Source organism: Ammospiza nelsoni, chromosome 4 (genome assembly GCF_027579445.1).
Source record: "Ammospiza nelsoni isolate bAmmNel1 chromosome 4, bAmmNel1.pri, whole genome shotgun sequence".
In the NCBI taxonomy this organism is placed as follows: Eukaryota; Metazoa; Chordata; class Aves; order Passeriformes; family Passerellidae; genus Ammospiza; species Ammospiza nelsoni.
In genome coordinates this window covers 59,540,672-60,549,004 of record NC_080636.1, presented here as the reverse complement: position 1 = coordinate 60,549,004, position 1,008,333 = coordinate 59,540,672, and the positions used below count along the sequence as shown (strand labels likewise).

Below are 1,008,333 nucleotides of genomic sequence, written 5' to 3'. Positions count from 1 at the left end.
ATTTACAAGTATTCAAGGCAGAAATATTAGTCTCAAATCAGCTCACAGTGTCTTATGTTTTAGGTGTTCCTCTGTCTTTTACACAGAAGCAGCTGAATTCCACAGTGTTTCACATCCTCCCTGTGTCTCTGAGTCAGGGTCTCATTTCTATTCATTCCTGGAAAGTGGTCCTGACATAAATGCTCCATTTCTTGTAGCTTCTTCACCACTACCCTGTTGTCCAGTGCCAGCACAAGGCCCCAGAAGCTGCATTCACCTGCACTGTTTACCTGAGAGAAACTGCCTTAATCCACCCTGTCAGACCACTGAAAACCCCAAGTTTGTAAGCTGAGGTCAGGTGGAGGAAAGCCTCTTGGAGCAGGTATGTCCCCGTCCATGTGAGGAGCACACTGCAGTGCCTGAGTGCTGCCAGCCTGCCTTCAGGGGACACCAGCTCACATCCAGCCTCTGTCCTGACTCTCCAAGGGGCCTGGCATGCTTGGCATGTTGACTAGAGCCCTACCTACCATGTAGGAGTGACATGTCAGTAGTGGGAGGCAGGAACAGTGTAGTAAATGCCAGATGGGATGCACTGGAAAACAGTCTGAAAGAATTGGTCTTACTCTGAATACCTGAGGCTAGATAAGCCAATTTGGCATGTCCTTAGCTTCTGCAAGAGGAAAACTATTCTTCTGGAATGAGGATAAGTAAACATTTGGACTCACCAAATTACTGATAGCTTCCATTGAGTTTGGAGGGATTTTTAAAGTTCCTATTTTTTTTAATTTATGTGCTATTAGAAGAAATTTTTACTTAAATATCAATTTCCAATATTTCTCTGAGGCATAGAGGTCTAACATGGCTGGATTACTTACTCAGCACTGTCTTATCTCTTTGTTTGATCAATAGTTATCTCTAGAAACAAGTTAAAATGTTTCTTCTGCTAAATCTATTTACAACACCACTCTAATGAACTTTCATCAGGCTGAATATATACAGCACTCATAACCTGAGAATCACATTTCCTCATGTGTATCATCCATAATAATGTGAAACTTTGTTTCCAGGCTCCTGCCCTCACTATTTTGGAATCAAAGAGTGCTTCAGGACTCGCTAAATAACTCTCCCATCCTGTGACTGGGAAGACAGTCACCAATTTGAAACCAAGAAAAAAGGCCACTTTCAGGACTGTGCCTCAATAGGGAAGAGGAGGAAAAAAGTTGAGTCATAATGCCAGTGATTTTAACATTGATGAACTGTCCTCTCTATTTAATTTATGAAAAATTAACATCACCATTTGGCACTGCAAGGATGTAATGTAGGAATAAGTAGGTTAAATCCAACTTAATCATGACGAGGCCATATTGTTTCTACATTTCTGTTGTGTCGTATTTGAAAGTTTTATGCTCAATGCTGAGAGCTCATATCAAGCGCCACAGAAAAGGAGATTGTACAACACCTTCCTGGAATAAGTCCCACATTTGCATAATTTACTTAGGTATTACAACTCTGCCTAGAGAACAGCACAAGTCCACAAACAGTTTAAGATTGCTGCTTCCAGTGAGTGTGAGTGTACCTTCACCAGCTCCAGTCACAGTTCTGGGCAACCCAGTCTAAAGATGTGGAGTTACTCGAGTGGGACCAGCCCAAGGCTGTAAAGCATCTCAGGGACTGGAATATCTGTCATGTGTGGAGAGGAAGAAAGAGCTGGGACTGGTCAGCCTGGAGAAGAAACAGCTGCATAGACAGCAAAGCACATTAAATTCCATCTTCAGTATTCCATCAAGGATACACCATTTAAACTCTAAAGGTGGTAAAACACAGAAACAGGCTGTGAACCTATTAAAAATCCAACTGGACACAGGCCTGAGCTGCCCCTGCTTAAGCAGCCTGGCCTGGTTAGTAGATCTCAAGCGATCCCTTCCAACCTAAACTACTCTTATCATCAACACCATAACCTGCAGTAGCAACACTTTAAAGGCATTTTATTACCGCTATGTTTCTGCACAAGTAACACCATTTTTGGACAGTCTGTAGTTTTCATTGGGTACAAGTAACTCCAAATAGTTCCAATTGATTAGCCTCTAGTTGGGGATAACATGAGAAAATGAGGTCAAAGATAGCTTCAGCAATGGAACAAACATGTCATCTGCTTTAGTGGTCAGCCAAAGAGTTTGCAACCAAAGTCATACAAAGGGCAAATCCACTTTCCAGTAACTTGCTATGCTAAAAGAGATAATCCTTGCATTGCCTTGTGACTGCTTTCAGTTCATTTCTCTGCTTAGAAATTGAAGTATCTATGCAAAATAAATCTTGTGAGAAAGTGTAAACTGCGCTACACTTTGAGAATGTGAACTAAAATCCATTACCTTAATTTTTCCCCCTAAGAATGCAAATAAATGCATTCTGGAGCCACTGATTAACCAAATCAACAAACCAATTTCTGAAGGTGACAAAATTTTACCGTGCTTTCAAACACTAACATGCACATACAGCTACTTCCAGGTAAACTCTTGCTGTACTTTTACTCCAGAGCACTGCACTGTCTCTCAAGTTGGGTCCTTGAAGGCCTTTTAATCAGAAGCTAACTGATCTGTCTCGGGCTGGAAAGAGAAATGTCACTTTTTAGCTTATAATGGGGATAGAAACTTCCACAGATAACCCAGAAAATAGGGATCCTTACCTCACTAGCTGGATTTCATAATCTGTGGACTCTTCTTACCTCCTTTGTCGTCAGACTAATGTTCGATTATGGTAAGAGATCGGCTGTACAAGGTGTAGGCAGACAACAGAGTTCCTCTTGCTTTTATAGCATCTTTCTGAAACGAATTTATGTCTTTAATTTCAGCTACTTCCTCTACTTCAGCTACTAACTCATCACCTTTCAAAAATTTGCAAAGTATGATACATTAAGAACACAAAGCTACTTTAATTTCTTTACTATTGTGGTAAAAAAGTCAGAACTGTCCAGTGATTTTGCTATTTCTTTAGAGGGAAAACAGCAGTGTATTACTGGAAGCCTGTACACAGGCAGAGTTTTAAAAGTGAAAGGAACTTAGTAAGTTTAACAAAATCTTAGCAAAAGTAGAAAGTTCCAAACAGACAATACTCAGCAGGGAGTATTTTAGTACAGAGGAGGAGATGTACAGTGTGGTGAAGACATTATGCAATGTTTTCTGCACATATTTTGCAATGATAGAGAGTGTTCACCACTTGATGAGACTCCGCCCTTTTCACACAAGGCACAGAAGGAAGCGTGACAGCATCCTCTCCTGTTGGGAAACGCAGCAATGCGGAGAACAGGAAAAGGGCACAATGTCATCTGAAAGGAGACAGCAGTGCCTGAGCTCTGGGCCTCTCTCTCAGGCGTACACGAAGCCTACAACCCTGCCTGCACCCATGCCAGGGTCATCTCTCAAATGCCTCAGCTTTCACTCAGCCTCAGATGTAGACTGTAACTGCAACTCCAACCACCCTTCCAGCAGGGATCTGTCTGAGCTGCTGCCATTGCTCAGTGAGGGGAAAGCAGCAGCCCTCGCTATGCATAGATCAGCAGGGAGAGTGAGAGGGGTTTGTGAGACAAGGTTGTTGGAATCCTTAAAGTTAGAGGGTTTTTAGGAAATGGTTAAAAAAGTATAGGCCTCAGACTGAAGTTTTGTTAGCATTGCAAATACAGCAGAAAAGTTTCCCATGCAAGCAGAAAAGTTTCCCAAGCAGTAGACGTGACAAACCACAATAGGTCTTTGTGGAATTGGCTTTAGGATGGCAACAAGGTTATTTAATGTATATCTTTAGAAGGTTAGCATGAATAGAACTCTGTTCTTTGTCTCTTATGAACTAGTCTTTGTTTTAGCTACGATTACGTATGTTTTATAAGATTGGATAGAATGCTTGTCAATATGTGTTTTCTGTGTCTGATTGGCTGAATTCTAGTCTGAGATGATTTTATGTATTGCTGTACCAGCGCTGTTGGAAGAGACATTTTTGGTGTGGATCAGTGAGCTGTCATGTCTCCATTTTGTATTTTGAGACCGATGTGCTGGAAATAAAAGCAAAAATCTCTTCACTGGTCCGGTTACAATGTTATCCATATTTGGATATTTTGCCGCGGCCTAGTGGATTCCTTTTTTAAGGCGTGGGTTCCTCACATCATTGGACTTATACCTGCCCCGTCCCCCGCAAAGGTTGGCTTGGGTTAGTTCTAAGAAATTCAGAAGACTACCTGGAGGAGCAAACCCTCCCTGATCACTCATTCTGACAGGTCATGAGACTGGGAGAAAGGCAAGAAAGCTGCCTGCAGGCAACCTGTCAGACTGTAATGTTTGGGTTGCACCAACACCTCTGCTTTACCTTTAGGTACAAAACCAGGCTGATGCAGACCTACATCTGACATTCAACACCACCCCAACAACCCAGCCAGATCCTTCAGGCTGCTCCTCTCTTCCTGCACTCTGAATCAGTGGAAACAAAAGGGAGCAGGATCTGGACAAGTGAATCATTTCACAATGACTCCCAGAAAAGTTTCACAATGGAACAGAAAACATATGGATACATTATCTTGTCTCACCTTCTTGGCTCAGCTTACCTCTTATCAGATTCTCATTGCACCCTTGCAGAAGTGCAGTGATTACTTAACAGTATCTACTGGGGGGAACTCTCCATTGCTCATGGGCTGCTGTACACTCACAATTTTGATGCTTGGCATAAAGTGTGTCAAACGATGTGCCAGCAGTAAAATATCTCTACATAGGTCATCGAATCAGAACAGTTTGCAAGTAAGAAATAATCTTATTTATCAAACCAGTAAAATAAAAAATTATCATGGAGAAAATAACAACTTACATGGGTACTTAAAACTCTTGGAAAAAACATACCTATATTTGCTAAGAAAAACACTTACTGATAAAGATGATGTTGCAAAGGCCTTAAGATTACAGCAAGTATTTTGGATAAACACCAAAAATCTTCTAGTTCGAGCAACTTATTCTTCCTACAATTTTTGAGGATAAACAGAATAGTCCAAAGTATGTTCAAAACAAGAATTTTACTTTTAGCATCCAAAGATTTTTTTCCTTTCTGCATTAGACAATGACAAAAATATCAAAGCCTACAATAGGACAGAGCTTGGTCTTTTTACTCGGTGCACTTCCAATTTTTGTTCTGTTTTTCATTCTGCCAGCAAAGAACTTGCACCCAAACAGAGAAACTTTTCTGTTGAAATGCAGTTGTACTTCTCTCATCTTCTAAGTCATTTAATGCTACTTACAGCAAACAGGAAGAGGGAACTGCTCTGCAAATACTACTCAGTTTATCACTAAGACTTTCTGTATTTTGAAATCAACAACAAGAAGTCCTATAAACGTAATAACAAAATATGCGTAGACACTTCACAGTGTCACAGTCAGCATTTGCTGCATGGATGAAGTCAGTTATACGGCAGCATCTGCCAAAAGCTGGAGGCTCTCTACTACTTTTACCTCCTGAAAGTCTGCAGAAAAGGTACAAGAACATATAGTTAAAGGAAGAGTGGCTGTTTGAAAGTCTTAATATCTCTCAGAGACTGTTTTGCCATCTGTATCTCCTGAAAAGTACATTGGAAAGAGAAGGGCGGGTAGAAAGAAATGTTTTCACAATATCATGATTGACAGAGAACCAATAACTCAAAACCAGAAACATCTTAAGAACAACTCAGCAGACAGGAACCTTGATTATTTCAGGCTTCCCTTCACAAGGCAATAAAAGTACTGATATTGACCTCGAAAATCCCATCTCTGGAAAGCTGGAGACAGTTCACATTATTTTCTCTTATGCTGAAAAGAAAGGAAGGTAAATCCAGGAATCCTGACAGAGTAAGCTCTGGTCTCCATATGAATTAAATCACTGAAGTTGATGAATAATTTTGCTGTGGTAGAAAACAGAAATTCAACTAGTTTTATATTAGTTCATTTTACCCTGAAGAGACTTCCTCTAGCTATGACACTTTGCTCAGGGCCATCTCTGCCACTTTGGAAACTGCACCATTATGAGTAAATGCCTCTGGTTCTTGTTGCTGATGGACACATCTTGTCTACCCAATGTATCAGGCATCTTAATAACACCTCCAAATATGTCCCCAAAGCTAAAACGAGCACATTACTAGAAAATACAGTATTTATTTTCATTTTGCCTCTACAGAAGCAATGTGAAGAGACAATGCACTTTTGCTCTGCTCTTTCGTATTGACCTCCATGCCTGGTTATCAGAGTTGGAACATGGAGCACAACTGCTGCTGAGAACTGCATTTTGATCCAGATCACCCTTCCAGAACATGCTGCCATGGCTATTTTAGGCACTCTGGCACCTGAGAAAAAGCCAAAGGCAATCCCTGTTTCTCTCCCTGAAGAGCTTCCCCCAACTGATTCTTATTGTAATTGTGCGTGATTGTTGTTCATTTTTAATGAATTTCATAGTTTACATCTGCCTAACATCAACCAAATGTTAGCTCCCAACCCCTTCTGCTGTACTTTAAACCACGAAACAAAAGACATTGCTTTGTTCTCTAGGCCTGCAACTACTGTGGAGAAGCACAAGACAGAGATAAAAAAGTAAAATATTTATAACTAGAAATGGCCTCCAGGTCTCTGCCCCTAGCTTTGTGCTTCTTTGTTTTCTATGGGCAAACTAGGATTGCAGCTGCCTACCACACACAGTTACCTGGGGACTGCACCCTGAGCTTCAAGCCACTTGAAGCAAGCACCCTTAAAGACATGCCTGCAGGTCTGAACACTGCATGCCCCCAGAAAAGGAAAGGCTGAGGCCAAGGACTGCACTGTCAGTTTAAGGACTGCACTGTGGGGCAGGGCAGCACACGTCAGCTGAAGTCCCTGAGAGCCCCAGCCAGACAGAAGTGTCACCTCATGCTGCGTGTGGCTCACACACAGCACAGTCACATCCTCTGGCAGCACAGGGGTGGAGCTGCACTTGTGTAAGAGCTCCAGAAACCACCAGAGAGATGACAGGAGCAAGGAACAGAGGACACTAAACTGCCCTTACCTACCTTCTTGATTTTTTCTATTGCCAGTAGAAATTCAGACAAAGAACACCTAAGTAACTTCTGCTTGAGCATCTCAGACTATTGCTTGATTCAAGGAGGAGGAAGAACAGCTAGCAATCCAAATGCGAGACTATTTTTATTTTGAGAAGCTAAACATGCAAAGTTCCTTTCTCCTTAAGCACAAAAGAACAAGTAAATAATTTTCTTGCTCATAAATTCATGGCAATTTTCTATTCTACTAATCTTTTAATGACTTCTACACTACAGCTTCCCTGTTTTTTGAGTTCAAATTTGTTTCTGGTGCACAAAGATTTGCCCCTTCTTCCTCTTGTCTCTGCAATAAGTTCTGAGAACTACCTCAGTCTAGTGGCACTAATTCTTCCTGAAAATTTCTCCTTAGTGAACAGAATCCAGTGCTTAGGCTAGACAAGTTAATTTGTCATCTGGTATTTTAAATAGTTTTTAGAAATATCTATTATACTTCCTCTAACCTCCTTCACCATACTAATAGACTGGGGACACAGTGAGTATCAGAGGTGGGCTGGCTGTTGAACTGGCTACGTTCTGTCATCTGGACAAAAAATACAAGCATTCCCTTAGTGAATTTATGTTGGATTTACTGGTTTCCATTGTGATTAGAGCTGTTGGTGCTGCAAGGTCACTGCTGGAGACATAGGGCAACATTGATCCTTTTATCCTACTCACTTTGACAGATCAGCCTCACATATTTCTGGGAACAGAAGACTTCTCCTACAGCAATAATTCAGAAAAGAAAAGAAAAAAAAAACAAACAACCAACAGCAACAAACTCCCCCCAAAGATTCACCCCAAAAGAATGAAAAAAAAAAAATCACAAACAGATCCAAACCAACCAATCAACAACAACCAAACCCAACCAAGTTTTTAAATCGTGTTCTTCTTAATCCGCTTTAGTTTCCTTGAAAGCAATTGTGACATGTAATGATTCGTTTTGTGGAATCACAAAGGACAGCATGAAAGGATTGGGTTTTTTTTAAAAGAAGTCTCAAATTTCACATTGTTGAAGCGAATGTTTTCTCCTCCTTCATCCCTCCAAGTATGTATCTGTAAACAGGTCCTGTGCCTACTCAGGGCTCCCTGGGGGCTTCTGAGTGGGACTGTCCAGTACTTGTGCATGAGATGAAGGGACTTGATGTTTTTAGGAAGGCTTCCCTTTAAAAGCTTTCATTTGCTTGTTAAGTAACACATTTGTCTAACGTTATCCCTGCTGAAACTGATGAGGATGGAATCAGGCAGACAGCACATGTTACATTACATTATGAGTCTTAACATTTCACTAATTGCATTGACCTACTTCTGTGAATCACAGATTATTCTGCTGCTCACAAAGCACATCTGATTCCTTTACGTAGTTGTTCATGCAACGTGATACAATTGCAAGGGCCCACAAGGGGGTGAAATCTCATGATTTATCTATCCAAGTAAGCAGACAGCATCCCCAGCTTTCATCAATACTTTGACCACATGAACAAAATGAGGAACAAAGCTCTCTTATCTTCTGCAACTTGTACAGTTATTTATTACTTAACTTTTCCTTCCCTTTTAAACAGAGATAACAGAACCTTAATTGAAATTAGAAAAGCAGCTGATCGGCTCTGACCTGGACATGCGGTTTTTCATTTCCATGACAAATTTCTGCAGGATGTAATAGGAAACAAAGCTTCAGTATAGAGACCTCATATGGGTAGGGGTCAGGCATCAGCTGACATATCTCCATTCAGTGTCTCTGTGCTGAACTGCATCTTCTGAATAGATGAGTTCTCTGGCTATTCATCAAGAATTTTTACTTAATTGTCAGGTACGCATGTAACTCCCTATGAGCTGGGAAGAGGGTCCTCTGCTAAGGCAGAAAAGCTGCTGGGATAAATGCATTCTATAGAGTAAGTGGCTTTTTAAGCCTTGGCCAGTTTCACATAAATAGAAGCGCTAAGATCAAGCAAATAGTCTGCCAGCTAGCTCAGGACTGAGGCAAACACACTAGAAAAGGCAACTCCAAATGCTCCACCTAAATGAGTTATTATGATCCTGCCCAAATTCCCAATGGCAAAACCAGCCCCCGAGATGAAAGCTCACAAGTCCTTAGGCCAGCTTTACTGGACTTTGGAGCAAGGTCTTTCATATTAAAAAACCACCTGTAGCTATGAACCTTCCTACTTAGGAATAAATACAAGAGACCACTTCTGAACATAAAGAAGTGTGTCTAACAGACAGCTCCTTATGGCTCTCCATGTAGTAACCTGAAGATGAATCTTTCAGATGATGCTTTTCATTGTACACAAAAAAGCTCCCTGCTGCCAGGAGCAGAGGAAAAAGAAAGTTATCAGCTAAACTTCAAACCCCAAAATTGCAGGCTTGTCCGTAGTTGATTGCTTCTCTAAGCTGCCCTGCTTCAAAAGCAAATCTCATTATTGCTTGTGTAATGATCTCATTGATCATTAAGCATGGCCTTTTACTAGAGTTACAGTAACACTGGAAGGATATTTGATTAAGAATGGATAATTGCTTTTAAATGCATTTGTGACTCTTCTGCATATTTTTAACAAAATATCATAAAAATGTAATGGACTATGCATGAGCAAAGCAAGGTGCACATGTAGAAACATGCTTATATTGACACAGATGGTGTTTTCAAATACATTAACCTTTTTGTAAATATTTTAAATTAGAAAAAAAAAGGCAACAAAAACATTAATTCCCAATAAACTTTAAATGTGTCAACTTTTCAAAAAATAAATACCTGGTACTTTCAATATTCCCCCCAGCATTTCTTTGTTTAAAAGTGTTTGCAAACTTAAGCTGCAAAGGTCCAACACTAGATCTTTCTGAAGGTGTACTTTTCTGGTTGAATTTACTGCTTGCTAAAAGAGAATAGCAAGCTCAGCAAATTGCTGAGCTCTATTATGAATAAACATAAAGGACCAAGCGCCTTTGCTACATTTGTGAGTCTAGCTTTTTGCAGGCCTAATACCCCTCCTTAAGTGGCTTAAAAATGATGCAATTCACTTCCCATATCATATGCTAAATGCTAGTTTGTCAAGTCTGTGATAGCAGCATAGTACTGTAATTTAAAAAATAACAAAAACAAACAACCAAACAAGGCAAAGGTTGGTGAGGAAATTACAAAGGAAGTGAACGTGATGACTATATCTAAGTTTACAGCGAAACTTCTGACTTGAGTGGATTTATTCTCTTCAACACACAAGTAGGCGCACTAAGAGCAGGTTACCAGTCTTGATAAGATGGCTGTTGTTTTGTGCAGTGCAAAAGTTGACTCACCATAAAAAACAGTTGGAATTTCCTTCCCAGCAGGGAAAAAGCTGCACTGTGGCGATGTGCTAACTCCCCTTTCAGCTCTGGGGAGCTGGCCTCTTTCTGTTCCCAAAGCAAGATTTCAGCAATCGTGGCTGTTTTGCCTGGCACATGCAGTAAGCAAGTTATCTCACCACAGAGACCTGCAACACAACACAGGCAACTTCAGGAGATGCTACATTTTGTTTCAGACCTTCTGCTTAACTATCAGCTCCCAGGCACAAGGTGGAGCAGCAGCTGGGACAGAAGAGGTGGGGAAGTTCTGGCCATAAGTCAATAGGCAGAGGGATCCCTCAACACTTAGGAGTCACGGGGCAGGAGATCTGCCTGGAGTATACTCATCCTCTAATAGCCTGTGAATGCCCTGAAAGGGACATCTGCTGAACTAAATCTTGGATTTAAATTTAATCCATGTGAGTTCCTCTTCATTCATCTAGGGCTTTCAAACCACAGGGAGAGCCCCCACGCTGACCACGAAAGGAAATGCGTCATTGACTTAAATGTCCTCACTTCCCTGTATAAAACACAGAGAAAACATCCTTTCACTGACTAGTTACTCCACACAATTGGCAGGTATACGCCTACAGAGCTGTCCATGGGGCTCAGGTGACCATGAGAAACCTTTATGTTGCTCCATGACCAAAACACAAATGGGCAAGAGGTCAGCTGCTGAGTCCTGAGACAGCTGACTGCAGCTCCTGCTGCCATTCCCAGGAACTGTGTTGGACAGGAATGGATGTCTCCACACCCAGGTTTTATCCATGCTTCATTTATTACATCATCATCTTGACTGGTCTGCTCTCCCATCCCTGAAGTTTCCAGAAGTTGGGCAGAGGTGAGAGATGCTTTACGCAAAGAGCCTCACGTAACAGATGGATACAGTCCCGGCCTGGCTGCTTCGTTGAGCAGTTCAGCCAATTTTTCATGCCATCATCAGCAGTTGCAGGCCAAAGGGGCAACAGAAAGGGAGAGCTTAATCTGTAAGAAATCATCAGCAAATGAAAACAATGTAAGATCAGGGCAGCGCACTACCAACTTCATTATTTTGAAATTGTATGCACAAATCACTTCCCATTTTAGAAAGCAGAGGAATTTATTTGATAATCCACATGCATTGAGCCAAATCTGGCAGAAAGGAAGAATTACTTTTTCTTTAGGAGAGCCTACTTCCTGATCATGTAAAGAGTTGTACTTACCTTGAGTGATAGGTGCCCCTGTAAATCCCACTGTCTGACCCTGAGGTGCTCAGAGCAGCAGTGAGGGGAGGGAATAATGCCTGCCCCTGCAGGCAGCTTCCACTGGACAGGGACTCGGTTACCCATTCAAAACAGGAAGTGAAAAATGTGGTCCCAGCACACTCCTGTCACAGGTTGGAAAAGCAAAGGGAAAAAGAGGGTTTCAGTACCTTGTCAGTCATTGAAGGTATAATTGTAGCACAAAGGAGTATTTGTGTTTCATACCAACTCAATGAATGGAACTCTTGCAGTGAAGGTACAGTTTTAACTCTTTAAATGGCTCACAGAGAAAGTAAATGTTAGATTACCAGTGTGCTTACTAAGGCTTTACCATGTTTTTACTGGTAACTTTGCCAATCTGCTGTCTGTTGAAAACAATTCCTAGAGAAGAACACCTTCTGCTTCCCTTTGAGAAGGCTGAGAACCAGATCCCATAACATGCTGCTGTGTTTCACTCTCTCCTCCAAATTAAAATAAATAAAAGTTCCTAGTTGCTCAAAATTCGTGAATGTTTATAAAATAAGTTTGTTTCAAATTCCATTTGCTTTAGAACCCTAAAAATTCTTTCAGTTTTCTGCAAATTAAATGAGGAAAAAGTCTCAGACTGCTTCTCTGCAACTGAAGGAACTGTTTTACCCCATATAGCCTGCTTTATCAAAAGTCAACAATTAAAAACTGATGAAATATGGTATCAGAACACTTGAAACTTAACTTTTTGGTATCCACTCAGAACTACTGCCTCCAAGGAGACATTCTGAAGAAAAGGAATATTAAAGCATAAACCTGCAGCCAAGGCAAATCTGAAAGCATGGAAGTGCCACCACCAAGGTAAGCCTCAGCAATTTGGCTTATCACTCAGCATACATCAGTCCCAATAAGAAGACACTTTGGGGTTCTTTTTGTAAACTTTTTCTTAGCTGTAAAGGCTGTTGGTTTGTGAAAACTCAGCTGTTTACATCAGGGAAAAACATGTATTACATGAAAATGCAGCAAATGATTAAGAGTGTGATCTATCACCTCATTCCAGGAGAGAGTACTTTGGTTAGCACCACTCCCTGCACCTGCAGGGAACACACACACAATTTTTTATTGACACAAAGAAAGCCTCAGAGCAGATTTGTGTGGTACACTTTGCACGGTACTGTCAGAAAACTTTGCTCTAATTCTGCTGCATTCTGGTCCCCTGCTCAGAGGAGAGCAAAGCAGAGCAACAACGAATGGACTTTGCTAAGGCCGAAGTACAATGAAAAGGAGAAAGAAAAACAGAAAACACAACGTTCACTACACATGAGGAGCAGCAACGTGACAGCCATAACTACAAATGAGCATTATTCATAGACACAGCTTGCACCACAAATCCTTCTTCACTGATAACAAAAACCCCACCCACCAAAACCACCAACTTAAATCACACTTGGTTCTTTATGTAAAAGGTTTAGGAGCTGGCTTTTTTTGGTGCTGGTGGTGGAGCATTTTGGAGTGTTCTTGTTCTGGCTTTTTTTTGGTGCTGGTGATGGAGTGTTTTGGAGTGTCTCCATTTGCAGCTGTTTGAGGCATTCCTTTATAATTAGATCAAATAGTGTGGGCTTCACATAAGTTAGAAATAATCTACAAAAGACATTACTTGAGTTGTTCCACACATTTTACATTTAGAAAAAACACCTATCATCTGACTCAACTCCTCAGAGCCTGTCTTTACTATTATTACTATTATATATTATCAAATGGCACTTTATCACTTTAAATTTGCTTTGAACGAAATCCAAGAAATTCCACCAGCCAGTACGCTCTGCTAGCCCCATGTCAGCAAACTTGCTCGTTATCAGGATACCGTGTATGTGTGAGACGGGGGAGGAGGAGAGTCATGCAGGCGGTCATGGGAAGGGGGTGGTTTGCATATTTAACAGCCCGCGCCCGAGCGCCGCAGCCTTTTCGGGGTCGGCGCTGCGAGGGACTGCCGAGCACCGAGGAAGGGACGGCGTGCACCGCACCGGAGTGAGTTGTGTTCCAGCTGCGCTGCCGCTTCAGCCCCGCTCCGCTCTTTCCCCTTGCTGCTTCTGATCCTGCTCTGCCCTCCCTAGGCTACCGCGACAGTGCGTGCGAGGTCAGGCTGTCAAATTAGGCTGCGTGTAGAGCACGTCCTGAGAGTGTTTCATTTGTAGAGATTTGTTCGGTGTACTCAGCCTGACTGTCTGAGTGGTGCTGCCGGCAGAGAGTAGCTCCATGCGGTGGCTGCGAGTTTAACCCGAGCACGCCATCCATGCACCTTCTCTGCTGCTTCCAGGCATCCTTACACTGTGCCTGCTGCACTTAGGACATGTGTGCGACCACGTGCACCCCTAAAGCCAGACTTTGCTCAAAACTGTGAGCTGCTTTCTTGCGGCAAACAGGCACATCACTGGCATGGTGTAGAACCGGGCCGCTGCTCCTCATCAGTGCCGAGCTACTTGGATAACCACGCTGTGTGTCAGGGTACTTGCCAAGAAAAGACAGCCTCATCAGCCAAGAAATCAGTGTGAGGAGGCTCTGGGAATTCTGCAGGGAGATTTTAGTAAGTGAAAACCCATTTCAAACCAATATTCCATTAGATGTAAAGGCTGACTAAAATGCCTTCACTTACATAACCAAGCTAAATCTAGGCTAACGTCAGAGAAATTAGATTAATTTTAAGCAGCACCAACCAATTATTGCAGGTCATTTTTGTGCACTGTTCTGTTCATTTTTCAAATTCCTGTGTTCTAAAACAGCGGATTAACATACTTTGGTCCTAATTCCCACAGTCATTTTATAGAGTAAAAACCTCCTGCATCTGACTCCACTCACTCAATTTTTCTCCTTATCAAAGTCGAAGGTTTTTTTATTACTTGTCTTTTACTTCAAAATGATACTCTGAATAGCCATTGAGGATTTTTTTCTTTCCTTCTAACTGCTGTCATTTTGCTATATACATAATCCTCCCACACACATTTCCTCTGTTAAAAGCAGTCTCTTGTTCCCTGTTCATTTCAGACTATCCAAGCAAACAAACCAAAGTTATAAAAGTATCTTTCCTGGGCTTCTGTACTCCTTACAACTGTTCGTAAACACCAGTACTTTTATACTCAAAACTTGCAACGTTTGTAAAGAAACAAAGACACAACGGTCTTTTTTAAGTTTACTTTTGTTCATTCTTCTGTTTTATTTAATCCAAAATAGAATCCACCTCTCCCTAAAAATGTGCACATTGTGTAAATGATTGTGCTGCAGATGCACACATGCCCAGGAACACTGTCAAATCTGTTTGTATAGAAATGAGACAGAAGCTCTCCAAACTTTAAACTGAAAATATACACAAAATAATTCTTTAATGAGTTCTGGGTTCCTGCACGAGCAAGCAAGTTAGCCAGTGCAGCATGCTCCTGTGCCACTGCCCAACATGCTCTGCTGCCCTGAGGGTTTGCTCATTTCTCCTTGCTGTCTATCCCACCTTCTCCAGAGCAGCTGCAAAGCAGAAGGACCAACAGAAGTTGGTGCTCATTTTCAAAACATCCTTGATCAAAATCTCACCAGAAAGTAATTACACTGCCCAGGAACCACTGATGGGATTGGCCTTGGGCTGGCAGAGAGCACAAAAAGCTATGCTCATTCACACCTGCTGGAGACTTACCATATATGCTGCAAATTTCAAACAGGTGATTTTTTTTAAACCACTTTACAGTTAGTTCAAGAAGCATGAGAAAAAAGAAAGGAGGGGGAAAAAAATTAGCCAAATCCCACATATACATTTCAAAGTGCCACCACTTTGAAGAATCTTGTCTGACCTCGAGGCAATCTGCTAAAACTCCCAGAAAACAAACCACAACAAGGAACTGAGAAAAACTGAAACACCTACTTTTGAATCTCTTTGGAAGTAACTAAAAATATTGCTGGAATGACTTAGTAAAGAATAAGCATGAGACGGAAAAAGAGAGAAAACAAGGACATTCAGTGATACCAGGCAAATTGTACTATGCTTTGTATTTGTAGCAGATGCAAAGAGGGAAGGCAAAAAAGCTTTGTGCTGTCTGACAAGCTTAGTTTAGTTGATGTGTGACAAAAAAGAATGTGTGATGTGTAAATGCATGCCTCAGCCAAAGGGCCATTTTTCTGTGCCAGGCACACAGCAATTGGGACTGCCCCAGAGCCAGACTAGCTGCAGTTTCCATGAGAAACTGGCAGCATGCTGCCTCTCAAAGTATTTTCTACTTAAGTGTAGGAACACACAGGTTAGGGTTTTACATGCTGGGCAGTTTTTGACTGTAACTCAGGGGTCCTGCACATTTCTGACTTATGGCTAAATTTGGGTGGTCCCCAGGCTTCTGGCTGGGTGTTGCTCAGAGCGGTAGGGCCACATTTGGCACTGCTGGTGCTCTCAAGGAGACTGGCAATGCCTGAAGAACATTTCAGCAGGGTTCTGGGTCTCCTCAGGCTCACTCTGGCTAAGAAAAGAATTTCAAAATATTTGAAAATACCTGAGATCTGTGCCCCAGCCCAGTGTACTGATGCCTCCTGGGCACAGCGGTGTGTGTGCCATGTACTGCAGGGCAGAGCAGGAGGATAGCAAGAATTTGTGACCAGGACACATAGTGGAGGGTACTGGAGAACTCTGCAAAGTGAATAAAAACCTTTCCCAATCAAACCTGTGCCTGCTGCAGGGATGCTTAGAAGCCTAAGTCTTTCATGACTATAATTTTGGGGTGTTTCTAGCAAATTATACAGTAGGTTCATGATATACAACAAGTCGAGCAAAGTAGTTTAGACAAGCAGGGAGAAGGATTTGGTGCTTGTACTCCCCCTTGCACTTACACACACACTCACACCCACACATGGCTGGGATAGAAAAAAAGCCCACTTTTCCACATCCAATGAAAGATGTTAGGTGGCCAAGACAGTTACAAAATTTTTGTGCTGGACAGGCTTATGAGGTCGAAAATGGACATGATTCGTCCTGGCAAAAAGCAGCTGGCTTTGGAGAGCCAGCTAAACAACACAGAGCTCTGGTGCTCACAACTGAGCTCTGAGCTTAGTAGGAATATTGTTAGGTCATGCTGATTCATCTGAAGAGTCCAGAGAGAGATGCAAGGCCTGAATTTTACAGCAATGACATGGGGTTGGCAAGCATTAAGATTATTTAGGCTTTTGTTCTACCACAAAATGCTTCTGGGAATTCTTGGAACATCTGATGTGGATATAAAAGACTTAAGCAGTTTTTCCTGAGAAAGGATCCTAACCACTCCTTTGTCTGCATCTTTCCTGAGATCTCTTGCAATTTTATTTACCAGTATTTCACAGTCTTGGGTGTGAAATTTATTAATCTAAAAGAGGCTGCACAAAACAACTTCAAAAGTTGTCTACATAAAACTGGGACCAAGTAGATGCAAATCCAAGGTTTGAGGATCAGACAGAAAGCAAAGTCACCACAGATGCTCAGGCCCTAAAGGGAAGGGTGTGGCAAGCCAGGCAGACTGAGGACACACTGCTGAAGTGGCTGAGTAAAGCCCTGTCCATCACCACTTCCCTGCCTCCTTAATCTTGCTGACATGTGAGAGCTCCCTCATTCACTTCAGTTCAAACAGGGTGAACTTCAGATATCTGAATTAATTACCATCAGTTTGATTGCAGTTGCCTGGGGGGCAATCACAAACTCAGCTCAGGGAAACCCAGTAGGGTCTGGCATTCTCCTTCAACAAGTCTTGACAGTGGACACCCATTCACACTGGACTCCCACTTGAAAAAAAAACCCAAACTTTACATATCTTTCTTATCTTTCACTGCTACATTGTGGTTATTTTTCTAAAAATAATCAGCAAAAAACCAAGTGGTTTTTCTCCTGTGTTCTTGAAGGATTTTGAGTTCTGATTTTCCACATCAGCAAATCAAGCCTAAAGCGTCCTCAGAGAGATAATTGCTTTAAGGTCTCCTACAGCTCCTTTTTTTTTTTAAAGGCCACATATTGATAGATCAGGCTTTGCTCAGACAGTAGAGTTTACTCATCAGGTCACTTGAAATACTTATAACCATTAGGGCTACTCAATACTCTCACAGTACTGCCTTAAAACCTTTTCTCATTTTAGTATGTTGATTTCCCCCACAGGTCACAAATAAGCAGCACAGCAGGTGCATGCACATGCAAAATCCTTCTAAAAAAAGAATTTAAATCTATATTATGCTCTATGTTATCCAGGAATCTAACCTTGAAAATCATGCTAAGAAGTATCCATTACAGTTGGAATTTTTTATTTCAAAACTCAACCCTACATAAAATTCCATAAACATTTACTTCAGATGATTTGTGTACTAAACAGAAAAGGGTACACAGATTTTTTTTCACTTTTCTTTCCAAGGTCAAGATTGCTATCTAGCTTAGAAATATGAGATATCAATTCCATATATTTATTTTCTATAACTGGACCAGAGTGGAAAAATAGACCATCAAGTTTCAGAAAGAGAGCCTATGTCAGACTGAAAGCTGACAGCAAATAGAATTACTTAGAGTTTTTAATTTTATTTTCTGTCAAAACAGACTGCTGTGGAAATCTTCCACTGGAAGACTTGCAGCCTTCCATCAATCTGCCAATATTCTCTAATCCTTCTCCCCAAAAGGATGGACAGAAAATTTGTTGTTCTCTTTGCTTAAAAAAAGAACTAATAAAAACATCTTTTGCAGGGAAAAAAAAAACCCCAAACCACCATAACTATTAAGTCAGTACTATTCTTGGTTTTCAAAGGCTGAAAATATCTCTTAAATCTCTAATATTTTTTCACTCAAGGTAAAAAATTTGAAGACATTCCTGCAGCATCTAATTAGATCAGTAACCAGGAGGAGTGCAGCACCACACCCACAGGCAGGGCAAGGCTGCTCCTCACAGGGCTTCTGCCTTTTTTAGCATTGCTCAAATGGATAATGTAAACAATTAGCCTTTCCCCAAAACTTTCTGACTGTTATGTTGGTTAAATAAAAAAGGAAGAAATACTACACATGGATAGTTTTATCTTTCCTACATTTTGCAGTTTATAAAGTTACAGCTGTGGAAGTTTTGCTTTCCTTGCCTTCTACAGTAACTATTTTAGTCTTGTCTCTCTGGTTCCTTCCTCTGAAATTTGAAAATTTAAACGAAGGCAGAAAGGCTCACTTGGACAGGTAAAACATCATTTTAAAACTGAGGAGGGAGAAAGGTGCTTTAATGCTCAGCTCTCCAGTCACAGGGATTAAGAATTCACATATATGACAAGGACAATAAGCAAATAAGGGCAAAATTGAACTTACTATTCTTAATGTTTCTCAGATGAAACAAGACAGACTAAGTCTCTTTCCTGGTTAAAGATTTTTCTTTGTACTCCATGAGTAACACAACTCTCCCTAACCCCTAAGGAACAGAACCAAAAATCCATGCTTCATATTTGGAGAAGTCAAGTCACTCCTGAGATGACAGCCTAAGAAAGATTGCTCCTTTAATGAGCAAAGATAAGATTCTTTTGTCTGTATATGCAGAGACCCAGCCAGCTTCTCACCTTTCATTTTCTAATTTCAGTATCCTAGCTGACACGAGCACTACACTTGCCTATGGCCCTGTCACTAGTGTTGTCATATATTACAAGAGTTCTATTGTCATTGCATTGCAAGGGTTCCATATTGCTAGAGTTTCATACCTCCTCAATGTTTCTTGTAGGCTCCTCCTCTAGGCTCTGACTCTTCCTTGTCCTCAGAGCAGCCAACTGACTCCAGTTCCCCTCAGCCAACCAATCCACTCTTTTATAACACTCTTCTTATTGGCTACAGGTGTGGCCTGTTAACATCAGGCCTGCTCCCAATCTCTAATAATTCGCTCAGCTGCAACTCTTTAGGGGGTAAGATTACATTCTCTACCACCTTCTTTATCTATACTGTATGCTCTTACACACTGGGAGTGAGGAAGACAAGAAAGAGTCTTCCCTGAAATCCCAGTGTTACTATTAATGGAAGACATTTGGCTGACACTAATTTTAAGACTTCAGACTGTGTACATGGCAGAAATATATAAGTAAATATAAGAATTGGATGAAATTGCAGTGCCCCATCCACCCCTGTAGGACATCCAAATCAGGTTGTTGGACTTGCATCTGCTTCAAAAACTATTTGATTTTCAGGCTAACTTTGCAGAAAAACGTCATAAAGAAACAGCAAATGCTTTGAAAACAGCACTAGGAAAAAAACAAAAAAAAAAACAACAAAAAAAAATGTCCTCAAAGCTTCTCACCTTTGGATAGTGCTTATGGAGGACACAAACTTCAATTCATAAAGTAAGAGTCTTCTTGGCAGAGAGATACCTGTCGGCTTACGTGACTGAAAGCTGATTTGTTGTTATACTTTCATCCTGCAAAATAATGAAAATGAAATATATAATCTGCTCCAGCAACTCTGAATGGTTATAAAAGCTTAATCTTACAATAAAAGCACTCTGAATGGTTATAAAAGCCTAATCTTACAATAAAATTAAGAGGTATCCATTGACTGAATCATCTCTCCTGAATCATTGTCATGCTCTGGTTGGAATTCAAGAGAGGACAATGATACCTGGCAGACAAAGACCTGCAGCTTCCCCTTCTATGGCAGCATTGTGTCAGGCACTAATTGTGGCACTTTCCATAAGTGACTCCTAAATTAATGAAGAACCCTCATGCTGAATGAATAGAAATGCAGTGCAGTGCATCGTCTTTTCCAAGCATACAATTCAAGTCCCAACTTTTAGAAACACCCTGATGAACCTTACCTCAGTCCTACTGGTCTTGCTTCTTGGAGGGAACAGCTGGGCTCTTTTACATCCTCTAGTGTTAATGCAACCTTGAGGCTGGAAAACTCTTAATTTCTTGCAGCGCAAAGTACAGTTAAAGGGACTTTGCACCACAAGCCCTTTGTCAGACTTTGGGTGCATGTGAACACATAGCTCCATAGCTCAACTTAGCTGGTTTCCCCCTCCCCTTCACTCCCCTCTGTTTTTTTTTTCCTTTTTTCCCCCCTCTTTCACCCAGGGAGAGCTCTCTGCTGTCATCTCAAATACTAACAACCCTATATAGGAAAATGTAGTTATGTGCTGCCTTATTTCAAAATATTTTCTCTGAATTCACACACTGAGTACCTGCCATCTTCGCATTCCACTGTAAAGGAATCATGGAGGGATTCTTCTGAACAGATTTCTTGGTGTAAATAAAGAAATATTGTATCACCAAAGGTGGATTGAAAAGGGAACAGAGAGGCAGGAAAGACCACATGGCTGAGGCAGGACAAGCGGAACAGTGGGGCAGAATGAGCCAAACTTCCAGACGAGCCTCCTGCTCTGCTAGAAATGGAGCCAGCAGGCCCAGGTTATGGCGCACTTACCTGCGTTTATGTCCTAAGGCTCCTCCTGTAATTCCATCGAGCACTTTGAGATTAGGGTCTAGTCAGGGAGAGTTGTTCCCAGGCAGCAGGAGTTTCATCACCTGCAGCCCAGTGGTGGGAGCTTTCTCTCCCCTGACTGCCAGGCCAAGTCTCCCCACATCCAGAGCTTCCTGCCATTTTCTAAAGGCCTTGTCCATGTAGAGACCCTAAAATGGTGGTGGCCTCTGCCCCCCTCATGTGTCTCAGTTGCCTCCTGAACACAGCATGCATTAAAGCTCTGTAGTAATTTTCCACCCCACGTCAAAAAATGGATTTTTAGCATAAAAGCTGGACAATATTGAGGAATGTTGCCAGGCAAATCCCACTAGAGCTTACCACCATTTTCTGAGGGTGTTATCTGCTCAAAGACTCTAAAATGGCGGCGGTCTCTGTTGAGGCATAAATAAAAGTTAATACGTTCCTCACATGCACCCAGGTTTTGGTGGCTGTTACCCACCTAAAGAATGTTTTCTTGTCACTTGAGGGCAGGATTTTCCAAAAGAGAGGTGAAACACTGTTCCACTAGAGAGGCCAGCAGAGTTTTGGTGCTTAATTTTGCTGAGGCTGGGCACTCAGGACCAAACACTGGCAAGCAGATGCTGCATGCTCCAGGTACACACATGAAAATCAGCCTGAGCAGTGTCCAGTCTGCCAGTGCTTTTTCTCTTCTGTACTACTGCTATCTGAAACTCAGCATTTCAGTCCCCAAAAAGTGCTGGTTCCTTCCTGGGCTCCATTTTTAAACTCTAAACCTGCTTGAAGTTTTCAAATCGATTGTTCAGTTCTGCTTCAACTGGAATAAAAGCACCCCAAGTTCATCAGGAAATACAGTATCTCCATAGAGCCACAAACAGTTTTAAATAATTTGAAATGTCATAAAATTTTTAGACACTTGTAATTCCACCATTATTTTTTGACCCATGAGTATAATGGCGGATGCCAACTTTACACATATTTGGCATTCTCTCAGATTTCCTGTTTGATTTTGTCACTGAGTGGCTCCAAGTTTAATTTAATCATGAGATGCAATAATCTTCTGTTTAAAGGTATGTTAAAGCCAGTTAAGCTGGCTTTCACAAAGTCACAGAGGAAAGCTGGGAAATCAGCTAAGCAGGTCAACAACTTTAAAGTATTAAAGCTAATTTATTAGTAAATTTAAAGCTGTTGAGTTCATGGCTTTGAAAGCTGTATGCAGTGAAACTGGGACTGAAGTGTCAGGAAAATCCGCAAAAACTAAAGGTTTATGTCCAAAAAGGAGACACAAGAGTCCTGCAACTTTATTTGAATAAAGGGAGAGCTTCCACTGGGGCGCATGCCCATGGGGTTTTCTCTCTTGAGGTTTCAGAGTGTGCAGCCTCCTTTGATCCTAAACTCCTGGCCACATGTTGCCCTCTTCCTTTCCCCACTGGTTGAGGTACTAGGAAGGTACAGTCTTCCTGAACCACCTACCACATATCCCCCCTTGAGCCTACTATTTTAGCCCAAAGTTCAAAAACTCAGACTGTGTGTTTAAAAACCCTGACTGTTTCAGCAGCCAAGCTGTCTGGCTCAGCAACCAACTTGCAGCCCAGAGTAGGTAGACACATTTAGACCCATATGAAAGACTTTAATACCCACATCTTCATCAAATTGTTTGTAAAGACATCACCTTTCCTCTCAGAAGTGCTGTCAGTGTAGGACAGGACAGGTGTACAGGGCTGTCCCAGCCATGTATTCATCAGAATAAAAATTGGAAAAATACTGGTGAGGTGGCAGGTTTATTGGTGGAAAGTAAGTCACCCCCTTCTGATTTTATACACACCTGGCTTTGCAACGAACTCACCTGAACAGATTTAATAGCATTAAGAAGGTGGCTAAATGCCTGCAAGTCTGAGCACTGAAGTCCACCCACCATGACCATCTTTCAGTATTTTTAAGCCATGACTAACCTAAAAAAAGAGAAACAATTTTAGATAAAGATTTTCCTGCTCTCCACCTCCAAAAAAGTCCCCAACATCTTCACCCCAAAAATCAACTCAAAGACGCTAAACAGATATTTTTCCCCTAGAAATGACATTTTTCAATAATTCAGTAATTCTGGATGGTTTAAATGGTTTTAATTTGCTCCTCATGATCCTCTTTATAAAACACACTGGGGAAATGAGGGAGAGGAGGACAAGGGAAAAAAACCCTAAAACCCCAACAGCTTACTTTGTATGTTTGGCAAAAAGCTATTCTGAACACAACCATTTCTTTCATTTAGAAACTTATCTGTAATTGTTTAGGAAGCACTACTCCTGACATTTCACAGTAAATATAAATAAAAAATAAAACCTACAAATATTTACAAAAACATGTTTACAGTAAACCTATAAGGGCCTTTAAAACGTCACGTATTTTTGGTAAACTCCTTGTAGAGCTGGTTTTAGTTTTGTTTTTATTTTTTCTTATGGATGGAAAAAAAATCATAAGCTTAAGAGTGCATCATCACTACAAATACTTGATTAGTCCTTATGATGTGATCATTAGAAATTTGTTTAGCTTTGCTTTAGACAACTCAAACAATGGCTTCCGCTGCTTCCTTGACAGACCAAACTATTCCACTGTCTATCACAACAGGCAGAGATTTGCTAATCATCCGCCAAAATTCCCTGATCCTTTACATCACTTCACTGCTCTTGACTGGACATACCTTTGTGTACAGAAAGCTTCCAGGGTAAGAATTAGGCTCTTCCAACACACTCGCCTACCAGAATGTTCTGCCCTCAGCCATCTCCAGCCCTCTCTCTGTGTAGCTGTCTCGTCCCTCACGACTGCACCTTAAAAATCTGCTATTCTTATGCTTTTAATGCCCTCCAGCTGACAGCAACTATTTGCTAGCAGAGGGCTGAGTGGGCAGCCAAGAAACAGGAGCCATGTGTGAGTGGTGTAGCAAGTCCAGGGCACTGGGACTGCTAGGGGTGTTTATGGAAAAAATTCTATGGACACTTCTAAAGGAGGGAAACAGACAGTAAATCACTAAATCAGTAGCATTTGCTTGTCTCTAAAAACCTGAAAATTAAGACTCAAGGTTTGGGTTTTTTTTCCCTTTGGCTCCTGAATTGCTGTCAGGAATCTCAAATAACACATGCTCTTTTAAAAATGCCATTCCTAGCTCTTGAATGACAGCACCAAATCAGAAATAGGGAGAAAAGGGAAGAAAATCCTGCTATGATCTCATTCTCTCTTCTTACATTAACTTTCTAGATGCATAACCAAATTCATAGTATATAATAGTATATTGTATTATCCTATATAGAGCATACCAAGTAATAAATCTGGGTATGAAATTTGAAAATGGAGTAGCCAAGCTCTGCCACTTAAAACTTGCTTGAAAACGCTGGATTTGTCAAAATTTCTCTCCTTAGAGAAAGAAGCGGTTGCACCTGTAATCTGTGAGCTGCTTGGCAAAAGAGAAACATGTTTTCCCTTAATTAACACATTTAAAAAAACTAGTCACATCCTGATGCAACTCATTTCACCTGGAGCCTCTCTCTTTTATACTGTGGAAAAGAACACACTTGACTTAATTGTAATGAAATCTCTGTTTGGAAGCACTTGTAGATGTCTCCATTGGTAATTTTCCAGCAAATTCCTGCATTTCTGCTAGGCCATTTGACATGATAAGTTTCCATTCACTAATAATGTGAATCTCCATTCACTAATAATTCACTTCTGAGCCTGCTGCATGCTGTCGGGCAGCAGATAAATTTTACAATGAATTAAGCAGTCTCTAATGTGCTTATTTGCTGGTTTTTTTGTTTGTGTTTTCTTTTTGCTTTTGCTACTCTGAAGACAGAAGGTACGTGCTTTGACTTTAGAGGAACAAGTGGCAAAAGCAGTTTGCTCTTTTCAGAGCTTCACTGTCTACAGTGAAAAGCTCATTATGTATTTCCTCAAGCACATGTTTTCAAGGCAAGATGACTAAACAGGGAGTTGTTCTATTGTGAGATTATGTGGTAGCACTTACTCATGAAAAAAGGAAAAAAAAAGAGTTCCCTTTCTGTTCTAGTGCAGATGATCTGTTTTCCAGGCTTTGTTACAAGCATTCTGAATGTGATGCATATAAAAGAACGGTAAATGCAATGTCTACTTCAAAGCAAAAATGAGAAAGGGTTTTGCTTTGGGTGGGGAGGCAGATGGTTGTTTTACTATCCTTTCCTCAGCACATTCAAATCTCAGCTGAGCTCTCTTAATAAAGTGCTGTGTGTAAATTCTTACTTTTGATTTAAAGCAGCCTTATCTGTTTCACCTTTCCTGTACCATCCTTGCTACACAATCAAACCTTCAAATACTATCTTTTGTTGCCTGTTACCCTGGGAAACAAGTCCTGTAAAGTGACTCCGAACTAGAACCGAAAAGAAAAAAATAAATTACATGAAAACTTAATAAAGTAATTTCAAGATTTCTTTTGGCTTCTGTACAAAAACTGAAAATTCAAGGATGATTTTCTCAAAACAACACTGTAGCCTGGTTTCCATAGCAGATTTTTCTTCTAAAATAACTTTGGGCGATTGCTTGTACAACTTTGGTACTAAATGATGCAAAAAATCACAAGGGTTTGGTAATTCCCGTGATTTGGTCTTGGATGAAGGTCTCCATAAGCAGTAGGGGCTGAGCAGGGCAGGTCTGAACAAAATTGCTTCTCGAGATAACAACTGTCTTCTGATACAGAAGAATAATATATCTGGAAAAAAACCCCAACAAAATCAAAAAAAACAAATCAAAAATCACTTTATAGATGGCCTGAGTTTGGAGTCACAAGAGAAATAAATGAAAGCTGAAAGTTCCTATTACATCTGAATAAAAAAAAAAAAAAAAATCAAGTCAGCTTTCAGGAGTCACTCTAGGAGGAACTGCAGGTTCAGCTGTCTTTGTCCACTTTGTCTGTGGGTGCTGTGGCTGACAAATGGGGAACACAAAGGTGTGAGAGACGCAGCAATTGCAAAGCGCAGCGCACCAGGGCTTGGTGTAACATTTCCTCTGCATTGTACAAGCATGTCTGTCAAACCAAGCAGACAGTGTTTTTGTAGAAAAGGGAGTTGATTTAACCCTGTGTAAAGCAGCTCTGTCTCCCTTCCCTGCAGGGTCCAGCATGCCTCAGTACAAGCTCACCTACTTCAACCTGCGGGGACGAGCGGAGATCAGCCGATACCTCTTTGCCTATTCAGGCAAGAAGTATGAAGACCACAGGATAGAAGCAGCAGACTGGCCCAAAATCAAGCCAAGTGAGTAGCACTTAAAGCCAAAGCTCCACTAGAAATGCTGGCAAAAAGAAAAGCAGTTGAAGAGGTACCTGTATGTTTTGTGAGCCTAAGTACACATAACTTCTGGCTTTAGTTAAGCTTGTGCGAGTTTTAAGGTGAGATAGCCAAAATGTCATTGCTGATGCTCTCACAGGAGACTGGATCCAAATGTTCAGACCATCTGAAATACCTTACCTGCTGTCATCCAGCTGGACTTTTACTCCTTTTCAGTTCAGTACAGTGTGTGTGTACCTAAAGATAACCAAATGAGTGCTAATCTCAGCTTCTCTGCGTAATTTGATCTCAAAGACCACACCTCAGACTTCACCCTAGGTTTAGAAAGCCAAATTGGAAAGAAAGGTCAGGAAAGACACTCCTTTGCAACCTGAATGGTCTTCAGAGAGGAAAAGTGATGGGAAAACAAAGTCAGTTGCTATAGCAAAGAAAAAAACCAAAAGGATCAAAAGAGGTACTAGAAAAATAATTGTTCCTAAGAATTAGCCCTACCAACCCTTCCAGAAGTACCCTTCAGGCTATTGTACCCCATTCATTTTATGTCTTTTTGTTTAAATAACCTCTTTTCAGCTTTTAAAGGTATTTGTTATTTCTGTTCATTAAATTAGCCTTAGTTCAAGAGAAGCAGGTCCTGCATTTCAAGACTCTGGGTAGGAACTCAGTGTCTTCATTTCATGGATTAAGCTTGTGTTTGGCTACATGGGCTATGACTTTTCACATCCAGAATGAAAAATCACGGCTTTAGTTTGGGGAAAAGACACAACCAATTCACAAGGTGACTTCTATTAATGAAGCAATGTTTCCTGATAAGCTTTCACACCATTTAATAAGCTCAGCCTGCAAGCTACCAGATATTTCTAGGGTGCAAATTTTGTAGGTTTGGTCATTCCTGTTTGCAGTGACTAGAATGATAATCAGTCAAACACAACTGTAATCCAAGTGGCAATTGAAGCCTTCAGTGGTGGTCAAGTATAGAAAACACTGACAAAGATCCACAGAGAGGAATAAGAAGCAGTGGAACAGGGACACTTTCAGCTAGGGATGACTGACTTTGGAAACGTTTTTGTTATAAGAGCTTAAGCCAGTTAACCACGTGGCATAGCTTATTTCTCTTTCACTGCAGTTCTCAGGAAGCAGGGTAGAAACTGAAGGTGAGATTAAGAATTCAGATGACCTGGTGTAAGCTCTGCAAAGGCTTTTCATACTTAATTACACGCATATTCACACGTATGCACACTCACTTTTGTCCTGAAACAAAGTTGAGAGTATAAGTAAAGTATGTTTTAATGTGGCATTTTCTATACCAATGAATTAAGACAAACTAAAAAGACAAAGCATAATTAGTCACTTACAGGGTGCAGAGACATTCACATTCTAACAGCAGATTTACCATAAAAGGTAAAAGCATTGCATCACTCTTTGAATACTGTTGACGATCCCGATGTCTGAAGAGCGCAGGAAACAATGCAGGAAAGTTCCTCCTGTGCTTTTCTTCAGTGCTCACTCCACAAACCTCACAGTGGAGCTTTATTTATATAGGACATGTGTACAGTAAATGTGCAGCAGCAGCACCTAAGTGTTCTTCTTCCCTAAGTATTTTTTTATCTTGTTTCATCATATTTGAAGCTTTTAAAAAGAGGGACATCACATTCTATTTGCAGACTGCAGTCAAAATTGGTTCCAGATCTTTCATAGGCAAGTGGGTAAAGACAAATGTGATATATGCAAGTGTACACAGCAATTTGTCTGGTATGTCTTAATCTCACCTCAATATGTAATTATGTAATTAGTTCCATTAATTTGACAAATTTACTGGTTTTTTGAAGGCTACAAAATAAACTGCATACTAAATTGCCTTACTTTAACTGCTGTTACATCAAATGCTGCTGTAATTCCCTTTACCATCGCTTAACATTTACCACCCTTTGGTTTTCACCAGGATGAGACTGACTGGAATCTGCTAATTTATTTCTATGCTTTCTAAGGTAGACCCAGTTCAGAAAAAATAGAAGGAGGAAAAAAGCTTTATATGAAGGAACTGAATATTATAAATGAGCGTTGTGCAGAAGAATTCTCAGCAGAGTGAACTATGCCTGTGTATATGCAGTGGGTTGGATGGATCTCCTCATTTCACATTTACCCTTGAACACAGAAGTAGTTTAACTTTTTGGTCAAGAATCCTCTTACTTGGTGCTTTTTCCTCATCAATCTGTGTCTCTGTGGCGGGAGCTGAAGCACATTTTGAAAACTCAGGATAGCAGAGAATGCAAGGTTTGTTTTCCATAGGGCAGATGCTGTATGCAACACTTACAGTGTGAGGGCACACAAAGCCTGTGCAAACCTACTCCCTCTCCAGGAGACAGCGTTTCTTGTGTTGAGTCACAGCTTGCAAAGTCAGGGTTTGGGTGCCCTGGGGCAAATTGGAGCGCTGGCTATTGGTCTTGTTGAGCACTTAGGGCTGTTTGTTCCAAAGCCTTGTTGCTACCTTTGATTCAGTGTTTTTCTGAATGATTTGCCTGTGGGAGAACATTTTGTCTGGAAATACTGTGAGTAACCATGAGAAATGCCTCACAAAGGAGGAGGAGATAGTCATAAGGTGATCTCCAGACAATTTCCTTAAGCAGCATTAGATTTTTATGCATGAAAAAAACCCTTTTACTCTTTTTTTTTTACTAGCAAACCTCTTAATTGCTTGTTGTCTGCAATGTGTATGTCAGTGGTGGCAGATGGCACCATTACTTTGGTGCTAGAGCTGGGGTTCAGGGAGATGGGAAGAGCAAAGGTTTAGCCTGCTGCCATAAGATGTAAACAGCACTTTCAGATGGGCACCCAGCGATTTCTGTGTAGGTGTATGTTTTCCTGGTCAATTAGCAGATACATTCCTGTTCCTATCCACTGAGTGACTGGATGTCTACAGATGCCTGAAATTCAAAGAACTCTTCGACCAGTATGAATTTTGCACAGATGACTTCACAAATCTTAGAGCAGCAGCTCCCAAATTTTACTAAACTTCTTATCTGCCATGGAATTTCATCTAGGGCTCAGTTATAAAGGCTGCTGTGAAAAGCCATTATGCAGAGAAAATGAAAAAGTCCAATTAACCCTTGGTAACCCTGCCAGCAAACTTCTCAGAGTGCAGGAAGAGAAACAAAGTGCCCAAAGATTAATGACTTCTCCAGCATTTGTTAATGCAGCAGGTAGAGTTACAAAGTGTGTAGCTTAAGATTTCTAGGTTGTCTTTGCTCCCAGTGTTTTTGTGGTAATGGTTCTGCAGCTGCACATTTACTGTACACACGTCCTATATAAATAAAGCTCCACTGTGAGGTTTGTGGAGTGAGCACTGAAGAAAAGCACAGGAAGAACTTGCCTGCATTGTTTCCTGCGCTGCTCAGACATCGGGATCATCAACAATATTCCAAGAGTGATGCAAGGCTTTTACCTTGTGTGGCAGATCTGCTGTTAGAACATCTTGTTCTAGAATGTGAATGCCTCTGCACCCTGTAAGTGACTAATTATGCTTTGTCTTTTGGACAAGAGAACACTTCATGTTTCTTGAGCTAATAAGGAACAAATTCAAGAATTCAAGTTTGTCCAAGAGTACAAGGAGTCATGAATGAGATCTGAGAGGATAGGTTTGCTTCAGCAGTTTTCTCAAAATTGAAATAAGGTTTTGCAAGAAATACCAAGCTATCCAAAGCATCTTAACCTATAAACCAGGAAATATACTGACATTATTCTGAGGAAAAGACTTAGTTCTGTAAAAATGATGGGAAAACAGAAAACCTGTGCATAAAGATCAATGTGAAGGAAGCCCATTGAGACAGCAGATTGGCAGCTGCAGCAAGTTTTATTTTTCACCTGAACTGAAGACTGTGGTGGGTTTTGTTGGGTTTTTTGGGGCATTTTTCATGTGGCTGTCACCAATAGGCTGCAATCCTAATGTACCTTCAGGCAAATAAGTCCCTCCTGGAAAAACTGTCCTACTTGATTTTGTTTACACCTAATGGTGCTTTTGTTGTGTTTGAAAGGATGGCCTATTCTAAGACAAGAACTTCTGTTATTTGACTTACACACTCTGAAATTAACATTTCTATAACCCAACATTTGTTTTTTTCCCTTCTGACACTAATCAGATCATCTTTGGCAAATTTTACAGCTGATGATTTTGGGCAAGGGCTGCAGTTTAGAATATAAACAAAATTTTAAAAAGCCAGTGTACAAGTATTAAAGTATTAGCATTGTCCTGTCTTAGCACAGAATTTTAAAAATCAGACAAATATCAGCAGCAGCTTTCCCTAGTGCTTCACCATATGTAAGTCAATAATTATTTTAACAAGTAAACAAACTCAGTCTCAACAAACTCTGACTTGACAGTGCCCCCATTTAAAGGTCAGTCAATTCAAGATCTGCAACAGGCTCATACAAGATCTGTACTCCCACGCAGTGGACTGCTCACAGAAAGCGTCCTTGCACTGACATAAGTCATGATACAGCAGAAAATCCACTGTAATGGTGAACTAAGTTACCACCATCAGTAGTATTGGGCTGGCAGGCAGCAACAGCTTCTGGTCTGTGGCTCCTAAAGCAGTTTGAAGCAATGGCAATAGCAGACTTTATCATCATAGCAAGGGACGCTTCTCCTGCACTGATGGCCATAAACATCCCATAAACAGTTTAGGATGTGTAGAATGGTGCTTGGAAGGTTCTTAGGAAACCTGACAGACTAATGGCCCAAAAAATACTCCCAAGATAACATATAAATCTTGAGAAGCACCTGACACTAGACAAAAATTCCTCAGGGGAGCAGTTGCTTTGCTTCCTGAGTGACTTTCTGCTATGTAGCTCCACTAAAGTGTGTACATAGCTGTCTCTGGGTAAAAAGCAGGGCTTGGCAAGAACTTCCAAAGAGAATATGAGTTGTAATAAAACCAAACCTGGGGTGAGATTAAATCACAGCATCCTCCTCATCGTCCCTTTCTAGAAGATTCATATTCTAGGTACCTCCAGCTCTTGGCCTACCATTTCCCATGTGCCTGCTCCTCTGCTGCCATTAAAAAAATACGTATTTCATATATTTCTTATTGGAAGATGCGAAGTATCTATTTGTTTTTCATGATCCAATTTAAATATGAATGGATAGGAAAAGCAGTTATGGTCAGTTTTCAGGGCAAAAGAGAACTTATTTTGATACAGATATTGCAGTAAGAAGCAGGTCTGTGATATTTATTTGCCCCCACATTTAACTAATCCAGCTGCCTTATTATGGAGCCAATCTAAGCTTGATTACCAAATGATTAATTATTTAGCTTTTGAGCAATAATCAAGCACTTAAATACAGGCTGCATTGCATCAGAGCCACAGACAATTACAACATGGGCAGGATGAGTCATGGGCAGGTCAGCTCCGGAAAAATGGGGGAACATGTTGGAAGGACAGAACAGAAATGAGGAGAAGAGTAATGGAGAAGTTAAGATCAGTGAAAATGGAAGAAAGAGATGAGGGAAGGAGAAAGTGAAGAACTGTATCTGCACAGGGGAGAGAGCAATGAGAAGCACAGCACAGCACCAGCAGCTGACCAGCCTAGGTGCCAGGACTGGAGAAAACTGTGCTCAGCTCTGTTGTGTTTCCCCTCCCTGTCCCTGACAGAGGAACAGCCCCACAGGAGCACCCTCCACTGGGTCATGGCCAGGAGGATGAGTGAGGAGCTTGTGTTCCAAGGGAAGGCCTGAACACCAGTGAGAGCCTACAGGCATGGCAGGATGCCAGCAGTCATCACAGCCCTTAGGGGCTTGATGGAGTGGAAATTAATTAAAGGGATGGTCTTGCTTTTAATGCACACCACACTACTCAGCATCCAGCAGAGACCTGTATAAACACCGCAGTTCTTGTCACAAAAGCCAATGAAAACTAAAGTAGTATGAAAAGGAATTAATCCAATTCCTAAACACTGTACAGATACTTTAGTGAGATCTTCCTAAAATGAGAAGAGAGACTGCAGATCAGCCTGAAGACTTGTCTCCTGTCAAGGTTCTCTTCGCGGCAAGTATATGTGCAGATTTCATTCCAGCATGCAATGCAAAAAGCCAATAAATAACCAACATAATCTGAAAAGCAAGAACCTGCTGATAAAAGTTCAATTTAAAGAGGAGTACAGGTTTAGTTATTCAAAAAGGAGGCTTTTTAAAAACCCTTTTCCACCTTCAATCTAAATTTGGAACACCAGCATTCACCACCTTTGTACTTCAGATGAGAGGCAAAGTAAGCGGGAACCGAACAGGAAAGGTCATATTTTGTGCATGCCTGAGAAATGACACTGCTTGCATGGTGACAGCAATAGATTTTCCTGCTTTTCCTTCTCAAAATGCATTTACTCAAGTGGGAGTTGGAAATGTTGTTAAACAATATTGCTTTGAAAAACATGGAAAGCACATCTGTATGGATACACAAGGGTTTAAACTGACATAAGTACCAAGCAGCCCCCAAAACAACAAGGGTGAGAGAAAAGCCAGCAAAGTGACACTAACATCCTTTCAGCCTGCACTACCTTGGCTTTGCTGCTCTGTTTTATGGCTCCCCAATGGATGGTGTTTCATGCCTTGCCCCTGTGACCTTGGTTCTACCCAAACATCTCTCACACAGCAGCTTTTCACTTGCTCATCTGAAGTAGGGGCCTGGCAGGAGCCACCCTGCCTGCTCTGCTCATCTGCAGTCACACAAACCATGCCTTTCACCAAAACTCAGAAAGCTTCAGCAGGTTTAGTACCATACTTATGCACATGGGGATTTTGGGCATCTTCTCCAACAGGTCAATGAGCAGAATTGGGCCAAAAGCACCACAGGAAGTCAGAGCAATCCACAGAAGCCCATATTCCTGAGTCTAAGGGTAAGACAGCTTAAACCCAGAGGTTTCTGTTTTGTTTGGAGCCCCTGAGAACATGGCCTGGTTGTGGTTTCTGCAACTGGCAAAGTTTCTAGGGGCCACATCGAGGTCATGTGTCAAACCCCAACCTTACCTCCAGCAATCAAACAGTGTCCATCCAGTGTGAAGGCTCTTCTCATCCTCCCTTAGGATGAGCTGTGTAACATAAATCCACTCCTCTTCCAGCTGGAGAAGGAAGACGCCCAGGTTGCACAGAAAATGCATTCTTCCTCATAACAGCCAAACTCAGACATACAGTAACAAATCTTCTGGGAAAACTGTTATTCTAAATCACAAAAGGAAAAAGATACTTTACAGCAGGTTGAAAAAATTTTGGTCATTGCATGAATTTTAGACAATAACATTTCAAAGGCAAAGATTTTTTTTCCTAAATTTATCCAGACTGAAAACTCAGCTTTGTAAGCCATTATACCTTCTCCTCAGATATGGAGGAGATGTACTATAAATATTTTCTTCCCTCCTGACTACTTTTTGTTATTTTCTTCTGTTGTAAAACAGTCTGAATATTTGCTGTACTTTCTGGTTCTCCAGAATAGCCTGCCCTGCACCCAAGAAGAAACAACAGATTTTTTAAATTATCTGCACAGCACATGTGTACTTTCTTCAAACCTCTTAGAATTGCACTCATTTGTAGCTTATTAACTCTATAATCAACAAAATCAGTGTATAAATATATATGTGCACTCCATCAGCTGTAAAAAAAATCAATGTTTACATTAATCCAAATTTTCCCCTGTTGCTAAGAAAAAAATCAAATAGCATTTTGAATACACAAGAAAGGAAGGAACATCTACCATTTACCATCTGTTATCCTTTAAAGAGTCCAGAGTTCAGTAATGATAGCAATAGATTTGCTGCCTCCTAACAAACAAACCCCAAGTCTCATTATAAATCAAAGCATAAATCCTTTTAGATATTATGGGATAACAAAATAAAGTCTGCACTCATTTATTAATTCAAAATTGTATTAAGTCATGCAACTGTAGGTACACAAAACAAAGCTGTCTTTGTATATTTTAAATTGCAAACTCAGTTCTCTTTCAGAAAAGAATAACCAGGTCTTCAAGAAAGTCACTCAGCACTGAGGAGGATGATCTTTGCAGACATTACTCATGTTTTCAGGGAATTAACATCAATTCCCTTGAATTCAGAAATGACCAGATTCCTGACAAACAGAACATGAGAGCTGACTACCACTCTGCCTGAAAGTTGACTTTGACAACGTAATCTGTGTTCCTTAACTTTCAGAAAGATGCTTCCCTCCTTTAGTTGTAATCAAGGGTTTCTTAAAAAAAAAAAAAAAAAAAAAAAAAACAAAAAAACAAAAAAACAAAACCCATAATAACACACTGGCTTTAATTTTTCTTGTAGTGACCCACAAAGTGAAACATCAGTCAAAGCTGGGATTTACAGATGACTTCTCCTCTATGTAAACACAGCAGCAAAAATATCTGTGGGTTTCTAGATGAAGCAATCCCAGTCTCACAGTTTCCCAACCTGAGCAGTGAGTGACAGTGTGTTTTGACAGCTATTGCTACAGACTGCCTTAGTCATGTTGACCCTGCCAGAGCTGCATCACCCCAGAGCATTCCTACTGGGGCCTCCAAAAGAGGCCGCTGAACTCCTTCATGGGGAGAGCCCTTAGCCCTGCTCTGGCTGCACTTTTGCTGTTTCCTGTTGTCAGGCATTGCTGTACATCCCTGTGTGCTCTGGGGGGAAGTGGAACAGGCTGACCACACTGGCACATCCAGCAGTCACACCTGCTGTCATCCCCTCTGCTCGTGATGGCCTGAAAGATGTGCTTCACATAAGCAAACATTATTACACACCTCTGCAGCTTTGGAGCAGTGATGCTCAGGGCCCTGTGCACCACTTATCCAGAGTGCAGAACCAAGGCTCTTCTGATTTTCATAGCCAGAGAGCTTTCCTGTGAAACATTCAGGGGATACAGCTTGTCATCTCTCAGTGATTCTCAATGGAACAAAACATGGACTTGCCAGGACCTTGCTGCTCTCTGGATGATGAACATGGGAAGTCTTCTGTGCAACAAGTCTATTATTGCTTCAATAACAGCCAGCAGAGCCTGCTTTCTCCTGGGGTACAGCAGCTCATGCTCATTGAACTCTCTTGCTTCTGCTGTTCATCAGCATCCAAATTCATACTGAATTCCCAGTGTGCTGAAACTTAAGGAAAAAAACCCCAGTATCATGAGTACTATGTTCAGATGTGGGGAAAAAAAAAACAAACAAAAAAAGGCACAGAGGAGTTCTGGATGTCTTGTGCAACTGCAAAATTCATGTTGCAGGTCAGGACATAACATCTAGGACCTGGTACCTAATGTGATTCCCATACTACATGCTAAACCACACAGCAATGTTCGTCCTTTATGAAGCTGCCTTGTTAAACAGTTATGATTGCATAAGATTTCACCATTGGCCCCTTTTCATTAAGAACTAAAAATGCTCATGGAATAGATGTGTCATTCCAGCTGCCCTGTAAAGACATTTGTCCTGGATTTGAAAGCACTTTGCATGCTTCCAGTGGCCAATGTTCTCACTTTTCCACTACCACCTTTTTACATCACAAGATTCTCTTAAAATGGATATAAATCTTAATTATATAAAGTGTAATGCAGATGAAAATTGGGTACGAAGCATTTAGCTATGGTCAGCACTTGCAGTTATGTACTTGGGAACAGCACCTTGGGAATGCAGAGATGTACAGTTGCCTCAGTGAACGGCACCAGGTTCCCACAAGCAGATTGTCACTGCCCTAAACAGATCTGTTTTCCCCAGATCCAGCCTTTGCTCCAAGGCTCCAGTTCCATTTCATACCCCACAGGCAGCTTCTTCAAAACACAGAAAAACAGCAGTCCAAGCCTCCATGTAACTACGAAATTAGCAACAGGAAACTAAGACTGATTTCTTATCTCAAACTCCTTTACAGATATCCACGACACCTGCGTAGTTTGTCTACTCCTATACTTAAAATCTGGAGGCTTCTTCCTCATAACTGGCAGATTTTTTTTAAATGCAGGCCACGTCAGGTGAATTTGAATATCTTTTTAGGGTTTGTAGTGCAATGTGAAAGATATTTTGCCTCAGAGATGACTACCAAGTGAGATGCCTTATCATGATACAAGTTCTGAAATTAATCACTGCTTCTGGATTTGCCCAGTCTCTTGCTTCATGCCCCAGCTGCATCCTGCAGTATGAAATCTTCAGCAGTACGTCACTTAACCTTGGCAGTCACTTTCCTGGGGAGGAAAAAGTAGGATAGAGAAGGAAAAACTTATATTCCCCTGAATAGTTTCTCTATATAAAGAATTCTGGACATATAGGAGTGTATTCAGCTTCTAGCATGAAGCCAGAAAACAGGAAGTGCACCCCTGGTTTCTGTGCTGTAGCTGCCTTCATGCAGTGCACTCTGATTACATCCTTACCCTTTTTTATTTTTAGTCCTTGCATTTCTTCTCAGAAACAGTGTGAAACTGTTAAGTGCTATAACAATGCATATCCTCTGATTGGTAAAACTACAGCTGTCACAGACTCCCACTGTTAATGGCTATGATTTAACTTTTGGTTGTTTTTTTCTTTTTTACTTTCCCCTTCAAGCTATCCCATTTGGCAAACTCCCTATTCTGGAAGTAGATGGAGTTATCATTCACCAGAGCCTGGCCATGGCAAGATACCTTGCCAGAGAAGCAGGTAATGTATCTCTGACTATTTTCTTTCTCTCCTCTGAGCTCACATTTATTGTTCAGGTAAAAATCCATCCACAGTAAAAACAGAAACAAACCAACAGCCTGGCAAGCCTAACCATGCAGAAATCAACACTAGCATGGCAAAAATGAAACTAGTGCCTGGGATTTGGGCTGACTTCTCCAGCCAGTACACTTTATCCACCTGTCCCTGCATGAAAGAAAGCACATACCTGTGGTTTCCCTAGAGAAAACTGCCCTGGCAGCCTTAAAGCTCAACTTTGCCCTGCCAGGCTAACCAGAGAGATGACCAGGAGGAGGAGGTTTTTGGAAGCATTAGAGATTATCACAGCAGGCAAAGAACTCTGAAGCAGATTTAGACAACAATTCTGGGCTAGCAGAGAGATTAGAGATGTTGACATCACTTGCATCTTTAAATACTTACATGCTGTGGAAGTACACAACCAGTTAGATGAAATGATAGGAGACTTAGTGTTGCAAGTAATCAAAGAGAGTGGCCAGGCTTTGCTTCAGGTCAAAGAGCTGTCATTCAACACCATCTGCAAAACTGGTCTGGCTGAAGGCAGATGTGCCCATGCTGGGCATCAGCAAATTGAAAAGGGGGGCTGGGAAGCAAGTACCATTCTACTTTTTTTTACACTGTGAGCAAATGGATGTAGCCTGCCTTTCATAATATCTCCCATTTTCTAACTGAGGAAGGAAGCAGAAGTTCATAGCATTATTCTTCAAGGCACTAACACAACACATTTCAAGAGTGTCTGCAATACTCTGTCCCAGCCCATTTCCTTCAGCTTTGGTACAACCTACTCCTTGCAAGAGAGGAGAATGAGGAAAGCCCACCTGGTGATAAAAAACAGTGGGAAAACCTGCCTTCCACCCAAGATTCCTGCCTCCCTGGCTCCTGTAGGGAGGCTGATCTGGAACCATGCTCCTTTTTCCAGTCTGAAGTTCAGATTTTTTTTGATTGACTTGCACCAGTGACAATGGCTTGGGATCTGGAGCACATTTCGACCATGATGGGCTCTTCCCAGAATTAGTCATGCTGTCAGCTACAGGAGGAAAAAAAGCCATTCATGGAAGGGAAATGATATCTTTTCAACTTCATAGTGAAAACTTGCTAGTTCTGTCATTAAAATGAAGAAATGGCATTTTTAGGTGCCCGACACCAAGAGCTCATAGCTGAAGGATCACAGAACCTGAGGTCCAAGAGGACAGGCATAGCCCTCACCTTCAAAAGCACAAAGTTTCAGTGAGGGAGATGACCTGTCAGAGGTAGGGCATGCAGTCTGTGACCTGAACCTGCCTGGAGGTGAAAGCATAGGTCTGTGAAGTGACAGCTAGGGAGAAAAAGTAGAGACATTAAGAGAACTGCAGGAAAGCCAAGGAACTACAGGGGAGAAAAGCAGATTTGTAAACAAAACAAAGCTTGGCTGAGGTCCCTGATTACAACGAAAGAATAAAAAGTAGGCAGAATGTCATGAAAACTTTCTGAATGGGGCTGAGAATATAGGGAAAGAGAAAGCAGACTCTCACAAGTGCACTTTTGGAGAATGTGTTGACCAAAATGGAAAGACCATGAGATGGAGAAGGATGTGGAAAACTGGGATGGACAAAGATTAAAGGAAAGCAATTTGTGCTGACCCTTGCTGAATGTGTGGTGGAAAGCAGAGACGATACAGAAACAATGTTCAGGCTGGGGGCTCAGGTAATGGATAGAACAACTCAATACTTTGGGTGGCTGTACAAGGCTAGAACTGGAAAAATCAAAGGCAGATACAATTGCACCTAGATGCAAAGAGTGAAATCCACATTGTTAGCTTCAAAAAGACCTGGAGAAAATGTATGTTTATGAAAATATTCACAATTTACCTTTGGGGCATCAAATATTCCTTCTGCTACTGTCTCTAAGGTCCCTTCATGTGCTTGCTTCCCGCAGGTGTGGCAGGCCAGACGCCTGTGGAACAGGCTTTAGCTGATGCCATTGTGGACACCATCGATGATTTCATGACACTGTTCCCTTGGGCAGAGAAAAATCAGGACGTGAGAGTAAGCCAATCATTAATTAAACAAAGATGGCTTGTAAGCCAGAATCCTGTATCTGAGCATCTGCTCTGGAGACACTGATGGGGGTCAGCCACTGGGTTCATCACCTCAGCTCAGCAAGGCTGACTCAGTGGTTCTTCCTTGAGGCTGATCCCACCTCCTCCTTCAGCAGGTTGTTCTCACCCTTGTTAGAAACTCTGAGGCCATCAGCTTGAACCAAGGATGGGCCTACACCAAACTGCTCTTCAAAAGGGCAAAGACAGGACCCTTCCACCCCAGCTGGCACTGTGGAATTCCTCTCTCTTGTTGCAAGGAGCCTATGCTCAAATCTTTCTGCCAACTCAATAAGATAAATAGCCCTTTAGTGTTTCCGCATTTTGATTTCTTCTAGGTGTTCAGTAAGTATCAATGTTCAATAACATCACCTGCCAGGGATGACTGCTTGTCAGGACAGCAGGCACTGCTAATCAGGGCAGGGAGCACAGCCCTCACCGTGCTTTTCAGATGTCACAGCTCACCTTGGTCCTCTGCAGTGCTTCTGACACCAGGCTGTGGTGCCATGGCTACTTTAACACACAGTCACAGGCTTGTCCTACAGCATTTGGAGTTCCTTTGGCATCAGGCCAGTGCCTCTCACCAGAATCCCAAAAGCAAGCACACAGATCAGTTTGCTGGGAGACAAAGGTAATGGATGATTTCACTCCAGCATTACAAAGGCTCTGCACAGCTCTGCCCCTAGCAGACAACCTGACCCTCTTATGGAAATGGAGGTGTAACAACAGCTCTCACCATAAACTGCCAGTGAGCCACCTTCCATTTGTTCAAAGGCAACAATTCAGATCATTATCTGAAATGCTTAATATGGTATCTTATTAGGGTTATTATTGTTAGAGTATCTTATCATTAGGTAATGAGATACCCATTATTAGGGTATCTTATTGCAGAGAACACAGAGTAAAAAATGGTGCTCCAAACCCATAATGAATAAAGAAACAATATGAAAGTACTCTGAAGTCTTGCCGGGGAAAACCTGAAATTTGGAGGTTTAGTACTTAAAAGTGTGAATTACTTACATGTCCAAGTGATTTCCTTAAGTTTCCTTGTTTGGGGAGGGTAAGCTGACTCATGAGTTTTAATCATTTCAGAAGAGCCACATTCCACCACATGTGCTGGTGGCAGAGTCAGCTCTGCTGCCCTTCCATGGGGAAGCTCCTGTTGTAACTCCTGCGTGTACCCAAGCACTTCTCCAAAAAAGGACCCAGATCGTGTCACCAGTGATTAATTTAAACGGGAAGAGCTGGCAGCCAACCCAAATGTGCCAATCCGCACGTATGCATGCTAAATTATGTGCTGGGGCCAAGGATGGTCGGGAATCTCACTTTCCCACGCTCCCAACATTGTCCTTCCTCCCCCTCTCCTCCCGGATCCGCTGCCACCACCTTGTGGTCAAAAAGGCATCTCAGGTCGCACCAGGCCAGATTTAAGTTTTGATTTTTGTTTGAAGCCAAAACTCCTCCCCAGGCCTGACCAGTGCTCACAGGAACACACACCCAGGGAATGGTGAGAGGATGTGTTACCTCCATCTAGCCAGCAGCAAAGAGAAGTTTAAGCAAACCAGGGGAGCAGAGCTGGAAGCTGCCCGTGGAAGTTCCCTCCGTACCAGGCACAGACTCCCCCTTCACCCCACGTTCCCCAAAACACAGCTGGCATTGCAAAGCTTTGCACCCACCACTGCAGAGCTCCAGGGTTGAGAAGAGCAGGTTGTGCCACTCCAGAAGAGGGATCTTGGTTGTCCCCACCAGCTTCACATCTTGGCTCTGCACTCCTGTACTTGGGGAACGCTGTTACCATCACAATCACACAACAGCTTGGGGTTTTCTTTGCAGGGTAAAACGGTGGGGAGGGGATCAGTTACCTAAAAGAAAGGAAATACTACAACCCAGGGCACAGATATGAGATTTCTGGACTGCAAACTCCCAGCTGATACTTTCAGTCACCTCATCCAGTTACTAAGCTCTTAACGAAGCAAAAAATTACGTCAAATCTTTGATCATGCCTGTAGAAACACTGATTTTATTTCAGCCTGCATTTAGGTTTCTGCCTCATCTAATTTTCTTTTTTCACCTGTTAAAGCTGTAGAAATAATTCCATTCCTGTACACCAGTGCTTATTTACCCAAGCCTGAGCGTGTTCCTCCAAAATTAGGCCAAACACAGTAACTGCAAAAACTGTGCCATGTGAGTTGACCAGATGATCACAACAGTCTGCAGCCTTAATTATTTCCATGCAGGTGAGAAAAGAAAATCAGAAACCATTTTCCTCACCAAAGAAAACAGCTTAGCCTTTTAAAAGCAGCCTTAAGCCTTTCTGCTATGGGGAACAGCCTGTAGAGAACCACCGCCATAACCTCACTAAGGCCGGAGCCTTTAGCTCATCCTTTAAAAACAAGTTTTAGCCACCTTAAATCTTACTGCTGTAGGGACAAAAAAGCAAAATAACATGAACATTAAAGCTCAAAGATAAATCAACCCCACCAAAAGCTCAAAACCCAAGTTCCACATCTCCCATAAGAAAGGTTGATAAGCAAAGATAACTGACCAGCATCTGACTGACTGCGTGGAAAGACTGAGCACAAGGGATTCTGGAAATCTGAGAGTCTGCACACTAGAAAAGATGACATTCAAAAGAGTCGCTTAAAAATTGCTATGAGACATTAGCAATCTGTCTTGCAGCTGGATTCTTCCCAAACCTATGGCTGAGCTCCTGCCTTGCCATGGCTGCGTGCTTTTCTGTTAGCACATCACCACAAATATCATGTCAGCATCAAGGAGCACTCAGGTGTTCATTAAGGAATTGGCTTTAAGTCATGGCTCAGCAAGCCATGAATGCCATGTTTTGGTATCTAACCCTAATCTTTTTCATATTTCAGCTTTCATAAATAATAAAACCTAAAAAATTCAGTTTTGCTGACTGCTGTGCATCTATGTTTTGCTCTTCCACCAGAAAAAAGCATTTGATGATATCCTCACCAACAAAGCACCTGAGCTACTGAAAGATTTGGATACTTTCTTAGGGGATAAGCAGTGGCTGGTGGGGAATTCTGTAAGTATAATTTTTGTTTCTCCTATTCCCATCAGATGGCCAGAAAACTCAAGTAATGGCCTATTGCTGAATTTCTGGGTTTCATGTCAGGCCATGAAGGAACTCTCCCCACACTCTGAGCCCTTTATTCTTACCAATACACAACTGGTTGCTTAATTGCAAAGTGAAAATTGTTTTCCACAATATTAGAAAAGTGAGGCAAAACAGGACTAGGATCTGCATTTTCTAAAGCAGAAAATGCATGTTCATAAGTACGTTGACACAAAACATTTTAAATGCCCTTCTTTGAACTTGTGAACATAAATTCATGACTACACAGAACCCTGTTTATCATCACTGACTTATTTATAAGGTAATACAAAAAAACCTCTGTATAAACATTGTACCTTTTTTACCCCAAACTTCTTTCTGCAGCAGTTTCAGCAGGAAAGACTAATATTGTAACACAACTAATATTTGTAGCCAGGACTTGATTTGAACCAATATTTACTGAAGTCAAGCCTTGCCTTGGAACCTAACTACTAGCCCTGTAATAATGGGCTTTAAAAAAACCCCAACCCCAAAAGGAAAACTTTAAACAGATAAATTCAGTTTTTGGGAATTGGTCCTGGCTTTTGAGATTACCAACTAAAATTTACTGTTTTCTGTCCCATTTCCACTAGGTAACATGGGCTGATTTCTACTGGGATGTGTGCAGTACAACACTTCTGTCCTGTAAGCCTGACCTGGCAGACAAATACCCCAGGCTTTTGGCTCTCAAGGAGAGAGTGCAAGCACTGCCAGCAATTGCAGCCTGGATCCAGAAAAGGCCAAAGAGTGTAATGTAGATCAGCTGCTCAGAGAAACAAATGCTTCTTTAGTTTTCAGTGTGACAAACATCCTAAGTTATCAACTTCTAAATCATTTAAATTAACTTCAGATGGCTGTGCTGTATCAAATCAAAATCTACCACTTGTATCCACTTGCAAGAGAATCTAAAATACTGATTTAATAGAGAAATAAATATTGATTCACAGAAGTGTGGTTGCAATCACATTCTCCCTCTACTAACACAGTGCTTCATCAAACCAAATCATGTTTTGTGAACTCTTAAAAGGGAAAAAAATATTAATACCCCTTCATGGAGAAGTGCAATCTCAACAACATTTTGCCTACTGCAGTCTTCCAGTCTAGAGGAAATCAAGTTAAAAAGAGAGGGCACATGTGTGGAACACTAAGCAAAAAAAAAAAAAAAACGAAGAGCCACTTCATCAGTAAAATTCAATGGCCTAAAAAAAGTGCTTGAGAAGCTTGAGGTTTATGCTGTGCCCCTGAAAAAAACCAAATAAAAACCTCCAAAACAAGCCAAAAAGCAGTTGTCCAGCTGAGCTGGGGCCCACACCAGCAGCAGTTCTCCATAAACACACCAGCTGCAAAAACATTTAACAACTTGGTACCTATGCCAATAAGTAGGAGAGACAAACTGAGGGTCAGTGGTGGCAGCCAGGTTTAGAACTAATGAAGGGTTTGCTCTTCCAGGACTGGAGAAAAGGCAGGTGGAAATCTTGGCAATGTAGACTGCTGTGGATGAAAGTGATTTACACAAACTCAAGGGGAGACAAGTGCTTGTGAGAGGTCTCCATTGTGTGGTGTAAGCAGAAAAACCACAACAAACTTGGGCAACACTCCATGCTGGAAATCGCCACTTTGGGGAAGTGTTTCCCTTCACATTTACTTTCCCCTCCCACCTCAAGTATTATTTCATTGCATCATGAGTGATGCCAAACAACCCCTCAGAGAGACAACTCAGGTATTGTCAGAACAGAAAGAAACAACCTTTACTCATTCCCATCTTCACCTGCTTTGCAACTCCCTGTGTGCTTTGCTCTGGCCCTTCATACACTTTTCCTTCTTTAGCTCCCAAAACTCCTCTCTTCTTCAGCAACTGACTCCAGAGAGTGGCTCTGTGCTCTTTTCCCTCTGTACATCTTTCCCAATCAGAAAACCAGAACCACAGAATAGTTGAAGTGACCTCTGGAGGTCATCTGGTCCAAGCCCCTGCTCACACAGGGCCACCTAGAGCCAGCTGCCCAGGACTGCATCCAGTTAGTTCTTGGCTATCTCCAAGGATGGTGGCCCTGCCATCTCCTGAGACCCCAGCTACAAACCGTAGGAACAGTTACAAGGAGGAAGGGCAGAGTTCCACAGCACCTGCAGACAGATACTGACCCCAAGGGTAACCACTGCTCCTCCAGAGCTCAAAACAAAAATCCCAGACACATCCAGAACACCACACAACCCACCCTGAAGGGCAGGGATCTTGTTTCAATCCACACTGGAACTAAGCAAGTGAGAACACACAGGTACAACTGGATAAGATTTGGGTTAGCATCGTGCTCAACAGAAACACACACCCTAATAAGCTGTAGCATTAAACACCAGTGGTTCTCTGTTAAATCCCACTATTTAGCTCAGCAGAACCAGTGGAAATAAAGAAGCATGGAAAACTGTTTCTTACCCATATCCCTTCTCAAACAATAGACTACATCCTCACCTTGTTTCAGTTGTGCATTTTGGAACAGACAGCACAGCCACAGAACATTTCTAGGAAAAGCCAAGCAGTTGAGTCCAGACTTGGAAAACAAGTTTTGGAAAAGCTTTAATTTCCCCACCATTTTGAATTTGCCGAAATCATGTACAGTTGACCACAATACCCACAGACTTGACCAAACCATTTGGCAGGAGTTCTGTTTTTACAATCAATACCCTCACACTACTGTAATTAGAGTATAATGACACACTGGTAATTAACTACTGCTGGACAAAGCCAGGTCAGTTCAAATGGAACATTCCAGCTGGTTTGAGAGCTAATTGATTTTTAACATGCACATTATCATCCCTCACCTGCCCCAAACCACTGCAACCACAAAAACATTTTGTCAATCTATGGAATTTTATTGGAACAAGTTGATACAAAATCAGTACGTACATCAAATGAACCAAAACAAGCAGAAACAGACTCGAGCATTGTCAAATAAGGCACGTATAAAAAAATCTACACGCAGAATCCAGTGAAACAGACAGTTTATATATATATATATATATTTGGAGGTAGAAATAATTACAAAAATACTGACAAATCTTAAGCAGTAGCAGATTTGTTAAAACAATTACTACTTCGGTCCCCATTTTCAAAATTGATCTGTAAAACCTTTATTTAGCATCTGAGGTTGGCACATTTGGGTCATTTATGCTTTTAAGCATCAAAAGAATGCTATTGGTGTTAAAAATTTTCAATATCATGAGCAATAAAACAAAGAAACTACAAAAAGTTATAAATGTTCATAAAACTCCTGGTCAACAGTAATGTAAGAGTCCTTGGGATATCTCATCACATTTCTTCCTTGAATTTCACAACATATTTACATTTTAGAGACCCAATGAAGCTTTCAATAGCGTGGCTATATCTGCTGGAATGGTTCCTTCTTCTCCTGAGGAATAAAGAGAAGCATTAGTACAGCTTATAATATTTTACATAGATAAAAGCCTACATCCCCCAAACTAGTAAAAAAATCCTCTGCTTGTAGGACTTGGTTGCTGATTTCTGGGTCAGACTCAGAGGGCATCTCCTGTCAAATCAAAAACAGCCAGCAAAAATACATCTTTCTAGTTAAACATAAAAAGCCCCAAACAAAAAAAGGCTTGTCTGCATGAAGAACATTCTTTTTTTCAGAGTAACATATTGCAGCTTTAATTTATTTAAGTGGTCACCATTATGTGCAAGACACCCACCTGATTCTGCTGCAGTCATATCTTGTTCTAACTTCAATTTCTGTTGGCTGATTTTGAGCATGGTTTCTTCAATAGTCCCCTTACTGATGAGCTTTATGACTTGTACTTCTCTGAAAAACGACAAAAAAATCCATTTGACTGGTTTGGATTAATGTAAAAGAGAAGGATGCTATGACTTGGCCCAGCTGGCTGGGGTTTAAAGCAAGGATGGGGAAATGAATCAGAGGGCAATATAAAGAGCTTCTAGATTTTTCTCTGGAATAACTGTGCTCTGTATTGCCAGAAAATGCGTTTTCTCCAGCACTGCCAGCCACTGCAAATATCTGGACAGTCACAAAAATATCCATTAATATAAACAAGTCCAATTCCCCCTATTTCCCTTTTACTGTTGAATACAGTTGAAATTCCATACATTCTATGGTTTCACTCTCTAGGATAGGGTGACACTTAAAAGCTTAGAAGTCTCCTGAAGAGAACAAACAGCTTGGCCAGATAGTCCCAAAGAATTCAGATCTACCTTGGAATAGTTCTCAGCACCAGAAATTTAAGAATTATGCACAGTTTGAAAGTTATAGTGAACTAGGAAAAGGAAGAAAGTGTAAATAAAGGTTTGTTCTGCCAGCAAAATGGACTAAGACTATTATAGTTCCTAGCTCCCACACAACCCACAGCTGCTCTACACAAGTCTCTGCTCAGAACTTTTAATGATAAATATTGTCCTTTTAGCCTCCTTTGAGAGCTCTCCTCCAAGGAAAACCAAGCACTGTAATTTGAAGAAGTCTTACCGTGTCTGCCCCACTCTGTGGCACCGGTCTTCAGCCTGCTTATCGTTGTAAGGGTTGCAGTCAATGTCGTGAAGGATAACAACATTGGCCGAGGTCAGATTGATGCCCAGGCCCCCAGCTTTGGTGGACAGAAGGAATACAAATATACCCATGTCTGTATTGAACTCATCTATCAGATGTATCCTGCAGAACACAAGACACCATGCATCAGGCCTTGGAAAACACTCCACACCGGCTCCAGAGCTGAACACAGAAGTTGGGATGGTCTTTTGGAAGAGAGGGCAGTGGCACTGCACAGCAGCTCCAAAGTACAGATGTTATGCAGCAGGAAAAAGGTACCAACAGTCTTCTGCAGTGACCAGAGAAATACAGAGTGACAGATGGATAGCAAAGAGTGAAAAGAGGGTTTGAAAAAGATTTGTGATGATCACAGAACACAAAGAGTCAGTGAGAGGACAACGCAAGACTGAAATGAAATGAATGGAGAGGCAGGGGATGAATTTCGCTTCATGACAATCTCTTGTACTAAGTGCACATGCAAGGGCAGAAACAGGTATCAGCTCTACATGGGAAGTTACACCACAGCAAGAATGACAGTTTTTTTGAAATGAAGGAAAAAGCATCCAAAAAAAAGAAAAAAATCTTGAAAAATTCTGTCTTTTAAAAAGAAAGAAAACCAGTTCAGCTCAAACAAGAAAAGCATTGAAACATTTTCAGCTGCAGGGACAGACAGAATGGTTTGTCCTAGAGAAACAAAGGAATGTATCTGCCTATTGTGAAAGAGATACACTCTACTTCCAAGGAATAGCCACAGGAGTTATGACAGGCTGACACAGAAATCAAATACAACAGGAACTGCTGAAGACACATATTTTTCATTTCCATGGCTAAGACTGTTAACCCCACCACCTAAACATCATCTTTCAGCCTCAGCCTTACTAAGGTGATCTGAAATTCAACATTAAACACCTTCTGTGGTCAGTGTCCAGTGAGCACAGACTTCTGTACTGGAAAACAAAGGTAAGGATCCAAAGTCACCTCCCCTTCTCCAACACATTCTCTCATTTTTGCCAAGAGTCACATACCTCTCTGAAATTTGTGTTTTTCCATCCAGCCTAATGTATCTATGTTGCCAGTGTTTTAGAAAAACTTCCAAGATGTCCAGCATCATAGTGAACTGGCTGAACAACACAACTCTGTCACCCTGAAAAGGACAAAGCAAAGCAAAAATTTTGAAACGTGTCAACTATGAAGCATAAGAATTCTTTATTGATGCAAATATGTCATTTTACTGTCACAGAATCCCTGTTTTCCAAAATAAAAGACTAAGCTGAATATCATCAAGTCCGGATTGACTTGCAGTGCAGATTCCATATCCAGTAGTTCTGCTGCATTAATTCACCGTCTGCTATTGCAGTAATATTTTAATTACTTTGTACTTAGGTGGCTCAAACAAATCACATATCCAATGCATAAGCAACAGATCACTTAATGCATAAACATCAAAATACTTCATTCAAAACTTAAATTTAAATATTTCATGTAATACACAGAGTAGCCCTATTTTGTCTGAAATAGTCAGATCCACAGCACCCCCCTGCTCAAATTCAGGATACTCTGAAGCAATATGGGCACACAGTTATTTGCAAAATAAACCTATTTGAATCTCTGGGCAGGGCTTCAAGCAGGGACCTCCTCCTCCCTTTCCACGTAACACTCACATGATTATTCTAATGTAATACAGTTATTCAATTGCCAAGAGAACGTCCAAATCCAGGAGGTGTGAAAATTATGCAAGACCCCATATATTAATAGAGTAGTTAACTTGGGATGAATACTCTGAAACCTAGTAAATTGGGAAAATTTATTTCAGCTGTCTCTAAAGTGATGTGCATACTCAGGGCTGCACATTAAAAGCTGCAAGTGTTGCTTCTCAATTCTGCACATGCACTAAGTTACATTGTCAAACTCCACAGCAAAGCAACTGGGTTGCATAGAGAGCTGGCAGATATTAATTTAACCAGTTATTTAGAGACACTCTTTGGACACGAAAAAGCTTCAGCCATCTGTAATACCTTCTCTTTGAGGTCAGAGAGAATGTGTTCCAATGCTCTAAACTTTCCAGAGTCCAGGATCTGATCCACATCTAACATGAAGTCATTGATGTGAGAATATTGCTTACAAAGCACGTGCAGCTCAAAATCTGTCATTACTGCCATATCTTCAAAGATAAGGTCAGGGTTAGCATCACAATGTGTGGGTTCCTATTAGCAAAAACAAAGGGAAATAATGCAATACACAACCTCACCAGAGAACTAAAAACAAAACCACCACACAATAACATCCATAACCTCTGCAAGAAAAAAGTAGCACACCTAGACATGGACAAATGCTAGAGCTTGCCTCATGCAAGCAATGAAAGAGGAAATCTCAACTTCAGGTTTATAGGAGAGGATAATTACTTCACAGTTTAGCTCTCACAAGCACTTATACTGTCAAAAACTTGAGAAGAATATGCTAAACCTTCATAAAAATTACCTATTTCCCAAGCCCTATGACCTTTTACCCCTTTTATCAGACCTCTTCCCCTGAAGACACATTCCCTAAAAGGGAGGTCCAATCCTTGGATAGATGGTAGAAGACATGGAAAGCCCAGCCCAAGAGGTAGGGTGGGTAGAGGGATGCCATGCCTGGAAGAAAGAAGAAAAAAAAGCCACATCTGGACAGTATGATGGTAGGGGAGTAAAAAGGAATAAAAATCTTTCACTGGGTCACTTCTTGCTTCCCCAAGCTTGTCTGGGGGGGTTTCACTTTAAAACAAAGCTGAAGAATATTCAAAGCCAGCTGCAACATTTTTAGAACACCTGCTGCATGCTGAGATTTTTTTTTATATTTTAAACATTACCAACAATTTTCCCAAGCTCCTCAGCTATTAACCCCTTACAAATTAAAAAAAAAATCCTTAACAGATCAAACTTAGGCCTTCCCTATTTTACTTCTGTACTACTCAGTTCTTGCTACTTAAAAAGCTGCTAGACTCAAGTGCCCACCTAAAATTTTTTCCATAAACACTTCGGGTTCAAATTCTGGGGTGGAAGGAAGAGGTGCTAAAGCAGAGTTTATGAAAAGGAGATAATTGCAGACCCACAACGGTTCTCTCCATTCTGATGATACAAAAATCAGTGTTAAATACCTACAGAGCTTGATTAGAGCACTGAATAGATGCAGAGAAATAAAAAGCAGCAACAATGAATGAAGTATGGCAAAGACACATTTTTGACCAGAAGCCTGACAACAAAACACACAAAGAAACAAGTGTGCACTAGAAATTCTGAGCAATAAAGGATTGCTTCTGAATCTCATCCCCTTACCTTGAGCATGAGGGTGGACATTGTCCTGAGCTTTTCATTTGTGTAGTACTGACGATGCAAAAGTGGGTGATTGGCCATTTTTCTAAGTTGCATCATTGCATTTCCCATATCAGAGTTTTTCTCTGTAAACAAAGAAGGCATCTTTGAGCTACTATAGAAAAGAACCATCTGAAACACTTACTTTTCTCAGCAGAGCTTTGTTTGCAAGAACTCAGTTTGAAAATTCACCTATTACCTGAACTTCAAACAAATTCATAGAAGGGATATAGACAGTTCATGAGCATTAGACATTTCTACAAAGCAAAGACTGTAGTCATGTTCAACATATGTCTCAGCATGACAAAATCCACCGAAAGGAAACGAGGCCCTTACATACCATTACTGTTAATGGTTTTCTTGAGCTTGTTTAAAAGAGCCAAGTAGAGTTGTTCCTGTTTATCAGACATGGCACACAGTTCAATGAGATCTTTTTTGGGAGGTAGTTGTTTAAGGACCTGACAAAACAAAATGATACCAGATAAAATCTGTATTGTCCTGAACCATCAGTAATTCTGCACTGTCTTGTAGCTGTTATGAAACTCTGGTAATTCTCCTCATCCCAGCTCCTTTGACTGCTTGCAACTTCATTAATTCAGGCAGCAATTCAACCCAGGTTTGACCTAGATTATACATGAACGCCCCCATCAAGTAACATGGTCTGTACACTCCCGAACTGCGTGAAATAATATTTATTACATGCAGCACTGGGGATCTACTCTCCTGCTAATCAGTGTTACCCCCTTCAGGCCACCGAAGTCTGCAAGTGCCCATTAACATTTTCTAAGATCAGTAAGTAATTTCATTTCATATTATGGTGTTGGGTCTCAGAGATGATCAGGCTTTTTGGTAACTCAAACCCACCATTCTAAAGATAAAATGTTACCTCATCTTTTACTCTTCTCAAGATGAATGGCTTTATTATCTGCTTTGCATGTGCAATTCTCTCCTTCTCATATATGCTTTGTTCTTCAGCACTCTTCTAAGGAAAACATTGAAAGAATTCAATTGCAGAGTGAAGTTTTCAGCTGTAACACCACCATCTTAACTTCTCTAACTTGACGAAAACCCCAGCCAAAACAGACATACTTGACCTGACCATTAGTACTCCAAGATATCTTGTTTCAGGATATTTTAATTTAAAAGGCTTACTCAATTATTTAATTTTCTAGATTTTCATAATCACATTACCTTTTTCCATAAGATACCAGTAAAACAGAAGCTACACAGCAATAGCAGTCTTCTGGCAAAAAAGTTATTTTCAAGAAGAGAATTCATGGTACTCACTGTTTTTGAAGAGAACATTCTTCGAATTTCACTCGTGCTACTGCTGAACATATGGGGCATGACAAAATTCAGGAGGGACATCAATTCCAACAGATTATTTTGAACTGGAGTCCCCGTTAGCAGCAAGCGATTCTTGGCCTGTTTGTCCAAAGTGCAAAGACCAAGGAGAAACATTTGTCAAATGGGCTAGAAAATATTATTGGCAAAAAACCACAGCTATGGAGAAGTGAGAAAATAAACTTGGTTTAAATGATAACTATTAAAACTTATAATATATTTGGAACTCATGGAATAATTTCCTTGTTAAGTCAACAAAACTGTTTACAGATCTGTGGGGAACTGTGCACCAATTTAAGACAATTAAAAAAGCATTCCTGGATCTATTAGGCTTCTTCTTGATTGTTCTGTTTGGGCTTTGTTTTGGTTATTGTTGTTGGGTTTCTTTTGTTGTCTGGGGTATTTTTTTCTTCCTCCTGATGACTGTGCTAATTGCTGCTCCCATATCAAGTTTTCTAATGTCATACAGTACTTAAGCACAAGTTTTGAATTGCAAGTACAAGCACGTTTTATTGCTTAAAGATTAGCTTTTTAAAAAGGCTATTGATGAAAACATGAACTTGAAAAATAAGTTGCAGTAGTCCTATCAGAGCAGGTCCTGAAGTACAACAAGGTTTCAGCACAAGTAATCAGAACAGCATCTTTAAAATCTTCACTACTATGGGATGTAATGGGGAATTTGCTTAATACTGAAACTCAGGCACTACCATCATTGTAATGATGGTACAGGAAATTTATTACATTTCTTTGGGAGCTTTTGTCCCAGAAGTGATCACAGTGCAGGATCTACTCCTTAGACCACACCAACACTTAAATCCACTTGCATACTCTAGTTCCTCTAAAGTTAGGTGTATTTGAACATTACAGCTAATATTCCATTTTCCCCCTGCTTGTAACTACCAAAAAGAAAAGCCAGGAGCTGTCCCCTCTAAGCCAGCCATAACCAAACCTCTTACATTAATTGTCATGAGGTGCTGGTAGCGGATGGAGCTCATGTTCTTAAGCATGTGACCTTCATCAAAAATTGCATAGTTAAGCTTCAGCCTGCGGAACAGTCCTCGATCTTCTGAGCTGCTGATTGCAGAGTTGTATCTGTCAGAGACAAATATCACCTGCACTTAGTCTCTCTCTGAAAATGAATGCACTGTTATCACAATTAAATTAAATTCTCTAATATTGATAACAGTTATGGAGAAAGTAAATGAGGGGCAGTAGAACTGCCTGGAAGTAACCAATCACAACAGAGTTCATTACTGGCAAATTATTTCAGTTTACTTGATGAGCCAATGCTCTCAGTAACACTTCCTAAAAGTCTGCTGAAGTCTATTACAATGTAATATTATCTCTAATACACATGCTGACAGACAGATATCTAAAGCACCTATGACACAGTATCTCTTACATAATCCTAAAACCCTAGTTAACCATTATGCGAAACCCAGCTCCTAAAATTGTCTGGTTTCCTGTACCACTAGAGGTCAGCAGGCCCTCACTAAAGCTCCCTGTTTGTGGTGTTTTAACTGCACTTACGTAGTCACAATCACGTTGAAATCAACGACTTTATTGTGAATGTCCAACCTGAGATGTTTCCTATCTTCTTGGGATCCTAAAGAAGGACAAATCATAAATGATTACAATTAAATATATTTATATACGTTAATTGTTATATGTAACAATTAAAAACACTGCAGAGAAATCACTCATCAATAAATCTGTGTACTTCAACAACTGTCTTAAAACAACACTGCCATGAGCAATTCATCTTTTCTTACACTGGCCATGTAAGCAACTTCATTACTGGATTAAGTTCTTAACTAGATTCCTCACCATAGTAAAAGAGGACATTCAGTTCAGGACACCACAGATGAACTTCTCTTATCCAGTTATCTGTAAGACAACATTAAAACAAAACCCAAATAATTTATAATTTATTATGTCTTGCTGTTTCACACCTCAGCATCAACCCAAATATCTGATTTTAATGCAAATCCCTTTAAATTCTCCTGAAGGTTAAGACACATTCTGCCTTAAAACTGGAAAACTGCTAAGTAAGAAACTGAATCTGCTAAGTAAGAAGCTGCATCAACCCCAACTGGGCTTTAGTAGCTCAACCAGCTTGCACTTTAAACTCCTGCAGGAACAGGCCCTGCACGGTCTGTAACCACTGTGTGAAATAAATACAATGTGTAACTTGGCAGCTTGGTTTCTTCCCTAGACAGTTAAATCCCCAGAAAGCAAATCCCTTAATCTGTCAGTACTTGCCTGCAGAAGTATGTCACCAGGAGAGACAGTGCCTCTGGGAGCAGGCAGAGGCCTGACATCCCTGCTGTGCAGCTCCAGGTGTGCAGCAGCACAGCAGCCACAGGCAGCACTGCTGTGCCCAAGGGGAAGCTGCCTGACAGCCAACACAAGTGCTGACCCCAAACCCCAGTAGAAAGGGGATTCTGCTAAATGCCACTCGGGAAGGGGAGGGACCCAGCTCAGGGGTGAGAAGACACCTCTGGAATAGTGTCAGGAAAACTCCAGGAGATTGCACTGCCCAGGCATTTCCAACCTGTCTCTACAACAGGGACTCAGACTGACTTCACAAAAGCACCTTTGTTCAGGTACTACGTACACCTCAGGTTTTAAGTGATATATGCATTATTAAGAGTTGTTTTTAAAAGCAGGTTCCAGTGGAGTTTGAAAGCACACTAAAAATGAGGATTTCAAACTTAATCTGTACAACTGGGGACTTTTCTGATGCATCAAGAGCAATTTTTGAAGCCCAGGTAAGTATTTTATATTAAAAGCAGCATTTACTTTCTAAATACAACTTGTTACTTCCTTCATCATTCAATAAATCCAAATTTTACTCCATCAAGAACCATTTTCTGCTCAACCTCATCCACTTTGCTAACATTTGATTCCACCACACTCTCTCCAATTTCAACTGAGGCCATACAACCATCAGAACACACAAGTAAAAGACAGCTTCATCATTTCAGGATTTTCATCTGCTTTGACAGATGCTGTAAAGTAAAGACTAAAAAAAATAGTGAATATTTAAAATGTCATGAAACCTAACCCTAAGCACAGCCTGAAGACTAACAAGTTCAGCCAATATTCAATAAGTAAAAAGACTACTTTGCTACACAAGTTCAGATTGTAACAAGCAGCTTCATTTTTTTTGAAGCAGACAGATTGTCTAAAGTTCCATGCTAAGTCTAATTAATTCAGAACAAGCATGCCTGCAGTATGGTCTGCATTCCAATTCAAATCACTTAAGGAGCTGGGTACCATCATAAGAAAATCAAATTTTCTTTCATAAAATTATCTTTGCTTTACAAAATGTCCATGACTGGTTTGGTTCTTTTTCCCCTAACAAAACTATTTTTGAAGGTTGTAACTTACCTAACGTTGAAGCTGGCACAACTATCAAATGGGGACCTTTATTGCCCTCTTGGTAAAGATAAGCCAGAAATGCAATAGCTTGAATTGTTTTTCCTAAGCCCTAAGAGAAAATAAAACCATTTAAACAAAATTTACAATCCGCGTGACAAAATTGTTTTGAACTCATACAACAATTACAGTGTAGTGATGGCCCAGTAAAGATCAGAAACCTGATTAGAAAATAGTTCTGACTAAACAATTTTATAGAAGACAATTCCTTCGTAAGCTCAACCTCAGTCAAATTTCAATATCATTGCAGCTCAATATTTGAACAAAGATTCATCTTTTCAATTAATGAAGTCTTTCATCTTATTTCAAGTTCATCCCTCAAATTACCTCCAAAAACTTACCTTCCTGAGCCAATGGTGCAGAAAAATGATTATTGGGAAACTAAATGCTAATTTCCATTTGAGCCAGTTGTACAACTGGCTATTCCAGCTACTTCTGAAGTGGAATTTATTATTAATTAATATTAATTAATCAGATTAAAGATAAGCCTATATTTTCACCAACACTCACTTTTCCTGAATTAAAAAATTAAATTAATTAAAAAATTTTGTGTATTTACCACAAAACCCCCATATTTTTACTAATATGAAACGTAGAGAAGTTGAGAAACACTGCCTAAATAACAGCAAAGCAAAGCAGTGCTTTCATTCATGGTTCATCAGAAGAGAAACAACAGCCAGGATTAAAAACAACAGACCACAAATTCAGAAGCTGCATCACTAAGTTTTTCCTTTGTACAACTATGGGTGGTGTCAGCATTTAACAAAACCTCAGTTCAGTGTTGATGAGGAGCGCCATGACAAGAGATGGCGGAAATGCTGCTTCTGGAGAAGCAGAGTTTCTACCCACTTGGTTTTCCTGTATTGTCATCTGCCTGTTTTGAAACTGGTGAAGAAATTAAGAAGAAGGGGGGGTCACTACACTAAATGCTGTAGAATTAATTATATTTTTGGGCAAGGAGCTGTTAAACTCAATGGTTTGAAAATGAACTGTTGTGGTAGAAACTGGTTCCATTGCAACAGAAGATACTATGTGATTTGGAAGTGTCCATCAATCTTAGGCTACCTTTGATTTCCAAATGGAAAGGAATTCAGCAGCTTCTAAGATCTTGGAGAACTGTTTGCAATTTAGGATTACTTATAATCTCCTGGAGGTTTCTAGGCAGGGATTTAACAAAGTCTTTTTTGCAAAATTTTAACAATTCTTAGATAAGCAGTTTCACACTTACCATTTCATCAGCCAAGATGCCATTCAATCTGTGCTTATACAGCAGTGCCAACCAGTTCAAACCAATCTTCTGATATGGCTTCAGTTCCAAACTGTTAAAAACAAGCAAGCTTATTACCACCTTGTACTTGTTTCTCCTTGAAACACAACTTTACACTTATGGTAATCACAGACTGGCAGACTTAACACTGCCTTTATTTTAATGCACTCCTGACCTCTCTGTGTAGTGAAAAACACAAACTTATTTAATCAGTCACCTGTACACAAACTGAGCTACTTATCTCCATTTTCACAGACCTTAAATGATCAAAGAAATACTTCTCTTCTACAATCAGTGATACACAACCAGATAAAAGCAGTTACAGAACTACTTGTTTCTAAAATACACAATTAATTAAGTGGCATTTTGCAGCTGCATCCCTCATTTTGCTCTGTTGTACAATTACTGTTTGTGTCAGCACCAAAGAAAAACCCAAACACTCAACAGCAAGTCACCCAGTTCAGCACTTTTTCCAAAGAAGAAGCATCACTGATATCCTTCCTCCTAAGACTTCCTGCTTCGTCCCAGGCTTTATTTTCACACAGCTGAGAAGCTTATGCTTCTAGAACAGCATCCAACTGGAATTCAAGCTGCTACTTTAGCCTTTCCCACTACACCCCTACATTTTCTACCCCTTAGAATAATACCCTCCACCATATCCATATCCATATCCATGTCCATTTCCATTCCTCCTAATATCCATTTGGAGAGCCTTACTGATTTACCTCTCTGAAAGAAATCCTTCCCCACAACACATCCCAGCTGCCACTCTGACTGGATACAGAGTTCCAGATTGGTACACCTGCACTTCCTGACCAATGTCTTTCATTCATCTGATAAACCTGCCCAGTTTGCACAGATTTGTTCAAACTAAGCATTTTTGAAATCGAATCTGATTTGAAATCTGTCCCCCATTACAGACACAGGTTTTTTGGGTTTTTATTTGAAATAAGTTGACAACTCATGATTCCATTGCTTAAGGTTAGATGTTACATTCACCAGAAACTGGAGGAAATAAAACACTGTTACAATTTTTAATGCTCTTTTCCTGCCCTCCAGCTTTCCTGATACACTTAAAAAACATGTTAGATTCTCTCACTGAAGGCTACTAAGTATCAAAAATCTGCAACTCTACATTTAGAGACCACAGTTCTGAAAATCCCAGTCTTCAAGAACACCTTATTGTCCAACACCCTTCTAAAGGATAAAAGTGAGAGATACCTGCGATTCAGAATGGAGGGTTGCTCTATGTTCCATCCACATCCTCCATCTCTAGTAATCCTGGTTACCTGTTTTGTCAGCTTATTGGAAATGTCTTCACATTTATTCATGAGCTTCAGAACCACATCCCTCTCCTTCAGCAGAATCTTGCAGTTCCACACTATATCCTCTGACAAACCAGCAGTCTTTGTCATTTTTGTGAACTGCAAAATAATAATAATTAAAAATCTATGAACACTGGTAATAGCAATTGCAGTGAAAATCCACAGCTGCTGCAGGCAATAATTCAAGTAGTAGACAGCAACAGCATCCCCATCTTCTCTCAAAATTCCAAATACTCCTTACATTTGGCCTGCTGCAAACTGTAGGAATCCATACTGAAGGTCATCATTGCAGCTCCTCATAGTATGAAACTTGAAATCGTAAGTGATAAAAATTCTCTGAAGAGTTACTAACATAAAATACAAATGCTTTAAACTCAAAATCCTCAACAGGAGGCAACACAGTGCAAAGGCCAGCTTTGAAGGCCAGGCACCCTAACAGAACAAAACCCCAAAAGGAAGGAAAAAAAAGAACTGATTCTCATTAAGATGTCCTTTCAAACAAACCCTATTAGACACTAAAGGCAGAAGATGGAAGCATAATGTAGGCATCAGGGCAAGCAAATGAACCTATAATGAAGGTTGTTACATTTGGTTATGGGTCTGTCTGGGGCTCAGCATTACTTGGTTCCAGTTCTAACTCTACCACAAAGGTAGACAAAGGGACTTGGGCATTGTGCAGGTATTTTGTGGTCATCAAGCAGTGCCAGTACAAAGCAGCCTTACTTCCACCACTTGCTTCCTCAAGTCCACACTATAAATACACTGTATTTCCTTCCTCTACATTTCAGACCTTCATCACAGTATGAATATTTTACATGTCAGAGACAAGCAGCCTCAAGTTGTATCAAAGCAGGCCCCTCAGGCCCATCAATTCCTCCTAAATTCCATGTAGAGCCACCTGCAGAAAGTGTAAAATCTACCACTAAAAATATTTCTGCAGTAACTGGGGTCATATTTGTAATTATGGTATTTTCTCAAGTAGTTATGCATATTTCACTGTAAAGAATAGGCTTTTTTTTTGTTTAATAATGTATTTAAAGAATTGAAGAATACAAGTTGCTTTGGATTCACCATTCTTGTATTAAAACAGAAGTAGCTTTCACACAGATTTTTCTGGATTTTAGACCAGGCATCTGTTAAAATTTAGTGCAAGACTTCATATGTACTTATCCTCCAAGAATTCCTTCCATAAAAAAGGAGTCATATGAGCCAGCTATTATGTGTTAAGTAACTCACCAATATTGTCACATTGCAGAGTAAAAGCAAGTTTTGTTAAGGTGAAGACTATGACCAGATTACAAACAGAATTTAAAAAACAGCTTTCATTATAAACATATTTAAAAAATAACCAGAGTGAGGCAATTACAGTCCAGGGGTATGTTTTTGTTTGTGCTTTTTTAAATTTTAAACAAATTCCAGAAAGTATACCAACACTCCTAGGTTAGACCAGGCTAAGATACACATTTCAATACCTGTAAAGAAATTTTCTAAATAGACACCTCTATTTAGAAAAAAAAAAAAAGAACACAGTTTTTAATAGGTGCCTACAAAATTTCGACATTTGTTTTGATGACTAAAGCTTTGGCTGGCATGAATAGAAATCCTGTAATGCATAGATAAAGGTGTGGAGAATTGAGCCATCTGTTATTAACAGAAATTGTATTGTTTCATGTCAGCACATTAACATCCATGTCCAAGTTGCAACAAGCAATACTTTAGCCACTGGTTTGCATGTGAAACACAGGGTGTTACCCTGCTCAAAATACTGATCCACAGGTGGCCTTTGTTTTCTAGAGGTTCTGACATCCTCCCAAGTTCAGCTTTTCTCAAATGAGGCCAAAAATGTAAGGCCATCATGGAAACTGAAGCCATGAGCTTTCCCAGCACACCTGGAATTGCCACACCAGCACACTCTAACTGAGCTTACTCCACCTGCAAGATGATGAAGGCTTTCCCTTTAATGCCTAAGGGTGAAAGTCAGCCTCAATCAACAAACACCACTTCCACTGTAAGCAGTTTTCCATTGCTAATCTGATGCATTTGCTGCTTCCCTTCAGCTGGCTTTGGTGCAGTGTGGTTCTGGAGTTGGGTTTTTGGGGCAGTTTGTACATGTGCAGCCAAACAAAATAAGATAACAAAGATGGAGCTACTGTCCCTTGAGTCTGTACCTCCTAGCTCATACACTGCTGCAGTGCACAGAATAGGATGGACAAGTACAGCAACCTCTGACAGCTCAGCTCTCCCATTCCCCTCAAAGTGGTGCACTGTGTCAGCATTTCAATGTAACACTTTCCACTACATTTCCAGAATATGCACACTAACTTGTGTGTACTCTCTAAGAATTTCTGTAGACCACAAAGTCTTTAACTGCTAAGTAAAACAACTTATTTTGTGATAGAATAATTCTGTGAATGACAAAAATGAGAGGATATAGCAAGCCTTACACTGATACATATGTTTTTACACTAAAAGGAAATCCAAACAGGTAACAGTCATACACCTTCAAAAAAGAGAAAGAGAACAGGATTAAACCCTCTCCAGTTCCTCTCCCACATTTACCAGAAGAAGCAGAAAACTGCAAGACCACCAACCCAGACCTCAAAACCTCAGCTGAGCTCCTCTGGGAGCCAGTCTAGGCTCTGCTTTTTCTTCTTGGCATGTAGTGAAGGTAGGCAATCCCACAGTTGGGAAATGAGAATATATTAAAATATATTCAGCACCAACAAGTCATATAAAGGAGTTCTGATGAGGAGGAAGGGCAACTGGAGCCCAGAAGTGCTTTCATCAAGGAAAGAAACCATGCTGTCTGCTGGCCCACAATGTGTGCCAGTGGAGTATCATCAGGATCCCAAAGCAAACAGGAGAGAGAGGTGAGAAGCCAACACAGGAGACTGAGGGAAGATCTCACTGCAGTTACAACTTCCTCACAAGGGGAACCAGTAATGGAATCACAGATCTTTTCTCTGTGGTGACAGGGACAGGACGTGAGGAAATGGCCTGAATCTGTGTCAGGGAAAGTTGATGTTGGATATTAGAAAAAGATTCCAGGTTTCCTCCTGGAGAATGTGCTTGACCTACACTGTAGGCATTTCTAAACTGCCAAATGAATTATTCTTTGTAAGCAAGGACAATTTCAGCTCTGTCCCATTATTTTGAGAACCATGTCTCCTAAGTTTTTTATATGTGTTTTAAGCATTACTAGATCAAGTTAAACACTTGAAATATCTACTCCAAAGACTAAGTATTTCCAAGTGCTCTTATTAATCTTATGATCTTATGAAATTAATTCAAATCCTCTTGAAACACAATAGCTTAGTCCAACTTAAAAAAAAAACACATCTAGAATAAGAAAAGACATTCTCATTTATGTTTTCCTGGAATAAAACATTCAATTTACAAATAGGTAGGCTTTATTTTAAATCTCAGACTGAGAGTCTTAATATCCTCCTCAATTCTAGTAATGAACAAGTGGTAACAACTTGTAGTACTTCACATTGTGTTATACAAAATACCATTACAATAAAAAGAGACTTAAAACCAAGCCAATTTCTTTAATGCTCTAACTGAATCAGCTCTCCCCATTATTCTAACCACCCTTATTAATTGGTAGGGAAAACACTGGGTTACTGAGCTACTGGATCTTTATAAACAATTAAATCCACACTGATACAAAACATCTGCTGAAATCTGCTGCAAACCATTTCACCATTTCTACTCTGGGCAAGTATTCACAATACTACATAAACATGTGGCTGCTGACAGCAGCAATCTTCATGAAAGACAAAGTCTGAATGCAAACAGGCCCATGCAGTGTTTTTTTACTGTAAAATATTTAACACAGAAAAGGAGAAGAGCCCTGTAGCAAATACTTGTGCAAAGAATTAAGCTCAGACAAAATCCAACAAGTTTAGAAAGTAATAGCTGTATGACAGATGTTCTGTGAGAAGCCAAAGGCTTGGGGCAAAATGGATTTATTTTGCAGCATACCAGTAACTCATTTTTTTCACATAGAGTCCTTTTGTCTCCCCCCTTCCCTTACAACACAATACACAAAGATCACTTCGTTTCCCTTAAAATTCTGTTTAGTATCTATTATTCTTTCATGGTAATATATTTCACACACTAAATAATAAATATTATTGTTTTACACATATTGAAAAAGTTCTTGCATACATCAGCGGGGGGGCTCAGAATGCACACTGATGAAAAACAACAATTACTCTGTAAAAAGGCCTGTGCACAGTTACTGCTTTAAAATCCAAAGTACCAATAAATTAAATCAAGAAAATCTGCTGTAACAGATTGTAAGAATTCAAATTTCTTACCGGGACATTGCTCTTAGCAGGTCTGAGGTCTAGCAGTTAACTGAAACTGTATGAAATGTGAACTCTACAAACAAGCCATGGTAAACATCTGAAAGTAACAACAGAGCGACAGCAGATAATGTACTTACCTGCAGATACTGTTTTCCCTTCCGTGGTGGATTGTGGCTTAACCTTCTGACGCTTTACCTTTCATAATTAAAACAGCAGCTCATTCCACTGAAAATGGCTGCATTGCTTAGCTAGCAAAACTATGCTAGACACTAAGCTGCAGTAGAATAAAGGCACAAAAGAAAAAAAAAAAAAAAAAAGAGAACGACCATTTCTTGCCTGAAATTGAAAATATCCATGCTGGCTTCTTCAATCATGGAGCTACCCTGGAAGCTGCTGCTGTTGCTGCACAAGTGTCTGCAGTAAAGGTCCTGCCACATTCTTCCCTCCTGCATGGGTTTTCAGCTACAAGAGCTCAGAACAGGCTAGCAAACACCTCCTTCTCAAGTGAAAGCTCTAATTTCTCCTTCTGCAGTGAAATCAACCAACTTTCTGTGCTACAGAGTGAGTGACAGTAATGTCAGCCAATCAGCTTGAGTTTTCCAGAAAAATCACCCCTTAATTCATTCAAAATCAGGTCATATGACACTATTTGAAATGCTATTGGCTTAGGAGGAACATAGCATTTCAGCCTAATGAGGATAAGGCCACCCATCTAAGCCTCCCTAGGCTGAAGCCACCTTGACTCTAGGCAGGCTGGGGATAGGAAAGGAAGAATGCAGACCTACCAGAGCCTCCCAGCTGTTAAAGGGCCGGAGCGCTATTATCTTCTGAGCCTTTTTCTGAGAACACTGGGGAATCAGAGTCAGTTCACTCAGGGAAGCATCCTGCAGGAAGCTGAGGATTTTGGCTTTGTAGCCATCCTCCATCACTTCGTCGCCGCTGCTGTAGTCCTCATCCAGGGAGCTTCCGCCATCTTCGGAAGCGGACTCATCCTCCGTGTGCTCTGCTTCTCTCTCAGCACTCCAAATGCTCCTTTTGCCCTTGTCCTTTTTCTGAAAGCCATTCTGCTCTTTCTCAGAAGCCTTCTGCTTCATCTTATCTTTACTCTCCTCACTCTGGGTTTTAGTGGAGGCTTCGGTCCAGTCAGCGACTTTCCTTTTGGGAGGAAATTCCACACCTATGCATGCAACACAGAAGGCAACAAGTCAATGCATACTGGTATGGGGCTGATGAAAACACAAGTTGTTCTTCCAAAATAAAACCTACAGATGTGTAAAACACAGTTCTAGCATTTAATACACAAGAACTCAAAGCAGGTGATCCTAAGAGAACAGAAAAGCAAATCTGTATAAAATATACAAATAGCTCTAACTGTGAGTACAAAGTAAGTAAAGCTCATTTGTAGAATGGTCAAATAGCAGAAGGTTTAGTAGCTTAAAATACAGATGATCAACATAATGTAATATTTGTGAGGTGCAGCAGCTCTGATTCAGAGCAAACAGTCAAGAACTCTGATGTATTCTTAAGATGAGATACTGGTCGCACTGCACCTGACTGCAGAGATATTAATTCTGCTGACTTGAGAAAACAAGCTCTCTTTCACCAAGAAAATGACACATGTTTTCCATTTTAATGCACTCTAGTCCAGTATTGGGGTGGGACAATGAAAACACACTAAAAAACCTCAAATAATGAGGCATCTCCAACCAAAGTAACTCAGCTGCCTTAAAATAAGACAGAAGGTATTTATCTGAACACAAGAAAGTAATTTTCAGAAGCGTCTTGTAAGGGTTTTGATTCCTTCACTGTAAGAGAACGCTTGCAGCACAGAAGTTTCTCTTCTCTCCAATCCCAGCTTGCTGCTGACTCCAACCCTGACAGCTGCCTCCTCAGAGGCAGCAGCAAGGACACAACTTCCTGAGCACTGCTAGCTGTCTCCACTTGTAAAGAACCCAGTTAAGAACACTACCCTGTCCTAAGAACACTTAAATAGCTGATACAGCAAAACATGTACATATCTGACAGCTGTGTACCACACTGAAAAGTAATCAACTCATTAAATAAGACTTAAGTTATAACTTGCAGATTTACTTGCAATCACTGGGTTTGCTCCCTACTACATTTAAAGTACTGGGATTTACAGATGGGTTGCATAATTCAAGGCCTGCTTCTAGGATGTTCCTCTCCTAGAATACATTTTAAAATTGACAAAATAGCATATATTACTTGTTATCTATGCAGTTATTTGCAATTACAGGTTTGGAAACCAGTAATTTACAAATCGTGTAGTTAAAAAACAAAGCTTTTTTTTAAACAAGTAGGAAGGGAGCACGTTATCAGCTTTGACATGTACCAAAATATATTTTAAAAGATACCCATAGGTAATTACAACTTTTCATACCTATCTGTAAAGATATTTATCCCTAGTTAGAGAGCAAAAATAAAAATACAGAAAAATTGAGCCTCCTTCTTTTATCCTCCCTGTAACAATGATTTCAAGTATAAGTGCAAGTTTCTAGGCATGGTGTCAGGACTGTCATTGCTGAACATTGAAAAATATTTGCATCACAAGTCTGTTTCATGTTTGGATAAAATGAATTATGAATCTGTCTTTACCCTCCTCGTCGTCGGCAAATATTTTCAGGGCCTCCAGTGCATCATGAAACACCCAGTTATGTTCCTCAAGTACCTCTCTCAGCTCCTAGTAAAAAATAAGACATTTTGCATTGTGGTGAGATAAGCACAAGCTGAATTTCTGTGCCTAGTAACATCAGGCAAGGAAAACCCTTGTAAATCAGATGATTCAAAATAAAAGGAAATCAAAGTGAGAAAACCCTTCAGCTTCTTTGTACATTCAGTTTAGGCAGAGCTGCACTCCACTTTTCAAAAGTGTACGAACCCACATGAACAAGCTTGGCTTTCAACCATTTCAAGCACAGTACTGAAAGGGCTCAAATAGTTGCTGAGGACCATCAGGTACTGAAGTAATACAAAGTGCTAAATATATTTAGCAGTCTGGGGGAGAAGAAGAGAGAGGGAGGGATCATTTCCTCTTGCATTTTTACAGTAAGTCATCAAATATGACTATGCTAGTCCTGTCATAGGGTCAGAAATGTAGGAAGAGAAGGTCCCTGTAGTCCTAACTACATCCCATAGCTCTCACCTCAGGACAAGTTATATTGTAAAAGCAGGAATAGTAAAAACCTTCCTATCCTGGGCTCTTCCTGGAAGTGCTGTTGTAAAAGAACTGTTTCATATGGACTATCAACAGCTGCAGTTTTCTTAAGAACTCAAATCCTGATGTGCTATAGGGAGACATCAGCTCACCTCCTTATCCAATCCAGGGAATGTACTTTGCAACTTCTTCACAAGCATCTCTTGCCTCTCCCATTGTCTTTTGGGTTCTGAGTCATCCAGCTATGTTAAAAAAGGTACCTATTAGGTTTAATATTAATTACAACTACAGAAACAGAAGAAAACCTCATCAGCACTGTTCATCCTTAAAGAGCTACTCTAAATGACAAAAGCACTTTAGACAAACTCAAGCTTAAGTGATTCCTAGTCAACAGTCAATGATCAAAGACCAAAACTTTCATGAACATAGAAAATGTCTTCAGTCATGAAAAACTGGGACTTTTTACTTGATAAGCACACACAGTGCAAAATCATGTACCAAAATATAAATAATATAGAACTGTCTAGTTTATTTTGTTTAAAATCAAAAGTTCTTAGCAATTCTGGACGATACTTAAGGCAGAAGATGTCAGGATTGGTGATCAGATTAGCTTACTAAGCATGTGGTGTTTATCCCACCACAGCCTACAAAGATGTCAAATGCTGTGTTTATATTAAGACTTATGGGTAAAAAATTTCACAAATATTATGTGGAGTCAGCATCGTGGAGTCACATCAAAAACTGGTAAAACTTTTCATCAACAATAGCTTCACTAACAGCTACAACCAGACTGCAAAATGGAAGTTCACAAGTGCCAAAACTTCCACGGGCCACAAACTGCTGTGCTTTGCATTCACCACAAAGAACTACACCAGTTCCTTCCTGGAGCTCTGAATGCAAAGTGGTTACAGAGCTACTTGTCTACAGCAGATACCAACACTTACTTGGCTGAAGGAGCACAAACCACATCACCCAGAGGCACTCTGAGTAACAGAGGACATTATTCCTTTCCTCAGTGAGTGTTAGTGTCACTAAGAGAGCAGCTACAGTCCACAGAAGAGCTGCCCAAGTACATGCTGGTCTTAGGAACCACAAGGAAAAGCAAAACTAAGAAAAAAAAACCATGCAAGTTCTCACTGCAGTTCCCTAGAATGAGTTCCAAAAATCCATATTCCACATTTGGTTTTTTCTAAACCTTCCCCCTTTAATTGTAATGAAACTGTTAAGAACAGAAATCAAGTTGATATATAAAACCAGGTCCAGTGGAGCACTGTTTGCTAGCCTGGCTGGTTAATCATTAACTAAAGCCTCCTTTCATATCCAAACCCAGGGGATTGGTGAGGAGGAACAAACCCAGTTCACATCTCTCTTTCAGGAAGGAGGAGTTACAAATGAGTTGTAATATTTTTGCTTTAAGAGAAAACCATGTTTTCTTTAATTGGTTCTGTCTGAGGACAACAGTAGTCTAAATTTCAACACAGTCATCCTCCCTCATCCAGCCTCCAGTATTTATGTATAATTCTCTTTTTCTATGTAAGTGGCTTTCAAGGATGTCTCCTGGGATGCCTGGGAGATGGCCTCATGACAGCACTGCAGGACTGTGCAAAGCTGCCAAATACCATCCTGAATGCACCATGATCATGACATAGCTCCCATTTATTAGCAGAGGTCAAAGCAGTCATTCCTTTAAATGCAACCAAGTCATTATTTTTAAAGATTTCCCCAAGTCATAGTTTCAAATATATAAGCAACATCTATAACAAAGAAGAGCAGAAGATACAGCAAAATATGTTAACTTGATGTGCTTGAAGAAATACAAGGAATGACCCGAGGAGAAAAAGTGATCCAGAGCCTGTAATTCCCACTGCTGCTCATAAAAACTGAATAGTGCTCAGAGCCTCCCTGCTACCTGCCATCAACTGCTTGCACAAAAAGCAGTGAAGTGGCTGGTGTGATACAAAGCCACAAGCACTAAAGAGCAAAGCAGGTCATTCCATTCAGAAAGTCAACAATAAAAGAAATACAAAAATCTCATCCAAATGGCAAGATCTAATTTGACTTAATTTTCTGATAAAACACATCACTGTCACTGACCAAGTCAGGTAATTCCATTTATTTTACAATGCACAAAGAGAAAAGCACAGTACTTACATAACTGATTTTTGACTTTTTTGCAACTCGTTCATTTTTTGTTTTGCAATTTGTGGGAGAATCTCTTTGTTTCCTTTTACCAGAGGCAGCTTCCAAAAGAATTGAGATGAAAAAAAAAGAATTAGTTCATTTCCTTAAGTTCACTCCAAAACAGCAGGTTATTTTACTTACTACAACAATGCAGTAGCTACTTGTTACCTGCACAATGTTTAGCAGTCTCCATAAGTTTCCTGCTACAGAGCACAGATACATTGAAACTTGAAGCAAAGCAGCTGCTTGAAGGTACATGTTTATTTACCTCTAAGTTATTTTCAGCTGTCTGGCAATTAATTAATCAAGTAATTACTTCTCATATACAACAACCATTGTTGTATATGAGAAGAATAGCATTTTATTATTCTTTTTTTAATAGTTACCACATGTTATTACACACAAGTTGCATAAAGGTGTATCGGTGTCTGGTTTTATTCAAGCTGGTATTTCTCCCAGGCTGAAGCCCATATGTGTGCTGGAATATGTACATCACTGCCAATCTGGAATCACTGGTGACTGATTTCTGGCTCAGGTGCACACCAGAGCAGTTACCAAATGCTTTTCAACATTAAATCTACACATCTCAAAGAAAACTATGCATATTAAGTCTGTGATAACCTTATCACTTACAAACACTCCACATGAGCCATAACTTTCTGACTGTCTTTGGGCCCTGGTGATTATCAAGAGATTATCATCTCAGCATTGAGGCCTGCCCAGCCAGGTGCACTTCCAGACTGCTGCTGTGCGTGGCTCATGAAGGCCAGAAGACATTACCAGTATTTCTGCACACCAGCTTGGCTTGAAGCAGCATTACCAGAACAAATTATTGTGAAAAATCCTAGTCCACGATCTGAAATACTACTGGAAGTTAAATCTTCTCTGGAACAGCAAGTGCCTGCAGAGCTTTGGTGTCTGATACCAGCATCTCCCTCCCAGCCTGCCCTGGGAGACCAGTGAAAAAGAACACCCACACACTCACAAAAAGCACATTTGCTTTCCCATCCAGAAGCCTGTCTGGATGATCAAAATAGTTTTAACTCTACAACATTATGTAGCCAAATCTTCATACAAGAAGACACTTTGTGTGGAAATACTTCCAAATAAATTTTCTACTATAGTCATTCACTCTGACATCAGAGAAGTGGCATAAAAATATTGAAAAAAATATTAAAACACCCCCCAAAAAAGCAAAGTACTAGCAACTCTTCCTTAAAGTAAGGATCTAGTAAGAGATACCAGAAAACACTGTTAAGATTTTTTTCAACATCTATGTATTTATATATATTTAGATAAAAATATCATAGAATCATACATTTGGGTTGGAAGGGACACTAAAGATCACTTAGTTCCACACCTCTGCTCCAGTCAGGGACACATTCCACCAGATCAGGTTGCTCAGACCCCCATCCAACATGGCCTTGAACACTTCCAAAGATGAGGCATAATTTAAATAACTTAAACAATACTGCCAGGAAAATGCCTGCTACTAGCTGAAGTCTGAGGAATGGGTGGTTGTCTTGATATCCAAACTAGGAGCTGTGGGGCTGCTGCTGGGCCAAGCATTGGAGGCCTTGTGCTATTATTTCTTAAGCTCAATTCAGGATGGATAATTCTGAATGTGAACAGTGACCCTGCAAACCTCTTTGCCCTAAAAAAATAGATGGGCTGGATATAAGAATATTTCAAAGATTTTCCTGGTTTTGGGTCATGGGCTGAGCACTCCATAGCCTTTGAAGAAAGCCCCATTATGAGCAACTTTAGAGGCAATTGAACTGAAACAAAGGATCTGGAAATCCATGGTCTCAGGAATCTATAAACAGATTTATTTAAAAATCAACCTGTGGTCTTTGGAAACCCACCATATTTGCAAATGACAAAAAACCAGCCAACTTTCTGAAGACATCCACTTTACAAAGTACACTTAACTTTTTCTTCCTTTGCTAAGGGAGTATATGGCTGAAGGGATAAAGAAACTCTTACAGATAGAAATTGTCCTCAGAGTGCAAGCACAGCCTTCCAGAGGAATCCTTGCTCTCCCCAGAAATTTTGCAACTAATGAGCAATGAAAAAAGCAGCTCCAAGGTCTCAGACTTTAGAGGAGCACCTGTCATTATTTCCCCTGTTACTTGCTACTATCTCTAACACAAAAAAAAACCCCTTTTATTACTGTGACTTCCCTCATCATGATAAAAGAAACCAGTAATTTTTGACTGCTCAAAAAGCAGAGAATTCCAGACAGATTTACATCAGGCTTCAGCTCAGAAGCACATCCCCCACTTCTGATGTTTTCAAGAAAAGAACACCAGAAACAAATCACAAGCAAAAGGTATCACTACAACTTCACATCTTAGACACATCTTTTCAATGTGTCACATCTAATCTTCATACCTTTATAAAATCTGCACTGTTTCTTGTTTTAGCTCTACACCACTATTGAATTCAAGCTATAAAGACAAGCTTTTTGTCATTTTGACAGGACAGAAAAATTCAAGGATATCGTGGCTACACTTTTTTCACAAAGCCATGCTTAGCAAAACTGTATCTTGCCTTGACCTCTCACACAGCCAACATTTCACAACAAGTAAAGCATATCTGAAATTGACACAGTTCAAACAGATGTTCAGTAATGTCTCCATATTTAAAAAATGTGTCCAAAATGAGGTGATTTATACCATCACTGTCAGGCATGCTTACTGCTAACTAAATATTTTATACAACAGCAGTGATTAGTGAGAATTTTGCTGCCAAGAAGATTTTTCTGTGGCTCATATTTAAAAGATGTGAAACAACATTCTTAAATCAACACAAAAATGGCCAAAAGGCAGAGCCTACATACCAGAAATCAAAGTGATTTAGTTCAAACACTGTGAACTGCAGCAAAGTTTAAGGATAGATAGTAGCTTAAATTGGCTGAATATTATGAAAACCCTTGAAAAATAATCAGTCTTCCAGGAACAGCAGCACTAAGTGTATTTCTCAAAACATGCCAGCCTTGCTTCCCGTTGCCAATATCCAAGAATTTCCATCTACAGAATCTGACCATGCACACAGTGACAAATTCAAAGTGGTTTGGTGGTTGGTCAAAAAAACCTATCAAACAACCCAAAGCATAAAAGCATCCCTTTCACTCAAAGCAGCCTGGATGTTCTTAAAACTTTTTGGAGATTGTTAGAAATCTTTGCACTTTGATACGAAAATAAGAAAATTAAAATACATTAAGTACAAAGGGGAAATTAAATAAAAATTCTGTACTCTACAAACAGGAGTACAACAGTTCTCCCTCAGCCTATGCTTTCTCCTATACATATTGCTCCAAACCCATAGGTTCCTGCATGAAAAGATACATGAACTACTCAAAACAACTAAATCATCAAGAGTGATCAGAAATAGCTTTTTCCATAATTTCAATGAAGATCCCTCAGGAAAACCTTGGACAGCTGAACTGTAAACAGATGGTTGATCTGCTTTCTATAATATCAGAATTCCACTCTTCCCTGACCAACTCCAACACATCAAAAATACAAGACAAGACTTAACCCTGGACTTGGGTGATGTGAAGAAACAAACCCGAAGCCCAAGAACTATGACCCTTTAACACATATAACACTTAAAACACATTCCCACAAAATCTGCTAGGGTGTTTGTCTAGCTTTGTTTCTTTGTTTTGGTAACAGTATGAGACTGCATAAATTGAGGTGCAGAACAGACACCCCTAAATAAGCTCTGAGGGTCCAAAAACTTGGTTTGGGTGATGTTTTGCTAGAGAACCAGGGGGATCTGTCTAGTGTTTAAGACTAAGAGTTCCTATTCAGAATTACAAGCAGGTCTTGAAAACAACCAGAAGCAAAAACTGCAACTGACCTTGATATAAACAATATCTACTTATTAGTAACTACATACCCAGTGTATTTTTCTGTACTACCAGACTACTCCCCTAGAACATTTAGAATTACTTCTGCTAACCCTTTACTATTTGCCTCAAGTTCTGGACAAAGGAACCAGCAAGAATAGAATCACTTAAAAACCCACAAGCAAAGCAATCCTGAGCTTCACAGAAAAAAATTCTCCTTTCTGGTTTTATTTACAGATTTTGCTCCCCATTCTCTTTTCATTTTTGTCTCTGCAAATCTTGTAAATTCAGTTTTGTGTTATTACACTAAACAAACAATGCTCTAACTTTCAGCAGAAGCTTTACCACTTTTTAACACTTCCCAACCAATTTCACTGAATTAGCTACTAAAGTTTGGGTTCTAAACTACAGTTTCTAAAGTTTGGGTTTTGTTTTTGTTTTGTGGGGTTTTTTTGTTAAACATACCTTTGTCATTGAGCTTCAAACCAGCAGCTACTGCTTCATCCATTGTGCATGCTGATTCTATCAGCTGCAAAACAAAAAAAAGGCAACTGCTAAGTGGAGAAATTTAATCCAGTTGAACAGAGGAAGACAATGCTGGATCAGCTGTGACTGAAAAACACTTTTACACAAACCCTCCCCACCAATATATATGTATTATAAAATCCGAGAGCAAAACCAAGAGGTATCAAATTAACATTTTGAATACAATGTCACTTATTATCACTTTCTTCCCTACTTCACAAGCGTATTCCACATATTTACCTAGAAGCTTTTTTACAAACACTGTTCAATGTCACTATTACAAAACAAGATAATAAAACCCTCTGATTTATTAATTCATAAAGTGTCTGAATACTATTGTGATGCACTGGTCCATTTCCTGTAAGTGCATGCATGAAATGTTTATCAATACATCCTTGCTGTCCTAGATTGTTTGTCCATCCAAATGTAATCTCAACACAAATCTGTTTTACAAAGTGCATGTTGAGACTTCCAGAAGGCTTTCTGCAGGTGCAGTAACAGCAACAAAAGCAAATGGCTTAAATGTTATGAATATGGAAAAAAAAAAAACACAAAAAATGAAGATATGAGGAATCCTGATTCCCAAGTATCAGTCCACATTTGGAAACTGCATCTTACAATTTTGCTACATTGGCACAATTTCCTTTTCAAAAGACTTGTGATTTTTTTCCTTAATAGCATTCATCAGTTGTGCCAAGTTTGTCAGGACAGCCTGCTCCAGATCCTTCATGAAGGAACAACAGATTTGCCTGACACTCCTCTGCCCTCCTTAAAAATGTTCCCATGTAACTGTAGAAAAAAAATCTGCATAGTCTCCATTTTCTACAAAGTTCTGCTGATACAGGAGCTATCTTGCATTCTCCTGAAAACAAACACCATCAGCCTCACATGCTGTTCAGTAGCTAAGTCCCATAACAGCAGTGAGACACACCACATAGCATTTCTAGCAAGTTACTAAGCTACAATGAACTTTCATCACTCTTTGAATCAGACGAATTCTATGCAGCCAAAAACTGCAAAAGATACATTCTGGACATGCACAACAGATTTTAACTCTAATGTTCAGGAGAAAAATTCAGAAACTCCTACTTGAAAACCTTTTGCTCTTCCCAAAATAAAGGAAGTCTAAGCATAAAGCTTGATTCACTTGGAAACAAAATACCCAGCAAAGAACTTCAGTAAAATGTCTGTATTTCTTCAATGCCACTTCAAAAACCAGGAAACTTTACAGACTAATTTAAACACATTTGGCTTTATAAATGATGATAGCCTTGTATGGTACTAAAGATATTTTACTTTTACTGTAATGAACTACCATATCTCACTTGCAAGGAGTTACCTGTAGATTTGTATTGTACACTGGACAATGGCCAAAAGTCCCACATCAGCTTAATCAGAATACATTACAGTAAGTTCAAACCTACCCTTTGCCTCACTGGAATACTGAAATCTTTGCATGTTAAATGCCATCAATGTAAACTTGCACAGTGTTTCATCTACTGGAAGATGGCAGCGATTCCACTGCATTTCATCAGCTAGCTCATTCCAACAACAGCAGTTACCAACTGGGATAGCCATAATTAAGCTTAAACATCACAAGAAATACTTGAAAAATTTTCTATACACTGGAGTTCACTGTTGTTGAACTTACCTAAAGGTGTTTATTTGAAGTGTGTGTCTATATATTCACTTTTATAGATATCCAAGTTCCCATGCATGTGGAAATGTTACACAGTTGTACTTCCCCTAAAATGTTATTTTTACCCTTTGCTATTAACAAAACAATAATCAAAAGCTGCATGGTGTTTGCACGGCAAGGCTTGACAGCAGCAGGGGCTACAGAGGTGGCTCCTGTGAGAAGCCACCAGAAGCTTCTCTGGCATCCAAAAGTGCCAGTGGCAGTCAGATCCAGGACAGTCCTGCTGCTGACCAAGGCCAAGCCCATCAGGGACACTGGCAGCACCAGTAGATCACAGGTTAAGAAGGAAAGGGGGTAGGGAAATAGGAAGGATCAACACACCTGCAGCAGGAGAGAGGAAGGGGAATTCATGAGAGAGAAATGGCCCTGCAGACACTAAGGTCAGTGAAGGAAAGGCTAGAGGTGCTCTGCTGGAGCAGAGATTCCCTTGCAGCCTGTGGTGATGCCCATGGTGAGGCAGCTGTGTCCCTGCAGCCCATGGAGGCCAAGGTGGAGCAGAGATCCACCTGCAGCCCATGGAGAACAGCACAGCAGAGCAGGTGCACGTCCAAAGGAGGCTATGACTACATGGGAAGCCCCCTGAAAGCAGGATCCCAGCAGGACCCGTGGAGAGAAGGGCCCTGCTGGAGCCGTTTGCTGGCAGGACTGGGGACCCTATGGAAGGGACCCACAAGGGAGCAGCTTGTTCCTGAAGAACTGCATGCCATGGAAAGGGATCCAATCTGGAGCAAGGGAAGGGTGTGATGAGTCCTCCTGCTGAGGGAGGCTGATGAACTGACTGCAGCTCCCATATCCCATTCCCAGGCCTCACTAGTATGAGGGGGAAGGAGGCAGAGAAAATCACAAATACAGTTAAACCCCAATGTAAGGGAGGGGTGGGGGGAAGGTGTTTTAAGATTTGCATTCATTTCTCATTACCCTACTCTGATCTGATCAGTAACAAATTAAATCTTTTCCACAAGTTGAGTCTGTTTTGCCCATTACAGTAACTAGTGAGCAATCTCTCCATGTCTTTATCATGATCCACAAGTCTTTCATTCTATTGTCTTCCCTGTCCAGCTGAGAAGCAAAGTGACAGAGCAGCTTTAGTGGGTACCTAGCATTCAGACAACATTAACTCACCACAAGACTGTACCCTGTAATGAAGTCAGAAGCTTAGAAAAACTGCCTATAAAATCCTATAAAACAATCATCAAAATAAATCAAAGAACTTAGTATTATTACTTTTAATAATTCTTGGTCACTTCTTTGGGGAAAACGTTCCTTCATTGTTTGCAGCTTTGAGTCCCTGGCATCCTTCTCTAGATGCTCCTTCACAGCTGGCTGCTGCTCCTCACCATTTACAAGTGCCTGCTGGGCCATCTCCTCCTCAGGCCGGTCATCATCATCAGATGGTTCAGAGCTACAATGTACAGGGGAAGAAAAAATAATTAAAATTCTTTTTGCTTATGAATGTTCTACTCTACCAGAACATGACTGTAAACTAACCCACCAGGACTGCACTAAATGCACTGAGATGCATTCAGTAACACTGAATCAACTTGCATGCAAAGGGACACCTCTACTCAGGACAAAGTCAGGCATGTATCAAGTACAGTGTCCTCTTTGCACTAAACAATTTCAACTTGGCAAAGGAAAGAAGGGAAGAATGGACTAGCAAAATAACATCACTTACCCTCAAATTATCAAAGATTATTGATAATTTAATAACAACCATCTTAATAAAGTTTAGCTACTTGAACAGTTTCAGCTACCTGAATTACATCAGACTACCCCAAGTTTATTTTAAACAGCCTTGCTAGTGTTTATTTCCCCAACAGACAAACAGATGTAGATTAGGTTCTTTGTAAACACTTCCCAGGTGCAGTATTAACTCTGTCCTAGCTCTTGGCTCACTGAGAAAGAAAATTCAAAGCTCCTCGTGCAGCATCTTAAATGTATAAATGTGGCAAGAGCCTTTCTGAAAAAAAAGATAGTGTTCTGAATTTACTGAAAGACAGATTATTAACACTAATTTGCAGGAAAAGCAACCCCTATGTATCTTCCAGAATATTAGCTGCACAGATAAGACTGAACCCAAGCACCAGTCTCCCATCCTCCTTCCTCCCATAGACAATAAAACCTCCTTTTGGGAAGGCAAAATTAATGGAATGATATGGAGTTTGCCATTTAATAGGGACTTCACCATCAGAAAGGCTTGCCTGCACGTGCCTCTACATAAATATAGGTAAAAGACTAAAAATAAACCTGGTATTCCTCACTATATCTATTTTTAGCAGTTGCAACAGGCAGATTGCATTAGAATTCTGGAAAAAAAATTGATATGTATCACTTACATAGAAGATACACACAGGTAACTGTTCATCAAAGAACTATTTCCTCCCTTTTCAAAAGGCACACACAGCTACTAGGACTCTCTGGTTACTCTTAAGAGTAAGGAAGTAACAAGAGAGAATCCAAATTATTCTTCAGTCCATCAAGGCATTGAGTTGTAAGCCTCAAAACATGAATCCTCCTTCCACTTAAAAAAACCACTTCATTAAGTATCATATTAAAATCTATTGGCATTTTTCTGATCTTTTTACCTTGATAAGGAAGGTTTCTTGTAAAAAGTGCATATGAAAAAGAAAAAGTCAATCCAAATGAAAATGGTGACACTGCAATTATCCTATCCTTTCCTATCAGGGAATAACATCTAGACACTTTTCAACAAAGCCAGAGTTGCATACATCATAAATCTTGTCCTCTGTGTATAATCACATTCTTATCAAGCATAAAGAAACACTCATTTAACTGCTGAGCAACTCTGACCCAAAAAATCCTTGTGTTAGATTCTGCTTTTTTTTCCAGACAACAACCCTCTGGTAGCACAAGCCATGGCAAATTTTCTTTAGGAAAGATGTGTTTTCTACTCTAAACTTTCCACTTTCTGTTCTGTGCCTTGTTCAGAACAAGGGAAGCTAGGATACTCTGCAAAAATGAAGTAAAACCCCAAAAAACCCCACAAACTAAGTAACACATGCACTAAAATGCACAATGCAGACAATGAATTGAGTGATTCCATGCAAAGCCATAATTCAGCATGAGCCAGAGCTAAGCCTGGACAGATCCCAGCTAACTCCTGCCCCACTCTCCATTTGTTTGTTAGCTCGACCAGAACAGCCACTTGTGCCACAGCCCTGTGGGCTCTGTACACATCAATCTGCACCCGAGCTGGCATACTGGGACAAAGTGTCAGGCACTGAGGTGCCTGGTGGCTACACAGGAATACTGAGGAGCACAAGACGATGTAGTCTCATGGTCATCAACCCCACCAGGGAGTCACCTTGCTGTCCATCTCTCACTCCCAGCCACAGCAACACAGCATAGGAACAGGAAGCAATGGCTCTACAAGTTGCATCCTGTGTGGCTTATCAGCATCAGCTCTATATGACAGAAAACCCCTTGAGCTGCTTCCAGGTGGGATTGATCCCAGAAGCAGAGTAACTCCATTCACACAGCACTGCACACAAGCCAATTTGATGCATGCAACCAGCTGGCCACCTCTGTCTCCTTGCACAATCTAGAACTTAAATCACAGGCAGAAGCAGGAGCTCACTTGTAACTGCTAATACTTTTCTCCTTTTCAAGTAGCTCCCTTAAGTTGAAACTTTGGGGGGCAAACACTAAATAAAGAAAAACAGCACAACATCAGCATTTCAGGTAACAGCAGTACAAAAATGCATTATTTCACTTCTGCTGTAAACCCCTAATAACTCCAGGCTCTGTATAGGACTGAAAACCTGACAAAAAGCAACACCTGTTAAGGCTGCAATTCCCACACAAGTTTTCTGCCCATTAATTCAACTAGACTATCAAAAAAGCAGGTAAAGCCATCTTGTTTTGCTTAGCACAAGAACATCTAGAGGGCACAATCACCACACAGACATAACTAGCAGGGGTTCCTTTACACTGTTGCAAATGGCTGCAGATGCCTATCTACATCTTGTCTCACCTGCTCTCTCAACACTGTCTTTTCAGCACACACACAAGCGACTCCTCCACAGTGACTCTTCCCTCTCAGCACATTCAAAAACATAAATTTCCAAATCACTTAGGAAAGAAATAATTTTCACTGTGCATAGGAAACACACCATACAACTCATACTTAAGTTTACCTCAGGACTTGTACAACACACTGAAGTTCTATTTGCTTCCCTGTCAAATACAGCTGCATATACAAAAAAAACCCAATTCCAACAGTTGAAAATTAGTAAAGCAAGTGTTTTATGGTTACATTTTCAAGTTGCACTAAAAGGATTTCAGAAGGGCAAAGGCACAAATGCATAAATGAAAAAACACCACATGTTTCAACATCACAGAACTCCTCCCACTGAGAAAATGTTTTACCAGCATACTTCTTCCCTGGAAAACCAGTAAAGTTTAGTTAGGGGCAGCTGAATCCCAAAGGAGCAAACAAGAACTCAACCTAGGCTCTGATTTTCACTTCAGGGTTTCAACTGAGAACAGCCCCTGGGGGTGCAGAGACAGGACAGAAATGTGGCTCAAAGCGTACATTACGGCCACCTTTGCCCTCGGGGCCTGGGCTCCTTTTCTTCTTGGCTCCTCATCCTCGCTGTCAGACCCATCCAGGAACTGCACCCCTCGCTGGCGCTGCCGCTTGAAGTAAGACACTTTCCTTGTCCTCTGGGCTTCAGGAGTTTCTGGGATGGTGGAATACTCTGTGCAAGACATTTCAATGGGAGAAGAAAGAGGAGACAATGACTTACGACTTCAAATATTTATTTCTACTCAGAGCATCAGGTAGCTATGACTGTTTTCAGAGACGCAACAGTCAGTTAAACAGAACTCATTTTCTCATGCACACAAAATTCCTGTCAGCTGCATTTCTTAAAGTGGGAACTTACCTGGCAAAGGATCTTCAGCTCTCTTACATCAAACAATTTTTATATTACAACATTTAAGAGAACATATATTTCAGGTAAATAACTATTTATAAATGAACAAATAAATACTTGTTTTTAGATAAATGAATAATAAGCAAAGTCCTCTGAACTACTTCCAGGCTTATCAGAACATGGACAGAAACAAAAGCACATTTCTCTCTTTTCTCTATGAAGAGAGAAAAATTGATGTATAGAGCAGAGAACATGACAGCTGCAGAGAACATTTTCTGTATGAAAGAAATCTCGTGGAAAATAAATTTTAAATAACACACTGTGGCAGCACTGAATGAAAGGAGAAAAATGATAAATCCTAGAAGTACAAGATATTTGCTGACACAGGAAACTGCAAAGGCTTTGAAAGGCAAAGGCACCCAATAAACTAAAAATATATGGCACCAAATGTTACAGAGTACACTACAGAAATAGAAGAAAACAACTTTAAAATGGAGCTTCACAGTGGCTAAAAGGATGGAGGTGAGTGTAACTTAGTGTCTATAAGGAAACATCAACAAGGGTTCAGTGACAGTTCAAAAGAGCAATCATTGAAGGCTTAAGACTTCAGGTTGTTAAAAGCCTTCCTTGTCCAACAATCCAGGAGCCACTCTGGCAGCAGCATCTGAGCTGGGACCAAGACCCTTTTGCAGCTATAGATTCCACACTCACAGAGTCATACAAGGTTTTCCAGAGCACCCTCAGATGTCTAGATCCCCAATATCATTTAATCAAGGTACAGTAACAAAACCACAGCTCCAGCTGGTGCCTCTGAGGAAAAACCCCCCACAAAAAAATCCCGGGCTTTTACACGCTCACATTCTAAGTGCAGGCAAGTCTGGAGCCATCAGCTCCTGAGTGTCCTGTGCCTGGCAGGGCCATGGGCACCTGGGACCTCTGTGCAAGGGGTCAGCACTTCCCTGCCCCCTGGCTGGGGCTCTCCCCACCCACAGCTCAACCTGAGCCACTGAGCGACCTGCACTGAATGGATCCCTCTACAAGGTGACCTTAACCACACACAGGAAAAATCCAGGATAAGGGGCAGCAGAGTCAGCCACCAGCTTCTGGGAAAGCTGTGTTTTAGTGATACTACTGTCACAGGAAGTCCTCATGTAAAAAGATCTTTAATTCTCATAACAAAACAAAGTATCACAGGCATCCTCTCCCCCTAAACACACCCATCCTTTTTTAAAACCCATGTGCTTGTGAACCAAGCACCAGGGATGCTGCTAACTCTGGAACCACAGTTTTGGCTAGAAGTAAAGGTAGTTTCTTCTCTCTCCATTCAGTAATGTAGAAACTTGCTAAGTCAAATTACTAGAATGTAACATCAGTTTGCAAGGCTAATTTGCCAGCAGACAGTAGACACAGATGAAGCTAGAATAAATTAATCTGATAGTCAAATGCAGAAAGAAGCCACATGGTGTCTAATTCCATCATCTGGGATAAAAGACCTAGTTTTAGTAGAGTTAGCAAAATCTAAGTCTTTGCTATCACTTTCAAAACACAATATAGGATTATAGCAATGATTTTTACAAGAGGCAAAAGTCTCACTTGGCAAATTAATCTTATTTTGAAAAGCCTATACACATGCAAATTTAGGAATGCATAAAAATTATTAGTTCTGAAGTAGTAGTACACAGTTCCAAGACAGACCTCCCTGCATCCAAGATCAACATGCTGGCAATGGAAGCTTCCTGAGCAATACCTTCTTCTATCTGTCCATTTTAGCAAGGAGATGTGTTGTCCTTGATGCACTTGCTTCATCTGAAAACTGATTAAGTTTTTAGATGAATACAGGAGAGGAGCAAGAGAGACCTTTGGGAACATTATGAAGTTGGGTTATCAGGGCAAAGGCTACGACAGTAGGATAGAAATACAAAACACATTAAAATATGTGATTCAATATCAGACCAGGCCTATAAGAAACATGAGAATTTCAGATCTATACTGAATTAAGAGAACAGATCAAGGCAGTTTTCATGGATCTTTGCCTTGTAGATTAGACTAAATTTCAAACAAATTCTCCTTGTAAGCAGCGTGACACAGAATTGACAGGTGCTCATGACAACTTTGCTAAGAGGCTTCCTTACTGAATTTAAAGGAAAAACACAAGGAAATTTTACAAAAATATGACAGTCTTAAAAGTAGTTTTATTCTACAGTATAAACCTTAGACAAGATTTATATCTAAATAAAGAGTATTTACTGTTTCACTTAGTGATTTCTCATTTTATTTTTATTTAGCAATTACTGTCCAGTCTTCATGACAGCTCCTAACTTCCATATTTAAAAAATGCTGAGTTACCTGATGAAAAAAAAAAGCATTCTCCCTCTCAAAAAAAAGCCCAATCTTCTGCACTTCCTCCACCTATCCCACTGAACAGAGTACCCTACTAACTGGGGAGGAAGCAGAAATCACACATTTAATAAGGAATGCTCATATTTAGAGCAAACTGTAACTTTGTACAGTAGTAATAGATGAAAGTCATAGCAACAATATGTAATTGTTGGAGGCAGAATTTTCTGATTACAAGCAATTCAAAAGAACTATTAAGGAATGCCTGCAACCATAAGACCAGATTTTGACTCTGAGGCCAGAAATAGGAACACTCATAAATATCCCTGTATGCACACATTAACATCAAAACCCAACAACAACCACCAATTTTTGCTACCACAAAAAGAGAATCCACTGCCCTGTAATTCTAAACACAGCCTCCTACACAAATCATACACCTAACTCTGAGAAAGCCAGCTTCTCTCCCAAGTAAAAACAAAGGTAAAACCACAGCAAAAACTGAGGCAATACTTAAGAGGCTTACCACATTTACTAACATTGTCCAACAAGCATTGTCAAATAGAAAGTAACTTCCACCTAGTTTTGGAGAGCAGCATCAAGCACATGCTGCTCAAGCCTACATGGTAATAAGAATTCCCTTTTCAAAGAAAAGTCTTTTCCATTGGCTAAAATAATCCTAGATGTCAGTATTACTCTAAGGTACTTCTTAAAGCTGCCCTTTTAAAACAATGATTACTTCAACCTATCTTCTTATGAACCCTTAGAAAACTTCACTTGATACTGCAGTCATCACTTCTTTCCAGAAATACTCCAAGTAGAATTACACTCTATGAACTGAGAATAAGCAAAAAACAAGAACTTCCACAGATCCCAGAGAAAATGACAACAGAACAAAAAAGAGCAGTGCCAGTGCAAGTGAGCTCTGAGCATTACAATCTCAAAGTGTAGTCATTTAGGATACATATTCAAACAGTAGAGAGAGGACATCAACAAAATCAGCCATCAATAATGGGGTTATATATTGTAGTTTAATTTATTTTACAACTTCTATTTCAATTCTTTTTGGAAGCTTAGTAAGCATGGCTTTTTGAGACCTGAATAAAGGCCTCATTTTGAAATTCATGTTGGTAATTATTCTAATTTGTGCACTTCTGGTACAGTTCTGCTCCATTTCTACAACAGTGTAGACTAATCTCATTATCTTAGTATACTGAGCTATTTACAAAATTAAAAACATCTAAATGAAAATTAAGATGCTTGTTTCCTTAACAGATTAAGAGATTCAATAAATATTACTATTGAGTAAACAATACTCATCTGCATGAAAAACTGTAGTAAGCAACTCCAGTGTATTTTTCCAGCTCTTTTTAGAGATATCTACCATATATAATTTGGTGACTGTCCCCAGAATTGGTTTCTATCCCTCAGTAAATGCAGTGCAGAATTATTCCTTACAACCTGGCTGCAAAGTCACTGCAGGTCTGTGTAATTTTGAGCACAGACAAGTGTACAAAGATGAACAATTCTTGTGGCCATCACACCACAAACTGCTTATTAAAGCATAAAGGATGAATGTCCAACACAAAGGAATGAGAAGCACGACCTACAGACACAAAGGGGGTACAGAAGCATTTACCAATATTAGTTTGTTCTGGGAAAACAAAACTAAAGAAAATAGCTAAAAAGGTAATGATGGTTCATGACACAACAGACAACATCTGACTATACTTTTTGAAGATGGATGACATTTAGACAATCCTATACTTTGTTGGATTTCAGGGCATTTGATAAAACAGAAATATGAAGAAATCTCTTGGAAATTATACTAAACTATTTGTGCTACCAAGGATAAAGATTTTTAAATTCTTTTTAGATCCACACAGTGGTTGGACTATGTCAAAGTTGTCAGCAAAAGAAAACCAACCAAGTTATTAGGGATTTAGTAGCATTTTTGTTTGTATAAGTGATATAAAGATCACGCTCCTCTTCTTTCCCCGGTTTCTTGTATTTTACTTGTATCAGTATTTCGTCAATCACTTTGTCCTCAGAAGAAATCTGAGTAATTGCTGTCCTCACATGATTCACTGAGCATCAGGACAAGTCATTTTGGTGAGCCTGGTGTAAACTGCTCCTCACACAGAACAACTCCATAGCCTGACTTGTTGGTGCAGTTAACAGCAGAGAGTGACATAAACTCAGCTTTGGGCATTTCCATGACTACTCAGCAATAACAAACCCAACAAAAAAACCTGACTGTTTTATTTGACCCAAACCAAGAAAAATTTTGTCTTCATGACATTAATTAGGAAACAAGGAGGACAGGCATCTGCTCATCAAATCTAGTCTTCTCTATTACATTTAAGTGCCTCATATCACGCAGACAAAATCTGAGTGTTTAATTTTTTGTTATCTTCTGTAGACGCAGAAAATGTGATTTCATTTCTTAAAAGGTTATTAATTCTTTAAAGGGGTTACATAACATTCATGTGCAAATAAGTGGGAGAAAAAAAGTCAATAAACCACTTGATCTTCTTTAAACACTCAATATCTGTGAAAGATGAAGTATTATGTATTTGCAGAGCACTACTAATTACACCTCAATTTTAAATGTTAATTAGTGCCCCAGTTCTCCACCAGCATCTGTGCCCATGGATGTTTATTTCAATTGGACACCTGCTGCAGTTCTGCCTGTTCTTGCACTCTACCCTGTTTCACTGTTAGCTACCACCATCTCCCACCAGTTTTCCTCACAAGCACTCAGCCTGGCATTCCATATCTTTTAGGCTGGCCTTCACCTTTCTTTTTATTACCTTGTACCTGAACTAATGCCTCTAAATTGGGTGCCACACCCCTTCTCCACAGTCCTGCAGAACTGAAATAAAGGGAAACCAGCATTTTGAAAAACAAGCAATGAAATCTGTTGGTCCAGCTACATGCTTACACTGACAAAGTCCACAAGCAGATTAAAGGATGAAGCACAACACCAAAATAAAGTAAATCCCCAAACCACTAAGGCACAAAACAAGCAGCACCATGCATTACTGCACAACTACACTGAGAGCTCAAGAAGGGCCCCTGCACTCAGTAACTCCTCCAGAGCACAAGACAATGATTCACCACCATCAGGAAGGGAGCACCTGCTCCAAAGTGCACTTCCTCAGAGTGCCCATTGTGCCATACACGCATTGCAAAGACACATCAGCAGGAACCAGAACTAACAGCTGCTCACTTCTTCTGTAAAGTCTCCCTGTCACCAAAATTCTTTGCAACAGGTTACTAGTTCCAGACTGGCAACTTACATGTTTTACATATTTAACACAGAACACTGCTTGGTATTTACTAATGTAAACACAAGAGCACTCCAATCAACTGACAACAGTCAACCTGCACTAAAGCAAACTTTAGGGAAGAGTAAATATCCACCTTCTGTAATTCTGACTTCATTCAGTTTTAAAAGAGGAACTCCTTGTGCATGAATGGTTCTCTATTATTACCTAGATAAGGTGTTGTGAAAAACTGCCTTGCACCAAGAGAAAGTCACGTGCCAAAAAATGCAGTTAAACAACATCAAGAGACATTGTTTCATTTTTTGAATAAATGCACTTTCAAAGTCTGTCTGATCTCTCCTGTAACACCTGTAATTTGACAGCTATACCACAAGTCATATGCTATGTCTGAGAAATAATAAAATAATCAGCAGGAGATACTGTCTGCTTCTCAAATGCCTCAGTAACAGGAAAAACACACTGGTGAATGTGATTACACAGCCAACAGCAATTTCAGTCCTTAGTATTAACCAGCAAATCCAGACAGCAACAGCACATCCCTACTCAGTCTCAGCCAAAGGAAACTAACACACTATGACACAATCAAGGTTTTGACATTTCCATGAAAACCCCAAGCTTCTGCCCCAAGAGGACAAACACTACAACAAAACCAGTAACACAGTCAGCTTCTGAGAATCAGTACCAGGTCTCTCAGCTCTTTACAAAACCAGGCCCAAGTGAAAAGAAACTGTTCCCTATCGTTTCAATTCCATCTGTAATGCTGCATGATACATAAGACAAGGCCTCTACTGAGAAAATTAAGTCTACAGTGTTGCATCTATCAGGCAATTAAAAGTAAAAGCCATTTCTTCCTCAAAAACACTGAAACGCTAGCATAAAATAAGTATCAGTAAATAGAGTTTACAAATAGGAAAACACAACACTCTTTCAACATTTAATCTGAAACTTACTTAATCAATTGAAAAAAACAAGTTATTTCAGAAGGCTAACGACTTGCCCGTAAATGCACATGTTCAATGAGAGCACACACTGCTGCAAATGAGGACACTTGAGTGGAAATTGTTGTGAAAGGTTTGCACAGAACAACACATTTGTAAAAAAAAAAGGGGGCAAAACCCAAAATGACAAACACCAAAACAAAAGACAATTACTTCATTTGTAGAAATTAAGGACTTCCACTGCCCTTCATGCAAAACACGTGACTCACCAGTTCTCTCTGTCACGTCCGAAGCCGGAGTGCCCGGTCTCTTGTTGTCACCCGCACCTTCCTCCTCCTCCGCTCCGGGGGCCCGCACGGCAGCGCCAGGTGCCTCGGCGCAGGCGGCCGGCGGGGACGGCGACACCGACACCTGCTCCGCGCCCTTCGCCTTCCTCTCGAAGCGGAACCGGTCCAAATTGTAGAGGCTCATATTCCTAAGCTTCCTGAGGGAAGAGCCATGAAGGGGAGAGAGCCGGCAGGGCCGGTCTAATACAGACAGTAAAACGCTGCCAGAGGAACGCGCGGCCAGGGGCGCTGTCAGGCAGCGGGGAGGCTCCTGCCCAACCATCCATCCGCCCATCCACCCTCTCTCCCTCTCCCCCGCGCTCCCCCGGCGTCCCTCCTTATCTCAGGGCGGCGGGCCCCACACGCACCTGTGGCGCAGCGGGAAAGGCGGCAGGGAACGGGAACGGGAGCGGCGGGCAGGGCGGGCCCGGGCCGGCCCCCGGGGCAGCGGCGCGGACCGGCGGCAGGGCGGGATGGGGCCCGGGCAGCGGCGCGAGCACGGCGCGCTCCCCTCAGGAGCGGGGCGCGGGGCTGCTGCCGGCGCGCTGCGATGACGTCACGGCCGCTACCGCCAATCGCCGGGCCGGAGCGCGCGGGCGCGTGCGCCTCTCGTGTGGAGGGCGGCGGGAGGCGCTGCCCTGTGGGGCGGGAGGGACGGCGGGGCCGGGTCCTGCCTCTGTGGGTTCTGGGGCTGCCGCCGCGACCGAGCGGGTCCAACTCCACACCCCGCACCTGCCAGTGACGTTTGTGATTCCAGATCATCGCGTGGTCACACCCCGCCCCACAGTTCCAAGTTGAAAAGTTTGGGCGGAGAGCCGCGGAAAGACCATCATGGGAGATCCGGAGCCCTAAAATACGGGGTCATGCAATCGAAGAATGGTTGGGGTTGGAAGGGTCCTTAAAGACTCCTAGTTCCGAGCCTCTGCCATGGGCAGGGACTGCTTCCACTAAACCAGGCTAAAAAGCCATCCAACCTGGCCTTGAACACTTCAGGGATGGGGCATTCACAACTCCTCTGGGCAACCTGCTACAGTGCCTCACCAGGAGCACTGTAATGAATTTCTTCCGAATGTCTAATTTAAGCCTACTCCCTCTGACTTTGAAGCCATTCCCCCTTGCCCTGTCCACTGTCATGTAAAAGTCTCTCTCCATCTTCCTTGTAGGCTCCTTTTGGGTACTGGAAGGCCACCATTAGGTCTGCCCTAAGCCTTCTCCTTCACACCAAACAATTCCACTCTCTCAGCCTTCCCACCTGGGAGAGGTGCTCCATCCCTCTGATCATCTTGGTGACACCCCATCCATCAGGTCCGTGTTGTTCTTGTGCTGGGACCCCAGACCTGATGCAGCCCTGCGGGTGGGGTCTCACCAGAGCAGAATCCCCTCCCTCCCCTGCTGCCCACACTGCTCTGTGTGAGCCCAGGACACGTTTGGCTTTCTGGGCTGTGAATGCTCATTGCCAGATCACATCCAGCCTCTCATCCAGCTGCACCCCCGAGTCCTTCTGGGCAGGGCTGCTCTCAATCTGTCCCTCCCCCAGCCTGTATTGATACCAGGGTTGCCCCGACCCAGGTGCAGCACCAGCAGGTGCCTTGTCAAACTCCATGACGTTCCCATAGACCCACTTCTCAAGCTTGTCCAGGTCCCTCTGGATGGCACTGTAACAGCACACATCACAGTTGAGACAACCATATCACCATACAATTCCAGAAGGCTTCAACCCATACATACCACTGCAAGCATCTGCCTTTCTTGTTCTTCAGCCCAGCCTTCCTGTTGATGCCATGCCCCTGTGTGCCCTCTGTTCCCTTTGGTGATGGGTCAGTGCCCCTGGGCACTCCATGGCTCATTGCTGTCAGTGCTGCTCACCTGCTGCTCACAGCTGCACCCATGGGGATGAGGCTGGACACAGCCCCACCCCAATCACCACAATCTGTGTGTGCCTACATGGTACCCCATCCCCATCCTTCAGGTGTGGACTTAGGGCAGTTTTCAGCTTAGGTTCCTCGGCGTGTTTCCAGCATTGTGTTCCTTTGGCAGAATAGGTGGGAAAACTCCTCCTTTTGCTGTCTTGGGCCAGGACCTGCTGCCATGATGGGTTTCGGTGACTGTGTGGTCACAGAGCACGTGCAGCCAGGTGTGCAAAGGCACCTGAGGTTACCTGGTATTGCACAGAGAACCTTGCCAGGGCTGAAATGGTGACCTAAAATGGCAAAGAGGTACTGAAACTACCTTTACCCCTTTAACATACCAGCCAGCCATGAAATAAAGTGCTTAAAAGCCTGGCAAAAATGAATAAGCATTATACTGGCGAGCCAGGTGCAGCAGCTAACAAAGACATTCTGGAGAGATTAGGCTGGCTAACAGAAAACCAGAAAAGAAGCCACTTACCCATCCTTTGTACCAGCTCTGTAGTTCTGGGCTCACAGGATGTTCCTTCACCCTTGAAGTTATTTGACTTTTAAATTGCAGTAGTCAAACACCTGAGAAGCAAAATGATTTGGAGGAAATCAAGCCTCAGTGATGATGTCTTGCCTTCACATCAAATATTAATCTACAATTTGGATCATAGATGAGTTTAAATTTGTTGGAAACTGCCTTCTGCTAATCCCAAATACAAATAATTGACAGTGTAAATGGAGCAGAAGAGTGATTTCACCCCCAGAGGTGGATGCCAAGAGTCAGGTGGATTTGCAGACTGGCTGGTGTCTGAACAGTGCAGTTCAGAGATCATCTGAGGTTATCCCCTGAGGTTATCCTCTGAGGAGGGCTAAATTGTGCTGGAGAAGGAGTGCCTGGGCTAGACTCACTGTTGACATATAAAAAGGCAAGAGATCAAGGGCTTTCATGCACAGAACAGGTCAGTGTGAAATGGAAGAGAGTTTTGCCTGTCAGCACAAGCTCAGACACCTACCAACTTGAAATTCCACACACTTAAAAGGCAAGTAACCCCAAAAATGGGTATAAAGAAGCTTGTAGGTACATCAGAAGTAAAGCTGGGTGTGGATTAGAGGAGGAAAAAAGTATGGTCCATGAGGACACTTTTTACTTTAGCTCAGAGAATTTGGCTCTTTCTTAGGATTTGACAACCATGGCAAAGCTCATCAGCTTCTCTGCAAAGCATCAGTACTGCTGTTAGCACCTCTGGTGTGCTTGCCTCACACTGACTTATCACAACACGTTGAGCATCTAAAGGTTAAGGACTCTGACAAGACTTTGACCCCTTTTTCCATGAGGAAAGGATGACAAACTGTGCATGTGATAGATGTTGAGCCAAGTTGTTTGACTGACTTAGAGGACACAGCCAAACAATGCTGTTAAATGTGCAGAGAAAAATGGGCTGTGAGGCTGCAAAGCTGAACAAGCAATGTTGGAAAAGTTGAGAAAAGAAAGGTGAAACTAGGGAAAGTGTAAAGGGGAGCGCACACTCAGGTCAGTCTGTGTTTGTGACTCAACAAGGCAGTCAGGAACATTAGTCTTGGGAAAAAGTAATAAGAAAAAAAAAAAACAAATTCCAGAACTTGGGAGAAAAAGCAAGTTCAAGATAAGAAAACAGCGAAATTAAGAGGATTAAATAGAACACTCCAGAACATGCCAGTTTTAAAAGCATGTTTACAGGAATTAGCATGAACCTAGAAAATACTGCAGGAGATTACTTCAGTTTTTACAGTGCTTTGAAATTGGAAAGACTGGGTAATTGGTAGGTATTAATATTGTTAACAAGCTATTGTGAATTCCTGGCAAGCAAGGCAGGCAAAATGTCTTTTTTGAGGTGCTAATGACACTGGTTAGACAGCTCATGCTCACTGGAGAACTGACAGATTGCTGTCTGCTATTGTTTTGAAGGCTAATTTGTGAGATTTTTTTTTTTAAGAATGGCAGCAGAAATTTGCAAAGAATCTATTTATATACAGATTTGCTTTACATGCAACATTAGAGCTGTTACATTTGAGTTGTTTTTACTTAAGACACAGTTTTGTTGCTATGCCAGTGATAGAGGAGCCTACCAGATGGTATGTAGGCCTTCAGAGAACTTTATGAAGGTTTATAGATCAGTGAAATATAATAATGACCTGAACACTGAAAGAAGCAAAGAAAACAAAAATATCAATTTAAAATTGCTTATTTTGAAATTGATGTAAATTGAATTTACATTGTTCTTAGTAGAAGCAAATTCAATTTTAAGAGTTTGATAATACAAGTTAAAATCTGATGAGATACAAAGAGTCACATTCTGTGTTACATTTTACAAGCTGGCAAGGCAGTAAAATTGTTGTTCAGTAGTAAATAATCAGCCAAGACAAAATGTGTCTACAGCCCTTCCTGACAAGTTTCTCCTGTTTCAACTATTGCTTCTTATATTCATGCCCTTTTTGTGCCCTGTCACTTCATCAGCTTTATATTAAGGGAAGGTCTACCTCAGCTACCTCATGAGAACCTCTGAAGTTGTACTGTGGTGTAAAATCAACAGGGTCTGTGACAGGTAAAGCCTCACAGCACCTCTGTTGGGGTTTGCCCCCAAATATTGTAGAGGATTGGGGAAATTTTTTCTGCTTTGTGAGCAACAAAACCGGTTGTCAAATGCTGGTGGGTTTGTACCTGATTCTGTCAGTTTCTCGGCTGTGTAGGTGACCTGGAAAGGCCCGGGGTGGCCTTGGACAACCCGCGCTTCAAAGGACGAGAAGAGGCTCCAGATCTTGTCTCTGTCTCGGTGTTTATTAATTGTTTATCTAAAAGATTTTCTCTCGGCCCGACAGAGGTCTGCTCAGCAGCCAGCCATGAGCACACTCTGAGAGCCCCCGGGGCGGTCACCTATCTTTATACTCGAAGTTACGTATACAATATTTATCATTTTTCCCCAATACCTTTTACCCTTATTAATCAGTGCACTTTTAGTAATAACCAATCCCAAAGTGCCACCATCACCACAGAAGATGGAGGCCAAGAAGAAGAAGAAGAAGAAGAGGACAGGCCCCACTTCCTCCATCTTACTTCTTTAGACCCCCCTGTACAGAAATCCTAAACCCTGTGTCTCACACTCTAATTAACTTATCCCTTCACCATTTACCCCAGTGAAATCCTCCTATCCTCATACAGGTGTCGTCTCCTGTGTAGGATCGAAGTCCAGCCACCAGACACTTCTGGCAACATTCCAGGACTCCCGAGCCCCCCAAGGGTGGTCTCGGTGCCTCTGCACCTCCATCCTGAGGTGCTGAGATCCCACATCTCCCCCTTCTGTTTGCACCAAGAAGACCTCTTTTGCCATCTGATTCATGGCACGTTTTAAACATGCAATAATAATAATTAAAAAAGTCTAATAAAAATTTTAAATCTATTAAAATGTTAAAACTAATTCAGCTCCCACCAAAAAAGCAACTAGAGTTGAATGTAGCACATGGTGTTGCTGTAGCAACATCGCCATACCTAAATAATGAATATCCAAATTATTTTGTTGTGTGAGCTGCACAGTGATGGCAGAGTAAGACCTCAGATGGAAAATGTCTCTCCTCTCTTAGACAAGGCTTTTTTTTTCCTTTTTTCTGTCCATTGCATAGACAGGGATTTTTTTCTACTCAGCAAACAATAAAAAAGAACACTCTTTGGGAAAGAATAAGAGAATAAGACTGGTTTTGTAGTACAACAGGTTTTATCTTGGTATTACTTTATATCAGTACCATTTTTTTGTGTGCGTATGAAGATACTTTAAAGCTGTCTGTTGTGGTTCATGTTTTCTAGGAACATGAACCATTCTACTACTCTACTACCACTCTAGAACATTTCTATTTTTTCTTTTTTCTCACCTGAGGTTGTTTGAGGTAATTTGTTTCCAGTACTGTTATTTCAATATTGAGCTTATGATATATATATATTTATTTACATATATATGTATGTGTGCATGTATATATATGTGTGTGTGTATTTATATGTATATATATATAGTTTTACTTGTTAAAAAGTAAACACATTTTAGTTTATTTTTCTCTATTTCTCTAAAGTAGTTAGTTGCTCTTTTTTTGAGTTTATATGTATTTGATTAAGAAACATGAGAGAGAAAAACTTGAGTGTGGAATTTCAGACATTGTGCTTGCTAACCATTTCATTCATTTGGACAAATGCTCTCTCAGAAATCAAGCTAACCATAATCAAAGGTCTGGCTAGCTCTCAAAAGGCTGTGATTTATCAGAAACCATGCATCCATAATACTTCTGCTGAGGTTTTTGTTTTAACTCTCAGGTGAGTATTACTTACAAGCACCCGCTGAATTGTGGATGAATCTGCCTAAGGCTGGAACACCAGTTTCACAGGGACAATCGTGGAGTTTCCCATTTCATTCTGCTCCAACAGCACATCACCCATGCAGAGTTCACCACAGGACTGCAGGCTATCTTTAGATCCTTTAATCCATTCATGATAACATGTGGATCATCATTTGCTGCCCAATTTGCTCAACACCCCGATTTAATGGACACCATCTACTCAACACCCCTGATTTAATGGCGTCCTAAATATCCTGAGCGCTTCAAATCTGTATTGAGTCAGAAAATTATCCTATAAAGGAAAGCAGTAGCTGCTGTTTATTTAATACATAAGGAGTTAAAAATACTTGAAAAAATGCAGCTTCATCAGAACCAGGTTAGCCTGACATGCTGAATATATGACCTTTGGAACAAAAGAAGTGTCAGAACTGTGGAAACGTGCATCATTATCAAGGATTTTGGTTTGTCACCTGCGGCTGAGACCCCCCCATATTGTGTGCAAATCACAGACAAATCCCTTTTTTGCTTGAAGGAACCATTTTGAGAGAAGCATAACCACAAAAGTACAGGCCAAAAGGTATTTTAGTTCTTCTGAATCAATTGAAACAAATACATTTCCAGTGTGTACATTTCCATACTTACTTTTTTGCTTTCTTCTATCAAGCTACACTGCTGTAACTCTTCTATAGTGTTGCACTTTTGATGTCACATAGTACAGAAACTGACCGAGTAAAAATGAACAGGAAATTCAAGGTCTTTGGCCCAGCATTCATATAACTGTCCCCATAATTCACCAAAACAATGTCATGGGGCTTGTACAAATAAATACACAGGAGCAAATACATACTTTCACCAAACACTTTTACAGGGTTTTTTTTGTTTGGTTGTCTGGGGTTTTTTCCAAATTATATTTATAAAATCTGATGCAGCTATTTTTCCCCAGCTACTTTTGAGAGAGAGAAGGGCTGAACTGAACTTCTGAAATAGTGTCTTTCAAGAACAGAATTTGGCCTTAAGAAAATAAAATTTGTTCATTAGCATGTTATTAGTGCATAAGCAGTAGCAGAGTTTTGTCATGTACTGTTCTGAATCTCAAAGGAACTGGAGCAAGGCATATACACTCATTACATACATATATGTGTTATTTTATACCACTTTCTGTTTAATTCATGCTTTTAAATTATAAACCCTCATTTTACTGCAAATAGAGTGCTTAAAGAATCCATGTCTGCACTGGTTAATCTGATCCTAAAGAGACATAGACCAGTTATTTTTTTAAGAGGAAAAACTCAAATCCTCCTTTGAGCTGTCTTTATACTTTCTTTGGGTTTCTTTATAAACCACTATAATTTTTTACTTCACACCTTGATATTTAAAAGCTGGAGTAATGGTTTTTGTAAATGCACACAGAAAAAGATTAAGTACAGGTTCACTTCCACTCCTAGGATCAGAGTTCCTTCCTTCATATGTGTTTCTGCAATCAGAACAAATACACTTTGATCCATTTTATTTTGCATTCAAAGAAAATAAGCCTCATTCCTAAAAATATATCTTGATATTAGAGAAATATTTTTATCTCCTTGTTTCCAAACTTGAAAATCTCATTAAGAAGCTATCTTTAAAGCTTTGGGACTTAGAAAGGTCACACAGGTAAATTGGGATTTACATGACATTTTTTAACTGCTATTTAATTCAACACTGTCATATTATTATAAGCTTTGAAGGAAAGGATTACTGTTACTAGGCTCTATTTAACTATTTGCACACAGTAAAAGCTTCACACATTTGGGGAAAGGATGACAATTTCCTGTTCTATCTCTCTAGTGAGATTTTATATTTACTGTAAAGTGAAAGATAATTTTCAGGGCTGTGACACAACCAAGCTTGAAACACTTTTAAAGAGAGAGAACTGTTATGCCAATAAAATGCCAAGAAGCCATAATCACTTAATGCACACCCACATCCCTGCCCCCCACACACACCCAGGGAGCAACAGCCAGCATGGATTTGGGAAAATGTGCAATGTCAAAATTGTTTTGAGGCAGAGCAGGAAGGCTCATGAATATGGAGAAAACAGCAAATGTTTTCTATGTTGACTTCAGTAAGGCTTTTGGCAGTGTGTCATTATGACAGATGCATGACTTGGGGTACCCTATGGCATTCCCATTAGCCATAGAAACACAATCCAGATCAGTTTCCAGCACTGATTAATGGCCCAATAGTGAGAGGTCAGTATAGAAGAATTTATCTTATGGGGGCATGATCCTGTGGCTTTTGTCCAATTCTTTTATTTACTTTACAGATCACAGGATGCAAACTGCAGATGACACCAAACTGAGACAGGACTGTAAGCATGCTGGAAGTGCTGGGCTGAAATTAAGATTAAAATTCGAAGGGATCTTGGAAATTCAAGAAATTGTTAGAAAATAATTACATGTTCCTCAGCAGCAAAAACATCACTGTTCCATACAGGATCAAAAAGAAAAAAAAAAAAAAAGAGTGGCATAAATACAGATAAAACAGATAAGAAAAAAAATAACCTACATAGCCATTCTGGAGAAGCAGAACTGGGAGTGATAATAGGTCACATCACTATGAAAAATGGAAATGCCATGTTTTGTTGTACCCCCAAGACTGCCGCTTTCTTTGAGTAGGACTGTTATGCCCAATGCACAGTAAGACAAGAGCCTTGTGTCCAGTTTGGATACAGTTTGGGATGTATCACTTGTTTCATTGTGGCTGAATTGGAGATAGTGCAGAAACAACCTCTATTTATTCTCATTTCTTGAGATCATGGCCTTTAAGGAAAAGTTTAATGAATGGGATGTGCTGAATATGAAGCAGAGAATACCAAGGAACCATGTCTGCAAGTGCACATAGAAACACTGCAAGAGGTAGACAAACATCTGTCCCCTATTTTCATGAGAAACAGAACATGCAGAAATGGCATGAGGCTTAAGAAATTCTTTCAAACCGTAGACATAATTAAACACTGGAGTATAACATCTGGTGAGACTGTGAATTCGTCATCATTAGAAACTTTCTAGAACCAGTTAGGCAAACATCTGTCAAGGCTGACACAGTTATAGTTGATCCTGCCTTCAGGCAGAGAAAGAACTGGATGATCTCCTGCTGCCTCTTCCAACTACATTTTAAAAATCATTATTTCTCTCTCTACCTCTGTTTCCTTAGTGTGCTTTTCCCAGCTCCCTAATCTGTTTTCTTGCACCCAGTTATAACAAGAACAGCTTGGGACAACTCAGAAAGTCATGCAGACTTCATGGAAGCTTTCCTTAGTTAACCCTTTTAATTAATTTTTACCATATGAGACAGAAATATCACACGAACAAGCCCACGCAGTTGATTTTAACACATTTCAGTTTTCTTTGGTCAATAAGTACATATGTCAAATGAGAAAAAACAGTATTTGAGTATATTTACAATATAGGTTGTAATGAGACTATAAGCGATGTAATAACCCCCCCAAATTCCCAACTCCTTATTTTAAGGTAAGCAAAAGAAGAGGGAAGAGGCAAAGGCTGAATGAAGGACTGGATTTCAAGCTGTGACGAACCAACCTACAGGTTCTAGGATAGATGCTACTGCCTCTAGCTACATGCTGCTTCTGCCCCCATGGTCTCTGCCCCTCTGTAGCTCAGGGACAAAGCACAAGGCAGGCCATGGCTGCACAGACAGACTTCCCAGCCTCTGGCAGACACTGCAGCTGTTGCTGAGCTCAGGATCCACTGATCTGCCAAGGGTTGGGGCTGGCAGGGGTTCTCATCCTGCTGCCAACCTCACTTTGTGATGAACATCAAAAAGACAGACAGACAACCATGGCCAGCATGGAAATGGGCAACTTTCCTTCTCCTCCTGCAATCCCAGCAGAGCCAAGAGCAGAACACAGAGATCACCCAGCCAATGCATCTCCAGCCTCAGAGGTGGGGAAATCCAGCTGATAAGCAGTCCATAAAGCAGTTATCAACCAATGGAAATGACCCCATATAAATGCCACATTGTCCCTGGTTTGTTCCCATACAACATGTTCTTAAAGGTCCCTTATTTCACTGTGAGAGCCAGCACAAGAGGAGCTTGGCATCACACAAAATTAATCTCTTGAGTTTTTTCAATTTATAACTGATTATATTTGCTGCTTTTTGAAGGGCAGGGCAAGGGGAATGGTTAATGAGGGCTCCTGAAGACTTGCTTCACATTTTAAGACATTGTTGACATTTTCAATTAAAACCAAATAAACCTTTTGGGATGGAAACAAATGTGCCTTTTAACTGGCATGGCACATAAAGAACAAATAAATACAATATATATTGCCTGCATAGCATGAGCTATTTACTAAGTATTCCCTAACAAGTACTGTGGTGCCTTTTTTTCTAACTTTCTGTATGCTGACAGCTCAGTTTTCAAATACTTGTGAAGTCATGAACATTTGTATTCCTTCTGTCTGAGCTTTACAAACAAATTATTTTAGATTACGTTCTCTCCTTTAAAAAGACCAAAAATAATAAAATACATGTTCTTAGGCCTATCTCTTTTCTGGGACTGTTTGGTTAAACAATCTAATTTTGACAGAATTTTTTATGAGAGCAAGGCAGCTCCATCGTCTGCACGTCACAAGTTCAATTACTGCTCCAATGATGTCTTGAGTACCACTCTGAAGAATTCTCTCGCCACTTCTATCAATAACAAAGAATTACTTCTGTGCTAAATAATCGCCCACTACCGATTTTCATTTTGGGCAGAAATCTCCTTCTCAGGCTCGTAAGGAGGGAGAGCAGTAACAGGGATGTTGCTGATTTAGGAACGAAAGCAAGCTCATTCTCCTGGCCACCAGGGGGAGAGAGCTGCCACCAGCATTTATAAAGTGCTCAAAATCGACTTTAAAGATGCAGATTTTTTTGCTTACTGAGGCTTTTTCAGAGATTTAGGTCCATCAATTATCTTACTGAACTAATTATGAGGAAACAATTATTTTTAAGGGTTTTTTTCTAAAATACTGCAAACACCATAATGTAATGCAATTTAGATTAACAAATGTCAAATAGTTGCTATACAGATCGTGTTCTCTCCCTAGGTTAGTGTTGCATGCTACCTTATTTTAAAGCTAATCCTATTATTTCTAATACAGCTGATTGCATAGTAAGACACAACTTAGCATAAGTACAGAAAATACTGCCCTAAGTGAAAGGAACAAATTTGTTCAAAGCATGATGACACAGGATGACACACTCATCCCTTGGCCTAGTATGAACTCTGAATCAGAACAGAAAAATGAAGAAAAAGAAAGGTAATGCATTTAAATCTTGACATGGTACTCAAGGAGAGTAATATGCATTCAAATTACCTTCAGAATGTAAGGAAAGAAGTTTGAGGGGGTTGCATGTTGGTGGAACTAATAAAAATATTTAAGATTTAAGATATTAAAGGTTTAAGACTAAATGATAATGCAAGTCCTTCATGTAGGTACTTTTAAGGATATTGTGTCTTGCATCTCTCCTTCTGAGCAGGTATTTAGCACGATTCCCTCACATATCTTCTAATATTAGTTTTTTTCACATGTTCACATTCATTGTGGCAGAAAAACCCACAGAAAATAGGATTTGTATCACAGAAGCAAGTTCCATGAAGGAACTATTCATAATGGGCTCGACTTTCTAAGTGGCAGCTGACCAGATTTAAGAGTAGCCGTGAATTTTTAACCACAATTAGGACAAAAGCTGACTACAGCTTGCAGTCAGGCACATGAACTTGGGGTCAGGACGAGTTTTTGGGTGGTGCACAGGTAGCCTTGAGCCCTACTAACCAAAAGGCAGAAGTGATGCAACAGCTAGTGTCCACTAGATGCCAGGCTTCCTTTGCGGAGCAGAGCGCTGGCTCCGGCTTTCCGCAAGTTTTATCCCCATGGCCTCCGCAGTCCCCTTCTCTCCAGCACCGTGCAGAAGCTTTAATGTTTAGCACCAAACCCTGATCCCGTTCAAGCTGCCTCTGGTTTTAGCACTGTTATCCCTCACAAATTTACAAGAGAGGCAAAAGCCTTCCTTCCCAGAAGGACTAAAAATAGGAGTTGTCACTGAGAAGAATTGGGCGTTTTCTGAGTCTCTCCTTCTTGCACGAGCTTTCTGCCCAGTGAAGAGAATGGGATGAGTTCTGTGACTGACATAATCCATCTGCAAACAAACCTAGCTGAACAGTGGCAAGGGAGAATGCTGGCTGCCTCCTGTGCTCCTGCTGCCATCATCAACAGGTAGGTGACCTCCAACCTCTGGCTGTCATCAAATAGGCCAGGCAGCAGCTCAAAATATTGGGGCAATATTTGCTTTCTGATTGGTTCTGTAGCTGAGGGAGGCTTCCAGAGTGCAAGCATCCCTCTGTATGGGAGGAGAGGGGGATGGTGGGCCAGTAGCTCTCCATCAGTACCTGGGGCAGGGCACACTCCATCACTCATGATGGACCAGCCAGAGTGGCAGCAAGACTGCACACTCCTCCAGGAGGCCAACAGCTGCTGGCAGTGCTGCCCCCACCTGCTGGCACAAATCCAGGCGTTTCTGTTGGGATTTGTGTTCCTCAAAAAAAAATGGCAGGGCTATTTGGAAGCCCCCACCTGGTTCCAGTTTCTGAAGATAGCACAGGTGTGTGGTGCTTATGGTCTCACTAAATGGAATGGTCTTAGTAAACTCTAATTCATCTTTAGAATCACAGAGGCATTTAGGTTGTTGAGTCCAACCATTAACCCAGCACTGCCATAACCACCTCTAAACTATTCCCACAGGTGCTACATCTGCATGTCTTTTAAATAGCCCAGGGATGGTGACTCCAACACTTTCTATTATATAGGTAGCCTATTCCTGTTCTTACAGCTCTTTGTGGGTTTTTTTGTTTTTTTTTGTTTTTTTTTTTTTTTTTTTTTTTTTTTTTCCTAATATCCAATCTAAACCTCCCCGGTACAACTTGAGGCCATTTCCTCTGGTCCTATTGCTTATTACTTGGGACCAGAGACCAACCCCCACCTGGCTGCAGCCTCCTCTCAGGCAGTTGTGGAGAGTGATGAGGTCTCCCCCGAGCCTCCTTTTCTCCAGCTGCACACCCCCAGCTCCCTCAGCCACTCCTCACAGGACTTGTGCTCCAGACCCTCCCCCAGCTCCACTGCCCTTCTCTGGGCATACTCCAGCACTTTCTTGTATTAAGGGGCCCAGAACTGAACTCAGGATTTGAGGTGCAGCCTCAGCAGTGCTGAGTACAGGGGGAGGATTCCTTCTCTAGTCCTGCTGACCACACAGCTGCTGCTATCTTAGTTCAGATCAGTAGTCTGCTGTGAGTAGGCACCTTAGTTTTAAAGAGTTGACTGCAGGAGACAATACCTAATTTAAGTAAGACCTCTGGCAAGTTAGAAGCTACATTAGTTAAATTACCTATTGTTAGCTTAGAATATTTACTACTCAAAAATGACTAGCTATATTATTCAGAAATCCCTTTCTTCAATCCAAAATAGGATAATGGATATGAAATCTTTCTGGAAAACATAACAGACCAATTAATTTCTAAAAAATCACATTGAAAAATGATATTAAATGTATAACATACATCTCTGCAACTAATAGAGTTTCATAAAAATAAAGACAAAAAAGAGAAACTTTTTGATTCATTCATTAAATCAGCTTTGGTAAATGGACTGGCTTATAAGGTTTCAGCATTGATGTTTATTCTCTCTGCTCTCTGATTTTGTCTCTGTGGGCCCTGTGTGGCAGGATCTGCAGTGAGCATCCTGTGCAGCTCCTGCAGACTCTGAGCAGAGACCCAGGGGTTTGAGAAAACCACAGAGTGAAGCAGTTCTCTGCTCACCTACCAGCTCCTCCCAATAATCCTGCCCTACTCTACTTGCTGGAAACAATTAGGGGAGTAGAATAGGGCACTCTGCCACTTTGCCTGTCATCAGCTTCCCCATTGAGATCAAGTTGCATAAATGTTAATGGTCCTGCCCTCTCCTGCTTAGCACTGCCATCCCTAAATTCCCTAAAACTTGGGGTTTCAGTCAGAGTAATCAACATCTGTGGAAGGATTACTGTGGCGTTAAACTTTGTGAGCACCACGAGTTGGACATTTATTTTAGAACTCAATCTTCCTTATAGGCATAAAAGAAAAAGGATGAAAAGGGCTGCTAGCCCTTTTCCGTACAGGAGAAAATGTTATTCCCTACCCACTTTAGAGGAAGCAGCCATTTTACACTGTGCAGATCCTCGCAGATAGAGACATTTCTTTATTCATGTAACTCAGTGAGTGGTAAATGAGGCATGCTCACAGAAGTTATTTGGGATGGAAATGAGTCTAATTAGTCTGTCCAACTTAAGAATAGCACTGTGAAGCAAGTCCAGGGAAGTTGGGAGTTTAGCAACAGAAACAGCAGTGGAGAAACAGAGTTATGTGCTTTCCTCAGTTAAGCAGAATATTTATTTGAGGTTTCTTGTGACAGAATAAACAATAGATAAGAGGATAGTTCAGGCAGGCAAACCTTTCTAAGAAACTGGCTTTAAAACATTCTTATTTTAATTGCATTTTCTGTAAGTAGCCCCTTACATATTCCTGCCTTAGTTTTTGACTTCATAATTTGTTGTACAGTAAACAGTAAAAAGCTTCTCAGTTACTTCAGAGCTTTCTCAATGGGACAGATGTACTCCAAACTTAAGTTATAGCAACAAAAAAATTGGTGCCTTTTGAGGTTAGCAAGGGCATAACAGCTAGAATATGTACGTGTATTTTATGTACTGACAAATCTTTTAATGGGAGAGAATCACATCTAGCAATGAATCACATTCTTGGAGTGAATAATTCAGCCCTTGACGCCAACCTCTGAGGGAGAATATTGTGGTCATGGTGTCTGAACTGTGTGGTAGCTATGGCTACCTATATAATTCTTAGCAATGGAAAAAAAAGTGACAATGACATTAAATTTAATCAGGTTCCCCTTTTCTGTGGTTCCCACTGGGATGAGCCACTAGTCTCTTGCCTTAAATATTCAAAGCCTTCAAAGTTTGCATGTGTTCATATACTGGGACAATATCCTGCTAATACAGAACAATGGATCTGTCATGTATCATGGATCTGTGGGTAGCCATAAGTCTGAATTTAGTTAGTATAGGGTATTATGATTGCTGCTTCTTTAGTGATTGTCTTTACATTAGTCTTCACTTAGAAGGAAGAAGAGCAGTAATGAAATGTAGCAAAAATACAATGAACTTGGCTGTTTTGGTTTGGAAATATGGAGCAAAGGACTGTGTCTTCTTAAAAAGATCCAGCTTTATTTCCAGTCACACTTCATCTGATATGAATGAGCTGGTACTACATATCACATGGCTGAATACATTTGGGAAACATGACCTAACATATATTTAGCAAAGAGAGCTTAGAATCAAGCTAGAGAAGTTAAATGCACAAATTATTAGAATTCTCATTTCATAAAATTCACTAATTCTTTTTGTGTTTTGTTGGCAAAGCTGTGAAAATGTGACTTTTATTAATTAATATTTACTAGTACAGGAACTTTCCTTAATCTGCAGTAAAAGCTAGTAGTGAAAAAGTTTAAACTGGCTAAATATTTTTGAGTATTGATTTGAAGCAGATATTTTAAAACACGGTTCTTGGAAAACATTTGCTTTTTTAAATTTTAATTGGGAAAGAAAAAGTAAAGAAGGGTGTTTTTTTGCTGGTAATTTGGAGTTAAAGGCTTCACAGCAGGTAAATGGGCTACAGGAAAAGCTGGTGTCTGTACAGTTAAGCACATTTGACAGAAAATCTTTCCCTTACTTTGTATTTCTTTGAAGAGTTCCTGTAATCAGAAAATTACTGGATCTCTTGTGATTTAATATTTTCTCTTACTTTTTTGTAGTTTAATGGTGCTTATCTTTGTTTGTCCTGCATAGTAAACCAAAGCCTACTGTTAATACTTTCTCAGAGCATCAGAGCCACAAATTTGAAAGCATCCCTAGTAAGGTGTGTCTTGTCTCACACACATATCCATAAAGGAGTTAGGAATACTGGTGAGTGAGTGAACATGTTTCACCATTTCCACATGCAAGCCAAAAAAAACACAACAAACCCTTGATAAGAGGTGACTTCCTCTGTATGTCACATTCTTACAACTTGTATCTCATTAAATGATTGAAATGAAAACTAAAAAAATGCCACTCTCTCCTATGACATAGTACATCATAAAGGAAACAGGATGTCAGCCACCTTTATTTATTTTTCTGGGTTGTTATAGAGTCATATATGCTACTCATGATCCTGCTGCCAGAATGCTTCTCATAGTTACAATTTGCTCATGTGAAAGAAAAATAAGATAATCTCTCTTGCCCTTTCTTTGCTTTGCTCAGGACAGAGCAAGCACCCAGCCTTATGTTATTTGGTTTAGGCAATTTAACATTAAAGAGTTAGATGTCTGTTAAGCATGCAGCAAACACTATATACTTTTAGTTTTACATAATAAAATCCATTCTGTATAGGGGGAAAAAAAATACCAAAAGCTTGTTAGAGCCACGGTAGTCTGCATCCCAGCTAAAGAATCAAGCTCTATAGTTTGATCCAGGCCTCAGTCCCTGAAGGTGCAGCACACCAACTACAATCTAACAGTAGAACCGGACATTTAATTTTAGTTGAAAAAACAGCCTCTCTTCAGTCACAGTCTGTCACTAGGGGATCACAGAAATTCTTGCCCAAACAGTAGCAAGAGCAGGACTGCCCGTGTTTCCCAAACACACTTGTTTTCTCCACCTGGAGATTTTCTCCAGGTGGGATGCAGGGACTCTGGCCCCATGTCTAGTCTCTACAGGCTGCCCCACTTGCTCTGAATGCAAATTTCACACCAGTGACTTTTACACATGCACAGGCTGAGAACCCAGCTTGTGTGCCGCAGTTCCAGCTCTTACCCATTTTAACACACACATGAAGGTTGGGTATCTTGGGCTCTCCATGGATGTGTGCTGCAGAGCACGTGCTTCCATCCAGGAGATGTCGCATAAAAATGGAAAACCTGCCCAAGACTTCTGGGTGCATTCAAGGATGAACAGAGGAATGAATTCAGCTTGCATGAATTCTCTGTTCCTCTTTGCTCATTACCCAGATGCTCTTGGTCATTGTCCAGCCCTGTGTACAGATTTTGTGTTGAGATTCATCTACATTTTAATCCTGTGTTTGGTCCTGTTGTATGAACCCTCATTCAGACTCTGATGTATCTTTTCAAACATATAGAGGACTAGAAATCCAGTTCTATTTTTCTGTTTTACTTATGATTTTCCTTCAACCTCCCCTCACCAAAACCAACTTATCCCTCTCACTGCTGCTTCAAAAGCTTTGCTTTACAGATTGTATCACTGATATGATAATGCCAGAAGAAAAAGGGCTTAGGAGAATAGTCACCCCAAGCCTGCTGACACCAGAAAGTGATGTCTGCTCTAATTAAGGCCTAATAATGAGCTACATGTTAAGATATGAAACAATACAAGGCAAATTATGAAAACCAAGTTTTACCCCTTGCTGTGTCAGACTGTTAACTGTACAGTCAAGTGGAAGAAATGACACCTGCTTTGGTAAATTAACTTTATATCTCCAAAACAGTGGCAACCAAATGTAATCTACTTAAAGGAGTGCCAGATCTTTCTCTTAAACACAGCTGTAGCAAATACCTGACTAGTAGGTGACACATGAAAGAGGTCAGCAAATAAAGGGTCAGCTAGTCAGTTTAAAAATTTTATGCCCCCAAAACTGACCACAAGCTTCCAACCTCTGTTCTGCACCAGGGCTTCACTGAGAGCTTGGGGAGTGTAAGGGGAGTCAGCTCAGTTTTCTGATCTGACTGAGACCTGGGATAAAAAGAATAATTTCACATTTAATCTCAATCCAAACAGATATTGTGTTTTCCTTCATCTGTGTATTTTTATTGACACTTGGAAATATAACAGCTAGTCACTATTCTTTAAAGAAATATTTCTATTAGCATTTTCCTGGAATAAGTTCAAAATAAATTACTACCAACAAAACATTTCTTTACCCAACTGTGTAGCAAGTCTACAAACTGAGACACCTAAATGTGATAACTCCTCCTAGTCTGTATGTTTTTAGATGAACCCAAATGATGAAAAGTTGTTTTCCCACTGAAACTGCAGGAACTGCTTTAGGAGCAGATATCCCAGAGGCTGAGAGGAACAAGAGCCTTTCCAAGGAATTGATGACAACAGGAGGGTTCACCAACAGCCAGCAAGGTCTGAGCAGCACCTCTCACACCACAGGGATGCCAAGAGGAAATAGCATAATCACGAGACTATTTAATCAGAAAAACACTATTCTCTCTCGCTTGGATGGATCATATCACTCATGGCCAAAGCACCACTCTTGCCTGCCTGATGATCACTGATTGACACCCAGTTGTCACAACTATATATCTGAGGATAAATTTGTCATAAAAACTTGTCTTCCCTGCAATAATGTCTACTGAAGATAATACACACTGATAGGCTTAGCTGTCATTTTAAATTGAAGGATATACCACCAAGACCAGGCAAACAGCCAACCATAAAAAGAACAAAATTACTGTGAGAGAGAGCAGAAAAGCAGGTTGTGACAAAACGTTGTGCTCAACACAGAAATTCAAATATTGGCATTTCAGTTTGAATTTTGTCTGAGAATCCTACAGCAGTTAATAATAGGAAGCAAGAAAGCTACCATAATCAGATTTTTCTAAAAATTAGTAGTAGACCAAGACAAAAATGTCAGGAATTTTTATTCTTCCCTCTCCTCTTGAAAGCTAAGTAAGGACCTTAGCATTAATACAAAAATTATAATTGAGTTAAACTTTCTTTGTGCATGTAGGGAAATGATGCTGCCATCCTGCCTCTTCTTTCTGAGTCCACAGTTGATCCTACTCTAGGGCTGTACATATGTATTGCCCAAGTAAATACAAACTTTAGGGGTTGTTTAAAGAATACAGCTGTGAAAACATTCAAACTGTAAGTATGGAAAGTGGGATTCATTCTGCTATAACATGATACCTAAACTTAGGTTTGATGCACATTCAGTTTCCTGAGACTACAAGAAATGGGGCACATGGTTCACTTATCTTCAGTTGACTCTTAGAATTGCTTCACTGATTGTTTTATTATCATAGCTTTTAACTTCAAAGTCTTGTGTGGGTCTGAGACTGAAATGAACATCAGTATACATATATTTAAGCTCTAGAATCTGTGCATGTCTGCATCAGTATTCAGTCCCAGTATATCAACCTCACTCCTTGCATTTTCACAAGAGGCACAAAATGTTTTAGATTAAATACCATAAGTACTGAAACTGAAAAATGTGAGTCCCCAAGAGGTAAAAGCAAATGAGATGTACCCACAGTGACCACTTCCAAAGGACTGTAACAGAATTTAAAATAGTCACATCATCAGTAAAGCCATTTAAACCAGAGGGAAGACTGATCATCTCAAGATTAGGTGGAAGAGCTGTGTCACTAAATAACATTACCAATGAATGATAAAAAGCCTCAAACAAACAGGAAAAGCCCTTTGAATCAAAACAGGCAACAAGAGCAAGGGACTGCAGCTGTTCCACAGGATAAAAATCATGTTATGTATAATACAGATTTCAGATTGTATGCTTAATGGGCCACAAATTAACTTTTTTTTGCTTCAAATGCTAGTTCCTCCAAACCTGTTGCAAAAAACATGCACGTACCCATGCCCCAGCTATCTTAGTGTATTTTAGATGCAAACTCTATAAGGAAATTTTATCTGGATATGATTAAAGTAGCAGTTGGCCAAAATGAAAAGTTTTTCCTTGAACTTTCTGCATTGACCATAGGGAAACCACCTGCCTCCCTTTCTGGGGCAACTAACGATACTAGTTAGGTACTAAGTAAAAAAGATGCTGTTACAAAGTGAGGCCATGTGGGCTTAATGAAGGTGTGGCTTTTTATTGCTCCATTTTCTCGATCCCTGCGATAGCTCTCCAGAGGGGAGCAATATAATAAAAAGGGTAAGCTGATATGGCCCTTTGGAGTAACAATCTTCTTAATTGTTTTACTCATCTCTTGCACGGGCTGGCCTCAGGGGAGCACGCCCTGTTGTCAAACAGCAGGTTCTGTAGCACAGGTATTAAACGCTGATTCCAAAGGGCACCAACTTGTGTGTGCCCAGCAGAGCCCAGCTGATCATTCATCAGCTCAGCACAGGGGTGATAAGGTTAGTTATCATCCTGTGGCACAGCAAAGGTAGATGTAGATAATTCTACCACAAGTTCCTGCAAATCAGCATAATATATATATTATTGAGTGTCAGAACCATGTTAAGCTTGGGATGATGCCAGAGATGTCCTGAGCTAACAACACCCCTGACCTGGTGCTAGGTGTGTCCCTGTTTAATATCATATATCCCTTTCAAATGGGGAATAGCTCTCCTGGGGGAATGGGATGTTATTGTTGTCACAAACTTGAACGTACAGCGTGACGTCTGTGGAGCTCTCTTCTTGGGCAGGATTTGGTGACAAGCAAATATTCTACCTTTGTCATTATGACAAAGACTCACTGTTCTTCCCATTGCACTAAAATAAACCAGCCAAGTTGGCACAGTTGGGTTTCAGATTCCAGGGGACAGTGAGCCTCAGTTGGGAGAAACTTGTTTTTTATTTCACAGACAGAGGGACACAGACAGTATCAGTTGGAGACACAATGATTCTGTTTTGTTTTCCTGGTATTTGCAAGCTGGCCTGCAAACTCTGCTCACCTCACAAGCCAGTCATTCCAGAGCTTATGGGAGGTGCAGCTCCCTCCGTCTGATCAAGTACCAAAGCCCCAAGCTTGCCACTGTGATGTGAGGAACTTTTAGCTGCAGTGTTTGAATTAAAAGAATCCATGAGAAATCCAGGAACACCTAAATGAGTTATGGATAGCTAACACCACCAGATTAATGAAGGGTCAAAGGTGAAAGTTATTTACAATGTGGAGTGATTAGAAGAAATATTGCAGGCTAAGGATAACTTAATACAGTTGAAATTCTGCTTTACGCAGTTTGAACAGATGCCACAAACACAAGTAATTTACAAAACCCATCTTGCCAAATACAAACACCACTGTCCCTCAAGAGAGTAACCCCTGGCAAATTAAGATTCTCACATGTACTGTTCCCCAGGCAGCTGGCTGCAACCACCAACCTCCTTGATCTTGCACTAAATTCACTTTAAAGGGAAGGGAAAAAAAGTCTTTCCTTTTCATGATGGGTCCTTTTGAGACTCAACACAGCATCTCTGTTTTTTTTCTTTGAGACTAAGAAAGTATTCCATGGGTGCTTCTTTCTGGCCTTGGGAGAAAGTCTGCTTAAAATTGCATTTTAAGACAACCTGTTCAGGATTGGCGCCTGCACGGATGGCAGAAAAAGCTATTCCCAGTGCTCCTGGAAGCCAAAACTAATGCTTGCACTTTCCAATGAAGTAAGAGGGCAGAGCTGTGACTGAGTGATGACAGAACCCTTCCTTAATTCTTTTGAACAGACATTTTATGCCCCAGTGTGTATGTCAGTTAAAGTGTGAAACATTGTTTTCAGTTTTCTTAAATTGTTTCCGCACGCCATAGTTCAGTATCAAATGTTCATACACTCCTCGTTCCCAAATAGATTTTCCTTTTTTCATTCCTAATATACTTCCTAGTGTAAATTTCATTGAGGAACAGGAAAAAATTTTCTTGGTAAGGATAAATAGAGAAAAATATCTTTCTAAAAAGGGTGGGCTCTTAAAAACTCACCAAGGATTCACCAAAACCCATGAGGACTTTTTTTATGATCCCCTAATATCTTGCTGATTTGCAAGGACTTTCATTTTTCTTCCTTTATGTCACTGCACATTACCAAAGATATTTGTGGTTTTTCCTACATTTCTATGAGCTAATAAAAATTAGGAATGTTTAATCTATTCCTATATTGTGCTGATTGTGTGATAGAGCAGATACACATCAACAAACAGTGTGGCATTTCTCACATTCTGCCTATCACACCCTTTGAATTTGCAGCTTTGAAAAGCAGGGGTGATGAGGAGCACAGAGAACCTGTGTCAGGCAAAATTACCAGTCCAAGGAGTCTTGTTTCTTGTTAAAATGTATTGAGTCTTTCCTATGCAGGTTAGAGCTTTTGTATGATGACAGGGAAATTTCTCACAGTAAATAATAATTATTTAGTGAGACTCACACAGATTGGCTGCTTTGGTATTTAGGTGTTTAACATTTTGAAACAGAATAGGAGAGAAGGGGCTCTGTTTTGTGTTTCAAAGACAGCTTGCATCACCAAAACCAGTGAACACAGAGCCTGTGACTTTCCTGACAATCCTTCTGGTGGCTTTCACCCTTTCCCCGCTCTCTGGATTGTCCCAAAGCACAGAGATTAATGTGAGAAATCCCAGGCTGAGCAGCTCGGCTTGCGCACTCCCGGAGAAGCCGGGGCACCTGATCCAGCCCGTGGTGGCAGTGATGGATGGATGGATGGATGGATGGATGGATGGATGGATGGATGGATGGATGGATGGATGTGCCCTGGTTCCAGGGCCGGGATCCCCACGCTCCGACTGTGCCCCGCTCCCCTCGCCAGGGCCGCAGCGCCGGCTAAAGCGGCGGCACGGCGCGCCAATCCCCGAGGTTCCGTGTCTGCTACTTAGGCTCATTACAATTAGTCAACTTGATATATTGTTTACAATTTACACCAAACAAGCTTGGGGCTAATTATGACTTAGCTAGTTTGTCTCTTTGATGTCAAGATCCCCCGCAGGAGGCCCGGCTACTGAGCAGCAGCTACACTTGGTCTCAGACACAGGTACAGGGAAGGAGCAGGGCCCTCTAATGTGACTGCAGCCATGCAAAGTCCTCAGGCATTAAGAATTGTATTAGCACAGCTTATAAACTTAGCTGCAAATAGATTTGTTTCTGTGTCCTCTCAAAACACCTGCTATCCAGGAAAGCAGCAATTAAGGAAAGAAACCACAAAGCTATGAATTTCAGCCATTCCTTAAGGTACTCAGACCCAGCGAGACTTTGTCCACACAAAACGCAATAAAGAGACCAATATTCCTTCATCGCACTAGAATTTACGGATTGTTTTTCTGGTTTAAGTTGTATCATTATGAAAGCTGCAGCCAAAAAGACAGATGGTTTGACCCTTTCATGTAGAATTCTAGGCTTACTCTACCATTGTGTTGCTAAAATAATATTGTATAAATGAAAGCCACATGATCAGATGCACCAGGGTATTTCATGTATAATTTCAAGTGACAGAAATGTAAAGTTTTTAATGGAGAAAATATATCTAGTCAGAATTGGTACAAGAAGGAGGGTTTTCAACAGAACAGGGTGCTCCTTCCATCCACAGGAAGAGTGAGCCACAAAAGTCCCCTTTCCTCGGACACCACGATCACATCACTGACCTTGACTCTCACCCACACCTTTGGCACTGGGTGTGTAACTTGTGCTGGAGCCAATCATCCCATCAACGCATCCACAGAGGCAAGAAATGCTGTGGTTAGAAAAGTCTAGCATCAAATAGGCTTTCCTAACAACTCCTAGGTAAAATCTGTGCATTTCATAGCTCGATTGTGGGTTGTTTTTTTATTCTTAATTTTTTCAACTCAGTATAGGTAAAAAGCTTTGTACTTCTTAGAACTTAGTAGCAGCAGTAAAGGAGCTGCAGGTTGGTTTTAATCAACACTGTGGTGGTGAAGTGCCACCAGTGTGGAAGGTGAAGAGACTGAATTCAGTGGGAAAAGCCTCATATGTCTCCCCAAATTGTTAAGTGAAATGTAAAAATAATGACTTAGGATTTTCCAGTAAACTCCACCATGTTCCTGAACAGTAACTTTATCAATCAGTACATAAGTATTTTTTTAGAATGAAAGATGGGTGCAAATAAGTGTTAGAAACAAACTCTGTATAGTCTGATTTATGCAGTATGTTCCCAACAACTCGGCATTCTTTTATCTCGTTCTACATTTTTCTGTAATCACAGCAAAATTTGCTTAACTACTGAGGCAAAATGAGGTAATGGATGGGTTAAAAACTGGGATCAGGAAAACATTAAAATAGGAGTGGGTAATCAGACAAGATAATATCTGTAAACGCCATTTTCCTTGTCCACCTGTGAAAGTAACTACTTGGGAATAGCAAGGATTGAAGGACAATCACTGTATGAGTCCCTCTAAAAAAGTCACATGCCTAACAGAAATGAACACAGTCCTGCAGACCTTATTTTTAAAAGCCATTTCAGTTGTGGGTTTATCACTTCAAGAGTTGAGATATGCCTCAAACTTGCAGCCTGAAATTAGCTGCAAACTTACCCTGCCATTTTAGATAGCCAGTCAGCTTATCCACAGAGATGGACATGAACTGCAACGTTCAGACCCTTAACCCATCTCTGCTACACAGAGAAACCTGCAAACTGAAACACCAGCATCTGAGAGAGCCCTAACCAGCTTCCTCACAAGCACAAAAAAGAACTTTCTATTGGATCCTTTTAGGGAACCACGCAGGGAATCAAACTCTTCACAGAGCCCAAAGTCCTCCTGTATCCCCATGTGCATATTGAACATAACTGCTGTGATTGCAAAGAGCTGCAATGCAAAGTTTACCAGTTACAGATGGGATTTTCTGTTTCCTTTGAAGCTGAGGGACCATTGTGTGGCAGCGATGGCTGCTGTTATCTGCTATGCTTATGCCACTTGAAAATCTCTGACCTCTGCATTCCCTGTGTCATAAAAAGAACAAAGCAGTGAATATTGATTAATAAAAGTCTTTGACTCTACCAGCAAAGCAGTTACAAGCACTGGGAATTTGTTTGAGTTGAAGAGTATGTCCTCCAAGACTCAACACCTCTGGTTTTCACTCTTTTGACCCACAGCAACCTGTTTCTCTCTCCCTCCACTAAGTAAATTTACCTGGCTGGGCAGCAACAAAATTGTATTTCTGTTCCTCCTGTGACTGAAGGATAAAGTTAAGGAGATGCTATAATGCCTTTACAACATGAAAACCAGTGGTGAATCTGAACCACCTGAGTTCTGTCTCTGCAGGACAATGATAAATGTCCGCCTGAAGTGCAAAGATCAAGTGCTGGGAGAGCAAGGTCAGATGCTTTACATGACATCTAATGTGACTGTCATTTCTCAGGCTCGGTAGCCGATGGAAATGTGGCGACAGGATGAGCCAATCACTAAGGTACCATGTCTGGCATTTAAATAGAGTGCAGCAATTCCAGCAGTGCCAAATGATTAGAGATCTAATTGCCATTGTCTAATGAATTCCTCTGTGGTGTGGTGTGTGTGTTCAAAGAAAGCGTTAAGCTAAGTCCAGCAAGGTACTCCCAACCAAAAATGAATTTTTAAAAAATTAAATTCTGGCTTTCTACTCTTAAATAGCCTCATGAATTAATAAAAGGTTCCATACAGGCTTATCTATAAATAATGGACGACCATTTTGCTGTTTTATTGGGAATTACCTTTCTATATATTCCAGCATTTGGCTCTAGGGAAATACCACTGTCTGTATTAAATGCCCCTCCAAGATCATGAGAATTATACAATTCAATCTTTTGGGTTTAAAAATCATTATCAACTTCTTTTCTTTGAAGACTATGTTGCCTTATGATTGTTTCAAGGTACTAGTGGAGGATACAAGATATAAAATATCTATTAAAGGAGTGGAAAATATGATTTATTGGGAGACTGAAGACCTCCCAGTTTTCAGGTTAAGGTGATTTGGTTGCACCCTTGAGCACTTCTGGGGGAACAGGAATTTGGTGACAGATTGCTCTTCAGTTGATTTAACTCAGGCCATTACACCATCCTGTGGTGTCTTATAATGAGAGCAGCTTGGGTAAAATCAGATGTCCCTTTTTAAAATGGGAGAGCAGCTAACCAGTCACACAGTTCCCAAGGACTATCATCATCTTTGTGTTCCTGCTGATGTGTAAATACAGAGGGAATTGTTATTTTCCATGAAGCTATACTCTCTTTCATAGAATTACATCCAAAGTCAGGCAGTTCAATGGCCTGTGTAATACCAAGGAATCCCATGGGCTACAAGCACTGTGATTCCTGTCTGCTTGTGGAGCCTAAACATTCTCACTTGGATTCAGATTTTCATACTGGATTCAGATTTTATAATGGGACCACCTCCCATTATAAAAAAAATGTTTTTCACTAGATTTGTGATTTCGATTAATTCCTATTCCTTGAAAACTGTAAAAATCATGGAGATAACTAAAAGCCTTGTCAGCTGATTATCCACTGACAGGGGGCTTCTATCTACCACCAGAACCCACCTTTTTCATAAATGGGGATGTCTTTAAGTTCCTCTCCATGTCACTTTCTGATCTGCTCCTAAAGGTCAGATGGAAGTGAACAAATGTAGGCAGATAAAGTTGAATGTGAGGGGGTCTGAGGTTTTTTGCCCATCCTGTGATTGACAGCGAAGGCCTTGCACAGTGACAGTGTCACTTGAGAGACCCTACCCTTTTTTTCCCAGGTTTTCTGCAGTCTCTGGTGTCACAGGGGGACAGCCCCCTGTGGTAATGCCAGGCTCCTCACTGTCAGGGGGCTAAGACCTGGACTAATTCATTGCGGTGCAGTTTAATTAAACTGCACCGGAGTTGTTTCCCTGGTAAAATAAGTGTGGGAAGAGAATGTGTGTCAAAAGAGACATGCCTCTTACTGTGTGTGCTTTATTGTTACACCACAGCTAATATATTGTGGGAATTCCCATGGAGTCAATGATAAACTATATTATCAAGCTCCATAAAATAGGCATTCTACTAGTGAGGGTTACTGTAGCCCACAATTCCATTAATCCTCCTAATTTATTATATTATAGCTGTATGTGAGGTCTCATAAATTTATTATACCCCTTTCATCTTGATAAAAATGCTTGTTTCTCCTCTCAAATAAAAACCCTTATTATTTGTTGTGTCTCTCTCTAAAAAATAAATGTATCAGCCCCTTGCAAGAAAATATGATTATTGGCTGAGAAATGTAAACTGCACTTGACATGTCTTCTGCCATAAAATTAAAGAATTTTATTAAACCTTGCTTTCTGGCTACAAAAAACGGTATATGAAGGTCCATTGAATTTTTATTTGCTTTTGCTTTAGAGCATTGCATTGTCTTATATATATAAATATATATATATCTTTACAAGGTTTTGTAATTTAAAGCCACAGAACCTGCATCTGTCAGCTTTGCCTTTTATGAAGAAGGCAATTTTCTGAGACTCAACATTACATTTCTCTTGGAAATTCACCTGGGTGGCAAATAAAATCATTCCCTCTTTTAGGGCATTTCACATAAGTAAAATGTTTGTTAATAGGTTTTGTTGCAGTAATCTATACTGAAGCATTTTTCTATTTGCTAATAGATGTTGGGTAAGTATAGATGATGAAAACAGCAAACTTTTCCCTGGGAGCTTGTGTCCCTGGAGGGGGTCAGAGTGGCCTCTCTCTTTCACTGGGATTCAGCGGGTGGAATAGAAAGTTTGCTTCAGCCATGCTCTAAAGAGAAGAAGTCCTCTATCATGGTTCAAAGCAGAATACAAGCAATCAGTGGAGTCTCACAATGAGCAATATCAGGTTGGGCTGGGGAACACAGAAAAGGCTGTGCTGATTCAGTCCAAGGGCCCTTCTGGGCCATGTCTCTGAAGCAGGTGCCTGACTGAGAAAAGGGCGAGGCAAAGGACCCTCCCAGCTACTGTCTCGGGCTGCTTTCAGCTCAGATTTCTTGAGTGATGTGGTTTATCTTATTTGCTAATCCACCATGGAACTGTCGTTTGAACATTTCTTCATTCTCCTCTTGAACCCAAGCAAACTTTTTAAAATGCACAACATCCTTTACCAGGGAGATCCACGCACCTTCTTCAAACAGGGGTGAAGAAATGATCTCCCTGCGCTCAATTTACCCTGGTTCTTCCATGATCTCAGCACCCTAGATTTTATGTTAGATGAAACAACAAACAGCACACCCCTGTCCATTCTCTCCACACTGCTCCTGACTTTGTTGATCTCGACTGCCCTCCCACCACATCCCCTCTCTTGTGAGCCTGCTCAGTCAATCCTCATACAGAAGCCACTCCTTGAACACCTACATTTTAAGGACAGGATTCCCTCAGCCTCCTGTGTCTTCGCTCCTTTTTTGGATTTTACTTCCAGTTACCAAATTACAAGCTTTGTTATACCATGAAAATCCTCTAATCCAGCTCTCCTTCCAAGTCAAGTGCAAGAAAATCTGCAATGCTCATAGGAGTTCTTTTACCCTGGATACAGCTCACTGTCAGGAAACAGCCCCAAAATATGCTTCCAAATCCCAGTTCAAAAGCTTGAAGCACAAAGAAATGATGCTGGAATCCTACTGAATAGGAGACTAGGAATAGGGTAGTCTAAATTAATCAGCCAAATGTAAATTTCCCCCAGGCCACATTACAACAAGTGTTAAAACTAGCATGTCATGTGGATCTATAAGTCATGAAAAGTTGCTAGTGCTAAAGATTACTTTTAAACAAACAAAAAGGCTGAGTGAAAATTTTTGAAATTTTGTGATATGGTCTTAAAGGAGGAATGAGGGAAGGATAAGAAGATGAAGAAATCCTCTAGGTAAAAACTCTATTGTGAAAGAACATTCAGTGATACCTCAAAACCCACCTAATTTTCTCTTTCAACACATTTTCCTGTCCCATGCTAAAAAAAGTTTATTATTCAAAAAAAAGTTAGCTGTTAGAAGTGCCTGCTTTAGTATAAATAACTACAATTCAAGGAATGAACATGAAGCAAATGGTTTCTTTGGGGAACCAGGAAGAAAAAGGCATTGTTTTCCAAACAGCCTGAAAAATAACAACAGGAAGGTATTTCCCAAGAATGCCTGTTCTAAAATACTTGGGGAAGAAAATGCTAGATTTGAAACTGTACTAAGAGTTTAACATCACAAGTCTGGGTAATTAGTGACAACAGAAACGAGGCTGAGAGAGCAGGATCTGGTATCCATGCTGGTGCTTACTGGGCTCTGTGTGTGGGAGATGAGAAGAGCTCCTGTTCCTCAAAAGAACTGATAGGCTTTTGTAATTGTGGGGGAAAATCTCTTTTACCCTCAAACTGTTTAGAAGAGTCTGATGAGAGCTGCTTTCTATAAATCTTAATGAAAGGCCTCATGTGGAATGCGCAAATCCAAGGCAGGATTTGCACTCAATCGTTTCTCTGCCAATTTGCACTACAGAGCACGTTTGGACAACCCTACTAAAAGTATCAATTGTGGGACTTTCTTGGCAGTAACAGAAATAAAAATCTGCTCCATATCATAAAATTTACTTCTCTCCACAGCAGCCTCTTAACTGCACCAGGATGCAGTTAAGGCCTCTCAACTGCCTTGAAATTACATCATGTTTGGTAAGGAATGAGCTCCCAATTGGTGTCACTTCTGGCCACTTCCTCACTTCAGTGGCAAGACTGTGCTGTGTCTAAAAGTTTCTGATCTCATACCAGAAGAAAGAACTTTTACATATTAAACCAAGAACATGTCAGTAGACTTAAAGTCCTGGGCCACATTTCTGTCCTAGTTCTGAAACCACCATGAGATGCACCTTCCACAGCTGCCTTAGGCACCACAAGTGAGAGAAATAATTGTGGAAACCTGAAGCATGTCATAGGCTGGCTGTGCCATGATGTGATATCCTTTGCCTCAATTCAGCTCTGTTGTAAGAATTTCAACAAAAATTGTAAATCTAAATAAGACTGAGCTTTTAAGAACAAAGCTGGTATATCCTGGGACAGTGCTTTGTAGAGAAATCACTGTTCAAGTAGCAACATTTCATACACTCATCTGCCCCTTGACCCTTTCCTTTGTGTCAAAAGATGGTCTTTGTTCTTCCAATAAATACATTGCTTGTGATGATTTTATCGTGCTAAGCTGTTTTCTCAGTTAAGGAAATCCTCCTCCACGTTGGATATGGATTTCTACCTGCCAGCAGATTTGTTTCCTACCTAAAGATACCTGGTTTTTAAAATGCACATACCCATATCCTGCTTGTAGTGACCAAAAAAAAAAAATTCTCTATGAGCTGGCAATGTGAGACAGTCTCTCATGTCACACGTTCTGGACTGTAACAATGATTCTTTAGCACTGGACAGTCTTCAAAAGCTATTCCTTATGCAGAAGTCTTATATTTACAGTCAGTCCTATTTTCACTTAGTATTTCACTTAGTCACATTTAGGAGCCAGGTGCTAAAGACAACAGAAATCTTTAAACCTCTTTAAAACTGGTATCCTCAAACATGAGCAAATTTGTTTTGTACTGTATTAAAGTTATGCATTTCATGTACGAAATTGACCCACCAGAATTACAATATAGAAAGTGTGCTTTAAAATCAGCCTAGTGCAATAACCATTAATACAGCCACAGTTTATGACTATCCCCTTAACAGTCTTTTAAGCAGTAGATATTTGCCATCCAGTTGGAGGATGTGTCACTGCTTTCACAAGGAACATTTACCACGTGTGGTTTTTTTTCCTCATTTTTAAGCTGTGTGAAATTCAATTCTAGATTTTGACTAGACAAAGTCTGGTACTTGGGACTGAAGGAACATGGACCTGAATATGACATTTTATCCCACTTACCCTTTTAGCAAGATACTAATAAAATCAACACTGCCTGTTATTAATTGGCATTGCCTGATTTGTGTGATTTGCATTGCTCGAGTGCTTTGACACACCTGTGTGACCATCACTGGATAGTGGCAGAGGAAACGTGCTTCACATAAATTGAGGATTTGCATTTTCCTGCCGTAATACAAGAACATGATTCAGCAAATAGAGAATTGGCTGCTAAAGCCAAGCTGCACAGGTTGGAGGAGTATACATTCACTGACCTGCCTTGCCTAACACTCCATCAGTCACAGGAACAGGAGATGTGCTCAGGAGAGAGTTTAGCATGCACGTAATCCAGTGCAGAGACAGGAATCAGATTGAAAAAGGTGTTTTGGACCAAATGCCAATAGATATGAGGCACTGAGGTAGCACATGGATGTGGGTAGGAGAACTGTATTGAGATTAATGAGTATGAAATGGCAGCGGGAAAAACTCTACAGGACAGTTTTCTAGAGGTCTAATTAAGTAAGGAGCATAGTTTAGAGGGAGAGTAGAAGCAAGTGGAAACTGAACCTTTTTTTCCCAAGAAAGAGGAAAGAAAATTCAATAGGATTTACTATGCACAGCTACAAATGATAGTGATTTTCACACAGGTCAGAAATAGAAGGCAAACTCCACCCACATTTTTCACCAAGTGTTTATCTCAGCTCACTGAAACTTGTACATTATTTTTGTTCTCAGAACAGATCCTATTACTAGTAAAATAACTTAGGAAAATTCATTTTTTCATCACCCCTAAGTTTGTAGGCTCATGGGGCCCAAACTGAAATTAGGGAAATAAAGGAAGATAAATAAGATGTTCATCGAATTGATCCATTTTTATCACAGTAGGATGATTTGATGTAGTTGGTTAAAATTGGAATTAACCTGCTATAAAAGAAAATTTTCCTTAAATTCTAGTGGACAATTAAGGATGCACATGTGATGGAATCAATCTTATGGACACATTGGGAAACTACAACAGCTGCACCTCTTGTTCAAGAATGGAAATGCACCAACCAAATAATGAAGTTACCTCCAGTCCAGACAGCAATAGAAATCTCAAAGCTCACCTCACATGCAAATGTTTGCAAGAATTTGAATCATGGCCAGAGGGTTGACACTGGAAGGCACAGTGAGAAAAGTGGATGCTGACAAGGAGAGTATTTCAGGAAAACAAGCAAGGTTCCTTTTTCTGGAAATTAAAACTTCTGCACTGAACCTAACTTGGCTAAACCCAGTTGTAGTGTCAAGGGGTGAGAAGGGATGATGCAGGCTAATGGTACAACTTTTATATTGCTTTCTATTTGCAGTCCAAAAATGTAGTTGGGAAAAAGGATCAGAGCTTTACACCACTTGGAAAGGAAATGGAATGTGGGCAGAGAGGTGTGTGGGCAGGGAAAGAGTCCAAATATGAGTTACTCTAATAAAGTTAAGAAACACTTAATTCAAGGTTCTACCATGTTGATTGGCAGCACTCCTGTGTTTACAGCATGTGGTGATGCTTGAAATTAAATAGACTCCAATGACAGCAATTGGAAAAGGTTGTTCGAGCTTAAAACAAGAATAAAGCCATTACACTCTGTCTGGAGGAAAGTTCAAGGGGGGGAAAAGGGGGATGAGAAAGCAAGGTAAGGAGGAAATAAAATCACAGGCACAGTTTCTCAATCTGAGGAATTGTTTTCATTCTGCTTCTGTAGGGACTTTGTTGGACTTGGATTTTTTTGCAGCACTGCTATAACTTGCAAACACTATCGTCATGGCTCATACCTAGTTACCAGGTACCAGGTCTATCAGAGCTGCTTCTTACACTATTTTTCCTTATTTTCCCCTTTCTTAAATAAATTTTCCCAGAAGCACAGCTGTGCCCTGCAGTAGGTCCATTGGAGCTGTCTGGCAATACTGTGTCCAGTACAGCTCAGCCTCTGGCCTCACCCCACAGAGGGTGCAGCCCCTGCAGCCCCCCAATGGCAGTGCCTGGGCACCTGTGCCCAGTACTCATAAAATTTCAGTGATAAGGCCATAATTAGAACATTTGAAAAACCCCAAAACCAGAAAAACAAACCTACAGAGCTGTCAAACAACAACAGCTGAAGAGAGCATATGCCAAGGGACAGAAACCCATTTTTATATATGTGTGATATGTAACAAATAAAAATGAAAGATTAGCATATGCCAAAGGACAGAAACTCATTCATATATATATTTATATATATTTATGTGTTCTCCCTCCAGCACCTCCTGCTTTTCCCACGCATGACTGCTTACACTCAATATTCCTCCTAATAACTTTAAAAGGAAAATCTTAACACATTTGCCATTGATAACAGACCGAGGCAAAGCAATTAAAAATGATAACTGCAGGTGACAATCCTGCCTCCTGGCATTCAGGGAAACCTCTTCCAAAGGCTTTTTAAGCATCTCCCTGTGAGCCTCAGTCTCGGTGGGGGGAGGAAGGACTCGCTGCTGGCGCTTTCTGTGCTGGCCTCAGGCAGGATGCATTCCCATACTCAGTGCAAGCACAGCCTGCTCTGCAGTAACCCCAAACACACCCAAGTCCCTCCGGACATAAATTTTACTTTCACATCTCCAGCCTGCCGCCGGGGCTGGTAGGAGCCTTGTGTCTGCACTGAGGATGTGCTTCCAGGGGGTGGTGACAGCTCTCAGAAGAAAGCAGTGGCTGAAAGGGGAGCGTGTCAGGGGGCCCTGTCTGACATGGACCTTAGCAGCATGGGAGAGGTTGCAGGGACGGCGGAGGGAGTCAGCGCAGCCTGGCAGGGGATGGGGCAGCCAGCATTAATTCTCACCCTCAGACAGAGCCTTCTACCAGCAGCTCAAACCAAAAAGAAAAGTTTGCTTTTAAATCATAAGGAAAGTTGCATGGTGTTAAAAAATAAAAAAAAAATCTCCGCCATAAATAATGCAAATTACAATAAAGCAAGATTTGAAGTGGACTAAGTGTAATACACAATTCTGATCGAAACAAAAACTATTTACCCCAAACTGCTTACACATAAATAGGGATTTTTTGATACCAAGTTCACCTTCTGCCTTGACTGTTTATGTGTTTTATTGATTTGTTTGAAACTCTGTTTGGGGACTGTTAAGAAATTGCAGTAAAACAATGTTGTAGAGATCAGAAACACCACATGTGTTAAATAACCAAGAGCACCTCTTAAAGCCTCAGGAGCAGCCTAAGAAATAACATGAACACATTCAAATGTTAAGTTTCCTATTTCTATAACTAAGAAATGCAAATTGAAGTCAGAGATTGTGGCCAGTGTGTAGTTAGGAGCTGAAGCTCAGCTTTTACGCGTGGATTAACTTGCGTGATGGATCACCCACATCAGAGCAGTTTTGCTTCTGTCATGAGCCGGCTTCATCACTTACAGAATTCATCTCTGCTCCAGTGAGAAAAATGCCAGTGCACAGGTAACAGCTTAACCCAGCCACACACACTCTGGAAAGTGTTTTCTTTCAGTGTGATTGTGAAGGCAAGGGCAGCTTTCAGACAGGAGGACATGGATTCCCAGGATTTTGAATTGCTCTGAGTGATCTCACAGACAGAGCAGGCTGAGGAGCAGTGGCTGCAGAGGATACACACTGCCACGTTTGTCCCACAGACACTTGCTGGCTGAAGAGCAGCTAGCTTTATTAATGCAGCCTTGAATGGAGAAGTCTGCGTGCTGTCCCTTTGTCCTTTTTTTCCTGTAGTTTTTTTAATTTTTTTTTTTTTTTTTATTTTCAGGGAAAATACCAACACAGATCTAGCATTTGTAAATAAAAACTATAGTAATAAAACAGTAAAGGCTGGCGGTTTTCTGTGGTTTGGCCTGAGAATAGGGGGAGTTGGCAGTCATTTGAGACAATAACAGTATTCCTCAAGAGCATCTCTGAAAAAGATTATGAATTGGCCTCTGATGATTAATGAAGTACATCTAGGACTAAATTGTCTCTAAAGAGTAGCAGGACAAATTTCAGTAAGTTTTAAGGTCAGGGCATACTAGAAATACAGACTAGTTCTATTACAAAGTTCAATCAGAACAAACCAACAGTTACTCATAGAGCAAAACAACCAGTGTTTTTAAACACAAACTTAAGGAAAATTAATTGCAAAACAACTTCCAAAACACATATCATACTTTGCTCATATATGCAAATCAAGTGGTGAATTCTTCATTAAGTGAAGAAAGACTCTCAATAGGGAAACACTATTAGTGATACTGAATAAAAAACACACTAAGGAATATTTCAGAGACATAATGAAAGTGTAGATTTGAGTGTGGCTCACATTGCCACATGTAGAAAGCCAGACTGAGTCCCAGGCTACCAGACTGGTAAGATCTGAACAGGGCTTAGATAATATCTCAAGGTTGCAAGGGAAAAAAGCACATTACCTATCAGCTATCATCTTTAGACAGAATCTGAAATAAACCAAAACAGCTCTGTAAGGAGTTTCATATAAGCCTCCTCTGCCACAACAGTGTAAACACAGGAGAAAGGGCAGGAGAAATTGTACAACAATCTGGAAATCTGTGGGAAAATAAGCCATTAAGGGCAAGAAGCAGCTGTCAGTCACTGGTTGTGCCATCAGTTTTTTCCTGAGCATGCGTTAGAGATTTATGCATCATATCCAGCATCCCCAAGTGTTTTGCTTGGCTAGAGAGTTTTAAGGACAGAAATTCAACTATGAAAATAAAAATCATGTGAATAATAAAAACAATAATAAAAAGCACCCCTCAACCAATAAAGATTCACAATGCAGATTCACCAGTGTCTGGGCACTTTCCAGATGTTTTCTCTTGCAAACCAAAATGAAAGAGAGCTTTGAAAAATGTCATCAGGAAGAATTACAGGAGTGGTAATTCTGATCATTGGACACACCCTCTATGGACACACCCTCCTTTTAGGGGAGTAGGGGAAGGGCTAACTCAGAAGGGCTTTTCTTTGCTCTGCAAAACCTGGTGCAGGTAACTCCTTGCTGACTTCTGAATTTCTCACCATAGTGCCAACTGGACCTTGGTAACAGCAGCTTCTTTTTCAGGGAGGTTTGGGAGACACCTGTCAGAATCAGTCCTGCAGGCACGGATTGTGACACTCTATAAGGTGTCCCAGGTTCTCTAGCAGGTAAATTGCAACTGCAGTGCAGTTATTCTTAAAAGCAGGTAATTATTTAGCAATTTGTTGAAGGCAAAGAACAGATAATTGCTTGTTTTCCTTATAGACCATGTAATAGTGCTTTAGGCAAAAAGTTTGATTTGCTATTAATTTGTAGCTCAGTTGATGTGAAATATTTGCAGTACAAAGTGAATATGGACCCCTGTCAAAGTGCACTTTTTTCTCCTGTCTGTTTAAAGATATCAGAGAGGAGAGTGCAAAGGAGCAGTGCCCCTAAGGAAGGCCAGATAAACTCTGCTCACACAGAAAAGAGCCTGGACTGCAACGTGGTACCAGCCCTTGGAGCCAATCTCTGTGCAAGGAACTCGATGTTAAGGCTTGAAATGGGAAACTGAAAGAGGTCACTCTGCTTTTACTGAGCTTCTCCTTCATGTCAAACCAGCAGGTTGTGTGTTCTGCTGCTCACGGGTCACTGGGAGCCTATCACAAAGCCTCTCTGTTTGGATGCCATCCCCCAAACCTCACCAGCCAGCAGAGCAGAAACACTTAAGGTAGAGCTACGTTCCAAAAAGCTTCCCAGCACAATAGCTGCTGCTGTCATGGCAGGACAATTAAGTGGACTTTAAGCTGGTATATTTTTCTCATCATATGCATGACAGAAAGTCTAATGGGCCTTACTAGTTTCTTAGTGGCTTTTAAGGCCCTATAAAATAGCCTGATATCAGTTTGATCTGTGTTCTCAAGATGTCTGCCTGAACATCAGAGAACTCCAGCAGGAGCTGTGTTTTCATTCCCCCAACCTGCAGGGAAGAGATAAGCTAATTAGCTGAGAAATGAGAGAGGGAAACTATTAGCATCACAGAAGTAAAAACGATATATAGATATATAGATATATAGATATATAGATATATAGATATATAGATATATAGATATATAGATATATAGATATATAGATATATAGATGGGGAAGACCTACCCCACCTACTGCTCTCTGAGGTCTGGAGGGGTTTTGTTAACATAGCCTTTTTTTTCCAGGGGAAGGCAGTTCCTGCCAACAGTCCTGATGATAAGGGACTCTGTTAATGTTGGTAGAGAAACACTTTGCCCTTCAATAGTCTACTTGCAGTTGGCTCTCTGACTTTCTGTAGTTTCAAAAGGGGCCTAGTGCTAGAAACCCTTCTAAAAAGGTTGTGCTTCAAAATTACTGATGACAGAAGCTACAGACAGATTTAACAAGTGGAAGGGGAGATGTTTTTCTTCTGACCAATATATCATGTCTGGCTGCTGAAGTCATACCCCTTTTCTTTCTCAGCAGCCCAGGACTGTCCTACGTCAGTTCACTTGGTTCACTTCAGCTCCTTTTGGGGGACTGGTAAATCCTCACCATTTCCCTGTATCCATTGTTATCCTTGATTCAGGACAAAGTACAAAGCACATTAGTGTTTCTCTCTCTGTCTTTGTTATACTGGTCTGGCCAACTGCAGCAGAGTCCATAGAAATAGTACTTCAAGAACAGAGGACAGATGGATTGCATAATCTTTTTGCAGCATAACTTACAAACTTAATTCTTGGAAGACAAAGAAATTGAGTTCTGTTTTCAGTTCTGCACAGATCCAGATTCACTGTCTTGCTTCCACCCAATAAATAGTTTATTACTGAAAAGATGCAAATAGGCAAATGAGAACCATAGGATCTGAATAAGCCCACCCCATATTTCACACAAATCAATCACGTATTTACAAAATCAGCTACCAAACACTTCATTTTTAACTTCTTCCCTGAGAGTTATGGCTATCCTCAGGACATCTCCTGGAGAGACACCCTTGTCTTTAAACACTACAGAAGTCAAGGCTGAAGGTAAGAAGGAACAGAGAGATTGGAGCAGACCTTGTTCCCCTAAAGTAGTTTCTCTCAGAAGTTTTAGTCCTGGTTCTGACCAAGGAAATCACTTTTCCCATCACATGTCCTGATATATCTCTTTCCTGAGTTACTTTCCAGAAGGTCCCAGACCTCTAAAGATGGGAATACTGCCAGACCTACTCCAGACTTCTCTAACAGCACTTAGTTGTGACTATTCCCATGTTCCCTTCTTGCTGCTGAAGCAGTTTTCTTTGGTCCTCCTCATGTCACAGCAGATGCATTCCCATAAATAGGTAAGTACCAAACTTGCTCCTTTTAGGAATTTAAAGTAACTGCACTTCTGAATGAACAAATAAATCTTTTTTATTTCCTGAAGATACTTTTCTGGAAATTTATATGCATAACAACATAGATGTTCCCTTTCCACTAGATGTTCTTTTAAACACCTTCCCTTAGATAAGCTGAGCTTTCTCCAGGGCCTGTTCTTAGAATCCCTCTTGCCTTCACGTGGTCCCACAAGTGGAAGTGCCCATCCAGAGAGAGCCATGCTCCAGAAGCCAGTTCACACAGGCAAAGACACTGTTTTGCTGCAATAATGAATTCAACAACCAGCCTACAAACCCACCCCACTTGTGCTTCAGGCTGAGCACGTGTATGGGTGCTGTCAGTGTGCGTAAGGCTGCCAGCTCAGGGAGGCAATTCCAGGTTAATTTTGCACCTCCATGATGGGTACTCCCTGTGTTACTGTACACAACAAACCCCTGCAGCCGCTACCAGGGCTCTCCCTGCAGCCTGATGAGACAGGGCACAGGCACAGACATCTCTGTTTACCCAAGGTGCCCAGGTCAGGAGGGATGAATATGCATCACAGGCCGCCTTTCCTGGTGCACCCAGGCCATTTTCAGGACAGAAAACACTTGTTGTAGTACCCAAACATATGTATTACAGCAGTAGCTGGCTCTGTCACAGACATCTGGGAACAACCTGACTTCTTGCACTGCCCACCCCTGTCCTATGCATTGCAGTGTAAAGACACGGGATTATGTGGCCCAAAGTCCTACAATAGTCCCTTTGAAGAACATGGGAAAAAAGTAGAAGTTAATAAAGCTCTCTCAATACCCTCCTGAAAAGGCAAAGTTTTTCAGCAACTATTAAGGAAATGCTCCTTCTGTTAACTTGTACTTTCACTAAACAGATATATATTTACATAAACATTTTGTATATTTACTGTTGGCCTTGAGAGACATAATACACGTGTCACTGAGGTCAATAACATTTTCATTCTAAAGAATTTTTTTCCCCCCAAGGCCACCTGGGAATGGTTAAAACAGGATATGGGGCTTTTATTCCTGCCTGCCTTCACTGGGCAGCCCTATTCTGTGCTGTACACACGATAGTTGCTATGCATACTGATAGAGCCCCAACAATGCTATTCTGACATTCAAGCATTTCACGCTCTGTGCAGGACAGCCTGTTTGTGTTTTTGAGCTTGGCTCTTGGGCCAAATGCAAAGAGGCTACTGTGTGACTCTGAGCTTATCTTCTGTACTCCCATCTAAAAAGTTAATGCTTGGGTGTGTCAGGTATCACCTGGGGATTTAAGCAAGAGGCTTTCTGCAGTTAACCTAATCCTGTGACCTGCTCTGAATTACCTTTGATTTGAAGGCAGTTGCGTTAAGTACCCAACTGCCCCTTCCATTAATTGGAATCAAATTCTCCTGAAATGTGGGTGCACAATAATTCCTATTTTACCCCCTTAATGGCTCCATACATACTCTGTTACACCTTAGAGCAGAGGTATTGGTGAGACACAAGTGGAGAAGGATGTTTTTTTCTGCTCACCTTCTTGAATCTGATTTTCTTTACTGAGGGTTTGCAGAATATCAGCATCTGGTTAATCTGGCAGTTGCCTATATGGAGGTTATGGAGGTTAGTGCCTCCTTGATGATAGTGCTTTCTTATCAGCAGACAAACAGTTTGTTCATTACTGGTTTTTGTTTTACCAATATTATGATCACACTCATTTTTGCTCGTCTTGCAGCATCTGCAAAAGGAGGGTAATAGGCACTAGCTTTGTCTCATTTCTCATCATTACTGATTGAAAAAGTGGTATGCAATCAGTATAAAGAGTGGTGGCATGACTGCCTTGCAGGCTAAATAAAACCTAACATATGCCCTGAGTCAAGGGCTGCAGCAGGACCTTGCATTGATGCCCCAAAGGAACTTAGCAGGTAATAGAGGAGCACCACCTTAACAGCAAATTATACTCAATGGCATAGTCAGGGCTAAGCTATTAGCTGGGGTTTGGGCTCTGGAAGAGAGGATCTGAGGGGTTTTTTTCAGTAAGGATGACTGCTCCAGGGATGCTGTGAGCCAGGCTCATTCCATGCTGTCCCTGTGCTGGCCCACAGAAGGCACAGGCAGCTGTGGCTGCACTGTCACAATTCCTGCAGTGCCCTACTGCATCCATGAGGTCAGCCCTGCCACTGCAGCCAGGATCAGCTTCTCTTGCAGCTGAGATGAATCCATGCCTCTGCAGCAATGCCTCCTCAGCTGTGGCCATGAACTATTGCACTGTGCCCAACAGGCAGCTAGAGGAGGATCTGTGATGTTTAAGAAAAGAATGTACAGTTTGTATTTGATGCAACACCAGTGACAATTACTTTCCACAGTTCACCAAGTTGTAACTGCTTCATAAATCCTTAGTTATGATGGTGAGAGTAAATAGCAACTGAAAAAGGAGCATCAGATGGAATTGCGCCTGGGAAGCTGGTATGTTTCTGGTCTCCATGCTTCTCTGTACCTGCTGGTTTTGTCTCTGCTGTCATTACACTTCCAGAGACATGTGGCATGTAAGCCACCTCTCTCTTGTGCAGGCTGACTTACCCACTGAGGGAATGGTGTCTGTGATAGACCCCTAATGTCCTTCTTCCACAACTGCTGCAGATAGAGGCTTTACAACAGAATCCCTTATTTTGACCCAGGGGACATGAGGCCATGCATGTACACGGCAATTGTTATCATTTTGCCACTCCAATAATTCCTTTAGGACTGGTGCCTTTTGCTTGCTGTCCCTTAGGTTTTTAGAAGCAGACAGATTACTGGTTATGTTTAAAGATACACATTGGATACAACTTTTGGTAATTGAACAACACCTCTTGAAAATCCTGCTAGGAATTGTCCCCAGGGTGTTTCCTCTGGGACAACCTAACTCAATTTTTGTGATTTAAAGGTTCTGTCTAGTTCTTTTAAATATTCCTTTGACGTTGTAGTGCTCTGCTTGTAATAGATTGTTATTGCCCTATATTGAGTTTGCAGAGTGAAGGTAAATCTTTTGTGATGTGATTGTGCTACCCCAAACTCAATATTGTTCAGAGGTCCTTTATAACTCTCTGGTTTCACTGCAATGAGCGGGACAAATTTTCATTTTTACTCTTTTAGATTTCTATTCTCTGTTCTGAAACTCTAAGGGACAATATTTACAGGCAATGTCTAGTGCACTTTTCATGAACTGAGAACTCAAATGTCGTGGTGGGACTGTGGTTATTCCCCCATCTCAATCTACAATATATTTAGGGACAGAGGATGCAAGAGAGACCACATGTGAGTCCTGGCATTCTATAGTAGCATTTCTAATAGTGTAGAAAACAAAAAAGGCTTCCAGTTCTGATATCAAGTACATCATAGCAGCTCTTACTTTATAAATAGAGAATATACAAATTTTCATATAATATCACCAGCCTAATTCCTTATAATGGTACTATAGGTAAGGGAACCAGCTACACACCACAAAAGCCGGATAATCAGTACATTAATAATCAGCAATCAATGATTAGGTAATCACCCATCAGTACCCTACAAAATACATATCTGTGTTTTTCTACACTGCATCCATACATGCAAATGCATACACAAACTCACACAAAGTGGAAAACTTATTTACTTTTATGTCTGCCCAAGTGTTTTTTATGAGAACTCTTTCCAAATGGTTGAGTCAAATTTTGCAAGCTTGATGTCAGGTCACACAATACAGGTCAGGAAGCCTTTCCTGTTCAATGCTATGGGCACAAAATATCCCTGAGAGCACAAGGCTCTGGCTTGAGTCTCTTCCCAGGTTGCATGCATGCAGCCAGCAAGAACAAGTCCCCAGCTCCTGTCCCAGATTGCCAAGAACTGTCTGGGGCGAGGAGAGTAGCCCTGAGATCACTTTTGTAGCAGCCTTTGCAACTGCATTACAGCAAGTATGTGTGACAATCCCACAGCAAGGGCACCATCCCTGTGCTTACTCTTGCTCCTCACACACCTTGGGAAGGGAAGGCTCCCCTGCTGCCCAATTTCCTCACAGAGGTTTAAATATAACCAAGCAAAACCTTGCCTCATTTAAGAAATGGGATCTGCCTCCAATCAACTTCAAATTTCCCCTCACTTATTTTCAAATATTTGGTAATGACATTCCCTGTAGGATGGGGATTTAAAATTTTGTCAGAGAATCAGTATATTACTGCATGAGAATATTTTCATTTTGCATTCTATCAAGTAGCCTTCTAGTCCGAAAAATAAATTATAGACAACTCTCAGCTGACAGAAGGATTTATTCAAACATCAACTGTCCCCAAACCTTTATGTTTCCCTAAATGCTTTGACTGCTTTTTAGTGTTCAGGTTTAATGTGGAAAGCCCCTCAGACTGCAGAGACAGTGCTTCTTCTGAGGAAAAAAAAGGAACATTCTTTTTTCTCATCATTGTACTAGCAAAAAATATCTGTACTGCCTAGGGCTATTTAAGAGGGACTCAACATTTATGCTGGTTAATAAAGCAAAGCAAGAAAATGGTTTGTCACTATTGTGTAGCTCATCTCATTTCGGTTTTCATTTGGGGTCTCTTTTTTGTGTGCACACGTACTTCTGGGAAGGTAGGATTTCATTAGAAATGCTGAAGAAAACCAGCCTTAATTAGTCTGAAACACACCAGTAAACTCAGGCTTGCTGGCTCAGAGTCATGTAGTGTGAAAGGCCGATACACCGGGGACAGTCATGGTGAGTTAGTGGTTTAGTAAGACTCCCATGAGTCTACCTCTCCAAACTCCAAGTGGTCAGCAGGACAAAATAGCCTTGATCAGCATTCAAAGTCATGCCTCTCTGGACAGGATGGTTAGCTACAGTTTTCTGCCTACTAATGTTGCAATTATTTGTGGTGCCCTTTGTATCCTGGGTCTCTTATTCTAAAATGTTTGGCTCAAACCCTTTTCCCAGGTGAGCGCGCTCTGACTTTCTCTAAGTTAAAGGTCCTTTGTGAGATGTGCCTTTGACTCAGAGAACAGGATCTGCAACCATTTTATGAGACATTTTGGGCTAAAATCCACTCCAACATTCAGGCAGACACCCCATGCAGTGCAGGCAGGGCTGGCTGGGCCAACAGATGTACCTGCAGTGTACCAAAGAGCTTGGGGTGAGCTAAGCTAAATTTCATTGAGACCCTCAAAACATAAATAATAAATGCACAATTAAAAACTGTTGTTTTTTTCCATTGGGGTTTTTTGTTTGTTTGTTTTAACGTGCTGAGATGAAAAGATGAGATTTTGGACTTGGTGGGAGCACTCGTAGGAGAGTGGAGAATGACAGGCATCAGGAAAGGGAGAAGGGAAGCCCCAGGCTGAATGCACTGAGGGTCTCTGGTTTGTCACCGTGGGCCACTGATGCTACAGAAGGGGATATTGCCCTTACTAACACCAGTAAGTTCTCCATTTCAAATAATGGGATTCTATTCCAGCAACAACAAGGGATTTAAAAACAAAAGCATCTTGAGGGTACAGTTTCCCACTTGGTGACTTTCCTCTGGTCACAAAACTGAAGGTCTCTTGGGAAGGAGGATTAAGAGAGAGGGAGATTGCTAGGCATTTGGAGAAGAGGATTGAAAGTAGAAGTTTCAAGGCTATTCTCAAAAATTCTATGTTCTGCAATAATGTGAACTGAAATTCCTGGCATCAAATTTAAAAAAAAAAAAAAAAAAAATCAACATTGTGAGATAGAGCAGGACTGCAAAGCCTTGGCACCTACAGCCTAAACAGACCCATAAGCATCCACAAAATCCCAAATGTCTTCCAATCCTGCCTATGTCCTGAACAAGAAGCAACCCACTCAACAAGAAAAACCCCAAACCAAAATGTCCTTGCATTCTCAAGAGCTTCTGCTTCCCCTAAGAAGGCAAAGGAAGAGAGGGCATGTTCCAGTGTCCCTGCTGACCTGGCCAAAGAAACCACAGAAACAGCTTTGGAGGCACTTCAGGGGGATGCTTACTGGATTGTGAGAAGCTGCCCAAATTACTGCAGGGAACAGCGTGAAACTGCAAGGGGCTATTGGAGACAACCCCAGCACAGCCCAGGGAAGTCAGGCTCCTGGGCGGGCCAGGAGAAAAAGGGGCCTCAAGCCCAGTTTTGCCTATTTTGTTGTTTTGGTTTTTTTACATCTGTATCTGTGTGCAGATCTCTCTGGCTGATATTTAGCTTTCTTTGTAGCGATTTTATCGCTGCTACATAACACATCTCGAGGCAGTAACAAAGGAATAAAACTTCTGGGACAGCCCAGCTGATCACCAGGCTCTGATACGAAGAGGTGCCATCATCTGTCCTTTCACTGAGAGCCTGGGCTGAAAGGAGGCTGGAAATAGGAGGCGAGGAGCCAGTGCTCAGTGACATTTCAGGCACCACAGGAGGAAGATCACCTAACACATTTTGCTTTCTCATTGTTAGCTTTGTCTGATCCCGAGGTACAGGTGCTGGTAGGGGAATTTTCCTGGGGTCACTCCCCCTCTTCACACTCCATGTTAACTCCTTCGCTGCCCTGTGCTGACGGCTCTAAGACACCTGACCCACAGCACTTTGAGAAGTTATGTGGAAAATTGAGAAAGAATTTAAAGAAAATCTTCCAGTGGTAAAGCATTTGGAATGGAAAAAGCACACTGAAAACAAGGAAAATTGTACTCTCAGTCAAAGAGTCTCACTCTCAGCCTGGCTTCTTTGGGTCACAAATGCTCGCTAAAGTTTAGAGATGCCATCTCTTAAGGAAGATCGTAGTTTCATTTATACAAACTAGATTTCTGAAGCATGAAATTCTTTTTGCAATGAGTAGCAAAGAAATAAAATCAAACATCACCTTTCCCTCTCCCCCAGACTTTGCGATGCTTTTCCCAAAGAGTTAAACTGGGTGTTTCTCAGGGGTTTACAACAGGCGTAACTATTGCTGAAAAACAATCTGATACATTCAACTTAGCAAGGCCCTACTCTTTCTCTCTAATCTTTCAGCAGGGCCCAAGGGAGGCTGAAGCTGAGATCGCTCTATTCTCCCCTTGAACTTTGATTCGCTATTAAATTCCGCCTAATGACGATGACTCTGCCATCTCACGTTCATCAGCGGGCCCTGCAAGGAACAATGCTGGCCCAGCAGCGTATAGAGGGACATTGTTCCTGCCTCCTGCTTGCTCTGTCTGAGCAGCATCACGTGGGAAGCCTCACAGAGAAGGGACATGTAAAACCAGCACGGAGTATTACTCTCCAGGGTGCGACGGTAACCCAAGTCATAGCTTGTGCATGGGCGTTTGTATTTGTGTGATCTCCTGTTGAGTTTGGAAAAACAACAACAAAGCCTACAAAAGGATAATGTATAAGGAAATGCCAGAGCTTGGGGGAAGGTGACATGCAGTGCTGTGATGAAGGAGTCTTGTTCATGTCTGCTGCCCAGCTGACTTAATGATCGGTGCTAAAATCCTTTACTTCCACTTATCCAACTATGCACAACAGAAAACTACTTTTACAACCTTCTAAATCCCTGATTCCTTATCTGTTTATAAATAGCACAGCCTTCAGCAAGTCAGCACGTTCCCACCACTACTAAACACTACGCGAAAGTTCACATGCAGATTTCTATGCCATTTTACAGAAGTGTCCCAGCCAGGAGCAGCTCTTGTTACTCCTTGGTTTTCTGTCAGGGTACTAGTTATTGATGTTTGTTTTATGTTGGGCCCTTCTGGGGGCTCCTTGAATGGGGGAAACTCTCTTGTAGTAGTTTTGTGTCAGGAAAACTGGTCTTCAGCTTCTTGTTTATTGTTATCTTACCTAAAGTTATGCACGCTGTCTACACCAGGCTCAGCACGCTGGAAAAGCGCTGCAAAACAGCCCCCAAAATGCACAGTTTTAAGGTCTTGTAAAGTTGTCTCATCCAATTAACTCTTAAAATGTACATTATTTCTACTTATCTACTAATAATTCATCCTTTGATTGTCTGTGTAACCTCTGCACTGTGCTTTCATTGACCAATCGCCCTGTGCCACTAACATGGCAGAAAATGGAGTAGATGAAGAAGACAGGGACTACATTTAAATTCCTCCATCTTGCTTCCTATCTACACTATATTAAAAATCCCAAAACCTAAATTTCTCACCCAAGTGACAAACTGTAGTACTCTCTATTATCTATTTCACACTTTGGTAGATTTTAGTCTATCTCAAAGTCTTGCAGGTCCTCTCCATGGGCAAAGGCTAAAGGCAGTGTTTCCCTGGGGCTTAGAACCCTTCAGAGCAGACAGAGAAATATTCCCTGTGCCCTAAATTCCCACAGTTTTCTTTCCGGTCCATTTCTGAGATTTCCCAAGCAGACATGTGAGTGCATATCTGGTGTGATTTGCACAGGGTGCCACATGGATTGTGCTGTACACACGAGGTCAGCACACACAGCAGCACCATCCCTGGGGTTGGGGGACATACAGAAGGTCAGGACATGGCCAAAATGCTCTTCCCCACCTGCATTATTTCACTGGTTCTACCTTACTGTAATAAGCACAGCAGTTCTCAGTGACTGTCCTCTTGTTTTTTACATCCCTGCACAAGGCAAGAAAGCAACAAATGCCTTGCATTTGCTAGATTTGCTTTCCTTTTCCCACACTAACTCTTCCACTGCTCTGCTCCAATAAATGACATTACAAATACATTGTAAACTCTCTAGGAAAAACCCCATGACCAGAAAGATGTAGTCCAGGCGTGAAGAATTTTTGGTTTTAGAAATGACTAGAAAACAAGGATTCTGTTTCTTTCCATCATTCCCCTAATTGTCTCTTAAAACAACCCTAAAGCTCTATAAATTCAATTCCATTATTTCAAATAATTTTCTAAACTACTACAATTTTTTTCTAAAGTAGTTTTGCTTTTTCATTCACTGAAATATATACAGCTACTCAAACTAGGTGTTCTTTTGAGCTCATGCCTAAATATAGTAGTTCAACTTTTTCCAATCCAGCTTAAAGAGAACCCTCTGGAAACAGGACTCATGTGCCCTTTATTTATCTTTCTGCTTTTTTGCATTAGAAAACACATTTTTAATCAGTTTACACATTCAGTCCAATGGAGCAGTTCACTACCCACTGACAGCAGCAAAGTATGAAAAATACAACACTATGCCACATATCAAAAAGTGTTACAAGTTTCTCTGCAGCCTGACTCAAGAAAACAAGCTCTAAAGTCATGCTAGCATTGCTTAGGGTTAAACTAATCCATTCCCCAGTGCAAAACTTAATCAGATTTTCCTCACAAAGGCTACTACGAGGTTTTCACTTGAGTCAACAGAATAAATGGGTGTGGATATAAAATCTGGTACTTGACACAAATTTACTGAAAATCAGATATTAACAGGTTTGTGGAAGTTTGGTATACAGTAATTAATATCCAGAATAAATTATCACAAATAACTGGTGAAAATAGAAGTTTATCCATATCATTAGTACAGCCAAGTCTGAGGCTCCTTGCTCATTTAGGAAAGGACTTAACCTAGGCTCACATTGCATGAGGGCACTGACATTTGTGCCCACTAAAACACAAAATACTGTCATGATATTACCCTCACAGGGAAAAAGAAACTGAACTTCAGAAGCTGGCAGTTTCTTATTATTGACTAAAAGGTCTTTTAGTCCTTTTTCTGATTATACCAACAAAAGAACAAAGAAAGATCTGAGTACTGGCAAAGAATGTTTTAACCCATGTTCCTGTCAAAGGGAAACAAATTACTCTGCCCTTATCTCTGAAAGGAGATCCAGTCCCAGAATAACTTGGCCTCATGCAAGGATGTACCAAAAAGGAGAGTTTCAGAGTAAAAAGGAAAACTTTTTGGCTTTGTGATTATTCCTATTTACCTGCTACATTCTTTTCCATATCAGGCACTCATGTTAGGATTCATTGACCAAAGTGGTTACAATTTCTTTGCTTTTTTAAGACAGTGAAAAATATGCCTCAGCTCATTTTGTGTGCACCTCTCAGCCATTTTGAAATATAAGCCCCAGCCCTCCTGTGGGAATACCACTCAAGTTTGTCCCTTGGTTTATCAACCCCAGAATGGAGAGTATGTGGGCCACAGACTGCACTGAGAGCAGAGCTTCAGTACAGGCTGCTTGGGGGAGGAAAGTGAGAGCCTTGTGAAACACCTCTGCCTCTGTCCTTGCCATTTCACCCCTCAGTGTGGCTTTTCCTGCCTGGTTTCCCAACTCCTGCTTCTGTGAGCCTGTTCTGTGCTCTGCAGGGTGACTCTAGTATGCTGACCAGCCTACAAAACCTGTGGCCTTCCCATTTATAGCACTTTAAATTGGATACCAGGCAGCTCTAGTGGAGCCTTGGCTCTGCCAGCTTCTCAGAGATGAGCCCCTGCTGGCAGTGTGGGGAGTTTCTTCCCCATCTTCTCTGGAACAAGCAAGTGCCACCCTCATTCCCAAAACACCCTGAGTTCAACCCCACACACCTGACTCCCAACAATTTTATAGGCAGCCTGTGATGAGTTTCACATCAAAAATTAAATTCCAGTACATCTTGTATGGAAGCAGTGCCCCATCCTGACTTTCATTCAGCTCAAACCACCTTGAGCCATGGGAACACTTGGACTTGCTATTGTGACAGGGGCAGAAACTGGCATTTCTTTACTACATACAAATATTTATAAGAGCCACTTTTAATTAACAGATAAATCTTTCCTCAACTCCTAAAGCCAATCCACAATCTAAATTGCAGTCACACAATTATTCTGAAGCCAGGACAGGTAACAGACACAGGAAATCCTGTTGCTGGCCCATAGGAACCCATTTACATTTTAAGCATAGGCTGCTATTAAAAATTATCTGTGAACAAGATATAACTGCTTTAATCAAAAGTATTTTTACTCATTTCTTGTATTTTCTTTGTTGGCAGAAGTATTTGCAATCAATAATAATTTCATAAAGCAAATGCTATTTCACATAGGAGGCAAATTTCAAATCTCCAGCTGGCCTATCATAAAAACCTCAAAATCCTAAACTTTGGTCAATTGTTCACTGTGCAAGAGAAGCAGAAAGATTGCTGATATCATGTTTTCTTCCATCTTTCACTCATCTTTCAAAACTCGGATGTGAATGGATTTTTCCCCTCTCAAAGCCTCTCCCCTTTAAATGCTTGTTGTCTCTACCACTGATCAAGTTTCTGAGAAATGACTTTATGTAAGAGATTGAGCAAGATAAAGTTGCCACATTCCGTTTTATCTTTTTGGTTGAATTATTAGGACTTAAAGTTGTGGTGACAAGACTGCTACCTTCTAATAGGCCTTGTTGCCATGAGAGTGGGCTTTTTGAAAAGAACAAGACCCACGGCCACCAAGATCTTTTTTACTATTATTTCCATCCTTGGCCAATACAGAAATCCTTAGTCACAGACAGGAAAATGTGGTGTAGTATACCCAGTAACACTTGCTGACAGTGAAAAACAAAAGGAGTGGAAACCAATACTGCAGAAAGCTGAATTGCATCACAGCCTACAAGCAAAAGCATTTCTCTTCTGTAAAAGAAATGCTTTGTACATCCAAACAATTCCGTCTCTCTGGGACTCTTCAGAGATAAAAAGGAGAGAAGGCTGTCATCATACAAAATAGGCACTCCAGACCTGGCAGGAATTTGTTTTCCTCTGGAAGAAGGAATGAAGCAGAACCATGGAGCAGAAACAGGCAAACAAGCAAAAAGAATCTGCCAGTGGTCCACCAACTATGCCTGGGATTAGCCACATGGAGAGGATGAGCAGGGAAGGACTGCTGTGGGTGTGCAGACTGCTTCTGCCCCCCCATACAGGGAAAGGCCAGCATTCAGATACAGAGCAATTCAAGTCCAGCTGGGGAACTCAATCCAGAATCACCCACGGGAATACAAAGATCAGGAGCAGGTTGGAAAAATCTGGTGTCTTTCTCTAGGCAAAGGTTTCACAAGCTCGTTGTCTGCGCACACTTAAACCTTGAATTAAAGAGGTCTGTCAGGTAAAGCACTGCCTCAAACTAGATTTTTGTGGTTTAGCTCTATGTGGCTGAAAATCCTGAGATTTGTCTGTAGCTCAGCAAAGCACCCTGCAGAGTGCTGGTGAAAACTGAACAGTTTACCTGTGTGACAGGCATTCACTATTGTTTTCTGTTCACAGCTATTAAAAGAATAGTTTTATCAACACCTAAGAATTCTTTTTGAGGAAAATACTAATTTAGCTGCAGTCTGAGACAAAGAAAGAAAAATCAGAAAGATAGAAGGGATATCTCCATGGATCTGTGTAGAAGTGATATGTAGCAAGTCACCTCTGCCTCCCGTGTCTTCAAGCATGATTGTCTTGCCTAGAAATTCAAGCCCCACAGCTGTGGGAAATGCTGCTCCAGTTCTGCAGTGCATCTCCTGCATTTTCTACCAGGTCCTCACAAACTGAATTGTATACAATGCTGTTACTACAGTTTGCAGGTGAAGAGATTGCTTTGAATGTCTCCAAAGGGCAGAGTCCTGAAGAAGAGTTTAATTGGGTGAAATTACTGCTAGCTGGTAGTGTGCTATGGGAACTCAAATGCAGATCTGTAGGTAAATGAAGCTGTTCCTTTGCTACATCTGTGGGTCTCTGCTAGTTTAGTACTTTAGTACTCAGCCCTGAACAGACTTTATTTCCCATGAGTGAACTAGCAGCTGTGCTGACACGAGAGAATGCTTTTACTTGGAGAGAGAGGTGAGCAGCTGAGGGTACAGGTCAGGCTGGATCGCTCAAGACATCTCAGCAGCTCTGGAGAAAGGGCCAGAGATAGTCTCCTGGAGCGGTCAGGAGGTGGATATTGATGGTCCAAGGGAGGAATCTAGGGGTCTCTAGTCAAGGTGATTTCTTTTCCTTTCCCTCCCATTTCCCATTACTAATCTGCACTGTTCCTGCAACACCCTCCTCCTAATCTCACATGCAGAACACCCATCTTCAGTCAGTGTCTTTTATTCAAAGAGGTGCCTGTACTTTCACTTACACCACTACAAAATGCTCTCCTCATTCTCAGGCTCCAGTGCATCCCCCAGCCACCTGCACACATCTGCCAAGATTTTGGGAAAAGGGTTCCTGAAGGGCAAAATAACAGATACACTGTCAAGCAAAAGATTGGGACCAAGGAACTTCCTACTGCTGCAGCCATAGGAAAGTGGACACAGTAGCTGTTGATGTTTGGGATAAAATGTGAACTACTGTTGTTACTCTCAGATGTTATAAATATACACCTAATTCTTGCCATGAGTGTTAATAGGTAGTTCATAACGAAACAAGCTGTCTCTGAATGCCTGTATACTGTTTAATGTGTTTACACATTAAATTGCAACTGTAATTGTAAATCGTTTAATTTGAACTCTATGATCTCGAAGGTCTTTTCTAGACTAAATAATCCTATGATTCCTCTCTATGATTCTGTGAACGCAATGTTGAATCAAAAAGTGCAAACAAAAATAAGTTGAAATCATTCTGATGGCTCTCAGGACCTATTTTCAGAATACATTAAATATGCAAGGAAAATAAAGTTTCTGGGTAATGTCAAATAAAAAAGTTAAGGCCTAAAAAACATAGTAAGTCACTCAAAATGTATTAAAGGAGGATACACATCTTAAATATGAAAAAATTGTATAGGAAATTGAGACCTGGATGGACCAGTAAGATATTCATTTGCTGAAATATATCACAGTTCTGTACTTATTCTTCTACTACAAAGGGAAAAAAATCAAATTTCCTGGAACATCTATTCATATAATGTTATATCTTGTATACACAATGTTGCCCGTCCCACTATGCCATATTAGAAATACCAATATCAACAAAATGCCAGCACTTGTATTGAGAGGCACTGGGAGGTGCCTCTAATCCTGAACTGCATAGACATCACTTCAATTTAATTTATGTAGGAGAAATGTCAAGTGTCCATGAGAGTGGGCCTCCTGGGAAGCATTCAGAAATGTAGATGCAAGGCCCATGCCTGCTCCCATTTAACCACATACACCCTTAGAAGCACAGACTTGAAGCTGAGTTAGGGGTATGCTTTTGATCATCAGTTTTTTCCAGCATGTTATTTCAGAACTGGCTCCATTTTCAGTCTCAGCTTACACTGAGTGTCTGTCCCCTAAGGCAGTTTCATCAGGGTCTGCATACAGGGCTCTGTAAAGAGCATTGTAAAGCAGACATCTCTACAAGTATCACTGAAATAAGTCTCAGCAATGTTTCCAGCTACGCTCAGGTGTCTGAATATTTATATCAGACTCTTCCTCAGTGACCCCAAGCACCTCGTGTGCAAGTAAACAGCTAAAGAGATCCACATTTCCATCCTACCTCCTGCCTCCCCACCCCTACAAGCACGTGTTTTTTACACTGACTTTCTTCTTTTCTCTGAGGGGATGGTGTACTGGGGGGAAGCACAAATAAAAAGCCATGGTCTTTAAATTTGATTTGAAGGTGGCAAGTTTTGTGGTGGTTTTGATCTCCTCCAGGCATTCCATAATCGTGGGCCAAGTTGCCTAGAGATCTTTGTCTCCCACACTTCCAAGTCTCTCTGTTGTGGCTGACAGATCCATTGTTTTGGAAGCATGTAGCTGTCATGGGAGGTCATGATCTCCCAGGCGTGAGGCAGTCCCTTCCCTACTTTGGGTTGGGCTTTGAAGATAAAAATGGTAAATTTGAACTTGGGTGTGAGTGTGTTTGACAGAAAGCCTTCCCTTGCACTCCTTCAAGGCTTGTGCCAGCAGACAGTGGGCACTGCAACAGCAAACCTCAGATTACAGTGGTTTTTATTAAATATTAGGGTTTAATAGCTGAAGCCAGCTGGGTCAGGGCCCACAGTGCCCTGGATAATGCAGACACAGAGTTAGTGGCAGACACTTAGCCAGAGCTCTTACATTTGACCTTGTATTCCTTCCTCACTTGTCACCAAAACATGTCTGCAGTGACACCAGTGTAATGCTGATGCAGAATTGCCTTATAAATTTCATCTAAGAAAGTTCATGAAAGTGAATCCATATAAACACATAAGAAACATAGATCTGATGTTCATGCCTGCTCCTACACGACAAAATTAAAGAGAACCCACACCAAACATGTTTCTATTACAGCTCTGGTGTGGATTCTGTGTCCTCCTACAGTGTGTCTGTAACATACACCATTGCAGGGCATATCACCTCCCTCTGCAGAGGGGAGAGAACACAGATATAAATACAGGCAACATTTGCTACCACTGAGCTGACAGGCACATGCTCAGGTGGCCCTGGCTGAGCCTTTCCTTGCCATTTTCTCAGGAGCCAACCCTGCCGCGTGGTGTGTGACTTCAATTATCAGGGTTTTTTCCTTCCTGCACTGATGCTCTGTCATCTAATGGGTACCAGCAGAGTGGATTAGAAGTGCCTGTCAGCTTTCTGTGCCTGTGAGAGCTCACAGAATAGCCTGGGCTCGGCGTGCTGGCCCCGCTCCTCTTGGCAGAGAGCTGAGCTCGGGTTTCTGGCAGCGCATCCCCCTGGCACACCACAGATGTGGGGCTGCCCTCACCCCAGTGCAGCTGGGCAGCCTAACAACGGCACTGGCCCTGTGCTTGCCCAGCTTTTGCTGCTCTTACAGTGGGAGGGGAATAAAGAATATTTATGGAGATACATCAGCACCTATACGAAGGACTGTACAGCAAAATCACACTGGAGTAGAATAACGTAAAAAAAAAAAAAAATAAAATCAACACCCAAACAACAGAACAAAACAACACAAAATCTTCAGCGTTTAAGAAAAACACCTTTAAAAGCAACAGCTATGTTGCTCAAAACCTGGTTAACAATGCCTGTTCCCCAGCCTGCCTCAGCAGCTCAGGCTTCAGCTGAAGGCTGGTCATAAGAACAGAGCCAGGACTTGGGAAAGGAAAGCCAAGGGAAGCATTTGTGCTCCAGCATGCTCTCAGACACCTGAAGGAAGCTGCAAGACAATCCCTCTGCTGACCACTGTCACACCTGGGAGTTGCTGGATCTCTGCTTTCAAAATAGACTCCCCCAGCAGGTACCCTCTTGGATTAAGGGCCAGAGCTGGACATATTGATCAACAAACACTGCCTGAAATGTAGATACTGCTGGAAAGACAACCTGTGGCTGGCCTGCCAACCCAACAGGCAAATCCTGTGGGCCATGCTGGGGGTTGTGCAGGAGGCTGGGAGTCTGCTGGAATGTGACATCACTGCCCAGTGCCCCCATGGGCACACAGTGCGCCTGTGGCAGCTCTGCACCAGAGGGGTTTGGGAATGAGCTGGCCGCTGCAATCCCTGTGTCCTCAAGTGTGCCCTGAACAGCAGCATACAAAGATCACATTCCCCCTCAGACAGGTGGTGCTGCCTTATGAAGCCAGGCAGAGGAGAACATGAAATGGGTCAATGCAGTCATCTCAAAGGTCAGTTTGGATGAATCAGGTGGAGAGGAACCTTATTGGCATTGTCTGCCTCTTGTTCACCCATAAAAAGCCTAAATTAGATAAGATGCCAACCCCTACTTATTTGTATGGTTTACAAAATCCAAGCAAAAACATTGTTGTTTAGAGATGGAAGAATTCTATGTGGTAGATGCTGTTGGCAGCTCAAGGTACTAAAGGAGTCAAGCAGAGCCTCCTGGGAGGCGCACCTGCTAAGAATTCCAATATGAACCCTCATTCCTAACAAGGAGGTAGATGTTGTGCGGCTTCTCCTTGCTCAAGTGCATTTCTGCAGAGACAGAGTTGCTCTCACAAAAGCCAGAGCAGCCTTTGCCCTCACTGGGCAGCATTTTTAGGTCAGCATGTTTGGGATGGGGCAGCTCCAGCACTGCGAAAATCTCCAACAGGAACCCCAGGTACTGAAGCACCCCAGCCGCTGTAGTGGAGCAGGATGCTCTGGTTTGGAGGCAGACATTGAGAGTTTAGATTTTAATTTCACAGAATGCAATGAAAAATGCTATGAAGACATGAGACTTTATAAAAAACTAAATCATTAGCATTTCTTGCCAAGAGGAGGGGAATAACAGTGTGCCCAGCTTTACTTGCATCACTATCAGGTATGAACAGTACAACTTGTCTGCTTTTTTCCTTCTTTTTCTGCTTACACAGAAGAGAAGTGCTAGTACTTGCAAGTACATGAGAAATAAATAGCTGCTAGTAAAAGATTAATATCTTACAATGCTGAATTATCAGTGCAAAAATTGTCATTCCTGCTAGTAATGTAATAATTCTTTAATTTTAACTAAATCAGATTATTTTTTTTAAGTAAAAAAAAATTGGTACCAAGTAAAGGTTTTAAAAATTAAAATTCATCCATTATTCAAGTAATTAATTACTTTGATGAGTAATACTGCCTGGAGGCTACTTCACTGCGTTATCGTTGTTACTCTGTTATAATCATGCCTTCTCCTGCTGTTTTATGGCATAGGGAAATGAGGCACCTTTGGTTAGCCCAGGGCATGGAGTTTTCCAGGTATGGGAGAAAACAAGAATTACCATCCATGATGGAAAAGGAGCCTTATCACTGGGGAAGAGGATGGATCTGAGGGGTTGAAGAGCAGGGGTATCCGTAGTGGGGAAGGCAGGGAAAGAAACCTGATGCGGAGGAGACAACGCCTTTTGTGAGCTCCTCCTGTGGAACAAAGGGAAGGGGCAGCAGGGAGAGCTCTCAGCCGTAGCTCCTAGTGACCCACTTGCTCCAGCAGGGCCTGAATTTGTTGACCTTCAGTGCCTAATTCAAATGGTAACTAAACACTTAGGCTGTGTGCTTGAGGTAAGTTTTTGGGGAGCTGCATTCAATTTTTGTTTTGCTGGTTTATTTGGGTTGCCCTCTTTGGGTTTATAGAACAGGCACTACTGAAGATCACTACTGACAGTTTGCAGTGCAGAAAGAGAAAGTTAAAAAAAATCCTATTTTGGAGCAGAGACTGGGGAAAGGAAATCTTGGATACTACGGAAAAGGAGAAAGCAGAAAAAATAGCTTAAATCTCAACCATAACAGCAATAAAAACTCTCTTAGCCTTTAGTTTAAATGTACTTAAGTGCAAAAATAATTTTCATAGGTAAAGTCAAGAAAGGATGATTATTTGAGAATCAGGCTGGGACAAGAGGAAGTGAGCTCACCCAACAAAGTACAGCAGAGAAATTAAAAAACAAAATTAAAGGAAAAAAACCCAGAAGAGACAAATTGGGGAATGTCTTCCAGTAGGACCAGTATTCTGAACATCTGTCCCCTCAGTTGTTCTCTTTTATGTATCTTTCATATTTTTTAAACTAATTCTTTTATAGCCAAGAGGGCTTAGGGAGTTTTCATACCTGAAACTCAAGACAGACAAAATGCTTTCTCCCCTTTAAATGGAGGGGAAATAAATGCACAGGTGCAATCATTTGTTCAGTGTCCCCCAAGGAAGTCACTGACAAAGTCAATTAATGTCTTGCCCACTCAACCACAATGCTCTGCAGCGAAAGCTCTTCCATGTGATGTGGGCCAAATTCATTGCCAGAGCCATGCCTGCAGATACTTTGAGTTCATTTCACAAAAAGATGGATAAAGCACAGACAACTTATTTTTATAAGTGTTCTAAAACTCCATCCTAGCTCAGAGCTTCATCTTGCACCAGTGCTCCACGATCACATGTTACATTTATGTAGATGTATGTATCACTCCATAAAATATCCTGGTGATGCAATATTTCCATTGTTAAGCTGTCAGCAAAACCTTGACCTTTGCTCCTTCCAAAACAAACTTTCCTGTCAATCACTATCTTGTTATACATGGATATGACATTAGACCTGCGAATAACAATCTCGCTGATGGACAGCTCATCTGCCACGATTCTCTCTTCAAATTGCCCAGAGTTTAAAGCCTTGACCAGCCACCCCACCACACTTGCCTCCAACCTGAGAGCTATACTTGAAAAAACACAATTAATAACCAAACAGACTAATTTCCCCAAAGCAAACAAGCAAGTTGGAGAGTTGTAAGCATCCGAGGCTACACCTGAAAAGTAGGGGAAACAGAAAATGTGCAAGAAAGCAGCCAATTATTTGGTAGAGGCTTTTTCCCCCCCTCCCTAAGGGGGCTGATATTTAAACTGGGAGATTTTCAGCACATGGCTTTTAGCAGCTATCAGTATTGGGGGGGGGGGACTGAAACAAACAGTAAAACACAGATTTAAAAATAACTGATTTCTAACCCAATTGAGTCAGTGACAAAAGTCAGAGCTGTCTGGGAGCCACTGCAACTCCCACCAGCCTGGTGCAGTGGCTCTGTGGGAGACCTCACACCTTTGTCACAAAAGTGGTGGTAAGGAGCCAACACCATTGTTTCACTTTGCGTTTTACCACCCAGCAGCTGAGTGTGCTGTTACAGACAAATGCCTTGACTTCAGGTCACAGAGTAATTTGGGTTGAAAGGGAGAGCAAAAGGTGTCTCACCCACCCTCCTACTCAGATCAGGGTTGGCTAGATCATCAGACCAGGTTATTTACCCAATCAGGTATTGGAAACATACTCATTTTGGTTGAAAATTATCTCGAGTACTTTCGTGGAGTGTGACTTCCAAAGAACTCTACCACTCCTACCTTTTATCAAATAGGAACACCAGAAATTACCGTGATAGAGAGGAGGAAAAAAAAGATTCATTCATCAGGATAAATTATAGAGGATATGCTTTTTTGAGCCAATCATCCTAGCTTCCAAACAGAATAGCTTTTGTATCATTTTGTTCATTCTGCTGCCAAGAGGGCATCAAAAAAGCTTATCTATTTCTGTCTATACCATTCTTGTGCTCATTCTAACTATAAAAGCTTGAGATAACTAGTCAGCAATCATTCAGGCTTATCACCTTCCTTTAGAGGCTCCAGAAAAGCAAAGCCTTGCAGAAGTGCAGAATGACAGGGGTCTGTGCAGCAGAACCTGTTCACACCACAGCTCCCCAAAACTGAGCCACCTCCTGGCTGCTCCTGCCCAGCCAAAGGATCCTGCCCTCTCCCACACACCAGACACAGGCAAATGCAGCAGAAGAGAGAAGGCTCTTGCTGCCCTTTAGTGCACTGGAAGGGCTTTGGAGCAGAGCACTAAACACCAGAGGTGAGCAGAACACTGTGCTGCTGGCGCCTATGGGAGGTTTCTCAGCACCACTCAGTTTAACTCATGCCCTGGCCAACAGGATTCCAAGGAGAATAACTCTCAAAAGACACTATGGAGGAAAAGACCCACTGTGTCACATGCTGAATGATACAAAGCAGTTATTAAAGCACCCTATCAGGCACTCACATCAATATCATTTACGTGTGCCAGGACCATTTAACCTCACAGCTTCCTTTGAAGTGCTGAGGATTTCCTTCAGGTGCACTGGGATTAGGAAGTGGATTATCCCCCAAGGGGCCACAGTGTAGCTTTCCCTTCTGTTTTTGCATTGTCTCTCACACATGCTCCCTTAGCTCTGACTGCAGTCCATGCTCCAAAGCCAGGGAAAGGGAAAGCTTTGGACAGCAGAACATGACTTGCTGATTTGCTTTCCTGCCACTTCTGCCAGCTTTGCAAAAGTAACTGGTTATTTCTGTGGCAATGTGAATTCTCTAGGCACAGGGCAAAGACAACACTCGTCAGCTTTATATAGAAAGAATGAATGTCCTTGGGCTCTTTGAAGAATGAAGGATTTGGGTTTAGGGGAAGGCTGACCTACTACCATCCACCTCCCTGCACTGCAGAACTTGGTCAACACAAGGACATCACTGCCCTTGGTCAAATTCTGGAGTACAATGGCTGGGTATTCTGTCAAGTTTTGACTCGATACACACTTTGAGATAACTTTCTGAAACTGCTAAGAAACTGGATTAAGGGACAACAATTGTTATGTTAGTTTAGCTTTTGCTGTATGAAGTACTAAAAGTTGAAAGGTACTGGCTGCTCTTTGACATTACCAGACCCATTTCTGCTTCTGTGCAAGGCAACAAAAACCATGTTCCATCAGCTACAGCAGGAGCAGAATCAGATAGAGCCAGGTGCTTTGCAGGACAGGTTTTCACATATCTCCCCCAAGAGCCTAGCCACAGGGCTCCTCCAGTCACACCTCTTCCCTTTCTGCACACCTCTCAAACAAAAAAAAAAGTCTCATATCTCAGACAAAAGAGACTCTACATTATTCATCAGCACCACACCACAGGTCTGCATAGATCTGCATGGATCCCCTAATTTAGGAGAAGGCAGTGAACAGGGAGGGGACTGAAGATGGAATTAAGAAAGAAGGGAGCATTTTGCTAGTCTGCATTCAGTAACCATAATCCTGCAGACACACTACTGTAAGGAGCAGTATTTTGATGCCACATCAGAGAAGATGCACTCTTACTAAACAAAAAGTTTTGAATTAATGGAAGGTGATAATTACAAACTATACTCTGCAAGGAATCCAAAGTTAAAAAAAAAAAAAAAAAGCTGAACCCACTGAATGTCATACCTGAAATATTAGAGTCAAAGTTGTGTTGTTTTTCTGGGTGTCGCTTTCAGATTTGGGATATTACAGGCCCCGTGATAAATATTTCAGGCAGTTGATTACAATGAAAAGTAATTAACCCAGCTACAACAACAGGTGTTGTATGGGGAAATGCTGGCTTTTATCATGAAGTTGTGGGTGCATGTGCTAAATGCATTAGTCATTTTCTCCTTTCCTTTATTCAGAGAATGCCCTGGGGAAAGGATTCTTGTGCCAGCATTTATAGGATATAATGAAAACCCATTAAATATGTATATGACTGCTAACAACAGTGCAGAGAAGGAGTAACTTAACTGTGGTTATGTAAGGCTGCCTGCTCAGCTGGCTTTGGTGGTGGTGGTAGCTGCAGCAATCCCATTTGAACTCCTTCACCCTGTGCTTAGCTGCTGGCTTTGAGCTGAAGGGAGAACTGTTAATTTTGTGTCAGTTCATTTTCCAGTTAGCAAATGCTCACAACAGGATTCAAAGCTCAGCTTGCTTTAACAGAAAGATTCCAAAATACCCCTAAGTATGAACATGGCTGTCTGTGAATGATTAGGGAGTAAAGTTAAAAGTGGAGAAAACAGCTGTTCAGAAAACTGACACACAGCACACATGTGGGTTTGAATTATGTTGCACTTGCTCAGAGCCCTCTCCTGACAGCCAGGCTCAGGCACAGACTCAAGAAATTGGGAAGATGTTGCAGCCAGAATTGAATTCAGATTTTTGACTCTCTGCAACATGTCCCTTGGCATTTTCTGTGTAAAAATCTCCCTCCTCATTAATAACACAAAACAGATGCAGAATCTTCACTCTTCTGCTCCTCTCTGCATTTGGGAGATGAATGAGCTGTGAGTCTGCTTTTCCTTCTTTCCTCTAACCTGATATAACCTTCCCCATGCTCTGAGAGTCTCGAACAGGAGATGAAATGCAGGTAAAACCAGAGCACACAGGACAGGTGAGCTGCTTTGGTAGAATAGCAAGGGAAGAACAGCACTGATTTTACTGACTCAAGCTGTCTTCTCCTTCAGTGAACAAGAATCCCATCCTTTGCTTCTTTGCAAGAGATGTCTTGGGCTGCCTGTGATCAATTGGAAAAGGGTCAAGAGAAGCCGTTTAGCACAGGGCATCCTCTGTGCCTATCAACTCCCCACAGCCCTTGGGGAAAGGAAATCTCCCAAGTCTTACAGGAGCCAGCATTGGTGAGCTGCAAACTCTCTGATCTCAAGCACTTTGTGTTTCCTTTCCCCTTTATGAGTTATTTCTCATTTAGGATTACACAGCAACATGGAAAAGCAAAACATTAGTATAGATTGCTATCATTCTCCTCAGCAATGCTGCACGAATTCCCTAAAGAAAAGGGCAAAGGAAATAACATTTACAACAGCCCTTGTTATTTTTTCTCCAGAAGGAATAGATACGGGGGCTGTGTTTGCAAGGCAGGTTTGTTTGTCTAAAGATAAACAGGGTAGTCTCCCTTAAGCCAGCTCCATTATTTAAGAGGGAAGACTTCTCAGCCCCTAAAGAGCCTTAACAGCCCCTAAACATGCTCATAAAGTGTAATGTTCCTGCTGTCTGAGGCTGCGTGAGTTCAAAAGTCACCTCCCACTTGTGCAGAGATCGCCGCTGCCTCATAAACCCTGAATTTACGGGGAGCAGGTTACATCCACTGACCCCTGGAGACAAAAGCTGAACCTGACACTGATTATTTAATATCTTACTGACAAATGCAGCTCAGAACAAAAAAAAAAAAAAAAAAAACAAAAAAAAAAAAGAAAAAAATTTATTTAACTCTGGGCATTTTTAAGTCTGTGCCTTCGGGTTTGGGTTGAACTTGAAAATTGTGGCTGTTTTGGGGTTTTTTTGTGGTGCCTGCTGTGTTATTTCCCATGAGCAGATACACACAGAAGCATCTTGCTAGAGAAGGAAAAAAAAGGCATTTTCCTCATCACAAATGTAAGGTGGTTGAAAAATGCTTCCAGTCACATGAAATGAATGTAATGCTTGCTGTGGATTTGACAGAAGAGTGTGGCAAGTGGAAGAGGAGGCAGTGTGAGGCAGGTAGAAAATCTATTTGGGGGTAGAAGACCCTTTGCCTCTAGCAGCTTTGGGTTTCCATGTTAAGCACCTATCTCAAACCTGCCACAAGCAGCTTGCAATCCGAGTACAAACACATTTATCTGCCAGGTAAGGCTCCTTGGGAAGCCTGTGCCTTGACACCTGAAGATTGGCTGATAATTTTACTAGGGTCTGTTATCTGGCAGGGACTTGTTTGCCCCTGATATTCAGTAGCACCTTGTTGGTGTGTACATACACACTCACACCATGAGTGTGCTGGAAGCACAGCTGTCTTCAGAGACCAGGAGCATTCCCCTTGCAGGGATTTCAGCCCTGTGCTCACACTCCTGCCCTGCCATCAGCTCCCCAGAGCACCTGGAGCTGCCCCTGCTCTCCCAGCTCAGAGAGGCTCCCAGGAAGCTGCTCTCCAACCATGCAGTGAGAAACAGAACTGCAGGAGGGCAGCTCTCTGGTTAACCAACCCCAAATCCTCGATGGAGGCTTCCTGGGAAGGGCCTGGATGCCCACCACCTCCCACAGCTGAGCCTGTTCCTTGTCTGACCAAAGAAGGTCCCACCCACATCTCTGCCAGGGGGTTCTGCACATCACCACATAGAGCTGACAGACAGAAGAGCTGGTCAACATACTTGCTATACTTCTCTCAAAAACATAGATATATATATACATATATCTTGTATAAAATATATAGTATAATATATATTATATGTATTATATATTATATAATATATATATTATATATACTATATATTATATATACAATAGATTATATGTTATATATGTGTGTTTGCTATATAACAAAAACATATGTATATATTCGCTATATATACTTTACCTCTCTCAAAAACACAAACAGAAATTAACCCCAAAATTAAGCAAACTCAATTTCACTAAGAAAGCGAAATATCTGGAATGACAGGCAACAGGTAAATAAAGTGCATGTCTGAAACTAATAAAAACCAACCTATTTAATGGCTTTGGGGAGATCTTTCTCCTTGTGTTATAAATGAAAAAAATACGAGGATTTTACCAAGTGTCTGTTTCAGTATTGTGCATCACATAATTTTGTTCCTAGACCGTAAAAAATGCATTCCCTGTTAAATCTGGGCCTGACATTCATGGGCAAGGAACATGGCTAAATTCTTCACAAGCTCAGATGCCATTTCTCTCCCTCCTGGAAAATCCTGCTTCTGAAAAGCTCAGTGGCAACAGCTGGAGCTGTAGTAGTGATAGATGCCTGTATGTGCCTGCTACAGACACAAACATCTTGGACTGAACACCCCAAACTGGCCCAGACTTTAGGAATACCTCATTATTTATTTTCCTGCCTCCTCCTCTCAAAAAAGCCCCAATTTCACACACACCCTGCTGCTTTATCCCAAAGAGTGTCTTGGAGATAAACTGCTATCTGGAAAGCACTTGAGATAGTGAGGGAAAAGAAAAAAAAAAAAGCATTGTAGGAAACAGAGACTACAAACAAAATAATTGCTTTGTGTACGGAGTAAAATATAAACTGCAGGCATTAAGAGGCCAACTGAACCACGCATTCAGCAGGTCAGTACAATAGCAGCTACCCAAAAATCAAACTAATTAACCAGTAATAGCATCTTGCACTGAAGAATTGCACTCCATGATCATGTAATTAAAAAACAAACAAACAAACCTCAAGCATTTAAAAACAATAGAGTCTTAGGAAGTGTGTTTTCAGGACAAAAGTTAATCTGACACCCTGTAATTTCTGAAATCTTTGCTTTTCACCTTTTACATTGTTTATAAAATACTTAGGGTTAGTTTTTTTGTACATAACTGAGTGCAGAATGCCCTTCAGAGGGCTGCACCAGCTCAACTCCCATACACACGGAGTTATATTCCTTCTGGGAACCAACTGCTAGAAGACTGCAAAACTACAGTAGTTTTTTCCTGACTCTTTATTATAGTCAGCAGTTTTTATCTAAAGAGACCCCTCTAAGGTTACTTTTAACTAAAACCAAAATTTTAAAAATATTCACTTCCATTGGGATAAGTTTTGTTTTTTATTATTTAAAAAACCCCCAAGCCAATAAATGGACAAATAAACAATTCTTCTGTGTCACTGCCTCAAACCTCACTTTAGGGAGGCAGCAGGCACAGAATTTGTGGCACAAGCTGTCGAGAGATGCTGAAAGTGCAGTCCTGGCAAAATAAAGGTTTGAGGGAATCTATCTGGAGTATTATTTACAGACAGGACAGCTGTGCTGGTGACTGAAGTAAAACACCCTGACTAAATATAATCTGAAGCCAGAGATAAGTGAGTGTTTCAAAGCTGCGTCCCTACAAGAGGCACATGTTTAGCTTTTCATGCATCACAATGGATGTCCCACATGAACTTTTTGCTTCTTCAGGTTTCCTGCAGTCCCCGACTGTCCCTGTCACCCTGTGCCAGATGGGAAGTGAGAGCTGAGCCCAGCCACCTCTTTGTGGTGGAAACCCCCCGAGCTTCGGCTACAGGTTACTGAAGCCTTCATGAAAAATTCAGAGCTGGTATAACAAGCTTGCTGAAAGTAAAATGCCTGTCACATTATCCACCCTCCCTTTTTGCTAGCCCTGAGCTACCACTGCTGAGAGGTGGAAAAACGTGCCTGTAACAAACTTGTACAGGGATACAGATGCAAAAGTGAACATGAAACTCAGTGCTCTTTGCACATTTAATTTTAGCAGTAAAATTAATATGGTGTGAAAATTAAGGAGAATTAAAATAACACAGAAGATTGATTTATAGACACTCGAAGTAGACACTGAAAACTGCTATGTTGCTAAAAAGGTTGGGGTGTGGAAGCAATTTGTGCCTTTCTCAGTAGTTAAATCCCTGTTGTTTCTCATTAGATGTCATTTATGAGTGGTAGCATGCCATTTAATTTGTAAAACTATTTCAGAGGCAAATTTCGTGCCTATTAAAGGTGTTATATTTAAGAGATCAAGCAAAACAGTGGAAAGCAGAATCAGCTTTGTCATTTAGCCCAACCTTCCCCTATGTGCTTTTGCCCCCCAGGTGTGAGGGGACACAAACTCCCAGCAGTTACTGAGGGGCAGTGTGCAAGCTTGTCCCTGCTTTCCAACACCCAAAACCCTGGAGATGGCCATGGAAGCAATAAAAACAGCACGTGGCTCAGTGCAGTAAGGGATTGTGGGCTCAGGGAGGTGGGGAACAGCCTTCCCCTTTCAGCCAACCTCCTGCCCTGTCACCCACCCAAAACCTTTGCTTCTTGCCTCCATATTTGAAAATTTGGGTTGAAAATAAATAAATAATAAAAAAGAGTAATGTGAACCAACCAGAGAGAGGCTGTACAGGGATATAGGCAGATTTAACCAGAAAATGAAGGTCCAAGAAGGCTTAACCCCCCTATATGCAATGCTGGAAAACTGGGGGAAGGCTGAGATAATCTTTTTTGCCTGTCTTCAATGACTGCTTCTCTTCCCACAGCTCTTGAGTGGATGGACAGCAGGATGGGGATGTGGGGAGCAGAGTCTCTCCCCTTATATAAAAAGACCAGGTTCATGGCCACCTGGGGAGCCTGAATGAATGTATGTACATCTGCGGGACTCGATGGGATGAGCCCAGAGCCCTGGGGGATTTGGCTGATGCTCCTGCTATCTCCTCATGATATTTGGCAAGTCCTGACAGTCAGATGGAGCCACTAGTGACTGGGAAAAGGGAAAGATTGTACCCATCTCAAAACAGGATGGAAAGAGAGAGCCTGGGAACTGCCACCCTGTCAGCCTCACCTCTGTGCCTGGGGATAGCATGGCAGAGATCCTCCTAGGAGAACAGGGAGGTGATTTGGGACAGCCAGCACAGCTCCACCAAGCATAACTCTTGCCTGACCAACCTCATGGCCTTCCTCAGTGGAGAAATTACATCAATAGACAAGAGAAGGGCTACAGATGTCACTTATCTGGACTTCTGTAAAGCCTTTGACAGGGTCCCCCACAACATCCTTCTCTAAATTGGACACTGATGGGGTTAATGAGGGGATTGTTAGACGGATAATGAATTGGTAGAACAGTTTCATCCAGAGGGTAGTGGTGAATGGCCCAGGATCCTGATGGACATTAGGGACAAGTGGTGTTATTTAATATCTCAGTTAAGGACACAGAGGGGTCCAGTGCACCCTCAGCTAATTTCCAAGCTGGATGGTGCATTTGCCACACTTGAAGATGGGATGCTGTCCAGAGGGACCTGGTCTAGCTCCAGAAGTGGGTCCCTGGCAGTATCATGAGGTTAAACAAGACCAAGACCAAGGTGCTGCACCTGGGTCAGGGCAACCCCAAATACCAGCACAGGCTGAGGGATGAACAGCTCAAGAGCAGCCCTGCCCAGAAGGAGCTGGGGGTGCTGCTGGATGGGAGACCAGACAGGACCCTGCAGTGTGAGCTTGCAGCCCAGAAAGCCAAGCCCTCCTGGGAGGGAGAACAAGGTAAGTCTTCAAGTCATTTTATGTGCTGGCTCCCACAAAATCTCCCATTTGCCATCAGTACAGAAACAGAGCAGAGCCTTCCCCATGGGATGGTGGGAGCCAGGGTGGAAGGGACTCTTCCACCATTCCTTCCACACTAGCTCCTTGCAGAGGCCGACATGGGAGACAGGAGGGACCCAGGAAAAAGCATTTGCAGCTGCATGATGCCGGGGGGAAGCAGAATTCAGAGGCAAGAGGGTTGGGCACACAGCAGTGGATTTCAGTGACTGTATAAAACTCAGGACCTCAGCATGCTGCATGCAGCACTCCCCAACAGCAGGATAATCAGTATTGGCTCCCTTGCCCTAAACCTTTTTCTTGGGAAGCAAAGGTGGGTGCCCAGCTGGGGCTGGAGCTGAGAGCTCCCCTGCAGGCAGCAGCACTGCCAGGCTGGACTGCCCTTGAACTGCCTCAGCCAGGCCTGGACATCACATGCAAGAGCACCCTAAAAGGCACCCCGGATGTAATCTCCCTAATGGTTAAATTGTGCACAAGAAAGCAGATTCCTGGAAAGCACCTCACTTGTAGTGCATGCAGGCAACAAGTGCTGCTCCATGTCATTTATAGCAATTTCTCCTGCAAAACCAGACCTTTGCTTTTATTAAAGAGCACTTGGATTAGGGTATAATTGCATGCTTGCTTGGAGAGTTTAGATAAGAGGTTTTCGGCCATGAGTAGACTGTGCAGCTATAATGTTATTTCTAGTGTTTCTTGCTTTTCCAATTCCTTCTTTTCAAGAAAACTCCAACATAATAATTTCTGCATGAGTACTCACTGATAGAGTGTCACAGAAGACTGCTGTGTACACAAGCTACTGACAACATGTAAGTAGTCTCAGACACACTGGAGGGAAAGCACAAGGAATGGAAACTCATATGACCACATCTGTCTTTTAACTCACTACTTCCTCTTTTTGCCAAACTCAGACACTAAAAAGAAGAAAAGAAAAATACTGACGATTTTTGTCTTAACCGCCTCTGAGATTTATCACATGCTTTTTACTCAAAATCGAGGCTAAAAAAATGCTTGCAACTATTTAGCTAAGTTACATCTTTTCTACTGATATTTTGTAAAACTCTGGCTTTTGAAGTCACATCCATCAGATCCTGCTCTGTTGTCAAACACTGGCACAATTACGTTAATGGAAGTGATTAATAATTCACTGGTGTTTCTTTCATGGTATAGGAAGGCTTGTGGCAGTTATGAACAACATTCAGTTCTGTTTGCTCAGGATTTTTTCCTTATTTTCCCTTATCTTTGTTATCTTACAACATAATCGTCTCCCTACCTGCCCTGGCTGCTTTTACATACCCTCATTGTTTACAAAATGAATAATTAATGGCTGATAACCTGCAGCCAAATCCCTCCCACCCTATTTCTCCTGCTTGGTCTATGCCATTTTCTAGTTTATTCCAGCAGCTTGGTTTACAGAACTTGATATCACTTACTTGTTTGAAGAAGAGAAATGGGATCAAATAAAAGTGTAACAAGGTGAGAGTTCACATTAACCTGAGCTACAGTATTTACCTACTTGTATGTCATTTTTGTAGCATTTGTTATACAGCAAAATGAAATAGATCTAGACTTATTTTGTGAAGTAAATTAAAAATTCACAGCCCTACTAGAGCAGCAAGAAAATCACTGCAAATGCCTTGCCCACTTTCTGAAGCACTTCTCCCATTTTCCAGCACCAGCGTATGTCACCCCATGCATCTTCCTAGCACTCACAAATGCCAGTTGAATTCTCCAGCTCTCCTGGCTCAGCAAAACACTCACATCCTCTTATAGCTTATACTATCACATTTTGTCAGTCAGGGCACAAGCCTCAAACGTGATCTTTGCCCCAGGCAGGGAGGCACAGCTCCCCAGGTCCACGGAGCAGAGCCATCCCATGGGCACACACAGCCCTCCATGCAGGGATGGGCTTCCGCTTCCCTGCGCAGCCACAAGAGCTGGGTCAGGGGATGTTCCCTTTGGCTTTCCTGGGATAGCCCTGACTTCTGAAGACTCGTTTTTAATTTGATTTTCCAGCTCAGCATCTCAGCTGAGACCTGACTGTCTTCTTGCTTGCATTGCTTTAGCTCTAGCAGCATTTTGCTGGAGTCACACGTGGGCATCACGGTGCACACACTCGGCCAGCCCAGATGTGCCCTCAACACCTGCACAAGGAAGCTGAAGCTGTCCAAACTGCAGGTGAACAATAAACTAAAATAAATAATAATAAAACAAGAAGTTCACGTGATCTGGACTAGGCATGCCATGAAACTCAAATATTTGGCATCTGATTTTCCTTGTCAAGCTGAAGTTGCATGTACTTCTTTTGCCATCAGAGGCAGCCAAACTTTGTAACCAGGAGCACTCAGACACCTGTGCTAGCAAAGAGTGCACACCAGCCTAGTTCACACCTGCTGAAGGGGGCTTTGTTACATAGCAGTGCTGATGAGCTTCATATTTTTCAAAAAAAACCCCATTCAGCTGGGAGTTTATGAACCAGAAAAGTGAGCGTCACTGGTTTTGTTGGTGGGTCAAAAAGTTAAGACAACATATCTTTACAGTTCTCCCAATAATACCTTTCCTGAAAGCAACTACAAAGCCTATTAAAATTTTTAACATGTATATAATAAAATGCATCACTTACTGTAAACTCACTGACAAAAAGAGCATGATGAAATGAATTAAATGCAAAAAGCAAAGCTAAGAATTAATAAAATGCACATAAATTGTAATCTGGCAATTTAGAGCTTAATTTTTCATGGGAAAGCCAAATTAATGCCTGCTAACAAATAAAAAGGAAGGCTCTTGATTCCAATTAATTTGGGGCCTGATCATCTGTGATGGACTTAGAAGAGGGCAGAGTCAGATTTCTGGGCATTAGCAGCACTTTTATCAACACAGTGAGTTGGTGCTCAATCCTCTGCCTTCTGAGAGATGGAAATTAGTCAAGCTGGCTGGAAGATCATTGCTTTGAGACTTGATTTTGTTCCAGCATCCACTCACTGGAAAAACAGAAAGGGACATGGCTTTCAACCTGCCACCTTCAGATTTCTGAAATGAAATGTATTTTGCAGGATGCCTGTGCAATGAGAGAAATGAGTTTCTGACATCAGCTGCCTGCAAAGTCCCAGGCTCCAGGCACATCGTGCTGGGTCCAGACACTGCCACTGCTTCAAACCACTTTTTTTTCAGGCTCCCTCAAGATAATCCAAGAACCCCAGACTATTCCTATGGGATTTCAGGGACTTTCATTCCCCGGGTTAGTGATGATCCTGGCATTAGTGCCATCCTCCAGAACCATTCACACTGGAAGGTCCAAGTCTCTGTTTCTCACAGCTGAGTTCTGAAGGGCAGAAGACCTTCAAGCCTCAGAACCTTTGACAGAAAGACAGCCTACCTGCATCTCAAGGAATGGTACTTGAACCTGAGGTGTTTCCTGCAGAACACTTTGCAAGATGGACTACAAAGCAACGTTTTTACCCCCACCAAGTTATTTAATTAGAAAATTCTGAAAAGTTTACTTGTTTAAAATTAGATATTACACAGAGGGGCAGTTGAAGAGGTTATTGGGGAGGATGGTAGAAGATAAAGTAGTCAGTGGGACACATGAACAACTGGCACTATGTTCAGGTTATCACCAGCCAAAATACCATTGCTGGTGTCTCATTAGGAGGGAATATCAACTTGTGATACTTTCTGTTTTCAGAACCCAGCATGCAGTGGTAGGATGTTCAGCTATGAGCCAGGAGATGTTGGCTTATTCCTGACAGTATCACAGAGCTTTTAAGGCAGCACTGAATCAGATCTTCCACATCTAAAGCAGAAATGCCAATTCCAAACATAGCTCAGCCGGATACTTAGGCATTCTCCATCCAAGCACATCACAGGACTTGTAGTTTAGCATGACAAGTGCTATGAAATACAAGCAAACTTTAAAGCAATTTGGTGGGACTGTTGGGAGGGAAAGAGCAGGAAGAAGGTAGAAAGCTTCCTGCAGTCACAGGTAAATGAAAGGGGTCAATAAGAGATGGCCTAGGCTTACAGCAGATGAAGAGAGTCTGAACACTTTTGTAGGGAAGGTATAAAGAGACACATGAAAACTAACGATGAGATGTGAGGACATAAAAAATAGTTGGAATGAGGTAATTACAAAACTGCAACATGAAGTGAAGGACAGGGAAGGAAGCTTTTAGAAGGATTTCAGAGTAAACAACACCATTCTAGTCTAGTCCAAGCACTACTTGCCTGATCTAGTCCAGATGCTCAAGAAGAGTGTGGAGAATCAGGAGAGAGAGAAGCACTGGGGAAAAAGGAAGGAGTTATGGTATCATCATGGCTATATCTTCAATCAAAGAGCAATAAATTTCTTAACCTATCAAAGAATGAAAGTATTTCTGTAGGAAGATCTTGTACTAAGAAAATAAATGGCTCTCTAATCTCCAATTAAGTCCAAGAGCTAAATATTTTTGTCCTTAACATTAAAAAACTAAATATCTACAAAACGCCTTCTAAGAAATATAATACTCTAATCCTCAAGAGAGCCTTTTATAAAAGGATGCTTAGACTCAGCAGTTAAATATTTTCCACTAACAAGAAATATACAAAGACATTTTGAAAAATTATATCCGCCTCTGTGTTGCATGCAGGGTATAGGGCTTTTTTTTGTCGTCACACTATTGCTGAATTATCTGAGAAAAGAAAGAAACCTATCAAGGAATTAAGTAATTTTTATACTCTCTTTCTGTGACAAAAATTATGCACAAAGGTTCAAAAGGAAATTCTTCCTGTGTGTTTTATTCCAGCCATAAAATACACTTTATAGTAGCACTGACATGCTAGAAGACACTTTTATGCTGTGCTCACATGGCTTAATGCCACCTGGCCAGGAGACATTGGTAAGGCAGTCGAGCACACACCCTGTCGTGTGTGCTCAGCTTTTATTGCCCAGTCAGAAAGCCTTGCTTGCATCATTTTGAAAGGGAACAGAACTCACTCCTAGAAAACCCCAACCTGGGCAAAATTAGAGCCAAAACACAAAGGAACCCGAATGCCAACCCATGGTGGAAAAACAATTTAGCTGTTTCATTGAGTTTTGCACTTCCACACTCTACTCCCCTGTTACACGCAGAACTACACCTTTCAAACCTCTTGATACCACATGAAGCTGCTCTTCAGTCACTCAATTTAAAGCCTTTTCTTAGGAGATATTTAGTGCATCTTTGCAGGCTGGAAAGCAGCACACACACACATGTGCAGATACCTGCATTTTCAAAACAGGCCCAGGAATGGGCTGGGCTCAGCACCACATGCCAAGCTCTGCCTGCCCTCCTGCATCCCCATCTGCCAAGTGAATGGGTATTAATTCATGTAGGTGGTTTTTGGAACAGCCCTTCTGGCTGTGTAGGGGAGGGCAGACACCTGCTACAAGCACCATTGGTTTGGGGCCCTCTGGTAGGAGTTTCACACAGAGCTGGAGTAGCAGCCCTCTAAGTGGGCAGCTCCCTTGACAGAAGAAACTGCTGTGCTGACCATTTAACAGTTGGGTCTGCTACAGAAATGGGCATTAAATACATTTTTAAGGGAAGGAGGTGATTTTTCCTATTCGGTTTCCTTCATTTTTTTTTTTACAACAGGGATCTGTTCCACATGACCCAAACAACAGAAATGCTCCTGGAAATAAGTACTCTGATACTTCTGTAAGTATCTGGTAAGGGATCTACTTCATCTTGTGTCTTATGACTTAGAAGATCACCCAGTTTTCAAAGCCTAAATGGAAAATATTAGCTTTTACAAGGCTCTGTCAAGACACACCACAAGCTGGCTTCTGTGCAGTGTGGAAGAGAGCCTTGAGGCACTGATCCCATGGGTTTCACCTGCTCCAACTGCCTCGGGATACATCAATGCATGGAGTGCACAAATGACTGCCAGACATTCAAAGCCAGGGCTTAGCACCCTTATCTGAGTGATCACAGACTCCTAAATGAGACACCCACAGGCCTCCAGCTGTGTTTGTGTTAGAAGGGCTCTCCAGGCTCTAATGATGTCCATTTGAAACCACCAAAGCTGGAACCATACAGCAAATCAAGTGCCAACACAGAACACGCTAAGATTATTTTAATACTATTTTATAACATCAACAACAAGGGATTTTGCTTCATGCATGGGATCCTTGTTTAAATTGCACTACAGGGCCTGTTTTAGTTTTGTTTATGGGCACATCCTGTACACTCTTGCACAGTTGAGCAATCCCATCCAATTCTAAAGGTTTATTTATGAGCATAAAGATGACTTACAGTAATAAAGAGCTACACCCCTGTCGTTCCAGCACTCACCTGCTCGCTGAGGATCTTATCATAATACAAACAATGAAAAAATACACTCAGATTCCGTTTTGAGCCATGCCTGAGCAAAGCAGAGAAGGATAAACAAGGACCCTCCCACAGCTTCCAATTCCTGTAGTGGTTTGAGGCAAGAGGAGAACATTTCAACTATGGTTCTTAGAAGAATGAAATATTCTTGTTTCACAGTGGATTCAAGACTCACACTTCTGCCATTTTTCTTTCATAGAAATGAAACACCTGCTTTCAAATGCCATACTTCTGGGTTTTGTTTGGGAGTTTTTGCTGGGGTTTTGGCAGGCTTTTTGTTTATTTTGGTTGTTGCTGGTTGGGATTTTTTCACACTATGACTATTTCTTTCTATCATATCAAAACTAAACTCTTACGCAAAATAAAGTAATTTTCTCAACATAAAACCCAACTGCTCTGGAATGTAATTGCAATTTCAAGTGGATTATAGGGATGCAGGAACTGGGTTTGTCTATTTCCACCAGTGATAAGCCTCCATCCCACTTTTCCTGACCCAATTTTTTTTCTTTTCCCTACAGAAAGTACACCTGGCCTGTGAAGATTTTCACCCTGTTTGCTTCTTGTCTCTCTGGAATGGAGGCCCTGCTGCAGCAGAGGACAGATGAACATCCTAGGGGCAGAGCCAGCTCAGAAGGAAATGGATCTTTCCCGGCTAGTCACTTACTACTGGGATTCTCCCTACACATAGGCAATTCAGGGAGAGGCTCCTGCCAGTATAAATCTAACTGGGCTGTGTAAACACAGAGAAGGACCAGAGACTGTGAGCTCCAAAGAGAGATTGCTTCCTTGTGATAAACTAAGCTAATAAATAAGTTTTTAAAAGACCAAGATGTCTAATGTTGAGAGCTTTAAAGAAGGATCAGATTTTCACAAAAATTCTGGATGATATTCTGGAAAAAAGAATGTTACTTTGCACCAGCCAAATGCATCCTTTATTTATACTGACAGGAATAAAATCCTTTTAGGGAAAGAAGAAAGACAGCAAAGACCTTGCCTATAGTGCCACAGCTTAACCTGCCAGTGCAAGAGGCTACACTGTAATGCCAGAGCAGGAGACGCTGGGGACATCTGTGCCCCGACATGTGCCACCTGCCAATGTCCCCCAAGTGATGTTAGCTGACAGCAGAGAGCTGCTGGTCCATGTCTGTTCTGGGCCTTTCACCACAAGAAGAATTTGAGGGGCTGGAGGGTGTCCAGAGAAGGGCAGGGCCTGGGTTAAGTCATAGGAGGGAGCTGGGGATGGTCAGCCTGGAGAAAAGGAGAGAGGGGAGAGCTTATTGCTCTCTGCAGAAAGGAGGTTGCAGTGAGACCGGGGTCAGCAACAAGTGATGAGGGGAAATGACCTCGTTACATCAGGGGAGGTTTAGATATTAAGGAATAAAAATACAGAAAGAACTGTCAAGTATAGACTGCACAGGGAAGTGGCAGAGTCACCACCCCTGGAAGTGTTGAAAAAAATATGTGGATATAACATTTGAGAGCATATTTTAGTGGTGAACATGGTGGTGCTGTTAGGTTGACAGCTAGACTTAGTGACCTTAGAGGTCCTCTCCAAACTTAATGATTCTATGGCTGTATGACTTTAGATTGATTCTCAGCACAGCTTTGGCAAGAACTACTTACATTTCCTTATGAGCATTTTTAAAAATATCTCTTTGTCATATTAAACCTCATAAACTGAAATACAGACCAGCACAATACAGTCTGTTTTCACTTATGCCATAACAAAAAGCTGTAGACCCCAGAAAGAAATCACCAGTGCCACCTGTGTAAAAAGCCAAGCTTCTATAGTTCATACACCACTGCAGGTTTTGAGCTATGGATTATATACTAAAAACACACACTGCATTAAACAGGGGTGAAAAGGTTTGCGCTGTTTGATGGGGCTGGCTTTGCTTTTTTGGCTTTTTTTTTTAATAGTCTGCATTGACAGGAAGGGACTAAACTAAGGAGAGGGGAAGAGGAGGAGAGTGGAAAAAGGAAAAAAATTACAAAAATAATATGAAAAAGGACAGAAAAGGAGACAGGAAAAAGAGACGAGGAAGGAAGGAGGGGAAAAAAAGATGAGGAAGGAAAGAGGGAAAAAAAGACGAGGAAGTGTTAGCGTTCAAAAACACAATCACGTAGGGATTATATGCGGTGCTTTTTATTAAAGAGCTCTGGGAATAGGGGTATTACCCAAATCTGAGTCCGACCATACATCCAAAATGATCGTGTTTTTATACTCTATCGTTATATAACTTTCATGTTAATTATTAAACTTATATTGTTCTGTTGTACACATAAATTTAGCCCCTCTCTGAATTTCCGACATAGTTTCTCATTATTCTTCTTATGGTTATATAATAATTACATTTAATTACTAAACTATCATCACATCTAACAGCTATATAATTTATCATACTGCTTACGCAGGTGCGGTTGATCTGGGAAAGCACAAAGCCTAACATTTTAGATTCTGTCTTTAACTTTTTCCGTGGCTCCACTATCAGAAGGAAGGAGGGAAAAGAAGACGAGGAAAGAAGGAGGGGGGGAAAAAGACGAGGAAGGAAGGAAAAGAAAAAAAGGCGAAGGAAAAGGAAAAAAGGCGAAGGAAAAGCGCCCACCATCCCCGCGGGCCTCCGGCAGGGCCGGCAGCCGCCGGTACCATGGACAGAGCCCGGCCGCCCCGCCCGCAGCGCTCCCGGCCCCGGGGCAGCACCGCCCGCTCCGCGCCGGGAGCGGCTCGCACTCGGATTTAGGGCGCTGTCTGCCTGGGCTGGGCTGCCCTGTGTTGATCCAGGGCATCCTTCGGAACACCTGCCTCCCAGCGCCTGCCCGCGCAGTTCGGTTGCAATAAAAAGTTCATAAAAGAGTTTATGGCCGGGTGCGTAAACCTAAAATTTCAAATTAATCAAGGCAGCAGCTCATAGGCAACTTCAAAGGCTATTTTTTTTTTAAACACATCAGTGTCCTTCTACATGCAACACAAAAGCTTTGTGGCAAAATACGTTTTGGTTTAGACAAATTGCTTCCTGCAGAAGCAATTAAAACAAAAACCCTGATGGAAATATAAACCCTGATGGACTTTCCTCTCAGGTACACAGTATATTCAGCACAGGAGTTGTCCGTTCTAGATTTTGTAGCCCATTACCCCTGAAGGACGGTTATCAGTAACACCTATTTTTCCTGGGTAACGTCATGCAGGGAAATCTGAATTTGGACACACTGCAGTACATACAGGGAGAAGGCTGTGACTCCATGGTAAGTGCTTGAGAGGAGAGAAGAAACTCAGAAACAAGTTTAGAGAGCTAATAGAAAATATCCTAATTCCCTAGTTTGATCTAAAAGCCCAACTTCAATAAAAAAAGGAATTAAATTCCAAAATAAAAAATATTTTGAAATTATTATAACTGTTATATTCAGTTGTCATAAACCTGTGCTTAGTGAACACACTTGACACCAAGGGCATTGCTGAGGATGTTGTTTCATGACACTATTTACATCCTTCATAGAGTAAAAAATGCTGAATGTATTTTGCTAGATATGAGATATGATCATGTCTGTTAATCTTAAGTAGAGTTTCAATAACTTCTGAAATATTTTCTGAGAATTTCCCTAATTCCTTTGATGTGAATTCTTCTGGTTGAATGAATGGTGTTTGAATATCAAGAATGCATTGTTGATGGTGCTTGAATATCAAGAATACACTGTTGATGCTGTCAGAATTTTTGATAACGCTACTCCCTTTCTTCAGCATAGTGTGGAGCTTGTAATGCTTATAAAATGCCCTGAAAATACAACTGGTTCAATATTTATATTGTGGCTAAATGAGAGTTTATAGAAACACTAAGCTTTGTATGGAAAATTAAAAATAGTCTTCTAAATCTTGGTGACAGTATTGAATTGAATATTGAATGCCCACCAATTTTGTGGTCCTCCAAGTTGTGCTCAGTTCTGGCTGAGTATTGAGAGGGCTTCAAAATAGCCGTGCTCTTTGAAGAAGCATATCCACGCTCTGGAATGCAACATATTACTCAAGTTCACTTTTCTTAAGGCAAAAGTATGTATGGAGGTTTGGTTGTACAAAAACACATATTGGGCTGGATGACAGATGTGCCATTGCCTCTGCGGTGATAACCAGGAAACTATTCACGGTCATGGCTGCTGAAAAGCTACCTAAAGTAATGGTAAATAAGGGGTGAGGAAGGTAAATTTCAGCTCTGGATATACCTTTTTAAATAGTTATTTGCTTGATTTCACATGCACAAATAATTGTCCACATCAATGCAAGTTGACAGAACTCCATTGCATGTGTATTAAAAGACAGGCTTCACCACGAAAATCTGTGGCATCACAAAAGCATCCCACAAGAGCTGTGTTCTCAGTTTCAAAACCCCTAAAAATACTATTCTGCAAGCTAAAACAGCAGCTGCTGGCAATAACCCCAGATTTACTCTCCAGATCATTCTCTGGACACACTCCAGCACCTCAATGTTGTTCTTGCGGTGAGCGCCCAGAACTGAGCACAGCACTCCAGGAGTGGCCTCACCAGCACTGGGCACAGAGGGACAATGTGAAAACAAGCATTTTCATCTGCCCACAAAGCAAGCATTGGTGTCCCTATCTGGGTGAGGGGAGCTGGATGATCTTTAAAGGGTCTTCCCACTCAAACCACCCTGTGATTCCATGTTTGCCAGCCATTACCAGAGCAGACAGGAAGAGCTGCTGCAAAGAGAGCCTGTGTGCATTCAGAGGGGCAGCCCCTGCAAAGCAGGCCATGACATTTGCTGTTAGCACATCTCTTCACCTCTTACTCCATACCCACGAAATGTGGGCAATGGCCAGCGCAGGCAGATTTAAGCAATGCTCTCACATTTCTTTTGATGTCTCATCACATTTCCTGGTCTTTCCAAAGAAAAAAAGGGAAGCTGTTTCTCCCAAGCAACCTGTCCAGTTTTGTGCATGAAGTTAGCCCCAAATATATACACAATATGGTAATTAACTAACTATCTCCTGGCTTTGTTGTTTCTGTCATCTTTTCCATTTGGGAAACCTCTGGTCAGCTTTCCTTTGGTCTATCCTTTTGGTTAAACTGTTTCCATCATCCAACTTAGATCACATTTCACTTCATACCACAGTACTGAAGGTGGGAATGCTTTTCTCCAAAGACAGAAGAGGTGAGACCTTCCTGAATGCAGAGAAGGTTTATGCTGATGGAAATCTGCCACACTCCTCTCCAGTACTATGTTCAAAAACGTTAACATTAAACTGCCACTCAAAAACCTTCACCCATTGCATAATTTAAAAAAAATTACTATCCCTGTTTAAAAAATCAGAGGCCTGCAGTCATTTCCAGCAACATTTGATGAGAACTTTAAGATATTCTCTTCCAGTGAGAATATTAGAACTCATGGAATAATTCAGCCATTTGTTTTCACAGAATCACAGAAATTCAAGGCTGGAAGAGACCTATAAGATCATCAAGTCCAACCCATGTTCTAACAATTCAACTAGATCATGGCAGCAAGTGCCACATCCAGTCTTTTTTTGAACTCCTCGAGGGATGATGACTCCACCACCTCACTGGGTAGATGATTCCAGTGTCTGATCCCTCTTTCTGTAAAATACTTCCTTCTTAATTCTAACTTGCATCTCCCTTGGCGCAGCTTGAGACTGTGTCCTCTTGTTCTTCTGCCTGGTTTAAGAATACTTGAAATTATGACCACAGCATCTCTAAGGTAAGTTTAGACCCACTGCTTTCTGTTGGAAGATGCTCTTCTATTTACACGTCCCAGTTATTTAGAAAAAAAAAAAAAAAAAAAAGGGAAACCAAATATAGAAATATCAGGGATGGGGTAAACAATCACAGGCAACAGCAACATCCAAGTGAAGGAACCCCACTACTTTCTAAGCACAAAATTACAACCAGCATTGCTTCCAAGCTTTCACTCTCTTTCCCAACAGGAAAACCCAAGGAATCCAACAGCAATTCAGAGCCTTTCTTTCCCAGCTGCCATTCTCAGAGAACCAGCCTTCTGCTCTTCAAGCCTTTTTAAAGCAAAAGCTTTCAGGATATTCCACAATGAGAAGAAGCAGCCACCAAAGTGTAGAGCAGGAAAAAGGGTTAATTCAATGTCTTAACAGCCAAGTAATAGCAGCACAATTGATTTAATCCAGTAATCTTTCCACAACAAGAGATGAACCACACGAAAATTTGCTGTGAGTGTACTCTTGCAAAACATTCTGGTAAGCCATGAAACATAGCAATGCAATTCAGGCTGTATTCATCATATCTCCACCACAAACATTGCAGCACTGCTAACACCAGAAAAAAAATAAGAGACATTCTTCCTACCTGAGAGGCAACTGAGGCGGGTAGGTACTGCATGTTCTGCACATCAGACTGTGCCTTGGAGTCTCACATACCCTGGAATGCTACTTCACAACCATGTTCTCATCCACAGCACTGGGGAAGCTCCAGCAGGAGCAAATTAGGCAGATTCAAACTTAATGAGGGAACAATCAAGAGAACTGCTTGCAGAAGCCTGCATCCAATCACCATACCTCCCAAAATATGCTCAGCTTTATCCTATATCAGAAAATTTCACCTCTCCCTCCCTCTTAACCCACCCTAGCTAATCAGCTACAGCTGGGTTAGCACAAGCTGCTCTGCTTCCTGGGGCATCAGGAAGGGATGACCCCATCAAAAACCATGGTGAAATGTCCAGAGGTGTAAAGCCAGCCCCTGGCTGAACTTTCTTTGCTTTGAGCAAAGTCTTGCAACTGGAAATGTATTTGAAGCATCTGGAATAAAGTGTGTTGTGTGAGAAAGCCCTGGCACACATCCTGCACTCATGCCCCACCTTTGGCCCTGGGCTCCTGCTGTCCATAGCAAGTCATTTAACAAGTCTGGGCTTCATGTCCTTCTACATAGACAGGATAATTTCCCCTTGGCCAGAGGAGATCTGGGATTGAGAACTATGATAGTCCCTATATGAGCCCTAGCCAAGCTCTCAGCTGTACCATTTCTGAAGGATGGTTGCACAGTCCCACCAGAAATCATCACAGCTTGTTGACAGTCAGCATTTTGGGGGAACTTCATGTTACACTGGCCCTAAGTTCAGCATTGGTACTGGAATGAGGAAAATAAAATAATGTCATCTGTGGCAACTACAAAGCAAATTACATGCAGACCGTGGAATCCAGTAGCAACAAAGAAGGTTGAGCCATAGACTCTGTCGGCAATGGAAAAGGGTGCTTCATAGTGTTCTATGGCTTATAGGGTAGAGAAGCAGAATCCTAGGATTCTACTAGTGATACTTTTGCCCACAGCACCTGAAATCCAAAGCAGACAAGTTGTATGGAAGTGCTTAGCCCCCTTTCCACTGTTCTCCAAAATGGAGTACGGAGGAGCCCACTGCCCACTCTGACAGGGATCCCTGCTTCCCCCGCCTCCCCTCTTCACTCTGACCCTGTGCACAGCCCACTCCTGCTCCAGTGGAAACCAACAGCAAGGCTTCTCCCAGCCTGTCCACCCACAAAATGTTTAGGCAGAAGAGATATCTTTTCTGTGTTAAACCCCCCAATAAATAAATGTACCACCCTCCTCCTTTTTTGAAGTACGCTTTAGAGAAGAGATGTTGCAGGAGACATTGTCAGGCATTGCTCTTTCACTGCTGGTGAATTTAATAGATGAATAAATAAATAAAAACACTGATCTCCTCGCACTGCTCCCAGGATAAGTGGGGGCAGCCTCAGTTCGTGGGGAAGGAGAGGCAGTGTCCGCCGAGCGCCGGGGGAGCGGCGGGGCCCGGGCGTAGCTGCTGGTCGCGGATGCCGCCCCGGAGCCGGGAGCGAGCAGGAACCTTTCCGTGGCAGGATAAAAATGTTGACTGTAGATAAGCGAGGTGCAGGTGGGGACTGAGGGCTCTGCGGCGGCTCCGGCCGGTGCCCGGGGTTTGCTTTTGGGGTTTATGGGAAGCAGGTGATGCCGCCCAACGGCCTCGGCCTCATTCAACCTGTCCCCTGAACCGGAGTTCAGCCAGGGCACGTCGGCGGTGCCGGCATCTCCCGTCCTGGCAGAGCCCTTGCCCTGGGCGGAAGGGAACAGAGAAAGCAAATAAAAGCTCAGAAACTTGCAGAGTCAAACGCTTTGCCCTAGCCGGGGACGGAACTCGGAAAGCTCCGCGGGCACCCAGATGTGCCGGGGTGCCGGGTGCGGGCTCCGCATCCTCCCCGGGCTCCCCGGCCACCTCCCGGCGTGTCCCGCCCCGGCAGCGGTGACAGGCCCGGTCCCGCGCGCCCCCCACGCGTGCCGGGGTCCCGCAGGCCGGGGGCGACGTGGGGCGCGTCCCGTCCCGTCCCCCCGCCCCTGCCGCCCTCTGAGGCAGAGGACTCTGTAGGGCAGTGTCGCACCACAGCCCGTACGCCATGCGCTGCTCGCTCCCCATCCCGGCTCCTGCCTCTGGACAAAACTGCGTGTCTGACCATCGGATGGGAGCAAACAGAAAACCCCAAGAACGAGGATGTCGAGACACAAAAATAGCAGTGGGTGGTTGGAGCTGAAATGATACGAGCCGACCCGGCAGGGCCGAGGGATTTGCTTGTTCCGAACAGGTCTTTAAAACACCAATCTGACAAGGCGGAGCGGGGTTTGCCGCGCCGGTGGGCCGGGTGTCCTGTTTCAGCGAGTCACGTACCATTAAAGAGGCACTTTTACAAGTTTGTGGCGAGGCGCTGAGCCATTCAAAACTGCTCGCTCGGGAGGAAAACCCGCGGCGGCAGCTCTTGGGGAAAGGGTTAACCCGCTGCCCGCCCTGCCTGGGAAATGATGGTAAATTATCCGGCGCGTTCTCCCGGGGAAGAAATTAGACTTCAAAAGGGCTGGAGCCCTTCTGAATATATATCAAGCAGATGGGCTGATGCGCTGTCTCGCTGATGTGCCATTGATTAGCCGCCCCACAAAAGTGCTGCAGCCCCGCTCGCCCACGGCGGGTGCGCGCCGCCGCCCGCCGCTCTCCGGGGCAGCGCGCCTCGGGGCTGAGCGGGGAAAAGGGATGGCCGCCGCAAGACACCGGCAAAGAAAGATGGCATCAGTCTGGGGAGAGCAGGGGAAGAGGGGGAAGAGAAAACCCAAAACCAACAAAAACAACAACAAGAAAAAAAAAAAAAAAACCACAAAAAAACCACAAAAAGACCCCAAACAAACAAAAAACCGAGGAAAACCCTGGAAGAAATACAAAAAGAAATCTCCTCAGAAACGGAGGGGATTTGTTTTCCCACCCCCAAATCTCGCCTTCCCTGTCAGCCCCACAGAGAGCCCATCCCCGCGCTGCACGAGCTCCCATCCCGAGTCCCAGCTGCGCTCCGTGCTGCAGCGGGAGCGACGGGCGGCACCTCCCCACCCCGAGCAGCCTCGGTTAAACCGAGCCGGGAGCGAAGAGCTGCGGGAAGCGGCAGAGGACTGGAGCAGAGGCGGCCGCTCCGCCGCTGGCGCCCTGCGGGGAAGAGCACCAGGCTGGGGGTGTCGCATCCCGGCTGCGGCACCGGGCTGGGGGTCTGGGGGTGTCGCATCCAGCCCCGGAGGAGCTCAGCAGAAAGGCCTGTTCCCTCCTCCCGGGCCTAAGCAGGGAGAGAGAAAAGCACACGCCAGAAAGTCACCCATTGAAGCGTTTAAATGCTTCACCGCTCAAACCGCCTTTGACACGCCTTGGCTGGGCTCCCGAAGGCATCCCGAGCCATTCGATAGCGCTTCAGAGAGGCCTTTCTGTCTGCCCCGCTCGGGGCAGCCCGGAGATGGCCAGCGGCGGCAGTGGCAGCGCACCCATGGCACAGGTGCCGCCTGCCCGCGGAGCCGCGCTCCCATCCATCCATCCATCCATCCATCCATCCATCCATCCATCCATCCATCCATCCATCCATCCATCCATCCATCCATCCATCCATCCATCCACTCCCGGGGACTCCTCAGGGAGACTCCGCCTGAAGTTAACATGGGCTGGCGGCAGGACACCATGTGCCTTTCCTAGGCCCCAACCCAGCTCCGGGAGGGCAGCCGGCCGTGCGCCCCATCCCGGCGGGCACACAGCCCCGAGCAAAGCCCCTCCGTGTTGCAATGACTTGGCCAGGGGCGGAACACTTGACCCCTTGTCCCCTCGCTGCTCCAGCCTGGCCTGCCCGCAGAGAGGATGCTCCCCACGCGGGGCCGGCAGGGTCCCCGCCTCACCCACGCACCACCCGATCCGTGGCCACTGTCCCCGCAGTTTTCTCTCCTGGATAAGCATGCCACGGGCACATGCGACGGCAGGTGACCCGACACACGATCGGCTCCTGCCGCGTCCCGGCCCCGGTGCCCGTGGGTGGCAGTGTCAGAGCTGGGGCAGCGGGAGTCGGGCACACAGACAGACAGACAGACAGACACAAGCCGGGGGGTGTGCCTCTCGGGGACGGGGTTGTGGGGCACACAGCTAGCCGGGAGCGGGGGATTTCTGCGTGTCCATCGGTGCTGCAGCGGCCGGGACAGACCCCTGCGAGCGAGTGCACGTGTGTGCGTGCGGCCACGCGTGTGCGCGCCCGGGCGTGCGGGGCCCCGCGTGGGCTCGCCCGTCCCTCTGCGGGCGCCTGCCCCTCCGCGCTGTCGGAGCAGACACGCTGGGCCGTTCCTGCGTATCTTTTTCTCCTCCTTTGTCTCCCTTTCTTTGGCTTTGACTCTTTCAGGTGCCCCGGCGGTGCCCTCGCGTGCTGCTGGTTGCTGGGAGGTGGCGTGGCTGCCACTGCGCTGCTGTTGTGCGAGGGGCGGGAGGGAAGGGGGCTTGAATGCTGGCTGTTGTGCTCGGCTGGGGTGGGGGGCCGCCGAGGAGGAGGAGGCCGATGATGATGATGATGGAGGGGAGGGGGTGACGATGGAGCTCACCGCGGGCGCGCAGCTCCCTGGGGAGCCGCCTGAAAGGCCGCTGCGCTCACCAGCTGACAACGCGTGCTCCGCTCCAGACACGGCGCACCGCGGCCGGGAGCGGGGCCAGACCCCCCCTCCGCCCTCCAGCCCCCCTGTCCCCCCCATTGTCCGCCCCAAAGCATTGTCCGCCCCGCTCTAATTAAGAAACGCTGGCCCCACGGCCAACTCCCCTTCTAACCCCCCCCCCCCCCCGCCGTGGTCCCTGCGCTTTTCTGGTCTCCCCTCGCTGGGTTTAACCCTTTCTCCCCCTCCTCCTCCCTCCCCGAGGCCAGAGGTTGAGCAAACAGCAGCCGGAGAGCCGCGGGGCAGAGATGCGCCTCGGCCGCCGCGCCTGGCCCCGCTCCGTGCCCCGAAATGCCCGCGCCGGGACGGCGGGGCCGAGCCCCGCACCGGAGTTCGCGGCCGCGCTCCGTCCGGCTTTGATCCGCGCTCCAAAGCCGGCGGAGCCGCCGTGCGCCTCGCACAAAGGCGGCCGCCTCCCCGAGCCCCCCCGGCCCCCGCGCTCCTTTCGCACACCCCGGAGGACAGTCAGCGTTCAGCCAAAATTTAACGCTCGGATAGTGCGCTTCTGACTCGCCCTTTTCAAATAAAAGCCCGTTTAGGATGATAAAACCCCACGAAGCAAACCGGGCGAGACTGCTTCCAGGGGCTGGTGCGCGTCCCCGCTCTTGTTAAAAAACTTTGCGGTAGTCTATACAAAACAAACACTGTCGCAGGCTCAATAAAGCGATTTATCCATCTTCATTACTTAAAGAAATGTTGTCTCTTTGTTTGTTTGGGAGATATTAAGCATGCTTAGCTTGCAACACATAGTTGATTCCTTTGCTAGTATCTTGGATACTTGGATCTGACTTTGGAAGGTAGGAGCTAATTGCTAATAATGGAGAGAAAGGAACCAGCCAGCATAGCGGGAGTGGCCTGGCATATGGGGAATGAGCGGTCTGAAATACTCAATATTCAAGTTTCCAAAATATTAATGAGATTATAGCAACCTGCAGCTATACGTTACAGCTTGTTAACGGAGTGCGAGAGAGGGGGGCTGCCAAGCGGTTGTTATGCAAACTCTATAGCTGAACCTTAAAATGGGAATGCGGCTATGCGGCTGGGTATCTCTTTCAAAGAAGAGCTAAAAAAAAAAAAAACGAAGAGAGCCCCTCAGACGGCGAGTACTGCTGCGGCTGCGAGCACCAGCCGCGCCATGCCGTGCGCTCGTCTGTCGGGGGAAGGGACCCGACCGAGGGAGCGGGGAGGATTTTGATGCGCTCTTTTCCACCACCTCGCGTGTTCGCAGCCGCAGAGGCAGAGCCCGGTTCGGCGGGGCGGAGAGAGGCGGCACGCACCGATCTCACCCACGGCCGGCGCCGCCGGGACCCCTCCGCGGCTGCTGCCCCTCACCGCGCCGAGCGCATCCCCAAATTAAACCAAATAAACCAAACAACGCCCCCAAAGTTGGTGGTTTTTTGCTCCGCCGCATCACTCCCGTGATGGGACCCCTCGCGTGTCCCCCATGATGCGAGACGGGCTCCCACAGCACAGAAATCAGTGCCGGTAACCAAAGCTGACCTACCCCGACAAAGCAGGCATTTTATTTGGAAGGCAAATGACCCTCCCGATAAACTTTCCACCCTGCGGGACCGCAGCCCGCTTCGGCAGGTACGGGCGGCGAGCAGGGCAGGGCGGCAGCGCGGGGTTACCGGGGGGGCAGGTGCCCTGTTTCTGCGGGGGAAAGCGACACCCGCACGGGCTGCTGGCCCGCGGCCGCGCCTGGATAACTGATCCCCCTGCCAGCGTCACCTGCTGAACCCAGCGGGACCCCGCACCGCACGGCTCCGGTTTGGCCCCGGCTCTGGTGTCACGGGCAGACTGGGCTAAGCGTCAGCCAGTCCCCCATTCCCGTCCGGGTTTAAGCCGAGCCCAGGGGCCACATCCTGATCCTCGGCGACCCGCCGCGCTGCTCGCGTGTCCCCGAAACCCCGCCGGCTTCTCCGCCCCCTCCCAGCCCTTTCCTCTCGGCTTAAACCGAGGAGGCTCCGTGGGAAGATCCGCTCGTGTCCCCGAGAAGGAGCAGGGAAGAAGGGAATGATGTGATCTGAGCGGCGGTGCGGGGACAGGCGCTACAGAAGAGCGACAAGCTCCTTACCCTGCACTTGTTGCATTTACCCGGTTCCGCTGGGGACTGCGGGACGGGAACGGGACGGGGTCCCGGCGGCGCAGGGAGCGGAGGGAGCGCTGCTCCAGGCGGGACAGAGCCCGCCCCGCACTCCGGCCCCGGGGCGCCCCGATGGGAGCATCGCCCCCGGCTCTGTACCTCTCACCCCGCCGCGGAGTTTGACACCACCCCCGCTCAGGGAGGGCAAAGGGAAAGTTGAACCCGACCACGATTCGAGGCTTATTTTGTTTTGGTTGTTTTGTTGGTTTTTTTTCCCCACGTTTATTTGATCTCAAAAAAAATTCAAAATCAAAATACATAAAACAATGGCAGCTGGCGTTGCTAAAATCAAAATAAACGATTTACGTCGTAGAAAAGATTTTTTTTTTTAAAAAAAGAGAGAAGCAGAAATAATTGCAAACACTGCATAATAAATACGTTTCCTATTACCACAAAAGGAAAATAAAACTGACATAAAAGTTTGACACGACAAAACCGTTTTCGTTTTTAAGAGAGCGTTAGGATTAAGTGGCTTAATTAAACATTGGTCTCCAATTGGCAGTTAGTAGCTTTCCTCTTGAAACTGCATCTCCAGCCGCTGATAAAGTGCTTGCGCCAAGTTTCCCCCCAAAAGACGCCGGCATGGTGCTCTAAGGAAAATCCAAATTTTGTCCACTATTTACAAGTTAAGACGGTGCGCTATTGACTTTTGCATGTGTGTTTGTGTGCGTGTGTGTGTTTCCACAGCAATGCGACCCACGGCAGGATGGGTGTCCTGGAAGACGGGGGTGTCAGGGCGGGCTCACGGCTGGGTGGGGATGGATGGCGCCGGCGGCACCCCCGGCAGCGGGGCCAGGCTTTCTCCCTGCGCATCACCTGCTCGCCGACGGGGCGAGCCAGGCTAAGGCTGCGAGGTGGCGCGTTGGCAGGAGGGAACGGCAACGACTTCTAGGTGAAAGAAACTTTCGAAGTGTAAACTAAAAATTACAACAAACCAACCGCCCCTGACAGACAGGGCAGGTACAGTCACTCTCTAACAGCCATCCCCCCCTGGACAAACCAGGGGCTGCCGGGGGTGGGAGACGAAGGGGCGGATTTCAAAGCGACCGAGGGGAGCCGATGCCGTCCGTGGCGGCACCGCATCCGGCTGCTCACCCCGCGGCGGAGTCTGTGCTTCGAGGGGCGGCCTTGCGGGGTGCCGGGGACGACGCCCCTGCCTTAGCTGGCCTCGTCCGAATCGCTGTAGTGGGAGCGGGGCGAGAACTCCCCGTCGCTCCTGTGGGACCGGGGCGACGTCTTGCTCCTCTCCTGCGGCGGCTGCCCGGGCTGCGGCAGGAGGAGGGCGGGGGAAGGGGCTCTCTGTCCCATCAGGGCGCCCTCCGCAAAGGAGAAGTGCAGCGGGTCGAGCTGCACCGAGTAGCCCCCCGCGGCCGGCGCCGGGGGGAAGCGAGTCCGGCCGTGCCCGGGGGGCGACGCTCTGGGCGGCCCCGGCGGCGGCGCCGGCGGCCCCGGCGGAGCTCCGGCCCCGGCGGCGGCGCAGGGCGGCTCGAAGGGGGCCCCGCGGTGCTCGGCCTTGCCGGAGCCGTCGGAAGGGGCGGCGGGGCCGTGCAACAGCTCGGCCAGGGCGCTGATGTAGATCTGAGCCATCTGCAGCGTCTCGTACTTGGAGAGCTTCTTGTCGTTGTTGAAGGAGGGGATGACATTGCGCAGCTGGTCGAAGGCGTGGTTCAGCCCGTGCATCCGCCGCCGCTCCCGCGCGTTGGCCGCCAGCCGCCGCTGCTTCTGCACGCCGCTCACCTGCGCCCGCAGCCCGGGGCCGCCGCCGCCGCCCCGCGGCCGCCCGCCGCCCCGCGCCCCGCCGGGGCTGCTCCCGCCGCCCCGCGCCGCGCCGCCCTCCGCCGTCGCCGCCTCGTCGTCCTCGGCGGGCAGCAGGTAGCGCGGCGAGGCGGCGGCGGGCAGGCGGGCGGCGCAGCAGACGCCGAGCCAGGAGCCGGGCGCGAAGCCGCCGCAGCCGCCGTGCTCCGGGCCGGGCGTTGGCGGCTCTGAGGGCGGCTCGCGGGCGCGCTCTGCCCAGGGCAGGCTCATGGCTCTAGCGCCGCGCGCCCATCGGGCCGCGCGCAGCCCCCGCCTCGCGCGTGGCGCCCCGACGGCTCCGGTGTCGGCCGGGCTCGCGCCCCCCTTTAAGGAGCGGCACGCGCCGGGGTCCCCCCCGCCCCCGCTCCCCCTCCCCTCCGCTCCCTCGCGCCCCACCCCTCCCGCCGCACGCCCTCCACTCGCGCCGGTCGCGTGTCGGCGCGGCCAATGGCGCGCGCGCGCGCGGGGCCGGCGCGTGCGGGGAGCCAATGGCGCGCGGGGGGAGCGGAGCCCGCGGCCGGCGGCGGCGGACGGGAGCGGGGGGGGGGGGGGGGGGGGGGTTGGGGGGTGAGCCCGGGCCGGCGGCACGCGCTGTCCCGCCCCGCCCCGCCCCAGGCCGGCGCGCGCCGGGCGGCCTCCCCGCGCGCGGCGGGGCGGAACGGGGTGCGGGGGCCGGGAGCGCCCCGACGGCGCGTCCGCCCACAGAGGGAACCCACTCCCGGCCGCACCGGGATCTCCCAGCCGCTGCGTTCTCCGAGGACGCTCCGTCGCGCCCGCCTGGGGAAACATCCTTTTCCTTACAGCCAAACCTCGGAGGGCCCGGTAAATTGGCCTCCCCACGCCTGGCGGGAGTAGCCGTCGGTGCGCCCGGCCCTCGCTGCGACCGCAGCGACCCTGCCCGAGGTGTCGGTGCGGAGCGCTGCCCGCCCGGGATGGTGCGGACGGCGGGGCACGGAGCGCGGCGCTGCCGTGCAGAGGTTCGGCCGCGAAGCCGCCGAGGGAATGTCCTCGGTTTTAGAGCGGTAATCCCGGGGACACGCGGGAAGCCCACGCGGGACGCGGTAGGTGAGAAGCGGTGCCATTCGCAACCGGGACAGCACACTGCCCGCGGAGGTGCCACGTTTTCGGCAGGGTCCCGATCCCCCGCGAGCGAGCCCTTTTGTTGGCCAACAATAGCTGGCCAAAGGTGGTGGAGAGGGAAATAGCTCCGTGCACGCATCGTAACTTCCCTTCCGCGCTGCCTCCCCTCCCGCCACCGCCGCCTGCCTGGAAAGGAGAAGTGGAGGTTTGCCCGTGTGAATAGGCGTGTGGAGAACAAAGTGATGGGCACAGTATGAGGTAGATATGTTTTTTCAAAAGTGAATAACTCGCAAGCCAAGGAGGGAGCGAGGGAGCCCAGCAGCTCAAAGCCGAGCGGCAGTGACATGCAATGAGCAGCCTCGCTAGTTTAGGAAGCTGCCTGGGCACACTTGGCGCATGGCAGGCGCCTGGGGCCCGCCTTCCACAAACAACTGGATGGCACTGAGAAAGCGCAAAGCTGATGGTTTGCTTTCTTTAAAAATAAAAACAAAGGCAAACCTTCTCTATTCTCTATTCTTTTTTTTTTTTTTTTCTAGCTATTATGCTTCAAAGGCAAAAGCTGTTGTATCGCCCCAAAACAAGTTGTCAGTTTCTGAATAAAATGGAAGTGTTTACTCAGTAAGAAAGATGGTGAGGAGCAGAAGTCAATACCTTGTTTCTGTATAGTATCCATAAAGTTGCCAGACCATCTATCTGTATCTAGTAAAAACTTTTATACTCTCTGATTGTCTAACCCTCGCCCCTTCAATAAATGCTTGTATCGGTAACAGCAGAAAAAGCCCTCAGCACTGTGCTGCACGGTGCTGTTTGCTGGCTAAATTCCCACCCCCGGCTTCCCTTTCAGCCCGCAGGCACCACGTGCTCCCTCCCTGGTGCCCGTGGCACAGGTGTGCTTTGCCAGCAGCCCTGCTGGGCTCTCCTCCCCAGGGTTAATCCGTGCGCTCCCTGTTTGGGCAGCGGGTGCCGTGGCTGTGAGCTGTTCCATGCAAGGACCGTGGGCCAAACCTTGGAAATGAGTGGGAGCTTTGCTGAGCAGCAGCCACTGACACCCATTTCCAGCAAGTGCCCAGCATAGGGAGAGAGCCAGGCTGGTGCAGTGTTCAAGTTTTAAACATCTCCCTCCAGGCTGGTGGGATGTGTGGCTGTCAGGACTCCTTGACAGCAAGCCCAATCCTCCATCCCACAAACCATCCACTGGCCTCTGGGCACAGAGGGAAGCAGCATCCCATTAGCATCTCCTGTGGATGCAAGGTGGCTGATGTCCCGGAAGGACCCTGGGCTCTGGATACCCCAGGGCTGCTGTCAGGTGCTGGGGACCTCCCTCAGCAGTACCTCAGTGACTGCATGGAGCACTGGGGACACCAGCCGAACACCTCAGCATGCTCCTGGGACCTGGGACGGGAGAAGTTCCTGGCTGGGAAACAGTAACAGCTGCTTATTTTTCAAGTGCGTGTTTTGTGAGCGCATGCACGCTTTGAAACTGGAGGCATCTGAGACTCACTCCACAGTTTGCCTTTGACAGGACACAAAAAGCCATTTTCCCCACCAACACCACTGCTCAGAGGGGGAAAAATGTTTCATTGAAATCCAGTGGTCTCTGTATGCCTGTATCTGCTGTGTGTGCACACTCTCAGAGTCAAAGTCAAAGGCAAAGGGTGGTTTATGTCAGCACTGGGTATAGCTCTGCTCTCTCAGAATAAGATAAATGTAAGTGATGAAGAACTCCTGGGGCTGGCTGAACTCATTTTGTATTCAACACTGCCCGGCCCTTTTCACTTTCCTTTCTCCCTCTCTTTGTATGTTCAAGCCTACTTGAGTTTCTTTTTTTCTTTTGTAGAAGTTGGTTCTTTTGAAGCAGTTCGAGGCACGCCCTGCTGCAAAGGGGACTTCACGGGAGTCGGAAACACAGGCACACCGGTCTGAAACACTTACTGTACAATAGCAGCAGTGTAGGAAGCCTTGGAAATGAATCTGCTCTAAGCAAGTGTCAAAGCTTTCAGAGGAAAACAAACTGAACTTATCCCTGTATCTTTATGCATATTTTCCCCCCAGCCCTCCTTTCCTCTCCCCCTGCCCCCAGCCTGGTTAAGAGCCAGGCAGCAACTCGGGGTCAGGAACAGACTAGTGTTACAGAAAAGTGGGTTACAAAAGGGGGGACAGCACACTTGCAAAAAGCCTCCTCTATCATTACAGCCAGAGACATTTTGAAAGCACACAAAGCACATGGGTCAGTTCTCAGTTTGTACTCAACAGTCTAATTGCTCATTCAATGCCATTTCAAGATCAGCCAGCTTCTCTGCAGGAATCACCACTGGTCAGAAAGTATTTTACTCCTTCTCTTCCCTTTCCCCACATGTTCTCTCGTTTCCTCCTTTCCTTTTGAAAAGTATGTGGGGGGACACACAGCCCTCTTTGTACCTTCCCTGGTCTTCAGGCAGTAAAACCCACAAGTGGACAGAGACCAAGGTGTGAGTCTTGCTCACTGAGATCAGGTAATTCTTGCTGAATCTCAGCTACAACCAGCCCAGGCCTCCTGCAGGAGGAGGGAAGGGGGGTTTCTGCCCTCCCAGTGGCTGGCCTGCTCCCTGGGATGGCAAGCCCCAGCTAGGAGCTACTACAAACACAAAAAGACAATGTACAGCTGAATTATTTTCAGTCTCATGGAGTGCATCATCAGAATACTCACCCAAATAAAGCATTCATACTTTATTCAGAGCAAGATTGCTTAACAGAAGAGGGTCCAGCAGCAAATGTTTCTTAGGCTCCTCCTATGACCAGTGTCTAATGCTTTACTGTCACATGTGTTTTAAACACACATTAGAAGTGATGACTGCAAGGAATGCAAGAGCCCAGGTACTGGGGAAATCACTCTTCTGAACCCTGTCCCTTTCCACTCAGGACAACCAGGACCATGCTGCTGCTGAAGCAGATGTGCCCTCATTTCTGCAGAGCAATTTTCCTGGGCAGATCATTGCACTTACCCAATGCCATGTGCTTCAGCTCTTGGAGGGTTTGTAAAACTAATTCCCATTTCTTGGTGACACTTAGCTCCATAAATATCTATGCTCTGGGGCTAACCCTGTGGACACCTGCAGTTGTGTACAGTTAATTCTAGTGCAAGTACCTCCACTGCCTCCAAGAGAAATGCAAAGCACTGGCATAACAATACTTGCCTACCTCCTGGGGCCATTGTCAGGCATAATGAATTCAGCCTGGTGATACAGTTGGAAATCTTGTCTATGGAATTTGTATCTACATTCTGCCTGTTTATTTAAATCTATACAGCTGTTACCGAGATGTTAATTTATGCTTATACTTTAAAAATAAACCCCTTCATATTTAAGGAAGCATCACTCATAATAATTTTCCTTTGATAATTTTGTTTTAAACTCCTTTTTTTGTTTTGCACTCAGCTTGGCAAGGAGGTTCCACTAAAATTGCTAAATGCCTTCAGTCCCACCAAAGTCTTGCTCAACCGAGGCACTTCTCAGCTGTGGGACACTTTGAACAACAATGTTATTTCAGGAGTAGTTTGTTCACCCTTTGCAGCAGGAACAATTCTGCAGGGTCTGTGTGTGCTCACAGGCACCACCCACAGGTCCCTTGTTTTACTTTTGAAATGAGCAATAAGAGAACGCTAACGACCATCTCTGCTTTATGAAAAAGTGTTTTCTGACATGCTTTCATTAGGCTGCTAGTTGATATGTTTTACTAGTATAAATCACTTAAGCAACAGAATTACCACCATAATCAACAGTTTTACAGTATATGATCATTTAGTTTAAGTTCAGAGAATTAACATCAATCCATCCACAGAAACAATATATTTCCTTCAAATCACATCTGGTTACTTACTCTTGCTCTCAAGGTCTCTTGCACAAGAGCCCAGAGAATGTAAATACTCCAAATTTGCTGGCACTAGATTTATTTTTTTTAATTGATTGCCTCAGCATTCCCTTTTTCACTGTCACTTTAGCCACTGCACACAGTACAGTTATAAAGGTTTGCTCTGGGAAAAGAATCTAGGCATAGCTTGAGGTATGAATGAAAAATCTAGCTTGCAGGCTCTCTGTGGCATAGTAGTAACACATAAGTGAACAAGAGAGAGAAAAAATAACAGTTGACATGTAAGAAAGAGGGGGAAAAAAAAGAACATTTGAAATTCTGCCTTGCCTCTCAACAGCAGCATTACTTGAGCAGTAACCTGGGAGCACAGGGGGCTGCTTCAATTGTACTGGGCCTTCAATCTGCTGTTCTCACATCCATCACCCACACAGCTCTTGGCAATCAGGCAGCCCAGTCCCTGAAGGAGGTTTCTTAGCTGTGGAAATGCCAGCCTGGAATCTGAACCTTTGCAGGTCTCCCCCTGAGGAGGGAAGATTCCTAAAATGTGAAGAGTAAATATTTACTGTCACAGAAGCCAAAACAATGTGGAGAACAGTGGTTCCTCTAAGGGGAGAAAATCAAGTAAATGGACGTAGTCTGGTGCTGATCAACATCTCACATTGATACCTAAGAGCTGAGTATTTCCCCAAGAAAACCTTGTCAGCCAAGAAAAAAAAATAGTACCTTGCCATTCATGGGAAATCCTCTCATTTAAGGACTTCTAAGAAGAATCCATTTCCAACACAACACAGCACCAACAGAGCTTTCAGGAACTACCCCTGTGAAGGCTGTGAAAAGCCTTTCTGAAGGCATCTTCAGCTGGTCCACCACCTTGTAAATTAGGATGTTTTAAGAATTTCTACCTGTTAATAAAGCAGAACCACTTATTCCCCCCTGCCCCCTCCCCCGCCATGGGGTTCAAGAGAGAAAGACATACACAAAAATTAAGTATTAAAGAGAATTAAGTTTTAGGGGTACCTCAAAATTCCAAACAATGCAGAAGACTCTCCCCAGTCTATCAGACATCAGACAGCTTCAGCAGACCATTGCTTGCAGTGCCTGTGACAGTGTCCTCATAGGTTTTGTTCAAGCAGCAATGCTCAGCTGCAGTCCTGCAGCTCTTGGGAAGCAGCTCTCCTGTGGCAGTAGACTTGCAAAACCCTGACTGAAGCAAGACCTGCACCTCTGGCATAGCCCTGAGCTGATTAGTCTGGAGAGGGAGGGAGACTTACAAGCATTTCTATTTCTCAGGCATGCAGGATGATTTCACCTCCATAAAAGTTTTAGGAATTCCCAAAGGGTGAAGCCTAGTGTTCATCTGCAGTGAGCAGGAGCTCTGTTGGGGCAGAAGGTGAAGCCAGACACAGCTGATGGCCTCAGGTGCTCAAGAGCTTTCATCAGGAGCCCGCGGTCTGCAGCAGCCCGGGTGTGTGGCTCTCATGTCACAGGGGCAGAGATGAGCTCAGTGAGAAACCGAGTGGCTCAGTTTTGGTAGGAGGGATGGGCAGGAGTAACCAGCATCCCACCCTGCGTGGTTCATGAAGCAGAAATCCCCACCTCTCGCTTCAGCACAAATGTGGCTCCCATGCTAGGAGCAATTATCTGCGCCCTAGGCCTCTGTGCCTTCACACCCCAGTGAGAGCACGAGGTGACGGCCATGGCAAAGCAGCACACAAGCACTGTTCAGCCAAAGCTGCTTTGCTGAGCAAAACCCTGGTGCCTCCACGGGTCCTTGCGTGCCCTGCCACAGCCGCCCGGCATGGACACAAGGACATTCCTCTCCCACCTCTCCCGGCCACCCGGGCTCGGGGCTCCTGCTCTGGTGGTGCCCGGTGGGCACGGCCGGCCAGCCGGGCGGGCCGAGCCCTCATCGCGGCACTGAAGGTGCCCCCAAAAGCCTCGCCCTGGTGAGGCGGCGTTGAGGCCACCACCCGGTCCCCTCGGGTGGGGCGTGCGCCCCGGCGCTCCCCGCTGCCGGCAGCAGGTTGAATATTGTAGGTGTGGGCGATTAAAGTGTCGCCGGCACAATGGCGGTCTGTGTCCCATTCGCCACGCCCGGGCTCCTCTTTGGAAAGCGCACACAAGAGGTGACAGGGCGCTGGCCCCCGCCATTATCCCGGCGGCATAGCGGCGCGGCCCGCCCGGTTTCCCGGGAAATGGCGCTCCCCGGCCGCCGCGGGACCACCGCGGCCGCGCCCGGCTCCGCGCTGCCCCCTCCCCTGCCCCGGAACGGCGGCCCCGTGAGGGGGGATGGCGAGCGCCTGGCGAGGGGGAGCCGCAAGGCCACTGCCGGCGCCTCCAGGGCGCTTTTCGGGGACAAGAGCCGCCGGTCCCGTCGAGGCACCAGCGGCACCGAGCGCGGAGCGGCCGCCACCGCCGCGAGGGAGCCGGAGGCGGTGCCGCAGCGCCATCGCCCGGGCGGCGCCGGGCAGCGCAGGGCCCGGCCCGCCGCTACCGCCGCCCGGCACCGCCGGCTCCTCTGCTCTTCTGAACAGCGACAACACTTTCCCCCACCGTATTTCCCCTCGTTTCTTTTTTATTTTCTTTCTTTTTTTTTTTCTTTTGTTTTGTTTTTTTGCAAGAGCCCAGCATTAACTCGGGAGATGAAGTGCGTGGCAGGGGATGGAGATCTGCAAATGCACCACACCTGCGACTTCCTCACGTGGCTTCACCCCGTGAAAGAGAAATTCGTGTCTCTGCTCCGGGTTAATTTCTGTTTGTACGTTGCAGTGAATTACTGTGTGCCGTGGATAAGAAACACTCTGTCTGTAATGCCATGAGAAGTAATTCACTGGCTGTAAGTTTTGGAAGGAAAAGCTGTTCTTTTCTGTCAATACTTATGGAATAAATATTTAGGAATATTTATGGGTATGTTTTCTCTTTTCAAACAACTCATGTAAGACACAGAAGACTAAATATACATGGATAGATCTACATTTTTCAGACCACGTAGAAGGTCTTTAAAAGTGAAGACCACAGTGATATTTATTAAAGACAATAAATGTGTCTTTCAAAAGTCAGATTTCCAGGTGTATCCCCTCTACTTCTACCTATCTTTTATCTTGATGTAAGAAAAACAAGGCTCCCTGTGTCCCATATCAGCTCTACTTTCTGTATTGTATAGATGGGCTGACAGGATAATTTTTGAATCATATGAAGGGGTTTGTGGAATTCTGTTTTGTTGGCAGGGAGGAGGTAAGAAAACTACATCTGCAGTCTCCTAAACCTGGGGAGACATAAAACCAATCCAAACAACAGCAGATATGATTCAGAAAGGTCTGTAGAAGTTAGAGCAAGACAAACCATTCCAGTGTTGCCTGAGCACTATTTCATAAAGTAACTTGCTTTCCTGCTACACTGCATCAATTTCTTGCTGTGTTTGCTGTCACGCCACAGAGACCATTCCTTAAAAACGTGTCAGATAGAAGCAGTAGCAAGTAACCTCATTATTAGCTTTGTTCACAGTATTTGCTTTCTTCCTCCCGTTCCCCATGTGTAAGCAAAAGAATTAATTAGTAACAACATGGGTCAGCTGTGATTACTCTTACTGTGGCCCACGGTGAATATTCATATCCAGGGAATATTCAAAACCAAACAAGACCTCCCCACTGGGTGTGTGAAGAAGCATGTCCCTGGCCAGTGGGGGAGGAAGGCAAGCTTACCAGCGGTGGCAGGGCTACAATGCACTCACTGAGCTGCCTGCTCCTCCTTTTTTTTTTCCCTGGCATTTGACAGGGACATGAGCAAGACTGGCAGAGTGCAAATGTAAAACACAACCCACAAAAAAAGTGGTGGCTTTTTTTTTTTTTTCCAGCCATGCTTTTGAATTTCTAGCAGCTGTGTAATATTTACCAGCTTCTCACTCTCAGTAAAAATGCTTGTGTCAGGAACTTCTAGCTGTGCCGAGTGGAAGAAGAGGGTCCCTCTGCAATCTAGGGGAGTAAGTGACACCTCTGAGTCCTTCTTTGAGTGGCACCAACAATTAGATTCTCGTGGAGCATTTTCCTATATGTAGAAGGAGGGTATGATATTTCCAGTCCATGAGTACCAGTGTGGTGGACTGGGACACTGCACCCTGTGTATCAAAGCTGCTGCTGCTGCTGCAGCAGCCGCACAAGGAGGGAGAAGTCAGGCAGAGCTCAGCTGACCTATTATGCAACCAGGTGTGAAACCTCAAATCAGGCATGTGTGTGTCTGGAGAGATTTTTGCCATGAAATAAATCCTTGTTTCCTTTCTCCTCCTGTTCTCCATGGCCCACCAGGGCTCTGGTGCTGGCTCCCAGTGGAGGTGGAGGGGGGTGCACACAAAGAGCTGAAGCAGAGAGCAGTGGCTGAGAGCCTGGGGGCTCACCTGGGGGCTGCAACACGAGGCTCTTGTGGGGCTGTGAAAGCAAACCGGCCTGCTGCACCTCGCAGAGGCTGTACCTGCCTGGGTGCCCACCAAAACTGCTCCACCCCTCCTCTTCCTCAGCTGGACAGGGGAGAGAAAATATAATGAAAGGCTCATGGGTTAGGATAAGAACAGAAGAAATCACTCACACATTGCCATTGCTGGCAAAATAGGCTTGACTCAGGGGAAGATAAATATAATTTATGTCCAATCCGATCAAAGTAGGGTAATGAGAAGTAAACCCAGATCTTAAAATGTCTTCCCCCCGCCCCTCCTTTATTTCTGGGCTTAACTTTACTCCTGATTTTCCCTACCTTTCTGCCCCTCAGTAGCCCAGAGGGATCATGAATAGGGGTTGGGGTCAGTTCATGACACATTGTCTCTGCTGCTTCTTCCTCCTCAGGGCAAGACACCTCACACTCTTGGTGTACTCCAGGGTCCCCCCTATCTTCTTGAACTCCTCCAGCTGTGTTCCTTCTCTGGCATGCAGTCCCCCAGGAACAGACTGCTCCAGTGTGGCTCCCCCACAATGTCACAAGTCCTGCCAGCAAACCTGCTCCAGTGTGGGCTCCTCTCTCCTTACAGAACCTGCCAGGAGTCTGCTGCAGCACGTGCTTCCCACAGCATTCCTTTGGGCATTCACCTGCTGTGCTGTTCTTCACGGGCTGCAGGTGGATCTCTGCTCCACCTTGGAGCATTTTTCCCTTATTAACTCTGTTATCCCTGAGGTAGTAACACCATTAGTTGTCTTGTGCAGTGGCAGGTCCCTCTTGGCTGTCATGGGGTCTCTTGCACATGGAGGAAGCTTTGGGCCGCTTCTCACAGAAGCCATCCTTGCAGCACCACCCCCCCGGCCCAAAATCTGGCCACACAAACCCCAAACAGCTCTCATTTACTTTGCTGCCACATCAGGTGCTGCAGGGGCCAGAAGAGCAACCTAGGGAAGCACCTGCAGCTGGGTCATTACTTCAGGAGCTTGATGACCGTCTCATGCACCCCCAAAAGCTTTAATTAAGAAATGGGCTTGCCTTATAGCTCTTTATTTTGATTTGGAGGGCCAGCCTTTTAATGGATGATAGCTACAAATAAAGCTGTTAACTTTTGGTTTGGCACTGTGCAGCACTCCCTTATCCCATCTTGTGTTGGTGCATCACCCCCTTAGAACAAAGAAAGGGACACAAATATTTACTTTTTTTTTTTTAAGAAAGGGGAAAAATTATCATGCACGGAAAGAAATGTTGGCCTTACTAGTGCTGGTAGGAATAATCAGCCATAGAAGCACTGAGCTGTTATGTCATGGTGGAGAATTGTCCTGTGCTTGCTGCAGGTGGCTGTCTTTTTCCACTGGTGTGGCAGTTATTGATCCCAGAAAGATTTGTTTTTCCCCTTACAGCAGTGAACTGGTGTGACCCAGTAGTTAATGACTCAACAGTTTAGTTTTCCAGCTGTGATCTTTTTTTTCTTTTGACAAATCTTGCAGAAATAGACTCTGTAGTACGCACAGAGTATTACACCACTGTGATGAATGGGATTGGGGGGGGGGCACAGATTTTGCAAGTCTTGACAGATAGCATATTTAATTTTTATTACAACACCTCTTGAAAAGTATTTTCTTTCTAAATTAGGCTCTTGGTTCCTGAATTTTTGAGGCATTGGTAAAATTTTTATGTTTAGGAATTTGTTAAGCTGTGAATCACTTCTCCTGCTCTGACCTTCTTTTGGAGGCTTCTATTTCCGACCTCATGTCTTGGGTGAGATGTAACAAGCTGATAGATTGTGATGATGTCTTCACAGTAGCTCACTGCTGTTGATGTGACACTTGGATGCATGTGTTCATGCCCCAGTGTTTATCAAAAATTTTGTTTGTGACTCAGATTAAGGAAGAGAGCCTTGGTTTTGAAATTTATTTCAAAACAGCTCTGCAGAGTGAAGAGGAAACATTAATTAGTATTGAGAGAAAAATGGCTAAAGCAGGGCTGTGTTGGTGTGATGCCTTTGTTGTTTTGGAGAATATTTTTGTTTGGTTACTAAGCCATGAGCATGCACAAAGGTTTACTTTTCATGTCATCAGCTTTGAGCAGAATTAAGAAATTAAACTTTTTGGGGGCATTAACCTCCAGTAAGCTGCAATGACCCAGCAAGTGTTCACAGAAAGGATGTTCTCATCAATTCATAGCATCCTATGTAAGTAGGAAAGAAAGAGAAAAAGGTACTCTGAAAAATCGGATTTGTTCAGGGAAACAATCCTAGCACTTTTTTTGGTGAAGTCAAGAAAGAGACACAGGGGACTTTGGCACTGGTCGTGCTGCAGCTGTGTCCCTCAGGGCTGCAATCATTCACTTGGTTGGCTCAGCAGAACTATTTATCTCCAGGTATTCACTGCTGGTCAATAGAAACATCTTTCTAGGTGATTCTTTGAAATCAGATAAAAGTGTTTTCTTCCACTACTTCACTTTTTGTTTGTAGCTGGTATCTCAAAAAGGTCATAAAACTGCAGATACCATGCAAACAACTCATCTTTATAAACAGCTGGCTTGTATCTCCAGTGGAGCTACTGCAACACAAACTCTTGACAGTTTTTAACACTATCACTTCCCTGGAATTTGTTGTGAAGAAAGGGAAGTGTCACGTAGGGTTCACCATGATGTAGCCCATTATAGAGAGTACATCTGGCATATGTGCAAAACTACCTGGCTCTAGAGAGGTGTGTCTGTGAGTGTCAGCCCACTGACTCAGGGGAAGATAAATATAATTTATGTCCAATCAGATCAAAGTAGGGTAATGAGAAGTAAACCCAGATCTTAAAATGTCTTCCCTATTTGGGAGTATAATGTTGCCTCTGTTTAGGTGAATGAACCCCTGAATGCCTGCTAATCTTAACAGAAAATTGTAACAGGTCAGGAATATTATTAAAGTGAATAAAACACACTGAATGTAAAAAGGCAGGAGCTAAACTTTGGATGCTGCAAATTAAATTGTCATGGCTGATGTTATTGCAGCACAGCTTGCTAATGACTAGGTCATTAGTTTAAAATGTTATTGAAACTTAGAGAGAGACTGAGAAAGCCGTCATGAATGAAATATGGCCTACCTTCTCTCACCCTAAAACTTTTGTTTTAGGCAATATCTGCCCAGTACCACAGAAAATTAACCTCTATGCAAATAAAGATGGCAAAAAGGGATTCTATAAAAATAAAGGCCATGCTCCAAGAAAACTCCTACATTATACTAAAACAGATGAAGGTGGGATGCAGTATTTCTAAAAATGATGTCCCGTACATGTCAGTGCTAAGGAGCTCTAATCTTATTCTCCAAAATGCTGTTCATAAAAACTCTCTGAAATCTAAGCCTGTCATTGATAAACATGGTCAACCTTGGTGTTTTCCATAGATGTTCTTCACTGAGCTGACTCACAGCAGCCTGAGGAGCTCTTCCCCTCTCCATGGGCTAAAACCCTTCAGTAGCAGTGCAGCAAATCCACAAGTCCATTGCCTTGCCACAGGCTGAAAATCCCACAGCGCTCAGCAATTACACAGGAGGAAACGCAAGTTTAGAAAACAATTTTATTAGACAAATTATTTAGACAAATTATACACAGAAAGCTCTGCCACTTGTAACTGAGGCCTCCAAAAAATGTTTTGTGTATCTGTATAATAGGCAACACATCAAAATAGGCCTATTTTAAATATTGTACATGGTTAACAGGTTTTTTAATAGCTAAAATCACTGCAACATCTGGTATGTCCCTACGTAGCTTGTTGGAAAGAAATTTTCTTTTTTTTTTTTTCTTTTCTCTTTTTTCTTTATTCAGAAGTGTCGATGAGTTAATGAACGTTACAAGGGGGAAGCAAGTTGTGCATGCTTGTAGACACTTGCTACCCTGGAAACAAAATGGCCTTTTGCACGATAAGAATTCGTTCTGCCTTACACAGTAGACAATATTTGAAGATTTAGTACAAAAAACAGTGACAGTACAAGATGCTCCCCCAGAACAGAATTAGCATCAAAATAGAATAGATCTGAAGAATATACCTTTTAATTTATCCTAAAGCAAATCACATAGGCTGATTCCTATTAATCTTAGCCAAAGAATGAGTTAGATTAAAATAAGTGTATGGTTGCATTAAAAAGAAAACCAAACCAAAAATCTCACAGGATAAACTGCTTGCTTTCTACTTAACCGCATTTTTAGTTTAAGGATTACAAATTGAAAGCTCTTCCTACATTTCTAACAGGTAACAGTGTTACTTGAAAAAGCTGGTGCCGAAGTGGGCGCCGGTTTTGCTCTCACTGCTGTTCTTTTTCTTGCTTTATACAGTTGGCACTAATGTAAAAAGTACATAGCTCCTCTAAATCTAACTTAACATAGAAAGGGTTAAACTGGGTGCCTGTTCATATTTTTTCCCCTTAGAACAATACGTGATTATAATTAAGGCCACATCTGTGTATGTTGAGGGCTTTTGTTTTCCTCCACTCACGCCATTATTGTATTGATTAACTGTACTGACTTGGAAAAGGATTTATTGACCTTTGACCCATGTTTAACTGCTCTAGAGCTATATCAGTTGTTCATGAACATGGTATACCTAAGAGAGAATTCCATTTGTGTAATTAAGTAAAAGGAAAATTATCAAGATTAGCCTTATAGAATGCTCAAAAGCCAATGCAAAACCTAACCAAAGGAGTTACATCTAGGTACAAATGTTGAATTGCCCTGGATGCTCTAATAGAAAAGTATAAAATATGTTCTGTTGGCAAACGATGCAAGTCAGAATAATGTTAAACCAACCTGTCTTTTCTAAATGAAAAGACACCCTGCACTGTACATCTCTCTTGTATACAACACATTTTTACTAAAGCTTTATTAAATGAATTGCAATAGCAACGGCTGCCATTTTATAGCTATATATACATGTGTATATATATATATATATACACACATACATGTGTGTATATATGTATATATATGTGTGTGTATGAGATATTAATTTATTTAACACAACAGAGGCTTCTGCCATATGATACAGTTTACTGTACATAAGAAAAACTTTTAACACTGTACAATCACATAAAGGTCATATGCACTGTTGCAGTGCAAAAGTAGATTTAACTGTAGTCTTTACTGGCATAGTAATGGCTTTTTGTAATCCTACAAAATTGCATTCTGGTATTATGGGGCCTGAATGATCTTTAAACTTCATTTGTTTTCCTTTCTTTTTTTTTTTTCCTGTTTTTTTTTTGTCTTTTTGCCTTTTTTTTTTATTTTCCATTTTTCAAACTGCAGGGTTTGCCTTTGGTCCACAGTTAAAAGGACGCACAGCAGTGGAGCACTGACTGGATGCAGCAGAGTACATGAAAAATACTTCAGTTATTGCAATTATAGTAAAAAAAGGCGGTGGGGGAGGAGGAGCGAATGCCCTTCTGTAAAGTAATCCTCAGGGTTTTCCTATGCATGAATTGCTGCTTGCTTCCTATATTTAAAGTATATGAAAAGCCTGAAGTAACCAAAACCTAACATGGTGATAAACGGAAGAATAAGTGATTCAAGTAGTACAGAGAATAAGGGGAGGCAGAAGAGACCAAACTGTGAAAGCAGAGAAGAGGAGGAGGAAGAGTTGCTACTAATAGTTCTGATTCTTAAATAAAATAAAGAAAAAAACCCCAAAACAACCCCTGAAGAGAAAATAACCCTCAAAAAAATAATAATTAAAAAAACAAAACAAAAAACCAACTCAAACCACAACCCTCAAAACCAAAAAATAAGAAGAAAGGTTACATCCATGTTAGTCCCACAATATTACAGCTGCTCCTTGCAAAGGGAGTCCTAAATAAGAAACAGTGAAGAAACTCGTTCTGATGCTCAGATGGAGGTGCCTCGGTCTGGGTCGCTACCGATATTCAGGCCCAGGGTGGGAGTTGGTTGGTAGGGGATAGATGACATTGTTTTGATGGGGCTTCTGAAAAAGCCCCCGTTGGGTGCCCTGTGCCTGAAAGGGCCAGTTCGGTGCTCGGGCACGCTGCCGAAGGAGAATCCCGAGGCGGCTTTAGCAGACAGCGTGCGGCTCAGAGTCTGGATCTGCTCTGGTATGAAGGTGGTTGTGGTGATGTGAGTGTTCCTGAAGTCACTGATTTGCTCCAGTGCCTGACGTGTGGGTAAAGTGTCAATGTCCAGCGGGGTCAAGTCAATCGATGAGGTGGAGAACTGTTTATGGGGACTGTCGTCGTCTGTGCAGAGGCTGTTCACGCGCCTGTGGAGGTGCTCCAGGTCGATCTCCTTGTCGTCCTGGGGAATGAGAAAAACAAGAGGCACCACTCACCATCGCCATTTGTGCTGGGCTGACGTTTCACAGGGTGATCAGCACTGCTCGGGGAGCGCAAGGCACAACTGACTAGAGCTGGCTCTTGGCTGACGGTGTCCTGAGTGTCACCAGTGAGCTCCCCCACCGCCTGAAGCCAGGTGGGCAAAGCCAGACTGAGGCAGACCCTTACACCACAGCTACCTTCAAACCCTGGATCCAAACAACAAAACTCAAAGCACCGCTGGTAGATTTTCAGGAAAAGGCAAGCTCGGAGCTAGGTGGGTTAGACTAGCAACAGCTGAATAAAAGTAAACTGCATAATCTCAAATGCCTGGAATGATGCCAGTTCTTCAACTCCGCAATGAGAACTAAATTTGGATGTCAACATGGGAGGCTCTGAGGGATCAGGTTGCCATCTATGTCATCCTCTCAGGGTTTAAGGAAGGACTAGAAACTTCTCAGGTTTCTTTTTGCCTTTATAATGTAAATTGTGGTATAGAAAAGCTGAACATACAGAGAAAAAACCCCAAGCACTGGTGACTCATTGACATTGAACAGAAAGGAGTACACCAGGCAATTTTAAATTACAATGCCAACAGAGGGATTAATTATCTCCTCACCTACAAAGAAGCAATTCCATCTATTCTGATGGAATTATACTTTTGTGGGTGAGAAGAGAAGGCAGCCTGATGTATTTATTATAATATATCATTGCTTCTCTTACCTCTGCCCCTTTTCCTTCTTCCCAGAAAACTCATTTAAACGGGTTTGTTTGTCATAATTGAGAATTTAAATTCATAGAAGTTAAAAAAGAGGAGAAAGCCCTAGGTGACCCAATAAATCACCTGTGTTGTACATACATATTTCTGCTGAACTGCAAAACTTAATTCCAAGCAGCGTTAAGTACACACGGACAGGGATATTCCCTCAGTCTAAGTAGTGCAGCTCATTCAGAACAAAAATCAATTTCAACTAACCTTAAAATTTACCTTAATCTCTGTGAAATTTACTGGCTCTTCCAGGCCACTAGAAATATCTCACACTCTAGGACCTCACAGAGGATAATTAGGCAGCCGATAGATGTGCACTGATGACTTCCAGCCTTGATTACTGAAATTCATTGACTGGCTTGATCCAGAGCTCCCTGAATCAATGGCAAGACTCCTAGTATACCGAATGGGCTTGAGATCCCTCCTTTCTCTAGGAATGAAGTCAAACACTCAGTCCACACCTAGAACAAACTGCAGGAGTTCATCTACTTAGCAGAATGGATCACTGAACATTTGCGCTGGCACCACGCCGAACACAAAGCCCAACTGGAGGAAACTGAGAGGCCAGCTCCCCTCCAGGACTGCACCCTCCGAGGGCAGGGACCGGGAGACAAACCAGGGAAAAAGGGGAAGGGAACAGGGCATCAGGGATCTCCCAGGGACTGGATGATCACTGACCACAAGGGCTTTGGTTTGAGCTCATCACGGGAAGGAAAAAATGCAGTGCTCATTTCTCGGACTTAGCTTTCTGTCTATTGTTTATTCACAGGTGGACATAGACATGGATGCACATAACAACCACACAGGTGACATAAGATCCAAACGCATTCACCAAACGCTATCTCCTCAAAAAATTTGGAGCTGCATATGGATGCAGGAGAACTGGGGCCACATCAGAAGCTAAAGAAATATACAGAGGCTCAATTAGCGTGTGCAAGTCATGACTATGTCTCTGAGGGACAGTCCTAAATATTTTCCTTTTTTTTCTGGTTTTTTGTTTGTTTGTTTTTAATTTTGAAAAAAAACAAACATACAAATACTTTGTAATTTGAAGTGCCAATTGGGAAAAGATTGGAAATTCATAGTTTCTGAGCCTCTAAGATTAACTCAAAGAAGTCCTCTTTCTTTTACAGAGATGCATTTGGGGCTAGGGTCAGACCAGTGAAAAGATATAAGCGGTGATAATCTCCCATGCTTAGCCCACAACCCAATCTCCACCCAATCGATACACCAAAATGAGACCCACTCACAGTAAGATTGTGCATATCTCCATAATATGATCTTTCCTCTTCTCTCTTGTGTGATCAGTAGTGAAATATTCAGCAGTTTTCACATTTAAATTATCATCAGGCTTCAGAGTCAACATCCCATTGAGATTACTGGGGCGGTTCATACTTCTCTCAGAGCTACTGTTTAAGACTGTCTGCAGACTCAGGCAGACATCAGTGAATGGGTTACTTCTGGCACGCGACCGAAATGTTATCTTCGCAACCATTAGACAATTTTTTTTCAGTATAAATGCTTGCATTCTGGAGCACAAGATGGCAGCCACCAGGAAAAAGGGTTGGCTTGCTGACCACAAACTGGCCCAATCTGACCCCCGATTCTGGACTAGTGGCCTGGAAGAGCCAATGGATTTCATGGAAGCTAAAATGAATTTTAAGAAAGTTAGTTAAGATGTATTTCTTTGCTGAATGACCCCCACATCCAGGATAATGGGGACATTCAGCACGTACGTCCACGTTAAACTCAGTTTTGAGCCAAGCTTTTCAATTTAATGTTGAGATGAGTGTTTAAATGCTAAGCTAATGACCATATAATAAAGATCAAGGAGGCCAAATTATACCATTTGTGGAAAGTACACACTTGAATTTCTCAGCATTTGAAAATTGAAATAGAAAATTTTATACTTGTGTAAAATATCTGTGTTGGCATGTTTTTCTTTTCCTTTGTTATTGATTTTCATGTTTTGCACCAGATAAATATAAAGTGTTAAGTTCTGAATATATGGGTAAACAACAATCAAGTAAATTTTAGTGTTTTAAAATAAATAGTGTTTTACCAGATGAAACTACATGGTTTCCATTCCTGAGAAACCAAATTTAAATTCTAGAGATTCCTTTTTTTTTTTCCTTTTAATAATGGTCCGGTCCAGATCTTGAACAAAAAAGAAAAGAAAAAGAAACAAAGAAAAAAGAAAAAAAAAAGCTTGGGAATTAAAACAGGCAAGAAAAGATTAAATGTATTTTAACATCAGTGCCAATGTTGTCTAATTAGGTAGTGTAATTAATCCTGCCTGATTAGACAGCATTAGATTAGCAGGAATAAACACAATGGAGAAACTGCAGAGAAGGCAAGACCACTCCACACAAATTAACATCAATACCCCACAAGCTACACAGATGTGCCTGAGCTACAGAGACAAAAAAGCTGTTTTTGATAGTGCTACATTTATGCTCTTATTTAGGTTTTGGTTTGGATGTTGCTTCCAAGGATATTTTAATAAATCATTCTGTCCCTAATTTTCTTTTTAGCATTTTGTAGAGGTAAAAAGTTAATTATGAATAAAAGTAATTTGGTGCAAAGTTGCACAAGGCTCAGATGGCTAGTAGAGGGACAGGTAGATTACCATAGGAAGGAAAGCATCACACATGCAAGTGTAGAAGCAAACTCATCTCAGGTGTAAAATAACATATTTCTCTGTGGCATCTGTACAAGATTTTCTGAAACAAATCTGTACCAGGTTTCAAAAAAATGTCTGGCCTGAACCTGAAAAAGCTAATGTAGTCTTGCTTCCCTGGACTTCAGATGAAATCAAAAGAACTGAAGTTCATGGAAGTGTCAAGAGTTTAATGTTTCTGAAAATGGGCACAAGCTTATGCAAGAAGCTAACAGCTGATTTAAGGGGCAAATTTTGCAAATGTATTTTAAATGACTCAGCCACTGAACTTAGGGGACATATTTTTCAAGAAGAAGCCAAGACACCTAGTGAGAATTAGCTGTCACCAATGGGAACAATGAACTGAATATTGATGTATTAATAATGTACTATTCCACAAGTAACAATTGTGTTTTACTCAGAATAGTTGCATATTTATACATCATCAATATACATTTATTTTTATTCAAGCTTTTCTAGAAAGAATAGCTGGAAAGACTTTGAGGAACATCATTTACATTAAAAAATCAGGAAGCGAATGAAGTATCTCTGAATTTGATTCCCCACCCTCTCTAGTGCTATAAAGCCAAGGCAGCAATCTTTAGGGTGCATGAAAATTCCCCAGGAGAAATGGAGGGTCTAATACCTCTTTTGATGGAACCCGGGAGCCTTTCCTTTTATTCCACCACGTTTCCAACATTGCAATGAAACAGGATAGGACAATCCCTGCAGCGAGGATGCAGAAAACACCTGCAAAACTTTTTATGTCCAGGGCACCTCCTTTCTGTTTGGTATCCACAGATGAGTAAAGATCACACTGACCGTTCTTCGGCCACCACTTATGCTTCAACACGTCCATGTCGCCATTCTGCTGCAGCTCCAAAATCCTTAGGGAGAAAGCACAGAAACAAGGGTTACAGTGGGGCAGCAGCACCCAAGAGTGTGAGGGTGGAAATCTGACTGCCTGCAACCTCCCCATATGTCTTGGAAAGCCAAGCACCAAATGAACCTGCACAGACTGATTTAGGCAGAAAAGAAAGCTTGGGTGTGGGCTTGCCTTTTAGGCTGAGCATATGGGTATCTGTGTGCCACTCCAGATACAGCAAAGCACACTCAAATCTCTTTTTCCTTCTTTTAACAAACTCAATGAAAATGCTTTACTTCATATATTATATTTTCTCAATTGGCTTTTACTAGTCTAGGGCAACTGACTTTCATAGTCCATTATATATCTGACAATATTTTGCATCCTAATCATTGGAGGAGAGACATTTCAATTAAAAAAATCAGAAGGAATATACATTTCAGATTTACCACGCTACACAAGACATAGTTGCAAACTGATCTTTATCGTCTTAACTACATTGCTGCTTTGGAGAGAGAGCAAAGCCATCTTATTGCAGCCAGTGATGACCTAAAGCAGTCTTGCTTAATGTCAGAATGCAAGGTGATGATAAGTGGTTCCACAGGAAGGTTCCTTGCTGTGGAATTCACTTGTCCTTGGACCTACATACCCAGCCTCCTGCCAAATATTTCCTGGGCAGCTTGCAAGGACAACATATTTAACTAGACTTCCTGTGGGATGAAATGTTTGAGAAATGAGAATTGTGTTTGGAAGAATATTTTCATATTTACTCCATTTATTTCTGAGGAGATAGGGTTTTTTTTTAAAGCATTCAGAAATGACTAGAGTAACAGCTGGATACCCCTGGTTGTCCAAGATAAAAAATTCAATGATTACACCAAAAAAGAATAAAACAATGGAAAATTTTTTCGTTGTAATGAATGTGTATGAATTTGTTTCGATGTAATGAATTTGTTTTTTATTTCAGTGTTGGAAGGCAAACAATTACTACTGCAATCATTTGACACAGCATGCAAAAAAGTCCAAGTGCACACAAACCAACAGAGGTCTGGGATGTTGCTACCAGAGAGACTGCAGTGCACTGCAGGAGGAAGGAAAGCTGTCCCACTGTCCCAGGGCTACTACAACAGCTCAGTGCAGTGATCTCCATCAACCTCAAAAGGGAGCTTGAAAGTACCTGGGGCCCACAGGGCAGCTGTTCTGTGCACAGGTGACTCGGTCTCTGATGCTGCTTCAGCTGGTAGTTCTGTCCAGGAGGCCACTTAATTTGCTATGGCACATCCAAATGGCCACATACTTGTCCTGTGGGCTTGCCAGGAATGGGAGGCTTGGCACAGCCACCAGTGGCTGAAATCCCAGCACAGGTCTGGAGGGAGCTCCCACTTCCCACCTAGTACTATGTCTGGTGGCTGGGATCATGATCTGTTCAGAGGGGAGCAGCTTGCTCACCCCTGTGCTGTCCCAGAGGGAACAATGCCCTAAAAGGACAGATCACAGGTGACACACGAGTCCTTAGGGATGTCAGAACCACCTTGTTCATGTAGCTTTGAGTTTGTAAGAATGGGACAAATTCTGTGCAGTGCCTGCTGACAGTACATTGCTCAAGGTCCCACCCTGGAGAAAGGTATTCAAGGTCAGAGATGCCTGGAGTACATTCTGACTCTCCCAAACCCAGACACACCTTAGGGAAGCCTCATTCTGAAGCTTTCTGAGGGAGCAGGGATATCTCAAGGATGGGAGGATAATCTGGTTTGTTGTAAGAGACTAAATGAGCTGTTATGAGCCACCCATGTTGAGATGAGCTTTGGAGGGATGGCACTGCAGGCAGGACTGCTGCTATTGCTGCCTGCAGCTGCCTCTTGGGGGTGTGTAGAGACCCAGTGACAGGAGGAGATGCAACTGGGATAAACTGGAAGATAAGAAATTCCAACCAGATAAGAAGAGAATCAGAGAGGTCAAACAGTGGAACAGAGAATTTATGGCATCACCACCCCTGGTGAAATTCAAAGACCCAGAGGGAAAGACCCAGGGCAAATTGACCTGCTCTAAACAAAGGGCTGAACTGGAGACCAGATTATCGCTCTGCAACTGCAAACAGGGTCCATACCCCACCCTGGATCATGGCATACAGTCCTTATGGAAAGAACTCACCATAGTTCTGGTTCTCACTGCCCTGAAATCCTGTACTAGGATTTAGGTGAGTATTTTGGCCCAAATATTCCATTCTGAGAGGTCAGCAGGAGCAGACAGCCAGAATAAACAGAACTCTTTTGTATAAGTTCTTGTGGACTAATAGGAAATTAATTTTCAATGCCTAATCCAAACCTACATAGTTTTATATTTAGGAATTACTGTACTATCTTCCCAAGGCAGTAACAGAACAACATCCATGGGGTTTATTTCTTCCAGCAGTGGCTCTAATCCCTGAGCAGGGTGATTTTCTCTCTTTTATTCAGTCAGGAATAGAAAGAACCATCCAAATGATTGCTCTATTCTCATTAATTAAATGATTCTTCACTTGTCAGTATAATTCCTGATTACACAAGACATCTTTTTAACAAAAGGCATTTGCATAAAGACACTGAGCTTTGGCTTGTTCTTAACGAAGATTTATCCCTAATTGTACCCCTGGCAATTATTGGCAATTTTCTTTATGGGTGTAACATACAAGTTCAATTCTTTAAAGGAAAACATAAAACATGGAATTAGAAATTGGGGATAGTATTGGTATTATTACATGGGAGAGCTCAAGAAGTGGAAAGCTTATAATGAAGCCATGTAAAACTGTAGCTGCAAACAGATGTTGAGGGGATACAATATATACTGAGAGAAATGAAAAGAACACCAATATCTAACTATGTTAATGACATTCAGAGAAAGAGGGAGATTCTGCTTCTGTTAGGTTTCAGAAACACTCCATTTCAGAACTCACCTGTTTATGGAATCAAAAGAATAGTTAACATATTAAGGAGATTTAACGCTTCTAACCTGTCCCTAGTTATGAAAGTTCCTATCTTTGTGGCTCACTGTCAGAAACGAAAATAGCGCTTTTGTGGAAATTCCAGGGAAAACAAAGGAGGAAGGGAGGTTCCTTGCAAGAAGGCACGCCTGCACACGGGTTCTGCTATCCCTGCGTGCTGCAAGGAGGCTCCCACACGATGGCACTCTTTCCAAAAAAATACCGGGATTTGCAGCATGTCCTGGTGGCTTCCCCGATAGGCTAATCAGACGTACCTGTTGGGTGGCAGACACTACAATCTCTTCGTTATATGATTTTCAAATTTAATAAATGACTAAAGTAATAAGGCATTAACTAAATGCTCTGAATGATAATGATCTTCCAATGCTATAATTCCAGCCAAGTGCCTCTCCTTCCTAGTCCCAGATTTTTACAACTGAATTTTTTCCTCAATGGCTCTTTTGAACCTGCTTATTTGTACAGAGTAGTACTGTGAGCCATAAGCCAGTGGAAATTAATAAGCAGGGTGCATGAGTTCCTGATGTTTTGAAATACCATAGTCTTAAAAAGCTTACAAAAGAAGCCTGTATATTGAAATAATCTGATTTGTCCAAAAACCATGACCTTTAAAACTTGCTTATGGACAGAGTACAGGTCTTAAATATATTTTTCTTTAGCAAGCAAAGTGTTAGAGTTACATTTTTCAAGGCAATGACATAAATTTATTGAGCTGCACAAATGAAAGGGTCTGTGTGCGCTTTAACTGATTTGGCTCTGAATTCACAGTGCCCAGTGATGTCTCGTGGATATAAACACAGAAAACGAAGCTGCCTGTGGTTTCCAAATCTAACAGGGATGTGAACAAATCCTAATGAATCAATGGGAATAGGAGTGGATTCCAGTTAGTAAAATACTTTGCTGCTGGCAGTGAAATGAAATTGCTCTCGAAAATATCCACAGATAAAAAAACCCAACTTAATGTGATAGCATGGTGTCACAAATGGTCTGAAATTGAGACCTCTGTGACAACACATTTTTTGATCTAATTTCATTCTCAGCTATCAGTAGTGAGCATGAGATATGAGAGGCCATTTACAATGATATTGGAAATGCCAATGCATGTTCTGGGATGTCAAAGGTGACTGAATATCAGCCTCCTGCACCAGGAACATGTTGTCCAGAGGGATAACTTCCCCACTGGCACTGATAAGGAAGAGGATGTGCTAAGGATGAGGTGCTTGGCTCTAGTCAGCAGATCAGACAGCTACAGAGAGCAGATTTGCAGACCCAAGGTAACGAATGCTCACTGTTGAAGGCAGGGGGGGATGTAAATAATAAAAATAAAAATGCTTTAGTTGAGTACCTTTGGTGGGCTTTGCCTCAGGAGCCTGAGCCAAGGTCCCAGGACTTGTGCTGGCTCCCAGGGGGCTCACATGGGTCACCTTTGGGAGCACTCAGTGCTTGCAGATGGGATGGCAGCGACAAGACCTCTGGTAACTCCTGCAGTGGCTAGGCAAAAATCATTCCTCGGGCAAAACCTCCTCACTGGAGCTTTTCTGTCAGAAATCTGATACAAAGTCTTCAGAATTTGGTTCTCCTCTTCAAGCAAGATATAAAAGCTGGTTTGTAAGCATCCTTCAATCATCAAAGTAGACAGGTAGGGACCCACCAGGAGTGTTTGTGGACTTTTTACTTCAGTGAAGCAACTGCTTAAGTCTTTCACTGCAATAACTGGAGTGATGCCAGTTCCTGTTGCATCTCCCTGAGCGAGCTTTAGGTTTTGGCAAAGCAGGCTCCTCTCCTGGCAGCAGAGCAGCTCTCACTGGTGCCACCTGGAAGGCTGGCTCGGGGCTGTGGTGCCAGAGAGGGATGGCTGCTGCCTAGCCTGGCTGGCTTCCTCATGGGGAAGGAAGTGGGAAATAAGAATGGAGAGGGGCAAGTAGGAGACTCTTGGAGTCCTTTTCATCTCCTCTCCCCTCTCAGTGGTACCTCACTGTCTTGCTGAGACCTGGTGAGTTTTCATATTTCACCCTCATCTTGAGGCCTCGTGGGAGACACACTTTGGTGCTCAAAGCCTTGACTTTGATGTCATAAATCATATTTATAATACTTATAACATCAAATTTCAGCCATAAGAAGGATGTGTGGCAAGGTGTAGGGCAGAAGTCATTGCCCTGAGGTGAAAGAAAGAGGGGAGCACTGCCAGTGCCTGCTCCTGAGTGGATGAAGCGATGTTGGGAGAGCTTGCAAAATGAGCAAAACACCTGGAAGAAGAGATCATTATATCTACATAAATATATATACCAGACCTTCCTTGAGCTAGAGATCTTGATATCTGTGAGAATTTTTGGTTCTGAGGAGACTGTTTTCTGTTTTTCTCTGTGGATATTTTTTTAAGCCAGCTTTTTAATGAGCTGCCAATCATGGGCTCCATGAGAGGAAATGCTGTGTGGCAGCCAAATGCTGCCAGATTAGACGAAGCAGTGCTCCCTTTGCACCCATTCCCACCACTTAACCCAGCAAAAGAGTGCCCGTGGGTCCAGCTGCAAAGCCTGATTTGTGGCAGGGATTCCAGGCAGATTTCAGCCCAGATTTCAGCCGGGGAGGCCCAGGAGGGCAGGCAGGTGGCCGCCTTCTGATGTGCCCTTCAGCAGGGCTCGGCACCACACTGCTGTCAGCAGGAAGGCAGTGCACAGAAACAAGGATAAGCATCTTGCCTTCCAGAGATGACAGAAGCAGCAGTAGTAAACCAGAGCTGCTGTTCAGCATTAAGGATTTGCATATCAAACAATATTAAAAGAGAGAAAGCAGCTGACCTTCTGTTTTGTTCAGCAACAAACCATTACCCTCCAAAGATGTAGCAATCATCACTTGGATGCCATAAATTAGTATCACTTTGTTCAATTTAGAGAACAACTTTTTACTTAAATCTGTTGAACTTACATAGATACTCTCTCTCAAATGCAGAAGGGTAACCTTAAATGAAATGGCACCTACAGTTAAATGAGATATTACTCTATTTATTATATCACTGGTGGAATTTGATAAGGATGGCTCTACAATAGTTTTGTTCAAGCTGAACAGCTTTGCTGAGCACATACTAACAATTCAGAAACCTACATAAAGATAAAAATCAAGTTATTAAAGATCTTCTGCTTACTTTTTATACAGAAAAATAGAAGTGAGCTTTAATGGCCTTTCACTGTGAAGAACTTTCCTGCTCAGGAGAAAGCGGCGATAAAAGTATTAGTACTTATTTATGAATCCCAAATGACAAGAGAACATCTACAGACAGTTGCATAAATATGATGAGTTCATTAAGCTCAGTGCTGTTATGGTAAACACCAAATTAATTCATTATGGCGAGTCATGGTACACCGCCAGCCTTATTAAAACAAAGAAATGTACTTTCAAGGTACATTGGTTGCTGTGCACTACCCACATTCCAGCCCTCTTCTAGAAAATTACTTGAAAAATGACAGTTACTAAGCTTTATAAAAAATTCACTACTTCATGGCCCCATGAACACCCTGGACTTAATTTTCCTCTTGCTCTCATTGCCACAAGCCAAAAGCAAGAGCAGGGACAGCCCGTGGAGTCTGCAGAAGAAGTGAGCAGGATTTGGCCTGCTCCCTTCCACTGGGACAGCTCTGCCCTCCCCATCCTGGGAGATGTGTCTTTCTAACTGCCCGTGCTTCCAAAGTGCCTCCAAGATCAGCTGAGATGCATGGGACTGCCGCAGGACAGAGAGACAGTGCTCCTTCCTAAATTTACACTTTCTTCACACTGTCCCCTACAACACTGGAGGTGATATTGAGGCTTTATGAGCAGAATTTATGATTACATGCATACCACTTGAGGACTTGAGTTTCAGGTCCCAGTATGTAAATAAATCAGGAGCCCCTCTCGTATCTGAAATTAACCAATAATTTCACACAAAATCAGGAAACCCCAGTGTCCAAAGTCAGCAGAGTTTCATCATTAATTTTCAGACAGCAGAGCCCAACATAGAGCGCACCTGGGAGCCCCAACCTTTCTGGACAGGCTGTGACAAAAGTGGCATTTTTCTGAATCAAACCTCATTAATCAACAATGGAAAGCTTGGAACATGCCCTTTCAGCCACTGCACACTTCTTAGATGTCATCTCCCTCAACTCTCACCTCACTGAACATTTCCTCCAGTGTTACTTGTCAGCTGACCCCTGCCTGAGAAGCCCTGTGGATAACAAGCCCTGTGAATAACTGTTCTCCTGCTTAGCAGGAGAAAGAAAAAAAATGAACAAACACTTTAGCTTGACTTTGTTATTGTTTTTTTTTTCCCCAAGACTGAGATGCCAGCAGAGATTAGGCTTGATTACTATTTTCAAGTGCATTCTCAGACTTTTTGGACACAAAAAAATAAGACAAACACCAAAGTCTGCATTAAGAAAACATCAAAATTAAATACTAAAATATTTGTCTTTTTTATAAGGATTTTTTTTAATTAGATCATAAGGAATAGCTTTAACTAATCTGTTTAGACCCTCTGCTGATGTGCTGTGAGAAGAATAAATAAACTAGTTCACTGAACCTGACCTAGCACTGCATGAACACACAAGCCTTGTCTTCAGCTAAGAGTCAATTACGTTAAAAATAAAATTATTCACATCTTAAGATCTTAAGAATTGTGGTGACTAGTGAACGTCATTTTTCATATATTGTATATGTTCAGGCTACCTTTAGAAGTCAAGCCCTTATTCCAGCTATGACAATATGGTATTTGCTAGTATCAAAACTGGGCTCCAATGACTTCACAAGAGGCAGAATGAGAGCAAGGGGAAGAGACTCAAGAGAGCTGGAAAGGAAAAGAGAGAGAGTCCCATGAAGACCCAGAGCATATCTGTAGTCAGAAAGGCAACACCCTGGGTGGTCTTTGAAAATGTCAGCAGCATCCTTGAGCACACTGTGATATTTGGGTTATTGGGTGCAGGAAAAGATCTTTAATTTCACTGTAAGAACCTGGGCATGATCATGTTTGCTTGGGGTCATGCTTTGGGCAGTGCAAAGCCTCATTCTTAGCCAAACTACTTGCATCTATATTTTGAGAAACACAAGACACATCAGCTACACTAAGTCCCTTGAAGTGACAGTCTAGAACAGCTCTTTTTAAAAGTAAGAGATCTAGGTGGCCCTTGCATATTTGACATCTACCTGCTATTTACCTAAGCAAATATAACAAAAAAAATTGTTATATTTCTCATGTTTTAAACTGCTTGTACAGTGCTTTTTTAAAGCCCTTAAAAATTAAAAACAAAATAGTCAAAATTTCCTTTTGATAGTACTTAAATTAATGATTTACATGTCTTGACTTAAATATCATAATTTGGATTTTAGAGACCCTGAATCAATAGCTTATAGCTATCTCCAAGGTGAACAGAGTTGTTGATAAAATAGGAGAGGCTAGACAGATAAATACAGAGTCTGAAGATCAAATCACAGTAATACTCTTTGTGTCTGAAATCTGACGTTTAAAAATACCTCAAATGCTTTTATCTTCTTGGTACTTGGTTACAGCAGTGAAAGCTTCCCAGATTCGTTCCCATACAGGGTTTTAAAAACACTGAGGTCTGAAACCACTACTTGTGTACATGAACATGCAATAACCAACCTTGTACATTTAGAGATATACTGAGGAGCCTTTCCAGACAATCCTTTGGACAATGAAAGTAAAAAATGTTTAAGATTACTATACAGGATATATTATTACTCCAAAACTTAATTCATTACTTTGATTTGTTTTCCCAAGCAAAAGCATTTCATAGAGGAACCATTTCTAGAGATACCCTGAAATACATTGCTTCTTTAAAGCCTTTCCTCAGATCATACCAATGAACACTCTTCAAATACAAACAGCAGTATAGAGGCTATCCAGAAAAGCCTAAGGAAAAGCCACAATTCTGCCTATACATTGTAAGAGTCCCCGCTGAATTTACCAGAGGCACTAAAGAGTGGATTGGACTATACTTTAAAAAAATGGTATTTCTTATTCTAATATTTTATTATATTCTAAACCACCTTGAGGTTTGAGGGATTCTACTTGTGCTGTTAAAGCTGAGCGTGTATCAAACCACACTTTTGACACAAGCCTGGCCCAGGTTACAACCAGTCTGCCTGAGATGGACACCCTGGAAATATTGCTTAGGGCACCTTGGCTGGCTTGGGGCTTGCTCTGCCTACTCTTCCTTCCAACCAGCGTTAGGTAAGACTTCCTCAAAGACACGAGACCATCAATGTCTCTACCTCCAGGAGCATTCAGATCTTTTTCAGATGCCCCAAAGGAGGGTTTTAACCTCTCCTAAAAGAAGATTATGAAAGATAAAGCAGTACAACTTTGCAAGCAAGAAGCTGCCTGAGCACAGTGCTCTGCTTAATTTGTGTGCAGCACGATCCCATGGGCTGTGCTGCTGCTGCTGCTTTTTGCAACCCTGCTGCTCTTATGGATGGGGAGATAAGGTAGGAGGTAGGAAGCTGCTCTTCTTCACCAGATTGAGTGATTACTTTCGGAAGGCATCAGCATGCCAGGCTGTCACCTCTGTGTCTGTAGGTGTTCTGCCAACGAGAAAACTGCCTAGGGATTGAAATCCTTTCCTGTGCTCTCCCAGGGCCACCAGCAATGTGGAGAGGTGAAAAAGCCTGGCACAGAAAACCGGCTAGCTGCTGGTGTTTAGGAAAGTTATGAACTCATGGTGTATTGCCCACCTTCCACTGTTGTGTGTGTTCAGAGGGGCTGCAGGCTACTTTGCATGATCAGAACCAAGCTTTAAAGCAGCATGGTGTTTGCTTGAAGGATCACACTACCTGAGATTTCCATGTTTTGCAGAAGTGTCTTGATAAGAACCAAGTGCCATTCAATCTGGATAACAATCTGCAGGAGGACTGAGTGTTTATTCTGTTTATAAAAGCATCTCCCTGGTAATGTTGCCATTTTTCAGGAGCTTGGCCGTATTCTTGTCTCACAAAATTTGCCTAATCAGGTCCCCTGGTCCCCTCTGCATTTCAATAAGCAAGGGCTCTACCTGTTCATGTGTGTAATGTTAATTCTTTTTTTTTTTTTTTTGCCTCTGGATTTTAGTGCTTTGGAACAATGCAGAACAATCAAGACCTAGCATTACTTTTGCTGCTGGAGGAAGCAGAGCAGAAAAGAACTAACTAGCAGGAAGATCTGAAGTTTTGCATTTCACCTCATATCTTTTTTCCTCTGAAATGTAGGTCCATATTATTCACACACTGATTACTGACCTGAAGGTTACACTCTATTCAGCTCAGAATAGGAAAAAGAAAACATAAGCTTGCATAGCAATGACAGCACACATCACTTGCATCCTAAAAGTATTCTACAGCTTGACCAACCAAATCTTCAATTACAGCAGATGCCTTGGAGCAAAAGTCTTTCATAGCCAGCCAGACCAGATAATGGACTCGCTTGCCCTCCATTATTGTACCTACAGCCATGTCTTTCATGGAATTATTAATCCCACTTGCAGTTTTGCAATTTCCACCATGCCAACCTCAGAGGAGGAATCGTGGGAGCAAATAAATGAACCTTTGCCTCCTTCTCCCTTTTCTCCCTCTCCAGCGGACACAGCTCATGAAGCAGCTTCCCATGCAGCTTCCCACAGGGGCCACTAAGCTGCTCATTGTCCCATGACACAGCTGACTGGTATGGCTCACAGCTACAGAGAGAAGGCAATGCCAGGATTTCCTGTGTAATGTTACAAAACACATCCCATCATTTTCCTGTGCATTGTGCCAGATAAACTGTGGTTGAAAGAAATAACCCCAGAAATAAAATGCAAGTCATTCCCTGGTGTTATTCTATAATTTTCCCTGTGCAGAATGCCAATGGCTTTGTAGGAAATTTAACACTTTTATAGCATAGGTCAAAACCAAGAGACTTGGCACTGAGATTCAATTTGGATAAGTCCATGAGCCTGCTCAGTTGATCTGTGCATCTTTTTTCAAGATCAAGGGCATGAAGTCAAATTCTACAGCTCTTTTGTGGTAGCACAGAGAAGTGAGCTCCTTTCTGCAGGCAGAGGCAGACCTGAGAGGTCCTGGGTGGGGGCTCCTCTTGCTGCCACTGCAAGTTGTGCAGCTCAGAGCATGGGGCAAATTTGGTGACAAATTCATCAAAGAGTCTCCCTAGTAAGGGCAGTCAGACATAGAGCAGATGCAGTGAGATGTGGGGTTTGGAGGAGAAGCAAAAGAGGAGAACCTATATAAAAAAAGTTCACCCAATTTTAGAGGAAGAATCAAGACCATCCTGACTTCTCTTGAAAAAGTTTTCTGGCAGGAGAGATGGAAGCATGAATGTCAGGCTATTTGGAACCCTAATTTCCAAATTCCAGAAAGTAAAAGTTTATTTGTGGGAAGGCAAAGGAGGACACTAACAGGCTTTCATTTTTACCCAGCCAGTTCACCTCTCTCTACCTCTGTGTCAGCCTGAAAATCAGGATTCCACTGGATGTCCCTGTCACCGTGGTGCAAATTCACAGCTGCAGAAGATAGCACACAGTAAATCACTGTCCTCTCACTGAGAGCTGCCATAAATAATGCCACAGGAGCTCCTCCCCTGCAAACAGCAGCTGCCTGCAACTGCTGGGAGCAAAGCTGTAACGCAGCCCCCAGGTAGGGAACAGAGAGAAGGTAAACCAGAACAGTCTGGAAAATAAGATCCTGTGATTTATCATCACATTGTCTTGTAAGCCTCTCAAAATATTTGTCTCTTTTCTTCCACAGGAGAATTTCTACATGAATTTGTCATAACTTTTGACAAATTTCAGGAATGCCCTATGTTAATGCTCTAAAAGTATCTAGTCTTAAAAGTATTTTCATTAACAGCAAGTATTACCACTCTGGAGGTACAGAGCAGAAAGCTGAGTCAGAGGCTATGAAGCAAGAAGGGAAAGATCAAACCTCAGGTAAGTGGTGAAAGCAGAGGCTGAACCCAGTTCCTGTCTCTCTGTTTCTTTTTGCAGTTGGTCTATTTGTCTGATTTCCTAAGAGAAGTGTGGAGCAAAGAGAAGGCAAGGGAAAAGAGCACTTTGGCAGCCTACATGACAGGTGGAAAAGGCTGAAGACATGCAAGGGTATTAGCCATGACTTCCCCAGCAAGCAGCTGGCTGACTCTATTGCTCAGTCTCTGCATCACTGACAGCTCTGAAGGCTTGTGCTGCAGCACAGCCTCTCTCTTGCTCTCACAGGCATTTCCCAAACACAGGCAAAACCTTGGGGTCACCAGCAAGACCAAGCTGTGGGCAGGACTGGCCCAGAGGGGAGCTCCAAAGCAATGATCCGTAGGGACTGGAAGGGACACGGCCCTCATGGGCAGTACCACAGCCCCTCTCCAGCTGCAAAGGGATCAGCACCAGCAGCCAGGAATGTAAGTGAATGGTGGAAGACAGAACTGAGGTCCTTCACTACATTTCCAGCAAAGCTGCAGCATTTCCCAGCCCTTTACAGCCCCACTCGGCACCTTGAGCTCTGAACCATTCGCACCTTGGATCAATCAGCTGTCCTTAACTGCAATTTCTGCACCTAATTTGGGTCAGACAGGCTCCAGGGGATGCCTCACTCCCTGGCAGCACTTGACTGAAGAGACATCGAGGATATGCATGGCACAGCTCATGGACACAGCCTGCAGATGGGGCTAAATAGATAAAATCCTGAGGTAATGTCAGATTCATTCCTCTCCTGGCAAAAAAAAAGCAGGAGCAGGGGCTTTTTCCAGTTCTTTAAATAGCTTTTTTTGATAAAGATGTATTCAAACCCTGACAATTGGTTAAAAGAAAAAAAAAAAACCAAAAAAGAGATACTAGGTATAGCCATGATTGATTTTGGGGATTGTAACTGTAGAAGGAGATTTACATGGAGATTGCTCTGTGGATGTTTGAAATTGGGCAGATTTCAGTGAGTTTTTTTTTTTTTAAGACTAGTTTCTAATTCTGATTTAATGATAAACTAAGATGATCAGTGTTTTTTCCCCTTCCAATCTTCTCTTTTTGGTTGGGTTTCAGGTCAAACTGGATATTCTGACCAAATTTTTCGGAGAGCAAGATGCACATACAGGATGCAGGCACACTGGGCTCCTATCCTTCCTGCCTGTTCAAAGTAAGGACTGAAAGTGAGATCTCCTTTAAAATGGAGGTTATCAGGTAGAGAAGTCATGCCAGAGACAGAGATAAGAGTCTCTTGCCCCTGCAAGTAAATCTTTACTTTAGGAAGTTACTGCAGGGGGCAGGAAAATCAGATATAGGAATCTGCCTGCATTAAGGAAAGCTGTAAACCTCTGAAAAAAATCAGATACTGAAGCTTAGGCTTCTTCTTATTTTCCTCTCTTTGAAACAGAATGTTTGTTTTCCAGCCAGCTCTTTGAAAAACTGGAACTAAATCCCCAGCATAGCATTTCTCTGTTGGAGAGGGGCACCTTCAGCTGTAGCACTGCTGGACCAGAGCCTGCACCAGCCACTCATCACCCTCTCTGGCAAAGGTGGATGCAAAAAGTCAAAGCTCACCCACACTGCCTGCTCAAGAAAAGCTCTTTGTACCAGTTCAAAGATTCTGGAAGGCCAGCAGCAGCACTGCCTGCTCTGCAGAAGTCAGAGCAAACCTCTGACCCTCCCCTTGTCTCCACTCCTGTTGGAATCCAGGACATCCCTCTGGCTGCCCTGGATGGCTCAAGCCCCTGCCAGGGGGCTCAGAGACCTCGGCACAGAGCCCAAGACACCTGTGCCTTTGATTTTGACCCATGGAAAAAATCACCAACCTTATATGACGATCTACAAGCCACAAAAGTTTAAGAAGAATGATAGTTAGTTTGTCACAGGGTGAAAAGTAGAATTTTGGGGTTTCTAGAATGGGGGCTTGGGGTCCCAAAATGGAGGAATTTGGGTGTGCCTTGTCCTTCTTTCTCCTTCTTCCTGGCCACCATTTTCTGGGTGATGGTTTTGGATTGGTTTAGGGTACAGATGGACTGTCTAACATAGGTGAAAGTATTGGAAAATTGTAAATAAAGTATGTGTAGTTTTTAGTATAAAAAGACAACACCTCCCTGAAGGCGGGCAGTGTGCCACTGACTGACCTGCTGAAGAGGCCTCAGCAGGCCAGGGAAAGAATGTTACAAATAACAGAAAATAAACAACCTTGAAAACCAGAACAGAAGAATCCTGATTCCTTCCTTCAGTTGCCAGACTGAGAGAAAAGACTCTCTAACACATCTCAAGGTCATGCTGACCACAAAGACCCCCAGGACACTGCCATGCCTCCAGACGAGCAGAGACATCCCAGCCAGCCGTGTGTGGAGCACGAGGCCATGCTGGTGGTGACACCACCTCTGCTGCCCAAGGAGCCTCTGACCAGGGCCTGGGACTCCTGATGGTGTGCTACAGGTGAGAGGCACCACAGGAAGCTCAGCCATGTTGGGATTTTAGCTGACTAGAGACTGGAAAAGTACAAGGCTGTGGCTAATTCCAAGTCCTGAACCTGCAAGATAGCGTGTCCTTGGGCCTAGCTGTAGTATGATAACAAATAGTGAAAGAGACATGAGAAAAGAGAGATATAACCCCTAAGGAATGGGGAAGAGGTGGTGTTCTGGTGTGGCCAATGGACCATGTAAATTACAGAATATTCATGAGTTTATTACTTGCTGTATAAGTGTCTGATGCTCTCTTCAATAAGCGGAACTTGCTGTTGACTCACACTGAGCCCCGAATTTTCCCTGCAGACAAACAGCTCATCCCCAACAAACAGCCTGTTTCTGCAACACAGCCAGCTGCAGAATGGGGCACCAGAGTTTTCCCCCTTGCTGGAAACCCAAGGCAGCCACTCCTGTAACAGGGGTGGGAGGCTTGTTTTGTTTTATTGCCACTGCTGGCAGAGAGGGAAGCCAGGCCAGGCAGCCCAGCACAGAAAGTTTTGCAGGCAAAATGATAACTTATACTTATTTTCTTCCTATACTTGTTTTACTTTAGGGCAGTAATGCTGAGAAAACTGTTGGTTCTTTTCACATCTACAAGAGCATTCAGGTTTTATGTCTTGTCCAGGATAGATAAGCTCCTTAACACTCTGCACATATTTGCAAATTGAATTAATATTTAACATTGTAAACTTGATTTTTCCAAGCTTATTTTTAGTGCAAGCATTCAATCTAACCAGGTTTTAAGTGAAACCCTTTAGAGTGAAGAATGAAGTTCAAAATTACTGCTTTCTTTTTAAATCTCTTTCTTAAATAAAAAAAAAGAAAAGAATAAATGCCATGTGAAGACTCACGAGATGAGGGGGTTTAGTAGAAATAGAAATTCACATTTAATTTTAAAATAATTTTAGGACACTTTTAAGATCCTTCTTTTGTAATTTTCCTTCAGAGGACATGAACCTATTTTATATTTACCTCTGTTACCTGTCTTCCCAGTCCTGTGCATTTTTCTGTGGCTAGGAAGAGACTTTACTGGAAAAGTGACCACATTGCAGTGGCTTCTAGAATACCTAAGCTTTGTTTACCTACTTAGATTTTTAAACCAGGATGAGGGCTCTGCTTTGAAGACAGGGATTAAGGTCACACAGTTGCTTGAGGTCTGTTGTTCAAAAAACTCATGGAGAAAACTCCATGCTCCTAGGACACGCTGATCTTTTGCAGTGGCAGCATTTCCACCACTCCTAATGAAGTTTTTCCCCAAAGTATGTGCTGAGGAAGGCCAATGAAAACTTCAGGTTTGCATTTTTTCAGCTGTTCTCCTCATTGCTTACAGTGTGCATTGCTGTGGGTAGAACACCAGAGTTCAACCTCTGAGATGCTTGAAAGCCAGAGAGGTCTTCAAGAGAATGAAACCAGAGAATGAAAGATGCATTTCCTTTTCTCTAAATGTATCCCTTTTGAAAAGCAAATCTTTTATTTTGGGGGGCTCTGATTCACAGCTTGGGTGAAGACCATCACTGTTTCTTTCCAGCCTGCAAACATGGGGATGCAATACACTCCTGTTTACCTCCTAATACCAGCTGACTTTTGCTTTATAGATGGCAAGTTTAAGAGGAGGCAAAATATATCACACACAAAGGCAAGAAAGATTAGGAGATAAAGGGTTATGAGCTGAGGTCAAGATGAGCAATCACACACTAAGAAAAGAGAGGCAGAGATGGGTCATGAGTGGAGATAGGAAATACCTGACAGGAAGCCGTGATGTGATCAGGCTGGTAGGGATAATAGGGTGGCTGAGCTGAGACAGGATGTTTAACCCAGAAAATGGGAGGAAAAGTCTCCCTTAGCTGAGTGAGATGTCGCTGGGTTGGTGGGTGCACTAAGGCACGGTGCTGGCAGAGTCACCAGCGAATCTGTCCCTAACTAGGGCACGTGGCCCCACGGACATTCAGTGCCCAATTCTCTGTCAAGATTTTGACCTTCTGTGCCTTGCTGGAGCTGCTCTCCTCAACTAAAGGTTTAGTGGAGGAGATGGGGCTGTCAAGCTGATTGACCTCATTTGACTGGAGAGGGAGCAGTTGCAATGTGGGTAAGAGGCTGAGAGAAGTAAATGGACTAATTTTAGTCTCCCTGCCTTCTATTGCAGTCAATCTCAGATGAGGGCTTTTCTGACAGCCTGAAAAAAAATCAGAGTTACCTGGTAAATGGCACTGGAGAGCCAGGTGCTCATGTGCTCTGTAGAGACATGTAAAAATGGCACAAAACTTGCTAGTCACTGGGCCTTAAAATGCAATTAGTTTAATTTCTTTTCATATTGACACATAGTATGTAACAATAGTATATTATCTCATTATCAGATGAGAATTTCAGGCACTGTTTTCCAAATCGGCTAAATAAATGAGCATCTCAGGACTTTGCAAAAATACACCATAGGTTTGGGCAATTTTACCTTTCTTGATACATTATAAGGTGCACCAATCCACCCCTAACCACTATAGAACAAGTGCTGCCTGACACTGAATTCCTGACTATTTTGTACTCTTTTTTGCCGCAATATCCCAGGGGATTATGAGCACCACAAAAGGAGTGCAAAATTTGACCACAAGGAGCACATGTTACAACATTTCCTCATGTGGAGGTGTTGTTTAAAGAGAGGTGAACATTTCCTGCATGAGATCTCTTTGCTCTGGTACAATACAAGATCTCAGCACTGAGAGCACCAGGCACAGAGCCCTGTCAGAAGAGAGCAGCAGGCAAACCTCATCATCTTTATGGAGCATGCAACGACACACGTGGCAGCCAAGCAGCTGAGCTATTTTCCTCCTTGTAATTACTGAGACCAGCAGTTCTCAACCTGCACAGCGCTGCCCCCCTGAAATGCTGTGAGGTGTGAAGCCCTCACCTCAGGAGCCATCAAATATGATAAGGCACAAAAAGCTCTTAATTAGGCTGCCGTGGTTTAGAGGAAGAATTTAACACAGGTGAAGCTTTTGAGAGAGGTCCCTGTCTCATGGTGCTCATCCAACATGAGCTCCAGGACATTACTGATCCTGACAGAAAACACAGAATGACTCCCCAGCTCCCTCCTGGTTCCAAGGGGCAGGTGGGAAGAGCAGCCATGTGAAGCTGTACTGACAGAATCAGATTTTCCTCCAGCACACAGGACTTGCTGTGCAGAGATAAAAAGTAGCGCAGCCATAGCTTCCTTGCCTCGCTGGTGCCTTTATGGTTTGCATCTGATAAAAGCCTGGTTCAGAAGAGGTCCCCAGCACAGACACTTTGTTAGGAATGGAGACCACAGCCTTTAAGAAATGGAGCCTTTCTTATAAACCAGATTATTATCTGTTCCCACTGGACCAAGTTAAGCAAAAAACACCCCTCAGCTGACTCACTTCAGCAGCCAACAGTTGCTCAGTTTTTCTTATTAGCGACTTCTAAAAGATATCCCAAGTTAAAAAGCCCACAACTAGCTAGAAAAATAAGATAAAAGACATCAATTGAAAAAATAATTATCCTAATTATACCACAGCTTGGTCCTCCAAAGGGAAGGTAATTTTTCCACAAGACAGCATTGCTCTAATGGAGGATGCACTTTAAATAGGACTATGGTTTGCACACTGCAGTGAACTTCTAACCCCATACAACCTGTATTTACTGCATTTCAGAATTGTACTAGTGGATAAAAAACCATCTTCTCCCTCCCCCCATTTTTTCCCCCCCTGGAACTGCAGATCCATTTTGCCATGCTCTCCTATTGTGGGACTAAACAGCCCAACATGCCACGATATTCTACAAAACAAATCAATAGAAGTGATATTTCACTCAGTGGGTTTGTGGGGTTGTAGTTTGGTTTGTTGTTTGGTTTTTTTGCTCTCTCATTATTCTCTCCCATCCCCTATTATTCTGTCCATCTCCAAGGTAAAGCTGAATGCACTGAATTGCTGTGGATGCCTGCTCCACAGGAGACTGCTGGAAAGGAGTTATTGGCAAATAACCTTTTTTGTTTTTTTTCTGTGATGGCTCTTTTGCCTTTCTGCCTTCAGCAAAACAGAAAAAAAAAATCCCCCTTTTTGTAGGTAACCTTACCTTCCCTTTGCTAATATCAGGTATTGCACTGCACTCTCCTGTTGGCAACCAATCAAGATGTTAATTCTGAAAAATCACATCAGCTGCAGTCACAGAACTTAGAACAAAACGGTTGCTTTGCATGTACAGAAATCCACTAAGGGCATCTTAACAGGCTGGATGCTGAAGTATCTCTGGCCAAGATCTGTAGCAGATTCTGAAGATATAGTCCTATTTTACACAGCACTTATATTAACAGAAACAGCATTAAAAGAATTTATTTGCCTCATTCTTTTTTTCCTGGAGCGTTGCAAATACTCAAATTCACTATCAGGCTTATCCTTTTAGAAGAAGAACCTGTCCTTTTCAGATTTGGCATGAAACTGGCCTCTCCTGGGTGGGAGTCAAGACTTGGAGAGCATCAGATTAATTCTGAGACTTCAGGCCATCTCATAAAGCTTGCAGAGGAGGTATGGGATGGAAGATTCATGCAAGCCTTAAACTGAATTCTTTACACAGGAGAAGCTCCTGATCAACAGTTGCTCTTGAAAGGCACAAGGGCAGCGTCTTTTATAAAGACTGGAATGCACAACCACAGCTTTGAGGAACCTTTGTCGGTCAGGTGAGAAAATTCATATTTGTGATTAGCATGAGATGTGACAACCACAAAAATCCCTGAAGAAAACTGAAATTACTTTAAAATAGGAAGCTACTTGAAGATTCACTTCAAGATAGCTTCTTCACAGGTTTGAAAAGCTATCCTGTTGCCCATCAGTTTAGTCTGGTAATCAACATCACCATAAAGCTCTCAGCCTTCAGCAGACTTTAGCTGGCACAGAACATGTTTTATCTACTTGCTTGGATGTATATGGGAGAGATAGGAACACCAGTACTAAAGTACAGACCCACAACTTCCCAAGATTATCCCAGGAAGTTGGAGGATGTCACTCCTCCTTGCACCTGGGAAGTATTTCTTCTGAAGCCCCAAGAGCTCTGGAAAACTGTCTATCAAAACAAAGCACAGATTTGGTGTTCTGGGGCTATGCTGGTGGGGGGATGCTGGATGGATCATCCCAACATTGGTGCCAGAAGCTATTGTCAAGAAAGATCACTGGGACTCTTGGGAGCATCCTGGAAGCTTTCAGACTTGTGGAAGATCCAGGCAGGGTCACCTAGTTCAGGAAAGCATTTCTCAACAGGAACACATGAAAGGCACAAACATGGCACTGCCACGGGCAGACATCCCATATCAGAATCTCAGGTCACTCATCTCTGGCAGACCCTCAGAGATAACAGAAATGGGATTTCCACCCTCATCAGGAATAGACACAATTTGAAGAAGTGTTGGAAAAGTGCAGCTCCTGAATCCAACAAGGAAAGTTAGGCCCAAAGGCACTTTTCCAGTCAATTTTCATTAATTAGGTTTTTCTCTCAGTGGTCTACTTCGAGTTCACAAAACAACTTATGACAAAGACATTTCCTTTTCTGTCAAGAATGCATCACCCACCACGGACCCATTATTGATATGGACAAAGCATAACAGGATTTATTTTTATCTTAAGCACCACTTGGGAAACTAGTTGCAATTCTCTTAATTTATCTATGTAAAATCCCTCTATTAAATAACCTGCTCAACATCTGTTCAAGATCCTTTGTGATGAAAGTCATATGTAGTGCTAAATGAATAGGAAATTCAAATATTTCATGCAAATATCAAGACACACTAAATATTGTGGTCCTACACCATGCAGAGTGTCAACAGTGACAATGAAGGCACTGCTCATGGTCCAAATACACAAACCACCATTAATTCAAGTGCTGCCAGTAGCTGATCTACTTTATGTGGAAAAGTTACACTCAAATGTGAGTCCAAATTTGAGCTATGCAAGCTGAATTGTTAAAAAATACTTGAAAGTTAAATCTTGCAATAGTAAAATAACTTTAAAAAAATTATTGTATTTTCAGCACCCAGCTTATATAATTGCCCATTTCCAAGAAGGGAGTTTGGCTGAATTTTCGATAATTTTAATGCAATACCTTATTCATCGGGGTGGCCTGTAGAACATTATTTAAATGAGAATGCTCAAACTTGCAATTCCTTTTTTTAGTTGAAATAGAGTTGTTCAGACCTGCAATTCTCTTTTTTCTTCATGGATTTCCAGTGAACTTTTCTGTAACATTTTTTCCTAGGGATGGTTGTAATATTTTTGAGCATTACCATCCGTAGAAGAGCTGTCTCCTTCCTAAAGATTCAGAGGTAATAACCAACCAATACAGATTCAGTTCTTTTGCCAGGGAACAGCCACCCTCATACAGAGAACCTGATTTGCAACCTCGTTGCAGTGGAGACAAAATAATGCAAAGCAAAAATCGATCTTTTATTCTGTGCTGCCAGGGAAAAATGCATTTCCACTACAAAATCCAAATTCCTTTCAGGGTTTCTATGTCCTCATTCAGGTACAATGAACAACCACATGGGCTATATCTACTCTCCTGTCTTGATCCATAAATATCATTAAGGGAAGTGTTTCTGCAAGAAACCTTTGTCTAAGGGATACTGCAAAACCTGACACTCAATTCTAGAAATCTGGTTTCAAGCCATGGAAACTAAAATTAGGTCTGTATAAAGTTGATATAAATTACTTGCTTTCTTTCTGTTCTAGAATAACCTAAACCCACTCATTTCTCTCTCATTCTGATAAACTGAATAGCTTGAGCTTCTAGCATCATTCATGGTAATAATGTTTCTCATATTCCAGATTGCTTATGTAGCTCTGAATTTTTATGATGTATCTGTAGTAGAAATGAACTTAGTATTAATGACCAATAAAAATACCACCAGTGTTGCACACAGAAACAAAAAGTCCTTTTTTCCCCTGCACAGTAGCATCAAACTTCTGTATTCAATTTGCATTATTTCTCCTCAGGACTCTACAAATAATTAATTTTAGGGCCTGTTTGTAATAGAAAAAGATAATTTAATTTCTAACAAAATATTAAATCTGGCCTAGAGTAAAATGCTTTCTTATAGATTTAAGCACCAAAGGACTTTTGGTTTTTAAGGTGAAATAAAAAACAACTACGTTTAAAATTAATTTTAAATGGAAAGAAATTGTTATTAAACTTTTATATAAATATTTATCATTCCTTTCTTGGCCCAGTTTCTGAGTAAAAAAGAAGTTTATGTGACCATCCCAACTTTTTTTTTTTGTCTTCTTTTCCTGCCTGAAATCATCTCAACAATTTCTATGAGGGCAAATTTGGGTTAAGGCAAACTGCAAAATTCCAATGACTGCAAAGGTCTCATTTCTTCTATGCACTTTATCTGCTTCAGAGTGAACCAAGTCGAGTAAGAACACAAAACATTTTGAGAAATAATTTTTACACACACAGTTTATATGTTTAGATTTACACACACAGTTTAGATTGTAGCAACCTGAAAGCAGGGCCTCAGTAATGCCAAAAGAAAAGGAGGGTGCGGTGCACTGGGTCACTCAAGGCAAGTGCAGTTTGGAGAAAGTTTATTAATTGTGATGCTAAGCTAGCACTGAGCTGCAGCACCTGGCAGCTAGGGAAGCAAAGAAATGGATCTGTTTGAAATGTGAGTGACACTGATTTGAAAATTTGAAAACTATGAACTCTGGACCCAGGGGTGTCATTTCATAGCTAATTTTCAGAGAGCTAATACACAGCAGTCAGTGCTGGAATAAGCCAACACATCTCACTGAACTACTTATTGTCAGAACCACAGCTGTGATACACACGGTTACTATTCCACAAAACAGCCCTGGTATTACTTTTTAAAAGGGTAATGAATGCAATAAAAGGTTCTCAGCCACTGCAAGAGCAATAACAATATTAATGTAATTTGAAAAGATGGTCAAAACCCTTTGCTAATGCTCATGAATCATCAGCTGCTTTTGCAATGTAACTGCTGTGTTTGGAAATTGCATTTCCCCACTCATTCACATTATTCTGACCATTCTTCCAGTCTGTCTGTTTTATAAAGTCATCACATGTCCAAGAAACAGCAATCATGAACCTTGAATGTGCTTTTGTCCTGCTTTCATTACAGAGAAGGAAAATACACTTGCAGATGCCCCTTCTGAGCAAGAAAATTCATCCTTCCCAACAAGCAGCTCTGCAATGTGACCATGAGCTGCTGATGGAGTTTCTATCATTATAAAGAGGTCCTCTCTGGGAGACATCTTTGCTTGTGATTAGGTTTTGACAAAGGGATGCTTGATGTGGGAAGGAAGGATGGAAAGAGTTTCTGCCATTTTATCAGAAATGTGTGAAAGTAAAGTTAACATCTGAAGTATTTTTGGAGAAAGCCCAAACCTGGTTTCTGACACACAGTGGGTTTCTATACAGGCCAGAAGCAATAACCATACACAGAAATAAAACAAGCAGAGGTGGAGTTGGTCGTGACCTGTGGAGCTTCCTTCAATCTCATGCAAGAAAGAAGTCATTACACTCTCCACAGGGCAACAAGACTAAAAATAAACCTAATAGGTGATCAAAGGCCTGGATGTGGCAGGGCCTAACTGAGATTTTGTGTCCCTGCACCAGAAACACTAAAGGAAAAAAAGATTTAATCTTTTCTTGCAGGCTGCTTCCACTTTTGTTCCTGAAATTGCAGGAACAAAACATTACTTGTAGTAATGTAGGCTGCTAAGGAGGAGAAAAGCAGAGAGAAGCCAGGGAAGAGGGAGGTGGCCAAGCTAACCAGGGCAGAATTTCAAGGAGTAAAATGCTGAGCATGGGAATGCAGCACTTCCAGACTTCTGAGAAGCCCTCTTTCTTTCTGTCCTTTGGGATAAACCCCAGGTACAAAAGCTCTCCTCTCTTCCTGCACACTCCCTTCTATCCATCCTGCCAACTCCAGCTGAGTGGGCAGACTGTCTGACATGGCACAGGAAGGGCAGCTATGCTCCATGTTGGTGTTTATTAAATTATTTGCCTTGTTGTATAAAATTAATTCATTTTCTTCCTTCTCCCCACATCCTCATCTTAGATCTTCAGAGCAGACCTTTCCATGGGAGGATGGGGTGGGAGAACTACATTTGCTACAGAGAGAAAAACACCTTTGTAAAAAGCAAAAATGCACCAAAATCTCTTAAAGTACCAGGACAGCTGAAACACCAACAAGCAAAAATCATTCTGAATAAAGTTTTAGTGAAATAAAGAAGGCTGGCGGGCATGGTTCAGAGTGTGAAAAATTGTGCCTAATAAACAATATGAGTTCTGTTTTACTATAAAATCTCATCACATAAAAAAATCATTCCTGTGAATCATCCTTGGTGCTGGTGAGCAGACTGTTCAGAGCACAATGTCTGCACTGTCCATAAATATCACCATGGCCAGTAAACTCAAAGCAATGACAAGGGGACTGTAAAACCACGGAGGGTGCCATGCAGTGCAGTGGTTGTAAAAAATGCCATAAGAGAAAAATAATCTTTTATTAATTTTGTTTGGGAGGAACTTTGTATTTGTACAGGGCATTTAGCACCCAGGATAACTTTCCAAAAGCAGCAGTCTCTCTGCCCTTAAACTGCATTTGGAGTTCTGTAAAGTTCTAAAATTACTTCAGCCAAGAACATTCCTACATTTTCTACCTTCTCAGCTGAGACCAAACCTTCATTGTCTCACTCAAATATTTTCAACTGAAACATGCAGAAGTTCAGGGAAAAAAAGTTACTATTTTCTTCTAAAACCTCAACACACAACAGTAAAAGCTCAGTAGGAGAGTGCAAAGTCTGACGTCTGAAAAGCTACACACAAGCCAATTGTAACTAAACCCCATCCATTTTATTTATCTCATGTAGCCAAAGGTAGTGGCAGGGTAAAAAAGTTGTGTGGGGCCTGATGGGCTAAGTGTGCTGTGGTTTAGTACCACAGATGGCAACCAGGCTGTTATTGTTCTTTTCCTGCAAGGGCATACATCTGGAAGCACTCTGGGGTATCCATAAAAATCAGAATGGTAGAGGTTTCTGAAGAGCATCCATCTTCCAAGATAAAGGGAAAAATTGGTTTTGACCTCTAGACTGTTTCCTGGACTTAAGGCAAATACTAAAGGACCTTCAATGCCCTGGGCAGAGTGGAGACAGCTCACAGGAAGATGCAGATATTATAAAACTCAGTTAAACTGCCTTCAGTTCAGCTATCAGGACTGACAGGTTTATGACTGAAGCAAAGGAATTTTACTATTAAAAAGACAGACACAGCATTTTCTCAGACTCTACTGACAGATGCTGATTATTTCAATGATATAAAAATAAGTATACTGCTTACAAAATAAATCAATATTTTACAGGTTTGATAGCATTTGTCAAAATGTGCAATCTTAACAAATTACCATATGCTCTAGAGATTAAGTATGGCTCTTGTGTAATGCCAAATGAGTACTCTGGGAGTTGTTTTTGCATATTAGAGATTTAGAAGTTGTTCCTTAGAGCAGTAATATTTCCTTTGGAATAGCAGATTAGCAGCAAATCCAGCAAAACCCTTCACATTAAACTATAAAACAAATCTAAAACAAACTCTACTGTCATCCACAGAGAGAGTAGGATAATCTTAGGATAATTCAACATTTCTCATTCTTACTAAGAAAGACATAAATTCAATCTTTATCATCTTTTCTATTACAACACAGTCTCTTTCTGTTAGGACATGCAGACTCTAATCAAACACAAATGCTTACTTAAACCAGTCAAGCTCTGTGTATTTTGTACTAAAGCCAGCATATTGTACCTAATTAACCCTTCTGCTTTTCTGGCTGTGTTGCTCAGATGGCTCTGAACTGAGCACTAAACCCATGACAATGAAATTTTACTGAAGAGCTCATGAGGGAAAAATTGCACTCCATTCACCATAGCCTTTTGTGGCATAAACCTGTAGCATTTTTAATACGGCCTGTATTCCACCAAAATGCATCCCACAAATACTTCTGGAACAGAACTAAGGGGGAGGAGGGCAGCACTGCTTCCCCTCAAACAAGATTTGCAGAATCACACTATAGGATATAAGGGCAGTATTTGCTCCTGCAGGCAGAGTAACTCAATTTCCAGGCTATAATTGGATGATGTGGTTTGCACCATCTCCAGAACCCCTTGATGGAATTACATCTGCCTGATAAATTATATAGTTTTCGGAACGGTGTTTTACACAGGGCATGGAGCCCTGGGTCCTAATATCTTGATGGGTATCATCTACCTTCTGGTCCTGACATCCCAAGGGAGGCTTGAAATAACATGAGCTGCCCTTTGCTCGGAGGTGAGGCAGAATGGGAATACCCAGGGCAGAGCTCATGGAAGCCTTCTCCTTGCCAAGGGGTCTTTCCTTTCACAGTTCATTCTCCCTCTGTGGGGTAAGCAGAGAAACTGGAGGCAGGAGGAAAAGGGATGTCTGCTGCTGTCTGCAGCTCCTTTTCTTCCCACAGAAAAGCAGTACAAATCCACAAAGCATCAGCCACTGGGTTTTAATGTGCTTGGTAAACTGCAAGCATGAACAGCACCAGGGACAGGCTGCAGAGGCTGGGCTGACCCAGTATGTCTTTATTAAAGTATCTCAGTGCTCCTTTACACCTGAAATTTTGATGTGTTGAAACAAAGTAGGAGTTAAGCAGGATTACATTTAGGCTTCCTCTGATGCTTTTATACAGAAGACAGTATATACCAAGGGAGTGAATTTCAATCTCAGAATGTGGAAGGAATTGAAAAATAACCTATATATAACTGCAGTAGTCCTAATGGCAGCCTAAACCCCTGAGAACCAATGCAAAAAAGGGCCTGCCTTCCTCTATGTATCCCTTGACTAAAAGAGAATACACAATGAGGTTGGACAGAGAATAAATGAATGAGAAAACAGTCATTTAGTATACTTATTTAATTAGTTCTTTCTGCTTCTAATGGTAATGTGGCAGAATACGAGACTGAACAGAACAAGGTGGCTGCCTATGGCATAATTAGGCCTTTTAAGGAGGCAGAGAAAGACATCAGTCTGCACAGGCTGGTAAGGAAAGCAACTTCAGTGAGCACCCAATTTCCATATCTGGAAACACACAGCTTCTTTAATGAATGCCTAGGATAAAGCATTTAGGGGTTTTGTTATAATTTTTAAATAAAACACAACTGTTACCCATCTGCTGAAAAGCCTGGATTTTCTTTGCATTACTGGAGTCCCCAGACTTGGGGCTCTCTGGCCCTGAATATGTAAAAGATGACTTTAACATCTAAGTATTTTTTTTAAATAAGAGGTGAATAAGAATGCAACAGCAAGAATAGAAGTCCCCAGAAGGAAAAAGTGCCCAAAACTCTCCTCCTCCTTCTCCCCTTCCCCTTTAGAGCCCCAAACCACCACTTTGTATTTTGACTGAATGCCCTGGAGCTGAGCACTCTCACTTTTGTAATACACAGCAAGTGGCCTGAATGCACAGACACACACTCTGCACTGCCACCCACCATCCTGGGAGAAACCCATGGAGAAGCAGCACCTTTCCAGAAGTCATTCAGGCTGCTCAGGACACCACTGCTCAGGGACCCTCAGAAGATTTGGTTACCAGCAGCTTGTATAACAAAGGCAGGGCAGGATAAACAGCTGGCCTTGTAAAAGAGGGGTGGAAGATCTGCATGGTTTGACAAACACACCGTTGTGTCAGGACCAAACACACCCTTAAGAATTCTAGTTACAACAAGGAAGCAGCCTCAACTAAAATCCTTAATTGAAAAAACCCTATTTTGTGCAAAACTGTTTTTCTTGGGCCAAAATACATATGTATACTTATATATCCTCATCCCCAGGTGAAATGTAACCCAATTATGACCCTACCTCTGCAGCATTAAAGTCTAAAGACTCAGATGAATTAATTTTTAATGGACTTTTTAACCTCTTCAAAGAATCCAGCCCAAAATGTGTCTTTGCTGAGACTTTTCCTGATGTGCCCAGGCCCCAGACAGCTTCAGTATCCATCTGCAATGTACACTGGAGCTTGGCAGAACTCCTTCCCTTAAACTAATGAGTTTTGCTCCAACCTACACTCCTGTGAGATATAGGACAAGCATTATCTTAAGTGCATCTCTGTTTATTTAATAACCTCATTTAGGCTACAATAAATACACACAAGCAGCACTCAGGATCATGTCTGGTAAGAAGCTGCTGTGGCTGGAGTTGATAAATACCTAGCAACTGATTTTAGCTGAAATTGGATTGAGCTTCCCAAAAGGTCAGTAAAATTAGTATCTACCTGAAAATTACTGTAACCACTCCAAATTGTCACACAGAATTTCTAAAATTAACTCACAGGATAAAATGAGGAATTAATGCCAGGGCACCAACAGAAACCTAGAAAACACCATTAAAAATATGGTCTGATGGTGACAATACTTATTTTTTCCTGACCCAATGACAATAATGTTTATGTCTTCATTAATACTAATAAACTTCTATTTCCCTGCAATACATTGATCTTATTCTCAGGTAGATAAGCACTTCATCTTTTTTTTTTTTTTTTTTTTAAACTTAGCTATGCTTGGCTTGGCACTGCCCTTTAATCTCCTGCAAGCCTAATTATGCAATTAGGAGGTTTTTCTCCTTTTTTAAAAATTCGACTCAGCCTTGTATTTCGGCACATTATCTGGGGAGAGGAGTAACAGCTCTGCTTAACTTTTCTGGTTAGATTTTCAAAGTCTGATGCTGCTGAGGCCATTCCTGGCAGGTGTTTGGCACCAGGCTGGCTCCTGTAGGGCAGATACCTTCATGCAAACACAGGAGGTGTTGGATGGACACCCAGGGATCTGGCTGCATGCCAAAATCAGTCTCTGTGCATGTCATGGTGCTGCCCCTGTGCCTACATGGGGGTCAAGACCTAGAGTTGCACTGGTGGTGTTTTCCTTTGGGAAACCGGAGCTGAAAGAGGAGGTCAGGCCCCAGCAGGCAAGATTGCTTCTCTCCCTTTATTTTCAAGAACGCCTTTGTTTTTCTGCCAAAGGGGAAAAAATTACCAGCAAAGAAGCTGTAGGTGATGGGCAGTGTCTGCTAAAGTGTCTGCTAAGCCAGTGTCTGCTAAATTCCTGGGAAGGAATAATTGACTTTGGTGTGTTTTGAATCTCCCTCATTTTGCAAGGTTATTTTTTTACCTTATCCAAGCACTGCTTTATGTAAGCCTTGGTGCCACTTCCGCAAATACCCTGCCACATCTGATTTTGAAAATCTAGAGTAAACTATAATGTCTTTGGAGAAGAGAGAGTTGATATAAAAAAATATCAGTATCTGAAGTCACTGCCATTCCTTTAATCATAAGTTGGAAGAGAGATTTTGCAATTTCCTAAGCAAGATTTGCTCACTGCTAAGAACAAAAGTGAGCACAGCAAACATTAAACTGGGCAGTGCACCTCCTGAACATATTTGTAGGCTTCTTACTGGGTGAAAATAGTCACACATTTTCCCAGCCATGGTCCTTGGACAAGAAGCAGCTCTTTCTCCTTTCAGATGGGTTTTATTTGCAGTGACATATTTAGTGTTAGAGGTATCAAAGGGGACAAAATAATGAGTAGGTTTCCTTTATTTTTTTTTGTCAGGTTCAAAGAATCAATATAAAATTGCTGTGCCCAGTATCACTTTAAAAACAATAAGTGAACATAGTTGTATTGTTCCCAAGCTTTTATCTCAGTTACCAGAATGTGGGGGGGGTTATAAGCAGAATTTTAGTACCTCAGCATTATGTTAAAATATACAACATGAAAAAAAGTTTTAAAAAATTACATAAGAGTTCTTATTTGTTATCAGCAGAAATAACTGCTATCAGGGCTGGGCTCATGGAATTCAGTGCACAGTCATGTTCTGACCTGAATCAATAAGCCCTGATAACTGACAGACTCTTTCTGAATATGCAGCACTGATACCAAACCAGTGTGGAGGGACAGGCACCCTAAAACTATCCTTTGAAAGGATTTTGGCACATAGGTTTCACACAGTGTTGACATTTCTTCTGTCCTTCCTTCCATTTCCTGCTCTTGGTGCCTGCTAGAGCCTGGCACTGCATGTGATGTGGCTGTTCAATAGACCAAAGTGTGAAAAATACTTAATAATGCCTTTCCCCACCATGGTTAGCATGCATGAAATGAATGAAGCTTCCTGCACAAGGGATAAATCTATAACTAAATGTCAAAAACTATAACTCTCTCTGAAGGTAGCTTATTAACAATTTGCTATGGTTCATTTTACAGTGACACTTCCATATTCGGGAGTGTCAGAGTACAGAGGAGCAGCCTGGGATCAATTCATTCTGACATTAAAAAAAGAAGATTAAAAAAAAAAGGAAAGGAGGGGGAACAGAGCTGGTATCTAACAAAGCATCTGGACTCATTCAAAGATAAAGAAAATTCAAGATTCATTACTGAGCCCCCCAGTCCCAATCAGACAGGCTTTGTGACACAGTCAGGGTGATTACAGCTCACTGGAGGAACACTCAGCAGCCCTAAAGCCACATTTGCTTAAAGAGCATGATATGGTTCTTCCTCCCAAATCATGTATTAAAGCTCTGCAGAAAAACAGCCTGAGTGAAACACACTGTATGCATATGACAGAAAGACCAGCACCAAAGCTACTGAAAGGAAACTAATGAGCACGGTAAACCCAGGTTTCTGATACTATCAGTTTTTAAAACCTATACTAGAAGCAATGCAAGATTTTGCTTAAAGATAATGGGAAAAAGCAGCTCTGATTCTGCAGATTGAAAGAGAGTGAGAACATAGGTTTGGGGTTGACAATTAAAAAAAAATCAGTTTCAGGGGCTGGCTAAAAAACTGCAAGTGAGACCCTCGCTTGTAGGACAGGACATCTCTACAGCAGTGTGTCAACCTGGACACAACACCCTGGAGAAAGCTTCCACACCCTGGAAAGGGAAATGTCTGCCCACACTGCCTCTCCAACACACAAATATCATTACTGTTTGTCATCATCTTCTGGCTGGGAAATGAGGAATGGCCATTTCCCACCTTTAGAGAAGGTTTCAGACTTTTCCAGAGCAGAAAAAATGCAGTGGAGCCAGGCACAGCCCAAGGGAGCCCTGCTCAGCTCATTTGCTGCCTCTGAACTCTGCAGAGGAAAATGGGGAAAATGAGGGGGAAGTGTGAAAAGCCACAGTGTGTTCCTCCTGCTGGCTCTCAGGGACCCCTGGCAGTGTGTGGCAACAAATGGGTGGTCCTGAAGGCATTTTCCTATGAATTTGCTCTCACTATAGCTGAGATGGGGCAGGCACCAAACTACCTGCCTGGTTACTGGCAAAGTACTTAATAAAAGGGGGTAAGGTTTGTTTTGGCAGCTCTGTGATAGAACACTATTCCTGGAGCTGTCATCTCTTAATGATAAAAGTTTGAGGCCACTTAGTTTGCATTTCAGTGCAAACTTGTGGAGAAAGCCTGAACCAGAGATATCTGCAATCTACCTTGGCTTTGTTCAGCTCTCAGACTTCTCCAGTTCTGGGGCAATTTCCTCACATACATATTCTAGTTCCAAGTTTTCACATTGACCTTTACATCCTGGTAAATGCACTGGTAAATGATAATAAGATAAATAAACAGCCATCTCTTAATCACTTTTATCTTCTGGGGTAAATATTAATGTCACATCAGAAATGAACCTGATCTTCTAATGAACTGAAATCCCCAGCACTCCCAGACCTGTACATCTTTTATGGAAGTTGGTCTGTAAGAGACAGTTTATGTGAAAGAAAATTACTGCTTGGGCCAGAGCTTGGACTCTTAGGTGCTACCTGCCTATAAATTTGCAGACTATCCACAGGAAATAAAAGCCACAGGGAGAACAAACTGGAACACTCTTAAAGGCTCATAAAAGGAAGGGTAACTGTAGACCACCCAAGTTACCTTTATGTTCTTAGGTGGGAATACTGTTATCAGTAAAAAAGCAGAGGAATCTCTAACAGGATAGTAATTTTCTCTGGGGAGCCCCAAGAGAAATTCCCATTTGAAGTCTCTCACCTCCATTGCCCTAATCCCATTGGAAGTGTCTCACCTCCATAGTTCTGGATTTGGGGGTCAGCAAGACTGGATGTGGCTTGGAAAGGAGAGGGCTGGAAGAAGGCCCCAAAGAAATAAAACTGAGGAGAAAGTTAACAGTCAGGGTCTCTTCTCATCTCCTTTCCAAAAACTGTAAATAAATGTAAATGCAAGGAATAGAAAGTCTAGTCATGCCATGAGAAATTACCTGTGATTTCTAAGAGGCAGTTTTTTGCTCTCTGTATCAGAAAAGATGCCTCAAATGGATCACAATGGCATTACCTAGGCAAGAACAGCTCAAACACTGCTGATTTTTCCCTCCTTATGAAAATGAGCAGAATCTGATGTTAAAGAGTCACCTGACATTGCTGAGGTACTGCTGCTGCATCCAGTGCCAGTTTCCCATATGCTTTATTGACAGAGAGAAGAAGTTTAAATGGTTTGAGTATTTCAAACAATGGACAAGCCAACAACTTTCTACCACAAATAGATACAGCGAGATCAAGTGAAAACAGCAACAACAATTAAAACAAATTAGTATTTGAAAAAGCATGCTTACATCTGTTTCTAGGGATTTTCCCACCTGCAGGGGAAACTCACCAAGCCCTCATGGAAGATGCTGGCAGCTCTAGTGCCTGGAGACTGTTGTTCCTTGGGCCACACTGGAAAGCTCTCCGTGTTTTCTCTCCTGTGTAAGCACACTGACCTGCCTCCCCTCCGGGCACTGCCCTGCCCTGCCTGCTTGCTCTGGGTTCCCCGGGGGCTGCAGCTCACTGATGGGCCCCCAAAGGCCCTGGGAAGGGCAGGGCTGCCTAGGGACTGTCTCGAGCTCCCTGCTTTCTGCAAAACCCTCCCCAAGCCTGGTCAGGGCAGGGGCTGTGCCCATGCTCAGGTCCCGAGCCTGATGGAAATGAAGTGCTTGGAGAGGAACCATGGTGGTATAACTGATGGGAGTGTGAGCACTTCCAATGCCCTAATGCAGGAGAAGAGGTTTCCTTTATAGAAGAGTTCCTTGGTAACTCTGCTGGTGTTCAAGGATGATTCACATCAGAAAAGTTAATTACACAAACACATGCTTCAGGACAAAGCTGAAAAGTATTGGATAAATACTGCATTTGGAAACCACTTCCACCCATGTTTTTTCAAAGTCTATTATAGTACTTCTCTGTGTTTTTAATCACAGTTTTTGAGTAGAAACAGGATGTATAACTAAAATCTATTACCCATCGATTCAATTTTATATTAAAAAGATTAAAAAGGCAACTCTAATGCACATAGTGAAATATGGAATCTGTTCTCTCTTCAACAGACAAGGCAGGAGATTTATTCTGGAAATTTCTGGATGGGAAACAGTCACATTTGCAAAGGAACAAACTGACAATCTCCTCTTCTATCACCTGACATAATTTTCAGCCTGCTTTCTTCTGTTTTAGAAGAGCAGTTTTCTTGCTTGTATAGAGAAAATACCTCTTATCCAAAAAAGCTTCAATTTTAATTACATTAGCATTAATTAGCAGAAAAATTTGATATTCTAATGATGATACTAATTGCTTGCAGAGCTCTCAATACCTTCAAAGCATTGCATGAGAATGAACAGAGCAATGCATAACTGTGCATGCCTTTTATCAGCTCCAGTATTACTTGATGCTCATTAAGTATTTTCTGGAATTAAAATGCATGGCACTTGATAGCTGAAAGCCCAGTTGTTTAAAAAAATAGAAGCCACAGAAGTAGCTTTCCACGAGGGAAGAAAGTTTAATTTTCTCATCAGAGGAACAAAACATGTTTAGCTTAGCGTGTTTGCTGTTTATCTCATTATTCCAGGGAGCACTGTATATTGCAGTTGTGTGCCTGTTCTTCAGAGGGACTGTGGATAAGTACAGTTTATTAAACCCTGCTGAGGCAATCTGTTGTGTCTGTCTGTTTTAATGTTGTTATAAGTCAGTTAAGCATGTACCATACTTGTTAGCTGCATATATACTAATTTAATGTATTGATGGGCTGTCAGTACAAATACTTAATGAATATTAAAATACAAACTCAGATACAGAAATGCAAAGCAGAGCCAGCATGTGGTCAACATTTTGAGGGACAGGCAGAGAAAGGAAAAGACCAGAGTTCAGAGTAAATGACAGTAAACACTCATGAAATGAACCTGAAAACAAATCACTAGCGGCTTCCCAGGAAAGAGGAACGAAAATAATAATTAAGGGTCTCAAAAACACAGGCTCTAAATATACACTGTGAACTTTGTCTTCTGCCAGCTGATTTCAATATAAATGAAACAAAGGGTGGTTAGCAGACCACTATGCCAGTAAGACAAAGGGAACTAGAGAAAACAGAATAAAGACACTGTACCATGGGAGGGAGGGGAGGGGAGAAGGAAAAATCTCCCACTGTCTCTTCGGCAATGCAAATTTTCTGTTGAACAATGGCTCTAAAAATGGATAGCAGTCGATACTTTGCATGCTCTGCATAATGCAGTCTTTCAGCAAAGGCTTGTACGTACAAATCTCTCCTGCTCCAAGTGAATGTGGCAGGAGTTTGCTGTGCATGTTGCTCCCCATTAGATTATATTCAGCTCTGCAGCCAGCAGCTAGTTAGAGATTCAAAGGCTTGTGCACCATTCAGACCCAGCTCAGAGGCATGCTGTCTATCCTTCATGAGGTTTGAAGTGAACAGAGAATCACAAAGAGAAAACCCTTGGGCCAGAGAAGGAAATATCAAACGCCTGTGAGTGGGCAGGCAGCAGGGTGGAGACACGTGAGCAGCCTCAGGGCTGGTGAAACCAGGAGAAACAGCCCAAGAAATGCAGGATCTGTCTGGAGTTCAATTGCTGCCTCCTTCTTTCTCCCTGTCCCACCTCTCCAAAATCATAAATGTGTCTCGAGGGTGACAATGACCTGGCAAATCTACCAGCTGCAGAAAAGGGAAGAAGGAATGAGGAGTTAAATAGCAGGTGACCAGGAGGGAACTCATGATGGTTTACCATCAGGGGACACCTTGCCGGTGCAGAACTAACACCAAAATTGATCTGGTCCAAAAAGCTCCCTCTGGTGGCTCCTTCACAGGTGGGAAAGCCTGCTTGGAGCTGCTGGTCCCATCCTGTGGGATGGTGACCCACTGCTGCCCATCCAGCAGGGGCTGCAGGGATCTGCAGTGTCCCAGGAGTGAAGGGACTGCAGTGCAGATGCAGAGTGCAGGGACATGCAGAGGTGTTGGGAAATCTCCCTCTGAGGGCAAGCAGGGAGATGCAAAGCTGAAGTAATCTCCATCTGCAATCAACAGGTGGAGATCACAACAGTCAGTTGTGATTTAGAGGTGATTTTCTCAGTGGAGACCTTCATACAGGACAAAATAGGAGGGAAATCTACAAATTGATCTATGACAGAGCCTTCCTAGCTGGCAGCCAACAGCTGTGTTTGTGGATGGGGAAAAGAATATGTCTTCATGGATCAAATGCATAAGGATGTGTCAGAATTTCAGGCATTATGTAAACACTCAGTGAAATGATAGACAGCAAGCCTTTGAAATAAAAGGAAAATCAGTGAAATTGGACAAATCTGTTAATCTGAGTTCCACAATAAGCATATGCTTCCCTAGTGGCATCAGTCTCTAAAAGATTTTACAATATCCTGCTGATTTAAATACAACCTAATATGATCAAACACCTCACCTTATGGTTTGAGCTAGAAGGGTAAAGATACAGGTTTCTCTGATATCTCTGGGCCTTCTCTGCTGCTTCTCTTCCCTAGTTCTGTTTCGAATTACTTGAAATGACTGTAAATGTGCCCCTATAATGCTATGAGGTGTGAAATGCACTCTGCTTCCCTCATCCTTTGGGCTCTGGCTGCTTCTCCTTTAGCCCAGGACAGCAGTGGCAGCAATGGCCATCAGAAATCTGCATGAGGAATGGCAGCTGGGTGGCAGGCTGGGATAGTAAAGCACAGGAGGAAGGACCAATCTTAGCTTGGCAAGAGGATCTCCATCACCTCTAATTTACAGGTAAGCAATCTTGCTGGGGGAAGCAGCAGAGGCAGGGACATTCCTGAAGGCAGAAGAGAAAAATGACCTGCTGGGAAACTTCAGGAAGAAATTACTCTTTGGGCCACTGGCAGACATTGGGCAGATGATGGAAAACCCAACTAGGGAGATCAGGTGAGGAGAAAGAGCACATGTTTTGAATCCAAGGGGAACAACACTTTTGGGATGGTGAAGAGCAGAAGTTTGCACTAATTTAAGTCTTTCTCACTCAACCCAAAATATAAATTGTGGAGAGCTCAATACAAAGCCACCACCAAAGTTTTAGAGATGAAAAGCAGGATCTGGGCTAGCACTAGTGCCTAGGTCCAACCAATTTGTAAGTCTCTGTGCTCTGAATTTCCAGGGTTTTCCTGTATGCTTTCTGCCATCAGAATAAAGCCTGGTACACAAAGGTAGATGTCAAGCAAACATTCAATTCAGTTTAATAAGATAGAGTGTAAATAACACAGGCTCTACGTTTGATGCTCACTATATATGACCGCATTATTCCTGTCTCTTGTGGCTTTTTTCATTGCTTCTGGCAGGAAAACACAGAATGGCAGGAAATCACTTATTCCAAGGTAGAGGCTTTGCTTCTGTAATTACTCACTAAAGGCCTAATCCTGTCAAGTTTGAAGAAACTTAGTAAGACAAAGGATGTTTAATTTAATCAAGTATTAAGGTCATGTGCAAAATGAAAAATAAGGAAAATAAAGATGAAATAAAATGTAACCCTTCCATCAAGAGGCTGAAGGCAAGACAAAGAAATAATAGTCTAACTGATGGCTTCATGGGTGGATGGCTAGAAATATCTGCTATGCCCAGAAAATAACATCTGAAATCACCCTTTAAGCCAGAAAACAGCTCCTGCTGCTGAAAATGGACAAGTCTGTAAAATGCTTCCCTGTACAGCAGTGGTGCTGAACTGTGAGCTGTGGTGCAACTGCAAGAACAAGGCTGCAGCACCGGTGTCCCCAGAAGCAGGGAGGGGAGCAGGGATGCAGGCTCAGCTCCATGTGCCTGCACTGAGGGAAGGCTGGAGCCCACAGCTCCCACCGAGTGCAGCCAGAGGGAGACGAGGCAGGGGCACGGCAGGGATGTGCTGAACGAGGCACAATAAATCCCTGCTCGCTCTGTGCTGACCTGGGAGCCTGGGGAGGGGTAAGTGTGCCCACGGGGGGCCAAACAATGCCAAAGTCATGCAGCCAGCCATGCATCTGTTATCCAGGCACCAGGGCAAAACAAAGTGACCTTTTTGCCTTGCTCAGTCATCTTAACAGCAACCACAACAGGGAAAAAAAACCCCAAACCCCCGCAAAATCTTGGCTTAGCTAACATATGCAATGTCAGCTTCCCATCAGTGTCACTGCTGCCTGCTTCAGCCCTGCCCCACTTGTCTTGCCCTGCTTTTGCCTGGATGGTAGGTGTGAGGGTCCTGCTGCTTCAGATGCAGACTGAGAGCTTTCAAAATACCTCTTTTTGCATTTCTCTGGCCTTGTGATTTCTGTGTGGATAAAAGTGCAGAAAACAAACTGGTCTCTGGCGCTGTCTTTGGAGGAATTGAAGAAATGAAAAGGTATTGCAACCAGATTTCACATTTGAAGCTATGTAAACTTAGTCCCATCAAGCCATCACTTGTCAAAAATTAGGAGAAGGCCATCATTAGGCCTCATTCCAGCTGGTTTGAAATTAGTAATTAACTTCTCACAGAAAACAGATATTTTGCAGGGAATCATAGATGACATTTTTATGTGTGATGTACTTAGTGAGCCAAAGGAGTCTGCATATTGACAGTAAACATTATGCCAACAAACCTCTGTAGGTTGGAAGACCCTCCTGTGCTAATTTGGGATGGTTTTCAACAGTGAGGATATTAAAGCTGCAGCAAGAAAACACATTTAGACTGCAGTAGGCAGAGCACTAGCAACCCAAGGTGTTCCTATCAACCACAAACAGAATAAAGAGAGGACCAAATGCAGCAGCAATCAGCTCTGCCCTGGCTCAGGAGCTTCCATCTGGCCTGAGGCAAGCAGGAAGGCAAAGCCACACCAGCCACCACAATTCCTAGACTGTGGGGCTTCCAGGACAGGAACTTCCCAGCTCACAGGTGCTTTGCTCTTGCTGGGATCTCAGGCAGAGCAGACTGAGAAGCACTAGCAGGTGCAAAACTGCTGGCACCAGGAAAAGGCTGGGTTTCTCTGTAACCACAATTGCATTTCTATGGGTTGGTTAATTGTTCCTCATTTGCTTTAAAAAAAAAAAAATCCTGTGAATCTAGGAAGTTATAGAAAAACCCGTCTTCTCTCACACCCAAAAATGCTGGCTCAGGCTAAAATCAGGAAGTTCTGTAAAATGCTGCAACTTGTTTAACTGAAAACATCCCTACACATGAGTGTAAGTATTAAGAATACAGCTGACAGTCATAAATCATGCCAGCTCACTGTGCATGCAGAAAGGGAAAAGAAAGCTGTCACTTTGGGGCTTGACAGCACAGTGATGAGCACCATACAAATGGATAGTGCTCATCTAATATAAATTAGGTAGCTGTTGCCTAGAAGACTACCATTAGGGAGTACAATGCACTGGAACTTGGGTAAACCAATAATATAATATTTTCTGCAGCAGGAAAGACAGCAGTGCCACAGGAGAGTGAAGTTTCTCTTATTAATGACTAGATAAAATACTTGGTTCATTCTACTTTGGGAAAAAAACTCAAGACAGAAGAAGCACAGGGAAATTCAGAGAACTGATGAAGCACTAGGAAAGACAGAGGATAGATCTGCTTTGTCAGGAAAATAAATGGAGTGATCTAAAAAGCCTTTCCCATATCCAATTCCTGTGTCTGTGTTAAGGGCAGCATTTTCTTCAGTTTGAAGAATTGCCTCTGCCCCAATCAGGGCAACATGGGAGAAAGCACACTAGAGGAAATTTCCTGACCTCTTTCTTGCAGGGTTAAAGGCACAGGAATTTCTAACCTGCACCCTTGCTTCATCTGAGAAGGTCTCAGCTGCAACATTTCTACCCAAGTACCAGCACAGCCTTTCCTGCTCCAGCTAAGGACCAAATTGGTAACTTTAATGTTGTAAAAGAAATTTAATACAACTGGGAAATCAATTTTATCTTGCTTTGTTCTGAACAGGGATCTACTCACTGACATGGACCATTAAGTAAAGTAGAATGAAAAAACACTAGGAATGACTGAAAGCCTATTTAACAGAGCAGCAGCCATACCTGTAGGACTTAACAACAAAAAGACAGAGTATGTAAGGTCCTGGATGATACTTCCTGCTCATCTCAGCATGGCTGCATAGTTCAGCTATTCTGAAATTTGTTCATGTGAATCAGGAAGACATACAGAACAAACTGCAGCAATATGCAGCTGGATTAGAAAAAATTAAATTCCATATAATAGTGACACCAAGCACTGTTAATGCAGGTAGACCCCTTGGAATGCTTTTTATTACAATCTCTGCTACACAAGGCTTTGAAATGTGGCCATAAAAAAAAAAAAAAAAGCTTCATAACACCACTTGGCAGACAGCACAAGAAAATCTTAGCCCAAAAAATAGTTGGTGTTTTCCTTTCTTCTCCCTGTACACACCCAGACCTAAATTAATTTACAAAATGTGAACAAATAAATATATTTTCATTAAAGATGAATTAAGCATGGCAGTCTGGCCTGTCTTACACATAAAAGAGAGAAAAGGAGGTTGTTCCTCATTTAGAAATATACTGCCTTCATGTGTCACAATGGCAGCTGGAACCTGAGCAACAAAACCTGGCAAGTGATTAATTGCTCCAGGTACTGAAATGAGTTCCACAGCATACAGAATAGGCACCACTGAAAAGAGAGTTTGCTGTCTTAAATCTCACTATTACCCTTCATCCAAATATGTACTCAGAACTGGCCTAAAGCTGTTTAAGCCTTTAAAGCTATGAGTTTTGTATTTCCACTAGGAAATGTGGGTAATTCAACCCAAACAGACGTTGCACAGGGGTGAGGGGAGCAATCTCTGAGATGATCACTTTTTCTTCCCACTGAAAAGATGCTCAGCATGCTGGAACAGATCTCTGCCAAAAGGCAAGAAAATGGAAGGAATAGGCTACCCAGAACAAAGGTTTTTTTTACAAACATTCCTTGTGTGGGCTGACCAATACAAAAGCTCTTGTTTTAATATGGCCAGAGCCGGCACACTGCTAAATAAAAATGAAATTTGAGCATGTTTATACTCACTAAAGAAGCGGCTGTCAAAGACAAGTATCAATTTCAGCAAGTACTTAGTTTCTTCAGTAACAAAGTGCACCAAAAAAAGAAAAAAAAGAAGCGTGCTGCATCCATATATCTCTCAGGGAGCCAGTCAATGAGAACAGATAAGAAAAGAGCTGCAAAATTCTGATTTATCCCTGCCTTTTATCCAGTCAGTCTGGAAGGACATGCTCTAAAGCACTGTTTTAGAAAAGGGGTAGAAATTAAAGCTGATTTTGCAGGACATGTGGATAATTGTAAATTCTGGAAAGTTCCAACACAACTCTCCTTTTTGCAAATGTGACAGTGCATGATGTTAAATGCTTTCTGTAGCTGCTCATGCATGATTACAAAAGATTCAAATAGCAGCTTTATGAGTGTTAATGAAAGCAGAAGGTGTCCAGCCTGTGAGAGTCCTTTGTTAAGAATATTGGCAGGGATGGTACAAAAGCAGGAATTTTCTAGTAGGACTGGGTTGCTCAATATATGTGGTTCAGACTTTTGAAAAACAAAGCAGAAAACCTTCTTCACTTGGTGAATTTGATTCCTGGCTATTGTCTCTCAACTTTGCCAATGGCTATTATATGCAGGTATCCTTTATGTAATAGATCCCTCTAACATATTTTATTTCCTTGGCTCCCACCAACAGTTTCTAGAAAGAATGTGCTGTTATTCACTTAAATTGGACAATTCAACAATAGTGGAGGGAATAATGGAGAGGAACCACAATCCCTCAAAGTGATAATAACCTGCAGAGATATTTCACTGCTCATTTTTTAACCAAAACCTGACATATCTCATTATTTCCAAGTGCATACTACCTAATCCAGAAGTCTATCTATCACAAGTAATTCAGGTACAGAACTGACATTGCAATTATTTTTACTAGTACTAGCCAAAAATGACCTATGTCTCAATGTGCACAGATCAAATCTCTCCTACAGACATAGCAGTATACTTGCATTGGAAATCTTCAATAATTGGAATGAAAACACACACTTGTCGATCCAAAGAAAGTGTTTAGGGAAGAAAGTGTCCCTGTTTGACTCCATTTATTACTTTCCAATAGCCTATCCCTGTCAAATAACAACCCTGTTTTATCTTCTTTAAGATGTAAAAATCCATCAGAAAGCACAATAAATTTATCTCTCATGCAGAAATAACAGTAGCACTAGTGCAAAATACCTGCAATAAAATTTCAGTCCATGGGAAACACACTGGAGTTCAGCTTTTGTTGGAGGCTCAAAAGCATGCATGGTTTTGTTATAAGCTTCAGGACCCAGGTGAAGAACACTGAGACAATTTGGTTTTCATCTCAGCTCTTATATGAAACTAGTTTCTTGGCAATCAGAAATAATATCTCTGACTATAAGAAAAAGAGAAAAATAGACTTTTTTAAAATTTTACCAGGGCTGTTCTGGTTTTTTTTTTTTTTTTCAATGAAGTGGAGCAAATCTCAGTGGCACCATAGAAAAATACAAGATTCTTGTAATTGTCCTACTATAATGCATAATCAGAGACAAAACACTGTGTTATTATTATCAGTTATGTCTCTGATGCAATCTGCATTTATTATTCTCCAGGTTTGCAAAGAACAGAGAGTTGCCTGGAAGAAATGCCAGCTTTAGTTCACAAAGGAGTTTTCTTTTGTGCCACCATTCCCTTTATGCTGAAGGTGTGTGGGTGTGAGAAGAGTCAGTGGAATAGAACTCTCTCAAAAGTGCCCCCTAAATAATCAAAGGAAGGTTTTTTTCCCCTGAACTGCATTACTACATTTACATCAGATATTTTCTTACATAAATGAACAAACTGGAATTACTACATTGCTAGTTAAGTAAATAATGGCTATTTTTCTATGTAAGGCTATCTTCTGTCTCAGAGAAAAATAAAGTGAAAAAGAATTACAATACCCCCATATTTATGCGTTCCATGTTTATCATTTTTACTGAGGTTTAAGTAAAAAATATTGACCCCCTTTTGAGGGCTGGAGAGCACAGCTGATGAAGAACAGCACACCATGCCAGCCAGGCATTCATTGCCTGGATGTGAGTGAGGGCAGCAAAGGATGAGGTGCGATAGTGGCCAGCAGCCACCAGCACAATAAAGCTGCAAAATGGGCAAATGGTGTGCCAGGGTGCACCAGCCAAGGCATTTCTGATTCAGATCCTGGCAAGTACATGTGCAGTCTCATCCAACACTCTCTGCACAACTGGCCTTACCCACCCTCATGGAACCAGAACCCGTGCAGATAAGAGACACAGCAACGAGCAGGGGAACAGAGCTCCTATCTCAGGAGGAAAAAAGCCTTGCCAAGACTTTGCATGGAAAAGGAGAACTGAGAGTGAGAGAAGGCAGAAACAGAGAAGAGCAGTGTGAGGGAAATGCCAATATTAACAAAAGATAAGAGTTACACACTGGCTAGGAAGGAATCTGGACTGTAAAGAATGCCCCTGGGAGTAACAGGGAGAAGGAAATGCTTCCCAGCAGGAGCAGCATCAGAAAAACAACAGACCTCCCAGGGGAAAACACTCAAGTGAACAAAAATCCCTCAGCTTGGTTTTGAGATGGCTCTTGATGGAGTTATGAAAGGACCCATGTGGTGTGCTTGCCTATCATAGCAGGATAATGGATTCGGTGACCCAGCAGACTCCTCTGATTCTTGTGGTCATATGACAGCAATAAAGCAAATTGCCTCTAGCTTTGTCACGTGGGTCATCTATCAAACAAAAGGGGATCTTGGACTGCAGATCTGAAACATGCAGCCCAGTGCAACAGCCGTAGGTTTAGCATGCCACATTGGCGTTCCCCAGTGCTGTGGGAGATGTGTGGTGGATGAAGGACAATGGTGTTCCCCAGTGCTGTGGTGGATGAAGGACACCAGACCTCTCATGCCGTTGTCCCTCTCTGTCCCTGCTCTGTCCTCCTGCTGCCAATGCCCTGTTGGGCTCCCCCTGCCTGGGCCTGCTTGGGAAGCCTGGTGTGGGGCACCTGGCTCATCCAGCTGCAAACCCCAAGCCTTGCTCCCTGTGCAGCCAGGATGCCAAAGGGATCTCTGCCCAAAGACCACACCCAGGGCAATCTGGAGCCCCTAAGGCAAAGTAACCTCTGGAGATCCTTGTGCAGTGCTCAGCTGCCTTTTGAAAGCGGTGTAACTTTCAACAGCCTAGAGTAAGTGGTCTTTCTAAATAAAATGTCCATGTAATATTAATGAACCCTAACTTTATTCATGCCAACCAAGCTTGCTTAAATATTATCATAAAAGAGCATAGAAATAGCTCAGTAAATGCAAAAATATTATCCACAGGGGATATTAATAATGATAACTTCACTCCGGTGAGACCCTGAAGACTCTACTCAAAACTTAAGGTTGCCTTAGTAAAAATACATGGATCCAACAGAGATTTATTTACAGCAACCTACTTTTAGTACAGAGAAAGTATAACACTATCACTATGGCTATATAATTAGTGGGTAAAACACATATACTAATGAGCTTGAAGGTAGAATTCAGTGTTTTATGGATGAATGGTTCACTCCTCCTTTCTGTAAAGATTTTACACTCTTTACTGTGCTAATTTGTGATACTGGGAAGCAATTTCTTTCCTTTCACTCATTACACGTCCACAAAGGAATAGAAGATTAACTCTCACTTCACCAGCCCTCTAAATGCTTGTAATTTCAAACTAGTCTCTAGTGCCTTTTGGTAATAATAATCCTTGATAAACCATGTCAGCACAACTATGAAATAAAAGCATGTTACAGCAAAATGCCTTCCAAAGCTGTTCAAAGTTTTGGCCTTCCACATGGAATGAATCATTACAGTATTAAGTTTTCTTTTGGCTTTGCTGTCAAGTTCTCTGTGGCAAAAAACTGCCGAGGGTTTTATAAAGGCTCCTGTCACCTTGCACCCGATGGCCTCAGAAACACATACTGCTGACTTCAGCTACAGCTTTATCCATAATTTCATCCTAAACAACTCTGAGCCCATAAAAGCCACAGAAGAAAAATTCCCACTTTATTATCATATTGAACATGTCATGTTCTTGAAATAAACCAGCATCATGAGACTTTAATCCTCTTTCAACTTCCCATAAATGCCATCAATCAGAAAACTGTCAGCTCAAGTGTGACAAAAAACCTGCTTCCATTCCCCTGAGACCCTGGTGAAATGAGTATTATTAGCCCATTTTCTCCTCTAAAGGGGTCTGGGACAAAAGAGTGAATCATCAAGAAATGCAGTCTCTAGCACAAGATCAATATTGATACATCCCCTGTTGAGAGGCTTTAAAAAGCTGCCCAACATATGGCAAAAACCTTTGTGGCTTTCCAAAGTCTGTGGTTGAGAAAGGGGCTGGAAAAGTGGCTGAGTGACTTCAGCAGGATGGGACAGAGCCTCCTTGCTGCAAAACTGATCCATATGTGATAACTGTGTGTGCAAAGTCTCTGCTTTTCCCCCCTAGCACAGAAGTAGATGATGTTTGTCCAGACTTTTGCCAATCAACCACCTAAAGATCCTTCTACTCCTTATCTAAACAAACTGACCATCAAGCAGTCTGGGATATTTCAAAACATCTCTACTTGCATCCAGTTGCTCAGCAAGATGACAAATTAATAGCATGATATGCCAGAGACAGTTTTTCCCATTAGTAAATATCTATCTTGAAAGGGTTGCCAAGCATTTTCTCCAAATTTTGCAAGAAATTAATTTGATCCCATCCATGAAGCTATAAACTGAGCAAATTTAATACACACTTCTTCTTTCCAGACTTGTTTTGCATGGAAGGGGATTTTACTAATTTTAAGAAAAGATCCCAGGAGAGCATATTTGGATTGGTATATAATGTAATACTGCTGCAAGGCCCCACTCTACTAATTTTCTCTGTTATTGTTTTACAGAAAAGAGCATTGATAGATTACTCTTATGAGCACCTGCCGTGTTTACATAATTTCCCTTATTTTGCATTTCATCTATCAATTTATGTCTGTTTACAAGGACTCCAACTTCCTCAGTCAATACAGACAGAATTTCCATGCTTATCACACATGGATCTTCTTCAAGCTTATGCAAAGAAGTTTTCAGACTAACTTAGTAACCAACTCAACCAATCGACATCAGAAGAGTCAATACGCAGGCCCAAAGTCCAAAAGCCCTGAGACAGAAATTCCTGCCTGTGGGCACTGCCCACAGTTAACACAGATGACAGGAGATGTCCAGCTGGCCTCCACTTCTGCCACCTTTCTTTCCCCGAGCACCAGAGATGTTGGGGCTAAGCACACACTTAGGAACACAGGCTAAGGGACATTAAGAGGACTCCCTGTTTTTCCAAACATGTCTTGGGGCTCCTTTGTAAACTATTTCCTTGTATAAAATGGCCAAACTCCATGCAAGATGGGCAGATGCATGGATGCTACAGCAACCTGAATAATGACTTCACAGAGAATGACCCATTTCTATCATCAGTCATTTCAAATGCCATCGTGATTAATTAAAAACCAAACCAATAACATTCACCTGGGAGCTAAACTGAAAGACACACAGGACATTGATTGAAACCCAAGTATCTACCAACTGCTGCAGCCCCCCAAATTTTGGTCAGTAAGCAGTATCAGAAATTGACATTTGTGCTTCTTTGTTTGAACTGTGACTTCTTTTGGCCATCAGCTTTCCTATTCTCCTCCAAGCACACAAGCTGTGACCAACTGACAGTAATTGCCATGACAAGTGATGCTGGTCCCAGGAGGACAAGGGACAATACTGCCAGCAAAATTCAATAAGCAACGTAATGAAGTCAAACACATCATGGGAAGTTGGTTGTGGTTTCATGGTATGGAGAGTGGAGCACCTGAAGGATCCCTCAAGAGTCCCAGGGCTATCCATTTCCCAGCCTGGAGTTCTCACATATGCTACTCAGAGTGATCTCAGTGCCCTGGATGGGATGGAGAGATGCTGCAAAGGACCAAATTATAAGCTTGGAAGAGAAAGGGAGCAGGGTGATGTCAGAGAAGGGTGGTTTAGACAGAAGTGAGGAGATTTGCTGGCAGTGGGGCTGGAAGGGCCATCACAACACTCAGCCTGGCCTACCAGGGGTGTCACACTGACACAGGAAAACACAGAGGAAAATTTTCAGAACACAAATCAGGATTAGGCACCTTCCTCCTATGCAACTTCCTAAGTTTTCAGCTTACTGGCCTCCCCATCATCTGAAGACAAAAATCTAACAAGTTCTAACAAAATTTAAAAAGAAAAAAAACACACTTGTTTTTATCTACTCAGGTTCTAATAACTAAGGAAATGCCTTAATTATAAGCACAGGTTAACTGCATGGCGTCATTATAAGGCTGATTTGGAGTTGCATGACTGAACTAACTGCATCCTTTACCTTCAGGTTTCTTTGATGTGGAACTTTAATTCAGACTTTCATCATTTTATGATGACTGATTCTGGAGTTATTACATTCTTTCTTACTTCTTTCTATCAAATAATACGTTTTCACTTTCAACTCTAACAAAGATTTCAGTTTCTAATGACATTCAAGTATCCAGCTGACTCCAGCTAATTTAGCTAAGCACTGTTAGCATGGAGCAGACAGGCTAGCTCGGGAGAAGTGGCGTGCTAAGAGGAGCAGTTCTGATTGACATGGCCTTTAAGCTATCTCCTCTTCCTATATTTTTTAATATGTTCTCTATTTTGAGTCAAAAAATAATCCCTGAATATCCCCCTTCAACCACAAATGACTCCATTTGGTTAAAACCAAGGCTGGAAACAGAGCTGAAATTTGTTTGAGAAAACCCAAGTTCAGAGCAGGCAATAAACCCCCAGCTAGGAAACAATTCTCTAGAACAACAAATGTTGCCAAGAAAGCTTCCTGCAGCCCTGCTGTGAGCGCACAGTGACTCAAGGCAAGCACCACTAACTAAGCCCAAAGGGAAGTGATGCACACTGCCAGAGAGAACAGCAAGCAGAAATAAGGACCCTTTTTGCCCAGATGCAATGTTTGTGTTTATGCTGGTAGTACAGCAAGAGGCTTAGGAAGTCCAGCATCAGGCCTACAGAGAAAAATCCTTTGGTTTCTAGGCAGCACACCAGGTATTTCACCATATCCAGGAATATAAAATCATCAGTTTTACCTGCAAGCATCACAAACTGAACTTTAAGAAGGCACCTCCAGATAGGAACAAACTATCTTGTTTATCCAGATCAATATATCAGTGCAGGCCTGCAGCATTTCTCCTGCTGAATAAAGATCTGGCACTATTTACACAGAGATAACCTGCACCATCACTATTAAGATTGAGCCCTGTGATAATTCCAGCTGTATGGGATAGGCTGTATTAGTGATCTAAAGGGATGTAACATTTGGAAATTTCAGCAAGGAGCTTATCATTGCCTAGGCAAGAGGAAGGACTGGCATCTCCACTTTTTCCTCAGTTCAGAAAAAGATATTAGTGGGTATGCAATGCCTGTGGGGGATGAGAAAGCTTCTCGGTGAGCGAGCAAATATTCAGAGCTGAGCCTGAAATGCAGCACTGTGGGAATCATCTTAAATTGCACTGGGATGAAAGGTGCACAGCATGGTCTGCTCCCAGTCCTGCCAGCCTAGGACAGAAATCTCCTGGTGAGAATCTTTACCCAGGCTTTATTTTCATCATGAGCAAAAAGAAATGTTCAGCCCCATGAACGGACAAACCACTTACACCTCTGAGAAACGGGGGGAAAAAGGAAATTAAAAAATCCTCACTTTTTCATAATGAGCAACACTACTGACCCCAAATACCAGTTTTTGTTTATGAGGGGGTTTGGAGACCACTACCAGGAGGACAGGCACTTAGAGCCCTTGGGGCACCTCCTGGCCCCAGAGTGTGCCCAGCCCACCCTGAGGGTCACTCCCCTGCACCCACCCAGGGCTTCATCCCACAGCCCATGACTCCTGCTTGGCAGGGCAAGGAACAACAGGCTGCTACACAACACTGAAACAGCCAAAACAGTCTGTGTTAAGTGAAGCAGCGGTAGGAAAACACTTTGGGCAGAAAAAAGGAAGCCAAGACACCAGGTGATTTGAAATAAAGCTGGCAGGAGCGAAAGGAGGGGAGCTGTGTCTGTGCTAAGCTCACAGCTGGGCCAGCTCTGCAGCCCTGCTGCCTCCCTTCATCTCGGCTACTGCTGTTCTCCGTGAAAGCAGAGACTCTACTGCTCCTAAACTCAGCCCTAAAAAACACTCCAGCACCAAAGCCAGCCTGGATCTCTTCTACCAAAGAAGGCCTCAGAGCAAGCAAGCAGTAAACCACTGGTAAAAGCTGAGAAAGTGGGAAGAAAACAGCCAGTGGGAGAAGCAGGGGCTTTGATCAGCATCCAAGTGATTGGTGGGGTCAGCTTGGATGTGTTGTTCATCCCCCTGAGCTGAGTGTCCTGCAGCAAGCTGGAGTGACAGACCCTTCACTGGCAAAGCCAAGCAGAAGGAGAGGATATCACAGCTCTGCTCTCTGCTACCACACAAATATTTCATTTTGGGGCTGAGAACAAAAGACAGCCACTGCTGCCAGCATAGCTTATATATACTTACTTACATATACAACCATGGATAAATTTCTTCTTGTATTAAACACCTGTCAGGGGTTCTTTCTGAAACATTGCATTTTCAAGAGGCCTTGTATGTTTAATCTGGTGCGAGATTGCTACTCTTAAAAAAAATTAAAAATGAGTTTTGTAGGTGTTTTTAACTGAAGAGGGACACAAAGAAGATCAAGAAACTTTCACTTCCTCAGGGCTTTAACCATGCTTCCTTTTCAATTGCTTTTCTTCTATGGATTTTACAATTTCCACCAGACTGATATACCATGGAAGAACACAGGGGAATTTGGTGCTGCAGGTGAAGCCCAATGGCTTTCTGAAAGCCCTGATTGCTGCCCAAGTGCGACTGCCAGAGCTGACACATTTCTGTAGCTTTGCATAGCACTTCACAGTGTAAGAAAAAGAAATGAACATAAATTCCCTGTTTCGTGGGGACCTTAATCTTGAGCCTTACATCTAAATTATGCCAAAGGCATATTATAGGATTAAATTCTCCTGTCAGCTAAACCAGTATAAATCTGGAGTAATTCCATGATCTAAAGATCCACTGCTAATTAACTAAATCCCCCCAAACCCAAGGAAATTAACAAAACCAAACAATATTAAAAATAAAGTATCTATTTCTCAGTTACGTCAAGGCTCACTTCTTCATGGTTAATCTCATGTGTTGCTGTAGGAATATCCTACACAGAGCAAAAAAAAATCAGTCCTGGGTCTAATCCCTGCTCTTAAGGCTGCAAAACAGTGCTAATGACTTTGCTGCTTTTCTCTCCAAATATTATGGTAATGGAGTTTGTTTGTTCTTTTTTAATTAAAAAGTAATTGAATTTAAATTAAATAAATAAATCCAAACATGGCTTATCTGTCTTATCAGCCTTCTGTAGGAATCTGATGTCTTTGAGACACTCATGATCTCTTTGGTTCTGTAGAGGCATCCCACCTATGAAACTGCAGCCAATACAGTTATTTTTCCTTTTAATGCTTGTCACCAGCTGAAACCTTTCTGCTTAGGTGGGAGCAGCTGGAGCATGCACTTATCTACAAAGCCAGGTAATTAGGTGGCAGCTTTTCTTCCCTGCTTTGGAAATTCAGCTGTTAGGCTATTCTTTCAGCTGAAGACAAAAGTAGCAAATAGAAGGAAAAAAAAAAAATAAAATTCAATTGCAGTAAGAATGAAAGGATCATGACCTTTCCAAACAAGAGTACACTTCCCCTGGCTGAGCCCTTGACTGTGAGGGCTTTCAGAGTGACCTGGCAAAGCCTGTGCATGCTGTTGAGCACATGCAAGAGGGAGATGTGCTCACGGTGCCATGACAAATTACTAGCACTTAATCAGGAGTGTAAGCACGTGTTCCAGATAGGCCAAACCCCCTTGTGATGGTTTTCTGGGACTATAACTGGCTTTTATTCAAATCCCTCTCTTTAAGGTGAGCACCAGAGGAATATGATAAAGTATTTGATTGAGAGGTAGTCCAAGCATGAGATACTTTTCTGATTTACTAGCAGCTGGCTGAAGAGTGCCATTATCAGTACCTTGCATAGGAACTTGAAAGAGCAAACTTTTCTTGATTAATTCTTTTATATTGGGTTATAAATCCTGCCTCCCCATTCTCTCCTCCTTTTTTTTTTCATTTAATGCAGTTGGTCATTTAAAGCATCTATTTCTGTTCATTGATTCTAATTTTATGCTGTTTTATCTATTTTTTTTTTTCCTCAGAAATCCCAATATTCTGGTTCTATGTAAGTCATTTCCCTTAGTCAGGAACTGCAGTCTGTAATAACAGCAGTCAAGGCAGTTCATTCTGACAAATGCATGTCAGAAAATGACTGCTGTGACTTTGAAATATTGAAAGTGACTGATAACATAATGTGTGAAGCAGAATAAATGCATAGAAATGGAAGTTTTAGCTGAGCAGTCAAAGTATGAACAAAATACAGTGTCAGAGCTCTGCCCCGAAAGCTCTCTGTGCAGGTGGTTACAATGGCAAATTACTAAATGCACTTTGCAAAAGTGTTTTATGAATAAAATGGGAAACACAGTTTTTCCTTGGCCATATTGTCATTTCTGTCCACTTGCACACCATGTTTAAGTGGAAAACTTGGGTCTGGAAAGGCATTTGGTTTTTAGGACAGTCATCAAAACTATGATGGCTGGGATCAGAGCTCTGCTGTACTGTGGGCTAACCTAACACCACTGGCACTAAAGCACAACATAAACCACACTGTTGCACACTGTGCAAACAAGAGCCTCCAGCAGTATCCAGCTGGTTCATGTCAGCAAATGCTTTCGTCTGTTTTAACCCTGCAAAGCCTCTCTGCCACCACCAAGTCTTCTTTGGGGTTTGGGCAGAGGTCTTCCAATTTTGTGATAGCTCATCATCAGAACATTTTTTCCTCAAGACTATACAGGAGTCAGAGAGCAAAGGCTTCCCCACCCCATCTTCATCTTCAAACTAATCCAAACATCTCTATCCACTCTCACTGACATACCGGTCACCCTGCTGGGCAAACTAGCTTCATCTCCCAGTTCCTTCATTATTCCCTTGGGGAGCAGCCTAGACCAACCTACCCCATAGGATTGCTCTGAGACACAGCAGAAGCCTTCTCTGGATAGTTTTTATAGATATCTCACTTTGCTAACCTCCTCCTATAAGGAACTGAGCAATAAGGAAGACTTCATTTTTTTGTCCCTGTAAGAATCACTGAGGAGGGCTCAGCTCCTCACTGTTTTTCCTGTCACTCCCTCTGTTCCTGCAATGAGCTTTCTTCTTCCTACTTCAGCAAGGGAAGACAGCTCTGCTAGGAAACCTGCTACCACTCTTCCTTGGCTCTACATTCTGGAGACTTTCCCCATGCTCTTTTTCCCTTTGCCAACCCCTGAACTTGGCTGAAGTCATCAACCAAGGCTAGCACCTTGGCTTACTGATGATTCAAGGATGGGTGAAAATAGGAGACTGGTGACAAATAGGAGATTGGTGTTTTACAGCAGGGCAAATATCTGCAGGCTGAGATAGCCTCTGTTGCAGCAATTCCAATGGTGGAAGCAAATGGATTATGGATATGGATAAATCCTTCCAGCTGTCATTCCGTCAAGCTCATTTCAGCTTTGAAAGCAACCTTTATTTTCAGGCCTTCTATCTAGAAAACAGGACTAGCTGAAAATGAGCTTTATGGTCCAGCTAAAGGTTAATTTCCTTTTAAGGCAACAAAATGGGTTAGCAAAGATCTATTACTTTTTGCTCTTTTGCTAGTCTTGATTATTTTAAGTGAAATAGGTTGACCAGTTTTGAGAACTGAGGCCAAGAGCAGGTATGGGGTATGTGGGCTAAACCCTTGCTTGGGTTATTATGGTTCTATCATCAGGGCAGCTGCATGACCGGTCCCTTCCTATTTCCAGGGAAAGCTTTGCACTTGTTTCCCACCCCACTTTAAAGGCAATGGTGCTGCTCAGCTGAGCCAGAGTGAGTACTTACACCCATTCCTCTCCAGACTGATGCACACATTAGAGAAGGCAGTCAGAAAAGAAAAAAACCTGTACTACAGGACAGTGTGCACTGATGGTAAACCTAATCTTTGCTTCAGGAATTCATAAAAGGCAAGTTCTTGGCGGGAAGCCACTCACTGAGACTTCTTTTAGCTTTACTGTCATCAGATTTATAACCAAGCAGTTTCAAATTCTGCAGCCATGCACTTACTCACTCCATAAAACTTTAAAACACATGAACAACTCAGCTTACAATAAATGTCGCTTCCATTCAGCTGGATGAGCAACACTGTCTCCACTGACTGTACTGCACAGCTCACTGGGTAATACCTGGCCATTTTACATGCCAAGTCTGAGGTGCCTCAGGGTAGAGAATTGGATAGCAAGTAGTGAGAAAGAGCTTGCAAAGTGCTCTCTACTGGTAATTTAACACATCACAATTAGACTGTTTTCTTTGGGGTGGTAATGATGGGGAATTAATACCCAAAGACATGCCTTTACCTGGCTTGCCTTTGGGAAACTTACAATGTAGGGCCCTTTCTGAAAATGAGCATTGATTAGGAAAAAGAGAAAGAATAAAGCTGCCTTTTTCATGGTACCTTTCTTCCCCATCATGTGGCAAATTGGAAAGTTTTCCTTCACCACAGCACTGCTTGGATGCAAGGTGCCTTTCCATGGTGAAGGAGGAAGGCAGCTCTCTGTTCCTCATAGCTCTGTATTGTGTGAAAATACAAGAAGATCTAATGCCTTTCCCTATGATTTTCTTTCTCATGCTTCTTCTCAGTGCTGCTACCTCATGATTCTTTAACCTAGCCCATCGACTAATGTTATGGTATCTTTAAAAAGCCCTAATCTGCTCACTGCCTGTATAAGTTTGGAGTAATTTTTCACTATGTGTATGTAATAAACTCCAGATCTGCTGCAGAATCCTTTAACCTATATCATCAGTTAATATCACGGGAGATGAAGAAGTTGCTAAAGCCTGTGTTTCTGTAGGTGTTTCCATCCTGTTTAGCTCCTAGCCATGAATTCACAGTGAGACCTGCAAGTACCATCAGGAGTCAATAAAGCCATTTCTCACAACGTGATGTGTGGGAGCCACAGCCTCTCTGCAGTCCTACAGCCAAGCTGAGCAAGCCAGAGGGGAGGGGTAATAAAGCCAGGAAATCCTTCTGGTGACAGTGCAGGAATCTTCAGAGGCTGGAGATTAGGCTGTTGGTGGAAGAGGATGCAAAGGGACAGTGTCAGCTCACCTGGCCCTTGTGCAGAGCTAAGAGCAATGAGCTCGGACAGGATGGCAGAGCACTGTAAACCTGGTCAGCCGCTTGTGGGCTTGGTAGGAAAAAGAAGAGAGAATAGCAGAGGGACAAAAGCTTTCTGTTAGGGCTTTCTCATGAAGTAATGGATGCCATTTTGAAAAATCAGAACGAAGCTACATCTTTTCTCACAATCCATTTGAGGTGGCAGGTTTCAGGCCGGACGCAGTGGCCCGGAGTGAGGTGAGCAGAGTGTGAGCACTCTGCATCCCCAGGGGGCAGGAGCTGCCTGAGCAGCCCTTCCTCAACGTGAGCTCCCTGGCATGAAGGGCAAATGCAGTGTGTCCTGGAGGACCTGGGTCAGCAGAAAGGAAGATGGACGTGTTTTGAGACCTAGGGCCTGGTGCAATTCTCAGTTTTACCCCTACAAGTCAGAAAAAATAAGATAGACTGGTTATTTTGAATAGTCAAAAAATATTACCTTGGGTGTGCTTTAATTTTTATTTAGTATCCTGGTTATCTGAGAAACTACCTTGTTACTACGTGCTACTCTGAAGTTAAGGCTTTCATTAGCAATGACTATATCTGAATAAATGAAGAGTGGGTCTTATGTCAGATTGCTCAGAAACCTGGAATCAATTTTGATTTTTTTTCCTCTCACTAATGTAATTTCAGTCATATGAACTTGTGACATGATCTAAGAGCAGACTCTCCAAATTAAACTCTTCTATTTAAATTCAGGAGTTTGTCTGAAGTCAAGTAATTCTCCCAATTTGCAGAGTTGCTTAATTTTCTGAAGTTATGAGAAGAAATGTGCTTTGGGTGGATTTAAGTAGATTTTACTAGTTTGGCAGTATAAGTTTCAGAATGTTATACATACAGCTCAGACTAAAATTTCACTTCTTAGCACACTACTGAGACAAAGCAAAGTTGATCTCTTGCTAAGGCATCCACTATTCTGCAGATGATCCCTGTATTTAATAATGAAATAATCAATTATGTCATTATTGTTAGTCCTCTGCAGGGTTAGGGTATAATCCAAAACTCTTCCTTCCCACATACTGGTAAAAGTCAAGTCAGACAATAAGAATAATAACACTTTCTTGGGCTTTCATTAAAAGAATATTAAAAAAAAAATAAATAGGGGTGTCTTCTCAAAGAAAGGGGTACATAGTCCCAAGGGCAGAGAAAAATCAAGGTAGTTAGGAATAAAGTAATTTTTCTTGCACTGGAGTCTTTGGACATAAGTGACCTCCAAGACACAGAATGAAAATTTAGGGAGAAGGAATTAATGATGAGGAGACAGGAAGAACACATATTTATGGCTCAGGGCAGGAACTTTCTAAGACTCAGGATTTTGCTGATGAGATGTAAAAAGGACAGGAGAATATCCATACCATTTATTTAAAGCAGCTGGCTAATGATTTGCTAGGGGGCAGTCTGAAATGCCATCTGATGGCTCTCTTCTTTCCCTCCAAAGTTTGGATATCAAAAGCACACCACTTGCTGCTAGGGAGGTGTCTTTGGGCTTGCCATGAGGAAATCATTATAAGTGTCCATTTCTTTTCCCCCCTCAGCACAAAAAGATGTGACTGACTTCTCTATCAACACCACAAATTCCCTGTGACTTTTTGTGAATAATGTCAAATTCAGACTGGGGTTTCTGCTATATGGTAGCTGTACCTTCCATACATTTTGCCCTCACATGCCCCCTTCCCACAGAGAACCACCAGGAATTATGGAAGTGCTGCTGCTCCTCTTGGCACACAGAAAACTTCAGGTGTCCCTGAGCTTGTGCTTGGCTGGGGCAGTTGTGGGAACACAGCTGATGAACAAGACAGAGCCCCACACTTTGGGCTCTAAAGGCAAGCTTGGCTTTTCCTTTTTATTCCTCCTATTGTCACTGTTTCCTTTGACCTAGAGGGGCAGAACACATGGGTGCTTTTTGGGATAAGAGGAGTGCAGAGCAACTATTTTTAAATGGTTTTGGGTGCTGACAGGTTGCATTTAAGTGACAAGCTGGCTGCTGGCCTCTGCTGGGCACAGAATTAGTGCTCCCTTTCCCTTTGCCTCTAGTGTGCTGCACAGCTGGGACTGCAGTGCAGGAGAAGAGAGTGAAACAACAGAGAAAATGGGAACATGAACAGGATTCCAGCACTTTGCTGCCAGCCCTCGTTGACCCCCACCAAAAGCCAGCCACCAGCACAGCACCTGAGCCATTGCTGCAGCACTGCAGGAAGCACAGACATCCTGTGGAATACTCTGAAAAGTGCCTGCAATTATATTTATACCTCCTAGGGGTGCAATGGAAGTTTTAAAGTTTAAGGCTGAAAAGAATTCTTAACAGGTGTCAAATTTAGTGTCACCACACAGCTCCTCATGAACCAAAAGACACATCCTTTTCAAGCTCTCCCAGGAAATTTGGCAGTTCCTATTATTACAGCCCCTGTCATTATCTTGAAAGAAAAATATATAGAGAGGGAAAACTGACATGCTGCCTGGAGGCTGCTGGTGCTCAGAAGGTTAAATCTTAGTGGCAAAGGAAAGAGGACAGCCATCTACCTGAGCACATCACCTGGCTGCCTGGTGCCATGGCCAGATGTGCTTGTTAACATCTGCAACATGAATGAAGTCATCGGGATGGCTATGACAGCTCCATCTTTCCAATATTACCCAGCTCATTTTCTATATTCTTTGTGTTACAGCCACACATCTATTGTCAGGATGGACCCAAAGCATCTGCTCTCAGAGAAAGCATGAGGCAGGGCCTGGTCCCAGATGCTGTGTGGCTTTTTTGCAGCAAAAAGCCAATCTCGTACTGCAGTCAGGCCACTCACTGCTGCTCACATCTTTGTTTTGGCATAGAAGGGATTTTTTTTGCCTCTCTGACCCTCAAAGACCCTTTTTTGACACTGCTTCCTGTTGGTAAACTTAACCACAGCATTACCTTGACTGCAGATCACACTGTGTAGCTTTAGAGAGAAGGGGTGAGGGTTTCCACCTCTCTGTCTCTTTTCCTGTTTCTCTGGGAATCACCTGTATGCTTAGAAAAGGTACTGAAAAGTTCTAAGTGCATGCCTGTGCTTCCTGCACAGAGAACAAATTCTCCTGTAAGCTTGCCAGACCGTTCACAGCTGCACCCTAGGGATTTAACACTGTGCAGCTTATGGCTTTATATGAAATTTCTTAAAAGAGAAGGCCTGTATTTTCACATGAATATATTTATTTTGGGAAAGATCAAGAAGTGCCAATATATTTTAAACCAGTTCCCTGCAGCATTAAAACTGCGAAATATTCATGTGAACATTTGCTAATCCTATACAATGAATCTATTCCTCTCTCTCTATTTAGCATGCAGGCTGCAGCTGCTGAATGTTGTTGAGCCTTTTCATTAGGAAGAAATGTAAGGATGATGTATGAAAACCACATGGATGTAAACTCAAGGAACAGTACAGAAGGGTATTAAGAACAAAACCTTGTAAGCATGATTTCTCTTTCTTATGTTTGTTCTTATATGGTCTTTCACTGCTTTAAAATGTAAATTTATATTTATGGACATAATTAGAAATGCTATATAATATGCTCTCATAATACAGAAAGAAGAATATAAGCACAGCAGCACACACATTTTCAGAATATATATCTCAGGCTCTCTAAATTCTGCAGGAGGTAGTACCACTCCAAGCAAATTCCAATTTCTCTGTTCAGCCATTATTCCTCCTAATGCAATGAGTTATTTTCTCACCAGTGCTAAGTTCTGCATATCTATCCAGATCCTCCTGTGGCCCAATATCTGACAAATAATCCTTTTCTTCATCTCCCTGAACTCTGACAACTCGAGCAGGAAATCAAAAATGAGTGCCTATGATCCCTGATTCCACCAGGGGACAACATATGACCTTGGGATTTCATTTAAGCCTCCTGATGCTATGGATTCCCTAAGCATTAAGTGGAAATAGCATTTGCTTTCCTGAGAGATGCTAATATTTAAGTATTGCTTCAAAGATCCTCAGATAAAAATACCTATATATGTGCAAATTTTTATGCTTCCTTCTGCTTTCCTATAGCTCCAAGACATAATAACACACTGAAAAGCCAAAATTGTCTTATGAAATAAAATTGTACTTGGAAATGTCAGGCCTGCACAGAGCAATGAGCCAGGAGTGGCTGAAGGCAGTGTATCAGAAGAAGCTGTAACCCAGCCTCTCCATGTGCCCAGTACCGCGACCAAGGAGAAACTCCCTGACCAGAATCAGCCATAACCACTTCCCCCTGTGCCAAGAGCTATACCCAGTACACAAACCCTGTCACAAGCAGTCTCTGAGGGCACGTGGGATGCATCCACCTTGGCTTGCAGAGCAGCAGTGGTGGGCAGGAAAAATGTGGGTGTGAGCCGTGCCACGTTGCTTGGCGGTTTCACTGTGTTTGGCAATAGAGACAGACACTGAAATGCCCTAATGTCTTCCAATTTTTGTACTCAAACTTACAGGGATAAGGCTGTGGAGAGGATGACATAACACCTTGACAAGCACCTGAGAACTCTAATAAGTGGAAGAATTTCTTTGGAGGATTAGAGGAGGGAATCCTACTCCCTTTTTTGCATAGAGATCCCTAACAGTAGAGTGCCAGAGATTTCAAGCAGAGCCAGCCTCGAGAGCCAGAATACGAGAGTATTTGGTAAATGTTTGCCTTTAATACTCTTTGTAATATACAAGGCATATACATGTTTCATTAAAATTAATTTTTTTGTTGATCCTGTGAAATTCTTTATGTTGCTGCTATGTTAGCACAAAATTCAGCAATGTCACCCCCAAAGTGGAACAGATTGAAATAATCCAAGTCTTCCCTGTTCTTAAAGTTTGTGTGAGCAGAGAGTGATTCCTCTGGATCTGCACAGTATTACTTACTGGCTACTTTCTCCCCCACCACAGTCTTTGAACAAAGGTAAAGGCAACAGTCCAAATTAAACATGTTTTGTATGTTTACCTGGCAGCCACATAACAGAAATCCTATTGCAGCAACTGTAAAATTTTGCTTCATACACATAACACAAACCAACAGAAACGAGGCTGAGAGACCAGATACAGAATGAAAAAAAAGGGTCAGGAGACTAGCTCATGTCTTCTCCTAAGCGTAAAACTGCAGATAGAAGTTTAGTAGTTTTTTACATTTCACACAGACCCTGATTTAGGAATCAATGCTGGAGTGAAGCAGAAATACATATGCAAAGGCACAATACATACAATTAATTTAGTATTTCCAATCCCAGTAGAAACACAGTACCAGTAGCATCTCTAGAGATGGCACTTTTGTGGCCCAGGAGATCAATTAGTATGGGGATAAGCACCTATGCTTTTGGGTGCTAATAGGGGTCCTTCCACCAAAACATCAAATGTTCTTGTTCATCCCCTTTAGTTTTCCCATCAGTGTCCAAATTCACTTTTTTTAAGAAGCAGCTTCTGTACTAGGAAGGGTTGAGTTATGCTGACTCTCTATAACAAATGAAGCAACTCTTTCCTCATTTTCCTGCTAATGAGGTTGAGTTTATCTCATTAATGTTTTTCAAAAGAAACAAGAAACAATTCAAATAAGAGCAACACAAAGTGTTTTTAAAGCAGTTTCTCAAAAAGTGAATAATTCAATGTCTCGGATAAAATGAATGTGTAGGCAAGAAATGAAATGGATCACAAGAACAACACGTTTTTCCTTTGCCGAAAATTAAATTAGGAGAAGGCTCCAGAGCTGAGAGAAAGCTTCCCTTGGTAGCTCCAAAGGCTTACCTTTGTGAGAAGACGTCTCGGTAGGGGCTGCCGTGCTGCAGGGCGATGCCGTACCCCCTGTCCGCCACGGTGTTGCCGACCGTGTAGAAGGAGCACTCGGCGTCGTTGATGGCCACGTACTCCAGCACCGCCGCGTCCCACACAAAGGCGTAGTTCCCGTGCTTCACCTGCGGCAAACACAGGGAAAGCTCAGGCTGTGGGTGGCCAGAAGGAGCTCGGTGCACCTGGAAATGGGGCACTTTCAGCACAGTCTGCTCTCCAAGGGAAGGGAAGTTTGGGTGCCCAACTGCTGCCACAAAGGGCTTGGGCTGGAGTGCCTCGGCTGAAACTGAAGAATGTGACCTAAGAACAACGTGCCATCAGTGACGCACTGCCATGGAGGAGATATGGACTGTCCCTTTTCCAAGAGCAAAGGAGACACCACAGTCTCTCCCCCAACACTAAATGTCCCATGAAATCCCTGTCAATGCCATAAAAACGACCATTTGGAGGGAGGGTAGGTATTCCCACTGGGAGAAGCATGGTTTTCCGGAAGGAAGACCACCGTTCAGGATGGTCCACATTTCAGTCATGCTCCAAATTGTGACAGACTTCACAAACACCCATTTGCCTTATGGGTTCTGTGGGTAAGATCACACCAAGTAGGTTTTTTGGGATTACTTTTCTCAGCATTAGGCATTTTCACATATATTCAAAGATTTTCACAGAACAAGCTCATGTAAGCCATTTTAACTGTTTGACTAAGATAAATCTAACCAGCTCATTACACTGAAAAAGTTTTTAAAATAACGTTTCCCCATCCATTCACATTTGAAACAAATCCAGATTAAAAAAAAAATAAATTTATGTGATGTATACAAAATTTAGGCATTTATTCAGAAGCAAGCCTTTAAACCAGAAACTCAGTCTATACAAATAAATTAATTTCTGTTTTCCAGACATATAATGTTTTTTTTTGAAAACCAGTAATCTACAGGTGCTCTACCAGACCCAGATCTTTTGCTGGTTTTCTCTTTTCTTTGGTCTCTATGTCAGACCTGAAGAACCCCTCTGCTTTTTTTCCTGCCCCTCTGCTTGGCTTCATTTAGCTTTTTCCCTGTGCTGTATTAGGCAACTAAGCTGTAAAGCTAGGCTGAATCCATTGACTTTGTACATCTAATGGGAATAAATACGTGACAGCTAAGTGAAAAGTAAACAAAACACAAAAAGGCCATGTGGGGCCAGGCAATCCAGAGAGAATTCAAAACCAAGTCAGCATATCAAAGTAAGCAATGTCAGTACATCATTTAGATTAGGCTTTGACAATGTAGATTATGTTTTTAAAGACTGTTTACATATAAAAGTTACTGAAGCAAGCCACACCGTCTGCTTGCTCACAAGATGTAGTGCACAAGGAATGATTGCATTTGGGACACAATCCTTTTTACAGCAGGCCTGGCAAGGAATATTTCCTATTTCCATCTGTAGGCATGGCAGGGGAAGGATTTGTGCAGATTTTGGAGCAGAAAGGGAGCCATATTATCTGTGTACTCCACAGGACTTGCAGGATAAAGAAAACTCTTTTCAAAGTGCACAAACACACAACAAATAAATGCAGGACTGGGCCAGTTTTAATCTTCAGGCTCTGGAAATTGTCAAGAATGTTTTTCCTCTCCTCCCAGTGGAGGTTTCGGTTTATCTAAACAGGCAGGGAATAAGGGATAGAAGTGAATTTGCAGTTAACAAACAATACAACCTGTATGCTTGTCCTATAGGTAGTGCCACTCACAGAGCTCTTCCTAGCATGGGTTGTTCTGATATTCCTGCAGGCACCACTTGAGTAAGAAATAGCATGACTGAGAAAAAAGCCCTTCCTAGGAGAATTTAACAGGATAATGACTCAGCCTGAAAAAGGATCATGATGTGCAGAGAACAAGTGAGGGAAATAAGAGACAAAAGAAGAGGATCAGAAGTGGGCAAATTAATCCTGAAAAGGACAAAATGGACTTTCTGAACAAAAGAATTAAGGGAAAGTGGGGTTCAAAACCCAAGTAATTTTATATGTGGGACATAACCTTTGAGGTGATGGAAGGAGCAGAGGGTTATGTTTTGACATCCGCTTTTGTCCTAACCCGCCTTTTTATCATCCTAGTGCATTGAATTCACCTAAGCGCTTGTAAGGAGACCTATCAGCAGCTCAGCTGGTCAGGAAAAATTCCCTTGATTTAGCTGCCTTGCTATAAAACAACTCACAAAGAGAATATATAAAAGTGGCGAAAGCACTTACTGTCAATAATATCTGTGATGAAGTGGTACATGTAAGATCCTCAGAACAGAGCTCATAATATCACAGTTCAGGTTCCCACAAAGTTATTACATTTCATAGATAACATCACAATGAGCCTTAGTTAAAGTACATGGGGCACAAAAAGAGATTGAAGAGCCAGAAGGGATCATTCCCATCACCTACCTTCAACACGTGATTGCTCCATGCATTAAAACACATTCTTTTTAGCATTTTTGCCCTATCCACTTACAAATCTCAGGACTTCAAAACCATGGAGCAAACCTAAGTTGTAATTGTCATGCTTGCAATCCCTCTCTTTAGAGAACTACTTCTTGATCTAACATATTTCATTGCTATTCAGTGTATTTGGTCTTAGTACCTTTTTTTTTTCAATATATAACTTTCCTGTGTCATTCCTAGGTATTTTTGCTCTGCAGTTCTAAATACTCACTCACACTTTGAGGCTGACATCTTTCAATTATTGATGGATCTTTTTTTTACTCAGCTGAGCTGGATGTAGCTTTCTTTAATCTCTGCTTGCAAATCTATCAGTTCAGCCCTCCCAGTAGCAGTGAAACTACTTTTGAACTGTCTCCAATTCTTAATTTTTATGCATGTGAGAAGCACCTGTTTCACTAAGAGAGAATCAGTTATCTGCCAGCTCTGGAGCTATAGGATTTCCTTCTTAGCATACTCTTCTTTTGAGACTTGGTCTAAATTCCTTGCCCAGGGATCTTTCACACAGCTCAAGACTGGTTTTAGCTTAAAGGACTAAGAATAAAATTTTGCCAGAGTATAGCATACCTGAAACACTGCTGCTATTTCACAGATTTGCACTTACTCTATGGAAAGAGGAGATTATATTCTCTGTAAAAGGACAAGAGAATTTCAGGACAAAATGCCAATTAAAAACTTTTATCCCTCTTTCCCTCCTACCATGGGAAGCACATATTTTGCAGCTCTTCAATAGCTATGCAGAAGACTTCTGCTATGGGCCTCAAAATCAACAGCAAAAATTCCAGCTCTGTACTATGAGAAAAAGTTAGGGAACTTACTTTCAGCCATATGTGGGAGCTAAATGAAAGCAGAATCTCATTGGGAAAAAACCAAAAAAGGATACTTGTGACACATTAACTCACTACTCTCATAAGAACTGCACCCCTGCTTCTACATTTCCTCATCAATTTTTTTGCCTTTTGTGTAGAGAGAAGAACATTTCAGGATGGTGGCAGATCTGGATGCTGCTCACACATGGCCATGCAGCCCTGGATGGCCAGGCAGGAGTTTGTAGGAGGGCAGCACATTATCATTCTGCAGCACCCCCAGCTCTTCAGTCCACTGGGGCATGGAGAAATGACACTTCACTGTCCTTCCCTGTGCCTTCCTGCCTGTCACTATGGCAGAGGCTAAAAACACTTTGAGTATCTGATATCTATTGTCAAAGGATAAAAAAAACACCCACAAAACCAGGCAAAATTGAAACTGTTGGTTGTTCATCAGGGCATTTTGAACTCATGCACTGCAGAGGTCATTAAGTGAAACTGGGAGGTGTGGTACCACACAGAAATGCTTGACTTGACTTCATGGTCCCGCGAGCAATTCAGAAAGAGTTACTGTAAAAAGGGGTGTTTCACAGAACAGGAGTCATCAGCACATACATGTTAAAACAACCTCTATAGGGCTGTTATATTTCTATTTTCTATCACTGAACACTTAAAAAAATTTTTCTTTGCTGAAGCCCTGTCTGTAGAGATTAGCTAAAATTTATCCTGGATGATTCCACCAAAAGCCCATTGAGTTATAAGAGCAAAACATTTAAAGCCATTACACTGTTGCATATGCACATATTTTATGCCAAGAGTGAAGAGGGATATGGATAGTATTTCTTGTTACAGCTAACCCACTCATGCACAGTAAGTTGAATAATGTATTTGTGTACAACTCTGGCATTCTAAAAGCACATTTCTAGGTCTAGCAAATGCTAAATTTCAAAAAAAAAAATTGTAAGTAAACAGCAACCAATTGCTGTAATTTATCATACTTGTTTTCTTGGATAATATCTTTTCTGTATTTTGAATTCCTCTATAAAAGAAATACAAAGGATCCTCATGAACAAAAAAAAAAAAAAAACCAAAACCCACAATAGATTGCAGGTTAAAAAGAAATGGCTGTTATTTTTCCTGCAGACCTCTTTTAAATATTTCATTGTACATAAAATGTGTTAACTGTTATAAAAACAATGAACTCCTAAGGCCAGGGAATATTCAGTTTAAACTGATTAAAATGATACTAATTTTCTAGAAGAAAATCTGAAAGTTATTGGATAGTGCTGCTGAAGCCCATTTTCTGAGCACCCTGTGCCTACACTCCTGAGACAGTGGTGGTGCTGTTTCCACTCCTTTCCATCATCAGTCAGGTGCCAGCTGCTGAACACCTCTCCCTGCCTAGGAAGTTGCCAGCTGCAATATTTGCTGTATTTCAGCCAAAAACAGAAGCAGTCTCCTCTGCAGCATAGCAGCAGTGGCTCCAGCTCTGACCTAAACCCAATCAAGGACACTGATTAATTACCTGCTCCCTACAAGAATTTGAGGGTCCTGTTCTCCAGAATGGGCCATTCCACTGCAGTGACTACAAAGATGAAAAAGCACCATCCTGTGCTGCTAGCTAGACCTGTGCCCATCAGTCTGGAGCGGAGACTTTGGCATGTATAAATACAAAAATCACATTTTTGATACACTCTTGCCATGTTCAGCGAGTGTGCAGCATCCACAGCCTGCAGAGGGCTGCGCTCCTCTCTACGGAACAGCTTTGCAAGGCTGCTGTTACACAAGGAATGAAGGAGAGGAGAGAAGATTGAATGAACATTTGCAAGTAGATGAGCGAGAGCTGGTGTAGGTAATGTGGATATTGTACTCCAAAGTGGGGAAAGGAAAGGATGAATTCTGAGGCAGAAGCCTAAATCTAGATTTTCACATTGTCAGGTGTTGGCAAACAGCTTGATAGCATTCACAAGAGAGGGTGTTTTTTCAGCAGAAGGGGGAAACACTTTCCATAATCCTCTTGCAATAGACCAATGAAGTTGTTGTTTATCAGGCTGCAGCAGAAGTCAGATCTGCCTTGAGAGAAATTCTTATTTGCTACTTTGTTTTCCTCAGGGGACCAAGGTTTCAAGTCTTGGTTTTGTTTACAAAGGGCACAAATCTGGCTGACTTCTATCTGGATCCCAATAACATAAAACCTTACATTTCAGCTTTGTTGAATAGACCCCACTGATTTACGAAAGTAAATCTTTGCATACATCCAAAGTACAATTTCAGCAATTCTTGCCCCACACTCTTGCAGGACAGCATGCATGGCTGATCTGCATGGCTTAAGAGTGAAATGCAGTCATGCAGTCAGGGAATCTGACTGACAGCTCTCTGCACTGCAAGACAGGAGCTGAACTCCCATAGTAGCATTACAGCACAGAATAAAAATTCATATATATATCTGTATACATATAAAACTCTATTCAGTCATCAAGGCAACCAGCTATTACTACTGCTACTACTACTACTACCACCACCTTTAATATATAATTTTGCAGATACTATAGAAAGTTATTTAAATTCAAGGGCCTGTATTTGTAAAACATTGAAATGTATTCTTTGTACTTATTCAAACAGAGAAGTGTGGAATAGTTTCTTAGAGCATCATTGAGCCCAGGTGCAAACAGCACCAGGAAAATGAAACACCTGGAAGCTTAGGGGAAGAAAGAAGAGGTTAGAAATCCCAGCCTCACCTCCTCTTCAGTGTGAAGTTTATCTTTCACTACAGTGCCATATCAGCTTGAATAGCATATCTATTTGTTACACATAAAACTTAATCAGAAAAAGGATTAATTCCTCATATGCAACCTGCCATCAATTTCTTGATAAAAACCTCATGATTACATGTTCACTTGTTCCACTGGGCAGATCTTTTAATTGACCCTGAATAAGAATTACTCAGGTATGAGAGCTCTGTAACGAGGGAGCACCACAGTGTCAGAACTTTCCCAGTGCTCAGCACCTTCACATTTTGTCATTGCAATTAAAGGTATCTTGTAAGTCAACAAGAAAGAAAATAACAAGTGGACTTAAACAGTGGAGGCCAATCTAAGGCACATTTCTGAGGGTGGTGGGAGAACAGAGGCAGCTGCTTCTTCAGGTAACCACAGCAAAGCACTAAAAACCAGCAGATCATGCTGATCACTGACACACAGCTAAACCACAGGTTTGCTACAGCAAACATTCATTTTGGATAGAAGAGACACAAGAGAAAAAATAAATCTCAGCAAAGCAGGCCTTTGAAAGGTAAGGAAGCAATATATTTTTTTATTATGCCAGCTTTTCATCTGTTTTTGACAACTAAGTGCTGCAGACAGCAATGCATACTATTTTAAGGGTATCAGTAGTGAAGGTCATATACAAAAATTATATGAAAGCACTTCAGAAAATGAGATCTGTGGCAACCAAATGGGAGTCTCAATAATGGGGCAAATTTAAACCAAATGTTGCTGAAGTGATTCCCCTCTTCTTATAATATTTTTGTGGCAGTTAATTCCCAATAAAAGAACTTTTAAGGAAACGTACATGGGTCAATACTCTTCATTGGGGTAAGAAAAATAATTTGTGGATTAAAGTACCATGAAGAAGTTAAATAGAGGTGAATACAGAAAAGCAGCATCCCTCTTTATATTAAATCAATCCAGTATGATGCTCACTGAAGGGTTCTTGCTTCCCTTCTTTAGAATAGAATCCTAACTGCAATTCTTGGGCAGATTCATTTTTCAAAGACATGCTTACTGAATACCAAGTGCAAGGAGAGAAAAATCATTAAAAGTCAAAAAACTACTCATCAAAACCATTCATCAGTTGAAAAAGAACTTTAACCACAAGAAAAATCTTTGCAAAACTACCAGTGATACTGAAAAATTCTACAGTAAAAGCTCATTTGAAATGAAATACTTTCATTTTTGAAACTTATTTTAAAGAAACTGACTTATCTTCCAGTTTTTCATATTCCTCATACACGAGCCCTGACCACTTTTCTACTGGTAATAGGATTCAAGATGTCCCACTACTCACACAAAAGAATTAGTTAAATTCTTTAGAACCATTCTATTCTTCCCTTTTTGATAAGCGTCTCCTGCCCAGATATGGAAGGAGCCAGCTTGGTCCAGACACAGAATCTTGAAGCTTCAAAAGAAAAGCTGCACAGCCCTTCTTTTCCCCTCATTCTGCTAAGCAGTTTTGCATGCTTCCCCTCATTCTGCTAAGCTGCAGGACACAGACAGCACTGACTGCTGGCACCTGCACAAGCTTGGGCTGGAGCATGTAGGAACTGATTTGCATCATGAAGCCCAGTGCTTTCACATCATTTTGCTTGCAAACAGGCTTTGGCTGCCTCAAAAGCCTCCTCTTCCTCTGGAAAACCTGCATGAAACCACTTCTCTTCTCTAGCAGTGAATCTTCTCTCCAAGTACAGCAGCATGGAAAAAAAGGAAACTGAGATTTGTCCCCACCCCTTTAGGTTTGTACCTTTCAACAACACCTGGCACTCCCTTTCTGTGAGAGCTCAATAAAGGCTGCCAGAGGGTCTCTAAGCATTTCTTTTGCAAGGCTGCAAGTTCAGGCTGCAGCACAGACTGGTTTTTAATGCCAGCACACCCTCCCTTGTGACTGGCTTGCCAGGTCCTTGGACACCCACTGCTGAATGCATTTTGATTCTTGCAAGAAGGTGCTTTGAACCCACAGGAAAGGAGAACATTACAGATTTGAGCTATGAAGGTTTTATCTCTGTTTTGCAGTTTTGGACCCATGGAAGACATCAGGAGCTGTGGCAGGGGGAAGAAGCCCAGTGCAGTCACATTTTTTACTCAGTTCAGGCTGTCTTCTTGCTGTCACCATGCAGACAACTGAGAAGATGACACAACAGAACAACTTGTCACGTAAAGTCCCTGTAAGTTTTGAAGCTAGCTCCTGTCCCTGCTGCCCTGCCTGCAGTCACAAACTAGCAAGTCAAACCCCTTAGACAAAACAGAGAATACAAATAATGCTGCTGGAGTCACTCACAGGGCACAGCCAGGGCTGCCAGGCAGAGCAAGGCCAGACAAAGGAGCAGGCACCCAAGCTCTGTATGTGCAAAGGTAAATAAAGATGTAAACAGTACACAGAAGGAGTTTCAAGTTCAGACAGCACCCAAAATAGTGAAACAGCTCCTAAACATTGTCCACAGCCATCCAGGGATTTACTGTTTACTGCTCCTGTAATTTCAGGAGACTGCTGGGCTTTTTCATCTTTACACAGTGAAATACTCACAGCCTTGACCTTCAAACATGCAGAGCAGTTCATCTCTGGCCACAAGAATTTCCGCTTATCCAGGGCTGTAACATTCATTTGGCACACCTTTGTAAATAACAAGTGCAGTGCAACTCACACACTTCCCTTATATTTGCTTCCAATTCATCCTGACCTGCCCACACCATAGCTCAGGTGCCAGAAATCAGTTACAGATGACAGCACTGAGAAACAGCTGCCAAACATTATCTGAAAAGAAATAAATTACTGAAAAACAATCACCTGAGCTCGAGGAGTCAGAACCAGTATTTTTCATGAATGATTTTTAATCCTTTCTTTCTCCTGGAACAGGAGTCAACAGAAATTCCTACGTGGGACTATTGAAATTCAGAGATGTAATTTTAAACACAGAACTTTTAATTGCTGAAAGTGATAGATTGAGCTGGACAGAAATTAGTTATCTTCCTGCACAAGGAATTTCAAGATTTTGAATTAAGGAAAAACATCACAAATTTTTGTACTAAAAACAGTAAAAAAAATCCAAACTGGAGAATATTTTATTCCAAAAAGTGGACTTCAATTGGAATTACTTTCCCTGCAATGGATTAACATTTCAAAATGAAAAAAAAATCCATGTTGATAAAAGAGATTATAATTGAATATTATAATATCCTATAATGACATGTTGACAATTTTAGTGCTTTTGAAACTACACAGTATTTTATAAAATACCTTCTTCCTTACAGTTTCAGTTTCAATTATGATTATATTCCAGTGAATAAATCCCTAATGACAATTCACTCTGGTTTACTTGAGCCATGATTTTAGCCATCTTATAAAAATCTAAATATGTATCAATAGAAACAATAAGCAATTGTGTTTCCTGCTCCATTCTTGACTTCCTCCAAGTATAATAAATCATGGAAATTTATGTCTCTTTATGTGTCGCCTAAGCCTGTCAGATTCAAACTTGGACAAAATATGCTGAGAAATCTCACTGTATCATAAACCAGGATAGTTCTTTGGTAAACACACATTACAATTAGTCACTCAGTCTTACTTATTTTTTTAATTTGAATTTGATCTGTATACCCCCTGTCACTGGGTATACAAATAGAGTACAATCAGGTTAAAATCAACTACTTGTCCTAGTCCTACAACATTAATAAAAAGGCAGCCAAGGTATTTTTGAAATGAGTGATGAGAAAAGTAGAGTTAAAGTACTTATGAAGGAGAAGAAAATTTCATAATGAACATACAAGGTAATCAGAACTTATTTGCCATTTTAAAATGAAGGAGCATTTCAGCTAGAATCAGGAACATCAACTGAGATTTTCTTAGTTGAACAATGCACTTGCAAATCAGGAATTTGTGCATGCAGTGTGGACAGCTAAGTGCCCAACCAATCATGTACACCAGTAAAGATCTTACTTGAGTGAATGAAATAATTTCATTAGTTAGCGCCAAACTATGGGAAAGGAAATTGAAAACCACATGCAATAGCATCATAATAAAATCATAGACTCAATATTTTAGCACTTCATCCAATGTGTAGCTGCTATCACCCAGCATCTGTGAAGGGACGGCTTGAAAAAGGCCACCACCTTGTTAGGAAATGTATTCTCATCAGTGTTGTCTTATTTATTTCACTAAAAAACAAGTTGGACTATGTCTAAAGAATGAATGTCTACACAGCTGTTGCTTGCTAGCTACATTTACATCACAACCTAACTTAAAAACAACTTCTCTTACAGGACTCTCTGATGAGAAGGACATTGTGTTGGACACATGTATACTAAATGCAGGGAAGAACTGCAGCTTTTCTCTGGCTCTCAAAAAATTAGGTACTGCATTGCACAGGAACACATGAGCTGCCAGCACAGCAGCAAGGGTGGAGAAAGGCCTTTACTGACTGCCAAAGCAGAAAAATAATAATTTACTTGCCCAGTTCTATATTATTGTCACATTCCTTGTTCCTTCAGCATGGATTTTTAAATGGAAAACGATGACACAAATTTTCTCTTCACTTGTTAAAGGGTACAAAAAGATGCTACACAGCTTCTGACACACTGGTGCTAAGTGCCTGACCAAGTTTTCAGGGAAAGCAGCTGCATGCCTGCATCTGTACAAACAGCCTTGCAGCTGTGCAGTGCTCTGGGGGCAGATACAGCTCCTTTCTGTGTGCAGCTCTATAAAATCATCATCAGACACAAAGGTAAAATACAATTCCTACATCTATGTCAAGTCCAATACAGTATCATTAAATTTTAGGAAAAACTTTAACTCACAACATGTATATAACAAAGCAGAGTAAATAAAATGCCAGAAAAGTATATTTCCTTTATCTTACGGATTACATATCTCTGAAGAACATATTATATTAGAGCTGAAGAAGGTAAAATTACCATAATATTTTCTCTTGTCTCTTTTGAAATTTCTTTTGAGTTGCACTTATTCCTTTTTGTCATATTTCAAATTATTTAGAGCTGAATAATGCAAGTACAATGGGAATTTGAGGCCCAATACAGGCATCTACATTTGGCAGCTGGTGATTAACTAATAATCAGATCAATGGGCTTATTCTGTCCCTGCATGGGGCACACACTAGAGTTTAGGTCTGGCAATGCATGAGCTGAATGAATGACATAAATCACAGATTGTAAAAATATTACAACAGCATAATAAAAAAAAAAAAAGAAATCTACCAGTTGAGAATAATGTGATAAAGGTGAGATCAAAACTGCAGTTAAAAAATTTACATGAGACTTGTCATCTCCTCTTAGCTTAAAATATTTATGGAATAGTAATAACTAAAATAAAGGGAAGATGGGCAATATAAGTGCTGAAAGGATACAATTTGATACAATTTGATGCAGTATAGTCTTAAAGTGCGCCACGGGAAACTCTATGGGGACTGAAGAAACTCCACCAGGCCTTGGACTAGTACCAGAAAGAAATTCAAAACAAACCTTCTGCAAGCTTTGTTATTTGGTTGTAATTTGTCTTCATTCAGCCAGGAGTGGATCTGGATGTGATATAAGGTTATGTTTAATAATTCTCGCTGTCAGGAGATTTCCCCTTTGCAACTCTGTTCACAAGGTTTGCAGCAGCCAAGCCAGTTTGCAATTGGTGGATGGAAATACAAATTGGGCTGAGGTCTACCAATGACTGTTTCCAATGGATGCCAAATTTGAGCTAAAGATTTTTCATGTTGGATGTAGGGAGAAATTAACTTTGAAGAAATGAGAAAGGGTATGGCAGGAAGACAGAGAAAACCTTTGGTGGGATGTTGGAGGAAGATGGAGAAGCCGCTGATTAAAGGCTAAATTGGGCAATTCAAGACCTTATAAAGCAGGAGACTAGTTTGGGGAGAGAAAGGTACAGCAAGAAGCGTAGCAAAATCCATCAGATAAAAAAAAATTATATGATTTTTAGCTACATGCTTGGCAGGTATTTTCACTCCACTAAATTTAAATTTTTCAAAATCACTATAGTGTCTAAAAAGGTGGGGAGACTCTCAAAACCATACATGAGAGGATGTCTTCAGAAGTACAATTCTCTAACTCAAGACTGCTATTGGCATGTATACAAACACAAAATAATATCCTGAATATTTTCTACAACTGTTATAATTCACAGAAATATGCTATATGTCATTATATTAGCCAGAATTTTGGTATGAGCTCTTTTGAATTACTTCTGGGTTTGCCTAGTTCGATTCTTTTTTGAAATCTCACATTTTTCCCCTGTATTTGCTGTGTTCCATCTGCTGCTCACTTTGTTAGATCTGAAACGATTTAATAATCACTCTAATCAAGAATAAGATACTGTTTAAAGAAAACCAGTTCCTTCATTTAGCTTTCAGCACAGCCATAGCACAATCAAAGATGTTCAGTTCAATAATAGCATAGTCTGAAGGACTGGAAGCACTTTGCAAACATTCATTAACCAATGCTCACATTTTCCTTTTGTGAGGAAACATTCCTGCTTTTGCTGTTTACACCTGCCAGATGTGCACCTACACTGTTGTGTGCTGCCTCCTGACTATGCTGTGAAATGCAACATTTGGAGTCCAAGAGATTCATACAACAACTTGAGTGTAAAGACATGACTTGGGAAAAATGTTAGCACTTGAGGCCAAATTTTTGATCCTTTAGATAGTGCTGCTGATGGCCACCTAATATTTTTCATGTCAAATTGTGCTTTTGAGCATGCACTGGCTGTGAGCCTCCCCTCTTTGAAGGATGAGCAGACTGGTGTCCCTCTATTGTACCAATTCTCAGTGAAAACCCATGAATGAGGTGACAGAGTATTGTTCCCAGCCCAGCAGCTCTCAAGTGCATACTTTAATGTCACATAAAACATGACTGTGCTCAGAACTCCTGCCAGGTGTGAAACAAAATGTAAAAGTTTTCAAACTTGTCTTTGTCACATTTTTCTGACCACATGCAGTTTAGAAAGCAAGGCCATGCCATTTCTCCATGCTGCAGGACACAAAGTGTTGTTTTCAGTGTCTTCCAGAGATAACAAATTCAGACCTTTTTTGGACCAAGTTATGTTGCGGTATCTTAGATCAATCACAAGACATGTCTTGGCCATCAATATCTTATAAAACAGAGTATTAAAGAACTGCATCCAGGACTGAATGGAAGACTGAAGAGAAATTTAGAGGTTCCTTGGGAATTTGTGTTAGAGAGAGTCAGGAACAAGAGTCACTAAAGGGAAGGGGCCATGCCCTAGATTTGTTTACTTACAGGGTGAGAATTGCTAGAAAAGTGTTTATCTTTGTTTTGACTGGGATGGTTAATTTTCTTTATAGCAGCTAGTATGGGCTGTGTTTTGGATTTCTGCTGCAAGCAGTGCCAATAGCACAGGGATATTTTCATTACAGCTGAGCAGAGCTTGCACAGTGTCAAGGCCTTTCCTGCCCCTCCCAGCACCCCACCATGAGGGGGCTGGGGGTGTATGAGGAGCTGGGAGGGGGCACAGCTGGAACAGCTGGCCCAAGGACATCCCACCCCATGTGACATCATGCTGGGCATGTGGAGCCAGGGGAAGAAGGGGGAACATTCAGAGGGATGGTGTTGGCCTTCCCAAGTGCCTGTTACACGTGGGCCCTGCTTTCCTGGGGACGGCTGAACTCCTGCCTGCCGGTGGGAAGCGGGGAACGGACTCCGTGTTTTGCTTTGATGGCTTTTGTGGCTTTCTCTTTACTTATTAAACTGTCTTTATCTCAAGACATGGGTTTTCTCACTTTTACTCTGCTGATTCTCTTCCCTCGTCCTGAAATGAGGGGAAGAGACAGAGTGGCTGTGCGGGGCTGTGATGCCAGCTGGGGTTAAACCATGGCTGCATTACAATGAAATCCTGCTCTGAGGTCAGAGAGGTAGAACAACACAATCTTCCACCCTTTGATTGATGCTATGACCAGAACCCTTACAGACTTTTATAATACAGCTGATATCTGCTGGGTTTTTCATTACAGATGCATTGTGTTTTCCACCCATCTCGATACAGCCCCTGGGATTGATATCTCTCCCTCTCTTACATTCAGTAGGGAATGGGGTCTGTTTTATTTCATTAAATAGCCCTTCTGCAAACAGCCATAAACACCAATCAGCCCCCATGCAGCAGGAAAGCTTTAGAGCTGGGAAGAGTAAACAATTCTCTCCTGCCATTGTAATTCAGGAAGGGAGTTGTGCAGCCTATCTAGAGCAGTTATTTCATGCAAAAGAATAGAAGAATGATATGTGATTACAGCCTAGTTAAAATGCTTCTTAAAATACTCCACATGGCACTTTAATGCTCTCCTCCCATAGCTTGGCTCTTGAAAAGAAACTCAATTTATTGTAGTCACAATTTCATACTGGACAACTCTGCCACCTAATTCAACTGCAAGGAGACATAAACTGCTTGATGGCAATTTAACTAAAGAGAATAAAAGGTGGAAGAACCACAATTATAACTACTCCTCAGCCTTAGGAAACATTCTGCTTATTTAACAGAAGAACTTTAGCTTTAAATTTATAGTTTACACACTTCAGGAAAGCCCACTTGCCTACCTGGCAATAAGGATGGGAAAGCAAAGCGCCTCCAGGAGCCTCTGCTCACATGGTGACACCAGACCATGGTGCACGAGGTGCAGCCTGACAACTTGTGCAGAGGGGACTTATCTGCTTACCAGAATTATCCTTTAAAGAAATAACCCCCTAAACATCCCAACCTCAGGGTTTTGTTGGCATGAGCATGGTTTAATCCCACAAAAGTTAATCATGGGTTCTGGCATGCCTCTGAGGAATTGCTTTTGTATGTCAATTGCCCAGGATGACCACCTGATCTGCTTCAAACTGGTCCCCTTTCTCCTCTCTCCCTCCTTAAACACAACATAATTTTCTTTTTCCTTCTAACACTGTGAATAAATGAATAAGTTGAATTGATTGAAATAAATCAATAAAATGATATATTCCAAGAGAATGCAGTTTTACCAGAATATTTCCCACTATATATATTGAAATGACTGTCAAAAAGCAGCCAGCAGCAAAAGTCTGCTCAGTCTCCTGTCTCCCAGACCAGACCTGTTTTCAGGTTAGATATTAGAGATCTCTCTGGCTGTAAATCTTCTATGTGCAGTCAAATGCACACAGGTATTTAGAAGCACAGACCTGGAGTTTTTAAAACAACCACCATTTTGTGGATGCAGAGGGTTCCTCCTTTGCATTTGAAAAATTACACTTTGTTGGGTTTTATTTCTCTCCATGGTATCTTAAACTCTCCTGGTTTGAGACTAGGATGACTTTAAGGGTAATCATCTCTTTTAATTATATATTCTGATATCTTAGAGGCTTGATACTTAAACACTTTAGAGACTAGAAAGGTTGCTTTTCCCAAGTGTTCTGATAGTGCTTTTTAGTTTGCAATTTAATTTTCCTGTGCCATTCTTATTACTTCACTAGCATGTCATTGCTTACCAATATGTGTATTAATGTATTGACTATTCATGGATGATATTGAAAAAATTTGCTGTTGGAGCAGATGCAGGCTGTCCTCATCTATCCACTTTTTTCTTTTCTCTGACTTCCAGCTGTAACAGTTTGAGAAGGAAAAATCCTGAATCATTTCACAAGGCACTATTAAGTGTCTTACAGTGGATCTACTCACTGCAATTGCATTTGCTGGTCTCTGCAGCAGATATTTTGTTTGTTTACTAACAAGGTGTTGAACACAAATTAGCTAAAGCTATCAAAACTGTTTGATGAGTGATGGTATAGCAGCTCCAAAAACATGAGACAAGATCCCCCTGTTACCTCTTATGCTTCTCTCATGATTTTAGACTTGCAGCCTCACAAAGTCATGCTTTAAGGCTGGAACATAGGGGATGTATAAAATGCACTCTCTCATTATTTCTATTCATCTCTCCTTTCTGTTGCACATATCTTTTAAACGACCTGACATTTGATCCCATCTTTTGCATTTGTTAATGCATCACAGAATATTTGGGTGTTATTAAAATATGCTAATACACAAAAATGATAGCCAGAAACATTTAAGCAAGAAAGAGAATACACCACCAAGTTCTGTGCCTGGAGCAAGAGTGTGCTCTCCTGCCTCCATCTATTGATCATGAGACAGAGCCTGCATTTCCCCTCTCTGTGTGTGATACATCCCCAGAGCAGCCCACCATGCCAGGAGCCTGCAACTGGGCTTCAAAGTGGCAGCTGGAGTTTGGGAATGCTCCATCTGACTGCAAATGGAAATTGTTGCACAGATCAATGGTGAAAAATTGTAAGCTGATGGAGATAACTAAGGGGATGTGTAACAGTGTGGAGAGGTGAAAGGTGGAAAGAAGAAAGAAATTAGAGGTCTGGGGAAAAGTTGGAGCTGCTGTTATCCAAACAAAAGGGACAGGGGGTCAAAAAGCAGACAAATGAAAAAGTAAGAGGGAGGAAACCAAGTGAAGTGAGAATTCAGAAGGAAAAGAAAAAGCAGAGCTTGCTGGAGCTGTGTAAGAGTCTGTGCAGTCCCCAGACACTCTTGGGAGGGTGGTGTTATTAATCTTCATCAACCTAGAAATGTTACAGAACCTCTGCAGGAAAAGCACTAAGTTAATGGAGATAAAATGGAGAAATAAGAGCTCACAGGACCAGAATAACAGATGCCTGAAAACTTGTGTGTCCCCTGTAGCCAAACAAGAATGCTCCAAATACCAAACTACTCTTTGTCAGGAATCTTCTTTGTCAGGACAACAAGAATGCAAAATAATGTAGCAATTTTTGACAGAAATATGGACCAAATTCAAATCTTTTGTCACCCTCCCATAGGAAAGTATCTGCAAGAAGTAACCTGAAGAAGTAAATAAATAACTTCAAGTTTTTTTTTTTTTGTTCATCCCAAGCTGTGCTTCCCTACAGATTGCACAGCCACGACCCATATCTGATGTGACCAGACTAGGAAAACATGCCTGGCAGTTTGCAGCTTCCATCAGGAGTCCCTCTGGTTTAATAAAAAGCAATGAACATGCTACTCAAAAATCCAAAGAAGGGAATATCCCCCCACAAGCTGCTGACACAGGAGGAGGTTCACTGCACTGAGTCACCTCAGCACAGCTTGCTCATCCCTCATCATACAGTTTTTGGTCATTTAAAGCTGTTGGTCACAACCTTTTTTGTGAGGCAATGCCACAGACTGAAGAGCCTGGGAAGGCAGCATATTAAATTCTAGCAACAGCATTAGAGGTAGATTTATGGCTTGGAAAAAGTTACAAACCTTTATTATCTAGCAGAAGTTTGCTTGCATTGCTTTTTCATTTTATATATATCCAGCATATTTTCGCTGTAAGATGCCACACCAAAACCAACATCACTCCATCAGCAGGGCCCAAATGAGCACTGAAACCTTACTGAACTGACCCCTCAGTATCTTTCTGCCCCAAAGAATCTGCATCTCCCAAACCCTTCCTGGCCCCTGCAGCAGCTAAACTTTGGTTTTAATTGAGAGAGCAACATGCAGCAGAACTTCCATTTTGCTACAAATATATCTGTGAAGACATTTCCAGTCTTGTACCCTTTAATAAATCCTGTGTGTTACTCAGGAGAGGGTGTGTAACAGCACCCAGGAGGGCTGTTTCTCTTTCAGACCTCTCCCGTGCTAATGCATAATAAATGCACTCATCACCTACTAAATACTCACAAACCTTTTCTTTTACAAAATATGACAACAGCATTGCTCTGTTAGATGTAAATATGCCCAAACTCATTTGTAGAGGTGGGTTCAGCACCCTTTTCTGTTTAAACCATCCTTTCTAACAGATGCCTCCCTAACAGAGTGTGACCAGCTCAGAAAAATTAGGCAACAAATAATACTAGGAAAAAAATTCCTGTGAGCATTATCCTGACATGCTCATGCTCAGCTTTTACAACCACTGACTGAAAATGCACCCTTTTTCTTAAATTATTTCCCAATTGTCACCTTTCTTACTCCCTGATACCTTCCAAATTTTTTGATCCCATAAAAATCTCAGCTTCAGGACAGAACTCAGAATTTCTACAATTAATCACCTGCCAGTGCAAATGAAAGCAGCATTCATACTGCTTAGTTATTCAGCAATGAAAGTCTGCCATATATAATGCTTGGGATTATGCTATTCAGATGTGGTGGGGCCACGGAAACAAATGGGGATACATTCCAGTCTGGCAGCAATTCCCAAAGTGCTCAGCACCAAAAAAAGATACAAAGTCCTCACACAGGAAGCCACAAGTGTTCCCACCTTGCCTACTTATCAGACACATCCAAAGTTCTCCAGAAATAACAAAAAAACACAACCAACAAACAAACAACAAAACCAAAAAACCCCAAAGTGCTATTTCTTATTTCAGCATCTGGAGACTGGGGGCTATTTCACACACAATTAGTTCTACTAACACATAAAAAATTCCACTTTTTGCACGTTCTTGAGGGCTATTTTAGACCCAATGGCTGACAGTGCACCCTGGCCTGATAGTGGCAGCTGCCCCTACACTCCTACAGAGCTGTGCTCTTGCAATCAGGATGCACTCTGGATGTTTTGCTCAAGGGTCCACCTTAATTAGTCCAGTTCCACATCAGAAAAACACCAGGTGAAATCTCCACTCACAGAGGAATCAGTTTTCCTCTCTGTACTGTTTTGCCCTATGAAAAGATGTCTGCAGGGTTAGGCGCAGGCCAAGGTGTGGAGCACTGAGCTCTGCATTTGGCCATCAGGATGAAGGATGGGGCTCACTCCCCCATCCCATGCTCAAAGCGCTGTCATCCATCCTTTCTCCAGCTGAAAAGTCTGGACTCAGCTCTCTGCAAAATGCAATTCTACAGGAATGAAGCAAAATTAGGTCCTCAGAGTATATTTTGCTGTTTCTTATTTTTACTGCCATTTCTAGTCATGGAATATGATCTTTGTTTGGTAGGTACTGTACAAAATGAGCCACCAAGAGAAATAGGTTGCCATCTTAGGCATTCCTGACCACTCTCCAGAGAAGAAAATTGCCTGTCTACAACAGCAAAGAAAGAAAACTTGGAGACCTAAATTAGATACCTCAAGTTACATGTGATGAGGGTATATTTATAGCCATTGACAGAGCAAGGTGAAGCAATGTTTCAAGAGAGAATTATCATTGAACAGAAGATGGGGTATATCTGTAGGGAAGGTCCTAAACAACCAAGTTTTCAGGCAAACAAGCATCTGAAAACAAGCAGAAAACTTTGAGATTAGAAAACTGCCTCTGAGATTAATGCAATGATATTGTTGTTAATCAATGAGAACATTCAAAAGAAATATGTAGCTGGCACCATTGAAACTGGAGAAATTGAGAAATAACAAGGAGCAATTGTCCAATAAAATCTTATTTTTCCCCCTATTTTTTTATATTGTATGAGACTGTTAAGAACTTTTAGTTCTTAGGCTCATCTTTTGAAGTTAGGCTGTATCTTTCCTTTGAGGATGAAGGCTGAAAGGTCAGGCACAGAGAGGTTGTTTTTTGAGAAATACTATTCATCTGATAATGGTGGTGCTCATAAATTTGGTTCAATCTGGGGTACAGCAGTTCTTTGGTTTCCCCCACACCCCATCTATGCCAGTATTTAGATGATTATCGTGTGTGTTCCTCTCCCCCCTCTGATTTGGCGGCTATAAAATAAACCAAAGGGAGGGAAAGAGCATAAAGAAGCAACAAAACAGAGCTGCTCAGCTGATGGGTAGTGATCATAGCACACCAGAGACCTGGTTGTCAGGGTTTTTGTTACTGCAATAACAAAGGGGAGTGCTAAGGAGTTTGAAGGAAAGACATGACTACTGTCTTGAGGGAAAACATACCTTACAGAAGGGTCCTTAGAGAAAGCATAAAGATACTTTGCTTGAAAAAGGAGTTGCACTGGAAGCTCACACAAATGATTTCCAATTCAGAAATGAGAAAGCTGCAGGGAGAGTCAGAATTCACCATGAAAGGCCTTGAAAGTCAAGGCAACTTCTTTTTTTTTTTTTCCTTAGACCCAGGAGGATTTTCAATGAAACTAAATGCAAAAAGAATTCTTTATAGAGGCCTCAGAAAATAACAATGAAAACTACTGAAGTGACAGGCTGGAGGTCGTATGGGTAAATCATAGACATGGTGTGGAAAGTAAATTGGCAAGACTTACCTAGACACAGCAGCAACAGAAAGAAAATTTAGGATGATGAAGTCAACTTCTGTAGACTTTAGGTTGAACCAAGTTAGTGGTCAGACACAAACAGACAGCAGAGGAAAACACACAAATTTTATTTCAGATGAAAGAAGATCAGCTCAGTTCAAGAGAAGTGAAACTTCAACTTGTCCCCATGGAGCCAATTTTTTTGGACTTAAGGGACAGGAATAGGTTAGAGATAGAAAAGACTATGGTCTCCTCGATGTAGGATGGCCCACAAAAATTTCTGAACAGCTCTGGAAAATTCTCAAAAAAACTGAGAGATGAGAGAGAGCAAGCAAAGAGATTCTGCCTTCCTTCTACATGGAAGGTAGAATTCTAGGTGGCACAGCACCACAGCAGGACAGCAGTCAGTATCAGTGACACCTGAGGTTGTTGAAGTGACTCGGGCGTACTCAGACTGACCTTTGAACAGAAGTCAGGAGTAACTTGGGTGGCATTTCAGGGACAGCAAAAAGGGTGAGGTATATTCAGTAGCATGTGAGATGAAACAGGAGAAGATGAACTAAGATAGACCTTCCAGAAAACTTTTCAGACAAAGGAATACAGCAATAGTTGGCTTGCTTTGTGGCTGAACGAACACATGTCCATGTAGATCCACTTCTTGATGTCTTGGCTAACTCAAATTGTGACTTACCCATTCTTTTGAATAAAGTCCAGCTCTGCATAAAATAACTTTTACAGGTGTTCTACTCTAGATAAAACCTGTGAAAACTGTCTAGAAAGTCAAAGGTAGATCAGACTTTCTTATAAACTCAGAAGTGTTGGTGAGGGAGAGCAAGCCTTTAGTTAGACATACCCTGAATTCTGAGAAAATGTGGTGGTAGGAAAAGTTTTTCATTTAGTTTTTAAAGCTATGCACAGAATCTGCTTCATGCTCTGTTAACTGCCAGAGACCAGTTATTGTACTTCCCCAACACACTGAGCTCCAGAGCTAACCCAGATAACTATTAGCCCTTTGATAATGCCTGAAAGTAACGCCACACTGTGTTTGTAGGGATTTCTGGTCAGGATTCTAATTTTTATCACTGTTGTAAGTTTTTTAAGGCCCCAGATATGGCAGTAAAGATACACAGAGTTATAGGGGAAAAAAAAAAAATAAAGCCAGACCATCCACGATAATACAAAGCAAGGGCAGTCGGTGCCTTTGGTACTGCCAGGCACCTGTCAGCTCTAAATCATGGACTGTGTAGGAGACAGTAATGGCAGAATAGACAAACCTTCAGCTGTGGGACTGAGCATATCAAGGTCTTAGGGGTGCTTGTCAATCTTATTACTCATAAGCAGACACATCTCATCTGACCGAGAAGCATCAGCTCCAGAGGCAGAATGAGGGAAGCAGGGAGCTGGTGCTTGGGTTGATCATTAGCCTTCTGACCAAGAGCTGCAGAGCACAGCCGATCGCCCGCTCGTGTATTGAGATATACTGGAGAACTGTCCCAGAATTTTTACATGTTCTCACCTCTTCTGCTTCCTATCCCTTTCTTAGCCACTGCCAAACTGCTCAATCATGGTGCACATCCAGTACCCCAAAAGTCTGTCTTGGTTCTCTTTTGTTTTCAGTAGTTTTTCTAGTTGGGCTACTCCATGGCCAGAAATGTTCACAACAAAGATGTGTGGACTACCATACATTAACTAGGATTTTCTGTGGTGCAATCAGTGAATCTGCCAAAAGAATGGCAATCCCAATGGCAAATTTGTGAGTCTATTAGGATAATTAATTAATTCAGGAGGAGTTTTGGCAAGATAAGTTTTCAGGATCTTGCTACTTCTGTAAACAAATTAAACATATCCACAGCCAGTTATTAACAATTTGCTTTAGCACAGAATTGCAAATTGTTATTACCCCTTTTTTCCCCCCATACAAATAACCTTAGCAGAGCTTTACTATGGTCTATTCATACATATTTTTACTGTTACAGTATTTCAGGAGGGTTAAAGTGCCATCCACAGTGTCCAGGGAAAACAAACTGGCTCCCATGCTTCCATTGGCATTGCAATTAGGATCACAAGAAAATCCAGATCTCAAGGCCAAATTCCTTTGGACATTGTGAGCACGTTGAAAAGGAAGTACTACAAGTTTCTCTTAATGCACCATCCAGAAGCATTACTTCACCTGGCAATAATTCACAAGTTTCCCTAGCAGCTAAATATTTCACAGACAGAGTTAAATAGACAGAAGAGGTTTCAAACACATTCAGATTCTGCCTGGGAAAGGAATTTTCCACTCTGTACTACTGAGAAAAATGAAGATGCTGTAGGCTATGGTATCATGTTCAGAGGAACAAGGTGGGTAGGATAGGGCATTAGGCACTATTATACTCCAGGGAAGAAAGAGCAGACAGGGGCACAATAGAAGCGCTTCATTATATTTTAAATGGGAATAGTTCCAAGGATAGGAAAGCCTGTGGTGCTTGTAAAGGATTAAGCAGGGTAATGTGCTTTTTAAGAAGACATAAAGAGGTATGTAATGTGATATCTTTAAGCCTAAATGATTTTTCTTGGAGTCCTCAATGAATGTTTAAGCAGGCATGACTTGGGCCTCTGTAAATCCTCTCTGAATAAATAACTTCCACAAAAATAGAGATTCCTAGGACAGAATGAGATGCATATTTCATAACCTATGCAAAAAAAAGAAAAATCAATTTGAGACACATGAAACACTTAGGAATAATAAAGAAAAAGGGAAGATAAAAGTGAATATTCTCCAGAATGATCCAGGCTTATAAAAAAAAATATAGCTACCTCCCCCATCCATTTTGATTTGACAGTGCAGGAAGACAAACAACTGAGTGCTTCCCTACCTTATATTCAGACCTTCAACAGCTTTTTGCTGTCTTTTGAGACAGGAAGAGACAATAAGTGGAAGAAAATATCTAAAGTGCCTGTGCTTTTCAGGCTGTCTCCTGTTTGAGGTATTTAAAACTGCTCTCTCTTCAGGGTAAATCTATCCAGCTGTTCTCTAGCTGGACCTGTGGTATTTATAGCTGTTCACTATGGGTGGAACAGGAGCACACACAGTGATATGTATGCACCTGATTTATGAGAGGAACAGGACCAATAAATACCAAAACCTGAAAACTTACAATGGCATGATCTTCCCATCTTATTTCTCTTGTCTGCCCTGCCCTCCTGCCAGGAAAAGCAGGTCAAAGCAGCAGAATGCCTGATTTAAAGTGGGGCTGAGCAATCACTGTCATTTGGCTGCATTGTATTTGCACTCACACAGGTGCCACTCCCCACAAAGACTCTGGTACAGCAAGCAGGCAGCCCTGCTGAGCGAGGGGGCTGAGGTGCTGAGGGAATCAGTGGTTGGCCTCTCTCCTCTTCCCCCTGTTTATATATACATTAGCATTAGACTGCTACTTTCCTCACAATAAAATAGTGCCAGCTCCACTGGAGCTGTCAGGATAAAAGCAAGACAAAATGAAAGAACTTTTGGGATTATACAAAAATATTTTGGGAAGTGTCTTCTGTGAAGGCTCCTTGCAAACCTCATTTAAGCTCTGAGGTGGTGCAGCAAGGGGTGCTGCTAAAGATGGGAGTGTCCACTGCATCCCTGCACAGCTGTTTCCCATGGTGGTCCCTCCTGTGCCAACCCCTTCGTGGTCATTACCCAGCTGAGTGGGAGTCCCTTTCCCTGCACCTGTCTGGAGCACTCATTAAATCTCTGCTGTCTCACTTGGCACCCCAGGAAGGGTTGCTGAGGTGATGCTCTCACAGAGCCTGGACAAGCTGCTGTTCAGTCACACTTTAGTGCTGATGAACTGGGGAAATAAAATGAGGCACAGAGGAAGACCTGTTGGTGTATCTTGCCCAGGGTTATAATCAGGTTAATAGCTCTGATGTGGCCAGATAAATTCATTAAAGACCCTGAAGAGCATTATGAAGCATATAAACAGGCTAAGGGGACCCATTAATTCTTTAAGAAATGTTTTCATTTTTTGAAATGTGTTACAGAGATTATAATCTCTGCCTTTTATCAGATACCTTTTAAATTATTAGTTTCCCTTGCCTAAGATCAGCTTTTAACGTCACTTCCTTTATGCAGCTTTCTTTCCAAGCAGGCCAACTACAACTTCCCAAAAGCTTCTTGTGAACAGCAGCTGGCAAATAATCTTTTTCTGTGCAATTTCTTCCTGTAAATTGAAGGAAGGGGAGAAATTGTGCACCCACAGGTAGATGAAAGTTCATTAGTATCAGACCTAAGACGTCTGTTTTTTTAAAACTGGAAGCTGGTTGGCTTGCTCTCTTGACACAACTTAGTTTTTGACATCATTGTTTGCCTATTCCTGGGAAGCAAAAGCATGGTAAATTAAGCACTTGGATGTTTCTGGTTTTGTAGGTTTTAGGACAGCAACTCCCACGTCTCCAAGAATGAAAATTCAAGGACTGTAATCTGGAATTACCTGCCAGCAGGATATACCATTTGTTTGGTTCTTCAAGCTAAAAGTTGTTAGTGAGCACAGCTATGTTTGATGTACTCTGGTCTTTTGAGCCTTCTGAAACTCATTTTATAACTTGGGAAGGGAAACCAGAAGGAGCGCAGGTTCTTGGTTTTGGGCTTTTTATATATATATATACAAAAGGCAAATCCCAGCTTTATCAGCCACTTACAAACTGAGCTAAAATATGTTCTCTCAAAAAAAGCAATTTCCTCTAGCCAATAAATCTTCAGACCTTTTTTCCTTGCTCTTTCAGCTTATGACTTTATCTAAAAGGGTTTCAAAAGTGCAGTTCCCCAGGACCTCTCCTGCCTCTTTTTTAATGCTGTTTAGTCCTTCAGAGGAGAAAATATGATCTTGGTTATCCAGAGGCTGGGTTGGGGATTTTTAAAACTCTAAATAATCTTTGTTATTTTTCAGTTCTTCTATTATCAAAAGCTCACCAGTGATTGCGTCATTCTTCTTAACATACTCTTTTCTCTTGTTACTGTCTAGAGTGAGAACATCAGAAATGTCAGGTTTTCCTGGCCAATGGATTTTGGTGGAGACAAAAAAACAGAGTTCATCTGGATTTTCAGAAAAATGGAGATTGTAACAATGTGAACATACAACTTATGGATATTTTCTGTAAGAAATCATCCCATATTGAAGTTTAAAATAAAGTCAGCAAAATATTATATTTCTTTGATTTGATTTAGAAGTCTGAATATAAAGATACAACACTAGGGGAAAAGCTTGTGTACAGTCACTCATCAACTTATATTGACTCTTAAAATGAATCCTTTCATGGACTGGTGTTTCTTTAAAAGTCGCAGCTGTCAGCCAGAATTTGGGAGGGAAGTACTGCATTTACAAATGTGCCTACAAAAAGCTCTCAAAGTGTTTTTCCACTGCCAAGCCTACTGCAGAATGTGTTTCTGAGACTCTTTTAAAAGTCAAATCATCCATTCCTGCCTTTGTATCTCAAAACAAACGCGACCCAGAGCTACAACAGAAGGCCAGGATTTTCAGTGTCAGGAGGCTACAAAATAAAGCTAATCAATTTCTTGTATTCTGGGGCATAGAATTCGCAGGGATCCCCGACGAGGGGAGAGAATGATGCCTCTGACTCCATCTTATCAGAAGGCTAATTAATTACTTTATTATACTATATTATTCTATATTATATAACACTATCTTACATTACATCTAAACTGAATCTGCCAAGCACTCCACTCTGCACTGAATTCTGTGACTGTCAGCCGACAGTCCTGACACACACACACACTTGGCCCTGATAGGCCGAGGAAACAAAACACCATCACTCTGGGTAAACAATCGCTATACTGCATTCTACTTCTGCACAAACACAGGCACAGAAAATGATAAGAATTGTTTTTCCTTTCTCTGAGATTCAGAGAATGTGAAACCCAGAAATATTCTTGGGAAGAATTGTGCCTTGCTTTTCTCTTCTGCGAAGAGGAAAGGGTTCTGTGTGCAGTGTTCCTATTCCTGTTTTGCACCCTTACAAGTGCAGCCATCTCCTATAAAAACACCTGTAAATACTTTTAGGATCAAACAGACTAGGTACTTAGACATTAAAATGCCATTCAATGCCACAAACCTGAGAAGTCCCAATCCTCGGTGCAGGCACAATGGGCTTTCAGGAATTGATTAAAGGCACGATTGCAACAGCAAAGCAAACGTGGTGCAACACAGAGCATCTCCCAAGGGAAGCACAAAGGAAGGGTGCCAGTACCTTCTGAATGCCTGCCGTGGACTCGAGGACGTTGTTCTCGGAGCCGTTGCTCCTGTTGATCATGCGCCACATCTGGGCGTACATGCTGTCCCTCTCGAAGGGGTTCATGCCCTTCACCCGCACGTGCTCGTACACGGCCGAGTCCAGCACGGTGCCGTACGGAATGTCCGTCTGCCGCGACAGATCCTGCAGAGACCTTCAGTGGTGGGGAAGGAAAAGAGACACGGGAGGCTTTAATCCACTTTCTCAAGAGGAAGGAGCTGCAGGCAAACAAAGGGTAATGCAGAGGAAGACAGGTGTCATGACACTTTCTTCTATTGGGCTTTTTCTCCCTTTTTTTTTTTGATGATTTAAGACAAAAAGAGCAATATGAAGAGAAAGGAAGGGGTGGAAAAAGTGAAAATGGATGAAAAAGAAAGAGAAGGGGCAAGGGGGTGCTGGGAAATGCCAAGCTCCTATGAGCAGGGGCCAGGGAAAAGCAGGGAACATTGGAATCAGAATCGCCCATCTACAGTGCAAACACACACCCTGCTGTGGGGAGCTGGTGGCAGCACCAGAACTCAGAAATCCATCCCAGAGCACCTGGACAGAGCAGCTCTGTGCGCTCCTGGGTTTCACTGTGCAGGGCAGTTTGGTGGGGGTGTTCCTGCACTGAACTGTGCATCCATCTCATAGGTCACATCTTGTATTAGTTTCAGCAATGAGAATATTTCTGCTGCATTTTCATGAACTGCTTTTTCATCATATTTTCATGTTATTTAGTCTAATAGATTTGTTCTGCTTTACTTGTTACGTACTCTTACCCTTCTCTATAAACCAAAATAAATAAACCATTTTCAAACCATTTTCAAAGTTTCTAAAACATCCCAAGTGGGGTTTAGTCAACCAAACTTGCTTTGAACTTCAAAACTGTATGTTAGAACCATTTAAAGTTTCCTTACTTCTTGGCTTTTATTTTCCTTTCCTGTTGAATTGCTCTCCAGTACCTTTGATTCTTTAATGGCACTCATTAAAATTTCAAAGTAACTACTGCAATACGTCTACTGCTTAAAACCCATTACAGCTTTCCCAGCACAAATTAACTGTGTATAAACTGCACAAATCTAGTGGATGACACATAAGGACAATCAAGGAGCTCAATGCTGTCTTAAAGAAGGCAATAGCAAATTGTAAAAGCTTATTACCGACACAGAAAATGCAAACAGCAATGTAGGAAACTCAACCAATTCCAAGCTGTATTTCTAAAAAATGTAAATATGAAGGCCAGTGAAAATGGCCCTGTGGGGTGGGGATTGGAAGAAATGAAATTCTTAGGTGTAATGAGGATGGCACTGAAGAAAACAGTAATGACATCTCACAGGATATGCATGCCATGAACAAAACAGAAAGCAGGAAAAGAAGAAATCAATAGAGATCAATGGCAAGAGTTTAGATGTTAGCTGAGTAAAAAAGAAATAATTTGAAGTTTAGACATATGGGCTTAGGAAAACATGGACCAAGAGCTAAATTCTAATCAGATAACATATGGTAATTATAAGGAAGGGATAAATGTAATTGTGAGGAGTAAATAACTAATGGTATTAAAACCTCTCAAAATTATCTCACTTTCTCCAACAAGATTGCATTCCTTTTAAACAGGGAACCTGCAAAGAATCTGTACATATATGGAATCATCAAAGGCAAGATACTGCATGTAACATTTCCTGAAACCAAGTGTATTGATATTCTACCAGAGGACCATGACATGCCCTGTTCTGTGAGGAAAAATATGAGACTCTGGCAGACTAAGGCATCAGAACAATAAGTATTGTGGTACTTATTGCAACTGAATAGTAAAAAAAAAGAATTGTCAGGTCCAGATAAACACCTAAGAGTTGTTAAAAATTAAATATAAAATGGCTGAGCTGTAAGCAAAAATGTGAAACCTCCTTACAGCCAATGAGCAAAAGGAATGAAGTAAATATTTTAAAAAATGGCAGTCAGGGGTATTACCAATGTAAGGTACTTCGGTCATGTGCTTAAGTTTAATAAACATACTGAAATAAGGATTAATACAATTTTCAAGGTCAGTCCTGAAGTCTAGATATAGACACCAGGTAGGTTTCTCCAGGGAAAGCAAGCAAATAGTCTATTATACTTTGAAATTACTCTGAAACCCCTCAGAATTTCAAAAAGAACTTCCTCCCACCAAACAATATACAGACAGTGGAAGCAGACAGGACAATCTTCACAGGAGGAGTTTGGAAACATTTCCCAGCAACTCTGGGTAGCATGAGAAATATTCAGTAAGAGCAGATGCTCTCGAGGGATTTCAAGGGTAACAAGAACAGCTTTTGCAGAGCTAAAAGGCTGAACAAGAAGAGTGTGACCCTGTGGATGGGGACAGCAATCACAGCTACAGCTGAGGCACTCAGTGCCTGCATTGCCTCACTCTTCCCCACCAAGGTCCCCCAGGCCCTTGTGACTACAGGCAGAGTTCAAGAAGACATGTTCAACAAACAGTGACAGGGTTCAACTAACAATGAGCAGTAAGTTGTCAGGTAAATCCCAACCAGACAAGGCAGGGATTGATTGGGATCACTAGATCCATAGAAATCAGAGTGTGCTGAGAAAGCTAGCCTGTGTCCTTGCAAGGCCACCAACTTTAATTTTTGCAAGGTGAAGGAGGCTAGGGGAGATTCCTTGGTACAGAAGAAAGAAAATATCCAGACTTTATTAAGAAAGTGAAAAAAACATTATTCATGGAATTACTGCTGGTTGTCCAACCTCAAGGAATAAGCCCTTAGCACATTTCTGAGCACATGAAGGAAAAGCAGACTAGAGGCAGCACTCAACATCGACTCACCAAAAGTAAGTCATGCCTGACCAATTTGGTTGCCTTCTACACTAAAATTACTTCATTTGTGGGCAAGACTAGAGACACTGACATAGATTACCTTTAGCAAGGCAGCCTGCCTATCTGCCTGCCACAATATTCCTGTTTCCAAAGGAGGTCATTAGGTACAGCAGTGTGGGAAAGCAGGTTTGATAAATTCCCAATTGGATTGTCCTCCTCATGGCATCTCTCACCTGCAGGCTGCTACCAGGTACCCCAGAGGTCTAACCTGGGACAGGGCTGTACCAGTGACTTGGAGGAGGTAAGCAAGCACCCTCCTGTCAAGTTTGCAGATGGCATTGCCTGGAGGGACCTGCTCAAGGACAGGCTGAATTTCAGATGGGCCTAGAAAGGCTGGAGCAATGGGGTGTGAAATTCAGCAAGGACAAATACAAAGCTCTGTACCTGGGGATGAATAAAACCCTGCAACAGCCAGGCTGAGCACAGCTCTGCACCCTGGCAGGCAGCAGTGGGTCTTGCTGAGAGCTTCTCCTTATTTTACCATTAGGCAAAGTGTTGTGCAAAGTGCTGACAGTCTGTCTATCTGTCAAAAGCATCACTGATGAAAGGCACTAGATAAATACAGCACACTGTATTCATCCATTCTGCTCCTGCTCCTGCCAGTACATTCCTGTAATCAACTGGCAGCGCTCAGCAGTGCAATCAGCTGTCACAAGATGCATACTGCAATGTCCTGTAATTGTTATTTGTCATACCAGAAAAGTGTACCAAAAGTATTTATCTGGTCTCCAATTTCTAGTGACAACAATTAGTAAAATTGCAATCATTACAGGACTCTGTATAGCCATTTAATTTCTAATATAACAAGCAACAAAGCATTTTTTGGATATATCATTGCTAAGCAGGATATAATTGACAGGTGTAGCTGCTGCCGCAAATCAGTTAAAAGCAGCACAAAAGAAAAAGAGCTCCTGTGTCTATCTTGTGGCTATAAAAGCAACTTTGTTATTTTCAGAAGGGCAAACCAGCACAAGACAAGAGCTATTAGTCTTGGAGTGTACTACAGCCAGGTATGGGAAGCAAACAGGCTGGGAAGCAAGCGTGCTATCACACACAAAGGCACCACCAGCAGGGAAATAACAAGGAGAAGAATTATGTCAATGCCTTCAGGAAGGCATGTTGTAGCTGCCACGTGTGGCATTAACTGGAGTCTGCAGTGCCTCTCTGTTAGATGTGCTGCCCTGAAGTGCAGGATGCCTCTCAGCTGCCCTACTTGCATCTTTTCACAGTCGCAGGTGAGGCTCCACGCTGAGAAAATGATGACAAGAGGACAAAAGCAAGACAAATTTAAGTGTAAACTCTGTGGATGGGCTAAATGCTGTTGTTGGCAGTAAACCCAAAGTTCTCGTTCACCTGACCATATGCTGAGAGCAAGAAAGAAGTCTGGGAGCCTTGGAGGTGCACATGTGTATATACTGCTGCACAGGCAAGCTGCAAACACAGCAAAGATCTGTCACACATCAGTGACTCCCTCCCCTCACACAAACATGTAAAATGGGATCATAATATACATGACCTCCTTGAGAAGCTGTTTGTTTAATAACCCACAGCTCTGCCAAGTGCTGCTGAGACACTCAACCTAGAAGGTACAGCAAAACAAAGTACAGAAAAACAAAGGGAAATGATAAAGTTTGAGAGAGCTACTAGAATTATTAAACCACTGAGATTCCTTTACAGAAGAAAGAACTCTTAAAACTGCTGGTTTATAGGTTACACATTGGTTGGTGTACCTCTGTTCCTGGATTAAACAACTCATTCTCTTTTCAGACAATTGCCCTTAGTGGACACGTAAATCCTCAGCCTCACTCTTGTCCCCCAATCTCACCAACACAGCTGCCACACCAGATCTCAAAATAAAGAAAAAGTATTTGTGAAGATAGTGAATTCCTGCAAGGGATCCTTTGATGCCCAAATCCTGATTCCATTACCCACAGTGAAATGTAATTTTTCGATAGTTCCCAGATGAACTATCTGCAAAGCAAAGCACTCATTAGCATGAGTAAGCAAATGATATTTTCACATTTTAAAACTTTTCTCTTTGAATTTCTAGTTTTGAAGCAACAAGGTATTGAATGATAAAAATTGTTAAAAAATATTAAAAAGCAGATGTAGCTCAAAAAATTGTTAATAAATTAGATACCTTTAACTGAGTTTGTGTACAGATAAATTCTACCTCTAGGGAAGTGACCATGCTGTCAGAACATTCAGTTTATTTTTGTCTATCACTCATGCAGCATTGTGAGGAAAAATATTATGTGTGGTCTTTATAATAAATTTTTTTCTCATTGCAATTACTGGGATAATACCAATATTATCCCAGCATCAATATTATCCTAAATTAACTAGGCTAATAGGGCTATTCTGAGAAGGAATTTAATCAATTGAGGAAGAGTTATTAAGAGATAGATGTATTTTTCAGCATTTGTTGCTTTTGCTTAGTATTCTACACCTTAATCAGGCAGCAGTTGTCAGGTCATTTTCATTTTATGGCTTAGTACAAATCAGCTACTTTGCAATTTAAGAAATTATCTCTGCCTACAGCTAGAAGAAAAATGTAGTAGGATTTGGATATGTTTCCTTCTCCAGAGCGTACCCTTTTCTGTAAATTCAAATCCTAGACTCAGAATTGGTAACATGTTCACATATGTCAGCCACAAGTATTAAAAAAGTACACAGAAAAATGTTGCAAAGCAAAAAGTCAGCTTCATAAAGAAGTAACTGAATTTCTTTTTAGGTGATAAAATACCACTGAGGTCAGAGACTTGGGCATCAACACTTCTTTGTAAACCTGGGTTATAGATCAATTCAGGCTAGCTGTGCTAGACTTGAGGGCTGCACAGAGCTGTCTGCAAGATATGGTCACTAAATTTTCAGCAAAAAACAACCAATGCCATGGCCTGCACTGAAGTCTTTATTTATGACTGATTCAGATAAAGTTTTCAGTGCTTTTGTGGGTATTTTGTTCATTTGTCTGGTTGGTTTTTTTTTTTTTCCCCTTAGGACAGTAAGGAATAATTCAGAAGCAGATTTAGGGTTAGGGAACAGGGCACATTATGCCAAGGGGGTTTGACTGTTGTCAGGGTGACCTGTGGCAAAAACCTGAAATATTGCTGGCAGGCTGAACCATGTTAAAGAAAAGATTAATGGACATGCATTGGGCAATATCTAATTACTGCATTCTGTGCAACCCCCTTGCAGAAATCCTGCAGTCAGCTCCACTGAGCTCTATGAAGCCTTAAGGAATTCTTAGCTTCAGGTGAATCATGGTTTAGCAAAATGTTGGGGAAAAAATGGCTAAGAAAGAAAGACTATGCCTCCATTTTTGGAGGCAGAGGTCTCACCTAGCAAACAAGACACACTTGTTATAAAATGGAAAGCATAATGTGAACTTCTGATTTTACAGAAGAAGACAAAAGATGCACACTTCCCTCCACAGCATGTACAATCTAAACTCTCACACTTCCACATTTTAGAAGTGGATTAAACTTGAAACCACCTAACACCAGGCTTTATATGGCAAATCCTTTGACTTCTTCTCTGTTCACCCACTCTCACAACCTTCCTGCTAAATGTCAGTGCTCATGAGGTGGTGACACTCCCTCCTAATCCAGAAACACAGTGCAGTAATTTGAATAAAATCAATCTCTGCCAATGGACTCTAATTTGATGCTAAAGGAATCATAAAACATAATAATGTCAACACTGGCTCAGTGATGAAATTAAGAATATGAGCACCTCCTAGAAATAGCTCAGGACCTCCAAATTCATTTGGCATTTACCAAGAAAAGCCACTCCTAATTACTATTAATTTATGTTGCATTTGCAAAAGTTATCTAAAGATTTAAAAGCACAGAAATTATGCTTTGCTGCCACAGCGTTATGGCATTTGAAATGCTGAGTGTCTTGATTTAAATGTCATCTGCAGTGCGGGTCAAGTGTGAACAAAAGATGCATCTAGGAACTACTTTAGAACTTGAGTGCCTCTGCTCTTGATGTTGTGTGTTGGCAGAGCTCCCAAAGGTACTAAGAGTAGCCATTTCTCTGGAAAAGCAGATTTAACACCCATTCTTTTTCTTCTAGTTTCTCTGAATTAATTTAAAAACTGCAAAAAATTTGCTTCAAACTGAGTATTGAGGCAGAGCACAAATGTCATCAAGTGAGGTTATACAAAGATCTAATTTGAAACTCTACAGGGAAAGGGAACACTTATTTTTCGAAGGGTCCTCCTTAGTGGATGGGCTGATAAAATTTTGCATGCTTTGCTACTCCAAATAGAGCTCTGGATACCATGAGACACTGACTAGGAAGAGTGGCCCAGCCTTCACTCCAGCTGCAAGAGCTCTGAACACAAACTAGCTTCATATCCAAAAGGTGAAATGCAGTAACTACCAAATGTTTCATGGAAATTATATGTGCTGTTAGCTGCTTGAATCCTCCTATCTTTTGTAAAAGATATCATGAGGACCATACCTACAACAACACACTAATATCTGATGCTACCTGGAAATCTGAAATGAAAAACTATTAACTACTTTTTATATCTGTGCAAACCCACTGATTTAGTTTTCTTCCTTTTTTTCTGGCTTGTCTAAAGCTGACAAGCACTACCAGCAGAATCTGGATTATTTTTTTTTTTAATGCTTATACTCATTTCCATTCTGGCCTTGAAGGCTCCCCAAGGTACAATTTGAACTGTTAAAAAAAAAAAAAAAGAAAAAGGAAAAAAAGGAGCATCAGCTTTTTTTCTTTATTGCTTATTCATGTTTTCCACTTTGCAGTAATTCACCATGATAAACAAACCTCCTCTCACTTATGTGCTGGTTTAAGTTCCAATTTTGGCAGTTTTGTAAACTGAAGTTTTATACTCACACCATAGTTAGGATAACTTCATTCCCTAATGGATACTAAACACATCTAATTACTCTATTTTTGAGCTGGAAGTGCTGTTGAAAGATGTCTGCTCTTTTATTCCAGGAGCTTCCCAGCTGCAACATTTTCTACTGAATAAAACATTTTCAGTGACTCTGCCCATAAATAATACAGCACAAAGACCAATGTAATCCCAACTGTACATAATAACCTCAAAATTCCACTGAGGCTTCTCTAGTGACATCATAATAAACTGCAAGAAAAAAATGAAGATGTATTAAATTATAGTTTGGGTACATTTTATTCTTTTTTGCACATCATAAGAAAACACAGAGATTTGTCACAGTAATTTGAACATTTTTCTTGACTACTTCAAAACTAGAAGGGACATGATTTCAAAGCAGAATGCAGAAGCATATTTCAATCTTCTAGGGACAAAATGAATAAGTGACTATATCATTATAATTTATTCTGCATATATAAATTCCCATGTTGTTTCTTCATAGTCCTTAGTCAAATTTAAATTGTTTAAAACTTAAAAAAAAATAATAAATCAACTTCCCTCAAAATATCAAGATCAATGCTGACAAACATTGACACGGAATATCATTTTACTCCTATCCAAATTTTGAAGGGATTATAATTGAGGCTATGGAGTCAAATGGTTGGGTTGTGTCAAAATACCAAAATCTGTCATTCAGAACACACAAAAAAGTAAAGGTAACTTGATTGAACTTGTAATACAACTGTATCAGGGGAGTAATTTTCTCATTTCCTCATGACTTTTAGTCTATTTTATATATCTCTGTCTTAGAGTATGGAGCCCTCTAATAGATGAAAGTGGTGAGGCTGTTACCTCAGAAAGGAAGGATAACAACCATATAAGATTTCCAATTTGGAGTGTAAGGACTTGCAAAGCCTGGGCAATTTGGTCCATGGAACACCAACTTCTCCCTCTACCCAAGGGTCAGGACATAACCATGCACTCAAAGCTAAGTACTGCTTCTGCCCTTGGGTCCAGCTTGGGCTTCAACTGCAAATGAAACTTGTCTGCTATTGAAGATGTTTGCCAGCCTGTGTGAAAGCCTGGATTGGTTTTAGCTCACAGAAAATCCTCACCCAGAGGAGAAGTACCTTTGTGTGAGCACAGTGACTGCTGGCACGCAGCGATGCTTGATCCTGACCTGTGAACTCACAGGAGGCCAAGGCTCCCCCTGCTCAGTCTGTGACAGTGGCTCACTGCCTCAAGGGGAATTTCAGAGAGATTTTGAAAGCATCTGAACTAGAGGCAGAAGGACCTTAGGGGATGATACACACAAGCCAGGGACTTGGATCAGTGACTGGACTGGGAAAACGGAATTTTCCCTAAGGTCAGCATTGAGCCTGACTTGAAGGTCAAGTTCTTACCTTTCTGGAGGAAGAAACACAGTGAAATGTGCCTCTCTTCTTGAAAGTCACTCTGAGATTTTTGCAAAGAATGATATATAAGAAAGGGTAATTTTGTCACTCTTACAAACTTTCACAGACTTGTAGGCTCAAGATTAATCTGCTATGAAAAAATGGCCAGCTGTCCCTCACAGTGCTTGGCCAGCTAATGCTTCCCTGTATTTTCTAATCTGTGCTTTGACCCAGGAGTGAGCATTTGAAGGTGAAGGTTATCACTGGAGCAACGGGAGCGAGGATAACTCAGTATCCTAGGTGAAGGAGAGGACACTGGAGTACAAAAGGGCAGAGAGACAGGATAGGAGACCTAGAAAGGCTCCTGTGGTATGGAAAGATGACATGATCTTCAGAAAAAGACTGGAAGGTGTGACAGAAAGAGTTCACCATAAAAGGGACAGGAGAAGACCAGGACATTGTTTTTTGGGAGGCATGAAGCAAACGAAACAAATACATGGGGAAAAGAGAACAACATGATCTGCTTATGTAGTAAGAGGGCTCCTGGGAGCAGGAGCAAAGAGGAGCTCCTAAACCAGTGAGTTTATTACTGGTTGTTGCTGTCAACACATGTCTACTTTGGCAAGAATGGGTGAAATCAGCTCTGAGCTCCCCATACATTAAAGAAGCATTGGGGTCTTCCTGACCAGTGTTAGAATGCAAGCATTGTGGAATGCACAATGCAAAGCAGCAGCAATTTATACTTTCCTATTTCAAACACTGACACTGTGTGGTCATCTCAAACTCAATTGCCTCTTTCAAAATATGTATGTGTGCAAACATACATATGTATGTCTGCCACAAGGAAAAGCATCTGCTAGAGGCCAACAATTCCAGTCCTAAAAACAAAGTGTCTCCAGGGAGACCGACAGTCTCTCACAGTATATTGTATTTTTCTAACTTTCCAACTACTTCTCAAGGAAGATAAACATTTATTCCTGTTCTCACATTTAAGTAGAACATTTATACCCCTCTACATGTATATTTATGTTCACCCTCCTTTCCCTTGAATCATTCTTTATCAACTTACTGGATGGAGTTCTCAATGCGTGTGATGGTGAGGAAAGCTGCTAGGTTGGCCGTGTAGGAGGAGATGACAATCAAAGCAAAAAGCCACCAGGCTCCCATCATCAGTCGGGTTGCCAGGGTTGTGTATGGAACCTCTCCTCCTGTGGGGAAGAAGGAAAAGCAAGAATTTTCATTTGGCAGAGGAATGCTCGTGCATAGCTCAGGATAACTAGACCCCAAGGTTAACAGCTTAAAGCAGTCCATTAAAGCCTGGTGCTTCAGTGAACTGAGCAGGATTGGGAGCTGCACTTCCTATGCAAGGAAAAGCACTGAAGGAAGCCCACACTGTCAGTTGTCATTCCTGTGTTTAATCTCTTTTGCTATTGTGCCTTTAATTGCAGTTCATCTGCCAATCCTGTCCAGTAATGGAAATAGACTTCTACATCTCAGAACAAAAGCAGCCAAAGGAAAATCTTACAATGTTCTTTCCTTAGAGATCTTATCTACAAACCTTAATTAAGTTTTTCTTTCATTCTGGGGAACGTAAAGTCTAAAAATCCCATCAAACCACAATTACTTTTCACAGTTCTGTAGGCAGGCAGATGCTCATGATAACCATATGTATTTGTACAACTTGCTGCAAGTGAACTTGGACACACAGGGAAAAAAAATCACACGTATTTAAGAAGAAAGCAAACATTGTTTTGTATTCCTCTAGTTGCTTTCCTTTAAAATCCAACTGCCAGGTAAACAGAACATGAGCAGCAATTAAACCTCCCAGGATGAGCTGCAAGCCATCGATTGTGCGACAAGAGCCGAGAGATGCAAGCCATGAAAAGCAGCAGTTTTTATTCAAACAACTGCCCCAAAACACACTAGTTTGGAGTATTTGCAAGAGCTCTTTCTGTTTAAAAAAATAGATAAATCTCAGATTTTTAGATGGAGGAAAATGTTATTTTTTAAATCCCCCTTTTGTCTGCAGTATGTTTTGTCACAGCTACAAGTAACTAAGGGGGGATAGGTGAACGCAGCAAACACCCACAGTCAACTGCTCAAGATGTTCACCCTTTTCCTCTCCCTCTACGCTCAGCAGTTTGAGAAGTTGATATTGTTTTTGAAGTAGGTTTCTCCTAGGAAAAATCTTATGATGGTACAATGCCTGGGATTTGCAAAAGCAATTGTTACCAATTCAACCATCTGTAGATAGTTTGTTTTGCACTTATGTAAAAACTTCTTAATGTTTCCACAGCAAGTAGGTTTAAGGGAATACAAATTAGAATTATTCCCATTCCAAGAACAAATGATTTTCACTTATGTACAGAAACGCGGTGTTTAATCAGTGTTATCTATTAAGGATGCTCTTACTGCTTTATTCTGAATTTTTCTTACCTATAAAAACCACTGGGGACTCTGCATTGCCATACCAATTTGAAAGTTTTTTCCTGTATCAGTGATGTGGAACTGTATCATATATGAAATAATAATTGACTCCGTTCATTTATACTTTTGGTATATAAACACTCAAATCCTTTGCCTTTTGAGAATTCCAGAACTGACAGACAAAATCTCTTAGACATAAACATCTGGGAACAAGTTTTCTTTTATTTCCAAGATGCCATGTAATCGTCTGAAATAAGAATCTATTGATCAGATTGGGAGATATAATTTCAGTCTAAGGATTATCAAAGATGAACGTTAACTTCAACATCTGAAGATTTGGGTTTGTCTGCTGCATGAATTTTTAATTACTTTTAACAGAGTATTTCTACTTTACAACAGTTTTGCTAAGTCTTTTAAATACTTAATTAAAAAATGATTTTTTAATAAAATGAAAAGAGCAATTATATTCATTTATCAGAAAAGGCTGTTTGTCCTTTTAACTTTCAGGTGCCAATCCCTGCAGATAATCCTCAAACTTAATTGGAATGGCTAGTGGGATTGAGAAGAAACCAATGATATTTTGGATATCCTTGCATATTCATTTTTCAGCTTTATGAGTAAAACTCCGAAATTCTCACATTTTTGAATTGAAATTAAATGTCAGAAGAGAGAGGACCATTGAAAGTCACACACCTGCCTTCTGGTTCAAGCGAGGATGCTGTGCATCAAGTGAACACAAAAGCCACTACAGATCTCTCAGCCACAACATTCCCTACTGTCCACACAGCTTTCCCATACTTTGATAAAGTTTTCCCCGCTATTCACTTTTACTTCTTCCTTTTCCCTCCCATGTTAAAAATAGACTTTAAAACCCATGAATGCTGGCTAGCCCAAGTGCTTTTACTTCATCCTGATGTTTGTGAATCTTTGTTCCTAATTCACAGTTGTTCCTTGTATACCAGCAGTCAATAAATGAAGCTTGAGGACAAAGCTTGTATTGAAGTACATGTACAATAAACACATATCAAAATAATTCCTCACTCCTCTAACAATTTTTGTTCTGAGGCTTCTTAAACCACTGTTTCTAAAGCAGGGCTCACACCACAAGAGCCTAAGTGCATGATTTTTTTTAAAGCAGTATAGGCAGCATACTCCATCTTTCCCAGTAAAAGAAGAAAAGAAAAAAAACCAAAGGAGATCTTTTACTGTCATGGTACCATTTCTTTGGCATCTATTAGGAGACTTAATGTGACACAGTCTTGTTCCATTGTACTCCTTGCTAAAACACTTCCTGCACCATGACAGTTCACCTTAAGAAACCTCTTAATTCTCCCCAATTTTGTTTCTGGGGATAAAACTTTCTGAAGTTTTCTTTGGGTCCCAATCCACATTTTCTCAGTGCAGAAAGTGCCAAGTCACTCAGGAGAGCAACAATCACGGCTTTTCCATTAACGTTACCATGACAGACAGCCACAGACCTAAAAGATACTAAACTCCTCTTTAAATTAGTGTGCAGGAGGGACAGGCATGCAAACCTCCCCGAGCTCTGCTTTCCGAGACCCAGGATGAGTTTCAGATGCACTGACACCTTTATGGATCATGCCATGTTCTACTTACAAGAGTTTACACACAGGACATGCAGCACAAATCAGGAGGGAGCCAAAACCATGGAACAAATCTTTGCCTGTTGCTGTCTTTGATACCATACCAGCAAAGCTTAGTGACCCCTAATGGCAAAGGGGGACACCTGTGCAATGCAGACCCATGCTGATGACCAGAGTTCTATGACATCTCATTCCTATAGCAAAATTCATCAGTGGAAACCAGCACAGTGGTTGTGGTTACAGTAAAAACACTGCTGCTCTTGGGGCACGATGAGCAGCACTTAAAAGTACTGAGTCCCACTCATGAAACCAATGGAAACCATAGAAGACAGCAGTCCATGAGTTGCTTTGTCACATTAAAAGACATCTCAAAGGACTACAGAGGCTATATTATCATTTACTGTGGCCTTTCCAATACACCTGCAGAAGGGTATAAGGCAGCAAAAAATTCCACTACCTCTACATCACCTATGTTGTGGCTACAGCTCCCAGAATAATTCATCTGACGTGTAATGGGTGCTAAAATCGCTTAGAAAAATGTAATCTGCCTTTAAAATCTTCATGTGCAGGAAGGGACAGATATTTTCCAGAGTAAACTGAACTAAAAATAATCAATCTTATTGGGAGTTTTCTGAAAAAGTTGAATTGCTGTAGAAGTCACAGTGAAAGAAATTGCTTTTAGTCCTCCCACATTCATCTAATGCAGCTCTCCTTCATCAATCCTGGACCATTTTAATGCTGGCCTACTTCAGATGACAGGCTTAGACTGCAACTTATCTTATAAATTTCTGTTTATTCTCATTTCTTTCCAAGCGCTTCAAGCTAAACAGAAGGCAGGAAAAATAATGCATCATCTTGATAATGCAAAAAATATTATGCATAATTATGACAGACTTAAATACCAGGGTTAAACCCAACTTAGAGGACAAAATGTGAAACTATAGAATTAACATACATATTTTTACTTTAAAAAAATATTTTTCCTCATTAGTATTCAGTGTAAAGCTTTCTTCATGTCAAAAATCACAAGAGAGGAGTACAGGCAAGAGGGAGGAATGAAAACACAGGAAAAATGGGCAAAACAGGGAAATTCAGTATCACAGCCTGGTAAGATCTTGATATTTTACAATTCTGGATTAAATTTGAAGAATTCAAAATGCATAAGCTCTTTTTCCAGACATCTTGTTCTCAGGGATTTGTCAATTGTTTGCCTGAAGAAAAACTGCAGTGAGCTGAGCTTTTGTGTAAGGAGTTTTCCAGCTAATTTAAAGAACCATGAAAAATATGTTAATTGTGACTGCTTTGTTCAGGAACTGTAATGCCATCAAAATTAAAAGCAAGAATCTCAACTGTGCTTGGAAAAGGAAGGTGAAGAAATAATAGGGTGGGTTATCTGGGGACAGATTTTGATTCTGCTTTTTCCTACAAAAATTCTGTCCACATTCAGTGAATTACTGGCCTTTGGTAAAAAAGCACAAAGGACTTGGGAGCTGGCTGCAGTTTAGCCTTTAGCCTGTTAGAACAGTCACATCAATTACGCTGTGCATCTGCAATTTCCATAAATAAAGAGGTGCAGATGCCTGTTGCAAACAGTTTAGATCAATGCATGTCTTCTGTATTCTTTGTGAAGGGGACATTAATAGAGAGTGCATGTGAGGGAAGTAGTTTGTATTAACAAAGAGGAAAAGGTATTTTATATTTCCACTTTTTTATTGCCACTAGAAACAAAACCTGAAGTTTGACTGAGCTCTGTGATCTTTGTAAAACTCTGCAAAGCAGAACTCTTCAAAGGCAGAACCTTTCAGAGCATTAGCTATTGCCATTGTTCTGTTAAAAACTTTCCTGATAATATAAAATCTCACCTATTTCAATTGGAAATGTTCAATTCAGTATAGGACAAAAAAAAATTTTACAGTCAATGAAGCCCATACCTATTTCTACCAGCTGTGAAGTAAATGCAGCTTGGAAGTTGTCGGGAAATTTCTCATCATGAATTTTTCTTCCCTTATTTTCATTTTTTTCATCTATCCTTTTCCATTCTTCCTTGAACTTTGCTTATATTCATCCATAACATTTAAGCTGGCATGCCATAACCTGAGCTTGTAATATTCCATTTTGTGCGGAAGTTAACACCCACTGACCACAGCAGGCATGACAAATTATTCCACAGGAGAATACAACTCCTTGAATTGGTAATGCCTCCCAAATAAGCTTGAAAATCAGTGGCTGAACTTGCTATCCTTGCACATACTGTCAGATTGCAGGGGTTTGAGAGTGGAGAAGGAACTGATCATGAGGCAGGGCTGGCAGCCAGACCTTACGAGGTATGGAGAAGTTTGAGAGCCAGCTATAGTTTTTACTCACCACACCACCTGCTCCTTCTGTAGCACTTGGTTTGTATTAAAATATAGTGATTTAAAGCCCAAAAATTATATGTAAAAAGAGACATTCAGATATTTTGCTTCACACATCAAACATTTCTTCAGGTCTTTACTCCCTAACAAGACAGCACTGCATCTACGTATTATTACTATACTGTGAAAAACTCCAAATATATTAGGAACAGTTCTTTGAGTTCATTGGAAGTAGTAGGATTGGAAAGAACCCAATTTTTTTTTTATTTACCAAACCAATTATATAAGTTTCCATCAGATCCCAAAGATAAAGTTTTCTTATTTTATAGTAAAGCTATTCGTAAGCTACTATTTCACTATAATACAATTGTAAAAGTCATGTGTAGACGTTTTAAATGGTTATATCTTTTGAAATTGTTAAATGTCTCTTTATATTTGTTAAGTCTTTCATCTTGTTACATCCAGATATTAAGATGAAAGAAAAACTTGGATTGAAGGTTCAGCTTGGTCTTTAAGTTTGCAATAATTTTTTTTGGTTATCTTTCTAAAAAACTGCCCAAAGTTCTAAGACTCATGTCAGCAAACAGAAATCCTGGAAGCTACACAGTAAACTCTCAAAAATGCTTGGATGAAATTTGTTTGAATTTGCTGATTTGAAACTGTGTTATAGTAGTAGCTATGTAGTAGCTACAACTTAACCTCCCCTACACAGAAAGAATTTAATTGGCTTTTTTTCACAAGCACATAAGAGAAATATTTGTTGCCTTTCTAGCATAATGATTTTGAATAGTATTACCTTCACCTAATGCACAATGTCATTAATGTTTCTATATCTCCTACTAAAGTTTTCAGTGCCCTCCTTCCTGTTCTCAGCTCTGCCTCACCTCTGTGCACACTTCCTCCCCACATAATTTTTTCTCTGAAATTTGTAGTGTTTAACACTTTGTGCTCTTTTTCCTTTCAATATGCTCTACCTGTGCATTCCAGATACTTCAGCATGGGCAGCTGGAGGCTTGAAACACACACCACTCAGCCTGACTGCCCCTCTTACACCTCACATTTCCCCTTATGCATCACAGAGATGCTTTACAGGAGCCAGCCATGCTCCACTCCAGTGTGATTGGGGGGCCTGCAGCAGGCACTGTCTCCCGTCTCACTTTGTGCTCCAGCCATCAGCACACAGTCACAGAAACAAGCAAGATCAGTTCTTTCTAAGTTCTCAACCTCTGAAATACCTAATCCATTTTGACATAGTGACACCTTCTTTGCCTTCTACCCACCATGTCCATCTGACTTTCAGTATTTCCAATTGCTCCTACTAGATTTCAGAAACAACATGAAGATCAACTCTGTATTTCTGAGTCTAACTGCTCTTGTTTACTATTCAGATTTCTCCTGCTGGTCTATAGGCAATTAAAGAATGTGTTCACTTTGTCCTTTGGTGCTCTGATTAATTTTTTCACCCCTTAATGTCTTATTTCTGAACTAAACAATCACTGCCTCTTGCTATTTGCTGTTGTTAGTGTAATGATCCCCTGACTAATCTCATTACGTTTTCTCCCTGGAAGATTGTTTTCCTTCAGCTGGATGGGAAGCACTACCCTCACTGCACTCCCAGAAGGGAACCAATGATGCACAAAAGAAAGCTCCCCTCATTTATTTCTCCCCTTTACGTGACAGGCAGAAAATCTGAAACCATCACTCCTCTCCTTCAGGCTTATTTCAAATCACTGCTAGGTATCTGAAATCTGTGAAGGAGTTTGAGAAGCTGCATCTTATACATGCTAAAGATCCTCCCCAGCAGCTCTGGAGGCCAGCTAACCTGAGGGTGTGTGCGCAGCCGTGTGAAGGCCGATGGAGGCTTCCCCCAGCCCTCTACCAAGGAGGCCAGGCACGAGCCAGCTCCAGTCTGAGAGAGAGATTGCCATGCTACCTTGTCACCCTCTGTTACCAGCAATCATCTCCAAGGTACATCTCAGATCTTGAAAACTCCCACTGAAAAAACTCCATTTGCCACTGCTGTGTGTCTGTTTGGATGTGCCTTTGGCACTTGACTCACACACTAAGGCTCATTGCTCAGCTCTGTTTTCTCATTAATAGGGAAATATTACTCATGCTGAGATTTCCAATGCTGGGACTAATCAAGGACCTGTGGCTGGGACTAATCAAGGACCTGTGGCAGTGCCACAAAAACCCTCATCAAGTTACAGCCCAGGGAACCCATCTCATAAATCTGGTCAGAGGGCCTTGACATACAACCTGATGGACAAATATCCACAAGGTTGGTGAAATGCCTGCTCACAAAATATTTTGCTTAAAATAAAGATTCTTCAGTCACATTCCTTGAAAATATCCTCTCTGAAGCTAGAAATTCCTCCAGCATCAAGGAAAGGGTCAGTGCTACCCAGTGCAAAGCATTTCAGCCCACTACAGCATTGCTCTGTACTGGATTAGTAACCCACTGTGTTTGTAAGTTTAAGTCTCTGCTGTGTCTATTACCAAACTATTTTTCTACCAGTCTTCAAATACTAGCCTGCACAACTTGCTGTGTCTGCTGCAACAGCTCCATTCCAGTAACAGAGGACTAATCATTTGGCCACTGGGCTCCCTTGGAAAATTCTGCCAAGATACAGCAGGAACTGTCAGACATCCTTGAGTAAAATTTTGTTAGAAAATGAATCTGTTTGCAGCAGCCTGTCAGATGCACCACTTCACTACACTACTACCCTTTTCTCCCTGGGTCTAATTTATATACAACAGTAGTTAGAGGCACCATGAAGATGAAAAATAATTTGTGACAATAGCACCCCTGAGGGCAAACCAAGGAGGGCATCCAGAGACAACATACCTTTAGGTAAGTGGGAGCTGTAACTATAAAGGTCAGTTTTAACTCTGTCTTAATCCCCAGGTATTGATCATAGTCCTTTTATAATGCTCACCATTTCTGCTAAACTGTGACTAGACAGTGCAGGATTCAGCCTCAGAATAATCTAGATAGAACTGTGCTATGCTGCTACTTTTAAAAGCTGCTGTGTCTTTAAAGTTGCAAAAATTTTCCATATACCAAACTCTATTCCTCATAAAAAAAAAAAAAATCATCAGGTTTGCAGAGAAGAAAGCAGAGAATGAAAATGGAGGAAATTTATTTTATGGGAGAAGCAACAGCAAGTCAAACCCAAAATTGAATGGACTTTCTAAAAGGCTATTTTAAACAGAAATTCAAGCCTCCATCAAAAAGGAGAGCAGTACAATGACAAAAGTTTTAACTTATTTTTTCTATTCAGAAATTTTTAGATAAACTCCAAACATTTAAATATATACTGAAAGTACAAAAAAGGTCTAATAACTACATTGGAGTAGAATAGTATCTAATGTGATAATAAAAAGTCTAAACTCTTTTCAGCTGAGCTGAGATTCCAATTTTCTGCATCACTAGCAATGATAATGTTACACAAACAGTGTTCAATCATTAAATTAATTCCCATTAAATCAATGTCCTTAAAGGCCAAACAGTCCTTTAATAATTACCTGATTAAAGTGATGTTAGCATAACATATTAGTTATAGTATATTTATAACTCTCTTCACAACAATAAATCTTTTCTACCAATCTTGCTGAAATGGTGGCAATAATGCAAAAGTTGGGAAGGGAGATGTTTTGTATCACCATTTAGCAAATGGCTGGGCTCTAGCTTCTCCTGGTGTCTGTGATGCTTTAATTACAGACATTGATCAGATTTTCATTCCTATTATGTAGTATTTACAGGATCAATCTTCAAGACCTATAGGAATCAATTCCTGGCTTCTAGGCCTAGACCCACAAGCTTAATGACTTATTTCAGATATTAACAGTTTTGCATTGGTCACTTTCTGTCTTTCTGTGGAATTAGCAAAATATAGTTTCAACTGCAAATCGAAGTTCACAAGAGATAAAAGAAAATGTTACAAACATTAGTTTGCATTATTATAGTGCCAATACATTGCATTGACTTGTGCAACATTATCAGAGAGAGAGGACATGAGTAGCCTTTACAGTGCTTCTAAAAGTTCTGGAAAATATATCAGAAAGTATATTTTGTTTTACTCTTCTGCTGCCATTACAAAAGAGGAGCAATGACTGCAGCTAAAATGAAAATGGAGGCATCCACTAGTATTTGCTGAGTTACTGGGAGCCCTTAGATTAATTATTACTAGTCTTATACTACAAATCTAGATATTTGAAAGTCTATCTTTTGACACCTGGTACTGTGACCACATTGGAACTGAGGCTTGCAGTCCACCTCTCATGAATCAGTTGGCCAAACTATACTGTATTAATGCTGCTGAAGTGCATTGGTTTATTAGAAGACTTAGCACGGTTTAAATTTAATTTTGGGGTTACCAAATACAGGACCATTCAATTACATAATCATAAATAACTGTGCAACAAGCCTAGCAATTTTACTAACAGCTCTTTGCAAAAAAACAAAACAAAACAAAAAAAACCATCTCTGATCAGATAATTCTTTGTTGCCACTTTCAAAACATAGCCCAGTACAGAATATAATTATTAACATACACACACAGAGAAGAACACAGATTAGAGCTCAATGGGCATTTTCAAGAAACACAGGGAGCCTCTGGGGATGCTCTTCAGGAGTGCTGGGATGAGATTTGTGCTTTTAAGATGACTCTTGATTGCATGCCTGTGTAAAGGTGCTATTTGCAGCCACTGGGAAGGCATCAAAGTGATATATGCTTGCTATTATTTTAGAGGATGTTGGCACTGGATCTTAACAAATAACCTTGCACACCGGCAACATTTAGATCAGATTTCAAGAGATGCTGAGACCAAATCTCTCAATTACTAACGGCTGGATCCAAATGCTGTGAAGCCTCAAGCAATCAGCCACAATTATCATCTCTGGTGCATATTCATGAGTGGCTGAGGAGATGATGTGTGTGTTACTGTCACGTACAGTTTGCTTAGTGGGATCTTTCTGCATACTGCTGACAGGGCTGCATGTAGCACCTTCAGGGACAGCAGAGGGAACTGTGCACAATGGACTGAAAACAGACCATCTGTATGTAAAATTAACATTAAGCTAAACAATGCCATTAGCGAGGTATTAAAGCGTGGCTTTAGTGAAGAGCCTGTCAGAGAGGGCGTTATGAATATGAGGGAGGGAGTCCCCTTTGGCTGAAACTTAGCAACTGTGAACCAAGCAAACACAAAACAATGCAGTGTGACCATAAGGACAAACACTTGTTCCAGTAAAGCCCTCACATCTTTTGACAAGTAGTTTTGCCCATAATCTTTCTACCTCTATATGATTCTGTGACTCAAGATTTTAGGGGGTGAAGGGAATTTAAAAAAGGATTACAAACTACAAACTATGGTTTTGCTTGAATTTTTAAAGAATTATGATCTGTTATAAATCTGTTCTTCCAAGTTTTCCAAGCATCCATCAGAACAGAGTGACCCCTGACTACTTCAGAGAAAAGTGAATCACAGGCATCTCAGATCCTTAGTTCAGTTTTCCTGTCACTATTTCTAGTTACCCTTTAATTTTCAGAATGCTTCTCTGCAATGAACTCCTAACCTTATAGAATTCAATCATCACCAGTGTAGGAGCTCTAATTATGTTCCTAAATAACACATTTTAAAATTTAGAATAAAATTCCACTTCAGGTACATCCTGCAATGTTATTATCAAAGTGATCTGTAAAACTCAAACGACCTAATGTAGTATTATGACAGTGAACAGAGGACAGAATGAAACCCTCATCCTTTTTAGTTTCACAGAGAAAAATGCTATAAAATGTCATTTATTGATGAAAATCACTAATATGAATGCTTATGTTTGAAAATGGAATAACCTGGTTTTCACAGCAAATCAGCTATCACCCTGCTTAAGATCACAACTCAGGTTTTTCAGAAGTGAGAAGCAACTTCAAAGGTGACTTTACAGGATAGTGAGGATTTTCCTCTTTGGAGATACAGAAATAAAAGAAGCCATTGTAAGAATGAGGTACATGCTTATGGCTAAAAATGTTCCATTAGCAAGTACATCTGGGCATGAACAACGAACACCCCACTCAACAGATTTATTACCACTGCTCCTTCACAGCCTGTTTGCAGATTACTTTCTTTCCCCATTCATCCCTACCCTGACTCTGTCCTAGTGTGGGGGAAGACAAGGCTTCAGTCAAAACCACCCATGTTCCTTCATCTCCCCTTTGCCTGGTATCGCACATTTTTAACCCAGCCCCATCTCACCAACTTCAAAAACACTGAAAAGGTGAAGTCCTACTTTAAGATCTCTCCCTCCACTACTGACAGTGGAAGGATAAAAATTAAGCAGCAGGAGATTCCTACAACAGAATGCTGCTATAATGGAGGTAATCCCCTTAATTTGCATGCTGGGAAGTTGACTAGATTTAAAAAGATGCAAACAAACCCCCTCACAGCCCTCATTCTACCATATATGCTGGTAGACTCATCCTTCATTTCAACAACCAGGGAAAGGAACAGGTTAGTTAAAAAAATAATTTGAAATAATTTGATAGCATTTTTTGTTTCCATTCTGTATTAATTATGGTCTACTCCTTTTATAAACACTTCAGTATTACAAGAGGTCTGAGGAAAAAACCCTCAGCTGCTGAGGAAGGGAGACTTTCTGCTAGCAGCTTGAAAACCTCTGCTACTCCTGTCTTTACAGCTTTCAGGCAATTTTCCTGGCACCTACCCACCAGTTGATGTTGTGAAGTGGCTCTGCATGGGTGGATGCAGCGATGGCACAGCTGTTGCAGAGGAGGGACTCCTCACAGGGCAGAAAAGCAACAAAAACTACCGTGGGTTCCCTCTAAAACCTCATGTTTGTCTGGAGCCTTGGGTGGCCTCCGCTGAAAAAGGCTGATCAGTTGGCGGATGAAACTGCTGGCATCCCAAGCAGAGGGGGAGTACTTTTAATGAGGCTAAAACTCATTTCTCACTTCCTTCCTACCTTAAACAGCTGAAGTTGTCAATTTAACTGTAAACTCATGTGCAGGAAGATGAAATAGGACAAGTAAGACTTGCCCCTTCAGCTTCTAAACATCTTTGAAGAGAAAAGAAGTTACATTGTTCCTCCACACAAGAAACATTCAGTTCCTGACTAAATGGTTCTTCCTTGTTTCCTCAATTAAATGTATATTATACACAGGTGAACCCTGAAAAGTCAAAATGGGCTACCTAATTTGAATCTAACTTATTCATTATATACCCAGTTACAGTATATAGCAATATTAGAAATTACAACTAAATAAACTGTTCTGAGCAAAATATTCACCTTAGGATGTTTTAGAAAGAACCCAGAATGATGGACAGATGCCATGACATCCAATACTACCTTCCTTTGCCTCACTTGGTCTTTGTCAGGGTTTACACTACAGCCAGATAGACATTACCTTCTCACAGTCAATCAGAGCTAGTCCTAGGCAATTAAGGTGGTTTTTGGGCTTTCACACTGCCATTCATTCTCCATCTCCTCACAGATGGAATATCAGACACAAAATCTCTAAACAGACTGTCTCATGTACCCAGTGCTATTACTCAAGCAACCACGTGCAGAGAAGATGTAGAAATGCATTATTTAAGATGCCTCTGAGAACTGCCTGAATCTTAACTTCAAATTAGGGAAAATCCAAGCATATCCCCTGGTAGTTTCACACTAGTGATATCACACTGCTGCAAACAAATGCCCACACTACTGAACATTTTACTTGGAGCATGGTTATTCCATGGAGCTACAGTCTCAAAAAGAGACAATCAAATAAACCTCTCAAAGGACATAAAGCTACATCCCAGGCTTATAAAGTGTACTTCATACACAACAACTCTCAGGGCACACTGTCAGTTCCAGTGACCACTTGTGGTTTCCAAATACTTTTGAGACACAGGACACAATTGCCAAAATGTACTCATTTTGGGATGCTGTCAAGAGGGCTGGCCAAACCACTGAGACATGCAAAAGGAGCTTGGGTACCACAGGGCTGCAGTCCCCATTTCAGAGAGGTGACTTTATGAAGGTAAATAGACTTACTGATGCACTAGCCCAGATTTAATCAAAATGACATGAAAATTTTGGGGGTCATACTTTGAGGTGGAACTATCAAGCCACAAATATAATGATTTGGTGTATATAGTTTGTTTTCCAACATGTTTAGTATCTGAATTTTCATTTTCCCAGCTCAGTGCTGTGCATTTTAGGCTCAGAAAGTCTGTTTCCCTTGCTACATGAATATGTCAAGACTGGCATTAGCTTCAAGAGCAATTAAAATTGTTAATTCATGAGACTGGCATTTAAGTTTTGCCTTCTATCAGAAGGTGTAAAACATGTTTTTATGAAGGAAGATGGTTAACATATCCATTTTAAAACTAAGGGCTGATAGCGAAGATATTAAATAATGTTTCTGTGGTCAGCCGGCAGATCCAAATCAGGTGCAGAAACCAAATTAGGAACTAGTCCCAGTCCTAAAGTCATTACTTTATACTGGATCTTTTCTGTATTTCTAAACATACCTCCTCTCCCCCAATAAATCAGGTTTCACTACTAAATGTCACATGTGAAGATACAATTAATTTCTAACAGAATTTTTCCAGAATGATTCTAGACTCTTCCTCTGAATATTAAATATTTGATTGTTGTACAGTTAATTAAGATAAAATGTCTCTAAGAAAGAATGTTGCTACAGAAGGGGTTTCCTGCTGATAGGGACATGCCAAGAGTGAGATAAGCAAGACGGAGTAATTTATTAAGAAACAGCAGACTCCAGGCAGCGCATTTCAGGAGGATTATATCACACCTTGGGTGGTAATACAAGGAAGAAGACTGAGAATTCTGAGCAGCTTTAACCATCTGAGAAGTATTATAATGACTTTGAAGTGCCGAAGCTTGGAGGCTGTTTTATTGCTCCTATGAAATGTAATTTACACAAGGCAAACAGTGAGATTTGCTCATTTGCCAGGTATTATCAGCATAATTGGCCATTACTGACACCACTGATGACCAATCAAAACCTCCAGTTGTGACCAGCATTTTAAACAAATATAAGGGGATAAAAAAATGGCCCACCAGTGGTGCTTTAACATCATCCATTTCATAACTTTTCTAGGTTAAGCAAGTGGATTAAGATCTCTGAAGAAAATTATATTTTTGCAGCTAATACTTCAAACACTCATTATCCTATGGTCAAATTCTATTTATAAAACTATAATGAATGTTTGTTTTGTTGCAATCACTAAGAAGTGATTAAATCTTGAATGATTCAGCCATTTAAAAGATATTTTCTATTACAGCAAAAAAACCCAAAGAACACAAACAAAACACAGCCTTGCATCTTTATCTGCATAATCTAAAATCCTGCCAGGCCAATCGAGAAATATCTTCTCTTACAGAAAAATTCAAAGTGAAATGAGCAGAGTGTGATAAGATAGAGACTAAGTCTTTTATGGTGCCTTTCATATAAAACACAAAACATTGTAGCTTTCTCTAACTTCATTATTTTTTCAACATTCAGTTGAAATCTATTATACTAAGTTAGATCATCACTGAATTCTGAAGCAAAATTTGAGAGGCTGCCTTCAAAACAAAACCCCCAAAAAGATTCTTCTGCAAGTCCTTGGCAAAAAATTACGCAGCATTTCACCTGTCTCAAAAACTGATCTATTATACAAAAAGGGTTGGCAGCAACTCTAGATCTCAAACTCGTGTTTCTTAAATCATTGATTTTCTCCAGTACTGGTGAGAGCAGAGTGCTCCCTAGGGCGTTTTGTAACAAGAGCCCCTAATAAGAAGCTAATAGAAAACCTTCAGGAGATTAAACTAGGTTCTCAGCAAGTATAAAAGTCATCAGACTGTTGCAGCAACTTGATTCAGCTGGTCTCAATGAAGATTTTATTAAAGTTTTTAGAACCCCCAAATTTCTTCTCTGAGAGCTCATATGGCAGGTTCCCTATACTGGCAAATTCTAATAAGTGAAAAATTTGAGGGAGCACCAACAATACCATGGCTAAAGAGAAGGTTCTATAGAGTAGCACAAAAGCTGAGCAAACTCTAAAAAATATATCATTATTCATACATCACTCAGACTCTTGTCCCCTTCTTGCCCCTTGTCCCAAAGCAGGGCTGCCTAAAGCCAGATTTCTGTCCAGTTGTCAAAGGTAATACTTAAAATGAGCAAAATGAGGAGTTTTAGTCACTCAATTTTCAAGGATGAGCAAAAGGAAAAGAAAAATTCAGAAGCCATGACACTAAATTTCAACATTACTGCAATCCTCCACAGTCTGAATCTATGAATTTGCTTCATCTTCAGGTGAATAGACAACTCAGAGACAACAGATATTATCTTAACTACTCATGCCTGAATTTTGACTTCAGAGTCAGAAGCATTTGCTTTTAATAAAACCCACAGCAGCATGACTGGGATCAGCTAAAAGTCTCTTAGTGGTCACAGTATATTGCAAATTCAAGGGGTATATTGTGTAGGAAGCCAAAGCATTTCAGTGTACTGCTGTCCTTTTTCTTCTTTTATTTCTATAATGAAGGGCTTGAGCACAGAATAAAAAACTCCCTTTGCATTTTATACATTTTTATACTAATTGAGTTATATTGCAGCTTTATCCTCCTATGTCTTAAAAAAAATAATTTAAACTATTTTGGCTTATCTCAATAATGAATGAACATCAAATAAAAAGGGAAACTTAAAATATATCTTCATATAAACAATCTCAAAATGATGCCTAGAGTAGTCACTGAAATGTGGAGTTAAGAAAGTGAAAGCCAAGTTCAAGACCTAAATTTAAGTGATACAAGTAGCAGTCACATTAAGGTTCAGTCTAGCTTTAAGGAAGCAACTAAAAACACTTAAATTTTGTAACTGATTGTGACACTAATTATAGACCTGCCTTAAAAACCATTGGATTGATCTGTGTTGACTTTTGTCTATAGACAATGACACAGTATTTTTCTTTGGTGCTTCAAAAATTGAAAAAGGCTAAAATTGTTTAATACCATTTGGAAAAGGGACACAGTGAACTAAAGCTACTTGCTAAAATCTCCCAAGTTTTTAACTATTCCAGAAGGAATGAGCTCTTTGTTTCAATCATAATAGGTTATGAGTTTCCTTAAAGAGTGAGTTGTATTTTTGCAGCAGAGGGCTCTCTTCAGAGCCATGGCAGGTCTGAAGTCACTCTGCATGCTTGCAAATTTTTCCTCTGTCGAGAGAAAAGAAAGAAGATGATGCCACAAATAACTTGTTAGCCCCCCAAAAAGCATCCAAAACTATCAAAGCACAAGCAATCTTTGGTTCAAGCTGCTTTGTTTCTGTCAGCACAGGGCATTAAAGCATCTTTGGCTCTATGTTTTGATAAGAGAAATGAGTACCTTGTCATGCTTTAAATCACTGCTGAAAGATTTCTTAAGTGAACTTGACAGTATTTGAAATGCCCCATGCTGCTACACTTAAGATTTGCCAATCAGAATTAATAGCAACAGATTTGCTATTCCAAAACAAATAAAAGCTGTAGTTTTTCTGCTGAATGAAGAGCTGATGAATGAAAACAGAGGCAAAATCACCACAATAGCCAGTTACTCTGTCAATGAAAATTATTTTCATATGTCTGTATTGACCAGGATTAGTAAACAATAATGCTTCAGCTAATATAGTTTTTGTTATATTCAAATTGAATGTGAAATACAGGCTGGCATTATAAATGGATCTCTTTCTCTTCTGCACCGAATTTCTGAGTTCTTCTGAGTCTTTATGTTTATATTAATCAGTAAGTGTATTTTGGTTTAAAGTATAAGTAATAATAAGTAAATGCATTTTGGTATAAATTCTTTTCAATGTGTTTCATTTTTCCTTCTATATAATTCAGGAGAGTTCTGCTTGTTGTTTGAAGCAGAGCAAAACTATAGATACATGTCTGTAGCTTTCCCTCACTAAGTAGGAGCCAAGTGAATATTTTACTTTATTCTAGTGAATTCTATAGAGTTGTGTTCAAAATTCACATGGTAGAGTGGTAAGGTGTCCCTCTCTCTCTGTAAGTAATTCCTCCCACCTTCCCAGTTTTGTGAATTTCTTTTTCTGACATTGCACAGCAGTTTTGGTGCCCCAGATGCTTTGCACTACCAGCAGGTTTTACGGAGTTGCACCTTGTGTGCAAAACCTCTTACCACAGGGAGTGGATGCTGATCTGCTCAAATAAATTCCTTTTCTTTTATTTTTCTTTCCCCTATTGAATTCTGGTATTGTTGCAACCTGGTCTCCCTTATTTTCATCTAATTTCTTCCTCAATTTCATGCTGAATTCAAGGTTTCTCTCTAAGCCCTCCTTAAGCACTCATTTTCACTGATTGGTCAAAAAAAATCCTTTTTAAGCTAACTGAGCATCTATCCAAGGGCTCCCTTGTCCTACTCTGGACCTATAAGTTAGGAAATTTCACAAAATACTGACTTCCTTGGATAAACACGAGGCAAACAACTCAGGGGACAATTGTTCAGACTGAGGTGTGTTAAACCAGTTGTGCCTCCTCCGAACCTTAGCTGGGCAGTCTCCTAGAAAGCTTTCAGGGGCTCCTCTTGGGAGTACAGCAGGGATGCTCTGGCTGATAAACCTGTGTGGAATCAGGCTCACATTCATGCAGTAAAGAAACTAATTCTCAAGTTCTAACCTAACAGGAAGACTGATGTAATGAGTCTCATTTTGTAACAGACCAACTGCTCTCTCACAGCTGGATTTGCTAAACACTTACACTGGGGATATTTCAGACAGAAAGAGAGCTTTATAAACCCACCCATATACATTCCAAAAACTTCCATAGGTCTCAGCTACTCTGAAGTCTTAGGTTTTATTTATTAAAAAAAAAAATCACAAAACCCCTGAAATCATTTCTTCAGCTCTCCTCAGCTGACCATCACTGCTCAATGCAAATGATAATTTTAAAAGTAATGTCTCTATGCTTATGTGTTTAAAATTACCCCTCTTGTGGAAAGTCTCAGCTTAAGCTTTTCTTCTGTTTTTGGATAGTGACATTATTTTAGCTTTTTTTTCCATTCTAGGAGTTTCATACTTGATTTTGATGGATACCTTTAGCTTTATGGATATCATCTGATTGTTTTGAAAAAAAGAATCATGTAATGCTGAATCACATGTTGCCATTTTTATGTAAATATGATACCTTTACCTACAGTGTTCCATTCACATTCAGGTTAAAATACAAAGAACTGTCTGCAAGTTTGGGTCTGTAGTGGCCATGGCTCTCTGTAGAGCAGATGCTCTGTGAAATTAAAACAGGTGTACCTGCAGTGTCAGCAGTGACTGAGGAACAATTACACGGATAAGCAAGAAGTCATTCATCCTGCTTTGTTGTTGAGCCTAAATCCCCTTTTGCTCTTATATTAAGGTGTGTTTTCTTATTGCGCTTTGCTCTACAACCTCAGCTTGTAGACCAGAATCCCTAGCAGTATATACCCAACCAAGATCTGCAGTCCCTGATGTCTTCAGGATGCATGGCTAAAACTCTGCCAGAAGAGGAACATTGTGGAGGACTTGGGAATATAAGCAGAATTGGGGACCAGCCTGGGCTACACCAGATACTAGATGGGATTGAGAAAGAAAACAGGAAGGCCAGAGAAGCTTGAATCTAAACATTAGATAGGAAAATTGAAATAAATTAGAAGAGGGAGGAAAGAATATCAGACACACTGAGATTGTTTAGCACTGCTGACTAGTCTAAACTTAGTTCAAACCCCAAATCCAGGAATTCTCTGTCTGACTGGGTAAGAACATAGCACTTGTTAATGTTTAATAGTTCTCCAGCAACTGATGAGCAATATTTTTTTTAACTCTGAGAAAAATCACCTTTCTGTAATGACAAAACAACAAATCACAAGCTAGCACGTAGTGCCCTGAAATTCTTAGGATTCCACATAGGGCAGCTAAATATCTAGGAAATCCTTTAGCACAAGGCTTTCCAGTGCTCCCAGTTCCTTGTGGGCTGTGGGAGGGAGGCAGGGGAGAGGAAGGAAGGTCTCTACAGCAATGGGCAGGATAGGTAGGTTTTCTCAGAGGCAGAGCCTCTCTCTGTCTCTCACCTTGCTGCACGAAGGATCCATAGACAAACCACATGGAGTTGTAGAGAGTTGTGGAGGTCATGGATCCCATCTGAAGGCGCGGGGGGTTGAGCCAGTTCAAAAGGTAGACCAGGAGCCCCACCAAGAGCACCGTGCCAGCAATGCAGGCCCACAGGGAGAGGTCGAAGGGGGCCAGGCAGGCAAACATGTCCACTGTCTTCTCTGCCTTGCGCAGCAGCACGCCCACCGAGTAGTCCATGTAGCGTGTCGTGAAGTCCACCACGTTCTCCCTGTCGGGGGTGATGGTGAGGGCAGAGATCCCAATGTCAGCTCTCTGAGGGGAGGAGGAAAACACAACACGGATAAGCAGGAGCTGCACAAAAAAAGATCTTTGCTCCTCTGTGATTTATAGCAGCTAAGCTTAGGGAGAATCAGATGCCAAGACCGAGGTCTTCAGCCTCATACATGTGAGCACAGAGAGGTGACTGAGGCTAGATCAACCATGTGTCTTGGTTTCTGCAAGCAAACCTCACTGGGTGGACTCTGGCACATCAGCTCTCCTTGTTGCTATTTTCCAAGAAATCAAAATGCTACAAACACAGGTAATACCTGGAGGAAATCTGTGTTTGGTCGTTTCTGTCAACCTGGCTTATTAAAGCCATCGCTGCCACTGTGGCAAAATCAGATTTCTTGCAGATCCAATTGTAGGAAATTAGTTGCCTGATAGAGCCAAATTTATAAAATATTTTCATGATTTGATGATCATGACAAAGGGCTACTACCCTAGGAGCATCTGAAATTCCATAAAACATCCATTTTATCTACAGAGTCTAAAGTGCAGAAGGGCAGATTGTGCACACAGTTCCTTTATGATTAATTCCTCTGTATCCTACTGACAAGCAATTCCTCAAGCAATGCCAATCTGTCCTGCAGCTAGCCTGGACTCGCTTTGTGCTATTTCTTTTCTTTTTTCTGTAATTTAAAGAAGACATTTCACATGAAAAGAGGATGAGTAACATTTCTTGATCTAATCATTGTATTTCACAGTATGTATGAGGTCTCCAGGGACACCAGGCACAAGTACAGCAGGTGCTACTGTACTTTTTACAGGTACAATTAGAGCTTCACTGAAAACAAGAAAGGTTATTTAAAGCAGGCATATGAATACCATTTTTAAAAGCCCAAAGACTGAGCAATAAGACTCTGAATTCTAGATGTTTTAGTATGACAAAAGAGTACTTAAAATATTTAAACTTGTACTACCTTGATTTAATTCATTTTTGTTCTGCCTAAAGAAGCGTGTGATCCTTTGGAAGGGGGTGATGAGAGCATAAAAATTTGAAAGTACTCAGTCAAATTTTATTAACTCTCTTGAATTTCTTTCTTCTTGCCCAAAGAAGGCAGAGATTCCTAGTTCCTTAGATATATGATTTGAAATATTGAGTGGGAAGGCATAGCAGCTGAAACTGACTAGAAAATTTTGTAAATCAGCTGGGCTCTTTTAATATGATGTGCAAAGCACTGCACAGCCCATGGCACAAACACACTCCTAATCACACTGTTCTTAAGACTTCAGCTTAAATGATGTTACTTTATATTGATTGTTCACTGGCTTGAGAATGTGGCAGAGCCCAGCTGGAAGCCTGACGACTTGGGCAAAAATAGGGTTTGAAAATATTGATTTTCTTAAAAGCTATGAATTAGAGCTTCAGCTTTAATTTCTGTGTTAAGTTCTCTGGTGTCATAAGTGAAGTTGTGCTGATGAGCACAGGTGAAAGCATGGCTTCATGAATTCACTTCAGGTCCCTTCCTAACAATTTTGTGAGTGATGATTCAACTGCCCATGGGCAGCAGAAAATTCAGTCAGTAATTAGAATTATCCATGGATAAAACTCATTCAGGTTATCCGAGTCTCCCTATCCCCTCACTACAAACCTTCTGCTCAATGAGTGACCCAAGTGATTCACAGCACCTGCTGACAGTCAAGCCCTTGCTCCAATGAGCAAGATGCAAACCAGCCAGCATTTGAATTGTCTTCCACAACTGTGAACATAAATATGCTTTTAAAACAACTTACAAATACACAAGTCCAATAGTTGTCAAACAGGAAATTATGATTGCATTTAATGAATAGCATAGATGTGTGCCTTTCCCCCTGAATGTGTATCAAAAGGCAAAATAGGAATTCAGAGTGGAAAAATAAAACCTCCTAGACTCAGCTGCTGCTTATTAGGCTAGCTAGGTTACTAATTATCAGTATATTACTAAAATACTTCCCCATCATACTAGATCATTGAGCTTCTCATTCAAATTGCAATCTGTAAGATTCTTAAAGATTCTCTACTGAAAACCAACATACATCAGTGAAGATACTTTAACCAAAGAAGAGTTGACTGTATGACTAACAATTCTTTTCTGCTTTTCTCCCCCTTTTTACAGCAAAACATATTTTTTCCCATTAAATACATTGAAGAGAATTAAGGAAAAAAATGAGACACCATGGTATCTAGGGGAATACTACTTCTAATCTGCATCTCTGGGAAGCAGTCCCTCTACATTCCCCAGAATTATGGTGTCACTTCAGTTATCAACCAATTTTGACAGTAGAACAACTAATGTGCTAATGGAAATGTTGCATTTCCTTTGTTCTACTGCAGCAACAACTGTGATATAATTATGTCTTGCTACTTTATATACTACATATATAATTAAGGCTTTGAGGTGACCTAATTGCAGCCTTCCAGTACCTGAAGGAAGCCTACAAGAAAGATGGAGAGAGATCTTTTTCAATGGTCTGGAGTCACTGAAAGGAGTGAGGGAGGTGGGGGGGAGATGTCTTCAAACTGAAAGGTTGTAGGTTTAGATCAGATATTAGAAAGAAATTCTTTACTGTGAAAGTGGTGAGACCCTGAAACAGGATGCCCAGAGAAGCTGTGGATGCCCCATCCCTGGAAGCATTCAAGGAAGGGCTCTGAGCAACCTGATCTAGTGAAAGATGTCCTGCCCATGGCAGTGGGGTGGAATGAGATGATCTTTAAGCTATTCTGGGATTCCATATGTCTTTATTCCTTGAGAGGTAGTAAAATGAAAAACAGAAAGGAGAGAGATAAATCTTGACTTCTTTAGCACTCTGGTGTTTAGCTGTTTCCAAAAAAAAAAAGAAAAAAAGCCGCACTGAAATATGTAAACTCATATCCTTACTAAATTGGATCATAAACACCAGTTTCCCAGAAAACCACACTTTTAGCACAAAACCAAGCTTAAGCTTTACTTGATACTTCATTTACTGATAGTGAGCATCCTTGATTACATATAGATTCTGTCATCTTGTTTCAAAATTGGAAGATGAAAAAAATTAAAAGCTTGTCATTAACATGTCAGATTGGATCAGAGAAGACATCAGTTTGAAGCAGTAAAGGTTCACTTAGTGCTTTTGAGACAGAAAGGCAAATGCACACAATTATGTCAATATTTAGATATAAAGCTGCCAAGCTGAATTATAAACATGTATAGCTCTCCACTCACTAAGTTTTTGCAGTGCCAAAATCAAAAAACCATCATATGTCTTACACGTTTCTCATGAATGAAACTCTGACTCCTGAAACAGATTGAAAAAACAGCAGAGGGCATAATTTTGCTCTGTGTGACCTGCATAGAAATTTATATTTATCTTCCTTAGCAGCAGTTCTCCTGAGGCCATTGTAGAGCAACATAACCAGAATGAGAAAATCCAAAAGAAATGACCTAAAGGGTCTGATAGCACTGCTACTGGTGTCACAGAACCAGCTTATCAGCGAAGCCTAGAAATCCCTGAAATGTCCCTAAGCTACTGCTGTAGCAAGCACATCTCATACACATGGAAAGCAATCTTCCTGTGGCTCATCATCAAGAACAGGGAAAATAAATTCATCTATTCTAAACAGGTCCTGTGAGTGCCTTCATTTTATCCATTTTCAATGTTAAATCAAGTTTCAAAAAGTGCTAGAAGTGATAAAACGCAGTCCCACATTATGCAGTTATTAATATGGACATGCAAAAACCAATCAGAGAGACATTTTTACTCAAGTTAACACACATAGATCCAAATAATTCTCCTTTTATTCAGCTATTATTTTTTCTTGTCTCGCTTTGTCCTTCCTGTATGGTTTCTCCCTTATACTAACCCCTTTAAGAAGGTGCAATAGAAAAAGAGCCTCATAAGAGGCTTCCACTTGATTTGCAGTTTCTCTTAGAAACGATTAAGCATGTATTTTTCCTTTCCTGATGGACCCAAGTGGAATCAGGCTGCTTTCCCTAGGCTATTTGCTTCTTCATGGCTCCTCACTGGAAAAAAATGCTCACAATCAAGGTAGCATGGCAATATGTGAATAGCAATGGTTGATGGATGTGAATATCACCAGAAAGCCCAGAGTCATGCTGGAAAGCCTGGTGTGCTCTCCCATAAGTGGCATTAGCCACTTCTCTTGCCTGTCACACAGGCTCATCCCTCGGGCCATCCAGATAGAGGGCAACGAAAGGAATCACTCTGAGAAGACAGATAATTAACAGTAAGAGAAAGATTTGTGGCAAAGCACTGCTCCCTTGAGATGGTTTTAGCCTCTCCACAGAGGGCTGCTGCTCTCTGAACTAATCCTGTTTGTGAGATGAAGCTCTACAAGATGCAGTGCGAGCCCTGGTCGCTTGACAGGAGAGGGCAAGAGCACTCTCAAAGAGCATTTATTCTCTGAAGACCACTTGGTTCAGGTGTTTAGCAAACAGAAATCTGTGTATTGCAGAGTTACATTCAGAGTATTTTGACTAGAAAAGGTGCATGGATCATTTGTGTCCCTAACACAAGTCTTGACAATCAAAGGAGGGGAGGGTTGAATTTGTTTCCAAATTCAGATTAAAGATCACTTACTATGTTCTGCTGATTCCAGCTCCTATTTTAGCAGCCAACAGAAACCTGGTCTGCAAAGCTGGAACAGAGTGAGCTAGGCACAATGTCATGTCTCTGAAGCCAGCTGCTGGCCCAGGGCATGTACTTGGCACAGCTGGGCTCCTGCCCTGCCATCCAGCTCCAGCAGGGCTGCTGCAAACAAGATCAGCCTGGGACTACTCTCCCTGATACCAGGACCTGCACTAGAGACTGCTGCATGCTGAAGATGGTTAATGTAAGCAGTGAATATTGATCTTGAGCACAGAAATCATGTGGTTGCTACAGCAACTGCTATTTCACATGGCACATCTTTTGGAGTGGCCAAAGACACCTTTTCCTCAATGAGATGATCTCTACAGCTACCTGGAAGGGGGCTGTAATGAGGTGGGGACTGATCTCCCCAGCAACAAGAAATAGGACAAGAGGAAATGGCCTCAAGGTGTGCCAGGAGATGTTAGAAAAACTTCATTCACTGGAAAGGTGGCCAAGCATTGGAACAGGCAGCCCAGAGAAGTGGTTGGGTCACCCTCCCTGGAAGTATTGAAAGGACAAGAAGACATGGCACTTTGGGACCTGATTTAGTGATTGACTTGGCAGTGCTGGATAGCAGTTGGACTTGATGATCTTAAAGGTCTCTTCCAAGCTAAACGGCTGTATGATTCTGCGCACTCAAAAAGAGAAGGCAGCTATTTTCCATTACCTTTGAGTGAGACTTGTCTCTTGCAGAACTCATTCCTGGCTGACACACTAACAGGCAAAGAGTACTCCCACTGTTTCTGGAATTCCTCCACTTGTTGGCCAGACTATCATGTACAACTTGGTTGGGAAAACAAGGAAATGCTGTGTCTCAAACAGGTTAGGCCTTTAATTTAAAACTATTCTCAGCTCCTGTACTTCCCCTGATGAAGTTGCCAAGCGGATGGAAATGTGAGTTCTGGGGGCAGAATGCAGCTCACAGAAAATAAGAAAGCAGCCTTCCAAGAACAGCTTGCACTTGGTCAGGGGTAGACAGACACTAGCTGCTCGCCCTGAGGTTCTTTTGCCTTAAGAGGGACAGAGAAAAGGAGAGGAGGACACAGTGAACCTTTACTGCTAATTAATTATGTAAGGTAAGGATGAAAAATTATACACTGCCACAGTATAGGGAAAACATTGGCTTTGAATTCCAAATGCAGCTCCATTAACCCTTCATACACTGCAGACGTGCAGAAAGATTTCATACCCATGAAGACTCATTTACAGCAAAATCACAGCAGGCTGGTAAATCTGTTGCACTTGAGACATGGATTTACAGATCTGGGTGGTCACCACCTTCAGTGGGCTATTCCTCTGAATCCCTGCCTGCCAAGGGAACAAGAGCACCATACGTGTTTTTCCTTGGAGCCATTTGGGTTGTTAGGAGTTCTGCCTTAGCAATCATCCATTGCAATGACATTCCAGGCCCACTTCCATTTCCAGACCATCTAGAATTAAGTCCCCTCCAGTCTGTGTTATGCAGCGGTCTGATGAGCACTGTAGAGAACAGGGTGTAGCATAATATCAGATTTAGAGGCAGAAAGAAAGGTTAAAAAGAAATCAATGGGCCATTGTGTTGTTATGTCTCAAAATCAGATGACAGATTTTTAGTTGTCAAGGTTTAGAAGGTGATGGAAAATCTACTTTTCTGGCTGTGTCCAGCTTTCCAATTGTGAATACACAGTTCCAGCTTCCAGCTTCAAAAGGACATAGGGAGAGAGCAAAAGAAGTTTATTGTTACAGTGTAGGTGTATCAAAGGTGACATGGGTACAGAATGAGTAGCTGGGTTTTTCCATTCCAACAGGTTTCCTGCTGCTCAGGAAGGCAGAATAGGTTAAACCTATCAGTAATTTTTAACCCACTGAGGATAATATTTTCTTTTTTTTCACAAAAATATTATTTTCTCTTCCTTTATTGAACGACTTAAGACCTGTACCTTACCACAGTTCTCCTTGCTGTTAGCTGTGCTTATGAATTAAATTCCACCTGCATGTTTGAAAAAACACTTCTATAGCCAATGTCTAAGTTATTTACACGAATATCTACTGCAGTTCTTCAAGGAAGCACAACAAATGTAGGACTCTGCAGCTGTAAAAGCTACCCCCACATGTTAATTAAGAGCAAATAAAATACGTATATTCACAGTGCAAATGAGGCACCAGCAGAATAAAGTCTGCCTAGTCTTTTCTCTCTCAATGGGAGAAACTCCAAACAGATAAGATGCAAGGAGTGGGCAAAAAGAAAAAAGAAAAACATTGCATATGCATTAGGTTCAATTTATTTATAATATTGAACAATTAATGTCAAATTAAGTAGACTAAATGGTTTATTAATTACAGAATAGATAATAATATATTACTCTTGATCCATACATCTGCATAATGTGTTGTTGTTATATACCAATAAAACATTTTCTGTTGCTTATATTCTTCATGTATTCATCACACCAACATTTTTCTAAGTGCTATACATTATTTATGTAATGTATCACTAATTACTGCAACACCAATTTTTCCTCTTTTGAACAGCCTCTTCAACTCATTTGTGTCAGGACTTGCCAAACTAATTAGGATGCTGTGCCTCCCATTATTTGACTACATTTAGATTTTAGTTTGGTTGAAAAAAAAGAGATTGCCCTGCTTCTTAAACAGTTACTAACAAGTATAATTTCCAGCTTTTTAAGTGCTATCCAATGCACGCCATCCAAGTGCTGGCAAAGTGCAAGAAAAAAAGTGCTATCAACTACCTGTAAAAAAGGTTATTAGCTGATGCAAACAGAATATAACACATATTTCTTAACTTTATCACATATTATGACTGAGTAAATAATTAGTGACCTTACCTTGAACACCAGTTCTCCTATCAGGCCATTCCATGACCCATCATCCTGAGGACTCCCATACTTGTGATCCGGTGCTACATAAATTTCGTATTTAAAGCCGAGGTAAGTGGCCAAGGCTTCCAACACATCTATTGAGAAGCCCTGATACTTCTTTGGTTTTCCCAGGACATTTTCCGACACCATGACAAAGGGCTCTTCCTAAACAAAAAAAAAAAAAACCAAAAAACAAAAAACAAAGGAGGAATCTGTTAATAAAGCAATTACATGTCGTGTTTGGCTGCCTTTTTTTTTTTTAAACTAAAGAAGGAACTATTAAAATATTATTTATACAAAACTTTCCTAAAATACATTGTTAGCAGTGCCCCCTACATTCTACAATATGCTATTTTGTTTTGGATTTCCTTCAATAGAGAAATTTTATTTTCTATTATATATTGCAGAAGTAGATTTTCTGCTGTAACATTTCAACTGCATGCTTTTTAGTACTGCCTGCTGACAACACCTATGGTCAGCAGTCCAGACATACACTCCATGTCTGTCCATAAATATGGAGGATTCTACAGCACTGCCATTTTCCACTAGCTGGTCAAACACTGTGCCTAATGCAGCCACAAATTCATGTTGTAAGGAAAGAAAAACATGGCAAAACTGAAATATGTGTTGCTATTGTCCTTCTACTATAACCTGTTAAGTTATAGTAGAAGGACAATAGCAACAGTTAAAGCCAGTTAAACTTCAATGGTTCAATCCAAAGAAACTCCATTTGATTAGTTTAGGGACAATCAATTGTAGGAATTAAGGCTGTCTATGAGAATGATTATCTAAAAGATAACTGTCATAAAGGATAGAAATAGATACCAAAAGGTGATACTGAAAGGTCAGATTTCCAACAACATGCTTTTCTTACTTTTCCAAAGACTTCTAATAGCTTTCTCTATTTTGTTATTAAACTGCCCCTGCTCTGTTATTATTCCTGTTGCACAATTAATTTCTAGACATTCCCCTGCACTTTTTACCCAAAAGGATAAAAAAACCCAGATCATATTTCTAAAGACAAAAAATATATATTTGCCATAGATGGATTTCACTTAGGCTTGTTCTTTATTTTCTCTGAAAACATCTGTCTGATCAAAGTACAGCAAAATATTAACTCATCCCCAAAAGCATTAAGGTGCTCTACCACATAGGTAGTTTTTAAAATATTTTACATGTTTTTCTTTTAATTCATTACATAGTGCTGTAATTTTGTATAAGGTTAACAGAAACATGTATTCTAAGGTGCAAAAAAGTGGGCTCTGACTTGTCATAGCTTGGCCAGGACAAACCCATGAAACCACTCCCTGACCACTTTGTTCCGGTCTGCAAAACCGACAGGTAGAGAGAAGAAAACAGAATTGATTTGTTGCAGTGTTTGTGGCCCAAACTTTCATTCTACATACAGTGGCATTGTTGTTGGCATTTAAAATATTTCTTTATTATTCTACTGCTTATATCTCTGAATTACTTTGAAGCCAGAGTATTTTTACCATTTTTTTTCACTAATCCAATACCTCACTAATATTTTAGCTTGCTGGAATGTCCTTCTATATGAACAGGTTTCACTGAATTGCAGGCAGGATGTTTTTGAAATAAGAAAGCATCTTTTGTAAATGCTTGAGCAAATACTCTCAAGGACAGCCACATGCTGAGGATGCTGCCAAAGAAGACAGGACGCAACCAGACTGCACTGGCAGGATGTTCTTTTCTGACTCAAGGAAATCCAGGAAAAAACCCAACCCCAAACCAAATAGAAAAAAAAAAAATGAACCACACAATCCCACCCCTGATCAAAAAAAAAAAAGTCAAGGGTGAACTGTCTCAAGTTGTGTCAAGTTATTATTTCTATTTGTCAGACAGAATTTCTTTCTTCCATAGTATCCAAGACCAGTGAAATTGAATAAAAAAGGGAGGAGAGAAAGTAAAATGAATTTTTAAAGTAGTTTTCAAGTGCCCATGTACCAAGAACACTGAAGAAATTGAGACTAAGTTGATGAAAGCCTCTCTGAAATGAGAGCACAAATGTGAATTCAGGTTTGCTGATCACCTGAATGATAGATTCCATAATATGGACTCAAAATTACAGGGAAGAAATGTTTTTCCAACAAATAAAAATGGTAGTTCATCAATCTAAACACACTATGCACAAAATTATAAATATTTATGTGTACAAAGGATGTTTTAGAAGTTGATAATTTTCATATTAGAAAGGATGAATTTTTTTCACTAAATTATCTAGAAAATAGTTGCTCATAAATTAATTTTCTATCCAGTTGCTCATTGTAGTGATTCAATACGCTGTTTAAAATGCAGTTTGTCACAGCTAATATCCTTATTAGGGCTTAATAGTCCTTTATTAAGCAATGTAATGCTGTTTGTTGTTGAGAGATTTACAAAAAAACCTAATGTCCAGTATCATATATATATATATGTAATGAAATATAAATTGTCAATCAGCTTTATGCAAAGCAACTAACATTTTGCAATTTTTGTTGAAGTCTGGACAAGCAAACCCTTTAATCACATTCCAAACAAAACAAAACCAATCTACTGCCATGATGTTTTTATGGGCAATTGTTTACATTTCTAAGAATGCATTGAAAGAGGACAAAAATATTTGTCTTGATATTTTTCCCTTTATAAATGCTGCAGCTTGAACTATGTCACTTGTTATTTTCTTTTTTGCACTGGGAGGGTGTTATGGGAGCTGTGGAAAGCTGCATACATCCCTACAGCATGGATGTTAAAATGATTGTCTCCATCCTTGAGAAAGTTGAACTTGCAGAAAGAAAATAAACACAGCAAAACAACAAGGACAATGATGAACTTGCAGAAAGTAGGTGTGAAAATCTGGTGAGCTAACTGATGATTTTGGAGGTGGGAAAACTCACCCGGATGATGAAGGTTCCATTTGACCCCAGTAAATACAGGAAAATCCTGATACACTTTCTCTCCAAAGCAGCAAGTATTAATTCAGACTATTTAAGAAGGTCTTAATCAGAGAATCCGTACAATTGTCAGCCTTAGAGATGCTCAAAACTCCCGTGGACAGCATTCCAACAACCTGCTCTAACATTTACCCTGCTCCACAGAGCTGCCACCCAAGGCTCCCTTCAGACCTAAATTGTTCCAGAATACAGTGAAGTGATCCCAGGAAGGCCACTGCTCCTGCTTCTCCTCTTCTTCCTCTTGGAGACACCTCTCTGGGGGATTTATGAGCCTCTATGGGGCAAGAGCAGACTTCACAGCCTGTAAAGCCAGGGAGGTCTGGAGAAGCAAACAAGTCACAACATTCATGACAGAGGAGAAAAATGAAAGAAAATTAATGGGTTGCACACCCTTAACTTCTTGTTTTTGCAAGGTTGATGATCTGCCTCACTGAGCCACGTGGACATCCAATATATTTAGGGGATGGTTTTTCATCCAACCTCAATGGAAGTCCTTTAAGAGAGGGGTTTTAATTCCACTTCACCTTCAACATGCCCCTTTTCTTGGATGTCAACTGAATGCAGCACTACTAAGTCTGTGATAAAGCCTTTTTCTCAAAAATAGCCCCACAGTTATCACTGCCTGGTTTCTTCTTGGGATCAAAGCTGTGCTGCCCTGACCCAAAGGAGGATGGGTTTAAAACTTGGTGCATTTTACACAGGACTGTGGGTTAACTGTGGTGGACAGCTACGCACCACACAGCCAAAACCACCTGCAGCAAAGTGAAAGTCAGCAGCAAACAGGCGAAGGTTATACTGGGTGAAGCTGTGCATATTGCTTTTTATGGCTATAGGAAGACAAAGTCTGGCTTCAGAGGTGATTATGTCCCCCAAGCAAGAGAAACTGCAAAATGCTACACTGGCACAGCTTAGGAACAGTAAAGGTGAGCCCAAGATTAAGGCAACATGGTATAAAAGAGGGAAAGCATTGGAAAGACGACATAATAGTACAAATAACTTTGGGGAAGAAGCTCAAGAAAATGTTTGCCCCATTCATTTCCCTATTATCACACATTTTAAAGATGAAGCTACAAACTAAGACTGATTGAGGTTAACAACATGCTACATATTAAGATTGATATAATTTAACATTCCTGGCATCCCTGGAAACTGATGTGAGATGGCATAACATAACCTGTGGGTCCTAGGCATGTTCCCTCCTGGGTGCTGCAAAAATTAATTGGATCCTGGCCAGAACCAGGACAATTTGCTACATGCTTCGAGAATCTAAGACTTAAAAGTACAAAATACAGTTGTTGTTTACTCTGATGAAATTCTCAGACATGTCAATAATTTGGATAAAATATCTGGTTTGAAGCAATCTTTTTACATTCTTTACTATACCCCCTAATAAAGTTAAAAATAGGAGGGAAAAGCTGTTGGGCACAGAAGACCTTCATGCTTGGAAACAGAAGGAGCAATACTCAAGCTAAATAGCAGAAAAGAACAATTACGCTGAGTTTAACTTGGTTGTGTTAATTAATTAGACAATCAAAGAGAAACAGATGTTTGTAGCTGTGCTACAGATGTGGATGATAAAGTCAAGCAATAAATTCCAGCCTTAGAGGAGGCAGGGAGGGAGAGCAAGAGAATGATTGCTTTTCAAAAGTTCCATTCCCTCAACCCAGAGTCTCTATGTGGGATGATTTTTAGCCAGTGACTTTAATAGTGACTTTAAATTCCAAGCTTTGATAATAATCTTTTAGTTCCTCAATGAAAACCGAGTTTTAAAGATCCAGTATTTTTGTAAAGAAGCTTTCTTTTGGGACAAATTACAGAAAATGTTATTGAAAGAACAGAAAAGTTTTATTCAGATCTTAAATACGGCACTCTAATTCAATACATGTGAAGAAGAAAAAGTTGTGTTCAGTGGGCTGTTTACAAGGAAGTAGCGGTCCTAGCTCAGCTTTTCATAATTTTACCCATTCCCACCACCTCATTAGGACACCACTGGTAAATAAGATAGATTTTCTCTCCAATTAAAAGTGTGGATTCTGTGGCTTTTTTGTGGCTTCTGTCTATTTCAGGATAGAAATTATATCGAACTATGATACACTGGTCTGCTGCACTTATTTTGCTTGTTCTAAATATAAAAATGCAAAAAAAGCTAGGATGAAATGAAAAAGCAAAAGCAAACCAGAAAGCTTTGGATTATTTTCCTGGTCAGCTAAATCCTCTTTACCCCTTAGCATGTACAGAAACTTCCTAGCCAGGGTACTATACAGAAAATACTGGGCAAAAAAAAGGCTTTTGCGGTTAGAGAAGCTAATCACTACAGGGATTTACAACACAAATTGGAGGTCTGTGGGAGCTGGAGGGGTTTAGCCTGGAGAAAAGGAGACTCAGGGGGACATAATTGCTCTCTACAAGCTCGTGACAGGAGGTTATGGCAAGGTGGTAATTGGCCTCTTCTCCCAAGAAACAAACCATAGGATGAGAGGAAATGGCCTCAAGTTGTGCCAGGGGTGAATTACTTTGGATATAGAAAAAAAATCCCTTCACTGAAAGGGTTGTGAAGCTTTGGAGCAGGCTGCCCAGGGGAATGGTGCAGTCACCATCCCTGGAGACATTAGCAGATGTTAGAGACACGTGGCACTTTGGGACATGGTTTAGTGGTGGCCTTGGCAGAGCTGGGTTAATGGTTGGACTTGATGATTTGAAAGGTCTTTTCCAATCTAAACCATTCTGTGAAGAGAGTTTTGAAATCAGGTAATTATATGGGTGGTTAGAATTCATAAAGCATACGGAAATGACCTCCGTGTCTACTCATCAAAAATTTCTGAACACACTGGAATATAATACTCTCATAGCGACACTCCATTCAATAGGACTCTACATTCAATAAAATTTCCCTCTTTCTCCACTGAAAGTAGTGAGAGAAAAAGAAAGAAAAGAAAAAAAGAAAGCGAGAAATGAAGCTCAGCTGTGGGCAAGACTGTCCGTGTGTGCTTGACACTGACTCTAGAAACAGTGGACAGGCACATTAAATGATTCCAATAGCCCAGGCTGAGTCTTGGCAATCTCATGAAGCAAATATTCACTGTGACACTTTAAAAACTCCCATTCCCCTGCAAATGTTCAGAAACTGCTCCCCAAACTGAAATTCACACTTATTACTAGATTTCTCAACTTCCTTCCAATGGCTGCTGGATGACCAAGCATGGCCATTATAACCAACAAGAAACACTAAGTCTGATAACCTAGAACCAAATATTTTCAAGCACAAGATGCTATTGTCTTGCTGCTAGGCAAAATTGCTTTTTCCTTGACTGAAAAAATAATGAATGGCCCCCTTTTATACGTTAGGTATTTTGCATTTCCTTTCCCAAAAGATTTTGGTGAAATATGCAGTCCCAAATACTTGATTTCCTCAACTGCTTTATTGATTGCTGTTTTGGGGAATTTATTTGGCTAGGAACAGCACAGCAGCTTGTTATTTTAATCGAACAACAATGTACATTATTCATGTTAGAGTCAATGACCAGCATTTAATTGAAACATTTAATTCCTTCATTGCAGAAATTCTCCCACTATCAACAGTAATAACATTGCTGCAAAACATAACACAGCCCCCACCCCTTAATAAAACTAAAACATAGATGAGGGATTGAAATCTACAAGATCTTGGATAAGTAAATATTGTGCCAAGTAAATGGGCTGTGTAACTCTATTGGCACCAAAGCCCACCATTCTCTGATCCTGTGCTTTTCAAACAGATTGATTAGAAAGTCAGTTGTACTAACAGAAGTGTCACCTTTCCTACAGCAAAAAATTAATTCACATCCCAGAAACTGAGTACAATATTAAGTGGATTTTACATTTGGCCTATTCTTATCTATGTGTAGTCTGTCTCTTTTTTGATCTGTTTATAGTCATCAATCAGACATTAAATTTGTCTTTTAGTTACAGTACTTCAAAGAGTATTTTTCCCTCCTGAGTGAAATGGTAACTTCCAGATTTATTATGATTTTTAGTTTAGTCCTACTTACAAGAAATGAACAAAGAAAGTTAGCCCCTCTTCCTCCCATTTCTCAGCAATGGGACTAAAACTCCTTTCAAAGCAATCTATGGCAATGGTCTATTAGAATGCTGCCAAGCTTTGTGTATTGATTTTAATCCACAATAATTAATGCAGGTACCAGCTCCTGAACCGTATGAAAGGAATATGGATTGAGATTGGAATTGATTGGGGTGCTTCAGTGTGTGTCTAAAGAGTACAATGGTGGCTTTAATGCAGGTAGTTCAGACACCTGAATTAGCACAAGTGTGGCGTGGGTGCATTAACCTGCTGGCAGCTACACTGCCCTCCCTCCAGCAGCCTTGCACGGGCTCCTGTTCATAAGGAGCTGTGCCACACAGCTCACCTCCTTTTCTACCGTGTGTAGTGGGGAAGGATAATTGCAGCCAGAGTAAGAGCCTCTTTCTGTTTCAAAGTCAAATTTCTGTGAACTGTGTGAATTGCTCTGGAATGCAAATGTGCCCACAGAGCAGATGGGTAAGGGTCAGCAAGAGGATAAAAGCCCTGAGAGACAGCCCTTGACACAGAGAGGAGTTAGCCTGGTCCTACCAGGCTCGGCACTGCACCTACCTTGCTGTCAAGCTGCAGCCCCAGCCAGGTCCCAAAACATTTGAATTGCTTGATAACCACCTTATCTAGTATATAGTACCTGCTACCTTAGAAAAATGGGTTGAGAATAACAATAATTGAAAAAAAAAAAGGTGCTGGGTTTCCCAGCAGGCTGTGAGATTAAAGCTTGTCAAATGAATGATCCCAGTAGTGAGTAAGTATAAGGTTTATGACCTGTTTTAATACAAGCTAGGTAGCTCAAAGGGACATAAAACAGCTATTAAAAAAGGCCTGTGCCCAGTCAGTAGCAATTTAAACTTGGCCCTTGTACAGGTGTGGTGGTTGCAAGAGGAATATGAAGACAGGTTCTGCCTCTGTCAAGGAATATTAGTTTCTGTTTTTTGTAATAATGATTTGAATTGTTGGTATTTTGGGTACTACTGCAGTCCAATATACCGATAGATAGATAGACAGACAGACAGACAGACAGACAGATAGATAGATAGATATACACAGTATAATGCATGCCTCAGTTGTAATAATTTTTCTTAAAAGATTGTGGATACTAGGGCAGAGATAGAGCTGCCTGATGGAATGAAGAGATTTTACAGAAGTCCACAGCATTCAGATATGAAAATGGGGGAATGGAATCAGGATTGCATGAGAAAAGTGATCACCAAAAATATTGGGAGAAATTACAAGAAGCATTATCTATGAGACTATTGAACACTTTTATAAAATATTTATTCAATATTTAGTGAGGTATCCTGCACATAATCTTTCCTGATGTTGATCTTTATTGTACAGTCATACACTGATGCTTCTGCCCTGACATTTATAATGCTTTATCATTTCTGTTTTTTCCTCTGCATATGCTTAAACACTGTCTTATTTCATCTTCCTTATGCCTGTCCTTTCCACAGTCACTCTGAAAGTTACTCCAGCTTTGGAAAAAACTTTTTTTTTAACTTCCTTTAAGCCAGTATTGGAATTCAAATCCCAAAGACAGTTTCAGCTTTTAAAATCAAGCCTTAGCTTCATATCTTATGTTTCATCTCTGAGTGGTAAATTCAATAGAAAAAGGGACTGAAGATGCAGACCTCCTGCCAGCTCAATGTCCCTAAAGACATTGTCTGCTTTCAAATTTCTTTCTTTTCTAATCTGGGCAACAAATGCTCATGAATTAAATACCAACCACTGAGAATTAAACTAGTCCACATACGATAACATTTTCCATGGTTCAAATGGGGTTTCTTAATTTTTTTTTCTTTCTATGCTTATCTACCCTTTTGCCTTTCACTACATCACATCCCACAGTGCCCACCTGCAGCCCAGGGTGACCAACCTGCAGCTCTGTGCAGGTAACCTGGGTAATAACTCTTGAGATACTGTGTACAGGGATGTATGGCAGAGCATAATTCAGCATGGCGTGCTGTTATCTGTCTTTCCTTTATCCTGCCTGCCTTCTCAGGACCCTCCAGATATGAAAATACATTCCTGTTTGGGAGCTGTTTTGAATTTTCATGTAGAGTCACAAGTATCTTTTGCGCCATTAGGATATTATACCTCATGCATTTTCAGGAATGGCTCTGTACTTTTCAGTCAAGGTTTTAATGCTTTAAAACAGAGAAATTCCAACTTTTTTCCTTTTTTGAACAACAGGGGCTTTTTAAGAAAATACAATTCTACAAATACCTGCTGGCCTATTCATCGTCAAATGGACCAAATCTCATTCCATTTCCAATTTCTTAATATTCATATGAATAATTCAGTAATTGCTGTGGCTAATACAATGATATTATGAGAATATCTGCTGTATTTTAGGTCTTTTTAAATAAAACTGAAAAACTGGAAAAGAGAAGAAATTGAGACAGCCAAAATGGATAGTTAGCTAAATTTTTTCTTGGGCAATTGTTCATTCAAGACACTCTGAAATTGTTTGGAACAGCTATGCTGACCTTTGATTGAGCTACATTTCAGAAACTCAGAATACATTTCAGAAATTCACCAGCAAGTGACTTGAACTTAAGAGCAACTTGTCAAACACAAAGTTCAGACTTCAGCTTCATGTATGGAAGCAGTCCAAGACAGAGATATCTGATTTTTAAGTTAGACAAAATAAGCCTTTTCTAAAAGTGTAGAAAGTGTGGTACTAGTCCAACTCAGATTAAAGCATTGAATTATGTGTAGACAAACATGACCATAGTTCTCCTCAGAATAAACCAGAAAGAAATATTTCTTATTGCTATTTAAGCAAAGGAGTGCATTCACATGTACTGCAGAAGAGCCAGGATTCTCTGCCAAGTGAAACCAGATGATTTCCAGTTTGGGGCTACGCTGTATTCTGCCATACTCACAAAGAGATTTGGGTTAAGGTCTGCAGGTACATAGCTCATAATTATTACACTGACTTAGGGAAAGGAATTAGTAGATGCATGTGGACGATGGGAATTGTTCAGCATTTGCTTTTTGAAACATGGAGGAAATAAATCACAGTAATTTATAATTCCCAGACTCCAGAAGGTTTAATTTCATTAGTATAACACAATATAAACCCAGGTGTTGCAATTTGCTATTCTCTCAAATTCTACTGCAATTTAAAATAAATGTCCTTTTCAACCTGAAGGCATAACAAAATGAAATTTGAAGAGGAGAAGAGGTGCTATCTAAAAAGGCATGAGAGATTTGAACTTTTAACAACTTTTAACTTTTAATTTACAAATTAATGTAAACTTCTCGACTCTCAATGAAAAAGAAACCTATTAATATTCAAAGGTATTACTATTTAATTTTAACACTTGTTTCCCTGGATCAAGATAATTTTGTTAGAAAATGGCAGAATTAATAACAATAACTAATAATTCACAGTTGGTATAGATTCTTTACTTTTAACTGAAATGTACTGACTAAATTGAAGAACTGGGAGACAGATGGAAGAGAAAATAAAGATCATCACTAAAATAAAGTTAATTGGTGAAATCCCTCCTGCTCTCACATCCAAGGTAAGAATCAAACATTTTCATCATACAGGTTAAATACAAATCTCCAGTATTGTCCTTCCCAGAAGATATAAAACTAGTGAGGAGACTGAAATGCCCTGTGCTGTGTTGAACTTTAAATTTCTGTCTTTGCTTTTATAATTACTGTAGAATCCTACCAGCATAGGCAATTATTTTTGTGTATCTTTGCAATTTGATATATATCCATGCTATAATAATGTGAAAGAAGAAGCTCTCTGTCAAGGTAACAAAGATAACTGGGGATAAAGCAGGAACAGTGGGGAGAGAGGGAAGAACTACTACTAAAAACAATGCTAATATTCTAATTCAAATTGATTTTTCTAGGCAAAATCCACAGATCATTTTTGTCAACAGATAATTATACTGAACCAACTAATAGGAGTATCAGGCAAAACAGAGACCAACCACTGCCACCATGATACTATTGTGATGAACATGCAATTAAAGTATAATCTTCTCCCTCTCTATTACTCCTTTCTTTTTTCTTTTTCTTTTTTTTTTTTCCTCCGTGCATTCATTCCTTGCCTGCCTTTTGCTGCTGTTTAGTTCGGCTTTGGGTTCTTTTTTACGTTTGTGGGGTTTTTTTGCTTGTGGTTGTCTGGTTTGTTTTGTCTTGTAGATACTACCACAGGAAGTTTTTTAATGCACTAAGAGCTGGAACAGAATGTTCACCCTGACAGGTAAAGGTGTCTAAATACCCATAAAATAATTGGAGGGGTATTAAACTACTCTGTCTATGGCACTAACATGCTCTGGTGATTTCACTTGCCACCCCTGACCCTTTATCATGCACTGTCAGCAATGCAAACCCTGAAAACTCCTCATCTTGCTGTTAATAAAAAAGTGCTGGGCCTTTAGACACAGAACTCAAACACAAGTAGAGAGCAGCAAGAGAGAAATAGCTCAATCTAACCTTGACAGCTCTGCAGCCCTGGATCAACTTTGTATTTGGGCATTGGTCCAAAGAGGGTTATACATCTCATATTATTTTCTTCCTTCTTTTCCCTCACTCTTAAAAACTTCTCCTCAAGCTAGGTTTATGGCAGGGAATACACTGGCCTCATAACATGAATTCCTATCCTGGTAGACATTGTCTGTTCAGCTTGAAACAAGAATTTTTCTTAACACAGGGGAAGAACCTGGCTGACAAAAAGCAAGCATGGGACAGTGGATGTTTTACTGTTTTACCAAACTAACATTACTTGACCAAAGCTGACCTTGAACATTTTCTGAGTGTGACAATTTGTGTTAGACTGCACACAATTTGCCAAGGTGATTGGAATTGAATTATTTAGAGCTTCAGCTAGGTAGCTTTAGCTAACAGTTGAAGCTTGCCCTTTATCAGCTCACATGCTTGTGTTACCTAATTTAGAATGTGCCTGTGGAAGAAACAGGTTCTAATGTGTTTGATTCACTCTGAAAAGTGCTGTACTGATAAACAATTTTATTTTGTGGAAAATATCCATCTTTCTGGGGTTTTTTTGACCAGCTTAAATCAGAGCCTCTAACACAAACTACTTTCTTGGTAAAACCGCGCATTTAGTAAAAAGATGTGGCAAAAGGAAGAAAATGCATTCCTGCTAGTGCAGAAGGATGAGCATCTGCTTACCAGCACAGTCACCACACGCAGAACCACTCCTCTCATGTTGTTCTCCAGCTTTCTGTCTGTTAGTGACCCATTCAGACCAGTTACAGGATTCCAGCAGCCAAGCTAAAAGAGAAAACAAAAATCATTTCCTCATTTGCCCATAAAACTTTGCTAGTCATTCCTGCTAGGTGTCTTTAAGCAGGAAAGCATGAAATAGACAGAATACCTTCTGGACTCAATGGGATGGAAACAGAGAATGGCTTGTGCACAGATTCATTTGAAATTGAAAGTGAAGCAATTAAGGATATCAGGTTTTGATTTTAAATACCAGTGTGCAATGGATGACAGCATCCAGGATTTGGGGTTATATGAGTTGCTTTAAAAGAAGTCAGAGAGGATATCAGTATTAGTGAAAGATATATAAAAAGTACTGTACCTGTAGCAATATTTCTACCTTACTTTCATTAATACACTAATTGGAGAAATAATAGCTACCATCATTTTAGCACGCTCTTTGTTCTAGCCCATCATTGCTAGTGGAACTATGACAAAAGGAATTACACCAGCTTTAATTAAAGCTTATACTACTAATTGGTAATGAAACAGCAGTGATTTTAAGCCAGTTTAAAAATCACATTTAAAGATGATTGAGGAAAAGACCATTGGATCGGCACATCATAGAATTGAGAGGGTACTGCAATAGACTATGCAGAAAAAAGTTCATCTATGCCTCTCTTTGCATTGGTGCTATTGCAGTTCTTGAGCTTCTGTGGGTGAAGCATTTGCTCAGGAATGTGTTTAGGATTATCTGTCTTTCAATCTGGGTGTAGTAGATACTAACTTGTAATTCAGCTTCTCTGAAAATGTAGCTTGCCTTGGTTTTTGTATGATGGCAGATGCTTTTTTTTTAAGCAGATTTTTTTTTTAAGCATAGAGAAACAAATCAATCAACCATACATCCCTTAGCACGACACACCAGGACAACCAGCTGAATTTTTGAAATTCATTACCACCCTCAGCTGTCCTGCACAATTACCAGTGCTAAATCCAAAACCCAACAGGAGGACAATGCCTGACTTGAAAGGACTTTGGAGCAGAGTCTCAATTAGGGCAGGTAAACCAATTGCCTATGTGAAATCATTACACAGCCAACGGGACAGACAGGCACCTGCAGCTACCAGTTCTTGCTCTGAATCACTTCTCCATGGACTGTCAATGAAACCTTTCCAGGGATGCTCATCCTCTGACTCCTATTTAAAGGAACAAAAGGTCTTGCTTCCTCTGATAAACCGAGACTAACATCAGTAGGGTATTGTTGGGTCCAGTGGCCTCTACTAAAACTATTCTCTTGGAGAATTCAGCACCATAATCTGAGAGAAACATAAACTGTAAAACATGGAAAATATTACTGCAATTTCACACAGAGTCATAGAAATGGCAGGTTGCCTCAAACCATCTGAAAGGGTTTGTAAAGAAGGGAGCTTTGCTGACTGTGCTTGAACAGGAATTTACAGACATCATTATTTTCAGCACTTCATGTGAAAAGGCTTTGTATATGTGTTTCATAGATCTTTCAAAGTGAAACAGAAGATAAAGAACAGGATTTAAGTAAACATATTTAACAACTTTAGAAGTGGGTAATCTGAAATATTTGTTCTCTTCATTACATCTATTAGACTAAAGCAACTCCTAAATTTTAAAATTTCAATATATTTATAACAATTCTTTGAAGATGCCTTCTTAAGAAATGAATGTCTCAAAGAGTAAAAATTAAAAACTTTCTGCAATTATTGGTTTGTCTTAATGGTCTCACAGGTCTTTTCCAATCTAAGTGATCCCATGATTCTAGGCTTCCCAGAGAAAGGTGGCCTTAAAACAATGTCATCACTTCTCTCTGCTGCTTTCAGGAGTACTCACAGCTAATTCTTGCCCTTCTGAAGTCAAGGTTATCCTTCAGACCGGTAATGAGCGAGAATAATGCTGAACATATTTGTAATCACAAGTAATGACTGAATCAAGAATCTACGAGATCCAAACCACAGAGAAACTGAAAGCAGCAACAGGATAGAAGGAGAAACAAAACCAGGAGGTGTCCAATGAATCTCTTGAAATTGCTCATCTTTCCTATGGCTGCTTCCAAATAAAAGCATGAATTATCCCCTGAATTGGTTTCCCCATTTTGTTTTCCCATCTGATCACAAAGACCATCAAGAGATCACAGCAGCCCTCTCTGCTTGTTCTGCTCCTCCACAGTGTATCCAGCTGCTCTCTAGTCATGGATGGACTACTGACACATTCCAGGTCCTCACCACTCCCCTGAAAAAGCCCTGCAACACTTTGAGTGGAACAACCCAAATGCTGGAGTGTATGGCCTATAATGGAACAGTGAAATGCAGCAAATGTACGTGCACTGCACTTTGTACGTGACAAACCACGGACATCCCACAAAGCAAAGCATCTCACGGGCTACATTTTGGTATAAAAAATAGTGAAAACAGTACCAAGCTCAGAACAAAGATGCATTAAATTAATTCAGTGATTGTCATTCTTAGTCACACAAAGAAACTAATTAGAACTCAGATCCAATTAGCATATCCAAATGTTTTGGATGTATAATTACTGCAGAAACTCTGTTGCTCTTGCCAGAACTAAAACCCTAGGAAGTTGCTGAAGAGCCTTTTTATCCTTTTGAAGTTAAAGTCCATTTTTAATTATGCACATTAATGTACACATATTTATACAATTAAGTTTTTAGCCCAACCCTACCTTTTTTAAGGCAAACCCCCCCCACCAACATAACATTTCTGGAAATTCAGCATAGCACTAATTTTCCTTTAAAAAGGCACTTTTTATTTTCAATTATTGTTCATTTAATTTTCAATTCAATTGTTCCTTTATGCAGCTCAGTCATGGTGAAGACAAATGTGCAGTGTCTTGCCAACAAAGTTGAAATTGATTTTGAGTGGGAGCTGCTTACTGTTATTAGGAGAAAACAAATCAACATTTATTGATGACAATTTGAGCTTGTCATTGCAGCAAGAAGCAAATGTAACTACTGCTGAAACATCGAGATGGGGGTGGTATGAAGCTCCCTCTTGAGCTTTGTCTCATTTAAATGCTTCTGCAAAACATTTGCTGCTTTCTGCAGTTACTTCCTTTTACTTTTGTTCTCTCTCTGATGGTTGAAATGAGAGAATAGATCAGAGTCTCACAGTAGCAGAGTCTCACATTAATTTGGGTGGATTTGGGCAGATGGGTGATGGGAACTCTTACTGAGCACAGTGCTCGTCATCTTCATACCACACAAAATTTATCATTTATAGTGTTTTGAACTTCTGTTTCAGTTTCTTTTATTTATTCTAATGACAGCTTTCACTCTGCGAGGTTTGATATAATATGATGAGGATGGAAAAGTTGTCAGTCTTCTACTTCCTTTGATACCCAATTTGAAATCTCTTTCTGTTCATCCCACACCCCAGCTTGTTATCCTCACTATCATCATTGTTGAAATGGGCTTTGTTCTCCTGTTTTGCTGGCAAAGACAAAAATTTACTTCCCTTCTTCATTAGATATTTTTGACTATATGAACAATGCATTATGGAAGGTCTTTAATTTGTATATCAATATTACAGTAGGCCAATCCTATTTCATGTGTACTTACAATTTCATTATTTATAAGGAACTTGGAACACTAAAGTCTATAATGCCTTTAGGACAGAGCTTACAGCCAGTTTTCCTCCCCTACTTCCTATGCAACCAGTGAACTCTGCTGAGTATCTGAGAGCTTTCACTTCTTTCCTGGCAGAGTAAAGTGCAGATTGTGTCAGTAAATCAAGAAAAATACATTGGCCCAGTATGGTCACATTTAAGGACCATCAGAGAAAATGAATAAAACCAGAACACTGATATGGATGAATTACTTAAGTGCTTGTCACTACATCAAAGTTAAGAGTGCTCTGTTGCTTCAATTAACATAGAAAATGTACAGGAACTGGTTTATCCAATGCAACCACCTTGGAACTCAGGCTGCATTACCACAACACAGGGGCCAAGAGCAGAAAACAGCTATAGAGGAGGTGCAATGAAAATCTGAAACATAAAACTATACCACATCTGCAACCCGAATCTATAATTGGGATCTCTGACTCCTCTTTCATTTATTTCTCTGTCATTTAAAAGAAAAAAATCCCAACAATACCTTGGCTTCAGTATGGACAGCCTGAAAAAATATTTCCAGTGGAAATGCCCAAGATGGAGGAGTTCATAGAGAGCTGGTGAGCCACAGAAAGAGCACCCTCCCTGCCCGGAGTACCCACATGTGCTTCAGAAACTCCCTCCTCAGTTTTCACCCCAGTCCAACCTGCTCTAGGAACTGAATTCTTACAAGATCCGACCTCAGTGGAAGAAATGTGCATTAATAATCCCCTTTTCCATTCCAAAGCACACTAAATTCACAGAAATGGAAAAGACCCCATGAAGCTGTCACAAAATGACACTCAGCTGGAAGATTAGAGCTCCCAGGAGTGCTGGGAAGACATGAAATGGAACACACAACAAAAAATCATGAAGAAAAAGGTAGAGTTTATTTTGCTGGTGTGTGGATTCAGCATTTGCAAAATTTTCTAGGACATCAATTTAGGCAAAATTCAAGCAGGACAACCCAGAAATTGTTTTGCACAGAGTATTCCTCATTCCTCTTATCAGCTGTTGCTTAATGTGTCCAACAGCAACTGGGAAATCAGACACTAAATCCTATTGCTTAAAGACTATATCTCAGAGAAGAAACACCATAAAAGATATCTTTTGGTTGTCAATATGATACTGTCAGTTATGTAAAAAGTAGTCAGATGCTTTGTTACCTGGTTAAAGAGTTCTTTCCATTCAGCTCTTTAGCCAGCAACCAACAGTTCATCAACCAAATCTGCAAAAAAATCTGGTGGCCAGGGGTTAACTGAGGGCTTTTGTACCCCTGGGCTTGATTAAAGTAAGGATCCATTTTGTTTTTGCAGCAATTTCCTAACAGGATTGGTTAGTAGGAAAGATTTCTGTGTTTAACTGCTGCCTTCACCAAAGCTTTGGTAATAGTCAGCAAATAGTAAGTTGTTAAAATCGATAGAAAATACTGTGCTCAACAATTGGATAATGTATAGAAGCATTTGTTTCTCCCACATTCTGTGTGGTGAAATCTATATAGTTCTGTGCATTCAGTTAATTATTTTGTACAGTGTGTTTTATTGCTTTAATTTGTCTCTGGCCTAGGAGGAATGGCCTGCCCCTAGACTTGCTCTGTTATTTTCAAGCTGTTAGGAGGATGTGAATACTCAAGTTTAGTTTTATTTCCAGTGTGCTAAGGATTGTAATTGCAGAAGCTGAGGTGGGCTATTTGTTTTGTTAACTGATCATAGACACAAGTGCAAGTGACCTCAATAGAAATTTCTTTCCTCAAAGCCAATGCACAAGGCAGAATAACAGTGAACAGAGTTAAATAAAATATTTTGCTTTGGGGACTACCCAAATTTCCTTTTCTTACTGAACTGAAATACAGAAGCTAATGGAAAGTTACAACCTGCTGTTCATTTGCCTACTAGCTCCTGACTCAGTGTTTTCTCAAGGACTCAGATTGCTGCCAGAAGTTATAATTGGGTATTTTAGACCACTGACAAATGTTGAATTTACAGGGGAAACAACACAGACTGCATAGGTATTCGCCCACTGCATGCTCTCCTCAGAAAGCTGATGCTTAGTGCTTAGGCCAAGCTTCTAGAACCTAATGGTATAATTTTTCAAATGTATAGTAAATCACCTTATCTCAAAGAAAATGAATCATCTCTCCAAGATAGTGGTGTCATTCTAATGATCCCTGACTTCTCCCCCACCATCTCTTTATCTCTGGTATACTTTCTCTATTTTTTCTTTCCCTTTCATTTGAAATTTGGTGGTCTTAACATATCATTTTCCCCTTCTGTCATCTCTCATCTTTGGAAAATACCCTTTTTTCCCTTCTTTAGTTCCTTTTTTACTGTGAATTCAGTACTCCCAGCAGCGCCCTGACCTGTGCTTATCTTCCTCTTTCTTACACTGCAATACCTCTTGCCATCCATTTCTCTGTGTACTTTCAGTGTATTTTCTGTCCTCTCTGTTTTTCTTTCTCTTGATCTTCCTTTCCATTTCCTGTGGCTTCTTCCTGTCTTTTTTGCTTTGTTTTTATTTTTTGTTTGTTTTTTTCAGGGTTTGGGTTGGTCAAGGGACATCACTTTTCACCACATCCAGCTTTGACTCATTTTTGGGTCCTTTCCCCTTTCTCTTTGCCCTTGGATCTCCTTTTCTCTCAGGCAGTCCTGTCAGAAAACTTCTCCCCTACTCCTTCTTCTCTTTTTATGTTATGAGGGAGATGGGACTTAACAAAATAAATGACTCTATAGCCCTGTTTCCTTTGCTTTCATCTTTCCTGCTGTTTTCTTTTTTTACTCCCATCCTCTGACAACCTTGCAGAACTCTGAAGAAAAGACTCAGGCAAGGATAACAATGAGTCAGATGTTGATCTCTTTTCCCATTGCCTTCATATTTCAATTAAAGGAAAATACTCAGAAAAGCCTGTTCTTTGACCCAATACTGACTTCAGCTCTTTGCTAACAAATTTCTTCATACTGACAGAGTAAAAGCCATGAATAATCACTTTCTTTTTACAATGGAAGATTTTTCACTGACATCTGAATTATTCCAGGATAATTGATAATACCAAGGAAGTTCCGGTTTGTGTACAGTTTAAATTTAGTCACTTTGATTTTTAATGGCAAATGCTTGTCTCCTTCCTCATTAAGCATATTAAGAGTCAAAAAGAAGGTCTTTTATCTAAGTCATGTAAGGCCTGGAAGAAAACCAAAAACCTTCAAATCAGCTTTTATACCTGAATTGTAATAAAAATACCAAAGTGTTAAAAAAATATATATATAATATTTATAAATTTATAAAATTATTATAAAAATACTGAATTGTTATTAAAAAAATACAAAAATGTTGTCTGTTTTGTCCACCACTGCATCTTTATGAAAACAGAGAAAAATCTTCAAGGTTACCTCTCCAGCTTGTATTAAATCACAATATATAAGCTTTTGATACCATCATAAAACCTGGGATCAAACCTATTCAGTAAAAAACAATGAAAAGCACTGTTTTCCACTTGGTTGCATGAAGCTCCCTCTCCACAGGTAGCAAGAACACACACAGAGCACATTTCAGGCTCTCATCAGTTCCCTGGCAGTATTCAAACATTCTTCAGCACACTCCCAGCTTTCCCCTCAGCTCAGTAAGGTGCTTTTTTTGAGAACCAAACTTTCAGAAATGGTTTGTCAAACTAGAATATCAATAAAACTTGTTTGCTGTCGCAGGGCTCAAGAATGCTGGGGGCAGCATTCCATAAGAAGTCCAAATGGTAATAGTGCAGAGCAAACCCACCACTGTTCCTTTTGGAGGCAAGTGAGTTTACAGAGCAGCATTCTGAGTAAACCCAGTCCAGCAAACCCACATAAGTGAATCCTCCAGAGTAAAGTGGGCTATGGTGAATGCCCTGCTTCTGCAGCAGTGCTGCCAGATCTGGGCTGCTTGGGCACCTCCACACTGCACTGCAGTCAGCTGGGTGAGCACAGACACTGAGAAGCACCTTGGCTTTGGTTTTTTCTGCAATAAAAATCTCCCCTTCAATATAATCACTGAATTAGTAGTCTGGGAGTCAGCTCTGGAAGTAAATCCACATGGAGAATCATGTATTAGATTCATCATTCTCCAAGATGGGAAGAAAAAGAGAGGCTCCTGCATAGTTCCAGCCCAGGAACTGCAGTAGCAGAGCAGTAGTACAGATCTGTGCTTGCACTAAAGAAATCGGTGCTCATTGTAAAGGCAGCTGACAAGGAATGCATGTTTAAATATACATGGGGCCCAATGAGGCTACAGAACATCTGGACTAATCTGAGTGGCACCTCTTTAGCTTTTTTTTTTTTTTGAAGTGTAAGCAGAATTATCACACACTGCTTTCACAGTAATGCATCAAGGAACTTGACATCTGGTTATCTTTCCATGCAAATACAATGCTATGCAGTGTACTTTTTTCAGGCATAGCATATGGGAATGTCCATTTTGATTTGGCAGGCTAAAGGGTTTTAAATGAAGCAATACCTCAGCACTATTTACTCAAAAGTACATTTAGGTATTTAGTCAGCTCCTGAATGCTCACTGGGCAGTACTGATGTTTTCCTCACGCATGAAAAACAAGTTAATTGGACTTGGGTGAAGGGTGGAGAATGTTCCTAGGATGCACATACCATGGAAATACATGTCCTGAAAACCTTGGAAATAGAACAACCCTAATTTTATACTATACTTAGCATCTTTGTCATTGCTACACAATTCTCAGCTTCACCATGAAACGCCAAATAAGAAAAGGACACAGAAAAACACCTCCTCTCCTCAGTCGAGGCACAGATGTACTGACATGAAAACACTTCCTCCAAATACCACATACAAAGTCAAAGAGAGGCAGCTGTGATAAGATTACTATTTTTATCTCAAAGACTGTGGGTCCCTGTCTCCTCAGACACATTCAGCCTCTCATCACCAACATGAAAAGCAAAGGAATTAGCATGTAGGTATTGTGAGAACACACACCAGTGTTCAGCACAGACAATTTCTATATCTTTAAGCATATCTCTACCTGTCCAGAAGCTGTTCAAACTTACACAACATCAAAGTATCTTACACTTTCTGCTGCTCAGCACAGCAGAGTTTGCCAGCTCTTTCTTAAATGCAGTACAAAGAAAGATGTGACAAGAGCATCTCCTTTTCATAGATGCTAGTGCAATGTGCTTCCCAAGCACAAGGGCTGGGAAACAGCTGCTCACAAAGCATCAACAACAAAAAGTAAATATTAAAAAAAAATTAAAAAAAAAAAGGTAGAAAGAGAGAAAGAAAGAAAAAAGCTGATGGACCATGAGAAATTTGCATGTAAGGTCAATTTAGCTTATTTCCATTTTAAATGTGCATATGTGAAGGCACTCTGGAGAGTGTCTAAAAAATGAACAGCTTAGGTAAAAAGTGACAAACCAAAACAGGCTTTTACTCAAATTCCTCAAGTTTCTCACTACAGAGGAACTAACATGGCAATGCAGCAAGAGTGGCACTACATGACAAACTGTTTTCCATTGATTCTTCAGATTCCTGGGATGCTTAAATGAGGAGCACAGAAATGGAAACAGTCTTTGCTTACACATAGATCAATACTCTGTTTCTAAAATTCAGGATTTATTCTTAGTGTTGGCATAAAAAAAGAGGTCTGCTAAGCTGGATATGCCACAGACTTACCAGCTTGATACTGACTAGTAAATCAAAGCTGCATTTTCCCACTGCTTTGTTAGAAAATATTATTCCAGTAGAACCCATGCTCACAGAGTATAAGGCTACAGAGTCACCAGCTTTTTAGTGCATTATGGACCAGATGCTACAAGTGATTCACTGGACCATACATTTTTGAGAGTTTGGTAGTGAAGAAAATAAGATTTTTGGGTGTTTTTTTCCACTGCTTCAGTACAGAGCTTTCTAAGGAATCAGAAAGAATAGTAAAGAAATAAAAAAATTTACAACAGCAGTGACCAAGCAGATTTAGTTACCAGTACCAGGCCTCAGCTGAGAAGAAACATCACCTTCTTCTGAAGGCTCTCTTTTGACCCTGACACTTGGGGCAGGGGAGAACAGAAAGGTCAAGAGTGAATTTGAGGAGATGGCTGTGGCCAACAACCTGGACTACAAGAAGTAACTTCCTACCACTAAAGTGAACTGCAATGAGAGCAGCTGTGCTCACCTCGAGTCCTGAAGATCAGCACAGGTACAAGTAACATTAAGCACTGGGAAATCTTTGAGTGATGTGGTCTGATTCATACCTGGGGTCCCTCCCTCTATGGGGTCCAGATAATACTTCCGAAAATTTTTGCCTGCAGATGGTCTAGCCTTAATTGCAAAGCAAAGGCCTCTTTAGGATCAACAGACTGTTACTGAAATCATCTTTGGTCCAAAGGCCATGAACTGCTATGCTGATAACCAAATGTTACACTGATAATGGTGAAATACAATTCCCTAACAACCAACACTATAAACTCACCTTCAGCACAGTCAATACATTCAACTTTATTCCTTTCTAGATGCCAGAGGGCTTTTCTTCATCATTAGGTAGCAGAAAGGCTGTCCCTAAACCAGACTTGAACTCCTATGGCCTTCTGATGCTGCCTCCAATGACACTTAAGGAGGCATCACCACCTTGCCAGCAGGAAAAGTGTAATTCTGATTTTGGCTCCTCCTGGGAGCAGTGCTGTGGAGCTACCATAGCTGTACAGAGCCTGATTAAAATATCTATGCTCCACACTTGTGCACACTAAACAACATGCATGTTTGAGAGCAAATTTGGAGTCCATTAGGTTTACTACTAGCCAGTGCTCCTCCACTGGAGAATATCTAAATCCTATCAGGATCTGTAAATAACTACTTGAGTGGAGGCACATGCAGGAGTGGGTACTTCTGCATTAAAGAAACGGAGGCATTAGTGTGAGTGAATTTCAAATGCTTTCTTAAATATTAAATGGCAAATGATATGCTGTAGAGTATCTGAAGACTTAAATAGAAGATCCTTGTGGAAAATAGTAACTCATTAGTTTAAAAGATTAAATGACACATCTAATAAGCCCTGTCTAGAATAGCTGAATCACTGAAATAAATTTTTCTTACAAATGAAAATCACTGCTCTAATGACACTGGAATTTGCCACAAAAATAAATTAGAAATACATCCTAGCAATTAAAACTACAGAAACACGTGATAAATCTGTCTTGTAAATGATGAGAATTATACTTGCTAAAACACTTTATTCCTACAATAGATTCATACACACTGCTAAAATTGAGTAAAGAAAACAAGAACTTTAAACCACTGAGAATTTTCCTTTCTTAGTTTGATACTGTAAAGATCCTTCTAAGAACATATTGGCATATATGGCAGTGATCATTTAATCAGATAAGCAGTAATACTGTGCTCATCACTATAATCTTTTTGGGATTTAATTTTAAGGGATGATACCTATTTTAAACTCATCTTTTAATTTGAAAAGGTCTACTGCTTTTAAGAAGAAAGAAATATCTGTCTTAAGAGCACATTACGAAATCAATAGTTCAGCTCAAATTACCTTACCAGCCTCTTCCCATATAAGAAATTTCTTTCAACTGACAAGGGTGGCTTAAAAATATCATCTTTCCAAATGCTAGACAGAGCCCAAAACCAGAATCCTCGAGTCTTTTTCTTCCCACACCTGTGTGTACAGCTTCATTGTCACCCAATGCACATGCAAAGCTTTTGCCTGGGGACACTGATCATCTTTCAAGGAGCAGGCCTAAGGTTAACAGCTGCTGGAGAAGGTGTAAATGTCTGCAGGACTAAGAGTGCTTGCTCGAGAGCTGACCCTTGGTGAGACAATTCTTGTCCAAGAGCTCATCTCCATTATGGTCTTGATGGAGAATGTTAATGGCTTTTATAAACTTAGAAAGAAGATATTATTACTGTAGCTTCAGATGTTAACTGAAATTCCTCATAATAATTTTTTAAACTTTTTTTTTAATATGGTCTTTTAAAATTTCCCTGCAAAACTAACCTCCATTTATGCAATTCTGAGTAATATGCTGTAAGTCCCCTACTTCAGGCTAAAGAGACAAAAGAAGGGGAAAAAAAAGGCAAAAGAACCTATTACCTGGTGTGGCTCCTATCCATTATCTAAAGCAGAGATGAATGCTATTAGTCTGTCAGCATTTGCTCTGTTTTAAACACTTTTCTCTAGCTGCTTTCATTAACTGTGTTGGCACAGCTATACATTACTCATTTAACCTGCACTTCATTGCACTCCTGATACAGAATCAGGTCCTGCAAACATGAACATGAATATAAGGCAGTCGAGGCTGGAGTCTGGCTTGCTGTAAGCCAGAGGATTTTAGTGAAAATAAGCCTCACTAGGCTATATGAGAATCCAATCCTATCCCTACACCTGCAAATGCAACTATATTTCTTCTTAGAATAGATCCTGAGTGTGTCTCCATTTTTAGTACAGCACCTGGGTGCTATGCTCAGCTCACTTTTCATTGCATTGAAACACTAATTAAAATGAGAATTTGTACTGCTATAGGAAACATAAATTGCCTCTATGCAAGACGCACTAAAGCTAAGTGAATAATTCATCTATTTTTCATATACAAATTTATTCATGGAATAATATCATGTAATAGCTCCTTTACGGATATTACAGGCAGTTTCTCCAAAGAATTCAATAATCAGAAAGCTGTGCTGGTTTGTTTGCCTGGGCACATTGTCCTTACAGGACACCTCCTTCTCATGATTGGACTGTCAGGCTTCTGGCATGAACATCTGCATTTATCAGTTCAATTAGCTTTACAACCCATAAAAATACAGACCACATACTTTCTAAGAAAGCATTGCAGTAACTTAGTGCAAGCACTACACAGCACATGGCAGTCCTGCTCCCAGGAACCATCACTGTTTAGCAAATTTAAATTCCTTGAACAAGCAGAACTAAGTCCTTGCACAAACAAGCTGCTCTAAGTCCAAATCCCTGATGTCCAAACCTGTCTGTCTTGTGGTTTGGTGATTTCAAGATAGATTTGAAAACAGAATACTATTAAAAAATATACTAAACTGAAAAATAGTCACTAATTTTTTTCTCCCCCCGCTAGTGGGATTCATAATTACCTCACTTTGATAGCTAAGAGAATTCTCTCTATGTTTCTTTCTGTTATTTCTTATATGCTATTTCACTGTTGAAATCAAAGTATAAGCCACTCCAACAGGTCTATCCCTACCTTGAGGACACTGGCACTTGCTATTCCCATCTCAGAAATCTATATTAGGCTCACATCTCTTTTGAAAAACATTCTCTAATCAGCCCTATGTCTGTGCTAATTATCACTATGCTCAGAATGATTACATTGCATAGATAACCTAACATATATAACATGTATTATTTTGAATTGTATAGGCTTCAGTCTCCTTGCTCATACAGAAGTGTCATTGCAGCTCTGCTGGTGTAATTCTATGAACCTGCTAGGCTTGTAAAGAGAAGTAATATCTTTTATTAGACCAAGAAATATAGTCAGGGGAGAGAACGAGCTTGAGCTCAGAAATCTAATGAAAGCCCTCTGAGACAAAAATCTTTCTTGTTTTTCTTCCAGCTGTATTATTTGGTCTTATAAAAGATATAAGCCTTTCCCTGTAGGCCTGACTGTCCTTGGTTATTATAGATTACTCAGGATGGAGATAGGTCAAAAAGGAGTTGTAGAACAACAGGCCAGAAAGAAAAAAAGGCAGGGAAGGAAAAACCATGACACAGACAAATTGCAACTCTTTACATAAAACAGTCTGCCTGACAGTCCTGAGGATGGTCTCCTCAACCTCAACACCATGATAGGATTTCTCACCAAGACTACTGACCTCTAGACCAAAACTCAGGGATCTGTTTTTTGGAGAGGGTGCACAGAGGAGTTGCTAATGGGCAGCTCTCAGCTGTCTGCAGGAAGCAGGCAGGAAACTGGATCTTGCACAAGTGATGTTCTGTGCATCTAGGAGCAGTGAGGACATGAAGGCACTGAAAGAAGGGCTCTCCATGCATATCTGTGGAAGGCTATGGAAAGTACAGTATGTAAAGGCTTGCTGCTCAATGGGTGGGGGACCCAGAGACAACAAGCACAGGAACAGATGAGGAACATGCTTTCTTTGACTGGATCTCTACTGTCAGGGTCTGTTCTGACAGTAAAGCTCCTGTACCTCATGTCAGAGCCTGGGGGAATGAAGTGCAACACATGACAGGAGGAAATCAGTGAGGATGTGCTTAAATAAGAAAATGAGTCCATGGAACTGCAGAGGATATAGCTGACATGGCTGAGGGAGCTACAATCTCTGATGTGTGAACAGTCTTAGTGGCTGGAAAAGAGCAGACAGACATCACACCCATCTTCAAACAGCACAAGCAAGAGGATCCAGTGAAGCAGACTGGTCAGTGCAACCTGAGCTCTTTGAGGGATGGTGAATGACAGCATTTCTAGCAGCCTGTGTAGGCTACAGCGCTACCTAAAATTAAACTAATATCTGAAAATATTATCTTTGAAGTCATTTTTTGGTTTTAATCAATGCACCTCTTAGCCCCAGCAATCCTAGATCCATTATCCACCTTCTTTTCCTAGAAGTCCCATTTTATCAATTAATCCAGACTGGTTTTTGTAGCAGACAACTTCTCCTGTAGTTATCTGCAAGTTTTATCAATGATGATTTGCCTAGTTTCTTGAAGGTTGATTTAAATATTTAAAAGAAAAACAAGCCAATTTCCTTGAATATAAATGCACCTCAGAATTAGCAGCAGCTGTAATACACAATCATAGCATAAATTGATGTATTCTTACACAGACATAATAGATTGAGCCTTAATGAGCCATTATTAAGGTGACCATATAATTTGTGCTGTGAAGCATCATTTTGTTTGTTTGCTAGATTTGGCAATTTGAACTACATAGGCTGAAGTTTTCCATAGCAGATGTCAGTTCAGGATAAAATAAACTATCATAAATCATACAAACATATCATTTGAATGACAAAAGATGGTGTTTAAATAAATTGGTAATTTTCTAATTTCTGGGTCATTGTCAACCTTTGAAACGTTTTTAGGGTTTTTTTAAGTGTTAATACAGTAGGAAGTGTTTTAGCATAAATTTTACCAAGTTCCCCTCCTACTATTTTTTTACTTGTTTCACACTTTCTAGCTGGAAAAGTTCCAGCTTTTGTCTGGACTGTCATTTACTTTTTTTTTTTTTTAACTAGGGCAAATTTTTTCCAACTCTGCAAAAGAAAGACTGCAGGAAAAAAAATTACTCTCAAAATTAAAAAAAGATCTAAAGGTGTCATGACCCACTTTTAATGCTGTTTATGACAGGAAGCTCAATTCAGCAAGGAAGCAAACAAACTGAAAATTTGCATGTGGTAGTTTAACCACTTCTGAGATAGGCAAACAGCTCCACTCACCATTTCCACTTTTTATCATCCTACAACTCTGGTGGAAGATGATCTTGGTAATATCTGCTTTTGACGTTTTTAAAAACCGTGCTAATGTGCCTTTTCTTGATAGAAGAGGACAGATGTAATTTACAGCTCAGCACACTAGAATTATAGCTTTAAAAATTAGCAGGCTTTTTAGAGATTGTTTTCAATTGTACCACAAAAGGCACTTTAAAGAGAATTAGCACTAACACTAAAAACCTGAAATTTCCTGTGGACTACATGAAGCTGCTCCTGACAGCTCCAATAATGGCTTGCTACTAATCAGTCACAAAAAAAAGAACCAACATTGTTTTATGGGTTTGGTTTTTGCTGTTTCTTCTTTGATGAAACAAATCTTTGAACTTCAGGCATGGCTGTTTGTTCTTTAAAGCAAATAATTTTTTTTTTCAGTAGAGCACAGGCTTCTCATGTAAAATACCTGAGAAAAATGTCTCTTTGAATAGGATAAAATTGCCTTTCCTGAGGTAGGCTTGTCTCAGTAATTTGTAATTTCTTGAGGCTTTAGGCAGGCCATTTCATTCTAACTCAAACTCTTCCTCTTTGAAATCAATCATGGCTGCACTTCATAATTTGAATTAATATCTTAAAAAACAACAACAGCCTCTTCCTTAAATGTAGAGGAACCAAAGATTGAGCAAATTGTGATACTGCAGAAATATTATCTTTTCTATTCTTTAACTAGAACAGAAATCATATTAAAAAGGAATTTTGCAGACAGCTGTCTTGCACTCAGGTCCCAAATCAAAGACAAGGAACTGATCAAAGTCTACTGACTTCAGTCATCATTGGATCAGAATTCTCTGGCTTAGATGCTCAGCCCCATTTTTATTTTACTCTTCTCAAATTTAAAGGAATGAGGCTGAAAAATTCTCTGTAAATTAATTACCTCATGGAACGAGCTGCCCCAGTTCCTTGTGATTTGTTCATTGCTATTAGGTATTGACAGAATTAATAAAACACAGAATATGTCAGAGCCTCAGACCATCACTTCAGCATTTCTCTGCTTGGACTGAATGTCAGAAACTCTTTATTGGACGGTCTGATAAGAAAACACTCTGTGGCACATCCCTGGCACAAGCATTTACCAGAGAATTCCTGGCCAAAGAGCAAAGGTGAACTATGATGGATGACTTCGAGCACCCCCCAGCTCTGGGCTGTGCCATGAGCTTGGCAACAACATTTGCAGCATTTCTAGCAGCCTGTGTAGGATACAGCACTACCTAAAATTAAACTAATATCTGAAAATATTATCTTTGAAGTAATTTTTTGGTTTTAATCAATGCACCTCTTAGCCCTAGCATTCCTAGATAAAACACATAAGAAAGACATTCATCATGTTATTAGCACTCAGAAAATGAGTTAATAGCAGAGAGGAATCCCATAAGAAACAACAGGTGTGCAGTGGGACCAAAACTGATGGAATTAGTTGGAATACAGAAATGCTTTCTCCCGAATTTTTGTGCTAACATTTCTGTAAACCCTCTAATTATTAAAGCTCAAGACCTGCAACTCTAAAATGTTCTAAAATGTTAAAAAATATCAGCCTTCTTGGATTTGCTTTTGCTCTTATGCCAAGCAGACCCACTTGGTATGGATTCCCTATCAGTTTCCTTGCCACAGTGAAACAGCACAGTGACAACAAGAACACAAAACCCCAAATCCCAACAAACCCAGGTAGTGACAGGAAAGGTACTGTGTGTCATAAAGTAATAACATTCATTGCAGCTGCAGAAATCAGTATAATGCGAGTTCATCTCCAAGTGCAGGGAATTTGCCGAGGAAAAAAAAGAAAAAAATCTCCAAACCAATTCTTCTGGCTCAGAGCCAGGATGCACAGCATGCAAATTTGTTAATTCTCACAGACCACTCTTAAAGCTTACTGCTGCCATATCAGTTATCTACTTCATATTTATAGATAAGGGATGAAGTTAATGGCATTTACAATTTTTCTTGGCTTTTTTCAATTACATGAATACTGCAAAACCTATAAGCACAAGGGAACTGGGCTCATAAAGCATAAGTTAGCAGTGGAGTCAGGAATTTTGCTGTATTGAAGCTACTGTCATCTTTCTCCAAAACAGATAAGATGAACATCAAACCTCTTCCACAGAGCAGAAGATTCTGCACTTGCAATGCCCATAGTCCCCAGTGGGATACATGGGAGAAACTTAAGTTGATGCAGAACTTCAACATCTTGCCCAAATGATCACGATCAGACATAAGGACATCTTCTTGCAAAAACTGAAAATACACAAAAAAGCCCCTAAGAAGAAACAATAAAAATAGATGAAGGTCCTGGCCAACCAGTTCTGGATCCAACTAACCCTTTGAAAATTCCACATCCTGACAAAAGTCTTCATCATCTCCTTTGATCACCATCTACCTTTTTATGACCCATTGTAAACCACAAAGGGTAGGTTACCACCAGCTTCACATTAAAGAATCACTGTTCCCTCTCCACCTCACACTCTTACTTTTGAAACCATAGGAATATAACCAACCCCTTATCCCTTCTGTATATAGTCAAAGGTAAAATGTTGACAGCTGTGATGAGAAGAATGAATTCCCCTTAATCTAAAACTTGTGCTTTTCAAGCTATAAATACCTCTAAGACTTTCTTCCTTGATGCAGTGTTCACATAAAAACATCAATTCAAACAGACATGGTCGGTGCTGGTGAGAACTGTGGTACAATATAGACAAAGTTTCAACAATTCTTCCATAGGGCTTCTTACCACTTCAAGTGATCTTCAAACACAATTCAGTAGGAACACATCAGGAGTGATAGGGTTCAAAAGGAAATAAAAATGATAAGAAAAGAATTCTTAAAAAAAATTCTTCTCTTAATGCTGTCCAACACACAAAGATCTCATTTCCAAAGATGAACGGAATGATTTCTACTGTTCGTCACCACTCCAGCTAGTGCATCATCTTCGTCTGTCTTATCAAGGGATTCTACATTTTGAGTGAGCACTGAACTTAGCGCCTGAGTTCTCATTCTCTAAATTGGGATACATTAGCTACCTTACCTCATTAGGATGCTAGGAGTATAGTTCCATAAATACCTACTCACCATTTGAAAGAAACAAATTTTCACAAATAACAAAAAGAAACAAGTATTTGAGGTATAACTACAGGTCCAAGTTAAAGGTGATCATCAAGAACTCCCCTTTGCACCAAAATTTTCAATCTTTTTAGAAGTTTGTGACATTCTAGCACTCCCTGTGCCACAAAATCTGGCCTGAGATGATTCTTAGGGAGTCTGAGCACTCCTTTTCTTCTCATATACATTGACAAATGTAACACTAACCTCACTACCTCCCACTAAGAACTGTCCTTTAAACCGACTCAAGCAAAAATTCACAAAAACACTGTTCACACATCAACTGCATACAGCACTCCTGACAATATCAAACATCCTTTCTTAGGTTATTTTCAACCTTTTGGTTCTTTAAATAACATGGTTTATTACAAGAGACTGAGGGGAAACCTTATCACAGTCTACACCTTCCTCACAAGGGGAAGAGGAGGGGCAGGCACTGATCTCTGCTCTGTGGTGACAGTGACAGAGCCCAAGGGAATGGCCTGAAGCTGTGTCAGGGGAGGTTTAGGCTGGATATCAGGAAAAGGTTCTGCACCCAGAGGGTGTTTGGGCACTGGCACAGGCTCCCCAGGGAAGTGGTCACAGCACCAGCTCAGCAGAGCTCTAGAAGTGTTTGGACAATGCTCTCAGGCACAGGGTGTGACTCTTGGGATGCTCTGTGCTGGGCCAGGAGTTTGACCTGATGATTTTTGTGGGCACTCTGCATGACAGGAAAATCCATGATTCTATGATATCTGTAATAAGAGACTAGTCTAAGTGCTATACTGAACAACACAAAAATATTCTAAAAGGGTAAATCAAAGTTGTGACAGAAATTTCAGTTCAGTCAATCAAACCAAAATGTGATGGAGATGTGCTTAACTTATAAATTCCTGATGCTTCAAAATAAAGGTCATGGAGACCATGAAATTTCGGAAAGTTTCCAAGGACAGTGGCAATTTTGGCAAGAAATCAGATACCTTCCTCAGCAGAATCATGATCCATCATAATATAATGAAATCCTAAATAATAATCTCAGAAATAAGGATCCAATATGAAAAATATAATTTACATACCCAATTACCTGGGAGAATTCTGTGTGATTATCAAAGATTATTAATCATATCAAGTTGATTAATTTCAATGTGATACCAACTAAATCTGAAGAATTTTCGACAGCACTTCTATTTTAACACAGTGATATTGACTAAACTCTGTCCTCTACACCCTAAAAATAATAATATTGGTGGAGAAAAAACTCAGAAATCAATATTCATAAACCTGAAGAAAATAATGACTCAGCATCAAACGAGTAGTTCTGCAAAAATGTTGGGACCAGATACCAAAGAAAAGTAAAATCGTAGGAATGAAACACAAATTTAAAAAAGGTTTGTTTCGTTTTTTTTTTTTTTTTTTTTAAATATAGACACACTAAATCATTCAAAGAAGACCTCAAATGATTTCTTGACTGCATGTTTGACACATAACTGCTTTCTGTGCTTACAGATCATGGTCTTCACAGCTTGATGTAAAAGCAACTAGGATATACTGGGTTTATTTCTCTGTGGAGCTTCCAAAAGGGGGTGGAGAAGAGTATTATTGGCATGTTTATTGAGACACTTTCATTATCAGAGGCGATTGATATTAGCACTTTTTATGTAAATTACTACCTCTGCTATTTATTATGTGGTAGCATTATTATGATTATCGATGTTGTGTTTAGATACATAATGATTGCTAATATTATCATCATAATGGTGGCTGGGAGAAGAACTAAGGCTTTCATTTGGGGAATTAAAATAGAAGAAGGAGAAATGTCTGTTCCTCAATCATTTTGAGATGTCACTGTCAATCAAGTGCTGCCTTACAGTTCATCTGCTGGAAATATTTTCCTTTCCACTCAAGCTCAGCTGCAGCTCAACCGCACTGCACTCAATGATGTGAATTTTTAGATTTTCCTCATTCACATTCAGGAAATATTTCATTTATAAAATTAAAATGATGAAGACTCTCTCCAGTTTCCTAAGGGTTATTTAAGGATGACAGCCAGTCACTAGTGGCTTGGACTGGATTCAAACCAGTGACGTAAACGTGGGACATTCTGTAATCTGTTATCATTTCCTGAGCAAAGCACAGTGATGTTTTACATGTTCACATCAAGGAAAAGCATGTAATTTGATCAAACTGCAAGAGCAAGCTTCTTGGCAGAGCCTGAGGGAAAGCAATGACAATAATAAAATGAATAGGCAGGTTGTCAAGAGAAGTGAAAGTATTTTCAACCACAAAATTTTAAAGCAAGTCTTGCAGTGGAGAGGCTGAAAATGTTGTCTGCAACAGTGCCCATGGCTATCCTGGAGGTGAAGGATTAGTTTCTGAACTGTAGACAAGCTATTATTAAATGAACTCAGATAAGAGTTAAATTCATTAATTTCTTTAACTCTATTGTTGGCAGGATAGCAAGTCCTCAGTGATGTAAAATGGAATTGGAACTATGACAATTTCTAGCATGAGTGTCTGACCCTAGAAGTATTTATTTTGCTTGAAAAAGTAAAGACAGTTTATATGTAAATGAGATGCAGCTTGCCAGTTCTGTATAATTTGTCAATATGGATGCTAATTTCACAAAGACTGAACAATCTCTATTCTAGAATAATAATAATAGGACTTCATCCCACCACTTACTTGCAGCAGTAATCTCATTATGGTGGCGGGACTAGAGCAACAGCTGGACATGTACCATATGATGTTTTTCTTCATATAATTTCTTTGATATGTTTCCTGGTCTCTTTCAGCATAATGAGTGATGCTAAGAGCTAAATGAAATTCTAGGACATCCATTAAAAGCCAGCCCTTCCACAGATTTTCATGGAGCAGTATTTTTTGCAACTGGATATGGGTGTAGATTAAAATACTCCTTTATAGTGAAAATCTGATATTAAAACTACTGCTGCCTTTTCTTCTTTTCATTACAAAGGGATTTATGCCAGGATGCAGAAAACATTATGGAGCTTAAACCTGTCACATGAAGAGTTCCTTGGGAGAATTTTCCCTCCTGAGAGTTTGAGACATAAATCCAGATTCTCTGATTTACTCCCACTCTTGATAGCACTGGCCTCAATCTAGAGAATTGACTTTAAGGATCTGAAAAGAGCCTTGAAGCATCTTTCAAAGCTGGAGTGCTCAATCTATTTCAAAGTGCCATAAGACCATAATGCAGGCTATAGACATATTTTTCCAAAAGGACACATTTAAAGTGTTTTCTCAGACACAACACTGAATTAAATCACTTCACCTAAGAACTAGCAAGAGAATAAGGCGCAGAAAATGAATAAGAGCATAATTCATTTTCACTTCACCTTCTCCTTGAAACTTTTGAATTTATTTTGTTTTCATTTTCTTCTGACCTCATTAACACTGTTTTACAGTTTTTCAGTTGACTAACAAACAGATTCATCTGGAGTGTAACATTCCTGTTGAGAGACTCTTTTGATAATGTTTTCTAATGTTTTTCAAATAGTTCTGTAATAAAGTCTTTAACAAAAACAATGCATCTTTTTTGCTATATATGCATCCAGTGATAGAAGTTTAAATTACCTAGAACTGATATCAATATAAAGCTTAGAAGCATCTGTCCTAACAATTACTCCAAACCTCTGCATTTGAGGCATGAATTTAATTGGTGAATTATTGAATTTACTTAACACAGTCTTATTTGCCTTAGTTTTGTTTACCCCAAATTTTTTCTACCCTGCCAATATTATTGATGCCCTCTTTGGGGCTATAACTATTAATTTTTTATATCCTTTAGTCTTGCCTGAATTATTTCCTGCTGTCTGCTAGACATAATCTCTCCACCCCTGCAGAAAGCAATGGATATTATTTAGGAACATAATAAAGGACACAGCTGGGCTTGGCTCCTATCTACCAAAATGCCATGGATGTCACTGGAATTTTAGCATCCACTTCAAAATAAGGCAGTGTCAAAAGACTCAAGTGCTTTTCAGACTGGGATAATTAGAAGATGGTAACGTAGGAATCACAGCAGTAACAACATTTTTCTGAACTCAAAAGTCAATTGCCATAATTAAAAACAAAAGAATACATTAGTTGGCTTTGGATGGAAAAGGGTCAACTTGTACTGTACCAACAATATTAGAAATGGACAACCAGCACCTACCAGAAAACTGTCTTTCTCATATTCTTAGAGTCACTTTAGTATTTACAAGGTCATTTGCCAGCACCAAGACAGGCAGAGTAAATAAGCATATGCCAGCCCCATACTGCTGCTTGAAATATCTACAGAGCACAGGGCTGGAGCCCAGGTAGACATTGTTACTTTTTCCTTGCCACCAAATACTGCAGAGGTCAGTAACCACATGGTCAGACACAGGCTACAGAGCTGGGATGGATTTTAGTCTGACTTCATACAACAGTTCTTATCCTACAAAACCAAAAGACACACACAGTGCCCCATCACAGTGCACTTACAGAACATCACTGACGTTCAAGCCTCATCTACCAATCTTATTTAGGGAACTATCTTTATGCAGGATAGCAGATACCACACAAGCCGGATTAATCTATTTCAACTTCAACACATTTTAAACCTCTAAAAATGTTCTACTGTTCTACTATCATTTTTAGTAAGGATGAATTTAAACTTGGCCTTAAATGTTTATCTGAATCAGGTCCTGTACACAATTACTTCCCACATCCATACTTGAAACTCAAATCCCCCATAAACAGCCCTGTGCCTTCAGAAACTATCAAACATGAAACATATAATCCAACATTAGTTGTCTACCTCACTGACTGCTAAATCAGGCTTAGAAGCCTGAAACCAGTTTTAAACAAACAAACAAACAAACAAACAAAAAAAAAAAAAAAAAAAAAAAAAAAAAGAAGCCAAACTATTATTTCATTTCACTGACAAAGTTGAGTTGCCTCACCTTCCTTTCACTGAAAAAGCTGAGGGAAAAAACACCTTCCTTCACTGCAGAAATAAATAAGCAGCACTTCTTTCCTCCAGTTTGCTGCATATCTCTCCAGCAGACTGCTTTTACATAGGCATCCATGGGATTGCAGAACTTGCAATAGGGATTTATGAGCCACACTCTTTGAGAAAATGTTAATAGCTTTTAAAAACATATAGGAACACAGGTATCTTATGAATGAGGATGTAGCTAGAACTTCCACAAGCCATGGCCATGCAAAAACAAGGATGTAAAACCTGAACTTTGTTGATGTTTGACTAAAGCTATTTTGTTCCTTCTATATTTATTATTCACTAAATGAATTTTTATTTCTTAAAGGACTTATTATAATACAGTCTTAGCAAGCAGCACATAAGAAATTTGTGGTCTTCTGTGTAAATGCAGACCATGGGCACACACAACATATATTTTATAGTCACAATTTGCAAGCTTTCAGATCTCTCTACTATTTGTTATTCCTGATATTGTCTCAGAATATTTTTATGAGCCAAGACACCTTTTTTTTAATCATAAGGAATAGAGCCAGAAAATATACCAAAAGCAACATTCACATTTTCTATGACAAAAGTTTTACAGAACACAGATAAAGATGCCCTTGATGCTTCCAAAATGCAAGTTCCCTTGATGCTAATGTTTCAGCATCAACTAACTTGGAAATAAAAATGAAAAACTCAACGCTTCTAAAAAGACCTTAAAAAGATATTTGCTGATCTAAGATACACTTTAGAAAACCTCTTATCTTACTAAATTTTCCAGTGAATGAAAAAAATTATATACCTTGCCTGCTCTGCCAGGTTATCAGGCAATTCAGCTATTGCATTCTCTGATAAGTATAACTCAGAAGGAAGAAAAATAATAAGGGGAAAATTTCCTTGGTTTATATCATACATTTCACCAACATAATGCTATTTGATCGTCATGTAAGGAAGTGGAGCCCAAAATCATGACACAAAACACCAAGAAAAGAAATACAGATACATTTTAACTGACAGTGCTGAGGTTTATACTTCTGTTACCTTTACAAGGAATGGACTGTCTGTTTGTAGATGGGTATGAAATTGGAAAATAGAGACTCTAGGCATTATTACTTTTATATGGATGTCTCTTTCCTTATCCAAAAAAATAGCATAAAGTGAAATATCACCCAGTGTGACTACAGACAGTGAAATGTAGATTCTTACACGTTTAATTTGATTTCTGAGAAGAGACTGAAGTAGATATCTAATACCATATATATATATAAGACTCAACTTCAGCACTGCTATCTCCTTTTCTCCCTCCTCTCAAAGTTAGTTTGCCTAATTTTCGCCAGGTACACAATTTTTCAGTTCACCCCCTTGATTTATCTTTTTTTCTTAAGTAAACACTGACCTTTCTACTCCCAACCTTTCTCTTGAGGTGACACAGCCCTGTCCTCAGAAAAGTAGACTTTAGTTTTAGCCAGAGGCAGACAACCTGGCATTTCCCAATAAATGACCTAATCAAACAGGCTTATAACACTAAAAATGTGATGACAGGTAACTTGGTCATTAGTTTGGCTGTTTGCTTGTGTTTCTTCTGGCAGGCATTTCACATCACCCTAAGAGGCCAGGAGCTCTCCTGATCTGAATAATGCAGGCAGTTCTGAGCTCGTGTGGGGGATACACGAACAAACCACAAACTGCATCAGAAAATGAGAGGGTCAGCCCTCAAATGCTACTGTCTGGAGAAAGTTAAAAGTACAACTTCCACCGCTACATTTGTGTTATTATACTTTACACAGCACTGTCCACTAACTGTGCATTGCATTGGCTTTTACTTTGTTGAGCCACTATTTGACTGATTTTTGCACTTTTGAACACAGATTGCTTCAGCATACGAGCGAGACTTCTTTCTCTTTTTTTGCAAGTAGGAGTAGAAAATGTTGTGAACAATATGTAGAAGAATGACCTAAACACAGCAACGGGGTTACAGGTAGGAGTGAAAAATCTCATCTCCAGATCTTTGCTAGAGTGGGTACAGGCTTGTCTCACAGTACATCTGTGCATTAGGCTCACTCAAATGAGGAGACAGCTTCTGTGTCTAACACCCTTCCTGGAATCAGTTGTCCACAAAAAGATAAGGCAGCAATATTCAAATAAAAAAGACTTATTTTTCCTGTTTTAGGTGGGTGGAGAGCATCAACCTCTTTTGCACAAGCTCCTAGACACCCACCAAATGGTTGTAATTTCTGCAGTAGGGCCGGAGCTGGGATTTAACCGTAGGCTGGAAGAAAGAATATCAGCAATGAGTTTGTCTCTAATAAGAAACCCTATGCACAAGGAAAATGCTCAAATGTATCTCTTGGACTCAGGCTGCCTCCTATTTTGTCAGGGTAGAAGTTTGTGAAGTCTGTAGGAGAAAATTCCCCAAGCTGAAAGGACAGATTTTAAATTTATAGTGCAAATAAAACTAAGACAAGTTTATACAATTGCAGTTCTGCCTCACAGTGAAGCATTTTCATCTAAAACTATTTAAGGAAAATATATACAATCCTTCATCTACAGTCAGACAAATAAAAGTGCATTTACAGTAAACAGGCAACATAAGATATTTAACAACACTCCAAAAAGAGGCTATAAACCAAACACTTTTAACTTTAATGGAGATAGAAACACTGCAATTTCATGATTTGCCATAAATGCCATGCAGTACTGAGTCTCCTTTCCAAAAAAAAAAAAAAAAAAAGATGAGTCAAAATGAAACTTAAATTAATTCAGACCACAGTGAAGACAGGCAAAGATACTGTAAAAATAAAGAATCAGATATGCAGTTAGAAGAAAAAAAGGAAAGGAAGTGTAGATAGTAGCTTGATCTCAACACAAAACAATGAATTAGCCTGCAAAACACCGGGATGCCTTAAGACAAGGAAGAAATCACAGCAAAAGCTTTAAGAGGCAGGGAAGGCTGCTCCACTCCACTGCGCCAGAAACTGATGGGAACCATCAAAAATGCTGCAAAAGAAAGGGGCCACCCCACTGCTTTTCACCCCTCAATAAACTGAAGAGCTAGCAGGCAGCCTGGGCTGCAGCATTACAGAGCTTGGATTGCCACACTCCTCAGGTGCTGAGGTGCAACATCCCTCTCTTGCCAAGCAGGATCTTGCTTAATCCTATTCTAGCACAGCTGGCAGGCACCTGGGCTTTTTCAGTTTATATTATCTGGGTTTAGATGTCAGTCCAAGGCTTATGAACAGAGCTATAGCTGCACCTACTGCATTCCTCAGACTCTCACCTAGTCACTGCCACACTGCTGCCAGCAATCCCTGTCTGGGGGTGGTATGCATATGGTAGAGCTTAAGAGCTTTTGCCAGATAGCTGGTGCTCTCTTTCACCCAGCCTTTACTACAGCTGTGCTGTACACAGACTGGAGAAATCAGCAAAGCAGAGAGATTATCTTCTGAATAACTTATTAGTACAGTATTGCACAGTAATTGTTCTTTTCACACAGCTCACCAGTGATTATCAGTGCTCAGAATTAAATTCTGTTATTATTGCTGGTGGGAAAATCATTGCTGACCACAAACGTGGTTGCAGCAATAAGGGAAAGCAAGGGAAGATAAGACCATATAGAAAGAAATTAGGCTTGTGGAATGTCTAATTTTGCAACTTATCAGATATAATTACAGAGGCATGGAGTTCTTTGAGAAAGAAAAGTGATAGTTGATAACTATATTCCATCTTGCAGCAATGTCACGTTTTGAAGGCTGTGGGTTAAAGCATTTGACCTCAGTCACTCATATATATATTGCTAAATCCTGCAGCTAAATATTACACTTATTATTTATATGAGTGGTTTCACTGATTTCAGCCACTGGAATAAATGAAGACAAACAAGTGCATGAGAATATGTAAAAGGAATTACACTCACACACCCACTTCTCATCATACTTGAGCACCTATGATGTGGTACATTACAATGGAGTATTAAAATTAACAACTAGGGGCAATCCCCCTCTTAATACCTCAAAATAATTGTAAAGGAATCTCACCTGAATGCACATGTCCATGCACATACACATATAGATAAGTTAATACACATTTGATTAACATGAGCAAACAGTGCTTATAAACAAGGCCACAGATTTTAAGTAGGTGCATTTCCACTTTCTCAGATGTCCACAATCAAGGTCTGATTTTTATAGAAGTTCCATGAAGAGACAAAATCAACTGAAATAAATGCCTCATAAGATCAGTTCTTACTGAGTAAAACAAGTCAGTCATTTTACATCCAGAGGACAAAACACAGAGCTTTTTGACCTGTAAAAAAATCCTGAAAAACTCAGTGTCCACAGATTTGTAGTTCTAATTTTGTCTAGAAAAAGCATGGAACAAGCAAGACACAGTGCAGAGGTCAAGTGAACTCAGGGACAAATTTCTCCTACCTTCCTTCTACCCATGTCAATTAGGCAGAACTCACATCCAGGAATTGGGGGAAAGGAAGAGGCCAAGTTGCCAGTAACCAGGAAAAAAAGAAAGAGATAGAGCTATTATTCTCTGCCTAAGTATTGATGGAGGAAAAGAAGAAGCAACTGAAGAAGGAACTCAAAGACCACCTGAGCTGACCAGTTTTGTAAGGTAAAGGTAATTGTAGCTATCCCAACTTTAAAGATGGACTTTTGGCTCGTATGAATGTATCAAATCATCATATTCCCCTGCTAAGCAAACTACAGTTCACCACCAGACTGCAACATGATGTGTTTTATTTTAAAACTCTCTGTGACCTTCCTGCATGAAGGGGGTTGGCTTCTGGCTGTTAAAAGCAGACACATCTACTTTAAATACAAGTCAAGGGAGTTTGGAGCATTCTGTGCCTGGATGAGCTGAGCAGGAAGAAAAAGTATTCTTTGGGGTTTTTTCTACCTGGCTGTTTGTTTCCAGGGACTTTTCTCATTAAGTGCCAAATCTGTACTGGCTGTGCACTTTCCCTCCTAGGATTTAATCCATTAGAAAATTCCCAAATCTAAACTCTATTGGACATAGTTCCTTTTTATACAGCACAATATACATATCAAACGTCTACATGAATCAGGCTTCTGTATTGAAACATTTCATTCATTTAGCAGGAACACATTACTTGATTTATTATAGTCCCATGGCACATCACTAGCCCACAAATGTCATGTTACAATATTTAACAAAAGATATACTATTAAATAAAGTATTTGTGAGTAAATCAGCAGTGATTTGTCTGCAATGTCTAACTATGAGAAAATAACTTGGCTGCTGACTTTGTTCCTTTTGGTACAGGATAAGTTGCAAAATATATTTTAAAATCTTCAATTATGTTGCAAGTTGCAGAGTTTGTCATTGGCTTTAATAAGCTGACATTCATCCTTTTTTTCAAATAGCTCTGCCTAATAAAATCCCCTATTTTTTTAGCTACATCGCTTTCCTATACACTTGAGGCTTTAAATGTATTTTAAATATTAAAAATCTTTTCATTAAAATGCAGAAACATGGGTGGGGAAGCTACTAAAAAAGGCTTTACTTTGTCTCCTTGAGTTTTATGTGGAAATATTAATCAAAACCTTCATTAATATTTTATGAATTCAGAGCCTTTGCACAATTGGAATGCACATTACTTCTTATTTAAAATATTTTTATTGTAAGGCACTCCATTTAACAAAAAAATTAGCAGTCTAAAGATATTTAAGCACACATAGAAAGTACTGTATTGCAGAACTCATGTTCCAGGCAAACTTCTGGATTTAAAAAGTGGAAATAGAAATTCTGTAGGAATCTCAAGTAGTATTTCCAAAAATCTGCATTTAATATGACAACTCCAGCTCTGAAAACGAGTGAGTATTGAATGCTCAGAATTTATGGTTAAGGTTTCCTTTCTTCCTTCCAAGAGCTGGGGTAAAAACATGCCCTGTTCATGGACTGAAAATCCACAACCTTCAGGAAACTGGGTGAGGTTAAACAGAATTATCAGTCGTGCTGGTAAATACATAATTACAGGGAGGAAAACAACATGCCTCTTCTAGATTAAAGTCACAAACAGCAGAAGGTGTCATGGCATGTAAGAGAAAATTCTTTTGTAGATAACCAGTGTTAAAGGACAAAAATGATAAGAAGAAAGCAACAGTTTCATATTAGCAGGATATTAATAATATCCTGGTATCTGCACTAATCTCCTGTGCTCTGCTTTTTGACATATTCATACAGTGTCAAGGGAAGTTGATGAAGAGCAGAGAGGTAAAGTTTGTGTATTGTGCTAAATAATTCAATTGAGTAAACATCAAAATGGACAACAAGGAACCCAGACAGATCTCTCAGTACTGAGCAACTGTGGTACAATAGCAGGTGATGTTCAATGTTGATAAATGTGCAATAATGTACTTTGGAAAAAACTATTCTAACTGCAACAGGACACAAAAAAGGAGGGCTCGGTGGTGTTCCAGATTTGCATTAACATCAAACCTTTAAAGACTTCAAAAAGCATAAAGAAAAATATATTAATCCAGGTTTGTTAAGCACAAAGGCACTACCTTACTCTAAGAAGCCTTTAAAACCTGCACAGCTGGAAGGTGTGATGGTTTATAAAGGGACTAAAACATTTTTCTGTTCTTATTTTTGACATTCCCTATCAGTCTTCACCAAAGTATATTGGACTAGAGGACGCTCTCAACACCTTCTTGTACTATCTGAAATAGATTTGTTGCTCTCAAAATCAGACTTTTCTTATTTGTTATTAAATACTGTCATTACCTTTCTGTGATAATAATAATAAACCGCAAAATACTAAAAACAGTATGTACAAATGCTCATGCTTTCCCCTCCTCCCATCAATACAATTCCATTTATTTTTCCTAAATACTGTTTCCCTTCCAATGCCTACAGCTCTTGCATACCCAGACAGAAGCTTCACAAATTGGAAAGGTTTCTTTTCTTTGGAAAAAATTGGTTCTACTAGATTAGTCCAGCTCTACATATAAAGAAAAAGTCAAAAAGTCAGAAATTACTTTTGGGAAAATACCACCTGGAAAAATGGTATCCTGTGGGAATAATTTCATTGAGGTCAAAATTTCACTTGTGGATTCAAACAGACAGTTAAAATTTTACTAAAAGGCTTTTCAGAATCAAAGGAAGGAGAAGATTTGAGATCAGGCTTTTAACTGGAGAAAAAAGACTGCACAGCAGACAATTTCTACAAGATAAGTGGAATGCAGCAAAACTTTCATGAAGTTGCATTTTTTTTTTCCCCTCAAAAGAACTTACTACTATCTTCTGACAATGAGGTTTTGAATTTTGAGCAGCAACATAAAAATGAACGGCTAGATATGAAACCTAAACCTAATCTGTGAGCTCCAGCCAGAGTCTGTGACTCTACTGGATGACCCAAATTATGCAAGGAAGCAAATTCAATTTATATTCCTGATTCACTTGTATGGTGCAGGCTTAGCATTTACTGTTACATGAATTTTATAAATGGTGTGTCCAGTTATTTGCCTCTGCTAGAAATCCACTGGAACATTTTCATTATATGTATTACACTCAATGAAATTAAAGGATGCTCTAACATTTAAGTGCCATCCTATGGGGATACAGAGCACTTAATTGTCAGCCCTTTTATTTGGTTTTGTCAATTCTCTAAATACATAAAGTACAACACCTGCTTAGCTCATGTCTTCTCCAGGACATTCCCTAAGAATGGAGTTTATGTAGTTTGGGTTTCACTGCCCTCAGATGTTTTCTAGTTCAGAAAGAGTTTATATTTGTCTACAAGACTACACTGTAAACATGATGATAACATCTCCATCCCAGAAAGTAGAAAATTAACTTTATAGTGGTTCCTCTAGGTAAAAAATGAGCTATTATGTTAGTGTGAATAAGACTAATAGAAAATTTAGAACCAAATAAAATGGTTTAGATTTATATAACATTTCTTATTTTACAAAATATAAATGAAACTTTCCTACCCAAAACCAGCACCACCCTATAATACTTGAATTGCATTAAATCCACTTTGTAATTTCTAGATTATACCTCTCTTTCTTCTAATGCAGATGCCCAAGGTAGTAAATTTGCAGGCAGAAACTTAAATTTTAGTAATGGAATATATCCAAGTACCATGTGTGTAGAAAATTAAACTGAAAATGCCCTATAAAGCATTTATAAAATGTGCAGATTTTTTCATCTGAGACTGTTTGTGCAACCTTCAAACCAGAGGTTCCTCTAATCTATGATATTTCCAATGGCTGCTGCTGGGGGTGGAGGGGCTGTATTTCAAGGTAGGACAAGACAGTGAAGCACCTCAGTCTAATAAAACTACTCACATTCTGTAGAGATGAAATCAGAAGGAGCTTGAGAAGGCCACTTTCCTGAGGATGCTACACACCTCACGGGGAACACTGAGTGCCATGGTCCAGGTCAAGCTCCTCCTTTTACCTCATCATGCCCATCTGTTCAGAGTTAACCATTTAGGAGCCCATTTTCTACTGTCTCAGTAATTACACAACAGAGCCCCAATGGTAATGAGATGCCAATTATGACCTTAAAAGCAGTTCTGTGTTTGGTGACAGAATAGCAGTTGGAGAAATTAAGTTAGAATAAGGAATATTAAAAAGAGAGGTGCAATGTTCGGATTTAAGAATGATGCATTCTACACTAAAATAGAGCCAATTTCTTTCTCCACTCAGAATAAAAAAACATAAAAGTATATTCTTATGGTAAATAAACATCAACAGATATAAACATTAAGGTTAAGAAATATGAAGAGACAGGATTATCTATTTTTGTGTATATATATACAAATTGTTGCATATATCATTGAAGATGATATATGGGAAACATGAAATCTACACTACCTAAGGAATTTCAAGCTCCAAATTTTGAATCAAAGTACAAAAAGGAAATGTCTCCTTTCCAGGCTGCTGTACTACCTGAATTGATGCTGAGGATGTTGCTTACACCATCTGGTGCCTCCTCACCTCTAGTACTGCTATGCAGATACAGACACACTTACTGCTGTAGAACTGACAATTTTTCCAGTTTTCTCTCCATATACAGCAGTTGTGTTGGCCTGTCTTTAACCCATGAATGCCTTAGTTGTAAAGATGGCCACTGTCAGGCATCCAAGGTTTTACTATATGCACAACAGACTTAACAGGTAACAGCTAATTATCAGGCAAGATAATTTCAGGCAATCAGCTCAGTTCCTTAAAGAGAATAAGAAAAAAGCCCCCAATTTCTATTGAGGTGTTAAGCTGCACAGAAATTGAAGCACAGCAGAAGGACAAGAATAGGATTGATTAGAAGCTATGATATGTTCACAGATCATGCTGGGAATCTCTGGTAAGCACAATGCTTCTTTAATGCAAATCAATAATGACAGTCTGACGATGGCCCTTGAGAAAGGAAGTGCAATCAAGCTGCTGCTCCAAAAGACAGAGCCAGTCCAGCAGTGAGCTCACGGGCTCTCTCTTCACAGCATCTACAGGAGTGAGGAATTCATCTGACAATTAGAGCAGTTCAAATGATTTTTGCTGTTAAGTAGGCTGTGAAATTCAGGAAGGTATTCTGGGCTTTGCTTTATAATGGCACAATTACTCATTGACAGAGCACAGTGGCACCATTGTGGTGAGCTGCTAGCAAACATCAGCCTCATGAGCTGCAGATGATGCACAATTTGAACAGAAGTTGTAAAGTTTCCCCCAGATTGTCTTGGGACCTTCAAAAATCTACTTTCAGAGCCATGAACTTTTGCAGTAGTTTTTTAGAGAAAGAAGTTAGAGAAGGAAGGCATGTATTTACCTCCTATCCCCCAGTCTTAGATGCTCATCTGTAATCACATAGGCCTCACTCACCAAGGAACAGTAGGTGGGCGGTAATTTTTACAACGTTCACTCATTTATTTCAACACAGCATCTAGAGCAATTGGAATTGTAATGGAAAGGAGAAAAGGAAGCAAACTGCACCCCTAACAACCACACTTCTGTCTGAAAACAAGGATTTCTTAAGGCTATTTCACTGAAATTCCAAACCTTGGCACACCACTGTCAGGGAGCTCCACTCCTGCAGACCAAGGAACAGATGGGGAGGGACGAGAGGGCTCACACTGGCACTTGTGAGGGACTCACGGCCATTAACTGGCCCTGTCCTTCTGCCCCCGTACCTGATTAAGTGTGGGGAGGAACAGGAGTCAGGAGGGGCAGCTCTGACACCACTTCAGACAGGTGCAGTGGGAATGGTTCAAATCAATTTGTTGAGGCCAGGCCCTTATATTGTGAAGAGTTGTGCAAAGAACGGCGCGATGCCCGAAGCAGCTGGAAGGAGCTGAAAGCTTTCTAGGACAGCACTGACCCTGATCTCTGCACACCATGGGTCTTCACTGAAGGAAAGAGGCAAGGAGAGAGCAAAGTTAATTATTACCTCAAGGACTAAAACCTGCTCTGTGTGCCTTTTGAGGCTCAGGGCTACAGCTTCCCATTGGTTTTTCCAACATACTACACCAGCTTTCATCTGGTGAGGCTTCTAAAGATGCCAGATGACAGTCAGTCAGACACTCAGCTTCACAGGAAATTGTGTTGCTACCAAAAAACCACATTTTCTTTAAAGCAGGTACTTTTTTCAAATCCAAACACAACCAGACAAATAACTAAAAAAAAAATCACAAATTAATATATAAGTACTTAAAATTCACATGGATAAATCATCCTTGGAGCTCAACTGAGCATACATTTCAGAATATTTTGTTAAATGGAATAAATACCAGTAAGTTGTAAAAATGTCTTAGATGTTATTACTTCTGCATCTAAATTTAGAAACCTAAGTCTTTAATTTTCCATATAAATCTAAGCACTTTCATCTTATGATATGCTTAAGATTCTTAGCTCCCAATAACTTTATAAATTTAGATATCGAACCCCTACTAAGGAAAAACAACTTTCCATGCTTCTAGTGCTTACATCAAGTATAACTTAGTTTGGAAATAAATTTCCCTCTCTGAGGAACAATCATATAAATAAAATTAACATACACATATTTATTTACATTACACACTTAAAAATTACATTTTTAGTCCACTGTTTTATCTTACAATCCTAAATTTTAATGATTAACTTTTTTTTTTTTTTTTAAATTAACGATGTTAGATAAATATCCTACAATAACAAAGAATGAGAACTTCTTCTGTGTGGGCTTTATTATTTAGTGTCAAATCCACCAGACCATTTCAAAAGTACCATAAAGAGCCATCCACAAAAACTTATGCCTAAAGAGGCATGCATATATACATATATATATATATTCTAAAATATATAAATATATAACGGCTTTAAGCATTTTTTTTGAATTTTCTTCAGATAACTTAGTCTTGTTGGAATTAAAAAAAAAAGAAATTAGGCATTTCAGCAAAAAGTATATCTATTAAAAAAATATATATATTTATGCATATATGTCTCTGTGTGTGTGAAGAATTCTCCTACCTTACATGAAGATACAGTTTACAGTGAAAAGAATCTATACACAGAATAACTCAAGCCAATAGAAAAATCAATCCAATATGCTAAAAATAAAGCATGCAGTCTAATGAATCCACTAGTGCTTAAACATCAGGAATAAAGTTTGAAGTGTAAAGATTAAGAAGTACTACATGGCTGAAAAATACCAAATACAAAGCAAGATTGAAATGAGCATAATAAGTGATATCCAATCACGACCAGGGACCAGACAATGACTTAAGAGCATAAAACAGAATCATCTCCTCCTCATAAATCTGTTGTAAGGACTCATGGTATTTCTAATTAACTGCTCCATCAAAGCCTAAAACAAAAAATAAAAGGCAAGTGACCCTCTTCTCATTTCCCATCCAAGTCACTTGGTTCATTAAACACTTACATTAGAGTGATAAAAGTCTGGTGAGTGATTCATTCATCTATCAGATGAAGAAGAAAATACAATTTGATAGCTTCCCAGAGTCTATCTATCATCATGTTAGGGAGGGACGAACAGAAGAAAAAAACTGATGACAAGAATATTAAGAGTTAAGAATGTAAGGACAAACGTGCTGGAGGTTAAGAAGAAAAGAGGAACCTAGAGGTAAAATGGCTCCCTGTGAAGCCATTAATCTCAGAAGTTAAACCACAGGCACGACTTCCTACGACTGTCTCAGCATAATGGATTCATTATTGCTATAAATACTGTTGATGGTGATGCTCTGCCTTTACCATGGGCACTTGGGAAGAGAGGAGCTGGGGTGACTTTCCATTCAAAGGGGGCTCAATGACAAGGATAGGAATAAAAACTAAGAAAGGCCAATAATATGTGTTAATGCCCACAAGCAACCTATGAGTCTTTTGCAGACCTGAAGCGAGCAATCTCTTTTAGGATCCTAGGCACCCTATGAAACAGAGATTTACAAAAGATATAGGATCTTCAGGAGGGAAAAGCTCTGGAGCTTTAGAAATAGATAGAAAGAACTGAGGTCAGAAGTCCATCTCACCTTTGGGGAATTGAACATTGTGTATTTGAGGCCAGTTAATCTATTCTCCTACAGAGAGCTCTGGGGTCCAGGGCTTTATAGGAAAACTGTAGGCCAGCAGCTATGTGTGCATGCACCTGTAGGTATCTATGTGTATGCATATATACATTAATGAGCTTCTTTCTGAACTCAAAACTCAGCTTGGCCAAAAAGCTTTCTCAGCTAGTCCAGGTTTTCCTACTGCTCTGTGCTTTAAAAGAAGGGTACAATTTAAAGACACTACATCTACTGCTACATAAATAACATATACACATAGTTAAAAATTACAAGCAGGCACTATGCTGGGAATTCTTTTCATTTGTTGAATTGCAGGGAGAAATCTGAGGGCAGTGGCAGAAGCTACAAATAAATTTTTCTTTCCAATTAGTTTTCCAGCTTCTCAGGAAGTCAATAGATGAAACTGGACAGTGAGCTTCTAACTGTAAGGAGGAGCAGAGCAGATATCTGTATCCAGCTTTTGGCATTTCACACTAACCACGTGAACTTGGAACATTCAGACAGCAAAATCAAAGGACAGACAACACAGAAAGCCAGCACAGGCAGTAGCCATATTCATTCCCTGCCCACACTTCTCCCAAAACAATGCTTTTTTACTCTAAATTCTTCTTTTCCCACATTGTCAATGATACAAGAAAATGAACATCCTTACTGTTCCATCACCGGACATAGAAACTAAAAATGAAGATGAAAAGATGTATTGTTATTCCACAGCATTACTGAAGGGCTTCTTCCTACCACTCACCTTGAGCTCCTGCGTGCTTGCCCCACACTCATGTCTCTAGTTTGCAGCTGCTGTCAGCCTCCAAGAGGTGACTGCTCAGACTAGTCAAATCCCAGACAAAGAGAAACGGAGACATGCAGAAATTCCAGCCAGGTTTGTACTTTTAAGTTAAAATCTGGCCTTTCTACTAATACAGAAATTGCCTGTAGAGAATTGCAGCTAGCTGTGAGGCTGTCTCCTTCAAAAATGCAGTAGGGATAGGATGTATCCCACAAGACTGACTTGAAATAACAGCTACACAAGAAAGAAGGCAGGGAACTGCGTGGCAGCCCCGAGGCACTTCACAGCAACTGTGTACCAAGATTGCTGCATCAAATACATTGCATTTTTAAAACGTGTCATGATTCCTCTTTTTTGCTATGTTGAAAGAGATATAATTTTTTCCCCTTTCAGTAAAGACACAGGCAAAAAATTTAATAACTCTGTCTGAACCTGGTTCTTGAACTGTTTTTGCTCCTTCTAATTTCCTGCCAGAGTACATAGTCAGTTTGCAAGGTGACATTTGCAGAGGCTCCTTATGGATTGATTGGCTAAACTGCTGGGAAGCCAAGAGAATTCACACAGAGAACAACCTTGGTTTATTATAAAGTCAGACCTGCTGATGCTGCCATGTGCCAGAAAAGTCCAAGCATTCCCCGTGCATTTCTCAGAGAGGGCCACTGATGGATGCAGATCACAAGCAGGACAGCTAACAAGGCTGGATGAACTGCAGAGTTCCTAAAAACCCTTGAGTGAAAACTCAGGTCATGCTGCTGCCTACTGAGTGCTAGACAGGAAAGGAAAAAAGCAATCTTTTCCTGGAAGACATCCTGCACAGCAACAAAGAGCTGCTTGGAGGGTGATAGTGACTTCAGGCAGTAAACGCGCAGGTCCCCTCCCTTTGTGAGCATTGGGAAGTTCTCCTTCCCTATCATCACCTCCCTTTCAGACTTTGTCAAGAAAAGTTCCAGTGCTCTTGGCATAGTTCAAACTTTTAACCACTGACATACCTACTCCTCCATCCTTTCAGCCTAGTGGCACTTGCCACATTTGCATTTGGTACAGAAAAAGTCATTGCTCTGTATAAAAACATCTAACATGGATTATTAACTTTGTGATTCTACCAATAACAGCCATTTGTGCTTTAAGTATTTCTCAGTACAAAGAATCATCTCTGTGCTTTGAAAAGACAACAGATGCTGAACTGCTTGTGTGGCTCTGGACGTGTACCACATTTCTGTTTTTTTTCATTTCTTCAGCTTAAAGAAACACATCGTCAAAAGACAAGATTTACTGGTTTATTTTTTGCCATTCACTCCTTTCTAAATATTGCCATAATATAGACATCCTGAAATACACAGCGAAACATAACCCATCAAAAAGATCCCTCTGGGAGTTGCAAGTTATACATACAAAATACATGTCATTTCTAAATTAAAGTCCCTCCTGCAGTATAAACTCCCAGCCTTCCTGAACCAATAATGCTATCATTGAAGAATTTGTTTGATTACTTTGAAGCAAAATACAGGATTGACTGAAGTTATACTACACTCTCTGATTTAACTTAATCAGATTTAATCATGGCATGGAAATCAAACCTCATGTTTTTGTGAGATGTTTCATAAAACTGTTCATAATAGCTCACAATTAAAAAAATCCGTCATGGTTTATGGCTCCATGTATGACTTCTCAGTTCTCCCAAATATTAGGGATCAACTCAGGGGTAACTCAGGGAGCTTGCAAATCTAGATCTTCTTTTCATAGAGTTTTGGAGGAGCAAAGTTTTCATAAGCTTTGAAAGAAAACAGTTGAAATTAGCTAACAAATATCCCCAGATGTCTTCTGCTGTTTGAAACTGTCTTCAAGGGCACTACTCCTGTCTTCATGCGTTAGACGAAGATTACTTGTTAACACATGCCCCTGAATTGGTTGCCTAAAACTGACAGGTTTTAATAAAATAGTGACTAGGCAATTATTCCCCCAAGAACTTAAAATGTCATTAGCTTTGTCACTGCTCACAAAACACAGACTTTGTTTAAATGTTTTAAACAAATATTTAAAAATATTCTTATACAATTATAGAAAGTAACATATTGTCAAGATGGTTTTATAAGCTTGAATATTTAAATAAACGTTCCTAAACACATATGACCACACATCATAGAATAAACCAGTAAGCTCACTCACAAACAAGCTGAAATAAATTGTACAGCCATCAAAACTTCATGGATAATTATTGATCCACAATATCCAACTTGCTATGATTTCCTGGCAAAAAAAACACCGTCAACAAAGGAAAAATCCTTTTTGCTGTTCAGTTAAGGTTTGTGAAAAAGAGGCCAGTTTTGACTCTCACCAAGAGAGGGCAGTGACATATCTCAAATTATTAGAAGATCCCATTCAAGAGTCATATACCTTTATAGCAGGCATGATAGCAAATAATCTCTGCAGACATTTCATTTTAAATTCTGTGGAGCATTCAGCTGATGCTGTATTATTTTTAATTAACACCCTCCCACCCTTGAGTAAGTGTACTATAGTGTTTGGAGAAAATAGAAAGAGATTGTGGATAAAACTGTGAGTCCTTATGAAGTAAGATGATTTTTTTTCTCTTTTTGAAGCAGGTTTTTCAAAGTAGAAATACCTGTCTTCTACTATGAAACACTTTAACAGCAGTGTGTAAGCTTTATTTTCAGTTTTGACTTCTCCAGAAGGTGAGGATTTACCACCTAGTTCTATCCCATACTTGCTATTCTCTCAAACTCCAAAATGGCAAGTCAGAGGCTTTTTTTTGTTGCCAAGTCTTAAAGATGTTGTTACAGGTAAGCAGCTGTACTATGCTGCTCAGGATGAGTGATTTTTTTTTTTTTTAAAGGAGGTGAGTATACCCATTTTTTTGCTCAAGGTTATCGCAAGACTCGGCTTTTGAAACCTAAATTGTCCTACTCCAAACCCTGTAATTAACATGTGCCTTAAGTCTATTATTTTTGGTCTCCAAACAACTGCAATATCTTCAAGTTCATGGCCTCTTGCACAGCTACTGCTATCCCCAAAGTTCAAAAAACGCAGCTGACAAAAAGTCAGCACCTTTCTCTTTTTCACAGCCTTTCAGAGAACAGATGTAGTCCAGAGGAAAATTTTTTGTCTTCTAAAGAAAGACTTTGGGTTTATGTTCAACAGAATTTAAGAGCAATCACTCACAAAATCTGTCCAATCTGAAACATGGTTGAGTATGATTTTCTTTGCAATTTTCAAGGCATCTTTCAAAGGTATGGAAAAGAGAGGGAAAAAGAGGGAGAGAGACAGACAATTCCTTTTATCTATAGTCATTGGAGGTTTAGAGCAGTTGGAACTCCTTTCTGAAAGTGAATGTAACTAGATCAGATGCTTTTACATGGCTTTTTCTCAATTTCTAAGCCAAATGGAATGAATAAGAAGACATGAAATTAAATAATGATGAGGACAAACATTTCTTTAACAAGGTATCATAACATTCTCTTATTGATATTTTCTTCATTGATGTTTTAATTTCCTCTTGCAGAAACAATTTGTCTCAATATGCTAGAGTGTCACAACAAACTAGAAAGCAGCTTCTAATGACTAATGGAATGACTGACAATTTAGAAATTACAAACCTGTTAGAAAAGAGCTTAGAAGGAATATATAATGGGAACCAAACAAAAAGATTTGGAGGAATTGATCTGTAATAATTATGGAGCATCATGTTACATACCAAGCACATTAGAGAAAAGGGGATGAGGTCCACTGTCTGAAAAACTTCAACAGAATTTCTTATTTACACTTCCTATCATGTCTGCCATCACATCCCATAGATACACCCACACCCTGACACCTCTATTGTAAAAGCAGCACAAAAAAATCCACCACAAAATCAGCTTGGTGTTGAATTCACTCCCCTTCAGACTGAGCAGAAAGGCTTCAGTATGTACAAATGCCCAAAGCATTTGTATTCAGTGCACCAGTCCTTGTTTAAGGCAATCTGTTGGTGGCCTACAGTCACAGAGCACATAAAGATTATTTTCTCATGTGGGAAGATATCCATCACTTACTTGGTCTTGTCATTCTTGCTTTCCTGCAGACACAATAAGTAGCAAAGCTAAAAGCAAGCGGGGTGTAAGGTCTTCAGCAGTAAGGTGAGTAGAGAGGACAATAACTTTCACACACTGTTCTGTGTACAGCAAGCCCCAAGGCCAAACAGAGAAATCAATTCAGCTATCCAGAATCAAGTACATCAAGAGACTCACTGAGACTTTACTGGAGATCAAACGAGCTGTGAATTATTCCAGTCTTTCAAACATATTTGGAGAGGCAATTTATGACCATATAGACACTGTGGAAATCCAATTTACTTCAGTCTATACTTGACCAAAAGTCTGTCCTTCAAAATCTTTCTGCTAGCATCTGAACATGCTGGCAATCCAAGTTCTGTGGACTGAGATTTACTGGGTAAAATATTTCTATATATCATTACCATCATAGAAAAAATAGTTCACCTTATCTGTGCCATGATAAAAAACTGCCACAGATAATATAAAAATCCATTCACTTTGGTTTTCCAAATTGTAGCCTCATTCTGGAATAAATTTTGTGGAATTACACCCACTGACTCCCAGCACTAGCTACCATGTCTCTGTGAACAGAACTGCTCTGATATTAGGCTGGAACCTCTCTCTAACTCAAAGCTTAGACAACCTCCTGTAACCTTCTGTGAGCAGGTTTTCTGGAGTGCAAATGAACTTTTCATCTTTTCTAAGGCATTGCCTACACCCCTGCAGCAAAGCACACAATTCTCAGACTTTATTCTTTGCTAAGGAAACATCACTTGCGACGCACTTTGCGAGAAAAGCAGGCTCCAACCTCAGAGGCAGAACTTGTAATTTGTGGAAAATAAATGAAATGAGGCAGCAAGAAACACAGCCACAGCAGCAGGTCTGGATGGCTGGTCCAGGGATTGCAAGGCAAGATAGGAAAACAGTTTATAAGGTTGTTCAGCCACTGTGGCATGAGTGGAACTGATACTCCATTTAAATAGCTTATAGATATTCTGAAAAAATGGCATTAATTGGCACTGTTCCAGGAAGTGGTAGGAGTAGTTTAATAATAGATTTATGCTATTTAACTGGATCTTAATTAAAAGACTTATTTTCTTACTTTATATTTAGACAAATATTTGTCTCAAGTAATATAATACACAGCTTAAAATAAACTGACTAATGGGAACTCAGACATGCATATTCAATGGGAGAATCACACATTTTATCAGTAGTTTATACATTTGGAGACCTAAGAGTACCTGAGTTATAATTCAGAATACAAATGTTTAGAACACTGAAACCTTCTAGAGCCAAACTGAGGCAAAACTAGCATGAAGGCTTTCAAAGAAAATGTATTATTTTCAAACACAATCAAGTTATAATGCAAAATCAGTAGAAGTGTAGAGAAACTGAATGTTGCATTAAAATATTCATATAAAACACTTATGGCTCATTATTAAGGCACTCCATTAAGATGCATACTTTAAATCAGATTTTTATGAGCTCCAAGTACATTATTTATTATAGAAGTGTGTTTAAAACAAACAAATAAAACCCTAAAATCAAATCCAGCATTTCAGAATAAGAACTTTGTGATAAGGTTCAGAAGCAGACTGGTTGGGCACTGATCAGGAAAATATGCTAAAGCTTCTAGCTTAAATTGAAATTATATCAACTGAAATGTTGTTTTGGTTTTTTTTACTCCAATATATAAATTTTGATACATTATGTTGCATTTTTCTAAACCAAGTAAAAAGAAAATTATATGTATGAACTAATTAATTTGAGCTCAAATTTCAACAGAACACCTGCAGTTTATCCCATTCTATCCTTCTATGTTTACACAAAAAAGATATTTTTTCCACTGCTACACTTCAGGAAGAAATGTCTGTAATATTTTTCATAGGTTTTGAGAAATGGAGAGAAGTAGTGTTGGAATAATGATGAGATTATTTTCTAACTGACTTCTGCCACAGGTGCTAAACATACTTTTCTTAATTCCTTAAAACATGTTTATCCCCATTTGCTTCCAGCCTAAAGAGTTTCAAAGCTGTGTGAGTGCATACAATTTCCTCAAAACCCTTATTTTTTTATAGTGGTTCTATCAAATAAAATTAATTCTGTTTATCAAAATGAAAACGTAAATTGTTTGAGACCTCATCCATTTCACTTTTTCTATTACTCTTGCTGCACATTTTAAAGCAGGAGTACATCATGACAAGAATATTTATTATTAAAATCTATTGTAACTTACCCTTTGATTAAGGCATTATATCATAACTTTAGAACAGGCAAAAATCTGAGCACTGTAATTTTAAGGCTGAATCATAAAAATCTTCCAACACTATGAAGGAACTATAAATATTATGAAGTCATTGAAAGCTTCATCATCCTCATTTTTCTTATTTGCAAAGATCTCAAAAGGTACAAAAAGGTGTCCCCAAACAGTTCCACAGAGGTAACTTTTTATCTCTGGAAATCACTTTTATAATTCTTTTAATTGCAGGATACAGCTGTGACCACTTTAGGGGGAAACGCATCTCAGCATTACCATAAATGCAATATTGAGACAAAATGACATCTCACTTCTGCTCCTGAAGTTATTTTAGCAGAGAAGAAGACTTAACTAAAAACTTGTACTTTACAAATAGATTTATGCATAGTAAACTCTGCCACATTTTGAAATACATGAGCTGAGTTATGGAGCGGGAAACTACAGTACATTATAAACATGATACAAATCCAAACTGAAGCCACAGGGGTGGTTCTCTCTGTCTTCTCAAATGTCACCATTTATTTCTTATTGGTCTTAAACCACCACAACTAACAAAGATTTACTGTACTTCCAACTGTGTTTTGCTAGCAACACTGGAATGCAATTTCCACTCTCTGATGTGTCCTTCCTGCTCTTTCTCTGTAGCAACCATTGTACCCATGTGCATTTTCTGGTCCAGCCCAAAGATGAGACTCCCCATGGACTCAAGCTGTCCTCTCTGGTGGGCTGCACCTGCTCTCATCAGGACACGGCTGACCCTTGACTCTTTGCCAACACAACACTTTCTGACTCTTGCCTATAGATGTGTGCATCCTTCTGATGAATTTGGGAGCTTTAGCAGCTTCATGGAAGTTTTCACATTTGTGCCTTCTGTTAGCCTTCTCTTACAGCTCTGAAGGCTGAGAGTGGTAGATATTACACACACCATACATATAAAAATAGATGTGTAGTGGGTGTTTTCAGTGGAAATCTATAATCACCATTTCCCAATCAGCTTATGACCCATCTAGCTCTTCTAGATCCCACAATCGGCATGGGGAGGACTAAAGGGATCAAATGTCTGTGTTTGGATTCTCCCTCCCTCAGTGGAAAATCTCACTGAATATTTATGGCCCAGAGGTAAAGGTCTTTGGGCTTACCAGGGTTCTTTAACTCATTGCAGGAAAATAGTACCTACTGATATCAACAAATTATCATTCAGCATCATAGTCAATGAAATATATTCTTTCCACAAAACAAACACAAAAAAAAAAGAAAAAAGAAAAAAAAACAACAAAAAACCCAACTAAACAAAAAGTTTCAAACAACCCAACCAAAAAATCCCCCCAAACCAACCGCACATACACCCAAAGATATCTCCACCACAAAGCCTCCAAAACAAACAAAAACCAAACCAACTTTTGACTTTGATACATATAAATAGTCAATTTCTAAAAAGACACATTTTTATGGTTTTCTGCTAATAGAGTAACTTGGAACAAAGAGATCTTGCTGCAAAAAATGTACTTCAAATTTGTACCAGCAAAGTTGTGATTAATATGAGCATTCTGGGCCTTTCAGATGCACTACAGGGGCTCATCCTACTTATCAGTCTACAGACCACAGAGACTTCAAGAAGCCCTCCAAAAAACATGCAAGTTAGAAACAATTTATTGAAAGGTTGGACCAGATAATCTTTGAAGTCCAGCCTGGACTGTTGTACAATTCTATGATATATATTACCGTGGGATATGGTTGGCAGAATGCAGCAGGCCATATAATTGTGTCAGACTTGGCTTGCGGTTCTTTAAGAAAAAGACAATTTATCAAATGCAAATCCTGTGAAATGGCCCAGGTGGCCAATAAGGCTGATGGTCTTATTGGGCATCCTGCCTTTTTCAGCAATAGTGTGGCCAGCAGGACCACAGCAGTGATCCTGCCCTTTCTACTCAGTGCTGGTGAGGCCACACCGCATGTACCGGGTTCAGTTTTGGCATCTCCCTACAAAAAAGACACTGAGATGCTGGAGAGTGTCCAGAGAAGGACAGAAAAGCAGGTGATGTGCTATGAAAAACACAAGTGTTATGACTTAGGGAGCTGGGGGTGTTCAGCCTGGGGAAAGGAGGCTCAGGGGAGACCTCATCACTCTCTACAACTGCCTGAGAGGAGGCTGCAGGGAGATGGAGGGTGCCACTGAAAGGATGGTAAAGCACTGGGACAGGCTGCCCAGGGACGTGGTGGAGCCACCGTTTCTGGAAGCGTTCAAAAAGCACGTAAATGTGCTGCTTGGAGACAGGGATTGGTGGTGGACTTGGCGTTGGACTCAATGGTCTTAAGGGTCTTTTACAGCCTCGACAATTTTACGACTCTAAATCTGTGTAGATCTACTTTCACACATTATGGATTAAGATCTGGATTACAACCACAGATATGTATCAGCCCTCCCAATGGTTTGTACTGAGCCCTTAATTCTGCAAACTGAGCCCTTCACCACCCTCAAGAGTCAAAATTTAATGACCCATTTCATACTATCATCACTTCATGCCTCCGGTTAAAAGAAACAGTTCAGTTTTTTAACATTGCTCTCTCCTGTCTGCACGGTTTTCCAATTATTAGGAATTTTTGACTAGGATACCCAGATTGCATACAAATTTGGGTGGAAATATATAACTTACCAGAGATACACTTATTATCTCCCTCTTCACATGACAAATTAGCTACAACACCCTCATTCTTTTGGATTAATAGAGGGTTAAATACACATTACTTTTTCCTACTCCTGGAAAATATATGTTTGTTCCAGTTAGAAGCATTTCTGAAATGAAGTAATTTTCACCAGATGATAGCCTTGATTGAAAACAAAGCAGGTCTAAAGAGAAAAAGACAAGCATTAAAAACTTTAATTCTGAAAATAACCTATAATTAATTGAGAGTGTCCACCTTAAAACAAGTAATTCCAAGTTGAGCTAAGTGTTTTATCCTATTAATTTCAAGGATGATGAACCACATTCTTGAAGCAGCACCCACTGAGTATTCTCTTAAAGGTGACGAGAAGTCCCTAATGGGATTTCCAAGATCACACAGAAGCATTACTGCCTGAGAGGTCAATGAAGCATTAAGTCCATTCTTAAATAATACACACTTCCTTCTGACATTATTCAAAATGTCATTTTTGAGGCACTTCAAAGTTTCCAAGCACTTCAGATCTCTGAAGAGAGTTACAAAGCTAATTTGCTCAGCGGAAGCATTTGAGGATAAAATTCAAAACTTGCCAGCCAGTCCTGCAGATCCATGTTCTTGAGTAGCTTTCACAGTTACTCAAGCAGAAGAAAAAGCCACTAAACCATAGGAAAGGTATTTCAAAAGTGGCCCAACCAGTCATACTGAAAACTGTAAAAGGTTCTGCCAGTATCAAGTTCAGAAAAACAAAAGTGATCTAACCCCTTGGCCTAGTTAACTGTGAGCAGCTCAAGAGGAAAAGAGGAATCCAAAATGGAGGAAAAATATTTAATGGACCCAAATCAAGTTTTATGCACTACATAAAACTGATCAACATGCAAATCCATTTTTTTTTCCAATGTAGATATTAAAAACCCACCACACAATTTCTGCTATTCAAAATTTTCCAGGAAAAGAAAAAAAATCTCTGCTGCAAAAATGACTGAAATTCTGTGTCATTCTTTGCCCTTATGTCCATTTTGAAGCACCAAATAATCACACAGGAGCCTCTCTGGTTAGGCACTTGCCTAACAGCATCAACAGAAAACAGGAGTTGCTGTTCTCAGGTTTTTTTTAATTATTATTAATTTTTGACTGATCTTTCTCAAGTTTCCATTGTCATAACAAGATATGAAAGGAAATTAAAAACACAGTTTGAAAGTGGAAAATATTTCTCCTGTTCTTTGCTGTCAAGACAACTATATTTTCTGCAGGAGATGGGTAAAACATAACCTCTTTTCCAGATGAACAGAAATGAATAAAATGCATGCAACTATATAATTTAAAGAGCATAAAAAAGATTTGTCTCCCCCTGATGAAAGCAATCAGTCAAAATAGGCAGTTCCCAATGCACTGAAAATATTTTTCAGTAAGAACATTCTTATCAGCTTTGACAGGACTGAATATTCTAAGCAAAAGAGAGACGAGCTCATCCCTGCCAAAACTGTGAAGAGAAACACTACAGAGCACTAAGGTCCCAAGGGGAATTTCTGCTTGACATCAACGCTTCTCTGCAGGGTTCCATTGCATTCCTCCTCTTCTTCCATCCAGCATTTTCCCTTTCTCCCCACACTGTTCCTAATGCAGGAGCATGCCCCTCTTGACTCCAGAGTGCTGCAGTTATTCAGAGGCTTGAAAGACTCATATTTTTCAAAATCATCTATAGCCCTGTAAGTCACTGTTAAGGGCCATCCAACCTGTGAGCTGGAAACTGGATAAACCCAGATCTTAATTATTTGAGAGGAATTTTCACTGAGCACTTATCCTTATTGTTCTAGACCAGGGGCTCTTGACACCATTAATATTACAGGCTAAAATTCTCTTTTTTACAACACACTAGAACTCAGCAGACATGACTGACTGTTCTGGTAAGAAGAAATAGGTGGGATAACACCTGTATAGCTAGCTTACTGTGCTTGCCTTGGGTTTGTGGGTATTAGTTTGGAGTTTGACTTCTGGGTCATCTTGGTCCTACACCTGATCCTGGCTCTTATGGATTCAAGATGGATGTTTTGCTCCACAGGTGAATAATTCATGTGGAATGTGTTGAGTTGTAGCAACTCTGCTCTGCATTTATCAGAATCATGACTTGAACCTTTGTCTTCTGTGTCCCTGGGGCAGCATCCACCAAGCCACCAAATCCATCTCTGGCTTCTTTACTTTGCACTTATCACAAGTAATGAAATATTCATCCAAAGAGCCCAGGATCAGGGCAGACAGCTGGACAATCCAGCACAAAAATTGGATTTCACTCCCCCCATCTGAATATGAGCTGAATCCAAAAGCTGATAAATTCTCCAAATGATACACTACTGATTACTTTGAGTCAGTCAGCCTCTCTCTCTGCATCTTCAGATTTTAAAAGAAAATGAAAATGCTCCTTTCAAAAGAAGAAAGAATTTTTTTTAAAGACCTTTAAATCTTTTTTAATTCAAAAATACAATTATGGACGGATACTTTAATTTCTTTTTCTGTTATAGTCAAATACACAATTTGTTTGGCTTTTAATCTAAGCAGAAGTACAGTTCCAAGTAAAACACAGTTCTGTATTAACTCTAGTTTTATTGTGATGGCAAGCAAATCCTCAACATTTTGCAGCCAAATTAAATTTCACTAAGATTTGACAAAAGATTTGCAGAAGCCACCAGAAAGTAAAGTATCAGTCACTGTGTCTTAATCAATTTACTGCATAGCACTAAATGTAGGGAGGAAATGCTACCCATTAGCAGGCTTACAGCAAAATTTAAGTTCTGTGCTGAACCAGATCAGCCAGTCTTGGTTCACCAACATATTTAATTACCTCTTTACTTTTAATATTAAGTAGCTCATTTCATTTCTAGAAGGGTGTTTAATTATTTAAGGTTGCTTTAGAAAGACCATCATGGTGGTGCTGTGCCAGGTCTACCTTCTCCATCAATACTAGAGATTGCAAAGCAGTTAGACACAGCAACTTTTATTTCAACTCACTAGAAAATACATCATCAATAGTGTCTCTCTAAATCACAAGGATGTCTTTCAGTCACATCATAAATTGCAGGTCAACCTTTAGAAACATCTGCACAGGTCACAGCTTAAAGTATCAGGAGGTGATACAAATATATTTTTAAAGTCACATTACACAGCTCTACCTTGATCATGCTCACAAAGAGACCAGGTGAAACCATCATTTACCTCAAGTGGCTTACCAAGAAGCTAACTGAGAAGGAAATACTTCATATGGTCTTGGTTATTGGATGGGGTTAGCTAGTAAGCGTTGGCAGTGCTGTATAACTGCTCTTTTTGCCTAATGCCAAAATAATGGATATAAAGGATGCAGAAAATAAGTTTTAACTTTGTAAGAATAGAAATCAACTTCCTGAAGATCAAAATATATGCCTGGAAAATTGCTCCATGTGTAAGAAAAAAAATATAGCATATTAGAAAGAAATATCACTACTGTGATCAACAAGTCTTTTCAGATGAAGTGGAAATAGCAATTATTTCAAGAGAATGAAAAAATGCAAACCAGCTTTCCCATCTCTGAACAAATAGCACAACTATAGAGTGTTAACCCTTAATTGTCTGTGAAATGAAAACCTGCATGCATTGACTCTGCAGGGAAGGTCCTGCAACTTGCACTGGCAGAAGCAGAGAGGAAAAATGTAGAAAGCTGTTAGACAGGTTTCAATCCCTTTCACATGAGATGCTTGAAAAATCCTTGAGACAATCAAATCAAAATGCTTTAAGACTGAACCCTATAATCCTAATGGACAAATGCAGATGGCTCAAAGCATCCTGGGTTACCCTGCTGCCCCACCAAGGCTCCCTGTTTTCCTGCAGGCTCACAGCTCTATCCTTCCTCCAAGGCATCTCTAGCTGTCCTGAACGCAAAGGAAACCTTGCCATGGACATCTTGGTGCAGACAGGAATTGATGCAAGAGCCTAGTACATCATCTTGCTCCCTCACTGGGAGGAAATAACCTAAAACATCTTCAGAAGAGAAGAGAAACATGCAGGAGGAGGCTGGTGTATGCTAATATGGATAGGGAGCTAAAGCAAAACACATCACCATCTTCAAATGCCCACCTGTGGTAGAGAAAAGCAGTGGGGGAACAGAAAGAAAGTCCTCTAAACTTCAAATGTCAAACAGAGCCTTTGAAGATGAGCCCATTCTGAATTACAAGGAGCACTGTAAGAAACATGAAAACCACTTTATTTCTGCAGTGCTGTTTTCTACACCACTGAGATGTAAGACAGTACTCAGAGCTATCAGCTTCCTTTTGTTCATTTGTTTGTTGGATGGTTATTCACGGGAATGGCAGCTTTTATTTCAGCAGTAGAGATAAAAGTATTGCACCGAAATTTAAATGTCAAAGAATACATACTCAAATGTCAAATACCAACAGACAAATGCCAACAGAGAAATGTCAGAAATACACCCATGTCTCCCACTGCATATAACTACATCTGCACAAAGGTAAGCCACAACACGGTGTGTAAAAGTGAGAGATTTTCTTCAGTTCCTTTGGGGTTGTAATACGACTGGTGTCAATAAAATCAGTACCTGGCAGCAGTCTGAGTGTATTACTCCAAGTACTTGGCTCTGGCAAAAAGTGCAAGCTAACTGATCCATGGTCTGCAAGGTGATGGATAACATTTACAGTCACAAGTGTACAAAACTGCTATTTCAGGCAAATCCCACTCCAGGATTTGCTAACTTGTCACTAGGTGACAGAGCCCAGCACAACGATCTTTCACAGGGATTCTCCCACTGCTTTTCAGGTATGATAGTAACCCAAGAAAGCTGGGTTACTATCATACCTGAAAAGCAGTGGGAGGAAGGAGAGGATGTGAAGACAGTTTTTCCTAGATACGTGGCCTAATTTGACCAAATAAACCAAACATAAACATGAATTCTATGTGTATCCTAAACTATTTGCTTTCCTGGTGTCCTGGGAATAATCACCTACGAATATAAGTGAACTTTGCAGTAGTATAAATGACTGCAGAACCCAAGCAGAACAGATTTCAAGCAGAAATTCTCTTTGCAATTCAATTTTCTCTTGAGAAATTCAAGTGCGTTTTAAAATCTTACTTTCTTTATTAAAATCAATTGACTGTTCCTCAGGAAAACAAAATAGCAATTCTTTAAACAATTCACTTGATGGGAATCTCTGGTCCCAATGACTTCAATGGGCCTTTTGTAATGATTTTACCCTTCATTATCTCTTATAAAAGTACTTGAAAATATGTTGATTAGGGAAGATGCATTAGCTTAGAAATTTCAGTCACTCTGCTAATTGCAGCTGCTTCTACTAGGGTTGAGAAATAAAAATGCTTAGGTAGTTCTGCAGTCAGATCACTAAATACATGAAAATCTGAAGTGTACTTTAATTAGTGTAGTTAACAAAAATATATCTGACTCCTGTAATTATTGTCATTTGCTTCCAACACTAGTAGCTCATACACTGTAAAGTAAATCTTAATCCAAGATAAAAGATGTGAATTTTTGTCAAATAGTAAAATCCCCTAAAAATTTTCTTCTCTGTCTCTGAAGTGATTGTTTTGAGAACCTTACCTTGTTTTTTTAACTCTTTGACATTGACTAGAAATTAATTTTAAATTGTTTTCTTACTCCATTTATTGCAAAAATTTGAAATAATTATTGGAATTATTTTAAAGAAACTTCTGAGAACAATTATCACATTCTCATAATATATAGAGAACTTTCCTTCTAAAGAAAATTTTTCTGTACACTTTTTTTTAAAGGTTTCTCTGGATTATTGAGTGCTGTTTAGGAAAAAAATGAAACAGTTTTAATTTGTTCTGCTCTGGACCCTCCAGAGCAGATCACAAACCTCCACAGAGAAGCATTTACTGTCTTTTCCACCAAGAAAATTTTCTTATAATATCTAAATTTAATTTTAAATGCTCATCTTGGCAAATGTAAAAAACGCCACATACTTTTAGCATCTTAATTTTAAACTTTGCTTTTCTCCTCAACAGGATTGTATGAGGCTGAGTTTCATAATCTAATTATATTGGGAGCAAAGCTCTATTCTCTTTGACCAACTACAAATCCATTTCCCTCGAAAGACAGTGAATTTCTCTTTGTTCTGTAACTATCATAAAGAGCAAACAAGGAAGGTTCAAAAGACCTGTTTGTGTTGCCCCATTGTTTTACACAAGTTAGGTGTGACCAGTCATTAATATCTGTTCTAAAATCAAACTCTACCATAGCTTAAATTAATAGTACAATTCTAAACACACCATCAAAAAAGAGTTAGAGTAGTCAGGAAGTGTTTTGTACTTCTATATTTCCAAGATCTTTGTGCAAGTCTCTCTTTCTTTTCTATCTTTTTGGGAATGAAAGAACACAGCTTAGTGCTTCACTCAGGCATTTACCCAGACAGGCCTGAAGTCAAAAACAACCCAGTCAAAGTCAACCAAATAAATTAAATGAAGAGACATAGATTTGTCTTAGGAAGGCAGCTCTAAAGAATAAATAGCTCCTCAGTGCATAGCATGGAAAATAAATCAAAATATGTTGAAACAGACAGAATTTAAATGTAAGGGAATAAGGACTTAGCCAACATTCTGGTCTCCAAAGACTCTCTGTAAGGTACCTCCAAATATCAACCAGATCCAGTTCTGTCTAGTTTCGGAAGCATCTGTCAGGACCTCTGCACAAGGTGGCATAACTATAGGCCCATGTGTACATTAGGGTATTGGCAAGAGATGAAAGAGCACAAACAGAATAACAATTCTGATGGATAATGGAGGAGAAAGTTCAGTTTTTAGACACTTTACACTTCTTATTTATCTCTTCCTTCTTTCAGCATACTTATCTGTTGCTCCAGAAGGTATGCAGGCAAATGATGCACTTCATCATGAAGTGACACTTACACATGGACCCACTTTACATATATTAAGAAAACACTCTCATTTCCTTTCAATCACTTCATGTTCCTCCTATACAAAACCCAGTACGATGTGATACACTAAATGAAGAGATCTCAGAATTTTTCAGGAACTATGTCTTTGAAGGAGAGTTGCTCCTGGAAAAGCCTATTAGTATTTTGTTTACCTGTGAAGTGCCATACGATTTTTGCCATACCAGATGACCAGTTTTTCAAAGTTAAGGCTATTCACTGCAAATAGAGACATGTTTCCACCATTTGTTACACAGGACTTAAATTTAGTTTTAAACTGGCAAAACTCACATACCAAGAAAGAGTAATTCTGCTGGACATAAATGCTATTCCCTGTAAAAATGTAAGTCCTTTGGACTGTGTCTGGCAGTTGAGTACATAATATTAACTTATTCTGTAAAAGTTAACTGCTATTAAAACACCATGTATTTATTTCATGAAGAGGCTATAGAAATTTTATCTATTCTACAAGAGAATTTCTCTTTCCATCGCTATGAATTTTAATCATCTAGCAGGTGGGGATCCCACTTTGACCAAGTATCAGGGACCAGTCTGGGTGCTCTAAACATTATTCAGTGTAAGATATGCTATTTTGGACAGGGCTTGTAAGGGTTAAAAACAACAGCTTTCACTGGTCTTTTGGGACAGTCCATCAGCAGCTTAACACATTCTGCATTACAAATGGTATCTTGATCAACACAACCTGCTCCAAGACCAATTTGAAATCATGAAATAGATGACCATCTCCAAGTTCAAAGCTTTTCTCCTATGTCTTACTCCTTTCACAATACAGAACACCATGTTATCTGCCACCAAATGCTTTTCTATTAACATGGAACACAAGAAAGGTTTTGAAAAGATCAGCAATCTCTTATTTGAATACATGTAGCCTTACCTTGCGGATGCCTCTGCCAAGATCTTCTCCGTAGTTTGTCCCCAAAATTTCAAAATGCACATTGGGATTCCCCCCATTTTCTGCAAATTCCAGTTCTCCAGTCAAGCCATTTACTCCACCCTATTGGAAAAAACAAAAATGAAAATTGACTGAAAACTTCTAAGTGAGTAATTGTAACAACTTTTAGTTTCTTGAAGGTCTTCGTGCACCAGCTATGCAGAATAAATAGGTAACTACCAGAACTAGGATAGTTTTCCAAAGACCATGGTTCCCTAAAAATTCTGAAGCTTAAATTATTCCTGCATCAGAATGAAGTTCTTCCCAGAAGAATTAAACTCAGCAATGCTAAGCAGAGTCAATACAAACAAGTCTTACTCTTAGCATATTTGCTAAGACTCCAATTTTTGCTCTTCGACCCATCAGCATGTATGTATGGACACTTCAACAAATTAAAAAAATAAAAACTAGTTTTTTGCAAAGAAGTTTAGTGAAAGCAAAGCTAAACACATATAAGAAATTGCACAAAAATGAGTTATGTTTGTTGATCTTTTTCCCCTCAATTGTTTCTCCCCCATGAAAGACTTCCTCATGAGGGCAGGCTGAGGTTTAGACCAAGTTATGTGCTTTTTGAGCTCAAAGTATGTGATTTGCACAAATGAAGAAGGGATTCATTCAAAGTCTAGCTGAATGCAGTGATATTTCTCTTTCCTCCCAATTATCCTCTACTAAGAATACATGACATGAGTAACAAGGCAGCATCTCGTCAAGCTTGTTTAAATGTTTCTACAGTTTTGCTGGAAGGGGTTAAAACACTAGAGATGAAACACTGGAGTGAATAATCCCCACAAAGAATTAGAGCTGAAAGGGCTATACATGCCGCAGCCATACTAAAAATCTATTCCAGAGTAAATTCAACGTGACACACATTTCATCTTTGTATAAGAACTGTGATGACCTGAACTATAAAATCAACAGAACCATGTGAAATGCTGATAATGAAAACCTTTACCCTTCAAAAATTTCTTCAATTTACAGATTGAAGGGAAATTTGATGCTTAGCCCTCTCCCTCGAAAATAGAAAAAAACCAAAAAACCAGACCGGTAAAAAATATTTTAAGAATGTACAAAAAAAAAAAAAAATCTGCCTCTGGTGTAAAACCACATGAAATGCATAGTTTTCCCCCAAAACATAAGGCAAGAACTTTGCAGTTGTGATTGTTGTTTCACCTAGGAACTTTTCTATATAAACTGGAGAAACTTGCAATATGAACTATCTAGCTAAGCACATGAGCCTTGCTGAATCATATTAAAAGCTCTATTCTTAAATCTTCAGTCTGGACAAAATCCAGGAAGGAATACAAAATTTGCATCTCCATTGCAGATTGCTGTGAAATAACTGAATGTTCTTTGACCTTTATAAAACATTACTGTGATTGTACCAAAAGTAATGAAATTAATCATTGAGATGATAATTTTAGAATTTACTAGACTACTAGAAACTAGTACTATCAGGGAATAATACATAAATAACGACATATTAAAATAATAATAAAAATATTATGATAGTAAAACTATGAGTGCCATTTACAGTTAAAAGCAATAAAATACCCTGTGTATATACATAATTAATGATTTGAAAAATATTTTCGATAAAATTTTCTTTCTATAGTATTTACTTTTTAATTCTGTACTAGAACAAAAATAAATTTAAAAAAAGAAAGGAAAAAAGCCAATAGCCTGATTAAGGGTACATCGAAACAGACATTTGCAGGAAGACTTTGGCAATTGCAAATCAGAGAATTTCAGCTAATGTTGTGGTTAGCAAGACACTCTGATTCCTTTTTATCTTGACTACTATACTGCACTAACCAGACCTTTGTGGCTTTTAGACTGGGGTTAGCACACCTCTGGCTGGTCCACAGTAAAGACAGTGAACTTGTGTTTGCCCACACAATCACTTGAAGATATCTTTTGGTAAATAACTGAGTAACACAAATACAAACCTTTTACTTCAACTCAAATTTGACTTCATCCTACTCGTGGACCAGAAGCCTAAACCTGTTCCATATACCTTTTCTCTCATAGGTTCTTATCTATTTTTTGAATCCTTAAGGCACAGTTTCACAGAACACTAGATGGAGAAATGCCTGAGAAGTGTCACAGACCTGTATGAGTTGGGATGCCCATCTGATTGCTCAAAGCCTCCATCTGGACACCTTACCAGATACCGATGTGGTTATATAATACTGAATATTTCCTATAGGAAATATTGCTTCCTAAAACTTTCCCTCACACTGGGTATTAAACCTGTGGGTCTGAGGTAATTAAAGTCTGAAAATCAATTTAATTGGTATAGACAACCTGAGCAGTACCATGATTTCAAGTGATCCACAAGCAGAACTTGGAAAAAGGAAGGGGAAACTGGAACAAACTGGTAAAAGAAAGGAAATATTCAACAAAAAACATTACAATTTCTTCACACAGATGCTTTGCACAGCAGAAAATAGAAATTAAGAATACAGGATTTTCAATCTAGAAAATTTAGGTGACATTTTGTTCCAGACTGAGAGCAGTCCCAATACTTTAAGGAGCATGGAGTTAAAATGTAAATGATTTTCTGAAACTTGGGATAGGAATTTAAAATTGTAACAAACTTTTAAATTTACTTTTATAACCTTTGTCCTTATTTGAGTAAATACAATTAAAAATAATTCAAATAATCATTTAAGCTCAATTATACTTGAAGTAATCAATCAATCAATTTCTTTAGAAAACACAGGATTCTTTGGAAATATATGTCCCCTTACATACAGCACAGGTTAACAGAATTACCTAAGATGTATTTTGAATTTGATCTCTATCCAGAAACTTTGTATGAGTTCATTTAACTTGATTTTTAAACGGCTGCAATTGTCAGGACAAGATACAAATTCCAAGTCCATCAGCTTTATTTGTCTGGAATCCAGTCTTAACCACAACAACATTTTTTCTCATTTATCTGCTTTGGCAATCTATCCTTCTTTGAAAATTTCTCATTTAGCAGTGTCTTAATCAGAGCTCCCTCTCCTAGACTGTGTACATATAAAACAGTGTAATAAGAGCTCCCATCAAAATGGGAATGCTGCCAGCTTGGGAAGGGAAGAGGCAGAAAGACAAAACAGCAAAGAACCATCCATATAATAGCAACAATACTAAATTTATAGGAATTTCTTGGAGGTCTTGGTTTCTCCTCCCTGTCTGGGACTGATCTTGTTGAACTTGCAGGCCATGCAATCCTGATAGTGCTCCCCACTGCTCCTCATGGTCCCCCACAGCCTTTCCACAAGGCTCACACAACTCTGGGTGCTGCTCAGGGCTGGCACAGGGGAGCAGAATATCACCTAGGAAGATCTTCAGGATGCTGCTCCAGTTTTGTGAGTAGTTTTTCACAGTGTGGATCTGTCTGAAACATTTTATTTACAGCATGTGTTTTATCCCTCTGCTAGTGCATAGAGGGAGGGGATCACAGAGGAAATGACCATCTGCATGACAGCTACTGATGCAGTAACTTCCTGATGAGATTTTCCCAAATGATTTTAGTGTTAATCATGACAACAGCCAAGAGTAAAATAAATTTTTCATTCCATTTAACTCACAGAAACAATACTATTTGGGGAAGAATGAAGATATATTTGTTATCTACCTTCTCAAATTCTTCTGAGGTTCAGCTGCAACCATGTAATTTCCTGACACATATACAACTGAAGAGTGAAATGTCAGTTGCTAGGCCAAAAATGTTTTACTTAGAATTCTGATCACTGCTCTGGGTTTGCAGAGCTGTTATAAAGCTTGGCAATATAATTAAAGCCTACTTGAGTCCCATCTAAACTGGCAAGATAAACTACAGTTTATATGTGCTTAGGCACTGCTATACTGTAAGTCCCTGAAGAAAGCACTATTTACCTAGCAGTCAGGACCTCACTTGGGAATGTCAGCTTGCCAATCATCAGCTATAAAATACTTTACTTGGTCTCAGCTTCTGTTCAAACTTCCTCTTTTTTCTCCAGGTACCAGCTATTTTGCAATTAAGGGTAAGAAATAGGCTATACCCTGCTATAGGCAAGAAAAAATGCTATAATCAGTAAATACACATTCCACATTTTATTCTTGAAAAAGTCTGATCCTGAGAACATTATTGGGTTTTCAACTAGCACCAACAATCCAATCCACTACCTGAAAAACAATTTGGCATCTTTTTTGCGTGTCACCACTGAGCGTCATTGACATTTCTGAGAGCAGGACTAGTTGACAATCCCACCTATGATTCACGAAACAGCAAGAGGTACAGCTCATTTTCCAGAAAGGGACAGGCTCTGTGCTGCTAGCACTGAAAATTTGCTGTTAGTGAGCTAAACCAATGTGACTGGAAGAGCCCTGGGACGTGTGAGAGGAGGTATTTGCAGAAACTTGATGCCATCTTGCTGAGTTGATCCTCCCTATAATCCTACTTACACTCATTCCCAGGCTACTCAGGAGGATTAATTTTTCCCAAAGCAGAATTATTTTCTAGTGATACTTATTCCTCCAACTGTGAAATGGCTTTACTGAGAGATAAACAAGTGAGCTTGTGTTTAGGGATAGATCCCATTACAGAAGTGAATTTAAACTAATTGCTGGAGTTGGCCAAATTCATTAGAAGGATTGTATTTCCTGATGAATTTAACTGTTTATTCAGTTCCAGGATGGGCAGGAGCAGATATTAGATTTAAATAATTGTGGTGGGCTTAAAATGTTTTCTTTAGGCTTTGTCCAATCAGCTGAATTCACAAAGAAAAAACCGCTTTTGTAGCTGTTTGGAGAAATAGCGATGCATGAGTCAAATGCTCAGCAGTGAAAAGTAACAAATGACAATAAGGAATGATTTAGACAGCTTTTTTGCAATTTTAAGAAATGTTGGAAACTCTAATTTCCTCTCATTGCCTGCTATCCTTTACTAGCTTGTTCTCTAAAAAGAAATCAGTTTATTTACCACCAGGGTAACAAATTTAACAATTGCTGCTCTAGGTTAAACATCAGCAACCCTTTCTCTTACCTTCTACAGTGAGTGGCTTAATAAAGATTTCCCATCTCTTTTCTCATTTCCCCCTCCAGAAATCAAAGAAAGGTCTCCCTCTGCAGCTAAAACACTGCCAGATGTTCCTGTTTTTGGATCTTTTCAGAAAAACTCTCAACTCTTTTCCCCTTCAAGACCTTGAGTACTGGAGTATAATTTGATTCCTAGTGAAGCTACACTGAGAGGAGGGACAGCCAGAGACCAGGTGATGATTTCAGCTCTGCAATACAGGTCACCATGAAGGGTGAATTAAGGTGCTGCAGAGGATGGAAGTTCTTTTTCCAAGAGTATTTAAGAAATCTCAGAATGTAGTTTCACCCTGAATTACATCAATATATTACTATGATATTTCATTGTACATCACCACTGGCAACAGTAGTGATTTCAAAATGAAGAACTTTAATTTGGAAACTATTTAATACCACGTGGTAACTTGCATCTGTTTTCTTTCAAAATTAAGGGAAACTGGTATGCTTTTGAGAAAAAAAAAACAACCTGTATTTCAGTTGATTCAGAGGATTCTCCAGGAAAATAGGAGAGAAAAGATCTTTAATAAGACAAGATGGGAAAGAGAAGAATTCTCAGGAAGAGAGATGAAGTGAGGACCTTTCCCCCTTCATTACTTCTGAATTGTTTTTCTGATACCTCATCAGGCATTCATCAATGCCAAATTTTTAATTTCAAAAGTACACAGCTGTGATGCCATGGCTCTTCTACACAACTGCTTTAGTGAAAGAAAAGAGAAAAAGAGAAAGTAGGCCACAAAACTAAAGCAGAATTCTTGTTTTTGTGCAATTCCACTTCTCAGCTGCAATCTTTGCAATCTTTAGCTTTCCCCTGCCTATGGATTGAAATGCTACTGACATCCACACAAAGTAAAATTTCTATATTTCATTTGGATTAAATTTTGACTTTCAATTTTAGCACATTACTTCTAGAAATTAATCTCTGTCAGCACAATGCAGTGTAAAGAGTATTTGGATTTTTCAATTTACACCAATAAAATAGTTTCTTATCAAACTCATCTAATTGAAATAGCAGAGAAACCCAAAAGTGACAGGATGGACGCATGGTTAGCTGCACAGATCAGGAATTTCTTTGGCATTTGATTAATTTTTTAGCAAGCTAACAAGAAGTCTGGAATTTCCACTTGCTCCTGCCTTCTTGAATGCTTTCATAATTCTCCAGGCCATTTAAATGGAAAAGTGTGAAACGGTATTTACAAAATCCAAGGCAAAAAGAGAACCAGATTGCCTGAATCATAGGTCAAAATACATGGGACTGCCCAAAGTGAATTGGAAATTGCTCAGACAGTTCAAGAGCAATTCAGTTTGGAGTCCCTTAAAGACCTTTCCTGCCCCTGAATAAGAAAAGTGTCCTGGATTATTCTTGCAGTCTCATGAGTTCAAACTGTTAGAATGGAAAGTGGAAGCAGATACCAAAGAAATCCTTGAACTATCATTTTGGAGGTAACGCAGATTAACCTGGGACTGGGTAAAATATAAGCAGTGTTCAAAGGAGTCTTACATTTTGCCTGCATCATCATAATTTCTGGTAAAGCTAAATACCTAATGCAGAATAGCAATTTCTCAAGACAACATTATATTTTAAATTATTTTTATGTCCTGTAGTGAAAGCCATAAATAAAGCACCATTTTAATTTTTTTTACCGTCCTTTTTTTTTCCTCTGTGTTTACAACACCAGCACTTTAAATGTAAATATGCATTAACAGGAAGTGTATGCAGACAAATGAGGAGGCAGTTTTATGAAAGACATCGATAACATAAAGAAAATGAGGCAAAAAACTTACAGGAAAGGGCAAACTCTCAACCTGTTCATATTGACTAAATATTGGAAAGTTACATTTGTCTGTAAGTATGTGGAGGCTGTACACATCACGAAGAAAGGAAATAACTAAGAGAAATTATCTTTGAAGACTGAACAGGAAAAACATCTTGGACATGACAAGGATTAAGGTAGGAAATAAAAATCACAGAGAAGCAGCAACACTGGATAAAGCTGTATTGAGTCTGTTACACTTTGCAATTGAGATGACCAAAATACACACAGTAGCACCATACAATTTCAGAAGGCTTCAAGCATTAGCCCATACAGAGTAACACCATGCCACTACAGAAGTCTGCAAGCTCTGCCCTTTAATACTCTTCTGTGCAACCTTTTAGATCCTTATCTTACACGCATTGCCCCTGTGTGCCCTCTATTCCCTTTGGTGATGGGTCAGTGCCCCTGGGCACTCCATGGCTCATTGCTGTCAGTGCTGCTCACCTGCTGCTCACAGCTGCACCCATGGGGATGAGGCTGGACACAGCCCCACCCCAATCACCACAAACTTTGTACCTACAGTTACAGGGACGGTTTTGCAGTGGCAGAACATAGGGTAGATAATTTAGGGGTTTCCTTACTCCCATTTCTATGATTTCACTTAATTAACGTCAAAGGCAGTGCGATGGTGAATTCCGCAGAATATTACCCAAGTGCAATTCTGCAATTTTTTCTCCTTTCTTTTGCAAACAAAATAGTAAATTTATTTTCTTTACTTCCTAACCTGTGAAGCTTCTTCAATGGTGACACATGTTCACCTTTGATACTTTTTCTTCCTTGAGCATCCAACTGTTTTGGTAGTTTAGGTAAACAAACTTGTTGGTTTTATTTCAATATGATTATTATGACATGGAAAAAACCCAAACAATCCAAGCCCAATAACAACTACTTCCATTCAGGAACTGTGAATACATATAAACTATACTGATAAGAGTAATATTCACCTCAGGAGGAAATACTGCCTAAGGTCAGTATTTTAGAAATCAAAGATGAGGAAACACAGGGAAAAAGTACCTTTTTGATGGTTTCCAGCATTGATCGCCCTCCTTGCCAGGGTTTAGAGTTCTTCCTGATGCAGGTGAGGCTGGCCATGCTGTGCCACTTCCTGTCCTCCAGCTTCTTGTGAAAGGCATTTGCCAGCAGGAGGACAGTGTCATATATATACAGGTTTGTAATCTGTACAGAGATCAAAAGGGAAGCATTAGCATAGCTATGTAGTATCCTCCTAGCAGCCAGAATTGATCATTTGTTTTGCCTCACCCATAACCCTCTGGTAATTAAATACTTTACTTGGTTTTAAGAAGAATCTGTGAGAGTCAAAATGTCCCACATTTGGGCTTTGGTAAAACCTGCAGCTGGGGGCTGTAATGCTAAAAGTGATAAACACTGAACAAACTACACACATATGAGAAGTCCAGGCAGCCCAACCACTGGCACAGCTCCACTTGCCAGACTTACAGCTCTACTTATGACCATAAACAGACTTCTTTTTATTTTTAACCAGTTCCTTGTGAAACTCAACTTTTCAGATCACCAGATTTTTGGATACCATCAAATTATCTTCAAGGCTGTTTTGCTCTTTTGAAAAGCACAAACTCTGAAAATTTGGAATAGATTTTGTTGTGTTATTTTGCTCTTGATTTGTGCAGTCATGCTGGTTGACACTTTCTGGCATGAAATAAGACTCAATGAAATTCTTGTCAGTGTGCGATTGCATGTTGATTCTGTGATTTAGAGTGTTTTCTGTCAGAGTGTTTGACATTGGCTGCTAGTTGCTTGCAGGACGAAACTCTTACAGAGTACATGTGTGTATGTTCACTGTGAGCACAGCTGCATACAGTGTGAGGAAGTTCTAGTTTGGGATCAAAAGCAGAACAGTGGAATTCAAGAAGAGCAATTACTTGTGTGCCCCTCCCACTTAACCATATTTTAGTTCTGTGTACCTGCTTTAAATGAACACAGAGCAAAGTCAGATGTGAAAGACACAATTAAAAGTAAAAGAACAGAAGCTCAGGACACATGAACACTTCTGAAACAAGTAATTTACAATATAGTTTTACATCAGTCTTTGCTGTCCTCAGATGGCAGGAACATTTAAGTTACTGACAGCATCATAAAAAGAAACCTCAGCTGTCCTGAACAGAGGTTCTCAAGAAGAAAAATTATGTTCAGAAATGAAAAGGACTTGTGGGAATATTATTTTTAGATAACCTATTGGTCATCTAAAGTTACTGAGGGAAACACAGCTTCCTCAGGTGCATGATAAAGGACTCTGTAGAAAATTCCTAGTGCCCGACAGCAAATTAGCCAGTGGCAATTTGAGGCAAAGTTGCTGGGACTTTTTCTCCATTGGTCACAGACAAGCCAAAACACATTTTCTCAGATTTGTGGAATATGTTGGTTGCTCTCTGTGAGGGTTTTTTTGCACAGCTATAGGTAGTGTGCTTAAAGTTTTAAAAGAAGAAAGAAGCTTACAAATGGAAAGTATGGGAATTTAGTAGCACTAGTCTGCTTTTTAAATATATCCAAAGACTGGGAAAGCCCTGCAGCTATTGGGAGGGGGTTATATGGCAAGGAAGCACAATAATGCTGAAGATCTGAGATACTGATTGCCAAATTCACATATCACCTTAAAAAAGGGTAAGAAAAGCTGGAAAACCCCCCCCAAAACTTCTCTTCCTGCCTAATTAGTCCTCTCCACATAATATCTTTTAATGTTTTTATTTCCTTTTTTAAATCCCATCTTTATGCTGGCTTTGCTTGTGTCATCCACTAACTGTTCTGTTGGTAGCACAGATTCACAGAATCCCTGATCCTTAGTGCCCTTTTTCTTTAAATGATCCTTCACTGTGCCTTTCTTCTAAAGAAGGTGCTTCTTTATTCTTACTTGAGCTCCTCTTGTGGCTGTGAACATTTCTATTTTGGTATTCACCCAGGAACAAAATCCGCTTTCTTCAGATGCACGGGCCAGGCATCACTGTACATGGCAGGATTAAAAGCATGGATTGAGGATCTGGGCCCAGGTTAATCAAGCATTTTAAAAACAACTGGGACGATTTGCCTGCATATTGTAAACCTACAAAGAATTCAAAGTATTTCAGCTAAAACTGTGTTTCCCCAATGAAGTCAGCACCAGAGGGACATTTTTTGGACTGGGAGGGGAGGAATTATCACTGGGCTGTCAGGCAGGCTTCTTTCTATTCAAGACTTTGCCAAAGGAAAGAAAAAAGCCCCACATCACCTCTGGAAAGCAGAGGGAATAAGGTCACTAATGAGACTAAATTGGTACATGAAGGGCTGTGGATGCCAAGTCATCATTTCCCAACAAAATGACATTGCTTTCAAGGTAACTTCTGTAACCTGCTACCATGGGAATAGAAGACAATCGTCACAGTTCATGAGGAAGGGTGCACTCACTAATCTAAAAGTAATATAGCTGGGCCTTCATCAAGAATTAACAGGGCTTAGGAGGACATAGTTCAGCAGTTATTAAGTATTGTTAGTCCTTCACTAATAGTTGAGTTTAACATGTACTGCAATCAATCACTGATAATGCAATGATAAAGACCCTACAATTAATTCCTGTTTCTCAAAATCACCCTTCCCTGTCACTTCCAGAAGTATGCTTCGTTAATATCTGTCCTGATGAACAGAAGGGGGCTGTAATTTAAAGTCACTTTACACCTTAATTAATTCCCCACATAAATTTACTAGGACATTTAATGCACTGCCTGGTGTCCATTACTAATCCTTTATTTACTCTGCTAGGCTAAGGGCTGGACACTTGCATTACCAAGAAGCATTCAACTGCATAACCTTCTGTTAATGCAATTTAAAGTTCAGATGTGATTATTTTATCCAGAGTGTGGAAGAAAGGTACTTAGCATCAGATTAAGGATGAATGATTAATCTGGATTATCACTGTTTGTTTTATGTGTACCTATAATATTGCACATAATTTTTAGACAAAGGGTTGCAATACTAAATTCTTCTGTCAATCCAGCTTTTAACTTTCTGCCTTCAAAATGATACAAATTTATAGAATATATTTCAATTAGGGCAGTTCCAAAAACACAGTGACATTTTCACCAGGATATTTTTCAGCGTTTTAATAAAGATGCTGAAAAAGAATTAATTATTCCCACAGACTTTAGGGGGAGTAATTCAGAAAAAAATAAATAAAGAAATTCACCCTTATAATTTCCAGAGAATGTTTCTGATTAGTCACACTTCGATGTCATTTAAAAAAAAAAGCTTTAGTAATTTCAATTTATAAACTGCTCCAGCTCCCCACTGGATTAGAAACTAATTTATAATATTGTTGGGTAGAACAAAGAAGCAGCAAACAAACCCCACAGCTACTCAAAGGACTGTGCATCATATGAAGGCACAGGGGAAATTGTGTCAGAGTTTTCCTTCCTTTCAGTTTATAATGTTGTCTCACTCAGCTAAAATAATGAAGTACAGCCATCTCAGGGAAAGCATGCAAAAAGCAACTCAGCTTCACAGAACAATTAAACCAATCCAGCTTCCATCATTCCTTTGAACCAAAATACTAGGAAAGCTTCCAGTAGGAACATTTTAGCTCTCCAAGCTATAGATAGATCAGGACACACAGGTTAAGGTATAAGATCCAATCTAACAAATTAAATGGAATTTTCCAATTTGTCGAGACTAAACTTTGAATTCTAGAACTTGTCTTTCCTAGATTCATGCAACTGTTGAGGTGAAAATAAAAGTGAAGTTGAAGAGAAAGACAAATCAAAATGTAAAGCATCCCACTGACATGTGGCTCTTGTTTTCTGCCTTGCTGTAGTCGAAGCTTTGTTCATGAGAACTGCTCTTTGCACTCTCTGACTCCTGTGTGTGATCACACTCTCAGCTTGAACACACTGGCCATAGACTGCCAAAAGTTCCCCAGGACCATGCTGCCATGACAGAACGGCACAGCCTAAAGGATGTTTGCACTTCTGAAACAGTCTGTCGATATATCCTAAGCATCAATGGGCACCACACAGCCCTGCCTGCTTTGAGAACTCTAATAGGATCACTGTGTTCTCTGCTACAGCCAGTTTTTCATGTCATCAATAATTGCTGGCTGGCTGTTTTGTGAACTAAAATTAGTGACACAAAGGCTCTTACAACTAATCTGAAACAGGACAAGACTATACCACTTTGTCCCTTATATTTTTCCATTTTAAACAGACACTCTTGAAGACCTCCCTATTTTCCTCCCATTGTTTTCTCTCATTCTTCCCTTTCAGAACCATGAGGTGGCTGCTTTTAGCTGCTGGGTCGCATAAGCTCCTCCCTCCACTGCTAAAAATAATAATATGTAGCCATCTTTCTACAATTGCAGAAATGTTCACAGAAAAAAACCCAAAAATTAAAATCAACATATTGAGCCAATTTCACATTTCTAATTTGCCTAAGCTTTATCATGACGAAACCTAATGAGAGACACAGAGGACTTGTTCTTGGAAAAACTATATGAAGTCAGGAGGACAGGGATCCTGAATTCCTGTGGTAGGAACCCATTATAGTTTAATTGTAGTTTGTGATTAACAACACTGAAAATAGGGCCTCCCTGACACTTCGATATAGATTTAGATGTATATACCAAGGCACTTGAAAGCGATTATGTGGGTGCTCCCAGGATGAATTTCTTATTGACAACATATTTGAGGCTCAGAGAAGCACAGCAACTCGGGAGACATTGACTACAGGAAGGAAATTCTTTGAGTGAGATGACAAAAATTAAAATTGAGCAGGGCAACAAAATGACTACCCTACTACCTGGGGACCAGGTTGCTTGTTTGGATGTTAATCTCTATTGCTGTGGAGCAGGCAAGCTGTTGTTCCTCATCAGAGACATTCACTCCCTCCTCAGCTCCAGGTGTTTCCTTGTCATGCCATGAGCCATTAAACCACATGTCAGAGAGGACGTGAAAAGTAAGTTACAGATAGTCCCTGGGGGAAAACTTGGAAGTTATCTAGAAAGAGAGTTTCCAGGTGGGGATAGACTGGTGCATGAGGTACCTCCATGCTTTGGGAGAAGGGGTCCTTGGGATCACACAGTGATGAAGATATTCTGTGGTTGCCACGGAAACAGCGCTGGCTTATGTTTTGGGGGACTGGAAAGGTCTGTCGGATAATTGTCAACCTCCCAATCGACCTTCTCACCAGCTCCTGCACATCCACGTCATTTATCTCCTGAAAGAGAAGGCAAGGAAGAGGATATGCATCAGAGTCAAAATTCAGAAACATGATCACCAAATGATAAACAAAAAATAACCTGAGTGGACCAAGAGGCCTCTGATTGACACACAGCTATTGTCAGACTCCACCACAGCCTCAAAACCAATATGTGCATGCTCATTAAAATAACTGGTGGTATTCAAATACCACCCTTAACTGCAAAAGTTCAAAGTGTACTGTGCTCAAACCTCAGCAAATACTTGTATTTTAATAGCGGTTTCATTTGGGGTTTTCTCTGCCTCTGCTTTTACCTCTTCTGATTTTCTATTTAAAACTGTTTCAAGCATCCTTGACAGACAATGTGTAAATCAGTAGGAGGCCATAGCATGATGTATTTCTGAGTGCAGCATTGCTCAGGAGCAGTGAAGGTAGAGACCATGTTTCAGGCCTTAAGTGCTCATTTCCTAGATTCAGAATATCAAGAACCTATAAACAATGTGTTAGTTAGAAATCATTTACCAAAAGGGCAAAGAAAATGCATAAGAGCATTCTAGGTATAAATGTGCTTGTTTATAGCAAGACCTAATTTAAAAGCAAATTTTTATTCCACAGGGTACCTATTAAGGCTTACAGCTGAACACTCCGCTCTACAGACAAATACTTAAAAGAAAAAATAGCTAAGTAAATCCACCAATATTAAGCTTAAAGTACTAACTTTAAGACAGGTTAGGGAAACCAGAAAAACATATTTTACGTAGCAGAAATTCCTGCAGGTTGGGAACATGGTGTTTTACACTGTTGAATTATGAGTCCCTCAGGGAAGTTGAATAAGAGGAACACAGGCTCCCAAGCAACAGCAACTGACTCCAACCTTCACATAAGAACTTGAACTTTAGTTAAACATGTTTTTTTTCCTGGTGATTCAAATAGCTGTTAGCTTTCAAGATAATTTTCTGTCTGTATTTTACTGTAAAATTGCATAAATAATCTAAAATGTGTACCATCTTTTTAACCAGGATCTCTTTCTCACAAAGCTGAACTGTCTGTCCATGATCTGTCTTAGCTACAGAGGCTGATGCCCCAAACTTTCCAGACATTTAAAACTGTGGATATGCCTCAGGAAGGGAGGTGGATCAAGAGGCTCCTATTGGCATCCTGCACTTAATATTCTCCTGCATACAACCACAGTTTATTGAATATTTTTTTTAATTGTGTATTTATAGCTTTGTAATTTTCCAAGGGATACAGCACATCTGCATTGTTAATACCTTTAATGAAATGCCACCATCTTTTTCTGCCTTTGCTTCCTGATCCATAACCATATTGAAGAATTCAGGAGACACCAGGATAGACTTGATCTCAAATTATGGAATCTTTCTTGTGGAAATGAAGCCAAGCTTTTGGAAAAAGCAGCTCTTTAAATGTTACGACAACCACCCCAGTTATTTTGGCTTTTTTTCCTGCTCCAGTATAATACCATTTCATTATTTTGAAGAAACTACTTTGGACATACTGCTATTTGATAATTTCCCTTAAATTTTGAAAGAAATATATGTGAGATGTAAATTATAACTTCTATTCTCTTGACTACAGTAAAAGTATTTTATTTGCCTTCACAGATTATAATAGTTTCTGAATTCATCTGTTATTATTAATGTTCTTTATGAAATACAGTTTTTTTTTTCTGCAAAGAGAAATAACAGAGCATCATCTGTGTTCAGTGTAATATCTTACATTTCTGGTCGATTAATTCTTAATGTACCACAGATAATGGCTTATCTCAGCTTAAGATGCTGTCTTTTCATTTAGCCTGTATCATTTCACTAGCTGTGAGGTAAAAAAAAATATATATATAATGCTGTTTTAGCAATACATATATTTTTCTTTTTTTTATTTTTAATAATACTTTCAATATAACCATAAAGGAGAGCTCAAGAAACTTTTAATCTTGATTTTAAATTATATACTTTCTCAGAGGATTTTAAAAAGTTTGCCTGGTTTCATTACACAGTATATCCAAACTATAACACCAAGATTATTAGACTCGCTCTAATAATGTAAAAACAGGCACCTGGATGGCCACATTATATTGCCAAGTACTATTTTAAAAGAGATTTTGACTCTCAAATCCTCAAGCATTTATCTTTCCTGCCATAAAAATGTACTGATGTTTTCTGTATTCAGCACTTTTTGGTGCATTTTGAATAGAATGTTCTCATTTTAACCTCTAGGTTACTACCTCATGCCATTATACATCACCTGGGAAATAATAACAGAATTGAAACACCAAAGCCATTTCTGTGTGGTGGCCAAGGAGGTACATATATCTATGGATTAGTGACAGCTATTATTTTAAATGCTCATTATACCATAAATCCAGATTTTAGATTGACAACAAAGCAATGCCATGCAACCCTAAATTCAACATTAGTCATTTGCTATGTGTTTCTTTGTCATTTTTTAAATACTTGGCATTGACTGAGTGACAAGCCTTTTATATAATGACTCTCCAATATCATCTCTCATTCTTGAATTTTGGATCTGACTTAAGAAAACTATATAAAGCAACTATTGTATGAGAGGAAACAATTTTCATTTGCACTTCAAAGGAGGATACAGTGTAACAATATAAGTGCGCCAGATGAAATGTTATACAAGCATGGAATGTCAAAAAAATTAGAAAGTTGGCCAAGTTGAACTGAGTTGGCACCCGAATAAATTTAGGCTAGGTTATGTGAGGTTGTTTTTCTTTTTTCGCTGTGCTTTTTGTTTATTTGTTTTTCTTTTTTTTTTTTTTTCATCAAAAATTCAATTTATAGTTCCAAGTCTTTCTTTTGCTGATCTGAACTTGGAATTAAGGGGAGACTGCCCTGCCACAAATGGAACAAAGATAAAATTAGATGTACATTTCATCTAAGCAGGCAAATAAACAAGGGAAAAAATATGGATCTAAATTAACAACTGTTTACAGATTGATTAGGAAACAAGAACTGAAGAGAATCATCTTGACATATAAGGCACGACTCCAATGGAAATCAAGACTACATACTGGACATCTAGTATTTGTCCCATTATTTTAAGATAAGCAGCCCAGGCAGAGACTTAATATTTACCACAGAGCAATTGTACCAGCAGTGAGATACATGGAAGGGAAGAATTTACTTACATGCTCCTGTATTAAGCACTGAAAAAAGGCAAAAATACCTTTTCTTATGAAAATATCTTTACTTTGGGCCAAGAAGATGGTTCCAGTATTTATAATAAAGGGGACACACACTATTTTCCAGTGCATACCAGGACTTCATCACAGAAAATCCTGACACTCAGAGAGGAGAGTGTTCCTTCCTTATCCAAAAGTCAGCAGAGGAAAAAAGGGTGGCTTAAGGCCTCTAGGCTGCCACTGCCCATGCCAGAGAACATTTATTCCCTTCTCAAATTTCTCAGCACTTTCTACAGAGAAGCTGAGGTAAAAGCATGGCTGGATGAACCTCCAAGAGGTTTCTCCAAAAGCAGATTTTGAACTGCATCATCACTTGCTCCTATGTATCTCCCTTATGTTTTGTAGGCTTGGCAGAAAAGGATGAATAAAACCTGACAGGACAGGGAGAAACTAATTTTTAGCTTTCACAGAGAAAAAAAAAATCCAAGATGTTGGAGAAAGCAGGGTTCTCTCCATCTGTGCATTAGCTGTCACTAATGCCAGGAGCTGGCGACTTGGTTGCCCAGCTGTTCCAAAGAGGGTGTCATTTCAGACCCACCAACCCAGTGGAAAATGTAAGGGCTCAAGTGAAGCTCTAATGCCGTTATCAATCATTATCCATACAAAAATGTTGAACATAAACGAGCTCCTGGAACTGAGCTGTGATTACAGGACCTGATATAACTGCTCAAGCTTGAAACATGGTTATGCTCTACATTCCTACTCATGGTGGAGTGCATTGGGCTTGAAACATGATGAACAAGGTGAATACATGGGGCAAGGACAAGCCCTCTCCTAGGAAACAGTCTTCATCAAAAAGAATACAACCCTTGAATACGACCTTGTAGGTCCCCCAGTCCTCTCTTGTGCTTTGCTGGGCAAACCTGCTGGACCTTTTCCCATAAATTGGTCTTTAAAAGAGACTGGAGGTTGTTTTCATTCTTTCATCAAGCAGGAGTTTTTCCAGACTCTGGTGCCTCTGGTAATTAGAAACATTTTAACAACTTTTGACCTCAGTTTACTCACGCACAAATTGAACTCATTTGTTCTTGTGTCAACCTTGTCCTTTGGCTCTTGACAATGATGCATTTATTCACATTCTGTAAGTGCTTATAAACAGAGAGCACATCCTCTTTTAGTCTTTGTTCCAACCGAGCCAACTTTTTCCACTCTCTTCTTAGACAAATCAGCTTTCCTGTGCACTCATTCCATTCTGATTCTAATAGATCTGGTCAGAACTGACCACATTATAGCAGATGAAATCCAAACAATCCTTTGTAAAGCAGCATTGATATTTACACCTCCCTATTCCAGCTCTAGGCAGTACAAAGTGTTTGGGAGTGTCCTTGAGTAAACAATAGCAATGAAGAACTGGTGGCAGCCTTAGGTATAGCTAGATAATAGTAAGGTAATCCTAAATGTTTTAACAAAGGAAAATGCTCGAGAGAGACATGATTTAAAATGGAAAAAAAAAAGACATTACTTGCATTTAAAAAGAGCAAGGTAAAGTGATGAAAATCATACAAATGCCCCTTCTTCAGCTCCACCAGATAGAATTTACATTTATTGTACAGTAGTGAATTAAGAGTCATGAAAGAAATATAATTTTTCATACTGGAACTTTGAAGCTGTATTTACTATTTTGCAGAGGAAATGAAGCAAGGAAAGATAGACAGAAGGAGAAAGCGTGTGAGAAATCCATTCTCACATTTTGCTAAGACATATTTGATCATGACTACATTCAAATCTATGACTCCTGCAAATTTTAAATAAAGAACTGTAACATCTGCTTTAAGGCCCTGAAGAAACAGGAACATTTATTTGGAGAGCATTTTCTCAGCTTACTATACTGATCAGAAGAGATTTGCATTATTTCCTATGGTCTAATATGATGCATTATGTTTTAGCAAATTATGAATTCTTTCATTTTATAGGAACAAACCCCCTCCTCCCACACTTACATTATGAAACACAGTCTTCAAGAAAATTTGCTGTATTGCATAAGGTAGCAAGTAATGGGACAATAAAAATTAAGGAACTCTTTGCAGGCATTATAGCATTTAGTCTGAGCAATTAAAATAGCAGATGTTGCCTCACAAAGCCTAAACTGATTTCTGATCACAAAACTGTATTACTATAGTTGGTTAGAAGGTTGCATTCCATTGGCACAAAGATGGAAAAGGAAAGACAATTCCAACTTCTTTTGCTATCTCAAGGCAAGGAATTATTTGAATCAGATGCACAATTTGCGGAATAACACATTTTCACCATCATAGATCATTTTAGAATTTCAAATTAGGAGGCCAGAGAAGCAGTGTTACAGTTACTTATTTGACAGTGTCATTTAGCCAATATAGGCACTCAAGCACTGATGTCTAAGCTGTCACAGAAGATTCACAGAAGCAAGAAAATGGGCAGAGCTCTGAGATCGTGTCCCAGTCATATGGAGGTGCTGTGGCCATCATCAGGTAATGGATGACCACCTCAGACAGACTGGGACATAAAGATAGCTGGTTTATGTAGCACACAGAAAGGGGGCCACAAATCTCTGCATTTCCAAATCCTGCACTGCCAAATAGAGGCATTGCAATCTCGTTACTGAACTGGCAAAACATTGCAATAAGCAATTACCCAGCATCAAACACTCAGGAAACATGTAGATTTCTACTCTAATTTGAGCATAGTGACAAGGAAAAATTGTGCAAAGCAGAGCCCTTGCTGCAGTATTATCTACTGATCTTATTTATTGCTAATATGATTTTTGCATCCACATAATATTGAAATTATTTGCATTTTTAAACAAACAGAGCTAGAAAGCTACCTAAGTACCTAATTTGGATTTAGGTCCAGAAGCAGATTAAGCTGGGATAGCACTAAACATATTCACTTTCTCTGAAAGAGAAAAGAGGAATTACTGAATGAGATGCAGAGACTTTAATGACGATGGTTTAGAGCAGTTTGTTGGAATAAATTTAATCACAGCTTTCATCTTTTTCATATACAAGATTATCAAACTAAGAAGGGATGATGTGCATTTCTCTGCACAGATCATTCAGCTTTTCCTGCTGCTGGGACTGCAGCCCAGAGAAAGAGTTTTGGAGTGGAGAAGGCAGCTGAGTGGTAACCACTTTGATTGCTCTGCCATTTCAGCTGCTGCAATGTGCAAGTAACAATGCTTAAAAAGCAGATTTTCTTTTTTCCCATGGAGACACTAATTTCTAAATAAAAAGCAAAGAGAAAGCATATATGCTAGGAATGGATCCTCAGTCTTGTTTTGTAATTTTTGAGGGTGAAGGAGCAGAAACAGCTAAAAGCAAGCACCTTCTTTAGATCTTTTAGAAGGCATGTAACATTTAAAACAAAAAAATCAATGGCAGTGTCTTTAACTTTAACAGCAAGCCAAAATCTGAGCTTTATCTAAGAAACTGCTGTCCCATCTACTGATTATAGAGGACAGCTTTAGATTCAGTCGATGCTCTTAAAATACTCACTGCTTACTCTGAAGTGAATTCTAGTTTATTCAGACATGAAAAAGAAAACATGTATGTGGTTCACATGACCACCTGCAGATTAAAGCTGGGTTCTCTCCCAGCAAAGCCCCATTCAGTGCTGGAAAATACACACAGCCCTTCAGGAGCAAGGCAGGGCCCAAACTAATGGTTATGCTGGACCTGGTTTGTTTACACAGCATTTCCAGAGACATATTTTTCTCCAAAAAAAACTTGGCTAAAACTCCACCAGTTTAGCACAGCATACTAATGAAAATCCAATAAATAGGTATGGAAACAGAAGTGGATAGTAAATCCAGGTATTATGACATGGAATTTACATGCAGTCTTTTATTCTGAGAAAATACAGGAGTTGCATGATTAACATGTTAGGAGACAGTCATCTGCTGAGGGAATCCAGATATTTCCCACCTAAATTATTTTACAAAAACCTGAATGCTGTCAAACCTGAACTGCAGTGTTCAATACTTTGTATACAAAACTACTTCACATATTGAGTTGTCATATTTTAGCTGACAAGCTTTCATGGGAGAACTTATTTCACACTGTAAAAGCAGAATCTCAATTTAACTTACTGTTTTCTCTTTATGAAGATTTACATATGACCTAATCCAGAAGCCTATCAAAGAGCCTCCCACTAATATCAACAGGTTAGGATATCAACCATCACAGAACATTTGGAGAATTCATAAAGCAAAGGGAAACATGGGATTTTATTATTATGATTATTATTTTAATTAAGAAAAAAAAATCATTGAAATATAAACAAAATGCAAGGACTCCACCAAAAAAGATTACATAATAAAAAAGGCCCTAAAAATCCTGTGAAAACAGTCAGCTCAATTGTGAACTCTTGAGATATTTAGAAATAAAGGGGGTTTTTCCAGTTTATTTTCTATTTATTCATAGAGGAACTTCCATTTAAAACAGGCAAGAAAAACCAGCAAAAGCCAAGAACCTGTCATTCTACTTTTATTAAGCAACATCTACTCCCTCATTGTGCTTGAACTTTGTCATAGCTACTGCTTCCTGTTGGCAAAGGGAGAATTAGCATGAATATTGTCTGTAAGGCTGAAAACAGGATTCATGGTTCACAACAATATTCACTTGACAGTTACCTCATTTATAATGATCCAGTGACAGTCAAAAGCAACCAAATTAGTCTCCACGACCTGAAACAGAGAACAAACCAGCCATCAGTCAGCTTGCTTGGGAAAGCCAGAAAAAAGTAAAAATTAAATAGATGCTCTCTGCAAATGACAAAAACTAAGGCACATGCTCTCTAGAACTTTTGCTATTGAACTGAGGATAGAGAACCTTTAGCACCATGCTGCAGAAGCATTTGTGTTATTGTTTGACTTGCCAATTAAACTTGGAAATACATTTCATTGCCAGCATCACAGGAAAGAATATGTTTCAGTTGACTGAGGAGAAAAATGAAAATATTTTTGCTTTAGCACTGTGTGTTGAGAGGAAGCAACAGAGAGAAAGGCAGAAAATGAATATTGAGTGACTTTTGTACGATTTCTGTATTTCCTGCTTCTAAGGCCTTTCCAGTGTATACCTACCCTGAAAGCCTCTGAATTAAGGAAAAACAAAACAAACCCAAAGCAAAAAACCCCACATCACAAATGCTAGAGTTCATAGAAGTGCAAAGAGCAGGAAGGAAAGGGCTCTCCTGAGAAAGAAGGCTGTCACAGGGATGATGAATTATAGCCTGTCTCAGGTTCCATGCACAGAAGGCCTCTCATCCTCCTCTCATACATCTTCTCCTTTCCTTTGCTGAAAATTTGTCCATGACCTGCCTTTATGCTGGACTGAACATGTGCTTTCTAATCATCTTTCACTCAGTCCTGTCCCTCCTTGAATCCATTACACTTTTGTGGCAAGTCACTTTTCAATCCATTTCACAGGGCAAACGAAGAGGATAAAAATACACTTGCTCTTCTTTCATTAGGTAGGAAAGAAATCATTGACAAAAGGGAGGCCAGAAACAAACTCTGGTAAAAGCTAGACACCCTAAATTTATTTTTTTTCTACATGAAATTGAATTAGGATTAACATGCAAAAAGTTTTCAACACAGATTAATTCAATTTTACTTGTATAGTTACCATGCTCATCTTGATTCACAACTCAAAACTACTGGATACTTTAAACTGTATTGAATATACCTTAAAAAAAAAAAAAAGAAAAAGAAAAATCTCCAAAGAAAAACAGAAACAAATCTTGGGGTTGACAGTGTTTAAGTGTTCAATTAGATGCCTAGTGCTGGCCTCTTATTACTTGGACCATTGGCTTTTAATGACAACCAACAGAAACAGCCAAGGATGGTGGCAATTTATACTGTGCCATGTCCAAAGGAGGACAATTTAACTGGCCACAAATCTTAAGAGCATCGAAAAAAACTCACACTGATAAACCTCATTATTAATTCAAAGGCCATTAGAACTGGGGTCACTGCTTGTTTAGCAGAATGCTAAGGCAAGATTGGAAATTCTGATCTGCAGAGACCTGGGTAAAGGGAAAGCAGGAGCAGCAGTGTATGACTGATTCCTTATTTGAAACTCTCACAGCACCCATCAGAAATGAGGGGGATTAGCAGCCATAGCTGCTAATGGAAAACTTCAGTTTTCTGGAAAACTTCAATAGCATTAGCAGGAATCAGAGTCCACATTAATTTATGAGGAGTTCCATAGTTTAAATCAACATGATATTTTGGTGTGCTGCTTTGGCATTTTCTTGCATTCTCCACTGCAGGTGTTCCCACAGCATGTATGAGAGAATAGGACAGAAACTGAGTAACTGTGATAGGAGGCAGCACAACAGACTGAGCCAGGATGCTTGAACTGAGACATGGCTGTTCTGATCAGATTGCTCACAACAAACCAGTTGGAATACAAACTCACCCAGGAACCAAAAAAGGTCAAAAGAAGACAGAGTAGTAACAAAATCCTCAATGGAACATTTGCTCCTCACATAAACTTCCAAAGCATAGAAAGTTTATCCCATTCACAACATAAGCTGTCATTTAATTTTTCCATAAAACAGAACAAACCAAAGCCTTACTAAAGCAGGAACAATTCTGCTAGTCAGTCTACATACAGTTCTGCTGAAAGCAAGCAGAATTAAATACAAAAAAAAAAAAAAAAGAAAAAAGGCAGCACAGTCAGCATGTTTTCTGATTTCTTGTCAGGTTCCTAGCAACCTTGTCCTTCCTAACTTTTGGCTCTGGGTTGTCCTCCCGGGAAGGTCTGCCCTGCTGTAACTGCTCTGCCCAAGATGAGGTCTCCTAAGGTTCCTGTGGCCCCAAGGCAATCTGCCAGCGACACCCTTGAGTCAAGGCTCCCAGCGGTGGTAGGAAAATGGCAATAACTGTGTTTCACAAAGGGCTCCTAAGCTTTTCCTCTGCTTCCAAATGGCAGTCAACCAAAAATTCAGATTCAGGGAACCCACAAAATGAAAATTGACATTTTCTGTTCACTTCTTATTAATGTGTTACAAGTGAGCCAGATAACTTCTTTGTGCCTGAAGCTTCAGCTGATCAGATTTTCACGTATTGTATCTCCCATTTTTGTTTCAGTTCATTTAGTTTCTTAATAAGTATTTGCTTTTGAGTACCTACTTTGCCCAAATTCTCAGATTTCAATCAGAGAATGTATTTTCAACTGCATATGGTCCTAAGTGTCACTGGTTTTGTTACGGAACGCTCACAGACCACTTAAGCCAGTGGAGGCTGACGGGTCTCACAAGTCACATTATTTCAAACAGCTCAGGGTACCTGTGACAGATTTATTCACAATTTTCAAATAACAAGAGGAAATTAACCCATTTTTTAGTTACAGTTGAAACCACTCAGCAGAAAGATCATGTTTTATCCATTAAAGTTTATGCATTCATGAATCTACTTAATACTAAAAACATCTTCAAAAAGCATATGTCAGATTGGAACTTGTAGTGCACTCAGAGACACTCAAACATATTCTAAGTTTAGATGGGCCGCAAATAGCCCCTGATTTAAAAATTTACTTTACCTTTCAGTCTGCAAGAAGCTTCTTTTTGGCATTTTCCTTAGCCCATCTACCCAAAACTTGTTCTGGCATTGACAGTCACTTAAAAAGATGACTGATAATGCCCTGGGAAAGTTGCTAGATTTTTAAGATAGCTTTACATCTGAACTGGGACTCAGCATTAGGCTGAGATTTCAAGGCCTTATTTTTATCCCTGGGTCCTTCAGCCTCATCTCTCTCAAAAGAGCTGTTCATTTCAGCAGCACCAAAATGCTGCATCTCAGTCTCTTCCTTAATTTCTCTTCTGCCAGCATGGCCTTTATTGTCCATTTATTTGACCTTAAAGTTGGCAGTGCACATTCTGACTGTATCTGTAGGAACTGCAGGACACTATAATATTATCATCATTAATAACCTTCCCATATTTTCCAATTATTGTGCTCCTTATGTTTTTCAGTGTAGATAAATGTACTGGCACATCCACTGTTTTACAAATATAAATGCAATGCTATGCACACCTTCAGTTTTGATGCCTGAGGGAAAAAGTTGCTCAATCCTGAAGTTTTCTTCAAATTCTAAGACTAATCATATGCATAACCTTACTATCAGAAGATTATCTCCATCAGCAGCTATTAAGCACTAGTCTGCAAGTAGAAGACTATAATAAATCAGTTTTAAAAACTCCCAAACTGTCTAAAGTCAGCAGTAACACAACCTAGATCCAATTATTCATCAGTACAGCAGTCATTACTTGCACACAGCAGGGCTTTGCAGCCATGACACAATGTTCCAGAATGCCCTTGTCTATCTCCTGCATTTGCCTTTACTTTAAAAAGCCATTGCATTTTCACATAGAAGGGATGATAACAAATAACAGTGAAGAGAAAAAAAAAAAAGAAAGCATGGCTAGGTCTGTTTAAAATTGACCATAACCTTAAAAGCACAAACAGCAGAAGTATTAAAGGCAGTTTTGCAGCAGGCTTCGATGCCTAATATGCCCAGAATTGTAAAACAAGTATTTTTTTATCTGAGTGATGATCTTTTTCTGGTTGAAATTCATATCTGCATGCATATCAAATGAGCTGGCATGAACTTGTGCTCTGTGCCAGGGAAAAATGAATGTAGAGAATAATGCTTGCAAGTGCATAAGGGCAGTAATGAAAAAGAAATCTGAAATCCTGTATTTTAGAAGCAATAAAACAACTTGATTGGGGCGTGTAGGAGGTTGGGGCTTCAAGACCTCAAGCATTTTGAATACAATGCAAGTTTCAGGTTCATCACTGGTTCTGCTGGCTCTGTGACAGGAAGCAGTGCTGTTCCCTCCCAAAAGGTAAGGGACAGATTGGAAATTTCCATACAAGACAGAAGGCAGGTGAACCTATTGTCTATGCAGCTCACCTCTTAAGATAAAACTGAGAAAAACTAGAGTGTGCATTCCTAATGAGGGATGAACACCAAAATTCTACAAAGATATTAAGTGGAGGAAAGTTGACACTTTCTAAAACAAAGAAAACCATTTACCTATTTGACAAATTCTCATTTCACACATCCTCTAGGGGAAATCATACATGCCGTGGGTTAATAAACATACAAAGCTATAGGTCAATGCAAAAAGCTCTCTGGAGCTAAGTCGAGCTGCTGGCCAGGAGAGCATTAGGAGAAAATATCATATATCCCTACCTTGTTCTTACTGCTCCTTTAGCATTCAAGCCACCTTTGGAGTTAGACACTTTGGTCCAACCCAAGACAGCTGCCTTTGAGTTTCTAAATATAAGTTGCTTTCTTAACTGTGATGAATGGGTCTACCAGTAGCTAAAGGAAGCGGAATTTATTAATTCAGTATTGACTGTTCTGCAGTTCAGACCACATTTATTTACTAAAAGGGAAATACTTGAAAGAGTCCACCACCCCAAAAAAGCACTTTGTGGTTTGGAGGTGCCATCTCTGCTACTCCATTGAGCACTTGCATGCAGTGCTCCAGGGTGAAGTGGGGAGCCATGTTTAAGTTTAATGCCCATTGCCACTGACCCCCTCCTGTCTCAGACAGCTAAATCAGTGTCAGAGAGGTCCTCAAGCAGAGGACAGCCTATTAACCAACTCCTTCAGAAAGCTACTTTTCTGAATTCAGCATTTTTCATCTATAGACTGTTGGTATTCAATTATTTATAATGCCATATCACATAATTCCCCATTATTAAGATTCAAAGCAGCAAGTTAGCATGCCCGTTCTGAAACAGACCTTATGAAATGGTGGAAAAGCTGAAAAAGAAAATAACTCTCTACTCACTCAGCCCCTTCTCAGACACAGAGAGTTCACACTTGAGTATATGAAAACATTGCCATTAGCTGTATAAATCCTTGCAAAGGATTTATTAGTTGCAGCAAAGGATACAGCCTGTCATGTATGCAGCGCTATTCATGCACAGTCACAGAAATCCACAGCAACAGATACAAAAGATCATTCTTAGCATCTTTTAACTTTAGAAATATGTTCATGCCAAGCTCCAGCAGCTCTCCTAACACCCTATTAAAATAACTCAAACTCATGCTTCATGAGGAAGGTGTTCCACTTAGTGAAACACGAATGCTATTGAACTGATGAGCACGAGCACAGATGAAACAGAAACTAATTTTCTTTTTCTAAAGAATTCAACTACACACTGAGGGAGATTTAGCAGAGAGCACAAAAACGCTGCCAAGATGACAAGTGATGAGCAAGGACAAATCATCTGTCATTGGCAGCAACTCCAGAACTTCTGAATCTTTGGAAGAGCTTGACAATTTGTCATAACTATTTCTATTGTTCACACTCAAACCTTTAAATGGCCTAAATGCAAGACAATCTAAAGCAAGTAAAGCAGCTGTAGTGCCAGCATGCAAGCTTTTTCCATGTGCAGTAGTAAGCAAGAAAGAAAAAAGGCTTTTTATCAAAAAATTGCAAGTAATTTAATGAAAAATTACATCAAAATTTATCTACATTTCTTCTTTCTAATAGATATGGGCCCACAAATGTGGGCAAAAACTGCAAGACACAGATCATAAAGGAAAAGCGTTCCTTTCATTTAATGGAAAATTACATCAAAAATTATCTAAATTGCTTCTTTCCTATAGCTGTGCGCTCAAAAGTGTGGGCAAAAACTGCAAGATACAGATGATAAAGGAAGATCATTCCTTTCCTTCACAAAGGAAATACAGGAAAACCATTCTGGATTTTCAAAATTTAGCCCGGCACATATGCAACTAGTCAGACAAGGCTGCAAACACCCAAGGCAGCAGTAGTGCTGCATGTAAGCAAAGATGCTTACAGGACCAGGCCATCTCAGGTATCCCCTCTTTGACACACAGAGGAGAGCTCCCTGGCTCCTGGTGTACCTGTGCTGCAGCTGGGACTGCTCTGAGACAAGGCACCCAGAGGCCATGGCTCCTTTGTCAAAATGTTGAAGGGAACTGTCTCAAACTAGAGCTTGCTTTCCTGTTAACTTTCTGCTCCACCAGGAGTACCTGCAGTACGGACTGTGAATCTTTCTGCGGGACCACCACAGAGCAAACCACGCTTTCCATTTGATCGTTTTTTCCACAAAAGCCAACAAGATGGCATTACATAACCTATAGCTCTGGGAATGGCTGATACTGGAATAATTTAGAAAGTGATTTAGAAAGTTTCCGAAGAGTTGAGCTGGGATACCAACTTCCTGTTAACCTTTCCCAAACACTGTCTGCCTACAATATGTGCAAACCAATATGAGGTTTTACAAACTGGACTGCATTCTTCCAAATGGAAGACTGACAAAATGCTTTCATCCAATACCTCTAGATTTGCTGTCCGTATCTTTTCATGGACCAGCCTCTTCAAGTCACCACTGCTGTTTTACAGGTGAACATATCTTAACCTAATTTTCTCCCTCAGCGGCATAGCAATTTGCAGATCACAAAATATGATAAAAACAGACTTCCAATACACACATGTGAGACAGGAAGCCACCCCAATTCAATCCTGCTCCCTCCCCCTCTGCAAGAAAATGACAAACAAACAGAAACCAACAATCAATCAAACACAAGAAGTCAGAGGCCATTTTTTAACACAACGTTTAACTAAAGATTTTAGCTTTAGACTAGTGTGAGTATTCAGAACAGTCCCTAAAAGCACAGATGTCTCCCCAAGGACTGATATGTAAAGCAAAATATGGAAGTTAAAGACTATTGAATAGCAAAGAAAGGTAAGTGATAAACTGAAGACTACCTTAGCTGATCTGATGTTTAGAAAGGTAAAAGTGTGGAATTGTACTATTTAGTATATTGTACTAGGTTAAACACCCATAGGACTAGTCCATGGAGATCCTCAGGTAAGTTTATGCTTATTTTTACTGTTCCTCATTCAAGCTCCTAGTTCATAAAACCACCACCATTTTATCAGGCTGTTTGCTCTATGTTTTCCTTATGGTGCCACAGTAAGTTCTTTCTGTGCTCTCACTCTTAGTCTTTGAGCTTTTCAGTAGGGACATCGGCTATTGATTTATAAAGCTCATTCTTACGCACCAGAAACTAAAGCTCATAAAAATCTTTGCTTTTTCATAAAAATATTTGCTATTTCATAAAAATATTGCTTTACAAAAGGCAGTATTTTTGTAATCTAACTGTAATCTCTACTCATTTCTGCTCTTGAGAGATGAAAAAAAAATAAACCACATGTGACTATACTTATTTTTGTTCTTCTGGACAATCACTTCTCTCTGGGATTCCTTTCCCAGACATTCCTTCTAAGAAAAAGCAAAGAAACAAACATCCAAAAAAAACCCTCCCAAAAAAAACCCCAAAAAACAAACAAAAAAACCCCACCCAAAAACCCCCAAAGAAAACACCAGTTACTGGGTGAAACCTGACAGAGACATTTACCAATGATTAGAAAGCAAGCTTCTACAGCATTTGGAGGGGGCAGGTGGAAATTGTCTTCGAGTCTCCTCCTAAGGATGGGTGATACGGCTGACACGGCTTCATTTGTTTGTCTTATGAAAATGTATTTCTTTTAAAAATAAATAGTTGAAGCATTTGATCAATTTTCCACTTTTTCAGATCTATTTCAAAAGATGACACTTTTAAACTAAAAGCATTGGGTTACTCCACTGAATAATTAGTTTTATATTGACTTGGCTTGCCATCCTAACTACGTCTGAAATGAGTCAAGCTTCAGAGAACACTTTGTATCTTCTGTCCTAAGATTTTAAGAGATGGAGGCTGTTAAAGTACAGAAATCAGCCCCATGCTAAAGAAAACAGTTAAATATTCAATAAAAGTAAATAAAGACAGCATTAATACTTCAGTGAGTTTGACCACAGGCTTGTACTGAGAACACAAAATAAAAACACATTCTGTCTAGCAGAAATGGCCTTTTTAAAATTATTCATTTCCTTAATCATTGAGAAAAGCTAATAATGTATATTTTATAGGTGTCTAAACCCATGTATCTTTCTGAAGTCAGCCTGTAGACTGTAGGTTTAAAATAAAATAACTATAAGCAATTTATGGATCTTTCATTTTAAGGGTTATTTTATTCTTAGTTTGTTTTCTTACTTCCAAATTTATGCTTTGATTTATATTCCTATTATCCTTCTGAAAAGTGTTTATAATATCAACTCTGGAAAAAAGAAAACAACAAAACCCAAAACCAAAACAAACCAACACATATTTTTTTCTTAAGTTCTGAAACTACTTGGCTTTAACTCAGACCTATTCTCCTACCTGCACTGCAAGACAGTTACAAGAAAGCAGAATAATGGTATTCTTAATGAACAATAATGTACATTCCACCTAGAAACTATTTATTTCAAAGTAAAAAAGTGTCTCAAATTATCATGGAAATACAGAAATTAAGATTCATTACTGCTGAGTGGTTGCCTCTACCTGCCTTTCTTTTTATGAACTAGATTTTGTTTATAGCGATAGTACTAAATTGACCCCTGAAGATGTCATTCTTTTTCTGCCTTTTTTTTTTTTTTTTTCTTTTTAAGCTGAATTCTATTTGGAAATTGAAGTAGAAAACTTAAGTATTTGGTCCAGACAGGGGCTTTGAATCGAAGTGGTTGTCATCACCTTTGAAGTTAAAGAACCAAACATAAGAGGCCTGAATCTACACCATGGTATCATAATTTCCTTGTTCCTATGGATTAAGAGGTGGAGTCAGAGACTTCTCCCAGCGGTGGTGTTTGTTTTAAACACCTCAGCATCTCCTACATGCAGCCATACAGGAGTTACCCTTTTAGTGAACCCACTCAAGATTGAAGGCGGTTGACAAGTCCTCCAAAAGATGATTTTGATGCTTTTGCAACTGCCTTGTCCAAGGCCAGAATCTCTCCACAACAGTGAAAGTCAGGGATTAATGAAGCTTTGTCACAGATTTACAGTCACTCCATCTGCACATATAAATTATTTTTCTAAGCAGAATAAAAAGTTCAGTTCTTATTTTTAACCTCTTGCAGACTTTATAGGCAGCATCTGATTTATCCCAAGCCTTATTAATATGAAGAAAGATTTCAAACTGTGAATGTGACATGAAAAGTTCAGACAAACAGTCATTAATTCGATGCTTTAATTTGTAGAGGAAAAAGGAATGCCAGTTTGATGATGGACCTTTCTTAAGTCCGCCTTAGTATCATGTCTGCTAGTAAAGAGAGCTTTGGAGGCTGCAAAAAGAATACTGATGATAAAATGGTACCTGTCATAATTTCAGTGTATGCTTCTTTGCTAGCTCATATAAAAATATGTAAATTCATTTTTACTTCCTCTTTAAAAATATGCCTGTTAAGAATCATGATTAACCAAAGTTACCACTTTAGTAAGGCAGTGAACAGATAAGAGTGAAGAAAAATACACTTGTGAGGCACAAGAGTCTTCCCAGTATGCATTACTATGGGTTGACTGCACTTAGCGAAAGGAAAATTGATTAAATAAAACTTGTAAAGGAATCATATAAAGGTTCTATTTTAAATAACCTTTACCTTTTCATCCATACTTGATTTTATATCTCAGTACTTCCATAGATTGTAGTACAGTTACACTTCCTTTACAACAGTATAAAATAAAAGAATATTCAATTAGGATGGAAATAACTGTCAGAAAGAGGCTAAAGAATGTGGGCTTTGAGGAAGAACTTGAAGTTTGGAAGTAGAGAACAGAAATTGCAGAACAGGGTGTCTGATTCAGAGGGCTATTTGGTAGTGTGAACAAATAATTTTAGACTGCTATTGCCTAAAAGCAAGCAAACAGAAAAACTAAAGCCATAACAACAGTTTTCTTAAGACTAGCCATTTTCCATAAAAAAGCTTCCTCTCCAACCAAGGTACCAGTAATCCAAATTAATAAAATACTGATTAATCTCAATTTGGCCCATTCTCGCTGTTTGTTTTCTAATATTAAGTGTGGGTGTCATTGTTTTTAAAGTTTAGCAACTATTAAAAAAATAGATTGAATTTATGTCTCCAAACTGAAAACAGAAGGCTTAGTTCACCTTTACCTCTTTTTTTTCCCCCAAAGAATAGCAAGGGAATACTTTATAGCCAGACCCTCTGAATTGCTTGGCATCTGTAAGTTGCTCAGATTTTCCTCAAGAGGGGCTGCAGAATGCTGAGTGCCTTTGAAAAGTTGCCCATTCCATTCAGGATTTTAAATATAAGTTGAGTGTCTTGAAAATCCAGCCCTGATTATGCTGGCAGTGTGTTGTTTATTTTATTAGTGATACGGAAATGTGCTTTCAACTCCTTTTGCATCTGTTAGTAAACTCAAGATTTAGTCTGACTGCCTATCAGGGAAAATGTTTAACTTCATACACTACAGAATATAACAGTGCTGCTCTTTTTTCTTCTTTGCTGTCTGCCTTAAAAGCAATTTTTGCCAAGCATCAGACTGGCATTACTGAAACAGAAAGTATTTCATTTCCCTATCACAGGCATTATTAACAAAGGTCACCGTTCAAGTGACAAAATATCACTAAAGCCATCAGCTCTTTTTGCTCTTCAGCTTCGTGGTGGTGCCTCTCCTGTCATTTCACATATCTGCAGAGAACAACAGTGGCAGAGGTTTAAGTGAGATAGCCCCCGTTTCTGACTTGCACATAAACTTAGCATTCAGCTCCTCTCCAAGCACACAGGCTGAAAGCATTTTTTTCTTGTAATAGGAGTTCAAGAATCGGGAGCAGTTTAATGGAGTTCTAACTGGCTGCAGGCTTGAAGCTCCCTATGAAAAACAAGCTCTCAAAAACACGTGTGCAAAAGACAAAATCAGTTCTAAACATATTGAGAACATTCTGGTCACCAAATTCCAAAGCCCAGTGGCCATTTTTGCTTCTGTGCTTCGCAAGAGATGAACAAAATAGATCACTCTTACTAAAGGTCCAATGGCATTGCAAGCCCGGAAGGTCTGCACAAGGACTCACTGAGTCTTATAAAGGGCATGGATCAAAACAGCTCCCTTTTCTTTTTCTCAAAATGGCTCTAATTTTTCCTAATAAAGTACTTCTAAATTTTGGGAAATTCAGCTATTTCTTCTGAGAGTAGTTCAGCCAGTCAGCTACATAAACCCAGACCATAATTTAAATATTTTTATAAGCCATGTGTGTCCTAACATCAACCATGCAACACAGTTCAGATTAATCATTCCAAAAAAACCCTTCTGGCTAGATATCTGTTTGCAGTCCTTCAATCTGAAATCCTTCATATATGTCACTGAAGGTTATTAAAAACTGATGTTCAAGGTGAATACAAAATACTCTCTGTATTACCACAATTCTCTAGCAGTTAATGGTTAAGCTAACAGAAACATAACAACTCAGCACAAACTGATACAGGCTAAAATATATTCCAGCTCTATAAAGAGAGAAAATCTATATGTTTTTCATCATTGTTTGATGCTGGTTTAAAAGCTGGTTTCACAGAGAAATTGCATCTGGATCCAAAGAGTCCAAGCAATACCTATCCCACAGACACTGGAGATAACAAACATACGAAAATTACAGGCTCAAGCATGAACACAACTTCAGTTGGGACATTGGATCAACTCTAAAATGGAACAGATCCTAACAGATTGAAAAGAACTTTATCAGTAAAAAAAATAGCACAAGAAGCCAATATGTGTTCTGTTACAGAAAAAGATAAAACTTTCTAGTCATCAAGTATGGATATTCTAAAACACTTCTCATTTGTTATCAGAAAGAAAATACAGAGGAATTGCAGAAGAGGCAAATGATGCAATCATAAAAACCCAGAAGAGTAGAAGCATTTAACATGCACAGCGTAATTTGAAACATTCTGTACAGTTCAATAATTTATAGGGATTAAGTTGCTAAGAATTGTTTCCCAAATTTTCATTGAGGAACAGTTGCCCATTTCTTTTGGCTTTTTAAACTAAGAGGCTTAAATTAGATCCCTGCTATCATCTTTTAAACATAAATTGGAAAACTTTGATGGAGAAAAGTAAAAAGATTGGAAGGACTTTAAGAGGATTTGCACATTCCAGAAAAGGAAAAATAGAATGCGCTTTGTTAAAAATACAATTAGTTCTGCATTTTAAGTGTGTGAAAGCAACTATAGCCTTAGCAAAATGAGCTATATAGAAAAATAAAGGCCTTTTGAACTTTTATAAAAAGTATTGATGCCATTCAATTTAAGCTCACATTACAACTTTATTTTTTTTAATGCAAAACAAGCCAAACCCCTAATTGTAATTGCCTTGTTCTGTTTTTACTTTAGATAGATAAACAGCCATAATTTGACTCATGGTAACAATTCCTCTTAAGTCTATGTGATTACTCAGCTGATGAAATTATTTACGTGAGAAAATAAGTCATATGTATAAGAGATTACTGGTACAGGTACCTTGATGTAAATTATGAAAGACACATTACAGAGCGTAATAAATTTTCTAGCAACACATTCCTTTTTCCCACAGGTACTGTCAAACAGCTTTTTACCTTTAAGCACTGCATTTTTGTAGCATTCTTTCAATCATATTTTTGACTAACCTGAACCAGAACAGTGACATATCTCTCCTATTCCGACTATTAATATTATGGGCACATGGTCTTTGCTTTTCGATGGTGATAGAAGCAAACTGACAGAACCAATATCCAGACAATCCTTGAAGCGATACACGAGCTTTACACAAGGATGATCAACAAGATAGAGCACTATTCTCTCCAGACTGATTGATAGGAAAAACAAGGCTATAAAGCTATATTTTCAGCTGGAAGCAAGTACACCAGAAGTCCTCTGTGGTCATTCCTAGAGTCCCCCATGTATACAAAGTTTATCCACACAGAAGAATAAAAATAAATAAAAAGGAAGAAAGGCAAATAGAAGAAGTGTTATAGCAATATAGATAATTTTTTACTCTATTATGCAGCAAGTAGGAGAGATACATATCTGTCATGAAGACCTAAGTGAAATTCTGAATGTGTGAACATAATTATGGCCCATCAGAAGTCCCATTAAAGCCCAGTTTACCTGAGACAGACAGGCTGGCACAACACAGTAGAGCTATGCCAAATGTCAGGTGACTTGCTGAGCCATTTCCAAAGCTAAGTCAGGGACAGGAATGAGTAAAGCTTTTCCCACATGCCCCAGCCAGGAACTTCCCATCTGTGAGCAAGAAGGGAACCTGACTACTGCACAGTGCCATGCAATTAAACACAACTGCTTAGACCCTGCTAAATATCTGCACCTGACTGCATTTCCACAACTGCTCTCCCTCTGTGCTTCATATCTGCACTTCTCCTCTGGGGATGGGCACTTCTGTCCTTGTCAGGCCCAGATCTCTGCCTGGAGTCACCACTTTTGCTCATCTGCCAATGCCTCGTTTGATCTCCATCCTCAAAGCAGCAGCAGGATGAGGAAAAACATTTCAGAGGCAGAGCAAAAATGCACCAGCAGAGCCCTTGGTGGATATTTAAGTGCTTTTCCTGAGTATTTCTCTCCTATGTTTTTTTCAGTGTTGCTGGTTACTGGCCCCCTCCTGAGTAAGAGACCATCTGGCTGTCACAGCAAGAGTAGTTAGGGGTGTTGTGATGCATTTTATCCCACTTCTTGTCACTTAGGTAGGCAGTGCCTTAGTATCACCTCTTTTCACAGCACTTCTCATGTGCTCACTAAGAATTTTGTCTAGAGGAGTCAAGTGAATTATTTAAAAAATGTGAAAAAGGTAAAAAATCCAAAGTCAAATCTCATCTGCAGTCAACTAGAAATTCAGAGAAGGGAAAGGAAGGCACTTCTATAGTTACGTGTTAATGTTCATGAGAGACACATATAAATTAAAGCTCAGTGTGAGAGACAAGAGCTCTAAGCAATCATGAGAAATTCACGTTCATTTTCTGCACTGGCATCCTGCAAACATATTAAAAACCTTCATTACTGCAGTGTCTGATGCTTGCAACATAGGCTACAAATACAGCTATCTGAAAACTAAACAAAATGAGCTTATTTTCCTCTTGTCCCACAACACAGAGTTGGTGTATACATATATGCATGCACCACAAATTTATTCCTATTTGTTTCATCTACCCTATCTTATCCTATACACTGTCAGCTTTTCTTAAGAGATCAGGAATATATCTCAGTACGTGTGAAAATGTCCTCTGTGTGAGTTATAATTCCAAACCTGGCATTTCACAGGATTCTGCAAAAGTGAAAATCTTCTTGCTAAACATCATAGAAAATTCATTCTACTGAAGAAGATTCTAACTTTGATCCATGACCCTCTGCACACGATATCCTGTCTCCAAAATGGAAAGAGATGCCATCAAAATTGCTTAATGTGTATCTATTTCACTCTCCCCTGGGCAAAAGAAGATAAAAGCAGAGCAATACCACAGTGCTGTCAGAATATGAATCTTCCTGGATATATGTTACAATATCCAATAGATGGCACTTTTTTTTTTAGCATTTATGGCAATAAAAGACATTTTTATCACTGTAGTTCTGCACTTTTATGACGTCTAACAACGGCATCCTGGCACATGACTGAGCAATAACTGAACCAAATGGGGAACTTCTCCTGCAAGAACCTATCACAGGTTTTATGATTATATTTGGACATTTTAAAGAAATTAATATAATTTTTGCCTTCATTTTGAGAAAAAATGCAACAAAAAACTTGGAATTCAATACCAGTGAAGCATCTCCCAACCCCAAAACCAAGTTTGATCTGAGAGTAGCTCGGATTAGAAGCGTCATGACAACTTTGGTTCAGTGTGAGGACAGACACTTACTTAGAAAAGAAAGAAAGCTCATATTCCTTCATCAAATGAAATTGAAGTAAGTGTTGTCATCTTGGAATACTTCATGTTCTAAGCAGCAAACCTCTTTTGGAGGAAGCAGGCTTTTCATTATGCTCCATTTTTAGTATTCCCTCAGACACACACCAAGACTCCCCACAGCTGTGTTTCACTTGTTCAAAAGGCATTTAAAGCATAAATACTTTTGGCATCACCTAGTTGAAAAAAAAAATGAGCGTCCTTTGGAAGTCTCTGCTTTGTTTTTGTGTGTGTGTACTTCTTTATTTTTGAAACTGCATACATATTTGAGCAGATGAAGGCACTGAAAAGGCAAATCAGACCCGTGAGCTGAAGTACCTACATGAAAAAATATTGTGATCACATTTTTTAATGCTCTTCCTCTGGTCCTAGGGAGAAGTGTAAACACAGGAAGATGTCAACACCATAAATGGGTAAGTGGAAGGTTGGATGGCTCCTTGATAGGAGCAGGTAATATTGGAAGGGACAATTATGAAATGTGCTACCACAGTTACATGGAATACAATGTAACAGGGAATTTTAAAAATAATTTCAAATGCTGTCTTTTTTTCCTCAATGGGCTTCTGGTCCTAGATTCAGTCCAACACTTGTACAGCTGAGCTGCATGCGGGCACTTAAGCAGCATTCAAACTTTATTAATGGTGACTGAACACTGTCTGAGGCTTATTTACATCAGAGTAAGTTCTGTTCTTAGAATGCACCTACAGAAGCACTAAATCAGATAATAAAGTTATCAATTTGATGCAACTGTAACACATTTTTTCCACTTTACTCTGAAAAGCTTCCTTTATATTCTCAAGCACATTAATTAGCTCTAACTTTGCCATCTCTGCTGTATAAGCATGCAGGAAAACTGAAGAAAGCCGTAAGAAAAAGGACAAGGAGGAAAATGACCACAGAGTCATCAAGCTGCCTCTGGATTAAAAGGACACACTAATGAAGCCAAGAGCTGTTCTGTATAAGCACTATTGAAATAACATTATTATCTGTAGAAAGTGCCACTAACTAGAGACATGAAATCATATATCAAAAAATTTACCTGCTTTTAGAATTGTGACCTATAAAATGAAGCAAAAAGGGTATCCTCCTAAAGGGAAGGAAATGACAGGAAAATTCTGTGGATATTGAATTGCAGAGCACTGATACTCAGACAAAAAAAAACCCTCAGAGAAGAAGAATTTGTAGTTCTTGGCTTATTTTGCACTTCAATCTCACCAAGGGAACACAATTCTTTAAAGTCTGAACCTTCTTTTTCAAACCTCTGCCTTCCTCTTTGCTCAAAATGATGATATAAATACAACAGAAAAAGGGTACATGACCATGGTAAATTTGGTCCCAAATTACATCTCTTATAAATATGATTTTACAAAGCTTTTATTTATACTAAAAAAATTGTTGTTTCCATGACAGCACAAAAAAACCTAGCAAAAGGAGTTTATGTGCATTATTTTTGACAGTGTCCAAAACTTAGGAGTGAAGTATCTACGTAGGCTAGTGAGATAATGAAGCCAATATAAACTGATTTAGCCTTTGTCCTTAAATAATTTGGAAAACTGCTCTGTAATGTTCATTTAATCACTACCACAGTACTATGCTGTAAAACAGATCCAATAAACTAATGTTTTCCTATCTGAACTTCTTATCCCCTAAAAAAGAGCTGAGTTAGCAGCCCTTTGCCAATTTATACTTATTGGTCTTTAACACCTAGGTTTTTATATGTGCTGTTAAAGAGAGTTAAGATTTTATTTTTTTGCTTAATATTCTACAAAGTACATGCAAGAAAATACTTCCCTTAAGGATCCATTTGCTTCCTCAATCCTAAAGATAGAAACAAAATTTTATCTACAACCTCAGGACCTCTAGCCCAGCTCCCTGCAGGGAAAGCTGTTTTCAGCCACTTGCTGTTATTTGCCAGTGCTCTCACCTAATTTCCAGAATAACAGGATGATTTTAGGGATTTATCAGGGCAGAAGCACAACTTTCATGGGAATGAAGCAACAGTGTCTCTGAAATAATGATGTAGAGATACTTAAAGAGACTTTTTCAAGTAATCCTATAAAACACAGTTTCAGCGTGAAGGTCTCTTTTCCACCCTTGCTGTGGTGACAGTGACATTTTCCCATTCTGAGAACCACACCTTCCTTGTGTTAGTGTGTCTTTTCTTCCTAGATGAATATTAATGCAGATGACTAAGGACAGAGGGGTCTACAAGGAATTAATTTCTTGAAGTGTCTCTAGCTCTATAATTAAAGCAGGTAAAGCATGTAAAGCATGTCAGTAAAATACTGACAAAGAAAAGTGAGACTACTGAGCTTATTTTAAATAAATAAATAAATAAATTTTAAATAAATAAAAAATAATGGGTCACATCCTCGCACGACCCTGTTTAGATTTATTAGGTTTTTTGCTTTTTCACAGTTTATCCAGCTTCCTGTAGAAGGTACCCATTTCCTGTGGTCCAATGTACTGAGACAAATGAGGGTATAACTTCACCCCTCCCCTCCTTCCCATAAAAACATTGTGAAAACCATGAAAACTTACGTAAATATATAAATATTTGTATATATGTAAATCAGATCACCTGTAGGAGCTACAGTGAAGAAGGCAGCTTTCTCACAGTGACCAAAATCAGCCTGAAGTTAAGACCCGAGATTGAATATGGGATTTCCTGTGAACCATTAGTCAATAAGGGCTGAACCTGGATGTCAAACTGGAATTCAATAAGCAAACTCTCTGACTCATGGATTGCGGGAAGTCCCACATCAGAGCCCAGTATCAGTATCAACACACAAATTCAAACCTTACAAAATAAATCGAGATTACACTTCTTCTTCTGAGGATGGTAATTACTGATGGAACATGGCTTAGGACACACAAGGAGAGGAGAGGTTTGGGCAGAAGATGCTTTAAGAACTGATTTACTTGAATTTATTCTGTCTTTCCTGTTCAATCAGTTCCTGTACTAAACAAAGTCCTTGGGGTGAAACATTTACAGTTAATTATGGAACTGGCATAAGCTCTCTTGCTTTCAAATTAACAATTTATTACAGTGACAAATTAATTCCCCCTTTTTTTTTTCCCCCCAGCATATTAGCACATCAACTACAGTGGTTAGCTTCATTTCACTCCCATTATTAAGACAGTTTTTCCTTTTAATTTATACAAAGCATGAAATTTTATAACCAGATCTAATACTCAGCTATGAAGAACTTACTGAAGAAATTTTATATTTCAAGTACCAAATGAGCTATAGATGTAAAAGTAAACAAGACTAAGCCACTGTACATAGTCCTGGTGAGGAAATCATTAACTTTTTTAGATAATAGGGGTTTTTTCATTTACTTCTTTCTCAGTTACTACTTTCATACAACACTAATGACTCCAATGACCAGACAATCAACAGTTATTCTAATAAAATGTTTCTTTATGATTCTTTTCAACAACTCATTTCCTTTAAAATTTGTAATGTTCATTATTCATGGAAAAAATAAAATAATTACAGAAAAAAATCAGGCTACAGAGAAGGACCTAAGATAGCCCAACTAAATATTACTGAACATATTAATAGTAATTATATGTGCTGCCACAAGCACATGAGTATTTTTTCAGAATCTGTTCACGGAAAATATGTACAACAGTCCTACAAAACTATGTTAGAAAAAGTGTTTTGTTTTACAAACCAAAGTATTGTGTTTCTAGGGAAAATAGAGAAGCTGACCTTTTCCCAGGATAAATCATAACTATTTAATCCTAATTTTATAGCTATGATTCTGAAGAAAACTCTTCAGCTACAGGGAAAAAAAAGAAGCCCTTGCCCTCTCAGCTAGCCTTAATAAAATCAAATATGAAGACACAGAAAAGAGGAAACAAAGCAACAACTGATAAGAAAGAATGATATGAGACATGTATGACACTGACCAACTAAAAAGGAGGAGGATCAGCTTCCACTTTTATTATCTACTCCCATGCAATGTTTGTCAATAAACAACAATATTGTTAGGTAGTCCACAGTGACACATGCTTTTCTGTTTATGGAGATGACTTCTAACTGCTAGATGCTTTTAATCACTGCAGCAATTCTCTCCCTCCACCTCAGAGCTGATGCTAGGAACAGACAGGCAAGCAGGGGAAGCTCAACAGAGGAGATGAGCATAATTGTGTGGCACCTCAAAGATGCCCTTTGCACCTTCCAACCTCTGCTCTTTTCCTTACTATTTTCTATTAGTTTCCCTTGCTGTGCTTTTCCTGAACTCCAGCTCAGCATAAAATCTCATTACCAAAATGTCAAGGCAATAACCGTATCTTTATCTCTCTTCTTCATTTTTTCCCCTCCAAAATATATACACACAGAAAATGTTATTATGGCTTTATTGTTTTAGGTAATTAATAGCTCCAGTTTAGGGTAGGAATCAATTATGTCCACATTCATTCAGCTCACAGTCCATATTAATGTACAATCTGCATTACCAGTTCTATGTCAAACACAGTTGGTATTCAGTGGAGAAGCATGGAAAGAATAGAATGGCTACTAGAAGGTTACTTAAAAAACCTAAACCTTATCTAAATAATAGTAGGTACAATTCAAATGCTTAAATGTAAGTTTGTTTGCTGGACTAGACAATAACAAAAAATGATTCCTTGTGCTTTGCTTTAGACATTCAATGCAACTTGCCTGTAATAAGTTTGGGGTTTTTTTTCCTCTCTGAGGAATGCACATTCCTGGTGGTCAGTGGAAAATTCTTGATCATTCCTCACACCCACACGTGTCCTGCTGCTATTTGACAATAATGGGATGCGGAGGATCTCACTTGGCTCCTCTGCCACAGCAACACCACCTGCCCATGAACAGATCTTGTTGGTCTTTGAGAAAGACCCTCCTACACTGACTCCCCATCCTACTCTGGTGAACAGGCACAAAAGGCGGTTCAGGTTTGAAATGATCACAGAACTCTTTGTGTGCAATTTCTAAGCAATCTTTCCTTGTTGTTGCAGTGGATTTTTACACCATTTCTCTAAGCAAGAGGTGCTTGCAGAGACTGCAGAGGTCAGGAGTAAAAGGAAGAGCAGACAAGCCCAGTACACACAGATTTCTCTGTATAGATCTACACTGCTGTTCCATGCACACATAGCACTATGAGAAGTGGAGTCAATCAAAAGCAGGAATCCAGCAAGAGATAAGTCTGTCCATCTGGAATAAGTGAGAGTTTCTTAATGTATTTCTCCATACATGGAGAATTTCTCAATGTATTTTTCTATTTCTTGTTTCAGCTTTTAGAGCTGAAACACGAAACACAATACAACGAGTTTTTTTGATCATTAGTCACAAAGGAATGAAACCTTTTCATATACAGATTATCTTCTCCCTTTTTTTTTTTTTCATTTAATGGATATGTCCCTAAATTCCTTTCAGAACAGGTCGTCTCACTAAGTACAAGGAACTAGTTTACTATTCTGTTTTGAAATACACAGACACACCTTTGCTAGTGAGGCATCTCTGCTGCCTGGTGAACAAAGACAAAATCCCCAAACCAGGACAAACTACTAATGAGGAGCAGCAATCCTGTTTTTCTGGCTTGCTTTACGTGTTGTAGACAAGAGGGCAAGTCCCTTCACACTTTAAAAATGACAGAATAAGTGCTACCTCTCAGAGTAGGGAAAAGAGCCAGAGTGCCAAATCTGTCATTCCTTATTAAGAAAACCCCTACTAAGTAAATAAAGCAAGATTAAGTCAGAAGAATTAAAAAAAAAAATTTTTAAGACAAGCTTGCCATATTGAGATTGAAATACTGTTCTGAATACCAGGCTGCCTACTTGCAATTCCTTTAAGCAGTCTAAGTTGGTACCACCACACCCAAGTCCAAATATCAGTGTCAAGAATGCTGCTCTTGAAGGTCTATCCAGCAGCACTGTAATGTGAAAAAGAACAAAATTCCCCAGTAATCCATCTCTCCTTTAAAACCCATGGTTTCTTTTTCTTCACTTGCAAGAAAGGAACTATTCCTGGTCTCCTCCAACTCAAAATTCCTGGTGCATGGCTCTATCCCTCTGTGGGCTGTGACACTCTCTAGGAAACGTGGCCCTCCTTGAGAGGGCAAGGGGGAATGAAGTGACCAAGACCTGCTGACTCGACTGCCTGCTCTCAGGACTCTTTGTATTTTCCAAGAATCAAATGTTGCATCAAATCTGTGACACAAATTGACAGCTGAGCAGCTGAGCATCTCTTTTCCCTTCACTGAGTTGATAGCATTGGACACACGAGCCACTGCAGAGCACAGCCTGCTTGGTGACTGATTTTGGTCTCTTGCTATAGACATTACTTGTATTTTAAAAGTTAAAAGGCTTTCCCAGTGCAGAGACTATGCCATTCTTTGCATCTTGAAAAAACCTGAAGTTCGCAGTAAATTAAGTACAAGGACAAGGAGAGGAGGTTGAAAACTACCTGTTGGTTAGTCTCACCATAACAATAACCTCTTCTGTTAAAGAAGAACAAACACAGAAGCCAACAAAAGCCAAACTAACTCCACATCTGCAATATTCATTTAAAAATAACACTTATTTTCATTTTCTGTTATGATCGTTTAGAGATCACATACATCTTGTAGCCTCCTTCTCTCTGCTGACACGTTCCCAATGAGGCTGCCAATGCAATCCCTATTAACATTAAATTGTCTTAAGACAAAAGGAACATAAACAGAACTGCAGTTGGGGATAAATCAGGTTGTGCAACTTCAAGGGACCAGCAAAATTTCTGCTTCTAATGTATGTTTGTGAAAATTCATCTTAATTCCCATTCTCTCCTACCTCTTTTTTAGTGCACTGTTTGAATCATAAATGCCAGCAAGAAGAAAAATTATTATTCCAGGAAACAAGGAGGAATCCTCCAAACCAACAGTGATTTCTCTGACTCATTAACATTTTTTTTATGAATACTCATAGACTCTGTCCAGAAGAGTGTCTAAAAGGAGAGAGTTTAAAATAAACCATGGCAAAGCTCCTGTAACACCAGTTAATGAGGTGCCTTGAAGCCTATATGTGACCAATTCCCACAGAGTCTGCTGTTGGAATTTAGAGTGATTTAGTGTGATTTCTAGGACCTTCTATTATCAGAAGCTATAAGCTATTAGAATTTTGAAGAAAATAATGGCAAACAAAAACTTTCAAAGGGTTTATTCTGTTTAATTGTGTGACGGTTGTTTAAACTCTCTCTAGGACGGGGCACTTCAGAAGCTCTGTTTCCTAGCCAATTAAAAGTAATTGTGCAAAGTCTGTTCCCATATTCCTAAAAAGTTCATTTCACTAAGTCCTAGCTTTTGCAGTGAACGCAAGCTGGAAAGAACTTTAATAAAACGCTTAGAAAGCTGAGTGGAAAAAACTCCATGATTTTAGAAAGCAGACCAGTGTCAGAAGGAAAGAAGTAGTTTAGGAGCAGAAGTACTAGCCAAAAATGATAAGAAGAGGAAGACAGTAATTTAGAAAGCAGTATTAAGAGCATGCTAAGAAAAGTTTGGAAATTACATTAAACTTTGCTATAGGATGAGATAATTTCATGTGTGCTTACACTGATAAAGTTGAGGTATGTACAGGCATTAGTTTCTCATATGTTCTAAGACTCAAATTTGTTTCCAAAGTCCTAAAGTGACCTAAAATTAAAGTTCCTTCTATATAAGGTAAGTTGACCCAGTTCAATGTAATGAAATAGCCAACCATGAAGAAAAGTGAGTTTCAGGAAAATAAAAATTGGTGCCATTATATCTCAAATTCTCCTAACAATGGGTTCTATATTTTCATAAAAATCACAACAGATACTGTATCTCAGCACCACTCTAATAGTCAAGCCTGTGATACGTTCTCATCTTTGGTTCATCAAAAACCTTTGCTTTCCAAGAGAATTAATTTTTAACAGAATAAAACATTCTGCTCCAAGTGAAAAAGTTGGTTGTAGAGCAATTATTCTGGAATACCTTTTCTGGAACAACAGTATAGATTAAAAAATCCTCATTTTGATTTCATATAAACTAACACAACCTTCTCTTCTACCATTTTCACTCTCAACTGAGTAAAAATATGAAATATGAAAGTAAAACTAAGCAGAGTGGCATCAGACATCAATGACAGGAGGTAAAAATATAGAATGTGCCTGTCAGAAATATTTCTTAGCTTTTACTATACCTATAGAAATAGATAAGAAAGATGAGGGGGGGGAAAAAAGAAGACAAGGAGGAGTTGTAACTTCTGTAGGGTTTTGACAAATCCCAGAACGTTCCTTTGTCAATCAGACACAAACTCAAAGGGTACCTCAGGTGCTCTTGCATTTACTTGACTGACCTGATGTCCAGGGAGAGAGAGTGAGATGTGGGGAGCACAGGGGCTGAACAAAATATCCCAGGACAGTATCTTAGTTCCATTAGACACAATACCATCTCAGAGCTCATAGACATCTGCCTATTTAGAGCTGGAGTAGATCTCCTGCTTGTGCAATTTATTTTTTTTTCCCAAAGCCATATCCAAATATTTCCAAGGAAAAAAAACCAAAAACAAAACAAAACTCCCCAAAACCCCAAACTGAAACAAAAAACCTCAAAACAAACAAAAAATCCCACCAAAAAACAAAAACCACCAAAATCTGCTCTATTCTTCCCACTCAAATCAAATCAATATAGAATTTTCAAAGGGACAGTAAGAAATCAACCATGTTGACTTTTTAGGATGGTAGCTTGAGAATGATGATTTATTTCCTAAAAGTAATACTCCTTTGCATCACTATTTAAGGGGGTGGCTACTTTTTGAAATTAAGCACTGAACATTTTGCACAAGTTATTTGAAATGGTTTCATGCAATAATTCATCCTCCAGACTTGGTACTTTTCATTACAAAGAAATTTTCAAATTCCTCTGGTCAAGTATTTCAAAGTGATTCACATCTACTCTTTCACGAGGTGTTCATTACATAAATTTTAATTTCTGGTGATGTTTTCATGTCAAACATTGCCAAATTCTGGGTAATAATTTAAGCCATTGCTTAGCTTGGGTGTCTAGCCTTGAGAGATCTTAGAGGAAGATGCATTATTTTTGGCATTTCTCTCTCAAGACTCTGACAACCAGATATTTTTCAAATGATATTTAGAAACACTTGGCTTACTGGAGAGGAAGAGCAATTTTATCTGTCTGGTGGATGCAGAAAGCTGTTTGTACCACCTGAACTGCCCCTTTCTGAAATAAGGAAACCTTGTGAGAATCCTATGAGAACGAATTTCTACAGCAATACAATCATTCTCAGCTTACCAACAGTTAAAAAAGACAATTATATAAACCTGACATTCTGATACCAGTAAAAATCCATTCTGTCCAGATCTGTGCAAAAGCTTATTTTTTCCCCTTGACATTTGGAACAATTCTGCTGATAAATATTTTTAAATGTTTAAGGACAGGTTTAATTTAAAGAAAACAGAAATCTCAACTTTTTGAATGGCCATTTGCATGTACATTTTTCTCTTTACATCTTAGTCCCCAAAGTTGTTTGAATGAAATATGAAGAAGTAAGAGGTAGTGTCAGTCTCCTCAGGGTGTCTGGTTCAGTTCCTCCCTCTCCACTGCCCAACTTGCCAATAACTTAGCTTAAAGTGTAAATCATAATAAAACCAATCACAATAAAACCTTTCCTGTGGCAGAATATGTTGCTTCTGTATTTTTTTAAGATTTTTTTCAGGATAAATGCATTGTTTTCTGTAATTGCAATATATGGCTCACTTGTATTCTTCAGAGAGGAAGACAACTGTATGTCTGACTTCTAAATCCACCTGCTGAGTTTGTGAGAAAAAATGGCAACATACACATCAGTACTCCATGCAAAACTATTGCTTCAGCTGGCAGTACATTGACATTTCAGCAGTATAGATTCTATATAATATAATCTCTTCCTTTTGAACACTTATTAGAGGATGATTTCTGGGGTAAAATACAACATGTACTATAGAAATATAGGAATCTTACTTTCAAAAATGTGTATTGATAATATCTTAGTAGCTTTCAGCTTGAAAAAGTTTCTTATGTGATCATTGGGAAGGGAATTAATTTCTTGCTCTGGATTTCTGTTCTGTTTTTTCCAAGGTATTATCAGTGAAAACTTCTTTGTGTGACATTCACTGCCAGTTCACAGGATTTGTTCAGGGTATTTAGTATGCAAACAATATCAATAATGGTAGCAATTCTGATTACACTGAGAAATAAAGTGCATAACCACTCAGATTTTTTACTTTTGCTTAACTAGACTTGCCAGAAGCAGCAGAAAAACAAAAGTTAATGATATTAAAAACCATGAACAGCCAGATTAGGCAATCTGCTAATGTAGAGAATGGAGAACAGGAGAGATACAGAAGAAAGAATGCAAGCATAGGACTCATCCTAAAGGGACTATTTCAGCTCAGAGACCTCTGTTCCTTAAACACAGCCTGGATAAAAGAAGAAAGAAGGACCTCTGCACTTCCTTCTCCTCCCCCTTTAATGTGCACAGTGGCAATAGCATGACCTTTCCTTTGATAGTATAAAAGACAGGAGGCAATTCTAAAAGCTTATCCAGAGTACTTGACATCAGTAAGAAAAAAGGACTGTTTTAATTCCTAGTCTAAGTTATCCCCCTCTCCTAAACTACATACAACAAACAAAAAAAAAGAGAACCCTTCAAAAGTGATAACTTACTGGGAGTGTCTTCATCTGTTGTTCAGGCAAGGACAGCAGGCAATCTTCTACCCATGCCAGGCTCATTTCCAGTGTCTGAGCATGTCATGACCATTTATTGTAGCCAGCTGTGCTCACTACAATCAGATAAAAGGGAGGGGAGACCTTCCCCTGCCTCCTTAGCTCTTCACTGTAAGCAGCCATCTAAAGGCATGGCAGGGCTTTCCTTCACCTGGACTTTGCAGTGCTGCACATCAGCATTTTCTTAGGATGGAAACAGCTTTACACAGAAAAACAGTGAGCTGCCAGCACTGCCACTGCCAGGCACTCAGGTTTGAACTCCTGCATTTCCTCTAAAACACTACACCTCTACCAAAAAGGCAGCTCTCCATCTTCTACTCACTGCTGTTTCTGAGATGACCTTTCAATTCCTTATAGGAGCATGAGCCCTGTGTTCTACCTGTACAAAACCAGAAATGGGAACACAGAAGAGCTGCCATAACAGAGCTTAAGGACCGATTTCTCCCAATTTCATACTTGCTCTATAGTGTAGAAGCCATGCTAATCAAAAGGAAAGGAAGCAAAAAAATTTGAAGGGACCTTTCCATGGCAGTGCTGGACTTCTTTTCTCACTCTCTAGCCTGTAGAACACATTACAGCAAAACACCTTCATTTCTGTAGCATTCCAGCCTGAATCACCAAGTAAATATTTCAAATGCTGTACATTTTAGAAAATCAATTTCAGACACTAGGCTAATGAGCCTTTCCTCTGGGAGTTTGTTAAGATGCTAGAAAAGTTCCTAAATTACAGTGTTGATTTAAACCTGTTAAAGCAGCTATTTAGTAACTTTCAAAGCAACAAATGATTATACTGTCCTCTGGCTAGAAGAAAAAATTACAGGTGCATTTGGACCACAAAGTTCTGTCTATAGAGCTTAAGCAGTTGCTTTTTTCCTGACTGTTCTAAATACTGTTTAGGTATCGGAAGTGATGAAGATTGTGTATCAGTAAATTGCCTCATTTGAAGCAGAAATCTTCAAAACTGCATGAGAAAAAGGAGTCAGATAAGCCATCACGAGACCAATTATATTTCCTGTTTGTATTATTCAAACACCTGAAAGTGAAATGTAAGACGAGGACACTTTGCTGGAATGTAAAACAGGTTCAGCATTAATCTTGGTCTGGTTTCCTCTGCATAACAAAAATGGGGTAAGTCACCCATGTCAACACAGCTTATTCAGGCTGAGAGGCACCTGAGGGTCTTGTCTTTGATGGGTTTGGATACAGCCCAATTTGAAATAACTCAAGCAAATGTCATTTAAGATCAATCTACCTTCCACACCTTCAATTATCCTTGAAAACAGCAGCCTGCTCCTGTATTTCATGACACGTAATAACTTTGTTATTAGGTCATCTTACTGGGCTCAACCAAGATAAGAGGCTAAAATCCATAGCAAAAGGATCCTTTCCCAAATATTTGAATCTCCAAAAGGTGAAACTGTGGCAAGGAGTGAAGAGACTTGGCCACCTTTAGAGATCAACTACTTAGCAGGCATAAGAGTATTAACTTTATTACTGTCCCCTACAATGAATAAAAAAAGTTACCAAATACTTCCAAGGTTTCTTTTTTTCTATTTCACTATTAAAATCCCCTGTTTTCATGATAATAGAAGTTTTCAATTTCATTGGAAATAAATTTTAACTTCTGGTTTTATGTAAGTCTGCAAGACAGGTCTTGTAAATGGAAACATCAGCAGACCCTGAAATGCAGCACAGTTATAATGTATCTCTAATGGCTTCATCCTGGTGAATGCAAGGTATTGCCAGTCAACAGAGGGTAAAATTTCATTCTGCTATATATGAAATATGAATTAAAAAACGAGGTTTTTTCCTCAATGGCATAAAATGAAAGTGCTGAATTTTCAAGTCCGCAAATCTCATGCGGATTTCATCTCAACTCAGACATTATATTGGTGTTTGGAAATATGAGCCTTCTGTGAAATTTCCATGAAAATCCAATTTACCTACTTTATAATTTTAAAGGCTTAAACTATAGGGCATGGTTTGTGTTCTCTGAAGCCTTGAAACTGATTTGGTGTTTTCCTAAGCTTTGTTGAATAGTTTGTGACCTTCCTCCTCTCCTCCAAATGTCTCTCTTTAAAATATTAATACTTAAAAGTCAAGAAAAAAAAAAGGAGAAGCATGTATGTCCAACAAAGAGATGAGGACAGTAGATCATGGCTCTTCAGATGATAAAAAAAATCTCCTGAGAATAGCTTTAGAACATATTCAAAAATAATTTTAAAAACAGGAACCAAATGAGGAAATGTACTTTCTCTTATAAAAAATTACCTCCCAAGACTACAATCCCAATCTTTTCTGTAAATATGGATGAATACGTATTACAAAAATCAAGACTTATAAATTGTTCTACTCCTAAGAAATGCCACTGAAATTCCCATTATAAATATACTTCTTGTACTCAGAAGAAATATTTAAAATCCTGGAGGAATAGTGATTAAATTTTACCTTTGAAAAATAACATAACTATTCAACCATCCATTTAATCTGATCATAACACCAGTAACCCAAAGCCACGTGCACTCCAGCAGTAATTCCAAATGCTACTTTCATTCATTTCTAGGTTTGCATTTGCACAATACATTATGAACAAATAATAAAATATGAGCTGTCTCCACCCATGCACAGACCTGAATGAAAGTCAGGAGAAGCACAACTCCATATTAATATAAAGCTTCCTGTCAGCAGAGGTAATTAAATGATGCTCAGCATTGTAACATCTGAACTTGGCTAATTTCTTACCCACTCCAACTGTGGACAAAGAAAGTTTGTGTCTGCCTAAAATGTATTCCAGAGGCACAACCCACTGGAAATTCATCTGTTACCACCTTCCCACCCCAAGGACAAAGTCAAACCTTTCACCTGCACTGCAAAAATTGGTCCCTGGGTGTGAGCTCACAGTTATATGAGAATGTGCTAGTTGTAATATGTTCTCTCTAGTGAAATTCCAGGACAATTTTATTTTACTTTCTCATTTCAGCCACATTCTAACTTCTTGATATTGGTATTGTTATGGATTTATGATTTTATGCCTGCAAATTATCATTGTTATTTTTCTCATCATTATTATTATTATTATTATTATTATAGTTATTATTATATTGTATTTATAGTTATGTTTAAGCATCTTGAGAAGAAAATGCTTCAGAAGCATTTTTTTCTGAACTTTACATTCCAAAATAAACTTTCAAATGCTGGCTTTTCACTGCAGCTCATTAAAATTCAGAGGTCTCAAGAATTATCTCTTCTGATCAAGTACTTTTGCTACGAAAGCTGAAAATTTTAGCTTCTTTATATACACTTAAACATGCAATAGAACTGTCAGATATTCTGAATGAGTAATTTATAATGCAGATAGCTGAACTTGCCTATAATTATTTGAGGAGCATTTTTTGTCTCTCCAATCTCTGCCATCTCTTCTACTGTTCAAACAGTGGAAGTTTGAACATCTGTCCTTCTGACTTGAGAGTTGTTAACCCTTGGATTTCATACCCACATTACATGAATTTTCAGGTGGTGATTGTCTCATTAATATAACATATATGTATGATATATTTAAAATAATTAGATACACCAAACAAAACACATGAATATATTTCAGAGATACCTAATGCACATGTGATTTTCAATGGGCATTAGAATATTGTACCATAAAGCAACATTTTTAAGAGTGTAGTTACAACAATACCTAAGCACTAACCCACCTGCTGGGATTCCAAAAGGTCTACATCATATAAATTTCTCCTGAGGAAAAAATTAGCACTCCCTACTTGTCAGTGATAGATTTTCAGGCAGCAATATAGATTTAATAACACTTTTAATGTTCAAAATGCTTGAGAATTTAAACTGGATGTTGGCATGCATCTCAAGTCATTTGAGATTCTGAAAGTAGATGATTTAGTCCAATCTATATGAATAGTTTAACGGAGTATTTCCATTTCATAATGTCAGGAGCCAACCATGGGTATCTAAATTTAGATTCAAAGCTTAATTCCTTGTCTGCATTGTAGACTAGCAGTTACCTTAAGGACTGATAACAGTGATACTGGAAACCCCATTGCTCTCTGAGTCAAATATATGAAGGAATATACTTTGTCCTGTTTTTGATTCTGAAATTAAAAGCATGACCTGTCTTGATTTTCCTATTGCCAAGTAAAAGCTTGTTGAATTAATTGTGTCTGACATTTTACAATGAGTCATTTCTTACAGCTCTAAATCTTTTCTAAACTAATTACAAATAATGTACATAAAATTATATGAGTGAGACGTGTGACAGAGGTCTTCATAATTTCCAGCTGTGAGGAACAGATTCTTCTAAGAACCCCAAGCACTTACTGGTAAATTCCCAACTTCAGTGGTCATTTGATGCCTCATTCTCATAGGTTCATTAATTTTGATGTTAAATTTGAGTGTCCATACTTTTGCTGTACAACTTGAACCAATCATAATATTTCTGACTTTCTCTCACATGACACGTCTCAGAGCAGTAGACCTGATCTGAGGGACACATACTTCAGTACTTCCTTAAGTGTCATGTTTGACTTAGCAAATTTTAATTATGTTGCAGTATATTTTTATGAAGGGCAAAGTACAATTATTAGAATTCAAATAAACTCATTTATGAGCTAGTTCTAATCTACATTATTCAATACAGACACCATTTTACATTTGCTTACTATTTAGACTGTGTATGTTTGCATTTGGTATCTAAGCATAAAAAATAAACAAGAGATGCAACTTAGTGACAAGCAATGAGCAATGTGCTTCAGCAAAGAAAACTGCAGGAATGTCTCTATGAAATACCACATACAGCCTGAGACCTGCCAGAGTAACCTCCTCCATAAGTATTTCAAACAAACTTATGTGCAAAGCTCTCTTCGATATCATGCCAGACTTATAAAGACAAACCAACTCTGAAAAATTGAAAAGACATTTTCATTTAATTGTTCCCCAAATCCACTCTGCAGCAGCTAAAAAAACAAAATTAGAAAGTCTGAGCTCCAGCCTAGAGATTATATGTGTCTAATACAAGATAATGGGAACAATTTACTGCTGTAATCGTGAGGTCTTTTTTACTGGTTCAATTAGCAAGACAAGGTAATTTGATACAACTCTGTACTAACATATTTGAAACAATGAGAATGTCATGTTTGCTGCTTTTAAAATGAACTTCTCATTTTCTAAGTGGATATGTCACTTGTTCTTGCTCTCTTTTTACTCTTTTGGCCATTGTCTCTAAAATCAGTTTCCATTATACTGCAAGAAAGCTGCAAGGACAGCAATGCAAACACTGGATTTCTTAGTTAAAATACCAATGTTGTGAAGTGCTTTGAAAATGTAAAAAGCCAAGGATACAGATAGTGATTTTACTAAAAATAATGAAAGGACAAGGAATATTGCCACTAGGTAAAAAAGATATTTTCTTATTGGAAATCCAGATGTTTAAAAAGAGACAAACATTGTGAAATCACTATGTAAAACGAAAACCTTTGCCAAGCTTGTGCTTAGACAGGTAACAAAAGCAGTTCAAGTGTCACAGGGCACAATACCCCAAACTCTGTTTCTCTCCAAAAGATGGGCACTGTCTGAATAACCTCCTCAGCTTAAGGGCTGCCTGTGTCAGACACTGACAGGCACAAACTAGTGCCAGAAATAGCAGTCACCTCTTCAGTGTGAATGGGCATATGTTAACACAGCTTCAGGTCTGCAGCAGGGAAAGAACTGTGTGATCTCTTGTCAATGAGCAGTGTGGGAGCACCTCTAGCAAAGTCAGTTCACAGCCTTGCCCTTGAGAGAAATATTTTTTTGGTCAAGAGCCAGCCTATTTTGAAGCCACACATGCTACCTGAACTTGACAGGCTTACATTGGTCTCTCTCCCTTTTGTTATATATGGCTTGGTATCACTAAAGTTTTTAATTGATGCATTAATTTCAGAATGTACTGTCCTACTTAAAAAAAGAAACTGCTTTAACATTATCAAGAATGATATAACTTGAAAGCACTTAATTGCTACTGAAAAGAAAGGTGCATTCCTTGAAAATAATTCCATAATTACAGATAAGCTGTTTGGGGATTATGTGTGCATATAAGAAAATAATTTGTTTACAAAAATGGAAAACATTCTGCTGCACTAGTGGAAACGGCAGTGTGAGAGAAAATCTGCTTTGGCATATCATGTCCAGTGGCTTGTGACACTGACAACCACCTCTGATCTCCCCTAGAGTTACTTTTGTATTTGAGATGGTCAGTCTACTTCAGCACTGCTCAAGTTTACAAGGAGAAATGCCTGTCACATTTCAGTGATACCCAAGGTCCTTTAACATCTTACTATTTCTGAAATTTTTTCCTGCCTTCTTGCTATGACAGTCCCTGTTCATTGGATGGAAACAGTATAGCAGGTTTAACAAATATGAAATAAATATATGTCTCAAAAGTGTTTAAAGACTGTAATTAAATGATGCTCTAGCATTCCATACTGCCAGAAACATTTTTTCTTGGTTAACCAAGGGAAAATATTTATCCATCTGTCACACAAAACAGTGTCCCTGACATTCTACAAGGAACTAATTGCTATGGATAATTTGATCTTTAAAAATGAAAGATTTGTGGCTCCATCATTACCAAAACTGGAAATGTCAAACATAATTCCTCTGAGATCAAAGAGAAAAGAAACCACAGCCTTAGAGCCAGAGAAACACTGCTTTTTCTTTAGAGGAATATACAAATATTGAAGGACACACTCATTTTTGGAGAATGTTAAAAGGGAGAGCACAAAAGGCTAATTTCTCTTTCCAGAGAATGTATTACACAGAAGGCCAACTGTGGAGGTAACGTTGCACTAGATAAATCAAAATGTATGCAACTATCTGTAGGAGACAAACAACAGAAAAAAGCCAATGTGCTCAAACTGCAGAAAATTGGATGTTGTTACTTTTACCAATGACTTAAGAAACGCTCCACAATAGCTGTGTTTATGAAAAACACCTAAGATTTATTTCCAACAAGTGTTTATGGACTTTGGTTTTTTTTTTTCATTTCAGTAATCACAATGTATAGAAAGAAGATCTGGACAACAATTTTTCACCTGAATGAATATGGCTGTAAAACAGCACAAGAAATTATATTAGGACACAGACACATTTAATAACAATTTAAATCTAGATATGATGCTCAGATGAATACAAATAAAACAAACCCTGATTTAGACTGAATATTGAACTAAGTCTTAGGGCAGAGGTGTTTTATCCTTCCTTTGCTTTTACAGTATCTAGTGCAAGTGGGCATGCAGAAGGACTAGTCCACAAACACTGAAATTCCAGAAGGAACAAAATTGACAGTGTATGCTCTTGGAAGGCAAGAAGATATGAGCAGGTCAGGTATCAATGAAGTAAGAGACAAGGAAATAAAACCTTAGTACATTACAAAGCATGCAAGTTGTGGATGCAGTCAGTACAACTGCACTTATGCATGCAGAGCTACTCAGCTCCTCCAGACATTGTAATTTATGTTACAAAATCTCTGAATGAATGAACTATGAGAACTGAAACCTCATTCTTCCTTCACAGTTGTAAAATAATTTCATCTAGTTACATTGGAATTCCCTTGCATTTTAACTGCAATGGTATTTGTCATATTTTATGTCACCCAATATGTTTTTTGATTATCAAGTTTATTTATAAGAGTTTCAGTAATAATTTAGTCTGTGACTTTTATACCCATTTCAACAGCTTGCTGTACTGACCAATTAATACTAAAGCCAAATAATATTATATCATGGTTTTATGACTTCAAGAAACACACTTCATATTTCAAGTTTTATTGGCTACACAGATGCAGTAAAAAAGGCACTACATTTATTGGAAGACTGTTAATGGAAAGAAACCTTGTAGCTACCCTACATGAAAAGTGGGGTTAAAATCATAGAATCATGTGAGTAAAGCAAATATTTCACAACTAAGCAAACAGTTGAACAAGTGAAGGAGTTGGCACAGAGGTGCTACAACACGCAAGGGGGAAGGGGGAAACCACAGCAGACAGGAAATTCTGAGAGTGTGGGACCTCAGCACAAATAAATCCTTAACAGCATTGCACATTCCACAAGGAAGTCCTGTGGGTCAAAACCTACTGGGCACATGGACAAAGGTGAGAGAAGATCCTGCCTTCTGAAAGTTGGTATCTGAAGGGTAACTACAAGACAGATCAGTTAAGTAGGTAGACAGAGTGACAGGTAGAGAGGAGAAAGAGGAACAAAGATGAAAGGGAATATTAGTCACCTTAGCAGGCAGTTGTCTCAGCTTAACAGCTGCCTGTACATTGTCAAGTTAATCATAGGAGAGGTGACAAAAGAGTTTGGAGGAAAGGTCAGAGGCAGGATAATGAATTGGTTAAGTGTGAATAAGTAATGTGCTCTTTCCATGTGCAAGGGAAAATCATCGAAGAAGTGAGATCACTCAGAAGAAAGCAGTGAACAATAATAGATGGGCAAAGCAAACAAGAGCTGACATCTGAACACCATTTAAAATTCAAAAAAAGCAACATTCAATAATTCAAAAAGGGCTCTGGGAAAAAACAAAAGCTTTGTATTCTACACCACTAAGAAGGCAGACTCAAGAACAGGGAGACCAACAAGCTAGAAGACATTTCATCAGTATTTTGAATAGCTTCAAACTATGTGAGATTGTATTTATCAAGAGCAGAGAAAGAGATTTTGCAATTGCAACACATTTTAGCTGTGCACCTTTTATTGAGAAATTCTGCACCTGAAAGTTACTTCCTAAACAGAATCACTTTTGAAATGCTATTTTGAAATGCTGGGCAGATATGAAGATCCAGAGAAAAGGGAAAATTGAGCATTAAGGAATGGATGAAAATATAGCAGCTTGGCCAGAATAATTAAACAAATAAAGGTTAAAGCTTGCTTAAGTTTAGGTGATTAGACATTGAACAGATGTCTGAAAGACAGGGAGCACGTTTAAGTTGCATGAACATCCAGAAAGAGCAATCAGCAGTCATTAGTACAGAACAGATTCTGAATTTATGTTCCCAAACATAATTTTCCAGACATTACAGACTTAGAGAAGACAGCAGGAAATAATTATGCCCAACTGCAAATCACCAGCATCCCTACTGTGAGAGTCATCCATAGGATGAAAGCTTGGGTAAGAACTATTCAATTAATAAACTTACCGTAGCAACCTCTCAGAGACAAGGATTTACTGATGTTGATAAATTTTGTTGACTGGTAACTATTGCCATCCAAATATCAGTAAGAAAAGAACTTCCTTGTCCATCCTAAATTATCCTGAAGGGAAGAGATTATGTGAATATATTTATACCTCTGTCACCATTAATAAACAGAGAACTTCAATCCATGGAATTACCAGTATGGCAAAACATAACAAATATCATCAATATAGAGAAAATGAAACATCTTTGGGCAGAATACGCACAAATGTGAAAGAAGAATCAAATGCTACACATGGAGCAAAAGATATTAACAGCAATGAGGTGTGTCAAACAAATCCACCCTACAGATATCATGGAAAAAAGGTCCTTGAAAAAATTAAGACCTCTAGGAAAATCAGTTAAAAATAATACAAAAAGAAACAGTGAAGTGTTTTTGTGGGAAAAAAACCCCACTAATTGGGTAAAAGTAGAAGAATGCTCTTGATTTGCACAAATATTCTTTAGTGTGAAAAATGCTCTTATGAGAAACATCTCATGCTCTATTTGTCTTAAATTCATCATGCGTCATCTTCATCAGAGTAAATTATCACCACTAAGTGCTGCATTTTCTGAAAATCTGGTATTTTGTATATCACATAACGTTAAACCAAAATTGCCAAAGCCATCAGAACAAGAAGCGAAACCCTTGAGAAGAAGAGGTGCCAGACTAAGCAAACTGCAGAATGAGCATAAGTCAGCATGGAAAAGGAGAAGCAGACTGCAATGGAAATAAACTATGGGCTGTGAGGAGCTTATGGGGTTCTATGTCGCGATTTGGGGTATATGAAAACAAACATCAAATTTTAGAGACGGAACAAAGAAAACCAAAAATTTTCAAGCAACCAGAAGCTAAAAGTTCCAGTTTCATATTACTGAGTGCAGTAGGTGTGACTGCCTCAAGCAAGCAAGAAATGTGTACAGAAGCCAAAGAGCTCATCATCTTCAAATTGTAAGCACTTTGACTTGAAGTCAGATTGACTGAACTGGATACAAAATAATGAATAAAGTAAACTAAACTAAGCTAAAGGAGGAAGGACATCTTAAGTCATCAAAGCATTAACTCCTGGCAAGGTTAAAAACCCCCAAACTGCAAAAGGGACTTTGTGTGAACATCATATCATCATATAAAATGAGAACCCAACTCAGCCACTCCGTGAAAAGCACAAAGCCCTCATGAAAAATGTTTTAGTCAGATAGCAAATAAGTGGGAGTTGCATGCAGATTTTCCTTCTGACAGTGGCTGATGGCTCCCACGGAGAGGGAAAGCTGCTGGCTGGGGTCCATATGAGCACCAGCAACATGTGGAGAGAAGGCAGCAGTGTGCAGACAGGGATCCATCCAAAACATCAGGGAATCCCACAGTAATCACTTAAGACTGAGAGTCTGCAAATGATGTCGCTGTTAAGAGATGAAGACAAATAAACTGCCTGGAGCTTTACAAACCCTGTAGTCCTGAGAGATTAACAAAAAACTTTAAAAGAGAAAAGACCATAGCCATAGCCTATGTATGTTCTTATGGCAATCTTACAAAGACTGCAAGGCAAGAAGGATGAAATGATACATGTAATTTTAAGTAAAAACTGATATGCAGGGCATCTCAAGAATCTTGTTAATGGAAGATTTACCAGGGTAAATATGAAAGGAATTTCATAAAATATTGTGTAAAAGGAAAAATCAGTATACTACACTTACCTTGGGGAAAAAAAAAAAGAGGTAAATATATACAGTATACAGAAGAGCAGACAGAAGAAAAAAAATGTTTTTAAAGTGGAAACTCTATGGTTTCTATTGAAGTATAAACTATATCAAGTGTTGTGAATGCAAGCAAACTGTGGAAATACATTTATTTTGAATCTTTTCACTTTATTTGATCCTCAACAATTATTAATTTTCCTTGGTACTCATTGACTCTTTCCACTTTCTCAATTCTTTCTGCATCAGGGTAGCTCAATCAGAAAAGCAGTATTTCTCATCAAGTTATATTACCTGTAATTCCTGTGAGGGGATGCACATTTGTACCAGGCTAAAAATTGTATTTCTCACCCTACACTACATATTGGTATTTTTCAACCCAACAAATTTAATCCTGTCGAATTTATTTCACAATCCAAACAAAGCATTGGTCAGACCTGAAAGCAGCTCCAGTGCTTTCTCACAGGGGAATTCTAAGTCTCTATTCCTCTTATCCCAAGCGAATGCATTATGCCCTTGAGACAAAACCCTTTTCTCTACTTTTTATAACATACATTAGAAGTATCAAAAACCTGGAGAATGTGCACCTTTTTTAGCATTGTACAAACACAACAAAACATTCCTTGAGCAAACAGAAACAGTTACACCTCAGGGAAAGTCACTGCACTGACAGACAATATACAGTAAAGCCTTTGATTTAGCTTTTTGATATAACCAGGACAGTGAACAGACATGACAATACAAGATTAAATTCGAATTTTAGAACAAATGCAATCACATATTTTCTCAATACTCTTTTCTGAAAATAAATACCAAGCCTCAAATCTCCATCTCCCCAAGCAATCGCAAAGCTAGGGAATACAGTCTGAAGGGTTTTGTCTTTTCACACACTTCAGGTGTGATGAGACAGCTCTGATGGGAAAGTGGCAGCACACTATGAGTTCCCTCACCCTGTTCTGCCTCCTCCCTTGTTCAATGTGCACCTCAGCCTGCATGAGTCTGTCAGCCAGCTCGAGGCCAGCGCTCAGCTCTGTGTGTTCCCTCTGAGCACTGGTTTGACAGCGTGCTTGCACTCACTGCTGCAAGCCTCATTAGGATCCTCAGTAATGGCAGGCTGGAAGCCACTTCCTAAACAAGAATAAAATGAAGATTGATTAAATGGACAATGAAAAAGTACTTTCAGTCCAACCTTAGCAGCTGGCAGTGTGCATACCTAAATGCCTTCACAGCAAAGACAGTGATGTTCTCTCTGTGCTGGAAGACCCATGACCGCAGTACAACAGGCTGAAATGCAAAGAGCTTGGCTTGGAAGTAAGTTTGAAAGCTAGTCAGGAGAAAAGCACAATGAAAAGAAAGGTCATATAACTCTGCAGAGGATGTAGATGTTTGAAAATCTGGTTTTATTCCAACTTGGAATGAAGTGCCAGAGCTTTGAAATTCTATGAAATATGTTTCGGAGTCGAGGCCCTCAGGTAATCTGCCTGCCTATCTCAGAAGCACAGACCAGAAGAAAATGGAAAAATTTTAACGGAAAAAACCTATTAGTTGGCTTCAGTCAGGATCTGATATCTTAAAGTCAATGAAGTTTTACTAACATTTAAGTAATTTACAGAATAGAAACCACAGGTTTTATTCTTTGAATACTGATTCTACACCAGCACACTACTAATCTGATTTCTGTTCTACAAGCATAATTTTTGGCTTAGACATGTGTTAGATAAATATACATGACACAGTATATAAATAAAACATGGTTTTATTTATAATAAATACTACTAATTTCCCCCGTTGAAATTAAGGCAAAATGTTAAAAAAAAATAAATCAAAGAATCATAAATCAGACCTGCATTTACATCACTACCATGAGGGTGAACTAAGAACTAGCAGGGGATATGAAACAGGTATTCTGTAGACCTAACAGCAACTCTCTCCTGAGAGAGGAAAATTTCAACACAACATACATCTCCAGGAAATGAAAATGTTTTAAGGATATTGTACATAAAAACCTTTCATTTCTCAGAGCATTTAAAAATGCCAAGCATGTTATTTTTGCTGGTCTCTGTTTAAATTAGAGTTTGTGGGAAGGTGCTTTCATCATTGCTTAATTGAATCTGGAGAAAACTTGAAACAACTTCTTCCCTTTTTCTTTCCTCTGCTTTCCCCCAAGCACACCTCACTTCTTGTCCAAGGCAAAACCAGTGAATAACATATGCAATAACCTATGGAAATTTTTCCACTGTAAGTCCTATTAAGAAATACCCAGTCCCATGATCAGTCTACCTCCCAAAGCTAAGGCCCTGCCTCAAGGCCTTCTTTTGGCCTGTCTCCAGCTACCTGAGGATGGGTTAAAAGGAGCGTTTGCTCTTGGTGCCTTTATAACCAAATAAACATCTTCTGCAAAGCATTCTTAAAGGCAACTTTGTTTGCTGAATTCCTAAAGCAGGTTGACAAAATCTATCTCCTCATTTCATCTCTTCTGAATTTGTGTCCATCTAACTTCTAAGTAATACTGGCTCAGAAGCCAGATAAAGAACAAGAGATCAAACAAAACAGATTTTTTTCATCTTTTAACACAGCAGGGCAATACTATGATCTTGCTAATTTCCTTTTCCTCCTCTAATGTTCATGTGTAGCAACTATTTTTTAAATTAATTTGTGCTGATAGCATAAACTCCTGCTGCTCCTTGTTGAAGATGACGAAGAATTTTTTTGCTGTGAGGGTGGCTGAACTCTGGAATAGGTGTCCTGGAGAGGTCATGGAGTCTCCCTGTCTGCAGATAGTCAAAAGGCATCTGGACATAATCCTGAATAACATGTCTAATGGACTCTAGTTGACCAGGGAGGTTGGGCTAGATAACCTCTAGAGGTTCCTTCCAACCTGATCCATTCTGTGATTCTTTATTTGCTCTGAAATACAGGAATTTCTGTAAGATCAAAATACTTATTGATCTAAAAACAGATGTTCAAATGTTGATTCCCTTTCTCAGCAATTCTCCGAAAGGTCTGGGTTGGAAGGGACCTTAAAGACGATCTAGTTCCAGCTCCCCTACCACAGGCAGGGATACCTTTCACTAGACCAAGCTGCTCAGAGCCCCAGCCTGGTTTGGAACACTTCCAAGGATGGGGCATCCACAGCTGGATGTGTGGCCCATCCTGGGCTGTGAATGCACATGGCTGGATCATGTCCAACCTCTCATCCCTCAGCATCCCTAATCCTTCTCAGCATGACTGCCTGGTCACTTGTAAGAGGAGACAAAACAAGCGAAGCCCCTAAGCAAGCACAGGGCTCTTATTTAAAGAGAGGGTCCTTGCTGAGGACGACCCAGGAAACCAGTAGAAAGCACGTTTTTACAAACTCAAAGTGATACTTTTTACACCTATTCTCACAATCAGCAGAAGCAGCTGTTACTTCCATTTATGGAAATTCACAGATGAATCGCAGCACTATTTAATATTCCATTTAGAAAAAGAACATCTAGTACAAAAAACTCCTGAATCTTTAAAAACTATTTAAAAATAAGCTAAATAGCAAAAGTCCTAACTAGGGAAAAATTATGTGGGGAGGTGAGAAACTTATAATGTGTAAATCTAAAATTAGCTCTTGACATCAGCAGTCCCCAAGTCCTGTTGAAACTGTAGAAACCATAAAATCACCTAGCTGGTTAAGTGCTTCCAAAATAGAATAAATTCTCCTAAAACAGTCTTCAAAAATATTACTGCTGATTATTAAGTGTCTACAAAAGCAACCTGAATCAGGTACCCATCATTGCAGCCATTCTTTTTAGTGGTGGACCAAGCATTTTTTTTAACATGCTGTTAATCTATTTACAGATAATTATCTAATCTGGTTTACCAAATGTTAAAGGAAAGAATTTGTTTTGACACAAGGATCACAAGTATATGGGGCAAAAGCATTACAGCCATAATAAAACTACCACACACAATCTGAAAAAAAGGAGAAAAAACATGGGAGATCTTGCTCAGCAAAACTTCACAAGGAAACTCCTAGTAAACTGTGAAAGGAGTGATAGTGTATGAACTTTAACCTTTACTTCAGACAAACTGAGAGCTTCTTCAGTGTCACAAGGAATGTTATCAGAAGAAATAATGGCTATTAGCTTTCATTTCAGTTTAACTGAAGGACAAACTTTTATATAATGATTGATTGTGAGTAAATTAACTATGTTTTGGGGTTAAAAATGTTCAACACTGAATTTTCATGGTAGCTATGAAATCAGTTATATTTTCTGGAAAGCACGATAAACTAATGCAATGACTATACCTCTCTCTTCTGGTGAGAAGGAAGGAGGCAGAACAGTCCTGCCAATCAGACAACATCGCTTTGGAGAAAGGATTGGATTAGAAATAGTTTTGTCAGATCTTATCTCCACTATAAACTAATCCTCTCTAGCTGTCATTTTATTTCAAAGAGACACTCATCCCATGGCAATCAACTGCATATTAGTTTTGCAGATGTTCAGAGTAGGCTTTTTATAACACAAGAATCAGCCACTCTCAGTTATGTAGAAAATACACACTTTAATACACTGTCTGTCTCTACCAATGTGTGTGTAATAGCTTTGTTGCATTAATGTGCTTGCTTGCTTTCTTTTTTTTTAAATTTATTTACTCTGTTTGGCTGGTTGAAGCAATTTACTCTCCTTGGGAAGACATTTGTCTCTCAAGAGGAACACAACAGAGATGTTTATAGTGAGGCTATAAAAGCAGGGAGGAAGGATAAGCAGTAACCAAGACTATCACATCCAATTAAAATTGCTGGTATGACAACAGGAGAATTTAATTAAGTATGATAGCAATTTAAGAAAGCAGAACAAAGAATAGCCAACACAAATTGAAGAAGAAAATAATTATTACATCTTTGAAGATCATGGGAGGTCAGCCCCTCAGTTATTTGTTTTAGTCTAGAAACAGCATACCCAGCAAGATCCCAAAGAAAAGGATGCCAATTACTGAGTCTTTGAAAGCCACGTAGAGAAACAGAAAGCAATTACAGGAGAGCATAACCAAACAGTTGTTTGCACAACAGCAAATGTTATGAGATTCTCATAAAGTACATAATACATCCCCTACTCAGTTTTTATTTACTAAAGCTCCCCTTCTTTTCTCTCAAACACTAGCAGTTTAACTGTTGCTTTCAATACAAAATACTGGTCAGAGCTTACATACAGTGTGGGGTTTCTTTCTTACTGTATTCCAAGACAAAAATTTTATTATATAACTACCCAAATTCTGATACCATAAGTATTTGTACAGACAACAAGGCACAGATCAATTATAGTTATATTATCCTGCATACACCTCTATAATGAATGTGAGTATGTTTCATCAACAAAGTTTTGTTTTTATAGAAGAAACAATACACCACAGCTTTTGTTGTTGTCACTAGAGAGGTAGATCTGGTATGTATCTCTCAACTCTGCTACAGTGTGATACAGGATGGAAACCAGCCCCATGCGAATATCTAGCTGTAATACAGGCCACAGCACTAAACACCACACAGCTGGAATGAAGAAAATACTGAAATAATTGAAATGCAGACACAAGGTGTGACTTTCTTATGCTGTAAATCACACAAGTGCTCTGGTACATATTGGCCTTGCACACACACTTCAGTGAGTGTCTCCTCATGCCGCCAACACCACACTGAGGGTGTAAAAGACTAGAGAACCATGGTGCAATTCACAAGGTATATTGGCATCACCAGACTTGTAGCATCAGTCAGGCCTGACTTTTCACATGTGAGGCATGGCTGATTGAAGGATAAATATATCCATATGCTGCTTCTCTTCAGCTGCTCTTATCACCAGCCTTAATCAAAATAAAATAAAAAAAAAAGAACCTTCACAGCCAACACAAATGTGCCAGCTGAGCTCCAGCTACCAATACTGAGCCTTACCTCTCAGTAACACAAAGACACAGCCTTAGTTCCAGATCTCATATCAGTGCAAAGGACCTGCAGACAGCCCCCAGCTCCTGTTCTTCTGTGTGGACCTTCTGCATTGGGATAGATTTCCAAAACTGATTTTGCTTCACTTTAGATACCAAAATAAATGACATTGGCTGCAGCAAGCACTGCATTCTGTCCCAAGAACCCCAACTCTACATTGCAAAACTCAATTTTACTATGCCTGAAAACACACAAACAGAAAGGATTGCTTCAGGTTGCAGTTTCAGTAATGATGCAAATGACAGAAATCACCTTGAAGCTGACTTATTTTACCACTGAGACTTCTTTCTCATTATTCTGTGAGTGAAATATTTTATCCTTGAACTTTCACCTTGTAGTAAGCAAGTGCATACAAAATCTAAGCCAATGTCACCCTATTGACAGCAAAAAAACCTCAGTCATTTTCTCATCCAGTCATTCAGTCATCAGCTGGATGGCCTATATTCAAGGATGCAAGAGCACAAAAAGGCAAGGAATTGGACTACACCATAAATCAAGAATTTGCTCAGATTTTCACTGAAATGTAAAATCTCAAATGTAAAATCTTAAATTCAAGATCCCTTCTTGCAGGTTTAAAAAAAGTCAGGGAGGCCACTTAAAGGGTGGTTTAAGTGGTTCGACATTCTGAACATATTTTTTGAACATCCCTTTACTAGACATTTCGAACATCCTACAAAATAAAAAAAATCCTTTAAGCCTGTATTTCAATTTGCCTTGAATTCAATTTGTTATGAATTCTGTGCTTAATGCTGGAGAAAGAAGGAAAAAAAATATATACATTTTTCAACCTTGTAATTAACAACAACTACAACCAATTACAGCGGAGTACAATGAACAGGATTTATTGTATTGCAAGCAATGGTGTAGAGAATGGACTCAAAAAAAGCAAATATGCTCTCCAGGACAGTGCAGGTCTAAAAGCTCAAACACTAAGGTGAGAGAGATGACCTCAAAGAGGAGAGCACTCAGCTTACAAGAAAAAAAAAGGAGCAAAGAGTCACTGACTGAAAAATCTGATTTCGGCCTCTGAAGACCATCACTTCCAGATAAAACTCAATCAACATACACACTCATGATAAAATTATAGGAAAAGGAGATAAAAACAGCAGTAGGTTCATATGTCTGCTGCTGATTCTTCACTTTCCCTCTAAAAGGGAACTGCCTGAACAACTCTCACCTTTAGAGACTTCTCACTTGTGTCTTATGTAAATAGGATTGTTTCAAAACTCCCAGCAATCATGAACAAACTTTGACAAAGACAATACTGAAAATCAAATTAGGCTGCATATCTCTTTTCATTAGTTTATGGGAAAATACCAAGCAGATATCACATTGTGATGTACATGTGACAAACCATCCAGTCACTTCTCAGCCTAACTGGAAATCCAACAGGCTTCCCATGAAACCTGGGTATTTTTACAGCCCATCATTGGACCAGTTCAATTGCCAAATTCAACTGACCAAATCCTTGCTCATCCAAACTCCGTTTTACTTTGACAAGAAGAAAGTGTTTGGGTAGTAGAGTTAATTTGAAAACATAAAACGCTGTGTGGGTTTTAGGTGGCAGATGAATACACTTTTATCATTGCAGAAAATCTTTGTATGTACACAAAGGTATGTTACTTTTTAGCTCATATACACTGTACACAGGTATGGAAACACACACATACCAGAAGAAGAAAATCTGGTTCTGGATCTCCTAAATCCAAATCTGATGCCTGTTCCTGAACATACTTGGGACCGGAAGCCTGTGGCACACACACACCAAGGCAAACCAACATTTCTGGATTTCAATAATGCTTTCAGTGCTGACTCTCACACGATCCATCTGCACAAAATGTCCAGCACACAGCTGGATAAACACATGATATGTTGGGTGAGCAGCTGGCTCACTGGTCAGGCTCAAAGGGTCACAGTGAATGGGGTGACACCAGACTGGTGACCTGTCACCAGGGGGTTACACAGGGCTCCATCTCAGGCTGTGGACTCTTCCACGTCTTCATGAATGACTTGGATGCAGCACTGGAAGGGGTACTAGCTAAGTTCATGGGCAATGCAAGCCTGGCAGGATATGTTGGCTGCCTCAGAGGCAGAGAGGCCCTGCAGAGAGACCTTGATGAATCAGAGGACTGGGCAATCACCAACCATGTGAACCTCAATAAGGCAAAGTGCTGGATTCTGCCCCTGGGATCTCTCAGCCCTGAGGAATGACAGGCTGGAAGGCAGTGCCATGGAAAGGGACCTGGGGTCCTGGCTGATGGCAAGTTGAACATGGGTCAGCAGTTCCCTGGCACCCAGGAACCTGGCCAGCCTTGTTCTGGGGGACATCAGGCTCAGCATCAGCAGCTGGGCAAGGGAGAAATAGAGGAACTTGTTAAGCTACTAGAGAGCATCCAAAAGAGGGCTGTGAAGAATAAGAAGGGCCTTGAGGAGAAGCCATGTGGGGAGAAAGTGAGGTGACTTGGCCTGTTCAGTCTTGAGGAGACCGAGCAGAGATCTCACTGCAGTCTATAGCTTCCTCATGGTGGGAAGAGGAGGGGCAGGCACTGATCTCTGCTCTGTGGTAACAGTGACAGAACCCAAGGGAATGGCCTGAAGCTGTGTCAGGGGAGATTTACATTGGATATCAGGAAGAGGTTCTTCACCTAGAAGGTGTTTGGGCACTGAAACAGGATCCCAGGGGAAGTGACCACAGCACCAGCCTGACAGAGATGAAAAAGCATTTAGACAACATGCTCAGGCACATGGTCTGACTTGGTGTGTCCCATGCAGGACCAGAAGTTGGATTTGATGAGCTCTGTGGGTCCTTTCAAACTCAGCAGATTATAGGAATTATGTGGACTTAATACTTGTCTGGAGCCTTCTACCTACCTCTCCCTGTTATGGGTCTTTTCTGTCCACCTGAACAAAAATCATTGCCATCTGTTCCCACTGGAAACATCTGAATTTTTACTGCAGATTTCAGTGGAAGTGGCACACAGGTGAATCAGATTCTTAACTCCTATTTTCAACTTCATTCACTTCACCTCATATCTGTATATCATGCTTTTGACTGAAGACAGAATCACTTTTCTTATTAATAAAAAAAGGAATAGAGAAATAAACAGCTAAGTTTTTTCCTAGTCTTCATTAGGACACATGTAAAATAAAAAAGAAAACCATAATGAAATAAGATTTTTTTTTAAAAGGGGGAAAAAACAAAAAAAAGAAAAGACTAAGTTACCATGAACTTTGGAAACACAAAGGCTGAATCAACCTTTTGGTTAGAAAAGTTGAATAAATTTTCCTAATTCTCAGTAAATACGTTGATTAAAGAAATAAGCCTGGTTAGAGCACTATGTAACACTAAAGCAAATCCCTGTCTATAGATCTCAAAGATTCACAATTTGCTTCATGATCAGATCTAATATCTGGTAAAACAACAACTAAGTCACTGCATGAAAAAAACCCTGTATTTTTTCAAATAACTACATTTTACAATAACTGTTATTTTCAACAGAGAGACAACAATCAAATATAATAAAAATCAGGGCTTTTGCTATCAGGAATGACCTCATTTCACAGAATAAATGTTACTTCTCATTCTATTCACAGTAACGATGAGTAAAAGCACGTCTAAAGTTCAATTACATGAGGCAATTTAAATTACATTTGCTCCTTAAACACTCTTTCCTTTTTTTTCCACTTGCCCACAACATGGCAAGAACTCCTCAGTACTTAATTTATAGGTTTAATTCTATTTTCCATGTATATTTTACCATTTCATTTATAAAGTTCTTTTATTCATGAAAGTAGCAGTGTAGCTTCTTTTCATCCAAGGTAATCTCATTTTAATACTGTCCCACATTAGCCTCGGATAGAAAAAAAGGAAATTTATTTTCAAAATCATGAGTAGTAGATTATACTAATGCCGAAAGCTACATGATTTTAATTTTCTTTGAGAATAAATATAAACAAATAAAACAGTACCTATAGAAGTTAGTGCAATAAACATAATACATACACACAGGCCAACATACAGGACGCATTTGCTGCAACTCAAAGATTTGGCAGCAGCTATTTTTGTTGAATACACCTTTTCAATAATTATAACCCAGTTCTGTCACGCAGATGAGTTTAACTTTTAATAGATGTTTAGTTCTAATATCTCCAGCATGCTTGAAGTCTGGATATGATAGGGTTCAGTGACTTCAAGTGTGCTGCAGAGTGGAACCTCTGCAATAAGAAATAGCAAATATTTTCATTTACATAAACCATGCAGTGTAGAGTGAGTTGAGGAGAAGTATTCTCCAACCTGGGAAGTGTCAATGCTCACTGCATTGATGGCTTGAGGTTTTCAAGCCTCAAAGAGCTTTGTCAGCTTATACACATTGCCAATACTCTGAAAATTTTGCTAGATAAACTGCTGAATCTTGCTTGCACAGCCAAAAAATGTTGTCACTTCTCTTTGTATGAGACCACTAACCCCTGCAACAGAAGCATAAGAAGGGACCTTGCAAGGGGCAGGAAGATGCACAGTCACATTGGCTGAGGTTTCTTGGCTGGCAATCCCTCCTTTGAGGAGAGGCTGGAGGCAGCAGTTCCTTCAGCACTTACACCCAGGCCTTCCAGAACCTGCCTGTCAAAACTCCATCAAAATCCCTGGCTGATGCTAGGGCTCTTTCACACATGGCTTACTGGATTTTCAAGGTGTGAAGTTTTTCTCTATAAATAAATGAATGAATTAGCTGCATTGTCCCTCTTTTGTAGTCCCATTATTAGCTCCTGGAGTCCGACAGAGAAGAACACATTCAATTTCTGCACTAAAGTGATAAGGTAGCTTCCTTAGCTAAACAGAAAAAAACCTGAAAGCAGAGATGTACTGACAGCATTTTGGCTCAGGGGAGGACATCTGGCTTGTGTCCTAAAGAATGGCTTCCCAAAGTCTTGTTTCTCAAACTTGCTTCATTATCCCCAGAAGCTCTGTTGCCACCTGACTTTACTGGCCTGACCCTGCTCCTACCCGGACTCCTCACACTTGGCTTTTGAACCCCTTAATTTTTGTTGTCATGATGAGCTGGCAAAGACATCTAATCTAAGGACATCTTATTTTTCCCTTAAATGGCTTTTCCTATCCATCATATTCATTGCAAATCAGAAGAACGTGAGAAAAAAAACCCCACCCCAAAATGTAAAGCAAAAAACTGACACACAGTTCACATCCATCACCAGTGCTATCAGATAGCATAGAAAATTTTGTGCAAGACAGTGGGATATTTAGTAATCACAAAAGTTTCAGTGGGAAAAGTTTGCTTCACCTGTGGGACCTGGGCAGCTATTTGAGAGTAGAGAAGAACTGCACCAGAAAAAAAACAAACCTGAACAAGTCACCAGTATACCCCTGGCAAAGTATTTTCCTGCTGCCACAAACTCATCTGTGGAGAGGTGTCAGTGTCTGCTAGCTCCAAACCTCTGCACTCCTTAGCCCCAGTGAATTTCACTCTTCCAGAAGATTTTTTTGTCCCTCTGCTCCTCCATCTCCAGCTCAAAGCAACAAAGGATATTTGGGAATTCAGCTGGCCCCTCCCTCTCACTTCACATTAATTCTTTAGCCAGAAAGGAGGAATACTGTGATACTTGCTCCCAGAATTTCCTGTCTTTCCATGCTGTATGGAGGGCAAATTAATACACAGTGTTTAAAGAGAAGATAGGCTTTTATTTCCACAGCCAGAGAAGTGTACTTACTTCTTAATCTCTATTTTATTAAGAGTATAAGTACAGATCTCTTCTCTGCAAGCTCTAGAGATGGAAGAGGTGGAGAGAAAGAAGTGCCTAGCATAAAAAGCAATACTGCTTTAAAAAAAAAAAAAGAAAGAAGAAAAATATTTCAAACACAGAATTTCAAAGAGTCTGAACAAAGATAAATTCTACACAAGCAAACTCCAGTTTACAGACTGCTTATTTACACAGGCCAGTGTCTGACTATTTACTCTGCAATAGTTGTTACTTGCATAGTAATCAAGACCACGCTTACTACAGCTGTTGCAGAGTGAATGAACCCTCTTCTCAGCTAAACAATGACAGGGTTCAGCCAGAGCAGTCATCTAAGAAGGGACCAAGCAGCAGAGATTATGTGAGGTCTGGGGAGAGAAGCAGACAGCTGAATCCAGTGAGGCAGCCAAAAACTTCTACTGGGCAGAAAAAGCCCAAAGAGCTTTTCTGCATACGCAGTTTTTTCTTACTATAATCACAAGGTTTACAAGCTAAATCCACTAGGTTATGCTGTATTTCTCACCTAAACTAACAATGCACAAGGCACAGGTTTTGGAAACAGCAAGATCATTAAATTGTTCAGGAATATCTTTGCCCACAGGCAGTCCATAGAGCTTTATAATTTCTTTGCCCCTATAGAACAGCTGCTGCTTTGACTCAAAATAACAGTTTTTAATATCCATTTGAAAAGCAGCCCCTGCGAACTTCTTTTGCAAAGACTTTGTGTTGGAGCTCACTTCTTTAGTTCATTTCCCCTCACTAACATAAATAAGCTATGGCAACAATCACATTTCTATTTGAGTAACCCTTCTTATTAAGACGCTCCTGTAAATTTACCAGTCACATATTATACTCCAAATAAATGCTGCTATCCTGGAAAAAACCTGCAATATAGAGCTGATGTGACAGTCTTTGAACCACAGTTGCAGAAGAAGAAAATTATCTTCCCTGGTAGACTTATAGACACCACAAAAGGAGAAACATTATGAGTCTCTTGTTTTTTAGGATTTTTGTGGTGTTTAATACAGGAATTGTTTTGGTGGGAGGCGGATTAAGGATTTGGTTTTGTTGTTTTTTTTACTGGTCTTTTGGTTTTTGAAGTCTTGAGTGGCCAATGCCAAAGTAAGAACTCTAAAGTAAATTTTTTACTTTCTTGGCAACACCTTCAAAAGATGACAATGACTTTGTTACTATGCCCAAGTAGGTAAAACAATAGATAAAATGTATCTTTTTTTTTTAAAAGAGTGTTTCTCTGTAAGAACAAAGCAGGAGTTTTGTTTTGCTGAGTTATAGTAGTTTGAGCTCCCAACCATTCTTCTTTCAAGTTGCAATGTTAAATATCTGATACTGCATCTTACCAAAAAACAAAACACTTGTGAAATGGGTTATGAAAACACTGCAGAACAATCTAAATATGCCTACAAATTGTTTAAACCTTATGAAACACTACACACACTTAGAATAGCAGACCCGCATTACGCAGAATTAGCAAGCTTCAAGTGTGTAATGAGGACAGTGAAACACCCAGCCAAAACAAACGAAGGGCAAACAAAACTTTGAAAAAACCAAGAAAGCCAACTTCTAGCTAATGTTTCTAAAAGGCATTCACTTGAGACTGGATACACAGTACTTTTTTACGCAGAAGTAGGTTTTAAGCTTGAATTTTTCAAGACCAAGGTAATAGCTAAGTACAGATGAAAAGTAATGCAAGTTAGAAACAGATCCAAAGATAAATTATTGAAGAGAGAAAGTGTATTTCTACGGAACAAAACAGAGATTTTTAAGCAGTGGTTGATAATGAAGAATATACACGCATGCAAAACCACATTTGAAACACAGCACAGTGCCATGTAAAAAAAACCATGCCACTCATTTAAAAAGATTGCACAACTTATGCTCAAATGCAATGTGCAGGTCTTTTGTCCCTAAATCCCTAAGAGCCTTTTGAAAATCTGGTCCATATTGCTTGAAACCATGACTTTAGACTATCACCTCAAATTCTTCATGCAATTCAAATTTTCCATATATTCCACTACTTCTCATTACTATTCAGTGTCACAAAAGACAACAATATCGACATCATTTTATGTAAAAGAACAGAATTTCTATTAGATAAATACATTTTATCCACAAATACATATATAATATCTATATTTCTCTAAATACGAAAATTTTCAATTGTAAATATTTCAGTAGTGTGGGTCACAATGGCAATACAATACCTTTGAGCTTCAAACAGAAGTCTGAGGGGTAATTCTTCTGTATAGTTCCTAAATGCTTTTGCTCACGCGAGATGAGGTTTTTTTTGTTCTCTCTTTAAATGTACATGCACATTTAGGAGCATGAGTAAACACCCTTGCATGCTGATCTTTGAATAGAGAACATTTAAACTTTTACTTGGGGGGGCTTACCTGAGTTTATTTTTATTACCATTATGAAGTCAAATAAACCATACTTTTTGACAGGCTGCTGTGGTGTTGGTCAGCAAAACAAGAAGACAACCTGTCATTTAAAGACATACCTCTGTCAGGAATGATTTGGCTGTGGAAGGGTTCATGATGAGAATGGCCCGTCTCAGGGTATCCCGGTAGCGGTTCAGTTCTTCTATTCTCATAGAGGCAAAGAGCCCTGTGATCATTTTATTGATGTTGTTTTCTACCTTCTGTAATGCTACATCCATTCCCTGTTGAGATACTTTGTCTAAAAATTCTTGTATTCCACGGATATCTAGAAAAAGCAGAAGGCAAACAAGATGTTAATTGGTAAGTGGAAAAAAAGACACAAGTAACTGTTCCATTTATCTCACAGAAACTTTATGTCAGGTAGATCCCTACAGGTTTTCTGTTAACATTCAATAAACCTCTTCCTGAGCTATGCTCATTGCAGTTCTTAAAGTACTAAGAGGGAGAAAGAATGGCCACACAACAGCTACTGTCCAAAACAGCCATTAGAAAACAAACCTACAAACACTTTCGGAAATTTTCCTAATTTGGCCATTCAACCATCACACTTGTTCCTAATATTTCTTAAAGGACTTTCACACTAAAATCCATATAGGGCAATGAGATCACGGTGACCATCACACAATTCTTCCTTCAGGCAAGGGTTGTTGGAGGACAACTGAGGATGAGAAAGGCAGGAAGGAGATTGTTTTCTTATGTGAAACTCAAAACTATGTTATCCATGCTATGTAGCTTGATGTATCTAAGTGAAGCTTGGGCAGTTCACTCATAAAAACCTCTTAATGTTGTTCTTAACTTCACAACTATTTATTTTCTTCAAAAACAAAAGAAAAGCCACATATACAGTTGTTGCAATGATACTGCCTGGTCTCATCTCATAAACTGGCTGAGTTTAGTACATTTTCCCCAGCAAACTGCTCCTGTAGAGCTTTCTGGCTCACTCTGGGTAAACCCATCTTTAAGAGTGACTTAGAAAGGAAGACTTGATCAGCAAAATGCTGACTGAGTTTACTACCTGGCTTGTAACATATTTATAGTCTACCAAACTGAAATGTCTGGGTACTCTTCACATTGTTATGCTGCCTGTAGCTGGCCCAAGACTTTGGAAGGGCTTTTTCCAGCACTGTTCCACAAGCATGCTTGACTTTTTCTTTCCCTTTGCTCTTTTGGATGGCTTTAACTAAAACTCCAATGTTTATGTTTAAAAATTAAAACCATTCAATGACTTCACAAGTCAGATCAGGGCCTCCTGGACCTCAGGAAAATCCCTTCAGCCTCACTGAGCCCTCACTATTTGACCCCTAGTCACCATTGCAGATGCTCAGGCTGTTTTCAGGAGCTAAGCCAGCAGCTGCCCAAGGTGACTGTCCCCTCCAGCAGTCACTCTGACCTGCTGTCCCAGAGGACACTCAGCAGGACATCCCTCCTTCCCTCCTGGCATGCAAGCCTCCCACACACCCAACTGCTCTCAGTTAGGGACAAAGAAATTGCCCTAGAGTCAACACACATACACTAGCTGAAACACACACTGTGGGAAAGGGAAAAGAGAAAAAGAAAGGAAATCAGCATTGCCACATAAACAGAAATTTCTGTAGAAATTTCTTTCTTCAAACATTTCTTCAAAAAAAAAATAAAGGTTCCTCAGGTTTAGGAGGGCATTTGTGGTTAAAATCCACCAGAAAATATTTCTCCCATTAGAATACTCAATCTGGTCTCCCTTTGATGCATAGTTCTAGATCCAGCCTCTGAGGGAATTGCTCAGAATTTTCTTGTGTCAATTCCTCATTTTCCAGGGGAATGGTCAGACCTGAAGTTACAGGCTTCTTATGTGTCTGTAGGAGACATCTTATAATTGAGAAAGCTTCCAATTAGACTTTCACAACAGCTTGGCTACTCAGACTTTTGTCCTGACCTACCAACTTCCCCTGCCCTCTGCTCTTGGGGGGTGCCACAAACAGTAATATTAGGAAAACAAAGTTCAGTCTGCACAGGAGAAAAAATGCCCGGCCTACATCCAGCAGGCATCAACTAACTAGAGAATATTACAGAATATGCTAATATTCTCCTCCAGCCCCAGTTTACTGAGATGCTTCAAATTATGAAGAAATAGCCATACAGCAGCTTGTAATCAAACAGTACACAAGAGTAACTCAACAGGGTTAGCCCTGGAAGTCCATCACAATCACCAAGCTGGGTCTCCTGTCTAGAGCTCCAAAATACCATGAACTGGAAAGAAATGGTATTTTAGGCATTTAAGCTATTATGTCAGACATTCATCACCAAAACTTCACTCTCTAGACACTGCCGAAATATCAGTATTACTAAACACTTGTACGATAGTTTAACTGTGAATAAAATACATGCATGCCCTAAAAATAAAGTTCCATAAGAGAAGCAGATACTAATTACAGCTTCTATTTAATATCTAAATCAGGAAAATTAGATTCAATCTAATCAGAGTTGTTAGAAATTTTTGGCACTTTAAATACCAACAAGATATTTGAAGTGCTACAAATATGTCTAGTTTTATGCAAATGATAAAAGAAATTCTTTCTACTTTAACCCCTTCATTCTAAACTTCCTGAGGCTCACACACTCTGAGGATTACTGAGGATCCAGACTAATTAAATCATATGATGGGTAAAACTGACCAGTTGAAGTTAAAATCCTAAGTCAGTATGAGTCAAAATCACAAGGAGCATATATATGTAGATGGGATCTAAATATGCTGTCAAAAGACCAGGAAGAAAATTTACTTGGCCTATGAATGCCTTTGTAAAGACTTAAAATCTGTCCCATAAATCCATATATTTCTGGCACCAGAACAGGTGAGCAGGAACTTCCAAACAAAGTTTCATTGGCCCTTTTTCAAAACAAGGACATAATGTCATTTGATCTGAGGTTATAAACACACTGGAGTTATTGACTGATATTCTGCATTGACCCAGAAGTCAGATTGTAGGAGCAAATGGTTTTCTTTGCCATGAAGATCTGCATATAAACAATGAAACCATTATATTGATTCTTCACTAAATGATGGGACAAAAGAGATTCAGTATTATTCTCTGTCACCATGATATTTTCTGAAAAAGCCTCTTTGCCCAGGATTTTCTCCTGGGAAGCTGAGAGGCCTCAAAAAAGAATGAAAACAATAATTATCTGATTACTTGGGAATGTGGTCTGGAGATTGTTTACCAACAGGTGCGTCTTTGATTGGTTTCATGTGAGTTGTTTTTAATTAATGACCAATCACCATCAGCTGTGTTGGACTCTGAGGAGTCAGCCACAAGCTTTCATTATCATTCTTATTTAGCCTTCTGATGTACCCTCTCTCTTTCTTTAGCATAGATTTAGTATATAATTTCTTTTAATATAATAAAATTTCATAAAATAATCAATCAGCCTTCTGAGAACATGGAGTCAAATTCTCATCTCTCACCTCATCCTGGGGACCTCACAACACCAAAATTCTCTACATTTATTAGGTAACTGTGCCATCTATATTGCATCATTAGGAAAACACCACCATTCTAATGGAAAATGTACCAAACCAGGATTCCTACTACTTCTTTATTACTTGTGTCTTTGGCATGGGTACGACACAGAGACATGGCAGAAAATAAACACAGACTGTGGTTATACCTCAGCTTACCCTTATCAGAACGGAGGTATTGGTGGCGTTCACCTGCTGCTGTGAAACAGCAGAAAGCACACCAATACACCCTGCAGTTTAAATGCTATTTAAATCATGATGGTGCTTCCAATATTTCAGCAGTGAGTCACTAGCAGTGATCATATTCAAAGTGTGTGCCAAAGAACAGATGCTGCCACTGAATGGGCAGCATTATCTTTCCTGCGTGGATTGTCTGCAAGTGGCACATATCCACGCCGAACTGTGGAATCATCTTTCTAATAGATCAACTCCTTCTGCAGAAAAATCTGGCAAACAACCTGTGGCACAGATGGCTTTACTGAGGAGACACAAGACTGTTCATATCTGGAACACAGGTGTTTCTTGCCCTGAATTTGCTAGCCAACCAACCTGTTGCCCAGCCAGAAGTCACATTCCTACTTTCTATTTAAATCAGATGAGTCACAGTCATTGCCAGAAATTCAGAAGAGTTTCCCCATTATCACCATTATTAATTATCCTCCTTTGTGATCAAAGCCAAAGTTAGCATGTAGAAACAGATCAATGCTAAAGACAAAGTTGCTACCTCGTCTCCCAGCTCAATGCCACTATTATTTAGCATTGCATTTCCTGTTTTTTACTGAACAGCCATAACTTCCAGTCTACACATGTGTGCACAAGAACAGAGTACCCTTCTGTAGTCAGCATCATCTAGAGGGTTTAACCCGGCTGGTAATGTAAAAGAAGCATTCTGAAACATTCTCCTTATAACCAAAACTGTTCTCAATTTAAGAGGCTGTGAAGTTGGCCTGGAAATACTAATAAACAAAGCAAGAAAAATTTATCAAGGTCTCTGTTGGAAATGTCCTTCCTGGGCATACAAAACCATGTCACAAGGCAGAGGTCTACAGGGAGGTCTCCTGGCCTGCAGTGGTGGTTAACAGCTGGTCTGGCACTGGGCACACCAGCCTGGCTGTGCTCAGAGCCTCCTGCAGAGGAGAGCTCCAGGCCCAGAGCCTCTGAAGCTCTGCAGACCTGGCTGATATATTCAATTGCAGGTACTCAGTATAACACTGCTCCAGCTGAGATCTGAATTCAGGTGACAGCTTCACCAAACTTGCCATTATTGCGTCAGCTACCATCTAAGAAAGAATTTAGGAAATGAAGCATGAACTCACACACCTTCTTCTCACTGAACAATCTTTTTGACACTGAAGAAAGCACAAGAAACATGTGAGTATCTTAAATACAGAGCATGCTCAGGAAAAGCGCCCTTCACAGACTATGGGTCTAAATTTTCTTAAATGAGCAGCCTGGCAGGAGCACTCAGACCTAACATAAACCATAAGAACCATTTAGTGGAAAAGCTCAGGCACATGGTGTGACTTGTGGGGCTGTTCAGAGCAGGACCAGGAGTGGGATTTTAATGAGCCTGTGGGTCCCTTCTAACTCAGAACATTCTATGATTCTTGCACATGGCTTTGTTTAATCATGGGACCAGATCTCCTCTCACTTTTTTGTTCTCTGGTCCCCCATAATTTTCTTTGCCCTCTCTGTTTTATACAGAGGGAGCAAGTCCCCTAATCCATTTTGGAGAAAGCCTAATGATCAGGGCATCCTAGAACAAAATATGCTGGTTTTCAGGCATCTCATACAGGAATACCAGGATGCATATGCAGCAAGGATTTTACAACTTGAATAAAATGAACAGCATATATTAAATAACTCATAAGCTAAAACACCTCTTACACCCTTTTAAAAAAGAAACATCTACAAGTAGATGCAAAGCTCTTGCTTTTTTTTTCAGTTCACACTATTATCAGGAGATGAGAAAGATGGCACTATTCACTAATGGTAATAAATTAATCCATCCACCTGTATCATTGTGTTCCACCTAAATCACAAGGCCCTCACTGTGCACTTCTGTTATCTCAAGCCTGGCTTACAGTCATTAGCTCATCCTCCCTCTGATGGCATTTCAGACGTGAGAACATTCTCCTCAGAGTATCTGGCTGATAAATACCAACTGATTCAGCTGTGGAGCTAAAGGTGAATGTGCCTGCCATAAATATTCACTGGCTGATCTGCACAAAAGACCACTTTATTTGTACAGATGATGAGAAAAGCCATTGTATAACAAATAACACTGTTCAAATTCTTATCAAGAACAGCTTTACAATCTACCACAGTGATTTCCTTCTTCCACAACACTGGCTAACATGACAGCAACTATTAACTGTGGTAATGCACTGTACACTAGGGAGGTGTGCAGCTCCAGCTGGACTCTGATGGTGCCCATGCTCAGTGTAAAGACTTGTGCAAAGTGTTTGCTTTCCTGTGCACACGCTGATCTCTATTAACATGATTAAGATCCAGACAGAGGAAGACAAAAATTTAGCAGGATGATTGAGTAACAGTCCTTCATTTTATTTTCACAGCAGTGGGATTCCTTCACATTAACCACCTTATATGTAATTTGTTGTACCACCGAATTAAAATTAATTATAAAAAAAATCATCCCAGCTCTTTCATATTGTCATTTTGAAACTAAGAAGGACAAGTTACTTGAGCAATTTCAGCTGGATGATCTAACTTCAGAGAATATAGCAGTAGTTCAAACTCATGAGAAATAAATTAAAGCCCAAATTCTTAATTACATACAAAATCTCATTTATATTATCAGAATTTCTGCAGGTTAAGAAGTGGGCAGATATCTTGGGAGAAACTGAACATTTGTAAATGGCACAAATGACTGGGGTCTTTTCCTCCCTTATTTGCAATTTTCTGAAATTTTACACATAGAAAAGAAGACACCAATTTGTCTCAAATTTTTTAGTATCACTGAACTGAGAAAAAAGAAAAAATATCTGGTATATTTTTTTTTTTTTGAAGACATTTCCATTTCAAATTAAAATATAAGCAGGTGATTTCAATTTTTGTTGTTTGATATGAACTATTTTAGGACTAGTGAAATGTTTATATAGTCCCTATTTTAAAGGTTCATTCAAATGTCATTTACATTACTTACTTTTGTGTCACATTATGAGTTATTAGAAATCATCCTTTAAATAACAAAAACAAATACAGATAGTCTTGAGGAGCTGAATCTGTATTAGGAGAAAGATATGAACAGTTGCAGGTTTCAAATCATGCCTCAGTTTTGAACCTTACTGAGGCTTGACATAAGATGCTTCCTTTGAGTTTCTTTTTTCCTTTTTTTTTATTGGAAAGAAAGAGGGAAAAAGCAAAGAATAAAAAAGATAAATAAGAATGAAGCTAGAACTAATCCTTCAGAGTATCTGCTGTCACTGTAACTTCTTAAAAAATAGAAAGGAAGTCAGATTGTGATCACTTGTGAAGGCTGACATGGCAATATATTCTATCCATGTACTTTTGACTGTATAACCCGCTTTCTATCTCTTCATTCAATTCCCTTTTGACTACAGTTAGCATTTGAGATTTCCAAAAGGCTTCTATGGGTTGCCTTTGAGTGAAATAACCTCTTGCAAAGAAATGAATTTTCCCTGTCTAGCGCCTTCAAGTCATGCCAAACTTAAAAAATTATAAATCCTGTATGACAGAACTTTATATTTCTGTGTAGATAAAAGTCTTTATTAAATAGCAACTATATATATATATATATATATTAATAAGTCTGTCTGTAAAATTCACCAGCTCTGCTCTATAAGTCACTGCTACTCCCTGTTGGTTCTCATAAGCATGAGAAACTGTGCATCTCCTTCCAGGGAGACAGAGTAAAGAACAACAAAGAGAACGTCCTTGCAGTGAATAATTGGTGAATATTTGACAGGCTGAGAAATCTGGGGTTCAACCTGCAGAGGAGAAGCTTGTGTGAAGATCTCATAACAACCTTCCAGTACCTGAGGGGGGGGCTACAGGGGGGCCAGAGAAGGACTCCATCCCAGGAACTATAGTGATAGGAGAAGGACTAATGAGTTCAAAAGGAAAGAGGGATGATTTGGATTAGATATAGGAAGAAATTATTGACTATGAAGGTGGTAAGGCCCTGCCACAGGTGGCCCACAGCTGTGGATGTCCCATCCCTGGAGGTGTTCAAGGTCAGGTTGGATGGGACTCTGAGAAACCTGGTTTAGTTGAGGTGTCCCTGCCCATGGAACTGAATGGTTCCTAAGGCCCCTTCCAGCCCAAACCATTCCATGATTGATGTGTGTTATAAACTTTCTTAGGACAAACTGCTCTCCAACTCTGCATCAGTCTCTTCCCAAAGAACATTGCCAGTTGATTAAAACCTTACAGTATAGAAAGAGGAATATTGATTGAGTGAACTGGTGCTGTGAAGAACCTACAAAAGTGAAGCTGATAAGCTAAGATTTAGGAATACTGCTATAAATATTTTCTAGCTCTTTCCCGTCTCTCTGCTTCCTCTTTTTCTTGACTGGTTAAAACTCTCACAGACAAGTTTGCTTTTCAATTTATGATATTAATTGACATTTATGATGTTATTGTGCCAAATTCATGCTTTTTTTTTTCCCAATGGTGATACAATTTCTTCAATTCAATGTGCAAAAATTACTTCTCTCAAAAGTTTCCTAATATGATTACTGTTCATTTATTTAGCTGCCAAATCATAAACTTACAAACTTAATACTTCTGAGAAGACAGAGCAACGTCTTGAGAGTTGAAAAATATTTAGCAAACAGTGGCAGATATCAGTACAAGCTTCAGGTATTCAATTATTCTTTAAATAAATCACCGTTCTTCTGATGCAGGTTGCATCTACAAATGAAATCTTGTACCTCTGCAAAACCTCAAAATAACACCTAATTTACAGAGTTTTCCCACTGCACAGATATTGGGAGAACATCTACAGTTTTATTTTGGCACCAGCTTGTTAACACAAGATGGGACTGTCAGGAAAAACCTTTGAACACTCTGTCCATCCCCTCCCTAGGGACTGCAACATGAGGGAGTGACAAACACTCTCTTATCATACATATTCCCTTATACTTCCTGCAATACATTGCTCCAAGTGTTCTGTGGCCGAAAAGTAGAAGCACGCCCACTTTTCCACTACAGAAACTTTATAGACTAATTCAGAAGTTGAATCATTTTAGGGTCGCCCAAATGATATACTCAATTTGCAGTAGTAAAGTCAATCAGCAAATGCAAGTTGTGACAGAAGTTCTCACCTGACACACTAAAGTTACACAGATGAAAATTAATGCTCCTTTCCTTATCTGAATGACGTAATAAATACTAATGGGAAAGAAAAAAGGTTCAGTAATAATCCTGAATTAATTACATGTTTATTGAGGCACAGTGAAGCAAATGAGTACGGGAAGCTGGCAAAGAGCCAGATGAGTAATAAACAGTTTTAAGACTGTCTGGAGACAGACTTGAGAATATTATAGTCATCAAGCAGCTGAAAACAGCCTCAGGGTAATTATAAGCATTTGCAATCGATTAAAGAGAGCATGATTCTTTTATGAGTCTTTATTAAACTTGCATTAAAACTTAAAACAATTAGAAAATGTTATGGTTTCAAGCACATCTATGTCAGTGGTCATCATATTTATTTCTGGAAAACATATGTGCAGGAAAGAGATCCACAGGACCACTTATTTTATACTGCTTTTAAAGGAAATACTGGGAATTTGGGGCCCATACATAGAGATGGGCATTATCTCAGAATCTCACCCTCTTGAAATGCAGGAGGGTAGCCTTTCTGCAAGCAGCTCAGCCTGTCAGATTTCAGGTATAACCCTTGTTTTGCTGGGATCTTCCAAGAACAGCACTCCAATTCTAAATTTTCAAACTTATTTGAAAACCACTGCCTTTCTGGGATAGGGAGGGGAATAATGCTCTTTTATCTTCATAGTTTCACAGACTTGTTTACTTAGACTGAACTTCTCCATAATGCAAATGTCACTGCGCTCGCCTTAAGATTCTATTTTATTTTGTCTCTTTCTGCAAAATCCTCTCTCAGACTGAGCTTGAGACACCTTCTACTGGCCAGGTACCTCACACTGCTGCCTTCATCCTTTCCTTGTGTGGAACTAATCTGAAACCCCTGTATTTGATAAAGGAGCAAGAAGGGAGATCCATGAGGAAGTTTTTCAAGACAGATGCCGACTAAAGTCTTTCTTACTGCTAACCTCCTCCCTTCTGCTCCAGCCAAGTCTTGACAATTACTTCTTCAACAACTTGTTTCCTGTGGGAATGCCTCCTTCAGCCTCACAGAGCAAATCCCCTTCATAGCCTTAAAGCTTGCTTTTTCTCTCTTCTTTACAAAAGTTAAAATTAAAATAACGCCTAAGGGAATGGCAAATATCCATTGCCAAATATTTACAGTATTAGTTGGAAGGTCAAAAAACTGTAAGGAAAGATATCTTAGTTCTGGAATCAGTAAATATTTCATAGATCTCCAGTGATGGCTGCATACCAAAAGCATGCTGGGATGAAATGCACAAGGTTAGGCCAAAAACCAGGAAAGAGAAGTGGGGTTTTAATTTTATATTAAAAGAAAAAAAAAAGATTTTTTTCTTTTAATAAAAAATACAGAAGGGTTTTAAAATGTTAATATCACCACAATAAAAGAATTGGGATGAAGATAAAATTAATTCTCCAGAAAAAGTTTTATTCCCTCAGCCTTTCAATGGGAAGATAGCAGAATCTATCTAGCCACTTTAGCAGCAACAAAACATTTATTTTTAATGTTTCCAAACAGCTCGACTTTCTGTCTTTCATCTTAGAAATGCAGAGATACCTACACTGTAAATTGCACGAGATTCACAACTATGTTCTTGCAGCGATTGACTGATTCCTTCATAAAGAATTCACTGCTACAGAAAAGTATCTACATTGTTTTCCTGAAAAATACAGTGAGCTGTAAACTGCCCAGGAGTAAAACACAAATTGCAAAAGCTTCTCCCTTGTTGATACACCACAGAGATAAAACCCAACAGTGTGCGGGGACTGCAGCTCAATCACTCTGCCCATATGGCCTGGGCTCACACATTCTGGTCTCAAATGACTATTTCATTCCCTGAAATATGTCTTGTTCATGTTGTGACTGGCCACTGTCATGGGCCAGTCTGTGGATCAGGTAGGATTTGCTGTTTCAAACTGCGCTTTGCTTGCTTTGAACTTGAAACCATAAATATTAATAACTTGGCAAACTTGCTCAAAGTGTTTACAGATGGCAGTGATTCTTTTTATAAATCCAAACTTGGCAATTTCCAAAGGGATAAGTTAAACATTTACAGTGTCCAATCTCAAAATGCCTTCACTGAAAGGGTGCTGATGCTCCTAAGGAGGAATTCAGACAAGAGGAGGAGCCTCCCAGTCTCTACATCTGCTTGTGAGGAGGAGATGCACAAACCCCCTCTGCACAACGATCCTACACGTTGAGCTGAGCAGTCAAGAATGAAGCGAGCAGGAGCTGATTTGGCTGCTTAAATGGTTTGGCTTCTACATGCTGTGTGGATAGTAATTTTAATAGCAGTCTGAGAAAGGCATCAGTCTGCTGCATAATTCTGCTGCATTTCATGCCGCCTACTCTTTATCTCTGCAAGAAGACTCTGTTTAACGGCCTTTGAAGAAGTGCAGAATTGTTCTTGAATGCTTTTAATATCCATGTATTAAATTTTCCTAAACAAAATGAGATTTCATGTCCTGGACAGGCCCTAACTTGTCCTACCAGAAGGAACAAAACACACTGAATACAGGGGGACTGATAGCACTGGCATTTGCTCTAGATCTTGCTTGCAGAATGCAAGGATTAGGGAAAAGACAACTTCTTCTGATTTTCAAGAGTTCATCTGAATTTATACACTAAAAATACAATTACAGCAAATGAAATACAGCAAATATCACCTAAGCCTGCTCACTTTAAGATGTTCCTTTTTCTCACATCCCCACTTATTAATTAAATTCCGACTGTATGCTGGCTTCACATTTGTTACTAGGGAGGCTCTACCACTTAGAAAAGACTATGTCTTTTCTGGAGTCTTTACTTAGCATAACAAAGTCAACAGTAGAAAAATAAGATTTTTTACAATTATCAAGGCGTCATTTGTTTTGTCTTAAAATAGTCAGCCTATCTTCAAATTTCTTAGAAAAGAAACATAACTTGAAAACTTAGATGTCAATTATTTCAGAAATGCATTTCCACCTCTCTTTTACAACATCCAGTTAGTTATGTATTAATGATAGAATTGCTTCTTTCGAAGACTTAACTTTCCTTATCAGTAAAGAACCTTTAAGTAGACTTGAAGTTTCTAAGATTTAGATGTTAGTACAGTAGTGTTAAAACAGTAAAACTGAATATACTCATCTATTTAGATTCAAAATAAAATTTGAGATTTTTAAGTAGGATTAACATAGGGGAAATTATTCTCAAATCTGCAGAAAACGTTTCCATTACAAAAAATTCTCTGATAATGAAAAGCAATCGATGATAGACTGCAAGATAAAATTCAAAATCAGTTGTATTGATAGGATTTAAAACCTTTGATTTTGATAAATTGACACATAAAGGTTTGCAGCCTTTATGAAATGTGCAAGGCAACTGGTTTAGTGCAGTATGTACTTTGGATAAGATCCTAATTTTACTGTAGGAAAGTTTGTTTCAAATATGAAAGGCCCATTTTCTTCCACAGAGCAAAATTATTGTTGGAAATAATTTGAGTAATACAACTAAAGTATTTTGTTTTAAATAATTAAATTAAATGACTACACAAAATAATTTATTGGAAAGCAAAGTAGTGAAATTCTGATAGTTGCTGGAATCTGTCTATTAGTGCTTTGACATTTTCTAACATAGAAAAAGATGGCAAGAATGAGACAAAAAAAAGTATCAACATGAACCAGAATCTATATCCCCATTATTTGTCAAGTGTCATTTACTGCTATGGAGACACCACTTCATGTTATGATACACACCTTGAGAAGGAATGATTGCTGCACATGAAAAACATCACCAGGGCAAGAAATTGCTGCTTGCACAGGTGTCAGTTTTGCAGACAGCTATGCACAGCATATCAATAATCTGCTCCTAATACAAAACAAATTCTAATGCAGGTATCAAACTCCCACCTACTTTAATGTTTAATACTAAATGTTCTATTAAAATATCTAATACTAACTGCTGCAAGCAGTTTCACCGAGCAAAGCTTTCAGCAAGAATTTTATTTTAGGTCTTTCTTTTAGCAAGAATTTTATTTTAGGTCTGAGAAAATAAATAATGCAGCAGAAAATAAATCACTGCAGCAGAACCTCTCAGGGAAGCTGAGGTACAAGACTGAGATCTCCCAGAGGAAATTGCAACCACCCTAAGCTGCACTGATGCTGACCAAAGGGATGGATTATTCCTGGACCTCCGCCCCATATCTGCATGACCAATCTTGACTTCTTTCTAAACTAGGCACAGAAGCTAACGGCCATGTTCCCTTCCTCAGGGTCTTCTGGAGTTCTTGGGCCAACTCTCTTTTTAAAAATTCCAACTGACGCTTGAACAGTTCTCTTTTGTAAAAATATTTCATGCCTAGAGACCGATCTAAATAGTGGCTTTCTCACACATTACAGAATTATTAGAGTTGGATGAAATTTCAGGACATGATACTGTCCAATCTGCTGCTCTAAGTATGCTAAATACTGAATTCAGACTTATTCACTCTGTAATCCACTAAAAAGTGATTCTAGTTCCTCTTTTCATGCCATTAATTTGTTCATCCCTCTCTCTGTGCTAGTTCTTCTTCCATCAATAGAGAATCCAGGAAGAGAAAATGCAAACTGCTAACATATGATAAATTTTTTCAGTTTATCAATAAAATAGCAGGAAAAGGAGAGAAAGTGATATAATTTGTTAATATTTATAACAATGTGGCAAGATTACTCTCTAGGGACTACTAATCAAAAAATTCATCATGTGTCTTTGAAAAACTGCTGTCATAGATCAAAAACTGGGTAAAAGGATTGTGAACAGGCAAAACACAGTGGTTTTGAAACCTAATGGTGAAACCTAATGGTTTCACCTGAAACAGAGCAGCAGAGGATTAGAGGGGCATTCCAGTATGAGCAAGAAAAAGAAATGGAAAGCCAGTGATCAAAAGAAAGAATGAGAGGCTTCAGGTTAGAGATGGTGATCTCAAAGTCCTGCTCTGTTTACTATTAAAAATGGTGAGGGAAACCATCAATGAAATCAGCACCTTTATAAAATCTTTATAAAATTTTGTAAAGAAACATTAAGAAGCAAAAGAATACAGAAATGGCTTGCTGCCCTAGGATGGCTGTCAAAATCAAGGATTTAGCTTGATGCAGTCTAAAGAAACATACCATTGCACAGCTAATAGCTCTACTCTGAGTCACAGGTTTATTTAAAGATCAGTTTACATTTAAAATCATTTTATCCATGATATTAATTCCAAACTATGTACACACACCCCTCACCCCAAAAAAACCTACCCGCTTCCCCCCCCCCCACACCCCGCCCCCAAAAATGCCCAAGCCACACAAATAGTTAGAAAGGGAACAGACTGCTCAGAATATAATAAATGCAGAATGTTGGGGTTTTTTTGCACCTTGTCCTGATGTCTGGGATGGTGATCACTAATCAGAGTCAGATTACCAGCCTTTCTTGGTTAGTAAGGCATTACTTGTTGACTACTGAGTTCTGAATGCCAGAGAGGCTGGTACAGAGTCTAAATATTTGCCACAGGTCACATCTGAGGATGTTGTGTCACTGAATGAGCTATTGCTTGGAAACTAATTCCTTGCAGGCAGGCTGGCATCTGTGTTACATAAGTCACACCATTATGTTGTTCTTACCCAGATAGCAAGGACAAAATAGCATGGTGTCCGAACTGTATTTTTAAATTAAATAATGAAACTTGAATAATTTAAACCCAGTATTTTCAAATATAATTATTCAAAGATATTAATTATAAAATTTGCTCGACGCTTTTGAACTCAAAAATACATGCAAAAAAGATACCCCTTAAATTAAAAGTTTGTAACTGTCTTCACATGTACCTGGCATTTAAATACACAAACTCATAATTTCTGAGCAAAAATACTCTGCTGTGAGATTTTTAGGTTTTATTTTTAGGGGTTTTTGTGTGTGGGTTCCTTATGCCATGGCTGGTGCTTTTAGGTGCTGCTCTGTTATAGAGAAGAATTCTCCTATTCATCACTTTCTAGTCTTCTAATTTAAGAATTTATTATGTAGGCAGGGAACAAAAATCAATAACACCTGACCCGAATGAACCAGATATTATGCACAGTAAATCGCTGAAGTGAGCATTTTTCTATAACTTAAAGATTAAACTTTGAACATAAGTTTTAAAATGCTCATCCAAGGCAGTCATGATTACTTATGAATATTGGATGCATCTGAAGAAAACAGGACTGGTTGCAAAGCAATTTTTCACAGAAATAAAGATTGTTAAATTTGTTAGATAATGCAGCCTACCGGAGAAATTTTCCAGTTCTCCTGTCAGCTGTAAAAAATATTTGGGCCAAAATTGGCTGATTCACTGAGCTGGATGGTGCAGTCTTGTGACACTGCCATCTGTGTCACACTTACTCTATCACACAAAAACCACCAATTCAGCACCTTTCAGGAACATTGAATGAACTCTAAACAGAGGGAATGCTGTCTTGTCCAAGCCCTCCTCCTCCTCAACTTCTTCACTCTTGAGAACTTCTTTCTGCATGTTTTATATTTATGACTAGCACCTTGTTCTTGCCAAACCTCTGACCTACATTCACCATCGCTTCGTGTTATGGCCAGAAAGTATATGCCAACAAACAGAAGAGATTCATCACACAATAAAAAAATCTACAGAACGCAAAGCTTACACGTTGCATCTTCAATTGTCATTTTATGTTTCTACTGCCCAAAAAATCCCAAGAGAGCTGGCTAAAAAGTTTTATGCTTCATAAACACGGGTAGAATGGAAAAATCATAAGTTCCTAATTTATCAGCTAACTCTAACAAAGACATTATCAAATAAACCTGTAAATGTTGATGGATTTTAGAAATAGATTTCTCTGAGGTGCTGTAAAATAGTGCCAGAACCATAAATATTCACAAGCAAAAGATAATCTATTGGAAGACTTATAAGCCGTAACGTGACAATTTTCAACAGGATTACAGATTTGACAAAAACCACCCTAATAAATAAATACTTACCATAGTCATTATCGTAAAAAATAATGAATTTCTGCCAGGCATATTCTGTGACCACTCTGAGGATGACATCATTTAGGTAGACAGGGGGCCGCACGGAGAGCGTGTAGTCATCGTTGCGGTTGCTCCTGGTGAGCCCGCAGCCGCTCCTCGGCGTTCCTGCCGGGGCGCGCTGGATGAAGAGGTGAGGGATGTGCATGGCATCGGCCAGAGACTGCAGGGATCCTGCTGACGTGCACCCAATGGAGCTGACAAGGGCCAGGATGCCTTGGTTCATCAGGTCACAGGCTGTAAGAAAACAAAGAGATGTGGGGAGTGAGAGAGGTTCAGTGCACACAGCCTGTTTTGCTGCTGAAATACACTGGGAGCTGAAACACAGCAGGTCCAATCAAGGAAAATACGAGTACACTTTTTATATTGAGTAATACAGATCTAAAATTCATCAAAATCACAAAGTCAGTGTATTCACTTTGAGGTTTCTTGTGGTCTAAGCTGGAAGACTGTCCTGTCCACCCCATCAAAAAATGAATTTTCCCTTTGAAATTAAATCCATCACTGGATCTTCTCAAAAATACAAAGAACTGATTTTGGCTATGGAATTAACATGACCACCCAAGGAGATAAGCACTCTTCAAAGTCTAGCACAACAGCTTGATGAATAATAGTGTCTTTGCTTTATACAGGGAAAGCTTGTAAAAACAGCTCAGGCTTGCTGTCAACTTTTGAAGACAACTGAATAGCATTATGTGCATTAAGTTGTCCAAGGGAAAAAAGTTTCTTCTAGGATTTAAGAGGTATATGTATATAGGATGTATATATTTCATATAAACTTTTCTTTTTCTTTAGAAGAAAAACAACCTTCCCCTCACCCCCAAGCTAGTCTTATAAGTAGCAAAATGCTTTCAAAATTCAGTGAACAGTTTCTATACATTTACTTTCCTCATCTCTTTAAGACATGAAGTTGACTGCAAAATAGAACACCTTAAGACTAACTAATGGTCCTATTAGTTACAGTAGACAGCCTTAAGTACAACACCAGTAACATCCACATTAATAAAATGGTGTTTATCATGAACAAAGTTGATGCAATCACTAAATATCAAAGAAATTTATAATCATTATGTCTGCAATTTTGAAGGGTTACCCTGTGAATCAGAGTCATGTGTTTATACTGTGTTTCTGAAAGGCTGGAGAGCTTGAATGAAGAAATAACATGGACTTGTAGCATAATTCTCCAGAACACAACCAAGGCTAAATTTTGAAATAGTCAAATTTTCACTGGCAAGGTTACACAAGCAGTTAACCTGCATTCACACACGTAAATGAGTAATGGGATGGTAAAACCAATATGTGTTTACATATGAACATCTAATACTAAACTGTACAATTATTTCTTCTGCAGGACTATTCTGCTCACACAACAGGTGCAAGCCAAAACAAGAAACCCACATGTGAGAATATATTCACCTGAAAATATAAAAACATATTTTAGTGCCAGACCTGTTGTCTCACATCATATGGCTCTTACTCACAGTGATTAATATGTTACTTTGCAAACACACCTATTGATCTCAATGGGAATATTTGCAGTGTGAGGAATGGAGTTCCATATCAGGCCCATATAGAGATTGACTTAGAAGCCAAAGGACAGCACCAGAAGTCAGCAGTGCTGAGAACCGCTGTCTCCTAAAGCCAGAACACTATTTTCATTGAGAGAGAGAGATCTGGAACATACAAGGGTGTATTTCCAGGCCCTACTGATGCTGCTGCTGAGGCTTTGTCCCTTGGAGCCCTTCTGAATTCCATCATGCAGATAAATATGGGAGAGACAGAGCATTCCCACACAGAGCTTTCAAAGTGTTTTGGCTTAGGATAAAGTGTTCTCTCTGTTACACACTCTGAATACAGCTCAGATTCTGTACTTTAGGTTAAAGGTAATGCATTTTTGATAATTTCAACTATCCTTCTTCAGGAAAGTATCAATATAATTGATAATGGGACAAAAAAATTATTGGTATTTCACAAGTTTCTAAAATTTGGAACATTTCAAAACAATCTTAATAACTACTCATCTTTCATGCTGCTTGTTACAGTCCTTCCTCATCACTTTAATCAAAGATAAAAGGCGTGTCAAGTTAAATTTTTAGGGACATGCTGAATCTCTTTCTTTATTTGGTTTTCCTGTACCAAGGGCTGCAATATCTAGGTTGCATATCCCAGTGAGAGTGCCATGGCTTGAGAAAAAAAAACTATTTTCTGTTGATATATTGCTAGATATTGATATAATTGATATGAAAAAAATAAATATTAGATTTTTCAAAAGCCTAATTCAACAAAACATTAAGGTTTTTGCCTCTGATGTCACTTGTTCAGATAAAATATGTGGTGTGACCCACCAGTCAATGAAGCCTGACTTTTAAAAATAGAGCCATGTCAAAATGCATTCTAGAAATTGCTTGAAAATGTCTAAATTTCCAGGCACACTTTCAGACTCTCGATAACCACTCCCTGTAATGCCATGGAGTGGGACATATGCTTTTTTTATGAAAATTGTTATTGAAACATGAAGAGGAAGAAAACAGCATGGAACATTCAGCTCCACAGGACCAAATCTTAATACTGGCAAACAAACTGAATGAAGGATGAAAGTCTTCTCCCTTAACACTGCATCACATTTGTTACAACAGCCTCCGGACTGAAGTTGCCTGGGTCTCTCTTTCTTCCATGATATGCTTATGAGAATTGTGCTGGCTGAATTGGGACAATGTGCACTTAATTATGCTAAAATAGACCTTACTCCTGCACTCTTAGAGGCTAGTTAATACACAGATTAGCTGCTGGAGAAGGGACAATATCTCAGAGGGAGCTTTTTCTAGAAAATCAGTGCCTGAATTGAGAGTTCACCTCTGAGTCAGACTGACAGGATTATTCTTTGAGCAGAAATATAGTTTCTGCAGTATAAACACATACAAAGTAAAGCCTATGTATTATGTAAAATATCATGTATGACATTGAAATATTTCTCAGCCAAGAAGAACTTTTGTTGTCTCCAGTAGAAGAGTTCATTGGTAAAAAGCACAAGATTGAGGTCTATGTACTTTCTCAAGCCTTTTTCCTCCCTCAGTAACACCAGCTCTACTAAATCCTGCTCCTAGTGCTCCAAATCTTTCAATTGCATCTTACCAATGGACTAAAAGCTATAGTTCAAACATATTTGAGATCTTGGTTGCATTTCCTTCCCCAAGGCTGAAATATCCAAGTTTTGTTTTGCCCCATCTATGTTAAAAAACCCACATACTCATACATATATATATATATATATATATATATATATATATATACACACACACACACTTGAATGCTATCTTGGCATTCAAAACTCTGTTGAAATTTAATTTACTACAACCTCCTTGGTTGGTTGTATTTTCAAGCTGGTGTTTAGTCTACTGCCAATATGATCAAGGAATATTAGTTTACCATCAAGTAGAGAAATAAAAAATATTGCTGTGTCTATAGAGTCCTCAGTCATGCCCTGTAGAAATGCCACACTCAGATGGACCTGTACACAGCTCCATCACAAATTTAACAAAGGAAGAGCAGAAGTTCAGTAATAGTGTTTCTAAAATATTGATTCAAACTATAGGCTACATTTAAACAGAAGTTGTCCAAATAATAGTTCACTCTTCTAATCACCATGTAGCAGATGTTCTTAACAACTGCATCTTCACCAGCTAAAGGAATATAACTGATCACATTATTTTCAACATTTCATAGAGAGAATAAGAAGAATATCAGTAAGATGACTTGAAATGCTTCACCATTTTATATATATACAGCATGCTGGCATGTACTCAGCATTATGTTTAACTCTCCAGCTTATCTTGGTCTTTTTTCAAAATGCAAAGTTTCTGAATTTTCAACACCGGTGGGCCAATTGCCAGTAACAAATAAACAATCTTTCAGAGTAAAAACTCTTGCTAGTTTGGCAGGCATGTAAAGAAAATAAAAAACCGTAATTTTGTGGCTAGTGTGCTATTTTTTTTTTTAAATAAAGAGCACAACCAATTGAATTGGAAATAAATAATTTACATCTAGGCTATCAGCATGTACAAGCATTTCCAGCAAAGCAGAATTTAAATGGCCATGGTAACAAATGTGTCCCTAAAATGAGTTCTCTCTAAAATGGAAAGAATGGTTGGTCCTTAAATAACTACTACGTGCTGTAATGTAGAAAGAAAACACCCCAAAAAATCTATAAATAAGAGCAAGTTAAAAACAGATGTAGGGATAAATAAGATGCACCAAAAAAAAAAAAGGGACTACTGAGTTTCAACTATTGCTATGAAAGTGAGAATTTTCTTTTTTATTTCTCCCATGTTCTTCTAATAGTAAATCACAACACATCATCCTCATCTACTGTGAACTGATGAGCCAAACTGAAAAAATAGTGTAGGATCTCTAGAGACTTGGCTAGCAGTCCAATTTTGCTCCCACTTAAATTGGTTGTTAAACAAAGTCAGAGCAACTCTTAACACTATGTTTTTGAAAATGCTAAATTCTGTGCATAAATAGTGGGTAGGATCCCTTTAAATAACCACACATGTATTCTACGTTTCTTTTAAGCTTCTGTAATTTAGAAACTACCAGGCTCCTTCCAGAAAAGCAGCAGTGTTTGACTGAGATGATGCTGAGTGAACAAAAATTAGCTCTGAACGCTGTTCCCAGAATCATGGTCCCATGGGCCAGCCACACACCTCAGCGTCATTCCGCTGGATGTCCTCTTCCAAGCTGACATAATTTCAATCTCAGTGCTTCTGGATGTTTTCCACATTACCCGTGTAGTGTAATGCCTCCAAGCTATTTATCTGAATGTGAATCTGGGGAAGAAAACCTCTCTTGACTGAGATCTCTGATATGGGATGGAGACTATAAACAGTTTGTTACCCTGTGCATCTGCTCTATGTTTTGAAAATGCTCTAAGGACTTTGTCACCAGGAGGGTTCCATACAGTTGGGCAAAATTTGCTTTCCTTTGATTTCTGCTTAAGGTGAATACAGTCTTTCCACAGAAAGATTTTTTTTTTACTCTTTTGGAGCCTGTACAATTAACCACCAGAAGAATCCCAGGTTCCCTTGAAGAATACTCAGATTTATTCTCCATCTCATCCAAATGGCCAGGAACACAGACTTTGGTCAGAGGGCAGGGAAAAAAACCTAACCCATAGGAGCCTCAGGTTTTCTCCATACAGTAGTAATGAAGAGAGCACTAATGGATTTATTAAAGCATTCCAGAAAGTCACTGTCCCTATTTGTGTTAATCCACATTCAAACCAGGATACACATCTGATCCAAGGGTCAAAATACCCGAGCCCTTAGAAATGCATATTAGGCAGCTTCTATGTAGCTTTGGAAATATACGCTATTATTTCTTGTTCATTTTGAAAATATGCTGTTGGCTGCTCCTCAAGTCCTTTCTGAGCTTCAGGGTGCTGATGAAAACTGAGGGATCATAGCATACAAATTCTCTGTTGCAAAGGGTAAGGAATAAGGTTAAAATCTGCATTTCTTTCACTGTGATGTTCCGCTCCCTCCCAAAATGCATGCCTTTTTTGTCTTTGTCACCTTTAAATGTTCCCCAAACCACCCATGAGTACATTGCAGAAAGATAATATATTCACAAGAAAACAGCCATGAAAAGTGACAAGAAGTTTAAACAGATAAACTACAGGTCTTTCTGTTTGGTGTTCACAATCTCAGATGCAAGAAGTAGAATGAAATGTGATTGAGATCCATGATCAAGTGAGATTGGTCTCAAATTCCTAATAAATCCTTTTAGTCACTTTTGGATGGCAATTCTGCTCTTGCAAATTATTTTTCCTTCATAACACAATGGTTCATCCCAGACTTAGAGCTGAATTATTTCTAGAAGAATGACAGCACATTTTTAATATATCCTGAAAACCCTTCAGAAGGAAATAAGGATAAAGTGGGGGGAGGGGAAATTACTGACTGGATTTTAAAGAATATTCTCCTCTGCAATGCAGATAACAGTCTATCCTGTTCCTTTTTTAGATAAGGTTAGAGAATTCCACTTCATTTACATCTTCTCTGTAAACGTTAGTAAAAATTTCCCTCCTGCCACTACATTATACACAATTCTGACTAACAGTATTTTAAATTCACTTGTAATTAACCTTTAAGGGATTTTAGTTTGTCCTGACTGTAAAACAAACTTGTGTTTGAGCCTTAGCAGCTGTGCTTTCTAAGCCTTGGGATTTCTTTGTTTGGGAAAAATAATCCAAACTTCTGATATCTAAAACTATTACCAGAAAGCACATTTGCATCTCTGTTGCACAAAACACCACAACGACTTTTGGAACTTTCAATATTAAAAAGCATTTGAGAGCCTTTTTTGGGTCAGATATCTTCCTGTATATAAGCTTTGCCAACTATGGTAGAGTTAAATCCATCACATTAAAATGCAATAAATAATCTGAGCCTTGAAAAAAATTAGCTACAAGTCTCCCAGATTTGGAGGGAAGCAAGATTTATACATGAAAGGTATTTTGATGCCATGGCTTGCAGGATTCAGTTAGAGCGCCTGAAAGAACTACAGCTTACAAAGGCCACCACACAGAAAGAAGGCTCCACAAGTTCTCTTTTTGGACAAGCATCCTGATTTATTTACTTTTTCCTGCTTGCCAACCTTTAGCTCTTCCATTTGATTCTACAGATGCGCAAAGAGGATACGTGTCTTGCCAGGCTAGCACATCGTGCAGAGAAACAGCAGCATAACTTCCTATGGTTTTTAAATCCGGTTTTTACCTGGCACTCAACAGTTGCACTCAGGCTTTGTCTCAGGCAAATGATGGTTCTCAGCTTTTCAAGAAGCCTAAACATTTTAAAAAACATTTAGAACCACTCCCCCACTTTAAAGAAGTTACACGGGCACAAATCTTCAGCTGAAGAGTGGCTCTATACGCCATGTCTGTTAGGATGTAAACCTGAATATACTCCCCAAAATGCACAGGATGTTTTCAGAGTGCCTATGGTTGATACGTCAAAAGAGGATGTAGTATTGATAGATTTGGAAAAAGGAGGCTGCGCCAGGCAGCACTGTTGTAGAAAGGTTTGAAAAGTGGGCTAAGATGTGAAAAGGGGCACGGAAAGAAATTTAAAATCAATTAAGGCTAGGCAGTGACATTCACTGGAGAAAAGCCTAGATACACATCACAAAACTGACCTCTTGAGTCCTGGCATCTCAACTGGGATGTCTGTCTGCAAAGGTAATGCAGCCTATTGGAAAATAAATGCAAGGAAACACAGGCATAGATTCCAAGAATGCCTCCAAAATATTCTCTTTAATTTGTGCTGAACTCCCACCGACACAAGCCAAATCTCATCTACTGCCAGCATCCTTGCTCAAAGTGTTGCATGAGCAATTTCCATTCATCCATTCAGCAAAATCAAAACGTCCCATTTCCAGTGCTAGATTCCACTTGATTACCTAATTTATGAAGGACATATTTCCTCGGTGTACAATGACAACTCCATCTCTTACTCTGTTCCTTCACCCTTGCACTGTTTCTGGAGTTTTTATTTCCTTAACCAGCTGTTTGAAGTGTTACTAGGCAGCACATAGTCTCTGATACCCTTTCAATATCAAGCTTGCCTGCTGCACAGCAGACAATTGCTGCTTAGCAGCAATTATATGGAAACAATAAGGCTGAGTCTTAAAGCAGCTTAATATAAAATTAAATGTAATTTTATCAGAAGATAGCATCCTGATAAAATCACAGGGATTTACTATAATTCTGTATTCTCTGGAAGTCTGTGTAGAAGTGCTGGGGGGGAAAGAAACACCAACAACAAAATCTGTTAAAACCTTGAGCATCAGCATTTATCATTTTTTGAACCCGCTCAAAAGAAAACAGGGTAATTTTCTTGTTAAGAGGATAAAACACTGAACTTTATGACATTTGACAAAAATGACACTTTCTTTGCCCCCTGTGAATCAGACTGTCTTACAATTTTTTGCCTTCCATCCTTTCTGTCTTGGGTCTAACTTTCTTTCCTATCTGATTTTTCCTGCCCTGAGCATCAGAGAGCATTGGCTTTCATCCTCCCCTTGCCAGTTCTCCTCTCCTTAGAATCTGCTCCAGACAGGCAAAACAACTTTTTTTTTTCCTCTTCATGTCACCTCATCCATCTCTTCTTTTTTTATTTTTATTTTTCCCCCCTCCTTCTTCACCCTGTTGCTTCCAATGCCCAGAATCAAAATCTAGAGAACCTGACACTGGACTGAGAATCTGAAGATTGTTGCATGACTAATTTGGGATTAGTAGTCTGATTTCCCTTATGCTTCGGTGATTATGATACTTTGACACCTTTTTGAAATGCTTTTGCATGATCTAAATGAAAGAGATTACACTTGAGTTCCCCACACCCAATTTTTCAAGGTTAGAAGGCCCATTTCTGAGAATAACTCACATCACCAGAGCTCCTTTACATCTCCTCTCTTTTCTGAAATGCTTCATAGCCCCCCTTCTCTTGCCCAAACATTAATATGGAGACAACAGGCTCTGCTGGAGAGATACAGTGGGAAGCACAATACCACAGCCCAGTCCAGGGCAGACAAAAGAACACACAGCTGGTAGCATTAGTTTAATTGGAAGCCCTACAATGGGAAGAGCTGCCTGTGCTGCCCTGGATGAGCCTGGCATCCTTCCAAGCAAAGATATTACTGAGCAACACTGCTCAAAATCAGACCATCCCCCAAACCAAAAGAAATCTGTGAAAAGTAATCTGGGAGAGCTTGCTTTCCTGCAGCGCAAACAGCAAATACTTAGGGAATGTTCTGCTATGGGGACAGCTAAGCAACTATTTCACTCTTTTAATATGGCATTGCAGACAGTGTATTTCCCAAGCTGAAAAAGGTATACATTTATTTCTCAAAAGAAACCCTCCAAACAACAAAAATAAAATCAAACAAACAAACAACAACAACAAAAAAAAGGGAGCCAGTTCTTCCAGATGAGTGAATCAAACAGAGCAACTCAAGAGCAAACAATACAAACGCCACATCTTGCATTTGACAAAAAAAGGGAAACAGACTCTACATCAAGATAAAGAACATTGTATGAGAACAAGCAGAAAGCAAGGGAGGTGGTACATCAGTTGCAAAAAAAAACACGGCTGTGAAAAAACTGAGAAGTCTGTAGGAGTTCAGAGCATGAGTTCCATTAGCAACTTAGCCACTCAAGAAAACCTCAGATGAGTCAAAACAACTATCACCATTATTATCTGCTAAGAATAGACATTCTGCTTGTTTTACTGACTGACACACAGGAAAACAAGCATGATAAGAATAAAAAAAATCAACTACCTTAAACTTTTATTTTTTATTTGCAGCTCTGAAGGTGCTTTGCAAAGATGCTCAGCATCTTCATCTCTATTTCAGAGAATAAAAAACCCCAGATGTGGCAATAGGAGTTTCTTGCCCAAGGTCAAAAAGCAAGACAAGAAAATTGTTTTCTGTGCCAAGCTCAAACAAGCAAAAAAGCTGAAAATAAAGTTCTTTGTTGAAATTTTTCATTGTTTGTTTTGTGCATTAGTGTGCCATTGAAAGCATTTTATGTTCTGAGCCCGATGTAACAATGCTTTATAAAAACTAAAGATTTTGAAGGAGGGCAAGGCAACCTACAAAACAGAATTAAGTGACAAAGACTTGCACATCCACAGTGACCCCAAAGCAAGACCGCTGTTGATTATGAGAAAATACTGAGATACAAGTATGTAGTTAATGGAGAGTAAATCTGGAAAAGGAAAGCAGGGCTGTAGGTCACATACGAAGTATTGATGTATAACACAAAGTGCCAGCAGACATGGAGAACGCGTTATAAGCAGAAGTATTCAATAAAGGAGTAAACATTTTGCAAGGAAAACTACAGAAGAGAGTTCAACAGAAGGGAAATTGTAAGGTATTGAGGTAGGGGGGGACAGGCTGGAACTGTGCATGGATAATTCAACTCCTGAGCTCATGATCATGAGTTTTGGAAAAAGATATAAATACTCATGTCAGAGGACTCCAGCATCTTTGCTCATATTACTTAAAAACAGTCTCAATATGGTTTCTTTCATACCTGATGTGCAGTGTGATTGGTTCTTGCAACACCAGATAAGCCAGAGAATCACTAACAAGTATGCAAGACCTAGAAATCCAGAACAACGCATTGACAAAGAGTTGAGGGTGCAATGCTGACATAGTGAAGATAAGAAGAGTTAAAACAGTACTGGTGAAAGGCATGGGGAGAGCAAAAAAAGGAACAAAGGACTTTGGAAGCAACAACAATAAAGGAATATAACGAGGGATGACATCAGCTTTGAGGTAATAGAGAAGGATGTGAAATGCTAGTAAGTGATGAGACGGTATGATGTGCAGCTGGGGAGTAATAAATCCATTTAGATATCAGGAAGGAGGTTGCTACTGTGCGGGAGTAATGGAGGAGAGCAGAAGATACAGCAAGGGGGACAGTGACAGTGATACTGTACTGTATCTGCTGAAGTGCAAATAGCCAATGCATTGACAGATGCGTCAGCCAAAAGGGCACTGGGGAAATATCAACTTGGTGCATGTTACAGACAAAGCAGCAGCTGGGCTTGGCAGCAGCTTCACCATGTGAAGAAAAGGAGAGAGAAGACAAAATGTGCCTAAGTCTGAGAGTCTATTTTTGCTTTCTTACTCCAGGAATAATAATGGTGCAGTGTTCCTTTAGTGCCAGTTGTAACCTTTTACTGAGATTGCTTTGACTGTAATGGCTGCAAGAGATGCCAGGAAAAGAAGGTAATGAAGCTTTTCTTTTCTCTTGACTTTTTCCAATGTCACAGAAAAAGAAACTTGCATAACTCCAAAAGGGAAAATATACATTTTCAATAAGGACCATTTGAGTAACACTAAACACTTAACTGTAATTGAAACCAGCAGTTGTTCTAAACCATTCACATCATGGAAAAACAGGATTGAAATGAAATTTAAAACCTGTTGTCATCGTATTTCAAAAGTTCCCTATCTTCTCGGTGATTTCTCATGGACAACTCCTCACAGGACTGACTCTTCCTTCTTCACAGCACAACCAATTAACTCCATCTCTCTTCACCACACAGCCAACAAACTCCAACTCTCTCCTCACCCAGCTACCCCACTCTTTTGTAGCACTCGTCTTCTTACTGGACACAGCTGTGGCCTGTTAAGGGCAGGCCTGTTCCTAATCTTTGGTGATCAGTACAGCTGCAACTCCACAGGTGTGAGACTGCCTTCTGCACTATATCTTACATTCTATCCCTCCACAAAAACCCACTTCTGACACTGGAGAGACATGTCCAACAAAAACCATGCTTAATGAACTATTAGAAATCAATTGACACAAGTCCTATTTGGAATCAGAGGCAAATCTTTCCTTTGCCTTTAAAGAAGCATTTAAAAATTGTATCTCTCCCTGACAAACACAAAACCATGTAGAAAGTGAAAAAAAAAAATTGGTCTCAGCTTCCAAAGCTGGAGCAGAAGTTGTTTTGCCAGGCTATACAGCACAAGACAGCAGTGCCACGTGCAGGAGCACCATGTGGAGTGAAGCAGTAGGACTGCTGAGTCTGCTCACTAGCTTTTCCCTGAAATGGAAATTACCATTTTCTTGCTAGATCTCTTAAAATCTTTTAATTGCTATTGGATCTAAGCACCAGTGCTCACTGTGTTGCTTCAGATAGCAGCAAGTCTATTTTTCCACTGAAGACTTTGCTCCTGTGGTGCAGCACTTCATGTATTTACTGCAATGGGTTTTTTTCTCCAGCTCTTTGATGCTGCCACAATAATTCCTCAAAACAAAAGTATTGACTCCACGACAGGATTCGTCTTTAGTCATTTTGCATTGGTATTACCTCTCAAGTAGCAACAGACTTGTTCTGTCACTACTGGATATGAAAGAGGGGAACCAGGCTTACTGTCTATATTAGGAGCTCCTAGTTGTGGATTGCACATAGTGTCATTCCCTTTGACTTGCTTTTTCCATGCATTTAGCTGGCATAGCTTGCAGGGATGCCCAGAAAATGGCAATAAACCAGATTGCCACACACCTTATGATCTGCCGTACTACAGGTATCGTTTGTGGGGAAGCACAAGAGGCAAAACCAAAGAACTGACATAAAAAGTACTATTTTCATTCCAGCATGTCCAATACTCCATAAAAAACAAGGAAGAAGGGTTATTTACATTTTACCACAAGATCTGAGGGACATAACACACTAAGCAGCACATCTGAAGAACTGGAGTTATAAAACCCTCTTATTCTGCCAAGTAAAACTCTGGTCCCTTCACAAGGGAAGTGGCACTCCAAATGCCTCTTTGATGTTTGAGTCCTGTGCATGCAACAACAAAAAAAAAAAAAGCTGACATTTCAGAAAGGCTTCCTTAGGACTGAGTAGGGCAGGATTTTCTTAAGTCACATAAGCACTGCCAAGGATGTTGTAGCAAAGCCTACATGGTCTTTGTGCCATTGGCCTGGCCAAAGCACAGACATTGCCTACCTTTCCCACTGCCTCCCATTATTGTATTGCAAGAGCTGTTCCACAGGAAAAAATAAAGAAGGTCAGTTTTTAGAAATTTCATTACAGATGACTAGCTGTCAAGAGTAAATAAATTCAAAATTAATTTTAACACATGAGTTTGCATAATTCTAATACATTATTCCTTTGTCTGCAAGTCTATTTCTGCAGAACTTGGATAAAACAGGAGACTTCAGCTTAGCAAATAGCCCTGATCTCAATTCACCAGTTTTGAAAGGTGTGAAGTTTTCTGACTTAGAAGAGTTATGGCTGATTTTCACTTAGGAATTAGTGAGGAGAGAGCCAAGCCCGTTCTTCCATTTCTCAAGTTTTATGCAGTCAATTATCTTCCTTTGTGAGCAGGGGAATTTTATACCGTTATGTGCTAAGGAACTGTTCGTTAGCCAGTATTTTTCTTTCATTCTCTTCCCCTTGCTGCTTTTGATAACAGCTTATTTTTTAATTGCAATGTAGTGAATACACTGGAGATATTTTTTTTCCTAGCAGTTAGATGCATGCATTTTCTTATTTGGTCTGTCAGCAGCACCCATGCACACAAATAAGTATCTATGCACAGAAAATATGACACGACTGGCTCCAACTTCTCATGCACAAAAATATTCTGTGACAAGACGCATGGACCAAACACAAAACCAAGAGAAAAACACATACTTCAACTTGAATAACATAGTCTCTATCATTTATGAAAGTTGCCTACACTTCTAAGTCATTAAGACAACCAATCACAGAAAATGTCCAAGGTCACTGCTTTGTAAAGCAAATGTTTAGCATTAGTGCAAGGGATGCCCAAAAATCCAGTGTCTTTTTCCCCATAATAGAAAATTAAAGCCTTTTTTAGCCTTAAGTTGATGTATGAATTAAATGCAGCTTTCATTCCTTGTTATTTTGTATGAAGGCAGATGAGCAATGTCAAATTGCTCATGCTTAATATGGAATAAGGTGATTTGCACACGCATGAGGATTGTCAAAATACCACACTTCCCAAAGTAAGCAACAAAAGGTGAGACAGAGCAGGAAGGGGAAAAAGGAAATCCTCCTATTCTCTGTATCACAGTCATTTCTAGAGGCAAAACTAATCATTGTTAAAATCCAGGGATGTCAAATAAAGAATGGCAAAGAGTAAGCCTTGTATCTTCATGCATCTCTTAAGTTTGCAAACATCAGGAACTTGCAGAGTATTTAAAACATGAAAAAAAATTCCACAAACCCACAACTAACAAACAAAATGAAAACAAAAGCACAACCCAGCCCTATTCTCAAACTTCATATATTTGAAAAATAAGGACAGCCGAGGAAATGCAGTAGAAGTCCTGTTTAAAGTGATTTTTCTCAAAAGCTTCTTCCAGTAACACTTTTTCCTATTGGCTCAATTTTTTCTTCTACTGCTTTTTGCCAATTGGCACTTAAAGCATCCAAGGAGCTGAGGTTTTGGGGACAAGCTAAAATTGTGATTACAATTCCTTTTAAATTACTTGGGCATGCCTTCCAGGACTGGCATGACCAGTATCCCTTAGCCCAACTCCTTTTTGAAAGGTCTTGCTTCTCCAAGAAATCCTTTTTCTGCAAAGGAGAAGCAGGTACAGCGCCTTGAACAGACCTAACTGATGTGCTTCAGCCTCTTGGGCCCATGGGCACCCGCCCTCCCCAGTGGAACAAAATTTGAGCCATGGTTTCACCATGGAACTCGTGTTTCCCTCATTCTTGATCTTTCCCATAAAGACAATCACCTATACCCATATTCCCCTGCTTACACTGGGATTTACAGTAAAGTCCTCTGGATCAACTTCCATGCAGGAACCTGGCAGATCAGTTCCTTTTTATTTCTAAGTACACATTCTTGGGAAGGTGTCCAAGTCTACCACCAAAAGATTTGAGGATTTCATTGGAGAACGACAATGAAATGTACCATAAAAGCTCTTTGAGGTGGCAGGAAGTTTCAGGGGGCTGCAGTCGTCAAGCCTCTTCTGTTACCCATTCTAGAACCCAATCCAGCTGTTTCTCAAAAACAACAAACAAGCAAGTTTTGCAGACCACAGCTATACCACTGAGGTACAATTCCAAACCTAGCACACGCCACGGCTTTGTAATCACACGCTGAAATGCTGCTGTTTCATATGTTTCTCACAGCTAAAGGACAGCTTTCTCCACATGCTAATTTTTTTCTCTGTACCTGGGAGTATAACAGAAATAGAAGCTCCTCTGGCTGCAGAATATGTAAACTGCCCATTGCCTTGGGTTCTTGTCTTTTTGCTGCTAATAGGAGCTGGCACAGGCTCATGGATTCACACTTGCATATCCTGCTGCAGAGTTAGGAACTACTCTCCTTTCACAAAGAAGACTATAGCACATAATGCTGTTTTGGTGGACTGATACCATTGTCTCATTTTTAATAGATACCTCTGCAAATGGAGTTGTTACCAGAACTTTTGTTTTGAAAAATAGATCAGACAAAATAATACATTTTATAGAACAGGAAGAATGATAAAATTAATAGGGCAACTGTTCAAAACACAGGCTGCGACCACTTTCCCTCAGTTGGAGGAGGATTAGCAATTCTGCAAATCAGAAACCTGACTACTTCAAATGAGGGGATTTTCAAACAGCATGTCCCTATGATGTTTGGTAAGCCTGGACAAACTAGATCAGGGAAAATTCCACAAAAAGACAGACAGCACAGCCCTGAGGAAGCAGACAGCTGTGGAGGAGCAGGAGGAACTGTTGGCTGGCAAAGATCACTTTTTGTTTGTCTTTGCCATTAATAACTAAAAGCCACTTTTCCATACACATTCATTTTAAACCCTAGCCAAGGGTCACTCCAGCTGTCTGGATTTTATTGTTTTCACTACACAACTTCCAAATCCAGTTCCACTTGGTTTTCCAAGGTGGCATGACAGTAATGGGTCCCTGCAAGATGCACTATAAACTGTCAGAATTTAAACAAACTAGAGAATAGCTCTTAAAAGTTGAACTAAGCTAGCATATACCCATAGCAATCTGAGTTACAGGGAACAAAAGTCCAACCAGTCCAATGCAGGCACACTGTGGTTAGATGTTTACTTAGTATCCTCCCATTTTCTCTGTACTATAATATTAAAAGAAGGAGACTTTGAGCTCATAACTACTGTATTATTAATTTTACCGATTCTGGTCAATCAATACAGATATGTTTAGGGTTATATAACAGAATATGGAATTGAAAGTAAAGCCTTGATTACATTTTTTTTGCTAAGTCCATCATAATCACTAGAGTTGTTCCAGGCAGGACGGGTGAAACACTAAGAATAGACAGTCTAGGATTTTAACTATTGTGTTAGACAGTATTTTAAAAGACTTAAGGCAGGACTTCTACATAACTCTGACCAGCAGTTGCCTCTGCAAGCAAAGGTCACCAGCTTTTCATTCAGAGGGCTGCTGAGATCTTCAAATTCCTGAATTAAATTGCTTCACATCTATCTATTCACATAAATGTCTCCCTTTAGCACAGTGGTAGAGCAAATGGGTAAAGTGCTGTGCCTTTATGTGATAAGCCCTTGCCACAAAAGCAGATACTTGATGAGGGCCTGCAGTACTGGGAAAATTTTTTCTTTAATTATTAAAACAGTTTTTGTGGCCCTATTTACTTGGAGAGACTCACCACTGGAAATCCGTACACACATAATCAACACACAGCAATTGAAGCCGTTGTTCAGGACATAGAGGATTTGAACCCAGTTTTCCTCTTTACTTAACACCACCACCTCATGAGACCCTGGATTATTCTGGGTAGTGAAGCCCCAGTCTGCCTCTCTGACCACTCCACTTTGCATAGGCTGCTCACACACGTAATGGATCATGGGCTGCAACCCAGGGGTCCCGCAGCCTGCTCTTCTCCCATCAGACACTTTGTCCTTCTGATTATGAGAGATATAAGTTGAAATCCTCTGAGGCAGAAATGAATTTGTGCCTCCTATATCCTGACTGTGTGCACAAATCACTCAGCTATCATGTAAAAACAGAAAATACCCTATTTTAGAAATTCGGCATATTTAGACTCCCATCTTTCTTGCTACTTCTTACAACAACTTCAGACAAACCATTATGCTTTGGATACAGCAGATACCTCTGGCCTATGGTTTTTTTTTTTTTTCTTATTTCATTCTTTTAATATCTTCTTTTCAGCAAACCATGAAGTCTATTTGCGCAGAGGCATGAAATCCCACATTATCCAGGCAGTCTTCAGTAGGCTGCTGAGAAGATCTATGGAAGATATAACCAGCAAGCATCTTAAAGGAAAGGAAGCACAACTGTGCGTCTGAAATCCATGCTCAAAACCCAACAGATAGACAATCTTCAAATCCAGCAGCATAGAGATTCCTATGGTGATACTTTACACAGATTTTGAAAGACAGATGAGTATTATTTAATTTACTTAGTTTAGGGTTGGTAATAATATAAAATCAAAGCAAGCACAACAGGATTTGATGTTTAAACAGTATTTGGCCATTTTCTAGAATGCCAGAGAGAGTACACTGATGAGGAGTTGTCTAAGAAGTCTCACTTTGTTATACAAATTAAAAACAAACCAAATAAAAACCTGTCTAAATATAAGAAAAAATTGCAATCCAAACAAAAAATGCCCCACCCCCCAAAAAAAACCACGACAACAACCAAAACAAACACCACCCACCCCAGCAATACTTTAAGGATCATATCTCAAAATAAAATCTTCAAAGATTTTCTTCCCACACCATAAAAACCTCTTACAGAAACTAGGCACACTTCATGCCACACTAATTAGGGAAAAAAAATGTATACATGAAAAGCCTCACTTTAGGTAGTTACAGGAATCTATTCCATACTTCCTCTAAATCTGCTATGCTTTTATCCCTTGCTGAACTGAAATTTCTTGGCTTCTGCATTTTATGAGATGGACATGCTTTTAAGCAGGGACCACAAATGAGCACACAGAGCTTTATTAATGAGACAGTGATAACAGATACTGAACTTAGACTTGCATGGGAGACAATTTACCTCACCTACATTTTTGAGATTTCAGTAATTTCTATTGCTTTGCATCTGAACAACACCAATACAGCTAAAAGATTTGCTGTCAAAAACATTAAAACTACAAAAAACTTCAAATCTTTTCTATATTTACTGAAAGAGTGCAGGAGAACAAGAACAAAGCTAAAAGGATCAGTAAGTATGTATTTTTCTAGACTGAAAATGCTGCAATAATGAAAGACTGAACCAGGGTCATCCTGCAATAAACTAGAAAAAATATTCATGGCACTTATCTAAGATGAGGGGAAACAAAAAAATCCCTGAAAATATAAACAGAAAACCAAATATTTTACATCATTCCAACATGTTAGCCTGCCAGGCTACTTTGGGGCAAAAAGAATCCATTGTGGGCTTGCATAATTTTTAAATAAGCTCTGCTGGAGCATCCACAATAGCTCAGCTTTTACATATAATGTGAAACCATCACTATTTCCATTGGCAGTAATTAACTTCTTCTAAGTGGATAAACTGGGGCAATTTCAAAGCTAGCATAAGCAAATGGAGCTGCACACTGCTATGGAATTGTTCAAAAAAATCCACTGTGCTTTCATTTGCCCTCTTTTTCCTTGGTACCATTTTTCCTGGGGGAAAGCTGCCTTATCCAATTACACTAACTAGGATGATAAGAGAACTAGTAAACCTACCTGATAGTACTGCTCTGTATCAGCTGGGATATACTGCTCAGTACTTTGAGGTTAAGTAAAGCACTGTGTAGCATCAGGAGAATCATATTAGATTGCTGGAGGTAAAACTGCTTCTAATCCTAACAGAGAGGCTTCATCACTCCTGGTTATCCCTCAGGAAGCAGGGGATAATAACATCAAGGTTGCTTTCCTCCTCACTTACTACACTCAGGCTCTTTCAGGTTGCTGAGTCATTGAATAAGATCTAACCCTTCAGATCATCTTTAAACTGTCACATTTAATTACAACGTTCTTGTCACCTCACTTCTTTGTCATCCTTCTCTCATCAAAAGCAAGCCTAGATACCAAATCTCAGAACAGCACCTTTTTTTCCTGCTTCCAAAACAAACCCTGGCACAAGGAATATTTTTACTTAGTTGTTTGGGCACGTCCCTAGTCTAAATGCATTTACTAAAAAAAGCTTACAAAAAAGAATCAGAAATCCATCTTGATTTTTATTTTTTTATAATGATTGCTTAAATGTCTGCAAGGTATTGGCACACTTACTGCTTCGTAACATCTCTATCGGGAACTTATAAAGGGAATGTTTGTTAAAAACCCACACATCTAAACAACTTCAGCAGGCTGAGAGAAACAGAGATAAGAAAAAAGTGGAGCAGGGAAGAAAATGTTAATTTATTTTTCCCCACTCTCTTTGGCATTTGTTGAGAGGCTTTAGAGGAATCAATATTTTCAGATTTGCAAGGAAAGCAAGCAGGGGGCCCCAAATTTCATGGCCTTTACAGAAGCAGCCTTCCTGTTAGCTCCACTAAGGAAATGTCAGATCATGATGACAGCCCCCATCAGCAGCTACCCAAGAGCCATCACGTTGGCTAAACAGCCTGGAATAGGGGATCTGTGCGAATCATCAGCTGGAAAGTGCTAAGAAGCTGTCAAAAAAACAACCCCAAACCCAAAACACATACACAAGACACTGTGTTGTTTTAGCCAGGAGTGAATAGAGAAATTGGTCTCCTAGTTATAAATTATTTTTGGTACCAAAGAGAAGTGACGTGCCAAGGCTTTCCCTCTAGATAACATCCCCCTGCAGAGCAAACAGGGGCAGTGACTGCTCTTGCTCACTCACTGGCTCTGTGATGTGGCTGGCCATGATGTGCCAAACCTGACTTCAGGAGCTAAATCTTCTCTGTAGGAAACAGTGACTGATGTTTGACCACAGACACCATAGTTGCCTTCTCACAGAGAAAATCAAGAGCAGAAATATTGCATCTCTTAAAAAAAAAAATCAGAAAGCTGCATTGATTTTTAGCTTAAAAGAGGGGGAAAACAAACTGAGAACAAAATTAATGTAAATGCTTATTAGTTACAAATGCTCTATTAGATCATCTGGGCAAAACCCACAAAACAGCAACTCATGAGAATGGTAGTTGGCCTGAGTGCAGGCCAATCAATCCATTATAATTTAAGTGCAAGCTGCTCTGGTAGAGGCATTAGTTTCCTACTACATCACATTTGCCAGCTTGGGGTAGGGGGGACTGTTGGAACCAGAGATCTCCAGGGCTGGGGCTTGCCAATGACTTGCAGATGTCAGGGAGAACCTTGTTCATCATATGCAATGATTTGTCAAAATGTCCCACTTATACAACACATGAGAAATGTTCACTTCTCAGAACAAGTGATTTCCTAGGAGAAGGGTTATCTAGATTATATATTCTCATAACATCTAGGCTATAAGAAATGAAATTTAAAAAAAAAATGCTGCCAAGCCAAGACATACTAGCTCTCATGAAAATGCATTTCTCAAACAGCCCACCACACCCACCAAGATGTGACAAAATGCAATAGATTCCTTGCCAGAATAACAGACAAATAGTTTTCTTTTAAAAACAGATTTTGGGTGTGGGGGAGCTGAGAGGAATATAACCAAGTAAACATACATATTATCAAAAAAATTCACAAAAATCAAAGTGCAGAAGGAACCATCCCCATGTCCAGAAGAAGATGGCAGTAAATCCTGCATTCATTAACAGCCAGCTTATGGCTTGCCAACTACCTGAACTTTTTCCAAATGCTTTAGCTAGCTCAAATTTGACTGCAGTCCATTTTGGCCACAAATTTAAAAATATGTCCTTCTGTTCATATATATTGCAATCATTTTGTAAGTGCTTGAGCCAGGCATTACAATTACAACATGCATTACTCAAGCATTTATGTGCTCTATTTGGTTATTTTTATCACATTCATGCATGCAAGTGTACATCTCAAATAATTTAGACCATATCAATTTCAATTCATTTAAAGCACAGAAAACATCTTTGTTCGCTCCAGAAATTAGTACACTAAGAGATTCCTTATCCAGCAATGGGAAACCTTTATTGAAATGCCTTATTTTTAAGGCAATCTCTGTTTTTTCTTTAGCTTAACTGGCAGGCACAGAATCACAGAATGGGTCAGGTTGGAAGGCACCACAGTGTGTCATCTGGTCGAAACTCCCTGCTCCAGCAGGGTCACCCTGCACAGAGCACATGGCACAGGATTGCATCCAGACGGTTCTTGAATATGTCCAGGGAGGGAGAATCCATAACTTCTCTGGGCAATCTGTTCCACTGCTCAGCCACTATTTACCACAGCTCACTGGCAGTAAACATTCATGTTCATCATGTGTATTTGTAACAAATCTCACTTAAACTGAATTCTGACATTTTCTACTACAGATCACAGATCTCACCACAGATCTCTTCCACACCACTAATAAGTTTCAGCAGTGAAAAATGATATTCTATAGAGTTTTTTCTCACTCATCATCTCAATATCTATTTTCTTCAGTATTTCCTGCTGCGTATCCTTTTAAAGTTTAAATCATCTTTTGACATAATAGACAGCCAAGTATTTCAATTAAAAAAAAAAAACAAAAAACAAAACAACATGAAACCTTCCAAGATCAAACCCCCAAATACTACTGGAGAAGGGAAAGAGACATTAAATGGGTAATATGTCTACAACAAATCAAGTTATCTTAGCTTAAAGGCTTGGGCAGTTAATGTTAAAGGCAGAAGGTGATTCAATCCATAAACAAATTTTAACAGAAAGTGTTTCTGGAACTGAGCCATCCTCTTTGACACCTCAGCCTTCCCTTGTTAGAAAAATGCTCCAGTCCTCTCATCATCTTTGTTGCCCTCTGCTGGACCCACTCCAGGCGCTCCATGTACCACAACTTAGCCATGATCACACCATCAAACAGCACAACTCTCTTCACCCTCATGAACTTACCCATAACCAGCTCTTCCTTTGAACAGACAGTGCTTACTGAATACAGAGCAGGCTAGAAATACACAGAAGACTGTAAGCAGCATCCAGCTTGGGGCCAAGTATGGGTACAAAGTCCCAAATTTCTCTTCTTCTGTGTGGATATTCACAGGCTGCCTCTCTGCATAACCAACTATTTCTCCACAGGTGTTTGATTCAGAAGGAGAACTGTCCTACTTTGCTGGTGTCACTTCAGTCTGATCCATGGCACATGTGGCTATCAAAGTGGCTACAATCTGCAAAGTATTTGGCTAGACTCCAGAGAGAAAAGCAGATAGAAATTGGACAAAGCAGCTGTTTAGAGTCATGTTTCTAGCTTTGGGTGTGACAAATCCTGTAACACTTCAGCAATAACAAATATATTATCTAGCTGTATTATTGTATGTTGCAATGTTTTGCAATTGTCTAACTTGGTGTCAGTAATGATATAGAAACAGATTAAGTGTCATGAAAACTGCAGCACTTTTCCTATCAACAACCTCCCTATCTTTTTGTTTGACTACTGTTGGACTCTATTTGTAAAATCTTATTTTAGTAGAAGGAATGTAAAAAAAAATCGTGGTTACTTGTTCCAAAGTATATCTGAAATGCCAAATTGTGTATTTTGTTTCAGTGGCATCAGAAATTTGACTAAATTGCCCACCAATAATTAAGGGTGGAAGAGGAGACTACAATATTTTCTGAATCTCAGTGGTGGCATTTTCCTCTTAACATGGGCATAACAAACACAGTATATACTTGACATGTGCTATACAGAAATTTGTGATCATTGATAAAAAAAATATGATACACAATAAAACAGAGGATGACAGCCATGACCAGAGCAGCCCTATGAAATGTCAAGTCAGGTCTGAAAAGCCCAAGATCACAGACTCAAAGAATCAGGCTGGGAAAGACCTCCAAGATATTCAAGACCAGGCTTTGACTGATCGCCACCTTGTCAACCAGACCATGGCACTGAGTGCCACATTCAGTTGTTTCTTGAAAACTGCCAGGAATGGTGGCTCCTGATGTCTTAACATAATGCAAACATTTCACTTAAATACAGTTTTAGATTGAATTTTTTATACTGAAGAACAATATTCTTCCCTATAATGAAAAATCTAGTTTTACATGGTATAAAGCTATGAAATATAAGAAGTTCACAGGGATGTTACTAATCATTCCAATACTTCTTGAAACAGTAACTCACCTATTTAATAAAAATTTCTAAAATTTTGCCATCACATTCCATCTCTGTCTTCTTCCCTCCTCCTCCTTCTACTTTTTTAATTAAAGCTTCTAAGGAACACTTATTGAAAGGTCTTTTATCCTCTTATTGCTTTTTTAATTCTTTACCTCAGTCCTTTTATACTCCTCATGAATGCAAATAAAATTCAAAGTGTAATCAGCAGCTGCCTAAGGAGAGCACAGAGCTCTGTTGCCATGGGAACAGCCCAGCCAGTCCTTGACCAGCTGAGGAATCACACCTACCTTCCTGCCTCATTCCTTGTGCCATCCCTCACCCCTTTCGGCTTCCCACCACACTTGCTTCCCATATGGAGATGGAATACCTGACAAAAAATATTCTCCTTTGTTCTAACGACAAACAATCACCACACAAAGTTCTTTTACACACAAAACCAAGCAGCAGCACTGGTTTGAGCACTGGTCTCCCCCACCCAGCATCATCCAAGGGCTCACAACTCCTTTTCTACCCTGGGTTGATTTGCCAAAGTACATAATCAATTACATCAACAGCTCCCATCATTTTAGGTGCAGCAAGCAGCTAGTGATGCTGCCAAAGTAACAGAGCACTTGATTTTACTCCAGTTATTAACAGGAGATGAAACTAGACCAACAATCTTGCAAAACTATAAGGCAAAAGCTTACAATTCAAGAGAGGTACTTCCAGCTACAAGACACCTCAGCACCTAGACCTTCTACAGAGTGACTATTCCTTACTAAAGAGCCCTCAGTGGTGCTGGATCACTGCAAGAAAAGTAATATATCCAACCCTTCATGTATTAAATTTCCTACGTATATGACTTTGAGGACAACTCTTCTAACATCCTGCACTTCCTGCTGCTCACTGCTTTGCTGAGGTTCTTGCCATGCTTTGACACCTTGTCAATGTAAATAGCTCAGCCAAGTGTTTCCAACAGAGGGATAAAAATGTCACTGGATTGTTACTGAAAATCTCCAGACACGGTTGGTTAAGATCCACTTCAGATAAAATGCAAATATCTGAAGTGGAAGGCTCTGATAATGATGGCTAGTTTTGTCTTATTTCTACATTCTTCATCACAGCTGGAGCTTTTGCCCAGCATTTGATAAATGTCTGACTCTTCTATTGTTTTTTGGCAAGAGCACTGGAACTCAACAAATTGCAAATATGCTTGAGACATCTAGCACTAATTAAACTTTTCAATAAATAAATGGGAAAAACTTTAATCTTATGAACTCAGAGAGAATCTTCAGGGGACAGCTGTTTTCACAACTGGATATTTATATCACATAGATATTTCAACTCAGACACGCATATATAGACACATACATATATTCAAGAAAGAAAATGAAAACAAAATAATAACTAGAAAAACAGCAATTTCCTTTTTTAAATCTTTATCTAGAAACTACATTCAATGGCAAAGTCTAGAATTTCTTCCTCACTTAAGAGTTGGTTAATTGCACTTTTACCACTTGGCACTTGCACCAAGGCACAATGTGCCTTCATTAAACGCAATAATAAAACGTCCCAATTAGGCCACAGCCCCACAGCCACCTCCATTCACTCTCATTATGCCAAATCAGTCTCACCAGAGATGTCCCAACTCCAGTCAGTCTGTTCTAATGAAACAAAAGAAAATCACTCAGGATGCCTCTGCGTACCTTTAGGAGAAAGCAAATCTGAAATACACCGTGTTTCCTTGCTGAGTGAATTTCATTCTGAGACATTCCCAATTATATCCCTGGGAACAGAGAGAACCAACTCGCTCCTTCTTCTTAAACTGAGGTCTGACAATTACTTGTACATGAGTCCTTTCCTATAATATCTTTATTCCTCTTTCAATCATTTGAAAGATGAGTACAAAAGAGAGCACACTTGTGCAAGGAAAACAAAAAGGCAAGTCCTTGAACATGCTTTCTATCACTTCCTATAATTAACTGTGCCCCATTAGAAAGGCCCTTCTGTATAAGCAAACCTTGACACACACAAAAGTGTTTCTTAAACATTGGCTACACAAGGCCAGTGAAGCATCACATAGATCTGTGTTGTAGTTATAGGCAGTAGCTTTTCTGGCCATTGTAAATTCAGTTTGTCTTTTGAAACCTCCACCACAGCAAGAGGGCTTCAGAAGTTTATTTTGAATGTTCATCCTGTATTCTGCAAAGACGACAACAGGGAAATTGTACTTAGAAGAATCTAATCAAAATAGAAGATAAATGAAAGATAAAAAGCTAGAAAAAAGAAAATCAATCTGTGAAGAAATTGCTCTGACAACCCTATTAGACTGACACTTGTTTTGGCACAGTGCCTTCCTGGTTTTATGCCAGATGCTTACTTCAAATAAAAATATCAAATATTGGTATGAGACTTCATGTAAATATGAACAACACACTCCAATATAATCTAGCAGATTCATCTAACATTGCAATCTCTTGTGGGCAGCCATTGTCTTGATTAAGCAAGATATATAGTAATAAAAAATTAAAGAAAGTCAATTAAGGGGAATGACAGTAAAAGACAACTAGGAAAAAAAAGAATAAATGGGAATTATATACAGTGTATAACTTCATTCTTAAATTCTCTGATTAGGTATGATCCCCCAATGAAGGAAGCACAGAATATCATTAGAGATAAAGGACACCTTGATGTGGTCAGGTTTCCTGTTTTCTGGCAGAGTAGTGGTGGTGAAGGAAAAAAAAGGTGAAACAGCCTGAAAACACATTTAATCTTCCAGTTTTTATTTAAAAACAGTAATGCATCAACCTCTCTATACATATCTGTTTTGTTCAGACAGGATGAAGCTGTAAAGTCCAAACTCTATTAACATTTTCAAAAAAAACCGATAAATTCAGCTATCTCAGGACAACTGGTAATCACAAAATAAATGAGGTCACTCTGCCCTTCTCTTACAGCCTATGATTCTTTTATATCTAGAACATTAACCATGATAAAACATGATGTCTGTACCTACCATTATGCCGACACTGCCTCTGGAGGGCCTATGAGATTTTTTTACCTCTTACTACTTACTATGCTGTGTATTTATAATTCATGTCCTTTAATTACAATAATATATTTTAACTGAAGGTTGTTATTGTTGCTCTCTTTTTTTTAGCTCTCACTCCTACTTAATCCATTATTTCAAAGCCAAACCCAGATGCTCTTGTCTGTCTCCTAGGTATCAAGTTTTAAATCAGGTTTGCTGGCAGTCAGTCCAAGCCTCTGTTAGCACTGTACATTCCATGCTCTTGTGAGCACGACATGTAGTGAACATCCAGCTCTTGCCGTGTCTTTTACCACCCCGATGCAGAACATTCCCTGAAACCAGCCTTGAGGGAGCACCCTGAAGTTTCCTACATTAGAAGGAAGCCCATGACAAGCACACCACACAATGCCTGCTGGGAAGCACCTGCAGCTCCATTTGCATGACAAACCCTAGCCATTTACTCATCCTCTTTGTACACGCTACCTAGAAATGAAACCCTTTGCAGTGGGTTGAATCCCAATCATATTGGTCTGAGTCACAGACAAGCTCTTGGGTTGTTTCTTGGATTGACATCAGACATTTTCATTTGAAGGACTGATTTGGTCTTCCTCCAGAAGACTAACTCACATGTCTGTTATTTACTGGATGGAGCTAATAAAAAGTAAAGTTCCATGTGTAGAATAATGACCCTCATTTTATTGTCTACTTGCACACGACAGATGTGAAAGTTGCATTGTTCTGTTCCGTTTAGAATTTTCATGAGTTCTGAAAACTTAAAATATATTTGTAGTTCTACTTTCAGAATAAATCTCTGTTTTTAATTTCTACCAGGGCTATGCTGTGGCACATGACTCCTAGAAATATCTCCAAACCATTGAATGTGTCTCAAAGTAAGCCACAAATGCAAAATTATTATTTGCTTTCTGTGCACTGGGATGGCTATGAGGTGAATAAAGAAAAATTATCCCATGCTTTTCTGTTTCTAAAATTTCTTTTAAGGTAACAGCACTGTGCCCTTTGAAGGTAGCTTCATCTCCATTAAATCTCACAAATGTTTTTTGCCATTTTGTTTTTAAGAGAACCCTCTGCTTTGCCCCAAAAAATCTGAGCAGAAAAATCCTCCATCTTGCATCAGAATGTGAGGCAGGCTGTGAAGAATAAACTGTTCAAAATGAAGTCAGAATGTAATAATGACGCATTTGCCTGAGTAACATATCAAGTTATCTCACCCTTGTTATACCTCTTGAATTTTTACTTCTGAAACAATTTTACTTTCCCTGCCAGTACCAAAATAAGCCAGTTATTCTTTTACTCTAATGGCCTTCAATTTTTCTCTTGAAATAAAATGTCACCTTAAAAGCAAAGACTAGTTTGATGAAAAATTGTGTTGTTCTATTTTTCATTTCTGATCAAGCATGTCTCTTCAATGTCAACATGAAATTATCTTCATCCTCCAGGAGCAATCTGCATTGAATGAATTGTTTTAAAAATAATGTATCTATTGTTCTGACTGTGAAAAGGAGGATGGTACAGTACTCAATTTTGACTGCAAAAGAGTAGTGTTGCAAGGTACTGCAATGTTTTCCTTAATAAATACTTGGGATATTGCTTCAGCCACCGAAAAGCTGATTGCAAGGTCAAATTGAAAAAGCCCAAACAAACATGCAAACCAGAAACAAAAACTCACACTTCAAACACTCAACTTCAAATCCGCATTTGGCAACTACTTAATTGACTGATTCACAAAAAATTGCACCTTTCATTTCTCTCTTACAGCTGAAAGCTGCTTCAGTGTCAGACATCATTTCCCTTTTCTCCTTCCCCAGAATTAAATGGGATGAAAATATATTGCAATCTCTGAGACTAAGAGAGCTCATAATAAACACAAGCCATAACAATGTATGCCTAGTAAAGCAGCATAGGGCTTCATTGCCATTTCTGGGAGTTCAGAGCTACAATAAGTACAGCCAATTGCAATGTAATCAGCCTAAGTACTTCCAGTTTAACAAGTCTAGTTCATTTAAATTAAGTTTTTTCTCATCACTTTTTAAAGTCATTTGGAATTATTTGATATAAAAGTAGATTCAGGGAAGACATCAGTATCGTAAGTTAAGTTTTGAGCATTAAATGGCTTTTATATACTCCACCATTATTACTAGCATGTTTCATCTTGGGTTTTGATACCCTTAGAATTGAAAGCTCAAATCTATGTGGGGGAAAACTAAACCAATTTATCTGCATCCAGTTTAATGTGCCTATAAAAACTGCTAACATTTTTCCATAGTGGTTACCTTTCTAGGTTTCTTTTTTATATGCTTCAGCTATTCTCTTTAATAACAAAGTTAGTCTGTAATTCAGGAAGCAATGCCTGAACATGAAATATTACAGATCAGATTGTTTTTAAGGTAGATAAAAGTGTGGCACAGTAAAATAAAAAATAAGTTGTAGTACCTCCAATGAAAGAAATTTATGACTCAAAACCACTCTTTGCAGATAAAGCTTCATTACAGCTGTATTTGTTTTGTTTTAACCAGAAATTAAAGTAGTATTTAAGCAATAAAAGTTTCTTTACAAGGTAAAGTTAGAAAAGAACACACCCCTAATGACAAATGAAACACATCCAGCAAATACATACTCTCTTCCACCATCAGAGATAATGTGTAAAAATTTTAATTTTCATCCAATTAGTAAATTTTATTTTGCTTGAAAGATTTCTTGAGGCATCTGCATTTCCCAAAAAAGCCAAATTCCAGAATATGCAACTTCATAATCATGTTAATGGCTATTTCCACAGAAGGCAGGAATTTTATATCTCTCCACTTAACACGAAAGCATAGAAGTTACCAGGAACATACATAAAATATTATTTATAAGAAATTAGGACACACCAAAACAATCAAAGGACATAGAAGTGATATGAACTGCCACAGTGAAGTAATATGAACAGCCACTAACCAAACTGCAAAGGACAAAAGTAATTGTTTCACACCATGATGTAGAAAGAAATAATTTCTCGTTCAAGAGAAAGAACTGGACCTGATCATCAGGCACTGACTTCAATAACACTTCTGAACTGTTCAAACTTATTTAGTTTGTAGTTTTCTATGCAGTATTCCTGAGGCAGCAAAGCTTACATGTACCTGTTTGGATGCTCTACTGAGTCAGGCCCCTTCAGCCCTTACCAGCACTTAGAGCACTGATCTATAAAATAAAAACAAGCATTTCAAGCTACAAAGACTTAAATGTTACCTGATACATTAAGAAAACCAAAACCAAAAGGAAAACAAGCAAAAAACCCCAATCAACCAACCCCACACAACAACAAGCACCAACCAACCAACAAAACAAAATCAAACTCCAAACTCCATAAAACTGAAAACAATGAAAGAAAAATGAAAGGTAAATCCTTCAAATCACTAGAAGGATGAATGATCTTTCTTTCACTCAAAGCTGTTAAGTGCTGCGGGGAGTTATGTAAATATTTAAGCATAATCAACATCCAGCCAGGGAGTTCATTGCTGTAAACAATGCAATGATTTACAACCCTTCAAACAGAACACTTTACATTTCTTCACTACTGTATCTTATATGCAAATTTACCTGTGTTTTCTGTTAGAGCATTACATGATGAAGAGCCCAGCTCAGAAAAACAGCTGAATGATTTGGGTTTGCTGGGTTTTTTTTCCATAAAGAATTGTTACACTTTCACACTTCAGTCCATTCTGCCTTCAACACCTCCAAAAATATTTATCCAGTGTACAAAAGCTTAATGCACTGATTTCCCTTTTACCTACAAGTCTAATGGACTCTGAAGTTTATACATTCAACCACTTAAGATAGCTCCCTTCTCATCACTTCCCATGCTGGCACCTGCCAGTGAAAATGGTCACACTGACACAGAGCACCACGGTCAGAGCTGATGAGTGACAGTTTTACCCCTCTCTTGTGACAAGTGATTATTGGGGGGATGAAAAACAGTAAGGTAGGTCTCACTGGCTTGTATTTCCCACTTTATTTCTAAGTGATTTTCAGGTTTAATTTAATCAATTAAGGCAAAAGATGTTACTTCTGACTTTAAGAAAATTATTAGCTGTGATTCTTCCTCTCCCCTTCAGAAATACATCCAGTCTCCATGGTTTCCCTCAAATGTCTGAATTACGGACTAGAAGAAAAGTTTGTCTTCTCAAATAACAAAAGAAGCAGCAAATTTATTTGACAGACTTGACTGAGTCAGAAATGCCTTCCCTTAGAGATGACATAAGGATTTCTTTGGGTACCTGTTGGCCACCCTAGATCAACACCTTACTCAAAGGAAGGACACAACATCTTCAAGTAAAAATGGTATTCACACTCATATTCTGTTAGAGAAAACATAAACCTGCTTAATCCCAGTAAAACATCTGCAAGGCTGACAGACACTGAAGTGCTTGAGGTAAGAATGAATACCTTGGAAATTAGTGCTTGACTGGATATTTTGCAGAAGACAGCCTAAAAACAAAATCAATTTTCCCTACATACAGCACAGGGAAACCCTTTGCAAACACTGACGCTATTGTAAGTACAGTACTTAATGCTTTCCTACTTTATGTTTGATTTACAGATAAAAATGTTCTGCAGATTTCTCCAGCTGTGCTCCCTTTGCACATTGTGAGATGCAGCAATCTGTTGGAGAGCAGCTGTTAGTTCACATGTAGTTTTATTTGCATCAATGTAAAACAGCAGCTTGCTACATGAATAAAACATGCTTTCTCTTTGCCCTGTTCTGGTAGAAAGATTTATCTATTTAATTTAGTTTTACACCAAAGAGCTTTATTTTTAAAAGAGATTTTTTTTTTATGAAAAGTTATTTTCTATTATGTCTTTTAAGATTCTAAAAGGCCCATGTAGTCTTTCTGGAATGGGTAGCATCTCTTTTTGCTCTGAACAGAGACCGCTTTGCAAACAGATTTCAAAATGTATCCAGTCAATACTTTGTTTGAAAAGCCCATTGCCACGCCATTCACCACAATGTTCAAATGCTCAGTAACTTTCAGAATTATATGCAGAAACATGATGTCTCCAACAGCAATGGTAACTGCATAATGCTTTGGAAGTTTTCAAGCTTTTAGTGGCTAATTCTAAATGTCTAGGGAAATATTAATGATGATCCCTTATCCCAATGCCTCAGATGCAAATCAGCATCCTATTTCAGCTGAAATGAGGAATCCCTAGGAGACCTGTGAGACAGGCTCTTAACTGCTTAAAGCACACTTAAATTGGATTTCTGCCTATCACATTCCTGTGGGACTGACCTTGACATTCCACACTCACTGATGTCTGCTCAGAGAGAGGACCTTGCATACAAGGCCACTCATCAGTGCTGTAACTTCCCCACATTTCCAGTCTCTCCCATCAAACTCAGCTGGAAACCAAGGTCCAGTCAGGAACCTGAGAAACACTCCAAACAGCAGTTCCCAAAGGCTGTGGGCCACTTCCTGTGCTTTGTCTGAATGCTTTCAAAAAAGCTCTTTTTTGTAGAGAACACCCATCCTACTGGTGCCTTAATTTCTTTCTTCTTTCTGTCTTAAGTTTCTTTCCTAAATTCGTCTTTTTATTTTTTTCAGTATAATCATTTAAATACACTACTGCATAGCTCCCTCCTCAATGAAGGAAATGTTTTTTGTCAACAACATATAGCTTTTTTTTGTGCTGAGATGTTGCAGGACCTTGTTGTTGTTGTTGGTTTTGCTTTTTAACTTTTGTTTGGAGTTGTTTTTGCATCCATTTAGTGCTTAAATGAGTTTGCTTAAATATAACTTAGGATGGTGCTTCCACTCGCAGCTGCTGCATGACAAGAGTAGTTGAATTCAGATCATCTGAGTTCATTAAAATTTTTAAAATCAAGACAAAATTTATCATGAAACAATTTTAAACATATAGAACACTTGCTACTTGTATAAATGGCATTTCTCAGGAGAGCCTGACACTTGAGGGCAAAATTAAAATGCGACCTTTACAGCACCCTAATTTACCTTTCCTCTAAATGTTGTAAGAGGGCAGCAGGGAGGAACTATCCAACATGTTTAATTTCAGACCCAGCTCTCAAGAAACACCAGACTCCAAGGAAAAAAAAATAAAATCAGTTTGTTTGAAAATATTTTCAGCAAACCTGCCACCAAACACAAACTTCAGCATCTTATTCTTTTCCATATAAAATCAATCACAGCTTTATCTGATTGCATCAGGCATCCTGTAATGTTTCTTTTATTTTTTCAAGACCTCCATTCTGCCTCTCAGATTGCAATTGCTCTGTCATTCATGAGATTACATCTTTACCAGCTAAAGCCTTACCAGCCTTTACAATAGCTCCCAGATAGTTTCCACAGATACAGGGCACCAACCATTTGTCATTTTTCTGCAACAGCTGAACTTTCAGATCAATTACAAAAAGAAGCAGTGATAAAGTAAACAAGATATGTCACTGGTTTGGATTCCAGGAACTAGATTTTGCCACTCTGACAAACGCCATCTCTCTTCCCTGAGGGACATACCCAGGCTATTCAAAAAGCAAGACACCATCTACAGTGAAAAAGGGTTAAGGGCCTGACTCCACATAAAATATATTAATTTAGGTTGGAGAAGACCTTTAAGATCACTGAGCCCAGCCATAAAACAAACACTGCCATGCCTATGTCTTCATATATCATACATATATATACAGCATATATTTAATCATATATCATGTATCTCTATTGTGGGTGTCAGTCTCTCCTCCCAAACTACAAGTGATAGGATAAGAGGAAACAGCCTCAAGTTGCACCACAGGAGGTTTAGATTTGCCATTAGGAAAAATGAGTGTGTTGTCAAGCATTAGATCAGACATCCTGGGGAAGAGGTTGAGTCACCACTTCTGCAGGGAGGCATTTAAAAAAATGTGTTGATGTGGCACCTGGGGACATGGATTAGCGGGGGACTTGGCAGTGCTGTGTTGTTAACCCACTCCATGACCCCAGAGGTCTTTTCCAACCTAAACAGTTCTATAATTCTATGTACCATGGCACACACATGGATCCTCCAATCATCCAGTTGCCATTCTTATACTTCCTTCACTCACATACAAACCATGAAATAGCTATTTCTGGGTGCAGAACCTTCCACCTTCACTTGGGCCTCATTTGTCTCCAACTAGATTCTCAAATGGATTTTAAAGAGACATTAGCACACTACTCTGAAAAAAAGACACTGGATAGTTTGGATCTCATTATGGAATACAAATGGGATAACAGCATCAACTTTCTCTCCACTTCACATTAGGCAAAATGAGCAGATTTATCTTCTATTTCCATGTGCTTTTTCCCTCACAGACAGCAGGGAGTATACCAAGCTAAGTATAAAAAGTTCCATGTTTTGAACTAATTTTAACTTGTTGCCTGAAAAAGTTACTGAACCAGAGTGCCCCTGCCTACTGATCATTCTTTTGTTTCTTTAGACACTCCCTGAGGTGGTTTAATGGACTTTTGCCTATATAACCTCCACTGAAGTACTGTGAGAAGCAGTGAATGAAGAGTTGAATAGTTCTTTATCTTGTTTTCAATTAAACAATTGTGTTCATCTCAAGAATCCCATTCTATTTAAACTCTGTACGTAATAACTGCTGAGTTCAGCCAATCTAAATTTCAGCTGACCACCTTTTTAATAGTGCTATGTTTGAAAAGTAAGTCACAAAGCCTCATTTGAACCCAAATGCAGACTGCCACTATGGATTTTACTTTCCATTGAAATATCTATAAAAAGACTTTTCCCATTTAATCACAGTGAACCTTAGGCTACTAGCAAAAAGTTGGTATATTCAGCTCTCTGTCCCTACAATGCTTCACAAGAGAAATACACTCTAAAATAAATATACCAGGTGCAATGGTGAAATTGATAGAACAGCCAATTAAAACTGCTAAGAGTGATGGGAACAAATTTTGGTAACCTTAGTCAAATAGGATAGGCATGAACTAAGGCAATTGGAAATGGTCAATAAGTCAAGTAACAAGAGGTAAAATATGAGCTCACATACTGAGTAACAACACTGGAAGGCAGACAGAAAAACTAATACAGGTAAACCAAGTTTTATGTTACTCTTTATAAAGGTAAGTCAAATGTTTTTACCAAATTCCTCTTTCACTGCTGATCCTTGTTGCCATATTTCTCTACCTGCAGCATTCAGGCAGCATGAGTTTCAGAAAGAGATCTATAGCTCACTGAAGCAGTCTCAATGACCAAAGCTCCAGGTTTCATTTTCCACAGTTATCCAAGTAATTTCTCATTGTTATTAAAGACATGGGTGCTAAAAATAACTGAAAATGAGTTTTAAAACATCCTTTTATCAAAGTGGTCAGGAAACACAACATCCTCAAGAGCCAGGTTAAAAGAGTTACCACACTCATTTCTACTACATTTTTCAAAGAAAATGCATTGATTTTAATTCCTGGCTCTGAATACATCTTCTGTTTTGGATGTTATGAAGATTTATGAGACATGATAAACAAAATTTGAAATCAGATAGAATTCAAAGCAACAGAAATCTTGTGAAACCAGTTTGCTGCATAGACTGACTGACATTTCAGCTGAAAGCCACCAGAAAGGCTCAAGAGCTTTTTGTGCCCTCCAGTTTAGATTAGACCATTGGAAACAATTTTCAAAAAAGCTGAAATACAGCCATTGATTTCTCATCTGCTCTCAGGTTTTTTTCTATCTTCTATTATTATTTAGCAGCCACTTATGTTTGGAAGAGAGCTTCTTGTTAAACATCAGTTTAACTCCTTAAACTTTGCAGGGCAGAATTGCCCACCTAATAATACATTTGATTAAGAATATATTTAAATTATCTTCAAAAATCTCCTGAACAGAACAAAACCACACACAACCAAAGCAAAAACATAAGCCAAACAATCTCCTAGCCTCAACATCAGCCACATTCCAAAATGTTCCGAAGCAACCCGGCCTTCTATGACAGCATTGGAGTTAGGGTTTTTCCCCTAACCTTGTTAGACCTCAAAATGGGCCTTCCCTTGAAACCTCTGTATCTTTAATACCTGAACAGCTTCTGTGCCACACACATCCCACGCATCATTTTCCCCAGACCTTGCAAGTGACCAGGTGCATGATGCACAGTTTGTAAAGGATGGCACAAAGATAAGAGAAGTACAAGGAGTACATAGTGCTAAAGCAAATATTTGCTGATTTCTGCATTCAAAAATAATCCCAAGCTCTTCCATCTTATACACTTCACTGAAATTTAAAGCCAAAAAAGCTATTCTGCCAGCTTGGTTTGGTAAGATATCTGACCATTGTGACTGTAAGGCTGGCAGTAAAGCAGCTGGTTTTGACAGAAGGAAACTACAAGTCCTGCAGAATTACTTATTGTCATCCTAACTATAATTATTAAAAAAAAAAAAAGATTATCTAATTATCAATAGCTATTGGAAGACATCAAGAGACTCCCATAAATAATTTCAACCAGAGACAGAACTGCCCCTATCTTCTACATGACACTGAGCACAGAAAACCAGGCCACCTGATTTGACTTAGTACTGATAGAGCTGCTGCTGCTTCTCCCTCCTCTTATGAAAATATCTGTAGCTCAGCAAAGCACCCAGTCACCACAACCTTGAGGGACTGTGTGTGTATGTGTGAAACAGAGCCCTTTACTTCTGAAATCAACCCTTAAACCTGTGTCATAGTTCCAGGTTTGCTCCAAAGCCATCGAGGGACATTTCCTCCTGCTGCATCCTTTGCCATTTTTCTGCTGCAGCTAAAGTGTAAAGATCAGTGTCAAAGGAAATATCTCAGCAAGCAAAGAAAAGATTATTCTGGTTTCATTTCTAGTGGCTAGATTCTGCCACTCTACATCAGAAATAATTGTGTCCTTTATTGTAAAAGACCATGAGGCCACACAAGCTCAGGCACAGCTTGTGGCAGCACTCTGCTTTTAAGGAAGGTCAGTGAGATAGGTATTACTGTGCACACAGATACAGAGGCTCAAAGTCCCCATTATTTTAAATGATTTCTTACAACCATACTGACAAATAGAGTGATTTTTTCTTGATTTTTTTTTAATTAAAAACACTACGCAGTGCTGATGCTGCAACGCTATACACAACACAGAGTAAAATCGAGCAGAACCTGCAAACTACCCCACAAATCCACGTTTTCTTGCAAAGTTAATGTAGTAAGGTTCTCACAAACGTTCTTGTTTTATAATTAAATGGAGTATAAAAATAATAATAAAACCTGGCATAATTGCAGTGGTAAAATAACGCTGCACCTGCACAATGAACTGCTTGGTAATCAGCCAGATGCTACATTTTATCTGAATGCCTGAATTACAACACTGACAATTCACCCGGGTGCCGCCTTCCTTTTCTTTCTCCAAGAGTAAAGAAACCCTCAGAGTCCCTCCTGTGGCTGGTCCCAATGGTTTGACATCAGCCTCACAGTTGTGACTGACTCTGCAGTAAGCCTGGATCTCAGCCAACTCGAAATTATGTCCCAAAAAGTGCAGTACATAGCAACAGGAAGGCAAGACAAGCACATGTTTTTCACCATGGAATATAAGGTTACATATGCACCGCTACATTTTACAACTTACTACAGCATGGATGACTTTCTCAGCTGTAGCACAGCCTCCTTCCCCACAAAGGAAGACAAGCAAAAGTATCAACCAAGGGGCCTTGATATTGCAGTTAATTATTATGTCTACTGTATAATTTAATAGAGTGGACTAAGACGTAGCACTTGGAACTGACTAGAATTCGTGCATTTCCACTGTAAGCAAATGTGAGATCTTCTTTCACATCATTCCATAAAACACACTTTCCCCTTTTTTACCTGATACTGCAATGTCATTGTGCTTTTGTCGCAATATTCATTTGAATAAATGTTACTTTTATGGTTTGTAAATGTAGGTAACAAAATCAAGCCTGAAAAATAAGGTATTTATCTTCTCAAATGGCCTTTTCATTTTTTATATCCAATGCAATAATATTCACTCATAATTTTCTTGGAAGACATTTACCTGCAATTCAGAAAGCTCCCTGTAATTAAATTATTACAGATGGTCAGAATGATGTGTTCATACCCCAGTGAAACCATCAAAATTTAAGTTATTATGTTTAGATCGCCTCAACCAATTGGATAAGTCTAAGCTGAGCAACAGTTTAACAACAATATACTCTCTCTGAGAAACAGCAGAAAACCAGATTTTATGATCTAATAGGACTTTTACTCCAGACATTCTAAAGGTTTTGATTCAATCAGTTTTTTTACCAATGTCAAGTGCCTAAGCTATTATGAACATTTGAAAAGAATCAGTCTTCCTTAAAATAAAATCTGCATTCAAAGTCATATAAATAAGACAAACTTGCAGACTGAATGGTCAAATCCTCATTTAGAAAAGTCTCAGAAAAGTCTCAAAATAGTGACAGACTACATGTGTGAATTTTTCTGGCCCTCAAACTAAAAAAAAATTATGTACACTCCTCAAGTTACATTTATGCTTGTTAACGAAAAAATTGAGCTATTTTAACCACCTGAGACTTTTTTTTTTTCCCCTCAACAGTGAAGTAAAGCTGCTCTTTGCCTATTGTTGACTTCAGAATATTTTCAGCAAATTGACCTAATGTTTTATTTGCCCAAAGTGGGATTTCATAATGAAGTTTTGGTTTCAGAAAGTACCTTGTGCTCCCTTTCTAAAAGCACAGCTCTCTGGAGTTTCTGGCAGTCCTTACTGTGAGCAAAGCAATGAAAAACTGTAGTTAACTTTTACCTCTTCATCATTCAGAGAGTCTCACACCTCTGCTGGCACTAAAGCATGGGCTTGTTATTATCTCGGACTGCCACAGGTATTTCATTATAAAACCAGTATAAATGAATCTTCTTTCCCCCCTCAGACTAGGATCCTGACTCTAAAAAGTATTGAACACAGCAAACCTTTATCAGCAAAAGCAAGGAAAACTTTTCCTCTTTCCCCTCTGAGTTATTCTTATAATTACATTTAGTTTTAAAATAGCACAGTTTATAAAAGGCAAAGAACACAATTACCAATAAACAGTCTAATTTTTGACTCTGTTGTCCTCTTCTGATCTTTTGCATCTTCCTATTCCTTATAACAACATTAATTAATGCCCAGCCCCCCACCAGTTGGTTAGAGAGCATGAGGGAATCATTGTTGTACCCACACTCAGTGCAACAGTACAGCAGCTGAAAGAAGTCCAGCTGAGACAATGCAGAAAGTACTTTACAAAGTACTTTTAGAAACAAACACCAAACAAGAAAAAAAACAGCAAGAAAATCCCTGTTTGTGCTCCTCATGTTGCAGAGTCGGGAGCTGTCCCTGCACAGGCATTGCCATCATTGAAACACAAACCTAAAATATGAATACAACTGTACATTATGTAATCAGACATTTGTTCAGTCACTTAAACATTTCAATATATAGTACCAGTACTTTGGTACCTGCACTCTTGCTGCCAACCTCCTCAGTTTCCTGACCTGGAAGGCAGCAGCAGCCACAGGAGGGCTCTCCCCTGACAAACCCACTCTGCTCTTACCCAGGACTACGGATCTGCAGCTTTTAGATTGCAGAAGACTAAAATTTTAGATTTTCGAAGACTTCAGAAAACACCAAATGTCCAACTCCACACATCACAAAACTGATAATTGCCTAGTTCAATACTCCAATATTGGAGTAGAGAACACACCTGACTACCACCTTATTCGCTACTCCAACACTGTATTTTGCTCGCTAAGACAGTACTTTTCTTCTTTCCAGAATACACAATGGTTTTATGCAGCCCAAATGAATTGGTCAAATCTGGTCATGGTGAGATATGGACCATAATTTATTAATTTTCTCAACATTTATTGAGAACTATTTTCCCATTTCAGAAACAAAAAAATCTAAGCAGTTTTTATCCAATGTGTCTCCTGTCATTTCTCATCTTAACCAATAACCCTTCCAAAGCTATTTCATTATCCCTTTCTTTCCCAAAAGAATAAAGTTTTCTCTTCAGTAATTGCAGAAAGCACAATACATTAACATTTGCAATTTATTTTAAAACATTATTTGCGATGAACTCCATGGGCTGCTTTTGATTACTCTAAGAGATTATAACTATTTCTTTATTCTGTGCAGCAGACTCCAAAACCAGTATGTTTTGGTTTTTTTTTTTTTTTTTGTCAAATATGTAAAAGGAGACTAATTAACCCACATTCCTTTTCTGCAGGTTAAACACCCACAGTTCCTTCAGCTGCTCCTCATAGGATTTGTGTTCCAGACCCTTCCCCAGCTCTGTTGCCCCTCTCTGGACGTGCTCCAGCTCCTCAATGTTTTTCCTGCAGTGAGGGGCCCAGAGCTGGACCCAACCCTGGAGGTGCAGCCTCCCCAGTGCCCAGTACAGGGGCACAATGACACCCCTGATCCTGCTGGCCACACTGTTAATGACACAAGCCAGGGTGTCACTGGTCCTCTTGGCCACACTGCTGCCTCATCCCAGTATGCATCCATTTTTTTCAGAGAGTTTATGAAAATAAAAATCCCTCTCAGATGACCTCTCCAGTGAAAATCTTCTAGGCATTCCCATAGTTTGCTTCCCAGTTTTTAGCAACTCAATCTGTGGAACAGTTTTTGATCTAATACCTATATCTTTGAATAGCATTGAGAAAGTTCATCTCAAAGCTTTGTGGTTTTGTGTGTTGGTTTGTTTTTTAAAGTTATTTAAAACTTGAGTAAATATTTTGAACCAAAAAATTGTCTATCTCCTTAATAATATTTTAAAGTGCTTGAGTAATAATTGTGATTTAAGTCTTCCTTTAACAAAAGTCTGTGGCAGCTAAAGAGAGGTAGCATTTATGAGCAAGAAATGTCATACATGCCTCCTTCCTAAAATATACTTTTAGAAAATATTGCCACTGAAGCATACAGAATATCCATGAGTAAATATTCTACTCATCCTTTCCTTGTGCACATGTAGTGTAACAGACAACCAGCCTGATGTATTACATGCTGCCTTTTCACAAAAGGTCCAAGTGTCTCTTAATGGACAGAACAAACAATGGTAACACATATATTTATCCTAAAAATTGGTATTCTATCCTTATTGCTTAATGTTTGATTACAAGTCTTGTCTAGCCAACGCTTCCCAAGTTAATACTTTTATACTTGAATTGAAAAGCAACTGTCCAATAAAAGTTAAGGACTATTCCCTTGTTCTTACTTATTGCTTTCCTAGTTTACAGGCAATGGGAATGCTATCACTCCATTTAAATGAAAGAAAACCAGGTTAGCTTGCATCACCCTAAATAATCATTATTAAAAAGTGTTGGCTTTGTGGGTTGAAAGTGCTCATGTGTAATCAGAACAAAGCTTCTCCCTCAATTAGTGTCAGATGTTTTTCCTGTTCTTTGCTTCATTTTTACTTTAAAACAAAAACCCTATGTACAGGAGGGAAACAATCAGAAAACAAAGAACAGCAAGGCCAGAAAACATTAAGGAGTATTCTCTTGAGAAGGGGGAAAATAGGTTTGTGTTGCATACAATATTAACAAAGCCATTTTTGCAATATTATCTCTCTTACATTGCCCACATTTTATAGAAGATGTTGATAATCTGGAAAGATTCAAAATGTAAACTTATAAGAAACAATAAGAAAACTTGCAAAGGTGTTTCTCAGTAAGATAATGAAAGAAGCTACATGTTCTAATTTACTGGAACTATTGAGAATAACAAAAATCAGAGTCAGTTTGCTCCCTAACAGCCAGTAGATACAGGCAGAAAATTATTCAGTGAGGCAAGGCTTACAAATAACATTAAGCAGCCTTTCTGAGTGGACACAAAAACGTTAAAAACCCTTAATTCAGGCCTAAGAAAGACTAGCAACAAGTATGATTATAAGTACATGATGAAAATAATAGTTCTCTATATGATGTGATTAACACAAGTTCAAGAAGGAACTTGGATGAGACAGTGCCATCTACTTCCTAAAGAAAAACACCTCATCATGAAATGACTACTCTGGGCAAATCTCAGACCACCTGAACAATTCTGAATATGCAGGAGAGCTCCAGCAAAACACCTCCTTCCCCTGAACCACTCTTTGTTTTTTTTTTCAGACAATAAATTCTCACATATTTCAGCAAATTAGACTAACAAAATTAGAAACACATTCAACTTATTTTTGCAGTTGTTTGGAGTTTGCTAGTGATAGACATTAATATGACAAAGAATAAAATCAGTGACTGCTTCTCCATAAAAACACACACTGAGAAAAAAACATCACCACCTTTTAGGAGGTCAATATTATCCACCAAGACATTTCTGTACGATCACTACACGAAAACAATTCTGGATCTATCTGACCTATAGATTCTTTCCACTGAGCTTTTTTTTTTTTTTTGTCCTCAAAGGAAAAGCCTGACAAAACTGCAAGGAAAATGTTTTTCACTAACTCCTTGGCCAAAATAAACCTGTTTCTAAGATGGCTCTCTTCTCATTAACTCAGAGAAAGCAGTAAAAAAGCCACCACTGAACTGGACACAGGGCACAATTTCACCATGGACAGCTATACTGACTGTTCAGGAAGTGATGCACAATAAATGCTCTCCCCAGAAACGAGCTCTGAAATTATTCGTACCTGTGATGGATGTATCCCATTCATCATCTAAACCAAAAGGCATTCCCATGTAGAGCTTTATCCCAGCCCAGGGAAGTGCCTCTCAATTCAGTCTGCCTCTGGAATCCTGACACATGAACGTAAACTCTCTAGACACATGAAAAATGGGAACGTGGAAATTACTCCATACAAAAGTCTGCCAATGTGACCTTTCTCTGAGGAGGCAAGCACTATACCAAACACATGGAGGAGGAACAGGGTCAACACAGTCAAGCCTACAGACATTCTTGCAACTTTTCTGAGAAAAACCATCACAATAAAGACAAATTTTATCAGTGTGGAAAAGTAACACCTGTCAGGATCATAACAGTTCCATTGGTTCAGACCAACAAGACCTCACAGCCCAATTCCTCGTCTCCAATTGGCCATTGGCAGGTGCTGAGGGAAGAGTAAAACAGGGCAAGCAGTTATGCCACTTTGTACTGGTGGGGATGGGATGGGAGAATTCATCCTTTTTGATTTATTTCAGAGGGAAAAAATCAAACATCACAAAAAGGCATCAAAATATGTAAATAGTGGGGTTTGGTGATGAGAAACACAAAAAGCAACTCTGTGGTTCCAGTGGCGCAAGTCTTGCATTACTTAAATTATTCCCACATTCACTCTTGGGTTTTGGCATGTATTTGTTGCCTGCTTGGATATCTTAAAAATAAGCACAGCAGAGCTGTATCAGAATGAAACAGCATGTTGGCTGCATCAATGAAATATTAAGACAGCCAAATTATAACTCAAGGAGGTCATTAGCATGCTGCCTTGTCTGTTCCTCTTGCCTAGGCTGGGAGATGCCAGAATTGCAAGTTGGGGAATATCACACAGTGGAAGACACCAGCTTCTGAGCATCCTTCATCCACAGTGCTACTACTGCTACCCTGAGTTCCATGACCAGTATTTCCGATTAGTTAGTGAGGAAATGCATAGCTCTCATACATCAACAAGTCAGGAATAAGCTTCATTTGTTTTTCTTTTAAATTCTTCCAGCAAGCTGACATATATTTAGCAGATATATACTATAATTTACATTTATCTTTCCATGTATTCTGTCCCTCCTTATAGAAATGCACAGTGGGGATTCTTTCATGTATTGAACAACCTTACCCAAAGAGCAAGTAAGATTTCACTACCCAGCATCATTTAAAAACAGGAATTTATTACCTGTTTAAAAGAAAAAATTAAAAGTATAAATATGATCTATTGTAAAAATGTGCACTTTAGTACTGCTTAACAATAAACATCTAAACACAAACTTGCTCCCTAAATAGAGCTGCACATCAACATCTCTCAAAACCCCACTACTTTCTCTCTCACAGGACCACAGCAAACTTTAAAGCACATTATGCTGATATTTTAATATTTGAAGCTGCATCACCAGAAAAAAAAAACAAACCAATTTTCAATCTATTTTGGAACATAGAGCTCTTTAAGCTTCTAAAGATACAGCTAAGCAGAATGTTCATTTCAGTAGGAGCCTTAAAGGACTAATAAACAGATTCTCTCTGTATACAGTCTCAAAGTCTGGGTATGACAAAGTCTTTTGCCAGAGATCCTACTCCTTCAGTCCCTTCTCTAGTGCAGAGAGAAAAAGACTAAAAAGTCAAAAAGAACACAGGTATCAGGCTGAAGCAAACTAGCTTAAGCACTATTTCTGTCATCAAAACCTTCAGCTCAGTACAGACTATACAGCAAGAAAATGCCCATGTTTAATTAACCTGCTTTAACCTGTGTCCTGCTAACCTGTTTAACTAGTCCTGCAGCTTTTCAAAGCACAGGAAAAGTCATGTAATACCTTCCTGAGGAGTATACATGCTGAATAAGTATCGTGGCAATATCAAACTAGTTTTGTTGGGTTGGTTTCTCTGTTTGGTTTTTAAAGAGCTCAATGATGGAAATTTTGGTTCCTGTGAGTGCAGTAAGTCCATTGCACATAGCAGACAATAACTTTAGACTGTGATAATCCACATCATGTTTTGTACTGAATGCAGTATTCGATACACAATTTCCCATTTAAAAAAACCCTATAAAAATTGTAGTTAAGAACTACTCAACAACAGCATTTCTATGATAAGAAAGCATTTTAAGTTCCCACTAAACACCACTTTACATGGATTTGGTGAATATTGTTGGAAAAAAATAAATATAAAGTTGACGTGTCCAGATTCAGGAGTAATTAAGCACATGATCATGCACTTAGATGAACATGAGGGCCATCCTTTGCCTTAGGGAAGTGGCTCCCACAGAGCAAGAGCTGATACAGGCAGCTTTCCATGCAGAAATTCTGTGTCAGTACAGTTTCTCCTTTCTTCTGGTTTATAACTGATGTGCTTGCCCTCTCATTATTGCTGTGGCAGTAATGCTTGGGGTAATAGAATTAGGGTTGGGTAAATATTTTTGTGTGAAATTTGCTAAGAAAGGAGGGTTTATTCAGCAGAGTTTAAAACTACTATAATTGTATGGCTCTTGCTACAGCTTTCTGTTACTTTTCCTGAATGACACGGAAGAGAACAAATGGAAGATATCTCATGAGTTCTGCAAGTATATATTTATGTATCTAGAGAGAAGAAGAACTCTTTGTGACTCATTAAATCTTAAGAAAGAGATTTTTTCCAATAGGCATCAAGACATACATTTAATGAATCTGTAAAGAAAGATCATGTATCTTATTTGTATAAATTACACCAGCATCTCAGGTAAGTTTTGATATATGAAAAAAGACACTTTTTACTGTCTAATTTTCTGATCTAGAATGTCATAAAAATTACATAAAAATTGCATTTCATAACACATGAAATACAGGCCAGACCTCAAGTTTTTGGTCTCTCAAGAAGTTTCTCATATAGCTAACATATAAACAATTGTGAAAATGAGCCCAGGAATATCTTAACAGTTTCCTTAAGCAAGATAGCCTCTGATTGGTTAAATTCTGCTTGAAAAAAAAACCCCAAAATATTTCACACAACAAGCAGTCCAGTTTGTGCTCCAATTTCATTGAGAGTGATGCCTCAGTCAGCCATGATCTGGATAGGAAAAATTTCAAACTCATGGCATAATTTATTACAGAGTTTGGAAATGCTCTCCGCAACCTTACAAGGCCTGGGTGTGCTTTGAGTAAATATTTTATTGGCTGATAATAAGGTTTAAAAAGTTGCAGTTGCATTCAAATATTGGTATGATCAGCATTAATTCCCAGTGATACCTTTGCAGGTTTTCCCAATATGCTAAAAAAACCTTGAAAACTAGCCAACAAACCAACCAACAAATATGTGCATAATCCCAGGCAGATCACCATTAACCTTTCATGAGGAACTTCCAATCGAAAATTTAGTGGGACAGACACAAAATTTGTCTGGTACCCACTGATGACACAACTCAGAATATTCTGAGATATACTTATACCTTAAACACTACTGTATTTACTGATTGCCTCATTTTTTAATACTTTGAGCTTTTAAAAATCCTGAATCCATAAAAACTAATTCAGTGAATGCTAGTGACAGATTAATTTAGGTTCATTTAAGTACAAAGCAGATGTTTCAGTTTATGTTCATGCTAGTAAAAATCAGATAAACCACCCTGTCTACTTCCATTCAGATAAACCACCCTGTCTATTTCTCAATATTGTACAGGTCATAGTGTTTATGGAAAAACAGAAACTCAACTCTTAAACTATTGAGTTATAGAAAATAAAAAGGAGAGAGAGAAAGAATTTATCACCAGAAAATGCTACCAGCAGCAAAAGAAAACACAACACATAAATATTCCCATGTAAACAACATCCTTCCCTGTGGCCAGCCTGCAGAGGAAGGCAATGCCATGCATTTCATAGTGCCCTAACACCATGTTTGAATTGTTTCTTTTCTACAGATATGGCAAACGAGTCTTAGAGACATATATCATACTCCGAAACAAGATCGCCTTCCCTGTTAGACATGAACTCCATTTAATGCAAAATGGGATTTGGACAAGCCTGAGATATTGGGTGGAAAAGCTGCCCTTGCTGCTGGATCGAAGAGACACTGGAGAGGCTTCCCCATGAGTGCCCCTTTGGGAGTTGTGCCACTGCATTACCCGATAAAGTCCTGACTGCACGAGAAGCACGGCCCTACAAGTCAAGTGTGATTTTCTGTTAAAACAGCTTCCTTAGATTTATTGACTGATTAGACACAGAAACAAAGTTTGTCTGGTTTTACTTCTCTTTCAACAGCCTCACTTTATGTAGCACAAAAAAAAAGCAGAAATCCTAAAAAAGCTCCATTGTTTTCTTCTGTCAATAGAAGAACATAAAACAATCTACAAGAATGGCAATCACCACCATGGCACAGACTTACTAAATTGTATTAAATTCATAAAAGGAAGATGGCTTCCTGAATTGAGACAACAATTATGTCAGCTTTACCTATGGAAATTACAGCATGCATAATCTAATTAATTTTATTTTTCAAAGGAATTCAAGGCACTGAAATTTATGTAAGTGATTCAATTATTCTATTGAACAAGCTCCTATATTCATCTGTCTTTCATGTAACAAAGAGACATCCACGACTTCCATTTCCGTTTTCAAAATTAAAGTTCCTGCATGAGGAATGAGCTGCAGTAGTCACAGCTATTATGGCCTCCCCTCCTCACAGTGCAGGAACTAAAGGCAAAAATCTGCTCACAGGCACAGTGAGTGTTATGCTCAGACATGACTTTGTGAAGCAAGCAGGCACCAGCAGTACAGATGGGAAAAGGAGGCAATGTGTATATTCAAAAGCAGTGCTGTCTTTTTTACTGAGAGAACTGAAAGTATTTAATTTAAAGAGAATATGAAATTTTTCCAAATATTGTTTGGAAAATGAATATTGACAGGACAAAAGTGATCACATTTACTTAGGCTCATTTGCTAATTTTTTTTTTTTAGACTGCAGACTGAAATGCAATTTAGAAATAAACTCTCTTTGAAATACGATCCTTGAAATGTTGAACATGACAGAAGCACATTAACCATCAGCCTCAGTAGAGTAGCCTGCATTTAAGTTATTCAGTTCTATTAAAAAACATAACAGTTCAGGGTTTATTTAAATACATCTCCAAACTGTTTGGACAATTCAACAGATATGTGGGTGTTCTAAATATGCCCTCAGTTAGCTACATAATTACACTTCGACTTTGTTATTGCTGTCAAAGGTGTAAGGAAATTTGCACCCAGATCTGTTTACCACAGTCTTTCCAAACACTGTCTAGTTGTTTAAGGCTGGGATCATACACAGATCTCAGCATAACATTTTTTATAGTGAAAGATGAGAGTATTCAAAATAATAACTGCAGATAGGATCTTGAGAACATCTGCTGGGAGTAAACCAAAAGTCTAAATGTCAAGAGCAGGATAAAACACAAAACATTTCTTGTGCTCATCCTACAACCATGTTTTAATGTACAGGACTGACAATACTGAGTCCATCTCTCTGGTGCTTCTTTCTGCAAGAGTCACCATGAGAATGAACTACACAGCAAAAGATTTGCTGTCTTTTTTGTAAAAGATCTTTTTTATACCCAAAGTCCTTTCTTGCTTTGGATGTCTTTTCACTTGGGATTGATTTGATTGGTATTTCAGCTATGCAGAAAGCAGGAGGAAAGGGAGGGTATTTAGCAAAAGCAACAGCTAGCATTGCAGGCTTCTACTGAGTATCCTCCATGAACCCACCTTTTTCCCTGCCTTCTGTACAGCTAAAATTACTGTTTTAACCTTCATCAGTATAAAGTGGGTTTACTGTAACTCCTACCAGGGCCTTCTCTGTCATTGGCATTGCTATGCCCATTCAAATGAAATTTAATGGTGAATTTCAACAAGTACAAATTTTAGCAGCTATCTTCACCTATTTTCCTTTAATCCATCTGGCCATCACTTGCAAAACCTGCTACAGATATTAATTCCCAATATCAGAAATTCCCTAATCTTGCCTAATAATGCTGCCTCATTTCCGTGTCCCTGGACTCCTTTATTATCTGGGCTACTGCCTCCCCTGTTCCAGCCAAGCCAGCATCTTCTGGTTGTGTCCAGCTGCTTAAACAGCCACTTGGCTGACTGATGGCATACAGAGAAGGTAAATGATGCCTGCTGTTTTCTTCAAACAAGCCAAAGGGAAAATGAAATCTGCACAACAGCCGTGCACACAATTTGACTAAATCTTTCAGTCCTTAGAGTGAAAAGGTTTTTACAGGCACAAGGAATACTTGTAACTCTTTGGGAAGTGCTGATGAAATTGGTTTTCTACATACAGACTTCTAAAGAATCATAGTAACAACTAAGTTCAGCCACTGGAATAGGTAGCTGTCATTATTTGTTGAGTACAATAAACATTTTTGTGGTATTAATCTGAATTACGAATTTGCTACACTTGTTTCTCCCTTGTCTGTTTTTTTCGTGCAGGCAGTGTTTTGCTCATGTAGAAGTGTCACAGGCTGTGGCTGGAATTACAGCACCATTTTAGGCAGAATTTGAGAGCATGACAAGCATGTCATCATCCATGTGGTCTTCAGAACAAACACTGTAATACCATACCCACATATGGACCAGTGACTGCATTGGAGTATCATTGTGGTAACACTGTAGCAGCAGTGTAATATTCGTGTTATTGAGGTCATTACTATCTCTGGAGGAAAAGTCCTTGCTTTCTGTGATCAGATTCAAGAAAAGTCTTATCTGATGGGTGTTTATTTTGCTTTTACGTAATCCCCACACAATTTGCAAGAAAGTGATAAATTAGCACCAAGAAAAAAAAATAGGGGTATTCACATTAGCCTCTGCAAAATTGAGAAATGTATTTAAAACTCTTTGTTTGATAACCAGACTCTCATATGGAACAAGGCCAGAAATAAAAAACAAAATCAAGCTATTTCATTTGAAATAGGGATTGGAAGTTAGAGTAGCAAACCTGCCTCTTGGCAAGCATCCTCTTTTAGGTCCAACCAAAATGTGTTGAAGCCACAAGGGAGGAAGAAATGTGGGGGAAAAAAAGACATGGTGTAGAGGATGAGCAATGGGAAAATAAGGACAAAGCATACATGAAAGTGGGGCTGAAAGAGATCTTAATGTGAATTTAGGAAAGAACTTGGACACAGAGAGACCCGCATTCTTTAAAGAACAAGCATGTTTGTATTACAGAGCAATGAAGGAAAACATATAATGGTATAGGCTGAGGAAGAGTGGATCACATGAAACCATGGCATTGGAAAACCCAGCAGACAAAGCAACATCAAGAAGAAAGAATAAGAAAAAGAGCTGGAATTCAGACAAGATAAAATTAAGAAAAAATAGAGGCTGTTATATCAAAACCAAAAGACAATGGAGCTACTGGCAACTACAAGAAGAGGGGAAGAAGTAGCGTGGGAGAAATGAAGAGACAGTGTAGAGACAATCTAGACTTTCACATTTAAATTGGTTCAATTACTTTTGAAAAGGAAAAGCACAGGTTTATTACTTTCAGTAAATGGAGGAGAAGCGGAGGAGCAGCTCTTTAGAGCAGTAACAGTTTTGAATCTGAAGAACAGATGATTCACTATTCTAGTAACAATTAGTATATTAATCATTTGCTGCATCCACAAGAAGTAAAATCAGACAATTCTGCAAAGTGAAGAATCCTACAGAACAACTGGGGAATCTAGCAATTTAATGTAACACATTCAACATCAATTCATCAGGTACAATGGCTGTTTGGTTCTATAAAATAATGAATCAAAAGAGTTACAAATTTTGGCTCAGGGACCTAAAATGCTTGATACTTGAAATTTTAATAGGTTTGAGGGAAGAAAACTCTCCAGTGAATAAAGCTGTTTTATCTAACAGGCATCTCATAAACTGTTTAAATGAAATTTGAAATATATTAGCTATCAAAACTAAAACTGCTTTTAAAATGGACATATGATGAGTTTAAAGTTTAATTTTCCCACAAGAACCTCAAATAGCTCACAGAAAGATTGCATAAGATATATAAAGTGTCAGTTCCTTCTGTAGCTTTTCCTAATCTATTTCCTGGCCATTAGAGAACTTTGGTCCTGAAGCACTCACTGCACCTTTACCACGATGCCATCTCTGGCTGCCAAGCATTTTTACTAGGGTGGAACTGGTGATGCATGCAAAATTATTATGTGGCTCAATGAGCTGTGACAAAGGTGCAATAATAACACACTCAGGGTAGAGCAGTGAATTTTAAGGCAAAGGCCAGATTTGAGGGCAGCTAAGAGCATTATCATCACATCCAGGAGAGCTCTGAGTGGACATGGATGCCCTGTTTGGAGGTCAGACATTGGTGACTGGCATTGGCCAAACTGGCTCATTAAAACTGACCTTTTGCTGCCAGCATGATACAAACTTTTAGGATGGTTTAGGTGACAAACACTGCCTAGTGCTGCTGGACTCCAACAAAAGAGATAACAGCTCTTCCTGATGGAAAAGGAAGTGGATTGCATCTGTCTGGGACAAAATTAACATTTTTTGTAGCAGCCTGAGTGGTGCTCTGGATTTCTGGTTAAAACAGCACTGATGAAACCCCAGTGTTTTGATTGTTGCTGAGCAGTGCTTTGAGACTCCCTCTTTTTCACATTTTGTCACCCTGGTTCCAAGGCTGGGCATAGGTAAGAAACTGGGAGGGATTTTTGGTGAAAAAAATTGAGCAAAGGGATGTTCCGTGCTGGATAATGCAGTCAGCAATACAGGGGGAGTAATTCCAGATGTTTGCACGTATGACATCCCAAGCAACTCATTCCCATGATCTGCTTTCCACGAAGTGGCTGGACAACTGTCACAAAAAGGGGAAGGGACTTATGCATTCCTTATTTTGTTGTGCTTTCACACACAACTTTTGTTTCACTTACTAAACCATCTTTCTCTCCATCCCTCAGTCTTCTTTTCATTCACTCCCTGTCCAGTGGGACAAGGGAGCAAAAAGGCAGCTGGGTGGGTCTAACCCACCTGAGGAACAAGGGGCTGTTTTCCACAATACAGTTTGAAATGCCAAATTCTCCCTCCTCCAAAACCACACTGAGAGAGGCCACAGCCTCTGTTGCATCCAGCTGCTGCATCACAAATATTGCAGCGGGCTGACAATGATAACAGAAAAGCTCTTCCCCACCAAAATTATACACCTCAAGATGCATGATTCCACTTAGAAAAAGTAAGTTTGGGTCTTAATAATTATGTTTAACTTTTCTGACTGATCTGTTTGACAGATATTTGACTAAAAGGCCCAGAGGTGGAGGAATAAAACACATGATTAGAATTTTTACTGGGTTTACACAGCTCTGAAATATGATACTCTGTTGGTGCAACCTAAGGGCTCAGACTGCCTGCAATAACTCTCGAATGCTAATTAATGCTGAAAACATATGAAGTCAGTTTAACACTTCTCCTGGGTGGATTTCCTCAGAGCTAAGGATTACCACATCATTGGTCTGATATATTTGTATTGCACTTGTTGAAAATAGGGCATCTTCCCAAAAATAAATATCAGCTCGTTGAGCTTCTGTGAACCAGTTCAATTTTGCCTGGTGCTATTTTCCTAGGATAGAAAGATGATGAAACACTGATTGGAACAATAGATCAATGTAGAAGATGAAACTCAGATGAAAACAGCAGTTCTCACCTCCACAGTGTCTGAGCATTGATCTTAAAATTTTAGATCTTGGATTTAAATCTGGAAAGCACTCTAATTTCTAAATACAGCTGTCAGCAGACATCTGCCTGCCTTTGTATTGAAGACAGCTGGTGTGGGAGAGTTAATAACAAGGAAAAAGATATTAAAGGAAACGAGCCTTCCATCATGACTGAGAGTCAAATATTAATATTTTCAACTACAGACAATTCCAACAAGCTATATTTTTTATCTCTTATTGATTAACACAGACTTAATAAATCCTAGGTATGAAAGAATGAATAAAAGGGACAAGAAAGGCCATAACCATATATGTTTAGCATCAATATAAAGGTAAAGATGAAATATGTAAATTATGCTGCTATTTTCACTGGATCTTTTGTCGTTGTTCCTTCAGTGAATGTAAGGGACAGAAGTGAGGAACTTCAAAAGAACAGATAGTATCTAAAGAATGGACAAGCTGACAAAAGAGATTAGTGATGAGATGTGAGAGATCAGCCATGCCAGATAATCCTCAACATCTGTGTAAGAAATGAAGGAGAATGTGAAGGTTATGCACAGGATTACTCTTCCTAGCAAGAGGTGTCTGAAGGACAAGAGAAAAGAAAAATTAGCATTAAAGACAGTTACCATAAAAAAGAAGTATAAAAGTTTAAAAGCAGTCACTGCTGCTTTATAAATTGGGAACCACCAGCGACATGAAAAGGATTTATTACATGTGAGGCAAGAGCTCTGTTCAAATATGGAAAATGCCATGAAGAAGAGGAGGAGAAATGAAGTGTTCGTGTCACGAGCCTAGTCTTAATTGTCCTCTCATCTCCTCCAACTATAGCCAAGCCTTGGCTGTATTTTGTATATGTTTCTCGTTTTCATTCTTTGCATGTTTTACTCAGTATGCTTTGGTGCTGACACTGACTTCTGGAATCAACTTTGTCTAGGAGAATTTTCTCAAGATCAGTGTTTTTGGTTTATCTGAAGGCTTGCCCAAACATCCTCGGCGAGGATGTACAGACCTTTTATACTTCAGTATAGATATGGTTTATACTAAAAAGTCCATGGTGCAGTTGTCTGAGGTACAGGCCTAAAGGGGATGCACAGTTTCTGCTGTACAACACTGGCTGCACAAAAAGTGATCATCCATTTCTGCCCCACATTCACACACCACAGAAGTACCAGGACTTGCCAGTTTTGCCACCACCAGTGGCAGTCTGACATGCATCATGCATTAGCCAGAGAGAAAACCATGAGATTGAGGAAGACACTTGGAAATCTTGCCATTCTGCACATGCTTAGCACTTTGGTGTGCATCAGTAATTTGAAGAAGCTATGCAAATGATTTTGCAAATCAGTTCAGAAATTACTACTTAGAAACTATGTGAGACTGTAACACCTTCTAAACTTTCCCAAGATTAGCAAAAATTTAAGCTTAATTATTTCTTAGACAAGCTGTTTAGACCTGCGAGCAGGAATTCTCTTCAATCCCAATTTAAACCCACAAACTGTGAGTCTATCAGCCCTGGGAGGAACACTTTCCAGCTCCTTCCATGTCTGATTACTGCTTTATGAAAGAAAATAAGAGGAAGAAAATCCAGATTTAAGAAACTCTTGTGAATCCTGTTTTGTTTCCACTCCAGAAGACTATTAAAATATTTAAAAATAAACGTCTGAGATAAAGCCCTTGATACACCTATAGCACAAGAATTAAGATAAAATACAGAGGCATCCTAAGTGCCCATTGACCATATTTTCAAGCAGTTACAAAGATTTACCTTAACAGATGAACAATCCCTGGTAGAAGAATTCTTTGCACAGAGGAATTTGAGAATAAAAGAGATAATCTGCTATTTTTTTTTTTTTTGATAAAGTCTTGTACTGTGCCACACTGTCACCCCAACCCAAACCAAATGTATAAACTGCATTACTATTTCCATAAAGGATCTGATTTGTCTCAACAGGTAGCCAAGTGTACAAACTGGATTCAAATCCCTTCTAGTGGCATGTTCCTCTTTTCTCTTAAAACTAAAGATTGAACATTACCCAGTATACACCATTTTTTGGAGGGGATATCTGTCACTAGAAAGGTTTGAAGATAATTTCATAGTTATGGTTTTCAAACACAAACAAGAGAACAAAAAGGGCCAGAAGCTTCTTGACAATGAGAAGCAAAGTGGATTCCTCTAGCCCAGTGTACTGACCCAGGCTTATAGAAGTCTGCTATACAATTGCCTACCCACAAGTTGAAATTCATAAATGAAAGACACTGGGTTTTCTACACACTAGTCATGAATCCTTTTAGAAGTAAAATAATCAGAATACATAAAAAGGTCCATGAATAATAAAACTGTCTGGAAGAAAAAAGAAGTTAAGTTTGACAATAACAGCTTTGCCCGAACCCCTGGGCAAATTATTTCTGTGCTTTTTATTTCTATCCAGCTCTACTTTTTATTTAGATTGTTTTCTCCGGAGAACTAGATTATTATTTCACAAGGGCTTTTCACAATCCCCCTAGCTCTTTACTGCTATTCTTCCATAAACTTTCCTTCAAGAGTTATTATTAACCTTAACCTTGTTCCCCAACAAATTCCCTCCATCCCTTACATAATCTTTTTGAGAACATGGTAAACATTTTATCATAAAAAAAAAATAAGAATAAAATAATTAGAAATTTATTCCAAATACAATTTTTGAGGGAGGTATCATTGTATTATACTCTTAATTTATTTGGAAGAACATAGGATATCAGAAAGAGAGGATGAAAGATTTTAAACTTGTCAGTCTTGCTATACATGTGGAGCTCCAGCAGTGTCATGACCTCAATTCCCCCATGATACTCCCATCAATAAAACTAAGGATGTGGGTACAGTTTTCAACCTCTTCAGCTCTTTCTGTTAATTTGTCACTCCCCAAGTTCTGGAGCTAAGAAGCTCTCAGGTTTTCTGCCTTCTATTACTATTTGATAAAAAAATTAATTAAAATCTTAGAAGTTAAAAAGAAAATGAAGCTGAGCTACGTTTAATGTAAGGACAATGAAAGATAATTATCTAATCTAAGAAAATTCAGTGGCATGTTCTGCAAAAGAAAAGGTTTTAAAGATATATTTTAAAGTAGACATTTGTTGGCCAAACACCAATTTCTGAAAATGCTCATCTAATACAAATGAATTACCCACCTTATGCATTTTAAATATTAACAAAATACATTTAAAATGAAGCAAAAATACATTTTGAAGCATGCAGCAAAACATCTGATTTCTGCCATGTCCTACACTGAGGTACCACAGACCCCTACATTTTAAATCATCTTTCTAGATCTAACTTCAGATCTTCAAAGGTATTTAGACACCTAATTTCATTTGATTTAGTTGAAAACTAGGCAGTTATGCAACAAAATGTGCTTGAGTATGAAGACAAAAATGACATATTTTCCTGGGAAATACTAAGAAGTTTGAAATACACCTTATATAACTACAATCAAGCAAATTGTCATCACAACTATTCAGGAAGAAACTTCCAGCTGGTCAAGATACTCGCTGTACTGAATTCAGTGGATCATTCAATTGGTCATCAACACCAGGGGTTAAAATGTCTCAGACACTGCTTCAGGGAAGGTTTGGATAGTGAAAAAGGGGCACTACTTCATTACCTGCCCATTGGAACAAGACAGTTACAGCTGGGAGGTTTGTCAACAAGGGAAAAATAGTTATTTTCTCTCAAGATGACCTGGCAGCTGAAGATGCTAAGAATGCTCAGTGGGGGAAATTTCACATTGTTTTCTGTTTGTTTTGAGAAGTGGGGTTCTTCTAGAAGGTAACACAATGCTGTAGAAGACCTGAAAAATATCCTAACCAGGCCTAGGCCTGCTGGTGGGGGAGAGGAGAGTGAAGTTTGGAGATTGTAGAACACAGCCTTGCAAAGGATTACTCCTGTGCCAGGCCTTTGATGGCAGGTGGGAATGGTGTGTGGGCTTTTTGCCCTGGCTAAGATGGAATAAGCTTAGCAGTGGATATGTCTCTGTTTTACCAGAGTGCGGATGGAGTAAATCTACCCTTTACACTTCAGCTGTGGATTTTGGCTGTCTTGGTTACCTGCAGGTGTTTCAGTTCTCACACTGCCAAAATCATCTTCTCTTCTCATGTGTCTTTACATGAGATATCTTCTCCTTCCCCTCTTTCCCCAGTCACCTTTGTGTTAACCCTTCACCTCTAGCTTACGTCCACACTATGATGCAAAGCTCACCACACCAATTAGCAGAATTCCCTGGCATTGTGCTGGGATTAAGAGGTTCCCAGGGGCCATTCCCAATGGGTGTTTTCACTCGGTGCCCTGATTTTTGGAGACAAAATAAACTCACTGGGTTACATGACAGGTAATCATGTCAGTTGACTCAGGGCCTAAGGACACAGTGTCAGAGTCCTTTACATCTTTATCTATACTGACACTGTTTCTCCCTGCCCTGTTCCTTATTTCTCCAGTTAAATCAGCTTTTACACAGCCATGCCCTTGCATGAGAAAGAGAAAGGATAGGGTGAAGGTCTGCTCTTGGGCTGTTCTAAAACAGGCAGCACAGGAAAATTAGGAAAAAAGGGGAAAGAGGACTGAAAAGTACAAGAGATGAGATTACTGCTGACATTGGCAAAGAGATGACTAAGATTTCCTTGGAAAAGCTGCTATTGGCTGCTGCACACCACATCAGCAAGTACAAAGAGCTAGCTAAGACAGCACACAGGTTTGGTCAATTGAAACATCCAAAACATGTCTCCTTTGGCTTCACCAATACTGTTGCTGTCTTCAGTGCTACTAGCTATTTTGTCTGCTCTGTGGAACCAGCCCTTCAGAAATAGCAACAACAATGCCAACAAAAATTGGAGGAATGCAGGAAGCCTCAAATATCAACTTTAAATTTTTCTTTTTTTTATTCCTTCCAGAAATTGAAATAGTCTCATAAAGAAAGTGTCAACATCCCAAGGATATAATGAATGGTGTAGGAGAAATATCAAAATGTATATATTTTCTTTCAAATAACACAAAACTGATGCCAGTTGAATGGGGACCTTTCAGCATATGATGAGTAGGGGAAAACCACTGTTTGAAAAGTTCCAAAATACACATTAGCACCAATTAGTCTTCTGTAATAGGATTGAAGAGCCACAGTTATGGAGAAAATTTAAGCTTATTTCATAATGATTTATTCTTAGATGGTATTTCTCTGAAGTGCCAATTCACCATCAACCTCTCAATTACAGTCAAACCAACTCAAAGTAAATCCAGCCAGCAGAAATTGCTAAAGCACATAGAGCAAATATGAGTTCAGAATTGCCCTCCATCATAATTTTAGATTTTTTTATTTTAAGGCCCAAGGGCATATAAATGATATTTTGAATAAGTGGAACTCACTGTAACATTTAGTTCAAGGCTTGAAAAGCATCACTTTCTATCTGGGATCTAAATACAACCTCAAATGACTACTGTATTGTCAGACTCTTCTATGGAAAACACAGCAACTTTTGGAAAACTGCCATCCTTTAATAATTTACTCATTGTTGATATACTCTTTGGGTTTTTCAGAAAAAAAAATCGCAACAAGACTGAGGTATGAAGCAAACAGTCTTTTTTAAATCTGAACATACTCCCATAGCAATGTGGGTTTTTTTAAAGCAGACCAGTTAAGCTACGCATTTAAAATACACCCAAGATACATAAAACCCCCTAAGACTTTAAGCAACAAATCATCTAGAACATTAAATCATTGGAAGTGGGGGTGGGTTTTATCTGTTTTGGTTATGGTTATGGGCAATAGCTGCCTATGTCTTCTGCTTAACCACGTTAAAGGCACAAAAATACATCAACAGTTGAGGCAACGACATAAAAACCTCAAATTTGCCTGCAAAGTACTTGAAGTTTGGACATGCAAGTGCCTTGAAAAAGCTCTTGCTTCTTATATCCTAAGTAGCCACTGCATTGTCTGAAACACAAAGTACAATACTTTCATGTCTGGCTGCATTCCAGTTTGGGTAATTGCATTTTACCTGCACAAATTGCATTGGCAGTTTTCATTAGGCACAGTATTATTCTTTATTTCCAACCTTACATTGTTGCTATAGGCTATTAACACAGTTTCAGCTCTTCAGCCAGGAAGCAGCCACATACTGCAAGGAAACCCCCACAAATTCAGAGTTTCTTTTTTTTTTTTTCATCGATTCCTCACTGTTCCCCAAAACCAGTATTCTAGATAAAATTTGGAAGCACCTATGAAATCAGCAATAGATTGCCATAAGTCTAATCTTACACACAACCACCCACCATTTTTTAAAGGTTATAAGTTACCTTAGAAAAAAAGAAATCTTTTTTGTTGCTTTTCAGACAATTTCAAGGTAGTTACAACTCTTTCTGTCTCTGGTTGTTTTATAGTTTTAATATTTAGGCATGTGATGAGCTCATGGCAAGTAGAATGAATAATCAAAATGGTATTGTATCAGAATTTCATTCAAAGTTAAATATTAAGAAAGTTTGGAAAAAAAGAAAATAAACGGTCCCTTCAGCATAATATACAAAATAAGCCCAAGTCCTGATGGAGAACCAGAGAAAATCATCACCTGTTTTGACGGAATGAAAACAGTGGCATAAAGGCTGTGTCTTCAACGCAGAACCTTTCCATTTCCTTTGATAAAGGCTCTGCAGAATCATATTAATTTATAATATTCTACAACCTATACTACTTCTTTACAATTATGATACAGTCTTTTGCCCATAGTTTGAGAGTGGTTTTGTTTTTCAACTTTTCAGAGCTAATTAATGAAAAGAGAATGTAATTAGATACGAATTAGCATCTCTTACAATATAACTTTTGAGAATGAAACTCTGAGCCTGTTTGGTTCAGAAAAATTGTCTGCCATTATGGAGGAAAATTCAGATTCCAGTACTAGAGTCATGATGGCAATTTGAACTAAACTGTTGCAAAGAATGGTTCTCTAGCAAGTTTTTTTAGGGGTTTGGTTTAGTATTTGTTTTTTCCCTTTTAACTGTATAGGCTCTACAAGAAAAGATGAAGTATCAAGGCATTAGCCCCATTTTGCCGCATCAGCAGCATAAATAAAAAAGATAACTTGGACTGGTGCAGTTGTACATTCTTCACTGCCTTTGTTCTGCCTGAAGTAAAAGTTAGATAACATATGGTAGCTTCATCTTCATTTATCCAGAGATCTTTTTGACATTCCATAAGCTAGACTTATGGCAGACATTTTTTATAACATCAGCCTTGATGAGCTAAAGACAGGAATGAATGTGTTCTCCTGTGGCTGCAGAGTTTCTCAGATCATCTACCACAGTTCTGTCATAAATAATATCCAGAAGGGTGTTATTATTCTCTGATTAGATGATTAGACTAGAAGCTAAACCCACAGTTACTGATCCTAGAAAAAATATCTCCTATGTTAAAGTATGAAACCAGTAATGGATTTAAGGGAGAAGAAGGGGAGAGGCAGAGAGATGCAAAGGACAGATAATGCAGCAAAGTCAATAATCAAGATTTTAGGTAATTATATGGGAAATGCAAAAAAACCTGAGGCTAAATTGACTTCTGTCAGACATTGATTTTCTTTTTCTTTTTGCCTTTTCAGGAACGTTTTCAGATCTAACATAATGACTTACTAGCCCTTGGAAGGTGCGTTATTGATAAAAGAGCCCCATGATAACGTGACATCCACAGGGTAATTCCCAGGGCTGGAATTAACAGCAAGTACACAACATGGATCCACACTGGTGAGACTCTGTCTGCCCGTTGCTACATAATTGAAAACACTTCTTTTCTCTTAGTGGCATTAGAGATTACCAACAGCAAAGGCATTCTCTCAGGGGTGTTCTTTACTAACCTGACAGTGAAGGCACACAGAGAAGCTGCAGACTCTTTGAAACAATTTTTTTAATCTTTGTCAATAACTCCTCAAGATTTCTATGAGACAGAGATACCTGAGAAGAATAGCCCTTACCACAGCTAAGGATTGCAATTTGCCTTTCTGGAGACACACCAAATATTCCTTGAAGTGGTGAACCTAGTTAAATCATTTTGTCTGACCTCATTAAGACCAGCTAAGATGCTTAAAGACCAGCAGAGAGATTGGATAGCACTGTGAAGGCTTGATCCTCTGTTGTAACAATAGATCAACAATGACATGCACAATCATAACTATAAATCACTTGCCTTGATACTTCAACTGGCTTAGTACATATGATTAAATCTAAAGAAAGAAACAGGCAGGAAACATGCTGGCCAAGGAATTCTGATTGACAAGCAGCAAGTCAGTGAGCACTTGGAGCTGTGGTGGTATGAAAAGTAAGAGGGTTGACAGCCTGAAAACCTCAATGACTTGGTTAGCAATTAGTAGCAGAGCTATTTGACTTAGAAATCATTGCGAGCTCCCAGTCCCAAGGAGGTTTCCTCTGGGGTTTATCTCAAAGGTGATAATGAAAGAAGATAGATCCCCTATTCTAAAGGTTGGGACACTCTTTAAAGGTAACCAGGGGAAGTTACAGCCCTTTAAAATTAAGACTACACTTTTTATCAGCAGAGATCTTTTGTTCATGAGTAGACTTGTACTAAATAGTCAAAGAGCTGTTCTTTCAGCAACAGAAACAAATTTTCTATTCTTCTAAATCTTAAACCAAAATACCATCAACTTATTTACACTCAAGGCCATGCTTTTCTAAGTTTTTTACTGCAAAGAAAGTAAAGTTTTCTATTTTGTATTCATACAACCAGTGCAAGTCTCCAGAGCCTCTGCTGGACAGAGAAATGACTGTGGTGAGGTTCGCCCATTCAGAGCACAGCTGAAATCCCTGTTGTTCATAAATTCTACTTCCTTTTTTTTTCTTTTCTGATAAAACTTTTAAAGTGAACGCAGCTACGAATGTAATAATAATCTTGCACAGGTGAATTCCCAAAGTTCAACTGCCTCCAGAAAGGATATGCATTTCCAGCATTGCTCCAGTGGATGTCAGTGGTACCTACAATTTGTTTTATTGCCTTGAGTCTATCAATCAGCCAAACTCCCAGTTTTTCTATGAAACCCAAGCCATGGTCTTGTGAGGTTACAGAAATAACAGAACTGTTTAAGTGTTGGCAAGTGCAACTCTGATAATGGTTTCTGGTGGTTGGAATATTATGTCTGAGAACTGATCACAGTCCATTGATTCGTAAAGGCACAAATCACGGTTCTGAAGAGGAAATGCTTTTCCAATAGATATACATGACAGATACCTACTTCCAGGACTATGTGCAATATTTTATTAGTAAAAATTATTGATGTTAACCTATGGAGTGCATAAAAGTTGAATTGTTATCAACAGAAAACATATCTACATAAGTGAGTGGAAAAAGAAACGTGACAAAAAATTAGTATTTAGGAAATGTTTTGGAAGCAAAAGTGAAAACAAAATTCCTCACTAGCAAAGAAATTTTAGTGCACTGAGAATGCAAATTAAATTTCACAATGAAAAAGAAGAAATAAAAGCTTCTCAATACTTGTGTGACATCTTAAAGCAAATATATTTATGTTGAGATGCCTTTGTATTCTTGGTGTTTACCTTCAATCCTTAACATAAATTAATCAATTTCACTGTAAATGTCTGAGTTTCCTTAGTTGTGTGACACAGTAGGCAATATTAAGAACTTTCTCTTTTTTTTTTTTCACAGAAGAAAAGTGACCATGTTTACAAATTGAGAATAACACACTTCCATCTTTGACTAAAAATTTTCTCAGTCTCATTTGTGTTTTATTTCATTTAAGCCTTTAAGGCATAGCATCTGCACTGCCAGCCTACACTTAAGATTTGATGTTTGGGTTGAGGTGAAGTTGAAAAATAAATCAAAAAGATATTCTCAATACTGAAATGTGATTAGCCAGATGCAAATTCCTCTCTTCTTATTCCAAGTCCTGACATGATCTGACTGACTGTCATGAGGGTACTGCATTTGTGGAAAGTGAGTATTCAACCATTTCAGTGCGTGTTTTTTGCCTTTTTTGGGTGTCTCTGGAAGGAATGGCCATCCTAACTCAGCAGCACTTCTGGTTTCTGGCTGAATACTAGCACACTCATTATCTCATACAGCTTGCAGTTAGAGCTTTCCTCATAACTTGGCAATGGATGGAACTGGAGCACGTTCCATGCAATGGATGGAACTGGAGCACGTTCCATGGCTTTCTGAAGGTAACTGTCTGACCAGTTAACCCAGGGCTTTAAGGAGTATCTTTAATCTTCAGAAGAATGTATATTTTATGACGTTTTCTTCAATAACTCTTTCCGTTATATTCAACAAAAATGAAACGGTAGAAGTAACCAAAAGTCGAAGTCAAACTAACAAGTTTCTCTGCTTCTAGCAGTTTACCAAAATCTTGAACAGTAGCAATTTTTAAAACTAATTAATGCAACATTTTCATAAGCTGAAATACTTTGCATCCTCTGTAAAAATTTTCAAGATTGCTGAAATTATTTTCTTTTTCATGTGGCTGCAATAACTGTGAGAAGAGCACGTTGATTACAAAGGTGTGGATTCTTCACTTACAGCGAAGGTATTCCTGTTTCCTGAGATGTACTGGAGATATTGCAAGACTTTGTGAGATAGCTCTCAGGCAAAAGAACTTCAGTCCTGCTTGGCCATGCCTGTTGGTCACTACATTTCTGTCACTGTGTCTGTCAGTGCTCTAATAAGGGAGAGTGGCCACTTGTTGGTGTAACACCATCAAAGCAAAGCACTGCCCTACAACAGACCAAGAGCCATCAGGACTTGACTGCAGCTGTACATGGATCCAGGGAAGGGATGCTCTTCCTGGGTACCATCTCTTGCCAGCTGAGAATAAAACAGCACATGCTAAAGTGTTCTGCCATCCCTGTTGTCCACAATAAAACAGACATTATCTGCAAGACTGCCTTGACAGTGCTGTTCTCCCTAAGTGCAGAGGGATAATAGAGCAAATCTCATTGCAGATAAGGGATATCTCCTCATGTAGCCAAACACCACCTCCTTGGTTATGCAGCAGTATGAAGATGCTCTTTCTTCTTATTTTGAAACTACCACACCGTATCTGACAGAAACTGAATTCCAATATATTCTGGCAAGAAAATATTAATTAGAAGACTATAGAAAGAATAAATATACATAAAATTGACATTTTGCCTCACACTTGCCACCCTGAGATAAATAATGTTTACTAACCATATTGATGTGTATACATTTACTATTTGCCACCACATTAGCTAAGAAGCACAGACCAACATATGCAAGCAGCCAAACAAACAATGACAAAGATAGACTAAAATATTTTTCAACAGAAAATAATGAGAGCACTTTATGCACTCACTGTACTACAGCTCCATTTAATTTTAAGAGTTCTATTAAGCCTTGCTCTAATTGTACATCAGTTTGAGTTCTTGATCTGTGAAGGGGAAGATAATAGATGCCAGGTCATTGTGCTAGTAGCCATTCATTCAATTTATATTGTCAAAATAAAAATCACACACATCTCAAAAATCCTTATGAGCACACTAAAAACTGCATCAAAAAGCCATCTGTTTTAGGCCATGTACAGCTCAGTAACAAAACAAATGTTGCATTTCATTTTCAGATCCAGGCTTATTGATTATTTTATCTCTTCTGCTGCAGAGTATGCCAGAAGGCCCTGCTCTGGAGGCAAGTTGCAATGAAAAGAGACAAGAATTTTATTAGTGCTAGAAGACACATAGCTTTGCTTGGGGAAAAATTGCGCAGCTCTCCAATGGAAAAATAATACAAATGAATGAGGCCTGACAAAAAGCAGAAAAAAGCCTGCAGCTGCCATAAAACTGATAAAAGCTGAAAGGGATCACACAGATAAGCATAATAATGCCTAAGCCAATGACATTTCATGATTATCTCTTGGTAGCTGTCTAGGGGAGCAGGTGAGCCCTTGATGCATTCTCTACCACGTCAATCACTACTTTGCCAACCAAATTAGAGATGAATCACCCACAGGATCTGCAGAACAGTCTAGTGCAGCTCCTTTTAAGAGAACAGCTACTCCTGACAACGCAACACCTCCAGTAACATCATTACTGCCAGTTTTATTACCTGCTAACAGCACCTAGGGAATTCATAGCCTTTATGCATTTACGTTTTTTATCAGCTGGGAATGGCACAAGGTAGCATTGAATACTCCCTGAGCTGGTGCTGCTTGTGGCACTGTGATCTTCACAAAGACATGCCAGAGTCAGTTCCTCTTCTACATATTTACTGATAAAAGAAAATAATTCTTTGTGTTTTGATCTTATCTTTTTCCACTGAGAGGAATACATCTTCCACAGACATAGCTGGGTACTGCAAATGGGCTAATGACTGCTGCAAGCCACTCAAGCATGCAGGCAACTCCTGCTCCATTCCACAAATCACCAGTTGTGAAAGGGCAAAGTCAGTGTTGTCTCAGCTGGGAAAGAAAAGGTATTTAAAACTAAGGGGGTATAGGCTTACTTAATCCCCAAGTAAGACTAAAGACAAGTTGATGCTCCTGTCAGTTGTGCAAAGGGGACAACTCCAGTTCTAAGCAACAAACACAGCTGTACAAGCCCAAAAGTGTTTATAAACTAATATTATCAAAATGAAGCTCAGCTCCCTTCTGGACCAATTTGGTGAATGCTGACAGAATACTGGGTCTGTTTTTCACCTGCTCTCTGCATAGGGAAAATTATTCCCTTTCCTAGGAAATAATTTATTCTTCCTCCCCAAATTCTTAGATATCTTGGTGATTTAATTACTTATCTCTAATAATACCATCAATTCTATTCCCTCTCTCCCAGGGTTTTATACACCTTGATGATAACCTTCTTCATTCTAGACACCCTCGAGCTTCACAGATCAAATCTGGCTTATCTTTGATATCTTGCACACTGTCTCTGTTGCAACATAATCTCAGCAATGTCTTTCTCATTATAAGGTCAGTGGAAGGACACAAATTACTCCAAATGCAATTTTTTTCTTTCTCCAATTTTTACCCAAAATAATTTACAATTAAAAGTAAGCAAAATATGTCTGTTTAGGACTCTGTATCAAAGCTTGTTTCTTTTTCTTGCTTCCATGTAGCATGCAGTTCAGACTGGATTATCTACAAATAAGTCTTAAATTAAAGTCTACATTTCTCTTCCTTTTGCTATCACAGAGTATGTATTATTTCTTTTGAGGCTCAGGTGCCTTGACCCATAAACTTTAATGTCTCTAATGCCTTAAAACAATCTAATAATGCTTTGTATACCAGCAGAAAGGAGTACTGGACTATTTTAGTGGATTAGAGACATACTGTATTTAAGAATACCACACAAATTCTGAGTTATCATCAAGAAAAGCTTGGTTTTGCCAGTGGCACAATCATTTTTTTTTTAATTAGTGATGTTGCCTAGAAATTCAGCCAAAATATACTGACATTTTCTTATTAAAAGAAATTTATGAAACACCACATTTTAAAGCACTTAAAATGTTCCTATTAGTATAGCTTGATTTCACTGATAGCATTTTGTATTATATTAACAAACAAAAATTAGCTGATGAATAACATTAATACCTTATTAAATAGTCCTATGTTATAACAGCAGGGCCCTGTGGAGAGGCAAAATAGGTTTTGCACATAGCAGAACAGAATGGTTAAATTGTGATAAACATTCTACAGATTATTTTTATGATTCTATAGATTCTGGCAGGAGGCATTTAATTCTGTATTAAATTCTACATAACAGTTAAAATATTCAGTGATGTATGAAGCATACTTTGACTTGTAAGTGAAATGTCTTGCCATTTATCACCAATTATACCCTTAATGAGTTCTGACTATTGTCAAAGCTTTCTAGCTTGTCAGTGAAGAAGATGCAAGTGCCACAAGATACAAGTATTGATCTCTACAGGAAAGTTTATGAATTAGAAAAAAACTCTCTATAAAGATAGCACTAAAATCCGCCTTTAGGATCTACCACTATGTTTTATGCAGCTTCATAGGAACCTCCCAGTCTGGGGTGAGAGTGAATAATTCAGAGGAAATGCTATTCATCTCTCATAAAAATATGTGTAAACAGAGTACAGTCTTCTGAATGTACTCATTATCATAGAGAACTGCAGCAAACACAAACTCTTCAGTAGTTTTAGTGGGCTCTGAATTAGATCTTATTTTAATTTCCTCTAAATGCATTTTAAGTAGTATTTCACTTGCTTAGAAAGAAACTTCTATATGGAGTGTATTTTCAGATGACTGAAGATTTGGTGCTTGGTTTATTTGGGTATCCCATTGTTGCTCAGACCTACATGAACGACATGACACCATTCTTTTCCACTCCAGACACATGATTCTAATCCTAATGAAAGGGAGCATGTAAAGGTAATGGAACGTTTTAATCTCTTGAGAGAGGCTCAGGGATGAACTGGATTAGAGTGCTGCACAGAATTCCTATGCCAGGTCAACGCTGCTTATGCCCAGGGAAGCTCTCTAAGTTGTAGTCACATCACTATGTTAACTAACAGCACACAATATTTACACTCAATAAAAAGAGATTTGGGGAAGAAAGAGAGAAAAACATTGAAACAATGGGGAGACTATTTAACTTCAGGGTAATGGCACTAGAGCTCACGGATAGAAAATTGGAGACCTGCTCATTAAGCAATATCCCATGTGGAAAAGTATCAGCTACTCATTGATCTTTATCTGTCTGTTTTCCACAAGCATAACTGGTTTTTACACAGATTATCAATATGCATGAAGCACTCTAGTTAGGGTGGGCAGAGGAATACTGATACCATGCTCATTTATTAACTTGGGGATGTTTTCAGGTAAAATCTTTGTGTGTGCTTGCAGTATGTACAGCACAGTCCTAACCCTGAACACTCTTTGAAGGAATATATTTAGCATCCTTTGATAACAGCTGCCTGGGAACAGGAACACACAAGCATTCACCCACAGTCACAAAGAATATCCTACAAAAACCTGCTTCTCCCATCAGTTCTGAACTAGGAAACTTCAGTGAACAAGTGCTCAACAGTGAAACAATTCTCGCTGTGCTCTCCTGACAAATGCACCGAGACAGAAGTAAGGGCATCACCAATTTATATAAACAAAAGCAGTCTTGATTATCCAACACAAAGCTGCGACCTGGGGACATATCTACAAAACAATTTGTAAAACCATGGATTTTTCTACCTACATTGTGTTTCTTAAAAGTCCAAGAAATCTGCTTTTAATTTAGCTTTTTAGCAATTTGCTTATTCTTCATCATTGTGCCATACATGGAATCTGTCTCTAGATTTCAGAATTACCAACAAGTGTTGACATTGATTTTACCTTCTTTATGAGTGTGTCACAATTCATATTGCGGTAGGATATTTTTTAATCCTTTCATCCTAAAGTTCTCCTCTTAATAACAATGAATTTGGATATACATATGACAGATAATCAATACTCTACAAGCACTGGTCAATGCAAACTAAACTGAACAATGCTTCTTGAGTCACAGTTCCCCAAATCTCAAAGCACCTACAAACAATCCAAATTCCTTATCTTGCTACTCATATAAAACGGTTGGTTCATCTGAACCTTTCTGCAGATTTGAAGAGAAACTGCACAGAACCTTACAGCTACCTAGAGCCCAGTAATTACACTCTACTCCCAGGACACAATTACTGAACTGGAGTGCAGGAGCTGAGTAGCTTTTGTTAGCTTTATTTCCAAAATCACACTACCAGAGAACCATAACCAACATTCACTTGAGTTTATAACTGCAGATTGTGTTTCATATTGGAAGCCAGTAACAGCATCAGCAAGGAAAAGCATCATTAAATGGATGTGGTTTGGTTTTTCTCAAAACCTAGAGACATTTCATACCAAGATAGACAAGATACAGCCTGATACACTGCTCTGCAGCTGGGACAGCAGCAGCCAGCATTTCCTGAGTTCACTGTTTGTCTGGAATAACAGTACACAGATTTTTACTACAAAATCATTAAGTGATTCAGAACTGGGGTGAAGTGAGAGAAGGAATGAAGGAAGATCTCTGGAGATTCTGCTCTTACTGGAAGTACAAGAAACAAGAACATGCTTAAAGAGATAAATGTAAACGAAAACCATAAGACAGGCAAGCAGCCCCAACAAATAACTACTACACTTTGTGGACACTTTTTAAAATTCAGCTTTACTGAAGGGTGTAAGAAATACCTTACTGGCCCTGTGCTTTAGATCAGTCCACCTTGTCCCTCTGACCACGGCACTAGGGAAAGCAGTGTAACAGCTGATATCTGCAGTCTCACTTCCCCTTCCCAGGAAATTCCAGTTACTTTCCCAGAAATATGGGACAGAAAAGGCTTCCCTACCCCTTCCCCATAGTATCTACTATGAACTGTTGCCCATGTGTTTCTCTAACACGCCACACAACTCCTGCTTTCATCTCTCTGCATTCTCTGCTGTGGCAACAAATTCCCATAGTTCAATATCACTTCTGAAGAAAACAAGAAAAAACATCTTCTCCTCTACGTTATAAGTGTGTTTCCCATAGTTATGGCATGTGCAGTCCTGTCCTCTATGATTTTTTTTGTTTAGTCAAATCTTCAGTACAGTCTTTTCTTCTCCAAACCTAAGATCCCCAGCCTTTTCACCCTTGCTTCAATACCTTCTCTCTTATGTCAAAACAACTGTTCCTTGGCTCTTCTAGAGCTACTAACAGCATTGCCACATTCTGCCTGTCTATTCCAGCCCCAGAAACTGTGTCTATCAGCAGAAGAGCAAACATTGTTCCCTGAGATTTCTGCCAGAAAACGAGGTTTTTTTGCAGCATGGTATTACTTCAGAACAGAACAGCTCTGAAATATCAGATCTTTTCCTGATACTTTGGAAGATAGGATGCACAGCTCCATGGGGCAAATCAGAGTAATGCTTTCTGCAGTCATGAAATGAAGCATTTAAAAGTGAAATAAGCAGAACCAAAGTTCCAAGAAATAATTGTTATCCCTGGAGTAACTCCAAATCCCCAGGAGCTTTGTGCATTTCTCATGCATTCCAAAGCAGGAAAAAAGGTTGATCTTAGTAAGCCTGGTGAAGCTGAGGACTACGGAGAACAACTTGGTGATTTACATTATTAGTGTCAGTGTTGATAAATGCATTCAAATATTTTCCCATTTCTGCTGTCTCAGAAGATTTAATGTTGCTATAGTAGAAGGCTAAACAGACACTGTATCTGTAGAAAACAAAGATTACGAAAGACACCCAAAGTTGATCATTAGAACATAACAACTGAGGGTCCTCTGGGACAAATATCTATTACTGTGATAATACCTGAAATCCAAACACTTCAAGATTAATTTAGTACTTATGGAATACAAAAAAAACTTGATCTCGGGAGACCTTTTCAAGACCTCAGCACTTCCACACAAGGTATTTGATTAGTAAGAAATAAAAATAAATGCTAATTCTAAAGAGCTTTCAAAGCAAAGAACTTTGGGAACAGACCCAAAAAAGTAATTCAGGTGCTTTCTCTGACAAAGTCAATGGATGCATGTAAATTTTTGCCTAAGCGTTACAATTTGAAAGTTTATCAAATGTATTCTACTTAATGTGGAATTTCTGGGAGTATTTAATTGGTTCCTTACATAAATGCAAACATTTCCAGTAGTACATTTGCCAGTTTGCAAATGGGAATACAGAAACACAAAAATGCTAATTTGGGAGAACTTAGTTTATCTGGTTGTCAAGCCAGGATAACATTTTCTATAGTCCAATCATTAAATGATGCAGTTTTAATAATAGATAATCTTTCTCACCAATGTTGAAAATACCCAAATCATATAGTAACATGAAAGATTATCTCCCCCCTCTTTTCACTTCCCAAAAAGAATTGATAGTTGTTGCTCTTTCAAATTCAATATGGTGACCTCTGAAAGCAACCACTGACACAAAACAGAGGAGCTCATGTTGTCTTTTTTTTTCAAATCAATCCATCCTCCACACAGATTCTTGGGCTTTACTAAATGAAATGTCCACTGCCTCTTTGTTAGTCAAGAGTGATCTTAAGTAAATTAATAGCAAACACTTTCCATAAGTAAATAAAAAAAACTCCTGAAGGCTTCAGTACAAGATACTACTGTATATGTATTCTGGAAAAAATGGTTTGTTCCTTGCCAAGACTAAAATCCAAGAGTCCAGAAACAGAACAATTCTAAGCCAGAGACAAAACCTCAAACAGGCAAACTTCAGAAATAAATCTTCAGCGCAGGTTTTCTTCATAAGACAAGTCTTACTACTTGTTCATTTTACCAGCAACACAAATTTATCTGTTCTAAATACATCACTATGATTATTATTATTATTGCAGACTTGTATATATTCCTCACGCCCATAAACAGGACTATTGGTGACAGAATTTCATAAAAAATCAATCCATAGACTCCTTGAGTATTTGGAAAGAAGCATAAAGGAATCAAATTAACAGTATGTTAAATTCCTTCCCTGATCTAAGTAATTATTTACAGAAACCTAACCTATTGATTAGACTGGAGCATCACAGAAAAATCAAGTGTTAGACCATTCAAAAAACAACAGGACCCATATCCAAACTTAAGACCATGAAGTTGCTATATTTTTATATCAAGTTTAACAGAATTACACTGCTGTCTGTCTCCATCCTTCCCCTCAACCACGGGCTCAGCTGGAACTCAGAACTGAACATATGCTTTATCAACACCCACAAGTTTGACTCCAGGTACACTTGTCAAGGTGCTAATTTTCATGGTTTACATTTTTCTAATTCAGTTTCAGGTTTGAAAATAAATAATATACCATCTTTCCACATTGCTTTTGGTTTGTTTCAAAATGAATTTGTTTCTTCTAGCAAAATAAGTAATAAATTAAACGAGAAAAATGAAAGGGACACTGGCCTCAATAATGTGTATTTAGGAAGAAAAGGCTAGGAGCAACAATTGTATCACTGTGCTCTCCCTTGTTGAATCACCACTTCTCATTAAATAAAATTGTGGGGGGACACACACTTGCTGCAGGGTGGGAGTTTTAATGCCTTTCAGAGTGTCATAACCTAAGTGATCCATGTACTACAGGCAGGTAGGATTTCACCAGGAGGAAAACCCCATATTGGCTTTCAGTTACCTGGCACAAAGAGAACAGCAAAGGCAGAGGGAGGGCCTGAACTGCATCCACCAATCTGCCAGGTACTCCTGGCTGGAGACAACCAAAATCTTGGCTCATTCACTGGTCCTGCTCCCTTGGCAGGCTATAAACCACCATGAAGTCCCAGATAGGGTAATCATACCTTCACTTATCAGCTAGACACATTCTACACATTCAAAAAAACATCTGCAGGAGAAATGGACATCTTCACCTCAACTATGCACTGTCCTTCCAAATGTAAGATGAGCTATATGTGCCCAGAATGAGAGAAAAATGGAAGGACATGATCTAAAAAAAACCTGTAGAGCCTGAAATCAGAACGCTGTATTGTAAAAAGGGGAAACACTTTTCTGAAGGCATGTACATAATGGAGATCCTTTCCTTTCTTCTTGAGGACTTAAAATCTGTGATTTTGACAATTGATGATAATCAGTATAATCTACCTTTCAGATAACCTACCTTTCAGATCTCCGTATCCATACTGGAGCAAAGCCTCAATAATTATCTCTGCAGACGAGATAGTCTAAAGCTACTTTAAAATAGCAGAATAAGAGCAAATATCTGTTCTTCATATAGACCTTCATATATACTTTTGCAAAGATGTATCAAAGTCTGGGATTAGCATCCTAGCTGTAGCAATAATGCAGCTATACTATCTCTCTGGTCAGCATGAAACTTGCTGCCCAAGTTTTGTTAAAGTTTTAATACAAACAAACTTAGCCAAGGACCTATGTACAAATATTTAATATGTGGCATCATCTCTTCAGGCAGAAATTGAGATCAGATTGCCATTGTCTCCTAATAGATAGAAAGGAGGGCAGGAAGTGGAATTATAAAGAAATAAAGACATTTAGCACTGAATTGTTTCAAACAAAGCGGGAAACAGTGTCTTGCTGGAAGAAATACTTTTGTGAAACATAGATGCCATGCTGTTTACCTAATGACAAAGTAGCTGAACCAGAAAGATGGATGGATTCTCACTGGCAGTTCCTGCTGACCACATTAAGTACAATAACTGAGAGATTTTTTAGACTTCCCTGGAATTATTTTCCATAAGACTTGATTGAACTAATGTGCTCTATGCAAATCTCTCTATATAATGAAAACTGGAATCGGAAAAGGAGATTTTCCTTGTACTCACTCAAACCACAACAAACATTGCTGCATTGCCTAAAATACAGAAGCAGTGCTGGCACAAAGACTTCATGGTGGATAATAACCCTTCGGTGCCTTTCCAGAAGTTCTGGGTAGTTTTGGATTTCACCCTGAATTACAGAGGAGATGAGGGTGAGTTTCCACATTAATCAGAGTTCAATCAATTATAATACTCTGAATTAAAGACTCTATATTTCTAGAAAGGCCCCTCATTACCCTGCAACATGATGCAGACATGCTAATTTCATTAGTACTTTCTGAGGCCTCAGTTACACTCCTTGCAGTGCAGTTCTCCAAATGAGCTGTTGTCAGATGTGCCTAAAATTACCAAGAGAACAGTCAAAGGTAACTTAGCTATAAAGCTTAAATGGGATAACAAGATAAACTGGAAGTACCCCATTGCTAAGGCCTTGACTCAGCCAGAAACCCCCCTTCTCCCCACAAACAACAAAAACTGCAGTACAGTTTAAATTGAAATAGGCTTCATTCACCATTTTGTGGCTAGCTCAGTGGCCAAAGTAAAAATACAGGAAATGATCTCAAAGGAATATGAAAGAAGGAAGAATTTGATCGCTGCCATTGTTAGACTGTCGAGCCTATTGTTCTCAGAGTGCTTTAGGCTCACTCACATCTACCTTTCTGTGTTGGTTTATAAGTTCAAATTCTTTTCTTTTATAGTTGTACTGCTCTGTGCAGTCCTTTTCAAAGCACTAAAGCTGTACAGATGAACTGCACTGATTTACATAGTTTCAGAATTTGACTCAAAAGACTTTAAGTAGCATGCTGAGATCGGATATATAACACCTATACCAAAGCATCTAGGATTTGATTGCAATATAATGAAGAGTCATTTAAGTAATTACTTTTGCATAAATTACTCTGTGCTGGTACATTCCAATCTATAATTGCAGTACGTTACAAGCACCATGGTTACTAATCAAGGGGTGAAAGGAATTTGAGACCTGGAAAGAGCAAGAGAAATTAGGTAGAGCTAATGTATGGACAGACTAAGGAGCACATTATTCATCTTCCATCTTGACATGTAGAATGCATAGAAGCAGGAAGGTAAGAAAAAGGACCCAGAAGTCACACACCTACCTGTCCCAGCCCAGGTAACTTGTACTTCAGTGTGTCACAGAATATATATAAACACAGTGACTAGATTATATTGATATAATGAATTCCCATGGCGTGGTTTAAATACAATGATAAATCAAGATGCCAACACTGCCGTATTCTGTAATTCCCTAAAAATGCAAAATCCTCATGTGAAATTGTTCCATTCATTAGTCAAAACCATGTGTTGTAGATGTAGCAGCCTCACAGCCTTCCTGTGTTTCGTGAAAGGAGTCTCTGGCCATAGCAAAATCCTTTTGCTGATTTCCAGTGGCAGAGGAAACCACCATATGCAACTCCTAGCAAAGCCACAGAGTAACATGCAGTAGAGCACTGGCAAAAAGGCACTGAGGAAAAGCCCACTCATTGTCCTGACACAATGGGAACAGAAACATTTGCTGACTTCTGAGGCATATTTGCAAGCTTTTTATGATCCTGTAGCATGTTTTTCAGTCAAAGCAGTTGTGACTGGTACTCAATTTTTGTTAGGAATATTTGGCACAGCTGCTCTCTTATGAAACTAAATGTCTTGTGACAGTAAACATAGCATGATGGAGGGGGTCTGGCAGAGATGCCAAATGATCTTTGGCCCTTATATATATGTGACATTTCCAGCAAAAAAGGCTATTTATTAGATAAGCCACTAGGGAACAATCCTTCAATTGATGGCTACAGCCTTGTTCTTCTTGCAAAGATAAACTTCTTAGAATGCCAATCACAGGTGAGGATACATTCTGCAAAGCAAGTAGAAATAAGATAATAGGAAGGAAAAATCCTTAAAGAGTAGTTGTATTTGGACTGAATGATTCCTTAGTTGTCACATCCAAAACTGCCCACAGCACTTATCCTGGTAAAGCAGTGGCACTACCCACTAAGCTCAGCTGTCTCACCATCCATATGTCATCATAATCATAAATAATTATTATGTACTCTCAGGACATATTAAAAGCAGAGTGGAATTGGATGTAAATAGAGGCAAATTAAGAACGAGGCAAGACCAACATGATACACTGACATTTTGAAAACACTGACTCAAGATGATTTCCTTTGACAAATTCCATCTGCAGTCCTGTCTCACATAAAAGTAAGCGAGGCTGCAGAGCCTGTAAGTTTGCAAACTATGAAAAATAAAGCATGGGAAAACATATCATGTCATTTATAACACCTTCAGCCATCACCATTAAAAAATCATCACCATATATTCAGGAAACTGGGTTGATGTCTGAACTGCTTCCGTATCATCTGGAATGAAAAGAAATGTGGAGTCTCTGCATAAGGCACAGAAAGGGTAATTAGAGATAATTAATGAATACAACATAGAGTGAGGAATACAGGAAAGAACAGCTTTGCTTTTCCTCCCTCCTTACAGGTTGTGTTGGTGGGCTATGTTGTCAAGCAATCTCAAGTTAAAGCTAACAAAGTCTTCTGTGTGGGAATAGATTTATATACACATATCACGCTCAGAGCCAGATAAACACATATGCCCAAAGACAAGCTAATCCCTTTAATGAATCCAGCCCACAACAGTCTAATCATTATGAATTTTCTTTATAATAGAAGCTACATTTAGATGCAGAAACACAATGCAGTCTCATTTGTAAAGTACTACAAACTTTATCCTTTCTGAACCTGAAAGTGTGGCCTGGTTCATTTCCTCTCTAACTTTCAGGCCTCTTTGGGCCCAAATTTTAAATCTTGCTGATGTTAATTTTTAAAGCTTAATTATGCTACCATGATTTCTTTGTCCCCACTAGACATAAAGTGTAAAAATCTACTGAGAAAAAACATCAATTCCTGGCAAGAGCTCTTGGCAAAGGAATGATCCTTTTCCCTCCACAGAATCATTTTGGATATTAAGACTATGCACAGAAATACAAAAATTTGTTTTGGGATGGGTAGGGATTGCTGAAGTCACTTTTGAAGCCCTGCTGAAATGTTTGAGTAAGGTTTTCAGCTTGGACTTTTCCTTGAGATGAATAAAAACACAACAGAAAGATGCAGAAGAAACAAGAGAAAGCGACAGGAATGGGAAATAAAAAATATCAGAGTAATTCCTCCAAACACCTGCCCCTCCAAAACGGCTCTGAACAGACGGGTAAATGCGTATTGACCAAAGCTGTTACTTTAGGTGAAACTGAAATTGGATTTAGAAGCATCTGATGCTCAGTACCAGCACAGGCTGCCCCAAAATCTGACTTGCAAGATCCTTCTAAGTCTGAGCTCTGCTAGCTAATATTGGGTGTGTCCAGCCTTCAAAATTTTCAGGTTAGGATTAGACTAAACATTGGACCAATCTATCCCCACTGTTACCATAACCTGTGCGATATGAAGGGATTTTCATCCTGAAGATAAATAATTAGATGGGGTAAATGAGATAGTAGCAAAGCCAAAACTTCATTTTGTGTGCTATAGTTATCCAGTCACTATTTCATCTAGTAAAATTATCAATATATAAACACAGAGACTTCTGAAAATGAAGAAATTGATTAGTGCGAGCAGTCATGCAACCTTAGCTTTTATACTAGGAAAGGTGAAGTTTGAGGGTTTTGGGGGTTTCTTTTGCAAGCCTCCCAGATGCGTTCATTTTTACACATTTCTATAGACATTGAATTAATTATCTGCAACCAACTTCAAAATAACCCAGTCCTAGAAATGAGGCTATTGAGCTAGTCATGATCAGTCAAAATCTCCACTGAGATACACATATTTCTCCCAACAGCTCTGCCTACAATATAGAAAATTCCTGAGAAATACAGCATTCCATGTTTGTCAGCTGTCGTGTAGAAGAGGCTGTCAGCAGTTGAAAGGGGGAAAAAAAACCCCCAAACAAACCAAGAATCCCTGCTTTTACAAGGAAAATCCTTGCTTTCATTCTTCTTCCAATAAAAATTGCAATCCAACAGTAATAATATTGGATTTAGAAGTATCAAATTCACTCATTTGAATAGGCATTTAAGCAGTCAAATCAGTCATGGAAACTTGTAATTCGCCTAAAGGAAGCATCATTTTTTTTGTGTTGAATTATGAGATTCTCTGTGGATAAATACAATAGACATTATGTGGACTAAATTTACTGTAGCTACAGGAAGAGCAGTATTTGCCCTATAAATTGCTGCAGCGCTATTTTCTTCACTCCCACTAGCTAAGCACAGACTAAACAAGATAGAATACTGATATAGTATGGCTATATTGTGTTATTGAGACATTAAAGACCTCATGTTATTATTAAGATATCAAAAGCAAGACAAAAATATTTTCAGTTGCCATTTGACTTTCAGTGGTGGCAGGAAAAAAAAAGCTGAATTTTCTCTCAAAACCAATTTCAACTTTCAGATTTTGCCACAACATATCATTGTCTATACAGCGTCTATTGTTTTCCATGTCCACAATAAACCAAAAATGCCTTTTTTAGACACAGATTTTAAGGATACCTGAGATTTCACTTTAGAAGAACACTGAAAATAAGATAAAGCATTTCACCTCCATCTCCTTAGAGAACAACCATGCTGCATGTCATCTCTGCTCAACTAAGTTGTGAACAGATTTTAATAAAATGTCCATGTTCAACCTGGGGCACAGCTCCATTGGCCACACAAAGTAAATTTCTGGGGTTTCTTGTTTATATTACATTTTTTATATTACATTTTTATGCTCTATAACTACCATAACCGTCTGTTCTGACCTACAGAGGGATACAGGGACTGCCAATGTTAGGTGAGCAGACCAGATCAGGGAGGAGTGGTATTGTCCCGTCTTTTCTTCATTACTCACTTGAATTCAGCATGTGACTGCTTGAATAAATCATCATTTCCAGCTTATAAGACATTTTTTCCAGCTCTTATTATTAACAATTATGGGCGTTTTATTTAAAATAAGCTCCTGGAGTACTCAGGGAGAAAGCCATGAATTAGACTCAATGTGCTTGGTTTCTCACTGAAACAGAGATGTGAATTTTTCTCAGGAAACAGAAAGATTCATCACCTAACCCTGAGAAGGAGAATTGAAGTTTCACTCACACACTGAGATGCACAGCAAGAACCCAGAGCTATTACACAGGTATTTTAAAACGTACCACTGCTAGAAATTGTATCATAAGAAGTCAGTATAAAACATATTCTTAGAAATATCATCCTGTGAATAACCCAATTCCTCAGGCTCTCCAGTCCCAGCTGGTGGAAGATTACCACATAGTGAAAAGGCTTGCTGGGGATTTTGTTGGGGTACTGCCAGCTCAAGTTCTGGTGCAGAAAAAGGCATTCTCTGCTGTGAGGAAATTGAGGACAAGATGCAGCACCTGATGCAATCATCAGCTGCCAACCTATTCGCCTTGATTCCCTGGCAGCATGCAAAGTTTGGGCAAAGAGGAGAGTTTCACACAAAATGGAACTTCCAGTCATGGGGAAGTGATGGACTTGTCAAAAGATGAAACACAGATGCCAAGTACTGACTTATCGGTACAACTCCAGTTAGAAAATGCAGCTATATAAGAATGACATGTGAGCAAGAAATGAAAGAAAAAAAAAAAAGAGAAAATGAAGCTAGACTGTGTAAAAAAAAAGTAGAAAGAGGGACAAAGTTCACTACAAAGGAGATCTTTTAAACAGCTAGGACTGTAGTATAAGTTGTATTTTTAAAATGTACACATGGCTTTAGAACTAACAGGCTGAAAACACGTGACCCATGCCACTTTTTTCCCCTCTATGCATGGAGATGTGGAGTAGATGAGTGCAAACATCTGAAGGACTGAGTTTTGCACAGGCAAACAACTGCTGAAGATGGAAGGAAACAGAAAGATGAGCACCTAAACAGTCACAGGAAAAGCAAACCAGATCGCAATCTAAGCATCATGTTCCAGGTATCTACCATGGTTTCATTTGTCAAAATTCTAATAATTCCATTAACCAGTCTAATCAGATTCCAAGTTAGAAATAATTCCTAAAAAACATTCATCAGCATAAAGGCAAGCTCCTTACTCAAAATTGTAAGGACCTGACACCAGAGTCTGCCTTGCAAAGAGAGTAGGAAAATATTTATGATTCCACTGTCAGAGACAATGTCTAATGAAGCCATTAAACACAAAACTGTTTTTCTGACTTCAAACTCTGCAAGACATTTCAATGAATCTATGCGAAAAACAGCCTGCTTTTAACACTTACTAGTATAATCCCTTTCACTGCTGTGCTGGAACCAGGTAGTTCAGACTTTTATGGCCATACTTTCCAAGTCCTGTCGCTGCACACATCACAGTTGAGATGATCACGATACACAGAGTATCCCCTTGCAATTCCAGAAGGCTTCGACCCATACAGAGTAACACCATGCCACTGCAGAAGGCTTCAAGCATCTACATTTCTTGTTCTTCAGCCCAGCCTTTTATACCCCTCCTGTTGATGCCATGCCCCTGTGTGCCCTCTGTTCCCTTTGGTGATGGGTCAGTGCCCCTGGGCACTCCATGGCTCATTGCTGTCAGTGCTGCTCACCTGCTGCTCACAGCTGCACCCATGGGGGATGAGGCTGGACACAGCCCCACCCCAATCACCACAATCTGTGTGTGCCTACAAAGTCCTGTACACTTCGTGCTACAAACACGTCTGTTTGAAATTAAGTCATGAACATGATTATTTAATGTGCACAATAAACTCAGAGGGTCTAGCTGGCCATAAGCTAACAACTGAAATGTACACCTGGCCTCAAACTTCACTATAGATCAGTTTGTGTGTCAAATTACAAAAGCCTGGGGAAGTTTGGCTTTTTTTCCTGGTTTTATTTTCCCCACTGCATTTGTGCACCACTGACTTAGAAAAACATAACAAACTTTGAGGCTGAGAAAATTCTTTTCTTGCACAGTCGTCAGCACGTGGATAATGTTGCTGGGCAGGGCTTGCTTTTCAAAGCAACTTTGACAATAACTGCCAGCACTTACATTTGTGTTAATCACAGTGAGCCTAAAGTCCATAAAGATGTAGAAAGCATTCATTGTGTAATTTTATGTGACACTACTCAAAATTCACAGGGGGAAACACCCCAAAACTCAAAACCAACCAATGCCAGGAAAGCTGTATCCTGTAAGGATCTGCTTCCTGGTTACAATGAATGAAATGTAACTATGAAGGTGTGTGGTGTGATATCAAATATTTATGTTGATGCTTCATGTCTCCATGCTGCTCTTAATTAATTTATCAGCACTATCCTTTAGAAATGCTGGCACTAAGCTCAAGAGCTTTGTTCACCTTTTACTACTGAACACTACATTCCTAAAAACATTCAGAAGCAACAGTTTGATGTCTGATAAAATACATGCAGCACACTTAAAAAATTGAAATCCCAGTGTTAGCTGTGAAGTCAGAGAATAAACTACAGAATGAACTACAGAGAATGAACTACTTTGGGGGTTTTATTTTTTAAAAACAGTGACTGTATCACAGGAGGTACTTATCAATATTTACATTAAAGTTATCAACTGAAACATGTTTTTTCCTTCAAAGTACAAATGGAACCTTATTATTTCATGAGCATACAAGGACAACCATGAACCAAATGTCTGGTATTTTAGCTAATGCATGATATCATTCTGAAATGGGTCATTTAAATTGATTTTTTTTTTTTTTTTTTGGTACAAAATGGAATGGTCCTTACCTGAATTCAAATGTATTCTAACATATCACCCAGGAATGAGATCCAGACAAAGCCCAGGTCACTGGATAATTAGAATATAAACAGGCTGCTAGTATATTTGTCCAGCCTTCAACTACTGTTCATTAAAACCATAATTCACATCCCCTAGTTAATGGTCCTTCAAGATATTTTGTCCTTAAATTTATGTAACAGCTTCACATTTCTTTTAAAACATATAGAAACTTTAAGTACCTACATAATTTGACAAGAAAATTCTGAATGTAAATATTTCTTGTGCAAAATGTACTTGTGTGCACATGAAATAAGTTCTTGGCTCTTAGTCACACCATTCTGAACATGCAACTGGACCAAATAACAGATAGTAGAGATAATTTGGGTTAATTTTATTCTGGAGAAAAATATTGCTATAAACTATCAATTCCAAACTTCTGAAAGACTGTAGTTAACAAATGGACCTGAATTGTGTCATAACAGTAAATCTTCTATTCAAAACTTAGGAGGATTCTGAGTTTGAAATTATGGTTAACGTATGTGAAAAAAAAATCATAATATTTATCCTACATCAAAACAAATCTAGGAGTAACAGTATATAGTAATGATAATCGACATGCTGGGGGACCTGACACTTAAATGTTAGAAAAAGCCACAGATCCACAAAGCCAATGTCTTGTTTATGGCTACACACTTTCAGGTGCTGTGCTGTAATGAGGACAGACTTCAATCTTCATTACCCCTCTTCTTGTTTGCTCAGTAGAGAAGGTATTTGAACTCTAAAGTGCTCAAATGGACTTCACAGACTGATTTCCCTTGGGTAGTTTTTTCATTGACATTCCTATAAATTGATAACTAATGAAGGGAATAAAAGGGAATGGGAAGAAGCAAGCAGTTGCAAAGCTTGCTAGGCTTCATGAACAGAATATTTTCTGAGAGCACTAAAATTTCAGGTTAACAAGTTTTAATAATTTAAAACCAGTCATTCACCTACATGATATTACATTTGCCTTTCACAAATCTGCACTTAGTCCTGCATACAATGCACTGATAGAAGTCTTTTTACTTATCAATATCTCTACTTCTCATTCTAGTTTCATGCAAGCACTTCCCAAAACTGCCCAAATGATGGAGCCATCAGTGTCTCATTTCCCAAGGAGACTTCCAAAGAAGTTCTCAAAACATCAGAGCAGAATTTTGTCCCAAACCATTATTAAATTTACATCTGAGCTGGCTATTGGCCATCCCTGAGGCTGGTGTAAAGTCCTTTGTCTTGGACATTTAGGAATGTCCATGTCCATCTGCCCTTTGTGCTTAGTCATGGCTTAGAAAGTCGTGAGCTGACGCGCTTACAGAGCAGACAGCACTGCACGTGGCTGACCCTGAGAGACTTACAGTGCAGTAACACTATTAAACCCTAGCTCAGAGGAGCAGCTCAGCCACATCTTTTCCACACAGCACAGCTTCCAGCTCCTGAGAGATCTCAGAATGCAGCCCACTTTAGCCAGCAACAAAGCCAGGTGCCAGCAGCTGACAGTCTCCACACTTCCCATGCCTCAGGCAGGGTTTCTCTTGGAGCTGTGGCCTGAGGATTTCATGCCCTGTACTCAACAGGTTGGATCTGCCAGCTGAAACTCACTTGATAGAAATCCAGTAAAGTTGCTTCAAATTTACTTCTCTAGAAGAGTTGGATGGTGTTTATCAAAAGATGGGATTCAAAAGCTAAGTCCTTATGCAAAAGGAAGACTCAAGAGTGTCCAGCTCCTACTCTCCTCCACTGCTCAATGCAATCACCCCAAAGTTCTTTTTTGTAAAAAAAGCCTCCAAACTTCAGTTTTCCATATTATGCACTAGATTTGCATTTAACTGTCATCTTGAAAGACAACCAGGTACTCAACAAGTCACTGTATCAACACAAGCTGTAGCTGATATAGTAAGGACTCTCTAAAAGTCAGGGTGGATCATTAAAAGTAATCCACATTAAAATATTGAAACTGACATACAATTAATTATTTAAAGCTGGCAGGACTACTAAAAACAGGCAAAATTAATTACTTCCTTGTCTTTAGGACCAAGGGAAAGGGTTAGACTTTACTGAAAAGTTTTAATATTTGACCCAAGTTCAGCCTAATGGCCATGAATCCACAAACATCTTAACAGGATGAAGTTCTCTGGTGAGAAAAGTTGTGTCAGAAAGCAATCATGAGACAGTGCTATGGCAACTCTGACCCATAAATTAGATGTCACTGACATTATCCAGCAGAAATCCTTCAATGTAGTAGTGTATCACTGCTGGAGCAATTACTGTTCAATGGTTTGTTGGGGATTTTTGGTTCTTTTAAATCATTTTCTAACCCAGCAGGGTCGCATTAACTCTGAGTGTTGGCTCTGCTGGAGCTAGTCCAACTGTAAACTGAAATTCCCTGACCTTTGAGGCTCAGTGAAGACCTGATAACATAACCTACACTGATCACTTTTCCTAATTTAGCCTGTTTGGGTTTTTTCCCCCCTCCCCTACGTTTTCTGAAAAACGACCACAGCATGTGTAACAGACACTTTCAGACTCTATAAATTAACCTGGCTTGACCTCCAAAAGAGAAAAAATGTTTTAAAAGGAGAAGGAGTAATTATTAAGCTTTTTTGTCTATGCTACTTGTCAATTTGCATAGCATTATCTGTAATGTTTTGCAAAGCTTTTTTTGGAGGTCATCTAATCTTGTTAAATCTGTCACAGGGCTACTGCTGTATCAGACGTGGATGACACATTTGCACAACACAAGTCCCCAGCAATGAAGATAAATGTGTTTGTTTCTGGCAGTCCGAACACGCAGATGCTTATTATGTATGTATGCAGGCATTTACATTATTTAATCAGCTTCAGGAAGGAGAAAGAGGTCTCAGGCACCCAAGATATAGCTTGCTTTTCTATGTACTTACTGCCTGCTCATGATAGTTTTAAGCAACCATTCTTTGCTAGCTGATCCAGAAAGATCATGAACTTCTTTAGGCATCCCACACTGTTAGCATTGCTTCTGTTTGTTTACAGAGACCTATCCATGCAGACGGATAATAACCAATATTATCTTTACCCTGTCCAAAACACTCCAGCTGGATCCTAAAGCATAATAAGTGACATCAAGTTCAGGGGAAGACAAATGTGGATAACTACACTGTTTGTAGCAAGAAATTTCCTCTGGCTAACAAAATATATGAAACTACTAAGTGGACTGTGCACAACTCAGCTGCTTTTATAAAGCATGAAAAATTGAATTCATTTCCACTTTAGGAATCTGGCCCACTGGCATGCCAGGGTCACAAGGAGTTGAGGGGAAAGTCAATACTGTAAACTCATACAGACTTAAAAAAAAATGTTTCAGGCACATCTACAATTAAACCAAGTAATTAACAAGACAAACAAATGCATCAAATCAAACAAAACAAAACAAAAAATAAAAACCCACAAAAAAACGAAACCAAAAGCAAACAGACATTCTACAGAATTTGGCAACTAAAGGAAAATTGCAAGCAAGCCATTTGTTCTCTTTAATGTGTGAAAAAAAAGCACATTGGTGTCTCAGCATTTCATAAACCTGAAAGCTAATATCAAGCAAGCTTTTGCAAAAACAGCTTAAGTCCTTAAACTGTATAATTTGAGACATAACATTTCAATTTAACCACCGTACTGAAGTAGTATTTCTTACTGCTAAATTCTAATTGCTTGACCATGTATTGAAGATGGTCACTCTCATTTGTTCAATCATACAAAACCAAAAAGGAACAGACACCTAGAGAACTGGGCTCAGAATTCCTATGCCATATGCATTTACAGGTAAATAATATCTCAAAACTTATAACTGCTAAGAGATAAAACTCAGTATTTCCAGTATCTTCCATTTTAGCCCAAAAGGACAAAAAATGTAGAAAAATGCAACAACAGCCAAAGCTAAACTGCTGAATTATTACCAAATATATCGTCTTAGCATAGCCTGTGGTTTAAATGGACTTTGCAGTTTGAAAGACAATTTATTCTTATCAATTTAAAGATAAAACATGAAGAAATAAAAAAGACAAACTTGGGTAGTCTTAACACTGACTGCTGAGCTTGAGGGAGATCAAATGTCATTGCCCTCTGTAGAAAGATCTGTTTGTTTATTGTTATATCTATGTTTGATTTGATGTCCAGTTGTCATTTTCTTTGCATATGATGGGTTAACTTGAGACAGCTGCCAGTTGCCCACCCAGTCACTGCCTCTCTCCCCCTCCTCAAAAAAGTAGGGAAAAAAAAAAAAAAAAGACAAAAACAAGATTATGAACTGATAAAAAGCCATGAAGATCACTTACCACTTATGATCACACCCAAACCACAACGAACATAAAGAAAAGTAATTTAATGCATTGCCACTTAAAATAATTAAAATGATGAGACAAAAAAAAAAACCAACCAAAACAAAGCTGCATCACCTTCCCCCACTCTCACGTTTTTCCCTTGCTCAACTTGGCTCCAACATCTCCAGTTTCTCATCACAATGTCAGCTATTTCAAGCAGATGCTAGACATGCTTAGGTAAACAGTGACATGGTATTCTGTAGAAAAACACTGATATTTTAATGCTGCTTTATCCTAGATGATTTCCATACTCATATTAAAAGATACCTCTAAATCACAAGCTTCAGCTTGAAGATTTACTTGGTTCTGAAGGCAATAATACGTTACCAAAGTCTGCAGATTATTTTTAATAATTTTCCTTTCCAAATCAAGACCCTCTGTCAACTAAGAACTTAGGAAAATTTAGAGGAAAGCAAGATTAAGAACTCAGGCTTCCATACTGCCACATTAGAAATCCTGTTAATCACAAAAGTGTACAACAATGATAAACACTAGGTGCAAACATTTTCCATTACAATAACAATTTGCTTTATAAGTAGCAACTGACTGCTAAAAGCAGCAAGAATATTTATATAATTATACTTAATTGGTGTAAATCTACTAATTTCAGCAGATTTGCACATATTTTACAGCAGACACATCTAGCCATTGATTCAAACCTATTTTTTCAATCTGTGTAATAGGTTTTGAAAGAATAAAAAGCAAAACTAATTATTAATTTTTATGAAACAAAATGACTTTTACTCTATTTCTAACATGAAGTTATCTTAGCTAATGCAGTAATAAAAAAAACAAGAATATTTATTTTTAATCCAAAAGTTAAGCTATTGTTTCCCATAACCATTTTACAAGCATCTTCCAAATATAACAGATTTTTAAAAAGCAAGTTCCTCAAATAGTTTCATGCAATGTCACACACACATTGCCAGAGCTCTGGGTGAGCTGATCCGCCAAAGGTTGCAATGGAAGTTGATTCCCAGCTCTCTGATTATTCAAATACAACACTAATTTATGTTGCAAGCTGAGAATATTGCAGAAGAGTGTATTCTGGTTGTCTTCATAAAGGTAATGTACTGTAGTAAGTACAGATTGGAATCAATCACTTTTTTCACTTATACATGCTCATGTGAGTATTTCTACTTGTACAGCATGAGGAGATGGATTTTCAAGAGAGAACTGGGAGTTACAGATCATCAACAAATTCTTCTAAATGTTAGGACATGACATTCCTCTCAGCACTTTGAAAATTGCTCACATCAAGTGTTTCTACTTCTAAAATGAAAAGCTAAAACTACAGTGTTTCCAGTATGGCCATCAATCTTTCTCCTTTGGTTATGACTACGTATGTCTAAAATTTCTTGATACATTTTCATAAGTGAGAAAACAAATGTTCATTGGTCTGAATATACTGCTAAAGGGAAACAGTACCTACCACTTGTCAAGAAAAATATTTTTATATATACAAAATATTTTATTAAAAAAAAAAATATATATATATTTATGTATATATGTATCAGTGTTAGGCTATGCAGCTTACTGTTCATATGATTTCTTTTCCTGTTAAGAAATATTCTAACATATTGGGTACTAAGTCATAAATTCCAGGCCTTCCTTGACAACCTTACAGATGGTTATTATGCTAATATTGACTCAGATTATCTCTTAACAGTCTTTCAATCTTGGCAATATTTTAGAAACCAGGCATCACAAGAAAGGAAAAACTCTTGCTCAAGAGTCTGTATCTTTTTTCCTCATTAAAGTTTGAAGTGGCAGAGGAAAGAAATGAGTAAAGTTGCCAAAGTCTGAGCATTAGTTTAGGAGAGAACAACTTTTGTGCTGCCATGAGTCAGCTTTTGTATCAAGTTTCATTACAAAAATACTGGCATATCTCAAGAGAAAGAAAGCAATGAAATCTTACCAGTAATGATAACATAGGGATGCTAAGTACACAGGATACTTTAAAGATAAATCCCATCTAGGAAAAAAATGTTACTACTTATAATTCACTTAATAAACCCCCTTGTAAATAACTATTCAAGCAAAATAAGTGGTTTTTTTTACAGTTACATGGAAGCAATCCTGTAATTTGCCATGAATATGATAACAAATTGGAGTACTGTCGTGGCTCCAGAAAGACTGCTGTTTGTCTGATGGAGGGTCTCCTCTCTTGCACAGTGTCAGCAAATTAATTAACCCTCCAGGGAAGAAGTTCACCTCAAAGGACAGAATGAAGGGGTGGGAGCAGGGAAAAGAATACAAATGATGGCAGGGGCACAAAATACTTTATCCAAATAAAAAGACAAAAGACTTTATCTGAAACTTTGATCACATAATATAATGTTCTGGGGTTTTTTAATCGGATCTGCTCAGAAGACTTTTTGGTTACCTTTAACTTTTACTTTGGACCAATTTAGGGCACTGATTAAACAGAGGAAAAACTGCTCAATGTTAAGCCTCATGTATGGAAAACATAAGTCAGCCATTCAGCTGAGACTTTAACCGGGCTGTGAACTAAAGCAGCTGGGAGCAAGACAGAACTTCAGATCCAGAGAATTTTTTCCCCCACGAAGAAGTTGGGTGAGGTTGGAAAACATAAGATGGAAATGGAAATCTAGGAGTGACAAAGCTGACTTTTTCTGGTAACATTTTCATTTTCTCACATACTTGGTTATTGTTACATTTCTGCTTATATGTGAATTAACCTACCCTCAATAAATGAACTCAATAATAATTCTATTATAATAAAAGTATCTTAAAAGGTGGAAAAAATCCCCATAATCTTGCATTTGTCAGACTATCACAGAACTGAGTAGAATTATGAGCCATGAGCTGAGCAGGGACATACTCTATTTTTTCATTAATTTTGATTATGTTGTGAGTTAAACTATACAGCGTCTAAATTTCAAGGTCTCCAAGGAGACAAGGAAAAAATATGCTCCTCTTTCAATCCTTTCAATCACTCAGATAAAAATGTTGGAAAACGTAAACTTAAAAAAAAAAATTGAGGAGGTAATCTTTGGGAGATGATCTGGAAATCATTTTGACAGAGATCTCAATTTTCTAATCCCCTATGCTGGGAGCGACACAAATTGACAAATGATGTTCTTTTGTGATTTTGACAACATTGCCACATTGTAAAGAAGCACTAGAGAAATTTCAGACTTTGTTATTGATCAGCTCAGTGAAGATGCCACCAAAATGAAACAGGAACTGTGAAAGATTTATGCACAATTTCAAATAACTATTTGTCTCCTACAGAGTAGCTCTATGGGAATCAACCTACACTGGCTCAGGTAGACAAAGCTACTTAGTCATTCCAAAAATATAACACAGTTCATACATAAATCTGTAAGAGGATCAAATAAAATAAGCAAATAATTGAATGAAGGATCATGTTTTTACCAGATGACTTCACAATGGCAAAACTAGGAACTGGAAGAAAGAAGCAGGAACCCATGCATGTGTTTAAATATTACAAGAATAAAGCCAAACCTTACTTCAAATTACTCTGAGATTAAAGAAAAAGTCTAATTAACTTAGCAAATATTTGTGCTGACTCAGGCTAGCTGTGATCCTGGAGAGGAGGAAAGGCTGATGAATATTACCAACCTCCAGGCTCATGTGTGCTCAGTGAGCAGGGAAAGATGATGTTTTCAAAAGGCACAGCCCTGGCAGGGAGAAGGGAAACTCTTAGCAAAGACATATGCTGGGAGTGGGATAAGTGTGACACAGCAAGGATCTCCGAGGTGGGAAAGGCCCAGACTGAACTTCAGAGAGCTGGACACTATCTCTATTTCTCTGTTTTATGTATTGAGCATATACCTATGTTTGGACTGGGTGATATTAAAGGTTTTTGCTACCTAAATGACTTTGTATTTCCATGCATACTGTTCAGCATAAAGTAGGTATATCTCACTCTATGCAGTTGACTCTGAACACAGCCACTTCTGATTGTTTGCAGCAATTCATTTCTGAGTGCTAGGAAAAATCCCTGATGCTGCAGGCTCACTTATAACAGCATTTGTTTACATGCACCATGTGCACATTCTTTCTTACTAGGCATGTAAGTCTGATTACCCTAAGAGAATACATAATTCTGGTCCTCCTTTGCATATTCTTCTGAATATGTTTCCATCTGAAGCTCAAATATGGGCTGTGGTGGGGTGCAGCACAGAGGGAAATCTAGTCTCGGTTATTTCCACCACTGGAAAAAAGAAACAGCAGCAGGATACTTTGCAAGACAAGCTGTCCCTGTGAAATTTCTGCCTACTGCAGATTCAGCTGGCAGCCTAAGCTTTGAAATAAGCTTCTCAATTTCTAACATGGTTGTTTGGAAAGCTGCTGCACATCAGAGTTTCCAAACCTGTGTGAGACATACAAACTGTGGTTCTTTATTTTTCATGTCAACATTATTGAATTATTCAAATCTGAAAATACACACCAGAAAGACACACTTGCCTCTTCACTGAGCTGTTTAATCATTTACCAAAGACATTTGATACCGGATATTAATTACACCACAACTAGATGGCCATGTAGCTTGTGCTTTTATGTCTTAATTCCATCATATTGGAATACTCCAAGAGCTCAGCTGCCTGGATCCTTCCTGGAGACCTTTGAAAACCTCTCCCAGCGCTATGGGAGACAAAAATTTTCACACTAAAATGGCAAACATGGGGTAAGAGGTCCTGGTCTTCTTTAAGAATTCTTTAAGATTTCTCCAATAACTTATCAACAGACTTGTGAAACACAGACCACGAGAAAGAGTATCCCAGAGCTTCTTCTGCCATATTCTCAAACTTCCTCAAGTATCAGGCTCCCTTTAGTATTGTTACTTGGGGCTCTGGGACACTCAAAGTCATTCTTTTATCATAGCATTCTTAATACTTTTCTTTCTATATGAAGATATGTAATTTAAATTTATATTTAAATATGCAAAGTTGAAAGCTAGTAATGATAGCTAGAAGTATCAATGGTTTCCACTAGTTACATTTTGTTTAGTGTCCAGAACAAATTGTATAGTTGGTGGAACTTGCTATTTCCCTGAATGAATGGCAGATCTCAAGGATGGCCCCCAGTTCATTTTAGGCTAAGTGAATCTTTACTTATCTTCACATGTAAAGATAACTATAATTCACTGAAGAGGCCTTCCAGTACACAAAAGCACAGATGCCTGACATTAGTTTGGAAAGGGATAAGATTATCACCAAGAGGAAACATATTTCCACAGCATAGCACATTCAAGGACCTTTAGCATCTAAGTAAAACTGACATTTGTTTTAGCCCAGCACTCGGATTCAGGACAGCACTTGTCTTTGGCAGACCTCCACGACAAAACACAGCTTTACAGGATCACACTTTGAGATTATTGATGTCTAAGAGCACCCACTGGACAAGTATCAACAAGATTTTTGTCTGCTGTCTGTCAGTAGCTGCTATACTAAATTTCATATACCATATGAGCAACATAGAGTTGCAGCTTGCAGAACACTTGAAGACGCTCAATGTTTAGTTTGCAGCAAGTGCAGCCTGTCAATAATCCACATTACTCTGAGTGGAGCATCAACAGATTGAAACACTCCCCCATTAGGCCACACACCACAATAGACTTTAACGGCTGTGAAGGAGCCATTGTGTCACCATTAAGTGTTTCGTCATGGTCTGTCAGACAATGCTAAGGAAAATTCAAGTCTGTAGATTGCTGCTAAGATAAAATGGAACAGCTCATTCAAATACATATAAAATCTTCTTGTGAAAGATTTACATGCAAAATTCCTCTTGGTGTTATGGGAATTAGCTCTATGAATCCCCAACACACTTAGGGCAGCAGGACAGACCCTTTGTGCCAGTGGGGCAACAAAAGATTTGGAAATTTGTTACTGAATGAGCACTGAGCATTTACTGGTAGGTAGGCTTGTTTTCTTTCATTGGTTCTTTTCCTTGACTGAAATAGCCAGCTGCTTTAAATCCTTTCATGTTCACACCCAAAAGGCACTGGTATTTATCTTGCAACACTTCAACCAAGTAATTTCCTTCTCCCTGCCCTCCAAAACCTCCTTTGAAAAGCATCCATACTCCTAAACCTCTCATGCTCCTTCATTCTGAGTATAAAAGGAAACATTTCTAAATGGGTGTATACAAACTTAATTGTACTGCATTAATTCTCAGGTCTTCCAGCAGTGAGAGGATTTCCTGACACTTGACAAAAGCCAGGAGTGCTGGAGTGACCCTACACCAACAAAGCACATCCATCATACCAGGGCAAGCAGCTCTGCCAGCATCAGGTCTATAGAAAAAGCTTGGAGTGGTGGGTTGTTATGAGCCTTTAACTGGTCCCACAGAAGGAAGCTAAAAGCCATGCCAAAACAGAGATCCCAAAGTCATTCCTTCAATGCCTGTGAATCCTGTAAGAGTATCACGTCAATGGGATACAACAACACCAGCTGCCCAAGGCAAAGATCATATTCCAGGGAAGAATTCAGCAATATTACAAGATTTACCCCCCAACCTTGTCCTTGCTGTCTCAGAAACAAGAAAACTCTTTATGTAAACAAGCCTTTTACATGAGAAAATTCTGAGTTCGTTCTTGAGGGCCTTGCTCATATTCCTTCCCTTTCAATTTATTCCTTTAGATACTATTCTACTACATTGTTTCACATCAGAAGCCTCCAATAAGACTTCAAAATGATACAACAACTGTAATGTAATTTTATTTCTCCTTTAGACAGATGGTCACACATTACAGCCCACTCTGTTTATATTCACACAAAGCCTAAATAAATCTTGTGCAGTGTGCTCACTTTAAATAGCACCCAGTCTAAAGAGAAAACGAGGTAAGGTGAGACATCTTGAGGGTGCTGTTCTATACCAAAATCAACATGCCAGGGCATTTTATCAAGTCTGGAACTCACATTGGGTTAGAAGTAACACTGGGTAGTTTGGTTTGGGCCTCCATTACTACAGGTTCGTGTTTTCTTTCAACAAAGCTTGTGCTAAGTCTTTCCATTCAATTTTATGCAAACCAAACACAAATATGCCACCTCATTTTAACTTGCACATTTTTGATGCATGAAAACAATAGAAACAAGAAAGTTAGTTGCCAAGGGCAGTCTAACAACGTCAGACTGTCAGAAAATACATTAAATTAGAAGTTTCTGGCCTCACATAACAAAGCAGAGAACAGCTTTGGCTGCAGGGCTATTCTAATACAGAAAGATGTGCTTTAATAATGGATGCCAAAGTATTTTATCAGCACAGCAAGAAGGGATGAGGGTGGGAAAATGATGAATGACTTAAAATTCTGCAGGGGGTTTCTACTGATGCAGTTGTTTAGAAAGATGCCATGCTCTGTCACAGTGCTTTCCCTTCTCCGGGCTATAATGAATTGAGTGCAGCTAGGGAATCATAACCTCATGCAAGAGCACAGTGTGGTCTTATCTATCTTTAAGATCTAGTGCTCTGCTATCTCCAGTCACGTGGCATCAGCTCAGAAGATGAATTTTTTCAGAAGAACCAAGTCAGAGTCTAGACCCTTTGCCTGCAAGGGTTGCTGTTTGGATTAGTAATCAGAACATGACCTTTCCGCTGCTCTCAGAGTCTGTGAGGACATGTCAAATTTGCTCCAGACTCTTTATCTGCCTTGCAAAACAACAGGACCTTTTCGTTAACTACCTCAAAGCCAAATATTCAAGGGACTAATTATCTATAATTAGTGTTCAGGAATGGTACCAGCTACACTAACCTTACATGCTTTTGCTCAAAGACTTTCTACTTTTCATGAAACAACTAAGATGCCCTTGTCTCTTGTGCAATTCATTTCATGGCAGTGTTCTACCAAGAGGGTAACCTAGATATTGACCCTTAATATCAGCATTAAAAGCAGTTGAACTTATATGTATGTGCAACTTCTGTTTAAGACCAATTCACATCACTGCCAGTGATTCCAGAAACACCCATTTGCATCTCACTTTCTCTGGTACCCAACTAAAACAAAGTGAAAGCCAAAACCTCAAAAAGAGATTCTGACTAATTTTTAGTAAGACTCTTCCTGAGGTGTTTCAAGGAAATAGCTGAAAAGATACAGGAAAATTAACTTTGGAATGCACAATCAAAGAAGAAATTTGACATACAGTACCGTGGGACATGTCACTATCAAATGACACATGCAACATTCATAAATAACAAGCTGCAAATGGTTGTGGTTAAAACATACAGACACTAAATAAAATATTAAACCAGAGGTAAAAAAGTGGTACTTGGTCTTTAGCATCAGGAAACCACAGGAACACCAAGTCTTGCCTACAACATGTTTCAGGTGTCAGGGACCCCACAGAGCACATACTGAATTCAAATTCTGGTGTCATTATATGGTGTCTCATCCAGCTGCAAACTGGAGCAAAAGAGCAGATCCTGAGTCACAAAACACAACCCCGGGAGCAAATTAGACAGGAAATATCCAGCAGGTCAAAATCACAGATGACAGTTTAACAACATTGGAGATGGAATGACATAAAATCAAGGTGGATCTTCATTGCAAGACCTGGTAACCTCAGTAAAAGCTGCATTACAAACGGGTTAGAGATGGAGAGAAACTGTACCAGAGACAGCCTGCAGAGCTTGGCACTGCTGCTTGTGCAAATAAGTATGTACTTCTCAATCTTTCATCTCAGCAGGGAATCTGATTCCTGGCCTTCCTGAAAGCAGGTGATCCAACCCATTATCTCCCTTGTACATTTGTCTCGCAGAAAGACCATGAGCAACACAGAATTTCTAGTAACAGCTTGTGCTTTTGAGGGTCTAAACAGCCACAAAGCTGGCAATTCTCTGAATACACTGTGTTTAATGGCTTTTAATACAGCAGCATTTCATCTATTGAACTGTTAAAGGCCATTTATTACATTTTTTTTGGAAAATACACGCTTATATTAGATTCCAGGGAGTAAAAGGATGTGTTGACAAAGGGCACATTTATTAGAGGAGACTTAATTGTACACTTAACCTTAGGTACATGCTGTTTTAATGGCAAATAAAAATATGCCAAGCATTTTGTATTTTTCATAAAAAGGGCCAAAGGCAACAGAAGAATTAAACACTCAGCACAGAGAAATCTTTTCTTTTTCCCTCATTTCATCATGGCTAAAGCAACCTCTCTATGCCCTCAGATTAGAATATCTGCATAATAATCAACAAGATGTTTTACAGAAGGGGAGCTTTGTTCTCACAGTCCCAATTTTCCCACTCACCCATCTGCACATAAACTGCATTCTTATGCATCTCAATGGCAAAACAAGTGTCCTTACAACTAGTGGGCAATATTTGGTAAAAATTATGTTATAGTTAACCTGTTTGCACCTTTTTGCCTCTATTTTGTTGCACTTCCTACGAAACTTTCCCTTTCATACAACTGCATGGCAAAGCAGCTTGTCACACTGAGGGAAATCCACTCCAATCATTTCCTATTAACCAATATGCTCTCAGTAACTGCCAAAATCACAGGGCTACAGGGATCTAAATTGTCCTCCAAGGTTTTAGAGGCAGATGATACACAATTATGTATTAAAAGCATCATTTCTGAGGGTAAAAAGAAACAAAACAAACTAACATCTACATTCACTCAAGAGGAGAAAATCAAATTGGGAGAAAAATCACAACATTGATCTTTCCTCTGATTGAACATAATCATCATGATCATATTCTAGAAAGTCAGCTGCCCAAACCCAGAGTTGCTCTGCTGGTCTTCAAAGTCTTTTATGAACTAGTTCCTAGGGAAATGAAGGGGACAAAAACTCAGCACACAGAGATGTCCAATCACCATGAACCAGCAAGGGACAAGGATGATTATTTAAGAGGAAATCTATCCATTACCAGATATTTCCTCCCAGTGTGAGAAGGAAGGATGTTAACTGCTTATTTACAGATCAGCCACTCTGTTACTTTTTCTGTGAACAAAGATCATGTCAGTTACCAAAGAGAAGTGAAAACAAAAATTATGTGGGCAAGCAGTTGCAATTCTAAGACAAAACAGACAACTTGCTTTCCTGGTTTGACAAAGCAGTTTCTTGGAGAGAAGAGGTAACAGTTCCTTGTTACACTGGCCCACAGCTCCTGATAACTCAGGTGAAAGAACCCTGAATATAATTGAAAACAGAATCAGAATATGAGAATATGGCACATGCATATTTAGCTATTCATCCAGTATATCAATCATTTGAATTACTCCCCTCTTCTCACCACATGCTTAAGAGTTAAACCAAACCTAGAGCTTAATCTCAGAAGATGTTTGACTTTCTGAAGAACTCAGCAGAGAAGAATTAGAAAAGCTACCAAAACAATAACCACATTTTTTTGTTTTAGTCCCTCTGCCTTCATTCTCTGCCTGTGCATGGGTTGTCAATGCATGCTCTGTGTGAATGTGTGACTGCAGCCACAGAGCAGGTGTGTGATGTTTATGCCTCCTCCTCTGGTAATACAGGAAACCTCTTAGCACAGCACTGCATTTGCCATGGTCAAGCATTACAGTGATATAACAAACAGGCATTTGAATCCTAGCAAAAAAATTTATCACAATTATTTACCCATGTAAATATTAATGATGCTTCTTCCTGTGACAATGCCACCCTGTACTAGAAAATAATGTATTCTCATCCCTTGCAATGCTGTAAGCAGACATACAGACTGAAATTCCATCGTGTGACAAGAGTTAAATTTTTGTATTCTCATATTCTCAGAGGTACGAAAGTATGGGAAATAACAACAAGGTAATATAAAGAAGCAATTATTTTTAAACCTAAAATAGGTTTTTGTACAGTAAAAAAATACACAAATTCTACTTAATTCTTTGAGCATTTTGATTAGCAACCACTTATTTTTCTTTACAATTTCTGATGGGAAATGGAGGAAGAGAATCATGCTTTTGAAAGATACCCAAAACCCCAACTCATGTCTTTTTACATGTCCCAGTTGAGGGTGTATTTACCAATACCATACCATCATTCTACTATCTTGTATTTTGAGACACCACAGAGAAGGAAAGATTTTCTTGGTTTTACCAGTCTTTTTTAAAGGATTACCTGTAATTTGCATTTATTTTTGCATGTCTTATCAGTAGTATTAAAATTATTCCATTCTGTCCATGTAGCCTTTTAAGGTTACTATGAATGAATGGGTATATCATTTAATTAAAAAGAAACCCCAAAAAACCCAAAACTCATTCCCAAAATGGTGAGAGGGAAAGACTCTATTAATGATCCAGGTGTTATTTTTCACTTTTATGAAACCAGTCCAAACAATGCATTAAATACAATGAAATTTTAAGATCAAAACCAGAGGAAAAAATCATAAGGTTTCTACTACCATGAAAGGATACATGAAGAATACAGAAAAGAAAACGGGGATTAAGAAAAATTTACTTAAGAGAAGAATAATTTAAAAAGTTTACATGTGAAAGCTGGAACTGCAGCTTATCTGAAAAGTCTTACACTCCTATAACTAAACAGGCAGACAAACAAAATCTACTACTGGTAAATTCCTAATCCCCTAACCTGAAAATAATCTCTTCATACCCTGAGAGTTCACCTAACAGAAGACTGGGTACGTTGTAGTATTTGATGAAAAATCTTGGACTTATGAGAGTAAGTCTGAGCATGTTTGATGAAACACGGAGTCTAATATATATTCTGAAGTAACTCATTTCAGATCCTTCAGGGATGGATGCTGAAATAAGAAGTTTGACATTGATCAGAATCTCTGAGTTCTCCAAAAAGATGGCCAGCACCAGGAGGAAATTGTCATTTCTCCCTGCTTCATCTCCATTAAAGATTCATTCAAAACAAAAGTAAACCAACACTTCAGAGTGTTAGAAAATGCTATGTTTTTATCAGTCAGAATGGCAGAGCTCTGTCATCCCAACCAAGCAAGCTGAGCTCATGAATTGAATCCTCTGAGGGCACCTAAAGAGAACCTATAACCATGTGGATAACCTCCCTGAATGGAAGACTAATTTAATAAGCAGTGCAGTTCTCTTTCCAGGAGTCAGGCTGAACTGTGGATCTGATTTTGAGGAATTACAGTATTTCATAGTCAAGTGAGTGGAAGGAATATTGTGAGTGACTTAAACCCCTACTCCAGAGGAAAAAGAAAAGCTTTCACATTGACATGTAACCATTTATGATATACTTAGATATACTCTACGTGCACTTTTCTTTCTAACAAAATTGAAGTATGAAAGAATAAAAGTACTGTCAATTTATCCCTCCAGTAAGTGCTACCTTGTAAGGTATTTTCTTCTCTTAATGTTTTCCACTTGCTTAGCTCCAGATTCTGCTGTTAATACCTACATCATGCATTTTGTCACATAGGGTACTAACACCAGCACCAACAGAAATAGACCAACAAAACTGTTCTTATAATGAATGCTTTGCAGTATTACGTATTAAAACTTGTCTATACTCCTACCAAATTTCAAAATACACTTAAAAGGATATCTATTTTATTGCACTTTTCTCCCAAGTATGGGTGCATAAAAAATTTTTGTTTCCATACACCAGAAAAAGACCTTTCTATGCATTTTCTGTACATACAGAAAACTTTCAGATGACACATTTTTCTCAGTGACAATTACAGAAATCAATAGATCATACAAGACTGTTCAAGACCCAACAAAAGCTAGAAACATCTATTTCCCACCCCCCTCCCCCCCCGCCATGGTAAAACTTTATTTAAAGTCCAGTTCAGAGAATTGTAGGAATATGTTAATTAAAGCCTACTCTGTCACAAGCTGTCTTTACATGCTTTACATGTAAATTCAAGCATAATTACTCAAAGTGGAAAAATATTCTTTCGAATATCTTTGATGCTTAAACAGTCAGTAATGGTTAAAGCCTCTTTAAGCTATTTAATTGCAAATTGCAAAAACTGCTTAATATCACTGCTATATATCGAAAGTTGTTTTATGCATAAGTATGTCAAGGTCATTTGGTGTCATTAATAATATAAGAAGACATTTCAGTATGAATGTTATTCATTGGAGGATTAAGCAGTCATACAGCAATGCTTAAGCAACTTCTTCACAAACCTTACAAATTCCGGGGTCATCTCTCCAAATATGTAAAAAGGACAATTACTACTCTCCCAAGTTTACAAATCTTTCAAGGTCACTAAGTCAGGTCCCACCTTACCTAACTTATGAAGAATTTCTGCCTCCAAAGAGGAAAGAGCTTCATAATTTACCAGGAACAAATAAAAGTGGCTCTTAATTCCACTCTTTGTCCTCAGTATATTATATCCTACATGTTACTAATAAGAATCCATTACTATGATTTCATAATTTGAATAAATTCCCTGTTATCTGCTTTAGCTTGCCCACAAAAACCTGAAAGGATCAAATGCAGAAAAGCACCTTTAAACAGTGTACCATCTCTGGGTGAACAGTCTTTACTTGAAAAATAAGTAAAATCATAGCTAATAATGGATGATGAGAAAACACACAAAATAACTAAAATAATGAAAGATGCATTGTTGAAAAATTTAAGAAAGACTCAAACTTGGAGATGAACAAACCAATATTAAGTGAAATAACAAGGAGAGCTCTAACTTTTGAAGTATTAAAAAATCTGCAGATATTAGAAATAGGTTATTTCAAGTAGTCCATCTTACTTCTATTGCAAACACCTTTAATTTAAACATTAACCTGGGATTTTCCCCTCAGTAGAGCAACATTCTCCAGCTAGAAAGCAAAGACCAGATTTAACTCTCTAGATATTGCAGTGAAGCCCACATAAGTTCATATTCTTCCATGAAGCCAACAGGCCTTGGGTTGTATCCTTTGGAAATATTAAATAACAGGTTTTCAACTCACTGGGAAATAAGTAATTAGGCAATATGCACAGTTCATAAACATTGGCAGCATCCAGCCATATGGAATTCACCCATCCCTGAGAAATTAAATAGGCATGATACAACAATCACACCTTTAGATAAAATTTACATAAAATTTTACACATGCACCTGTACGTCAAACTGCTGTTACTTTTCTGCTTTTCCTCTTCTGTTTATTGTCTGTAACACCACAATACCTTTAAAACACACATACTCACAAAGGCTGGAGCTTCCAAAATACTTTATTTCTGCCCCTCTCTCTGTGGGGAGTCGTGGAAATGCATTATTCTTCTCTAGGTGGCTTTAAATGACATCTCCCTTTCAGCTGAGGGGAAGGTAAAAGGCAGGAAGGCAGAGCCCAGCCCCTCCTGTCAGACACACCTGGTGATCTGATCCCTCTGGCAGTGCTCAGGCTCTGTGCAAAATGGGGCACCTGTGCAAAATGGGGCAGGGACATTTTCTGGGCAGAAAAATACAGCACACACGTGAACCCACCACTACCTCGATATGACAAGTGCTCTGAAGGATTTCTTTGGTGGTAAGACAACAAATCTTTTCCAAAATTCACATCTGAGCTCAATGCAGCAATGCATCTGCTGGTTTTGAGAGGAAATTCACCACCTACAGCTTGACCTAGAAGAGAACCAAAACTGCCAGGGTGAGTCTGCTCTTTTTGGGCTGCTTTAATACATGACACCATGACATAAAGTGCCTTTTACCTCACAAACAGGTGCGTTGGGGTTTTTCCCCTGCCCATTTCACAACGACTTTTTATAGTACTTGATGAATTACAGCAAGAGAGACAACTTAGATAAATTGGATCACAGCCACTAAAACCCATCTCACAGCTGCTCTCTACCTCTGCAACAGAAACATCCTTCATCTTAAGATCTGTTAAAATAAGCTGTCAATAAAAATTCTCTACATTTATCTGGAAAAGAGTTGCTGGCAGAAAAAGCCAGCAGCAATAAAATCAGAGGCAGGTTCTGCAGCATCAGTCAGTATTCAGTGAGGAAAAAGACTCAAACCACTGCCTTACACTTAATTGGGATTAGGCAGAAGAAAATATGGGGCCAAATAAATATGCAGTCTTTGTAAATCCCCTGAGCTCTACTAAGCTTTACACCTACTAGCACCCACTGAAAGTACAAGTGCCTTTCTCTGGAAATGAAATGCCATATCCACTGATCTGGAGGAGAGAGGAAGATGTTTATATCCTTATTAACATCCTGTACATCCCATCCAACATTTTCCTTTCAATGCAGTGCCATAGGGAAATACACTGCCCTACCCTGAGCAGGCCAGCAATTTCTGCACAGAGAATGCCACCCCTGGTTTTGTATGTGGTACCTTGTTTAACTGCAGGCGAAAAGCTGCTCTAATGCTGGGTATTGAACAGCAAACTGTTTCTCTATGCAGAGAGAAACAACTGGCATAGGAATAACCTCAATATTGAATCTTGTTGCAACAGCACTAATAAAGTTATTTTACATGTAATGGAAATAAGGCAATGAGACAGTAAGTAAATTGTCCAGCCACAGGAACAGCCAGCAGAAGAAAACAGATTTTTCAATTCTCAACCTGTTGCTGTCACTTCTAGACCATATTTCAATCTTTTTAATAGTCCACTATTGATCCACATACAGAGGTCCTGTCAAACTTTACATGTCCTATGTAGAAAACACAACACCAGATGATCTTTATTGGCATGAAGGTATTCCATTGTCTTGGAATGATCTACAAAACAAGGTTCAAAACAATCCAGCACAAGGCACGCACAGCCAAGGAAGAAGTGACTAATCTTCTATTATTCCAATGTTTAACAATACCTGTTTTTGCTTAAATAAAAAAATACTTTTAGAGAATAACTAGAATTGCATCACTACTGCTTAGCTAAAAGCTAGGAAGAAATATTACCCTCAAAATGCCAGTTTAAAAAGGAGACTCCTTCAAAACTTTGTTGTATTACATAACCTTCTGCGGTCTCAAGACTGGAATAATTTATCCACTGCACACAAGTCATATCAAAACAGTTCAAAGTGGGTGGACAGAGGACATCTGGTTCTTTAAAAAAAAAGACAGCTGAGCTGCATCTTTCTGTGTGTAAATCCCAGTGAAGTCCTCAAAATCAAATTTAAAGAATGGTGAACGACACAGATCTGCTTCCTTATCAAGGGATAAAACCACAGAGGATTAGTTTGATTACTACCTAACTTCATACCCTGGACAAGAGGGGACACTGCATTAGCTAAGAGTGTCTACTCCTTCACTGAAGACTCTGGAATTTAATGAAATTGAGTGCTTTTTGTCACTTAGGTAATTCATCAAAAAACCCTTCACTTCTCAAATTAGCTGCCAACTGAAGGCATATTCACATTTCAGTGTCTGAGGTTTAGTATAAAATCTGTTACAGATGAAATTGGTCAGTGCTGTTTCCCACCGCCAATAGTTTGTTGGACAACAAACTTGGGCTTGAACAGAATAACAAAGGTTCTTCCCTTTTGATTGGACAGAGCTGAAGCTGTAGCTCCCACTGTAACCGCCTGTTTCATAGGCTTGCTTAGGTACTCCTGGTTTCTCCCACTGATATGTTCTTTAAAAAAATGGGTTTGAATATTTTAAAGTAAAAGGACTGCAAGTCAGCCCTTCATCTTCCATTCCTTCTAAAGTGACCACAGATTTGATCTCTTCATTCGCCTTTGGGCATCTGCTCACCCAGAGATAAAACACCACAACCCACTCCTGTTATGAAACCTCTACATGCTCCTTTCTGAAGAGCTTTCATGTAACTTGTTTGTGTTTACCACTAATCCCTTCTTCTAATCACTCATCTGAGTCCTTCCTTCTGTACATAATCCTTACCTGCAGAGAAAAACAAAGTTTCAGTGCTTTTATATTGTGCATTTTATTCTTGCACTATGAATCAGTGCATTTTGTGTTAAGGCAATTTTTTTCCACATTCTTTCAACCAGCAATGAGCTGAACATTCATCAGTAGCTGCAGGATACAGCAAAGAGAAAGCAAAACAAACTGCAGGGCTATGCATTGCTTCCTTTGGGAATGAGGGAACAAATCCAATAAAGGATGTGCACATCTTTTATCTAAATTTCCAAAAACTGCATCACAAACAGCACTCAGCATACCCTATCCTGGAGATGGGCAGATCTCATGTTTGGCACTACAAGCTGAACAACAAATGGTCTGAAGTCTTCAGGTTGACCATATAAGTGTGAAAATATCACCAACACAAAGACACCAAAAACGGTGTCAACCCTTGTCCTGCTGCAGGTCCCACCATGTGAGGCACTCTCAAATGGCAGAGTCTACAGCAGCCTCCTGGAAAGGCACCCACCTACTCCCTGTCGTTTGCCCAAGACTATGCAATGTTCATGCTTATGGCTTCATAATGAAATACCAAGTCTGGGAGAGGCAGCAGAGATGCTCTCCTTACTCCTCCTGCATGAACCAATAGCCAACTCTTGGGAAATCAGTGAGGAAAGGAAATCTGTTGGCTCGTGTTTGCTATTTGGCTGCAAGTGAGGTTAACTGTGCACCTGCCAAGGAAAAAAGTGATCCATGCAGCACACTGAATAAAGAGCTAGAAGGTGCAGCATGGTGAAAATAAATCAAGATTTCAAAGTAGAGGAAGGAATGAAATTTCATGATTGAATACTCACAGGAAAGATCATCCTGATGCCTTTTCCCTGAACTGCCCACATGCACCACCATCCAATGCCTTGGCAAGTCTAAAGCAAAGCCTGAACAGCAGTCAAGCCCAATAGGCACTAAAAATCAAGCACTGCTCAGTGTGTCAGGGCTCCTTTCCCAGCAGTAACATTCGGTCCCCCAGGCTCCCTAAAGCTCTCTCCAAGCCTCTCCTCCACTGCTCTGAGTGAAGTCAGTTCCATGCTCACCTTCCAGGAGCTTCTTAACACTGACATTACTCAGTATTGCCAATTTCTTTTGCCAGTAAAATCTGATGGAATATTAAACAAATTTTAGAAGCAGCTAACTGGAAAAGAATGTTGTCTTTGAAATCTACAGCGTTTACAACAAATTCCTTTCATTATGCCTTCTACTTGGTAATTAAAAAAATTTAAATTTATTCTGCTGGTTTTTATACTCAAGTCTTCTAAACGATTTTCTTTCATGAGCAGTAAAAATCTTCCATTTATATAGCATTATTAGATGAGAATTTTCATGTTAAAGAAGAATATTCCACAAATGCCCAGGCACTTTAAGTTTTCATATTGAAATTTGGTATGCACCAAAAATGCTGATGAGGATAGTTCTTACAATGATAACAGGAGATCAGGGAGTTTTAGTTTGAACAGTAAGAATGCTCAGTAGTCTCTTGAACTACCCAGCTTTGGGAGAGTCTCTGTCTGCCAGATGTGAATAATATTTCCAGGATTACATTTCCTGCACTCTTGTGGTGGAATTTCACTCAACTTATGACTATAAATAAATATATGTGTATCTCTGTGTATTACTAGAAATGGTAGCATGAACCACTTTCTGCAGCAGCTATAGAAAATATTTTTTTTCCCCTCATGCTGATACCTTCAGGGACTCATGAAAATATTATCTCTTGCTGGCCATACGCAACATACTATAAAGACAATGCATATTTGTGGGTGTCTGTCCCTTAGGTACCAACAGCAAAAAGATGAATATATATATATATATATATATATATATATATATACATAAAGATGAAAAAAAAAGGATTACTTTTTGTCTATATATAGATGTACATGCATATATATATATATACACACACACACATATATACATACATACAGATACACACCTCAAAGCAATCACTAAAACACCTAAGACTGGAGTAAGCCCCACTTTTGGAATAAAAAAGAAAAAAGGTGCAAGAAGCATTGTAGGAATACCACCTTTACTCTGGCAGAGGTAATCTACCAGAACTTCTAATTGCAACAAGTTTAATATTTGTCTATGTCATTTTACAGCAGAAAAGGCTCAATAAAACAACCCCTTTACACCTTCCCTATCAGAAATATATCAGTTTCATTGGACCTTTTTTCATAAAGGATTTTTTTCAGGCTCAGAAGAGAACTTCCATCACACAAGAACAAGCAATGCAGTACCACTAGAATTTGAAGAGTTTACAAATTGCTCTTGAATTCAAATATGCATTATTAATACCAATAAACTAATGGGACATTACAGGCTAGGTCACCATGGTGCTCTACTGACTTCCACCTGCCACAGGCATGAGATTTACTGGATCACTATGTCAAGGCCCTTTCCAACTTTGGAGTTAGAAATGAAAGCACTATTAAAGTAAAAAAAGATGCTTGCAATGTAATAATTTGAGATATGGGTCTAAGGTCCAACATAATACACAAGAAATGTTGGTATTTGCTATTTCAAAGGGACACTGTTCCAAAGCTTCTAGGATTATTTTAAAGAGCTCTGAACAGAAGAAAATTTGCTGAAAACCTGACCTCTTTAGATAAGTTTATTAGATGGGATCCTAAAATTTCTAATGACTTGGAAACAGCTTTGTAATACCACACTGGTAGGAAACGTAACAGAGAGGCAGGCAGACAGAAAAATTGCCCTGAATTTCAGTTATTCATTCAAAATAGTTATGGGTCCTTGAATTTTTCACCTACTGTGAAACCTGTAGTGAAACACAAAACATCTGTGTTCATGAGTATTCAACACCAAAATACTTCTTGCCTTCATTTTTCAGAATTAAGAGGAATATTTTTGACCACCTAAAATGAGACCAGAAGTTGGCCAGAAGTGGGTGGTGTACTTCAGGGACTTTTTCAACCCAAGAACAGAGAGCAAAGTGTTTGAGCAGATTGAAATTTCTGAGCTGGTCTACATTCCTTTTCCCAGGAAGCAACAGCAGTGTATTCCACAGCACTCTACCCACTGCTGAAACAGCCTTCAAAAGCAACACAAGGTTTTTGGGCAAGGATTCTCAGGGATTACCCTTTGCCTTCTCTTTAAAATGGATTAAACACAGTAATGGTTTATATCTTAACCTCTTCTAACAATCTTGCAGTGTTCAACAGGGATGGAAATTTTTCTACTTGCATGGTACAAATAAACACAGTGTGAGTATATAAATGGGAATTTCCATATATTGTGCACTGACTAGTTATTGACTTTGCAAAATTACTACACCCTGTTTCTTAAAATCTACAAAGAAATTTCTTATTACAAACAGTAGAGCCTACTAGGAAAAAACTCTATTAAATACTTTGTGCTTACACCTAATAAATTAGTTTCAGAAACAGACAATTCAAAGGGTTTCTTGCAATTGTTTCACTGATAAAAAACGGCCTACACACAAAGTGGATAATTCTAAACCGAGAACAAGTTAGCTTAAGGATTTACATGAATAATTCCTTCACAAGACATTCATTGCCAAGAAGCCATTACTGTAATCTGTTATTTGGGATATGCAAAATGGTGATTTTAGCAATAGATCAATTTATTGACCTGAAATTAAACCTTGTGCACTCCTGAAGTCAGAAACTTGGTTTAAAATGAACTACACCTTATATATTTTTCTCCAAAAAGCCTCTTGCAAAATGAAGGAGGGGAAGAGCTGAATGGATGAATGATTCTGTTACCCAAGAATAAATACCATACTAAGCCATTTATATTATCTTGCCTACACAGCACAGTATAACATTTTCCTTCTATATAATAACATACTCTGGATTTACAGAACAGAGATATTATATGTTATGACAGAAATGTTTTATCCTGTTCAAAAAATGACATGCATCAATGGGAAAATATCAAAAGAGCAGAAGGAGAAGATTTTTTATTATTACAGACAAGGTAGTCTGTCGTAAATTAGCGAGGCCATTATCAGCCAGAACACCATATATGCTCCCTGACAGAAGCCCATTTCAGGAACTGGTGACATTTTGATTAATGCCATATAATAGCGCTGCATTTTACATGCTATATATCTTTAGAAAAGTCTAGCACCTTGGCCAGGATTTCATCATAGTTCTTGCCAGATGCCATTAAGAAGCAGGGCATATGCCTTAATTAAACACTTATTATGACTACTAATTATGGCTCAAAATAAGACAACAAGACTAACAACTGCTTTATGGAATAAAGGGTTTCTTGTTTTTGTACTACGCGAAGAGATGCAGAAACAACATCCAGTGTGGTAAAGGCATAATAAGAGATAATATGTTTTCAAAAGTTAAAACAATCCAGTTGATTGCATTAGTACTGCTTGTGCTAGCAATTTTCCTTAGAGGTTGTTTTCTGGAAACTGTTTCATAGGTGATCCATTTCTGTAATGGCTTCATTGTCTCATCTTTCATAGAAAGGTAAGTCAGGTTCTTAGAAGAAAAGCTGTGTTGGAGATTTGAGATGTAACACTACTGAGTCACAAACACACTGCATGTTTTGCAATGCCAGCATTAAATTGAGGATTACTATTCTGCTTTTCAAATGTGACTGAGCTTGATCTGCAGAGACAATCACCTCTGACTGGGTAGAAAACAAGAGAGCTGCCATTTTTAAAACAATATAGAAAGAGATGTCTAAAAAGAAATTTCTTATTTACCAGACACACCTCCTGACACACCCCCACCTACATATTCATTTCCACTTAAGGAATAACTGACAAGGAATGAGAAACAATGTGTCCAATGCCAGATACAAACTGTAATTTAACAAAATGAAGCAGATGTAGAATTTCATAATTCATCTGCCTTCCACTTCCCAAACATGTCCTTGATCCTCCCTTCAGAGCAACAGCGGTGCATTAACCTTCTCTTCACAGCTGCCCTTCCCACCTCTCCATCTGGATGCTAGAAAGGCAAGATCAAAAACATTCAAGTGCTTTCCTCATATGGGTAATCTAAAATTCAGCTAAAATTTAGGAGAAAAATCCACGTTATTTTCAGGAAGCAAGAAGGGAATAGTATATGTTTTAAAATAACACACATTTCGCATCCCTTTTATCTCCTACATCCCTTTTTACTCTAAGACTCTTCTGTGAGTTGTGGATTCAAGTGAAGCCAGAGAGAACCATTACTGTACCAGAGGTGAAACTTCAGCAGACCTGCATGGTTTTCATTTGGCTTCTTGACTTTTAAGCCAACTGGATTGATCAGTTTTGAGAGACAAGATGCTTTTACACAGTATGTTTTATTTAACTGGCAGACACTGGTTGTGTTTGAGACACAGACAGTGCAGGCTGTGTCCAGAGAAGGCAAACAGGGCATAACGTGGTCCACAAATATTGAAACTTTGTGAGTCAGATTTGCCTAAAAAGAGAGAAACAACAACCAACTTGCTTTCAAGACCAGCTCCCAATGGTACAATGGAGATGACCATGAGCATCTCACATGGTACACACCCTTACTCTTACCAAGGGCCAGAAGGAAAAAAGTGGGCACAAAGAAATTGATTTCAATCAATAAGGAAAGCACTGTCTGAGGCAGTCTGATTTTAGAAACATCCATGAAGGCATGCATAGTCACGGTGCTCCTTTTAACTGCATCTTTCTTTGAAATACATCTGTTACTGCTTTATGGGACTTATAATAGAGGCTCAAAACTTCGATTTCTTCACAGCTCTCCCTGATGATCTTGCCCTTGGGCACACACTGGTATTCTCCCTCCTTTCAACCCAGGCAGCTAGATCACATTCCTTATATTGGGTCAGCCCAAGCCTGTGTATTTTACTGTCCCTTGGGTGGATAGTGTCAGACAAGGAGAGATTAATGTATTATCACACAGCTTTTGATTTAAAATTAGCTTACCTATTGAATCTCTTTCAACTGGCCTTTTGAAAAGGATAATATATTCCAACCATCAAGCAAAGATGTCTCCTCTGGCATTGATTGAAATAAAAGAGCATTTATGCTTTAAGAGGATTCCTTTTCTGACCCTTCTTTCACTCAAGGCTTTTGCCTGTAATTTGGTAACCTGAAGCAAATCTCTAACACACAGTCATTAACCTCATGAACCAAAGAAGAGCAAAGCTTGGCAAGAGAAATGCCTATTTTACAATTTCCCTTCACCAGCATATGCCCCATTTTGTTTAATTTTCTAATCACTCTTCATTTATGCCTTACAAGCTAATCTCTCCAGTCACAAAAGAAATAATTAGAAGAGTGCATTCATGTACAATTAATGTTCAAATTGATTGTGAGTGAAAGTCAGATTTTGCTCTGACTTAATTATGTAAATGAACACTAGAAAGAGTCAGGCAGGTGAAGACCACAGGGTTTCATACACGAGCACGTTGGCTTAACCTGGTGGAGTTTCTTTCTGCTTTGTGCACCCATACAGAGAATTAACAATTATTTTACAATGGAAAGTCCCTATGAATCCCATTACAGCCCACACTGCCTGCCCATGTAGACAAGAATATTATCTACTGGCAATGAAGGCTATACAAACAATTTGAACTATACCAAAATTCCAGCACATCAGAAAGGACTGATAAGAAAATTTGCATGGAATCAAGTTAAAACTCTCACTTGATGTCATATACCTACAACAACATACATGCTTTTGCAAAATAAAAGGGAAACCTGTATGTTGGGTTCTCTACTTTTACTAGACAGGCTTTGCTGATAATTTTAGAGATGAAGGTTTCCTATTGACAAGTGATTTAGAGCCAAAATTACCGATAGGTGTGATAAAAACATCTAACAAAAATAGGATTTTGAGAATACCTATAAAAACATAAGAAGGGTAAACAGTGGAGAACAGTGAGCTACTGCATATTTTAGATATCACTGAAACTTTCTTCAGATTATAGTTCATGTTCAGGTTCATATTTACCACTCACTCAATTGGCAGCATTCTTGTAGCTGTTTCTCATTGAAGCTACAGAAGTCATAAAGTGCATTTTTAGGGGAAAGCAGCAGGAAACCTCCTTCCCACAGTGAAAGTCTTTTATTTCCTTTGATAAACTGAGATTCTCAAAAAAGAAAGCTTGCCATTGCTGACTCTTCAAATGCACAAACTCAAGTGAAGGCAGGTGCTCTGCTCAAAAAGAAATGTCCCACAACATTTTTTTTCCAAGTACTTGAGGATGGACCAGATGCTTACACATCCAGCTGCGAAACATTCATGCTTGCTTCAGTCAAGGTGAGCTAGCAAGATTTAAAGGCTCTAAGGTGCTAAAAGACTATCAAAAATACTGGTTAGGAAAGGATTTTATTACTTGGAAAAGAGAGCTCCCAGACTGACAAGTTACCCAAAGTAAGAAGGCACAGACATCTATCCCCACTTCACAATATCTGCCATGTTTTTTCAGCAGATAAAACTGTTTTTGCTTGAAGCAGGTATACTACTAACAAGTTTGCAGTTTGAGATGTTTTATTACAAGGTGTGAAGTAGGCTTTAGCATTTTTAATGGAACAGTTGATCTCAAACAGTACACAGTATTTCCTTTTCATCATAGCCTGTAAGTGATAGGAAACTCATCTTTAGTTTTAAAACCTGTTTTACTGTGATATTTTCCAATTATTTTTAAATGTTTAATTTCCAGCATTTTTATAATTATGCGTTTTAAGACTAATGTGAATTACCATATGGTTTAAAATGCAGCATTTTTGCATGAGGCACACCTGGCTAAGTTAGGATAAAGGTGTTTTTGTCTGTATCATATTCAGTGCTTAACTCATAATCAAAGACTAGTGCAGATCACACAAAACTCATGATGAGCTGCAAATGAGCCTCTATCAATCCACAGCCTTAAATCAAAATTCACTTTGTTGCTTCAATTTTTTTTCATGTACCACTCCCTGTGAGGGTGGTACACCCTATGAAGGCCAAATTCTTCATCCTAACTATGTTTGAGATTGAGCAGCTGATTTTAGGAGCCACCAACCTAATGCTTGCATGGGTGCCTGTGATGCTGCTTTCTCAGAGTGCACCCACAGCTGGTATGAGCATGCAGATGTAATATTTCCTCATACAGAATGACTAAAGATCTATGTACAGAAGATCCACTCAGATTTTAGTTGTCTTGCTAAGTCTTACACACAGGTTTATAAGAAAACTTCTGCCCAGAAGCATCTAAAAGTGCTCTAATTTATTACAAAATCATACTGCATTACAAGACATTTTGTTATTGCACAGGACTGTAGGCACTTCCACACTGGCTTCCCTGAATTAGATGGAGCTGTTACTGCATAAGGCCAATTAAGATTCATAAATTATTTGCCACTGCACTTCCCAGGAGTAGCTCAGCATACACCTGACACAAGCTCCCAAAAGTTAATTAAGTGCAAAGTTGAGCAGCACAAATACAGTAGGACAGAAACAAGGTTGCAACTTTGCAATAACAACCTACTGGTAGCATGTGAAGGATTGCAGGCTAAAACTTTTCCCTAACAGAAGTAGCTCAAACCATCTGTTTACTCACTGTTGGTCAATAAAAAGTCTAAACTGGTCCCACAGTGTTTCTTTTGATGTGGAACAAGTGCCTTGGAAGCACTGAAAAGTTCAAGGGGACAGAAAGAAGGAAAAAGGGGACTTGATTAATGAAGAAAAGGAAGAACCCAGGGTTCATGCCATTCACCCCATCTCTGTGGAGAGCAGAAGCAATGAGAGACCAGCTGCCCTCTTTCTGCAGACAAGGCTTTACCTACTGGGCTACAGTCACGCACCTTCACAGCATGACTGCCCTAGCTGCAAGGTATGCTGTTTGTGTCTCCTAAAAAAGTGATAAAATCAAGTAAAAACACTCCCCTGAAGCAAGGCTGTACCATTCCTTAGGATCACAGACAAATGAGTGAAACTTGATTTCAAACTCTGCATTACACCAGAATAACCCCTGCATGTCCCAAGATCACTTTATCAGTGACTATATAATCATGAATTTACTCTACAAAATTTTATAAGGTCATCTATTTCCCTACAAACTACTTTTTTAAGCTGAAAGAATAAAAGTAAAATTAAACAGAAGAAACCTTAAACTGTTTGTACATCAATTAAACACTCTCTGCCAAATTGGTGTGCTGATATTTGAAATGCAAAATAGAAAGGGGAAAATAAATGAAATATCACAGGAGGTCAGGAGGTCTCAGTGCATTTTGCTGTCTCTAAGTGAAGCATCACCAAAACTTCTAACCATATGCCGACCAACTCAAACCAGGTAACAGCTTCACCAATTTCTTTCTCATGAGAAATGTTTTGCAGAGCTGGAAGTGCTCCAGTGCAAAGCAGGAATAGGAAGGATGAATAAGATGTCTGCAGGAAATGCTCCTCTTAATAAAGGAAAAAGAGAGCTAAATTTTAATGCTACTTTCATATTTAAATTTCTGTCAAGAAAGAAAGTTTTGCATTTTTATAACACTTAATTTATAGGAATTTCAAAACAGTCTGGACATTTAAATAAATTCCATTTGTTACCTCCCGTGTAGTGTGAGAAGTTTATCCCCATTTTAACATTCAGAAACTTCAAGTGTTGAGATTTAGCTATTTACCAGAGATTACAAAGAAAGACTAAGGAGTAGAGACAAAAGTCATAAGCCTCCCAGCTCCTCTTCTCCCTGCTCTTCAACATTCAACATTGTGCTTTGCAGGGTAATTTTAAAATCTATCTATATTAAAAAAATAAACTAAAATTTATATTTATTCTTAACATTGAAAGAAACAATCCTATGACATAGAGGGAAGTGCACAAGGAGCAAAAGGGAGAAGTTAAGTCGGCATGTTCTCAAGGTCTTCCTTTTAGCAGTCTTTTCCCAGCTGAACAGTTAATTTGTCTTTAAAATATTCTTCCAGCATAACTGACTCCAAACCATCCCATGTGATAAACAACAAACTGTTCTATTTCTTCTCAGTGGGAACACTGAAGCACAAAAGTTAAAGCTTATACAAAGGTACCCAAGGACTCATTGGGAAACATGGAACTAGCTAGAGATGAACAAATACATTTATTTGTTTTGATGGCAAAAGTGAAAAATACTTTAAACCATTTTATGTGAGTGATTCTAGGTCAGTCTGGAGTTCTTTTTTTCATCTATTGCTGTGGTGAGGAAAAAAGGCAAGAAAAGGAAAAAAATAAATATTCCTCCTTGCTTGAAACTGAATACCACATTTTAGTTACTAGAACAGCTAATAAATGGGACTTTTTCCAACATAAAAAAATACAATTAATATGAGATTTTATCTTACTGGGTTTTCTAAAATTGAAAGCAGCCTTGTAAATAAACACTGTTTATTAAAAAATTTCTGCCACCTTCATTCCAGTTTGCAGTCTATCTAAACTAAGAAACTAAGCCAAAGGATCCAGCTTTTGGATCCCACTTATGCTGACCAAGGATGTAAGAGTGCTACTGATTAAAGAGCTTCCTATCACAGATCCAAACCCACAATTCCCTTCTTAGGGCTGGCCATGGGTGTCCAACTCAAGTGACCATTTTGTGCTTTGGTGACCTCTTGATGTTTTCCTGTCCTGCCTTCTGCATCAGGGAACACAGCCAGCTGAGGGAAAAGCTTGCTTACAAACACACCTGTTGCATATGGCCAGCTGTGAAAAGCGGGGAATTGGTGACATACAGCCTGCAGCTCCAGGGTTACAGATGTTACTGTGAGGGCAAAAGCTAATCTGGAAATCACACACACACACAGCTGGATACTTTCCATTTCTTCTAACAATAACAAATACATGGATAGCCAAAAAGAACTGAAAATAAGCCACCCCTTTATCACATCAATTTTCTTTTGGGAGACATTGCAAGAAGTCTAGATTTCCAAGACTTGATCAAATGAGATGTTTACAACTGATGGCAAAATTTTAAAACACTAAAACCTTAAAGAAAACGTGTTTAAGAAAAGGATCTCCATGCATCCAAAATAACATCAGTGTTTATCATGAAATGACAATTGTGCTGGATATTTACTCAGGCCATAGTAGCCCTTGTTTAATCTATGAGCCTAGGCAGATGAAACACAAAAAAGGCTCAGCTCTAGCACTAGAGCTTGTTTTCCACTCATTTGGAGCGCTGCACTTTCTGATACAATGTGTTGCTCAGCATCCACCACTATCCCTCCATCCCCTCCCGCCCAGGAATAAAAAGCCCAGAGAACTCAGCCCTGGGGAGAGCATTCCTGCATGGGATACAGACCTGATGATACAATCCTGCACTACAAGCTTCATGGTCCCAGTGGGATTCAGGGAATTGAAGGGAGAGAGGCACGGGGCTGTTTGAGGGACACAGGCCAGCCTCCAGCCAAGACCCATCCGTGCTGCAGCAATCCCTCATTCCCCTGGGGAGCCCAGCCAAGCTGAGCTCTCTAACACCAGTGCAAAAGCTCCACAAAAAACCCATACAAGCTGGTGTGGAGGTGTGGAGCACTACCTGAAACCCCTTGTCTGGTGTTCTCTGTTCTCTGTCTTTTCCCCTCTTCCTACAGGAGATATGTTAACCCAATAACCAAATCTGGGGCAAAGTTCCTTAAGGAAATTCAATTGCCTATGAATTCATCTGAAAGGTGAAAGCACAGAACCTTAAGGCCCAAACTGATGATCATCATCCAGCTGCTGGACACAACACTTCAAGCAATGGGTGACAGTAGTTGAAATAAGAACATGTGGGAACTAGACTTAGCTCTTTGAGAAACTGCTTTTCTCACCGTGGCAGGTACTTTAGTCCAGACCTAGAAGATGTTTATCTTCAAGCTAACACAGAGAATATCAAACAGCAAAGAAAACTCCATAAGTGACAAGGAAGCAGCATGTGTACTACTGTTTCACAAGACTTGAAAGAATTGTTGATTTTTATACTTGTCTTAACAACAGGTGAATTCAGCTATGACCCATCTAACATGTCTCCCTCTTATTTGTCACCTGTAAACCAGACTGTCCTTTGAGGTCCAAAGCAACTGGAAAAAAAATTATTTATTGTCCAGTCTATAGCAGTGCTAAAGCTCTACAATTTCATTGGAACTATATAAATAACAGTGATAACTTCCTAGAGGTTAGGGATTTGTGCTTTTCTTTAAACCTGAATTGGAAACTGGTTTTTTAAAACCTAAATTATTTAATTCTACACAGAAATAATTTTGGTAAGTTTTGTAGGCATTACTTTGCAGTATTAATGCTTTACCAGTCTTTTTCCTTTCTTTATTTAATCCCTCTAATGAAAAGAAAAAACATGCATTTAAGTGTTTCCTGCTACAGGACCTACTTTACTAATGCAAGACAAAGTGTACATCAAGAACACATAAAATCATGATAAATGTGGGGTTGCAGTTTTTAAATAGTCCCTACTTCAAGATGCATAGGGTGTAATACCAAATTATAGCACCTGTATTTCTCAGAATACTGCAGGAGTGGCTGTGTCTTGTCTGCTTAAATATATTTCAGATCATTCTGAGTATTTAACAAGATATAATGGGCAAAAGCAGAAAAAGCTGTTTCAATATTGCAATAGAGTACCATTTTTATTCACTTCTGTTTTAAAACTGATTTTTTTAGCAGGTGGGAGGCCTGCTAAACCTGTCATTTGCATATGAGAGTAAACCAAGGATATTTTTGTAGGGAAGATACTGTTCTGACAGCTAGGTGCTCCTTTAAACACTTCACTTGTTTTCACCCTCATAACCTACGGCCTACAAAGCAGAAACACGAGAAAAAAAATATGCCACTTCTAAAATTAGTGAGAAAGGATTTCATCCCTCGTGCACCTTAGACCTCTCCTGCAGGTGCCTCAAGAACGGCGTTGTGCCAGCAAGGCTCAGCAAACTGCTGTCACGTGGATGTTGGCACCACTCAGCACCAGCCAGGAGGGCATCAGCACCTCCCAGGAGTGGGATCTCCGTGCAAGCAGGAAGATGATTTTCTGTGTAGCACCCACTTCCCAGGGCAGTGGAAGGGGTGGAGAAGCAAAGCAGCACTGCAACTGCATTCTGCTCTCCTGATGGTTTATACAAGGAGGAATGGTATTTTCCTTGCAAAATACAAACAGCCAGTGAACTGCAGGAAAAGTAATTAAGCCTCATCTAGCTGCCAGCCATGTTTGTCTCTGGACAAACATTTCAAATCAGCTGTGTTTTGTAAATGGGCAATGATAGTTTGGGGGGATTTTTTTTTCTTCATCTAAACCCCCAAAGTTTGTATATGAAATGAGCTACAGAGCTCTACAACAAGCTTTCTAATGAATGCTTCCAATACCTCAAGGGAAAAAAGAAACCAAACCCAAATCTGCTACATCTCATGAATTCAGATATGAAGACTCCCTGGTAAAGGCTTTCATTTCAGATTCATGAGATGGCTTATGAAACAAAGCATGATCCCAGTCTGTAAGATGAAGCTGTAGGGATGAGAAGGCTGCTGAATGGGTTAAGAGAGTAGCTAAGAACATCCTTTGCTCACCATCCTGACTTGTCATAATATGACATTGCTTTAGGAGGAAGAAGACAAAACAAATCATGTCTGGTTGCATTGTTGATATGATTTTAACCTCAGGATAAACATCTGGACCAACACTCAGCATTGTTTTTATTTGTTGCCACTATTATCCCAGAATCCACAGTTTTGGAGCAAGACCACAGCAATGCTAAAACAGTGTGTGATGGCAAAACAAAAGGGCTCTCTCTTTCCCAAAAACTACAGATATTTGAACAAAAGAACAGAAAATATAAAAAACCCCAAACAGTTGAAAAACAATGGCAAAACACAAATAAGAATGGTATAGCTACTCTCTTTTATTTGCTCCTTTTAAATAATTATTTCCATCTTTTCACATCTATTCCTAGCACACAGAAAAGCATTTCTAGTTGAGGACAATCTTTATAGGAAGCCTTCTGAAACAGCACAGATTTTATTGTAACTTCTACCACATAGAAATAGCCTATTAACCACATATGTGGGGCAAAATCCCTAGAGAATCACCTGAATCCTGAAAGAATGGATGTGACTGACCAACAAGGGAATGAATCCATCTGTTCCCCCTCCTAGGAGCTGAAACAAAGATATAAACCTAAAGCAGATGCCCCAATGCCAGACACCTTCCTCACTACCTCTTAATATTTATTAAATAAAACTTGGCTAAATTCTGCAAATTGAAAACTAAACAGCCCTTTTGCTGTAGTTCTTCTGCTGCCCATAATTACTGAACACATTTGCAAGGCATCTTGTGACCTTAGCACATTACGTCCATTAGGTATAACCTTTAATCCAAGGTGATAGCAAAGTTTGCTCTGGTATTTTATCTATGTGATGATCACCAAAACTAAAGAGAAACTGGAGCCAAACACCACTCAACTCCTTTAACATAATTTGAGACTGACCACTACCATAAAGAAGCCCATTGGCATAACAGAAGCTCCAGCATTAGATCCAGACTAAAGAGGAGAGAGGCAAAAAGCCTGCCAACCTCTAGATCAGCTAAAGGGGAAGCTATTTACCTCCCTAAAATCAGGGACAATCAATTTCTCAAAAGCATCCAGGATTTCTGCAACAAGTCCTGGTTTGAAATAATTGTCCCATTAGAACAGATCTATTTTTATATGGCCCTTCCTCTTATGAAAGAGTCTTGATTTATTTTGAGTGTTGGGGGGTGGGGGTGCATGGGTTTTTTAAAGACTTTTTGGAGCCTCAGAAAAGATTTGTTCTTCTGCCTTTCCAAGATAAAGGACAGTGAGATCATCTTTTGTGTTTTAGAGGGCTGTAAGCCTTCCTTTAGAAAACCACTAAGTTTATCCACAGCACTGAACAGCCCCAAGTGACAAATTTATGGTCAAATCCTAATTTTCCTCATAGTAGGCCCAGCATAGGAATGCAGCTACAACATAGTTGTTAAGTCCAACTGGAATTCAACTGGATTACAAGGGAACTCCAGCATCCAAGTGCTAGTACAAATTCCCATCATTATTAGGAAATTTCTGCAACAGTGACTTCCTGAAAAATTACTTCTTCCCTGTGCTTCATTTCACCTACACACAGGACAAGCACCTTTTCTCAGGCATAACAAGGAGCATGCCAAAATATTTGAACTGGCAACTCAGTTTTTTAATGTTTTCCTCTGAAAATGTGGTTTATTGTCATTGGTTATAGGACTAGACACTGCCTCTGAAAGGATGATGCTACATCGTCAGCAACACAACTTAGAATGAAGTGTTCCAATGACTGTTCTGTTTAGATGGACACATTTCTCATGACATTCAAAATGAAGAAGGATTGATTCCAGAACTTTCACAAAATTTGCATTAGGGATATAATGGGAAGTTAGGAGAAATAATGGCATTTAGACCTAGGTATGGATGCATACCAGTAAAAGACTTGAGAATCTCTGAGTTGTGGTTAGGACTTCACAGGAAATCTGGCATCAAACAAGCTTCTCCAGTTACCTGAGAGGGAGCCCACAGGGAAATATTGCTATTTGCTGCCTCTGTCCTGGGTAGAGATCAACTTGCCCACACCACTAAATCAGACATTGCAATCTCCTTTTAAATCACATTATTTCTCCAGTTCACAGAAAAGTCTAAAACGGAGAGCATGAACTAAGTAATATTGACAGGTTCAATTTAATAAACTGAAGTTTTATGAGGATTGCAAATCAGAGTCATTCAGACTTTGAAGACTTCTGACGAACATTTCAGCCCTCCAAAAAGGACATTTGAAGAGATTAATCAGCTGAAACATCATTGTGAGTCCTGAATACAAATGGATCATTATTACAGTGGCAGGGGGTGTCTTCCCACGTCCATAAACACACCCTTCCACTGATATTAATGGAGAGAAGAACAGTCTAATTAGTGTTGTATATTTATCTTTTTATTTTTTTAGTCTGGGGATTTCTTGAATAAATTTAATTAAACTGTGCCTGTGCTTCCACACTTTGAGAGCTTGGCATGGGTGGGCTGAAATGTGCATACATACTTGATAGTCTGTTCCATTTACTAAACAGTCTTGGAGGAAGAAGTGGAAAAAAAAAAAGAGAAGGAAAGCACATCTTCTGAGTCACTTTGACTAAAACCTGCATTTCTGTTTTATTCAACATTTACATAAAGTAATTAAACTCCCTTGTCTGATTATAGAAGGAGGGAAACTGATTTTAATTCCAACACTCTGGTCATTCCACATTAGCACTACAGATAGAGGACATGATGGCACCATTTTTGCCCTGCCTTTTACATTTTGCAATGTTAAGTAGGTGGCATAGATCTGGACAAATGTGTAATATATAAGTACCAGTCTAGAAGCTGAAAGCATACTATGACCTTGGCAAGCAGGTAGGAATATACAGCACAGTTTTTAATTCAATGTTATCTAACTGTGTACTCTTTTTTCTGGAACAACCATTATTTCTTTGTTTGTCAGGTTTTTCTTCACACTAAAATCCAAAGTGGGCAATCTCATGACTGAAATGCTTATTTTTGTCTAAAAAATGGAGGATAAAATCTAGGTCCTGCTATAGTTGAAGTGAGTTTTGTCACTGACTTCAAAAGTGTTATAATTTCACCTTGAGCAATTTAAATTCCTTGCCTGGTGAATCCTATGTACGTTTTCCATGAATACCCAATTCTGTCAGCTCTGAAATACTAAATATAAAGGAATGCTGCAGGAAAAGAAACAGAGCTCTTGGTTTCAACAGAAACATCTTTTTGGAAGACTCAAATGAAAGCTCAAATTTGGGGAGTAGGCAAAAAAAAAAAAAAGGAGAAAATAGAAAGGTTGTAACACCAGCACTTCACTTGACTATCAACTTCATGTGTATGATGTAAGTGCACTGCTCTACCATATGAAGAGCTCTACCATACCATGAGCTGGTAAATTCTGCTACAGAAATCCCTAAAATTAGCATTTAGCTAATATTCTTTTCCTTGCTGAAAACCACAGAGAACATGAAAAAACTGTTTTAATTTCTACCACATTTCTGATCATCTAAAAATAAAGGAAAAAGAATATTGCAATATTTTGAAATTTCACCTCACATAAAATGAGCGAAACATTTCAATAAATAATCAGTTTGCTGCAAATTTTCACCTAAAAAATGGCTCTCACAAAAAATGACTAAGCAAGAAAAAAGAATCTTATTTTTATCCCCAAAAAATAAAAGTAGTGATTTCACTTATGTCAACCAGCTTAGCAATCTTAGAAGGCCAACCAAATTCTGTATGCAAGTATCATGTATGACAGACTGAGGTGCTTTTTTCCTTCCTCCTGTCCTCTAATCCAGCTGAACTATTAGATTCACAGGTGCCAACGGCAAGCCACTGTTGTGAGCCAGCAGGCATTTCTGCCCATATAGATAGCTGAACACCCAGAGCACACTCGATGCAAACACAGAGTGAAATAGTGCAAACAAACCCCTGCATTGCACTCTCACAGGTGTAGATTATAACCACCCCTTCATTCACCCTGTGGCCAGGAAAAAGGACACCCCTGTGGAACATGAACCTTTCCAGAAGCACAGACAATCCTGATCTCCAGGAACAAGGATCACCCAAGGCCAGCTCTCTCTGGGGATGCTCTTATCAAACTCAGATGTTTCTCAGCTATCCATGCAACTAGGCCAGTATAATGCCACCAGAACTGCCTTTCCTGCAGGAAGGTGCTGCACCCAATATCCATTCATCTCTGTGTTGCTATAATTAATGCTAAGCTCCAAATTGGATTAGCCATGTAAGGCAGCTCTGTAAACAAGTTAATAGGATCTCTCTGCTAAAAACACTGTTACCAATATCCAATTACTGTAACCAGGTATTAATCTAATGGTGTTAATCTGTCAGACTCCAAAATTTAAAGCACACTGCTGTAACATTTTAATAAAATTAAAAAGTAATTTTCCCTCTTTACTAAAATATCTGTACTAACTAATATTTTATTTTGATATCACAGCAATGGTCACATAGAAAACAGACAAAAAACCAAACCAGCTCAGGACCTGTGACTTCCATTACTGCATTACTCAAACAGTGATGCTGACACTTGTTTGGTGGGATTTTTTTGCCTGTTAGACCAAAGCATCCAAGCCACTGCATTGAATAAACGGCAAGAAGTTTCTATCAATTCTTCTAAATTCCTTAAAAAAAAAAAGCCAGAAATAATGATTACTATTAGAATTCACTATGGAATAACAAAGAGAACATCTGTTCATTATTTAAAACTTTTCCCTCCTACTTTTTTTATCTAAATATTACATACAGTCTATCAGAGAAGAAATGTTGAATTACTAGAGAGAGAACCAACAGTGAATATAGAACAAACCACAGCTTGTATCAGCAAGTGATTGTTTTTGAAGTTCTGTATAAGAAAGGAACTAGCCCAATAGTTATGATTTGTATTTATTCATTCATTTTAGCACAGCAAGTAATGAGCTTGCTACACCACCTTGGGTACAGGAAGCTGTTGTAGTACATCAAGACACAGTGAGCTGAGCACAATAGAAAAAAACAAGGATCTACTATAATTTGCATTCTGGACAACACAATTATTTCTCAAAAAAGCATTATTTTCTGAATATCCCTCCCAGTGTAAAATATCCCTCCCAGATAATTTATCATGAATTTCACATTTTAGAATGAATAATAATACTGTTTTTGCTCAAACTGACAGTGTTAAGCTCCAAGAAGAAGGAAACAGGATGTGCTCTGCCCAGGACAGCAGCTATGGGCTCATCTCGTAATTCTTATGGGCTCCTCACTCGGGACCTTCTCATCCTTCCCCACTGCAGCACTGTGTGTGCCCACATCCCATCCCAGTAGGGAAGCCAGAGCCCCCCTGCCACCCTGCTGCCCCCAGAGCAATGATGCTGCTGCCAGCTGGGGCTGGGGATGCTGCAGAGTCAGACACAGAGAAACTGGTCCCAGCTGTAAGTGAGCCAGGTCGCAGTGCCAGGTTTACACCCTACCACGTGGGTGAGGGACTCAGCTTGCAGGGACAGCTTTTAACTAAACATAGGATCAGAACACTGATCTTCTCAAGAGTCTGAGGGACAAAGGAGAAATGAGCTACGGGTGCCACCTTAGCTATGTTGTCATTCAGTTTTCTACTAACATGAACCATGAGAATGAAGCCGATCAGAACCCAGACTACAAATACTCAAGTATAATATAATAGTATGAGGCTGATGTACAAACCAGAAATCTGAGGCAGAAAATCAGATGCAAAAAGAAAGAGACATGAAGGGTAGAAAGAAATCACAGCAAATATAGAGAACTAATGTAGGGAACATCAACCTCAAATGTGTAAGAGAAAGAAATGAGCATGCTAGGGGATATGTAGAAAAGTTTCAGTCCGTCTGACAACTAATATTAAGACACCTTTGCTCAGCATTTAAAGAACTGACACAAGCACTCTAATATACAAGAATGGAAAGCAAACAATGATCTTTAAAAGCCCGGGGCATACAGACCAGCAGCATGAAGGAACACAGTTGCATGGCAAGTCTTTGAGCCCACATACATTGAGAAGTTGATGAAGTACATTTTTATTGTGATGGGGCACAATTAACATTTCCTAGTTGCCAATTTGTTTGCTTAATGTGGCTTTAGCTCCTCTTGATCTCTGCTGGAGTATTTACTTTAGCACTTATTTTCTGGTACAGACTTACTGATGCACATCTCTGCTCAAGCTGGAAACACAAACGTGTGTTCCAGTACACAACATCTATGTCCTATGACTCTTTATATGGAAAACAGCTGTACTCATAGAGTCTACATTATATTTCCCCTATGAAAAATAAATAAATAGATAAAGACTTCAGAGTTGATAATATAGAGGTAATAAACATAACATTTGACAGCTTAAGTTCTATTAGCCAATTTTAAGATAATATTATATGCTACTAAATGTCAGGAAAAAAGTAGTCCTAACTACCTATTTAATGGGAGAAATTGGCCAAGATTAAAGAATTGTAAAGAAAACATTATCACATCATTACAAGTCTGAGGGTACAAATTCTCAGTCCATCAACTTCCCCTTGTACATCACAAGCTATAAAAAAGGCTCTAGCACTTGGTAGTCCACTCTTTTCTGACACCCCACATAAACCAGTTTTACAGTAATAGGAAAAACCCTTAAGATGACAAAACTCCAGATCACTCACTGCTTCACTAATAATGCTAAAGTAAATCTTCCTGAGAGCTTCTACATGCCTTTCTTCATATGCTATAGCTCACACTGCTTGTATAATAATTTAATAAAAAGTGCAGTTATATATTTTTACAGGCCTGATAAACAAATACTTCCATCTCCTAACACATCCTAGAGGCCTTTGCTTCCTTAGCTAACACAGCTAGTGCAAAGTGCAGCGCATTTAAAAAATATAATACACAAACTTACTTAAAATATAAGCACATTAATTTATGTTATAAATAATCAAATGAATTTTTAATTAAATATAAGTTGCTCAGGATGAAGAAAGACTTTTTCTTGATTAGACGTTGAAAAGTAACATAACTAGCATATGGCAGAAGAGGTACCACAAGGAGATTACCACATTTGGCCATCATACATAGATCTGACACAAAAAAGAGAATTTGTAAAATTTTGTCTCCAACACATCAGTCTTAACCAAAGAGCTTTTACCTTTCTTTCTATCACTTAATTATGAGAGGGCTTATATTTTCTTTCAGACCATTGCTATGAAGCAGGGCCACTAAGACACTGACATTTAACATGTCCATTCATACAAGTATATAAAACATAACTTTCTTTAGGATCAAAATATAAACTGTAAAGCCGTCAAAAGTTCTCTGAATTTGTGATGACTTTCTGTCTGCAACAGAAGCAATTAATTGTTCAGGTATCTTTCCCTAACCCTTCTGCAATCTCAAAGCACTCTACGTACCAAGACAGTGGCAATCTGCAACCCATCAGTGTTTGGTTTCATTTTATTTTTTGTTCCTTATTCAGACTAAAATGCAAGCAGTGGAAATAGAGATGACTATATACCTAATGATTCTACAAGCTAAAAATCGAGGCTGGCAAAGCTGTGTAAAGGCGTCCATTCCAAAGAAATCGGTATTATTTCCCCATTTAGAATTCAATTTTTAAGATGTCTATTGACACAGGAAGTCAACCAAATCTTGACAAACTTACTTAATCAACTTTGGCTGTATAGAGAAGATATTACAGTGGCAAATGGATTAGATTGTAGAGATTCTCCCTACTGGAACATCCTAGAAATATTCTGTACCTCACCTATGCAAGTTTTCAATGATTCACATTTGCAAACTGTTGGAATTTAGCATCTCTAATCTAGGTAAATATTAAACATGCTATATTCACTTGCGTTTTTCTTTCCTGGTAAAGAAGTAGATTTGAAAAGTAGCCCGTGTAGGTATGGAACACAAGACTACAAAAACATAGTTGCTTCACTAAAAGACCTTTTTGATGTGTGGTAAAAAACAGGTGGGAACAGATTCCTATATGAAAAGATAACATGGTCTATGGACTAGGGCCATAAAGAGAAGACACTTTTACTCCACTTTGATCCCCAGACCCTCCCCACCTAACAGGAGGATTCATGCACCACGCTATCAGGCAGGCAAGTTATTTACACAATATGGTCATGCCTCAGAACTTCACCTGTTCCACCCCACACAGGACAGGATGCACATAAAGACATGCATTCCTACGATTGTCGGCCTCTCCTGATGGCCAGAATAACCAGGGAAACCTCACCCAGCAGCCTCTTTACTGCAAGGTGCTTAAGGGGTGCACCAGCTACTGAAAAACTCTTTCAGCCTTTGCTGGACTTCCCTGCCTGAGCTACTAAAAGGCCCTTCCTTCTCATAGATTACAAATACAACACATGAAGAGCACTTTTCGTCTGAATTACTTTTTCACCAGCCTAAAAATAATCTCTGCTAAAAGCACAGCACACCTTGCAGTGCCTTGGCCCAGGTGTACCTGTGTGAGAGCCAATATTCTTTTCTAACACAAGATGGCCTTTGTTGGGCTTCCCAGGAGGTGCAAACACCTTCCTCAGACTTCTCCCACTCATCACACTGCTAGTCCAGAGCCATGACGAAGGTTCTGGAGGAGAAATGGGAGAGCAGGAGCACAGCTGGAGCCCTGCCCATGTACTCACTTGCCACAGGGCCCATGTACAGTGCTTTGGGCCTCTCTGTGCTGCCGGAGGCAGAGACGTGCTGAGTTCTGGGGAAAAACATGCAAACATAAAATACCAGCTGTTCAGCTGCTGGGCCAAAGAGCATAGGTATTTGAATTCTATGGTGTTCTGCAGCTCCTGCTTTAGCATGTGGCAAGACAAATCCTGCTGGCAGCTCCCAAACTCAGGCTTTTATAGTCCTGACTGCCATGCCAAGTCTATGCAGGAAGCTCCTGCTGTTGCAAAGTCCCATCGGGGGCCACCAGTGTTTCACATTGGGCAGTAACAACAGAAAACGTGTTATAAACCATAGAAGCACTTCCTAGTCAAGCACAAAAAAAGGTCTTTTTAAGTGCAAGCAAGCAGCCCTGGTCTTTTGCAAAGGCACTACTTGACCTCCAAAGAAGTCCTACAGTCAGCAGCACTTCATAGATTCACCCATCCACTAAAACAACAAATGGAAAAACAAACATGATAGAGAATATTTATAAAAAGGTTAGTCCCTTTGCAGTAACACTGGGATATTTTACTCAGAGAACTGTCAAATTACACAAACAACTTTTTTTTTCTTATTGTGGCAAGTACAAATTGGTACTATTCTAAAGAGAGAATTTTGTCACAGAAAGAGACCCCTCAAGATCTTCTCAGGTTGACTTCTATACTAGAGGTTATTTCCAGGGAAAGATAAATAACTCAGAAAAGGAACAGAAGTACAAACCAGGCCTGTCTTGACCCTTAAAGGAAGAAAAAAATAAAGCATTCCTCAGTAACAAAGATAGTCTGAAAGATCATTTAATGATGCCAAACAAAAATTAAGTTACTCAGCTCTCCTCCTTGTCTCTTTCAGTTTTGCCAGCCAAATTATGAGTCACTACACATTCCATTCCAAAATATGAGCTGTGCACTTGGAACATGTTCTTTATCTGATTAATCATCTCTGCTTAGATATGTACAGCATCACGGCAAGCCATGATCACACAGCTGAACTCAGATTCAGCAATTCAGAGTGTGCAGGACAGACAGTGGGAGGAGTAGTGGTGGTGGAAGAGGAGATGATGGCTGATCTCCCAGTCCTAACTACTGATAGCTACATACTCATGGTTTTGTGTCCCGGATGCTCAAATATCTCAACCTCCAGCTACTGCTCCAGAAGGGCATGACAATCTTGTTATACCTATAGTACTGTCTCCTTTTGTACCCTAGACAGTCTGAGAGGTTCTCTGAAGCATTTCCAGTCTGGAATGCAGCTCTCCACTTATTTTCAAACCAAAGCCCACTCTGAGTCACAACAGGCAAGGAGCACATAATAAGGAGACAATTTTTTTTTTTGCAGTCTCATCCAGCACTACAGTGAAAGAAGATAACAAGGTCAACATAAACCCTTGTTCTCAATATGCAGTGTTATTCTTCAAGAAAAAAGATTTTTAAAGGTTGTTACTTCTTAAGCAAGTCACCAATACGGTTTTTAAAAATCTTTTTTAAAGCATATGCCAGTCTGAAAAACACAATCACTTATGTGAGATTGAAGCAAAACTGTTGCAGAGATACTGACTTTTAACTCCATCCTGCAGGATGCCTCACCTGGATTCAACTCATTCATAACACAGGGTGATCCAAAAACTGATTCTCTGGCATGCTGCTCCTAATTCCTTAAAGGAGGTGAGTTCCCTAACAGAGACTATTGACACAGACCTTCCCTCAACATTCAAGGTGGAAGACAAGTTGAACCCTTGTAGCTCACTGGGAATTCCTTCCAGCTTCCTTACAACTCTGGAAGAGCTGGTAAAGATAGTTTGGCAGCTGCTGGTCCACAGATAGACTGAGGCACACTCTCCTGAGAATAAGGGTTTCCACTGTTTTCTAAGACAGTCTAAGGACCTGGAGTTAAGGGAAGTTTGGAATTCTGCAGATATGCAAGGTGTTTGACCACTCTGTTGCAGCACATGTCTCCACTCCTTAAGTCTGGTGCGCTTCCTCTCCTCCTCCCAAATATGTGCATATTCCACATTTCAAACTGCAGCCTCTTTGGCAAAATCCTCCTGGATCTTCTCTGCAAGACGATTACTTCCCTGAACTGTTGTTATTACTTCAGAACAGACCTCCTTGACCTTCCACGTGGCTTTGTGGATAGCTCCATTACAACTGCTTGGAATGTGGTATGTTTCTGTATTGAAAGGAAGGCGTAGATCCCACTGAGCTTTGAGCAGAGCACCCCCTCCAAAGCAGCATGCCATGCATGGAATCATCCTGGCAGTGGAGGATGGATGGGCCATGCCATGTGTCCTTTGGAGAGGTGTGCTGGCAGAATTGGGTCACTCCAAGTGTGTCCCTGGGAGGTGGGAGCCATCCAAACTGCCTGCACATGCTTGGCAGGGTGGGTGCTCCTGGAGTTTCACCCGCACCTGCCAGGTGGGGCACCCCACTGGCACAGCTCGGGAAATCAGGGAAATGGAATCCCTAGGGATTCAGTGCAGCACAGCCATGCCCAAGGATGCCTGAGGTTATAGCAAACAAGCTTTCAAGGCTGGTGGATGGTAATGAGTGATAGGACTCCATACCTGCTTTTGTAGCATTTCATAACACAGCAATTGCACAGCAGGAAGAGTCAAAGGGATTTTCCTTGCGCGTTTTCCCAAGAGGGTGATCATGAGCTCTAATGTCCAATAACAACAGAGTTCATCAGCTACATGGTTTTTTTTTTTTAATGGTTCCTCGGTATCCAAAGACTTAGTCAATAAATGTTGTAAGATGACAATGTAGTAAAGATGGAAAATGTGCATTTTTCAGGCTCCTGTGTGCCCCTAAAAATTTCAGTTATCCTATAGAACTTAGAATACACTGTTAATCTACAGCTGGCAAATGTATAACCCTTACTTTTTCTGTACCATAAGCATTGAACTTCAAACCATTTTCTAATGACCTGCTTTCTAACACATTGAATTAGTCACTTCTGTGATAAGTGATGAAAGTACTCTTTGTAACAAAATAGTAGTGTTCATACAAAATGAATGGGAACTACAGAAGAAATTGATCTTCCCAAGCACTGCATGCATTTATTGAGACTGATGATTTGTTTTAATTAATCTAAGCTCAAAAATATCCTCAGCTCTCAAAACATAAGAAACTACTTTTATTTGGTTCCAAAGTAAAACATTAATTCAGGTCAGTTTTTCTTGAGATTTGTCAAAATGATTTTAGCATCAAAATAGTTTTAGGATTTTTTTAATAAAAATTCCTTGGTTAATTCCAAATAAAGTTTAAAAGAAATATCTGAACACAGGTGTTCTGCACAAGTCATATCAAAATTTCCAGAAATTCCCATACTGGAATTTGTAAAAGACATTAAATTTAATTTACCCTTTCTTGGAAAAGTGCCAAAGAGTTTAAAATGGTCTGCTCAGTGCTTTTGCTCAACCTTTCACCATAAACAGCACAAATAGCACAGTACTTTAAAGCCTTATTACAGCATAACATAAATAGGACGAGAACACCTCACATTATTTCCAGCAGTGCCAATGTCAATACCAAAAGTCACAGCTAAACCTTGTTGAGTTCATGAAATCCCATAGAAGCATTACATAGATGAGCAGCAGTAAACACAATTATTCTGTACACCACACTACCCAGAAGTGCTTTGATTGACTTAGATTAATTCAGGTTCGATAACATCAAAACTTAAGGTCATTTTGCTGGTGTGACATGGTTTCTAAGGTTTGAAGCAGTATTGAAGATTTAGCAAACAAGCTGCAGTTCTTTTGCTGTTTTCACTCCCCAGCACCAGCTCCTGGGTCCCTCTAGGTCACCAGCAACTCAATGTCCACATTTGTGCACAGGATTTAATTTATTAATTAACTACAGACCTTTTTAACATAGGATGAAACCCCCATCATGATATTAATTGCAAACAAGAGTGAACCAATACTACTTTTTTTCCCAAGAGAGCTTTATGCTATTACTCTACTTGTCTAGCATTTGAGATGGCAATTGCCCTCAGGAATTATGAGACAAAAAGGTAAATCACTTCAGTTCAATAGACAATTCGTATTACATGGAACAGCTATTTGTACTTCAGTGCACATGTAATCTCTTACCTTTAGGGTTTTCCTCCCCCATTTTTTCCAGTTAGACGCAGGATATATTCTATGAAAAATGTGAGATAGAACTGTGCTTTTAGGCTCAAATATTTACAGTCCAAGTATGAAGTTTACAGTATGGAGGACTTCCCTGTAAGGTATTTAATATTATTGATCACAATTATGTCTTTAGGGGAACTTTCTGCTCCTTCCTTTGATCTCTGCTGCAGATGAAAGCTGATGGCATAATTTTCACCTTTAACCCATTTTAAATGCAGAAAGATCCTATCAGGTGTGTTAAGAAGATGTTGCTCAATGTGATGTTCAGCTATCATCAACAGTTAGCTTCAAGCATAAAGAAAAAAACACATTTACTCATTCTAGAGAACAGCACTGCAATTAAACAGTGATAACTCCAGATATCCTGTTGCCACAGGCAGGTTAAAAGGGGAAGAAAGGTGTGGGGAGGGGCAGAGAAAGGCAGAGAAGAGCAGAAGAGAAGGGAAAGGGAATTGAGTGTCTGGCCTCTAGTTACGGTTCTGTCACACAGGGGAGAACAGGATAGAGGGGTTGAAGAAGGTGAAGAATGACAGAAGGGCAGAAAAAGACTGAGATCTGTGTGTGGAGATCAACAGGCAGCAACCAATGGAACAAAAGGAAAAGCAGTGGAAAGGGGACAATGAAGGGCAGGAAAGATGAAAGTAAAACAAAAAAATAAAAAGAGTGGAGTGGGGGAGAGGGCAGCAGAGAAGAGCAAAGGGAAAAAATGGGCAAAGAAGCGTGAAAAAGAAAAGGAAGAGAAGAAAGGCAGAAAAGAAATAGAAGAAGAGATGGGCAGAAATAAAAGAAGAGCAGAGAAAAGAACAGAAGGGTTGAGAAGGTCAGAAAAGTTCAAAGAACGTCAAAGAAGGTCACTGCCCATACTGGCACTAAGGGTGTACTAGGGAAATTCATACTGGAATGCATCAGAGTTGCTTAAGGATCTATGATCAGTACAGTGAACCTCATTTCCCTCAGAAATAGACATATATATGCATTTTTCAGTTCAAATAGGAAACATGGGAGTTTTGCTCTCCTCTTTCCCTAGCTTGCTGCTTTAGGTCTGGGAACAGAGAATTCCAATTCTATTCATGCCTGTCACAGCAAACAATTTCCAAACCATCTGCTATCTAATAAAACAACTCATCTAGACAAACCCCAGCCCGGGCAACAAATCTGATATTGTACTTGAAGTCACCATAACTATTAACAACCTGCCATATATAAAACAAAGTATTTCACAATGAAAAGACCTGCACTGAAAGAATATTAGGAATGTAATGCCAAGTACTCAAATCCTAGGCAAAAAGCCTGTCTCCACTTCTCTCTGCACCATCAGTTTTTCATTTCATAATGGCATTTTTTATTCCCCTCCTGTGGGATGAATGCTTCATTCAGTGTGTAGTGTGGGGCCACATGACACAAGTGAATCAGGGCTGAGCAATGAAGATGGCTGTCCATGCCTCATTTGTGCCAATGCTGCAAGAAGTTAATAAATGGAGCTGGACACAGACGAGAAATGAATGTTTGAATGGCAAGACAACTGAACGCTACTCCGGAGAATTGGATTCCAACACCATCTCTGCCATCAGGCTCCACAGTGATGCTGGGCAAACATTTCACAGATGGCTACTAATTGTGTCTTTCTCATTTCCTGCATGCTCAGTGGGCAACACCTGAGGCCAGATTGACAGAAGCACTAAGCAGTCAAACAGTATTTGACTGAAGAGGCTTTCTAGGCTGCTGTAAAACCTTGGTGCCTCTGAAAATTCAGATCATGCCTCTTCAAACAAATGTTTGCTTGACAGTTTTGGTCATAATCTCCTGAAGAGTCAATTGTGTATTTGTGAAAAAGAGATAAAGCAGCAACTTTCCTTTGGGTATGGTTATGATAAATTCATTAAAGTTTATGCAGCACTTCAAGACCATAGCACTCAAGACCATAGCACAAAATTCCCATTACAACACTTGATGATGATGCAGAGTATTTACAGAGAAGTTGCAATGAAGCACATTAAATACAACATTCAGCTATACATTGGGGATGATTAAAAGTACAAATACATGCACTGAACAGCAAACAATTTCCTCTCTCTCTAAGACCTCTGAGAAAATCATGTGTGACTTCTCAGGAAAAACTAATTTACCATACAACTATGTAGAAAAATGCAATGGATTAGAAACAGAAGGCAATTTTCATTTTGCTATCAGCTATTTTTGTAATATTTGGTTTTTTTGAAATCCTAACATTCATATTTTCTGACACGATTTGTGCTTATATGAATCCATATACACTATAGAAAGACTTCTGTCAAGTTTCATAAGTTTGTAACAGTTGCCTTGGCAACTAAATTTCAACAGATCTGCTGGCTCCTCTCTTGACCCTTTGTTTCTGAAGCTGTTTTGAAATCTAGCTTTTCAATACTCTTCAATATCCTTCTGCTTTGAAAATAAAAATATTCTAAAGAGCTCAGCAACAGGGTTCCTATGAGATTATGGAAAATCTCTGTCCATTGTTGTTCTACACTTGATAAATCAGCTTTTTGATAGTAAAAATCACACTGGTTTCCTGTTCTCACATGGTCCTCTTTAAGAATTATAGAATTATTTCTGAAATTAGCCACAACCCCAATCTGGGCTGAGGAACAGTTATGGAATTTTCTCTTTTTTAACTTTGTGACTGAACTCTAACGGGTTTTGTTTTGTCTTTACAGTTTGTGCATGCTGTCTTTCTATAGTAACAGTCAATAAATTCAAGAGGAATGTTTCACAGTAGGGCTTATCCTTGTCCTGTTGATGCACTAGTGGCTATACCTTGACCTTCCCCTTTTCCTTTCATAATCAAATCACAACTACCAGCCACCCCAAGGCTGCTCCAAATTCTGCTCAAATGCAGCAAAGTAAACAAAGCCTTGCTGGACATGAGGATTTACTCTAGACATTTTTTTTCCCCTCTCCCTGCTCCCCAAGGTGTCATCTGACACATGTTTCATATTGCAGGCTGCAAAGAGGAGTGAAATAAGGCAGCTCTCCTGGCATTATGCCCCCAAGGGATTTTCCTCCCTTCAGCACACTCCCTGGGCAGAAAGCTGTGCCAGCTGCCCTGCTGCTCCAATCGGCAGGAACAGTGCAAACCAGCGTGGAAGAAGACACAAGATCTGGGCCATGATAACTTTTTGAAGAAAGCATCGATTCCCATTCTGTGATTGATGTTCAGGATGTTTCAGACTAATATTTTTTAAAACCACAGCTCTCAGGTGGAGGAAAATAGAGTTTTGTGTTCCCTTGCCTTTACCTGCAACAGGCTGAAGAGTCTGTTGCAGGTAACAGGGGCTTAGAGTCCACAAGACAGTGGGCAAATACCAATGAAAAAGGAACACAGATTTGTAAGAGATGGCCAAGATTTTCTTAATGAGCCATCAGCAGCAAGAAATACCATAAATACTTCCCTCATCTCAGGTATTTTTTGAATGCTTCTGTAAAGAACTTACTCCAGAAAGAGAACCATGGTCATTTTTATGCCATTTATGTTGAAATAATTACATTTGCAGGCTATTTTAAATGGCATCAAGAAAGTAATATGAAAAACTCAACAACCTAAATTTCCACTGATAATGGTTTTCACCAAGTGACAGTTTCAGAAGATGTTCTGCGTGAACAACTGTCAGTTTTCATTTATGTTTTGCATTAGAAGGATGCATTCGGAATGATAAACTGTAAATTGTAGCAAACTAAGACAAAATTTCATAAATCTTAGTTATATTAACCAAAGCATGATTCTGACACACTTAACACAAGAAAATCAATCAAACTCAGTTCCTATTAAGCTCAGCTACTAATCAAAGAGCTGTCATTGTTAGGAATAGTGATTGCTTTTGAAGTTCTAAGCAAGAATTCAAAGGAAGTTTTGGCATATGGTATGTCATGTGGAAAAGGAAATCCTTTGGCTTGGACACACTGTGGAAGGGAAGCCCATGTGGCTAAGAAACACTGTAATGCTATAAAAATATAGTTTATGCATATTTAAAATTAAATTCAAATCATGTCCATTTTTGTGGCTGGAAGTATTTCTCATTATGCTCTTCTAACTTTTGAACAGCTTGTGCTCAGCTCAAGTCACATACTGAGAGGGAATATGACAGACTGCAATTCTGACCACGGAGGTCCATATTTGTCACAGGCAATACTGAAAAACCCCCATCAAGTACAAAGATGTACTTCCTTCTGAAGAATTTCAGTAAGAGGCAAACAATATATGCTACATGTGATTATGAGTTTGCATTTGATATCTGTCTAATTTGCTACAAACATATAGATCAAAAGCCATGTAAAGGAAAGCTATTTTAGAGCCTTTCTAAAATTAGAAGTCAAGACCTGAACTTTGATTCCTTTCCTATTGTCCACTTTCCAAAGTGGACAATGAAATTTAAAAAAATAACAGTCGATTAGACTGATACTCTAGTGTAGTATCAGTTAAGATGATTATCTCTGGAGGAAAAGGGAATCATAGATGTATTGGGAACAAGACTTCCCCTGATTTAAATATTGTGGCAACAGATACCTAGCTTAACAATTCCATCTGCAGCATTTCAAATTATTTTTTTTTCCTCAGAGTGACAGAAATGGAAGTGCTGTGCTCTTCTGCCAACCCCAGTAGCCTGTGCCACAGGGCCACTGTGCCACACATTTCCATGACATAATTCTCGGTCTCCTTTATTTACCATGGTTTAGTACTAGAGAGGTTTTTTAAACTATAAATATATTTAGTTTTAGCTCAATGCTCACATTTGTGACAGACTTTGATGATCCATTTCATGCATGTCTACAGTTCACCAAAGAGAACAGGGCAAAGAAAACTATCTCAGTACACCCATGTATATTAGATTTGCTCTAGCAGTGTTGCTACAGCTTTGCCCCCTCTACTGTAAGCTTGTCTTCATTTATCTAGCATTTAAAATTTTATTCAAATCGTACATTTTAAAATAAGACCCTGAACTTTACTCATAGGTATCCACACTTAAAAATGTAGTTCTGTATCACCTTTAGGTATCTCCGCTTAGCTACATGAAGGATTTATCCAAATCCCTTCTGGCTGTCAAAATCTTACAGCAACAACTTCCCACAATACTTTTTCCTTTTTATGATGAGATTCCATCCCAAATGACAAATGTAGAACACAAGAAATGGAGGCCAGACCTGCATGCAATCAAACTGTAACTGTCTTTGCACGTACCATAGTCCAGTGCAGTACACGCAAAGACTATCCTCTTGTCCATGAAGACACAGCTCTTTCCCAGATGAAACAGAAACTTCCTCAGAACATGGGGTTGTTTCCTAGGGTTTCACTTCATGCTAACACACTCCTACCACTCTTTTTCTCTTGCTCCAGTTACTAGAAAAGGGAGCTTCTAGGCAAAACAAGCCCAGACGAGGAGAGAATACAAGCATAGGAGCAGATTTTGCATCCAGCCATGTACACCGGATTCTGCAGCACTTGATATTATTTCCTCTTAATGTGTTTGGCTTTCTGACCAGAAGATTAGAAGTCTGCAGTTCAACCTTGAAGTTTTTTGTTAAAGCAAAACAAAACCCGACACTTTAGAGAAAAAAGTGACACACAGGAACAAATTACTTTCAGTTCACAAGGAAGCAATGTTGTATATTTTAAATGCAAGATGATGCCAAACCAACATGCTTTCATAGTGCTAGATACTACTTAGACATATTTTAATGTAACCTTTTTGGATCAACTTTTGTTGTGTTTATTCACCATAACATTTCTTCCAGCCAGTGAATTTTCACTACATATTATCACCTTCCAATATTTTCTTTCTACCAAATAATAAATTACAAACTCAGCACTAATCAGCACAAGCTAGAAAGAAGGTAACAAAAGAAGTGCTGCATGTGGAGTCTTAACATTTCCATTTTGGAACCCCTGACACACTTCTGAACGGCAGTGTTGATCTGCTGGAAGGTAGCAAAGCTCTGCAGAGGGATTTGGACAGGCTGGATTGATAAACCAAGGCCAATCACATGAGCTTCAATAAGACAAAATTCTGGGTCCTGCACTTAGGCCACAACAACCCCAGAAGCACCCACAGGCTGGGTCGAGTGGGTGGAGAATGGCCCAGTGGAAAAGGACCAGAGTGCTTGACAGTGGCTGAACAAGAGCCAGCGTGTGCCTAGGTGGCCAAGAAGGACAATGGCACCCTGGCCTGGACCAGGAATAGTGTGGCCAGCAGGACGCGGGCAGCGATTGGACCCCTGACCTCTTGGTCATTGATGAGGCCACACGTCGAGTGCTGTGCTCATTTTTGGGGCCCCTCATGACAATTGATGTGCTGGAGCATGGCCAGGCAAGGGCAGCAGAGCTGGGGAAGGGTCTGAAGCACAAGTCTTAAGAGGAGCAGCTGAAGGAGCTTGGTGTGGAGAAAAGGAAGTTCGGGGGAACCTCATCACTCTTCAACTGCCTGAGAGGAGGCTGTAATGATCTGAGTGTCAGTCTCTTCTCTCATTTAACAAGGAATAAAACAAGAGCAAATGGCTTCAAATTGCCCCAGGGTGAGTTTAGATTGGATGCTAAGAAAAACTTGCCTCACCAAAAAGGCTATCAAGCATTGGAACAGGCTACCCAGGGAAGTGGTGGAGATATTTAAAATATCTTCACTAATCCTGGAGATATTTAAAAAACTATACATCTTGTGCTTATGGACATGGTTCAGAGGTGGAATTGGCAGTACTGGGCTGGACTCTAGGATTTTAAAGGTCTTTTCCAACCTATATGATTCTAGGATTTTAATCATAAACCGCATACTCTCCTCTGCAGGCTCCCATGTTTGCAACATAAAAAGTACACAACCCTTGAATATAAGCTCTGTTGACAAGATTTCATCATGCTAGAATTAGCAGAATTTCCAGAGCAGATAAAAACAATAAAGCTTGACAACTTTTTTTATTTCTTTTGAGTTTACATCCTTAGGAAATGAAGCATAACAATATTTATGTCGATATTTCATATTCCTTGTTCACTCGGAGTCAAGAGCCCAGGTTTCCCTGGCAACCTCCATTGTTTTGCCTCCACAGGTTGCTGCAGCCCACCCTCACCTTGGCACCTGAGATACAGCATGGCTGGGACAGAGTGGCGCTGGCTTGTGCTGCTGCTGCTGCCACAGCCCTGACCTTCAGCAGCCTGCTCAGCCCAGCACCAAAGGACCAGGTCTCTGAAGCCTGACCTTGCCTTCTTGGTGGAAGCCCAATTAATTTTCACAGATCTTTCCCACAGCTTCAGGTTGTCAAACCACACAGCACCAGCCTGGGTTAAACTGCACGCAAAGAGACAGCAGCTACAGAGCAGCTCTCTGATACAGCTGGCAGTCTGTTCAAATGAGCTGATATTCAAGAGCTGAAGGCAGGGAATTTGAGAGAGTGACAGACAGACACAGGGTGAAGTCTCTGCTTCCAGAGGAATTGCCAAAATGTGTCTGAGTAGGTGGCAACAATGAGAGGAAAGGCCTACAAGAAGAATATTAATTTGATTTCTATCTCACGTTGTTAATTGTAGCTGAGGCACAGGCCCTTTCACAGCTGAGCTGGCATTTGGATTGATCACTACGGACAGCTTGTTTACTGGGAAGATCTTAAGAAGTGTTCACCAAGTTAGCTTAAGCCCCTTCCTTCCAAGATGGGGAAAACACTGAGGGGGAGGCTCCTTACACTCTGCTGCTGCAAGAGGAGAAGAAAACCTTTTACTTTCTGGTTTTGCATTGAATTTAGAAAATTTGACTTGCTAATCTTTTATACGTTGGCATTCTTTCATCTTCTTGAGAGATAAATATTTTTAATCAGGCAATTCCCTTCAGGATAACAGTGATTCAAATTATACTGATGAATGATATCAATCAGTTATTAGGCATGAAAAATGTGTATGTCAAACCCTAACAATGTTTATCCTAACAAAAGTGCAAAGCTTTTTCTTTTTAAAAAAACCCAATTCTCTAATAGTTTTGCTCTACACTCAAGAGGGCTTTTTTTTCTTCAAATGTTAGAGTAAAACCAGTAGCTAACTAGTGAGTCCTGTTTGCAGTATAACATTATTAAACGTTCTAATTAATCTAATTAATGGAAGATACCGTGCCATATCCCTGCAGATATACAGAAGATATTTTCAAAGGCTGCTTTTTAAAATGGAAAATTAACATTAAATGGCACTGCTGATTTTAAAAGCCCTAGACATGGTTGTCTTTTCTTCCTCATTATTTTGCCAGATACCTATCTTGACTCAGACATCATCTGACTTTTCAAGATTTTAAATGATCAGAACATCAGGGGCAGTCCCAAGGGAGTTCAAGCACAGAGCTCTGTCCCTTGTTCTAGGAGTCAGACTGCGACCCTTGCTACAGAGGAGGTGGCTTTGCTAAAACAGACCATCTGTCAAAACTGCTCACCCCTCAAATTCTTCACTCAGTAAGGGAATACCTGGGCTACACCATGAGGCTTTCACTGGCAAAGACAATACCACAACAATGGCTGCACCAGGGCATCATAGCTGTATCTGACCATTCCACAAACCAGTGAGGAATTTGCGGTGGGCTGATGCAGAAAATGGAATGAGGGGCAATTTCAGGCAAAGCCTAGGGAGGGAATGATCACAAGCCTTGGTGATCATTGGGAGCAGAAGTAAGAGCTGTATAACCTGAGCATATGCCTTGTCTGCATCTAACATGGTCCTGTGAAGGACACAGGAATGGGCAGCCCTCAGCACATCTCAGTGGCTGCTGAGCAAACTCAGCTGATGAATTTGTAATGGAGGAAGCTGTACGTAATTCCCATCTAGTCCACATGTGATCTAAGGTGGTGTCTTGCACAATCTACCCATCCTGTCTTTCCTCTAGATTAAGCAGCACATGTAACACCTTACCCTACCTGACAGCAAAAAAGATGAACGTGTTTATTTACTTTCCAGAAATTCCAACAAAATGCCCAAAGACCACAATGCTGGCAAACCACATCATGGACAGGATCTGCATAGTATGATCAACTTAAAGGGATTTTTTGATGGAGCCAAAGTTCTCAGCATCAGAAGGGCTTAAACTTAGTCTCACTTTTCCTACTACATCTCTGATATCGCAAGAGAGATAAGATTGCTGCCACCTTTTATATTTCTATTCTTTATAAGATAAACTCAAACAGCCTCAAGTCTCATTGTCTTACTGAGATCCTAAAAGAACCTGCAGACCTTTTGGAATGAAATAACTCATGATGTCTATCAGACTATCCATGTGCTTCTGTCAGTTGCCACACTGCCTCAAGTTAGGAGAAAATTAAAAACTAAAACCAAACAGTGCAACTCTAATTGGCCAAACCATTTGTTCTGAGGATAACACAAGGTCTGCAACACAGGGCTGGAAAAAACACACTGCAAAATCCAATAAGATACTTTTTTTGTTTCACTTGTGCTTGACATGGCCTGCTTTCCTCACAGGACCAACGTTAGGAGTCTGACCTAAGAAGTCACTCGTGTTTCACCCGTTAACCACAGAAGACTTGTCCCTCCATCACTGCAGTCACAAGAGTGAAACGCTCAACAAAACACAGTTTGGCCATTGCCATTATTTTAAGCTCCCTCTCATGAGAAACAAAACAGAAGGTTACATCTCCAGCATTCAAAGGAAGACAGACATCTTAATTGATGTGCACAAAAGGATCTCGATGATAATGAAAACAGTAAAAGAAGAAATGACAGTCTGAAAATAAGTCAGGAAGCACATTCAATCTCCAAACAATTCCCTACACAAGGGTGATAGAGGACAAATAATGCTCATCAAGAATAGGTTACAGTAAAATTAATTCATTTTGTAAACAGAAAATTCTTATCAGTAATAAGCAGTATTAACACCTAAAGCAAAAGAAGATGCAGCTGCAAATTATGGCATAATGTCATCTTCACAGCTACCTTGTCATTATGGAACTAAGCATGTTGTTAAGCTCCTGCTTGCAGAAGTCATTTTTACAAAGCAATATTTATTTTATGCAAAATACATCTGGTGTTAAAGACAGAAATGCAATATACAAAATACACACATGGAGATGTTTTTACTTAAGTTCACACAGTCATTTGAAACACTGCACCTTCATTAAAAAAACCCAGAAAAGTTTCCAAGCCTGATTATCTATGCAAGAGATGAGTATGTTATAACAGGGCTCCTCACAAGCCATGAATAAGAAGGTGCAGTTGAAAGGAATGCATTTGGCATGGGGAAGAACAAAAGACAATTAACAAAAATTCTTGCTTGGAAACATTTTAACTTAGAAGCAGCACAGAAATACCAATCCTGGGCACAAAGTTCACTTCCCAGCAGTGGGTAAATGCCTAATCCAAAATGATTCTGGCCAATATTTCATGCTTTAATCAACAAATATATGTTGCAGAGAGCTATCTGGGGAAATTAAAAAAAAAAAAAAAAAAGGAAAAACATAACAAAACATGGGTCCTGATCTGATGCCATGAAGGATATTCATTAATGCCGCAACAGATGGTTAATCTGCAGACTTAAAATATGTCAACTTCATTTAATTAAAAGTCAACATTATTATAATATTGCCATCATGAAATCAGGTTCTGACAGCATGCCAAATTTTATTGTTTTACTTTTAAACAGAAACTTTTTGATGAGAAGCAACACATTCCTCACTTCTGTGATCATTCATACATCTCAGTAAACACAGAGCAACTTCTCCTGAGGGCTCCCTCCTGCAGTGGCTCTGCCATGCACAGCAGGATTTTTGATCCCTCTACTCCTACACTCAGCAACATTTCAGGCTGCAGCAGGTTCTGGAGCCAATGCAGACACACTGCTACTGGGAAGGAAGCTAACTGGTGCTGTGTCAGATCAAATAGCTCATCCATCACCCTGTAATTTGCAGTGTAAATACACAGCAGTGAGCCTAACTCTAAGTGAGGTGTGACTCAATGAAGGGGCATCAATATCTGCTTTAAGTTATTTGTAAGAAACTCAAGACAAAGAAGCACCTGCCATCAGGTAATACTCATTATTTACTATCACCTGCCACCAAAGTAAACTGGCACTGAGGCTTGAGGTGTAGCTACTAGAGCTGGCTGCCAGCACAAGACAGATCAGTCATCACAAACACCACACCATCAAAGCTATCCTCATCTTACATCCTTATGTACCTGTAATTTTGCCCGAGGCTTCTCAGATATTTTATTGGGGAACAGCTCAATTCCTCCCTTAATATTTCTGGATTTAAAATCCCAGATAGCAGGGACAATATCACTGAGAGGCTTCAGCCTGAGCTGCACTGCTATTTTGCAGGAGTTATCTCTCAAAAACCTCTTCTCCCACCACAGAAGACTCCAGATCTTAATGGAAGAAGAGCATGAACTGCAGGGCCCAGCAGAGTGCCAGCACTTGACACCCACTGGTACCAGAGCAGAAAGGAATCAACCCTCTTGATGTGCAAACCCTGGTGACAGCTGGTTAGGGGTTACAAACACTCCTACAAAAGTGGCAAGGAAAGAGACAAGCAAAGTCCCGTCTGGCTACAGACTGCCATGTTCTGAAGTTGGGTACAGACCCAGTTCTGTTAATAAGATGAAATACCATGTCACTGGCTTGGATTAATTTGTTCCAAGAATAAGGAAATAAATGTAATGCTTTTATCTGGAGGAAAAAGAAAGCCTTTTTTCTGTCTTTACCTAACACCCAATAGTTCTATAATGCCTCATAAGTCACTGACACACATATATCAAGTGTAAGTAACAGCACCACCAGGACACACTGGCTCAGGTGCCAGGGTATGAGAGCTTATTTTGATGTTGCAAGAAACCACCTATGGGCAGTGTTTTAAAACCATTACAGGAGTGTGGTCTGTGGAGAGATTGTAAAAAAAAAATAAAAAATCTGACTGCTGTTTTTCTGTATTTTCCCAGACATCAAACAGGGAGCTAAACTCTTGACAGCTGCATCTGCATAATGACCCAGCAGCTATCTAACCCTTTGCTAGCCCCTTTGGACAGCTCCACAGCTGCCACAGCTCTGAGCAGCAGGGCTGGACCAGGGGTCAGAGAGGACGACAGAGTCAATCACACAGATGCCAGGCTTGGAAACAACAGCCAAAGTCTATTTTGCAGCTCCAAAGCACATCTCTTATCAGAACACAGGGTCTGAATTCAGTGAATTCAACAGAGCAGGCAAAGGCATGGGAACAAATTCATTGCTACTCTAGTGGGAAGGTGCACAATGACAATGAATAATACAGCATTAGATGTAGCTCAAAGTATTAAGGAATGCTAAGCAGACTTTGCTAAGTGCTACCAAAGCTTGGTAGATCTTATTGACATTTTAATGATTGCCTTTTCCTCCAGAGTTTTAGACCTTACTCCTTGGATGCTCAAAACAGTGACAGGCACACTTAGAAATACCAATATAAAAGACCCACTGCATTCTTGAAAGCTGAAGGCAGAAATGGGCTGCAGGATGGGCTTAGCAGTTTGCCATGATCTTGTTTTAATTAGAGACTAGATCAGTCACTCCACATGCCTATCGCAAATCTGGACACCACAAGGAATAGCAGTTAAATACAAAGGTATTGTTTAGAAGGCAGGTGCTGGAAAATGCTGGTATTGCAAACCAAGTGGGAAGGCAGAAGCCTCAGGGAGCTGATGCATTCCTGACTCCTATTTCCCATGTGCAGTCCTGGTTGAGTTTCCTGTCAGCAGCTGTAGAAAAATGGCTGTGCAAAATCTATGCCTCCTAGGAAGCCTCATCATAACCCACCTGAAGGTGTAGTAAGATGTAGAGATTTCTGCTCTTATCACAGTGGACACAAAAACATCACTGGAAACCCTATGTACAGACCCATAGATGAAGAAAAGTTCTAAACCTAACACAAATCTGACAACCCCACCCTGTGTTCCCTTAAGTCCTGTTCAAGAATGGAATTCAGTTGGATTGAACTGTGACACAAACATACTTTCTAGTAGAAAAATATGCAGTGGTCCCATAATCTCTCTATTGTACATTGTGTGCTAATTAGTACAGAATTTCAGTGAATGTGACATCTTGCTAGGTATAGACAGGTATTCAACTTTTCCACACATTCAAAGTAGTAAACCTGATATGAACACTAATTAGGAATAATTCTGCTGTTTGCTCAAACAAAATCTTCCTCATTTCATAGTTGAATTTTGAAGGCTCTAATTTACTGCAGTGTAAGAAATCATCAGCAATTTTTAGTATTTGTTTTGTCAATATAATGAAAAAAAATCATATAGGAAACAGATGTTTACACCAAACCCTCACTGCAATCAACTACCTTAGTAACTAACCTTGTAAATATCTGTTGGATTTACATAATGCTCTGATGCATAAACACTTTTTCAAAGCAAAGAATGAGAGTCCAAGGACATTTTAAGTGAGGACACATTTAAGATCCCAGAGCACTTCAAGAAAGAAAACTCAAATTACAGGGAAATATGAAATGCTTACAGCATGATCCAAAGGTCACCAGGATCAAAGGACACACTAATTATGAGTTCAGCAAACTTTGTGACTTGACCACAGTCATTTAGAAAAGGACACCAAGAACACACTGAACGAACTACCAATAAATATATCCTAATAGTTGAAACATTCAGTACTTCACAGTGGTAATGCACTGTCACTCTCATAGCATCTCTCATTAAAGGTAGAGGGAGTACTAAAAGCTCATAACTCCAATAAATTCCAAGTATGATAAAAAGAGATCATAGTCAAAGATAAAACATATGCTTATTACCTGGTATTTTTAGATAACAAAAACTTCAGTTTCTAGTTCAAGTAAATTATTTTCATCTTAACTAAAAATAGCGGACTTGCCAGTTCCTCTGCTAGCCTGACAAGTAGTCTAGACATGGTTAGATAATAGCATTCACCTTTGACAGTCCCCTCTGAGGTATTAAACATTTGTTCATGATTTAATAAATTCCAGTCAAATAGTGCTTTATGACAGTCATGCCAGTTAATAAATTCCAAGATGTTTATAACTACAAAGACCAGCTTTGTCCTCAGACACTTGAATTAGCATAAATTATGAATGTGCAGATGTTATTGACATGTGGAACAGAAACATAATTGATTGAAACATATTGCAAAATTCTCTTCATGCTTCCACAAATATAGGCAGGTAACAGTTAAGTTTATCATGACAGATAGTATAATAAGAAAGTAACCATCAAGACATTTCTGCCTTCCCAAAAATCTTCAGTCTTGCAAAAACATATTTAAATTTTGCCTATTCTTCAGCACTCTGTAGTCCTGAAATGCAAACACCTTTGAGGAGAGGCAATTCTCCATAGCACTTAGGACCACAAGTCCACCACACTTATCCCCTTCATCTTGAAGTATTTCCTGAAACCCTTTCCTTCAAAACCCAGACATCCTTGCTTTTCTAGAATACTTACTTTCTCAAACTACACCAGTATATCTCTGAATAACATGCATCCTTTCACAAAGTGAAGATTTGGTACATTTTCTTACCAGTACATCAATCCGCACACTACAGAATTTTTTCACATTATAAAAAAAAATTGAAGGAAATACGCTTTTTCCAGGATATAGACTTATCTAAGCCTTGTCCTTCAGCTTTCATATATAATTTCAAGCCATCAATGACTGGAAGAAGATTTAACAACAAGGAAAGGAACAATGCCTCTATGTGACTCAGCAGCATCCTAATACAGCAATAGCCAAATATGCTGACCCTAAACCTGCCAAGAGCATCTGTACTAGTTGATAAGAGATCTATAGAATTGCTGGGTCACAGATTATTCTGCCTCAATGTTTCAGTTCATTACAGTAAACCCTGACAGCTTCAGCAATCACAAATGCTTTCCTGCTCATACAATAAAAGGTTTAATATTGCCAAACACATTTATTCACTCGTCTTTTTTACTCCCCAACACAGAGCATGGAAAAACAGATTTTACAGTATGGCTAAAATCAACGAGCATATGGGTCTCCATTTAAGAAGGATAAATTAGTTCTCTGCTGATTACTTAGAGAAATATAATTGGTGTCTAGCTTCTGCTACTTCTGCAGAGCATCTGGGTCTCCCCTACCTCTGTTTTTCATAGTCAAGAGAAGGATGAAAATTCCTTTCTGTTTAATGACTCTGCAGAAAGGAGAACAATGCTGCTGTTCTTGATGGGGAAGAAGGAAATCAAATTTATTGACGCCAACCTGACAAAAGCTTTGATTAGGACTGTTCTCATCTACTCCAGAAGGGCAAGCTAGGGAAATTAATCCACTGGCAGTTTAACTGAGAAAAGCAGTCATAAGTGATTTCCTGTATGATATTTTGTTAACTTTTGCACCTGAACATTAATCAAGAGATCTGATCAAAGCACTTTCTGTTTAGAGGGTCAAGAGCAACTAAACTGATACAGCACCTCTGATGGTCAGAGCTTGGTCTTCAATGTTCAAGACCAAAAAAGTTCACTCATCCAAGACTGACAGGGTAGAGATGTCTCACCCATTTCAGAGAAATGTCTCAAAATGTCTGTGAATGCTTCAGGATCCAAAATTCCAACTTAGAAACTGGTTCACAATTTAAAGGCTTGTGGTTGAAAAGAGATGGCCAGTCCCACAGGCAGCACATTTTCCAAACTATCACTCTATGGATAATGATTATTCTTTTCCACATTTCATTATTTCTTCGTCCAAGAGTAGCAGCATCAATCAAAGCATCTGCAGAGTGACCCCACCTTGCTGGAAGTCAGTAACATTTTGACTCCATATGGAGAGGGATATTGTGGAGTTTCATAAAGCCTGGCACCTGTGGCCAGGCTACAAACTTCAATGCCAGGAGAAAAAGCTGGCCTGTGTTTTGGTGTCAAGCTGGCCACAGCCTCTAACAGCCAGGAATTGCATCCAAAATTCTGTATTGCAATTCACTGGAAACAGTCAGGAAAGGAGCTCCATGTGCCTGAAATTACAGTGAGCCTATCACCCTGGGATCACTCCAAGGTGCTTCCAAACTCCTGAATTTTTCCAAGCAGACCATCAGACACCACAAAGGAAGAATTCCTGCTTTTGGGGTGCTAGCATGTAACAAAGTCTGAGTCTCTGGGCTATGATCACATTTGACAGATGAAGACTTGCCAGCATTGGAAGCTGCTGGCCTAGGTTTGCATACAAAGGGGATGGAAACAGGAATGCTGCAAGCCTGGAGATAGACATCATCAGGGTGGAATAATTCAGGGCAATCTGCTCTGACCATTATACACAGAAAACGCTCAAGTGCCTCCCCCTGCTGTGATCAAGCCTGCTTAGAGCCTTATCCAGACTCTGTACCAACAGAGCAGGTTTTGACCTCACTGTGAAGATAATAGCTCCCTCCTTCCCCTGCCTTTTGTGGAAGCAAAAAGGCAGTTTTCCCCTTTACACACTGTCCTGCTGCGTGGTACCCTGAGGTCAGCATGCCAGCATGCTCTGGATCTAAATAGTCTGATTTTTCCTGCCAGCTCTCTCCCCTCTCCCCACAGCACTTCAGAAGTTTCAATAATAATAACACTTAAATAGAGAGCAAAATACCTTTCAGGAGGCAGGTGAAACACATTCTGGATACTTATGTCTAGGGAGGCTGAGGGGAGGTCTTACAGCTTTCTGCAACTAGCTGAACAGAGGCTGGAGTGAGGTGGGGCTGATCTCTTCTTCCAGGTAACAAGTGACAAGGACGACAAGAAACGGCCTCAAGTTTACCCAGGGCAGGGGCAGTCTCAGACTGGGTATTGGGAAAAATTTCTTCACTTGAAAGCGTTACCAAGCACTGAAAAAGGCTTCCCAGGGAAGTGGTGGGAGTTACCATCCCTGGAGGTATTCAGAAGACAAGGAGATGTGGCACTTGGGGACACAGTTTAATGGTGGGCTTGGAAGAGCTGGGCTAATATTTGGGCTCAGGGATCCAAAGAGCCTTTTCCAACCTAAATGATTATAAGACTAACATCCCAAATTCAGCTCTGTGGCTTCCAGTTTCCCTACTCTCTCTCAAGATCATTGTGTGTTTCTCCACACCACAACCTCTGCTCCACAATGAACCCTACAGGGACAGTTTTCCCTTTCTATCAGGGCCCCATACTTTCGCTCCTACTTTGGCTGGATGATCCTCTCCCCTCAGATTTCCATCTCTCCTATCCTTGATCTTCTCCACTTCCTGTCACTCCTTGCTCTTCTTCAGAACTGCCTCAGCACCATCCTTATCAGAGCACTTGATAGCAATTAAATTGATAAAACATATGCAAATTAATAATAGTTTTTGAATCCATGATGTATCTAGGTTTGCAAACTCTCTCAGGTGTTAGCTGATGCCTAACTATTCACATATTTGCCCTCAGTAACTCCCCATTATAAAACACAAAATTTACTTGGATATATCTTTGCTCTTGCTTCCAAATTAGCTACAGGCAAATGTAAACTCAGACAGTAATTCTGGTTTCTGAATTTTTTAAAATTCTTTTTCTCCCTGCGACATCTCACTAGATGAACAAAACACTCAAGAGAAACCCCTCCAAAGTGTTTACAGCTGAATAAAATGTACAGTTCACTAGTTGCTACTCTCTATGGCATTAAGTTAAATACCTAATGTTGTTTTATTGCAACTTTGCCTTGCTTGCCCTTTAATGGATTTTTTTTTTTTGGCACCTTTTCCTCCACCATTACTCAACTCAAGAATTGTGAGACAGAAAACAAAACTGACAATCCTAAATGTCCCTGTTCCCAAATGAGAGACAGATACTTCAGCTGTCATGAACACTCTATTGGCTCAAAAGCAGCAGGCAACGTTTGTGTTTTTTTTTACTAGAAAATCACCTTAAAAATGTGATAAAGTGAAAAAAAAAAAAAAAGGCTATAAAAATTTTCCAAGACCCTATCCTCAGGAGAAAGAGGGACTCCACTTTGGTATGTGGTTTGGGAACAAGCATGGCAAACTTACTCCACAAGCAGGCACATGACTAACTATTGGACAGAGATCTTGAGTGAAAAGCAATTTTGCAGATGTTATGCACTTGAGTTATCAGCTAGAACTGGCAAATACATGCTTAACTGGGAACACACTCACACACTTCATGCCTTTGCCACACAGAATACAGAATAATTCCCTTGCCCCAAAGCGATCGCTGTTGCTCACAAATAGGTCTGAGAATGCATACATGCACTAATGTAACCAGAGTTACAGATCTTATTTAGTTACTATGAGAGTGATCTCAAAATCCTGGTGGATGCTTTTTCAGTGGAGAAAAAGTGCCAAGGGTCAGACCCTTGTATTATCAGATAACTCACCTTCAATATATAAATGTACTAATCACCCATCACCTCTGAATTGGAGAGCTGAGCATACCTGGGAGAAAAATGAGAGGAGGAAATCTCCTGTAAGCTTAGTATTGAAAGTAATGAAGGCAAATGCCTCCAAATCCTCTGGAGGAAGAGATACTTAGAAATATATATTTTCTTACATTCTGAAATAGATTTTAGTTCCCTCAATATATTACTTCTGAAGCACAAGTCCAGTTTTGAAGAGATGGCATCAACCTTATGCTTTCCCTGAATAGTTTCTTCAGGCCAACAAAACTAGTTTAACTGGTTTGTTCTGCTAACAAAGAAACAACATTCATGTAGAAAACACTAAAATGGAACTGGGCAATTCACTGATAACACAAATGTTCTCATGTATTACTCAGGTTAAAAAACACATGAATATATAATGTAGGTAATACTTCTGAGGCTTTTCCACATAGGAAAACTTCTTATATTAATAGGTGTATATAATAGGGACATTAATGTGTATCACATTATCTCCTCATAAGTCCTTTTTTTCTTCTAAGGATTCTTACAGAATTACTGCTGAAATGAGGTAAAAAACTCAGACAATCTACACTGAACACAACCAGAGGCTAACTAGTGCCTCTAATTTCCCTAGCTGTAGCCATCCTTCCCCAGCTAGAGAGAAGAGCAAAAAAAAAAGGACTGTAACTTGTCCAAATGCACCACAAAGCAGGAAAAGCTACCACAGCTCTCTATCTCCAAAAGAAAAAAAATGTGACAGGGATGAAGTATGGAAAGTAAATAGTTTTCAACAAATTCTCACACTAGGGAGAGTTTCAGATAAGATACTTATAAAAACCAGTTGATATTTAGCAAGAATTGTGTGTGATTTTGAAATAAACTGATCAATATTTTTATTATTAATGTCAGTCAGAAGTATTTCTGTAATTAGAGGCAACATTTTCTGCTAATATCAGATGAAGATGGAGGAGAAGTTTTTGAAAACAGAAGAACCAAAGCACAAATACTCTTACTAAAAATGTGTTGGGTACAGCATTTTGCAACCGAATTGCCTAGAGAGGAACTAAACAGCAGCTCAGTTTTATTTTCTCATTCCGATTCTTAGTTCACTTCCAAAGCACATCCAGTCATGTGCAAACACCACGCCAGGCAATTCACCAAATGATGCTAAGTTCCTAAAGGCGCTATCTGAAAAGTGCATCACTTCAGTTAGCTTTCAAAAAAAAAAACCCCAGTGATATTAATAGAATGCTTTTTGATTTGCACCACAGTACCCAATTCTGGCACGTTGCCCTTGCTGCCACTGGCATGTGTGAAGTGCTTTTACTCTCTATGGAGACCTAATGCACAGTGGAATGGGAAGGTAAAGGACAATACAGCAAATACTTCCTAACACATATACCTAGGAACTCTTGATGAAAGACAGCTAAGTTCTCTTCACTGTGTTCATATCTTCATGATCAGTTCCAAGCCTTTCACTTTCGTCTGAGAAAAAACATCAGAAATAAGATCCACCCTCACCAAGGTAATTTCTAGAAATGGTTTAATTTAATTAATTGCATTAATTGAGTGACAGATCCCATTTTTAATAAGTGCTGAGTGATGTTAAATCAATGATGATTTCCTATATCAAGACTAATCTGTGTGCATTTGATTAGAGCAAATCTTTAAACTTTATCAAACAAAATGGTGGCATGTAGCTCCAGTTTTTGTTCTTAGTTTGTTTTTTGTCTGCCAGTTCACTAACAAACACAACCCAGAAGCAAAGTCTGAAACACAGACTACCGTTTTTTCCCCCTTGCAGCATCACACATTTCCATAAGATGTATTATGAAACATACCTGGATCTTTACAATAACATTGAGCTGTTTTATGTTTCTAAATCAAACTAAGGAAACTCATTAGAGCTTTTCAAAGAGCATGAGAACAGTTCTTCAAAGAAGCATCATTAAATTCTAAATATACATGTGCTTACTTCAAAAGTTCTCAGTTGAACAGAAACTGGATCTTCAGAAATACTTGAGGATCTAAGCAATGTCAAGGAAAGACAAGACAAAATAAAAGCAGAGAGGATCTTTTTCTAAGAAGTGATAGGGAGTAAGACTGAGCCATACAAAATTTTCAGAATAAGGACAAACACCCAGGGAAAAGAGAACTGCTGTCCCAGAGGTGAGATAAAGGCTAAGATCACCTCCTAGGACTTGGACACGCTAGGTCCAGATGTTTGGTTTTCATTAAAATGTACTGATGTAAAAATGAGAGGTCTCCTGTGATAGATTTGCTACTTTGCTATCAAGTTCAGTTGTACCTATCTGTACAGTGTTGATATGGAATTGCATCTTCATTAGCATCACACACTGAAACTATTCCTAAATAGACAGTCTAAGGCATTAAGGCTTAAGAGGTTTTTTGCTGATGTTGTTTTAACTTGTAGGATTTTACTTCTGCTTTTGTACATGGATTTTCTCAATCATACTCAATATTTCGATTCCTCCTCAGCCCATTTTCAAATTAAACTAACCCAGCCTCAGTGACATTCCCCCTTTGCAGCAGCAGTTTGTGCACTGCAGTAGAAGCCACTCACAGCCTCTGGCTCTTTTCAGGCTTACATTTCCAAACCATTACTCCTTTTAGTGTTCCTCATAAGGCAAATCCAGAAGTGAAACTTTATTTCCTAATAGAGGCTTCAAGCCATGTTAGAACAACTTAATGATAGCCACCCACTTACAAAAAAAAAAAAAAAAAAAAGAAAAAAGACAGAAACATTTCACATGTCTCCTCACAGCTGCAGTAAAGACCTGCTACACAGAATCATGGAATGGGCCAGGACCTTCTCCAGCTGAATATCAAACATGTCCAATATTGGAGAATCCCCCACTTCTCTGGGGAGATTTTCCCACTGGCTGATTGCTCTAATTGTGAAAAATTTTCCCTTTGTGCTCATTTGTCACCTTCCCAGGAGTAAATTGTATGCATTACACCTCATCTTTTCCATCTGACTCCTTGTAAGAAGGGAGTCCCCATCTCCTTAGTAGCCATCCTGGAAATACTGGAACACAGTGGTTCCCTTGTATCTCCCCATAATCTTCTTTTCTCAAAGCTGAACTAATCAAGCTCTTTCAGTCTTTCTTCATATGGCAAGGCTTCCTAGTCGTTTGATCATCTGTGTCCCTTCCCTGGACCCTCTCCAACCTGTCCACAACTTTTTTTGCATAGCAGGGACCAAAAATGAGCTCAGTATTCAAGGCATAATAAGCTCAGTGGAGTGTGACAACAGTGATTTCTTCATCAGCTGATGATGCCTTTGTTGATGTCACCCAGCACCCTGGTGACTTTCTTTGCTGCAGCAGCACACTGCCCACTCTCATTGAGATCATCATCCACCAGGGACCAACAGGTCCCTTTCCACAGAGCTTCTCCTCAGTCTGCTGAGATTCCTGTTTTCATGTATTAAGTTTTCCCAGAATAAGACCACATATCAAACTTGTCATGAGCCCACTCTTTCAGCCTATCTAGGTCTTCCTGCAGGGCAGCTCTCCCTTCTCAAGTGTCCAGTTTCCCCCTCAGCTTTCCACCATCAGCAAACTCTGCCAGGGTACACTTGATCCCATCTTACAGCTCACTTAGGAAGATATCAAACAGGTGTTGGGTCCAAAATCAATCCCCATGGGACCCCACCTGTGACAGGTTGCCCATTTGAAGAGCTCTTCACCACCACCCTCTGGGTGCAGCCTGTCAGTCAATTCCCCACTTACCACAGGGACCACTTGTCCAGATCCTTGACACATTGGCTTCCCCAGGACAGGGCTTTGGGGAGCCATATCAAAAGCCTTGGAGAAATCCAGGTAGACAATGTTGACCGCTCAGCCCACATTGACCAAACAATTTTGTCACGAAGGGTGATCATGTCTGTCAAGCATGATTTGCCCTTGGTGAATCCATGCTGGCTCTTCCCAGTTACCTGCTTCATCTGACTTGTGATGGCCCCTTGGAGGATGTGTTCCATAATTTTCCTGGAGACTGAACTAAGATTGATGCGCCTAAAATTTCCTGAATCCTTCTTTAACCCCTTCCTGCAGATGGGGGTGGATAGCCTTCTCCCCATCTTCTGGGACATCTCCCAGTATCTACAACTCAGAGATCATGGAGAGCAGCTTCAGGCAGCTCTCAACACCCTCAGGGGGACAATGTCAGGAGGCCAAGCTGCTGTCACAGACCACACATAAACTCTTCTTCCTCTGACAACGGCTCTGTGTGCCCATCAGCCTGGGGCTCTGTTCCCAGGGCCTGGGGCCCAAAAGTGCAGGCAAGGAGAGAGCTGGAGAAAGTGTTGAGAACTTTTGCCTTTTCAGTCTCATGGATGACTTCTCTGCTGTTTAACACCAAGAGTCTTTCCCTCCTCTTTCTGCTTGGCGTTTATATACCTGAAGTACCCTTCATTGTGGTTGTTGACATCTCTGGCTAATTTCAATTTGAAGTCAGCGTTTTGTTTTCTAACTGCATCTCTGTATGTCCTGGGAGTGCCCTTGTAGATCTCAAGGGGTATTGTCTGCTTTCCCCTCTCTGGTACACTTCCCTGTGTTTTCAGCACACGTGGAAGGTCACAGTGAAGCCAAGGGGGTCTTGCTTCACCCAATTCCCTACCTTTAAAAGGGATGAAAGGTTTCTGTGCTTCCAAGGAGATATTACTGAGAAAAACTCCCACCACACATTAGCTCCTTTCTCCTCTATGGAAGCTTCCCATGGAATCCCTCCCAGATGAGCTTCTAAAAATCTAACATCTGTTCCTTAGCACTAGCCTTCAGTATGCTCAGCAGGATCCCAAACTCCGCAATATTGTGATCACTGCAGCCAAGGCTATCATTAACTGAGATATTACAGCAGCTTTTCTTGGTTTTTAACAGCTCCAGCAGTATCACATTTCTGGTCGACACATCTAACATTTGTGTGAGAAAACAGTCCTCTACACATTCTAGAAACTTGATGGATGATGCGGGAGCTGCTGCACTGTTCTTCCAACAAATGTCTCATTGGGTTAGGTCACCCCTAAGAACCAGATTGCATTGACACAAAACTTGACAAGGTGACTCAAACATCACTTTGTTAATATTATAGTCTTGGTTTGGATGTCAGAGACTGAACCATACTGCAAGACTCCCCTTGGATACAATCCCTCTGATCTTGACCCAAAGGCAATTCCATAGGGCTAGAATTATCATAGCTCACTTCCACACATTCAAGATTCTCCTTTAACAAAGAACACAACAAAAACTCCTCCTCTTTTTCCCTGTCTGTCTTTGCAACACAGCTTACAGCCATCCATTGTGGTCTCCAGTCACACCAGTGCTTCAGGTATTTCCATGACATCCTAACTTTTGCTAAAGAACCTGTATCACACATCCACATTACACACAGCTGTGTGCAAGTACAACAGTAACCAGACAGTTTAGCTGACTCTTCAGTGAGGGCATCAGTTTCAAGGACTTGGATCAAATCCTGATGGGAAGGAAAATAGCTGCACAAGAAGCTGTTCCAACTTACAAAGGTGAAAGTGGTCAAATTTCGTCTTACAAAAAGTAGAAGAAAAAAAAAATACAAAAGGGGCAGTGGCAATGTTGTGTTTGTAACCTAGGAAAGTGGACAAGTTTCAAAATGTCCATGTATGCAAATCAGGAGATTACATCAAAATCTGAGGCTGAATTTGAGATGACAATTAATCACCTATTATTTCATCCCATCTTTTGCAAACAGCTCAATATATCATATTATTCTGCTGTAGAAAAAAAACGTACCTGCCACAAATTTTCACATCCAATACATTGAAAATTTACTATCTTCTCATATGAGAAAGAAGGCGCACACATGAATACAGCTGCAAGTACTCAATCTCAATTAGCTTTATACAAAACATAGTTTAAATAATTTTCTTCCTCCCACATTCATTATCACCGATTCCTTTCCCTTCCACTTTATTTTGCCTGATTTTTCATCCAAGACTTTTACCAGTCGCTACAGTAGAGTCTACAACATCTATTGAAATACAGTCTGGGCTCTGTAGCACAGTACTTTGGGTCACACAAAGCCTTTGTCTTTAAAAGATCAAGGGTAAAGGCGCATATACCAGAGAATACAAAGTCTTAACCATGTTTAAACAAGTATAGATGGTGTCTGCCAAAGATTTACTGACCTACTAGAGGGCACACATAATATAAGTGATAGTATAGAGATGGAGGCCTGGTGGTCCTCCACATCCGGCCCAGCTGTCAAGCTCCCCACACACTCACACAGATTCTGTCAGGGGCATGAGCCTAGAGGGCAAATCCATCTGCGACTTGCCTGAATAAACCTTTCCTGTTTTTGTGACCTCCAGTCATCGGGAATAACCAATAGTTTCAAAGACGGGACATTGTTCAAACCCAAAGAATGCCAAAGAGGATCCTTCCAGGCCCAACACAAGCACTGTCTTGTGAGGCCTAGAAGCAGCAAGCATGGTGTAAATACTAACAGCATAGGCTCCAAAGTAAGCATCAATTTTGATACCCATTTCAGAGGTGCATGGTATAATCCCATAGGTGCTATTGTAATCCAAGAAAGTCAAGAAAGACATAACCTCTTCTCTTGTTACTGTTAGTGTTATTAATGATTGATCACCCAAAGCACATTGCAGTGAATATAACAATCACATGAGCAGGTTTTCATGCATATGTATTTATGTATTTAAAATGTCTCCAGACCTACCAGTGTCAAATTACATTATGCTATACTAGAAACTCAATTCAAATACTGGCATGGGCAATGTATTTAAACCTTCCAGTAAATATCTATTGTTGATCATAAGTACAGGGCATCTCACTGAAGCTTTTTTAATATTTTAACATGAAACACAGGCTCAGCGACAGTGTAGTTAAAACTTGCATTTCTGGCTCCAACAGTCCTCATGCAACTATTTTACATATTCACAAAAAGCAAAGCCAAATTGATATTTTTGCTTAAGTAAGTTACTCCAGTAATTCCATTTCTTGTCTATGGCCAGCTGGGAAGTGCTGAATTCAGTCCAAACTCTGTTGCTAATGATCACTCAGAGGCCATGGTACTTTCCATGATGCTCTCAGCAATTATGTGTCTGGTCTCAAATAGCAACATATAAAAATAACAGTCTCAGGGCCTTGCCCAGATTCCGCCTGGAAACTTTTCCTGTTAAAAGATTTCCCATTATTGAAAGATTTGGCCAGGCAGGAAGACGACTCACTAATGCCACCGTCACCAGAACACAAATCAGAAAGATGATTGCATGCTAGGTGCACAAGAATACAGAAGTCTGAACTCACCTGAGCTACCAAGTTGCCAAAAAGTAAACAGCAGCGCCTTTGTTCAGCTTTAACAGGATAAGAGACACCTATGTCCAAACACATGGTCCTTTAATACAGCAGAGACTAGCAAGTTTTACCTCTCCGGATGGAGAAGAGCTAAGCACATACTCCTCCACAGCACCAGGAAAAAAAAAAAAGTTGCCCAGAACAGTTGTTCCTCTGCTACATCCCAGCTTTAGCAAACTTTCAAAAGGCCTCACAGGGGAGTTTCACTTATTAGCTCCTGCAATTAGCAGATCCAGAAACAACCATCTGGGTCTTGGCCCAGAAGTAAGAAAACACATTAAAGAACCCAAACTGGCAAATCATGACCTCAGAAAGGAGGAGAATGCCACTTCAAACTCAGCTGCATGCATTTCCTTGTTCCCCTATGATGCTTCCCACCCACATCACACACCCACAACCCCCTGCCCCAAAGGATTTTTTTAATACCTTCATCACCTTGGTTGGTCACTTGATATCTGGGTACTACATGCAAACTATTCTCAAGTACAGGTATGTCAATCATGTTGTAAAAATAAAGCTACAGCCTTAACATCTGTGTCAGTGCCATCCCTCTCTGTGTGTCTAAGCCAATCCACAGTCATTTCCATCAGGAAGTCTCTAGGTCTTCCTTAAATTAGCACTGAGAATCTCAACCTCTCCATGCACTTAACTTTGTCCGGTATAAACCTTTTCAGAAATGTTCGAGGCAATCTCCCTTCATCTGCTTGCATACCTAAAGGAATTCTGCAGCAAACTTGCTAGGTAATTAACTAATTACCTAGGAGGTCCTCTATTACTCTATCAAGTCTGTAACCAGCTATACATACACCTAAACACAACACCACACACACACACATATATCAACTACTGCAAAAATCACCTCAACCACTTTATCTTTTAAAGTGAATTCATTTCTTTTAGTGAGGGAGACTGTATGAATCACTGCTGTAAGCCCATTGACAGAATCCTTAGCTGACACTTACTCAATTGAATAAAAATATAGAGACCAGTAGAAGTTCAAAGTAGAAGAGTAAAAAACACAATTGTTTCAGGTCCTTTTTTCTTTGCCCTCCTAAACCATAACAGCACAACGGCTTCCACTGCTCCAATTTGTCTATCAAACTATCAGATCCAATCTGAGACCATTTTAAGCTGTGCATTGTTGTACTTCACAGACTGATGAAGCTGCAAACAAACAGCCACAAATCTTAATATTAAGTTATTAGAGTAATTTCATTCTAAGTTGCTTATCAGTTCCAGCATGAGGACTCAATTATCTAAGCATTTTCCTATTCCTATAGGCACACTGTGCACTCTTTGAAGGTTCCCAGATCAATGTTATGTGAAAGATGCAAGCAAGCAAGAAGAATATAGATGGCCCAGAGTCTGCCCAACCACTTCTAAATGCTCATGTTCTGAAAAAAATACAAGCAGAAAGCTTAGAGACATATATATTGCTTCTGGCAGAAGTGCTTCATTAAAAATAACCCACAAAACTGAAATAGGATCAATGATTTCATACTGAAAAATAGGTCTTAAACATTAATTCTTCAGGCCTTTTGCTGAAAACCTTGCCTTTAAAATTTCTGCACTGCACATAAATGAAGCCTTGGTTCTGTCATAAGTGTAAAACAAAGCAGGGTTACTTGAAAGTCCAACATTCCAGCAGGATTTTTTTAATTGGGGTTTTGTGTTGTTTATTCTCAGGTCTATCAGTTTGCTTACTTCTTGTCTTAACTCTAAATACATGTACTCTTCACTGGATTCCCACCACAAGCACTACTTTTAACTCAAATCAAGGAAAAGCCCTTCATTTTTGCATGTGACCTATTCCTCTGGTTCACTGCTCTTTCTAGTTTTTTATATTAATATGCAACCCCTTCAACAACCTGCATTTTTCAGGTCCTGAGTACAACAGATCTGCATTCAGTCACTGAATGAATTCTGCTAACAGAATCATAAATTCTCCTTTAAAGATATCCTACACATGCAATGAACACAGCACTAGACTAAAACTACACAAGTCCAACAGGCTTTGACATAGGACTCAAAAGAAGGAGCACCACTGCCCTACAGCATGTATTGCATTGTTCAGTGCCCTTCTCTCCATCTGCAGCTCTCACAAGCACTCACTAACTTTATAACCACATCTTTCCCCCCATTTTTCTTTCCTCACCTTGGTCTTTTCAATCCTACTCTGAGAAGGCTTTAATATTACTTTTTGTCAAACAATGTTACTGTTTCACCATGATTCAGTTTCAAAACTGTTAGATGAATATGAAAATGGTGTTAAATGTTTTTCAGAAACAAAAGATAAAACTTCTGCTCTTGACCCTTTGTATTTTCCCTGAATTCCCAGTGATATTTTCCTATTTTATTCATTCTTCTCTGCGTTTGTTTGCAGTTTGACAAAGACCATGTTTAATTGCCTAGTTTCTACCTTATTTTTTCTCTTTCTGAGCTGCATCAATAAGTGATACTTCAAAGAAAATGTTGAATTTATAGACCAAACAAAATATTTCCGTTAGTGCTTTAGAAGAAGCCCAACCATCTGCTCATTTCAAATAACATCATTCTTCATACTAATAAAATTAATTGTGTAAACTAATTTCAGCCTTTTAAAATAACAATCAGTCCCAGAGCATTCACTTTATGTTGCTCACGGAGTATTTTAATATACCATGTTGTAAATAAAATATTGGTTTCCATATAAATTGATGCCAGTCATTATCTCCCTCTTTTGACTGGATTAGTCTTCTCAATAAATTCAATTTTTTTAAATGTCATGCACATTTCAGCAGTGATTTCTTGAAAAGGTTTATTACTGCATAAGATTTAATTTCAATGAGGACATTGCACTAGACAGAGAGGAAGAAGGAAAAAGGGGCTGACTGAAGAAGAACATGAAGGAATCTATTACCCCAAAACATAATAAGGGAGGATTGAACATACATACTAGGCTATATCTTTCAAAGCAGAAAATGTCATTTCCAATGATACGTATTTTTAAAGTATTTTTTCAGCAAAGGTGAATTTTCAGCAAAAAAGAAATCGAAATCAAAATGCAAAACAAAATTAAATAAGACAAGGAAATAAACCAAACAGAAAAGCAATGCTTTTCCTGAGCATCTGCTGAAACCCTGACTTTAAGCTTTCATATTGAAGGAAAAAAAAAAAATCAGGTTGGCTCACAGCTACATCTGCTGACCTCCAACCAACCTCTCCTGTTTCTTTAGTTTATTTTCTTAAAACTTTCCCACATTGATTCTTCTTTCTGTTCTGTGAAGTCTTAACAATCCTTGTCTCTAAAATTGTCTCTGCCTGTAATTTTGCTCCTTTTTCTGATTATTTTTCTTACAGGCTCTCCCACAGCTTTTTCTTATAACTTGACAATTTTCTCAGACATCTGACCCGAAGTTATGGAGCTGGTCCGTGTTTGAGCAAGACCTTGAGTCCCTGGAAGACTCACAGCTGAATGGGGTAGTTCAGAAAGAACTTCCAGGGCAGACTTAGGCAGAGTGGGTTACAGTAATAGAGAAATCAATACCACAGGAGTAAAATTGTCATTTTTGTACAAGTGTTTGCATCCAGCCCAAGCCAGAAATAAAAATATCTCAGGTGTTGCACTGGAGAGAAAAAAATCCCCAAAACAAATCAACCAACGCAACACACTACAAAAAGAAACTAAAAACCCACCCAGCAGTTAAAATATCTAAACACTGCCTAGGCTCATATGTATTGCATATGTACTTGCTTCCAATTTCAACATGTATTAAGTTACGAAATTTCCTTGCTCAAACAATGTGCCACAAAGGACTGATACTCTCCTCACCAATCCTGGAAGACTTTTGCCCTTCAGCAATTTCAGTATAATGTCAGAGCTTACAATGTTATTTGTCACCTTACTCTGATTGCTTATCACTGAAAAAGTCATCTCAGATAAATTTTCTAGCGCTTACTAAACCCAGATGTTAGCAAGAGAGTTAAACATAAGGATTTTGGATGAGCATTTTTTGCCCTTCCTTATGACCACATCCTGTGTTGAAAATCGGTTAAATCTTTGGAGCATCTGTTTAGATTTGTTAGAAATCATATTTCTCTTCTGTTGTTATTTAATCTTTACTTAATCTTTAGCATTCCACTGCCCTTTTGCCCTGCAAACCCAGTTACCATTGCATACCAAAGCCCTCAGGGTACCTCACATGCTGTATGATAAATCCCAGCTCTTAACAACATGTAGACAGTATAATTTGGTTCCACTTAGACAAAGCAAATCTAATTCTGTGCTTTAATATCCTTGTATCTTGGGAGTTTTTGTTCAGTTGTTTAGAACAAGGCATTGATAATGTTGTGGGTTTGATCCTTTATGGGGCATTCACTTAAGAGCTGGACCCAAGGATCCTTGCGGGTCCCTTCCAACTCAGATTATCCTGCAATTCTGTGAAGTATTTCATGTAGTATCACCACAAAATACAGGCTGTTATTTTCTACAATTAAAATCAGAATGATCTGAAGACTGAAATGCAGAAAACAAATCCAAAGCTAGAAAATAAATAAATACTATCAGAAAAAATAAATTACATATTTTTGAACTAGCTTATCCTACTTCTTCATCAGCTTTTTGAATGTTTTCAGAAATCAGGAATAACCTTTTTCATCATGTTTATTAACTGTACACACAGGTTCTCTGATGCAAAGTTAAATGAGTTTACGCACTGCAAGATACACAGCTTGAGATGTGTAATTACTTCAGTAGAAGTCAATCTGAAGTTCAAGTACAAAGCTACTTCTGGCAGTTCTAAGAAATTACAAAGTCTACAACATCAAGATACATCTCAGGATTCTTTCAGAATCAATAATCAGTTAAGAAAGGATGTAAATACAACAAGAGTCAGAAATTTGGCTTTCCAGACAGAAATTAATCTTTATTTTCAACTTGAAACTCACAGCTTAAAAGCAAGGAGAAATAATTTTCTTCTGTAAGACTAACTGGTCTTTGAAAAACTTACACTGACAAAAACAACAGAAACACTTGAGAGATTCAGAATAACAACCTACCTTTTGGAAAGCTACCCTGTCTGTGCTCCTTAATACATAACTGATGAGATTGCTGTTATGTTCAATATATGCTCATGAATTTTCCCAAATCTCAGCAGCAATTTATTTATTTTAGCCTCTATCATATTACTTGTTCAATAACATGAGAGGTTTCATTTTTTTATCGTATTAGCAGCTCTTTCAGAAAAAACATTTTAAAAATATATGTAATTATTTCCCAAAATGCCTGTAATTTTGCTCTGATTCTCTCTGTGACCATCGCATGAGTGAATTAAAATTATATATCACAGCTCTACTCGCAAACCAACAATTAGTATTTCATTTTTTAAAATAGTCCAGAGAGGTTTTTCATAACTCAAATTTATTACCCTAGCTACAGAAGGATGGAAATGTGAAGCCTTGCTGGTCATCATTATATGGCAAAGATCTCCAAATCACACACCAAAGTACACTTTCAATTGACTGTGGGGGTCACAGCTTCTCAGAGAGTAGGGGCTATCTGGATCTTACTTCCATATGGTTTATGAAAACAAAGGAGGAAATATCATCTTGCTTTTTGTTGCTCTGGAAATTCAGAAACACTGAAGCCTAAATTAATTTTGCTAAGTTATCACCTAAAACCTCCCAAGTGGCAAAACCAGCCAGTCAACCTCCCCTTGCTATTATCCCATATATTTTGAGAAGAGAAAGTCAGGCTTTGCATCTTACAGTAAGACAGAAAGTGATTTAAATTCGGCTTATTTAGGTAATTTCATTTGCATGATCATGAGAAGCACTAAAATACAACTGACAAGAAATACTTGTTTAGCTGTTCTTTAGTCATAAAAAACTCTTTAGTAGGCAAGACTTCAGTTGCTGAAAAGGATAACAGTGATTTCTGAGTTGCAAGCAGATGAAAACAACTGCAAGACACGTCTTCACAATTATGCATTTTACAGATGCAGTTGATAACTTTCAAGTTGGAGACTATAATACTGCATAGATACCACACGTAACACAAAGGAACTAAAATTCTCTAAGAAAGAAGTGAAAGCTACTGAATTTTTATTTTTTTTACAAACTGGTATAATTTTTAAGCCATCATGTCACTAGCACATGATCCAAGTGAAAGAAAATAATTCACCTGTGTTACTGCAAACTCTGGTACCTCATTACATATTTAAGCCCACACTAGGTTAAAACAATAAGTTTGCATATTGTACCTCATCACTTTTACAGGACAAAGCCCAGGTCAATTTGCAAAGAAAATTTATTCCTGTCTTTTACCCAATACAGTACTTGACAAGCATTGGCAAAGACTGGAAAAGCTATTACCGCACAGTTTCAAGGCTGGCTGTTTTTCAAGCACAATCTTTTAAAGTTCTGTTGGGTTTGTTCCCCCATTAACCTTTAACTTCTCCTAAAGTCATCATTTCCTATTCGAAGAAAGCAGCACAAGACAGGAAATATTTTTTTTGTTCCTATTAACAGGCCTATCTCAACACTGATCACTCCACTTCTATGTGATTCCTGAGGCTCACACAGCTGGAAACATGAATGAACAATGAGAACACACAGAGAGAAAGAGAAATAAAGAGAATTCAAATTTGTGACTGTATCATCCATGCTCATCTCTGACCTTGTCTCTTGGGAAGACTTACAGGACTCTGAAACAGGGTCAGCAACAGCCAATATGCAACCAGCTACTACCTATGGCAGCCCAAAATCACCACTTCCTTCTCAAAGACATTTTTCTACTGAGTGTAAATTGTTGACATACTAGACTTTCATAGCAGTTACTTACTGGGGAGCTAGATTTTAAGGACTTTATTTTCTACTGATGACATAACTGAAAACAAAATAACTTTCCTTTTTAATTTTACAGTTACTCAGACTTAAACAGCTTTTCCCTTGTTTCTGCAATGATGTCAACATGTTTCATTTTTACATATTTACAATTATTTACATGACAAAGCCCTTAATAGTGTTAATTTTCTCTCATTTTCTAAAAGGCAATTGCACTGACAATGTTCCATTTCTGAAAATTTTTAGTACAGGCATTTTAATGACACGTTCATAATTTTATGAGTGTCACAGTTAGCAGAAAATCACACAAATGACAGGGAAAACCAGGAATTCTTGTCTAATTTTCAGCTCCGTTTTAACCATCTCACTAGAAGCTCTGGGAACAGACCCAACTCTTACTTTAAACCTGCATCTCGTATTTTATCTTGCCAGGAACTAAATGCCAACAATTCAGGCAGAAGCTCTCAATAGTGAACACATTGCCTATTTCTGCTGATTGTTTGGAAAAAAAAAAGCAACCAAGCAAACCACTTTAAGTGCACTGTATAAATGCAGAATATCAAGATGAGAGGTAGCTCAGCCCCACCAATACAGTCAATAGGCTTTGGAATTGAATCAATGATGAGCGGCAGAGTGAATAATTGCCAGTATCCTCCTATAGTCAAAAACATCTTTTGCAGATTCATTTTAGCCTTCACTGGAATAACACAGCAAGTAAATCTCCATTAAATCACTCAGCAATCCCTTCCATCTTTTTTTAGCCCTTGCAACCCCAGGTGAACAAAATAATTTAACAACAAAGCACTCCATCTGACTGTGAAATCATTGCTTCATTGATTTTTTTTATCACTTCATAATATCACTCCAATATTTCTTAAAGAAAATTTACTAAGCCTTGGAATGGCAGAGTGCACTGAGCTCAGCCAGGTGTGCAATTCTATTGACATCTCATGTATTTCAGGTTCAGATTAGAGAGACTTATTTTTCTAAAAAAGATAACCTCTCACAGAAAATAATTATGATCTCATTTTGCAAGTCTGACACCTCGTGTGTGTCATTTCAGTTCGCGATCCATGTATCCTTTATACATTAAACACTGCCCAACTCTGTTCCAGTGGCAACAGGTTTCCAAGGCTTTTTAAACCCAAGCTAGCAGCTTAAACAGGTGTGGGGGGGGAAAAAAAGTTAGCTTTATTCTGAAAACCGCATCACCACACCCTCTTACAGCTTGACTTTTCCCCTCTTCAGGCATGACAACTCAGGATTCATGCAAGTAGCATTTCTCATACTAATGTCTACCAGAGCTCCTAAAGGAAATCTTGACTTGGAAGCCACTGAGCAGAAGAAAGCTCAAGCTAAATAGGATCAAAATATATTCTAATCAACTTCAAGAGAGCCAGTTCACTTGCTCTCCAGTTATCAGGAATTAAACGATATCTTACTTCCCACTTTTGAAAGCATTAGAAGGCATTCAGGGACAGCTGACTAACAAGCTCCTTCCAAGCACAGGGGAACTTGTCACTACCCTGTACTGTCAAAGAAACTTTCAAAAGTTGGCTTTCCAAGAAGTCTGAGTGACTCTCCATCTTAGCTCTTTTAACAGACTTGTTAAGAGCTCATTACTTCTGTCATTTGGCTCTTCGTTAAGCAAGTCTGTGCTACTGAAACAAGTTGCTGTGGAAAGTTTAGATCTATAGCTAAACTACCCCCTGCTGGAAAATAATATGTTCTGAGTAATTAACTGCTGCTCACTTCTGCTAACAGGAATTTAATTCTTTGCGTGTAAACCTCCAATAAAAAAAATAAACCCCAACGAATGTACCACAGGAACAAAGTGTCATGAAAACCTACAATAGAAGGTGCTAAAATTGTCCTTAATTATTGAGAAACACTCTTGAAAATTCACAATAAATTCCAAAATTTTTTTTAGTTACTTATAAATTTAGACAAAAGTGTGTGCTGTCTACCCCAAGTTACTTTATTTTATTCCTTCTCTAGAACTTCCATGCCAGCTAATAAGGTCAAAGCACTTTATCAAGGTCAAGCACTTGACCTTGACTAGCTAAATTACTTTAAAAGACACAAACACATAGACTAGTTAGGAAGATACTCCTTTGAAAAAGCAGGAGGAAGTTTTTAATTATTTATAAACAATAAAAGTTTAGTCAAAAAACTTGACTGTATCAATTTAAGGAATACATTCCCACAACAATGATGAATTTTCAGATTGCTCCCAGTAAGCCAAATAAATTACATTTTAGACCCTTACCAGAACAGTTTCTACAAAAGATTACTGTTTGTTTAGAATAACTAATTCATAATTGTCATTATCATCCCATTAATACAAAATTGCCAGTCTTTGGACCATTCTCCTCTTAAGTCTCTAAGGTTTCCCTGAATATTCAATATTATAATCCATTTACTTGAAATTTATTTTTCTGGTTAAGGTCTGCCCAAAAGCTTCTGAAAATAAGCTCAAAAAAAAAAATGTTATCTAAGCTCTCTAATAAAATCATGCTTCCATGTTTTCTCGTGACAGCCTATGGATGCATCGTATTTAAATTCAACCTACTGAGTATCCAGTGTGGTTTACCAAAGTACATAAGCACTATCTTGATGCGTTAATTGCAAACTACCATTCCTTTCTTGTAAAATTAATGCCAGAGAAAGGCTCTCCTCTCTCACCTTACCTTGATAGAAAGCAATTTTCTTTGTGTTTCTGGGTCTGATAAACATCTAATAACGAAAACACTCATTTGTTCTGAGCTGTTTTTTAGCAGCAAAAGAGTACATACAGCCAGTCCAATTAGAAGGAAAAGCCTGTGTTAAAAACTCAATACAAGCGTAACATTAATAATAAGCACATACAACATGTAGAGTGGCAGTTCCCGTGGCAACCATACCTCTCACTGCACATCTAATAAAGTAGGGCCCTTCTACACGAGTGCCAAAAGCACAGATAACATGCCAATCACTGGTATGGCACGAATTTATGTACACATCCTCCAGCACGTTAGTATGGAACTTGCTAACAGTGTTTCATGCCGTAGCCGTTCTCACCCCCATGACCAGTGAAAAAAGCCACCATGGAGAAGTGTTTATCACACTTTACACCATTTCTCAATATTTTGACACACCTGTCATGATTGTGTGACCTTCAAAGCTCTGGCACTCTTTAAACATCCCCTGATGTTTGTTAAAAGGGTCAGAGTCAAGTCTTCAGAGTACCTGCTATTACTGCAGGCCCTGTCCTCTTTGCAAAAGCAACTTCACAGTTCACTTATGTAATTTTTCCTTCCGAAGACTCTCCCTGCTTTCTCTTGTCAACTTCTCTTCGTTTTGACAGCAGAGTATTTCAATTAGAATTTAATCAAAAACTTAAACCTGTCAAATTTATTCACTCTGAGAGCCCACTCTTGGGAAAAAAACTCTTAGTATTGACACTCTAACCTCATTTCACTGCTGAATTTTTGCTTTCTCTATAGCTGTCACCCTTCCCCAATGCCCTTTCCAGTCCGCCATGTGCATGTGTCCTGTTGAGAAATGCATGAAACGGTTTAATGATTAGGAAGAACTCTTTGAACATGTGCTGAGGTCTGCAGTACCCTTACTGATCTAGTCCATGCTCAGCCACACAAGGACTGGACTAATACATCCTGGATGACCAACAAATCCAAGCACCTCACAGCTTCAGTCTAGATGCTCACTCAAAACCACACACTTTCATTCCATTTATGATAAATTCTCCTGTCTACAAGCCCAAACTAGAATTTAGGAGTAAATTACTTTAGACCTGTCAAGAATAGAAAACGTGAGATCACCAGAAAACAAACAGCTACAAAACCAGCAGAACTTTTTCCTCCTTAAGTATAAAGTCAAACAAGTTGATTCCCGCGGGCAAAACCTCAAAACTCATTCCATTTACTGGCCTGAAAACAAACAGCACTAACATTTGAGATAACCACATGCTGTGGATCTTCACACCTCTGCAACACTCATTAATGCAGTCTCAAAAAGCATTCAGATACAGAACTATGACTAACATTCTATGGGATTAGAAACAAGCATGTAGCCAGTTTCTGACTTTTCAAAATGCTTATTGTTAAAAATAATAGCCTCAAGTCAACAGAGATAGAAGAACTCTTTGAGGAGAGATTTCTGACAGAACTATATAAAAAACAGTGCAAATCATGTCTCCTAACATCTGTGTCCTTAAAAAGCTGAAAATGACAATTTATAAACCAAACTATATCATACAAAACTCACCCAAACAAAAAAGAAAGAAGAAATAAAAATACGTGGAAGGGATCGTCACTCAAAGAGACTCAGGAATTAATTGCGCAAGTTTTCAACACAAAACACACTTGGTAACAAAAATGTTACTGGGTTTCTGAAAAGAATGATGAAGGAAATTATTCCAAACAATGAAAAGTAACAGAATTAGGAAATCAAACCTTGAGAAAAGCAGAAACAAAGTTTTAAATTTACTATGAAAGAGCTTCAGAAATGACACATATAAGATTACATATAATGCAGTTGTGCTCAAAATTTAGCTGTATTTCTAGCATAGCAGAATATGTATACTAGGAATATATTAAGAGATATGACCAAAATACTGCATAAAAGAAACACAAAAGAATCCTCAGATGCAGATTTTTACCCTTGTTATAATTCCTTTGCAAGCCATTCTCCCACTCTCATTAATTTCACTAATTTCTTTCTCACCATTCTCTGCATAATTTTCCACATTTTCTGACCATTTTCCCTTTTTCTACATGTTATTTGTTTACCTTCTTCCACATTAACTACATAAAAACACTTGGAAAATAAAGAGCGATAGAAGATGTTCCTTTAGCGAATGTCACAGGAGGATTACAAAGCTGTTCTCTAAATTCAATTAAACTTAACAACATTCCTCTGCCTGCTGCAAAAGATTACAGTAACACGCTTAAATAAGGAAAAACTGAAACCTAGACAAGAGAGAATCCGTTCATGGCTCCCAAAACAGGAAAAAAGAAACCCCACAGATGATGTGTTGATTTGGGCTGCTGATGCCTCAGACTTTCCTTTTTTTCTTTCTTTCTTTAAAAATTCACTGCTTCCTTCCCTCCTACACACTCTGTTGAACACCAGAATTCTCATCATGTGTTGTAACACAACAGGCACGGAGAGGGTGGCTAAGGAATTCTAGACTACAAACCCAAGACCCAAAACACTGCCACAGCTAATTCTGGGTTAGAGGGTCCAAATTCACTAACAGATGAATAAGCTAGTTTTCCTAGATGGACAAACTATGGAAGATGCACAATATATATTAAAGAAAGGTACTGCTTTCAAAGAAGGATAGTTGCAAGAGGGCCTTGCCTGGGTGAAGTATAGGAGGAAGAACCCAATAAGGAAACTTCTGCTCCCTATTTCACACTTAGTCCTACTAGCATAGTCAAAATGATCCCAACAGCAGCTCAGCTGGCATGTAAAAGTCTTGAAAGTTGACAACCTACCATTACAGAAGTAATTAGAAGGGAAAATAAGATGTCCAACAGCTTCAAACATGTTTGACCCAAGAATTCAGTCTGGGATTTTCTCCTTATTATATTTTAGTTTATTTTCTATTAATTTAGATAAAGAAAGAAAAAGTCCTTAAAAACTCCTGCTTCAGCAACTTAGCATGCACCTTTGGATTAACTGAGTGGAAAATTTTCAAACAGGAAAGTGAAGAGCTAATAAATCTATGCAAACTGGCGACAAGTTAAGGAAATCATTATGAGCTTTACCGTGAAACTTGCAATAAAAATACATTTAATACTCAGTGACACTTGCCTCATAAATCACATGAACTAGATCTTAGTAAAAGGGATCTTTATACATAATCAATATTGACACTTGCTCAGAAGAAACTCAAAGGAATGAGAGACTTTATCCAAAGAAGGACTACAATCAGGCAGACATTTCTTCTACAATGACATTAACTGACAAAAGAAGAAAAAAAAAACCTAAATTTTCTAAAAATGGATTTAAAAGAAGGAAAAGAAAACCTCTAAAGCTTTCCACACTGTGGAAAAAACTATTTACTTATTTGAATATTCTATTATTATTCTGCAAAATTAGAAAATTATTTTGACTCATCCAGGAAGCAGAAAGAGAAGTCACAATAGAACCATAACTGAACCCATGAGTGATGTCAAAACTCAGAAACGGTATGTCTTCTTTCACTGACCTTTGAGTTCTTTTGCCATGTCTCATAGCATCTTGATTAATGTCATTCATAACTGAAGGAAGGAGCCATGTCTATAAGCAAGAGTCATATCTTGTAAGGAAAGTTAGGTTTGACTTTCAAGCAAAAGCAAAATGGAGCTTTGCTTTTTCTGTCTAATTAGCCCATTGATTTTCCAGGAAATACCATTCATCTCATTCCATCCTGTCCGTGTCCTCTTAGCCAGAAATGTAATTAAAAAGCCAGTTCCCTCAGGAACTGGTAAAACTAAATGAAACGTGGGATCTCACAACACAGGACATTTCCCAAAGCTAGCAGAGAGCAAAGAGATGTTAAATCTTTTTGAAGCTCTGAATATTATGGATCCAATTAATTCCTAAGGTAGCTGTGTGGAAGTCACGGTAATTTGCCCCAAGGGTGGACTTACAGAAGATATAGCACTGTTCAGTGTTCATGTCCTCAAGTGCAAACCAATGGCTGACATACTGGAGGTTTAAAGTTCTGAAACTTTTGAAATGTGTATTTGTTGCTTTAGAAGAAGAAAACAGTACTTCTCTACTCCAATAATAATGTCACTGCCATGGCCTCTGACAAGACTATTTGATATATTTAACTATAACAACACACAATCTGAAGTTGCTTAGTCCTTATTGAGACGTTTAAAATGCCTTAACAGAAGTAAGAACAGACACGAGCACAGATAAAGAATTAGCATTAATACTATTAAAATTATGAGAAACAGGGAGGTAAAAGAAGCTGTCCAGATTCACATTTTAAGTGTTCCTTTAACTTGGAAGTGAGATGATACCTCAAGTTAAAGTAAGAGTTTATGTAGCTCATGCTCACTACTGACTGTCAATTTAGTAACGTCCACGTTTTCTGGGATCCAAATAATATTTCCTTGCAAGGCTTCCGTCTTAAAAAATAGGATTTTGATGCTAAATATTAATGCATTTGATTCCCCAAAGTTTGCAGTCAAGGGGAAAAAGCCATAATAATGTCTTTTAATGAGCTGTGATGTGTGCTAAGAGAAAAATAAGAAGGAATTCTACCACCTATTATCTGTGACCCTTATAGGCTTACCCTACATGACATAGGTTTGTTATAAGACACAAGACAGAAAAAGTGAACATTCTGTTGCAAAAAATATCACACCAGTAATGTATGTGACAGCCTTATATCATTTTCAGCATTATTCTGTATTCCTTTCTTAATGTTGCCTAGTTTTTTTTATGGTTCCTGAACACTAAGCAGATATTTTAATGGCATTCCTGATAATGATGGAGAATGCAAGAGGTCCTGACAAGCTACCTTAGGTTATATGCTCTAAATGCATCAATTTTTTTACTACTATTTTTGAGTCATTCAAATTAAATCAATAAAACAACTTAATTTTCAGCTTTATAGCTCTTTCCCCATATTTCTGTTCACTTACCAGTATTCAAGATACAGTCTGAATGAAAAAGACTGTTTCAAGGAATTTTTTCCAGATGGAAACTTTAGCAGCTCTGAAAAATATGGTGATAATTATGTTTTTCTGCTCTCAGAAGTTGAAGAAATATATAATCCTAGAGTTAGAGACAAAAGCATTCCAGCTAAATATCATTCCAGCATCTTTACCTGTAGGGTTCAAGTGTAGTATCTAGCATGTCTTGCTTTGACTTCTCACTGTATTACAGCTCATTTTTGGTAAAATGACACATACTTGGATAGCCATTAGCTATCCAAGTTCATGTGTGTTTTCTGGTGCTCTGCCTCCTCTCCATTGATACAAGCTGCTTGCTCATCTAGAGACTAGAAATATTTAATGCCACAGCCCTGCCAGTTTGCACCAAGATTTGAGTGTATCTTTGTATTGTCATCAGAGGATACGCTACATTTGTGCCAAGCGCGCACTACATGCACATTTCACAGGTAATACACTACAGAGCAGATGTTCCTGTCTGCTTCCTCCTGTGTTCCAACAAAATTTCAACCAGTGTAACCAAGAGGGAACACACAGAATTATGGTCCTACTCAACATTCAGGGATCCCAAAGCAAGAATAAACATAGAGTGACTAACTTATAACAATTACACTGCATTCTGTCATATAGGCACTGATATTCTAAGGCAATAACATTTAAGTTTGACATGTGCAGCATTATCAGGAAAGACTGATAGTATCAGTGGATAACAGACAGGCTAAGTATCCTCCTGGTAACCGCAGGATATTTGTGCAGAACCTGTACAATTTCATTCTATAAATCGGTATATAGGATGCACTCCAAGTTTGGTATAGAGACTTTAGAAGTCTAAGAAAATAAAACTGGTAATCTATGTGATTCCTAAAAGGAGATAAAAGTATAGCTTTAGGTACTACATCTGCTCTAAATTAAAAAAACCACTGAGTAACACTACAGGCACTGGCTAACAGCTTTTTTATGATATAGAATAAATTATGAACGCAAAAAAACAAAACCTGTCCAGAATAATTCTCTCAATATTTACACTAGTAAATACAAGTTTTTTTCTTTAGTTGTCTAGGTTAGACGTCACTCTTTCAAAAGAAAATATTTTAATGCAGCACAAACTGCCTGAATAAGTGGCAGGCATCCTTAGACTGCATCCAGGGGCAGCAGGGGCATCTGGAAAAGTGGAAGTCAAAGACTATTACTTATATTAGAGGATTTTAAAAATAAACTGACTTACAAATCTAAATGGATTTTAATTTCAACTTGCTATAAGGAAAGGCAGCAAAGTCTTTCAGAACTGTGCAATTCATGTCAAATTGCATCTGCCTGAGATACATTAATTGCATATTAGCCAATTGAGCAGCATGCAACACTTTAACCTCGTGTCAGTAATAGCCAAAGCGGGGTTCCTGTGCTTTGCCACTGAAAGTGCCTGGTAGGAAACAGCAGAAAAGAACACAGATAACCTATGAACATACTGTTTTTCTCTTGCTTGTGTCACATCCCTTAATGTACCTACCAGGGGACAGAGCAAAATCTTGGCAGGATGAAAGGGCAGAGAGGAAAGCACAGGTCCAGGGAAACAACACACAAGGAAAAGTCTGGTCCTAGCGGCATTAATTTAATGCTTTTCTGTCTCTAATAAGATTGATTTATTTCACTCTAGTAGGTCTGCAAGAGTGAAAGAGCTAAGAATTTCTCCTTTCCTTGCTGCTCAGTCTATAACATAAACATGTATGTTTTTTCATTTCAGTGGTTTTCAATTATGACACTACTCTTTCTCTTCTGAAACATTTATTTTTCTAAAATCTGATATATATTACATAGCTTGCCACTTAATATTTTTCTATAATATGATTTGCTAACACAGTCTTTTCAACAAAGCTTTTTCATTGCTGCTGCTAAAGAAAGAATATTTTGCCTCAAAAATATTTTTTGTCTGCTGGTGGACTGACCACCATAAAAAAAGAAATTTCAAAATGAACAAACTAAAAAGCTTCCAACACAAAGACTATTAAGTAATAGAGGTTGAATATTTGGATATTATATGACAAGACATCTTAATGCCACATTTACATAATCTGTCTGAAGATAAAGGTAAGTAAAAGTCATCTTTTATCAGATCTTTTTATTGACCTTCAAGCAGTGATGTAGAAACAGTAAAAACTTCATGACACTATTAAAATGAGCACGAGCTGAATGCATAAAACCTTGTGATAATCAGTTCATGCAAAAAAAAAAAACATTCAGTCTCAGACTTCCTGGTAGTATTTACCTAAGCTTTTTCCTCATTACACTATATTTAGACTGCTGATGGCAGAATACTCTTCTGAATAGGATCCCATATTTCTTGCTGGGCCCTAAAGCACTTTACCAATCAAGACAAAGAATTACTCTTGGAGAAACTCTATGAATAAGTCTGATTTGAACTATTTACTAGAGACATCAGGGAACTTCACTGCAGCCTGGGAGTGTTTTATCACTGGACATGTTTACAAAAATGCTGAAGCTGGCAAAGTGAGATAACCTGATGGCAAAACTTCTCTACCAGCATTCTGCACCACCCCTAAAGGTACATGTTAGTCATTAGGCTGTATGGCCATACATTTGTGAGCATAAATCTGATCTGCTCCAAAAGAAAAATAAATCTCCCTAACAAATTCTTTGTCAAGGAAGCACTGAAGTTATGGGAAAGACAAATCTGCCTGCCAAATGGAATACAGTTTTTCTAGTGCAAGCTTCATTTTATTTATATGTCTATAAATCCTGTCCCACAGGGAAGTCCACACATCATTCGACTATTGCTGTCATGAAAAGTAACATCATAAACATACAAGAGGGTAAGAAGCATCAGCTCTGAGGTGCTATCAGTACCACTCTCCGCACAAGGAATTATTTCACCACAATAAAATAATAGTAGGCAAAAAAACAGCAGTGGGATATTATTTTGGATGGGCAGAACTGAGGCTTAATTAGTATAAGTTAAATTAGTCAACGAAATACTCACTTTTTTTTAAACATTGCCGTATGTCAAATCCTTCCTCTTAAAAAGAGCAAAATAAATTTTAAAAAAAGCATATTCTTGATTTATAGCAGTACATGTAGAGGAGCAGGAATGGCAGTCTCATCCTTCTTACCCTTATCACACTTTTGCTAGTTTTGCTAGTAAAACATCTGCTAAACTTGCAGATAACATTTTGTGGAACTCCTTAGGCTAGTAAGGTTATTGTTTATAAATTATCTAAAATAGCATAAGCCACAAACTGATAACCAGTGAGCACTCCGTCTGAAAAACAACAACCACTCATTCTTATCAGAAATATTGTTACACTGAAAATACCTGGGAATCAGGACAGTGCTGGACGCACAGCTGGACTCAGATCTGTGCAAAATAATTTGTAAAATATTTAGTACAAATGTCCGCCAACTTATCTTTCTTGGAAGCAAGTTTCCCATAAGCATACTTGCTTAATAAAAAATATCATCTGATACCCATATTACATTCCAAACCAATTTATAAATACTTTTGAAGCCAATGCAGATATGTGAGATTAACTTGGAAGATCAGGAAGAAAAGTATGAAAGTGAAGTAACTTGGCTATCCATTATAGCTACATTTTATGAGTACTATAGATAGATGTTTGAAAGGAAATGTGTTCTTGCTTTGGATAAATGATAACCTCTCTCTTAACTAAACTCTGTGGGCTGAACAGTAATGCATTACTGAACAGTAATGCAGTGCAGTCCAAATACAAATGCAGTATCCTTGTTTATTTTCTGATTTCTATGGAGGCAAAATAAACAACCAGAAGACAAAAAGCATGGTAAATAATTTCACCAAGGTCATAATTTGCTAGGGTTTTAAATATAAACTTGCTGTAGACTGTGTAGTCTGTAACATTAAGTACAATGGGGAGCTGACCTCCAATTAAAAAGTGTAAACATCCAAAAATTGAGCTGATAAACTGAACTCAATGGCATTAAAGAGAGCTAACTAGCTCCTAGCTCTAGTATAATACATAAAGAGCGAGAGTAAAAAATGCATTTATTCTATTGCTTTAATGCAGGAAAAGTTTAAAATGCAAAATTTGGTGTGATTACATATGTGACGTGGAGAGTGGTTCAGTTAAAGTGCGGCATAACACAAATTATCAATCAATGATTTTTCTCAAACTTAAGTAATTTAGCTTTAGAGGCTGATTTTTTTCCCCTTGCCTGATTTCTCCAAGTGAATTAAAATTTGAAGAGACAAAGTTATAATCATGATTGAAGAACTTGCTACTTTCCTGCTACATTTGTGATTTTAAGTAGTTTTCAAAAAGTTTTTTCCCATGAGATTTCTGATCATTTTTTCAAGATTCAGAAGTCTCAGAAGGATAAAACCTGAAATTGAAAAAATGCCCTTGGGAATGTTATCAAGCAGCAAAAACATTGCTGGTTTTGCACACATACATGATCCCTGCTTTTTTAGAGGAGAGGGATAAAGAAAGGAGTTCAAGGCAACAGAGTCAAAAGTCCGGTAAGAATTAAACCACAGAAAAATTGTCTTTGTATAGCATTTGTCTCCTCAAAACTGCTGAGGTGGCAGATGCAATACAGTCTTTGCTCCAGCCAGCCCCTGGCATTCCAGAGAAGGACATCATGTCAAAGTAGCCGTTACTGAGGGAAGAAGGGAAACCAAACAAACACTTTGGTGAATGCTTTAAAGAGATGAAAAAAAAATTAGTTAGATTGCTAAGAGTTAGTTGTTTAAATCTAAGCCACTCACACAGATGCCTTTTTTTGGTTCAATGAAAAGAAAAAGGAATCTGTGAAGGTCTTGAGTTCACATGATGTAAAACAAGAAAAATTACAGTTGTAATGTATACCTTTCCATTCATGTTTGGAGGGCTTAGACAACTACACTGCATGATAAATTTAACAGAAAACCTTAACTTGAATTGATGAAGGGACATAGTCCCCTCCCAGCTGTTGTCATGGTAGGACAAAGATGTTGTTATACTAAGGTAAAAATGAGTCTGAGCAAATAAAGTATCAACATCTGCTTTGCAGCACATAGGCTTCAACTTGGCTAAGCAAAAGCCTTACTGGGTTACTGAAGTTCCTACTTTATGGAGAAGAAATTCACTTCACAGAATATTGGGGGGGAAAAACAAAAAATCGATACAGAAATGCTGGAATTTGGAACCATGGATCTGCCAGCCTGTAGCCATGAACCTACAATGTGAGGCTGGGCAGATCAAAAATAGAAACTGAAATCATCCAAACTGTGTTGACACTTTTAATTTGATCTGGTGCTGAGAATAGGCTGCTTTTGAAAGGGCTGTGTAATTTCCCATATAAAAGGATAGGGAATGAGCAAAATGAGAAGCTTGCTGTCCTTAATATGCTTTTACTTCCAGGATATGTGATGTTTCAGCCCTTGTAGACATTTAAAAATACCTTGTTTAAAATGAAAATACTAAACAACAGTGCTGTCTACCATTTTAACAATACCAAGAAAGAAATGAAAAAGCAGCTCAAAATGCACAGGGGACATAGGAAAACTAGGTTGAAAGAGTCATTGAGAACCAGACTGTAGGTTATAAACTAATCTTTGAAGATTAAAATGCATCCTTTAACACAGGCAAGTAGATTATCATTGTCTACTCTAGACTTTGCTTCCTATGGAGGACTTTCATTCCTTGCAGCATATAATTTAATCTTTTCCACCAATGTCTCTCCATGCTTTCAACTGGCTCTGGAGAGAGGTACTGTACACAATGCATAACTTCTGTATGAGAACCCATAACTACAGTTTCATGGTTACCCCTTCCATGGAATGCTGCCAACAAGACAAGCTTTGTTTTGCTTGTTTGTCTTTGTTCTCAGATGAACTTGTCACATTCTGATTGAACAACCTCATGTGGCCCTCTGGCTAATAAAAACCAGAAAAGAGACATTTATTACTGACTATATTATAACCTCTTAAGAACATCAAAGTGCCTAAGTTTATTAAGGTGAACTTTTGATAAAAGCTGACAGAGGTCACTTCCTGTTTATTTTGTGATTTTACTTTAGCACTGACCTTGCAAATCCACTTTACAAACAATGTATGCTGGGAAGGAGAACATACTTGACTAGTATTTCTTATTTGATTTCTATCATGTTTCTTTTAAACTTTAGTAAGCCATATGCTGTAATATACATGGTTTCCATTTTCCCATTCTCATTCTCCTCAGTATCAGAATTTTTGCCAATGTCATGCTCCTCCCATTTCCTTCAAAGTCAGAGGTGCTGTTTATTCCACTGGAAAGCAGCAAGCACAACTTCCCAAAATGTGTGTGACCAAGATGCTCCCTGCTGTGAGATGCCAGGTAAATAAATCACTCAGGCTCCTCCCTGCCTCACTCTCTTCCCACCCACATAATGCCAATAATTCTCAGCACCTGCTTCAAGTGTCACAGAGATTTATAAGATGATTTACTGGGGATGGCCCTTTGGACAAAAGGACAAAAACACTTCTGTGTCTTACATTGACATTTTGGTTTATTAGGAAGCTTTGCTGTACTGCTGTGGTGTGAGCTGCTATCAAGAATATGCTTTAAATACAATTCTACATACCAAATTTGCTGTTATTTCATGGGTGAGAAGCATGCAACAGAGCTTCACTTGCTGCCATCCCTTAGCTTCAAAGAGCCATTTGGCTGGCAGCAGTTCATGGGAAAGAAGGGACAATAATCTTGAGTGTGTATGAAACAGCTGCCTCTTCCAATGCTTCCCTGAGGGCATGGAGCACATGATTTCTTGGACATACACATGCTCCACTGACCCAACAACAGCAGAGGTTTTTATTACCAAATTTAACTTTTGCTTAAAATGTTAATTCTGTATCTTCCATAATGACATTTTAACAGAACTTTAAGCACGCTTACACATTCCTGAGCATAAGCTACTGAAAAGTGGCTCTGTTAAAGAATAGTGTTGACACAAAAAAGTATTAGATCAGCAGATATTGGGGTGGGGGGGAACCACAGAAGGAGAATAACTAAAAAACAACAGATAAACAGCACCACAAAAAGTGGTGCTTTGTTTCCTAAACATGGAGACACAAAGGCCAAAAAAAAAGAAAAATTTCAGGTATCTCTTCAAGAGAAATGTATAGGGTTTGGATTCTTCTGACTGCGTCAGCAACATTCAGGTTGACTCTGCTGATTTGTGATATCAACTCAGAACTCACAGGAAACAAAGATCTTGTATCCAAAATCAAACAAAGCATTAGTCTTCCCTCTTGGCAAAACAATCACAATACAATCTAAAAAATATCATGCTGATTCATTCTAAGAATGATATGTTAGACTAAAATAGTTATTTTTTGGTGTTGTTGTGATGAGACAGAAATCTAATGGCTCCATCATTTTATAGAGTAGTGATAAGCTTTACTGGCAAAGCTTCTACTGTGTTTACTGTAAAACTGTCAGTTTGTTCTTTTCTGCAAATAGCAACAGTTTGTGCATGATCCAAAGACAGACAACCTTTGCCCAATAATTTAATGTATTTATTTAGTTTGCATGAGTTTTTCTCTAAGGAAGGGAATACACTACCAAGCCTCTCTCACTGCTGCAAGACAATGAAAACAGTTTTCACTGTAAGAGTAAAACTGATAAAGTCAAGACATCCTTTTAAATTCCATTATCCAGTTTCAGATGCAATGCAAGGGGGGAAAGTTTTTAAATACTCCATAATTCACAATGGCATAATTCAAATTTCTTAAATTCTTCTGCAGAAAGGTATACTAGTTTATATCATGGTCCTTTAAGCCATGGGGTAACTTAAAAAAAAAGCAATTAAAAGAAAAAAGAGCTTCAAGGTAAATGTTGTGTGGAGTAATTAATTATATTATTTATGAGTTCACTTTCTTTGCATGACTGGCTCTATAAAGTTTGGCTAAGGCAGCTACAGCTGTATATCTCAAGTTAGTTCTTAATTTCCAAATGCACCACTTGCTGCTCTATTACTAAAATTTAGTACAGCTAATAAATAAGATCACAAACTCCTTGGAGCAGGACTTACCTTATTATTTGTGTAAAACTTGAGCACAGTAATAACACTACTATGAGAAAAACACAATACTGTCTATTCATCATGGTCTGTTCAGATGAGCTAGTCAGAACTATGGTCTTGTACAGAGTTTTATTTTCAACGCTTCAAGTGTTTCAAAAGTTAAATATGTATTAAGAAATAAAACTGCAGCTGTTTAATAGTAGATGAAACAAGGTTCAGTTATTCATCATGCAACAAAAAATGGACAGTGTGCAAATTCCTGGTCAGAGAACTAGTCTGAGGCTTGGGGGTGGAGCAGAGCAAGCTGTACAGAGCAACTGATAAACAGCCGTACAGAACTGCAGCTGCAAGTTTAAGTTGCTTTTAGTGTGTACTGATAACCAGAATTATAACCCAAATTACACAGAACCACTGAGCATTTCAAATGTACCTACATTCTACTTGACAGTTATTTCAATAGATCTACAAATTGTTTTATGAATATTTTTCATTCTAAACAGTGAGATAACTTTCATTATATGAAAATCTTACAGCCATAACAATGGTAGGTGGCTCTCAAGCTCTTTCTCAATCTCAAAATGTGTGAAAAGTAAAGGTAAACTGTGAAATGTCATCATCATCGTTTTTAGTAGATTTCAGCAGCAGGGTAACATCCAGGCAGAAACTACGAGTCAGCATTGGTTTATATAAAGACAACAGCTATATCTGGAATATGGCTGAAAATAACTCATTACCACAAAAATCCACCAAAAGAGAGGCACCTACACACACAAGGATGGGTCCCAAGGAAATCCTGGTGTTCCTCTCTCCAGCTTCTATCAGCTTAGAGAATGCACAGTAACATAAGGGCAGCGTAACACATCAGCAGCTGATGCAAATCACAAACACACAATCAATTAGGTTGGCAAAGATCTCTGAGATCATTGAGCTGCATCATGAGTTACTCATTAAGTAGCTACACAGGCAATGTACACAGAGGCTCTGTGCTACAGGAGGAAATGCCTTCCTGCACCCCTGCCAAACTGCAGAAAAGAAAACAGTGACCACGCCACATCAAGTCAAGACGGGTCTCCCTGGATCTCGTCTGGATCACTCTGGACAAAAGGTAATGGAATGAACTGGCCTCGCTGCATTCAATATGCAAAGGGAAGCTTCCTCTGCGCAGGTATTTCTAGGAGTTTTGCAGTAACCTCAAGCTTTTTTGAAGTTGGAACCACTAAAAAGCACTTGAAAAGGCAGACTAAAGACCTATTTACTTCAAAGCTTCTGAAGCTGAGTGCTCTAAAACTGTGCCAGAAAGCTGAGCTCACTTCACCATCATACCCTCACAAGTTCTGATGTAAGTACAGCAAGGCAGTAGAGAACACTTGGCCTCCTTACAGGAGTTTTGCCAAGGACCACCATGAAAATCAACAGCTTTCCTCCCCAACAGAATGGTGTTATAATCTCAATGTCCTCCAGACACATTTACTTGAATATTCTTAATGGCTACTTGTGTTACAATTATTTTTTCTATCTTTCAGTGATTAATAGTTAGAGCAATACAAGGCACATCCACACATACTGGCAATCCAATCCCTAAGTTGTTGGCTCTGAAGCTATTTTTAAGTCAGGTAACACAGCTTTGTCACAGCATATATCACAGTTGAGAGAGCCACAACACACAGAGCATCCCCATACAATTTCAGATGGCTTTAAGCATTCAGCATTAAGCATACAGAGTAACACCATACCACATCAGAAGGCTTCAGGCAACTCCTCATATAGAGTGACGTAACATTACTTCAGAAGGCTGAAAGTATCTTTCTTTCTGGTCCTTCAGGCCAGCCTTTTATACCCTCCTGTTGATGCCATGCCCCTGTGTGCCCTCTGTTCCCTTTGGTGATGGGTCAGTGCCCCTGGGCACTCCATGGCTCATTGCTGTCAGTGCTGCTCACCTGCTGCTCACAGCTGCACCCATGGGGGATGAGGCTGGACACAGCCCCACCCCAATCACCACAATCTGTGTGTACCTACACAGATTGGGTATTTAGGTGACAGCTGAGCAAACAGAAGATTAACATGTGCAAGTGTTTAAAGCAACAAGGCAAATAGGACACAAAAAATGTAACCTTTCTTTCAACATAAAAATATTTAAAGGATTCATGTTAACATCTGTATGTACAATTTACAAGAGTACATTATGATTTTACTGTGGATTTCTTTGTAATAGAGTGAGAAGAGATGAAAATGTCAACTGGAGATGGAGATAATCTACAACAAAGTCAAATCTTTAATTTTTAAATTTGTCCTTTTTTTTGAAAGAAAATAATGTTTTCAAATATACAACTTTATTACCACAGTCATGATATTTAAATGTTGACCTTCCTTTTGCAGTTCTCTTTCTTTTCTCTCATCTGTTCTATTTTCTTCAGTCTTCCTACTTTTCATAGGAGACTACTTTGAGGTCACTTATCCACCTGAACCACAAGGAACTGCTAAGAGGTTCTGCTGTGGAAAAGTTCAAATGGAGAGTCATTTTAATCTGTGCATGTAAAATAGGCCAGTGCTATTTAAAGTGACAAATTTAGGTCTTGATTCAGCAAAAGAATTACGCGTATGCCTAACTTGACACACGTGAATAGTCCCTTTGCTTGAAGGTATTGTAAGGCTAAGAACAGTTTCCAATGCTTTAGGGGTTTAAATTCCATTTTCTAGTTTGTCTTACACACTTATTAAAAGACTTCATGGTTTTGAAAACAGAAATTAGGCTTGGTTGTCTTTCAGTGCTTATATTTTATGCAAACTGAAAATATATTCTACAGTACTTTCAATTCATTTTTCATATCTATCAATGTAAAGGAATGAATTCTGCTGCAATATATAATGCCAAAAAATCAATGACAGTTCTATCTTAAAAATGAGTTCTGATTTCTTTCTTTTTTTTTCATCTCTGTTCATAATTTTCAGGCTTTGGGCATTCACTTAAGAAAAACTTGGCTGTTGTCTGACAAATAAAGCTGTGTATTGAGGTTCACAATTAATAAGAGAATTAAATTAAACACACCATACAAATCTCAAAATGTAATATTCACAAAGTAATTAAATTATGCAGGGGAAAATAGAAAAGCATGTCTATGTGTGCATGTGTGTGGATATATAGGTAAGCTCTTAAAAACATCACACTGGCAAAGATCTAGGATGTCTCAGGCATTTCTGGGCCCTGTGAAACAAAAAAGGTTTAGCACTTCTGCACTTGAATGTAATCTTAGCTCTCTATGTCAGTTTCAGTGTGAATTCCCTGCTTATAGATTATTAAAAACATAAGACAAAGCAAAAATTTAGATAAATACATAAGGTCCATTTACTCAGTGCATTAACTGGGATGTGAAAAGATGTAAGATGTCAGAAAAGTGATACCTCCGCCTGAGCACAGCCCAGCACTTTTGGAAGTCAAAGATTTAGAGGTATCAAGGGCAAATATCATGCACAGGTAGTCTTCTACACTTGGAGACTTAAAAAATATCACAATAGACAAAGTGTCAGATTCTGCAGCATTTATGTATGAATATTTCTTTATCACAATGAGTTTTGTGATGCTCCCAGAAATCCTGGAAATTGAATTTCCTGAAATCAATGCCATTACTTTATCAAAAAAACCTGATAACCTTCCAGAAACTTGATAAACCTGAAATATTCACTTCCAGACTGCATATGCATTTTGATACTCTTTATTCCAGAAGAATGTTTTAAAAAGCTTATACCAAGGAGACATTCTACTATTCTTCTACACACAAGATGAGCAGTGGCATCTCATTCTTACAAAAAAAAAAAAAAACAAAACATCAAAACAAACAAACAAAAACCCCACCTTAATTAAAATAATTTTAACATTTTTATCAAAACCAATAATGCTGACAAAGTGAATCAATTCACTGGAAATGCTTTTCAACTTCCAGATGTCTTTTTGCTGCATTATGAAGGTCAAATGTTCTTCAATGCTGCAGCAAACCATACTGCAAAAATGACAACGTGAAGGCTAAAACGTACCAAGCATTTGCCATGCCAACATGTCCCTAATGAAAATCCCTTCCACTTCATGAACTGGTCAAGCTGTATGCTTCATTAAATCACAGACAGCACACTCATTAAAGATCAATGGCATCTTCCAAATGCATTTTGTTTTGCTTTAGTCCTAACATATGGTCATAATAATGCATCTAACAGTAAGCCTGAGTGCTGATTTTTAATGAAAAATAATGTTCAGACCAGCCCATGTAATTTGCTTTTATGTTTCTGACCTTGTTCTGAAATGAATCCCCATCGTTCCCAAACATTCTCATCCCAGGTTCTCAGTTCTCTTGCCAAGAAAGGCAGATGCCTTGTTTGTAACTTACGACGTCTCTGTTTAAATCATCCCCCTTCATCTAATGCTGGCCTGTGTTTTGCCTTCCTAGGTGCACACCACCTCCCAGAGAAGAAAAAAAATCCAAAGCAAGCCCTGTCAACCAAAGCTAGTGATAGCAAGGCAGATATCCCTCACAGAGGCACGCCACGCTTCTGTCTAGCATGAGAAATGTTGTCATTTCAAGACATACGACATCAGCCTATTTTACCATCTGTGTAGGAGCTCCATGAGCCCAGAAATTATCACAGTGAAGAGTGATCAAAGGTTTGGCAACTGTACTGACATGTTTCAGTGGGGAAAAAAAAAAATCCCACCACATTTGCTACTAAGGCTCTGCAAAGAACAAATTCATGCATTGGAGTTTTCCTCCAACTATTTGGCCTAAAAGAAAAAGAATTCTCAGCTTAGACTTCTGCCTTTTCTTCCATCACCTTTGCTAATTATATATACAGACATATAGGCAATGTCAAGCCCTGATTCAAACTTAACAAAATGGTAGTGAACCAAAACCCACCAAAATTAAGAGCGGTGGTTTTTGCCATTGCCTGTTGCATGTTATTCCATGAGACACTTCAAAAACCTGTAATAAAGTGAGTTTTTCAGTCCTCTTTTACCAAAATCTAATCTGACTTCTAGCTTTAACCCGTCAACACAAGTAGCAGCAGGTAGTCCTGTAGGTTTTATAACTGGTAACTTGAAACAGAGCAACGCCCCCTGCTTTGCATAGTGAAAGCAGAAGTCAGCTCTTGCTCTTCCTCACACCAGCACTTGTTCAAAAACTGGGGCACTGGCCCAGAAACAGTTCTTATACCCTGATTTATGGAATCTTACTCCCAACTGCAGCCCAATCCTAGTTTTCATCACAGCTAAAGGCATCTTAATTTCACAAAAGCACACACTCAAAGTACTGTTTCATCAGTACTATTTCACCTGGGACCAAAAATAATTTTAGCTCCTTAAGCCTAAAGAAAGCTAATAACCAGAGGTCCTCAGCAGCAGTTCTCTCAAACCAGCCCTAACCCTTGCTTTAATTAAAGTCTGGAGGTGAATGTGAGAACCCAAGCATCCTTCAGATGTTAACCACCATCTTAATCCTAGTAAGCTTGAAATGCTCTTCAATAGATCTGTCCAGTATCCGAGTTCCCAAATTCAGCTCCTAATCATAATTTTGAGCGTAATGATCCACACATACAAGTGTTAAAAAAACTCAACAGTCCTTTGGAGAAGAGTGTAATCTCTATCCTGTCGAATTTTTTTAATGTATCAGACAGGTGCAAAGAGTAAAAAGCCAAGAAGTGACTAAATCCTTCTCTTTTCAACAGATTTCTAAGAGTCCTTTGATAACATAATGTAACTAAGAACAGCATTAGAAGAAATGCATACAATGAAGATTAAACCTGCTCTAAATTTCCACAGTATTTTAATTAGCTAAATGACTTTTTCTCCTGATTTTTCTTTCTATAAGGTACATGCCTGTATTTAACTTTTCATTACATGTCATTAACATTCAAAAGTAGAAATTAAGTTTATATCAAAGTCAAATGAATTAACACTAATTCAAGGAAGAGAAATTTTCAATTAAATTTCAATACTTCATTTTTAAAGTTTGATTTCAAGCTTACATGTCTCCATAGCACAAAACAGACAGGATATATTTAATCACTTTATGCTCTTATGATTAACTAATATTTGAGTAGAAAAATCCTTCAGCTGTATATTTAACTCCAAACTCATGCTGTTTGGACTGTGTGGAGTTCATGTATGGGAAATGGCAAAATACCACATTTTGCTCAGTTTTCAGGCTTGCAGAAAAAAATTTATTTCTTCTACCTAAATGTATCCCAGCTGCCACTTCTCACATACAGATGTCTATTTATCATTAGTCTGCAAGGCAGTTTGGATTTGGGGGGGTTGTAAGGCACTATGTATATTTAAGCTATCACATTTTTTGAAGTTTATTCTTGACAAGAGCTTTTTTGGGGTTTTAGTATCTTATTTTTTGATTTTCCCCTAATTTGTACTTGCTTCCCAAGCCCTTCAGCTGTCTAGCGGATTTTTTAAGTGATTGCAGCCACAATTATTGTGACATTCCTTTACATTTTCCTACAGCTAATGCTTAGCTCCATTTACTTTGTTGCCTTATTTAAAGATTCACATTTTGTTAGCCTTATTTCAAGATGCACTTGCTTTAGACCTTAGAGTGGTTCACCTGCTGAGTTAACAGTTATTATTACCTATAAGAGGAAAATGTATTTTGAAAGAAATGGAAAACATGGCTTGGTGCAGAAGCTTTTCTATCAGCTATTAAATAACACCTGAATTAAAGTGATAGATTTGCAACTAAACTGTTTCTTAAAAATTACACTTCTGAGAGCATCAATGCAGCACAATTACTTAACTTGCTGTGAAGGAATGTAATTCCGCCAGGAATGAACAATACTGTAGCAACCCAAAGTCAACATGCTAAATTATTTTAGAAGAGCTCAAAAGACACATTTCTCCCTCACACTACTATTAATTAAAAAAAAAGATATACATTGTAAATATAAATGTGTTTCTTTCATTAAATGAGTTGAGTAAGATCTTAGTGAAGACAGCCATGAAGCCAATTCTTCAGCTTCACAAGAGGAAACACAACTCATGAAAAATCAAAGACAGCTATTGCTGAAACATCCTCATTCTGAGACACAAGTTTTTAAGGAGAGTGTTTAACTTCAATCAGTTTACAAAGAAACAGAAGTACTGACAGCAGCTGGGTGTCCATGAGATGAGTGGTCCACACAAGACACCGAGCACTGGCTGCATACAGCTGCTCAACACAACTAAATCCAGGGCAATCCTTCAGCCATAATTACAAAAACTATTTCTGTGCTTCAAATTCAGCATGCATTTAGTTACTGCTGCTGCACCAGGCTCAGGAGTTGTGAACCGCCCTGTGCCCACCTGGGATTAAAGAGATACCCTAACTGCAAAATACACCAATGCCTGTGGTAAAATTAGTTTTGCTCTGCTTGCATATTGAGTAAATGGCATATGCATAATTTCTCTGCAATCAATGGAAATCACAGATTTCCATACCACATGCTAAATGCTGAGGCTGATTACCGCTATATTTAATTTATAGTATTCACTCTAAGCCAAGTGGGGCTTTAACATTACATAGAGATTTATATTGAAAGTTTTCCTTTTTCTTTCTTTAGGGGGAAAAACAAGTGTAGATGGTATCAGAAACGGGTTTTCATATATACAACACACAAGAAGTGCTTATAAAATGATAGTATGTATTTAAAACCATTTGAATCCTGCTATTTGAAAATATTTCAATAGAAAGCTTTGATCTTTCCTTTTGGAGATCTCTCCCAAGCGACAATAAAATAATTTAGTAACCCTTCTAACCCCATTTACTTCCTAAAGTATCTGTAAATAGTTTCTTATCCTGTTCAGAGTTCAAAAAATAAAACCAACTTCACACATTTTGTGCACCGGAAACCATTACAGGTTCAAATCACGTCAATATATGGTAACTACGTGTACCTCAGTATAATTTTTTATTTTATATACTGACAGTCCTAAGGCTGCACGTGGCTTATATTGCATGGGCACATAGATAAAAAAATAAAAAATAAGTGATTTTTATCACAATAGCAAAAGAATTCTGATATTTCATGTGGTACAGCTGAAAGAAAGAAAATCAATAGGCATGACAGAGACATTCTCAAAATACTATCAAACAACTGACAACTCTCACAGAACTGAGATGACACCTGGAAGCAATTACTTGAGATACAGAATAATTCAGCACCGACTTCTCACATTAATAATCTGTTTGATCAGGGTTTGTTTGCTTGTTCACTTCTGGGGAGAAAGAGAAATTGCACTGGCTGGGTAGGCAGGACAACAAAAGTATTGCAGACAAGCTTCCAAGCTATCTATTACTTCTACAGGAAAATAAAGAGAATGGGTTTCCCCTCCATGCTTTTATATTTTCATAATGAAGTTTTACACATAATGCCATACTAAGTGAAAAATAGCAGTATGTGTCTCTTAATACATCTAGGTTTTCTTTTTAATTGAAATTATTCCCATTTGTGGCAAAAGAGTTACAACAAAGCAAAGTTAGGTCCTGGTTAGCATCTTTTTTTTTTTTTAACACAAGCTGAAAATCTGCTCCCATATTCAGAGAGATTAGGTCAACTGGACTTAATCAATCTTGAGGTCACAGCTATCAAACATTAATGCTGAAAATTCAATGGTTTAAGAAGATGAAGGGTACTTGGGGGGGTAGAAACACCAAGCTGCAGTCAAAAATAACAAGCTGGAAGGATAGATTTCAAGTCAAGCAAGCTTACACAGCCCACAAGATGACAAAGTCCATTTCAACATGAAAAGCAAATCAATGGGTAAACTGGGCAGAAAGCAAAGCAAAGCCATTGCAACAGTGTCTGCTGTTGAGAATGTAAAATACAGTTGGATGCATAGGAAGAAGATAAGCTTGACCACTTGACACAGAGAGAGTAAAGGTGAAAATCCTGAACCAAACCTTGTGGGAGGAATTCAGAGGAAGGATACTGTATGACATCCTGACAACCTTATCATATGATCATGAAAAATTGTATCCATTCATATCTTTCTACTGAAGCCAAAATGACCATTTACTTTCCTCACACACTGACTTGCAGAAAATATGTTAGACTAAAGATATGAGATAAGGATTACCTAATTATCTCTTTGAAATTGAACTATCATGATAATTTGAATTTATATCCAGAGCTTTGGATATCTCTAACTTTCAAATTAGTACTTCTTGAAACACTCATCCAATATAATACTAGCAATAGATGAGTTTAAAAGCAGAAAAGGCAAGAAAACAGGAGAGATTTTTAGTAGAAAGTACTATTCCAAGCTATGTCAGAAATTGTTTTAGGCTAGTGGAACATTTAATGCATTCAAATTGAAAAAGCAAATGAGAATAAAAACTAGATAGCCTTTCTCTGGGCCTTTTAAGTTGTTTGGGTTTGGTTTTTTTTGTTTGTTTGTTTGGGTTTTTTTGTGTTGTTTTTTTTTTTTTTGCAAAGGTGAGTCTGTTTTTCTGTCACAGTAACTGGTAAGTAGACTTCTTGTTTTAATCTCAACCCATAAATTCTTCCATCTTATTTTATCCTACACTTCCACCAAGAAAGGGGAGTGAGAGGGTGGCTGGGTGGACATCTGCTTAACCCACCAGCTACAGAGGTTTTAAAAGCAGGGACAAGAAAAATGCAATCAGCAACAAAATACTGAGATCCTGAAGTTAAAAACCCCAGTAAAGTGATGACGAGAGGAAAGGAGAGTGCATTTTTAATGCCTTTCCATATCCAGGTTACTGAGACTCTAAAGTGACTCTGGATGTCACAAGGCATCAGATCACAACACAAGGTTAGCACTGAAGGGTTGGCCCACATTAATTTCTGCTTAACATTAATATCTCAGCAGGTAAGGAGATGTCAGGTCAGGTTTGCAGGTCTACACAACACCTAAGTGAGAGAACCCTGAGAGTGCTGAGAGTTTCTAGGCAAAATCTCCAATTCTTGGTTGCTTAGAAAGCCATTGACGTCCTTATGATGCTTCAGCGTCTACTGCCACAGATTAGAATTAGTAAAGAATAAAACAGGATCAATACATATTTTAAGTTAGGTCACTATTTAAACATTTCAAGTTGTATTCAGAAATGCATGAGAGTTGTACTGCTGTACTCTTTTTAAGGGCACCTTATTAAAAAGGTAGCAATACCAAAACAGATTTATGATCACATGGGATGATTAATTAGGAAGGTCAGGTCTTTGTTCAGTTTCTTTTTCACTTATCAATGTTAAAATGAACGCATAACACACCTTGCATTTTGCAATGCCAAGCACAGATGCAAATAAGCTCTTTCATGGGGGTATCATTACATTGCATTGTCATAAAAGCTGCTGTCTTGGAATATGCCTTTTGTTACTGAAAGAATTTAAAGACAAAACTACTTTCCTGAAGGCCCTCACAAGAGACTGAATTGAATCAGCACTGAGTCAGTGAAGTTTGAAACTTGCAGAGAGAAGTCCAGGTGCAATGAATATGCCTGAAATCAGAATTGCCTCTTGGTTTTCTGCTCCTCACTACATGCTAGATAAGACTCCAACCAAATATGTGCAGATTGCTTTTAAAACAAAAACACAAGAAGGAAAGGAGTATATAAGGGAGACAGTTTTGTTTGGGTAGTTTATGAGAGAGCTCCAGACACTTCTTTTAGAATGGGTCTCATATTCATCACCTCAGAAGTTAAGCATTCAATTCTTACTCTCTCTGGAACAAGACAAAAATTGAGGATTTTGGCTCTGATTGTCTTCAGTGGAAATGATGCATATCAAGAAGAAACACAAAGCTTTCTTCTCAAGGATAGAAAAATTCATTATACTGCTAAAATTAACTCGGTCTCAACAGAAACCAGCATCAATACTGTTTGGTCCTATTTCTATCTGAATAATTTGTTGAAGACAAATGTAAAAGAAAAGTAATTAAGATTTATAACAGTGTTCCTTGTTGCTGTATGCAGGATATTTGTCTTTGATTTTACTTATTTCAATGTCTAAGAATATTAAAAATGGCAATGACTAATGCACAAGCAATCAAGAGCTACAAGTAAGATCTAGAAGTGTACAGACAAAACTCTATACTGAAAGTCATTACCTCAGATATGATTCTTAGAAATTAGTGTCTGAAGTGACTAAAGAATAAGTGAGACCAGAATTTACCCAGCTGCTTTGAAAATTAATTCACAGATATAAACTGAATTAGCAGCTCCACACAACAGTCAATTTTTGTCCCTTCTGTTACTTATTTTCGTCTTAAAATTCATCTGACAATTGTGTATAGCCAACATAAAATTCAACCTGAAATTCTGGTACTGAATATTGACATAAAATTCTCAATATTACATTCACTGCCTGCTTTTGTTATCACAGCATTCTTCACAGTGAGTTACAGTGTCTAATAATAAAACCCATTCTTTATTTTAAAATTTCTTTTCCGAATACCAGCAAGAATGTGAACAACAAATGGAAGAAACAGCTAGGGGGAAGCAGATTATAATAGTTCTTAATTTGAAAAGTGTGGTAGAGTTTCGACAAAATGTCTCCAGAGTTTCCCATGATTCTGGAATGTTGAAACTTTGACAGAGAGCAGAGATGTAGAAAGGACAGTAATGAAGCTTTCCAATATCACAGAATCAGAAGGAAGATAATTCTTTCATGATGCATGGGGGAAGTCAGGAGCATGATATCTGGAGAAGAAATGCTTCCTCATGGTTATTCAGATTTGTTATTGGTGGTAACTGGGCTTGTGATCAAATGCCTTTCAAGTCCAACAGCAAAACCACAGGCTCAGTAGCAGAGCAGGGACAGGAAGATCATGCATCCCGGGCTTAGTTTAAATAGGAAAAGCAAGCCAGAATTCCCACTGAATCTGGCTGCATGCATGTAGCTGGAGGATAGTAATGACAATAGAGCAGATGTAGTCAGCTCCAAATAAATAACAAATACAGTTTGACCAACTGTTACCAACATCGTGCACCCCACTCAAGAAATCTCCAGAAATTCAGCACACAATCACCAATGGTAGTTTAGCATTTAGCACACAATCATCTTCTGACTTAGACATTTTCCTGTTTCCTATGGTATTGCACCACTGTAAAAATATAATATCCCTTGGTACAATCTTACTACTTTAAATACTACAGGTGAGGCAAAAAAAAACAAAAAACAAAAAAACAAAACCCAAAAAAAACAAAAACCAAAAAACCAACCAAACAAAAAAACCCCCAATGCAGTAGTTCCTGGCCAAATTCTATTACTTAGGAATGTACATTTATATGCTAAGCATGTTTTTCCTTTGTTATCTCCATTTTCCCATTTTGCAGCACTAAAAGTAGCTTCAGGGTGCTTTAATATTTAATTCAATTGAGACTCTTCAATGCTTACATCTAGCTTTGTAAACTTAATTAAAAAAATTAAACAGAAACACTGCAAACACCCATGCTAGCTCTTCAACATCAAGAAAGATCAAAAGGGAGAGCACACAGGCATACATATATCAGTCAATAGAGTTTTTCACGCTAACAGTTACCAAAACAAGTTATTGTCACTAACAGTATTTTACATAAATTATTTTATATTAAAATTATCTTATATTAAACTTTGACAGAAGAAAATGTACCTGCACAGATGAGAGTCTGGTCACACATCAGAGCAACTGGGACGCAATTTATACATTATATTAATTTTGTTTGTTTTATAAGAGATTTTGAAGAACCCAAGAATATTGTTCAGTCTAGAGGAATTCCACAGAATACTTTTTCATACTTGAAATCAGTTTATCCTCAGCTACTGGTGCTCTGAACAAGGCTACAACAACTAATCTTTCCATGAGCATAAATTTATTAGGGTGAGGATCATTCATATTTGAAAAAGTTGGAACTGCTTAGCTGGAAAATTACCTGGGAATAGCTTTACTTTAGATAGTGAACTTTACAATCTCAGTTAAGGAAAAACTTAACTACTTCTGTGGCTATTCCAAAATGGTAGAAATACAAAAAAATGACTGAGTGCATTATTTTAAGGGAAATTTACATAAATTATACACACCAATTACATCAAAATATTTAGTTGCAGAATTGTTTCACCATCATGGAAACAAATTGAGACTACATATTAGCTTCTATGTAAGTCTAATTTATTTTTAACATCTTCAATCACTCTTCTGTGTCATTACTTTTAAAACAGCAATTCTGTACGATGCTCCATTTTCAGCAAATCCAATGGGCCTGAATACCTATCAGATTACCATCCTCCTTTTTCCTTTTGAATTCTAGACTTTGTAAAACCATCTTCAATTTTCCTTTAGGATAACAGGCAGAAACTTTGTAAAAATGCAAGAGGAAAAAAAATACAATATAATTTGTTTTGGAAACTATCGGTTCCAGAGGATACACCATCCATTTATTAAAAAAAAAAAAAAAAAGGCATCACCACAGTTCCTCCCTATCACTGGGCCAATAAAGAGTTATATAAAGAGTTATGTTAGTCATTCAATATCATTAAAGTTGTCTGTAGTTCCTGAACACACTGACGGAACACATCTCCCTCTAAGTCAGAGACTTAAAGCAGAGGGCACCAGAAGCCGTAAGGATTGACAATGACAGCACACACAATGCACTTGTGTCTGAACTCAAGAGCAAAGTGGTCTTCTGTATGTTGGTTAAAGCTCAAAGGCAAAATATTTCATATTTCCCCTCCACAATCAAAGCAAGGACAAGCAAATTGTAATAACAATCCAAGAATCAAATCAGTGACTATTTTCAATACCGGCAGCATTAGAAAGGAGCTTGCTATTCAGGCCTGATTCTAAGGAGCTGTGTTACCAATAAGTTTCTTTTCCTGGAGGTGAGAGTTCAAGTGTTCACTTTCTCAAACACAGTAATGAACATAGGACACATTTCTGTGTAAGAAAAAAATATACTGTTTTTCGAAACTTGATTATAGTTAAAATCACCTATTGAATTTGCAGATGTCAGCTCAGTTTAAAGACCTCACTGGAAAAATGTTTCCATAGCAGATATGTAAATCTTTATTCAGTGCCTATATTGAACGTCTTTTGTTTTCTTCCCATCCATTTTAAAATACCTAACTATTGGGTTTTATATTATCAGTTTTGAGAAGATATTAGATCAATCTTCAGCTGACAAAACCGGTCAACAAAAATATTCACCAGCCAGAAGGCAAAACATTTTGAATTAAAAAAAAATAAAGCTTCATAATATACAGACAAGGACTGTACATGATCCCCCGTGAGCCTTCTCCTGCATTTTTCAGAGAAACAAATAGCTGAAAGAATGTTAAAAATGCTAAGGGAAATTTATACTCAAACAATTTCACTAACTTCCAATAAATTTGAATTTATTGCAATAAACTGCTGTCTTGCAATGCAACAGAATTGCACTGATGACATTGCTAATGCTTATCAGAAAATTGTGTTCCCTTTAAATCATCAACAGCATATAAAGCCCAGCAAAGTTACACGTGACACAGAAACAGCTTCTAAATTTATACATCAAAAAAGATGCATCTAAGAAAGAACCAGCAATTTCAACACCATCAATTTCATGTTTTCATCACAAACTTTAAACTTCTCCCGAATTTAGCAATATAAAGGTTGTATACAACATCACTGATAGAAAATAACATTTGCCTTTAATGCCAAACCTTGTAAGACTTGGTAGTTCAAAAATGGGGTTTAGTTTCAAATGTGAATGTCAAAGCAAAAGCTGAGCGGGTTGGAAAGAATCAATGCAAGAAATGAATACAACTTAAACATTAACCTTAAAGATGAAACTTGAGCAACATTTGTCAGACTGAGTAAGATTTTATTAACTGTTATAATTTATGTATTTGCTCGTTTTCTCACTTCATAGTAGAGCAATAGCAAGGCTAAGAGCAGTATGACCATAAAAGTATTTGAGAGCAGAAAAGTTAACTTGCAATGGAGCTGATGTAGCTCATAAACTTTCTTTTGCAACCCATAACTGTAGTTTTTGTCATTAACTATGAAAGCAGAGAAAAACTTTGAACACAACAAAAACTGTCATAACCAGAACTGAAATACCCACACTGTAGAGGAGTTCAGGCATGGGCAGATGTTTGGGGATGGGGCTATGAGATTCTTCTGTCTCTTAAGCTTAAGCCTGCATTAAAACCTTACCTCTGTGTTACCAGGAAAACAATCAGCTTTCTTGGCTCCTTTTGTAGATAAGAAAATATATTATCAGTGAAAAATGACCCAGAGTTATCTATTCTGTAAACAAGAGGTGTTTTGGTTTTTTTTTTTCACCACGAAGTGAATGAACAAGTAAGAAAGGAGCAAACAATGTAGAATTTTTTGAGACCTATGTTTGTTTAAGTATAAAAAACCACCAGCTGAGGATTGCAGTTTTCAAGAAACCTTTCACCTCACATGGTACTACTGGGAGCTCTCACAAGCACAGGCTCCAAGAGCAGTCTGAGCTAACACAGAAAGGTTGAGCTATGCAAGTCCAAGGAATATGAAATCCATGGAAAACAAATGTTTATCCCACATGGAGGATCTCCTGGGGGGCACTTGAACACTGGAAAAAAACAAAAGCAAAGCAGCATGATGCTGCTTCTGCAGCTGAGCTTTCTGCCTGTGCAGTGCCACTGTGCTAAGCTGCCCTGAGCACAGGCCAAAGAGATTTAAATGCCCAACTGCTGAGCCTTCAACCCCACTTGCAGTGTCCCAGGAAATCAGGGCTCCTAACTGAGCTCCACTTGGGGAAAAAACTCTTCCCCCAGACCTCCCTGGCTAACTAACAAGGCAATCTTTGAGCACACACAGAGTGAGGTGGCTGCCCCTCTGAGATGCATCTTAACAGCGTCTTGAGCAGACCTTGTGCTCCATTCTGGGATTCCTACAGCATCCCTGCTGTCAGAAAACATCTTCACGCCAAAAATAATCAAAAATAAAAAGACAGAGACTTAAGGTATTAACAAAAATTATAAAAATGTGAAATGTTTCCTCCATTCATCATTTCTCTAGAGTGTTACTCTTCCTCTTATTCTCTTCCTCCTCCCTTTTCCAAGACAACTTTCCCTGCATTTTCCTAGATGACATTTCTGTTAGAACATCTGAGTATCATAATTGATTGAGAGGAAAAAAAATGATGGAGATCAGGATTTCAGCCTTCTTGGGAAACTTACACTGTCACTTCTGAAACAAAAACCCAAAAAAGATACCCTGTGGATGAGCTCCTGAATACATACTTAGCTGACAGAATAATAGGATTGACTTTCAAGTACAGAGTGTAGAATATTCAACTCTCTTCAATGCCAACCTACTTAAATATTTTTTCTTTTAAAATCTCTATGTGCTTATCATCATTCCTCACAAATACCCCCAGTATAAAACCCCAACCTTCAACAGGTCCACAAAGTTTCCACGTTCCCATTCAGCCAAAGAGACCACACGGAGGAAGAAGGAAAAGTTGCGACCAGGCCCCACATTTCCTCTCAGGATAGAGGCAGTTAAGGGGGTTTGCAGTTGAATTTTATCTTGAAATGAAATAAACACATCTAAAGACTAGAAAACCCTCTTGGGTTCAAAATTACAGGCACAGTCAGAGAAAGAAAAGATACACTTCAAAGTTAATTGAAGTAATTAGTGGTACTTTGAAGACAAAAAACTCTATTTAGCAAGATGTAAAAAATGATTAATGAACTGGTCAACACACTGACTTCCCAGGTTGCTGAGCATTTATTAAACAAAATGGGATCATTTGCCATGGAAAATCAAATTTTTCAGGATAGCACACTTTAACTAAAAAGTTATTTTTCTATTTTAGATTATCATTGTATATGATTAACTATATCTACTGTTTATTGCATGCTTTCAATAATAAATTCTTAATTGTAGCAATTCCAGTAAGGGTGATGAAGATTTTAGCTAGAATTAGATAAATTATTATAGCTTCACTAATGAGTGCACCTGTGTTAATATCATTCCTAATCTCTTTTTTGTGAGCAGAAATATGCATCACACTGAAATACACACTTTTTCCCTTTTTTTAATAGAATCCATGCATAGGTTGGGGAAAAAAAAGATGAAATATAAGAAACTGCTGCTGAAAAAGCTGTATTGAGTCTCTTTAGCTACTCTGTAAGTATTTTGTAAATATTCTAATACAAAGAATTCAAACTAGCTGATGTAATGGATTAATTTGCTTCAGCAACTGCAAAGCTCCAGACACAATCCATCTAAAACATAATTAAAATACATTTGGTAGATCTGAGGCTAAGCTTTTTGAGAACAACAGATTACATTAGAAAGATTTTAATGAGGCCAGAGCTGATTACATCCTTGCTTCCTCTTTTGGATAGGGACTGGGGAATCCTCTGAATAACATACTATTTACCAGCCAGAAGTATATGGAAAACAAGAAAAAAGGGACTAAAATAATCATGGGGCCTTTTGAGTTTTTAGCAGTATGAAATGAAGGTGTTTAGCATGTACTGACTTCACCAGAAGAAAAGCAAGTGGCTGTTATGTATCACTGTCAGCAGGGTACTATTATCTATGGATTATTCCTGTATCACTTCCACAAGATACTGCTGTTTTCATATTATGTCAGGCATGTTTTAGTATGCATCATCCTCCGAAGACTAACTAAATGCCAAGTACGCGGTGAAATAAGAAGTGTTTGGGTAGTAATGTGCCACACTCCTGAAGTAATTTACATGAATTTGAATTCACATTAGCAATGTTAAATACCCTCTGATAGCTCTAGATGAAAAGCATTGAGTCTTCTGTGGGATGACACGATGCTTTCATAATTATCAAGATGAATTGAAGACGACAGAGGTAAGGTCTTCCTCAAAACCCACATGCTGTGGGTTGCCAATTCCCAGGCTTTTCAAATATTTTCTATTTCTTTAATTTTAGGTGAATCACAGCTAATTTCTTTAATATCTTTGGCAGATTTGTGAATGTAGTTATATTCAATATTTACCCTGAGCCTGCAAACTGGAGATAATTTATTCCTTTTTACTACCATGCTACATGGATGCATTGATTAACATTTGGGATACATCTCATGTTAGAGTGGCAGAGATCATATTACTAATCTCAGTGTTAATGATCTAACACCTAAACATGTCAAAACAATCATCTGAGTAAATGTCCAGACGTTCAAAAGGATTTATCACCTGTTACAGATGACAAATACACCCTGCCAGCCCCTCCTTTCCCCCAGTACTAGAAACCCAGGCCATTGGTTTTGACCCCTCCTATGAAATCTCAAGACCATGTGTTTTGTTGGTTTTTGTTTTCTTTAAATCCTATCCTAAACAATCTCTCAGAAAGAAAAGGTAAAATGGAGTATTTGGAATAAATGATACCCCTTTGTCTTCTTTTCATAAAACCCACAGGAAAAGTGCAGGCAGTCACAAGAGGTGATCTGGGACTTGATGAATTCGGTGGTTCCTTAACAATGTCATCAGGTTATCAGACAGTAAATCTTCACTGGCTCACTGGAACAGTTTGATTCCCTACCAGGATAACTACATAGCAGGATGAATACTGACTGTTTAAACTTCCCCCACTGTCACTCTGCAGAACTCCTCGAAACCTGCAGCTCCCACAACTTCTTCAGTATAGGATTATAGATTTTTTAAGATAATACATAATTACTACTTAACACAGAGTGTTGCACCTAGTTGCTATTTTATTTCAAAATTTTATTGCTGAAATACACATTGTAGATCACTTAGGCAAATTATCTAATACTATATACAAAGAGTTTAATACTGTGTTCCATCTTAAACATTTACACCATGACACAGTTGCAAATTACCACAATGATATACTCATTTGGCATTTGAAAACTGAAGCAATCTTTCCAACAGAAAGATGCAGATGAATATGCGCACAATAGCTCTTAAGGCTGATTGAAAGATTAAAATGTTTATTATGGTAGTTTAAAAAATCATGCTAAAAACACTATGGGGCTTACCTGCAAGCAGATCATAATCAAGGGAATGTAGGTCTCAATGTTAAATAGTTAGATGCCTGAAATTAGGCACAACTGAAGTACCAGACACATAGTGCAGAAGAAATTAGCTCACCCAATGACCACCATTAGAACCGGATTTTTTTTTCAGCAATATTTTTCAGGCTAGAACAAAAATATCTCACAATACTGTGAAACTGTTCTGATACTATGAAAATTTACCTTCCAGCAACACTTAAAAACATTTCTCAAGAAATAAGATAATTTTTCAACAGCACAGTTGAGTAAGTTTAAAACCCCAACAGATTACAAGAGTTAGGAATCGCAAAGGTCTTCACACACAAAGATACATCCCACAAACACTGAATGCAAGTTGGAAACACTTTGAGCAAGAGTTCATGATGTGCAGGCAGGCTCTGTGCCAGCAAACCCACAATCACTCAGCATAAAACTAAAGACAAGGGAGCAAATTTACAGTGACCCAGCAACATGACACCGCCACACAGAAAATCAGTATTTTTCAGGCAGGCACACGCTTGCCTCGTGTGCACTCCCAGCTGGCCAAAGCAGGAGTGCTGTAAGCAGTGCCTGAGCCTGAGGAAATTCTCTGTTCAGAGGAAATTGCAGGGCAGGTTAAGGGCTGTGCTTGCCACATTCACACAGCTCGGGGGCTGCTCGGAGCTCAGGCTGCGCTACAACGCGCTCGGATAAAGAGGGGTCAGATAAAGAGGTGTCCCAGCAAGAACCGAGCAAAACCACAGCAACACAGGTCAGACTGGGAAAGGAGGAAGGCCAAGAGGAAGAGTCCATCACTAGGACTCCTCAGCAAACCGTCACGTACATCCTTTGTTTTGCCGCCAGGATCTTCTAAAATTTCTCTATTCAACAAATTACGACCTCAAGATCTGCTTAATTTTTAGGTGTGCCACAATATACAGAACATTATATATATATATATATATATGTAATTACCAATTCTATATATGTAATTACCTCCACTTAAATAAAAACCACCAAGAAGAACTAATACGGGAATTTTCCCATTAAACATTAAAGCTTCTCTTTATTATAAATAATTTCTATTATAAAATGTTGAATAATACTTTAGGTATGAAAATTCCTCCACCACCAAAATTTAAAGTTACACTGTAAATATTGAGCATTCTTTCACTACAAGTTGCATAGAGAAATTCTGCTTATCCTCTTATAATTGGCCATTCAAATACTAAATTCGTTGATTTTCCTTCTGGGGGTGAAAAGTGTTTCTAGTGATGCAGAAGTGTATAAAAATATAATAATAATAACAGGAAGATTATTTTTACCACGATTAGTACATCTTTGAGCAACGCTAAGAAACTCAAATTCATACGATTTAAAGGCTTAACTTGGTACATAATGAATAATTCTCAAAATTTTGGGTTTTATTAATTCCGAGGACATATGCTCCAATTTTTACTTCACTAGGCTATTATTAACATTTCATAATTCCTTTCCTTTTTATATTTTAATTAACTGATATTCAAACTTGCTTGAATTCTATTAGCTTTTTATGAATGGGAGGATGCAGGCTATGACTTATTTACTTCTTTTTGCAAAACTGAAATGTGAAAAACGTGTCCTTTGATTCCACTGGTCTGGTGTGACCTTGGGAAAACCAAATCAACCCACACCACACTTAACTTCAGACAGCAGCATGAGCATTTAACACTGGGTCATTTCAAGAATCTCCATTCTCAGTATGGGAAGAGGGTATGACCCTTTTCTGAATGTTTCAGGTTTTTAACATGGAACATAAAAATAAAATAAAGCAACATATAGCTAATTGAAATATGAAAAGTAAAATATTGGAGATTTGGCATGCATGAATATTCCAATGACATTAAAAAAAAATCTCACTTCTACTTCTTTTTCATTTCTTATTTGCCCCTTTGGTTTGTTTTCTCTGCAAATGTACACCGAGACATATTTACTTAGCTCTCTTCAGTTTCCCTAATCAGTTTTGACTGCAAACTTGTAGTTCAGTGAGGCACGGAAGAAGGAAAGAACATTTGCCATTTGAGAAACTTTCAAAGATCTTTTGTTTCATATACAAAGCTAAGTTACAAAATTGCTTAATGAGAAACAGGCAGCTTTCTGGCACCCCATGGAATATAAATAAGCAGTTGCCTTTTTACATTGCACCTCAGTAACACCTTCACATGTAACAAGTTCTCCTGTGCAATTTATGTGAGGGAGAAAGCCCAGCCTACACAGAAAAAAATAAAAAATTAAAAATTGCTGAGATTCTTTCAATGACTGCCAAGCACTCTTGCCCATATTTTTAGTAGCAGTGAGGCTCAAGGTAAGTGATGCATCATTCAGGACCTCTATCTATGGCCACCAGCACTCACAGAGTTACTGGTAATATTTAGCTAGATCCCAGTGATGGCTGTTGTCTGGGGTTTTTTAGATAGTACTAATAACAAAGCATATGCACAATTCAAGTGTGTATATGTATGTTTGATCAGGGCTGAAATGGATCACCCATCCCTGAGCACATTTGATCTCTACAAAAGGAAGGGCTTCCAGCTTTCTTCCAAGGAACTGTACATAATATTTCAACACTACTCCTTTTAAAAGTAGGAAATCACATTTTGCAGTTTCTACTAATAATAGAACTAGAGAGATAAAGGAGAGCTACAAAGAACTGTTCACATAATTAAAGATTTTTATAAATAATCCCTCACTTTGCTCTGCAGCTGAATTTTCTGACAAAGTCAGAAAGGAAATTATGTCCCTTCTACTAAGCACTGTGAGAGGTTCAAGAAAGGTACAATGGGCTTTATTTCCTATTCCACTCCAGAAGTGTTAGGAACTGTTTCTTTAGTCCTCTGTTATATAGATCTGTAAAAGAGATTATATATCTTCTATATATCATATAGGTTTTTCGTTCCTTTGAATTATTTGTTTCAAAGACCTTGACCTTTGCAACTCTTACTGTTTGTATGCAGACAGAAGCAGTTTTTCAGTGCAAAACCTCTCTGCTCATGAATGAGGCCTCACATTTTAGGATGACAAGCCAAGTCCCACTACTCCTGTTCTATGACAATCTCCACTGCTTAGCATGAAAGGTTGCAGAAGTTCTCATGCATGCATTAAGACCTTTTCATGAACAAAGTGAAAAGAGAGAAGCCATACCACTAAACAGAAGTGCTGATCGTCCCATGCTCACCTGGGAAACCCCAAGCCAAGGTCCTGAACAGCCAATTTGGGCTGCCAAATTAGGCTGTAGATTGAAGTTAGATCTTCAGCAGAGGACAGTGGCCTAGGTGCTGTGCTGCTGCACAGATGGATTTTCTCCCCTCTGCCTGGCATTATCCCAAATAATGAAACGTTAAATGATGTCTCTCACCTGCAGCACAGGACAGCAAGGCCCAAACACCAGACCTAATGAGTAGTTAATTACTAATACAACGTGACACACTTACAAATGAGAGGATTTTCAAGAAGACAAATCAGGAATGTATTCAGACATATTCAAAATGAGGGTTTGAATCAGGCATAGTGGAAATACACATCCTAGCTTTCTGTACCCATACTTTTTGGCCTTTATTTTTGATGCAAAGTCTTAACATTACTAAAACTTGCCGGAGTTTTACTACAGACAGCTTTGTTTTGACAAACCTTCCCGTTCTTAGAAGCAACATTTATTTTTCTCCTAACTTATTTCAAATGTTATTGGGAATTTGAACTGCAAAAATTAGATACTTTCTGTGCAGACTGTCTGACAAAAAGGAGATGCATATTTCAGATTGACACGAACAACCATCTACTTGCTTAAATAACCTAAACATAAAACTAATTGATCTGGGACACATCTCTAATCTCAAATGAACACAAAGCAAGCCCACTGCACAAATCACAAAATAATAAAGCAGGTCTAGCCTGGAGACTGGAGAAATCCTAGAAAGTCCTTCTAGAAAATGCAAAAGGTTTGAGAAGAACACAAGGAAGCTGAGAGAGTGTTCCTGACCAGCACGAGCAGCAGCTTGGTCAGCAGTTGACAACAAGGTCTCACTGGTATCAACAACCTGAAAAGTTCAAAATAGAGACAAAAGAACACACACATGGTGACAACATAAGCTTTTGTATTTAAGGATTTGAAAACCACATCAAGTCTAGTATAAAGATGTCCAGTAGTATGGCACTTGTGCCAAAATGGCACGAGACATGTAATTTTTTTAGATTTTGGGCTGCTTTTCACTACTTTTTAATGTATCATGCAGAAATTGCACATTCCCATTGAATAAGTAGAGCCATGGTTATTTCCTCCCTATTTTACAAACCATTCTTTATTAATATTTATACCATGAAGACTTTCAATAACTGAGAGGGAAAAGAACTCACAGCTATTGCTTGTGCTGATAAATGCTTGCCTTATCTTAGAAAGCACTTTTTGTCCCCGTCTGATACATGTTAGCATCCCTGTGCAGAGAAAGAATCTATCTTGGAATTGTACAGTGCCTATAACCAGCTCCTCAAGAACTGATTTCTAATCAAAGGGAAAACCACACATGTACAGCATTCAACTGTTTTCATAGGAGAACCTTCTTTTCACTGCATAATCTCTGTGCACACATATAAGTTCTTTGTGATATGAAAGGAACATGTTCTGTCACTTTAAAAACCAATCAATGGAAAATGGGCAACGTGAAAACACAACAGGCAAGCCGTGTGCTGTAGTGGAATAAGCAATAGCCAGAGAAGGCATTATTCTGAATTTCCCAGCATCAGTTCACAAAAGCTTATCTCCTGCCCTGTGTTAATCAAGGCCTCTGACACTGACTTTGCAGTGATAACAACAACAGCAATAAAAAGGGTTTGGTGCTCAGCCCCATGTTTGCTGTTGTGCTTTTGTGACAGGTATGACAGTCTCTACTTTCCATGATGGTTGGGGTTAAATAGCCAACAACAGACACAACTTGCAGTGCACTGCTAGAACTGCTCAACCATAAAATAAACACCGCTTAGCACGTTTTAAATAAATACTAAAGAATTAGAGAGCACATGGTAGAAACATTAATCTCATAATCCTCCTAGCATGTCTGCTGTTTATATGAACACAGACAGGGGGCTGATGGCTGCCATCAGCTCTAGCCTTGAAATATACTCAGGTCCTAACTTTAAAAAGCAATGAATAATCACATTCTCCCTAAAGCTGTTGGATCTGGCCTGGTTGTTCAGAATAGGCTGCAACTGATGAAGGTGAGATGTGCATAAGACCAGCCTGGATCCATAACAAATAGAGGATGCAGCTATTGTGCCCAGAACCCCTGATAAAGAGAAAAAACATCTTCCCACTTTGTGTTTGGAAAAGGTGCCATACACACAGCTGACAGCTATATCCAGATTTCTGCCTATAAGACATTCACACAGTATGACTCCATTAATAGGTACTCTACAATCCTCCAGTGCTTCTCTTTTACACCTCTTCCTAGAGAGCATAAGCAGCTGCTTGGTGTGATACACCAAACCCACGTACGTGTCCTTAGGATTTGATGTGCAGTAGCTAAAGGAAACCTTTTCCCCAAATCAAAATGTCACAAACCAAGCGTACGTATTGATCTTTGCTGTGAATATGATGCTCATGACACAACCTAATTTTATTTCATTTAAAATAATGGCAAACTATGAAAGCAAACCAGATCAGATTTATGTTGATATTTAAAAGTCTTCTGAGGTCTTCTCTGATCCATTAGCTGCTGTCTGTCAAAATAGTGGATGTGCTTTGCACAAATGCAAGCAGGATGAAAAGCTGCAGCTGATTTATGTTTTTATTACTTGACAGTAGCAGAGTGTACCATCAGAAAATGCAATCTCACAAATGATTTAGATCTGGATGATTTTTATGTCATTAACATATTATAACCAGAGCTCAGAGGTGATCTTTGAACTGCAAGCATTATTTCCAATCAAATGGAAACTGACATCGCTTAGGCTGGAAAACAAATTAATGAATCCCTTCCATAAGGAATCAAATTCCTCTTCTGCCTGTAAACTCCATGGTATTTGGTTTCCCATAATTGTCATCAAGGTTTCTACAGTAGGACCAGTATACCTTATACATTTTTTTAATATTTATTTAGAAAATCTCCAGATTAAATGCCAGAGCATTGTGGAAAAACTGCTATACATGCTACCTCATGTTGTTTGTGCTAGCTACACTATTTACTGATGGCAAGAAGCTCTCAAAGAAGAACAACTAGGGTGAAAAAGAGCAGAACTGGTCTTACAAGGAAATCGGTGTAAAATCCAGGAGGAAAAGAAAAATTAAACGCTTAGAATTTTGGTTGTTATTTAAAAGCAATTTTTTTTCCTTACTCTTACCCAAATGCACTTGTACTATTCATTACCAGGGCTTCGTTTAATTTATAAATTTTCAATTTCATGACTCATTTCTCTAATCCCTCTCTTCTTTGCTTTGTTTCTCTGTTTGTTTGGCTTTTAATCTAGTGGCATTGAAAAAAAAAAAAAAACAGGAGTGGGGTTAAGGGAAATAAACGGAGAACTTATTTAGGGTTCTATTCCAAACTGAGTTTTAGGTTGTATAAGAATGGAGCAGGGAAAGCAGTGATAGCAGGGGATGTGGTGGAAATTGAGGAGTTGTCAGCGTTATGCTTCTCTTTTAAGCTATGAAGACCACAGTCTTTTCTCTACCAAAAGGAAGAGCTGCTTGCTCTTTCCATCAATACTGTTCTTTCAAATCCACACTGTCTCTCCTTTGACATGATTTTGTTCAAACCTTCCACTGTGTGGAAAATTTGGGTCAAGCTTTGCATTGCATTGCAATTTTTAAAAATCATGCAGCGTTCTCCATCCCTTGCCAACTCTCCAATAGAACAGGAAAAAGCATTATGAAACTGTATGAAATTTTGCAGAGGCAATGAGCCTTTTTTTCAGATGAAAATAAAATTAATATTAAAGAATTTACAGCATCATTTCATGTAAGTTTTAAATTTTTTCCTGGTTCAGTGGTTTGTTTGGGTTTTTTCTTACAGGTATTTCAGCCCCAGAAAGTTCTTCGTGGGGAAGAATTATGATTCTTGCAATTTTCTTTCCAGAGTTAATAGGGTAAAATGATTCTCATAACAAATAGATAACTATCAACAGAGCAGAAGACCATAGCATGTAGCAAGTCTTAAGGACTCTTCAATATTCCATGTTTATCATTCCTCTATTCTGATAAAACTAACTACTGCAGCTTGCATCATAGGATCAAACAGTGCATGAGCTCAGCAATGGGTGAATTTGGTCACACACTGAAGTTAAGTGTTTGCATGCAAGAAAAAGCAGATTGCATACTCCAAGAGAGCGTCTCTGTTTCCTCCTTCCTTGTGATTCATTAAGTGACTCTAAGACCCTTTAATTTTTACAAAGCCTTCCATGGTTTACTGGGATTTACAAAAAATATCTACACAACCTAGAAGCTCAACACTCATTGATTTTTCCAAGAAACTGCTTCCAGGTTAAGTGTACACATCTGAAAATCCAGCCTCCCATGCTTGATCCTCCATTCTGTTCCATCCAAATATACAGGAAAGCTTTTGTGCTATAAATACAGCATGTAGGGCTAACAGTGACTAAAGAGAAGAAGGGTGAATTATTCTAGGGGCACTCCCAGAACTGAGAATCTGAGAACTGCACCTCACAGGGGAAGCTGCTTGTCACTGAAGCATTTAATGGCAAAGACCAACAGCACAGTTTCCACATTTTTTTTCCTAAAAGGACAACACTGTCAAACATCACACACCTAAATGAAATATGCCCTGGTCCCTCCCACTCCTCCTTGGCCGAAGTGATTGACTTTTCCAGAAACACTTGGAATGGCCTTTTTGACTGGCAAAAAGGGCTAAAATTTTACTTATGCAACAAATCAGTAAATACACAAGTGCATCTTTGCACTTGTTCAGAATTCTGCTTCACAACCTTTTATTCTCAGTACTGCTTTTGATCAAATCTTCATTTCTGCAACCTGGAAACATCTGGAAAACCTGGTTACTCCTTGTCTCCTATTTCTTAAATGCATCCCAAGGGACTCTAAAACAGTCTGAGCCACAGTCTCTGCTTCATACTTAACACCTAAACACTGTAATGTATTACAAAAAAGTAAATTTCAAAGAGAGTGAGCTTCATGCACACCCACTTGAGCCTTCACTAACTAATAAAGACCTCAGAAATAGCAAGCCGTATCTTTTGCCCTATATTAAAGTTCTACTTTTACTGTTGCAATAGCAAAATGTGAACTTAAAGAAGTATTTTAGGAAGATGGAAGGAATACACAAAAACGTGATGTGGGGGATGTGGCAGTACTAGGTCTCACAAACACAGCTCTCAAGTGAAGTCCATTCTGCTACTCAGCCCCAGTGCTGACAGGGGAAAAGAGAAAACAGCAGGTTCCCTGCATTGCACAGGGACAGCCAAATTTGGCTCTCAATATACAACAGTTCCTCACCTGGAGCACAGCTATGGACAGGTTGCTTAAAAGAACAGGTGCCAGCAAATAGAACAATTACTATTTAATTATTTTTTATACTACTATCACTATCACTGTAACAGAAGGAAAGAATGAGGGTGAAAATGGATAATAATTTAGAAAACTAGTTCTCCCACATGTTTTCCCAACTATAATTTAAATGGAAATACTATATCCGGAAATGTTCTTTTCTCTGTGTGGCAGAGAAGCTTAAGTACTGTACAAGGGATTAATTACAGAGCCACACCTGCTTACTACAAGGATAACAACAGCTAGATTTTCTTATTATCTACTGCTGCTACTAGGCCTGAAATAGAAATGCAACTACTTCATACTACCAAAAATAATAATGCAAGCACAGTAACACAATCACTTCAATACGTTGAAGATGTCTATGTCACTGGTATAGAAAATATAAAGATGAATCACCATGATACAATACTATAATTTGGTTTATGAGTAAACCAAGGTAAGATTTACTTCCCTTTCATTTGGCTTTCTGCAGAAAATTTTATATCATCAGTTTACAGATGGCAACATGTATTAAAAAAAACCCCCTTTTTTCCATTTAAAGCAAGAAAGCTGGAGTGAAGAGGCAACGTCACACTCTTGGGTGTTAGGATTTCACCACAGAGGTCACAAAGGAATTCTTCCTCTTGAAATAGCTTCAGACCTTCAGCAAGACAAGTTGTATGTTTTCCTGCCCTGTTTACCTCTGACACATCAAGTGTCAGCCATTGTTGCAAACAGGATCACATCTCCAACAGGCCAGTTCCTTTATGTAATGGAACAAGTCACATCTCCAGTAGAGAAGAGCAGAGAGGGCATTTAAAAACAACAGAAGTTATATAACAAAAACCAAAAACAAGCAAAAAAACCCAAAACACTCTCACCAAAATAACCACAACAAAGAAACCAAAAAAAACTCTAAAACATAAATCAAAAACCAGCTGCAGAGGCCTGAAAAGTGACATTATATTTCATAGGCTGTAAATATCACTGCAGTTCTGCTCCAAAAAAAAGGCGGGGAAGCAGTAATGCTGCAGCAAAATACTGGAACTTGAAAAACTGGAAGGATCACAAAAAACTAGCACTGCAAAAGAGAAAGACTCAGGAAGGTAGAAAAGCAGCTCACAGATGAAGCTCTCTAAGGCAGAGAACTGTATCATCACTGCCTGGCTCCTGAGGCTCCAGGCTGCCAAGGAGAGGTCTCGCTTCGAAAGGTTGGAAAGCAAAAAGCTGTGGAAGCTCCACTGGGTTGATACTTACATTTGGAAGGCAAATTTAATTTGCCTGAATTACAGCCTGCTTTCTTCCATTCTGAGTGGATATTAGTACAAGCAAAATATTTTATCAAATTAGTCTGAACATTGAGCTTTACATAAAATATTTCTTCTGTATAAACAAACAAATTTTCAACAGACACATGGCTTTCTTAAGTTATATTTCATAGAAATCTAAGTTTTTTCATGATTTCAGTAGTTCAATACAATCATGTGAAGATTCTTTTATAACAATTTCTAAGCTTTGCAATAGTTTTTCCCTTCACTTTCAGAATTCACTTTCTCGGGTTCACCTCAAATTATAAAAATGTATACAACATGTTGGTTGTTTTTCTTCATTCTTTTCTTTCCTTCTCTACAAAAAGGTTCAGCCTGTAAATGTATATTTCGATAAGGTAACTAAAACATTACCTTAGTAGATATAGATAAAAAAATTGAAAAGCGATGGCAGTGTGTGAGAAGGAGAAAAGACAAAGAGGAAAATTTTCCCATTCTCATGAGTTAACCAACTCATCTCTTAAAGCAGCTGTTATTTAGCTACAGAGTTGTCAACTGGTCATTTCCAATATGCATAATTCCTGCATTTTTAGCTTCTTTTAAATCCTCTTGTAGAAGATGAGAGCCTTTCCTGAGCCCCTATCAGACTGCAAACACAGAATGGAAAGGACAGCCTCTGCCCTGAAGACCTTCAGCCCAAACACACGGCATGAGACAAGGAGTGGCGAGAAGCTGGGCAGTCAGGACGACAGGCACACCTGACTGCTTCCAGCCTTCTCCTACAGAAACAAGGAATTACAAACCCTGTTTAAAAACAAGGTGGTGAATGGGTTTGTGTGTCAGTGCAAGTGCTCCCCAAGGTAACACAATGAAGCGTAGAATAAAAAAAGTAGCATGCCAACATGTGAGTGACAAAATCCTTGTGTCACTGCCCGTCTCATACAGGACACAACACCGTGATAGCACACAAACAACGCGCAGGCTGGGAAAGGCTCCAGCATCAATGACAGAAAAAATGAGCACTTGATTCTGATGTGATAGAGAAAGGGAGGTTATCTGAGAGCAAGCAAAATGTTCCAAGCCGCAGGTTATGAAAAATATTTGGGCAGCAGATGTGAGTAGATGGAGATTAGAAAATATGTCACCTGCCAAGAATAGAAAATAGAATATCAGAATGCAAAATGTGGTGACTTTCACATTTGCACAGGGCTAACAAAAGGTGCATGTTAAGAGTTCTCATGTAAAAACACAATCAGGTAAGAAGGAAGCAGATGCTGAGATATAAAGGTAATTAAAACTGAGATGAGTTCAAGGTTATAGGCCAAAAAACAGCAAAGAGACAATGCTCCCCACAGCTACTAGGAATGCTGTACTTGGCAGTAGCGGAGAGGAGATGAAGAGCTCTGCTTTAACCCCTTTGAAATGACAACCAATGGCAGGTGAAAATTAAACATTTCCTGCAGAATAACACCACTGTTAAAAAGGATACGAAGAAACAACCAACACTGCTATCAAGGTGTTAATTGTTTCTTTAAAAAACACCTTTCAAAGAAGGAAGCTGTTATAGAGCCTACTGATACCTCAACCGCAAGCTGGACTATTACTGACAAAGGAGGGCAGTTTCCTCTTGCAGTCCACTTCACAGGGACTAGAGGTGTGCAAAGCAGTTCCTACCCACACCTACTTTAACTTAGATACACTTCCTTCATGTTTTCTGAACACCACAATATCCCCAAGCTCTTTCTCAAGCTGAAGAAAACAGCGTACAGCATCCTTATCATGGTTTCTTGATAAGAGACTCAAGAGCACCAATCACTTCTGTGTGATATGAAGCTACTCTCAGGGATTGTTATCCTTGCCTCCAAAAGCACTGCCCCTCTCTGATCCTCAGGAAAAGATGGCATTAATTCTGTGAATCCAAGCAAACTTGAGAGGAGAAAACTATAAACGCAATTTGTCAAACAAACAGTCATAAATACCTCCTAAAACCCAGGAGACCTGAGGTAGCTAGATAACACATCTTAGCAGCTGAATAAATTAATAATAAAAAACAAAACTAATAAAAACAAATGGCATCCCCACAGACAGTTTTTCTTACACTTTGGGCTTCATCTACACAAAACACTAAGAAAAACAAAGAAAAAACAAAAAAGGAAAAGAGAGAAGGAGAAGAGAATAGGTTTCCTGTGATGCCTTTTGGATCAGTAAGGCAAAGGTTAGCTTAACCCAACCCTTTCTTCTTTCAAGATCTATATGGAGATTACACCGTATGTAACAATGGACTGGAAAGGGAGAGGGATAAGATGGAAAAATGGTAGACAGGTGGAATTAATACATCCACAAGGGGAAGGGAGCAAGAGCCATTCTATACTCTTATCTGTCTACAGTTCTAACTCCAGAAAATGCCTCATTTCCCTTTATGTGAGTTTAAAAGAAACCTTTTTTCACAAGCCATCTGAAATCAAATGTTCATGCAATATATACCAAAAGTGCTCCTAATGCCTAGTAGAAAAAAGTTAGGAGCTTGGGAATGAAACACTAATTTTCAAACACAAAAAGAACAAATCATGCTTTAAAACCCACACAATTTTGTGCCTCTCTAAACACACACCCACGCTGTTCTGTACATACAGGAAATTCTCATTAAATTAAATCTGAGCCCATTTGTGGAGCTTGTAGTGGCACCACAAACAAAGTGAAAGGTATTTTGCAAAGTTCATAAATAATTTAGGAACAACAGAATAAGCAGTGTTGCCAAAGTGCAAAAATGTTATTTTTGGAACTGGAAGAAATATTTAAACCAGAGCGTTCTTCACAAACTACAGCAGAAGCTACACTGTTGTTCTGAAAACAGATTTGTAGGTGTTTCTGTCTGTACCTAAGTGCAAGAAGACATTCTAAAGACTTGAATATAGGCATTTGTCTTACCATCAGAAGTAATTAGACATACATTTGCTACAACACTTCGGTTAGCTTCCCACACAAAAAGATCCTTCTTTTTTCATTACTGAAAGACATTTTCAAAGCTAACTTTCACAGAGGACTAAAGCAGTGACTTTCACAATGTGCTCAATTCTTTGGAAACAATTTGAAAATCACAAGTGGCTTCTGAAAAAAAACTTTAATAAAATATTTCATCAGAATATGAATAGGAAGAAAGGCTTTGCATTACAAATATTCCTTATACAGAAAGAGGTTTATGGTCAACCACAAGCAACACATGAGAGTCTAGACTTTTATTTCACCCATGTTTATATCTTTGCAACCAGGTTTTGCTCCTTCCTTTTCACTTCAGGCCTAGTATTTTTCCATTTCTTATGAGATATTTGTGCCTTCTCAACAAAGACCTCTCAAAGGAAAGGGACAAGGCAATTTCTTTGTTTATCAAGTCTGACCAAAAAGCTTTGCAGTTAGATTTCACCACAGGACCACCCTCCCTCACATACAAACCACACAACCTCCAACAACACACCTGGCTATATACAGGAGAAGAAAAATCACATTATCTCAATGCCAGGTAGCATGTGTGAATATTAATTTTTATTTATTATTATTTTTTTAATTTTTATTTTAGATTTTTATTTCTACCCAATTAATTTGTTAGGGCCACTGTGATTTCCAATATTAGACCAACTGTATCTTCAAAGTTTTATTTGCTTTAATGTCTGGCAGAATATTGTGTTGAAAAAAGATATTTAGGAGTCACTCAATGAAGGGCAGAGAATTTAGATGCAAGGTAAATAAATAACAGGACAACTACAAGGAAGATCAATAACTTTGCCAAATGAAACTCACTTAGTACTTTCAATTCACATAAATGAATAATAAGAATTACTATTATCCCTGGCATTTAATATTGTTGAAAGAACCAACCTTACTTCCGATTGGAGACAAATGGATTTATTCACTATCTTGAAAAAGAAGGTAGGCATTTCTTGGGTGGAACAGAATCTTTAGGAGTCCCAGAGCAGCTCAGAGTGCTGAAGTCACTCAAGCTCCACACCACTGGACCTTGCTGGACCAAGATCCAAGTCTTTGAAACTAAGCAGATATATCTGAAAAAAACTAAGAGCCTAAGGCATAAATCTCAGTAATGCAGGAAAAGAACTGACCAAAGCCAACAGCAAGAGGTCAGTGACTAAAACCTTAAACCCAGGCTAAAAGTCCAAAAAGGGTAATTTCCATATTCTCTTGCATCCCTGAACTGAACTGCTTTTGGAAGCATCTCTTCACAGTGCATGGGGAAGGGCTGTATTATTTGGGGCATTTTTCTATAAAATACTGCGTGAAGTGTAACACTCAACCAGACAGCAACAGAACTGCTCCAAAAGGATGCATAAACCTAAGCCATAGTTTGCAGGGCAACAAAGGCAAACTGATTTTAGGTCTGCTCTTGTGTACCAAATCATCAGTTCCAACAAGTTGCATACTTGTATTGACTGAAAAAAGCAGAATTGCAAAGGTGTAGGGCAAATGTACAATGAAAAATATAATTTCACCACAGCAACATCATCAAAGCTGCAGCACCACCGGATTTAGAGTTCCCAGAGGTACATTTAGGGCTGATAGTATAGGAAACACATATTGTTACCTGTCAATTGAGAATATTTTATATGAAAATCAGTGAAATATGGAAATTAAATACTAAGATGTCATAGGTACAATATACATTCATTCTCTGTACACAGTACTGGCTGAAGGAAAGGCTTGCACACAGAGGTGAAAGAAGAAAAGAGTACAGAAGTTCCTCAACACAGAAATGATACTTCAACCAAATTCAAGAGTTTTAAAGCTATTTTAATGTTTCTTCCTAGATGTCTTCAAAATATTTGGGAACATCAGAAATTAATGACCTCCCAGCAGCACTGCTGAACCAAGTTTGCCTTGCCCATACATCTTCAAAAACAATATAGGCTATATTAAAAATGTTTTCTCCTGTAATAAGAGCAAACCTGAGAGCAACAGCAGTGGAACATAAAACACTGTAAGATAACTTAGGGAGCAACATTATAACAGTTTTGTCATTCTTTATTACCTCTCCGAAGACTTTGGAAGAAGACAAAGCTTTCAGAAAGCAAATTGAAAACAATACCAAGGATAAATTAAATTTTGGATTTACTGCTAGGCATAACCATGAAGCATTAACAATGTACAAAATTGCATTTAAAGTTATGAAGAACATGACCAATCTCCAGTGTTTTTTAAAGAAATTAGGCAATAATTTTATTCTAAGTGAATGTTCCAGAGGGTAAATGACTTCTGCAGTGCAATAAACGGCACAGCAAATTGAGGAGTATATTTTAAAAGTAGAAGCAATTTTCCTTCCATAACCTTCACTTGAAAGAACATCACTGCTATTTTATTAAATAGACCAAATGAAAAATAAATTAGAAGGCATTTTATGGGGTTTAAATACACTTAATATCACAGTAAGATATGTGGATTTAAATGGCAACTTGCTAAATTACATCACACTGGAAGCATGGAATATACAGGAGAATTTATAGAAATAATGAAGCATCTTCACAGGACAGTTACTATTGTTACCTAGAGGACCCATGAAAGATATCAAAAATCTATTCTACTTCTGTTTACGTGACTTATTATTCAAAATTACGCTTCACCTAAAGTCAAGATTTTGGCAAGGTTTGGCTCCCCTGCTAAAAAAGATGTGGCAAAATCAAATAAAATACAGCCTGCACAACCTATGTATGGGGGCAAACTGTTAAACAGATTTTTGCATGGCAATCTGATGCATTTCCCAACCAGGACAAAGTACATGCTACTGATACACCAAAAAGTTGCTGAGCAAGGTGATTTTCTTAATACTAGGAGAGAGATTGAGTTCTCAGAAAAAATGAAAGGAGTTTTTCCTGTTACAAGATGTTCTACAGCACAAAAATAAGCACAAACTAATTACTAAAATAGGTCTCACATTAAAATAGCATATTATAACAACTTGTAAGTTTTTTTCTTTTGGCCAGGATTTAGTGGGGATATCAAAACTAAAGCCTTGTAAAGAACAATGCCTGTTTTGTTTACCAAACTTGTAGGTAGCTTGTTTCCATTCACCTAGCTAATTTTCATAATGGAGTTAATAACCTTAAAAAAAAAAGGCAAAAAAATATGGGTCTCTCTACTAAGCTTATCCTAAAAGGAAGCTGGTACCTTATACAGAAAGAGAAAGAAACCAATGTGGAGAGGCAGGGGAAGCACTGCCACTGTACAGTATTGTTTTTCCCCAGCCTGTGTCGAGGCCCTGAGGATTTCCCAAGCTGTTACAAGTCTGTAAGTGGACTCTGGAACAGTTGAGGAGGTTGCTGGCAAAGCCAGGAGCCTTTAGGTGTGGAACTGTGTGGCCAGGCACAGTTTGCCTTCAGCATGTGTGAATATGGAGTGCAGTGCCATGATGTTCTACTTTCTCACATAACACTCATTGCATTTCTTTACAAATGTACACTGAAATGTATTCCGCTCCTTTTTTATATTCTGGCAGCTCGAGACTCCCTCTTTGCTTCTGTTTATGAATTTTCTTGGCTGAAAGTTCTCATATGATGTTTTGAGAAGTGGCATAAATGTGAATATTTATTACTCGAGCTACACACAGTGAAAAGGCATATGCAGAACCATGTTCAGAAATGCTCACTGCTGATGAAAAGGCTGTAGCTCTGACTACTCCTAGGATTTTTCCTTGATGGTTCTATCAGTGTTTTGCTGTCTCCCATGAGGATATTCAGCCTACTTTTTGCATGATCCCAATTATGCAGAAAGGTGCAGATATTCACTCTTTTATACAAACTCAAGGCTACCCTTTTTGACATACTGGATGCTTTCTCAGTATTTGAGTACCAAAGAGAAACATTCACTGCTATAAAAACAGATATTAGAAGTGATAAATTATCCAACAGTGCAAGATGCTAAGCCTAAATTTATGGGAAAAACATGGGTCCACTGCTTTTCCTCTTCCTGCTTTTCCCCATTATTTTAAAATCACTGGCTAATGCACTTTGAAAAGAAGTGCAACACCTGCTGGAAGGCAGAGGAGGATCAGGACAAAGAAGTAACCCTGGAATGGTTTTTGTAGCCCTTTGCCACCTGGGTGTCATCACTCTGCCACCAGCAACAAAAAGCTGTCACACTCAGCCTGAGCTCCAGGACTTGAAGAGTCCTTTGCTACAAAGTCAAATAGTGCCTTTGGAGAAAGGGATGAGAGCAGGAAGTGAGAATATTACCAATTCTTTTTGCCCAAAACCTCTTGAGATATTCAAAACAGGCTGAGTGAATCTGACAGCAATCTTTCTACAGATTTATCCCAGAAAGCTAATTTGAGGCCCAGGTGTTTCTGTGGTACAAAACTCAGTAAAATCTGTATTATTTTATGACTTCTCCAGAATCCCAGTTCAGAAGAGTGTGCTACCTCTAAGTTTCAAAGCTCAAGCTCACTCTTAAATCTACACTGGGCTAATCGAACTGGTTTCCAGTTTCACTGGTAGAGCTTTTATGTGAATATATTCCTTGCAAACCAAAAATGGCTCCAAATCTTTCAGAGTTGAGACACGATCTGTGCTTTCAAATGTATCTTAAACATGGCTTCAAAACTGTCACAATACTTTCCAAGCTACGCATATAATTCATACATATGTCAGGAAGAAGATGAATTATCAAGCTTACATTTGTAAAGTACAAGCATAAGGCTTTTCTAAGATATGTGCACTTTTTAATTGCTATTTCCTTTTCACAATTTCAAAGGAGAAGTTTAGGAGTAAACCAGGCAGGCCTGAATATAAATAGTTCCTTGCACATGAATGCAACAAGCTGTCCCCTGTCCTGCAGAATCTCTGTGGTCTGTTGTGTCAAGGGCAGCTTCCCCTATGCTGAGACAGAGTTTGCAGTGGCAGATGTCTCATCCTTGCTGTCCAAATTAATCTGGCATAGTGAGTAAAGGATGCAGTCTGAGAGGGGAAAAAAACTAAACCAACTTTCTAAGGCAGTTTTGTAATACACAAGTTATTGCTGGCTTGCTTGGTTGGTTTGTTATTTGTGTTCCTTTCTCGTCTACGCACTCTGCCTCTTTCTTCAATAAATCTCTCTTCAAGATTAAATCTTCTCTATGATTCATAACAGCTATTAGTTAAGAAATTATGGCCAAATGGAGTGGCACTTGCAGAAAACTGATATCATTTATTTATTGAGACCAGTAAGCAATATTTTGAAACTGTCAAATGATTTTAAATGATGGTCTTATTTTGATTTTGTTATGCTCAACTTTGTTGTTTCTCCCTCCTCCTCCTTGTTTTTAGTCCCAACTACTGCATTTTTCCTTGAAAAATACTAATAAAAAAGGGCAGATGGCCCAATCATAGGCAAAGGCAGTTAAACAGCACAGATCAGGACAGCTTTGTTCTGACCGGGGATGTTTGGTACTATCAAGAGCACATTTATTGGCTACCAATATAAAAGATTAAAAAGAAAATTAAAAAAAAAAATAAATGCCCCCGTCTTCCCTTTCCCCAAAAGAAAGGGAAAAACAACCCTCCTCAACAGAACCAAGCAAAAAACACCAAAAAAATTAACTACCAAAAAAAAAACATCTATGCCCTTCCTCCTTCCAAATCAAAATGCTTACAGAAACCCCACAACCTGCTGAAGTTATGTGAATAGCACAGCTAGGTTATTTCTTAAAACACAGATGAACACAGGCAAAGAAACAATTTTTTTTTACTATTTTATATCTGGTTCTTGAAGCCAAAAATGTGCATGTATTCCTATTCTAAATGGCAATAAGTGACTATGGCACCACAATCATACTTTCCCCTTTGCTCTCTGAATAGAACTGAAGAAAAGCCTTCTTGATGAAAATCTTCACGTCAAAGGTAGATCCATGAAAATGGCAAAATTAAATATTTTGATATTAAATATCAAAATAAGTTATTTAGAGGCACAAATGCAGTCACAAATATGGTTCTGTGCTACAACAGCAGCAAGTCAGCTGAGTTTCATCAGAGTGGAAAGTCTCAATTTCCCTCAGCATGGAAATTGCTAGAAATAAACAGCAACAAAGTTGCTGCATAGAGAAGTCATTTGCTTTGTCATTCAATAGCCATCTATTTTGAAAACAAAACCCTATTAAAAGATCACTTATACTTCAGCTTGATTGATGATTTGTCACTTTTGCTACCCTTTTACTGAGCAGCAGACCAATAAATAAAGAGTGACTTTGAGTGACAGTAAACCCAGAATTTAAAGCAAATTAGAGGAAAATAATCTGTATAGATAAGAGTCAAAACAAACACCACCATTTGATTTTTCTTCTCCACTTCTACTGCAAAATTGGAATATAATTAAATTTTGTAATGACAGCTCTGAACTCAACCATCTGCCTTTATTCTCCCCCCCTCATTCTTCTTACATTTCCATGTAGACTATGACACTCATGCTCCTAGGAATGAGGCAAATATTAGATTTACTGAGTGGTGACTCTCTTCAAAGGAACAGTGTCTGAAGATGGGGATCTACAGCTCACAGCACCTGCTTAGAGGAGCCTGACCAACACACTATAATGGTGTAGGTTAAAAAAAGCACTTGTATGTGTATAGATAAAAAATACTGCGTAGCCTTAGGAGTCCAAGTATCTTTCATCTGCCACTGAATCAAAGGGCCTTTGGACTAGTGGGTCCTGCCTGGCTCTTCATACTTGAGCAAAATTGTTGAAGAATGAAGAAGTTTTAAAAGGCAGCATCAAATGGGAGCCTAAGAAACCAGGAAAGCATGCCATGAAAAGGAGCATCAATCTGTTTTGCAGATCTAAAGGAACATGAAGGAGTGACTTGATTACAGCCTTTAAGAAATACATGAAGCGGAAAAATTTGATAATGGAAGAATCACAAATGAATGGCCAAAACCAGAACTAAGATTAATACAGTCAGAAAATAAGGAGGTTATTTTTAACACTGGAGGCAATGAACCACTGAAGCACCTTATCATGGCTTGACATCAGCTCTGCAGCACTGGAAACATTAATGTTAAGCTTGGTGCTTTCCAAAAAGCACAGATCTTCAGTTAAGAGATAGCTCCTTGAGGAAAGGTTCTTGGTTAGATGGAAATAATGACTTACAAATTCCTGGACTTAATCTAGAGAAATGATTGGTGGATATGGGGGGAAAAACAACTGGAGTCAATTGGTCTTGATGACTTTACAGTCCAGCACACTGAAACCTCAAAGCAGAACAAATGACAAGAGGGTAAGATAAACTCAATTTTCAGCAAGTAATATAAAAAAAGCCTATTATAGCATCCACTTCCTAATAGTTTTACTTGAATTTATTTCAAGTTTCAGAGGCATCCCCTGAATGGTTTCTTTTCAGAAGAAAAGAAAGATAAAGGTAGCTTTATTAAAGGTAGTGTAATTAAATTCCATGAAGTCAAAAATCTGAATTGACAAAAAAAAGACAAAAACCAACATGTGTTGTCAAGGCAACATGGGCCAGGAATTGTCTTTAATATCTGTTAGACCTGACAGTTGACAATATTAGGCAACATTTGTACAGAATACTGATGCATCTCACTGCAATTTTAATCTGTAATGAGAAGCAAAAGCAATGCCTATAAGCAAAGATAAAATCTCATGTTTAAGAAATGAGATCTAATTTTTAGTTTGATTTTTACTTATGCCAATCAAGTAATACTCAATATAACCCCTGGATGATGGTGTCAGATGCAACACAACACTGGTAAGGAAGTGCTATCTCTAAGGGCCCAATTTAATTTTTAACAGTTTAGGGTTTGATAAATGCTGGAAGTTAAGCAGAAATAGAGTACCCTCCAGCAAAGTCAGTCAGCTGGTTTATTACAGCATTAATAACTCCATCTTTGTCGTGTAATTAGAAAGTAAAATGAAGATAGGTATTTGAAAAACATACCTTCATGAGCAACTCAGCTTCTAAAACAAAGAAGAACTTCACACAATACAGAAAAAGGAGGAGGGTTAAAATTCTAATTTGTTCAAGCACTCAAGTAAGCCAGAAATAAACTCCAAGGCACTTAACATACAGAACTACAGACATGTCAAATGTACTTCCACAGTTTGGAAGATAAGATTTAACCCAGCCCATTGCAACTGGGGGTTGGGGTGATCAGGGAAAGGAAATAAAGGGACATAACTCATGTTTAGGGCACAATGTTTGCATCAGAATCCTGCAGCATTAACTCCTTCTTGCTTTGAAACATATCAGTAGTGCTGGACAGCAAAAGCTTCTGCCCTTACTAACTGTTTACCTCTAAAATATCCAACTAGAATAAGCACAAATCTGAAGCTATTTAGTTGTCAGAGAACTGTTTTTTCCTCTCTCCCACTTTCCTCTTTATTTTAGAAGAAGAGAATGACGGACAAAGCAACTGATATTAATCTCTCTCTAGCACTGCACTGTTGTAGCCAGTTTGGAACATAAGAAAAGTCTTGGAGGAATTCAGGAACAGGTGAATAGAAGAATACCCTATATTACTAAACAGATTAATCTGTATCCAGATGTTCTTAAAATCCCCCAAACTTCAGCTGCTTCTTAAGAGACTTCAGTTTAATAGTACCCTACAGGTTTTCTGCTGAAGTTTGTGCTACTTTGTGGCTGTAATTACCATTTTCTGATATTCAGAGAAAATACTTGGAGTTTCCATACTACATTTATTAGGAAATGAAGGTTCACTGACTCTTCTCCTATCACAAAGCAAATTCAGACCCTACCACATGTCAAGGAAGTCTGCAAGACATCTGGTGCAAGAGATGAGTTGGAAGGGAAGAGGCATTCCCTCAGGATCACTGCATATTTCCCCCCACACCTTTTACTTCTCACTCACAATGTAAGCCGCCCAATTAGGAAAATAACTAATTTTACAACCCTGTGGTGGATTTCACCAAGGCTGGCTGGCAGTGCCAATCTAGGCACTCTCTCACACCCCCTGCCCAACAAGACAGGAAGAGAAAGTGTGATGGAAAAGTATAGGGGCTGAGACAGAGAGAGAGGTGATTTACCAATTACCATCACAGGTAGAGAAGGCATTACTTGGGGAAAATTAATTTAATTTATTACGAATGAAATCTAGACTAGAATGGTGAAAGAGAAAGACAAAACAAAACTACGAGATGCTGACACCCAATGCACAACCCAAAGGCAAACACCAAAGAAAGCACAGTCTCTGCATGTCAGACAAAGCCATAGTTCTGAATGTTTGGATGTGACACTTGGACGAGCACCAAGTGTCCCATCTCAGCTAAATGACAAAATCCAGAAGCTATTTGCATGAATCACAGCAGTTTTGGTTCTTCAGCTTTTGTAAAATTGTTGCATATCTCTGCATGGCAAACAACAAAGAGGAAAATACAATTTATCCCCCCAAAAAAACTGGTGAGGAGACAAAAGCCTGGAAACAGGAGTCTCCTGAACAGGCCAAAAAATAGGACATGTTCCATCCATGTTTGAGCATTTGGGAACAGTGGTAACCAGCACTGGTGCAGTGAGTGGAAGGTTGTGTCCATACATCTAAAGGCTTGAAGGCTATTTCTTCCTGAAAAAGTTCTATATACAGGTTTGGGAACAAACAAACAAAAACACATGAAATGTGGACAACAGCCTTGCACGTAGAGTATGGGGTGAAAAAAATGTATGGAAAACTAGACTGCATTACAGAACATAACTAAGGTGTGACCCCTTAGAGGAGAAAAAACATATGAAAGTCAACTTGAGAGAAATGATTCATTTCTGTGAGGCAAATTGAACATCTAAAATTGATCCATTTCTAATTAAAAGTCCAGAGAAATTAATCAATTATGTTTCTAGCCTGGCCATTAGTTCTTCCCTGTGCTTTCCTTATTGGGTATGATTGCCAGTGCTATCCATGTAAGGAGCTTCATTATTCTGTTGTTTTAATAAAGTGGTGTGAAGATTTACTGCCCTTCCCATGCTAGTGAAGAAGATTAAAAGCTCAAAATAAACCTGAAGCTGAAAGTTAAAAGCATGTAAACTTATAAAAGAGTAACATCACAATACATGAAAGAAAATTTTTTACACAAACTATGCTTAATTTAAAGCCAGGCGCCATACAAGAATAGCACTAATTAACTGAGCACAGCTATCTACAGTAGCACCAACATTCCACTTCCACAACTGTGTTTTATGTGAGACAAAACAAGAAAAAATTAAAATAGGACTGTCTATACAAGACCAAAGATCTGTTTTTTATATCCATATCTTGGGAATAACATCAGTTTGCTCAGCCCATAATTAGTACATCTGTATGTCCTAAGACATCAGTTTTAACTCCAAAGTATATCCATGTGGATTTCCAAACTGATCCCTAATTTTTCAATTTGATGCCAATTCACAGCTGAATTTCTGATCCCTTTTCCTTCATGTAACTATGAAGTTACATGAAGAAAAAAGATTCACGGGTTTTTTTTGCACAGACATGATAAGTAGAGTGCAGTTGTTTGTACTTCCAGCTAATAATGAGCTTTTTCCTTGCAGAGAAAATGAGATGACAAAAAATATTAGAAATTATACACAAAAAAATACCTTTTTTTTCCAGATTACATATGCAAGCATAAGTGCAAGCAAAAACAGATCAGTTAACTACATGGGAGCCCACCCAGGCCTCCAAACCATACAGAAATAGCTGTAAGCAGGAAGGTGAGAGGACAAACCAAAGCACTCATCTATTCTCTTCCTAACTACCTGCCACTACTACAACTGCCAGCAAAAAATCCCCTGGGACAGTCACGTTGTTGTGTTTAATAAATTCTCTAAATTGTTTTTGCTTCTTTTAGCATTACCAAATTACATTTGAACATGTTTGAACCCTCAAATGTCAGCTCTGAAACCTCACAGTACACATAAAACTGCCAAGAAAAACCAGAGCCATACAAAACAATAGCTCCGATATGAAGATGAAAGTAAGCAAAATACAGCAGAAGGAAGTGAGACTACTTTTCTTTCCACTTTGCATCAAGAAAACAGAGGAAAGGCATCTTCTTTAAAAATCTTTCTTTGCTAGTCATGTGTGAATGGGTACCTGAGCATTATACAACAAATTCTTCTGCGGTTTAAGAACTACAAGGAAAGAAAATTCATCATATATCCAGCTCAAGCCTCTACTGCCTCCAGCACCAAGCATGAAATACAATTCCTGATCTTCCCTGCAAATAGAACAAGTCATAATTCATTTATTTTACAGTGTGCAATAATACATGTAGGGGAAAAAAAAAATCAGTTATCTCTCAGTCATTTATCCCTCAACTAAAATTTCATTTTTGCACTTGTTTCCATAAAATCTATTTTTCTTACCTGCAATGACCCAAGCATTGCTAATTTGTAGTCTTGCTTTTCTACTTGTTAATATAACAAATGGCTACAAAAACAGCCAAAACCATGCACAGTACCAAGCCTGAGATTCAGAAGACCATACATCATAATGGTAAAGACATTTCCACTCACTTTATTGACATTTTCTCTTTTGCATCCAGTGATCTATTCTTTTCACTGCAACTCTGATTATTCTTTTTATTCCTTGGAGTGTTTTAAGTAAAAGCAACTAAGGCCAAGTCCAGTTCTAATGAAATGAGGGAAAGCTTTGCCATCAACCTTAATATAATCATGAAGCAGTGGTTACTCAATAAAAGCTGTGTACCTTTTTATCTTCTGCACATTATTCAGGCTCCATAGCATGTCCAACATTTCAAGATTCTGCTGATTTTCTAATTTATTTACAGTTTTCTGCAAACCTGCAAGGTCTTGCTGTAATGACCACCATCTACTTTACCTTTAACTTTTTCTTTTACCGTGCAACACATCTGTATTGTGTAAGTTATGTTGTAAGAGAGCACAGTAGTGGGGATGCATGTTAGGTGGAAATTTTTTATTGCTTTGTCCTGCTTCTGCACATTGGGTCATGGTGAGGCTTCTGGGGAGAGGATTTCCTTGAGGCTGAGATGCAAGAAGAGTGAAGAGAGGGAAGGAAGAAGGACGACTGGGAAGGGAAGAGTACAGAAAGAATGCAAGTCTGGAGAGCAGAAATGGCTGAGAGAAGTGAGAGGCGCTTGGGCCTTGGAAGTGATGGACAAAACCCTTTCTCTGGAGGGGAATATAAACATTGTTCTCTAGCCACAGAATTACTGGGTAGAAAAATAGCCATGAAGGAAAGGCTGTGGTTGTACCAGAGAAGGAATGGAAGGAGTACAAGTGGAGAGAAGGCAGACATAGTAAAATTTGCAAACTTTTGATATCAGCTTCTGTTTACATGAATCCTATTTAGAGCGGGTTTGTTTCTGCTTCAAAATATTAACTGCTATAATATATACTCAAAATTAGTCTGGCTTTTGGATTTAAAGGGGTTTTTGTCTTTTGGGAGAATTTGCTAAAGAGGAGAGTTTAGGCAAATCCACACAGAAGAGAGATGACTCAGTCTCATCACACCTACAGAACAGCAAATATTTCCAATCACAGAATATGAACCCATGAGCTCTCATTTGAAGACTGAGAAGCTTTATTTCCAACATAAAAACTTGCACTGCTGCTTGCACCCTGTCTTCCATGAATACCACAACTCTGCCAGGAGGCCTCCTAAAGTCACAACTCTTGCATGCAGAAATTGCAGTCACGCTTGTAAAATTTATTATGCATGCCCACTGGAGAGCTACTTCTGTAAAAAGGCGTTTGTGTACAGTAAGTTTTAATTTCTAGGACACTTCTCCTATTCTGCTCAGTTCTAGTCTCCTTGATGACTTATTGTTATTATGTAGAACTCCCTGGATCTTTCCTGCAGGCAGTGCTTGATCTCTCCCATAATTTCAGCAGTAGTAGCAGCTTATTTTGCATAATTAAAAAACCGTTCTAGTTTATCAAGCACTTGGATTAAATTTGTGTTTATAGAGAGGTATTCTCTCAAAATTTATTTGTGCTTCAAGAAAATAACTGAAACATTTGGTAAATATTCTTCACTATTTGGTGAATATACCGGTCCACAAAATATATCAAATAGTTCTTTGGTAAGTACAGCTTTTTTTTTTTTCTGTTAATAATGGAAGGGCTTTTCAATAAAAGGAGAGGATATGTATAAACACATGTAGAACTACTTTAGATGTGATGTATTTTAGAATTTCTCTGCAAGACTAATTGGTGCATCATTTAGATGCTGGCTACATCCATCCATCCATTTCCCAGCCAGATCCATGGCAGTATTTGAAGGAAGCTTCGGCTTTTACCTCTGCCTACCTTCTAGAAGGGAAACTGAAATTGTGCTGCAGAGTTCTGAGTCCAGACAGCCACTTCCCATCTAATCCCCCTTCAGTCAACCTGCTAAGCAGCTGAAAATACCTGCTGGAAAAGGAATAAAAATCCAAGCACCAATCTGAGAAAAGACAAAGTAGGGAAGACATCTCTGTAGTAGTGTCTGGTCACTATATTGATATACCTGTGAGAGAATCTGAGGAAAACCATTACAAGAAGGGACAGATTCCTGAAGGCTCTGGACTGAGATGTCCAGAGGGGACTGCTCCCCTACAGTTTCTGCCAACTAAATACTCCCCAGCAGATAACATCACTTCCATGCACAGCTTTTACAGAAGGAACTGATGAAACCTCTGATAATTCAAATATTAATCTAATCAAAAATTCCATTAACAAAGGATGTAAGAGTGGTGGTGTATTACAGATTAATCAGAACTCATTACAATTCTCTCCTGTGGTGCTCATGATTCATTGGTCTTTCAGTGGAAAACTAAGGGATATCTCTAGCAGCTTACAGGAGTTGCCTAAGAAAAAAATTATTTAGCTCTTGCTCATTCTGCAAAATGCTGGCAAAAAGTATTTCATCTTACAAGGGAAATACCTTACTGAAAACTAAGCATGTTTATAGCACCTATGAGAGTGGCTACATGTATACAGAAAATCAGATATTTTAATCACTGACCTCTCTCAAAAGTTAAGAGCTCATTCAATACTCCCAGTAATCTCACAAAAACCATAATCATACTAGAAATCAGCAGGAAGAAAGGAGGCAGTAGAAAAATATATGTGCAAGTTTAGTTTTCCCTGTGTTTAGTTAAATAGTGGAGGGAAGAAACACTGAGCGTATGTTTTGCATATGGGGAGGAGAAGTTAAATTATTTTTTTTGAGGAAATTCATATTTGAGTGCAGTGGCATGTTTTTTAATAGTTGGAGGCATTTAACCTGAGTTGCAACCCACACAACTTTCTGCCATCTAATTTACAGTTCTTTAAGGCACAAGCTCTTTGCACAAGAATAGGCAAGCAAGGTCCTGCAGAATGTTGTGATTTTTGTCATTGTTTTTCACTTTTCTGCTTCAAAAAGTGTCAGCTATGCAATAAAACTAGATATTTTGTGTCTGATTATGCAGGCTGCAGTATATTCAGGTACTGCTCCAGAATAGTAGTGACAGTGACATGAATAAAGGTAATTTGATCTTCCCTGAAATGCATTACAGCAAAAATAGGATAACAACATGAATCAACATTATATTCCATTTTCAACAACAAGAATATAGAAAATTGTATTTGTTACCTTTCCTGTTTTCTTTTCCATCCACAAATATTTACACTTTCAAATGTTACCTTCTGGTACTTAAAAAAATAGTAGATAGTGTATCAGACAAGAAAATGCACATTCTGTAGGCTTTACTGAAGCATGGTACAAAACATAGGCAAGCACCTAAACTACTGATGCACAGGAGACATGACAGGATACCTGTTCTTATCTTCCATGGACATACATTCGCCAGTGGCATGGAACAAGATAGAAACTACAGTTTTATAGGGCATGGTCTGCAGCTCCCACATCCACGCTGAGGCCGTGCTGAAAATGTCACTGACTGAGGAAAGGCCAGATTTTCCATTCAGATGATGCGCAACACGCAGCATGTCCTGTCACATGCAATTCTTTCTTGCTCTCCTAGACACAATTCTTATTGTGACATCAATTAACATAGATACTGAAGAGTGAGGGAATTCATAGAGTCTGAGGAGGTCTAGCAGCAGAACAGACTAGGATGGTTGGCTATGTCTTTCCCAACCCTGAGCTCTACAAATTTTTGAACCATTTCACTGTACTCCAACTTTTATGCGAATAAGATAAGAAAACAACATGGGATATCCTAAGTAAACCGAGTTTGACCTTAAGCAAAGAAGCAGCTGAAAATAACCTACATCAATCTTACATTTAAGAGACAGAACCATACCCAATTAATTTTAATTAAGTTATTCCATTAGCACTGATTTCCTTTGACACTGCAGAGCATGACCTCCTCTGTGCTCTGGGTTAGCAGCAGGGCTGAGCTGCCTTCATAACAAACCACCTCACTTAAACTTCATTACATTGTTGCACTAATGGACTGGAAAGGATAAAGAGAGCATCTTACACAGCTTTTGCCAGTACCTCTGCCCTCAGAGAGGTTCTGCTAGTTCACAAGCTCATATGTGCACTAAAAAGATGCTGTTGTCTGCTACAATAACTTCTGCATAAACTTCCATCTTTTGCATATCTTATTTTTATCGTAATATGGCATAATATGGCAATAGGACAAACAAATCAGCAGGTCATTTTTTGTTCTTGCCTTCCAGCTCTATTCTAACCCACAAAAGGCAATTCCTATTCCCCTGCTATCCTATGTTCCTCTCCTTCCCAACCCAAACTTCTTCTCACCCTTGTCTACATTTAGTATTTTTTAAAATTACGAAGATAGAATTTAAAAGAATACAAACTTGTTCCCCTTCTATTGATATCATGCCACACATTCTCAGAGCAGGAGACATTAGCCTTCACATTGTGCCCTTCAGGCAAGTGAAACGTTCATTTGCAGGAGAAACAGCACATTCCTACCTCAAATTTCTATATCCAATTTACTCAGAAGAGGTATTTAGAGAACAGACATTTCCCTCCTTTTTCTTTCAAATATATTTACCCAGAGCAGTGGCAGCTAATCCAGACACTAAAAGGGTCCATGGATTTTAATAAGATCTCATGGATGAAGACAGCATTTCCTGAAGCCTAGTAACCAATGTCACATTTTATAGCTCAATCTAAGGGTAGCTCAAATCTATCATGAGACATTGCTTGAGACCACTGTGGACCTTCAGAGGCAATTTCATTTACTCATTTGAATACTAAGCTTTGAATAGCAACTAATTCAATTTTGAAGATACTGCCTTCTTAAAAACACCATCCAACAGGTAAATTATAGGCAGAACTTAATGTTAAAGCTCTAGAGACTCTTTACAGCCATTTCTCCTAAGAAATGAGCCAAAACCTCTTGAATTATCAGAGGTGTCAAATCTGCTTTCAGTAGGAACTCTCCACAGATCATTTCATTAAATCATTTGATCACTGGCTATTAAATAAAAAAGGAAATAATTTTGCAGGGGAGTAGAGTGGGAAAAATAGCTATAATTAAGCATAGCAATTTAAAGTTGCACTCTTCACACACCATTACTGTCATTCATTAGAAACCTACTAATATGCTAGCAAAGTCACATGTCAGAACTGGTGAATAAGGAAAAGAGGATACAGAGTTCGTCTGAAGAAGTTCAGCAAAGTTCATTTATGCCCACAATTATCTGAATTGCTTGCTTAGCTTCATATGTGGGAATACTGAAAATAAAATTGTTTATACAGTTGTACCAGTGGCCACCTCTGTATTTCTCCATCACTATTTAGTCTGGGATTACTGAATAAAGTGCAAAAAGAACTTCAGGATTTTGATTCATCTTCTGCTTGCGAAAAATTGTGTTCTACCCTTCTTTCATAGAACTTGATCTAATTTCAAATAATTCCTATTATTTGTACATATATTCACAAATTGAAATGGAATTCATGTATTTGTGGCATGACCTTGTTTTCTATTATACAGCTCTAGGTCTCAGAGGGCAGTGGCAAAGCACCATTATGCTCCTATGTTTTCAGTAATAACTCAAGAGTGATGAGGGAGAAGAAAAGGAGAATTCAGCTGTGTGCAAAAAGGGAAAAGAAAGATGACTCTCATGCAGAGAAAAGAAGATTACAAATTTACTAAAATGAATAATTTACAATTACACAAAAATGCATTCAAATTAGGTTTTCCTTAAGAGAGTCTTAAAAATCATGGAGAAACCACATTTTTCAAGTCTTAAACAAGAGTCTTCTGCCAGACTGGACAAGGCTAATGGCTCAAACCACTAAGACAGTGACTGAGGCTTTAAGGAGCTCCACTAGGAAGAACATCCTCGGTGGTTTTGGACAATTGTTTTTTTTCTAGTCTCTATTATACTCCTTGAAAGACAGGTTTTGTTTATTTATCTTTGTGGAACTGCAGGTATTACTGTATATAAAAAGAAGTGCTTGTATTACAGGCTGGTTTTGTTTTCCCTATGTCCATTACTGCAAAGCACAAGAGAACAAGGAAGATTCTACTAAATGGATGATGACAATTTCTGTCTTCACCAAACCTTTAACAGATAAGTGAAAATAAAGCATAAGCTCTGTAACACATCCCATTGTACACCATCATACTGTTACAGAAAAAGTCTTCACACATGTTCACAGTATTATTTTTTTCAAGTATAAAGACTTAAAGTACAAGGTAGTTTTAAGAATCAGCTGTGCTGTAGATATTCACTATGCACATGCAAGGAAAACCTCTTAACTTCCTATCCCTAGAAGCAGGAAATCAATACTCACTGAATATACAATTCCCTAGGTCAGAAATATTTCATAGGACTGCATTCACATGGAGAGCTTAGTAACTCTCAGCATAATATGGAGACTTTATGAAATTAGTTTTTTAAAAGCTAAGAAAAGCCATTTTTAGTGGCTCTTTCTGTAAGCTTAGACTTCCCTGGCAGCAGGAAGGCCTCTGCTGAGCACCCTAACCAGGGAGCGCTGAAGCTGTGATTCCTGAAACTGCTCTGAACACAATTTTCCACAAGAGAGCTGACACAACAAGCTGCTGCTTATGGAAACACAGTCACCAAAGCCCAGTCTCCTGGCCTCCCAGTCCCAGCCATGTTTCCACTGAGCAGGAGACTTGCTTCCTTTTGGCTGGGTCTCTTTTCTCCTACATTGGTGAACTCAACTGGCTTGCCAAGCGAGCAAGTGATCAGTGGAGATCATTCAGGGAAGCAGGCCAGGTTGGGATGGAGGGGAGGAGGAAGGTGAAACCTTTCTTTTACATTAAACATCATCATTTCAGTCCCACTACATCCAGGCCTGAAAAGTCCTGGAGAGACAACTGAGAACCCCTTCCTCGGCTAATAACCACCCCCTCAAATACACCTGAGGAATGAAGACTGCTAGACTTACTTATTTGTTACCTGGCAGTTTCTGCATTTATTTAGACTTGCACAAAGCAACTGTCACCAAGTTTAAGGGTATTTTACATCCCTTCTTCACAATTTTAATGACTGTACAAGTATGCAACACACTGTTCTGGTCCATTCTGGAAGAGAATATTAAATATAACTTTTTAACAAATCAACTGATAGATTTTATGACAAAGCTGCAAGGCTTGATATCTAGAAATGTAGAACTTTGAAATTCTGACCAAGGTGACTTTGCTGATAATCAAGCTATCATTTATTCTTACTTAGATACTGCAAGAGGAGAAAAAACCCAACAATGTATATAAGTATTGTGCTCAGCTCAAAACAGTTTACAATTCTTACCTGCAGGTCAATCACCATGATTAAAGAACCCATGTTGAGTCTTGGCAAAACTTTTTCTGTGAGGAGTTTACTCATCTGCTTAAGGTCAATGATGCAACTTCCATCAGCAACAGGCCTGAGAAGATGCCATTAGAGCTTCAAATTGCAACACAGATTCAATTTCACAGCTGCTGGCCAAAGGCATAGGGATGTAATCTTATTTTTGCAACTTTTTAACATTTTCCACGTTTTAGAAACTTCCTGGTTTGTGCCACCATCACACCTCTGCAAGATAGTGCACACCTGGATAGTCAAGTGAATCACTCCCCTTTGTCCTTGTCTGCTTGACATCCTTCAGAGAAAAAAGAGGACACATGTCCATAATGCCCTGGCCTTATTTAGTTATTTCTCACTTTTAGTTCATAGTTTCTATTTAGTTTGTTGAGACAGACAGATGACAAGCCAAAGAGTTAGACATTTTAGTGCCTCCCACCATGGTATCTAATCGTAGATCTAAGTAGTGTTTGGGGGAGAAAAATGAAATTAAGGTTGTGATGTGAGAAGGATGAGATTGAAACTTCCTGACCTCTGATCCTTTCAGCTGAAGAATGACGTATCCTCTAAATTTCAAGCCAAGGAACATAAAAGGAAATAATATGTCCTGCCACGACAGTCTAATCATGCATAGTTAGGTGTTCCTAGCCATCAGCACTTTAGCATACTTGACTAGTGATGTATGAAGTAGGCCACCCCTGGAAATTGGTTTTCTTGCCCTGTGTCCGGGACCAGTGTAACCACAGGCCATAAATACTTATGCTGTTCAATATCCTCTTACTTGTATTTTTTTAGAATGATTTATTCACATAACCAGGTTAAAACTGCAGCAGTAATTCAGATTGGGGATTGAAAAGCTGTCTGGCTTCAAGGCACTTGGGAGTTATTACCCATTTAGACTACAGGCAGAACAAGGCCTGTAGCCTGATTTGCTGACATTTGTCCAAAAAGGTTTCAGCACTGCTGTGTTAATCGACTGGCCTTGATCTGGGAAGGGGACAGCGCACAGATTTACTCCCCTATTTCACCGTAATCTCAATTCCTACTGCCATGCTCTTTTGGACTACTTCAAATCTGTCACTAGAAATAATTATTGATACTGAAATGAAATGCTCCTGCTCATTCTGTTACCCAAAATGCTCCAAGAATTGTGGTTCACAGAAATAAGTCATAAACTACAAAGTACAGTAAAATAAAGTTTCTAAGATAACAAACCTGTTTTCAGACTGCTAGCTATTGGCCACAAGTTGACCACAGGAAAAACAAAAGACACTGCAATAAAAAGGTTATGCTTGCTTCAAGCTTTCCTAAGGACAGTTCATCCTCATTTTCAGGTACATTACATCTAAAATGCAATTGCTCTGAATTTTTTTATAATTTTCAGACTATATTCCAAAAAGTGATTTGCCTGTCTTCCTGACAAAATCCTGTCACCACACAGACAAATTTGAAAGCAGAATTACTCATAAAACTCATGGCAACACATGAGTATTATACCCTCCCCATTTCACCTACTAGACTGAGATCTCTCCATGATGTCACCTAAGAAGTGAATAAAAATATACCTTCTCTTCTAAACAGAAAGACAATTTTGATTTCTCACACCTGGAAAAAAATACCATTAGCTGTGTTGGGACAAGTCACAGGAATGGCATACCTAAGGGAGCTGGAACATCAAAGGACATTCAGATTCACTATCCAGCATTAGCTGCCTTCATTGCTGCTTTAAAATTAGATGAACAATAGCCTATCCCTTTGCTGCCAGTGATAACACAGCAACAACCCAGATGTAGTCAAATTAGTTTCTAAATATGGGCCAACCAGATTTGTCCACAGTTCTTGTTCTCTGCTCAACATGGGTCTCATATGTGATAAAAAATTTTCCTAAGCAATCTGTTAATGCAAGTGTGAAAAAAAATTACAAAAACAGTCAAAAAGGTCAATTTATCAGGAGCAAAAGCCAGGAGCCTGACACACAAAAGTAGGCTGAGAGACCCTTTACACCCATTTGTCAGGAAGCTGGGATGGGCATCTGGACAAGCACTTCGTATCATTTCTCCTTGTGTCACCACTTCCATATTGCTGACATATGCAATCAGCATTTGCCGAACGAGCAGATCATTTTTCAGCACCATAGTCCAAGCACAAGTTGTCCAAAACTGTAAAGAAATGGGAAAAAATCCACTATATTTTGTAGAAATATTACTCTTACATCAGTTTACTTCCCTGATACAGAACTGGCTAAGTGTACAAATTGCAACATAGGACGGGAAAGATGATTTCATCAGAAAACAATTTCTGAAATATCCTGCTTTACAGACATAAGATAGGATATTTCTGTCAATTTCTAAATCTGGTGACTGAAATCTCCTTCTGGTTAGCACAACTTACAGAAAGGCACCTGGGAGTATTATTTCCTCCTCCTTGTAGCTTGCTTAATTTACTTAGCACCCTATCTTGAACCATAATTGCAGGGCTTATCTACAAGTATCCTAGCACTATCCTCTGCTTGAAGTGCAGGTCAGTAGGTTTTTCTCCTTTCATTCTGGAAGCATCTGGTCAAATAAGCTATTTTAAGTCTCTTTAGTCAAAGGTCTTTAATGCTGGCATGTAGGAACTAAGAAGCTGAATCTCTGAGGTCTGCCTACAATGGAACAGTCAGCTTTAAAATAACAAATTCAAGTAACAGTGACGGGACAGAGCTCAGTGAGCAATATTAACCAGTACCAGGCAGTTCTCAGAAGTTTTGTTGATCTTCATCCTCAAAATTTTCAGTATCAGTATGCTCTTTGCATACTGATAATTACAGACTTCCACTTGGTGGAAAGAAGGAGAAAAACAAATGCAACAACTCCTGTCACCTGAAGGATGCAAGGCACAGAAGAACAGGACAATAAAGCATGTTGTGATGCCAGGGCAGTAGGAGAAAACCCTGCACTCTGGGAAGGGCATGCAAGAGTGCACAGAAATGCAATCCGGGCAAAGCACTATGAGAAGCTCTGAGTGGGACCAGAACTCATCAAGTTCTGTCCAAAAACCTGGGTAAATTTCTCAATACCTATAAATGCAAAAATACCAGCTTGATATTGACTGCCTTCTCATGCCAGAGGCAGCAAATATGAATATGATTTACAAATCTCCTGCAAACAGGCTTTTGTGCTAGACCTAATAGGGCTTCAGCTCAGACTGTAAGGAACGCTTGGGCTGAGTAGTGTTAAAGAAGCTAGAAAGTCTGTGTATGTGGACAAAACCAGAATATTAAACACTGCATTAAAACACAAACATTTCCAATTATTTAGAAAGTGTTTTCAATCAGTGGAATCTAGAATCAATTTTAAAAAGGAAACAAAACAAAAAATACAACCACCTATTCCATTATCAAATTCACAAACTGGAAAAGAAGGCTTGAAGTGCTTCCCACACAGAAGATTGTGATTGCCAAGTTTGCTTTTGTGGGAAAATCAAAAGTATGGTAGGGTCTTCAAGGGCTCAGCATGAAAATGTCTAAAGAACCCTGAACTAACATTGATCATTTCTTTCTGCAACCAAATTCAAAATTTCTTAGTTCCTCTCTACCCTCAACTTTGCATCCTTTATAAGTATATGCATGTGCAGACTATCCTGCATGTTTGAACCAAAATGGCCATTATATAAACAGCATATGCATTATAAACAGAGGTATTTTGCTGCATGGTGCTGGGAGGAAAAAGCAGCTAGAAATTTACCCTTCAGTAAGAGATTCATTTTACATAGAGCTGCAGGAGCTGGGAACTTAGAAAAATAAATGGTCAGTACCCATTGTCTTCTCATCTGAAAACCTGGAGCTAAGATTTCCATCCATTGTATACTTGACAGGGATATAAAGGTGTTTTATTTACATATATATGTATAGGATATATATCTGTTAGGACTAAGAAATTTCACAGAAAATAAACCCCTTGCATTTCAAGTTGTCCCCAGAGTTTAGAGGGCTTTTCAGTTCTGTAAGTCTGGTCATGTTCAATAGCAGCTTCCATGGGCACAGATTCATAAATAGGGCAGATTTTCATTTCAACACTACAGATCTGGTCACATTCAATAAGAACTTGTGTGATCAGAGATCCACAAATAGTGAGATTAACCAAGCCAACCTTATAGGTCCAGACATGTTTAGTAAGAGGCTTGAGATCACAGATTGACTAATAGTGCAATTAATTGAAACAACAGAAAAAAATGTTGGAACTGCCTTTGCTAAATGCACCAGCTCTGATAGAGCTCTAACAATAACAATAATATTGTGTTAACCCAGGTAATAACAGTAATCTATGAAGAAGCATACAAAGAAGGTGTCCATGTTTGGGAGGAGGGTCTTCCTCCTAATGAGCTAAAACTTCTACCCCTTTCTACATACAGCCCAACCTTATGCTTCTCCTCCTATATAATGTACACCAAGATCTAGGCAGACAGTTGAGTCAGATATCTGGTACCATGTGCTTCATTAAGCTTATTGCCACATACAGAGCAACAATACTTCTAATATAAGTGACACCAAAGCAAGCAAAAGCTACTTTTTCAGCCATGGTTGCCTTCAAAGTTCCAGTCATATGACTTTGTTTTGCTCTTTGCTGTTCATCAAAGCCAAAGCAAGACCATCCCATCTCCACAGGACCTCATCCTTCAGCCAACTCACCTTCTCTTGACATCAGCTGTGCAGATCTCCATCTGCAAAGATAACCCAGAGGGCACACAGGGAAGACCACAGACAGGAAACCTCAGATCTTGTCTGTCACTTTGGTCATCATCCCACAGCTACTACAGCAGCCTCTAATTGTTCCTTACATCTTTCTAGTGGCAAACATATTCAAATAATATCCTACTACACTGGAGAGAAAAATAAGTCACTTTACTAGTTTATTGGATAGCAAAGGTCTTTGTTGCTTTGCTGGTTGCAGAGCAAACTAATCTCAAGTCCATGTGCAGACTGGCAAACAGCACAGGTAGTGAGAATCGACGAGATACAGAGAAGACAAAGACAGTGCTTTTACCTTGTTGGCTTTTACACCAGATTGGGCTTTTCCCTTTTAAACAAACTGTGGTTTTTTTGAGAGAGAAAGAAGGAAGCAAAATTACCATTTAACTGGATTTGATGAGCCTTTGCTTTTCCCATTCAGTAATTTCCTTCACTGTGATAACTTAGTTAGCAATACATCTGACAGTCTACACGATATTTGTATTGTCCTAAAGGATTTTTTTTAATACCATACCTTTCTTATTCTCCCAGACATAACAACATAGTTAATAGAAATTATAAAAGAAGTGATATGGACACCACAGGAACAAAAAAAGAAGAAACAGAAATTCTCCACTTTTTTACATGGTACATATAAAAATGTACCATATTTGATTTGTAAGTATATTACATTAAAAATATCATTTTCAACAGAGTATGTATAATTTATGTAAACCTATCTCACAAGAAGCTATGCCATTGATTTTCAAAGGCCTAACTCTCATTCCAATATGCTCATAAAATATTAACAGAAATTAGGAACATTAATGAATTACTGGACTGAGACTTAATGATAAAGTTACCTACTGGAGATACCTATTTGGTATAGTACAACAGATATATTTTACATTGCAACAGAGGTACCTGAATCACGATGCAGATTTTACTTTCCTTAGTGTGACTGAAAACTGTTAAGGATTTTCCTGTTTGAAATAGTAAATTTTTTCCTTTATCATTATTTCTTAAAGAAAACAGGCAAGAAAAAATAATAATGGCACACAAAGATAATACAAAAAATCTTAACATTTTAAAGCACTTTCTTGAAAAGGTCACATTTTTCATTGCACCCAAAGAGGAGAGATTAGTTTTAATTGAGATTAATATTACTGCAGTAATTCCAGGAATAAACTACATGGCCTTAGTTCAAAACCAAGAGAAACTCACCGACTAATATACCCCATACAACACAGATATACTCTCAAAAGAGAGACTCTTTTTTATCTCAGGCCTCCCATATCTATGCTACAGGCTTTTGTCTACCTTGGCCAAAGAGTGTTCATTCCTATTGTCATTTTTATATATCAATTCTATTTTGCTTTTGCCTAACTGCACTCAAATATTTTATTGAATGTATTACCAAAGGTAAACTGAATTTACTGAATTATTTTGACTTAGCCTTTGGGCTCAGAGTGCTCATGCTGTCTCTCATGTCCCATCAGTGTTCATAACAATATTATTGTTTTCCTTTTGGAAGTCACAGAAATTACTTCAGATAAATATTAAATCCTACTTGGCAGATATAGCAGATGTTTTTCCACTGAATGTGTTTCTCATCTTTGATACATCCACCTTGGCTGAACAGAGGATGATTTTCTCCCAATTATCACCTGTGTACAGTCCTTCACAAATTGCGCCAACTGATCAAAAAATACTGTTCCTTTAATCTAATAACATTCTCCATGCAGCTTTTGCAAATAATTGAACATTGAAAGGTTTCAGAGGGTCACTCATTTCTTTTTAATCTGACTTGCTCCATCAATCTCATGTAAATAATTCTCAAGTTCCCTTGTTTTATTATGGGGAGATACAAATAGGTAAATGCAGTCAGTGCATGGTCAGAGACATATGCATGGCATCTAAAAGATTTTTGGTTTGAATTTGTGTTATGCAGCACAATCAAAAATCTGAATTTCCAAACTTGCACCCTGCTCAAATGAGCACCATCTTTTATCCTGGAATAAAGCCAGCTCTAGCTGGGATGCAGACAATGCTGCTATTTATTGTATGCTTGGTTAGAATTTTCAAAGTGAATTATTTCCACAATGGTATGAAAGGTTCATATGAATTGATGGTAAATTATTATTTTTGCATCCAAAAATATTTTGATAAACTGATAAAAAGGGGCAACAGCAACTGTTTCACTGGTTTGTGGGAAGAAAACACTTAACAAACCCCAACAAAGCAAATTTATACCCTTCTTCCAAGAAAGGAACACTATGTGATCAAATGAGAAACCAACATTTAAAGTAGCAGTGAATTTTCTCCCAAGTTTAACTAGTAGTTAGTCCAGATTCAAACACACATGCTAAGAACGGTAATTTGTCTTAAGTCTATTGACAGATTAATTCATCGTGCAACTCAAGAGGAAAATAAGCTTCTGAGTATTAACCTCACCATATTCAGCAATTACCAATAGTTTGTAAAACCTAAGAAACTATTTCTGCTGACACTATTTTACTTTCTCTACCTTAAGAAAATGACACTTTAGTGACTAGGCCAAGGCCACAGAATGAATAGAGGTGGACTACTTCCTCCCTGTTTTGCCTCCATCTGAAGTTAAATAAGCAAAGTAAAACAGGAAATAGTCCATAAAAAATACTGGCTCTCTGAGCATGTAATTTTGTACTCTCAAACCATTAAACTGAAAGAAAATACCACAACAATAATGTTACAGCTAAATTTTGAAATGCATTGCACGCCACGCTGTAATTTTCTGAATCTGGGGAAAACATGTTTCTTGCTGAGGAAGTTCTCATAACAATGAGGTTGGATATGGAACTTATCAAATCATTGAAACAAAAAAGGATGCAAATAATGGTAACATCTTTTCACACAAATCAAGAAATCATAAACAAAATTTGTGTGTATCGCCTTTCACTCTGGGGGAAAACACATCAAGTAAAATCCAAAAGCCCCTCTATTTGTCCAAACCAAAGCACAGTGTCCAGCCTCTCCATATCAGAAGAGCAATGCAAGAACAATTCTATCTCTGCATGCTTCACTGGCTATTCCATGGTGTTGGAAGATCTCTAAACAGGTTTGCCTCTCCACTATTTCTGGGATACATCACCCCATACTACAAATGGTGTTTGCCTAGAAGGAATCACAACAGGTTTTGTATGAAATCAGATACTTGCCTCTAGCTCTAAAGAGTGACAGAAAGCCAGATTTTATACCCCTTGGGTGTGCAACTTTGCAAAGGCACTGAACTGCCAGAGTACCCACTACCCAGTAATGGAAAAAAGCTCCCTAGAAACACAGGTGCTTTTCTGCTACCTCACTGTTGAATCTGGCACAAGCCTCAACAACATTAAAATTTCCAGTGCCAAAACCTACAAAAATGAAATTAAGTCTAAATCCTTGTACTAAACAGGTGTGAAGTTCTGTGCATCCTGATACACAGGGAAAAAAAAAATCTCTTTTTACCATAAAAACATGCAAGCAATAAATTGACATATAACAATAAAAGCAGCTTTTTAACCATTTTGAAGTGTCATAATTTTGCTTCTATACTAGTTTGATGAGCAGAAGTTGAGTTTCTCAGTATAGTCAAAGCTGCACCATTAACATAAAAATGTATGACATCTATAAAAGCTAATAGGCATAATGCTAAAAGCTGCCAAGTATAAGAGCACAATAAAAATAAAAGCTTTTGCCTTCAGAATCCCTGTAACTGTGAAATCCATATCCATCAGAGCACTGTGCCCCACGTTATTTCACTTCAAATATAACACTGCCAGAATGTTATTTAGCAGTGCTGTGAGTGCTCATTACATTTTAGAAACACAGCCACTCCTCAGTAGATAAAATAACAAAAAAAATCTAAAAATATACAAAATAGACATTTCACAAAAGGATTTTGAGTCACACACCAAACTGGGAGTGAATATGTTTTCCCACTCTACTCTAAGTACTGCTATAAGCTTGGTTCAATGAAGTCTGGCATCATGCATTATCTGTATTCATGCTTCCAGACTGATGACAATAGCCAATAAAGGAGAAATCCAGTAGGTCCATTAACAAAGGCTTTCTTATTACCATCCTAAAATTGTGGAATGGTTTATGTCTGTAGTTTGTCAGCTCCTCCAGCAAGATCTGATGCCTATGAAGGTTTAAATTGCTCTCCAACTGACCCACTCATCTGTATGTAAACATGAATTATCTCACTGGAATATATGCAAGATCAATAACAATAGAAATTGGACTTTATACATGCTTATCTCATCCCACAATTAAGCCTCAATTGTTCTACATGCCTGTAACAGTTCTTGATGCTGGCTCTGACAAGAAATATAAAACATAAGCCTAAGCCTGTGCTTAATTAAGAAATCCCTGCAGTCCAGAATGGATGGTTGCAGACTTATAAAATCACCACAAAAACTTATCAGTGCAGATGCAAAGGCTCATTGTTTCCACTTATAATGATTATGAGAGAAAAAGGATGATTGTCTTATTAAAAAACCAGACAATGAGACAATGAGAATAAGCACATGCACATTGACAAACAAGTCAAGGTAGGATGAGTAGAATTGGATGATCCTTTTAATAATACCACTTTTGTGGTGTTTCCCAAAATGGTATTAGTGGAGCAGGACAGTAGTGGATGCAACATGAGAACTGACCATAAGTCAGGCAAAAACATTTTGCAATTTCACATCCCTGTTACTAACCCAGAAGTATCTTTCTCCTGGAACCATTAATAATTCCCCTTTGATTATTATATTGCAAGCAAAAAAGGAAGAAAACTGTCTTTATGCATCAGTAAAGCCCTCATGATCTACTTCTCCCTCAACAGCTTGTCTTACCAAATGGGAACTCAAACACCTCATACAGTAAGAAAACCAAACAACAAGAAAAAAAAAAACCAAAAAACAAAAAACAAACAAGCAAAAAACCCCTCCAAACTGTTCTGAGATTAATTTTTTTAAAGTCCATATCCATCCACCTGTAGATTAAATTAAAGATACTATTTGATAATATACAATGATTCTTTAGAGCTTTCAGGAAGCAAAATTCTTGTTCTATCTAATCACAAATGGTGTTGGACAAGGTGATCTCAGGTTATCCTTTCAACTAAATTGGCTTTTGCTCTTTAATTCCAGAGTGAGAGATAGGAAGAGAGAAATGAAGAATGTAGGGAGTGGTCAAATAGAATTCACTGAGTCAACAAATAAAAGCCCAAAGCAGGCAATAAAAAGCAGAGTTTGGAGGAAAAAACCATGGAGCCATACAGCAGCTCATGGGGACTTGGTACTGAAAGTTCTGCTTAAGAATCCCAAAGAGAAGTTTGGGAACAAGTACAGGAAGCCGTGTGCAGCAAATACAGGTGTTTTCTGGCAATTCTCCAGGAGCACATTCAGGCATTCAGGAGCACATCTGCTCCTGAATGTCTGTAGAGCCGAGACATTATCTCTACAATGCTTTCTTTGGAAGGAGTTCTTGACATAGCAACACATTGGTTTGATGCAGTAAAAAGTTGATCTCCTTCCCAGTCGTGCCAATTTTAGCAGCATGACATGAACCTATGTCAGGACATTGGACAGTTCCACCTTAGCAGAGGAAAGACACATTATTTGTATGGTTTGAAAGTGGAGATAGAAGTATTATTAAGAATTTTTTATGAGTTGCAATTATATATCTCCTTTTACTTTCATTGCTGGAATCGAGTCATTTGGATGCCAATGACTCCATTCCTTCCACTTGCCTGCAAAAAAAACTACATCATAGTTCTTTTCTCCCCTTCTCTGTCCTTGGCAGGGAGAGTATTGGGGCCATTTTCTGTTTCCAGCTCTTTGTACCTTCAGATACCTATGTACCCTGTGCTGCCAGGTATGTGTGTACCAAGCTGAATGTAAAGTCTTCCTACAACCAGACAGAGCAATGAATGAAGTGATGAGATGAAAGCAAACAGCAGCTCCTTCCATGCAGGAGTAGCATGAGGCAAGAAGGTGTCATAAAATATGTCCCTCTCATCTAAAACTCTGGGACTGGGAGAATGAGGTAACACAAAGTTGCCTGCAGTTACATTTACCGATAACCTGAATGTCAGTCACTCACAGAAAGTTGTCATACATCTCAAGCTTTGGGTTCAGTTCTTCCCCAGGGCTTTGGGGCTTATCTGTTATATGGATCTACAGCTAAAGCACTGCAGAACTACTCCTCAGATTTGAAGATCTCATCTCATACCTGTAAATTTGTTGAACTAGTCCAAAATAGGTGAACAAGAGTTTTGGACATTTCTGTAATTTCCCAGATAGAAAATCACACTGTCATGAACTGAAAGAATCAATGGGACAAAACCTACAACCACAAGAAGAAACTATGAACTGCGTCCCGTTGGATCCAACCTGCTGGCACTTACTGTGCATCAAAGCCAACAAGCTGAATGCCATTTCCTTCCCTCTCCAGCCTGACATTGTCATTTTCCAATTTGGTCTATTAACACAGGCAAAGTAAAAAGCTGGAGAAATGACCTAAAGCACTACTGATGTATACGATATAGCTATATCATGTCCTCATATACATACCATTGCAAAGTGTTTGCTAAGCTTCCTGCTGGCTGTTATCTCACATTTTATTTATATACATCATGCAGTGTAAACACATGCTCATATCTTGAACAACAACCCATAAATAAAATATGCAACAAAAAATACAAGAAATTATTCTGTGCCAAGATTATCTGGATGGCTTCAAAGATATGGTCTCTCTAGCTGATATAGTTTTGGGGTTTTTTTAATAACGTTTCTTGTTTGCAGGGTTCTTGCTTGAGACCTTACAGAATTTAGTTATAAAAACGTTTCCAAATGATAAAATCTCCTGTAAAACTGTATTTCTACCTAGACAATTTATCACAGAGTTATGTGGTTAGAACTGAGCAGCGTAATCCCACAAGAAAAAAACCTGTATCACAGAGGAAAGAGCCTAACAGCGGCTGCCTTTGAATAACCCCATGTAGGACTCTGCTGCCTATTTTAAACATGTTTATGACATCCACTAATGCCATGTTATAAACCAAAGCTTCAGACTTGGAGTTATTTTTTAATTATAAATACAAAAACCCCTTTGCTCAAGGGTTTAACTATGTCTGCATGGTATCCTTCAGGCCTCTTGTACATTAAAATTAAAAATAAAAGAAAGGGACATTTAAAGCAGCACTGTGCCTATCAACCCTGGAGTAAATTTGCCACAATTGCTTCTTTTGCTGATTTAGCCCATGGATGCCCTTCCCAGGGCTCCCCTTGCTGTACAGGATTTGCTGGAGGATGTTATCACTTTTGTTTTGAAGCTTCTTGGTGAAGCATCCTGCCATTCCTTCAGAATCCTGCATTACAATTTACACAAAAGAATTAGACACTGACTGCTCTTCATCTGAAAGCACTAGTACATCACATAAAAAATTAAGTGTCAAATAGCATAACAGTCACAGAAATAAATTTGCTCTCTGTTGGTTTTTCTCTTCCTATTTTTAAATAGGTAATTGCACTGCATAGGCTGTAATAATGCAATTTGCAGCAGGCCTTGGTAATTTGTTAGTAGAAAAAAAAAAATATTACACTGTGTGGTAACACCTTGCAAATACAAATATTCCTGAAAGAAAGAAAAAAACCTAATGGGCAGAAATTATAACAGGCAATAAAAGATTAAGTAAGTTTCAAAAGAGAGCAGTGACTTAGGAAAACAGCCACAGCCACAACTAGAGACAACTTTTACTGGAGTTTATTACTCATGTACCTACAGTAATAATGTTAATGATTGCTAGGAAGTGCCATGACACAGCAGCCCTAAAAGAAATCCCAATTTTATCTCCACCCCCCCTCTACCTTTATCTGGACTTTAAAAGTGATGCTGAAAATCAGAATCTTATTAATAGAAAGACTAATTGAAAGAATTTAAAAGCCTGGCAGAAAAACTCCTTTGAATGTTTCCGCTCTAAAGCCAAATACTCAACTCCCTACAACAGACAGGTGAAGAGGGAGGCCTCTGAGTGCTTTCTTGGCATGTTGCCATTGACTGAACAGCAGCTGGTAATTAATAACCTTTATCTAAATAATAATTCATACAGGATTAAACTGGTTACCAACATTCCAGCTTGATGCTGTTGAAACCATTGTGATGTAGTTTTAAATCAGTGTTTTCAATGAAACCATCCACTGGCCAATTCTATGTGTGTATCTTACAAGAGGGAGGTAAGAGGTGCAAGGATATTTGATCTGGTGAGTCACAACAAAACTACCTCTATTTTTGTGATTCTTATGCCAAGAAAATTACAGAGTTAAGGACACTAAAACCTGTCTAAAAAGGAGAAGGTTAATGAAAAAAAAAATGTCAAGCTCCTGCATATTATACAGCATCTTCATCAACTCCACGTAAGTAATAATGAGTATATTCATAATTCTGGCTTCCAAAAGGTAAAAAGTACATCAGAAGGACAAAAATAATAAACAACATGTACCACTGTAAGAACAGGCAGGGGAGGAATCTTAAGGAACTTAATCTACTTAGGGTTAAGGTCAAAAATAATGGTTTAGACACTTTGATTATTTTCTCATCCATGCTGTAACTTCACACCAAGAAAATCTTGCCTGTCAGGACCACTTCAACAGAATTTTTAAAAAGTTAGAAAATTTAGAGATAGGAAGAAAACCATATAAGATGAATATTAGGTGCTAGTCAAACTATGAATTGGAATGAAGATGTAGAAACAGGCCTTCCTTGAAGAGGAAAGAAAATACAGGTTCTGTGTGTGCAACTCAGTACAACGACACCAGCTTTGCTGACACACAGAATTTTAAGAAAACAGAGTCTTACATCTACCACCATTGTTACAAGTAGCATAAAAAAGCCAACACTCAGACATAGGGAAGAAACAAAGTAAAAACAGTACCTGGCATTGTTTTTTAAGTGAACTCTACTTTGGTAATAATAGCTCCACCAAACATGAAATGTACCATTACACACTACAGATAAATAACTGCTCTGGACCAACCTTCATTTGATTAAAGAGATGTTTCTTCCTGAGTTTGTACTTGGATAGAAAATTTTGCATATTTACTAACTGGTTGAAATTATTATCACCTTGCATCTCACTTGGAGGTTGCAGATCCTTGTGCTTGAGAGAATTGTCCTCTAAGTTGGGAATGATGTTGCAAAAGGCATACACTAGCCATCAAAAATCCTGGAGTATTCCTGTCTCATCTTTTGTGGTATCTTTTGCAACACACAACCCACACATGTAAAAACTGCTGTCTTAGAAGCCCAGATCCTGCAGGCAGACATTGAATTAGGACAGATAAATTTCACTGTCACAAAATTTATACACTGCCTTTTAATACAGGCCATTTTTTGTTCCTCCACTGGAAAGGTACACAGGGAAAATTACAACCCCTACCATTCCCAGGGGCAGAGAAATTAAGGAAAGCATTCAGCAGCGTTAACTATGCCTTGGTAGCCTCTATTCATCCCTTTAGGTTTTGTTTCTCCTCCTGCAAACCTTTGAAATTAAATGAAGAGGCAACACAGCTGTAACTCCCTGCTGGTTTGTGGGTGTGTGGCAGTTCAGCACAGGTGAGCTTCTGACTGGTGCACTTGTTTAAGGCCCTGCAAGATTTCCCAATGAAGCCATTTCCAAGAATCCTATTATTACCCTACAGCCAATTAAATTACCACATTCAGCACTGCTCAAGTTGTTATCTTTCACCTTTGAAAACACTAAAAATGCAAATTAAACATACATTCTATTAACTGAATAAAACATGAAGCTCTCTTGCCCTCTTACGATAATGCAGAGCAAGGAGCAAAAGGTGAATCAGGCAATAAACTTAGGCTTGGCTACCCTGTATTCAGAGTTTTAGTTGGAATAAACAGATCTAATTTGTTTATACAGCTATTGAAAACAACCAGAACATGATGCCAGAGGAAGTGGGTGAAAGCAGCAAAACAGATGCATGATGCTCAGGGATGTTTAATTCTTGCTGCTTACATACAATCCCCTTCCAGTGACAGCAATTATCATCCTCTGAAATCTCTCCTCCACCCTAACCCTAGATTCTCCAATCCTTCAAAAACACAAATTAACATGAAAGGCACTCACAGGAGCTTACAGGAGCTTCCAAAGCTTTCCAATGGCAAGTGGTATTCTCTCAGTCTGGGGAAAATGTCTTTCTTCTACTTGGATACCTGCTTTTGTTATCATAGCCTTGCTTTTTCTGAGGGATCCTCATCACACCATGGGGACAGCCATTCAGAACAGCCCCACCACTGATGCTCTAAGTCAGAGAAGAAGGCTGGGCTCTGGCTGGCACAAAAAGAGACAGTGGGGAAAACAGGAGCGCTACCATTCCTAAAAGGATCTAAGTTCAGAATACACTTCTATCATTTTCTGGAAACAATCTCATTCACCAAGGACAAATGCTTCCCAATCAGTAAAAGTAACTGAGCATAATTCAAGAATCCTAAAAGTAAGCCAAGGAAATAATTGCTAATATGCTGGTACTAATTTTTAAAATAAAAATTGAAATAGTGGTGATTGTTCTGCAACACTAAAAGTGTTACTTCTGCAATAGTGAAGCAGAGTGACCTGATAACTACAGGACTCTCCCAGAACTTTCAACCACACTGAGAGAATAATGAAAAATTATAGACTCAGAGAACAGGTTATAATTGCTACCAGTGATTCTGAGAAACTGTGAAAGGCTGAGCTAAAGTGCAGGCACACTTATGGGGAAAAACATATTTTAGAATACATTTTGGAAAATTTCAAAGTAAGTCTTTGTATAAACTGCTATTTATCTGGAGAGGCAAGATTGCATGAAATGACAGCTAAGCATAGAACAGCTGCCAGGTAAGCTCACAAGACAGTTTGTCTGGAATGAAATCTGAGTTACTTATTCTGCAGAAAACTAAATGCTGAACAAACCCTCATGTTGTACAGGAAGAGAACCAAGTAAAACATTAAACCAAAAGAAAGGAAAATTCCATGGTAATGAGCACTATGAAATTTTCTTCTGTTCCCTCCTAACCCTATTCTCCCATCTTCTCCAAACTACATGAAAATAATAAGTAACAAGAAAATTAAAGCATCATGTCCTAAGCATTGAAGGATTCTTTTCTATGTTCTCCCAACATTATGGTGAAACTTCATCTCAGGCAGCCTGAAATTTCAACAGCCTTGGCTCTACCTGCTTCGAAATGTGTTCCCAAATCGCAATTCTTGAGATTAGATCAGACATAGTTATTCCTATTTTAACTCGTATCCTAGCTTAACACAAATTTCTCTGGGTACAAAGTAACCTTCAACCCCCTTTGGCCCATTGTAAATATCTTATTACTTGTCCATATGACCAGAGCCCTGCAGATCGGGAATGAGGAGCTCTGCCATAGGGAACCCAGCCAAGGATCATGTGCTCCTTCCAAATTTAGTGATGTCCAGAACACAGTCATCAGAGAGACAAAAACTGATTCAACTATTTCAAGAGGCAGCCTGGAAAGAGCAAAGGTAAACCTGGGAAAGCAGGCTATTTAAATATTTATGTTCCACGTACTTCGATAGTGAGAGCTGAAATACGAAATTATAGTATTTAATTATTTGAATCTGTAGATAAAGAAATAATTTCTGAAATAATCAGACTGTGGCCTCTCAAAGATTTTACAGACAAGCTACCAGAAGAAGGTAAACATTTCAAAGTTTATCATCCAAGTATAACATAAAATCAGAGAATCATATTTTACTTTTCCAAAAGTTTGATATTTCCAAAACGACAATCTATTCTATCCAGATATATATTCCAGCTGCCAGATGTAATGACTCTGCATGTCAGACACATCTGCCAAGTGATTTTTATGCCAGGTAAAGCTTTGGGAAATATCCATTTCAAATGCCTAAGTTGCTGCTACATTGGTAGGTTTAACAGAAAAAATTACTGATGCATTTGAAGACAACATCTTGTATACTCTTGTAGCCTTGGAAACAACAATTTTATCATCAGTTAATATTCCATGTGTCTCCAGACACATCTCTACCGAAACCTAATTTTTTTCTAACTATGGTACATTTTTTTCCATTAATGTGCTGCTGGTTATAAATATCAAGAATTTATAGGCATGGCTGATTTGAAGACAGGTCTTCAGATTATTTGAATTATTCAAATCTGTCCCTTTCTTGCAATATCATTGTTGAGACTTTCTGCAAAGTCCAATAGAGGTTACAGGCATGGATTTCTACTCAATTTCTATTTTGAAAGTGAGACCTAGACAATTAAGTTTAAACCCTTCATATCTCTTTCTGTGATCTATACATCAATTAAAGGAGTACAACCCAACCGCATGGGAGTTAACTTTTCAACTCTTTTAATAGCATTTGAGAGTACTTAATAGAAATTGATAGAGAAGAGGAAAAAAAATAAAGAGATCCTGAATTAGGCGCATTAGATGAAAAATTTTTCAACTCATGACAAGCAGGTGCATTTCATGTTTCTATAAAAGTTTTTTTTCATTTCCTTTTACAAAAGAGCCAGATAAACAAATATATTTTTAGACCTTGGGATGATATAATTTACTCTTGCTTGATAAATATTTACAGTTAAACTAAGTGTGGTTAATTTTGCATAAGTTCTTCTGTGCGTCACAAGGGAGGCCCTCAGAGGCTGCAATTCTTTCTTCTCCAGACTCCAAAAAGAAAGATTCTTGCATACAAAAAACCCAAATCTAAGTTGTTTCTTTATCCAGCTTTTCTGTATCTTTATGGAACACAGCTCTCTCCAGGAGATAATTTTTCAGTACTAAGCTCCTTTTGACTTACTCAAAAAGTCTGTTAACCCCTCCAGTAAACACACACAGTCACCCCAAAAACTTCTAAACTTCTCCAAGTCTGTCAAGTCTGAACTGTAGTATGATTGTAAAGACTTACACTTATCTTTTGAAACCAAAATAGCCATCCTAATTCACCTCAAGAAACAGAGCAATTTAAAAAGCTGAAGAAAGTAACAGTTTTCTAGATAAGAGAACTCACATTCACTCTGTAATCCTGCAGCTGAGTGAAAAGTAGAGATCTCCTGAGATGCAGACATCTCACCAAAAAATGCATTAAAAGATCTTTTGCTTCAAGCTGGGATGCTTGTTCGTCAAAAATGTTCAAGTCCTCTTATATAAGTAATGTGAGTTTGCAATGAAACCTATATTGCTTCCCAAGTGGCTCCATACCACCAGAGCCATTCAAAATCTGAGGAGGGTGCAGAGCAGGTGGTCTTCAAGCCATTTTTATGGTGATACAGACAATAAACACCTACATTTTTGTTTACTTCCTTCTGCATCTTCCAGAAAAAGCATTTAAAAAGTCATCATGAACTTTTTGCATTTCTCCTTTGGTCAGTTTATCAAAATCTCTAATCTTAGCACCACAGCATTCTAACATGTTCATCAGTCATGTTTGGAAAGGCATGAACAAATCTTGAAACATTGCTTCCATATTCTTCACTTTTTACCACCCCTCACTATCTCCCTACACATCAGTGGCCAACTCCAGAGCTTGTCAATTTGTGAGAAAGAAACCTTATCTAAAAACATACAATACCAGTTTGTCTCATTTCCTACACAGTTTCTGTTGGTTTTTGACCTTTCTTACATATTTTTGCATATTTCAACTACCTTTACTAATACTGCATACCCTTTTGCAATGTGAAGAATCTAGCTTAAGTTTGAAATTAGCTCTGCTTAGAAGTGACAGCCACCAAGATCTCAGCAGCAAGGAAATTTCACACAGAAAACACTACAGTAACCTAGTTTTATTAATGCTATTTTGTTTCTATCTTCTAAGCCTTGACTTTGAATAAAAATCACTGTAACAGACACACTGTTGAGCCTATGGATTTTTTTCCATGTAGTATTTTCCAGCTTGCACACAACCAATCACACTCAAATTATCAGAAAGATTTGCTCAGCCTAACCCTTCCAAGCATTAGTAGCTATACAGATTTTCAGAGGTAATTTAGAGTGAAGAATTTTTCATATTCATAAAGCTGGATAAAGACAAGTACTTTCATTCTCAATTCTTATATAAACATATTAAAAATGGCCAGATACAAATACTTGCAGATGCAAGCAATAACCTCCAGAAAAAATCAGCAAGAACAAACTAAGCAAGGGGAGAAGAATGGAAGATGTCATCCTTTAAGGAAAAGCTCAAGAACTTCTCTAGAAGCTGTTTATGGAGGAAGGGACCATAGTTCAACAACACAAGAATTCCCATGAAGGAAAACTACTCAAAATTCTGCTTTTCATTATCAAAGGAAATCACTCATCCACAGATACTTTGGAAATCACTTTTTCTTTCATGTTGCAAAATAAATTACTTCTCCAGTTCAGATAAAGAATCACAGAATATTCCAAGTTGGAAAGGATCCACAAGGATTATCAAGTCCAACTCCTGAAGCCAATGAATAGACAATGAGGAGGGTTCTACATGAGTTGGTCCCAGCATTAAACATTATTAGATATGAAAAACAAAAGGGGACAAACTTGCAAGTCACTATTTACTGCCAGTGATAGGAAGAAAAGTTAAGCCTTTGTCCTGAAACTCCCTTCCCATTAATGCAAGAGGTGAATACAAGTTTGTTCACAAAAAGTTTTTCTTCAAGAACACCTTTTGCAGTCCCAAAATAGGGTCTATAAAGGCACAAAGTGCACAAGCTGAAGACACAGAGCACACACAGGAAAACAGATTTCAAAATTCCAAATAACAAAAAAAAATACTATTGAGGTAGAAGTTCCAGAAAATAACTTGAAGTTTAAAAACTAATACACTGATGTGTAACTAGTTTTAAGAATGCCCTTAATATTAAGAGTGCTGCAGCTTTCTCATGCTTTTGGAAGCTGCTGCTTTCAGCTGCCCATTCCTACTTTGAAAGGGTTGTTTTTCAAGGTGCACTCCTTACAAACATCACAGAACATGAACTTATTGATAGGTTTGACCAAGGAATCATGTCTTTCAAAGCCATCCCAACTGTAGCAGCAACTGACATTGTGTTACACAAAGAAGAAATTACAAAACTCTTCTTGGAAGTATAGCTCATGTCAGAGCTGGAGCACCAGCAGTTGCCAAAGGAGGCTCCAGTTGCCATCTGTGCTACTCCAGAGTCTGTTCTGGCTAGGAATAGAAGGTGACCCTGCATATTCACCACCCACACCCCCTGGAGCTTCCAAAAGGAACATCTGCAAATACACAGAAACTTCTAACTTTCTTGTCAAGTTAGACTGCACATGAAATGAATGTCTGAGCAGCAAAAAATAAAGATCACACAAAGAGAAGAAATATATGTCAACTGGCAAATATATTACATAGATCAACCTAGTGTCAAGACTCGACACAAAAGTTGAACTTAGAAAATCTTGAGATGTGATCTTGGCAAGGCCAAATATATTTACAAAGTACATTTTGGAGTTTTGATACTAGTTATGCTCAAAGTCCAAGGAATCTCAGGATTAGAGAACTTGCCAAAAACAAGTATGTTAAAACACATTGCTTTTCTTGCTAAGTTAATTGAAAGGAGTAACTGAGACAAGCCATAGCCAGCCCCATTTGTTATGTCCACAGCCGCTCTCCCCATGCAGAAACAAACTCCTGAGAATTTTGATTCCATGGAGCACATCATAACCTGTCAAATTAGTTTTTATGCAAGTTTGTCTGTAATGATTCAGAGCCAAATTAAAAAAAGTCTTACTGATCTAAAGGCTCAGCTGACGGAAAGTTTAAGTAGTACTTTGCATCAATTATGACCATGTGTTCTTCCTTATGACAAAAAAAAAAAATTCACAATAAATTTCAATAATAGAGTTTCAGGCATGAGTACTATGCAAAGAAAAAGAAACAAAATGTAAGGGAAATTCTCCACGATAGAGAAATACTGAAAAAGAACTATGTTTTATGCTTAAAAAAAATCATTACTTGAGTGGGACTTAGAGAGCCACTCAATAACTATGCATGGAGCTTTCCTGGATGCTGACCTTTCAAAAAGTTAATCCTCCAAATAATGAAATTCAATGAAATAAAGATCCCAACTGCAGAATTCCTAGTAACTAAATATAATACTGTTATATGCTATTGGAAGGTATATTTTATGTAGTAAGAAAGTAGTTGTAACTAAGAAAGAGTACAAAGAAAAGCCTATCCTTTCCCAAATAAAGGAAAATATTTTTCTCTACAGTTTTTTTTCTTTATTTTTGACTGTTTGTTTGGGGTTTTCTTAATATAAAGATGAGGTAGAACAATACATATTTTAATGCCAAGTAAACTAAGACATCAAAGAACATGACTTAAACATTTTCTTAAGATAGTGCTTTCAGAGGCATGTTTTACACTCAGTTATTTCTATTCTAAACCAAGGTCACTGTGTTTTGCTAACCCAACTGAGCTAGATACTGCTTGCTCCCATGTTATATAGCTATCTCTAGACTCTTTCCTGCTCTCACCACAGTAGGCAGTTTCTACTCCATGGTATGTGGAATTCAACCAGTTCAGCACACAGAAGAATACAATTTTGGCTCAGCATTTGATCCACCAGTGCCAAAGTAAGAAGGAAAAACACATTTAAAGGCAAGATAGCCTAATCAAAGTTACATTATGCCTTCATCTGTACCAATTTACCTCCTTTTCCTTTCTATCAGAAAATTAGGAATAGCTAGGACCTCAGGAAGAAACTCAGATTTCATGTTTTAAATAAAACTAATGAGCCTTTTTACAAATGTCTTGACAGGGCCCTATTTTACATCACCTCACTCTTCAGACTGCACCCATTAGAGAGAATGTTAACTGCTACAACATAGGCGCTTTTTTTTAACCTCCTTGTAAGTCTGAACGGATTTGATTTTCTCAAAACATTCACCTTCTCTCTTCAGGAAACAAAGTTCTCATGCCCTTTTTCACTGAAATGGCATTTCAGAAGTGCAAAAGCCTCTCCTCCTAGGGCAGCTGTTTTTTTCTGTATTTGACAACTCACGATCATTTACTTTCAGCTCCTGGCACCCAGCATCAGAGCAAGCTGCTCCAACATCTGGCTGCACCTGGAACAGGGAGTTTGTGCTCCCCTCCCGTGCCCTTGGCAAGGGCTGGCTATCTCAGGGCTTGCTGCTGAGCCACAGCTTGCTACTAAAGACACATAATATTTCTGAAAAACAAAGTAGCTCCTTGCTGGCTTCCTCTTCTGCACCAGGTCACAAAGGGATGGGAGGAACATAAATTGTTTACCTGTAACATGAAACTGCAATTTCTGAGTACAGCTCTCTACTACTCTGCCGATCAAGCCCTGTACATCATAACGCTCTTGTTGTGAAATGTAGTGTCAGAAGACAAATTTCTGCAGGCTTTTACTTATTTAGCTGTGCTTTGTGGCCTGGCACTCTGGAAGATTCATTGTCATTTCAAACTTTTTTCCAGATGTCACAAGGCACAGCCATGACCTGCGGCCATATTTTATTCTCTTAGCAATACCAGAGGAGCTACAGCCACCTGGCACATTTGGACAACCAGAGGTGCAGGATGTGAAAATGCTGCAAAGATCTACAAGTTTCTGGAGAAAATATGCCCTTAAAGTAAACAAAATAACGAATACCAGCAGCCAAAGAAAATTAAGTCACTGATTTGGGATTGCTTAAGTATATCCCTGCTCAGGAAAGCCTTTAAGCAGGTGCTTAATTTCCACATCAAGTTAAACCCCATGCGTTAATTCTTTATACCCTTACATAAAGATTCCAAGCCCAAACTCCCACTTGTGTGTCAACAGAACACAAAAGGCTCTGCAAGACTCCCATTTCTATTCCAGGCTCAGAATAAATGTTTTTTAACTACCATCAACACTACCTGTTTCATCTGCCCTCTGCAAGTGCTGCACTTAGTGTGGAATCCTTCAGAGTGGCTTGGCTCACTTCGATGTTCTTTCAGACTACACAATAAAGAACTTGAAAAGATGGGATTTTAAGGAGAAAAACAAGTTTCAGAAGAGCCTGTAATCACAGGAGCTAAAGGTCCAATGATACCCAAAACGAATGAGCATTAAAATCCCACAGCAGCCATTCTTTCAAAAGAATAACAAAAGGTTAGGTTATGGTTTTCCAATATGATTAGTGTTTTAATAAAACTGTTCCTAGTTTCTACATCTGTCCTTATAACTGCACTGTTTTGCCCAGGTAATTTTTCATTAATTGATATTTAGTCAAAATTACTTGGTAGTACACAATAAAAGGGTCTAAGTAACAGGGAACCAAGCCAAAATATAATTAATTTTCCCATCTAAGAGAATGACCTCCATAATTCACTTCAGGCTTCACCTCCAGAGTTGTCATGGCTCATTTCCTCATTACCAAAATTAGATTTTAAAACACCACTGTCCTCCATAAAGTACACTTTGTCTCTGGTTATACAGAGAGAGAGAGAGAGAAGAGTACATTTAAAATTATTTGAAGCACACAAATACCCAATTGCCTCAAATGCAGACTGGTCTACTTACTAAGTATACAGTGACAAAGAGCTAACAGGTTATAACAAAATCAGCTTGCAGATGAAATAAAACATTTTTGAGAAGAGAATTAAGAAGTGCAAGGAAGGCTCAAAGGGGAGAATTAAATTAAGAAATTGAAATTAATTAACTCTATTGACTTTTAGACAAGCACTGAAATACATAGATGCAGCAAATATGAATCTGTAAGTAATTGGATCCCTATTTGTATGGTGAAACAAGGACCAGATGACTTTGACTTAATTCATAGAATTTAGCCAGGAGAAATAAAAGCAAAATCTCCAGTTAAGATTATGAGAGGACTCAGGAGGACTCCGTACAGGAGAAAGGAGCTGAATGCAGCAGTTCACTGCTCAGTAGTAGCCACAACCTGCTGCAAGCTTGCAGGCTGTGAGGCCTGTCTGGGAATATACATGTCTGGTTGGACAGAGATGATTGACTGCTCCAGTGATTTTAGTGGACATTGCTTCACAAAAAAGATGAGAAGGAAATCCAGATAGTGTGTCCGTTGCTTATTTAAGGAGATTACTTTAGGGGACTGATAGCTCAGGGTGCTAGTTAAATAATTGGCATAGAGGAAAATTAAGCGTCTCTCATTTACTTTGTCTCTATGCCTCTGTTTGTTAAAATACCCCAAAAACCTCTAGGCACAGTGGCTTTAAACGTTTAAACATACTACTGATATTGTTTAATCACATCACAATCTGCATAGCTCTCTTAAAAGTAAACCCCTAGCAGTGTGTCAGAGTACATTAACACAGCAGACTGAAGATCCGTGCTTAATGTATGAAAACACATTTTGGGCACTTGTGAACTGCAAGTGGAAACATGTCTATTGCAAAATCAGAAATGATCCCATCTAGATTTAAAGTGTAAGTGCTGCAGAATAGCAGCCTGTCCAGCTTCTCCTACAGTAATGTGATAAAATCACTCTACACCTCACCATCAGAAGGCATTACACTTGTTGAGGGGCTCTTTATTAATTTATTTGATCCACCTTTTTAAAAAGGGTTAGAGGTTAATAGTCTCACAGTCACATGCTTTTCAAGCAACAGTCGGGGAAATAAATTCTTTCAAGCCTATTAAAATTCCTGCCTGTCACTTGAAAGTGGAAGCTCTGATAAAAAAATGTCAAAATCTGCCATAAAAATTAAGTCGAGCCAAACTTTGGCAACTGAAAATGGCAAATGGCATCAGCGTTAGGAAAATCACTCCTGCTGTTTTCAAGTCATGGGAAAGCAGGGGAAGGTGGAGGGAAACACTCCTGAGAGGTCGTGGTGGCTAATGCAAACTCTAAAGCACCAAAGTCCTTGGTGCTTCACAAACACCTCACACCAACACCTTCAGTCACAGAGTTGGATTTGAACGCTGCAGTGCAGCCAAGTGTAACTAGGGATGTTAGCAGGTCTCCTGCCCACCTGAAGAAAAGTGGTTTCCATAGAAACACTAGCATTCTTTCCTTAAACCACAACAAACATGCAGAATTCCTAAAGTGTGCATCCAGCAGGGTTTAGGTGCTCTGGGAGACAAAGTGGGTAACAGCACCTAAAGGATGCCAGGACCTTGCCCCAGCCGGGAATAAGGCTCTTGCCTCCCCTCTTTGGCTCAGCAATTTGGAAAGCCTACTGCAGAGAAGGCTCTTCAATCACCACAATATCTACAGCTTAATTGCTCACTTTGTTTAAACTAGCCTGAAAAAAGTCATTCCTGACAGGCTGAGTTTTTTTAATTTCTCTTTTTTTATGTGAATTTGGGGGCATTTTTTGAGCTGAGCAGAAATGATTTTAATCTTCTAGTATCTGAAAGTCTAGTGCAGTCTACAGCTGCCAGAGTTTGCTTTCAAACTGAAAACAAAGATAATGGAAGCAGTCTTACAATAGAAGAAAACATTATTACAGAAAGAATTTGCAACTAGAAAACATTGGGGCTCAAAACCCAGAGGCTGCAAAGTGATGGAAGTCTTGCAATTACTGCATCAGCTGTACCACTGTGAGGTCTTTTTGAGAATAAATCCGACCTCCTTTTTACAGCCTCCAGTATGTTCTGAGTAGATTACTTCCAGGCAAAGGAAGGTCACGAGATCTGTGAAATAGTTGCTGAAAATGTGTTAAATGTGCATCCTACTCATCCAAAACAAAACCTCCACTACATGTCCCTTTTCTACTTCCATCAGTGCTCACTCCTACCTAATATTTTCCCATGCAACCAACTGCCTTCCCAACTGTCAGGCTGTTATAAACCAGTGCATCAAGATCTTGTTTCTTAAGCTATCAGCACTTGGACTCCCATGGTCCATTTATGCAGATTACAGATCTGATTTTGTGGGGTTAGGAAGACTTAAATGAGAACTAAGGGAGAAGGCTCCTGACCCAACACCTCTTGAACAAAGAGAAGTGCTGCAACTTCTGGTACATTATGAGAAAGCACAGAGGACAGGTAATTCAAAAAATCTCCTATCGTATTATCTGAAGTGCTCATGATAAAAGCAATTTGCAATTGCAAACACTTCTGACCGTTTCTCATTTTACAAAGGAGTTTTATATCATTATTGAAATGCTTCTCCTCCTCTTCTTCCTTGAGTTTTTCTAGCTCAGATCCTCCTTGATGTTTTCTTCCTCCTCAGTATATCTTTTCACATCAAAATCCATTCTATCAGGAAATAAAAAAGCATATCGGAAATGAAATAGAGGGGCAGTGAAGAAGTTGAACCCTGTAAAGGCTTAATCTCAAATCAAACATGTACTGGTTAATAAACAGCACAAGGAAGGCTGAGAAATATCAAAAAAAGTGACATAAAGTGAAAGAAAGTTTAGCAGTCCATGAAATCTGTGTATTTAAACAGATTTTTACAGTGATCAGAGAAATGGGAAAGTACAATCTTATTACACTCATCAAGTCCCAAAGGCCAAAGCAGATGTATCCATCAGGTTGTAATTTCTGACCATAAAACTTTGCTTGAATAAAATCCTACATGTGACCTTCACACATATTGCTGCCCTACAAACCTCTGTTGCTCTACAGCTGAATCCCATTTAGTTATGACTCACTGCCTTATTTACTTCACTGATCACAATAAGCTTTCAAAAGCCATTACGAAGGCTTGAGTTGGTGTCTGTAAGCATACTCTGGTGACTACCCTGAATGACAAAAAGGTTGGGTTAGAAAAAAAAAAGGAAAAATAAGCCTCACACATATGTGATTGCAATAGGAAAACATGTTCAACAAAGTTAATTTCAAACGGTTTCAGTCAAACCTATTTGTCATGTGTTATAGGTAACCTATAGAACATTGGATTATTATAGAATTACCATTCAAGATAAGTAAAACATGATATCGTCAAAAGAAGATAAAAAAAGAGTTAAGAGAAAGGAGTAAGATTAAAAAAAAACACCAGCTCTACAAGAAACTAACATGTTGGCCATGAGGTTAAAACATTGCCAATGGGTCTCCAAGGACAACACACATCTTTGGCTGAGCTCTGACTACTTTCCAGATGCTGTGGATGCCTCAAGCACTGCAAACTCCTGCAGAGTTTGCTCCATAACTCTTGGTGTGCAAGTGAAAATGGCAGCACGAAGGCTGAGGAAATGTGCTGCTCAAGGACATGTATCAGCACAAGCCAAAGTATTGCATCTGGTCCAAGCTACCAAAGCCAATTCCCTTCCCTTCCCACAAAAATGCAAAGGCCATCACACATTTTCCATCAGCCATTCAGCTACTGTATGGTTGTACTACTAATGATAAATTAAGGACTAGAGGAAACAGCAGGCTCTGAACCATAAAATTAAAGCTTTAATTATTAGTGTATTCAAGTAAGCACCAGCATAATAAAATTAAGAGAAAGATAAGAGAATAGAGTTATTTTCTGACAAAAAAGAAAATAGGTGTTGTATTCATTTCAACCAAATTTCCCAGTGAAAGAAAAAAGTGTTCAGAAATAGAGAAGTATGTATGTCTTTTATATTAAAAAAAAAACCCTACAGTTTAAGTATATGTAGAACTCAAGCCCTTTTGAAGGCCTGTCCCACCCCTATTTAAATACTGCTGTAAATTGGAGTCTCACAGGAAAGGAAGTAAAGATTATACTAATATATATTATTAGCACCAGTATGGATCTGGGTCATAATTCCTTGTTTCATAATACCAAATCACTGCCTAGCTGCCATACAGTACCTGACTATCCCTACTTTTTTTAATGTCTATACACAAAGAAAACTTAAGTTTTTGCTTTTTCTTTGTGGTACCCAACGTGGGCACAGCACAAAAAAGCCAAATCACAATATTCTCCCTCTCTCAATCACACAAGCACACAAATATTTTGAGACACCGGACAGAAGAGTACCATAAATATTGTGGAGCATTTTTTATTGAAGAAAGAAGGAAAGAAAGAGAGAAGCAACTTGCCATGTTGGACATTTCCACAGGCGTCACTGTGGCAAATCTCAGTGACTGGGCTGCAGCTTCCACAAGGGCATGGGATGAAGCACACTTGCTGCTGGCCCTTTCTGTGGCCAACAGAAGACTAATTTTCCTAACTTAAAGAACTTCACCTCCTGTTTCTGTGCACTAGAACATAAATGATCCCTGAGGGCACTTCCAGTGATATTATGGGGCATGTCATTCACAGGTCTTATAGGATAAAACCACTCAGCTTTGCTATAGTATCATCCCCCCAAATCAGAGCTGTTAAAGAGATGCCCTAAGGTACAAGTGGAAGACATTTAAGGGCACTGTAATAATTTATAAAAACAGATTCAGAGGGAAGAACACAGTACTGCACAGCTGGCAAGCCTCTCAAATTATTTATCTTTACATACCAAATAATTATGAAGTGTCTGAGTATTTCTGTTTACATTGTTTGGGAGTTACTTGCCAATCTCAATAATAAAGTTAAATAAAAGATTTTATGCAGGTTGTCCATTACTGCATCATTACGAAAATAACCCTGTACCTAATGTCTTGTTTTATCACATCTTTGTTCATGACTTGTTGGATTTCTGAAATTCACAGTCCTCGGCAAATTATTTATCCTTCTCTATTGACTGAAAAGGGCAGTTGAAAGACAAATTTAGACCAATTTTAAGCTATTATTATTAATCTAATGCTTTAAATAAGCATTTTACCAAGCATTAAAAGTTGGGGATTTTAAAGGCTCTTCTGTAGTTTATACAATGATAAAAATCTCAAAACTTTAAAAAACTCCAGATATTGCGGCCTAAAACAAAGCAAACTTCAAGCAGTTTAAATAAAATAATTAAAACAAGCAAATAGTAAATTAAATTAGTAATGTATTTTTTGAACATTTAGGCTGTGCTTGATAGGAGAGGCCACAGACCTCAGACTCAGGGGTGTTATGATTCCAAGGAAAGGGACGTGCTTGCATGAAAAAGGCAAGCTTGACAATGCCAAATGTCACACACTGAAAAATGTGAGATTTAGTCTTGTTCTAGTATTTCTTCTATAAATAAAAGACCAGAATGGCCTGATTGTTTAAATGAACATTTTTCCTGATGTTTAGTACAGTGCCTTTCTGCTAAGCATTTGTCCCAGTTATTAACCATGTCAATATGCCACTTTTACCAATATGTGGCAAAAGTTAGAGCGGTCCCCTTCCCTGCTACTAACATTTATAAAAAATACAATTAAGAGCAAGGAATGAGAGATATAGAAATACAGAGAAAAGGAGAAAGGCAAGACACTATGCAAAGTAATCAAATTATTACACTGGAGCTGCTGCCTGTGCTCAGTTAAAACCAAACCATTGACTCTGGTATAATATTTTGACAAGCAAAATGTCATCAATACATACATGCAAAAGATTAAAACCTTTGTTCTTCACTTGGATTATTCCAAACAAAATACAGGGCCCTTAAAAATAGGGAGTATGCTATTTCTTAGGCATGTAGCTGTATTTGACCATGCATTTACAAGAAAGAGTTTTTACTGGAAAATATTGAACTCATCAATATCATAGCAGACCTTTCACTCCTCTACCAGATGGTAATGAAATTTATGTCAAATTTCCTCCATCCACATTTCAAATGTTGACTATACTTTCAACAACAACAAACACAACTTTTGCATACAATAAAAATTGAATATTGAAATATTGGATTATTAACTCCTTTGATAGTTCTACTTTACTAGGCATTCCTAGTTTCTCCAAGTCACAAATAAGATACTTAAAACATAATTTTGTATAAAGTTTGTAACTACTCCACCACAATGATACAGGAAATAGATAACTAAATTTCAGAGTTAATTAATGCTAAGCACAGAGCATCAGCTAGCATTAGCCATCCCAGATTTTAAAAAAAAAGCTCAAATAACAACAACGTAGAAGGCATCTTAAAAAGGCTGAGTTAAGTCATTTTCCACTCTGAATTCTAAAAGTATCCAGTAGTTCCAGTTTCTGTGTTATCCTTTTCAGATTGAAAGAGACAAAATTGATTCTAATTGGAATACTCTCAAAATCATGTCTTTTAGTGCTTCAGCCATATCAAGCAGAGACTGCAATGCTTCTCATTACACAGATGTAGCTACTTGCAAAATTTAACAGCACAAAAAAAATTAAATCACTAAATTCTCAAAAATTAAGAATGTCATTGGTAAAAGAAACCAAAATAAGTATTGAAGACTTTTTCATTAGCATTGCCTTGACAATAATCCATTGATCCCAAACCTCCGATTTCACGAATACTGGAACAACTAATTGCATATTTCCCTTAAATCTCAAGTGTCTATACAGAGCTAGAAAATCATCAAAATTTAGTTTTGTTGTTAAGAAAAGTTTAGTAATATAACTGAAATAAATAACTTTGGCATCTCAGAGAGAAGTTACTGTTCCAGAACAGCAAAGAAATAACAAATACTTAAACCCCAAATTTGAATCCATATTTCTGAAGACTTGTCCCAGCGGTCTTTCCAGAGAACTGCTCAGTCACACCAGTGATTTACTAATCCAGCTCAAAGGGATTTCAAATATTATTTTCTCTTATCATCCTGCCACAATCACAGGAGACCAAAGCAAAGTCATCACCCCTTGTCCAGTAATTGTGGGATGACACAAAGGACAGGCTGAGAACAGCATCATGTACTGGGCACAGGCAACTTTCTGAATCTTCAGGTTAAACTCCCCTCCTTAAAACAGGTAACCTTCTCAAGTGGGTGGGATGAAAAGGTTATCCATGCAACAACCTTTGTTTCCCAACAAGTTGCCATTAGTTGCCCATAATTAAACCAAAAAGTAGTAGGAAGTAGTCATTATTTTGACAGTAACTTCCAAACAATCTGGAAAAGGGGAAAGGAGTAGGCAAAGTGTGTCTGACTTCTTCATCACATTTCAACAACCTATACACAGAAAATGGATAAAAGCTGACTTTATAGCTATAAGTCACTAGGACCAATAGAAACCAAAGGAGCAAAATTAAATACACTATTTGATATTTCATATAAAAAGAAGCCAACAAAAACAACAAATTCCCATAAGGATAGGAGACTATCAAGGTAATATTTTGCATGTCACAGAAGAAACAACAAGAGGAAATCTTTTTAGCTGTCCTACCTTCTTGAACTGCCTGGAAAGGATTGTTGCCATCCACAAATGTCACTGAACATGTGATTTTCTCTGTTTGTAAGATTTCGTCATTCTGGTTGAGATCAGCTACTGCCATTCGAAAAACTTCCTCATCTTTTTTGGCAGATTCATCAAAAATTGCCCCTGTGGAGGAAAGGAAGAACAAAAATCACATCGCACCTTTCATCTGCAGTATCCCAAAGCATTAATCATAAGCACTGAAGGCATTTCTTTGCTAGAACATCATCTCTTCCTCATCTTTAAAAGAAGTTTCTCTCTATACAGAGCCCAGAAGCTGTTTCACAATATACAGAATTTTTTTGAATTCTGACATAATTTAAGACATACATTGAAGGGAAGCCTTGATGCCAGTCAGAAATATTGGGGAAAACTAGCTAGGCACAAAGCAAATGATCTGCATAAGAACATGGCTCTGAAATGAGAATTGAGTTTCTTCCAAAGGTGCCACTTAATATATTGAATGACTGCAGTGGGCTAGGATCTACATTTAACATCATGTCTACTGATGATTAAAAAATAGCAAGTTCAAACAAAGAGAATAAGGCTAAAAAGGTAGCACCACTGGGAAAAGGAGGTAGAATTGACACCCACAATCAATAGACAGGTCAGGAGCCAATATAAATTATTTCAAGTGTAATACCTCTAGGATTCGCAAAACAACAATTCCAGCCAATTGTCAAACTCTTGAAGGCAATAAGTTAAATTTAAATTTAAATGCTTAATTAAAATAAGTACTGCCTATATAAATCTCACAGAAAGTGAATGTTCTGCCTATTTCTTTAAAAACATTTCAGCAGAACACTATAAACAGGCAACCAACAAACTCAAGAGGAGCTCGCAGAGTCAGAGTGCCCAACTCTCATTTAGCCAATTCTTCAGGTATATTGAAAAAGAACTCTAAAACTAATCCAGAGGTTTTAAACATTTTTCTTCTTTAAAATAACGCATCACTTTTTGCATCACTTGTTTCCTATCATTTTTCACTTTCTTTTTGTATTAACTATTTATCCAGAGATGGCTCAAAAAGTCCTATGACAAATGCTATATTGTTTGAAACCCTAAAATCAAGGCTATTAGATTTTCAAGCACCTTTAAAGCTTTCAATCTCAGGCAGTAGATTAGAGAGGCAGAAGGGCTGCTTTAAAACCAGACTTTTGAAAACTGTATTTATTTATTCTTGAGTGTCTGTTGTCAGTACAGAACTGAGCTAAGGCAGCAAATGTGTCAAGGCAAACAAAGACAAGAGAAAACGCTGATCACTGAAGGCTGCAGGTAAGCACCTGCAATCAGAACTGGAAAGAACTGAAAACTATTCATTTAGAGGAAATGGCTACTTGAAGACAAATAAACTTCATACACAGTGTTTGCTGTGTTTTTCCCACTGACCTCTGACACTCATCTCGCTGCCAGCACCACTCATCCTTCATGAGCATCATCTCTTCCTACAGTCTGACCGCTTTGACTCCAGCATTTTCCCTCCTGAAGCTCCTACCATCTGGAACAGCTGTTCTTTACCTCTCCACCTCATTCACCTGTCATCTCTGTGCAAATCTCAGTTGAAAACATCCATTTTTCCCCTTGCCCCCATTCCAATTTCCCTAGTTTTATTTAACTCCATAAAGCAAAGCTACACAAGGCCAAAAACAGGCTCGGTATGCAAAATGTTACAAACCCTGTCTTCTCCACAAAAAAGGCTATTTGTGGATACATGCAGCATTTAAGGGGACAAAAAAGTGTCCAAGACACATCTTCAAACATGTTTCTTGCCTCATGGAACTGAAACCAAACCCACACAGGCTTCACTTGGGGTTTACATGCATACTGATAATAATGACACAGCCCTGCAAATACTCGAAGGAATGATTCTACATGGCTACTTAGTAACAAGGGTAAAATTAAGGGGGGGAAAAGAATTAGAAAATAATTATAGTAATTAGTCAAATTCCATCCCTGGAGAGTAACTCTGCCACAAATGCTATACTGTAAAGTGAACATACACAGATTTCATGCACACACAGGGCAAATGTTGACTGTGTTGCAGAACAGCGTGGCAAAACAAAGATCTTCCAGCCAACACTGTGGAGTACAGACTCTTACTCAACAGATGGGAAATACCATCTTAAGCCTGGCTTGGTCCCCGAAAACACCCAGGTCATTTTTTGAGTAGAGGATGCAGCAAAGTCCCAGGTAACTAGTTTTCTTTTCTATGTGTCATCATAAAAAGGCCCTTCGGCACCTTTGCCCTTCCACTGAGCAACTGGGGGCTGCTGCCAAGATAATCCTGAATTGGTGAATCCATCCAGGTTCTCAACAGGTAAACCTTCTTTACAGTCTTGTTCTTCTTTTCACACACACAGGTATTCCTAATAAACTCCTATTCTTTTCTCCAGTTTCTCAGCCTGCAAGAAGCCATACCTCTGGCACCACCCAAATGTATAAGGGACTGGGTTAGATCAAACTCCACGCTGTTTTCACAAATGCTGCTCTTTCTCACTTGAGTACAACACCTCCACTTTTGCTCTGACCTCTGCTTATGTTTTTATGGCTCCACATTTCAGAAATTTTTTGGTTCCATATTTCAGAAATTTCAAAATTTCTCCTATAACAGACACTGTATCTGACATTTTAAAGAAACTACCCAACAGAAACAACATCACACATGTTCTAGTGTAGGAGTATCTCCATAAGTAAAACACATACATATACAGTTGAATTGCCAAAAAAAAGTTCTAAACAAAGTTCCTGTCAGAGCATCCAAGCACAAATTCAATTCTTTTCCTTTAGAATCTCAGGCCTTATTCATTAAAGTATCTAACTTCCCTACACAGAAACCTTTGTAAGATATAATAAAGATTGCAGTGTTCCTTTCAGGAGATGGCAGTGCACATCAGCATATGCATTACACTTTCAAATAGCAATAAGAGAAATTTTATTACTTGATTCTCAAAATTTAATTTCAGTTGTTATATAAAATTGAAAACCTAAAAAGAAAACACAGTCAAGCCACAAAACCCCTGAATAATTTAAAAATTGTTACTATTCCCATATACACATAATTTTATGTCCCTGTTTCAGCTGTTCTTCATGTGTCTATATATCTGTCTATATTACAGATGGGGGTGGAAAGATAGTACTTCTGCTTGTTTTTTAAAAGAAAAGCCATTTCAATGAAAAGATGGAAGGGATTGTTTGGACAGTGCTGGAAGATTCTCCTTTCACTGTCATTTCAGGAATGATCTTCTAGTTTACAGGATTGATCTTTCTGATGTGAAAAAGTACATAAAATTTTTTTACCTCTAACTCAATATGCAACCCTTAACTTAAGGTTAACTTTAACTTAAACCTTACATATGAAATATGATATTTGCTTGCCAAGGCCTGAAGTTATGTGTGTTTTTCAAAACACTGTCATTAAGCCAAGCCAAGCAACACAAAAGAACAAAAAAAGGTTATCAGACTTTAAAATTACTTCCCTAGTGAGACCAACATGCTGTCTCATTTCTCCATCTAGAGCTGGAAATGAGAGAACTGGGATGACCACAAACTTACTTGGAGTACATGAACCCTTTTGGCCGTAAGAAAAATTGTTACAGAAAGTAATAACAGCTCAGGAGGAGAAGAAAATTATTTCTATAGATATTGTAAGGCACTCACTCTAGAAAAATAATGCAACAACACTATTTACAAAGGGAGAAAATCTTCAAAACTAGACAAAAGTAATGTTGTTCTTTTCTCTTCCAGCCCCACTGCTCATCTCAGCTGGAAGAAGCCTCACACTGAACATGTAATTTCTAACTGTGCTCAAGGAGCACTCCCATGATTGCATCGGGAGCCAACATGCTGACACAGCAACAACTGTGCACCAGTTTCCCCCTCCTGTTTTATTGGCATGTCATTACGTCCAGCTCTATTTCAGAATCTGGATGAGGACAGCACAAACATTCTTCCCTGGCTTTTTAAAAATCCTCAGCACATCAATTATGTTGGGTGGTTTAGCAGGGAATTCTTTGCATTTAACTATCTCATTTGCACTCAGCCATGCCACCAGAAAGCCGTCATTTTTACTTAATATAGACCAAATCACATTAAGTTCAGACACTGATAACATCATTAGAATGGCTTTTCAAAGATCCCTTGTCCCACTGACCCATAAACACCAAAAAAAATTAATGCAAACTAGATATTATCAGCTATTTCTACAGTAATTTGAGCAGTCTTGGGGAATCAGTCCAGAAAACAAAAATGTGAGAGAAATGCGTCATTATTTCAAGGATGAAGCAAGAGATTTAAACCATTGTTCATCTACCAACTAAGAAAGGACAAAGTCCAGTGCTTGAAGTGTTCTTGAGTGCTAAAATTATATTACATATGAAAGTATGACATTTCTGGATTCAGTGCCCCGATTAGTCTCAGAAAATTAAGTACCTTATTTCAAAGAGCACATGGATTAAATGCCATTGTGAATTGAGGTCACAGTTCAGTTTCCGCACGTTTGATTTTCACCTTCTAACATTGCACACAGTGCCCTCACCAATAAAAGCCATATATGCTTTGCCCAGTAATTTACTAGTTCATTCCAGGAATTTTTGCAGAGAAAAGGAAGAAAATGGTAACGTCTACATAGAAACTTTTTGAGAAACTATCTCATGTTCTCAGCAGCTCCTGATTCTATGACAATTTTTTGTGCCACTGATATTGCCAATTTTTTTCCAGTGTCTGAATGCAATTTTACTGCATTTTCTCAACTGCAGCTATTGAATTATTATTCTGAATGAGAAAGTTAACACTGCTGCTGGGAGAAGGATAGCCGTGCTATTAATACTCAGAACTGGAAGCTGAGAGTTTTGACTTTTCATGGCAAAGCTCATCTGAAACGTCCTTCAGATCTATGAGCTCATTTCCACAGATCCAGCTCCCCAGTATCAAATAAGGTTGGGAAACATTCATTTCTAGAGGCCTAATTCTGGTATTTGAGATCCTCAGACACACTGTAGAACCAAATCTCATGTTATTTCTAGGTCAGGTAAATATCTGGTTGGCACGATTTGTGTCAAATTTATTAATTTTTTAACTACAGTGGCAAATGCTTGGGTATATTGCATTCTATCATGTCTAATTTACAGAACATATGCATGCAGCTTTAGTAGGCCAATTATAATGGTATAATTGTCAACAACAACAAGAGGAACTGCAGCAGTTCCAGAGAGGGGCTGCAGTAATGTAGGAATTTAGGAAGTCACACACAGAGACCTTGTCTTGTGCATGCAGCTCCCATTATGGTATTCAGCATGCACTCATACAATTGGACCCTAAATTTCATTGTGACACATTTAGAGCTGCTGTTAAGCTTCTCTACTGACCAACAGGCAGCCGAGTACGCGCGATCACACCTTGATTTTTGTCAATGAAGGGAAAACAGCACGCTTTGCCTTTGTCTTTCAAGTTGATGAAGTTTTAGAAACAGCACAGCGAGCTTCATTTTGTCACTGCAGCATGAAGGCAGCTGAACTCCTCCACCTCCCGTACCAGGAGGGAGCTGCCAGCAGATGTGTCCTGAGGCACCCTGCACGTCAGGCTGCGGCAGCACGGGGCACCGAGCCCGTGGGGACCAGGCTGCCTCCCCCGGGCCAGCGTGGGGCTCCAGCTCAGGGCACAGCCAATCCCTGCACCTGGAACCACCAGCCCTGCGTGTTTGCTCCCCAGAGCCCCCCTGCCCCGCACCGCTGGGATCTCAGCACCACAGTGCATCTAGGTCAAGCTGAAATTTTTGAAAACACTACTTGTTTGTTCATTTTAATTTTTCAAGACTTTCACAGCTCCCATGATGATGTTAAAAGAGACAGCAGGGTAGGCTGAGAAGCACCTGCACCATGTCCTTCTGCAAAGGACATAATGTCTCCATGCCCATCAAACTGTAAAGGCAAGATTTGCCTTTCTACTTTACGTATCTATGATTTTAACAAGCACAATAAAGACATGGAACAATACATTAGAAAATACTTTGCGCTATTTATCAGCAGACATATAAAAGAAAACTAAAACAATCATCTTAAATCTACACATACATATGGAAGCTCTACTTGCTACTTTTTGCAGCACAGATGAGACCAGAAAAACTTCCCAAACAGTTTCTTGATTACCACTGACACAAGATTGACCAACTAAGAGAAGCATCAGGCCTACTGTCATTTTTTTAAGAGACTTTTATAAAAGTCTGCTTCTGATAGAGAAGAAAGGATATTTTCCCAGACCATGAGCAATGCCTGTTTCCCTGAGAGACCATACACTATGTATGCCTGCACACAGATCCCTGCTGCCTCCAGAAAGAACTCCTTCAATAACAACAACCGTATCCATTTTTAATGTAATGGGAAAAAAAAAAAAAAGCCAGCAGCAAAATTATTAGATACAAGGCCCACACCTAATCAGAATATGTGGGGAAAGAAACCCACACGGTCCATTTCTGCTCCTTTTATAAGCACTTGAGCCATTCTCAGATCAGCAACATGACTGGAATATCTCAGAAGTGATAAAGAAACTCCTTCCCTTTATTGTTTTCATTTTCTAACTTGAAATATTTCAAACAGAGTTGAATGAGGAATTTTACAGGTGTCTCCATCTGGCAAATTGCTACAGGCAAAGTCTGCTTGAAATACACAGGAAGTCAGAAAAGCGCAGCTATCATCTAAATAACAGAAAAATCTCTCCATTCTTCTGCCAAAACATGGTTGTTTTTAATGTCCCAATCTCCAGTAAAACAACTGAAACTGTTCTGCTTGGCTTTGAAAACTGTTATTTGCTTTAAGTTATTTGACTTCAGGAGGGTGTGCACTTTATTACACCTTCTCCTTTTTGTTATCTCTGGAATATACCAACCAAGCTTTGGAAGAATGGTAGCTTGACAGGTTGACAAATTAAATGAAGACTCCACTTTTTAGGCATTTCTCAACATATTTACATGCAGTGAGACCCAATGCTCCAAGTATTGTATGTCAAACCTATAAATTATAAGGTGATACTGAATTTCTAAGTAAGGTGGGACACAAGCCTGAAAGTATAGAATCAATTGTCTTTGCAATTCCTTAATTTAATTTTAACATGATTGAAGGTCGTCTGAGGTCAGTTCATCTGCACACAATAGGTACTACAGAGCTATGAAGCTCAGGAAATATTGAAAATTACTCCAATACCAGAATGCATATAGGATTTTTTTTCCTGTTTAATTCTATAACAATGTTGTCGATACACATCAGTGTCATTGGGAATTATGTTCACATTTGGAAAGAACAGACTCTAAGATCTTCTCCTCCTTATTTACACTGTCTGTCAGGCACATATGCACAAGCACGAACTCCTTCCAATCCCCATTGAATTATTTTAAGCTCATCCTGACAGATATTTCTAATTGTTCTCAAGTTCTAAACCGTCATTTTACACTTATATTTAATGTAGCAAATGGTACAATTTGTCAAAATCATCTGCTGAATCTTGTTAATCTTATTTAAAAAACAGCTGTCATTTGCCAGTTCCTTTTTCTGATGTGTTATTGTTGGCTACAAAGTATAAAAAAGAGGAATACAGAGGGAGAGGAAGGCAAAACATTGTGGTCCTACCAAGAAATGCACTTCATGGGATATAATGAATTAGAGGGGATCCACAAGGATCAAAGTTCAGCTCCTAGCCTAGCACAGGCCAGCCCCAAAAATCACACCATGAGCCACCTATTTTGGTGCATCTTTTCCTATGCAACATAAAATCAATGGCATCTTCAAAGGCAATTGTAGAAAATCTCCAGGTAAGTAATCAAGTCCCTTCTCAACTGCTCGACATTCTCATTAACTTAAGGGGTCCTCAAGTAGAAAAGGAGCATAAAAACTACTATATCAAAGAAACAACAATTGACACACACCTAGTTTTTCTTTTTAAGAGCTAACTAATTGCACAAATTGCAGAGCCACAAAGAATTTGTTCCTGCAGAAGGAAAAGTGCTGCATAAGCACCTGTTGGAGCATTGGAGACTGCTAACTACTTTTGTAAATGCAGCAGGGCACAATTTCATCATCATATAAACAAATTTTATACACAATGTACCTTTCACAGCATAAGAATTAAGATATCTTCTGTGCACTATTCCATCTAAACTTGATATGGTGATTAACTACAGTGATAATATCTTCACATTCATTATGCAACAAATGAGCTGATAATAATGAGAAGCTTTTCATGTTTTCTGTCATATCCATAACTATCAAGTTAGGGTCTAGCTGTGAAAACCATCTGGTTTGGTAGATAGACTTCCCATAATATTAATACCCCATATAGGAAGTTAATGTGATGATCGTAAATTTACTGAATAGTATCCACATTCTTGAAAAAAGAATATTAGAAGGTAACTTTATAATGTATTTTCAAGGCATGCTTAATTGCTGGTTTAGAACCAGAGCAAAGCACTGATTCACTGAACTATTTCATCATTTTTCTTAGCCCCTACCTGTTAATGGGAGAACACATCACGAACTGTCAACAAGGATGACTGCATCCTAAAAAAATACAACTCCTAAATAGTTGTTAAGCATTTGTCATTACCTGTCTTCCACTCTCATACTTGCTGCTCTGCCTGTGTAATTCTGTGTCACAGCACATGTCACAGCTGAGATGGCCACAACACACAGAGTAATCACCATACAATTCCAGAAGGCTTCAGCCCACACAGACTAACACCAGACAACTGCAGAAGGCTGCAAGCATCTGCCCTTCTTGTTCTTCAGCCCAGCCTTTTATACCCCTCCTGTTGATGCCATGCCCCTGTGTGCCCTCTGTTCCCTTTGGTGATGGGTCAGTGCCCCTGGGCACTCCATGGCTCATTGCTGTCAGTGCTGCTCACCTGCTGCTCACAGCTGCACCCATGGGGATGAGGCTGGACACAGCCCCACCCCAATCACCACAATCTGTGTGTACCTACAATTCTGCTTTGTGATTTTTGAAAGAAGCTATTGCTTTAATTAATCAAATGATGCAGACTCCTGGGTAGAGATGGAGAGAAAACTGCTGCCAAACCATTTCTTTATGACATGAGGCAGCTGCAGCACCTCACTCCTGTAGCAGCTGAACTTAGAGGAGAAGAATGAGATTCCCAATATGCTGGAGATGTTGCTAGAACACAAACATATGCCTGTGTACACACACACAGACGTGAAAGTGCAAAGATTGGCACGTGAAGTTTTTCTGGAGGGCATTTCTCTGTTTTTCCCTTCCTATTTCACAAGCCTTTTGCTGCAAACAGTTTAATCATTTCAAGGAGTACAGAAACCTGGCTTACAACACAGATACAGGTGTTGACACTAAAGATTGCTATTGGGAGGGTATTTACAGGAATAAGAGACTATTTCTTGAGTACCACACAATGTATAAATTCAGCCTCCTATTGCCTCTAAAAAAATAAGACAAAGGTGCTGAGTCATCATGCCGCAGACTCACAGAACTGTTGGGGTTGGAAGGGACCTTTAAAGACCATGGGCAGGGACACTTAACCTGACCACATTGTTATAACCCCCATCCAAGTCAACCTTGAAGATGATCAATGATGGAGCATGCACAACTTCTCTGCTATCACAGTGAAGTACAGACAGATGACCTTTAAATATATTGCTTATAAAAATCTATCCAATACAATATGCAGTGATATGAATGCCATGGTTAAGAATTAAATAACACAGGGAAGAAAGCAGTAATGAGAAACTGTTTTATGAGCCCTACTGAATATGTAAAGGCGGACTATGAAAATAATCCTTTTCTTAAACAGCTTTTCCATTCTCCTGGAGGAGAGACATTCAGCAAATTTACACACAAACATTGTATTTGAATGGAAATGGGATCAACCAAACAAATTAGTCCATTTTCTTTCAAGACAGGACAGGACTGTCTTGTAGAGGACAATTTACATTACAGATGAAAATTAACATATGTAACTTCTTTCACTCTTATTTCACGAAGAATAACAAATCTGAAAGCAATCTGTTTCCAATTTCAACACAAAAACCACATCCAAAATTGCCCCAAGAAAGAGCCACTTTCCAAAGAATGGTACAAATACTCTATTTCTAAAAACATGGTTCTTACTTCTCCGTACAGATTTTCCTGAACTAGTGTTACTCCCCTTAAAGATAACTTTTTTTAAAAAAATTTATCCTTTTAGCAAAAGGACAGCCCACGTGACTCTGAAATTCTCTCATTAAATATTCAGGACTATAGGCTCAAAGTGCCTTCATGATCAAGGACATTGAATCCTTAAATTCTTTGTTGCTTCCTACAGAAGATGGTGTCATATCATCTTTGTACTTCTTATTCAAGTCTGAAAGAATATTTTCTACTTTCTCAACCCATCATTTGCATGTGTGTATAAAAAATAGATTCTCAGAAAATATCTCTCAGACAAGCTGATAAAATTTTCATTTCAAAAATTCCATCCAATAAATTATTGTAATGATGTTTCCATTTTAAAACAGTCAAAATAAGAAGTGGAGAGTAAGAAAAGGTTAATGTCATCCCACATGAGACACATGAGAATACGACCAAAAAGTCCTGCTATAAATTTCTTCAACTCTCTGCTGCAATTTAATTCGCCCATTGTTTTAATAATACTACAATTCTTCAGAAATACAAAGCTCTTTGAAAGTTCACTGTCTTATGAAATGCCTGTGAATTTTCATTTCCCAAAGCCTCACTGCAAGTCAATTACAAGCTTGAGTTCTGCTAAAGAGAAGTTTTCAGGGTGCTATAAAAGTGTGCACTTTTTTTTTTTTAAACAAGACAAAATTTCTGATTTTAAGACAGACTCTGAAAAATGAAGTACAGGTGCTCCTTCCATTGGCTTCTCCAATGTCAGCCTCCAGGTCCACAGCTGGAATAAACGTTAATCTGCCCAAGATCACAAATACTTTTCAGAAACTAGCCCTGGCATTAGATTTTTTTAAAATGAGACCTAGAACTATATGTTTGGTTTAAGTTATCACCTGTCAAGAACAACTTATAAAAAGCCATACGCAAGTGAATAATTACTCTCCCATTTTAGAGATTAAGGAATATTAAGCAGATGTGGAGTGACTTGTTCAGACACTCCATAATTAGTTGCCTGTCAAAATTAGAAGAATCTAATAAAAACCTGATTATTCAAAGTACCTATCTTTATTTCTGTCACTTAACACATATAATCTTGGAACACTGATATTAAAATAACAGTAAGTATGCTATTATTATAGTTCCCACTTGATCAAAAATTTCATTGGAAAAGAGATTTAGGGTTTTTCTTGGTTTTTTTTTTTGGAAGGAGAGTTTGAAGAGGAGAGGTTGTGGGTTTTGGTTTGTGTTCTTGGTTTGGATTTTTAATGTTTTTTTTTAAACTGAAGTGGCTCTAAACTTAAGGTGACGAAAAGGTGTTTAATGCCTTCAAAATCATTTTAACTTGAACAGATTTGAAGTTGAGTAACTTAGGCAAAGGTTTTCTTTTAAATTTTAAGACCTATTTTAAATCAGGAAAAATATGCAAACCAGAAAGTGGGAAAAGAAAACAGACAATTAAATTATAAAGAACCTCCCCCCCCCCCAAAAAAAAAAACCACAAGAAAAAATTGTGTCATTAACCATATTTAAATTTGAATATACAATTTAGAGACTTGGAACATGAATAAAAAAATCCCAGAAGTGACACTTGTGGAGGTATCAAACTTGTTGTTGTTGCTGCATCATCTCTACTGATCAATTTAAGTTAATGAGGAGCCAGCCAAAGAGAGAGAAGAATTTTGACAGCAGCCAGTTGTAGGAAACAGATCATTTTGAGAAAATTTTATTATTTATCACAGAATGACTAGGCTGGAAGAGAACTTAAAGCTGATCGAGTCCAACCCAGCCCCAACATCTCAACTAAACCGTGGCACCAAGTGCCACATGCAGTCTTCTTTTAAACACATCCAGGGATGGCGACTCCACCATCTCCCCAGGCAGACCATTCCATACTTTATCACTCCTTCAGTAAAAAAGCTTTTTCCTGATATCCAACCCATATTTCCCTTGGTGCAGCTTAAGACTGTGTCCGCTGGTTCTGTCAGTTGCATTTGCAAAAGGGTAAAAAGGGAACAAGAAAATTTCCACCATAATTTAAAAAAAAAAAAAAATCTCTCTTCAATAAAACATTAATATAATCTGAAATAATTCCATCTACTATCTTTCTGGGAATCAAGATCTAGGTTTTGTTTTCCCCTAGTCAGCAGAACAGTACCTGTAAAAAATGCACATCTTTCTTTCTGTCACTGGTGATAAGTACCTAAGTAATAGACAGAGAAACCCAGGAAAGAAGTATAACCTACCCACTCTTCCTGTAATGACTTTTACTATCAGCAATTTGCCCAGCTCACTAGTTTAAGAAAAAATATATTTTATGATCTACTTGGCAACTTTGAGAAAACAACCACAGCAGTCACTGTAATATGAACATTAAAGCAAATTAGGAAATTATTTTACAAACCAAAAGGACATGTTACTTTCAAGCCTAGAATCTAAATTCTGCTCTCCTTGGCATTTAAATACTTCAGTAGATATATTTAGTAAGATTTTCCAGTCACTTCTGTCTTAATCAAGTCCTTTTATGATTTGGAAAAAGATGAAGAAACTTGGCTCACACAGACTTTGCCTACAGGTCTGTCACATGACTACACATAAAGCTTAAAAATTTGTCTACAGGTTTTGAATCTCATTATTAACATATCACTTAATTATCAGAGGACCATTTTAATTAGTTACTACTGTATTATTACCAATTACTACAGAATACTTAGAGTATATTGTGGCACATTTTATCTGGGAAAATGTGTAATTAATTTGTCAAATTACTCCAAAAGACTACACCAGAATTCTACCTAATATAAATGCTTTTGCACCCATAATCCCTGGTACTCAAATTCCTAACCAGAGGTTAGTAAAAACCCTGCAAAATTAAGCACTGATATACGGATTCCCCAGCAGACTGTGCCAAACAAAACTTGTTTCTTAGATCTTTTTAAAACCCTCTCTCTCTTGCTGGCCTCTTTCCAACCAAGAAGAGGGTATCTAAATATTCTGTATTTAATGGTAATGGAAAAGGCATTTCTAGGAATTAGATCTCAGCTGCAGGCATGACTCCTAATCCTTCATTTTTAAAAGCAAGTACAACTTGACTGAGGTCATGATTTTCCATGCTAGATCACCACTGTACAATAATTTACTCTTTATAATAAAGAGGAGCTAATGTAAGATAAAATTTCTGAGAAAGAGGACAACTGCAGTGCCCAGGATTTAAGAATTATCTACATGTTGTATAACAACAGAGCATGTATACTTTACTGGCCCTTAATACAGGGTAAAAGTAGTTGAAGAAATGGGACCACAGCAAGTATTCACATCCAGATCTCCTCTTCCCTATCTATCCTCTGTTCAAAATGTAATGCAACTCTGTATTCACTTATGCAACTCTAAAATCAAATTGTAGGTAGCAATCCACATTTTCAGGAACAAAATTCAACTTCTTTTCCTTGAGGGAAAAAATTGCAACCTCCAAACCATTTAATATTTTACAAAGAAAAAGTATTATTCATCAGCTTGACAGGGCAACCAAGAGGTATTTCCCTGATTCTGGGATCTTAGAGGATTTTCTTTCAGTATTACCCTTTTTGCCTCTAGTCATCCCAGTGAAACATCTCCTCACGGTTCCTTTACAGGTTGAAGAAAAATAAGCCTTGCAAAGCATCTTAGCACTCATACATAAGCATTTCCACTTTTCTAATTTTCTCCTCTTTTTTCCCCCCACATACCGATAACACAATTTTCCTCTTTGGTTTTAGAAATAGAACACCAAAAAAAGATTTCTTGAAGCATAAGGTAAAATTTACATCCGACATTACCCTACTCACATTTCCCTTCTCATCCCTCCTTCACTTTCATGGGATTTATATACATAAACTTTGCAGCAGATGTATTTATAGCACTGGTAAAGCTGTTTTTACTGTCCAGAAAGTAATTCCAAGTACTAGGATGCTGCAGTCGTGGCTGGAACACTTTCATAGGATATGGTTTAAACTCCTGAGAAGGAATAAAAATGAGCAGACATGTCCAGCACCTTTTACCAAGCTCTTTGAGAATGTCCTAGAACACAAGAGAAAATATCAGGAGCATTCCTTTTTAATCTATTATTATTCCTTATGCCATTATTAACCTCATTCCACTGTGTTTCCTAAGTAAGGGAGTTCACACCTCTGTCTCCTGTAGAAGATTCAGGGCTGTATATCCCAAAGGACTTCCATACTTTACTTCTCTGCTTCCCTCGGCTCAGGGAAGAGCCAGGTTTGAAAGCACATCTTTGTCATCAACTATGCTTACACAAGGCTGATATATTCTGGCTGAAGTTTCAGCTTTCCTCTTTGTTTATCTCAGAACAAACAAATAAAACACATACACGCAGTCACTTCTGTGTTGGGGATCTGAGCCCCAGTAGCAGGTACAAGTCTGGTGCCTGGGTAACCTCTGGACCTGTTTGCTACATAAAGCTATTCCACCTTACATAAACTGGCTTGGGAATAATTACCTGTTCTCAGAAGACTGTACTTTCTGCTTATCTTATCTCTCTTTCTGAATATATACAGAAAATGGGGAAGATGACTGTTACTCAAGCTTGAAGATGCATGACTTACTTCACTTCTCTAGTTACTTTTAAAAAAATCCTTCCATACTATTTCATAAAAGGTCCAAGTCCCCTTTCCTCGCTATGCAGGTAAGGTAACTAAAAACATCACTCTAAAAGGTCACATTGCTATATTTTCAGTCTGCAATAAGCCATCCTGCATTAGATGAAATTCATGGAACCTTTGATTAAAAAATGAAAATGCATATAACAAGCTCACAGAAGGGGAACACTGTATAGAATTATCATGTCATGCATACACACTCTCTAAAAGGAAGTGAAGAAGCAAAAGAACATGGTTTCCCAAAGAGAAATGGCACATCACATATAGTAAGCCAAGGCAGAGCCTTCTTAAAGTGTAGTAAAAATTGGTCAGGTAGAATTCATTTGGGCTTTAAAAGCTCTATCCTAGAATGTATAAGGATGACAAGGCTAACGAAGACTAACTATTCCATTACAATTCTTCAGTGGTAGCATATATAGTCCATTATGTATGAATCTACATCTCAAGCTTCATTTTTCAGAGATGGTTAGAGACCCAAAGGACAAAGACTGCAAAGGAAAAAAGCAGCACATCTCAAAAAGCCTTGTGGAGTCGCTTCTGCTTTTTAAAGTAAACACCTATGTTAGTGAGTCGTAATAAAACCTTAAGATTGACACCTAAGTTTCCACAAATAGAATCTTCCAGCTTCTTCTTCCATATGACTGCAGAAGAGTTTACCATATTACAAATACAGATTTGCATATTACTTGCCTCTTTTTTTTCACATGTTCCATTTATATTAGATTACTTTATTCTCAGAAATATGCAGAAGAATTAGAGCGAATTCCAGAAAATAAATCCTTGAACTCACATTAGGAATTGGGGGAAATTATATACAGTAAGATCATCAAATAATGATTAAGCAGAAATAAATCACTGCTTAAATGCAAAAAGGAAACTATTTTCTAATGAACTCCCATCAGATTATTTTTTCCTAAGAAAGCAGCAATCAATTGCTATCCATGCATCTTTCATCAAGAGCACCAGCATTTTGCAGTTCTGTTTCCAAAATATTTGAAGAATCAATTGCAACTTGCAACTCTACTCTAAGTAATAAATAAATAAATATGCTTTTGAAGTATCTCCTTGGCTGCTTTCAAAGCCTTTTCACTATCAAATACTATGATCAGGTTTTAACAAGCATATCAAAGAAGTTGGTATCAACTTCTGAAGGTAAAAGGGGAGAAGGACCAAGTCTGAATGCCTTGGTGTTGGCTCTACTGCAAACCATCTAAGTACCAGATTACCTTCAGATACTGAAAATACTATCTGTTAAAAAAAGAAATCTATATTAATAAAATAAGAGCCTGTAAAGCATTTTGGGTTTTTTTGAAAGCAGCAAGCTGAAAAGCAGTCATGAGAATGGCTGCAGAGAGCTAACCTGCCTTTCACTACTTAGACTCTTTATGCACTGAAACAGTCTGGGCAGGGATATAATCAGCTGCTTCTTTGAGAAAGTAGAACTAATTTTCAGAAAGATTATTTGTGACACATTTCCTGAGAAAACTGAAAAACTCTGTGGGTTTCAGGAAGAGCTTGACACTTGCCCTGCATTCTTCAACAGATTTTCAATGCACGCAGGACTGCTCAATATTTCTGCACAGCTCAAGCACATCTCTTTCAAAAAAAAAAAAAAAAAAAACCAAAAAAAAAAAAAAAAAACCACCATTCAAAAACAGATTCTCACCAAGCACTGAGAACTCAGTGCTGGTAGGGCATGGAAATCAAATGGACAGAAAGGTTTTAATCAGCCATAGTGAACCAATGCTGAGATCAGCTCTTAGTCCAGGGAGCAACAACTGGTGAGAAGATACAGACCCATAGCCCTAACCCATCACCCTTCAAGTATCCTCAGATGTCCTTCAGTTTCAGTTACATTATAAATGACCTGAATATGTTATTATTTGAATAGCTAGTGAATTTATTTTCTTGCAAATTCTACCAACAAGACATCAGCGTGAAAAGAGCTGCTCTAGAAAACGCACGTGAGGTTTTAGAAAAACAGCATGGATCTGTAGTGAGGTTGGAGGCATTATCCAGACAACCTGAAGTGGCCAGTCATTTTGCAACAGAATGCTACTGTGAAAGTCAAGTGTTGAAGTACTGCAAATATAGAGTAACTGGGAGGTCACTTTTTATATGCAATTTTCAAGCCATCCCTCTTGCCATATTAAAGGGCTTGGAAACTCATCAAACAGTGGCCTGAGATCATAATTAAAGGAAAATGTGTCAGAAGGCTGCATGTCAGCAGCAAGGTAAATATGTTCTTGAATGGCAGCTGATCACATGCCACCTTAGGACTCAATGTACTAAGGTTATCTGAACCAGAAAAACAGCACTTAGGGATGCAATGTTTTTCCTATGCATTTCAGCAAGCTCAAATACTGTGCTGGGCAGCACCAGAGAAAAGCTTGCCCAGTCAACAGACACAAGGATTTATATAACTGGCCTTTCTCAGGCATGCATATTATTCTTCAGCATCACAACTATTAAGTCACCAGATTTTTAGAGCTACTCACTAATCAAACACCCATCAAGATCCACGCATTTGTAGCTGAAGAATATAGTGTCAAGGAAATTTCTCTATATATTATGTGAGGAAGTGGCACTTCCTGCAGCTTTGCTGCCTTTAAGAGGCTGGCACATCAAGCACTGACAGGAGAATGAATAGAGCCAGTCATGCTAAACATGCATCCTATTGTTTTGGGCTGTGTCCATCAGATCCACTGTCAACACATTTTCTGTTTCTCCCTCCGCCTCCCCCCACCACCATCCTTTGTTGCTGTTGTTGGCAAGTTATACTCATCCTATTTGATTCAAGAAGAATATGCTGCAAACCATGCTGCATCTGCCAGAGTTGGGCTTTTAAAGAAACACACGCAGATTTACTTAATTTTTTTTTTTTTTTTTCTAAAAGGCCACCAATAATAACCCATTGGGAAGTGGAATGGCTTTCACCAAGACTAGCAGCTTGACCAAACATCTGATCCATAACTCAGCCCGAGTCAGTCCTGTATGGGCAGAAAGAGCTCAGGTGAGTTAGAAACATTATCAAGGGAAAACACAAGTTGGGACTCACACATGGGCAAACTCTGAATGCACTGCAGAAATTTGAGGCCATTTCTATTCTACTTAATGAAAAACTGCAGTTTGTCTACTTTGTTTTTCCAATAAACACATCTCTTTAATACAAAATAAAATAATTTTGAAAGAAATTAAATTTATTAAATGCAAATGAAAACTGTTTTCTCTGTCTTTGAAAAGAGATTTCCAAATTATGAGTAGAAATTATTTTTTTTAAAAGGTGCTATCTTCTAGGAACATATTTTACCTGCAGTGCCACAAACAGACACATTTCTTAAAAAAAAACCCCATTGTCTAGGACTTCACTGCAGTCTGGAACCTTTCCAGATAGGGAAAAGGTTTATCAGTAGGGAACAAAAAAATGGTTGAAAGATCGTTCAAAAAGTCATGAAGCCTAATTTAGATTCTATCACAGAATTTAGGGAGCAAGGACAGTGACTTGCAAGACCTTGAAAGTCAACAGCAAGCCAGAAGGAAGCCTTGGTTTTATTTAATTTTCAGAAGACATTAACCTGGCAACCAGCCTTGAGTTTAAAGAGCAATAATAAGATGTAGGCACACTGTAAAGTGTTTGCTCTCAGGTTTCCCCTTAGGGAAAGCAACACATTTGTCAGGATGGGGAATGTCATCTCTTGCCTTCCCTGTGGCCAAGAAGAGAACCTGCCTGAAGAGATGTTTATACACAGGCACTATGAATGAAATAAAATGATGATAAAAAGATAAGTTGCCAGGGTTCTGGCCTACATGCATTCAAAGGAAGACTGAAACTACAACCTGCAGGGAGAGGCTGTCAAAGAAAAGGATGGCAGAAAGTCACCATTCTAGACAAAATAGGAAAGACTGTGATAGTTATTTTTTATCCATCACACAAGCTGCATCACATCACTCTTTTTAACCCTGAAGCTTCAGGAAAGATGAAATAGGTTACTGCAATGACAGAGAATCAAACAGGAAATAAATGATGCTAGGAAGAGCGGGATCAAAAGAAAAAACAACACAGAAACAGAGGCCTATCAATCTGTTTTGGAAAAGCTTGGGCAACTGCAAGAACAAAAAACATTTTCTAAGTTGTAAGATCTCTTTAAAAGTGACAGACAGAAATTGAATAAACATTGCTCCTCCAAGGAGGAGGGAGGGAAGGTGATGGTCACATAAGGTTACAGTACGTAACAGGCTATCCCTGATCAGCAGGGATATTACAAATTAAGAGATTTTTAAACTTTACTCCTGCTTCTCAATCTTACGCTTTTTCTGATGACACTACTGGAGTAGAATAGATTTGCAAGGTTATTTTAATCCCATTTTACTTCAAACTCCAGAAATATATGAATAAGGGGAGAATGAAATGACGGGCCAAGGCCAAGTTCTTCGACAAGTAGCTTGAGTAGTATTAAAGACTGGACAGTGTATTCTGTACTGATCCTGGCCCAGGGAAAATGATTTCAAAAAAGCCAAAACAAAACAAATAACCCCACGTACACTTTTAAACATTTATTGATCCAAAGACCCTCAATATCCTGGGTTATATCATTTGCAGAGTTAGGAAACAAAAGAACAACTTCCCCTCAGCAAGTTTTCACACCCATGTGCTTCAACATTAACTTGCCAGCTGGGCAATAGGACTGATTACAAAATGCCCTAATTTTTATCCTTTGGGAAACATCTCTGAAGGAAACTTGTTATGTGACATCAGACTACAACACAATCGAGTGTGGATCCTCTTAAAAAGTCTCCTTAATTTCTTCTTTAACCCTTTTTTCAGTGTTCTGCTCACCAGTGCCTGTTGAACAGAATCATTTTTCCATTCTCTCTTCTCGCCTCCTAGCTTTCCCTTTCAGCCTTAGCTCCAATTTTTTTTCTCTGCCCCATTTACCACACTCTCTCTTATATATTCCTAACTTAATCAGCTAAGATTTTGCATTCCCTTGCAATCTCTCAGAAATATGTTTTGCAATCATACCTATAAGGCATTTTGAATTTAAATACAATGCTTAAAACCAAAACAGAAAAAAGTAGCAAAATAAGTCGAATCATTGCTCTAGGTTTTCCACTTTCCATCCCAAAAACGTTCACTCTCAGTTACACCTCTAGATTTACTTCTTTAAAAGAGAGACATTTAAAAGGAAATTGGGACTTCAGTTTCCTGGTTTCCAGCTGTATAATTACCTATAGAATTGTCTACCTATTTATTTTCCATGCCAAACCCTAATTGCTGGGCTCCTCCTACATTCAACTTCTCTGCAGCCTAAGAAAATGGAGAAATAAATGGGTATCACAAGACAGGAGTGCAAATATTAAGAGAAAACTCTATAAATCAACTCAATTCAAAAACCTAAATCAGATTTTAGTTAATATAATTGAATTAGGATTGGCTACTTGAAAATGGAAATATGACTAGAATAGGTTATTTATAGGCTATTTTTAGGTCAATTATATTTTGGCTCTCATTTTTGAAAGAAAAAAATCCAAGCCTTCTGAAAACAGTCAATTTTAAGTCAAATAAATTGTATGAAGATGAAGTACATGAAGAACTGTGCAATCTTTTGATACTACAGCAGCATGGGCCACCCATTACCACTGGAGCACTAAGGTAGAATTTATTTTGACCTCAGACTTCTCTAGCCACTCAAAGAACACCATTAAATGAGTAGATGTCCACATTTCAAGGGAATGCAAAATAATCTATCAAAGTGTGAATTCAGCAAGTCAGGAAACCTCACCTGGATTATTTTCTGGTGCATTTGTTTACTCTTACCATTCAATTCCTAAAATCAGAAAAGCTTTAGCAGTACAGTTACCAGTTTTCTTCTTTAGAAATGCACTAGGCTAGACTTGCTCTATGTATGAACCTCCAGTGATTGCAAATGTGCCATTTTATCAGGAGAAGATTCTTACCTGTAATAATTACTGTTATGACATCCAGCAGCACTACTAATCTGATGTTATGGGTTACTTCAGTTAATTCAGTATGAGGTAATAGTTAAATTAGTTGTGAAGTTTTTATATAAAAGACTTAATGTGCAGTAGAAGTTTTTACTTATTCTAGAAGGATTTAAATGAAGCATTCTGCATCATTAAACTCAGTCTGCTTTAATTTAAATAAAAGTACTGCAGCAAGACAGAAATCAAACAGTCCCAAGTGCAACAGCAAGAACTTGTATCATTTCACAGACACACCATTATGTCAGAATGTCATTTTTCTGAGAACAATACAACAGGCAATTACAATATGCAGTGAAGAGCATCTGGAAACTAAAAATCAACTTATGCCTGTGTAAAGACTCCCATTAGCTTCCCTGGGCATTGAATCAGGCTGCTACTGCAGATCAGTCAGTGTAATTCCCGCTGATGTGTCAGACATTAATGACACTAACCCGGCAAAGAACAGCACATCGCAAGCAGCTGATGACCAAATTGCCCAAAGCGCTCATGTACCACTGAAGCCTGCCCATCAGGCACCATTTCACAACCTTCTGAAAGGCTTTCAGACTCCAGACAACATTCTCTTGCTGTCATTAGAAATGTACTTGTGTACTTTGCTCAATCCATTAAAGGTTAGTGCTCACAGTTATTTCTGCCTACCAAGAGGCAGCATTCTGGCACTGCTTTACAAACATTGATTCCAAGTGGGAATTTTTTTAGCCCAAGTTTATGAAGGCTCATTCTCTGTATTCTACAGAAGTCACAACAGGATAGATCTTTACCATGTCCTTACTCCTCCAGCATACAGAAAAGACTAAAACCTGAAATCTTTCTGTTCACCTCAGAGCACACTTCTCCAATAGAATTTATGCCATCACCTTGGACAAGCTGGGTTGTGCAAATTCCACCTCCGCTTATTTGTGAACAAATGATTATGTTGCAAAACCCTAGATGTATCACTGAGCTTACATAAGTCAGCTCGCTTTTGAAGACAAGCTTTTAGATCCCTCTCTAACTCAACAGCTGCCAATTCTGTGGAAAGCTGAGCATGATTAACTTTTGTAATCAAGAACCTAAGGTCTTATGGTTTTCTGATAGTGTGCTAACACAAGTGTGAATAAACAGCAGGTCAGTCAGCCTATAGCCTCAGTACAGGGTACCAAGTCAGAATATACCCCTTCCAAGCCAGATTAACCCAAATGAAATCAGGCAAAAAGCTTGGAGCACTCAAATTCTCATTTGATACCAAATAACCTCTGAACCATTGCACCACAGCATCTAGAAACTTCTTGCATTTTTCCTCACAAAACACCTTCCCCCATAAATACATTTACAGTTGTTTTCCAAAACCCTCTCATTCTTGGAACATGAAACTCTTCCCTTGCTCTGCCCCATGTGTGACAGGGGTGAAAAGATTTTTAGTTCCTAATAGGAAAGGATAACATGTACATGGTCTTACTAAAATCAGTATTGCTCTGATTTCTCAAGTGAGGCATACACTTGCACACAGGCAGTTTTTCTAAGCCATTTGAGATGTGCTCAATTCACCTTTCCTGTGTGAGATCCTGGGTACTCAGCAGCTCTAACCATCAGATCAATACTGCATGCTAATCAGTGTCTTTGTCAGAGGCTCGTCTGAGCTGGCACATCCAAGAGAGCAGAGATCAACCTAAGTAATTCTAGTGTGAAAGATTTCTTGCAGAGTATACACTTCAGAAACTGTTTTTCTACACAGCTGTCTATTTAGTCCTTAGTAAGGACTAAATTACAAAACTTAATCTCTTTGATTTGATTTAGGCTTGCTTTTCACTCTCCTCTTGCTTTGATTTACCTTATCTATGTTTCCAGACAAAATGAAGAGATGCATTTCTGTTCCACAGAAGTGCAAGCTCACTGCTGCTTTCATTCCCCTAAGTCAGGTCTTCCCAGACAGATTCTGGGGAATACCTCCAGCATGTTAGATTGTTTTAGGCTTTTGTTTTTATCATCATTGTCCAGAGTAAGTGTGGCAATATTAAGACCACTCCATGTATCTCTTACTTAAAAACTTTGTCACATAGAAAGAGGAAAGACAGAAGACCTGAAACAAATTGGCAGCTCTTAGAGGACCCTGGGTTAATAACGTTATTGAAAATCAAAAGTAGAGCACACTGGCATCTTTGGGGAACTTGTTTCTTGCCAAAGAAACACAGTTTCATGACTGCACATTCTGTTCTCTGCATCAGTAGCTCACAGAGTGGTTTCAAGGAACTGAGAGCAAGGTTTCTCTGCTCAGAAGAATGAGAGGTCAAGGATACAGATGCAGACACACACCAGTTCCAGGAAAGGGCTCACAGATTAGAGAAATAGATAGGTGAAAGAAATTGGCTGGAGGTCAGTTTGGATGTTTATAGATAATACACTCTGAAATCATTCAAACCAGTTGTCAAAAGTAATAGTAATAAACAGGCAAGTTTCTGATGGTACCTGCTCTAAAGTGGGGGAGGGTTTCTGCTGGAACCCTTTTTGGCTTCTATGTGGTTCTCATCACCATCAGTTTCTTATCAAAATTGAACCATCTTGCAGTAAGCTGGATTCTGTAGAAAACACAAACTCTGATATTTTAGGGTTTTTTTCTTTACTTTAAATGAAATCCAATCCTATGTGGACTGTAGTTTACCAAGCCTCAAATGACTCAGATGGTGAATTGCTCTGGGTTAAAATCTATTTCTGCTCTTGCTTTAAAACGATTTCCCCTTATATGGAAAATAATGAGACTGAGACTTGCAAGGTGCATTAAGTCACACAAGTAAAACTTCAACTGACATGGCATACCATTGTCTAGTCAGTAAACCCTAAAGATATTTGGGGATTCTGAGACTGTAGAGGCTAAATTACTGGGCTTGCCTTCTAGCTCAAGAAATAAAGGTTCATGTTTCCAGACTAAGGGCCTCTTTTCACATGTCCAGTTCATGGAACATTTCTCCAGTTTGAAGACGTATTAAAATTTAGTCACAGTCACTAACTTACAAACACACTGTGTTGAGCAGATTTTCTTCAGTTTAAACAAGATGATGTTCCACACACTACATCACCTCATTTTTTTCCTCTGTCATTATTTTTAGATACAGTTATGCTTTTATACCTTCCATTTTATACCTATATCCTGAATCATGGATATAGATCCGTATGCAGAAATTGCTACACCTCTGTTTTGAATTAGGAAGACAGCTTTCATTTTCTTTGGTATATTACTATTTTAAACAACGCAGCAAGAGATAAAATACATTAAATTACATTTGTAAGAACATAACAAAATTGGCATGGTGGCCCATAATCAGATGCAGTCTCTGAAACCACTGTGAAATTGATCTTTTTCAAAATGACAAGGTTTTGTCAACATCCCTTTAAAGTACTACTTTTCACCAGTGCTTATAAACACCTTTTTTAAAGGTGCAAAGAAAGAATTATGTATCCTAAGTTAATGTCACAATAAACTTAAAATGTGAGTTGGATTTAAAAGAAAAAAAAAAAAAAAACACAAAAAAGCAACTGAGCACAAGGAATCAATCCTTCAACCCCAAGAATGAGAAATGGTGAATGCTTAGATATTGCTACTTTCACCAGTCCAGCAGACTGCATAACGTACATCCAAGATAGGACAAGCTTTGCCACAGTGAAGAATCTATCTTTTTTTCACAAGCTTTATAGAAGGTAATTTTCTCAGACTACATAACCTTCCATTCCAATTTTAGCAGTAGAAAAAAATGAAAATATAGTCAGAATTAGTCTACTATGATAAGTACTCCAGGATCTTAAATTATAACTTGGGGAATCAGCTAGAGTATATTGTTTACTTTAATCCAAATAAAGATGAAAACCAAATTGATGTCAATTATTATGGTGCAAAAAATTTATTCTTGGAATTCAGTTGCTTAAACTTGTTCTGTATAACAAACTGTAAACTGAAAATAATATACAATCAGATTCTGCCGTTCTTCAACAACATAAAACTTGTTAAGGCTATCTTTTCCTACAAAACAATTCTAAAATATCACATTACTGTCACCCACTTACAATAAACTGAATACCTCATTATGAACTCTAACTACACAGCATTTCAGCTCCCATTTAAAATAAGAAAATAAACCAAAAAACACAAAACAAACCAACAACAACAAAAAACCATAAACAAACACAAGTGCAGCCAGAAGATCTGCATTTCATATTCAGACATTCACCAAACTACAGCATTTAAGGGCAGCTCACCCAGTAAGAGGTTTTTCTACAGATTTGAGCATGCAAAAATCAAGCACTTCCATTTTCTCCCACAAGTTTTATCAGCAAAATAAGAAAAAGCCTTTATTTTGAAGTTAACTGTGCAGTTGCATCATTGGTTTTCCCCATTAGAATCTAATTCAGACAGGAGTAAAGCAACCACCTGTTACTACCAAACACAAAACACCAGCCCAAAACTCAGCTAATGTCCCTTTCTTCATTGCAGAATGCATGCAAACTCCAGGAGGGGAAAACTGCAGGATTCACTCAAATATAATTAGCACTCCAAGAGCACCTCAGTATCAATAAAAAAAAAGGAAGTTTCTAGAAAAATCTTAAAGTAAAGGGTTTAGAGAATTCAGTTCAAAATGTAATGAGGATGTGGTTTCGTTCACAGCACAGACCAATGTGTAAATCCTCATCTTAACATATAAAAAACAATTTATGAATGGCTATGACTGGGTTATCCAGGTTGTGGTGGAAATACACCTGGAAACACTCCTACAAATGCTTCTCTGGAAAGTCAATGGCAGAATGTTGGCATCTTAGCACACTTAAAAAGAAAAACAAACAGGCCTACACAGGGGTAAAAGGTTTGGAATTAGCACACCAGAAAAAATTCCACTGTGGGAAAAATGTGCACAGCAACAACAGGAAGATGCCAGGCCTGGTGAGGCAGATTTGGATAAACTTTCTGGGCAACAATTCTCACTATGGCCATCTGTGAAACTGGGAAAGGAAGCAAATCCTTCCAGACATGCTGTCCCAAGTTGTGGGATGGGCACACAGAACCACATGGACACCTGGGGGCTTGACTGGATCCAAGTGGTACCTCCAGAGGAACCCACTGGGACCCGAAGGGCCAGCAGGACACTGCAGGTACCCATGTGGTGGTGACCATCTTTCTACCTAACTTAGCTCTTTCTCCCTTCCCCGCGACTGTCCTCCACCCCAACATTCACATTCAACATTCACATTTACTGTTAAATAAAATCCATACTACTGACTTTAGCCCATCGTCTCAATTTGTACCATAACGGAGGTAGAGGCATCTTTTAATAATCAGACCCTAACATTATTTGGTGTCGTAAGTGGAATCATAACAAATAGCCTGTATTTAACGTAAACCAAAGAACCTCAGTTGTGAGGCTATGCACCATAAAGCAAAGAGGCCTGTATCCTATCTAAACTTATGTGGTTTTGTAATTAGCATGTCTAACTATCAGTTAACATTACTGCAATGAATTCTAGCCTGCAAAGCTCAAAACTATAGCTTAGTGTCTCCGGCAGCAAGACAAACATCTGTTCCCTGAAAAGTAAGGAAAATTTGGTCTTGACGTCTAAATGTTACTTCCTAACCAGAAATAAATGCTCCAAAATGAATAATAAAAATTTAGAACTTGGCTCTTCTTGGCATAAAAATTCTTCTATACATCTGCATTAATTCTGCATGAATATGATAAAAATGTCACCCTGTGGCTGTTTTCCGAGAGATTGTGCAAAATAACAACAGAATAATAAAAGAACTGCTGGAACTCCTTGTAGCATTGGAGTGATAAAAGACCAGAGCTGTCCATGGAAACCAGGAATAGAGAAATGTTTTTTTTTCTACAGTCCAGAGATAAGTCATGGCCCTTATACTTGCATCCCAATCCAAATTATAATGCTTGCCCCTGTCATAATCAGAATTGCAAAGCTCAAAGTAGATTTCCTAATTTAGCTGGCTGCTTGATGTCAACAATTTTCATGGATATAAGGCAGACCACTGTGGGGGAAAAAAACCCTATTATATAGTGCCCTGAACTTTGCTTGTGAGGCAACTTGCTTATTTCTGAAGAATCATTAGCATGGTTGGGCACCAGTACATTATAATAACAGCAACAAATAAAAAATTCATACCTTTCAAAACGGAAAAAATGTGCTGTTGGTGAGGGCCAAAACCTTAAACAACAGCTGACGATACCCCTTTTACTATCACAGAAGGAAATAAAAGTCAGAGTTATTACTGAGATCTATTTTCTTGGCTCCTTCAGCAAAATGTCAGCAAACTGACTCAAATGACAGCGACAGTTGTTAAACCTTTCTTCAAGGAGTAGTTCAAAGAGTCAGTGTGAAACAAACAAGACTCTTGTGCTTTCTATACTGATACACCTTGCTTTTCTTTTGTACAGGTTTTGGATTTTTTCTCTTATGCACTGACTTGAGGTTTTCTGTGAATTTTTGCTCTTTCCTACTCATTTTCAGTATGGCCACACTGACAGGCTAAATTTTAGGTTGAGAAAAACTGAGATTGTTTCTGATACTTCTCAAAAAATACTAACAGAAGAGATAAAATAACATCTTCATAGATCTGTGTCTGGAAGCTCATTTCTTCCTTATGCCAACACAGTTGGTTAGATAATCTGTTATTCTCTTGGAAAAATAGACAGAAAACCATAAAGTTTTCTAGAAGACCATGACAAACATTTGAAAAAGAAAGCCTGTAACCATTCCAGGGCTGATGTGAAGCTCCTGCAGCTGGCAGTGTTAAGGAAATTTCCCCATCTGACCCTCCTGGAGCCACTCTTGCACCACCTGAGATGGGACCCAGACCCTTTCACAGTTACAGACCCCACACTGACACCAGGTTTCCTTCTTGACTTGATCCCAGGTTTCCCAGAGCACAGTCTCAGACATTCAGACCCTTCAAATAATTTGGCATTCTATCATGACTGAACAACAGAATGACAGCTCAAGTTGGTGCCTCCAGCTTGACCCCAAACAAAGGAGGGTCCCCGAACAAAGGAGCCCCCAGGCTTTTATATCCTCACAGTGTAAGGGCAGCAGAGTCTGGAATGATCAGCTCCTGCTGTGTCCCAGAGTGTCCAATCCCCTGGATGCACCACAGGTCCCAGGTTCCTCTGTTCTGCACTTCTGCCTCTTGCCTGGGGCTCAGGCTCCTGCCCCCCAGAGCTGAGGCTGCACCCAAGCTCCCCACACTGAATGGGTCCCTCAACACACAGAGCACCTCACACAGACAAGGACATCTACAGCTCCCACGCCTGGGACACGAACTTCAGCTTGTCTGGATCCAGATCTGATCAGCATTAATACCTCCTCCAGCAGTCCCACGGACACGACTGAGGGGAGCCTGGCTTCTGCCAGAAGCTTCTACAGTAGCCATGTGCCCACCTCAATTCCCCAGGTGCTCCTTCATGACAAGAGGCCAGCAGGGAGCTGACACAACATCCAGAGTCTGACAGTGAAGCACTCTACGTCCCTGCAAGCCAAAAAAAACCCAAGTGCTCAATGATTTTTAATGACACTGGCTGCATTTCAGCCTGGAAACCCAACAAATGCTTTGAAATTGAAACCAGATTTAATCTGTTAAGAGCACCTGACAGCAACAGTACCCTGCATTTAAATCTTGACATGAGAATCAGCGACACACAAATATCATCTGCTCTGATTTGCTTAGTTGTATCAATAACATTCTCCTGCTGTGTCAAAGTATTTCAAAGAACTTGTTTTCCCCAAACAGTGCCAGTTCTTCAGATTTAATGCCTTTGTTTGAACAACAATCAGTCAAGAAAACTTCTGAAGACTAGGACTAAAATTCTGCTTAAGACAGAGCTAAAGACCTGATTATGAAACTTGATCTTTAACATCTCAAGAGAGCACAACATTCTCTACTGGTTACTTCAAAATGCTTTTCCCTGTCCTTTACTATTTCCTTACAATTTCGACTGACAATAAATATTAAAATAAGAAAGTTTTCCATGAATAAAAACAATAAAAATCTGATTCTTGTCTGCCCTCTGCTTAAGAGCTCTGAGGGCCATGCTTAGTGCATGTCTAACATCAATGGTACCTGCAAACTGAAAAAATTGCTTGGAAAATATATGCCCATTTGATTTTTATGTGGATGTCTGATACACAGAAATAGCGAAATAAAAAAAATTATAAATAATAAAAATATATAATTAATTTTATTTACACCTTTCTATATTTTAAAGCAAGTCAATAATTCGTGTCTCAGGAAAGACATAGGCCTCAAAAAAAAAGACTATAATAGTTTTTCTCCATTGAAAACTCAAAGTCATTGTAAGCATTGCAAATCTTGTAAGAATTATGCCTTTAGAACTGTGAAGTAGCAATATATGATTTAATAAGCAAGAAAGTTACTTGTGTTTTGCTTCTTTTTTAAATATTCTGGTTTGGTGAACACATTTAACTCAGACATTTGGCAGAATAGTTGGAAGGAAATCCTTGTGATTAATGGCCAAAGGAGATATGAGCTTTGGGAAGATCTCCAGCAAAAGAACTGATAAAAATGGCAAAAAAAAAAAATTAAAATAATCTACACCAGCTAGGCTTGCAATAAGAAGTATCAAAACCAAAAGAATATGGTATAGTAACTCTACATTCCCTTCCTTATATTTCAAGTTATTTTTAGATCTTTCAGTCTCACCCTTCTGATTTTTTCCCCAAACCATTTTTATCACTAGTCTTTGGATTGAGATCATGCTTGATGCCATCACAGGACAGTGCAGCCCCGAGGACACAGGAGTGCATGGTAACAGACTTTTCTTTTCCCTTGGAAAGAATGGCAGGAAACAAAACAGGCTCAGCCTTTAAGTGTTTTACTACATGCATCACTCTGGGCTTGTGTGCCTCCCAGGATGAGCTGTTAAAAGCAAGTAGTCTCTGCTCTTATGTCTGTATTCCATTAAGGCATTTAGTGCTGTCAGAAATTAAATTCAGAGTCAACAGTCAAACACACTGTATGTAAATGTGAATCTGAACTCTTCAACCCAGCTGTATTTCAGACCACAAAAAAGATACTGCAGCAACTTAGTTGCATTACACTTAGCAAAACCTCATGATTACCTCTTGTTCCATTTCATTCTTAGTTACTTCTATTAATAAAACAAAAAATAATGAAAAAGAAAAACCAAATAGCTGCAAGAAAGCAGCAGGGAACTGCTTTTAACTGCTCCCTCCCACAGTTGTATTTCATCTTTCAGAGCTGTCTTTAAAACACTTTGACAGCTCAGTTCTAGACTTGATAAGCTGCTCGGAGCTAACAGTCCAACTCATCCCAAAGATAACAAGATGGCTACAGGCAACAATAGAACTAAAACAATGCACTACAATCTGGTTGCTTGAGGGAAACCAAGATAACTTTGAGAAACTCAAATCCCCTCAGACTCGAGAAAGAAAATAGAACAAATTATCTTCTGGAAGGACTTTGTCAAGTTTTTCTTCCCCAATCCCATGCTTCTCACTGTATTTGCTTTCCATATTTCCTTCATTCCTCTATTTGAATTAGAGGGAAAGATCTCAGAGCAGTAAATACCTGCAGAAACTGATCAGTCCATATTTCATAAGGGGCTTTGGAAACCTATCCCAGACACCACATTGCCTATATTTATCATGCTGGAAAACTCATATTTGACTTGGTCTGTTTCTCTGTTCTGAAAGTACAATGGCACAGGCTAGAGGTAGAAAGGAACTGTTTTTGTTGTTTTGTTTTGTTGTTGTCCCAAGTTTCATATAAGCCCTCTTTTCATTTTTTTATTTTACAGACCCTAAGCTGGAATTAACATACTATGTGTGCGTATGTATATATATACACACACACATACATGTTAGTATAATGATAACCAAAATCTTTATCTGAGTGCAGAGAGGCTGGATATGTGAGAAGGAAAATCAAGAGCCAAGCTACAGATCAGTCAATTATTCCAACAGACCTTCACCCATGGAGCAGGCTTGACTGATTGGTTTTGCTCACAATGCAATAGACAGTCACAGGATCAAAAAGACACAGCACTTGCTTTGAGTTTTGAGGCCTTGTCCAGGATATGCTTGAAGGGCCTGAAGCATGAAAGAGATTTTCTCCTACACAAATTAGCTCAGACATCTCTGTTGTTTCAACACTCAGGCCAAAGCAGCTCTGAATGAAAATTACATTAAACCAAGAAGTTGTCAGCTAATTTGCACCAAATTATGTAATAGCACAGAATCTGAGAGGCTGGAGCATCTTAAGTGGTCATCCTATGAAAAACTCTTACACCACTGAAGGGACTGAAGCAACTCCAGAGAATGAAACTGGAGACAGAAAAACAAAACAGATAAGACAAATTTTTCAAGCACTAACAAATCTTCCATTCTAAAATGAGAACCCAACCATTCCTAATGCTTCATCAACAATGAGCAGAAGGACAGAACCTGAGAATTTGATGGGTAGAAGATAAACTTCCTAAGGGAAGAAATGGATATAACTCCGCCTGAAAACACAAATATCTGCGACTCAACATATCTCTCCTTCAGACAAGTTTCTCAACAGTTGCTCAAATTTGCACTAATATTTATACGCACTTATTTCTTTACATGTGGATTAAAATTTTATGAACACTTTCATATGGAGCTTCCTAAAAATTATCTGAGAAGACCATCAACAAAACTTAATTTGAATAAATCTAACATTAATAAGCAATATAGCAATAAACATTGATCATTAGCTTAGCTATAATGATTCCCTTTAGATTTTAAATAGGTACATTTTATTCCAAATTTCAAAAAAGTCCTAAACCATTTACTGTGAGCTGTACTAGATATAAATTGCTCAAATAGTGAGCATTTGCTTCAGTGTGGTTTGCTCAAACAGAACTAGCTCCTGAGATTTAGTGTACAAATGCATCAAAGGGCCTTTTTTGACTTCCTGTTTCTCCCTCAACATGCTCTTATAAATCCCCAGATCTAGTAACTTATTTCACTTTATACTTTTAATTGCAGTTTCTGCTGGTTTCTGCTTTTCTTAGGAAATGAGCAAACAATTTGGTAACAGATAGGACTAGTTTTCAACCTGAGCACAAAACAGTATTTTTCAGGCCTCTGGGCATTTCAGAACACCTGGAAAGCAATCAGAAAAAATACCTAAAGAAAACTTAGATAGACAATGAGAAAAACCAATGAGAATGCCTAGTATATCTTATATATTATTATTGCTTTAAAGAGCCTCAGCCTATTTTATCATCATTGCGTTTGCATTAAGAAACAACTTCTTTAGACAATGTGCTTTTAAGAAATGCAACCCAAGGGGTACCATTGAAATACAGAAGAAAATAAACTGATTTCCCTAGGGATTGAAAATAGCTCTCAAGTTTAAGCCAAGATTCTTGTCCTATACAGCTGTATCTTAACTCTGACAGATTTCTCTATGTGATGGTTCACCTACAATTTTTATGATGCCTATTCAAAGAAGAAGTCTGAAAACATCTTTGTCTCCTTTCCCTACACAAGGCTCCCTTCCTTTTGCAAATGGCTGACTACAGGGCCAGAATGTAACATATCAGAAAAAAATAATTGAAACATCTAAGTCTCACTTGAAACCTACGAGCTCTGCAGGCCAGATGTATCACTAGCTACTAAAATCCATCACACAAAAAGACCTACCCCAAACCCGCCAACAAGTGACCAGAAAATCCCAGCATTATTAAACATATCTAGCAAATACCTAGCAACCAGAAGCTTTTCATTATTATTAGTGAAGACAAAGCACAGTATCTGCAAGCCAACCATCTTCTGAGCAATAAACACTAAATTGCAATCACCCACATGCTCAAGTATCTTTGCTCTGAAAGGATTGTAGCATGTAGAAGAAGGGAGAAACCATGATGGTGAACTGTAAAGTATTTGTAGCCTATTTATAATCTCTAGATGTATTTCTATGTATTTCTTCTGCTGCCCTTAACTTGCAAGTAAATTTAATGACAGTTTGTTCACAACACCTTGCATGACTCAACTAAACCAGATTTTGGGCCAAAATTTTTACTTGCTTTCTCTTTGTAGAATGATCTGCACTGCAAAAAGAATATTATTCTGTGCACAATGTAATAAAGATATTTACATATGATCATCATTCTAATAAAATGAAGTTGGAAAACCTTCAAGTCTTCTAGTATTGAAAACCTGAAGCTGAAATATGAGAAGATAAACACACAGCTGAGTTTATGGGGTCTACCAGTGATAGAGATGTTCTTAGTTGGTGTTGCTAGAGTCCTCTCCACTAAACATTCTCCAGGATGGCAAATATTAGGCTAACCCCTCCTCAGAGCACACTGCATTGCTCAAAAAAACAGAAGGCAACCAGAGATATTGAGTAGCATTTTATTCTCTCAGGAGTTCAGTAATACCACATGGCAGGGCACATTCATCATCACCAGCTTTTAACTTCCAGCAATACTCTGCTATTTGTGCTGGTCCATAGCTACATTTTTAGCTTTGCATGGTACAAAACACAAACTCCACATTTGTTTTGTCACCACACTAAGAAGGTCCACTATTTAGATTTTTAATTGCATTCAAGTTCTAATATTTAAATGGACATAAAATGTGAAGAGAATACCAACTAACAAAGTTATATAAATGCACTCATCCCAGATAAGCTGAGATGGTCACAGTCATTGTCTCTGTACACATCTAGAAAACCTGGACATACTCGATGTATATTACTTTTTAGTTATGATCTTGGCTAAGAAGAAAAACAGAAACAATTAATGAACCACACATGTGAAACCTCAGTAAACCACTCACAAAGGCTTGACACAATTTGAAGCATCAGACAGTGAATATCATAGCAACAAGTAAAATTGAGAGTATGTAAACATTAAAGACCCAATGATAACCAATAACATCTCACAATGCATAAGGCTAAGTAGTACAATTCATTTTGCAGACACTGTGATATTAGACTGATCAACTGCTCTTGAGAAAGAGTGATTGTTAACCTGTCACTTTGCTATTTCTATAAGCTTCCACAATCCCAGCAACATCATAAACTTAATCATAGATCTTAAGAACTTGCATGATTCACAGATATTGGTTCATAACCTAGATGGTGATTCACATTAAAATCAAAACCTCTTTTCCATCAGTAGAGCTTCACAAGTGAACTACAGGTCATTTCCCTTGATTTAAAAACACAGGGGTCTTTTTTTCTTCCTTTGTAAACGAGAACAGGAAAGTCCGGGGCAATACCAGGTTATCCTCTAATGATCAAGTCTCCTCCAATCCATAACCATTTCATCTGCAGAAAAAAAGCTTCAAGGTGCTTGACTAGAAACTCCACAGACATGACTGTGCTTCTACAAAAGTCAACTAGCAATATCTGAATGCATAAGGGAGCACACAAATGCCAAGTTAACAGTTAATTGCATCCAAATTTCACTTCCTCTTTCTCTCATTAGTCCTGGAGGTTGAGCTGAGTGTTGAATTGTGGATACTCAACCTAATAAGCTTATATTATCTTGTAAAGGTCACATAAGTACTCAAAAGGGTATGAAAATTTAAAATACTGCATTAGTGCATTTCACTTTCTCAATTTATAATCTTCATGACTGATTTAGTACTATTTAAGAGTTACAAAGAATATATTCATAAGACTGAAAATATCTATTTAGTTTGGATGACAGACTATGGATCAGCAGCCATTATCTGAAATTTTTCCCTTTCTTTATGTTTGCCTTATCTCAGATATTTTAGTTTTCTCTCTTGAAAATGGACTTAACCCTAAGCATAACAGCATAAAGTTGGGCACACTTCACATGATGCATTAAAATTACAAATCAGTTCATTTTATGTACATTTTATGCAGCTGTAACTTAAAGAATCACCAGAAATGAAAAAGAAATAGATTAGCTGCAATACTGATTTCAGGAAAAAAACCAGATGACCCTGTCCTGAGGATGAAATAAATTACACTTGCCTGGACAACCCTTCACAGTCCTTATGGTCCTCCTTTTGACTTTAATAACTTAATGGGTTTTTTTATATTGTAGTGCCCAAAACTGTGATCCCCAAAGGCAAATGATCATAGAACCATGGAATGGTTTAGGCTGGAAGGACACTAAAATATCATCTAGCTCCAGCCTCTCTCTATAATCAATAACTGATCAATGTGGGTAATGTCAATCAATAATACGAGCAACGTGGGTAATGTCAATCCCTTAAAGCACTTCCATTACCTACAACCCAAGTTTTCTACTTTATCTTATTTTTTTGTGGCAATAATATCAGGATGTTGCAGCCTTGACTAAGCAACTCAGAATGCAGAATTGTGCTGGCACAAAACAGCATGGAAAGGTGCCATGCAACTTTAAGCTGGAAACATCCTGTTATCAAGGGAACTTAAAATGCAAAGAATACGAACTCTCTGAAGGAGAACCAAAGTAAATTAAGTAAAGCCTGGCAGCTTGTCTCTTAGTGAAGCATGCTAAATTAATACAGTAGGAGGAGACACCTCTTCCACAGAGCAAGGTAGAACTCAAGCAGCATCAAGCAGCCATCACCAGTGTCACTTCAAATTGAAGGGCCAGGTAACCAAAGGCTGTGAAGAAGAAAGAAATAGTTCTAATTCAGGTTGTCAGTTATTTTCCTTCAGTGTTAATTCTTTAAATATTTTATTGCTCTCAATACCTTCTTGTTCTGTCAGTTTATAAGTACCCACTTGTAAATCCTTTCAGGTAACTCAGTAAGAGTCTCAAGTTTGGTAAATAAATTATACACCCCTTTATTTTGTTGTCTACTTTTTCACTATTCCTTTTGTTTTAAAAAGTAGAGATGATTTAAAAAATATAGTGTAATTACTATCATGGAAGAGAATCAAAATTGTCAAATCAGGGCTGGAACAATTAACCTCATTCCCTGAAAAACGCAGCATATTTTGGTACTTCTACAAGAAATGTGGGACAATTATAAATAGATTTCATTTACTTCAAACTGGTTGACTGGACAGTATCAGAAGCTACTCCAGATAATCATCTGCAATTAAAAATATAAAGCCATGTACAAGTGTCAGTCCCAGATGTCATTAAATGACAGTCCTAACCTCTCAAAAAAAGAAGCAGAAGTTACCTGCTCATTTTTAAATGGAAAGATGGATGAAGAGTCATTAATTGTGGGGCTTTTAAGGCTGAGCATAGAAACCAAAACCACAGTGAACAATGAAAAGTGTTCACTAGAAATTGAACAACTAGAATTAGAAATTGAAGAACTAGAACAACTAGCAACTAGAAATTGGAAAAAGTTCCTGAGGAAGCAATAAGGATTCTTCAGTATCGGAATCATGCAAGCTTTGGGGCTATAAGACAAGCAGGAAAGAAAACAGATGGCGAACAAAGCATTCCTGCCAGTTCCATGTTTGTAATACAAGCCAGGATCATCCTGAAGTGTGACTCCTCAGCCATTCACAAGTCCATGAAGCTTATTTAAGAGCACATGCCTGTTGTGTATGGAAGCAACTAAAGCTTCAGATGAGTGCTGGAATATGTGCAGAAGTCATGCGAAAATTATGATCCCAATTGTCCCTAAGCAAAATAGAGACACTTCTATATGTAAATACCGTACCAAAAGAAATCATGCAAGACCTGGTCAAAAATATTTCAAATGCTGCCAACTCCTAAGAGTCATTCAGAGCCTTCAGAACCCAAAGAGGATTCTACTCTGCTTTTCATTTTCCCTGACCTAATTCACACAAAACTATGGTTCGTACTTTCAGAAGACCAGCATTACTAATTTCTGAAGGCAAAAAATGATTTTTTTTCCTTCTCTTAACAAATACTCCATAGCAAAACTTCCATTAATGTCAATGGAATCAGGATCTGAAAACACACCTTTGCTGTTCATCCACCAGTTGTTGGTACTAGAGTTACCACCTATGGTAGAGGAGCCATAAAACATCTGATTTTTACATTTCAATTTTTTTTTCATCATTTTGGTTGAGTTAATAGCAATAGGTGTTAAAGTAAAACTGAAAATAAAATTTCAAAACTCAACTTAGTCACATCAGCAAATCCTGACTAGTAAACCAGATTCCCTACTCATTTATCCAACAGTTCTGGGTGCTCTCCTGGCTAAGAGCAAAAGCACAGGAAGAAGAAATTCCCTATGGTCACTTAAATTGCAAGAGCCTTGTTTTGACTTATGAAATGAACGCTCCTAATCTCTTCAAAATGGGCTTTCCAACAAAAGCTATCTTGAATTCTGCCTCCCAAAGGAGAAAGCACCCATGTCATTAGAAAGCTTTAAAGATTTATTCCTACTGGAAAATCCATTTAAACAAACATCCAGGCGGCATTTTCTCAGTGAAAAAGCAGCTTCTGAAAACTTTAAAAATAGCTACGGGGGTTTTAGCCTCCTGAGGTCAGTCTTCGTTGCACAGTGACTGCCAATCTCAGTACCAGTCTTCTTTGGAACTGTCAAACATATAAGAATGCTTGAGAAATGTTCTGCCAAGTGGATAATATTTCTCTTGCAACACTGATAAACATTAGCAAAAAAAAACCCCAAAAAGCCAGTTATCTTTACAGCAACAATCTGCACATAAATAACTTAGCAAAGAAGGAGACATCCACAACAGGAACGACAGCCAGCATTGGTCTATGACCAACTACTGCAAAAGGTTGCCACAGCCCCAAACACAGCCAAAACTTACTACAAGTGAAGTATCCAGAATGTGAAGTAGTTAACTGCAGGACAGAATATAAGAGCTGGAGAGACAACAGGAGACAAGGCCTGATTGAGTGATCACATACATGAATGAAGGCTGTTGCAAAACAAAGCTTATCACATTTCACATAACCCTTTCAGGAGCTGATTACTGGGACAGATGCCAAACTGAAACAATTTACCAAAAGATATGTTATTTCTGTAGTGGAAAAGTGATTATACTAAAATACTACCAAAACCTCCTTGTTCTTCATAATTTGTCCAAAAAACCTCCCTAACAGCTTGTCTCACTCTAGAGTCACAAACTTAAAAACTGCAGAACTGATCTATTTTTAAAAAATTATAAGGAGTTCATCTTGGATATGCTCAGAATATTTTTCAAAAATAATTTCACAATGTTTAAGACTGCAATTCCTGTTTCTTAACAGAATCACAGAGAACTATCAGTGAATACTCTAGATAGTTACCAATAAGGCAGAAGTATCATATAATGATCTGGCATTTACATTATTTGCTATTTCCTTTTTCAACAGTCATTTGCAAGGCTACTAAAGAACTCACTATACCACACATGCTAGAAAATTTCCCTACACACAAGGAAGTCACATTGGTTTGACTTTTTTCTTTGGGAACTCATATTGGCTTATTCTTGTTCTTTAGGTTCTTAAGAGCTGGCTGTTTGCAACTTTTCTCTAGCTTCCTCTCAACTCTTGGAGTAAGGAAAGAGAAACTGTACTATCAGTCATGCTTGCTTTTACTCTTTTGAAAGATTAATTACTATGTTTGCCCTTCTTCAGCCCTCTGGGGCCAACCCACTCTCTATGAGCTCTCAAAGATAAACACTGCCAGTTTCTGAGCCATTGATCCAGTTAGTTCCTGGGGGATTGTAGGTAAACCTCATCAGACACAAATGACTTAAATACACCAAGATGGGGTAAATATTCTCTGATTCATGCTTTTCCTGTTCTGGTCTATGTACTCATTCTACTATTGACTATATTATGTTCAATTGCCAAAGGAACTTGCTTTTTAAAAGACATGGAACACAGAAGAAAACAGACCTTTAGCTTAATATGAACTATTAATTACTTTCCTTTCCTCAAGAAAAAAATTATCATTTTTCTTTGTTTTCTTTTCACACCTAATATGATGAACAGGACATTTTTATGGCCTTTTAGTGCCTTTTATTCACTGGAACTTAATCCATCTTTTTTGTTTTGTCTCTGTATGTTTGTGCCACCCTTTTATGCATGCCATTGCCAAGACAGTGCAATTGCCACTTAGAGAACAATTGCTTTCTGATTTTAGGAATCCCTGACAAAACTACATTTTTCCTTATTGCACTTCATATCCATATCTTGTATCAAAGTAATGGTGTTGTGGTTTAGATACTGTCTCTAAAAAACTGTTTTCAAGACCTCTACCCATTAAATAACTTCTTCTAACTAATTATTTTATTACTTGACAGAAACCTACTTTTCAATCCGCATTCAATCTTCTGCCATGATTCCTTCACTTACAGTCAGAAAGATGATAGTCACTGGACCAAGTGATACTTTCCAATATTATGTTTTTAAGGTGTTTTCAGAAGAGTTTCATTCTAATTATCTTCTCCTTTCAGACTGAGCTCTATTCTCACTAGATGTAACAATCATTATAAAATTATTGTTCCCTTGCTTATTTTCTCCATATCAGCAGACCACCTTTGCAAGAAATACAGAGACAGTGAAATTTGTTTTAAGGTGTTTTAGCAGTGATTCTGTCAGCAAATCGGGTATTGTAATATTGGCGGTACATGTCAGCTATTCTCTCTTGTACAAACCTATTATGCTAAGTTTCTATTTGTTCTTTAAAAGTCTTTACTTTCAAAAACAATTCCCTAAAAGGGTTTGATGTGGAGTCAGCTTTTGAGAGAAATCAGCTTTCACACTATTTACAAACAGACAACCTAAATTCCACAAATTTAAGGAAATAGAGGAAAAACTTTTGTGGGTAAGCTGCATAACTTCTAACTATAAAATGCAGGGAAACCTCCAAGCACACAACATACTGGAACATTCTATGAATACATCACCTCGACCAATTCTTCAGACAGAAGTTTTTCAGTTTAGAAAGTCTGTTTTCTACACCTAATCTTCAGAATACTACAAAACAAACAGTGTTCAGAAGCAGGAAGGATAATTAATCATTACAATTTCCAAAATCCACAAAGAGGAAACAAACTGTTCAGCTAATATACAAAAATGCTATTACTACTCTACTGGTTTTTGGATATTAGCTGAAAAAACTGGTTTAGGGCCCCAACTGCAAATGCACAAAAGTAACTCAACCTTGCTATACCTCACTTCAACAGTGTCCCACATAGGAGATCAATGAATAAATGTAACATGAAGCACCTTTTGCAATTTCAAAAATCTTGGCAAATTATCAAATAATTCCAAAGACTAGGAAATCTATAATATTTGGTATTTAGCAATAAGTACTCATTTGAGTAATTTTGTCACAGCACATAGTATATGAAAAAGGCAATTATCTAGAAGCAAACATTTTTTATATTACACCATGGACAGAGTTGTGTCTTTCAGAAATAACTTGTGCATTATTAGCTGCAAGTAAAAGGGCATTGACAAAATTCAAATGTATAAAACATTTTCAAATATTTCTTAGCACTGCATTTCACTGCTCAACTGTTTCAGCAAGTGGATAATAATGAGCAACTTAGAGAATTACATGACTGCACTCATGGGCTGAGGTGGACTAGGGAACAATATCGTCTTTCCAGTCACGTCTGGAATGGTTTTTTTCCTAAACTTGCCTAGACTGTGAATAGCACAGGGCATCACTCTCCCCAGCTACTTGAACTGGATTTAGTGTAAGAAGAAACACAGAATACATGCAGGATTTATGCCATTAAATAGCAAAAGTAAAATAAAACTTTTCAACATGAACAAGCCTGAATTAGACATTACATAAAGAACACAGAGAAAGTTAAAATCCACCTCATGGGAAAACTTGATTATAAGTAAGTGCAAGCAGTCTAAATAGGTAGGCTTTTGCTACCACTTATATCTTGTTGGATTTACATCTCCAGAACTTTCATTCCAAGTAGTCAAATGACAGTCCTACTATGTCAGTGCCACAGCTCTCTGAATCAAAGAAAAAACTGCCATCAGAGTGCCACACTTCACTGAGCAAGAAACATCTCTCTGGTGCATTTAGGGCCAAGCATTATTAAAATGTAATCTATTGTTTCAGTTCACTGTTCCCTTCCACTGCACAACTGCTGTTATGTTGATAAAAAAATGCATTTGGAGAAATGCCGTAGTGACCCCCAAGATGACATGTAGAAGATTTCAGTCTCTTTGTCAAATAGACCATTCTCAACCGACCGCAGAAAGTCTATAGTTACACCGCTGACACAAATGCAAAATTTTCCATTATTTTGGCTAGAATTGATGCACAAAGCAATTAACAAAAAAAAGTAAAAATTAATACAGTTTCAATATCTACTGCTTTTTGCACTACTTGAACAGTAGAAATCTCAGTTCAGCATGAACGAAATCTAATGATGTAAACAACCATAACAGAAACACAACGCCTCCCACAGTTCTCAAAAAAACCCCAAAAAATTACCTTCAAGGACCATTTTTGAGAAAATTGATTTTTTAATTTGTTAATACCTTATTTTCTTTAATAATCCAAGAAAATCAGAAGGTGGTTTCTGAAAACCAGACATTGCTAATGACTACTGTAATTAACAGCAGCAAGATGATAATCACACCAGCCTCTGCAGCTGGATTTCACGTGCTAGACAAGCCGTCACTGAGGTATGATAATTTCAGCTAAGAAAGACTGTTTTCTATGACTAATCTCATTAGCTTCACTGGGAATAAAAATGATGCTAAACTTTATAGATCACTGACTAATGCCAGACAACATACAGGAAATTGTTTGACCTGTTTGTACTCATAATAAATAAACTATTTCCCCTAAGGGCCTAGAACCTCTACGTAAAAATTGAGTGCTGAGGTTTCCTCATTAATGTTTGTAAAATATGTTGAGGGCTGGGATGGGATTCACTACAAAAACAGTGTAATTTCCTATGATAAAAGCAGAGAAAAACACACAGGAAAGCAAGCCTCTATTCTTGAAAGCACAAGTGCCATATGAGCTCTTAATTGTTTACCATAATTATAAACTTATGAATCCCTAAAACACTACTGTCCCATTGGTGCAGCATATTTTCCATAACAGAAGATGAAGAATGACAAGTTAGGTAATATTTTCTCACAGAAGACAATTTACATATTATAATGGTCACAAACTCAATGTAAGTAAACACTTATGCTTTAACAAGGAAAGATAAACAGCACACTGGGATGTGCAGAGTGGTGTTTAGCCCATAAAAGACATCAGTTAATTCTTTTAATCTGTGTGATACTCTCAAGGAAGCTGCAGGAGTGTGTTCAAAAAAGGGAAAAACAAATGAGGAAAAAAACTGAAAACAAACAAACAAAACCAAACACACAGTAAATCAGTACACCACTGAGGAAAATAAAACCTAAAAAACCTGATCTGTGAGCAGAGATTGAAAGGAAAGACATTTTGGCAATAAAATTAATTTTTGGTAATTGAGAGGTGTGGCTAAGAATGTATTTCACTGCAAGAACATCTTTTTAAACTAAAAGCTAGCAGAGTGAGATGGTCTCCAATTCCCCACTCAGGAGCCAGACTAACACAAGGTGGGTCACTCTTACAGCCTCCACAGCGTCACATTATTTACTGTCTGATTGCTCCCCTGAACCATGGCAGCTAGCACACCGCTCCAACCCACGCCTCCCAGGGATGGACACCTGGCCTGAAGATTGAAAAGTGTGTTTTCCCTCCACCTCCCACTCTTTTTTGCAGCCTGAGCCTCTGCAAGCACTCAGATGACAAGGGACACAGTGGGGGGAGATGCTGCCCCACTGTTCTCTCACCAGGACCAGAGTGAATAAAGCCCCTCTGATACCTGCCCCAGTTTGTACTTAACACTGTTATGCACTTGAAGCACACAGATTCTTGAAAAACAAGATTCATCTTGGAGAAGGAAAAAAGAGCCAATGTGTGAAGGAAAACATTTCTGGTTTTCCTCATTTCTGAAGAAAACATGAAGGGGTTTTCATTGGTTTTGAAGAATATTCAAATTGAATTCCCCTCACATCATCTTTTTATTTGTATTTATTTATTAACATCTTGCTTCATCTACCTAACACAGAACTGTCAACACATTTTGTGTTAGAATTCAGGAGGGATGAGTTCCTGACCTCCTCAGGTCCTTTCCAATCCTACTAATTATGGTTTCACAATATAAAGTCTTTTAGGGTTGAGGACACAGAGTCATCCTGAAACATTCATTTGCTGGGCACTGACAGAAACGACCAGGAGCACAAGTCTGACAATAACTACAATGTACTCCAGAGCCAGAGTGATTTATACCCTGCCTCCCTTACCCCAAAATCACTCCCAGGGAAAATCCCCTAGAAATAAATTTATTCACACAATCCAAATACTTACAGCATATTTACAAAAGCTTTAGAGAGCCCTTAAAACATCCAAGACTAACACTTCATCATTTTATCTGATGAAAGATGAAAAAGCTCCCACACAAGTCATATAATAATGTTCTCAGTACCATGAGGCTTTTTCAAAGAAAAGAGATAATTTAATTCCCATATGACCATTCGAGGCTTCCAATTATCATATCTAAGATTCATACTGGAAAAATCAAATACCTTCAATTAGTAATAATACAAATCAATTGATAATTTTCTCATGTTTCTATTAAGAAAAAAAAGAAAAAAAAGGAAAGTATTTCCCACATTTTATTTTGTTTGGGTAATGACCGAAAAGGAAATCTTCACAGAATTTTATATTAGAAAGGGAATTTTAAGAAAAACTGCAGATGTGTGAAAAGTGGGCATTACAAGGGGAAGTATTTTACCACAGTTGCTACTGGCAACTGATATATTGTTTCACACACTGTATAGAAATGCTCTGAGTTACGCTTAGGTATCTGTCCATGAATATTAACTTGTGTGTTATAGTCTTTATTATCATTGTACCTTCTACTATCCTTGATGAGAAGGCAGAGTTCAACACAATAATCCATAAAACAAATTACATTTAATTCCTACAGACACCATAAACAGTCTAGACACCAAACAACTTCCAAAGGCTTTTACTTCCCTTGTCTTGAAATTCCAGGTCTCAAATCCAATTGGTCCACTAAGAAAATCACACTTAAGTGCTCATTAACCATTTTGCAAAGTTAGCTAAACAAAAATTATTTTGTCATTGGCTAAATATAACTATTTTGACAACTCAGAATCAACTGTTTTATGTTCATCTCTTTTGCTTTCAGAAAATGCAAAAAGATTTGTTAAATAAAATACTGAAATTTGGGAATCACATAGCTCTGTGTAAAATATAAACAATATGGAAGTGGAAGAAAGCATATGTGATGAACAATTTACTGAAATAATTTCATAGGAATTTATTTCCTGCTTTGTTAAAAAAAGGCCTTGTTTGCAGCACAAGTAATTTTGTATTCATTTATTACCCAGTTCCATTAGTACACTCTGAGCAATTTGGCCACTGTTCAAGGAAATTACTCCTTTTTGCCCAAAATGCTGCATTACCTTTTCCATTTGCATTGCAAAAATTCTTCCCATCTTGCTCTAAGTGAAAGAACAGAAACAAGGGTTCAACACTTCTACAGGACAACTTAAATTCATCACTCTGCTGTGTTCCAGTCAACATCCCATTAGACATCTCATTTTGAGAGCCCTCCTTAACAACACCGTTAACATCAATTACTAATTTCTTTTTTGGTCCATAGCCTTATGGGCATGGTGGAACTTTGTGCAGAAAAAGGCTAATTGTTGCTGCTTAGAAGCTTTTTAATTGTACAATACCTATTCCTTGCAAATTTTTAAGTCACATTTGTCTCCTGCAGAAGCAGGACTGCAGTATCATGGGCAGAGATTGTGATGTGAGATACAAAACCAAGATCCCACAACCAGACAATCCAACAGAGTTGGCTCCCTCCCTTGCTCTCTCAGTCTGGCACCTGGGCCTCACAGGCTTTGCTGAGCACTCAGACACATCAGTAGCCAGAACGCTTTGTGACAATTGGATAATAAGTGAAAGCACTTGTTCCCAAAGGGTAAGAGACTAAGATCTGAACAATTAACAGGCTGAAAAATTCATAGTTTAGGTACAGTTTTTGACATTTGTTTATCTCCACTGTTTTTCCCCCTGCTGTTGTCAAGGGTTCATTACCAAGTCTGCGCTCTCAGCCCTGTCACCAGAGAACAGAGGAACATACAACACAGCAGCATATGCAACTAGATAACAAATAATGTGCAGCCCTAACCTCAGAGAAGTCACCCCTGAAGAAGACTGTTTACTCTGAAACTCCAGGCAGGGAAAGAGCTGGGTTACAAATAGTTTTCAACAGAGGAAGCAGCATAGGCTTGTCGTAAACAGAATTGAAAATATAAGACACTGAAATTTCTGTCTCTCAGGGAAGGTTCAAATCAGAAGACAAACAGATCACTGCTCTTTCTGATACCTCTGGAATCCCATGAATGTGCGTATTCACATAATGCACACAAAGCAGATATTTCTTTTGGAACCTCATTACTACAGTCAACTGTTGGTAAAACTAAAAAATTGCTAATACCTAAGTTAAGATTTCTAAGCACTCCACTGATTTCCAAAGAACTCAAAATCAGTACAGCTTGGCCTTTGATTTCCATTAGATTAGACTCAATATTTGGAGTCTTAGCCTTAAAACCATTTTCTTTCTGAACTAACCTGTTTCTTCTGCCACCAGACTAAACTGTGATGCAGGTCTGCTTTCTGAGCAAAGCTGCACTTTGGGATTAGTCACACACAGCTCTATTTCTTGAGCCTCAGTTAGCAAATCACACCAGAGTGCTAATTAGTGAGGAGATGATTTATATTGACAGGCAAATATCACTCTAATTACTAATGATGAGAAAAGAGCTACAGAAAACACCCTTGTGGTTTAACTGTAACACCATCATTGATGAATCATATCAATCCTATTTAATTACATGAAAAAAGTTGTGGTGAGAGTATTTTCCAGCTTTTCTTTAAATAAAACAATTGCTACAACCTCTTTTACAAACCATACTCTTCTATAATTTCCTCTTCTGTCTTCAAAGCATCAGAAAAGCTCAGGCCACCCTGCCACCCCTTTCAGGAAATGGGTGCCTCATCCTCCCCTCCAATGTTCCACTGGCACCCACACATCCCATTTTACCCATCCACTGAGCTTTTCTTAAATGGTTCTGAGTTCTGACTGAATCCACTGCCCAGTTCCAGATTTCCCTCAGCTGAGGCTGATTGTACCCAAGAGAGAAAAGGGAAAGGTTTTTTTTTTAACTATATGGTGCAACTTGAAAAATTTGTAGGAAGGAGGCACAAAGACTGACCAATTCAGTCATAAAATATTGTAGCAAGTTCTAAAGCCATACTTGACCCTAACCTAAAGCCCACTTATTTCCAGATGATGCTGAAAAACTGTGTCCAACACACTCCCATTTGGTTAGAAATTACTTAATAGGAAGATTTATAAGACTTTTTGAAATGCTTAGAAAACAGAGAATCAGATAAATCAGATTTTCTACATTTCACTTCATATTTTAACGTTAATGATTCATGAAAATAGATCGATCAATTTATCCACTAATTTTACTTTTGAGGTCCTGAAACAGAAGGATACTTCTGTATCATCTGGATCTTAAACACTCTCTAGAGACAAATACTTTAAAAAGCTGAGCAGTGATTCCACGTAAGAGACCATAGTAAGAGTTGTTTGACTCTTAAGAAGTCATTACCACTTTTGGCTCAATGTCATGTCCTTTCTATTTTACAGCCCAGTATTTTATGAAAATCTGACCACAGGTCCATACTACAAGAAATACTAAGACATAGTTCCACAGTTTCATTGCTTGTTCTACTGACACTTTTTTAATTAGCAACCTCCATTGAGAATCTTAATGCCTCTTACTACCTCTTGAAAATGAGCAGGATGTCCATCCAAGCACCACTGAACATTTAGGAGCCAATTTCATATCAAAGATTTGCTTTTTCAGCATAACAATAATTCTCCCCTGCTGCTATTATTGGGTTTTATGTATACTATAAGACAGCACTTGTGCATGAATAAAAAATTATCTGATTAGAAATTCACTATCATGCCAAAGATACAGCTTCAGGTATGGTCACAACACCAAGGTCACGAGATAGAAACACAAGGAGTCACATCAGGAAGGGCACAGAGACCTCAGGATAAGTTACTACACTTGATGGCTTCTTGGGATGTTAAGGAAATTCAACTCTGTTTAAAGGCAAGGGTTGTGATTAAAAAACTATGTATGATTTCTGGCATATAGTACTATTCTCAAAAGAAAAGAAGAATGTGCTTTAAACAAGAAAAAATAAAAGAACTGAAAAAACAAAAGGGGGAAAAAAAGCAGGCATTAATATGAGACATTAATCATATTGTAAAGCTCTTCAGTACTCAGGTAAACATTCAAAATTACCTTGGCAAAAAGCAGAGTGGTGCTGAAAGGATGTTCAGTATTACAAAAAACTACTGAGAAGTTGCTAAAACTCTCTGGGGGCACGTGTCTCACCTCTGACCATCTTAACATCCTTCTGCTAAGCCAAATAGATGCTGAAGTATTCTTTTGGCTTCTAACTTTCTAGGTCTTCACATAACTTGGTGGGGTTTAATAATTTTAATTGTAGGGGAGGTTAAGCTGTTTGCTTGGAAAATTAGGTGGAGTTGCTAATATTTGACAGATTTCTTTTTTAATCCTTTAGAGAGAAATATAAAATTCAATACAATCAAAGAAAATAAGCTGATGACTAGCACTGTTAGTCCCTTCTTTGGAATAAAAATTTATTGGCTTCAAAGAACTGTCCGTCATGCTAGCAAAGTTGTTGGGAAAATTTCTTTTCAAAGATGATCTATTCCAACCTAACCCTTCCATAGAGAGTTGATTATGGACAAAATAATAATTCTCTTGCCTTCTCCTGGACAATGTCTAAGCTCCGGAATTCATACTCTTAGTCAAGTCTTTAAGGTGATTGCTTCATTTTTAGCTCTGCAGTCATTTTTACCTACAGAGGTATCAGGTAGACAGATATATTTCCATCTTTTGTTCTTGAATTATCTCTTGGTCTCAAGAACCCTAACTGCACTACACTTCAGCTCTTCTAAACTAAAGCAATCCATCTCAGGGTTGTCATTCTTGCAAAAACTGCTTCCTAATCACAGTACAAAAATCAATCTTGACCCAAAGACCTGAGTCAATGCTTACTTCTTTCAGGATCCCTTTCTCCTTTTTGGCATGAGGCATAGCATTCTCAATCTGATTATTAATTGGCACACAGATTAATACTCAAGTACATATTCAGATGTAGACTGGAAAGGTCTGCAAGTCAGAGGAGGAAATGTAATACACAGGTCTAATCAAAAAAGTACAAGGCAGAAGTCAGCCTTATCAACCGTAGATGACTGCATATTTCTAAATTTCATTACTCTTTTGATCTCTTCACACACAATAGGAAGTCCTAAATCTACTACTGAAATGACAGACTGGTTTTTTTTGTGATTATATTTGCATGAAAAAAAAGCAAACTTAAACATTAAACAAGCTTGCACTTGTTTTTTCATGGTCAGCTGACACATCTCTCTTTTTCAGCACCTTGCATTCTTCAGAAAGATTTCACTCACTGTTGTTCAGGCTCCATTTAACAGCCAGATTTTCACACATGCACTACTCTCTCTGAGCCCAGGAATGGAATGAGCCATTTAATTGGGCTCTGATTACTTGATTGCCTCACAGTTTACTAATGATCTGCACATTGAAAGGAGAATCCAAATATTGCAAGAGGAATAGCAATGGCATTGTGTTTTACGAGACTGTTCAGAAAAGCCTCCCACGTACATATATCAAATGTGCCTAAATCTTGGATGCTACCTACACTGCTTGCTACTTTCTATAATATTAGTGGGAAATAAAATCTTTTAACCCTCTTGAAGTCAACTGAATTAGCTAATTGCCTACAGCTGTATATGAGATAGATACTTCAGGCCTCACTCTTCTTCCCTGTACTTTGCAGCCTGGATGCCAGTATGCATTAACAGAAATAAAGCACAATTTTGTCTCACTTAAGTGCAAGATAAGAATCAAATCTATTATCTGAGAAAGGGCTTAATTATTTTCTAAACTGTTATCCTACACAGCACCTATACTTAGCACTTCTGAGCTCTTGCGAGTTGCACAAATCACTTATTCAGATAGCATTTTTACCTATCCCTTAGGCAGCAGGATTTGCCTAAAGGCATACATCAAGCAATAAAAAGTCTTCAATTTATATTTACATTTATCTGATTGACATAGACACATTCACAAAGGTGCACATGTTCATAAACACCCATTCTCTTTCAGCCACAAAGTAGAAAATGCGCTTAGAAATCAAAACAAAAACTAAAATTAAATATGAAAATTTATTTAGCCCTCTCTTTGCTTTATTCTTATTTTCCTAGGACTTGATTTTAAAAACTAAGTCACACCAATTCTGTTGACAATTAATCTATTGTGTTCCTATCACAAAATATAGATTTACACTGTAAAGAAAACCACCCTAAGTACAGGATCACTAAAAAAACTAAAGCAAACATCTTCCCCAGAATTAGACTTAGGCAGATGTCTAGAATGAGTCCTGAGGTCACTGAAACTAGGAGTCTGCAGGATGCACCAAAGAACTGCAGATTTACACTGTAACAAGTGCAATAAATATATTCCAGAGTTTTACTTGCCCTTTTAGTTGTCTCCACACAACTACAAACAAGTTGTGAAGTAAGTGTACCTATGTTGTATCCGTAATTGCAGACTCAGTTACATTTGATATGTTGACAGATCCCCAGTGCTTATACAAGGAAATACTCACCACCAATTTACCATGTAACTTTTCTTTTCTGCAAAATAAGGAGAAAAATAAACTGTTGTTGTCAATGTACTTGAACATTGCCAATGCAAACTAATGACATCTAAGCAATGTGAAACTCTTACACTTCATGTAATGAAAAAATGTACAGAAAAACTCACAGCAATAACAAAAAAAATCAAATTAGTTTAACTGTGTAAAAGCCTTGGTGACAGCTACAAGCACTGCACCAAAACATGTATCTCAAAATTTGAGAGTTGTTTTTCTTCCTGTATTTTTTTTCTTGAGTAGCTTAGCAAGTACACCAAAAGCCAGCCACTAAAGAAAAACTAGGCATGTGCATAGAGACAGAGCCATCTCAACATCCCCAGGGTAGAATTAACATATTCACTCACTGTGCAACAACTACTTGGTCACTTCTTGCCAATTTGTATAGGCAGGAAGTGCCTTCAGCTCATCTACTTTGGCTTGTCTCAAACTGGCAGGACTTCCATTATAGAAAATAAACTACCAAGGATGACAGGGCTGATTGGATTTTTCTCTGCTGAGATTAGGCTTTAGAAAAAATTTTGGGAGTCATTATTGTGCTGGATACCTTAACTTCACTCAATCTTGAAGTTCTATAGCTGCAAAAGATGACTAAAAATATTGATCCCCCCTAATTTTTAGAGTTTTGTGACTGTGGACTTGACAAGGCTAAATGGAACACTGAGAAAGGCTGACACTTCCCACAATGGAAGGTTGAACAGAAGGAAATTACACTCAGTATCTAGTAGAAACCATTCTTCATTACCTTAGAAGATTGCTTTCACAGCTTTTGGTCTGGAAACCATTAAAATGTTTGATAAGATTTAGCACTTCTCCAGTATTGGTGCTCACTCAGCTGTGGCACAAAGCTACAAATTCTTGCTGAAAAACACCTGGGCAGAGAGTCATCAAATCACTGTACTTCCTTCTTGCCTCTTCTGGCCACTTTGATATCAGAGAGGCAACTCTGATCAAACACATGCCAGCTTTGGAAAACAACTATCAGAAATAAATATTTCAATTCCACCACAGAAACTTGAATGGAGCAATCAAGGCATGAGAGCCAATGGCAGCATAACTGCAGACTTAGGCAATTATTTGAAATCCCACCACAACTGTAGGACTGGCCTGAGAGCTGAAAGCTGAGTGGCTTTCACTCACTTTTAGTAGGTCTCACACAATAGAGTATTTACAGCTGGCTTAAAATAATCTTCTATGAAGTGGCTTCAATAATGTGACTAAACCATACTTTGAATACACTTGTGGTAAATATCTTACAATTTGAGGAAAACCAGCTCTCTCCTCCCTCTGGTTGTGAGAGAATTACTGCCTCCCACGCTAGGAATCCTGTACATGCAGATGACACAATCAATTACTGCTAAAAAAAACCTTAAAGCACTGAGTCAAGTACAATATTGATGTCTAAGAACCTTTAACTGTTCTCCCTACAGTAGGAGCTTTTCAACTCATGTGTCAAGTTCTCTCACTGCCAAGATGGCAAGCTGTTTTGCTGCTGTTGCTCTTCCAGATCATCCACAGAAAGACTGAGATTTAAGTTCCCTTAGGCTTAAACACACAACTTGCTCTTTCAGCTGGCTGTCAGAACTCTCCTGGCTGAGCCACATTTGTAACTGTGCTGTTCTGGGCTGGGGTAAAGCTAATTTTATGCCATCTTCCTCTCCCACGTGGGCAATATGCAAAGGAAACCCCAAGCTTACTACTTGGAATTACCACGACAAGATGCAACCATTACACTGCCAATTTTACACCAAAGGTACACTGATAGCTTTCGGACAATCTACATAACTCTGAATATACAGAATCTGTCTTTTCACTGCTTGAAAAATCCTCAGTTCTCACATGGAATGATCCATCCTACAGTACAAAGTCAGTCACCAAGCCCTTTCTGAACCACCACCATTTTCTTAGCCAGGTCTCAAAGACCAAACTGCTTCCAGATCCTTTCCTAGAAAGACCTTCTTCCTCCCTTCTCCTAGATCTCAGCTTTCACTGTAACACACTTCCATTAGTCCAGCATTCAGAAGCAGCTAAACATACCAATATCAATGCATGATACAGGAATTATGCCACCAGCAGCACTTCCATCAAAGGAAAGAAACTTTAATGTAAAATGGCAAGCTCTCTTTCAGCTCCTTACCTTTTGTGTGAAGCACAAAGCCAAGAAAAAAAAATTGGCTTCTTACCAGAACTTCCATGTGCCATTTTTTCTCCATGGCTAATATTGCTAGAGTTCAGGAGCATAAAAATAAGTCTGCTAAACAAGTTTTTCTGTCTGTATTACTATTAACACCAGGGGATCAGGTTCTAGAGCAAGCTCTTGAGCCAGTTTGGGCCCTGCCTGCAGATAACAGTGATAAACTTGAGAGTCTTACAGGAATTGCACTGGCTTGAAAATTGCTTTGAGATCCCTGTGCTTTGATGAAAGATATCCAAGAGGAGGCAGTAGTTACAAAGCCACAGATTAAATATCTGCATGCAATATTTTCACTTTGGCAATAAATGTATCCAGATCTATCCACAATGGGAAAAAGCTTCCAAAACAATGTAACTCCTCAAGTAAGTTTTATTAAATAGTAGAGGAAGATCAAATTCAGCAGCAGAAAGACAGTACTGGAGTTCATATATTTTTATATAAGGAAAGTGATTTTAGGTGTTCTATAGCACATAAAAAGTAATTTTTAAAAATATCTGAAACCTCATGCAGCAGGATGCTAGAAATTATAGTCTGCAGGCCTCAGAAATTATAGTCTATAACTCAAAAAGAAATAATTTTAACAAATTTAGGATAAAAAAAAAAAAACAAAAACACTCTCATTTATTCTTGGTTATCTTCTTTCCCAAATGCAAAATTGTTTTCTTATAATTGTTTGTCATTTTTACAAACTTTACTGTCATACTGCAGCATTTGACTAATACAGCATCATGTGAAGTGTGCTTGGAAAAATTTTTTCTTATTTTTGGGGGGTGCTCCCTAATAAGAGAACTGAATGCATAGGTTCCACATCATAAAGAGGTGAACAACAAAAAACCCCAAGAGGAATGCAAGGAGTGCAGCCCCTCTAAAAGTACATACATCTGTTTTCAGGTGTTCTCCCAACAGGCTGCAACTCACTCTCATTCGATTGCTTTTCTTCATCTCCATGGCATAGATCACTTACTACTGAATGAAGATAAATAAAAGGCTTCAGCATCCTAACTACCTTCTTATTTTAATAGTCATTTCTTAAAACAAATATCAATCATACATTCTCAGATTCTACTCTGTACACATCCCATTGTGTTTTTAATAGAGAAATTTCAGTCAATCATCATCCTCTGTTCTGTGGTTTTCCTTATAAAACAGCTTTAAGTCCACATTCTTAAATGGATAAACCGAGAATGCTCTAGAAGATTGATTAAAAAAAAAAAATAAACCAAAACATACACAGGTCACTTGGCCTTTGCCAGAGAAATGGCTGGTAGTAGGGGGGTGAAGGAATGAAAATTCTGACTCAACATTTATTTTTCAGTCCTTTAGACCAAGTCAGTGTTAAGGGTGAACTCTACCAACACAAGCTGTAACAGTTCCTGCCACAGACCAGGGTCATAACACAGGATAACCAAACAAGAATATAACAGGGAGAGCTGAGAAGTTTAAAACCCCAATCCATTCCACTCTCTCCTGACAAAAATCATTGTTTCTGCAGCAAAACAAACACACAGAATAGGAATAGCCAGGTGGAGATGAAGAATACCAACTTTGCCTCATGCTGCTTTTATTTATTCCTTAGCAAGCACTGCAGCTGCAGGGAATCCTGAGTAGATGTTCATGGCCAAAATTAATGTTACGTAAAAAGAACAAACATGAAACTCCTCATTCTCTGTTTTGCTGCTTTTGTTGCCAATATGAATTCTTTACACACCTCACTGCATGTAGCCATCAGTCTTTTAAGTACCTGACAAACCATAAGCACAATACCTAATCCTTCACTGCAAACAGCTCCATAAAAACTGACAACAGTTCGTTTGTCAGTATAGCCATCAAATTAACAAAATGCTTTTTTCCCCCCAGGAAATTCACCATTTAAGGAGAGGGAAGCAGGCAAGCATAACTGTGCACCACCACCTGTGTGGGACGATTACGTATTTGTATGAATGACTCATTTCTTGTCACACCTTGTGTGCACATTGTGCAGATGGAGCAACCCATTGGTATTCAAGCTTTGTGTGTTAACATCATGCACCTTTTTCAACTGGAGTAGAATTCAAGTCAGCGAGTGAAAGAAAGAACATGCAGGGAAGATGCTGCTCCCTATTACTGCAAATATTTCCAATTCCTTACAGGAAATTATAAAGTTCCACTGACACTGTGGCATAACCCAAGTAGTGTACCCAGAAAGATATCCAGCACAAATAAGGACTGAAAGACTTCAGAGAACCAAAACCTAAGAATGTGTATCATAACAAATGTAAATTTCACCTGACTTAAAACCGAACTAATATCCTCAATGGGAAGAAATGCAGGAGAACTGTGTAGAGCGCAAACGACTCAGACTCTAACACATCTAGCAGTTCTGCAGAGCCAGACAACTGGTACCACACACTTCATGTAAATGTAAAACTGCCAAGAGATCCAATACACGAAGTTTAGGGGAACACACATGAGAAAGAAATGGATCACTGAAGATAAAGAAAGGGAAATAAATGAAGAAGCAACAGAAAAAAAATTATGCAAACATCTGTAAGGGATTGTTGGCACATGTAAAGATAAAAAATTTGCTGGAAAACGCCAGCTGATAATAGCAAAGAATCTCCCTTTGATTTGATTGCATAGAACAGTTTTGGTTAGAAGGGACCTTTAAAGGCCAACTGGTCCAATCATCCTGGAAAGAGCAGGGAGATCTTCAATTAAATAGGGTTGCTCAGAGTCCTGCCCAACTTGACCTTGACTGCTTCCAGGCATGGGGCATCCACCTACTCTCTGAGCAACCTACTCCAGTGTTATACCATCCTCATTGCAAAAAACTTTTCTTATATCCAACCTAAATTACCTCTCTGTTAAAAACCATTACTGCTTCTTCCATCACAGCAGGCCCTGCTAAAAAGTTTGTCCCCATCTTTCTTATAGACCCCCTACAAGTACTGGAAGGCTACTGGGATGTCTTCCCAAAACCTTCTCTCCTTCACTCTGAACACCCCCAATTCTCCCAGCCTTTCCTCATAGGAGAGGATTTAATCAAACATTTCATTAATGATCAGAGGCAACTTCACTAATGCACGGAGAAACTGGACTTAATACATCTGTTATTCTTAACTGGGATATTATCAGATATCTGCTTTCATCAACAGTTTCTCCTCACCAAAACAATTCTCAGAAAATGTAACCAAGCTTTTTGGTGTTTGGTTTTTCTTTTAAATGTACATCAAAAACAATGACACAGTTTCTCCTTGTTAGGTTGCACTGATGCTGAAGCCAGTAATTCTTTCAGTACTAGAAATAAGTAATCTGGGGAGACAGGAAAAGTCTTGCGCTCCAGAACAATGCATTTTTAACCACATAAAAAATACTACACTTTAAGGTATCCTTTGCAATAAAAGAGCATCATTATATTCTTAAATCTGCTTCAGACCCCCCAGAAATTGCTTTCTCTCAGAACTATAACAAAGTGAAACACTGAAAGCTTCAATGTGTATAGCCAGGACATTTGGTACTAGGAGAAAAATTTTCCAGTTATTTTCCAACTTCTATTCAACTGCATTTCCTGTGTGAAAGAACTGAATTTCCATTACCTACTGAAAAGCTTATTCTTTCAGCCCAATATTGCAAAGATTTCTGACAGATGGCATGACAATGAGGTTTAGGATTCAATGTGTAACAAAAATATACTGGATAGATGAAATGATTGTTTTCTGGATGGCTTTTACTCAAAAAATAACTCATTGGTACCTCAGAAAACTCAGCTGGCAGAAAGCACCACATGAGCTTGCTTGCTAAATCCACTTTCATAACTGCAGTCTGACGATTGCTATCAAGACTGATGCAAACCTAAGACACAATGACCCCATGTGCATGGCCAGGAATCCCTTTTAACACCCCCAGCCCCCTTAAAGTGAGAGACAGTTCTAGTGGAAAAGCCAACGACACCATAAGCACTGTTAGATGCAAGGTGACAAGAGCTGACCCTAAAATGGAAAGAGAAGCTTTGGACAGAGATGACCAAATTGAACTCTGGTGGTGTAGCAGCACTGCATGAATTGCAAAGTCCTTTTGGCCTACCACTTTCTGTGGTCCCACAGAGATATGGAGGGATTTTAGAAGTGGTGGCATTTTTTATGGAGGCTTCCATATTTCATATGAAGGTGTTAAGCTTCCCTCAAATAGACTGATTTAAAAAAAAAGAAAAAACCACAAAAAAATCAACAAACACCTACACACACAACACCCCCATGTATTTACAATCAATATCTCACCAGACACAACACATGCATGTGCATGAACACTTGCATCATCCATGTGTAAATTCGTCCTGAATCAATTTAGGCTCTAAGTACCTTCTACCAGAAAAGAACAGGGAAGAATACATCCAAATTTGAGGGTGGAGAGGAAGTCTATGTCGACTTCTGCAATACAACATTTCATATGTCTCTTATTTCAGATCTTGCGCGATTTACCCAAAATTCAAAATTCCAGAAGAAAACAGATCTACTATTGCCCCAAAATATTTTTCCATCTCCTGGTTTCACCCTTAGTCAAGGACAACCTTTCTTATTCTCCATCTCTAAACACAGTTCTCAATATCTTGACCTTTTGCACATATCTTGCTTGTTTTTTTCCTCTTAAATATTTCACATACTTATTTTTCTCTAAGTAGCCCCAGTACCATTTCCTTGAGGAAAAGACACTACAGCTGACCAAGACCTTTCACTTTAAGTGGCCAAACTACATCTCCATGAATCTACTTTTCCCTTAACAGAGTTAAGTCATGGCTTCCCCAATCGACCTCTAATCTAATACATGCAGATATTTCTTTCCCAAATGACACTTGCTATTGGGCTGCATCTTTTAATTTACAAATGCAACAATGGTAATTTCATATTCCTTAAACATAGTAGCTCACTTTGTATTTTGCAAGGATCTTTTCCTTTGATTTTACACCAGCTCATCTTGCTTTTTAAATCCCCATAATCTCTGAACATCTGCAAATGATTAATTCATTTTTCAAACTTGAAGTTCTGTCCAAACTCCATTAAAATTATCACCTTTTTATTTTAGATCTTGGCAGCTGATCTTTTTATGTTCTACCTGGCTCTTTATTACATTGTTCATCTTTTCAGCAGGAAAAGATCCCTTGCCACACCACTTTCTCACAGAACCCTACTTTTTCTTTTGCTATGCAGCTGGGTTTATTCTATCCTAATTTCTCAGAGATTACAGTTCATTATTTCATTGATTACATTTATAATTTAAAATACTTCTTAAAATAAAAAATAACAATATATAGAAAAAGCAGTGAGTCCTTAAAAGTTGATATTTAAAGTCCTATTTAAAACCAAAACCCTACTGCATCCTCCATTGAGGAACAGTTGTCACTCATGAAAGTTTCATTGCCATTCATTTTGGGTCATGAAAGAGGCAAGAGTTGCAGACAGGAGAAAAGGAACTCAGTTTGCATTGCAAAGGCAAGCTGCTCTCCTGCAAGGTGAAACAAAGATAATTTTAGAAGCCATTCCAAGTAGTGTATTTATGCAGGTTATTCCGTTTGAACAAAAACTTCAAACAAAAAACATCCCAATCCAACCAAATCCCATCACCACCACAAGGGCCCTGCATTACTTTCAGCTAAAGAAAGAGGAATTCTCTCCACCCATGTATAAAAGAAGCAGTCAACAGCCTAAAGAGCTCTAGAGGTTTTTATAAGATTAGCCTTTTTAAACACAGCATTTTACTACAGTCTACTTATTAATAGAGATGGTTCATAAATACCAGTTCTTTTATACAGATAGACATCTACCCAGAAAAACATGCTTTCTGTCTTTGCCCACACACTTTCAGTTCTATTGAGATGTCATAAACCCCAAAATGCCTGACAGATATTAGATAATATCATGGAACCTTACTCTCTCTATATATGTATCTCCTATGCTATTTCTTCACCACTCATCATTATCTCATTTCTTGGTACTTGGGCCCTTCTTCAAATGTAGCTAATGTGCAACACTTGAAGTCTTGTACTTGTCCTGCAAATATAAACATCACTGAGATATCCACAGATGAAAGACTGCACACACACAAGCCAGTATCCCTGGATACACAGCTGGAAAAACACACATACAAAACTGCTAAAATACTCCAGTAATGTGTGTGTGTACCATCACATGCATTCCTAGCTATCTCAGGTACTAGGAAAGTCACTTTGGAGCAGTCTCTTCTGCAGTTTCGAGTGAAGCAGAGTAAGAAGTACCCCCTCAATGCAGGAAAACACAGTATGGCACTTCCCATGGCATTTTGGCCAAAATCAGGAGGCAGGCCACAAGGACATGGCCTCTGTTCATATCATCACCTTGAATATTACCTTATTCTGAAGGTAACACTAATGAACACTAAGGTAACATGATGAAGCAAACATCACTATTCAAAGCAAAAACTCTAGTACTCCAAATTTTCACACAGGCTTTAACCAGCTGCTTTTCCCATGGTTTTTGGTGAGTTATTTAGCAGTACCTTCAAAACCTTTGTAGAGACAATAGCTTGGGGGTCATCAGTTTTTCCCCACATGTGCATAACATGAATTTTCACAAGGAAAAAAAATGTGATAAAATATTTTGTTGCATTTAAAATTGCTGAAAATCAAACATGTTTGTAAAACAGTATCAAGGAGATTTTTACCAAAAAGGAAGAAGCAAAGACTTCTACACCTTTGTAGTAACACGTTCAGAACTGTGTTTCAAAATGACAATAATATATTACGCACACATAACACTGACATGATTTTCACAAGAAACAAAACACAAACCTATCCTTCCCCCAGTGAGACTGACAAGCCCATTGGTAAAATAAGAAATGCTCCACCATGATTTTGTAAATAACCACAGCAGTGATATGCCAGTTAGTATAACTTTTTAGAACAAATTTATCATACCATAATGCTGATGTCTCAACACAGCCCAGAATAGTGAGCAATAAGTAAGTAACCATCAAACCTTGCTAATTTTTTTAACTAACCAAACAAACCCTAACCAAAACTTGAAGGCCTGGATTTTTCCTCTCTTTCTTCAGGTACATTGACAGTAATCTTAACTGTCTTCTGCCACCCTGCTCCAACACACTGTCCAAACACACCTTCAAAGTCTTGAATAAATGAAGGCTAAAGCCAAGAAGAGTAATTTGTGTTCATCCTTTCTGAGACACAGGAATGAAACACAGTCCTCCTGTTTCCAAAATATGACTCTGATTTTATTATACCTACAGGATGAAGAACAGAAAGCTAGCCTCTAACATGAATTTGAGCCAGTTAACCAAAGTGTCATAGAGCCTTATGCAATTTGGAAGAACTTTTGATGGTTTAATCCTCCTATTTTAATGAAGCTTTACCTTTGAGATGTTACTTAAAATCTGATTTGCCATTGGATCAAAAAGTACTCTGCTAATGTAGAATAAGTTCCATACACTGGAGTAGGAATTTCCTTGATACTTTTGCCTTCATGAAATGGACATGGCTTTATAGCTCTGTAGGTCCCCACAGGATGGAAATAAATGCATTTTTCATTTGGTTTTTATTTTTTAAAAGGAGTGAATCATCCCATTTTCACTGGATACAAAGTACAAGCAAGTAAACAGGTCACGCTATTAAAAACTCACCAAAAAGTATCTTGAATCATATATAACCACACATTTTAGGCTGTTAAAAAATAGCACCTTGTATATATAGATTTTCTAAGAGAAGCACAATTCTTCAAGAGTTGTGATAGTATATGTGTGAATGAACAGGTTTCTGCCTACTAGGAGTTGGATGCTGCTGCCATATTTTCAGTTTTTTTCAGTAACAGATAATTCTACTTCTTTTCCATGGTGCTTCATTTCTTTAAGTCACAGGGCTGAGTGCTATGTGATTTTTATTTTTTTTAAATATGGCAATTAATGGAAGCCAAGGTTTTCATTCACACATCAACGTACATTCAAGAGAACCATGAACTGAGAGATCTGATGGCTTTTAAAAGAATATCAAAATCAAAAAGGAGCTATTCATACCACACAACTGGAGAGAGTGTGTGTTGGCCTCACAGTCATGTATGCATCCAGAAAAGTCAGTGTTATCATAAAAGAACCTGCAAAACCTTTAAAACCAGGGTAGGCCAGTAATCATAGTCACTCTCTCATCCCTCCTATTTATAACAGGATGAACTCCCATTCCTAACCATCAGTGGAGAGGCTGAAGCAAGAATCCAGCAACAGCTTTGATAGAAAACTGCTTTTCACAGAATATCCCAACATTTCAGTGCTTTGTTTTGACTCTGAGTAAAAGGTTTCCTATTGAAATCTATTTTGAAAATATTTGAGGGTTTTTGTCTACTGAAATATGAATGCTGTATTTCCCTAAGTAAAACTGCTGTCTCTTCTGTATACTTAGAATTTATTTAATTCTAAAATTTTTCCTAGAAGAGGTTCTTTTTTCATTTTAGGCTGGATATTCTACATGTACTAGGATTACAATATGAAAGGTTTTATTAGGGGGAAATTATCTTTTAATCTTTTTCTCTAAATACAGCTTCAAAACTCATTGGATTTCTTTTTTTCCCTACCAAAAATTGACAAAACTGGATTCAAGGTTTTGTATTTAAATTATCTCTGAAAAGAAGCTAACCTGCTTAAAAGTGTGACTCAGTTCCAGTGTCAGATGCCTGCCATGAAAATAACATGGAAATTTTCTCTCTGCTGTTGCCACACACACACACAGTGCCAAGGACCGGAATAGAAGTGTCACCCTGTAGACTTCCAAGCATAACAAGGGCCCTCACTGGAGAGAAAAAGCAACCTAGCAGGTGAAGAGAGCACAGGTTCAGACCAAGACTAACTGGAGGAAAAAAAGAGGAATATTTTTTTAAAAAAGGACAATAAGCACACTCCTGAAAACCCTAACTTGTAGGTATATAAAATCTCTTTTAATTACTTGGAAAAGATAGTGAATGCTGATTCTTCCAATAGGAATAGAGGAAGTTTACTGTGTTTATTTAAAATATGATGCATTTAAGTTTATTAAGTAAGCATTTAAATACAAAGTACCCATCTCTCCACATCTTTTGTTTTCTGACAGAGGGAAGGAAATTTTCTAAAAGATTTGCAAGGTAGATTTTCAAAGTGAAAAAGGACATTTATTTAAGCTATGATCATAATTCTATTTCTGAACAAAGCAATTCCTTCTTGCACTATTGGAAGAGAACATCTTTGACTCCATACAGGATGTACTAATTTGTAACTCCCAACCACAAAATAACGAGGTGGCAAAAGAGAAGCAGCAGAAAAGACAAGCAAATTGGACCACATGTTGAACCCCAGTCTCAGCCTACACACAGAAAAGGTGGAAAGAGCCACCTATTGCTCCCTTCTGCTTCATTTCATCAGCTTCCTTTAGAGATTCGTTTCATTCTTTTTCACAGCTGTAAGAGTTCAAACACCCCAAGAGCAAGAGAATGGGAGATTCCTTGGAGGTTTTCAAAGGGAAATTTGGGATGAGTCATCACAAGAAAAATTTCCAATGCCCCACCCCAAAGCTGATCCACTAAAGCAAGAAAATGGATTACAGCTGTTGGCTAAACAGCAGCAAAATTTGCTGCTACATCCAAAACATTCAAAAGGTCTCTAGTCAGTGCCATTTAGCTGGTAGGGAAGAAAAAAAGATTTTGACTATGACAGCTAGATATAACTGAAAAGATTTTAAAAAATTATCAGAAACACTCAATGTAAAAGAGAAAATACTAAGACTCATTCAATTGTCATTTTAAAGTGAACCCACCTTTATGAAACCATCCACAAAAAATTTGAAATAATTTTTATTTGGTGTATTTCCACCCATCTTCTTGAAAAAATAACCTGAAAATTATTACAAGCCACTCTTCCTAGACTCATTTATCATACCAATCAAAGGGTTGCTTCATATAAACATCAGTAATACTGAGGTGTGCCCTATTAAATAACTGGTGAGCTCAGAGACTAAACAGTGAACCATTCTTGAATCTTCTACAGGCAGAACAGGAAAAGCAGTCACCATCAACAACCAAGTCACAGAACATTGTCTATTCCTGATGAGGAGGAATAGACAACAGCAAAAAAGGCCTTTCCCCACTCAAAAAAACCCTCCAAATAATGAACACTGACAAATTCCCTCCATGGGGTTAACCACAGCAGCTCAGTCTGTTTCCTAAGCTCCAGGGACAGATGGTTGAGGAGACTGTAAGAATGACTTCAGGGTTACACACTGCTCAGGGATTCTCTGCTGCAACAAAGAATACCTTGTAGGAAAGCATATCCATCCCTCATGTAATTGTATCAATAAAGTTGATATTAAAAACACAACAATAGAGAGCAGCAAGGTCACTCCTCTGAGTCACTAAACTCCAGATGTTTATGTTAGGTTACTCTCATGACAGAACTACCATGATGGCTTACTAGTTAAATAGAAATCTGCAAAAAGACAATGAGAGTTAATAAATATGAGTTTTGCTAATGACACTTTGCGCCACACACCACTGCAGTCCCTTGAATGGCATTTTCTTTTAACATACACTATGTAGCGCATGCACTTCTGGATTTTACACACACACACCTATCAAGTCATTTCTTCTAAACACGAACATTGTGATGATACCTAAAGCAAACATGGAAAGCTTTCTACATGAATAAGCAGCATTGTATGCTTTGTTTGAAAAGTCAGGAGCTTCTAAGATATTAAAAAAAGCATAATTTTATCCTCTACATGCAAATAAAAGGAATTTTTTCCCTCTTGGCATTGTCTGTAGAACTTCTCTGAAATACTGACACATACCAGACATACCTAAAGCAGCTCTTAGGAAAGCACAAGTCAGACTCCAGACTTGTTCTCTGGCAAGGTTACACAGTCTCATTCAGACTTCAGACTTGTTCTTTGGCAAGGTTATACTACAATTCCAACTGTGCAAACATTAACTAGTATTAGTGAACTAAACTGAAATCTGTCTAACCTGTGGAAAACGCCTTACAGAACTCACTTAAACAAGGTTGTCAAATGTTAAACTTGGACTATGTGTCAGCTCTAGGAACTGCACAAAGATCCAGTGCCCCATGATGTTTGGCCCTTTCTTCTGACAGGCCATTTAAAAAAGCTACAAGAACCCTTCTCTCAGTCATTTGTCAGCTGACTTTAAAATCCACAGAGCTTTCAGGCAGTGAGAAATTTGAAATGATTCAAGAAAAAGTTATAGAAAGTTAATGTATTCACAGGGAAAAACTGAAATGAAATGCCTACTAATTACATTAAAAATTATAACTGAAATATATATATTTTCCAAAATTTAAGACTTAGGAAGACGATAATGGATTGTAGATCCAAGCAACCTACAATAATCTCTTGATTATTCTTTCCATTGCAACTAATATTATAGTAGTTAATATAAGATTTCATTGTGTAATAGAACCTAGTCTCTCCAAAACTTTGCTTGTTTCAGTTGGAAACTGTGACCAAAGAAATTCATGGCAATACACTTCCAATTATGTATTAAATCAAGGGCTAATATATATTGAAGACAATTTCTAAATTGTCAGTTTCACTTATGTGGATTTCTATTATTTCACTCCTTTCAGATTTCTCATTTCTTCTCCATTACAAAATTATGTGTACAAATATAATCTGAATGTAATTTTTCTTTTAAACTATTATTAGACTCCACATACTTACCAGTTGCTGTCTGTATTAATATCAGAGTAAATACCTCACAACTTCAACACATGAGATGAAGATATTTCAAACACCTCTTCATCACTGATGCAACGTTGGGTTTAGCCTTTTATGAGTTACATGGCTTCATTTAAGTGCATTTAAGTTTTTAATGAAAAACCTGTTGACTTTGGGCTATCTATATTTACCACTGAATCATCATGCCCTGCAAGATATAAGAATTCCTATGCATTGAAGTGTTGTCATCTTATTGTAAATCTTCCATACCTTCTCAGTGATTTGTCATAGGCATCTCCTCCCAGCACTGACTCCTTCTTCTTCATAGCCCAGCCAACAAACACCATCTCTCTTCACAGCACAGCCAACAAACTCCAACTCTCCTCACCCAGCTAACCCACTCTTTTGTAGCACTCATCCTTATTGGACACAGCTGTGGCCTGTTAAGGGCAGGCCTGTTCCTAATCTTTGGTGATTAGTACAGCTGCAGCTCCTCAGGTGTGAGACTGCCTTCTGCACTATTCTCTTATTTTCTTACATTCTATCCCTTTACATTGATGTTCTCAATCTCTGCTTGCCCGTTTATGTTCAGATTCCTGCTACATCCAAGTTCCAAACACAATCCACAAGTTGCTTTTTTCTAATCTACATAAGGAAATCCTTCATCATCAAATGCCAACTCCAAGAGAAATACTCAGCATGATCACAAAAAGATGGTCCTGTTACCTTCAGGCCCTGCAATAGCAAAGGTGCCATGCTCCATCAAGCACAGGAGGACCAGTCAGATCTCTTGTTCCCTCTTCTCAAATACTTTCTGTGTGCAGCACAAAGCCCTCAAAAGGGGGCTCAGAGGGGAAAGAACCCAGTAAATTGGAGAAGCAGTATGAATAATAGATCAGGCAAATATTCTCAACTATGAAAAGGGAGCGCTGCACCTCAGACCCAGAGGCATCCCCAAACAGGAGCGCTGCACAAACCCCAAGAGTTCCTACAGCTGGCTGTTGTACACCCTGACAGCCACTCCACAGCAGCAAAACCTGTTCCAGAGTAGCAGATCTGCAAGTCAGTGATCCCTTTTCATGTTAAACCAGTAGCAATTGATCTTAAATGCCTTCTGGCACTAGATCCAGAGACAGGGTGATTCATAGATCAAGGTCTCAATAAAGTCCTCAGAGATTTACCCAAACACCCTATTACTACACACAGTCCTGTTGCCTTACTACTACACTAAGAAGCAGTACTTCTACTTCAGCATATCACAGTTTCTGTACAGGTAAAACTCCAGATTCAAACAAGAAACTATTGGGAAATAAAAGTGCTCCAATTCCAGAAAGAACAAATGGCAAAACTCATCCAATAAAAATATAGGGCTTTAATATACAACCCTTTTTCTTTTGCCCTAGATCTGGGAAGCTTCAGTAAACCATTAGGAAAAATCTTTTCCCATTGAAACATTACCAGCTGTACAATGATGACTTTTTCAAGGAAAGGATCCAAGTCTATTGGACATAGCAGTTGGAAATAGTAGTTGGAAAAAAACCCCATCAAACAACAGCCCACAGCCCAAAAAAAATTTCATAAGCAAAGAGCAAAAGGATAGAGAAAGGAAAAAAACCCACAAAACTGCATTTTGTTGACACTGACCATCACTTTCACTGAAAAAAACCCAAAAACTATAAGGTTTCCAAGTGCCCCTGAGGAAACTTATTTCACAGTTACCAGAATTTGCCATCTGTAGCTTCCTTCTTCAATGAAATCTTTAGAATAGACTGCATTGCAGATGAGTAGGAACTGTTAACTCTTCATTGTGGGGGTTTTGACAACTTGTGCAAGCTCTTTTAAATTAGAATTTCTTGCATATTAAAATGTAGGTTTATCCTTTCCCACATGAATCATTACATACTCTGTTAGCCTGTTAGTCAGCAGGAACATACCAGTAGCACTTTGAAAGCTGACTATTACTGTCTAATGATACATTCCAACAATCTGCTAAAACTGAACATGCAGAACTTCACATCTTCATGTGCTATAATAATATAGATATAACTGATGCTTCATAGGTTTTATTGTTCACATTATTACATGAGATAAATTCAAACTAATATGGAAAAGATTCTCCTAAAATTATTACAGGTTTCTTTTGTATTTTGGCAATCAGGTTTAAAATCATCACTTAATGATTTATTGAATTATTCAAAACACACTCCCAACAGTTATTGAAATAATTTAAAGACCATTTGATAAGTTATATATATTACAGAAAAATTCTTCACCTGCAATAATTTTTAGGTCTTATTTGCTTTCTAAATAAACATCTGCATTAACATGCTGCTGAGCAGAGATTCACATTCATTGCTTTATTTTCACCTTTCATTCTCCATCTGTCTCATTCATCACTTTCACTCTATCATGACCTACACAAGGAGACCTTTGAAGAACAATCTGCAGCCAATACAGCAAACCAAAATGCAAAATAATGCATCCAAAAATAATATGAACAGGTGATATTGAAAATAAAGTGTCGAATTATTTTTGTCATTTAACTGTCCAAGTCATGGTCACTTCCCTTTATTTTCACAATTATGATCATCAGCACATTTGTAACCAGCTTCATTTTGTACTGGTGTCTAATTTACCTACATATCTTCTAATCTTCAGACTTAACAGTCTGTTAGATCCACAAAATCATAAAATTACATGTAGGGAGAAAAAATGCTTCCCACACAAAAGCATTGATTTACTATATTGTCACCATGCCTCCAAGACATCAATTAAAGGAATAAAAGAGACAAACAGCTAAAACATTGAAAAGAATAACTGATGGGTTGAAAATAAGGTATTCAGTCTCACCAATATCTTTTTCATCCCCCATGTATATATTTCAGCTCTTACCTCTTCTGCAGCTGTGACTGTGCTTTATGAAGGCTTAAACTAAAATCTGCACAGCTGTGTACATATTTATGGCCCAAGTTAAAGCTATAGACTGGCTCTTTAGGAGGAAGAGTGCTTTGTCAGACTGGCATAATGGGGGTTGACAATAGCACCATAAACGCGCAGTAAAATGGGAAATGGAAAAAATTAATCAAGCTGCACCACCTCAGTGGATGAGATGCTCAGATATAGCCATACAACTAATAAAAATTAAATGGAAATACACAGAGAATATCAGGTCTTTTAGAGAAAGAAATAAAAAGCTAATCCTAGAAAGCAGTAGCCCTGTATTAGAAACACACAGATCATCTTCCTGTAATCAAGCTGCAGATTTATGCAAACAGACAATATCCTCCAACCTCTTAATACTGACCACTACAGTAATATAATCCAGTAGTAAGTCAAATATAAAACCATAAAGTAGTCAAAAAGTAAAGAGTTGCATGGCAATTTTTAAACACTTGTATTTAATCATACTCTTCTCTTGATTTATGATCAAGATAGTGTTATGTTCTGTGTTTTCTGTACTTCACTAATCGAAATGTAATTTACCAAAACACTAAATATACCACCCACAGTCAGAACACAATCTTGTAAAATATAGTGTCAGAAGCAACCTTTTATCTGTGCCATATTTTTGGCTAGAACTATTTATTAAGTCCTAGTTTTACAGTTACCTTTCATACCAGTATTTTCATTTACAGAAGTAAGTAAACCTGAACTTTCAGCAAGATGTCAGCATATAACACCATATGCTTGAATTTCAATTAATGCCATGTGAGTAAGAATATATTTGTTTTCCTTTCTTCCCTCTTGCCAGCTACAATGCAAGAATACTAAAGAATGGAAGGCAGCATAGTATGTGAACCCTTATCAAAATTTCAGGTTATAATATTTAATCTGCTTGCCCAATTCCCCAAAATTTTCTACTTCAGCAGTTACAATCACTGTCACAATCACATACATAGTAAAATTCTGGCCTGAAAGGATCAATGTCAGATGACTCAACTCCATATCAAATTCTGGCTAAATGCCAAAATTGGTCTCAGAAATAACACTAACTCAGTCAAAGATGAAGGAAAGCTTATTTATAGTAATGCAGGAAAGGAGATTCCTTACTCTTTTTTTTTAATGGACTCAGACACTGAATGTGCTGTCCCTGGGATTCAAGAACTAAAATACATGCAAAATTTTAAATAAAGTATAGTTTAAAGACAAAGAGCAGTAGCAAATGGTGCCCTCTTACTCCTCACAGAGGCTAACACTGCCTCTGCAGGGGTAAAAGCAGGAACAGTCACAGATCTTGCACAGTCACTCCCTGCTACCGTGTGGCATGAGGTGCTTGAGTAACCCAGAGCAAAATTCAACTAGACTTAAAAAAGAACTTGCTGTGATTGAGTAAAAAATACTCTAACTTCACATTAAATTTAGTTAAAGTTAACTTCTCTCAAATGATTTATGCAGATCTTGGTTAAGGGGAAAAGTGCAGAAGAAATTGTTTAGGTTAATTACTCTTTCCAAGATCTAATCCTGAGAATAACTGCATTCTGCAAAGTAGTAACTGCACCAAACTCTTACTGATGCTTGAAAGCTTTAATATTCTACTGCACTTCCTGTAAAATACTCAGCTTAGAGTATTTTCACAGCCTCTTCTTAGTATGAAGTTTAGAGATATTTTGTAAGCAGAATTTAAAAACACTTGTGGAAGTTACATACAGTATTGAAAGAGGAATTATGCAATAAAAAAAACATTTAAAAAAATAATTCAGAACAGAACATAATACAGTTTGGTAAGCCAGACCTTTCCTAAGGACCCAATCATGCTAATTGTCAAGTACATCCTGCAGGGCTGAGTACCCCCCGTTCCTGCCCGGATCTGGGCCTCTTCACTGCAATGCTGCTCTCTGCCCAGTTCACAAACATGGGGCTGTGCAAGGCTGGCGTACAGGAAGAGCCCATGAAATGTGCAAGAACTCAAGGAGAAAGACTCGGGAGCCCTGGTGGACGCGAAGATGAACACGAGCCAGCACTGCGCCCTTGAAGCAAAGGGTTCTCAGCTGCATTATGCACAACACTACCAAAAGGTCAAGGGAGTTAAGAGCCTTCCCCTCTGCTCAGAAAAAGGACCACAAGCAATGTGCATAAATTAAAAAATGAAAGCCCTCACTTAAACATAAGAAAACACTTATTCACAGTGAGGGTGGTTGAAATCTCTGGGGACAGACTGCCCAGAGACATAGTGAAGTCTGCTTGGTGATACTCAAGACAGAACAGGACATGAACCTGAGCAATCAGCTCCAGGTGGTCCTGCTTGAGCAGAAAGTTGGACTAGGTGACCTCCAGAGGCATCTTCAAAACCCAACCATGACTCTCTGAATATTTTGAAATAAATGAAGAAACTTAGGGACTTCAGAAGCTGTTATTTACAGCCTTCTATTTCCAGACATCTAGCTAGACCTTAGAAAAGGAATTTCACAAAATCAAAGCCTACAGGATTAATGGTCTAAAAACCTTGCTTGATCTTTTTTTGCTTGTCAATTTTGCATGCTCTTCATTTTCTTAGTACACGTTGTAAAATCCTCCCTATATTTCCACACATAACAAAAATACTAAATACCATTTTAAGGTCCTGATGTTAGGAGAATTAAGATGCTACCCCTTTTTCATCTCAGTAGGGAATATATTATGCTCATCAATCACTCCTATTTCCATCTAAAGAGAAACAGCAAGTGCTAAGAGAAGACTACATCAGCTGGTTTTACCTTGGACACAAAGTACTTTGTTGGACTTTAAAAGGCAAATTTGGCTTTGAGTCATTTGGCTGCTCTTGGGCTTTTTTTACTGTCAACAGTGACACTGTTCAGCCATTTTGTCTGAGAAAACAGCTGATTCTTCTACAAGCTAGAAATTGATTCTAAGCATAAGGTTAATTAAGTACAACATGCAGACAAGGGAATACACAATAATTTAAACGTCCTATAAGGGGGACAATCCCTGGAATACAGGGGATGGGGAATCGTGCAATATAGAAAAGAGTGTATCAAGGACTGGTATTTTTAGCTTTATGCTCCCAGAACTGGAATTCCCACCTGGAATGGAACAGATACAGCATTTCTCCCTTCCCAAGTAAACACATAATGAAATGAACTATAGTTGGTTCATTGCTGCAATGCCTATTACTATTTGTCTCTCTTTTCAAGACAAAAAAGACTACTTGCTTAAAAAAAAAAAAAAAAAAAAAAACAAACAATTCTGCAGAGTCAGAGGAAGAGGAATAGGGGACAAAAGTGCTGAGAAATCACACACGTTTTCCAGTCTGTCAAAAATAGAGCATTTAATTTATAGATGCCAATATGTACAAAAATATCTAACTAGGAAGAGCATAAACACAAGCTTGTTATGGATAATGAACTGAAATTGCCCACTGCATAAATAGGGAAATACTGCTGAATCAATACAGTGTTGGGAGAGTGAGCAACACAGCCTCCTCACTTACTCAACACTTTACAGCTCTCAGAAAAAGACTACCCAGTAAACCAAAGTCAATTTAGAGATACTAGCTTACAGTTAGGTGATGGCAATTGTGAGATCCTTCTAAGGCTTCTGAATTAACTACTGACCTCAAAATTGATTCAAGCCATAATCTTTTACAAGTCCCTCTGAAAGCATCTCTTCCCCTCCTGAGTGTGTTTAAAAATAAAATAATCCAATAAAAAACCCCAAAATAATTTTAGATCATACAGGAACAAATAATCGGAAATCAGGATACAGTAAGAAAACCAAGCACTACAGTCATTACAGATAAGATTCTCTTTCAAAAAGAGTTGCACTCATTTTCTGAGTGACTCTTTTCCACCTTCAGAGAGTTGTACATATTAGCAGTGAGCAGTTCCGCAAGCATTGATGCCTGCAGGATGATATTGCCACTTATGTGGAACACTTAGACCCTGCTGTCTAAAAAACACCCACTCAGTTCAGTCTTCCTCACATACTCCCCCTCTTTTCCCCCCCTCTGCTCCTTTTGAATAGTCTCAAACATGCAGATGGATCTTCCTTTCACAGCATCCTCCTGCTGTCCCATCGAGGAGCTCCAGGCTGAATGGCTCAACCCTGGAGTTGAAGGGAGAATAATGCCTGGATCAAGTTCTGCATGAACTGATCCATTCCTGAATGGATACTGTTAGAACCTTTGCCACCACTAGAAGGTGAATAAACAGGACTCACTGGTCATGATTTGCAAGGTAGATCAGCAACTTGAAGTCTAACAATAGACAGAATCCATCCCAAGTACACTGTTCCACGTTTGTGCTGTCTCCAATAAAGACAAAAGGAAAGAAGACAGAGTGGTTAAAGACAGAAGCACTAAGATTTCCAAGTGTGCAAGGAAACCTGGCCACGTTTCTGTGCAAAAATCTAGCACTTCAAGAGACAGTCATCCAAACAGCTATTAAAAACCACCTCCAACATTCTCTGAAATGGAACAAAAACCAATTGGTTATGCTAATAATTACTGAGATCAAGTGGAAATTTGAATAAAACTGTAATTTGTAGAACCTGATTTAAAATGGCACTCACCACAAAAGAGCACAAGGCTCTACAAAAAGAGAAGTTTTTATTGACAGTGACTGTTACATTTTCCACATGTTGCTTAATGGTGTCCCACAGTGCCAACTAGAAAAAGAAAATGCTCATTTTTCTGTTGCTTTTCTATATCTCATTATAGCCTTCACTTGAATAAGCGTGTGTTCTTTCATCTCAGTCAATGCCATTACTTATTTTTCTGTGTTACCTTATACCTCAACTTGCAAGCCAATTTAATAAATATCAAATCTGGAATCAAGGCTCCACAGTCTAATCAGTTACAAAGCAAGAAGATGCCATAGCTCAACTACTTATTCATTAGAGATGGCAGGAGAAATGTCATGCCCTGGCAGCTTGATAGGAAGAAAGAAAAAATAAAACTGAGGAATATAAGCATAACCTTTGTTAAAGGTAGATAAAGGAATCTGTGACAAGGTACAAGCCTCTTAATTTGCAAGTGAATGTCTTAAGTGTTAAGACATTTTTCTCTCTCCTCCTAGTGATAATACTTAACAAATTTAATTTTGTAAAAAAATACAAATACTTTTACAGTTAATGCATAATACTGTGTGAAATTTAAAGAAAGTATATGTGTGGTATATCTCAGCACCATCATACAATACCATTGTAATCCTGTCCCAAGCAGACAAAGAATTGCGTAACAACTTAAGACTTCTAGTCCACTTTATTATGACGTTTTTCTTTTGTCAAATTGGATAGCAAGTGACTGTACCACAAAGTACAAATTAATTAAACAAGGTACTATTGTTACCTAGATAAATACAGCATGAGGAACCCCACAATTCAGCAATGCTTAATCAAGCCCTGCAGGGACTGACCTTTTCCACCACTAGGCCTGGAGCACCTGGTTAGGAGTTCTGTGGACAAGGATAGAGGGGCTCTTGTGGATGCTTGGCTAAAGATGAGCCAGCATGGGACTCTGAATAAATCAAGGCAAATAGCCTCGTGGGCTGTGACAGGAAAAACTGCAGGGAACTCAAGTGAATCCACTGGAAGGCATCCAGGATGGTCAGCGGCTGGGGAAAGCAGGATTTGAGAATATAGGATTTGTTCAGCCTTGAAGAAAAGAAGGCTCCAGGGGGCTCAGCAGCAGAGCCCCAGTACTACAGGGAGGCTGCTGAGCAAACAGAGCCAGGTTATTCATGGTGGTGCACAGTGGAAGGTTGAGACACACCCACCCTTCCATAAATAGGTGCTTGCAACTGGATGAAGGGGAGTGGACAGGGGAGGTTTCACCATGAGGATAACCAAGCTTCAGAATCCAGAGAGGTTGTGGAATCTCCATCCTCAGAGACTTTACAGCTTCACACAGCAATGGTCTTAACTTAATGGTGGCTCTGCCTTGAGCAGGCTAAATACCTCCTGAGATCTCTTCCAACCTGAGTGACTCTGCAACTCTAAGTCATAAACACAAAGAAACTCCTTAGAACAGCAAGAAAATAATTTCTGTGTGATTATTTATATAACCCTTGTACTGCTAATGAAGCTGCCTTTTCAAATGTCTGAACAACTGATTTGAGGACTAATGTATTTGACTATGGTATCATCAAATTAGGAGAAGAAATTTGCTCCTTTCTCTAGCATTATTTAGTTTGGAGAGGCAATTTAGCAAAAAGCATCATTGATGTTGTATGAAGAACAGAAACATCTGAATCATCAGCAAATACAAGCAGTGGTTTAAATAACCTGCTAACTCTCGCATGGCTCCATGGCTTGGTCACTCTCAGGAAATAAACAGTCTAACACACCAATATATCTCCTACTTGAAAGTGCAATTAAACAGCACTTATTCTAAAGAAAAACAATTCATTTAAATAGAGTTATTTCACCCCAAACTGTGTCGCTTATTTCTTATGGGAGACAGGAAAGATCACAGGAATGACAAGACAGGAAGCAAATTTTGAAATGCTCATTTTATCTAAAAGCATTTAGCTGAACATTTAGCTCCAGCTGCTACAGCAGTGATTTTCCTAGAGCTGCTTGCTATACTACAGAAGCAAATACTACATTCAAGAATTGCCCAGAGCACATATGTGGATATTCTGCAGGAAGACAACATAACCCTCATTTTTCAGGTGCAAAAAAACTAAGGTTGCTCTCAAACTTTAATTATCACTGACATGAGTTATGCCTGAAACATACAAAAATAATTTGGCATGGGGCTTTTTTGCCCATGCTTTAAGGTTAGTTATACATTAGATATACATGAATTCCCACAACGGCAAACAAAGAAAAAATATTCCATATGCAGCCAGTAATTCATCACCAAAACAGTATAGTTCACAGAAGTATAACTGAATGCCTTGTCCTGACACTGGCTTGCCTGCAGCAAAGCACGGAACATACCCCTCCACCAATACACAAATGTACTGCCTTACATGACATGATATTCTTATTGACTTAAAATACACTCCTTGTTCCTGCTCTCCTGGAAGGCTTATTTTTCAAGAAATCATCCAAGGGATCACCACATCCCAAAGGGGGAAAAAAATACCCCACCACAACAAACATACAAAACTACAATAAAACACCTCCAAAGAAACCCAAAATTCAAACACATCCTTTCAGACACTTGCTGAAAACTATCCCATCAGAAATCAAAAGATGGCATTTACCTGGCATAAACCTTGCATTAAAAGGAGACTGAAGTGTGGTAGCTAAGAGATGTCATGATAGCATTGAGTTGGCTTGGTGAAAAGGAATTAAGTAAACGTATACTAACAACCATTATTCCCTGAATCACTTCCACAACATGTTACCATTTCTAACACCAAAAATTACTCTCTGGTAGCAACTCCTGCTCCAAAGCAACAAATGTAATTCTCATCAATATTCTCCTGGAATAAATAGATATGCTCAGAATTCCTTAGAAAATAAATATAATTCTTTTGCTGGCCCAAACACCAATGTTCCTTTCCTCAAAAGAAATAAAAGGCCAAGCTCATTACCCTGTAGTTTAAGGCTTTGATTAAACATCAGTTGGGCTGTTCATGCCCTTACAATTAGCTAGTTGCTAAAACACTGCTGAATTAGATGCAAAAAGAGGTAAAAATTAGACCAAAAGTCTCCTTTTCATTCCAAAACAATGAGCTTGCTTATATATTAGTTAGGACCTCTTATTTTCTAAGCTGGGGCTCTACTCAGAGTAAATTTTCCCCAAAGAGCAAAGACCTCTTGCAGTGACTGTGAGAACCATCTTTTTGGTTTTTTAGCACAGTATTTATTTCCTGGTCTTCTGCTGGGAAGCAATGAAGCAAACTGATTTCCAGTAAGCTTTATCAAAAGCAATCAAAAGCTCAGCATCATTACCAAAAGCAAAATTGCATTGATTAAACAGAAAAATCATTCTAATAAAAACCTGATAGACATGTAATTGTGACTTTCTTCTGCACAGAGCAGTGAAAAGAACAAAAGATAAATATATGTTAACAAAAAAAATTGCAAGAGACTGAAGCAAATATAGGCAAAACTACAATTTAATTCTGAAAAAGGTATTTCAAAGTCCCAGCTAGAACAGATTTTTCATTCTTATAAGACAATAGATGCTACATGCAAGGTATCATCAAGTAAAATCAACCTCACTGCACATTAATTTAGTTTAACTCTCTTCTTAATCCAACTGGATCTCTGTTGGCAAATTTCTTGATTTTGCAAATTTTGCATATAAAACTGCCGTTTTGAGCCAAGAGTTTCCTGAGGACATGTTGCAGGAAAATAGAATTGAATTTCAGGCCAACAATTCTTGCAACTAAAATGTCTCATTAAGCTGAGACATTACTCTCACTGAACAGCTCTGGGAACAGGTATTTGGTACTCGGCTTTTCAAATACCCTGTAGGAAAAAAGGCAGCATTTTCACACATGATTTAAAAGGATCACCAAGTGTACTAGGGGCTCATCACAACATAACAAAACAGAAAAGTTAGACCAAAAGGGCACTGGTTTAACTCCAAAGCACTTTCCTAGCATCACCCTACTTGCCTGTGCAAGTCATAAGACCAAGTCTGGATAATACAACTAACCTGGGATTGAAAATAGTACCAAACTGGCTCATTTAGGTAGCTGTGGTTCATATAAAGAGTAATGAAGAAGTCATTCTTAACTTTAAAAATTCTTGGAAAATACAAAAATGCAGTCAAAATTCGTGGACTCAATTTGAATACCTAGAACAAAACACAAGAGGTCTCTTTTGAGGGCACTTAAAAAAAAAAAAAAGAGAGAAAAAGCCAGACTGACACAAAGAGCCTTGGGTAAGAACTTACGTCAGCTGTAATCTAGGTAGTGATTTTAATTATACTGCTGAGGTAAATTATACAGTCAGAGGATGGGCACAAATGGCAGATTTGGCATCTAAACAACGTGTCTGGCAGAGGCGGAGAAGGCAAGGGAAATAATAGCAGGAAAAACCAAAAATGCTTGGCTTAAATAGCATTTCAAATTGCCAAGGGCAAATATATCTTTTGTGAAAGCACCTCCATACTCCTTAAACACCACTTGTGCCATTCACAAAGTGTTCAGATTCCATCAAAAGAGCATTTTAGTCACACAGATTATGGAGCAATGGCTGGAGTGCTTTACACGGCCTTGGCATAAATCAACAGCTCCTGTTCCACTAGGACTTATTTTGCCTTCATAAATAATAATACAACTAAGGATGAAACTATGTTAAATCTATCCAGGAACTAAGCTCACATCTTACAACAAAGAGGTCAGTAAGCTGCATATCAAAAACTCATTTAAAGAAACCCTTTGGAGCGACCGAAATAACTCCACTAAACATGTACAATGGTGTCAATACATGCTAATACAACAGCCAGCGCTTTTGGTAGTGGTAGCTTCCATTTTCACTTGTATGTACATAAAGTGGGTAGTATAAAATCTTTTACTAGGGGAAAAATGGGGTTATACGCTGAACCAAGACTTGGAAAAAAAAACAGCTGCTTTCTTTTTGTCCCCAAGGCTTGGCTCCATTTGCAGCCTTCACCAAAGAACTCACCCCTCAGACAATAAAATAAACAGCATCTGGGAATAAAACTCACTTACCATAAATAAGTTGTGACGACACTCCCAGAGGTGAGCTGACTCAGAGAAGGATCCACATTACTCCTTCCTCCCTTCTACACCAGCAAAAACTGTGTCCTCACTGAGAAGTCACCACAAAAACTCCCCAAACTTTATCCCAAAGGCTCCTCCCCCCTGATCAAAGCCAGGTGTGAGCCATTAGCTGAGGTGCTTCCGCCATCTCCCCTTGACACAGCTGTACCCACCTTGTAAAGGAGCTCTTGCTCCCGAAGTAAGTCAGAGCACAGAGGGACTCAGAGAGCCCCTTCTTCCCCTGCCATCCCTCAGGGAAGATGAAGCTCAACTGCTGTGCTGTCACCAGTTATGTACAATGTCCACATTGCCACAAATGCTGCTCTGCTGTTCGAGGAGCCAGCTGTGCTCCTGGCTTTGATTGCAAGGTGGGCAAATCCCTGCAGCAGTGAACAGGGAGGAGTGGCACAGGGTGGTTTTACACTAAGTAACATCCATCAGAAAACTGTTAACAGAGATGACAGATTCCAAGTCTTTTGTTAATTACTTGACTATAAAACTTAAAGAGCTTTAAGTTGACGAGCGTTCTCAATGGAACAGACATAATTAATTCCCTAGGAAGGGAATATAAACACTTTTAAAAATGCATACTTCTATGTACAATGTAAATTATGTTTTCCACATTTCTACTTCTTCTTTCCCATCCCCTCAAAGACCAGAAAACATCTAGGAGATTTATATCTCTTTATGTCTCAGCACTTTCACCATAGAAATAAATGTACAAGTTAACTTTCCAAGACTCAAATGACAACAAATATGATATATGAAACAATATTTAGAACTAAGAAAAATGTTATTACAGGAAAAGATGTGTAACTCTTGTAGAGTATATTTCATTATATTTCATATTTCAGGTGAGACCATTTTCTATTACTACTAAATAGTCTTTACTAACTACTAAAAACCAAATAAAATGGAAGAGGAAAATGAAAAAAAAAAAACCAAACAAAAAAAAACAATCATCTTTCAAGTATACCACATATTCTCACATTGCTTTTAGCTTTAGTAAGCAAGAGGGCAGGAAACATCCAAAAGCATTATTTTTACATGTTTTTTCTCCTCAGATGTTTCTAGGCAGCAAAACCCAACAATGTACTATAAAGAAGTTAGTGAAACAGGATTGATTAAAGCAGCAGGAGTTTTAGAGATGCTGTGAGAAAAGCACAAGGCAATGCTTCTAGTGACACTGTATTTTCTTTTAAATAGCAAGAGGATATTTAAAGAGTAATACAGTGTTTTAAATAAGCTATTAAAATCTAAGTTTTCCTTAATAGAAGCTAATCTCATTGTTTGCATTGTGTGGTTTTTTAAGGACAAATCAGGAAAAAAGGGTCATGTTTAAATAAGGTGTGAAAGAAAAATATTCAGGCTTTATATGGGAAGAGAAACGTACTGTCACTTTTTCTTCCCATTCCCTAGTTTTTTCTCCTACTCTATGTGCTGTATTGGCCAATGGAAATAAAAAAATGTCCTATTACGTTCTCTTCTCTAACATCTTCAGAAAAGAGCCTGATTTTTTAGATTTTTTTTTACACTGGGTCAAAAAGACCATCTATTTCTCTCCTACACATTTACCCATTTAAATTTTCAAGACACATTCAGCTGAGCTTGGGAATCTCATTGGGGTTTCAGTATATTAGGAAGCTCAGATTTTAAATCATGACTGAAAATCTGAGTTCTCCTGAGTCATGGTTGTCTGATTACTTACACTCACAAACTGTTTTTTACAAATAAGTTAACCCCCTTGCTCTCAGGCAGTTTTGCTTCAGACTCTATTTCCCACATGCAGGATGAGAAAGATTCCACCTCATTTGACCCCCTTCATGCACAGGTGGTGTGAAGGAGCCTTTCCTGTCTGACCACCCAGGAGCCAGTCTGGCAGCCACACTCCTGGCACCAGAGACTTCAGGGACTGAGGCCCTTCCACAGCGGGAGATGAGAAGTGTTCCATCATCCAGCATAACACTCCCTGCCCCAGGGAGGTACCTGGGCATTCCCACCTGAACCTGAGTGAACATGAAACCCAGTGGGCTCTGTGTTTCCTCAGCTTCCTTCACTGGCTCCAGACTGCAACTGGCACTTGGATAAAAATGAGGTTCTCAGCACTGAGAAGACCAGAAAAAGAGGACCAACAAAATCCCATCAGGATCCATAGAGTGATGATATCTTTTCTACTTAATCTCTCTGTCACTCTCTTTTCTCTCTCCTCCTCTCTTTTCCTATTTCTTCCTAGCTCTCCCTCACACTGGCTGTTAAATAAAAATCCATACTATTGACTTCAGCATATGGTTGTGCCTGCTCCTTAATTTGGGCAGAGACATCTCTCTAATAATTTTAATAACCCGACGTTAACAGCAGGTAACACCTGCCCTTGCCCTCTTGCTTCAACACCAAAACTTTATTGGACTGCAACACAGACTTGCTTCATGTCAGTTACTCTGCACAAAACCAAACAAAAAACCCACTCAAACATGTTTAGGAATAAACAATATGATAAAGGGATGTGCACATCCCTTGGGGAAAAACTCTGCAGTTTTCACTGTATAGAATTGATGAGGACAAAGGCAACTGCATCTGCGCTGGGAGTCAGCCATAGTGTGGATTCAAAGTGGATGAAAGTAACAGCTGAAAGTAAATTTCATTAAGAATCAAGTTAACAAATAACTACCAGACTAGGAAATCCCTGATGCATTTCCCACAGTCAGTAAACTTTAGCTTTTTCAGACTCAAAGGGTCAAAAATTAAGGTTGAACTGTGAGCTGTTAGACAGTAACATAAAAGCCATTTGGATGGCTCAGCTGCTCCTAACAAGGTATTACAATAGGATATCTAAGTCTCATAATAATTTACAGAAGATGATCCTGGTTTGGATGACAGCTGGCCTCACAAAAACTTCATTTCACCTTGACTCTATTTTACCCATAACTTGCTGGCAGACAGAACAAGGCAAAGATGCTGATAAATACAAAGGACAAACAAAGAATGATCCTTCTGTCTTTGCCTTTGAATCTTCTTCCTTAGGCTGTTCTTGTGACACATTGTGTGTTTCAAACATCAAAATATTTTTAGGCCTGAAATATTTTGAGACAGAAAATACAAAACTAGCACAAGCAGAATGTAAGGAGTATGTCATTGCTCTTCTCCTGCACATTTTTTCCCCCAGAGCTTTCATGTATGCCAATGTTGCACATCATGAAGTACTACACTGAATGTCACAGTGTGTGACAGAGTTATGTAGTTTTCACATTTGAAACAGTTGCTCTGTCTGAGGCATAAACTCCTTTTTTTTTTAATGAATATACATCTAATTTTGAATAAATGTTTATTTACACAAAATGTGGTGAGCAGCACACATATCCTGATGCAGAGAAAATCAGTATGATGGGTGTTCACTGATGAGTGTAGTTCACTGATTATAGCTGGAGCTGAAGTTTAAAACTCCTGAATTGTCTTCCAAGCTTATTATGACTGGAGTCTATGGTACTTTGCAATATTACAAAGAATCTTGAAAAACAACTAATATTTATAGGATAAATTAAGACCCCAAGTGAAAGGCATTTTTAGCAGGATGACAATGAAAAGTTGCTTGTTAAAAAAATTTAAAAAGTCATTAGTGGCATAAAAAAATTCAGGGTAAGTGTGAAATTACCTGGGCTTGTTGTTTCTATGGAAGTCTTCTCAACCATGCCATGTGAAGATCTGCTCTGCTAATAATTTTTCATAAAACCATAGAATAATTCAAGTTCAAAGGGATCTCAGCAGATCACCTGCTCCAATCTCCTGCCCAAAGCAGGGTCAGCTGTTCTTTAATCCTTCCTAAGAAGCCATTAGTCATTCCCTCAGAGCCGAGTTATCAAAATGATGGTGAATTGTTTAGTAACCTGATTACAGTGATTAATTAATCAAGCCTGAGTTTTGCTAATCCAATTACAGTACTCAAAGAACTCAAGGCGTGCTCGGATGCACAATGCAGTTACTCGTGATCCGGAGCAATTTGTAACATTTTGAGGATGAGGACAGTGTGGTTTGTTTAGCAGTGCCTTTGCTAAGGGAGTGTAGACATAGGCATTCTCTGTTAAGGAGCCAAAGGGTTTAACACTGCCTGTTAATTTTATAGGGTGGGATAGAATGCTTACAAAAGCTTCTCTATGGATGGGCAGCCAGGGCTCGGGCAGCCATCAGGAAGGGGGAATTTTACTGCAGATCTAAGAGTGAGAGTGCAGCTCACCGATGATTTGTAACACAAATGGGTCACAAACAGCACAGCTGGCCACAACTGCCTTTTAATGCAGCACTGGTAGAGAGCAGTCTGGCCCTGAAAACATGGACCATCACTTAGAATGCATTTCCTCTGTGCACTTTTGGAATGGCTATGAATGACACCCTCTTGCATTTGAGCTAATCTGTATGTTTATTTTGGGGAAGAAGAATCACAATAGGAAGAAAACTGAAATTATCAGCTCATCTGATGATCACAGAATTCAATCCATACAAAGCATCTTCTTTACCTCAACATGTTATATAGCCCATTAGATCAGTACTATTCTGGTGCTTCAAGGAGACAATATTGTTAGCAGATAAAAGTTATGAAGAGACAGTTTATGTAAAAAAGTTTGCAGCTACTTACAAGTTAACATACATCTTTGCTTAGACAGATTCCACTGACAGGACTCTCCTGGTATAAAATACCACTGCCCTATTGCTGGTCTACGCACTTAAAATGATTCAGTCCACCAGAATCCAAGTCATTCTTCCACCGGGATTCTAATGTTCTGTTTATATAGAATTGCTCTTGTTCTTCAAAAGAAAAGAAAAAGGCATGCACATAAACTAATGGGATGATAAACAACCGCTTATTTGAAGTGGCATTTAAATTTACTCTCTAATCCTGCAACCACTGGGGAACCTAACAATTGTGACGAGATCACAAAAAGCAATCATGAATATATGGATCTCAGACTAAAGGGAATACACCTAGGGGAAATACAGTTACTTACTGTGCATGTTTCATAACAACTGAGGGGTTTGTGCAGACAGGAAACATTTGTTAAATTCTATTTAACAAAAACATAAGTAAAAACCACACAACACTAAAACACTAAAGAGTTGCAAGGTTTGAAGAAATCTCCAGTACAATAGGGGAAAGTTTAATGCATACTACCCAAGATACAGAGAAGGTGACAGAGAAGCAAGCTAAAAATAAACCTTGTGGGTGGCAGTGTGGGCGTGTGATTCCACTGGTTTAGCCTGAGAATTTTTCACAAAGCCATACAGAAGGTCTCAAGTGCATCTAGTTAAAGCCTACTTTTAAAACTGTTAACCACTGATATATCTCAAGAGTTTTTTTGTTTGGTTTTTTTCATTGTTACATCTGTTGACGTCTCTCCTTTCCTTCTGACAGACACACTCTACCCCCTACTTTAACTCTCTTCCACTTCCAAGTCTGTGCCTGTACTGAAGGCAACCTCTCTGGATATCTGGACTTCAGTGACAACAAACAATCTGAAGTATCTTCATTTAAACAATGCTTTCAATTATACTGTATTTCATAGTAAAACAACAGAAGCCTGCTCTTTTGCTTCTGCTGCTGGGATGTTTACAGTTAACCAGAGCATAATGCCATAATGTCATCCCACTCCTAAATTCAAGGCTGTGTGAAAAGAGAGAGGAATGCACTCCAGTGCATGCATTATTGGCTCCCCAGCCCCCAAGTTTAAGAAGGCTACGTTCAAAATCCTCTGCTGTAATACCATCATGATTAAATGACTATGTTTAAAGCATTTAAGTTTATAAACTGTACTGAAATAATTTGTACAGAATTGATAACATTTCTCTTCAGGAGCAAAAAATCTATCACATTCTATCATGAAAAGCAGTACTTTTCATTCATTATACAATGGAAACAATCTCCATAATACTCTAAGCAGGTGAATGTTATATATTTCATGCATATCCTGTACAGTTGCTGAGTGGGGACACAGCAAAAATAGCACTCTACACGCATCTGTAGAATTCCACCAAGCAAACAATTAAGCAGTGCTTTGACTCATTGGGGTACTTTTAGTAAAATTTCCTCTTTCCCACCTAACACAATAAATCCAAATTTATTTTAGGTCATGGCGATCTCCATTACTGTAACTATACTTGCAGTTTTATACACGATTCATAAAATATCCCCATAAAGCCAGGCACAGTGGTGATACTATGGCTCCCCTGCACAGTCATTCTGCCCTTGCAGACTGGATCTTCTACAGCCATAATTAAATTCAATCAGCACTAATTTATCTTGTATTTCAGCCAAAATTATTATACTGAGATAGGCTGGAAGGAGCTGTAGGGCTTTCTTTATTCAGTTATTACAGGAATTGCATTTGTTTCCAACAACTAATAAATGGGAGTCGATAACAGCTACAGGACAATCCAGTGGCAATGATGTTAAGCTATGCAGATTAAAACCATTTCCAGATCTCAGCACAAAAGGCACTTAAGAGAGGTGGAAATAGACATTTTCAGTCTAAATGTACCATTAACAAATTCAACTTTTCATTAACTGGGGCCAAACCAAAGACTTCCAAGCTGTCTTTAGAACCAGAAAGAAAAGGATTTGTCAGCACAATCTGTAAGAGTCACACCGTGAGAACTGGAGATATCTGAACTGTAGAGTCTGGCAAATTCTAAAAAGGAATAAGCGAGAGAAAACAAGCCAGCATCAAATGTTGAAAAATTACTTTGAAATTACAAATAGCCTTGACTTCAGAAGTACCTTGCCTGATTGTTCTTTCCAACAATGCCTAAAAAAATTAATTAGAAGTAAAGACAACTGCACATAAAAGAATAAAAAGGCAAAAACCTAAATAATTCACAATTTCATCATGTAAAAATACATTCAATTGTATTAAATAATGTTACATTTTGATCAGCAGATGTTAGTGCTATTCTGCTGTATGCCCAAACTACCTTCATGGATACAGAATTATTTTTCAGCATCCACATTATTGTTCTCTGTGGAGCTATGATTTATAGGAGGATCTAACCCTGTTTTCTTTCCTTAAACAAATTTAACATTTCACATGAAATCCATTTTGCAGAACATCTGTTTAATCTTCATTATTAATACATGATCATCACAGATCGCATTCTGTTAGTTTCTGTATGAAACTAGCATCATGCAAGAAACAGCTTATTTATGAGAATTTCAACATCTAAAGTACATTCTGTCCTTCTCAAGTCCTAACACTTTTTTTCCTAACCAGATGATCAGCTTCTTGAATTGAATTATATTGTAATAATATCTGAGGTAATTTTGCCTCTGAAATTGGTGTTTAGACATTGTAAAGTATGATTAAACTTACAGTGCAATGTTGCCTTGGTCCACGCAAAAAACCCAACCTTTCTCTAAAGCCTCTTTTTTCACCTCTACTAGGTGAAAAAGAATTAATTTCAAAGAATGTACTACTATTAATGCATGACCTTTTCCTCATTATGCTAACAATGCCTTGTAAAAAAGTTCATAAACAAGAAAAAAAACCAAAACAAATAGCTCCAGTGAATGAGAAGAAGGCACAGAGAAGCATTTTTCTATTAAAACCACACAACTCTACATTGAAGTTGGGCAACCCCACATAGCATCATGGATATTAAATATATTGAGTGCATGTGTCTAAGTGATGGAAATTATAAACTGCAGCTAAACTCTGATAAAGAAATAGTGTCCTTGGGAAATACTAACTTTTTTGATATTTTTGCTGATACTGTAGCCAAAGACATCCCACAGTCTGAACTGTTTAAGTAAATTTACATAAACCCTGTACTTACCAGCCTACACTACCTGGCAGTAGTGTCACAGGTACTAGAAAACCTGGCTGAACATTTGTCTCAACAGACAAAAAAATCTTTCAAAAATTGCTATGTTGTGTTTCACCTGTTTGTCTCTCCTCATTGTAGGGAAGAGCATCCAGTTAAACAAAAAAACAAAAAAACCAAAAAAAACCAAAAAACAAACAAACAAAAAAAAGCAGAAAGCCATAACTAAAAGCCATAGAAAGAATTCAAACTTTTGGTCACCAACTTTATATGCTCACTAGAGTGGGAAACAAAATATTGTAACATAGCATTCAACATTTTGAATCAAGCCATAACTATGAAAACAGTCTCACATCCTGAAAATTTCAGAACATGCTTTTGGTGATTTATCCTTCAACTTCTACAAACTACTTTAATTGTCTGGAATTTTTTTCTACCAACCAATTTTTTTTCTGTAAATGAAGGGAAAAAAAAAGTCAATTCTGTATAATACTCATCCTGATAACAACCATATTTCGTCAGATATTATCCTCTCATAAGTCCCACATCCTCTATTAATGTTTGCAAATACATGACTCAAGTGCATTTAGTATATATATTAACTTTAAACATGAAATGCCTATGAGTTCTGATCAGCATAAAGATTCATATAGAATATGTACATAAATGTGTGTATATAATATTTATGTTATTTATATTCTGCTTTACATCAAGGAGAAAAATTATCACCAAAAGACTGGTTCCTTTTACAGGGCTATTTTGCACAGTAATACTAATTATTTTTTTATAGCACAGCATAAAAAATGGAGCCATTAATCTACTGCACAATATCACAAACAAATTAATATGGTTGGGGATCAGTTCTTATTTTTTGCCATCAGACACAAAATGAATGAACCATGAATTTCAGGATTAAAACAGAAGTGTTTTGTCTCATGTCTTGGAGTAAACATGCTTGAGGTCTCTGATGATGATGGGAGAGGGTTAACAACTTTACATGCATTTTAGATTGCCAACACTTTTTTGCATGTGCTTTTCCATTGTCCCCTGTGCATCTGGTCAAAACTATCATCTTGGTTCCTGTTACCCTTCAGCCCCTCCACCTAAGACTGGGATTTCAAGCAATATCCTGACCTATACCTTGCCATACTCTGCCTACAGGAACTTCTGTCCATTCTAGGTACAAATGTACAAAGCTGGGGATAAAGTCTTGCTATCTCTCATAATAAATCCTTCTTAAGCACTACCCAAAGTGAAAATATCAGGCCATAACTCTGGAATACTAGCAATAATATTAGTTTGATATCTGCAGTTATTGAAGGAAAAATATTGAATATTAATAGTTTTTAGTCAACACTACCTATGCTTTAAGTGGAAGGGGAAAAGTCAATTTCTAAAGCTAACAATTAAAAATTCACTTGCTGCTGGTTACTTAGGGGTTAGGTCATTTAAAGTAATAACAATTTTGTTTCATTAATAATTCTAGGTAAAGTTAGCAAAATATAAACTTGGTTGTTTTGGGTTTTTTCCCAGAACAAGTACAGTCTCTAGCATTTAGGCATTTAGTTTCAGAATTTGTGTCCTATTGACAACATCTAACTACAGCTATTAATCTGCTGGCCATAAAGCAGTGTTGTAAAAAAACCCTGGTTGGGTTTTTTCTGTCAATAAACATTAACGTAGTATCTGACCTCAGTCTTTCCTAGGCTGAGCAGGCAAGAAGGGTTGGAGGAAAACTTCACTGTCTTTTCATCACCCTAGAATAAAAGTAGAGCTTCACCAACTATCTAATTTTTTAAACACAGAAATCTTACTAGTTACCTCAAACACTCATGCATGATTATCACTGTTTTGGTCAATTCACGGGTGATGCCTCCTCTGTGCTGTAGCTTCCATTATTCCGATAAGCCAGTGACACCCAAGAGACACAATTTAATTACATTCTTCCCCTTCCAAAAATTAGGAAAGCACTTTCACTGTTGTCAAATCATGCTCTTAAAAGATTTGATTTTGTTTTCCACTGTACATGAATTCTTAGAAGAAAGGAGCATTTCACAAGGACCTAAGAGAACCCTCAAAGGATGATAAATTCCTGGCAGAAGGAGCTGGGCACTGTCCAGTTGATAAGAGAAGCTGGGGATGAAGGAGTAAAATTGAGCCGAGGAAGAAGCAAGGAGAGGCAGGGAAAAGGAGAAAGTGGGTTTGGTTTTGCTTCTTATCGTCCTACTCTCTTTTTAATTGGCAGAACACTACAATAAATTTTCTCCAGACCATGTCTGCTCTGCTCAGGACACAACAGGTCAGCAATCTCCCTGTTTCTTGACCCAGGAGCTTTCTCATCTTGTCCTCTTCCTGTGAGAAGAACTCACTCTGGTGAGAAAAGGGAGTGAGGCAGTGCCTGGGTGGGCACCTGGCAGCATCCAACCCACCCCAGAGAGAAACGGGACGTGAAGCCTGTGTGCTGCAGGCACAGAAAGGCAAATTCTCATGGACTGCAATACTCGAGTCAGGAGGACTGCTGACACCTTTTTCTCCTCATATACTGCCCCGTACAGATAGAAAATGAATTTCAGATGACAGATCTCCTATGTAAATTTGAAAACCCCACATTTGCAGCAGTGGTAAATTCTGCTATTAGGTAACAGACACACATAGAATCACAGAATCACAGAATTTTCAAGACTGGAAGAGACCTATAAGATCATCTAGTCCAGCCGATATTCTAACTGTTCAACTAGATCATGGCAGCAAGTGCCACATCCAGTCTTTTTTTAAATTCTTCAAGGGATGATGCCTCTACCACCTCACTGGGTAAATGATTCCAGTTTCTGACCACTCTTTCTGTGAAGTATTTCCTTCTTACTTCTAACTTACATCTAGCTTGACGCAACTTGAGACTGTGTCCTCTTGTTCTATCCGTTGTCGCCCGGAGAAAGAGGCCGACCCCCAGCTCACTACAGCCACCCTTCAGGAAGTTGTAGAGAGTGATGAGGTCACCCCTTAGTCTCCTTTTCTCCAGGCTGAACAACCCCAGCTCCCTCAGTCGCTCTTCATATGGCTTGTGCTCCAAGCCCCTTATTAGTTTCGGTGCTCTCCTCTGGACACGCTCAAGTAACTCAACGTCCCTCTTAAAGTGAGGGGCCCAGAACTGGATACAGTACTCCAAGTGAGGCCTCACCAGTGCCGAGTACAGGGGAAGAATGACCTCTCTGTTCCTGCTGGCCATACCATTTCTGATACTGGCCAGGATGGCATTGGCCCTCTTGGCTACCTGGGCACACTGCTGGCTCATATTCAATCGACTGTCAACCAGCACCCCCAGGTCCCTTTCCACCTGGGCACTATCCAGCCACTCCATCCCCAGCTTGTATCGGTACAGGGGATTATTATGGCCGAAGTGCAATACTCGGCACTTGGACTTATTGAAGTTCATCCCATTTGATTCTGTCCATATGTCCAGCCGTTCCAAGTCTCTCTGCAGAGCCCTACACCCCTCTAGTTGATCTACACTCATACCCAATTTGGTATCATCAGCGAAACTACTAATAAAAGACTCTAAGCCCTCATCCATATCGTCAATAAAAATATTGAACAAAACTGGTCCCAACACAGAACCCTGAGGGACACCACTGGTGACTGGTCGCCAGCTGGATGTGACACCATTCACCAGCACTCTTTGGGCCCGGCCATCCAGCCAGTTTTGAACCCAGCAAAGGGTATTCCTATCCAGACCACGGCCAGCTAGCTTGTGTAGGAGTATGCTATGGGAAACAGTGTCGAAGGCCTTTCTGAAATCCAGAAAAACAACATCTACAGCCTTCCCTGCATCCACTAGCCGGGTTACCTGATCATAAAAAGTGATCAGGTTAGTTAGACATGATCTACCCCTCCTAAATCCGTGCTGGCTAGGTCTGATACCCTGGCCATCCTGCAAGTCTTGCATGATGGCACGTAATATGAACTGTTCCATTATTTTGCCAGGTATAGATGTCAGACTGACTGGTCTATAATTGCCAGGGTCATCCTTTGCGCCCTTTTTGTGAATAGGTATCACATTGGCCAGCTTCCAGTCATCTGGAATCTCACCAGTAATCCACGACTGTTGGTAAATGATAGAGAGTGGCTTTGCAATCTCACTCGCCAACTCTCTCATCACCCTGGGGTGGATCCCGTCTGGTCCCATAGATTTGTGAATGTCCAGGCATTTCAATAGTTCTATAACTGCCTCTTCCTGGATAATGTGGGGACCATTCTGTTCCCTAAAACCATCTACCAGTCCAGACGGACGGGAGTCTTGAGGGCAAGTTATCTTCTCATTAAAAACCGAGGTAAAATAGGCATTGAACACTTCTGCCTTCTCCTCGTCTGTAAATACTAAATTACCACCTGTGTCCATTAAGGAACAAAGGCTGGTCTTACCTTTTTTCCTACTATTAATATATTTATAAAAACATTTTTTGTTATCCTTAACAGCAGTCGCTATCCTGAGTTCAAACTGGGCTTTGGCCTCCCTAATTTTTTTCCTGCATACTCTAGCAGCCCTCTTGAATACATCCTTGGAGACCTGACCCTTTTTCCAACTCTGATACGTCCTCTTTTTATTCCTAAGCTCTTCCAAGATCTCCTTACCCAGCCAGGCTGGACGTTTGGCCCGTTGACTGATCTTTCGGGATACAGGAATGGTTTGTTCCTGCGCCTTCAAGATCTCTGCCTTGAAGTAAGCCCACCCTTCCTGAACTCCTTTATTTTTAAGGGCGGCTTCCCAAGGGACACTCTGAATTAATCTCTTAAACAGGCCAAAGTCCGCCCTCCGGAAGTCCAATGTACGAGTTTTACTCGTGCTCCTCCTAATATCGCCAAATATTGAAAACTCTATTATTTCATGATCACTCTGCCCTAAACGACCTCCAACCATCACATCCCCCACCAGCCCATCCCTGTTTGTAAATAACAAATCTAATGTAGTCCCTTCCCTGGTGGGTTGATCTACCAGCTGTAACAAAAAGTTGTCTTCCATAGTTTCTAAGAATTTTCTTGATTGCCTCTTTACTGCTGTGTTAAATTCCCAGCAGATATCTGGTAGATTAAAGTCACCAACAAGAACAAGGGTTGATGCTCTTGAAACGTTGCACAACTGCTTATAGAGTAAATCGTCTACTTCTTCTTCTTGATCAGGTGGACGATAACAGACTCCCAATATGATGTCGGCGTAGATGGCCTTCCCCTTGATTCTTATCCATAAACATTCGACCCCTTCTTCCTTTGTTTCAATTTCAATGGCATCGAAGGTTTGCTTAACATAAAGAGCTACGCCACCTCCTCTTCTTCCTTTTCTATCTCTCCTGAAGAGTCTGTATCCAGCCAATGTAGTATTCCAGTTATATGAGTCATCCCACCACGTTTCCGTGATGGCAACTACATCATAACTTTGCAGTTGTACCATGGCCTCCAGCTCTTCTTGTTTATTGCCCAAACTGCGTGCATTTGTATACATGCACTTCATCTGGGCAACTGAGTTCACCCCTATCTTACGTTTACAATTCTTGGGGCTGCTTCCAGTTATGATATGAATGATGATATGAACTTTGGCTTTTAAAGGTCAGAAGACTTTAGTGCTCTTGCAAATGAAGATCACTCCATTGCAAAGTATGTAAACACATGACTAGTTTTAAACATATGATCCCACTTAGTTCAGAAGAACAGAGCAATGATTCAAGTTAGCTACTCAAAACCTAGAGTTAGATGACTATGATTTGATTCTTCATTTCTTAGAAATACCACAGGAACGTCTGGGGAGTAGAAGTAAAAAGTAAAAATAATATACAGAATTTAGCTCTTTTCACCAGCTCTTTTCACTCAATTCCAGTTTTATGTCTATTTTCTTTGCTGACTGAGGAAAATAAATTTCTTGCACCACCACAAAATGATTCTACATGTCTTAGCAACTTGCACTAGATTTTGTTTTTTCTGTAGGCTCTACCAACCTGCCCCGTACGTAAAAAACACTGTATGAAAGTAAATATTAAATATCACTTGAGACTGAGTATCAAGTTTCAAAACTCTCTGACAGTGTACTGCAAAATATAAATTCCCATCTGAGAGAGAATCCTTTTGTTCCTATTCTAGGAAATGCAGTTTGGTCCTAACTTTTATTCCCTCAGAAATATGTAATTTACATTCTTTCAGTTTAAAAAGGACACTGTAAAAGGTGTCGCCTTTATAAAACCTGTTTCAATAAAACTTTATTTCCATGCTATACTTGAAAATTAATTTGACCTTGGAGTCTAAATTTCAGAAAGGTGAGTTTACTACACTTCTTCCTACATGACTATTTAAAAAAAATTTAGGAAAATATGACAGCATATCCATTGCACTGAGACCACAAATTAGGACACTTGGGAAAGAAAGATTCGACGCACCCTAGCTTTTAGGAAAATGTACATTATGGCTTGAAATATACTACCCCAATTCCCTTAAAACAACTAGATTTTTCTAACAGTTAATCAAAAAGTGTAGTAGACTTGCATTCTGGCTTCCCAAGATGGCAGAAGACAAGTTATTCCATATAATTATGCCTATAAGAGGAAGGATCTGAGTCCCTTCAATGGGAGTAGTTTAACCCTGATCTTCCAAGGAAAAGTACAAGGTACAGATCAACATGGTGTAGCAAAGCTAAAAACACCAAATACTAGCTGAATTACCACAAAAAAATAAAAAACCAACCAAAAAAACCCCCCAAACAACAACAGCAAAAAATCCCACACAACAACAAGAAAAGCACAACAACAAAGAAAAAAAATCAGCTTCTTCTATTTCTTGTAGACAGACTTCTCTTGGGACAGAGTTCTACTGGCAACTCCAAGAGGACATCCTCAAAATATCACATTTTTATTACCCCATAACATCCAGTATAGGTGCACTGAAACAATACCTCTTGCTAAGGTGTAACACCCCACAAGACAAGTAGTTTCTATGCACAGCCTGCCTCCTGCAGTAGAGTAATTTTGTGCATTTCATAATGGCACTCACATTATGGGCCAACATCTTTTCTTCAAGGATTACCAGAACTGCACTCAAAGGCATTTTTCTCTACTCAGACATTTAGCCTTGGCTATGTTATTTCACAGTTAGCAGCGATCAGCTGCATTCACATAACTTCTTTTTCTACATTTCAGTACAGAAATTATATATAATGCACTGCAAGTCCTCACATGCCCTGTTCTCCTTGATACAATCTTACAAATCACTGAGACATTCTTCATAGTTAATCAGTTATCTCCCTACCTGCTAAATGTGACATTTTATACCCTTAGTTTAGTAATGGCTCCAATGGCTTTTGTCCTCAGCCAAAGAACATCATCTTAGTAAGTTTTCCACATTTCAGTTCTCTCAAACTATTGGTAGCATATGACATTATTTGTGAGACAGAGAGCTTGCAATATGACTGAAGTAGTTTTAGACTAGAATTTCTAAGGCTCACTTCTAGGCTGTATCTGACAATAGATCTCTCTCAGAGGAAGGGAAGCACTCTCCTAAAGACTCAGAATATTTCTCTGGTTTCTCACATACAGGCTGTCAAAGCCACGGCATTTTGTCCTGTGGTCACAAGGAAAGCACTAATTGGAAAAACGTTCAATAGCAACAGATGACTGGGGGGAAGTACCAGTAAGTTTAACTCCTATTAAGCTGATTTTTAATTCCTATCAGAAAGAGCAGGGCATCTGTGAGGATAGGAAGATTTGTTGGTTGAGCACAATGCCTGTTTGCAAATATACTGCCCTTCTTATTAGCAGCTCTGTCTGCAGTTTGAGTGTATGCTCTATTAGATGTTTTCATAAATTATTGATCTAAATGGTGCATGTAAAAAGCATGGGAAGATAGTCCTGAGGCTTACAAAAGCACATAAATAAATATGCTATAACATACATGTTTCTTCTTTAAGTATTTTCTTCACAGTGCTCTCAGGGTTATCTGTTTGCATGATATGAACAGAAATACTTTAGACCACTATAAACATGTACAATAAATATTGCATGAGAGTACTTTCAAATGTAGGGCAAATTCTAAAATGCACAAAGAGCTGTGCATGGGTGGTATCAGTTCAGGAAATACCTGATGGAATATTTTATTCTTACATTCTTCCTCAACATAATCATGCATTTATTGTCTCTGTTTTAATTTCTGTTCAAAGGGAGGAAGAATGTTTAGGAAAGTACTACCAACACTTTCTCAAATCTACATGAAGTGAAAAGTTGAGTTCAGCACACAAACACCACCCAAAACACCTTTGTCCTAATTTCCCAATCAGTAAAGAGTATAAGCATTATTAAATGTATGAGCATTATTTTCTACACATGTGCAGATTTCTCTGTAAATACCTGAGCTTCTTACATATTTCAACATAAGCATAACATGTGAGTCTTTGCAGGACTGGGGTCATTTCCAGCTTATGCTGACTACAATGGGAATTAGTTTATCTATCCTTCAGTCGAACAAAAAGCATGTTAACAAAATTAGACTAAGATAAGAATAGATTGGTTTGAAGTATCAATAATAATTGTGTGTATTTCAAATGCCACAGCACCTAAATTTATTTATAAGTCATTAAACCAAGAATTCCCTAGTTTGCCTGTGTTTTGTGCTAGCAAATGCAGGAAGATGTAACTTCTCCATTTCCAAGCAGTGCATTTTGCACATCAATGCAAACACAATACCAATATGGCAAAGAAATAAACATCACCACTTATAAAAAAAGGACATGCCAGCAGTCCATTTTCTCTACTCTTTGAATCACTTATGACATTACAGAAATATTTGCTTCTTCCTTACTGAAAGAGAACATTATGCTAGAAATTTGGAGCGTGAAGACAGTCTCCAAACTGAGAGACAATCATCTTTTACACTGTTTCTATTTCATAAGAAGGGGGGTTTTGAAGTTGATTTTTGGTTTGGATTTTTTTTTGAGAGCAAGAGAAAAAGATCAATACAGTTTTTATGTTAGAATTAAGACATCTTTATTAATGGGCTAAAACAAACTATACTTCTTAAACATGATGCTTAAAGGCAGTGGGCTGAGACTGCCAGCTATTTCTTCATATCTGCAAAGAAACCCACTGTCATCATTAAGGCCGTGCAGAAACAAAGCAGCCCAGTCTGGACCAGGGATGATATTATTTCTTGCTTAATAAGCAAAGCCCTTAATAGCAATGGCACTTAGATTTATCATCTGGGTTTTCAGAAAAACTGAGGAGGAAATTGAGGTTAGGAGATTAAGTGTGTCCAAAAATGTCTTCTCTAAAATGATGGGATAATCCTAATGCTTATACAATAAACTAATACAATAATCCTAAATTATTCTTAAACAAAGATTTATTGAGTGGGGTCATAATGCAAGTTTGATTTTAATATATTACTACAAGCTGCTCATGACACAGCCCTAGCTGAGAAGTTTGAAATAACATCAATTGCAAGGTGATATTCAAAGCATTTGACACAAGAACTTTCCTATAAAAAGCAGTCATCTTTAGATCCTTACACCTTACATGCTTACACCTCCTCCATAACAACCCACAGACTTGCCCTTTGGTGAGATCCTATCTGGTCAAACCCCTTTTCTCACACAGACTAACAATCCAAATTCCTGAACCACATTGTTCCACTGCTGCAGTCCTTGAAGCATAGCCAGGGGGTGATCCAGTGGCCTTTGGAGCAGACAGGCTGGCCTCCATGGCCAATACACAGCTGTCACCATCAAACTGTCCCTCCCTGCTACTCTCATTTGGTTTCTGAATGAAAACATCCAACTGTCCCATTAGATCTTTGATTTCAAGCCAGGGCTCTGCCTATAGTGCCAAGAGTCACCCCTTTCCCACAGATTTCTTTTACATGCATGCATGTATACACACACAATTTAAAATACTCTATTCACAGATGTGAGAGGAGGCAAATGGCTTTCCATCAAGGTTAATAGAAGCCAGATAGTTAAGCATATCTGAAAAGCAAGAAGAGCAGTTCTGCTGCTACAGTACAGGAAAATTTCTGAAAGGGACATATTCTAAAAAGCTTTGCTGATCTTAGCACTACTAGTTTCCCTTCAGTTAGTAACTTTAAAATCAGAATCTCAAATAAAGATTATTTATTCAGAAATGTTAATATAAGATTTTTGGTTCACTACACTCAGCCTTTGCTTTGACACAAATTGGATATTACCAACTTCTAAACAAAAATCACATTCTGTCTGCATATTTTCTGTCTTACATGCAAGAAGAAAACATGAAAAAAAACCACAGTCATTTTGCCAACCGAGGTAAAAATCTTTATCCTCCAAAGAGTGTATTTTCTTTGTGTATGGTTACTAAATTTTCTTTTTAGAGTTGATAAAAGTTGAACACTCCAGAATGAAGATATTCTGTTATTCTCTTTCAACTGGATTGTATGATCTTGTATGGAATTCACAAGTATATTACATTTGTAATTTAAAAATAGCTTCTCTATACTGATTGTCTTAGTGATCAAAAGACATAAATTACTTGGAAGAAAACAGAAAAACCGAGTGATAAGTTTTGCTGCAATCAATGTCTGTAATCTGTATGAGAATGGGACATCATTTCACCAAAACAATCCATCTGTGAAGTATGTGAAGGGATGACTGCATTGGGATACAGCAATTAATCACCACATTATTTATAGCACTTCAGAAGCAGCTTACAGTACATTAATCAGGGATAACTTCTGCTTAATTAACAGAGCTGCCAAAAACGTCAAACAACACCATAAAAAAAACGGAATTGAGAAAGAAAGCAATAACAAGGGACTGGTAATGATGAAATAAATATTCAAAGTTCCTCTTTAGCAAAGGTCTCCTCCCAGTTTCTCCTTCCACCAGTAAGAAGCAAACTCCATCGACAAACAACTGTGCAAGGTGACTATATTGGTAACATTAAATATTCACAAGCAAAAAGAAAACTAAGCACCAAGAAGATGGATGCAGCAGTTTTAGAGCCCTGCCATGCACACAGCCACGTGGCTATGGAAGACACTGAAAACAAAGAAGCAACTTCTTTATTTGAAACATCTTCCTTTGTGCAATCTGAAGGGCCACTGGAGTGAGCAGATGCATGGACTACAGCATGGACTCCATGAGAAGTGAAGAGGAGGAGTAGTCTGGGGTTTGCTATTTAATCTGCTTTCAAACCATGGCTCAACAGAAGTCTCTTTCTCATGCAGAGGCTCTTAAAATAAATACATGTTTTCCAGAAGTGTGAAAGGCAATGTAACTCTCCTATTCAAAGTATTTGAAAAGACATTTAGCAACTAAAACTAAGTAAAACATTAGTAAGATATGAAGAACACAAGTAATTTGAATGTAAGGCGTATGCAAATTGGAAAATAAGATCTGGTTTAAAGGAATAAAGCACTTCATAAAATTACATGGCTATTAAAAGTAGCTTATAGGCTAAGAAGTATTCTGATTTACATAAGCAAATTTATTTCAATTACTACATGCAAATGGTAATTATGTCAATTCTTATTGAAACCACATCTTATTATAGAAAATAGCTATGAATTTTTCAATTTTGGGTCTTCCTTAAGAAGTGGTGATGAATAAAATACAGCAAAAATGCTTTTATTACTCTATGCACAGCTGAAAGCTTAACTATGAAGCAACTGCAATTAGGTTTTTTTAGTCTTTTTTTAGCCTGGTGTCTATTGATCTCCAAATAACTTGAGATATCCAGTGGAAGTAATGGTGAAGTGCTTCTTGTTATTTGTCATACTTTACCATTCTCATACAAAAATACCCTGTTTTCACTGTTGAAACTCTCTTTGTCCTTATGTAAATAAGAATACCTAAACTTTTTATTGTCTAACATTTGACATGTACAAAAGGCAGATACATTTAGGAACTTATGAACATCTTCACAGAAGTCTTCATTAAGTTGTCACTTGATACTGGAACATGTGTGCACAAATCCCATTTTAATGTGTATGTTTGTATGCATACTTGTGTTTATGAAATGGAAAAAAATCAAATGGGCTGAAATCAAAGTGGAATCTTCTATGTATCAGATGTGCCTGAGGAAAGATCTATCAACTGATGTAGAAGAAACTATTTCTGTGTGACTTATAGCTGAAAGAAAAAGAATCATAGGACCTGGAAAAATGAAAAGGCCCACCAACAAATTCCCTTGTAAAATACAGATCTAAAATACAGGCTCTCATTATGTCCCTCCTGGTTAGAAGTTTCTTATCTAGTAGTAGAATTTGGTGCAGTGTAAAAGAATGCTTCCAGTGCTTTGGTTATTTCATACAGTACCAATTCATATGGAAATCACTTGTCTTAATGTGGGCTTGAAGGGCATTTTTCTTGTTGCACCAGTAACAAAGACTGCCACGAGGTCCCTCAACACACACCTAATAAAGGGCTAAAATTAAATATTCATCTTACCCAGTAAGATCTGTTCAACAGTAACATCACTTCAAACTATTCTGTAAAATAATACTGCCCTCCCAGAATCTGTGATTTGTTGAGCTCATTGAGCTTTCTCCTGGCAAAACAAATGCATCTCAGGTCAGTGGGATCTGGGCTGAGGGGAAGGAACCCTGCAAAGTTAGGTACAGAAGGCATGAAGAAATATTGTTAACACTATTTTTTCTCATTACTCCTTAAGTGAAACTATTAATCCAGAGGGCTATAAATTACTCCATTTTCCCGTATCAGCACTTTTTAATGTTTTGTTAGTATTCATGGAATGAAGATGGCAGCCTGCGAGCACGTCTGGTAGAATTTCCTCTCAATGATTCAGAGCAATAAAACACCAGATTAGTCAGTTCTTAGCAATCCTGGGCAGATGGTGTTCATTCTTCAAACAGGTGTGGGGATGTAAAATGTGCCTCTACCTTTACCCACTGACAGTTCACAGCAACAAATGGCTTAAAATAAAAGAGATAAAGTCTAACTTGGAGGAAGCTACCAGATTATTCTTCATGCATCCAAGACTCAGAGTGATTTAAATGGCATTTCAGCACGTACTAGAAATGGCAGATGAGTCTCTGAGAAATCTTACAATTCCAACTAAAATGCAACTTGGTTTGCTATTCCCTGACAAATCCTTTATGACTGAAACCAAATACTATCCATCTGAAGTCACTATTTCAATAAAAATTGCATCAGACCACAGAATCACAAATACAAACATACTCCTGAATATCTCTGCAGCGTATTGTAAAATATACTTTCCCTTCCTTTTCTGCAAAAGTCCCATTATCACTGATAACTGCTCTTAGGCAATGTTCTTTCACCACTGATAAGTCTCCTAGACAGACAGACTATGCCAGACAGATAAAACTGATGCAGATAAATACTTTAAGCATTTCATAGAACTATAAATAAAAAGGTTTCTAGAAATGAATGATAACAAAAGCATGATATGAAATTAATGATAACACTGCAAGCCCAGTGAAAAACCTCAGAACACAGTGAGAGGTAGTTACACAGAAAATGGGAAAACTACAAATAAATATGACAGACAGAAAATGCTCCATCTGTAGAAAAACAGCATTCTGCTTTGAATCAGAATGCATTTAAAAATGTAATGTAAGAAAACCCAGTCAGGCAAGAGGTAGGATCCCTCTAAGTACACCCAAGTCAAATCAAATAACTCACCCTGTTTGGCCACAAAACCAAATCTAAAAACCAGGACTGTTATGAAGGTCCATCTGAGGAAGTAACAGTCCCCCAGTGATGTTGTGAGAGGTTCTGTATGACACCGAAATTACTCACTTGCAAACCAGGTAACACAGTACCAGCTTCCATTGACAACTTCCAAGACACCTTAAAGTCAACAGGAGAATTCTCCTGATCATATTCCTTAAAAAGGAGCAGATTACTTCCTTATCACATGGCAGCTGTGAATCAAGGAACAGACAACCAGTGAAAAAAGACTACAGAGATGGTTTTGCATATCTCAAAGAAAACAAATTCTGAGCTCCCCAGGTCCTGGAAAAGCTGCAGGCACTTACACAGACATAACTACCAACTACTAGGCAACACTACCAACTTGACCCAAAAGCACTATCACAGCCCATTTCCATGACAGATAAGATCTAAGCCTCTGACACAATTCCCTTTGGTGTGAAAAACTATTTCAAAATGGTTATTCCTCATTCAAACCCTGAGACCCCAGGGTGGCTTGCATTTTCACACGTAATCCAATTAGTAAGATTGAGACTAAGCTAATTGCAGTAGGGAAAAAAAAGCACTAATCATCATGTAAACCTTGTGGCTTCGTAGTTTCACGCTTGGTCTTTAATACCTGTCCAACAGATAACACAGGATTTTCAATCTGAGCCAGCTCCCACTGCAGTGGGATAAATAAATAACAAAATACTCAGGAGTCAGATGCAATGCATTCTGCATAGAGTATTAGGCTGGAAATGAAACTATGCATACTAGCAATCAAAGGAATCAGCTTTGAAAGGGAAGGTAATTCTCTTTTAAATCTAAAAGAGACAAATAAATCTAGCAAAACTACCCCACAAGGTCTTTCAGTAGCTTATGTTGGAAAGCAATCATCGTGAATTAGCAGCATTCATGGGACTGATATTTTACTGGATAATTGCTGATTACTATGCAATACATAATTGTGAAGTATTTTGCATGTGTGAATTGACTAAACATTGGAAATAACTGTATTAAGGATTAACCAGTGATTTAGATGAAAAGTTATTTAGTAAGCAAAATGTTCTTTTCCCTGTTTCTTTAAATAGCCATGTCTTTGAGCTTAGTGTTAGCACTCCTTTGAAAGTAGTGTTTATTGGCCTTAATTTTACATCTCACCCTATTGTAAAATATTGTCATTTACCTCAGTGGCCCTTCTTGAGCCTCTCTGTAATAAAGTCTTTGGAAAGATTAAAATATAATTTCATCCACTGAGGATTTTTTTTAAAATTGAGCATGCAGCAGTGAAGAACAGAGATATACATTTTTGTTTCCTTTTGCTTGGACACCTGGAGGACTTTGATGTATCATTTGACCCTCACTATGATAACAAGCTAAACTGACTGTGGTCTGACAACAGAAAGAACTAATGAATAGGAGAACAAAACACAATAAAACTAAAATAATGTATACACTGCTGACTTTAGAGAGGTCTGTTACAAGACCAGGAATTAAAGTACAGTATGGCCTCTGCCAATTTACTATCCTAGTTGATAATTCCTATTTTATTATCATACAAGTGAGAAAACATTTATGGACTTACAAGACTTTCACTTTACTTGAATTTACATCTCAATACAGGTCTGATTCTCAAACTTTCTTCTATTAACTTATATGAGCACAACAGCATACAAACATATGGCAAATAGAATTCCTGTACTCCAAAAATATTCAATCTAACATTTCCAATCGATAGGCTAACATTCAATCCACAAAAGAAGTACAGCTATGCACACAAAACATCTCAATTTTCAGCTGCCTTCCTTCGTCATTCTCTTGGGGGCTTTTTGTCACTCGTTTCCAAAATGGCATGAGTGCTATTCAACACTGGGGTCAAACTCCCTGTTTTGACCTTCCAGCCACCTGCAGTTTCTACCAGCTGTGCTCACTCCTCTTCCTCCCTGTCTTCACTATTTCTCATATAGTGCACTCACACTTGTTCTTCAGCTCTGCTTCACCACGTGAAGCTATGCTTTGTCTCTACTTTTCCATTCTTTTGCCATCATTCTAAAGCTCCTCACATCCAGAGATTTGCTGCTCAGGAGCTTTCTCAATCAGTGGAAATATATTTATGTTTAACAGCCTTTTGAAATCTCTTTCTCTGCTTTTGTGCACTAGTTTTTCTAGGTCCAGAAAAACCACTCAGCATTCCCAATACCCAGTGGCACAGTTTTGCTTATCATAACTGTGTCTTCTGAGGAATATCTTCTCTTGTTCATTTTGAGACTGCTTTCTGCTAACTTCCCTGATGTGCCATTGTTCTTGTACAGAAAGAAACTATAAATAATATTTCTCTGTTAATTCTCCCTAAACCTAACAATGATTTCTTGATTTTGTCATATGAATTTTAGTCATATCTTCATTTTCTAATCTGAAGTGTCCTTGATTATTTAATTGCCGCTTAAGATAAAGTAATTTTCTAAAAAATTTTGTCCTTCATTTTTTTATCTTGATAAACACTAATATATTAGTAGACAGACTAAGACAGACTTCAATATGTGGACATAGTATGAATGCATATAAAGCATAAAAAATGTTTCTAGGGCTTTTCCTCTCTTTTCGCAATAATTTTTAATGGCCTAGGAATTGTCATTGCAGCCCTTGCATCTCATTCTTAAAAAGCAGGACTTAATTGGTTCACCATCATTGTGTATGACTGCAGCTGGGATATTTTTTTACCGTCATTTGTACTTCTTCACATTTAAGTAGACTGAATTTCATCATCTGCTTTTTTGCCGCACTTAGAATTTCATCCTTCTTCATCTTGCCTAGTTTGGCAATCTCACAAGAATTTCATTATTAGCCACTATAAATCCCTTTTTCCAGAAAATTCAGACCCCAGTGCAAAATCCCATGACTCCACCCTAACTCTGACCCTACTGTTTTGTGTTTCGTTTGTGTGGATTTTTTTTTAAATTTATTTTACAGATCCTTCTCCACATTGAGTATCTCTCAAAATCTGGTGGCTAGATAGTTTTCTTGTAGTTTCTTAGTGAGAATACTTTTCAAATACTTTCTGGAAACCTAAGAAGATTCTTTTGACAGGGCTATTCTACCTCCTCAAGTGAATTCTAACTGTGAGGAGCAACTAACTAAGCCATGTTGAGTCTTCCCCAAGATTTCATATGTATTTATCTGTCCAGTGACTATTCCCTGCCACTGTTTCTACCAGTTTGGTGAATGCAGGCTCGGTGGTCAGTAGTTCCCTGGATACTCTCAAGAAATCATTCTCTAGCTTGGCATCACATTAATCTTTCTCCGACTCTTTGGTACCAAGGAAGCATAAGGCAACACGATAAATACAAGTCAGTTTAACTAGTTCAACCTTGATGGTCCTCTTGGCCTCTTGGGCAAATGCCACTGGGTTCTATATTTTTAACTGGTATCTACTGTTTATTTTGTCCATTTACTCTGCTATCTCTCCTGTTGAGCTACATTCTCTAATCAACTTTTGAGAATCTGCCCAGTTAAATTTGCATTTGCATTGTTACTGCAACAAATCTTATTTTTTCATGAATACTGTGCTTCATCTTATACTGTGATCCTCCACAGGCCTTTTGGACTGACTACCTGACAGACACCTCAGACTCCAAGAGTCTGAGAAAAGTCTTTAGACGTTCTTCCTCTATCATGTTTTCTCTGTCTTACAGGGTTTGGGTTTTTTTCATTTAACCTAGCAGATTCTACCTTCTTTTTTTTTATTTTTGAGATTTAAATAGGGATTCAATTTTGTGAAGAACACTTGTATATTTGAAAATTTCTCTAATCTCAGTATTTAATAATGATGGTTTTCAAACTTGATCTTCCTACAATGTTTTAATGCAATATTACTTTTTGGCTTCCAATACAATAGCTTGAAACAATATCCATGTCATCTGTTAGAATGACTTTTTAGTTGCCTCTATCAGGTTTTTTTTTAACAAGCATTCTTCTTTTTTCTAAAACCCCCCATTTGTGGAATTAAGCATTTTTGTAGTGGTTCTCCTGACTTCTGTTGTTCTTGACAGCATGCTGAATTTAAGCACATGGTTACAGAATGTACTTTCATAACACTCTGTCAATAAACTGCCCCTCCATTGATTCTCCAATCAGCTTCCTTAGTGGAAAGTCATTTATGGTGTCTAAAAGTTTAGTTTGACTTGACAGCTAATACCCAATTGACATGGGAGGTGCAATCATGGTGAGCTGAAATAACAAATTCCTCTTGTGTATCTTCTCTGACCTATTGTGGTATGCCACATCCATTGATCAAGCACTTATTCTCTTATTATATCAAATTTAGACCTAGAAATGCAACAGGGATTCCTAATTATTGCCTGACATAGTTCATTTGTTTATCTCCTATAGACATGTATTTCATTCATTACAGAGCACACTATTGCTCCACATGCACAACCATCCTTTCATTACTACCTTGTCATTATCCCTGTACTTCTTTTCAATACAGAAAATCCAAAGTATGCTTTTTATAGAAATAGACTAAATTAAAGCTAGGCTTCCTATAAAATGCAGAGATCATGAAGTTTACAGCCACTCCCCTAAAACTCTTAATGAATACAGTATTTGCAAATTCAATACCTCAGATATTGGAAGATTCCAGAAATAAGCTTGTCTAAACAAACTCTCGCTGTCATCCTTGTATGCATATGGCATATTATCTATTTATATTCAAATGCTGTATCTCTACAGGACAACTCTTCTGTTCAAAGCAGGGCATGGAGAATACTCAATTGATCATTATTCCTCTCTTGTTTCCACATTCACCACCCAGACTGTAATCCCACAGTGTATTTACTGGACACGATCCAAACTCTGTGCTGAATACAGAATTATCACTTTCCTCATGGGCCTTCAATAGTTCTCTTATTCCATTATCTTACTGTGCTCCTCTTTTAAACAAACATAATTAATCTAGCTTCATAACTCTTCTGTAAAACAAGGTAGTCCCATATTATACACAAAGAACAGAGGGGAAGCAATTAAAGGTAAAACTGTCCAGGAGTCAATTAATTTACCTGTCTAATAAGAAAACAATATCTTAGAACCCACTCTATATCTGTATGAAATTTCCAGTGATGTGATTAATGCTACAACCATCCCTCAGGTAAGGTACCATGTATATCAAGTGGGGATGCAAAAAAACAAGCAGAAATTATTAAATTTTTGTGACCCTGTGCATATTAAGCAAATCTTGGCTCTCTACAGAGAACTTCTCCAGTCTACTTCAATTCCTCTTCAACTGTCATTTTTTCCATGTGCCTTGCATTAAAAAAAAGAATAGTCTATGCAAATTTGCTTCGTTCCCATAGCACAGGAGACAATGTATAGAGTCTCAAAACAAAAACAAAAAACCAACCAAAAAACCCCCCAAAAAATCCCCAAAAAAACCCCACCAAAACCTCAACAGAAGAACAAATCTAAAGACACCTGATCATATACTCAGATTAATGCAACAAACTCGGAGAATAAATGAGGATTACACTGTGATCCTCAGCGTGGACGCTCTAGAAGAGTGTGAGATGTCTGCACCCATGAGATGTTTCCACACAGTGGAAAAGTCTATTAAGGACAAAAAGTTTGGTGTGAAAATAGTTCACAGGTTCCTCAAAGAAATATAGCAGAGAAATTTTTTTTCAGGTAAACAAGGAGGAGGAGTTTTTTCAACCTTTTAAATCTACCCATCTGTCTGTCTGGATAGAGTATCTGCCTTTTCAGAATTTCAGATATGCCCCAACAAAGACTACTTAAGTATAAAATTCTCTCATTTGAGATCTCAGTGATTAGCAAAATAACGTGTAGCAGCACTGAAGACAGGCTAAGATAAGCTAGAGGAGATGCAGGATGGTAATCCACAGGTACATAAAAGGCTGCTAGCAAAGAAGATGGGAATAGTCTGTTTTCCATGTTCATTAATGGATTCCACTCGCAGCAAGAACAATGCATATTAAACATAATGGAAACTTTCAAACAGGGACAAGAGTAACAGACTGTGACAAATTGCCTGCCGAGGATGTGGAAAGTCTGTAATTAGAACAGGCAAGACAGATATCTGCTCGGAACGATACACATAAATTTACTTGGGGCAAGAATATTACCTCTTGAGACCCATTCCAGCCCTAGTTTTCCACTTCTCTTTATACTCTCTAACATCATTAAAAAAATAAAACTATTTCCCTAAAATTCAGTCTGTATGGAATGTATATTTAAAACAGTTTTGCCTCTCCCTCTTTTTAGCTAGTACAAAATTGCTGTGATTATTCAACAGAAAAGGAATAAAGAACATTTCATGTTTCCGTATACTAGTTTATATCAACTGAAACACTGAGAACCCACTTTTATGGGTAAGCACAAATTAAAAACTCCCTGCGCACACATAGAAGCTGGGTGGCTGCCCATATACAAAACAATGATATGCCAACTTGAAGTGCAGTGACACAAGAGCATTCATCTAAAAGTTGATTACCTGATTCAAGTATGTCTCGTTTGCCTTTAGCTGCTAGGGGAAAAAAAAAAAAAGAAAAAAGAAAAAAAGAAAAGGGGAGGGGGCAGAGGGGAATCTGTATGTTATAGTGTCAATTTTTCACTCATATAAGGTGTTCTAACATGACAATTATAAATTATTATCCTTGTTACAAACACCTGAACACTTTTTTTTCCCTCTAGTGAGTATCTGTCTAGGTCTAATTTATCTTTTTTAAAAAAGCAATTAAACTAGTGCTGAAGAAGAATCAATGTTCCTCATGTTGCCATTCCAGTATCCCAGTCCCCTCAGGGTTCATTTCAGTGACGTGCCACAGTCACCTTCACAGGTCCCTGACACAAGAAGGTTCTTATGCATCCTCACCTCTATTCACAAAGTCTTTTCTGATCTGAATTCACTACCTAGACTGTACTGCTGGGTTCAAGCCTGAGACTGACCAGGGCTATTCCTGAAGATGCAGCTCAAGTCAGCCTAGGCTGGAGCAGAGGACAGACAACTCGATTCTCCAGTATCTTTCCCAGATTTATTGGATGAGGACAAGAGCACAGCAAAGGAGCCTCCATGACAAGACAAAAGGGAGGCAAGAAAGACATCAGGAGGGCTGAGAGAGAACAAGGGGAAATGAGAGAGGGTGAAATGAGTGCCACTCATAGGTGGGTATGGAAAGGGACTAAAGAAGGATACCGGCAGCAGGAGGTTGAAGGGAAATGGTAAAGATGCTTGGGAAAGTCATGCAGAATGGCTCTGCAAAGAAACCTGGCCTTCAATAGAAACAGAGATAGCAGGAATGATACTACAATTTGTATGGGGACTGGGACCAACAGGAATATGACTGTTAGGATATAAGAATATAGAAAATATGGACAGCAGAAATCTGTATTTGCTTTGCGTGAAACCTGAGAAGGGGGAGCTACAAGGAAGAAATAAAATTTATATCAAGGAAAACAATAAAGTTCTGAACTAAACCTAGGACTGTTGAGAAGCTGGGGTGGTGGTGTAATGGGGCAAAGGAATAGGAGAGAGACAATGTCAAGATTTGGATACATAGAACAGTGAGAAGAGAACAGCAAGAAGCGGGGCAGGGGAGGAAAGAAGAACAAGAAGCAAAAACACGGTCTCAGTAAGTAAAGAGAAAGAGCCTGGAACAAGAAAAAGAAAGCAGTGGAATCAAACACAGGATAATTTGGAGTAAATTAAGTATATTCTACACCAGAGCCTGGAATGCAACCAAAGAATCCCCAGTCTTGCCAACACTCTGCTGTCAGCAATCACCTATGAATCCCATCTGAGAAAAAAGCACAGTGAGTTTTCACAGATAGTCAACGATTGCATGCTCTCATTTTCTGGTCGCCTGCCTGGAGACCCTGGGGTCTGACTTGCAGCAGTGCTAAGCACTTGCAGCAGTGAGGGAAGGCAACAGAAGCCACTGTTGTGAGAATAAATTCATTACTACTTGGGATGCACCCAGATACTACGGCAGTGAGTGCCACGGTGAAGCTCGTGAGTCACTGCGACTTCAAAAGGTTTTAAATGGAGTGCAGTAAATAAGATCTAGAGACACGCATGCAACATCAAGGTAAAAGCAAAGTATCAAAGCTGCTCACAGAGGGAATCCATCTGGTATATCTAATGCACTGTGAGGTGGAAGATGTATAAAGCAAAAGAATAAAAATAATATAGACTACTAGTACAGGTACACTAGGAGAAAATTTGTTTAGCACAGTGAATGCCTGACTTTTGAAGCTGTATTACATACCTGGTGTTATGCATGTGGATGTACATATTCTACATATTCCACTCACACAGATGAGTAAGTGGTATGACCTCTACACACAAGCTACACCTCAAGTTCAGTTCCTGTCTTGCAGACTTACTAGAGTGGGTCACACACATTTAAAGTCAATAGGAGATTTGGGGATGACTTCCACCAACATGGCCCCAGTTACACTATTTGTTCTACTTAAAGTAGCAATACAAAATGCTTTCCTCAGATTTGCAAATATCCTTTAAAAGGTTTGTATTCATTGGCCTGTTACAACCCAATACATATTAACAGGAATGAAGTAAACAAAGATTATGGCTCTGTAAAACAACGAAGTGATAGTTTTAACGGTGTTGGAGAGGTTTTATTCAGCTTAATACTACCTGATTCCTCTTTCTACTGCTGTCAGTTTGGCTAACTATCAAGGTCAGCATTATATCCACTCTTCCTGGGGCTATTCAGTGCAATTTCTGGACTTAGGGCAGAAAATTTTGACTTCACTGCTAAATTTATTTTCTTTTTGTATTACACTCAGTTCACCATATTAGTACTCAAATATTGGTACTTTTCATGACAGTTTGTCAGTAAATAAAAACTTATCTGGCTTAAGAACTAAGTAGAATATTAAGTCAGCTTAAAGTCAGATGGAAGGAATTAATTCTGCCCAAATCAAAAAGGCAGAGGTTTAGTGTTCCCAAAAAGCAGAATGTCCTTAGTTGAGCAACCCAAACATGAATCAGCTTAGGAGAAATCTCCATCTGACTGCTCAAATACAAAATAAGCTGGAATCTAAGTCAGATGTAAATCCAATTCCTTCACTTTCAAAAATTCATCCCTTTGATTTGGCATGGAGACAAAGATGCACAAAATCACTCACTGCTGATTCAACTGAATCATGAACGATTTAGATCCTTATCAGGATCAGCATTTTTTTCAAGTTAAAGTTAAGGCCTATTAGTTTTTCACATTATTGGATAATTTTTTATCTGTTTGACAGGACTGCTTACATCAAATATTCCTGTAAAAGCAGTAAGTCATGTGCTGTTTGAACAGCACTGGAATTTTTTACTTATGCATTGAATTTACTTTAGAAAACAATTTGAACTCTTGTGATCATCTGAATAAATGCAATTTCCCTTAAAGCTTATGCAGCATCTGCTTAGGTGCAAAGCCAGGCCTACAAGAGTGTTCCTGATACTTCTAAGAAGCAAAATTTCCTTCTATTAGATAAAAGGTTTTAACACTTTAAAGTGTTACTCCCTAACAAAGCAGTCATTACATCCACACTTAATGATTTGGGGTTTCTCCTTAATGTACAACAAAGCTGAAGGCTCTCACAGAAATGTTCTATGCAGCAATTTTCACTCCAGATGTGTGAGAAAGTTCAAATAACATACAAAAGAAACTCCAGGGGAAAGCTTTTCTAAAATTCCATTTTTCAGTGCTTCCTGCTTCTACCCAACAACACTCCTACTCCCACTGCAGCAGTGCCCAGTGACTCCTGATCAGGACTAGGACCCAAATTAATCAATATTAATTCAGAATATTGATGTTAATACAATTTCAGATTTCATTTAATAAAACATACACTAATCTCGGTGTCTATCACAGGCATCATCTGGCAATTCATATCTTAAACACACACACAGCTAAGCAGAGAGATGAGTAACCCTGGAAGCCATGAGCAAGATCCCTGCACACCAGCTCCCTGCCAGCTCTGACACACAAGCACCATGAATGCTCTCATTTTTGAGACTAAGTCCCATTCTCTGAGATGCTTGGGATTTCCTACTTGTTTAAATTAGAGATAAGAATGGACAGGAGTGGGGACAAAGACCACTGTTTTAACGATATTTAGTAGATTTAAACAGCAATATCATGTTATCTGGATCTGAGCTGCAGCTTTAACCCATCTGTTGAGAGCTGGAAAGAACAGCTGAAGCACAAAATACATTCTCCTATGCTATGGTGAGCCACGTCCCCAAAGACTTTCTTAACTGGTCACAAGAAATTCAAAGTTCAACAAAATAAGGAAGGAATCCTTGAAAAGCCATGTTCTAATGTCATCCCTCAAATCACATAAGAAACATGACTGAATATAAAACAAATAATTTTTTTTCACTCCCGGTAGAGGAAGGAGGCCTGGATGGACAAACAAGATAAAACTTTAAACAAATTAGAATTTCAAAACCAACAAGATTTACCACAATGTGTTTGCTTTCCATTTTAATCTGCTGCATTAAAAGGGATCAGGATTTGGAATTTAACACTTATTTATCACCTGGTTAAACAACATTCAGGAACAGAGCACCAGGGAGCTGCTGTGCCACTGAGCAGAACATAGCCTAATTCTACCCTGATCAAGCAGCAGTCATTGCACCTCCCTATCATTAAGGTGGCCTTAGAGAGATATCCCAGTACTATGGCTATTCTAATTAAGAGTGTTATCAGTGAGTGAAGTGTGGTGCACAGTAATTCAAACATTTCTGTGGCAGAGCGACAGAGGATTTCAACAGGTACACAAAAAAAATCTAATTTTTTCAACATGAAAGCTTACTACAGCTCTGGTGTACAGCTATTAAAGAAGAAACATTCCAGATTTACATCTTCAAATCTGCCTTCAGAAAGGCAGGATTGAAGTCAGCTGACAGACCTTAAGGCTTAATTGAAAAGAAAGCCTGTCAGTAGCTTTCAGTCTCATTTTGCTTCTGGGTAACAGACTCAGTTTTAATTTGCTGTGCAAGATGAGCATGAAAAGGTAAGACTCGGTCACCTAGTGAGTCACCACACAAAATAAATGACTAATGGGTCTATCTGCATTTGACAGATTGAGGTTCAAATCCTGCTGCTCCTTCAGGAAAGGCAGATCTACTGCTTGGAGGAACAGAAGTTCGTGGCACATGTTATGCAGACAGGGTTTAAAAGGAATTTTAAAAGCCAGCTGCTTCCTACATGATGCCTTTAGGAAGTTCCTGTTAACTTTGTTTATCGAGAAGAAAGCACACTTATTTTGTGTGCAGTCATTTTCCTCCACACAAACTCTTGCACTGACAGACACGACCTTCTTCATTCTAATGGTGTGGCTCCTACCTGAGCCCTCCATTGTACAGTGGAAATTAAATTTCTTCATTATGCTCCTCTGCATCACTACACTATTCTGTTCTCCTATGTGCCTTTTTCCTCACATTCAACCAGTCTATTCAGTCCCTGTACCATCTTTTCATGTTTGCATTTCTCTCAAATTTTGATTTCATCAAAATACAGTGGTTTTCCACACTTCTTTAAATGCCTTCTGAGAAAAATTGGTTATCATATACATGGACAGCTCTTTGTGAAAACCAAAGTAGTTTCCCGAGGTTGTCTACTGAATCTCCTTGCAGTGTCTTTCTAGTACTGAAATATTATGAAGTACATGCAAAAGAGGGGGAAAAAAAAGGAAAGAAGGAGAGAGATAGAGATAAAAGTGATACACACTCAAAAAAATCAACCCCAAAACCTCTCAAAACCCACCAAACCAATTGGTTTAGAAAGCCTGTAGCAATCCAGAGAAACAACAGTCACATCAGTTTCCAGCCCAGGTTTTCAGACTGTTCTATATCTTCTGTGGAATGGAAATATTCTGTATGCATACACATCAGTCAGTCCTAAAATATCCCACAATTATCAGTTGATTTTCATTGATCTACAAGAACTAAACATCTTAGTCATGTTCTTAAAAAGTTGCTAATTTCTAAAAGAATAATTTGAATTACAGGCTAATGAAGGCCATGGAGTTGTGAGGTTGGGAGACAACCCTCTGCTCGAGCAGGACCACTCAGAACTGGCTGCTCAGGAGCATGGCCCTAAATTGAGCCCCCGTACCAGGCAGGCCATCTCTCCTGGCAGAGATGCTTTTTAAGGTGGATCCTGTCTCTTCCAAGTATCCCACAGAACATGTCTCATAGGCATAGACCCCCAAAACTAACCATCAGTATTTTCCTTTGGAGTCAGTGGGAAGACAAAGGCAAGAAAACAACTCAAACACAGGTCTAGTCAGCCTGTTCAGGCAGCGAGTTTGCTCAGACACCTACTAGAAAGTTTTAGTTGGATAAAATAAATCAGCAAGAAGGTTAGAAAACCTTCTCTCTTCCTCATACAATTCTTTCAATTAAGGAGCTATGTGTAATTCCTGCTCCTTCAGTGTTCAAGCCAGAACCCTCTGGTGTCAGAGTCTACCTTTTATATCAGCCCTGACTGAAAGCACTTTGGTGTAGATTGCTTTGAAGTTGGTAATATTTTCTTTTAGATGTCAAACTTGCTGTGGCAGTTGAGGACACTGCTATGACAGGATCACAGAGTTAAACATTTGAAACCAAGTGGGGCCCTTTGCTTTTTCTGAATAGAAGCAGAGCAGTGCTCAGTAACATTTCCAACAGAAATCATCACCCAACTGCACCTGCAGCAGCAGCTTGTGGGGAGGAAGACAACCAGAAGGTAAGGAAGAAAATTATAGCTAATAGCTAAGAGGAAGAAACAGACTGACTTACGTTTTTGATTCACTGCCCACAAAGGCAGCCTGAGACAGTGATTTATTCTAAAACAGAACGTGTTTTGTTTAATTAGATACTTAGATTTAGATAGTGATTACACAGATTTTTATTATATGATTTTACTTAATTTTCTGGGTATTTCAGAGATGCAAACAAAATGCTTCTTTATTCTTCCAAGTGGAGACAAAGCAGCGAATTCCTAACAGAGATAGGTTCTTCGTTGTTTGGTGGTTTTTGTCAATCTTTGTGTTTCAATTAAACAATATCAAAAATACCAAAATAATAAAATTTGATTCTTTTCTTAGTTATTCGAGTGTTACTTGAATAACATCTTTATGCCAATGCTCTGTTAGCCAATTGTACTACTTTCAGTGTAAATATACAACAATGACCTTTACTTAAAAATGTCTATGAACGATAAATCTATAGATAATTAAAGTACAATGGATGTAATTAAAGTAAAAAAACACAACTGTGTAACTTCTCAAAGTTACACAGTCAATCAGTTCCACAGTACACCAAGGTCTGAATTTTTAATTATTTTTTTAAAAAAAGAAAAGAAAATATAAAAAAGGAATTCATACCTTACTTGCATATCACAAATCCAAACAGTACAGGAATTTTTTGGTGGCAAGGAAAAGTTTATTCTACAGCACCAGAACATGTGTAATACAGATCAGCAGGAGTATGCCTAAACTAACATGAATTCCCACCTGAGAAATCTGCTGAGCTGAGTACACACCATAATCCAGACTTTTAAAATAGGTATGACAACACTTTTTCTCATCTTTAAACTTCTCAACTCTTTCAAAGCCAAAGTAATATTCTCATCCTGCCTTGTAGATTGGTGTTAGGTTACTAGCTGATAATAAAGAGAAGTCAATACGGTAGCAAATGCCACTGGGAGGGGAATTCAGTTTAAGGAGTCGACTTTACAGATTCCAGGGTCTCCATGTGACAAGTCAGAAAGGCTCATCAGCCTCAGGGAACTGACCAAGGCTAGGGAGATTTAGCCTTGACAAGTACCAGAAATTCTGGCACTGCAGAGAACCAGAAGCCTGTGGAAATGTCACTGGCATTAAATCAGGAAAAGGTGTTTCAGCTTGCTGGACAGAAGCAATTGTTTTTCAAGATCCTACTGTATTGGCTTTTTGATTTGCTTGGACTTGCAGTCAAATTCAGTCAAGTAGGACAAAATATCCAAATGAATGATTCAGTACTATTTATTGACAGTCTCTGCAGGGACTGTCAAACCTAAAAACATGAAAAAAACATACTACTCCATTATCTGTAGTTCCCATGCTTGTCCTTTCAATCTTTCCACACAAAGTCATAATGAATAGAAGGTTAATTTCACCCTCCTTTTGCCTTGCCAGTGTCTCATTTTAACTCAAGCAGCTGTACTGAAAGAAAGGTTATTGACACAGACTGCAGTATTAGCATCCTTTTTTCTTTTTCCCAGAAACAGATGTGTAAAGCTAATGGACTCATCAAAGTGTAAAAAATTGCTTAAAATCAGATATTCCATCCAACCTAGGTTTATCAAATTTAGAAAAACCCAAAATATAAACAAGCTTCCCAGATTTTTTTATTGGCAAATGTTTTAGAAACTGAAATAGTTAAATCAGATCTAAAAAAAAAAAAAAAATCATATCTGGATAGTCACACAACCTCTTTTTCCTAAATTCCTTCTCTCACCCTATTTTACTCATTTATCACACTCAGTTGTAAAGCACTGCACTCTTCTTGACCTGCCTGCAGGAGAACATCAGTTTGAAGGTACAGTTTCCATGATTTGACTGTGAAGGACATGCCCCTTCCAGTCACAGCCTCCCCGAGCTTCTGTCAAAATAATCTCTTTCTTTATTATTTGATGCTGACATTCTGGAAAACTTAACTTGAGGAAAAAAAGCAAGCACACACACACACGTGTACACGCGCTTGGGAGATGGACTTGGGAGGGTGGGCAGATCTGAGGAGATCCAAAGAGCACAATAACCTTCCACAGCAATTCAGCCAGGGGCACAGCACCACTGTAAAACTGCTTCAGTTGCATTTGAGGAGCAGCATTAATGTAAGATTTAAAATTACTTTTGAGAGTTTTAATGGGCAAGTTATGGGAAAAACAGCATCTTTCAAAGTGCAAGTGTCCAGTTCTCCACATGTGAACAGCTCTGTTCACACCAAGGGCTGTTCAGAGCACACTGCAGCACTGCCCTTCTTTCACCTCTGACAGTCCAGACAACAGAGGGAAGCAATGCCCACGTCAGTAGCGCTTAATTGATATTTACAACACTGATTGTAAAGGGTCACAAGGTGTTCTCGAAGTAAACACATACTTCCATTTTCTCTGTAAGATTAGAAGACAGTGTTTTGATATCATCTTTCCTACTTATTCTTTCTCAACAATAATTCAGGTGATACTAGCAACTAATCTTAGTTTGGGTTTTGGGGGTTTTTTTTTGTGCAGAGAGAAGCAGGCAGCTGCTTCTTCTCTCCCTTCTCAGAGCAATGTTTCTGTTGACTGCCTACAAAGCTGACTAATCCAGTCCCACAGTATCTCAGTATCTGTCCAAATGCTACTGCCTACATCCAGCTGTCGTCTTGTTCTGTACTCAGACTGTAGGGGCTCTAGAATTTCAAGTTATCTTTCCTCTTTATCAAGTTATCAGTTTAGGAGCAACAGTGTGTCCCTGGTAAAGACAAGAGGTGTTCAAGTGCTACAGTATTGCTAATTCCAGTACCTACAAGCTGCTGGTTTAATAGTGTTATGTAGACTTAGTCCAGATCTGCAACACTACAAGAGTAAATTATCAGATATGTGCTACATAAAAGTAATACCTAAAACCTGCTGACTGGGTTACTCTCAATACACTATAAAATGGCTCTGTGATTCAGAAAAAGCATTTCATTCATAGATGAACTTCTAGCTAGATTTACCTCAAACAAGCAAGCAGAAATAAACTTTTCAAAAAGAGAAATAAAAATCCTCCCATTTCCACTAAACAATATAAGCAATTCACAGAGACTCTGACAAAGACAACTGGTGACTAGAAACAAACAAGTACTTCTGAGCTTATAGAATGTGAATATGTTATTCTTATTTGTAATATGCAACTAAGAATGGTAAAGCTACTGATAACAGAAATATCTAAACAGAATTCAGAATCAAATTTGAAAATGTATATCATCCAGCTCTCTTCCCATTCTGTGTTCTAACTGCAGGAAAGTTCAATGAGTAATTTCCGTCAGAGCCAAATGAAACCCTTGAAACATCCTGATAACACATGCAGAGAACTGATCTGTCTGGGTTACAAACCAAAACAAACCCAACTTCATATCTGGCAGCACCCTAAATGCTACTGTAAATGCAATGCTTACACAAAACCCAAGACAAGGACTTGAGCCCTCTGATTTCCTAGAGTACTTCCTTATGACCTCTCCTATGAGGACAGGCTAAGAGAGTTGGAGCTGCTCAGCCTGGAGAAAGAGGCCCTGTATCATACCCCCAATGTCTCACCATTTCTGCTCAGGTTGAGTTGTGCATGCCAGTCTCTGAAGCTGTGCAAACAGCCAGGGAAAGCCTCCCTGACAGCTGCTGATGGCTTGAGGTGCAGATTCAGTGTTAGCACGTGTGCCATTCAGTTAAAAAAAAAGGAAGGGAAATAAGGCTCAGACAAATTATAAAAGTTATAAAGTTCTGGAGGCATTAGGCAACACAGATCTCAAGGTAGCAGTTCTGAAACCCTCTGATTTCAGTTCAGACCAATAATCTCAACTGGGTCTCCTGCTTTAAGCTTACAGAAGGGTGTTTAGATTGCACCCAGGTTCCTGCCCACAATCACTATACTTTGAATCAATATGTTTTGAATATATTCTTCCATAGGATTGGAAAACTTTCTTCCCTCATGAGATCATCTATTAAACACATTTTAGTGGTTTAGCAACAAATATTTACTCTAGTATTACAATAAACACTAACCTCCACAGCAGTGGAATTATGATTACCCAGTCCCTGATGTCATTAAGAAATGACTATGAAAAAGTGTTAATGAAACAAAAGAGACATACCAGTTCTCTGATAAATGTTAGAAAAGCCAGGCAGGCAGAGTTTGTCCAGAAAGGGGTTATATCCAAGCAGGGCAAACTGATTTCACCTGTGCAGTGTTCACTTAACTCAGTGATTGTAGAAGAGGAAGTAGAAAAAAGTTTGTTTTCATTGTAGAATGAATCATCAAGCAAGAAACATAAGGGGATTGGAAGCTAATGTTTCTGTTAATTTGTGCATCTTAAAAATAAAGGTCAAAGGTGCAGCATTCAAAAGGAGGGAATTGTGTCACATGGATGACAGCCACACAAATGAGATGGAATATAACAAAATTGTGCACCTATAAGGTTTATGAGAGAAATTTCTTTTTAAGATCAAGCTACAGACTATGCCTACATCTTACAAACACTTTTACTAAAAATAACTTTATTAATTTTATTGTCCACTGACATGCACATCACTTCCAATTAAGGCAAAATTTAGAGCTCTAAAATAAAGCTGGATGATATGTTTTTAAGCAGATGCTACAGGAGTACTCACTAGAAAGCATAAGATTCTGACTCTCATAATATGTAAGTGATATAATTTCTGCACAAGCCCATATGGCTCCCAGTTTTGAAGTTCAAATATAGACTATTTTGTTCCTATCCAACAGAAACAATAAACCTACACATTTACATACTGAGAGCCTCTCAATATTCCTAAAGCTATTGGTACTAATACTAGAAATATCTGCAACTGTGTCCTTGTTCCAAGAGTCCCTCACACACTCAGAGGACAAAACATGATCCATAAAACAACATTATCTTGTGTTTTGCAGACTGCCCTATAGCAAAGTCCTGGGGCACTGCTGCTAGGCTTTGGAGACCAGCTAAAGTGGATTTATTGTGGGCCATTTAATATTACAAGAAAATCCTACCAAATCAGAAGGTGCTAGAGAAGGGACTGTCACACACCAACAGAGTTGAATATATGAATCAATATGCATTAGTCTAATTTTATATAAATCACTATGTGATGCAGAAAAGTTATATGCTTTATACTTCCTAATCTATAGAAAGCCTTGTTTTAAGCAGCATCAAATAAATTTTATAATAGTGTTTGATTTCCTTAGCTACCAATTGATTACATGTAATTAGCCCTCCACCGGCTCTTCGTTAACACAGAGAATTCTAAGTAGCAGTTTACTATCATGCTCCAGTGGGAGCAAAACAGCCCTTTATAAAGAGAAAGGATGCTCAGCAAAATATTTAAGCTTTAATCACACTTGTTTCAAGTTGTCACACAGAGAAATATATGCAATAAAATAAAAAACAATGCAAAACTGTACACGGGCGACATGGCATTCATCCCCAGTTTTGAATCCTGTGAATGCTTGAGCATGCACCTCTGGCCTTGAATGCTGCCCAAACTCAGCCACCCTGAAAGATCCTCTCCTTGACAGGACAAGCTGAAACACAGAACCCTGTAAGAAACTGCCACTCATGAGACAAAGAGCACCAGCTCATGGGATGACCTGCACTGCCTGCTGAGAATCCAGCTATAAATACGAGCTTGTTTGCCAACCCTTCAGGCTGGGAAGAGGCTGCCGGTGGCTGTGCCAGAGGGGCTCCCACTGCCCAAACAGGCAGTGTCACCTCCTGTTGATGGGTCACCTACTTTTTTCTGCAGCACTGAAGGGCCAGTGATCAAGACCAGAGGGTCAAGTGATTGTTACTCCTCATTATTATACAGGTCCTCCTTGCTGATGACAGGTTATTCTCCATCCCAAGTGAGCGTGTCATTACACTGAAGAACTCGTGAACCCAAGTCAAAAGTCCTTAAAAGTGGTGTGACAGCATCCATTAGTATCAAATATGAAAAGCACTGGGAGCCTTGTCCTTCTTACACAAAACAGCACTGGTGAGGTCCAGCATGCATTTTAAGTGGCAGGGTATGGCTCAGGCACTTTGAAGGCTGAGAGACAGTTTCACCCACAGCATGGGATAACACTTTGGAGAGTGGTCATGTTTGTGGGCTAAGCAACCACTGTGACAACAGCAAATGTGGCCACTGAAGCTTCATTTACACCAGCCACTTACAGAAATTCACTGACTGTGGTTCACCAATTCAGAGATGCAAGAAGTTCTACACAAACCTTGACGAGCCAAGTTCTCAAAAAGCAATTTAAAGTTGCCTGACTTGTTCCATACCATTTCCCCACACCTAACGCTTCCCTTTGCCAAGAATTTTAGCTTGCTGGGATTATTTAGTTTTCACTTTACATCAGCAAACATGGCACAAAATTATAAACAGCTGCATTCTACTTTTCCTCCTCTCAGATGGGGTGTATTTCCCACCAGGAAACAAGCAGCACTGTGCAGAAACAAAGCAAATCACAGCCTTGCTGACTGAAAAAATCAATGGCCTTCATACACTTTATGCTTTTCATACATAGTAAATTTAATTTCCTATTTAATTCAGCAGAATCTGTTTGCTTTCTCCTCAACCAGTTCATCAACCCATGACATTTGCAATGCACCTCAAGCTAGAGCCTGCAGTTTAAAGACAAAAGTAACATGATGCATGTAAAGCACTTTTTAAAATCTAAACTAATACATAATTATAGAAAAGGTATTTAATTTGGTTTTGTGTTTCAATTTGTAATCACATTAAATTCAATCTGCATGTCAGAAAATAGAAAATCTTTGAAGTTCTCTGAGAAGTGTTCTGCATAGGTATGCATGCCGCAGTCTCCTCCAAAATCAATACAGCTGAACATTAAGCTGAGAGACAAGAGAGATCATATTTTTTAAACTTACACAGTTTAAAAATTACACAGAAAGGGACTGTTTAAAAAGAAACAATCTACAGCCTTTCTGAAACCCACTGATAAAACTTCATGTCTAAAAACAAACATTTTACATTTTTCAGAAAGATCTGCATATTTCCTGTAGAGTCTATATTATCATAGTGACTTTTGTTTGTCTATCTGCATAGGTAGGAGATCTTTCTAAAGAACATCAGAAACGATGCTAAGATACTGTTAGGAGATGCTTGAAGAAGTGGAATCTAGATTTTTTTTGTCTTCCCCAGGATGGAGATGTATTACTTTTTACTTAAAGACTGAGATATGTACAATATATATTTGCAGTTCAAGTTGCAACTCAACAGAAACAAAAACTCTGAAACTTTTGATAACTGAAAATATAAATTCATTGTCTTAAATTAACCGACATTACTTTTATGTGCATAATGAAAGAAAACTTTTCTCTTTTATCACAGATATTCTCACTTAATTCCTAGGCCATTAGATCAACCCCAGCTCAATCAATAAGACACCAGTGGAAAGGACTAACCTAACCAAGAATGTTCATCACCACCAAGTAAATTCAGCTAAGACCTTTCCCGTGTAGTTCCCCTGAATTTCTTGGGTTAGAAAATAGCTTATAAAAGCTACCGTTATTTTTTTTAACAAGAAAATTAATATTATTATTTATATTTCAACTGACTTCTTGTCATTTAAATTCACCAGAGCTGTCTTTAATTCTGTCTCTGCTAGACTGAGGAACTTACCTAGCTGGTGATCCAAGCTGAATGAACACACATTCCTTCCCTACCTGCCAGTGGTACCACCCCAACTTCTGGCATCAAGGTCAGTGGTTAAGGGCTTCAACTGGAAACAGGATGATAGGTGACACCAGTTTGTCAGGTACTTGGAGGCTAAAGGGACAGTGAGCTCTGAAGAGCAGCCAAGACAGGTGTATTCATCCTAAAGCACTGTAACCATTTGGTGACTAATCTGGTAATGACTCACTGCACGTGTACATAGAAAGAGAAAGAGAGTTTGTAATTTGGCACCTGCTGTGTACACTGAAGCCATTTCTTTACAGAAGCGTTCATGAAACATGCATGAGGAGTTTAACTTCATTTTCCAAAAGTTCAAATTTCACTGATTTTCTAGCAAGTTACCTCAAAGCTGTTGCCCTCAAAGTAACTAAGTGAGCCAAGAAATGATTCTGAAGAAAGAATCAGAATCACAGACTTTCTTTAGCTTAAGAATACATTGAGATAACTAGCTCCTTCTGTCCTTAGCTACAATGTACTGCAACAGCAAGAATTCTCCTTGAGAACATCACAAGAGAGTGAAAAGGAAGCAGTGCCCTGGCACCTGTGATTAAAAAGAATGTGGTATTTTGCAGAGGGCTGTACATAGGAGGGAGAGAATAACCAGAGCCCTTATGGCTTTTCTTTGTTCCTGCTTCAGAAAAATCTTTTGAAGGCCATCACTTTCCAGACAGCAAAAACGTTTTCCTGATAGAAAACAAAAAGGCACAAATTACCTAGGGCAGAAGTTTTTTAAACCAGCAGTTGGAAGTAGAGGGAACATGGAGTCTGAATTAGATACTGTGAAAGCTTATTTTGCTCACATTTGACTGCAAGCAGACCAGAAGCTATCACAAGCAGCAAACACTGCTGAAGATAAGTATGCAATTATATTAGAATGCAATTATATTCATATTTTGACAATACACAATGAATAAATGTATTACTTGTAATCATCATTCTCTTCCCACACTAATCGCATGTATGGTAAAACACACAAATCAAGAAAACAATTCTGCAAATTGCATTTCTTTCCTGTTTTTCATATCCTTAAATTCTTTTGCCTTTCACAGACATGAGATAGCTGCACAGTGGTGTGGGGGATTAGGAAAAGTGCAGAGTAGTTCTCTGCAGCATTTTAAGAGATGCTTCTGAGCACAAAAACAAATGTCCTACTCAAGACAAGTGTCTGCATCATAATCTGAAGTCTCCCACTCCTTAAGCGTTTTTCAATTGCTACAGATGTACACATTGATGGAAATACAGCACCTAATGAGTTTCCAGCTACTTTGACTGGCCCATCAACCCTGCTAATAGAATTGTGTTTCTTTCTCTTTTTCACATTGCTAATGTGTTAATGGCTAAAATTTATCTTCCTCCAGCACAACTCTGACCAGCTAACCTAACTCACAATGTGACCCCAGAGTGGCTTGAAATGCTAAAATATATAGACTAGGACAACTCATTTGCTTCCTCTTCATAATTCAGGGAATGTACTTCTCCAACCCTTTACATTGCAAAAACCACACCTTTTCCCCATTTAGAGCAGAGTCAAGGGGCAAAGTTGACACAGTGAGTTCTCAAAGTTTTGAGAACTGGTGTGGCTCAGAAACCAAATTACTTTCTCCCTGCAGATATTGCTTAGGTCTAGTTCCAGAATATCAGCAAAACATTCTAAGTCATTAGGGTACACAAACCCAACAATATTCACATACAGGAGGCCAAATTACATATTGACATTACCACCTACCTGCTAATATCACGTATGTGTACTCATATACCCCTTCTAAAAACAAACTCTGTTTAACTGATAAACAAAGTTGATAGCTGAATGTCCCTTTTAATAGGCAGTTAGGGGTTTAAAAAACAATCAATGCACGGTACTTCTTCCTTCTTGTCTTAATTATTGTTCTGCATAGTTACAAATGATGAATAAGGAAGAGGAAAATTAGAAGGCAAATTAATTCCTTAATCTATTCAGAAAGCACTGTAGGATTATACAAACATACACAGAATTACTCATAGAAGAGCTATATATGCATACTGTAACAGAAGGAAAAATAATTGGTATGCAGGAAAAATAAATGTTAGTAACCAAAATGAATATTTTATCTTCTACAATAACAGCAGCCTTAACATTACCAATTTAGATAGCAGATATCGATATAATCAATGTACTCAACTGTCAGGCTGGTTTGAGGCATCCTTAGTAAACACCTCAGCATAAACTGAAATTTTAAAAGAGCATACAAAGAAGTTTTTATTAAACTATAAAAATAACCAATGTCCACCAATTTAATTTCTTTGTCTTGAATAAAAAGAAAATTGTAATTTTGGATTTTGGTTTTTTACATTTAACATTTAACTTGCCTCATTTTTACATTAGTATGTTAATCAGTCTTGGTTCTATAACCATGAAATTCTTTGAATAATTATTTTTAATCATTTGTTGAAATGAAGCCATAGTCCATTTTCAGTACTGGCGCAAGTAACTTTTCTCTCTGAATATTGCTGGGGGAACAAAATAGTAAAAGTATGTAGTTGCATGTGGCTGTGTAAGTATATATGTGTATGAACAGTCCAGGAAGAATTCCCACTGCCACACTAAAACATTTTATATATATGCTGTCATCGCCTTGTCAAGATCTGGCAATACCACCTTAGCTACATATTACAGATCTTATAATTCAGAGGGAACCGAACATTCTGAGTGTGCCTCAGAGTGACATGGAAAAGCTCAAGGCATGGGCTTCTGTTTGTTTGCTTTGAAGCTCTGGATTCTGCTTATCTGCTCGGGATGCCCCAGCTTTTCAATGTTCCCTTGTAAGTCCTAATAATTGCAAAATAATATTCTGAAGATAGTGACAGAGCCAGAAACGCTCACTGCTGTTCACATAGTGAAACAAGATGAGTGACTTGCCCAATGTCATGCCAGAACTAGCAGAAATCTCCCAAGTGCAAGTCAAGTGCTTTAACCGTAGCAATATTCTTACATCTAAAGTGCACGACTAATCTGACCTTGCTTGCTCAGATAATATTTCTAAAGCTGAAGTTCTATTGTGAGTGTTAACATTTCTTCCTGTTAATATTTTAAATAGGACTTTACTAATCCAGTCAGTACAATAAACAATACAAATCTTCCTAAAATGTGAATTCTTAACACTTAAGACAATTGCTGGGTAACTTTAAAAAAATCCCGCTTTTATTCAGTTTGGCCTGAAATGAAATAAAATAAAAACATTCATTATTTTAAAAAGCCTTGCAGATGAAGACTCTGAATGACTTTAAAATAAGCTGTGAAATGCGTGAAGTTTTCGGAGCTTATTCAAACTTAATCCTTTTAAATATTTGAAGCATACAACGTTGCAAACCTGCCGACTTCAATGTAAAAACAAAGGAGTACATATATGATGTGCTTTTTACTTGTACCCCTCAGCCACCTGTAAAAGGCAAATACAGATCCAATAGGAAAAGAAATCTAAGGGGAGTTTGCTGCCCTTGAGAGACACAACTGGAAATACTGACACATACACAATAGAACAGCCAGATGAGGAGGATGAACCCCAAATCATAGGAACTCCACACCAAAAAGCAGGCCAGTAGGACTTCCTTCAGAACATAGCAGTGGATGTTTTCTGAATCACAGAAAAGGTGAAGCTGACCAAGTGGTGGCACACAAGTAAGGATATGCAGAGAAAACACTCATCGTGGATGCAGACTGCTCAGTGGAACAATGCTGAATATTTTAATCTCTTCTGAGGAAACATGGCTCACCTCTTTTTTTGATACCCATGTCAACTTTGAGCAGTGGGTGAGAAAACCATCTGATCACCAGGATTGTTACACCTGCTGTAGACATTCTGCAGGCTGCACATCAATTTAGTACCTTTCAAAAGGTACTAATTTGGAATTACCCCTTTCAACACCCCACAATGCTTGTAGTAAGCTCTTCTGTCAACCACTGCAGCATCTGTGATTAATATTTCCAGTGGGAAAGTTGTTTTCAAAAATACTTTTGTGTTTCAAAACCCTGGTAGGAAGAAGAACAAAAGGTGTGAAATTGAAGAAGCTTTTAAAGCCCACCAGGAGTATAGACATTAGTTCAAAAACAGATGTGTACTTCTCTGCCCTAACATTTGCTTTATCTTGTAGAATAAAGACATTGTTTTAGTTGGTCTGCTCTTGGGCGGATTTACAATGTCGCAGTATTGTATGTGAGTGGAAAAACAAACAAACACATAATCCTCTGGCAATTCATCTACAGATTTCAGGTTTAGGTTTTCAAACTGGATATTTTAGATTCTAATTGAAAGTAGTGCAGCAAATGCAAAATAGCGCAATTCCTCTAGATAACATGTTTACCTGCAACAGCAGATAAGAATAAGTGAAAAAAGAAAGAGTTCGTTTCCTATTCATGGGGAGATGCACTTACAGTGCCGTTTGAAAGTACCTAGAGCTAGTCAACATAGAGCTTGACTGCTTTCATAAACACACATTTATATTTTTAACTTACACCCAAAGCGCCAGTTTCTGGCTGTAACAGTAGCAATCCACATCGGCACTTTCCACCCTCCAGTAAAACTGAGCAAACACTCCAGCTCCATCACTCACAATCATCTTGGAAGCATATCACAGAATAAGCTCGTCGCTTGCATCCAAATTTTGCCTTCCTAAAATAGAATGGCTTGTTCTAGTCATTGATGCAAAAAATACGTTTTTACAACCAACAGTTGTACAGGAACCTTCCAAGCTCTCAGCTGAAATGGTATCACTGGCATTGGCCACGCAGATACAAGGCAGCGCAAGGCAGAGCTCGACCCGAAGAGCAGAGACAAGGTAGACAAGGCAAAACATGTTCAGTAAGGGGATCTCATGCTCCCTGTGGAAAAGAGAGCTTCAATGAGTCAAGGCAAAACCTGCACAGGTGCAACACTAGCTCACAAGGAGCCCTGATGATCCCACTTTGTTACTTCATGTGTGTCAATCACTGTAAGTGCTCCTGCAGGTCAGCAAAGAGTCCAAAACAGAATTCAACTTTCACAAATTCTAATCTTATTTCTTAAGTATAAAACTGCTTTTTGTCTCCTTTCCTGTTAGCCATAATAAGAATAAAGCATGGAATAGATGATATACAGGGGTTGCCCTGAACAGACATCAGTGTAGTCCATCTTGTTCTGTCTTTAGTAGCTGGCAGTGATCAATGTCTCAGAAACACTGAAAATTAACTTGCTTCTAAATAAGGTTTTGCCTCTTCAGACAAAAATACTTAAAGCAATACAAAAGATTCTAAGAGCAATAGGAATAGCATGTCAGTGGGATTCCCACCTATGTTTACATCTGAATGTGAAGATTTCCCTAGTCAGCCTCCCTCAATTCACACATGCACAAACACTCCACCATGCATTACTGAAAGGCTGCTTATGAGTATTGGCAGCTACTAATGCAGTTGCAATAAAAAAAGGCAAGGAAGTAGTTCATGGGAGAGAGAAGGAAAGGATAAAAGGACAAGAAGGAATTACATAAATATAGAAGATATGATCCAAAGTCCAATAAAGTCATGGAATAATTCATACTGATTTCATAAGTCATAAGAGATGAAGTCTGCAAAGGCAAAAAACGAATTTCAGCCCCAATGGTAGACATGTTTTTCCTCCAAAAGTTCTACAACAGAGGCCATGATGTTTTTATCTAAAAGAATCATCTATAAGATTGTTATAGCCCATTTTGTTTCCTTTTAAATGGCTCTAGCAGCTTTTCCTAACATGTGATATGGGAAATATTTTCTTCTATTTCCCCCACCTTATCTCCTAAAAAAAGTTTCTATGCACACACACTCAGGTCTCTCAGACTGTGTTAGGGGCTACACCATCACAGCCCTTGGGGATGATGAAAATAATGTCAGCTGTGAATTATGTGCCCTGCTTGGAAAAAGGGGCATAAGTGACTATTTTGAAAATCTACTTAGCCTTTCACCACATTCCAGTTAGAGATGAGAAAAGGAACATAGTCAGCAGTCTTTATCCTGATGACCGTTCCAGTAGGAGTTATTACCAAGAAAATAATTAATGCAGGATTAAAGCTCCATTTGAACCCAGCAACATGTTCAAATGCACACTATGTTCAGACAGTGAGATGGGGCAATGACACTTTCTTTCAGATCTTTACAGAACAGAAAAAACCTAAAGTCTGAGAATATTTCAAGGCCATAGTCAGTCAGCAGCACCAGTAGTCTGCAAAAATATGGTTTTGCATGACGTAAAAACCAATGCATCAAAAATTCTTTGTTGTGTCATTGCAAAAACTTCTTGGCTGCACAATTTATGATTAGCACTTAGGAATAAAACCCTGAGCTTCTCTATCTGTTCTTCACTTTTGATTCCATATAGATGCAGCTCAATACAGACTATATATTGCAGATGACCAAGCATAACTAAGTTAGGTACTGTGCCCAGCCAAGTTAGCTCTAGCACCCCCAAACCAGTGCCACTTAGATCACGTAACCAGCAAGAACCTAGAAATCCTATTTTATAAGGAGCATAAATAAGCATTTTAACAAGGATTTTATTACGTATTTTGGCTCCAAATAGTGTGTTGTGCTAATAAATATAATCTGTCAGCACAGATGGGGAAAAATAAGAAGTAACAAGCAGAAATATTTCCCAAATAGTTTCAGGCTAAAACTATCATTGAAGCTTTTCTTTGCCTTTCTGGTAACATAGATACAAGAGCATTGTCCTGAGGCCTGAGACCAAGTAAATGAAGCTGATGGGAAACAAAACAGCAAGATTACAAAAACTTCACCATGGACTGCTTTTTACTATGCACTTTTTACAGACAGTACATCAACTAGCCCATTTTCTCAGGTACTCTCACCACAACATGGGTACGGGATGAACAGCACCAGGGAATATATTTTGCCATTTAGCTACAAACTTGCCTTAAAGCTGCTGCCTCGGGAACTCTTCCAGTTCCTCCCTACCATTATGCCAGATCTCAACATAAATATGCTTGCATGCCAATACACAAACACACAGTCATTCCATCTCAAAGGTATGTATCTCCATAAATATAGGTATTGGAAAAAAGGCTCCCAACAGCACACCACAACATATAGGTTTTTGCAACATAGGTACTGTGAAAATAAATGTCATTGCTGGTGTCAAATTCAGTCTGGAGGAAACGGCCCAAGACGGTGAAGTGAGAACAACTGCTTGACAGAAGTACCTGCCAAGAGGCAGAGAACTTCCCTTTCTTGGCTTCAACCCTCAGCAATCCACAAGCACAAGAAACTGCTGGCATGCAGGTAAAGCCTTCACTGTCCTCTGGAAGCAGTTTCTGGGGCAGAAAAGTAAGTGGAAGGATGGGATGGGATGGGATGGGATGGGATGGGATGGGATGGGATGGGATGGGATGGGATGGGATGGGATTTCTGTTGGGAATGAGATAGGCAGGCAGCTGCATACACAAAACAGGGTAGTCGGGGTGGCCAGGAGCACATCCAAGTTGTTTTGGTGAGAAGGTCAAGGAAAGGAGAACCTTACACCTGCCCACCTAAGAGCTGGTTTATCTGCCATGAGTCACTCCTCAGTAAACTGTATCAGGATATTCCTGTGTGAACTCACTCTCAGCTTTGTGCCATTTAGACCCAAAACACTTTTAGCCAGGCTACTCTCCCTTCTGCCAATCACACTTTTTAAAAGACACTTGTTTATTTATAAACAGAGGTAGATTACCAAGAAGGCTTTGCAGTAATGACTATGTTTCTGAGCACTTCTAAATTTTTATTTTAAATCTCACAAAACACCTCTCTGCACAGTTTAAAGAAAATTCCAATGATTCTAAAAGAAGAAGCAGACAACAAACATGTGCCTTGCACAGCACTCTACCAGTTTTATACTCAATCATGGAGGCGAGAATTCATGAAGACCTGCACCAAATAACCAACCATGTCCTGCCTTGCCCCTTACTCTTTGGTGCTGGAACAAATGCTTTCCTCACTCCTGGTGAAATCAATCTCATTCTTTGTCAAGATGCTGGGAATAAGAGGGATCAGTAAAAAGACAGCTGCTAGAAATGGCTTTGAGTCCTTATGAAAAGATTTATGAGGTAGAGATTGGCCTCCTTAGCCCTACCATGAGTTGCTTCTTAATAAAGCTCAGCTCCTGCTCATATGTGCTTTGAATTTCTTAGTATTGAAACAGTTTTAAGAGGCAAGATAAACATTTACATACAAGGAGACAAGCAGTGAAAATTATGTGGAAATGCATCTGGCTTCATTTTTGTGCAGGTCACCACATGACAGACCCAGCAGAGATTACTCAGCACCCAGTCATGAAAAACAGAGATCCCTTCAAGGGGCAGCTTTATCGACTGACAACTGTGGACTGGCCAATTCTATTTCATCAGCCCATTATTCACTGTAAATGTGTGAAAAATCCATCTGGTTTTATTTCTCTGTATGCACAATGTATGAAAGGAAACAAAAACCTGTCTAAGCAAAAAGCAAGAGCATGACAAGAATATTGTTATTGAGGTAAGACCTCATTCTCACAGCTCAAACAGTCTCTGCTCCCTCTGCCTCACACAGATGTTTGCTAACACAATAGAAGGTCCCTCTCTCACATCAGATAAACTAAAATACCACTCTGTGATAGTACAAGGCAACATAGTGGTTTGAATTAAGTAACAGACAGCCAAGAAATCATTCCTTCATCCTGGACTTACAGTTACTCAAACAATTAACTCTATGGGTAATCAGCCTGTCTACATGAAAAACAAGGAATGCTGTGTGGGTTTCCGAGCGGGATTTTGGAAGAGGTGAAGATCTTTACACTCAAAGCAACAAGTGAAAGACTTGACTCCTCAAACAAAAAATCAGTATCAGTTGTACTTCTAGCATGGAAAAAGAAAATAATGCAAAATAATAATACAGGGTAGAACTGGTTTATAACTGAGAAGAATTGGACTTAGCCTGCGTTAGCTACATGGAGCACAAGGCCATTGTACCAGTAGGCCTATGGACATACACACAGTACCTGTACCTCAGCAAGAAATGCTGATGAAGATTATTTCAGCTAAAAGTATATGAGATATGATCAACTCGTGTGCAGAGCAAGCTGAATATTATAGTCCATGCAAGACTGAGTAAATAAAATTCAGTGAGTCCTTTTCGGGAGGGGGAAGAGAAAGACACAAGAAAAACTTCTACTTGGCCCCATTTTCCCTTTTCTTCTCAAATTGAATGTTTATAAAATACATCTTTTAATACGATCTCCAAAATCCTTTCTAAACTAGACAATCCAACAGCTATGTGTAGTTTGTCATTACTAGCTTTCTCTTCGTACTCCCTTCTTTAAATATTGTGCAAGATTTGGCTGTTTGCTAATATGAGTAAAGTAGCTTTCTTGCTGATACAAAAACCATTTCCTAACAGACACTAGTTACACTGGCTTTTGGAATAGCTTCAAAACTTGTCAGACCTTCTTCTTACTAGAAGCTGAGTTACTTCTGCATGTTCAGCTGAGAGAAGTCTAGGGACGGAGATGTTCTGGTACTGAGAACATTTCCAGCCACAGATCATACTCTTCAGTGCAGACCAACTTTCACATTGCAGAATGGACTGAGCATTCATGTGGTGTTCAAAACCCCCCATGAGCACTGAACAAAGAACTGCCTCCCAGTACACAGAAGTCATATTATAAGGAATGAAGATTTTTACATACCCATGTACAAGGATATGGATATGTAACAAGGGAGTACATCCCCTTGTTATTTTACCATGCAAACTGTATTTGCAGTTACCACTGAATTTTTGCTGTGATGTGAATGGAAAGTGGTTATAAACAAAAAGGATCTGCCTCAAAACTGGGGACCAAGCTGGAAACAGTTAGAAACAGGCCCCATTCTAGTCATACACCACAAATATTTACTCCCTTATGTGAGCTGAGAGTATGACACAAAATCTCTAATAGTTGGTGGTCCCCACAAAGAGATTGCGACTTCCTGAACTAAAATACTAATTTAGAGTTAGACTTTTCTTCATGCCACGACTCCTCTGCTCTTTCTGGGAATTATGGAGATTTTAAAATATTACTAATTCTCACTAGCAGATGGTAGTAGCACTTTGTCAGAGCATTATTACATTTAAGTTAACACTTTGGAATTTTAATGCAACGGCTCCACGACTTACTTCTCAAACCCTTCCATAAAAGGGCCATTTCAAAGCTTACATCTACAACTGCTGCCATCCTCCGGCTTCCATCAATTTTAAGAAGTGGCCTTTAACATAGCAGTATTAAAAAATGATAAAATACTTTCATATCCAAAATGGTCAGGGGGAATTTGTGAAATGAACCGCAACAAGAAACCTCTGTTGTATTACTAAAGCAATGCCAACAACAAAATACATCTCCATGGCCCCTACTCCTGAATCTCTTTTAAAAAATCCAAATGCTGGTTACTTCTGAGGAGCAGACATTTGTTTACTCATTGCAGATGCCTGGAGGTGAGAGCAAAAGAAGTTGGCACACGCTTGTTCTGAAGGGAGGATTAGTCACAATGAAGGGATGAGGGCATCGGGGACGTTTACAACAGCTTCCAAAGCTCCAACACCAGAAATTTCAATATTCTACTTGTTACTCCAAGTTAGTGGCACAAAATGATGCAAGGACCTTGTTTATAGTAAGTTAGCCCCTCTCTCCCTTTCATATTGTCTATGGAAGTCTGTAAACCTAATATTTTCTGAAAACACTCGTACTCCTTACTTGACACAATACAAAGAGCCAATTAATTCTAGCCTCAGGGACATTTGGCAGTCTTACAAAAAAGGGGGGGGAAAATGCATCCCTTTAAAAAAATGCTAAAAAACTCCAACCCCACAGTACTTTAATGAACAGACTTTTTTTTTTTTTTAAATTACTAAATCCTGAGAAGATGATTTTCAGCAATAACAGTTTCCCATTGCTATCATTATCTACCTTTCCCTGAGGAAGTATCTACTTTGCCATTCCATAAATCATTCCCTGTTATTAGAGATCATTGTTCTCAAATAGAAAAATATTCTGAAAAACCATTGTCCCAATTCTTAATGTGTCTCATTTATAGGAAACCCAAGCCACTGGCTGTGCCTTTGCAGCCTTGAATGGGGGTTGGACAAGCTTAATGTTGACAGAAAACCAGACCAAATGAGGACATATGCCACGAGATAAGTGTGAAAGGAGATCCACTCACAACTCTGGAGCTTCACTGAAGAAAGGTGTAACTTTGAAAGCAAGCTATGCAGCTATTTGAGATGAGGAGAAAGCCAGCACTCGCCCCCTCATTCTGTGAAAGTCACGGCAGGCTGTGCATCCAGAAGCAGGCTGCATTATTTACCCTTTTCTCCCTCCCTAAATTAGGTCAAAAGTCCAGGGAGCAGAAGCTGTGGCTGTGTCCCTTCCTCCTACTCACCAGCCACAGAAGCTGGGTTTAAAAGGAGGCATGGCACAGACCAGCCTATGAAAGAAAATCCTAAGAGTGTCAAGACACAGGAAGGTACAATACACTCAGAGTTACCCTGGGAGGAGAGGAGTGGAAGCTGACACTTCAGTACTCATTGTCTGCATCTGTGTACAATGGTATTAAGACAATAAAAAGGTAAAATGGATCTTACGTCTCTGCCAAGTAACCAGGTACAATTATTGGATGAAAAAACCCAAAAGATTAAGATCTATCGCACAAAAGAAATGCTTTATGGTACAACTATAGAGGCTAGACAGGGAGAAACAATCCTATTTTCTAATCTGTAATTTAGTTTCTTAAAAACTTAATATTATCTTCTAGCTATATTGTTCTCAAAGCACCATTTGCATTGTATTATTAAGCTTTTCAGTAATATTTGTGCCATTCCAGTTCCTTCTTCCTCTGGATTTCCCAACTTTTCTCGCATGCTTAGACATATACCTCCCCTACAAGGCCTGCCCCAAACATAAAGCTCAGTTTCCAAACCACATAACATTTCCTGCTATTTTCTGAAGGTATCCTGCACTGCCCATCACTCAAGCTAACCCCTCGAAATGTTTCCTGCATCCCTTGACCACTCAGCCAACTCCCACCACTGCTGAACACAACCCTCCAATCACTTTCCAAAGCTCCCACATAAAAAGCATCACCAGAACATTCCCCACAGCAGTTCTGTGGCACAGAACATGTTTTTTTCCTGCCCACTGCCTTCAGCCCTTTCATTTAACACAGGCCCTATACTCTTTACAACACTGTCAAAAATGGGAGAACTTTTCCAGGTAAATGTGCATGCATTTCATGTATCAAATTTCTCATCTATCTCCAGGATGCAATCCAATTCCAGAACAGGAGAGCTACTTTGAGGAGCTAGATAATAATTTTTCCAGATTATTTCACTAATATTTCCGCAGCAATACAAAAACTTTACGGGACTACCAAAGGAGGCTGCAGATAGCTGCAGAATCGCTGACTGTATTTATATATCTCTTTCAAGCAAAGTAGGGAATTTTGCAACATATATTGTTCCACTTTCCAAAAAAGGGGTGTTTTCTTCCTACCTAGAGTGAGAGTAGGCATGGGCATTACTCCTGTACTAGGTAAACCCATAGAGGAGCATGGTGGCAGCTGATGAGGTGATGATTGCTTCTATTTGGCCAATTTGATCAAGGTTACTGGAAATAACATATTGTAGGCAATAATTACAAACACATTGCTGCCCTTCATTTCTTGTCAGCTCTTTCACCTCACAGCCCCAGATCATGAACTTCTGATATCAGCCATACAGCCCTGCCCTGACAGGACATCCCTGTAGACATTCCCACCGGCTTTCATCCCTTTGTACCCAAAGTGATCACTCACAAACATCAATGAGTGAATCTGCCTCTCAAAAGACACAGAGTCTCCAGGTGTACAAACTGAGCTGCAGAGAGATCCAAGCCCTCTCTTTCCCCTCAGCTTCAAATCTCCTGACAGCCAACTTTTTGCTTCATATTTGTACAGCTTCCAGCACAGTGGGGGGGGCATTTCACTCCTTGTATTCACGTTGTGGCTTCCTGACTGCAAGCAAAAAGGCTCCCAAATCTTCTTGTTGTTACCTAGGGTGGAAAGTAATGCTATCCCAAATTACAGAAAAATCCAGTCAAGTATTTTCAATAGTCCTTCTGATTAATGAAAAAGTGTGTATTTATATATTGTAGATGCATACATTAATACATACCCCAGTGCTTGCTATCAGCCTGTAGAATGGAGGTAGAACAGCTCCAGAATAGTAATGTTTTAAAGATATTTATAGCAAATCCATTAGTGGATATACTTCAATACTGCTTCAGCATATTTATTCACAAAGAGGAAAGCCAAAGGAAGACTACCTCTAAGAAATATAACCAACTTTTTGAGGTGTATTTGACCTCAAAAGAGGTCAAGTAAGTGGAATTCGAGAGAAATTTCCAGAGAAAAAACAGTTTTATTCAAATTATAGATATCTGTGTTATGATGTGTTTAACTTTTTCCTTACTGGACATTAAAAGCAGATATTTAAGAGCATAGAACACAGTGACCATCACAACTTCTTGCCATGAGCCAAGTGTGAATATGAGAGAGAAAGAAACTAACAGAAACAGTGAAAGAGAGCAATAAATGCATTTTAATATGACCTAAACAGCTATCACTTTCACTTGCATTTAACAATGCAAGCCCACACTGTGCCCTGGCCACACACTGCCACTACTCTACAGTGGCCTCACTGAGCAAGAACTGTGTCTTCTTTACTGTCTTCTTCCCTTTGACAACCCTCTAGTACATTAAATGTTTTTTTAATGTTTCTCAAATGTTTAAGTTGAAGACTATAAAGACTGCAAGAAGGCAAAGGATAAACAAAAAGAAACATCCTTGCTTGGTAATACTTGGTCTAGAGATACCCCCACTGTGTGCCTTCAGCCCAGCCAGGCAAGTATTAATACTGACTGTAATCTGTGAGATAACTCTGCAGTGGTGTCCTGGCACCTGAGAAATACAACTGACATCTCCAAAACATCCCAAGGGCTCAGGAGTCTGAGCTTGACTGAGTTCCTCCATGCTTTAAAACCAAAGCAAGTCTGTCATCAGGTTCGGGTCCCAAACACAGGTCTGGAGTTGGCATCCCAAGGCAGGGAAGCCCACCCTGTGCAAAGTTACATTTCTCTATTTCAAAATGGGTTTGCAAAATTTATATATCTGTGTAGGTTAAAATTTGGCATAGCAAATCCAAGCCTGGCATTCAGGTCTGCTGTTCTGCCATCCTCTGCTCTCTCCAGAGCTCTCATCTGGAGCTCCTTTCCACAGCACTGGAGCAGTGCTATTTGATTTTGATTTATTGCAAGTGAATTATTATAATGAAATCACCAACTCGATTTAAGCCTCTGAGAAAGATATGGTTGGACTAACAAAAAATTGTTCTGCAAAACAAGCAATTATTGTTAGGTTCACTGGATATTGGCCTTAGCAATCCAACTGATTACAGAAAGTTAATGTTTTAAAAAGCAATGAAAAAATAAGGTATTAAATCCTTTAAATCTGCATGAAAGGCTCCAAGAGGAATTTTACAGTTATTTTCACTGCATATTTTATTAGATATGTGATATTTTATTCATGGGTAAAGCAAATATAACAATTAGGAATAATTAGCATTTCAACACAGAGTGTTATCTACTACATTAAAATACCCATATAACTCCTCATTTAAATTCTTATCCTGACATTTTTTTTCCTTTCTGGTTCAGGACTTTTCCACTGAGCATAGCATTTACAGGAATATTATACAGCTCCCAAAGAAATAGAAACAGACAGAACTAGTGGCTTTTGCCTTTGATATCTTATTTTCTTCCCCTCCTTGCATTTTTACTCATTTTCTTTTTCAATTTCCTCTTGAGTATAGAGCTTGTCAGATAAACCTAGCACAACCTTCAAGAAACTTTTTCCCTTTCATCATTTCTTTTCTACCCTACTCCCCCACCATTCCACAACTAATGTGTATAATGGAAATGTACTTTACATCTAGCCCTGCTCTTACAAATCCATCAGTTTACAGCTGACTAAAAGTAGAGTAATAGTCTCTGTACCACCTCTTCCACCATAACTTCAGTGCTGCACAGAAATGCTGTAGTTACTCTATTATCCTTTCTCTTTAACTAAGGGTCACTTTTTATGAGCGCTTCTCTCACAGCTCTCAGAATATCCCTGCCTTGAGCTTTTGTGGTGAGCCCCACACCAAAGCAGGAAGAAGTCTCTCCAGCTGAAGTGCACTCTGTGGTACAATACAGAACACAAAATACCTCCTCTGATTTAAGTATGTTATCACTGAAACCAGGACATAAATTCTAAACCTTACAAAATTACAGCAGTGCACAACATCAAATGTGCTCCCTTGCCACATTTCAGAACTAGCATCCAAACACCAGAACATTTCATTTACTAACCTTCAATTTCAGCCTGTGTCCTGCCTGTTAGAGAGATCACTTGCGAGTCTCCAAGTCACATAAGTCTTTATTAATTATAGTGGTTGCAGGCACAAGAGAATCTTTCCCTTAACTCCATCAGTTCTCACAACTTCTTGGCCAACAACAACCAGAAACCAAAGCCTGACACTTGTATAGAAGAATAGCAGAGTAAACTGCCCTCATGGTGCTCCTGGGAAATTCACAAAGATACAGCAAGAAAGACACATTTTCCTCAATCACTCTTCCTTCCATTTCTGTCTAGATGTTTAAATTACCATGACAATAACACACAATTATATTCTGCATCTGTAGTGGTTGACAACAGCACTTCCTCTTCCCCACGTGCTGCATCAAATGCACAAACCAGCTAAAAGCTGACCCAGAAGGCTTTGCCCAGGCCTTCCTTACCTGATGTTGAGGATGGATTAACCATCACTCCATCAAACTGATCCAACATGCCTTTAGCACACACCCCATGCCACACCGCACCCCCTCAGTATTGCACCTTTTCCCATACAGCCTGCCAGCCTAGATGAGCCAAAGCCACGGTCAACATCACTCCAAGACTGACCAACACAGCTCATTTTGGTGACTACTGCAAGCAACAGGACAGCAACTATGTCCTCATGGACGTAATACATGGTGCAGGAGGATAATGTAGCACCAGAGAAGGAGAGGAAATGCATCTGTGTGCAAGAAGCCCTGTAGGAAGCCAGTGGCTACACGGCAAGCCAGGGGTACAGAACACATCAAAGAAACATGAGCTGTGACGAGCAGCTCCCAGCCACTCTGTCAGGATGCCAGCAACCTGCCTGCTGTGCTTTGCTCTTGGGCTGTGACAGTCATGCTTGTCTCCTGGCACTTGTAGGTAGCACAAACTTTATCTGGGCTCTCATAGATGGGACTGAGCCTGAGCAGAGCCATGAACTGGAGTCTAAAGTTCATAGGATGCACAGGTGTGGAGCTGCTTTGACATACAAGCCAAGACTGAATCTCAAGTCAAGTTTTTCTTCAAAATTTCCCCAGCTTAGATAACAACTGACTTCTTCTGGAATTCAAATCTAACTGAAAAAAGAAAGTGACAACTGAATTTGCAGATGCAGAAAGGTATCTGAATTTGCCTCATTACTAATGTATCACCTGAAGTCAATCTTTGGCACATACTATGTTTCATAATATATGTGCAAAACATGTGCTCAAAGTTTGATAATTTTCTTTTAATTGCTCAAAATATTAGAATACTATTTCCTTCTCTCATTGGTCACTTGTAAGTCCAAACATCAACAGTACTATCTGTGCCTAGTAAGTTTTTAAACACTGAAGATAAAAATATGTTTGGATTGTGTGTAGGTGGAAAGAGTGTTGCCATCTTCTCATATATAAACCAGGTAATTAAGAAAATTTATTAGAAACTGATGGCCAAATATTACTACTCTTTCACATAAACTGTTTTTAAAACCATTTCTTCCTGTGCTGAAAAAAAAAAAAAGTCAAGCAGTAGAGTAGCAGTAACAAAGAGTGAAAATACAAACCTCAACTCAAAAGGGAAAAGCCTCCAATAAATTTCAGCCAAAACCAGGCTGTCATGGCAGATTATAGATAGCTATATATCAAATGGAAGAAAATGATGTAAGTTCAAGTCTATATCTAGGGAGTAATCTAATGGCTTCCAGAAGTCATCTCTTGCCAATACCACTTGCTTTCCAGGGCCAGGGAGTGGAAGAGACCCATACTTAATGCCTTTGTTCATTAAGTTAAATGAACCTTAGTTGGTAGGTTTATGTAGTCACAGTCTTGAAAGATTTTTCTCCAGTGTGTTTTTTCAGAGATGGCATTGTGAGAATAAAGGCTCAGTGCATCCATAAGTAGTCATGTGAAAGCACAGAGCAGCAGCAGTGATTGCCATGTCAGACATTTGTTAGGGCACCACTTGAAAACGGATGGCTGATTTTTTTATTTTTTTTTTTTTACTCTGCCTTTATCAAGGACAAAGAACCTGATATAACACTAAGAGTTATTTAAGAACATGAAAAGGAGCTGCCTGCTGCAGTCAGCAATCCACAGGCTCAGTTTAAAATCTTCCAAAGTCAACTTAGCCACTCACCTGGATTATGACAGACTCTGGATCAGGCCCTGATGACGACTAAGAAACACTCCAGAAAGCAGTGACACCTAATGGCAAACATGCCTTTGGATGATGGCAAACCCTAATCTACGGCGTGCAAAGTCATCCCTCTTCAGCTACAGAGTAACTAACACACATCACAGGGCCTGAAGCGCTGCCACAAATCCAAGCACCTGGGAAAGTGTTTCAGAAATAAGGCACACAGAAGCAGGGAGGTTGTCACGCAGGCTGAGCATTTAAGTAGAACAGAGTTACTAATAGAGCTCCTGGCTGCTGAGCCCAAGCACTCCGGGTTCCAGGTCCTCACTCAGAGGTGTGTTTAAAATAAGCAAGTAACCTCCTCACATCCTAGAGCAGGGACAACAGGGACCTGAGTGCTCCCCTGCAGACACTACAGGCACACAGAGATTTATTTGGTTTTAATAAATCTGTTTTGCTTGCTTCTCTTGTGCTTTACAAATGTATGTGAGAGTACTGTAATGAACAGTTAGTGGCGTGCACTACATACCTCCTAATGAGGCTTCACCAATAGCACAGCAAATTAAATTCCTATTACCAATTCACAACACAACCCCAGCTGCACTGTAGCACATCAGCTTACAAGAAGAAATGAGACAGGCATCCCACCAAACAACAAGAATTCCTTTCCTTCTTACACAAAAAAAAAAACATTTTAGTCAACACCAACATCCAGAGAAGAAACAAGCAATAGACCCCAGGCTGGAATTGCCTTGATATCATTAACATGGTATAGAAGAGCTTAAAGGTGTGAGCCAAAACTCAGGACTCAGCAATGCTGGGAACTTGTCCAATAAAAGGAATGCAGCAGTCCTGGCCTACAAAGCTGAGAGGAGTAAGGTAAGGGCAGAACTGATTTTCTCTCTCAGGAAAAAAAAACTTTTATCTATAAATACATTAAAACCAGATGTATAAGTATATGTAGAAGCATATATAATACATAGCTATATCTATTTATGAAATTTCCATTAAAAATAAAAAACGCCAAGGGCAATACACAGTTGACTGTGTATGACTAAAGTTACTGATAAACATAAAAACCAACCTGAGGTAATCAGGGAGGCTGAACTAGATCAGCCTTCAAAAATCCTGTAGAGTATTTTTTCAAAACTTTTGTACCACACCATGTGCCTGCTGCCCTGGGTGATTTTGCAGCACCCAATACACATATATCTGCCTATGTGTTTCTAGAGACACAATAGGAAATCCATAAGCATGAACAGATGCATTACTGCAAATTTATCAAGGGAAAATAAGGAGCACAAAGTACAAAATATAAAAGCACGAGACTATCAGCAGTAGAAGATACAAAGCATAGGCAAATTGTGTGGTTGACAAGGAATGCCACCTAATCCCTGCTTAATTAAAACACTGTTCCAAACTCCTGTTTAGGGAGTGGGGAGTGTGGGACAACTGATGTATGAAGGAACTATCAGGCAGCGTGGCTAATCTCAAAGACTTGGGAGCTTTCGAGCTACATAAATCAGAGCGACTTTTTGAATAGCCTCATAAAACACAGAATCATTACCATTCCACTCACAACTTTCAGATTCTTCCTACAGCATACAGATCATTAGGAAACTTCTAAGCAATCAAGTAATGTGGGACTGATGAAATTACTCAATCAATGCATGGGCTGAGAGAAGCAGCATAATACAGGATTGCACAGTTTTGACATGGTAACCCTGCCCCTTTCTTTTTTATATAAGGGTAAGGAAAATTATAGTGGAGTCGATTCATTTCACCATTTTCACAAGAGTGCTTAATGTAGTCTTTCTGAACTGCCAGTTCCTATTTATAATAGCAGGGCAGCACAAACGTACAGGCTATAAGCAGCCCCACCAATGTTTAAAATATGATAGAGGAAAACCTTTCTTTTTAAATGTGCACATGTACATATGCACAGACCTTCTCTAGAGATCAAAACCACAATCTGTACACAGAAGACAGGAATATGAAAAGGCATTATCACAGATACCAGTCACTGTATCCCTCCCACTGACATCACCAAGTTGTTAATGTCTACTCACTAAATGGTAACATTTTTTTGGCATTGTCTAAGAGAGGACTGATAAAACACTTTGAGACAGAAAGCATCCTTTTACAGGAAACACATAAAATAAAACATAGGCAAGCAAGAGAGTTTGTGCATTATATTGAAAAAAGTATGCCCTATTAGGAAAAGGGTATGCACAGGTTATTCTTATGTTATTTCTTATGACCATCTGCCCCTCAAACATGGGAAAATATTTTCCACTTGAATATCTTAGCACTGCAGAATGAAAAAAAAGATAACGCATTTATTCTATCTGTTGCCTAAGGCATCAGAACTACCACTAGTAGTATTTCTTTTCCCTTGAACTGAGCATTTTGGTTTTTTCTTTGGCTTTGTAAGTTCTTCTGTAGTTAATTTCTTCATAGAGTATCCTGCTACTGCTTTTTCTCACTCATTTAAATAAATACAGTTTTTTGCTTATGCCTACATATTTTATACATAAATTTATTTCATACAAGTGGAAGAAAGCAAAAAGGGGTCAGAAGATGAGGTCACAAAATACAGTGGTGTTACTTGGGGCCAAATTTTCATCTGTGAGCTGTACAACTTGGAATATTCAGCTGTGTACTCATTTACTGTTAGTTCTGATTTCAGGTAATTTATTTTCAGAGTATTCATTTTAGTAGATGTAAAGCTCTGTGTACCAGTTATACAGCTTGCCATTTTCATGGCAGCATAAAGCAGTCTATAAAAAGAGCTAATCCCCTTGTCAACTGTACTAATTGTCTCTCAAGACAAATTGTGTTAGAAGCAACTGCATTGGCTCTGCTAGTTTGGGTTGTTGGGGTTTGTTTGCTTTCAGTGAGGATTCACTGCGTTGATGTATCACTAACAGCATTATTAAAACAAATAATTAAAATGTGTTGCATTTATCAAATAAAACTAATAAATCAAATAAATTTTCGTTAACACGACGGGAGAAAAGCTGCCGTGTCCCCTGACGGCAGTGCAAAGGCACACGGCTCCCCAGCAGCGCTCCCTTAGCCGGGAGGATGGGCGACAGTGGATTGCAAAGAAACTCCTCATATGCGGCACAGTCAAAATTTCCCCCCAAATCCTAGGATGTAACCGCTTGTTACAAGCTCTTGGGAAAGAAACCCTAAGACGTAACTGTCTCCTAGTGTCGCTTTAAGAGTCTGCAACTGGGAAGAATTTTAAAAGTCCTTCTCCCTTTAAAAGGAGGGCATAGAGAGATGCCTCCCGTGCAGTATTTGCTGCTCCAGTCTCACACAGCCAAAAGGACTGACCCCTGTAAAGTTGCGGTACCTAAGGGCAGCGCTGGCTCCTGGGCTCGGGGACAGCCACACGGAGGGCTGGCGCACCGCTGCCCCAAAATCGGTCCTGCGGGAAAGCTCCTGACGGCCGCGCTTCCCAAACGCTCTCCCCGCTTCCCCTTGCACAGAAACCCGCTACGGATCCCCACGACAAGCACCGGCAGACATATTTATAAAGCCAACCGCGGGGAGAGCGGCAGCTGCCCCACAGCCGGGGCCGGCACCGCCCCAGGACCGTGCCCGAAGCGCCGGCGGGACCCTGCCCCGAAATGCCCCTTCCCCGGGGCAGGCGGCGCCCGCCCGCCCTGCCGCCCCCGCTCCGCCTGCGTGCGGTGCCTGCCGATGGGCGAGCGGCCCGGGGGAAGCGCCCTCCTCTCCCAGCTCCGCTCCGCTCCCTCCCCGAGCACCCCCGGCCGGCCAGGGGGGCCGCCCGCTCTCGCCGGCCGCGGGAACCGAGCGCCACTCGGCAGCGCTTCCCAGGGATGCGCCCGCCGAGAGGGAGGGAGAGAGGGAGGGCAGCCGTGCCGGAGATGGCACGGGGAGCGATGGGATAACGGGGAGCGAGGGGCACGGGCGGCGGGGAGAGCGGGCAGCGCCGTGCTCCGGCATCAACCCGAGCTGCCCCCTGCCCTTCCCGGGGCGGAGGGGAGGGAGGCCGCTGTCCTTGCCGGGAGCGGCGGCTCCGGGAGGCGCAGACGGTGGCGGCCGGGCAGGGGGTGCCGGCGGCCGGAGCCCCCCGCCCCCGGCACGGGAAGCGCTCACGTTGCCAAACCACCTGTTCCGCCGCGGGAGAGGAGGGCGGGGAGGGAGGGAGGAAAAGTGCGGGGGGTGGGGGCTTCGCGCGGCTGTCGCCCTGGTGTGAGGAACACCGGGAGGCGCGGGGTGTCCCACGGCCCAGGGCGAGCCGGGGCAGGCGGAAGGCAGGCTGGAGCTGAGGGGCGGCGGGGAGGAACCGGGGAAGTGCCCGAGCCCTGGGCGCCCCCATCATCCGCCTCATCAAAACCTCAAGGTCTAAAGCACGCACAGTCCCCGCCGCCAAGAAACCTTTACACAGCGCGGTAGGGGAAAAAGAGGACGCCTGAGGTCCTGGTGGAAAGCAATTATAAGAGAGGACTAAACAACAACAAAAAAAAAAAGCAAGCGATCAAGCGATAAAAGACAGTGGGGCTACGGGGGGAGGGGGAAAAGCTTCCAAGAGAGGAAAGGTTGCAAAGGAGAGCTGGAAAAGTGTCCAGCAGCACCAGCAGGCGCAGCACCCCCTTACCGATATGAATGATTGAATCTGCAATCGCCGCTTTCCAGGTTCGAGTCCAACAGACGGACACGACCAGGATGAGGGAGAAAACTTCCATCTCCTCCGGAGGTCCAGGCTTTATAACAACAGATCTCTTCGCCAAACGGTGCTGCCGCGGAGGACAGCGCGGCGCAGGAAGCCCAAGAGTTTGAGGCGCAGCCGGAGGAGCGTGTAAATCCCGATGGCTGGCGCAGAGCCGCGGCTGGTCAGGGAGCGAGCCCGGGGCTCCGAGCGCTTCTCTCCTCGGCGAAAGCCCGCGTCACTTCGCGGGGCCCCTGGGCAGCACCAGAATTGCTGGGAGCGCCGGCAGCAAATCCATCCAGCCCGGGCGCCGCCGCGGGCAGCAGACGCCTCTGCTGGTCAGACAATCCCCATCCTTCCGCCGGGTCCAGGGATCCGCTCGGTCCCGCTGCTGCACAGCAACTTCCAACCCACACCACGCACACGCTCGCACACAGACACAGACACGCAGACACACACACGGGCAGACACGCACACGCCAGCAGACACCCACAAACCCTCTTGGCCGGAGAAGCCCCAGGAGCCCGCAGCAAATAGCTCGCCTTCAGCGAGGTGGGAGGAGCGGGCGACCGAGGGAGCAGGCGATCCCGCTCCCGGCAGCCAGATTCCTGCAGGAAAAGCCCCCCCGGAGGCCAAAAAACAAAGTGAACTTCAAGGTAATGCAGATAGTAATGCAGAGATTTCCCCCCACCCTTCGCTCAGAAAAATCGCTTCCCACAACTGGAGGAAAAAAAAAAAAATAAAAATCTGCCAATGGAGCCCAGCGTGCTGTCTCTGTCGCGCAAGGTGGTGGTTGGACAGGGCAGAAGCGAGAGGAGGAGGAGTACCCGGAGCGAGGCAGAGGAAGGCAGATGATGGTCTGCAGGTTGCTTTTGGATCTTGCTTTGCTGGTGGGATGCAGAGAGAGCTGGCAGCTCCAGCACCAGCCAGCACGTTGCCTAGAAATGGATCACCTAGGAGAAGGAGAGAGAGCGAGAGATAAGTGCTATCAGCCAGAGAGGGAGAAACAGAGAGAGCGAGCGAGTGAGAGCGCTTCTCTCTAATAACCACCTCCTCCCCCTATCTGCAATACAAGGGAGAAACAATGTAGAACCCTCGTCTCCCTTGAAATCTTCAGCTGGGACTAAGGAACAGACATGGGCAAGAGTGCATACAGCCTAAAAATACATCGGGGGAGGGGGGAGAAAAAAATCTTTTTGAAGTGTTATGCTCAGTTTAAAATAATTTAAAAAAAAAAAAAAAACACCCCATTTATTTAACCTTGCAACTCCAGTGTGGGGATGAAGTTCAAAGCTAGAGGGGCACTTCTGCTTCTCAGTCTTTGACAACTGAGTCAGGGACATTACTTGAAGGGGAAAAGGAAAAAAAAAAATCAGGGACACCTGGCCTCTAGGGGAATATGAAGACCTAAAAATCTATTAATATTACTTTAATTATCTATGTTCTTGATGGAATTTTGCACAGCTCTTTAAAGCAGTGAATTAGCTTTTTTCTTCCTCTCTCTTTAGGTAATGGAGAAATTTCTATGGGAAACATTTAGAGCACACTTTTCAAGCTCAGGGTTCTATGAATTCATTAACCGATTAATCCTCAGACTTCTCGTGCTGTAGTTAAATACATTATCCCCATTACACAGACAGAGAATTGTACAGAGAGGTTAAGTATGTTCCTATAAAACAGTCTAAATCCCCACTTTATGTCTTAATACACTTTTTCTTCTGACTTTGATTTTTCTAGTCCCACCAGAGACAAGGAGGAGAAATCAAAGAATTGCTCATAACATAGCAGTTTATATCCTAAACTCACACAAACCATTGATAAGTCCTGGTAGTCAAGAGATCAAAAGGTTGATCAACCCTTTTTCTTCACAAGGAATCTCTTTTGAAGGCATCTTCTTAGTTATAACACTTCTTAATTCATCATACCCAACTTGTAAATTTCTCCTCTTTCTCCTGACTTGCATATGTCTTCTTTCAGCTGTGGGACTGGTTGGCAAAAAGTTGTACGCCTATAAAATGTAAGGATTTAGTTCAAGAGAGAGAAATAAGCATTTCGAGAAAAGCTAAACTAAACCAATGGCAAGATAATTGACTGTGCCAAAAGAAAAACGAAAACAAGCCAAAGCAAAATAGCCAACACCACCAAGAAAAAGCACCAGCAGCAGTTTTGACTTTGCTTAGGTCCACCTTGGCAGGAGAGAACTTCTCTACAAATGGTAGCACCCAAAAATGCTTTAAGCCCAATCCAAAGCACAAGTCAGGGCTCATCTTTTCACAGGTTGGAATGGACTCTCTCTCTTCTAAGACCTGAAACAAATCACAACTAGAATTGCTGTAGAGACCAAAGGAAAGGTATGTAAAGAGAACAATAGATGAGCAGTGTGACCTAAAGTCTCACAAATTATGCCACTCACATGCTGCATTTTTCCCTATCATCTGTACAAGTCACAAATGTATTATCAATAAGGGCAAACAGTAAAAAAGAGTGGTTTTTTCCTACAAATGTCAATTTATGCATAATATCAGTGAATGTAATGGGCATTAATTTTACAAATAATAAACTCCAATTAATCTGAGAAACTTCGAGAGCTGCTTGAGTCATTATTACTTCCTCACAAAAGAAGAGAGTTCACAAGAAATGTTAATTCACTTCTTTGGGGGGCATGTCAGAGCAGTATTCTTTAATAATGTACAATGCACAGTAGGCAGAATAGGAAATGTAATGGAAACCTTTGGAAAATTATAACTTTTTAATCCTCAGTTTAGATATTATGAAGAATTTGAGGTCTTATCTAGGAACCAGATATCTTTACTGACTCTTTAAAGCATATAGTACCCTGAACTGGCCACACTAAATGGAATTTTTTGCAAAAGTCTGTAGACAGATATAAAAGAACACAAGAGGCAGCCAAGAGTTTGCCGCTCACAAATATCCTCTAACTAATTAAAAAAATAATTTCCAGTGGAGCTCAAAATAACAATTCCAGTGGTAAAGAACACCATGTAAAAATTTGAAAGAGACTTAAGTAAATTTAAAAAAAACTAATTGAAATAAAATTACTTTAAATAATGAACACATTGTTGATTTAATATACATCCATCACAGAGATAAAGTAATTTTCACTTCCATTCTCTTTAATACTCATTAAAAACAAAAAGTCATGTCACTCATTCAAACAGAGTGAAAAAAATCTCATGCTATGTGGCTAGCTCAAGGTATCATAAAAATATTGAAAAAGAGTAGTTGTCTTTTCTATTCAAATAAAAAAAAAATAGCCAAAAGTTAAATCTAGGGGAAAGAAGAATTTCAGAACCGAGTCACCAATACTGTGAACATATCCTAAAAAATAATGGGCACATCCAGGCCCCTAAAAAGCCATAAGCACCGAGCTCAGGTCTTCAGTGACAGCTGCCTCGGGCACTGTGGAAGCTCAAGTCCCACAGGTTTCAGCCATGCCAGAGTTCCTTCACTGCAGCTTCCCTCCCAAACACCCTCGGTTCCATCAGCATCACTCCAGCTCCACCGCTGGCCGCTGTGGACAAGCGCCACCAGCCCTGGTTTCCAACAACCAGGGGACGGGTTCTCTTCTTTCCAGTAGCCTGGCTCCAGTGTGTTTCCAGCCCGTTTCCACGGCTCAGCTGTTACAGTGCTGCACATTAATGCAGCCCCTGGAGGAGCAGCAATGAGAGGATGTTCTTGTAAAACAGAGGCAGTGGGGGGAAAATGGGCCTGTCTGAAGTTTGTTGCCTCACACCCACATACAACACCCTGCTACCTCAAACAAGACAACCTGGGACCTGAGCTTCTGTCTACAGAGGACAGAGTGCTAAAACCAAAAGTTTCACCTGCTTTTCAGTCATCTAAAACCTTAATTTTGATTATATAATGCCCCTTTTCCCGTCTCTTTGGCTATACAAGCAGCTCTGACCATGGAGAGGTCAACTTCTCATTTGTTTAGTTCTAAGTCCCAGGAGATCCTTCAGGTGTTTGAAGAAATTCAGATAGTGATAAGACAGGCACACTTACAACCTTCAGTTTTGGCAGATAAACATAACAGCTAAGCCTTACAATTACAGTCCTAAATTCCATAGGAAGTACTACTTTTCTCACACATGAACACATCTTTTGCACATCAGAATTTGACTATTTCTGTCCAAGTGTATTGCCTAAACTTCAAAAAATGTTTAAGGAGATGAAATCAAGTTCCACCTTGGGTTAGTCCACCAGTCCATTTGCTCCAACACCTTTCTCCGGAAGTTACTGATTCAGAGAAAAAAACCATACCAAGAAGTATACGCACATCTGACTGTTCTTCACAGTTCAGAGCAGGAAAGGGAATAGGAGAAATTCCTTCCTGACTCTACTAAGTCTTCATCCCCTGTCAGTTAACATTTTCACCTTAGCTTGCATAGTATAAATCTTAGTGGACATTGAGTTAACCTAAAAAAAAAAATAAATAATACAGGGAAAAAAAAATCAAAAACAAACCAATGAAGCAGCAATTAACTTGGTGACCTTCTGTGAATTCCAGCAGTGTCAACTGGCCAAGAAGAATAACATCTCTTTTGCTTACCTCTTATTGATTCCACTGTCTTTCATAAAATAGTTCAATATTATTGCAATAAGAGGTGGGATTAAAAAGAACAGATCATCTGTGGCAGGAGACTATCATTAATCACAAATACACAACAGTCACATGAAGTTTTAACAGTTATCCAAACTGTTATTGATGCCATCTAAACATGGGAGAAAAACCTCCACCTACTATTGCTAAGATTTGTTTCTATTTATGGAATTTTTAACATAATTTGTTGTCATTTTCACTGTATTCGCTGCTTCTTCTTTGAGGTCTTTGTCGTCATTTTTAAAATGAATACTCCTGATGAGAAAATTACCAGTAATTCTGCCAATCTCCACACTTGTTGTTGGCTTTTTATCTCTCTTCAGATGACATTGGAGGTTGAGATTTGTCCCCAAAGAGTAACATTGTAGATGAGATGCAGAACCCTGTAACATCTTTAATACTACAACTCCAGAAAGATAACAAGCAGACCCAGCAACCAGATCAGCACAGGCAGCTCCCTGTAGAGTTTCAATGGGCACAGGATCTCCCCATAAGGATACCTGTCCCAGATCATATGCTAATTTATATGATGCAAAAATTTATATGAGGCAAAAAAATACTAATATTAATTCTCTCTTTGTAATTATTATCATGTAGGCTCTGAGAAGGGCTACCTGAATTAAAACTTGGTATACTTAAGGCTGGACAGATAAGTACTTCATGACTTTAAAACAACCAACCATGGGGCCTCCAACCCGTAATTTATGTAGGGCAACATGTTCCATTTGACAACAGCATTTCAATCTAAATAACAGTTTCCCCCCATTTTTAAAACACAAACTGACAAATATCCCTCACCTTGCAGTGCTGTATTTTTTTCCTAAATGCTTGCATTCTAAAAGTGCTGATATACAGCAGCTGAGTGGCAGACCTACCAAGAGACCATGTGCCACAAGCAAATGTTCCTGTGCCACCGAGCTGGTGCCCAGACTGTCGGGGAAGGCTGCTCGCTCCAAGAGGTTACTTGAGTTGACACATCCACTCAGTCTTTGCTTTACCTGGCAGAGCTTCAAACAAGAAGTCATCTGGGAGGGCTTTAGTTAAGTGGACATCTGTCCATTAGGAAATAGACTTGCTTCAGTGACCGCCAAATAACCTTTAAATTAAAGCTTTCTCCTACTGCCAACTTTTAGGTTGTTCTCTGTATTATGAGAGAGGTCCAGGTTAATAAGACCATTCCAATTCTAAGTAGTGGCCCAGACACTGACTCCATCTGTCCTGTCACACTTGGAGTGAGGCATACACTCTTGGGCCTCTGTCATCCTTCTTGAATAAAGGGGATATTCTTGCCTTTACTTAATGGAATAATTTGAGGATAAATACATTCATTTTTAAAAATGCAAAGTATTTTACATTTTTACCAATATCCTTCATTCAGTTTCTGCATAGTTTAAATATGTGAATGTGTGAATGTCTGCAAGAGTGTGTGTGTGTGTGTGTGTATGTATGTGCACGTGTAGATAGGTAAATAGATAGAAAGCAATTTCATTTGGCCATTATAGAAATAAACAGAACATTAAATATTTGCTGCATTTCAACAGTGTGCATGATGTGGCCTTGAATATCTTACCACAAAGGAATGCATCACAAAACCAGAGTTAACTGAGGTAAACAGAATCAAGAGTTATTCTGCTGGGCTGGAGAATTGAGGAAAAAAAAAAAGAGCATCGATGCAGTACATAGTAAGGATTTCAAATCTTTCTGCTTTTTCAAAAACTACAATATGGTTGAATTTCATTGAGAGCTTGTGTTTTATCCTTTAGCCTCACTACACAAAACTCAGAAAGTGGTTATGAAGTAAAGTCAACCCTTAGAGCAACCAGTGTTATCAAGTGATTTAGCAGGGACTGCTGCTGAGGTAGATTTATTTTGTCTCCATTTAAACTCATGTTATAGATCTCCTCTGTTGCCTGAGCCATCCTGTGATGTACCTTGCTTAGAAGCTATTAGGCTGCTGGAGAGAGGAGGACACAGGGCTTAAGAGTCATAAGGTTTATTGGGCATGGTCTGAACAGAAAAAGAATAAAACACTACCACCTTGAGAAAAGAAAACAGAAGTGGTGTCAAGTTATTAATTTCACTGGTACCAGAGCAAATGTGATGCTCTCAGATACATGGATATGTAACATCTTTGCAGTCTTATCTATGTTAAAGGGAAACCAGAGAATAAAATTTCTCTTCTTTTGCTGCTCCTGCCCAGAGAGTATTAAGGCAAATTCTTCTAATGCCAAATCCTTCCTGTCTCTGTAATCACCCAGCTAGCTGTCCTCCTCAGTGTCTCAGACTCTCACTCAAACTCCCTGTTATTCAGCGCTTTGCACAGTTGTCCTCCAAATCTTTCCTGGTGCCTCCCAAAGATGCTTTACTGTACCTCTACATGGTAAATACACAGTTTCACTTTTCTTTCTTGCTGGCATTCCAGCCCTTCTAATATTGCTCCTCCTATTATTCCCAACACAGTCATGGCCTTCGTTGCTACCATCCCTTTGCCCCTTCTTTTCCTTCCTTTCAAGAGCTATAGAAGGGTGAAAGACATGCAAGGCACTCTGCCAAAGCCACCTCACATTTATGCTGGGTGAAAAGCAAGTCACAAAAGGAGGGGAAAGCCTGTAAGGGAAGCAAGAGAAGCAGGGAATATGCTGACAGCTGCAGACACAGGTACAGTTTGTACCTGTGGATTCTCTATTGGCAGCAGGAGCGGAGTGACTTTCAGCAAGTGCTTGGACAGGTTTGAGAACCTGGGTAGGGCGTGACTGGCAGTGAGAGTGCAGAGACAGCACTCCTAGCAAGTGGCCAAGGATATGGGTGTGTTTTTTGTCCCATGTCTGTGCACTTTACTCCCAGCTCCTCTCCCAACACCCATTGATGACTTTAGGCTCATTCTAGGCACAGGCTAGAAGCCACCACCACCATTTGGAGAAGCCAAATCAGACCCTGGAGAAGATGTGGACAGAGGAGAAGTCAGGAAGGCTGGGAAGCTGTCTTTGAAAACACAACGCGTTACTGTGGAGAGGAATCTGTAAGAAAGCTTTGATGACAGACAGCAGAGCAGTGGCAGAGCACAGTGAAGTCACAGTTCAGATCCAGGCAGCTCTTCATTCAGCCTTTTAGTGTCACATGGCTGGAGGACTCTGACTATTCTGGGTACTACGTGGAGTGAAAGAGCCAGCCGAGAGGAAACCATTTTAACTGGTCTCTTTCCACGCCTTCACTGCTGCTGAGAAGAGAGGAGGCAGTTTCAACTGTGACAGTAAAAGAAAGGCCAGTTGGAAGTCATCACTGAACCAGAAATGCCACATGCTGTTTGCTTTGTATAATGCAAGACCAGATTCAGCTCAGTCTTTCCTGCTGCCAGTGGTGGAAGAGATAATCGGAAAAGCGCAGTATTGGAGAACAGAATTACTGTTGCTCTGGGAGCCCCTGGATGCAGCAGGGGAAAACCTGGCACACTAGATTCTTTTACCTGTTAGGAAAAGGTAGCAGGAAGCCTGTTAAATCTGGTGGTTTAGCAAGAATAGAACTCAATTATTTGTGAAAGAGAAATAGTGCAGACATTGCTGGTTATTTAACACTGTAGTTAGGCTGACACCTGCAAAGCTCTACATATTCCTCTATTGCACCTATTTTTAGTAATAATCATTAATGTTGTGTTACTGTTATATTGAGAATACTAGCAAGACTAAGATTGCATTTTGGCAGATACTGCAAAAAAAGCATAGCAAAATAATCCTCACCGCAATACAGTACATTCTGATTGCACAAGAATAACTAGAGTTGAGAAGAGAAACAAAAAAGGCAAACATATTCCCAAGATCCTATGTAATAAAATCTGAAGCCGAATTTGAATTTCCTAAGTTGCAGTACAGGAAAGTCCTCACCAAATCTATCCACTCTCTCCTGGTACATTAGAAGATTCTCTGGTCTCCTTCCAAGCAGCAGCAATGCAACGAAAAATCACTTTTACCTGTAAAATGACATGTTTTTTTACCAGGATCCCAGAAACATTTGATAAGTTCTTGTAACACAAGATCCGAACTATGAGTGCAGTCCTTCCTGTCTGCTGACTTTTAAAAAAAGGAAATTCTCAGTACAAAATAAATCTCATGTCTTGCCTACGATTTTCTCTCCAGTACAATTATTGGTGCTGGTTTTTTTTCAAAAGCATTAACTGAACCAAATGAAAAGCCAGGTACAAAAAGATGGCTGATAAATTTGAGACCTGAATAAGACTACTTTTTATGTGAAGAGTCAAAAAATTCTCCAGAAGGCACCAATTGGTCATCACATATTGGATATTATTATGTCTATTAGTCTCTGAAAGAATTTTCCCTTCACAGATGAGAAAAATATGTTTCCATATCTAGGAGTCTCTAACCATTCTTCATGATGCATGTTTTCCCAGTGTTACTTTTGGTACTAATCCCTCACCTTTCCTTCCTTCCCTTCTCCCCAAAAGACATATTAAATCAAGGTAACTGAAATAACCTATTTGAAATTTCTTTCTTTGATGCATTAAACATAATTTCCTTCTCTCTGTGTTTTCATCATAACAAACAGCATCATTATAGTTGACATTTACCTTATTCCACAGGATTTCTGTCATAAATTAAGAAAGAACCATTAGATCTGATGACATGGCAAGGGAAAAAGTACCTAAATAACATGATGAATTATTTGTGGTGATTTTTAGGATAATTCAACTTTGTCTGTACAGTACCTAAAATTAGAATAAACAACCTATTTTTCTCAGTTGGACTGGCTTCTGCAAGTGCTTTTCACATAATATTTACCCTGTATAACCATCCCAACAGGGCTGGAAAGGCTATAGAGCTCTGAAGTGCTACTATTTCAATGAAAGCCAGTCAGAAAGACTTAATTTCAAAGAGGCTTTTGAAAACATACAATTCTAATAAAACCCTACAATATATGGGGGGAAAAAAAAGGAAACAAAGTAAAATTACCTTCCTATTATGACCTACTTTTCATTGATGCCTACTTCATTTGCTTAGAATTACTAACAAGTGAATTTTGAAAAGCAAAAACTGCATATTCTGTTTTGACTAGGTTAAACATTTTGTTCACATTAGTGAAGTCATGCTGATAAATTGAAACAATTCCTATTAGCATGACTGCAAAATGTGTTTTGGATGATTCTAGATAGTGAATGTTCATGCATCATCCCTGTTGCACAGACAAAAATGCTGCAATATCTATTTACATTACAAGCTTGCCAACTATTACTGTAGTCCATGTTCTCTAATGTATTTTCTCTTTTTAATGTTTACTCTTCTACCTCTTTTTCATCAGTTTATATCACAAAACATAAGCAAATTCATCACTGAGGATGGTAACCAAGCACCCCCTTCCACTGTCGTTTACCTTTCAAGTCTGTGGTCTATTTTGAAGTGTCAAGCCGTAACAATAATTTAGGTCTTTTAAGTGTTATTTGTAATTAATATTTTCTTCCCTCTAGGAATTAAGAGTATAACCACACTCCTGCCTCAGAAGTTCCTCTACGAAGCCTCATTTTATTCTTCCAAAAAGAAGATATTGCCAGTAATGAATGGCTCCATAACATTCAGGACTTCCATTTGCCATTTGGCTGTGGAAAAAGGGGAGGTGTTCAATAATGCTTGCCTATGTTACACTGTAACAAAATAATTCCATCCTCAAGCAAGGTCTGAAAGAAAAAGCTGAGCACTTTATGCACCTTGTAAAAGCTACCCACCTTCTAATTACCTTGTTAGACAATCCTCCAAGTAGAGTAACTGTGCAAATGCATATAAATTATTCTTTTAGATAAGCAACCAAATGTTTTATGATCCTCCTTGCATGCACAAGACTGAATGGACTTCCACTGACACATGAGCTACTTACTCAAAAAGCTGCAAACCATTTAGCCTGAATATCTGTCCTGATTGCATATTTCTCTTGGGTATCAAAAAGTTATTCAGGTTCAGTAAGCTCCACTTCACCAAAGATCTTCTGTTAATTCTGTGCTTTTCCCCACTTTTATTCTCTTTGATATATATATGGACATGGTGAGACATTTATGCAAATCCACAGAGTTCTGGCCCTTTAATATAAATTTTTCCTCAAGTAATTGCAGGGAAGTGCAGTGGGATTGTGCAAGGAGTGAAGGACAGGTGACAGTGGCCTGAAAATGAGATTGTGGCCCTTGATCTGTCCAAGCTAATTGATGAGCTGCAGTGCCAGACTCTAAACTGTCACTCTTGCAAAGCAAATTCCACACTGAGAGAGGAAGAACCCAGTGAGGGGGAAACAATAATTGCATTAAATCTCATTTAAAACATTTTTGACAGGTGAATCTTGGCACAAAGCGGAAAGCAGTAAATCACCTCAGGGGTTTAAAACTCTGGATGTATCCAGAAAGTTGTGTTAGCATCACAACTTGGTTACCCAACTCCCTTTTAAATCTGTTAAAGTCTCAACTAAATTGAGGCTAAACACATCTGCTCCACTCTCTGCTTCAGAGAGTTTCAATCAAATCAGAGACTTTTCCCATATACAGAAAGCTGAACACACAAATACAAGTTTAAAGGACTGGAATTTGAGGGCATATGATTTGTCTATCAGTTCCCCATGGCAATTTTTACCTCTGTTCTTAAAAAAAATGAAGCAGAAAAATCAATAATCCATAGGCACTGCCATGTCTCCTTTTTGAATGTCCAAGTTCAGTGGAGAAAAAAGAAAGTACTTAAGCAGATGACAGAGAATAAGCAACTTTACTAAACACCTTGTCAGAGAAATTCTTCTACCCCCAACTTTGGATGAAACTACCAGGCACAATATAAAGCAGAAGTCGTCTCATTACAAAGGCAAATCAAGCAGTTCCTCCTTTGTAAATGAAAATTTTGCAAGAATTTGTCAAGTTTGGACTTGGGCTTAAATATAGTCATTAAATGTGTTACCAGTGTCACAAAATGTGAAATTTGACAGGCTAAACTGAGTTAAAACAAACCAAGTAATGAATTAAGTACTTCAGACTAATTAGCTCTGTCTTCTATCAAGCTAAGTATAAAATAAGAACTATTTCTATATAAAAAAATCAGACTTCCAGTAGAATGAAACAAGAACTGAAATTTTGGGTCTACTCAGGGGAGCAGAAGTAAGGGAATCATCTCTCCTATTTGTTGGAAAGTCACCTTTAAAGAAAGAAAGAAAAAGAAGTCTCTAAGGACTTATCACAAAAGCATCCAGAGAAAGCAAAACCATGCAGTTTCCTATGCAGCAGTATGATATCCTTCTAGTATTTTTTATTAAGGGGGACAGATCACAACATGTTGCTACTCTGGATGACTTTTGTTATCCAAACTCATGTATCCAAACTCATGTATAAAACAACACAAGACTGCAGATGTCCCCTATTGGCTCTTCTTCTGTGTACCTATGTTATTTTTTAAATTGTCCCCCAGTATTCTTCAAGATTTAAAAAAGTGCTTCTTTGCTTTTTTGAGAATTGCAGGACAGTGCTAGCTTTGGCATAGTTGAAGATAACCAAAGCAGGAGGAGGGAACTTCAATAAACCCTATGAGGAGTAATACTAAACTAACGGATGGATGGGAATTTGGAATCCCATGTTAGTTTTCTGTGGTGTACAAAGAAATAGAAAGGGGCTCACCCAAGACTGGTGCAAATTTGAATAGCTGGTTGCAGGTTTGCCAAACAAAAGCAAAACCTCAAGTTAAAACCAAAGCATTCCATGGTACACTGCTGTAAAAGTAAAAAAAAAATTAAAAACCCAATATCATCACATATAAGCTGTAAGGCAGCACAGTGGCTGGAACCTGAATCTCTGTGCACCAGATGAGCCCCTGAATTATTATGCTACAAATAAGGTCTGGCTGAATGTTGCTCACAGCTTTCAGGTCGTGGTTCTCTGTGCGAGGACCTGGCCAGAGCAGAAACATTTGCCTTGCCCAGGTAACCCAGTGGCTGGCAGGACAGAGGCTCTCATACTCACTGAGGTCCAACACAGCAAGGGTGAAAATGCAGCACTCAGTACTCTTTGGTGCAGTAATTTAAACAATGCACCTGAGCTTCTCCTGACAGAGCTGTCCCACTTTCTATAAATAATGCTCTAGCTGAGGGAGACAGACTCTGTGCTTAGGCCATTCTCACCTATGATTTAATTTCAATTTTCTGCTTTTGTTGTGAACGGTCCTGTCCCTAAAAGCACCAGCTATAGTAAGATTTCTTTTTTTCACCCTTTTTTTTGTTTGTTTGTTTGTTTTTGTTGTTGTGGGGTTTTTTTGGGGTTTTTTTTTTTGTGGTTGAGAATGCACTTGGTAAGGTTTAAGATTAATTACAAAAAGGGATAATATAAAAAATTTTAAAATCTCTGTAAAATACATTGCTTCCATTACATACTAAATCCATATATATTATAAACATCCCCATGACTTTTTTAAGGCATTAGAAGTTGCCACAGTGGAGTACACCAGTGGCACTGAAACTATTCTGTATTTTCAACTTCAGTTTTAAAAGTGCTGACAGACATAAGGTGAAAGACAAAGATGTGCACCATTCTTGGTTTAAAAAAACCCAAACAAAACAAGACATTCAAAAAGTAAAAATGAAAGAGTATAGATGAAAGCATCAATGGTATTTTCAGTTGGTCTTTATAAGAGTTTGCAGTAAAAGTCAAGTAGAAGAGCCAATCCCCAACCTGATGCATTCCCAGCAGGTTATAACCATTAAAAGGAAAGCCAGTCTATAACGCAGAGACTCCTCCCTGAACTCCAGCCTAATATCAAAGTGACTAACCTTTGTTTCAGCTCCTTTTAGTACATCTAGAGGAGGGACGAGAATGCTTTATGTGTGGGAAATTGCCAGGGAGACAGAGAAACAGGGTCAGTATTTAGCAACAAGTAACACTCCCCACTGCTCTTGGCTGTTTGTACAATTTCCACTCCTTGGTAGAAGTCAGTCGGAAAAATCTTTAGAGAGAAAAATCTGAAAACTATGCCATTGGCAGAGTCAATAATCTGCTATAAAAAAAGAGAAAATTTGAAAACTATTAATAAAAACTAAGTGTTAATGATGAATAATAGTTCTCGGGAAATTTTTGGATGCTTGATTTTTAACCAAAATTACATTCTGCATAAGCATCCTCATGCAACTGAATCTCCACACACATTTCCAAAATATGCAACTTGGCCTCAAATAAGGGAAGGAGGCATGCTTCCAAAACATCTCATCCAGTTAGCAACATTTTTGATAGCAAACCATCAGACAGGAGACCTCTAACTCTCCAGTTTTCTGGTAAACATACTGCTTGAGGGTTTCTGATGGACATCTCCAGTCCACACTGTCTCAGAGTTTCACATAATGTAGGTGAAAACTGACTCTACAAAATACATTTCCTTGCAATTTACAACAGGGCCATCTTTTTATCACAACAGCACACAACAGACAGAACAGGAATGTAAAAGACAAGGTAAGCTACTTGGTTGAGTGTTCCCTGTAAACTTCAAATATATTTACGTATGTACGTATTTTTTCCTTTCCAAGATTATTTCCTTTCCAAGTATGTAATGTCTCATAATTTGATTGTGGAACAGAGTTAAAAAGGACGGAAAAAAGTGCCCACAGTTGATAAGCAAATATCCACATATATTTACCTCAAAGTCATAATTTATAGGGACTTGGACTTTAAATTTATATGTCTACTGATACTGCATATTTGGGAGAGGATTTGTGATAGAACAAAACTATCTCAGTTTAGAGCACTGTACTGAACCTTACAACACTTCTGACATGAAGATAACTTCACCTGCATTGCTTTCATATACAGTATAAGATACAGACATGATTTGCTACTGATTTGAAATGTACCTGGGTCAGTTCTGTGTACATTGATGTGGCTTTCAGTTCTTCCTAAAATTGTATTAATATTCTCTTTCCATGTTTGATGCCATTAATATTCATATGACAAAATGTTACACTGACTAGGCAGCCAAGCAAAGTCCATTTCTTTATAGGGAAAAATCTGCAAGTTCCTCGAAAGATGCAATAATTTTGAGGCTTCATCAGGACCTCTCAAACAAAGCTGCCAAAAGTCAAATATGTGCTTATATCAGCTTGACCTAAAGAAGTTACCAAAAAAGACAGGAGGGCAAAGCTACAGCATACCACAATGAACTCCTTCCTCTCAACATTTCATTAACTTCTCTTTACTTTTAATAAGACATGTAAATATTAGTTTTATTGCATATCTTACCTACTCCCCCAAAATAGAAAGTTAAGAAAAGTAAAGAAAAAATATAGAAAAATCTCAGATAGAGTGGGAACTTTAATTCATCATGAGTCAATAAGAAAATTTTAAATTTTAACTTTTAAAGACCTTAAACTTTTTAAATTTCAGCACAAGGATACACATACTACATCTCTATATAAAAATACATATCTGCACTCATATTTCAGCAATCACATCTGCTTTGAAGTCTGCTTTCTTTTCACTGTATGAAATGTATTAAAGTGGTCCATCGTGCAAGACAAGGCTAAAAATTTCGCTTAAAATTTGCATTAATTACTAGAAAAATTAGTCTTAAATTATTCCTTAGAACACCTATTAACTATTTTCATTAACCAAGAATAGAATGATGGTAGATAAAAAAGCCAACTTGATCAAAATCAAGACCATTGCCTATACTGAAAGGTGATGGGATACCCCCTTAAGTATTTAATTTCTTTGAAAGAATGATCTTCTCTCAGCTGCTCTTTCATAGCATGGAATTTAGTGATCATGCTGAAATAAATGTATAATATCAATCAAACAACATTTAGAAAAAGTATGACTTCTGCTCCTAGTATCTCTCTCTCTCAGCCCAGAAATATTACTGAAGGTTTCTCCTCTCATTAGACTAAAATTTGCTGAGTTAAACTTATACTTACCTCAGTGCTTATAATTTTGGCTAAAACACAAAAATACTCTGGTCAACAGCAAACTACCATCAAGAGCATGGATGAATCACAGGTCTGCAAATCTTGGAAATAATTTTAAAGAGACAGATGGGAAAAAGAGCAAACTATTTGATGAAAACAATCAAAGAGATAATTACGTATCAATTTATTATTCCCTTACAAATTTAATGATAAGTATGCATTGATTATCCCTTATCAAAAATTCAATCTGCTCATTAGGGTCTAATAGCTTAATTTTTAGAAATCCTTTATGTTCATCTTTTAGACCAACAACACTACTTTGATTACCAAGAATACTGATAAGTAGGTTTGTTACCCTGACAATTATAAGGATTCATATTTTTCTAATGTAATACTCTGCTGATATTTTAATAACTCATCTATATACATCAGACTGTTTCCACATCATTTGTTCTCTTTCAGACATCTGAATTTCTTTCAGCTGATGTATTCATTTCACTCAAAGCTGTCAATTTGTGCTGTTCCTTAAGTGCATAAAATTTCTTTAGTAATTCAATCATGTGGTTTTGCCTTCCATTTTCTAATATATATCTTGAAAGTTCACTCCTCCTCATCTGCCATTCACTTAGTCTCAGAAAGGTGTTTGCCTAAACTTTGTGCTCTTTCCAAATATTATTTCCACACCTTATTAAAGAATCTCAAGTTGCCACAGTCAGTCAACACTTAAAACATATTCACCAGCAAAGGAATTTCTTCCTTGACTGCCCCACAGAATTTAGAAAATACCTGATTTTTTTGACAGAGCTGAATAACCAAAAGTGCTAACACAGAGTCATTTATTGTAGGTCCATGAGGTCCTCTGGGTTGTGGGTGTCTTGCTAGGAAGCAAAGCAGACTCTTGCTTTTGAAAGGCAGTACTTCTCTAACATATCCCAAACCTGTCCAAGCAGTTTTCCTTCCTGTACATAGGGCCCAAGCTCATCTTGGGTTTTTGTCTGAAATCTTTCTTTGTAGCCTCTCCCAAATGTCCCACAGATGGTTCAAGAAAGCTAAGCAGCATTCACAAGAGTTCAGATAGCTTCACCAATTTAGTACTTGTTCATTCCTTTTAGTAAAGTTTCCTTTTTCTAATCCTCAGATGTCCCCTATTGGCTCTTCTTCTGTGTAGCTATGTTAATTTTTAAATTGTCCCCCAGTATTCTTCAAGATTAAAAAAAATGCTTTGCTTTTTTGAGAATTGCAGGACAGTGCTAGCTTTTGCATATTTGAAGATAACCAAGGCTAAAATGTACTCATGGACTAAATGTGCAAAATTGAATTTCAACATCCAAATTCTTATATTACATAAAAGGCTTTAAAAAGTCTATTTGAAGATGCATTACAAAAATATGTTTTGTCTTTGCCATTCTAAAATTCACTGGAGATTTCTGGGAAGGAACTGTTAAACCTACTGATTCTGAACTCAGATAACACAAGTTCCACTCAATGAGCACAAGTGTATATAACGTGGTACATTTATTATTGCAGCAGTGAGGGAATCTGGATTTCATTTCACTGATCATGGAATCATAGAACCATTGAATGGCTTGGAAGGGACCTTAAAGATTCCTAGTTCCAGCCCCCCTGACATGGGCAGGGACACCTTCCACTAGACCAGGCTGCTCAAAACCCATCCAACCTGGCCTTGAACACTTCCAGGGTTGGGACATTCACAACTCCTCTGGGCAACCTGCTACAGTGCCTCACCAGGAGCACTGCAACAAACTTTTTTCTGTTCTCCATTCTAAAACTACTCTCTTTCAATTTGAAGCCATTCCCCCTTGCTCTGTCACTACATGGTCTTGTAAAAAGTGTCTCTCCAAGTTTCTTGTAGGCTCCCTTCAGGTACTGGAAGGCCACAAATAGGTTACCCTGAAGCCTCTTCTTCTCCAGGCCAAACAATCTGAATTCTCCCAGCCTTTCCTCAAATGAGAGATGCTCCATCCCTCTGATCATCTTGGCAGCCCTCCTCTGGACCCAATCCCAGTCCATGTCCTTCCTGTGCTGGGACCCCAGAGCTGGTGCAGCCCTGCAGGTGGGTCTCACCAGAGCAGAGCAGAGGGGCAGAATCCCCTCCCTCCCCTGCTGGGTCATGTCCAGCCTCTTATCCATCAGCACCCCCAAGTTATTTTTTTCTCTGCAATATGAATAGCTTTTCTCCTTCCTCACACTGCATATGTGTACATAATGTTGAACTTTCAGAGTAGGCAGTGACCATTACAAGCAGTTCAAGGTTTAGATCACTTTTTAAGGGATGGTCACCCACGCTTGATGGTTTTGGAAATAACACAGCATTCACCTAGTAGTACAAATTCAAAGTTAGAATATGACCAAATATTTTCAAGGTGTCTCCAGCACTCTGCATTTATTTCACATCAGAAACGACAACAAGGACAGCAAATTCCCAAGCAAAACCACTATTCCTGTGAAACATAAACTTTTCCAGGGAAAATCAAAGAAATGGGCACATAAACTAACCTGACCACATTCATAAAAATGGTAAAAATGAGTATTCCAAAAATTTTCTGCAATTTTTCCACTTTAGAGCAGGGTATATAGGAAGAGCCCATTGAAAGACACCCCCTGCCACGAGGATTAGCTGCACAACCAGCTTTAGGCAGTACAGACACAATCAGTTCTGCAACTCACATTAAAGGGGTAAGGTTTGCATTCGTAAACAGACAGATCTCAGTGCCTTGAATCTCAGATTTCTGGTATATTTACTTTGTGTTACAAAGTAGTATTTCAGCCTACTACTTAACTCAATCCAAACAGTAAAATCCCTGCTCATGTGAGGCATAAACAGTTAGGTCTACTGATGCTGTGTTAAACTATTTGGTCAATGCCTCAATCAAGAGGCTATCCAGTAAGGCTTTGCTGTAAATGCTAGGACACAAAAGGTGTAGAAAAAAATTCTTTCATTATTCTTGGTTTTACTTCCTCTGACAGTGAAATTTCCATTTATGGAGAATTTCTGTTCACAGAAATTAGAAAATTTCAGATCTTGCCAATCCCTTTGTCACAGATCTTTCAGGAACAGCAACAGAGTCTGATCTTATGTGTGTTTGTTGTGAAAACATCTTGGTGGCAACAACGCTGGGAATTCCATGGGTAGGGTTTTTCCTCTGACTTCTCTGTAAAATATTTATTCTCTATAAAAACATTGACACTGTGAACTTCTAGGATCAGATGCTCCTTTTTATCAGCTTCTTCTATGAAACCTACTAACACAGCCATCAGAGGGACTGCAGACCCACAGCTACACGTGCAAAGCCCTCTCTGGCTCCAGGTCATTCACTCAGTTACACATGTACACACCTATTAGTCTTAAGTGGCTTTGGATCTGCAGCTCAGGGGAATAATCCAAAAAGATTTGAGTTGCTCAGGAAAAGTTAGGGGAAGCGACAGGCCTGCAGGCTTTCTGTGCTACAGACAATACATGAAAAGGAAAGAAGTCAGTCTGACTGTTAAATATTAGATCTGCTTGCAGGGCTGCAAGACAGATTTTATGTTACAAACAAGTATACATTAAAAAGGGAGAATAAAAAAAAAACAACAAAACAAGTGGAATATAATGAATGCAGAATCCTACAAAAGAAGTCTGGGAATGGCCCATATTACTTGGAGTGACAATTTAAAAAGACAGACTTCTGATATCTTTCCCATCTCCCAAGAAGACCTCACTGTATCAACTTAACATGAAAATGCCTGTAGGACTTTATTTACAGTACTCAGAAGATGACACCAGTTCATCCAGCAGTTATATCTTTAAACAATGCAATGATAGGCCAGCAGATTCAATAGCTTTGATTTATTTTCATGGTTTTTGAAGAGGTATTTGAAGACTTTTTTGCTCCCTGCATTTCAGTAACAGATTCTGCTTAATACCAGTGTAGTGGGAAACAATGAGGAAAAAAAAAACCTGGGTTCTACTCTTTATGCAATCTACTGGTATTTTCATATATATAATTTTGTACTTGTCACAGAGATAAGGATTTTCACTTGATTTGCACTCCTAAATCACTGGACCATTTAAAAAAAACCCCTATAAACTTCCTTTTATTCTTGCAGGTATGTTGCATGCTTCAAGGTGTGGTCTAGCAGCAGAATGTGAACCCAATGTTTTACTCCAAAGCTGAAGGAGTCTCTTATCACAGAGTATGCACCATCCATCAACATGGAATTCTAAAATGTCAGGAGAGCACGTGACTTCAATTTCTTGGTGGCTCTCATGATTGATTTTATGTCAGTCTTTCAAGATCTGCTACTAATCCTATACAGCAAATCCCTTCTTGACATTATTCTATTTTTCTTCAGCTGTACCAAAGACCTCATGGGCTGTGCTGCATCAAGAGAGACACTGTCTGACACTTAGGGTAGACCTTGCTAAAAGGATGCCTCAGCGTTCTCAAATCGAGGCCTTTTGTTTTCTTGTGCATGTATCTTAAAAAAACATTGTGATCCTGAAAAACTTGAAGCAAATTCTGCTTTCAGTATTATTACTGATTATTTGCATTTGAGGCATTCAACTGACACGTCAAGGCCGGAGACAGAAACCCCTGCCTCAATAAACGTGTTAGTGTTTATACAAAACAGGATCCCTGCAATTAGAGCAATGCCATTTGTCCTGCAATTAAAAAGCACATCTCTGGGGTGGCTCACCTATTATAGAGCTGTGAAATCAAAAGAAGGGATCTGCCAGGGAATTATAGTCATTTTCATGGTAACATTTGATAGCATCATGCAAAAAAAGCACCCATTAAATTCAAAAGCTGTTTCACCCCATGAATGACTGCATAGCCTTCCAGGGAGTAGGATCCTACTTGAAATTCATCATCTTGTAACTTAGGAAAGATTTGAATATTTTACTTTTCAGCCACATATATAAAGCACTGAATGGAGAGGGCTGAATAGCATCTTTCTCTTTTCCTCTGGAGAGAAAAGAATGCACATATTCAGACTGAGGAACATGAAAACTACATGGACATGCATGTGCAGTATCCTGAAAGAAATCCATACAATGGCGAGCTTTCATCTTTCCACTGCTGTCTTTCTCACAGGATGTGCACCGAGTTATCACCAAAAATACTGGGTGGAATGACCTTTGTAGCCCTGAATTCCCAAAGCATGAGGGAGGCTGCAGAGTTGCTAAGGTGGATTTCTGAGGAGTCTGTGAAACGTGCTCAAGTACTTCTGTGAACAGGAATTTGCCAAGTTGTGTGATTGTCTGCACACCACATTATTCCTTTGGAAGCTGATTAACAGCAATGCATGGGGCTCTGAACAACCTGATAGAGTTGATGTCCCAGCTCATTACAGGGGCTTGGACTCCTTGACCTTTGAAGGTCCCTTCTGGCCTAAAGTATTCTATGGTTCTATGAAGGCAGTCATTATTTGCAGGAAAGGGTAACCCCAAAACTTTGTGATTTTAAACAACTGAACAAAATCCACAACACCTGTTGTGTCCCCTTTGAACTCTCATTCCCACACAGTTTTCCCTCCTGTCTCTTTTCCATCCTAAGGAGCATCCAGCAATAACTCAATGGCAAAAATGTAGTCTAGAATATGCATCCTGCTCTCCTTCACACAGATTGCGTTACAGATAATACAGTCCTGCCCTTCTGGATTTCAGGCTACAGGCGTGGTGTTGGGTTATATTACAGCTATGTTCATGGCACAACTGCACTTGCAGTTTTCACATCCAGTAAGTTTTTCTACATAGCACTAGACAACCACAAAAAATCAATTTCTTTTTTAACGTGTAGGCTCCTGTGTCTCTGCAAGCACTCTCCAGACCTGCCCAGCAGACTTCAGCTGGTGCACTGCATCTTTGTCCCCAAAATCACTCAACACCCATGAGAAAGGCAGAGCTGGCAAACATCTTCCTGACATCCTTAACACCATAACAATATCAACCAGGTAATAGCAGTTAAGAATTATTCTAATATTCAAGATTGTTTCTAGATTTTAAAATCTTCCAACTCTCTTCTCCTTCCAATATAAATATGTAGCAGATCTTCATACAAAGCAATGTCACCTGGCATGGCATTCCTATGCACACAGCAAACCTGTTTGCCACAGAGCTCATCTGCACTGCATGTGTGAGTTCACGCCATGCTGCAAGCGCTGTGAGACTCCAGCAAAACAGATTCTCACTGCTATTTTGATCAATTAGTTTTAAATGTAATTTTGGGGTGGGGGATGAACTGCAGCATTCTGCAAACCTTGACTCGAACAGCTTTTGACAGCCAGGAAGAAAGTTCAGTCAAAACACATCTCTCTCCAACTTTGCTGGAGAGTAGTGAACCAGTCGAAAACGTTCACTGTGATCATAAGATTAAAAGTCATAGCAGAAGGGAATAGTCACCCAAGCTCAGTTTCCAGATGGACCTGAATGCAACCACTGAGCTCAAACAGGTAGTAAAAGTGATCAAAAATTTCCACTACACCCTGAACAGAAGTTTAATAAACTTCAAACAGCGGTACTTGAATTCAATTAACATGTCTGTCTTCGGGTAGCCCCAAAATACTGGATCAGCCATTCCTATTGCTGAGCATGCTTTACCTCAGTCCTGTGTAGGATGGTCTGAAGTGTAGCTTGTATCTTACTCAGCACAGCTAACAACACCTGTCATGAAAAGCCCAAACAAAGTACTCAGAAGGCTGAAATTTTGAGTAAAGTGGAGAGAAAGGATAGGCAATGACTTCCAACAGAAGACCCAACAATGCAGCTGATATTCCCATCCAACAATCTAAAGTGAGATAGGGTTTCTGTCCTCATGTACAACATCCAGACTTGTGCAACAAAAAATGCAGGAAAATTCTTTTTGCTTCTGGAATGGGTAATTTTCAGCTACTCTGTAGAAACGATTTATGAAGAGTCTGGTTGTTTCTGGGATTTGCTACAAGCCTAAACAGGTCTAAACCTGATGGACTTTAAGATGAGTATTCAATAAAGATTTGCTAGAGTTCAACTTAGAATAGATATGAAAAAAAGCCTAAAAAAGGTGTTTCTGATAATACACTGCTGACTTCAGTATAAAGACTGTACTTAAACTGTTGCTTGCTTTGTCTGTTTGGTGACTTATCAGAGTAGTTTAGGTTGGAAAGGACCTCTGGAGATCATTTGCCCCAATCTGGCTCTCAAAACTAGGCTAATGGCTTACTTTTTCCTCTAGATTTTAAATGTTACTTAAGCTTTAGATGAGTGAACAGGAGAAGGCAGTCTCCAAACTGTTTTTTCTGAAGAAACACATCCCTCATTTTATCAGCATTAATAGATAAAATATTCTACTGAGCTGGAACAACAGACCATAGAGATGTAGCATTTCTGTTTCAAAGAAACACATTTCTCTCTACCTGCATTGAAGTTAAAAGCAATTCCTATGTCCTGCTCTACATAGGAGAACAGATACAGGTCAATGTGAGAGAAAGGTGATCTCTAAACATAAGAAATGTGGTCTCTACTTTTAACCATCCCCATGTGGAACATGGAATCTGTTTTTAGTTTGCAGTCCATCAATAAAGAGAAGAAACCAATATCTACTATGCTTCTTGAAACAGTGGGCTATCTGGCATTATCTTCACTGCATAAGAAAATGGGGTCTCATGTCTGACATAGAACATTGTTGTAGAGCAGCTCTACTCAAGTCCACTCAAACTGTGATGATGGTCTAGTTAATTAAATGTTTTGGCTACAGCTGATAGGGCTGAATGACCCAGAACTTAAAGGGGAGAAAAAAGAAAATGTAGGCATTTTCATGCAGTTTGAGAAATTTTCTTAGCAAGTCTTTATGTGGCTCATTCTTTTTTTAAGTGAGGGAGAGAAACTTATTAATATTTTAAGTGCAAATAATTGTAATATTTTCAGCTTTAAGAGATTGTTCTGAATATCATTTTTCTAGAAAACAATGTTTAACAACGACATTTCCTGTTTTCTGCCCTGTTAATTGGGCTAATGGCACTGTTGATTCTGGCAGATAGAATTCTGCATAAGCTTGGGAAAATCTGAGCCCTCTGACTTACACAAGCAAGGACATGAGAATCTTCCTTTTAACTACATGTCCTAGTTTTCATAGAATGACTTGGGTTGAAAGGCGCCTTAAAGACCACCTTGTTACAAACCCCTCCCAGGCAATTTTGACTGGAATATTTATTTTCTTCCTTGTTCCTCATACAGCACTGGGTTTTGGATTTAGCATGAAAAAAATAATTGATAACACATTGATGTTTTGGTTATTGCTTAGTACTAAAATAAGGATTTTTTAGTTTCCTGTGCTCTGGCAGTGAGCTGGTACACAAAGAATCTGTGAAGGAGCATGGCCAGGACAGCTGATCCAAACTGGCCAAAGGGATATTCCATACCACAGAACACCATAGTCAGTGTATAAAGCAAGGTGAGTTGGTTGGAACCATTGATCACTGCTGGAGCATGGACTGTGCATGAGTGAGCAGGGAGCAAGAACTGGAGTGAGCACTGCTTGTTTCTCTTGGGTTTTATTACTCTATCTCCTTCTCACTAAAATTATCATTAGTATTATTAGCATTTTTTTTTTATTCCAATTAATTAACTGTTCTTATCTCAACCACCGAGTTTGACATTTTTTTTTGCTGCTTGATTTCCCTCCCCACCAGGAGGGTGGGAGTGAGGGAGCAGCTGCCCACTCACTTGGCTGCCAGCTGGGGTTAAACCACAACCTTACAGAGAGCTTCTGTTCAAACACCTTATTTGAAAAGCATTTTAGACACAAAACTGACATAATTTCAAAGAGATTATTAGCTACCCACTCAATGATACACCATGTTACATGCTGCCTTTCACTGTTTCAAAAACAAAAACAAAACACTCAAGAAATAGACACCACGCACACAAACTTCCACACAAAAAGGAGAAATGAGGACAAAATACACCACACAAATTTGTTCCTGCACTGGTAACTCCACTATTCTACAAGGATGGTGAGAAAAGCTCTCTGCAGGACTTCCGTAGAGGGAATTTTTCTCACAAGGGAATTAGACAAAATGAAGTCACAATGCCACAGGGTTTTGCTGGTCATAATGGAGCAAAGATTACTTCACAGACTTACATAACAGAATAAATAGTCTTTTGAGAAAAAGACTGTCTGCTGACATAAAAGACTGACTGACATAATTGCATAATTAAGATTCCACTGGAATGAGGGGAAAATACACATCAGAATCTACTACCAACTGGACATTTCTTTTTTCCCTTTGAATAGTAAAATAATTACATAAGTGAAGTTCTTGCCTTAAGGATGATTCTGAGGTGCTTTTCAAATGAGGTTGGCAAATGAGTAATGGTCAAAGCAAAATTACTTCAAAAGGTCAAGAATCACCCTGTCTCCCATCAATGTAAATGCTTAAAAGCTTAAACTGAAGAAAGCCTAAGCCAACATTGTGTCTTTGTAATATTCCTCTCTACACAAAGAAAATGGAGTTAGTGCTTCTCTAAAATGCAAAGAGGGAGGACAGCAACCCTCATGTCAAGCAAGGAAATTTGTTAATATTGAATTTTGTGGCCAGGTTGTTGTCCGATGTTATCAATGTAAGCGTTCCACAAACAAAATTATTCCTAATTATTTCTTTCACTCAGTATTTTTTTAGAAGCAGTACTAAGAAAAGGAGGTGGTTAGCTGTTGAGTGTACTGCCCTGCTAGCTGAATAAGCAATAGCTGTGTGTTTATTTCTATATGTCACAGAGTGCCTAGAAAGACATTACAAAGCTCTGAAAATCAAACTGAAAGGTTATTCATGTTTTCTGGAAAATTCTGTATATGAAATCCCTGCATTGTTACTGAAGTTGCAGCTTCAGTAGGAAATAATTCTACCCACCAAATCAGAATCTGCTTTTCCATCTATACCCTTTTCAAGTTGCTGAGTACATGTGTGTCAGAGAAAGAGCACTACATCTTTCCTTCTACAGGATTTGCTTCCCTTGGAGGACTCTTTCCAGATCACCTTACATAGAATTAGAATTGCATCAGAGACACTCAAATCACTGTTTCTAAAGGCTACCATGTGTGCAGTCCAGTGAGGTTTGTCGTTTCTAGATTTTCTCATCTATTTCTACAATCAAGTGTTTAAACTTAAGAGTCATGTGTACTCATACAATAATATTTTAATTATTTTATTAATATTATAATTTGCATTTCATTAATATTTGCATTCAAAACACTAGTAAATTAGTTTTGTGCAGGTTATAGGTGATAAAATATATTCCATATTAAGTCAGTTCATTTACTGTATTTTTAAATTCTCCCTTTCTTGAGAAATTATTTTATTCTGTACACCTGCACATGGAAAAATCTTATTTTTACTTTTCTTCTCTGTCAGTAACAGAAATACTTAAGGTACATTATTAAGCTTCCTATATAATAATTCAGCATTTATTTTCATTCTTTTCCGCTTTTGGTGTTTCCTTGTACTTCTCCAGTAAACCCTTATGGACAGTATAATATGGTAAGCAAACCACTGGCTAGAATATATATTTCCAATTTAGTCAGTAATCATTAGGATAACTTGTCTTCAGCTTTCAAAATACCAGTATTCCCAAATGCCTTTCAAATTGCAAAGCCAGCTGAAGTGCAGATTCAGGTATCATGTGTCAGAAGTTTCTCTGTCATATTTTACATTGTTATAATAAACTTTGTGCTTGTTGAATAGAAATGCCTCGCTGAGCTTTTATACCACTAACAATATGCAGACCCTGTGTTGCCATGAAGTGCAGTTTATCACTTTATTTGAAGATGAGTGTCTGTATCAGAAATAGCTCTATGCTTCCATAGAAATGATTTGAGAAAACATTTGCATCCTGACATCACGTGCAAGAGGCAAAGTTAACATCATGTATGGAATCTTCACTCGATCATTTCCTGCCAGCTAGAAACTTTCCCTAACCATATAATTTTTAGCTCATGACAACAGGATCAGATTAGCATGATTTTCTTCTGGAAGCAAGATTTTTGGCACATTCCAATTAAATGTATGATCGCTGAAGCATTCACTTGACAGATTATAAACCACTGCTTATTAAAAGTTACATTGTCTCACAGATATAATTGCTGGAAAAGTTTAAAATACTTGCTTTGTTTAGAAATAAGGAAGTAATACTTCATTATTTTCCTTATATCCTAAAATGACTTATCTCAAAAGCAATGATACAGAGATAACTATTCTAAGTAAAACCATTAAAAAACTTTGGTTCTGATTAGAGGGATATAAAAGAAAACCTCAGTTACGTCAGTTGCACAACGCTCACCACCTCAGTAAAGATGGCTAGAAGCTTTTGAGTTTCTATGTGAGCTTTTGATAGCTCACATACCTTCTATATTCTTTAGAATATGGACACAACCAAGCTACTGTGCACAATCTTGTGCAGAACTTAAACTGACATATTTTTCAAAGGTAGAAAATTTTGGGTTTTCATGCATATGCATATTACTTTAATGGTTTTTAAGATAACTAAAAAAGAAAAAAACAGAAAATAGAGAAAACATGGTCAAAATAACTGAGAGGGATCAGCCTGAAATGTGGTCTTGTAGGTTTTTTTAAAGGGTGATGACCTGGGACTCACATGCCATTAGGAATCTTGTTCAGCTGCCAACCAGAAAGAACCAGATTGTTATTTCTCCAGCTAAATGTATCATGATAATTCTGCAAGTTACAGTCTGCAACTTTGAAATGGAAATGAAACTTTGAAATGTGTTTCTAAGACAAAGGCTGCAATGAATTATCCCTTTTTAACTTGACTAATTAGCTCCACTTCCCCTGAGACCCTCGTTAGTAGCTTCTTTTAACTTCAATGTCACCCTTTCATGGTGACACCACCGATCCACATACCAGCCCATTATCACAAGTAGGCTCTTGTTTCCATGATTAGTACAAAGAAACAGGGGGAATAAACAAGAAACAGAAGTATTAGCTTGACAGGTATACTAAAAAGAAAAGAGTCTCAAAATATAAAAATTACTTGTGTCAGCAGAGATGAATCCTAAAACTTTTTAAGATTAGGACTTGACATATAAATATGTTCTCTTTTACTTTCTGATACATGAGAACAACATGCATTTATATGACTCTATGTAGTTATTATACACTGCATTGACAGCCACAAAAAATATTCTTTTGCACTTAGAACAGTACCACATGCTATTCTTACCTAGCAACACCTTTTTTCCTATTATTATTTCCAAATGGTCAATGCTTTTTTCATATACCTCTGTCACGTTCACTTATCTCTACAGATCTTTTGCTACAAAGTACATCTCTAATTTATATTTGGTGTTTTCTCTCTCAAAATGTATTTTGATGAGAACAAGTGTCTTGAAGTTTCAGAAACTAACATATGCTTTTGCAAGCACTGGAGCTAATTGTTGCTTTGATTTTTTCCTTCTATTTGGGGAAATTAATATATATTATGCATCTAAATGGGCTATAAAGGGACCATAATATACAGTCATTTGTTATTTTGAAATGCACAAACAAAATAACTCTGCAAAAATTCTGTCCACTTAATGAGCAAGAACTGGTAATTTATTCACTTTTTCCTTTGCTCTCCAACAATAGCTCCTAACCTATTAGATGTGTCAGTCTAATCACACACTAGCTCTGTATTGTGAGAAGATTACCCAGCTTCACATAAGATGCTGGGACTACTGCTTCAATGCCAACTGTCCCATGAACAGAGAAAAATTAGAACTCCTCATTTTCTCTAACTCCATGTGTGCCCAAGAGGGACAGAAGTGAAATATTTTCTTCTCATGTGTGCAAAGACCTGCCTACCTCCTGCTGCGAGCAGGGACTGCAGTGAGATTTTCTTCTGCTTTCCATTCCCTCTTCAACCTATTTACTCTCAGTCAGGAAGCTGGAAAATTAGAAAAGGCTTTCTACAATTTGTCTGGAATCAAAGAGGTGGACTGGAATAAGCTAAGTGCCTGCTCCCTACACTTCCTCACCTCTGAACAGGAGCAGAGATAGTCTGTCCTCAACCATTGGTGGTATTCTATCCACAGATGCAATTTTCACCTTTTAGAAGCAGTCTCACAGGCAAAACATTATCCCCACTAAAATTAGTGAAGAGTAAGGGGCCATAATTCCTGGACAGGAAACAAAATATTTGGAAGTGATTCAAGCATCCAAAAATAATTTTCCTGCCTTTCCCATTTCTCACATTCTAGCTAAAAGTTTAGTCCAATGCTGCTCATAGATCAATACCTGTTACAAATTTAAAATCAGACATACTATTTCAGCTGTACTAGAGGTTGAATTACACCCTAGTAAGTTAATGTACTGAGCCACAATTATTGTGCCTGGTGGTTTTCAGACTCAAGCAGGTTGAAGCTGTGAATCAGATACAGGGGGTTTTAGTCTGGAAGGAATTCACAACTCCTGTAAAGCACCAAGGAAAATTAGAAAGTTTGAGTCTGAGTTTTCAGAAAGAAACTGGGATGCCTTTCTCTAAGTTGGCATGCTCCAAATAAAAAAGAAAAACCAAATAAATAAATTAATAAATGCATGTTAAACAATTGCAAGAGGACAAAATGAGCAAGTGGTTTGCAACATAAGAACTAAGGGCTGATTGCATCTTGTGACTCAAAATGCACTTCATTGCTATTGTGTTGCCAATGCCTTCAGCTCATTTTTCTCACCCGGCTCAGGCTTCCAGTAAGTGTGTTCCAGTTTTCATCTCTGAGCACTCCCTCCCTGTAGGATCACAGAGGATAAGGGACTAGTGTGCATGTCTCAAACACGACAGCTAGATGGCTGTGCACCCAACCAAGGGTTGCTGGCAATAAACAGACAAGAATTGGTAGTAGTATCACACCATGGGAAAGAACAAGGTGTGCCTGGAGCAGGGAGCCATGTGGGAGGAGGGCACCACTTTTCTGGGCCAAACATCCTTGTTCTAGTTCCTAGAGATAAGCACAATACAATAAAACACAAGAGCGGGAATGATGCTTACAATAGGGCATGGAGCGTAGGGGAAGATCAAGATCACCCAAAACGCCCATAGCCTTCTGAGTAATTTCCAGAAAGGTCTGAAAGAGCATTCTGCACAAAACTAATTTGCATAAGAAGTGAGAAACTTGTCTATAAAAAGGTACCCCCAACCAAGGCTGGACACATGCCCTGGAAACCCTGGGCATCCCTTTGGCTGGACCAACACTGGAACCAGGCATGGTGACCTTTCTCTCCTTCCTTCTTTCATTTCATCTCATCCCTTTATCCAAAGCCTGTGGCAGTGTGCTCATTTAGTAGGTTAGGGACCAACATACCAACTTCCATGCCATCTGTGGAATTTACTGATACAACTTTGTGAATTTTTGTGGACCCTCTGAATTTTGTCATTCCTTTCAACCACAAGCATCTACAAATCTTAGGTGCTCCCTTCCCCTTACGAGCTGGACATCACACTCCTGTGCTCTGTGCTGGTTCATGACTCTGCACAGCTCAAATCTGAAAGATGAACTCTTGTCTTCAGGTGGGAGCCTGCTGCTCCTTAAACCAGTAACCTGAAGAAGTCACACTGGCATAAAAGTGTTCTTCAGGAAATCAGGTGAGAGGAGGAGTAATGCAGGACTGGCAAGAGCAAGATGTGCTGATTGATACATGCAAGCAGGACACACGAGTGTGTTTCAGCGAGAGTAAAAAGCATAGAGTGAAGACAGCAGTATGTGAACATGTGGGAGTAAACATGCTAAAAACAATAAACAGCGTGGGTTTGTTGAAAATGTGGTAGGTCGTGTCAAGGGAATCTAATGGCTAGTTTGTGCATGCTTGTGTCTGATTTTACTTTAAAATAGAAGCCATAGGTTCTGGAAACTGGGTTGGATTTGGATTGGGCCAAGCACAATAGAGCATAAGATGCTCTAACTATTGTGTACCATGTGTTTCAGTGAGAAAAACACCCTTAAAAGAAAACAGAGAAAAGCAGCAAACCAAATAAAAGTATTATTTTAGCAAAGACTAAAAATACCCTAACAAAATCCATACTTACTGCATCTTTTGCCTTCTCTTATCTGCACAATCAACTAATTACTGAATGTAAAACACAGAAGTACATTTAGCATGGCTCAGTAGAAATGTCAGAAACTCATGCTGTTTACCATTTAGATAATTTTTCATTCTGAATTTTTACAAGCTGCCAGGTACAGAAATGGCTTTTGTCACTGGGAAGGTATAATTGCACACAGCTCATTTACATTGAGATGCAGTGATAGGGAATAACAAATCCAACTAAAACTGCAAAAAGAAGCTGTAAGCAATTAGACTCCAAAGGTGGCACTGAAAGTCTCCCATGACTAGAGAATTTAAATGAAAAGTGGTTATTTTCTTCTATTTTTAGAAGTGATGAAAACATCAAGAATACCTTTCGGTAGACAGTCACTATCAGTAAGATGCATTTTATTTAGAAGTTTTTACCATAAGGTCAGGAAAGTACATCTTTAGCAGCAGATTTGTCTTAGTGAGTTTTACTTTTTAGATATAAGCCTTACAAAGAACTAGTCTGCTTTGCTTAGTTTTGTCAAAGAAAGTACACAAGCTTAGATTTGTACATGAGTGCAGTCTCTTACCTTCTAAAACTGCTGTAATGATTCACTGATCTATACCCAGCTAGACTGAAACTAGAAATACACTTAAATAAAGTAAGTACCACTGGAATGCTGCTGCAGTGAAGTGTTAGTGTAGCACTACAGGAACAAAACCATGTATTGGGGAAATTATAAAGAAATCCTGTATCCAAAGAAACCCTTGTAGCTATCGCTTCAAATACTTATTGTACTGATTGTACTTCAAGGGCTCCTGCATCTACCTATCTTCTACATGGTCACCAACAATACACTGGGTTTTGTTTGTGCTTTACAAAGAAGGATGAAAAGTATAGAAAAATATTTTCCAAAATTGCCACCAAGTAGTGTTCAACAAAGTACACTCTATAGCTTAAAATGTACATTTTAAAGCAAAAATATTCATCCAAGAATAATCAGGCCCGAGAATTCTATTTATCTTTGGAATTCAGTCCAAATTCATGAGAAAAAAATAAATGTGTACCACATTAGTGTGATGAAAATCCAGGAGAGTGACCCTGAAACATGTCAGAGTTTTTCCCCTCATATTCAAAGGCATGCTGTATACAGAATATTTATGAACATATAGGTAGCCCTCCCATCTGTTTTGAAAGGAGCACTCTGAGTGGTATGGAAGAGCCTAAATGAGAAGTACCAATCCCATTCAAATTTACTCTAATGGTTTATGAATTAACAGAATCAAGAATAGGGCCCCAACACAGGTGAATTTTATAGGCACTAGAGAGTTCTGCACCAGTTTTTTTGAGAAGTGGGATTCTTGACCATGTCAGAGAAAGCATATACGACACTAAAATGTATATTGTGATTCAGCTGGAACATTCCTTCCTCCTATGACAGCCATCAGTTCCTGATTTAACCCTGAGTTGGTAGTTGTAAACAGATAACACCCATGTGCTCTGTCCAAAAAACAAGTTTGACAAAAATTAAATATCAAAGCTGATAGAGCAAACTGAATCCCCAAAAATATGGGACAGAACAGTGGAATAAACAGTCACCATTGCCAGATCATTTCAAGTTAACTACCTATTTCAATAATACAGATGTTAAAAACTGCTAAAAGTACTCAAGGCAAAAGCGCTATCCAAGTAACTGCACGTCTTATTTAATCTTAACATAACACATGAAAAGGTATGGAGCTAAGCTCTCAGTGTTTTTGCGGAATTTATTATACAATAAGACTAGCGCAGAATAAAAGTCAATTGGACAATTAAACATGACAAATAAAATGATCCCTCAGAATTTAGATGCTTGTGAGACACAAGCTTCATACTGTGGAAAAATATTTTCTATTTACCTGTTTCAAATAATTCTTAAAATCAGAGAAAAGAGGCTTTTTCTTGTATCCTGCAGGTTAATTTCTTGTACCAAGGAGAGAACTTTGAGATCTCCATCAGACAGCACATGGCTGAGCTCCCTGCTCTTCAAACTGAGGGGGCAGCAATCCCAGTTCCTTATTAACTCTGCTATTGATCCAACAGCTTTGCAAGAAAAACAGCCTTTGAAAGAGGGAAATTCAATACCATTTAAGGGTCTGTAAACTCAAAAAAAATTTAGTTTGTAGAACAATGCCTTCTCAGTGCAGTTTCAGGATTACCAGTGCGATTTACACATGGTCTGAAACAGAGCTCTCCAGGTGAAAGTTGGATGAATAACAGTGTGAAAGTTCTTGTGTGAATAACAGGCGCTCTGGACACAAAAGCATCAACAGCAACAGAAGACAGTCCTTAATGGCAACTAAATGATAACTGAGATAGAGTACGTGACTATCCTACTGACCTCCAATCCCTCATGAACGCTTCCAGTCATTCTACAAAAACATTTAAGTAAACTGGGGAAGACAAAATTCCTTTAAAAAAACCCCAGAGACTTTCACAAAGATTTTTTTCTCAATTTTCCCAGATTCAAGACACAAACACCTTTGATGGCTCCTGTTATCTCCTCTTCCTTCCTTTAGCTCTCCATGATCAACATATCTAAGATTGTACCTTACACCTGTATTCCCGTAAATATAGTCTCTTTTCATTGCATGTAGAATATTACCTAGCAGTTTTTGAAGCAAAGAATAGTTGTAAAACTGATAACTATTATATCTAAAACTGAATGGTTGTGAGCACATAGCATTGAACCTTTCACTCAAAAGAGAAAAGATGGACTTAAAACAGATAATTTGCCACAGGCACACAAGGCAGCTCTTTGACAACAGGACCTTCCTAAAGCATTCACTGACATGCACTAAAAATGACAGTATTACTTTGCTTTTCTCAAAGGAGAATTTGGAAAAAAATTGCAGCATTTAATAAAAACACATTATCAGTTGCCAATGTGCAGCACATAATACAGTATTCAATCTGTCAACACTCAGAGGCATCACACAAAATTCAAGGGCAGATGCACCAAAGTCTGAGCCAGTTCTTAAAGTTCTTTCCACCTTTGTCCCTTTATAATTCTGTCTTGAGGGTGTTTGCTTTATGAGATGTGAGAGCTGGAAAAGAATGCTTTGTGAGCATCGCACAGAGAGATGTTCACCTTCTGAGTGGATAGGTATCTTTGAAGGGCACTTGACAGGAGACACATCAATCTTCATCAACTTTTGCTTCAGAAACTGTTTCTTAAAACACAGCTCCTTCACCTCTGCGCTTTCATCAACTTTCACAAAAGCTGAGCAGCTGGGGGGTAAATTACCCCACAGTGTGTCCTATTTAATCTGACCTTTTAAATGGCTAAGCCTTTTCTAGCTGCATTTGGTAATTTGGTGTCTTTATTTGAGTGACCTTTTTTCTGAAAAAACTTTTCTAGCAACTGCTAAACATTTTATGGAACTACATAAAATAGTGTAGAAATAAGTGGAGAGGAAGGCAGGTTACAGAAATTCAAATCAACAGCCAGATTTAACCCTTGATATTTGACTAAATATTCAGCTACCTTGTCTTAGTAAAGAACTCTATCTAGAGAAAATTTTTAACCCTGAACTGAAGTGTAACAAGCAATCATGGATTCATGTAATTGTGCATTTAGGATATGCCAGAAAAAGATGGGAACAAAAGGTAACATGTGGTATGATATAAAATAGTGTTCCTTTCAAAAGAAATATTAGAAACAGAATGGAACCTTTAAAAGAAGAGAATTTATTTCCATTAAGTATTGGAAATTGGAAGAGATTGGTTTTTATCTCTTTACTTGCTATGCTCAGAACAAAGATATGATGTCTAAATGTTAGTGAACTTTTTGTTAACTAGAACTTAAGAAAAAATACCTAGTGTACTACACCAGCAGCATTTCACATTTAAAAATAATGTTTACTCATTCACCTAAATAGAAAGGTCATAGGAAAATAATAAAACCTGTAAATGAACAGTGAAAAGATCCTGCAGACTATTTCAGTGTCCTTCAAGTGTCTCTTATCCCAACAGGTTATTTGTCCATATTGCACAAGGGAACAAAACCAGCTATCCTCTGGCAAACCCTATCACAAGAAGGGAGCAGTATATTTAATTAAAATTCTATGGAAAAGGAAGAGACAGGCTTTTTATCAGATTTTTCAAGAAAAACCAACTTGTCTATACATTCCTTAAGGACATAACAAGCAGATAAAATCTGTCACCTGGCATATACAGATAGGGCACAGCATTTCACTCTGGGGGAAAACAATATTTGGTTTGCTACAGAAAAGTTTTGCTTTTAGCTCTTGAGAAACAATATATTGGGCCTTCATTACAGTCCTTACAAACATATTTAAGAGTTTGCCTTGTGGATCTCCAGAAAGCACTGCTTCTCCCCAGCAGCCTTATAGCAATATTGGAAAACTTCATCTTGCAAATCACACACAGGGCAGATGTCAAGCCTGTACCGCTAAAATACCAATTTAAACAGAGAAGTGGGATAGGACAAGAGGATGCAATAGATCAACAGGAAATAGCTTCAGGTTGCACCAGATAAAGTTTAGATTGAATATTAGGAAAAAAAATTTCACCAAGAGGGTGGTTAGGCATTGGAACAGGCTGCCCACACAAGTGCTTGAGTCACCATTCCTGGAGGAATGGAAACTCATTTAAAAGATGTGTAGATGTGGCTTCATTGTGAGCTTGGCAGTGCTGGGTTGATGGCTGGACCTGATGACCTCAAAGGTGTTTTCCCTCCTAAACCATTTTGTGATTCTACAGTACTGTTGTCCAAATGAAATGTTCAGGAAGAAACCTTCCACAAATTTTAAGTTGCTGTGAGAGAGTTTCCTATCACTGCTTGCAAAACCAAAACTTGGTCTCTCTACCAGCTTCCTGGACTTCTACCCTTTGGGGATGTCTCAAAGAACATGGAAACCAAGTGAGAAAAACTAAATAACAGAAGGAGTGCCTTCTCTCCTCCTTCCCTGAAAAACAGAGCTGGTTCTCCTCCCCAAATAAATGGGTCAAATAGAAGCACCAGTATCATTGGAAAGGCACAGATGCATCATCCCAACATTTTATGCCATGGATAAGAAATAGAGGATTTGGTTCTACAACTAATTATCCACAAGCACATAGCTGTGAGGGAAAGATTTCTGACTACAATATTCACCCACCAATAAAAAACTAAAAGGAAAAAAAAGAGGCAAATCCCACAACAAACCAAACCTTTTCAAATACATAAATAGCTTGCTAAAAGTTATCTGTGAGTCATAGAATGGTATTTCTGCCAGAATGCAGTTGCAGAAACAGGGAAAAAAAAGCATTAAGTTATATCTACACATATTACTTAATGATAAGTTATATCTAGACCCCACATTTTGCCCATTCCCCTCCATCTCCTTGTGGTTTTTTTCTCTTAAGGTCTTCTGCATAAATACTCTGTTCAAACAAAACCCTTCAGAAAACAGACATTTATTCTACAGGTACATTTATTCCAAGGCAGAAAACTCCATTTAAACTTTATCAGAAAACACATGAGAACTCATGATGAATAAGAAACACCTATTTAAAAAGTCATTAAAAGTGAGGAAGCACTAACAGATCTATTTGTTTTGCTGGCTAGATGGATACTAACAACATCTAGAAGAATTAAGAATCCCATTAAAAAAAAGACTTAAAACCTGAAGGAAAACAATTGCCTGCATTAGAGTAATTGGTAATTTTGTCAGTTGGTGGCTTGCATTTGGTGGATACAATAAGTGGTAATTTTGGTAACCTGCAATCCATTACCATAAGCATGCAAGAGAAAAACTCAATTCCCAGTTTGGTATAACAGAAATTACAGCAGAGATTTATAACAATCCCAGATTTATAATAGCCTCAGATTGCTAGCCAAGGTCTGAGACAGAGAATAGCCTAAGCATTTCATAATCTATCTTTGAGATAGATGTGGGCCCACTCCAGCATAATGAATCCAAACATACGGTAGTTGACGTAATGCCTGAGCACTTCACAAGTAGATGGGTGTTAGTAAGAAGTGCTGATTAACTCATCCTCCAAATTATTTTAGTTTCTGAGTACAGTGTACAATTTAGTTATGTTCATGCACCAAAATTTAGAAGCTAATTGACTCAATATTTGGTCTTTGTGTTATGCACAGGGAAACCAGCAGCAGGAGGAGGGAAAGACACTTATTCAAGGTTAAACAATTGGTTCACACAGAGGTGGAAACAGAAGCAATGGTTAAGCTCACACTTCACCCATCAGATCAAAGAGGTATGTGAGCACCTCTTGAGCTATTAGATACTTGTACAACTACATAAATATGGGATTTCTCCCAGTTTTTAGGGGGACAACCAAACATTTTTTGTTTTGAAATGTTGCTGATCGTTTCTTACATGGTTTCTAGAGTTCATCTTCCTCTGAAGTTTTCTCATAAAGGACAGAGAAGAACAAGTCTTTGTGGAACAGTTTTCTCTGACACATTTCCCTTTTTTCCTTCCCCACACACTATTCCATAATAAAAAGCTTTTACTTATGCTAACACCATTTCTTAGTGATGGCATCCCACTTTCAAACTCTACAATTTTCCAAAATAGCTGCGCTGCTCCCTCAGACTCTATTCTGCAATAAGATGCAAGCTACCTCTATTTCAGGTACCAAGTCTGAAATGATGAGGTGAGAAGGACAGAAATCAGGTGTTGCATCCATATGATCCTGAAACACCACACCAGGAGATAGAAGCACATGTAATTCAGCTTGGTCAGACTGTCTTCCCTGCAACTCTCCTTCTTCCTGGCCCTCATTTCATATTTTACTGGGAATAGAATAGTTCAAAAGTCTGAAAGAGTCTGAAAGAGCCAGAAAGGAACAGGCTGCTCAGGGGAGTAGTACAGTCACTATCCCTGGAGGTATTTAAAAGACACGTGGATATTACACTGAGGGACATGGTTTAGTGGTGGGCTTGACAGTGCTGGGTTAAGTGTTGGACTTAAACGCCTTTGCCAACTTCAATGATTGTATGACTCTGTTTTGCGGAGAAAAGAAGAAACCTCACAACTTTATAAAAGTTGTAAAGCCCGGTATGTTTATTTTACGACACGTGCTGGACGCAAGTCCCCCAACAAGGCATGCGTACCTCTGAAGACCTCAGGTCGTCTTTTATCCCCCTCCCAAATGCATATGCATACAGTTTCACAATAAGTTCATACATATTCATTCCGCGTGACATTTAGCACTAGTTCTTCTTTATCAGAGGAATTCCTAGGTCTGGGGCAGATCGACCTTGCGGTAATTTCTGTTTTTCTTTCTCTGTCTCCTTGCTGTCTCTGGAATGCGGCTTTTCTTTCAGCTTTGGCCCTACAGACCTCTCACCTCTTCCAGGCACTTCACCTAATTCAGAATGGATCTCCACTCCGTCTCAACTCTACCAAAGGAAGATGGGACAGGTACAGCAAAAAGTGGACAACTGTAGAAGTCAACACAGGGAAAGGATGTGATCTCTAAGAATCACAGCAAGAGTCTAAGAGCCTGGAATGTCACTGCCAAGGGAAGCTCCTGACTGCTCCAAGTACAGTACATTATAGATACAAGGGAAGTGTCTGTCTGGGCCAGACAGCTGAATCAATATTAAAAGGGATCAAGTAGGAAATGTTTTACTGCCCTTTGAATAGCTAATTTAAGGGAGATGAATCTTATCCTTAGGGCCACATTTTGCATCCTTTCTTCCTTCTGAGTAGTACATTGCTTTATTCAAAATGACTATTTGCAAAGTATATATCTGTGCAAAATGAGCAAGGGTATTACAAGCTGACACTTAAACTATGTAACTCCAGAGCCAGGGAGTAGCTTTTATCGTATGCAGAATAAGCTTTGGTTGTGCTGTTAGACACTACTGAATATACAAATATTAAGTAGGGAGTAAATAAACAGTCTAAGCAGGCAAAGAATCCTATACTAATTATTTGTCGCTGAATTCTCCTAATAACAAAATGTCAAGTAAGGGAAGATGGATTTTTTTCTCCCTCTAATCTTTTTGGTTTTCTCCTTCTACTAAACTTTTATACTTGAAAAATACTGCTATATTCTTATGCATACAAAAGGACATGGGAAAACTGCAAAAAGACCTTGGTTATTTTGACTACAGACTTAAAGACAGTCAAAGGGTTTACAAGAGCCTGGTAATGTGAGTGTATGATCCCATGAGGCTGACTGCAGTGCTCTGTGTGCTATAGTTGGGGTTAGAGCACTGAATTTAATGTTGCACAGGATGTTGGATTTAACACTGAATAATGACACTGAACATAAAATTTATAGTGCAATATACAGGTGAATTTTAAATATAAAAATCAAAATATCATAAAAGAAGAAAAATACACATTTTATTACTTATATGTTATTTAAGAAATTGATTAATAATAGAATCAAGTCAGGCAAGGCACAAACTCCTAAACAGAAATAAGCCCACCATTACCATCTGCTAGTAGTAGTAGTTGTATATCAATTAATATATTCACAATCTTTAAGGCCACATCTAACCCAGTTTCCAGTGTTTTACCAATAAAAATTTTGCCAATTTTTCCTGTAGCATATGAATAACTAAGATTTTACTGCAGTAAACAGAATAACAAAGAATTTATGATCTCATTTTGAGCCTCCCACATCCAAACTCTGAACTACTGTTTTCCATGACACATTGGTTACACTGTCTATTTAAAACAGGCACTGATGATTGGAATCCAAAAGGAAGGTCAGCAGGTGTTACACTGGTTGTAGCAAGGTGGAAGAAATAAAACTTTACTATGTTGAAAATAAACCAAAACAAACCAACTCCCCAAAGCAAAAAAACTCATCAATTCCACTTCCGAAGAAAGCAAAAAAAAAAAAAAAAAAAGATTGGGCTATTTGTGGACTGTTACTAAGCCTAACTGGAGCCTAACTGTCAGAAAGAACATTTGGTATTAATTTCAAATCTTCAGGAAATACACAATTCACAGTTCCCCTTGGCAGTTTTTTTCCAAAGGTTAATCACTCTCAGCATAAAAATCTGTCTTATTTTTAATTTGAGTTTATGCATCTTCTGCTTCTAGTCATTAGTTCTTATTATGATGCTTCTGTTAGATTAAAGTAGCCCATTAGTACATTTTCTCAAGACTGTCAATCTTCTTCTATAGCTCATTTTCACATTATCTTCAGGTTGTTTTTCCATTGAATACCAACATTGGCTTGTGCATTGCAGCAGATTCAGTCTCCTTATGACTGAAAGCAAGGCAGCAGCAGCTATACTGTTTCTGCAATACTTCTAAACTGTTTCTGCAATCTCTTTCTAAAACCTCTAGTGATATAGATTGCTCAAGCCTTCCTTCCAGGTGCTTCAAGGCTTCTCCCAGCATATGACAGCCCATCTTTGTTATATGCCAATCAGCTTGATGCATAGGAGAATATGGAAAATACTTAATTCATTCTGTCACTGCAGCTAATTCAAACCTGCTTGAAAATTGTCACCTCACCTCCTCTGCTTTCTTTGCATCCTAGAATCCATTGTCTTCAAGATTTCTCCAAACCTTATAAAGTCCTAAGCTTTCTAACATTTTGTCAGTGAAATTTTCTAGACTTCATTCCCTTGGCCACAAATTCCACGAAGATGGAAAGTTAGAAACAATAATTAAGCTAAGGTTTCACCACCACTTCTAACGCAGTAGGCAGGGTTCCTTTGCTTATTTTTCTGGTGATCAGCAGCTGGGCAGTCATATCTAAGCACTGCCACCAATGATACCATGTTAGTATTCAGAGGGATGTGTGTATGACATTAAAGATAAGCCCAAATGTGGTGCATGAAGTTAGACAGCATTTGACAATACCCAGCAATGACCAAGATGAAGAATATTCAGACAGAATTCTACAGATTGAAAAGGTGTTTTTTGCTCTTTCAAGAAGTGGTGTGAAAGGATGAATGTGTAATGGGCTTTATGTTGTTGTCACACCTCACCTGACATGAAAGCTTTGCTTGCCCTTAGCCAGGGGAATGTTTAGTCTGATATGACAGTCTGTGTGATGTACTGCCTCAGCTCTACATATTCTTTGATGAAGAATGTGTCTTTGTTTAGTTTATTCCCTTTGATAGCCTGAAGCTTTGGGTCCTTCTCGGTGCCTGCTCATGAACCGCATCATCAGATGCACCAACAAAATGCATTGCTACCAATATTCCACCATAACAGGGCTGCATCAGAGATGTACGCCACAGCTTCCTAGGATGCAACTTCAGATTTTATCAGCTCTGGTTGTAAGGTTGCTGTTCACAAAACATACAAAAACAATCTTGGCTGAATAATGAATTCCACAGTTTAGACAGATGCTGTGCTGTTGACTGCAAAATGCTGCAGTTTTACCCTTTCTCCCAGTTTTAAAAGTAATCAAGAAAGAGTTTTTCTGTAATATGTTTCCTCCATCAACTTCTTTCTTTAATATCGTGTTAAGATTAGGGCCTTAATCTTATGTCTCTTAATCTTATGTCATCATTATGAATATTAATAGTGGAAAGACGGAACTTTTCTTATGGAACCCCATTTATATAATGAGCTCTCAAGTTAAATATATTGTATTTTCCACATTCAGATTTTCAAAAAGTAGCAGTATTTTAACCGGAAAGAGTTTACATACATGACTTCTTCTCACAAACCAAATTTTATTGTATATAAAATATCTTCCTACATGTCCTGCAATTTAAAGATGCTGATTTTTTTTTTTTAAATGAAGAAAGGTACAAGTCCAAGGAAAAAACAAAACAAAAAAAAAACCAAATAGAAGAACATTTAATTATAATATGCTATAAACTCATAGCAAATTTGCATCTCAAGGACAGTGCAGTGTAATCCTCTCTCTACACAGGCCCTGGCAAAACTGGATGGATTATACACAGAGGAATGGAGTTAGACTTGAAGACCTCCTGAAATTCTTCCAACCTGAATTCTATGAATGGATAGGTACAGACTTATTATTCTGGATAAAGAGATGGATGTGCAGCAACTAACTACTAAAACAAGAATGACATGGAGGGAAAAGGTCTACAGAGACCACCACCTTTTCTAGTAGAAGAGCTAAATCATTCCAAATTAAAATTACTATGTGAAAAATTCTGAAAAACCTGAAAGTAGTTGGTTCATCTCAAAGCTTGTCACAAAGCTGTACAATTCTTGGCCACAGAAAGCTGCAAGTTACTAAGTTCAAGAACAGTCTGGGTACCTTCATGAAAGAAATATATTGAGGGTTAAAAAACTGCACAGAAACTCTTCTAGCCCAGTAATTTTCCAAATTATAAATGGTTTGAGGCTGGGAAACTAATGAAGTATTACTATGCACTTGCCTCAACAGCCTTATGCTCTCCTTCAAGTATTTGCATTTTCCTCCCCAGACATTATCAGAGACTAGACAGCAGGAGAGATAAATGTCTTCCCTGTCCCAGTGCAACCTTTTCATTATGTTACCTTCCATGATCCTTAAGCTAAACCATTGACTTCCAGTGTTTTAATCTGAGTTTTGGTCCTAAGTCTTTTGACCTACCTCTTCATTTTCCTGCTTGGAGTTAAACCAACTCCATGCTAAATCTTGTCTCAACTTTGATCTGCAAACAAAATTTACTTTCTTGAACTAAGTTCTACAAATGCTTAGTAAATTTTAATTACATTCCTGAAATTTCTGAGAAGCCACTTATCTGGGAATATGATGGTCTGACAGGTTTTCACAGTGTGCTACTGAAAGAGTATGTCTATCCAACTCCCACAGTTGTCAAGGAACACCACTCTGGCACAGCTCACTCCTGCTCTCAGTGGAGTTCATGTCAATGTGACTGCATCTATGACAAAAGATAGGTGAGATTTGCAGGAGAAACTGTCTGGATGCTCACATAATTAATGCATTCCAGAGATGGGGAGCTTGGAGGGATTTCAATTGACTTTGGTGCACATTGGCCTTCAAAATGGTGTGAAATGCTGCTGCAGACTGGGCCAGTGGGGCAAACTGTGCTCCTGAGTTTGCAGGCAGCTTCCCTCTGGATCCCTCCCTCTGGCAGGGCTGCCTTCAGGCTATGTCCACCCTGAAGACAGGGAACACCCCCTTCTAGATAAGTGAGGAAAAGCACAAAAGATCTGATCACATACAGAAATAAAATCCTAACGTGGCTCCATAGGTGCTTTGTTGCTTCATAATTGTTCATTCTGCAAGGCCAAAGGCTGTAAACCTGGAAATTTCCAGCTAAACCTGCCCTATATTATAGCCTTTTAACTCTTATAGTGTTATATACTGCACTGACAATGTTTAGGCACCATATTAGCAATAAATCTAATCACAATCATGTACACAACCAGTTCATGCTTCTTGTGCCTGACCAAGAGTCTTCACTCTGCTACAGTCAGTCCATTACAGAAGCTGGATCAGGCCCTCAAAGTGAAATGTCACTTACATCAATGCCCAAAAAAATGCAAGTTTCACCTTCAGTTCTGCCCAGCAGCAAAAGAAAACTGTTGCATGGTACCAGAATACAGTTTTGCTTTGCCTTCAGTATTAATGCACACAGCAAGTCTCACCTTCTAGGAATATTTAGTTATACAAACCAAGCACTTAATAATTGGTCTTGATAGGAATCCATTAGTCCTGTCCTTATGTGATAAAAATTGAGAGTAAAAGTGTGCAAACAGTTACTAAGATACTATTCAAATCAAAGTCCAAGATGTCTTTAGGTTTGTTCTCTTCTTTAAATTCAATTGACACATCTGAGCAGTGCAAATAGGTTTTATTTGGTTTGCATTAACTAAAATGTCATATTCTATACCATTTCATACACTTTGTTTTGCTTTTAAGTTTTTAAGTCTGCCTGAGTTCTGGGCTTGTTTCCTAGGAAATGAAGGGGGAAAAAAATAAAGCACCAAACAAAAACCTACATATACAAAAAACCACCCCCATCAAACAGGAAAAGACACAGCCCTGTATTAGTAGTTCCAAAGTCCAATTAAGATTTGTTTCTTCTTTGAATCTATTCTTATAGGGGGAAGCTAGCCTGTTTTTTTTGCTCACAGACTCATGCCTTTAAATACCTTTGAAGGAAGACTAATAAAAACACACTCTGTAAACACACAGTGAAGAAAAAAGCAATTTTTCTTTACTTTGCACCATAAATTACAGGTATTTTCTGCAAAAAGGTCTAATCACCTTCTTGGGTCACCTAATTCCGCCACCTTTCAGATATCTCTCGTTGATAAGCCTAAGAAGCCTCTCTAACTATCTACAGTTCCCATGATAGTAAACACAGAAAACTGAATAAAACTGAAGCACTGTGAAGTGCTTGCAAGCAAAGAGACAATATCATCCACTTAGAAATTCCATATACTCCATTGTGGAAAGGTCACATTTATATGCTCGGAGCGCAGCCATTTAGGTAAAGCCCTCACATACAACTCCTAGCAGGTCAGTGGTTATTGCGCGGTTCATTCTTCCAGCAAATTCCAAGGCAAAGAAGCCCAGATATTTAAAAACAAGCACTTCTTCTGAATGCTTGGAAATTTACCACCTAAAGCCAAACAATCTTTTAAGCAATCTATCTCTTGTTGACAAACGCACCCTGGCACACAACACCAAATGTACATGGGCATTTTAACATACAGGACACAAAGGTCTAACCACTGAACAACTAAAACCTCCAAATATCAACTGTCTAATTATGAACCAATAATTTTCTTTGAAATTGTGATCTTGGATAGCAGTTTATCCTGGCAGAAATGCATGTATATTACTAGCATAGTTGATTTCAGCTTAGAGAAATATACTCCAATGTTGTAATCTCTCTAATGAATACTAAGTCTTTAATAGTCTCTGTTTATTGACTTACATTCCTGCTATCATGAAGGAAAGTTACAACAAAGGCACTTCAAATAGAATGAAGTATCTGTTTTGGGAGAAAAAGTGAATAACCAGATAGAAAAAGTATGTAAACTGACATATTTATATTCTATTTTCTACCTCAGAAGACAAAAGTAGTTCAATTTGCCTCCTCCTTTTCCATGAAGATGCTTTAAAATCAAGTTTGTACAGAATAAATACTTTTCCATTCAGACAAATACTTCTTACACAACAAAAGGAAGTGCTCCTGATTTGGGGATAGAGCATTAGAAACAAGAATTTATACTGACAACAGCAGCTGTCTCTCAATGTCACACTGCAGCAAATACAAGTAAAATCAGTGATGACCAATTTTTCTGTAGCTCTTTGCATGGTATTCAAGTGGTCTGTGAACATCATAGATAAATTAATGCTAAAGAACTAATTCCATTCCATTTTTATAAAACCACGAGGGCTAGACAGCCATTATTTGCTTTATTTATATGCAACATCAACAAGGCAGCCAAACATTCTGTGTGAGAAATTGGTGCTTTAAATGCAAGAAATTTTTATAATCGTACTGTTCTTGCATTTTGGGGTCTGGTAGAAGTAACATTTTAAATAGTATATTACCAAAAATCACATTTGGCAGAGACAGTAAGCTCCAAGTGAACACTGCAGAAAAACTAGAAAAGTTTTCTGAATCTAACATTTTCTGGTTTGCAATTATTTTTCCCATCGCAGTCATTGGACTACTTTTGCAATATTACATTAATAAAATGAAACTGTTTGCAGGTTCCTGGCAGTTCTTTTGTATCATGGGGCTTTAACAACACACATGGATTCAATTTAGACTAGATTGCTAATGCAGTCATTTGCAAGTCCATGGTTTTGAGATTTGAACAAAAGTACATACTGTGAAAGCAGCTCATGACAGATATAAAGATTAGATGAAAAAAAAACAAAGCTGATTTATATGAGGGATGGAAAAACTGTTTTGTTGTAAACTGTTTCAGCACTGATGCAAATTATCTTAAATACAACTCTTATGTAACCATTAAGAAAGAAAAACAGAGAAGGTAGGAGTAGGGTAAGAGAAGCAGATGAGGCCTTAGGATATCATGAAAAAGTCCATGTTCCAGTCATTTTAATATAATTTAATTTAGGAGATAGAAGAAGAAAAACCTGAGTTTCACCAACTGAGCAGTGAAGATACAATGGCATTCCAGCTGATCCTTAAACTATCACACATCCTGTCCATTGCCTGAAGATAAAAAAGCAGACCATGGAAAATCCCATTTACCTTTGCAGCATTATTAAATGCTTCAGAGCACTCAGGTGGAGAAGATCAGTTTAAGGATCCCAGGGCATGCCTCTAAAGTTAGAAATTAACTAGCTAGACTAACACCTAGTTTCATTCCTATGGTTTTGAATTACATTGGCCAAGTTCACTAGCTTCCGTGAACTTCACTGCTGTGTCTCCAGCTGCTGGGAGGGACACTGGTGTGGCTGTCTCTTTGTCCAAGAGCACCTGAATAACTGAGGGCAGCCAGGACAATGCTGCTTCTTCCTCCTCCATTGTGGACTGTATAAATAACTGTCTTACAGGGCCACCTCAAGCTCTTCAATGCGTTGTTGACTCTGCACTACAAATAGTAATATTTGTGTGTTTTCCTGCAGGGCATGGCTCACTGTTCAGCACTGAAAGCCAAAAGGAGTGTTCTTATAATCCACACTACCTGAAGTTACAATGACTTGACATTGTCTTGCATTCAGTAGTTGGAGATTATATTGATCAATAAGAAAATCCCCGAATACTCGTGAAGAATAAAAACCTACCAATTCTGAAATTACGTTACTTAAATTAGTAATTAAAATAACAGAATTTTCCGATGGTGGGTACCCTGACATACTCATACATGATTGCCTGCTTCATTGGAAAGTCCCTCCTATTTCTGTTACAGCAGATAGTGACCAGGTTACCACAGACCTCAGCCTTATTTTCACAACACATGCAGGAGCTTAATTATCTTGTAATTTGTCTAGGCTGCAAAGTACTTATTGCACAAGAATCACTAGGATAAAATCTCCATTAGATCAAACAGCAGAATATATTTCTCCCAATGACTTAATTATTTAAACAGCCATTGACACATACATTTTTCTATAGTTTCCTATTGTTTTCTATTCTGTAATATCTACAAATATCCTTTGTGAACAGGGTGAAGGGGGATAGAGGACTCCACTTACTGAAGAAAGAGCATTACAGAGCAGTAAGTCCCAGTTAGTGAAGTCTTCACTTGGTAATTTCCTTTAGTATAGCATGAGATGTTGTATACTATCAATAATAAGTTGTGATTAAGGTTGTTCACGGAGAAGGATGATGCGTCTGCAAGGACAGCTAAGGAACACTTCTAGTGCAGGATTCAAACTCATTTTCAGAGCTAGGCAAAATCCTGCCAAAGCATTTACACATCAAGCTTGTAAAAGCTTGTGCAACTGTTCTGAAAAAATAAATAACTAATCTGTTAAAGCTATTATTTTTACAGCCATGATAATTATCTCTTTCTCTCAACTATAAAAAATAAATATGGTATACATGATTTATTATTTTTCATTAAGTCATCAGACTGTCATAAGTTGGTTTCTCACATTTCAAACACCAAAATAAGATATTTGTGATTTATTAACTGGTACATCTTAAATAGCAAATATTTTTGAAGGTAATGGATAGAACAGCACCTCAATATTTTGAATACATCTTGTTAAAGGGCCAAGGTCTTGCTTATTTCCCATGAGGAAATTGTCACTTCATATTGTGCACTTCAATTTATAAAAGGAATAACTCAAGTGAGCCAGTGTTTCAATTGCAAGGCTTCATATGAGTATCAAAGTACTTTTTCTCTTCTCTCAGTTATCAAGGTTTCAGTCTCAATGGATCTGTGACTCGCTCTACATTGCACTTCCTCTTCTCATATTATAAGTTCTATTTCTTCAAAGTCAAAGTTCTTTGTGAGCAAAATATTTTTAGGTCACAGAAAAAACTGGGATGAGACACATGTGGTATAACACAGTTTTACTTGACATAATTGGTCCAAGTCAAGGAAGTCAACAGTATCTGTGCAGAAAGAAATCTCTTCACTTGTATTCCCAGAACTGATAAAACTGGCCTGGACTTTAATCAATCTTTACGATCTTTCCTTTACATCACAGCAAAGAAACAAAATAATAATTTACTAGCAAATAGTGTATCTGACACTGAACCTTTGCATTCTGCTGTTGGATCTTAACTCTAATTGTAATCATTATTCTCCTCCTTATCCTTAAGGCTCCCTGCATTGAAGGACTCACCTAAGCACTCCTCTCCATTTGTTTTCTAACAGTGGGGGTCTCAGGGGAATTGGCTCTTCCTTTTTGTTGATGCCATGTTTTTGTGTGCCTAGAAAAGGATAATGGAGCTAGTGAAGGGGCTGAGCACATCATATCAAGAGTGACTGAGGCAAATTGGGCTTGTTTAGTCTGGAGCAGAGGATGCACAGGGGTGACCTTATCACTCTCTATCTAAATCTGCCTGAAAGGAAGCTGTAGCCAGGTGGGATCACTTGGGTGGGTCACCTCTCCCAAGTGGCAGGAGATAGGACCAGAGGAAATGGCCTCAAGTTATGTCAGATCAGGTTCAGATTAGGCATCAGGAAGAATTTCTTTACCAAAAGGGTTCTCAAGCATTGCAGCAGGCTGCCCAAGGAAATGGTGCAGTCACCGTCCCTGGAGCTATGAGTAAGGTGTATCGATGTGGCACATTCAGACACAGCTTTGTGGTGGACTTGGCAGTGCTGGGTTAATGGTTGGACTCCTTGATCTTAGAGAGCTTTTCCTTTATGATTCTGTTTTCTTTCTTTTTTTTTTTTCCCCCCCCTATCTGTTCACATAGGGATAAGAGGATATTTTTCCATTTATCTCTTGAGATTTTGAGCTTTTCCTCTCCCAGAGTTCAGTTTGCATCTTCTATTTTGGAAGCGTAAAACAAGATTTCTCTATATCCTGGTAACATTCAGCCCTCAATAATAAAATAGCTTTTGGAAAACATTTTCAAGCCTAGTGTCAGATAACAACAATTATACACACATGAAAAGAAAATCAATTTTTTGACCTGTGCATGAAAGGGTTTATAATTTTGAAGAAATGGCCACAGAGCTTTATATCACTGTGAGTGAGTCCAGAAAAATAGCACCACAGGACAGGATGCAATAGAAAAATAAGTAAAGATGACACTAAATCATGGCAGATCATGTGCTACATACCTACTCTCTTCTAATTTCCATCTCATTTTACTTTAATCTGTTTATAATTTTTTTTCAATACGGATGCAAAGAATTCTTACTTTAAGGTATACTTCTGTGTATCTAAGTATTAATGAACGAGTTTCTTTAAAATTTGGGGACAACATTTTGGAGTCAAAAATTCAGGGACAAAAATCAAATTAAAAGTCACTGTTGTGGCTTGAAACAATCAAAGTTTGACAGCCCTCAACACAGCAAAACTAATCAAGATCTAAATAAACCCCATTAGCACAATCCCCCTCCAAAAATCTGCTTACTGTTCATACACTGTATTTTTATTACCATCTGATAAAGAAGCCACCCTAATATCCCCTGTAGATTATATAAATTTATAATAGACTATATAAATAATGAATTAAGATGATGACAAAGAGTAACTATGTATTGTGGTTGCTTTCATTCATCTGAACACTACTTTAAACCAACTGTTTCAGATCAAAGCATTATGCTCATTCTTTCCATTTTCATTCATGCATTAGGGACAATAGGATATAATTAGAGAGCTGTGACCATTTTTAAACCTTACAATTCTAAGCTACAATTTTGTAACAAAATAGATTTATTTTCTTTAGCAATCCTATCTTTCGCTGCACTGTTAAACACTTTTCATGCTCAATTTCCATTTAGTTCCCTTAATTTGAGTGTCAGAAAGCCTCTATTCATCTTCTATCACACCGTATGAGCTGAAATGGACTTTCTGTAAACAGCTATGTGTCCTGTAGGTGTGTGTGCCACTGAGGTTCTGTGACACTTATGAAGTAAATTGACTCAGATACTGGAAAAAAATCACCCAAAAGGCCAACCATAAACCTCCAATATCATCCAAGACCTTTTCATACAAGTGTGTTGAATGAAAACCATCGCTTTTACGTACCAGCACTGAGTATGTGCCTAAGAGCAAAAGGAATGTTCTTGGTCAGCCAGCCATGTGATCTTTACCAGGTAGAATGGACAGCCTCACTTGCCTCATCCTTCAGAGCATGACTTGCTATGGATCGCCATTCTCCTTTAGAGTTTTGCCTCCTTAATCTTTTGTTTAGAAAGTATTTGCAAGTTTTAAGATTATAATCTATTTTTTCCAGTGTTCTCCATATCTCCAACATGTCACTGCCTCCAGTTGAATCTAAACACAATACACGGATTGAGACAGAAGATATTATTATCATTACCATTATTATTATCATTATACATTCTATTAATATAGGATTGCAATGCTGTGTCTAATACTATCTTCATTCACATCATCCTTTTGACATTACAGTAGTTACAGCTTATTTATTTGGCATAAGGGATGACCCTGCTTGGCAATCACAACAAATGCTCAATGGTGTAATGAATGTGGAATAGAGTAAAAGCCCGTTTAGTATCAGGCAATTTTCCTGAGTAAACAGGCATTTCAGGGAAGTGAGTAACTCCACATTTCCTCAGAAGTGCCTTTGCTTCTCAAGGAGGCAACTTTACCAGCTGCTGTATTTGTGGTGGTGAAAGCAGCACACTGCTCTGCACAGCTAAACCATCTCAATATATGTTTGCCTAACCTGTGTCACAAAACCTAATATTTTACCTGAAGATATTTTTTCTTCATAGTCTGAACAGACTGTCTGTGGTTCACTATTCCACCCACCATTTCTTTCTTTTTCTTTCCCTTAAGTTTAAAGGAGGAGAGGTATAAGAGCTGCCTTTTAAGTTCAGCAGCAAATCTCTTCCTTCAGCCACCTGGGTCCTGACATGGCTGATTCTCTGGAATTGTAGGCTTTTTGTCTCCTTTGATGCTGTTATGCCCAGAAGCCCTTTGTTGTGACTAATAGCAGGTAATCACCTCCACCACCAAATCACTGACATCTAGAAGCACCCAGGGCAGAAACTGCTGTCAGCCCATATTTTGCATACAGATACAACCCCTCATTTCTACTCAACCTAAATATAAATGTGAATTCAAGTAGGCACAGCCTGAACTAGAAAGGATTGGGGGTGGAGGGGTGGACCCCGAACCGTCATTGCCATTGTGGATGTTCCAGCTAAGCATCCCAATAAGGACTAGACAAAAACATATTCTGCTTGACAATTCAACCATAAAGCCATGAAGCTATGGTGTTATTGCAAATATTTTAGTGCAGTAACTCAAGGGAAAAGGCTACACCTTGATTGCTATATGTGAACACTTTAAATCACAGAAGTATAAGTTCAAATTACTTGAAATCCCTTTCACATCTATTAGACTACTGAATTTCTGCTGAAATACAGAAAGAAAATGTCCCTTATGCCTTATAATCTGTACAAAATAAATTACATTGGAGGGAGTTCAGTATCTAAATCTCTATTTATTAATACTATATTTCCAACTCAATTTAAGAGATCAATCCCCCCCCCCCCCTTCCCAAAACAAGAACTTCAAATACTATTGTATTGGTGCAAGGTTAACAATTCAGGGTAATTACAATATCTTTAATCATGTTGAACAACACTTTGCTTTGCCAGTAGTCTGAGTTGGTATTTGCTGAGAAAATTACTACCCAGCAGCAGAAAGAACATCAGAATATGATTTTTAATAAACTCTAAATTAAAAAAAATAAAAGTGAGAGAGAAGATTGTTATATAGTGTAACTATTATTGGGAATATTAATATAATAAAATGGTAGTAGTGCTTCTAATAGATATGTTAGATAGATAGCAGCAATTCAACATTCACTAAGTTGTTCCATTTTCACAGAGATGTTTTGAGCCATTCTTGCTAAGCAATTACAGATGTTTGTTAACTACAAGAAGACTGAGTTCTTAAAAAGCAAAGAAAAATTGTGTCCTGTAATCCTGGATGTAAAGTTATCACCAGAGGTGAAACAGGATTGCCCCTGCAATAAGGACAGCAGGAGTAGGGGCAGTGTAGGAGGCTGAATGAGGTCTGAACTCTAATTTTTCAGGCTCTGTTAGAAGTATTTATGAAAGCTTGAATTGTCAAACAAGCCTGGTCTCCTTCCTCAGTTCTTTGCTTTTATTGCTTGCAGAAGAACTAAATGATAGCTCTCAATTGATACTTGCATAACATACCTTAATGAGACTGAAGAATTATTATTAGCTAGGAAGAAAGTTATAACTGGAAACAGGTACATCTTAATTGAAAAAAAAATCGCTCACAATCACACTACATAGCACATTCTTTGATAAGGGCATAATGAAATATCCCATCATTGTCTGAGTGCCTTGCAGTGATTCATACACCCTGTTGAACAGTATTGACAATTTTCAGAGAAAGTGAGATTTGTGACCATAAAGGTGTCATTTTCATCAAAAACAGTCTACAAAAAAAAGGAGTAGTTAGCAATACCAAAGCAGAAAACAATCAAGGTTTCAAAATTATTTAGGAACTTATATTTGTTCCTTCAGACTACTGTTTTGAAAAGAAGATAGCCATATGTTCTTTATATTTGAAACTATCAGCAAGTCTAAGATTCTAATTATGCTGGAAAACTTTTAAATCTTCCAGTTTCATGCAGGTAACCAAACAATAAGTGAAAAAACTTTTACAAAACAGATGTGCCTTGCCACTCTGAAGAAACTGAGCTTACAAAGTATGTTTTTCCTTTACCAATGAATAACATTTACGATTCTAGGACAATTGCACTTTTCTAAAATTATTTAAAAAGGTAAAAAGAAAAACATGAAATAATTCTCTCACATTGCATATTCTCACTGCATTCAGAAAATGAAGGCAAAGGGAAAAAAATGAAAATTCCGCCATGCAAAATATATGCATTCCTATTTTAGGAGTTGAGGAAAGTGATCACCTTTACTATCATCTTTCCAAAAGAAACTGAAGCCATGGAAGCTGTACAAAAGTACATTATTGAGCACTACAATAAGTTCCATCCTAATGCTGCCCCCTTTATGTTTGTATTATGATCCAGACAGTCATTAGTCAGTCATGTCCTCTTTTTCTCCTTCTTGTAAAAGCTGTTCTACCTTTGGAACACACACAGGAATGTGGAGAAAAAGTTAACATGTTGAATTAATATTCTTGCATTCAGTACTCTTGCACCTTCATATATTCAAATACTTGACTTTTGATATTTTTTTGAAGATGACACAGGACAACAAACATTTTAATCAGGAAATCTATCAAAGACATCTTTTAAGAGCTTAGAATTGATTGCATCAGCTTTAAAGAATCACCTTTCCTCCAGAAATCCCGTAGCTAGCAAACCAAAGAAATATCCCTTGTTTGACAGCCTTTCTCACAGAAGACTTTATCAGACCATCCTGGGTTAGGTGAAAACTAAACTAGGTCTTCATGGGTGTTCTTCTCACTATGAAGTTGTAACTAAGTCCTCCAAATGCACATACCATGCCGGGTACTACATCCATAGTAGCAAAAATTTGAGGTACTGCAGCTGCTACCTGGCTCTGTGCATGTTCTGGGGTACACAGAAAAAAAGAAACACATATTCCTGCTTGTGGTACCTCTTTGCAGACCTTGGCTGACCCAGTCATGCCTCTGGAATAATGCCTCCAGGGCTTGTTTAACACACTTTATGGAATCATTTAGGTGGGAAAAGACTTTTAAGATCAAGCCTAGCCATTAACCCAGCACTGCCAAGTCCATCACTAATCTATGTCTCTACACACCACATCTACACCTATTTAGAATGCTTCCAGGGACAGTGGTTCCACCTCTTTCTTGGGAAACCTGTTCCAGCATTTGATGATTGATTCCGTAAAGAAATTTTTCCAAAACATCCAGTCTAAGCCTCCTCTGGTGCAACTTGAATCCATCTCCTCTCTGTCCTATCACTTGATACCTGGGAGAACAGACTGCCCCCCACCTGTTCAAAGCCTACTTGCCCCAGCTTTCTGTGGCTAAAGCAAGCAGCAGAGAACCAAAGAATAGAAGCAGCAAAGTGGAACTGTGGTGTCCTACCAGGCTGCTTTGGAAGTCTGTAGAGCCCTAATTAACCAGCATGGACCCAGCAAGTCCAGTGCCAGCTGGCTGGTGCCACACAACTGCAGTGGTATTCTGCAAATTCTTTTCCCATTAATTGCCAGTATGGACAGCATACTAGGATGGAGGGGAGTCTAAAACTCTGCATGCAAAAGAAGAAGGAGCACTAATGCTGCACTGAAACTAGAAAATGTTACTTCTTAATTCTGCAAGCATTATTTGGCTGTTTTCACCCTTTAGCAGTGCTGCACTGGCAAGGCCAGGATCCTGCAGAGCTCTGATATGCTCAAGGTTGCTCTGGCTTGTGTTCTTCACCGATGACAATTGTAATACATTACTAAGTTAATTGATGCACTGTCAGAGAGATTCATTTGCCTATCATTCTTTCAAGGATCCCACTTATTTGCTGCTGCTGTAGATGATGAAGCTGCACTTGTTCCAGAGGCAGGCCGAGTACAAAACACAGTTATATGCTAAGCAGTCAGATGAGGGTGATTGAATGAGCACTTGAGAGGCTGAAGGCAAGGTGGCACTAACTCTCAGCTTGGAGGTAAAGGCTGCAAACATGATAAATAAGTCTCACTGGCTACCTATGGTCAGCATAGCCAAAAGTGAATCTTTTCATAAAGCACATACCCTGCACACTGATTTTCTTGACTGATGTGTCCCACTGGAAATCAATGCAGCCAGCAATTTCAGCCCAGCTGCAAGAGAGGCAGTCAGTGCTGGACACCATATGTGCACATATCCAGTAACAGGATTTAGATGTTGTGTGCACATCTTGTCTCGTGTTTTGCTGTGGGATAAACTATAACTGCATGATACAAGAGTATAAGTCCACACATATTTTAAATTCATGGGATGCTGTGAAGTGTAGTAATTGCAAAGCATGTGCCTGTAAAGCTTAATAGGTTTCAGGCAAGAATAAATGAGCTGTTTAGCAACTGTTTCATCAGAATTCTCATAAAATTAATTTCTACAGGTAATTTAATATTACCCCAAAACTTTACTAAAAGCTTTTGGCTCAACCACATCTTGTGAATTTCCTCATACATATGCTAAAGACAGCCAGTTAATAAAAGCAAAGCTAAGCAATTAATATATTAAAGCACCATGGAAAAGGAAGTCCAGGCAGACTAGATGATCTCTAGCAGTAAATATACAGCCTCATGGTTATCATCATTTAAGATGAACACTCAAACAAAATTTCACAGCCTAAGAGCAGCTACAAGCAAAGATGTCTCTGCAGTTCAACTGTGTTTTGCTGGGACCAAGACAAAATCATGCATCCCAAACTCTTCTTGAAATAAACTGAACACTTCCTTTAGAAATATAATCACAATGCAAATGAGGGAAACGAGGACAAATGGGCAGGTAATTTGGCACTGCACTTATGCCGTGGATCAACAGCAGAGAGAAGAACATTTGTCACATTGAAGTCTCACATTTCATTCCTTCTTAAAAAAAAAATTTAAGACAGAAATGTAACACTATGCTGAAATTTTCTAATTGGGGCAAAATATGAATTTTGATAAATTTCTCTGCAGTGGAGAAAAGCATACCTGTAGGGTCATTTGCAACATTTTTTTAACAAGATACACTGAAACAGAACTACTGAAATGCAAAAGCCAGTGGGGAGGTTGGGAGAAGAGTGGAGTTAGACCACAGAAAGATAAAGAAGAAGTGACAAAAAGAAAAGATACGACATTTTCTTACTATGGTCAATTACAGGTGACCACTAGAGAGTGTCCAGAACTGCAGGAGCATTTGACACAAACTATTGGTTTACAAAGTGACCTCTAAGAAATTTTGATTCTTTTCCTTCCCCTAAAGGCAATGCCTGAAAATGTTACTTAGCTAGCCACAGCATATACTTTCTGACAGCAATGTAGCTATAGAAGTCTGTCTTCATTACAGCAGGTTAAAATGCAAACAGCCCTCAAAAATAAACAGAAGTCCAAAGAACACAACCAGAGGTTAATCTGTGGATATTTTTTAATGCATCAGAATCAATTCTAAGTGTGAGTTTACAAGGAAAATGGCTTTTGCTAACATGCTTCTTGTACATACAATGAAAGGGGGTCATTTTTATTGTAAATAATAGCATATATAAAGAACTCATACAAATAATTCAGATGTGTCATTTTGCAGTACACAACAATGAGTGACATAGTCTAATTCATGCCCTGGTGCACAGTAGTCAGACATGAATAACTGTGGATAATACCAGGAACCCACATTTACCTGCAAGTTCCACAAAAAAACAAACAAAGAAAAATGCAGATGTTGTTTGTATGTTTAAGTGAATTATGGAGAGCACTATCCTACACAAAGCTCTTTGTCTTGCATTCCCAAGGCTTCTGTATATGATGAAGGCAATGCTGGCATTGCCCAAAAATTCTCTTCAAATATTCTAGCCAGAAGAAGGACAGTGACACCTGACTTGAAGCAGCTATTTTTCCTCCATGGACATCCCTGACTTCCTCAAGATCTTGAGGAAATAGTTGTGAAGCTCTCTAGCTATTCTAGTGAAGAGAAAAATAAAACCTTTTCATCTCCTGTTGTGATGATAAAGTAGAGCTGATTTCCACTGAGGAATCTTTCTGTTTAAACACTTGTGAATTTTAGAACTGGAGGAGTCAATCAAAACAAAAGCCTTGTGCAGAAGTTCACATGAATTAGACACCACAATTCAGATTTAGCACTTATAGTTGTAACAGGGCGCCAGGATAAAAATAAGGATATCTGCACTTCATGATACTACATTCTTCCCACACAAACAGCACTCACTAATTAGTGTTCTGATAAATATCACACCCCTCTCATTGAGACTCCAGATTCACCCCAGAGTATTGGTGTGGCTCTAAGCAATAGATAACCTGCCTACAGAGGACCTTTGTTATAGTCCTGCACTAGGGACAGCACCTGGATTATCATTATTTACCCACAAGGGAGGAAAAACAGGTGATATGATCTGATAGGTCAGAACAGGGTTGGATGCAACAGATCTGGCTTTAATTTTCCTGACACACTGTTCAGGGTTATTAACTGATTTACAAAATGAACAGCACCTGCTGAGTAGTTGCTCTGGTTTATTTAAACTGTTACATAAAGAGCCTTACATTGGGACAGATAGGTGAGATACAGAATGTCTTTCAGCAGTTCGACCTCTCAAGTGGAATCAAATCCCAAGGTTTCCCACACTCTGTGTGGGAACATCAAAAATCTCTACAGAACGGGGCAAGGACTTCAAAGCAGTCCATGTAAAATGCTATGCTAACAATATCTGTGTACTGCTTCCCTTCCTCCTGGCCACCAAACCCTGAGCTGGTCTAACACTGTGCCTAAATTTGACCCGTGCCAGCCCCAAATCCTCCCAGAAGTTGAGGCACACAACTGCTCACAAGGACCTGGATCGTTTTTTTCCTCTTAAACAGGTGCTGGTTCTACTAGTGTGGTTTCCTTATGTTAGAGATTAATTTCTAGTACCCTCAATTCAGGAAATTGGAGAGCAAGCTCAGTTTCTGTTCTACAGCTAGAAAGAGCATGATGTTTATATACTTCTTAATAACTGTTAAGACATTATTTCCAAATCTGTAACTTGACTATCTCTCAATAGCTTTCTGATTGCTAAGAGAGGGCTCTTAACCAACAATTTATCCATAGGTTTTTGTTTCAATACATGGCCCTGCCTTTCTGCATACCAAATACCTGTGAGTATAGTAAAGATGTAGATAATCAAGACAAACTAGAAAACAAACAGCTTTGGCAGCAAGTAACAACCTAAGTAAATATAGAAAAGGACAGCAATCTCCCAAAATAGCTGTCAAATTATAAAAAACAAGTAACTGGTTCTTTCTTCTATCATCTGCAGCTTCCCTTGTCCTGAATAAGCACGTGAGCCTCTAACAGTATCTAGGGACTGAGGGCATGCAACCACCCTGCAGTTACAAGCCAGACTACAAATGAAACTAAAACAAAGAAAACAGCCTTCAAAGGCTGCAAGCAGCTTCTGGATGGATCCCTACCCCAGCAAGGAGCCAGCAGGATATACTTCACTGAAAGTGGGGGAAACACTCATTTTTGGGTGTACAAGTGAAATCACTCTGGTCCTATCAAATAAGGAGAGAAAAACTTAAATAAGCAACTTAGGTGCTTTGTTGTTGTGCATTCTGCAAGGTCGAACACTCAATTTGCACATTTCTAACCAAGCCTTCTTGTATTTGACTCTTTAGACATGGTCTCATGATCAAATTTGAAATTAAGTGATCCTAATCACATCTAGACTTGTCTGAGAAATTTAGACAGCAAGGAGGTCTCACTGAAGCTCATGGTTCAACAGGAAGCACCTCCTCAACAGGAGGCCCCACAACTTAATTACAGTATAATCAATTGAAATAAATGACAGTGCTGTTGTTTAGATACTGCATTGCAGTATTTAGATACTGAATTAGCAATAAAACTAATCATAATCATCCATGTCATCATTGTCTTAATTCTTATACCTGGCTGAGAACCTCCTTCTCCTGGTAGCTCTGCTGCAAATATCAGAACTAGAAGGAAGATATGTTAATTCTCACTGGAGAACATGTACTTAAGTCCAAAACCAAACTAAATTAATAGTTCAAATTTGATAAGGAATACAACTTTATAAACTCTACATTAATCTACCAGGAAAGGAATTCTCCTTTGAACTGTTAATTTAAAGTCCTCTTCAGAAAAAATGACAATGTGAAAATGATAAGTTGCTACTCCCTTCACAAGCAGACAGTCTCACATGATCTGACTTCAGGTCAAATAAAAGATGATATATTGTACTCCTCCTTGTCCTGGAGGATTGGGATAGATTGAATCATCTGCATGCCATTTCTATACCTGTCTGACAGAACTGTCACCAAGTACTAATCAATTACACCTTGCCACTGTGCCATGAAGAAGGTTTAAATTAGCTCTACTTCCAATGATCAAGTGAATGCTACAAAGATGTAATCATAATTGTACCCATAGCTGTTTACAGAGCTGGTGGTTTGTTTGGAGGATGAATAACTTCTAAATTAACAGTGGTCATTTAATAAATAACTATCAACTGTCTATTTCTAACTCTGTATATTTCTAACTCTGTATATAGCCAATTATCTCAGTCAATAAATAGATATATCTTGAGTAGCTTTTTATCAAGGAATCCAATGGCAATCACCAAGGCTGCTTGCAGAATAAAATTCCCCCCTTACCACCATTGTAAATATTCAATTGCCAAATGAAACAACAGCCTTAAAATGCATTTCTCTACCCATTGATCCAGAAAGTTACTGCCAAGTCCAAACTCCAGGAATATTAAAGGTGTCAGAGTAAAACAAAGGCACAGCCAGTGATAGCTCATGGTTTGGGGTTCATTCTGCAATCATAAGATTTCTAAAAAATTGTGCATCAGATGAGTGCAACCAACATGCAGTTGTCAAAGTTAAATTTGGTAAAATGCCATGCACCTTCCTCAAAAGGGCTTTTCTTTCAAGAAAAAGCAACAGTTGATTTGTCTCATTATACAACATGCTGGAACCAATTGAAAAGGTGTTCTCAACACACAAGACAACCATAGCAAGGTTTTTTAATCTCCTGGGATAGGTCAACCAAACATTATTTTACAAGTGCATTCTTAGGCTTTACCTTCCTTTACGAGGTCATATTTTATAATTAGTGGTAATTGGAATTTTGCAAGTGCTCCATCTATGGAAGCATTGAGAACTCTACAGGTTTAGATGTTGGCACAGCTCTTGCTATCAAGTTTCTTGCTAAAGAAAACGCCAGACTTTCATATACTGCCTTCCTCCAAGCTGCATTCAACTGTGATCACTGACCTGATTTAAGGATGCAGAGGCTAGACAACCATTTCATACAGAACTGTGCCTTCAGCCAGTGAAGGGAGCATACTGGACACCGCAGGTGTGATAAGCTAAGTACCCACATTATCCATCCATGTCCTGACCCTCGGGTGCACTCACACTGTGCAGGCATGTCACCTTCCAAACCCTTTCTTGGATGCACAGGCATCTGAAATGAGCAGATCAGGGCCACATGCTTTCTTGCAGCAGGTCCCACGTGTTCATGTTAAAGTGCCAAGAGTACTTCAAATCTACAGGAGAGGAAGACATGGGATTCAGAGGCAGCTCTGGCTGCCAAAAGGACAGGTTGCACTGCAGCAGCATCCAAGAAATCCTCAAGATCACTTGTGATACTGAACGTGAAAGAGGAAACTGTGGCCTGGAAGAACTCTGGGCGGAAGCACTACCACAAATTACAATAGCGTGATGAAAACACTTATTTACAAAACTGAGACTCTACCTCACATTTTGCTTTCCTCATGGTGTATAACCTTATCCAACTCACCCTCAAGATCTTCAGACCTGACCATGCCCACACATTATTCATCCATGGAGTTTCACTTGAGCTACCCTAAGCCTACAAAGTAACATTCAGCCACATTGCACAGAGCCCAGGAGGAGATAAAAGACTTACCTGGGAAGTGTCTTGCTCTTTTTAATTTCCCTCTGGGACCTGATCTAACCAAGTGGTATTTACTGAAATCTATGTACTGACCCAGAGTAATTACTTGCCCTGTAATAGTAGCCTAGCCTTGAAGTGCTGCCTTCCTTTATGTTTAGAAAATGTAGAAGGTGTCTGATACTTGACCACATCAATACCTGCACATAACATCCAAAGAAATTCAGCGAAACTAGCACAGGAAACTAGTACATTGACATTTACAGTTTAAGTCAGAGCATAAAGACACTACAGAAGCTGAGGGAGAGTATTGGAATACTGAATCACAGAGATGTTACAGATGTTGAAGGAAAAAAATACCATTATAACATTGGAAAGGTTATAATCAACTCTTAGAAATACTATATAGGGAGATAATTGTTATAATAGTAGAAATTACCCTATTTTCTTGCTCTGATTTGTAGTACTTGAACCAGCCCTAACCTTCTGCTCCACTAGCCCTGTCCTCATCTGGTACTAGACTAGATCCAGTCTACAAACAGTTACAGGGAAATTATTTAACCTTTAGATGGGTAAATCAAGGCTCCCAAGTCATCCACAGCACAGCAAGCAAGCTGGAGCTGTGTTGCTCTCACAGTGTGTCTTTAGCCTGTTTATTAGTAACATTGACCATAAAGCAAAGTTGCAGCTCCTTCATTCCAGGGTAGCCCCCAAAGACTGTTTTGACCTCAAAATCATCAGGGGTTAAAAGAATGTTTGAAGGTGCTTAAATATTAAAGCCTAATTTGCCCTCTAAATTCTTCCTCCTCTGGCAAAGATAGGGCAAACCTTTCCTCTATGTATTTTTTTCCTTTTTTGTTTTGGGGATTTTTTTTGTTTTGTTTTTATCTTTTCTTCAATGACTGGGACAAAACCAACATTGTGCAACACAAAATAGTCCAGAGCAGTGTTTCATACTTCTCAAGGAGCCCAAAATTCACCGAGTTTCAAGCAGTGGAGGGGCAAAAACAGCATACCAAAATTAGGTAGTGTGTGTGTAACCTGGCAGTCAAAACAGACTAGAAAAAGCTTTTCACATCTGCCAATATATCATGGCTTATGGCAGGTGAGCATAAAGAAAAGCTTTTAGATATTACAGCAGCACCTGCAGCAGACATTCTCCTCCGAGCATGACTCACTCACAGCTCCATTCATAACACGGCTCACACCTAGCGCTCAGTGCAGGGCCATGAGGAAAGCTCTCCCGGCTGCACATGGCTGAGCAGAGCCTCATCCCTGCACAGCCTGCAGTCAGCAGAGGGCAGTGGAAATTATTTTCTTCTCCGAAACTTTGTGTAATGCTTCTACTATCCTCCCCATTTAAACTTCCCTGATACTGATCTCCCACAGTGTTATAATGAACTGAGTAGAAAAGCTCTGTTTTTTTTTTAATTTTGTCTTATGCCTTCAGGCTTCTGGAAGGTATTAGTCCCTCACACCACGTTGATTTTAAATTTTGCTTCATAAGAGTAGATATTCTGGAAAATAGACCCACTCAAGTATTTCTTTCACCACGTACTCAGCAATCTGATTTTAAAAGATACAGAAGTCTAGATATAAAACAATTCATGGCTTCTCAGCAATGCATTGCAAGCAATTTCCTCCATTTGATATTGTCACAGTACCTCTACATGCAGCAGCAGAGAGAGAAGTAGTTTAGATGGGCCAGGGGCCATCATCATCACAGGCACTGCTTGATTCACATTTGTTTGAGCTAAAGTCTCATCCCAGCTGGATCAGCAACTGCTAGTTGAAATAGATCCGTTCATCATACCAGGAAATACTGAGAGAGCATTATTTTATGTTATTAGCTATATGCACTTAGTAACTACAATTCAACAAAAGGGGGGACAAATTAAGAAACAGAGTATTTGTCTTGCTAATCCACAACACCCATCTCTACTGCATGACAGGACATTACCTGTAAGCCATTTTTCTTTGAGCTTCCTCAAGCTCAAAGATTAAATATTAATATTAATATTAAATATTATTAATATATCCATATAGTATTATGTATAATATACAAATAAATATAATTTTATAATTTATATATTATATATTATATAATACATATTAATAAATAAAATTTAATAATAGTTAGTAATAAAAGTTACCAGCTTTTTAAAATTGCTTTTTTTAAATGGAAAAATTATTAAAGTGTGAGAAAACAACTCACTGCAGTACCCAAATACCACATTAACCCTATTGCTAATAAATATCCTTTTCTCGCTGAAATGCTGTTTGAAAATTTTGATAAGAACAGGATATTGCTCCAGCAAAAGTGAATTATAACACATTTTCAGCTAATTCATTCTTTCTAAAGCAAAAGCATGCACAACCAGAATGGGTCAGAACCACCACAAACAAAACAAGTCTGCACCTCTGCAGGGAAAAGCTGCACCAGCTAAAGGTTTCTTAGAGTTACTGTACAGTAAGGAGACTATCTTAAATGCATGCTACTTCTGATAAGCCTTTAGCTTCTTTTATCAGAGGACCATTAGCCTTCATTTTATTCATAAGATGTAGAGAGGCCAAGGAAGAAAGATAGAGAAGGAAGACAGATGTACCTTATCGGGAAATAAAGCTACTGCCAGCAGCTTCTCGTGTTACTATTGGGTCCTCAGTTGCTTTGCAAACCTTTATCCTGTCCTAGCTCCCAAATGACCGTGGATTTACTGAAAAGTGTCTGAGCAGATATTTGGTACCAAATTCTTGTGTTGGGACCAGCATTCTAATGTCTTTCTGCAAACTTCTCATAAATCAAATCAACAGAACTGAGAAAGCGACATTGTGTCTGAAAGCAGATAGCATGTCCTGTTAAAGGATATTTTATGCTATTTACTAATAGAACAGTCATAATTACAACTGAAAAGCTGTACCAATGATTCCTGATGACAGAGATGTGTCCTGTAGGTTTCAGCCAGGACCACATGCTCCTAGTTACCCCACAATCCATACTGTTGCCCTTCAATTGTTATATTGTCACCTGTTAGCTATAAATCTTAAATGCAAATGCAACTTTTAAAATATTTTCTTTTTACTCTTTTTTAAATTCCTTATGTTGAGATAGAAAAATTACATTGCGTCTAACACTTTGCCTCATTTCTCTGAATTTCAAGTGTTACTGATAGTAGTACACAGAGATAATTTTATGTAAGTTATCTCAACTTATTGCAGGGATGTCATCAAAAACAAAGTTTCGTCTATAGCTATCATACACTCCTGATACCCCAATTTGTCTCAGAGTTATAAAGGAACATCAAAAGCTTTCCTCCTACTTTCCTGAGGTTATGTGGGTTGTTGGTTTTGAGTATGTTGATGCATTGTAAAAAATATATAAATATACAAAATTGACATTATGTCAAAACAACACAAACAGCATCTTCCAAAGAAATTCTTTAAAGGTATCATCAGTTGCTATAGTTGCTAGACAAGTACTAACAGACTGTGAAGTCTAATCTTCACAGCAGTGGAGATAATACCTCAGTGGAGCCCACGGTTGTATCCTCAGCAGCACTGCAAAAAGCCTAAATTAACTCAGCCTAACCTTTTGAAGTTAAGCAGGTAGAGACAAACAGTTCAAAACTACCCCAATCCTGCTAAATATCAATGTTTCCAGTAGTCACTTCAACATCATGATTTGTTTTCTAGGCATACACACAAATGCCTATGACCTGATTACTCAGCATCTAGTTATGAGGTCCTTGAAAGCCTTTTCATCGGGAATAGAAAAAAGTTTTGACCTCCCAAGAAGAGTTAAAATTAATGAAATTGATCCAATAACATGAAGGCTGCTTACAGTCAAAAGGCACAGAAAATAAAGGTTAAAGGAGCCCAGATCTTCACTCTCATTCTCCATCCCCTTTCCACTGCTGCTTATGCTCCCTTTGAGCAGTTCTCAGCAGTCTGAACAGCGTTTAGTTTAACTTTACCCAAATGTGACCTTGATTATTTTATAGCAAGTCTCTATGAAAGTCCTGTATCTTCTGGAGCAGCTCCTACCAAATAACTTAACTAGCTGAAGGCTTCAAAGATATGCAGCGCATCACCGGAGTTTGACCTATTCTGAAAAGGGGTGTAGGCACTAATCTGCACAGGAGATTTACAACTCTAGAGTTTAGCTCACAGCCTTAGAAAGGTCCTCAGTCAATGCTTATTTGTCAAAACTTGCTATTTTCCCTACCTAGAAATGATAGAGATTTTGCCTTACCAATGTTCTGCATCCTATCTTCAATACCAGGGCTTCTGCAGCCACAGAGCAAAATTTCAAATTTAAGGAGAGGTGTGGGTGGAGTTGGGGTGTGGATGTTGATCCCAAAATCAAGGTATTAAAGAATTCCAGCTGCTGGCAAGGCTGTTTGGAGCCTGTGAAACTTAAAGAGTACAAATTTTTCTCTATTGCCTTATAAGTTCTATAGGTTGCTCAGGTTTTTAAAACTGTAGAAAAGTGAACCTGAATGTTTTTCACTATTGTTGAACAAACCTGTTCCCAAAATAGTTACTGATAATTAGCTGCTTTCCAAACTCATGGTGTTTTCAAAACTGCACATAATATTTCTCATCTTGAAAAAAAAGACACTTTTTCATATAACTGATGTTCACAGCCTTCAGGTTTTAAAGTTTGTTTTGCCAGGTGCTCTCACATTGCAGGTGTCAGATTTTCTCAGTTTCCAAACATCTGTAGGGTCTTCACATTTCTGTATAGGCAAGAGTCACTTATCAGATCTTCATACTTCAGCCAAGGCTGAGACGACAAAAACCCTACAGGTTTACCCTTCCCAAATGGTGTGTGTCCTCAGTTTCCATGCCAGCAGCATTTGTCATTGCATTTCTTGGGGCATTCTTTGGGGAGTCTGCTATATAGAAACCTACTTTGCTTTCTCTTCAAGTAAAGGATAATCTCCTAATGCACAGTTCTCTGCAAAATCATTCTGTTTATCCCAGGAACGGTAGCAAAGTGTAAGAGTTTAAATGTGGCAACACGTAAGCACATCTCTATAAACTCTTGAGTGTTTCACAGCTACAGAGCTCTCACTGGGAATATTCCTGCCTTTCAGGCTATGAACTGCCTGCTGTGGCCCAGCTGTACAAACCTGAAAGGCTTTGTATTACAGACGATGACAACCCCAGGATATGATCTGTAGACAGAAATATGAGAAATCACCAGGGCTCAAGTTTAGAGGTTTGAGGTTTTTTGTACCGCTCAAACCTCCCTACCTCAATTGGGAGAACATAGCGTATAAACCAAACCTGACCCAATCCTTTATCATCTACTGCAAAGTGCCTTTAAAGGAATATGTTATAAAATATAGTTAATCAGACTAGCTCTCAAACCCTTGCCATAAAATGCTAAAATATTGAGACTGCTGTAAAGTAAATTATTTTGTGAGAACTACTTGGCACTGATACTTTCCTTTGTTCTTGACCTATCTATCTTATCTTTACACTTACCAAGCTAAGCCAACAGCTGTAGCTATAGCTTTGGCAGCAAACACAACCTGGATTTAGATGCCAAGCATATGAATACTTTGCATTTTACTCCATCTCTCTACCACCTTCAGGAACAGACTCAGGGTTCGCACGTGATCTTTTCTGATCAGTTACTTTGCAAGGTCTTTGAGAAAAAGTGATCATCGACAGCACTGACAGTAAAAAGAGCTACAGAAATACTCAGAAAATTTCATTCTGTTTGATACCAGTTGTTTAGACTGCCCAACAGATGATGTCCTACCACATAGCAAAGTTTAACAGTGTCTTCAGGATTTTATTACCAAATAAAAACAGTTTAATGGTAAATCTCTTTTAGATCCTATGCCTGCTTTCAACAAAGAAGTTTCTCTTCAGGAGAATCAGTTGGAAAGAGTAAAATTCAGCCACAATGTTCAGTCTTTTATCCAGTGGGAGCTGATTCCCTTTTCAGATTATATCCCTATCTGCAATACTCAGACTTGATGCTGTATGTAGTAAAATCTACTTAATCTTATTTTTTTCCAGCTCAAAAGCCTATGAGAAAGTCTGAATTGAAAACGTGAAAGAAAAGACTAGGCAGAATTGCCTTTTTCCTCTGATTTTTTGAATTAGCCTGCCTGACTGGGTCTGTGCACTCTAGAGGAATGTGCAGACTGGGAGAGAAGCAGTCTTGGTATGTGGAAAGGGTTGGTAGTAGCTGAAGTTAACTGCCATTTTTTTTTACAGTGACAGACAAGAAATTTGGTGGGAGGCATTTTTAACAGCAGACATTTTAAAGTAGTTACTATCACGTAAGAACTTATTCAGTTGTTAGAAGTAGCAAATGCACAGCAGAGATGGGATCTGCGCACGTTGTCATGGGAGAGGGATGATACATTCATAAACGCTCAGAGAACTGTCTGGCTGCACTGCAGTCACAGCCACTCCACTGCAGCCATCGAGAGCCAGAGGTGCTTTGGATCCCCAAATAATATTTCGTGTGCACACTGCAGTGAATAAGACAGAAAGCATTCCTCTTGTTCCAAACACTTATGTGATCCATGCCTGCTTAAGGAGGCCATGCATACATGCAGTCCTTTAAACCAAAGATTTGCATCAGAACTGACACAAGCCCTTTTTGCACACAGCATTATCACAGCAGTTTTAAATGGAGGAACGTAAAGGCCCTGAAGAAATGGATTTGTACTGAAGTATCTTAATCAGAACCTTTGGAGGGGAGGTGATAAATAAAGCTGGTATTTCATTTCAGCAAGCAATCCATCATCCCTATCATCCCATTGAGTTATAACAGCATGGAGTGAGTTGTTATTTACGCACACAAACGCTTCACACTGAAGCACCTCAGCAACAAAGGGAGAGACAAAGCCACAAGCAGCCTCTAATAAAATAGCAAGTGCTAGGAAGAGGTAAGTAAAGTAGTCTACCATGACATGAAGTTTGTCGCATTGTGTGATGTCCTGCTGAGTAGAAAAAAAATTCTGACTGACACAAATTGCTGCATAAAAGGAAGGCAGATTTTTTTTTTAACTACTATTCATTTTTATGAACTATATCAAAATAATTTTCAGGATAATCTGGCCATTGCAGTATTTCTAGAGGACATACTAACTGTTCCTAAGCAAATGTTAAAAGTTAAAGAATTTGACATCTCACAAGTCATTTGGTTCTTGATAAAAGAACTGTTTTATCTTAAAGACCACAGATACAACACTTCCTAACATAACACAGGTTAACACTGATAATCACCATCCAAAAGCAATTTAACAGTGAAAACCACAGATCCAGAAATCATCAAGATGAAGCCTGAGATATTTACATCTTGATGTAATTCATTGCAAGACAATGGGTCAATTTTACAGTCTTTGCTTGGGTAAGGTCTCATTAGTTTCTAAAAGGGCTCCCCCTTCTCAGTCAGAAAAGATCGGGCACTTAGACAAAGGAGTACTTAGGGAGGGGCTGAGAGGATACCACAGAAAGCCTAAAATATATTCAAGCATCTACATGAGCATTTCTACAGTGATAATAAGAGCAGATGATAGAAATAGACAAGGTTTATAAAATAGATGGACAAGGTTTATACTGTATGTAGAAGGCTAACATACCGACAGGAGTGCCTGAACAAAGTTTAGTCTCTCATAGATAAAAAACAGCTCCCAAGCTCACACTGCTGACTAGAAGGTTATCTTGGAAAACAGTTACTTGACCTCTTTCTTGTCATTAGCCTTTCTGGTGTGTAAGTTTCTTCCTGTCATCCACAAAGCACAGTGACACAAGCTGCAGCTCACAGAGATACAAAATTAAATAATATCAAGAAATAAATGTAAAATGCAAGAAAACCAAACAGATCAAATCACTGTGATCAAAACAGAATCTATAAAGCAAGAGATGAACTAAAATAATAAATCATCTATCACAGACTAGGGAAGTATATATATTTATAGGAAGGAAATAAACTTTGTTACAAGGGACAAAGAATCTGTGATGTCTTACATAAGCCTGAAGATGAACTTCACCTGGAGGGTTTCCCAGAAGACCTGTGTGGAGCACATTGGGAAAATGCTGACTGTGAGAGCTTTAGAGAAATCAAGAGAGAATTGCATGCAAAACTAAACCAACACATGGCAGACATCAGCAAAAGCCCAGCCAGCTCCCAGCTAGGAAAACATGCCTTATCCACAGGTTATAGAATAAACACAGATGCAGCAAAATGAGTCACCAGAGGAAAACAGAAATTTAAATTGGAGGCAAATGAAGTTTTTTTCACATGCATGACAAGAAATCCATTGAGCAAAACTAATTTTATGTCTGCGCTGGAGTAGCTGTCTTGCATGTTAAAAAAAAACAAGACTACAATGCTAAGAGGGGAAGGGTTTTATCTTCTTCACAAGGAATACCAGAATTCATCATCGAGCCAGACCCTTATTCCTGTTGGTTCTCTGCAAACTCTGAGGGAAAAGCCAGGTTCACTTCCAGTGAGTGCAGTTCAAATATTAATCAGACATTCTGAAATGTGCGTTAAATATTTTCATAAAGGCCCAAGTATGAGAAGAAAGCCGTGTGTGAGGCGGATGTTTCATGCACAGCATATCCTAACCCTGTACTCTATCAAGGGAAGTGAAAAATGTTTCCAATAATCTGTGAACATTTCCACTATATAGTAAACAGGATTTATAAACTCCTTGAAAATGTAGAAAATAACCTATAGCTTCTAAAAATTTTTATACTATTATGATTTTACACCAATTTATCTCCCCATAATAGCTTTCCTAGCAAAAATGTGCCCTCTTCATAGTAAAAGAGCCAACTGGTTCCTACAAGCCAGCTGTGCAAAATAACTGTTGTCAAAGGGCAAAAGATCTGTATCAAACTCAGGAGTCATAAAGCAGGTTTTCCTGCACTACTGTATGGTTTTACCAAGGTGTTGAATGTTCATGTTACCACCTATGAATGCTGATTCTTGATCATCCAACAAGAGAAGGAGCTGAATAAATATTTTCAGTGATATGCTGCTCTCACATAAATGGGGACACATCAACAGCTTTGCAGAAATATACATGGATATGCGTTTATTGACATTTGTGTGCATTCATCCTTTATGTTTCCTAAGTTCAAATACTGCAGACATTAGAAATCCAAATAGAAGTAAAATAGTTATTTTGTATAGGAAGCGAAGGAAGTGCCTAACTCAAGTACATTGTTTATTTTAGGAGATGTTAAATCACATCCAGTGAACAAGGAGAAGCAGAATTCAGATATACATGGATAGCAGGACCTCACAGAAAAATCTGTCTTTTTATATGGTAGTGCATGAAGGTAATGCAAGATTGTAATCTTGATTATGGGCATCAGCCCATGAGAATTAAAATGCATTCTGTTACAAGGCTTCTCCAAGTTTTGGAGTAATTTTCATTTGTTTGCATTTTAAATGGGTTTAAAAAAACCAAACAGACTTGTCTGGAGATATACTTGTAACAGAAAGAAATAATTGAGAAAAACAGTAAGTGCTAGTTGCTAAGCAATCCACTTCTCGTGGCCCAGATGGAGTGCCAACCTTCATGGGATTCTTACTCTTTCCCTTTAAATACTGTAGAATAACATCATTTGGAAGCACTCTCCAAAGGGCATCTTGGGAGCCTACAGAGTGGAGTGCTTGGTTCAGCCTGGCTGAAGCCACGAGTGCTGCCTGAGGAAAGCCTGGCTGTGAGGCACTTCCTGAGCCTCTGCAGTCCCCAGTTATCCCAATAGGAGCTCATTGCCTTTATGGGGACAGACAACTGCATTTGTAGCTGCTCTGGGGTTTTTGTCTCTTTGGCAGGTGGGGAGGGGAAAAAAATCAAAATGGGAACTCTGCTGGCTCATGCCTATGCCCTGCCAGCTGGAATAGGCTGTCTTGCCACTTTATGTCCACTCAGGATGAAACTATAAAGAAAAAAACCAAAACCAAACCCTAAACACACACGTGCACTCATCCCTGAGTGGATTACATAAACAGGAAGAAAAAAAGGACAAAATCAGGAGTGGCAAAGCAAGGATTCATCGCCGTTCACCCTTGCTCTGCTCAGGCATGACCATAGGAAATTCTACCTTCTCCAAGTTCAGGCAGCTCCCTCGGCTTGCTCCCAAGCTGTGGCTGCCTCTTATTTCCTATTAGAGCTCAACCAGAGCAGAATAGACCATGCATAGTTACTTGCACAAACACATAAGAAAGTCTTTTCCAATCACTCTTGCTAGCTTAATTTTCAGAAATGTTGATCACTATTACCAAGTTCCCAAGTCGATGTACCAATGAACAAGTTAAGCCAAACCCTAAAATATTTATATACTGACAAATTTCAACTATATTGAATATCATTCACACAAAAATAACTCTAAGATTTAACCATCACAGTGTGTTATTGCTGTAAGATTATGTGCAACAGCTGGGAATCTGCATTTTCGGGGTATTAAATATTCCTGAAAAATGTTAAAGAAAAAACATATTGTTCTCATAGGGACTGATTCAGGAAGATGAGAAGCTCCAAGTCCCACTTCCTTTGCTGGGAGCCATGAGAATTCATCTCAGAGGAACACTTGGAAGGGTGAACTTCAAATTAGATTATTTTATTATTATTATTAAATTCTGGATCCTATAATAAGCACAGCTGTTTACTCATATGCTAACTATATTTAAATAGACATTAGAGGTTAAAATTTGATTTTCTAATTTCAGTAGTATGTGTAAATGATCTTGCTGCTGCCAAAAAAGTCATCGTGTGGTATAAAATTCCATAACTATCTCCATCTCTGTTTTCATACTTCACATATATGCTAGAATGGATAAACATGCTGACACATTCAGAAGCAGCAATTGGTTCTTTGGAATATCTGCTCAAAAATAGATATTATAGAGCTAAGTGCATATTACAGCCAATGAAACATATTTGAAAGGATTTTGTATTACTTTGCTTTCTTTTGTGTTTATCAGATATTTTCTCAGGTGAGACTATGCCAAAACAGCAGGAGTTTCACCTTCCTTCCAGTTTCCTCCCATTGCTCTGCTTCTCTAGAAAAAGAATTGTCACCACTTGTAGCCCCTGCAGTGAGATGGAGAGCAGTTCTCTACTGTATCACAGTAAAGGCAAGTGAATAAGGCTCTTTTCCAGAAAGAAGGGCATGCTACACTAAAAAACAAACAAAAAAAAGTTGCTTAACTTCCTTTTAGCTTTATTGTACTTTCCTAATTCTGCATGTTGTGCCTGAATGTGTAAAACTCTTCTCCTTAAATAAGGTAATTCCATGAATGTGCATTGTTTGTCTTTTAACCATTACAAGCAATTCAAGCAATTGGAGGAATAAGAATTTATTCTGTTTTTTCTGTTGTAATTGCTAGTCTACATCAAGTTATTGATTAAAGAAGATGTTCCTTCATTTATAATTCTATTACACTCTGAAGAGCCTGTATAAAGAGTAGCAATATGAGCTCCTTTTTTTGTGAGTTGCAAGCGTATCTTGGTCAGAGTTTTCACCATTTCATAGAGGTATGACTTTTTTAATGTCACAATATGTGCCTACATTATTATGCATGTTATGTGCATTTATGTGTAGAGATAGCATAGGTAAATTTCTACATTTCTGTTATAAAGGGGTAAAACATAACAAACATAAATGGCATTATGTAGCACTGATATGGATAGCCTTTGAAAATTCATTGTTCAACCACACAAATAAGACTTTTGAAAGGATTAATTATGTTATCTGAGCTTCCTTTTTTTTGTATATTTGTCCTCTTTCAGAACTTGCAAAAGCATTATTTTGGTCAAAAGCAAGATGACAGAAAAATAAAGCAGTGTGGAAACAGAGTAAGAGAGAGCAATCCAATGTTGAAACAAGCATCATCAGAAAAGGGAGATAAAGCAACCCTTCTCCCATGTGCATGAGCACACCTAGGCTGTGACAATGTGCTCACAAATGTGCTCTGCAGGGGCAGGGATGACTTCACAGTGGAGCTGTGCAGTTCCACAAAACAGTGGCCAGTGTGCAGCTGATGGGAATTGTAGCATGCAGGGAAATCCCAAAGGGAAGGGCTTTAAGGCAAGAAGGAGGAGAGGAGGCTAAAAAGGGTCTTAAATGAGGACATCATTTCAGAGAGTATCAGTAATCCTTAATGCTATCAGAGTCCTGGTGAAATTGAAGTTTAAAACTACTTTATAGCCATGGGGAAGGGGGCTGAGCTCAGCCAGTCTTGGAACACCCTGCTTGGCAATCTGCAGCATCCTATGTGACCTCAGTGGGGGTGTTTTGCAGCTCCTAATGCTTCTCTGTATGATCCCACGTTCATACTCAGAGAAAGAGGCTCAAAAATAGTCAAGTCAAGTGGAAAGACGCAAAGGAAAGAGCAAAGGGGAAAGAGACCAGGAGTAAGATGGTCTTTGAGAACATTAGTTTTGACTTTCACAGCTTAAAAACTTACAGAATGCAGAACTCTGAAGCAAAATAGAGCACTAACACACGGCACTATGAAAAATTTAAATATGGGTATTGGAATTGGGAGATGGAAATTAATTCCCTTGCTGCTGAAAGCTCAGTGCCATTCCAAAGTGGCAGAAAAGGAGGCACTGCAAATGCAACATCAAACATTTTCTAAAACTGATATTATACCATACTCCTACTCAAAAACATGGTGAATGTCTTAGTGTGACATCAAAGGAAAAAATTGAGAGTAATATTATTATAAAGGTTGGTTTGAGGCTATCTTATATGAAAAGTCCTGCAGTGTAACTGAACATAAAAACATCCTGGGCAGCAGAAAGTATTTCCCAATAACTTCTATTTGTCTGTGGAAATCACTGAGAGAAGGCCAAATGAGAATATTTTCATCTGATTTTTAAAGTGGACCTCTTACTAGGTGGAAAACATAGGCAGACAGAGTGGATTCCCTAACAGATAAAAAAACACAGTATATGAAAAACATGCAGTCAGCAATGAAGTCTAACTTTTAGTGCTCTTCCACGTGGAAGAACAAACACACATTCAGGTGGAAGTCCTCCTAGTTTCAGACTGACAATCTGGTCAAGTGTACCTGTGTGTTTACATGAACATTTTTATCTGTCTGAAAGTTTCCGTCACTGCCTTATCCTACTGGAGGAGAAAGAGGGTCAGACTAAACCACAGATCCTTCTTAAAAACTTTTTCACCTTCTTATGCTCCTTCAAAGATACTTCAAGGCTGCTTTTATAAACTTTAAGATCCTTTAAAAATTGAAGCTCTGTAAGAGGCATCTTTCTTCCAAACCAGTCAATGTTGTCTTTGTTTGCCTGACTCCCTAAATATTTTTTTGCTGCCCTCTGCTTAATTTTAGATCAGGAGCCATTCAGGCAGGAGTTCCTTGTTTTGTAAATACTTCTACAATCCTACTACAATTTAGTCCTAGCACAGAATAAGGATTTTAGATATAGCTGTAATTAAAAATAAGAATGAGAGAGGCCAGAATAACGAAGGAGGTTTCCAATAATGTCATATCACTTGGAGAAGACATTATCAAAGCAGTAATTGGATTGTCTGAATAACTTTGACTTCATCAATAGAAAGAATACAGAACCAGGCAGTACTTCACATACTTGAGAGAAGGCCATAAAAGAGATGAAGCATCTCATTGCTGCAAAGTAGCTATAATTTAAGACTTACTTATGCCAGACAGAAATATGAACACTCATTTCCCTGCAAATACAAGAAGATACTAATGATTTAGAGATTTTACTTGCAGTTGTTTTAACAAATTTCCAGTGTTGGGGGAGGAGTGGGTGAGAACTTAATTGCAATTGTATTTTGTCTAGAAAAAGTAAACTAATATTTTTTCCCCCTCATTTATAACTAATCAGCTGTCAGACATTAACAAAGAATTTTTAAAAGTTCTGAAAACTGGTATAGCTTAAAAAAAGGAAAACAAGTAAAAAAAAAGGAAAAAGAAGTATTACAGCTATAAGAATGGGAAAGATGTTGTGGTAAAAGGAGGTGACTAGCAGAGGAAAAAATGACTGCTCACTAGGGTTTTACACCATTCTATCCTCAGATTTTAAAGGGAAAAAATAAATGGGAAAGAAAAAACCCAAACGCACTAAAGATTGAAGGAGTGATAGCTTTCCAAGGGTTTAAACTGTTTGAAAAGCTGTCTGTGGTGAACACTGTTAGAAGGTACAAGGTGCACCGGAGGGGTTTGCAGGAAAGCCAAAACCAAAGTACTTTTCAAGATCAATCAGAAACTGCTGTTTCAGGAGCTGTACTAGAGTTAATGCCAAATAAAATGCAAGCTACTCCACAGAGATTTTAATGAACCTGCTTGGAGGCAACAGAATGAAGGTGCCGTTGGCAGGGAACAACATTTCAAAATAACTTGGAGCAAATTACTTAAAGTCCAAACACTTATAATAAAACTGAACAAAGCACAAGCAGAAGTAGGGAGGAGGTTAATGAAGTCCTGTAAGCAGCATCAATCATCTCCTAAAGCACACAGAGACAACAAACTGTGTTCAAAGTTGTTTTTTTTAAGCACCGTGTGAGATACATTAAAACCCTTTGAAAAGGAGGGAAGTTCCTTTGAACAACTTTAGGCATTTACATTCAGTAAACAAGACAGCTGGAGAAAAATTCTAGTCAAGCCCTCCTGTCCCTCCAAGCTAAGTTCTTTGCTATTTGTCTCTCCTTTTCTTCTCCATCCACTCCACAGTTCTTTTCATCTGCGTTTCACTTTCAACACACCGCTTGGGATCAGTGCACGGCAGCAGCCGCGGCGCTCCTGCGCGCTGTGCTCTGCCAGAGGTAGCCATGAGTTTATTCGCCCATCTGCCTAAGCAGCAATTCCAAGGCATTCCTTATTTCATTCTTTTTTTCTTCTGTGTTAGGAGATTTTCTCTCTACTGCTGGAATCTGAAACATGTTTCACTCAGCTATGTGGTAATTAGAAATTACGCTCTAATAATCAGTGCATTTTTCAAGCATCTCAGTGCTGGCAAAGGAGTTATTTTTATAGCCAGTACTAAGGCACAAGGGGTGCTTCTGTTATCACCTATAACATATTTTGCTGTTTTTTTCCCCCCAGGTCTAGTATGCATCCTGGCCCTAAGAATAAGTGACCACCACCACAGCCTGATAAAGAGCTGACCTGCTGATGCTGAGTGCTGCTTGTTTGACCTCTGAAGATTGGACCAGGTTATTGCTCTGGTAGTATTAAAAGTAATGAGTTCCAGTTGTATAAGGCATAATGAATGCTGGACCCTGGCACAGTGCTCACATCCTTGTATTATTGTTCCCCAATAGTATCAGATGCAGCTGAATTAGTGAAAATGTTCTTAAGGCTTAGAAGAAACGCCAGACCACAAGCTCTAACTTGTTAAGCTACTGTAAGCTTTCTGGTGAAAACTAAGTTTCCCCAAAGGAGACATTTTAGAAACTGATTTTTACTTTGAGAGGAGTTTTTTCTTTTGTATTTTTTTTTTTTTGGTGGGCATCTTGAGTGCATGACATTAATACATAAGGTATGGTACTTCAACAAGTACATCACTGTGCTGCAACAATTTGCCATAAAAGACGTTGATAGTTAGATTTCTTTATCCCATCGGTAAATAAGATGATGACATCAGTTTCAAATGCCACAAGAACTTGAAAATCTTTAGTACACACATTAGTAGCAACACTATTCATGACCACTGTGGATGTCCCTGGTGTCCAGCTCTTATTGCACTCCTGTACCTGGGCTAGCTGGAGCTAACACTCTTCCTGAACAGGAGGAAATTACAATAATTGATCTCTGCAGCTATTCGAGCCTGGCTGAACAAGATAGGGATTGGTGCAGTTGTAGCAGGCACTGAGCAGCTCACAAAACCATTTGTGTCCAGAAAAAGGCAGCCTTTTTTTTTAGCTGTATGCATTAGGAACCCTTAACTAACAACAAGGAAATGCTCCTAATAGTAAGTATCTATGGTCTTGTGTGTACCCAGCAGATCCCAGAGGTGGTGCTGTTTGTGGAGGGGCTCGTTCTTTTCTTTCTCCTACTTTTTCAAGCTTTTAGAAGTGTTTCAATGAATTATGGTTTGAAAAGTTTCTGGGCCCCCCAGCAAAGAGTTGAGAGACAGCTATTTCTGGCAAGCAGGTAAAGGTACCAAAGCTACGAGTATCCACAGGGGCTGTTGTGCAAGCTCTACAGAGAGGCATTAAGCACAGCTTAAAATCATCATCCTTGTGTTTAGATTCATATAAAGAAATGCCTTTTTTGTAGGCAGGACAAGGAGAGGAAAAAATTAGCATAATTCAGAAATGTGTGTCATAAAAGGCCAGGTGATTGCCAGCAGAGCACTGTTTCCATTTCCCTCTGACTTTGTTTTAGAGGGTGTGTGCCAACAAGAGTCCTGTGGCCCACTGAAAGGCACAAACAGTGATGCTGAAGATGCCCATGGCATAAATAAAATCTTTCAACAGAAGCAGTAGGCTGGGTAGTATCAGGTTTAGGATCTCAACAGTGGCTCACCACAGAGCTCAGGGATTTCAGGACTAGGCTGCAAAGGCCTACTGAGAGAAACATTCATTATTTATGACCTTGGATAAGGATAAATGTAAACAAAACACTGACAAACAAACAGCTCAGCAGAAATTATACCACGTGGTTTTACTACATTAGGAGCTTTGATTAATAAAGTGCGGGGGGAGGTTTAGCAACAGTGTACCAATTTAAAATAATAAAGCCTAATGAAAAATTAACAGTAACATTAAATGTTTCAGTAATGTTCCCTGTAATGGCTGTTGACATGGGAAATAAATCATCAAAAGGATTTCTGAAGAACAAATTTAGCAAAGAAATATGTAATAAGAGTGGCTTAGATAGTCAGACTCAGTACATAGATTTTAAATGTAATTCTACATTCTCACACATTAAATATTTAAATTCTCATAAGGAACAAAGAGTGTGGGACTCTCTTTCTTCAGGCATATTACATTTTAAAGCCAAGATGTCCTTAGAATCCAACTATAGCCTGGATCTGAGGCTGCATTCTATTGTTTGGCCTCAAACTAATTGTAGCAGAAAATTAATTATGTCCAACACTTCAAACTTAAGTTTTTAAAAAGCAGCTTCATCCTGAAGGGCAGGAGTAGCTCAGCATGTTACATATAGAGCACTAAGTGGCCTCATTTTTCAGAACTGCTTGACTTGTCTAACATATTAGTTTTTGATAGAACCAGATGGTGTTTTGGTCTCAGTATTTCAAGGCACCTTGACACAGATCCTTACAGGCATTTCTGTAAAACTCAAACTATTTTTTAACATCTCTGAGGGTCTTGCCCCTGTGTTAGAAATGGTACCCTTTGGAAAATGCAGTTTAAGAATTAAACCTGTGTGAATATCTGTGTGATTTAAGGATTAGAGAAAAGGGAAAAAGCTATGTTTAGTATCAATCTAAACCAGCAAAAGATCATACAAAGTTCTGGCCTTGTTTTTGTTTTGTTGGGTATTTTTTTACCTTTTTAAAGTGTGGGACATGTAAAAGGAATACAAGGTTAAAAATCCGCTCAGTTGTTCTAGCTGAAGATTTCAAACTTTTTTTCCAGGGATTTCAGGTTGTGTATCACAAATTACTTTTCTAACAAATAACTGGACTGGTGAAGGAAAAGTGAAGTCAGAAATCCCATGATATAATACCTTATATTATGGGTTTTATTGCCCCTACTACACCAAATCCTTGAATTTGAATTATTAAATGAAAAACAGCTTGAAATTAGGACTTGTTGACCAGCCACAGTACAGTTCAAATTTTCTGGAAGGTTTTGCTTTCAAAAGGTGGTCAAATGTTATTTGGGAAAGCCTCAGTTCTCTCACCAAGGCTCATCCCTGCAAGGTGGTTATGCTGGGCATTCTCTAAAAGTGCAGTAGATATGTCCTGACCTTGGCTTGTATTCAAACTCTGTCACTTTCTGCATTTATCACAAACTTAAATGGTGTTTCTGCCTTTTGTAAACTTAGAGGTGTTTATGAAGATATCTATAAACTATTAAATAAAATAATAATGTCAGCTACAACACCAACTCTGTAATTGAACCCCATCATCTTTTACCTAACCAACACAAATATCATATTCTAGACCTCTTTGGTTTCATATTTCCTTATGGCTTGGTCTGTTGTCTAAATCTAACTGAAGTTTTCAGTAAAGTAACACTAAGGCATTACCAGAGCAATCTACGACATCCACCACCCACCACAAGTACCCTATTCACCTTCATTTCCCTTTGTGTGCTATACTAGTCCAAATGCCTTCAACAGAATGCCTGCCCTTCCTTCACCCTGCTGTGAAATGAGCTGTATGACCTTTACAAACCTACTAGAGACAGCTTATAGAAGAAGAAAAGGTAAATAGACTTTAAAAGCTTTTCTGCATTTTAATTACTGTATTGGTCTTTTAAATACACCATCTTCAAAAAAAGAGCACTATTTAAGTGTCAAGGATAGCAATACCCCCAAACTGGCTGTACCATTCACAGTATTTGAGATTGTGTGAGACACTCCTCGGATTTTGCCCAAAACAGCTATTATTAAGTTTTATTTAGCAGTTTTGTTGTGGACATTAAAAAGCAAGGAGGAAATGGGAGGTTGGAGCAGACTGAAGGAACAGCAGCAATGTGTGCAGAGCAGTGTAATCCATCACCTGTAACCAAACCTCCAGTGCCACATCCCAGGCAAGACTTGGTGTGCAATAAATGTCTCACAGCTGTGCTTGTCAGTAAGGTGCTGGAGTGGCCAAAGCAAAGAGAGCTCCCTGCCTTGCTGGCTGCCCTGCTAAATCACACCTAAATGCAGAAAGGCTGCTTGGGTCTCTCAAGCTACCTCAAGCTGATTTCAAGACTGACAGACTGGCAGTATTCAATTTTTTTCCTCTCTTAGTCTTGCTGGACCCTTTTGGCTCTCTGAGCATGTAATTTTTCCAAAGAGCTCTTCTAGAATAATTTCATTTAACCTCATGTTTAAGTCTCAGATACTCAGAAAGTACATTTACATTTAAAACAAACCCCACATCTTGAACTTGTTATCTATTCAATATCAAAGGAGAGAATCCATTACTTTGTTTTCATGAAGTCAATTTCTCTAGCCATCTGTGTATTCATGTGGGTCATCTTCTACCAGATCTGACTTTTTATTGCATATATAGGCAATGCAAAAGCATTTTACAGTGTTTATTTATTTATACTTACTGTGAAAGCATCAAGACATAAATAGCATTCTTCTGAAACAGAGATTAATATTTATACAGAATGACCTGCAGAGCATGGAGGTTTGAAACTAACACCCAGTTTGTTTTGAAGGAAAATTATGGAAGCACTTTGAGCATAACTGTAGAGGAAATGAAGTAGTTGACCTTTTATTATGCTATTCAATGTGATCTTGACTGTGAAATAATAATGATGATGATGGCAACAATGACAACGCTTGCTGATTTTGGCTACTCAGAATAATAAGGAAAAATATGTCCTGAAACCTGACTAAAAAACAAAAATTAGCTGTTGATTCTCACAGGATCCCTGTAATATATAATCAATAAAATTGCAACTGATTTTTTTAAAATCCATCTTCCTCAAAAAAAAAAAACCAAAAAACCCCACAAACAAATAAACAAACAAAAACACCACCAACCCCCCCCCCCCCCCCAAAAAAAAACCTCACAAGAGACAAGAGGTAAAGAGAAGACTTCAGCATACTATTAAGTACTTGCCTACTGATGCCACATTCAAACCAACTTTTGGAATGAATAAATATAACATTATTGAATTACATACAGTTTAAATAGTGATGCATTTGCATTGATCTGGCTCTACTTGCATGAAGACATATTAAATAAAAAAGCACCTTAAAGAAGGGGCTCATTGTTAAACTAGAAATCAGTCAGAATCAAACCCTTGACATTTTCCACCACAGCCACACAACTGATTATATGTTTTAGATTCCACAATATTTTTTCAACAGAGCTCAGAGAGGCAGTGAATCCTGGCCTTTGCAAAGCGCTAAAAACGCAGACAGTAAAGGGGAGCATTGAATGTGCAGAGAAATGAACAATATGAGCCGACATGTCTTTTCAGGTTTACCTTGTTATCTTATGGGTTTATCAATCTGGGATGGAGAGAAATCCAATGACTTTCTCAGCCTGAGGATGTAGTTGAATAACAGACTTCTTAAAAAAGTTACAAGTCTTTAAGGTGTTACAAGATGTATTTCACTTTTTCAATCCACTGAGCTAATCAGGATACCAGTTTCCAATTCAAAGTTTGTTCTTTTCTGACTAATGTACCTCCTCCTTCTTTTGCTCAGGAAAGAAAAGTGTGGGGTAAAACTGTGTTTGCTGAAGTCCAGTGAGAAATTACTCTCCTCCCACAGAATGAGTTCACAGCAGCGATGTCAAAAGGCTTAGTTTTGTATTCCTTTTAAAAAATCCTAAGGGTTTTGAAACTTTTTGTACTATTTTTCTAAGTGAGGTGTATGCCTTCAATACAGCTCTAGAAAGGGTACTGAACTGCCTCATACACATTAATGTCAATTAGTTTATACTTAAGATGTAAAGGTGTTTTTCATCTTGAAAAAACAAACAAATTACTTATATAGAGAAAGGTTTCCTTGACATGCTGCTTAATACTGGTAGTATTGAGAAGTGAAATTGGGAAGTGAAATGAGGAAAGAGCATGCAAGGAATGAGCTCTTCAGTGTAGTCCTCTAGTGCCAGTGCATTTTCTGCTCCCAGAGACTGTCCACAGTTGTTTTTTTAAGTAAAGAGGACCTTGACTGTAACCTAACCCGTTCAAAACCTTTACAGATCAATCAAATTAAACTACTCTACAACAGGAAAGAAAGCATGCAAGATAAATATGATTAAAACAGTCAAGTTCAGGAGTGGCCACAGTCCCTGGAGATACTTTAAAGACATGTGAATGTGGCACTTCAGGACATGGTTTAATGGACTTAGCAGAGCTGGGTTAACTCAATGATCTCAAAGAAGTCTGGTTGGACTCAATGATCTCTAAGAAGTCTTTACCAACCTAAATGATTTTGTGATTCTATATTCAGGATATTTTACAACCTGTCAGGGAAATGAATGTCATTTATATATCACTTAAAAGCCACATTGGAAATATCTGGCATAACACACATGGGAGGTTATCTACCAGCAGAGGCAATATATACCTCAATATCTGAATTTTTTTAAATTTCTATTTGTTCAGCCTTTGAAAGGCTGAATATCCTATCACTTACAATAGTCATTAATTACCTATTTACCCAATACTCATTAGCATTTTGTTTTTCTTTGGTGAAGGATTCATATGTTGATTATTCATTTTTGTATGTTATTATCTTGCCTGGGAGACAAACAGAATAGCATTAGTTACAGAAAAAATACTGTGATTTAATGTATGAAAACAGATGGTTATTTAAAATTACTTAGTTCTGATGTTTAATATTAAGCAACACGCTTAATAAACACAAATGTGATGTTAATTAGGCATAATTTATTCATGTATCCCTCTGAAATATTGATGACAATTTATTTGAGAAAACTAAGCTCATCTGTCTCTTAGTTTATTTACATGCTATAAAACCAAAAAGGCTTTTAAACCATATCTGTTAGTATAGACCTATTTTTATCCTTATTCACAAGAAAAGGATGACACTTCTGTGTTAGCTTGAATTCTTTTTCTGCTGGCAAATGAATTTCATAAACCAACAAAAGGATTGTTAACTTCAAAAAAAAACCTTCTGCCAAGCCAAATAGTTTTACACAAACTTTGCTTTTTCTATGAAGCAACCAAGGGCAAAACCAATTCCTCTGAGGAGAAAAGGCTCCTGCCATTTCCAGGCCAGCAATGCTCTGCTGCTAAAGCTGTGTTACTAGTGGAACAAAGTCTTTACTGTATGACTCAAACAGAGCCCCAGAGAACACAGAGAAGTCAGGGATTCCAGCTATGACTCAGGCTTAAAGTGTCACTGGTGCCTCACAGAGATATAAACTGACAATAGTCATGAAGTATAAAAACAAAGGATGAAATCCTTTGTGGGTCACAAAGCACACATAAGGCAAAGAGCGTTAGGATTCTGGCCATTTTACCCCAAAGTTTCCAAGTTGGTAACTTGCTTTTGGCAAGTCTAAAGCATAAGGAAAACAGTTTAAAAAGAAAATCAAACCAAACCACCTCAAACTTTCTAAAAAGCTACAATTGACAAAGTCTAGGAACACATAAAATGGAAAAGGAGAGGGAAGAAAGCTTTTGATGTTACAGTCTGCCATTATAAAAAAGGTAAAGTGTGAGGATATCATCTGCTTCAGGTAAAGCATTGACAAGCCATCAACATCCAAATAGCGAAAGCATTACCTCAATTGCTCCAGTAGCATTTGGGTACAAGTATTATATGAAATACATATGGAAAGAAAAGGGGTAACAAGGCCTCCAAAATCCACATTTTTCATAGCGACAATCAAGCTAGAAAAAGATTCCATCCAAGGGCACCCAGCATGCCAAGGTGGAGACTTGTGCAGCCGCGAGATGGCACCCAGAGGGACAGTGACACATCCTGGGGACTCCTGGGGGTGCCCACCCTCTCACTCATCACAGCTGCCACTGAACCACACACAATGCCTGCTAAATCCTGGCAGCTGCATCCCCTGACATGTTAATGAAGGAAGACAGGAGTACAACCTTTAAAAGCTTCTCAGAGGCAGAATACCGAGTACGAGGGGGAAAACTAAACAACAGCAAGCAGATGGTGAGATGCAGAAGGAGAAACCAACATGCAGATTATATTCAACCTCTCATCTCAATAATACCAGTTTTAATCTTGCATATTCTAGAGTAGTACCATATCTGAGAAAATAGAAATAAATATAGGCTTGAGCCCTTGGCTTTATTATCTCTTGTCACAGCACTGACACAATTACGCCTTTGGGAGTCTCAGCTCAGTGATAAAACTATTTCTTAAGAAATACATAATTACTAAAATTAGGGGAAAGAATGGAATATCACAATACAAATCCTAATTCCAAGAGATAATAAATTATTTCAGCCATAGACAAGATAACATGGAAGGTTTTAGCTTGAGGATAGAATGATTTGATCTACCAGGACACACACTTCCTTTACAGAGCATGTGGAAATGGAACCTACCTTTTTCTATTTGCTAGTATGGCTTTACCTATTAACGTACACTACCTCTGCAGCAAGAGACTATTCTCTTATACTTCCTTATTTGTTTCCAAAGGAAACAAGGCCACAAAGGATGCTGAAAACAGCAAGCACTAAGCAGATAAAGAAATTCAGGTTTTGTTGCTAAGCTTGACCATTGATAAGTTTGGAGAAATTTGAGTACCACAACTAATTTTCATCACCTCACATGAACTCTTCCCTTGCTGACTGTGTCATAATTTATGTAACCCTAATTTCCTCTCCATAAACACCAATAAACCTGGCTGATAAGACTGACAAAGATGACACCTAAATATTCCAATTGCAGTGGCCTTTGCATCCTCTCTTGTATTTTCATTCCTCTTGCACACTGTTGCAAGACAGCGGGAATAGTCTAATTCCTATTTCCTGAAATCATTCCTTACAGATTGCTTACAAATGGCCTTAAATGTAGAAAAGGTGGCTTAAATAATACTTAACTTCAATGCTGTTTTTTCTTTTGAGCAGAACCTGGACAGAGGCAAAATCTGCTCGGACACTTTCTTTGTATTTGGCTACATCAGTTGTTCCAAATTGAAGTGTAGCAATACTTTTCAAGACCATTTGCTGTGTAATGGACCTAGCATCCACCCATCTCCATCAGGAATGGAAAGTAAATTAAAACTGACAAAAAAAAAACCCACAGAACCCAACCAAAAAAAAAATCCCAAAAAACAGAAAAAAAAAAGAAACCCAAGAAAACAAAAAGGTGGTTTGGGTGAAGAGCTCAGTTTCTCATTCCCCAATAGAGTAAAGAAAAGAAAATCCATTATCCCCACAAAATCTGCAAGGTTCACACCAAATAAGCCAACTCAAACTCAAGGATGACAGAGGGCCTGGAATTTCCCAGCACAGTTGCACTACTCTTCTGAAACAGAAGCTGAAGCTAATTATCTGAAAATACTGTCTTTATTAGGTTATAGTGGAATAAATATCAGAACTCATGAATTTTGTCAGACCTGTAGAGTTACTAATAAAAAAATTGGTACACTTTATTAGTAGTTACACTAATAAAAAACAGTATCTTCTAAAGATTCATAAATTAGAAACTTCTTTTGGTCCTTGCCTAAAAAAGAAGTGGTATCAGATTCAAAACCATGTTCTGTTTTCAACTTGAATGAGTAAATCACAGATCTGAGGGAACAAGGGTTCAATACAACATGAGGGACAAGGAAACTCTGAGTTAGGGCTCCATTCATTCAGGAAGATTGAAAGCAAGTCAAAAAAAGTTCCCAGCACTATTAAAATCAATTTCCAACTGGCTTTGATGAAACTGTAATTTTCCTAAACAAAAAAGAATACTTGTATACCAAACAGGACTGTCAGTCATTTTTAAAAGAATTTTTATGACTGTCCCAAAAGACATTGTCATCTGATACCTATACAAAAATAGACTTTTCTTTTTGATGTAGCAACCACTCACATGACTGAGATTCTAACTGGATTTCTGTTCACATAGCACTCAGGAAAAATAACATTAAAAACAACTTGTCCAAATTAGCAGAGCAGTACTTCAATGGGCAAAAGTAAAGAACTGGAGACCTTCCAAAAATCTTTTCCAGTGAAGCAGTCTGTCCTTCAAATATATCTCTGATTTAGGGGGTAACACCTTCCTTAGTGTTTTATTAAGCTATTCTTTCAAACAAGAAACTGTTTCCTGGGAAGTACCTATCAATGTGAAAATCAAAGACATGCTGAGTTCAAAGGCATCCAATGGGATTACCCAGTTCATCTTCTTTCTTTGAGGCAAGATGAAGTGCACACCGAGGACACTCCAAGCAGATGTTTGCGCGACCTGTTCTTAAAAACTCCTGGCTTACCTCCTCACATAAATCCTCTGTCTACAGATTATGTCTCATCCCATGTGCAGAAATGACACAAATTCCTGATAACAGTATTGATGTGCTAGAATATTTTCTGTTTCACTAACAACACCTCCTTGCATTAATACAGCAAACCCAGCACTTGCAACTTTGTAAATTGAAGTTCACGGCTATTACGTGAAACTTCTTGCTCTCTTCTAAACACCACTTCCTTTTTAAAGGAGGGTGTGGGGGATGGCTCCTGATCCTTCTTCCAAGCACAACATATCTGCTATTATGTTCCATGCAAAAGGGAACAGAAGCAGCCCCAGCATAGGCAACAACAGAATCTGTTTGCCTTCCTCCTCCGGGAGCAATCCAACATGTGGAAACATGAGGGCTCTGTCATTTGCAGAAAGTGAGGCCATTTAAATTAGACAGGATCCATCTGCTTCAAGATGAGCAGAAGATTGTTTGCATGATAATAACCTCTTTGGATGTTGCAGAAGATCTCTGCCACATTTGCAAATGGAGAAGAGCACAATACTACAGACGTACTTATCTCTAAGTCATAGCTGTCAGTATTATGGAGGATTTTGCACACAGTTGACTTTCACTTAAAGAAAAGCTCACAAACTGAGTTACTTGAGGAGATTTAGGAATGAAAATGGATGTATGGAGCTTTTTATGTTGAAACCTCTGCCTGACAGTGGCAAGTCACCTATAATGTTTTATCCACTTTTCACAAAAACCAAACTATTAACAAACCTCAACTGACATGACTAACATGCAGTTTCAGATGTGATGTGAATGATCTTATCTCAGCAAAAGGAGACTAGATCAACTGTGGGTGCAGAAGACATTTTTTTATTCATAATACAGAAATAAGAACAAAAACTTCCAGGTTTATCTAGCTTACTGCTAAGTTTTCCTCTGTTACAATAATGTCCTCTCTTCATTAATTTATCCCCACAATTACCTTGTGCCTACTGAAATGGTACAGAACACTCATAATTAAAACTCATCTTGGTGTTTGACCTGTATTATCAGGTAAAACCTAGAAAAATAACTGAATGAGCCACTGAAGGCTCAAATAAGACACCATGAAACAAGCTACTGACACCAAAAGACTTTATCTGTAGCTAAATTATTTGAAAGTTCTGAGACTTGTCTCATGACTAATGCTATTTAAAATAATTAGCATATGCAAAGGAAGAATTGTAACTCTTTTCCACCAAAGTATTGATGCAGATGCAGTGACTATCAATTACTGATTTGGTCCTTAAAATTATGTCACTTTAAGGTTATGTTCTCCCCTTTCCTCTTCTCAGAAATATTTTGCACAGTAGTGCAGATTGCTTCTGAACTGCAAACTTGTGGTGTAATAGTGAAGCAATATGCTATGACACAGTAAATATTAGGTTGTATTTCTGCTGGTTGGGTTTCTCCCTTTTTGGTCCCAATTTTCAGCAACTGTATAGCCTCTTTTAGCTGCTGAACCATGGTTCATAGAGCACAGGTTATATTCCTTAATAAAGTTGGAATATGGATGAAGAGCACACCTATGCCCCACTAGATTACCTGGCACTATAAATCTAGTATCTAGCACTGTAAATTTAAAATACCTTTGATATAACATAGTATGCTGCCTTAGGGAGAGGCAGGGTAGCAAAAATTATGTAATATTAAGCCACAGCCTCTCTGTTCTGTCCTTTTGTTCCACCAGTGATCTGCCTAGAACAGAGTGGCTCTCACATTACATCACCTGGGACTAGTTCTACAGTTTGCTGTGATTTCCTTTGTCCTAGGAGAAGGCACAAATGTTTTTTAATTAAAAAGGGTGGGGAATAGAATCAAAATCATAGGATCATCAAGGCTGGAAGAGAACCGCAAGACTACCCCGTTCAACAATCCACCCAGCATTACCACTGTAACCCCTAAACCACATCACCCACTGCCAGATCCAGACACACCTCAAACACCTCCAGGGACTGTGACTCCACCACCTCCCCAGGCAACCTACTCCAATGCCTGACTACCCTAACAGTGGAAAGGTTTTCTAATATCTAATCTGAATCTCCCCTGTCTCAGTTTAAAGAGAATTCCTCTGCTCCTGTCAGTACAGGCCCAACAAAGACCAATCCCCACATCACTGTACACTCCTTTCAGGGAGTTATAGAGAATGAGGAAGCCCCCCCATCCCAATCCTCCTCAAGACAAACTCAGCACCCTCAGCCACATAACATGAGTCATGTTTTTTAAGAATCTTCACAGGCCACAGATAGCTTCAAGACTTCTTTTTCAGTATGTATTCATAATTCAGATCACTTTCCATTACTAACCTATGGATGAAAATTTCCTTTCAGAGGGAGTAACAGTGGAAGCTTTCCTGCCTGTGGATACCTGAGCAATACACTTGGAATATTAAACACCTGCTAATTGGAGGCAGATGTCGAAAATCAACATGTGTGCCTACTTATGTGGGCAAATTACAAATTCCTCTCCAGCTGGACAAGAGAACTGGTTCAAGGATTTTGTTTCCAGCCGAGATCATGGCCATATTTGTTTGGAATTCCTTTGTATGTAAGGATGCTCTGGACAGCCTAGCTGGCCAATCTAACATGATTCAGACCAGTTATTTTCTAATAGCTCTGCCATTAGACTCGCCAAGTCTATGACAGGTTTTCTTCGCAGCATCATGAGATAACTCAATAAAAGCATTCATTTCTACTGTCAGACTGTATTTCTTGTATCTTGGTGCTCTTCCCAGAAAGAGACCGAGACTTAACATGTAGCATCAAAATGGCAGCTTGCACTGACAAAGGCGCCACTCAGTGTGTGGAGATTTTGAGAAACAGCAGTAACGATGTTGTCTTTTAATACACCATGAAATATGCACCAACAGTTTAAAATCTTGCCTTAAAATGACTTACTCTTGTCCACTAAATGTGTAAAAAACTAACAAAATAATACCTAAAAAAGGTGTAATTTAAAAATAAAATTCTAGGACTAATGTTGGTGCAGGGTGTGTCTTAAGAAAAAGAATTTGCCATGAATCAAAAACCAGAACACTTTTGAACTAGAAAATATCAAAAAAATTATTCTGTTTTAAAACTACAATAATATGGCACATCCTTATCTTGTGTTTCTTTCTCTACTCTTGGTCATAAATTCCTGTGTGCTAATACTAAACTTAGAAAAAACATCTCTGGATTCTTTTTTCTTTGCAAATGTATTCCAGGAGTATAATTTTCTTCTAAGTGGTCTTGTTAGGAATGTTCTTACTATGCCTTATTTTCCCCAAGATAGAAATATACCCAAAGGAATATTGGTGTTTTCTAAAAGTGTTTTGCAGCTTTTTTATAACATGTGACAAACTTTCTGTGTATCACAATGAATAAAATAAAAGAGGATTTTAAAGAGGGGGGAAAAAACAAAACAACAAAAAGCACCCCAAAAAGCAGAACTGCCAGACAACATACTTTGGATATGTTCTTCAGAATACACCTGATTTAAAAAAAAAAAAAATGGTTTCAATGATTTTAATACCTGTGCCAAGAATTTCCAGGAGCAAACACTTACTATCTCTAAAAAGAAATGACAGCCGAAGCAACTCCAGTCCTGTTGCCTGCAATTCCAACATCAAATCCCTAAGGAATGGTCTATGGTCTTCAGAAACATAGAAATTTTTCATCTTACTCACCTCCTGTCTCTCAATACATTCTTATTACCTATTCACTGGTAATTGAACAAGGATAGCAAAAAAGCCCAAATACCAACCCAAACCAAGAACAGAAACAAAGAGAAAAACCCAACAGGAAAAACAAAACAAAACAAAACAAAACAGCAAACCCAACTCCACAATCCTAAACATCAAATTTACTCAAGAAGATCAAGAAAATTTGAGATGATGCCTCAATGGTTGGGAACAAAGAGCAAATGACACAGAGCAATGTGCAAAGATACAAACCCTAGGTGTATATAAATGGATGGATGAATTACAATGTTAAAATTAGAAAAGAGTGAAGAAAGATGGATAATCTGTCTTTTTCATAATACATCAACATTTGCTCTTGTTCAGAGATCTTTTTAAAATCCCTCTTTATCAAAAATTCCAGACTTCAGTTTGACTTAGTAACAAAGCATCTGAATAGGAGGAATAGAGCAAAATTAGGCTCAACAGCCTTCAACGGAGCATTGCAATTGGATGTTACTATAATAAAACTGCAACACTGCTCTGAAGAGGAAACAGAAGCTCATGGCTGTTACTCAGTAATTTTCTGAAAGATATGTTCAATAAAAATATATCCAGTTTCTGCACTACTAAATCTCACAAGGCCACAAAAGCTTTATACATTTTATTGAATTATGCCTGAAGTGTAGATTTGTAAATGAGAAACTATCTGTTCCTGAAACCTAGCAAGAAGATATTTTATTCTCCAAAACTGATTGTATCACTGTCTACTCCCCCCGCCACACTGTTTCTTCCTAGACTATAAAGTGCAAGCTAAAATAGCAGAATATGTTCAAGACTCTTTTAACTGTTTAAAATACTTATCTGCATACCACAAAAATGCAGATGATTTTATTAAAAGTGAGAAGTGCAATGAAATATTGTTACACCATGATAGAACAATCCTTTTTATGCTCTCATTATGATTTCAAGTAGGTAAGTTTATTGCATACAGCACTTACTCTCTTAGTGAAGCATGAACACAAAGACTGTTGCTGAGATACAACTAAATTTTTAAAAACCAACTAGGAAATGCTTTTTGCTTGTTTTTTTTCCAACCCTAATATATCTTTTTGATATAGCTACGGATTTTATCTATCCAAGTTAGCACTACATGCACAATAGAAAGCAGTCAAGGTTCCTCTCCATTTTGAATAAAAATATTCAAATTATTTGTTTAATTTTTAGTAACTAATTGGCTGGAACTCATTGGCTGGAAGTCCCTACATCTTAGCTGCTAACATAGTAAGACTTTGACATTCAAGAATATCAAAGGAGGGGAAAAAAATAACCACCTATGAAATTTTCATGCCTCTTTCCAACAAGTCCAAAGCTTCTAAAATGAGGGGTTTGTTTTTTCATAAGACCAGAAACCAGTGCTGCAGCCAGAGACTGCTGCCTGTCCTCTGTAACATCACCAAGCAGAGAAGGCCATATAAAGTAGAAAAGCAAACCAGAAGACTGGTGCCTCCCTGTGGAAAAATTACTGTATTTTCACAAATGTTAGACTGATCCAGCCATCAAAGGCAATGCTGCTGACTGGTGTCTGAGTCAGAGACAAACAAACAAATCTAAAGATAACTTTAATGGAGCAAATATAAAAGGATCAAAGACAGAGGAAAAGTAGGTGCATGCAACTGTAGCATATATTCAGAGTTAGCTGGAAAACAAGAAAATTCAAAAGGAGGGAGGGAGGGAGGAAACATGATTTCCTACTTCTAAAACTCAGACCTAGGCATGGCACCTAAAAAAAGACTTAGAGACATAAATGTGGTTCACCTCTCCATCACCACAGCAAAGCCAGCAACAGGCCCGCTGCACACTCTGTCAGGGCACAGGCTGATTGCAGGGCAAATGCTCTGACCTTAAATGCATCCTGAAACCTCAGCTGCTAACATCTACGCCTTCCACCAGGCAGTCCTGCTGAGAAGCCACTCTCCACGGGTTTCCACAGTCACATGCCACTATCAAGGGGTTACAAAGTCACTCTGTACTTTCCAAGCCAAGAGGTAGAGAGTGTGCATGGTCCGACATTGAATATATCATAAAGATGGGCAGCTGGTGACCAGGTAGGTTTGAAATGTTTGTGGACAGGCACAGAAAAAGTTATAAACAGAATCAAAGCACTGCTTAGATATCACCAAAGCACAAATTCTTTAAGGACTGAATTCCCCTCCTTATTCAGGAGGTTCACAACAGCAGTGACCCGACTCCTGATTTACTTCATTCCTGCACAGCCCCTGCTGATGAGGGCTCAGCTTTTGCTCCAGTTAATACCATCTGAAGAATAATCTTTTAAGGCCTGAAGTCAGATTCACTAAGAATATACTAATCCCCTGATCTTTACCTATCTTCAGACTAATAGCAATAGAGAACAAAACTTAATTTTGTTGTATTAGCTCTATTATTATTTATAACAGAAAGCCTTAATCTCTTAACCTAATGCCAATTGCATTTTGCTTAGCTCTGCGGCTTAGATTTTCCTTACCTTAACATTAGCTATTTACCTCTTTAAATTTAAACACACACAGTTACATTACAATAAAACCAATTTGCAAGTATTGTTATTGCAGCAGGCAATGGAAAATGGCTTGTTACAGATTTAATGCAGTTTTTACAGTAAGAACTGTTTTTAAGATATCCTAGGACAATATCAGTTTGTCATAATCAGTAAATTGCATCCCTGTCACTGAATTTATGTAATGACTTCAGCAGAGGTAACTACAAGTATTAACTTCACTAACTCTTCCACAGTTTAATGAACAGGAAATATCTCATGTTATCTCTAAAAATAAGCTGTTAAAGTTAGCAGCTTTCCAAAGCAATCTGCATTGCAATAACTGCAGCTTGCCTTACTGTGAAAATCTGATAAAGGTACTGCTTCCTCAGAAGCACCAGCAGGAGAAATCCACCTCCTCAGAGTTTCCTGTTGTTTTCACAACAAACAAGGGGAATAAAGGTACCTTTTGACACCCTGGATGTGTTCCTGCTCCTTTTTTCATTACAAAGAGCACTTCAGCAGGGCAGCTTGTCCCTTTGTGATCTCAGAGACACTGATAAACTACAAGTCATATGTTGAGTATTGGCCAACTCTCTAATACTCCCATCAGCTGAAAAGAATTTTCATTAGAAACTTCAGAGAACTGCTGTACAATGAACATTTAATGAGCATGGGGAAACATCTTGAGAATTCTTTTCCTCTGATTCCCAACAAAACACTGTAAGTAAGGACTACTAGGAATATTAAATATTGCAATGAAGTCCAGCTTCCCTAAGACTGGACAGGAATTAAGCACATTTTCAATACCTCCCCTTCCAGGTATTTTTAATTGGGTTCAAAAAGTTGCAAGGGCCAACTGAAAAAGGGCCAACAGCAAGGTTTATGGAAAGCCACAAAAGACCAAGTGAAAAAGGCAGTCAGAGCCTGGCATACTGAAGATTTCTTTTCACATGTCTTCAGAAACTTGGTGCACTGAATGATATTTAAGGGAGTCTTTAAAAGAGCATTCATTTAAAATTAAACAATTAAGGTGTTAGGAAGTAAATGATGAGCAAGCCAGTGGTAACAGGATTGCCTATTACCAGACAAGTAGGATCCAAGGAGAATATTAGTCCCCATTTTAGCTTCTCCTTTTCTAACCCTGCTACATACTATCAGTGGTTGTTAATTGCTCTGAGGTACCATAAAAGTTCAAGTATTACAAAATATATTTACACACAATTTTCGTTACATATCTGGATATATTTCTATATCAACATACAGGTACTACTGTGTCCACACAACTACACTTTAAAGAGTTTTCAAGGTTCAAAGTTTTAAACTTTCTATAGAACACTGGGGTCTGGAGACACAGTTAATGAGCTTCTTTGCTTTTAACTAGGTATCAAGTTGAAATTGTCAAGAAAAAAGAAAAATCAAAGTGTCTTTTATGAAACTGGAACCAACTCGAGGGAAAAGAAGCACATTAGGATAAAGATTCTAACTGCTTCTTTGCTTAACATTTTCTTAGATAATTTTAGTCAATATTTCCATAGATCCCAAACAATTCTAAAAAGAGTGTAGTTCACACTATACAATACTTTTATTAAAATTAATACCATGTAAATTGAAGTAATGGGAGGAAAACAGGGAGATTATCATCGGCTCATGTGACTTCAGGAGCTACCAATGTTGGTTGACAGCCAGCTGAACATGAGCTGTTGGTGTGTCCAGCTGGCCAAGAGGGCCAGTGGCACCCTGGCTCATATCAGAAGTGTGGCCAGAACTAGGGAGTGATTATTCCTCTGACACTGGGGTGGCTGCACCTTCAGTCCTTGAGCCAGTTTTGGGCCCCTCATGACAAAAAAAAAAAAAGACATTCAGGCACTGGAGCAGGACCAGAGGAAGGCAACAAAGCTGGTGAAGTATCTGGAGCACAAGTCTTCTGAGGAGCAGCTGGAGTTATTTAGCCTGGAGAAAAGGAGGCTCAGGGGACACCTCATCACTCTCTACAACTGCCTGAAAGGAGATCGCTGCAAGGTGGACGTCAGTCACTTTTCCCAGGTAACCATTGACAGGACAAGAGGAAATGGCCTCAAGCTGTAGCAAAGGAGTTTCAGGTTGGACACAAGGAAGAATTTCATTACTGAAAAGGTGTTTCAGCAATGGAATGGACTGCCCAGGGAAGTGGTGAAGTATTCAGGAAGCAACTGAACAGAGAACCTGGTGCTACAGTTTACTTGCAAGTGATATGGTTTATTTGACATGTTGATGCTCAGTCAAAGGTTGGACTGGATGATCTTGGAGGTCTTTTACAACCTTCATGATTTTATGATTGTATGTGGTAATAATTGCATAGACGACATTAGTTCTGGTCCCTCAGTTTAGTCCTCCATTTCACATTGATTGTCAGTAATCTTCAATATTGCCTTGCTTCATCATATGGAGACACAACAATGACAAGTACAGTGGTTACCTGTATGCAACAAAAGTTTAATTAAAGTTGCTGTGGGAGCTATAACCTTGTTTAAACAAGCACAGTATGATTATGTTAAGTATACCCTTTAGGTGTCTGATGCGGAATACTTAACACTGAATCTCCTTCTATTACTTTGGCTATCCATGGTTCTTTTTCAATAAGATTTTGTAAATATTGTGATAAAGGAACAATACAAAGTTTTGATAGTAGTTTTGCATTTTTTAGTAAACCCACAAGAAATTAATCTATCTTTGTAATTGCACATAATTAAGCTGTTGTTGTGAATGCTGTACCACTGATAGTGAATAAAACCTTTTCATACTTTAAAAAATTAAGAAAATTATGCCCTAAGATAACCAGAGGTTATAATTTCAAAAAAATTAAAGTCTGAAGCTATAATCAAATGTGAACTGGGATTACATTTGTGGTCAGTATCAGATCCACCTAGAACAACATTGGCCCTAATGTTACTGGAAACTTCCCACAGTAAGAACTGCATTTCAGTACACTAAATTCATTATATGTAAGAACATAGAGAGTTTACAAAAAAATCTGTGTTTCCCTCTAAATAAATTTTCCATACATAGATTGCATCCTTTGTGGCATAAATTAGTCTAGAAACAACAGACAACGGACAAATTTAAGCTGCTCAGACTGAAATTTGCTATGTTGCATGTCTACCTCAGGCTGATTTCTTTTTCTTTTAAGTTTCATTTAAAATAGTTCAGCCTACTTTTAGGGGACAAAAATACAGTGCTTTACACTATGCTGGAAAGCTTCTGTGCTTTGAAGTGCAGGCTTGAAATCAGGATGTGAAATGTCTGGGTGTCAAAAATATGTCTTTTGCAATCCCTATGAAAAATCCAAGGGGAAAAAAATATTTTAAAAAGGTGGCAGTTCAATAATACCCTTCCATTCTTCTGCTCAGCTGATTGAGCTGCTTAATGTGGAACTCGGGGCAGAATGACATGCACATGTGGGAGTCAAAAAATATCCCAGTTCTGATCTCTGTGGCACAAATATGAGCATGGGAAGGGGGAGAATCAGTTTTCCCTCAAGTGCTTTGTTGAAGTTTCTGTCCTGTTCAGCAGCATCAAAATCAGCAATGAGAAATTTGCCTTGATTGGCGACAGTTCAAGTAAAATCCCCACTCTTCCCTGAGAGGTGTTGCCCATGAAACTGTCTCCTAAAGAGCAGCCCTGCTCTGCCTCTGAGCAATAATACTGACATTAACACTGCTGTGCCTACCCAATGAAATGGGTCAGGAAGTGATCTGTGCTCAAAGCTAAACCAGCCAGATTTATTTGTTTATTTATTTGTGCAGACCTAACCTCCAAAGAAGAATTCCTCCTTCTAGGCAGATGAGCGTTTCATGCCATTTTAAGTGTAGATGGAATTATGGGATTAGAACTGACTTCTAAGGAAACAAAAAATCATATTTTAAATGTTTAACCAAGCATTAATTAGGTGTGAAACTCTGAGCTAGTCTATTAATAATGAAGTTGCCAACTAAAAATTTAAAGATGCAAAGATCAAATCAAGATAAAACAGATTAATCTTTTTTCTGCATCTTCATATAGTGATGTATTTTATGTAATTTAGTCTTTTCATACTTAGAAGAAAAATGACCTCCTACCATTTTGGGAAAGCTGTTGAACTGGATCAAAACCATCCACTGAGATACTACCAATTAAAGATATATTACAGAACTGCACCTGCATGTCAGAATAAGATTTAAAACTCATATGGATGTAAATGTTCCTTTCAAGATGAAGACCCAGTTTTCCATAATTTACAAGCAATTTATTCATTAATAGAAGCACTAGAAGAATTTCTGTATAAATCAAGGCTTCATAGGGTTGCAGTCCCATTTCAAAGGTAGAAGTGAATCCAGAAAAAAAAAATATTCAAGCTACAAGTGCACTTTCCATTTGAGCTTTCTATTTCTCACATTATGGAAAGGAATCTTCATATCAAAATATTTAATGGCAAAGCATGTGCACAAGAACATGGTTTATGAATTGCTTTGTAAGAGCATGAGCTATCCAGAATTATTGAAATAACTCCCTCCTACCTTTCTTCTCACAGTAAAGGTTGCAAGTTATGTTTTGCTTTGTGATTCGCTTTCCTCTCCAGACAATAGTTCCCCTCCATCTTTAGTTTCCCTTTCCCAATACTTTTATAAACAAAGAAGGCAAATGCAAAACTAAAAGAATTAAACATAATGCATAATGTATTATATTCAAATGCATTCCATCAAAAATTATTAAAAGTAAGAAATTTGTAAGTAAAAAATACTTTTAACTATTGCAGAGACTACTAATAATTATCTGGACATTTTTAAGTTGACTACAGGTATCTCACACAAGTCATTTATTGTTTGCATTTGCCTTGCAAATATGCTCTCACAGTGTAGTTGAATGTCTTGGCTTAATCTATTTTGTAACAATGTAGCTGGTTCTAATAAATATTTTTAAAACATGTAGGAGGAGACACGGCAGGTCTGTGTTTTCCTAAATTTGTATTCTCCTTCTTTAAAAATCTTACACACTGACAGCAATCGGTCCCTATTTATCTGCTTTAAGAAGTGAATAAATGTTCTTGGTGTGGCCTTAACATAACAGGATAATAAGGTGCATTTGATTTCATAGAGATGCTTGATATTTCTACTATTTCTACCAAAACCAAGACTAAAGTCAAGTGCTGGCTCTTGTCAAACCTGACTGCCATTTACACTAAGACTTCTTCACAGAACTGCTGCTTCCTGAAATACCATTAGTGCAAAAGCAAATTAGATCCCTTAAGTCAACGACCTGGTAGTTGATCGAGTTAAGACTGGGGGACAGAGGGAAGTGGGGTGGGTGGGTGTAAAACTGGCTCCTTGGAACTTTTCTATGGTTGTACCTTTGGATGTGTGACTAGCTATTGATTACAAGAAATAAAACTTGCTACGCAGTCCTTACAGGGCTATTTTTGTAGCTTCTTTGTCTGAATAAAACTGAAAATTAAAGCTCAAAGCAGCCTCCCTTTTAAGACACTGAGATGATCTAACCTGTACAGGTTCAACTAGAATTGGTTAATAATACTTTTAAAATTATCCAATTGTCTAAAATACAATTAGAGATGCTTGAGCATGCTTTTGAAAGTCAGCATGAGTCTCAAGATGATTAAGATCACATGGAATGGCAATCACAGGTCCTAGCACCAGCATCAGCAAAATCACTGACTTCCACTCAGGATGATGACACTCTATGAACAGTGTTTAAACTCTTGAAGGAGAGCAGCTGGTTTAGAGATGTCCCAAATGATTATGAATTGTCCTTCCAGAGGGTTTAGTGGTGATGAGTTAAAAGCTTATTTTTCATGTGTTGTGACCAAGAGCTTGAGCAAAACAAGAAGAGGCTCATAGGAAAACATTACCAACCAAAGAGTCTGTAACCAGGTTGTTTATCTGCAGTTCTCAAAATACCACTAAAGAAGTGAAGTGTTGCTCTCCACCTCTTCCAGGTAAGAAAACTGGAGAGTTTTGCCACAGAATAGTAAGAAAGCAAGGCCAGTGTTATATTTCCTTCACTTTTCTATTCAAGGCACAGGGTGCTTGCACTCCTTTCAGCTGATCATATTCCCTCTTAACAGCAGTAAACCATGGGCCACCATTATAATTTTTTTTCCTGCTCAAAAATTGCCTCATTGAAAAAATGCGTAATAATACTTCAAGAAGAATAAAACCTCTTAGCTCTTCCTGTGTCCTTGGCTTACATCAGAGCCTCAGCAGCCTGTCAGGTGTTCTATATGCTCACAGGAGTAATTATGGTACTGTTAAATGGAATTCTAAAGAGAGTTCATCAAGGGTGTATAGAAATTAACTAATCCACAAGATTGGCTCGTGAAACTGTTTACCATCCAAACATGAATAAAAACATTAAACAGATACAGCAACTGTTAAACACTATTGTAAACACTGAAAGAAACTAGTAAGGACATGAAAAGGGCTCAATATTCATAGGGAAAAATATCTTGCTTTACACCTTTTCAGGTGAAAAGCAATGCCTAAAAGTTACTGGACTAAGATGTCATTTTTCCTGCCCCACATCCTCAGACCATTAAAATAACTAAGATCCTGCTTTCTCCAAGATGTTTCTTGAGAAACATCTAATACTACTCTCTCAAAAATACATCCCTCATTTCAGCTTTGCCAGGCTCAACTTTTATCTTTCATTTTCCTTCTACTACTTTAAGTCGTCTCAGTATAGAGGTGCAGAAAATGACAATAATATTTGAATATGTTTTTTCCCCAGTTCATCTCTGGTTTAGCTTTGTTTTTTAGGATAATGGCAGTTGTTACTGTAGGAACATCAATATTAGTGCTATTCAAAGCAGATTCCTCCAAAACAAAGTTTAAATATTAGCACATTCCTATATGATTGTGGCTATGTGTGCATCAGTCATCCTACAACCACCCTGAAGCTGTCCCCAAGACACCCCTGAATTTCCAGCACTATCTCCTAGCTTAGCACTGCCTCTAATCTGCCCTTTTCCCTCACACCATTGGTGATGGCTCCTATAAGAAAAGGCCATTATCAGGTAATCAAGCACCACGAAAAACAACAACAACAGAAATATCACTGAATTGTCTGTATGTTGCCATGTTGTTTCTTGGCATGGGGAGGGTGGGCTGCAGGGGCAGCTTTTGTGAGAAGAGGATCAGGGGCTGAAATGCAAGCAACTCTCTTGCCTGGTGATAGCCTTTAAAAGATGTGTAGAATCAAATTTGGTACGTTAAGGACAGCTGAGGAAAGAAGCTTAGTCACAACCAATTCCACAGATTTCCAAATTTCCACAGACACCTACTCAAACTGCACGAGCTGTAAAACAGTGTGTATCTCACTATCAAAATGCCTCAGCTCAGATCTTCCATTAAACCTGAATCACCTTACAAGTCCTTCTACTCTCTTACACTTTCTTTCAGATGGATCACTTTTCCTTTTTTCTTTAATTTAAATAGCTAATTACCTTGTCACAGCCTACAGTTTTATTGCTGACCCTTCTCAACCCAAGCAGACTTCTCTGGGCTGGCTCTAACTATTTGCAGAAAGCAATAGCGGTAAAATTCCTGTATTTGGAGAAATGCTGCTGTTCACTCAGAAGATGCAAACTGCCCTTTTCCCTTAAACACAAAATAAGAGTTTAAGCAGTTTCCCATCTCAGTAGGCATAGCCTGAGGAGACATGCCTGACTCTCACTTGAGGCTGGGGATGGCATTTGGTGGGCAGTGGAGACCAGGTGACCCCTCAGCCCCAGCTTTACCTGCTGCCAGACCCATGGTGTTCCCTCATCTCCTGGGCTTTGCTGTTGATCCTCACTCAGCTAGGGCTTCTTCTTGGGACATGTAGGACTGCACAAGTCACTAGAGCAGTCATACAAATCCTGTTGAGCCAAGCAACAAGCCTACTAAACAAACAACCTAAACCCAAGCCCTACCATTAAAAACACACTACTCTGGTAGTGATACTCTTTGGTGCTCATAAAGAAATGAAAGAAGTACTCTTCACTTGAGTATATGTGGTGTTCCTCTTCAGACAAAGAAGATGGAAAGAGCTCTGCTTTCTCAGAGGATTTCTTCCTGAGATTGGTAGTCTGCTTCAGCACAAGGGAAATGGATTTTTTCCTCTCAAACTACTCATTAATTTCAAGCTGGACTAAAAGATGCAAGTCAGAAATTTGCCAGCAACACTGATAAAAGCATCAAGAGAAAATCCATAAGCCATAATTATAAAACGGAGCAAGACCATAAGCTTCATAGTGGGTTTAAAGGCTCATTAAAAAGTGCAGGGTTGGGGGAGAAAAAGGTGGAAGTGGTGATGATAATAAATCTTTTATAATCTTGGCTGTGGGAAAGGAGAGTTCATATGATGTGTTCTGTGATTAAGAGCTTGATTACTAAAGGGAAATAGAAAAACTCAAATTTGTGCCAGAGGAGTTTAAAGTTCAGTGGCTTTTTGAGGAAAATTTCTGAATTAACTTTGGAGTAGTAAATGAAATATAGGATTCCCCAGTGATGTGCAAAAGATCATGATATCTTAATCTCACTTTCATCTATTTGTAGTTTTCCCCTTTTCTCTCAATATCAAAAAAATTATGGAAAATTTCTTACATAAAAATCACTACAATCAACCCAACAGGGACATGAGAATGATCTCAGGTAGAGAATAAAGAAACTGAATTTCTCGTAGTCATGTACAAAGACATTAGGCATGGCAGCTGTGTGAGCAGAGAAAGCAGATATCCCTATTTCCCTCTTAAATGGCCTGTATCCTCTAGTAGTGACTACTGTGTCAAGATCCATGAGGCAGAAAGTGGCAAGGGGAGAAAATAACTCTTTTCTGGATAGCAACTCTTTTTAAGCATCAACTAGACTACCCAATCCTATCAAAGCTGAAACTCTTTTAGGCATGAAGAGAAGCAGCCTTCCATGTGCTTGTGGAAAATTGAGATAAAAAAAGTATGACAGCATTAACAAAGTAGGGTTGAAGCTGTTTGAAAATGTTTAGAGTTGAAATTTGAGATTTACTAATGTTTTTATCTGAAGTTTTAATGGGCTTGAAATACACAGTGTGTTTCAAAAGGTACTGACTCTTTCTTCCAAGTACTGATAGAGAGGTCATCCAAACTTTTAGAGATCAGTGTTGCTATCAAGCTTCTTCAATTGCTAAGTTTATTACTTGAGCCCTAGATAATATTCTCATAAAGCAACTAGAAAAGTAGGAGTTTCAATCCTAATTTCAAACAGGATATAGCTTAATACTACTGACAAATGCACACTCAGCCACTGGGAGAGCACAGGGAAAGAGTCATTTTAGTCACTGTACTCCTGCTTTTGAAATAGGCCCTGCACCACCATATGTGCTGCTACAGGGACTAATTTTTAAATTCCACTTATTCAGCTGTCATATCCACATCGTACTCTGGATATATATTCCATCATATTATGGAATCATCAACTCATGACCTGGAATCACTCCCCCGGCACCCACACTGCTTCTCAGACTTAGAAGCAGCACAGCTGGTGCTAAACTATGTGCAAGCAGAATAGACATGTCTTAGATATCATTTTAAAAATTAGCTAAAGTATAAAGTATCAGATAAACAGAAATAATTTAATTATTGGGTAAAAATAAATTTCTGTCAAAATTAGGGAAAGAAAGAAGCATGGTAATAAACAAGGTCATGTTTCTGCAGTTATACTCTGATGCCACAAAATTATTTTCCCTGACTCCTCTGAGGATTTTTCTCATGCTTATCTACATAGTAATTCCTGGTTCTGGACAGGGAAGGACACTGGAGGAAATTGAAAGTGCCCACATAAGTAAAAAACTTAATTCCTCTTATGTAAGTGTGAGGATGTTGGAAGTGGGAAAGGCATTATGAGGCCATTTTTTCTTTTTGCAAAGCAAATTTTGGGAGGTTTGGTAGACTCTCCTGCGACTTGCCCTTAGACTTCTCTAGGATCATATAGGGGCTTTGAACCAATGAACAACAAAAAAACCTTCCCTTAATGAAATTCATTCAGAAAACCAAAACCATACACACAAAAAAAATTATGTAGCTTTTAGCTATGCCTTATGACAACAAAAACCCCTTAAAATATTGACATTCAAAACCAACTAGACACACTAAGAAAACAAAACTAGCTTGTCTCTCCCAGAAGAAAGGCTCATTGCAGAGGCACCAGAACTCCAAAGTCAGTTGAGATAATAAAGTCAGTCATTAACATCCTGTATGTAAAAAAACTAAAGAAATTTTTCAAACCAATATTCCTATTTGTTAGTAATGCTCTTCAAGAGAAATCACTATTCCTGGTGTCCCTGTCGAGTACAGTCAATCTCTTCACTTAACAGTTTATTAATAATCTCCAAGTTTCTGCCAAGATAAGTAAATTTCTCTTGCATTTTAGGCTTAAATTTATTTGTTTTTTTCTCAAGGGTTCTTTCATAAGCAAGATTTGGAAAGAAGACAGCTGTCAGTTATGTTTTAGACTACGGTTTTGGCAGGGACATGTATTTTCTGAATATTGAAGTCAAATCTGACTAAGAACTGATAGGGCAAGGTCAAACCACAGTAATCTTTGGAAAATAAGTAATGAATCTTTTCGCGTATTTTGTCAGGAATCACTTTTCCAGCAGCAAGGCCATGGAGATACAATACACAGAGAGGCGTGCATAAAGATAAATATTTATATAAACAAGTACCCAAATGTGTGTTCATATAAGGCATTAAGAACTGGGGAAAAAATGTGGCCTTCACTTCTAACATCATAGCCTGTGCCAAACTTGATGATTGAACAGATTCTAATCTATTATATCCTCATTTCTATAGGAAGTAGGGAAAAGGTGTTTGGGGTGCAGTGCTCAATGAAGCACTTATTTTCTAAAAACCTCAGGCAACACTGCTTTTGCTTCTAAAAAGACAAGTACCTGTTGGAAATTTCAGAATAAATAGATGGAGAGATTGACAGTTTAAAGCACTTTATGAAGCAATTGATGAACATAAAGGATTGTGGTTTAAATGCAGATAGGAATTAAATCTTCAAAACTCACAGATCCTAAAGATCTGTACTCTAGTCGAACACATGGCATAGTGATAAATCAATGGATGAGGAGTTCTGTCCCTCCAGTCTCCAGTTCCTTGGGGAATTACCTTCAAGTATTATTGATAATTCTGCATTCTTCCCACAAGAGCCATGGAAAACAAAGCTGCTTACTAACAAGCAGCAATGGGAAAGGCATGGCAGATGAGCTCCTACCCATCCATTCCTGCCTGGGGCTGCATTTCCATGCAATTTATTAGTCTCCTTGCAAACTGTCATGTTGGACTGCTCTCTTCCTGAGGACAAATATGATGAATAGGGTCCCACACTTCTGCTATCAGATGTACAGTTTGAATTTCCTTTCTTCCTAACTCTCAAAAGCAAAAGCATCATTTTTCCCAGCACAGGTTGGTTAATTTAAATATCCAGATGGAGAAAATACTAGCAACTTTTCTGTTTTCCTTTATAACAAACATATAACAGATCTCAGCTGGAGGAATGGAGAAAACCAGGAAAATATCCTGTCAGCTAGTCAAGTCTAGAAAGAGATAGAATAGCATTGAGCCAACATGACCTATCACTCTTTTCAAGGCACAGGAAGATATTTTTATCACAAGAAATATGCGTTTACAAGGGAAAAACACAAATAAATTAACAAGGATGTTTTCACACGAGGAGTGAGCTTGTTGCTTCCCTTTTCACCACACCTGTATGTAAAGTAAGCATGAACCAATTTTCATCTTGAAGGTTTGCTCCTGAGAACTCGTGGAAAATATGCCTTCTACAATTCTCAATAAGCATTTTTAAACATAGTCTGAAGTAAGTCAATAAGGACATTGAAATCAACGATCTAATTTTTTATTTAGATTTCTGAGGATACTTGAGGACTTTTGGTGCTGAAATGTTCTGCATATTCTCAACACTTGCATCTATCAACACTGTCTGAAGAAAGTTACAGTCAAGGACCACGCATCTGCATCATTCTTTCTTTGTCCCTGTGATTCTCAAATTAGCCAACCCTACAAACAATGGTCTTTAAAGAGCTCTCCCTACTGGCATGTGCATTCAGTTTCCTTCAGCCCTCTCAACATTGATAGAGGTACTACTTCGTAAAAAGGTAGATTAAAAAAAAAAGCCAAGTTTTGTTTAATGTTTATCTTAGAGTGACAAAAAAAATCCTGGTTTGTCCTGCAGTGGCAGAATGAGTAATGAGAATGGTAGAATGCATTCCTCTATAAAGGAGCACACTGGTGTAAAAGGAACAATTTTAAGAGGAATAGAAACTGAGAGGGGAGACCAAACCAGAGTTTGCCACTAATATCATTATGCTTGCACTTCCTGAAATTATGCTATCTACATGCAAAATGCAGGTCAAGATGGAAAAATAGAAATTTGTGTTTGCGGGTTATTTTAAATCTACTTAACACCAGTGACTAACGTGGTAACAGCACATGGAGAATATATTGTATAAACTACACTTTTTGAGATCCATGTTAAAATATTTTCTTAGAGGAAAAAGAAGAGTTAGATACTATTTCAGAAAATAAAAAAGTAGACATCAAAAGGAGTACCCTAATTATTATGATTTTAAAAATTACGTGGTTCTTGATAGTACTGAATATCGCAAAAGAACATTTGAGACTATTTGCACTCATGAAAACAAGACAGGGATATTATTTCAAGCTTATTTACATTACAAAATAGAGCAGCACTTTCCTTCCACTAAAGAGGGAAATAGAGATCCTTAATGTTCTGCTGTTAGTTTATCCAAGTGTACTCCACTTATCCATGCACCAGCCACTCGCTTCTGTGTTGGAGCCATTAAGAGTAAGCATCTGCTACATTTCTCAGCCTGAAAGCCGGCCTAATAACTCAAATTAACTCAAGTCATGTGTATTTCTCTCTAGATTCACACATGCAAAACCAGGACTACTTCTGGATATCACACTGCCAATAACTTTGATAAACTAAAAAAAAGATACTGTAATGAGCATTTTTAACAATAGAAACAGAATTAATTTTCTGCTTAGAATTCATTTCATCCATCCAAAAATCTTACTAAAGATTGCTCAAAACTCCAAATTCTACAATTTTTGCATTTCTTATTCAGGCAACTGTTTTGCTTTAGTTATTCGGGCTGTAAAATCAAACACATCCCTATTGCATTATTTCCTAGGAAACAGATTATTTGCCCTCCATTTTCAGCTTTTGTGCATATTTGGAGACAGATGGAAAGGAAGATAATACAGACCTTGCTTTTGAAAGGGGATAAGGGCCTAAATATGACCTTAGGCCACAGGTTAGATTCATTTTTCTCTGCAGTCAGAAATGCTAAATGGAGGACAAAAATTTAGATTGCTCTTCTCCCTCCTTTGCTTTTCCATTGAGGCCCAAGCTTGCACATTTCACTAACTGGGAGGCTGAAGGGGAAAAAAAACCCATGGAACACTATAGAAATAGCAGGAAAGAGAATAACACACAACTTACTAAGAATTTGTTTCCCTCCACCATCTACTGAAAAAAACAGTAGTCCTGCTGCCAAGTTCCCTGGCTCTACTCTAATTCTAACTTGTAGTCCTATGGTGTTAATCACTTATTATCTGACCTAAAAGACTAGAAATAACCAAAACAGAACTCCCATGGAGAAAGCAAGATTTTAAGAAAAAGCAAACAGAGAAAAAGTTCAGCACAGGAAAAAAAAAAAAAAAAAAGAGAAAAAGGATAATTGAGAGTGAGGCTTTTTCAGATTGTGTGGCCATCAAATACTGGCTACAACAAGAAATAGTGTGGTGCAGGTCAACAGCATGCTATAAAAATTGATCATAGATCAAAGAATCATCAATAATGCAGCTATATTGCAATTTTCCATATGTAATTCCTTATCAAACTTAATATCAAAGGGAGCACACTAACTTTTGCCTGCTCTTAACTTGTTCCCCTACAGAGGGGTGCCACGGATAGTTAAAATGTTGGTTTTGGCACAATTACCACCATACTGTTGGACTGTTCCCTCAGCCTGAACCCCAAAGTCTGCTCAATGTTTGTGCTGCACGCTGTTCCAACAGCACTTGCACCTCATGTGGGACATCACTGTTACAGGGTGTCCCAGAATTAGGGGGTGGCTTCTTCCTAACATGGTGGCCACTGCTGCTACAGATTTAATACAGGCTGCTCCTGCTGCCAGCAACACCCACCTGCAGGCAGGGTGAGGTGAGATCTAGGCGCAACTCTGTGGTGAGATCCTAATTTCTGTGTTGCCACTCCACTGGCTCTTCATTTTTGTTCATGTATGAATTGAATGGATTTGCATAACCCAGGAGCACAAGAGTAGACACTGATGCCAAAGTTTCACTCTTATTTTAAAAGCCATTCCCATCCTACACCTCAAGCCATTTCTTCTACCTCCTCATTTCTTCCTGCTTCTGCCAGAGATTTTGATAATTCCCCCAACCCAGATCATGTATATTATATCTTCCTACTTTTACTACTGAACAATCAGCAACCATGAAGAGATTCTCTTTAAGAAAAATTTTTTCAACTTTTTTTTTATATTTTCAAGGTAAGTGAGAGGCAAATTGTATAAAGCACATGTAGAGATTTACAGTACAGATAAGTGAATAACTGTTCTAATACCAGAACTAATGAAATGGGTCAAGAGAGATGACACTGACTTGATCAAGCCTTCTAAGAAGGAAAAAAGTTCAGAGGAAAAAAAAATGAGTTGAAGTCACAGGTCTTTATCTAGTGCTCACCAGATCAAAGCAAAATATAGCTCCTTGAAAGAGTTTGATACAAGCTCACAGACGCAATCCTTACTGTGGCCATCATCAGCACTTTTTGACCTGCCTTTTTATATGAAGCCAGCAACACCATGTTTAAATACAGTTTCATTCTACTGATTAATTACAAATATCTGCCTTGTTTACAGTCTCAGAACAGTATCAATTTGCTTGACATCAAGACATTGTATACTATATGAATATTATTTATTCACAATTTTGCAGCCATAGTTTGTATGCTGTGCTGTCAGATGCCTTCCAGATTTTGAATATATGCTGTCTATCATGCCAACTGCTAGGTTTGTGACACTTCAAAAGAGCTCAGACTTCTCACAACTGCTTCAGCCTCTAGCCCAGCAATCAAATCTTTATTGCAGATCTGGAATGCCTAGATATCTAAATCCAGGGTTTTTTTCTTTTTTGTTTTCCTTTTATGTTGAAAGACTCTAGTCCTTTTAAGTCTCAAGGGAAAATATATGGGACTTTTTAAAAATCCCCTATATTTCACAACAAAATCTGACCATATAATTGAATATGGCTGATCTTATGTGAAGGTCTGAATAGCAGGAAGAAGTGCTTGCAGGCATCTTGCAAAATATCTCTTAGTAAAATACTTTACTTGGCATAATGTTACTTTTTGTGGGTTAAAGCTTCACATTAAAATTATGAGGAAAAAAACTTCTGTTGTTAAGATTAATTACAAAGCAAACAATTTGATCAACACTGTGGCAAAGATCTGTCATTCACCTCATTAGAAACTCAGATTTACACTAGGCTAACTGTACTTTGCTTTGGCTTTTCTTTCTTGCTTTTCATGCCATAAATTCACTGGTACTACTGTGACTTGAGGAAAAGCAGACTCTGTCTTCTAGATGGGGAGTTGCTTGTTCAGCAGGAAAATGTCAAGTCCCCCCACACTGGACTCTTGTGATTTCAGTTTACTTCTAATTTCTGCACCAGAATATTATTGTTTTCCCCACTCTCACTCACCTACAGAGCGCTGTTGCTCCCACATGCATCTTTTTTATTCAGAGAACACAGGACCAAAGCGTTGGTATCCAATGGGCACAGATCTCTCTCACTAGTGAAAAGCCTGGAAATTCTTACCAACATCTTCAAATCCAACAACACTCTTGCATTCCAACAGTTACTTATTTCCTGGTAAGCAGTAAATTACTACTCACTTTTGAATGTTTCTGTCAATAGTTTTGTTTTGCTAAGCTAGGATTTCTGTGGCAGCAGTATCACTGTACTTAGCAGCTTCTGTAGAGTCACAAATATCTTGGTCATTTTTTGCTCTTAAGCACAGATTTCAGGAAGAGACCATTCGGACATGCTGGAGCAAGTGATTCCTGGTAGACAGAAAGAAGCCAACAAAGCCATCCTGCCTATCGCTGCTCTGCTAGGCTTCTGAAAAAAGACAAAAACTACTAAGGAGATACCAGCCCACTTCCTGTTATCATTTTTTGGTGCTGCATAAGGGGAAGACAAATAAGGGAAAAATTGCACCAATCATGCAAAAAGAACTCTCCTGACTTTTGTCAATTTGTTGTGAATCAAACCTGTACCATAAAACTAAAGCACAGTAATTGTCTTTGCCACCTGCTAGGAATTACATGACTGGCACCTTTCTCCCAAGCACCAGTGGACACCTCTTGAGCACCCCAGAGGAATCCCTGTGGGTAGAGACCTGAGGTCAACAACTTGACACCACTCTAGATGCCAAGGACACCCCTGCCAGCGCCTCTTTTGCTGTGGGAAAAGCTCAGTTTGGAGGCTGGGCTGACCTGGGCAGTGACAGCACAGCAAATGGCTCACTAAGCCACAGGGATTTCAGCATCAGGTGTTTACACACGTGCCTTATCAAAACTACAACTCTGTGTTCTGGAGTGACAGCAATAAAAGAACCTTATTTGGATGATCCTTCTTTTGGATGAGACGGTCTCCTTCTGTCTCTAAGATCAGGAGATAATTGTTTAAAAGACATGCCCTGTTTGAATAGTGCCCAGAACAGCAATACAGTATTTCAGAGTAAGAAATGGTATCCACCACACCCCCCCCACCCCGGCCAAAGCTGTTTAAGAACATGCAGATAAAAGTGATTAATTTCAGAAAGCTGCATATTATAAATGCTGAATTGTGCTGCCAATATAGTTTCAGCTCACTGTGAGACTAATAAGGTAAAATTTATGTTACTCAATAATATATTTATTAACATAAGTTCCATGTGAATATCTAGGTGGCTTTTTTATTACACTGCAGCATGAGCTGACCAGGGTATTATATACTGACATAAATACTCTAAAGTTACTTATATTTCATGTTGCACTGTACAATAGCCTATCAATAGTAATATTGGAATTCAGCTTGAAAATAAAAGGCTTTCAAAAAGGAAAAGTCATTTAGCAGGCTTCTACTAACTATTTCTGAGATAGCTTTTTTTCCAGTCTACAAAAGGTATTTTCTGCACATAACTTGTGGCAAAACACAGGTATGTCATCAATCCCTCATCCCCTTGTTAAACCATTTGAATACAGGTTTCAAATGCACAAGTGCCATCCACCTGTTTGACTCACCAAGGATAAGCTGTATGTTGCCTTTCATATTGTGATTTTTGCAAAGTCCTACTTTGCCAGTTAAGAAGGTAAAAGAGAAAGTGCAATTCCAAACAAGACTATGGTATGAAATTTGTCACTTGGGACCTCATGTGAGTAGACAAACATGTGGTTAAGTTATGGGAACTACTCCTTGAACTAACGAAATCTGATTTCAAGATAGGTACTAAGACAAATATTTAACAAAACTACTTTTTCTTTTAAAATACTCGGTCCTTCTATTTTCACCTTTATTGTTAGAGAATTGTTTTTAGCTACTCATATTTACTAGAGCTGTGTCATGGTTCAAAATTGATTTCTACTTTGAATTGTTAAGACCATGACCTTTACTGTTCCATCAAAATTTCCAACACATCTCTAAGGAATAACTGCAATTCGCTTTGGAAATTCCAGATACCATGATAGTTAATTTGATCATATTTTTCATCTGTATTCTAATTAATTTCTCTTGCTATACCTCTGCAAACTTAAAACACTTTTTTTTTGACAATAGAAATGTTTTGCTGTATGAAGCTATCTGCCATGCCAAGTTATGGAATTCTTGGCCATAAAATGTGTGTGTGTGTTTTCAGCTGAGTGCAGTACTTTGCATAGGCTATTTTTGTATCATTTTACTAATATAATTTTCTTTTGAATATATTTTCTTCTCACTCTTTGGGCCTCTATTTAAGATTACTGTGGAAAAGGTGCTGACCATTTAGCACGAAGTCTTGACTTATTTTACACCCTTCCCTACTTTATTCATCTCTCATGGTTCATGGATACAAACTTTCATGGTATTCCTGGATCAGTGGACAGTTCACACCTCTGGAGGACATGAAATTTACAAATGTATATCTACTTCCTGGACTTGGGGGGATAAAACCAGAACAACCCATTCAAAGGACAACTCTAACAACTACAAACAGTGTGGAGTCAGCTATGAAGTAGCACTGACTTCAATGGTCCACATGATTTTTTCCGGCATGAATGGACAGAGTAACAAAAGATTTGTTATCCCCTTCAAGTTTCAAGAGTGAGCAAGCACATGTGTAAACATGCATAGCCACAACCTTATGATGAGAAGGCAAGCTTTGAATCCTGTAACTTCAGCTGAAAGAAATGTGAACTAATAAAAATAACATATAAATAAATATATATGGGGGTGGAAGAGGAGACAAGAGAGAAGTAATACCTAAAGGTGATTGACCTGGGATTTTTACAAAAGGTAGAATAGGTCAGTTCAGATTTATTGTAGGTCTACTCCTGGTGTCAGAACAAGTTCAGTTCAGGAATTTGTTCTGTAAGCAGAATTTGTTCATTGCACAGACAGCAGGAAGTGAAAGGGAAGCAATCAATCATCTTCCTACAGTATGTCACATCATCTCCATCTGAATTTAACCCACTCAACTGGATAAATTCTTACTTGCATCAGAATTCATATACAGAGAGCAAATGAAACATGACAAACTATATACCTAACAGAAAAATGCAAAAAAATACACATGGGAAGGCAAAAAAGCTAACATTTTGTCATCAGTGACTACAGCTATGACTTAACAAGATCTAAATCTAGAAGAAAAACAGATAGAGCCTCATTACTCATTCCTGTTGCTGACCTCTTGCATTGCTGGTGCCTTGTGGTTCCTACCATTGAAGTTCTTGCACACATTAAAGTGTTTGGTCTTTACATCTTTAACATTGCCTGACATTTGTGTGAAGACCACAGGCCGACAACCAACCATGGGGATTATTCATCCTCCCCAACATCTGCTGAGAAAAGCAGCAAAGCAAAAACCCCAAAACCAAAACAAACAAAACTGACCAAACTAACACACTGCAAAACACCAAACCAAAACAAGCATCAAACTACCAAGGACCAAAAATTCCTTTCCGATAGATTAGGAGAAAGAAAAATTTTTTTTCTTCAGCAGGAAGGAAAAATCTTGTCCAGAAAATCGGAAAAACGCCAGATCCGATGTCACTTGTTGCTCTATTAGCTGCTAACAGAGGAAGAAGCTGCCAGTAAGCAAACAAACTGGAGTAACTCATCCTATGTTTAATTCTGTTCCAAACCCAAGCATTTGTGGTTATTTTTGTTAAACTGGGGGTGAGGGGTGATGTTGTGGAAAACCAATTTACACTCTTAAAACAGCTGTTTCCTTACAGTTTCCCTTGCAACAGCCTCAAAGTAAATTACTGGTGTTCTAGAGCCAGTTGCTGATATTGACCCATTGAAGGCTCTTAGCACAGTCTTAGTCTTCAGTGGAAGGGAAAAGAAAAGCATGGGACAATTGCTCAAAAAAAAACTTCTTATCTCTTAGAAAATTTGTTTAATCGATGTCTTTATTTTAGATGCTACTTCATATCCAACAAAAAGGTTTTATTTTCCCCTTTTAGGGTATTTCTTGCTCAAATCCCCTTTTAACTTCCATGCTAACACATTGAGACAAACTACCAAGTCAGTCTTCTCCTGAACTCTTCATGATTATTACAGGCTATCAGAGCAGAAAAGTATCTGTTCTGTCACATTTCAGTATTTGGATTGATTGACAAATCATCACAAGTTTCTGCAAAATGTCTTTTTAAACTAAGTAAGTTAGAAGTAAAATGTTTTATCTTAAGTAAAATTAACACACTTCAGAGAGCACCATTTGACTCTTCTCCTTGCAAATATTCAAAGCCAAGCATATACTTTTATGAGAATGATTGATTAATGAGGGTTTAATTTAAGATGAATCTCATTTTATACAAATCATCTAGAACTATTTTCCAGACACATTTTCTACAAATATATGATGCTAGTCAATTAATGAAATTATATTTGTGTTAGGCTGACAGAATGTCTTTATATATCTCAAGTTCTACTAGAAAAGAGGCTCACATTCCCAATAATTCTTTGCAATAAGAAGTTATTTTATTTGACTACATTCAATACTTCAGGGACTCTAGAATATTTCCTTAGTAATTAAGTTATACTAATAAATTTTAAATACCTTAAATCATACATTTTCATCCAGCATTACAATGTCACACTTTAAAAATTCACAAGCTTGCATGCAAAAAATTCATGAGGGTTTGGGGGGAGCTTAGCTAATAGCTTATTAGTGAAAATGTCTGGGCTTATGTCTTTTATTCCCTCTCATTTAATTTAGCAGCCAACTTATACTAAGCAAAAGCTTTGATTTTGTGATGCATACTTATAATCCAAACGTTTTAAAGAAGTCAATCTTCTGACTTGGTCCAGAAGAAAGTAGAATGTTTTCTCCAGAAGACTACAGAACAATATTTGGGTGGTTTTCTTTCATTTGTGTGTAAGTGCATACATGTGCATCTCCATGCACAGTTGGATTGTCACAATGAGTGAAGACCACATCATAAAGCTGAAATTATTCTTCCTTTGAAACACCTGTAATTGATCTGTCTATAAGCACTAAAAAATGTGCACATGGACAAAAAAGCCTGGTCAGATAAGCTGATACAAATTACCCCAAGTCAATAGAACTGCACCAGTAGAAAAGAAGTAAATAATTAAATTTTATAGAATGCACTTCTAAAGATACCTTAAAATGGGTGAATTACATATGAGTGTGTGTTTGAGATAAGAGGGAATGCTCAGTGTAAAAATAAAAATAAATATTTCTGGTAGAACCTCTCTTGTTGGCCTCAAAGACCTTTAAAGTGAGATAGTCAGCTCAACACAGAGAACTTAAACAATTAACAATTCTACTTTAAAAAAAAAAAGGCTGGATAAATTTTTTTCCACAAGCATATATAGACAGACTTGTAACAGAGAAAAAGTACACAGGGAACAAAGAGAATCTTAATCTATTAATAAATTTTCTTCTTTACTGCTCATGAGGAAGTATTGTCTACAAAGATTCTAAAGAAAGAAAATCAAGGCTCTTAAAACACATATGAAGAGAATTGCATCTCTTCAGATAATGAACTGGTTTTCAAGTGACAAAAATGATAATGAGTCCATTGGTAATGCTATTTCCAGGATTAATAATGAAGATGGTGATTGTGAATGCAGTGTATAAGAAATATTTCCATTGTAGGTGGAAGAAAATAGTGTAAACAATAAGTAAATGAAAGTTAATAAGAAAAAAAGGAAATATATATACTCATTATAAAGAAAGAAATAGAATATTTACTCATAAATGAAAAATTTTAGAACAGAATATGGTATTATTAGAACTGAATATGGAAACAACAGAAATCAAATCAGATAAACCATGAAAGATATGACCCTATCTTTTCTTATCTAAATTTGAATATTTTAATGATTCTGCAAATCATTTATATGGTTTTAGATAAGTCATGACCTTGTGGTTTTCACCTTACAGTATACCAACAACATTTTTCCCTATACTCTAAGTTTTGCAATGTTTTTTATTGCTGAGCATCAGGATTTACACAAGTTGTTCTTGAATGAAGAGATGGATGGAATATAATTTTTAATTCAATAGTGATAAATATTATCGTGAATAGACAGTTGATGTTTCCTGATGAGTTCAAAACTGCACTCACACAATAACTAACTCTATTTTACATATTTATTCTCATTAGTAACTGCTCACTGCATGTGGAATTTACATCTCATTCTCCAGGCATTTGATGGAAAATTTCAATTGAATAAAAGTACTGAAGAGTTACTTTATTAAAGGTACAAGGCATTATATAGTCTTAACAGCATTTGATGCCTTATAATTCAAACAAGTTCCTCACCCAGAACTCACCACTAAAGCATCTTGCAAGTCAAATTTCAATCACTTTCTCTACTTGCTGTATTGGTAACTGAACCAACAGTAAAAAACCTTATTTATTTGAATATTTGATAAATCAAAATATTTTCAATATTTGATAAATAAAAGTGTTTTCAGAGTTACATTCCAACCAGCAACATGCATCTGCTGTGCTAAAACACATTTTTAATTCTCCAGTCTACTAATAAAAACTTGATGTGGCAATCTGCCACAGGAGTTCAAGAAAGGGAAGCAATCATTAACACTTTGGGTATTATTTTTGCTTGTTTGTGAAGCCTGAGAAAACAATAATGCTGATTTTATGCTCAGTGTTCAAAAATGGCATTGTTTTTTCAGAGGTAGCACAACAGAGAAAAAACATTCACAGAAGCTAACACTTCCTGGTTGGGACTTTCACCTCTCCTTGCAGAAGGGACAAAGGAGCTATCCAAGCACATTCTGTACTGGGAATAGTGGGAGAGAAATGCTCTCTAAGAGCAATAAATTGCAAAGCATATTGGGACTACACGTATGCAAGGCCAGAGGAGCACAGACTGCAGTATTAGATAAATTCAGTCAGCATTCTTTTAAAAGTGACCTTAGGAAGGAGAGTTACAGGTGCTGCTCTCAATGTCTCTAGCAGTAGTGAGGGTACACTGCAACAGACCCAGAGAAGACTTTCAGTCTGGTTTTGTTTTTTAGCATTAAAAAAAATTAGAAAATGCCTCATCTTTTGTTCTCATCCTACTTTAAACAGAGCAGACAGCTTGTCCCTGCTGTAGCTTCTGGCTTCCATGGCCAACTATCTACTCGTATACAACGAAAATCTGTTCATCAGTTTGGACACAGCTCTCCACAGCTTCATGTTGGAAAACTGAAGTGCATCCTGTGAAGTGTATTTCCTAGCAAGGAAGTCTTCAGATGATTAGGCCCTTATTCATCAGGCAAGACTATTTTATTCAAATACTCTCCGTTTTGTACTAAGCTCCTGTCTCTTGTCCTCCTAACTGGTAAAATATACAATGGACCAGTTGCAGTGAGACTCAACCCCTTCCTCCCAAAGCACTGCAGATTTTTCATTAATAGCTTTCACTGTAGTTAAAGTCTACTTGGCTAGTTCATGTCATTTTGTTAAGATGGACAAGACCTCAATGCTTAGAATATGAAATTTTAGAATTTTTTAGAAAGGCTTATTGGAACAGTAGGAAACAGCAGATGAATGTTATTGTGTTCACATCCATTTCAGTGAAGGGAGATATAACCCAATTTAATCACCTGAGAAAAAGCATAATATTTACTAATTAAAAAGGACTATGCGTATAAAATATGCATATACTGATCTAAAATGCAGATTATCTGATGCATGATGACTGAAAGAATTTATAACTTGTTTGATTCAGACTGAATCTGGCAGCTGCATCTTACTCTGCCTGAACACACACACAGGAGACAACTGGTGGGCTTCCCGCTCTTTCCTGAAAAACAAACACTACTTTATAAATAAGTGAGAGTGAGTAAAGCTAGCTGATGTTCTCTATCCACAAACACCTTCAGCAATGCATTATTCATTGAAATATGCACTGAATTTATTGGAATAACCTTTGTTACAGTTCATTTAAATTGACTTTGTTTCTTATACAAATCACATGACACAATAAAGCACTTGTAATGAACACTGTGAGATACCTTATGTGCTGCATTCTGCACAGAAAAGTAATTGACACAGTAAATCCATCTCACTACAGACTTGAGTGCTATAGTCCAAATAACTGTAATGAAACTGTCTCAAATCAACAAGACGATGTTAAAGCAGAATCAATTAAAATTCAATCTGAGGCTGCAAGCGTCAGATTCATTGTGGAAAACCACTATTTAAAAGCCTTTTTTTCATGGAATAGGTATAGGTACCAAGACAGCTTTATCCACAGAAGCATCAAATAAAGTGGCCTCGTGACACGCAAAGAGTCGTTTTAACTTTTATTGCACCTTGGTACCATTCATAGGACACAGCTTCTGAAATATTATGGTGAGTGTCAGATTTTGTTTCCTGTCATTATTTGTTAGTTGTAAGGGTACCATTACTGCACTGCCTTGAAATCTGCACCATTTTCTTCTTGTGCATCTCCACCAGTAATAAAGTGCCAGTAGGCCCCTGGGTAACCCTCAAGGACACACTTGTGCCATCCTTTTAGCCATTAAGGCTTTTTCCAGAACAGAGAGCAGAAATTGAAAAGCCATTGCATCTACAGTGGCTAAAGAGAAATAAAAGCTTCCAAGACTTATAGAAGAGATAAGATCCAAGACTTATAGAAGAAAAAAATGTATTGGCTACACTAGTTACAGTAATTGCCTTAAACTTCCAGGTTCAAAAGTGCAAGTGGGTAATAGATGAAAAGAATTTGTCTGAGGGGCCAGAAAGAGTTCTATTCCTAAAAGATAGACATTCTTTGATTCTTCAATTTCTCACTTCCAAACTATGGGGAAAACCTCTGTTTTAAATTAATCTAATCTCGTCCATATAACCTACAACACGTAGTTTCCTTCTCTTCCCCCACAACTCACATTCACTTAGCACTTACTCCTTTTACATGTAACTTGATTATTTCAACTCTTGAGATACCACTTTTTGGGGAAGGGCCCATAATCTCATGAGTGGGTGTCAAAAAGTAATGAAATGCCTAATTCAATTTAGTCACCCTGATTTTGAAGCAGGTCAACATCTTTTCTAAAACAGCCTCAAGTTTTTGAAGGATTTGAGTGTGATTTAGATGCACAATATGGAGACATTATTTAAATGGCATTTAGCCATTTTCAATTATGTGCGCATTTGAGATGAGTTTATTGTGCATTAGTCACGGAAAAATGCATTATTAGAAGTAGCTAAAACCACACATCCTAGCGTTCCTCTGTTCTCATCCTTCCTTCTCACAAAAACAATGATTAATTTCTTTATATTTCCATGTCTGCCATTTGTGAACATTCAGTTGTTAATTTGAACATATTCTCTTTCACTTCATAGTAAATAATTGATATTTCTAGAAATAATTGAGCACATTTATAATTATTTCAAATTACTCCTAGTTAACCAAATTGTACTGTTAATTTGAACTGTTCCATACTTGTTGGCAAAACACACAGTAATAAATATTCATTTTCAAATATTTACATTTAAAACATTGTGTGATTGAACTTGATTATCAAGTATCAACTGAGATGTATTTTCTTTTCCTCTTCACTTAGGTCATTATTTAATGAAGTTCACTTATTTGCATGTTTCAGTTCCTTCAGCATGTCTTTTCTATGTAGTGGTACAAATAAATGTAAAGCTATACCGAACAAAAATCATCAGACACAATGACTTCACGTGTCACATCAATACCTGTCCTCTTTAGCCTTTAGAAATTTATACCTTTGTGTAATGAATTCTGTCTAGTTAGTAAAGACATGAAAAAAACATTAAGAAAGAAAATCACCCCAAAAGCATATATACGCAAAAAAACCTTAGCATGATCCAAAATTAAGTTTATTAAAAGATCATACCATTTCTTACCAAAGGAAATCACCAGCAATGTTTTTGCAATGTTTTAAACACTCAAAACTAACCAACTGCAAGAACAAGGAATGCTGTAAAGATTACTTAAATACAGAGGATACACTAAATTAGGCAAGATAGACAAAATTAGAATGATCCAGTTCCTCCATTATCCTCACAAAATGATGTATTCTTCAGATGCTTAATAAAGAGATTCAGAGCACTCATCTTCAGCAGATTGTTTTATTCTGAACAGAGTCCTGTTAGCCAAGAACAGCAGAGGAAAGAAGCAAACATTCCCTGAAATCTCAGCATCAGAAACTGGGTACTTACACATTGAGTGTAAGTGCATTATTGCACATAAACTAATTTGTGTCCACATACGGTGCCTCAGATATATAGAGTGAAAGTGATATTTTCACGTTAGGATGCTCACATTGGTGGCACACCCATTAACAAACATTCTCAATGCTTTACACACTAAGTGTACCATAGGAAATCAACTTTCTTGTATTGTTTCCCAAAATGAAAATTACTGGAAATAATCTTTTTCAGAACAGCAGAGTAAGATGCATTAAAGGGTTTGTTAATGATGCATTTCTTGTTGAAAAATTTTACTACATTTCAGCCACTGATAGAGTGAGAGAGCGCACAGTGTGAGGTCACACCTTTATTCTGCTGCTCTGTAGGAATCACATCCTCAAACAGCCTGGGAGCCTGTAGCTTATGAACTACCCAGCTACTGGAGTGTGAAAGAGTTAAAAGCATCACTGTAACCACTGTCACACCTACTGTGGCATAATCAATGTATGAATTACTTGAAACAATAAAACCCCTGCTAAAGGGAAATTCGTAACCTTTTGCTTTCTTTGAAATAAAAACCTTAAAGATATTTGCTACTTTCCTGTCACACATGGGCTATGCTAATAAATGTCAGCCCACTCACTGGGTCTGTACTTTTAGTCAATTACTCTAATTTTTCCTAAGACCTTAAAAATCAAGTATCACAAGGCCAAGTAGAATAGCCTATGATGCCACCCTGTTCTGAGATTTACTCTTAACCACTGTCAGGTTCTGCAAAATGTTGTCCCAGTTAGAAATTTCAGAAAGTTTTCCTTTTGGCAAATCATTTTCTGATAACAAATTTACAAGACCTGAAAGAACACTGATAAACTTTATTAGTTCACTTACCGCCCCTTAAGTATTCAAAAGAATAAACGTGTGTATACAGTCAAGAATGCATTTTTAGTTTGAGGGGAAAAAATGAAAAGTCCCCTGCAAATTTAACACAGGTTTATTTTGATCACCTAAAGTCTCTGCATAAATCACTTTCCTCCTACTTATTTTGTTTCAGTTCTAATGTGTTATTTTGCTTCACTGTCCTCAGGCTAGCTCTCCTACCAAGTTTTTCAAGCGTCCTTTCCCATTTGAAATTCTTCTAAAACTCCACCATTACAAGTGTATTTTTTAATTTGATGAATCAATAATTCTAATCCATTTTGACAAAGAGTAGTTGGTTTTTTTGCCTATGATGCATCCTCTCCCTTGAAGTTTTTCTATTCTGTTAGTACACACTTCCTTGGGCATATTAATCTCATTTCTCTATTCCAGAGGTAAGACAAAATTACAATAAAATTAACAGTCCTTCCTTTAGTTAGTGGTCATTGTATTATTAGAAAGTACTGTACCTTGACTACATTTCAAATAATTTACAGAGAAATTAAATAATCGATTTAAAGAAAACATTCTTCACATACTCATTCAGAATGGTGTTAGAATTTAGATGATGCTCAAGAAATCATCTGGGGGATGTATTTTAGTTTTGAACTCTGTATTTTGGAGAAGATTGAAGGTAAATATCAGGGAAATGATCCAGAAGGATAATAATGGGTGGAAAAGAAATGCCTTTTTCTGTCTTGAGGTGCCTGGAGTTGGTATGTAGTACCAAATGGAGATTACATTTCCTAAGTGTAAAAAATATCTCTCAGATGTTATTGCCATTGTTAGCTTAAATTTTATACCAATCTGAAAAGTCTGAAGAGCTATTGCATTGAATAAAATTGCATGGAAAAAGATGAAAATTAAAAGTGAATGTAGGTTTTAAGATTTTAAAGTGAAATATAATGAAGCAGAAGAAGCTTAGATGTTACATTAAAAAATTGATATTTTTAGCAGAAAATTAATAGAAGTCCACAGATAATTTTCAGCTCCAAGTAACATGATTTCTCCTAATATTGTACCATATTCCATTTAGTCATCCGAAAAAGTATAAACACTCTACCTTGTGTTTTTCTGATTTATTGCATGTTCTAAGGGACTTGGCCTTGCCTGGCAATTGTCTTTTAGAGGGGTTTTTTATCTGCTTCTTCTCCCCTCCTCCCCCAATTTTCATATTGTTGTTTCACGTTTATCTTCAGAGACTTAAGCATTCAAAGGAAAAACAGAGCCGCAAGTGGAGAAGCAATATAAATTCTGCCAGAGTTTGATCAGAGTGAAAGGAGAGCAAGGGCAGGCAGGAGGTGAGTTACAGAGCAGGAATAAAGCCTCTTAGAAGAGAAGGTGGTCAGAAGGTGGCTCCAGAAACAGGGGCACATTTTGTATTTCATGTGGTGAATGACTGGGGAAGAGCTGGCTCAGCAAACAGAGTCTTTATAGGTGGTGAAGGATGAGTTTAGCCAGCTTTGTTGAGCAGCTTTGCCCAGGAGCAGGGAATGCAGTGTCCCATTGTATTTGTAACTTGTGGGAGAACTGAGCAGTGGGGACCTTGGCATTGAAGCTCATTCACCAAGTGATTGCAACCCGAGGGAAAAAGGAGCAACAATCCTTACAGAGAGCACACTAGAAGGGAAAAGACCATTATTAGCAGATAATCAGTTCACAACAAGACTACTGAACTGGTGTCAGAGTTCAACATTTTCATATTTTGTTGTTAGGACTTGCAAAGCAGCATGCAATAACACAAACTCTTCAGTTTGGGAAGCAACAGTGGAAAAATTTACAACATCTGCCATTGTCTGTTCAGAAAAACAGGAAAACTAACTGGACACATAACCAAAGACCAATCCTTGTGTTCTTACAGGGCAAGACAATGAAAACAGCAAAATAAGAGAAACATACTCTGATATTATTCCTTAAAAAGATAACGTTACCTTTTATGGCAAGTTGGAACACAACAATGAACAGAAAGTCATCTCAAATAGTGAGATACAAGTGCATCTACAGTCGACATGAAAAGACCACAGGCACATCCTCTCCTTTTGTTCTCACAAGTCTTGTCCTATAATACACCAACAAACAAACTAAAAGAAGAACGGAGTGAACTGATTTCCTCCATTTGCATCAATAGTTGATCTCTATCAAGGATAAACCACCACTAAGGGAAGAACATGCAATGAAAATAAGGATGAATAACAGTAAGATGATTACACTGATTAATGTTGATTCTCCTTCAAGCATCAACAATGTATATGATTCTCTCTCTGACATAGGAATTGGAGCTTATATTTCTGATAAATATTGAGGGGGATACAAAGTGGGGTTGAAGAGAGGAAAAAATAACATAAAACAAACTTTCTGGACTAAAATCTGAATCCTAAGTTGTTGATTTAAATTGTCAGATTTCACTCATCTATATTTTCATCAACATGATTCGACCACTTTTTGTAATTACTCCAGATTATCTCTTGGAAGATTTATGGAACCTCTGGTACCTTCACATGTTTTTTTTTGCAACTATGATGATCTACTATTCTCACTATTATATTTTTATATATGCAATAACCTAGATCACCCCTTTGTACAATGCTGAGTTTGGCTCAGTGATCTCAAATATATCTCAGAACAAATGTGAAGATTTGTTCCCTACCTTAAGCCAGTTGGACTGCTGTTGATAAGATCAGGAAATTCTCAGAATTTCTGTCCCTCTTATAATGGAAACCTGTTGTTTGGTTGCATCCATTAGAAAAATCACCACCTATCACAACCTATTTCATTGCTTTTCTGCACTTCTGAGTGCCTCCAGGGGCCAAAAATTGACTTATCAAATGTCATCATTCCTCTTCATTGGAAAATTGTTTGCCTTTACCTTACAAGAATCCTTCAAATTGTCAGGTTTTTAAACTGATGTTTTCACACTTCCAAGGTAGACAATTCTGTTTGTGTTAGACAGCCTCACATACTTGGCTGCTCAATCAACGATTTTCCCCTTCTACCTCCCAACTGATAAGTCACACTGAAATAACAGTTCAATAACAAGTGAAGGAACTCCACTACTTAACTTGATGTAAATCTAAACATTAACAAACTTACTTGGTACCAATATCCATGTGGGATTATGCTGTTCATTACGTAAACATCATTGAAACAATAAATTATGCTAATTGAGTGCCAGAAAGATAGTAGATTAACAATTTACACTATGATATAGATGAAAAATATGAGAGTAGAAACATTTAATAAAAAAAAATCAGTTGTGGGCTGCTTCTCCAATCAAGTTTCTTGCCTCTGCATTGAAGTTTCTGTCTACAAGAAAATTACTCTCCATGGAACATCTGGATGACGGAACATCTGCATTTTCCCTTTGGTCATTTGCTCAACTACACACTGAGAACACCAGTAAGGGTTATATGGCCAGTGAAGCAGAAACATGCTGGTAAAGCCTCCCAGCTCTGGTTGCCCTTGAACAGCCTTATGAGCCATTTTCACCAGGGTGAGCACCTCCCAGTTATTGTGATCAGCAGCAGGAGCCCAAGTGCCTGGCACAGCAACAGCCACCAACAGCCACTGCTGAATGTAGGCTCCTTCTTGCACAAGGCACAACCCAAATTCACATTAGTATTATTAGACCATCCACAGAGTCTTTGTAGCAAGAGCTTCCCCTGTCATTACCAGAAGAATTGTATTGGTGAACAAGGCATTTTAGAGGAAAAGTAGTAAAAAAAAATCCTCCTGTCCTTGAGGCAACACAAAATTGTCCAGTTCTCTTTTCCCACAGAACTGTTTGTGTTCTCTTTATAGAAAAAAGTTTTTTTTGTTAGAGGAAAAGCATAAGTTCAATTTCATGTTAGGAGAACATGAAAACTGCATGAACTAACATTACAAAATCTGAGCCTGCTAAAACCAGTCTTTCTCAAACAGCATTCATACCATAGTGATAATACATACATGGTAGGTATGTGCATCAGTTCTTTCAATGAAATCAAGGTTCACCAAAAACTTCCCTGCTTTGGACTCTTCTTGCAACACACACACAAAACCACATCCCTCAAAAACAGACCTCCAGGAGAACAAGTTTGAAATAAACTTCATGAAGCATTGCTTAAGAAGTAGAACTTACTTAGATATATTTGCATGAATTTTAACTTACATAAACCAAGAAATTGGCCAAGCTCACATTGGATCATCCTTCTTCCTAAATTAGCTCTGCTTGAGTGTCTGGGGAGTAATGGGCTCATCAATGTGAATTCAGGTGTGATGACAATATCACAAACTGCTGCTGCTTTTTCCATGTCCTATCACCAGAGTATAAGGGAAAGCCATGGAAGTGGCACTAATGATGTTCTCACAAATTATTTTCTGAAACGGCACCAGGTAGATGAGTGAAGTATTCATCTCCTGCAATCAGTAGCAAATGCCTTCACCAAAATATAATAAAAAAATAAAGGTACTTCAACTATTTATCTTTTTGTTTACAAGACAAGTTAGACATCAATAATTTTACTGTCTGTAGACCCTCTAAAAGAAAAAACTGTTCATAGAAAATTTGTGGATAATTAACAGTTATTATTGATTTAACTAATTTACAGGCCTTTTTAATGCAGTGAAGATTATTTTTCCCCTCTCTTTCCCCTGAGACTCACATTGGTAGCAAAACAGAAAAACTACAATTCCAATCTAGATATCATCATTTGTTCGCACGGTAGCAGAAAAACACTGCTGGACCCCCACTGCTGCTGAAATTTCCAGTCATTGTTTGGCAGGTTAAAATTAATAAAAATACTGAAACATTTGGGGTCACAGATTTGTATCCCAACCTTGGCATTCTAATCCTCAAAGTATATTGTGAGTAACTGGAGCCATGTCACACGTAATTACAGTTCCACCCTTGGCATCTGTACGCAGCACACTTTTCTAAGTGAACAGTAGCTTCTGGCATTGGAAAGTGATGTACATTTAACATCTCATTAAAAACAATGCAACATCCTCTACTCATATGAAAACCTATAGGAAGATGCACTTCAATTATCACCTTGCTTAGGGGCTGACAGTGTGCCTGCAGAATCCCTCCTGGCTGTGCCTGAACATGGTTCTGACCGAAGAAGCTTGTTAAAGATGATCAGTTTAAAGACGACACAGCTCATCGTGTGAAGTGCAGTCTTTGTTCAAGCCAGGGACAGCCTCTTCCAGGGGCTGTCTCTGAGTCCTGAGTCCTCGTCCTAGCCAGAGACAACATCAGTTAAGCCCTGGAGGCATGGAAGCTCATCAGAAAGCAGTTTGCTCTCCAGATCCCTCTGCGGTGCCACAGCACTGTTGGAGCACTTCCAATTTCCCAGATGGCAAGATTTATGTTCAGATAGCACGTTGGAATTTGTGTCTTTGGGGTAGGCTTTTTTCACAGTAAAAAAAAAAAAGTGATAATGACCTTCACTGTTGTTCCTTCAACAATCATGTACTCATTTTAACTGTCCTATTGAAGATAGCACTACCTCTCTTACATTTACACTCCATTTAGACTCCTTCCTGATATTAAACTTTCTTAGAAATTAAACCCATTAATTTGAGTAAAAAAAGAAACAAACAAACAAAAAAACAACCCCACAACTGAGTTTTGAGTGCATAATGGAGTAGCTTTTTCCATGCTGATCTGAGTACATTTCAGGAAATACATTATTTACATCTATACCATTAAGATCTCCAGGAGTTTCCTTGCGTACTTTAAGCTTCCTGTGTCTCCATTGACAGTTTACCTTCATCACAGGAGAATCAATGTTTAGTACTTCACACCTATATAACAAGTTTTTTTTTCAGATGGGACTCAAATTTTAGACAAGGTCTAAAAGTAACATTGACCTCTTGAAGACTTGCAGTCAGTGATGTATACCAGTAAAAAAATCCCACCTCACAATGCAAATAATGGCTATAATGGGTGCACAAATTGTTTGCCAAGAGGTGGTAAGCTTCTTTTGGAGTTGAATTACTCTAAGTCAGACACCTGTCCTTCCTGGACACGAGATACAGGGATCAATTTGAACTGCTTGGCAGTTCAATGGCACTGCATTTATTCTTCTGATAGGTTTGACCTAAATAACTAAGTTAGTTCAAATTATTATTATATGTGTGGCTGCCCTACTCTCTCATTGTAACCTTGACAAATTAGTAGTTTTTCAGACCATCATCTCTGAACTACATGTTTTACATGTCAGGCTTCTTTGTAATCCATACTAGGTTTTGTGTGCCTTCTAACTGGCACAACCCTGTCCCAATATCACAATGTAATGGTACAAATATTGCAATTACTTTTACTAAAATCTGTCAAAGACATCAAAATATGCCTTTCCAATTTCACTATTTGCTTTCCTCCATTTTGTCTGAACTACTCTCTTTCCTACCTGCAGTTAGAAACTAAAGTTCCATCAAAATCAAATAACTTTGAAGAGATCTAAACAAGGGGAAAGACTCATGCCATCTTTCCAGTGAAATAAGACAACTGGTCAGGTAGAAACAATGAAGTGTCCAGCATTCAGCTGTGTTTCTGCAAATCAGTGTTACCCCCTGCATGTATTGAGATTGCTGGGAAATCTGTATGCAAGATCTGCTCATTTAGCAATAGGGGTGTTTGTTTGATCTGGCAACAAATACCTGAAAATGAAATAGTTCCAAAATAGACGTTGAATTCATCCCCCTAGAGCGGCTTAAGAACAATTGGCTGTGAGAAAAACTTAATCCCTAGAATGGTCTTGGAAAATAAATTAACTAAAAAGCAAATTTTTCTTTCATCCTAAAACAAGTCAGTCAGGATTTATAAGCTGGTTTGTCTTCACTTTTTTCTTGGTTTTCAAAATTATCATGTGTACAGAAGATAAAGGTAAGATGTTCTTGCCTCTCTGAAGCAAGAGGTAGGCAGATACAGAAACAATAGACCTTATCTAAGTAATCAGAATGTGTATCAGAATCAAGCAGTTGTACTTGAAAGAGCCAAGTAAAGAAAAAAAACCAAACTCCTAAAAACAATCACTACCAGAAGTAACACTGCAAAATTAAAATAAATAATTAATTTTTTAAAAATACAGATCCTTCTTAGCAAAGAACTTTGGCCACAGCATACTTGTTAATGGGTAAAGGCCATACCACTTATAACTACGACGTTTACTGAAGCCCTGTAGAAAATCTAAATCCTCCATAGGATCAGATAACTTTTTCCTCCCAAGAATAGTTAGCACTTAGGTAACTGAATGGGCATGAGCCTTACAACTATTTTTGGGATTTAAAGTGCCACCAAAAATTTCCAAGCTCTCTATCACAGAAATGTCTTTTTTCCAGGGTTGTCTTACTGATAAAAAGAAACCTTTGATCTTGGATAATTTTTTTTCTGAAAACACATAGCTTTTCCTTTTTAAATTTCTAACAGCAAAGAAAAATAGGGCAAAAGTGGGTCAAAATCAAAAATATATTAAATAACAGGTGAAGATTTTCTTAAATACAAGAAATGCAAGCCTGTGTTAAAATTGGCATTTATGGTTTTGGTCACTCAAATCAAAAACAAGTTCTCATTAACCTGAGCAGAACTAGACTGCACTTTTTACTAATGAGAAAAATAATTTTACAAGGATCAAGTCAACACTGTTGTTTATAAAATCAATATGGACACGCCAAAGTTTTAGACACGATATGGACCAGGAAAATTGCAAAAACTTGCCATGATCTGGCTCAAATATCAATTTAGAGAATAAAAGAAATATCCAAATATTTGAGAGGTTAGCCCAAATTCAGCTTGTAGCATTGCTTACACAGTTCAGTATCCAAACTGTGATCTGCTGTGATGCATCACTTAGGATGCACTTACAACTTTAAAGACTTTTCTTTTTCCTGCATAATGTAGTTTTGTTCCCTGAGGCAGAAGGATATGCTATTACAGCGCCTTATCCCCATGCTTGGAGCAGGAATAATTCCATTCCAGATGACCCTTGCATGGAATAGGTAACGACACAGAACACACACCACCCTAACTCAAGCAGGCAGCTTGGAAGAGGTAACAGGGTCCTGGGCTGTCATATCACACAGAAAAGGTTACTTTTAACAGTAATACATATAATTTCCAGCAATCTATTACTCCTTGGCCTGTCATGCAGGCTGACATGCTGTCACCATAATCACATATATAGTGGCACAGAGCAGAAAGTATTTTAATGGTATTTATCAGTACCTAGAAAAATGAAAGGAAAAGCATAATAATGCTCCTGACAGACAGAAAGCATTTGTCAACAACACTGATAGGCTAACAAAGGGTCAAATAAACCTTATCTTCTCAAAGCATCCATCCTTTTTCCCCCCTAAAAACCTTGCCTGATATTTTGATGCCTAGTACTTAGCCCTTGTTCCCATCCACTCCTTTTCTCAATTTTCTTCTCTAAAGCTGGAAATTCAGCAGATGTCCTTGCAAATTAAGAAGGAAGCTTGTGTATTTCTCCTTCCTGATTGGGCTCTCTGCCGGCTATCAGGAAGAAATAACCTTCAAAAGGTGACTGTCAGCCAGATTATTGGCAAGCAACATCCTTGTAATTCCAAACAACAAAGTGTAAGAGACAAGGGCAAATACAACTCTGTCTCTTTTACCTCCCAATATAGCAACCTGCTTTTATTTTTACACAGTGACCATTACTTCCATTAGGGACACACTTTGAAAGGTTCTCCGCCATCAAAAATTAAAACTGACAGGGCAAGATCAAGAATTGCTCCAGCCTAATATTTGGAAATCACAAGCCAAACTCTCTCATTAGATATTGATCATATTTTACAACAACACTGACAATAGGAGAGATGGTGGCCACCCACAGAGAGACAAAATCAGCCCCTCCAGAGAGGAGCAAGCAGGAGATCCATCCTCTGCTCTCCCTGGAAAGGACGTGGTGGCACAGGCAAAGCTCCCATGAAGCATGCAGCTGCAGCACTGTCACTGGTGCCAGAGGTCAGCAGAGCCAGCAGCTGTCCTGGAGTGACCAGGGGGAAAATCTGCCCAGCCTGGTGGCAGAGCTGAGGGAGGATGCAAAGGCTGAGGGCCCTCAGGGACTCTGAGGGTACAATATCCCTCCCCCAGTCCATTACCCCTGAGAGAAATGCACCAACAGCCAGGGATGCCCTCTCACACCACAGGCAGGAGGGGACCAAGGGGAGTGCAAACAGGTTTCTGCTGACGAGGGCATTTGGCAACTATCTCCCAGCTTATCCCACCCACCCAAGTGGGCACAATAGGGCACTTGGGACCAGGCAAACAACAGGCATGAAGATCCTTCATGAAGGCTGGAGGAATTGCCAAGGGTGAGTCAGTTCTAGCTCCCAGATCATGACCACCTCATTAAGAGAATGAGAAGACCATTTGTAACTGGTGAGTTCCTTCTGAGAGGGACAGAAGCCCCAACAGAACCACCAGACAGCCCATAGCAAAATGGGCTCCAGATGCCTCAGCCAGCCATCCCAAGGTCTTGAGGTTGCTCCTGATTGTCCTTATTGGGAGGAGCACAAGTTGTGTTTTCCTCTATCCTGCCAGTTGATGGGAATTATGGCAGTAGAAAGCAGGAAAACCATACAGATCAATACCTGGCTCCAAGCCTGGTGTCCTTAAACTCAACTTCACCATTTTCCCTCATCCCATGTTGTAACTTGCTTCACTTGCCTTACCCAGCCTGTTTTCCGGATGAGCCTAAAAACCTAGCCAAAACTTGGGAAGTAGGCTGATGAGAGAAAGACGAGAAAAGTACCACAGCAACATGTTTGTGCTAGAATTTGCATTTAGTCAAAAATAAGCATAACCACATAGTAATTTTTACTAAAATTGTTGTTTTAGTCAAAACTGCTTGTTTTGTTTTGGGTGCAAACAACTTGTTTACTTATTCAAATCAAGCCTCCTTGTTTTCTCCCTAGCTTAGCAAAACATGGTCATGTTGTTAAACAAAAACTTCATTCTTAGCCTTGAGTATTAGAAGTTTGACTGGGCTGTGGTGGCTCAACAAACTTATTGTACAGTAAAAACAGTAGTGTTGCTGGATGTTATACAAGATTTTTCCAAGTCAAATTGTCAGTTACTTCAAACAACCCTCATAGTTCATTTAATAACAGTAGGACCTTCACCCTGTTAGTCCTCAATATAACACACTAATACAGTGTTAAATTCTTAAATCTGCTGCCACACTGAGTAAAGGTCTCTAGACTGGGCAGAAAAAACAACCATTTTTCCTAAAAGTGCAAGAACAGCATACTAGAAGAGCAATGCACGCAGTCTTAAGACTATAAAATCCACATCAGTGAGAGTAATTTATCAAGGAAACCATACTTTTTTTTTCAGAAGAGAAATGTGGGGCCCCACAGAAGTGTGAAGAGCCCCAGGTATCCTCAGAGATTACAGAAGGGAATGCCAGGTAGTTGCTCTGAAGGATGAGACCATTTTTTGCTATTAGCACCAACAGCAGCACAGTTCCACAGCTCAAGTAAACCCAAGCACAGATGTGTCTGCCAGTCCTTCAGGATGCATTTACAGTTGTAACAGGAACCCTCAGCCTCAGCATCTCCTCCAGGGATTGCTGAGGTCCTCTGCTTGTCTGATAAACCAGAAACTGCCCAGAGATTCTCAGGCTTCCCCACACCATCCCACACCACTGATAACAGGGGAGCTGACTCCATGTGTGACAAGAAGGGGTGTTGGTAAAGCATTTCTGTGGCAGCAGCTTTACACCATAGGGCACTGTTTCCAAATTGAAAAAAAAATACTCTTGGAGCCATTTCTCTACACACATCACATCCCTTTCCCAGATGATTAGGCATTAATAGACTCACCCACGTTGTCTTGCATACTGATTACTTTGACTCTTCATTATGAAAATATAAGAGACATGTTTGAAAGACTTACTGAGCTTAAGGTAGGATTTAGTTTTTTTGTTTAAAAACAAACTTACTTTGCTAAGTCAAAGACACTACTTCCTGGTTTGCTGTATACATACAACTACATGCCCAATTTTCTTTACCTACATAGGAGACAAACAAATGGATTCTCTCCCTGCCCTTTTCAGGGTGCCAGTTTCAAGTACTGCAGATCTTGCATAATCATCAGCACGATTTTTTATGGTGACAGATGGAAATTGTCATTATTTGTGTAAATATTTAAAGGGCCTTAAACAATTCCTATGAATATTTTTCTACTTTGAAAACACCTTAAATAATTCACTTTCCTAGTTGACTCTAATGACAACAAGAAAACAAAACACAGACTTGGCACCCTTAATGATATTCCTTCCAAACAGGAAGATGCTGTGGCTCCTGTTTTCCTAGTGCCAGATTTTAATTATACATATGTAAACTCCTACCATGATGTATTTACCACAGCAGGTTTTGCACTGGGGAGCACATCTCAGTTTCTGTGATACAGCACAAAGTGAGTTCGATCTCTTATGGACTAAAGGCTTGCTGTCTGTGAAGTTATGACCCATGTACAAGTGGAGTTTGGGAGCTGCACAGAGTCTGCAAGAATCTCTCATTATGTCACAAGACAGGAGGCTAAAACCACCTGGATAACTGAGATTGCCATATGGCAGGTCCAAATAATAGGATGTGACCCAGTGGCCACATGCCCATGCTGCTGTGGGACAAGCTGCAGCTCTTGCAGAAGGCAGAATTTGACATGACCTGACAGCACAGCACCAAGGGCAGAGCCTGCATTCCTTATGGGTCAGGGCACATGCTCCCTATGTGCTCCTGTGGGTTCACTACCTATTTGTTCAGCAACACCTCTGCAGCAGCTATTTAAGTTAGACTGGAGCGACACATTTCTAAAAGAGATGCTCAAAGAAAAGGGGGAGGGCAATTTTTAAACCTGGGATGATTTTCTGTCTCATTTACAGAACAGTCCTCCAGTTTTATGGAGGCAACCTATTGGAAAGGCTTTAGAACCACATCAACACATCGTTGAAATATGAGTCAAAGAAATAATAGGTTTGTCCTGAAGCAGCCTGGCTAAAACACTGCAAGTTTGATTTCTTAGAAATACAAAAGTATTCCTCACCGGGGCAATTAAGGGCCAGCTAAATTGTGTCCCCATACACAATTTAGCTCCAAGTTACAGATAAAGAAAGTAAGATTCAACTTGCAGGAAAAAGCTTAAGGAAAAGGCCAATTCTTGGTCTCCTATTGGTCAGCCTCCACTGTCCAAGTTCTTTACTGATTTTGTAAGCTAGTTACTGTAGAAGGCAACCCATGTCCAGCCTTGCAGGGTTTCGTGAAATGTAGAAAGATTACATGACAAGGATCCTCAGTAGAGTAACTTCTGGAAAACAGGCTACAGAAACAGTCCCTCAAGGGATTTCATATGCAAAGTACAAAACATTTAACACAGACAGAATTTTCTCTGAAAACTACCAAGATATCTAACTCCTCCTCAAGTGAAAGACATTTACTGGTTAATTGAACCCATCCTTTTCCAAGCCAGCACAGGAAGGCCATTTTAGTACAAACCATCCAAAAGCTGATGGGAGTAGTATCAGAAGTTCTCCAATTTCTGGTTTTCTAGTGACCACTGGATTAGCTGAACCATGACATCAGCCCTACTGTGGCTCACAGAACATGATGTTTGGAATAGATTAAACCCTTAAAAAGACAACAGAAATGCATCAGCTGTTTCCAGCAAACACCAGGATGTAAAAAAAGTGGAGAACTGAACAGACCAGAGTGTATCACTGCTCCCAGGGCACCACAGACAAGCCAAGCTCTCCCTGCACCTCCCTAAGAACCGCCACAGCCAACAGCTTCCTTTCAACATCTACCTTATCAGCTCTACCAAAACCAATTTATACAATCACACCTAAATCTGAGAACGCAGGACTCCGGGGGGAAAGGATACTTGTTAAGGCGCTTTTATCTCTCAAGCATCAGTGTCCTGAAGGCATTATTTTTCTACCCACTTCTGAGCCTTACACTGCAAATATCTATTTTCTCAAGTCTTTAGTGCCTGTCATACACATGAGTCACAGAATTTTTTTTCAAGTACCCTTCACAGCAAAGTTTGCTGACAGGAGAGATGATTCCCCAATTATTAATCAGATAACTACACCAAGACCTCATGCAGCAGATTTAGCGATCTCACTAGCACTTAGTTCCCAGAGTTTTGATATGCCATCCCATTGCTTATCACTGACAAGCCTTGTTGTGTCCCTTTCCCCCTTTCAAACTAGTTTAAAGAGCCCTGCTAGCAACTGTAGTAAAATCTTTTTTCACCTCTGGGAAAAGTGCATCCCATCAGGTGTCAGGAGATTTTCAAGGGAGGATGCCACAGAAGAGACCTAAGAAAATTTTATATCAATACACATGCACATTCTCTGATTTTTTTCTGTTCTTCCAATCAACATAGAAATAACAGTCACCAGAATATGCCCTCAGGAATTTCCAAAGGAAAAAAAAATGTCAGCAAGTTTCTGGGTCTGAGACTGCATTTACTGAGTATATTGAAATGCTTACTAACATCAGCCTTAAATTTCCACATTCCAGTACAATTAGAAGGTTAATTATATTTGAAAGGGTAAAACAAGAATGTAAAATTTATAAATGAATTTCTAATTAACTTATAATCACTTTTGAAATAAAGTACAGCAGTCATTTACTCAAAGCTGTCCACTGTTAATTTATATGTCCTAGTATACCACACCCAGCATCTGATTAATGCTCTGAAGGAGCTCAGGTCTTGATTTTTACTTTCATTTTTTCACCTCCTTACCTTATATAGGTATATGGGCAGAGCTGTTAGGGCCAGTCAGAGTTCTGGTACAAGCAAACAGTCCAAGTGGGGAGTGGGGCAGAAAGAGAGCTGGGATTCCATGAAACACTGGGGCAATTCCACAAAACTGTCACTGAAACAAGATACCAGGCTCTTGAGGTGACTATTATATAACAGCTAAGAAATAGAGGTAGGATATCAGCAATTTAAGGAGGTGAAATTAATATATAAAAAACGTGTGTCACTGGCAGAAAGCAGAAGGGCAAGTAATCTCTGAGCAGCCGAATTGGCCTTAATGTCATGTCGAGTCACCTGGTCACTGAGGCAGCACTGCCTGCTGGAACTGCTAATGAAGTTCTTTATCAAGGCATCACCTAGGAGGGTTTTACGGTTTTCCAGGTTGTTACAAAGAGATACACCAGAGTTTAGCTCTGAATTTTTTTTCCTTGGAGCCTGCCTTTCAGTTCAGGAACCTGAGAGCAATATCAGAGCTGCCAAAGTCCCATTGAACTTAATTTGGATGTGTGAAAACCTTTAAAAAGGACCCCAGTTACTCTGCATGAAGTGCTGCCTTTTCCATTTTAGCAGCTTTTCCACTGGCTAGGAGTTAAAAACCTTCCTTTCACAGCAAAAGAAGATTTTCATTTTGCTTTCATTAATCCTGTTGCAGGGTATAAGCCTTTTGAGAAATGATGGGGGTCAATATCTAGCAGTGCCACCTCCCAGTCCATACAAATTGCTTTATCACAGCAAAATATTGCAGTGCTGTGGTTCCAAGATTTAGACTCTTGATTTAAAAGTTAGATTGCGCCCACTACACATTACAGTTTTCCTATGCCTTTACACATCAGACAGACAGTGACACTGTTCACATGGGTGAATTAATGTTGCATTTTGTGGACAACTTCTTTAGCTTTATGTAGTGGTGTGTTACCATAGAAACTAATAAAATTGCTTACTTCATATGCACTTCATCTGATGCTTCCCTAGTTCATACTTTTTTACGTCTTGGTGCAGCTAAGACACTGAGGTGCCTTAGCTCCTCTTATTGCTAATGAAGTGGAATGCATAGAAAATCCCATAGGAAGGTTCCTCTGTTGGAGGCAACACTTTCCTGTTTGTTCATAAGAGCTACTTTTCACTCCCTTTCCTCCTCCTCCAACATCCCATCACAGTATTTTTTCTTCCCATCTTCTTATCTAGCTTGATCTGCTTAAAAATCTTAAGGTAGAATCTAATAGACATGGGAAGAATTGTACCTCTACAGCAAGAAAGCAAAAAGGCTTCAAGAAGAGAAAACTTACAGTACGTTCACCTATAAAATTTTACATTAGATTTTATGTGTATGTATGCCCATGGGTTAGAACAAGCACAAATCTGGATGTTTTTCGCAGTTGGATCTTAAAAGATCAAGAGTTTTGGGCCTTAAGCTACCTAGTCTGAAAAAAAAGTCTGAAAAAAAAAGGCCAAAACCAAATGCAGTAACACAAAAGAAATTACACACCAAGTGTAAGCGTAGGATTACACACCAAATTTTCACACACATATGTCAGAATTAGGAACACAGGTTCACACAACCTTAATTTGTAATCAGAGCTCTCTCCACTAAGCCATATTAATTAACAGAAAAAAATATCGCCTTCACTTTAGTAGGCACCATTCAAATTTTATAACGAAAATCAATTTATTAGAAGGAGAAATACAACAGATGAGTAATGAAAAACTGACATGACTCAAAAGGTCCATAAGCATATCAAACTAAGGGATTAAACAAAACCCTGTATTATTTAATAGGTAAAAAAAAAACCACTGGACTCCACAGCATAACCATCTCTGCTTAAATATTTCAGAACAGTAAACCATAGGAATGCATGGACTTACCAGAGCACTTCTTCAACTGGTTGCTTATAGCTTCTTTGGTGAAGAGAAGTCTTGAATTTGTGCATTTGAATCAAGTAAAGAGCCTAAACTAATACAATGTTAAACCCAACTAAGCAAACAACAAAAAAACCCACTTAAATCAGATTATGCTACTCACAGGCCTTTACATTGTGCTACGCCAAAACACACTACCACTGTCTTCTCCTGGATGCTACCTACCCTAAACACCTGCTACTGATGAGGGCAATAATTTCCTTTCCACACCCTTACCTTTTAAGGCCTGGTAATTCTCTCACCACCTGGTAATGAAATCAATCACATGTGGAACTCAGTTCCTCATGTTCCCAGTGTCTCAAAGGGGTCAGGACAGTTAGGAGTACAGAGAGAAAGTTTTAATAAAGGAAATATGAAAAGAGGAAAAAATGAAGGGTGGAAGGAGGAATGGATTAAAATAACTGATGTAATTTGGAGCAGTATCTGCATCTGGCCAGTGCTGCAAGCAGGGCTGGAATGCAGCTTAGGGGTAGCTGCTGATTCCTCTGACACTGCTCTGCACAGCATCAGGGTGCTTGCAGCAGTGCTGCATGGAGATATAATCATGTTTGCCACTAATCTGACTTGCACTCAGTCACTGTATGCAATACTTTTCTGAATTACATTTAATATGCTTAGAAAAAGTATTTCATGTTTGTCATCGAGTGAAATCGAGCTATGCTGATTATTAGTGTGCTTCCAACACTTGAAAAATCAGAGATCAATTCCCTTTAATTTCATATTAGTATTTTTTCAACCTGAAACTATGTTTAAGGCTTAGCTCATTCTCTGATGCGCAGTTTTTCTAAAGCAACAACATTCATATTATTTTCTGAGATATCACAACATAAAATATTATGAATTATAATGCTAATTGAGGAATTACTCTGCTGTCTGATGAATATTGTTTCATTCTCAGTAATCAGTAGCTTTTGAGGCATTTTTGTGACAGGGAATAAATTCCTGTCCTGTCATTTCATAAAAGAAGAGAATCCTTTACAAGGAAGCAAGAAAACATATATAATGTAACTATGAAAACATTTTCAGGCACTTTAAAGCCCATCACAACACAAAGATTAAGCTGGTCATTATTTCGGACACACTCAAGTTTCATAGAAGTGATGTTATGTGGGAAAGGCTCCTTAGCTCCCAAGCACTTTGCATAACCTGTGCTAACTTCAAAGAATCTTCCACTTTCCAGAACTTGTGTCTAATTTGATGTTTCTTTAGCTTCATTTAGTAGAACGCTGATAATACAGTAATTTAAATTCACTGAAAAATATCAGATTAAAAACTTTTCTACTATTTCAGCTTTATTTTTCCTTGCAAGACTATATATAAAGTCAAATAAGCTATTAAGCTTCATATTCCTGCCAGGGACCCAAATGCTACAAAGAATTCCCATAAACAGCACTGAAATGGAGCAGCTATTCAAGAGTGGATAGCAACAGGAAGAAACAGCTTAGAGTGAGACATATATTTTAAACAGTATTACTGAGAAAGTAGTAGGCATCTAAGTACTGTGAAATGAGCTGCAGCCATTTCTAGCTGAAGAATTGGAAGCTGAGCTGAGGCTTTCAAAGCAGGCACTGAAAATGGTGCACTGATAGAGATGCAAAAAGAGCCCCAAACAAACCCAAACCAATAAGCAGAACCCCACAAACAAATAAACCTCCTAGTCTGAGAATGCAGTGTGTACATTATGTACATGCAGGGAAAAGCTGAAATGGAACTCAATTATGACACTATGAGCAATCACTTTGGTCTTCATGCTTCTTGTATTTACACACTGCTGTTAGCGATGACAAATACTTTATAGCCTTACAAATGTGTAAGTTTGCTTATTTTTTCTATATTTGACTTAAAGTAATATGAATGATTTTGGCCCTTGAAGGTGAAGACATATCATTTAGATATGCTATGGGGAAAATGAAGCAAATTGGAGGAGTGCTTTATAATATCCTCAGTTGAAACCTGGGATGGACAACACAAAAGTACACACATACTGTAAAAGCAAAAGATGTAGTGGGACAAGACACTGAAGAGAAAAAAACCAGAAGTGAAGCCTAATTTTATTCATGGAAATTGCTATATTCACACTAAGGACCACTGAAAAGTGGAGTAGGGAATTGAGAAATGTTGTGTAAGCAAATTTATTTGGACACCCAGGAAATAGTGTAATAAGGAATTTTCAAAATATCAAGGCAGAATTGTTTTGTTTGTTTGTTTGTTTTCCTGCAAGACAGTAGAATTTTTGTATATAATCTTTAGATTTTAATAAAATGTTCTGCACAGGTGTTTGTACTTTATTATTAGCACAGTAACAAATATCTTCAACCTAGAGTTCTCATTAAGCGAATAAAGAACCTCAAGGAAAATGTAATATTACACAGCCCCATGTAATATTATGTGGGGCCATGTGATCTGGTGTAATATTACATGGCCCCATGTAATATAGCATGGGGCCATGTGATATGGCGTAATATTACATGGGGCCGTGTAAAATACCATGGGGGCATGTGATATGCCATAATATTACATGGCTCCATGTAATATAGCATGGGGCCATGTGATATGGCATAATATTACACGGTCCCATGTGATATGGTGTACTATTACATGGCCCCATGTAATATTGCATGGGGCCATGCGATATGGTGTAATATTATATGGGGCCATGTAATATAGCATGGCCCCATGTGATACGGTGTAATATTACATAGGCCCATGTAATATAGCAGGGCCCCATGTGATATGGCGTAATATAGCATGGCCCCATGTAATATAGCATGGGGCTATGTGATATGGTGTAATATAGCATGGGGCCATGTGATATGGCGTAATATTACATGGGGCCATGTAATATAGCATGGCCCCATGTGATATGGCGTAATATTACATTACATTTCATTTATCTCATTTCTTGCTTTCCAATAGATTCACTTCATAAATATATTGCCTCAGTGTTATTTCACAGCAAATGGCTCTGCACCACCAGTCCTGGAACAGAAAAAGAGCCAATAATCTGTCAGCCTTCACCCTTCCATTAGACTTTTCTGAGCAACAAAACATCTGCTCTCCTCCTACACAGATTTTTTATATCCTGTTGATCCTCTTGCTTAAAACACATCAGATGAATCACTGATTAAGGACTTTGATTGCTTATATTCTGCTTGTGATGTTGATCATCTCTCCACACATTCTGTAGAGCACGTACTAAAACATTTTATTTTTTTCACACTCTTAACCATGGAAAACAAATAGATTTTCTTTAAAAAGTAATTAATGATTTGGCAAACAAAGCCTAATGGTATAGCTGGACAAGCAACTTTAGTATGAAGGCCGTTTCTTGTCTTTTCTACTTATGTGGAGTGTTTGAAAAGTTGTTATATTTAGATATTAGGAAAAATACTTTTTATACATCATACCTTTCAAACAATAAACATGAATGACGTTTATGTCAGAAAAAATATTTGTGAGTTAGCTTTTAAAAGAAGAGGGATTTGACTGTTTTATGGGACTGCCTACATGCTTAAATTTAAGTAGAGTATTATGAACCCTGTTGAAATCAAGTTTAGGTTAGAAAAAAAATAAAAGTGCCTGTGTAATTAATATGAAACCATTCTATAAAGTGCATTGACATAAAATTGAAAAATTCAAAATAAATTAAAATTCTACTACTACTGTTGATATCCATATGCACTTTAAAATGACACTATTAGGGCCTTTTCAATGTGACAAAAAGCAGGGTCAAACCTGGCAATGTATTTATCTGTGCAGGTGCATAAGTAAGTCTTGACAGTTTTTGGGTGGATGTAAATCAGCTGTGACCTCAACTCACCTAACACAGCCTACCCAGACGTGAAAGGGACATTTTCTGTGAATGCACTGCTTTCTACTGCCCCAGCAGAACAGCAGTTCTAGTGGAAAATGTTAAAATATTTTAATGATGAGGTATTTTAAATTCTAAAAAAAATCCAGTGGAGCCTTCTCATAGCAGGAAAAACACTGTGGTGCATCCTGTCTTACAGAGTCATCACAACTCCATACCTAAGGGAGATGTTCCTGAAATCCAGAGAGACAGAAAGGGTCAGGATACAGAATATAAGGAGACAGTATTTGCCCACTAGAAAAATCTTCTCAGTGGAGTATTTTCTGTTCTACAACCTTTACCTTGATGTAGAAACAGATCTTATATTTGCCAGCTCCATCAGATTCTCACAAATCCTTCATAGTTAGGATCACTCAGGATAGGTTTCCCATCCCCAGGAAACACACAGAGACCTCCAGGTATTTTCTTTTTGCATTGATTTCAGAGTAGCAGGATTACCTCTGCAGAAATCCTCAACAGCCCTCCCTGTGTGTTTCAGGTATTGGATTGATGGCAAAAAACACACAGAACTAGAGGTAATGATTTCCAGGTAATGAAGGCAACAAAACCAACAAATCCAAAAATATTTCACAGCTGTACAGAATGCAAGTGACAGCTGTGGCTAGTGACAATCACAGATTTATGGGAAACATATGCTAATAAAAGCTTTTTCTTTTTTTCTTTTCCTTTTTTATGTTCTTGTCTTTAGACATAGGGAGATAAATTTTAAGTGCATTTTAAAATAAAAATTAACCACAAAATCTTTCCAAAATACTTCAATAAGTAAGTTTCTTTTTTACTGACTTTGCAACAACCGAAGGTCATTGAAGAAGAAGATAATTAAATCCAGATTTTTCTAGACTGAAAATATATTGCAAATCTCAAGCTCCTCTGGGAGGATATCCAATGTCTTTATTCTGTGAGGAGTTAGGATCAGATCTGTTACAGTGGATGAACTCTCACCTCCTGGGCAGATCACCAGTGAGCAAGCAAACAGAGTTTGCTTGGTTAAAACAGAGTTTACAAGGTTAAAACAAGCACATGGCATTTTTATCTCAAAAAAAACCCCAACAACCCAGCAAGGTGTGTTCTGCAGCTGCTGAAATTTCTATATTATTTTAGAAGTGTCTTATATGGGACATGTTAAAGTAAAGACTGTTTAAAGACATGGTGGGCTGCATGATTTGAGGCTGCTCTCCTGAGGAATCTCTGTCAACTTCTTGCTGGCTGAAGAGCACTCAGATATATCCTGGAAAGGATGCTGTGTGTTATTCCCAGCTGAGGGAAGACCTCCATGGATACTTTCAATTTATTTCTCACACTGTAGGGCTTGCTTTCTCTAGAGCAAGTTTCAAACAGCAAATTCTCCCTCCAAAAAAATTCATTGGGGTGAGAGTGATAGAAGCCATGGAACATATTTCATTACTGCACTCAGATAGAGAAGTTCCCAATATTGACAAACGTATCACCTTTACAAATATTTGTGAGAAGACTCCCCTGTACATTTTTCTCCAGGTATTTATTTAAAGAATTTGCTTTTTGTTAGATGTTACTCTAGTTCATTTGTGAACTGTGCAGATGTACAAAGGGGTTTGCAGGGTTTTTTTGCTTTTGAATGTGAAGGGGAAAAAGAAGTGCATTCACCATAGATCATGATCTGATGCTTTTTTTAGATGGTTTTCTTGTCTTTTTTGACCCAGGAAAGATTTCCAGATTTAGAGAACTCCTATGCATAAACTGAGACTAGCTGGATTAAAGGCCACAATCCCAATCATCAGGTGACTTAACTCAGCAGAACCTAATCAAAGACAGTGTCATACCAATCAAACCAGTGGAGATATGGCACAACTCTTAGGGCATGTAAAGCACACTACTGATTTGTAAACACCTTATTTTTATTAGTCTGAAAAGTGTACTGTGTATTTAACAGTATAAAGTGAAACAGCACAGACAGGAATCATTACTTCCAAACTGGCTCTTTGGAAAGGGAAAACCACCAATTTTTATTGGTAATGAACCTGTAATGACTCGAATGACCCTGTAGGACAAATATTAACATTTTGGTAAGCTTTCAAATATTTATTGAAACATCATTTGAGCATCATAGTCTGGATAAACACCCTTTCACAATTTCCAGGAAAAAAGACACATAAGGAAAGCTCTTCTAACATTTATGTGGAGGTGTGTGGAAAAAAAACAGTAAGTCTGGATTGAAGTAAAGGCATCATTCTGGCTGTTTCATTTTCATAGAGAGGGCTGGCATGCCTGGAAAGGTGGCAGAAATTTATGTTGCTGGATGCTTTCATAGGCTACTAAATAGCCTAAATAGAGGAGAGCTTCGTGGCAAGGTTCCTTTTTCCAGTATGCACAAGCACAAAGCTTGAGCTTCATCTGCATGCACAAGTTATAAAAAAACCTCTTTCCACTGCTCTGAGGGCCAAACATAAAAACAGTATTGGACAAATGTTTTCTTTCCATCTCAAGATTTTATCACCAGGGCTGCCCCTAGCATGTTATTACATCTTATGAAGGTGTCCTAGTCAGGGTAAGGCCAGAGATCATGATAAGCACATTTCAGGTGTGGCTCTGGTAAATTATCAAAAAAATATTTAGGGCACAGATCTAAGGTTTATTTTTCCAAGTGATTGCTCTAAAAAAGTGGGATGGACACTGCTTCAAGTGGGAACAGTTTTTCTTCGGGGAATTTCTCCTCCTTATAATGCCCTCTATCACACTGAAAGACATGGAACTAACCAGTCATTTTAAGCAGAAACTTTGCAGTTATGCTTTGTAGTACAGAAAGAGAGAAAAAAGAAGGGAAGAAAGGTACATCCATGGAAAAAAATAATAAATGCCTTTTCCCCCGGTGTCATGTCTTTGGATATGTACAGCCTTGGAGAAATGTATAAATAATTTTGTACATGGAACTCTTAAAAAACTAGAGATTTTTAGTACAAAGGAAGCAATTCACTGCAAGAATGTCCACATGCTGTTGCTTTATGATTTCCTATATACACGAGAGGACCAAAGAAAGGACCTCTTTTACAGTTACTGCTGTACTGTACATTAACATGTGGCTAATACCCTTCTCTGGGTGAGATTTACACTCAGTATTACAAATAACATAACATTGCTGAAAATACTGATACAAAACAGCTTCAAGATGACATTTTAAAAATATCCCTCATATTTATTGAACTGTTTTTTTCCAGTTTTTCTAAGTTTCAGCTCTATAAAAGATTCTCCAAGAAAATAGTAGCATTTGAAATGCTATTTTTGAAGTTTATAGATGGATTTTTAAAATAAAGTGTAATCCAAAAGTCCATTTTCCCAGGAAAAAAACAACTATAGATACAGTACCTAACCTAAAACTGAAGAGGGTATTGGTTTGTTTTGCTTTGCCTTTTTTCAACATAGTACAATACATTTGTATCCTGGAAAAAAATTCCTTGATTACAGTGTCTGTTTAATTTATTTACAGATCTGAAATTGAATTGCATACATGAGCTCTTGAGATGAGCAATACTGAAATGAATTGATAGCAAGAATTAATAGTCTCCTTTCAATCTACCATGACTTTAAGATATTGCTAAGAAGAAGTGATTCTGAGTAGCGAAATTATCTTATTATTATTTTAAACTTGCTTGGTAGACTTTAAATTATGAGTTTCAATGAAGGACTGGTAGTCTTGAATACCCACAGTTAATTCGGTAAAGCTGTGTTTGCAATTTTTGCACATTCTGTATTGGCAGTAGCAATGCACACATGAACATGAAGAATTTTGGCAAATGTTTGTCTTGGTTCTTACGTATCCCTCTCTGGATACCCAAAATTATCACTACAGAATATTCAGACAAAACCTGCTCTCTTCAATATCAGATAATGTAATACATTCTGCTCTAAAAAATATAAATTCCTCAATAAACAGAAGCCTGAAATTTCAGGCTGCTGAGTTACTTTACAGAATATCTGCCAAGATAATGGTCTATTTTTTTTCTTAGTTTAAGCAAGACTTGTAAATAAAATTTCCTTGTAATAATCCAAATATTAAGTAGTGAAGCAGATATATTTAACACTAGGTAAAATTTCGTCTTTATTTCATACACTCTATGTGACAACTTTTAAAAGTTGCAGATTTTTAGTGGCTACAGAAGCTTTATTTTTCATTATATGCTATCTGTTAAGTCACAATGGCTTGTTTCTGTGTGTGAGAATGTGCTGCAACCTTGTCTTTCCTTATTAATCACTGGTTACACAGAGAAGTGACTTGTCTCAGATTTGCCTCAATCATACTTAAATGTGCCAAATTATTTTTAAACTACTCAGTGCACGTGCCATTGTAACTCAAACAGATTACCCTGCACCAGAAAGTGTCATGTTTCACATATTTGACATGTTTGGAGTAACTGACTGAGAGATTCTCAAGCCTCTGAGAGGGAAAAACCAGATATTTTGCAACCAACAGGTCTCCAGGTTCTGTGGCATGTTCAGATTATTTCATACTCCTGGAGACCAGGCAATAAATTAATCTCACTTGTCTGTTACATGTCAAGACTAACAAACCCAGTGAGCTGGTGTAAACCAACAGGTCCTGAAGTGCAGATGATACAGCCCACAGAAATTATGACTGATGCAGGTTGTTCAGCCTGGGTAATAAGATGATTTCTCTTACTTTAGGCTTTCACACATTTTTGGTTTGGGAAGTGGAATGAAATTATAGGATGAATTACACAGCAGAATGTCACATCGCATCATGAGTGCTACAGTGCCTGTAAAGCACAAAGATCACCACCACTTGACATGCCCTCATAGAACCAAAACACTCAGAGAAATGTAGCTAAATAGAAGTGTGAAGAGGGAAGGGGAGGTTGAGGAAACAAGCTGACATCCTCAGTCTGGGACCCAATTTACTGACTCAAATACCTGGCAACTCTCTATGAACCTGTTAGAGGAAAATCAATTACTTCCTCCACTTGTAGCATGAGGCACTCATGAAACACATACAGCAGGAAGTGGTAACACTCTGTAAGTTACCAAATTTCACTGTATTAAAAAAAATGTGTAAAAAGAGGGTCCTTAAAGATTTCTGACTCCTTATTTCCCTAATCTCCATGGAATTCAAGAGGGTTTACTAATTACTTATCTATTTATTCCTCACATCTACTTTAACAGTAATATTATTAAACATACAGGTTTTATTTAAGATCATCTTCTAGAACTTCAGGGAATCATAGTGACTTATAGAGGGGTAAAATATATTTAGCCAATATTGGACTAGCAGTGCCAGCCAAATGGTCCCATTTATTAACTCATGGTGACT

General features: G+C 39.1%; 4 protein-coding genes and 1 long non-coding RNA gene across 6 annotated transcripts; 1 reads left to right on the top strand and 4 right to left on the bottom strand.

Annotated features, from left to right (window-relative positions):
* The first annotated feature begins 13,513 nt into the window (after positions 1–13,513).
* On the top strand, positions 13,514–43,113 carry HPGDS (hematopoietic prostaglandin D synthase). The gene is made up of 6 exons (XM_059470347.1): positions 13,514–13,590; positions 26,116–26,256; positions 36,844–36,936; positions 38,887–38,996; positions 41,997–42,095; positions 42,758–43,113. The coding sequence occupies exons 2-6, from the start codon at positions 26,124–26,126 to the stop codon at positions 42,920–42,922; spliced, it is 600 nt and encodes a 199-aa protein (XP_059326330.1). The 5' UTR covers positions 13,514–13,590; positions 26,116–26,123; the 3' UTR covers positions 42,923–43,113.
* Positions 43,114–45,008: 1,895 nt separating this feature from the next.
* Positions 45,009–85,502, bottom strand: SMARCAD1 (SWI/SNF-related, matrix-associated actin-dependent regulator of chromatin, subfamily a, containing DEAD/H box 1). The gene is made up of 24 exons (XM_059471016.1): positions 85,345–85,502; positions 84,920–85,134; positions 77,743–77,908; positions 74,412–74,589; positions 71,429–71,492; positions 67,078–67,166; positions 65,079–65,168; positions 64,368–64,452; positions 62,537–62,928; positions 57,332–57,534; positions 56,072–56,162; positions 54,796–54,895; positions 53,230–53,289; positions 52,933–53,008; positions 52,359–52,494; positions 51,346–51,483; positions 50,945–51,040; positions 50,399–50,516; positions 50,023–50,144; positions 48,727–48,915; positions 47,737–47,855; positions 46,652–46,834; positions 45,867–45,976; positions 45,009–45,565 (listed from the first exon to the last, which is right to left on the bottom strand). Exons 2-24 carry the CDS (start codon positions 85,119–85,121, stop codon positions 45,504–45,506), a joined length of 3,069 nt encoding a protein of 1,022 aa, XP_059326999.1. The 5' UTR covers positions 85,122–85,134; positions 85,345–85,502; the 3' UTR covers positions 45,009–45,503.
* An 86,397-nt stretch (positions 85,503–171,899) lies between these two features.
* ATOH1 (atonal bHLH transcription factor 1) lies at positions 171,900–172,766 on the bottom strand. Its single transcript, XM_059471210.1, has one exon. The coding sequence runs from the start codon at positions 172,764–172,766 to the stop codon at positions 171,900–171,902; it is 867 nt and encodes a 288-aa protein (XP_059327193.1).
* A 14,867-nt stretch (positions 172,767–187,633) lies between these two features.
* On the bottom strand, positions 187,634–865,132 carry GRID2 (glutamate ionotropic receptor delta type subunit 2). 2 transcript variants are annotated; one of them, XM_059471361.1, is made up of 16 exons: positions 865,045–865,132; positions 724,758–724,913; positions 468,548–468,832; positions 452,801–453,006; positions 401,704–401,757; positions 393,719–393,892; positions 388,694–388,855; positions 380,745–380,864; positions 327,450–327,551; positions 315,231–315,428; positions 307,476–307,788; positions 288,044–288,182; positions 277,812–278,007; positions 251,334–251,500; positions 192,265–192,505; positions 187,634–188,173 (listed from the first exon to the last, which is right to left on the bottom strand). In XM_059471361.1, exons 1-16 carry the CDS (start codon positions 865,130–865,132, stop codon positions 187,751–187,753), a joined length of 3,024 nt encoding a protein of 1,007 aa, XP_059327344.1. In that variant the 3' UTR covers positions 187,634–187,750. The 2 variants fall into 2 exon arrangements, with proteins under 2 accessions (XP_059327344.1, XP_059327345.1); XM_059471362.1 differs by lacking the exon at positions 468,548–468,832.
* On the bottom strand, positions 757,959–800,951 carry LOC132072832 (uncharacterized). Its single transcript, XR_009418406.1, has 3 exons — positions 800,856–800,951; positions 799,835–799,975; positions 757,959–760,175 (listed from the first exon to the last, which is right to left on the bottom strand). It is a non-coding gene; the product is annotated as an uncharacterized LOC132072832 (long non-coding RNA).
* Positions 865,133–1,008,333: the final 143,201 nt, after the last annotated feature.

Bases quoted from the DNA above. Each gene is read 5' to 3' on its own strand.
- HPGDS (XM_059470347.1), top strand. From the start codon at position 26,124: ATGCCTCAGTACAAGCTCACCTACTTCAACCTGCGGGGACGAGCGGAG. The intron at 36,937-38,886 runs GTAATGTATCTC...TGCTTCCCGCAG, and splicing joins ATACCTTGCCAGAGAAGCAG to GTGTGGCAGGCCAGACGCCT. The intron at 42,096-42,757 runs GTAAGTATAATT...CATTTCCACTAG, and splicing joins AGTGGCTGGTGGGGAATTCT to GTAACATGGGCTGATTTCTA.
- SMARCAD1 (XM_059471016.1), bottom strand. From the start codon at position 85,121: ATGAGCCTCTACAATTTGGACCGGTTCCGCTTCGAGAGGAAGGCGAAG. The intron at 53,290-54,795 runs GTAAGTTACAAC...GTTGTCTTACAG, and splicing joins TGTGCCAGCTTCAACGTTAG to ATAACTGGATAAGAGAAGTT. The intron at 48,916-50,022 runs GTAAGGGGATGA...TTTTGCTAATAG, and splicing joins TGTCCACCCTCATGCTCAAG to GAACCCACACATTGTGATGC.
- ATOH1 (XM_059471210.1), bottom strand. From the start codon at position 172,766: ATGAGCCTGCCCTGGGCAGAGCGCGCCCGCGAGCCGCCCTCAGAGCCG.
- GRID2 (XM_059471361.1), bottom strand. From the start codon at position 865,132: ATGGAAGTTTTCTCCCTCATCCTGGTCGTGTCCGTCTGTTGGACTCGA. The intron at 468,833-724,757 runs GTAGGACAGCTA...GTTTTCTTACAG, and splicing joins TTTCCAGGCAGTTCAAGAAG to CCTGTGACCTGATGAACCAA. The intron at 315,429-327,449 runs GTAAGCAGATGC...TTTTTTGTTTAG, and splicing joins TGCGTGTGGTGACTGTGCTG to GAAGAGCCCTTTGTCATGGT.